At 38.6% G+C, this 1,141,747-nt stretch overlaps 5 protein-coding genes and 4 long non-coding RNA genes across 18 annotated transcripts; 6 read left to right on the top strand and 3 right to left on the bottom strand.

Moving 5' to 3' along the window:
* Positions 1-13,905: 13,905 nt before the first annotated feature.
* On the bottom strand, positions 13,906-28,819 carry LOC117406155 (ubiquitin carboxyl-terminal hydrolase 16-like). 6 transcript variants are annotated; one of them, XM_059029688.1, is made up of 18 exons: positions 28,498-28,819; positions 27,047-27,135; positions 26,608-26,786; positions 25,985-26,088; positions 25,779-25,894; positions 24,569-24,762; positions 22,033-22,128; positions 21,813-21,943; positions 21,586-21,673; positions 20,748-20,829; positions 20,415-20,506; positions 19,913-19,966; positions 19,345-19,515; positions 17,118-17,793; positions 16,407-16,501; positions 15,278-15,364; positions 14,997-15,144; positions 13,906-14,714 (listed from the first exon to the last, which is right to left on the bottom strand). In XM_059029688.1, exons 2-18 carry the CDS (start codon positions 27,105-27,107, stop codon positions 14,548-14,550), a joined length of 2,541 nt encoding a protein of 846 aa, XP_058885671.1. In that variant the 5' UTR covers positions 27,108-27,135; positions 28,498-28,819; the 3' UTR covers positions 13,906-14,547. The 6 variants fall into 6 exon arrangements, with proteins under 6 accessions (XP_058885671.1, XP_058885669.1, XP_058885672.1 ...); XM_059029686.1 differs by having other exon boundaries at positions 27,047-27,154; positions 28,498-28,516; XM_059029689.1 differs by lacking the exon at positions 28,498-28,819 and adding an exon at positions 28,257-28,275.
* Positions 28,820-32,102: 3,283 nt separating this feature from the next.
* LOC117407254 (RWD domain-containing protein 2B-like) lies at positions 32,103-35,884 on the top strand. The gene is given in 5 exon segments (XM_059029685.1): positions 32,103-32,695; positions 33,231-33,298; positions 33,758-33,856; positions 33,858-34,118; positions 35,250-35,884. Coding segments are annotated over 5 exon segments (882 nt in total). The 5' UTR covers positions 32,103-32,488; the 3' UTR covers positions 35,497-35,884.
* A 20,096-nt stretch (positions 35,885-55,980) lies between these two features.
* LOC131737896 (uncharacterized protein K02A2.6) lies at positions 55,981-59,603 on the bottom strand. Its single transcript, XM_059029684.1, has one exon. The coding sequence runs from the start codon at positions 59,427-59,429 to the stop codon at positions 56,175-56,177; it is 3,255 nt and encodes a 1,084-aa protein (XP_058885667.1). The 5' UTR covers positions 59,430-59,603; the 3' UTR covers positions 55,981-56,174.
* A 1,703-nt stretch (positions 59,604-61,306) lies between these two features.
* LOC117406035 (E3 ubiquitin-protein ligase listerin-like) lies at positions 61,307-112,958 on the top strand. Of its 2 annotated transcripts, none has more exons than XM_059029683.1 (30): positions 61,307-61,506; positions 62,297-62,500; positions 68,288-68,386; positions 72,461-72,691; positions 74,778-74,830; positions 75,409-75,589; positions 76,146-76,319; positions 76,915-77,105; positions 80,111-80,258; positions 80,839-81,651; positions 82,933-82,974; positions 86,867-87,056; positions 87,334-87,573; positions 88,184-88,337; positions 92,509-92,659; positions 93,058-93,256; positions 94,084-94,246; positions 94,373-94,477; positions 95,393-95,535; positions 96,726-96,861; positions 97,217-97,361; positions 98,959-99,172; positions 101,238-101,475; positions 102,146-102,226; positions 102,848-103,034; positions 103,424-103,595; positions 107,943-108,163; positions 108,703-108,897; positions 109,177-109,344; positions 112,593-112,958. In XM_059029683.1, exons 1-30 carry the CDS (start codon positions 61,465-61,467, stop codon positions 112,653-112,655), a joined length of 5,343 nt encoding a protein of 1,780 aa, XP_058885666.1. In that variant the 5' UTR covers positions 61,307-61,464; the 3' UTR covers positions 112,656-112,958. The 2 variants fall into 2 exon arrangements, with proteins under 2 accessions (XP_058885666.1, XP_058885665.1); XM_059029682.1 differs by having other exon boundaries at positions 98,959-99,181.
* A 250,422-nt stretch (positions 112,959-363,380) lies between these two features.
* Positions 363,381-421,618, top strand: LOC131737895 (uncharacterized). The gene is made up of 3 exons (XR_009329461.1): positions 363,381-363,432; positions 402,139-402,303; positions 420,242-421,618. It is a non-coding gene; the product is annotated as an uncharacterized LOC131737895 (long non-coding RNA).
* A 16,620-nt stretch (positions 421,619-438,238) lies between these two features.
* Positions 438,239-448,398, top strand: LOC131737894 (uncharacterized). The gene is made up of 3 exons (XR_009329460.1): positions 438,239-438,339; positions 438,508-438,555; positions 447,998-448,398. It is a non-coding gene; the product is annotated as an uncharacterized LOC131737894 (long non-coding RNA).
* A 7,900-nt stretch (positions 448,399-456,298) lies between these two features.
* Positions 456,299-457,689, top strand: LOC131737893 (uncharacterized). The gene is made up of 4 exons (XR_009329459.1): positions 456,299-456,454; positions 456,541-456,588; positions 457,106-457,266; positions 457,491-457,689. It is a non-coding gene; the product is annotated as an uncharacterized LOC131737893 (long non-coding RNA).
* A 20,440-nt stretch (positions 457,690-478,129) lies between these two features.
* Positions 478,130-1,138,153, bottom strand: LOC131737891 (cell adhesion molecule 2-like). 4 transcript variants are annotated; one of them, XM_059029678.1, is made up of 12 exons: positions 1,137,834-1,138,153; positions 650,354-650,380; positions 609,712-609,861; positions 583,500-583,652; positions 580,075-580,212; positions 534,068-534,229; positions 532,419-532,509; positions 531,619-531,797; positions 524,938-525,057; positions 510,423-510,461; positions 484,003-484,128; positions 478,130-482,702 (listed from the first exon to the last, which is right to left on the bottom strand). In XM_059029678.1, the coding sequence occupies exons 1-12, from the start codon at positions 1,137,892-1,137,894 to the stop codon at positions 482,584-482,586; spliced, it is 1,365 nt and encodes a 454-aa protein (XP_058885661.1). In that variant the 5' UTR covers positions 1,137,895-1,138,153; the 3' UTR covers positions 478,130-482,583. The 4 variants fall into 4 exon arrangements, with proteins under 4 accessions (XP_058885661.1, XP_058885662.1, XP_058885663.1 ...); XM_059029679.1 differs by lacking the exon at positions 650,354-650,380; XM_059029680.1 differs by lacking the exon at positions 510,423-510,461 and having other exon boundaries at positions 1,137,834-1,138,151.
* On the top strand, positions 792,459-794,652 carry LOC131737892 (uncharacterized). The gene is made up of 4 exons (XR_009329458.1): positions 792,459-792,556; positions 793,280-793,391; positions 793,658-793,728; positions 793,910-794,652. It is a non-coding gene; the product is annotated as an uncharacterized LOC131737892 (long non-coding RNA).
* Positions 1,138,154-1,141,747: the final 3,594 nt, after the last annotated feature.

Genomic DNA, 1,141,747 nt, shown 5'->3' with positions numbered 1-1,141,747 from the left:
GAAAGTGGGTCTCTCGGGCACGGATGTCATACTGCCGCTTCTGCCGGTTAGACTCCCCTCTTACATGGCGGCGGGCAAACCGGTGGATTTTATCCATGCGGTCCTGCAATTGGTGTAGGTATTCCGGACCTGGCCCATTGCCGTTTTCATTCCCAGGTGGTCGGCCATAAAGCAACTCTGTGGGTGTCCTGAGCTCTCTGCCAAACATAATGGCAGCTGGGGTGCACCCTGTGGTATGGTGGACCGCTGTCCTATATGCCATGAGTAGGAGAGGGAGGTGGGTGTCCCAGTCACGCTGGTGCTGCTCCACAAACAAAGATAGTTGAACTTCCAAGGTACGGTTGTATCGCTCCACCATGCCATCGCTCTGGGGGTGCAGTGCCGTGGTGTGCGTCTTCTGTATCCGCAGAAGCTTGCAGACCTCCCGGAAGATCTCAGATTCAAAATTTCGTCCCTGGTCACTATGGAGCTCACTTGGGACGCCAAATCGGGAGAAGAACTGTCCCACGAGGACCTCAGCCACCACTACAGCCTCTTGGTTGGGTAGGGCGTAGGCTTCAGGCCACTTAGAGAAATAGTCCATGGCGATCAATATAAATCGGTTGCTGCTCTCCGTTGTGGGCAGGGGGCCAAGAACATCGATGGCGACTCTCTCCATGGGCTCACCTACATTATACTGGTGCATTGGGGCTCGCGCTCTGTGTTGGGGCCCTTTTCGCGCCGTGCAGGCGTCACAGCGACGGCACCAGCTCTCCACATCCCTCCTGCAGCGGACCCAATAAAACCGTTGGCGCACCCGGAGCAGCGTCTTGGTAACGCCAAAGTGGCCAGCTGTGGACAGGTCATGTGCAACTCTCAGGACTGGATGGCACTGGGTGCCACCAACTGCCACATGGTGCGGTCTCCTGCCGGCGTCTGCCACTTCCGGTATAACACGCCTTCCTTCATCTCCAGGTGGTCCCATTGAGCCCATAGAGCAACGCTCCGTGCGGGGCAACCTCCTCCCAAGTAGGCCGTTGGTCTGCTCGCTTCCACCCCAGCAGTGGTGCAATGTCCCCATCTTCCTGCTGCAGTTTGGCCAGCTGCTCCCACGTCCACTCTTCTGGTTCCCACACTGTTGTCTCCCTGATGGCATGGACCCGACAAACCTCACTTTCCCTCTCCTCCCTTCGGTCACAGTATTTGCACTCTGCCTCTAGGATGGTCTGTCCTTACCATGAAGGATTGCCCGTACAGATAGGGGTGGAAATGCTCTACCGCCTTTACCAGAGCCAGAAGCTCCCGCCGTGTCACGCAGTAATTTCGTTCTGGTTTGTTAAGTGTTCGACTGTAGAAAGCCACCACTTTCTCCCCATTCTCAGTCTCCTGGGAGAGCACTGCCCCCACTCCCTGGTCGCTGGCATCGGTGTCCAAGATGAAGGTGCAGCCTGGGATGGGGTAGGCCAAGACTGGGGTCGTGCAGAGGGCTTGCTTTAAAGACTCGAAGGCCTTCTCGCACTCCTCCGTCCAAACAAAACTCTGCTTGGCCTCTGTAAGCCTATGCAATGGCCGTGCCACTGTGGCAAACCCCCGGACGAACCGTCGGTAATAGGACGTGAATCCCAGGAAGCTGCGCAACTGATGAACATTCTTGGGCCGTGGCCACTTCCGGACAGCGTCCACTTACCCAGGGTCAGTAGAGATCCCTTCTCCGCTCACAACATGGCCTAGAAACAGGGTCTTCCTTTGGAAGAGATTGCACTTGGTTGGGTGAAGTTTCAGCCCAGCGCTCCGTAGGCGTTCCAATACCAGTCGCAGGTGCTTCATTTCCTCTTCCACCGTCCTTGCGTGGACCAGGATATCGTCTAGATAGACGAGGCACACCATCTTGGGAAGGCCATCAAGGACTCGCTCCATCAATCGCTCGAAGGTCGCCGGGGCATTGCAGAGCCCGAATGGCATGACAGTAAACTGCCACAGCCCTTGGCCCGTACTGAATGCTGTCTTTGGCCGTGATGCTGGCTCCACCTCCACCTGCCAGTACCCGCTCTTCAAGTCTAGAGTGGAGAACCACTGGGACCCGGCCAAAGCATCCAGGGTATCGTCAATGCGGGGAATGGGGTAAGAATCCTTTGTCGTGACCTCATTAAGGCGGCGGTAATCAACACAAAACCGCTTGGTGCCGTCCTTCTTGTCTGCTAACACCACCAGGGATGCCCATGGGCTGTCCGAAGGCTCAATTACTCCTGTCTCCCGCATCTCCAGTATGAGACGCTCAGTCTCTTCACAGCAGGCCCAGGGCATGCGTCGTGGAGGCTGTCGAATTGGGGTGGAGTGGCCAGTGTCGATGCAGTGCTGGACCCAATCTGTGCGCCCTTTGTCACCCTTCCCTTGGGGAAAGGCATCCCAAAACTCCACCAGACAGCACATGGCTCTCTGCTCCTCCCTATCCAGGCAGCGACTTCCCCGGTGGCACATCTCAAGCATTGCCTGTGTCATGCGCCCAGAGGCGCTCGGCTGCAGTGACTCCCATTGTTGCCTCACCAATCCAACATGGAACTGCTGACCCCGGGGCCCCAAGATCAGCCTGTCCTGGCTAAGATCCATGCAGCTTCGGGTGGCACGCAGGAAGTCAAGGCCCAGGATCAGATCATCCTCCACTTCAGCAATCCAGGCCTCATGCCTAATGGACATCCTCCCTAGCTCAAACTTCAAGGTCACAGCTCCCAGCACTGGAGCTGGTTCACCGGTTGCCGTCAACAGCTCACCATCCACCGGCCGGAGCTTTTTCCTCCATCCCTGTCCTCCCCTGTCCAGGACATCAGCCCTCACAATGGTCACCGAGGCACCGGTGTCGATGAGACCCTGGCAGTAAGTGTCTTCCACACAGCACCCGACGCGGAGATGGCGCGCCCGTCCCAGCTGGCAGACCTGGCAGACCAGAAGTTGGACCCCTCCTCGCGGTGCCCCGCCTCGGTGTGAGGTCGGCTCCGGGGACGTCTTGGCGGCCCACCTTGCATTCCTTGGGAATGGACCTGGCCTGAACCCGCTGCATCTGGCTCCATTTTGGGGCACTAGGAGACTGCCTACCTGAAAGTGCTGCCGCTATCGTCGACCCACAGGGCTTGCTCTTTTGCCTTGTCCTATTTGTGGTCTTCAAACCAGTGTTGGATGCTGTATTGGTTGCAGACTGTCCCCTGTTATCCTTTAGCCGTGAGGGAACCATTTTGTTACGTCCAGGGGGCGCTGTTTTGGGGGCCTTTTGATGGGTTGTAAGAGCCAGGCTCCTCCCCATGATCCTAGCTCCCCTCAGTTTCCTGACCGCTTCCCCGCATTGCCATGGCCCCCCACTGGCCCACCATACCTCTTTGGGCAGTTGCGAGCCATGTGGTCTTGACGGCCACACACCCAGCAAACCAGTCTCCGGCCCCAAGTGGGTATGTGACCCGCTCCGTCTTCTTCTATGCAGGACATCACCGCCCTCACTGTCTCTCTCAGCCCACCCTGACTCTGGCTGTATGGCTCAGGTGACCAGTCCTGTATCCACCCAGTCCCGGGATAGGTGGCTGGCAGGTGGTGTGGCAGCATGGCCGGCTGGTAACTCCCAGATGGCCCCTGGAGTGGCGCTGCTGCGGGCTGATAGCTTGGCATGGTGAGTTGAGTCATAACGGGCATGCTGGATTAACAGGGGATATGCTTGCTCCCAAGTGCAGGTAATTGTGGAGTCACGTTTCTGCTGTAAAAGGCATTCACATTATTGATAGCACTCACTGGGGTTGTGTTTACATCAAACGTGGCCACAGGCTGGACTTCTGGCTGTCGATTTGGTGTAAAACCTACATTTGTAATAAAGGGGGCGCTGTGGAGTGCATGGGGTAGCAAACCCATCTGTGGGGCATTGAGGTTCCTGCCTGTAATATTTAATCCCATTTGGGGCGTCTGGCAATGCTCTGAGGGCTGGTGTACAAGCTCACATTCCCCATATTACCGATTGTTGGATTATCCATAGAGAAAACAGGCTGCTTTACATTGCCCCTCATAAAAATGGCGTCGCTTTTGACCTCATTGCCCCTCATCCGGTACCTGTCCTGTGAGGACTCAACCACAGCTGCGGTAGCAGTTACGTCACTTCCTGTGAAGGCGGGTCTCTCAGTGGCACATATGCCCAACGTGGAGGACGACACGTTAGTTTCGAACACTTGCGGTTTCATTACTGTATGCGCATTTTTCTCAGCCCAAAACACAGTCTCGACCTGAAGCGCAGCTAGCAAGGCTTCTCTCAGTGTTTTAGGCGATTTCAGCTTAACTTGTATGCGCAGATCGGCATAGTCTAAACCTTCTATGAATTGTTCCGTCACAATCTGTTCTTGCAATTCCGACCCCGACCCAGGATACGCTATTCTGAAAAGACGTTCAAGGTCTCCAGCAAACCCCGGCAATGTCTCGCCCACCTCTCTCTTTCTTGCTCTTAACTGCATCCTAGCAATCGTTACTTGCTGTTCTACCCCGTATCTCAGCGCGAGAGCCTGGCAGAGTGCTACAAAGTTACAGCGCTGTTGTGCAGCTACCGTGGCCAGAATATTCATGGCTTCCCCTTTCAAACTCGTAGCCAAGTATGCACCTTTATCCTCCTTGGTCCAGTTATTTAGCTGGCTGACAATTTCGAACTGGGTGATATACGTCTCCCAACTGGACTTACCATCATAAGTTGGTGGTTTTTGTCTCAGTGATGGCCGTGGAGGAATTTCTGCCGCGCTGTTTCTTACTTGGAGGCAGCCCGTCGGACTTCGGTGGCCCGGTTCCACTTTCACCTCTCGCAACTCATGGCCGTGGGGAGCGGGGTTAAATACATGTCCCGTTTCTGACACCATTGTAGCGTTCCCCATTGACTGACCCCACAGAGGCACTCCGGACCACATTGTTCAGGTACAAAGACATATTTATTGCCCTTTAACTGTTTACACTGTGCCAGCCCACTCTAACAGTGTACCGAAAAGTTACGATTAACTCAACTCCGCCGGGGCTAACCCCGCACACCCCTATATAATCATTCTCTTATCCCGCCCACGAAAGTCAATCCCCTATCATAATCCTATATTAAACCCGCGAAAACACTCATGGGACCCCCACTTGTCAATCAAGACCCCCCTAATGTGCTATAGGCAGGCGGGCCCCTAATCCTGCTTCCCCTGTTTCTACAATGGAGGTGATAGCACGTTACTATATATATATATATATATATATATATATATATATATATGTATATATATATATATATATATATATATATATGTATATATATATATATATATATGTATATATATATATGTATATATATATATATATATATATATATATATATATATATATATATATATATATATATATATTATTATATATTATTATTTATTTCTTAGCAGACGCCCTTAGCCAGGGCGACTTACAATCGCAAGCAAATACATTCAAGTGTTACAATACAAGTCATACAATAAGAGCAAGAAATACAATAATTTTTTCAAGTGTGACAAACCACAATTCAATAATACAGCAGATAATAGTGAAAGTTACATCAAGATATGATTAAATAGTGATAGTTACATCCGGATATGATTAAGTACAAAATACTACAGGTTAAACACTTGGCAGATTACAATATTCTGAAGTACAGGATTAAATGCAGTAAAATAGGGGGCAGATAAGAGCAAAATAAAGCATATTTAAATGAAGGGTGATAGTGTCCCAGGATACAACAGAGGAGTTCTACAGGTGCTCTTTGAAGAGGTGAGTCTTAAGGAGGCGCCGGAATGTGGTCAGGGACTGGGCAGTCCTGACATCTGTAGGAAGGTCGTTCCACCACTGTGGAGCAAGGGTGGAGAAGGAGCGGGCTCGGGAGGCAGGGGAGCGTAGCGGAGGTAGAGCCAGTCTTCTAGTGCAGGCGGAGCGGAGAGGTCGAGTGGGGGTGTAGGGAGAGATGTGGGTCTGGAGGTAGCTGGGTGCAGTCTGGTCAAGGCATCTGTAGGCTAGTACAAGAGTCTTGAACTGGATGCGAGCGGTGATCGGGAGCCAGTGGAGCGAGCGGAGTAGTGGAGTAGCGTGGGCGAAGCGAGGTAGAGAGAACACAAAGCGGGCAGCAGAGTTCTGGATGAGCTGGAGCGGATGGGTGGCGGACGCAGGGAGGCCAGCAAGGAGGGAGTTGCAGTAGTCTAGGTGGGAGAGTATCAGGGCCTGGACCAGGAGCTGGGTAGCATAGTTGGTGAGGAAGGGTCGGATTCTTCGGATGTTGCTCAGGAAGAATCGGCAAGTGCGTGCCAGAGTGGAGATGTGCTGGGAATAAGAGAGGCAGGGGTCCAGGGTGACTCCAAGGTTCTTAGCGGAGGAAGAGGGAGAGAGTGTGGTAGATTCCAGAGGAACAGAGATAGAGAGATCAGAGGAGGGGGAGGAGGAGGGAAAGAAAAGGAGGTCAGATTTAGAGAGGTTGAGTTTGAGGTGATGCGAGTGCATCCAGGAGGAAATAGCAGACAGACAGGTAGAGATACGGGAGGAGATGGTGGAGTCAGAGGTGGGGAAGGAGAGGAAAATCTGAGCATCATCAGCATAGAAATGGTATGAGAAACCATAGGATGCGATGAGGGGGCCCAGGGAGCGGGTGTAGAGAGAGAACAGGAGAGGACCCAAGACTGACCCTTGGGGGACTCCAGTTAAGAGAGGGTGAGGTGTGGAGGTTGCTCCACGCCAGGTTACCTGGTAAGTGCGGTTGGAGAGGTAGGAGGAGAACCAGGCCAGAGCAGTGCCAGAGATTCCCAGGTCAGCAAGAGATGATAGTTATATATATCATTTATTTTTTAGCGGATTTTTAGCAGATGCCCTTATCCAGGGTGACTTACAGTTGTTACAAGATATCACATTATACACATTATACAGATATCACTTTTTTTTTTTTTACATACAATTACCCATTTATACAGTTGGGTTTTTACTGGAGCAATCTAGGTAAAGTACCTTGCTCAAGGGTACAGCAGAAGTGTCCCCCACCTGGGATTGAACCCAAGACCCTTTAGTCAAGAGTCCAGAGCCCTAACCAACCACCTGGAAGTTGGTTACTTATTCCCGGTTCCTTATTTGCGATGTAGTTGACAAAGCAGCGTGTCATTTTTCTGTGTGTTTTAACTCACTACAACTCTTTAACTCTTGCTACTATTTAAAAAAATAATCGCTCCTTCTTTAAAAAAACGAAAATATTAATAACAAATCTGTATCAGCAGCATAGCGATACCCTATATTAAACGCTTGTTTTGCCCCATTTACCACCCATTTACCCCAAAGTGTAGCCCATTATAACCTATACAGAACGCATGGGGTCTCGTCTTTTGATGCCCGATTTAACCCCCTTAGACGGCTTGCTCACTAAATATCGAGGTAGCCCTAGATAGGATATAACCCCCTCTTTGTAAAAACACTAAAGATTTTAGTGAGCAAGCCGTACCCCACGATCAGCAGCACCCCAAAGTGTAGCCCATTATAACCAATAGAGAACGCATGGGGGCACGTCTTTGGATGACCCATTTACCCCCCTTAGACGGCTTGTTCACTAAATATAAAGGTATCCCTAGATAGCGTATAACCTACTCTTTGTAAAAACACAAAAGATTTTAGTGAGCAAGCCGTACCCCACGATCAGCAGTACCCCACGATCAGCAGTACCCCAAAGTGTAGCCCATTATAATCTATACAGAACGTATGGGGGCACGACTTTGGATGACCCATTTACCCCCCTTAGACGGTTTGCTCACTAAATATAAAGGTATCCCTAGATAGAGCATAACCCCCTGTTTGTAAAAACACTAAAGATTTTAGTGAGCAAGCCGTACCCCACGATCAGCAGTACCCCAAAGTGTAGCCCATTATAACCAATAGAGAACGCATGGGGGCACGTCTTCGGATGGCCCATTTACCCCCCCTAGACGCCTTGCTTTTTGCAAAGAGGGGTTTATACCCTATGTAGGGATACCTCGATATTTAGTGAGCCGCTGTAGTACCGCTCGCATCCATATATATAACTAGTTTGATTCTCTTAATGGCAGATTCGCTACACATATAAAGACAAATGCTTCCAGGTAATGTTAAGAATTTTTTTTAGTTGTATTAATACATTTGGTGGCACTTTCTTATATGAAAGTAAACATTCTTGAATTAACAAATGTTTAAATAGCCTCAACAAAAGAGCCGGGAGTCTAGCTGTGGGAGTCCAGCAAGGGGAGGCCTGCGCTGAGACGCTATTCCAATAGATCCAAACCTAACGGGGCTCTAGAAGAAGCTATCTCCTAGTCAGGTCTGTACCCTCCACCCTACTGCTCCTACTGTGCCTTTTGTCCTGCTTGCCCTGCTATGACTGTCTCTCACATCCCTGTTCTGTCCTCTCGTCCTCGTCCTCGTCCTCTGCCCTCCCTCCGCTGCTGCTCCTCCAACCCCTCTAACCTCATTTCTCTGCCTCTCCCCCCCTCCCGCACACTCTCTGGTGCACTCTGGAACTGTCACTCTTCTGCTAACAAAGCTGATTTCATATCTGCCTTTGCCTCCCACCTCTCGCTCGATTTCCTTGCTCTCACTGAAACCTGGCTGTCCCCTGATAACACTGTTACTCCTGCTGCCCTGTCCTCTCTCTACGTCCTGTCGCATACCCCGCGTCTCACTGGACGGGGAGGTGGGACGGGTCTTCTCCTCTCTCCCTCCTTATTCTTTTCTGTCCCCTCCGATCTCATCTCACTCTCTGTCAATACCTTTGAATTTCATGCAGTCCAACTAACCTTTCCCTGTCAACTCCTGCTCATTGTTCTGTACCGCCCCCCTGGGCCTCTCACTCACTTTCTGGATGAACTCGACTATCTACTCTCCTCCCTCCCCTCTCTGTCTACCCCGACTGTCCTGTTGGGTGACTTCAACATCCATCTCTCCAACCCCAGCCACTCTGCTGGATTCCTCCCTCTCCTGCACTCCTTCGACTTCTGTCTCTCTCCGTCCCCTCCTACCCACAAAGCTGGCCGTCAACTGGACCTCACCTTCTCCAGGGCCTGCTGCCCCTCCACCCTCTCTGTCACCCCCCTGGACCTCTCTGATCACTATTTCATCTCTTTTTCTCTGTCTCTCCCCCCTCTCCCTGCTCCTCCTACCCCCACTGTCACCTCTCACCGTAACCTCCGCTCTCTCTCCCCCTCTGTCCTTGCCTCCACTGCTCTCTCTCACCTCCCTCCTATCGACTCCTTTTCACAACTCTCCATAGACTCTGCTACCTCCACCCTCTTCTCCTCACTCACCTCCTCCCTCGACTCCCTCTGTCCCCTCACCTCCCGTCCTGCTCGCCCCTCCCCTCCCCATCCCTGGCTCTCCTCTGCGCTCCGCTCGGCAAGAATCACACTGCGATCTGCTGAAAAGAAATGGAAGAGAACCAAACTCCCTGCTGCCCTAGACCTTTACCGCACTCTCCTCTCCTCCTTCTCCTCTACTCTCTCCTCTGCTAAATGTGCTTATTTCCAATCTGTAATCCAAGCCTCCACTAACAACCCACGTAAACTATTCTCTACCTTCTCCTCCCTCCTAAACCCTCCCCCCTCCTCCTCCCTCCTCTATCTCCCCTGATGACTTTGCCTCCTTCTTCTCTTCTAAAATCTCAGATATCCGCAAACTCTTTAACACCTCTCCCTCCCCCGCACCCCCTCCCGCTCCAACTCCTACACCCACTGCAACCCCTACTAACTCACCCTCCTTCTCCACCTTCTTGCCCCTCTCAGACTCTGACCTCTCCTCCCTGCTCCAGGGTCACAAACCCACCACATGTGCCTTGGACCCCCTCCCCACTCACCTCTTTCAAGCTGCTGCTCCTGCTCTACTCCCCTTCATCTCCTCCCTCCTCAACACCTCTCTAGTTTCTGGTATCTTTCCCTCTGCCTTCAAAAAAGCCTCTATCACTCCCCTCCTCAAAAAACCTACCCTCGACCCCACCTCCCTCCAGAGCTACCGTCCTGTCTCCCTCCTACCCTTCCTCTCCAAAACCTTCGAGCGGACTGTACACCGCCAGCTCTCTGCTTGACCCTCTCCAATCTGGCTTCCGCTCTGCTCACTCCACTGAAACCGCCCTCCTGTCTGTCACCAACTCACTTAAGTGTGCCCGAGCTGCCTCTCTCTCCTCTGTCCTAATTCTCCTCGACCTCTCTGCTGCCTTTGACACTGTTGATCACTCTATTCTACTATCATCTCTTGCTGACCTGGGGATCTCTGGCACTCCTCCGGCCTGGTTCTCCTCCTACCTCTCCAACCGCACTTACCAGGTAACCTGGCGTGGAGCAACCTCCACACATCACCCTCTCTTAACTGGAGTCCCCCAAGGGTCAGTCTTGGGTCCTCTCCTGTTCTCTCTCTACACCCGCTCCCTGGGCCCCCTCATCGCATCCTATGGTTTCTCATACCATTTCTATGCTGATGATGCTCAGATTTTCCTCTCCTTCCCCACCTCTGACTCCACCATCTCCTCCCGTATCTCTACCTGTCTGTCTACTATTTCCTCCTAGATGCACTTGCATCACCTCAAACTCAACCTCTCTAAATCTGACCTCCTTTTCTTTCCCTCCTCCTCCCCCTCCTCTGATCTCTCTATCTCTGTTCCTCTGGAATCTACCACACTCTCTCCCTCTTCCTCAGCTAAGAACCTTGGAGTCACCCTGGACCCCTGCCTCTCTTATTCCCAGCACATCTCCACTCTGGCACGCACTTGCCGATTCTTCCTGAGCAACATCCGAAGAATCCGACCCTTCCTCACCAACTATGCTACCCAGCTCCTGGTCCAGGCCCTGATACTCTCCCGCCTAGACTACTGCAACTCCTTCCTGGCTGGCCTCCCTGCGTCCGCTACCCGTCCTCTCCAGCTCATCCAGAACTCTGCTGCCCGCCTGGTGTTCTCTCTGCCTTGCTTCGCCCACGCTACTCCACTACTCCGCTCGCTCCACTGGCTCCCGATCACCGCTCGCATCCAGTTCAAGACTCTTGTACTAGCCTACAGATGCCTTGACCAGACTGCACCCAGCTACCTCCAGACCCTCATCTCTCCCTACACCCCCACTCGACCTCTCCGCTCCGCCTGCACTAGAAGACTAGCTCTACCTCCGCTACGCTCCCCTGCCTCCCGAGCCCGCTCCTTCTCCACCTTTGCTCCGCAGTGGTGGAATGACCTTCCTACAGATGTCAGGACTGCCCAGTCCCTGACCACATTCCGGCGCCTCCTCAAGACTCACCTCTTCAAAGAGCACCTGTTGAACTCCTCTGTTTGTATCCTGGGACACTATCACCCTTCATGTAAATGTGCTTTATTTTGCTCTTATCTGCCCCCTATTTTACTGCATTTAATCCTGTACTTCAGAATACTGTAATCTGCCAAGTGTTTAACCTGTAGTACTTTGTATTTAATCACATCCTGATGTAACTATCACCATTTAATCATATCCTGATGTAACTATCACTATTATCTGCTGTATTATTGAATTGTGGTTTGTCACACTTGTACTTTGCTTGAACAAAAGTTATTGTATTTCTTGCTCTTATTGTATTACTTGTATTGTAACATTTGAAATGTATTTGCTTACGATTGTAAGTCGCCCTGGGTAAGGGCGTCTGCTAAGAAATAAATAATAATAATAATAATAAATAACAAAAAAAGTATTTTATAGGAAAACTACATAATTTATTAATATGCAAATTACAATTTGTGTATTTTCATACTCGCGTTTGTTCTGGGCACCCACCAGAAATTTAAAAAGTGCATATACTGTAGTTTTTTTTTTTTTTTTTCTAAATTCAATGACTTAAACTGGCGGTTATCATGCTGCAAGTATACATTTTAAATATTTTATTTTATCATCCAACCCTAGTCAGAGTTTCAGTTTCGGTTGTATTTTCATCACCACTCGAAGTACAGAAAAGACACATTGAATTGTTTTAATACACATTGAATTGTTTGCTGACTGACAGAGTTCCAAGCATGCTTTAGCAAGTGCACAGCATCTAACAGAGACATTTTATTTACACTGAAATTTAGTGCTGATGCTCATCGCTTTTCTCTTTCCAGCCATGCTTGCTTGTGGGTGCTGTTTATTCAAACTGTAAACCCAACACTGCGTACAGGGATTAAATTGGCAAGGGGAATCGCTGAGTAATGACGTGCAAACAGCTGTTTGATTGATCTGTCAAGCTTTTTCTACAGTAAAGTGCTACCTTTTTGTATTGAAATCTATATGAATGGCAAGGTAACGAGGTGAAAACAGCCGAGTTTGCCCGAAAATATATGACATGCTTAACACGGTATAAACGATGCCTCTGTTATTGAAATCAATGAGAATGGCAAATGGCAAACACTATTTGCCCGATATAAACAGCTACCTGCAATAACTCTGGACGGTATAAGCAATGGATACTGTAATAATATAAAAAGTACAATTATGACAAAGTATGGACATTCCATTTCATCTAGCCAATACAGGAGCTTTCTGATTTTCTGGGCTTTTATCTTGAGAACCGCTTAGCAAAACTGCAACAAATGTCCATGCACAGCTTCTTCATTTTCAATCATGGATCACACACCTCTAGGTTTTAAATATTTAGACTCCTGAGATTAAAGGCAGCTATTATATTTTCCTCCTTTTGTTCCCTAAAAGTGACTTCAATATTTACAGTAAGCTTGGTTCTGTGATTACTCCATTCCAAGAACTATGGACAAAAGGTGTATTACATTACCTAGATACCAAAGAAGATAATCTGACATGGGTTGCTCAAAGAGATAATGGAAATATCATTGAATTACTGTAGAACTCTAAACTCATAGAACAGTTGAGATATTTTGCACTTCATATATTATCTGCTGGTAGGTGCAATTCCATGGAAATAAGGCAAAACAGCTGCACCTGGGTGGGACATAACCAAGGCTTTAAACACAGGTTTGGTTTAGCAGGCTTCATTACATTTTAAATAAGGTGAAGCCCATTTATCCTGTCATAACACTGTGGATTCACTCCCTTTGTCTTGGTTATTACCATTTACACTGCAAGGGGTATGTTATCTATTAGAGCAGGAGATGACAAGTTGGCATTTAGATAGTGGGCCTTTGCATAATGATGGCATTATTGTTACACTAATATATCAATACCAGTGGCAATTCCCAGGAGAGTGTGATGATGTTCTATCCCAATGCACCGAAGTCTAAGCATTAAGATATCTTGGTCCTCAAGTAGCCTGACATTGAGGACTTATCCAGTAACACACTTTCATAAAATGACCCTTTAAGTACATTTCTTTACCATGCAAGAATGAGGATCTTGACAACAATGGTGATTTTCATTATCAAAATCAAAATCATCTTTATTGTATTTCTATATTGAACTCTTATCCAGCACTTGCCGCTTGGTTTGTCTTAAACAGAATTAAATCAAATATTTATACTGAAGCAAACAAAAAAATGCAGATCATAAAACGGGACAGTCGGAAAACAAATATATTTCCGTCTCATTTTGGCAAAAATGTTTTATCATTTTTTTTTTTTATAAATTAATTTCCACTTTCACTTACAATACAGATGTAGATGATATACCAAATAAATGAATACAACACTTTGTACTGAGTTCTGTGAAGTTATAAAAAAAAATGTAGAAATGCATTTCATAAAAAGAAACAATTAAGCTTCAAAAAACACCCTTAAAATGTATTGATAAAAAAAATTCTTTACACGAGATAACACAAAGGCTTTATTCCTAAATTTTAATTGAGCAGTACTCCATATCTAATGACACACGGACCCTGCCAAGTAAGACACTTTTCAATCCTGCTTAATTTCTCATGGTTTTCAAATATTTTAAATATGTTTCGGAAAAAAATAATAATAATAAAAAAATAATTACTAGTGGAGTATTGCTCATTAGTATCTATACTATGAATATAGTTTATTCTGTGGAGGAATCATTTGCCCTTTTGTTCTGTGAATGCACACTACAGTACACTATTTTTAATTTAATGCTTTTCTGTTTATCATTTTTCCTACACATTTAACCATTATCAAAAATATGTATGTTAAACATATGTCAGCTTTAGTTTTATACATCAGTATGTGTGTATAGCATAGTGCAATGTATGCATTATGTATCTGAAATCTTTTCCATGTACAAAATTATTGTACACATCATATTCATGTAATCTCATATATATTAATGTAGAATATATTACACAAGTAACAGCACTCTAATGAAGAGCTTCTCATATTGTCCTTTTGATAAGTTACAAAGATTCCAAATGTTCAAGTTTAAACATTTAGAAAATTAAACAGAATTTTTTTTTCATTTGAAAAATAACACATTTATTAGATCAAGCTTAACATTTCATTCTTTTGTTGATAACTATAGTTTTAAACATCATTGTTTTTTTGGTACCTTAATATTCTTTCTGTCCCATAATTAAGTGTGTAAACAAACAGCATAACATTCTGTCATGCATATTCTTGAAACAATTGCCTTTTCTTTCTGTAGCAATCCCAGCAGCTCAAAAGTTCAGTTCAGTGTTTGTCCCCATGTGGTGTGTCTGGTGAAGAATCCTCTCATAGAACAAGAGGTAGGCTTGCGAGTTTTGTACTTTACTTTCAGGCACAGCTTGAACACTGGAGTCACTTATATGGAACCAAGATCCTTTCAATGACTCTGCTTCTGATACTGTCAATACAAAAAAAGTGTAGTTTCTTAATTAACTTTCCTCTTTATGAAGACATTACACACACCATGTTCAATTTCAGACTGCACTGGTGTTTATATACAGATGAACAGTCTGCATTTCAAAATATACCTGAGATATGAGATATTGGAAGTGCACCACTGGGACTATGAAACAGCAACCCAACAGTACCTGTTTTTTTCACTAAGATGCAATAATTATATTCTCTTAATGCAATGTGTTTATTACTCTTTTAGTATTAATGTGTATATTCAAATACATACCTTGTGGTGTCATGCCATTAAGATGCTCTGAAAGGTGGCAGTTAGGTCTGACTTTAACATAGGCAGTATAATGACCAGACCTCATAGTACCACTGTGTTCCACAATTCCGTACAGACTGTACAGTACCCCTTTGTCACCTGCTACATTCTGTGGAGCAGACATAACTTACGGTTAACAGAAGGCTCAAAATTACAAACACTGGGGCATAGCTTATCTGTAAATCCTTTTTTTACATTTTTGTCTACACAATACTTGTAACAATGTCCGCAAATGCTTTTACCTTGCAGTTCACCGTGCAGAAAGGGGCCAAATCAAGAATCTGAGGAAACTGCACATGTTTGTTTACTTTGCATGCACTGTACCCAACCTAAAGTGAGACACAAAAAAACAAAATGTAAACTTCTTTTTTTTTTTTTTCACACAAACTAATGCAAATTATTTTTGTTGTCAGTTATCTTGCGTGATAAAATATGGATGTGTGTATGCCTGGATGGAATGAAATATGTTTGGACACAAACCTACAACCCACAGGACCGTAGTACAGTAATGCATTTAAGGTTTCAGATTTATACTTTTAAAATGTATGGATAGAATGGTCTCCATCAACAGCATTTGAGTTTGAATAGGATAGAGAGGTAGACCTTCAATACAGCAGAATTAAAAACTCCACGAAATGATTTAATCAGAAAAATACAGGCATTGGTTAAATTAAAGCCCAGAGAGCCTCATAAGGTGCCATTAACACAACTAGCTGGTGTTAAGATTCAGTTTAATTTTATAAATGTTTAAACTTTAGGAATGCAACATGTTGTTTTGTATTTTTATACTGCACTGCGTCGTTACAATGAAGTTGACAAGCATCTTCTCTACATAACCATGTACTTAAAGAGGAAGTAGCAGGGTTCCAAAAAATAGTGTTACACGACCCCATGTGTTGCTACAACCTTTTAAATAATGTGCCTGTATTTTTTCTTTTCATTGTTAACATCCTGACAACTTTTTACACTTAATTTTAAAGTCTGTGTTGCAAGGATTATTGCCCACATTGTCAAACAGGTAACACATCAATAACAACGCATGACGTGGTACGGAACAGAAAAGCCAGAGCACTTGTTAAGTTTTTGTTTTGTTTTTTAAAAATTACTCAAACCCCAGTGTACTAGAGCGGCCATTTTGAAAAGACCTTTGAAACAGACTTTAAATGTTAAGTGTAAAAAGTTGTCAGTATGTTAACAATGAAAAGAAAAAATACAGGTACGTTATTTAAACAGTTCTAGCAACACGTGGGGACGTGTAACGCTACATTTTTAAGAACCCCGCTACTTAAAGATGTGCAAAACATGATCTGGAAATACTAAAACCAGACACCTTACAAGTCAATCACCTAACCTAAACACAGAACATATTACCTGTTGGAATCTCTTTAAATGAAGAGTAAGAACAGGAGGGGCCATAGAAATTAACATCTGTTTTTGGGCATCAGTGTACACACTCTTCTTGTCACCTTAAAATAAACATTCTTTATTTAAATAAATGTCATGTAATGCAACATGTTTTTCACATAGGCTCTTCAAATGTTAAGAACGCAGTCCCCCACATTCTAAAATACTGTAACAGAATGGATGGTGACGTTGTTTTAGTACTTCACATAAAATACACAACCATACTGCTGCTTTTCAACATATTTTACTCATAGCAGAGTACTTGCTCCATACAGAAGCATTTTTAAATATTGTTTTTCCCATCTATCACATATTAATTTTTTTTTTATATTATAAAATACTGGCATGAAGTCCATTAAATAATACACGTCATACAACATTAACAGATTCTGTTGTGGAGAAACATCCCAATTTTAAGCTGAATTTTTTTTAAATGTGAAATTTAATTATGCTTAACACATTTTGATGTGCACAAATATAATTACAATTGCTTTTGGATAACAGCTACTGGACGTGGCTGTATTATAAAAGCACAAGTTCCACTGAAAACTGAATTGACAATAAATATCAGATATTATTTATCTTAATTTTCAAATTTACAGTTCAAGAAAACAAAGGAAGCCACATAGCATGCTTTTTCTCAAAAAATATAATAAAATAAATAAAAAGTAAATTTACCTAAATTGGATTTTGGTTCCTTGTACTTTCTTTGTGAGCAAGTATTACACCGAAGCCTGTTTGTTCCTGTGAGTTTCTCTATTTGTGTAAACTGATATAGGCAGGACTGGGTTGAACTTTCTTGCTTTCCTGGAGGTTCTCGGTCAGCGAGAGTACAAAAAGCCACCTCTGGGTCTTGGTTAGCCACTGTATATTCCCTGGCATCAAAAGGACCGTCACAGTTACCAATGTCTAACTCTATATCGTCATGGCAAACAATGTTACCGTTCAGGCTTATTTTGCTTAAATCTTGAACAAGGTTTTCATCAGGAGTAAGTACACTGAACTGTTTAAAGTTTACTGTAGTGGAATTAGATGGTTCTGGTGAATTTTCTAGAGGGTCTAACTGTTGACCATCTATGTTGTTCTTTTCAGCTTCTGTGTGTTCATTTGCATGGTCATGCCCAGCACTGCTGGTGTCTTCACAAAGCTCTGTATCGCTTACTTCTTTTTCATTCTGCAGCACTGGTTCACTGCTGTCAGTACATACACTTAATTCTGTTAGGTTCTCTGTGTCTGGCTGGCTGACGTTGCCCTGAGATGAGGACTCTTCACCGTTCTGATGTTCCTCAAAATTCTGCTCAGTTGCATGGACAAGTCCCACCTTTCCTTCATGTTTTTGTTGCCTTCGCTGGTTCTAAAAAAGAAGAGCACAAGTAGAATTGTTAAACATTATAGTTCTATTAAAGTTGTATTAACCACTTCAGCTCCAGGATGTATGCAGGCACGTCAAAAGACAAAGTTCTAGCAGTGCCATACCCTCATACGTCAAGGTTTGCCATCTATTCAATGGGGTTTCTTTCAGCCTGGTCTGTCGGTATGCATGCTGTATAGGCACCGTTTTTCCAGTGACAATGCATTTTACAGAAACATCCCTTGCATCTGTGACTGCACTGAGAAGAATGGAAGATACAGCAGGAAACCACCAACGATCTAAATGTGTATATATATAGTATTGACTTTCATTTCGGCATAGTTTATTTGCAGTATTACTTGTTTACTTCTTTTGGTATAACTTGCTTGATATTATTTTAAACTAATTACGTCAACATTTAAGATTGATTCAGACACCAGAAGTAAATAAGTTTGAGGAGTGATCAGGGATTTTGAAAACAATTGAAAACTTTGAAAGAAGATTTTATTTTTTGGAAAAAAAACACCAAACAGCGGTTCAGAGTGCAAAACAAAATGTATGTATATCAACGTTTCTCACAGTTAAAGAAAACGCTGTGGCTGCAAGTGAATTGCCTACGTCTTTCATGGAGTGAAGCACAGTTTTTTGTCAATGGACTGTGGCAGCAAATTAGCTACACGGCTACATGCTGATTCCTCTGTGGCAAACAAAATGTAGCTGGGAAGAACAAAAATCGAAAGTCTGGTTGAGAATGTACTTGGACCGCTTTCTGTGGAAACAGCAGTTGAAAAGCTAAAAAGCAAGCTGTTTTCCCTTTGTATTATTATTATTATTTATTTCTTAGCAGACGCCCTTATCCAGGGCGACTTACAATTGCTACAAGATATCACATTATTTTTACATACAATTACCCATTTATACAGTTGGGTTTTTACTGGAGCAATCTAGGTAAAGTACCTTGCTCAAGGGTACAGCAGCAGTGTCCCCTACCAGGGATTGAACCCACAACCCTCCGGTCAAGAGTCCAGAGCCCTAACCACTACTCCACACTGCTGCCTTAGTTGCTAATGATGCTTCAAACAATTTTCAATACGTTTTCATGAAGTGCAAAAAAAGTTATACGTCTTAAATCCTTCTTTGAATTTGTGCAGCAAGATTACCGCAAAGTGCTTTTGCATGTGCCCACTCCCTGGTTAAGCCTCTTTACTGCAGTTGAAAGGCTTCTGTTTAACTGGCAAGCTATCAAGGTGTATTTCTTGGAGCTGTCTTGGCTACCTTTCAGAAGTCAATCTCCATTCTTGAAAAGGATTCTATGAATGCCACAGAACTTTTCAATGTTATGTCAGAAGCCAGCTGATTGATAGAACAAACAATCAGCAACAGTTTTCTGGTTACCAGGTGACCAAAGCTTTGCCACACCTGCCTAGTGAGGCCCAGGAAAAGTACTAGGAAACAGGTCAAATTGATTACACCCTTAGACATGATGCAATATGCATCTCGAATAACTACCCATAATTCCACAATTAAGGCATTAAAAGAAAAAAATAAAATTACCTTTGCTTGTTTTTTGGCATGCTTCTTGTCCTTCTTTAGCTGATATTTGCTACAAGTGGCAGTGGGGATTCCATTATCTGCATTATTTGACCATGCAGGAGAATCATAATCTTCATCTTCATTAATGCTAGGCTTTCTTTCACTTTTCTTCAGCGACTTCTTTCTGTAAGCCTAAGAGAAAATACACCCCATAAACCAATAGCCTGAAAACTCAGTTAAGCCATGAAAGAAAACTGAAGTAGTATGTATCAAGACTTGGTACTTAAAGTAAATCTGCGATAGCAGGACATTTAAATGTTAGTCACATACAATGTAATCTGTTACCACATTACCTGTCTGATAAAGGAACGATTACAGTTACAAGTTGAAAAATGTAATCAGATTACAGTAATGGTGTTATATGTATTGTTTTGCTCCCCAACACTGATTAGGAGCCACTAGGAATTTAAAAAAAAAATCACCACGTATTTTTCAACAAGAAATTAACAGTTACATAAAATATATATTCAGGAAGTCAAGCTGAAAGAAATGCAAACTATCATTTTTGAGATTCATAACATTTTTGTACCTCATCTGAAACAGGTAGAGACAAATCCAGGAACATCTCTGTTACCAAAGATATCTGAAGGACAACAAATAGATGAACATATTTTACTGACATGGCCAACAGTATCTTTCATATCTATTTTATTGAGACGATTGAAGTAACACTTATTTTGTAATAACCTTACAATCTGTACACAGTTAAGTTTATAATTTTAGGGGTTTTGCTTCCTAAACATTGAGGAGACTTTGTGATAAAACACTTTAGAAACATCAATAACAGCCAAAAATATACTAACACATGTTGCATTACAAAATGTTAGGCAACACTGATATTTTACTCAGGATAAAATATTGTGTGTAAAGAAAACTAGCTAATTACAATTTTTATGAAAGTTCAATATACATTAGTGAACTTGATCCAAGTTATTTTCAGTTTCCTGGTGCTAAATAATTAAAAGATGTGTAATTTAAGAAATGGACAAAACCAGGAGAAAATGAAAAATGTTGGGAACATATTTACTTACAGTTTTGCATTCCTCACACATAATGGTGCTTGTTAACTCTCCTCCAAATACCTGGTCTACAAAGTTCTGAAGCTCCCCTTTCTTTTCATATTCTATTTAAAGAGAAAATGTATTGTTTATATTCTGATGAGTGGCATGCGGATTCATAAAAATAATTGTTTTATTAATTATGGTTGAAACACATGTCAACTCAAAGTATTACTATTTTTTCATACAATTCTTCTGAAATCACATTCTTGTGTAACCCTCACCAAGGAATTAAACCAGTACTGTAGCTAAAATAGCACAATACATTTAGAACTAAAAATACAAACATGTGAATTGTGTGCTTACCTTTTACTAACTTCTTTGATTCTTCTGCATCTACTTGTTTTCCAGAATCATTCAATGTCTTAAAAATCCCTGCACTTTTTCGCTAGGAATGACAAATGAAGTTTATATGTATATGAACTTAACTATTTCAGCTCTAAGTAACTTTACAGAAGTACAATTTATCCTTAACACAGGTGTCGTCCATCCATCAACAGTCCAAAGCACCTTTGACCATTGTTCCATAGTCAAATTTCTGCATTCTGTAGCCTTTTAGTCTTGTTCCCCTTTCTTAACAGAGGTATTCTTACTGCAACACATCCTTTATGTCCTGATTTCAAGAGTGACCTTCGTACTGTTGATTTGATGGACAACGACACCTGTGCCTTCTGCCAGTTCTGTTGTCAATTCAAAGCTTGTCTTCTTTCTATTCCTTAAGGATATTATCTTTAAGTATTGCTCATCCTTGTTAGACAGCTTTTTGGGTCTTTCGGTCCTGGGTTTGTCAATGACAGATGATGTTTCTCTGTACTTGCTGATTATGCTTTGAATACCACACCTTGAAAATCGAGTAATGCGAGCTATTTCACTCAATGTTTTTCCTTCTTTATCCAAGTCAAAAATACTAGAAAATACTAGTGTAGGCTTTAAGTAAATTGTTGATGCTCATAATGCATCAGAATAGAAAAATGCAGTATGTCTAAGACTTTTGCACAGCAGTGTATATATAGTTATTTATTTATTGTTACAAAATATAAATCCTCACTATCATTTGTTTTCAACTTGAATTGGGAATTCTGATGCAATAATAAAAAAGCTCTAACAAAAACCATCCATTACTTTGTTCTTACCTAGGGCTTACCTTGATTTCTTCAGACCTCATTCCATCCAGCAGATAGCGAAGGAGTTCCTGACTATCCTGTTGCTGAAATCCTTTAAACCGGGCAGCCCTGAGAAACGAGCAACACAATAGCAATCCCAGCATGTCTTACACTGCACGACAGTGGGGGAGTCTGCTATCCTGCTGCTGCCTCAATTAAATAGGGATTCATAATGGACAGGTGAAGAGATACTATTGTTGATACTCACTTTTTACAGACCTGGGAGAACAGTTCTTTGGGAGTAACAACACTCTTCTTGGTTTCCTGAATTTCAGTGAGAAATTGACACATGGCCAATGTCAGAGGCCCTGGTTTGTCAACATTTATTATGATTGGCCCCTGAAAGCACAAAGAATTAATAACACGTTACACACATCCTACCAGCAAAGAAAAACAAAACAAAAACAAAGCAAATTCTACTGACTAACCAGCTCAGAAGACAGATGTGGTGTAATCTTGATGGTAGTTTCATTGTCTTTCAGGTCTTTGAGAAGCTCCCTTAGAAGTTTAGTTTGCGATAGAATCTTGTGTGAAAAAAGGAAACAGTTAATGTATTCTGATTACCAGATGTACAATAATACAAATTGATAAAGCAGACCGAGTTTCTATCATCCATAACTATTAAACACTCAATAGTGCTGAATTTAGAAATACTACTGGAGCGTGTTTCTACCAATCACACAGCAGCATAAACACCACGCTTAACCAGAGCATAGTAGCATCCATAACTGTTATCAGACTGTTCGCCAATCAGCAGCCTCATAGAGGATAGTGCACCTTTATGCCAGCTCAACATTGAGGGAGAACCAGCTCAATAAAGGACAATGCCAAATTCTAAGGTATTTAAGTTGTATACAGCAGCAGCACTTTCTATTTCCAAATAGAAGATAAGTGAACCTTTCATTATCATATTATTTGTTTAATGTTTGATTTCATTAGAAATTGTGATAATAAATTAGTTCGCAGTTTTACATTTCGGTCTGATATGAATTACATTTTTCTAAGTAGGCTGTAATAATTAGACTGTCATTACTGTTAGGTGACATGCATGTTTTGTGATGAATTTGGTGCATGGTAATAGACAAAAAAATACCCTCAGAAGATACAAGAGCTGCATCTAGTGGAGACAAAATTACACTACACTACACTGCAACATTTTTCAATGCATCAGTTTTTTCGTTAAGTACATGGAAAACTACAAAGCTGTATGTAATTCAATATGTTAACGTAACATTATTTAGTAGGTTTCATTCAACTTTATGACGCACAATTAGTTAATTCTATAGGGTGATGCTAAACTTTTGGACATAGCTGTATATTGAGTGATTTGTTTTCTGATGAATCTTTAAAAATGTCAAATACTGTAATAATAATAATAATAATAAATCTATACAATTGCGCAGTTTTTGAAAATATATATTTTTTTGTTATCAGTTTCGCAAAAAAAATATGAATTTGATAGGTTAAAAAAAAAAAAGCAGAGTTCTCTAAATGGGGATTCATTTTAATCCAAATACTGTAGGTGAATGCTACCCTCTTTTGCTTTTGCATGACCTCTTGTTTTACATGCCAGTACAATTCAGGAATACCAGTAGCTGTTTCAGTAATACAAGGGCTGGTAAGAAATGTGTACCTTATAAATTAGTTTTTGGCTATACTGTAGGGACGCAAATGAAATACACTAGGGACTGAAGATAGTTTTGATTGGATGTTTCCAGTCTAAGTTATACGTCTAAGTTCTAGTGAGTAGTAGACGTTATCATTCCTGCACTGGCTGACAGATCTGACACTGCCTTCCTCAACTGTGATGGCGATGATGATCCTAAACTAATGTAACATTGGTCTGACGGCATTGTTTAAAATTAGATTTGATGTATTCCCAGAGTACCAGTTCTTCATTCTTGCCTCATAGTTTAGACACAATGTGACTCTTAGCAAGAAATTACGGTAAGTCCTTGATGCTAAATAAATCCAGTAAGGTCACACTGCTGGTACACAGGTCAAATTCTGCGGTGTTGCCTTCCATCATTAAATGAACTGTGATGATCAGCAATATAACCTGCCACTGCTTAGCTCTCTGGTTTGCTTACGGTGGGCTTCACAAAAAAATTCTTTACACACAGGGATTGAAAAGCTGGGACGAGGCTGCTAGAGTACATACTAACACATTTTATTCTTGGATTTTCAGTACAGGCACTGAAGATACATCTATGCAAGAACATCATTGTTTGAGGACTACTATGTTTTTTTTCTCCAGTCTCACGTTTAAAAAAAAAAAAAAAAAAAAAAAAAGTATTACAATGTACCGATACAGAGGTCACTGATATAACACTCGTATTGTCCTGAAAAACATCAATGTTCACCGTGAATATCGATGAATCGGCACCCACCTAAAAAAGTATGATCAAATTTAGGCGAACTGTAACCAAAATTCGTGTCTCAGTATTTTATTGTTCAAATACATAAAATTATTATGAAATGCATTAGCCCAAAGAGTCCTGGTACCTAATCACTTAAGTATGTCACATGGTCCAAGTGCAGTTAGACCACTGGAGTAAAGGAAGTGATTAGGTACAAGAAGCAACAGCAACTTTTGCAGACTGACCTGCATTAAAGTAAATGTGAATGGCATTGAACCAAAGTCTGTTTATTTTTCTGCAAAATAAGACAATGTTTCTAGTTCTAACTAGCTAACACTATCATGAAAAAGTAGATGACCATGCTTACATTCACAGGATGTACATGTGAATTGCAAAGTAATGTGCCAAGTTTCATCAGAAGCAGTTCTCTTTTTATAGTAAAAATGTGTAGTGAAGTGTGACAAAAGCAAAATACTACCAAAGCCTACACTACCATCAATAATGTGTGCTACTACATTTGTACATGCACAAACTGTATCTGTCACTCCTTTAAAAAAAGAAAAAAAAAAGAGTTTAACTCAAACCTTCTCCACTTATTACCAACCTGCATGACTGCATTAAAGAAACATGTATTCCCAAGATTGCTGAATCCTTTCACAGTTAAACTAGTGTTTTTCGGAGGTATTTCTTTGTGAGGCTTTTCTTTTTCTTCTGTTCCAGTTCCACCTTTCTTACTGTCCTTCTGTTGTTCATTCTTGTTTTCTAGTTTTTGTATCTGGTTTTCATGTTCTTTAAAAGCTGTAAAATTAAGAAAAAAAGAAAATCAATGCAGCTAATGAAGGTAGTTTTATTTAAAATTCCCCAAAAAACAACTTTATATGTACAAACACAACATGTGATTGACATTTACAATTAAAACAAACAATCTAGATTAAACAAGAGGAATGCAAGGGTCCATGAATGCAGATTGATGCCTCTCGTGTGACTGTGAACTGCACATGTATCAAATTAAAGTCTCACATGTTCTTTTTATGTAAATATTCCATTTAAATTAAAATGTATAAACCAAAATTCCCCTAACTTTAGTATTATAAATACAGTACTTTTTTTCCCCATTTTCTTCTATGTTTATACCTGGCTTATAGCCATAACTTTCCAATACGTCGTGGCTTCAACAGGAAAAAAAGATTGCACAATATTCGTAAATGCCCCTCTGGTTCATTAAACAAGTCAGACAATGCTGGTGTTGGAGAAAACTGCCATCCAGCTTTCTGTTGTTACCTCCACACAGCTACACTCAGGGATGGTTTCATGTAGTGTTTTTCAATAGCTCAATCAGGTGACTTCTTCACAGTGGAATCACATCTCCTTGTAACAAATGCCTACATGCAGTTTCATTATATTCATGTGCGCGGTTCTGACCAAGTTATCCTGGTATTCAGTTGACAAAGTACTGTACAGGCTTAAAAAATATCTTTCAGGAAAAGAATGCTGACCAAGCTATTACTGACTATTGATGGCTACATGCTTACAATAAAAATTCAGACATAAATGCATGCTTTATAGGTGGAGGAAAAGAACCAACATGTTTTTCTGTTCCTGCACACACACAGTTCCTGTGGGACAGTTATCATAAAGCAGATCATACAGGAGACTAATAGATTATTTATCTACAACAGTAACACAGGTATATCTCTACTGTATCTTCACTGTAAACTTTTGACCAAAATCTAATTAATATCCAGAGGTAATTACTTTTCAGCAAGTAATGACATTTGCATGCACGATTATCAATACTGAAAGTTAAAGCTTACTTTTATTTGTAGTTTTCCTGCTTGGTTCTGAAAGAGTTTGCTTTTGAATATAAGTTACAAGCTGTGACAACCGCCCGGTGCTGGAATACTGCACATCACCATCACAAAGGTAACACCTGGGCCAAAACACACATACACAAAATGGTTTACTTTGAAAGTAATGTTACTTTTCCTTTAAGGTGCTACATCTCTTGCATTCAACTCACCAAATGTTCCAGTTTTCCAAACTAACTACCAAGCAGTGGGGGTCCGAGTGTGGTTTTTCGAAGTGCTTAATGGCATGCTGTTGATCAGAATATCTTCCACAACCCTTAAACAAAATACAATAAGGACATATTTACTGTTTATCAATAGAATCAAAATGTGGAGACTTCCCCATATATCACTACTGTGACAACTGCTTAGTACGAAGAGCTTTACCAGTGCTTGAAAGCTACAGGTAAGGATGATCTGATAAAAAGGAGTTCTTTGATAAATGATGATAAACAAATGTGTCTATTTTTAATATTATATATAAATCAGGTACACAAACTTTAAGAACTACATTTGTACAACATACTGTAATAACCAGTTTTGTTCTTTACACTTAAATATTACACACATTGCACCATGCACGTTTACAGCTATGTAAGAATGTATAAATAGTTCTTGATTAATAATATTACTCCTGCTGTTGTCAGGATGATGCAGCTTTGGTCTACTGTAGAATACATGCAAGGGCTTCCAACTGCATTACAATAAATCAGTCACATTTCCATTATTGATCCACAATTTTATCAGTCTGTCATAATGAAAACAAATTATGTTTATGCACTTCATAGATACGTACCCGATAACCACATTTCAGACAAACCCAAATCAATGGGCTCTCGATGTTCTCGATTTCAATGTTGTCCCCTTCTTTTCCACCACCCTTACAGTCTTGGCAAGCATTCAACGTGCCATCCTGCAGTGCCTTTTTAATCTGGCTCAGATCTAATCCCTTGCGCGTGTGGGGGCACTGAGAATCTGCAACAACAAAGCAAAACAAAAAGTTTATAAATTATTGAAAATAACTCAGACCCATGTGCTGTACCTGACCTGATAAAGCAAGAACACACCCGTTCAAAAACGTGGCTACTTGTTACTACTAAAACGCTGCAGGTACATGGATTAAATATATAATCCTTTGCTTTTGCCTAAAAGAATAATAAAGCAGTTTTTATCTTTCTCACAAAGAAAATGTTTAGAAAGATAAAAAAAGGAAAATATGGTGATTTTTTCTTTACCTGTAAACTCGGGAGGCGCATCATCTTTATAGTTTTTTCCTTGTCCCTTCTTCTTCCCCATTACCGGTGTTTTTTCTAACGAATGAAATCTAGGATAAAACCATAAAACTAAAATAGTGTTAACTAATACTTAGAACTCTGTTTTTTTATTATCATTGTTACTTTAGAACTTTACTTGATGTATTCTCGTGTACAATATGTATATGTTATTAACTTCAATTCAACCCCTAAATGTAGTATCTACAATCACTTCAAATACTCTGCCCAACTTGTCAGTGCAGGCATCGTCACTGTGAGTGCAACAGCAGGTTACTGTCCGTGGGGAAATAAAAGAGACTCTTTCCTAACCACGTCATACATTTACAAAATAATAACAATAATAATAATAATAATCGTGCCGTCACGTTGAAATTATACTAACTGACCTCGTTTTCTAATAATGGCTCCTTCCGTTCTTTTAATATTATCCTGAGTATGACAAATGTGTTCCTTTACTATCCGGGTCTTACGAATACACAATTTACTTCCTTATGACCCCGGTGTCGTGACAAATTTCGAACCTTGTTGAATTTTGCAATTACCGTGAGGTATGCGCATGCGTCAGTGTTCCGTTGAATTTTGTCCGTGTGATTACTTACGCTCTTAATTTATTCCACAACCTGGTTCAACTGTGAAGTTTCGGTATTACAAACAAAGATATTATAGACCTCTTTGTTACAAATGAAATGTACATTTTAGACATCAAAACAGTATAAAAACATCAAAACAGATTAGCTCGTGAATGGCCATTTCCTCACATTACGTTTATTCGAAACGGACCATATGAAAATGTTCTTTTATCATTTTACACCAAATCGTGTCATGTGAATACGTTAGCAATAAGACATACGGTAACTAAGTAATCATCTGTTTTATCTATCTATCTATCTCTCTATCTATATATCTATCTGTCTGTTTGTGTGTGTTTAAAGGTGTGCAGTGCGATGAATAAGTAATCACACGGACAAAATTCAACGAAACACTGACGCATGCGCATAACTCAAAATAGTGGAAAACACTGTACAAAGTAGAATGTATCTGGTATAAAGAACTTTAGTTTTAAATTTACAGTTAACGAAGAGATGCTAACAGCGAGATAATCTAAGGTTTGCTTAGGTGTGCTCATACTTCAACTGACTTTCTGTATGCAGCTCTGCTACTGTCTACTTACTTTATTGTCTGATTTAATGACCCCACAAAAAGGCTTCATGATGAAAGTACCGAAAATGGCCCCATCTTTGAAGGGCTGTGACAGAGCGAATGAATCCTAGTCAACAATCTTCCTCCTGACCTGTGGGGGCACGGTATAACACAGTGGTCTTCACAGTTTTTTTTTTTAATGGGGGGCCACTTTAAAAAAAAAAAAAAATTGTCAAGTAAAGACCGAACCAAATATTAAAAACAATGCTTACCTGCTTAACAGGAGGAAGAGCGGAAGTGTGCCAGTTGCTGCTTGACTTTCTGTCTGCAGTATTTGTATACTCCTCAATTAATTCTTTGAACTGCCAGTGGTTCAGGGTTTTTGAAACAGTAAAATTCACAATCTTGGTGACAACCTGCATAACCTTGCTCACAAGAGCTTCTTGGTGAATTATGCAGTGAAACAAAAAAACGTGGAATCCCCAGTTTCTTTATCATTAGACCCAGCAATCCTTTTTCTTTGCCTCATACTTGGGGCACCGTCTGTACACACAGATACGAGCTTCTTCTAAGAGAGGCCAGTCTGATAAAAAAAAAAAAAGAAATGGAAGTGCATTCATAATATCTTCACCTGTTTGCGTTTTCAGTGGAATCAAACACGGCAGTTCTTCGTTTTTAATACAGAGACGGTTTCCTGGCACATCAAGCAAACTGGATTTTCAGATTCCTCGTTAAAAATAAAGAAAAATGTATTTGTCCATGTGGCAAAGTGGTTAGCAGTGTGCAGGTGCAGGTGATCCATAATCATACAGACAATGATATCCAGGTGCAATGATGATTTAATTATACAATCAAAATGCCTGATGGCAAACAACAGTAAAAAATAACAATGTTAATGAGAAGCAATACAGCGGTGTGTATTGCTGATTTGTAATCCACGGGTTGGCCCCAAAATAGTAACAGTCCTGTTTTATTTCACCCACGCGTAACACATACAGACATGCTCAAATTTGTTGGTACCCCTCCACAAAAAACAAAGAATGCACTTGAAACTGACAAAAGTAATTGGCATCCACCATTGTTTATTCCATATTTAATAGAAATCAGACTTTGCTTTTGATTTTTATTTCAACATAATATTGTAAATAATAAAACAAATGAAAATGGCATGGACAAAAATGATGGGACCGCTAACCTAATATTTTGTTGCAATAATATTTTAGAGGCAATCACTGCAATCAAACGTTTTCTGTAGCTCTCAATGAGACTTCTGCACCTGTTAACAGGTAGTTTGGCCCACTCTTCCTGAGCAAACTGCTCCAGCTGTCTCAGGTTTGATGGGTGCCTTCTCCAGACTGCAAGTTTCAGCTCTTTCCATAGATGTTTGATAGGATTCAGATCAGGACTCATAGAAGGACTCATAGAAGGCCACTTCAGAATAGTCCAATGTTTTGTTCTTATCCATTCTTGGGTGCTTTTAGCTGTGTGTTTTGGGTCATTATCCTATTGGAGGACCCATGACCTGCGACTGAGACAGAGCTTTCTGACACTGGGCAGTACGTTTCGCTCCAGAATGCCTTGATAGTCTTGAGATTTCATTGTGCCCTGCACAGATTCAAGGCACCCTGTGCCAGGCGCAGCAAAGCAGCCCCAAAACATAACCGAGCCTCCTCCATGTTTCACTGTAGGTATGGTGTGCTTTTCTTTGAAAGCTTCATTTTTTCGTCTGTGAACATAGAGCTGATGTGACTTGCCAAAAAGCTCCAGTTTTGACTCATCTGTCCAAAGGACATTCTCCCAGAAGGATTGTGGCTTGTCAATATGCTTTTTAGCAAATTCCAGTCTGGCTTTTTTATGTTTTTCTTTCAAAAGTGGAGTTCTCCTGGGTCTTCTTCCATGGAGCCCACTTTCGCTCAAAAAGCGACGGATGGTGCGATCAGAAACTGACGTACCTTCACCTTGGAGTTCAGCTTGTATCTCTTTGGCAGTTATCTTTGGTTCTTTTTCTACCATTCACACTATCCTTCTGTTCATTCTGGGGTCGATTTTCCTCTTGCGGCCGCGCCCAGGGAGGTTGGCTACAGTTCCATGGACCTTAAATATATTTGCAACTGTTGTCACAGGAACATCAAGCTGCTTGGAGATGGCCTTGTAGCCTTTACCTTTACCATGCTTGTCTATTATTTTCTTTCTGATCTCCTCAGACAACTCTCCTTTGCTTTCTCTGGTCCATGTTCAGTGTGGTGCACACAATGATACCAAACAGCACAGTGACTACTTTTCTCCATTTAAATAGGCTGAATGACTGATTACAAGATTGGAGACATGTGTGATACTAATTAAGAAACTAATTAGTTTGAAATATCACTATAATCCAATTATGTATTATCTTTTCTAAGGGGTACCAACAAATGTGTCCAGTCCATTTTAGAATATCTTTGTAGAATAAGCAATAATTCATCTCTTTTCACAGCTTCTTTGCTTTATTTTATGACATACCAAAGGCATGCAAGTATACATGATAAAATAGCTTTTAATTTCATCACTTTTCAGGAGGAATGAAGCATTATTTCAATGAGCTGTAAGGTTACCAACAAATTTGAGCACGTCTGTACACAATCACAAACACCAGTCCACAGTGCGTGCTCTAGTGCTCGTAGTGAATGTACAGTTCAATGGTGATACAAAGTGCAGTGATGTCAGGGTTTGTGCTGGCCTTGGATGGATCGTGTTTAGCTGTCTAAATAACAAACAATTTAGACAAAACAAACAAAACACTCACAGTTCACAATACAGGTCTCCTTTTGGTTTAGATTTAACCATTCACAAAGGAACAGATCACATCACTACGTCCTCTTAAATACCGTCAACCGTGACCCCTTGGTTAACGAGTGCAACCGCTCCTTCAATGCGTGGATGCCACAGCGTTTCCCTTCCGGGTCGTTGATTTAGTGTACCGAGCTCCGTCCCCTTTCTAGATGGCCGATTTCCGTCTAACCCTGGGAATGAACTTTCGGGCCATCCAGTCCAGGGTACTCTGTTCCCTTTACACAGCGCCCTCACTGGTCGGGAGGGAGATCTGACACCAAGAATCATTCGATCTCTGTCACAGTCCATCTTTCCTGAAACTTACGGTGCTCATCCTGAACTGCCCATTTTGCAAGTAACTTGAATTCTGCAACTGTTTAAGAGCTGAACACAATTAAAAAGGTCTAATTAAGCAAATTATCAGTTCAATTAAGGGTCTAGTTAAGTAATTGAGAGCTCAGTTGGAATGAAAACCAGCACAGTGGATCCCCAGGACCAAGGTTGAGAACCAGAGGATACTAAAATACAATACTAAGTTAGTCCAGTAATTTTTGTAGCCTAAAGACTTGTGGTATCGTACTAACTGGAACAAATATGAAAAATCCCAGATGTATTGACAACTTTTATGAAACTGAACTATTCATAACCAAAAATGATATACAATTATTTGAAATCTTCTGAACCCCCCCCACCTCCTCCCCCCAAAAAAACATGTATGAAAACATTTGCAACAAAACCACTTTCATCCTTATTTAACTTATTCAACTTAACATAGGCCTATTTTATATATAAAAAAATAATAAATAATTCCAGTACAACTTTCCAGTGTCTCTGCGTAGAGCCATAGGGAAGGCAGCATTAAATCTGCTTACAGTGAATTCCGTGCTGTTGTACGCTGCAGAATTACTGTGGAATCCTTTTGGCCATCCTCCACAGTTTCAATAACATCTTTTATACACTCTATGAAATTAAGGTTTTGCTCCATTGTATCATTTTGCACACGACTACTGGCCTTGATTGCTTTTGTATGGATGTACTGAGAAATTGAGCTTTTATAGGCTGTACCTGAAATATGTAATTAGCATTTCTGATTCGATTTACACCTTTTATAGTCTACAATAGCCCAACACTAAATCAGTTGTTCCCCTATGGTAACAATATCTGGTAACCTGAGTTGCTCCACCTTTTTTTAATGTGAATTATGCTACTTGAACTACATTTGTGTGCATTGTTTAGAATGGACCATATGCTCAAATCAGCTGGTATTAGTAAATCTGGTGTATCCAATGGTCAAGTAATTTACACATGACGATATAACTGATACAACTGTAGCCCATAGTCCTTATTTAGAACATGGATGGCACAAGTCACTGCCCGTTTTGAATGCTGGGTGTTATCTGAAAGTATGTCCCCTTCTAATAACACATGTCATTTTTCCTAACAGACTAATTTGAAATGGATGGGATTGAAGAGGCCAGAATACAGCTGTCAGAAATCGAGCTGTTGCTAAGCATGTTTCCCAGTGAGGAAGAGCTCATCATAAATGACCAGCTGGCATTTGCAGAACTTCGAGACTATGTTGATGGAAGGGCAAATGACCCCCCTTCTTCCAGGGCACAATTTACAATACAGCAAAGGTTAGAATCTGCTAATGAGAACATGGTAAGTATGAGTAGCCTTTATTGAGCATAATGTACATTTAGTGGTTTCATCATTTATTTTATTGATAAAAAAAATCATTCTGTGAATAGGGCACATTTGGAAATTGTAGGAATAGACAAGTTCATGTCTGCAACATTTCATTTTTGGACATCACTTATACGCAAATCCCATTTTATCAACCTGTGTCCTTTTAACAATGAAAAGTCTGCCTATATTGTATAGCTTGCCTAGTCACTGATACAAACAGGTTGTGTTTACAAACAATCTAAAGCTAAGATTAAGTTCAGTAGAAAAGTTCATTTTTAAAGTAATCAGCCTCATATACTGTAGTTACCATATTACTTTTTTCCTTCTTAGTACTGTTTTCATTTGTCAAAATCCGATTTTGAATTCACATATTTGTGTAGTTTGCCTTTATATAAAATAACTGATTTTTTTTTTAAACTGAAAAATGGTAAACAGTAAAAAAAAAAGTCAGAACATGAAAGAAAATAAAACAGGATTTCATACGACCCTGTTTTTTGTCTTGTTCTAGGTGATGTTTTCACTGTCCTGCACCTATCCTTTGAAATACCCAGCTGTTTTACCAGAAATTGTGGTAAGGTAAGTCACACCATGGAAGGAACATAAACCCATTTTGTTTTTACTGTGAATTGTATTTTAACAAACTTCCTCATGTTAAATTACCTAATAAAAGTAAGACATTCAAACAGAGAGCCTTCTTTAACATAGCTTTTTAAAATTATAAATTAAATGCTAATAGATACCTACAAAGCAAATTATCCACTCTACACTATTGGTTATATTTTAATGACACAGCCTCACACTTCAAATGTACATACATTCTGCTGGTGTCTTCCGCCATGGGTGTACATCACCCCTAATTAACATCACTAAATGCAATAAAGCACAGCAGAAATAGGCTTACAGTACGAGTTTAAAAACAGATCTGCTGCTGTTTAGATAATTAAAGAAGACTTCCTAGTAGTTTGTTTTTTCTATAGTAGCTATTGCAATAATAACACATTTTAGTATCTTTAAAATATATTTTTTGTTTTCTAGGTCTTCAGAATTAAGCAGATCAAATCAAGCACAGCTACACAGAGATTTAAACGCTTACTTGAATGAGAACTGTTGTGGAGATGTGTGTGTTCTGACTGCTAGAGTGGCTCAAAGAAAATGCATCTGTTTTCCTTAATAAGGACCCTTCTCCAGCTGTAAAAAAACAAGCAGACACACCATTGAAAGGTAGTATTTTTACAAGGCTCTGGATCTACAGCCACCACATTTATAACAAGCAGAAAAGGAAAAATATACTGGATTGGTCCAAGGAACTTAAGCTAACCGGATTTAGCATGCCTGGGAAACCGGGCATTGTGTGTGTGGAAGGGTCTCAAATAATCTGTGATGAGTTCTGGGCAAGGTACAGTATGCTGTTTCCAAGTACAGAGCCATAGTGACAGAGCTTTACCTCGTGAGTTAGTTAACAATGTTTTTTATCATGTTTGTCTGCCAGATTCTGAACCATTAACAGTTAAGACAACAGTGTAGATCAGTTTCATGAATATAGGGCAGCAGTGTGGAGTAGTGGTTAGGGCTCTGGAATCTTGACCAGAGGGTTGTGGGTTCAATCCCCAGTGGGGGACACTGCTGTTGTACCCTTGAGCAAGGTACTTTACCTAGATTGCTCCAGTAAAAACCCAACTGTATAAATGGGTAATTGTATGTAAAAATAATGTGATATCTGTATAATGTGAAATAATGTATAATGTGATATCTTGTAACAATTGTAAGTCGCCCTGGATAAGGGCGTCTGATAAGAAATAATTAATAATTAATAATAATAATGAATATACAACTATTGCATTATACTGTAAAAACTACATTTGAAAAAATCATGCAGGTGTTTAGTCTCCTTTCATTTCTAAAATAGAAAAGAAATACAACATTTAGCTCAATAAAGTTTTAAAAGCACCCAGCTGGTTTCACAGACCCCGATAAGCACATATCTCGGGCCACCTAATGTTCAGCAGCTGCTGTACCTATTTTACTTTTTTAAGTATCCTTTGCTTTTGTTCCATTTTGATCTGTTAAAAATCACATGAATAATTTTATGTTGCGTTTTTTATAACAAACTATACTGTTGTTATCCTACCCATACTCTCTTACTTCAGACAAGGTAGTTTGTTCTAAAACAATTTAACAATGCAATTTAAAAGAAAAGCCTGAAACACTGTAGAATTAAACATATTTGTGTAAACTTCATAAGCACTGTTGCCAGAAACAGATGTTAATGAGGATAACATCACATAGAAAATAGGCTTTCGCTTCCTACTGCTATAATAATAGTGTTATGCCAAAATACAGTAGCAAGTTTGTTACAAGGGTCAAAAGCTAAACCTGGAATTCAAAAACCTGTAGTTAAACAGACACCATTTAGTTTATCGTTGGGTACTTCAGCTGTTACTTATACAGTATGCAGCTAATAATATTGAACAAATACAAAAAAAAGATTTGTTACAGAAAAAAAAAAACATTATGTTTCTCTTTACAGGCTCCGACGGCTAACTTGGCAGAGAATCTTAATTCGCCATAGAGAAGACATTCCTTTGGATAATAACTGTGTAAATATTGATGCAGAGCTAGAAAAACAAAGGAGATTTACTGGGTTTGAAGAAACCATTTTTGACATTCGTGGAAGCAGAGGAAATCACATGGACCTAGGACAGCTCTATCATTTTCTGAATGAAAAGGGCGTTGGAGATGTTTTTCAGCTGTATTTTGGAATTGAAGGAAGGTAGCCTGAGATTGTGATTACATCATACACACTCTGTCTACCGAGAGCACCTTTGAAAACTGGAATGGAAACCCCAGAAGCAACCATTAACAAGTTTATCTCATTTTACCGTGGTTAGTTTCAACAATAATACTTGGAAAATCTGAAAGTTGTTAAAAAGTGCTTTCTAACAATCTGGTAGAGGGTGAAAAAAAAATCCAAGTCTTAAAACATTACAAAAAAATAAAATAAATGTATTTCATGTTAGTCTTTAGAATATTTTTGGTATGGTGGTTCTAATTTATGGAAATTGATGTGATTTGAACAAGTAACATTTTATGATAAAAACCTCTCTTGTTCTAACATTCTGAAGACTTACAAGATGTCTAATATTCAACCAAGATACATTTTTAATAAATACTAAAATACTGTGTCTGTTAAGTCTATTACTTGTCCATGCCCTTTGGCTAAAATAAACACAAATAACAGGAGATAACAGTAATTGGTTAATTTATTCCCTGCAAAGTATGGGAGCTTTAAGGGAGTTTTTGGTCCTATTATTAAAGACAATTTGGTGTCTTATTCTGGTCATGGATTATGGAAAAAAGAAATTAAATGTGGAATCCTTGGACCACTGATAAATTAAAAGATTAAAATATATTATTATTATTATTATTATTATTATTATTATTATTATTATTATTATTATTATTATTATTATTATTTATTTCTTAGCAGACGTCCTTATCCAGGGCGACTTACAGTCGTAAACAAAAATACATTTCAAGAATCACAGTACAAGTAATAATACAATTAAGAGCACGATAAAAATACAATGACTTCAGTTCTAGTAAGTACAAGTATATGACAAAATACGATTCAGTAACGGAGCTGATAACAGTGTCAGTGATAGTTACATTAGGAAATAATTAAATACAAAATACTACAGATTAAATAACACTTGACAGATTACAGTACTCTAAAGTACAGGATTAAATGCAGTAAAATAGGGGGCAGATAAGAGCAAGTAAACCACATTTAAGGAAGAGTGATGTGTCCAGAGGGAAAAAAGAGGAGTTTTACAGGTGGTGTCTGAAGAGGTGAGTCTTGAGGAGGCGCCGGAAGGTTGTCAGGGACTGGGCAGTCCTGACATCTGTAGGAAGGTCATTCCACCACTGCGGGGCGAGGGTGGAGAAGGAGCGGGCTCTGGAGGCAGGGGAGCGTAGAGGAGGTAGAGCCAGTCTTCTAGTGCAGGAGGAGCGGAGAGGTCGAGTGGGGGTGTAGGGAGAGATGAGGGTCTGGAGGTAGCTGGGTGCAGTCTGGTCAAGGCATCTAGTACAAGAGTCTTGAACTGGATGCGAGCGGTGATCGGGAGCCAGTGGAGTGAGCGGAGCAGTGGAGTTGTGTGGGAGAAGCGAGGCAGAGAGAACACCAGGCGAGCAGCGGAGTTCTGGATGAGCAGACGGGTGGTGGACGCAGGGAAGCCAGCCAGGAGGGAGTTGCAGTAGTCTAGGCGGGAGAGTACCAGGGCCTGGACCAGGAGCTGGGTGGCGTAGTTGGTGAGGAAGCGTCGGATTCTTCGTATGTTGCTCAGGAAGAATCGGCAAGTGTGTGCCAGAGTGGAGATGTGCTGGGAATAAGAGAGGCAGGGGTCCAGGGTGACCGAGGTTCTTAGCTGAGGAGGAGGGAGAGAGTGTGGTAGATTCCAGAGGAACAGAGATAGAGAGATCAGAGGAGGAGGAGGGACTATTACAAACTTTACAATAAATTGTATGTTACAGATGTCGCTGACTAGCAGTCCAGATCATGTATTGGAGCATTTTGTGTTTAATAGTCTTGAGCCACAGATATACTCATTCTGAGCAACAGTGCTTGCACCCTTCTTTTCTGTGGGAAGACGTATCTTGAACAAGGAACCACTGATAACTGACAACCGCTTATGCAATTGTCATGAAACTTTATATTAATATTATTTATCTTAAGTTATTGTTTATATACTGTATGATGCTGGGGATATAAAGTAGCGGGTCTGTCAGTCCGTACATTTGTATGTCACATCTTTTTGCATATATCTGAAAAACTGATTTTACACTTGCTATTAAACTTGATATTATTTGGCATAAGTTATTGAGAGAATTAGATTCTTGGGATATGCGGAGGTGTCTGCCTGTATATCACACTTGCATTTTTGATATACAGTGGCTCTCAAAAGTATTCACCCCCCTTGGACTTTTCCACATTTTATTGTGTTGCATGGAATCAAAATGGATTTAATTAGGAGTTTTTGCCACTGATCAACACAAAAAAAGTCCATAATGTCAAAGTGAAAAATAAAATCTACAAATTGTTCTAAATTAATTACAAATACAAAACAGAAAATAATTGATTGCATAAGTATTCACCCCCTTGAGTCAATATTTGGTAGAGGCACCTTTGGCAGCAATTACAGCCATGAGTCTATTTGGATAAGTCTCTACCAGCTTTGCACATCTGGACACTGCAATTTTTGCCCATTCTTCTTTGCAAAATTGTTCAAGCTCCGTCAAGTTGGATGGGGACCTTTGGTGAACAGCAATTTTCAACTCTGTGTTTAAAGTATTCAGAATTAATCAATGCGAGATACAAATCAGGAAGGAGGGACATTGCCACTGCACTGGGAATTATTTATTTTTTTTGTAGGTTATTTTATTTTAATTTTTTTTCACAGGGAAAGGGTTGAAGTCAATGTGAAATGAAAAACCATTTTTCAGTGGTTTTCGGATATACACCAATTCATTTTTTTTTGTATTGGGGATGTTATATCAGTTTTTATTGGTTAAAACGGAAAACCGTAAGCCCTAATTACATTGTACTTGCAAACTTAAGGAAACGGTAGGAAATACTTTTCTACATTGCATTAGTGTTTATTATCATTATTTGTGCATCTTATGATAAAGGTAAGTTTATGTTTTTTCAGTTCACCCATAAATACAATACAGCGCCTCTTGTATGTTACATGTGGGAACGATATTTCTGAGTTTAGCTTATGTTAAACTGTGCAGAATATATGCTATTAAAATGTAACAAAATGGTCCTATGGCGTAGCAGTAAAAGCCAAAGCTTTCAGCGCAGGGAGCTACGTCCTCGCAGGCTCGAATCTTGGCTGCTGGTTGCTGGGCCCGTGGGACGCCCAGCAGCAATGCACCTTGGGGAGGTTTCATTTTCTGTTCAGGGATCTCGCTGCCTCTCTGTCTTTTCTGTACTAGACTTTCAAATGATAGACAGGCCATCAATTCAAATAAATTGATGTCTGTAAATGGGACCAGTCTTTCTACAATAGGTTAAACCCTAGGCTAGCTTTTTCAACACCTCTGCCTAAAAAGAAAGAGAAAGCGAAATAAAATGAACTGACACAATTGTTTGCATAATTTCTATACATTTAAATCTATAATGTTTATCATAATATCAACAGTAAATGTGTTATTTTTCAGACACGACACAAAGGTACTGTAATTTCTCAGACGCAGTGTTTTTTAAAAGTTAGTAAAATGACAATATGTAAATATTTAACTTATTTAAAGATTCTTGGATTCTTTTTTTTCTACTGTAGACAAAATCAATGTAAATTAGTAATAATATTGTTGCATTAATTTGAGTACTGGTGTGTGTGTGTGTGACTGAGGGTTTGTAAATTAAAGGGATATGTATATACGAGTATATAGTTTTGGTTTGAGGTTTAGCGGTACGCATTTTTAAATATTTGTGTGTATGTGCTAGACTACAAATTGTTCTAAATTAATTACAAATACAAAACAGAAAATAATTGATCATTGATCATCCCCTTGAGTCAATATTTGGTAGAGGCACCTTTGGCAGCAATTACAGCCATGAGTCTATTTGGATAAGTCACTACCAGCTTTGCACATCTGGACACTGCAATTTTTGCCCATTCTTCTTTGCAAAATTGCTCAAGCTCTGTCAAGTTGGATGGGGACCTTTGGTGAACAGCAATTTTCAACTCTTTCCACATATTTTCAATTGGATTGCGGTCTGGGCTTTGACTGGGCCACTCCAGGAAATTGACCTTTTTGTTTTTAAGCCACTCCAGTGTGGCTTTGGCTACATGTTTGGGGTCATTGTCCTGCTGGAAGATGAATCTTCTCCCAACTCCCAGGCCTCTTGCAGACTTCAGCAGGTTTTTCTCCAGGATTTCTCTGTACTTTCCTGCATCCATTTTGCCCATTATATTCACAAGCTTTCCAGGCCCTGACGCAGAGAAGCATCCCCATTGCATAATGCTGCCACCACCATGCTTCACGGTAGGGATGGTGTTCTCAGGATGATGTGCGGTGTTAGGCTTGCGCCAAACATAGCGCTTAGCGTTGAGGCCAAAAAGCTCTATTTTGGTCTCATCAACCATAGAGTCTTCTTCCACTTGGTCTCAGAGTCTCCCACATGCCTTCTCGCAAACTAGCCGAGATTTGATGTGAGTTTTTTTCAACAATGGCTTTCTTTTTGCCACTCTCCCATAAAGGCCAGTTTTGTGAAGCACCCGGGCTATTGTTGCCATATGCACAGTGTCTCCCAGCTCAGCCGTGGAAGACTGTAACTATTATTATTATTATTATTATTTATTTCTTAGCAGATGCCCTTATCCAGGGCGACTTACAATTGTTACAAGATATCACATTATACATTATTTCACATTATACAGATAGCACATTATTTTTACATACAATTAGTTCTATTACATTTTTACACACTTAATGCAATTGTAGTAGTAATAATAATAATAATACTAATAATAATTATATTCAAATATTCAAATCCTTGGTAATTGATTTGAATATTTCCAGATTTTTACATACAATTACCCATTTATACAGTTGGGTTTTTACTGGAGCAATTTAGGTAAAGTACCTTGCTCAAGGGTACAACAGCAGTGTCCCCCACTGGGGATTGAACCCACAACCCTCCGGTCAAGAGTCCAGAGCCCTAACCACTACTCCACACTGCCATAGGCCTCTTGGTGGCTTCCCTGACTAGTGCCCTTCTCGCCCGGATACTCAGTTTTTGAGGACGGCCTGTTCTAGACAGATTCACAGTTGTGCCATATTCTCTCCATTTCTTAATAATGGACTTTACTGTGCTCCGCCGGATATTCAATGCCTTGGAAATGTTCTTATATCCTACCCCTGATTGGTGCTTTTGAAGAACCTTATTCCGGATTTGCTTTGAATGTTCCTTCGTCTTCATGATGTAGTTTTTGTTAGGAAATGTACTAAACAACTGTGGGACCTCCCAGAGACAGGTGTATTTAACCTGAAATCATGTGAAACACCTTAATTTCACACAGGTGGACTCCATTTAACTAATTATGTGACTTCTAAAGACAATTGGTTGCACCAGAGCTTATTTAGGTGTGTCATAGCAAAGGGGGTAAATACTTATGCAATCAATTATTTTCTGTTTTATATTTGTAATTAATTTAGAACAATTTGTAGATTTTATTTTTCACTTTGACATTATGGACTTTTTTGTGTTGATCAGTGGCAAAAACTCCTAATTAAATCCATTTTGATTCCATGTTGTAACACAATAAAATGTGGAAAATTCCAAGGGGGGTGAACTTTTGAGAGCCACTGTATTGTCCATGAGACCGGTGACTTGATCAGTAGCACTCCAGGGAAATAAAAGATATATGATAGTCCTTCTAAATGAGTAGCTTTATCCTAGTAGTATCCCCTTCAATGTTTTGTGCCATTTTCCAAACGTTAGTATATCTATCATTGTTTAAGTGTGTACTGTTAGAGAAGCATTAACAGATTGCCTGTGAAGTGCTGTCTCTCCAGATATCTGCTTGAATAAAGACTACCTTCTTTATCACCGACTCTTGGAGATTGTTTTTATTTTTTGTCCCTACAGTCTATTATTTATTTTTGTATTACATATTGTTCTATTTCGAATATTTTGTTGTAAAAAGCAAATGAAAAATGGGAATACAAGCCTGAATCCGTTTTTGTATTTTAAACTCAGAAATTGGAAAATGAAAAACGGGTCTATTTTTGTTTTTATGAAAAACCGAAATAGAAAAAATCAGTGTTTTTTCTACGTCCATACTGTCACATTAACCAAATCAACTACCATGTCTCCGTTGTCTCCGTTTTTTGTTATTTGTAATTTGTAAAAAGCTATTAAATATTACTTAGAAGCTCTTAATATAATTCTCAATAACTTTTATAATTCTTATTACAAGCAATATTGTGCAAAATTCAGCTATTCCTACTCTAGCTCTTTGTCTTTCACATTAGTTAAACTCCCAAGGCCTTCAACCAAGGCAGAGGATACCTTCAACTGTTTATGTCCTGCCTCTGCTCACTTATGATTGGACTTCCACAGAGAAAATGCAGATCTTCTATTGGTTGATTTTATTTTATATAAAAACATTAAATTCTGCATGATTAAATTGTAATATATATATATATATATATATATATATATATATATATATATATATATATATATATATATATATATATATATATATAGTGACAGGGTAGAGTCGTGGGCCCAGATGGTATTGGGCAGGCAGAGAGACTCAGAGACAAGGAATTGCAGTTAACGCGCTTCTGCGCAGTTTAATCAACAAAAGGGAAATCAAAAAGACAAACAAAACACTGCTCACAGAGCAAAAATAAAACAGTTAAACAAAACAGAACTTTCCCAGTAAAACAAATCACAAAACAACTGGCGCAAGGGCCAAAACAAAAGGTTTAAACAAAATACAAAAAGGTAGGCTGGGCATTCGCCTTCACTACACTTCTTTTTCAAAAATATAAACACAGCACAAACCAACAACCACTCACCCAAAACACCTCCACCAAACAAAGGATTTTTCCCCTTTTTTATAGCATGTGGCTGGAGCCTAATTATCAATAATTCAATTAGCTCCAGCCACATTCTCACATGTATTTTGGCAGGGACAGGAAATTAACCCCATCCCTGCCAACCACCACCAAATCACCACACAACAATATTTACAGGCAGGGCTCTGCCCTGCTACATATCCCCCCCCTTGTGTGCAGCACACATGGCCCCACGGCCACCTCCCCCCCCCCCCTTTGAAAGCCATCCACCCTCCCTCAAGTCCCCTATTGTCCTTCCTCTCCCATCCTTGAGGGAGGGTTAGTACATAGTCCGGCGCCTTCCTGGCGGGACCGAGACCCGGCGACAGGGGACCCAGGCGTAGTGGATGGGGCGTCAGGAGCGCAGGCAGGCGAGCAGTCGGCTGCAGCCCCAGGCAGAGGTGCGAGCCCAGGCGACTGTGGAGCGACGTCTGGGCAACCAGGGGGAGCGGAGCAGGAGACCAGGCGACCTCCTGTGCCTGGTGGTGCTGCGACCTGGGATTCAGGCCCAGCGACCAGAGGTCCAGACATGCAGCCTGGGTGTCTGGGAGCCCAGGTTGAGGGAACCAACCCCCAGGTGCCGGGCTATGGCACAGGGGTGGTGGTCGGGGCTGTGGTGGAGGTGGTCTCCTCACCTCCCCCCCCTTCTTCGTAGCCGGTAGCTCCTCTTTGTGCGGCTCCGGCCACAGTATTCCCTGCTGCCATGAAGGGCTGGCAGCGACCCCAAGCAAAGCTAAGCCTGTCCCTCGGGAGGCGACGGTGGCAGCAGCGGACCCTCGGGAGGCGACGGCGGCAGCAGCAGACCCTCGGGAGGCGACGGCGGCAGCAGCGGACCCTCGGGAGGCGACGGCGGCAGCAGCGGACCCTCGGGAGGCGACGGCGGCAGCAGCGGACCCTCGGGAGGCGACGGCGGCAGCAGCGGACCCTCGGGAGGCGACGGCGGCAGCAGCAGCGGACCCTCGGGAGGCGACACAGGACCAGCAGCAACCCTAGGAGAAGCAAGGGAGACACAAGCAACCCCAGGCGATGCAGAGCAGCAGGCAGGCCCAGGCGATGGCGAACTGGCATCCCCAGGCGATGGCGGGAGGGGAGCCCCTGGCCATGAAGGCGGCAGCAGGAGCTCCACTTCTCCCAATGGTGATGTTTGTGGAGGTAGAGGTAGCTCCTGCTCCTCTCCTCTTGATGGCAAAGGCGGCAGGGGCTCCTCCCCTTCTGGCTGCGAAGGCGGCAGGGGCTCCTCCCCTTCTGGCTGCGAAGGCGGCAGGGGCTCCTCCCCTTCTGGCTGCGAAGGCGGCAGGGGCTCCTCCCCTTCTGGCTGCGAAGGCGGCAGGGGCTCCTCCCCTTCTGGCTGCGAAGGCGGCAGGGGCTCCTCCCCTTCTGGCTGCGAAGGCGGCAGGGGCTCCTCCCCTTCTGGCTGCGAAGGTGGCAGGGGCTCCTCCCCTTCTGGCTGCGAAGGCGGCAGGGGCTCCTCCCCTTCTGGCTGCGAAGGCGGCAGGGGCTCCTCCCCTTCTGGCTGCGAAGGCGGCAGGGGCTCCTCCCCTTCTGGCTGCGAAGGCGGCAGGGGCTCCTCCCCTTCTGGCTGCGAAGGCGGCAGGGGCTCCTCCCCTTCTGGCTGCAGCAGTGGGACCAGCAGGCATCCTCCCTCTGCTGGCGGAGGCGGGGCCAGCAGGCTCTCTCCCTCTGCTGGTGGCAGTGGTGGATGCAAAGGCAGCAGGCATTCTTCTGGTGGGAGGGGGCAGTTGAGTAGGGAATGCCCCCGCTCTCCGCAGATGGGGCACCAGCAGGACGCCTCTACAGTGCGGAGGATGGCCTCCCAGCTGATCTCCTCTGGTGATGGTGGTGGGATCAGCAGGCACTCTTCCTTTGTTGGTGCAGGCTTGAGCGGTGGGCATTCGGGCTCCTCACTCCTGGGCATTGAGGACACCTGGGTATGGTCAACTGCCCAGAACCATTCGGCGGCGTCCCCAACCAGGCCCTGGTTCCAGGCCTCCTCGTACTGGGGATCACCGTAGGGGCAGTCCTCCCGGTCATGCCCAAACTCGCCACAGGCCTCGCACATGGGGGCCCCTTCAGCCCTCCATTGTTCCTGCTCAGCTGCCCAGTTTGGGGGTCCAAACTGAGTGGGCGCCCGGGACCACCATCTTTTCCTCTGCTGCGGTTGCTGCCACTTCTGCTGTTTTTTTTTTGCAGTTCTTCCTTCCCATTTTTTTTTTTTTTTTTTTTTTTTTACTACAATCCCGCTCCGAGTCTCTAGGGGGTGCTATCCCACTTCTGACACCATATGTGACAGGGTAGCGTCGTGGGCCCAGATGGTATTGGGCAGGCAGAGAGACTCAGAGACAAGGAATTGCAGTTAACGCGCTTCTGCGCAGTTTAATCAACAAAAGGGAAATCAAAAAGACAAACAAAACACTGCTCACAGAGCAAAAATAAAACAGTTAAACAAAACAGAACTTTCCCAGTAATACAAATCACAAAACAACTGGCGCAAGGGCCAAAACAAAAGGTTTAAACAAAATACAAAAAGGTAGGTTGGGCATTCGCCTTCACTACACTTCTTTTTCAAAAATATAAACACAGCACAAACCAACAACCACTCACCCAAAACACCTCCACCAAACAAAGGATTTTTCCCCTTTTTTATAGCATGTGGCTGGAGCCTAATTATCAATAATTCAATTAGCTCCAGCCACATTCTCACATGTATTTTGGTAGGGACAGGAAATTAACCCCATCCCTGCCAACCACCACCAAATCACCACACAACAATATTTACAGGCAGGGCTCTGCCCTGCTACATATATATATATATATATATATATATATATATATATATATATATATATATATATATATATATATATATATATATATATATATATATTTGCAATCAACTCTTTAGTTGATTAATTGGTCCAATTAATCTGTTAATTGGAACAGTCCTAATTTTATGTAATAGAAATACAGTGCCTATAGAAAGTCTACACCCCCTTTCAAATTGCCTTATAGCCTGGAATTAAAATGCATTAAAATATTATTTTGTTCATTTATCTACACATCCTACCCCACAACTTCCAAGTGAAAAACATATTCTAAAAATCTGTAGAAAATAAATTAAAAATAAAAACTGAAATAGAGTAAATAGTAAAACTGAAAAACTGAATAAGTTTCCACCCCCCCCCCCCCCCCCCTTGTAATAGCAATCCTAAATTAGCTCAGGTGTAACCAATTGCCTTCAAAATCACACACCAAGTTAAGTGGCCTCCACCTGTGTTAAATTGTAGTGATTCACATGATTTCAGGATAAATTCAGCAGTTCCTGTAGGTTCCCTCTGCTGGGTAGTGCATTTCAAAGCCAAGACTCAACCATGAGCACCAAGGTGCTTTCAGAAGAACTCTGGGACAAAGTTGTTGAAAGGCACAGATCAGGGGATGGGTATAAAAAATATAAAAGGCCTTGAATATCCCTTGGAGCACGGTCAAGATGATTATTAAGAAGTGGAAGGTGTATGGCACCACCAAGATCCTAGACCCTAGATCAGGCCGTCCCTCCAAACTGGATGACCGAGCAAGAAGGAGACTAATCAGAGAGGCTACCAAGAGGCCAATGGCAACTTTGCAGAGCTACAGGCTTTTATGGACAAGACTGGTCAAAGTGTGCATGTGACAACAATATCCCAACCACTCCACAAATCTGGCCTGTATGATAGAGTGGCAAGAAGGAAGTCATTACTCAAGAAAGCCCACCTTGAATCCCATTTGAAGTATACACAAAAACACTCAGAAGATTCTGTAGCCATGTGGCAAAAAGTTTTGTGGTCTGACGAAACTAAAATTGAACTTTTTGGCCTAAATGCAAGGCGTTATGTTTGGCGCAAACCCAACACAGCGCATCACCCAAAGAACACTACCATCCCTACTGTGAAGCATGGTGGTGGCCATGGTGGTGTTTCTCATCGGCAGGGACTGGGGCACTTGTCAGGATAGAAGGGAAAATGAATGGAGCAAAGTACAGAGAAGTCCTTGAGGAAAACCTGCTGCCCTCTACAAGAAAGCTGTAACTGGCCTAAAAATGACCCAAAGCACACAGCCAAAGCTACACTGGAGTGGCTAAGGAACAAAAAGGTAAATGTCCTTGAGTGCCCCAGTCAGAGCCACGACCTAAATCCAATTGAAAATTTGTGGCATGACTTGAAGATTGCTGTCCATCAACGCTCCCCAAGGAACTTGACAGAGCTTGAACAGTTTTGAAAAGAATGGTCAAATATTGGTTGTTAGTAGCTTATTGATCCCAGAACTTCATCAAGCAGCTTCTTGATCTTTCAGTTTTGTATTTTTAATATATATATTTTTTCTCAATAAAAACCTTAAGTGTTGAGTATGGTGTGCAGATAAGTGGAAAAAAAATCCTCATTTAAATGCATGAAACTCTGAGGCAATAACACAACAAAATGTGAAAAAAGTTCAAGGGGGTGTAGACTTTCTATAGGCACTGTATGTATATTTTACACTATTTCAGAAATGGGGATTTTCACGGCGAACTACATATTACACAGCAATGGGTACATTTCACGGAAATCGTGAAATCTGTGATAACTGTGAAAAAACAGCCTCATGGATGATTGTAGGTATGTTTTTAGCCGTTGAAGGCATGAAAAGCTGTGCTCAGCAGTAGCATTAGACATCAGGATAGTAAGGTAGGTTCTTATATGATAAAATTAGCGCCTCGCTTTTATGTAGGATGCAGAGTATAACCACAACTAAACATTGTGCGTTATACAAGCGCCTTTTTTCTGCTGTGCATGTTTCTTTTGTCAAAAAGTGAGTGGGCATGGACCTTCCACTTTTAAAAGTGAGAGGGCCATGCCTCCCCTGGCTCTGGCATCCCTGCTTTCAGATCATTGTAATCCACAGTGCAGCCTCAGTCCTGGATGAAACCTGAAAATGTGGGAAATGTTGCAATTTCCATCTAATAGTCGAGAAGCCCAAATGTACATTTCTTTTAACAAAAGCTGTTACCTTGTCTGTAAGGAGGATATTTGCGTCCTTCCCTTGCATAGACGCATTTGATGAATTCAGACAGTCACACATATCAACCAAGTAAGTAAGCAGAGCCAATCAAGAGCATCTCCATGGTGGTTAAACTGAATTATACTTTTCATCAATTAAGAAGATTTTAGTCTCCTCACATAGCTCAAAAAGAGGAAGAACTCTCCCACGTAATAACCACCTTACTTCGGTGTAAATAGTAGGTGCTGATGGTCAGATCCCATTTTCTGGCACAGAAATTAAAATAAGCGTGCATTAAATGGCCATGGTTTTATAAAATTGATTACCTATATTATTATATTATTATTACCTGCATTGCTTGCTGCATGGCTGGGGCATTTTCTTTGCAACCAAGGCTGTGTTTCATTCAGTGTGTCCATTTAGCATGGGAAGTACTTGCTGAACTCGGTTGACTAAACTGCTGTGCTTTCTCGCCATGGATTGAGCTCCGTCAGTACAAATCCCAACGCTGTAGTGAAAAAATTAAGATGACAAGTGTTTTTTGATTCAAAAACACTTTATATACAAGAGAGGTATACCTCCAATACAATCATATAAGCACGAGATTTAAACTGATTTTGGACAAGGTCTCAGTACAGCTCAGTGCATATGTTTGTATTAGAAAGCACGGATATCCATGGAGTCAATTCAAAAGAGATGAAAAGACTGACAAAACTTTACAACGTTTGGCATTTATACCTTTGTAAGCAATTGTTGACTCCACTCCCATTTGTCTTACTTCTGTCCAATGATAGGGGTTTCCACTCTATCATTGCACATTCCCACTGCGGGGGAAAAGGCTACAGGCCAGCACTAAACCCGGACAACACTGCACCATTGTACACGGATAAATTGTATTTCACCATGAGCACTATAGCACTCACTCTGGACTTGTGAACGTGTGCGTCTTTGTGTGTGTTCTACTGTGATTATTATTTACAAACTGTGTCTTATTATTTCGGGACTGCAACCTGTTGTTTTGAAACAGTGCAATACACATTGCTGTGTACTGTCTGGGATTATTTTTTGTAGTCACCAGACCAGGATTATAAAAATAAAACCTGTTTGGATCGTGAACTTTGTTGTCTGTCTTCTGTGTCATAATCACATCACCACTACACCTGCGCACTGCGAACCACTATGCCACACACACACACACACACACACACACACACACACACACACACACACACATACACATATATATATATATATAAAATGTACAAATATAAAAGTTATAGTTAACTTGTATACACTTTGCTGGCCTCCATCAACAATACAATAAAATAACTTAAAGCCATTTATATATTAGCTGTAAATGCACTACGGTTGAAATAATTGAAGGTAAACAAAATAAATGTTTTAGTTAAATTAATAAATGAATACATTATTTACTGCTTCTAGCGGTGGTAAATAGATGATTATGAACTAATCTATAATGCTAAAAATAATACATATTGTGAAAAACAGATTTTGCCTTTGGCTCTCACTGTTGGTGCAGAAAGCAAGAGAAGAATGGTTGTTTAGTTCACAAGAAAGTAGGGCTGCAACGAAGGGTACATTTTGACCTTCGAAGGTTCAGAACACATTACCAAAGGAAGGTTCGAACGTTCTATCATACTAATTTGCATAATTTGCTGGTGATGTCATCATAGCTACTTGTTTATATTTGATTTAAAATCATATTATTTTACAGGTAATCCACATAAATGGAATAAAACATTCACATGTAGTTTAAAAATATGTTATATAGAACAGTAATCATGTTTTTTTAATTTAAATAAAAATAAAAATACACATTGTTTATTTACACGTAATTGAAGCTGTTTGTGATCTATATAGTAAGCTTGCATTGCAGCAGCACCAACTGCAGCAGACTTAGGCAAAACAAATACTAATAATAATATGACACTTGTAAAATGTGACCCCTGAGATTTGTTGTGCCTCCATTATACATCAACAATTTGCATTCAACTTTTTTTTAGTCTTCTGGGCATTTAACAAAAAAAATCTCAAACAGCAGAGGTATTTCAAGACAGTTCTTTGAATACAGCTCACGATATATACAACGCTTTGCTGTCGAGATGGTGAATGAAGAAATTAAAGGTTTGCCTCTGGATAACACAAGCTGCGCGGGGAGGGGCAGATGGTGCTCATTTTTCAAAATAAAAATTAGCGTATATTTTGTATATTCTGTATATTCTGTCTTGTACACTAGGTATTGAGTACATATTGTAGTGAAGCACTACAACCACTATAGGTACCCCCCTAGTGCTTTGGCATATACCCTGCTCCATACACGGCAGCAGCGCCATATAGAGTTGTTACGTATAACGATTTGGTAGTGGATTTTAATACAACAACTTTTATTTATGTAATATGCATTACACAGATCAAAAGATCAATTTTTGCATGTGAGTGACATTTAATGTGTGATTTATAGTATTCACACATTGTCAAATGGTTTATGTTAACAGAGAAAAAAAAAAACATACAGTTCATGAATGCTGCCAGACGAAACGTCGAAGATTTAAAACTACCATCAAATTCCTGGCTAGTGAATGAACCTTCGAACACAGCCCTAGAAGCGAGTGTTATTTTTTATGGCAAACAGTTTCAGTATTGGGTGTTTTCGGGGCTTATAAATATAAATATATCTGGGTTTACATGATTTTGGCTTGGGGTTCAGGTACATAAATAATACACAATTAGCTAGAAAAATTGTATTTACACAATTGTAATATTTATCATTGATACTGGGTGAAGGTTTGTAGTGTCTAGTATTGTAGGAAAGGGAACAATCAAGCAGAGAGTGAGAATGTTTATATTTCTGTTCCAGTAGAAATCAGTAAAAACTAACACAGATAGAGAATAGGGTTATCTGCAGCTTAACATGCAGCATCAAAACTGCAACTTTGTTTGAGTTAAATTAATAAAGGCTTCCGTTTGATAAATAAAACTGGTGTCCCTCGGCTTTAAACTAAAGAAAACAGCTTGGGAAAAATCAAGAAACATTTGTCATTTTAGCAAAAAAAAAAAAAAAAGAGCATACACCAGTGATCATTCTGTATAAGTTTTAAAACAGAATACTTCACAATGTCTTTCTACAGTTTCTACAAGTTGTAGAATGAAGTAGAAAGGTGTTCCATGAAAGTAGAGTCAACATTGTAGAAGCAACAGATTTCATTCTACATTTTCTGACAACATGTAGACTAGTGTCCCTTATAACCAATAGTGTGGTTCGGGGGGCAGGAGTGAGGGCTCCTCCCCCTCATTCCGTCCTGCCAATGATATCTGATATACCTCTATTTAAACTCCAAGTCATGCACTTGTTCTCTATGTTGCATTTTTGTTTTCCACTATCCTCATCCCCTCCTCCTCCTCCTCCTCCTCCACTACAGCTGTTGCTGTCCATCAAATCAACAGTACAAAGGTCACTCTTGAAATCAGGACTTAGCAGTAAGAATACCTCTGTTAAGAAAGGAGAACAAGATTAAAAGGCTAAAATATGCACAAGAACACAGAAATTGGACTACAGAACAATGGTCAAAGGTGCTTTGGACTGTTGATGGATGGAAAATGACACCTGTGCCTTCTGTCAGTTCTGTTGTCAATCTTTCTATTCTATTCCTTAAGGATATTATCTTCAAGTATTGCTCATCCTTGTTAGACAGCTTTTTGGGTCTTCCAGTCCTGGGTTTGTCAATGACAGATGATGTTTCTCTGTATTTATTGATTATGCTTCAGATACCACACCTTTAAAATCAAGTGAAGCGACTTATTTCACTCAATGTTTTTCCTTCTTTATGCAAGTCAAGGTTGTTATAATTAAGTAATAGAGCCCGTCGATGCAGGCTGTACCGTGTGGTAGATGACCGCGACTGGAGTTATATGTCCCAAGCCGTAGGCGAGGGTGCTAACGAAAGTCAAGGCCATCTACCACACGGTAAAGCCTGCATCAAAAGGGCGCTATCACATTAAAAAACAATTTATTTCTTTATTTTCTCTTTTAAAAAAACTTTAAAACCTATATTTACCTTTAACTACTGATATTTTGCCGGGTAACCTTCCCTAACATAATTAGAATAGAAAAACGACAGAGAAAACATTATTATTATTAAAATTATTATCATTTGGCTAACATATTTCTTTATTGGGGTCCTACTCTCTTATTATAATTTATCTGGACATGTACAATGGTTGAATAGTCCTTGTAGTATTGAGTCCGACTCGAAACTTGTTGTTGGAGGTGGGGCTTCATTCAAGCTGGCAGGGAGTGGATTGGCTGGTGCGGAAAGAACTGAAGCAGGGTTGGCAGTTTGACTGGCTGGTTTTGAGGGAGGGTGTTGTTTGGATCCAGCTGATGACAGAATTGTGGACCAATCGTGTCTTTCCTGTTGATTTGCTGTCCAGTAGCTGCAAATTGAGCCTTCATTACGGTGTGCTGTCACAGACATGATTTCGCTTGTCTCTAGACCAGCGTCGGAAAGTATGTTTAAGTAGTTTTTTATGTTATCAGATTAGTTGTAGATTAGAATATTAAGGGAAAAAGCCTGTATTTATGCATGGATTGATTTAAAATTTAATTCCCAGTTAAGCACTTCAACATTTCATGGGGCATCTATGCAAAATAGAAGCCTGCTAGATCTGGAAGCTGATTGGCTGTTCACACTCAATTGTTTTCTAATAGAAAACACTTGTGGAGGTTTTAGCAAATTGTTGGTGCTCATAATGCATCACAGTAGAAAAATGCAACATTTTGCACACTAAGACTTTTACACAGCAGTGTATATAATTTAAAAAACTACATTTTTATTCACTCCTTGACAAACGCTTAGTGTTTGCTTCAACAATGTCATTCCTATCATACTGTAAGCAAGTCAGTGTTTATGTAGGCTCCCTTAAACTAAAAGTACTACAGGAAATGTGCAGTTAATTTTTGTAGTTTTCCAAAAGCAATCCTGTGCATTTACCATGTTTTGTACCATGCTGTACCATACCTCACTGCTTCAAAATGCATGCATGTTTGCTTTAAATCCACGATAACAATAAGCTAATTTGAGTGTCATGCATTACGTGAAATACATATACTGTATTAATGGAAATAATTAATACGGTTTCAATATTGATATATAGACTATATTACAACTATATTACAAAAAATAAGACAATTTCCACTCAACTGTATTGACACGGGAGTCATACAGATTCCTGTTCAATTTTTATAAAATGATTATATATTTTGACATAAATAGAATTGCACATAAAAATAAATCACATGATAAAATCATGATTAGTCACATACATAAAATAATGCATTCATTAATTTTATTTTATTATTTGTAACACAAACAATAATATACCGTTTTTGGTGTTTAGAAATATACTGTAACTTCACCTTACCACCCTTTGTAAACAGGGTAGTAGGGTAAAGTTAATCACCATGATAATAATAGATAATAACAAAAAATAGTCTGTTATGTTAATTAATTTAATGGTATGTCTTACAAAAAGTGTTATTATTAAAATGATGTGATTTATGTCTGTAGTACATTAGTGAAATATTTGTTCTCATAAAATGTATTGTAATGTAGACGCTAGTCGGGAATGCAGTTGCTCTTCTTTGCTGCTCTAGAAAGAGTGCAAAGAAGAGCGACCAGAATTATCCCAGGTTTAAAAGGCATGTCGTATGCAGACAGGCTAAAATAATTGAATCTATTCAGTCTTGAACAAAGAAGACTACGCGGTGATCTGATTAAAACATTCAAAATCCTAAAAGGTATAGATAATGTCAACCCAGGGGACTTTTTTGACCTGAAAAAAGAAACAAGGACCATGGGTCACAAATGGAGATTAGATAAAGGGGCATTCAGAACAGAAAATAGGAGGCACTTTTTTACACAGAGAATTGTGAGAGTCTGGAACCAGCTCACAAGTAATGTTGTTGAAGCTGACACCCTGGGATCCTTCAAGAAGCTGCTTGATAAGATTCTGGGATCAATAAGCTACTAACAACCAAACGAGCAAGATGCGCTGAATGGCCTCCTCTCGTTTGTAAACTTTCTTATGTTCTTATGTTCTTAACACAACAAGCTCTTTATTTACACTCCCTTTCTGGAACCGACGACAGACAGATACAATCAGGTCACCGTGCTACTTAAATACAGACCTACCGGTTGGCAACAAGCCATCATAAAAAGAATACACAAGGCACTGAAGAAAACCGATAAAAACCCAGACAGGAAACAACCAATAAACAATACAACAATACAACACACACGCACACAGTCCAGAGGCCACACCCCCACCTGTTGCTGCCGCAGCTCGGAGAGTTCTCAGTTTCTTAATCTCTGCCTGAACGCGCTGTTACAGTATACTTTAACAAAGATTCAGACAACATTTTAAAAGTTTAAAACAGTTTGCTATATTTAACAATTTTATGGTAACCAATTTAAAACAAAAACGGCGATATACAGGTTGGTCAATTTTTAAAGTTCACAGATAGAAAATGCCAAATGGCGCCGTGAACCAGTGCTGGTGTTAGGATTTACTCGGCCCTGATGCAAGATTGTGAAGTAGACTCTCTCCCCCCCCCCCCCCTCCCTCCACCCAAAAAAGAGAAAAATGTGCAGTGCTGTTTCAACAAAACATATTCTAACATTATTTCATAAGCAAAAACTTCATTCTATACAATATACTTAACAAATTAATATCCCAAAAGCATGTTATTTTTTTAATAATGAATTTTGACCATCTGTTAGTTAAGGTGGAATTTTGTGAGGCAGACAGACAGACACACTCAGCTTGCTCGATGTGGAACAGGAACAGGTTTTAGCCTTTTCGTGAAATGATATAGTTCCATTTCTGTTCTAGCATCATGGCTGACGTCGATTAGTGGATGCTGTTTGTGCATTGTGATGATTGTTTTTTAGACAGAAAGTTCCAAGCAGTAGTTATATCATATGTAATATATATCTCCCTATATAATTAAATAATTTTGCTTCAGAGTCAAATGAAGCTTGCAATAATGTTACGTTAACATATTGAATTACATACTGCTTTGTAGTTTTCCATATACTGAACGAAAACTGAAAAAACATGACATTTCAAAATCCAACTGTACTAATATTATAGCTTCCGGTAGACTTCTGCGATATCATTCTGTAGTTTCTTTGATTACATGATGTTAAATAAAACATCTAAATTATGTTAATCTAGTTTTTTTTTTTAATTATGTCTCAATCCAAAAGAAAAAGCAGAACACCGTTCCACGACAGGAAGGTGAAACGGTTTCGCCAAATCAGATTGCCTAGTTCTGTTCAGTTTCATGAAATTACACCTTTAGTATCACATCTCCCAGCAGAGCAATCACATGACCTTAACACTACCCTATTGCCAGAGCGCTCACTCTGCGTCCAGCCTCTATAGACAATCTGTCAACTGTGATTTGTGAATTTGTGTTTTGATTGACAGTCCGCCAATACTACCTTGCTACATTTTTTTTTCTGTAATCCCAGTGGAATAGACGGCGCCTCTATATTTTTTTTTATGTGTAGTCATTAAAGTGGCCTCAGATAAAAAAAAAAAAAAAAAGAAATGGACTCTGGGCCTGGGTGGAGTTGCGTCCCTTGCACCCAAGAGTGTATAACTGCAGGCTCGGAGACCTTGCTCTTGGTGGCCTGTGGTGTCTTAGCTGTGGTGGCCTATGCTATGACGCACACAGTTTTTTCTGTTGTGTATATTTACAAACACACACACACACACACACACGGTTGTGCATTTTTATAAACACATTTAGGTTAATTTTTTATTACTAAATTATAATTTCAGTTGTGCATGAATACAAATACGATTTATATATGATTGTCCTTACAGTAAACATTTCTCAAATTAGGCCTTAAGGTCATTCACATCTATTTTCTTAATTAATAATGTGCATTATTCAACACATGGGACGAATTTAAACTTTCCACATTCATCACCCTTCTCTTCTCCAGTTGGTCTGACCAACATTGCGTGCTGCTGTTGATTTTATTTCCGTCTCAAATGTCACGCCTATCGAGAGCTACAACCCCGTGCATAGGCCACCACAGCTAAGCCACTACAGGCTTCCACGAGCAAGGTCTCCCATATAACCCATGTTAAAGTAAAATGAAGAGATGGGAATAGTGGCATGAGTGTTGTTAATTAGCAAAGCTATTGATTGTAAAATAACACAATAATTTTTGCGAAATAATGCAATACATGTTTTTTTTTTCTTCGTGGCGCTAATGAGCTTCTGTTGGTAACAGTCATGGACCAGTGACATTCCATCATTCATAACCTGCCTATCTGGTGCGAGAACATATTGCACATTTAAAAAATGTAAATGCTAACTTTATATCATAAAATACCATATCCCCTTTTCTATTACAGTATTATTATTATCAGTATTTATTATTGTTGTATATGTTACTCTGTTAACATGTTATTCTTAAGTAAAGAGGCATACACTCTGACTGCTGGAACCATGTTTTTACTTCAGAACATAGCGCGCCACCAAACACACTCCTACATTCAGTATCATTACACTATCGAACCTCTGACCGGAACTATGGTAAACTTACACCAGAAAAGTAGTGCTCTTAATGAATTACACAGATCACATACATAACAATTCCTCCCCACTTAGTTTTAAAATTGCCTTAAATGAATTGCTTATAGTGCAATACAGCTACAGCATATGGGATCTTTTTATACTATAAACAAACATTGTTTCACAAAATGTGAACTACAAATCAAGCCTTTGTGGTGGATTCCGGTTTCTCTCTGGGTAACGTCTGGGTGCAACGGAACAGGCAGTCTCTGGAATTTCAGTTGGGATAGTTACATTTCCACCAAGTGGTTCAGCACTGTCCACAGCCCACTGAGACTCATCCATGGCGGTTATTCCTGGCTCCGGGAACACAGCCGGCGTGGAAGTTGAGGTTTCACTACGCTGGTTCCTGGAAGCTGTAGACAGTAGCTGGTCCACATGCCTACGCCAGATGAGATTTGGACTAATTTTTACTGTATAGCTGAGTGGTCCCAATCTTGTAGCAATTTCTCCTGGCACCCATTTTTGATTACGATAATCCCTTGTTAGCACCTCCTGTCCCACTGCAAAGGTTCGTAAGGGCCCCTTGCTCGTGCGCTGGTCACACTGTTTCTTCTGTACCTCTCTGCGAAGATCAGGCTTTAACAAGTCTAGTCTCGATCTTAGATTTCGGCCCATAAACAACATAGCTGGTGTCTGACTTGTTGTGGCATGTACCGAGTTTCGATAAGCCAAAAGAAAGTTGGCTAGCTTTTGCTGTACTGACAGTGGTTCTCTCCCCATTGCTCGCATTGCCTGCTTGAACGTCTGGATAAATCTTTCTGCCAGACCATTGGTGGCTGGGTGATAAGGGGCAGATGTTATGTGTTTGATGCCATTTCTCGTCACAAATGTTTGAAATTCTTCAGAAGTGAATTGGGTTCCATTATCACTCACAATCTGCTCAGGCAGCCCAGTCCGTGCAAAGAGTGTTCGCAGACTCTCAACTGTTTTAGCGGACGTAGCAGATTTTACACAGAAAACTTCCGGCCACTTTGAATGTGCGTCCACTGCTACAAGAAACATTCTGTCCATGAAGGGTCCGGCGTAATCAATGTGTACTCGCTGCCATGGGGTGGAGGGCCACTCCCATGTGTGCAGTGGTGCTAGCTTAGGCATGTGTTGTATTTGTTGGCATCCTGGACACCCTTTTGCTAAGTCTTCAATCTGTTGATCTATGCCAGGCCACCAGACGTAGCTGCGGGCCAGTGCCTTCATCTTAACCACTCCCAAGTGGCCATCATGCAACGCCTCAAGCACTCTTGATCGTAGTTTAGAGGGTATGACAACTCTGGTGCCACACATAACACATCCATGATACACTGACAGCTGCTCTCGCCGTGCATAGAAAGCAGACAACTGGGGGTCTCCATGTGTTGGCCAACCTTTTACGGTTATATCATACACTTTAGCCAGGACAGGGTCATTCTTAGTCTCCTTTTGTATCAGAGCATTCGTTACTGGTAACAAGTCCATCTGTGCTACATACAACATGTCAACAGGATCTGGCTCAGTCTCTTGGTTAAGTGTCTCCAGCGGCAGTCGTGAGAGGCCATCTGCATTACCGTGGTGCTTTGTGCCCTTGAATTCAATGTCATAGGAGTGTGCCCCTAAGAACAAAGCCCAACGCTGTAGCCGTGCAGCTGCCATTTCCGGAACACCTTTCCTGGGGTTAAAGATGGAGACTAGGGGTTGGTGGTCAGTGACCAATGTGAATTTCTTGCCAAACAAATACTGGTTAAATTTCTTTACTCCCCACACTAGACTTAGGCCCTCTCTATCAATCTGAGCATAATTGCGTTCTGCTGCTGAAAGAGATCTTGACGCAAAAGCTATTGGTCTCTCAGAGCCATCCTGCATCTTGTGCGATAACACAGCACCAACTCCATAGGGGGAAGCGTCACAAGCCAGCTTAATGGGTAAGGATGGATCATAGTGAGTGAGTACCTTCTTTGAAGTAATCAGTGTTTTAGCCTCCTTGAAAGCATGTTTACATTTCTCAGACCACTCCCATTTGCTCCCACTCTGCAGTAAAGCATTCAAAGGGTGTAACACCGTGGACATATTTGGCAGAAACTTGTGGTAGTAGTTAATCAATCCCAGGAAAGATCGAAGTTGTGTTACGTTTTGTGGCTGTGGCGCTCCGAGTACAGCATCAATCTTGTCTTGTGACTTGTGTAGGCCTTGCTTATCAATGGTATGGCCACAGTAGGCTATAGTTTCTTTGAAAAAGTCACATTTGTCTTTGTTAGCTCTCAGTCCATACTCACACAGCCTAGTTAGTACCTGTTGCAAGTTCTCTAGATGTTCCTTATCATCCGCTCCAGTCACGATGATGTCATCTAGGTAACACTGCGTACCTGGTATGCCTTGTAGGACTTGATCCATGGCCCTCTGCCAGATTGCTGGGGCTGATGCAATGCCAAACACTAGACGGTTGTACTGAAAAAGGCCTTTGTGTGTGTTAATAGTAAGAAATTTCTTTGATGTTTCTTCCATTTCCATTTGTAAATAGGCCTGAGCCAAATCTATCTTTGAGAATCTTGCACCTCCTGCCAATGAGGCGAAAATATCTTCAATACGTGGCAGAGGGTATTGATCAGCGCGCAGTACAGGGTTCACAGTGACTTTGAAATCACCGCAAATGCGCAGATCTCCACTTTTTTTTATTACTGGCACTATTGGTGCTGCCCATTCACACCAGTCCACCTTAGACAAGATGCCTGCCTCTTCTAAACGCTTCAGTTCAGCTTCTACTTTGGGGCGTATAGCATAGGGTACAGGCCGCGCTTTGTTGAACCTTGGCTGAGCCTCAGCTTCCAGCACAATTTTGGCTTTCATGTGTTTCAGGGTACCAATGCCATCCTGAAACACTTGTGATGACCGGTTTAATAATTCAGTTAGTTTATCATTTGTAGAACTGTCACTTGTTTCTGGCGCCACCCGCAGGGCTTTAATGGAATGCCAGTCCAGTTGAATCTTCCTCAGCCATTCCCGCCCTAACAGTGGTGGTCCTCCATGCTTAATTACATACAAATCCAGGAGGTGCTTGACATTATTGTAAGTTACATTTACAGGAATCCGGCCTACTGGGGAAATCTTTTCTCCTGTATACGTTTTCAGCAAGACTGGGGTTGACCGCAATTTTACATTTGGAAAACGTTCCAAGTACTCTTCGTGAGAAATTACTGATAAGGCAGACCCAGTGTCTAGCTCCATTTTCAGTGTCTTTCCCTCAACTTGTAGTGTGATCCAAATTATTTTGCGATCTGTTTCTTTTAAGCTGAATAGTTCAAGGCAAGCTAAACCCTCTTCGGGTGAGTCAGAATCTGTTTCTGTGACGTGGTGCATCGACGTGTCTTTCCTTTTCCACTGCTGCGGTCGTTTTACATTAGCAGCTGATTTACACATTTTCTGAATGTGACCTCGCTTATTACATTGTTTGCAATCTTTGTCTTTAAACCAGCAGTCACTTGCGTCATGTGATTTCTTTCCACAACGAAAACAAGATATCTCTTTTGCATTAGTACGTCTAGCAGCAAGTTTGTGTGTAGCGCATTCTACTGTCGCCTTCTGTTGTAACTCTGTTGCGTCTTTTCCCGCGGTCTCCATTGACACAGCTATTTCAGTAGCGCGGTTTAAGGTTAAATCTCTTTCAGTCAAAAGACGTTTCTGTGTGCTTTCATTGTGTATCCCGCAGACTAACCTGTCTCTTAAAGGATCTCCAAGGCATTCTCCAAACTGACAGTGTTCCGCTAGCCGTCTCAGCTCTGCTATATACTGAGATATGGTTTCGTTTGTTTGCTGGTTACGCTTATGGAAACGGAAACGTTCGGCAATTACCAGTGGTTTTGGAGATAAGTGGTTCTGTAACACTTCAACAATCTGCGTGTAAGTTTTATCAGCCGGCTTCACTGGCGCTGTGAGGTTACGTAACAAGCTGTAGGTTTTTGCACCCATTACGCTCAGTAAGACCGCCACCCTCTTTTCATCAGCGATTTCATTAGCTTTACAGTACTGTTCAAGCCTTTCGACATATGTGGCCCAGTCTTCTATTGTGCTATCAAACACGTCCATTTTTCCCACACAGGCAGACATTTTTGATTATATTGTTTTTCCTTACTCACGTATGCAGTCTCTTTTTCTGTGTCTTTTTTTTTTTTTTTTACGTAGCTGGCTTCTCTCCGGTCCATTTTCCTTTCTTTCTCGGTTTTTTTTTTTTTTTTTTTTTTTTTTTTTACAACGCAGGCTATCCGACACTCGTCGCCAATTTGTTGTATATGTTACTCTGTTAACATGTTATTCTTAAGTAAAGAGGCATACATACACTCTGACTGCTGGAACCATGTTTTTACTTCAGAACATAGCGCGCCACCAAACACACTCCTACATTCAGTATCATTACACTATCGAACCTCTGACCGGAACTATGGTAAACTTACACCAGAAAAGTAGTGCTCTTAATGAATTACACAGATCACATACATAACAATTATTATGTGTTTATTAACAAGATATGGTATTGTGGTCCAGTGGTTAAAGTCCAGGGCTTATAACTAAATAGTCACAGGTTCAAATCCCACCCTACCACTGACTGGCTCACTGTGTGAACCTGAGCAAGTCACTTAACATCCTTGTGCTCCATCCTGTGGACAATGTCCACAGGACCTTTATATGTCCTTTATATCATAAAATACCATATCCCCTTTTCTATTACAGTATTATTTATATGTCCTTTATATCATAAAATACCATATCCCCTTTTCTATTACAGTATTATTATTATCAGTATTTATTATTATGTGTTTATTAACAAGATATGGTATTGTGGTCCAGTGGTTAAAGTCCAGGGCTTATAACTAAATAGTCACAGGTTCAAATCCCACCCTACCACTGACTGGCTCACTGTGTGAACCTGAGCAAGTCACTTAACATCCTTGTGCTCCATCCTGTGGACAATGTCCTGTTATAAGTGACTCTATATATAATGCACAGTTCACAGCCTACCTCTGTAAAGCGCTTTGTGATGGTGGTCGACTATGAAAGGTGCTATATAATATTATTATATTTCTGTCTTTACTTAAGGTATATATATATATATATATATATATATATATATATATATATATATATATATATATATATATATATATATATATCGAACATTAAGGTTAACGAAAGTATACCGCACCAGCTGCGTTTCGCATTCTGCACGGATTCATCCTGTTTCGCACAGCAGACCCGCCCTGGTCTTTTTTTTCCAGGAGTAAAGATGGCTTCTTTTGATTTCGCCCTTACTACGACTGTAGTGACATGTTTCCGTGTGCATTCAACTCAACCTTCCTGACTCGAACTGGGTTGTGCACGCACAAGTACTGAAATTCATATGTTTAAACAGGTCGATTTCTTTTCACGTGAACTGTAGACATTTGTAATTTTTCTAAAAATGGGAGGAAAAAATAAACAGAGAACCAAAGGAAATGTTCGGGTAAGATTTTTATATTAAAACAAGAACATTTGGATACTTTCACGTAATTAGGCAGGCACCAGAAAACCACGCATGTAGTTATCTTGCTGTTTCAAATGCATAACTATTATTTAACACATCTTTGACATTCAGATTCAGTAAATAAGAAAACAATAATAATGTTATTTTTTAAATCCCATTTAATACTTTGATCAAGTGAACTGGACTCTTGTGTAACTATCATGTGGGGCTAAACCCACCGATTTAGCCTAGAGTCCGTCCTAAGATTTAACACGTTATTAGAAATGATCGGTCAAATTGCATACATTATTGAGGTTTTATAAAATTGTAAATGTCCAAAAGTCTTGTTAAAATAATGTAGCCTAAATAGTAAAAACGGGGTGTGTGTCTCGCTTCATAATCTTACCAATAGGATGTGTAGTATTTTCTACTTTCGACTTTGGCCCTAGTTGACACCACCAAAAAAAAAAAAAAAAGGTATGGCAGCAAAATACAGTATGTATGGACAGGCTAATTCACATTAGAAAAAAACGACCTCGATGTGTGAAATGAAGAGTATTTGGCAAAGGCTCAAAGCTTTGTGACTGTATGGCTTAGTCGCCAATAATCGTCTTTGTGTGTAAGTCCATGTAACACAAGCTAATGTAGGGGACATTTTAAAGCAGATAGCTAAAGTTGCTTAAATGCCCCTATCAATAAGTTGCCAGAAAATGTTCATGGAAAGTTATCTGGTGTCTCGTTTTCTTAATCAGTGTTGTGATTTTAACTTTCTTTCTAATTCTGTGTAAAGCCTTCCAGCAGTGGCAGAGCTGCAGAACTGCTTGCAAGAGAAAGGGGTGCAGTGCCTGGATTTGTTGGATTTGGCTCATCATCAAATGACCTGGGATATGTTCCTGCAGTCTACGGGGCAGAAGAAATTGACAATCTTGTAGATGCAGACTTTCGTATGGTTTTACGGAAACTTTCTAAAAGAGACACAATTACAAAATTAAAGGTTTGTTACATTTGCCTCAGACATTGTATGGGATTATAACTTTGGGGCAACTTGCAGAGTGACACACGACTATATTTTCAGAGTAAAGCTGAGGGGACACTACTCAGCATGTTGCCAGAAAACTAGAAGGGAGATTTTTTTTTTTAGAAAGTGACTACAAGTTTTGAGCAACTTTGTTGCCAACAGCTTTATCAAGGAGTTGATTTTGTAGAAGCAACATTACATCATAGGATTAGTCAACCAATGAAAAGTCATGAGAAAAGTCATGTGACTGGCTATCTCATCGGCAAAAGGCTGAGAACAAATGGCGACGGTGTTCCATGAAAGTAGAATCAACATTGTAGAAGCAACAGATTTCGTGCTACATTTTCTGGCAACATGTAAACCAGTGTCCCCTCGCCTTAAAACAGAGACAACTACTAAAGCCAAAGAGGCACTAGTGTACATGTAGCCAGATAATGTAGAACGGAATCTGTTGCTTCTACAATGTTGATTCTACTTTCATGGTAACCTTTCTACTTCGTTCTCCAATAAACCCAGATTATATTTACGAGCCCTCAAAACACCATACTACCCAGAATTGAAACTCCTTGCCATAAAAAAACTACACTCCCTTAATCTATTTACTACCGCTAAAAGAAAAAAAATTAAAATGCTTTTATTTATCAAATGGAAGCCTTTAATAATTTAACTAGTTGTAGTTATTATGACGCAGCATGAAAAGCTGCAGATAACCCTATTTTCCATCTTTGTTAGTTTTTACTGGAACAGAAATATAAACATTCTCTCTGTAGTACTTCAATGTTTTGCCATATCCTTTGAGACATATTGACTCTTTTGTCTTATCAGTTGTTTTTTTTTGTTTACCTTTTAGAACTGCGGTGCATTTACAGAGCAAATATAATGGCTTTACAAAGGTCGCGTTAACGCCAAATTTTGTGTCCTAGATGGGAAGTAAATCCATTGGACGGAAAAATATTTTGTCTTGCGTTCATGGGACGCACAGAATGGAAAGGGACGCATACATGCATGTTTGCGGTAATCTGTTACACTGCAGCAAAATGACCATAAAATGCTTGTTTAAAAAAAAAACTGTTCTGCAATATAAAAGTATTGATTTAAGGTACACTCCAGTCCTGTAGGTGGCAGCAATAAGCCTCATATTTGGCTTATGCAACAATATTAAGCATATTTACTTTTAGGCCCTGTCCACACTACATAACCGATCTCGAGAACCGTACTCAAAAATGTTTTAATTAATCCAGCTCAAAGCGTCCACACTGAAGTACCGTTTCATGTTTAGTCAGGTGTAATGCGCAATGAACAGCGGAAATTAATGATATAGTATCCCACCATGCACTGTATCACATTTTAAAATAATGTGTTATGCCCCATATTAACAGAGGTCCATATTGCTAAGAAATAAAACAAGTATTTTGGAAAAAGTAAATGCGAATACACACACACACAAGTAGGGCTTTAAGTTTTCATTTTTTATTTTTAATCAGGTGACATTAAACAGATTGAGCTGATTCTGTTTCATAATTAAGCTCAGAAAAAGCTGTTAATTACGCAACCACAGGCTATTTCATGTTATTGTTAATGGAGACCAGCAAATTGTAAACAAGTTAACTAACTTTTATATCCGTAATTATATACAATACCCACCATGGAAAAAAATCGATCGTGAGACTTTCACTGACGACAGTCTCACATTGGCTTCGCCGCCATTTTTTCTTGCTTTTCGTCGGTGAGAGAGCCAGTCACATGACTTTTCATTGGTTGACTAATCCAGTGATGTAATGTTTCTTCTACAAAATCAACTCTCCTTTGATGAAGTTGCCCGCAAAAAAACCCCTCCCTTTCTACAGTTTTCTGGCAACATGTAGATTAGTGTCCCCTCGGTTAAGTCTGCATTCACACTGGGTCAGTTTTGTTTGAGACAATGTATCAAGTACTGAGTTCGTTTCTGTTCACAACACAGTTTGCAAGCGCACTTGGCTTGTTTATATGGTTTGTAAACAGGATGTTTACAATATCCTGCAAGGTGTCTTGAAAGATGGCAGCTACTTAAGTATTGCTTCAGTTTTTAATACCATGTTTTAGATTCTTACATATTGCTGTGGAAGAAAGCACTGGGGGAGTACTTCACTAATTTAATTAATGCGTTTGTTGAATGCCTACAGTAGCAGAACAGTGCAGTAATCAGTTACACAGTACTGCACTATTTTTCTACTGTAGGCATTAAACAAAGTAATTTGAGAAAAGACTGCATATATTTTACTATTTTTCTGAGTTTAGACTAGTTCATCTTGGTGTCTAACTAAACTTCTATCAGAGTTTTCAGTTTCTAGTTTAGGGTTACCAGATTTGAGAAACTGCTGTTTTTTCCCCCTTCAATTCACTGACACCATAGCAACTCTGAAAGGATCAGATATTAATTGTATCTGTAAAGTGAGGCATGACACAGGCCTGGTTTTTGGGATGGAACCGTATAACAGTCTCGCGTTTTGATTGATCCTTGTCTGTCACAGGAATATGACGTCAACATGAGTGGGAAAGCTTGGAGGCATTTTTAACATTATGATTGGAGAGAGAGAGATCTGCTTTCCAGAACCTTTTAATTAAAATATAATATGGTATTTTGCTGTACTAATATGGGTGACTATTACTTTATATTAATTATCATGTTATGCACCTATGTAAGAATTGGATTTCTGTGGTGATCTTACTTTTTTTCTTTCAAATAGCATATATCTATAATCGTTTGCATGATTTATTTTAATTGCTAATCTATATCCTACACGCTATTACAGTTGTGTTACATGATTCATTAGTTTATCTCTAATGTAATCACAGTTTTATAGACTACTCCTGTTCTCAGGCTACGTCCCAAATTCTGGGCTGCTCTGGTTTTTAGATAACGTCCCATAATTCTGGGCCGATTAGGTTTTCAGAGAATGTCCCAAATTATGGGCCGATTTGGTTTTCAGAGAACCTTCCAAATTCTGGGCCAATGTGGTTTTCATATAACGTCCCAAATTCTGGGGTGCTCTGGTTTTCAGAGAACGTCCCAAATTCTGGGCCGATGTGGTTTTTAGATAACGTCCCAAATTCTGGGCTGTTCGGAATTCAGCCGAGTTTTTGGGATGTTGTGCTCTTACAGATGTCAGTCCAGTTTCTAGGTCTTGCTCAGTTTACCATAGAAATGTACACCAGAACTGGATTGTGAATTTATTTAAGAGTAACCCTTAAAGTACATGAATCTAAGTTAATGTATTTTTTACTCTTCCCCAGAATGTTTTTAAAAAAGCTTATTTCATTATTTCAATGAAGAAATGACATTGCACGGAAATAGATACATCAAAATGCAGGTGTTTTCCTTTATTAAAGGTTAATATTAAAACACATTTTTGAGAAGGAACATGGTATTCTAAAACAAAAAAGATATCTATAGCCATGCGTAGGGGTTTATCAGAGCTGATAGAATGGCGGAGCTCAACATATTTTATTCACCTGTCACACGCAAAAAAAACAAAAATACAATAAAGGCCTATATCAGTGCCCTTCAACAATTTAACATAAATATTATTGTATTGCTAAAATATTCCTTATCTATTCCTGATAGTTTAAATTGTAGGCTGTAAGATAGTTTAAACATTTGGACTATACAAATACAATGGAAAAAAATAATACATTGTAAAATACTAATGATTACATCTAGAGAGAGATTACAGACATTCTTGTACAAGTACATGTACACGTAATGTGTAAAAATGTGCCCCTCAACCATTAACTGTATAGTCCTTCCCACTAGATTGATACTTTGTAGCTGTACATATACATCTAATAGCCCACAGATGGAAATGCCTGACATTCTAAACAGCTTGACATTATAAATAGGCTTGGTAGTTGTTGACGTATATTCCTAACCAAACTACTTGCCTTCAAATGTCATTTAAAAAAAAAAAAAATCTAATCGATTAGCAAGATTGACTTAATGAGCCTTTCTTTTCTCTCCAGCAAATGATGCATAGCACAGAAAGTGGTGTGCTAATTGACTAGTTTGACGCTCTAACAGGTTTATTCCTCTGTATCACCAGATTTACATAGCGCCCTTTTTAATTCAAACAAGGAATTATTCCCCTATGTTGGTCATTTGCTAGCTTAAAAACAATGTGTCTCCAGTCAGAATGTATTTATTTTATTAAACAAGCGGTGTGTAAAGTCCTGACTACATTCTGCATTCCAGACCAGCCTTGCTCAGTGTTTGATCCTGTGGAAACATTATGAGAAACGCTCCACCAAGTCTTGATTTGAAACATTAACAGCTTCTCAGGGAGGGAAATAAGACTCCTATTGCATATCAGTTTCTCTCCAGTCCAGGTTTTAATTCACGCTTGATTAGTTCAGTGTACAGCTGAGGCCAGAAGTGTTGCATCACTCTATAGAATGAACTCATGTTGCTTCATAAAGTCGAATGAAACCTGCTGAATAATGTCAATGTATTTCTTTTTTTCCATTGTATTTGTATAGTCCAGCTGTTTAAACATTATGTATAGCCTACAGTTTAAACTATCAGGAATAGATAAGGACTATTTGACCAATACAATACAATAATATTCATGTTAAGTTGTTTTAATATTAACATTTAATAAAGGAAAACATCTGCATGTTGATGTATCTATTTCAGTGCAATGTCGTTTCTTCATTATAATGAAGAAATACGCTTTTTAAAAAAACATTTAAATTTGATTTCTGTGTCTTTAAAAAATAATCTGCGGAGAGTCACAAAATACATTAACTTTGATTCATGTACTAAGGGTTGCTCTTAAACGATCCGGTTCTGGTATACATTTGTATGGTAAACTGAGCATGACCTAGAAACTGGACTGACATCTGTAAGAGCAGAACATCCCAAAAACTCGGCTGAATTCAGAACAGCAGAGCGGCCCAGAATTTGGGACATTATCAAAAAACCAGAAACCCAGAATTTGGAATGTAGCCTGAGAACAGGAGCAGTCTATAAAACTGATTACATTACAGATAAACTAATGAATCCTGTAACACAACTGTAATAGCGAGCAGGATATATATCTGCAGTTAAAATAAATCATGCAAATTATTATAGATATGTGCTATTTAAAAGGAAAAAGTAGATCAGCACAGAAAGCCAATTCTTACATTCGTGCATAACATGATAATTTAAATAAAATAATAGTCACCCATAGTGTCTTATATTAGTACAGCAAAATACCACATTATATTTTAATTGAAAGGTTCTGGAAAGCAGATTCTGTCTCTCTCTCTCTCTCTCTCTCTCTCTCTCTCTCTCTCTCTCTCTCTCTCTCTCTCTCTCTCTCTCTCTCTCTCTCTCTCTCTCTCTCTCTCTCTCTCTCTCTCTCTCTCTCTCTCTCTCTCTCTCTCTCTCTCTCTCTCCAATCATAATGTTAAAAATACCCCCAAGCTTTCCCACTCGTGTTGACATCATATTCCTGTGACAGACATGGACCAATCAAAACGCGAGACTGTTATACGGTTCCATCCCAAAACCCACACCTGTGTCATACCTCTGGAAAGTGCTGGAGTGTATGTCATTGTCATGTTGGCTTTGTGGAAACTTTTCTCCAGTTGATCAATGTCACTTGCTACTTTTTATCACTAGGATTTGATTAAAAAAATGATCCTTCATTTGCTGTCCTCCAAGCCATTGTGATTGATATGAGGCAAAAACAGATTAAAATATTTATCCTTTTTAACTAAAATCATTTTTTATGTTTCCTTAAGGCAGTACAAGAATTTGGTACAATGTGTAAAGAAAGAGAGTCAGAGATTGTTAAAGGGGTTCTTCCTTACTGGCCAAGAATATACTGCAAAATCTCAATGGTAAGTTTATTTATTTTATTATTAATATTTAACAAACATGCGTATTAAGATTCTTACTTGGTACTAAACTATTTAATAATAATAATAATAATAATAATAATAATAATAATAATAATGATTTCCTTTCAAAACCTGCAAAAGGTTTTTTATTTGTTTGTTTGTCACTGAAATCAGCTGCCAACAGCACACTTTTTAGTCACTGGGTTAATAAAAATAAAACGGAGATGAGAGCTGAGCAGTGGAGCTAATAGGGTTGGAACAATAATCGATCATATCGATAATCATAATTTTTTGCAGCAATAAATTTATCTGGTTAAATTATCGATAATCATAATTATCGTCCGTGACCCAGTGAAGCAGGAAGGAGCGCTGCATTGAGCAGGAAGCGACACTGAACTGTCTGCATGAGTAAAACATGATCTGTGTGAGCACTGCGTACATTGGGAAGTGAAGTATTGCTTTTAAACAATATGCTTAGGCTTTTAACTTTACGCCATGTTTTCATTTTGGTAATAATTTGTACACTGGCAAAGCAAAACATAAAAACACAAATATTGTTGTTTGTAAAATTGAAAAAAACGCTAGCTCACTGTAAAATTACTGTAGAAAAGTGGAACTTTTAATAAACATTTTAACACAGGATTATGTTTTTTATAGTAAATTGAATGTAATTGCAAAAAGAAAACAATAAAACAAAACAAAACGAAAAAAAAAAACACAACCATATGGCAAACGTTTAATATAGCCTAAAGAACTTTGTTGCTTCTGTTCCCATATTGGGACAAACTGGGCAATCACCATCTTTCAGGACTGGCTAAAACGTAAACCAATTGAAATACATGTATCAACGATAGAAAATACTAAGAGATTTCTGTGGAAATGTAATAAATGCCAAGGGGGACAAATATAACGTTTAACATGTCTGTTATTTTTAGGTGTATTTATAGAAAATAGAATGTCTTTAAAAGGTGCAGGGTTTTCAAAATAAGCCAGCGACTGGCACAATCCACCGCCTAATACTATATTTGCGCCAGCTACTTTGTTAAAAAAATATTACGATTGTTTTCGGGTATTATCATTGTCCATTTTTTGTCGTATTAGCATACTGAAAGGTGATATATAGTACATAACAGCTATACAGATGCGCCAAAAAAAATTATTCCTTTTGTTGTGATATTGTAAAAATATGTACCCAGGTGCTTGACGGAGATATTGGGGGTTCATGTATAGGCTGTAAGAAGAAAGGCATGACAGGATATCAGATGAAACCTTGTCAGCTGATATACAAATGCTTCAGTGCAGAGAAGTGCTCTACAGTAACCCCAGATTCATGCAACAGAGTGGGAGTACTGCTGAGTAAACAACGTGCTTAAAATGAACAGCTGCATTCAAGAAATTTAGAACAAGAACAGCGAAAAACTCAAATAAAAATACACTAACAAAATTAACAATTTTTTTTTTTTTTTTGTGAGCTGCAGCAAACCTATGTTATTTCGGCAGTTAAACCGTAGTGAGCCTAAATAAAGTTTTGAGTCTCACAAACTGTTGCATCTTCTATGGCAGCCACAACATTGTTTCGCACAGCAGATTACCTAGTTAGATGATGAGTTGATAATATCTCTTCAGCCAAAGAAGCAAGCACGGTAAATTAAGACGTTACCATAATAAAATAAAAAGTAATGTAGCGTGAGTTTTGTATTAAAGCAGGGTCAGCTGTTGCAGGGAAAAAACTGACCTGACCAGAAAGGTGAAAACAGAACACATAGAAATACTTGGGACTGTAATTAGGAAGTGTGTATATATATATATATATATATATATATATATATATATATATATATATATATATATATATATATACACAAAAGTATTCACCCCCCTAGGACTTTTCAACATTTTATTGTGTTACAACATGGAATCAAAATGGATTTAATTAGGAGTTTTTGCCACTGATCAACACAAAAAAGTCCATAATGTCAAAGTGAAAAATAAAATCTACAAATTGTTCTAAATTAATTACAAATATAAAACAGAAAATAACTGATTGCATAAGTATTCACCCCCTTTGCTATGACACACCTAAATAAGCTCTGGTGCAACCAATTGTCTGTAGTCACATAATTAGTGGAATGGAGTCCACCTGTGTGCAATTAAGGTGTTTCACATGATTTCAGGTTAAATACACCTGTCTCTGGGAGGTCCCACAGTTGTTTAGTACATTTCCTAAAAAAAAAAACTACATCATGAAGACGAATGAACATTCAAAGCAAATCCGGAATAAGGTTCTTCAAAAGCACCAATAAGGGGTAGGATATAAGAACATTTCCAAGGCATTGAATATCCCCCGGAGCACCGTAAAGTCCATTGTTAAGAAATGGAGAGAATATGACACAGCCCTAAATATAATGAAGTCTTAAGACATGACAGGGGATGGGTGGACATGATATAACCGCACGTGAAGCAGGGTGCCTTTAACCCTTAAGTGTGTGGTTATATCATGTCAATGCTTCTCCTGGAGGGCCTTAATGCCATTATGAAACGATTATAAAATGATAGATTTATTTACTTTAGCACAGCAAACATTTATTAGTGTTTTATTTAAATAAATTAACATTAGTTTATTCATAAATATAAATGTTGATTAAAATGTGTATTAAGCAAATAATATCTGTATATCAATTATATTAACCTATTGCATGCCAATTTACTATTTCATTAATTAAACTTGGTACATTATGTAAATAAATCTGATACAACTTTAATAAATAGATCAGTGATTTTTTTTTCAATAAATGTTCACTTGAACATTGCTAGATAGTGTGAGAGTGCTCGCTTTGTACCTACGGGAACTTTTTTTTTTTTGGATTAGCTTCTTCAGGTCTGCTGGTGTTATTTGGGGATAGTGTGTTTTGTTTTTTCCACTTCGTCTTAGTTTTTTTTAATTACTGCTACGAATACGTTGTTAGCATTGTTAAATGGTGCGTCTTTCGCTAAATTCACTTTTCTGTAGTACAGTGGGTCATTCTAAAAGTGATTGATCCCAGCTGGAAGACCTTATAAAGCTTGATGTGCTGTACTGCTCTCCTACTTTATCCCTTACGGAACCAGAATACAATTCCCTGAGGAGACTGTTCAACTCAAAAGTAAATGAAATGTAAGAGGTCTACCTTTTTCTTGGAGCCGGGTTTGTAGGATATTCACAGCCCGTTTACAAGCCTTTGTTTTAGTTTTAGTTTCAGTAAAGTTCGAGTTGATTCAGTTCTTGTTGTGTTATTTCACTGTGCCATTTTTCTTTTAAAGAAAGTTGATTTACTGGTACTTTGTCTGGTTCAAGATATACCATTCTTCAACATTGTTTCCATTTAAAATAACATCATTTCATCTGGGTCTGACAGTTTTTGGAAGTTAGTGGTTACTTACAGATATTACATGTTGTAGAATTAGGAGAGGTAAGTGGCAGAGGAATTTGAATCAAAGGTGATGTGTTTGTTGAAAGATTGTGTGAGATTAACATATGGCTACTAGAACACAGCTAACCAATCAGAGAGCAGGGTTTTTCCAAGCAGATTTATAATACTTTTTTGTAGCTTGTGTTTGTGGCATTTTAAATGCATTTACTATTACTATATAAAACATGTATAACACTTCAAACAACATGTAGGTCTATTCAATACAGACCTGTCTAAATATAAACCCATTTTATTATTCTTTTTCTTTCCATCGCTTTCCGTCTTCCATATGAGCTCAGTTATTGCCACTGACAGGGTTTAAACACTGTATAGTCACTTTCTGAGTGAAAATCAGAGCCGATTAAGAGCAGTGGGGTTCTCTGCACACCACTAATATTTATGACGATGTTAAAGATGCCGTTCCTATAAGTCAAAGACTAAAGACCTTGCTGACATACTGTGTAAATGGGCAGTGCGTAGAAGCAGGACAACTACAATGTGCATACCTGTGGCAGAATAGAGTATTGCAATCTAATCTACAGTGTGGGTAGAGGTCATTTAGCTTGTTGTTAGAATGTTAGGGTACCAAGCAGTTAAGATTAATAATTTCTGTTTATTTCAACAGGACCATGACCGTCGTGTTCGTGAGGCAACTGAACAGGCCTTTGAGCAGCTTATTCTTAAAGTAAAGAGGAATCTTGCGCCTTACTTAAAAAGCATTATGGGATACTGGCTGATAGCTCAGTGTGACACTTACTCACCTGCAGCATCGGCTGCAAATGTAGCATTTCAAGCTGCTTTTCCTACAAGTAAACAGCCAGAGGCTCTTGCATTTTGCAAGGAAGAGATTCTCAATGTAAGTAGAAAAAAAAAGTTTCTTAAAAAATGTTAATGTATTAATGGTTAGGTAAATATGAAAAGCAGTTCAAGCACAGACCTATATGTGTTAGTTTATAGCTTAGGAACATAGGTCCCTAGTCGGTAATGGAAGCTGTGTTCATTTATTTTCAGTTGTTAGAAGTTTATTCAAATGCATTAAAGCACTGTTCCTTTAGCGAATGATTATAATTCATCTCCCGTCCATCCTCCTCTCTTACCTGTCATGATTTCTCCTCTTATCTTTCTGAACAAAATCAACAACATCTATTCTACACTCGCCCACCACAAACCCAGTTTACTACTTGACCACCTTGGCGCTCCTCCGGTTGCCCCTCCGCCCTCTCCTCCTTCTCTCCTCTCTCCATTGCTGATGTTTCCAGCTTACTGTTGAAATCAACTACTACCACGTGCCCCTGGACCCCTGGCCGACTAACCTTGTCCGTCTCTGTGCTTCTGATCTTGCTCCTTCCATTATGCACGCTCTCAACCTGTCCCTGGACTCAGGCTCGGTTCCTGCTGCCCTTAAGCTTGCCCGAGTTACGCTGGTATTCAAAAAAACCTCCCTTGACCTGGCTGACATCTAATTTCCATCCCATCTCCAATCTCCCTTTTCTCTCAAAAACTCTCGAAAGGGCTGTAGCCAGTCAGATGACGAAACATCTCATGGACAACAATCTGCATGAATCTCTACAGTCTGGTTTCCGGCCGCATTACAGTACTGAAACTGCTCTGCTCCGGATAGTGAACGATCTCCTGCTCAATGCTGATGCTGGTGCTCCCTCTGTCCCTCCTTGACCTAACAGCTGCTTTTGACACCATAGATCATGGCATTCTTTTTGACCGCCTTCAGAAGTATGCTGGAATCGCTGGAATCTCTGGAACCTGTCTCTCGTGGATGTCCTCTTACCTTTCCAGACACATGCAGTCTGTTTTCTATGCTGGACGCAGTGTTGCAAAACTGGTCACTTGTGGTATCCCCGAAGGATCTGTTTTTGGGCCCCTTCTCTTCAATATCTACATGCTTCCCTTGGGTCACCTCATCTGCCAACACAGCTTCAACTCAACTTAAGAATCTAAATATAGCTGCCCTGAAACTTGGAAACTGTCTGCTGCTGCCTTCCCCCACAGTACGAAGCCTTGGTGTACTTCTTGACAGCAACCTCTCCATTGATGCTCACATCTCCTCTCTGGTCAAATCTTCCTTCTACCATCTTCGAAACCTCTCCAAAGTCTGTCCCTACCTTTCCCTCCCAGATGCGGGGATACTTAGTCATGCATTTGTCTACTCTCGACTCGACTACTGCAACTCTCTATATGGTGATCTCCCGACACGCACCATAAACCGACTGTAGCTAGTTCAGTATGCCGCTGCCAGGATCCTTACCAGATGTAAAAAACGTGATCACATCACCCCCCGTCTTACCCAGCTGCACTGGCTACCTGTAAAGTTCAGGATTATTTTTAAAACTCTCCTACTTACCTACAATGCCCTTCATCACACAGGTCCCGAGTACCTCCTCAACCGACTGACCTGCTGTGTCCCTGCCCGCAAGCTGAGGTCCTCAGACTCTGGCATGCTTGTTATCGCCAAGCAAAAGTGCATCACACTTGGAGAACGCTTGTTTAGCTTCATGGCTCCGACTCTCTGGAACTCTCTCCCAGCTTTGGTGCGTGATGCTCCCACCATCGCTCGCTTAAATCAGCTTTCAAGACCCACTTGTTCTCTCTTGCTTTTCATGCTCTTTAAGCCGGATATCTGCTATTAGCTGCTGTGTTGCTGCTATTATTTCATGTATTATGCACTTTCCACTGTATTTAATGTATTATGCATTTTTTTATATACTGTATCTTGTACTATGCATTTCTCTGTATTTAATATATTATTGATTTTCTTGTTGTTACTGCATCTTGTAAAGCGCTTTGTGATGGTGGTCCACTATGAAAGGCGCTATATAAAATAAAGATTGATTGATTGATAAACACACTATATTTAAGGATTTTTTGGAGTTTTTATAAATGGATTCAGACTGTAATGTGCATTTAATTTTACTGTACTTCTACAGATTCTTCAAGATAATCTTCTAAAGGAAACTCCAGACACACTCAGTGACCCTCAGTAAGTTTAGTTGACTGGGCCACCATACATTTCCTACAAATTGCAATAGAGGAAATGGGTATCATATACTTGTTCCACATTGCCTGTAAAGCACAGCATGTGTTAAGTGGCCTCCTACAAACATATCTGCCTTTTTGCGGTACAAATTATATTCTTTAGTAAGGAAACTGATCCAGTTATTTTGCCTTTTAGTTTGTAATGGAATAAGACCTTGAATTGCAGTTACTTAGTAATTGAGTACAAAACATACTGAGCTTTCTCGGTCCTTGCTATTCTGATAAGTGGCTGTTTTTACACAAAACATGAGTAAAAAGGTAAATGAAAAAGAACTACCACATAATTCGCTTTTTAGATGATATCTGTGTAAACCGACTGAGAAATTGCAACAGGAAACAGTTTGTTATTATTATAACTGTCTAATAAAAACATTTAAAAAATGCATTTGACCCCCCTAAATTACACACAATGTGTTGATTAAATGTGAGCTAACTATGATGTAAACAATTTGTGTGCATGTACAGACTCATTGCCTTATTAATCTCTTTGTTTTAAAGTCACATGTTTGTTTCTATGTGCAGAAGTGTCCCAGAGGAAGAGAGAGAAGCCAAATATGTGAGGGTTGTTACTTGCTCCTTGTTAGCTTTGAAGAAGCTACTGACATTGCTGCCTGGGACTGAGATTGACACACTGGAAGAAAACCTTACCCAGCTCCTATCCCAAAACAAATTTTGGAAATACAGTAAACACACAACTCCACAGGTAGTGAACCTACCTAAGCAGCCATAGGAGAATTTTCTTTTTCCCCACCAGTTTTATCATTCCTTTTACTTAGGACATTTTCCAAGGAGATAAAAACACAGTAACAGTCATAGAATCACTGAGATCTATTATAAAGTTGTGTGTGTAATGAAGAATAATCCAAATCAATGTGTTTTTGTTTATTGAGCAGTTATTACTGATGGTACACTATGCAAGTCTATTGTATAATGTTTGTGATGTATATTGCAAGTACATACATTCTTAAAGTAACAGCACCTAAATAACCCAGTGGATATAAAATACTATACCAAAAATGAAACACAACTAGGACAGCAGAACAGTATTTATGCAAATTTACAAACCCAGCGGGTCCTGCAAATACAGTTCCACCATACTGAGAATAAAATAAATATTGCTGAAATGATTACCTGTTTGAGACTGAGAAATATGAATTTATATATACATAATGCCAATCTCTTATTTTTAGTAATATGTATCTTTAAGGAGTCTGTATTATGATAAATAACAGATGTAATTGTTTTTATGTTTTTTATAGATCCGTGGAGCTTTATTTGAAGCAGTGGCCACATTTTGCCAGCACACACCTGAACTAATACAGACTCAAGCTACACGAGCATGCTCAGCTGTGTTGTTAAACATTGATGACACTGACCCTGTGGTGTGCCCAGCTCTGTGGGAAGCAGTTCTTTACATTCTTACAAACATTAAGGTATGAATTTGCTTCTTCAAGGCACTAAGCCGCTCATCTGGGACATGTGGACATCACGTTGTGTGAGGCTGGTATGTGGAGAATCGCTTGGTGAACTACATTAATACTGGTCATGGAAAATTCGGTGGCACTAAATAGTAATATGCAGATTTAGTCATCTCCAAAATAAAAAAAAATTAGCAAGCTTAGGAAATGAATCCAAGTTTAAAGCACGGTAAAATCTATCAAACATATGTCTGAAATATTTTAATAAAAATAGGGCCATATTTATCAAAATGATCACATTTCATTTTGAGAAACTGCACATGTTAAAGAGACTTGGTATGAAATCAGTTATGTTTTTACATTCTTATTGTTTAGATTTACTTTTAAAACACATAAAACCACTTAAATGGGCTCTGAAACATGTCTTCTCTCAAGCACAGCAGATACACCAGAGTAAACCATTAACCGCCCCCCTGCAACGCTCTGCCCCCATTGCATGTGAGAAATACATCAGTGAGAAATACGACACGGGGCAGGGGGGGCTGCTCAGTGGTTATCGGCGGTAACTTGCATTTTATAAAACCTTTTTTCCTTTTTGTTTTCTCTTCAGGATTGTTGGCAACATGTGAACTCCAAAAAGGGTGTAATGCCAAAACTTTGGCTGTTGCTAAAAGAAGGAGGTCGGGGCTTGGCGACGGTTTTACATCCTAACCTCCTTCCGTTCATTAGCAAATTACCTGATGAAATTACTGACCCAAAGTTGGAATTTTACAACACATTCTTCAGTTCAGTTATTCTTGGGTATGGAATTCATTTTTTTACATTTTTATTTAAGTGCATGGTTTATGTAACCCTTAATATGCTATTATATTTTCCAGTTTATCATTTGGCTCAGGACTGGTTTTATTAATTTGTATATTTATATGTTTATCACAGTATGTACAGTTGCAGACAACAGTATTGGCACCTTATTATACCGTATTTTTTAGGGTAAGATTAAGGACAAGCATTTAGTAAACTTTAACCACTTTTAATTAAAACAAAAAGCACAATGCACCATTTCTTTTTAGATGGTTTGTTATATGAATAAGTGGTTTGCAGTGAGGTCTGCGTGCATACAGCGCTTCTGTGTTCAGGTGTCTTTGGACAGTTCTTCTGCATTATTATGCTTGATTCTTCGAAATCATTCTTTTCTTTGGCTTTTATTCTTGGATTTTTTTTAGCTGCTTGGGTGAATCTCGTACTTGCTGTACTCTATTGTCTTTGGTTGTCCACTCCTTTCAAGCATTTCAGTTGAATTTGTTCTGTGGTACTTTTTGATTATGGGTTTTGGTATTCCATTTTTCTTTGATACTGTTCTGTAGCCATTTCCTTTGCTGTAGTTTGCTACAAGTGCTTTTCTCAAACGCGAATCCAACTCCTTTGTCTTGATCATCATATGTCATGTCACCAAAAAGTTGTTCTTCAACAGATGTTGGAAATAATGAGCTTTTTTTCTGACTATTTTTACTGTATTGTTATAGCTTAGTTATTATGTAAAGGGTTTCAATCAATGACTATATTTAATTATTATTATTATTATTATTATTATTATTATTATTATTATCATTTATTTTTTAGCAGACAGCCTTATCCAGGGCGACTTACAATTGTTACAAGATATCACATTATACATTATTTCACATTATACAGATATCACATTATTTTTTACATACAATTAGTTCTATTACATTTTTACACACTTAATGCAATTGTAGTAGTAATAATAATAATAATACTAATAATGATTAGTCTTTTCCTTGGTAATTGATTTGAATATTTCCAGATATTAGTAATTATTAAAAATGCTTCCGGCAAAGTTGCCATGCCCTTGGACAGCAGAAGCAGTGTGCTCTTCGGAAGAGCTTGATGAAAAAACCGGTTCAGTTTGTCCAACAGTACTTCTCTCTGTACTAACAGCTTCGTAGCCAGTTTCAAAGCCACGATTCTGCCTCAGTCCACCAGAAATACGCAGTTGCAAAGTCAGTGTGTTATAAAAGCTGCATGAAGTATGCGCATAAATCATGCAAGTGTGCTCTGTAGCACTGGCAACTAATAATACAGTTGTCAATAAGCTGCGTGCAGTTGCTAATATCAGAATTCCATTAACATTAAAGTCTATGGGACGGGATTGGTTCCTGGGAAAATGTTGTTAATAACCGATAGTTGTCTTAATCAGGGTTGCTACTGTGCTACATCTACTGTGTGTGTGTATATGCATGAGGGACCGATTAATCAACTAAATAGCTGATCGCCAATAAAAATAAATTTACAATCGTGCTTTAAAAGTGCATTCTGGGTAGAGAGAGAAATGCGTGCTGCTCTTTAGGGACGTGCTGATTGAAGCGCGCTCTCTCCCCGGAGGTGGTAGGACACTGTGATTTTAAGCTCGTATAAAAAGGGGTTAACGTTGTATAAAAATCATAATTGTTGTCTTGTTTTGTACAAGGATTGCTGATTGTGTCCTACGGATGTAGATACAGATTTTGAACTGGAATGTTTATCTATGTTGATATAAATGATTGCCAAACGTGTGTCTGCAAAGTTACTCGTGTGCATGTAACCAGCTGTGGTAAAATCCAGAGTGGCGCATTTATCCTGATCAACACAATAAACTGCTGATTTAGTTATAAACCTCTGAGTTCTTTTGTTTCCGTGTTTGTGCATTGCTAATAATTTAGCTGTTTAGGGGTTACCCCGGAGTGGTTAAACAGTACACGTAACTGTGCTGCTCTGGCCCTTGGGGCTTGTGTGACTCAGTTATCAGGTCCCTAAATCTTTTTTGTTAGGGTAATAGGATGGAAAGGTAACCTTTGTTACTTTTACTCAAATAAAAATAATAAAAAAAATGGTTTTAAAAAGACCAAATTCCCATTGGGCTTATTTATTATTATTTTTTTTTAGATTCTATTGATTTTTTAATATTGCTATGCTGGACAGCCGCTATAATATCATTACTTTATATTAAAAATGTGCATGGATAATCTACCGATTTAATCAACTAATGCCCATAAATTAACCAATCAAAATGTTTTAATAGTGACACTATATCTATCTATCTATCTATCTATCTGTCTATCTGTCTATCTATCTATCTATCTATCTATCTATCTATCTATCTATCTAATAGTGAAGTTTCGTAAGCTGATTGTGCTAACAGCTCTCAATGTTGTATCTTTTTTTATGTGCTGGGCACCTGACCTCTGCATGTGGAAAATAACTCTGTGTACTGGAACTCTGTGTTCAAGTGCTGCTTACAAAACGGTTTACATTTACAGCAACTGTGATAACCTTTTATGTAAAATAACTTCACTTAGCTTGCATAGACTAAACGTCTCAATGTGCCATATATGCATATACACAGAAGTGTAAATTATTATTTATTATTATTTATTTCTTAGCAGACGCCCTTATCCAGGGCGACTTACAATCGTAAGCAAATACATTTCAAGTGTTACAATACAAGTAAATGTTTCATCTTTATAGAAATACTGCATATAGAGATTTAGTGAGAACAAACACTCGGACAACCTTTTTCATGCATCTGACATGAAACTAATTTTATACTGCTATATCCAGGATGCTAAACAAATCCCACTTGTTTTTGAATTCTGCTGCTATATGGTGACTCAATGCAAAATATTAGGTAAGAAACAAGGATAGTGCATTAATCAAGATGCAACAAGTGAGGTTCAACAACAATATCCTGACAGAGACCATTTGATGCATTTAACAGTACTGAATTCTTATGTGTTCATTCTTACTAGGCTGTCAAGTGAGCGTGCTGTGTCTAGTCCTTCTGAATGTTCAGCCATTATCTTTGCATTCATGGAGTGCTTACGGTTTAGCCTGCTGCAAAATGCAGGAGCAGAAGATGAACACAAGAAAGTTCAGCAGATGCTCATCAGTGACCAGGTAATCGATCTGAAATAATTTGTATGGTTTTTGAAATAATTTGTGTGGTTTTTCTACATTTTTTATCATCACATATTGTGCCTCATATTTGGGGGAGGGGTTCTCGAAGGTACCACCCAAGTAAGTGAAATGTTTATATCCTGGCTAGAATTTATCATTTAAAGCTATATAAATAATACTAATTTTAGTATGTGTGGATATATAGCCCAGTATATGTTCCTTAGAGGTCCAGTTAAATATCTCGCGAGTTCTAGACTTTTCACTCACTTGATGTGGCTGCTGTGACAATTTATACATTAATATGCAGATTTCACCAATAACATGGTCTGATAACTAGTTTTGAATTTACAGTCATCTCAGAAGGCTGCATCTAGCACTTGTTAAGTGTACCTAACATTTTTCATATATATATATATATATATATATATATATATATATATATATATATATATATATATAATGCTTACAACACAGCATTCGGAGATCAGATGTGGTACCCTATATGAAACCAATTAATGACATGAAAACTTATGAAGTGTATATAAATTACAACGCTACTCAATAAGTTTGTGTTTTTCAGCTTCTTCTGTTGGTTGAGTCTGCTTTGAAGAATCCCAGACTGCAGAGTAGCCCCTTATTTTATCAAATAACAGATATGCTGGTTTCCTGGGAGAAGAGGGTCAACCCTTCAAGTGAAGGTACAGCAGAGGACACATTCCAAAGGCTTCTGTCAGATTTCTGGGATGGAGTTACTCGGCTCTGTGTACAGCAAGTTGACAGAACAGATGCAGAAGAGAATGCATTAAATGGTGTCTCTACTTTACTACAAGTGATGCAGAGCCCTGAAGGAAGCTGGAAGCAGTGCAAGAAAAAAGCTATTAAAATTCGATTCGCTGGCTTAGAAGGGGCTGATGTAAAAGATGATGATGATGAAGAAGACTTGCCTACTGTATCTAAGAGTCCAAGTGATTCCACCTTACTGGTTGAAAGATCTGATCCTGGTTCTGAGAGACCTCATTCACAAAACAGGCGTTTAGAAGATTTAGTATGTGAACTTGCAGAGCTCAACATGGTGTATGTGAATGAGCAGTGCTCAGATAAGCACTTGAAGTTCCTCTCTGTGTTAGTTAGTTCCTTCCCCTCCCGTCGACTTTTTCAAGTGCTATTGGATTCAGATGCTCAAAATCAAGAGACAGGTCTTGGTGAAACAAGTCTTCAGGAGAAAACAATGGCTGCAAATCCAGCAGTTCAGTTCCTTTTGCAAAAATTAATTATCTGGTTGAAAGAAGACCAAAGAAAAGATACAGACTTCCTGGTTAATATGCTGTACAGTGTTCTTCACTGTTGTGATAGCAACGAGGAGAAGAAACTCATTTTGGATCACATTTCCAAGGTGCGACAGCTTAAAAAAAAAAAAAAAAATCTAATTCTAACAGAATGAAATATCTTAAAAAAGATCACCGTAGAGTTTTGTAATAGAAAGGTGCTAACCATATACTCTAGGACAAGGATCTCCAACTCCAGGCCTGGAGAGCTACTGGGTCTCAGTTAATTGAACCAATTATTGGCTTAATTAGTCAAGATTAACAGGTGTTCCAGATCTTTAGCAACTGATGATGTAAAGACACCTATAACACCTGCAGGACAGGGGCTCTCCTGGACCAGGGTTGAAGAACCCTGCTGTAGGATAGCAAATTATCCTGGATAGTAGGAAATGCAGTCATTTATTCAGTCATGGACATCTAAATAAATAAATAATAATTTCTTTCTTAGCAGACGCCCTTATCCAGGGCGACTTACAAGATATCACATTATTTTTACATACAATTACCCATTTATACAGTTGGGTTTTTACTGGAGCAATCTAGGTAAAGTACCTTGCTCAAGGGTACAGCAGCAGTGTCCCCACCGGGGATTGAACCCATGACCCTCCGGTCAAGAGTCCAGAGCCCTAACCACTACTCCACACTGCTGCCCGTCTACATCTACATTAAACATCCCTTGATATCCAAGGTCTTTAATTCTTTTCAACAAAGTAGACCTGTATACCTCGTAATTCCACTCAAAGCTACAGACAGCTATTGCAGTATTGGAAATATATAGAACCTACAGCTACAGCCAAAGGTTTTGCATCGCCTATAATTTTAGGATTGAGACATAATTTAAAAAATAAACGATCTGGACATAATTCAGATATTTTATTTAACATTATGTAATCAAAGCAACTACAAAATGATGTTGCAAAAGTCTACCGGAAGCCATAATTGTAATACAGTATTTCATGTTAGATTTCGAAATGTCATATTTTTGAATTTGTCAGTTTTTTAAGTATATGGAAAACTACAAAGCGGTATGCAATTCAATATATTAACTATTCTAATTATTCGGCAGGTTTCATTAATCTTTTATGAAGCAAAATTTCTTAATTATATAGGGTGATGCAAAACGTCTGGCCATGGCTGTGTACATGTGTACTCATTTGTAAGTAGCCTGTCACTAGATATAAGAAATGTAGGGGCAAATATATTCTGTTTGTATAGTATGGTTATTGTTATGACTTTGCAGTTTTAAAATCAAATTACTATTTTCATTTTGTCATTATACAAAGGCACATGTTTTTGTTTTGTTTTTTTCCCCCCAACATTAACATTTTCGTTTTGTATTTGATGGATAGATGGACGTAAAATGGAGTATCTTGCTTCAAATCATACAAAAGGTAAAGTATGTTTCTGTAACTAAAGTCATGTATGTAGAAGATTTTTTTTTTTTTTTTTTCAGTATTGAGGTATTATTTAGGCTATTGCAAAAACCAGGAGGCGTCATGTAGTCTACCACTGGGATATTGAGAAGCCTGAAGAGCATACATGGAATTCTGAGCAAACCGCATTACTCACGGATTAATGAGGAGAACATTTGTATTAATTACCAACAAAAACTAGTGCTGCATAAAATCACGGAAAAACAAACATGAGTTTATATGTAATTTTTTTTTTACGTATCCATTTTCTAATAGCAATAGAACCCTCATAAGAGGGCATTACCGCCCCACAATGTGGGGAAGCTATAAAAAAAGGCCAACAAGATGCTCGGATATATTGTGAGAAGTGTTGAATTTAAGTCAAGGGAAGTAATGTTAAAACTTTACAATGCATTAATAAGACCTCATCTAGAATATTGTGTTCAGTTCTGGTTACCTTGTTACAAAAAGGATATTGCTGCTCTAGAAAGAGTGCAAAGAAGAGTGACCAGAATTATCCCGGGTTTAAAAGGCATGTCGTATGCAGACAGGCTAAAAGAATTGAGTCTATTCAGTCTTCAACAAAGAAGACTACGCGGTGATCTGATTCAAGCATTCAAAATTCTAAAAGGTATTGACATTGTCGACCCAGGGGACTTTTTCAACCTGAAAAAAGAAACAAGGACCAGGGGTCACAAATGGAGATTAGATAAAGGAGGATTCAGAACAGAAAATAGGAGGCACTTTTTTACATAGAGAATTGTGAGGGTCTGGAACCAACTCCCCAGTAATGTTGTTGAAGCTGACACCCTGGGATCCTTCAAGAAGCTGCTTGATGAGATTCTGGGATCAATAAGCTACTAACAACCAAATGAGCAAGATGGGCCTAATGGCCTCCTCTCGTTTGTAAACGTTCTTATGTTCTCGTTATGTTAAGTGCCCTCGGCTTCGGCTCGGGGCATTTAACGACACGAGGCGGGCCTTACTGGACAGTTAAGCCCTCTTCAGGTTCTCTTGCTTAATTAGTGACTGCACCTTTGTGTACAGTTGTAATATGAGAGAGCGCATGCTGCAGCTTCCATGCTCGGTGTTAGTGAAGTCCTGATCTGAGAGCATGTAACACAGACAGCTCTTCTGTTTACATGTTACAGTTTATTTTTTCAGTAAAAACAAGTTTACGTTTCAGTGGGTTTGGTATGTTATTTACGATATGAAATACACCACATATACAGTGCTTTGCAGAAATATTCGCCACCCTGCAAAGTTTTCACATTTTGTTGAATTACAAATAACGTATGCACAGTTTTTCAAACAAACTTTTTTTATTCAACGCTGTAGTGGTAAAACTGAACACTGTTATATGAGGAGGAGGTTAAATGTCAGCAAAGCTTGCAAAGAAAATGTACAAAATGATATTTACTGGTTGCATAAGTATTCAGCCCCTTAAGTGAGTACTTGGTAGAAGCACCTTTTGCAGCAATTAGCAGTCTTTGCATAGGTCTCTACTAGCTTTGCACAGTAGGATGGTGAAATTATTGCCCGTTGTTCACGGGTAAATTGCTCCAGTTCAAGTCTCGCCATAAATTTTCGATTGGATTCAAGTCAGGACTTGGACTGGGCCACTCAAGAACATTAATTCTCTTCTTGTTCAACCACTCCAGTGTGTCTTTGGCTTTGTGCTTCGGGTCATTGTCCTGCTGAAATGTGAATTTCCTCCCCAATTTCAGTCTTGGCTGACTCAAACAGGTTTTCCTCAAGGATTCGCCTGTACTTTGCACCATCCATTCTCCCCTCTATCCTGACAAGCTTCCCAGTCCCTGCTGAAGGGAAGCATCCCCATAACATGATGCTGCCACCACCGTGCTTGACAGTTGGGATGGTGTTGACTGGGTGATGTGCAGTGTTGGACTTGCGACAGATGTAACGCTTGGAATTCAGACCGAAAAGTTCAATTTTTGTCGCGTCTGATCACAAAACCTTTTTACCTTTTTCCACATGTCTGCAGTATCATATACATGCTTTTTCTCAAACTCCATATGTGCTTTAAGATGAGGCTTTTTGAGTAATGGCTTCTTTCTTGCCACCTGTCCATACAGGCCAGCTTTGTGTAGGGACCGGCTTATTGTTGATGGTGAACACTGACTCCCATCTCAGACCCATCTCAACTTTGCAGATCTCTCAAGATCATTGTTGGCTTCAGTGTGACATCCTGAACCAGTTTCCTGCTTGCGTGGCTGCTCAGTTTGGGAGGGCGACCTGATCTATCTAGTGTCTGGGTGGTATGATGCATCTTCCACTTCTTAATGATGGACTTCACTGTGCTGTGAGGGATAATCAGCGCCTTTTGAAATTTTCTTGTACCCTTCTCCTGCTCTGTGCTTTTCTACCACTTTATCCCTGACTTGTTTCGAAAGCTCCTTGGTCTTCATGTTTGCTTTGTTGGATCACTATGTGAGTTGCAGCTTGAAAGTCTTTATATACCTGAGGGAAATTATCTACAAGTTAAACCACTTTGAGTACACACAGGTTGAAACCATTTCACTCATTTTGTGACCTTTCAAACAAATCATTTGCACCTGAGCTGATTTAGGGCTGTAGTAGCAAAGGGGTTGAATACTTATGCAGCAGAGATTAATCTGTTTTTCTCTGTAAATCTCACTTATTTATATTCTATATGCATTTTTTAACTTTATCAATGTGGAGTAGTTTGTTTAGATTGTACATGTTAAGTCTAATTTGAAAGCTTTGTGGAGTACACTCAGGTCCCAACAAAATGTGAAAACTTTGCAGGGGAGGTGAATACTTCTGCAAACCACTGTATATTAGATATTTCCTGGATATGTTTCTATACACATTGCTATGTAAATGTGATATTTACAATAATGACGCTCGGCACCTTTACAATTTAAATACCAAGCCTTCGTTTTGTTCTCACCACCTCCAGCTAGGCTCAGAGACAGGCAGGCTTGGTTACCTGCTTGCTGGGTGTCAGTCAACACAAACAATAATTTTTACTTAATTTTAATACACATTGATGTCTGCAGTTATTGTACTTTTATTTACGTTATTACTTCTTGAACTGACTTTAAAATTGGAAAATAACAGTTTTTTGTTTTGTATTTTTTTCAACCGTGCTGTACCCCGGCTATTGAAGCTGTTGATCAGCTGCATTCGGTACTAAAAACCTGAGCACTCAAAGTCATTCATTCTTGCCGACCAAATCGAAATCAAAGGAAATTGATTAACATGTTCAATTTATACGATTCAGTTTACTTTCTGACAGTGTTACACTAATGTATAGTCATTATGTAAATGGCCTGTAGTTCTATGGCCATCTTCAAAGATGTTGGAGGAGCTAGGAGCTAGGAACATACGACAGTGAGACAGATAGAGAGAGAGACAGGTGCCAAAAAGCTGTTTCACTGAATAGGGAGGGAAGTCCGCCCTGGGAGACCCGCAGCCAGAAATCGGTTCCATGAGGCCAACTGCAGAAAGCCAATCTCCCCCCCAACAATGGGCAGCATTGACACACAGTGCCTTGTGTTATGAGAACATGTCTTTGACAGACCTGATGGAAAACTGCCACCTCTCAAACACTTGAATTTACAGGTGACAAAAAACTAACAAAAAAAAACTACAAATCCAATCTAATTATAAACATTGGAGAAAATGAAGTCTGCAGACCCCTGCCTTGGCGTCAAATGCTATAGTTGTAGCTTTTACAGTTTTTTTTTTCCAGGTCTGCAGAAAAATGACATTGTAATTTTAATTCGTATTGTACACAGGGGAAATGTTAACATTGTGACCCCCCCTTTTATCTTTGAAAATACGAATCATTTTGAACAAATTGTAAACTTTTTTTTTTTTACAGGCATGTGCAGATGAAGCTAAGTTTGAAGCAACTTCAGATTGGTTGAAAGGAGAAGTGTTGGGAGAGAAGCTTGTAAAGCTGGCAGAGGACCTTTGTGCCATTGGGCTAAATAGGATCTCCACTTTGAAATCCTCTCATTCAGACAGCTGGGCACTTATCAGTTTAGCATTGTCTCAGCATGTTCAAAAGAGTAAGTGGATTTCATTTCATCAATACTGAACAAATATAAGACTTAGGGGGTTTAAAAAAATGTTTTTCCCCAAGAAGTTTTAATTGTGTTTTACATTGAGTATCTTGAGAAATTAATAATTAGATTGTGATGAAACTTGCAAATAACTTCTTTTTAACAGATTATTAAGGAGCCAATCTTCTGTCTCCCATTGGCTATATATTATCTGTAAGTGATACTGTAGCTGCATACAGGTAGAACTTGTTTACATGGATTTTTTTTATATATATATCAACAGAGACTCTTATTGGTGAGGTTTACGTGGAAAAAATAATTGAAAAACTACATGCAACTCTATTGAAAGCCAAAAATCTGTCTGATGCTGGTGACATTGAGCCTCTAGTGTCCTTCATCTGTGATGTGGCTTCCAACTTCTTTTGCTCAGTTAAAAACTGTCTGCTGCTATCGTCGGCTGAAGATCTTTTATTAACAGTTTTCCAACTGTGTGCTCAGAGCCAGGAAATTACTCACTTGTCGGGTAAGTTGTTGTTTTGTACCATGATTTTTTAAAAGTAAAATTGTGACCTATAAGCATTAATACAAGTGCTTATATTTCAGTTGTTAATGTAGTAAATGTAGTCTGCTAAGAAGAAATACCAAGGTGGATGTTATTATTGTGATTTATATGTCAATGAAGAACTTCATATGTCAATGAAGTCATTGTATTTATCTTGCTCTTAATTGTATCACTTGTACTGTGATTCTTGAAATGTATTTGTTTACGACTGTAAGTCGCCCTGGATAAGGGCGTCTGCTAAGAAAAAAATAATAATAAATAATAATAACTGGAATGTGCATCATCTTTGTTGTTATCCCTTTGTAGTTTAAAGTAGAACAACTAAGGTTGTTGTTTACATTGAGGTGCATAGGGATTTAACGTTGTACTGCAGGAGATGAGGTCTCAGGCAGGCTACCAGGGATTACATGTATATTAAAAAGTTAATATGTACAGCTGGCCCTGTCTCTTATTGTATACATAAGTTGTCTTTTGGGCACTTTGGGTAGGCAAGAGGATTGCATACTGTGTGTAAAAAAAACAATGTGGGAAGTTTGGTGATAACTAATTCATGTCATATTCTTTCTGGAAGACTCACTGCTGCAGAAACTGAACCATGCATGTTTTGCTGGTATACAATCACTGGTTGGACAGATTGGAACTGATTTTGGGGAAGGGACCTTCTTGCATAGTTCTGCACTATGGGTGAAGAACCAAATTCTAAATTCAACTATGGGTGTAAAAAGGTAAATTGTTTTTCTTATTTTCCATTAACAAATATATAGGTTGAAAGAGATTTAAAGTGATGAACTCACATTTATAAGAAAACGATTCAGTACCATCAGCCAATCAGCTTTCAGCTCTAGCGGGCTTCTATCAGACGGTAGAGGCCGGCTACTATAAAACAGCATCAACTGTGAATCAAATTTAAAATCAGTCCGCACAAGTACTGGCTTTTTGGTCAGTAAATACTAAACAAAGACACAATATATTTTATTATCCACCAAAACCAGCCAATCACTACTTTGCAACTATAAAACCAACCAGTCCTGTACCTACCACTGCCACAACAGCCAATCCAAAGCCTGTCAGCTCGACTGGAGCTCAGCATCTTTCAGCAATATCAACAAACCGAGACACGGACAGTTCAGTAATATTGCTCAATACCAATATCTGGCACTATCCAGATAAACTATAAGCAACTCTGACAAGTAAAAAGGGATTTGTTTAATAAAGTTATTAGTTTTTTCTCTCATTTATATATGTGATCTCTAATATGAATATTTTTGGGACTATTTTTCTAAATCTTTTCTCAGCAGAAGGGTACCCGACAAATCATTACAAGTTCAGGGTAAATCTAGATATTAAAGTGTTGTTTTAAAGATAATGAGAACATAGTTTTTCTAATAGTGACAGTGCCCTCTCGATGAAGGCTCCACTGTGTGGTAGCTGACCTTGACTTCGGCTTGGGACGCATAAATACCAGTGCGGTCAACTAACACATGGTAGAGCCTTCATCGAGGGGGACTTAATTAACTCACAGTTGTCAAGGGGCAGAAATGGCAGATGCACACCCTTTTCTGTCATTGAAAGAATAGGCCTAGTAAATAATAATTTTAGCAGAAAAATCAATAGACAATTATGCAAAAAATATATACATATATATATATAGATCCGGCTTCAGTCTCCATCGCAGCTGCTCCCTTTACTTCCTAGTGTCATTTGAAACTCCGCCCATCATTACTAACAACTTCCCAGAACACCTCTTAAACACTTGAACAGAATTATTAGTAAAATTTACCTTTCTCTTTTGCTTTTTGGTACACAACGGCTGTTATCATTAATTTTGAATTTCAACAAATTATCACAATAACTTGGCAGTGGCTGTTGCTATGACATTTTTTAGGCAGAACAATTTTAAAACATAGTAGCATTTCAGCTTTTGGCAAGAAAAAAAGAGAATGTTTCATTCAACAACGTTACATTAATGTCAGGCTAGTCGCTGCACTTTCGATGTCCCGAAGCATGAACCCTTTCCTTTTTAAGCCTTTTAATTTCTCACAGAAACTGCTGTTTGGGCCCCCCTCTGACAACTGACTGCCCCTGTTGCCCCGCTCCCCCCCCCCCCCAAATCCCCATCCACCCCCAATCGCCATCCCCCTCAAATGACGCCCGGGCTTGAGCACCAACAGTGCCTCAGCTGATTGGTGTTTCCACTGGGTCCTAGTGGAGACTTTTATACTGACTAGTGATTATACAAATAAATTAAGTACTTAATACAAGTTTTAGTCCTGCTGCAATGTAAGGGAGACATTTCCCTGTTGTTGAAAAATTGGTTTCATGACGCATACTTTTAACTCGTGCTACATTCTTGTATGATTTGTCATATTTAATTAAAGATTAGTCACCTTTTAGCCAAATTTCAATAAAAAAAAAAAAATGGTTAAATCTTAAACACACACTATTAGTACTCAAAATACACAAAGCAAGATGGCTGCCACCTGCAGCACTCCAGACACGACACAGTTCACAAGTCACAAGCAGAAATGTCCTGATTCACTAAAACATAAATTAATATCACAGATATTAGCAGCTGTAAAAATAAAAACAACTTGAATCCATGTTTCTCCTTGTCAAAAAAGCCTAGAGGATTTATATTTTTATATGAAAAAAATGGAGCTGCAGTCTCAGGTGACCAAAACTATTTTATTATTTTGTCTGTCAATTTTTTTCCATCATGGGTCACCTGTAAGAGTGTCATCTAGGCAGTGAATAATGGTATTGCAACTCTACTTATGTTGTTTTGGTCTAGCAATTGTTACAATTAAAAAATGTCATGTGTAAGTTTAAACCATAGTTAAATGTTGTTCTACATACAACTCAAATCTTCTTTACAGCTTCTATCTCCTGTTTTGTGCTATGTAATGCAGTAGTAGACAACTTAAGAGACTTGCATGTGAAATATTTCCTGATTAGTGGTATAATATATTTTAACAAGATTATACATGCTGTAAAGCTATTTAAAAGATTGCATTATTGCATTATTATCATCAGATTTTGTCTTGAATAATTTGTAAATGTATTAAGAACCATACAATAGGAATTGGATGCTATGTATTGTCCATAAACCCTAAAGTGATAGAAATCTAATTTAGCAGGCTTAAACCAAAGCTGATTCTTAATTTCTGCCCAGGAGACTTTATATATACACTACCGGTCAAAAGTTTTAGAACACCCCCATTTTTCCAGTTTTTATTGAAATTTAAGCAGTTCCAGTCCATTGAATAACCTGAAATGGTACAAAGGTAAGCGGTAAACTGCCAGAGGTTAAAAAGAAAAAAGGTTAGGTTACCAAAAACTGAAAAATAATGTACATTTCAGAGTTATACAAAAAGGCCTTTTTCAGGGAACAAGTAATGGGTTAAAAACTTACAGCTGTTCTGCAGCAATGGAAGTAAATTAAGCCTTGAAAGTTGATGCTAACAATTCCAACAGGTGTCCCAACTTTTGTTGATTACTTACAAACCCTCTGTCTGTATAAAAGCAGTGTTGGAACAGACTGTGTTACTACACCCTCTTAAGCTTTATTTGGACAGTATTGTACTGCAGGAAATAGTATATTGCTCTGATAACAAAGGAAGACAGACAGACCATTATAACCCTTAAAAGTGTAGGTCTTTCCTTTAGAGAAATTGCAAAGAAAGCCAAGTTGTCAGTGAGTACAGTTTCCTACACCATCAAAAGGCACTTGGAAACTGGAGGAAACTCTGACAGGAAGAGGTCTGGCAGACCCAAAGCCACAACAGAATCAAAAGACAAGTTTCTGAGAGTCAACAGCTTGCGTGATAGGCGGCTCACAGGACAACAGCTTCAAGCACAGCTTAACACTGGTCGAAGCAAGCAAGTCTCAGTTTCAACTGTGAAGAGAAGACTTCGAGCTGCAGGTTTGACAGGTCGAGTGGCAGTAAGAAAGCCATTGCTAAGATGGCAAAATAAGAAAAAGAGGCTTGCCTGGGCCATGAAGCACCGCCAGTGGACTACTGAAGACTGGAAGGTCTTATGGACCGATGAATCAAAATTTGAAATCTTCGGTTCATCACGCAGGGTTTTTGTACGCCGTCGAGTAGGCGAAAGGATGGTTCCTCGGTGTGTGACACCAACTGTCAAACATGGAGTAGGAAGCGTGATGGTCTGGGGCTCTTTTGCTGGATCCAGAGTCGGCGACTTGCACAGAGTGAGTGGCACCCTGAACCAAAACTGCTACCACAGCATTTTGCAGCTCCATGCAATACCCTCTGGTATACGCCTAGTTGGTCAGGGGTTCATCCTACAGCAAGATAATGACCCAAAACATACCTCCAGGCTATGTCAGAACTACCTTAGAAGAAAAGAACAAGACGGTAGGCTTCAAATCATGGAATGGCCAGCACAGTCTCCAGACTTAAACCCCATCGAGCTGGTTTGGGATGAACTGGACAGAAGGGTGAAAGCAAAGCAACCTACAAGTGCAACACATTTGTGGAAACTTCTGCAACAGTGTTGGAAAGAACTTTCCGTACAATATTTGATTTCCATTGTAGAAAGAATGCCACGAGTGTGTTCGGCTGTTATATCTACAAAAGGTGGCTACTTTGATGAGTCAAAAATTTAGATTAAATTTTGTTAAACAAAATGATTCCATGATTTCTTTTTTATCTCCAATTGTTTATTTGTTCTATGCTTTAATTTCAGAGTACATTGAGACATTAAACTGCGTAAATTTCAATAAAAACTGGAAAAATGGAGGTGTTCTAAAACTTTTGACCGGTAGTGTATATATATATATATATTGCTTTAGGCTAGCACTTCGCCCTTCCCTAATAATAAAATTATATATAGAAATTATTATAATAATAATTATTATAATTTTTTTGTTAGCCTGCAGGTACTCATTTCATCTGTATGCAGTTTAGTGGAAAATCTGATCAGGACTAATCCACCCAGCTCTCACATTATGGAGAAATTCATTGAGTGTTTAACACCTAATGATTCAGAATGGAAGATGATGAGACAGGCTCTTCCTCCACAGGTTGTACAAATACATTTCCATGGGTTCTTACCTGGTGTACGGTTGTATTAACTTGATGTATATTTAGAAAAGTATTATACAACAGTATATGATTGGTAATAATTTTTAGGTGGATACTAAAAAGTTGAACGGTTTATATTTCAATAATTAATCATCCCATTATTCCTAAAGTAATGTCATTTGGACTGTTTTTATAGATTATGTGTGTGTGTGTGTCTATATACTGTATATATTATATATTTTTATTTACATATATAAATAATTTACCAGACTTTTATTTTCAGTATTTTCAGTAGAAGACACTATCCAAAGTTACTTTGTGCTCATTTCAGTTTTGTTTCTGTTGTCAGCTCTGGATCAAACCCAAATAATTTTTTTTTTTTGTTACCTAATTGCAGTGGCTGAAGCGACCTCTGTTAAATGGAAGACTGAATTTGAATTGTCAATACCTCTGTATGGATGTATGGAGATTCCGTTCCTCTGTCAAGATTCCAAGTCATCTGTGTGCTGCAGCATTATTGGGTCAAGTGATTTTAATTATGTTGGAAAGTATTAATGAAAAAGACAAACTCAATCTTGTTGGAGCTGAATGCACAGGTAAGTGAAGATCTTTTTTTAATATTTTGTTTTTCATCCCTGGAGGTATCCATCATGTTTTCGGCTTATCAAATTGTAATTCAGCTTTGTATACAGATTTTTTAGAAAATGGTTCTGAAAGAAAAGCAGTATTTGAATAATAAAACCTGCCAGCTCTCTGTAGCAGGGCTCCAGACAAACTTTTCTGCTTTGGGAGAGGTAAAGTCTTGAATTGCCATGTTTGCTTTTTTTGGCTGAAGAGAAACCAGCTCATCATCTAACTTGGGAAGCTGCTGCGCAATTCAATCATTGTCAAACTCCTGACGGTAAACAATAACCAGATCTATTATATCTGGAATAGATGCTGCTGCTAAAAAGACAAAAAAACTAAACTTAGTGTTGACTCAACTTTATTTAGGTACCCTATGATTTGACTGGCGAAAGACAGCAATTGGTTTATTGGAGTTCATAAAGAGAACTTTGTTTTTTGGAGGGGTGGGATTTTTGTTTAATTAATTCTTGACCTTTTTGCTGCATTTCAGCTCTTCCTTATAATTTTCTTTATTTCAGGTTTTCGGGGCATTTTGTTAATGGCACGACGTCATAGCACACTTGTAAATATTGACACGTGCTTTTAAAGGGAGAGGCAGCATTTTTGGGGTTACAGACACCATCAGTTGCCAGAAACAGTTTAAGTCGCAGTCTGGAGCCCTGTGTAGTTTTGGTTAAACAACTACACTGTGCTTGCTGCAACGCTTTGTCATCATTTCTCCTTTATCTTTATGGAATTCATTGATGATCCACTTAATTGAGCTGGAAATAACCCTGTTATGTGTGTTTTTAATTAGTTGCAGAAGTACTCTACTCACTGCAGTGGTGTGAAGAAATTGAAATTCTTCCTGCTGTGGTGTCAGAATGTTGTGGAATGCTTCAAGAAATGAACATTACACATGAAAGAATTAGCAAAGAAAGCGGAAAATTGTTTAATGTTCTCGAAACCTTGTTTTCCAGGTAAAGTGTTTCATCTTTATTTAAAAAAATAAAATAAGGTTAATAAGGCTATAGCCAATGTATCGGAACAAAACTAGCAGTGGCAGCAAATGGAAATTTCAACATATTGTTTTATTCCCCAAACAGGTCTATGCAGAATGGGTCATTGTGGACCCTGACTCTGGCAAAATATACAGAAACAAAAGAAGTCAGTAGTTCTGATCTAAAGAAGCTTTATGAAACAATTGAAAGGTAAGTTCATACAAATTCATCACATTTATTCATAATAGAAAGGCTGTCCAGTGTAGTCAGAATTGGTCCCATCTTTGGGGGAATATGATAAAAGCTGTCCACAACTAATGTTACAAGAAATGCCACTTAACAGCTATATCCCTATAAACTTGACTCCCTCCATATACAGTCTAATTTTAATAAAACAATACAACAATAATCCTCGGTATAAATGACCAAATTAGAATTTTGAACTGAAGAACAACTAGTAAACAAAAGCAAGTAATGTTTATGGTATAAAATACTTGTATCAGTAACTCAACTGCTTTTATCTGCAACTAAGTTGTTTCTTGTTAGTTTTATGCCTCTCAGAAAACGTCCATTCACCTTTTGCACTTGCTTCAAATTATAGCTTTTAAAAAAATATAGTTGGCCCATAGTTTTTTACAATACCATTTTAAAGGCTGGTTAAAAATAAACAGGTATTATATAATAAAAAATATTTGTATAAAGAGAGACCTATTTCAAACAAGTACTATCTGTTAACGAAGCTAAAAGTGCAGCCAGCTTGTCATTCTAGAATTATAAAATTAATTTGCTGCTTACTATTTTATTGGCTGTATTAGGCTGATGTTCTTAAGTCACAAAAGTGTATGAAATTCAGTAATGTCAAACACTAGACTGCAAAGTCTTGCCTTGAAAATGTCCCTAGGGTTCTGCATACTATTTTACAAGGCCCGGAAAGTCTTTTGGTGTATGTGTGGGCAGAGAGAAAGAGGATTATTAAGAGATGCTGGAGTCTTAGCAATTAGATTTTAATTGGAATTTTGTGTTCGCTTCTTTTATAAGTGCTGGGTTACATGCGTCCTGCTGTGATCCCTATGAAAAAAGTCATCTGTAAAGAATGAGATTACTAATAATTTTCTTTTTTGTCAGCTTTTTCCCATTGACAGAACAAAACCTCTGCACCATACAAGGTCTCTCACCCTTTTTGTTTAAAGAAGAAAAGGAATTGTTAATGAACTACTGCACTGCAGAACTTTTGAAGTGGGAAGACACTGATATTACCAGTATCCATGGTGATTAATGATTATTGCTTTGTCAGTTATAGGTAACACTAGACAGAGTCCTGCACGGGACCTGTCCCGAACCCACAACCCGCTGCAGCACCATCTTCTTACCTGCGACCCGACCCGCATTAATAAGACCTGCAACCCGACTCGAACCCGCAAGTGTTTGTCCTTTCCTAACTGCCTGCGTCAACGGACTCTCACGCTCTCACAGTCACACATACACTACAATTCACCACAGATTGAGTTTATACAATAGACTATACAGTGTGGTAGCTTTCTATAGTGGTCTGGATATATTTTAACATAGTAACATATTAACTATATCTGTTTACTATAAAATACCTGTCTATTCCTTTCGTGCCTCCAGTTGAAAGGGAGCTACACCTGTGCTTTCACAGAGATGATGTACCAGTTTTGTGGCTGTCGTTCACAAAAACATAATGACAGGTTTTACAAGCAGCTAATCCAGTCACATGTTCATTATTTTCATTCACTATGATTCCAGAATTCCAGATTTCTGCTTCACCGTGCTAACTGTTATCCACTACATGATATCAACCATACGCTATCTTTTGTTTCATCTCGTCCACATACATTTTTAATATCACCAAGCAGACCCTAAACTGACCCACTTTGCGGGTCACCCGTGGGTACCCGACCTGATGCAGGACTCTGACACTAGCAATTAGCATTATTCATGTTACAGAAGAAGATGACTACCGGTATGTTTTCTAAATTAAATGACTGCAAGATCAAAATCAAATTTGTAGGTGCGTTCAGGTGGCTAGCAAGTTATTATTATTTAATGTATTTGAGGAAACAAGAAATATTACATTTTTCACCTTTTAAAATATCACTGCCTTTTTGTGATACTTGTCAGATAGGTAGAGAAGGGACATGATTGATCCCTGCTGCAGCCCCCTAATGCACTGAGGAAACAGAGTAAAAAGGCTAAATACATAAATAGAGGAACATAGAATGAAAAAAATGTAAAATGAAAAAAAGAAGATGAACAAAATTAAAACCTCAAGAAAAATATTACTCCCCTTAACATGCTGTTTTGTTAAACACAATACAAAATACTAACTTAAATGATATCTGTTTCCCTTGCACTGGTAGCCTGGACATGAGAATTTAGTATTATGTAGAGAATTACAAGAAATGGATATTGTAGATTAAGTTATATTCTGTTGCAGGAGGATATGGGTACCTTGCTGTTATTCACTGTTGTTTAAAAAGTGGAGCTACTGGAGGTCAAGACATGCTAATGGAGGTTCTGAGGACAGTCATGGAATGGAGAAACCACAAGGAAGATGTGTTCCTCTTTAACTTGTAAGTCCTTTAGAATATATACACGCACACATACAGTACTGGCACAAAAACAAATGATTTACAGCAACACTAGTGGTGGCGATTGTATTTTTCCTCACTCAGACCCTTTATTTAATAAATATCTTGGTATCCCTGAATAGATAATTGCCTCTTCTTTAAAATGTGCTAAGGATTTGAATGAGCAAAATTGTTCCTTAAGTTCAGTGGTACCCTAAATATGATTAATTTACTAACAATGCTGTTAATGGTCTGTTCAGACCATTTATATTTACTGTAAATCATACACAGGTGGCCCTATTTCTATTGCTGCTGAAGCTGTGTGGTAGCTCATGAATGTTGATCTTTTTTTTCGCAGTAATCTGAAGGAAGTTTCTCCCAGCCTCCTGGTTTTTAATGTACAAATGATTCGGTTCATTTGCTGGTTGATCAGACGGTCCCCATCTTTTATGACAGACAGTCAATGGGATTTCATCTTGTGCTCCATGTTAGCCTGGCTGGAGGTAAAATAGTTTTGTAAATAGATGTTTTTTTTTTTTTTTTTTCTTGTAACTTCTTGTACTTTGGACATAGACATCAACTTTTTCTGCAGTTATCTAAATATTAAGACAGTATTAAATGCATTTAAACACACAGTAATCCTAACATGCAGCAAGTAGCATTCTGTCAAACTGTATTTGTTAGGGCTGTGTGCCGTGTTCACCTTGGGGAAATCCTTGCGACTTTATCTTGATGCAATTGAACTGAGCTCAACCAGAATCCTCCTTGCCCATAACGAATCAGCAAAGTTGAGCTAACACTGAGCTGACCTCATGAATATTGCTTTGACAAATACATTATAAAGTATACTTGTGGGTTAACCCTTTAAGGACCAGGATCGTGTTAACACGATCCTACTGAAGTGGGCTTCTAGGACCGCGATCGTGTAAACACTATAAAAAAAGCACTTTGTTTTGATTACTTACAGGACCACCATACTTTGCAGTACAGGCTTGAAACACACATCAATGGATAGGGGAGGGACTTATTGTCACTTCCTGATAGTTTTTTTGTTTTCTTCGTATAACGTCACTGAGCGTGGTATTTAATGTCTAAAAGGCGGAGACTGTCTACAAGAAACAAAACATCACAGAAACTTGTTTAGCGCTAATAAAAAAAGGGGAAACACTCTAAATCTAATGTATTTGACTTATAATTATATTAGAACATTTATTCTGTCTCGTGTTTTAATATATGTCATTACAACATTTATAAATACCAAGAAACAAGTGGATATAAGCATATACTATTTCATGAACTAAATGTATCAGGTACGTGTTTTTTTTCCTTTATTACTGATAATAATGAAAAGAGTAACTATTTTATTTATAAATATTTATTTTGAGAAAATAAATCAAGAGTAGTGTCCATTATTGCTTATAAAGACCCTGAGAATAAACGTGTATTATGTCATTGCAGTCACTCAGGTGAAACAATGTCTTGTTATCTGCCCAAACATCAATATTTTTCAACAAAACTTTCAGGAAGTATTGTAAGGTCCCTCGGGTGATAGAATAACACGTTTTTATACACGTATCTCTAAGCAGAATACATAATAAAAATGACTTAAGAAAAAAAAAAAAAAAAAGTGTTACTTTATAATGTTCCCCAGAGTGTTCTAAAAAAAGGACACCATTTGGAAGATGCTACTGTAAAAAAAAATTCTATAAAAAATTTTTTATAGGAAGAGAGTCAACTATAGCCAAAAAGCACCTGGTCCTAGGGGAGCTTCCCACTGAAAAATGCTTGGTCCTGAAAGGGTTAATGGACTAAGCTGTAATAGTTTTTTCAAGTACAATACTTTTTTTTGGTTTGTTTGTTTTAAACATGCATTGGAAATCATTATGAATATCTTGCTAGGTACTCAGTATTCTGAACTAATCCACATGTCATAGATGTTCCCTGTTGTCAGCTCTGTTAACAACATACTGTGGCCTTCCTTCATGTTTCTTTTGATAAGGTTTTTGTTTTGATTGACTGACAACTGTTACAGGGTTACCAGCAAAACAAATGTATGCAGACACTTTTTGTTTTCTAAATGTAGGCGTTACTCTCTTTCAGACTGTAAGTGAGAATACCGGCTCTTACTGGAATCCATGGGCCCAGGTTTTTGCCTGTCAGACTTGTAACTTAGTTACAGCTTTGAGTGAATTTTTCACAGCGCCTGCACCAGATTTACTGGAGAAGCTCCCAGCAAACCTGATGAGCGAATGGAAAGAGTTCTTTACAGAAGGGGTGCACAGTCTGCTTTTGCCACTCTTTGTAAAAATCACAGGTGAGCCTGGTAGGTGATCACACAATAATTATGTTTGCAACAGTTAACAGCTGCCTCCTCTGCCAGTTCTGTGTAAGGTCATTGCACACCATACACAACGCAACAAGAAGATATTTTATAAATGTGTTTTTTTTTTAGAACAGGTACTTCTGATACTTTCACAAGAGGCTGTGCAACAGAAAAAGGATGGTTGCATGACCACTGCAACTTGACAAATCAGAACAACTCATCCTGATGTGTGTTTTTCTACCAGTAAACAAACATCTATGAAAATCGGTGTCACATAAATTATTGTTCTTTCAAAGCACCCGGAGCACAAATGCCATAGCAAACACTGAACTAGAACATCCAGGGCAAATGTGTTTATCGTATTATATGAATGTACAACTTATAGGTAGGTTTGGGACAATATCAATTTGTTTTCGATACGGTAAAGAACTTTTTTTTTTCTACTGATAATTCAATTATTCAATTAAAAAAAACATATAGGTTTAGTGCTTGTTCTTTTAATATTATTCATGCATGCTCTTAAAATGACACCACATCTGTTCTTTCTGATTCTGGGAGACCTAGGGTCCTGATTTACCTCAGTGTGAGCCCTTGTTTCATTGTGGTGTCAAGTGTAAAGGGTGGTTCAACATTTTCAAGAATGTACAAAGCATAGTCTTTTTTCAGACCTTTCTACTATCCCCACAAAGAATATATATCAACATTATTTCACAAATTAGAAAGTGTAAACTGTAAATAGTGTAGACTATTTAAACTTTCAGAGCTTTAATTTAGCAAAAAGGACAAGTGTTATAGTTACACACACACACACACACACACACACACACACACACGTGTTTTGGTTAAAGATCTAGCTGTGTACCCAACTGTATATGAAAAGATAAAGCAGCAACAAATCAAATTAACTGTCAACAAGGAAGACTGCCAAGATACTAAACTAGAAGTACTTGTATTGTGCAATACAAACACTAGTATCTACCTATATGTTTTAAATGGTGAAGTACAGGTTATTCAGTGCAATCACTCTTGTGTTTACTTAATCTTGTTGTAAAATGAGGGTAATATGCAAAGCTTTGTTTAAACCTATAACATTTGTAGTTTTAAACAACTAGTATTATCAAAAAATACAGTACATCTGTTCACTTTCCATTGAAAACTAGCAGTGCTGGAGGACAGGCTACAGTTTTCATTGTCATAAGTTATGAAATACTATATTTTGTTCATTTGAAAAAAAAAAAACATGTAGTACTAGAAATACAGTACCTTGCTGAAGCAGTGTGCTAGATATATTTGAAAAGCGAAACAAACACACTCCAGTGGCACTGAAGCTAGACTGTATGTAGGTTTTAAAAAATACTTCAGGACTCGCATGCTCTATCCCTATAGTGAAAGGAATATGTTTTCGTGTTAGATTAGTTAAAAACATTTTGCTCTTTGCAATAATTATTACATGGGTAAGATGCATTTTGTTCTGCTGCTGGGTACAGTGTTTTGCTTGTGTTTTAGTAGGGATATGCAAAGTACATTTGGCCTCTTAGTATTAGGCTTGTGCATTTTAACTACATGGATGATTTTATTTAGACTAAAGCAACAGGGATTTAATTGTGTGAAGTACAGGAGGTTAAAGAGTTGTGGTGTGATGTGCTTGCAGGATACAATAACAGCAGCATACAAAGTGAAATCCCAGAGGTGGTGCTTGTGTAGCAGCTATCTGGGGCTTTGGAGGTCAAAAAGGATACAAAAGGAAATGTATAAGTTGTTGCTGGCAGCTGCTTTACTGACAATGGAAGGAATCAATGCCTGCTACCTGATCCACTGCTGTTAGACTTTCAAGCACGGCAAAGCTTCATGTGGTTTGGAACAAACACATACAATCTCAATTGTGCATCCGCTGTGCAGGGACCTATTGTGATGAGTTCAATATGCCTGCAACAAATCAGTCTTTTTTTATATTTTTTTGAAGAAGTGCACAAATGATTTCTCAGTGAAATGATATTAATGGAGAATTTCCTACGGTTATATGAACTCTAATTTTGTTTGTTGTTTATTTGTACAGAACAATTCTCTGAAACAGACGATCCCCTTTTCCCTCTTCCTGTGTTGAAGGCAGTAGGTGATGCACTAATCTACATTCCTCTTGAGCAATTGACCCAAAATAATCTGCAGCCTAAATTTGTGGCGGGCCAAAAAACAAATTTACCTGACAAACTGCAGACGCTGCTGAACACCTTAACACCGCTGCTTTTGTTTAAGGCTAGGCATGTCCAGATCTCAGTCTACTATATTTTACACAAGTAAGTAAACTGGTTAAATAATCCACTTGATTAATATGTGGTAAAATAAGTTTTGAACTGTGAGTGTGCTTTAATGTTGGGGTGTCTTCCCCTCCCTCCCCTACCCCCCAGTAACTGCATGGATCAATCAGGAATTTACAAATGTCCCATTGATGTTCGTCTGTTAAAACAGAGTCTGTTATAAGCCCATGTTTTGCACCAAATATAAAGGACTTTGGCAAAAAGCGTGCTCTTGTCTTTTGTTTTGTATTTTGATCCAGTTCATGAATTTAAATTAACTTTGTAGTAACTCGCTTTACCCCATATTGGGTTTCTTTCTAGTTCTCTCTGTGTTCTGTATCCAATTATATGTTCTCCCTGAATGCTGTAAACTCACTAAAATAATGCGCACCTCTTCTGCGTTTAAAAATGACTGAAACGATGGTGCTCACAATTTGCAAATACATCACAAGGCAGCACCCTTCCCTTAAAGTGAGCATTACTGTTGTTTTGACAATAAAATTTTTAACATTTAAGGTAACTTTTATTTTAGATTAAGTATACATTTTTTGTGTGGAACGTATTTAAAAAAAAAAAATGTACAACACCAATCTGGCAATAGAATGTGTTTTGTTAATTGACTTCCATTTAAATTTAAATTTTCTCATAGTTTTTTGTTGTTTTTTGTCAGGGTAATGCCCCAGCTCCCCGAGTTTGATAATGAAAATGACAACACAAAATCTGATGATGAAGAGGAGGAAGAACCGTGTTTGTAAGTGCTTTTTCTTGCATATTTTTAGATACAACTTGAAGGTATTACCTATCTTTCAACATCCTGTAACTAGTGCAGTGTAGGTTTAAAGATGAATGGATGAAATTCTCCAGAAAACTGAACATATAGCCAAAGTTTTAATTTATGTATTTAGGGTTGAAAATGCTTAGGATTTAATTCCTTTTAACTTTGAACCACAAGTGCAGGTCTGAGTCACAACCTTGCATATTTATGGAGCCGCCACATTGTCAAAACCTCACATCTCACAAACCATTTGAGATAGTGACTTCATATTTGCAAGGTTATAGAAATGTGTTGGTGGCCATGATATTGGCATCTGGATGCCACGTTTAGATTTTCTTTAAGTTCCATTACCAATGTTAGCCAGTAAAAATTAACCCTTCTAAGGTTCTAGCCTTAATATTATTGTTACAGACCACATGCTTTAAAGTTGTGGTACACAGCTGTATTATGTGATTCTCACAAAGTTCTATTAAAGGTAGTGGTAACTGAACATTAACTCTTTCAGTTCCACACTGTTTTAACCTCTGCCAGTATTAATGATATAGACCACTCACTTTCAGACAATACCCACTAACATTTTTTAACTCTACATTTTAGGTCCCCCCCTGCAGCACTGATGGCTATACTTGGTGCTACAGAGGAATTACTTGATGATATTCTGGGGAGTGTTCAGGTTGGAGAGTTTGCAGTTGTACAGCCATTAAGTGAAGAATATTGTTGCATACTAGGATATCTGCTTACTTGGAAATTAATTCTTACTTTCTTCAAGGCGTCCTCATCTCATGTAAGTTTTTAATATACTTTTTAAATAGCATACAGTCATAAGTTGTGGTAAGGGTACATTTATAAGTTTTCAAACAGAACCATGATTTGTACTAGCTCTTCTAATGCCTTATTACCATGTACATTCCCTCAACCGCTCTCATGGTACTGCAAAAATAGGCTGGAGTGTTACAGTGATGTACATTATTGATGATGGTTTATTTAATAGCTTTATCATTGGAATGTGTTCAAATTTCAACATTAAGCATTCAACTTTTCTAATTATATAATGTATTAATTGGTTCCATATTAAATACAAAAATACCTAAAATATTCAGACCTCTGAGAATCTGCTAGCAACTGCTGGTTTGTAATGGTCTAGCTGACTCTGAGACCTTGTGTTTGCTGCAGTTAAGGGTCCAGTATTCACTCTACCTGCGGAAAACAAAATCCCTGCACAAGCTGCTTTTCCATCTCTTTCGGCTAATGCCTGACAATCCAGTGTATCCTGGACAGACAGCAGAGCCTGGGAGCAAGGAAACCAGAACGTTTTTTACAGAGGACCTTCACCTTTCAGCTCTCAGTAAGTGTGAGATTTAGACATGTTTTTATTCAGTACAAACTGTTTCTTATTTTTAGTTTCTTTGATTCCGCTTCTGTTTACTTTTTGTATACTTAAGTTAACAGTAACAATGTATATACAGTTGCTGAATGATTTATTTGTAAACTTAATTGATCACGTCATCCGCATTTAAGCTATGAAATGTTTATATGCAGTGTTTATTGTTGTCCACAAATATTACACCATTCCCACAGACAAGTACAATGCAGGTCACTGGTTGTCTACAAACAAAATTGATTGTCCGCAACACAAAATAAAATGAATATATATATATATATATATATATATATATATATATATATATATATATATATATATATATATATATATATATATATAAATTACGGTACATATAGATTGCGGTACATATACACTGAATTAATATGCATATATACAGTATATGCAGCCCTTTGTAAAGAAGAGCACTGCAAACCACATAGCTTGTATAGTTCAAGGTGACAGACACTTTTAACTAGGGATGCACCTATTGTGTTTTTTGGGGCTGATTCAGATTACTGATATTGCATATCAATAAATGGCAGATACTGATTCCGATATAGATAATTTTTCCATTATTAATAAAACAATTGTAAACCACTTGAAATGTGTAATTTGACACTTGACAATTTATTTAAGCTTTAAACTGAACACATTTTACTTGTGTACTTTGATATACACTGTTAAATCAGTAGCATGTGACATATTTACTGAACTTAAAAATGCATAACATACATTCACTGATGGGTGGATTTACTAAACAGTGGTATCGGAGGTACCGCTACACTAAAACCTGAGTTTTCAAGCTTGAAAGGTTTACAAAACGTATTTGCATTACTCGTATTGCATTTCTGGAACATTTCAAACAGGAAATACAGCGTTTACCATGAGAAATTGATGTACTACTAGGAATAATAAAAGTAAAGACAAGCAGTGATTTTATTTTTTTTTATTTTGAAATATTTTAGTACTTGACTATTCTGAATAATAATTTCCCAATATCCTTCTGTAGATTTAAGTTAAAACTGCAGTTAAGTGTAAAAGCTTGAAGGCTATAACTATACCACATGTATGCAGGCCTATTTATTATTTAATACTGGTACCTGAAACAAAGATCCAAGAAACATAGATGATGAACTGTATGCAAGGAATTGGAAAGCCCCAAGCATACCAACAGTGGTTATGCCTAAACAGAAAATCTATCATTATACAGCGTTAACATGACTGAAAGCTTGCAACAAAAAAAAACTTTATAAATAAGATTGCAGTTCCTACTGCGAGCCTCCACACCCACAACAGTGTGCTCTGACCAGTGCAGAGTTTGTTTGCTTGATTGATGGGGAGAGCCACAGGCATGGGATGGAACTGAAGTAAAACATCACAGATTTAAAATAATAATATTAATCATCTTCTTTGTTGGTGGCAGTGAAACGCTGATTACAGATTATGGTAGTTTATTAATAATCAGCATTATCTCTAGTTTGAACTGTGGGTTTGCGCTGCAAAAAAATAGATTGATTTTAATAGTCAGTTTTAACCCAACTTAGATATCTAAAACAAAAACATTAACTCATTTAAAAAAGCCTTTTAATGCGCAAAAGTCTCATCTTGGATTTACTGTGCACACTGAACTAACTTTGAGTTTTAATAGTTAAAGAAATGTACTGTATATTAAAATACCAGAATTCAAATATAAGTGAACATGTGCTCCATTGTTTTGTTAAAATAGCAAATCTTGGTTGTACAGTACGTGCGTCTAAAAACTCCATCTCTCACTGTAAATCACCTGTCGAAAGTGGAAGGCACCGCTTGAACAGCTGCCCCAGTGCAAAAATCTGTACTGCAATTAAACACATAGGTTATTTAAAATGGTAATGTTTTATGTTTAATTTATCAAAATGTTATTAAATGTATGAGGGCCCCGATGATCCAAACTGCCCCATCAAGTCACTGGAGAAAGATATAATGAAATGCCTGAAGAATCCAGCTTTCTCTTTACCCACAAACTGGACTAGATTCAACCAATATAATGTCTGGTATACTTGCAAGCCATTAAGACACAATTAAATTGGTGACATAATGGCAAAAAAATGAGTTTTAAAAACTCATAGTCAATGTTTTTATAACAGAGGACAGTATTTTGTAAAACTTTCATTTTAGAGTGCGTATGTGGAAGGATACATATATATATATATATATATATATATATTTTACAAAAAAATGTAATAATAAATACAGTTCAAATGAATCCAAATTATAATGAATTGTGCTGTAACATAAAAGTATAAAAACAGTAAGACCCTCCACATCAGGCGTTACCGTTTGGTCCATAATACCTGGTAATGCCTGATGCGGAGGGCCTTATTGCTTACTCATTCCACAATGACAAAATATAACAATTTTATATTTTAAAACCTTTTTAAACTTTTTAAAAACGTGTCAGTGTATGAATGCACAGTGATGTCAGTCTGTAAAGAATATATATATATATACAGACGTGCTCAAATTTGTTGGTACCCTTACAGCTCATTGAAATAATGCTTCATTCCTCCTGAAAAGTGATGAAATTAAAAGCTATTTTATCATGTATACTTGCATGCCTTTGGTATGTCATAGAATAAAGCAAAGAAGCTGTGAAAAGAGATGAATTATTGCTTATTCTACAAAGATATTCTAAAATGGCCTGGACACATTTGTTGGTACCCCTTAGAAAAGATAATAAATAATTTGGATTATAGTGATATTTCAAACTAATTAGTTTCTTTAATTAGTATCACACATGTCTCCAATCTTGTAATCAGTCATTCAGCCTATTTAAATGGAGAAAAGTAGTCACTGTGCTGTTTGGTATCATTGTGTGCACCACACTGAACATGGACCAGAGAAAGCAAAGGAGAGAGTTGTCTGAGGAGATCAGAAAGAAAATAATAGACAAGCATGGTAAAGGTAAAGGCTACAAGACCATCTCCAAGCAGCTTGATGTTCCTGTGACAACAGTTGCAAATATTATTAAGAAGTTTAAGGTCCATGGAACTGTAGCCAACCTCCCTGGGTGCGGCCGCAAGAGGAAAATCGACCTCAGATTGAACAGAAGGATAGTGCGAATGGTAGAAAAAGAACCAAGGATAACTGCCAAAGAGATACAAGCTGAACTCCAAGGTGAAGGTACGTCAGTTTCTGATCGCACCATGCGTCGCTTTTTGAGCGAAAGTGGGCTCCATGGAAGAAGACCCAGGAGGACTCCACTTTTGACAGAAAAACATAAAAAAGCCAGACTGGAATTTGCTAAAATGCATATTGACAAGCCACAATCCTTCTGGGAGAATGTCCTTTGGACAGATGAGTCAAAACTGGAGCTTTTTGGCAAGTCACATCAGCTCTATGTTCACAGACGAAAAAATGAAGCTTTCAAAGAAAAGAACACCATACCTACAGTGAAACATGGAAGCGGCTCGGTTATGTTTTGGGGCTGCTTTGCTGCGCCTGGCACAGGGTGCCTTGAATCTGTGCAGGGCACAATGAAATCTCAAGACTATCAAGGCATTCTGGAGCGAAACGTACTGCCTAGTGTCAGAAAGCTCTGTCTCAGTCGCAGGTCATGGGTCCTCCAACAGGATAATGACCCAAAACACACAGCTAAAAGCACCCAAGAATGGATAAGAACAAAACATTGGACTATTCTGAAGTGGCCTTCTATGAGTCCTGATCTGAATCCTATCGAACATCTATGGAAAGAGCTGGAACTTGCAGTCTGGAGAAGGCACCCATCAAACCTGAGACAGCTGGAGCAGTTTGCTCAGGAAGAGTGGGCCAAACTACCTGTTAAAAGGTGCAGAAGTCTCATTGAGAGCTACAGAAAACGTTTGATTGCAGTGATTGCCTCTAAAGGTTGTGCAACAAAATATTAGGTTAGCGGTCCCATCATTTTTGTCCATGCCATTTTCATTTGTTTTCTTATTTACAATATTATGTTGAATAAAAAATCAAAAGCAAAGTCTGATTTCTATTAAATATGGAATAAACAATGGTGGATGCCAATTACTTTTGTCAGTTTCAAGTTATTTCAGAGAAAATTGTGCATTCTTTGTTTTTTGTGGAGGGGTACCAACAAATTTGAGCACGTCTGTATATATATAAAATGTATCGCTGCACACGTCATACTATCTTGTGGCCTCCAGATAGTAAGTCGTGCACACAAGATATTATCTTGGAAACACAAGATATATATATATTTTTTTCTCTCATGTCCCTTCCTGGGCTCTATATTAAAGTGGTATGTAATAATTATTTTTTCTGTCAACTCACTTTCAGAAACAGAATATTTGCCCTCAGAGATTGCACATTTGGCTTGTTCCGTGTACTACATTACATTGAAGGATTTACCAGCAATGGTCCGTCTTTGGTGGAATGGCCAGGAAAAGCGTGTGTTTAACACTGTTGATAAATTTACCAGCAAATATGTCAGTAATGTGCTGTCATGCCAGGAAATTTCATCTGTACAAACAAGTACACAAACCTTTGAGAACATGACAGTAAGTATGTGTTCTCCTTTTTTTAATTATTATTATTATTATTATTATTATTATTATTATTATTATTATTATTATTATTATTATTAAATATCATTGCCACATCTGTGAACTCACTTGCAAGTCTTCCAGTCCAGTCTTGTCCGTAACATTGTTCCGAACAGGTTCAATAAATAATGAAGGACTTGTTTGGAATAAAGTCCAGGACTAATGCAGAATCAGATGAGTTGTGAAGCTGTAAAGAATACTTTATATTTTTGTTTCTTTCAGTATAATTTCATTCCTAACTTTAAGTACTCCTTTGCAATCGAAAAGGAATGCAATTACGTAAATGTTTCTACGAGAAGTGTGTGAGAAAGAGGTGAATTTTAGAATCAAACTGCTTTGAATTGCTGTGTCTGTGGGAAGTTATAATACAAAAATATTTTTCTGAGACATGTCAGATGAATGCTTTTGTTTAACTATGTTTCTGAAGTGCCGGGCATCATTATTTAATCCTGACAGATCATATATCAGACCCTTTTTTGTGTGTGTCCTGCTAGGTAAAGGCGCGCTCTACAACACGAGAAGTAATTGCTACGTACTCCGTGGAAGATATATTTATTGAGCTAGTAATCCAGCTGCCTCAGAATTACCCTCTGGGGTCAATATCTGTGGAAAGTGGAAGGCGTGTTGGTGTTGCTGTTCAGCAGTGGCGCAACTGGATGCTTCAGCTTAGTACTTACCTCACCCATCAGGTAAAGTTCATTTAGATGCTTCTACTTTGATGACAAAACTCCATTTCAGACCTCCTATACTGATCAAGCAAGAATACCTCAATTCAGTTCAGAATTGGTCAGAAATGCCAGTTTGCTGAACCAATAAGACCTTTTCTATGCCTTGGAACAAGAATATAATCTAGTAGTATAAAGCTTTATACTGATAGGTAACATAAAGGCTATCAAATCATTTTCATATGTATACGTGTTTGAAGTTAAAGATTAACAATAAGCATTTTTGTGATGCTTCTGTTTCAGAATGGTAGTATTATGGAAGGCCTGGCATTGTGGAAGAACAATGTAGACAAGCGCTTTGAGGGGGTTGAAGACTGCATGATCTGTTACTCTGTTATTCATGGTTCCAATTATTCTCTTCCGAAGAAGGCATGCAGGACATGCAAGAAAAAATTCCATTCAGCATGTCTGGTAAGAAACCTATTAACACACACAAACTTGATGCACAGTAAGAAATACACCAAACCAGAAAACAGTTTTTCTTTTTTAAACTGACGATTATAATGTGATGGCTTATTTAGCTACTACAAAATCTTGTTTTGACAAAAAGAAATTGAAACTAGCAAGTACAGCACAGACTGCTATCTCTTGAGATTGAAGTATTCAGTTTAAATGTATGAATGGTGATGGACAGCGTTTTAATGGCATTTTCAAACATTAACCCTTTGCGGTCCATTTATTAATCGCGCGTCAGGCACGCCAGGTCTAATTAATTTTCACACGCGCAGTTAATTTTATACGCGCTGTTTAAAAGTATTTTTTTTCACAGTCAAACGGGTTTAAATGGCCCTGCATATCAACAAAGCACACACTAGGCATCTCCAGCCCCTCCCCAGCCTTTTGTTTGCTATAGCGTTCAGCTGTGTAAGAAATAAATAATAATAATAATAATAGTCGTACATACCGATCGATCATCTCCAGATCACTCGTTTTATCACCAAACTCCTCAATAATGCGATCCAAGTCATTATTTTATTACTATAACATCTGAAAAAAGCTCTGCAAATGTCCATGATAGTCTCAGTGCGCTGACGCACTTAGCCAGCTTGTTTATTATGGACGCCCATTATCTGATACCTGATACCATGTATGACTATTCATGAAATACGCCTTTTTTTTTTTTTTTTTTTTTTTCCCCCGACTTGTCTCTGCTCCTGTCGCTACCACTCGGCAATTGAATGGTTTTCTCGGCTTTTTCCGGAGAAAAAACGACTAAACACCCGTTTATTGCGTTGCTATAATGATGTCGGACCCAGTCCGACAAAGGACCTGTGAGGAATAATTGCAATGTCGGACCCAGTCCGACAATGGACCGCAAAGGGTTAACAAACACTAGTTGGTTTAAGAAAAAAAAAAAAAAAAAAAAAACACTGCTGCTGTCTTCTGTGCTGCACATACAGTGCCTGAGTAAGTATTCACCCCCCTTAGACGTTTTCACAGTTTGTTGTTACAACCTGAAATCTTGATGCATTTAAATGGGATTTGTTTTCCTTGTGATTTACACAACCTACTCAACACTTTGAAGAGGCAAGAGAATTTTATTGTGAAACAACAGTTAATGAAAAATAAAAAAAAAACTGAAATGTCTTTGTTAGATAAGTATTCACCCCCCTGAGTCATTACTTGGTAGAACCACCTTTAGCAGCAATTACAGCTGTGAGTCTTTTGGGTAAGTCTCTACCAGCTTTGCACATCTGGATCGTGCAATATTCGCCCATTCTTCTTGACAAAATTGTTCAAGCTCTGTCAAGTTGGATGCGCATTGTTGGTGGACAGCAATCTTCAAGTCTTGCCACAGATTCTCAATCGGATTTAAGTCCGGGCTTTGACTGGGCCACTCCTAGGACATTCACTTTCTTGTTTTTAAGCCACTCCAGTGTCGCTTTGGCTGTGTGCTTGGGGTCATTGTCCTGCTGAAAGGTGAATCTCCGTCCCAGTCTTAGGTCTTTTGCAGACTGAAGCAGGTTTTCCTCAAGGATTTGCCTGTATTTAGCTCCATCCATTTTGCTCTCTACCCTGACAAGCTTCCCAGTCCCTGATGATGAAAAGCATCCCCATAGCATGATGCTGCCACCACCATGCTTCATAGTAGGGATAGTGTTACCTGGGTGATGTGCTGTGTTGGGTTTGCGACAGACATAACGCTTGCATTTAGGCCAAATAGTTCAATTTTTGTTTCATCGGACCACAGAATCTTTTGCCACATCTTTTCAGAGTCTCCCACATGCCTTTTTGCAAATTCCAAGCAGGATTTTACATGGGCTTTTTTCAGAAATGACTTCCATCTTGCCACTTCCATACAGGCCAGCTTTGTGGAGTACCTGAGCTATTGTTGACACATGGATAGTTTCTTCCATCTCAACCATGGAACACTGTAGGTCTTTCAGAGTTGTCATTGGCCTCTTGCTGACTTCTCTGACCAATGCCCTTCTTACCCGGCTGCTCAGTTTGGGAGGACGACCTGCTCTAGGCAGATTCTGGGTGGTGGCGTATGCCTTCCACTTCTTAATGATCGACTTGACTGTGCTCCAAGGGATATTAAATGCTTTTGAAATCTTTTTATACCCCTCCCCTGATCTGTGCCTTTCCACAGCTTTTATCCTGGAGTTGTTTTGAAAGCTCCTTGGTCTTTGTGGTAGTATATTTTGTTTTGAATACACTACCCAACTGTGGGACCTTACAGAGACGGGTGTATTTAATCTGAAATCATGTGGACCACTTTTATTGCACACAGATGGACTCCATTTAACTTATTGTGTTTATTCTGAAGGCAATTGGTTGCACCTGAGCTTATTTAGGAGTGTCATAGCAAATGGAGGTGAATACTTATCTAATGAAAACTTTTCAGGTTTTTATTTTTAGTTGATTTGTCCCCCCCCCCATTTTTCCACACATTGAAAGTGTTGAGTAGGTTGTGTAAATCAAAGGGAAAAAAATCACATTTAAATGCATCAAGATTTCAGATTGTAACACAACAAACTGAAAATGTCAAAGGGGGGTGAATACTTACTATAGGCACTGTATATCTGCAATATATTTTCAATAATCTGATCAGTTACTTTACACAGTTGATTGATGACCCAGAGGATGTGAATAACAAACATGTATTACTGTAAATGTGTGCTTATACCTTATTTATATTTAAGTAGATATTAAAATCAAACGAGAAATGTAGAGTAGATGTGTGTGTGTGTGTGTGTCTTTAACTACTTTTTGTGTATTAAAAGTTGATTCATTTATTTTTGTTTGTGTCTGCGGTACACATGTCGCTGGCTGAGCAAGAACATGCTAACAAAGACAATAATTATTATTAGATATCTGATCATTGAAAGTTATTTTAGCAGAATTTAAATCAGTCATCAGATGTTTCTCTCATTTTGGAATGTAGCTCAGCCAGTAATGTCTTCTTTTATATTTTATCTAGCAATTATACCTCATTTTATATTTTTTATCTAGCAATTATACCTCATTTTATGCCTTAAATAATTGCATTTATATAGCTGCATGCCTCGGGGGTTATTTGCTTAGTAAATACTGGTCATTTGAATCAAATGTGAGCAGGGGCCATAATGATCTGGTATTTTTAGACATTGATAGAACATTTGTTACGACTGCAATATTCCTGCAATTACTGATATATCTTTTTTTTTATATTGCAGTACAAGTGGTTTACCTCCAGCAACAAATCAACTTGCCCACTCTGTCGTGAAACCTTCTTCTGATAAAATGAAGCCTAACAGCTGAAACTGTTCTTGTATAATTGTAAATCCTATATCTACCCAGTGGTGATGAAATAAAAAATAAATAATGATTGTTATTAAAAGAACTAAGATGCTAAATCAATGTTCCTAAATGTAATTTTAATGCTGGATGATTTGGGAATAGAAATAATCACACTTGCCAAATATTTATCACATTTAAGGTTTTAATGTAGACATGTCATGTATGCAGGGTTTTACATTACAATAGAAATGCATCTGTTACTCTCGGCATTCTGTTTTCAATAAAATACTTGTTTAAATATACTTGTTTCCTAACTTTGTTGATGGGTGTATTTGCTGATCTTGATTAATATAACCCTGAAATACATGTTTACTATAAATGTGGCTATCTTGCAGTTCCGGTGATGTATAGTTGTAGCAGTTATTTATTAAATTAAAAACTAATTTAGGTAAGCTTCTCTATTTAATTTAAGTAGTTTGTAGAAAACACTTAATTACATAACACAGTGCCAGCAGTTCACAGCTATTGGCATATCTGATGATACTGGTTGAAGTAGTGAATCTACTATTGGTTTTCTAGAGGTCTTAAACACAGTGAAGCCTTACCAAAACTAAGACAAGCACACAAGAAAATAAAAAACTGCTATAACATTAAGATAAATCAGTAGATGTCACTGATAAATAAATCACAAAATAAATGTTGTTTATTGGTTCAGTGGTCCCTTTAACCAATTTTGCAGCAACATTACAAAGATAAAGGCCAGGCATTAATCCTCTGAAGAAAGAAAAAAAATCTGATATCTGACAACTGTGTCTACCAGCAAGCCTTTACCCTGCTCTAAAGTAGACAATGGGGACCTTACAAATGGGGGGTATTACTGGTACTAATTAGTAAAAAAAATATAATCTTGGTAATGTTCCAGAAATAACGCATATTAGTTAGATTTTTGTGTTAGCTTTACTTTTATTAATGATTTGTCATATTTTTATATCTCAGTATGGGATCTAAACTGGGGGGGCATGGCCATACCAGTCCTATCCAGCACCATGCATTGGGGAGGCAGGCACTTGCTTACATGTGTGACAGGTTGAATCCAAATCTGATAAGATCTTAGCCAATTTAGTCTTACATAAATGGAAAGTTGGTCAAATGATTCAAAATTACCATCAGTGTATAGGTCTTTATCGTGGCAGATATGAAAGGCCAGGTCCCTCAGAGAAGGAGGGAACAGGTGATTGACATCAATGGGGGAAAACACAGTGATAGATTGCAAGACAAAGTGTTTCCTGGGCTGTGTCCAAATCCTAAATGACTGAAACTAGAGCAGGGGTGTCAAACTCCAGTCCTCAAGGGCTGCAGGGTCTTCTCATTTCCATTCCAACTTAACATAATTGATCTCATTATTTGTTCAATTGGACAAATTTTATATATTTTTAAGGTGTTTTACAGTTGATGGTTTACAAAATACACTTGAATCAAGATACTACACTGAAACATTTTGAGGCCCGGAGAGAAGTATTATATTTGATGTATTTAAAGAGAGATTTCGTTTGCCCGGCCTCATCGGAGCCACTTATTTCAGTTTAGTTGGGTTCTGGGTTCTGGGTTCTGGGTTCTGGTGGGGGGGGGGGGGGTGGTGGGGGGGAGATTACCAGGCATGTTTACTATGTTTTTTCTTTACGATTCTATGGGATTTTCTTGTCTGTGGTTGGGCTGGGGGGGGATGGGGGGTGGGAAGGACCTCTATAAAAGTAATGTTGTGCTGTTCTGCTGTATTTGGGGGATTATTGCACTAATGTCTCCTGAACTGCTCTTGAGATACCATGATTACTTGCCTCTGACCCTCAAGCTTATTTCTGACTCCCATGACTAATATTTAGATGTTATCTTGAATGTGCAAGGTTTAAATTCCCCTAATAAGCACATTCTTCAATTCATTAACCAAAGTATTATTAGATCTATCAGATTTCAAGTTAATCCGTGGTGTGGACATGAACGTGGTGATAAGCCCTGCTCTTGACAGATCGGGGCTGCAGCAAGGCAATGCACAGCAGCTCGCCTCTTCTGCTCTGAAGCGGCTCATCTCCATAAATCTTTCTCTAGGATTGACTTCATTTTTGCATTGAAATCTCTTTTCACTGAGGTACACAGTGCCGAAATACTTCCTATGTCACTGTCAGATCATCATGCAAATCTTTGCAGATTTGTTCTCACGGACACTCCAACTCGAGCCGCACGATGGCGCTTCAATACCACATTATTACAGAACAAATCATTTCAAATAACACTAGTCCAAACTGGACGAGTTTCTCCGCTTTAACCGTGGCTCAGTAGATGATCTCCGCATTTTATGGGAAGCAGTCAAGGGATTTATTAAAGATACTTCCACTTTATTCGCCTCTAATCTCAACAAATCACGACTCAGTAAAATGAAATAACTGGAAACCAAACTAGCCATTTTAGAACACACATTACAAAACTCGTTCTCTGAGGCCACTCCGCTGTAATTAGATCTTACTACTCCTACTTAGACATCGCGCCATTTCTTATTTATAAGGTTTAGACAGCATTACTACTTTAAACGGTAGCAGAGCTAGTCACCTCCTAGCCTCGAGACTCCGTAGCAATGAACATTTTGCAGACATTGTGTCTATTAAGTCCTCTCAGGGAGATACACTGTCCGACCCTTTACAAACTCTAAGCTTTACAGTTCTGATATTCTTTATGACAGAGATAAACGCACACAATTGTTCAAAAACTTAATTTGCCACGCCTCTCAGCAGACGAGTCAGCTGCTCTCGGCGCTCCATTCTCCTTGGATGAACTGAAGGAGGCTTTACAAGATATGAGCAAAGGTAAATCCCCAGGGTTTGATGGTATTCCACCTGAATTTCTTTCTCACTTTTTGGAATCAGTTGGGTCCCCTTCTATTGGAAATGCTACAAACTACTATTGATTAGGGTTATTTTCACAGAGATGTTAATTCAGCTATTATATCCTTATTACTGAAGAAAGATAAAGACCCTACTCTTTCATTGATAAACTCAGATGTCAAGCTATATGCCAAGGTGCTATCATGCCGTCTTGAATCCCATATGACGAAACTAATTCAACACGATCAAATAGTTTTTATTAAAACCCACCTAGCCTCCGATAATGTTCGCTGCCTTCTTCATATCATCCATGTGGCTATAGATAGTGATACCCCGTGCGCTGTTCTTTCTTTAGATGCTGAAAAGGCTTTCGATTGCCTGGAATGGGAGTATCTCTGGTCGGTTTGAGACTATATGGGTCTGGGTACAAAGTTTATTAATATGGTTTAAATTCTATATACCAATCCCTCGGTGATGGTGCTCACAGGCAGTAAATGCTCACCCCAGTTCGCTATCACCAGGGGCACTCGTCACGGCTGTCCGCTCTCCCCACTTATTTGCCCTGTCACTTGAACCACTCACCCGCCAGTCTACCACTCGTTCCCCTGTTATTCTCAATAACACGCAGCATCATATTTCACTTTATGCTAATGACGTATTATTATTTCTTAATAATGTTCCCCAATTGCTTCCTTTTTACATATGGTCTGGGAGTGTCCAGATGTGGGCTTGTTCTGGGATTGAGTTTCTTCAGCTTTGTCCACCATTCTTGAAAAGAATATTCCTTGTTATGCTAAGGTGTTACTGTTGAATGATGACTAATCCCTTGACCTATCATTGCAGCAAAGGTGGATTTGGTTGGCCGGTCTCACAACAGCTAAAAAGATGATTGCCCTTTGCTAGCAGCCTCCGCACTCCCTTCCCTTTCATCAGTGGACCCTTGCCTTTCTTGATATCATTTATATGGAACTTTCCACTGCTCAGGTCCTTGGCGCTAGAGAGGGAACCATGCAGGCCTGGAGATCAGCTGCAGACTCAACTAGATCTCTGATAAATCTATCTCCAACTATCTTTGACTGAATTGGGTTTGTAAGATCCTTTGTGGGGGGTTTGGGAGGGGGGAGAGGGTGAAAATGTAAAACTGTGATTTATGTTGCATTGTTTGTGTTGTTCTTTTGATTCCCTAATAAAACATTTGATCACAAAGAAATAGTAACGTGTTATTGCAATACCCACATATATAAATGGCAAAAGGCTCTTCCAGGTGAGCTTTAGATCGGGGATCGATGGTAGGAATAACAAGGTCCTGAAAAAACTAATCTATAAGGGAGGGGTCTCCAGAGAATTCAGATTTACAGAGTGGAATTTTACTGGCCTTGTTGCCATGTTCAAAAATAGCATGATTTTAGTAGTAATTGTTTGGTCTGGTTAGTTGACAACAAGTCAAATTCTGTTTGCAAGGCCAGTCTTTCTTTATAGAGTTCAGGGATAGGAGAGTTGGCATATTTCTGATTTAACTTCAAGATGATATCAGTTATCTCAGAAAGTCTCCCTGTGCGTTGTTTATTGGATTGGGCAGTATACAAGTGTATTTGCCCACAGAGTAGAGGAAGAAATCCCAGGAGTTGAGTTAATATCCAAAAAGAAAGCTATTTCTGAGGAAATATTCTGGACAAAACTCAGAAAGTAACAGGGGGATGAAATGAGGAATGAGTGAATAGCTTGAAAGGTCTTTGAAGGTGAGACAGGTTTTGAGGAAGAGCGGTCCAAGACTGGAGTCTGGAAGAGAGGATAGGAAGTTAGTTATAAATTGACTGGTATCCCAGCTGTGGGCAAACACATTGGCAAGTATCAGTAGGATATTGAAAAGTTTACCTGATACAATGACATAGCGACCATTTGGGTCTGTGGTCACCTGAGAAGCATCAAAAGGAGTGTCTTTATGGATAAGAATAGCAGTACCCCTGGCCCTGCCATGGAAGCCAGAATGAAACAACTGCATCAATCATGTCTTAAGAGAGGAGAGCATATCTTCATACACATAGAAAATAAACACAATTTAACTGAATTTAAGCATTAAACAAGAAATATACTAATAATAACAACAGTAATAATATTAAAAACAAACAAAAAATAGAATTATAATAATAAAAAGCATATGTAGCAGGGCAGGAGCCTTGCACATGAAGAGGGTTTTTTGTGTGGATGTATATTGTAAATAGTGTGCATTTGTTGTAAATAATTAATGAAGTGCCTGACGCTCCTGGGAGAGCCTTCCTGCTGTGTGTGATTGCCAGCTGTGGATAATCAGCAGGTAGGTGTGTTCCAGCACTGTGTCAGGTATAGAGAGGTCCCATTTATTCACCTCAGGGCTGCAGCAACGCCAAGGACAACGGGCTGAATATCGTCCATACTACCCGGACATGGAGACCTGGCTGTGTAATCCTGATCGCTGTGAAAGTGACCTGGGATCAGAAGATAAAGAAAGCAAAACTGCCAACGGCCCTGCTAGTAGTTGGGGTTTCCCTCTTTGGGTTATCATTGAACAGAAAACATTAGTTCAGGGATTGTAGATCCCACTAATGTATAGTGAGCGAGATGTATAAAGCGGGAGACCTCCATGCCTTAGGGAGTGGCAACTTCAACCTCTGTCTTGATCACCTGCCTGTCACTCAGCAGCGAATGCACACACCCACAAGCCAACAGCCTATTACACCTTATAATAACAAGGAAAGGAGCAAGTCAGTTGAAGTAATAAAATCTGTAATAACAGTTCCATCTAGTGGTTGCGTGCAGGAGAGGTAATTAATTTCTAGTAACATTTTCCAAGATGGTCAAGTTCCACCACACCATCAAAAATAAATAGAGAAACTAGTAGTAATAATAAACAATAATAATAATAAAAAAACTCCATACTATTTTCATGAGTATAGCTCTGTGGCAGGGCAGTAGGAGAGAGCCCTGCTGATTTAAAATGAATTGGTTTTGTTTTATTATTATTATTATTATTATTATTATTATTATTATGATTATGATTATGATTTATTTATGTATAAATATGACGGCGAAAAGCTGTGTGTTTTTTTTATTGTTTGGCAGCAGGGATGGGGAAACCCAGAGGAGTTACTGCAGGTGCCTTATTTTTTTAATTTTTAATTTTTTAAAATTTTTTGAAGAATGGGAAGGAAGCAGCGGCCCGAGCAAGCCAGGCCCAGGCATCCCAGGGAAGACCCCAGAAGCGGGAGGTACCAGCTACAGCCGGTAAAAGGGAGAGCAGCTGGGACGCCATCCTCCGCGATGTCGTGAACAACTGCTGGTGCCCCATCTGCAGACAGCGGGGCATTCCCCACTCAACTGCCCGCTCCCAGAATAGGAATGGTACAGCATCTGCAGGGAGGTCTATATGGACACAGACACGGACCTGAAGGGGGAGGAGCCCGAACATCCGAAACCCAAGTGGGAGGAGCCCGAACTTCCTACACCTAAGTGGGAGGAGCCCAAACATCCTACGCCCAGAAGGGAGGAGCCAGATCGTCCAGCGGCCAAGAGGGGGGAGTCGGGGCGTCCACAGCCCAAGAAGTGAGAGTCAGAGCATCCACCGCCCAAGGGGAAAGCCCACAGGTCCAGAGCCCAAGTCTCCACCAGCAGAGGGAGATTGCCTGCTGTTCCCATCGCCACCAGCAGAGAAAAACTGCCTGCTGTTTCTGCCTCCACCAGCGCATGAGGGAGAAGCCCCGCTGTCTCCAGCACAGGAGGAGGACTGCCTGCAGAGTGAGAGAGTGAGATGGGAGAGAAACAAAACTAAAGCAAGAAAGACGGAAACAACAGGATCAGTGAAGGCGATTGCCCAGCCTGACCTGGGTTTTGTTTTGTGTGCAAGATTTTGTTTTTGTTTGAATCTTTTATTTTGTTTGAAATAAAAACAACACCTCAGTGCGCGTTACACCCGAGTACTGCCTGCCTGTTGTAGTTCCTGCTTCTGGCCTGATGTCACCACTCAGCCACCCTGTCACAAGTTCAAAAAAAGAGCATAGGTACTAAACATAGATTATGTATGTATGTATGTGTATATATATATATGTGTGTGTGTATATATATATATATATATATATATATATATATATATATATATATACACACATATGCATACACACACGCAATGCCCCCTTACATACACAAACATCCTCCTTCTTCCTCCACTTAACGGGCAGGATGCAACATGCCATACTTGATTCCGCAGCACGCAACCTTGATTTGACTTTATTGATTAAACTAAGTCATGTCCCAATTAAACAACATAAATAGCTCCCAGAGCTGTATCCCATTTAAGCAGAAATCCTGATTATCAGTATCCCGATTAGGTGGCGCCAACTGTATTTAGCTTCCTATTTCTGAAGGTTGCACTGTATTATTAACAAAGACATCTGTAGGGAAATCATTATGTCAAATCAACAGACTTATAAGTTTACTTTATTTGTGTGTTTGAAACTGGAAAAAATGTTTGTATTGCATATCTTAAAGCATCACAAAACATTTTTCACACATCTTAATCCTCATTGACAGTCAAACAAAAAGTGGGGGAAATGCAGGGAAAATACATGGAGATATGAGAAAAAAATATAACTCACAATCTGATAAAACTATGGACAAGAAAATGTATTGTACTGGTAATATACAGGTATGTTTAAAAATGCATACGCATCAAATATAATACCTACTGGTTTGTGCTACTGGGTGTGGGGCATTTGTTATGTGCCCCACTGATACAGATAAAGCCAACTTAGTTGGTACCAGTATAACTGAAGTTATAGTACTTGTAACCTGGCATTTTATTTTAAAATCAGTTCAGCAGGGGTTCTCAAACTGGGGGTCGTGGGGATGTCTGAAGGGGGTTGCAAAGGATTTGGTAGATTCAATTTTTTTTAACAATTTATTTCTATTTTTCATTACCTTTATGCACATCGACCTGCAAAAAAAAGCACATTCTCCTTATATTACTATAATTAGTATTTTCTATTTTCTTTTCCTTCCTTCATATCCGTGGGTCCCTGTGGCAAAGTGGCAAGTGGTACATGCAGGTGCTCTTGGTGGGTGATACAAGTTTATTTAGTGACAGTGGTGAAGTGATGTTCCGGTTCAGTGCTGGCCCTTGGCGACAGCTGCGGAAACATGTTTTAGCTAACAATGTACAAGACAAGACAAGAGGATTACAAACAAACAAAACACAACACTCAAGTTTTACAGTCCCCGTATTATTTTACAATCCTTCTCAGTTCTACAAAACCAAGCGAAGGGAAAGATTGTGATTCTCCGTCCCCTTTTATGCTATCACGCATGACCCCTTGGTAAACGAGTGCAGCTGTCTCTACTATCTGCAGCTGCTACGTCGTTTACCTTCCGGGTCAATACGTTCCTGCAACGGAGTCTCACTTTCTTCCAGACTGACTGACTTCCCGGTCCGGGGAAAAACTGTCAGGCCAGCCCGTCCAAAGACTTCTCCTTTCGCTGCTTAGGACTCTCACAGGTCGGGAAGGAGATTTACAACCAAAACTCATTGTATTTCTGTCACAGTCCCGCATATATCTTTAGGTAATCAGAAGTTACTTAGTTCCAGATATACTGCAGTTTTTTGAGGTTATGTGCTAAACTGTGAAGGGTAAACAGTGAGTCTCTTTAGAATTGGGTATGATAATTTTGTGGTCCCTTCCTTGACATTTCTCACCGATTATTCTGGTACCCATAAAAGAGAGGAGGCAATCAATGAAGCAAAGAAGAGTTAATCTTTTATGAAAATGTAATAAACTGAGTAACCATTTTACAAAGACACGCTTTTTTGAAGATGAGTTTCAGTATTAGTGAACTACACTGTGTAATAATATGGATCTGTTTTTTAAAAAGCATGCTTTTAGACTTAAGACAGGCAGTGAGGAATATGAGCACAAAAGTCATGTTTCAAAAGCAAAAAGTCAGAAATATGATGAAAAATATATTGAGCTGGGGTTTATGTAACACCTGGCCAATTAGGGCCGTATAAAATGTTATTGTAGCCAACTACGCCACTTGAGGGTGAGTTCCAACCCAGGAAAAAATACTTCTATAAAATACACCACAGGTCCTTATTCAATCAGGTGAGGGTCACAGTATTCTATCAATAAAAAAAACAAAATAAGAACTTTCATAAAACAGGTAAAACCCAGGATTTATTTCAGTCACAGCTGTACCAGGAAGGGATAAGTGACTGGAGACGCAGCTCTGCTCAGCTCACAGGTAAACCATAATACACAATAACTAGAAAAAAGATTAAAATTGTGAAAACAGCATACTACATAAATACCTAATATACATAAAATAATCCATACTTAAATATGAATAAAATGCACACATAAAAAATATCCGAAAAATAATAATGAAAAGCCAGATTTAATAAAATAGACCAAAAAATAAATTAATTAAAGTGAACCTGTGAAACTGGCTGGGTTGTAGTACCAGCCAATACCTCTAAGGCGAACAAATGCCAAGATAAAGTCTGCTAACTATATAATGTTTAAGAACAATACTTTATTTTAAAAAGAGGTATACATAGACTACAGCTACGTTTTAATATGCGTCTCAGGTCTGGGTCTTGGTAAAAAGATTTAAACAAAGCCCAAAGCAAAAACAAAGGTTTACAACAAGCTCACAATGGGGAGAAGCCTTCCCACACATGAAAAAAAGACCGACATCAACACGTAAATAGAGGGGTGGTTAATTTTGATTGGTCCTTGTCTGTCGGAGGAATACGATGTCAACACGAGTGGGAAAGCTTGGAGGCATTTTAACATTGTGATCGGAGAGAGAGATAGATAGACCTGCTTTCTCCAGAACCTTTCAATTAAAATATAATATGGTATTTTGCTGTACTAATATAACAATAATATAACAAACTCAACATGAATAGAATGGTGGAGTTCAACATATTTTATTCACTTACCCACAGCAAAAAAACAAAAATACAATAAAGGCCTATATCATCGCTTTCACTTATGTGTTTTCAGAGACCAGTGCCCTTCAACAATTTAACATAAATATTATTGTATTGTATTGCTAAAATATTCCTCATCTATTCCTGAAGTGCAGACCTGTTGTGGGACCAACACAACGACCCCACACTGGTGCACGCTTGGGGACAGGTCCAGTCTATTGAACGTAAGAATTTTGAAGGGGCACTAGTATAGCCTCACTTCATTAACAAGGGGCAATTATTACATAGGGTGAACCCTGCCATAGGCACTGGACAGCCTGTAACACAAGTGATGGTTTTTATCAGCCCGAGGTCATGATATCCCTTTTTCGGAACACCTGGGTGCTGATAAAACTAGGGAACGCATACTGACCTGATTGGGTAGGACTTCATATTGGGTAGGACTTCATAGGGAAGTGTCGAAATATGTAGCCACATGCCCAGACTGCCAGCGAGTAGTGCCGGGTTGAGTGCGTCCCGCCCCTTTGGTCCCACTGCTAATAATTTCTACTCCCTTTGAATGCATTGCAAGGGACATTGTAGGCCCTTTGCTACCTCCGGGTATATGCATATATTAGTAGTGGTAGATTATGCAACGCGATACCTGAAGGCAGTTCCATTGCGGTCTACTAGTGCAGTTGCAATAACAAAGAATTAGTGCAGATAATGTCTAGAGTAAGGATCCCCAAAGAGATACAGTCGGATCATGGAACTAACTTTTTGTCTCAAACATTACAGCAAGTGTATAAAATATAAAAAATATGTCCCATCCGGACATCTGTTTATCATCCACAGACGGACGGTTTGGTGGAACGTTTTAATCAGACCCTAAAGCAGATGTTGAGACGGTTTGTGAACCAAGAACAAAAACATTGGGCAACGCCTCTTCCCTACCTCCTTTTTGCAGTGAGAGAGGTGCCGCAGAGTTCGACAGGGTTCTCCCCCTTCTAGCTTTTTAATGGCCTACAGTCTCGCGGCATCCTCGATCTGTTGAGAGAGGGGTGGGAAGACCACAAAGTCTTGTCCAAAAATGTAGTGCAGCATATGCTCCTAATCCGAGATCGCCTGGATTTGGTCGAGCGCTTGGCCCAGGACAATCTAAAATCAGCTCACCACCGGCAACAGCAGCAGTACAGTCAAAATGGATATATTCGGACCTTTCGGCAAAGAAACAAGGTACTGTTGCTTCTTCCCACGTCAGAATCCAAACTGCGTGCTAAATGGCAGGGCTCATATGAGGTGATTTGGGCTATAGGGAAAGTGAATTATGAAATTTGGCAGCCCGATCTCCGCAATGAGCGTAAAATTGACCATGTAAATTTATTGAAGCCCTGACAGGCAAGGGAGGCCTTATTTATAGCCCCAGGCAAGGTAGAAGATGATTTTGGACCCTGTATAGAGGCCCCTAGCACTCAGAGCATTCCGATGGGGGAACAGTTACTTCCAGATCAGAAACGAGATCTGCGTAAGTTAATTGGAGAGTTCAAGGATGTTTTTTCTGATGTGCCTGGCAGAACTAACCTTGTTGAGCATGCAATTATCACTCCCCCAGGTATCACGGTTCGAGAGAGACCTTACCGGATCCCGGAAAGTCGATGAAGTGGTGTTAGCGAAGAGGTGCAGGCGATGCTCGAGTTGGGTCGACGAGCTTCTCTACAGACTGGGAACGGCAAGGTTCATTTCAACTTTGGAGATGCCAAAGGGATACTGGCAGATCCCCTTAAACCGCAGTTCACACGAGAAAACTGCATTTTCTACCCCTGACGGTGTGTTTAATTTCATAGCCATGTCGTTTGGGCTATATGGTGCCCCTACTGTCTTCAGAGACTAATGGACCAGGTCTTACACCCAAATCGTGATTATGCAGCAGAGTATATTGATGATGTGGTTATTTACAGCTCCACCTGGCAAGAGCATATGGCTAGGCTTAAATGGGCCACTCAGACCTTACACTATTACCTAATGGGACATTCATTCAATCTCGTCACTGACCACGCCCCACTCAAGTGGTTAAACATAATGAAGGATAGCAACATCCGGATAACTCGGTGGTATCTGGCACTGCAATCCATCATGTATTTTATGACACACCATGCAGGGAAAGATCACCAAAATACAGATTACTTTCCTGGGAGGGGGGTGTAATGGGGAAAGTAGATTCAGCCAAATGTTCCTTCGGTGGGATATGTGACAGAGAGCGAATGAATCCTAGTCAACAATCTCCCTCCCAACCTGTGAGGGCGCTCTGTAACAGGAACAGGACTGGATGGTTTGACAGTTCATTCCAGGGTCAGATGGAAGTTGGTCATCCAGGAAGGGGCGGAGCCACAATACCAGAATTCATCACCCTAATGCAGTAGAGGAGGTGTCAGGTCATGGATTGGAGGATACATGATTGCACTAGCTACCATAGGGGGCGGGACTGAAGGTATATCAGGGGATGTGACCAAGCAATCTGTTCCTCTGTTATGGTTACAGACTGACCATGAGGAGTAAAAACAAAACGTGAGGGTTTAGAGTATTACTGTCTGTCTATTAACCCTTTGCGGTCCATTGTCGGACTGGGTCCGACATTGCAATTATTCCTCACAGGTCCTTTGTCGGACTGGGTCCGACATCATTATAGCAACGCAATAAATGGGTGTTTAGTCGTTTTTTCTCCGGAAAAAGCCGAGAAAACCATTCAATTGCCGAGTGGTAGTGACAGGAGCCGAGACAAGTCGGAAAAAAAAAAGAAAAAAAAGGCGTATTTCATGAATAGTCATACATGGTATCAGGTATCAGATAATGGGCGTCCATAGTAAACAAGCTGGCTAAGTGCGTCAGCGCACTGAGACTATCATGGACATTTGCAGAGCTTTTTTCAGATGTTATAATAATAAAATAATGACACTGATCGCATTATTGAGGAGTTTGGTGATAAAACGAGTGATCCGGAGATGATCGATCGGTATGTACGACTATTATTATTATTATTATTATTTATTTCTTACATAGCTGAACGCTATAGCAAACAAAAGGCTGGGGCGGGGCTGGAGATGCCTAGTGTGTGCTTTGTTGATATGCAGGGCCATTTAAACCCGTTTGACTGTGAAAAAAAATACTTTTAAACAGCGCGTATAAAATTAACTGCGCGTGTGAAAATTAATTAGACCTGGCGTGCCTGACGCGCGATTAATAAATGGACCGCAAAGGGTTAATGTTCATGTTTGTCATTTGTAGATGGCTAAATATCCAGGAGCTGTTGCTAATAAGCCAGCGTCAAACACGGACTGCACTGCACCACTATTAAACACTTGTATCGTATTCACAACACCACTTGCACCTGGAGCACTCACTGTTGGACTGGTGATCATGTAGGTATTTTAAAGTGTGTGTTTGTTATTATTAATTCGGGACTTAACCCAGTGGTTTTGATTGGCTGTACACATCATTGTGTATAGTGAGTCTTATTATTTAAAAGCAATTAATAAAGCTGCCCTCTGCTGGCGGAGGTGGAGGGGCAAGCAGTCCTCCCACGGCAGTTGAGGCGGAACCAGCAGGTATTCACCCTCTGCTAGTGGAGACGTGGGCTGTAGACATTCGGCCTCCCCCCTTTTGGGCTGTGGACGCACTGGCTCCTCCCTCCTGGGCTGTGGACGTTCGGCCTCCCCCCTCTTGGGCTGTGGACGCACCGGCTCCTCCCTCTTGGGCTGTGGACGCTCAGCCTCCTCCCTTTTGGGCTGTGGACGCACCGACTCCTCCCTCTTGGGCTGTGGACGCTCAGTCTCCTCCCTCTTGGGCTGTGGACGCACCGACTCCTTCTCCAGGTCCGTGTCCCCTCTCTGCCTCCTTCTCACCTTTTCTCCCTTCCAGCAGCTGTAATCCCCGTCTTCAGGGAGGGGGCAATTAACTGGAAAATGCCCCCGCTCCCCACAGATGCAGCAACAGTACATCTCACTTATGCTATGGAGGAGGGCTTCCCAGCTGATCTCCTCCTGTGCCTGCTGTTGCAGCTGCTGCTGTCTGCAGCTCTTCCTCTTCCTCTCCTCTGTTTTCCTCCCATCTTCCTTCCTCACCCTCCTTTCTCCACACACACTAATAAAAAACGAAAAAAACTGCAGTACCACACTCTGCCTGCGTCTAGGAGGCGCTGGTAATCCCACCTCTGCCACCACGTGTGACAGGGTGACTGAGCGGTGACGTCACGGCAGAAGCAGGGACGGGAAAAACACTGACACCAGGGAGTACTGCAGGTAAAGGTGGAGTTTGCCGTTTTATTCAGCCAAACAACAAAAATAAAATATTTAAACAAAAAGACTTTGCTCACAGAGCGAAAATAAATATTTTAAACAAAACAAATCTCGAACACAAAATAAAACACAAGTCAGGCTGAGCTGTAGCCTTCACTGATCCTGTATCTTTTAAAACTCCTTTTTCTCTCTCGGTTCTCTCCACTCTCGCTCTCTCCGCTCCTACAACACCCACACCAAGTGCTGAGAGCTGCAGGCTTTTTTATATTCAGGTGACCATCTCCCGATTAGCAACAAAATTAATCACTTAATTAATTCGGGAGATGGCCACCTTCTGCACGAGTTTTTCCATTACTCCTGGCAGAGGACGAGCACCAATCTCGCCTCTGCCAGGACACGTTTTAAAAATAAACAAAACAATAACACGGCGGTACGCCGTCACAAATTACAATAAATAAATCATAATAATCAAATACAAAATAACACAGGGGCGGAGGGGGAGACCCCGATCGAAAAATAAATAAACAAAACAATGTACAGGGGACCTCGCCCTGTTACAGAGCTAAAAACAAGTAAAAAGGTCTAATTAAGAAAATCATCAGTTCAACACAGGGGCTCCCATGGACAAGGGTGCTAAATGACTAAATAATAATAATAATAATAATAATAATAATAATAATAATAATAATAATACAGCATGCCTATAGAAAAACTCTCCTTAATTTATTTAAATATAACAATGTATTCTCTGATGCAATATTAATAATTCATATTCTTTACATACAATATCTAAATGTTTCTATATGTTTGTGAAAAATCATAATAAAAATGTTAAACATTAATATACATTTGTTACATATGTTTTAGAAGGGTCATATGTTAATTTTATATATTCTACAATTAGCCAGCCTCCACTTAGAAGCCCCTGTTTAAATTTTCTGTGCAAGGCACTGTTCTCCAGGATAAATGAGTCTTGGCATGAGCCTGGGTACTTGGCAACTACATCAGTTATAATACATTGAGCATCACATAAAACTTGCACAGTTAAAGAATGATGATGTTTTCTGTTTCGGAAAGCCATTTCATTCCTTGAATCTGGAGATATTGCAGCATGTGTGCAATCTATTACATCTAGCACATTTGGGAAGCCAGACAACTGATAATATTTGTGTTTGGTTCTATTTTGTTCCACATCCCCAGTTGGAAATAGTATACCCTTGCCCTACAGAAAAGTACATCTGTGACATCAGTCAGTGTCTTTGACATAGAAGACTGACAGATGCCTGCTCTGTCCCCAGCTGTTGTCTGCATGGCACCTGTTGCATGAAAATGAAGGGCTGCTGTAACCTTTACAGGTACAGGTATGGCATGACTGTGGGCTGTTTGTGATTCTAAATCAGACTTAAGCAGATCACACAGCTCTGTTATATTGCCTATATTCAATCTGTATCTAGGCAGAACTTGTATTGGCGTTAGATCGAGAAATGTCTGACAGGGAAGATATATTCTGGGTTTAGTGTAGGGTCTCCTCCTCCCTTCCCTCTCGTGCCGCAGTCGGAGGATTAGAAGCACTTTGATATCCTCCATTGCCGATTACAGCTCAGGAGCCCTGTCAGCGGTCGCAGGTTAAATGAGACACAAGAGGGGTCATGTCTTAATTTCCACCTCTATTTTTTTGTACTTAGTGTTCGCATTAGTGTTTTAGCCCTTTGAAAATAAGTTGTTAATTGCAAAATAGAACCAATTGGGGATTTCAATTACATAAAACTGTAATATGTTTCATAAAACAAGGTTACAGAATAGAATAAAACTAAATTATGCATATGCTTTGGGTTATTATAACTATATCAGATTACTTGGAGATAATGAAGATAATATTTTGTACACAATTTAATTTTCAAAACCATGTTTAATGCCATTATAATTTTAGCTTGTTTTGCTATGTACTGTATACTATACAACACATTTTTACTGCTTGTCTAATTTTACTTAAATTGAAATAAAAATAGTTATTTAGGAGTATAAAGTACTGTATTAGTTTTGGTAACTATTGACCCATTACCAAGACACCTTTTAGGTTATGCCTTTTATTGAACTGTTGATTCAGAATTAGTTTAAAAGGTTATGCCTTTTATTGAACTGTTGATTCAGAATTAGTTTTCTTAGAATTAGGCCCTGTCCACACTATGCCTTTAAACTGTATTAGTTGCCTTTAAACCGGCTTCAATGTGTTAAATACGGTTAGCGTCTACACAACGTAGCGTTTAATACCAGACTCGAGACCACCTCAATTAGATCGCATCAGGTAGTGCGGTTTGTCAAGTGTGGATGCTGTAATACTGAACTACATTTCTTGTGTATCCTCCAATATCCCAAAATGTTTTCTGATATGTTTTGTGGACATTACAAATACAGTACTCAGAACACGCGTCTGAAGGAGTTGAGAATGACTGTCAATAATGCTGTACCGTATACAATTTCTGTGGAGCGATGAAATCAGTCAGGAATTTCAGAATTCAAACGAAATGCTTTGTTAAGAAACAAAGCCGTAACGTTCATGCTAAGAAGTGCTATGTTTTCTGTGGGCACATGTTCCATATTTTCCGGGTTGTAAGCTTGAAATACAGGGCATCGTGGGATAATGCCATATTAAGTCCCACAGTCCACTGCGCTGCTAGGAAGTGTAACCAAACTATTTTAATAGTTTTTGTACGCATTAAGTCAGACTAAACATGAAACAGTACTTTAGTGTGGACGCTCTGAGCTGGAATAATTAAAACATTTTTGAGTATGGTTCTCGAGATCGGCTATGTAGTGTGGACAGGGCCTTAGTTTCTCCTGTATTTAAGTAGGGCAAAGATAATTTTGTATGTGAGCTCCTGCAAATAGTTACTAACTGCTTTACATGCTCCATTTACATGATGTATGGCCTTGTGGATGCAATTAAATATCCTAGAATAATACATTCACCTGAAGCATATCTTATGGCCCTTAATTTTAGTAAACACTCACTTTTAATTTCACAGAATGTTCTGTCCTAAGTTTATACTCAGTTACGTATTTCACTTTGACCATAATTTGCAAATAATATACTGAATAATGTATGTTGGTCTCAGTAATAAGCATTGTGAATTCATTATTCTGAGCATGATAGACAACCTGTGATATCTGTATAATGTGAAATAATGTATAATGTGATATCTGTATAATGTGAAATAACGTATAATGTGATATCTTGTAACAATTGTAAGTCGCCCTGGATAAGGGTGTCTGCTAAGAAATAAATAATAATAATAATAATAACCTGACATTGCTGATCTCAAAGTATACATTATATTATTTCAAACAGTAGAGGGCAACCTCTCTCACACTTTAAAGTCTGCACATGGTTTCACTGCTAATGCAAGCTTTATTTACATTTTCCTATTTGTTGTTCTGTTACTTGAGAATAAAATTATACATTTGGAGTGCTTCTTAAATATATTATATATATATATATATATATATATATATATATATATATATATATATATATATATATATATATATATATATATGAAGGTGCATTTTTGCATTCCATGTTAAAAATAAACCTTCCTTATTCTTTCGTTTGGCTGTCTGATGAAAAATGTATGTTCTCTCTTTTTTTGGTCTTTCAGCTGCTGGTTCAGTTTCTCCAGGTTTTATTTATCTCAAACCATCTTCTGTTCAAATGATCAGTTTGAAATTTCATTTTTAAAATTAGTTTGATATATGTTTTACTAGATCACAGCACTACCCCTCCAAAATGCTTGATTCGTTTTTTTTTGACTCAGTAGACCACCGTATTGATTGAAATCCATACATCGATCCAAGTATACCTGACTTTTTTCAAAGCATACATTTCTATCAATATCTCAATTTCAGAGTGTGATTATAGTTTTATAGCATCACAGCTTGGGGTTTAAACAGAGGCAGAACATGTTTATTGTGAATTGGTACTGTCTGTAGTCTATTCTACAGATGTGCAACACATGCTGCTGGTCAAGTTCATTCATCTATTAGCCATGAATCATCTTAATTAGTATAACAATGTAAATAGGGTAGCGTTTGGCTCTATCTTGTTTGCTCACTGCAGTACGTACTGCTACATGTAGTGAGTTAGGTATACAATTTAATTAAAAATAAATAAGTCTCTAGTCGCCCACCCAGGGATGCTAAAATATAAGAAGTTATATATGTACCTTATGAGTTCTGCATAATGTAGAACCCGAATTCCCTTGACAATAATCAGAAATATAAAACAAGATTTTATTTAAGAATAAAAAGGGTGCACTACTCTAATCAACTGATCAGATAGAACTCAATGTTCAAAGAATTTGCAATTGAAAAGTTACGTAGTTTGTAAAAATGTTCTTGTTGCAATTCTTTCGTATGGCTAAGGGACCTTCCAGAGGCACAGCTGCTGGATAGTTGCTTTAGTTTGTTTCGTAGTTGATTTCAAGCAATGAAATAAAAACAAAGACCTGTTTTTGGATCTTTGTTGTGTCCTGTTTCCTGGTTCAGTCTCTCACAGGGCAGAGAGCAGGGCCCTCTTCAGAGCTGATTTCAGCCTTCTCAGGACATGATTTTAGCCATTTTCGTATCTGATTCTATTCCCACTTTAGAGCAGATTTCAGAACAGATTTCAGACACTTTCAGACCCACTTCTCTGGCCTCTTTCAGACCTTGTTCCAGTCTTTTTTAATCAAACATCAATCCGTCTTGATTGGACTGTTGAATTCATGGGTGGTGTTCAACGTCACGCAATGTGCCTAAACACTGGTTGGTTTAACCTCTGGGCCACTCCTTGGCCTTGCCCACAGCTCATGAATGACAGTTCGCTCAAAGTTCCTTTGTCTTGTTTAGAGATGCATGGAATCCAGGATTTGGTTTCGGATTCGGCCCGAATACCTACTTTTTGAGCAGGGTTTAGATTTGGCCGAATACTTAGGATTCGGTGAACCGAATCCGAATCCCCCAGACGCACATCCATTTTAATACATTCCTTCAATGTGTGCAGTTCTTATTTAAATAAAAGACACAAATCCGGTATTGAACGTAACTGTTGTATTTAATAACAAGAACACGTTTGATGAACTCTGTTGCAGCTCTAAACTCCCTAAATTACTGGTGGTGCACGCACTAAACATGTCACGCAGCTGCTGAATACAAACATACCCCCGTATGCAACAGCACATTCACATCACACTTTTCATGGAGTAACGTTATGCAGTAAACCTGTAATATATAGTAACGACAAACTGTTGTAGACTTTTGTGCTTTGTTGTTTTGTCTGTCAAACGTGTTCTAGAGATCATGCTGAGATTAAAAAAATAATAATAAACGGTGCACAGAAATATATATTTTTTGTAACTTTACAACTGTCAGGTGTGCAAGACGTTGTTGAACAATATGCTTTAGTAAATTAAATTATGTTATTGTAATGTGCCAATACAAGATTTGATTTATTTGGGAACTGCTGTGTTTTATTAAAATATTTTGAAATAAAACTATTTCATAGCCTATTTGATATGTGTCACACACACTGTGCATTTAAATCAATGTGAGTTTTATTTCGCAGGGAGATTCAGGTCACTCATCACGGCAATTTTTCCCTCATAGCTCTCACATAAGGTTGTCAACAGGCTTCAGAATCTCGGGACACTAAGGCAGGTCAGGTTTTTAAACTCGCCTCTCTAAACTGCAATGTATTCGACATGTAAAGAGAGTATGAATAGCTTGAGCAGTTTAGTAAATATATTTAATTGTTTCATTGTGGTGGCGATTCTATCTGGACAGCCTTGTAACAACAATTAATTGTATTGCTTGAATTTTTTTATAAAGTAAACGATATCTATCAGAATAGCACAACACCATTATTATAGATAACTTTGCACTCACCTGCATTCTTTCATTTAACCTTGTGGCAGCAGGTAAAGTTTTCTATTTATTTAATATTGCTTTACACAGTCCTGCCCAGTTAGAGACTCAGAAAGCCAATCAGCTGCTGTATAGGTCTGATTGATGGAAACGATCCTCACAGTCAGGTGTGTGCTTTTGGTAACAATTAAGTAAAACAATTTAATTTAATTAGCGACAGTTCACACAATTCACACTCACGTTACTGAATACACTGCAGTTTAGAGAGGTGTGTTACAAAACCTGACTTTCCTTAAAGTGTCCTGAGATTCTGGAGCCTCAGGTGACACAGGTTGAAATGTCATTAAAGAAAATAGTGGATTATGGCAAAGATGCAGCTCTCCTTTCTTGTCAAGGTAAAGTAAACGGTTCTGTATTTTGATGTTTCTGTTGTGGGGGGAGGGGGCTAGCGGTAAATTGTGTAAGTTTCAAACTGAAATCTTATTCAGGGATATATTTCCATTTGTTAATAAAAAATACTATTAACTAAAAGGCTCAAAAATATAGATTGTGCGAGTCCCTTGTAAGTAACTGCCAGTCTGTTTTTCATTAAACAGTTTCCTTCAGTTTTCTTGACAGATTTTGTAGATTCGGTATTCGGTTCGGTATTCGGCCAATCTTTTGAGATGGATTTGGTATTCGGCCAAATCCCAAAAACTTGGATTCGGTGCATCCCTAGTCTTGTCAAGCGTGATTAACACTATTCCCCCCTCTCCGCGTTCTAAAGAGGGGGGAAGACTTTCTGCTTCCCGTCAATGTCCAGAACTGCATGTTTGCACAGATCTCATCTTCGTTATTACGCAAAGGAATTTTTACAACTCAGCTTCACAAAGCTGCATTTGTCTAACTGACGAAGAGATGTGGGGAAGAGAGAAAACATTAACCTGCAACTTTCTCAACAAGTTTAAACAGTGTATATTAATATCCAGCAGTAACCTGATTTGACTGCACTGTCCGACAGTAGATGCATCTGCAGCTGCTTATGCATCAGCTCATAAATGCCTCTACATTTATACAGCTGAGTTTTAAAGAAGTATTAGGATTTAAAATAAGGAACAAATAAAGCATCCATTACTATGAATTAACATTGCAGACATAGAAATCTAATATATACAGTAGAGTATTAGCGGTGTGCAGATACTTAGATTTTCTGGGTAATTCCCTTTAAGATGTTTTTTACAACAAGAAAAGCTTCCTACCTTTAAAATTGCACATTTTTATGGCTGTACTTCTCAAGGCTGGCACTTGGCTACCTAGCGCCCTAAGCAGCATTTTAGGTGGTGCCCCCTCCTAGTTAAAACTAAAGAAATGATGTTTGTATTGTATGGTTAAACTCTCTTTGTTACCGTAAATCTTGGTGAAAAGTTTTTAACTAAAATGTAATCCCTGTATAACATCTTCAAGATACGAAATACATCACTTTAATGTAGTTTCCATACCCTCATAGATGCATTTCGATCCCACCTTCTTTAACCTGACTAAAAATAAATCCCATCTATATGTGGAACCTTGCTTCTCTAGCTCAATATTGGACACCCGTTTATCCAAATTACTGATTTTGACACTGACTGAGGATAAGGTGTCCGCAAATGGTTGCATGAATGCTTTTATTTCGTTAAAAATCAGAGAATGTTCCTGTTGAGTTTTGCTGACTGGAGTGGCTGCCTGCTGGCATGATGACGTGCTGGCTGCGGGTGTAGCTTGCTCTGAGATGGTCTGCCTGCTGTCTGACCTGGGCTGTTGAACAGCTGAGCGTGGCTGGGAAGTTTTCTTGGGTGGAAAAATAGGTTCTGCTGAGATGGATTCACAATAGAAAATAAAAAGGGATTCTCGATTGCTCCCTGCTGGGATTTCACTGCCATTTTTGAGGAGGGTCTTTATCAGCTTGTTGAAAGTCCAGTCCTTAAAGTACAGATGCTCAGGAGAGGTATCCTGAGTTTGGAGCCGCTTGGATTGGCGAGGATTAACTCCTTGTACAGCGAGTAGTGGTATGGTATCCTGCTCAGGAGGCACTTGTTCGGATGTTGCGGAGACGCCTGATAGAGGGAAGAATGGTGGGGTGATCGGCCCTTGGATTGACGCTGTCGGAGAATGCTCTGATACGGACATGAAGTTATCCTCGATAATCCGAGGAAGAGAGTTGGTGTGAGTGTTCCATGCAAATATTTCTTGCTCTTTACACAAGAAGTTTTTTAGCTGGGAGTCTTGCAGTCGCTTAGGTTGAATGAAAATGAAAAACACAAGACAACTGCATAGGGTGTGACTAATGATTTAAATAGGAAGCAGATTTGATTGATGATAGGAAATGAAAGGATAGGGTGGAGCCCAGCTCCAGCCCCCCAAACCTCAGGTAATAGGTTAACATTTGAAGATTCCAATTCCCCTATCTCTGTAAACATATACAAATCATTATACTCTGTGGCAGGGCAGAAGGAAGCCCTGCACATGATAAAAGGGGGCAGGGCAAAGCCCTGCATGTAGAATAAATGTATTATGGGGTTAAAAACATGGGTGATTGTTAAGATTTAAAATGTATTGTTTGTTTATTTTGAACGGGTGTATTTAATTAATGGTTGGTGGTGTATTGTATTATTATTTAAAATAAATGTATGGTGTTGTGTTTATTTAAAACATGTGTTTTCTTTGTTATGGTGTTTGGTTTGAATGTGGTCTGGCAGAGGCGGTGTGAGTAGCTCGAGTAGGTGTGAGCCAGACAGCTCGTGTGAATGCATGGTCAGCAGTCTGTGATTATTGACTGTCAACCATGCAAAACAAGACTTGTGTAGAATGTGACCATCTCCGAAACTGTCACAAGTATAAGTGCCTTTAGATTTTGTTCTGGGGGTTGTACAGAGAATAGGTATGGGAAAACGAGGTAAAGAAAACAAAACAAAGTAAAAAGAAAGCAAGCAATTGCTACTCGTGCTGGGCAGACCAGCATGGTATTTGTTTGGTGTTTTGGTGTCAGTGTTCGTGATTTGTTTTTGTTCAACCTTTTATTTTGCTCTGTGTGCAGTGTTTTTTGTTCAAATATTTATTTTATTTTTGTTTAATAAAAACGGCGCCGCAGTGTGCTTTTCACCTGAGTAGCTGCCTGTGTGTCTCTGTCAGCTGTCTGGTCTGGGAATGTCAACCGTCGGCTACCGTGTCAGGACCCTGATTAGCATTTATCATGGACTACCTGGGTAATAGGTCCAGGATTATTGCTAATTGTGGCCTGTAAAACAAACCATTAAAGTTAGAGGTACAAAAACACATCATTATATTTACTCACATGTTGCTCATGTTTACATCCTTTTAACACTTCAACATTTTAGCTGTACCTAGGTTTCATCAAAGGCCTTTTGAACATGCCTGAGTTTTGTACTGTCTTTAGTACAATGTACAATGACGTGCCTTCCCATCATTCCTGTGCAGCATTATTATCCTCTCCCCTTTGAAAAAACAACATTCGTTTTTTTTTTGTTTTTTTTTGTTAATATCAATGTTTGAGCATGTGATGCATTATGCAGTACACCGGGGTACCTCTGTACACAGAGCCACCTTGTAAAAATGAATGCTGGATGCCTCCTACTGACATTTATTTCTTCTTCTATTTAGTTGCTGTGTAATTCAATTAATTTGGATTAAATTTTTTTTTGAAATTATAATTTTCCCCTGCTTTCATCAAGTTTAAAAGAGAAATGAAAATAGAATGTAGTATAAAAAATATGTTACTAAAATCTGTTGGGCCCGATAGCATGGTGTGCGAATCTGTGTGCTCCTGCTATTGTTTTCCCATCAGGGCAATCGATAGTTGCCTATTCGCAAGTTGAAGCGCTCCAATCAAATTTGGGGGGTTGTGACATAGTAAAGCATATGGTAATTAATGTATTATATATAAAAATGATAATTCCAGTGCTGTAACTGTGTAAATGGAAAGATGGCAACGAGTGAAATGTCAAGAACGAGGAAGCAGAGAAATTCAAAAAGAGATAGAAATTTTGTTGCAGGAGGTACAAAATCGCAGTTCTGATTTATTTGGGTCCCATAAAGATGGTCCTAATTATAACAAGTCAAAAAAGCTTGGCTTACCAAAATAATAAATGCCACTTCCACTGTAAAATGGATTTGGCCAGAATGTAGAAAAAGATACTACGATATAAAACGTTGTATTAAGACACTTATTACAAAACAATCAGTTGGAAACATCTTTTATTTATTATTTAAACAATTAAAAACCACAAGTAAGCTTAAATACATTTTGAAAGTGGAAATGTTTTATGTACACTTTGATTATTTTGCAGCATATTATTCCTGTGTATCTGTAATAATAATAATTAAAAGTAAAATGTATTGTATTTGATGCATAATTTATTATTGATACATATAATATACATATGTACATACAATATATTTGTTTCAATATTTGTTTGTATGTTTCAAGTTTCACATTTAATATATATTTAATAAGAATGAACTTACCCCAATTTTCAATTGTTAAAGGTATCAATATTAATGTTGTGTACATTTCTGGCACTTGCTGGAGCTGCTACTGGATCATTTGGAATATCAAAGTCAGCCTCCTGTTGAATAATGGCATTTAACCTACTAATGTCTAGCAAAAATCCACAAGTAGTAGCTATTTCGTGTAGCACACAACATGCTACAAATATGTCAGCAACCTTCTTTGGACTGTATTGCAATACACCACCACTCCGGTCCAAACACCTCAAACGCATTTTAAGCATGCCAAATGTATTTCAAAGTACTGTGTGATGGATGACTGAGAAAGGAGGAAAGAGTCGTGGCTGGATCCTGGGTAATTTAAAAAAAAACATTTGTTATTATATTTTTAGCATCACACAGTACCTTTAAAGAATGAAAGCCTTCACGATTAATGTAAACTGCTTAATTTTCAGAAGGTGTACGTATTTGGGTACACCTACAATCTATTCCACCCAATACCCATAGAAAACCAGCAATGTTTACTCTTGCTGGTATCTGGTTTCAGGGAAACGAATATAATTACTGGCCACTTTTAACAATGCACCATTCACTTGATGTAAACATGACTGACTGTGACAGAGAAAGAATGAATCTTGGTTATAAATTTCTCTCCCGACCTGTGAGGTTACTGCGTAAAGGGAACAGAGTGCCCCAGACTGGATGGTCAGACAATTCATTCCAAGGGTTAGGTGGAAGTCGGCCATCTAGAAAGGGGGCGGAGTTACAGTACACCAAGTCATCGCTCCAGAGGGAAAGCGATGTGGCAACCGCGGATTGGAGGAGAAATGGTTGCACTCACTAACCAAGGGGGCGTGGCTAGGTGACCTGTTCCTTTGTTTATGGTTAAGAGAAACGCCGAAGGACCAAATATAAAATAACCGTGAGTGTTTAGTGTTTGTTTGTTTTGTCAAGTCTAATTGTACTGTTTGTTATTTATTAGACGGCTAACACGATCCGGAGCTGTCGCTTAAGGCCAGCACAAACCCGGACAACACTGCACCATTGTTCACGGATAAATTGTATAGCACTCACTGTGGACTTATGATCGTGTGTGTGTCTTGTGTGTGTTTAATACTGTTTTTCCGCAGCCTTGCGATAGTAGCAATTTCACCACCTCTTTGAATTTCACAGAATTGTAAATATATGCAAGATATTTGCAATGCAAGCATTATTGCATAAAAGTTGCATATATTTGCAAAAATCTTTGAATATTTGGCCCTTACTTGTTAAGTTCCCAGAGTGGGATTAAATATATCGTATTCCAAGTAGCAAGTAGCTCTTATATCAAAGAGGATGTATTTTCTTAGAACAGCTAATCTTTGAAAGTGTACTGTGCATTATAGATAATTTACCGTATCAGCCACTGAGTAAGCTGAAAATATGTGATTGGTAAGACGCTGACATTATTGGAGCAATACTGAAGGAGTAGTGCTGATTATTAAAAGCTCAGTAGTCAACAATAAAGGAAATTAGTCCTAGTATTGAAAAAGCACCTTTAGTCAATGCACAATGAATCCTTGTTTTAATCAACCACATTTTAAAGTTGCAGGGTTGTATAACAGGTTCAAAATAAAATGTTTATTGTATTTTACCATACAGTACATCCTATATAAGTAAACAGTATTAGAAAACAAAAATAGAGGTGCCCCTCAATTTTAGAGTGAAAAACTAATTTTGACAGTTTATTAAAAACTGAATAACTTCTAAAGTATGTGTGACGTGGTACTCCTGCCCCTGGGTGTATTTTGTATTGTCTGTTGTTGTTTTATGTATGAATTGGTGCACGGGGTATAGCTTGGGTTATGTAGCACGGGTGATTTAAAATGTATATTTGTATTTGGGCACAGGGATTGCACAATCGCTTCATGTGCAGATTAAAGTGGGTATTTATATGGGGCATAGGGATTCCACAAATTAGTTCACGTGCAGACTGTGCCGGGATTCAAGTGAATGATTCATTAAGCAAGCAAGTCCCGGCACAGCTGCATAAAAATAGTCAGTTTTTATGCACACAGGCTTCATGTGTTTGCAGTGGAGAACGGGAGAGATAGAGAGAGGAGAAATAAAACTAAAAAGAAATAACAATTGCTACTTGTGCTGGAAGGACCAGCACGATACTTGTTTGAGGGTTGTCCACTGTTTGGTTTGTCTATTTATTTAGGCCAACATACTGTTTTGTTTAAACTTTTTTATTTCAACACCAGTACTGTTGTCTGTCTAACTTCCTGGTCTGACATCACCACCAGCCACCCTAGTCACAGTATGACAGGGACAAGCTAAATTGCTATAGCAAAATGAGGAAACCATTAGTCAATTATTTAAGTAAACAATGAAATACTTCACTGAAAACACTTTATAAATATATAATTTAGGCTATATAGTATGGTGTATATATGGATGAACAACAATGTGCAAATGTGCAAAAATGTACAGTATGTACCTCTATATTTTATATTTCATTTGTAATATATTAAAATGCATCTGTATTACATCTATATCATATAAATACATTAAATGATCAAAACTTAATCAAAATCTGTGACTCTATATTTGTGTATTAACTCACCGATGGAGGGGATCTCTACCTCATACTGCACAATCTGCACGACACCCCTAAGGTAATTGTGCATTGCAGTCATCACATGGACGGGGTTGATGTTACTGCCCTGTTAGGTCACAGACAGGTCAAAAATCAGTTTCTGAGGAATTAGTATGTATTAATTTTCTTTTGAGAGTCCTAAAACCACAGGGTTACATTAAAAGCAGTTACAGTATGACACACACAGCTTGGTATTAAGATAAACCTGTGAAAGTAGCTACTTCTGAATTATGGCAGCATGAGGGAAAGGAAGGAACTAGCAGATATGTTCACTCAGTGCCACCGACAACAGATGGGGAGCATTGACCACAGAAGGCATGGAGAGAAAATCGGGGCCAAGATTACTATTCACTGCACAGGAAGAAAATTAAAATGGTCAACAAGATGGTAAAAGTCAGTATAAAGTATTTGTCAAAAAATGGTTGTGTTGCATCATTTAATATATTTATTTCTTTATAAATATATATTTTCGTTTAGGCATCATTAAATACATGTTATTGTGCAACAAGTCTTAGATGCTTTGTTGCTTAATTTGATAACTTTCACACACATAGCCCAAATGAGTGCAGCTGGACAGAGGTAAACAAGGTATAGTTAAAGCTGGATGTCAATCATATGTAACACTCACCTTGGTTGACTTAATTATAGCAATTGAGTTATCAGTTGAAGTTAGAGGTAAGACATATTTGAGAGCTTTAAGTGTTACAACTCACCAGGATGTGGTAACATAATTTAAAGACGATGAATATATTAGTTAAGATAACTGTGATATTTTATACCCATACCAAGTTTCTCTTTAATGCTGCTTGTATAGTGAAAATGAAATGAATTCCAACAACCTGGATTATTCAGTGGATTGAATTGCTGGCTGTCCTTGCACAAGAACAAGGTTTGATTCTTGCAGAATATGTTCTTTACTTAGTTTTTAATAGTATAAAGTAAAAATAATAAAAATGATAATAAAAAACTCTGCCGTTTCCATTTTAAAAGGCTCCCAGATCTATCTTATATTTACTCTTAAAAGTAGATTTATTCATTTAAAATGGGAATATATAAGTTTTAAGTTGAGTATTTAATTTCTGTTTTGAAATGTTAAGAAGAGTCTTTGTATTAAAAATGTTACTTATTATTCACAAGCATATCATTAATCTTTCATAGAGGCTGTAGATTGGGTTCTTAAGCATTGTGTTAGAAGGCTTTGTTCTAGTTATCGGCTACTTGTCATTACTCACCAATAGGTAAATTTATCCCTTGGTCCTGTAAATTAATATGCTGACAGACAATTTTGTACTGTGTGGTATACAAGATTAATGGCCTAAGGAACTGCATCTGGTGGACTGAGATAGCAGTTGCTGTTATGTTTATGGGAAACATTGCCTTTAAGCATGCATTTTAAGGATATTGTGATCATAGATACACCCTGTTCTAGAACTGGATTTCAGGCAGCTATTAAAAATGGTCAAACGTGCAGGATAATATGTTGGAGAAGAACATTATTATGTATTACATAAACAGCAACACTATCTGAAAATGGAAACATTCTTCATTTCCACTGGACAGTTTTCGGTATAGCTATCTGGGAATGATTTAATTTTAGATGGGTTTCTCTTTTTCCATATTGTAGCTTCTCAAGTGCACCTAACACAGGTGGTAATTGTTTAGATTTTCTCACTTAATCTCCAACATTATTACATACATTTGAAAGCACAGCTGAGCAAGATCCAGCAGCAGGCTGTCACAAGTGACCCTAAAACCCCTTCTCTCTTGTACAAAGTGCTAGCTCCTTTTGAATGGAAGGCTTTTGCTGCAGAAGTATATGGTCCTTCGATAGAACCACCTTCATTTCTTTGGGGGTTTCCCACTGATGATTGAAACGATAATGAGGCATGGGAACCCATTAATATGAAAAATAGTGAATTCTGACCAATTTAGTTATTTTGGATGGAAGGAATACCTAATAAAATAGCCCTCTGTGATCAGAATGAAATGCATAAATACAATATTTATCAGTCCAGAACCCTTACTCATTGTGGGAAACTATCTCTGAAAAGGGGAAAAAGCAGGCATATACCCAACTTAAAATGTGGATGTCAGAAGTGTAGAACTGGGCTGCCACAAACAGAACCAAAACATGCCCTGCTTGCACACACATGGTTTGAATGCAATGATGTACAAAGTTTATCATTTTCTCATTTGAATGTTAAACCAGACAATGTAAAGAGGATTGAATATATGGGGTGTAATGCAGATCATCCAGTTATGTGAGCTCATCTGGGAAGATTAGAATGCAAAGATGGAAGCCCTGTTAGCAAGGTTAATGTTTTTTGCAGATATCAGGTGTTTAACATACACTTGCGATGCTCAGCGCTGGATTCCAGACCCTAAACAAAGGCCCCTTGCTTGTAAAGTCTTATCTGAAGATGTACTAGGAGCCTCTTGGTACCAGAAGAATGTTTTCGCAAGCAAGGTAGGACTTAGTGACCTAAACAGATGGTTTAACTCAAAGACAGGTTGGCTGTTTATTCTTATCTAAAGGGAGTGACAGAACTCCATAGTACCGCAAAACAATATATTTTAAAACAAGGCAGGACTAACTGACCGAACAGGTGCTTTAAATCAGAGGCACCTTGTCTTTATAATCTTTATCTTAACAAAGTGATAGAACTCCACGGTACCGGAGGAATATGTTATTAGCTTTTAGAGATTACCTCATATATCCTGGGGTCAGGAAAATAGAGAAAAGCCTGGTACTGAATATTATTCACTTTAAGGCGTAGCCTGACATTAGAAAGTATATTAATTTTAGAGATAAAGGCTGTCTAAAAAGCCAGATGTTTTAGGTTTAATTAAGCCTTCTGATGCAGAAGCAGAGAAAAAGTCCTATAAGTATAAGGGCAAAACTGCAATTCATCAGTTGAGTTTAGTAACACAGACTTAGCTGGTCCACCCCTTGAAGATCTCCCTGTGAAGCTGGTCCACCCCTTGAAGATCCCCCTGTGAAACGGACTGCTGGTATTCAGAGCCTTTAGTTTGGTAAGCATAATCTTGACTTTGTATCTCACCTATATTGAAGCATAAGGTTATAAGGATAGGATTATTATATTTAGCTTTAGAGAGGTTGTTATATTGTCTGCTTTAGGATAGTTTTGGGTGCTTTTAGATTGATTGAAAGAATGTGTTGTAACCATATTACTTTATAGTATTAATACTGTTAGATTTCGTAGACACCAGACTGCCCGGATTGTCTATGAGCTAGGATTCGACGTCGATCTGCGATCACTCGACCCATTTAAGCGTTAATAAACCGAAGGAGTAAATATATACTCTGATTTGTGAAACTTTGAATAAACTGAGTCTGTGTGATTATTCTTGATTAAAGGTTGTCTGGGTCTGTGAAAATCTGTAAGCCAGTACACGAATGATCCACTATAGGAGTATAAACCATCTTTTTGTCCTCCTGAGATTCCCCTGATTCTATTAGAGAATAAAATAAGTGCTTGAACGTGACAAGACATTTTTTTTTAAACTAGACCCTAAATCCGGTTATATAGAGAAATAACCGTTTTTGTAAAGACAATATAACAAGTTAGCATGCTATTCCTTACAAAAATGTAGCATTCAGTACCATAGGAGTTTACCATTAAATGTTAGCATTTGTAAACCACTGGATTTCAAATGGTCATTTGGAACACTCTGAATAGTAGCTAATGGTACAGTAATCTCCGGCTAAGAGAACACCCCTAGGATGGAGTTGACCACCAGACACAATATGATTCAATAAATAAATAAATATTTATTACTTGTCATTACGCACGTGTATTAACATATGTAATGAACAGAATAAGAGAAAAGCAATAGGCAAGTGTATGTTAATAAACTATAATAATAAAGTAACAGACAAACTAATGTTAAATCTATAGAAAAATGTGCAATAAATAGTGAACTTATTAATTGAACTTTACATTTTGGAGTTGGTTCTCCTGCAGAAATAATCAACCAACACTTTTAGGCAAAAATATACATTTTTATTAATTAATGACATTTTGACAGAATTTACAATTAAAATAAAAAGAGTGTCTCGTCTTTAAATAAAAGATCATTTAAAAATGAAATATTGTTGACCACATCACTTGAAAACTTGAATAGCAGAACCAGTCTCAGCTGACACATGGGGGAGATATTCAGTTTCAGTTCCTCCTCTTCCTTATTTAGTTTGATGGTTTTGCTGTAAATTAAGGTACAAATTGTTTTAGAATGTTATGTCCAGTAAAAGCCTAAACATTTCACATTATCACACCTAACACTTTAAATAATTAATATCTAGTTATTTATTTATTTATTTGATTGATATTTTTTTTATTATTGTGCTCAATTATTATACCTCAAATTGTCTACCAGTTTGGAATGCCTAGTATACAGATCTGCTCAATCTCCATGCACACAGCGAACTCCGTACTGGAGAATACGTTTGGCTGTGCTCTGGCTATCAAAATTACAGCCATCAAAGATTGATCCCAAGTTACAGATGGACACCTGCAGTCATATATTCCCAGATATTCTCAACTGCTTGTGAAGTATGTATAGACCAGGTTTCATCATAATATAAGTACTTCGCTAGATATTTATCTGCACTCCCTTTTTCTATTTTTGAAGTGTGGTGACACTGGGTTTTGACAATTTCAGAAAACAAAAACAAATGAAGCGTAGTCCTTGCCATTACCATGTCCCCACAGTACTGCAGTTATAATTGTAAGTCCTCACGCAGTGCACTGCAGTATTCTGATCCGTTACCATGGTAACTTGTTTGTATTTTTCTTGCATAAACCCATTACAACACGTGTTGCATTGCATATTTATTGTTTTCTGCTCAATTATAAACAAGCAAGTTTATTCAACATAGAACTTAGTAATAATTACAATTCTGTGCATTTCTGTGCATTTAATCTGGCACTTTTTTATTGCAGTGTTACATACCTAACAGGCAGCAAGCAGGACTGGCCATGTAGCAACACTCAACACTTTACTCAACAAAAAATCTGAAAACGTCATATAAACACCAGTTTAGAGATACCGATGACCCCATGTTATTCCCTGCACTAAAATGTTAATGTGCAGTTTACTGAAGTGATACTACAGTTTCTTTTACAGGGGCTAACATTAATGTCCATACCAAATCATAGCCACTGTTTGCTGTTCCCAAAAATCTCTCTATTTTATTTGATGTAATGTTTTCAGGTGTATACAGTGCTACAGGAAATATGCTGTCCATTTGTTTTTGAATGAAATAAAAGATGGAGAAACAACCGTGGGGTATAAGTTATGTTTTATATCACACAGTATTGAGAGTTGAGGATGAATCTCCTCCTTAGAGGGTTAATAGTCATTCTCCTTTCTGAGTCTGTTCATTTTTTGTTCACCAGCATTTATCCCTGACAGCCAGATCAAAGAAGTTTAGGGGAAATGTTTCCTGAAGCTCTGGGTGAGTCCTCCCTCCTGACTGAGCTGTCAAGGACAATTTACTGTCAGTGATAATTGGTATCAGACTCCTGTGGGTCTTCATCCAACAGCTAATGCAGTCTGGGGGCAAAGGACCTGCTGTAGACTAGGCTAATAAAGGAAGGGCCTAAAGGCTAAATATGGGGTATCCAAATGTTATTGAGCACTGTGACACAGGACATAAAAACACAGCAATACTAGAAGAAAGACTTGACAGATATTTGGAAAATTTAGTGACTTTAGAATTCAGTGATAGTTTGTAGATTTGCCTACATTTGTTTTATATACATAACCACTGCCATTTATCAATTATAAATTGGGCAGAAAATACACGTAAATAATCACTTAATTGTAATGTTGCATTGATTAGTTTACAAGTCAATCTATAAGAATGTGAATCTTTCATTCACTCATATCACGGCCATTTTGTACAAGGAAATACTGGCATTATGTATAATTGGTGGGATTTGAATGTTTTACTGTATGTAATGTATTTCCATTGAAATTACTAATGTTTAGGGGTTTTCCCTGGAAACATTGCTTTGGAACCTGTCCATTTATGATAGATGTATTTATATTTAGATTCGTAATTCAGCTGTCCTAAATCCTGATGAAAATTCTACATTAAATTTGTATGGGAATCATTATTTATTGTTTTCTTTATTTAGGCATGGCACAGAATATTAGGGTAATCTTGCAGAATGTAGTATCAAATGATTAGGGTTTTTTTCACAGTACAAAATTGCTTATTTCACAGTCTACAAATAGGTATTTCAAAATATTTCATGATTAAACATAATATTTATTAAAGATCGGGGGAGGGGGGTTGTAAAACTCCTACTTATTACTTATGTACTTACTATTGATATATTATCAATAAGTTATATATCTAGACCACATAACACATATTTTGCACATGTTTATTATGTGATGCACAGAGAAGCTAACACATGTTCATCATTCATTATTATTGGATATAACAAACCTTAGTGTTGTTATCCTCCGTTGTCAAGGTGGAAGTATTTGAATTACAGGTTACTTCTACTGAGGTGAGCAGATAAATTACAAAAAAAGTTGTCCCTTTCTCCATAAATCTATAAAAAGATGGTCAGGTAGTCTTGCAGGAAGTGGGTGTCTTTGATATGGGAAAGCAAGTGAATATCAAAACACTCCACAACATTGGTAAAATGTTTCATAATGAAAAGAAAATGTATACACTGTTGGTTTAATTATGCTTCTGGCTCTTGAAGCCCTCATGTGAAGGACAGCCCATTTCCTGTGTGTGCAGGTTTCCTATAAAATTATGAAATGTACCAGTAATAATAAAAAAAACATTCTAAAGTTTGTGTCAAAAGTGTGATTCACCTTATATTTACAAAATGTTTCTTGTATAGAGACTAATTTAATTTGAATCTTAAAAATAAGTCCCCATTAAAGTATTACTAATTATGCACTTGCCCTATCAAGGTGATATATGCAAATGTTTGCCAGTTGTGTGCATAATAAATATGGCTAAGATTAAGTAATTCAAATGCATAATCTCAATATCCCACTAAACACCTTTTCACTTAGATAGCTGTCTCCGAGTAATCCCCAGGGCAAGGGGGTGAGTTGACTGGCATTAGTAAGATTTATAGATTTCTAAACCGAAGCTTAACTCATTTTGAAAATTTCCCAAGAGATTCTGCCTTCATTTTATTTGTAATCATCATGCACAATATAGCTAAGGTTAAACATTTTACATGATGTGACACTTGGCTAACTTTAACTCTGCTTTTTGCTATAAATTAACAATTGGATTACACATTTTCAAATAGTTCTGATTATTTGAAAGGCTGCTGGTTTAATGTCACCATTAATACTCTGCATGAATAATAATTATACAGCAGCTTTGTGTGTTTTTTTATTAGACTACCCAATTATTTTCCCCCCAATTTCCTCCCCAATTTAGATTATGCAATAATGCTCCCTCACCACAACAATTACCCATACACAGGGCTTCAAATAACTGGTCATGCGGACCAATATGTAAAAATGCAGACTTCATCCTTTCACATGAAAGTGCGGAACTCAATTTATTTGTGAAAAATAGTAATGAAAGGATGGTTCACTAATACTGTGAATATGAGCATGTGTACAACTAAAAACAAACATTTGGAAACTGTTCAGTTGGACGCTCATCCCCGGTGGGGGTGGGGGGGTATACGCATCATACACATGGGAGGGGTCATGTGCAAACAACACTCCATCATATAATAATAGACGTATCAATCGCCCCAAAACAGCGCAACAACATCCAACAAGTTGTTGATGCCCTCTCAGAACTGACCAAATAAAATTGCAAATTAACATATGATTGTGTTTTATTTGTTTGCATCATTAATATTTAACACAACAGCAAATCCAACACAATTTATAAGAAAGGAGAGAATCTCTGACAGCATGAGTCTCCTCAGGTCGCTGCTGTCCAATTGAAACTTGTGGCTGAGGTAACCTTCACAATTGCCAAGTCTGCTTATAATAAGCGGGACTGGGCTTGTTTTTTGAGAGTCGGGGGTTTACATTTGCATAAACACCCATACTCTAACATGGGTTCACTTGTTTTGGTCTTGTTTTGAAAGGCAGTGCCGCTTTTTTTTCGTGAGACTTGGCAACACTGGTAACCTTCTCCGTCTGTCTCACAGGCAGCAACTGATTCCACCTCATTTAGTTGTTGACAAGAGTTTGTGCAGGATACAGCAGGCAGTGGCAAGTTTGGGAGCTAACTAATGCTGCACTTAAGTCAATTTCATCATTATCTGCCACCTCCCTTTCAAGTGCCCACTACCTGTATTTGCCCAAGAGTGGAGTTGAATGCTTCCTCAGCAGCTGTCAGCCATCCGGACAGGTGGGGTTTCTAAGCCAGGGTAGTATACAGAGCATCACCTGATCCCCTATATGCTGTATTGCCTGAACGAAAGGGAAATATATATATATATATATATATATATATATATATATATATATATATATATATATATATATATATATATATAAATGAAAACAAAGTACACAGAAAGAGTACTTGAAACTGCAAACGCAAGTCAAAAAGGAAGTTAGAAAGGCCAAGAGAGAGATAGAAATAAACACTGCTAAGGGGGCTAAAACCAATTCCAAAATGTTTTTCCAATATTATAACAGCAAGAGACCATTCAAAGAGGAGGTTAAATGTCTAAGAGATACAAATGGCAAAATCATAGACGAAGAAAAAAAAATAGCAAATATATTAAATGATTACTTTTCACAATTTTTTACAAAGGAGGATACGGACAACATGCCCGACATGTCGACCTGTTCCTATCCTGTTTTAAATAACTTTAGCATAACCGAGGCAGAAGTGTTAAAGGGACTAGGAGCTCTTAAAATAAACAAATCCCCTGGGCCGGATGAGATCCTCCCAATAGTACTCAAAGAAATGAAAGAAGTTATTTACAAACCGCTAACCAAGATCATGCAACAGTCTCTTGACACAGGGGTTGTACCGACAGACTGGAAAATTGCAAACGTAATACCGATCCACAAAGGGAGACAAAACCGAACCAGGTAATTACAGACCAATAAGCCTGACTTCTATTATATGTTAATTTATGGAAACTATAATAAGATCCAAAATGGAATATTACCTATATGGTAACAATATCCTGGGAGACAGGATATTGTTAGCTATATGTTAACAGTGTCCTGGGAGACAGAGCATGGTTTTAGGAAAGGGAGATTGTGTCTAACTAACCTGCTTGATTTTTTTGAGGATGAGACATCAACAATGGATAATTGCAAAGCATATGACATGGTTTATTTAGATTTACAGAAAGCTTTTGACAAAGTCCTGCATAAAAGATTAATTCTCAAACTGAATGCAGTAGGGATTCAAGGAAGTGCATGCACATGGATTAGGGAGTGGTTAACATGTAGAAAACAGAAAGTACTGATTAGAGGAGAAACCTCAAAATGGAGCGAGGTAACCAGTGGAGTACCACAGGGATCAGTATTAGGTCCTCTGCTATTCCTAATCTACATTAATGACTTAGATTCTAGTATAGTAAGCAAACTTGTTAAATTTGCACAAAAATAGGAGGAGTGGCAAACACTGTTGCAGCAACAAAGATCATTCAAAATGATCTAGACAACACTCAGAACTGGGCAGACACATGGCAAATGACATTTAATAGAGAAAAATGTAAGCCACTGCATAGGCAATACAAATGTGCATTATAAATATCATATGGGAGATACTGAAATTGAAGAAGGAATCTATCAAAAAGACCTAGGAGTTTATGTTGACTCTGAAATGTCTTCATCTAGACAATGTGGGAAAGCTATAAAAAATGCCAACAAGATGCTCGGATATATTGTGAGAAGTGTTGAATTTAAATCAAGGGAAGTAATGTTAAAACTTTACAATGCATTAGTAAGACCTCATCTAGAATATTGTGTTCAGTTCTAGTCAACTTGTTACAAAAAGGATATTGCTGGTCTAGAAAGAGTGCAAAGAAGAGTGACCAGAATTATCATGGGTTGAAAGGCATGTCGTATGCAGACAGGCTAAAAGAATTGAATCTGTTCAGTCTTGAGCGAAGAAGCCTACACGGCGATATGATTCAAGCATTCAAAATTCTAAAAGGTATTGACAATGACGACCCAGGGGACTATTTCGACCTGAAAAAAGAAACAAGGAACAGGGGTCACAAATGGAGATTAGATAAAGGGACATTCAGAACAGAAAATAGGAGGCACTTTTTTACACAGAGAATTGTGAGGTTCTGGAACCAACTCCCCAGTAATGTTGTTGAAGCTGACACCCTGGGATCCTTCAAGAAGCTGCTTGATGAGATTCTGGGATCAATAAGCTACTAACACCCAAACGAGCAAGATGGGCCGAATGGCCTCCTCCCGTTTGTAAACTTTCTTATGTTCTTATATATATATATAATGTCTCAGATGTTCTTCAGCCATGGTGATCTGCAATACCTGTTGTTCAGTTTAATTTTATACCGCAAGTTCATTTTTTAATTTATGAGTCGTAAGATAAATTAGTTGAAACAGTATTCACTACTAATGACATGACACCCCACTAATGACATTTAATAAACAACTTGGTCAAGAACAGTAAAACACATTATTAACCAACCCGGCATGAGGTATTTTGCTTTATTACAGCAGCTTAGATTCACTCGTGTACCAGTTCTCTGCACATATAAACCACATTTTCACAAAATTTCACTAGTAATCTTCAAAAACAGCATGAGTACTTTACGCATAGCTAATTTACATATCAACCCCCACCTTTCCCATGCATGATGTCGGGTGAAAAGCACGGTTTACTCGAGTAAAATAAACTGAGCGAACAGAAACACAAAAAATCATTTTACACGAGACATTTTTCTCATGTAAATGTCTTGAGTTAAAAAAAAAAAAAACTTGCATGGAAACCCCATGAATGTTGCCATTACACATTGTTTGTATACGAATTTAAGAAAAACAATAATATTTTAGACTAAAATGGTGCTTGCAGAATGTAAATAATAATGGTTTCAGTCAGGACAATCTTGCGTTAAATAACCACATTTATTATACTTTATTATAAATCTTACAGATTTTCAAAAACACTAAACCCAAACAACGGGTGAATAAAAATAAAAACAGAGCACAGCCTCATCCCTTGGAGCATCCCGGTGAACAAAATTGATTAGGCAGAGGAGAATTGTATACTCTCCCCCCCCCCCAAATGGAGCAGAGAGGCTTAGAGATTTGCAGAGACTCCCTATTTGCTCATAATCGGTGAACAAAACAAAAATGAAAAATACAAATATATGTAAATACATATAATTATGACCACCTACACCACTTCACACATTTTTGCTAAACGTGAAAAATATTATCACATAATGTGATATCTGCTTTTGCGTGACTGAAGGCAATGGACGGAAAAAAAAAAAAAAGGAAAGAAATCTCCGGAGGCCCTCGACCTTCAGCTGCCTCCCCTCCAGGCCTAAAAAACTAGCACAATTATACATAATAGGTGGCATCATATAGCAGAATGCAGTTTGTTTTGTTTTTCTTTCAATATCTGCAAAGGATATGGTAGGGTTGGATCCTGGAATGAAGTCCTTCTTTAGGATGTTGGTTCCAGATGTTGTTGGCCAACGAGAATGTTTTTAATATTGTTCCTCATGTAGATCTCATAAGCCTCTGAAGACCACCGATCATGCTTTTTTATGACATGCTGTGGCAAAGTGGTTTACTGTGTACAGATGCAGGAGTGATGCGGTGCGTAATCAACAGACAGAGAGGTTATAATCCAGTTGGAACAAACATTCATTTTTAATCCAGGTCTGGTGACCAAATAATAATCCCCGGCAATACACAACAATGTAAATAATAACAGGGTTGCAGTCCCAAATAATAAACACACATATCCGTCCCCCACAATGTACTAACATAGTCACCAGTGTGGGTGCATGCAGTGGTGCTCGTGGTGAGTGATACAAGTTTATATGTGACAATAGTGCAGTGTTGTTCCGGGTTTTATGCTTGCCCTTGGTGACAACTCCGGAACGTGTTAGCTGTCTAATACCAAACAACAACAATTAGTAACAAAACAAACAAACACTCACAATACGTTATCACAGGTACTCTCACAGGTCCTTCCAGGTTCTATTATTAAACCAAAGCGAAGGAACAGATTGCGTCTCTCCGTCCCCTTTTATGCCGTTACACATGACCCCTTGGGTCGATGAGTTAATACACCGGAGTTCCGATTGATGAGATTTTGCCCTTTATAACTGAAATGTTTTCCCCCACTTGTCGTCCGAGAAAAACAAAGAAAGAGAGACAGACTGACAAGTGGGAGGGAGCATCAATGAGACGAGGCTGGGGTCTGGTGGGAGAATGCTTGGAAGGTAACAAACGCCAATCAAAGGCAGTTGGAATGCAGTGTGACCGAGAGGGCAAGGTTACTGGGCCAGCCAAGGCAAAGGCTACTCCAGCCCCTCTCAATATACCAGACAAGTGGGCCTCAAGCGCGGACCTAGTGTGGGTCCAAAGCAATGACCCCACACTGGTGCATGCTTGGGCACAGGTCCGGTCTATTGAAGGTAAGGATGTTGAAGGCACTGGGGCGCTAGTATTTCCGCACTTCATTATCAAGGGGCAATTACCGTATAGGGGAAACCCTGCCACGGGCACAGGTCTGTAACACAATTGATGGTTCCCTTGTCTTGTCGGCTCGAGGCTGGTGCAGGATATCCCTTTTGCGTGGCACCTCGGAGATGATAAAATGAGGGTACATATAGTGGCTCGATTTTATTGAGTAGGGCTTCATAAGGAAGTGTCAAAATATGTAGCCACATGCCCAGACTGCCCGCGAGTAGCGCCGGGTCGAGTGTGCCCCGCCCCTTTGGTTCCACTGCTGATTATTTCTACCCCCTTTGAACGCATTGCAGTGGACATAGTGGGCCCTTTGCTACCTTCTGATTCTGGGTATATGCATATATTAGTAGTGGTAGATTATGCAACGCGATACCCGGAAGCAGTTCCATTGAGGTCCACTAGTAGAGCGGCAATAGCCAAAGAACTAGTGCAGATTATGACCAGAGTAGGGATCCCCAAAGATATACTAACTGATCATGGAACTAACTTTCTGTCTAATACGTTACAGCAAGTTTACAAAATATTAAAAATACGTCCCATCAGGACATCTGTTTATCGTCCACAGACAGATGGTTTGGTGGAACGTTGTAATCAGACCCTAAGCAGATACTGAGACGATTTGTGAACCAAGAGCAAAAACATTGGGCATCGCTTCTCCCCTACCTCCTTTTTGCAGTGAGAGAGGTGCCGCAGAGTTCGACAGGGTTCTGACCCTTCAAGCTCTTGTACGGCAGACAGCCTTGCGTCATCCTCAATCTGTTGAGAGAGGGGTGGGAAGAGCACAAAGGCTTGTCCTAAAATGTAGTGCAGCATGTGCTCCTACTTAGAGATCACCTGGATTTGGTCGGTCATTTGGCCCAGGACAATCTCAAATCGGCTCAGCACTGGCAACAGCAGAATTACAAAAATGCAAGAATTCAAACTTTTCGACCAGGAGACAAAGTAATGCTGCTTTTTCCCTTGTCAGAATCGAACCTGTGTGGTAAATGGCGGGGGCCATAGGAGGTGATTCAGGCTAAAGGAAAGGTAAATTATGAAATTAAACAGCCTGAAACAAGCACATTTGTTGACCTTGTTTTTGCAGTGATGAAGAAGCTGACTCAGGTTGGTGTGGACTGCATAGTTCCAATCCACAATACTGTTTTTGACAATTATTGTCATAAGTAGATTCTCTAGGAGTTTTAAGCTCCAGGTTGTGCAAGGAATATGAGGGTGTTGGCACATGGGGATCAAGTGAATATGTTGTACAATTTGAAGTAGATGAATAAGCAGCATTTTCTGTCGGTAAAACTTCTCTCTTATCTAAGTATTTATCTAACGACCCTGATATTGCTTAATTCATTGCGTTTCTCAAAAGACAGCTGTCCAACAGTACCTGACTAAGATGTTAAGAGGTCAATGACTACTTTCCTACTTCAGACCTTCCTCTTCCTTTCCATCCTTGTCTATAACTTTCCATGCCCTTTCTTTCATCTCACTTGTCACCTAAAAATAAAAGCACTCAACAAAAAATAGACTTTTTTTCACTTTATAGATTTTATAGCTCGTAATACTCGCTATACATAGGGCCACATTAATATATTTAGGATATAGTTAAATTAGCACCCATTTTGGCAAGTGGAAAAACACCATGGTTTTATTACAGCACATTACTACTGGAGACTCTGCTTGCAAGATTTGAAACAAGATTACAATTAGGAATGGAGGATTTAAAGCTGCATTACTGTTAAGATACAGAGGATTTAAAACAGAATTGAAAATTGTGGCGAAATGTAAAAATATGCCTAAACACACAGAAAACCCAGAAGAATGTGCCCATGACCATAAGGATTTCGTTGAGGAAGACAGCAAAGGAAAGAAGGTACAACTTAAGTGTACAAGTACTGTCAAGTTACTACTATACATAGTCTGACAGAAAAAAATGACCAAGCATTTAAAGCTACACATATTCTAATTGCCCCATGTGGCAGGGTGCCCCGCCCCAGTGCTTATTTTGTGTTATATGTATGTATGTATTGGTTGACAAAGTGTGGGTTATCACGGGTGATTTAAAATATATAGTGGTATTTAGGCACTGGGATTGCACATGCATACATGCAGATAAAATATGTAATAGTATGTGAGTGTAACCGGGGCACTCCGCACACTCCTATGCTGCTCTGTGCTGGCTACTAGTTCTGTACTCTGTTCTGTGTGTTGTTAATCTGTCTGTCTGTCAGACCGGCGGTGCTGTGTTGCTCATTGAAGGACACGGAGACTGTAAACTGCTGATAGGTGATTCATTTATTAGCTGCAAATATTGTCAGAATAAAAAATAAGAGTCAACTTCCAAGTAATCTGGTCATCTATCCCCTATAGAAAAAGGAATTAAATAAAATATGTACCACACGTGGAGAGCGGGAGCACTATTTGGCAAGCATGTCAGCTGTTCAAAGATTTTAACAAAAAAAACTTTCTTAAAAGTTCTAGAAAAATAATATAACTGTTTCGATGTTTTTAGAGCAATACCAAATATATCACATCAAGTTTTATTAACAGTTAAGCAGTCTAAATACTTTTAACTAATTATTTTATTACGAGCGCGAAATCATGCTTACCTCCTCTCAGCCAAAAGGAATACAGACTGAGACTACAGGGAGACTGCCTGCAGCTCCCACCTGCACCACCAGAGGGAGACTGCCTGGGGGATGCCGGCACGACACCACCCGGGGATGCCTGCTCATCACCGCAAAGGGATTTGTTTCCACAAGCAGCAGTTTCTCTGCGGGAGGTTCTGTGGCCGGGGCCCTGGAGTCCCAGGAGACCACCTACACCAGCAGCAATTGCGCTGTAAGCCTTGCCTTGGCAGGCCGCATGTCTGGAGAAAGCAGCATTTCTGCTGCTGAGGTGCCTCAACCTGCTGTCAGCATTTATGCTGACAACATTAATGCCCATGGGCCCCCTGATGTCTCCGTTCTTAGCCCAGGACTTTGGCCAGGACTGTTGGATTTTTAAGAGGGGAGGTGGCCTATTAAGGCCAAGTGTGCTGCGCACAAGGGGGGAGATATGTGGCAGGGTGCCGCTGTGTTATATGTATGTATGTATTGGTGCATGGAGTGTGGGTTATCATGGGTGATTTTAAAATATATAGTTTTATTTAGGCACGGGAATTGCACAATCACTTAAAGTGAATCAAGTGTATGTGAGCACAGGGAGTGCACAAAGTAGTTTACGTGCAGATGTGCCAAGATTCAAATTAAATGATTGATTAGTAATCGAGTCTCTGTACAGCTGCATAAAAGATCAAGTGTTTCACGCACATGGGGTTGGGTGTTCAGTCAGTGGAGAACGTGAGAGAGAAGAATGGAAAACTAAAATATAGAAACAATTGATACTGGTGCTAAACCACTTCAGCACGGTACTTGTTTGGGTCAGTGTTTTGTTTGTCTGTGTTTCTTTTGGCCAACATGCCATTTGTTTTGCGTTAGTGCTTCGTGTTTTGTTCATCCCTTTTGTTTTATAATAAACTGGCGCAACAGCGCATTTCACTCACCACTCGGTGTTCTGTCTTTTCCGGGTCTGACGTCACTGCAAAGCCATCTGTCACACCCCAACAAACAAGATAAGTTTCACAAGCTTTTATAGAAAAATTAACATGGCAAACAAACCACAGAGATAAGAAAGTGAATAACATAAAGCAAGAGATTAATTGCATTTTCGCATGCATATATAGGCTAATTGGACAGTTATTGCCTAGTTACAGTAGGCCTACTATTTCTTTCATAAAACTGTCCAAACTGAAAAGCAAAGCAATTTGTAAAGGAATTGTCTGATCTTTAACAATGTCTCTGATAATCTGATTTATTCATTCGATGTTAAATGAAACAGAAATAAGTAACAGAAATATATTTTTTACAGTTGACTCAGCATGTCGCTAAGATGCATTGAAGATGCTCTGGAAAATATTTCTAATCAGTACATTTTTATTCTCTTTGCTTTTTCATTTTACATCTGCATTAAAAACAAAAAACTGTATCCTTACCTTCATTAATCTCTTACTGTAAGCTGTATGGCAGTTTCCCTTTATATCTGCACCAGCGATTCATATCTACTAATTAGTAAAATGGAGATTCTCAAAATTGGACGTACACGTATTTCTTACAAGATAAAGCTTCGCTTCTCTGCAACCTAACACATGCTGACGATGCCTGTGTGTTGTGGAGGAAAGGCATTTCTTTCATATATAAAGAAAATTTTAAAATACATGTTTTTTCTGAAAGACTGTAAACGGCTGTGACAGGCTAGCTGCAGGGATGACGTCAGGCCAGAAAGAATCACACACAGACAGGCAGTACTCGGGTGAAACTGAGATGCAATGGCTGCGCTCAGTGCGTTTAATAAACAAACAAAAATAAAAAGGTTGAACACAACACAGGACACAGCACTTGAGGCCAAAATAAATAGAGAAACAAAACGGATTAACACTAAACAAACAGTGGACGAACAGACAAACAAACAAGGTGAGTCAAAGAAACTTAAAATGTACTTTTTCATTAGTTTTTAGTTTTTGAAATTCTCTCCTCTCCACTCCTGTTCTACACTCACCGAACACACAACCCCGAGTGAATGAGATGTGCAATTGTCCTGGGATTCAATTACCAATTAATTATTCATTTGAATCCCAGCACGTGAACTAATCTATAAAAACCCAGTGCTCACATATTAAATACTTTAAATGCACGTGAAGTGAAGTGCAATCCCCGTGCCTAAATACAATTATACATTTTAAATAACTCGTGCTGCACACACCCATTTATATCCCGTGCAGCCATATCTATACACCAACATTTACACACTACATACAACATAAAACACAAAAGGGGTGGGGCACATTGCCACAACAGCATAGAAAACCGTGCATTTAATATATATATATATATATATATGCAGATATTCATAAGTCCAAATATTTAGTTGAGCTACAGCCGAGCCAATAGGTCTATGGGACAATACTGCTGGGCTCCATGAAATTCACAGAAATTGGTACTCAATGGTAAATGTGAGGGAAAGGCAACTTTTCTTGTGAAATAGTAGACTTGCTTGGTTTAATTGTATACCTTCTGACATAAAACATCTTAAAAGGAGTTACTTGGAAAATCTGAATATCTTAGTCACCCTTAGTCACCATTATTGATGAGCAGTGTCACTATTGGATATGCATGTGCACGTGGACTATTAGGAGTATACAAAAAGGGATGTTCAGGATGCAACGCTCTCTCTCGCCTCAGATTGAGCAAAAGACAGCACTGCCACAGTGTCATGCACATGTTGGAAATTAATGTGAAATAAAGTTGAGCATGGTTCGCACTTACCTTGGCCTGAGTCCTGTGATCCGGAGTAACAATTGTGTTCCGTAGAACCTGCAAAAGTAAAAGGAGAGCCTAGCAAGACCATAGGGACTAAAAGAAGGCCTGAGTACTGAGTCAGTGAGTAAGTCACGGTTTGCCACGAGGTCATGAACACGACTGACGGTATCAGGGACACTTATATTGTTGTGCAACTTTTCACACAACTAATTGGAGATTGTTTTACATTCTTTTTGTCCTTTCAACTTAAGACTTGGAAAATGTGATATTTATGCACAGTTAGAAATTTGATTCAGTAAATTCTACCTTTTTTTGGTGTAATTTGATGCGTTCAAATCTGTAACAGACAGTGAAACCGGTGTCCTGGAAACTGTAATTGAAAGAATGGGGTTACAGAAGCTTAAATTAAACCTGTTTTTTTCTCATGTGATATGGATGGTGTAATGTTGTAACTCCAGTCCAGATAAGCGGCTGTCCCAGTTTGTAGTTGCCGGATAGCATTGTTAGAAAAAAATGCACATTTTATTAGTACAACAATACACGGGTCTCATCCCAGCAGCAGCAAGCGTGTCTGTCTTTTATTTTATATCGATATACTACATTGGCGACGAGGAAACTGGATTTCAAGATAACCCAGCTCAGAACTGTAAGTCATTTTACTTACAAAGAATATTCTAAATCTACAACAGCTTAAAGACTGTGTGAATGTAACTTAGCAAACAACAAAACAACAAAGCGACCATGATGCAGGCCTCAAACATACCCGTCTTCCCTGAGTTTGATATCGATACTGATCCAAGTTCCGTAGGCTTAAGATGGAAAAAGTGGATGCAGAGATTCAACAATTTTCTGGTTGCTTCTAATATCAAAGACAACACCAGAAAACGTGCCATGTTGCTGCATTATGCCGGTGAAGGAGTGTTTGATATATTTGATACGATACCAGATACAGGAAATGCTGACGACTACAACACAGCAGTAGACAAACTAAATGGTCATTTCGTACAGAAAAAAAACATTGAATATGAAACCTATATATTCAGACAAACCAGAGCCGGAGAATCACTGGATACTTACCACACATGCTTGAGACAGCTAGCAGCCCACTGCGAATTCACTGACACAGACCGAGAAATAAAATCACAAATAATTCTGAGCTGCAGCTCTTCTCGCATACGGCGTAAAGCTTTAAGGGAACCAGCACTTACCTTGACCGAACTGTTAGTTTTCGGTAGAACACTAGAAACTTCGAGTTGCATGCTACAGGCATTGAACATGCCAAGCTCAGTGACGGCCCGTTTACAGACCTCGCGAGTGTGAACCGCATTGCCCTACACAGACCGCACAGATACAGCCAGCTTAAAGTAAACAAACCGCTGTTCGACTCAAACATATGCTACAACTGTGGAGGCGCATACCCGCATAAGGGAGGTCAATCGTCCTGTCCTGCAAAGGGAAAACAATGTAAATCATGTGGAAAATTCAACCACTTCGCCAAACACTGCCGTTCCAAACCACAAGAGGGCAGCAGACAATATCAACCCGTGAACAAAACACAGAGTAAGAAACAACCAGCAGTAAACACGATTCAGCCTGAATTCACCAGCAGTCCTGAAGCAACTGACAGCAATAACCCATACTCTTCCAGCACTGATGATGAATATGTATATATGCTATGCGCTGTCAATTATCCTAACCAGCCTGTGACCACCGTCACCATCCAAGATGTGCCTGTTAATGTCATGATAGATTCAGGGGCCAGTGTGAACCTGCTTGATGAACATGCCTACAGCAAACTGCAACCACGTATAACACTAAAACCAACAAACATCAAAATATCTCCATATGGATCCAACACTGCTCTAGAATTAAAAGGCAAGTTTGACACCATTGTTGAATCAAATGCAAAACTTACACATGCAACATTCTACGTGGTAAAAGGGGAAATTGGCTCACTCCTCAGCTACCAGACAGCATCTGACCTAGGATTAATTCAGATAATCAACTCAATACCACCAGCCATACTGCCACCAACCCTGTCCACTACACAACATATGGTTACAACACACCCAGACCTATTTGAAGGACTAGGTAAATTGAAAGAATTCCAAGTCAAACTTCACATTGACACAACAGTACAACCTGTTGTACAAGCCCACAGGAGAATTCCATTCCACATCAGGAAAAGGGTGGAAAAAGAGCTTAACAGATTAGAACAGCTGGGAATTATTGAAACAATAACCGGACCAACGCCATGGGTTTCTCCAATAGTCGCAGCACCGAAGCCCAAGAACCCAGAAGAAGTACGCATATGTGTTGATATGTGCCTTCCCAACACCGCAGTACTAAGGGAACGCCATATCTCCCCCACAGTTGACGACATCATACATGACGCCACAGTCTTCTCTAAACTAGATCTAAATGCAGGCTACCACCAGCTGGAACTCGCACCTGAATCCAGATACATCACTACATTTTCCACTCATCTAGGGCTCAAGAGGTATACACGTCTCAACTTTGGGATCTTCTCAGCTGCTGAAGTGTTTCAAAACAAAATACAGCTTGTTCTACAAGGCATACCAGGTGTTAGAAATTTCAGTGATGACATCCTTGTCTATGGTATCACCCAAGAAGACCATGACCGCACCCTCAGTGCTGTATTTTAACGACTACGTGAAAAAGGTCTTACCCTGAACAAACACAAGTGTGAATTCAACAAGAGCTCTTTAGAATTCTACGGCTATGTTTTCTCCAAAGACGGAATAACTCCAGATCCAAAGAAAATAGCCTCTATTAACAACCTCAGCGCACAATGCAACCCAAGTGAAATGCGAAGCTTATTAGGAATGGCAAACTACTGCGCCAGGTTTATTCCAAACTTCGCAACCATCACCACACCACTTCGAGAACTCACAAAAAAAGACCCCTTGGACATGGGAAGCAAAACACCAAACAGCACTTAACCAGTTGAAGCAAGAATTAACAAGCAGCACTGTGATAGCATACTTTGACCCATCCAAACAAACAGAAGTCACAGTTGATGCAAGCCTAGTCGGTCTAGGTGCCATTCTGGCCCAGAAAGATATTTCCAAAAATACCACCAAGATAATAGCCTATGCCAGCAGAGCCCTAAACCCGGTCGAGCAATGTTATTCCCAGACAGAAAGGGAAGGGCTTGCCATCGTCTGGAGCTGCGAACATTTCCATTTGTACCTCTATGGTGCTCCGTTTGTGCTGATCACAGACCACAAGCCCTTAGAATTAATATTCAACAACCCCAAATCAAAACCACCTGCTCGCATACAGCGATGGGGACTGCGCCTGCAACCATACAAATTCAAAGTGCTCCACAAACCAGGCAAAGACAACCCAGCAGATTACATGTCCAGGCACCCACTGAAAGACCTGACCTGCCAGGATAGCAGAATCTCCAAAATAGCCGAAGAGTACATTCATTTACTCACCGCAAATGCTGTCCCCAGGGCTATGAAGCTGCAAGACCTCCAAAGGGAAACTACAACTGATCCCACGTTCCAATTACTAATACACAACATCCAAATGAAAAAGTGGAACACAACAAACGGAACATCAAACGTGAACCAAGTTTTACTCAAAGCCTTCTTTCCGATCAGACATGAGCTAACAGTCTCGCCAACTGCTGACATCATTCTTAGAGGCTCCAGGCTCGTCATTCCACCATCCCTACAGGACCAAGCATTATCCATTGCCCATGAAGGACACCAGGGAGTTGTCAAAACCAAACAGCTCTTAAGGGAAAAAGTCTGGTTTCCTGGGATCGACAAGCGTGTTGAAGCCATGGTAAAGACGTGCATCCCCTGCCAAGCAGCAATGCCTCAGAACAATTTTGAGCCCTTACAAATGTCACCCTTACCTCCTGGCCCATGGCTGCACGTAGCAACTGATTTTTGCAGTCCATTTCCATCAGGGGACTACCTTCTTGTTGTCATTGACGATTACTCCAGGTACCCAGTTGCTGAACTTGTAACCTCCACCTCAGCCAAAACAGTAATTCCTGTTCTCGACAAGATTTTCTCCTGTTTTGGCATCCCTCAAGAAGTCAAGAGTGACAACGGTCCGCCCTTCACAAGTGACGCATTCAAACAGTTCGCAAACTACTTGGGCTTCCAGCATCGCAAGATTACCCCATACTGGCCTAAAGCCAACGCAACGGCAGAGCGATTCATGAGAACTTTGAGGAAAAACCATATTTGCTGCCACAGCTGCCTATAAGCCCTGGAAACAAGAACTCTATAAATTCTTTAGGAATTATCGTGCAACACCTCATAGCACCACCAACAAATCACCAGCTGAGGTGCTATTTGGTCGCCCTCTCCGTATCAAGCTACCAGAGCTCTCACCAACCACTACTAACGACCCCCTTCATACAATTGACAAACAGGCTAAACAAAAGATGAAGACATACGCCGACTCCCGATTCCATGCCAAGCCATCTTCAATCAAGCCAGATGACACTGTCCTCCTTCGCCAACGCCAGGACGACAAACTTTCTTCACCTTTCAGCCACAAGCCCTACACAGTGGTGACCACCAAAGGTTCCATGGTTACCGCTGTCTCAAAGGGCCACCAAGTCACTCGCAACTCCTCTCATTTCAAACTCATTCCTCAATACGAGCAACAAAGACTTGACATCCACCCCGAGGGAGAAGAGGAAGAGGACGAAGAACCACCACCACCACTAACTCAAAACCAACGACGTTACCCGACAAGAATGAATAGAAGACCACCCCAACGCCTGGGACAGTATGACACAACAGACTGATATGTGTCACTGGGTTTTGTTAGTTTGAAGCATGCTGTAAAGTTATTCAATCTCTTTGGTTAAAACTAGAAAGCACTATCTAAAAAAAAATTGAGTTACTCCCAATAGTTTTGATAAGAAAAAGGGAGGGATGTAATGTTGTAACTCCAGTCCAGATAAGCGGCTGTCCCAGTTCGTAGTTGCCAGATAGCATTGTTAGAAAAGAATGCGCATTTTATTAGTACAACAATACACGGGTCTCATCCCAGCAGCAGCAAGCGTGTCTGTCTTTTATTTTATATCGATATACTACAGATGGTTTTTAAAATTGCAGCTATTCAGTAATGCTTGTCACTTGTGAAGATTTCAAAGCTTTTAAATATATTAAAAAAAGGTGGTTGTGAAATTGTTCTTTTAAAAAATATTGTGGTATGGTGAAAAACTGTTGTTCGACAGAGGATTATCCAAGACCAGAATATGGAAATGTGTTTGGCATACTGTTATCGGAATAGGTAAAATAATAAATAAATAAAGCTGTGTGACAGAGAGCGAATGAATCCGAGTCAACAATCTCCCTCCCAACCTGTGAGGGCACGGTATAAGAGGAACAGTGTGCCCCGGATTCCAGGGTCACTCGGAAGTCGGCCATCCAAAAAGCGGGCAAAGCCACAATACTAGAAGTCGGCGAATTACTGCGGTAGGCGATGTGTCAGTCATGGATTGGAGGAGACATGATTGCACTCGCTACCAAAGGGGGCGTGACTGAAGGTCAGGGTGTGTGGCCGAGCAATCTTTTCCTTTGTTATGGTTACGGACAGACCTGTAAAAGGAGTACAGAGATAAGATAACCGTGAATGCTGTATTTTGTTTGTGTTTATATCTGTTTATTTGTAATTATTAGACAGCTAAACACCCAGGAGCTGTCGCTGTCAAGCCAGCATTAAAACCCGGATTACAACTACTGCACCATCACTAATCACTGTGCGTTCACCACCAGCACGGGAGCACCGCGAAAGGACGCAGAGCTGTGCCTGGACATTGCCTTTGTTTAATATTGTTTCGGAACTGAAACCCAGTATTATTTCACTGTGCAAACTACACATTGCTGTGTATATTATTGAATATGACACTCAAAATGACCTATTGGCGAAGATTACATGTTGTCAAAGCTAGTTTATGGACTAACTTAGAATACTCAAGGGATAAACCTAATGTGCATAAAGGTCATTATTTGAATTCAGCTTTAATACTCCAGTATGGGTGAACAATTTAATTTAACATGGAAATGAAAATTACAGTGTTGTGCTTAATTATCAGTTATTTTACTGTAATGTTTTTGCACTAAAATAACCAAAAGAAAAAAAAGCTTAAAACTGGAAATCAATAAGGTAAGCAAAAGGATATGACAAATAGGATCATTAAGGAGGTAGTTGGTTGTCAAAAGTGTCCCTTGAATGATTGTCTTTAATTATGTATTAGACCAGCTATAATGACTTTAATGATACACTGTGACTTTGAACATTTTTCTTCTAAAGTAGATGGTATGTCATTTTATCCTACAGTAATTTAGTTCATGTATCTTGCACTGTGGTGTTAACATATGTCACAGTTACACAGGTTATCTTTTCATATTTTAAAAAGGCAAGGTGCAATATACTAATGATTTATCTGTTATTTGTGAGTACAAATTCCCAATTATTGCAGCTTTAACAGTAATTTATAAAAGCTTGTGGCAGGATGGCTTGGAGGTGACATTACAGACCAGGAAGAGACAGACCAGTACTGCGGATTGAAGCGCGGATGCAAGTATTTAATTATAAATGAAATATTTATACAAAACAAAAGGCACGATGGCCAAAATAAACGGACAGCGACAAACACACTAAAACAAACAAGTACCATGCTGGTCGAAATCCAGCACCAGTAGCAATTGCAGTTTATATTTTCTCAGTTCTCATTTGTCTCTTTCCTCCTCTGAACAACCCACGTAGACTGAGGTTCCTGCCTCTTTTATGCAGCTGTGCCTGAGCTTGATTGCTTGTCAATCATTTAAATTATGCTAGCACATTCTGCATGTGAAGTGATTTGGCAGGGGAGGCAATTAACCCTTCCCTATTGACCTAAAACATCACTGCAAAAATACACACTGGCTCCTCCGGACGTGTAGTCAGTTGTGGCGATGCTGGCAGCAGAAATGCTGACAGCAGTGTCGCACACTTCGGACATGGTGGTGGTGCTGGCAGCGGTCATGCTGCTCTCAGCGCGGGACACTCCAGCAGCAGCCACAACATTGAAAGACCACCAGGGGTGATGAACAGGCATCCCTGGGCAGTGGCGAACAGGCATCCCCGGGTGGTGCAGGATGGGGCAGGAGCAATCCCTTGGGAGGCGATGGCAGGAGCTGACCCTCAGGAGGTAGTTCCAGCTCCTCTGGTGGTGGAGGCGGGAGCAACAGGTCGTCTCCCTCTAACACTGGAGACGGGTGCGGCTCTCCATCTGGCACTAGGGACTGGTGCAGCACTTCTCCTCTAGGCCATGGCAAGGACATGCCTACTGCCTGTGGAACTGGAGTAGGCAGGGTGCCTCCCGATAGGACTGGAGATAGTGGGGTTTCCCCTGTATCTGCAGCCAGGTAGTCAAATATAATGGCTGCTGGGCGATGTCTCTGGCCCACAGCATGTTGATCGCCATCAAGATGGCCTCCTTGATGTTCACCTCAGGATCCAGCAGTCAGTCCCATATCTCCCTCGTGGGTGCTGGACGCTCCAGGTTGCTTCCCTCCCCCCTCCCGGTAGTGTCCCATCACCTCGCAGTGTAGGCACCACAGACCATCTTCCATTTTGCTCTCTCAAAAAAAAATGTACCCGCAGTAGTTCTCCTGGCCTGCATACATGGAGGCGCTGTTTCCCACTTCACAACACCATATGTGGCAGGATGGCTTGGTGGTGACATCACAGACCAGGAAGAGACAGACCAATACTGCGGGTTGATGCACTGATGCACGTATTAAATTATAAATGAAATTTTTATTCAAAACACAAAACAAAAGGCACGATGGCCAAAATAAATGGACAGCGACAAACACACTCAAACAAACAAGTAACGTACTGGTCATAATCCCGCACGAGTAGCAATTGCAGTTTATATTTTTTCAGTTCTTACTTCTCCTCTGAACAACCAACCTAGACTGAGAGGATCCTGCCTCCTTTATGCAGCTGTGCCTGAGCGCGATTGCTTGCCAATCATTCAATCAGGCTCAGGCACATTCTACACGTGAAGGGATTTGGCAGGGGAGGCAATTAACCCTTCCCTGCTGACCTAAGACAGTGCAAAAATACATTTAAATAACTGAAATAATAACACAAATACATCAAATAACAATAATACAAATTACGCACAGGGGTGGGGTGTACCCCATCACAAAGCTATTTCTGTATATTTCTCTGAAATCACAGAATCACGTTTTTCTGGAGGAACTCATTTTATGCATAACACACATATATTTGTGCTGTAACATTGAAGTATAAAAGCAATAAGATCCTCCACATTGGGCATTGCCAGGCATTATGGTCCAAATGATCTATAATGGTCCACAATACCAAGTAATGCCTGATGTGGAGGATCTTGTTGCTCTTATACTTCAATTTTACAGCACAATTAATTATAATTTTTATTTATTTTAACTGTTATTTATTTTGTTTTTCATTTATGTATCCTTCCACATAAGCGCTCTAAAATGAACCTTTTACAAAATATAGTCCTCCATTATAACAACACTGCCTATGTTATTCAAAAAGGTGGGAAAATAAGGTGCTGACCAACATCTGCCTGCATTCCCCAATCTTTTCCAGCCTTCAATTGTCCAAGGCGAATCTTAGCTCTAATAACCTTTACTGTTGGTTGCTCTCCTCGACTGTCATTCTCTGTGCTCCAACTATTGCTGATATTGGCGGTGAGCTGTTCATCTTATTGCGCCGTTCTTCCAGTGCTAATGCCAAGCATTGCAGCACCTGGTCATAAAGCCAGGGGAATGTGTAAGAATGTGCTATAGGGTAGCCAGTTATGAACACATAGGACATTCAGGGTTCTCTCCTACCCACACATTCAGATTCTGCAGTGATGGAAGAACATCAAATGTGGAACTATTTAGGAAGCTCATCCTCCTCTGTTCCATTGTCCACAAGTCTTGCCAGCCAATTTAACACTGTTCCACATTCTCCCATCTCACCCATTCTCTCTGCTTAACCTGGGATGCCGCCTGCCACACCTCATCCTCTCCTCCTGGTTTTGCACTTAAGTAACTACCAACTTCCTCTTTTCAGCTGGAGCTGCTTTGTGCCACTTCGGGGGAGCCGAACTGAGACCAAGGCCTCCTCTTCCCTGTTGTACTTGCCCTATGATATCTGATATGCATCTTCCACCATGTCCTTTCCTACCCACTTTCTCCCAGTTCTCATGACAGGTTCTACCTCCCTTACACACTCGTCATGTGATTCCATCAGTGTCATTTCCTTATAACACTTGAATTCCTCAGTTAGAACCGAGACTGCCAGCAGCAGTTTCCCTTTACCACAGAGTGCTACCCTGCTAAGAGGCAGGAACTCCCAGCCATTTCCTAATGTATGAACTAATCAAGGCTTCCAGTCTCTCTACTGTTGACAAGGAAACCTCAGACACAGTAAGCCGCCACAGCAACCTTGGAAGAAAACTGAACTGAAAGCACCAGTTTGCCTGGTAGTGCATCACTGTTGATCTTCAGCCCCTGGACTCTGCTGTCTCACCTCTCCCACTTAGTCTGTATCGGGGGGGGAACATTGAAGTCACCCGATTACAGTATTCTTGCCCCAACATGCATTTCTAATTGCTTCGTGTAATAATTTGCAATCGTTTCTATTCTGACCTGGGGGTCTGTAACATACCCCAGTAGAAAAAAACGTTAGTGCTTTTACCGAACACAGGAGTGTCCAACCCATAACCCGTGGGCCACACGTTGCTCGTGAAGCAGTTTAATGTCGCTCGCAATAGGCCACTGAAGGCACTTTGTAGTTTGGCACTGACAATGTATTCACTGATCTTAAAATGGGCATCACCTAAGCGTCAGCTTGGCAAATTATTTATTTATTTTTTAAAAGTTAGCTCAGCATGTGCCTGCTATGTGAGCTACATCCTTCACATGCACAGTGGGTGATCGTCCGGTCCTGCTATGTGAGCTACATCCTTCACATGCACCGTGGATGACTGTCCAGTCCTGCTCTGTGAGCTACATCCTTCACATGCACAGTGGATGTTCGTCCGGTCCTGCTATGTGAGCTACATCCTTCACATGCACAGTGGATGATCGTCCGGTCCTGCTATGTGAGCTACATCCTTCACATGCACAGTGGATGTTCGTCCGGTCCTGCTATGTGAGCTACATCCTTCACATGCACAGTGGATGATCGTCCGGTCCTGCTATGTGAGCTACATCCTTCACATGCACAGTGGATGATCGTCCGGTCCTGCTATGTGAGCTACATCCTTCACATGCACAGTGGATGATCGTCCGGTCCTGCTATGTGAGCTACATCCTTCACATGCACAGTGGATGATCGTCCGGTCCTGCTATGTGAGCTACATCCTTCACATGCACAGTGGATGATCGTCCGGTCCTGCTATGTGAGCTACATCCTTCACATGCACAGTGGATGTTCGTCTGGTTGTGTAAGCAGCACGTTCATTGAGTACATAGATATTAGAATAAGGGTCTGTGACGAAGAGCGAATGAATCCGAATCAACAATCTCCCTCTCGACCGGTGAGGGCACTGTACAACAGGAACTGCAGGCTTCGTACTGAATGGTTGGGCAGTTCATTCCAGGGGCAGTAGGAAGCCGGCCATTCAGGAAGACGGCGGTATTACAGTACCTGGAGTCATCGCTCTAGTACGGTGAGCGAAGTTTCAGTCATGAATTGGAGGAGTCGTGATTGAACTAGCTATCGGAGGGAGCGGGGCTGAGGGTACTTTAAGGCGACGTGACGCCGTAATCGTTTCCTTTGTTGTGGTTAATGGGAGGCAACAAGGACGGGAAACGTGAATGAAGTGTTGTCCCATTGATAAAAAGCCTGTATTTGTCTTTGCCAGACGACTGATACGAGAAGCCAGCCCGGACCTGAACGCACAAACCACTACCACTCAGAGCACCGCACCTGCACCAGAGCACACACAGTCTGGAGACGTGTTTATGTGTTTGTGTTACGTGTTTTGTGTTCGCATTATTATTTCGGGACTGCAACCCCTTGTTTTGGCGTTGGCAATACCCATTGCTGGGTAGAGCCAGCTTTATTATTGGAAACCTTTGGTCAAGGAAATTAAAGACTTGAACTGTGAACTTTGTGTTTGTCCTTTGTCTGGAGCACCTGAATCACCTGCACATCTGAGCACTGCAAACCACTTAGCATCTTATGGAGGCTTTCACATTGGCCACGTAGCGTAAAACTAATAGACTGAAATAGACTGTGATCATATTTGTCTGTGCGCGTCCAGCGTAAATGCACTTATCTAACACATATATATATATATAGATGCTCAAGAATGACGACTGTCTTTATAAGTAATTATAAAACTGTTTGAACACTTGCTTTCTACCTGCTAATTGGCTGTTGAAATCCTAAACACAGGTCATATGATCCCGGTTGTGATCTTCATATACATACAGCTAATTTATTTTTTAAACACAAAAGTGAGCTTGCACCTTTAACAATTATTAAGTAATACTTACTTGAAAATAAATACTCACTTTCTCCAAAACTAAACAAAATACTTCAGACTGCCATTGAACATCTTTATTTCCAGCAAACTGTAGATAAACAAGAAGTTTTTCTGTCTTCTAGTCTTTTTTCTGATATTTCTGATCCCCGTTTCTTGGACTCTGTAGGTGCCTGCCTGTGTGTTGTGACCTTTCAATTCTCTGGTTTGTTTCTGTAGGCTACTCAGAAACAACCATTCACAATGTAAACATCTCGTTCTTATTATTAAAATATATATACACTACCGGTCAAAAGTTTTAGAACACCCCCATTTTTCCAGTTTTTATTGAAATTTATGCAGTTCAAGTCCAGTGAATAACCTGAAATGGTACAAAGGTAAGCGGTAAACTGCCAGAGGTTAAAAAAAAAAGTTTAGGTTACCAAAAACTGAAAAATAATGTACATTTCAGAGTTATACAAAAAGGCCTTTTTCAGGGAACAAGTAATGAGTTAACAACTTACAGCTGTTCTGCAGCAATGGAAGTAAATTAAGACTTGAAAGTTGATGCTAACAATTCCTACAGGTGTCCCAACTTTTGTTGATTACTTACAAACCCTCTGTCTGTATAAAAGCAGTGTTGGAACAGACTGTGTTACTACACCCTCTTAAGCATTATTTGGACAGTATTGTACTGCAGGAAGTAGTATATTGCTCTCATAATGGCGAGAAAAAGGCAATTAACAAAGGAAGACAGACAGACCATTATAACCCTTAAAAGTGTAGTTCTTTCCTTTAGAGAAATTGCAAAGAAAGCCAAGGTGTCAGTGAGTACAGTTTCCTACACCATCAAAAGGCACTTGGAAACTGGAGGAAACTCTGACAGGAAGAGGTCTGGCAGACCCTGTTGGAAAACATGGATAGAGAATTGATTAGCAGTTTGCTACGCATGTGGACTGGCAGAGCTATACTGGTGTTCTTTTCTGAAAAGAGACTAATATTGCAGATAGCAGACTGTTTGGTTCAAATTGCATGTACTGCTAACAATTGATAAGAGACCTTGCGTCTACAAGCTTCTTGTCCAACATTGACTACAAGCTAACAAGATAACAATACTGTGGACCAGAAGGGGCCAGGCTCTAAGACTTTTGGGAATACAAAGCATAAAGGAGCTAAAAGGCTCCCAGGGACTGCCGTTGGACCCAAAGGTTCACAGGGAGAATAAGAGATAATGTCACTGGTCTCAAAGGGTCTCAGGCAAAACGGAGAGATAGGAACAAGGAAGATGACAAAAACCAGATGTATGGACCTTTTTGGGGCACCACCAGGGGTCTGAAGAATGCACTGAGTTCAGAGGTCGTCACACTAGATTACACACACAGACACACACACACACACACAAAATTAAATATTAAAACAGAATAATGTGTTGTCCCTTTGCTATTGGTTAAGTGTCAGAGAAAGAGGAGGAGAGAGACACCTATGCAGAAGGGTATTTAATGTCATGTAAAAGATGTAACAACTGGTAATCGGTTCCATACTTGGACTGGTTTCCCTGCATGTATGAAATAAACTTAACACTGATTAAGAAATGGCGTCTGTGCAGTTTCTTAAGAAACATCGATACTTACGTTTTAAGTTACATCAGACCCAAAGCCACAACAGAATCAAAAGACAAGTTTCTGAGAGTCAACAGCTTGCGTGATAGGCGGCTCACAGGACAACAGCTTCAAGCACAGCTTAACACTGGTCGAAGTAAGCAAGTCTCAGTTTCAACTGTGAAGAGAAGACTTCGAGCTGCAGGTTTGACAGGTCGAGTGGCAGTAAGAAAGCCATTGCTAAGATGGCAAAATAAGAAAAAGAGGCTTGCCTGGGCCATGAAGCACCGCCAGTGGACTACTGAAGACTGGAAGAAGGTCTTATGGACCGATGAATCAAAATTTGAAATCTTCGGTTCATCACGCAGGGTTTTTGTACGCCGTCGAGTAGGCGAAAGGATGGTTCCTCGGTGTGTGACACCAACTGTCAAACATGGAGTAGGAAGCATGATGGTCTGGGGCTCTTTTGCTGGATCCAGAGTCGGTGACTTGCACAGAGTGAGTGGCACCCTGAACCAAAACTGCTACCACAGCATTTTGCAGCGCCATGCAATACCCTCTGGTATACGCCTAGTTGGTCAGGGGTTCATCCTACAGCAAGATAATGACCCAAAACATACCTCCAGGCTATGTCAGAACTACCTTAGAAGAAAAGAACAAGACGGTAGGCTTCAAATCATGGAATGGCCAGCACAGTCTCCAGACTTAAACCCCATCGAGCTGGTTTGGGATGAACTGGACAGAAGGGTGAAAGCAAAGCAACCTACAAGTGCAACACATTTGTGGGAACTTCTGCAACAGTGTTGGGAAGAACTTTCCGAACAATATTTGATTTCCATTGTAGAAAGAATGCCACGAGTGTGTTCGGCTGTTATATCTGCAAAAGGTGGCTACTTTGATGAGTCAAAAATTTAGATTAAATTTTGTTAAACAAAACGATTCCATGATTTCTTTTTTATCTCCAATTGTTTATTTGTTCTATGCTTTAATTTCAGAGTACATTGAGACATTAAACTGCGTAAATTTCAATAAAAACTGGAAAAATTGAGGTGTTCTAAAACTTTTGACCGGTAGTGTATATATATATATCTATCTATATATATATATATATCTATCTATCTATCTATCTATCTATATATATATATATATATATATATATATATATATATATATATATATATATATATATATATATATTGTAATGGAGTGGGCTTTCTTATTAAAGATATAGAGGCTTTAGGACCCTGGGGATTAGGAGAGGACACTCCATCTTGGTAACACTGAAGTAACAGGAGGCCATTTTGCTAAAGGCCTCCTAATTGGGTTAAATTATTTGTTAATTGTTTTGGCAGTGGGTCTGATTGGGGTAAATTAGAGTCAGCTGCCCACACTTATGACTGTGGGGCATATAAACCTCACAGTTGGTTAATTCAGGGCTGTCAGATTGGAGAAGGCAGTCAGGTAAAGTGAGTACTGTGTGTACTGGATTGTATGTTTGGGTCGGTAAGCAGCTTAGCTGCCCGACGCTCAGTCAGGGACTGTATTGAGTTTAGGAAGTACTCCTGAGAAGAGTTAGGTTTTGTTTTGCTTATTGTGTTTGGCTGTACTTGCAAATAAAGATACAGGCACTGTCCTGTTTAACTGAGAACAAAGTGTGAAACTGCTTTATTTTGTATCAGAATACGGGGCTGGTAAGAGCGGACACCTGGAACAGTAAATACAGAGGGGTGACTTTATCGCATATGGTACCAGAAGTGGGGCTTAGAAGAGCCCAAGAAAGCACAAAGGGAGTGTGAACCCCAGCAGCCTACCGAGGCGCTGCTGAGGGAGGAGGAAATGGAGCAGATGGCCGCCCAAAAGACAGATCCAGAAGGAGAAGCACCTGTCAGTAGATCTCCCTGGTGTGAGTGGTGTGGAGAGCGGGCCCACCGCTGGAGAGAGTGCCCGGATGTCCCGCCAGACTGGTGTGGACTGTGTGAAGGGTTTGGACACGAGTGGCAAGAATGCCCAAACCGAGAACCAAAAAGGGGGCGTCACCAGCCTAAGAAGAGAGAGGACAAGCGGTACAGGTTGGCCCGGGAGGCTGCACTAAAGTTTTCCTGGTGCCAAGAGGATGGACACGAGGAAGCCAGGAGGGAGCTGCTACTACAGGAACCAGAAGTTTTCTGGGGAGAAGTACACACTGTGAGGGATTGTCAGCCGCCACAGGAGACGCTGCTGAGGAAAAGATAGTGTGACCTGCAGCTACACATACAAACCCAGGATGATGGGAAGAAGCGGTTACAAGCTCAACGGGAGGAGCAGCAGAAACTGAAGAGCCAACTGCAGGAATTAAAGAAAAACATGGAGATCCTTAACCAGGAGAAGACAACTGCTCTTGACGAGGCGGAGCAGTGGAAAAACAAGCTTTCAGAGTGGAAAAAGAAGGCAGAAATCAAGTTCTTGCATAACCATAGTGCTGTAACGTCACTACAAGACAAGTTGAAAGAGCTGGAGAAGCAAGTTTATGGAAAAGATGAACAGTTAAGCAAGCTCACAAGGAATGTTGCTAAACAGCACAGAAGCAAATCTGAGAGAGACCAGGTGCTGGACAAGAAAGAGAAGAAAATCGGTGAGTTAACTGCTGAGCTACAAAACTGTGTGTTCAAGATAAAGGAGCTGGAAAACCAGCTTGAAAAGAGTGAGGAACATGAGTGTATTATAGTAGAGCTGCAGAAGAAGAATAAAGTAAAAGAGGCAGAAAACAAAGAACTGTTTCTGAAACTTCAACAAGCTCAAGTACAGTCTTCTGAAATGGGTAACAGAGTTAAAGAAACTGAAGATCAGTTGTATACTTTGAAAAGAGAGACTGAGCGTTTGAAACAGGTTGAACACAAAGAAGAGGGTTTTGAGAAGTTGAAAATAGAAGCGGTGAAGAGTAAAGAAGAAATGCACCGAGCAGCAGAGAAATGCAGTGCGGATGTACAGCAGATTTTAAAGGGAAAGAACAGTGAAATACAAGAAGTGCAGAACTTTCACAGAATCAAGCAGAAGGAGATGGAAGAGACAGTTAGTGAACTGGAGAGGGAAGTCCAAAGTCTTGTGCGAGAGTTACAGGTTGTCCAAGAGAGCAAGGGGAACCAGATTGCAGAGCTGAAGAAAAGCGCTGATTATTTGAAAGCTGAGTGGGAAGAAAAGTTACAGTGTGTTGTGAGTAAAATGAAACGGGAGAAGTTCGAACTTCAAAAGAAATACAGGGAAAGTAGTGAAGACGCAAACTCTCACCTGTCCCAGCTAGAGACCCTAGTGCAACAGCTGACAGTGGAAGTTGAGGATAGCACCTTGCAGTGTCAGAAACTGACCCAGGAGAAAGTAGTCTTGGAGCAACAGCAAGTGAACAGCATTACAGAACTATATGAGGTTAATCTAAAGTATAAGGCCATGTGGGAAGAAAATGAAGTGCTTGGAAAGAAGCTTGTAGAAGCAAATAAAGAAGTTGAAAAACACTCCACTAGAGTGAAGCAGCTTACACAAGAGAAGGAGAGGTTGCCGAAACTGTACAAGATGAAGGAAAGTGAAGCTGCCGGAGGGAGCCGGGAGAGTGACACTCTGAAAAAAGAAGTCCATTACTATGCAAGTAAGTCGAAGTGGGCACAAAACAAGTTAAAAGAAGAAGTTATTGCACATACAGAAACCAAGAAGAGACTGGAAGATACTGCCAGCAAACTAACTCTAGTGAGAGGAAAAGCTGAACAGGAAAAGTTGAAGATACACCAAGCTGAAAGCAAAGAGCTTGATACTCAGAAGAGAGCCTTTAAAGAAAGACTTTGTGCTTTGAAGTCCCACGTAAAGTGCCTGGAAGCTGAAAAGTTAAGTACTGAGATTGAATTTGCAGACTACAGGAAGATTGCCCTTAGACAGAAAGTTGAACTTCAGAATCTACGGGATCAAGTAAAAGGGGTACAGAAACTTGAAGGACAGGTTAAGCAACACAAGTCTGTCCTACAAGAAGAACAAATGAACAGAGGAAAGTTTCAACAGGACCTGCAGAAATGGATGAAACAGAGTTCAGATATGGAGAGCCAAGTGAAGGAACTCTGCAGGCTGTTTGAAGCGCGAAAGGGAGTTGGAACTGCGGTCAGAGAGGCACTGCGAAAGATATGTACTGTTCTTAAAGAAGCAAAACAACAGCGGACCAAGCAGGAGGAAGGCAAAGTTAACCTGAAGCTGGACTTGAGGAAATTGAATCGGGAGGCAAGGATGCATCAGGAGGAACTGCGCAACAGAGCTAAAGCCTTGATGGGAAACCTTCAGAAAACTCATCAGGAAAACAAGTTCATGTTGAAAGATATAGAAGCCATGGAAGAGAATCGGTCCAATGTCTCCCAGTGTCTGAAGGAGTTGCAGACACAGCTAGAGAAGCAGAAACAGAGCGGAAAGGAAGCCTTAGTTCAAAAGGAAAGAGTTAATCAGAAAGGGGACCAGGAGCATCAGAAGAAAACAGAGTTGGCATTTAAAGATGTAAATGGGGTTAAATGTCTGCTGCAGAGAAAAGCAGAAGAAGCACCCAAGCCCTCTAGCCAAGAGAATAGAAAACGGAAGCGCAAGAATAACACTTGTACTGTTTCTTTGAAGAATAGAAAGAATGGTAAGCTAGAGCGCTTGTTACAGAGAAACAGAAGGCGTAAGGTCAAGCTAGAACTAGCTTCACCGCCAGCAACTGAGGGGGAGGAGGCACCTCAGTCATTTCAAAAGGTAGTGTCAGAGAAGGGGCACTTGCAGAGTTTGCAGCAACCACAGGAAGGGTCGCTGAGTAAAATAGAACCTGAGCAGACGGAGCTTGTGCAGCTGGAGCCGACGCAGGGGTATCCTCAGCAGCCACCGGAGATGCTGCGGAGGAAAATAGAGCATACAATGCTGGAGTACCTTCTATTGTTGCCAGCATTACCAACGGTAAACCGTGAGCTTAGGCTACTGCTGAACCCGCAAGAAGGGACAAAGGGGACGCTGGGTTTAGTGGGTAGGCCAGAGGTTAGAAGTGCACCCCCTTATAGAAGCATGGAGCTGATGAGAGGGTCAGCTCACATCAGAGGCCTGGTCTTTGATCGGGGCCGACTGAGCCGCAATAGTCCCTGTCACCAGTCTGGAATGAGTACAAGTGGACTGTGAAAAGGTGTTGGCTAAAAGAAAGCACAAAAAGTGGAAGGACATCATAAACAAACTGGCAGGTGAACAAAGTAACCAAATAATGTAATGGATTTTGGCGGGTATTAAAACTAAAGACGGTGTAATGAATAAGTTTGTAAATGATAACGATGTGTTAATTAAGGGAAAGTAAATATAGCATAGAGTTGGTATGCCCGACCCCACAGGATCGTGCAGAGGGGGAGGATATGTAATGGAGTGGGCTTTCTTATTAAAGATATAGAGGCTTTAGGACCCTGGGGATTAGGAGAGGACACTTCATCTTGGTAACACTGAAGTAACAGGAGGCCATTTTGCTAAAGGCCTCCTAATTGGGTTAAATTATTTGTTAATTGTTTTGGCAGTGGGTCTGATTGGGGTAAATTAGAGCCAGCTGCCCACACTTATGACTGTGGGGCATATAAACCTCACAGTTGGTTAATTCAGGGCTGTCAGGTTGGAGAAGGCAGTCAGGTAAAGTGAGTACTGTGTGTACTGGATTGTATGTTTGGGTCGGTAAGCAGCTTAGCTGCCCGACGCTCAGTCAGGGACTGTATTGAGTTTAGGAAGTACTCCTGAGAAGAGTTAGGTTTTGTTTTGCTTATTGTGTTTGGCTGTACTTGCAAATAAAGATACAGGCACTGTCCTGTTTAACTGAGAACAAAGTGTGAAACTGCTTTATTTTGTATCAGAATACGGGGCTGGTAAGAGCGGACACCTGGAACAGTAAATACAGAGGGGTGACTTTATCACAATATATATATATATATATATATATATATATATATATATATATATATATATACTGTATATATACAGACGTGCTCAAATTTGTTGGTACCCTTACAGCTCATTGAAATAATGCTTCATTCCTCCTGAAAAGTGATGAAATTAAAAGCTATGTTATCATGTATACTTGCATGCCTTTGGTATGTCATAGAATAAAGCAAAGAAGCTGTGAAAAGAGATTAATTATTGTTTATTCTACAAAGATATTCTAAAATGGCCTGGACACATTTGTTGGTACCCCTTAGAAAAGATAATAAATAATTGGATTATAGTGATATTTCAAACTAATTAGTTTCTTTAATTAGTATCACACATGTCTCCAATCTTGTAATCAGTCATTCAGCCTATTTAAATGGAGAAAAGTAGTCACTGTGCTGTTTGGTATCATTGTGTGCACCATACTGAACATGGACCAGAGAAAGCAAAGGAGAGAGTTGTCTGAGGAGATCAGAAAGAAAATAATAGACAAGCATGGTAAAGGTAAAGGCTACAAGACCATCTCCAAGCAGCGTGATGTTCCTGTGACAACAGTTGCAAATATTATTAAGAAGTTTAAGGTCCATGGAACTGTAGCCAACCTCCCTGGGCGCGGCCGCAAGAGGAAAATCGACCCCAGATTGAACAGAAGGATAGTGCGAATGGTAGAAAAAGAACCAAGGATAACTGCCAAAGAAATACAAGCTGAACTCCAAGGTGAAGGTACGTCAGTTTCTGATCGCACCATCCGTCGCTTTTTGAGCGAAAGTGGGCTCCATGGAAGAAGACCCAGGAGGACTCCACTTTTGACAGAAAAACATAAAAAAGCCAGACTGGAATTTGCTAAAATGCATATTGACAAGCCACAATCCTTCTGGGAGAATGTCCTTTGGACAGATGAGTCAAAACTGGAGCTTTTTGGCAAGTCACATCAGCTCTATGTTCACAGAAGAAAAAATGAAGCTTTCAAAGAAAAGAACACCATACCTACAGTGAAACATGGAGGAGGCTCGGTTATGTTTTGGGGCTGCTTTGCTGCGCCTGGCACAGGGTGCCTTGAATCTGTGCAGGGCACAATGAAATCTCAAGACTATCAAGGCATTCTGGAGCGAAACATACTGCCCAGTGTCAGAAAGCTCTGTCTCAGTCGCAGGTCATGGGTCCTCCAACAGGATAATGACCCAAAACACACAGCTAAAAGCACCCAAGAATGGATAAGAACAAAACATCGGACTATTCTGAACTGGCCTTCTATGAGTCCTGATCTGAATCCTATCGAACATCTATGGAAAGAGCTGAAACTTGCAGTCTGGAGAAGGCACCCATCAAACCTGAGACAGCTGGAGCAGTTTGCTCAGGAAGAGTGGGCCAAACTATCTGTTAACAGGTGCAGAACTCTCATTGAGAGCTACAGAAAACGTTTGATTGCAGTGATTGCCTCTAAAGGTTGTGCAACAAAATATTAGGTTAGCGGTCCCATCTTTTTTGTCCATGCCATTTTCATTTGTTTTATTATTTACAATATTATGTTGAATAAAAAATCAAAAGCAAAGTCTGATTTCTATTAAATATGGAATAAACAATGGTGGATGCCAATTACTTTTGTCAGTTTCAAGTTATTTCAGTGCATTCTTCGTTTTTTGTGGAGGGGTACCAACAAATTTGAGCACGTCTGTATATATATATATATATATTGTAACCGGCCGGCACTCACAGTCGTTCGTTGCCCCTTTAAAAGCAGGACCCAGGACACAAGAAATTGATTTTCAAGCGCTTACGCGCTAATTTTAATATACACAAAAATAAATAAACAAAACAAAACAAAACACCTAGCTCCGTTTTGAGCACTAACTAAACATTTTATGCAGGTCCCTGACTAGCTCGCAGGACGGCTAAGCCGTTTACCTGTCATAAAAACACTGGAAACCACACAAGTTTAATTCAGCACTTTGACTGCTCGGAAGCAGAGCGCACCTTCTGCCTCCTTCTACTCAGCAGCCGTGTGCAGACAAGCTGCACGTCTCAAATACCCTGCACCTGACATTAATTTACAATATCTATCAGGTGTGGGTGATAATTAAACAATAAACAAATTACCAAAACATAAAACAATTAAACAAAATGTGCATACGCACATGTTTTCTTCAGGGAGGATACTAACCCCCTCCCTAATGTGTTACACATCCTCCCCCTCAAGTGTGCAACACTGATCGGCCATTCCAAGGCCACTCCCTCCCCTAAAACACAACCACCCACCCTCGAGTCCACAAATGTCAATTTTCGTCCTCTTACACGGGCGGGCTTGAGGGTGGGTCGGTTCCTCCGGCGCTTCCAGGAAGGGACCTTGAACCGGCGACATGGGACCCCACCAGGATGACAGGGGCGACCGAAGCGACGGCCGGGGAACAGGCGGCTGCAGCAGCGGGCAGAGGTCTTCACCTGGGGACCGGAGCAGCGATGTCCGATCACCCAGGGGGAGCTTAGCAGCGAACAGGGGGAGCACCAGCGACGTCTGGCAGCAGCCCAGCGACGTCTGGGTGCTTGGGGAGAGCGGAGTAGGGAACCAGGGGCAGAGCTGTGGCCGATGGTGCAGACTCCTGGGCTCTAGGCCAAGCGCAGAGAGGTCTAGGAAGACCGGCAGGGTGTCCAGGAGCAAGGGGTAAGGGACCGCACTGACCAGCGCCGGATCCTCTTCCGGGGTTGTGGGCTGGAGCTGTGGTGGAGGTGCGGTGCTCACCTCCTCTGGCTCCGGGACGGTCTCTTCCTCCTGTTCTCCCTGCAGCAGCTCCTCTGGTGCAGGCGATTCTGGGGCTTATCTCGCCGGCACTGCCGACAACGCTTCTGCCTACTCCCATTTTTGGAGCAGCAGCTCCAATTCTGTTGGCTCCCGCTCCTTTCTTTCCAGCGGAGTCAACCCGAACTTTCTCTCCCATCTCTCAGTCTGCTCTAACTGAGCAGCGGTGTTCCGGTTGATCCTTGCGATCAACTCTTCAATGCTTTCCATTTCTTTTTGGGTCGTAGGGGCGCCCACACATGCTGCCACCATATGTAACCGGCCGGCACTCACGGTCGTTCGTTGCCCCTTTAAAAGCAGGACCCAGGACACAAGAAATGGATTTTCAAGCGCTTACACGCTAATTTTAATATACACAAAAATAAATAAACAAAACGAAACAAAACACCTAGCTCCGTTTTGAGCACTAACTAAACATTTTATGCAGGACCCTGACTAGCTCGCAGGACGGCTAAGCCGTTTACCTGTCATAAAAACACTGGAAACCACACAAGTTTAATTCAGCACTTTGACTGCTCGGAAGCAGAGCGCACCTTCTGCCTCCTTCTACTCAGCAGCCGTGTGCAGACAAGCTGCACGTCTCAAATACCCTGCACCTGACATTAATTTACAATATCTATCAGGTGTGGGTGATAATTAAACAATAAACAAATTACCAAAACATAAAACAATTAAACAAAATGTGCATACGCACATGTTTTCTTCAGGGAGGATACTAACCTGATGTGTTACACAATATATATATATATATATATATATATATATATATATATATATATATAGTTTTATTTTGAACATGGTAATAAAAACAATTTTGCCATGCTGATATTTATATATATATATATAAATTCACATGTATGTATTTTATATACTATATATACAGTGCCTTGCAAAAGTATTCAGACCCCTGACCAATTCTCTCATATGACTGAATTACAAATGGTACATTGAAATTTTGTTCTGTTTGATATTTTATTTTAAAACACTGAAACTCAAAATCAATTATTGTAAGGTGACATTGGTTTTATGTTGGGAAATATTTTTAAGAAAAATAAAAAAACTGAAATATCTTGCTTGCATAAGTATTCAACCCCTGTGCTGTGGAAGCTCCCAGTTTACACCGATGAAAGAAATTGTCCTAACGAGTACACAGTTACCTTACCATTGGCCTCCACCTGTGAACCATTAAAGTTGCTGTCACATTTTCTGGATAAAAACCCCACTGTTGAAGGATCATTGGTCAGGCTGTGAATCTGAAGGAAAATGAAGACCAAAGAGCATTCTACAGAAGTTAGAGATAAAGTAATACAAATGCATAGATTAGGGAAAGGGTACAAAATAAGCCACAGAGAGGCCAACATTCACTTTGAAGGAGCTACAGAGTTCAGTGGCTGGGAGTGGAGTAATGGTGCACCAGTCAACCATATCAAGAGCTCTGCATAACACTGGCCTGTATGGGAGGGTGGCAAGAAAGAAGCCGTTACTCAAAAAGTACCATCTGAAAGCACGTCTGGAGTTTGCCAGAAAGCATGAGAGTGACCCAGCTGCGATGTGGGAAAAGGTTTTGTGGTCAGATGAGACCAAGATAGAGCTTTTTGGCCAAAACTCAAAGCGCTATGTGTGGCACAAACCTAACACTGCCCATGCCTCAAGACACACCATCCCTACAGTGAAGTATGGTGGTGGCAGCATCATGCTGTGGGGATGCTTCTCATCAGCAGGGACTGGGCATCTTGTCAAAATTGAAGGAAGAATGGATGGAGCAAAATACAGGGAAATACTGCAAGAGAACCTGCTTCAGTCCGCTAAAAAACTGAAGCTTGGGAGGAAATTCACCTTTCAGCAGGACAATGATCCCAAGCACAAGGCCAAAGCAACATTGGAGTGGCTCAAGAACAAAAAGGTGAATGTCCTACAGTGGCCCAGTCAAAGTCCTGATCTCAATCCCATTGAGAACCTGTGGCACTATTTGAAAATTACGGTCCACAAGCGTCATCCAACCAACTTGAACAACCTGGAGCAAATCTGCCAAGAAGAATGGGCCAAAATCACTCCGACACTACCCCAAAAGATTTAAAGCTGTTATTGCAGCGAAAGGTGGCTCTACCAAATATTAATGTGTGGGGGTTGAATACTTATGCAAGCAAGATATTTCAGTTTTTTATTTTTCTTAAAAATATTTCCCAACATAAAACCAATGTCACCTTACAATAATTGATTTTGAGTTTCAGTGTTTTAAAATAAAATATCAAACAGAACGAAATTTCAATGTACCATTTGTAATTCAGTAATATGAGAGAATTGGTCAGGGGTCTAAATACTTTTGCAAGGCACTGTATATATAGTATTTAAAATACAATTTAATATACCAATATATAAACATCAGCATGGCAAAATTGTTTTTATTACCATGTTCAAAATAAAACACTATATATATATATATATATATATATATATATATATATATATATATATATATATAATAAGAACAAGATGTTTACATTGTGAATGGTTGTTTCTGAGTAGCCTACAGCACTTTAAAAAATAAATAAACAAACCAGAGAGTTGAAAATGTCACAGCACACAGGCAGGCACCTACGGAGTCCAAGAAACGGGGATCAGAAATATCAGAAAAAAGACTAGAAGACAGACAAACTTCTCGTTTATCTACAGTTTGCTGGAAATAAAGATGTTTAACGGCAGTCTGAAGTATTTTGTTTAGTTTTGGAGAAAGTGAGTATTTATTTTCAAGTAAGTATTACTTAATAATTGTTAAAGGTGCAAGCTCACTTTTGTGTTTAAAAAATAAATTAGCAAGTGCTGTATGTATATGAAGATCACAACCGGGATCATATGACCTGTGTTTAGGATTTCAACAGCCAATTAGCAGGTAGAAAGCAAGTGTTCAAACAGTTTTATAATTACTTATAAAGACAGTTGTCATTCTTGAGCATGTATGCCCGTGTCAAATGGGAAGGCACTTCACTTTCAACATTGAAGACATACAGTAAAGAAAGACACCACTCGAAACTAACCAAATGTATATTAAATATTCATAACATATTACCATTTTTATGATTTTTTTCTGCAAAAGACACAGACCTTTTATTATTTTGTTTTTATGAGATAGTATTTTATATTGCAGTTTCTTTAATGTTTTGTCAACGTTTCTGGCTGTGCTGTGCGGTGGGGGAGGGAGGGAGTGTGGGTAGTGTAGTGCTGTTGACTGCCGTTCTGCCTGCACAATAAACATTCAGTAAAACAACTATTTGGTGTCTGCCTGACTCCTTTGTTTGATAGACCCGACAACAGCACCTGTAAGTGCTACAATACTGCCTTCACCCACAATATGTTGTGTTTACTATTGACTATGTATGGCAGCATAAAAAGGGGATGTGAGGCTATTATTTATTTTAGCAGGGTGCTTAGTAAAAAACTAAAAATATAAAAACCTTCATAAACTTACACCACAAGAGTTGACAATGTGTTGACAGTGCCTGAGCTGGCTGCATAGTACTCATGCTGTTCTTAGTGTCAACCAGGTCAGGCTCTTTCCTTCACTGCCCTGCTGTGTGGCTAAAAATGGCTATGGAATCATTCTGTCTTTGTCACAGTATGGTACAAGCCTCATGGTGAAGTCTATTGTTGTGGCTTGTATCTTAGTCTGAAATTTAAAAGAGGCTCATGCCCAAGAAAAGGTTGGACACCCCTGACCTAACAGCTCTGCCCAAATTGACTTGTATACTGGGTAAATGTGTGTGTTTATTTTACTTCCAGCCCATCCCTAACATATAGAGCTACACCTTCTTCTCTCCTAATATATATTATATATGTGTTTATAATTTATATAGTTTAAACCCCTATATGTGGAATTCTTCTCCATCTTCAGGTCTAAGCCACGTTTCTGTGGTTCCAACGACGTCATACTTTTCAGTTGACGCGTGCTAGTTCTAACAATTTATTTCTGATGCGTCTGGCATTCAGACACAGGCATTTCATTTAGCCCTAACTAGAACCTGATTTTGTTTCACACATACCCTCCTGTCTAGTTTAAATGCTTGCTGGTTTTCCTAGGGGTTCTTTATATGGTCTATGCCAGAATATCTGCTCCCCTATCATTAAAGATCGCTACATATGGCCAACTGAGCACTATGTTGTCTTGTTCTAGTCTTGTACTGGCAACAGCAGGCCCAGGAAAATGTATATCTTTAAACTGGGTTGTTTAAATGATTTCATCAGGGATCTGTATTTTTCACATTCCAGATTGTAAGAATAACAACCATCTGCTATTTATCCCCCTTTAGTCATTCAAGTGGAAACATGTGCATGTTCCTACCTGCCAGTTACCAGGGGACTTAATGTTTATAGATGTAATTGTTGACATGGTACCTTTCAATTTTCAGTCTGCATCTACTTGCTGTTCACTTAATTAATTCTGTATGCATAAACTTTGGTTATATTATAAGTAGTTAAGATAATTGGTAGGGTCAGTTCAAAACCTGGTTTGGTTTTAGTTTAGCTTTCTTATAGTCTGACCCAAAACCAAGTTCAATCCCGAGTCAGAATGTTGGCCTTCCAGCATCCAAAAAATAAATATTATTTTAAAATTGTTCAGCTTCCAGTATAATCTATGTGTCATGAGTTGTGAAATAGCCTTCACCATTACAACCTGTGTCAGACTATATATATACAGTGCTGTGAAAAAGTATTTGCCCCCTGTCTGATTTTCTGCATTTTTGCATATTTTTGACACTGAATGTTATCAGATCTTCAACCAAAACCTAATATTAGATAAAAGAAACCCTGAGTGAACAAATAACACAAAAATTTGATACATATTTCATTTATTTATTAAAGAAAGTTATGCAACACCCAATGCCCCTGTGTGAAAAATGCCCCCTTAGACTCAATAACTGTTTACGCCACCTTTAGCAGCAATAACTACAACCAAACGCTTCCTGTAATTATTGATTAGTCTCTCACAGTGCCGTGGAGGAATTTTGGCCCACTCCTCCATGCAGAACTGCTTCAACTCAGTGACATTTGTGGGTTTTCAAACATGAGCTGCTCGTTTCAGGTCCTGCCACAACATCTCAATGGGGTTTAGGTCTGGACTTTGACTAGGCCATTCCAAACTTTAAATTTCTTGTTCTTCAACCATTCTGATGTAGACTTGCTTGTGTGTTTCGGATCATTGTCTTGCTGCATGACCCAGCTGCACTTCAGCTTCAGCTCACGGACGGATGGCCTGACATTCTACTGTAGAATTCTCTGATACAGAGCAGAATTCATGGTTCCTTCAATGATGGCAAGGAGTCCAGGTCCTGATGCAGCAAAGCATCCCCAAACCATGACACTACCACCACCATGCTTGACCGTTGGTATGAGGTTCTTACTGTGGAATGCAGTGTTTGGTTTTCGCCAGACATAACGGGGCCCATGTCGGCCAAAAAGTTCCACTTTTGACTCATCTGTCCATAGAACATTGTTCCAGAACTCTTGAGGATCATCCAGGTGCCTTTTGTTCTTCTTAGTGAGCAATGGTTTCTGCCTTGCTATTCTGCCATGAATCCCATTTTTGCTCAGTGTCTTTCTGATGGTGGAGTCATGAACATTGACCTTAGCCCAGGCGAGAGAGGCCTGCAGATCCCTGGATGTTGTTCTAGGGTTCTTTGTGACTTCCTGGACGATTTTACGCCTTGCTCTTGGAGAGATTTTGGCAGGACGGCCACTCCTTGGAAGATTCACTACTGTCCCAAACTTTCTCCATTTGGACAATATGGCTCTGACTGTGGTTCGGTGGAGCCCCAGAGCCTTAGAAATGGCTTTGTAACCCTTTCCAGACTGATAGGCATCAACAACTTTTTTCCGGAGGTCTTCAGGAATTTCTTTTGTTCGTGGCATGATGGGCCTCTAGAACCTGTGTGCTGACAACTTCATTCTGATGGTAAGGGCTAAAGTTAGTCAGATTTATATTGAGCAGGGCTGGCCCAAATCAGGCCTGGTTGTTAACCAAAGTACTCAAACAGCTGACTCTAATTATCCCTTTAATTGGGTTGAGTTAACTAGAGGGGGCAATAACTTTTTCACACCTGAAGATTGCATATTTGATTAACTTGCACACCAAACAAATGAAAGAAGCACCAAACGTTGGTGTCATTTTTTTCTCTCAGACTCCCTCTATATACTACTACAACCCACAAAAAAATCTGACCAAATACAATGTGAAAAATGTGCAAAAATGCAGAAAATCAGACAGGGGGCAAATACTGTTTCACGGCACTGTATATAGGTTTACCATGTTTATTAATATGCTTTACCACACCTCACTGTTCTTAACATTGCTTTACCATGCTTTCACTATGCTTTATTATGATTTGCTATGCTTTTAATATGATAAGCTTTTATAAGGGTAGCTATGCAGTTTCAAAAGATAGCATTTTCATGTGTAATACATTATGTGTTGTTGGCCAGATTGTGTTTGGTATAGTACAAGGAACATGGTCGACTATAGTTATATAACTATAGTAGCTTTTCTCCATAAAAAAATATAGATCTTGTGACTTGTCCTTTCTGGTCCAGAGCCATGTTTATCAAAATTTCTGGGTTCCTGCTACAGCTGGTGGTGGATATTGAGAGGAACGGTAGTTCTGTGTACAAGTTAGAAAAATTTGTTTGAAACTACCAAGATTGAGAGGAATGATAGTTCCTCGTACAAGTTAGAAAAACTTGTTTGAAACTACTGAGATTGAGAGGAATCTCAAAAGTTCTGCTGTTTTCACCATGTTGCAGCGGCAAAACTAAATTACTTAGAATTACCATCTATACCAGTACCAAAAGTTTTATTTATTATTTATTAATCGCTATTGAAATAATTGCATAAGAGAAGTTATAAATATATTTATTTTACTCCTCCACCCACTGTTTTAATTGCATTTGGATCATTCCAGACACCACCTGATACGTGAGCGCAACAAAGTCAGCAATGCATTGATCATTAATACATTTTAAAAACACAAAACATCAAAGTCACAGCATGCATTATATTCGGGCCGGGACATTTCATTTTGATGATAATAAGCAGAGTGTGACATTAACAGAAGTGACATTAAATTTGACTGTATTAAGGCTACATCTGCCTTCTTTTCATACATTTACACTGTAAAACCACAGACGTGTGAAACGTTTGTATGTAAATGGCATGTGTGTATAATAAAAAAAATAAATAAATAGAAGTGCTCTATTCCTAAACAGCAGTGTGCTAGAAGTCTCAGAAACAAAATGTTAGAACTTGAAGCTACTGCACTAACAAGTAACTACGATGTGATAGGTGTTACAGAAACTTGGTTGTCTGAGAGTGATGGAGACGAATATAATATTAGTGGGTACACACTGTATAGGAAAGACAGGCAGGACAGAAGAGGCGGAGGGGTAGCGCTATACATAAGAAATAATCTTGAAGCCCAGGTGTTAAATCAGGACAAAGAAAACAATGCAGAATCAATATGGGTCAGAATAATGGACACAAATTCAAAGGGCATAATAATAGGAGCATGCTATACGCCGCCAAATTCAGACGCTGAGCAAAACAATCTGTTGTACAATGACATTCGAAATGTGTGTAGAAAAGGAGAAGCCATACTAATGGGGGATTTCAACTTCCCCCGTATAAAATGGGAAAACCCGATGGGGGGGCACGACGGACGAAATTGAAATGGTGGAAATGACAAATGACTGCTTCCTAACGCAATTTGTCAAGGCACCGACTAGAAGGGAGGCATGCCTTGATTTAGTCTTTTCAAATAATGAAGACAGAATAACTAAAACAGAGGTCAGAGAGCCATTGGCAAACTCAGACCACAACATGGTCTCATTTGAAATATCTTTTAAAACCCCAAAAGTAATGACTAAAGCTAAGGTTTACAATTTTAGAAAAGCAAACTATGAAGGTATGAAACGTAGACTAACAGAAGTAGATTGGAGTAAAATAGAGAAAATATCCACAGAAAAAGGATGGCTGTTTTTTAAAAATGTAGTACTAGAGGCACAAAACAATTACATCCCAAAAGTAGACAAATCTAAATCTAAAACAAAATGGCCAAAATGGTTTAATAGATCAATTAAAAAAAATATTCAGTGAAAAAAGGCACTTTACAGAGCATTTAAAAGGGACCAAAAACAAAGTACACAGAAACAGTACTTGGAACTGCAAACACAAGTCAAAAAGGAAGTTAGAAAGGCCAAGAGAGAGATAGAAATCAATATTGCTAAGGGGGCTAAAACCAATTCCAAAATATTTTTCCAATATTATAACAGCAAGAGAACATTCAAAGAGGAGGTTAAATGTCTAAGAGACACAAATGGCAAAATCATAGATGAAGAAAAAAAATAGCAAATATATTAAATGATTACTTTTCACAGGTTTTTACAAAGGAGGACACGGACAACATGCCCGACATGTCGACCTGTTCCTATCCAATTTTAAATAACTTTAGCATAACAGAGGCAGAAGTGTTAAAGGGACTAGGAGCTCTTAAAATAAACAAATCCCCTGGGCCGGATGAGATCCTCCCAGTAGTACTCAAAGAAATGAAAGAAGTTATTTACAAACCGCTAACCAAGATCATGCAACAGTCTCTTGACACAGGGGTTGTACCGACAGACTGGAAAATTGCAAACGTAATACCGATCCACAAAAAGGGAGACAAAACCGAAGCAGGTAACTACAGACCAATAAGCCTGTCTTCTATTATATGTAAACTTATGGAAACTATAATAAGATCCAAAATGGAATATTACATATATGGTAACAATATCCTGGGAGACAGCCAGCATGGTTTTAGGAAAGGGAGATCGTGTCTAACTAACCTACTTGACTTTTTTGAGGATGCAACATTGAAAATGGATAACTGCAAAGCATACGACATGGTTTATTTAGATTTCCAGAAAGCTTTTGACAAAGTCCTGCATAAAAGATTAATTCTCAAACTGAACGCAGTAGGGATTCAAGGAAATGCATGCATATGGGTTAGGGAGTGGTTAACAGGTAGAAAACAGAAAGTACTGATTAGAGGAGAAACCTCAAAATGGAGTGAGGTAACCAGTGGTGTACCACAGGGATCAATATTAGGTCCTCTGCTATTCCTAATCTACATTAATGATTTCGATTCTGGTATAGTAAGCAAACTCGTTAAATTTGCAGACGACACAAAAATAGGAGGCGTGGCAAACACCGTTGTAGCAGCAAAGATCATTCAAAATGATCTAGACAGCATTCAAAATTGGGCAGACACATGGCAAATGAAATTTAATAGAGAAAAGTGCAAAGTATTGCATGCGGGCAATAAAAATTTGCATTATAAATATCATATGGGAGATAGTGAAATTGAAGAAGGCAACTATGAAAAAGACCTAGCAGTTTATGTTGACTCAGAAATGTCTTCATCTAGACAATGTGGGGAAGCTATAAAAAAGGCTAACAAGATGCTCGGATATATTGTGAGAAGTGTTGAATTTAAATCAAGGGAAGTAATGTTAAAACTCTACAATGCATTAGTAAGACCTCACCTAGAATATTGTGTTCAGTTCTGGTCACGTCGTTACAAAAAGGATATTGCTGCTCTAGAAAGAGTGCAAAGAAGAGCAACCAGAATTATCCCGGGTTTAAAAGGCATGTCGTATGCAGACAGGCTAAAAGAATTGAATCTATTCAGTCTTGAACAAAGAAGACTACGCGGCGATCTGATTCAAACATTCAAAATCCTAAAAGGTATAGACAATGTCAACTCGGGGGACTTCTTTGACTTGAAAAAAGAAACAAGGACCAGGGGTCACAAATGGAGATTAGATAAAGGGGCATTCAGAACAGAAAATAGGCACTTTTTTACACAGAGAATTGTGAGGGTCTGGAACCAACTCCCCAGTAATGTTGTTGAAGCTGACACCCTGGGATCATTCAAGAAGCTGCTTGATGATATTCTGGGATCAATAAGCTACTAACAACCAAACGAGCAAGATGGGCTGAATGTCCTCCTCTCATTTGTAAACTTTCTTATGCTCTTCTTATGTTCTTAACACTGATGTTTAGTCATTTGGAACTCTAAATAATTGCTAAACGTTATTTGTTTAATCTGTGTCATTTTTGCTAAGTTTATTGTTTATATTTTAAACACCAGCCCTGTTATAAACGTGTATGTGTAACCCCACTTCCTTCGTACTCTGCGTTGAAACTTTTTTTCCTCTTTTTTTGTAAATCAACAGCTTTTATTGATCTGTACATGCAGCGTCGGGTCTGTAAGAAGCAAGCCCGGAGTGACTTCAGATAAAATAAGTGTAATACCAAAAAAACAATCACATTTACATTGCTAGTGTACACAATATTAACACGTGCTAACCACGTTTCGCCGCACTCAGCATACAAAAATTATTTTAACATTTTTTCACAACACATAATGCTCTATATGTGTATCTTATAACATAAACATATATCTACCGATCAAATAGTTTAACAAAATACATGTAAAAATCAAAATGATAATATTATAAATCAGAGCACCTCAAACACGCAGCCTCACCTGTAAGAAGCAAGCCCGGAGTGACTTGCTCCTGCGCAGATGGGCTGTTACCCTTGACCTCCAAACGAGGCACTATTGAACAAGCTATACAAATTTAAAGGAACAGTGCACATTCAAATTGTACCTGTTACATCTCACCCCCTCTAAATTTCAACAAATTTCCAGACTGATTACACTACATGTAATGTTATCAATTTCTTCAAGAACATTACAAAACATGAAAAAGAAACAAGGCCTGGGTTCTATACCCAGTTAGATGTACCAACTTGTAGTTATTCTTGACGAATTGTGAAATTAAAGAAACTGGCCAGGTTACAGTTGCTGAAGTTGAAATGTTCCGATATACACATTTCCTACACCTTTCTTATGCCTTGTAAAAAAAACACTTCTGAAACAGGTGATTCACAAAAACAAAATAAGAAAACAGTTGTATTACAAAATACAAACAACTTACAAAAAAAGAAAAAAACACATGCATATTCTCAGTATTAGTCCCCTTTTTTTAAACTATCTCCACTACGAAATTATTTTTTTGTGCAAAAAGAGACCCAACAGACATACTCATACTGCATATTAGTCTATCTACAGACTTCACTATACGCCCTGCTCTGGTTCTAGTAACTGTCTGCTCTGGCTCAATCTCCACGATTTATCCATTTGCTGTTTCTGCAGTAACGCTAACTGGACTTAGCCCCTCATTAACTTCAGAAAGACTTGGGCTTCTTTCGGGAGAGTCACAGGACTCTTCTACTCTGTTCCCACTCTGTGGTTCTTCATCTTCAACAGAGTTCTGGTTAACAGGTTCAGGAATTGGCTCTTCATCATCACTTTCAGCATCACTTCCATGTGAAAGGTTTTCACAGGACCCTTCAGCAGCCATCATTGACATTCCTTCCTCTAAACTGGTTTCCAGTGATTCATTTTGTTCTGCTCCCTGAGATACCCAGTTCCTGGTTCTGGTCTCCACATCTTCCATCTCAATTTCACTTACATAGCTTCTTTGTCCCTCTGAGGATTCTCCTGAAGAAAGAATATCCACATCCCCTTCACAGTCACTATCTAATGGTAGGAAGTTCACCTGCATGATCAGGTTCCGATGAACAGTTTTCTCCTCCCCTGTTCCAATCCTGCGGATTTGGTAAATCGGCAGTTTTGCATCTTTCCTCACAACTTCATACAGAGTTGACTCCCATTTGTCAGCTAACTTTTTTTTTCCTCTTTCAGTCTTATTGGCCAGGAGAACTCGATCCCCTTCAGCAATGGCGGGGCCCTTGACTTTCTTGTCAAACTGACGTTTCTGGTGCTCTCAGTGCATTTTTCAGTGCAACATGGACAGCTTCCTTTAGATCTCGTCTCAGCTGGGACACATAAGCATCGTAATCCACCACGTTCTCATCTGTCAGCACATTGCCGAACATCACGTCAACAGGTAGGCGAGGTATCCTCCCAAACATGAGGTAAAACGGTGCACAGCCAGTCGTCTCATGGGTTGTGCAGTTATAAGAGAATGTCAGCGTGTTAATCATTTGTGGCCACCTATGCTTAGTTCTAGGGGGCAGCGCTCTTATCATTGCTCCCAACGTACGATTAAATCGTTCAACACTGCCATTCCCAGCCGGGTGATAAACTGTTGTACGAGATTTTTCTATATGAGCTATATCAAGCAATTCCTGCACCAGCTGTGACTCAAAATTCGAACCGCGATCTGAACATCCACGTTGCTATTTCTATGATCCTCAGCTGACCAGAAGTCTATGCAAACCAATTCAAGAGGAGAAAAGGTTTGTATGGATTCAAGTGGAGTCCTAGCTTCAGGTTCAGTAGACTTGCTCAAAACACATCTCCTACACTTCATCACATAGTCTTTCACCTCCTGTTCAAGGCCAGCCCAGAAGAACCTTTGGCGTGCTAGTTGCAGCATTCTAAATTGCCCTTGGTGTCCAGCCTCATCATGAACTCCTTTTAACACAATAGATGTCAACACTGAAGGTACAATAAATTGGTACCTTTTCTGACCAGAGACAATGTCTTTTGACACTCTATACAGTATGCAATCTTTGATTTGGAGTTTTCTCCATTGCTTTAATAGCCTCAACACTCGAACACCTTCATGACACCTTTCACGTCTGGATGGACGTCGCTTCCTTTGCACGTAGAACATCACCCTGGATACTATGCTGTCTTCTTCTTGCCTTCGTTTAAGGTCGTTATGGGAAAAGGCCAGAATGATCTGCTGAGAATGAAGTGCGACACACTGGTTGTTTACTGCCAAACTGACTGCTCTGTCCTGCACTGTGCACCCCCATTGACAATGCACATCCAGAATAGCTGTCACCTCCTCAGCTGTTACCATACCTGCCAACTGTTCACTACCTGTAGAAGTAACCAAAGCTTGAGTGTTGACCGTTAGATGGAAAGCATCATGAACATCTTTCTTCTGAATTGACTCTGACTCGTCTACAAGAGCCTGGTATGGCTCCCGGGTGAGACGCTCCGTCACACTTGTTTTCACAAAGGGGGACCTGCTCAGACGGTCTGGAATTACATTTTTGACACCTGGGACATATTTCAAATCAAAATTGTATGGAGCAAGTCTTGACACCCACCGTTGCTCACAAGCATCAAGTTTGGGCTTTGTTAGTATATAAGTCAATGGGTTATTATCTGTCCATATTGTGAAGGTTCTTCCTCTCAACCAGTGACTAAACTTGTCACAGACTGCCCACTTTAAAGCAAGGAACTCAAGGCGGTGTGCTGGATATTTCTTCTGTGCCCGATTCAAAGATTTACTAGCAAAAGCCACAGGCCGGGCCCTCTGTTCTCCATCTGCCACTTGACTCAAGCAGGCACCTAAACCATAGGAAGAGGCATCAACTGACAAAACGAAAGGCTTATCAAAATCAGGGTGAGCCAAAACCACTGTTTGTAGGAGAGCCTCCTTTAAGCTTAAGAAAGATTGCTGACACTCTGTTGTCCAGTCTTCAGGACTCAGTTTCTTAAACCTGACTCTCTTCGTGTGACCCTTTGAGCCTTGTTCAGCAGCCTGGAGAATTACAAAGACCCTGTGGCATTCGATTATACTCAAACAAGCCAACTGGTGTAGTACAAGCCGTATATTTCTTATCGCTTTCGTGCAATGGAACATTATAAAAGCCAGAAGTAAGGTCCATAGAGCTAAACAAGGAATTGCCTCCAAGAGCAGCTAAAGCATCTGACTGATGAGGCAATGGATAGGCATCCTTAAAGGTGCGTCGGTTCAGTTCACGGAAATCAGTACACACACGCACATCCCCTGATTTTTTCCACACAAGCACCAACGGTGAAGCCCATTCACTATTTGACTTCCTAATAATGCCTTTCTCTTCCATATCATTGAGAACCTGCTTAAGCCTGTGATAGTCTGCAGGTGAAACCCTACGATAAGGTAAACGGAAAGGATGCTCATCTTTCAGGTGTATCCTGTGTACAAAGTCTTTAGCTTCACCACAATCCAGTTTGTTCCTTGAAAAAATCTGCTCGTATTTAACAACTAAATCTCTAAGCTTAGTCTTCCACTGATCGCTTACTTCACATGAATTCAAGTCTAGTCCAGCACGTTCCAACTCGGTGACAATGGAGTTTACATCACGTGTACATTGGAAATTCATTTGAATGCCTTCCGTCTCAGTTCTGCTATTAACATGGGTGCTGTCCGTACCGAGTCCCCAGTCAAAATCCTCAAGAGCAATACATGGATGCACATCTGCAATTTTTGTGTTACGTCTCAAAGTCAATGGCTCACTCAAAGAGTTAATTACTTTTACAGGGACCCACCCATCTCCCCACAAAGGTGTAGCAACTCGACCGACCAGTACATTTCTGTTGACAGCTCTTGAAGTGGAAGATTCAACCACAACAGTACTACCAGCTGATATTTGGACTTTATCTGGTAGCTTACCCCATAACACGTGCTCACTGTGAGGTTGGAGGACCACGGTCTTCCTCAATTTTGCCGTTCCCACCTTATTTGGAATGTGATCTCCTCTCCATCGCACAAGGTTGGCCATTAGAGTCATGAATCTACCACTCTCACCCATCTCCCCTTTGTCAGGTTCTTTCAGGAGCCTCCAGTAATTGTCATTGCTTTTCATAACCTGAATGAGATGTTTTATCACATTAGTACCAATAATAAATGCATCCACTTGTCCTGGTACCACTAAAACAGGAACAATCATTTGATAGCCATACAGGGTTATTTCAAGGTCATAAATGCATTTGGGTTGAACCTGGAGCCCCCCACAACCTATAAGTGTGACATTTGCCTCTCTACTATCATTAACATTGAGCTCACTGCGTTCTATAAGCTCAATCTCTGTCTGCACACTAATGGTGCACGCCATCGAGCCACTGTCCAGAAGAGCAGGAAACTTCAGGTCTGCACCTATGGAAACCATGGTATAAAATAGGCTGTCACTGTCCACCAATTGTTGTGTTCTTTGAAAAATAGCTTCCTTGTTTTTCTCAATTTTGCCACAATGGTTGCTATATATGGATTTGAGCTCGTCAGTATCTAAGGCTGGGGGGTTTATTGTATTGCCCACACAGTCCCCCTTCAAGTGTGGACAATCTAGTTTTCCTGCTGATTATCGGATTTCGGAGCAGCCACGGGATCAGTTGCCTGGTTACTGACTGGGCAGTTTCTGCAGCTGTGATCCGACGAAAAACATGTGAAACATAGACGGTCACTTATACAATGGGTCTTCGTGCTATGATCCCTCCCATCACATATCTGACAATGGTTTTTCGGTCTGACCTTCCAATTCTGTTTTTGAGGTCTCCCACCTACATTGTTAAGAGCCTTTGCAAGCAGATCAATTAACTTTGTCAGTGTGCCTTCATTTTCTGAACCTTGTCTGGCACTGGGCTGCAAACACTTGTGTTCAGGCTGCACATGGGTCACATCAGAAGCTTCCTCTTTGGCTTGTTTGCTTGTTGTCCTAGACTCAACAGCAATATTACTCTGACCTCTTGTAGCACCAGTGCTAAGCCAGTTACTTTTTAATCTTAGCTCTCGTTGGTGGCTATCCAGCATATCCTGTACTTCTTGGACTGACCATTTTTCCAGTGGTCTGGTCTTAAAAGCATTAGCCAGTTGTGCATCGGGGCAGTGTCTAATGAACAGCATTGCAACCTCTAAACCTGGGTCATCAACCTTCCTACCCCTTCTTTGCAAACAGTCAGTCACAAGATCCATGGACTTGTTAACCCTTATCCAATAATTAAATGCACTTTCATTGGGCCGAGGCAAAGTAGCGTAGAAATCGGCCAGTGGAGTTGTAGACGAAATTGCATCACCAAAATGCTGATTCAGTATGCTAAAGATCACTTCAGAATTTGTTTGCAAATCTACGTTACTATTTCTGACTGCAATTTTCACAACGTCTTTAGCTTTTCCTCTTAATTTTTCCATAATTTCACGTGAATGCACCTGAACTTCAAAGTCTTTCTTTCGCAAATAATTTTGCATTACTTCTTCCCATTCATAAACATTACACTTATCGGTTTCATCGCCACGAAATGTAGGTGGTTCCTTAACCTCAGACTTTACAATCACATTGAGCTTCGACAAATCAAGTGTGCTTGCAGTTTCAGAAACCCTATTGTGTTCTTTTAAACCAACACTGTTATCATCATGTGAACTGTCATGGTTTGGGGAATTTACACTCTCTACTAACTTACTATTAACTAACTGAGAAACAATAGATTCTCCAATTTGTTGTCCCAACTGCACAATTACTTGTGTTAGCATCTCCCCTGAAAGATCTTGATGCTCTGTTTCACAAGTAGCATTATTTGAATCAGATACACAAAAGGATGGACAAGACTGCTGCATTTCTGCCATTTTGAAACCCAAAACACCAGATTCAACACTATGAGTGTTTGGAGTGCTAAACATTACATGCTCTCTGGCGCCCCCTGGTGGAATTTGCATTGCCGGTACATTTCTAATCCACCCCCTTCCCATTCCTGCTGCACTGAAACCAGCAGCTGCAACAGGGCTGAACTCGCGTCACTGTTGCTTAGGCTTTACTGACTCGCATTGTTCTACATTAACAGTCTTATCACTCCAGTGTGCCATTGTAATTCTATAAAATACAATACAATAGTTCAAAACATTGAAATGAAAACCACATTAAAGAAAGAAAACCGTGTTTCTTTACATAAACTGAACAGGAATCACGTTACACATTCGACTGTTGTAGACATTGTAGACATCAATGTACATTGCAATGCGGCGTATATCGTATTTATTTTCCACTATTCTGCAATTACACCTTCCCTATACCCGTCTGCACTATCTTAGGACCTGAATCACACGTTTGTCCCACGGCGATCGGCTGAGCTGATCTTCCATCGGAGTCACGGCACCAAATGTAACCCCACTTCCTTCGTATTCTGCGTTGAAACTTGTTTTCCTCATTTTTTCGTAAATCAACAGCTTTTATTGATCTGTACATGCAGCGTCGGGTCTGTAAGAAGCAAGCCCGGAGTGACTTCAGATAAAATAAGTGTAATACCAAAAAAACAATCACATTTACATTGCTAGTGTACACAATATTAACACGTGCTAACCACGTTTCGCCGCACTCAGCATACAAAAATTATTTTAACATTTTTTCACAACACATAATGCTCTATATGTGTATCTTATAACATAAACATATATCTACCAATCAAATAGTTTAACTAAATACATGTAAAAATCAAAATGATAATATTATAAATCAGAGCACCTCAAACACGCAGCCTCACCTGTAAGAAGCAAGCCCGGAGTGACTTGCTCCTGCGCAGATGGGCTCTTACCCTTGACCTCCAAACGAGGCACTATTGAACAAGCTATACAAATTTAAAGGAACAGTGCACATTCAAATTGCACCTGTTACATATGCATGTTTAAAAAGTGTTACAAATCATAAACACGTCCAAGAGTTTATAAAATAAACACCACACGGTGTTTAAATCCTAAACACATTTAAAATCATAAACCCAGTGACATGTTTTAAAAGTGTGACAAATAAATGTTTTACAGTATAGCTTTTATACTTTTTGTTCTATTATATCACAAACACAACATTTTACCCAGATGTATGAAGGTCAGACACCTGGTTTTGCTCATTACACACTCTTATCTTAGCCACTGTACTATACGTGCTTAAACAATTTTTCTGTTTTCTTGAATTACCTGAAGTAGTTTTTTCTTATATCATACAGGTAGTGGACAAAAATGGAAACACTTGGGTAAATGAGGGACACCAAGTATATTGAAAGCAAGGGCTTCCACACAGGTGTGGCTCATGCATTAATTAAGCAAATAACATCCCAGCATGCTTAGGGTCATGTATAAAAATGCTGGACAGGCCTGGTTGCCTATAATTATGGCTAGCGTGGCAGCAAGAGGAGACCTCAGTGACTTTGAAAGAGGGGTGATTGTTGGGGCGCGTTTGGCAGTAGCTTCAGAGACCAAGACAGCTCATCTGGCTGATGTTTCACGAGCAACAGTGTCTAAGGTGATGTCAACATGGAACTCTGAGGGAAAGACATCATCAGCAAAGGGCAACAGTGGGCAGAAGCGCATACTCCAGGATCGTGATATCCGTGCATTAATTTGAAGTGCAAGGCAAAACAGGCGAGTAACTGCAGATCAATTAACTGCAAATTTCAATCTGGGGCACGAGCAGCCAGTTTCATCAAAAACGGTCCACTGAGAACTCCACAGAGCGAGATTCCATAATAGCCCAACGCGCAATCAAGTGACTTTACATTGGTGTTTCCATTTTTTTGTCCACTCCCTGTAATTTCCCCTACAAGTCTCCAAAACCATTACTTTGGTTTAAATCGACACATTACCTTGCATCAAGACTTGGGGCCAGCAGTGTGAAGTAGTGGTTAGGGCTCTGGACTCTTGACCGGAGGGTTGTGGGTTCAATCCCAGGTGAGGGACACTGCTGTTGCACCCTTGAGCAAGGTATTTTACCTAGATTCAGTATAAACAACTGGATAAATGGGTAATTGTATGTAAACATAATGTGATATAATTGTGACAATTGTAAGTTGCCCTGGATAAGGGCATCTGATAAAAAATAAATAATAATAATTTAAATGCAATCTGATGAACTATTTGCATTTGACTTGTTATTTGTATATTCTGAAATCTAAGAATTTGCATTTGAATTTAAAATCATGGGAAAGCTTCAAAACTATTTCAATTTAAATACTTTTGAATAATAATGCTCATAATAAACTAGATAGACTTTTCAGTATTGCTGGTAAATCTGATCAACCTGAAAGATGCAAACTAAAAGACACTTTTGAGAACTTCATGTTTATTAAACATAACAATCAAAACAAGTAAAACGAATAATTGTGCAATGCACACATATATAAATATATACATGTATCTCATCATTTATGTCAGTTTTTCACAAACCTGGTCCTGCTGTTTGTGTTCCAACTGAGTTCTCAATTATTAAATTGATCCCCCAATTGAACTAACAATTAGTGACTTAATGCAATATTAGAAATAACTTGAAATATCCAACTCTTTGGCTGCTTTCACAAACCCTGATCAGCACTAATCTTGGACTACCTTACCTGAGTTAACATTAGGTAGTCCTAGATTAGTGCTAATTGAGGCCTGTGCAGCCAGCCATTTAAGAGTTACAAATAATTCAGATGCTCTGATTAGACAAATTATTCATTCAATTGAGGGTTCAATTCAGTCATTTAAAGCTCAGTTGGAACAAAAATCAGCAAACACTGGGTCCTCAGGACCAAGATTGGGAAACACTGTTTTATGTAACTTGCTTCCTATATTGGTACATACCTGTTAATTATTATGAACTACGTGATTACTGTGTTTATGTTGTTGTTATATAAACTGTTTTCATTGTATGTCACCTTGGATAAATGCCTCTGCCAAATTCATGTTAATAAATTAACATTTGTTGTATGGGAAAGTATTTGAAGACCATTTAGCATGTGTCACATATTTGCATTTGTATTTAGTTTGGTATTAAATGTATCACATTTGCATTTGTATTAAGCAAATTCGTAAGAACATTGACATTGCCACTGGTCTTATCAATGGGGCAATAGGGAAGCTTCAAGCTGTTTCCTACTATCTGGAAAACACAAGTATGGTCAAAACCATAACCATCAAATTTAAAATGGAGTCACCCATACCTTTCAACGTTTACACTCAAAGTTTGAAATCACGGATAGTGTCTACATTGTTCGAGAGCAGTTCCCAGTCATTAGTGCTCATGCAATCACCATTCACAAATGCCAGGGTATGACTCTAAAATCAGTTATGATGGATCTTGGTAACTCCATTTTCTCCTATGGACAAAGTTTCGTTGCACTTTCCACAGTTACTTCCTTAACCCTTTGAGTAGTGAGTTCTAAAATACACTGCCGGTCCTACGTGAGTTTGTACTCCCTGGGGACCAGAGAGCAGTGAACGTACCGGTACGTTCGTACTACTCAAAGGGTTAAGTGGTATCCACCTTATCAACTTTGACCCCACCTGCATTTACCCATGTCAAACTGCAGTTGAAGAGTACAATCGGCTCAGAGGAATTTATTGTCCTAACGTGCACAAGGGATACAAGGTAAAGGATTGTGTGCATTTCATTCACCGAGCCATCATTAATGTCCAGGAACAGCAAAAGTCTCAATCTTCTAAGAGAACACTTGCAGTTACACATCCATTCAGAGGCTTGAGCAACCCGAATTTCACCTCATGCTATGCAAATGCAACATTGCAGTGCCTTCTTCACTTGCAACCTCTGAAGGATTCATTAAAACACAGTCAACAAGAGGCTATCAGGAGCTTTGTTCACAAATATGATCACTTGCCAAGATGTTGCAGAGTTTCTCACCAAATTGTCTGAAATTTGTCCTGAAGTATCTAGCATGGTTTCAGTCACAATAAGTCATGACATTCTATGTACTAGATGTAACTACTGCTCATCAAACCAAGAGGTGTTGCATGTTTATCCTCTACATGTACCTGCTGGTACAGAATCCATGTGTTTGGAAGAACTCATTTATAGAAATGACAAATGGGCAATGATTCCTGGTAGCAAATGTAGGCAATGCAAAACTTCTCCAATCGTGAAGTGTGAACTTATTCAATCAGCAAGAAGAATGATTGCAGTCCAACTTATGCTTTGGGAAACCAAACCAGACGGGACCATTACAAAGTGACACAATGCCAAGTTTACTGCTGTGCAGAAGAGCACAATTACTGTGGACAACAGGAATTACCAATTAGCTTTCATTATCATACACCAAGGACAGGGTGTTACTTCAGAATACTATGTGTCTGTTCTTGCTGTGGGTGCTACTGGAAAATGGGTGCATGCAAATTATGCACTTATTGAAGTCAAACCAAGGCCAAGAAATGCAAGGGACATGTATATGGCCTTTTATGAAGAGATCTAATGCTTTACAAATGCCTTACATTAGCCTAAGTTCATAACACCACTATATCAAGGAGAATAATGTTTTTTTCAGCATTAAAATGTGTTAGTATACTACCCTTTAGCACTGACATGCATATGTACCTTTTCAACCATTCATAATATTGTAGTTTTGTACCTACGTAAATATCAATATAACAATACCTACCAAAATAGACATTGTTTTTACCACTGATGCAACTATAAGAATACAATGTTTACACTTTCAATACTATCCAAAAGTCCCTTCTACCATTATTTTACTTTCAAATCTCTTCTCATTTCTCTTATATTACTCTACTTATTATTCTCTTGTCTTGTCTGTCTTTCTATTTACCGTACACATTCTTGAATATCTTTCCCTCGCTATATTCATTATTTGATGAAGTAAAAAAATAAGTGATATCTATAACAAAAACATTGTCAATGTAAAAAAACAAGTTAGAAAAACACAATCTATTACAAAAACAGCCCTTTAAAGTGGTGATATCAAACACAGAAGCCCAAGTTAGGAGGAGCAATTGGGGCAACCTTGTCAAGCATCAATCAAATAGGCACAATTGGAAAGGTGCTGCGGCCCAACATTCACACAATTGTTGCTTCTAACTTGGCTTCTTTTTTTCATCGCTGCACTTTATATTGAAATGCTCATTCCCTTATCAGCTGGGTTGTAACCAGAATAAAGATGCTGAGACACATGTGCCAACACAGACTGAAGTGCTCAACACAGACTGAAGTGTTCTTGGTTATCCTTACAAGCACTACTACAGAGAGAAAGACAGACAGGGAATGGGAGAGGTGTCATCACAGGTGCAGTCAAATATGCTTTGGGAAGACACATGGACAACATGCAGGTAAGACACAGGTAGATGAGGGCACACATGGACAGACATTTAGCCCATACATACAAGAATACCTCAAAGAGCATGAAGCAATATATTTACAACACTAAGATGATGAAAAAGACCAATAATGGCAACCAGTGCAAGGGATAATGAGAATGCAAGGTAAGTGTATGGGAAGTGACAGTTGATGGGGCTGGCATTGCAGATCCAGAGCTGGGGTTTTGGAGCCTTTTTTGGTTGTGCATTGTCAATGTTTTTTGTTGCAGATGTGACTTTTGAGCTGATAAGGGAATGGTCACAATGCCTTTGAAGTTGTACAAAGAGCATTTCAATGTAAAGTGGAGCGATGAAAAAAAGAAGCCAAGTTAGCAGCAACAATTGTGTGAATGTTGGGCACCAGCACCTTTCCAATTGTGCCTATTTGCTTGAAGCTTGACAAGGTTGCCCCAATTGCTTCTCCTAACTTGGGCTTTTGTGTTGATATCACCACTTTAAACGGCTGTTTTTGTTATAGATTATATATACTGTATATATATATATATATATATATATATATATATATATATATATATAAAATCTTGTAGTGCGCTGTGCAAAAAAGAAGGGTTCAACCCAGTAACTGGCAAGTGAGTGGTGTAAATGATATGAAAAACTTCTAGAGCATGAGAGGAGTAGTCAGCATCAACATTGTTATTGGCAGTGGAGACACCTACAGCAGTCTTTACAAGGTAAAGGGACTGATAGCCAACTTCAGAAACAAATCCAATCAGAAGCAGAAAAGACTAAAGCATTACTAGAGACTTTTGGGTGTAACATTGTTTCTAGCATCAAGAAATTTGGCATTAGAAGTACCAGTTCCAAAACTGGCGATGCTCACAACGATTTCACACTATGACCCCCTTCTGTGTGATCACTTAGAAAAGGTCAAACAAAGTGAAGAAAAGGGAGAAAAACTGCAAGCTCATTATCTATCCTGGGAAAACCAAAACTATTTAATTGAGTTATGTGGTCAAAGTGTTTTGAACACAGTTCTGACAGAGAAATTAAGCCATTTATTTTTCTGTAATTTGTAACGCTACTCCAGACATCTCCCTTAACCACTTCAACTCCAGATGTAAAAATGAAACCCTTTCCCAGGTACCAGATTTTGAAAATAATAATAATAATGTTTTCAAACCTGTAATTGCTATATAATGTTAACATATAATGAATAAAACACAAATAAATGACTTAAACTGTGTTTTTCATTAACCCTTTATGCTGCTGTGTACTACATACCCATATTCAATATAGAGATAAAAACTTTTTTTTTAACAATGAAAACAAAACCGCTGCTAATAACGATAATAACAATAATAATCAGTAAACAGTAATTATCAAATAAAAATCAAACAACATCAAAACGTGTGCCATTATCGACTTGCTCTGTGCCATTTATTGAAATGTTCAATACAACAGAACCCAGGGTTGCCTTCGCACGTGTGTGCAGTAACATTAACAAATGATAGCCTGAGGCCAACTAAATTAAGACACCATTTAGACACAAAACATGAAGATCTAGTAGGAAAGAACAGAGATTTTTTTTTAAACGAAAGCTAAAGAAATTAATAAACAACAAAATGCAATGAAAAATGTGGTATCCACCCCTGCAAGTGCTTTAAAAGCATCATACCAAGTACCATACCACATTGCCAAGAATAAAATGCCTTACACAACTGGGGAAAAACTGATTCTCCCAGCAGCAATTGATAATTAAGAGATGATGCTTGGTGACAGTGCAGCAGAAAAGTTAAAAATGATCCCGCTGTCAGACAACACGGTCAGCCGCCGAATCTCTGACATGTCAGAAAATATCAAAGCACATCTGATTTCTCATTTACAATCCAGCTTATTTACAATCCATATTCTGCAAGCCAATTAAGAAGCATGCAACGGGATCAGAAATGTTCAACATTTTAAATGACTTCCTAACTTCTCACGAGTTGAAGTGGGAAGTCTGCATTGGAATCTGCACGGATGGAGCACCTTCTATGTCTGGAGGTAGGGCAGGCTTGAAAGCCAAAGTGTTTGAAATTGCTCCACATATATTGTGGATGCATTGTATGATACACCACGAAGCCCTTGCAACTCGAAACATGGATCAGGAACTTACTGATGTTCTGAGTTCTGGTATTAAAATCATGAACTTTATCAAGACGCAACCCACAAAGGCACGTCTCTTTGCTATGCTTTCTGCAGAAATGGGAGCGGAGCATGATGCTTTGTTGTTTCACACGGAAGCCAGGTGGCTATCCAGAGTGAAACTTTTACAACGCGTTTATGAGCTGCGAAATGACTTTTTCTATTGGATCTGAATTTCAGCAAACGCAGACACACTGTGAGACCCTCGCTGATAAGACTACGTCTTATCTTCTTAAAGTCTTATGCAGTTACAACTCTCCTGTCTCTTATGTTTGTCAGTATTGCTTACTCTATGTATGATTTTAAAGCATATCTGTATTGTCTATATGGTCGTAAAACTGTATTTGCTCTAGCTAAAAACTAACTGTATCATCTGTCCCTCTGTCCTTTTTTTACTGTTTTCTTTCAAACTCGAATTTAACAATACTGCCTGAACCATTATTGTTAAATACCAGAATGTCACATTACAAAATATAAATTCTGTAGACATTAATAAAATAACAGTGGAAGATGAGCCCTCATTGTATATTAGACTTTTTCTTTATGCGCCTCGGAATATTATTCCATCTTTTATTAATCCCCTCCACCATTCTTTTAATAATGCCTACACTCTAAGAAGTAAACTTGCCACTGTGGGGAGACCTTTTTAGGTGCTTTTAAGAACCTTTTTTTTACATGGATTCTATATTCTCTATTGTTTTTGTCATGTAAGCTATGAAACATGTATTGAAAATTGGAGTTTGCAAAACAATACGGTATTATAAACCGCAATTTACAAACGGACTTGATCAGAAGGGTTAAAAAAATTAGTTGTTTGCAAAATGTTATTAAATGTTTCTTTGACCTTGAAAACAATGTCTCCTTCTTGCTGCAGACAAGTCTCCCACATCACCTTGCCTTTTATATAGCCTACTGTCTGCAGCAAATTAACGCCTGCTTTTCAGAGATCTTAAAATAATCAAGCAAATACGAGGCCCAGAATTACTGGCAGCTTTAATAAATTAGACAGAATATTTAATAGGCCTAATTTGCAAAATCCCCTCCCAATTTTAGCGGTTTCGTTCAGAAACGCCCCAGAATTACATATACATATACAGAATCACATATGCATCAAGGGCTAAAGCGCACAGAGACATTGCCCCCGTAAATCATGTCTTAATTGCGTGTTTATGTCCTTGCGTGTGTTTTATAAATCCCATCCAAGAATTCAGAACCCTCTGTGCCCGTTTTACGGTTGTAAAACATGTGCAGTCCTTTTATAAATCTGGGCCTCAGTGTTGACAGTGTAAAAATATCCCAAAACAAAACACAGCTAATAAAGAAAATGTGGCCAAGCTCGGGCCGTGCGCTATCTCCACTATAAGGAGGGTCCCGCTGTTAAAAGGCTGAACTGAACACTCGCTATACTACTGGGGATCGGTAACTGGATCCCATAAACTTGCTCTACGAATGTGACAGAGACAGAATGATTCTTGGTGATAAATCTATCTCCCTACCTGTGAGGGCGCTGCGTAAAGGGAACAGAGTGTCCTGGACTGGATGGCCAGACAACTAATTCCCTGAGTTAGACAGAAGTCGGTCAGAAAGGTGGTGGAGCTACAATATACTAAATCATCAATCCGGAAGGGAAACGACGTGGCAGCCGTGGATTGGAGGAGCAGTTGCACTCGTTAACCAAGGGGTCATGACTGACGGTACAAAAGGGGGCGTAGCGAAGTAATCTGTTCCTTGTTATAGTTAACTCTAAACCGGAAGGAGACCTGTATTGTAAATAGTGAGTGTTTTGGTTGTTTGTCGTGTCTAAAAACTGTTGTTATTAGACGGCTAACACGATCCGGAGCTGTCGCTAAAGGCCAGCACTAAACCTGGACAACACAGCAGCTTGTTCACGAATAACTATATTTACACCACGAGCACTATAGCACTCACTGAGGACTTGTGTTTGTGTTTTGTGTTACGTGTGGGTGTTAAGGAACAGGACTGTTATTATTTTGGGACCAACCTATTGATTAGTCTACAGGTAACCAGAGTCAGATAGGTAAGTGATCCTGCTTCAAGTAATTAACATTAGCTGTATTTAAGTAACATTATAAATGTGGTGTTTTAATTAGGTGATTTACTGTTTGTGATTAGTACCAGATACATGTGGTTAAATTGAATAGAGGTTGATTTGCAATTTGATTGGTTTCCACACAGCGTTTTAGAGTTGTGTGATTAGGACTGAAGTCGTTGCATTTTGTATCTTGCTCTTAATTGTACTGTAATTCTTGATATGTATTTTTTGTATACAACTCTAAGTCGCCTTGGGTAAGGGTCTGCTAAGAAATAAATAATAATAAATTAAGACAGAGCAATACATACCGCTGTATTGCCTGTTATCATTGTTATTATTTACTGCCGTTTGTCATCAGTCTTGTAGGAAAATTCAATAATTGATAATTTAATGTTTTCTGGGTTGATTAGTTCTCTTAATAATATTAAACTGACGTGTTACAAAGATCGAGGATTTACTATGAACACACATACAATCAACAGTTGTATTTTATGAAGTAAACAAATATAACAGAAATTAGAAAAGTCAGAAAGTAAATCTCTTAGTCTCTAAGCACGAAACACAATTCAAAACTCTCACTGCACTCATGCTGGCTAGCAGGCAATTGAAATATGACACCGCCTGTCTCCTCACACACAAAGCAGCAGCTCGAGCAAGCTGTGACGTAGCTAGTACCTTGCACACACACACATACACACACATGCACGCACCCAGCCTAACTGAAGTGATGCAGACAATCTTAGAATATATCACACTGTCAGGTTTGCATGTACTCTTTTTATTTATTTATATATACTCTTTAAGCACACTCTTAAACTCAGGGGGGATGTTCAGGAGGACTGTGACAGGGTGACTGAGCGGTGACATCACGGCAGAAGCAGGGACAGGAAAACACTGACACCAAGCAAGTACTGCAGTTAAAGTGAAGAACCGGCTAGCCACCGTTTTTATTTACAAATAACAAAAATAAATAAAAGGCTTGAACAAAAAACACTTGCTCACAGAGCGAAAATAAAAAGGTTTAAACAAAACAAAATCACAACCACAAGTAATAAACAAAACCCAGGTCAGGCTGAGCAAATGCCTTCACTGTTCCTGGAGTTTAATTTTAGTTTCGTTTTAATCCTCTCGCTCACTCTCTTCTTCCAACACCCACCACGAGCTGGAGAGCTGCAGGCTTTTTATATTCAGGTGACCATCTCCCGATTAGCACCAAAGTTAATCACTTAATTAATTCGGGAGATGGCCACCTTCTGCACGAGTTTATTAATTATTCCTGGCAGAGGACGAGCACCAATCTCGCCTCTGCCAGAACACGTTTTAAAAATAAACAAAACAACAACACGGCGGTACGCCGTCACAAATTACAATAAATAAATCATAATAATCAAATACAAAATAACACAGGGGCGGAGGGGGACCCCATTCTAAAATAAAATAAACAAATCAATGTACAGGGCTGCTCGCCCTGTTACATATCCCCCCCCCCTTGTGCAACGCACACATGGCCCCAATGGCCACCTCCCCCCTCAGTCTCAAAGTCCCGGAAGAGGGGGAAGCACAATGTCCATGGGGGTGGCCATGGTGGCAGGTCCGGCACCCCCCAATTTTTCATGGTCGGCAGCTCCCTCTTCCGGGGCTCCCGCCACACACTATCCTGCCACGAAAGTGCGGCTGGGGGAGCTGGTCTCCTGACCTCCCCCCCCCTTCTTCGTGGCCGGCAGCTCCCCTCCGTGGGGCTCTGGCCACAGTGTTTCCTGCCGCAAAAATGCGGCTGGGGGAGCTGGTCTCCTGACCTCCCCCCCTTTCTTCATGGCCGGCAGCTCCCCTTCATGGGGCTCCGGCCACAGTATAGCGACCCCAGGCGAAGCAGGATTCCCAGCGACCCCAGGAAAAGCAGGATCCTCGACGACCCCAGGCGACGGCAGCAGCATCGGACCCTTGGGAGGCGACGGCAGCAGCAGCGGACCCTCGGGAGGCGACGGCAGCAGCAGCGGACCCTTGGGAGGCGACGGCAGCAGCAGCGGACCCTCGGGAGGCGACGGCAGCAGCAGCGGACCCTCGGGAGACGAACTCGGGAGGGGAGCCCCTGGCCACGGAGGCGGCAGCGGGAGCTCCACTTCTCCCTCGTACCCTGTACCCTGTGCAGAGCAAAAGGCAGCCCCAGGCGATGCGGAGCAACAGGCAGCCCCAGGCGATGCGGAGCAACAGGCAGCCCCAGGCGATCCAGGCGTGGCATCCTTGGGCGGTGCGAGGCTGGCATCCTTGGGCGGTGCGAGGCTGGCATCCTTGGGCTGTGCGAGGCTGGCATCCTTGGGCGGTGCGAGGCTGGCATCCTTGGGCGATGGCGAACTGGCATCCCCGGGCAATGGCGAACTGGCATCCCCGGGCGATGGTGAACTGGCATCCCCGGGCGATGCACGACAGGGCGGCAGCGGTCCCTCAGGAGGCGACGGCGGCAGCGGACCCTCGGGAGGCGACTGCAGGAGGGGAGCCAGGACCAGCGGCGGTGCTAGGGTTGGCCCTCTTCTCAGCCGCTGCGACCCAGCGGTTTTCCCCCTTGCTCGTTTTTAGCAACCTGTGGAAGGGCAGCTGCGGACCGCCAGCCTCCTGTCCCGGTCCATCCTGTCGTGAAGGGAGAGGCAGCTCCTGCTCCTCTCCCTCAGGTGGTTATGGTGGAGGCAGAGGCAGCTCCTGCTTCTCTCCCTCAGGTGGTGATGGTGGAGGCAGAGGCAGCTCCTGCTCCTCTCCCTCAGGTGGTGGAGGCAGAGGCAGCTCCTGCTGCTCTGCTCCTGGCGAAGGCGGCAGGGGCTCCTCCCCTTCTGGCTGCAAAGGCGGCAAGGGCTCCTCCCCTTCTGGCTGCAGCCGTGAAACCAGCAGGCATGCTCCCTCTGCTGGTGGCGGCGATGGAGGCGGAACCAGCAGGCATGCTCCCTCTGCTGGTGGTGGTGGGAGCGACACACAGTCCTCCCATGGTGGTGGAGGTGGAACCAGCAGGAACTCTCCCTCTGCTGGTGGAGGTGGGAGCGACACACAGTCCTCCCACAGTGATGGAGGTGGAACCAGCAGGAACTCCCTCTGCTGGTGGAGGTGGGAGCGACACCCAGTCCTCCCAAGGTGGTGGTGGAACCAGCAGGAACTCTCCCTCTGCTGGCGGAGGCGGGAGCGGCACACAGTCCTCCCAGGGCGGCGGAGGCGGAACCAGCAGGAACTCTCCCTCTGCTGGCGGAGGTGGGAGCGACACGCAGTCCTCCCACGGAGGTGGAGGCGGAACCAGCAGGTATTCTTCCTCTGCTGGCAGGTACCTGGGCTGTAGATGTTCGGCCTTCCCCCTCTTGGGTTGTGGATGCACCAACTCCCCCCTCTTGGGCTGCGGACACACCGACTCCCCCCTCTTGGGCTGTGGACACACCGACTCCCCCCTCTTGGGCTGTGGACACACCGACTCCCCCCTCTTGGGCTGTGGACATTCGGGCTCCTCCCTTTTAGGCGCAGGACGTTCGGGCTCCTCCCTTTTAGGCGCAGGATGTTCGGGCTCCCCCCTTTTAGGTGCAGGACGTTCGGGCTCCTCCCACTCCAGGTCCGTGTCCTGGAAGACCTCCAGGCAGTGGTGCTCCTCATGCCCGTACTGGAAGGTGCCAGGGGAAATGTGCCATGGCTCCCCACAGTTTAAGCACCACTCCTCCCCCAACAGGCAGGTAAGGCAGACTTGCTGCGGCTGTTGCTGCTGCAGCGGCTGCTGTCTCCTCATCCTCCTCTTTCCTCCCATTCTTCTCCACACACAATAATAAACGAAAAAACAAAAAAAAAACTGCAGTACCCCACTTCTGCCTGAGTCTAGGAGGCGCTGGTGATCCCACCGCTGCCACCACGTGTGACAGGGTGACTGAGCGGTGACGTCACGGCAGAAGCAGGGGCGGGAAAACACTGACACCAGGCAAGTACTGCAGTTAAAGTAAAGAATCGGCTGGCCGCCGTTTTTATTTACAAATAACAAAAATAAATAAAAGGCTTGAACAAAAAACACTTGCTCGCAGAGCGAAAATAAAAAGGTTTAAACAAAACAAAATCACGACCATAAACAAATATAGTACAAATAAACAAAACCCAGGTCAGGCTGAGCAAATGCCTTCACTGTTCCTGGAGTTTAATTTTAGTTTCGTTTTAATCCTCTCGCTCACTCTCCTTCCAACACCCACCACGAGCTGGAGAGCTGCAGGCTTTTTATATTCAGGTGACCATCTCCCGATTAGCACCAAAATTAATCACTTAATTAATTCGGGAGATGGCCACCTTCTGCACGAGTTTATTAATTGTTCCTGGCAGAGGATGAACACCAATCTCGCGTCTGCCAGAGCACGTTTTAAAAATAAACAAAACAATAACACGGCGGTACGCCGTCACAGATTACAATAAATAAATCATAATAATCAAATACAAAATAACACAGGGGCGGAGGGGGACCCCATTCTAAAATAAGATAAACAAATCAATGTACAGGGCTGCTCGCCCTGTTACAAGGACATTAAGATGTTTCGAACTCCTGTAAGTGGATTGTTCGTGCACTGGACTTGCAACGTATCCAGATGACTTCTAATAATCAAGATATTCAAAGAAGTTTTAACGAATCAGAGTAGTATTAGTACCCCATTCGGTTTATTAACTGCTAAAAAATGGATTGAGTTGTTACAGACTACGTCAAATCCCAGCTGACAGGCGATCTGGGCAGTCCAGTGCCTTAACAGTTGTTAGCATTAATACTTCAAATGCATTTTATGGTTACAACATGTTTTGCTCTAAGGCTACACATGCATAAAACTAAAGACACCCACCGCTAAGTCCTAAAACATCCAATATGTCATTCTCATAGACTAAAACATAAGTCATATACCTTATAGCAGGGGTGCCCAATCCTGGTCCTGGAGGGCCGGTGTCCCTCCTGGTTTTTGTTCCAACTGTACACTAAATTGCTTAATTGGACCAATTAAGCTTCTAATAAATGCTTGATTGGTCCAATTAAGTAATTTGAAATCAAATCAAACTGAGCATTTCTGTGGGGAGGACATGATGTACTCATACTACAGGGCATCGTGGTGATTGAAGTTCTGCACTGGTGATGACATAATCGAAAGGAACAGAAAAAAAGAACAGAAAAAAACATGCATGTTAAAAATAGCCGAATAATAAGCACACCACCAAAAACAACATTAACCCACTAGATGCTTACAAAACAAGCCAAATTTAGCTTTAAAAAACGCCAATCTGTCAGAACTGGGGGAGTAGCCTAAAAGTTGCAGGCAAAACGCAGTATTACGTGTTAAATGTTACTATGTGGTCCAGTGGTTAAAGAAAAGGGCTTGTAACCAGGAGGTCCCTGGTTCAAAATCCCACCTCAGCCACTGACTCATTGTGTGACCCTGAGCAAGTCACTTAACCTCTTTGTGCTCCGTCTTTCGGGTGAGACGTAATTGTAAGTGACTCTGCAGCTGATGCATAGTTCACATACCCTGGTCTCTGTAAGTCGCCTTGGATAAAGGCGTCTGCTAAATAAACAAAATAATAATAATAATAATAAAATCTAGTTTTCAGCATTGGAGGTAAAATAGTAGAAATGGACAACAAAAAAAGCAAAGTATATTTCGGCTGATGATTGTTTCAAGATATTTCCCAAAGAAATTGTACATGCAGTCTGAGGTAATTGTTTTGCATATCTTAATGTGTCTTTGGAGAAAATTCGATCGATCACTATTTAGCTTTAGAATCACACATTAAACAAAAGGCTAATACAGAGGTTGCTGAACAGAACGTAAAATAAACAGCTTTCAGAAACCAAACTGGAAAGTCAGCCCAGACAAAAAGTATTCCTGTCTGCAAGTTAAATCAGTACTAAAACGATCCAGCACAGCCACCTCGCTTCAACCTGCTGCTTACTTTTTCGCAGTTGGAATTCTTTACCCGAATAGCCACGTTTTCTTTGTATTGACTCGGTACTAATAAAATTAATTATTGGATGGGACCAATAATATGACAACGAACATGCTGCATACATTGCCTTTATTAAAGTATGCCAGGTGCCCTTGTGTAACCGAGTTTTTGGGTTGTTTCTAATCAATTTCCACATCTGTATAACTTCCAACCAATTCAGTGGATGCAGAACGTGCAGTCTCAATGTATGAGCAATTCAACTGCTGGGGGGTGCTGCATGCTTGCCTTTAACAAATGACAGCACTCGGTTTTCATAAGGAAGCAAGTACCACTATTTTTAGGCTTTATAGTGTTCTGAAATACTGTCTACTTAGGTATATTTCATATTTAAACAGGTCCGCGAAACGTCCGCGAAATCCTAATTTTATTCCGCAACATACCTGTGAAAAATATATAAATTTACCGGGATTTAAGTAGACCCCTACTTATAGTTACTTCATCAAGTTTTACTAAAAGTTATTTCACACGCATAGGGTGCAAACTAAATAATTAACAGTTCAATTCTATGTGAATGTGTTACAATTAATTAATTTAGTTCCATGAAAGGAAAATGCAACTGGAATTATACTCAACGGTTCCTTGAAGCTTAGACTTTTGGTCTGCTGGCTTGGAAACTCAATCTCTTGAAGTGCCCAGTACAAAACCTCTCTTCTCAGCAACAAAGTCTTCAATCCTACATTGGATCAAACTCAGCAATAAAGATTTAAAGTCTTGATAGAATCAACAAACAGCTGCAACAAAGTCTTCAGTCCTCAGTATAGGATCCATAACAGTGCCCGTCCACTCTGTCCTCTTCTCTGAATCTTTTTAGCTACGCCGGTAGCAGGGCACAGTTTCTTTTGGATACTGTGGTTTTAGGTGTACAACATAGTCTTTTTCACTCTGCTAAATAGCCACTTTCATGAGATCATTTGTGTATCTTGCCTTTTTTAAACTCACCTTCCTTTGATGTTTTAATGTCCTTTTCCACTGGGACTTCGCTAGTTTATGTCTCCCTTGTGTCAAAACGATTGTTGTTGCACGTGTGAATTATCTGTACATAATTCAACTGTCTGCTCAGCCTAATCCAGTTCAGGCACCGGTCACCTAATCAGTAGGTTACATAGTTCAGTATGTCTGCAAGCCAGAGGCCCTGTGAGGCGTGTGAGTAATAATGGAATGTCCAGACAGTAATTTACGTGCAACCAAATAATTTGTTTTATTAATATTATTAGTTACACGATAAAATAAGAAAAACGAAAAAGAATGGCGTGAGGGAGGGGGTGCTGGAATATATAATCACAAAAAGAAGGGTTTGTATTCTCCTTAGTCCTCTTCACGATATCCCCGGACATAAAAGGGATAAAAACAGAAAAGAAAATGTTAATGCGTATTCCAACACCGCGCCAACAAATAAAAACAAAACAAGCCAACGCTTAGTGTCTCCCTCAGGCCCAGTAACCCCGCCTATGCTTTCAAGGACCAACCCCGAACACAGTAGCACGTTCCCTTTAGTATGCAATGCCCCGCCCCTGTAGTCAGTGGAACACCAACCCCAAACTGACAAGTGTCCTTACATCTCACATGACTCCAGTGGCCGGAATTTACATACTCGCACTTCCGCCCCTCACCAAGGTGACGCCCCTCATAAAGATGACTTTTGTCATGGTCACGAGACCTTGGTAAGGGAAGTCCCGAGTTGGTTTAATGCCTTCTACTGTCGGGAGGCTGAATTACAGATCAAAACCCCTTTGACTCATCACAGGCCCCCTTCTCAAGACACAGCAGTTTTCTCTGTTTCTCAAGGCACACAGTTTCATTAATGAATCCAGTTACATTTCTAATACACGTTCATGTATTATCATATTCAGGGAATATGTCCCACATCATTCCCCCTTTCGTTTGGGAACTTATTTCTGAAGTTCAGGAACAACAACATAAACCCCACATGGACTTGTATTATAACACATTAAAAATCACTTTAACCCTTTTTAATGAAACTTGATGAATTTCTTAGCATTTGCTATATAGATATATGTATAGATATCTTAAACCTAACAGTATGTATATATCAGACTAAGGTTATATATATATATATATGTATATATATATTATATATATATATATAACATTCCTTTTTCACTAAGTGAATTGTCTTAGACCTCTAATTAACATCCACTAGAGGCAAAACCAAAAATATTACATCCATGGCTCTCCTTACCACCAGATATTTTTGGACAATTAACCCCACTCCTATGACCAAGTCAGTCACTAACCCAGATAATATGCTCAGAGTGAATATAACTCCAAACTCTGTCCTATGGATAACTAAGTTGTCTCTGGGTCCCAGTCTCATATCCGAGACTTAAAGGTCAGTTGGAGTGACGGTAATTTCCACTGTGTGGCACTCCTTTTGATTCAGGAGCTGCTCTATAGCAGGATCCATTTGCAACTCATGTCCTCTAAAGACATCTAATATTTTAACTTCTGTCTCATGAAAAAAAAAAATAAAGGGCTAAATCACCAATGTGGGCAATCGTCTCCCTCAGAACTGTGAGTAACACAGGGTCTGTCGGTAGCTTAATAACCTTAACGGTATTGTGCTGGTCACATGACAGTGTAAACTCTTGTTGCGGGGCGCTCACGAGCCAATGAGCATAGACTATTTCAGCTCAGGCTTTTGCCTGTCCCCCCAGCACTGTCACAGTAACTTTGCATTTCTCAGCAGTAGCATCTTTCCTCAAACACAATGTATGAGCCGTATCCCTAATAAAGTGTTTGCTAGGGCAGAGCCAATGAATGTCCCGAATAGTGCTGCACATTTCCAAGTTAGGCACCAGATAGAGATTAGGACTGCTATCTTGATATGCAACCTCAGGTGGTGTGACTAACTGCACATGCTTATCACCCTGCCAGAACCCGATGTTCAAGACAGCTTTCAATCGATAGACATTCACGGATTCCACCACCGGAAAATTAACCAAAAAGGTGACTTCTCTTGCTCTTGTATCCACATATATTGGGAAGGCACTTCCTAAACTGTACACTAAATGCACTTGTAAGGGCTGTATAATTTCTTGTGTTGCTTGCTGTATGCCTGTGAGAGTCATCACGGCATCCTGTTCTATGGGTGTGAGAACAGGACCTGGCTTTGACTCACTCTTGCTAATATGCTGTACAAGAGGGACATGCATTTGCACCGAGCCTCCTTCGGCCCCAAGGCTGCCTTCAGTCCTGTCAGCTAAGGATACTGGAGACATTAATTGCCCCTGTTGGGTCTTACTGTTTGTTTTGGTTTTGGGGGGAGTCTGCTTGAGCTGTTTCTCTATCAGGTCCACGGACTCCGCTTGTATTGAAATCGAGGGCTGTAGGGGACCATCATGAACTATATTCAGTACCGACCCTTCTCTTTCTACACACCGTTTTTTTTTAAACTTCCTACTTCACTTGTCAAACCCAGTTTCTTGTAGGATATTGTTTCTTTACACCGGCCCACAACACTTTACTGCTGCATTCAATCAGGGGTCGGAATCTCGTCAATAGATCCACCCCAATCAACAAGTTTTCTGCAGCTGCGCTTGTAATATACACAGGATGGGTAACTTTGAGTTTCCCAAACCCAAAACAGACCCAGCTAATTCCAAGGGGGTGGATACAATCATTTGTATAGCTATGAAACTCCTTCTTGCTGGGTGTCAGTCTCACCTGTCTATTTGAGTCTCCTCTTAACTGATTCAAATGATCAAATATCTCTTTAGTCATTAGTGTAGCATCCGCACCTAAATCCAGTAACGCCTCACAAGTTACAGCTCCCTGCATCATAACTGAAAAATATGGCCGATTACCTTTGATTATGCTATCTCCCAACTTTATTCCCAGTATTGTAATACCACCCAGGTCTGGCACAGTATGCATTTACATGCTTCTCACCTCACTTTCTGTTTCAGTGGCTCCTCTCTGCCTGACAGTATTAATGTGGAGGTAGCTGTTGGTGCTGTAGCCTGTGTGTTCTGCCTTTGGGTAGTGCTGACACCCGTGTCACTTGGGGGCTGCTTAGTAGTCAGCTGCTTCAAAGTTTCCTGTATCTGCTTAAGCGAGTCCCCGAGTTCTTTAACCCTTTGAGTAGTGAGTTCTAAAATGCACTGCCGGTCCTATGGGAGTGAGTTTTTTTTTTTTTTTTTTTTTGCATGCGCTTCATTATTACGAGTACAGTGTACAAACAAGCTGAAAGCTATATGTTTGTATGTATGTAATGAATACTGACGAAATACAAACAAATCATTTTTACTGTAAATAAATAAAACAAATAATTTGTTTTAATTAGTCTAGGGAAAGGTTTTGACTAAAAAATAACATGTAGGCAATAAACAACGCGGTGGAACAACCACAACAACACGTCCTAACAAAAAAAAGGGGGCGACAGACAGAGAGAGAGAGAGATGAATAAATCATATCCGGGTAAACAGGTTGTGGGGGCGGAGGGAGTGGGAGTGTCTAATGCTTCAGTGTATGATACTCCTGAAGCGTGGAGCAACGCACAGAGATGGGCGCCGCCTCTTTGCTGTCACTTGATGTTGATGGTAAATATTCTTTTCTTCTTCTTCTTCTTCTTATTTTGTATTTCTTAGCAGACGCCCTTATCCAGGGCGACTTACAATTGTTACAAGATATCATATTATTTTTTACATACAATTCCCCATTTATACAGTTGGGTTTTTACTGGAGCAATCTATGTAAAGTACCTTGCTCAAGGGTACAGCAGCAGTGTCCTCCACCTGGGATTGAACCCACGACCCTCCGGTCAAGAGTCCAGAGCCCTAACCACTACTCCACACTGCTGCCCTTTCTTATGTCTTCACTGACACACTCGCTGACGTCCGATTCAGTGGAAGAATTGTATGTATTTGAATTTAAATCAGAATCTGAATTCAGTATTATTACTAATACTTCATTCTCACTGAGCGATTTTCACCGGTTTAGAAACACTGTTGACATTTTGTGAATGGGTTTATTATATGTAATTCAATCAATATCCAACAGAGGGCGCAAAAGAACAGTAAATGGTGTTACAGAAACCCAGTATTAAAATATTATGTGATCGGGGGTTTTGTAGGCTCAGTAATTCAAGTTTAAAGTTGCAGAACGTACCGGTACGTTCATACTCCCTGAGGACCAGAGAGCAGCGAACGTACCGGTACGTTCGTACTACTCAAAGGGTTAATCTCTGCTTTGGCCTGGGGGTTCTCTTCCTGATATGAAGTGTTTTTAAACTTACCCCCGTTATTTCTATTCTTACGGTGTTCTTTGTTATTACCCCAGCGCTGGCTAGCTTGGTTCCTGCCGGCTGAATTGTTACTGTAATTATTCTCAGATTGCTTAGGTCTTGCCTCCCTTACATGGTACTGTTGTTTATTTGTTTTTGCGGCTGGCAGTTCTGATCCCTCTATCTGCAGGGATGGCTCCTCGCATGCTGCTGCATAAATCATGTCTGCAGCTGCAGTGTCTTTCCTATGGAAACTCCCTATTTTACAGGACCAGATTTCTTGTGCCTTATCCACTATCACATCCATTGGGGACACAGAGTTCACAACTAAACTTGCTAACTCTCCTAGCACTGGATGCAAGCTATTCAAATACAACTGTCTAAACTGTACCATTTTATCAGGATCCTCACCGCGACCACAACCTGCTTGGTATGTGCGCTTAAGCTCATCGTAAAAATCACGAGGATCTTCCTTTTCCCTACATGTCATTTTGTAAGCTCTAGTTAGAGCTACACCTGGGTTGGAAAAAGGGGAGTATTTCTTTATTAACTCCTGACATAATTTCTCAAAGTTATTTTGCGTTTCCTCCTGTAAATTATTTATCCAGGCAGAATGCAGTAATCTTATCTTAAGAAAAAATGACTTTTGCTCCTCTTCTACAGTTCCAGCCGATTTAATAAAACCTCTAGTTGTAGTGATGAAGTCTTCTATATGATTACCCTTTTTTGTCGGGTCGAACTGTGGAACTTTTACAGTCATGCTTAACAGTTCACTGAATGTCATTCTAGACCCTAACTGCGTTCTGTGTGTGTCTCTTGTGTTGGGAAAGCCAGGTGTATTCGGGTGCTGGTCTCGTGGAGTCAGGCTCCTCTGCGCATGTATTGCGGGTACCTCTGGGATATTGAAAACCCAGGGTGCTAGCCTGGGGGTTTCGGGGAGGCAAAGCTGCAAACTCAGCCTCCTCGGCATCAGCCTTAGTTCTATCCAAAGCTACCATTGCTCTCTCATGTTCCAACACTTCAAAAAAACTGATCCAAACACCATTCACCTCATTATTCCTATGCATTGCTTCATTAAGCTGTGTGTTATGCAGTTGACACCTATCCAGGCTAATCCTCAGATCTTGAATTTCGGCTGCTGTTTCGTCTCTAAGCTTAGCATGCTCTCGTCTCAAAGCCTGATTTTCTCCAGTTACAGCCTGAAGCTCTCTAATCAAATCCTGATTTTTGCTCCTCAAAACCTGATATCTCTCCTGCACTACCTGACATTTGTCCTGTGCCAAGTCCAACCTCTTAATCAACAGGCATACTATAGTAGCAATTGCACTGATAAGTCTCACTGCCTTAACTTTAATTTGCTGAAACATATTTTCCTGAGCACTCATGAGATTCAACTGTGGGAGAAATGATAAGATCCCCTGGATCGCGAGCCCCCGGGGTATCCTTTTTAATCACCTCTACCAAATATTCATATAGCCCCTGCTCGGAAGCAACTTCCAATTTAGACATCTCCACCATGGCATCAGTGTTTGAATCTGAAACTATAGACATGGCTATACTTTCTAACTTTGTTTTAAGTCAAAATGATATAGCCTATGGTTATACACCATTAAAAATACACAAGAAATCAAACAACACTGCAGCAATAATATTTGATAAATGTGGTTTGCGGAAAGATTAGTTTACTGGTCTGTGATTTTCTGTTCCAACAACGCTGTTATACACTGTTAGAAGGGAAAAGCAACTACTTTACAGCACTCTGGTTTTCAATTCCAACCCCGTTTGTTATACGCAATTGGAAGGGAAAAACAATTACTACAAATTAAATTCCAAGTTTAATTCTTTGTGTTTGTATGTTCATAAACCCGGCACTTACTGTGCTAAATCAATCTTATCACGTCGGGGGTCACCAGTTAATGTAGGAACAATTCAATAATTGATAATTTAATGTTTATCTGGGTTGATTAGTTCTCTTATTAATAATATTTAATTGATATGTTACAAAGATTGAGGATTTACTATGAACACACATACATGCACAGACACAACTAATGTTTAATAAACAGTAGTATTTTATTAAGTATACAAATATTAAACAGAACGAAGTCTTCAAGCCTACATTGGATCAAACTCAGCAACAAAGATTTCAATTCTTGATAGAATCAACAAACAGCTGCAACAAAATCTACAGTCCTTGGTATAGGATCCACAACAGCGCCCGTCTGCTCTGTCCTCTTCACTGAAACTTTTAGCTATGCAGGTAGCAGGGCAGTTTCTTTTGGATACTGTGGTTTTAGGTGTACAACAGACCCAGACTGGTTTGTCTGATAACAGTCACTGTAAGTTTTACTGCAGTCCTCCAGCCGGGCATCAGTCTCGATGCTTGTGCTAGTGACTCGCTCGCAGCTTGCTTCCTCGTCTTGGGTCTGTTTCAGGCAGTCCCGTCTTGGGTCCGTTTTTAGGCAGAGTCCCAGAGTTGCAGCTTTGCTTAGCAGAGTGACAGCACCTTGTTTAGCATTCGATGTGGAGAGCAAAATGTTCAGTTTGCTTAGATATTTATAGTCTCTCACTCTGCTAACTAGCCACTTTCATGAGATCATTTGTGTATCTTGCCTTTTTTTAAACTCACAGTCCTTTGATGTTTTAATGTCCTTTTCCACTGGGACTTCGCTAGTTTCACGTGTGAATTATCTGTACATAATTCAACTGTCTGCTCAGCCTAATCCAGTCCAGATGCCGGTCACCTAATCAGTAGTTCACATAGTTCAGTATGTCTGCAAGCCAGAGGCCCCCTTCTCAAGACACAGCAGTTTGCCCTGTTTCTCAAAACACACAGTTTCATTAATGAATCTAGTTACATTTCTAATACACGTTCATGTATTATCATATTCAGGGAATATCTCCCACAGTCTTTTGGATTGTACAAATAAAACACCATTGCACCTGGATTATTGTTGTCTGTCTATTGATCACCGCAGCATTCCTGCACCTGCACACTGTTAACCACTTTGCCATAACTACAAACACAGGTCTTATTTTGCTCTCATGTTTCAGGCTAGGCGACACAGTCACTGATAACTCTCTTGTGGTGAACGCTGATCCTTTAGCCAGACCTGGATGCATGCAACAAACATGCTGTAGTGGCGATTAGGAGGAGGGTGGGTGTTCAGTGCAACCTCCCTTTATGGTCAGGAGCACCTCAGGATATGCCTCTCCAGCCAATCAGGGACTCCCGGTCAACCAAACCCTGAATGAGCCACGTCAATCAATTGGCTGTCAGTGAGTCCTCAGTGAGCACCCGAGCTGCATGGTAGGAAGTGACAATTATTGATACTAAATATAAACAAAACAAAACTTGAATTCCTTGTGCAGAGCTATACATATCAGAACATATCAGAAGTCTACCAAAATCTAATTGGTGGATATATTATTTTTTCTAACATAGACATCAGTAATAATAAGCATTAGGAGCTGTCAACATATGACATAAGACATTTTTGTACAATTTTTGCTTTTTTCAGACCCTTTAATTTTAAAGCTGATACACTTAAATTCAATTCAGATTATTTACTTGAATTATTGTCCATGAAAACTGAAGTTCTGAAGAACTTTCATCAGATGTTGGAGAAGAACTAAAGGCACTACAAATCAAAGGCTAATCACCATTGTTTCTGTCTTCATCAAGGTCTGGTTTGGGGGAGTTGGCACAACAGCCCTTTGCATTCACCACACACAGCTGAACAGTCCAGGCCATGCTTTTTGCATGTGGATCTGTTTGTGTTACAATCTTTTTTGCAACTGCACCTAAAAACCTGAAAGGGTGGCATAGGTGTTGGTGGCAAGTCAGTCTGTATAGGAAGCAGCTGTCCCTCACTCATTTTCCAACAACAGTCTTCTAGCTTAACCCTTAGCGGTCCATTTATTCAGCATGTCTCAGGCACGTCAGGTCCTATTTATTTCTACACACGCAGTTTATTTTAGACGCGCTGTTTAAATTTTTTTTTTTCACAGTAAAACAGGTTTAAAAGGCACTGCATACCAACAGGACACTCAGTACTGCATCTCCAGCCCCGCCCCACCCCTTATTCGCTGTATTTTTTACATACTTCTACATAGTAGTGCATACCGATAAATCATCTCCTGATCACTCGTTTTATCACCAAACTCCTCAATAATGCGATCCAAGTCATTATTTTATTACTATAACATCTAAAAAAAGCTCTGGGCTATCTGTATTTATGAGATATGCCCCTTTTTTTTGGCTTCTCTTGGCTACTATCGGTCTCACTCTGCCATTGAATTGTTTTCTCTGCTTTTTCCGGAGAAAAAATTACTAGAGACCTGTTTTTTACGTCTTTTTGATGATGTCCGACATTGAACCGGAAAGGAAAAATTTCAATGTCAGACCAGGTCCGACATACGACCGCAAAGGGTTAAAGTGGCTAGCTTCTCCCTTCCACTGAAGAACACACAAAGACTGCCTTTGAGACTTTGAGCCTGTACAAATGTTGTGCTTGTACCTACTTTCTCACAGAAGCGCTTGTATCGTAGGGTGTCAAGTGCTTCTTCTGGGTATCCATTGTACAGACACACAACTGCTTTCGCTCCTGCTGTAGTGATGTCCTCTTTTGTTGCTCCCACTGGCTGGTTAAAAACAGCTTGTTGGCATAAGTGGTCATTTGCTTTAATCTTCTTCAGGGCAACACCTTTGCCAATGCCATATGGTCGAGGTGTCGTGTCACAGACTGGAATGGCATGCACAAACAGCATAGTGGTGCAGTTTCATTTTTAACACTGTCTTGGTCTTCTTGATATTCCAAACTCTCCTTTTCTTTGCGTTCTGTTTAGGTCATTGGAATCCATGTCTGCATGATAACAGAGGAGAACTAACAGGTCAGTGTCGTCGCCAACAAGTACAGTGTGAATGCTTTAATCTAATTCCACTGCTGCTGTGTTAACAATCAGTATGTCTGCTTCCCCACTGGAATGCGATCATGATAACCATATCACTTGCAAAGTTCACCACTGGTGCAACACATACTCCTGTTCATCTCTGGTGAGTGGCATCCTTTATTGAAGAGCCATCCTGGTAGCCATCAACAACAATTCCCATATGTACGGGTTACATAATCAACATACACCTTACAGATGCCATTATAAGTGAGCTACTTTGGCCATGGTAGACGTTGTAGGAGGGCACCCCCATCAGGGACATTCTGGAAGAGTGAAAGAGTCAAAAATTGCTGGTGGGAAACTGCACAGCTCATACTATAGTGATAGTGAATAGTGATGGTCGGTCTTCATACCTTTCTTCTGCAACAACCAGTCTGAAATAGCAGCTGAGGGTCAACTTGTACGGTTTCCTCATTGATTCTGACTGCTGTCCTTGAAGCAAAAGTTACTGCTTGTAAACATTTTCTCCAACAAGTGAATCCAGTATCTTGTCCCCCAGCTGTCTGGTCTTGTCAGCCTTTACTGAATTATCTGCTGTGACACCAATAGCAATGCTGTGTAGTGATTGGTCGAGACTGAAAACAATCACTTCTTCTTATGACATGAAATCCATTTTGGAAACTTCTGTACACTTCTGGATGCTGTTCACACATATTTTGCAGGTTCACATATGTTCCGATTGTGGCCTGAAGCTGCAAAGTAGGGCAGCATGTCATGCACTATCTGAAGGTGTAGTTTCCAGTTTCCTGTGTGCTCAGCTTTGACAAATCTGCAGAGAACATCTACCATGTCCATGCACTGTAACCAGAGAACATTTGTACGCAGGTTCTTCATAGATTCTTTCTCAATTTCTTATGTCTCCAAGATTCTGTCTAGTGCTTCTACTGAGCACACTTCATCAGCTAAGCTTTCACCAGCCATCATACAGTGATCATACAGTTCACCTGCTTCTGCCAAGTCCTTGTCAGCAACATGCGGTTTATCTACTTCCTCTATTGTCTCTTCTGTCTGTTCAGAAGCTGCTTCTTGGGAAAAACTTGTAGGTGGAATCTCCTCTGGTCCTTTATCTGTGTTTTCTGTCAGGAGTGGCAGTAGGAGGTTAAAAGTATTGGCTAACAACATTGTATTGAGAGCTGCATCAACAAGAAAGTACCCTCGGATAGCTCTTGCAATTGCCTTTCCTCTTAGCATATGCCCCACAGCATTGCTGGCATACACGACTTTAAGTAGTTCTTGGAGACCAGATGCTGCATCAGATGCCCAAATGCATCCCAAGAAGCTCATTTCAATGTGGAGACCCCCAGTCTCGGAACAAAACATTTCAAATCACTACCTGCAGGCTCACTCAGAATTATCATCAGAGCTTTCCACCATAATGGTTGGTCAAATGTTATGACTGATGTGACATTGTAATGCTTGGATTGTGCACATACAAATTTCAGTGCTGAATAGATGCATGACATATCACTTGGGTCCATGTCAATTATTGTCAGGAACATAACAGCTGATTGGCCAGGATAGTTCCCCTGATGAACCATTTGTATCATCCCAGGCCACGCAGGCCTTGGAGAACAAACTTGTAGTGATACTTTCCAGGGTAGAGGTTGAGTCCTGGACTTCTATGTCCACAAGTACTTTGTAGACAGTGATGCCATGCCTCTGCATTTATTTTTGAAAAATTGGATGTTGATACGTCAGACTGCAGCTATGTCCTCTGCTGTTACAGATATTTTTGGCACTGGTTTGCTGCTGTAGATGCCCGGCTTGATAGTGGCAATAATACACATGCCATGGAAGGTACCCAGGCCATCAATGCTTCTGACATTGTAGTCTACGTTGTTTGCAACACACTAAACAAAGCTCCCTGCTACGTAACCTGGTATGTCTGTGTCTTGTTTGATTGCAGTGCTCCGTTCAAACTTATGAGCAGCAGAATCTGTGGGAGTGAAGAGAGTCGATTAGGAACCTTGATGCAAAATGATGATGCATCTGCACCCCAAGGCCAAGCTGAAGTGGTGCCAAAAGGATCCTACGTTTTATTGCTTGCATAAGTGCTTGTCCAAGTGATGCCAGCTTTACATCAGCACATTTACCAACAGCTACAGTGATTCAGTAATTAATACACTCATCAACAGAAGACATTTCCTTACTGGATGTGTAAGTATCACATTATATATCCAAGGACTTGATCTAATTTTTTATTATCTTGGCAGCTGTCTCCCCTATTCTGAGCTTTTGTGCCTCAAAATCCTCATGCTGTGTCTGGTTATAAAACTCATAGAGAATTGATGAGGCAGTTCTGTGGAATGTAAAAAAGTTTGGCCCATCATTCAATTCAGCTACAATGATTTTATCGCCAAAATGTTCCTGTAATTTTCTCTTCATGTAGATGAAACTATATGGTTGTAGTTCTGAGTTTTGTAGATACTCCTGCATCTTCTTAATGTGATCACCTATTGTTGTCTGCTCCTCGTCATTTTCTTCCAAGTACTGTGTGACCTGTAGGAAGGCTGCTATTTTCTCTTGATCCTCAGATTGACATTGTTTTGGCCTTTTTGCAGTGTTGGCAGCATCAGAATAATGCATTTGTGGTAACTGCTTTCCAGTCCTGAAGTTTACACTGCATTTTTTGATGATAAACTGCATCTGCAACATGGAAATCCTGTGCATATGCAAGTCTGCCCTTAACTATGTTGGACCAATCATCGTTCCTGTCTTTACATAAACTGAGCAATAGTCTTGGAATTCTTTGTTTCTAACTGGGATAACATAAAATGCTTTTTCTCTCCCTTCATACTTTGCATGCTAACCACAGAACAGACAATGTTCTTTGAAGGTAATCTGTGGCTCCTCTGATCGTAGAACACAACGATTAGAACATGACAACCTATTTTTTCTTGCTGGCAATGTTTCTTGGATTATAGAAGACTTGACGACATTCTTGGTGGCACATTGCCCAGCATGTGTTTTTATATTGCTTCCATGTGCTTCACTAGCTCGATTTACCCCATCACTTCCTTTTTCATGCAAAATAACTGTAGGCTATCCATCAAGCAAATCACTGACGGAATCAGAAGATTAACGCAGAATCCAGTGCTAAACAAAACAATAAATAATACATTTATCTTTGCATTGCACCTGAAGTTACTTCATATGCACAGTACTGTAGCTTCTAAAATGTTCAAACACTTTGCAACTCGAATACTGGGCAACCGTTTGACGTCAAAAATCAATCTAAAGGATCACAGTTCGAAAAGAATCTGACAGGTCTCTCAAATCAGATAACAAACCACACTTACGACCAGTATTAAATCTTCAGATAGCACAGAAGATTATTTATTTGTTTATTTTAACTACCGTTGCTGACTGATGTTTACTACAGAATTATTTTACAAAAAAGATACAAAGTTATACATTTTTTTGTGAACACATTTTTATTGGCTTTCAACAACAGAAACAAAACATGGCAAAATACAACTACAAACAGCAAAAAATGGGAGGCTTAGAACAAAAAACTGAAACAACTTTAAAATATTTCCACCCAATATATTCTGGTAGATTTTTAGTATGTTGTTCTGGGGAGCTCTCAGAAACACATACAAGTGAAAAAAAATTCTGTTGCAAACATAGGCGGCGAGTGAGAGTAGTAAAGGCAATACAGCGTCTATCACTTTTGTAGGTCCCGCCCCTTTCCATTGATTTATGACCATAAGCCCCACCCCCTCCCCACAGCTTTGATTCATTTATGACCCTTAAGCCCCGCCCCCTTTCCACATCTCTGATTGATTTATGACCATTAAGCCCCGCCCCCTTACCCACACCTTAGAACAGGGATGGCGAACCTTTTTTAGCTGGAGTGCCCAAAGTTGGATTTTTTTTTTAAATATACATCACTAAGTGCCAAGGGTGCCAATGATTAATTAGGGGTGTAAAAGGTTATCCGGCGGCTAAACGGTAACTTTTTAAAATAATATTTACTTTCCTTTTTTTGTAATTAAGTTTTTATTAAGCAAACATACCAAAAAAACAGCAATCCACAATACAAAATAATCAAGAACATTACATGAACTAGGACAGAACCCTTCCATCAGCCCTCATCCCCTCGCAACCTCCCCAAACCCTGAACCCCCCTCCCCCCTCTCTTGTCTGGAGAGCAGGTGTGGGGGAACAATATTTACATTCCTATGACTAATGGGACTTCTGCTGCTGAATATCTGCTGACATTTTTTCAACCCGTGGTTCATAGAAGCACACTGAAACAGGTTGTCTTACTATCTCCCCAGAAGAGGTCTCTATACAACAGAAGCTTTCAGCATGAACAGCTATCCCACTATTGCAGATATTTGCTGGGTGCCATACCTAACAAAAAATGGCCACAGTTAATATTGCCCACCACATCCCCTCCCCCCATCCCATCCATATCCCCATCCCCATCATAACTGCCAGACCAAACACACACTCTCTCTCTCTTCAACCCCATCCCACTCCTGTTCCCCTTTATACTTCACTGGGCACTTAATGCTGGTCTCCCCTCACCTCCCATAATTTCCGCTTGTCCCTGAGAACTCGCAATCTGTCCTAAGCAATTCCCTTACATTCCCCATTCCCTGTCCCTAAGTACACTGCACATTCTTTTTTTGTAAATTTACAGACATAAAAAGCAATAGTGATAGTGCACCTCACAGGGACCCATCAACCTTTGGATATGCCCCTCTATATATTTTGGACAATGACTCTTTAATCCTTATTCAAGTAAGATCAATCAATCTTAATTTTATATAGCGCCTTTCATATTAGAACATCATCTCAAAGCACTTCACAGCATGTAAAAGAATAACAGTGCATCATACAATAAATACATAATTTGAATATTATATTGCTAAACTACCGTAAAATACATAAATCACATTTCATGACGCATTAAGTTTAGAATTATAATGCTAAACATCAGTAAAAGCAACAATCACAGTGCATCATACAATAAATATAAGACGTTTGCTCAATTGGTGCGCTGCACCAGTAACCCTGGCCATAATTGTTTTGTTTTTTTGTTTGCAGTTGCAAACAGTGGCAGCCATTACCGCTGTACCGTCATTTTTTTCCAACTGTATATTGACTTACATAAAACATATCTACTGCTTTTACATTTTGTAAAATAACTATTTAAAAGACGAGTAGCAGATAACATACTTATTAAAAAAAGATTTCTGTGGTGTCAAACTACCTTGAAAAAAAAGGAGTATCCACAAATGTACTCTACATATCAGAGGCATAATTTATTTTGAGACGATTGTTTTTTGAGAATTTACAACCTGCTTTTCCCCACTGTATGAAGAGGGGTAACATACCACAGTATGACCCGTAATTAAGATTAAAATAGTATTTAAAAAAAAAATAAAAAAAAAAAAAAAAAAAACAGTGCATCAAACAAAGATTACATAGTTTGAGATACGAGTATGTGACAGTGAAATATATTTTCGGTATTTATGACAAGGGAAAGGTTTGACAATCAAAACTGCGTGGGACATTTGCTTTAAAGTTCAATGCACGTGTTGCCGCCAGTGACACCTGCAAAAGACCTTGCACTGCACATTAACACGTGTGCGAAAAGCTGTACATCTTTTTTAAAAAAAAAACGTAAGCGAAAGTGCTTGGTTATGTAATTTCAACCTATTTTAGGCTCGCAGACCCCCCGACCCCGAGTGTAAAGTATGAAAGATTGTGGCCATTTCTCCATTTAGTAGAGCAGATGACGGTCAGTAAAATGCTACGAGCATCAGGCTAACGATCCCTTCCTCCCCGCGTGTCCCGCTGACACATCCATAGCTGACCACAATTACATTTGATCCTCCATGGGACAGACTTACTGTTTTTGATCAGCTTTCTGTTCCCAAGGTACTTGAATAAAGCAGCTCAGCAGCATAAACAGCCAATCATGAACGTGTAGATAATAACGGCTACAGTTAGCGCTGCTTAATTACTGGGGGCGGGGCCGTCCTTGCAAATCAAACTGACTGGCTTTCCAAAGTGCCACTCAGAGGGCGTGCAAAAAAAAAAAAAAAAAAAAAAAGAAGATAACTGCTCACTCGGCGTGCCAACAAATACGACTCTGCGTGCCACTCTGGGCACGCGTGCCATAGGTTCGCCATCGCTGCCTTAGAATGATTTATGATCCTTCAGCCCTGCCCATTTTTATCTAAAAGTACCACGTGTTTTTTTTCTGACATTAACTGGATATCCATCAAAACATAGACCAACCCCTAAAAATGGCGTCTGTTTTAACATGTCCCCTAGTTTGTATAAGCAACATGTAATATTACAGGCTATTACATAGAAAAAGAAAAAAGAGAAAGAAGAATAAAGAAGTGTGGGTATGTGTGTATTTCTCTTTTGACATTGCTTGAATCACTCTAAAATAATAACCTTGGTTATTAACAATCAGAGAGCCCCCACATGAAAAAATAAATAACTTAATCATCTGTATTTAATATTATAGGCTATTACATAAAAAAATAAAAGATAAAGAAGAATAAAGTGTGTGTGTGTGTGCATTTACCTTTTAACAATACTAGAGTCACTCTAAAATTATAACCTTAGTTATTAACAATCAGAGGGTCCTTAAACACAAAAAAGAGTTTCATCATCAGTACATTATATAATATTTTACTGAAAATTAACCCATGATTGTATGAGGAAAAATGTACTGGGCCCCTACATTTTCCCTGGTTTTAGGATTGTAGTAGGTACTGGAGCCTTCCCATAATACACCTGGTTCAGGCATTTTACCAGACACCATCTGTTGGTTGATTTTAATATTGCAGCAGTTTCATCATCAGTAAGTAATATTATAAGTTATTACCCTGAAAATTAACCCATGACTGCATGAGGAAAAATGTACTGGGGTCCTACATTTTTTCCGGTCTTCAGGTGATGGTAGGTACTGGAGCCTTCCCATAATTCATCTGGTTCAGGCGTTTTATCAGACGCCCTCTGGCAGTTGATTTTAATATTACAGCATTCTCTAATTATTTTAAAATTAAAGTATAAAAACCTCTTTAAAGTTATTTTAGAAGCTAACAAACGTTATCACAACATTCTTTGGATTAATAGGATTATTTTAAGACCAAATGAAATGTAATTAGGAATAAGGGCTATCTTGTTCTGTTAAAACTGAATATATATATATATATATATATATATATATATATATATATATATATATATTGTGGTTAAATGCTTGGGGCATTTCTCAGGACTAGTAAGAAATGATAGTGAAAGAGAGCCTGTTTTTTGACCAATCGGAGGGGTTATGGAGAAAGTGGGCGAAAATAATCTGTTTTTTGACCAAGGGCAGAGAAGCGCCATGGAGAAGAAAGGGTAAAAAAAAACCTCTTTTTTGACTTTGTAAGCGATTCTTCTTAAATAATAGCCTTAACTAATATCCTTCAGAGGAATACAGCTTCCATAAAGGTTTCTTAACCACTATGTAATATGTAATAAAGTGGATTAGGTTCATGCCTTTATCTTATGGCCTTCTTCAATTTAGGCCACTAAGATTTCAGTTTATTAAATACCCTTTATTTATTTATTTATTTATTTGTAAAATATTCTGTGTACAAAAGGTGTTTTTTTGGAGTGAGGGGGTGGGCTTCTCGAATGTGCAGTCGTCATAGAGGGATAAATATGGGAGCCTGCCTCGCGCAGTGAGTGAATCCAGGCATGCCACAGGGCTCCCCTGGGGCCTAAACCCTGCTAGTACAGATGGGATTACAGTAATCACAGACCTACATGCCATTTGCAGAAATATAAGGTTTGCTGACAAAAGTCTGTAAGAGTTTTTGAGCAAAATAAGTGAGAAAATCTGTCCCGGGAGTTAGAAATGACCAAAAATTTGATTTTTTAGATTTGGTATTAGTATAAAATAGGTCTGTCTTAAATTATAGCTATACCAGCCCTCTTAAGGATTTTATATGAACATATTATTACTTGTACTGTGATTCTCGAAATGTATTTGTTTACGACTGTAACTTGCCCTTGATTAAGGGCGTCTGCTAAGAAATTGTGGTGTCAGAAGATAAAAAAAAAAAAGTGAGAAACAAAGAACCCCCCCCCCCCCCCCCCCCCCCCCGCAGTGTGACAGAAAATCGCCATGGCAAAGTTTCATGCACCGGAGCCGTTAAACTTTTCCAGACCGTCTGACTGGCCTGACTGGAAGCAACGCTTTTCAAGGTACCGGACAGCCACAAAGCTCGCTGCCGAGTCAGAAGTAGTGCAGGTCAGTTCGCTAATATATGCTATGGGGATGGACGCCGAGCATATTTACAAGTCGTTTGTATTTGAAAATGATGGGGATGAGAATAAATATAATGTGGTACTGCAGAAATATGATGAGCACTTCATACCGAAGCGTAATATTATATATGAGAGAGCAAGGTTTCATCAAAGAACACAAAACTCTGGAGAATCTGTAGAGGCCTTTATCAGACAGCTGTACGAGCTCGCTGAAAACTGTGATTTCGGAGCACAGAAAGAGGAGCAAATAAGAGACGGGCTAGTGATTGGCATTGCAGACAAGGAGTTATCACAGAAGTTACAGATGAAAAGCGACCTTACCCTCCGTGTAGCAATAGAAATGGCAAGACATTTTGAGCTCGTTAAAAAGCAGAATACCGAAACAGACGCTGAGCGAGTAGAAGAGCTGAAGGCATTCAGATGTAAAGGAAAATCACACAAGCCGAGAAACATGCGTCAGTACACTCACCAGTCAAAATGAACGGGAGAAAATAAAAAGTGAGGAAGATGTGGCCGTGAGCATGCAAGCACAGACAATTGCCCAGCGAAAGACAAGAAATGCAATAAATGTCACAAATACGGACACTTTGCTACGGTCTGCCGTACTAAATTAGTGTATGAAGTTACTACGTACACAGAAGACGCAGATTCACTGCTTCTGGGCTCAGTTACAAACAACAATCAAAACGTAGATACAGTTATCACAGATGATGAACCTCCGTGGCACACTACTCTGGACATTGCAGGTACGTCTGTGATCTTCAAGATAGATTCGGGAGCAGATACATCAATCATAACTGAAGTTACTTACAATAAGCTAGCAAAGAAGCAACAGTTAAAGAACATGAAGAATACTTTGCACAGCCCAGGAGGAGCTGTGACCACTAGAGGGCAGTTTATTGCAAAAACGAAGATAAAATGTCAAAGTAAATGGCAAGATTACTTTTTCAAAATTGTTGTTGTGAAATCTGAAGGAGATAACCTACTCAGCAGAGCTGTTGGGGTAAAATTGGGGCTGATACATCGCATTGAAGAAGTTAGTGTTTATGGTGACATGGGAACACTAGACGGTGAACCAGTCAGAATTGTGCTGAAAGAAAATGCACAACCCTACAGCATCACTACACCTCGCAGGATTCCTATTCCCTTACTGCCAAAGGTTGAAGAGGAGCTGAGAAGAATGGAATTGAAGGGGATCATAGAAAAAGTGACTGAACCAACTGAATGGTGTGCGCCTATGGTACCTGTAGTAAAGAAAAATGGAAAGATAAGAATTTGTGTCGATCTGAAGAAACTGAATGCAAATGTTAAAAGAGAAAAATACATTTTGCCAACGCTGGATGATCTATTGCCAAAACTAGCAGGAAGTACTGTATTTTCAAGTTTAGATGCAGCAAGTGGATTTTGGCAAATTCCACTGGAAGGAGAGAGTGCAAAACTATCCACTTTCATCACACCATCAGGCAGATACTGCTTTAGAAGGCTACCATTTGGCATCACTTCAGCTCCTGAGATATTTCAACGCAAAATGTCTGAGCTGCTACATGACCAGGAAGGCACAGTTGTCTACATGGATGATATCCTTGTGTTTGGAAGCACAACACAGGAACATGACATTAGACTGCATAAAGTTATGGAGACCATTGGAGCTTCAGGGCTGAAACTCAACAAAGAAAAGAGTAAACTGCGCCAATCTAAACTAGAGTTTCTGGGACAGGCGATCAGTAAAGAAGGCATCACACCGAGTCCAGAGAGGGTTGCAGCCATCAGAAGTTTAGACCCACCACAAAATGTGACAGAACTACGGAGACTTCTAGGAATGATAAACTACATAGGCCGATACTTACCGAAGCTCTCCAACGTCTTGCACCCTGTAAATGAGCTGCTCAGGTCTGATACAGCATGGTTATGGGGTCCACCTCAAGACAAAGCTTTCAACAAAGTTAAAGCCATGATATCTTCAGCACCTGTTCTGGAGTTCTTTAATCCAAACAAACCAACAGTAGTAAGTGCTGATGCCAGTAGCTATGGCATAGGAGGCATCCTTCTCCAGCAACATGGTAAGGAACTGAAACCAGTAGCCTTTTGTTCCCGTACCCTCACGGATGCTGAGAAGCGATTCGCACAAATAGAGAAGGAATGTTTGGCTAGTGTGTGGGCTTCAGAACGATTCTACCAGTATCTATGTGGACTGGATACCTATAGACTTATAACAGATCACAAGCCATTGGTGACATTAATAAACAGCAAGGATCTGGACAGAGCACCAATCCGATGTCAGCGTTTACTGATCAGAATGATGAAGTTTAATTCAACTGCCGAATATGTACCAGGGAAGCACTTAATCATAGCAGACGCACTATCAAGGCACCCAATGAAAAGCACAGAACCAGCAGAACTAGAAGCAGAAATACAAGCGTATGTCAACGCCATAGAAAAACATCAACCAGTGAGAAAATCTGTCCAAGAACAGATCAAACAGGAAACACTGAGTGACAGTCAGTTGCAGTGTGTGCTGAACTATACGCGAAACGGATAGCCTGAGTACTTCAGAGACGTAGCTGAACCAGCAAAAGTATACTTTACAGAAAGAGGACTCCTGAGTGAACTGAATGGATTCCTAAAACGTGCCAGCCAAATTGTCATTCCCTGCAGCATGAGAGCAGACATGATAGAAAAGATACACCAAGGTCACCAAGGCCTAACCAGGATATTGTAGACTCACCAAGACCAGTTCCAGAAGAATTCGTAACCACCAGATCCAGACGTATTGTTAAGACAGTTCAACGCTTAGATATCTAGATTGGGAAAGGATTTAATGGGCAGAATAATCCCTGTCCTTCCCAAACGGGTTTATGGCTGTCTACCCATTGCCCTTAGTTAGCTAGTTCAAAATAAAAGCTTATTTCATTTAAGAGGGGAGATGTGATGGGTTGCTATTGTTCTTGTAATAGCAGTTAATAAAGCTATGTTGTTTTGTATGCGCATGCGCCCTTGTAACTAGAGCGAACGTAAGAAACAATAAAGACTCGTTAGCATTGGATAGCACAGACTCGCTCTCTTTCCTTTTATGACCACAACGCCACAGAAATAATGATTTCCATTACACGAGAGTAGATGTTAAAACTTCATGCTGATTTGAACTCGGCTCTGGCCAAGATAAGCACCAACTAAGACGTAGCTTTACAGTAAACTAATGTGATCCATCTGTGTCTCCATCCATTTGCACTTCCTTCCATATGATATAGATATCCTTCTGTCTGGTGTTGATGGCTAAAGTGTAATGCTGGCTCCAAAGATCAGCTTATTGCCTCAGCACACACAACGGCTACGATGCTGGCTCCGGGGATCAACCATAGTGCGGTCTCCCCAGCGCATCAGCATGACAACCGTCTGGATTGAGCTAAGTAGGGTACATCTCTGGGGTCTTCAAGTGGGCACCTTCCATCCTCAGTGTTTCGTCGACTAGCCCATGACGCCTCAAGAGGGCTATTATTAATAATAATAATAATAATAATAATAATAATAATAATAATAATAATAATTATAATAATTAAACATAATACACATATTGCCAGTCTAATTAAAAGTTACAAGCTACCCAGTGCAAACAATCAATAATTTAAACAAACATACCGTTTTACTTTAAACATTACAATACGGCTGGGTAATAATAGAACATTGCATTCATATTACTTTATGTCCGAGGAGTTAGTCTCTGTCATCACTGAAAAACAGAAAATAGATAGATAGGATAGATTGACTTAACCTGTTAAAACCCCAGCCCCTCACAGACAATTTCCGCCTGGGGGGCTGTGCCCTTAAATAAATCACAATATCTTCCAAAGTATAGACAGCACAGGCATGGTTCAGGGCTTGAATTCAAGGTAACCCCTTGGGCATCAAGAATAAAACCTCAGGTGTGATAAAAGTCTTACTCAGTACCACACTGGAAGGAGATATCCAGAAAAAATACATAAAAAAACAACAAACGCTTTTCATTTTTTTATGTTCTATAGTCATTTTTTCAACTTGTAGCATATGAAAAGAGCCAGATTTTTTTCCAGTGCTTCACAAACATGTCTACTATACTGGGTAAAAATTTGGAACTATTTGAATAAAGGGATCAAATTCTACAGGAGTTTTTACAAAGGGTCCCCAAACCTCTCCAAACCTCTCCAAAAATGAACATTGTGTAAATCTTTATGTCCAGTGATACACTAGTTTCTTGAGCAAGTTCTAAAAGGGATGTGAACTTCTGGCACCTCACATGCTATCCATTGCCACATGAATTAGATTTTGTAATCCCCCCCCTTTTTTTTTTGTCCAATATTTCATTCAAAAGGTGGCCTTTTTGGAGAGCTTTGGGGTGCCCGAAATGTATCCATGATGAGTATGCATGATGAGTATGCCTTTTCTGCTGAGAAACATCAAAACTCTCACTTGTTGAGGGGGGAGGGTTTTCTTCAGTGTCCTCACTGAAAATAAAAAGTGAAATGAATTGAAAATTAGAATAACATTTCCATTATCAGTATCAATGAGCAACAGATTCAAGCACAGTATTTGCACTGCTGAGAGGTGAACATTGATTATTGGATAAAGGTGTCTGCCAAATGTCTACAATAATAATACTAATAATAATGAGATTGCAGAGAACTTGGCTGCTCTCAAATCAAGCTGCCAGACTAAAAACACCTCAGTTCCTTTCATCTTTACTTTGATTGACATGTGGCAAACAAAGGAACTGTGTGAGTGACTGTTGGGGGAGGCAGACAGCTTATCTTGAAAGGATAAGAAAACCTACACTGTTTCTAGGTGAGTAACACCACGCCTTGTAATCATGTAATTATATATATAAAAAAAGTTTGCTAAACACTCTCATGCAATAAATCAGTGAACATCAATGAGAAAATAATAAAACCGGCCAGGAAGCAACAATTATTTCTTGCAACTTTTATTGCATGTAAAGATCAGAGACTGTATAGAGCAGCACAGCACAGTTGAGACATGGTGTTGCTAAAAAATTATTGGTTGCATTTTCTAATAACATACTTACAGTAAAAAATGCATATTGAAAATTATGCATAATAATAATAATAATAATAATAATAATAATAATAATAATATGTAGTGTGGATCCATTATACTTACAAATCCTGAAGAGGATCCAATCCATCTTCAATGCTGCTTCAGACACTGAATCAGCACTCTCCAAACCAGGAAGTTGATAATTTTCGCAATCACTTTCACTCCTATCCATCTCTTCCAAAACTTCAGAAAGACTGAATCTACTTTGTTTAGGATGCTTTAGAACACTGCTCGACATTTTGTTCGATTTTACAAATTTTATAAATTGAAAAATGATCAGAAAATGTTATAAAACCGTGATCCGTTGTGCGCAACGCTGCGCACTCGGTTGCAATAGATAGGGGTATGTTTACTGCGCAGATCGATTACTCTGTAATGGATTGGGCTACAAACAAAGTCAAGGTATCATTGGACAGCTTGTGACCTCCCCTACAACGTAATCAGGGAGGTTTCACCATCATCAGACAGCTGTAAGACCAGAGCAGCAAAACGCACAGCTAGTCGATTGCAGCTGTTTTAGAAGCATGTGATACAAGTCACATTGCCAAGGGGATATCTCAGCGGTGAAATGACGGATTCGAAAAATTCCTTCGCTGTTTGACGGTAGGAAAACAACGATTTTGATATTGAATCAGCTTTTTTTTCTCTTTTGCTTTTGTAATAATATTAAAAATGATTTATGAAATATATGTGTAATTGCAGTACCATGTTCCGTCCGCGGGACAGGAGGGCGTAAGAGGTTAATTAAAATAAATAAAGAAAGAGAACGAATACAAGTAACCTACACTAAACTATACTGAAAGAGCGCCTTTTAAAAACAAATGAACATCAACTGAAAACAAATACAAAATAAATAAAGAAAACACAAAAACATTAAATTACCTTCGGCGTTTCAAAGAGTCCTCCGGTTGAAAGTGAGAGTGTGTACAACCCCGTTACTGAACAAACAAGTGGAGATACCTAGGGCATGCGTGGGTGGGTCAAAAATAAATAAATAAATAAATAAATAAATAAATAAATAAATAAAATAAAGTTACATCGTGGCCATGGGTCAAAAACAGCCGGGGGGTTTGTTCGAGATCTTAACATGTAAATTAAGCAAAGGTGTTTTATGAACCTGCTTTACAAAGACAGGAAACATCCTCAATAGTTCAAAGCAGTGTCGGCACCCCTATTCTAAACTGTTCTGGAATTGTTTGATGCTGCCAGACCCACAGTTATGCTGACGCCAAAGACGTGTCAAACACAAACAGAAGAGCCAATACAAGGCATCTTTTAACCCTAAAATAAAGTACTTGTGTATATGTGTACTGCTTCTTTGTATGCTTGTCGCATGGCTTCTAAATATATTATTCTTTTGGGGTTTGTATTCTGTAAGAATGTGAAACAGCTAGTTTAGAGATATGCTGATTGTGGTGTTACGTTTAACAGGAAGCTTTCTGTTTTAAAACCGATAGTTTAGTGATTTTCTGATTTTCTTTATACATATGGTGGTTAAGGTTGAAATGATTCCCTCTGTAAAGGGTATTTTGCATCCTTTTTATGCAATATGCTTTGTTGTTCTCATTCATACTGTTTGTAAATTCCCAGTCATTCTACAGGGTAATGTATGCTTGGTTTAACCCTTTGTGGTCCTATGTCGGACCTGGTCCGATATTGCAATTATTCCTATCCGGTCCAATGTCGGACCCTGTCCGACATCATCAAAAAAATGCAAAAAACGGGTTTCTAGTCGTTTTTTCGCCGGAAAAAGTCGAGAAAACCATTCAATGGCCGAGTGGGAGCGACAGGAACCGAGACAAGCCGAAAAAAACAAAATAAATAAAAAAGGGCGTATCTCATGCATAGTCATACTTGCCCCTGGCATCAGATAGGGGCGGCCATAAGGAAACAAGCTGCCTGTTACTGAATCAGCGCACAGAGAATAACACAGACATTTGCAGAGCTTTTTTGAGATGTTATAGTAATAAAATAATGACTTGGATCGCATTATTGAGGAGTTTGGTGATAAAACGAGTGATCAGGAGATGATCGATTGGTATGTACGACTATTATTATTATTATTATTATTATTATTATTATTATTATTATTATTTATTAGCATATGTGAAAGCTATAGCGAACGAAAGGGTGGGGCGGGGCTGGAGATGCCTAGTTGAGTGCTTTGTTGATATTCAGGGCCTTTTAAACCCGTTTGACTATGGAAAAAAAATACTTTTAAACAGCGCGTCTGAAATTAACTGCGCGTGTGAAAATAAATTGGACTTGACACGCCTGACACGCACTTCATAAATGTGTGTTATGTTTTGCGATGTGATTTTACAGGATCGGCCGATCGATTCCAAAGTTTAAACATGTTTAATATTTTGTGATGCAATTCACTCGCATCGGGCAGTGTGTTACACCCACTCGCAAGCCTCAAAGTCAGCAACCAATGAATTCACCTCGTTCAGTCATATGACTGAAAACAGATATACATGCATTCTCTCTCTATTAATATATACACACACACACACACACACACACACAAGGTATTTGTGACAGGGAGTGTGAGGATCTGAGCTGCAAATCTCCCTCCCGACCCAAGAGGGCGCTAAGCAGAGGTACTTGCATGCCTGTTCAGAGACAGGCCGGCTTGGAGAGAGGGGCGGAAAAGTAAGTCGGCCATCTTGGTGCAGGGCGGAATGACCATATTAGGGGACAAGATTACTGCGATCAGCTGTGCTGCATTAGACAATTGGCAGGTGTGCTGAGTCGCGCTGATCATGGGGTGGAGTCTCCTAGTATATAAGGGCTGTCATTCTGTAAGTGTGGGGCCTTTGGAGGTAATACTAAACCTGGGTTGCTGAGCTGTGTGTTTGTTTTGTTTGTTTGTGTTCTACGTGTTTTTGATTTGTTTATCGTCAGGACCGGGGTCAGACGCCAAGGAGCTGCCGCACTACTGCCAGCACTTTTCACCTTGGACATCACACGCCCCGCACAACTGAACTGGACACTTCAGCACCTGAGCACCTGCACTTTTCACCACCCCAAAAGTGCACCCAAAGAGCTGAGAGGGACTTGCTCTATTGGGACTTATGATTTGTACGTTTGTTGCTTTAGACTGTGTTTCCCTTTTAATAAAGTTCACCCTCTACCATTGTGGTAGAGTTTTTGCACCTCTACAAAGTGACTCTGTGACGTGTGTTCTACATCCACACCCACTGCACCGTCACATTTGGTGTCTTCGTGGGACTTGAAGAGATGGATCCGACTACCTTGGTGACGTTATTGATGGCGCTGGACCAACTAAGGGAGGATGCTGAGCGGAGGAGGGAAGCCAGGGAGGTGAAGAGGCAGGAGGAGCTCGCCGCCCACTACACTTCACTCATCCAGACGGTGGCCCAGCTGCACCAACCTGGCGCGGCGCCAGCGGCGGTAGGGGAAGATGGACTCCCCATAGGTTCGGTCCCTAAGCCGAAGCTGCAGAGGATGCTGCCGGAGGAAGACCCGGAGGCCTACCTGGTTATGTTTGCGCGAGTGGTGCTAATGGCTAGGTGGCCCCAGGAGTGGTGGGCCTTGCAACTGGCCCCCTGCTTAACAGGCGAAGCCCAGGCAGCTTACCGGGCTCTGGACAACACTGCCGCTCAGGATTACAAACTGATTAAGCAGGCCATCCTCCGGCGGTACAACATCACCGGGGAGACCTACCGCCGCCGGTTTCATGAGTACCGAAGGTCTCCGGCTACCCGGCCCCGCGTGGTAGCACAACAGCTGAAGGACCAGTCCGACCGGTGGCTCTGCCCCACAGAAAAATCAGGCCAGGAAGTGGCCGAGCTGATTAACATCGAACAGTTCACAAGCGTGATGGGGGGCAGAGACCCGGAATTGGATTACACAGCACCGGCCCACCACGCTGGAGGCGGCCATCGACCTGGCCGAGGCCTTTGAAGACGCGGTGTCGCCCTCCTCAGCATCAACCCCTCCCCCTCCCAAGAGTCAGATCCAGCTCCCCAGCCCACCTCCGCCTTCACTGAGACCATCCTTGACACCCGTTCCAGCACGTGCCCCGACGGGCCACCACCCTCCCAAACAGTGGAGGCCGAGGTTGGTCCCTAGCTGGGGTATAACAGGGGGTTCTTCCCACCCACTTGCTCAAGGGCAGCAGGACAGGTCGGCTCCCTTGGCATCCTCGACCCCGGTCTGCTGGAGATGCCACAAGCCAGGTCACATTCAGCGATTCTGCCCTGCGGCGATGGAGTGTGATGTGGCTTCCCACTACCCGGCTCTCGAAGCAGGTAAGTCCTGGGGAAAGGGTCGGAAGGGGCCTTGTGTCATTGCTGTAAAGATTGGTAATAAGAGTACCCACACCTTAGTGGACTCAGGATGTGGGCAAACTATGATTCGGTCTGCTCTCGTGGAGGGTACATCTTGGCAGCCGCATGCCCAGGTGGCTATTTCCTGTGTTCATGGAAAAACCAAGGTATATCCGACCACAAAATTATATGTGACTGTGGGAAGTCGGACAGACCGCGTAGTCGTGGCTGTCGCGGATAGTCTGTCCTATCCTGTCATTTTGGGGAGGGACTGGCCATGTTTCAAACAGCTGTTATTGGGTGAAACAGGGCCAGCCTCGAGTAAGGTAGTAGTTGCAAAGGAGGATCGTATTGGCCAGATCTTTCCGATGCAAGCTGACGTGTTCTCGTCTCGCTTCCGGCCCCAAAAAACAAAACGATAGCGATGGGCTGAGAAGTGGGAGGGGATAGCAATGAGACAAGGGTGGGGCTTGATTGGAGAAGCTTCTGTGTCTGTTAAAAGCCGAGGGAAGATTGTAGGGGTGCAGTATGACCTGCGGGGCAGAGTTACTGAGAACCCCAGTGCACGGGCTACCATAACCCCGCTCGACATACCGATTGAGGGACCGGGATGTTGACCTGGCGTGGGAACAAAGTAATGACCCCACCTTAGTTAACATCCGGGCGCAGGTTTGGTCTGTCGAGGGGAAGGCTATTGATGATACACATCCGCTCACATTTTCCCACTATGTCATATCCGGGCAGTTACTGTATAGGGTAACCCAAGCCCTGGGCACAGGTCCTCCTGTAAAACAATTATTGGTTCCGGGGCCTTTTCGAGCCGAGGTGATGCTGTTGGCACACGATATACCTTTTTCGGGGCACCTCGGTTCTGAAAAGACGCTGGAGCGAATATTGGCTCGGTTTTATTGGCTTGGGGTATGTGGCGAAGTGAGGAAATATGTAGCGGAATGCCCTGAGTGTCAAAAGGTGGCGCCGGGTCAAGTTCGCCCCGCCCCGCTGGTCCCACTGCCCTTGGTGGGGGTTCCCTTTGAGCGTATCGCAATGGACATAGTGGGCCCATTGATTCCCTCTGACTCAGGATATACGCATATTTTAGTAGTGGTGGACTACGCAACACGATATCCTGTGGCAGTACCTTTGAGGTCCTCTAGTGCAGCTGTGGTTGCAACTGAATTAGTAAAGATTATGTCTAGAGTAGGGATCCCCAAAGAAATTTTGACTGATCACGGGACTAATTTTATGTCTAAATATCTTGTTCAAGTGTATAAATTATTGCAAATCCGCTCCATCCACAAGTCAGTTTACCATCCGCAGACTGATGGCTTGGTGGAGCGGTTCAATCAGACCTTAAAACAGATGCTGAGGTGGTTTGTAAACCTAGAGCAGAAAAATTGGGCAAAGCTTCTCCCATACCTTCTGTTTGCAGTGAGAGAGGTGCCACAGAGTTCAACTGGGTTCTCCTCATTTGAGCTGCTGTACGGAAGACAACCCCGAGGCATTCTCGACCTAATAAGAGAAGGGTGGGAGGAGCCTCAAAATGAGACCAAAAATGTAGTCCGGCACGTAATGCTGTTGAGAGAGCGCCTAGAAATAATTGGCAAACTGGTGCATGATAACTTGAAACAGGCTCAGCATCGTCAGGAGCGACATTATAACAAAAACGCACGGATTCGGACCTTTCGACCTGAGGATAAGGTGATGTTGCTCCTGCCCTCAAGCGAATCAAAGCTGTTTGCTAAATGGCAGGGCCCATATGAGGTGGTGCGGGCAATGGGTCAGGTAAATTATGAGATTCGGCAGCTCGACCGCCGTAATAAAACTGGAATTTACCACATTAATTTGTTGAAACTCTGGAGGGAAAGGGAGGCCCTGTTCATTGCGGGAAATAGTGTCGAGGACGATTTTGGTCCTGACATTCATCCCCCTAGCAACGCGGAGGTGGTGGTGGGGGATCAGTTAGTTCCCAGTCAAAAGCGAGAGATACAAGGGTTAATTGGGAAGTTCGGTGATGTTTTTTCTGATTTGCCAGGTAGAACAAATATAATCGAACATGCTGTTGTTACTTCCCCAGGTGTGAGAGTGCGAGAGAGACCGTACCGCATCCCAGAAAGTCGGAGGGGGACGGTGAGCCGAGAAGTAGCGGATATGTTAGAGCTTGGAGTCATAGAGCCTTCACGGAGCGAGTGGTGCAGCCCGATTGTCTTGGTTGGCAAGAAGGACGGCACCAATCGCTTTTGTGTGGATTTCCGCAAAGTGAATGTAGTCTCGAGTGGATGAACTCTTGGACCGTATTTTTAATTAAATTATACCAATTAACGTTTTTATTTACAATGAAGTGAAAACATAATACTGTACATATTTTCATTATAAGCATTTGGGCGACACAGTATGTTCCCTACATTGTAATTAAAAAAGTGATTAGGTATAATTTAATTAAAACGCTATTAATAATAAATGAATCATGGTAACAGCAGTTTTTATTCTGTAAATATCAGTTAAAAAGTACAATGCGGGCAGTCAGGTCTTGTTTTCAAAAGATATAGCCACAGACATTGTATACAAACCAATGCAATACCTTGTGTATGTGTGTATGTGTGTGTGTGTATTTAATAGAGAGAATATATACATGTCTCCAGTCATATGTGGTTTTCACGATCATGCCACCATCTAGCCAGAATTGTAGATATACTGTCATAGCCTTATGTTTTCACCTATTGTCACTGATTTGCCCCATTGCCACTGTACTTAATGCATCCAGGGCAGGTCAAACATCAGAAAACAATCAGAAATTGTGTGTCCCTTCCTGCGATTTCAATCGTGCAGTGTGTGATGCCGGCTCGCAAATATTTTTTTGTGACGCGACCTCCTCCATTGAGATGCGACAGTCACATCGGGTAGTGTATTCCGGGGTTTAGCGCTACCTACAGCCGTTTTCAAAAATGATCTTTAACCCAGTGTGAAAAGCATTGTATTCTTAACAAAAACGTGATCCAGCTGCAGTGAAGTTCTTCAGTTTGACTTGAATTTGAGTGGTTCTGGGTAACTATAGTCATGAGAGTTTCCTGGAGGTTTAAAACAAACTAACAGTGAATTTACACGCTAAGATTAATAAACAACGCAGAATTTTTCAGTGACATCAAGATTTGTGTATTGATTTGTTAGAATAACTTGGTAAGCAGACATTTACATGACTTTATGTATAGCTGCAGAATATACATATACAGAATATATGGTGTATGAGGGTCATAGATTTTAATTATGAGTCTATATAATGGAACATATATTGAATGTTTACAGTATATATAAATCATTAGGAAATGTATGATTAAAATAGGTATACTGTATTTTAACCAAACTGAACATATATAATCTTAATGGGTGACAAGTAATTGAGTTTTTCTAAAAATTTTAAAAAAAGTAGAAGGGTGTTTACAGGTCAAATCCTGTCAATGTGCACTTGCTGGATTAAAGGACTCGGATTTTCAAAGGACTTGTGCTGGGCCCCAAAATTCCCGGCTGCGGCCCTGGTTATGCGTAACCCTGGGGGTACTTTTAAGTCATAAAAGTAAAAGAAAATAATGATCTTGAATTATTTTTTTAATGGTATTATATATTATCTCTAAGCCACTGTTCAAAAAGTACCATCCACCGGTACGAATCTGTGATTTCGATTTGAGCAGGTTTCCTCGGGTCGTCCTAAAACCTGTCCGGAGGTGCCCGGGGAAGCCGAAAGAGAGGCTCAGGGTAGCCTGGAGGTGCCCTGAAGCATATTATTATTATTATTATTATTATTATTATTACGACTACGACTACTATACTACTACTAATACAAATAATAATCGCGTATTTATGTATTAATGTATCGGGAAACAGAGACAAAGCAAGTATGTTTCACATTCTTTAGCCTGTAGCAAACCAGCAACCAAAGAACATCAACTTTGTTCTATGTGTTTCATTGCTGCATACTTTTAATAATGATTTAGGCAACTTGATACAACTTTAACAAAACAACACATGTTTATTGAGCAGTTGGCTTCACTTACAGGTTTGCTAGCATGCTTATGTCAGTTCCTTTTTGTTCGCTCTAAACACTTCTGGCGTTACGCTTCTCTATTCCATACACAGCTGTGGCCCAATACAGAAACATATCAAACAATATCTATATTATTATTTTTTATCCAGGGCGACTTACAATTGTTACAAGATATTACATTATACATTATTTCACATTATACGGATATCACTTTATTTTTTTACCTTACAATTACTCATTCATACAGTTGGGTTTTTTACTGGAGCAATCTAGGTAAAGTACCTTGCTCAAGGGTACAGCAGCAGTGTCCCCCACCTGGGATTGAACCCACGACCCTCTGGTCAAGAGTCCGGAGCCCTAACCACTACTCCACACTGCTGCCCTATTGACACACTATGTTCCTCCTTCCTGCTCTTACATTCCAGTCAAAAAATCTACAGCGCTATGAACTGTGTGTATAAATTAAATAAGACTGTATAAATTAAATAAGAATACAACACGAAAATACCCCTTTTAACATAAGGATACTTTTTCCATTACAGAATAAGTCCATTTTTTAAATGTGTAGCCTATTTCTGTACCATTGCAAAAATAGTTTTACAATTTAGGATATAGTATGTCACTAAAATGGAAAACCTAGCTAACAATTACATTTCATTGCCACAATGTTACAGCCCACTTTGTTTAGGACATGGTTTTGATCAAATAAATGTGTGGATTCCAGGAGATGCTGTCTCACTTATATATACATTTAATGCTGGTTTGCTATTAAAGAATGTACTACATACGTTATTTGTCTCTGTTTCCCAATACAACAGTGAATAATAATAACAACAACGACAACAACAAAAAACACAGCTGAAACCCACCAGAGTGTCAAGTCTCCCCGGGCGCCTCCGGTTCCCTCAGGGCTTTAGGCGACCGGAGGCAACTGGACTATATTTGAACGACCAGGTGTTTTAGCTGTGCATATAATTGTACTTATCATGCTACATAATAGCATTCCATGAATATAAACATTACTTTTCACAATATACAGGTGCAGTCATTATGATTTCACACGACAACGCGATTCTGTGCGTTTTATGGTACGTTGTCACTGTGTTGGGGCTTATTAAGCGTCTTTCTGACCGCTAGAGGGAAGTACCTAGTTAGAAACTGCTTGTTGTGTTGGGGGCTTATTAAGCGTCTTTCTGACCGCTAGAGGGCAGTACCTAGTTAGAAACTGCCAATTTAAATAGCCCAAAATAAATAAACTGTACAGTAGCATATATCAATAAGTTAAAGCATGCTTTTTCTTAAGAAATGGATACATACATTATGTACGTGAAGGTGGTTTTCCTAGTTATTATAAAAAGTAAGTTGTCGTTTTTTTTTTTTTTTTTAAGAAAACAAAAATATACGGTAGGCTACTAAAACCATTCTACAAATATTTGCTTATATCAGTAATTGCAAATAAAACAAAACTCAGGGTAGCCTACAGTTTGACACACAAAAACAGAATTTGATTTTTATTTTCCCAGGACATTTGACAGCTTTAACTTAAAATAAACATGACAAGAAGGGTTTGTACTTACTGTTTATAAGCCACTAGCAATATTATGACCTTGGCCAAACCAAACATGCAACCCAATTGTTTTGTAATTACATATTGCAGACAAAAAATACTAAATAAAATAATCATTTGGATATAATTTGGGGATCTTGCGCCATTTACAGTTTGCTTCTATCATGTGTACATCCAAAGTTATAAAGCTTTAAAGTTGACAGTTGAGCTTGTATTTGAAATACAAACCAGCGCTTGGCGATTGCGTCATTCAGTACGTTTACATGCCTGCTTAACTGAGGGCAAAAATCGTTAAATACAGAAAAGTATAAATAATCCAACCCACAAAAGACAATTTTGTTAACTTGTATTATTTAGCAAAAGACATTTCACTTACAAACACTGGTGTGTTAAAATAAATAATTTAGGTTGCTTTGGTGTAGGCTATAATAATAGACTAATAATACATGTTTCTTTCATTTAGGCTTATAGCCTATGGTTACGCATAGTATTAGGCCTACTCTTTTGCAATACATTATTGTTTTCTTAATGTCCCGATGGACCTCCATTTCTCTGTATTACAGCAGGGATCAGCTTTCTGATGTGATCAATATACCGATTACAGCTGTCGACGGTGAAACATATCTGCCAGAACTGCTTGGTTCCTTCTACTAATTGCTCCTTGTTGACAGGCTTCCACTCGCTCCGTATAAATGTCTTCAGAGCACGCCACACCATTTTGATAGGAGACCAGCAATATTAGGTTGGCAAATTAGACACATTTAAATAATGCCTCTTTGAATAGCCTATTGCAAATAACGGTTAGTCCACATCATCATTTGTTTACCGTTGTTGTATAGCCACTGTAACCCAAATGTCTATGAATACAAGTTAACTGCAAATTTACATTGCAATTTTGGCCTACAATTTGAAAGAAGAGTAAATTAGGCTAGTTCTCTATTCGCTCTTCATGTAGCCAAGCCTAACGTGAATATGAATCAAATCCTCCACTGTAGCGTGCTTTGGTGTTCGAACGAGTTGACTTCAATACATAAATAAATACACATTTGGTTTTTTATATTATTTCAGTAGGCTACTGCAAGCTACATACTCTGCTGGTGTTCTGACCCAGTTGATCCCCTCTGCCAGCATGCATGCAGTGGCGCTATGGACATGTGTTTCGGATCATTGTCTGAAAAGAGATATACAATAATACACATTATGGTAAATATCCATTTTAAAAGATTACGTTTCATCAGCTGCGCATATAACAAAATTAAGACATTTTATATCATGTACGATTTCCTTACCTTGGAAAAAACAATGCTCTGAAATTCTCACAAACAAAAGGGGCTACTACTTTTCTTTAATGATGTCTTCCTTGAAGAAAGTACTGTCCATTATTCCTGCAGTTTAAGAAAATCATTTTTAACAGTTCATGGTCAATTAAAAAAGGGGGGTGCTTTTATATAGATAAACCGACCCAAAAAGTTACAGTTTATGTCGAAAAATAGTCCTGGGAAACCTGGATTAGGACAAGTCGTTACCCATAGGTGAAAGTAATATTGTGCAAAATGATGTTCTTGTCACCGCGAAGCAGATACTATTGTGAAGTAGTTAGTTTTAATTATAAGAATGGAAATAAATACATTTTATAAATTGTGTTTCTGATTTTAAAAAAAATAAAAAATACTGTACCATGTATATTACTACGACTACTGTTATTGTAGTAATACAGCAATATAATAATATGAACATGATAAAATAGCATGTCTGCACACAAATTGTTTATTTTGTCAGGATCTGCAATACAGGAAAATCAATCGAAACTGCAGCTTTCTCTTTTTCAGAAAGTTTCTGAATGGTGTTTGCAGCAAAACACTAGACCATGCTGTTTACTCTTTAAAAAAAAAAAAAAACTCTTACAATTTAATTTACAGAGGTTTTAAAACGCATCGATTACTTTGGCCATATAGACTAGACTGCTAGTTGACGTCACACTAAAGAGGTGCATTTTATATTTATTTTGCACCCTTGCGCCATCTGGCGGTTGACTAGCATAGTGAATTTTTTTTATATTACTTGTCAGAAAAAAGGTGGTTTTAAGCCACGGTATGTTTGCGACGTCATACCGCGTTTGTATCGTGATGTCAGGCGACCACAATCTGCCTCCCACTTGAATAACGTTTTATCATGAGTTTATAGGGCGGTCGACATGCTAGTACCCTCCGGAGGTCCCCGGATACGCTCGGGATGAATATTTAAACACCCAGAATGTACTAGCATGTCGACCGCCCTATAAACTCTGGGCTTCCCCGGGCACCTCCGGACGGGTTTTAGGACGACCTGGTTTCCACTGATATTACTCAGATGCGATTGCATTTTAGTAACAGCAATAGCAGCTGGTTGAGTTTGTTTTCAGTGTCTGATAGAGTAAATTCAGATGATCCTGTGTATCGTTTCTCGAGTCTTTATATATTTATAAATGTCTCACTTCCAAAAGAAAAACGAAGGAAGAAAACACAAAAGCGTCTACAGAAAGAGCAAAGCGACAGAAAGTTATACCGAGTCCCTTTGGATCATTTTTATGTTGACTTTAATAAAATATTTATATAATTGTTAGTTATTATAGTTTTATCTAGAAGTTAATGTTTAAGTGGCACAGATAATTATGCTGAGATGGAAAGTACATGGTAATGTGATTTACAGTGCAGACTATTTTGGATTATTTATAATAACTTTGCTGAAGAGAAAGCGAATTACAAAAATATTCCACAAATACTAATCTGTGCTGCAGGGCAGGCATGTACGAGTGCGCACGGACAATACCACTGTCGTGGCATATGTCAATCGCCAGGGGGGGCTACGGTACCTGGGTTGCACCAAGCGGTGTTCCAGTTGCTCACCTGGGCACAACCACTTTTTCTGTCCCTCATTAGTGCATCTAAAGCCTTGTAATTAAATGTTTTAAGCATTATGGTTTGGTATTCTGTTCTAAACCAGCAATTTGTCAGTTCCAAATGATATATTAAATAATATATTCATTATTAATTAAATAAATGGAAAATAAAATAATTTGGTAATCAACTGTGGTACCATTCAGTAGAGCAAACATTGTAAAGGGGGTCTGGAGCTGAAACTTATAGACAATAAGGGGTACCGTTTAAAAAAAAGTTGAAAACAACTGATGTAGATTGAGTTATTATGCCCTCTTAATCCTGTACTTAATTTTACCGATTTAGTAGGGTACTTGTATCTGTTCCTCTGTTTATTTTCATCCTGTCTTTGGTGTCAATATAAACCTGTTTTTTAAGTATTAGAGAGGGACTGCTGTAATTTCCAGGAAAGGTCAATGTGGCTGGCTGTTTGGGCTTCACAAGACATTGCAATTTTCTTTGCTCTTCCCACATGTAGCCTACATGTCTGCTCCTGTTCCAGTCAGCTGGTGTTAAAAATATACTTACACTGGCCAAAACAATAGTACTCTGCTGGGAAAATAGTTCCATCAGCCCAGTCAGCGCCTGGGACAAAAATTTGAAACCAGGATCATTTGAAACAGTTTTCTAAAACTGGGACGCTTGGTAGCTTTACAATTCTGCATTTTCTGGGGTGCACCTTCCTTCTACCACTTTTCCGAAGACTGCTACGATCCCTTAAAAATATTCTTGGAAAATGTCAATGTAGTATTTTGGTTTATGACTCAAGTAAAACTTGAGTACTTGAAGTACTTTTCTCAGAGTGGAAATATATGTACATTGAAGTACCTTTTGCAGTATGTACATACTAACAAGGAATATAAACCAGATCAGTGGTTCTCAAGATGCTCATGTGATACAGGCTAAAGCACGTGGTGTGCAGAGTGAGTCATACAGTCAGGGGAGCTTAGGTTTGCTTCTTGGAAGTGAACATTTCTGATCTTCACTGGGGATTCCATAGGGCGTTTTATATTGGTTCTGGCATTCCTTCCGTTAGGGAGGCAAAATTGTCAGGGACTGTTTCTCACCATCGCTCTACATCAGGCTCTACTGGCCTGGCTCGCCAGCATCCATCATAGAGCTTCTGGGAATAAGAAGCAACTGGTTTGGTTGTGGGATTGAAGGATGGCCACTGACCTTCAGTTCTTTTGAGCTGTTGTGGGGTTGCTGTGTTGAGGGAACAAAATTTGACAATTTATAGAAAAAAAACAAGGGTATTTTAAATTAAAATAAATATTGAATTGAACCCATCGACTGTTACCCATTATATATATATTTTTTCTTTAAGGTCGAAGTTATTTAATTTATTTTACGCATATTATTATTATTATTATTATTATTATTATTATTATGACTATAATTGTGATTCACCTTTGTACACCGCTTCATGAAATGGATCACTGTCATATCACTGTCATTACCTCCTGTCAGTTCAAGCTGCTTTCATACAGAGGTATTCAGTATGTTATTTAATACTTATAATATTTACAAAGTTAGGTGTCAGCAAGGTTTGCTTTCTGAATGAGTTCAAACATTTAGTAAACAGAATTTAGTGATGTTTGTGTGAGCATGATTGTAGGACACTGCAGCTTTAAATTGCTCTTTATTTATTGAACAATATGTTTTCTGTATACTTTTTGTCTATTATTTTGCTGTTCATTTTCTTAGCGGACCAGTATTGTGAACACTGAACAGTTTTCATAAAGGCCTGCCAAGTAATAAAACTCTTGTCAATCATCATCTCAGGAGATACAACTTCAAGATCAGAGAGCAGTGATCACTGACAGAAGAGTTCCCTTGCTGAAAATGGAAGGTAGATATTGACAGATTGTGTATCTTTGGGAGCATATGAATATAAAAATCTTTCATCTACAGTGTCTGCCCTCACTGCTGTCTAAGCAAAGTGCCTGATCAGATTGCAAAATGCTGAAATTAATGGACCAAAGCAGGCAGGGTAAAAGGTACTGTATATTTAAAAATCATGAACAGTTACACTATACTGTACAAGTAACCTTGACAACATGTATTTATATTAGTTGAGCGAAAACAGTTATTATATAGCAAAATCAAACGGTTCATTCATAATATTTAGCTTCCTGTATATTAGTAAGCACAACACAGAAAGGTGTTTTCTGTTTTGCTATTTTGTTATTTATGCATTAGAATGTTGCTGGATGAGTGCACAGGTTATATCAGAGCCAAGCACTTTAAATACTTAATAGAAAACATCAAAATCAGAACAGGTTATAGTAATGTATTTTTAAACTGTTATGCTCTGCCTCAGTTTCCACTGACAGCATGCCTGTCATTGATTGGTTTTACTGGGATCACATTATTCCAGCCTGCCTTTCTTCTGATGCTGAATAACCCTGGTGTAAAGTCACCTTGCCAATCATGGTTGAATCTAAAGGTATTTCAATTGTTTTGATGTTGCATCTTTCCTTATACATTCAATGTGGGGGCAGATAACATTCTGATAGATTCCTGTTTCAGGTATGTAGATTTATTTAAAAAAAACCCTTCTATACTTATGTTTCTTAAACCTAATGTGTTAAGATCTTATTGTTTCCTATATGAAAAATGCATACATTATAGTAAAGTGTATTTTTAATGATATACATGTTTTTCTCATAACAATTAATGAACAAACTATTTGTAAATGTCTTTGTACATATCTCAATGCTGCACTCCCAATCAGGACTGCAGCCGATATGGGTTGGCACTAGGGTTGGAACAATAATCATTTTTCATGATATTATTTATATTGTCTTTAGTCTTGATTATTTATTGTACTGAAAAATACGATAATCATATTATTGGCATTAATCGTGTTTATGACAGTCATTGAAAGCTAAAAAAACAGGATGTTTTGTTCCTCTCGTCTTGTAGACAACCAATGTGTTCATAAAGAGATGCTGGAGGAGGAGGGCGGGTTAAGTTTTATATTTATTTCTTTATTTATAAATGTAATTGTCCATCTTTTGTGGGAAAGAACAGTGGTTTGGCTTTACATTTTAAAAAGCCAACAAGCGAAAATCAGAGAGTACGAACTATGTAATCATTTTTACGTAATAGTGACTAACTGCAAATTCCATAATCTTCCCACCATAGTACACACTGTGCAAACTGAAAAGAGCAATACATCTTATATCTTCTCTGTAATTAAGGGCTACTGGGTCTTTTCAATCGATCTAAACAGCGGATGACCTAAAGGCCGCAACTGTTTAAATATTAAAATACCTGACATTTTACTTTCAAAAGGCAAAAATACATTGAGAAGACTCCCTGTGGCAGTGTGGAAGGGTGAAAGCTCTGCCGAAGCACGGGTGTGTTTGTGTGGTGAATATTGGGTGGCAGGGAGATAAAATCCTCCCTGCAAAAACACGTGGGAATGTGGCTGGAGCCAGGAATTGAATAACCAGCCACAGGTGTATAAATAGGGTGATCACGGGTGTTAGAAGGGTTAGAGTTTTGGAGTTAATGTTGGTGTTAGAGGTACGTGGTGTGTGTTTTCATGTTTTGTATCGTCTTGTAGAACGTGAGTTTTTGTATAGCCTGTTATTTTGGCCCATGTGCCGTTTTGTTTGTTAATGTGTTTTGTGTAGTGTTTGTTTTAGTGTTTTATAATTACAGTGCACATTAGTGCTTTGAAATCGCAAGCTTTCAGTGTCTGAGAATGGGCGATAAGTAAGGTTGGTGGTATACTTTCCCAGAGATGGCCCGACTCGGTGATAGGGCTGAACTGGAAGTTGACTATTTTGGAGAAAGAACATAGTTGCAAGACTGCTAAACTAATCCATTGTGAACAGCTGTGGGACACACAATGATTGGTTAGAGCGTGGCGCCGGGCTGGTCACAGAGCCACTAATAATAATAATATATTTATTTTGTATAGCGCCTTTCATTAAAAGAAAGAGCTTTACATTTTTAAAAACCAACCCCCAGTGCACTTGTCGTGCCCAAAGGTGAAACTATTGGGCTGAGATTATTGTTGAATGTTAATGATTGAAGTATATTTAATCTGGATAATAACAATGTTTTTGGACATCTATATATCTGTAACAAATATATTTTATTCAAATATTTTTGTGACTGGCTATGGGTCATTCTATAGAAAGGGGACAAATTGGGGTTCCAAAAAATTGAGAAATTGATGTGATATTTTTTTGTGGAACAACCAAAATTCAATAAGAAAAAATCTTATCTTCATATAACATAACTCAGCCGAGCTGAAATGTTAATGTATTTTTAATATTTTTGTTAAAACGTGTTTTAGCATGTAAATCTGTCATTACCGTAACACAACTAATATAAGTGCAATACACTGTACATATCACTGATCGCTTACAAGGGCTTGATTAGTGCAGAATAAGTGGGATTTAATTTGAGGAACGGGGGTGCTTGTGTAACATAGAATTAGAGACATAAAGCTGGATAGCTTGAGATGAGAAGAGCTGGACAAGACAACGACGTAAAACACTCTGAACTCTCACGTCTCATCGGGTCAGGCAGCATCCTCTGGCTGCTGGGCGGCTATTGAGAATGAGAGACAGAACAAATAAGGACAAAGCTCTCAGTCCAGGTTGGAACCAGGCAGCGTCTCTTAGCTGCTGGACGAACAAGGAGAATGAGAAGACAAACATAAAAGACACTCTTGATGAGAGACATAAAAGACAAAGGGATAGATCCGTCACTACTCAGTGCAGCATCCCCAGGCAGCGTGGCTGGCAGCTGGGCGGCGTGGAGAGTTAGGATAAAGAGTCTCGGGTCCGTGTTGGAGAGATGAAAATAGAGAAACCCCCTCCCCCTTGGCGGGGCCCGGCACGGCAGGTGGGGACTCGGCCAGCCAGAAGGGGCAGAAAGGTGCTCGGACCTGAAAAGAAACTAGGTAGATGGGATAGCAAGGTTGTGGCCGTGGTGAGGCTAGCGCATGAGCAGTGACAGGATAGTTGTGGCCGGGGGTCCCCTTTAGCCGGCGAGGAAACGCCGGGGATGGCAGTGACTTGGGCAGGAGGCCGACCCGGTCAGTCGGGGGAGTGAAAATCACCTCCCCCCCCCAGAGGGATCCCTGTGCGGACAGAGCGATATTAGAAATAAGAGGAAGTGGAGGAGGAGGGAGGAGGAGGACAAAAACAAACACAGACGAAGGGTGGAAGCAGTGCTGGGTGTATAAATAAAAAAGAAGGAGAGATTGACATGCAAGCTACCTAACGGGATTGCCCATACCGCTCTGGTCACGCCCTTTTTTACCTGACCAAACAGAGCAGCATAAGCTATTGGCAGAGAGACTGGAACTTGATAGAAACTGAACTGCGCCACCCCCCCCGGAAGTAATTTGCGTGGCTAATCCCGCCCCCACTGAGAGCTGCCAGGGGGCTAGAGAAGCCAAATACAAACATACAAATTGGAAGCTCAGCGAGGGAGCGCCCTCTACAGCGTCCACCGAATTACACCTAAAGGTTAACATAAAATAGATTAGGCATTATAACATTACACATTAGTGAAAATATTTCATTTTTCATAAGATAAACTTTGATTTTCATATTTATTGACTAATACAATTAAAGTTACTTAGTTTTGGCACTTTTATCATGATATTTTTATTAAAATGAATGATTAATGATTTCCATTACATGAGAGTAGATGTTAAAACTTCATGCTGAAGATAAGCACCAACTAAGATGTAGCTTTACAGTAAACTAATGTGATCCATCTGTATCTCCATCCATTTGCGTTTCTTTCCATATGATAATGCAGTTATCCTTCTGCCTGGTGTTGATGGCTGAAGTGTAATGCTGGCTCCAGGGATCAGCTTATTGCCTCCCTAGCGCATCAGGACACACAACGGCTGCGATGCTGGCTCCGAGGATCAACACAGTGCGGCATCCCAGAGCATCAGCATGACAACCATCTGGATTGAGCTAAGTAGGGTACATCTGTGGGGTCTTCAAGAGGGCACCTTCCATCCTCAGTGTTTCGTTGACTAGCCCATGACACCTCAAGAGGGCTCGACGGTGATTCTGGTGTCCCAGCATCACCCCCCTCCGTCCCCCACTCAACTCAGCCCAGCTTACTTACCTGTACATCAGCGTTTCTTTCTTTCTATTGTGCTTGAGATCCCCAGCCAGAGTGTTTCCGTCTCAACCACAGCCAGTTGCTGCTCCTCTTCAGATAAGATCTTCACTGTGCGACGCAACTCTTGGCCACTGAATCCGACGTCTCTGAGAAACTGGGTTGTAGAGTGTGCCACAAATCCTTGACAACCCACCTCCACTGGGTGAACCCGGACTCTCCATCCTCGCTGTTCTGCTTCAGTGGCTAGTTGAGCGTACCGCAGTTTCTTCCTCTCATGCGCCTCATCTACAGCATCCTCCCATGGCACTGTTTTTTTTTTTTTTTTTTTTATAAATTTAGTCGTCGCCAATTATTTTTACCCTGGTTTTCACCCCAATTTAGCATGCCCATTTATTATCTGTATCCCCGGCTCACCGCTCGCAACCCCCCCGCCGACTCAGGAAACGGAGGCTGAAACACGCGTCCTCCGAAACGTGCTCCTTCCAAGCCGTCATTTTTCGCACTGCAGATCCACAGCAATGCTACCAGACCTATAGTGCCGGAGGACAACACAGATCTGGCGGCTCCGCTGCAGAGCCACAGGCGCCCTATCGGCCACAGGGGTCGCTGATGCGCGGTGAGCCGTGGATTCCCCTGCCGACCTAAGCCCTCCCTACCCGGGCAGCGCTCAGCCAATTGTGCGCCGCCCCCTAGGAACTCTCGGTCACGGTCAGCTGTGACATAGCCTGGATTCGAACCAGCGATCTCCAGGCTATAGGGCACATCCTGCGAGGAGCGCCTTTACTGGATGCGCCACTCGGGAGCCCCCCCATGGCACTGTTAACTCTACCAGGTGAACAAGGCGTGCTGATCCAGACCACAAGACAATATCTGGTAGAAGGTTAGTGGTGGCAATCTCAGGTGGAAAAATAAGCCGTTGACCAACATCTGCCAGAATTTTCCAGTCTCTAGCACTTTAGTACTTTTTCCTTCCTTTTTCAACTCCAAACCTCTCGCTTCCATATGCGTAGATGATGTCCCCAAATTTATCCAGCTTCTTTTCAACTGTTCCACTTAAACTTTCCAACGCAAAGCAGAGATCTGTGTTTACTGTGTCCCATGCAGTTTTCTCACAAGCTCTTGGCCATTTAACTCCAGGCTTGTGCCCGTTGAGGTTCTTTTCTCTCTTATGCTGGTTTGTCTGACCGGGTTCACAAGGATCATTAGGTTCATCACTAACCTTGTCCATGCAAGTCCTCCTCACGTCTATGACAGGGGTGCTGATATCCTGCAAACTGTGGTTTGCTTCCTGTCGCTGGATTTCATTCGACTGACTTGACAGACTTCGTAAGAAGTACTGATCAATGCGAGGCCCTTGTCCCTTCTCCCGCAAGCATTTCATTCTCCCTTGATGAATAGCATGATTAAAAGTATGCCAAATTATTTTATTTTTTTTAAATATAAACCCCTTAACCCACTGCTAATATAACTTTCACTCCTGCCAATGCTGCTGCAGTTTTATTCACTAAAATAACTATTGTTACAGTAATGACATTACAGTTACGGTAATGACACTTAAAGATTTAAACAGTTATTTAAAATAAATATGTAAAGAAATAAACCATACTCTCTCCCTCTTCCTCAGCTAAGAACCTTGGAGTCACCCTGGACCCCTGCCTCTCTTATTCCCAGCACATCTCCACTCTGGCACGCACTTGCCGATTCTTCCTGAGCAACATCCGAAGAATCCGACCCTTCCTCACCAACTATGCTACCCAGCTCCTGGTCCAGGCCCTGGTACTCTCCCGCCTAGACTACTGCAACTCCCTGTATTTTGCACTGTGGCCTATGTAAGCTTAAGAGCAATGCAAATTACTCAACACGCACAAATAATGATCTGCAATTATGATAATGAGGGTCACAGTGAGCGCCGCCTGTGCATCTGGCTATTTAGCGGCCGCACTTAAAGCTCAGAGGTGAGGTGAGTTAGGAGTGCAGAGAGCAGTAGGCGCTGTATGAGATTTGTGGAGCAGGAAAATCAAAACAAACAAAATAATATGTCAGAGGAAGGGCAGCAAAGTCCTCTTGGCACACGGTGTGTAGAGGCCTTTACTCTAAAAAAAAGTGTAAATACAGTAAAGCATTAGGATATGCACTACCCTGTTGGATGTGGTGGGGTTGAGGCCTTTATTGATCATTTCACCTTACATAACCCCCTTACTGACTGAATATCTTGGCATTGTTAAATAGAGCAAAATACTTATATTATATATTAATAATAATAATAATAATTATTATTATTATTATTATTATTATTATTATTATTATTATTAATAGGGAAATATTTCAATCACAAGGCCATCTTACAAGGGAATATGTACCCCAAAATATTGTAATGACCCATGCCCTTGACGATAAAGCAGAAGACAGAGAGAGTTTATTGTGTGCACCAGCAGTTCCACTGAGTCAGTGGTGTCCAATTATTCTGACAAATGAGCATTGTGTTAATCTCAATGCAGAATAGTTGTTGTTGGGTGGCTGGATGCACGGCCATTGTACAGTGGATACTTACAACATGGATTTTATGGATTATCATAGTCTGAAAAAGACTGTATAACTTTAGTGTTTATTTTTAAATGATGGCCTGGTATGATACACATTTTCCCCGTACAAAATACTTGAATTAGGTAATACATGTGTCGCTGCTAGTTTAGCGTGTGTTGTGAGTAAACCGCGCCAGCTCAATTATAAATCCTCCAGAAACAGGGCCTTGTCACGAAACAACTTTTTTGGGAGATGGCTTCAACTATTTATTTTCTGTTCTGATATTTATAGTGCCTTGAAAACTCTTCTTTAGTTTGTACAAAATTATTAAAACAGTGTTGTCCTCCAAACCCAATTTAAAAAAAAAAAACAGAAACAATGTAATTTCCTACCATCAATGCCTGACTTCCAGCACCAAACAGGGGAGTTTACCCACTGTTTTATTTACCACTACACGACTGGCGAACATGTACCTCAATGCAACAGTATTTGCAACGCAATGCATCCTGTGCCTTATCTGGCCAACTTCTGCTATTTGGCTTTTTGTATACTTTGAAAAATATATTTTTTTTTAATATACATAAACTGATTTACATTTTCTCCCCATTCCTCATCCACTCAAAATATTATATTTTTGTGTAAGTATTTCAGTTTATTTTTTGATCAACCTAGTTACTATGCCCAGCACTTGCCACAATAATCAGACTTTGATTGGCTATTGGCCAACAGTGTTTCTGAAGCAATAGAGAACCAATCATGTGCAACGTTTGAAAGTTATTTGATCCACTGTTTAAACGTAAGTGCTGTATCCTAGGATACAGTGTAGAGCTGCTTATTACAATGTCTGAGTAAAAATAAAACAGCATTTTAATCAAAATATTGTGTATTTCCTAACAAATAGTACTGGGAAAATACTGAACAGTAGACTAAAAATCGGGTATAAATCAGTAAAATCCGAGGTTTAGTTAAAAAAAAAATACTGTAATTTTTTGGTAAAATTCAGAATAACCCGGAAATGCAGAACATTACAGATAAGTAGGGGTCTACTTAAATCGCTGTAAATTTACGTATTTTTCACGGGTATGTTGCGGAATAAAATTAGGATTTCGCGGACATTTTGCGGACCTGTTTAAACATTAAATAAACCTAAGTAGAAAGTATTTCAGAACACTATAAAGCCTAAAAATAGCGGTACTTACTTCCTTACTAAAACAGAGTGCTGTCATTTGTTAAAGGCAAGCATGCAGCATCCCCCTGCAGTTGACTTGCCCATACATTGAGAATGAAAGTTCTGCATCCACTGAATTGGTTTGAAGTTAAGGCAAAGATTTGCCAAATTATACAGATGTGGAAATTAGAAACAGCCTAAAATCTCGGTTACACAAGGGCATCTGGCATACTTTAATAAAGGTAATGTATGCAGCACGTTCGTAGTCATATCATTTGTCCCATCCAATAATTTATTTTATTAGTGTCAAAACATAGAGAATGTGGCTATTCGGGTCTAAAATTCCAACTGTGTTTAAAAAGCAAGCATCAGGTTGAAGCGAGGTGGCTGTACTGGATCGTTTTAGTACGGATTTAACTTGCAGACAAGAATACTTTTTGTCTGGGCTGACTTTCCAGTTTGGTTTCTGAAAGCTGTTTATTTTACGTTATGTTCAGCAGCCTCTGTAGTAGCCTTTTGTTTAATGTGTGATTCTGAAGCTAAATAGCAATCAACTGTATTTTCTCAGTCTGCATGTACGGTTTCTTTGGGAAATATCTTGAAACGATCATCAGCTGAAATATACTTCGCTTTATTGTCGTCCATTTCTACTATTTTACCTCCAATGCTGAAAACTAGATTTTAGCAACCTAAATCAAAACAATGCAGCACCAACTTTGTCCCACCCCCTACTGCACAGTACAGGTCACCCAAAGCAGTAAAGACGCACGGATAGGCTGATTAAAACTTTGTCATTTGAATAGTAAACAAGAACGTTAACTGCTTTGGAGAATTTCTTTTGTAAATGTTACTTGTGGACGTTTTTTGTTTGTTTGTTTTTTGCTTAAGTGCAATGCTCACGGGACTGCAAAGGAATAAAAAAGGGCTATCTACAGAATGCAGATACGTATTTTGCTTTGCTTGCGTTGTGCAGTATTTAATTTAAACTATTTTTTTTTCATATCCGTACTTGTTTGTATGCATTGGCCCCTAAAAGGTGAATTTCATGGTGACCTCCCAATTTCACAATTTCCGCGAAATCGCAATTTAGGTAGACCCCTACAGATAAGACAGAAGACACTGCGCGGCCATATGCCCAATACATCGTGACACCGGTAACATCTGTTAGTGTTTGTTGGAAGTCATATTTATATTATGTTAACCCTTCCCCAGCGGTATTTGTTTATTTTCCCCAGTGCAGGCAAAACTCATTCACTCTCTTTTTGCCTGTATGTTATATAATTATTTTGTTAGTCATTTATTTAAGTTTAGCAAATTAAGTCGCTAGGATGTGCTTGATTTTTTTGCCTGCCTTTCTCCTGCCTTAGGAAATATTGTATACAAAGTATTGTAGCGTTTCAGCAGGAGGCAGAAAACAGGAGAAGACATGCTTGTTCTTTGTTCAAATCTTTTCTTTTATTCGGACGCTAACTTGCACCCGCCAGAGACCACAGCTCAGTCAGCAACACAGGATATAAACAGGAACACAACAAACATGGCAACCAAACAACAACACATAAAATGACGGCACAGCATCTTTTATAACCTTAGCCCCGCCCCTTTATTCTAATAGGGTACCAGAGCTTACACACATCGCATTGGTCCTCAACCGCACACTAGGACCAATGGGCACAGACAAACAACAGCCAATTACAGGGAAGACACAAAAGGCACCACGTGCAGCTAGAATTACAGACACAGAAGTAAACAAACAGTGGCGGGAAATACAGAGCAGGAAGGGAACACAATTACAGCAGGACTTACAGTACACAAACACAATTACATGGATCGCTACATAATGTTGGTGACATGGTCTTGAAATCTAAATGCTATATACAGTGTGATTAGAAAGTAAGTAATGTGGTAAACCTACTTTCTAATCACCCTGGATTTATGTTGTATACAGTGCATTTTTAAACAAACTTTTGACTTGCATTGAAAATAAACATTGTTGTAATATTTACAAAGGCAACATTTTACATGCAAACAGGGAGTCAGAATAAAAAGCAACAAGCTTGACACTGTGCTGACCTATTAGATTTCACTAAGAAGGTGACAAAACAGCCCACAAAAGCTTGGAGACACTGTGCCACCAGAGGAGTATTAAATGTTGCCATGCCCTTGTTAAATTAAAACAGTTTTATATTGGCTTGTCCTAAACGTCTTTATAAATATAAAATAGTGTTAAAAGGTATTGCTAGTGTTGGTAATAAAATATGTGTTACCCAGGTTAATTGTGGGCCTTGACTTAGGTATTGGAAATGTTCATGTGCAGAATGTCAGCAAGGAGTCGTGCTGATTGATCAGCGCCCAGCTGACATTCCTTCAGGTAATTGACTGAGCTGTATAAAAGACATAGATCAGTGTAACAGGGTTGAATCATTCAGTGTTTGAGAGAAACAGCAGGTAACTAGAAGCAGGAGACTTTCTGGCTGAGAGCTGATATAATTCTTGTTTAGTTCAGTGGGCTGATACAAGCCACACTATTTAAAGTGTTTAACCTTGTTTTTTTTTTTAATTACCTTTTTCCAGACTAACCCAAACTTGTTTGGAAAATAAACACATGCTACCTTGCTCTTAGCCCAGTGTTCATTTATAACTGCTGTCCATTATGCCTTAAGACAGCCTAAAGCCTTGAAAGAAGGTTTCATTTAGCGTGTTAATTAAGGCCCCAGATGTTTTCTTTTAAATTTTTCAGATCATTGAAAAAGCAGTGTACTACACAAATGCACTTTTCTGACACAGAAGGTATTTTATCCAAACACTTAACATTAGTAATGAAATGACTAGTGTTGTCATTGTAATGACCTTGTAGAGGTGTTCAATTTACAGCTGCTTCATTTTTCTTTAAATCACATGTGCAGCTGCCTGAAGGAGAGCTTACTTGCTGTACTGGCACCTGTTTTCTTTGCAGCAAGTCAAGTACAACACCATAAGTAAATAAAGCTTCAATTTCTACTGTGGTACTGGTATAAATATTGATGCTAAAAATCTAACAAACTATATTCTAAATGTTATCAACTACCGCTTTTGACTAAAATAATCGTGGATAACTGAACAACATATGTTGCTATGGAGATGTACATTGGTCATAATAGAAATGCTGTATTTGTCACTAGTGAGATGTATTTTAAAATACTTATATTAGGTCTATCCAGTGGTGTAGTCTTAAATGTTAAAGTACTGGAATGCTAATTAAAATATACTTTTCTAAAACAAATTACTGTATATTATTTATTTATTTAGCAGACGCCTTTATCCAAGGCGACTTACAGAGACTAGGGTGTGTGAACTATGCATCAGCTGCAGAGTCACTTACAACTACGTCTCACCCGAAAGACGGAGCACAAGGAGGTTAAGTGACTTGCTCAGGGTCACACAATGAGTCAGTGGCTGAGGTGGGATTTGAACCGGGGACCTCCTGGTTATAAGCCCTTTTCTTTAACCACTGGACCACATAGTAACATTTAACACGTAATACTGTGTTTTGCCTGCAACTTTTAGGCTACTCCCCCAGTTCTGACAGATTGGCGTTTTTTAAAGCTAAATTTGGCTTGTTTTGTAAGCATCTAGTGGGTTAATGTTGTTTTTGGTGGTGTGCTTATTATTCGGCTATTTTTATCATGCATGTTTTTTTCTGTTCTTTTTTTCTGTTCCTTTCGATTATGTCATCACCAGTGCAGAACTTCAATCACCACGATGCCCTGTAGTATGAGTACATCATGTCCTCCCCACAGAAATGCTCAGTTATTTTTTATTCGTCTCTGCCCTTGGAAATACTGGCAGGGATGGAGTTAAATTCTCCTCCCTGCCCAGGTTGATTGCGTCAGGTGGGAGCAATCAAACAATTAATTATCCAATTAAACACTCAGCCACCTGGCATAAAAGGTGGCCTCAGCCTCCCAGTAAGAGAGAGAGTTCTAGAAGGAGAGGGAGCAAGTGTTTTTTCGTTATTACAAACCAGTGAAGGCAATGCCTAGCCTGGAAGTCGTATGGAGTAGTGGTTAGGGCTCTGGACTCTTGACCGGAGGGTCGTAGGTTCAATCCCAGGTGGGGTACACTGCTGCTGTACCCTTGAGCAAGGTACTTTACCTAGATTGCTCCAGTAAAAATTCAACTGTATAAATGGGTAATTGTATGTAAAAAAAAAAGTGATATCTTGTAAGTTGCCCTGGATAAGGGCGTCTGCTGAGAAATAAATAATAATAATCTCTCTTGCCCTTTGGGAGGTGGGTGTGTAACAAGCTGGAAGCTGTTCTCTTATCTCTTGTACACAGATGGCAGCGGAAGCCTATCTAGCGCAGATAGTGTCGAGGGTAGGGATTCCCCAGTAAATTTTATCTGACCAAGGAACTAATTTTATGTCAAAATGTTTGAAACAGATGTATGAAATTTTGAAAATTAAGTCCATCAGAACCTCAGACCCACAGACGGACGGTTTGGTCGAACGATTTAATCAAACACTGAAACAGATGTTGAGACGGTTCGTCGGTCAGGAAGGGAAAAATTGGGCCAAATTGCTTCCTTACTTGCTCTTCGCAGTGCGAGAGGTGCCGCAGAGTTCTACAGGGTTTTCACCCTTCGAGCTGCTGTATGGGAGACAACCCCGAGGTATCCTTGATTTTGAAAAAATCCAAAAAATGTCTCCAAAAATGCAGTCAAGTACGTAATACTCCTCAGAGACCGATTGGAATTAGTGGGACGACTGGTCCATGAGAATTTAAAACTGGCTCAGCATCGTCAACAACAGTACAACAAAAATGCAAGAATTCGGAACTTCCGGCCTGGAGACAAAGTGCTGTTCCTTCCTTCATCTGAATCTAAGTTGTGTGCTAAATGGCAGGGACCTTTTGAGGGCATCAGGGCCATAGGTAAGGTAAATTATGAAATCAGACAGCCCGGTCGCCAAAATGAAAGACAAATTTATCATATCAACTTCCTCAAACTGTGGAGAGAACAAGAAATCTTGTTCATATCCCCGGTTCAAACAGAGGAGGATTTTGACCCTGAAATTGAGCAGCTAGCACACCTAAGATTGATATCGGGGAACAATGACTTCCTGGTCAGAAACAAGACTTATTGGAGTTAACTGGAAGGTTTGATGATGTCTTTTCTAATGTGCCCGGTAAAACTGACATTATTGAACATGCTATTGTTACCCCGCCAGGTGTCTGGGTCAAAGAGAGACCTTACCGCATCCCAGAAAGTCGAAGGGAAGCCATACACAAAGAGGTAAAAGAAATGCTTAAATTGGAAGTCATTCAACCTTCCAAGAGCGAATGGTGCAGTCCCATTGTGATAGTGCCCAAGAAGGATGGCACCATTCGGTTCTGTGTAGACTTCAGGAAGGTGAATGCAATCTCTAAATTTGATGCTTACCCTATGCCTTGCTGGGACAAGCACGGTTCATCTCAACCCTAGACCTGACGAAAGGGTACTGGCAGATTCCTCTGACTCTGGAGTTTCAAGAAAAAAACAGCTTTCTCCACCCCAGAGGGATTATTTCATTTCCGGACCATGCCGTTTTGGCCTGCATGGTGCAGGGGCATCCTTTCAGAGACTAATGGACAGGGTATTAGGTTGTCATCGAAAATATGCTGCTGCATATATAGATGATGTAGTCATCTACAGTTCCATCTGGGAGGAACATCTTGAAAGAGTATCAGCCATCCTGCAGTCTCTGAGAGAATCCAAACTAACGGTGAATCTGGGTAAGTGCGCATTTGGGAAAGCTGAAACACAATACTTAGGTTTTATGATGGTTAATGGTCAGGTGAAACCAGTGGCTTCCAAGGTGCAAGCCTTAATGGACGCTGTGGTCCCCAAGACCAAACATCAGGTAAGATCCCTACTGGGGTTGGCAGGCTATTATCGCCGCTTTATTCCCAAGTATGCCACCATCGTCAATCCCCTAGTTGACCTTACTAAAAAAATGCACCCACTACAGTGAAATGGACAGAACAGTGTCAAGAGGCCTTTGAATTGATAAAGAGGAGACTTTGCCAGGCCCCTGCTTTGATTACTCCAGATTTCAGTAAGGAGTCCATCCTCCAGTCCGATGCCTCAGACGTTGGTCTGGGGGCTGTTCTGTCCCAAAAAGTAGCAGGAGTCGATCACCCTGTTCTATTCCTCAGTAAAAAATTGCTTCCCAGAGAACAGAAGTATTCTGTTATCAAGAAAGAGTGTCTGGCGGTCAAATGGGCCACGCACACTCTGAGGTATTACTTGTTGGGACGTTCATTCCTCCTAGTCACAGACCATGCCCCTCTAAAGTGGCTTAACACGATGAAGGACACAAATGCCCGTATAACTCGGTGGTACCTGGCGCTCCAGCCCTTCGTCTTCCAAGTGAAGCATTGTGCGGGTAAGGAACATCAAAATGCAGATTTTTTTTCCCGGGGGGGGGGGATATGTGACAGGGAGAAAATGAATCTGAGCTGCAAATCTTTCTCCCGACCTGAAAGGCCGCTAGGCAAGGCTAGAGGTATCCCCAACAGGAGATGCACCGGTTCAAAGGTCACCGCAGGGGCGGAAGTTAGACCGGAAGTCGGCCATCTTTCTGTGGGGCAAATCTGTGGAGAACCCGGATTTCTTTACTGTGATCAGCTGTGTTGTTTGCAGCAATTGCACTGGAGGCTGTGACACGCTGATCACAGGGAGGAGTCTGATGCCGCCTCCTCAAGACTCACCTCTTCAGACAGCACCTGTAGAACTCCTCTGTTTTTCCCCCTGGACACTTATCACTCTTCCTTAAATGCGCTTTACATGCTCTTATCTGCCCCCTATTTTACTGCATTTAATCCTGTATTTTAGATTACTGTAATCTGTCAAGTGTTATATTATCTGTAGTATTTTGTATTTAATTATATCCTGATGCAACTATCACTGACACTGTTATCTGCTCCATTATTGAATCGTATTTTGTCATACTTGTACTTGCGAGAACCAAAGTCATTGTATTTATCTTGCTCTTAATTGTATTATTACTTGCACTGTGATTCTTGAAATGTATTTGTTTACGACTGTAAGTCTCCCTGGATAAGGGCGTCTGCTAAGAAATAAATAATAAAATCAACTGCACAATGTATTGAGGTTGATCGTGATACATCATAGTTTGCAAACTACTTCTTTTTTTCCCAAATCCTGAAGGTGAATCATGGAAATCAAATAACATTGAATTGATTCTTTTGATACACTGGTACATTTTGTCTGTGTGATTTACCAGCAGAACTGACTCTCGGTTACACAAAAGTGTATTCATATAAATGTGGTGTTGCAGTAAAATAAAAACAAGTGGTTTGAAGGTAATAATACAATGTCAGCAGGAATGAAAAGGTGATGAATATGTACACGAAATGACCTTGACATTATCTTCCAAGTACCATTAAAATCTTTTTAATAATGTAAACCCAATGAATTTAATGTTCAGACAGCCTTTATACATAATTGAAAATACCATTTGCCATTATCTGGCCTAAAGTCCATTAAAATAGAAATGCGTGCTCTTCGAGTTTGCTATTTTCTGTCTATTAGTGGTTCACACAAGTTTGTACAATTTATGCTTACCCTGATAAAATATTCTTTATTGAACTTTAATTCAGCCAATTGTGGCAAAATTAAATTTAACAATTTAATTTTAAGTGTTGTCAGAAAATATATTGAGTTTTACTTAGAGACAAAACAGATGATCTACATTTATGGTAAAGGGGAGATTTAACACACACACAGACAAACGCAAGCCCACCTTGTGACATAGGGAGCTGGAATCTTAGTGTTTGGGACCTGGGTATCGCGTAGCTGTGGAAGAACAAGTGCTGTAGCCTCAAATTACGTTTTGTTGCAAGTTTTTTTTTTGTGTGTAACTTCTAGTTTCTCTTTATTCCGGTAATGCTTATTACAAATAATGTTTAAGAAGCTGATTTGTAAAATTGTACACATTTTAATAATGATGGCAAATGAAACACACACAGATTATTAACAAAGCATTCCCTCAAAACATCTACCCTGGTGTGATGGGGTGCCAGCGCGCTCCTATAATTTGTGTTTATTATTGTTATTTTTACTGTTGTTTTTCTTAGAATTCTTGTTTGTTTTTGATTGGCAGGGAGGGGGTTAAATTCCTCCCTGTGAAATACATGTGAGAATGTGGCTGGAGCCTTAAGTGTTTAAATGTTAATTATTAGTTAATTGGGCTCCAGCCACAGACTATAAAAGGCAGGTGAAACCCTTTGTGTGGAGGTGTTTTTTTGGGGTGAGTTTGTTTGTTGGTGTGCTGTGCTGTGCTGTTTAGTTTTGAGAAAGAAACTGTAGTGAAGGCGAATGCCCAGCCTATATTTCTGTATTTTGTTTAAACCTTTTGTTTGGGCCCTTGTGCCTATTTATTTGACTATTTTTTGTTTAATAAAGATCATTATTTTGCCCCTTCCACTGTCTCTGAGCCTCAAACCTCTGTCATCCTGCCACACGTGGTGTCAGAAGCGGGATAGCGCCACCTAGAGGCTCAGAGCAGTATTTTATTTTTTTTTTTTAATTTTGGATTTTGGAGGTTTGGCGGTGCGCAGAATGGGGAAAAACCAAAGGCAGCGAAGAAAGCAGCAGCAGCAGCGGCCGCCACCACCAACCCAAACCCTGTGGGAGGACTCAGCGAGCTTGTTCCCGTGGTGCTCCTGGTGCGGGAAGGAGGACCACCGGTGGAGGTCCTGTCCAGATGGGCCACCAGCTGACTGGTGTGGGCGCTGTGAGCTGGATGGCCACAGCTGGGCAGGATGCCCCTACAACCTGGACCAGGAGCAGCTACCAACCCCGTCCTCGGCAGCCACCCCACCAACACCACCTTCACCACCATCACGGGAGATCTGGGAGTGGTTGGTGCACCCCGAAGCGGACCTCTTCCACTACCTCCCCACAGTCCTCAGCATGCTGTGGCATCGAGATGAGGAGTGGGAGAGAGAGCACCACCCGGGGTCCCTCCAGGAGATAGCCGTCATGGTCCTGGCATACCTGGCGATAGACATGGGGGAGATCCCCCTCCTTGAAGAAAAGGGGGTGGAGCCGCTGCCGTCGCCCAGAGTGGGGGAGCCGCTGCCGTCGCCCAGAGAGGGGGAGCCGCTGCCGTCGCCCAAGAGGGAGGAGCCCGAACGTCCGCAGCCCGAGAGGGAGGAGCCCGAACGTCCACAGCCCGAGAGGGAGGAGCCCGAACGTCCACAGCCCGAGAGGGAGGAGCCCGAACGTCCACAGCCCGAGAGGGAGGAGCCCGACCGTCCACAGCCCGAGGGGGAGGAGCCCGAGCGGGAGGAGTCTGTGCGTCCACGGCCCGAGCGGGAGGAGTCGGTGCGTCCACGGCCCGAGCGGGAGGAGTCGGTGCGTCCACGGCCCGAGGGGGAACAGCCGGAGCTGTCTCTCCCTCCACCGCCAGCAGAGGGGGAACAGCCGGAGCTGTCTCTCCCTCCACCGCCAGCAGAAGATGCTGGAGGTCCCTCCCAGCCTCTGTACCAGCTGCTGAAGGGAGCGCGGGGACAAACTGCCCGGCGGCTAAGAGGCACAGCACCGCCCAAGGATGCCTGCCTGTCCGCATCGCCTGGGGTTGCCTGCCTGTCCGCATCGCCTGGGGTTGCCTGCCTGTTCGCATCGCCTGGGGTTGCCTGCCTGCCCGCATCGTCTAGAGAAACTCTCAGTGTGCTTTCTCCTAGGGATGCTGGTCCGCCGTCGCCTGGGGTCGCTGCTGGTCCGCCGTCGCCTGGGATGGAGCTACTGTCCCGAGCGCCAGAGGGGCCAGAGGGTCCAGCGCCGCCAGGGGGTCCAGAGGGTCCAGCGTCGCCAGAGGGGCCAGGGGGTCCCGCGTCGCCAGGGGGTCCAGAGGGTCCAGCGTCGCTGGAAGGACCAGCGTCGCCGTTCTCGCCTCCGCCACCAGAGGGAGACAAGCTGCTGTTCTCGCCTCCGCCACCAGAGGGAGACGAGCTGCTGTTCTCGCCTCCGCCACCAGAGGGAGACGAGCTGCTGTTCTCGCCTCCGCCATCAGGGGGAGACGAGCTGCTGTTCCCGCCTCCGCCATCAGAGGAAGACGAGCTGCTGTTCCCGCGTCCGCCACCAGAGGAGCTGGAGCGGGCTCTACCTCCTGCTGCCAACAGGGAAGAGGAACTCTGGCTACTGCCATCCTGGCCGGAGGTTCCTGCAATGTTGGCCACGCCCAAGGATGCCTGCCTCGTATCGCCTGGGGTTGCCTGCTGCTCTGCTTTTGTTCTTCCTAGGGTCGCCGAGGGTCCTGCTTCGCCTGGGGTCGCCGAGGGTCCTGCTTCGCCTGGGGTCGCCGAGGGTCCTGCTTCGCCTGGGGTCGCCGAGGGTCCTGCTTCGCCTGGGGTTGCCTGCTGCTCTGCATCGCCTTGGGAGCCACCGTTTGCAGAGTACGAGGGAGAAGTGGAGCTTCCACTGCCATCTTCATGGCCAGGGGCTCCCCTCCCGTGCTTACCTCCCGAGGGTCCGCTGCCGCCGTCACCTCCCGAGGGTCCGCTGCCGTCCTCGCCTCCCGAGGGTCCTGCTTCTCCTGGGGTCGCTGCCAGTCCTGAACGGCAGCAGGAAGTACTGTGGCCGGAGCCTCACAAAGGGGAGCTGCCAGCCACGAAGAAGGGGGGGGAGGTGGGGAGACCACAACCACCACAGCCCCGACCACCACCCCTGTGCCACAGCCCGGCGCCTGGGGGTTGGATCCCTCAGCCTGGGCTCTCGGACACCCAGGCTCCATGTCTGGACCTTTGGTCGCTGGGCCTGACTCCCAGGTCGCAGCACCACCAGGCACAGGAGGTCGCCTGGTCTCCTGCTTCGCTCCCCCTGGTTGCCCAGACGTCGCTGCACTGTCGCCTGGGCTCGCACCTCTGCCTAGGGCTGCAGCCGACTGGTCGCCTGCCTGTGCTCCCGACGCCCCATCCAATGCACCTGGGTCCCCTTTCGCCAGGTCTCGGTCCCGCCAAGAGGGCGCCGGGCTATGGACTGACCCTCCCTCAGCAATGGGAGAAGGAAGACCTCCCACCATGGCTGCCCCCATGGGCCACTTGCTTCCCCTCGTCCGGGACTTTGGGACAAAGGGGGGAGGTGGCCGTTGGGGCCAAGTGTGCTGCGCACAAGGGGGGGGAAATGTGATGGGGTGCCAGCGCGCTCCTATAATTTGTGTTTATTATTGTTATTTTTACTGTTGTTTTTCTTAGAATTCTTGTTTGTTTTGGATTGGCAGGGAGGGGGTTAAATTCCTCCCTGTGAAATACATGTGAGAATGTGGCTGGAGCCTTAAGTGTTTAATTGTTAATTATTAGTTAATTGGGCTCCAGCCACAGACTATAAAAGGCAGGTGAAACCCTTTGTGTGGAGGTGTTTTTTTGGGGTGAGTTTGTTTGTTGGTGTGCTGTGCTGTGCTGTTTAGTTTTGAGAAAGAAACTGTAGTGAAGGCGAATGCCCAGCCTACATTTCTGTATTTTGTTTAAACCTTTTGTTTGGGCCCTTGTGCCTATTTATTTGACTATTTTTTGTTTAATAAAGATCATTATTTTGCCCCTTCCACTGTCTCTGAGCCTCAAACCTCTGTCATCCTGCCACACCTGGTTTTAAATTGAGTATACATCAGTATAGTCATTTGCCACCACACATTCAAGTTATTCCAACACTGTAAAAAGATGTCTGCTATTATTAGCAAGTTTATTCATTTTAGTATATTTTTATTTATATTGATAAATATATTGCAGTATACTGCAATATATTCTATCTATATTGACAAATATATTGTAAATATATTTGTATATTTAAAAATCTATATTTTGCCAATATATTAATATCTTAAAACAGCAATAATTTGCATTTTTTAAAATATATTGTTATATGTTACAACATATTGCAATATATTTACCAGAAAAAGGGAGTGAACCATATGTAGTACATTTGAAAATAGTACACCTTGACATCTGTTCCATAACTCTTATTATAACAGACAAACTCATTAACATGAAATAAATAATTTAGCCAATTAGTTCAAAATTACCTTTTTATGACTCTTGTAATTAATCCAAATGCTTCAGTTTGGTGACTCCTATATTGAGCAGCATGTACCTGGGTTTCACTGTCAAGCTTTCTAATTCCCCAAATTGAATGTTATCCATTGTGTTGACACCACATGCTATACTGTAAAGGCCTTTGCACACAGGCTTTGTAGTAAAAATACTTAGTTTCAGTATTTTAATAAAAAATGAATACAATTCTGTTAATTCTTACGTAACTTTGAACACAAAAAAATGTTAAATGTAATATAAACTTAATGATCAGCAAACGCTGATGGAAGATGTTTGCTAATTATTACGTTTCTACTAGATCTACAATAATGTTGTTACGCAATACATTTCATGTACTGCCTCTCTTTTCTGACTGTTAACCCTTAGTGGTCCATTTATTCAGCGTGTCTCAGGCGCGTCAGGTCCAGTTTATTTTCACACGCGCAGTTTATTTTAGACGCGCTGTTTAAAAGTATTTTTTTTCACAGTAAAACAGGTTTAAAAGGCACTGCATATCAACAAGATACTCAGTACTGCATCTCCAGCCCCGCCCCACCCCTCGTTCGCTGTTTTTTTCACATACCTCTTGATAGTAGTGCATACCGATAAATCACCTCCTGATCACTCGTTTTATCACCAAACTCCTCAATAATGTGATCCAAGTCATTATTTTATTACTATAACATACGCCCCCTTATTTTTTTTTGGCTTCTCTCGGCTCCTATCGATCTCACTTGGCCATTGAATAGTTTTCTCTGCGTTTTCCGGAGAAAAACGACTAGAGACCTGTCTTTTTGATGATGTCGGATAGGGTCCGACATTGGACCGGAAAGGGAAAATTGCAATGTCGGACCAGGTCCGACATAGGACCGCAAAGGGTTAAGTCCTGAGCGCTCTTGCCCTGTCACGCTTCTTTCTCTGACATGTGTCTCCATGTGTTTCTTTACTTCCTCAACTACAATTGAAAAAAAAGTATATGCTTGTAATAACCTATACTGCACACAGTTCACATGTTTATGTATGCTATCAGTTCATAATTTCATGTTTTATAATACATATCATTCATGCCCAAGTCCACGTCAATGTCTTTCCATATGTTTTCTTTTTTTTTCAAAGTCTTTGTTGGATTTATCATAAAGTAATTTTTGTTTGGCAACACACACAATTAGATTTTCCATTTTGTTCAAGGAACTGCAAGAATCCACATGTCTTGCCTTGCAGTTAAATGCCCGTGGCTGCCAGTAAACACTATTCGGGTTTTTAAAAAAAACAAAAAACAAAAAAAAAAACATTATTTACTATATTAAATTTAAAGATAGACTGAATGTATAGGACAGTGAGGAAGCAGACTTTAGTCTGCATTGAAAGATAACAGTCAGAAAAAAGGTACCGGTAAATTAAATAAATGAATACTGTATATACTCTACATATTTTCTAGCAGATTGATTTGGAACAGAGATTAAACATAGTTTGAAAAATAACATCCCCTGTACCAGTGATTTTAAGCATGTCGTATTGACCCATCAGGTTAAAGGAAATCTCTGATCCATTTTCTAATGTGACCTTTGAATTCTGAAGATAACTATTTTCACATTTTTCTCAAATGCCTTTAATTCAAATGAAAAAGAAAAAAGGTGATCCTAATCTTTCAGCATTTTTAGAAGCTCTAAGTGCTTAGACAGAGTTCACATTTTACTGGTGTTTTCAGGTAGCAGTTTAGTATCGCCCTTTAACTTCTTTAGTTGGTGACCAAGTACATTGATTTTTTTTTTTCCTAATATCTCCTCTTTTAGTCACAGGAAATGTATTCATTGTTGCATCTGTTCAAAGAAAATGGTATGGAGTAAATTACTAAATACTCATGATAGACAGAAGGCAGGAAAGCGGGACATTGCCCAGCAATGCTGGGAAATGGATTTTTTTATTTGTAGAAGGTTATATTTTTTAATGGGAAAGGGGTGAAGTCAACGTGAATTGATTAACCATTTCCGCTGCTTTTCCGATGGTTTCTGGTGTTTATTGGCTATCCACTGATTTAATTTTTTTTTTATCAGGTGTTTTTTATTGGTTAAAACCAAAAATCAGCAGCCCTAATTATAGTTGTTGTAAATAAATGTTTATTTTATAAAAAAAAAATAAAGGTCGGGAACACACACCAACAGTACTTGGATTAGTGGTAAAATCAAATTGCAAATATGTTCAATATGTTAAACAACCCATACAAAATGAATGCAACAATTCCAGTAATTCATTCTATTTGATAACATAAACATGTACAAATGTGTAAAGTAATACATTATGATGTACTTATATCTCTGATAGTTGATCGTATGAAAAGGACAAACCTGAAGTTACTGTAAACTACACATTTACTTAGCTATATATTTAAACAACAACCGTTAACAGGCACTGTAATGTAAAATTAAAAAAAAAACCCCACAAACCTGAACCTCCTTTTGCAAATGCATTGTCCAGTTTAGCGTCTGTACAGATCGTGCAGCGAAATCTTGTCTGTTTGTCATTCTGTATTGGAATCAATAACAAGCCAACTAAATTTGGCTTTCCAGTCATCAGTTATTCTTTTTTATGAGCGTGACCCCAGTATGTTACTCTTATGATGTATAAAATGTGCTTTTCCTTTGAAATGACTATTGTTTATTTTTATATATATATTGTAACGACCCAGACAATGGCATTGTTGCAGGACTCTTTGTCTGTCGTTTGTTTGTCTTGTCCAGTCTTGTCCTATCTGTTACATGTACTGTGACGGAACATGTCACGCCGTTAGAGTAGGGAAGAGGAGAGTGTGTGTGTGCATGTGTGTATGTGGGGGTGCTGCCGAGTCATTCTTCGCCGCTCTCCAGAATTGGCGGGAGCCAAAGGGTCACAGGGAATGGATCTGAGAGGTCGATCCGGGTGGTGGGCGAGGCAACCACTGAGGCTATACAGGAGGGGCAAGCCCCTGCAGCGGGAGACCGTGGCAAGACTTGAACCTGCACTGAGAGAAAAGGGGCCTGCACTGTGACGTGGTTGAGAGAATCCTGAGGCGAGTCAGGAGCGTGGGAACGAGAGCGGGAGAGTTGGGGATAGAGTAAGGGTGTTTAAGAGTGTGAGATAGACAGACATTACTTTAAGTTTTATTTTTATTTTGGCATGAACCCCGGCTCGAACAGGGATTCGTTGTTTATATCGGTTTCAGCAAACAATAAACCGATATTATATGCAATGTCACTTTGTCTCCTGAGTCCTGCTGCACTCGAACCTGACAAACACTACAATATATTACATATTTTAAATTTTTGCAATGCTATTCTATCCGCTGTAGGTCTTTCAAAGCGCAGTAGGTCCAGAAGCATTTAAACTAGAAAGGAAGGGAGGAGAAAACAAAAAAACAGAAGGGAGACCACATCAAAACATTAGTGGGTACACACTGTATAGGAAAGACAGGCAGGACAAAAGAGGCAGAGGGGTAGAGCTATACATAAAAATTGTCTTGAAGCCCAGGTGTTAAATCAGGACAAAGAAAACAATGCCGAATGAATATGGGTCAGAATAATGGACAAAAATTCAAAGGGCATAATAATAGAAGCATGCTATAGACCGCCAAATTCAGACGCTGAGCAAAATAATCTGTTATACAATGACATTAGAAATGCGTGTAGAAAAGGAGAAGCCATACTAATGGGAGATTTCAACTTCCCCCATATAAAATGGGAGAACCAGGTGTGGAGCACGACGGATGAAATTGAAATGGTGGAAATGACAAATGACTGCTTCCTAACGCAATTTTTCAAGGCACCGACTAGAGGGGAGGCATGCCTTGATTTATTCTTTTCAAATAATGAAGACAGAATAACTAAAACAGAGGTCAGAGAGCCATTGGCAAACTCAGACCACAACATGATCTAATTTGAAGTATTTTTTAAAACCCCAAAAGTAATGACTAAAGCTAAGGTTTACAATTTTAGAAAAGCAAACTATGAAGGTATGAAACAGAGACTAACAAAAGTAGAATGGAGCAAAATAGAGAAAACATCCACAGAAAAAGGATGGCTGTGTTTCAAAAATGTAGTCCTAGATGTGCAAAACAATTACATCCCAAAAGTAGACAAATCTAAATCTAAAACAAAATGGCCAAAATGGTTTAATAGATCAATTAAAAAAAATATTCAGCGAAAAAAGGCACTTTACAGAGCATTTAAAAGGGACCAAAAACAAAGTACACAGAAACAGTACTTGGAACTGCAAACATAAGTCAAAAAGGAAGTTAGAAAGGCCAAGAGAGAGATAGAAATCAATATTGCTAAGGGGGCTAAAACCAATTCCAAAATGTTTTTCCAATATTATAACAGCAAGAGAACATTCAAAGAGGAGGTTAAATGTCTAAGAGACACAAATGGCAAAATTATAGATGAAGAAAAAAAAATAGCAAATATATTAATTGATTACTTTTCACAAGTTTTTACAAAGGAGGACACGGACAACATGCCCCACATGTCGACCTGTTCCTATCCAATTTTAAATAACTTTAGCATAACAGAGGCAGAAGTGTTAAAGGGACTAGGAGCTCTTAAAATAAACAAATCCCCTGGGCCGGATGAGATCCTCCCAGTAGTACTCAAAGAAATGAAAGAAGTTATTTACAAACCGCTAACCAAGATCATGTAACAGTCTCTTGACACAGGGGTTGTACCGACAGACTGGAAAATAGCAAACGTAATACCGATCCACAAAAAGGGAGACAAAACCGAACCAGATAACTACAGACCAATAAGCCTGACTTCTATTATATGTAAACTTATGGAAACTATAATACGATCCAAAATGGAAAATTACCTATATGGTAACAATATCCTGGGAGACAGTCCGCATGGTTTTAGGAAAGAGAGATCGTGTCTAACTAACCTGCTTGACTTTTTTGACGATGCAACATTGAAAATGGATAACTGCAAAGCATACGACATGGTTTATTTAGATTTCCAGAAAGCTTTTGACAAAGTCCCGCATAAAAGATTAATTCTCAAACTGAACACAGTAGGGATTCAAGGAAATGCATGCACATGGATTAGGGAGTGGTTAACATGTAGAAAACAGAAAGTACTGATTAGAGGAGGAACCTCAAAATGGAGCGAGGTAACCATAGGGATCAGTATTAGGTCCTCTGCTATTCCTAATCTACATTAATGATTTAGATTCTGGTATAGTAAGCAAACTTGTTAAATTTGCAGACGACACAAAAATAGGAGTAGTGGCAAACACTGTTGCAGCAGCAAAGGTCGTGACAGTGATGACAGTGGCTACCGAGTTATGCCTCCTTTCAGGCACGCTGCTCCAGATCTCCGGTCTTCAAGGGCAAGACCTAGGCCGGAGCTTGGCAAGCCTGGTAGTAGCTCACAGACAGCTGTGCCTGTCGCAGGCGAGGGTCCCCGATGCGGATAAGGCGGCGCTGTTAGACGCGCCGATATCCCCGGGGCATACCTTTGAGCCAGCTGTGGAGGAGATCCTGCAGCGCTCCCACCATGGCCGTGCTACCCCCTCCCTGTGCTCCGGCGCGGGGCAGGTTGAGCCGTTGGCAATCTTCCCAGGCACGCACTATTACCAGGATGGTTCTGGTTCCCACGGCTCCGTTGGGTGACCTGAGGTATTGCCTACAGGCCACAGCGGCAGCCGGGCTTTCCCACAAGGTAAGGGGAACGCAGGCCATGGTGCGTCCACACCCTAGCATTCTAGGAGGTAGTTCCAGGGCCGTTGCCCTAGGCAGCCGCCTCAGCGCCCTCCGCCCCAACCTCAGCAGCCCCAGGAGGGGCCCTGAATTGCGGCCTCAGACCCATCCGTTTTCAATACACCAGCTGCAATACTGGCATGCTTGCACCTCGGACACCTGAGAAGACGACCACCAACTAATGAGGTTGCATCGGTCACCCTCATGGGTTCGATGCAAAAAGAGAACATGGCTTCCGTGGGTTGACTGTTTAATCCCTCGGTAGGCAGGACCAAGGACGTCACCCCAGGAAGGGGCCTATCGGCAGCTCTGATATAAAGGGCTCAGTGAATACCTACCAATAGGCAGGCATATCCCATAAGTATGTTTTGGTGGTCGCCTTCTCTTTCAGGGGACCAAGGTTACTGTAAGTAACCTAACGTTATAAAGTACAGTAAAGTCAGTAGAAAATAAGATCAAATTCAAATAAGAGCAAAATAAAAAATACAATAAATAATCACATTTAAGAGCTGTGACAGGGTACCCGTATAAAACAAAATAACAAACACAAAATACTGTGATCAGGCTGGGCAGTAGCCTTCACTGATCGTACTGACCGTCCTTATTCTTTTATTTTTTATTTTTACATGCCTCTCTCGCTCTCCCGTACTCTCCTCTGTACACCCATTTACTATTTACTATGGCCGAGGGGTTAACTATCAGTTATCTTATTACCCTTCGGCCACAATCTGCACGAGTTTTTTAAAATACTACTGGCAGAGGACGAGCTGCTGACTTTGCCTCTGCCAGAACAAATTTAAATAAAAATAACAAAACATACGGCTTCGCCGACATATTTTTAAATAAATAAATAATAATAATAATAATAATAATAATATAACAAAACAAATACAAAATAATAAATTGCACAGGGGCAGAGGGGTACCCCGTTCTAAAAATAAACAAACAATCATGTACGGGGTTCCTTGCCCTGTTACAAGAGCGAATTCAACTAAGAGCAGTTAAACTTATAGTAAAAATAATTCGCTTGTAGTAAGTACGATAAATGGATAAGAATGATTTCATATAAGAACAATTACAAAAAATGTGAATACCTTTAAGAGTAAAATCAAGTACAAGATACAGATAGTATAATTATGATTGAGAGCAGTAGTAGAATACTGAAAGTGTTGAGCAGTTAAGTACAAGTACAAGATGATGCAAGTATTGGTACAATTGGGTGCCATATAGTCCAGTATAGTCAAGAGTTATGAGGTTTACAGATGATATCTGAACAGGTGTGTCTTGAGGAGGCGCTGAAAGGTGGTCAGGGACTGAGCAGTCCTGATATCTTGTAACAATTGTAAGTCGCCCTGGATAGGGGCGTCTCCTAAGAAATAAATAATAATAATAATATCCGTGGGTAGGTCATTCCACCACTGAGGGATAAGGGTGGAGAAGGAGCAGACTCTGGAGGCGGGGGAGTGCGGAGAGGGGAGAAACAGCCAATCTGACGGTGGCAGAGGAGCGGAGGGGGTGTAGGGAGAAATAATAGTCTGGAGGGAGGAGGGTGCAGAAAGGTCAAGGCAGTGATAGGCAAGAACAAGAGTTTTTAATTGGATGCGAGCAGCGATAGTGAGCCAGTGGATGGAGCGGAGCACCAGAGTAGCATGGGAGAAACAAGGAAGGGAAAGACAAGACGAGCAGCAGAGTTTTGGATGAGCTGGAGTGGACGGATAGCGGAAGCAGGGAGGCCGGCCAGGAGGGAGTTGCAGTAGTCAAGGAAAGGGCAAATTCTGCATATGTTGCTGAGTAAGAAGCAACAAGAGCATGCCAGAGTAGAGAAGTGCTGAGAGTAGGAGAAGGAAGGGTCGAGGGTGACACAGAGGTTCTAGGTGTATGAGGAGGGAGAGAGGGTGGTGGATTCAAGAGGAATAGAGATAGAGAGAAGAGGGGGAAAGAAAAGGAGGTCTGATTTGGAGAGGTTGAGTTTAAGATGATGCTAGTGCATCTAGAAGGAGATGGCCGAGAGACAGGTAGAAATACGGGAGGAGATGTAGGAGTCAGAGGGGGGAAAGGAGAGGAAGATCTGGGCATCATCAGCATAGAAATGATACGAGAAGCCATGGGAGTAGATGAGGCGGCCCAGGGAGCGGGTGTAGAGAGAAAACAGGAGGGGTCCCAGGACTGAGCCTTGGGGGACACCTGTAGAAAGAGAGCAAGAGGCTTATAGCAGATCCTGTTAGAACAGAGTTCCATTTACAGCGTATTGAGGAGGCATGGCCCTGCCAAACAACATGGGCTTTAATGGGAAACAACTTTAGTTAAAACAGACTAGTTAATAACGTATATGCCGTTTAATACGTATAGTTTTCTTGTTCCACAGGTAGCTATTATGCACAAAAAAAGTACATCCGGGACAGTCATGGCGGGATTTGTGAAGTCAGGCAGGTGTTTACTTTTATTCTTATATGTTTTTGTTGGCACAGCCGTTGTACAGTTTAAACATATAACGTATACAATTTCAATTACATTTAGTGAAAATATAAATTTGTAAAATGGTACTACTTATTACGTTGTACGGCCCACAGGGGCGTGTTTTGTACGAATAATAATCTCCCGTTCTTTGGCAGTTAATCTTTCTTGTAGTGTTTATATTTAAGGTCTTATGTTCGCAGTTACATACAGCATTTCGAATTGTGTTTACTATGTACTTAGTTTATAAAGTACTGATTTCCATTGTCCCTTGGAGTCCATTATAAGTGGAGTGCACCTGTATATACTTATTAATTAAAATATTTAAAGGAGTATCCACAACCTCATACAGGGATTGTTACACTCTGCCTTATGCATCCATTTTTTTTAAAAAAAGTTGCATATAAACAAAATGTCCTGTACAAGCAGCACCATCATCCAAGTATCTTTTTCTGAGATCATTAGAAACTGTGAAAGAAGGCATTGAGTTTCATTTTTACTGTGAAACTTGCAATAATTACCTGGACAGTAAGGCTACTGGAGGTCAGTGTGACATATGTGGGCAAGAATGGACAGAAAAAGAAAGTGTCATGAAGGGGAACTTATTTATTTACTTACGTATAGCACCTCAGCTTAAAGATATGTTGGAAACTGAAGGTATTAGTCAGAAAATAAATTACAGGTTTACAAGAGAGAAAACTAATTCTGATGCATATGAGGATATTTACGATAGGGAATTTACAAGCAACTGTCTGAAGAAGGGGGCCCTTTAAGTAGTAGAAGTGCTATTTCTTTGACTCTAAATTGTGATGGGGTGCTGTGGCAAAGTGGCTGGTAAGGGGAACAGGTGTAGCGGTGATGCGGTGCAGGAGTGACAGGCAGACAACGGTATTCCAGTGAAAAAGGTGCTTTATTTCTTTTCCAGGTCTGGTGACCGAAAAATAAACAAATCCCCGGCGATACACAACAATGTGTAACGCACAGGGATAACAATAAACAGGGCACAGTCCCAAACAAAACAAACAGACGGTCACCAGTCCTGGGTGAGTGCAGTCATGATGGTGCTTTTGTTTAAACCCAGATAGTGCGGTGTGCAGTGGTGCTCCGGACAGTGCTGACCCTTGGCGACAGCTCCGGAGTACTGCTTTAACTGTCTGGTGGTGAAAAACACAGACAATTACACAGACAAACACTTCAAAACACAACACATAATTATTTCTCTTATTAACTTTTTAACAACGAGAGCTCCTCTCTCGATCCTTCTCTCTCCAAACGCTTAACCCAAACGAAGGAAAAGAACAGCGTTACCCTGGCCCCTATATGTAATCCCGCATGATATCTAGGTAAACGGTTGCAGCTGCCTTATTACTTGCAGCTGCCCCTCGTTTACCTATCAAATCAATACGGTCTTACAACAGAGTCTCGCTTCCTTCCAGGCTGACCCACTTCCCGGTCCCGGAAACGAACTGTCAGGCCAGCCCTTCCAGATACTTCTCCTCCCGTTCTTTAGCGCCCTCACAGGTCGGGAGGAAGATTTATCACCAGAACTCATTGTATTTCTGTCACAGGTGCCAATATTTAAATCTTCAAATTATAGTATATGGCCCTGTGGCAAAGTGGTTAATAATGTACAGGTGCAGGTGATTAAAGAACAGGCAATTATAATTCAGGTGCAAAGATTTGTTTTATTTGTTTTTGTCCAGTGCCTGATGGCGAAACAAACAGTAAACAATAATGAAGGTAAGTAATACAGCAGCGTGTATTACTTAATTTATAATCCCCAGGTTTGCCCCACAAATAATAGTCCTGTTTTTATTATACACCCACACAAAACACATACACAAGCCTGTTAGTGCGTGAATTAGTGCTAGTGGTGCAAATACAGTTATAGTGATACGAGTGCAGTGCTGTTCCGGGTTTTTGCTGGCCTCTGGCGACAGCTCCGGAACATGTTAGCTGTCTAGTGAATACAAACAAACAAATAGACAGAACAAAACAAACACTCACGATTATTTCACCAAACACAGGTCCTTCCGGGTCACTTATTAAATAACCAAAACAAAGGAACAGATAACATTGCTTCGACGCCTATTTATACCGTCACTCATGACCCCTTGGTAAACGATTGCAGCCGCGGCTGCCACATCATTTCCCTTCCGGGTCAATGAGTTGGTGTACCAAAGCTCTGTCTCTTTTCTACATGACCGACTTCCTTTTAACCCTCGGAACGAAGTGTCAGGCCAAGTAGTCCAGAGTACTCTGTTCCCGTTACTTCGCACCCTCACAGGTCGAGAGGGAGATTTACCACAAAGAATCATTGTCTTTCTGTCACAGGCCCCTACAGCTACTGATCAATAAACTTCCATTTAAATATCGAACTAAGAATGTGCTGATATGTGGTTTATGGTTCGGTTCCAAAAAGAACCCAGCAATTGTATGCCTTAAGCCATACATCAATGAAAGTATTCTACTTTCTGAACAGGGTTTTGTGTAGACTAATGCAGGCAAACAAATAATAGCCCATGTAGTCTCTCATGTTCATTTGTGATAGTGTTGCCAGGCTAATCATAGAAAACATGACACAGTTTAGTGGACCGTTTGAATGTGGATACTGCTTGCATGAAGGTCAACGGGTCATAAAAGGCAGGGGCTCAGCTAGGGTTTATCCATATGAGAATGCCCCCTTAAGAAACACTAATGCCACACATGAGCATGCACAGGAAGCAATGCTATGTGGAAAGCCTGTGTTTGGTGTGAAAGGGCCAAGTACATTAATGAATCTACCATATTTTGACTTTATTCAGGGTGTTCCCCTTGACTATATGCATTCAGTTTGTTTAGGTATAGCACGACAGACTGCTTCACTCTGGTTTAATTCCCCAAATCATGACAAGCCATGGTATGTTGGCCTACATATCGATGAATTGGATAACAATAACTGTTTCAAGGCTTGTGACGGTGCAGTGGGTGTGGATGTGGAACACACGTCACAAAGTCACTTTATAGAGGTGAAAAACCTCTACCACAATGGTAGAGGGTGAATTTTATTAAAAGGGAAACACAGTCCAAAACAAAAGTACAAATCATAAGTCCCAATAAAGCACGTCCCTCTCGGCTCTTTGGGTGCACTTGTGGGGTGGTGAAAAGTGCAGGTGCTCAGGTGCTGAAGTGTCCAGTTCAGTTGTACGGGGCGTGTGATGTCCAAGGTGACGAGTGCTGGCAGTAGTGCGGCAGCTCCTTGGCGTCTGACCCCGGTCCTGACGATAAATAAATCACAAACACATAGACCACCAACAAACAAAACAAACACACAGCTCAGCAACACAGGCTTACTATTACCTCAAAGGCCCCACACTTACAGAATGACAGCCCTTATATACTAGGAGACTCCACCCCATGATCAGTGCGACTCAGCACACCTGCCAGTTGTCTAATGCAGCACAGCTGATCACAGTAATCTTGTCCCCTAATATGGTCATTCCGCCCTGCACCAAGATGGCCGACTTCCTTTTCCGCCCCTCTCTCCAAGCCGGCCCGTCTCTGAACAGGCGTGCAAGTACCTCTGCTTAGCGCCCTCTTGGGTCGGGAGGGAGATTTGCAGCTCAGATCCTCACGCTCCCTGTCACAAGGCTACAAAGCTCTTACAGCCAGGAAGTTTTGGAAAGCAAATTAATGGAAAAATTGGGTACTCTTCTATAGCCCATTTGTTGTTGAAGGGATCTTTGGAAATCCTTTGTACCAGCACTGGCTTCTGATAATTGAACTCACATTTATTCTTTCAAAAGAATCAATTAGGAAACCCTTATTACCAGCACTGGCTTCTGATAATTGAACTCACATTCATTCTTTCAAAAGAATCAATTAGTGCCACAGATGTATTGCATTGTGAGGAAGTTGCCATACATTTTATCTCTAAATGTGAAGAACTTTATGGCAAGGAGTATGTATCCATGAATGTCCACTTGTGCTTACATTTGGTATCCCGTGTTAAAAACTGGGGTCCATTGTGGGCACATTCTGAGTCCTTCAATGGATTCATCTTGAAAATGTTTCATGGTACACAGGCTGCCCCAGTTCAAATAATGAAGACATTCGCATATCAGAGCATTGCCAAAACTGAAAAGATTGTACATGTCAAATCCTTCACCTTTCTGTGAGGCACTGTACAGTCACGATTGGTGAAAATAAAACAAAAAATGTGGCACGTATAGGATCAAATGTAGCTATTGGTAGTTATAAAGTAGAGCAAGCTGAAGGGGAAGATTTGTTGCGTTTGAAAGATAAATTCAATATTGTACAAGGTGCAATATTGCAATATGGCAGAGAAACAAAGTGAAACAGCTGTACAGTCTTACTTAAAAATGGAAAGGTAGCAAGCATACACTGTTTTCTGCTTCCTGATGGAAGTACTACCTACTATGCCTTGACAAAAATGTACAGAAAGGCTAATGTCCCTCCATTAGCTTGCGATCATCTTACAGGACTTAAAACACATACACGCTTTTCACAGAAAGCTTGAAGGTCGAAAAGCTGCAATAGAAGTTAATTTGATGAAAGGTAAATGTGTTGTAATGGATTTGCCTTCTTACAGTTGCCTTTACATAGGGACTCCACCACACTTTCACATTGAGGAATAAGTACAAACAATAGAGTGTGTTGTTTGAAAAGTTAATTGTTAAGCTAAGTTAATATGCATGACAATTATTAAATATGTACTGTACATTTTTAGTTTAGTTTTCTTACATTTATTGCTGTAACTCTCCAAACCTCCATAAGGAACCCAAAAATGTAATGCATACCTTACATTATATATGTTTACATACTATGAATAAAAATAGCAGTGAGATACACACATGATGAGTCTGATAGTCACATGAAAGGTTATTGGCAAAGAACAACTCTGAACAGATGGGCTAACCTACTGAGATAAAAGAAGGGTTTAGAATTTTTACTATAAAACAATGTTACATGTATATTAGTGCTCAAAAATATGACACTTATTTGTATGGTATGTGTGTATACAGTATAATTTATATACAATTTTTGCTGAAAAGAGCCAACTTCCCAATGTTTCGGTATGTTTAACATTAGGGTTGAGTAGGCAGTTTAATGTTAAACTCCAATTCCTGTACTTGAATAACTTTGACCACGTTCAATGGATTTGCACGAACATTTGTTAGATCTCTTGATGTGGACAATTTCGTTCTGATCCAGATAGTGAGTTTTTTGCTGTTTTTTTTTTTTTGTCCGGCATCCAGCTCCAAAACGGTTTAGAATTTTTGTTTGACAATTTTAGGGTACAAAGGGACTGGCCCAGAATAGTCCCTGGTGAAAAATATTAATCTGTTCCTGAGTTATAGGGATGCTCAGTACACTTGCACGTAGATGTTTGATCTCGAAAAGGAATGAGTGCGAACATCCAAAATGCTAACAGTGTATTGCATTTTATATATTAATATTTTAATGGTTATAGTAAAATTAAACGTCCTCTTGAAAACTATCAACTATTATGTGTTTTTTACATTTTTTGTTTTTGTTTTTGCTGAGAGAGATGGTACAGCTATGGCCACAACTTTTGCATCACATACATTTTTTTTTGATTGAGACCATTTAAAAAAAAAGCCCATATTAACATAATTTAGATGTCTTATGTAACATCATGTAATCAAAGAAACTACAGAACGGTATCGCTAATGTCTACCGGAAGCCATAATAGTTGTACAGTAGTATTTAAGACATTTTGGATTTCGAAATGTCACATTTTTAAATGTCACAGTTTTTCGTTAAGTATGGAAAACTACAAAGCGGTATGTAATTCAGTATGTTAATGTGGCATTATTCCACAGGCTTCATTCGATTTCATGAAGCAAAATTAATTATATAGGGAGATGCAAAACTTTTGGCTATAGATGTACTGCTAATTCACTGTATTCTAATAGATAAATTACAACTGTACATGCAATACTGGCAAAATACAATAAACGTAGCTTCGATTTATAATGGTCTGTACTGTATAGCGAGATGTGTTTATATATTTGACCCATAATATTGTAGCGTTCCTGTGGCAGGATAGCTGCAGAGGGAAGACTCAGAGTCAGATAATGCAGTGAAACAAAATACTTTAATTGACAAAAAAACACAAAATAAAAAGGCACAAGGGCCAGACGAAGGTATAAACACAAAACAAAGGCTTTAAACAAAACACTGGAACAAAATAAATCAAATTAAACAGGTATTTATACACATTTTTACAGACAACACTTACTCTGTGTCACATCACATCACATCACATCACATCACATCACCAAACCAAACCAAACCAAACCAAACCATTAGACAAAGGGTTTCACCTGCCTTTTGTGAAAACAGTAAAAATGATAATAATAACACAAATTATAGGGGCGAGCTGGCACACCATCACAGTTCTCCATCGACTGACCCCACAGAGGCACTCCGGACCACATTGTTCAGGTACAAAGAAGTATGTATTGCCTTTTAAATGTTTATACTGTACTGGCCCACTCTAACAGTGTCCCGGAAAGTTACAATTAGCTCAGCTCTGCCTGGGCTAACCCCGCCCACACGAGAGTCAATCTCCTATCATAATCCCATATTAAACCCGCGAAAAACACCCATGGGACCCCCACTTGTCAATCAAGATCCCCTAACGTATAGGCATGGTGTGTGTCTACGTAGAACCACCCTGGGAACAGACGGGTCACGAATCCTGTTTCCCCTTTTACCACAATGGAGGTGATAGCACGTTACACTGCCCCCTCTCAGACACATTCGTCCCTGAACCCACCTGGTCTTAACACTCCCCCTAACCTAACTATTTACAATGACAACTTCCCCTTACTCCCCAGGTCTTCAGCAGCAGAGGCTGTTAGCCTCGTCCTGGGCAACCATGGTGGGTGGGGAACCCAGCCGACAGCAGAATGGGCAGTCCGTGTGGGCCCTTCTGGCCCTCCTTGGTCTGTGTGGGGCAGCAGGAACCCTCGCCGGTTGTGACTCACCCACTGGAGAGTGGTGCCACTCCCCTGTTGTGAGCAGCAGGTCTGGTTCTTTGGCCTGCTCCCCTGGAGCAGCGTTTGGCATACACTCTGGGAGGGGGTCACAGGGGTCTGAAACAGTAGCCCTGGGAGAAAGAGGAACAGTGACAGGCTCCTGGAAAAGGACAGGCAGGTCAAGAGGGGGATCTTCGTCTCATTCTCTTCAGGCTCTCCAGGACGATTGGGTGCCAGCCGGTCCTGATGAAGGATGACCTTTCATAAGAAGAACATAAGAACATAATAAAGTTTACAAACGAGAGGAGGCCATTCAGCCCATCTTGCTCTTTTGGTTGTTAGTAGCTTATTGATCCCAGAATCTCATCAAGCAGCTTCTTGAAGGATCCCAGGGTGTCAGCTTCAACAACATTACTGGGGAGTTGGTTCCAGACCCTCACAATTCTCTGTGTAAAAAAGTGCCTCCTATTTTCTGTTCTGAATGCCCCTTTATCTAATCTCCATTTGTGACCCCTGGTCCTTGTTTCTTTTTTCAGGTCAAAGAAGTCCCCTGGGACGACATTGTCTATACCTTTTAGGATTTTGAATGTTTGAATCAGATCACCGTGTAGTCTTCTTTGTTCAAGACTGAATAGATTCAATTCTTTTAGCCTGTCTGCATACGACATACCTTTTAAGCCCGGGATAATTCTGGTTGCTCTTCTTTGCACTTTTACTAGAGCAGCAATATCCTTTTTGTAACGAGGTGACCAGAACTGAACACAATATTCTAGGTGAGGTCTTACTAATGCATTGTAAAATTTTAACATTACTTCCCTTGATTCAAATTCAACACTTCTCACAATATATCCGAGCATCTTGTGGGCCTTTTTTATAGCTTCCCCACATGTTTAGATGAAGACATTTCTGAGTCAACATAAACTCCTAGGTCTTTTTCATAGTTCCCTTCTTCAATTTCAGTATCTCCCATATGATATTTATAATGCACATTTTTATTGCCTGCATGCAATACTTTACACTTTTCTCTATTAAATTTCATTTGCCATGTGTCTTCCCAGTTCTGAATGCTGCCTAGATCATTTTGAATGACCTTTGCTGCTGCAACAGTGTTTGCCACTCCTCCTATTTTTGTGTCGTCTGCAAATTTAACGAGTTTGCTTACTATACCAGAATCTAAATCATTAATGTAGATTAGGAATAGCAGAGGACCTAATACTGATCCCTATGGTTACCTCGCTCCATTTTGAGGTTCCTCCTCTAATCAGTACTTTCTGTTTTCTACATGTTAACCACTCCCTAATCCATGTGCATGCATTTCCTTGAATCCCTACTGCGTTCAGTTTGAGAATTAATCTTTTATGCGGGACTTTGTCAAAAGCTTTCTGGAAATCTAAATAAACCATGTCGTATGCTTTGTAATTATCCATTTTCAATGTTGCATCCTCAAAAAAGTCAAGTAGGTTAGTTAGACACGATCTCTCTTTCCTAAAACCATGCTGACTGTCTCCCAGGATATTGTTACCATATAGGTAATTTTCCATTTTGGATCTTATTATAGTTTCCATAAGTTTACATATAATAGAAGTCAGGCTTATTGGTCTGTAGTTACCTGGTTCGGTTTTGTCTCCCTTTTTGTGGATCGGTATTATGTTTGCTATTTTCCAGTCTGTCAGTACAACCCCTGTGTCAAGAGACTGTTGCATGATCTTGGTTAGCGGTTTGTAAATAACTTCTTTCATTTCTTTGAGTACTATTGGGAGGATCTCATCCGGCCCAGGGGATTTGTTTATTTTAAGAGCTCCTAGTCCCTTTAAGACTTCTGCCTCTGTTATGCTAAAGTTATTTAAAATTGGATAGGAACAGGTCCCCACTCCCTGGTCGCTGGCATCGCTGTCTAAGATGAAGGTGCAGCCTGGGATGGGGTAGGCTAAGACTGGGGTAGTGCAGAAGGCTTGCTTTAAGGACTCAAAGGCCTTCTCGCACTCCTGTCCAAACACAACTCTGCTTGGCCTCTGTAAGCTTATGCAATGGCCGCGCCACTGTGGCAAACCCCCAGACGAACCGTTGGTCATAGGACGTCAATCTCAGGAAGCTGTGCAACTGATGGACATTCTTGGGCCGTGGCCACTTCCGGACGGCTTCCACTTTCCCAGGGTGGGTAGAGACCCCTTCTCCGCTCACAACATGGCCTAGAAATGGGGTCTTCCTTTGGAAGAGATTGCACTTGGCTGGGTGAAGTTTCAGCCCAGCGCGCCATAGGCGTTCCAACACCAGTCGCAGGTGCTTTATTCGCTCTTCCACCGTCCTTGCATGGACCAGGATATAGTCTAGATAGACAAGGCACACCGTCTTGGGAAGGCCATCAAGGACTTTCTCCATCAATTGCTCGAAGGTTGCTGGGGCATTGCAGAGCCCGAATGTCATGACAGGAAACTGCCACAGCCCTTGGCCCGTACTGAATGCTGTCTTTGCCTGTGATGCTGGCTCCACCTCCACCTGCCAGTATCCGCTTTTCAAATCGTCGATGCGGGGGATGGGGTAAGAATCCTTCGTTGTGACCTCATTAAGGTGACGGTAATCAACACAAAACTGCTTGGTGCCCAGGGCATGCAACGTGGTGGCTGTCGAATGGGGGTGGAGTGGCCGGTGTCGATGCAGTGCTGGACCCAATCTGTGCTCCCTTTGTCATCCTTCCCTTGGGGAAAGGCATCCCAAAACTCCTCCACCACACAGTGCATGACTCTCTGCTCCTCCTTATCCAGGCAGCGACTTCCCCAGTGGCACATCTCAAGCATTGCCTGTGTCATGCGCCTGGAGGCGCTTGGCTTCAGCGACTCCCATTATTGTCTCACCAATCCAACATGGAACTGCTGACCCCGGGGCCCCAAGATCAGCCTGTCCTGGCTAAGATCCAGGCAGCTTCAGGTGGCACGCAGGAAGTCAAGGCCCAGGATCAGCTCATCCTACACTTCAGCAATCCAGGCCTCATGCCTAACGGACATCTTCCCCAGTTCAAACTTCAAGATCACAGCTCCCAGCACCGGAGCTGGTTCACCAGTTGCTGTCAACAGCTCACCATCCACCAGCTGGAGCTTCTTCCTCCATCCCTGCCCTCCCCTGTCCAGGACATCAGCCCTCACAATGGTCACCGAGGCACCGGTGTCGATGAGACCTTGGCAGTAAGTGTCTTCCACACAGCACCCAACCCGGAGATGGCGCACCCGTCCCAGCTGGCAGACCTCTAAAGTTGGCCCCCTCCTCGTGGGGCCCCGCATCGGGGTGAGGTCGGCTCCGGAGATGTCTTGGCGTGCCATCTTGCATTCCTTAGGGGTGGGCCTGGCCTGAACCCGCTATATCTGGCTCCATTCTGGGGCACTAGGAGACTGTCTACCTGAAGGTGCTGCCGCTATCATCGACCCACAGGGCTTTCTCTTTTGCCTTGTCCTGTTTGTGGTCTTCAAACCAGTGTTGGGTGCTGTATTGGTTGCAGGCTGTCCTCTGTTATCCTCTGGCCGTGAGGGAACCGTTTCGTTACGTTCAGGGTGCGCTGTTTTGGGGGCCTTTTGAGGGGTTGTACGAGCCAGGTTCCACCCCACGATTCTAGCTCCCCTCAGTTTCCCGATGGCTTCCCCGTATTGCCGTGGCCCCCCGCTGGCCCACCATACTTCTTTGGGCAGTGTGAGCCATGTGGTCTTGACGGCCACATACCCAGCAAACTAGTCTCTGGCTCCAAGTGGGTATGCGAACCGCCCCCTCTTCTTCCATGCATGGCATCACTCACTGTCTCTTTCAGCCCACCCTGACTCTGGCTGTATGGCTGAGGTGACCAGTCCTGTATCCTCCCAGTCCCGGGATGGGTGACTGGCAGGCAGTGTGGCAGCATGGCAGGCTGGCAACTCACAGATGGCCCCTGGAGTGTGGTGCTGCTGCAGGCTGATAGCTTGGCATGGTGAGTTGAGTCATAACAGGCATGCTGGATTGACAGGGGATATGCTCGCTTCCAAGTGCAGGTAATTGTGGAGTCACGTTTTTGCTGTAAAAGGCATTCACATTATTGATAGCACTTACTGGGGTTGTGTTTACATCAAATGTGGCCACAGGGTGAACTACTGGCTGCTGATTTGGTGCAAAAGCTACATTTGTAATAAAGTGGGCGCTGTGGAGTGCATGGGGTAGTGAGCCCATCTGTGGGGCATTGGGGTTCCTTCCTGTAATGTTTAATCCAATTTGGGGTGTCCATGCAATGCTGGTGTACAAGCTTACATTCCCCATGTTACTGATTGTTGGATTATCCATAGAGAATGCAGGCTGATTTACATTGCCCCTCATAAAAATGGCGTTGCTTTTGACCTCATTGCCCCTCATCTGGTACATGTCTTGTGAGGACTCAACCCCAGCTGCGGTAGCAGTTACGTCACTTCCTGTGAAGGCGGGTCTTTCAGTAGCACATATGCCCAAAGTGGAGGACACCATATTAGTTTCAGACACTTGCGGTTTCATTACTGTATGCCCGCTTTTCTCTTTCTTGCTCTTAATTGCATCCTAGCAATCGCTACTTGCTGTTCTACCCCATATCTCAGCGCGAGAGCCTGGCAGAGTGCTATCAAGTTACAGCGCTGTTGTGTAGCTACAGTGGCCAGAATATTCATAGCTTCCCCTTTCAAACTTGTAGCCAAGTATGCACCTTTATCCTCCTCAGTCCAGTTATTTAGCTGGCTAACAATTTCAAACTGGGTGATATACGTCTCCCAACTGGACTTACCATCATAAGTAGGTGGTTCTGAGCTGTAACAAATGCATTTGTACTGTGAGCTAGGTTTTGACATGTACATGTGTTTTTTTTTTTATAGAAACGTTTTCGTACTAACTTTTGTACTTGATAACATTAATTTAAAAATCCAATTGATGTCTATGATTAATACATTAATACATTTTGTGACTAATTTGAACCTATTAATATGTTTCAATATTAACTAAATCAAGTTATTACTCAAATCAATTCATCTTGTTACACAGTTGATTTATTAAAATGTTTGGATATACTGTTACTTGATTAATTACTGACTTGTTCACAGTTGTCTTAAAATAACGTTAGAATATGTTGAAAAATAATATGTTTTAGACAGATTCAGATTTTGCTGCTGATGTATTTATTTTCAAAAGGTTTTCTTCATGTTGTGCTGCAGGGGGAGAGGAGGTCTACTTTATAGTCTTGCACCAGGGCCCAGTAATTCATAGCGTGGTGGGGGGGAAGATCGCTAAACACTTTGTGTGAATAGATGAGGAAAAACTAATCATGTGTATTATATCTAAACCTGTATCAGTGTTTAACATATATACACCTGTGACGTGTTTAATCAAGTTTGCAAGTACAGGCAGTTTTATTTTTTTACTCTATAATTGAATATACAGGCTTTCTAGTTATAAATATATTCTCAGAAAACTTTGTTAATGCATCATAAGGTTGATATTAAAACGACAAAAGTAGGGAAATGTGACATTAGGGGTTTTAACTACAAAATGTCTCCAAAACCATTACTTTGTATCCAGACTTGGTGCCAGCAGTGTGAAGTAGTGGTTGGGGCTCTGGACTCTTGACCGGAGGGTTGTAACTTCAATCCCAGGTGAGGGACACTGCTGTTGTACCTTTGAGGAAGGTATTTTACCTAGATGCAGTATAAACAACTGGATAAATGGGTAATTGTAAGTAAACATAATGTGATATAATTGTGACAATTGTAAGTTGCCCTGGATAATAGTGTCTGCTAAAAAATAAATAATAATAATTTAAATGCAATCTGCTGAACTATTTGCATTTGACTTGGTATTTGTATATTCTGAAATATAAGAATTTGCATTTGAATTTCAAATCATTGGAAAGCTTCAAAAATATTTCAATTTTAAACACTTTTCAATAATGATGCTCATAATAAAGTAGAGAGACTTTTCAGTATTGCTGGTAAAGTTGATTAACATGAAAGATGCAAACTAAAGGACACTTTTGAGAACTTCAGGTTTATTAAACATAACAATCAAAACAAGTAAAAAGAACAATTGTGCAATGCACACATATATAAATATATACATATATCTCATCATTTATTTCAGTTTTTCACAAACCTGGTCCTGCGGGCCCACTGTGTCTGCTATTTGTGTTCCAGCTGTGTCTTAAATTGATCCCCAAATTGAACTAACAATTAGTGACTTAATGCAATGTTAGAAATAACTTGAAATATCCAACTATTTTGGCTCCTTTCACAAACCCTGATCAGCATTAATCTTACCTGACTACCTTACCTGAGTTAACATTAGGTAGTCCTAGATTAGTGCTAGTTGAGGCCTGTGCAGCCAGCCATTTAAGTGCTATGACTAATTCAAATGCTCTGATTAGACACATTATTCATTCAATTGAGGGTTCAATTCAGTAATTCAAAGCTCAGTTGGAACAAAAATCAGCAAACACTGCATCCTCAGGACCAAGATTGGAAAACACTGTTTATGTAAGTAGTAAAGGCATTACAGCGTCTGTCACTTTTAGGCCCCACCCTGTTGATATTGATTTATGACACTAAGCCCCGCCCCCTTTACACCATTTGATGGATTTATGACTCTAAGCCCTGCCCATTTACATGCCTCTGATTGATTTATGACCATTAAGCCCTGCCCCCTTTCAGCGTCTTCAGTTGATTTATGACCCTTATGCCCCGCCCCTTTCCCCACATCTTTGATTGATTTATGACCCTTATGCCCCTCCCCTCTTCCCACACCTTTGATTGATTTATTACCCTTATGTCCTGCCCCTTTTTTGACAGCTGTCAAAAAGTACCACATGGTTTTTTTCTAATATTAACCGGTCATGCGTCAAAAAATAGACCAGCCCTAAAAATGGCGTCTGTTTCAACATGTACCCTAGTTCATATAAGCAGTATGTACTATTGTAGGCTACTACATCCATCCATCCATCCATTATCATTAAATGCTTACTCCTTTACAGGGTCGCAGTGAGCCAGAGCCTAAGCCAGCATACACAGGGCGCAAGGCGAGACTACACCCTGGACGGGATGCCAGTCCACCGCAGGGCACCACTCACACAGTTTAGAGTGATCAATCAACCTGGACAGCATGTCTTTGGACTGTGGGAGGAAACCAGACTACCCGGAGAAAACCCACGTGAACATGGGGAGAACATGCAAACTCCACACAGACAGTACCCTAGGCCGGATTTGAACCTAGGACCCTGGCGCTGTGAGGCAGCAGCACTAACCACTACGCCACCGTGCCACCCTCAGGCTACTAAATAGAAAAGAAAAATGAAAGAAGAATAAAGAAGTGTGTGTGCATTTATCTTGACTGCTAGGGTCCCTCTAAAATAATAACCTTGCTTATTACCAATCAGAGAGCCCCCCACTGCAAATAAATAAATAGTTTGATCATCAGTATGTAATATTATAGGCTATTACATGGAAAAGAAAAAGAAGAATAAAGAAGTGTGTGTGTATTTATTTTTTGACAATGCTAAAATAATAAACTTGGTTATTAACAATCAGAGAACCCCCAAACACAAAAAAGCTTCATCATTAATATATAATATTATAAATTATTACACTGAAAATTAACCCATGATTATATGAGGAAAAATGTACTGGGGTCCTACATTTTTTCCAGTTTTCAGCTGATGCTAGGTACTGGAGCCTTCCCATAATACACCAGGTTCAGGCGTTTTATCAGATGCCCTCTGGCGGTCAATTTTAATATTGCAGTGTTCTCTAATTATTTTCGAATTACAGTCTAAAAACCTCTTTAAACGTTATTTTAGAAGCTAACAAATGTTAGCACTACATTCTTTAGATTAATAGGATTATTTTAAGACCATATAAAACGTAATTAGGAATAAGGGTCGTCTTGTTCTGTTAAAACTGAATATATATTATGGTTAAATGCTGGGGGGGGGGGCTTCTCAGGACTAGTAAGAAATTATAGAGAAAGCGGAGAGGTTATGGAGAACATGGGCGAAAACAGTCTATCTTTTGACCAAGGGGAGAGAAGTGGCCATGGAGAAGAAAGGGCAAGAAAACCGCTTTTTTACTTAGTAAGAGATTCTTCTTAAATAATAGCCTTAACTAATATCCTTCAAAGGAATATATCTTACATAAAGGCTTCTTAATCACTATGTAATATCTATAACAAAAACATTGTCAATGTAAAAAAAAAAAGTTAGAAAAACACAACAGCCGTTTAAATGGGTAATATCAAACACAAAAGCCCAAGTTAGGAGAAGCAACTGGGGCAACCTGGTCAAGCATCAAGCAAATAGGCACAATTGGAAAGGTGCTGGGGCCCAAGATTCACACTATTCTGGCTTCTAACTTGGCACCTTTTTTTGTGACATGAAACATACACATAAGGGTGCAGAGTTAATGTTGCGTGGCTACCTTAACTTGCAATTTCCTAACCTTTTGGACATTTGCAAACAAACCTTAACGTTACTTTAACGATGTTTATATATATATATATTGTGAACTATTTGTTCTACTTGAAAAATGTGGTAGCCAACTGACAGACAGAGAGAGCACTCAGGACAACAGAATGTAAAGTTAAAGAGCAAAGTTTTATTAAATCAATAACTCCAACGGAGTGTGTACTCAAAACAAAACCTGCCACTCTGGGTGCTAACTTTTACTTCTTCAGTTGCCCTGACTCAGCCTTACCCGAGCTAAACTCCAAGTAAGTGAAACACGACCACTACTACATTCTGCAGTATTCTGTGATAAATTTACTACAGTCCTGTGTAGTCCCTGAAACTCTGTTCCAGGATTTTTCAGCAGTCTTGCTTGGCTCCCGATACATTGACCCCTTTCTATTGGATGGTTGGTTTCCAGGTAAGTATTGCCAGTCGCTTGTTTTTGTAATCCACCAGGTTCTGTGTAGTAGTTATACTTCCAAGGACCTAGGCTCGATGTACCATCTCCGGGCTGATTCTAGAGAACAGTGGTAAGAAGACCAGATCAAGGTCCCAAGGTCATTTACTTCCTGCTGTGAACCTGATGATCCTGCCCTCGGTTAAGCTCCTCCAGGGAAAACACTCCAAATAGAAACGGGACCATGCGGTTATTACTACAGTTTGGCTCTCAGTGGAACAGCACCGCATCTTTTCCACAGGCTGTGAGTTCGTGCCCAGTCTGGATCGTTTTTAGACCGTCCCTAACCAAGGGTAAGTTTAGGGTGCGTTTTTACCCAAGCTCTGCACTTTATATACAGTGCCTTGTCTGGCAGCCTGCCAGCTCAATTAGTGCTCCAGTACTCACAGCCCTGTGCAGTTTAAACTCTTTTACACACGTCGCTGTGTACAATACACAGTCCAATCTTACACGCTGTTGGTGTAGATATTATTTTTATATTTATCACTAACAACAATAATCTTATTTTATGGTGTAAGATGCACCGGTCACAGTCTCGCTACAACGCCTCGCTGTCCAGGCTTGGTGTTCAAAGCTATAATATTTATTGCTCACAGCAAAATAGACTGCGTGCTCCGCACGGTATTCCAACAGGTGAGTTAACACAGTCCTTATTACTCAGTACTTTATATTCCACAGGTGACTACAGCACCCAATAATAAAAGTGTTCCAGAAGCTTCTGGCTGAACAATAATAAAAACCAGTGTTTGTTACTCACAACTCCAGTTGTATTCTTTCTGTGCTTTGTTTAGATTTTCCGTTCCCCTGTCGACCCAACAGGTATTTCCCCCAGCATGACAATGATTGTAAAACCATTACGTTTTCATAGTCCACCCCTCCAGGGTTGCCTTGGAAATGAAACGGTAGTAATCCCTCCAACAATCACTGGATACCCTTCTTTGTCCAATATTAATTGCATGTGTCTTTCTACTCCAACATACAACTGTTTCCACTCCAGTCTACTCTCCCATTAGGACTGTTTCACTTCCTTACATACCCCAGCTCCCTGTGTAATCAATCACCTGACTATACCCCAGCAGATCCTGGGAAATGAAGCTCCCACAGCCCTAATATGGATAATGGTTCCCTTTAGCTTTTGGTTTCAAGGAGAGAACATTAGGTTAGGGTTAGGGTTTCTGATATCCTTTCCTTGCCCCAAAGCCTGACCATTCATCCTTGCCCCAAAGCCTGACCATTCACTATATATATATAATTTTAAAAGGTAAACAAATTATATTCTAAAAAATATACAAACTGTAAATATGTATGTATTTCTAATATGATACAGGCAAACATATTGTACTGCATATATTTTCCAGTGTTCTGAAACATATGTCAACATATTTTCCCAAATATATTGCAATATTTTTAATTTCCATAAGGGTAGTATTCACTACATCTCTCTTGTTCTAATTCGTCAGCGTGTGCATCCTTTTCTTCATATAAGCTACTGAACCTTGAATTAGGTTTCTGCTCAAATGGTATATGCATTTCTGTGTGAACTCTATCGTTATAATAATGGAATGAATATAACTTTATACGTAACTCGACAAATGGATCCATGTAAACTGATAGGTGACTGAAATCTGATATTCAATTATAATTGTTTTGATGAGTTTTTTGTTTGGGAAAAATCAATAAAACACCAAAAAAAATGAGTTATTGCTATTAATTTGTGATTCTTATGTTTTTGATTTGGTGAAAGGTCTTTTTCACATTTAAAAAGGGTAAAAGTGCTTTATGTGCTGAAATAGTTCTTGAAAACCATCTTACTCTGTTATGCATTGAATCTGAGATGGTAAAGTCCTTCGACTTCTCCAGTTTAATAGAAACATTTGCTGCAGCAAAAGGCTCACCGGAAATCTATTAGGCCTATGTAATTGATATGAGAAATGTTTTGTCAATTTTTATCTCCATTAATTGACTATTACATTGTTAAACTTTGCTGATTAAAAAAATATATAAATAAAATGGGCTATTTCCAGGTTATCTGAATAAAGGTGAAAATAAATAAAACACAAATCCCACAAATCTTTTTGCAGCCAGGCCCACAAAAGGTTAATCCGGCCCTGGGTGTATCACTTGACATTAGGCAAGCCATTGGGATGTTTCAAAGTGGTGCAACACAGTCAGCTGTGGGTAAAGAACTCTTGAGGAGTAGTGGTTAGGGCTCTGGACTCTTGACCGGGGGGTCGTGGGTTCAATCCCCGCTGGAGGACACTGCTGCTGTACCCTTGAGCAAGGTACTTTACCCAGATTGCTCCAGTAAAAACCCAGCTGTATAAATGGGTAATTGTATGTAAAAATAATGTGTAAAAAATAATGTAATTGAATGTAATAATGTGATATCTTGTAACAATTGTAAGTCGCCCTGAGTAAGGGCGACTGCTAAGAAATAAATAATAATAATAATAAAAATTAGCAGATACATAGTGCCATCCACAACATGAGATGAATATCATCATTGCCTGGTGAACATTACATCATAAATTTATAAAGGCACTGTAAACTATATCCAGTCAAGTAGACAAATGCTTCGAGCAACAAAGACATTCAGAAATACATATTTATAACTTAGTAAACTTTGTGACTTTTAGTTGACTTGCTTACCTAGTCCTTAGTGGTCCCTTCCAGCCTGAAGGCCAATAATTGAGATTCACAAACTGTAATTCTGTTTTTTCTTTTTGGTTTTAAAGTAGAAAGGCATGCACGACAGCTAACCAGTATGCTACTTCTCATGGTTGTCTAAAAAGACATCACGTGTTGCTGTGCTAAAGCTAAGCTGTATTATAGTGAAACCTGTGATGGCTCCATGGAAATGGAGCCAGGCAGTTCAGAAACAAGACAATAAAAAAAAGGATTGGTTTGAAGATCTGTATTTTGTGGACCCAATTGATCATACAATAGAAGCACAAAAGGCTGCCGACGTACTGCTGCACTGCAACAATATTGGTAAGGTCTAGTTTAATGTACTGTGCACAGAAGACTGTTAAAAAGCTAATCACACACATGACTTAAAACACAATCTACAAACCAAAAACAAATTAAAGGGTTACCTTAAACAGTAAGTAGCGGGGTTCCAAAAAATATAGCGTTATACGTCCCCATGTGTTGCTACAACTACTTAAATAACATACCTGTAATTTTTCTTTTCATAATTAACATGGCCGCTGTAGTGCACTAGGGTTTGAGATCTATTAGAAGTGTAAAAAGCTGTTTGGATGTTAACAATGAAAAGACATGACAGGCACGCTATTTAAACAGTTGTAGCAACATGTGGGGACGGGTAATGCTATGTTTTTTGGAACGCAGCTACTTACTCTTTAACACCATCAATTCAAATTTAACAACTTTTAAATTCTTGCATTAAGTATTTTACCTCCTGAACCCACAGGCCACTTGTCACTGGACTTAATTCACAAATATATTAACAATGATTATAGCCAATATATCCCACACCCACCCACCCACAGTATTTATTATTATACTGTACATGTAATTGAATTACTATTCATTTGTCATATATATATATATATATATATATATATATATATATATATATATATATATATATATATATATATATATAAAAAGAAAACTAAACAGTACTTCTCTTTTCAAATGATACCTAAAACAGCCAGGGTTCAATCCTATTCTGGGAAATAAAAGAAAATGAGACACTGTCAAATGCAACTAAAGCCAGGGACATCTTGTATAAAAATACAATTAAAAAAATGTATTTAATGCAGAAGAAAACTCTTGTGATCTGCATGTTGTTTCCATAAGCACCCCAGGAGACAAATTGTTGCAAGAGGAAGCATTCAAATGACATACACTCAGATTTTACACACAGATTTTAAATTGCATTCAGCAATTAAAAGATACAAGGAGTGTTAAAATAAACTAAATTTAACGAAGGCGAGGGTAGCAGATTAATTAATCAAAGTTAACTCCAATACATATTCCCTTAAACTGATCTCATATATTTAATCTACGATCTTACTGTAGGGGCACTATTAGGTTTTAGTGTCCAATCTCCCCTAGACAATTCTTTTGTTGAGTTGTAGTTGTTGTAGTTGTTGTAGTCTCTTTGGTGCAGTATATGAAGAAGAAAAAAAAAACATCTTGGACAAAGCATGTTTTTGTTTTGTTAATTCTTTGTCAAATTAGTTTGTTTACTTTTGGCAGAGAGCTGCTATTCTGAAATAAATACTGCTATATGAATTTTGTTCAGGTTTTCAAACAGACCCTTACAATCATGTCACGTGCTTTAACGCAAAGTTAACACTTCTGTTTTCCACTCTCTCTTTACAGGCTCTTTTGGGATTCCATGACACCACCCCGACCCCCTAGATGAACATCCAAGGACCACAACACAGGTGAGTAAGCTTACATTTATATTGCAGTCAATGGCCACAGTAATCGTCAAAATAACAATTTACACAATAAAAATACAATCCCAACTAAAACTATAAATACAACATCTATCTAAAATAGCAATTCTTCCTAAAACAATTGGCTTATATTAACACTATCTAAAAACAAGTTAAATTGTGCAAATAGGCAGGGAGGGCCCCAGTAACCCGGCTACCTCACGGTACTTCTCTACCATGAAGATAGGCCGTAGCACAGAAAGATATAACCTTGTATTCCTTGTGTCCTAGCTCGTAGTATCACTCCAGGCCAAAAAGTGGCCCTTGTCCTCTTCGTTATAGATTAGCCCCACACAGTCAGGCCCTATCAAAACCTGGGGCTGGCTTCTCCCCATCCTGAATGCTGTCCCGCTGGTCACTGTCCAACTGGGGGTCAGCCCAAAACCCCAGGCCCAGGTACCTGCTGTAACAAGCAAAAAGATAAAAACAAAGCCACTGTCAGTGCATGTGGTAATGATGACTGGTGCAGTGCAAAAGAGTATAATGTCCAGGCTGCCGTTTCCCAGTAATAACGATATTTATTTACAATTCAACAGAAAGTTCCAAAAAGTAATCCAAACAATAAATAATAATAAGCCCCGCTACCAATCGATGGTATTGGGGCCAAATAACAAAAAGGTTCAAAGTCCAAAAGTAAACAAAAAGACACGCCGTTAGCCACAATCCTCCGTGCACGAAAACTGTGCTCTTTTCCTCCGGGGATCGTGGTGCGTGCGCTGTGCGGTGTTGTGCTGTGTGGTGAGGGGCGTGCTCTGGGGTGAATGCTGGCTCTCTGGCTACAGCCTCCCATCCTCCTGCTCCTCTACGAAAACACAAACAGACACGTAACACACAGATATACAAAACACTAGCTCCGGCTGGTCGTTTTTACTTTCTCAGCGCAAGGGGAGGTTTTGACGTAGCTGCTTCCCCTTTGTACCCAGCAAACTCCTCCCTGCAGTCAACGCGTCGCCAAGGTTTCTCCAATAGAGGGCTGCCCCGCAGCTGACTGCAATGGAATCGTCCTGAGTACTTGCAGCTACGCGCCCCTCCTAATATGGTCACCTTCCGGTTTCCACCTACCACCGAGGTGGTAGATCTAGGAGGCAGCATACCTTCCCCCTTACACAGCGCCCTTTCTAATCGGGAGGGAGATTTACAGCATCAATCCTTTCTCTCTCTATCACAGTGCAGTTCCGTTGCAACATATTGTGTCCCAATTTTGAGTTTCTAAGGATACTCCAGCAGATTGTCTTTATATAGAGACCACCACAATAATCACATATAATCATTATAATGTTTTTTGACACAATTCATAATTCCTATATATTAAAGTCAATATATGTGTTGTAATGTCTAATAAAATGGTTTCCAATCACACACTGAACACGATTATTCTAGCCCTGTGCACTTATCTGCAAGCTAGGCAGGGTTCACAAAAATATTACTTCTTGGTTGTAACTTCCTGTAACAGAAAGACAATGATTCTTGGTGGTAAATCTCCCTCCTGACCTGTGAGGGCACTAAGTAATGGGAACAGAGTACCCTGGACTATTTGCCCTGACACTTCATTCCCAGGGTTAAAAGGAAGTCAGTCATTTAGAAAGGGGGAGGAGCTTCAGTGCACTCATCAACCCGGAAAGGAAATGATGTGGCAGCCGCGGATTGGAGGAGCAGCTGCAATCGTTTACCAAAGGGTCACGTGTGACGGTATAAATAGGGGACGAAGCGACGTAATCTGTTCCTTCATTTTAGTTAAGAGAACAACCTGGAAGGACCTGTAGTTTGTGTGGAGAAAGTCGTGAGCGTTTTGTTTGTTTATTGTCGTGTCTGAATTATATGTGTGTGATTATTTAGATGGCTAAACACGATCCAGGAGCTGTCGCAAAAGGCCAGCATGAACCTGGACAACACTTCACTTTGTTTACATTAAAGAACTGTATTTTCACCACGAGCACTGTGGACTGGTGTTTGTGTTTGCGTATGTGTTACATGTGGGTGAATTAAAACGGGACTGTTATTATTTCGGGGCCAACCCACGGGTTACAGATAAGCAATACACGCCGCTGTATTGCTTCTCATTGACACTGTTATTATTTACTGGTGTTAACCATCAGGCATTTGGATTAAAAAATACAACCATTAAACAACATTGCACCTGGATTATAATTGTCTGTCTGTTTATTGATCACCTGCACACTGTTAACCACTTTGCCACACTTCCCTTTATCCGTTTGTCCAATTTTTCCAGGTTTTTCCTACAGTCTGTTCCTCCAGCAGCCACTCTTATCTACTTCCTGGTCTGGGTCCTCCAGCGCAGCGCCTACAAAGGTACCACGAAATGTTCCTGTCAGGACAACTGAGGAAGTCAGCACCTTTGGTCACTTTTTTTTAAAGTAACAAAAACATTTATTCGCTGCCAAACATGAACTACTTTAGATGTGTAATGGCTGCAGTATAGAATACTGACCTTAGGTTTAGGGTTTCGGTGTTGGGAGAGGATTATTCATTGTTTTATTAACAATAATATGATAACCAATCAGAGTCCAGTGTCCTGACAGGAACATTTGGTGGTACCTTTGTAAGGACAGCTCCTCCAGCAGCCGCTCTTATCTACTTCCTGGTCCTGGTCTGGGTCTGGGTCTGGGTCTGCGTCTGCGTCTGCGTCTGCGTCTGCCTGCACTGTGCTGACAACACACCTTTTATAGGGCAGTTAGTAATTTATTGAGGTAATGGGTAACAGGTAATGCAATTAGGTTTCTCAGAATGTCAATCAGTTCTACCATTTGGTCACCAGTGTACTAATAATAAATACAACAAAATAGTCAACACAAAGCAAAAACTGAACAAAATAATTAATTTAAAATAAAAACAACCAGTCACAGCAAAATTATAACAAACAGTGCAAATCAATCAATCAATGAAAAAGTGAAAAGTGCAGTACTCAATTTGGTCACTTGTGACAGTCACAGCAAATATACAAATCTGAGAACCAAGCAGCATTTGTCTTGGGCTTTGTAAAAGATAAAAATAACATTTAAGTAAAGCCTCAATGGAGCTTTGAAGCTGAAACAAGCAGTAACAATACATTAAGGTTCCTTGGCCCTTTCAAACACATTTACAACTCACTTGTCAAACATCAGCAGTGGTTACATGGAGTAAAAAAAATAAATTTAAAAGGGATCACTGAAAGGGCTTTGGGTTAAAAAAACACAGAACAAATGTTTACCATGGTTTTCTTGTACTGCTGCATTTTTGCAATCTCTGCATTGCATTTTGGTTATTCAGTGCACTTCTCCAATGTGACTGAATCTGATAGATGTCACTAAAATGAGGTCTTGTCCTATGAGCAGGTACATTCCTATCAATGCACGGGACAGATTTTTCTCTACTGCTGAATACATTAATATAAATGTATACTTAAACTACAGGGCACATCAAGTGTAAGAGGAGATAGGAGATACAGTAACAGTCTTCTGAGTGGATAGAATTTATACTTGTGAGTGGCAAGCACACGCTCAGTAGTGGTAGCTATTTTGCGACCAGTGTTTTGGCAGCTGTAGCTGTCAACCCTTTGTGATCTTTTGAATCCAAACTGTTGTGTTATCACAGGATAGAAGGATTTTGAATCCAAATGAAAGTGAGAGGTAGATTCCACTTGTCATATAAGGTATAATATTTTCACAGTTATTTGCCTTATATTTTATTGGATTGAGAATTACTTAAATGATTGTTTGGTCCCATCAGTTTTAAAAAGGTCTTCAAAACTAGGTACAGTACCAAAGCAATTACATTACTGTAAAATGTTAAGTTATTCAAATTAGTACAGACACCAAAATAATATTAACATACAATATATAGCTATGGCCAAAAGTGTTGCATCACCCTAGAATTATCTAATTCTGCGTCCTAAAGTCGAATTAAACCTACCGAATAATGTTACATTAACATATTCAATTACATACCTCTTTGCAGTTTTCCATATACTTGTGACATTTCAAAATCTAACATGAAAAGACGTCACAAATCTTGACATGTGTTACTCAGTTAGAAGTAATCAAAAGGTGACAATGTGAAGTGACAGTGAGTAGATTTAAGCTGTATAAGCATGATTTTTACATAGATTTTGTAACTTCAGATCAAGCCATAGGGAAGAGCCATACCTCCTCGGAAACACACAGCTATCACTGCAGTTCATAAGGAAGGGTTTAGCGGTCGTCAGATAGCCAACAGAGGTTATGCCAGATAAAGCACAGTATCTAGGATCATCCAGAAACATAAGAAGACTGGAAGCTGTAAAGCTGCCCCCTGGTCTGGGTGCCCAAAAGTCACTGCCATGATCACAACCTATGACGTTCAAGTTTGTCCCCTTACTTCGGCAATGGAGAGAAGTTGGAGAGAAGACGTCTGCATGCACTATGAGAAGGTGTCTCTTGGAGAATGGTCTGGTGTCAGGGAAGCCTTCTGAGCAAGAAAAACATCAGAGATCGCCTGAACTTTTGCCACACATACAAAGACTGGACCAAAGATGACTGAGCCAAAGTAATTTTCTCTAACTAGTTCCCCTTCAGCTGTTTTGCAAACCGAGGTGGATTAAGAGTTCGAAGGCACAAAGGATAAAGATACAAGCCAGAGTGTACTGTCCCGATGACGAAGCATCAGGAAGCTGTCCATATCTGGGGATCCCTACACCTTTTACCCAAGGGGACAGCTATGAACAAGGGACATGTATCTGAAAACACTGATGACAGAGCCCCTTTCCATTGAGCTAAACAAGTAAAGAAATAGTTAAAAGACTACCGTACCATGCCACTTCAATTCTATTGAGAATGTTTGGGGTCTGATAGGACAGGAAATCAGGAAGTCAACCATGCAACCGAAACAAACTACAATCAAGTGTAAAGGCTGCATGGAGGAATCTAAAGGATAACCCCACCCTTCAGCGCCTTGAGTCCATGCCTGAGAGGATTAAGAAGGTCTAAAAACACAATGGAATGCACTGCAAATACTAAGTACTGCTACTATGGCTTCCGGTAGACTTTCAATATCATTTTGGAGTGTTTTTTGATTACATAATGTTAAATAAAAGATCTAAATTATGTTCATTTTTTTTCTCAATCCTAAAATTCTAGGTGATGCAAAACTTTTGGCCATAGCTGTACAATAATCAGTGCAATACCTGTATAATTTTATTTATGCAACATAAAATGTTGCCTGAATATTATTTATTAGCTTTTCTGATTTTTCAACATATTGTAGCAAGTTTAAAGTAACCAGCTGCTTTCACCACTCTTATGCACATCACAATTCTGGCTTTTTTGCCTAAACTTGTAGTTGGTTTTTAAAAGTTACCACAGTGATTAGTCAATTTTAGCCTCCGAATTTGGTGGGTGTCAGTCCTCTGGAAGGAAAACCCCCTCTCAAAATCTGATTCATCAGCGCTTAAAACTGCCAGGGACTGCTGCTGCACTTGTTCTGCGTGAAACATAGAAATACATGGTGTAAATGAAAGCATTGCAAAGTTTACAAGAAACACATTACATTGCCTGTATTGCAGCGTTATATTTTTAAACATTTTGACGACAGTTTTGAAATTTGTAATCAGACATCATGTGTCAAAAAAGTTGCCGACTGGCATCCTATGCTTATTATATCATAATTAGGCATGCTACTTTTTGGTTGTAATCGGTAAAGCTCGTTAAACGTCGAATTCCCCAAAAATGAGTTTGACTGAAATAAATGTATACAGGGTAAACATCGGTAAAACCACTCGCTATTTTTTATTTTCTTACCAAAAATAATCATTTAGAAATCATCTCTAGTTTGTGTAGTTTTTATACTTGCTGTACATCCCATCTCCGTTCCACTCTGAATAGCTAGATATCACTGTCAGTCAACTCAGTGGTCTAATAGGCTACTGCAGTTTCACTGTCAGTCACTTCATCCTGTTCTGACAGATCTCGTTGACTGAAGCAGCAATAGAATGCTCTCATTCATTTAAACGACAATCATGTAATTTAAATGTCAACCATTAAGACCTGCACCGACTGTGCACTTTCATTTGCTAGCTACAGCGCCTGCCATTCAAAGCGCATACTTTGAAATTAGCGGGTTAAGGTGTAGGTAAGCTTTTGCTATAGGTATACAGTGATTACTAGTTTGACTGGAAAAAAGAGGAAAACACTTAATGAATATTGTACACAATACCCTGACCGATGGCTGAAGTCTCCGTGGCAGGACGAAGCGGGCCTGTCTGCCTTACCTTCCAGTGACTCTGAGTCCAGCTGTGCTGAAGCAGGAGAGGGGCGGAGATCAGAATCCAAATAATAATTGTAAGTTAGTGGAGGCCTCTAAGGTTGTGAAGTGAGCTTCACTTTGTTTGTCATATTCATTAGTGGCTAATGTTCACTAAATGCTTGTACTTTGCATGTTTTCTTCAGTTAACTTATATTAAGTTAAAGGTGCAAATATCTTTGTCTACGACTATTTCTTCTTAGAATCTATATATCCGGAGCACGCTTTTTATCTGCAACAATGTTGTTTTTCTGTTCCCACAATATGCATTTCAGTCAGAGCACCAGCATTGCTGCAGGAGGGAGCTTGAACTGGATACCAAAATGATTCTCCTGGTGAACGTTCTTGAACAGAAATCCTCTTGTTTATTTACCTATGATGTGTGAATATAAAAAAAAATCTAATTCTATATTTAACATTGTAGAAAAAAATGACTGCATGCTAGAATCTTCCAAAATATTAACCTGCCATTAGTGTTGTCAAAATATAGAAACCTGTTGATTTGTGTGTCTTTGTGACAGAGAGCAAATGAATCCTAATCAACAATCCCCCTCCCGACCTTGAGGGCGCTGTATAACCAGAGCAGAGTGCCCCATAATGGATGGTTTGGCAGTTCATTCCAGGGTCAGCTGGAAGCCGGCCATCCAGGGAGGGGGCGGGGCCACGATACCAGAAGTCAGCGCCTTAATGTCAGTCATGGATTGGAGGAGACGTGATTGGCCACGCCATCGAAAGAGGACGTGATGGAGGGTATTTACGGGAAGTGGCCCCAGTGATCTGTTCCTCTGTTATGGTTATGGATTGACCATGAGGAATAAAGATAAACCGTGAGTGTTTAGTGTTGTACTGTCTGTCTATTTAACTGTTACTTGTTTGTCATTGTAGATGGCTAAAGATCAGGAAGCTATCGCTGTCAAGCCAGCATTAAACCTGGACTGCACTGTACCACTGTAAAGCACTTGTTTCACATTCACAACACCACTTGCACCCGGAGCACTCACTGTTGGACTGGTGAACGTATAGGTGTCTTAAAGTGTGTGTTTGTTATTATTATTTCGGGACTGAACCCCTTGGTTTTACTGACTATACAAATCATTATGTATAGTCAGTGTTATTATTTAAAAGCCTTAATAAAGCTTTGTTTTCAATGTTGGAACTGTTGTTGGACTGTTGTTATTAAGCACGGCATCGCCTCTACACCTGTGCACTACTAACCACTTTGCCACAGTTTTACATGCAGTTTTACCTGAGGTTATAGTGACACAACTAAGACTTATAAGTAACAAATATAAAGTTAAAATGTACATTTTAAATGTGTGGAAAGTTTCTTAGTGTGGTATACACAGGTTACACAATAAAGAATCAGTACATAACCTCTATATAAATATGGTTTGAGATTTGTTGTTGTGAACAGGAGGTGAATGGTGCAGTGTACAAAGAGATGTCCAAACAATGTTTATCTACCAAAACGCCCGTATTTATTAATAATAAATAAACAGTAATCCACCCCTTCTACCAGCGATGGTATCGGGGGGGGTATACGGCAGGTTTACAGTCCCAAACACAAAAACACAGTACAATTATAATCCTGGTGCACGAAAGTGTGCTCTCCAAACTCTGGGGTATTGTGGTTCGTGTCCGTGAGGTGCAGTGAGGGGTGTGATCAGGGATAAAGTGCTGGCTCCATGGCTGCAGCGTCCTGTCTCCTCAGTCCTCCTCTGCAACAAAATAAACAAAACACATAATCACAACACACAGGCTCCGGCCCCAGATTACGTTTCAGCGCAAGGCGGAGTACTGACGTAGCTGCTTCCCCTTTGTACCCAGAAACTCCTTCCTCCATCGCCATGGTTTCTCCAATATAGGGCCGCCGCGCCGCTGATTGCAATGGAGTCCTTCCGGGTACGTGCAACTACGCGCTTCCCCTAATATGGTCACCATACCACCAACCTTACACAGCGCCCTTTCTGGTCGGGAGGGAGATTTACACTTTGAATTCTTCCTCTCTCTGTCACAGTCATTCATTGTGAATTAAAATAAAACCTTTCAGTTGTGTTAACATTATTATTATTATTTATTTCTTAGCAGACACCTTTATCCAGGGCGACTTACAATTGTTACAAGATATCACATTATTTTTACATACAATTACATTATTTTTACATACAATTACATTATTTTTTACACTTTATTTTTACATACAATTACCCATTTATACAGTTGGGTTTTTACTGGAGCAATCTAGGTAAAGTACCTTGCTCAAGGGTACAGCAGCAGTGTTCCCCACTGGGGATTGAACCCACGACCCTCCGGTCCAGAGTCCAGAGCCCTAACCACTACTCCACACTGCTGCTAACATAAAGGCATACTCAACTATATTCCCCTTTTCAAGGCTATGAACATTTAACAAAAAGCCAATTATGAAAACGGAGGCTCTCTTTACTATTGACTATATTACACCAATTATTTTGATGAAGCTTACCTTGTCCTTTCACAAATTTAGTACATGATCTTTTCCCAGTGGAATGAAAATATGCTATGAAAGCAACCCTCTGAACTTGTATTAAATCAAATTGAGCCCAAGGGAATCATTCAAGATAAGAATTGGACTGGGTGATTTGACAGAGATATTTCATAATGTAGAGTGACTTTAGACATGGCAGTCAATATCCTTTTTTTTTTGTTATCCAATTAACTGACATAATTGGTCAAAGTTTCTTCAAAAACCTAGGGATACCCCAAGGAACATTGATTGGTCCTCTTCTTTTGAGTTATAATATTAACACCTCATTGAGCTCAAGTCTAAATGATGCAATACCACATTATTATTTGTAAAGATATCAAGGACTGCTCCTAACATTCAGGGTTACTGAGTTTGTTGAATAAAAACCTCTTCTCCCTGTTTGACTGAGGCCCCTTGTCTCACAGTATTTCTCTATAATGGAGTACCAACAACATGCATGAATTTTACAGATAAATGGTAAATTTCACTTGGTTATTTAGAACATGAGTTGTATTGTGGTGGTATGGGTGACTGTAGAACATAGGTCTACAAGACAATTGAGATTAATTAAAAAATAATTGTAAATGTATTACAGACATTACGGAGGTAGGCAATACAAAAATAATAATAAACAAATACACAAACTGCCACACAAAAAAAGAAAAAAAGGCTTTTTAAGTCTAAGTATATTCTACCCACAGGGCTCCTCCAAGGTCTGCTCACTGTGACCTCCCCTCTTACTAAACTCAAATCACAGAGAGACTAATATAGCTTATATTAACCCCTCCTTAATATATGATTGGCCTATCACCGTTGCTAGGCAACTTATTGAGCAGGTAGGCTCACCCGGTGGTGAGGAGAGAACTCCATGGAGAGAACTACTACACAAAACCCTTCCACTCCAAGACCGTACTCGTGAAGGCATTGCCCAGCTGAGGCTGTCTGAAAAGACTGTTAAAGAGACCAGAGTCGCTGTGAGGATGCCGGGACCCTGGGAGCCCAGAAGTAGGTCAGTTTAGGGGATCTTGATCCCAAACAGTATGAGAAGGTTTGCATAATGGCCATCATCATTAGTCGTGATAGTAAGTCGTGTGCACCATGTACCTAGAGGTGTACATTACTATGCCACACATACATCAAATTTATTGTCCAGCGTATCAACACATTTTTTTGTCCTTCATAAACAAAAACAAAATAAAAAAAGAAAGAATAAAGCTGAGTGAAAATCAACAGCACGGGAGAGTGCTGTGGCAGCACATAGTAAATAATGAAAATCAACAGCACGGGAGGGCGCTGCGGCAGCACATAGTAAATAATGAAAATCAACAGCACGGGAGGGCGCTGCGGCAGTACATAGTAAATAATGAAAATCAACAGCACGGGAGAGCACTGCGGCAGCGCATAGTAAATAATGAAAATCAACAGCACGGGAGGGCGCTGCAGCAGTACATAGTAAATAATGAAAATCAACAGCACGGGAGAGCACTGCGGCAGTACATAGTAAATAATGAAAATCAACAGCACGGGAGAGCGCTGCGGCAGTACATAGTAAATAATGAAAATCAACAGCACGGGAGGGCGCTGCGGCAGTACATAGTAAATAATGAAAATCAACAGCACGGGAGGGCGCTGCGGCAGTACATAGTAAATAATGAAAATCAACAGCACAGGAGAGTGCTGTGGCAGCACATAGTAAATAATGAAAATCAACAGCACGGGAGAGCGCTGCGGCAGTACATAGTAAATAATGAAAATCAACAGCACGGGAGGGCGCTGCGGCAGTACATAGTAAATAATGAAAATCAACAGCACGGGAGGGCGCTGCGGCAGTACATAGTAAATAATGAAAATCAACAGCACGGGGGAGCGCTGCGGCAGTACATAGTAAATAATGAAAATCAACAGCACGGGAGGGCGCTGCGGCAGTACATAGTAAATAATGAAAATCAACAGCACGGGAGGGCGCTGCGGCAGTACATAGTAAATAATGAAAATCAACAGCACGGGAGGGCGCTGTGGCAGCACATAGTAAATAATGAAAATCAACAGCACGGGAGGGTGCTGCGGCAGTACATAGTAAATAATGAAAATCAACAGCACGGGAGAGCACTGCGGCAGCACATAGTAAATAATGAAAATCAACAGCACGGGAGAGCACTGCGGCAGCGCATGGTAAATAATGAAAATCAACAGCACGGGAGAGCACTGCAGCAGTACATAGTAAATAATGAAAATCAACAGCACGGGAGAGCACTGCAGCAGTACATAGTAAATAATGAAAATCAACAGCACGGGAGAGCACTGCAGCAGTACATAGTAAATAATGAAAATCAACAGCACGGGAGGGTGCTGCGGCAGTACATAGTAAATAATGAAAATCAACAGCACGGGAGAGCACTGCGGCAGCACATAGTAAATAATGAAAATCAACAGCACGGGAGAGCACTGCGGCAGCGCATGGTAAATAATGAAAATCAACAGCACGGGAGAGCACTGCAGCAGTACATAGTAAATAATGAAAATCAACAGCACGGGAGAGCACTGCAGCAGTACATAGTAAATAATGAAAATCAACAGCACGGGAGAGCACTGCAGCAGTACATAGTAAATAATGAAAATCAACAGCACGGGAGAGCACTGCGGCAGTACATAGTAAATAATGAAAATCAACAGCACGGGAGGGTGCTGCGGCAGTGCATAGTAAATAATGAAAATCAACAGCACGGGAGAGCACTGCGGCAGTACATAGTAAAAGAGAAAAGCGATCACTCCCTGTTGGGATTGCAATTCCTTTTTCAAAGAGCGTTCAGAATATTGTCATTGGGCCAGTCTTTAAAGAACGCAGAGCTGGAAAAACATCCCAGGGGAAAAGATGTTAATGGCGCAGAAAGGATAATAGCTTCAGAAGCCTGGTTGACTGGATGGCAGGAGCGTGCTACAGGCGGGAGCGCAGGATCGGTGGACTGTCCAGGAAAAGAAATGCAGTCACCATTCGAGAATTAGTTTAGTGCGGTGAGTAGCCATTATTCAAATCTAAATTGATAATCAGATTTAAATGATTAAGTCGAAGTCTGCGGGGCTGTGTAGTGATACACGAACGGAAACAGACAGCCTATTCGGGAATTCAGATTCAGTATTTGAGAATTCGGAGCGAGAAAGCTTTGTCCAGCAGTGTTGAGTGTAGAATGGTCAGAAGCATTTGTCAGCAGTGTTGCAACAGGCAAGCGAAAAACTCAAGACAGGGAGCAAGGCATGACTTGGGGTTTAAATAGGGGTTTGGAAGGTTACAATTCTTTCGTTGACCACCAAGCTGCTTATCCTGCAATTTCCACGTGGAGTGCAAGCGAGTCCAAATTTGTCACTCCCATTAGAATAGCGTGCAGGGGGTTTTCTGTACAGCTGCAAAGTTTCTCACGTCTTTTTGATGTGCTACATTAAATCAATTGGCAGAATATACTCTACTATAGCCTGCAGTTTTGTTTTTCACCGGCAGATGTTGATAACAACAGAGACAAAGATTTGCTGAACAGGACTTGAGAAAAACAGCTGGATGGTCTCATTCGCGAAGTAAAAAAATGGACACCTACTACAGAGAATGAGATGAGGGTATTTATTTATTTGTTGATGTTACAAAGGGTTGTAAGGAAACCTTGTCAGGATTGGTACTGGTCAAAACGACCTACAATTCACACATTGATTCTTGCTAAACTCATGAGTAGAAATCAATTTATTCTGCTGATGTACCTACACTTCACAGATAATAATGCTTATAAAGGGCTAAACACACTATAGCGGGAGCCGATTCGCTGTGATTGTTGTATTCACACATGAGCATTTTTCTCTTCTTCAAATGTTCATTGGAATGTCTGATTCTAGCAGTGTATTTTTCATTATAAGCAGCACAATACATATCTTGATATGCAATACAAACAGAAAATAAGAGAGGATGTGAGGAAATCGAAATTACAGTTAATACTATGTTGAATTTTAAAATAAATAAATTGCTTTACTACCTGTGAAAATGTGTTGTATTATTAAACGCAAACAGTGGTAAAGAGGAGGGGCAAGTTTGCGTAGTGGTAAAAACAAATAGCAGGTATGACATACCATCACTAAAAACATAAAAAATACATACGGCTATATAAAGTTTTACTGTTGAAGCAAAACACCTACTCATATTTAAAGTCAATTTAAGCCTTTGTAATGTCACTCAAGGGATGGTTAAACGTAAAATAATACAAGTAGCCTAGCTTATGTCCTCAACTTTTTTTTTTTAATACAGTGAATGTCGGGTAAACTGAATACAGAAGTGTTTTTAAAAAGCGTGATCTGGAATTATTCAGATCAAGTACTAAGGTAAATAATAATCATAATAATAAATATTAGCACGACACCTATGCCCATTAGCATTCTGTTGTCTGTTTATTCAAATCAAAGTATAGTTTTAAAAACGATGTTGTCACTAGAGACGAATGGAGGACTGTATTTATAGAATGTTCATTTTAGAGTGCTTATGTGGAAGGATACGTACAAAAATAAATAAATTAATTTAAAATAAATACAAACTTTAGTTATTTTTGCTGTAACAGTGGTGTATATATATATAGTAAGACCCTCCACATTGGGCATATATCAGGCATTATACACCTCAACTCCGTCTTGGGCTCCATTACCCAAACGGTGAATCCCTGGTAATGCCTTCTGTGTCAGGTCTTATTACTTACTTAATGAAATTAAATCAAATTGGCTACCTCTGCTTTTATTTGATTAGTTATTTGTTTTGCACATCAGTATTTTTTGTCTGCTGCATGTATACGAGGTCAGTGGTATTTTATTATAAAGTGAACCCCACATTCATCCCCTTTTTTTCTCTCTTCATCGGAACAGTGTGGCAGCCTGCACCCGATTCATATTGCCTTCAAATATAGAAGGACACTGGAAATCGTAGCGTTTTTTGTTGAGAAATCAAACCTGTTTTGATTTTTTTCGCGTTTCTCGCTGCAATTACACTGCAGTATTCAATTCCATAGGTTCAATTTTTCAAAACGAAAAACGCAGCGAATAAACACTGTAGTGTGACTAGCCCTTAACACTGATACACACCCATACCTGAAACTGTGGAAGATATATGACGTGGTTGAAAATTTGCAACGCAAGTTTTCTGGGTTATATTACAAGATAAAGATGTTAGCATTGATGAGAGTTTGATGATGTACAAAGGCATCTGGGATGGAAACAGTAGATTTAGAGTGAAATTATTTGTGTTGTGTGAGGCAAAATCCGGCTGCATCTGTGATTTCATTATTTACACTGGACAAGGTAGTGTTTACTATGAGAAATACAGAGAACATCCAATCTCCTCAAAAGTGGTTTTGCATTTGATGGAAAGTGATATGACTGCACAATGACTTTTTGACTCACTGTTGTTATTATAATGCTGCAATTGTAAAACATTTTATGTTATTTATACTAATATAATGCTGCCATTAGAAAAAAAAAATATGTTGTTATTTATATTGATATAATGCTACAATTGTAAACAAATAACAATTGTTATTTACGTTCAATTGAAATAATATATTTCTGTTTTTCATAATAACAATAGTGTGTATTTTTTAAAATAAAGCAAACATTTTTTGAAAACTGTCCACATTGCTTACTTGAGGGCTAAAAATGAAAATCTGCAACTTTTGCCAAAATAAATGGGCAGCTGGGTGATTAAACATGTGGAAGTTTTCAGACAAAGAACAGACAAAAAATATAACAGGGTCAACAGTCTTCCAGAAAAAAGGATTGGGTATTTTAATACATACCATAACCTCCCAATGTTTTTAAAGGACTTCCTCTTATATAAGCTGCTGGCTCCTTTTGAATGGAAGGCTTATGCTGCTAAAGTATATGGCTCTTTGATAGAATCAGCTTCATTTCTCATGGGGTTCACCACTGATGATACAGAGAGTACTGAGGAAACGTTTGATATGAAAAACAGTGAATTCTGGCCAACTCAGATATTTTGGATGGAAGGGATACCTAACAAAATTGCCCTCTGTGATCAAATTGAAAAGTATAAACCAAACAGGTATCAGTCCAGAACCATTACTCCCTGTGGGAAACACTCTCTGAAAAGGGGCACAGACCGGCATGTGTCCAGACCGGGAACCCCCAGCACGCGTGCCAGAGTGTGGCACACCAAGACATTTTGCTGGCACTATTCACAAAGGTGGCAATATTCACAAAGGTGATTGATTAAGAAATAAAATTGCACATACCTGCAAAACAGAAAATTAAATTAAATTAAATTCAGACCCAATTCAAATCCTTAATCTGCAAACTACTGTGTATCTCACGCAAAACTGGTCAGAATGTCATGCATAGCGTCAAATCATCTTGCGGTATTTAAACATGAACTTTAGGAAATGTTTTAAAAAATGTGTAATGATAAATAGTTATAACACAAGATGCTCAGTAATTCAAACTTTTGAGTACCTGTACTGTATTATTAAAAAATAATAATCTCCAAAAAAAACTCTGATGCATCTCACTAAAAAAAAAAAAAAAAGTCCCACCCACCCCAACCTAAACCAATTATGTGGAGACATGGTTATGATCCATGGGGGAAAAAAAAGAAAACATATTGCTGACTGGACGGAAGAGATATGATAGGAAACGTCATCGGTCATACACAAATGGTAAAACACGGTGTTAGGAGGCCTAGCTATTCTTAATTATGGAAAGTAAAAGAATAAAAATAGATCTTCAAAGGTTTCAGCAGCATGGAGAGAAGTATATGGATTTGTGCAGAAAGGGGATCGTGTAGTTTGTAGCATGTGCAGTGAATGTGTGGTATCTCGTACTTCCAGCGTACAGGGCCATTTCACATTATTATTATTATTATTATTATTATTATTATTATTATTATTATTATTATTATTATTATTTATTTCTTAGCAGACACCCTTATCCCGGGCGACTTACAATTGTTACAAGATATCACATTATTTTTACATACATTTACCCATTTATACAGTTGGGTTTTTACTGGAACAATCTAGGTAAAGTACCTTGCTCAAGGGTACAGCAGCAGTGTCCCCCACCTGGGATTGAACCCACGACCCTCCGGTCAAGTCCAGAGCCCTAACCACTACTCCACACTGCTGCCCTAAGAACAAAGCACATCCAAGCACTAAGCCAAATTTTCTGGAGTCAATGAAGCAGACAAACGTGAGTGCATTAGAAAAGCTGTTGATTCTTTTGAAAAACAGAGAGCCAGCTTTTCTAAGTTTGTAACTAAAAATGCTCTTCCTACACGGGCAAATTACATTGCAGCTCTAGCTATAGCTCGGAAAGGCAAGTGTTTCACAGATGGGGACTACATAAAGGAAGCCTTCGTAAGCTGTGCTGAGGAACTATTTCATGACTTTGCAAACAAGAAAGACATCGTTGCTCGTATTGAAGAAATGCCATTGTCAGCCAGGACTGTTCAAAGGCGAATAGATGAAATGTCAACTGATGTTAGGAAACAAATGACGGAAGACCTACAAACATGTGATGTGATGGGCCTTGCACTGAACGAAAGCACAGACATAAATGATTCCCCCCGTCTGGTTATAATTGTTCGCTACTGTATCAATGGGAAAGTTAAGGAAGAACAGTTTTCTTTGACTGCTATGCAAAGTACAATGAAGGTTACAGACTTTTCACACAACAACAAATCAACCTGCATAAAGTGCTTTCTGTTACCAGTGATGGCACACCTGCTATGGTGGGTAAAACAGCTGGAATTATAAAACTTATGGAAACTGAGATCGGAGATTCTCTTATGAGTTTCCATTGCATCATTCATCAGGAGAGCTTGTGCGCTAAGATCTCGTCTTCTGATTTAAACTAAGTAATAACAGCAGTTGTGAAAATTGGCAACTTTTTGATTGCCCACTCTTCTTTGACACACAGGAGATTCTGCGAACTTCTAAATGATATGGATTCTGCATATGGAGATTTAGTGCTGCACAGTAATGTATGCTGGTTGAGTTGAGGTAATGTGCTCAAGCGATTTGTTGCTTGCCTTTAACCCATCAAGCTCTTTCTTGGAGAAGAAAGTAGTCAACAATATGCAGACTTTACTGATGACAAGTGGCTAGCAAAACTTATGTTTCTGACAGACATCACATCACACTTAAATGACCTGAATACTAAACTACAAGGAACAGAGAAAACCATACTTTAGCTGTATGAAGACTGGAAAGGTTTCTGTGCTAACCCTTTCCAGCCCACATTAATTTCTACACATCAGAAAAATAAGTCATTCATAAAATTACTTGAAAATACATTAAATATTCCAAATTTGGATGTTTTTTTGCAACTGCATATTTTATTTTGGAAATTTAACATGAGTACATTTGGCATCATTGGGCCACATAAAAGAAAAAGTGCATACATTTTTTTATGTGATTTACTAACTTTTTTGTTCAACAAAAGGCACTTGAATTGTCTAGGACATTTTTTTTTAACATATCAAGGTTAAAAAAAAACAATTAATAGTTTTAAAAAAAATAATACTATATAAATTTGCAAACAAAATCTGGAACATTTTGAAATTGTATACTTCTGGCTGAGGTACATAGTCAACATCCTCAGTATCACTCTGTTCCCCATTCAACACTTCTAGCTCAAGTCCAATATCTGGAAGCTGACCTGCACTTTCACTTCCTACTTCATAATCTGGAGTTTCCCTTTCCTCATCTGACTCAATGCTAGCATCAGACTGATCTCCTGCAGATACCGCTATGTATTTAGTCTGTGCTTTCCTGTAGAATACACCTGTAGGTATCCCTGCCATCTAAATGATAAAATGTAACTTTTCTTTAGTACAGACATAACTACACAATATTTAGCAGGCAATATCTGCTGTCAAAATGTATATTTCAATAAATTATCTCTCAACCTTCCCTGCCACTGGCACATACTTCATCCTAGCACCTATACTATTCACTGTTTTGTATCATTTATGTAAAGTGCTTTATATAAAGCACTATATGAATACTAATTAATAAATAAATATTTATAACACATAATACTATAACTAAAAAGCACTTAAATGCCATAATTTACTAATTAAAGCATCATATTTATTGAAAAACACACACATATCACATGGGCCACTGCAGTGCATGCAGCAGTGCTTGTGCATGCTATAGGACCACTGACTCCATTTGGCATCACACATTTTTATGCTTCATAAAAATAATTAAAATTATTTTGAAAATAATAAAACACTTTTTGACACTAGGTACAAACATCTATAAAACATGTTTGTAGAAAAATAACTATAATATTCGTTTTAAATACTGTTCAAATAATTGAAATAAAGTTGGAAGAATAGGAGGATTTACTAAAGTTCAGTTCATGCACTCTAATACCCCTTGCCATTGGTCAAGATTTTAACCAATACCTGCCTTTATTATTACCAATGTTGACAAAAAAAAAAAATTGACCACAAATACTTAAATCTAAGACCCTAAAACAGTGATTCCAATTGGCATATCTGGGCTGGAAAGGGCTAAGTTATGGGTTTTCAGACGAGATATTGAAACGTCTACCTTTCATTACTTCCCCACTGTGAAAACCCATTCAGAGGAGCATGGAGTGAACACTGGGGATATATGCAACTATATGGGACAGCTTGAAAATAAGTTCACAAGACGATTCCAAGACTTTCGTGACAAAGGATCCATGTTTTCATTTCTTGTGAAACCTGACAATACAAAGGAAAGCGACATACAACTTCTGTAATTTCAGTGGATGAACATTGACAGATTTGAATTGGAACTGATTGACTTCCAAAGCTCAGGCATCTGTGTGTCAAAGTTCAAATCACTGCGAGGTGATCTGGAAAAGGAAAGTAGCTAGCAACTCAAGATCACTGAATGTTGGTCTTCCCTTCCTTCGAAGTATGCCTGCATGAAAAAAGTAGCTTTTGCCTTGTGTTGGCCTTTGGTTCTACTTACCGCTGTGAACACAATTGAAAACTATACTAAGTCTAGTTAGAAGTCATCTGACCACTGACCATTCTGATTCATGTTTGCATCTGATGACAACAAACTACCAGCCTGACATATCAAACCTTAGCAGTCAGAAACGTGTTTATGTACTTGCTAAACAAAGTTTGCATTGCAGTATTCAACGTTATGGATATTAATTGTCTGTATAAGTTTAATTAGTGGGGCTTGCAAAGCAAGAGTCCCCACTTTAAATCTTCGACATACTTCTTATTATTATTCTTTGGCACGCTACTCCTTACACCGTTTAAGCTAGAAACGCCGTTCAAACTTTAAAACATGTAGACCGGTTTGGAATATTGTGCTTGTATACAACTTTTTGAGATCTTTTATACTTTTTAAATTATTAAGCTTTTTGTCCCTTTTTTGTCCATCTTCATTCACTTTAATGGGACTTTTTTCAACATTTTAAAGCCTGCCGCACACAGCCCGACTCAAGCCATCCCAACTCATCTCATCTGAGTATGCACAGATTCTGCGATCAGTTGTGCTCAGTTTTGGTTTGACGTCACAATTGAGTTTTTCCAAACTGGGTGTCGCACACTGCTAAGACTGAATTAGACGGACCACAACTAGATCCTGGTGATTACTATGTATGCAAATGTAATGAATACTGCTAAATCTCAATGAAGCAGGGAGACTGGCATGTGCACTGGAAACATTGCTGAATAAGCTTTCACTCTACTAATCCTGATTTCTTGGCTACACTTCTGGACCCCAGGTCCAAAACACTTCCAGAGTCACTGCTTGAAAATCAAAGGTATGAGGGTCTGAGGGGTGACTTAGTCAAGGAAGTACATAATGCATGGTCTTCAGAGACCATACATTATGAGAGGATTTTCAGTACAGCTGGTGATGTTGTTTCACCACATCGATTGAGGTTGCATCCCACTCATGTGCAGGAGCTTGTCTTTACAAAGCTCAACTTGCATAAGTTTAAGAAATAGTAACAAATACATTTTACTGGACAGTAGACACACATGTAACAGGTGTTAAATAGCTGGTGCATTAAAGGTCACATTGTGGTGAGGGGTTCTCACTGGCTGGCTGGCCAGGCAAGTTAACTTCTTAGAGTTTATTTCAGACAAACAGCTAACAGGGGAACTGCATCTGCAAGGATATTATGTCAGTGTGGTGCATTCTCTAGTCTGTGTCAACTAGAGCATTATGTCTCATTTCATGACTGTTCAATTTAAAATAGGACAAAAGAAAAACTTTTTGCATTATCGTTCATTCCACTTTGTTGTTGTTAATGGTTACTGTAAATGGTTCCATTGTTTTTAGTAGATCTGTGTAGAAAAGTGCAGTAAACTGTGGACAGAACTGCACAGTTCCGATAAAAAACGGTGTATAAGTCACAACGCTGTATAAGTCACACCGCTGTATAAGTCACACCGCTGTATAAGTTTTTGTTTGTTTGTTTATTAAAAATAGCGTGCTTAAAAAATTCATTTCTGTGTCCTGGGTCTGTGCTTTTAAAGGGGCAATGAACTACAAGTGGAAGCAGTTTTGTTACTATATATATATATATATATATATATATATATATATATATATATATATATATATATATATATATATATATATACTTGTGATAAAGAGAGAAAGGATCAATGCTGTAAATCTCCCTCCCAACTAGAAAGGGTGCTGTGGAAAGGTGAGGGTATGCTGCCTCCTAGATTTGCCACCTCGGTGGTAGGTGGAAACCGGAAGGTGACCATATTAGGAGGGGCGCGTAGCTGCAAGTACTCCGGACGATTCCATTGCAGTCAGCTGCAGGGCAGCCCTCTAGTGGAGAAACCATGGCGACGCGCTGACTGCAGGGAGGAGTTTGCTGGGTACAAAGGGGAAGCAGCTACGTCAGTGCCTGGGCTTTTGCGCTGAGAGAGATGAGCCACCAGCCGGAGCTGTTCTCGTTTGTATTTTGTGTTACGTGCTGTCTGTGTCTGTGTTTGTGTTTTTACAGCGGAGGAGTAGGAGCGAGGGGCTGCAGCCACTGAGCCAGCGCAATCCCCGGAGCACTTCCCTCACAGCACGGCACCAATCACTCACCACAATCCCTGGAATTACAGAGCACAGTTTTCGTGCACGGAGGATCGTGGGATAAGAGTGTTTTTCTTTTTGTTATTTTATTTCATAAACTTTATTAAATAAATCACAGACATTTTGGGAGAATCTGGTTTGGACATTGTATTTATTGCACCACATCACTCGCATCCTGTCACAATACTGTATATTTTTTGTAATATATCAAATTGAAGTTCTTAGTAATAAAAAATAACATTTACACAACTGTTCAGTTTAAAAATAAATAAATACATAAATAAATGATTAGTATAGTAATTGCAATTTTTATTTAAAATTTCAGGTTCAGCTAAAGTCAATTCTGACATTACAACACTGATGGAAAATGTATAAGAGAAAATTAGGCTGATGCTACAGAATGCACAGAAATATACAATTTGCATGGATATTTGGAGAAAAATGGCCTAACAGCATCTTTCTTGGGTTTTTTCAACACAGTAGAGAAAGAACCACAGCCTGTTTTGCTTATTCTCCACCGAATGGAACACCTACACACCGGTGAAATGATCGCCAATAAAGTGGAAACAAGTGTCAGTGGAACAACTGACAGTGCTGTTCAATTCTGATGTGACTCCAGACAGCAATACCCTAACATTGCAAGTATAGCTGAAGATCTAGTCGCTGCACCTGCATCTCAAGCCTATGTGGTGAGAATATTCTCCATTTGTGGAGAGTTGACAAAAGAAAAACACAACAGAACCAGTGTCACACTGGAGAGTAAAGTTTTCCTAAGAATAAACTGCAAGTTAATCAAACAAAACTAGTGCTATATTACATGTATGGAATGAAAATGTATCTTGTGACAAAGCTGTTATCTGAAGATGGAATAGTAATGTAAGTCTATAGAAAATGTATATTTTCTATAGACTTACATTATGTATAGTTTTTGTTTGAATATGGTCCATATTCATAAAGCATTTCAACCAAACTCAAAAATAAACATTTCAACCTATATGGACTGTTAAATTAGCACATGAAAGATTTAACTGATGCTACAACTTCTTTGTGTTGTTTTCTAATAAGGAAAAAAAAGGTAAATGCTTTATAAATATGTCCCTGCAGTATGTGTTCTCCAGATCTCCTGGAAAGCCTGTGAGTCAGGGACATTTTGTGTTCAGAAAAGGCAAATGTTTTATTTTTATTTTGTATTCACTGTTTTTTCTTTTTTTTTATGGGTACCATTGATTCAGGTAAGCTGCTTATATATTTAACCCTTCTGTATGCCTTGTTTTCATCAGGCATTGAGGTTCTACTTAAACATTTACAACTGCAAATGAAATGGTTTAATTATTTTTTCTCAAGTTAGTTTCATGTAAAAAACTAAATATAGCTTTTGTAAATTAAGTAAAAATCAAGCTGAAATAAACAGCCCACTTTTTACTACAGCATGTTGTCCTATGGAGTGTACTGTGAAGAGGTGTAGAGCCTTTACATAACAACTGTAATATAACTAAAAAAAACTGGTTATCATATGGGTTTATTCGGCCAGGTTTAATATCTCACAAGATTACATGCCAAAAGGAAATTCTCTTAACACTACTTCTGGAAATAATGTGTGCAGTCTGTTCTGATGCCGTCATATTTACCAAAATACTATAAATCCTATGGACTGTGCGCCGCCAATCCTGTTTAATTTACACACCACACCCTACCAGACGTGGTAAGTAACATCCATACTCTCTCCAATTATTAGTTTTCTTTTCAAATTGCTTCCCACCCACCTCGTCTTTGTATTCCAGTGTGTTTAACATCAAGTGAAGTTGGCAACTCAGTTCGCTCTCTGTCGGCTGGATTTATGAGATGGACTGTTTTCTATCCTAGGTGTCAAAGCACCCAAAACTGTCTGGCTTGTACCCTCTGCAAGATACTGATGGTGCCAAGTGACTCATTCAGCTGATGGTGGAGATAAGCCACTTGTCCAGTATTTAGTTTACAACTCCTTTAAAAGCATTCTTTGTCAGTGGGGGAGTTTCTGACCAGAACCCAAGTAGACACAGACTATGTTTCCATTGCAGTGGATTTATTCACTAAAAGTTTACGGATTAAAAAAAATATGCGACAAGCTCAATGGAAATGGGTATAATTTGCAAAAACGTGTACATTTATTCAAACTTTTAAAAACCCTAGACCTTAGGGTTTTAGGAAAGTCGATATTTTCAGAAAATGCTAATTAAGGTGCCTTAATGCGCATAACTTTAAATGGAAACAATTTTATTCACATAAAATAAGCGAATCCCCCAAAGTGCACTGCAGCTACTAAGGATGTTCCTTACTGGGAGGAAAAAATGGCGACTAACAGTAACAGTTGCAACTGGGAGACTGCATATTCTGCACAGCTAGCCAGCTTATACAGAGTGATTAGCGATTCTTTTTTCTGTTGGTATAGGTGATCTTGGGCTGAACTGTTCTGGAGCAATATATGGGTCAAGTTTAGTGCACAGTTCGTTAAAAGCTTCCCTGGTCATCCTGAAATGGGTACGCCAGCACTGAACATTAAAATGACAATATTTTCCCAAAATATATTGCAATGCTTGTACACCTACTTTCGAGGTGGATTCTGTTTTGTGGTTGTGAGTAGTAACTGCTCCAGGTGATACACCTGCCTTCAAAATCGTCTCCTAACAATACTGATCCTGCTGAAGCAAGCTGGAGTAACAGCATTAGTATTATTTGGCCTTGTTCAAGAACATCCTGGAATTTAGTTTTCTCTGCTAAAACCATTTTGCTGCTGAAAAGTTGACCGCTGTAGAGAACACATGTGCAATGGCTTTAATTTTCCAGTTTGAACAGAATAATGTAGCCTATTTTAATATCTATACGTCACACGTCGTGAACACCAATCTTTCCTGTACAAATAAATTCCTTGCTTTTATGGCATGAATTTTATTAATATAAAAATGACTCTAATAAACTCATACATTCAGTAATAAATGTAATTAATTACAACAAAAATTCAGTACATTTACCATGTATAGCATTCTGCCTTTCCCCCTTTTTCTTTTGCAATCCACACACTTTAGAAGTATAGTGACATCAAACATTAGCATACATAAAACGTTTGAAACCCCCTTCGTAATGTTCTCTCTTGATTTTACACAAACTGAAACAATTGCTCTATATACGACTGTATATAAAAATCAGTCAGATTAACTTCGAGTTTATTCCCTGTTTATTAATAAAGAAAAAAATAAGAGGGGGGAAAAGAAAGAAAAACATAATATGAAAAGTGTGTGCTTATTAAATGTTTAACATTTCTCATACATTACAAGAAAAGGTGAAACTGCTCCTGTAATTTATGAGAAAATAGTAGGCTACCCTAGTAGGCTATAAGCAAAATATCAGTTAATTAATTTTTATTGGGTAAAACAAATCAAGCTGTAGGTAGCCTAACGTACTGAATTTTACAATTCAAAAAGTATAGTATTCAAGTACACCGGTCAAATATTATGGTTAGATTTTCAACCGAGAATACTTTCAGAATAATTATTTTTTGTGAATAATAAACTGGTGGGAAGTGATGGACAGTAGACTTCTGTTTAGTAAACTGGGGTTATTCGCTAGATGTGATACGTCATCGTATAAGTAAAATCGCATACATTTACATTTGTAAAGTAAAATCAGGGAAAAGAGTGGAAACGGTCTGTCGCACTATTTATCTAGCGTATTTCAGTTTTCGATGCGAATAATTTTAGCTCCGCCCATAACATCATCACGTCAGCCAGTTTTGAAGAAATAGATTTGAATGGAAATTGATTTGAATGGAAACCCAATTTTAGGTTGATTAAGCGCATTACTTTTGCCGAATTTCAAATGCGCATAAGACGTTATTGGCTTCGATATCTTAATGGAAACATAGCCAATGAGAATGGCTTAGGAATCCCCCCCCCCCTTTGTATATTTGAATTCTGTTAATTTCATACACAGAATGATAGTATGACCCACTCTGACGCTACAAGTACATTCTATGTTATTGTTTGACAAATAAATGCACCAAATCGGTGAAAAAAAATCTAACTTGCTACACTATAAAAAGGAACCCTTTGAAGTAGTTTTTACTTACCCTCATGATGCATTGCGTTATACAAAAATAATATTTAAAAAAAGGCAAAAGGGTGTCAGGGCATCATGCTTCTTTGTATCAATGCGCTATGGAAATGCCTCCAGGGCATTGCGCATATAATGGCTTGGGGGCAACCCCCTCCCCCTTGCAATGCCCGAGGGTCATCAAACCAAAATGGTTTCGGGGCATCGGGCTGTACATAAGAATTTATAGGAGTGCAGTACACCCTCTTGTGAAATGTTTGCAGGGTATCACATCATCCTGTTTTATGTATTTTCTTTGTTACAGGAACAACAGCGCACCTTAAGATGTCTAAGAAAGGCAAAGGTAGAGCACCAGCAAAGGTAAGATAATGTTCATCATCACATTGGCAATACAAAGCAATTACATCATGTTTGACTTTGCATTCAGGACAAATTATGTTTGACTTTGCATACAGGACAAATTCTATATTGCATGATCACTTAAGGTGATGTTCATTTTACATGTGCCTATGTAAACTATAGGAGCCATACCACCTTGAAAGCCTGATCTGGTGTCATTGCTAAATTCCAGCTCAGGCTTTCTCAATCTAGCCTACCTAAAAAAAAAAAAAAAAAACCCTGTAGTTTCACTGGCTCGCTAATTCCTCACTTCTCCACCTTATCTGCTGTGTCGTGTAGCTCCAGTACATGCAGGCTGTGGTGGTGGGTTTGCACTTTGTTGTCAAGTTACAGTGGAAAAGGCACATTCAATAATTAATAACGCTAACTGAAACACAGGGTGTATAAAATAAGAAAAATAAGAAATGACATTCCAAAAATAAAATGTTGATTTAAATAGAGGGGAAGGTCAGTAATCATAGATAAATAACCAAATAAATACAGTGGATAAAGTGAAAAGGATTGGTAATCATAAATAAGCAAATAAACAGTAAGTAAACAACAGTAATAGGTAACAGTAATCAGCGCTCACGTCCTCAGCCAGACTGGTGAGTTCATAAACCACAGAGTTCCCCACAGCTTGCCACAATACATATAAACAAAAATTATTTACACCAGTAGAAAACAATATGAGCAATTCTTTAAAATGAAAACAAAACCATACCTCAGGTAAGCTGTTAATATGCATACAAGTTGGAGAAGTCTCGCACAGCTCACCCGACAATTTACCGAACATGAATATCTACGAACACACCGGAACGGAGGTCCTGCACTTTTTCTGCTAGCCGGAACAGAGTTACCACACTGTTTGAAACATTTTAAAAAATAAATAGAAATATTTTCCAGCAAACTATTTTCAAATTTGACCACATACATGTGGAAATGTATCAAAGAATATAGCCTTTGCCTCGTTCTGGACGATGAGACAGCAAACTCACACTGAGTGCGGTTAGACTCAGTCAACCTTTGTGCATGCTCATTGGAAATGACAGTAACTGTGCGGAGTGTACAGTATGTACATGTTTGTTAGATAAATTCATGAAGACTTTTTATTTTTAGTTAATATATGTTTGAAACACTAGTCTTACCATATATTAAAGTTAAGAAAAGTACAATTTATTTTGGATTCCTGACCAGACCACTGATTTTATATACACAATAATTAGAAATTACAAAAGCAAATGTAAAATGAAAAACCATAAGAAAACATTAATGTATTTAACTTTTACTCATTATATACTGTGGGAAGAGGGATGTCATTTTGTTTCTATGTTAACATGTTAATTCAGCATGGTATCACTCCATCAAGGCACACTGCAGTGACAAGTGTCTTCTCATCTTAACTGAAGGTAATCTTTGGTATTTCACAGGAAAACGTTTTCTCAATCAAATTATACAGTTATGAACAAATTAGTGGTGAGAGGGGACTGTGTAGAAAGGCTGTTTATTATGGCTTCAAGAATGTTACTATCATGATTTAAAATGTTTCATTTGTAATCTATCACAAGAGCATCTGGGGAGGTACACTTGAGTTGTTTAGTCAAGGGTGCTCTGATGTTGTGTTTTTTTCCCTCTTTGCTTTAATATAATTTTCTATGGCAGCTTTCACATACTCCTTTTAATCAATTTCCTTATTGTTTTTATTATCTTTTGGATGGGTGAACGATTCATCAAACTGTGCTCCTGAACCCTTATTTTGATGGAGTTAGAATATGTAGGCCTATGTCAAGCAATAATAAAAATGCAAAATTTAAAGGTTTATAGTCATGGGTTAAATCACTGAAGATTTGATGTGATGTTGAATATGTAGTATTTTAGCCTTTTTCTTAGTGGGTTACTTGCTTCAGTTCAATAAAGCAAACCTCATCAATAGATACATGGCTGTATATCAATACAAGTATTTAAAATATAGCATAAGTAAGTAAAACCCTAAAATACCAATATGTACAAGTTATTTACATATATACAGTAGTATAATATTTTTCAGATGAAAATTCTGTTGTGCGATACTGAAAAGCTTGCGAGATTTTGCAACATTGGAAAAATGTCAGAGATGCATGCTTCAGGTGTAACAGATGCAGCTAAGAGAATCTTTGCACTCAACACTACACAGTTAGTACTATGTATATTCTGTGTATCAGTTATTTATATACATCACAAATGTAAGTCTTTCCATGACAATGCATTTAAATTTTTTTTTTTATTGCTCCACTTAAGTTACTTTTCCCAATTTAAGCCAGGTTTTATCTTTTTTCAGGTTTCTTAAAGAATATTAAGCAAAAGAATAACGTTATGTTGTAGCACGAGTATGCACAATAGAACATTTCCCAAAGTTGATTTAGGTCCCAGAGCATGGTGGTATTTTAAATACAGTGTATAGGGCATAAAGATTTTTAAATAAATGACTAGGTGCTGAATGAAAAAATTGTCCATCAGTGTGGGAAGCACTACTGTACAGGAAAAGCATATTCAAACTAGGCTCAAATAGTCTCCTGGAGAAGGAGCAAGTCCAAGGGCAAATGTTTTACAGCAATTAAAGATTTTTACTGGTACAAAACTACAAAGAAAATACTTGGATCAATATTTTAACTGCATCTTTCTGCAACAAAGGCTTGGTTTACATGCTGGGAAATGTCATGACTTATCTGTCAACTGTCATGATGTATTTAAGGTGGTATGGCTGAATTACAATTTTAGATAGTTTTGGTTTATGTTTAATTAAGAACATAAGAACATTCGGCCCATCTTGCTCATTTGGTTGTTAGTAGCTTATTGATCCCAGAATCTCATCAAGCAGCTTCTTGAAGGATTCCAAGGTGTCAGCTTCAACAACATTACTGGGGAGTTGGTTCCAGACCCTCACAATTCTCTGTGTAAAAAAGCACCTCCTATTTTCTGTTCTGAATGCCCCTTTATCTAATCTCCATTTGTGACCCCTGGTCCTTGTTTCTTTTTTTAGGTTGAGAAAGTCCCCTGGGTCGACATTGTCAATACCTTTTATAATTTTGAATGCTTGAATCAGATCACCGCATAGTCTTCTTTGTTCAAGACTGAATGGATTCAATTATTTTAGCCTGTCTGCATACGACATGCCTTTTAAATCCAGGCTAATTCTGGTCGCTCTTCTTTGCACTCTTTCTAGGGCAGGTTTCTAGGTGAGGTCTTACTAATGCATTGTAAAGTTTTAACATTACTTCCCTTGGTTTAATACATATTTAATTATTTAATTGTACATATTTAATGATTTAATATTATATTCAAATTGAATAATTCCTGCTTTGAAACATCATGTTGTGTTGATTTTTGTATAATTTATTACATTTGTATTCAAACATAAACTAAACATTATCCAAAACCATCTAAAATTGTAATTCAGTTGTACCAACAGTAGACAAGTAAGTCATGATATTTTCCCAGCATGTAAACCAAGCCAGTGTTGTTTTTTGCAAATGTATTCTATAACAATTCCTTTCTTTGCTTCGCAATAGGGCCAGTGTGTAATTGTTATGTATTATTTATTTCAGAAAGGTGATCTTTGACATAATGAAAATAATGAATACCACTGAGGAATTCAGCATGGTCACACATGGAGCTGGACCAGAATTTATTCAGATGGCAGGATAAGTTATTTGTACCGTCCTGGATACTGAACTGAATAATGTTATATTGTATTGTGGAAAAGGGAAAATAAATGATTAAATTTGAATGTTTATTACATTGCTTATTATACATATTGTGTTGCTCATGAAAATCAAATAAGCACGTTTTTACCATTTTTGCTTAATTTACATTTACAATTTACATGGTGTATATTGGCATAGGACTATGCAACATCTCTAACATGTTAAAGGTTTTAAAATTCAATATATTAAGTACAGTATATACAATAGATTCCATTCAGATTATTGGAAAATAAGGCAATTACATCTCCATTGCAGCCAGGCCCTTTCCCCTTCCAAAAAAGTCACTCATCAGTGCGTGTTCTATAAGTACAATTGAAATACATGGTAAAAAAAATATTAAAATCTGGATATCCATTTTTTAGGGGTCACTCATTGAGTCGTTATTACATAACATATTACATTGGTGGCTTTAATTTCATTATATTACACGGTTAAAATATATTTAGTAATCTGATGTCTGTAAGGCGATATAAGCCATTAAAACAGTCAGTTGTCCATTAGACCTTGATAGAGAGGACAAAGGTCGAAGTCCAAGACAGTTTTGGAAAGGTCTTAGTTGGTTTCCTATACGTGTTCAATAGTAAACATGAGTTATCTGCAGTCTGTAAAGAGATATAAGCTGTCAAACATTTCGTGACCCCCCAAAAAATAGGTTAAAGTTAAATAATAAGATAAAATAAAATAAAGGTAAATAAATGGAAAACTATATAAAGATGCACATGTTTGGTATTTTTAAGTTCAGGACACTTAAAAACTAATATATTTTTAACAGTGGAACTAAAGTGCTCGAGTTCACTGGTCGAAATACTAAGTTTGATATGAAGGGATGGCCTAATAGAACGAAAGTCACTGTCAAGGCCATTTTTCAATGTACATTCTTGATTTAGTGCACACTCGTGAATAGTTATGGACTTGTAGTTTGGCTTTCTCTATTTTTTTCCTACATAAATGCAGAGGAGCTATTTTTTAAACACAATTTCTTCTTCTTTTAAAAGAGGAAAATGCCATGGTGTGGGCAGCTTTCAGAAAACGATGTAGACAGGGAGACTCAATGAACTCTTCTGTCTGACTCCATTGATATAGACTATAAACTTCTTTGAGCTGTGTTGCTGTCTAAATGAAGAGGGAGAGAATATTTCATATTCAGCAACCTCATCCTGACTATGCACCATTGTTGCTAGAATTTCAACAACACATTTAACACTATAACTGCTTGCTTATACAGCTATAAGATGAATTTAATAAATTGTACCGACACTTGATTTCATACTGGTTACTGTATTCATACACATATGGCGAAATAATAACAAAACCACAATTTTGAGCCAGTTCAGCAAACAGATTCCTTGCTTCATATATCTGCTGCCCAGTTTTCTTTGTGTATGACAGCTGAGCCAAGTGGAGATGTTTATACATACCTGCAAAATAATTTTGTAGAACAATAGGTTGGAGGTTAGAATATTAAAGACAATTGTGTGAATTATTATTATTTAGACCTAAAATAGCATCGCTGGCTGTGGCCAGGAGCTCCCAGGGGCCGGCGCACAATTGGCCACACACTGCCCAGACGGGGGAGGGCTCAAGTCAACTGGGAAATCCCTGTCTCACAGCGCACCAGCGACTCCTGTGGGTAGCCGGGTGCCTGTGAGCCAGCTGTGTTGTAACCGGATCTGCGTAGTCCTCCGACACAATAGGTCTGGCTGGCTTCACTGTCGTGTGAAAGTGTGAAAAAGATCAGGCGGCTTAACAACACACGTTTTGAAGGAAAACTAGTGTGCACAGGTATTAGAACACCGAAGGGAAGGCATGACCAGGCAAGGGGACATAGTGAAAGACAAGAGATTGCAGGTAGGAAGGAGCAAAATGGTGAAGTGAGTGACAGGTAAGGACAGGGGTCTTAAATTGGATACGGGCAGGGATAGAAAGGCAGTGTAGAGTATAATGTAGCAGATTCATACATTTTCTACATAACATACCAAGTGAACAAGTACGAGGCAGGGTAATGCAAAGTTTAAGACTTAACTTTAAAGAGACTAATGGCTGGTTTCACAGACCCAGATTAGTGCTAATCTTGGACTACTCAATGTTAATTTAAGTAGGGAAGTCTGAAACTAATGCTAATCTGGGTCTGTGAAACCAGCTGAAAATGTAAAGCCCACAGACGTAAACATAGACAAGAGCAAATAGATGACCATATATGCTACATGTTATCTGAAATTATAAGATTGTTTGAGAACAAGACCATGTAAGGCAGGTTTTGGAACCCAAACACTGGCTATAAAAAAAGAACAAACTTTGCAAATTTTCCCTTAATTGACTAAACTACATACAGACATTTCTCTGCAACTCTGTGCTTACCCTGGCTTGATGCAGGAAGAAATATATGCTTTCATAAATGTTAAATTACACCTGTATTTTCAGAAAATGCTTCTTACCACCACTGCTGGAATGCAGACAAGAACAGTGCAGCAAAAGTACATTGGTTCTCCACATCACTGTGTCCAGGGAAGAGGAAGGAATTTGGCAGCAGTATTCATTTTCCCAAAACAAACGAATATCCCAGCCTACAGAGAACATCTTTTTGGCCTTTTCCTCACTTTGTTTTTCACACTCTGCTCTTGAGTTATGGATTCTTCCTGCTTTCTGTAATCCTTCAATGTACCTAAAATGAACATTTCACGTGAATGATGAGCGCTGAAATGATTTTTAACTTTCCGAAATTAATGCATTTTAAAACAAGATAAATACAAATAAACAGTAAGGGTAACACTTTATATTAAGGTGCTGCTTATTAATGTTTTATAAATGCTTTATAAATGCATAATAGATGCTTAATAACAGTGTTATAGAGTGTTAATAAAGCATTATAGATTGTTTATAACCATGCAATAGTCATTGACAGAATTCCAGTTTTATAAAGGGAACAGTTTTTAGCCACCTATTCTACTTTGGGATGTTTAACCCTTTGCGGTCCTATGTCGGACCTGGTCCGACATTGCAATTCTCCCTTTCCGGTCCAATGTCGGACCCTGTCCGACATCATCAAAAAGACGTAAAAAACAGGTCTCTAGTCATTTTTTTCTCTGGAAAAAGCCAGGAAAACCATTCAATGGCCGAGTGAGACCGATAGGAGCCGAGAGAAGCCAAAAAAAGGCGAGTATCTCATGAATACAGATAGCCCTGACACCACATAGATAACATGGACATAAACAAACAAGATAGCTGCTTCTGCATCCAGCACTCAAACAATATTACAGACATTTGCAGAGCTTTTTTAGATGTTATAGTAATAAAATAATGACTTGGATCACATTATTGACGAGTTTGGAGATAAAACAAATGATCAGGAGATGATTTATCGGTATGTACTATTATTAAAAGGTATGTGAAAAATATAGCTAACAAGCAGTGGGGCGGGGCTGGAGATGCAGTACTGAGTTTCTTGTTGATATGCAGTGCCTTTTAAACCTGTTTTACTGTGAAAAAATACTTTTAAACAGCGTGTCTAAAATAAACTGCGCGTGTGAAAATAAATTGGACCTGACACGCTGAATAAATGGACCACAAAGGGTTAACCATGCAATAGCCATAAACAGAATTACATTTTTATAAAGGGACAGTTTTTAGACACCTAGTCTACTTTGGGATGTTTAAATGTAATTCTGTTTATGGCTATTGCATGGTTATAAACCGTCTATAATTATTTATAAACACTCTATAACATAGTTATTAAGCATATATTATACTTTATAAAACCTTTATAAAACATTAATAAGCAGCACCATAATATAAAGTGTTACCACATTAGGTATATATATTATGCACAGTTGATTTCACAAAATGTACTTTGAAATGTACAAAGAAACATTAAAAGTTGAACACACATTTTAAGAGAAACTCATTATCATTGCAAAATGTAATTGTCTTTAGTATTTCCAATCTTATATTATGGTATAATATTCTTATAAAATTAAAATACTACCTGAAATATCCATGCACCTGAGTTGTGTATAGTTTAACAAATCATCTATTCTACGATTTGCAGCACCCTTTATAAAATTATATTTGAGGCGCAGAAAAAACCTACAATATAAAAAAAATAAAAAATTCAAAAGTCAGTTTTATACACACATACCTGAATTATGAAAAATGACTGCACCACAAAAAGCCTTTACACAGTACCTTTTTCTTTATACGCTTGAGCACACTATCAAGAGGGCTCTCCACACAGCACCCCTGAGCAGACTGGCTGCTTCCTTTAAATACCCTGCACCTGGCTCTAATTTACAATGGTAGCCAGGTACAGGTAATAATTAAACAATTTAGTTTGGCAAGGAGATTTTAACCCTCTCCCTGCCATAAACAGACATTTCCTGTTCCAGCCCTGTCACAATATGTATATAAATAAGTTATGTAACACACACACTCATATTTACACTATAGCCTGTATAATGGCTTTGGAAATTCACTATCATACCCTGCATATGTACAGTGCAGATGTATGCTTATTTTATTATTTTAGTTTATTTATTTATTTATTTATTTATTTATTTTTAAAAAGTATTATCTTTGTTTTTATCTTTCCATAAATGTAATTATTTTTAAAAAGCCATTTTATAAGCAATGTGACCCACTCAGAGCCATATGGTTCCTAAGAAACATAACACTTCCTGGGGGGGGGGGGGGGTAAAGGGGATTCCATTCATGCCTCAGGTATATATCGTAGAAACCGAATGGCTTATACCTTAGACATATCTGTCTATCTACACAGACACACACACATAAACAAAATTTCTTTATTTGTGAGTATAAAGTGCTGAAACTATTTAATTATCCTAGGGTTACCTTTCAGTAATATCACTTTGTGTCACAAGAGATAATCAAAACATTTTTTTCCTTTGGACAATGTAAATCTGATCAACAGTTCTTACTGTTTGTGTGTTTTTCAGCTGAATCATGAACTCTATTGGTTGTCTTCAATGGACAATGTTATCTGGTCCTGATAATTCAGAAACCTTGGTGGTTAACCAACGGTTAACTGCCTGTTGCAATGGTAAAGATTGTATATTACATAAATATAAATGACTGATAAAATAATTTGAGCAGCTGTAAAGTGTAACTTCTGTATAAATTAACCTTTACACGAATACATCGCAGGATCATAATAATATTGCAGAGGATATTAAATTTATATTCTCATAACATTCACAAATTTTCAATATTCTCATAACATTCACGAATTTCAGTCATAGTAAATATAACTCTCATAAGAACATCAAGATTACCAATGATAGGAGGCTATTCGACCCTTGAGACAGGATATGAAATCAACAATAAAAACAAATGATTTTACCTGTAAAACATGAAACCAGCAAAGGAGAACTTGCTCCAACTTCCTTCAAAAGAACATAAGAACATAAGAAAGTTTACAAACGAGAGGAGGCCATTCAGCCCATCTTGCTCGTTTGGTTGTTAGTAACTTATTGATCCCAGAATCTCATCAAGCAGCTTCTTGAAGGATCCCAGGGTGTCAGCTTCAACAACAGTACTGGGGAGTTGATTCCATACCCTCACAATTCTCTGTGTAAAAAAGTGCCTCCTATTTTCTGTTCTGAATGCCCCTTTATCTAATCTCCATTTGTGACCCCTGGTCCTTGTTTCTTTTTTTAGGTCAAAGAAGTCCCCTGGGTCGACATTGTCTATACCTTTTAGGATTCTGAATGCTTGAATCAGATCACCACGTAGTCTTCTTTGTTCAAGACTGAATAGATTTAATTCTTTTAGCCTGTCTGCATGCGACTTTTAAACCTGGGATAATTCTGGTTGCTCTTCTTTGCACTGTTTCTAGAGCAGCAATATCCTTTTTGCAATGAGGTGACCAGAACTGAACACAATATTCTAGGTGAGGTCTTACTAATGCATTGTAAAGTTTTAACATTACTTCCCTTGATTTAAATACAACACTTGTTGGCCTTTTTTATAGCTTCCCCACATTGTCTAGAGGAAGACATTTCTGAGTCAACATAAACTCCTAGGTCTTTTTCATAGATTCCTTCTTCAATTTCAGTATCTCCCATATGATATTTATAATGCACATTTTTATTGCCTGCGTGCAGTACTTTACACTTTTCTCTATTAAATGTCATTTGCCATGTGTCTGCCCAGTTCTGAATGCTGTCTAGATCATTTTGAATGACCTTTGCTGCTGCAACAGTGTTTGACACTCCTCCTATTTTTGTGACGTCTGCAAATTTAACAAATTTGCTTACTATACCAGAATCTAAATCATTAATGTAGATTAGGAATAGCAGAGGACCTAATATTGATCCCTGTGGTACACCACTGGTTACCTCGCTCCATTTTGAGGTTTCTCCTCTAATCAGTACTTGTCTATCATAAATTCTCTAGTAAAATTCAGGAAAAAAACAGGAATACACTTTTACTGAATCATCAGTAAGTCAGGAAATAGCATCTGAGACATACATTTGCACCATGTGTTTGGACAATTTATACCACAAAAAAGTGAAGAAATGCAGTTGGTGTATGCATAGATGAAAATTAAGTGGAATTGTAGAGTTTTTATGTTTAACTTTTTTTCTATATTCATGACCTACAAATGCAGTGGTCCAAAAGTAAAACTAATGGATGGATTTCAAAATAAATAAATAAATAACCAGGATATTTAAAGGGGATGCAGTACATTTTGTCAGCAATTTACAAACTTTGCAAAATTAAAAAAATGTCTTTTTAATCATAACCCAGCACTGTAATACATCATAATTACATATAGTGGATCCATTTTGATGTTTAGCAATAAAGGAGTTATGTAACAGCAAAACAGGGAACCTTAGCCCTGGAAAGTCTGTATTAATCATGCAAGTACTAAAAGAAACACTGACATACTGTACCTTCAGCTGCAGATTTGACTTTTTTCAGGACAAAACACAGCATTTGCTTCACATTGATCACTTATGATAAACCTTGCAACAGGAAATCCATGTCCATATTCATCTCGTACAACAAGAGCATATACAGCATACCCATAAGCTGTGAGGCCTGTTTTGTGAAATATAAATGTTATGTTAAACAGCAGAACTTCTATATTCCTATTGATTTTCTAATAGGATACATACAATTTGATTAAAAAAGAATTATTTGTGCAGGTGATCTATTGCTAAACAAAATGGATCCAGTATGACTCTAAACCTATGTTGACCTCTTATTAATGAAGAACGTCTTTATGCTCTTACTATTTTCAAGGACCAATATTAACAATTGTTCTACAACCCAGTCATAACAGATTAAAAATACAGGACATATACATACATACCAGAGTAAGATGCATCCATAAACACTAGGTTTTTTCCAAATTCTTTCAGTTCGGACTGCTCTTCTTTGGTTTGAAGAACAATGAATGGTTTGGCGAGTTATTCTAGAAAGAGGCTGATAATGCAAAACATCACTCTGTATGTCACCAAAGATTCTACACTTACAGCATCGTTGGCGTGATTACGGGACAACATTTTAATTTTCCATAAATTGCAATAAATCAGGATGTATTCTATTACTCCGTTGCTCAGAAGGGTCACTGAGATCATGTCCACTATGATTCCAAAACTTTAAATTTCTTGTTCTTCAACCATTCTGATGTAAACTTGCTTGTGTGTTTCGGATAATTGTCTTGCTGCATGACCCAGCTGCGCTTCAGCTTCAGCTCACGGACGGATAGCCTGACATTCTCCTGTAGAATTCTCTGATACAGAGCAGAATTCATGGTTCCTTCAATGATGGCAAGGCGTCCAGGTCCTGATGCAGCAAAGCATACCCAAACCATGACACTACCACCACCATGCTTGACTGTTGGTATGAGGTTCTTACTGTGGAATGCAGGGTTTGGTTTTCGCCAGACATAACGGGGCCCATGTCGGCCAAAAAGTTCCACTTTTGACTCATCTGTCCATAGAAGATTGTTCCAGAACTCTTGAGGATCATGCAGGTGCTTTTTGGCAAACTTGAGACTAGCATTCATGTTCTTCTTAGTGAGCAATGGTTTCCGCCTTGCTACTCTGCCATGAATCCCATTTTTGTCCAGTGTCTTTCTGATGATGGAGTCATGAACACTGACCTTAGCCGAGGTGAGAGAGGACTGCAGATCCCTGGATGTTGTTCTAGGGTTCTTTGTGACTTCCTGGACGATTTTACGCCTTTCTCTTGGAGAGATTTTGGCAGGACGGCCACTCCTTGGAAGATTTACTACTGTTCCAAACTTTCTCCATTTAGACAATATGGCTCTGACTGTGGTTCGGTGGAGCCCCAGAGCCTTAGAAATGGCTTTGTAACCCTTTCCAGACTGATAGGCATCAACAACTTTTTTCCGGAGGTCTTCAGGAATTTCTTTTGTTCGTGGCATGATGTACCTATATATATTTAAGTTGGGAAGCTAGCAATGAGCTACCGAAAATACTTTCCATCACTTTCATGTACTGCTTCTCTTTTGTGACTGTTAAGCCCTGACTGCTCTTGCCCTGTCACGTTTCTTTCTCTGATATGTGTCTCCAGGTTCGGCCATTGTTTCTTTACTTCCTCTACTACAATTGAAATTAAAAGTATATGCTTGTAATAACCCATACTGCACAAAATCCACGTTTTCATGTTTTATAATACATATCATTCATGCCCAAGTCCACGGCAATGTCTTTCCATATGTGTTCTTTGTAATCTTTGTTGGATTTATCATAAAGTAATTTTTGTTTGGCGGCACACACAATTAGATTTTTCATTTTGTTCAGGGTACTGCAAGAACCCATGTGTCTTCCCAGTCGTTTTTCATTGGTCAATGTGATTTTTAACACACATCAAATCGGATCAAATTGAACTTGTTTCGATTCCAAAATTGACGCATCACCGTCGTACGACAATTCCAGACTCAGTGTGCAAGGTGCAATAGGGAATGCACATGATCGTTTTTTTCTGTTTAGACGCAAGTTAAATTCGGATGCCTTATCAGATCCAGTGTGCACACTCACCCCTGTGTTATTTCTGTATTATTATGATTTAAATGTATTGTTTTGTGTTTAGTTAAAGCTAGTGATTATTATTGTTGTTTTGCAGCATGGATAGGGTTAAAATTCCCCATCCAGCTAAACTCGTGCCTAATGTGGCCATCTCCAAATTAATTAAGTGATTACCAATTTGGAGATGGCCATATATATATATATATATATATATATATATATACCGAATCAGCTGATCAGGGGGGCTGGTCAAAGGAAGGAGAAAGAACTAGAGCGGAGAGAGAAAACTTAACTTAGAGAGAAAAGGTATTTTGTGCTACAAGATTGTTTTGTTTGAACTTTTATTTTGCTCTGAGAGCTTTCTTATTTTGTATTAATTGAATAAATAAGAGCACATTGGCAACACCCCGCAGTCCTTGTGAGAGTCTGTGTATTTCCTGGTTTGGTGATGTCACCCACCCAGCCATCCTGCCACATCTACATATTAAAAAAATAATAATAATAATTCAAAATGTTTTGCCCCCATCTGGGCAGTTTTGTCTTGGTCCAGATTTTTTTTTATATGTATGTTCTAGAATAAATCAAAGTGCTTCTTTCACTTGTAGATCAACAAGCACTAAACAAAAATACAATGAACCCAGCAAAGAAATACAGAGTCCATGGACTTAAAATCACACAGAAACAGCAGTCTGAATAGCCATTATCAACAGAGAGACAACTGAATCACTTGAAAGCGGAAGCTCAAATGAAAGGTCAACATGGCAATCCATTTAGTTTTTAAATGTACTTTCTGAACAATACACTATTTTAATTAATGGAAAGTCTCTTTATTAAAATGCATTAAGAAGGAAGTTAAACAAATAATGTTTGCAGTTCATAAGGTTACAGTGATAGGCAAAAAATCATGACACATCTTTGTGGATATGGACACAAATGTACAATATAACCACCTTAAGTGCTTTTTTAACAGCCCAAAGAGAGGTAATCACTTGAAGAAGTCTGTGAATGAAATCCATGAATGTATGAATGTGGATCTGCTGAATTTTTGAAGCGACAGGCCCAGGGATGAAGAATAAAAGTCTACATATTTTATAATCTAAATGCATATTTTGGTACCACAAATGCAATCATGATTGTGGTATATAATTTAGAAGACTGCTGCTTAGTTTCAGGAAACCTAATGTAATCCATGCTCTTATACTCAATTTAAACCAAAAAAACGTGCACTGCCAGATATCTAAAAGGTAATGCTGCTGCTTCAGATATTTATGATTAATAGGATTCCAGTTGGTACTGCAAAATGTACTTGATTCTGAAAAGAGAAAGAACACATTTTAAGTATCTGGTTCATTTTAACAACAATTTAGAGATCAGTGGTCTGAATTACTGAATTGCTTGTAATCAAAACCATAACAAAAAATCCCATAGATGGAAAAGAAAAATCAGTCACTGCTAAAACTTTGACAGATGACACACTGTGCAATTTGACAATACTCTAAGGTGAAGTACTCCTTCAAAAACTTGTCGTCCAACTATAGTTGATAAAAGGGAATGGGAAACTGTTTAATGTGCTATGCAGTTCAAGAACACAACTTAAACTGGGGTAGGGAGCAACAGACAAGTGAATGTTTGGTCTGTGTGGAAAACTAAGAGCAGGTTATACAAAGACAGTACTTGCTGATTTGCAGTGGTTTCCTCATGACTGCATGAGGATCACAAATTTAGCAAAATAGATTAATAAATGCAAATGCGGACCATAAATTGTAAAAAAAAAAAAAAAAAAAAAAAAAAAAGGCAATCCTTGTAGCACTATAATAGAACAAAGATATTTTGATCTAAAATGTACCTGAATGGTGATTTTTTTTGAGAAACAAAAAACAGGTACGACATCCAGTAACCTACGACTCTACCAGAATACTTTCCATGGTGTCCTAGCTACCAAAACAAGACAATTACCTTTCACACATGGGTAGGGCTTGAAGTTTTCAGGTTTTATTTTTGATTACATGATGTCCCTTTAAACTTATTTTGAGCCGATTCTGTTTCCTAATTTAAAAAGCTGTTAATTACAAAACAATGTAACTTGTTTTTACCGTCATATCTTGACTGAGCCTGATTCTGTTTCGCTTAATTTTTATTTCAAACAGACGTGACAAATTACATTAATTGCTCATCGCTGATCCTAATTGCAGTTCATTCTTGCACTCGCCTACTTTATCGTTGTGCTTTTGTTATTTTCACTCGTATAACAGAGTTGTCCTGACAGATTTTCTTTTCAGTATAAAATACCCAGTATGTAGTGTACACTGATAGCAAGTCCACCATTTAAAATCTACTTGATTTGTAGCAAAGAAAAAAATTATCTTAAACCCAGTCTTTAATTAGTCGTTTTCTCTTTATTAGGATTCAGAGACAGCTTAACAACTACTAATTCAAATTTACAGGGAGGTACAGATTTTGAAAATAAAAACAGAAAAGTTCAAGCCTTACACATGGGCAAGACAGAGAAGAGTTTACAGCTGTTCAAGATAGATTAAATCAACTGCAGGAAAAAAAGGTCACTTGTTATTGTCTGTTGTCATTTTCAACCATATGTTCACTCCTGCCACATCTCTTTTTGAAATGCTTCTTTAGCAAATATTTTTGAGTGAGTGAGTTTTTCCTACTGTACACTGACCATATCTTACAGACATATTATGAACCGTGGAGCAGTGTTTACTTGCTGCTGTTGATTTTACCTTTTCTGGTCAGATCACTTAATTATTTGTTTATTTAGCAGACGCCTTAATCCAAGGCGACTTACAGAGACTAGGGTGTGTGAACTATGCATCAGCTGCAGAGTCACTTACAACTACATCTCACCCGAAAGACGGAGCACAAGGAGGTTAAGTGACATGCTCAGAGTCAGTGGCTGAGGTGGGATTTGAACTGGGGACCTCCTGGTTACAAGCCCTTTTCTTTAACCACTGGACCACACAGCCTCCTATGTTTGGCTTATGTACAGTATACGTAGCAAAGCCGTTCTTTAAAAAAAAAACATTTTTTTTAAGAACATTACAAAAAAAACAAATAAAAGCATTCAGGAATAACACATGGGTTAGCCTACTGTTTGCTGATCCTTACTTCTAGTGCTTTGTTTGACAGTTTTCCTATGTCTTATTATTTGAACCCATGTGGCAGGGCAGAAGCCCTGCTTTTATAAATGGTGGGTGTTGTGAATATAGGTTTGGCAGGGAGGATTTGAACCCCCTCCATGTGAGAATGTGGCTGGAGCCTTAATTGAATGATTCGTGGTTAATTAGGCTCTAGCCACATGGTATTTAAGGAAGGAAAAAGCCTTTGTTTGTTGGAGAGAGTTTGGTGAGTTTGGACCTGTGTTTATGTACTGTTAGAGTGGGATAACACCCCAGGAGACTCTGAGCAGGACTACAGTTTAAATAAATAAATAATATATGGACAAATTAGCAGAGGAGCAGAGGTGTCTGCAAGCTGAAGGGGCTGCCATTTGTGGGGCTTGCGTGGAGTTTGGCCACCACAAAAAAGAATGCCCATACGAAGACCCCTGCTTAATGATGAGCCGCTGCCGTCTCCAGAGCCAAAGGGGTAGGAGCCGCTGTCGTCTCCAGAGCCAAAGGTGGAGCAGATGGTGCCATGCCAACCTCACCCGCCATTACACCTGCTGCTGAGAGGAGCATGACGAAAAACCAGCGACCGCACATCTGCGTCCGGAGGGTCCAGTGTCCCCACGTTCAGATGGTCCAGCGCCGCTATTGCCAGCAGCGATCCTGCCGGAGTGCCCCGCGCCACCGCCGCTCCCGGAGTGCCCCGCACCACCGCCACTGCCGGAATGCCCCGCAACGCTGCCAGCATTGGGGCCACCCTCTGTAGAGAACCCCCAACAGGGAAAAAGTCTCTTGGGCTTAGGAGGAAGAAAGGGGGTTAAACATGCACCCCTCCCAGAAGCCCAGGGGTCACCAATTGGGTTAAATGGGCGCCCTCTTACAAAAGCCCAGGAGTCACAAGAGGGGTTAAACGAATGCACCTTACAGAAGACCCAGGATCACCTTGGCCAAAGGAGGTCAGGGGACCACCTTCACCACAACCCTGACCACCACCCCTATGTCCCAACCCGGTGCCTATGGGTCAGAGCCCTCGACCTGGACCTCTGGTCACTGGGCCTAGCTCATGGGTTGCTGCATCACTAGGCACAGTTGGTCACCTGGTCTCCTGCACTGCTCCCCCTGGTGGTCCAAACGTCACTCCACTGTTGCCAGGGCTCACACCTCTGCCGGCTGCTGCACCTGCCCAGTCACAACCTGTGCTCCCGACGCCCAGGGACCAACCCGCCTGCCAGCCCACCCATAAGAATCCAGAGAGAGAAATACAAGGGAGGGGGTTTCAAGGGGGGAGGTGGCCGATTGCGGCCACGTGTGCGTTGCACAATGGGGAGGTATGTGGCATAAATTGTGGTTGTTGTGAATATAGGATTGGCAGGGAGGATGTTAAAATCTTCCCTCAGGGTTAGAAACTAACAATATTGTGGTACTAGCCCCTTACTAGTCCTTATGTGAAGTGCCTAAGTTGGAATTATCAACAGTTTGGGTCCCTAAAAATAGGCTTAAATATTTTATTTTCCTAAAAAATAAACACCGGAGTGCAGGAATCGCTAGTTCGAATCCAGTCTATGCCACTGCACTAGGGTGGCGCACAATTGAGCAAGCGCTGCCCGGCGGGTAGTTCTGTAATGGCTTCACGGTTGGCTTGCAGTGCAAAAAAAAGCGGAAGGCTGACGGCACTCGTTTCGGAGGACACGACTACTTCTCTTCGTTTCTCCAAAGATAGTGTGGCGGTTGCAGCAGTGAGCTGGGTTGAATACTTGGGCATTCCAAATTGGGAGAAAATTGGGGGTAAAAATAATATATAATTAATAAAGGCACCTTAGTAAATGCTTCTACAGATCTATCAATCACCTGTTTGCACCTGGTCTGTTTGTTACTGAGCGATTACAGTACTGTTTGCTGAGAAACTGACACTGACAGTACCAGATGGAATGACAGGAAAAAAATTCTCAGGTGTGTCACGTTGCCGACCACGAAGCTCCATCTGAAATTGAACCGATGACACAAATAAAATGTTTATTTTATTGTTCATTACATATGTTGCTATTTACAAAAATGCTGGCTGGTTTGTGGGGTTGGGGGTTACAGCCTGTGAGTGATTAAATAACTATGAATTACTACCTACAATAATCAATGTACTCACGTACACACTCGGTCTTCACTAAAGTCCCAATTTAACAACATTCCTCTGTGGCTACATTTTGTTTAAAATTAGCAATGGGAGAAAACCGCTTCAGCAAGTACAGTAGAATCTGCCAGAATTGACGGACGCAGAGTCTACCAGGAGACTTTGTATAAATGGATTTGAATATGTGAAGGATCACCTTCCGGGTTTGTCAGAGCCGCCAGTGAATGCTTTACTTTTTAAATGCTGTAATAACAGTTCAGATTGTGAAGCATCCACACTACAATTTGACAGAACAGGTGATTTATTTGCACTATGCGGGACCTTATTTTTCCGCCATTGGTGCTTGAGACCCGGAGCACTCGCGGAATCACTGCCTATGCACCTATTATCAGTAAGGTCACGATTTTGGCACAGTGATTTTTAGTATATTTCACAGGTGAGTTGAGGAAAAAAAACAAGAATTCACAGAAAGGTCACCAAATAATGTAGCTTTAGCTACATCAACATACACAAGAGCTTTTAAATAATGCACCAAAACAAGATTTCCATTACATGAGAGTAGATGTTAAAACTTCATGCTGATTTGAACTCGGCTCTCGCCAAGATAAGCACCAACTAAGACTAGCCCACGACACCTCAAGAGGGCTCGACGGTGATTCTGGCATCCCAGCATCACCCGCCTCCATCCCCCACTCAACTCAGCCCAGCTTACTTACCCGTACATCACCGTTGCTTTCTTTCTATTGTGCTTGAGATCCCCAGCCAGAATCTTTCCGTCTCAACCACAGCCAGTTGCTGCTCCTTTCTGCTGCTTCAGATAAGTTCTACAAGGGTTATTCTACCATTCAGCACTACGTACCTGTCTGAGACGGCCTTCAGCGTGCTTGTAACAATAAAAACAAAAGCCCGTAACAGGCTCGATGTCCACCAGGACTTTAGGCTGGCTGTCACTAGCATCACACCTGACATCCCATCCCTGGTCAGAGGTATGCAGGCCCAAGGTGGCCATTAGTTTTTTAAGGAAGGAAAAAGTTATTGATTGTAACTTACTGTTTGTTATTGTTACTTATTGTTATTTTTATAACACATACATTATAGCTGTGTCAAAACCAGTGTTCACATGATGTGCATGTGTGTATGCAACAAACTGCCCCGTTTCAGTTAAATGGTCTGAGGGAGATCTAGGACAGAGCTATATAGGTGCTGTTAATCACTTATTACGCTGATAATGAATCATCATTATTCTTTTGGTAACAATGTGTGTGTATAGGCCTACAGTTAATTATACACAAAGATAACCAGGGCGAACCAAAGAGAAAAGGAAATATAATTGATGCAAATTTTTGCCAATATAGATTTGGAATGAATCACTTTATTCTTTTGGTGTGTGTGGAGGGGAGGGGGGGGGCAGGTGGGGCTCAGCTTTTCTTAGCTACAAGTAGGGGGGGCTCCAAGGAAAAAAGGTTGGGAACCACTGTTGTAGAGTGTGCCACAAATCCTTGACAACCCACCTCCGCTGGGTAAATTCGGACTCTCCATCCTCGCTGTTACGCTTCAGGAGCTAGTTGAGCATACCGCAGTTTCTTCCTCTGAATCGCCTCATCCACAGCATCCTCCCATGGCACTGTTAACTCTACCAGATGAACAAGGCATGCTGATCCAGACCACAAGATTGCTTTTGGCTGTTGACAAGTTTAAATGTTACTTTAGAGTACAAAACTTAGTTAAACATCCTTTCACATCAACGTAACCTTCTTTTTCTTTTTAAGGATACTGTACGATACAGGCTTTCACACCGGCCACGTAGCGAAACAGACTGAAATAAACTGTGTTGCTATTTCTCTGTGTGCGTCTGGTGTAAATGTACATATTGTAACGTTCTCAGGTTCCTGTAGGCGGAGGTGGGATGCGAACCCGGGACCTCCTGCTCTGAAGCACAGTGCCGAAACCGCTGTACAAATGAGCCAGCTCCCTTGCAGGAGTGTATATCGGGCTTTTCAGATTGTGTCACCTACCAGCCCTGACCCCTACCCCCATGCACGCTACAATACATACAGTATACAAAATCAGCATGTCAAATAATTGTTTTTATTACCTTGTTCAAAATGAAACCGTATATATTTTTTCTTCAATAAGAAGAACAAGACGTTTAAATTGGTTGCTTCTGAGTAGCCTACAGAGCACTGCCCCTTTAAAAATAAAAACAAACAAAAAAACAGTTGAAAAGTCAAATCACACAGGCAGGCACTCTGTCCAAGAAACAGGCATCAAAAAGATCAGAAAAAAGACTACAAAACAAATAAACCTCTTGTTTTATCCACAGTTTGCAGGAAATAAAAAGTATTTTGTTTAGCAATGTTTAGTTTTATAGAAAGTGAGTTTTATATTCAACAGACTACTTGGGTCCACTATATTGTATGAAATAAAATGTAAGTATTAATTTATATTTTTTGAAGAGGCAAGCCCACTTTTGTTTAAAAAAATAAATTAACAAGAGCTGTATGTATGTGAATATCACAACCGAGAGTTTACAGTAACATCCAATCTGTGTTCATTTACACCTGGCCCCTCGGCGGTTATGTCACACTCACAAGCATACACACACACAGAAGTGATCAGCAGACAGAACACAAGAAAACAAACACAGAATAAACAGAGAATGTTACATTGACAGCAGTTCCTCTTTCATAACAAGTACCCCCCCTTATTTATGACCAGACCAGTTGCACATTCTTCTTCTTCTTCTTCTTCTTCTTATAACATATTGGTACTTACATTAGTTGCTGTTACTGCTGCTTCCAGATACCTGGCACCTCTTGGCTTGAACTATTGCATCAAGATTTGGAGCAAACGACTGGGCTGAGGCTTGTCAGTGTATCAGTAAGATGAGAACGTAGTTTAGACTTGTTGATGTTCATTATGGAGAATACTTGTTCACAAACATACGTTGTTCCAAACATAGAAAGAATTCTTGATACAAATGGCTTCAGTTCTGGATAATTTGGTCCCAAATATTGATAAAATGTGACAACACCAACATTGAAGAAATTGTCTTTCAACAGTGTGTCGCACTGCAGCTCAATTGCTTCCATTTGCAGCTCCTCTGGTACACTGTTATGCACATTGACAGAAAACAGTGTGAAGGTTTCTGAAGTCAACAAATCGTTCTTGAAATACCTTTCTGAGTACAGCAATTTTCCCCCTGTATTTTTCCTTGGCATTGCCACACTGAGGTGCAGTGTCACATAGGGATTTCAAGGTGGGAAAATGTACCAAATTACTCTGGGAAAGTTGCTTCTCCCACAGCTCAAGCTTACTGTAATGTTGTTGTAATATTCAGTCACCACTTGGTTGCGCCCCTGCATCCTTACATTGAGCCAGTTCAGGGGCTCTGTAATATCCACCATGAAAGCAAGGCCTTGAAGCCAATCATTGTCATATAATTCAGTTACATCTTTCCCTTTCTGATCCATGAACCATTGTATCTCATCACGCAATTCAAAGAAGCACTTCAGTACAGCTCCCAGACTTAGCCACACACTTTCTTCCAGCAGGCAGTTAAACTGCTGGTGGTTGAGACCCCTTGCTTGGATAAAATGTACGGTTTTAATAACCACATCTATAACGTTATTCATTTTTAAGGTTTTGCATCAGTGTTTCTTGATGCAAAATGCAGTGAAAACTACAAAACTGCTGGTCTGGGTTTATAGTTTGCAAAATGGCTTTTTTGCTCATTGAGGGTGCCTCGTCTGTGGCCAGACTCACAGCTCATGTCCAGTCCACACCCAATCTGTGCAGAGCTGCCATTACTGTTGAAGGGGTCAGCATCACTTACTTGATGTACATTTTTAAACACAGATTGCTGCTTTTACATGCTCACTCAGCTACAAAATACAATTACAGGTGTAGAGGTGATGTGATTACGAAACAGAACACAGACAACGAAGTTCACGATTCACAACATGTTTTATTTTCATAATCCCTGTCTGGCGACCGCAAAGAATAATCCCAGGCAATACACAGCAATGTGTACAGCACTGTTCTAAATGGAGGGTTTACAGTCCCGAAATAATAATACAGTATAGCACACACAAAGACACAATGTGTACGGCACTGTTCCAAATAACAGGTCCCGAAATAATAAACACAGTAGAACACACAAAAAGACACACACACGATCACAAGTCCAGAGTGAGTGCTAACATGTAAGTGGTGAAATACAATTTATTGTGAAGTGTTGCCTTAAGCGACAGCCTCCTTTCAGTGGTTCGCTCTTAACCATAACAAAGGAACACATCACTTATCCATGTCCCCTTTTGTACCATCAGTCACGCCCCCTTGGTTAGCGAGTGCAGCCGTTTCTCTTCCAATCCGCGATTGACACATCACTTCCCTTCTGGGGCGATGACTTGGTGTACCGTGGCTCCGCCCCCTTTCTAGATGGCCGACTTCCACCTTTCCCTTGGAATGAATTGTTAGACCATCCAGTCCGGGGCACACTGTTCCCTTTACACAGCGCCCTTACAGGTCGGGAAGAAGGTTTATAACCAAGATTCATTATTTCTCTGTCACACTAACCAAATGTGTTTTTACATCCATTTCCAAGATTTCACTGACTTTTGTTTAAATTCACGATTTTCACTATTTCCGTAACCATCATGACAAAAATCATAGCCTTAATTATCAGTAATTAAAGCCTGGTTTTCAAACAAACTGATTATCGCTCACCACTACTGTATTGGTATAAGAACGTGTGTTTTAAAAAAGTAATTTCAGCTTCCAATCACTTAAAATATGATGATAATGTAAACAACACCAAGCTACAGACAGTGAGTCCCAAACTCTAAACGTGTTAATACTGGTTTATAGGTAAGAACTCAACTTTATTATGAATATATTTTGTTATTATGTTTTAAGCAACATAGTACAATAATGTTTATTATGGTAATTGTTTATTTATTAGTTTTAAAATGTTTAATAAAATGTGGCCTATTTTTTGACCTTGTTAGTACAACCGGCCCCCTTTGCTAATGACATCTTCAGTCTTTTTTTTTTTTTTTCTTTTGTGGTGGGGGGTCGCAACCCGATATAAATCTCCACATTTTTGTAAAATGACTTTACACTTACTTCAAAGATTCAACGTGTTTCAGTAAATTCAAATGATATACTGTGCATCCAGCGCAATGACGTAAAACGTCATTAAGTGGGGTTGGCATTGCAGAGGAGAGGTTAAATTTTCAGTTCCGCGTGACTGTTTTCTAAGCATTATGAATGCTTATTCACCACTGCTACATCCCGCTAGAAAATTGACTTTCCTGCATTTCTTTAAAGCAAGACTGTGAAAGTGAGAGTATATGTGTACATTTTTTTTAAGTACTCAGATATCAACTAGTCCTCATCAGATTTAATTCACCTCAGGCGAGCAGGAGTTTCTAACTCTGCTTCCTGCAAGAAAACATGTGAGACTGTGGCTGGAGCCTTAATTAAATGATTAATAGTTAATTAGGCTCCAGCCACATGGTATTTGAGGAAGGGAAAATCCTTTGTTTGGGGGTTGGTGTGTAGGTGAGTTGCACTGTGTGTTCTGTATTTTGTGTTGGTCAATGAAGACGCATGCCCAGCCTGACATTAGTGTTTGTAGCTTGTAAGTTGTAGTTCTAGTGTTTGTATTGTTTTGTTTAAAACTTTATACTGGCAAGTGTGCCTGGCGTGTTTGTTATGTTGATTAAATATGCACTCTAGTGCTTAAACTGCAGCCTTCTTGTCTCTAGGTTTCTTGCCACTAACATCTGGGCCCACAACGCTATCCTGTCACACCATGTGTATATTGTATGGTTAAAAAAAGGCAAATTCTTGGAAACATTTGCCATGGTAAACTTTTATAAGAAAAGCTCCTTATGGAAAAGTAGAAAATAGACCAGGCCTGCTTTTTTACTAAACTTTTCCATAAATTGTGTACACATTTACTGCTGTGGGTGGTACTGTTACCAGCTGCAGAACTCTGTTATCTCCCTGCATTGTTGAGCACATTGCATTCATGAAGATGAACCTTGAGACATTTCTAGAATACAAAATTCCTTCTTTTATTGTACATCAGCCTGTAAGTGGTGATATACATTTGGATTTGGAAGATGATGGAATTTATACACAAATCTGAAAAATTGGAATCAGCAATGGAATTGTGAGAATGAATGCAATTCAGCAAAAACAGCAGTGCTAGATGGATAGTTGAAAATGTACTTATCACACAGATGTGGAATAACATTATGAATTTATTCCATGATTATGCTTGTCTAATAATTGTAATTGGTGTTTTTCCATTCAGAAAAAAACCCGCCATAGGCTGTTAAATTGCAGCGTATCAGTGATTTAGTTAACATCAAGTGAACTTAATCCTGATTGCAGCATGCCAAACAATTGGAACAAGTCAGACTGATTAATGAGGACTAACCTACGGCCAAAAGTTTTACATCACTCTATTGAATTAACTAATTTTGCTTCATCATGTCAAATGAAACCGGTTGAATAATGTTACATTAATATATTAAAATTACATACAGCTTTGTAGTTTCCCATAAACTGAATGAAAAACTGAAAAAAATTAACATGAAATACTGTACTAATATTATGGTTCTGGTAGACTTTTACTATATAATTTTGTAGTTTCTTTGATACATGATAAATAAAATATCTAAATGATGTCTCAATCCTAAAATTCTAGGTGATGCAAAACTTTTGGCCACAGCTGTATAAACCCTTCTTTACTAATCGGATATGTGGAATTCAGTGTCAGATAAATATATAAAGGGATCCCTGTACAAAAAGAAAGACACATTTTTATTACACCAGTGTGATTCACGCAAACATATTTAAGTGAAAATGAATCTAATTTCATGCCCCTTTGTGCACATTTCAGACTGGCAGATCATACATATATCGTTACACTGCAATTGACTCAAAGTGACCCCCCACGTAAACGAGAGACAAGGCAAGGCATGTGAATCTAACAGGCTACAGTCTGCCTAGTGTCAGCAGTAGGTTGGAAACTAGTGAATAAAGGCTGGTTTTCAGGGCACTATGCCAATTGTCAAAATAATTTTTTTATCCGCCTGCATACATCCATATGTTTTATTTAACTTTTATTTTGTTAAAATACATTATTACCCTATTCACTCTTCCGAAAATTCAGTGGGTTGTCACTGAATAATACTGAGTCAGACACAGAGCAGTGGGTGTTGATGTGCCGCACAGGCGAGCAGATTTAATTCACACAGGCTGTCACTAGGGTAGCAGCAATGGTTTAATAAAGAAAACAAAACAAAGCTAAAAATAAAAGTTTGCCACACAAGGAGTGCTCAACCTCCCCTAAACTAACCTACTGCTGATGCTAACAGTCCCAGCATCATCCTGGTAACTCAGGCCTCTTTCTGACGGCCTCTTTTGGGCAATGCCTTCACGAGCACCGTCTTGCAGTTGAAGGGTTCTGTAGTAATTAATCCTGCGGAGCGAATGCTCTTCTCCTCAATGTCTACAACTGCAAGCTTTCACTTGTCTCCTGTCTCTGTAGCAATAGCCGTGCAGTAGCCTCACAGTGCAGATGCTTCCGTGCAGCCTCCATGGGCACGCCCCCCAGCCAGTCTGGACCTCCCCATCAGCTCAGCGCCGGCGAGCCTACCTGCTCAATTATTTCCTCAGCAACGCGTCTCCTGTTGTGTGTCCCGACTACTTCCATAAAGGCACACATGCACCCATGAACCAGTGACAGGGTCTTCCTGTCACAGATGCTATAGAAAAAAGACACAAAGGTTAATTATTAAGAGTTGTTGTTGAAAGTGATGATTTTCAACAAAACATGTGCATTGCTTGCTGGCAGGTGTGAAAAGGTGGCTTTGCAGCGGTGACGCCAGACCAGAACAGAAACCAAAACAAGTAATGGTGGGGAAAACTGAAGCGCAATGGTGCTCAGTGTTTTGTTAAATAATAAAACAAGCAGTTTAAACAAAACACTACAAAACAAAAAGGCGCGTTGGCCAAACAAACAGAAATAAATAAGTATCGTGCTGGTTTTTAGCCAGCATGTCTAGCAATTGTTAACTCTATTTTAATAATTTTACCTCCTAACTCCTCACTCGTTCTCTACTCCTAAACACCATTTTCCTGAACGCAGACAGCTGCAAGCTTTTATATTCTGGCCGAGGGGTTAACTAGCTATTAATTAATTATCTTATTACCCCTCGGCCATAGTCTGCACGGGTTTAATAAGGATGCGTGACTGTCAGCTAGTTAAATAAGTCAGTAGCTGATCAGTCATGCATCCTCACAAGGTTTTTAAAATATATACACAAAACAATAACACACTCCGCCACACAGGTACAAAAAAAAAAAAAGCTAAGCCTCAAATTTAATTGAACCAGTACTGATTTTATTTTTTTTACCTAAACGGTCGATTAGCAAAATATGGCAAGCAGTAAGGACAGATCTTTTCTAGTTCATGGCATACATATCACTCTCTTTCTGCTGCTAGACTGTGTTTTCTTTGACTCTTGCTGCCAGATAACAAAGAACGAATCAGAAAGCTCTCATTGCCCCTGTTCACCCCTACAGCTGCTACAAACTGAAATTTATTAATTACAAAAACCTTTGTTAAAAAATAGTTATGGTTTAAGCTTGAAGCCACAAAAGTCAGGAAATGCCTTACAAAAAATGACAACTAAATTAACTTAACACTAGAACTACTGGATGTACATATATAGAACTACTGGAGCTCTCATTTTGACCACTATATTAAAATGCATATCAAACTATTGTAGCGTTGCACGCTACGAAACTGTTCTGTGTTATTGTTTGTTTTTCTCCAGGAATATGTTTGTGACACTGTTTTTGCAGCCTGCTTGGTACACGTGAGGGACATCTCTTACAGCACGAACCAGGTACACAAGACTTGGGGGTGGTGTTGGAAGAGGAGTTATGATTGGTTGCATTGTTTAAAATATTGCACGTTTATGCAAATACTGGGCTAAACAATGGGGTGGTTTTAGCAGCTTAGAGATGACTTGAGATGCAGTGGGAGCTTACGACACTGTGGAGCAGTAGAGAATTACAGTGCCCGAGATTTGTTTGTTTGACTGTTTTATTTTATACAAGTGTTTTCTGTTTACCCATCTTTTATTGTGCGTCTGAGTTCGACTTTGTTGGCTAGTCAATGGTAATTTTCGTCTCCAGTCTAGCAATAGCTGGTTTGCTATTCTATTATTCCATAACTTTATTTTTTTTTCAATATAATCATGCGCAACAAGACTAAATTAAAAAAGTGGTTTATTAACATGTTCAAAAGCTCATAGGATGGAACTTACTCTTTAAAGGTTGGAACTTACAACTGTTCTTAACGTGGATTGTTCAACTGTTCAAAAGATGGAACGTATAACTGTTCAAAATGCGTATTGTTCAAATGTTCAAAAGGTGGAACGTACAACTGTTAAAAAGATGGAAACGTATAACTGTTTAAAATGTGGAATGTAAAAAAAAATACGTTGTGGAGTTTAGTTTGTTCAATCAACTGACACTTATGTACATGTGCAGTGCACTTGCCACACACTAGACCCAGGAGTCAGCTGAACTTGGTTTTGTGACTGACTTAAAGAAAATCTGACTTGGTAATCTAGCTTTCCAAAAAAATACAACTTCCACTTAGCAGAACATTTTCGACTGACTTTTTTTTTTTTACTTCAATACGACAATATTAAACAAAACGATTATGGAGTATTATACAGTACCTTAATAGACCAAAGGGTGCAGACTGGTCAGAGTCAGTGCAATGCAGTGCACAGCTACTGTAGAAAAAAAGGAAACTTGTTTGACAAGTTAATAAAAAATATTTTATTATAGGGGGAAAAGTGTTTGTATTTTCTTTACAAGTTGCCCGAATATATACTAAATTATTATTATTATTATTACAGTCAGCACTCACATATCCGACCCTATAGAATTATGAATTCAGTGACAGTTAAATGTGTGCGATGCATATCTGATTATTTCATTTTGGCCTGTTCCAACCTTTTCCATTTTTCAGGGAACACAAAAAAGATACAATATCAAAAATAGAAATCTGAAAGGACTGTGTTTTAAAATAAGTAGGCTTCCATTTGGATGCACTGTATTGGTTTTGTTGGTACAGTACTATATTTTCAACAGAAGTAGTATTTTAATTATGAAATTCTGAAAATATCACTTGCCAAAACAGACAGCATTTGGACTGTAATACAGTACATACTTTTAAATTTGGTATGTATTGTAGCAGAATGTAAAATTCCCCGTTAATGACTGAACAGTAAAATGATATCGCTATCGCTAACAATCAAAATGTTACCCATGCACAAAACTGCTTACAACATAAAAGGTAATGCAATTTAGCAAAAGACTTTGCTTTGTTTTGGCTGCATTTTCATCATTTACCTTTATCCAAGACAACTTACAAGTAACTTTTTCTTTGCAACATTCAAATTAAATATGACTTATTACAAAAATAACTAAAATGCAGCTCTGCCTGAATAATAGTGCAGTCACTGTACAACTAGAGTGCAGTCCCTGAACTCAAAACACATGAACAGACAGTTCGAGTCCAGGCTATTCCTTTGCCGACCGAGGACGGAAGCTCCCAGGGGGCGGCGCTCAATTGGCTGAGCGTCGTCCGGGGGAGGGAGGGTTAGGTCGGCCAGGGTGTCCTCGGCTCACTGCGCACCAGCGACCCCATTAATACAGCTCAATAATTTAGCAACAGCATACAGAATATATGTAATCTATGTACTTTTTAATTATGTATACACACTGTGTTCAATAAGGCAAGCTATATCATTGTGACACCTAGTAAGCAGAGCATAATTGTCATGTACAAAGGAGATGCAGTTTACTCTATAAGGAGTTAGGGATGATCTTTTGTTGTTCACAATGAGCCCAGCTGTGGAAAACATGCATTCCACAGGCACACTACATGCTGATAAACTCAAGTATCTCCTGGCTATCTCAGCCACATTAGGAAACTGTGTGTGATTTTTCTTTTTAAATTAGCTCTCATTATGGTTTCTTTATATGTATCTAATTTGATTGAACTACTTTATTAATTGTACCAGAATGTTTTTATCTAAACAGTCAAAACAGTGTTTTCAAATGAGGCGCAGTAACCCAGTGGAGCTCTCAATGTGGTAGTTAACCCCTTCATATGATTTATAAGAACAGTAAACATATAATAAGCATTCTTTCTTTCTTTCTTTCACTTAAAAAACAGTGATTAGACAAGTGTGGATTGACATTTGATTTTGCAGTTTAAATACTGTGTATACAGTAGTCTTATAATATGAATAAAACAGTCAATGTTTAATTGTGTTTGTTTTTTCCTCTAAAACTGTATTATCTAAATAACAAGGCGAGAACATTATGAACATTATTTCCAACTTGGTTGAAGTTTAATGTTTGAGGTCACTAAATTCACTAAATTACTGTATGAATTGACACATTTATGGACTAATTGCTGGACAAATTGACCAGTTCACAAATTGACAAACAAATTGACAAATTCACGAATTGACAAACAAATTGACAAATTAACGGCCCGATAGTTTTGGCACAAATGGCGCTCCATAGCAAACAGCTATTGGTTAGAAAGCTGAGTAAATTTATCAAGTTTGAGTTTGTTGTAACTGCAATGTTTTTTGAGACTGGTGTGGCAGAATAGGGGGAGGAGTCAGGCGAAGCACCTGGCTCCAATTTGTTTTAATGTGGCCCTGCATAATGGCAGGGGAAACCCCGTGGTGAAGGCTGTGTACAGCTGTGAGGAGACCTGTCTGGTTGGAATCAGGAAAGGTACTGTGGAGACCTGTATTTGTTTGTGTGTGTTAGCCATCAAGTAGTGTTAGGTTAGGCTTAATCAGAAAGAAGAAAAAAAATTAGTTTAGCACTCCCGGTTGGAGTTGAGTTCTTGTTTAGTTGTGTTTGTTTATTTTATTGTGTGAATAAAAGTACATGCTGAAAAAAGAAAAATTCCTGTGTTGGGTCAAATAACAACGAACCCAAGAGCCAAAGGTTCGGTTACACTGGATAAATTAGGACCGTGACAAAAAATGAAAATGCTACACAACAGGTTTGGAATTGTGCATTGTTGAATTTGCCAACGTCAGTTATGGTTCTGATTATGGTTCTGGTGTGTGGTTATGGTTCTGATTAACAAAACACAATTAATGTATTTTTACAGTTGGAAATTGAATGCAATTGTACTGCACCATTTGCAATACTAAGATGCTTTGTTTACTGGTTATTGGATGGTGCACTGTTTAGTTTATTGGTTTTTTTTTTGCTTTTTTAATTGATGCAGGCAGCGTTGTTTAATACTTTTCTTTTAAATTTGAATTAACCCTTTGCAGTCATATGTCGGACCTGTCCAACATTGCAATTTTCCCTTTCCGGTCCAAAAAGATGTAAAAAAAAAAACAGGTTGTTTTTTTCTCCAGAAAAAAGCCAAGAAAACCATTCAATGGCCGAGTGAGACCGATAGGAGCCGAGAGAAGCCGAAAAAAAAGGGGGCGGATCAGAGCAATACACTTAGCCCCGGCACCACAGAGATAACACGGACATAAACAAACAAGATAACTGCTTCTGCATCCAGCGCTCAAAGATATCACAGACATTTGCAGAGCTTTTTGAGATGTCATAGTAATAAAATAATGACTTGGATCGTATTATTGAGGATTTTGGTGGTAAAACGAGTGATCAGGAGATGATTTATCGGTATGCACGACTATGAAGAGGTATGTGAAAAATACCTTTTAAACCTGTTTTACTGTGAAAAAAATACTTTTAAATAGCACGTTTAAAATAAACTGCGAGTGTGAAAATAAATTGGACCTGACTTGCCTGAGACGCGCTGAATAAATGGACCGCAAAGGGTTAATACAACAAATTTGTAAAAGCCAATGCAGCTAGAGCTATTGTTTATGGTATGGGAACACACACAAAAAAGTAAACAAGCAATGGCAGAATACAGCGGGGAGAGAATAACACACAGCATGCAAACAGACAGGGAATACAGTACATAAACACAAATGCACGGATTGATCTATATTTGATGTATTTTGACAGTGCATTTGAATTTACTTGAACCAACTATTTATAAACTTTGAAAAATTGAATAGATTCTAGCAGTTTAACTAAAAACAAAAAACACTGTAAAATTATGTTGCAAACAAGGGTTATTTTGAAACTAAACCTGTGTATCTTTCTTTATTTATCAGTGCGACCTAAAAAAACGATTTTTACGGTATTTACTGATTACATTTATTAAAAGCTTCTCTTTTTAGGAATAAAATAGTGAAGGGTTGACTTGATTACTAAAAGGTTTAGTGGATGCTTCCTTGCTGTCCTCTGATTCTTCAGAGACTCCATAAAGTTCCAGGTCAAAAAGTTGTTCATGCAGTGGTCTCATCTGCTCTTCCCTGGTCATATTCACTGTATCTTTTGCTCCTGGATCACACAAGCAAGCTAATTTTACAGTGTTGTTTTCTGGAAAGCGTGCATCTAGCTTCTCAAGCACATTTCCCTTCAGTGCCTTTACTGCAGAGGGGTCCTTGTGTGAAATGACTGCAACTTCTCTAATTTCATTCTTCAACATTCGTATCGGTCTCGAATGTGGTTCATTAGAACTGACGAGCTCTGTCATTCCTCTAAATTTCTACAGAAACTCCTTCAGTTCTTTCAGGAGATCCTTATCCTCTGAAGTTAAACACTTCTCAAACTGACTAGTGCGCTTTAGCACCTCATTTATTCAAGTGTCGAAATTCCATCTGGTGATGACACTTGCTTTGAGTATGTTGTTGTGGTGATGCTGCTCCTGTGACTGGCCTCAGTTTCAGTAGTTCCATCATTATCCTGGGTGACAGGGAACGTCGTATCAAGTTATATGCCACTGTGCACTGCTTCAGTCTTTGCCATCAATGAATCCATAGTTTGAGATTATTTCTTCTAACATACAGCTTTGGAAATGCCATCGCTCATCAACAGTAAGTGCAAGTTATGTGAACGGCTGGCTTTCTTTATGTTCTCTGCATGAACATGTTGAGCAACTGCTTCACCAGTGTTTGGGCAGTACTTTATCGGCTATAGTAACAATTCTGTAATCCCAGTTTTCATTTATGTCTGTCCAGCCATCAAACATCAAACTGAGAGTGCGAACAGACTTGATGTCATTTTTTACCTTCAGTTTCCGGTCTAAATATACATCCTGAAGTGCTGTTTTCTGCAATATTTTGGCTGATCTGGAATGTTAATATTTGGAAAATTTTTCTTTAAAAAAAAAACCTGGAAGCCTGTGGTGGTTACTGTGTTGAAAGGCAGCAGATCTAATGACTCTATTGAGTTCATATTGTGCTGGCCTGAAAGAATCTTTCTCGTTGTTGCCAGACTTCAAAAGTGTATATTTTTGCCCAGGAGTACTAACCTGGGTTGAGCTGCCTTCTTCCTTGCTCTTTGAGTTAAAACCATGTTCATGAAGCAAATGATCAGAAAGTGAAGATGTTGATCTGCAAGCTGCTGATTATCAACAACAGTCCAGCTTCCATGAAAGGCAGCAAGCCTCCGGAGCTCGTGTCACTCTGACTCTGCTCACTTCTGAATAAAAAAAACAAAATGCGTCCAAACTTTGGATAAACAGTTTCCTTTTGTGCCACCAACAACCTTGCTATTTCAGTATGTTCTTCCTGAGTAAGGGTGGTTTGTCTACCAGCAAAATCAGCTTTTTAGGTGTGAAGTAGAGGGAACGAAAAAAAAAAAGAACTTCATCAGAAGCAGAGTGGAGAGTTGATTTGGCAACGAGCAGTAAAATAGAATGATGCACAGTTAAAATGTTTGCGGATTTGAAAAAACAATTGCCGATGGTTGGCCTTTCAAAGTCTCGCGACGGTCGAAATATTTTAGCACTAGGTTCGACTTAAATAAGACTGGCGGCAGCATATGGCGGCAGCTCCGGGGTCTACCACACACTGCCTTATTGCACACGGCACACTTGTTATGTGTCTTTTTCCCCTTGCACTTTGCAACCTGCCACTGGCGTCGCTTGAGGTTTGCAGGGCAGTCACAAAATTCTGCTGTAGGGTCTGCGTCACGCTTTGTAATTTGTACTTTTCTAACATGTGCCATTTGAAGTTCCTCTGCAAGCTGCAATACGTAGTTTCTCCAACTGATAATCTTGTCTGTGGTTTCCTTGTAAAGGATCCAAGAATTGATGGCTGCTAGAACCAGGATGTTGCAGAACACTTGAATGGGTCATCTGTGAGATCCAGCTTTAAACAGTGATAACATCTCTTTTTTTTTTTAAAGCGCTACTGTTTAAAACAAGGTTCATAAAATCTACTGCCTTAGCAAATGAATGGGGAAGGCAGGCAGGGCCGTAGTTCCAGGAGGTCAGCCGCGGGCAGCCGATATCCTGCACCGACAGGGCTGGCTCGCATTTTAGCAGGTAGCATTATCACATAGAGCCTTGTGCTATGGGTGCATGCCTTTCTGAGTGGATCTGATTGAAACCCACCACCTCTCAAATACTCAAATATACACGCCACAAAAATCGACATTAAAGTCAAAATACCTAAAACTACAAAGCCAATCAAATTCTAACCACAACAGGGACTGCTACCTCAGCATCAAGTACTATCAATCAATCAATTTTTATTTTATATAGCGCCTTTCATAGTGGACCACCATCACAAAACGCTTTACAAGATGCAATAACAAGAAAATCCTAATACTTTAAATACAGAAAAATGCATAATACATGATAGTAACATAATAGATAAAATAGTAGCATCAACACAGCAGATAATAGCAGATATCGGGCTTAAAGAGCATAGAAAGCAAGGCAGAACAGTTGGGTCTTGAGAGTTGATTTAAAGCAAGCGATGGTGGGAGCATCACGCACCAAAACTGGGAGAGAGTTCCAAAAAGTCAGGGCCATGAAGCTAAACGAGCGTTCTCCAAGTGTGGTGCACTTTTGCTTGGGGATAACAAGCAGGCCTGAGTCGGAGGACCTCAGCTTGCAGGCAGGGACATAGCAGGTCAGCAGGTTGAGGAGGTACTCAGGACCTGTGTGATGAAGGGCATTGTAGGTTAGCAGGAGAGTTTTTAAAGTAATCCTGAACTTTACAGGTAGCCAGTGCAGTTGGGCAAGACGGGGGGTTATGTGATCACGTTTTTTACATCTGGTAAAGATCATGGCAGCAGCATTCTGAACTAGCTGCAGTCGGTTTATGGTGCGTGCCGGGAGACCACAATATAGAGAGTTGCAGAGGTCGAGTCCAGAGGAGACAAAAGTATGACAAAGTATCTCCACATCCGGGAGGGAAAGGTAGGGATGGACTTTGAAGATGGTAGTAGGAAGATTTGACCACGGAGGAGATGTGGACATCAAAGGGGAGGTTGCTGTCAAGTACACCAAGGCTTCGTACTGCGGGGGAAGGCAGCAGCAGACAGTTTCTGAGGTTCAGGGCAGCTATATTGAGATTCTTAAGTTGAGTTTTAGCTCCTACTAGAAGGAGTTCAGATTTGCTAGTGTTCAGCTGAAGAAAAGTGGCAGATATCCAGGCTTCGATGTCTTGAATGCAAGCCGAGAGCCTAACCATGGCAGAAGGGCTTCCAGGGTCGAGTTTTAAGTAGAGCTGGGTGTCGTCAGCATAGGAGTGAAACATGAGGCTGTGTTGGCAGATGAGGTGACCCAAGGGAAGCATGTAGATATTGAAGAGAAGTGGCCCAAGAACAGATCCTTGGGGGACACCACAAGTGACTGGATTTGCGACACTACTACATCTAGCATAGAAAACAGACTGCATGCATCCGGATAGGTAAGAGGACATCCAGGAGAGACAGGTTCCAGAGATCCAGCATACTGCACCTGCACCAGCATCAGCATTAAGCAAGAGATCATTCACAATCCGGAGCAGAGCAGTTTCAGTACTGTGATGCGACCAGAAGCCAGACTGTAGAGATGCAAGCAGATTGCTATCCGTGAGATGTTTCAGCGGCTGACTGGCTACAGCCCTTTTGAGAGTTTTGGAGAGAAAGGGGAGACTGGAGATGGGACGGAAATTAGATAAGTCTTCCGGGTTGAGGGAGGTTTTTGGAGTACCAGTGTAACTCGTGCAAGCTTATGGGCAGCAGGAACTGAGCCAGAGTCCAGGGACAGGTTGAGAGTGTGCATAATTGAAGCAGCAAGATAAGAAGCACAGAGACGGACAAGGTTAGTCGGCCAGGGGTCCAGGGGGCATGTGGCAGTAGTTGATTTCAGCAGTAAGCCGGAGACATCAGCAATGGAGAGGAAAGAAGAAGGAGAGGGCAGGAGGGGCAACTGGAGGAGTGTCAAGGTTATCAAGTAGTAAACTAGGTTTGTGGTGGGAGAGCATAGAATAGATGTTGTCAAATTTGTTCCGAAAGAGGAGAAATCATGACAGGTAAGAGAGGAGGATGAATGGGAGATTGATCTGTCAGTGGCTGGATGAAGGATTTGGTCAGTGGTCTTGAAGAGAATATTAGGTTTACCGTGTCCCATAGTTATGATTTCAGAGAAGTACTTCACCCTGGCCGTGGTGAGCGCATGCCTGTAGCTCGCGAGATTGTCGGTCCAGATCTCTCTGTGAACCGTTTGTCCAGACGACCTCCACTTGCACTCAAGCTTGCGGCAGGCAGACTTAAGCACTTGAATATCGAGGGTGTATCATGGGCAGTTTAGATCTTTCTTGATGGTTCTGGTTGTAAGTGGGGCAACAGTGTTGATGATATGAGTAAGGGTGGCGTTATAGAGAGTCACCGCATCATCAATTGAGGATGGGAGAGTACCAGTTAGAGGGGATGCAAAGACACAATCTGAGAGTTTCAGAGGATTCAGCAGATTCTTGGGATGGAAGGAGATAACAGTATCAGTAGTGGAGGAGGGAGCAGGGAGATTAATATTAGCAGTGATTAAGAAATGGTCAGAGAGAGAGTGGAGATATCAAGGCCCTTGGTGATGAGCAGACCCAGGGTGTGTCCTCGGGTGTGAGTGGGGACGTTGACAGATTGAGAGAGTCCAAGACAGTCCAGAAGCGTGTTACAGTCGGTCATTAGGGGGGAGGAAGGAAAGTAAACATGAATGCTGAAGTCACCTAGGAGTAGGATTTTGTCAGCAGAAGTGCAGACGAGGGAGAGGAATTCTGAAAACTGGACAATAAAAGCAGAGTTGCTCTTAGGTGGACGGTAGATAACAGCAAGGGTGAGGGACATGGGAGAGGGGAGCTTGATAGTGAGATGCTCAAATGAAGACAAGGCAGGCAAAGAAAGATCTGAGGAAGCGAGCACAGAATTTGCAATAAAAGCAGTGCCCCTGCCTCAGCCAGTGAGGCGAGGTTTGTCAAAGAGGGAATAGTCCTTTGGGATGGCTAGATGCATGTTGTTTACAGAGTGCCAGGTTTCAGCTAGACAGAGAAGATCAAGATTGGTATCGGTTATAAGTTTGCAGCACTGCCATCTAACTATGGCTCCCAAGTAATGAGTTAGAATGATAGTACCCTAGCATTCTTCTGTATCTTTGTACTTTTTTATAGTGACACAGAAATGTGTCATATTCATGGATGTAAGAGAGAAACAGTGGCTTTCAGTTGTGCTTCAGTATTTCAAAACAAATACAATTGTAATAAACCAAATTAAAACAAAGATAAATGCATACAAAATTGTGCTGTACTGCCAAATTACTGTAATCAAGTATCATGATAAGTAAATCTATGGTAATTATAATTAATTTCAGACGTTTAATCATAATACTCAAAGTCAGTGGGTGAAGTTGCAGGTCTTCAGTCAAAACAGAACACTGACAGGTCTTAATAATAATGTTCATCATGGAGATTGCAAACCCACACCACACATATATTATTATTATTATTTATTTCTTAGCAGATGCCCTTATCCAGGGCGACTTACAATTGTTACAAGATATCACATTATTTTTACATACAATTACCCATTTATACAGTTGGGTTTTTACTGGAGCAATCTAGGTAAAGTACCTTGCTTAAGGGTACAGCAGCACTGTCCCCCACCTGGGATTGAAACCATGACCCTCTGGCCAAGAGTCCAGAGCCCTAACCACTACTCCACACTGCCCCCATATAACATATAATCTGCATATACTTTACGATGGAAACTTAACTGCCTGTGTTCTCACGCTGACTTGGATAGCAAAAAGTTGACCATTTTGATCACCATTACATCATCATACTCCTTGCTTGGTACATAGAGCAGTTTGGTGGATCATACAATATCAATTTAGGGTTCAAATTGTACAGATGTTTCAGAAGCACCCAGAGCCTGCCTGAAAAAAACAAACAAACATTATATTATATTTTAATATTGTTTATTTGGTGGGTAAATGCAACTTCAGGAAAATTGGCATAGTATTAAGAGTTATTTTCTTGTATCTGTACAGGAGGGCAATTTCTATTTTTCTGAACTCTGCACAGACAAATGGTATGAAAATGAAAATCTTAATTGTAACTTTCCAAAAACCTTTTAGGGCAGTGTTTTATTAACCATAGAAAAGGAAAAGATTGAAATGCCCTGAGCAGTTTCACTTCATTATTCTTCTGAGAAATTAATACCGACCTTGCACTGTTTCATTCATTATAGCGCTTGCGTGTGTATCTTTACTACTTATTACATAGCAACACCTTGCTGTCCCCTTACAAACCACACTCACAAAATAACTCTATTGTCTAATATTTTCATAAGATTTCCAATGTGATTACAAGTTAAAAAAAAAAAAAAATCTATAGATTACTTGACAGGCGTTAAATGTACTGATGATCTAAATTTGGATCATTGTCCACCTATTGACTAATCTCTCCATGAATGACATTGATTGTATCCAGGATATTTGGTATCCAAATCATAGTCAATCAGATGTCACTGCTGATGCATTTGTTGTCTAATACAGAATTACACTGTACCACATATTAGTTGAGAACATTTTGAAACTCAGTATAATGATCCTAGAGACAACAGACTGAAATAGTTCATGGCCAAGAAAGCGCAAACAATTTTATTGACAACAGACAAACAGTAGTATGACTACATCTGCAGGTCATGAGCCATGAGTAGCTGTTTCTGTAACAGCTCACAAAGGTAGTTATTCGTTTCATTATCTTGCCCAAAACATCTTCAGCACTTTTTTTATGATCAGTTGTTTTTATTTAAGAAAAATAATATACATAATTATATGAAGAATCTGGCACAAAACTAACACATGAATACATAATAAAAGAGGAAATTAAATAAACCAGTCATGCTATAATAAGGTGAACCAGGGCATCAGAGACTCCCTGCTGGTCTCGACCCATTCAGCCTGGCTGTGGTCCACTCTAAATGAACAATATCCCTAAACAAACAGAGCCAAGTGCAGGCCAGTTATATCTTGTGATAAACAAAGCTACACATTTTAGCAGCTGTTAGGCCAGCAAGAGTTCTACGCTGAGTCAAAGAAAGATTAACCAATGAATCATCATTAAGTAAGGTTTTAGATAACACTGAAGCTACATAGCTCCAAAAAGTGGCAATGATGGGACAGTCCCAGAACATATGTATACTGGTGCTAGGTGTGCCAAGTTTACAGATATTACATGCAGGGTTAGAAATAATTTTCATTTGGAAGCACCTGTACTAGCTTGCTAAAGCTCTATGGATAACTTTAAAATGTATTAGGATTTTTAGAAGCCATAGATGCATTTAGACTTACAGTATCTCAATTAGGAATATTACGCCCCAACTCCCGCTCCCAGAGTTTTGTGAAAACTGGAGGCTTATAAGATTTCTTTAGCAAATGGCCAGAAATAGTACATACCGTCCCCTGGGAAGAACTAATAGGATTGATCCAACCCCCCAAAGAATGAGGAGGCAGAGCTGTATCCCATGACACACCATTGGTCCCCATAGCTGATCTGAGCCTCAAATACATAAAATAAGAGGCCGGGAAGGGAGGGAAGGTAGCTTTGTCTCATTAAGCCATTTGGTCAATTTCTTGATAACAGGCACCTGACTGTTTTAGGGGGAAGGCAGTTTTTGTGGAGAGAGAAGGGTGTGGCGTTTGTTCTTTGGTTTGTTTGTTAGAAACCTATTCTAATCTACTGTGTTTTGAAGAAGAAAGAGAACACTCAGGAAAGAAAGAATATCTAAGACTTTAATTCTGATTATAATTAACTTTTTGAGCTGAGTTTTGTTTGGCATTAGTAAATTAAGAGTAACGTATTGACGTTTTTATCCACCATCCGGATCTCTGGGCCTCGTCTCACCAAGCCGTTCCTGGTTTCTTCTGGAAGGATTATTCAAGGATTATTCAACCAAAGGGAAATCGTTTGTTGGGTGGACTTTTCCTACACCACAGGAACCCTAACTCTGATGCTGCATCATTTCCTGAACTCTGGGTAAGAGATTACCAATTTAATATTTTCTGCTGCTGGTTTATTTTTTCCTGCCCTGGGCAAGGACAATTTCAATGAGGACATTATTTTTTTCTTTTTGGACATTTGTATTGGTTTAGGGAGAATTCTGCCCTGTGGAGAAGGCCTCTAATTGAACTATTTGTTTTTCATATCGATTGTACATATTTATTGTGTTTTGTTCTAATTGTGGATGTATTTTTCTTTATTTGTTTTCTTTGGCAGACTCTCAACCAGTATTTCTATTTTGTTGTTCTCCACGCCTCAATACACATTTATTACAGTGATTACTGTCTTACCCTGCATTTTTGTTCTTGGTTTCTGGCACTCAGCTTTTTTGTAATTATAGGTAGGAATACAATTTCTATCAACTAGTTAAAATAATTGATTTTCCGCCACAGTTGAGATTGTTACAAAACGTACAAAGGCCTCCATCATCAAAGATGTCATCAAAAGTAAAAATGCCATCAAAAGTAAAAATGCCTCTGGATTACCAGGCTGGATAACCAAAGGGCTAGCCTCCTTTTAAGAAATGGCTGATGTACCCAGTTGAAAATGATTTATCAAACTTATAAGGGCCACCCATGTATTTTTCAATGCTATTCTATGTCCTCAATGAGTTAGGTATAATAGAACCAAATTTTAAGCCAATATTTGTAGGAATAATGCCAGTGAAGGAGATGTTGTGACAGGGAGAAGGACCCTGTCGCTGGTTCCTGCATGTATGTGTGCCTCTGCGGAAGCAGCTGGGACGCACAACGGGAGACGCATTGCCAGACAACCAAATAAGCAGGGAGGCTCAGCCCAGGACTGAGCTGATTGTGAGGTCCTGATTGGCTAGGGGGGGGTGCCCGGGGAGCCTGTGCACAGCTCAAAAAATGGCTGTGCCATAGCTCAAGGCTACTGCAAGGCAACGGACACACAGACAGGTGTGGCGCGAAAGCTGCTTTGTTTACATCAAGGAGGCGAGCATCTGCTCTGCAAAATTACTACTACGGAACCCTTCAACTGCCAGATGGATCCTGTGAAGGCCTACCCAGCTGGGACTGTCAGAAAGACAGGGATATGGGATGTGGATCCCAAACCAGTATAGTTCCATAGTGTAGTAGGTTCCTGGAGCGGGGAGTCTCTTTCAGTGGGGCTAGCGCTCACCGTGTGTGGCAAACTTGTATTTCTTAGTTTTGTTTTGCTTTGTCTTTATTAAATCTGGCCATCGTTGGTACCCTAGTGTTGACATCCATGTGTGTTTGTTAAATCTGTGTGCCTGTATAAAATACCAATGTTCTGTGTCTGACTCATTATCAGTGACGACCCACACAGCTAACACTCAACCTGTTACAGATGTCTTATAGGCTATGTGGTAGCACCAAAGCCTCCTCCACATGCCACCAAGGAACCTGAGAATCATGATCCAGCCAATTTCTCAGTGCTATAAGTTGGAATGCCCATTTGCCGAATTTCAAATAATTTAGCTTGTTGACGAGTTGTAAGACATATTCATGGGCATCTGCCTCCCCATATCAATTTGGAAATCATAGAATTACCTTCATCAAAATATTTGGGATGAGGTGCTAGGGGCAATTTGAAGAACAAAATGAAACGTGGTAGTACATTCATTTTTGTTGCTGCCATCTGTGAACAAGTGATTTGCAGTGTGCAGGTGTAGTGGTGATGCAAGTGCTCCAAACAACGACGGACACAAAGTTCACGGTTCAGTCTTTTTTTTGCGATTAATAATTTTTTAATTTTATTAAAAAAATTGGCCAAAACAACAAATAACAAAATATACAGTAACCCAAACCCGAGCAACCTGCCCCCAGCCCATCTCCCCCCAAGCCCCCCCCCCCCCCCCCCCCAAGGAACAGATTAAAATAAGAGAAAACTATTCCATGATCAGCGTGGACACCTTAACATGGGCCTCCTTCCAGATTTCAAGCACAAAAGCAGAGACATGATTGACTCTGGCAGTAGATAGTTCTAACAGAATAACATCAAAGAAAGTAAGCATCCAGTGTCACCAGGATAATGAGTGTGGAGGAAGCCAACGCTGAACCAATAGTTTTTTAGCAGCAGTGAGACCGGCTAGCAAAGTTCTCCTTTTAGAAACAGAGAGTTGAATTATTATTATTATTATTATTATTATTATTATTATTATTATTATTATTATTATTATTATTTATTTCTTAGCAGACACCCTTATCCAGGGCGACTTACAATCATAAGCAAATACATTTCAAGTATCACAGTACAAGTAATAATACAATTAAGAGCAAGAGAGTCATCATTGAGAAGAGGGAGTTCATAATTAAGTATCCTTGACAGAGTGGAGGCAACTTGCTTCCAAAAAGAAAAAACATCAGGACATGTCCAAAACATATGCATAAAAGTGCCAGGAGTGCCATGGTGACAAAATCCACACATTGGATTGAGAGCAAGTCCCATTCTGAATCTCCTACGTGGAGTCGAGCAAGCTCTATGACAATATTATAATGAATTAACTGATGATCTGGATTCCTCGAGGCTTTGAAAACATTAACCCACACCAAATCCCACGAGATCTCTTTGTTAAACACACGGGTATCATGGTCCCAAGACATAAGTAGGCTTAGAGGCTTGTAAAATTTTTTGAAGCAAATGATTATAAATAACTGATATCAATCCTTTTGACACAATGTTATTAGTAAGCCAGTTCCTTATAGAATGTGTAGAGGGCACTGTGTACCATGGTACTCCATATGCACGTAGAGCAGATTGCAACCTAAGAAACAAAAAAAAGAGGAGCCTAATACCTTAGAGGAAGAACTAATACCTAAGAACTAATACCTTTTCAACTGAATGCCGTGGGACAGATGAAACTGTATCAAACCAGGTTTTAAGGGGGTGTTGCTAGAAAGCCCAATGGTAAAGTTTAAAATTTGGTACCGCTAGTCCACCTGCAGATTTGGCATGCTGAAGCATAGCAAAATTAATTCTGGATTGCTTCCCTTTCCAGATACATTTTTTTCTATTACAGAGTGCAATTTGTCCCAGTATGCATTGGAGGAGATAGGTGAATCATAGAACTAAGGAAATGAATGCAGGGAAGGATATTCATTTTAACAGAGATCTCTTAATGTAAGGAGGATCTGCCCAGATCGGTTTCAATTTTCTGTAGCAATGTAAAATAGTTTTCTTTAACGACTGAATGCAAAGAAATACAAATAGTAATTCCTAAGTAATTAAATGATTTTAATGATGGTGGAAGGTCTAGAAACTTTACGCACGGCAGAATTAACCACTTCAACTCCAGATGTAAAAATGAAACCCCTTCCCAGGTACCAGATTTTGAAAATAATAATAATAATAATGTTTTCAAGCTTGTAAGTGCTATAAAATGTTAACATATGATGAATAAAACACAAATAAATGACCTAAACTGTGTTTTTCATTAACCCTTTATGCTGCTGTGTACTACATGCCCATATTCAATATAGAGATAAAAACACTTTTTTTTTTTGAACAATGAAAACAAAACCGCTGCTACTAACGCTAATAACAATAATAATCAGTAAACAGTAATTATCAAATAAAAATCAAACAACATCAAGACGTGTGCCATTATCGACTTGCTCTGTGCCATTTATTGAAACGTTCAATACAACAGAACCCAGGGTTGCCTTCGCAAACACTGCACATTGTTCTTGTGTCTTTTGTTTTCATTTTCGTAGCAGACCCTGCACCTTTGTTGCAGTCTCTGCTTCCTTTGTGTTGGAGGGACAGTCACAAATGTGTGTACAGGGCTACTTTGCGCAGGCATTGTGATGGATCTGGCTGCCACATTGTCTGTACCCAGTGCTGTGTTTTGATAGTATTTCGTCACAGCACTGCCATTTCAAACCATACAGCTTCCATTTTGCAGCTGGCTTATCTGTAAGTAGCTGCATGCTGATTTGTTTGTACAGTTTGTACTGTTCTTGGCTCCACATCCTCTTCATCATCATCACTGAGTGATAAGTCAGCATCACTGTCGCTGGTATCGAAATCCTCCAAACCAACTTCACTCCCGTTGCTCATTATAGAAAGACCACGTACGTTGCCATGTTTAGCTTTTCGCTAAAAACTATATAAACTACAACTAAACAAGTAAAACTAATAATGAAAAAAATAATAATAATTTAAAACACTATATATATACTTTTAAAAATTGAACAGCTTCCTGCAATATATCTCAGTCTTATAAACGCCCACAGGTAGATTGGAATTGCTACATGACACGCAATTGGATACCAATGTCACCTGACCCTCCCCCAACTTTCATTGCACATTCCACAGTACTAGCACTGCCTTAGAGAATGAAACCTGAAACGCTAGACTGATCATAGAATAGAATGGAAAACTTGACGTACGCAGGTACGGCATGGTACTGTAAGTGGGTTGAAGTGGATAAGGGGAAACAAAATAGATTTTGACCGGTTAATCTTATAGCCTGACCAAGCACTAAGAGTATCAAAAAAAGTATACGGGACAGGGACTGTTCAATGTCAGATACTGTGGCGGAGTGTCCCGCCCCTATATATTTGTTTATTATTATTTGTATTATTATTTGCGGCGCGGATAAAAGCGCCACGTATTTTCTATTGTTTATATATTTAAAAACCTTGTGAGGATGCGTGGCTGATCAGTTACTGATTATTTAAATAGCTGACAGTCACGCATCCTTACTAAACTCGTGCAGACTGTGGCCGAGGGGTAATAAGATAATTAACAGCTAGTTAACCCCTCGGCCAGAGTACAAGAACCTTCAGCTGTCCGTGCTGCGGGGTTGAGTGTAGAGAGGAGAGTACGGGGAGCGGATAGGGAGAGCGAGGAGAATATAACAAACAATTGCTATATAATAAGATATACTTGTTTGGCCCTCGTGCCCTTATGTTTTTGTTGTTTTGTTCAAAACATTTGTTTTGTTTATTTAGTTAATAAATATGCTGACCGCAGTTGCGTTTCAGCTTTCACCCGCCCATCCACTGTTTTGGTTCAGTTACTTTCTGGTCCGTGACGTCACCACACGTCACCACTGCAAGCCATCCTGCCATATATGGTGTCCTGCGTGGGACAAACAACGCCTCCAACAGCCGGACCAGGAAAGGAAAGGACGTTTTTTTTGTTTTTTTCGAATAGTGGTTTTTGTGTGTTTTGGGGGGAAAAAAAATGCAACCACAGCAACAGCAGGAGGATGGCTGGGAGGTTTATATTGTGAACCTCGTGGCGGAATTGTGCCCTGGCTGTGGGGCATATGGGCACACGTTGGCCATATGCCCCACGCAATACGAAGAGGTGGAGCGCGAGCATCCAGCGCCCAGATGGGGGGAGCGCGAGCATCCAGCGCCCAGAAGGGGGGATCGCGTGCATCCAGCGCCCAGAGGGGGGGAGCCCATGCATCCAGCGCCCAGAGGGGGGGAGCCCGTGCAGAGGAAGGATACCTGCTGCCTCTGCCTCTGCCACCTCCACCACCAGGAGCAGAGCAGCAGGAGCTGCCTCTGCCTCCGCCCCCTCCACCGCCAGGAGCAGAGCAGCAGGAGCTGCCTCTGCCTCCACCAACAGAGGGTGAATGCCTGCTGGTTCCGTCTCAAGCACCGTGGGAGGATTGCTTGCCCCTCCCACCTCCACCAGCAGAGGGTGAATGCCTGCTGGTTCTGCCTCAATCGCTGTGGGAGAACAGCTTGCCGCTCCCAGCTCCACCAGCAGAGGGTGAATGCCTGCTGGTTCCGTCTCAAGCGCCGTGGGTCCCTGCTGCTGCCGTTGCCTCCCGAGGGTCCGCTGCTGCTGCCGTATTTGCTATTGTTTATATATTTAAAAACCTTGTGAGGATGCGTGGCTGATCAGCTACTGATTATTTAAATAGCTGACAGTCATGCATCCTTACTAAACTCATGCAGACTGTGGCCGAGGGGTAATAAGACAATTAACAGCTAGTTTACCCCTCGGCCAGAGTATAAGAACCTGCAGCTGTCCGTGCTGCGGGGGTTGAGTGTAGAGAGGAGAGTACGGGGAGCGGAGAGAGAGAGCGAGAAGACTATAACAAACAATTGCTATATAATAAGATATACTTGTTTCAGTTTATTCGTTTGGTCCTCGTGCCCTTTTGTTTTTGTTCATATCATTTGTTTTGTTTATTTAGTTAATAAATACGCTGACCGCAGTTGCGTTTCAGCTTTCACCCGCCCATCCACTGTTTTGGTTCAGTTACTTTCTGGTCCGTGACGTCACCACACCTCACCACTGCAAGCCATCCTGCCATAGATACATAAAGTAAAACATCATCTGCATATAGGGATATGGCATTTTTGAATGATCCAATTTCAATAGGGGAGGAAAAGTTCCCTTGTTTAAAAACTTGGGCCAAAGGCTCAACTGAGCATATTAATAAATGAAACACCCAGGCCAGGATTCTTGGATAATATGTAACAATATGTAATATGTAATATGTAACATTAAGCAAAAAGCTTCATGTTGGAATTCAGTAAGGAAATCGGGCTATAACTGGAACATTCAAGAGGGTCTTTCCCTTTCCCTTAGCAGAAGAGTGATTAGAGTCAAATTTGGGTTTTTGTGAAATGAGCCTTTATCAATTATTGAATGTATTGCATCCAGTAATACTGGGCCTAACAGATCCCAAAATGTCTCTAGCAGTTCTGGGGGAATACCATTAATGCCTGGAGTCATTAGGACATGTTTGAGCTCATGAAGAGAGATTGGGTCACCAAGGAAATCGGAATCTTCAGAAAATAGTTTGGGAAGATCTAGTTTTTGCAGAAATTGAACACAGGCATTAGTATCTAAAACATTTACAGACTGATATAAACCAGCGTAAAATGTGTGAAACGTAGAGTTAATTTGGCCAGGTTCTGAGACAACATCAGCTGAGGGAGATCATACAGCTGTAATACATGATAGGGATTCACTCTGTTTCAGTCTGAGAGCTAGTAATTGACTGTAATCAGATATAGTAGCAGGCAAAATATCTATATTAAGAGTCCCTTTAATAAGTTCTGCAGAAATAAAAATAAAATTAATTCTAGAGTAAGATTTATGTCTGTCTGAAGAAAAAGAAAAAGTGAAATCTTTAGCACTGGTGTCACAGGAAATAAGTTAGCATTTGCCTTTTTGAGCCTTTCTACTCATGTGCGAATCTTAGAACTTAAAAATTAAGCCATCGCCATTTTCTGTCTGTGAAATTCATAACAGACTTTTATTGGGATCTTTCCAATGTGTCTAGTAAATTGTTTTACTCCTAAAAATGTTGTCAGCTACATTATAAAAGCTACATTATATGTGGTTGAAATCGAGAACATGTTGTTGTAATATTAATAACATGTTTTTCATATTATTATTTAATAATAGGTTAACTTTAGGCTACAAAGATCACATTTAATCGCTGGCTACTTTATATTATAGGTTTTCTTCATACATGTACTTGCAATATATTTGCAAATATTAGCGAAAGAGAAATAAATACAATACATGCATTATTTTGTATATGTTATGACATAAGCAGAAATAATTTATCATTTGTCGTGCGATTTATTTTTATGTGCAATTATATTTGTTTAAAATGTAGTCACAGTTTCTAATACAACATATTACCTATTATTTAATAATAGGTGTTAAGTTTAATTTCCAGTTTACAAAGATGTGGCAAACATCATTTTAAATTTGTAATCGCCGCAGATATTTATATTAGGTTTTCTTCATACAAATAATACAGCAAAAGAGATCAAATACATGTATAATTTGTATGTGTTGACATACTGTATCAGAAAACATTATACATTTGTCTTGCAATTTATTTTGATGTGCAATTATATTTGTGTTAAAATGTGATGACTTATTATATACATACAGGAACTTCTTGGAAGTTACCAAAGAAAAACTTGCCTCAGGCTGGACCTGCAGCTGCGAAACTCCTCTGTCTGCTGGTTCGGACAGAGGGGGCTTAGTGGCATTTTCTTTTTAGTTTTGTTTATGATTTATTTTTTAATTCCCGTTCTTCCAGACCTGAAATCCTGGTGATTCACGCTGGAGGCAATGATTTAGGTAAATTGAAAAGTGTGGAATTAGTTAGAAAAATGAAAAAAGATTTAACAAATTTGCATGAGCAATTTCCAAATACAAAAATCATTTTCTCATCACCCAGCGACATCTTTGGAAAGATGTAAAGGCATCTCCAAAAATAAACAAAGCCCATAACTGGATGAACAATGTAATTTCAGATTTTGTAAGGGGTTTAGGGGGGGATTCAATTCGGCACCCCGAAATTAAATATGATCAGGTTGGGTTTTTTAGGGGGGATGGTGTCCATATGAATCCTCCAGCATGGAATTAAACCACACCTTCTGTAAATATATCCTTCCCTTCCCATACCCACCCTTACACCTTTGTTTTTATTGTATATATTGTATATTTTGAATTGTGTACATGTATTGTGTATATTGTTTTGTTTTAATAAAAGTGTATATTTTAAATATCTTTGTTATTGAGAAAAGTATATAGACATAAGTATTACTGTATGGTGTGCAATGAATGCTGTATGATATCTTTATATTATATTCATAATATTTTTATATTTCATTCATGAGATCTGGTGTAAAACATAATTAAAACAAATCAGATAACATTAAGAGCAAGTTCCCACATGGAGTTTCACATAACAATCTACAAGTAAAAAGTATAACCTGTGATATGATGTTTTATCTTTCCTGAAATACAATTGTAGAAGTGTGGATCAGAGATTTGCACAGGGTACTACATTAAACTGGAGAGCTATCTGAAAATATTAGTACAGTATCTGGTGCTGTATGAGTACATCCACCATGTCAACTAGGATTACAGATGTTCATATAAATACTTTAACTGCACTTTAGGACGGTATGTATAGGAAGCCAATCGTTTTGTGCGTTTCTATATACACACCTTGAAATACCATCTTCCACTTAAAACATGTTTTCTATATTAACAGGTTTAGATATCCCACGTAGACCTGATTATAACGTCAAAAACAGTATTCTCTACATGAAGAAAAGTGTTTTTACCCACTTTCCCACTCAATTTATTGAAAAGGTGAAAATAATATAACTTTGTTAAAGTGAGCCTACGTAAACACTTACTAAACATTTATTTGCTTACCCCACAGTATATGACATGTCCAAGAACACCATTTTGAAAGAAAATACACAATTGGCAAGTAGTGATTTTAACTATGCATAAACATAAATTAAGTACTGACAAATAATGTTTTTAAAATATTTATGTTAATAAAAAAAAAACTAAAATACAGCAAACAATTTCCTGAAGATAAAATGTATTTATAATAAAAAATGAATGTAAATATACATTATTAATAAATGTCACCTTTTTAAACAAAGAAAATACATTCAATAAATAAGATGACAACATATTTAAACAAAAATGACTGTCTGCAATGCAATACCTGTTTTCATTTCTCAAAAAAATAGAAATGGTGTCCTGTAATTTTCAATGAATCTCCGCAGAGAACCTTGCCTTTAAGTTTTAAGTTTCACAAATACGTATAAAGGCTCAAAATCAAAACATTTTACACGCTTATGAGGTGAGTTTAGGCCCCTCAGATTCCAGGAGATGATCGAGATGTTAGCCATTACATAATCTAAAGAAGACACAATAGAAAAAGAGTAAAACAGATATATATATACCTCAAGATAAATAACGTTGCTAGCCATACTGAAAATTCCCTCATTGCAGACATAGGTCAAAAAATCCCTGCACATTGATCATTCCCCCCTCCTCTCCCCACCCCTCCCCACCCCACCCCACCCCACCCAAACAGCAAAATGACAATACACAAAAACAAACCTTAAAGTAACCTCCCCCCAATCCCCATTCCCACCCTAAACCCTGTGGTAAGGTGGGGGATTCTGTATAAAGCTCCCCTCCTTCCCATAGCCCTCCCTTAGTAGGATCCGTGGCACTCATACTGTAACAGTCAGCAGCTACCACAAGCCACCCCCAAAATCCTTACAACATCCTTAACTTCAATAGACCAGACCTGTCCCCAAGCGTGTACCAGTGTGGGGTTGTTGCTGTGGCCCCACACGGCCCGCGCTTCGGTCCCACATGTCCGGTATATTGAGCAGGGCCGGAGTAACATCTGCCCTGGATGGCCCAGTAACCTCGCTGTCTCGGTCACACTGTGTACCAACTCCCTTTGAGTAGCGTTTGATACCAATGGTGCTCTCTCCCACCAGACCCCAGCCTCGTTTCAGTGATGCTCCTTCCCATTTTTCGATCCGTCTCTCTTTCTTTGTTTTTCCAGGATGAAAAAGGGAAGAAAACAAGTCAGCTTGCAGGGGGAAAATCTCACCAATAGTTTCCCCTGCTGTGTCTGCCACAGTTACGTGTGTGGTCGGGACTGCCTTTTTAATTAATTGTCTAAATTCTGGCCAGTCCCGGCCCAGAATTGTGCGGTGCAACAGCCTTTCCACCACCGCCACTATGAGGTGGTGCTGTATCGGTCCTACCAATATGTATGCTTTTACAGTGGGGTATGTCGCCGTGTCTCCATGGATAAAGGAGATCGCCATCTTGCCTTGTGGCTGCCACGACATACCACCCAAGAGATCTGATTAAATTAAGGTCTGCGCACACCCTGAGTCCACTAAAACCTGGGTGCTCACCTTACCAACCATCACTTCAATGATACAAGGCCTCTCCCGATCATTTCCCCTATCTCTTACCTGCTTCCGATGCCAGATAACACGTCACCACATTGCACTCCATGGCTGAGGGGCAGAAGCAGGTGATGTATCCGGACTCATGGCACCTAAAACAGACAGGAAGGGTCAGTAGTCCAGTGCGGGTGGAGACCAGGGAGTCCTCGTATGGCTGGGTTATGGCGCTGTATCCATCCTTGGGTCTCGGCACCGACCACATGGCAGAACTGCTCCAGCACTATTGCCTCGCCCATTTGTCTTCTAGGCTACGCTAAGCCAGTGCACCATGTGGTCATAACATCTGGGCGACCACTGTGGGGCAGGTCTCCCGTGGTCTCTGGTACTCTGGGAACTGCACCCAGTGTGTTTCCCCTGTGATGTTAAGGCGTTGGACGATGGCCTGCTTGACCAGGTCATGCTGGCTAGCCTCCTCGTTTGTCATGGCCTGGTATGCTGCCTGAGCCTCCCTGCTCAGACAGTGGCCCAGCTGACTGGCCCAGTACTGACCAACCACTCGAAAGCAACAAAGTATGCCTCCGGGTCATCCTCCGCCATCAGTGTGGAGTAGTGGTTAGTGCTCTGGACTCTTGACTGGAGGGTCATGGGTTCAATCCCAGGTGGGGGACACTGCTGCTGTACCCTTGAGCAAGGTACTTTACCTAGATTGCTCCAGTAAAAAAAAAAACTGTATAAATGGGTAATTGTGTATAAAAAAAATAATAATAATAATAATAATGTAATTGTATGTAAAAATAATGTGATATCTGGTAACAATTGTAAGTCGCCCTGGATAAGGGCATCTGCTAATAAATAAATAATAATAATAATAATAATAATACTAATAATAATAATAATAATAATAATAATAATAATAATAATAATAATAATCTTCTGTGCCCTTGCTTTAGGGGACGCCATCACGGGTCCTGCTGGTACGTGGGGTGCGTTCATGAGTCTGACCCACTCTATCAGCGCTGTATATCTCTCCTCCCTTTGTCTCTCCTCTGTCTACCATCTCTGCTCCAGCGCTTGCAACAGTGCGGTTAGCGTTGCAACGTCCATCTCCCTTTCCTGACACCACGTGTGAACAAGTGCTTTGCAGTGTGCAGGTGTAGTAATGATGCAAGTGCTCCAAACGACAGACAGAAAGTTCACGGTTCAAACAGTCTTTTATTTCTCTTGGTCTGCTTGGGACCATTAAATAATAATGCTGGCTCTACACAACAATGTGTATTGCCAGCGTATAAACCACGGCTTTCAGTCCCGAAATAATAGTAAGACACAGACACACAACACAGATACAGACAATTCTCCTGATAATGAGTGCTCTTGGTGCAGGTGTGGTGTAAGACAACAAGTATAGTTTACATGTGCAGTGTAGTCCGGGTTTGGTGATGGCTCGTAACGACAGCTCCTGGGTTCGTGTTAGCTGTCTAACAATGACAAACGCAGACAGTTAGCAACAAACAAACAAAACACTTAACACTCACGATGTGTATAGTAATGGTCCATTTCCTTTCTCGGTTCTTACAATAACCATAACAAAGGAACAGATAAAAGTGTCACATCCTCAGATATACCCTTAGTCACGCCCCCTGCGATAGCTATTTCAATCATGTCTCCTCCAATCCATGACTGACTCATTGCATACTGCATTAGGGCGATGACTTTGGGCATTGTGACTCCGCGCCCTTCCTGGATGGCTGGCTTCCAACTGACCCTGGAATGAACTGCCAGACCATCCAGTATTGGGCACACTGTTCCTGTTATACAGCTTCCTCACAGATCGGGAGGAAGATTGTTGACTAGGATTCATTCGCTCTCTGTCACACCATCCTACCTTGCAAAGAGAATTTCAAAGAGGACCATCTTAAGAGATCAGCCTTGACCTTTTGCAGAAGAGTAATACAGTTGTGTCACAAGTGACCAAAAATGATACAGTTTTATTACACAGTGTTTTTTATGGTTAAATAAGTACCCTTTTTTATAATATTAATTACCCAATGTGTGCTGTTAATTTGTGTTAATTGTTTTATCAGCCTGAAACGATGGCCAGTTACTTGTCATCAGACATCATTGATTATTCCCACCATAAAAGAGGAACTGAAAGTGCAGGAAGGGAGAGGAGTCGAGGGAAGCACCAGAAGGGACCAGGGCAGCCATTTTGCTGTGGAGAAGCAAGTACAGGATCCTGGACCAAGGCAACAGATGGAAACACTTGTTCAAGAAAGGGAACTGGAAATACAGTTGGGAAGAAGAAAAGACTGCTACGCAGTACTAACCAAAGCTAAGTATTCACTACAACAAGGAAAGTTAGTAAAAAAAAATGATACAACAGAAGATTCATTTTGAGCTTGTCTGAAGTGAAGAACGTTGTTGGTACAGTTGTAGTAGTGCCTTATAATTCAGTTATGATACCAAAGTATAGTACAGAATGTGTAGTTTATCGCAAATAAAATATTAAAGATATTTCAAAGTAATACTGGGATGTTGAATGGGGTTTCGTTCATGTTTGTCTCAGACTTGTAGAACTCGAGTCTGGGACAGACTCAAGTCGTATTTCTTGTGACTCGGACTCGACCTTGTGTGACTCAGATTTGGACTCGGACTCGAAGTGACTCTGTGATATTAATGACGAGTCATTTGTATTTTCTACTACACAAGTAATTTACAGTTACTAGGAAACTGTGCACAACAAAAACCCATGCAACAAAACATTATTCAGTCACTGGTTAACCCTGTTGTCTTTGCAGCCAACCATAGAAAGAATAAGACATTAAAGTGAGTTAGGTTGTAGCGTAAACACCCCCCCACACAAACCCAGCCCAACTGCAAAGTTTTATAAGGAATAATGTCAGCATGATAAACAAGTAAGTAATTATTTGGCTTTTAAAGAGCCTTTCTCTTTTCTACTTACTAAGTTTTTTAAGCACTGTAGAAATACATTTCTAAAACTGCATTCTTGAAAAATACGTCATTTGATTTTGCTGAGCTCCCTGAATCTCTGGAATATAATTATTTGTTTGCACTGAAAACAAGAGAACATTGGTCACCTTAATACTTTTGAGTTTACTGAAAACAACAACGAATAATGATGATAATAATAATAATAATAATAATAATAATAATAATAATATAAGTTATAATCATACTTTTAGAGTTTCTTAATTCATATTAGAAAGTCGCTGTGTGATTAAATATTCTGTGCTTTGCTTCTAATCTCCACTCATTCCCAGCACAAGTTTCAAATCGAAAATTGCCTGCTGTCAAACAGGCAGATATATTAGACTGATATGACAGAAGGACTGATTGATAGCAAAAAAGAATGACAGAATAACTTTATCACTTAATTTACCAAAATGAAAATAATGTATTATGTATGTGGGAAAAACACATTAACAATACGCTGTGCAGCATCAACCTAGAAATCTGTCTGTGTGACCTGCATTTTTTTATTCCATTATGAGCCTGCACAAAGAAGAAATACTGTACATAAGTATAATGTTTTTGTGTAAAAGAGAAAAAAATTATCTGAAATCAAATGAACTGAAGCACAATCTCGTAAATGCATCATTGTATTACGGACTTAATAAAAGTGCAAATGCACTGAAAGTGAAACATAATGTTTCTGTTTTGCAAAACAAATAATAAAAATAATGCTAAATTTACTATTTAAGAACACAGTATATACTGTATATACAGTTCCGGCAACGTCTAAATCAGATTGGCAGATTTTAGCCAAACTGAAGTCAAAGTAGATGCTATAGTCAGAGGTGAAGTAACTTTTAATTTCTTACCAATGCAGTATTATTTTCAGGTACGTGTTAAAAAGTGGTACACAGCATACTACGCTTGCTCACCCATGCCTAAACAACTTCCGCTAAGAAAGCAGGGAAGCACCCATTCAAATCTGGTATGTTATGCTGTTTTCTGTCTTTTACATCTTTTTCAATTGAATTTATCATATTTTCCAGTCTTTTATGTCGTTTTTAATGTAATTTATCATATTTTTCCACCATTATGAAAATAGTATGCATATATATTTATGCATATGCAATACATTAGGTCTATTTTTTTTTTTACTTGTGCAACTTTATGGTGGACTTCTCATGAATTGTTTTTTTTCTTTTGAGAAACTGATTTTCTATTTCCAGTTTAAGTTTGCAAAAATATAATGTATAATTAATGGTAAATAGGAGGCTGTGTGGTCCAGTGGTTAAAGATAAGGGCTTGTAACCAGGAGGTCCCCGGTTCAAATCCTAGCTCAGCCACTGACTCATTGTGTGACCCAGAGCAAGTCACGTAACCTCCTTATGCTCCGTCTTTTGAGTGAGACGTAATTGTAAGTGACTCTGCAGCTGATGCATAGTTCACACACCCTAGACTCTGTAAGTCGCCTTGGATAAAGGTGTCTGCCAAATAAACAAATAATAATAATAATAATTATTATTATTATTTATTTCTTAGCAGACACCCTTATCCAGGGCGACTTACAATCGCAAGCAAATACAAATACATTCAAGTGTTACAATACAAGTCATACAATAAGAGCAAGAAATACAATAATTTTTTTTTTCAAGTGTGACAAACCACAATTCAATAATACAGCAGATAATAGTGAAAGTTACATCAGGATATGATTAAATAGTGATAGTTACATCAGGATATGATTAAGTACAAAATACTACAGGTTAAACACTTGACAGATTACAATATTCTGAAGTACAGGATTAAATGTAGTAAAATAGGGAGCAGATAAGAGCAAAATAAAGCATATTTAAATGAAGGGTGATAGTGTCCCAGGATACAACAGAGGAGTTCTACAGGTGCTGTTTGAAGAGGTGAGTCTTAAGGAGGCACCAGAATGTGGTCAGGGACTGGGCAGTCCTGACATCTGTAGGAAGGTCGTTCCACCACTGCGGAGCAAGGGTGGAGAAGGAGCGGGCTCGGGAGGCAGGGGAGCGTAGCGGAGGTAGAGCCAGTCTTCTAATGCAGGCGGAGCGGAGAGGTCGAGTGGGGGTGTAGGGAGAGATGAGGGTCTGGAGGTAGCTGGGTGCAGTCTGGTCAAGGCATCTGTAGGCTAGTACAAGAGTCTTGAACTGGATGCGAGCGGTGATCGGGAGCCAGTGGAGTGAGCGGAGTAGTGGAGTAGCATGGGCGAAGCGAGGCAGAGAGAACACCAGACGGGCAGCAGAGTTCTGGATGAGCTGGAGCGGACGGGTGGCGGACGCAGGGAGGCCAGCCAGGAGGGGGTTGCAGTAGTCTAGGCGGGAGAGTACCAGGGCCTGGACCAGGAGCTGGGTAGCATAGTTGGTGAGGAAGGGTCGGATTCTTCAGATGTTGCTCAGGAAGAATCGGCAAGTGCGTGCCAGAGTGGAGATGTGCTGGGAATAAGAGAGGCAGGGGTCCAGGGTGACTCCAAGGTTCTTAGCGGAGGAAGAGGGAGAAGGAGAGGAAAATCTGAGCATCATCAGCATAGAAATGGTATGAGAAACCATAGGATGCGATGAGGGGGCCCAGGGAGCGGGTGTAGAGAGAGAACAGGAGAGGACCCAAGACTGACCCTTGGGGGACTCCAGTTAAGAGAGGGTGAGGTGTGGAGGTTGCTCCACGCCAGGTTACCTGGTAAGTGCGGTTGGAGAGGTAGGAGGAGAACCAGGCCAGAGCAGTGCCAGAGATCCCCAGGTCAGCAAGAGATGATAGTAGAATAGAGTGATCAACAGTGTCAAAGGCAGCAGAGAGGTCGAGGAGAATTAGGACAGAGGAGAGAGAGGCAGCTCGGGCACACTTAAGTGAGTTGGTGACAGACAGGAGGGCGGTTTCAGTGGAGTGAGCAGAGCGGAAGCCAGATTGGAGAGGGTCAAGCAGAGAGTGGTTGGACAGAAAAGCAGAGAGCTGGCGGTGTACAGTCCGCTTGAGGGTTTTGGAGAGGAAGGGTAGGAGGGAGACAGGACGGTAGCTCTGGAGGGAGGTGGGGTCGAGGGTAGGTTTTTTGAGGAGAGGAGTGATAGTAATAATAAATGTATCTCTTTTTGAAATATAGGAAAACACCCATCAGATTGCAATTGATTGCACCTGTACCAAAATCTGACAGCGTACCACTTGCAATATGCCAGCGTACCACTTTCTGACATTACACGGGTCACGTTTTGGTACACGTACCACGATGTACCACTTTCGAACACTACTCCAGATCACGGCTTCTATCAAAGTGAAAAACAACGTTCACAAACTTGAACTTGAAGCTTAATTATAAACTTCAGGTACATTCAAACAGTATTCCAATTGCAAAAGAAAAGAAGATAGTGACAGGCGAGTTTAAAAAGGCATGCAAATAGAATAATCTAGCTAGAAAAAATAAATCGAAATAATTTTTTTTGTATTTTTATTTTTTATTACTTTTGCATTTTTCCTGAGGGATATCAGACAATGTTCGTTAGGTAAACTGTTCCCCCACTACTACCACCAGTTTAATGAAAATTGATTTGAGTTTGTTTCAAGGACTCGAGACTCTAAGTCAAGGACTCGGATGACTCGGATTCGACACTCAGGACTCGGACTCGAGGTTTAAGGACTTGACTACAAGTCTGGTCTCCAGGGTATCCTGCTCTCCCTCCGGGTTTAACATCAGCCCGGGTCAAAGGAGCGCCAGGAGGAAGGGAAGACCGCTGCATGATCTGAGACACCTCGATAAGCGAGGTCCTACTTTCCAGGAGTTGTCATCGTTGGGAGAGAGAGGGAGCCCCTTGGAGGTGATATATATGAGCATTTTTATTGTGCATGGTTTTATTGTTATTTGCATTTATCATTGTAATAAAGAGAAATACTTTTATTTACTGGCCCGTGTGGTTCCTGTGCACCGTTTGGTCAGGCTGGTCGTCAGTACGAGATCCAAACAACCTGTGGGGTAATAGAAGGCAAATTGTTCAAATCTGTAATACAATACATACCTGTGTTAAGTCAAACATACCCCGTGACATTTTCTTCTACAAATCTGGTGTAATGAGCAATATATCAGTAAGCCTAGGTAAGTAAAACTGCTCTCTATAGGAACAATGGGGGTTAAACAGTGTATTTAGCAGCAGTATTCAAGGGCATCAAAACCGATTTAGTCCAGTGGACTTTGTAACCTGACATCCTTCCAATTTTATTGGAAGGTCATGACATAGATTCTGATATGTCGGAGATATACAAAAGTTTCATCGGTGTAGAGAGAAATTGCATGTTTTGATCCTTTAATTTCAATTGGAGATATAACTGTACTTTTTCTAATAGCCTGTGCGCCAAAGACAGCAAATAATAAGGGTAACAGTGGACATCCTTGCCATATCTCCCTTTCTAAAGTGAAGGGAGAAAAAATCGACTACTACCAGTTAGCACTGAAGCAGGTGTATTATACAGCTATTTATGAGAGATATAGGCCGATAGCTTGTGCATTCAGGATGGTCTTTGCTCTTTAACTACAGAGATATCAATGCAGTTTTTGGATCTCTGTTAACCCTTTAAGGACCGGGATCGTGTTAACACAATCATACTGAAGTGGGTTTCTAGGACCACGATTGTGTAAACACGATAAAAAAGCACTTTGTTTTGATGACTTACAGGGCCACCGTACTTTGCAGTACAGGCTTGAAACACATATCAATGGATTGGTGAGGGACTGACATTCACCTACTGTTAGTTTTGTCACTGACAGGGGCATTTCATCTCTAAGGGCGGAGACAGTTTACAGTAGCCAGGCAGAAACAAAAGCAGAAACAAAACATCACAGGAACTTGTTTGGAGCTAATAAAAAAGGGAAACACTGTAAATCTGATGTATTTGACTTATAATTATATTAGAAAATGTATTCTGTCTCATGTATTTTAATGTGTATGTTTTTACAACATTTATAAATATCAAGAAACGAGTGGATATAAGCATATATTATTTCATGAACTAAATGTATTTGATACTTTTTTTCCCTATTACTGATAATAATGGAATGAATAACTTATTTTATTTATAAATATTTATTCTGAGAAAATAAATCGAGAGTAGTGTCCATTATTGCTTAGAAAGACCCTGAGAATAAACGTGTATTTTGTCATTGCAATCACTCAGGTGAAACAATGTCTTGCAATTTGCCCAAATATCAACATTTTTCAACACAACTTTCAGGAAGTATTGTAAGGCCCAAGGTGTCATAGAATAATGCATTTTTATATATATGTATCTCGAAGCAGAATGCATAATAAAAAATACTGAAAAAAAAGCATGTATGGGTGTATGGTTTCTGAAGTACTTTATAATGTCTCCCAGAGTGTTTTGGAAAAAAAGGACAAAAAAAAAGAGACTTTTGATGGCATAATTTATATGGCCCAGTATCAAAGGGCCAACTATGTCCCAAATCCCTAGCAATAATTCTGGGGGAAGGCCATCTAGACCAGGGGCCTTACCTTTTTGCATTGACTTACTAGCATTTTTAGTTCATCCAATGTTACTGGTAGGGCTTCTGTTTTTCGGGTTTTATTAATTGTATTTTTCGGTGCTTACTTTTAGCTATTTTTGAGTTTTGTAAATCGTTTTTTTTTTCGGGGCTTTCGTTTTTGATATACTGTCTGAAATTAGTGTTTTCGGTTACTTTCCAAAATGCTTGCTTGTTTTATTTTCTGTCAAAATATGTATAGTAGTAACCCGACAGTACTTTCAAACTTAAGTTGTACCTTTTTTCCATTGCTGTCTTCCACAACGAAATCCCTATCGTCACAGGCACATTCTTCTGGGGTTTTTGTGTGTAGGCCTTTTTGTACATTTCTCCACAATTCTGTTTTAAATCATCTGTATCTTAACTGTAGTACAGCTTGAAATCCCGCTAACAAACCTCCATCCTGATTGTAAGCTCGTTTTAAATCTCAAAAGCAGTGTCTCCAATAGAAATTTGGGAATGTGCTGTCACTCAGTAGTTGGGGCGGGTTTAAAGTATTGAGAATGAATCAATGATAAATGCAAGTCAGGAAGGCGGGACATTGCCCAGCAGCCCTGAGAAATGTATTTATTATTATTTTTGTTTTATTTTCTAATAGGAATAGGGTAAAGTCAACGTGAATTGATTAACCATTTCCACAGTTTTTCCGGTGTTTTCCAGTGTTTGTTGGCTATCCACCGATTTAATTTTTTTTGTATCGGGGGTGTTTTATCGGGTTTTATCAGTTAAAACCGAAAGAAGCCCTAGTTACTGGTCATCAAGCTGTTTCACTATGTTCAGCTTCCAGTTTGGGCAAATTTAAACCATCTATAAAAATTTTTTTGCAGGAGTCATGGTCGATTTGTATTTGAGATTTATAAAGATTGTAATAAAATACCTGAAAGTCCCTATTTACCTCCTCTGGTTTTGTAACCACTACACCTTCCTCTGTTTTGATCGCATTAATAGATGCCAGGGAGTCATTGTGCTTTAATTTCAAAGCTAATAGTCTACTTGGTCTTCCCCCTGAAAATAATATTTTTGTTCGACTGCACTGTGAAATGACAGTAGCATCTTCAGTGATTTAGTATGTACATCAAAGTCCTCCCTAAAGCTTTGATTATATTATTTGTGTTTTTATTGCCGCCTTCAAGTTATCTAAAATCTCCCGCAATCTTGTTGTTTCTGAGCGCATTCAAGATGGAGTTGTGCCATTGCTCTTCGGTAATGATCAATGTTTCTTACATTTTTATTCTTTAAAGGAAACCTCCTCTTCCCATTTCCAGAGTCCCCCTTGCTTGCTGACATATCAATAGTTAATATAGCTCTATAGGTGGTTGAAAGTTAAACAGAGAAAAGACAGCTGCCTGGATAGAGCCAGAGCCTACATGTGCATCCCAGTCAAAAGGTCACATGGTCTCCATCTTGAGCACTTTCCATCAACCAGATCCTCAAGCTGGGTCCCACCTGCTTCAGGTGATTTGATCGAAAATCTAAGTTGAAATCAGTGGGAATACAAGGTAATAGATGCAGGTGGATACATAACTAGTTCTGTGTCTGGATCATGGTTGCTTCTTTGTGGTATGGGTAATGCTACAGAGTTAGACGATAGCATCTGTGTATGTGAGTAATATCGGCCAGAGTAGAGTCTGAAAGCTGAGGTCTGTTTATGTGCTGCATAAAGAGATCTTGAAGTATAGGGATACCATCACCCATATCCCAAGATGCTTGCAGTCCTATACATCTATTATGTACTGCTTTATTATAAATATACAAGTAAAAATGTGGTTCTCCCCTTTAGATGTGGGACTAGTGACAAACATTACTAGCACTTTTATAAACTGCTGAGGAGCCTTCAACCAACCAGAGTGCATGTTTAGTCTGCTCTATTCCACGACACAACACAGGGAAATCCAATTCATGACATCAACTATACCATTTTAAGTTTTCAACATGCTGTATTTCCCATAGCATGAATGACATCTCCTGCTTTAATAAATCACACCTAAGGTACCTCTTGGAAGTCCATTAAAGTGACATCACAATCGGTCATGTACCTCAGTCACTGAACGGTATTCTCTTCATCAACCTATTTCCTCTTTTCAATGAAAATGACAATGGACCTAATAGAGGTTTGTAATGATCAGAAAACAAATATAAGGACGTCATGCATTCCCCCCACCATCCCTCAAGGGGACTACCTGAAAATAAAGTTGGAGAGGTGGAGGATGAAGTTGCAACAGGTTACATTGGCAACAGCTCAGGGATTTTATTTGAGGTTTAAATAAATTATTGTGTAATCCATAGGAGAGTAATCCATAGTCTCTCTCCTGAATCCATAATCTCTCTCCCGAATACAGGAAGCAGAGGACTTAAAAAGAGAGAATCTTCTTGGGGCCATGTACTCAGTAGAGTGCCACAGGGATTGGGATAGGAAAAGACAGGGATAAGACCCCTGCTGTTTCTTATAAGCATGAATGACCTAGATCAGGGAATAATTAGCAAGCTTGGGCGAGCGGCCAACACGTTTTCAACAACCCAGGAAATCCAAAAGGATTAAATCACATGCAGAACTGAGCAAAAATGTGGAAAATGTAATCTAATGTTAACAAATGTAAAGTGGTCACACAAATGTAGGCACAATTAAAGCGACAACCAGTATGTTGGTAATATTGTCAAAAGTGTAGAGTAGAAATCTGAGGAAGTTACAAGGAGTTCTATAAATGCACGGGTAAGGTCACTTCTGCTTCAGTGCTGGTCCCCAAAATATAAAAAAGACATGGGCTTAGAGAGAGTTATTCCGATAGGTTGATGGAACTGAAGTTTTTAAAATCTAGTCAAAACTCAGCACAGAAACCAATACCAGAGGATACAGGTGCAAATTAGATTGGAGACAGACTAAGGACCAGTGGCAGTGGATCAATTTTTATAGTGGGGGTGCTGAAAACCATAGAACAAAACTGTAACCCCTGTATATGATGGAAGCAGATGCATTGCACTTCAATCCAGGGGGTGCTGCATCACCCCCAGCATCCCTAGTTCCAGTGTCCCTGCTAAGGACAGAAGGTAGTAGACTCTTAGAGAGTGATTAGGTTATAGAATGGCTAACCAAGCCTTTGGGATCCTTCAAGACCCGACTTCCCAAAGTTTTGGAATCAATCAGCTACTAGGAACTGGACTAGCATCCATTAGCTGAATGTCCTCTTCTCATTCGTAATTTTTCTTATATTCTTTTATAAACATTAAAATGCACTTTTTTAAATAATGGTTCATAAAACCAGTTTCAGATTTAGAAATGATGGTTTGCTGATGTAAATGCTTTGCATTTCCTTTGTACTATTAAATGCCATAATCACCTGAAACACCATTCACCAATTTGTCTTACATTTTCACAGTTTAAAGTTTAAGCATAAAGCATGTTTCTGTAATGCGTCTTTTGTACCCTGTAATACTGTGCGAACATGTCTCTGCTATGTGGGATACCGGCTTGATAAACAGTGCTGCTCCTCTGGAAATTTCTTTTAGTTTTGTGTTTCGCGACAAATGATTTCATACAAGTACATATAATTCATGGCAGCACTAAAATTTATGAAGCCGTATTCCAATATATTCCTATGCATCCTAGCAAGCTTCCATATTTTCTATTAGAAGAAAATAGTAAATTTTTTATTTAAGTTTGTACCACACAAAAAAAATGATCTGGCATGAACAATTATAAGTGTTGAATCAGGAAATATAATTTACTGTTTTCGAGTGGCACAAGAAACTGTAGATTTTCTTACTGATTCAAAATGTTTTCTTACTGATATAGATTTATTGTTGAAAAGAGGTGCCTGGGATTGGCAGATCCATCACTAATGAGGTTAGAATAAAAGAGTGATCTGGCTGAATTTAAGGCAAGCCTATATGCCAGTTTATGCTCCCTCCATATTTGAAGATGGACAATTACACCAGTGTCCATCCACCTGTGTTCAAGCCTATGCCCAACTGTTTTCATAGAGCGTAGCTGATCATTGTACCATGGTGAATAGTGCGTCTAGGAAACTGTGCATGTTTTCCCAGGAGCTAAACTATCAAAAACATTATGTAAGTTTGTGTTATAAGACTCGACCATATCCACCAGCGCCTGGGGATGAAAGCCATATAGTGATGTGGCCAAAAGGTTTTCAGCAAATGCAATTGAATTGATATATTGAACATTGAGAAATTTAAGATTACTGGTAATGGTAGATCCAAGGGTGGCAATGTGCCCCGCCCCTGTGTGCATTTGTGTGTTATATGTTGCGTGTGGTGTGTTAATGTTGGTGTATTGTAGTTGGTACACAGGATATAATCTGGGTAATGAGTATTTAAAATGTATAATTGTATTTAGGCACGGAATTGCACTTCACTTCACGTGCATTTAAAGTATGTAATAATATGTGAGCACGGGGTTGCACAGAATTAGTTCACGTGCTGGGATTCAAGTGAATAATTCATTAGTAATTGAATCCCGGCACAACAGTATATATAGATGTACAAAACACTCACTCGGGGTTGTGTGTTCAGGGCGAAGGAACGGGTGAGAGTGAGGAGAGAAAAAATAATAATAGTGAGCAATTGCTACGTGGTGCTGGAGGACCAGCACGGTACGTGTTTGTTTAGTGTTCGTCCCTGTGTGTTAGTGTCTGTTCATTTTGTTTGTCTATTTATTCTGGCCGCAAGTGCCGTATTCTGTTTTTGTTCAACATTTTATTTTCTGTGTATCATTAAACGTACTGAGCGCAGCCATTGCTGCCTGCTTGTGTGATTCTTTCTGGCCTGACGTCACCCCTACAGCTAGCCTGTTCACACGTGGTGTAACACCATGTTAAACAAAATGGCCATATGATCAAAAATTGTCAGATAAAGGGCTTGGAGATTAGTAACTGACAGGTATGCCTATAAACACGGTCTTTCTATTAACAAGCTGTACTGCAAATTATGGTGGCCCAGTAAGTCAAAGAAACAAAGTGTGTTTTTTATTGTGTTTACCCGATCGCGGGCTGTGGCAGGGCGAGGAGCACTGCACATGAAAAGGAGGTAGGGCAAAGCCCTGCCATAAATGTACTGTTTATTTTTAGAACAGGGTACTTTATTATTTTGTGTTTGTTTTGATGTATTATTATTATTATTATTATTATTATTATTATTATTATTGTTATGAGTTAGTTATTTATAAATTATGTTTTGTTATTGTTTTATAAATGTGACGCAAAGCCGTATGTTTTGTTTATTTTCATTTAAATGTGTTCTGGCAGAGGCGAGGTCGGCAGCTCATACTCTGCCAGTAGTATTTAAAAAAAACTTTGCAGATTGTGGCTGAGGGATAATGAGATAATTGATAGTTAACCCCTCGGCGATAGTAAATAAAAGCCTGCAGCTCTCTGCACTCAGGGTGGGTGTTCAGAAGAGGAGAGAACGACAGAGAGCGAGGAGGATTTTGTTTTTGTATACCTGTTTGATTTAGCTATGTGAGGAGTGTTTTTGTTCAAATATTTTATTTTTGTTATTTAAAAATAAACGGTGCATGGCGCGTCTTTTGCCCTGCAGTACCTGCCTTTGTTTCTTTCCTGCATCAGGCCTGACATCACCACGTCAGCCATCCTGTCACACGTGGTGTCCAGCGTGGGATCACCAGCACCTCCCTAGACTCAGGCCAGAAAAGGTACTGCAGGTGCCTTAAATTATAATTTTTTGATTATTTGTTTCTTTTTGGAGTGAGGAAGAAGAGGATGGGGAGGAAGAGCTGTAAAAAGCAGCAAAATCGGCAACAGCCGCAGCAGCAGAGGCAACAGTAGACGCAGCCACCGGTGGAGGTCTGTCTAACGTGCTTGAGGGGGGAGGAGTGGTGTTTTAAAATTGGCGAGGTCGGGCACATGTCGCCCGACCACTACCACTCCACACCTCAGTAAGAGGAGGTAGAACAAGGGCTACAGCCGCAGGAGGAGGTTGCTGGGAAGCCCTCCTGCAGCATGGGCGTGCAGTACTATTGCTGCATCTGTGGGGAGTGGGGGCGTTTCCCAGCTAACTGCCCCCTGCCACCAGAGGAATGTCTGCTGCGCCCATCCCCACCAGCAGAGGGAGAATGTCTGCTGCTTCTGCCTTCACCACCTCCACCGCCAGGGGCAGAGCAGCAGGAGCTTCTGCTCCACCGCCAGGAGCAGAGCAGCAGGAGCTTCTTCTCCACCACCGCCACCAGCAGAGGGAGAGTGCCTGCTGGTCCCGCCTCCACCAGCAGAGGGAGAATGCCTGCTGGTTCCATCTCCGCCAGCAGAGGGAGCATGTCTGCTGGTCCCCCGCTGCAGCCAGAGGGGAAGGAGCTCCTGCTGCCTTTGCAGCCTGAAGGGGATGAGCCCCTGCCACCTTCGCTACCAGAAGGGGAGGTGCCTCTGCCTCCATTACCACCACCATCTGGAGGAGAGGAGCAGGAGCTGCCTCTGCCTCCACCTTTACCAGGGGGAGAAGTGGAGCTCCCGCTGCCGCCTTCATGGCCAGGGGCTCCCCTCCCGCTGTTGCCTTCCGAGGGTCCGCTGCCGCTGTCGCCTCCCGAGGGTCCGCTGCCGCCGTCACCTGGGGTCTCCAGCTCTGTCTTGCCCGCGGACGCCGACGCGTCACCACCCAGGGATGCCTGCCTTGCTCCGCTCAGGGATGCCATGCTCGCATTGCCTGGGCTTGCCTGCTGCTCTGCTTTGCATGGTGTTGCCTGCTGCTCCGCATCGCCTGGGAGAGCTATTTCTTTTTTGTCTCCTAGGGTTGCTGATGGTCCCTCTTTGCCTGGGGTGACTGCAGTTCCCGCTTCACCTGGGGTCGCTGCCGGTCCTGCTTCACCTGGGGTCGCTGCCGGCACCGCTTTGCCTGGGGTCGCTGCCGGCCCTGCTTCGCCTGGGGTCGCTGCCGGCCCTGCTTCGCCTGGGGTCGCTGTCGGCTCCGCTTCGCCTGGGGTCGCTGCCAATCCTGTGTGGCAGCAGGAAAAGTTGTGGCCGGAGCCCCACAAAGGGGAGTTGCCGGTCATGGAAAAGGGGGGGGGGAGGTCAGGAGACCAGCTCCCCCTGCAGCAGTTTCGGGAGATAGTGTGGCTGAAGCCCCGGAAGAGGGAGCTGCTAACCACAAAGAAGTGGGGGTGAAGTACCTCCCACTATGGCTGCCCCCATGGACACCTTGCTTCCCCTCTTCCGGGACTTTGAGACTGAGGGGGGAGGTGGCCGTTGGGGTCAAGTGTGCGTTGCACAAGGAGGGGGGAATATGTGGCAGGGCGAGGAGCCCTGCACATGAAAAGGGGGCAAGGCAAAGCCCTGCCATAAATGTATTATTTACTTTTAGAACGGGGTACCCCTCCACCCCTGTGCAATTTATTATTTTGTGTTTGTTTTGTTGTTTTATTATTAGTAGTATTAGTATTATTATTGTTGTTGTTGTTGTTGTTGTTGTTTTTGTTGTTGTTGTTGTTATTATTATGATTTTTTTATTTACAAATGACGACGTAGCCGTGTTTTGTTATTGTTTTATAAATGTTTTGTTTATTTTCATTTAAATGTGTTCTGGCAGAGGCGAGGTCGGCAGCTCGTCCTCTGCCAGTTGTATTTAAAAAAAAAACGTGCAGATTGTGGCCGAGGGGTAATGAGATAATTGATAGTTAACCCCTCAGCCATAGTAAATAAAAGCCTGCAGCTCTTTGCACTCAGGGTGGGTGTTCAGAAGAGGTGAGAACAAGAGAGAGCGAGAGAGGAAAAGAAAAAGAAATAAAAAATGATCACCAAGTCAGTATGATCATGTTTACACTGTGTTGTGTTGCTTAGAACTACGTACCCACATTTTGAGTGTTGTTTGCAGACCACAGGTTGGGAACCAATGTGCCTGTTAATTGTCTACAAAATGTTCTAGAAATTTCTAGAAATAATACATTTCCACTGGGGTATGTAAACTTTTGACTATATAAAAAGGGCAGCTGGCTCTTTGAGCTAATATATATATATATATATATATATATATATATATATATATATATATATATATATATATATATATAATATACTGTATATCTATCTATCTATCTATCTATCTATCTGTCTATATATATATATATATATATACATATATATATATAATATGATTGTCACTGATACAGCTGGTTTTATTATACACTTGTCCCCAGTAACAGAAACTGGTGTTGCAGCACTACTGTAGATCCTTTAAATTTTGAACAGTTTATTGATATCCATTTGTTTTAAAAAGCGTAGAACAATGCATTTCGACACATCAGTGTCTTCATCAGGTTACAAACTACAAAGCACCTCATCACATTAAGCGTTGTGCACAAACGACTTGATATATATATTTTGATTCAAACACAGGCTCCCTTGAGAAAGATATGTACAACATATCGAAACGTTGGGCAGCTGGCTCTTTGAGCTAATATATATATATATATATATATATATATATATATATATATATATATATAAAACACTAAAGTATATATATATAATATACAGTATATATACTTTAGTGTGTTTTGTTACTGTGAATTTATCTCTTGGACTATTGTTCAGCCAACTTTTTCTCGTCTCTTCATGCACAGGGAATTAATGAAAACTTACTGTTGAATTGTACTGTGCTGAAGCTGAGCAGAAGAGACACAGCAGCGATCACTGCAGTTTCCTTCTCATCGTTGATATTAAAATGCTTTTGTAGCTGTGCCTGAACTACAACTCATCCTTTTTCTCTCAGAAATTAAACAAACAAACTACTATTTTAAAACTGTTCAATACAGCAAAGGAAAAGATATAAACAACAGGATTTCAAATAAACCGCTCATTCTCTGGACATTGAGATACCGGGGTCCTGAAATGTGACGTCACTTGGTGCAAGTAGCGTATACAATGATTAAATAATACTTTAGTGTGTGGTGTTTGCCTACTGTGTTTGTATTTTTAGCACTATTAGCAATAAAAAGTATGTCTCTGCAAGCGTATGTTATTTTATTTTTTAATCCCATGACATCGCCATATGGAAATTATTATCGATATCGAACTATATCGTATCATATGAAAATATCAATATTAGTGCCCATCCCTAGTATTAAATCAATGCACACTTATCAAAATCACAGAAAACAAGTGCAGGCATGTCAAAGCTCTTAAAGGGGATGTCAATTGCTTCTGATTTGCTAGCCCTTTCTACCTCAGAGTTTTCATTAGTGGGCTTAGTGAAGTACTGTCCAAAGAGACTAATTGTCTACACATACCATTTTGTTCACTCAAAACAATAAGCAACAGCTTGGGAGTCTCTTTGAATTCAAAAACACCAATTGTCCCTTTGTTTACAATGAAGATCCTACAAGAGACAGGCATCCTGGCCTGAAAACCTCCCTGCAGTTCATCAGAGCTTTTGTGAGAAAGATTACATTTAGGTTTGGTTAAATCATTATATAATCTATACAATATACTTAAATATTTATAAATTGTATACCTTTTTTCTTCACAGTGCCCAGTGCAAACTCTGTTGAAATTCACAACATTTGGTAGATGGCTTGATGAAATGCATGAGGTTTGGAGTTTGCACATTGCGTTGCAAATTTGTCCCTTTGGGTCTTGGCAAACATTTGTGTTTACCTTAGCTGCAAGTCCAGTAACAAAATAGCTAATTCCAGAAAGTGAGTGTTCTCCTCAGCATTAGTCACCAGGCCTGACTTCACTAACATTGAAGCATGTATATGCCTACATATGCCATGTGCATTACTTCCCTTATCTTTTATGTTATTTGCTGCCATTTTGAATGGTTTAGAGTTCTGATATTAAGTCTGCCATCTAGCTCACAGTCCTGTATCGTTTTTCCATGTGACATTTTTTCCAGAGTTAAAAGTAGCACAAATGGTCTGTTTTTAAATATGTGCTTAGTGCAGTCATGTAGATTGGCAAGTGAAGTTTATCACAGTTCCCTGAACATCAATTGCCATGGTTACACAGTATCATAGAGATTGTTCTGCACTGCGATTTTTAAAATAATGGGATGCAATACCAATTTAATGTCAGAAGAAGGGGTTATTAAGGCAATGTCACCTCCCTTATCATTGTTCTCTTATGTTAATATAAAATTATGAATTCCAGATCAATGTCCTAAACAGCTAAACTAATTACCATATTGTTGAGTCAAGCTGTCTAGAGTATTGTCAGTAAGATACATTGCCATCTTCAAGCTGTTTAGAAATCACCGCACTCAAATGCATGCATATGTTAGCATGTGCTTCAACAAAGAGTCTTCACTTAATGGGTTATACTGCCTTAAGCAGACCATATCAGAGGCATTTTAGAAGTAAGGGCACATTGGCCCTTATAGTCTGGTTCCATTCTCAGAAAAAGAGACTTCATAAGGCAATTTGTGTTAAAATTTGGTATACAATGGATTCCTAATGATTTTGACCTGCTGAATCAAAAATGCTTTATACCAAGCTGAATTTTGTTTTCTCAACCCTCAAATTGAGAAAAGCAAAATGGCCGCCAACTGTACTGTATACCTCTGTAACTTCTGAACTATCTAGGATAGAATGATGCTCTAAGTGTCTTTTCCTACATTTTAGGAAAACTGTATGGACATGTCTTAAAGGGGTTTCTAGGTATGGTCAAAGTTATTTTCAAAATGGCGGCCATAAAAATTCAAACATGATAAGTTTAACACATGCACCAGCCAAAGAATATAAAATAAAGATAAAGTATTAGTAAATTTTCTGTTGCAAATTATATCAGCATAAAAGTGTTAATTGCTATCTTTGTTCATACAGTCTCCTACACATTTGCAAGTACCAGTACAAGGTAGTCTGGATTTTCTACATTTGCACCTCAGAGAAGAGCATCTAGTGGTGCAGCCACATGTTATGAGTTACATGCAGGATGCAGGTACAGGCGGAAGAGATAGGAGAACTGGTGTCATCTGATCATCCTTGAGTTCCCATCCCACTGTTGTGGCAGGTGGAATGTTAGATTTCAAGCAAGTGGCTTCAAACCAAATTAAGGCTTGAAAATGTGCCCTTCTGATATGGTGCCTCACAGCATCGGTTGTTGGGGGTAGAAGTTCAGGGTGCACTGCTTTATTGAAAAGTATAACTCTTGCTTGTCTGTTGTGGCCACATTGGGAACTTTGTAAACTCTACATATGAATGACTCTACATTCACCATTGTTTCCTCAGTAAGAGGTTCTTGTCCAAGGCCACAAAGCTGTTCTTTGTGCTGGAAAAAAAACATTGAAAGCTGTTTTCTTGGTGTGGCCAGACAGGAATGAGGTTGTACCGCTACCAGTTATGGCATGGAAGGGTAGAAGCAGCTGTGCATTTGAGTGGTCTAAGCCACATGATTTAATCACCTCCCTAACAGGAATGAACTTTGGCTTCTTATGTGTTCCTGCCTTCATCCACAAGTGTGTGCACCTCATACTTTCATAACATGCAATGAGTAACAGCAATACATCTGTGTCACGTGCAGACACCGCAATGATATCAGAACTTGCATTCACACAGTGAAGCACAATCCTAGTGTCTGTCTCCTCATGGAAACCTTCAAGATGTGTGGAATTAATGTTAGGGTCATTGCATGCAACACGTGTTTCCTCCAGGAATCCCCCAGGAACTACAATTGTCTTGCCTGAATGTGAACTAATAACTAACTCCTCAGATCATGTCAGGGTGGGATAGGAAACCATGCCAGTCCTGTGGTAATGGTACATCTTCTGATGTTATATGTCTTTGAATAGGTGCCCCTCTCCTTCTTTTGGCCCTGGTTCCTGCTTTGATTGAATCCTGATTAAACCTGTCAAAAACAACGTCAGTACGTGCATATCCTGAACCGGAATGGCAGACCGATCTCGCAAAAACATCTGCAAAGTCACCAAATGTTTTTGCATTGTTTGGCCTCCCCAGAGCAATGACCAGTGCTTGCCCATCTATAATGAGTATGGCACCATTGGTGATTTCAATTGTTGCTGGACAGTTGAAGCCCTTGGTCAGCTCATCAACAAGCAGTGATTTCTGCCCATTGCGGAGACTTCCATTCATCTCTGCTAGTGCAAGTGGGACTGGAAGAAGCTCATGCTTTAGTATTTCATCTAAATCAACACTTCTGTCTACTTCATATGCAATGACAAGTCTTGATGGACCTGTCTGCTTTTAATATTTTGCCTTTTTGATCAGATGCTTTGGGAACATCATAGACATTTGAGAAAGTGAGTGACTTGCTCTTTGGCAAGGGATCAGAGAACCTTTTTGGTGGACTTCCATTTTCAGATAGAATAAGTCTGTCCCTAACAAATTCTTCAACCTGCCTCTGGCCAGTCTTTTGCTTTAAGAAGCACATTTGTTATGTCCATTGTTGCTTGATCTTTTGTACAATGTTTTCCAGTGTCTCACCCTGCATTCTGTGTTCTGTTAACAAAATCTCTTAAAGAGTTTAACAACTTGTTCTTCAGCTGCAGAGTCTTTCTGTCTACGGCTCATGCTTGCTTCCTTGTGAGTCAGGGAGTCATCTAAAGTGAGACCATAAAGTTACCTTGTGTCAGCCCCAATTTGTGCTTGCAGGTTGAAAGACAGAACCCATCTATTGTTATTCCTACTGTTCTTCCTCCTTTTTTGCCAATTCCATTTAACCATTCCTGTCCCTGATCAGGATCTACCTGGTTGAATTTGGTCTTTCCCACCTTTACTACAAAATGTCCCCTTTTGAATTGCTTAAGGACCTCATCAGGAAGTTGGTTCATCTCTGCAAAATAGATGACTCCCCACTTCGCATAATTTATATGGTCATATCTGTGGAAATAATGGTTTTAGGAAAGGGAGATTGTGTCTAACTAATCTGCTTGACTTTTTTGAGGATGCAACATCAATTGCAAAGCATACAACATGGTTTATTTAGATTTCCAGAAAGCTTTTGACAAAGTCCCGCATAAAAGATTAATTCTCAAACTGAACGCAGTAGGGATTCAAGGAAATGCATGCACATGGATTAGGGAGTGGTTAACATGTAGAAAACCAGAAAGTACTGATTAGAGGAGAAACCTCAAAATGGAGCGAGGTAACCAGTGGTGTACCACAGGGATCAGTATTAGGTCCTCTGCTCTTCCTAATCTACATTAATGACTTAGATTCTGGTATAGTAAGCAAACTTGTTAAATTTGCAGACAACACAAAAATAGGAGGCGTGGCAAACACCGTTGTAGCAGCAAAGATCATTCAAAATGATCTAGACAGCATTCACAACTAGGCAGACATATCGCAAATGACATTTAATTGAGAAAAGTGTAAGGTACTGCACGTAGGCAATAAAAATGTCCATTATAAATACCATATGGGAGATACTGAAACTGCTCTAGAAAGAGTGCAAAGAACAAAGAATTGAATCTATTCAGTCTTGAACAAGAAGGCTATGCAGCGATCTGATTCAAACATTTAAAATCCTAAAAGGTATAGACAATGTCGACCCAGGGGACTTTTTTGACCTGAAACCTAAAAGGTATAGACAATGTCGACCCAGGGGACTTTTTTGACCTGAAAAAAGAAACAAGGACCAGGGGTCACAAATGGAGATTAGATAAAGGGGCATTCAGAACAGAAAATAGGCACTTTTTTACACAGAGAATTGTGAGGGTCTGGAACCAACTCCCCACTAATGTTGTTGAAGCTGACACCCTGGGATCCTTCAAGAAGCTGCTTGATGAAATTCTGGGATCAATAAGCTACTAACAACCAAATGAGCAAGATGGGCTGAATGGCCACCTCTCGTTTGTAAACTTTCTTATGTTCTTATTAGTAATTCCCACCACAACTTGAAGTTTGGATCTGCAGCACAACTTTCATCAAACTGGGATAGTACATCTCTGAACCTTGGTGTTGACAGGATTGTAATTAGATGTTCCTCATCTTCTTCAATATCTGCTTTCTCAATACTTTGTTTGAATTCATGGTCTTCATTCTGCAGATATTCAAGAAACTGTGGTAGAAGTATCTGCCACATAGCTTGGACTGAGATTTTGTGTGCTCTTATTGTTTTCTCATAGCCTTTGCCAGCCATTGCATTTTCTGCTGTTTTCTATCCTAGCAGGCCACTCTCAGTCCAAACCTCCAAAAGTCCTGTAGACTGCAAATGTTGGCCTATTGCCGTTATGAAGTTCATTGCAGTGTGAAGGCCACCAAGTCTAAGGATCAGAAACTCTTGATAATCTGGCAACACTTTATAATACAGGTACACTTTATAATACAGGTACAACCACACCAGTAAATTAGAGCCGAATACCCTATTATTCTATGGGAATCGAGTACACATAATCTAAGTGATTGCTGTCCAAGGTGCTAATCCTGTTACCAAGCTCTGTTGTGGTGACACGTTACCATGGACAGATCCCCAACCTGACCTATCTCTTTATGCTTGTGTTTTACACATAATGCTTATGCTATTCCTGGAACATCTCTGGAGAATGCAATTACTCAACAAGATCAAAAACTTATTTTTTTGTATTACACTCTGCAGATGACACATGTCATATACAGGGTGATTAGAAAGTAAGTTTACCACACCAAACTTACTTTCTAATCATCCTGTATATGTAAATGGTGAAATTACAGAGATTAAAAAAATTATGTTATTAATAAAATAAACTGTGAACGGTGCATATCAGGAAATCCAGCATACCTAAAAGGTATTCAAATAAATGTTCTTACCTTGTATTAGCATTAGCAACATGTTTCTTCTGTTTTGTTGCCTGTATTTTATAAATCAAATTGGAATATGCAGATCTTTCAAAGACAATGCAATTGAAAACTTGCTGTTGCTTCTTGTTCAAATTCACGCTAATGATCTTGCTGCAGTCAGACAAACCCCCACAACAGTATTTTGAATCATGACATTTATTATTGATGATTATGTGAAGATAGATGAACATTTGCCTCAAACACACTTAGTTTGGGCTCCCGAGTGGCGCATCCAGTAAAGGCGCTCCATGTGGAGTGCAGGATGTGCCCTATAGTCTGGACGTTGAGAGTTCGAGTCCAGGTTGTTCCTTTGCCGACCAAGAATGGGAGCTTCCAGGGGCGCCGCTCAATTGGCCGAGTGCTGCCCGGGGGGAGGGAGGGTTAGGTCGGCCAGGGTGTCCTCGGCTCACCGCGCACCAGCGACCCCTGTAATCTGTCCGGGCGCCTGCAGGCTTGCCTGTAAGCTGCCCAAGAGCTGCATTGTCCTCCGACACTGTAGTTCTTGGGTGGCTGCACCCAAGAGCTTTGGAGGACAGCGTGTGTTCGTCTTCGCACTCCCGAGTCAGCGCAGGGGTGGTAGCGGTGAGCTGAGCCTAAAAATAATTGGCCATTTCAAATTGGGGAGAAAATAATAAAAAATAATTGGCAACGACTAATATTAAAAAAAAAAAAAAAAACACACTTGGTTTTAGGGTCCTGCTGGACTAGGTGGTAGACCCCCCCCCCCCCCCCATGACATATAGTACCAAGGGGAGGTTACAAGGGTGTAGATGGAGGAGGCAGTGGGTTGCAAATTAATCAACTGCAAGGAAAGGTAAGTTACCTGACTATACCAGATATTCTGATAGGCTGTAATCAGATGACGTAATGTGTGTGTGTGGGGGGGGGGGGCAGTCCTTACTCCTGAACCTTAATTAGTGTATAAACTTAATTTAATTAGTGTACAACAAATCCCCACAACACAGAGATTTTCAATAATACATTTTTGTATTGATGATTATGTGAAAATAGATTAACATTTGCCTCAAACCTGCTTGCTTTTTGAGATTGTTGATGTCAAATCTGATGTAGAGATTATATGCGTCGGAAGACCAAAAGCTGAATTGTTTTATAAAGTGATCTGGAATACCTCGCCTGGACGCGGAAGATGCTGCTTCTATTCTGAAGGACCGAGAAAGAATCTAGTGGAGTTCGAAGATGAACCAATAACGAGTTGCGACAGAACCATTCTCATTCAGGAATAGTGGACCTGAGGGGGAAGCTCCTAGGTAAAATAGGTTCAAATTGACTCATTATTTAATTTAACTTAAAATAATAAATTAAGGTGCCTTTTCCTTCTTGACTGGTTTTGCTTTTTTTATTTATTTAACTTAGTGACCAATTATTATTTTTATTTACTCCAATTTGGAATGTATAATTACATTTTTTCTCCTCACAGCACAGATGTTCTGAGGGCATGTGAGCGTCCACCGATATCACAGGCCTAAAGCCAGAACTGCTATTACGCCGAGCAATCCAGAGCAGAGGTGGGTGGGCTACTGATCCTGGAGAACAGACATCAGCTCTGCTTTTTATCCACTCTGAATGTGCTAGGTATCTGGCCAGTAAGGTTCGCTGTTGTGCGATGAGGAGAAGCAATACCAGCCGGTTTCCCACCCCCCACACCGGGAGCATCAGAGCCAGTGTGATGCCCCCTTCGGAGTCCCCAGCAAAGTTCGGCCTTTTTGCATAGCGCTGATGTGAAGTTAAAGGTGAGGCATCATTGAAAAGGACAGATATATAAGAAATACAGGGGTCGTCTTTCAGGATTAAATATGGAAGAAAAGGCAGTAAATTCTGAGCAACTGAGGAAACCAAAGGAGGCTAGTAGAAATAAGGACTCTAAGGTTTTGTTTATGAAAGGTGAAAAGTAGCCAGAATTGAGAATATAATGGATTTGGTTAGAATATCAAGAGTAATAGGCGAGTGTGGTAGAGACTTGCTTACTTCTGAACATTGGAAATCTTTGAGAAGAAGAGAGATCTGAGAGTTGAAGAAAACAGAGTTAGCTGAACCGTAAATCGGTTTGTAGAAGAACTGGATGCTGGATAAGACTGCTTTCATGGAAGATAAGTGTTGGTGAAGTAAATGGAGGTTGGTAGAGAAGGAGGCCAGAACTGTGAAAGTAAGTAAGGGAAATGAATGATAATGGTAGAATGGAAGGTTCTGAAGCTTTTCCAGGTTGAGTAGGTTTGGAGGGTGCAGGGAGCAAGTCCAGTTAAAGCAATTTCTTGTGCTTGCAGGATCAGAGAAATGAGAGGATGATTCAAAGGAAAACCAGATGGGAAAAGGGAGGAATCTGGCATGGTTGAGGGTCCACTTTGTGAGATAAGAGCTTGAATTTCTGAAATTGGAAGCAAGAAAGAGAAACAGCAATCTGGTTAAGATGACCTGGGACACGAGCAGCTCTTATGATAAATTGATGACAAATGGAAAACCAAGTGATTTTTCTGAGGAATGTTATGGTATGTAAAGAAGAGGATCGACCACAGCTGAATTGTCACAATGGGATACATTTCATACAGTGCAGAAACTCGATGGGGGCATAGAATCAAACTCTTTTGGCCAAGGGGCCAATTTCCCCCTAAAATACCCTCCAAAACTATGAGAGGGAGCAGTAGGTCTTCACGGGAAAGAAGGCAGCCTGATGAAGAAAGTAATTCCATTCAATTGGTTCAGCAAAAGTTTTTAAATACATAATTCTTTGAGGAAAGAAATATTTATTTTGACTTGGTGGTGGAGGGGTTTGGATTCGCAAGTGGAGTGGTAGTTTGGATTTTAAAAACAACTTACAATTTTAGCAAAATATGGCTTTTTTTCTAAAACAATGATTTTTTTAAGCATTGTATAACGTTAGCTCAATATACATTAAACCAAACAACAAACACTAAACCCCTTTTCTACCGCATTTAAGTTAAGCTTGCGTAAATACAAATCTATCAATTGACCCACCAAATAAGTATTGATTGGTAACAAATAATAAAAAAGACCAAAAAAACGATTTAAGTTATTTTAGACTCAGTTTATTTTAGTTTGGCATTTCTCAATGCTGGCAGGATGCAGCCTGCTTATTTCTCTCCCTTTCTACTCCATAGTTTTTGCAAACTTGACGAGCACAGGTACTCTAGATTTACCTTCCAAGGTAAATTGAGTCGAGTCACTGACTCGAGTCATTCCAACTCTGGCTTGGGGTCCTTATATACAGTAGATAAAAAAACACACCCTTGTCACTGCTCCAGCTTCATTGGGGTGTGTCTCTTCAGGAATATGAGTAGGAAAAAAATCTATGCTGTGACAGGGCTGATCCCTACTTGTAAATAATGTGTGTATGTTGATGGTGTTTGGCAGGGATAGGTTTAATCCCCAGCCTGCCAAAATATATGTGATCCATTCCCCGCCTTTTCCTTTGTTCCTCCTGGAGGATCAGATGTCGCTACACCAGCTCCTGGGCTCTCACCTCTGCCGGCTGTTGCAACCTCCTGGTCACCGTCCTGTGCTCCAGTCGCCCCAGCCACCCCATTTGGGTCCCCTGTCGTCGGTTCTCGGTCCCTTCCTGGAGGTGCTGGAAGATGGATCGACCCGCCATCAAGCCCGCCCACAACAATGGGTGAAAGTGGACAATGTGGAACTTGAGGGAGGGTGGTTGAATTTTAAAGGAGGGGGGGAGAAGTGGTCTTGGAATGGCTGTTGTGCTGCACACGAGGGGGAGGATATGTGGCAGGGCAGATCCCTGCCTGTAAATAATGTGTGTATTTTGGTGGTGGTTGGCAGGGATGGGGTTAATCCCATCCCTGCCATAAAATAAAATGCATATTTTTCAAGGTAAATTGCAAGAAGCTGAAAACAACTTTTCGTTTTTGCTTACAAAATCAGCTCTCGGATCACCAACGCCTGCCATTGCTACAGTACACATTCCAAACACACACTAATTTTTCACAGTTCCCAAAATATTTTTAAGATGGATAATCAACTATAGATGGAACACTCCCACCCCTGTCTTCAATATGCCTGTGTACAGTAGTATTTACTTTGTACAGTAGTATTTCACAGTGGCAAACATTTGATCTTTTGACTTATTGTGGCTTCCTTACCAAGCATTTGCTCAACAATGTCCAGCTCCTCCCCGATTCAGGCTTTTTTTGATTTTGCAATGTGCAGAGATCCAAGATACAATGGCTTTTTTTTTTGCGTCTTGGCAAATAGTTTTCTTTTTTTCTAAGAAATAAACTACAGCTTTTGTTTGTGCATTTCAGGTAATTAAATGCCTTTTAAATTTGAAAGCCTTCAAGCTTTCCTTTTGCAAGCATTTCTAGGCAAAACACACACTTTGGAGCTGGATTGTTTTCAGTCCCACACACAATGAAGCCAAACTCAGTGTAACTGTGGTCATATTTCCTTGATACAAATTTGCTTTTCTTTTCAGGTGGAGGCATTGGACTTGTACTTAGATCACTAGTGCTCCCTCGTTTTAAAAACGTATCAATGTTAACAAATCGTTTGCATAAATACACACTACCAGCCTAACTACCGCACATTGGTGAGGTGACTTTCTGGTCCAGACCATTTTACATGCGGGTGGGGGGGCTACATTGTTGTAATTTATTTATAATTTATTTGTCTAGTAGTGATCTTATCTTTTGTCTGTTTTGTTTTCTCAGATTAAAAATATTTAGGGTAATTATTTTCTGATTAATTTCAAACTAAAAATATTTTTATGTTTTACTTTGTTTGGTTAGGCGACCCACCTCGATACCTCCTGCAACCCACCAGTGGGTCACGTCCGACAGTTTGGGAACCACTGGTTTAACAGAGGAAAGTGCTTCTTTCTGGCTCAGAATAAACCAGATGTCAGAAAGAATAACAGCGCACATCGGTGTTTCCATTCCTTTATTTTAATACAGGTCTGTAAATAAATCCTTACTTTTCAAAACACACTATTTATTGAATTATAAGCTGTTAAAGAACAATTGTTGTATCATGTTAGCATGTTTCTGATATTAAAAAATGTGGATTTCTATGTTTAGAAAAACGAGTAATTTCACTATAAATGTGTGTTCAATGTACCATTTGAAAAACCATATGCGATCAGTTGTGCTCAGTTTTGGTTTGACGTCACAATTGAGTTTTTCCCGACTGGGTGTCACACACTGCTAAGACTGAATTACTGACCACAACTATATACTGGTGATTACTATGTATGCAAATTTAATTAATACTGCCCTGGACACATTTTTATATTAACTTAGCCCAACATAGCGACTCTCATATTATGCATGGCATCGTATGCTGATTAGATGGCGGAGACAGCGTTTATTCTATTAATTTAGCTATTGACCATTTACACCGTGCAAACGTTTCAGGCAGTGTTTGACTTTTTGTATAGATTGTCTACTACAATTTAGCCTGTGGTAAATAAAATCCAACCTGGTTTTTATTTGACTTTGGCGTTTTTTCCTCAGCGTGTGGATCTAGGGGCTTGTGATTTGTGACCTATTGGAGATCGACACACCGGTTACTTCTGTTTTAGCGCAGTAAGAAAATATAGGCTGCCAGTAGATTGATAATAAACAGGTAAATTGATAATTTACCTTTGATTAGTAAACACCCAAAAAACTATTCAAATGTGCACATATCTGGTATTTATGAATTAGGGACGCAATTAAAGACTAATGTATTTCTACCTGTGGAACTAAAGCTGTCAATATTCCGCCATTTTGTGTGACAAGGTACATGACTAGCTACATCATTTAAACCTGCTTCACCATTGGTTGACACCCTTAAGACTAATCGGTCTCAGTCAGTCTTGGTCGCCAACTGCCGCACAGAGACAGATCACATCTGAACAAAACTGTGTCCGAAAAAGATTCAACATGTTCAATCTTCAAATCTGAAGACATCCCGACTGAAATCTGCATAATCTTGGTTTTAAGGGCACACACACTGCTACGATTCATCCAGACTCTGTACGGCCAGTTGAGATGAGATGAGTCGGGACGAATGAGTCGGGCTGTGTGCAGTGGGCTTTAAAGACCTCGAAATGGCGGACTAGTATCTGAAAACGTGGTAATCTTGTTCAATACTGAAACAGTTTTAATATGTAATGAATAACTGCAATTAATAGCATTTTGGTTGAAATCTGGTAATAATTATTTCGTTACCCTTGTTATTTAGATTATGCGTGAATGTATCTGTACTATTCAATGGTTTATTGTTGTTAATATGATTGATACTGAATTGTCACTCTGAAACAATGGTTTATTAATACTGATATAATATTCTGTGGGTAAAGTACTCATACAATTTGTACTACATTGCTTTATTTTTGTAACTTTAAACAAAAGTATGCACTAAGTGAGTAAGCCTAATGTGTATATTCAGACGCTCATCTGAAACCTGTAACACTGGTAAGAGAGGAAGTACTGTGTGTAAAACATAGAAGGAAACCAGTGAAGGCTTTTGCCTAGTTAAATTTAAAAAAAAAAACAGCTTAGCCACCAACCCAAAAGTTTAGTTAGTACTCCGAGGGGAATTAGGTTTTTGTTTGTTTATTTATTTTTTTGTGTTTAATAAACGTGCACAACCGCGCTATAACTGAAGTTCTGTGTCTGGGACAGTAATTCAAAGGGTGCAAAAAGGTCACAATGCCTACCAGCAGTGATCAGAGAGAGCACACCTCTGATTTCAAACCCGAGAGCCCTAAGCAGTCACCTTGAAAATACCTTTGAGAGAGAGTTTAAATTTATAAGTGTAAATACTTGTAAGGATGTTAACAGCTAAAAGAAAAATGATAGGTGTGTTATTTAAATAGTTGTAGCAACACGTGGGGACGCTTTATTTTTCATAACCCTGCTACTTCCTCTTTAAGCCTGGTCGAGTTGTTTAGACGAGTCTAATACACTTTTATGCAACCGGCCCCTGGATTGCTTTTGTCCTATCTTTGTCACATGTTGTAAAATGACTTCTTTGGTTCTGTTGTACCTCCTCGCAGAGATAAAGCTGATTAAAGAATATGAGGTTAAGCCTATTAGGAAGAGCATGCTGTTTGATATACTGTCTATGCTTTACAGCATCACTGCTGTTTATGAAATGCAATCCAGAGTTTTGATTATTTGTCCCCCCTATCTGTCACGCTTTCTAAATCAGAAAGAGATTTCTTAGAATGGCAAAAGCACCCACTTGAATTCCTCTTTCCTGATTAATTATCCTTGTGTGTTTGGAGCAGTAGGCAAATGGGAGACTAAGGCTTGGCAGCTGCTACTGCATCATAAGTGGCTGCAGCAGATGCTTTGTCAAGGGTAAGTCGTTTGTGGTGGCATTTACTGGATCAGGATTAACAGATTAATGCTTAGTTGGCATTACAGCAAGCTGATTACTGGGGTGTATGATACGTGGCATCATGGCCAGCATTTTAGATGTGTGCCTCTCTGTTACTACAGTGTAAATGCTCTGGCTTATACATTTTTTAAATAAGCTTGGGTGGGAAGGATGTCATCGACTGTATACCACACACCAAGTCATTCAATCAGCATTCGCAATCTAAAACATTCTGCAGTATTTATTTAGTCAGATCTGAAATGCAATCAGGCTGTAAGGTATGCACATTTATTATTTTTTATTATTTTTAATTTTGTAAGTTTTTCAGTTCTTGTGGTATAAAAACACCAACCAAACTCGCCCACACTGCAGGCACACCAGTAGTCAGCCTCTTTCCCAACAAAGGTACAGACAGGGTTGCAAAGCATACCAGATAAATCCTGAATGAGTGTTGCCTTTTTTTCCCAGCACACCTAATTCAGAAACATTGCTCATGATAGGTGAAATGTCCAGGAATGATAGACAAAGAGGTGATACCTTTTATTGGACCAACTAAAAAATAATTAAATCACAAGCTTTTAAGACCATAGAAGTCTCTTTTTCAGGTAAAAGTAGAAAAGAAAGATGGATGTTTACATTCAAAGCTGGCATCAGAACTTTAACAAAAAGAACCCATTTTGAATCACTACCAGAACCACAATTGGTTCTGGTAGTGATTCAAACAAGACAAGTTGATAAGCATTACATCTGTGTGGATTGTGCGAATATGGGGACTACTTTGAAGTATGTTTCCCTGAATGCGCATTTTATTTTATTAGCTATTGTTTTTCATTTTTTGAAAACGTGCTATGCAGTAGGCTAATGTGATAATGTAAATAATGACTTCGTTTTCACAATTCTGTATGTACATATAGCAGTTTACACCTGTTTACTTAATATCTTCTTTTGAAATGTTTATTTTATTATAGTTTTTTTTACGTCACGCATTATATGCACTAATTTCGAAAATAAAGCCTTTTATGTTATTTTTGTAAATAATTACTTTGTTTTTCAATTTTGTTTGTACATATAACAGATTACAGCTGTTTACACAATATCTTCTTTTGAAATGTTTATTTTATTATAGTTTTTCATGTTTTTACATCATGCATTATATGCACTAATTTAAAAAAAAAAAGCTTTTATGTGTATTTTTTCATTTAAATACAATGTTTCTGCTATGCAAATGTTAGATATGATGTTCACAAATAAAACTTTTGAGTTGTGTCTGATAGTTTGTGTTTCATTTTCATATCAAAGCTGTTTAAAACGTACCCGTCAAAATGACTACTCCTGGCGGTTCTAGGTAGTAGCATAAACCCGGCGGTTCTACTGTTAAGTCACTAATTGTTAGTTCAATTGGGGGATCAATTTAATAATTGAGAACTCAGTTGAAACACAAACAGCAGACACAGTGGGCCCGCAGGACCAGGTTTGTGAAAAACTGACATAAATGATGAGATATATGTATATATTTATATATGTGTGCATTGCACAATTATTATTTTTACTTGTCTTGTTTGTTATGTTTAATAAACATGAAGTTCTCAAAAGTGTCCTTTAGTTTGCATCTTTCAGGTTAATCAACTTTACCAGCAATACTGAAAAGTCTCTCTACTTTATTATGAGCATTATTATTGAAAAGTGTTGATTTGAAATTCAAATGCAAATTCTTGCAAAATGCAAATTCTTATATTTCAGAATATACAAATGCCAATTCAAATGCAAATAGTTCAGCAGATTGCATTTAAATTATTATTATTTATTTTTTAGCAGACACCCTTATCCAGGGCAACTTACAATTGTCACAATTATATCACATTATGTTTACATACAATTACCAATTTATCCAGTTGTTTATACTGAATCTAGGTAAAATACCTTCCTCAAGGGTACAACAGCAGTGTCCCTCACCCGGGATTGAACCCACAACCCTCCGGTCAAGAGTCCAGGTATAATGAGGTATAAACACTGCTGTTTAGGAATAGAGCACTTTCTTTACTATACACACATTCCATTTACATACAAACGTTTCACACGTCTGTGGTTTTACAGACGAGGCTGAAGTTGGCTTCTTATTCGCCAGCTTCTTATTCGCCAGCTTCTTATTCGCCAGCTTCTTATTCGCCAGCTTCTTAATAAGCTTCTTATTCCCTGACTTTTAGTGCATAAATTTATTTGTCTACATTGAAGAAGTAACCTTGAATTTAACTGGTTAAATCTCTTTGGGCCACTGATTTCTCTGCCGGTACCTGACAAGGGGCAACCCCTCTGTAAGCTACACCTGTATTTAGCCCATCCCAACGTGGTTTACTTGGGCAGAACAGGGAGTACACTTGCTACATATGCCAATCGCTCAGCTTCTTATTTGCTCTTTATGTATCTACATTGAATAAGTAGCCTTGCATTTAACGGGTTAAATCACGTTTGGGCGCTGATTTCGCTGCAGGTACCCAGCGAGGGACACCCTTTCTGTAAGCTACACCTGTATTTAGCCCAGCCCAACAGTAAATATTGTTGATTTCTGGCTGATGTATGAAATCAGATTCCGATTGACAAAAATTGTATGCTTGTTTTTGTCAATTCCACCTCTTGTCAATTATAACTCTGTGGATGCAGAACGAGCATTTTCTGCATATGGACAGGTTTTTACACAACAAAGACAAACCACGAGTGTTGAAACTGCAACAAGATGCACGATTATTATAATTGTTATTAATTTTAATACAGCAGCAGGTCGTGGGTTCAATCCCCACCTGGGATTGAACCCACGACTCTCCGGTCAAGAGTCCAGAGCCCTAACCACTACTCCACAATGCTGGCCTTCAACAAATAACTCGTTTTCTGCTCAAGGGCCAGATAATGTGTGTGTGTGTATGTGTGTGTGTGCGTGTGTTCGCATGTGAGTGTGTGTGCATGTGCGTGTGTGTGTGTGCGCGTGTGTGTGTGAGAGAGCATGCTTGCGTGTGCATCATATATAATTTAGTGTGTAAAGAAAAATGGTTTTGTCACTTGCACTAAACCCTGTTTTTAACATTTTGTTTTTGAAAGTCAGCATAACGCTATACAACACAGTCCCTTTAATTACTGTATGAACATAGCATACAAGTTTTAAATGTTTACAAAACTCAACAATGTTGCCGAATTTGTCATTCAAACTTGTTTAGTTTTAATCAGTTTTGTCTACTTGTTAATTTTTTCAGCCAACACATTTAAATGACCCTTGTTTGTTACATTTTAAAAGATTGTTTTAAACGTTACAATGTAAATGTTGACTCAGTAGCTACCATTAAATGTTTCAACCTCAGTGACTTTCTTTGATGTGCTGTTAATTTTAGACAATTTGCAATTTTTTTTTTTTTTTTACATGAAACTTTTACTTTTTATATAGGTATATAAATGTGAATGGCTGTGGATAAACACATCAGCCAAATCAATTAATATGACGTAGTTTTCTAGCTTGCTATTTATTAATTTATTTATACATTTATAATATAAACATGTATTCATTTCTACATTTATTTATTTAAAAATATTTTTTTCTAAATGTATTTATTTGTTTAAATTATTTATTTATTTATTTCTACCAAATAAATTATTCCTTTATTTATTTTTAATTAAACGAGGAACTACAATTTATCAGAGATCAGAGATTTAGACAAGGAAGCTACATGCCACTCTTGTGTGCAATTCCATTCTATGGTATCTACCCTAACAAACAGGAAACTAGAAATTTTCACAGGAAATTGAAGCTGGTCAGGCTTGGATGTAAGCTTAAAAAAAGAACGCATTCCAACAACTGCGCAGCGGCGCAGCGGGCTAAGGTTGTGTGCTCTTCAAGAACATCATGTTACAAGTTCAAACCATGGTATTTTTGGTTTTTTTTTCTGCGACATGTGCTGTTTTAAAACATGAATAATTTGTTTAATATAAATGGTGTGGATATCAAACTGCTTGCATACCCTGGTTTGTTTTGATGTTGACCAACATGTGGAATCACATGATTGGTAGATGTCCAGTTATTTAGCTTTTCTGTTTGAATAGTCGCTACACACCCTTAAAAAGTAGACGAAAGAGGAAGAAGAAGAAGAAGTAGAAGAAGAAGAAGAAGAAGAAGAATTTTACCTTAGTTTGACGACTTATATCTCATTGTGTATAAGAGGTATGCACATTTTTTCACATTTGAGGTAAGAAAGTTTCAGACTTTTGATACTGGTACAGATGGTAATTCTAAGTGATTTAGTTTTGCCGCTGCAACATGGTAAAAACAGCTAAACTCTTTGAGCTGTATAGAGACTCTCAGTAGTTTCAAACAGGTTTTTCTAACTTGTACGAGGAACTACCATTCCTCTCAAAATATATGTATATAAAATTTTGCTCCCTCGCTGTAAGGCTCTTGATTATAATGTCAGCAGTGTGGAGCAGTGGTTAGGGCTCTGGACTCTTGACCGGAGGGTCATGGGTTCAATCCCCAGTGGGGGACACTGCTGTTGTACCCTTGAGCAAGGTACTTTACCTAGATTGTTCCAGTAAAAAAAAAACAACTGCATAAATGGGTAATTGTATGTAAAAATAATGTGATATCTTGTAAGTCGCCCTGGATAAGGGCGTCTGCTAAGAAATAATATTTATAATGTGCCTCAGATATAATGCTCAAACAGCATGTCCCCCAATTCCCTATACTAGTGATTCATGTAATATTTCTACAGTAAATACAGTACTGGTGTTGTTCAAACTGTAAAGAACTTCTCATTCTAACTTCCGTTCCTGTCTCTCCCTATTGATACAGTATCTGAACTGAAGAAAAGCTGCGCTGGCACTTTATAACACAGACATCTTATTCAGCATTCGTTTTATAACTAAATAAATATTAGATATATTACGTGGTTATCTTTCCTAATGTATTTACTTTTTTGCTGCAAGAAGAGCTTCATCTTTTTCTCCGGGAGACGAGACGCTTCAGCCCCGCTCCAGCAGCTGACCTGGGACATGCCCATTCCCTCTTCCCCTCTCCCGACCCGCTCTCCTTCTCGCATTTGGTTTGCTTATCTGTCACCTCTAACTGAACTCCCGACTGCCGTTTAGCCAGGCTATTTATAAAACTGGTAAATAAAATGATCCTCGAGTGGGAATGTTACATTTTTTTTTTTTGTAAAAAATATAGCATTGATTACATCATGCTTTATGCAGGGTTAGTTCACAGAAAGTTACATTTTTGCTTCACTATATGTGCATTATAGTGAGGAAGTTATTTTATTTTGTATTTTAGTCAGATGTGTCAGATTTTGTATTTTAGTCAGATAGTTATATACATATATACACACACACACTGAGTGTACAAAACATTAGGAACACCTGCTCTTTCTGTGAAATAGACTGACGAGGTGAATCCAGGTGAAAGCTATGATCCCTTATTGATGTAACCTGTTAAATCCACTTCAATCAGTGTAGAAGAAGGGGAGACAGGTTAAAGAAGGATTTTTAAGCCTTGACACAATTGAGACATGGATTGTGTACTGTATGTATGCCATTCAGAGGGTAAATGGGCAAGACAAAAGATTTAAGTGCCTTTGAACGGGGTATGGTAGTAGGTGCCAGGCGCGCCGGTTTGAGTGTGTCATTTACATTCAGGCATTTTTATCATGATTTGGTTTTTGATTTGTGTAATTTCTTTGTATATTATGTACAGTGCCTTGCATAAGTATTCACCCCCCTTGGACTTTTCCACATTTTGTAGTGTTACAACCTGGAATTAAAATGGATTTAATTGGGATTTTTACCATTTGATTTACACAACATACACTTTGAAGGTGCAAAATATTTTTTATTGTGACACAAAAGTTAATTAAACAAAAAAAGACATTTGTTGGTTGCATAAGGGGGGTAAGTCTCTACCAGCTTTGCACATCTTGATCCTTCAATTTTTGCCCATTCTTCTTGGCAAAATTGCTCAAGCTCTGTCAAGTTGGATGGGGACCGTTGGTGAACAGCAATATTCAAATCTTGCCACAGATTCTCAATCGGATTGAGGTCTGGGCTTTGACTGGCCATTCTAAGACATTCAGGTTCTTGTTTTTAATCCATTCCAGTGTAGCTTTGGCTGTGTGTTTAGGGTCATTGTCCTGCTGGAAGAACCTCCGCCCCAGTCCCAGGTCTCTTGCATACTGAAACAGGTTTTCCTCTAGAATTTCCCTGTATTTGGCTCCATCCATCTTGCCCTCAATCCTGACCAGTTTCCCAGTCCCTGCCGATGAAAAGCATCCCCAAAACATGATGCTGCCACCACCATGGGGATGGTGTTCTCAGGGTGATGAGCAGTGTTGGCTTTGCGACACACTTAGCGGTTTGCGCTAAGGCCAAAAAGTTCAATTTTGGTTTCATCAGACCAGAGAACCTTTTTCCACATGCCTTTTGGCAGAATCCAAACAGGATTTGATATGGGGTTTTTTCAGCAATGGCTTTCTTCTCGCCACTCTTCCATTAAGCCCAGCTTTGTAGAGCGTCCGGGTTATAGTTGTCTCATGGACGGTTTCTCCCATCTCAGCTGTGGATCTCTCCAGCTCCTTCAGAGTTACCATTGGCCTCTTGGTTGCTTCTCTGACTAATGCCCTCCTTACCTGGTCACTGAGTTTTGGTGGACAGCCTTCTCTAGGCAGAGTCGTGGTTGTGCCATATTCTTTCAATTTTTGAATAATGGGTTTAATGGTGCTCCAGGTGATGTTCAAAGTTTGGGATATTTTTTTTATAACCCAACCCTGATTGGTGCGTCTCCAGAACTTTATCCCGGACTTGTTTTGATAGCTCCTTGGTCTTCATGATGCTGTTTGTTTAGATATGCTCTCTAACAAACTCTGGGTCCTTCCAGAAACAGGTGTATTTAATCTGAGATCATGTGACACTTTAATTGCACACAGGTGGACTCCATTCAACTAATTATGTGACTTCTGAAGGTAATTGGTTGCACCAGAGCTTATTTAGGAGTGTCACAGCAAAGGGGGTGAATACTTTTGCAATCAAGACTTTTCAGTTTTTTATTTGTAAATAATTTTGAAAAATATGTAAATTTTTTCCCCACTTCGACATTATGGACTATTTTGTGTAGATCAGTGACAAAAAATCCTAATTAAATCCATTTTAATTCCAGGTTGTAACACTACAAAATGTGGAAAAGTTCAAGGGGGGTGAATACTTATGCAAGGCACTGTATACTCTTAATATGCTGTATGTATCTATGGTTCTCTGTGTCTTTTGTGTTTGTACAGTGCTTTGAGAATAATAAAGATTATTATTATTATTATTATTATACTGAGTGACAGGCAGGAGATCTAGACAGAGGTTGAAGGTGATACGTCCCAATTTACATATTGTAGCGCTGAGCTGCGTGGTTTCCAGGATATAATGAGACAGACAATAATTGTGGTTCAAAGCAGTAGGAAACTGTATTTATTTATTTTTTAGCATTGAATGGCTCTCATTCCTCTCCTCGCTCACAAACTCAACCTCTCTCAATTCTCCCACCGCCAGATCCCGCTTCTCTCTTTCAAACTGTCACCTCCACACATAAACCCAAGTCCCTCCCCCTTCCTCACCCATTGGTCCAACACTCCCTATCTCTGACTGGTCGTGTTAGACCTGCTCCCACCCCCGTCAGTGATGCACTCACACACAGGCAGTCTTTCTGCTGTAGTCACAGAAGCACCAAAACACACAGCGAACACCAACAGATCTGAACAAGAATAACACAGTTTAAAAACACATGTTATTTACAGAGTACTCCCATCCCCTTCCCCAGTCCATAATCAGGTCCATTCCCACATTGTCCCCACATTGAAGCAAAGTCGCATTGTTTGCTGACTGACAGAGTTCCAAGCATGCTTTAGCAAGCGCACAGCATCTAACAGAGATATTTGATTTTTACTGAATTTTTGTGCTGATGCTCATCGCTTTTCTCTTTCCAGCAATGCTTCCTGGTGCAGTCAGTGCTGTTTTTTCAAACTGTAAATAAACCCGACACTACGTACAGGGATTAAATAGCCAAGGAACAGTACAGGGGTAATCGCTCAGTTTTGCTTTGGACCGGTATCTTTTCAGATAATAAAAAAGCTTACATCCTAATTTTTATAACTAAGCTCTCATTATTTTCTTAATATAATGAGGTACATACATGTGTCTTTCTTAAAGTACCTTCTGTTGATTATCATTCAAGGTTGGCAAATCCCGTTATTAAGAGCCAACACTGAATCCTGCTTTGAGGTGCCAAAGACTAAGCCTTATCTTTTGAAGGTCTAATGCCCTTCCAGAATTATACTGTGTGTCTGAGCCAAATTTTTAATTCTTTCACTTTTAAACTCTACAGTTTTGCTGTAAATAAATACCTGTTTATTACTGCAGTAAAACAAATAAATGCAACTCTGTGGCCTTTTTAGATTTAAATGTAACTCTGTCCAACAGTTGCTTTTTCTTTTGTAATACAAAAGACTTTTTTGGCTCACAAACATCATCCCAATTAAAGTCGCTACCTTTCTGATAAGAACTGATACTGTAGACAACTTTTCAAATTTAAATGAAATGCTCGCTTTGGCTGCCAAGTTTTCATTAATTTCTATAATATTATTATTATTATTATTATTATTATTATTATTATTATTATTATTATTATTATTATTATTATTAATTTCTTAGCAGACGCCCTTGTCCAGGGCGACTTACAGTCGTAAACAAAAATACATTTCAAGAATCACAGTACAAGTAATAATACAATTAAGAGCAAGATAAATACAATGACTTTGGTTCTAGCAAGTACAAGTATGACAAAATATGATTCAGTAACGGAGCAGATAACAGTGTCGGTGATAATTGCATCAGGATATAATTAAATACAAAATACTACAGGAACGGACATTACCCTATATACTCCCTTATTCTGTTACAAAAAGGTATTTCATTAGTAATTTTTTTTAAAGATTGCTCATTATAGAAAGGCCTTAGATTCAAAACTGTTGATTACCAGCAAGTCCCGCTTCAACTGCCAAAACCTATTTTTTCATGCCCAGCACAGCCCTGCTACAAGCAGATGAAGAAGAGGTCACAAAATTAGTTATTTTCCTTCAGTAGGTCCACTGTGTACTAACGTTATTAAATACAGTTTACACTTTGTCTTATATTTAAACATAAAACTTCCTGTTATAATAAAACATTTACACTTCTATTCTGTTTGAATTATTCTAAATACCTGTGTTTAACTTAAAGACTACTTTCAGATCAAGCTTACTTCTCTTCTAAATAAGAAACATGACTGTGAATCCATTAAACTATAGGCTTGTTAATATTGAGAAATATAGCAGCATTATTAAGACTTCTGTTGTTATTACTATTTTAATTACACTAAAGCCCCAAACAGGCAAAAATACTTGTTAGTTCTAATATGATGTTTCTATTTAATTCAAACATATTGTTTCTCTTCAGAGAGTTTATTTCATTCCATTCCTTATTAGATCAGAATACTTTTTGAAACCTCTGTTCTTAGTTGCAATAAAATCAAACAGGTATAACATTGCTTTTTAGTTTTAAACATTGTTCTGTCTAGAAAGGGTTATATTTTCTTTTTGTTAACTTACAATACCTAGCCTCTGTGTTTAGTTCCCCCAGGTGCCTGCTTCTGTCAAGGTTACAGGCTTCCACGCGTGATAGTCTTCATTAATTTAAAGATAGGGGAGGCCCTATTTTTAAGTCTGACCAGCTTCCAAGAGTGTATGTGTACTCTAATAACAAAGGCACATGGACAAGCTTTTTTCTAACACTAACACTTGTTCAGTTTTCTTAGTTCAAATCCTTGTAACCTACAATATTATTTATGCTGGTTTTATATTCTTTAAAACACAGTAAGGTGTGGGTGACAGTCTTTAAAAGCCTGATACCTGCAAAAAATGTAAATCTTTTTTTTTTTTAAATTTAGTCGTTGCCAATTATTTTTATTATTTTCTCCTAATTTAGAATGGCCAATTATTTTTTAACCTCAGCTCACCGCTACCACCCCTGCGCTGACTCGGGAGGGCGAAGACGAACACACACTGTCCTCCGAAGCGTGTGCCATCAGCCAACCGCTTTGTTTTCACACTGTGGACTCACCATGCAGCCACCCAAGAGCTACAGCGTCGGAGGACAATGCAGCTCTCGGGCAGCTTACAGGCAAGCCTGCAGGCGCCCGGCCAGATTACAAGGGTCGCTGGTGCGCGGTGAGCCGAGGATACCCTGGCCGACCTAACCCTCCTTCCCCCCGGGCGACGCTCGGCCAATTGTGCGCCACCCCCTGGGAGCTCCCATCCACGGTCGGCTGTGGAATAGCCTGGACTCGAACTAGCGACGTCCAGACTAAAGAGCGCATCCTGCACTCCACGTGGAGCGCCTTTACTGGATGCATCACTCTTACTTCCCCAAAAATGTAAATCTTGTTAGCTGAGCAACCATCTCTACATTCTCATTCCCATCATCAGTGGGAAGACTTCAAATAAGTTAAACTGTTTCTATCAAAGAGCCGTCCATCTCTGCGGCATACACCTTTCATTCAAAAAAGGTGCTTGCACTTTGTACAAGGGAAGACGGGTTTTGGGGTCACTCGTGACATTATGTTGGCCAATTCAGTCAGGTGAAAGGATTAAAATAATTCCCCAAGGTCCTGCTATCCTGCCTGTTGCAGTCTTCCTGCTACATTATTAATATTACTATTTTTCTCGTCCATGTCAGATCTACTTTTATAAGGTCTCAATATGTACAAAACTTTTTTTTCACAGTGGATCATCTCAGTTATTATTGTTATATCAAATAATAAATATAAATTGGCATTACATTGCACAACTCAAAGTTAGAACATTCTCTAGTCTGTTTTTTTTTTTAAACAAAAAATGCTTAACGTATTTGTTATCCAAATCTTTAAAACATACATTTTTTTGCTTTTAATCATATTTTTAATGTGAACCAAGAAGTGGCAGTTGCCCCAAGCATTTGGGTGCAGGGGGATGGATATGTGCAAGTGGCCTCCTTACAAAACAGAAAACATCTTTAATAAGGTAGTTCAAAACAAGCGGCCTCCTGCAAGTTCCTGGAAGGAACACAATTCAAATTTTGTACGAATCAGGTAAAGCATTTATTATCTCCACAATTGTCATAAAACGTAAGAACATTCTTTAGTACAAGTTACAGATATCTGAATGTTGGTATTTAAGGGTCCCACAGTAGAGCTTTAACCCTTTGCGGTCCATCACAGACATTTGCAGAGCTTTTTTTAGATGTTATAGTAATAAAATAATGACTTGGATCGCATTATTGAGGAGTTTGTTGATAAAACGAGTGATCAGGAGATGATTTATCGGTATGTACTACTATTGCGAGGTATGTGAAAAATATAGCGAACAAGGGGTGGGGCAGGGCTGGAGATGCAGTATTGAGTGTCCTGTTTATATGCAGTGCCTTTTAAACCTGTTTTACTGTGAAAAAAAATACTTTTAAACAGCGCATCTAAAATAAACTGCGCGTGTGAAAATAAATTGGACCTGACGCGCCTGAGACGTGCTGAATAAATGGACCGCAAATGGATAAAAAAAGTACCTTGTGCAGAACAATCTGATCTACAAACAGATGGTGAAAATGATGAACCACTACACAAGCGTAGAGAATGTAAGTCATGTCATTTTAGTTTTCAATATAGTGGAGGAAATATACAAATATCCCACTTTTATGTTTATATATAGAATGCTGAAAAATACTAGGATTGTTGGCCCAGTAATGAATCATTTACCTTGTGATTTTTAACTGGATTTGAACACAAGCTTCCACAGATTTATAGGGCATGAAATACCAGTGAATTCACTCGCTGTTTCACCTTATTCCATCTTCTATACTGCTTATATTAGTTATATATAATTGAATTTAACATGGGGAAATGTTAAAGGAAGTGAATTATAAACATTAACGCTCAACTGCATTGGTTATATTTTATCACTGCAGTCTGCACAAGTGTAGTTAGTAATTGGCTCAAGCCCTTGGGAGTACTGCTAGGTCAGGGTATCAAAGACAAAGTAATTATTTTAGCATGCCCTCTGAGGGTTTAAGTAATTAAGGTTCTTTCACTGAAGCTATAAACTTACAAGGAACTGTTATTTCAACAGGATTCTCAATTACACTGATAGGAAAGGACCAACTCATCATTTTGTCATCAGATTCCATGTTCAATTACAGCTCTGTCAGGGTGCAATGAATACTTTGATAACATATAAATTATACCACATTATGCATTTTTAAGTTAGGAATTTGTTGATATTAATCATGAGCAATTAAAACTTTGCTTAACAAAATTGTGGGTCTGTGCTTCGAAATGTAAACAATTGTATCCTGGATATAAAAACAAACACAGGATGTTCAGTCATTCAGTCACTTAATAAAAACTGTAATGCATAAGTTTAATATAATGTTTTTAAAATCTGTTTTGATAAAACAAGGTGGTTCACTACTTCTGTTGTTGCTGTGTGACCCTGACCTTTCTCATGCATCACCCTGCATACATACCCTACTATATACCTCTATTTATTTTTTATTTGTTCAGAATGTATTGTGGTATTTGTAATTGTTTGTCATGGGATGAACATGTTCGGTTTTTCATTAAAACATGGATTCTGTCATTTTCCCATTGAATATTAAAGGAAATTGCACATAAAAGAATCTGTTCTTTTGTATTAATGAAGGATGAAGACTCAAAGCATCAACTCTTTCAGCAATGATTTCTTCAATCAACTGACTTAATCACATGAGTGCTTTAGACATTCTATTTTCAATTATGGAAGAATATTTTATTAGAACCCATTGTTTAAAAACTTACAAATCGTGTGAGGGGGGTTAACCTTCCCACCCTACCGCAGTCATTTGTTTCATAATAGCGTTACTGAACTCCATGTCGTTCTCTAGCTGGCAGATAATGACCTAAGATGTATGCAAAAATGTCAATGTATGACATGCAAACAGAATGATGAACAGATAGACACCTCTATATACTCAATTCAAATAAATCTAAAGTTATGAAATAATCCAAAATGTGGTTAATTCCAGATGCCATCTTTGGCAAAATCACATGTTGCTGTAAACTAAAATATACATACACACACACACACACACACACACACACATATATATATATATATATATATATATATATATATATATATATATATATATATATATATATATATAACATCTGTAATGGAGTAAAACAATGTTACACACTAATATACCTTTCTATTACCAAATAATTTTGGTTTATTATTCTAATCAAAGTCATGTAAACACAGACAAGTGCCGTTTAGGAAATGGTAGGGTGCATTTCTTTAATTTTGTAATTAAGATTTATTTTTAGTTTGTCATGTAGTGCTATTGAAGTATTCAGGTAAACATTTCAAGTAAACACTGGGGGCAATACAGCATGAAATAAATACATATTATAGCATATGTGACAGAGTGAAGGTTGTGTAGGGGAGTGAAGTCTGGCCTCCCAACAGATGGTGGTGCTATAAGGCTAGTTTCCCTGCCTTGTCAGGATGCACTAGCAATAGCACTATTATTATTAATTATTTTTTATTATTATTATTAATCCACATCAATTTACAGAGACTAGGGGGTTAACTATGCATAAACAACTGCTGCTGCAGAGACACTTACAGTAGGATCTAGGTTTTACGTCTCATTCGAAGGACAGGCAACAGACTCATAGCCTATTAAGGCAGACATTCGGATGAGGGCAGCAGCACAGGTGCTCCAGGTTTTCATACATTAAGAACCACTGCTCAGCAGTCGTCTACTGCAGGATTGGTGGAGGTAGTAGGGGAGAGACACCGGAGGGGTCAGGACAGCCTGAGTACATTTCTTTAAGCTTACCTTACCTTTAAGTCTTGTGTTTTCAACTGTTTATAGAACCCAGAATGGCAACATGGAACTGCCTTGTGACCAAGGAGCCCGGTATTAAACAGACTGAACAAATAAAGACATATAAAGCCTGGACCCGTGAACCATTTCCTGGAAAAGAGGTGTCTTCCCCAGAGTGGCTCAACTTTATTATTTTGTTGTTTTTCTTTGTATATATCATTGTAAATAATTTCCCTGTAAATACACATGTGTACCTATACTGAAGACACTGGTTTGTTTTATTTACCAGCAGGTGCTACCCCTACTGCTCACAGCATATATGAACTAAACTGTATTATTTTGTTGATTCTCCATTTTCATGTCATATCAGACAAGTGTACTTTTGAAGCTAGTACTAGTAGGCTCTTATTAGTGGTTACCAAGATTAATACCAAGGATCCTATGCATGAGTGAAACTGCCCATAATAGATGATTTAAAAGTATTCTGACTCCTGTCTGTTTTGTCCACGGCTTCAGCTGAGTGTGTTTGTGTCCTGTTCCCAAGGAGACAGCTAAGTGATGTTGACACTTGGGGCATTGCTCACAACGTGTGTCTCTGCGTGAGCCGACTCAAGTATCAATGCATACACAGCAGAACATAAAGCAGACCGAAGCCGTCCCAAAGCCCCCCTCTTAATGGAGCAGGCCACTTTCGAGAGGACTGGAATTAATGTCACAAGTGACCAAGAATGATATAGTTTTATTTTCGCTGTGATTTGTATGGTTATAATAAGCACACTTTTAAATATTTGTTCACTGTTTTATGTATTTGATGACACTATATATTGTTATTTATATTTTTACACGTGTGGTTTGTAACTATATATCAATTACCCAAAGGGAGACTGTGGCAATGCGCCCCGCCCCTGTGTGCATTTGTGTGTTATATGTTGTATGTTGCGTGCGTGTGTTAATGTTGGTGTATAGAGATTGGTACACAGGATATAAACGGGTCTGTGTTTCACGTGTATTTAAAAAGTGTAGATTTGTATTTAGGCACGAGGAGAGCACAAATCACTTCACGTGCTGGTTAAATGTAATATGTGAGCACGGGGTTGCACAGAATTAATTCACGTGCTGGGATTCAAGTGAATAATTAATTAGTAATTGAATCCCAGCACAACAGTATAAATAGGCACATTTTTAGTCAGTCAGGGTTGGGTGTTCGGAAGAGGAGAACGGGTGAGAGAGAGAGGAGTAACTAAAAGCAAAATAAAACGTGCAAGATAAGTGTTTGTTCTCACCGTGTTTGTTTGTCTGTCCGTGCACCGTTTGTTTAGTGTCAGTCGTTTTGTCTGTCTGTTTATTTTGGCGTCAAGTGCCGTGTCCTGTTTTGTATTCCGTTGTTTAAACCTTTTATTTTGTCATTAAACGCTGAGTGCAGCCATTGCACTCAGCATTTCTCATCACCATCACCGTCTCTGTGTTTGAATTCCTTTCTGGTCTGACGCCACCCACTCTGGCCGTCTTTGTGACAGAGACACAAACAGCTGAGTTAAATATGTATGCTGTCATTTTGTGTTCATTGTTTGATCACAGGCACGGCTGCAAAGCTTTCAGCCTGAAACGATGGCCAGGTGCATGTCATCAGAAACCATTGATTGAACAGGGTGGCCATTTTGCTGTGGAGAAGCAAGTACAGGATCCTGAACCAAGGAAACAGAGTGTAACACTTGTTCAAGAAAGAGAACTGGAAATACAGTTGGGAAGAAGAAAAGACTGCTACGCAGTACTAACCAAAGCTAAGTATTCACTACAACAAGGAAAGTTAGTAAAAATATGATACAACAGAAGATTCATTTTGAGCTTGTCTGTTGTTTACATATGATCTTTCAGTGAAGAACGTTGTTGGTACAGTAGTAGTAGTGCCTTATAATTCAGTTATGATACCAAAGTATAGTATGTGTAGTTTATTGTGAATAAAATATTAAAGATATTTAAAAGTCAAAGTAATACCGGGATGCTGAATGGGGTTTCGTTTATGTCTGTGTCCAGGGTATCCAGCTGTCTCCCTCCGGTTTGAACATCAGCCTGGGTCATAGGGGAAGGGCAGACCGCTGCATCATCTGAGACACCCTGATAAGTGAGGTCCTACTTTGCAGGAGTTAAGTATCAATGGCAGGGTCGGAAGACCAAGACCCGATTGCAGGGAGGGCTGAGATCGGGGTGTGCGAGGGAACCGCTCTCGGAGAGCGAGCTGGGGAAGAGAGCAGAGTAATATGACTGGATCTCCTTGCTGGTCCTTTCCAGGAGTTAACATCGTTGGAGTGGAGGGAGAGAGCGGGAGCCCCTTGGAGGCGGAGCGTGGACCCAGAGGGATTGAGCAGGCAACCAGGACTTAAGGTGTTTTTGGTATTACATTCAGAACAAGTGAAGGAGAGTTAACTTTGACCGCAGGAATCAGGACACTCCAAACTGGAAAGCCAGGTGATTATACAGCGGTATCATGGATACATACTTTCACCTTTCAAGGAATTGGTTTGGGATATTGGAGGACTTAATAGTTTGGTTTAATGGGAGATGTAATACTTACTTTGCTGCTGAAAATCTGTGCACTTCAGTTTAGTTGTGCACTTGTTTTATTTAGGAATGTATAGTCATTTTAGGATATGCATTGATAGATGCTGTATAGTGGTGATATATTTGATCATTTTTATTGCACATGGTTTTATTGTTATTTGCATGTATCATTGTAATAAAGAGAAATACTTTTACTTACTGGTCCATGTGGTTCCTGTGCACTGTTCGGACAGGCCGGTGGTCAGTACGAGATCCAAACAACCTGTGGGGTAATAGAGGAAAAATTGTTAAAATTTGTAATACAATACATACCTGTGTTAAGTCAAGCATACCCTGTGATGTTAGGACAGCTGTGTTTACACTATACAAATGAGACGCTTATATACAATGCCCTTTCATTGTTTTTGTATACTTCCACAGTAAAGGTACATTAAATATCTTCATAAAAAATGAATACCATAAATTGTGGAAAACCAACTTAAATAATGTTTAGTAAACACAACTTTTCTTGGTAGTTAAAGAAACCAACAACAGTTTAGAACATTAATGAATATTTAATCTGTCAGATTCTTAAAAGCACTCATGAGTTGCAGCTTTATAAATAGGGCTACAGTTTCCATTTCCATTAGTTGGATCTGATCGTATGAAGTTTTCAGATGGTTATGCTGGTTCAAGAGAATATTCAGACTAAATAGCTGTTTAATCATGGTATTGTAAGGCAACCATATACGTTGATAAGGGAAACACTGATACTCCATAAGTTCATTATTTTGAATAGGAAGTGCTGTTAATTTTGTATTACGTTAATTCCATGAGAAAAAAAAAATACAGTTTCAGTCCTGTGTTTTAATGCCAGATGTAAATGGAAGTATGCTAGCTTCTCATATTTCTAAGTTACGCATTCTGTTTTCAAAGAATATTTATTACTAAATATTTACTTCTTTTTTCTGATTTACTGTAAATGGTTTCCTTTTGTAAATTAGAAAAATAAACTACAAAAAACATTACAGTTCTATTCTCTATTAGATTTCTTTCAGTTAAAATTAATACCAAGACAGATATTTGTATTTGTACTGAAAAACCAAACAGTTTAAGGCAGACAAGATAATGCAATTTCCTTGTCAGATTAGGAAATACCACCCAACAGGATGTCGACCTCAACACTCAAAAAATTGACAAATTATAGGCAACATCTGAGAGTGGAAGATAATTGGACTGGTGAAGGAAAAGATGCTGAAGCGGCTACCGTTACAGGTCCTGGTGGAGTTTCTATACTATTTCAAAGTCATTAAAACCCTATATCACTGTAACACCACATAATAATTTAATAACCCAGTCCCTTACTCCCTTTGTAATCAGTCTCATATAAGGCCAGGTGAGTGTATCTGCAATTCTGCAAAAATATAGATAATCTTTGAGCACACTTAATGAACTAGTTCCAGATGTTTAAGCTTAATATAAAGAGAACGGTAATGACACAGAACCCTGTTTTAATTAGGCTGGGGAATGTGTCGGTGAATTATGCTTCAATATATTGCTATGGCAGCATTTGTGGAATAGCTAGATATATTTTTAAGCTTGTTACTCTATATATTGTTTGTTTTTTGGTATAAATGTCTTATACATTCTCTACCCTCAAACAAGTATTAAAGTGGCACGATAGTGGAACAAACACTTTGCGACTGTCTCATTTTTTTAAAAACATTCTTCCAATGGGATTAATATATTAAAGGATAAAAGGGGGGTCAAAACGTTAATTTACCCTGTGTACAATACAAATTATAAAGTCATTTTTCAACAGACTTGAGAAAAAACTCTAATAGTTACAATTATACTAAGTGCCGAGATAGCGTTCTCTGCTGACTTAATTTCCTATGCTGGTTAGAATTTGATTGAATGTGTAGTTTTGAAGTTATTTTTATTACTAATGTCAGTTTTTGTTGCATGTACATTTGAGTGTGAGAGGTGTTTTTTTTTTTTTTTATCAGGTCCGCTCAGAAAGACACGTGGCTGTCTCTCTCTCTTTTTTACACAGTCACTGCCGCTAACTCCGACATCTTTGAAGACAGCCACTGAAACAGACGTGCTGTACATAAAATTAATTAACAACATTTAAACACAAGCTTCACTTGTTTCTTTTAAACTGTTAGTTAAAACTAAATAGCTATTTGAAATAAAACACTATAGGGTAGGTTTACTAAAGTGTTGCGCCTGTCGCAATAATTGCAAACCAGTTGCAAACGAGTCGGAAGTTTTGGGTGAAATGTACAAGACAGGCGCAATGCTATTTGCGGCAGCAGTTTATCTTTGCGGTTCAACCTCAGATGAATATGTAGTTAAGGGCATTCCTGCATAAATTTGCAAAAAGGAGGGTCTCAAATAATGAGGTGTACAAAAGCTGCAGACAATTGCGACACTTACAATTACATCAATCTTATGAACTTTTGAAAGCATGTTTTAAACAGTCACAATTGTTGCTGGCATTTCCCAGTCCGCCTTTTCTCATGCATTGCCAGTTGTGCTCAAAGCATTTTTGAGACTAACAGCAAAATACCTATTTTTCCATAAAACCAGGGAGCAACAGACTGCACACATGTGCCGCTAACATTCTGAACATCTGTATAGGAATAGGAAACACACCTATTCTTTTAATGTGCAGGTGGTTTGCAATTGTGCACAATTTAGCACTGAACCACTGACTAACTTTATATAAACAGTATTAAAATAGGTCAAATGAAGACAGAACAGAATGCATTGTACAGATGACACTTACATTTAACAAAAACAATGTTATTTTGATTCTTGCACCCTTGCATGCATAGATGTTATCCTTCGGGCATGCTCTGCTGCAGCAAACTACAACTCAACCCCTGCTAATTATTTGAACAGTGTCGCTGTGTTGTACTGCTTCCCTTCAAGGCACCCTCATCCATGACAGACGCCCCGGCGGAGCAAGCAGGCACCACCACCTCCCTGTACGTTACCCTACTTGTTAAGTACCAGTGGCCGAGTAGGAAGACCAAATCAGAGTAGGGAGGACCGAGATCAGGGTGTACATGCTGAATGACCAGGGACATAGAGGGAGTGTGGAGATCAAGTGCTGTTTGTTCTTCCATTGCAGGATCCTGTGTCGCAGTGCTAGAGAGGGGGGATTGAGCCTGAAGGGAGCTAAATACAAGCCTTACACTAGGACAAACAAACAGATTAGGTGACTTGGATTAAAGTACAGGACCTACAAACAAAAGTTTTCTAGGCCTTTTTTAGGCCCAGGTGAATATACTGGAGCTATCGTTTCACCAAACTGCTGCCTATATTGTTTGGGACTGTATTGTGGTAGTATATTGTGTGGAGCTGAATAATTGTAATAATAATCCCCCTGAAGTTACAAGTAGCCTGCTAACTATGTTTTATGGAAGGTTTTACTGGTTTTAATTGGTGCACAGTTTTAGGTGTTTTTAGTATAGCTTTTGTACTGGGATATGCTCAAAGGTGTTTTGAAGGGGGGTTTTGTAAATTGTCTCAAAGTAAACTATTAAATTGTATCATTTCCTGAATTAAAGCAATTGTTATTTCTTACTTACCTGTTCGTGTGGTTTCTGTGCACTCATTGGGAAGGTCCGGGTGGTATGTTTGAAATCTAAAACAACCTGTGGGCAGTCGGTTATAACAATTATAAAAACGTATACTTACCTGGAATTAACAGTATTAGACCCTGACATTTACACCAAATTGGAAAATGGAAAAAGGAAAATGAAACTATCAACGTTCCAGAACTTGTAACAAGTTACTAAGGCACACCTTTCAATCGTTAAATGATGCATTTTGGTGCATTTTTGTGACTAGGATGGCTTGTGATGACGTCAGACCAGGAAGGAGAATAGACACAGATTGGTGAGTGAAGCGCTGGTGCGCAGATTTAATAATAAACAAAACACTCTAAACAAAAGGCACGATGGCCAAAACAAACAGACAAACACGACAGTGGATGAACCCCAAACATGTATCGTGCTGGTCCTCCCCTGTGCGTGAAAACTGACTCTTTTTATGCAACTGTGCCGGGACTCGCTTGCTTAATCAATCATTAACTTGAATCCTGGCACAGACTGCACATGAACTAATTTGTGTAATTCCTGTGCCCCTATACAGATAACCACTTTAATCTGCACGTGAAGTGATTGTGCAATCCTCCTGCCCAAATACAAATATACATTTTAAATCACCCGTGCTACATAACCCACTATACCCAAAATACACCATGGGGTGGGGTTACCCTGTCACAGACCTCGATAAATTAGACCCAAAGGACCCTATTTTCATATGTGATTAAGGTGTTTAAGCGTGCATAAGCTGTGTTTTTAGTCGTTTAGACGGGTGACTTGTGTGTGTGTGCAATTTTCAAAAGTGCAAGTTTACTCGGTTAAAGTCATCCATCTATTTTAAGTTATTCACAGCTAGTTAAGTTAGATGACATACCACTACGTGTGATTTCCGAAGGATTTACACAGCTATTAGGCTTCTGTTTTAATGATAGACCGCTCACCAACCTTTTGAAAGTGATAATGGTGTTTTCTTTTTTTTTCCGAAGTGGTTGTGTTGCAGACAGAGAGAAGGAGATAAGGGGGAGGAGGAGGTATCCTTTTGCTAGATTATTCAGACCCTGTATTCATTTTTAGGACCAAACAGATGATCAGATTATTAAATCATTTTCGACTAAATATACAAGCAATATTGGATTTATGTGAGGAGTTATTGGAGGATTTGGAGAACTCCACAGCACGCAGGTTTGCCGTTCCTGTGTCAGTGAAGCTAACCACTGCCCTAAGATTCTATGCTACAGGGGCTTTCAAAAGTAAGGAGGGCATTTTATGCCAAAATAAAAAAAAAAGAATAAATGAATAAATAAATATAGAAATTAATAAATATACAGGGTGATCCGAAAGTAAGTTTACCACTCTGTATATTTCTCGATATATGTATTTATTTTGACATGTATTTATGCATTTATTTATTTATTTTTCATTTTGGTATAAAATATCTTCCATATGAAAGATTCATCAGCGACTACTTAGGTATAAGCCAGTCTACCATGTCCAAAATAGTGACTGAAGTGACTGCATGTGAATAAATATATAAGCTTTCCGAAAACTATACAGTTGTCACAAAAAAAAAAAAATATGGTATACAATTGCGGGGATTCAACATGTTCTACAAAACTGTAAGGCAGACTCACAAGTTGTATTGGGGTTTGCTGCCATTTCTTGTAAAGGACACTGTTAGTGTTTTTTTTTTTTTTTTTTCAGAAACGCAAATGACCATTACAAACGCCTAAAGAACTAAATGTAGGCGATTCTGAGCCCTGTCTGCTCATTGCCATTATAATTGATATTCTGCCTAGTCAATGAGCATGTTAGTGACTACAGGTTTCGAAAATCAGGCTACACTCATGGGTAGGGGTCTACTTAAGTCGCGGTAAAATTTACGTATTTCACGGGTAGATGCTTAAACCCATAATTAAACACTTAATCATTTACAAAAATCAAGGCTATACCATCCCTGACTACGCTTCAAAAAAACCAAAAAAAAAAAAACACACTTTAGTAAATTTAGTCACGCAAGAAAAAAGGGCCCATAGTGCCTAATTCTGAAAGTAACACCTTCTGCTCAGGGCACATCACTCCCACTGTGCTCATCTGCCAGATGGTGAAGCCTTCATCAACTGGCACCATTTCTTAAACATTAAGGGGTAGCAATACAAATTGTTCAAATACAGTATGCAAGTATTGTGCACATTATTCAATGTTAAATTACATTTGAATTTATTATGCTTGAATTGCTTGGGTACTTGTGCAGCTGAAGTTCATCTTTAGCAATTCATGACAAATCTAGTTTAGCTGTGTATTATTATATTTCTAGCTTGGCATTTGATTTGTGTTTTATTTAATATAGGAATATTGGTGTTGTAGCCACAGAACAGATGAGCTGAGATTCCATAATAAATACTTTTCTTTATTAGAAATAAATTATGTTTAACACATTACGAGGATCTCCGTATCATTTCAGTGCTCAGCATACATCTCCCATCACTTTCCCACATGTGACTTTCTGAGGGTTACAGAACATTCTGACCAATAAGAATACAGTATGTGGTATGAATATTAATCTTACCAACTAATAGCAAAGTAGTAGTCAGGTGCACACTACACATGCATCATAACAAAAACCAATATAACCCTTAAGTTCTTTAGAATCAGCATGATAGAATACATTTTTTTTTACAATCATATTATTGTCTACAAATATAAACCTGTACTTTGTTTCAAGGTGGATTTACAAAACACTGGGAAAAAAGTGTAACAGTACTATAAAGCTCAGGGGCAGGAGTGGGCTTAGAGGGGCTGAAGCCACCCTAAAGTTACCTTAGCCCCCCCTGTAGCCCCTCCACCAAAAAATTAAAAAGGGATCTCAAATGTATGATTTATCGACGTGACTTAAAGTTGTGTTAGACTTTTCAGAGACTTCATGTGGGTTTCAACAATCGAAAACCATTCCAGGTATCATCTTCAACAAGGCGACTTTAAATCAGGGACCAACAATACAGTGCAGACATTCAACATGAACTCAGGGACTGGGCGCTTGCTGTGTGAGCGCCGACAACAAGCTACTCGCTTTCGTGCTGAAGGGGGAACTGCGTTGCTACTAAACATTCCCTCCAGGAAATGCTATCTCACAAACTCTTGAGTTGATTCCATTACCTTTAAACATATTTACTTTAACTTTCAGTTGTAAACAATCAATGTTATTTAACATTTCTAATCATTTCAACTTCTACCCCTTGCTTAAACGTTTAAATATAACCTATAAATGTTACAGTTCTTTGTTCACTTTGTGACTTTATATTTTATTACAGTGTAACAGGCAGTGTTGTGTGATACACTGCTGTTACAGATCCTGCCCTGTGTCGGTGCGATGAGATGATGTTAAAAGCTCTAAAACCATGACTGCAAACGAGTCCCGCTCTTTTGCATTGTGGTTCACATGGGGGCATCGAATGCCCAATTGATTTTTATGCTGCACTGCATATTTCGATATGTGTCGATAATGGCGAATAACAATGACGTTTGGTTTTATTTCAATATTGTATCAATGTGCGACATAAGTGGGCAGTAAAAGTGATACAACAGAGACATTTTCAAAAGGCAATGAGCTTTTCAATACAGGAGAAAAAAGATGCTTAATCAAAGTATCTGCCTTGCAACAACGATTCCCCTGCACAGTGAAATATCAAGGTTTCTAAAGTACCTGCAACCACTTCTTTTACAAAACGTTCAGATGTACTGTATTCTCTCATAACTAAAACATGTAATCAAATAACTATAGGAAACCAGTGTTTCTGCTAGTTCTCTACCAAAGAAATTGGACGGTTTTGTTACGTTCCATTGTCTGTTGGATTTTTCTTCTTTGCAGCTCTTTTGTATAATTGCTACATGCAGCAATACAATGTAGCAATTATGCAAGAATACCAGTTGAAAAATTCAGCTTTGTATATAACTGTGTACCAAACCAGACTTAAACAAACAGCATACATGTATATATTTTACAATCTGCTTGTTCTGCTTTTAAATCTGTATGCTTAAAAACACAATTCAAAATAATAAAAAAAATGTCAAATGAAGGACTGGGACTTCTATTAGCATCAAACTTGTTACCAAATTACTCTTTTAGAATAGATCTGATTTCCAGAGCTAGCAGAAACTTCAGAGTGCACTAAGTGTTTAAATAAATATGATCATACATGCTGTGTGAGCCTTTGGCTGGTGTGATTACAAACAATCCACCCCTAGACAAGTTAGCATTCACACAGGGCAAAAAAGAATAGATCCGCACCAGGGTCGACTGCCCAAATGAAGTCTTTGCTAGGCACAGGGTTCTTATTGTGTCAGGCCATCAACACCCCAAAATTTATTTACATAGCACAGCCCTCATATTTATGTAGCTCAAAGTGTTAAGATGTTTATAAAAAAAAATAATAAAGTCATCAACATTAGCGTCATAAAAACTGATTGTTAATAAAAAATAAAAACATTTTCATTTGTTGTTTTGACAAAACAAATGTAAAGAACTGTCATATGTAGCCTAGAAAATACCCGTAGGTAACACTATAATGTATAAAATGGAAATTCCATGTAACAATAATGAGTCACAAGCTCTAGGTTTCTTGATATGACACTGCAACAGGGGTGTTCTGTTACTGTGTAGGTATCCACTGTGAGACGAGAGAGACACAGAGGGTTTGCAATTAAAAACGTCACCCAGGCATCCAGCTTTTATTATGTACAAGCAATTGCAGTTGGTGGCCACCACTAGGGTACCAACAATGGTATCCATAGTGTGGAAGGATATATACAGTCACCTCCAAAATTATTGGCACCCTTGATAAAGATGAGCAAAAAAGGCTGTGTAAAATAAACACAGGTAATGAGCTATATTTTATTCTCAAATATATGGGAAAACCATATTCTTTTATTCTACTACAATTGCTCAGAGAAAAAGTTTTTTATTAACAAGTAATAAAAGATGTTCTCAAAAAAAAGAGGTGTCAGAATTATTGCCCCCCCTAGAGATTCTTATAAATAAAATCAAATAAAATGAAATCTGCATTAACATTCTACTTCTTTAAGTTCATCTCAGTCTTAAGGAACTGTATTGTGGCCTTCCATGGCTTCCTGTTTCAATGGGGTATAAAAATGAGGAAACACACACATGAAATCCATTTGTCATCCATCACCATGGGGAAAGGCAAAGAACTCACAAATGAAAAGCGACAAATGGTTGTTGACCTTCATAAATCAGGCAATGGGTACAAAACAATAGTTAAAAAAATGAATATACCACGAACCACTATTAGGGCAATACCAGGAACAGTGGTAAACTTGCCTGGTAGAGGACGCAAGTGTATCTTGCCCCCACGCACAGTGAGGCAGATGGTTCAGGAGGGAAAGGGAAATCCAAGGGCTACAGTTGGAGAATTACAGAACTTGGTTGCATCTTGGGGTCACCAAGTCTCCAAATCTACAATTAGATGCCACCTCCATGCCAATAGGCTATTTGGAAGGGTTGCCAGAAAAAAGCCTTTATTGAGAGCAACCAACAAACGTAACCGCCTGGAGTTTGCTAAACGGCATTGGCACATTGATTGGAACTGGGTGCTATGGTCAGATGAAACTAAAATAGAGCTCTTTGGCCACGCACACCAGCGGTGGGTTTGGCGTCGAAAGAAGGATGCGTGTGCAGAAAAGAACCTCATACCCCACTGTAAAATATGGTGGTGGATCTTTGATGTTATGGAGCTGTTTTTCTTCCACTGGTCCTGGGGCCCTTGTTAAGGTCAATGGCATCATGAACTCTGGGCGGATCTCATGAATACTGAAATACCCGACACCACATAGATAACACGGACATAAACAAACAAGATAGCTGCTCCTGCATCCAGCGCTCAAAGAACATCAGACATTTGCAGAGCTTTTTTTAGATGTTATAGTAATAAAATAACGACTTGGATCGCATTATTGAGGAGTTTGGTGATAACACGAGTGATCAAGAGATGATTTATCAGTATGTACTATTATTAAGAGGTATTTAAAAAATATAGCGAACAAGGGGTTGGGCGAGGCTGGAGATGCAGTACTGAGTGTTCTGTTGATATGCAGTGCCTTTAATCCTGTTTTACTGTGAAAAATACTTTTAAACAGCACGTCTAAAATAAATTGGATCCGACGTGCCTGAGACGGGCTGAATAAATGGACCGCTAAGGGTTAAACCCGATTGAAAACCTGTGGTTTCAATTGAAAAGGACAGTCCATAAGCGCAGACCGAAGGATAGCAAGGATCTGGAAAGATTCTGTATGGAGGAATGGTCTACGATCCCTCCCAATGTGTTCTCCAATCTCATTAAACATTATAGAAAAAGACTCAGTGCCATTATCCTTGCAAGGGGAGGGTGCACAAAGTACTGAAAACAAGGGAGCCAATAATTGTGACACTTCATTTTTTTGGAAATAAATTTATAATTTGATAAATGTGTAATTTTGGTTGATTCCAATGAATCATTAATAAAGTCAAATATATTCCACATGTTGGAAAATTACAATATAGCTCAGTACTGGTATTATTTATTTTATACAGCCTGTTTTGCTCATCTTTATCAAGGGTGGCAATAATTTTGGAGGTGACTGTATATACAGGTGTACATATACAAAATACAAAAAGCCAAAAACAAACACTGTACAAAAACAACTAAGAAGCAAAAGGTGACCAAGCTCGGGTCGTGTGCTACTCCCACTAAAAGGGAGGTCCCACACCAGGAACCTTCTCCCTGCAAAAACTAAATAAACAGGTGTGGGATTAAATTTCACCTAAATGAATCCCTATGATAAACAGTATAAATTATCCCGGGTTAAACACAGTGATAACCCCATAGCTCACCCTGGTTACACACGCAGTTGTGAGGGTTCTTCTTCTTCTTCTTCTTCTCCTCCTCCTCCTCCTCCTCCTCCTTCTTCTTCTTCTCCTCCTCCTCCTCCTCCTCCTCCTCCTCCTCATCCTCCTCCTCCTCCTCCTCCTCCTCCTCCTTCTTCTTCTTCTTCTTCTTCTTCTTCTTCTTCTTCTTCTTCTTCTTCTTCTTCTTCTTCTTCTTCTTCTCCTCCTCCTCCAGGCTTGCAGAAGACATAATAAACACTATGCAAAAGAAGGCTTTTTCAGCCTCTTTTAAAGTCAGGTGGCCAGTGTTAATTGAGAAGCAATTATTAAATTCACACCTGGCCACCTGCTGCATATTAGGTTTCAATTAGACAGGGAGGGCAGTCTCACCTCCCAGCCCTGTCATATCTAGCACACACTTTGTTTTTAGAAAATTATATATTTTTTTTATTATTTTAAAAATCTAACAAATCCCACCAAACCATATTTATAATGAAACCAAACTATATTTTGCAGGGGCAGGCCTCAGCCCTGCCACAGACACACTGATCTTGTAATATTTTGTTAGTTAGCTTTTTGTAGTCTATATTGCAAGTGTCTGAAACATACAGACAACAGCCTTTGGCTCATAGAAAGCATTGTAATAAAAAGAAACAATAAAACCCTTGTACCTCTATGGTGTTTTCTTCCACTGAAAAACAAACATATAGCTGGTTTTGTGCACATCAACGTACAATTATTATATTTCATCAAAGCTAATGGCAGTTTTAATGAAGCATACCTTTTGAAATGCTTTATCAACAACACGTGTATTTAGTGTGAGAAGCACATTGCAAATACCAGGGAGCAGACTATACATGCAGGGGGTAAATTCTGCCAGTACTCACCGGTACTCTTATTTTAATGCCTGTAGTGGGTACTGGGACTTATTTAATCTGCTTCCTCATACTGCATCTATTTCTGTTAGCTGCTATTGGCCACCATTAATGTCAGTATAATCACTACATGTTGATTGGCAGAACTTTCATTCTGATCTGATTAACAAATGATGTGTAGGACAGTGGATTAACATAAAAAACCAGGATCTACAAAGTGCAGCATGTATGTCAGTGTCCACAGATTAAGGATGTTAGGACTTCATACTGTGTTTTTTGCCCCTGTTCATGTCCTCATAACTTAACCAACATCTAATTTGACGGCTCAGCCATTATACCTAATACTGAGACATGCCGTCAACATCAAAGACAGCAATTACACTCAACCAGTACTCATTTTAATTTGGCCTTAAAATATGATCATTAGAAAAAGTTCAGCAGTATACATGATTGACCTTCAGCTGGTGACAATCAGCATTGTTAAACAGCCCTCTCAATCAATGTTAATGCAGCAGAACTCAAAATTAACAATACATTGAAAGCTGTCACGTTTAGGGCCGGATTTTGATGATGGTGCAAATCTCTGTAGAAACAAATTATTAATTTTTAATCTGAATTATTATTTAGTTTGGAGATCGAGGACTTACCATGAACACCCACACTAGACACAAGAAAAGTTAAATTAATAGCAGCAATTTATTGACTACAGAAATAGAAAATAACAGAAATATTAAAGTGAGAAATAAATTTGAACATGTTACCTGGATCAAAGATAATCAATAGTATCAAACCTTTAGTCTCACTTATCTAAATATACTTGTCTACAAATAGCAAGTGTGGCAGTCTGGCTCGCAGTGGTGAGGTGGATGACGTCACGGACCAGGAAGTAACTGACACCAAAACAGTGGATGGGCGGGTGAAGCTGAATGCTAGTGCACTCAGCGTATTTAATAAACAAACAAAAGATTTAAACAAAACAACAAAACACCAAACAAAAGGGCACGAGGGCCAAACGAATAAACAAACAAGTAAGTGTCGTGCTGGATACTCCAGCACGTTTTAGAAATTGTTTTTAACTTTCCTTCTTTCTCTCCACTCCCCGTACTCTCCTCTCTACACCCCAACCTCAAGTGCAGAGAGCTGCAGGTTTATATACTCTGGCCGAGGGATTAACTAGTTGGTAATTATCTTATTATCCCTCGGCCAGAGCCTGCACGCGTTTGGTAAGGATGCATGACTGTCAGCTAGTTAAATAATCAGTAGCTGATCAGTCATGCATCCTCACAGGGTTTTTAAATATAATAATAAAAGACGCGGCGCCGTAAACAAAAATACAAATAATAATAAATAGGGGCGGGACACTCCGCCACACAAGTTTACACAAAACTAAATAACATGGGTTAATTGTAACTTTAAGTTACTTGTCAAGGTTCATTAGAAGTTCCTTATCACAAGTTATGTAACTCTATATACTCTGATTGTGTTTAATTTAACCATGTTTCAGGTAATTGTGTTTCATATGGAGAATGTCACATAGATTATAATCAACAGTCCCATGCTATATTCAAACTTAACAGTTCTTCTGTTATAAAACACTTACTTATATTCTGTTTGAATTATTGTAGAATACCTGTGTTTAGCTTAAAGACTACTTTCAGAGGGGTGGCACGGTGGTGCAGTGGTTAGCGCTGCTGCCTCACAGCTCGAGGGTCTTGGGTTTGATTCCGACCTCAGGGGTTTGCTGTGTCGAGTTTCCATGTTCTCCACATGTTCACATGGGTTTTCTCCAGGTACTCCGATTTCCTCCCACAGTCCAAAGACATGCTGGCTAGGTGGATTGGCCTCTCTAAATTGCCCAACGATGTACTGGTGTCCCATTCAGGGTGTAGTCCAGCCTTGCGCCCTGTGTCTGCTGGGTTAGGCTCTGGCTCACCGTGACCCTCTATAGGATTAAGCGGTTACAGATAATGGATGGATGAATGGACTACTTTCAGATCAAGCTTATTTATTTTCTAAATAAGAAACTTGACTATGAATACACTCTCAAGCAAAGTAGATACTCAGTTCCTTTCTTCATAGTTTTGACTTGTTACAATAAAACTCAAATAGATATAACATAGCTTTTTTTAGTTTTAAACATTGTTCTGTCTAGAAAGGGTTACTTTTCTTTTTGTTAATTTGCACTACCTAGTCTCTGTGTTTAGTTTCCTGAAAACTATGACTTCATTTTCAAGCTAATTAAACCAGATGCCTGCTTCCGCACGCGATAATCTTCATTAATTTAAAGATAGAGGAGGCCCTATTTTTAAGTCTGACCAGCTTCCAAGAGTTTACATGCACTCTAATAACAAAGGCACACAGACAAGCCCTTTTTTCTAACATTAACATCCGTTCAGTTTTCTTAATTCAAATTTTTATTCTGCTACAATAGTACTTCTACTGGTTGTATATTCTTCAAAACATAGTACAATTATTACAATATTTTGACATTATCAGTTAGTACTGAACTCTCTAATTTGTATATCAGTTTAACTTTGAATGATTTTATAACATGCATTTCTAATTCAGATACTTTAATATAGCAGTCTCTTTTATACATTGTAATTTTATTTTACTCCATTGATATGTTCAGAAGGCAAGAGATTAATTTTTAATTAGGCACCTGCTTGGCAGCAAATCAACCCTGAATATCAAAGCTTAGGACTGCTATACTTTGATACAGACTAACATCTTCACGCATTTACATAAGGTTATTATATCAGGTTTCTTATTTTTTTTAAATCTAACAGTTTTCTTATTTACTTAACTACTTTAGTTTCTTCTTACTATAGTAGAAACACAAACCTATTTTAGTTAAATTGTTTCTGGCATATTAACTGTGCTCCATAGTGTTTGCCATTCTGTTCTCACTGGATCAGAATGTTTTGAGGCTCATGTTTTGAGTCTAATTAAAAAAGATGCTTTTGCCTGATAAGGGAGGTTTGGAACTTTCAGCAGGCCAGCCTGACCTTTTTTTTCCAAAATAGGCTTCTTCACACAAGCTGTACACAGAGCTACCAATAATATGTTTTACTGGTTATACAGATTATTCAAAAGAATACAGAATCCTACTTTAACAATTTGTTTAGTATTTCTGCTGGCTTTATAGCCTTTAAAATAGATTACAGTCATTACAATATTTGTTGCATTTTCAGAAATGTTCAGTTTGTATCCCAAAGATCAGCCTGCTTCCAGTAGCTGTGACAGTCTTGGGTCTGTTTCTGCTCACAGTGAGTTTGTCAAAACCACCACAGGTGTGGGTGACAGTCTTTAAAAGCCTGATACCTGCAAAAAACTTAAATCTTGTTAGCTGGGCTCCCATCTCTACTTTCTCATTCCCATCACCAGTGGGAAGACTTCAAATAAATTAAGCTGTTTCTATCAAAGAGCCCTCCATCTCTGCTGCATACACATTTCACTCAAAAAAGGAAGATGGGTTTTAGGGTCACTCGTGACAAACTGTACCAGTAATGCTAGCACACACCTGATCGCAAATAATATAAGGAAAATACCCCCTGACAAATGCCTCTTTGAAAGGGATTCGATTACTTTAAATAAAACAAGGGCAGAAGACTTAATTTAAAACACTGCAGCACAAGAAAAAAACACACACACACAAAAATGGCTGTACTCTGCAAGACAAAGAGAAGATCCCCAAAAAAAAACATTTTAAAAAATGACTAAAATCAAACACAAAAACACCTTTAAATTAGGGTTTTTAATTGATTATCAAAATCATTGATCGATTAATCTAGTCTTCCCACGTGCTGTAGCAAAAAGAAGTGCGTGAGAAAGAAATCTAGAAAGATGGTGGAGAGTACCAACATTTTGCCATAGCTCAGAACAGTGTTTTTCAGATGTTATTAGAGGGGGGTGGGGGAGGGGGAGCAAGACCTGACTGGAAAATACATTTTTCTGACTTCCTGGCGATTGTAAAAGCTCCATGGTAAATGGCAGACTCGGTGGGTCTCCAGGATGATTGACTCTATTAACTATCCAGGCAGGGACCACGTTTAATCTGACAAACCCCTGTCCACAGAGCTTGTGTCGTTTCAGACCTACTGTTGCTCAGCGTCTCTATTGCCCAGTCCTCCTTCATTTGAAAGTGTAGCGGCGGCGGGTTTTAATAGTTCAGTTTATAAATGGGAGTGGGTGGGGTGGGTTAGCTTTAGTTTAATTTACGTGATTTGTTGCATGCAGAATGTAGAAAATGAACAAACGAGGGTACAACATTTTATTAAACAAATCTTTAATAATAAAGTTATAATACAGAAATAAGCGGGACAAACATTACAATTTCTATTTGTAATTGCATTAACATTGTTTAAAGGCTAGTCACAAGTATACTGTAATAATAATACTGTAGTAATAATAATAATAGTAAAATCGGTTTCATTTCCAGGGATTTGCTGTGAATTAAATGGGCTTTTAAATTCTCCAATGTCCTTACTTTCTCAAGTGGAATGAAGAAAGAGAAAACAAGAGCGCATCATTTAAGTGACCTAGTTTTTTGTATTGGTGTTAATACAATTACGAATAGTGATTGTAATAAGGTGTATCCATCTTAAATATATATTATCATTTTATTTTACTGTTTATTAGAAGAAGGTATGGAGCAAAAGAAAAAAATATCTCTGAAGGGGGGGCGCATCAAAAAGTTTGTGAACCACTGGCTCAGAAGGAAAGAAAAATTACAACAAGATTTGCTCTTTCCTTTCACGGCAGTACTACAAGTTTATCTTATCATTGCAAGTAAGTTGTTTTTTCTTTTTAACAATGTATTCTATTAGTTTAAATCTGTACCATGGCAGTACATTTACACCTCCAGCCTAAGTCTAAGTCTTAACTAAATTAAACTAAATTAAAATAAAATAAAATAGCACTCAATTAAATAAATTACCTGTTAGTAAAACGTCCTAACATATCCAACACAGTATTGATTGTAGTACAGCTGCTAATTTACAGTAACGCATGGCACAGCATTTTATGTATTATATTAAAAGACTTGCTTCGGCTAACTTCAGGTTATATGCAAGTAAACATTTTCATTTATTGTCAAATTGTTAAATTAAAGTTGCCTGTAAAACGTTAGGTGTCATTAATAAATGCTTGCAAAAAAGTGTTACTTTTAGTTCTATTTCATTACAATTGCATATTATAGCAAACGGGTGTGATTCATTTATTTATTAATTGATTAATCACCCCAGATGGGGTGATTAATCAATTAAAACAAAATGCCAAGATTAAAGCCCCTACTTCAAATAAAGGATACTGAAGTTGTTGTTTTATTTCTTTGAAAAATGGAAATACAATTATTTGCATGGTCGAACACACTCACAAACTGCAAAACTTTTAAACTCCACATTAAACTCCACCTTTCAGGAGAAACCACCACTACGTATAACAGGTAAGTATGAGATCATGACTTAAAAAAAAACAAAAAAATAACAACAATACAATACAATACATGGCCATAAAAACATTTCAATTTCATATTTAACAGAGAGCTCTCATACAATATAATGTGTATCAGGGTAGTAATACCTCATTAACATTTTAAAGAACAAGTCTATCATTTTAAAAACTCCTCAATTGAATAACATTGGGCGCACTCCCATGTAGAAAGCTGTGTGCGTGCGGTGTGCATGCCTCTACTATCAACACATCCGTGTTACAGGCCACCAGCATGAATACACGCCGGCGAAAAAGCCCTCTGCTCTCCCCCAGGTAAGTATTAAATATAGATTAACAACAACAGAACTTAAAGGAAAATACGGTTACTGTTTATATAGCTGAAAACAGATGCGTGCACTCATCTCTTCTCATACAGGAAAGCAGATTGACATCAGTATTGTTAAAAACATAACATGACATTTTCTTTTTTTTTCCTTTCAGCACAACCCAGCAGAGAAGAAACCCAGCGGAAACGCAAAGACCACACGAGTAAGTTTAAACATATTCTTTTTTCCAGTTATTTTAATTGCCCAAACAGTATAAATGTTGTTATTATTATTATTATTATTATTTGTTTATTTATCAGATGCCTTTATCAAAGATGACTTTCAGAGACTAGGGTGTGTGAACTATGCATCAGCTGCAGAGTCACTTACAATTACGTCTCACCCAAATGATGGAGCACAAGGAGGTTAAGTGACTTGCTCAGGGTCACACAGTGAGTCAGTGGCTGAGGTGGGATTTGAACCAGGGACCTTCTGGTTACAAGCCTTTTTCTTTAACCACTGGACCACACAGCCTCCTATAATAGAAAAAAAAATGTCTGTGATGAGGTCGGGGCTGTGGGACATATTCCCTTAATACATGAACATGTATTAATGATATAACTGGACTAATTAATGAAACTGCTGTGTCTTAAGAAAAAAAGCTAACTGTTGTGTCTTAAGAAAAAGGGCCCCTTGGGTCCTGGAAGACATACTGAGCTATTTGACCTACTGATCAGAGGACCGGCACCTGAACTGGATTAGGCTGAGCAGACAGTTGAATTATGTACAGATAATTCACACGTGCAATAACAATTGTTTTGACGCAGGGAAGACATAAACTAGTGATGTCCCAGTGGAAAAGGACATTAAAACATCAAAGGACTGGGAGTTTAAAGAGGCAATATACACAAATTACCTCATGAAAGTAGCTACTCAGCAGAGTGAAAAGACTATAGGTATCCAAGCAAACCTAAACATTTTGCAGTCCACATCGAATGCTAAACAAGGTGCTGTCACTCTGCTAAGCAAAGCTGCAACTCCGGGACTCTGCCTAAAAACATAATCAAGACGGGACTCTGCCTGAAAACAGACCCAAGATGAGGAAGCAAGCTGCAAGCCGTGAAAGGAAGTACCCTCCATCATTTTTCAAGATTTCTTTTTCATGCTCTGGGAGGAAATCATAATGCTCAAGGGCTTCTCTGACATTCACCCCTGCAGACAAATAATTTAATAAAACCCTGCAAGTGAAAGACTAACAGGAGGAAGTTTTAATATTCTTCAGGAGGAAGTTTTAATATTCTTACCTGCAGCACCTGTCCAGGTTCTCTCCTTTGTCTCCAGTGTGAACACACACAGAGAACGTCAGTCATTAACCTGAGACAGGTAGTATGAAAAGTTTTAAACCAAGCCACTAAGCAATATTCTATGATGTTTTGTTGCCGTGTACCAAACAAAACCAGATATATCGATCAAATCTCCTCCTCTTGAGCTGGAGGAGAAATACCTGTATCGTACATAGAAGTGAACTCTCCATTAACATTGCACTACATTCTGCTGCAAATGAGGATCACTGTGCAGATTTTAGATTTTTGACCAGGTTTCAGAACAATGAAAATCTTCAGACATTTGCTTCCAAGTTGTTATTCTTTTATTTTGGAAATTGCATTTGATGGCAGACTTTCATGCTCTACCCCCCTTTGTGCTTCCTGTAGGTTGCAAAACCTAAACTTCCTTGCATTAGCACTTTAAGACATGTATCTGAAACCAGGGCCCTAAAAGTTTCCCTCGACCTGTTTTAACAATCCTTCATTAATATACTAAACAACACTTCATTAACATACTAAACAATCCTTCATTAATATACTAAACAACACTTCATTAACATACAAGGAGATGCTACTACTAAGTGCCCATGATAGTAAGCAGTGGATGGCCCATACCTGCCTCAACATATCTCATAGATAATTTAGCTAAATAAGTAATCTATTGGGTTTGATCTTGGATGGTTGCCAGTGAGTGCCATTTAAAAGTATTTCCATAAACATTATGAAGGAAATGCATTTAATGTGACTACAAAAATGAAAAGGGCATCATCTTCATCAACCTAATATGATGTAGTCTACCAATGCCAGCCTAATGCAATTTTTTTCCCTGTATAAATCACTTATAGCAAGGCTAATGTTGGGTTACAGCACTTGATTGGTTGCTCTCTGAATTTCTTGCCCCAAAGTATTTTTCATAACACTTTTATATCCTTGCCACAATTTAAAGAAATGCATGGACAAAGGTTACGTATGTTGTGTGACAAGCAGTATGTTACTCTGTAACTTCTTGAACTAGATACACATCCAAGTCATATATGGGCAAGTAAAATTATAACTGACTTCTTGTCTGCCCCAACAGTTCCTGACATGGGTAAGTTGACAGCAATTATAAGAGAAGATGGTGGGTATGTAGTAGTCAAGTTTTCCTGACAGATATAATTACCTTTTGGTCTGTTTAATAGCTGAAGGAGTTTGCTACTCTGGTAGTGTAATCTGCAGAGACAGTAATTTAATTTTAGATGACACCCATCATGTCATTGATGAAAGCATGGAACAGAATGGAATCCATTATGCAGCCTAGGGCAGCTCTTGACTGGTAGAGAGAACACTGATAATTTATCAGAACGTTGTCTTAAAAGATGTCAGAAATCCACTTCAATCACATATGTTACACTGTTTATGTATTGAGTATAAAGAGACGAGTTCCATTTTTGATTTATAGCTAATAAAATTATTCTATAAATCTTACTTACGGTGCACTTACATTCGTTGTGTAGGTCTCACATGTACAGTTATTTACTGTATCTGGTGCTATGACATGTTTAAGAAATATCTTTGTATCTGGTGCTGTGACATGTTTAAGAAAGAGCTTGATTTTGCAAGTCTTACTTTCAGGTATTCTTCCATTCTTGCACTTCCTCAAGAGTGAAATGATCCCTACCCCTTCAACACCTTATTTTCTTTTTGCTTTACCTAATAATAACTTCCATAATATGTGTTGTTACAGCTGTTATGAAACAATTTTTTTAAAAGTTTTATAGTCCACTGAGTTATGTTATTTGATTTTTAATTTTCAAGAGAATGTCATTAACAGATTGGTGCTTGTAATATTTTGTAATTCTTATAAACTCTGTACTTATTATTTAAGACACTCTAGTTTTAAACAGTTGCTTTATTACTTGTGTACTCCTTCAGCCGCTCACATACATACATACATACATAATCCTGCCTCATCACATACTGCTGTAAAGCAACAGGTCCTCACGCTGTGCTGCCGTATTGACTAGTTCCACTCGGTGGTTTATTGTCTCAATATTGTTGCAACACTACATCCCTCCTTTACTTTAGAATATAAAATTGGCATGTTTTTTGTTGTTGTTTATTTGTACTGTAACATGGAAACAAATAGCTGAGCGTAGGTCGGAGGCCCATACTGACCGGCTTAGTGGCAGTGGAGGCACTGCGTAAACAGCACTTTTTGTTTTGTAGTTTTATTTTCCCTTTTTTCATTTTTCATTATTATTTTTGAGCACCTGTGAGTGCGCCTGCCAGTACTTGTGTTGGTATTACTGTGGACCTGACTACAATTGTCGGTATTCAGGCCACACACAACAGCGACCCTCTGCGGGCTAAAGAAAATAAAACCAAAAGAAAATAATAAAACTGGGCACCATTGCGGTGTTGCAAATAAAACTTCTGTCTCCCGTGTGTGTCAGTGAATTGCCCACCACCCTTCCACACTGACATTCAAGGCTGCCTCCTAATATGGTCATCTACCAGAAATACCCAAATAGGACCTCGTTTTAAAGCTCAGAATCCCCTCTTTCCAACGACACAGTGCCTGAGTTAAAGAGCCAGGACGCTGGTGGGATATTTCACATTGAGCGGACCCAAATAATTATCTGAGATTTGTTTCCTAAGAGACTGCTAAACGCATTTTGTTTTTTGTTTATTGACTCTCAGTAATAATAATTTCAAATACCTACTTTTTTAGTATTTGTACTGCCTTGCTCTTACATTTTCATGTTTGAGATTAATTTTTGAGAGTTTATGTTATTTTTTTCTCTTTTATCTATTGCAGTAGAAATTGTAGAACAGATTTTAGATCTAGCCTAATGGTAGTTATACTTTGCTTTGAGGTGCCTTTACCAATTAATAATACTAATTGATAATGATAAGTCAGTTTTCAAGCTTGCTATATTTTAGTACTAGGTTTTCTATTAATTGGTTTAATGAGTTTCATAACTACTGTTCCCTTTCAATTCGAAGACGACCACCAAAACATTACGTGTGGGATATGCCTGCCTATTGGTAGGTATTTTCTGAGCTCTCTATACCAGAGCTGCTGATAGGCCCCTTCCTGGGATGATGCCCTCTGTCCCGCCTACAGAGGGATTAAATAGTCAAACCACGGAAGCCATGTTCTCTTTTTGCCTCCCAAGACGTTAAGGTAAGACCCTCTGTGTTGGTATCTGAGTGTATTTTGAAAAAGAGCTTTTGAGTCAACTGCAGTTCCTTGGCTTGCCGCTTTCACGGAATCAGTGACTCCTGATTCAGCCTTTTTCTTTCTTTTTTTCTTCAGCAACCTGCTCGCGCTCGAGTGGCAGGCTGCTGCTTTCCTATCTCTGGTACATGAGTGGACTGCCTGTGCAGTATTGAAAGTAAAAGAGTGAGTGTTGTTGTATTTCCAGCCTTCACTCGTGTGGGAGCACGTCCTCTACCAGGGCTAGGCTTTGCCATACCCCCGCTGTCGAGCGACTAAGCTGGAAGCCATGTGGCAGTTTAAATATATATATAAAAATATATATATATGCTTGTGTTGTTGACTGAATACCTTCACTGGCACATCTGCAGTACACACGCAGTACACCCGCTTGCCTGTGTTGTGCAGCAGCTAGACCCTCTGTAGAGTAGACCTCGCCGGCTGCCTCGGCCCGCCCACCTCGGTGCGTTGGGCCTAAAAAAAAATAAATAAAAAAAATAAAACAACAACAGCACTTTGTTTCCCCTATTGTTTGTATTGTTTTTTGTACTCCGTCCACAGATTTGCCCGACGGGGCTTCGGCCTGTGTGTCCCCTGGCATACGCTACGCGCTGACCAGGTGTGTGAATACACGCAGTTAGGGTAGGCACTGCTGCTTCAGCTGCCCCCCGGTGCTTCGGTACCTCTGTGCACACTCAGCCCGTGGTACTTCGGTGCAAGCGGTACGCATGGTGCTCGGTGCCCTTGGTGCACACAGCACCTTGGTGCATAGGGTACCCAGTGCACGCAGTGCTTGGTGCACTCGGTGAGCACGGTGCGCAGTGCCCTCAGTGCGCATGGCGCTCCTGTGCACGCGCTACTCAGTGCAAGGTGCTCGGTGCGTTTCGCACACACTGCGCTAGGTGCACGTGGTGCACATAGCATTTTCCCATGTATACGGTGCTCGGTGCACGCCCCTCAGTGCAGTCGGTGTGCACAGTGATTGGTGCACTTAACGACTTGGTGCATACAGCACTCTGTGCACGTGGCGCTCGGTGCACACGGTATCCAACAATGACGAGCCTTCCATGGTTCCACGTCTGCATATACTGCAAGGCAAACATGCCGCACAATGATGGGCACTCTCTCTGAGTGCATGCCTAGAGATCTAACATGCCACAAGGCCATCGGGAACAAGGACTTCTGCGACATCTGCATGGCTTTTCAGCCCAGAGTCCATCGCAATAGGCTGAATAGGGCAATGGGGATTGACGGTCCATCCCCCATGGGGGAGCCGTCAGCAGCCCTCGGGGTCCCACTCCTGCTCCTACAACTGTCGCAGAGCCCCTCACAGGAGATCCCTTGCACTCAGGCTCCTGCGCCGAGACCCAGTAGTCACTCCCCTTCACTACAGGCGAGAAGGGTGAAGCGCTCAAGGCAGACGAGGGACATTATGGACCTCAAGGCACAGATGGCCCAGGTCCTTGAGCTACTGCAAGCTCCTGCGGTGCCGGTGGTGGTCCCAGCCCCGATATCACTTGCACCAGCTTCGGAGTCATGCACACATCTGTGATGGACCCTCTTCAGGAATCGGTACTCCAGAAAGAAGTGGCCGCCTTGCTGTGCAAGCAAGCCATTCGTCTCGTATTCTACTCAAGTTATTTTCTGGTACCCAAGAAGGACGGCGGCTTTTGCCCCATCCTAGACCTGAGATTCCTCAACTAGTTGTTGAAGGAGAGGAGGTTCCAAATGTTGACTCACCATCACATTCTCCAGTCAGTCTGGCCGGGCGTCTGGTTTACCACCGTGGACATCCAGAGCACGGGAAGTACCTCCGTTTCGCCTTTCAGGGAAGTGTTTACGAGTTCTCCATGTTGTCGTTCGGCCTCTCCCTAGCTCCTCGTACGTTCTCAAAGTGGACGCTATCCTGGCCCCCTTGCAGTTGATTAATTTTGATGATTTTGAAAACCGTACAATGGAAACTGCAGTGCTGAAGAACCGCGGTAAAGTTAGCTTGACGTTCGATATTCTACATTAGTTTGTGCACTGTATAGCACATACAGACATGGCATGCGGAAAAGGCCTTATTTAGAGCCGCTATTGAGCTTTCAAAACAACTGTACATTAAAGAAGACTAATTGTGAATTATTTCACAATCATTGTTTTACCTGTGAACCCCAGGAATAATTTGTGAAAACAGATGGCATATCACATAACTTTGCATACAGACCCGGCGTCCGTAAAAGGTTTGTTTACCTTACTTCCAGCAGCTTCACAGCTTTCAAAAAGATGGTGTTGCGATACATTTTTTATTAACATGGCTGCTGCAAAATTTGTCTAGCCCACAAACTTTAAACTGCTTCTGTTTGAAAACCATTTAGCTGATTAACTCCAAACTTGGTAAATATAATCTTGGGGAAAGTAGACCTGAAAGGTAACAAAATGTGTTTGTGTATGTTACATGTTCCCATGTGTTGCTACAACTGTTTAAGTAAGATGTGTTTATTTTTTATTTTTAGCTTGAAAACATGGACATTGATGTTTCTCAGTTTATTTATGATTATTTTTCATATTATTATTGTTATTATTATAATTATTATTAGAGGCATTGTAAAACACAGACATATTTTCTTCTTTTTTTCAAGGTTTTGTTTTGTTTCTGTGGTTATGTGATATGCCATCTGTTTTCACAAATTATTCCTGGGGTTCACAGGTAAAACAATGGTTGTGAAATAATTCACAATTAGTCTTCTTTAATGTACAGCTGTTTTGAAAGTTCTATAGTGGCTGTAAATAAGGTAAAACAATCATTTTTCTGCATGCCGGGTCTGTATGCACTATGCAGTGCGAAAACTAATGTCGAAGTCAAAGGTCAAGCTAACTTTACCACGGTTGCTGAAGAAATATCGAGACGAAGAGCGACAGCAGAGACGACCACCCAGTGCTCTGCAGGATCACGATTGCCCCAGTGGAACTAAAGTTTTACTACAGGGCAGAGATTTCGTGTCCATATTTTCCTAATGATTCTGGATGCTCTTTCAACAGATTGCTTGCAACGATCAAAAGCTTATGTTGCTGTGCATAACTTGTTTGGCTTCCTTACCGACTATCCTGCAGATCTGGATGAATATTTCCCATCAGAAATGCTCCAGTTTACCAAATTTGTTTCTGGTATGGATAAGAGAACAGCGTTGGATCAGCTTCAACTTATCCTGAATTCTCCACGTTTCCGAATGTCACCACTGCTCTGCGCATTTACCGACCCTTAATGTGCACTAACTGTTCTGGAGAATGACCATTCTCGCTCATGGGACTCATTCAAAATGAACTGAGAGCCACCATGAACCAGGATCACCTAAACAGCCTTGCCATCATGTACACGGAATGTGATATACTCACAAAACTGGATTTTATTGACATTATATAGACTTTGCACAGATGAAATCGAGAAGAAGATTAATTTAAGGTAAGTGTATGATTTAATTACTCTGCGATGTAAGGTTTACTGAGAACAGAGGTGAGTAGGAAAATTGAAGTAACGTGCTGTTTAGTTTTAAGATAGATTGTGGTATTGAGCACTTACTAACATTTTAATATTCCTAACATTGTCTATTAAAAGTTATTTAAAGTTATTTTCATATACTGAGCATCAAAAGAAACTTATCACTTATATTTCAGCATCAAAAGAAACTTGTCACTTATATTTGGATAAGACTCACTAGATTTGATGGAAAAATGACAAACTCTGTTTTAGAGCAGGTGCAGTGACTTTTTATTGTGCTGATTAACAATTGATATCACGAAGATGCTGCAAAATGATCTGTCAGTCTTGGGCAGGTGTTGTGACTCTTGGTCTCCCAGTTCGTGGCCTGTCATTAAAACACTAGATATCTCTTCACAAAACCTTTAAACTATATTTTAAACTTTCCTTAACAATTGCAGTGCAGCTCTATATTTTGCATAAAAGAGACTTCAACTTGAAATTACTTTAAAAAAAACTAATCAGAGCAATTTAAAAACTCCATATTTCCATTCCATTCCAAAATCACAGTAACATTTTAGCAATATCATGTAAATTCCCAACCACTTCAATAACTTTTACTAACTTTTAAAACAGTATGTGACAGAGACATACCTGAAGCAGTTCAACAATTAACAAAATGGAGACCCCTCGTGTTTACAGGGTGAGGTCCTTGATTAGTGAGTCAAGGGTAGTCCAAAGAAAATGCCTGTTAAATATTGCACCGCACATTCCCTATTCAGGTAAATATTAAAGTACAGCAATATTTAAATCATTTTAATTATTACCTTATATTCCTTATATTAATATATTGAATTACATATCGCTCTGTAGTTTTCCATATACTTAACGAAAAACAAAAATTGAAAAACGTGACATTTTGAAATCTAATACTAACTAAATACTGTACTACTATTATGGTTTCCTGTAAACTTATGCAATATCATTTTGTAGTTTCTTTGATTACATGATGGTAAATAAAAGGTCTTAATTATGTGCATATATATATATATATATATATATATATACACACAGTGCCTATAGCAAGTCTACACCCCCTTTCAAAATGTTCACCTTTTGTTGCCTTATAGCCTGAAATTAAAATGCATTAAAATACTATTTTTTTCATTGATCTACACATCCTACCCCACAACTTCCAAGTGAAAAAATATTCTAGAAATTTGTAGAAAATTAATTAAAAATAAAAACTGAAATAGCTTGGTTAGATAAGTGTCCACCCCCTTTGTAATAGCAATCCTAAATTAGCTCAGGTGTAACCAATCGGCTTCAAAACCACACACCAAGTTAAGTGGCCTCCACCGGTGTTAAATTGCAGTGATTCACATGATTTCATGATAAATTCAACAGTTCTTGTAGGTTTCCTCTGCTGGGTAGTGCATTTCAAAGCAAAGACTCAATCATGAGCAACAAGGAGCTTTCAAAAGAACTCAAAGGATTGCAAAGGATTCCACAGAGTGAGGACCATGGTAAGCTCCATGGAAACTTCCAAACTGCAGCCGAACAGCCACACCTGTCTCCAGGTGTAATCAAGGCAAATCTGCAGACAGGTGATACCAATCAGTTTCCTCTATTTAACTGCACCCTGGGTTTTCTTTCTTTGTCTTTTTGATCCTGGCAGGTGAGGGAATAGGAGGGCATTGGAGAGAGAGCACACTGTGGAGAGGAGGTTTGGAGAAAGAAAGAAAGAAAGAAAGAAAGAAAGGAAGAAAAGGAAATTACACCAAGGATTGAACACCCAATGGCAAATTAGGACTGGACTGGAGAACCCGAACGGCACTTGGACAATACTTCTGTACAAAAACAACCCTCGGTAACAAACCCGGCCTGAATCGACAAAAAGTGAAAGACCTCCACCTGTTGGCTGATTGATTATTTTGTTTGTTTTGTTTACGTTTATCAAGAACACTCCCAAAGCCCCTCATCCTCTGCCAAAGCCTGTTAAAAATAAACAGGTTTTAAACTTTACTTGTACTTGTGTAGTGTGGTTTTGTGTGTAATCCCCGCCTTACAAAGAACCCACCGCAGGGATCGTCACATTGGTGGAGAATGCGGGTAAGGGCAGACAACCATGGAAGACCTGTTGAGACAATTAGTCACCTCCAATAACAAGAAGCAAATCAGCAACAAGCGGAAACCAATCGCTTGTTATTGGAGGAACAAAAGAAATGTCAACTGCAGATGAATATGGACATGCTGAAATCACTGCTGTGAAAATGGCTAAACAGACCACTGGTCTACCCATCGTGGCTACTCAGTATCTGCAGAAAATGACGCCGAATGATGACGTAGAGGCTTTTCTAAAGACATTTGAGCGCACTGCAGACAAGAGGTGTGGCCAAAGACAAAGTGAGCAGGAATACTGGCTCCATTTCTTTGTGGGGAAGCACAAAAGGCGTGGTCTGATCTGGAAGCAACAGAAGCCAATGACTACGACAAACTGAAGAAGGAAATATTAGCACGGTTGGGAGTCACTGTCTCTGTGAGGGCACAGCGGTTCCACACAGCGGTTCCACACTTGGACGTTCCAACCCGAGAAGGCACCCAGGTCCCAGATGTTTGACCTTGTCCACCTAGCAAAAAAATGGCTAGAGCCCACGACACTCAGTGCTGGTGCCATCGTGGAAAGAATAATGATTGACCACTTCATCCAGGGCTTACCTTATGAGCTAAAGAAGGTTGTCAGCCAAGGCAGTCCCACCACAGCGGACAAAGTGGTGGACCTTGTTGAGAGATGTCGAGCAACCGACAAACTGCTCAAACTCAGCCATCTGGAGAGAACCACCCCTGAAAAGGGAAGCCTCAAAGAAGGAGGAAGAAAAGCCCCCCAACTTCAGCCACCCCGGGTTTGGAAAGAATCCAAAGAGTGGATGGGGAATATATATGCCAGGACCATGTTTCCCATCCTGAAGCGAAGATGAGGAATAAAGGGTTTGTTGATACAGACACCCGGGAGTGCTACAGCTGTGGCGAAATAGGACACATCGCCTGGAACTGTCCCAAGAAGGAGGAACCCATGCAGGTCAACACCTCCAACCTACACCACTGCCATGTCATTTCTGCCCACGACAAGCACACCACCACCCGCCGCACCTCAGTCGGGTACAAGTACGAGACAAAGAAGTAGATGCTCTTCTAGACTCCAGGAGCATGGTCTCCCTCATCATACCCTCACTACTAACCCAGCCGCAGATGACTGCAGCTCCAGCCATGGACATCACCTGTGTACACGGGGACACCAAAACTTATCCAACTGCAGATGTGGAGATTAACACCACTAGAGGGTGTTTTAGAGGTAACCTAGGGCTGATTGAAAATCTACCATATCCCGTGCTACTGGGCCGTGACTGTCCATATTTTCAAGAATTGTGGAAAGGACTACAAGACAAAGGAGATGACTGTGCCAGTAATATGACATGCCAGGTACCATTTACATTTTCCAGTAAAAATAAAATGAAAACGGTGCCAAAGAACTCCCTATCCTATAAAAGGAAAATTAACAAATTGGTACTTACCTGCCCGACTCCCTTGTCCAACACTTGCGTCCTCCTGGGAGAGGAAGAGGAAGAAAATGACGAAGACAGGAAACCCAGTTGGGATAAATGGTCCAGAAATGGTGGAAGAGGAGGAACCGGAAGAGCAAGGCGAGGGGCCTGGAAATTCTTATGGTAATGAGATTTTCCCTCCTGTGTTAACACAGTATAGGGGAAGATTTGGTACCGCTCAGTTGGAAGACCCCACGCTACAGAACGCACGAAAGAATGTCAAGGTAATAGATGGTATACCTATAAATCCTGCTTATATACTCACTTTTCCTCATTTTTCCATGAGAAATAATCTCTTGTATCAGGTCACGAAGTCCAATGAAGTCACAGTGGAGCAGCTGTTGGTACCAACCCTGTTTTGGCGAACAGTGCTGAGCCTGTCCCACAGCCATTTGTTGGGAGGACATTTATGGAGAGAAAAAACACAAGAACGGTTGTTACAACGTTTCTTTTGCCCGGACACGCCATTCGATAGAATTGCTATGGATTTAATTGGACCATTACCACGGTCTGCGAAAGGCTTTGAACATATACTTGTTGTGATAGATTACGCCACCAGGTATCCCAAGGCCATTCCCCTGTGTAGTGCCAACACCAAGAGCATCGCCAGAGAGCTGCTACAGATGTTCTCCCGGGTAGGTTTACCCCGAGAAATCCTGACTGTCCAAGGCACGACATTCATGTCCAAGGTTATGAAAGATTTATGTAAATGGCTTAGAATCAAACAACAGCACACTTTTGTATATCACCCCCAGACCGACAGCCTAGTCGAGAGATTAAATAGAACCCTGAAAGCTACGCTCAGACAGACCATGGAGCGGGATGGCTGCCGTTTTCGATGTTTTGATGTTCGCTATAAGGTACCCCAGGCATCCACTGGTTTTTCACCATTTGAGCTATTGTTTTCCCACAGGCCCAGGGGATTTAGATGTGACTAAGGAGAACTGGGCACAACAGCTCAGTCCCCACAACACTGTCATAGAACACATAGAAGAAAATAGAGAACGCATAAACAGTGTAATGCCCATTGTGAAGGAACATTTACAGCAGGCACAAGAAGCCCAGAGGCGAGTGTATAATCGTCCCGCTCAACCCTGAGAGTTTGCTCCAGGGGATCGAGTTACGGTGCTAGTACCCACGACGGAATGTAAATTCCTGGCCACATGGCGGGGTCCCTATGAGGTGTTGTGGAAAATGGGACCCGTGAACTACCTCATTCGTTAGCCAGGAAGAAGAAAGCCAGAGCAGGTGTATCATGTTAACCTGTTAAAAAAGTGGGTAAGTCAAGAAGCACTATGGTGTGGACAAAACATACAGACGTCAGTATTTCGGTCACTTCCTCTTCTTCAGAGAACCCGCTGGAAGTAATTGTCATCTGAGATGTATCCCCTTCCCAGAACCAGGAGTTACGTGAGTTTGTTATGAAAAATAAAGATGTGTTCTCTTCCTTACCAGGACACACCCATAACATCCAACATGACATCATCATGCCTCTTGGGATATGGGTCCATCAAAAACCTTATTGGGCGCCAGTGGTGAAGAGAACGGCAATAAAAGAAGTGAGGAAGATGTTGGAACTGGGAGTCCAGCCCGATAGTCCTGGTGTCGAAACCAGATGGATCAGTACGATTCTGCAATGACTTTTGTAAGTTGAATGCCATTTCTGAATTTGATCCTTATCTCATGCCGAGAATAGATGAGATGACAGAAAGACTAGGAGATGCACGTTTTATTAGTACACTTGACCTAAACAAGGGGTATTGGTAGGTTCCTCTGACCCCCACAGCTTGCGAGAAGACAACATTTTCTACCCCAGACAGCCTGTTCCAATATATGCGACTGCCCTTTGGATGTCATGGAGCCCCAGCCACGTTTCAAAGGCTGATGGACCGTATTCTGCGCCCACATCTATCGTACGCCGCCGCGTATCTGGACGATGTGATAATCCACAGCCACACTTGGGAGGAACACATAATCCGATTAACAGCGATCATCGACGCTCTTCGGCAAGTAGGACTCGCATATTTTGATATATATTGTGAACAGGGCAGGGGGCCCTGCACAGAGAAAGATGCATTTGTGGCAGGGAAGGGGTTAAAATCCCTCCTGCCAAACAAAAATGATTTGTTAATTGTTATTGCCAGTTGGCAATTATTGTAAATTAGAGCCAACTGGCAGGTATAAATAGTCAGCAGCCAGTCTACTCGAGGCTGCTGAGTAGAAGGAAGCAGAAGAGGTGCACTGTGTTTCTGAGTAGCCATTCTTTTTGTAAGTACAGTGTGTACTAATTGTGAGTGTAAAACGTGTTTATGTTTTAATCAGGAAACGGCTTAGCCGTCCGATTGTATAGTTTAGAAAACCTGCATCCAGTTTTATTTTAGTGCTCTAAAGTGGAGCTAGGTTTTTATTGTTTTTATTTTATTTAGTGTAAATAAAAAGTGCAACCACGCATTTAAACCCAGTCCTGTATGTAAGGGATCTGAGCGTCTCCAAGTTCTTTTCCAGCACAAAAACTGACCGTCACACACAGGACTGGGTTTAAATGTACAGTTGCACTTTTTATTTACACAAAATAAAATGAAAACCAAACAAAAACTTAACTAAAACTGAACACAGGTTTTATAGATATGTTTTCTAGGTATGTTTTGCGCTGCGACTGGCCCATTTTAGTACTCCTACCCCTAAGCATATTTGTATGTTATTTTATCATTTTTCTTAACTTATGTGTGTTGGGGAGAATGTATGGTAGTGACACAGTGAAGCAGCAAATTAATTGATAGATGCTGATTGGCATTTGCTGCCGTGTACAATTGGCTAGAGATACTGCTGTAAGCTTTAGATGGACAAAAAATATGCATCCCGGTATGATCACTGTGCTGAAACGCACATTTAAAAACTGGCCAGGTGGCAACTCCAGCCAGTATCTCCAATAAGCAAACTCCTATATGCTTCTGCTCGAATTGCTACCACATAAATTCCACATGGTGCTTTACAACTAAACTAAACTACTTTAACTCCTGGAGATGTCTCACTCTGGCATCACTAAAGTATATTGTGAGTTATTGCCAAGCAAGATTTCATCTTTGTGAAAAAATGGCTTGTGGGGCACCTGGGCTTGCCTGAGACACCAAGTTAAAAATTGAACTGCACATCTGGGAACAGAGCAAGCACAACTACATATAAAGATTGACAGTTAAATTAGGAGAATGGATAGAGAGTAAGATAAGGAGAGTGACATCTGGAGAGTTACAAGGAGTAGTGGTTTTCCTTATGGTATTGTTAGAATTTCTCAGCCAGAACCTATTGCAGTACGTTCATATTATTTATACGTACAGTATTTTCATTTTGATTTCACTAATTCCATTGTTTGTTACATTTTAATGCAAATGTTTTCTTATAATAATTTTAGATTTTTTTAAATGTAGTGTCCAGTTATTTTACCACCATTTTCTATACAATTTTAATGGCCAATTTGAATGTTAACTAACCCCTGCAATGCACAACTGATCTAAGAGGACTAAAAGAGGAATAAATTATCTCTATTCTGCTATTATTTTTTTTATCTGCTAAACCTAAACAAAAGAGGTTACCAAGCTACTAGGGGGGTACAGCTACTAATATCTAATACTAGTAATTCCGTTTAAGAGAGTAAGGAGTGGGGTTCCGGAAAATATAGCGTTATACATCCCCACGTGTTGCTATATATATATATACACACAGTGCTCCCTTGCTGTAACACGGGTCTCAGGGGACACAATATGAGCGTTATAACCGAAGAACGTTATGGGCAGAGGGGGTGGGGGGCGCCGCGGGACACATAACAACACACATCTGACTAAAATACAAAATAAAATAAATCCCTCTCTATAATACACATATAGTGAAGCAAAAATGTAACTTTCCGTGAATTAACCGTGCATAAAGCACCATGTAATCAACGCTCTATTTTTTACAAAAAAAAGAGAAAAAACAGCCCTTATGAAAAATGACTCTGGTTTTTCTATGGTTAAAATACAGAAACCATGGTTACTGTACTAAATACCGTAGCAACTATGTTTATATTATGGTACCATCATGGTTTGTCTGTAGTTACTATAGTTAAAATACAGAAACCATGGTTACTGTACTAAATACCATTGTAACTATGTTTATATTATGGTACCATCATGGTTTATCTGTAGTTACTGTGGTTAAAATACAGAAACCACGGTTCTGAAAGCATGTGTTAACTATGGTTATGGAGTTTGTTCATCAGGGTTTTAAAAACCCAAGGACAACATGCTGATAGTGAAATCTTATATTTTTGTAACAATAAAAACATGATTAACCTATTATAGGACAAAAGATTGGGGAAACCAATAATGCACTGAAACAAGTATATTTCTGTATGTATAAAATGATTTATTAATTAATTCAGCTGACGCCTTTATCCAACTTACAAGATTTTTCAACCATTAAAATACATTACACAAAGTAGCAATCCATACATAACACAACAAATCCACTCTACATTATAACAAAGTACAATGGGAAAAGATAATATCCTTATATAAAAATATGATTACTAAAGAAAAAAACACAGCAAAATGAAAAATGTGCTACAGGTACTAGTAGTGAAGATTTAAGCCCTGGACTCTCATTAAGTTAGGTAAGTTATCTAAATACTGTACTTCATTCTGGGGACCCACTGTCCTGCTGGTTTTTGTTCCAACCGAGCTCTCAATTACTTAATTGAACCCTTAATGGAACTAATATGCCTTATCAGAGCTTTTTAATTATTTTAAACAGTTTGAGATTTCAAGTTAAATATAATTTGAGTGAAAATGCAAGTCGTCATCGACATTGTTTTTAGGACGAATACTAGACCTATCATCATCACTATTGTTTTCTAGACGTGGATCTGTATGCCTTCTATGTGATGTTTCAGGCACGTCAAACTCTGGTTTGTGTAGATATTGTTTGTATGGGTCCCTCTTGTTTGCCATGGCTTTGAAAGAAATTCCAAAATAGTCTACACGCACGCAATGCAGCCAGTGAGCTATCTAGAAATAAATATGGGGCGCGTGTGAATGCGTCACTTCCTTAGCAACGGTCTTAGCTGTTTATCTTGAACATCAAAACTATGTTATTGGTTTCAGTGTATTATGCTAATATTTTAATAGTCCATTAAATTAATATACAATATAATTATTGCTTTTTTTTAATTGCGTGTAACCCTAAATATATCCAATGAAATCATCAACAGGTCTGACCCCCCTAGCGCATGCCCAGTCAATTTGGCGCCTAAACCAATGGTACCCCAATGTACTTTACTGACAAGAGAGAATGTTTGCTCTGTTTGATTTCTTTGAGGAAAAGTCTGTCGCCGTTGGCGACCTAAATTGTATTGATCCAAGCTGTGGAGTTTCGTTGGATGAGCTGTACCCTGATCAGTGGGATTTTAGCAGGGACATTATTGTAAAATGGCCAACGAAATCAAATAAGAAAGGCAAGGGCACCACGTCCAACAGGCTTTCCAGCTCAAATTTTGGAAATATCAGGTAAGCCTAGAGCCCCTCTCTTTGTGCATTGGATTAGGCTATATCAAGATATAAAATGCTTCAAATGTTTTATAATGCTGATATATTGTTCATTTGCCTGAGTTAGTCGATCCAGAGAATAGTACGCGCTCCAGTCCATGGACAATAAAAATAAACATCAGAGTAAACAAACAGGGGACTTATGTGCTTGACTAGTATATGACTTACAGTACAACTTGCATAACTGTGTCGTTGTAGGATTACTGACAAATTATGTTCTGCTGTATACAGTTAAAGCAACTGTCATCTATTATTATGTTATCATGTTATGTTTATTTTTGCACTTAAAATAGTGAGAGTTTTATATTATAATTAGAATTACTCCCATTTGTTATTGTGGCATTAATAATATTAAAAAAAACCCTCAGCAAGTTTATGCAAGAGTTGTTGAACCTGATTAGTAACATTGACCATCACTACTAAGGTGATTAACTTTGCATACAAGTTAGCAGTCTTGTGTGGTTTCAGTAGGACCTGTAGAAAAGAAAGTGGCTGTATTGTTTTAATTAGTTTGTTTGGATGTTTTGATAAGTGGGGAACAGCAATTGCAGAGGGCCTTTAACCTAATTCATTGATTCTTGTCAAGGGTAGGCCTAGATGTCTAACCCATTGTTTCTTGTTTAAGATAATGAACAGCTCCTCAACCAAAAAAGAGACTGTTTAGTAGCTGGCAAAGATATCGAGTCAGAGTCGGAGGAAAATTTCATTGGTATGTCACATAAAATTGTACCTTGGATACTGCATGTTTCATAAATTCTACCACCTTATTGACTAATCCAGAACATGGACATTGGCATAACTATTTGGAATCCACATTATGTTATTTAACATGCTGTACTGTACTTTCCTTTCTCAGATAATACATTTACTGTTTTTATAGGTTCAAAAAAAAGGTGGTACTTCAAGTACTAATCTTGTTTCCAAGTTGCTGGCAAGGAGAAAGGAACATTCCCAGTAAGCTAACATTAAATATTTGAATTACAGTTATACTTTACTGTCAAATGTTCAAGACATAACATCTTGTTGTTTTATCTCCTTAGGACAGCAAACTGAAGTATGATGACCAGTCTGCATCAAGAGATTATCAGGTATGCTGAATATAACTATTTTTTCAGACATGAGTTATCTTATTTTCTTAAAATTATAACACTTATCGCATGGGCCCGCTATGTTTAGTTGGCTTGAGATTGTTATTCAGAAATTAAAAACTGAACATGTAAATTCTAATACTTGGTTGGATGAAATGCATTCTTTAGGCTGACAAAGAGCAGTTCTTTTCTAAGTGCACTGCACTTAAAAATAAGATTGAGGAACTCGAGGAAGACAAGAAACAATTGTCCAATCAGATAGGTGCCATGAATGGTAAGCTTCTCCATTTTATTCTGAGTAAAGTGTATCCTTGTGGTTCACTACTAGAGCACCGAGACGTATTCTGAGCTACCAGTATTCAAGGGAATTGTAGTAATTGATTATATAGTGAAAAACCATGCGACAGTTTTGTCAAATTATAACAGATCACAAGTATTAAAAAATGTTGTCATTCAGGTGAAGGCTGATGACAATTTTTATATGAATATGCTTTACCCTCTACTGTTTGTATTATAGATTTGCAAAGCCTAGTTGGAGAGTTGAGGCATTCCCTGAGTGGACAGCTTTGTCCACAGAACTTGACATCGCCAAGACGTTCTATCCCATCTGCAGCAGCTTCCCCTTCAGCCTCATCTTTTGAATCAAGCTCATTAGATTCTGACAGTTCTAATGAAACCGTGAGTGATCATATATTGTAATATTTAGATATTTTGTCACTAGCTCATTGTAATTTTCAAATATTGTTATTATATAAACTGTCTTACGAATGCTACATTTGTTCACAATGTTGTTAAATGGCTATTCATCTGAATAAGAAGAGGCCCTTTTGGGGCAAGGAGGAAATGTCTCTAATGCTCTTGGATTATTACACTGTGGTTACATTTACTTTCTTGAATTACAGGTGTTGATTGGTGAGGGTATCAAGGTCAACCGTACTCTGTTACGGAGGTGCAACCATAGTCAACCAACAAAGCTGGTCTGTGATCTTCTAGCAGTTGTTTTTAGCTGCAATGAGTTGGCCACTCACTCCTTAACTGGCCAAAGAGCCAGTTCAAAGGAAATGGTAAAGCCACCCTTCAACACCAAGAAGGTCAATGCTATTCTTGGTACGTGCATGTGTCACATTATTTATTAGGTTTTGGGTGCTTCATTGTGTGATTTTGCCATTTAATTCTATGAGTCAAGATAACATTTGCTTGTGTGATGCATTAGTAATATTGTGTGGATCATTTATTAAATGCAATAAAGGCTACCACCAATGTTAACACAGCAGTCATATGGTGTTCATATTCTCATCAGTCAGCTCCTTTTCCGGAGCTCCTGTTTTACGGAAAGTATCAACCACTTAAAAAAAGAGTCAATTTTTAATGATATATAGCCAGGCTACTCAACACGCGGCCCGCGGGCTGCATGTGGCCCGCACACAGTCAATTTGCGACCCACTAGTCAGAGTGCAAGGGGGGGGGGGGGAGGGATGTGACTGAATACCACTGTTGAAAAGGAGTGAGCTGGCCTGTACGATTGCTTGCTCCCCTCCCCTCCTCCCTTGATAAGCGCCTGAGGGGGAGAGAGAAGGCTCCGGTTGGCTGGTTAGGAATGAGTGGGCGGGAGCAGCAACTGGCATCAAAGTACAGTTTAGCAAAGCTAGTGAGAGAGCGCTTGAAAGAAAGTGGAAATACAGCGAATAGAGTGAAAAACATTGGAAAGTTATAAGTTATAACAAAATGGCAACCAAAAAATGTAAAATAGTGGACGAAAATAGAATATTTAATCCTAATTGGAAGCTGGAATACGTTTACTGAAGTAAACGGAAAACCAATGTGTTTGATGTGTCAAAGAACCGTGTCTGTGATGAAGAAAATAAACTTACAACGTCACCACGAAACATGTCACCCGGAGTTTAACCAGTCTCATCCACCTGGCAGTAATCTAAGAAAAGACAAGGTACGTAATCTCGTTGCAAGTTTTCGTGGGCAACAAAGTCTGTTTCAATCGCAATTAAAAGACAGCGATGTAGTTACTGAAGGTTTGTTTAAAATTGCATGGCACCTTGCAAAAAGCAAAAGGCCTTTCACAGAAGGGGAACTGATGAAGCAGTGCTTCCTGGATTGCAGCGATTCACACTTCTCAGAATTCAAAAACAAGGATGACATAATAAAACAGATCTCAAAATTGCAAGTGTCAGATTCCACAATAGCAAGGCGTGTGGAAAATATTTCTGATGATTTGTTTTCTCAACTCTGCTATGACTTGGAAAATGCTGAATATTTCAGTCTGCACAAATGTGATAATGGTTTGCATAGAGGTATTGACAATTTGCTGATGTAAGTCAGTTTGTCGTTGAATAACCGGAAAAAACGTTGAGATATTAGTTTGGTTAATTTTCAGCTTTACAAAATCATGGAAATAATTAAGAACATAAGAAAGACTACAAACGGCTCCCGAGTGGCGCATCCAGTAAAGGGGAGTACAGGATGTGCCCTATAGCCTGGAGATCTCAGGTTCGAATCCAGGCTATGTCACAGCCGACCGTGACCGGGAGTTCCTAGGAGGTGGCGCACAATTGGCTGAGCACTGCCCGGGTAGGGGGGGCTTAGGTCGGCAGGGGAATCCACGGCTCACCACGCATCAGTGACCCCTGTGGCCGATAGGGTGCCTGTGGCTCTGCAGTGGAGCCGTCAGATCTGTGTTGTCCACCGGCACTATAGGTCTGGTGGCATTGCTGTGGATCTGCAGTGCGAAAAATGACGGCTTGGCAGGAGCACGTTTCGGAGGACGCGTGTTCCAGCCTCCGTTTCCCGAGTCGGCGGGGGGGTTGCGAGCGGTGAGCCGAGGATACAGATAATAATTGGGCATGCTAAATTGGGGTGAAAACCGGGGTAAAATAATTGGCGACGACTAAATTAAAAAAAAAAAAAAAAAAAGATCACAAACAAGAGGAGGCCGTTCGGGCCATCTTGCTCGTTTGGTTGTCAGTAGCTTAGCGATCCCAGAATCTCATCAAGCAGCATCTTGAAGGATCCCAGGGTGTCGGCTTCAACAACATTAGTGGGGAGTTCGTTCCAGATTCTCGCAGTTCTCTGTAAAAAAAGTGCCTCCTATTTTCTGTTCTGAATGTCCCTTTATCTAATCTCCACTTGTGACCCCTGGTCCTTGTTTCTTTTTTCAGATTGAAAAAGTGCCCTTGGTCGACATTGTCAATGCCTTTCAAAATTACATTTAGTAGCTTTGTGACTTTCACTGATTCCTCATTTAACACAGTGCCTGCTGTAGTACCTGGACAAGAAACTGATTTAGTGTGTGTGTGTGTGTGTGTGTGTGCTTGTACAATATATCAAGGGCCAAAGTATTTGGGCACTGTTATAAAAAATGTATTGTAACTCCTTTTGAAAGCAGTAACACAAGTAGAAATATTATCAATAAAAAAGCAAATACAACTAGATTTGTATATGTCTTATATTACATGCATTATGAGGTATTTTTGAAAGTGAAATTGTGTTGCAGCCCCCAGCTTCAATGTAACCTTTTCATGTGGCCCACAGAGCCTTCAAAGTTGAGTACCCTGGATATATAGTGTCTTGTTATTCATGCAATTTATAAATGAATGGTTCCTATCTCTGGACAACATGATTCTGAGGCATGGTAAAAAAAAAAATCTAAATGTACATTTCTGTTATTTTATAGCTTATACCCTGAGCAAATTTCCAACTGTGTCACTGAAGGAGCTGAAGGGAGCAGCACGTAATAAGCTAAACAATCAAAGTAAGCTCTACAAGAAACCTTTAATGGGGTGAGTTAAACTTACAGATTGTATTTGTGTGATTGTCACAGGGCCTTAGGTCAACCAGAGCTCCTTAGACCAGGGGTAGTCCATTACCAGACCTTCCAATGCATTCCAGCGCAGGTCTGCTTAATTATGTCATTGAATTAATTATCAACTGATCAAACAGTTAAACAAATTGAGCCCTAATATTGCAATGGATTACAAAGTCTAGTAATTGACTACCCCTGCCTTGGACATTAATCATAAGAATAATCATAAGAACACTCCAACATGTGGAATTCAACTTCTTTGGAAAAATAAATAATTTATTAGTTAACTTGCAAAGTAATCAAACGTAACAATTATATAAAACAAATGATAATTTTTACTAATTTGCTTTTCTCTCTTTTTTTAATTGGTAATCTACTTATGCTGCTTACATGGATTCTTCAAACAGGTAAGTGTTTTATTTTACCTTCTCTTATTTGTTGCAGTGCTCTCCTTCATTGGTGATAGGCATGTGAAGGCCATGTGATGTGTACCATCACAATGATTTTTATAAAGGAATTAACTTTAGGAAAATGGTTTATTACCTGGTAGAAGAAGATACCTGAGTTTTTAATTTTATTTACATAATGTTTTTCCAAGTGTCTTATTATTGTGTTTCTCTTCCAGCACTGAAGTAACAAGTGAGATTGCATAAAAAGAACAACTACACATTTTGTCTTGGCTCACATCAAGTGCCACATTTCTCAATGGTTGTTAAAGTTAGACGTTTGACAAATGTTCTTTTATATTCAGAGAATTTCAAATTGTTTTAGCTCATATCAAGTGCCACATTTCTCAATGGTTGTTTAAAGGGGAACTTAAGTTGTTTTTTCTGTGTGTGTTACATGGTCCCATATGTTGCTACAACTGTTTAAATAAGGTGTGTGTATTGCTATTTTTTTATTTTTTATTTTTTTACATAGAGTCCACTTTTTTTACACTAAAAAAGAGCACTGTGGTCTGCAATTTAATAGTGTAAAAAAGTGGCCCGGATGTCAAAAAATAATAATAATAAAAGCAATACACACACCTTATTTAAACAGTTCTAGCAACATATGGGAACATATAACACACAAAAAAACAACTTGAGTTATTTATAATTGTCTTAGCTCGTATCAAGTGCCGCATTTCTCAATGGTTGTTTAAGTTAGAAGTTTGACAAATATACTATAAGTCAACTTGTATTAAGAAAATTTCTTGATTTGTGTAATACATTTTCTTTTGAAGAATTATTGCTTTGATCTTTTTGTAGCTTGTAACAAATCTGCCATAGGTAGTGTTCCATGGTTTCTACTGTACATTGTAGAATGTACTGTGGTTAAATCATGGCTTGTACTGTCATCACTGTAGTATGTACCATGGTATAACCATAGTACATACTACAGTGCAAACCATGGTATAAATTACCATAATAATTAGTAAAACCACAGTTTCCGCCAAAAAAAACATAAATCACAAACTATGGTTTTATACTATAGTAAAACCATGGTATACTTTCGTAAGGGAGGTAACATCCCACTCGTGGATCATTTTAAGTTTTTAACCTATAAATAGTCTGGCTAAACGGCGGTCGGGAGTTCAGTTTGAAACGACAGACAAGCAAACCAAGTGCGAGAAAGAGAGCGGGTCGGTCGAGGGGCAGAGGAAATGGGCTCACCCCAGGTTCGGCTGCTGGAATGGGGCTGAAGCGAAGCTGAAGCATCTTGTCTCCTGGAGAAAGCTGCAGCTCCTCTCACAGCAAAAAAGTAAATACAATATGAAAGATAAACACATATTTGCCAACATTTGGAAACTGTTCAGCGGGATGCTTGTCTCGGGGGGGAGGGGGGGAGGGGAGTCATCATACACATGGGAGGAGTCATACGCAAAAAACACTCATCATATAATTGACGTACCCCCCCCCCCCCAAACTCAACACAACACGACCATCATGACAGTAAAAATAGACATAATCAGGGGCTCCCGAGTGGCGCATCCAGTAAAAGCACTTGCTAGAGTGCAAGATGTGCTCTACAGCCTGGACGTCGACGGTTCGAGTCCAGGCTATTCCACAGCCGACCGTGGACGGGAGCTCCCAGGGGGCGGCGCTCAATTGGCCGAGCGTCGTCCGGGGAGAGTGAGGGTTAGGTCGGCCATGGTGTCCTCGGCTCACCGCGCACCAGCGACCCCTGTAGTCTGGCCGGGCGCCTGCGGGCTTGCCTGTAAGCTGCCCAGAGCTGCGTTGTCCTCCAACGCTGTAGCTCTGAGGCGGCTGCACGGTGAGTCTGCAGAGTGTAAAGAAGCGGGCGGCTGACAGCACACGCTTCGGAGGACAGCGTGTGTTCATCTTCGCCCCTCCCGTGTCAGCGCAGGGGTGGTAGCGGTGAGCTGAGGAATTTTTGTGCAGCACCTTTTTTTTTTCCGCTGGCGGGAAATAACTTGTGCGTTCAGTAGTGCAGACTACAGGGATAGAAAGGCAGAGCGACATTAAGAACACACAAATTCAGACAACCAGGAGCGCGACGAAATCCAAACCAGTAAGGTACCTTATTAGATAAAACAATTTTACTCTGTATTTGTTGACGTTCGTTTGTCTGAATTTGATAATCAGAGTCAATATGGAGGCACATTTACAGTATTGGTTTTCATCAGATTTTGTTGTAGCTGATTTTTGTGCACATATACAGTATGTGCTTTACCTGTCTGCTGCATTTATAAAAATGTTAACTTTGATTTGCTGTGCTCCTACTCACAGATTAAATGCTACTCTATACATCTGAGTGTTTCTGGTATTACAGTATAAATTGAACTGTTAATTATAGTGGCGCGGTACCACCACAGGGTTGAGTAGGCACTTTATTGTTATTGTTATTGTAAATTTTTGCACTTTAATAATTTCGACCCTGTTAAATGGACTGGCATGACATTTTGTATGGATGGACTTGTAGGGTACATGTCTTGACGTGACCAAATTCGTTCCAGTCAAAATGTGCAGTTTGTGAGGTTATTGTTTTCTTTTTTTTTTTTTTTTTTTTAAAGGCCTAGTGCTGAGAAAGTTTGGAGTTTTAGCCTAAAATTTTTAGTGTAGGAAAGGGATTGCCCAAAGATGGTGCTTTTACTGTTAATGCAAACATATTAATATTTGGTGTTTTAAACACTGCATTTATAGCGAATTTCTGTAAATGTAAAATGGTGAAACATCAGGCCACTCTCAGATCTGTATTTCTGCAGTAGTGTTAAACAATGAAAACTCTCAAGAGTTCACAGCGCATAGCTTTTCAGGAAGTTTGGTGTAGAAACGTCTTTTAAATTTGACAGCAGATAGTATGTTTTTTTTAAATTATACAACAAGAAACTAGGATGTTTGTGAATACTGATGGTGTTTTTCTTGAAAATCAGATTGCTCTAGCTAAAGTGCATTATGACGTCATGCATTAATAAGAGGGGTTATTTTGTACTTGTGTTTGTTTATTCTTCTTCTTCTATGGGTCTGTGTCACAAAGACGGCCGGAGTGGGTGGTGTCAGACCAGAGCCAGGAAATAAATAAACAGAGAGATGTGGTTTGGTGAAGCTGGGCGCGTGATCGCGCTCAGCATTTAATAAACAGAACAGAAAACAGGACACGGCACTTCACGCCAAAATAAAGAGACAAACAAAACGGACTATACAGTGCACGGACAGACACACAAACAAACACGGTGAGTTTTAAATAAACAAGTATTCTGCTGGTCCTACCAGCACGTAATAGCAATTGATATTTTAAAGTTATTTCTCCTTCTCTCTCTCACCCGTTCTCCACTCACCGAACACCCAACCCCGAGTGAGTGCTACGTGTCTCTATATATACTGTTGTGCTGGGATTCAATTACTAATTAATTATTCACTTGAATCCCAGCACGTGAATTCATTACGTGCAACCCTGTGCTCACATATTATATTTAACCAGCACGTGAAGTGATTTGTGCCCTCCCCGTGCCTAAATATAAATCTACATTTTTAAATCACACGTGAAACACAGACCCGTTTATATCCCGTGTACCAATCTATACACCAACATTAACACACGCACGCAACATACAACACATAACACACAAATACACACAGGGGCGGGGCGCATTGCCACATATACCCCCCCTTGTGCGCAGCACACATGGCCTCAATGGCCACCTCCCCCCTTAAAAATCCAGCAGTCCAGAACAAAGTCTCGGGCTGGGAAGGGAGGCTTCAGTGGGCCCATGGCTGGCCATGCTGTCAGCACCCCTGCCGGTAGTGGCACGGCTGACAGCCTGCTGGTCCACGCCTGCAGCGAAATTGCTGCGGGGGATGCTGGTCTCCTGACCTCTCCCCCGATCTCCGGCAGCGAAACTGCTGCAGTGGGAGCAGGTCTCCGGACCTCCCCCACGATCTCCGGCAGCGAAACTGCTGCAGTGGGAGCAGGTCTCCAGACCTCCTCCCCTTTCTTTGTGGCCGACAGCTCCCCTTTCTGGGGCTCCGGCCACCGTACTCCCTGTGGTGGAAGTACGGGAAGCAGAGACAGCTCCTGCTGTTCTGCTTCTGGCAGTGGCGGAGGCAGAGGCAGCTCCTGCTCCTCTGCTCCTGGTGGTGATGGAGGCAGAGGCAGCTCCTGCTCCTCTGCTCCTGGAAGTGGCAGAGGCAGCTCCTGCTCCTCTGCTCCTGGCGGTGGTGGTGGCGGAGGCAGAGGCAGCTCCTGCTGCTCTGCTCCTGCCGGTGAAGATGGTGGAGGCAGAGGCAGCTCCTGCTGCTCTGCTCCTGGCGGTGGTGGAGGCAGAGGCAGCTCCTGCTGCTCTGCTCCTAGTGGAGGAAGCGGTGGAGGTGGCGGAAGCAGAGGCAGCTCCTGCTGCTCTGCTCCTTGCGGTGGAGGCAGAGGCCATGGAGCTGATGCTGGCCACTCAGAGGGAGGCTGTGGCGGTGCTGGCTCCCTCTGCTGTGGCGGCTGGGCTGGCGTGCACCATGCTCCCTTCAGCAGCATAACTAGAGGCTGCTGGGGGACACTAGCATCCTGCCCTTCTCCCCCCCAGAAAATTTCAGGGGGTTGAGCCTGCAATTCCTCCCCTTCTGGCTCTTGGGACGGCAGCAGCAGGTGAACCAACAGGTATTCTCCCTCTGCTGGCAGCTTGGGTCCTAGGGCTGTGGAAGCCCCGACTTCCCTCTCTTTGGGCTGTGGACGCACTGACTCCTCCCTTTTGGGCTGTGGACGCACCGACTCCTCCCTTTTGGGCTGTGGACGCACCGACTCCCCCCTCTTGGGCTGTGGACGTTCGGGCTCCCCCCACTCAGGCGTAGGACGTTCGGGCTCCTCCCACTCAGGCGTAGGACGTTCGGGCTCCTCCCACTCAGGCGTAGGACGTTCGGGCTCCTCCCGCTTGGGCTGTGGACGCTCTGGCTCCTCCCGCTTGGGCGGTGGACGCTCTGGCTCCTCCCGCTCGGGCTGTGGACGCTCTGGCTCCTCCCGCTCGGGCTGTGGACACAAAACCAGCAGGCATTCTTCCTCTGCTGGTGGAGACAGGGACAGCAGGCATTCTTCCTCTGCTGGTGGACCTGCTACCTGGGCTGTTGTAGTTATAACTCCCTCCAGGTAGCTGAGGACCAACCCCACACCTTCCTCCCAGGTGCTTAGGATCTGTTCCCTCGCGTATGCCTCCCATCGCTCCTTATCCATAAACTGCAGGAACCGGACGACTACTGGTATAGACTGGGCCTCCAGCCCAGCATTTTCCAGCATCCAGTCCCGCACTTTGATGGCGTCTTCTGCCATTTTTTTTTTTTTCCTCTTTTTTTTTTTTTTTTTTTTTAAATCCAAGAATGCGGTTCCTGCTCTGGCCTGAGTCCTGGAGGCGCTGTGGATCCCACGCAGGACACCACGTGTCACAAAGACGGCCGGAGTGGGTGGTGTCAGACCAGAGCCAGGAAATAAATAAACAGAGAGATGTGGTTTGGTGAAGCTGGGCGCGTGATCGCGCTCAGCATTTAATAAACAGAACAGAAAATAAAAGGTTTGAACACAAAACAGGACACGGCACTTCACGCCAAAATAAAGAGACAAACAAAACGGACTATACAGTGCACGGACAGACACACAAACAAACACGGTGAGTTTTAAATAAACAAGTATTCTGCTGGTCCTACCAGCACTTAATAGCAATTGATATTTTAAAGTTATTTCTCCTTCTCTCTCTCACCCGTTCTCCACTCACCGAACACCTAACCCCGAGTGAGTGCTACGTGTCTCTATATATACTGTTGTGCTGGGATTCAATTACTAATTAATTATTCACTTGAATCCCAGCACGTGAATTCATTACGTGCAACCCCGTGCTCACATATTATATTTAACCAGCACGTGAAGTGATTTGTGCCCTCCCCGTGCCTAAATATAAATCTACATTTTTAAATCACACTTGAAACACAGACCCGTTTATATCCCGTGTACCAATCTATACACCAACATTAACACACGCACGCAACATACAACACATAACACACAAATACACAAAGGGCGGGGCGCATTGCCACAGTCTGCAAGGAACTTAAAGCGTTCTTTCTTTCAAAGGGCAACATATACAAAGATAAATACATTTGTATTCATGTTGTGATTTCTGTACCTTTACCAAAGTTATTTGTGGTCACAAATCACAAGCCCCTAGATCCACACGCTGAGAAAAAAACAACAAAGTCAAATAAAAATCAACAGGTTGGATTTTATTTACCACAGGCTAAAGTGTAGTAGACAAACTATACAAAAAGTCAAACACTGCCTGAAACGTTTGCACGGTGTAAATGGTCAATAGCTAAATTAATAGGCTAAGCGCTTCTTTTGGTTGCCTCACGGCGCTGTCTCCGCCGTCCAATCAGCATACGATGCCATGCATAACATGAGGGTCGCTATGTTGGGCTAAGTTAATACAAAAATGTGTATAGGGCAGTATTAATTAAATTTGCATACATAGTAATCGCCAGTCTAGTTGTGGTCAGTAATTCAGTCTTAGCCGTGTGCGACACCCAGTCGGGAAAAACTCAATTGTGACGTCAAACCAAAACTGAGCACAACTGATCGCAGAATCTTTGCATACTCAGATGAGATGAGGTGGGATGGCTTGAGTCGGGCTGTGTGCGGCGGGCTTTAGAAATCTAATAATTATTATGTGATACAAAACCACGTTACCCCGACCTAGTTTTAAACACTTTGACCCCCCCTAGAATTAATTCTGTGGACACCCATAATATATATATATATATATATATATATATGTAACCAATAAGCCCCAACACAGAGGGCACTACCAGGCATTATACAATTAATTTTAACTGAATTTATTTAGGTTTTCCTTTTTTTTACGTATCCTTCCACATAAGCACTCTGTACAAAACAGCGTTTTTAAAACGGTATACTTGTGAGAGTTTTATTATTATTATTATTATTATTATTATTATTATTATTATGTCCTCCTCCCTCCCACAGGGAACATTTTGAAAAAAGGGATACAATTTGTGCATTCTGACATATTTTTTAATGGTTTAAGCATGTGCTAGACTAGTAGTGGTCTGCTTGTAGTGTCTGATAAAGTACTCCATTAGTGCAATGAAGGAGCTTTATTTCAGCACTGCTCACAGCAAGGCAAGATCAACCAGAAGAAAAAATTTACTTTAGGATCATTAGTTCCCCTGCAATACAAGACTGGTTGAAAAAATAACTGATATGCTAAGAAAAATCAATTAAATTCTCTGGTGCAAATTATTCTCTTTCATGCAACTTAAATATACCCTTACTGTTTTAAATCACACATGTTATACAGAGTAGTGTGCAAAACCTTGGGACCACCCTGCTAAAAATTACAGATTCCCACATCAAGACAATATTACAAAGACGCAATTAAAAAAAAAAAAAAAAAAACTTTGGTGATTGTCGTAAAATACTGGCTTATAGTATTAATGAAATGTATGGACATTTTTTACACAATCTGTGGTACAGACATATCATATTCTGACAGACATTCACGCCAACAGGGAGTAGCAAATTAAAATGTTGTTATTTTGGATATAAATATAAAGCACAACCATACATCGTAATTGAAGGTACATGTCACAAAAAACATTTTTTTCATGACGTGTTAAGATTTTTAAGTATACTTAAAGTAAAAACAATGCATGTAAGTTTTTGTGTATATAACTTACCAAATATTTAAAAAAAATGAACCTCAATAAAATAACTTTTCATAACAAAGACAAACTTGAACCAGACTTATTTTGAAAGTTTGGCACCCTGTTTCTTCAAACTCTCTTCCTCAGATCTCCCTCTCTCATTTTGTCTTCTGCTGTCAGTGTCATGTGACCTAACAAGGGATCAGCTGATATCGCTGTATGCCTTTCTTCTTAAAGGAAACCACCTTTGTACAGGACATAACTTCCCCAATATCTCATAATAAAAGAAATACATTTTTTGGGGTACAATAATACCCGAAAATAATCATAATATTTTTGAATAAAAGTAGCCGGTCGCCGGCTTATTTTGAAAAAAGTACTTTTAAAAACAAATGCCATGCATGTGAAGTTGTACGATTTGGTAACCGTTTTTGTGTAGTTCTGCCTGGAACTTTAACAATACAATCATTTAGCAACGCTCTCCAGTTTGAACTACAGTTCCCAGAATGCACACCGAACGGCTGATCGTAGCTAACATTTCAAGCTTTTCACAAGCGTAACAAAGCATCATACTGTACTGTACAAAGTAAGTAAATAAATAATAAAAGCCGTGTCAGTCAGTGATAGAAGGTGAATGAGTATTTAAAACCAATATGTACACTTAGGCTGAGAAAGATTTCAAACAGGCCTAAAATGATTATTTATATTACATTAGGCTTACAAAAATCGAAAACACTCATCCATATAACCACAAAAGCCAGAAGAACTTCCAAAGAAATCATTTTTGTTTATTTCTATCATGAGAAAATAGCTATGCACTTTGATGCTCTAGTGTAAATAAAATTCGATTAGCCGTCATAAAACAAAAACAAGGAAATGACAAATATACCAAACCATTTGAACCACTGTACTGTACAGTCATGCTTGTTTAGCACAAATACTGTAGTCAGGACCCAGCGTATTTTTATATGTACTTTTTATCAATTTCCTCATTAAAATGAACATGTATGAACATTTGCACTCATTTGTAATATTTATACTATAGGCTTGTGGCAATGTGCCCCGTCCCTGTGTGCATTTGTGTGTATGCGTGCGTGTGTAAATGTTGGTGTATAGATTGGTACACGGGATATAAACGGGTCTGTGTTTCACGTGTATTTAAAAAGTGTAGATTTGTATTTAGGCACGAGGAGAGCACAAATCACTTCACGTGCTGGTTAAATGTAATATGCGAGCACGGGGTTGCACAGAATTAATTCACGTGCTGGGATTCAAGTGAATAATTAATTAGTAATTGAATCCCAGCACAATAGTGTATATATAGACGCACATTTCTTGCACTCAGGGTGAGGTGTTCAGAGAGTGGAGAACGGGTGAGAGAGAAGGAGAAATACATTTAAATATCAATTGCTATTACGTGCTGGTAGGACCAGCACGATACTTGTTTATTTAAAACTCACCGTGTTTGTTTGTGTGTCTGTCCGTGCACTGTTTACTGTATAGTCCGTTTTGTTTGTCTCTTTATTTTGGCGTGAAGTGCCGTGTCCTGTTTTGTATTCCGTTGTTTAAACCTTTTATTTTGTTATTAAACGCTGAGTGCCACCATTGCACTCAGCTCATCACAACCACTGTCTGTGTCGTTTGTGTTCCTGTTTCTGGTCTGACGCCACCCACTCCGGCCGTCTTTGTGACACGTGGTGTCATCGTGGGATAGCCGCGCCTCCAAGCGTCAGACCAGGAGGGGTTTTGTTTAAAAAAAAAAATATATATATATATAATGGCAGAAGACGCCATCAAACTGCGGGGCTGGGTCCTGGAGAATGCTGGGCTGGAGGCCCAGTCTCTGCCCATAGTCGTCCGGGCCCTGTGGATGATGGACAGTGAGAGATGGGAGGCCTATCAGGAGGAACACACCCCAAACACCTTAGAGGAAGGTGTGGAGTTTGTCCTCAGCTACCTGGAGGCAACCATAAATGGAACAGCAGCCCAGGTAGCAGGACCACCAGCAGAGGAGTACCTGCTGTCCCCATCTCCACCAGCAGAGGGTGAGTACCTGCTGTCCCCATCTCCACCAGCAGAGGGTGAGTACCTGCTGTCCCCATCTCCACCAGCAGAGGGTGAATGCCTGCTGGTTTTGCCTCCACAGCCCAAATGGGAGGAGCCTGAGCATCCACAGCCCAAATGGGAGGAGCCCAAGCGGAAGGAGCCCGAATGTCCTACGCCTGAGTGGGAGGAGCCCGAACGTCCTACGCCTGAGTGGGAGGAGCCCGAACGTCCTACGCCTGAGTGGGAGGAGCCCGAACGTCCTACGCCTGAGTGGGAGGAGCCCGAACGTCCTACGCCTGAGTGGGAGGAGCCCGAACGTCCTACGCCTGAGTGGGAGGAGCCCGAACGTCCTACGCCTGAGTGGGAGGAGCCCGAACGTCCTACGCCTGAGTGGGGGGAGCCCGAACGTCCACAGCCCAACAGGGAGGAGTCGGGGCGTCCACAGCCCAACAGGGAGGAGTCGGGGCGTCCACAGCCCAACAGGGAGGAGTCGGGGCGTCCACAGCCCAACAGGGAGGAGTCTGGGCGTCCACAGCCCAACAGGGAGGAGTCTGGGCGTCCACAGCCCAACAGGGAGGAGTCGGGGCGTCCACAGCCCAACAGGGAGGAGTCGGGGCGTCCACAGCCCAAAGGGAGGCAAGTCGGGGCTTCCACAGCCCTGGGACCCAAGCCACCAGCAGAGGGAAAATGCCTGCTGGTTCAGCCCCAAGAGCCAGAAGGGGAGGAGTTACAGGCTCAACCCCCTGAAAATTTTTGGGGGGGAGAAGGGCAGGATGCTGGTGTCCCCCAGCAGCCTCTCGCTATGCTGCTGAAGGCAGCACGGCGTGCACATGCCCAGCCGCCACAGCAGAGGGAGCCAGCACCGCCAGGAGCAGAGGAGCTGGAGCTGCCTCTACCTCCACCACCTCCAGGAGCAGAGGAGCAGGAGCTGCCTCTGCCTCCACCACCTCCAGGAGCAGAGGAGCAGGAGCTGCCTCTGCCTCCGCCACCACCACCGCAAGGAGTAGAGGAGCAGGAGCTGCCTCTGCCTCCGCCACCACCACCGCAAGGAGCAGAGGAGCAGGAGCTGCCTCTGCCTCCACCACCACCACCTCCAGGAGCAGAGGAGCAGGAGCTGCCTCTGCCTCCACAACCGCAAGGAGCAGAGGAGCAGGAGCTGCCTCTGCCTCCGCCACCACCACGGCAAGGAGCAGAGGAGCAGGAGCTGCCTCTGCCTCCACCACCGCCAGGAGCAGAGGAGCTGGAGCTGCCTCTGCCTCCACCACCGCCCGGAGCAGAGGAGCAGGAGCTGCCTCTGCTGCCCGTACCTCCGCAGGGAGTACGGTGGCCGGAGCCCCAGAAAGGGGAGCTGCCGGCCACGAAGAAGGGGGAGGAGGTCTGGAGACCACTTTCCCCAGCAGCAGTTTCGCTGCAGGAGTTCTTGTGGCCGGAGCCCCACAGGAGGGAGCTGCCGGCTACGAAGAAGGGGGAGGTCGGGGGACCACCTGCCCTCGCAGCTTTTTCGCTGCAGGACGGGACCAACAGGCTGTCAGCCGTGCCACTACCGGCAGGGGTGCTGACAGCATGGCCAGCCATGGGCCCACTGAAGCCTCCCTTCCCAGCCCGAGACTTTGTCCTGGACTGCTGGGTTTTTAAGGGGGGAGGTGGCCGTTGAGGCCATGTGTGCTGCGCACAAGGGGGGGTATATGTGGCAATGTGCCCCGTCCCTGTGTGCATTTGTGTGTATGCGTGCGTGTGTAAATGTTGGTGTATAGATTGGTACACGGGATATAAACGGGTCTGTGTTTCACGTGTATTTAAAAAGTGTAGATTTATATTTAGGCACGAGGAGAGCACAAATCACTTCACGTGCTGGTTAAATGTAATATGTGAGCACGGGGTTGCACAGAATTAATTCACGTGCTGGGATTCAAGTGAATAATTAATTAGTAATTGAATCCCAGCACAATAGTGTATATATAGACGCACATTTCTTGCACTCAGGGTGAGGTGTTCAGAGAGTGGAGAACGGGTGAGAGAGAAGGAGAAATACATTTAAATATCAATTGCTATTACGTGCTGGTAGGACCAGCACGATACTTGTTTATTTAAAACTCACCGTGTTTGTTTGTGTGTCTGTCCGTGCACTGTTTACTGTATAGTCCGTTTTGTTTGTCTCTTTATTTTGGCGTGAAGTGCCGTGTCCTGTTTTGTATTCCGTTGTTTAAACCTTTTATTTTGTTATTAAACGCTGAGTGCCACCATTGCACTCAGCTCATCACAACCACTGTCTGTGTCGTTTGTGTTCCTGTTTCTGGTCTGACGCCACCCACTCCGGCCGTCTTTGTGACAAGGCTACATTTATGTCTCATGTTCATGATACTGTATACACGGTATGCTGTATGGAGTATTATATATGTTTCACTAATAGATGATAACTAGCATGTTTTTATAGTTAGAAAATTTTGCATACAAAAACAAAGCAGGTTTCATTACTGGATTGCTGTAGTGTATGATAGTCATGTGCACAGGGACAGACTTTTTCATAAAGACTGTAATAAGCCAGTTGACACATTTCAGTAGCTGATCTCACATTTTTATTTCCCTGACCCTGGGTGAAAAACCAAAAAAATGTGTTGGGATGCAGTGTTTTACTTAAATCTCTTAGAACAGTCCTGTTTCACCTGCATTATCCCAGGCTGGTTGCCTTTTTTTGTGTGGTCTCCACTACATGGGTTGCTGTACAACATATTTCCTTCCACGTGTGTAGGACTTTAGAAACTGATACTGTAGTAGATTCAGGTTAAAAAAAACAAAAAAACAATGGAAATTCAGTAACAAAAACTTTGTTAAAATAACATTAAGGTTGCAGTTCAAAATCACAGTCAGGAAATTGGATGTTAAGGTTACACGCAACCTTAACTCACCCCTATTATGCCTATAGATCGCATCAGATATGATGTCATACATGACATCAGTAATGACATCAGCAATGACTAATGACATGACAAATGCTCCACTGAGACTGCCCAGAAGGACATTACCTGGGTGTGTTTATTGGTATGCAGAATATTGTGCTGTCAGCTGTTCTTAGGAACTAATATGACAATAACAAGGCAAAGAAGCACAGTTTGATCCTCATTCTCCATGTTCTAGAAAAAAAAAAAAAAAAACATTCCTTTTACCGAGTGAGATACATATTCAAATGCATTTGGTAGACCAATGGTCTGGGATAGATATGTTGCAATGCCATATTGCCAACTTTTGCATTTCAAGTAACAGTAGTAATTATGTAACACCTGTATCACGTCTATAGACAACAGTGCAAAGAGTGACCTGAGTGACAGTGAGCGCAATGAAAGTGTGCTTGTTTTGTGTATGATTGTGTCTGCGTTGGCATGTACGCCAAAAAGCATGATAGCTACAGTCCAGCACAGAGAATGTTTTTTTTTTCCAGCATAATGTCCATCTGGGCAGTCTTGGTGGAGCATTTGTTATGTGATTAGTTATGTGAACATTCATGTTAAATTTAATTACAAAAACAAAAGACATATTCCTCTAGACCAGGGGTGCACAATTCCGGTCCTGGAGGGCCGGATCCCTCCTGGCTTTTGTTCCAACTGTGTTCTAAATTACTTAATTAGACCAATAATTGGTAATAATTGGCAAAGACACCTTTATATTGTCTTTTTTTTAACATGCACTAATATCCAGGTATTATAAAAAAATAAAAGATGTACTTCAGTGCGTTACAGGTTCTGTGACTGTAAACTAAAGATCTCCTAATTTATGATGACATCACAGAAACTCTCCAAAGGTGATTAGTCATTGCCGATGTCATTACTGATGTCATGTATGACATCATATCTGATGCGATGCATAGGCATGATAGAGGTGAGTTAAGGTTGCGTGTAACGTTTTTTTTTTAATTTAGTAGTCGCCAATTATTATATTTTTTTGTTGTTTTCTCCCCAATTTAATAGTGTCCAATTATTTTTGTTTAGCTCAGCTCACTGCTACCACCCCCATGTTGACTTGGGAGCGGCGAAGATGAGCACACATTGTCCTCCAAAGTGTGTGCTGTCAGCCGACTGCTTTTTTTCACACTGCAGACTCACCGTGCAGCCACCCAGAGCTACAGCGTCGGAGGGCAACTCAGCTCTGGGCAGCTTACAGGCAAGCCCGCAGGCGCCCTGCCAGACTACAGGGGTTACTGGTGCGCGTTGAGCCGAGAACACCCTGGACGACCTAACACCCCCCCCCCCCGGCGGCACTCGGCCAATTGTGCACCGCCCCCTGGGAGCTCCCGTCCTCGGTCAGCAAAGGAATAGCCTGGACTCGAACCGACGACGTCCAGACTATAGGGTGCATCCTGCACTCCATGCGAGTGCTTTTACTGGATGCGCCACTCGGGAGCCCCCCTGGTTGCGTGTAACCTTAACGTCCCATTTCCTGACTTTTTTGTGATTTTGAACTGCAACCTTATATTATTTTAACAAAGTTTTTGTTACTGAATATATACATATATATATACATATATATATATATATATATATATATATATATATATATATATATGTAAATGTACACACACAGTAGAACCATATTTATCCGCACACCTTCATCTGCGACTTCAGTTATCCGTGGCTCCCTGATGATTTTTATCTCTGAAACATTATTGCCAATGTGGATGCCCCACGGTGCACACACAAACACACAAACACTAAAGACGCATGCATCAGTCTAATCTGTGGAATCGACGCCAAGACAGCAGCACTACAGATGCGTGGATTCATGTCTTGGTATGAACAGCAGAAGGATTCTGTAAAATTAGTTCTCCTGAGGCAATTACTTAGTCAATACCAGCAAACATATTTTGCCTCACTGAAACAAAAGGCTATGATGGATTTTGTCAAGGTTCAAAAGAACGACTTGCAGCAATGAATTGTTTAAAAAAGCTGTTACAAAAAAACCCCACTTCTGTTGGTACGTATTTTGTCGAAATGTAAGGCAAGTTTAAATGACACAGCAGGCTTTATTTTTTAAAGTAACATTATATAATTGTATTTTTTGTTTGAAATCCCAGAAAACTAGCAACACTTGGCTACGATTATTTAATCTTAATGTGTTGAGACAAATTAGTTTCGTTCAATATTCCGATATGTTGTACATGAAACGTAACTCAAAGTGACTCCTAACGATGACAGACTTTATTGTACAGCTGAAGGACAGTTTCAGTGCTCGCTTTGACAACTTCAGCATTCCCAGGTACGTAATCGTTCTTGTCTGTGATCTGTTTTCAATCAACCCCGATGGTGATTTCTGCTTCCCCCAATCAACGAAGCAGCAACTAGAACTAGTAGTATATTTGCAGGCATCGTCATTGCTGAAAACTGAATTCATTAACAAAGCAAATCTGGAATCATTCTGATCCGCCTATATATGTCCAGACAGCTACCGCTGGCTCTGTTTGTGCTCTCCATGTTTGAATCTACTTATACATGTGAAGCGGCTTCTTCCACAATGAATGCAATATTAAAAACAGATGCACAAAACAGGCTGACAGAAGAATCTTTGGAGGACGGTCTACGTATCGCCATCACGTCTATCACACCTGATGTTCTAAAGCTGATCGCAGAAGGAAAGTGCAATTTTTCTCATTAAATTAGTCATAACGCAATGAAGCATTTAAAATAAAAATGTATGTGTGGCAGAGCAGGGCTCTGCCCTTGGAAATATTGGCAGGGATGGGGTAAAATTTTCCTCCCTGCCCAGGTTTATTGTGTCCTAAAAGGAGGCCTCAGCTCCTCAGTAGGGAGAGGTAGCTGAGGAAGCAAGGGTGGTTTTTCTTTTTTTTTTTTTTTTTTAAATAAATAAATGTTTGCAGTCCAGTGAAGGCAAAACTAAGCCTGGAAGCCTTATTTTTGTAAGTTTTTACTTTGTCTTTATTGTTTGTGTTTGACCTTTTGTTTGGCCCTCGTGCCTGTTTATTTTGTGTCTTTTATTTATTAAAAGTCTTTTGTTTGAACTGCAGTCTGTCTCTGGGCCTCATCCCTTACGCCATCCTATCACAGTATGCTACTTCTGAATTTTGTTTGATGTTATTCTGCGTTGCTGTCTATATAGGAAAGTGCCCTTTTTCATTGAATTTGTCATAACTCAATGAAGCATTAAAAAAAAAAGTATGCTTCTTTTGAATTGTGTTTTATGTTATTCTGCATTCCTGCCTATCATATGAGGATTCCAGTACCATAGCAAGGCATAAATGTATCATCACAATCAGCAAGTACTGTACTTTGGAATCGATATTGCAAAACACTTAATTTTCTGCTTGCTCACAAGAAATATATGAAGGTCATACGGAGAATCCCCCATGACAGCCCCCTTACGGTAATATTAAAATGAAGTTCCGCTCTCGCTCAGCCCTTGGTACAGCCCTGCCAGGAGGCATCCACGGGCCAGACGGCACCTGTCCGGCCCGCGGGCCACCATTTGACGACCACTGGTCTAGTGTATCTTTATTTTGTGTTGCCCTTGCCCCTTTCAGTAGGTTTCATGTTAGTTTTGAAGTGGTAAGCACACTGAATTTCTTACAAAGATAACTTTGTGAAATCAGTTTTGATGATCTCATCTCCAGCTTGATACATTTTAAACCCATACACTCTTCAGAAAAAAAAAAAACATCATAACATGCATACATTTCAAAACTTCAGACAATGATGACATGACGTATTTTTATTAACAGTTTAATGATTAAAAATCAAACAAAACCACAGTTCCACCAACCAGGGGCAAGCTGATTAAAAGTGCTAGCATGTCCCAGTTCTGTACGGGAACCAATTGAAACATATTCCTGAGATGAAAAAACTCCACTGCATGTGAAAGCGTGCTAGCCTACGTTTACTTAACAAGCTTTTTTTATGGCAGTAAAATTAAAACTTACAGAAGTTAGTACTAAAAATTGTGAAGTGTGGAATGTTAAAATGTCTTGTTTCCATTATTTGTTTGAACATACCGGTACATGTACAGTCTTTTCAAATGGAGCAGCTTTAATTAAAACAAACAAACAAAAAAATACATTATATGTGCTGCTGAATATCATGCAACCAGTTTTTACTTTTTAAACACCAGACTATCAAAGTGCAGTAACACTGTCTTTTTTTCCACAGGAAAACACATTTGCTATAACAAACCTTTGCATCAGAAGCCTGTACTCAAAATATTATGTTTCAGAAAAAAGTTTAATGGTGTTGCTGGAATTAAATTAGATATCTTTATAAATATTATTTTTTGTACACATTAGCTTAAAGAAAAACAAAGTATACTCATTATAGTTTATTCTTTCAAATAAAAGTGGGGTTAAATAAAATGTGTGGCTTCTTCAAATAGCTATGCTCATTTTACTCTACACCAAAATATTCTAATAGCAATTCATTAAGTTTGAAAGGAGACATTTTAACACTAGAGACACAGACACTTCACACATAAAAACATAATAATAAACTACCTAATAAGTATGAGTCAGTAGGAAAAAGGTACAGAATGTTTGACTGTATCAGCACTAAAATGTTTTTACTGCTTTGAAATAACTTTTGGGGTGAACGTTTTTTTTTGCATTTCAGAGCCAACTATTCAACGTGCCATGACTATTGTTTATTGCAAACACAGAGGCAATCATCGTGATTGTTTTTTTTTTAAGCAGCTTGATAGATTTTGATAAATATTCATTGACAATGTAACTGTTGTAAAGAAGAGTAATCTAAACAAACATGTCTCAATTGTCCTGTTTTAGTGCCAATGAAAATGGTCCCAATTTATTACGTCTATGTTTGTTTGATATCCCATGAATGTAAATGTATTTGTACCTTTTTTCTTACTTCCAGATATTATTGATAAGTACAATTTGAAAAAAGCATACAATCATGTTTATGTAGGGAAGGTTATGCAGTGTTTGTTTTTAAATCATACCAAGACAACATCATTTTTCTGTGTTTTTGGCAAAAATGTAGTTCTATTGTTAGGAACTTTAAAGCTCAAGAAGTAAAGAGAGGAAAGTGCTGTTCAGATTACAATTCCTCATAACAGCTTTCCATGCCTAAAGGCCTGGGCACACAAGCAGCTTTGTTGATGGCCACAAGACCGACGTTTGTTGCCTTGTAACTGTCCTGCTGTCAACAAGGTGCCAGCATTCTGGCAATGTGAACCAATCAATATTCATGTTATATGTGACGTGAATAAAACTTAAAGTGAAGAAAAGCCGCTGCTGATGATTTAATACTAACGATATTAGATGAAGAAAATGTTAGACACCCACTGTAAGGCTTTTTAACCCTTTGCGGTCCTATGTCAGACCTGGTCCGACATTGCAATTATTCCTATCCGGTCCATTGTCGGACCCTGGCCGACATCATCAAAAAAACACAAAAATCGGGTTTCTAGTCGTTTTTTCTCCGGAAAAAAGCTGTGAAAACCATTCAATGGCCGAGTGGGAGCGACAGGAGCCGAGACAAGCCGATAAAATTTAAAAAAATTTAAAAAAATTAAAAAAAGGCGTCTCTCATGAATAGTCATACTTGCCCCTGGCATCACATAGGGGCGGTCATAAGGAAACAAGCTGGCTGTTACTGTATCAGCGCACAGAGACTATCACGGACATTTGCAGAGCTTTTTTGAGATGTTATAGTAATAAAATAATGACTTGGATTGCATTATTGAGGAGTGTGGTGATAAAACGAGTGATCAGGAGATGATTGATCGGTATGTACAACTATTATTATTATTATTATTTATTTCTTAGCATATGTGAAAGCTATAGCGAACGAAAGGGTGGGGCGGGGCTGGAGATGCCTAGTGAGTGCTTTGTTGATATGCAGGGCCTTTTAAACCCGTTTGACTGTGGAAAAAAAATACTTTTAAACAGCGCGTCTAAAATTAACTGCGCGTGTGGAAATAAATTGGACCTGACGCGCACTTAATAAATGGACTGCAAAGGGTTAAACAACCAAGTGACATACTTCTCTAAAGGCTTCAACAACCAATCAGTGATGGTTTTATTAAATTGTAGCCAATACAGCAAGTTTCAAAACTAAAGTAAATTTCGGCGATCACCAGTAGAAAGCTTACCAGAAATCATACTAGATTGTCCAAAATTTTCATTAACCCAAAAAGAAATTAACTAAATATTGACTGTAGTGAAATATTCACGGGAGAAACTTCAGAGATGACTCGCCAATCAAAAGGCATTTCACTAAACCCCCAAGCCAATAGACATACTTATTTATATGCAGTGCAGCATTTCACTATCTAAGCTTTTGATTACAGTATACCTTGGCTTCAGAACGCAGGCATTACCGGAGAGCATACTAAACTGCATTACATAACCAAGAAAGCTTAGAAAAAAAATATTTTTTACAGAAGATGTTCTTCACACTGATTCTAGTAAATAATCTGAAGTAGACAAGCCTGCACACCCGTCAAACAATTTGGTGTAAAATCTAAATCTGATCCTAGTTCCTGAGGGTTGTGGCTACCACTGGTAATTTTACAGTATTTTAGGTTGGAGATCACTAAATTACACTTATGGGGACTTATTTTATAAAAGAAAATAACATTTTCATTCAAAACAAAGTAATCGTAGTGTATACTTCACCTTCGAGTATAAACACTGTTTTCTTAATAATCTTCATACTTTTAGCATTTTACAAAGGCATAGCACTGTTTACCCTTTTGTGGTCAGTCAGACCTCAAAAGGGTAGAATTTTCACAGTTGACGAAGGGTTAAACATGAATGTGTTATAAACTAAGGAAAAAAACAACTATTTTTTTCTTGTATAAATTCAAATATAGAAAAACCAAAACCAAATACTATAGAATCAGCTACAGTATTTGTCGCATTGACTTAAACATGTACCATTATTTATTAAGTTGCTTTATTTACCAGGATTAATCACAAGACAGGTGTTTCATTCTAATGGTGAGCTAGAAGCGTAATTGCATCTTCATTTCAAATAGCCTAGCCTACTCATCACATCAAATTATGCTTTCATATTCAGAATAATGGGAGTTACTGACACTGAGTTCTGAATATAAAAAAATATAAAAGCAAATTTACCATGTGACATTAACATCAAATATGATTGGCTTGTATTGAGTGTGTTGTCAGCAAAATAGAACAGTGTCCTAAACTGGGCAACAGGTTGCTGGCTGTTATCAGGTTGTTGACAGCATGTTGACCAACATAGTCACAAAAGGCAACACGCCGAAAACAAGTCTCCCTCTTGTCGACGTAAACAAAAGTTGCTTGTATGACAATGCCTTCATGGCACTCAGGTTCTGTGTTGACAGTTGGAGCTAGCTTTTATTGGCAACGTTGGAATTTTTAGAACGTCATTTCTGTTTCACCCAATATTTGGAACTGATCCCAATCATGCTGCTAGACCAGGGTTTAATAATTATCACCTGATCTAATGCAGCAGCATTTACAAGCATGACCAGGGGATATTAATGCGCTTTATGGTAATACCCTCCCTCAAAAAAGCAAGAGCTTAAAACTTGAATGCGTTTGCAGAACAGCTGAAATAAACAAAAACAAAACAACAACGACTCTGGATTACTAAGTTTTAGTACTTACACAGTATGTACATGCCTTCGGAAAAAAAAATGCATTTTAAAATATGAGCAATGACAAATGGTAGATAAATTGAAAATATGTATAGATTATTTTCAATAGATAAATTGGCTAATATACAAATTTAGGGTATGAGAGATTCAAAGTCTAACATCAATTTTCACTATTAACCACATTTAGCAGACATAATATACAGCTGTATTAACAAGGGAGCTTACTCATTATATAAAGAAAAAATTTGTTTTTCAAATTTTTTGATCAAATATTTTTTTCCAGGTGGATATGGAACATTTTGCTAATCAAATCTCGATGTACAGCAGTATTTATTAACTGGCCTGTAACAGGACAGCAAATTTAAAACAATCTCATTTCACAGCCTAATCCTGAGGCAGTATACAGGCTGGTAGCTTAATACTGTTTCTCCTTATAATTTTGTGCTTCCAGTTTTTATCAAATTAAGACAAGAAAAACCTATAACTAAACAGTGCTGGAATATACAGACATACAAAGTAAATAGTTATTAAGATGCAATTCAAATCAACATAGACGGTTTTGTAGATTGTGCTTTTTGGTGTTCAGATAGTCACATCTACTTTAACACGTGGTTTTGTGTTGGCTTAAATTGATAAACACTACTTGGATCTTTAGTGTAACATGCTATCATATAAACTATAATACAGTTAACTGGTTTCAAATGCTGATCAGATGACAAGTCAAAAATCTTAAGCAAAAATGCTTGTCTACTAATCCTAACAATCTTTGAACTATTACTATCTTACCTTACAAAGCACATATTTTACTTTGTTCTCATATATTTGTACCTCTGCAAATAAAATGGCCCATGTCTGTTTCATGGCTTTTTTTAACCGGTTTGTTGACAAGAAAAAGACACACAAGGACCTTCATCTCTTAAGTGTCCAAACTTTTTTTTTTTTCATTTCTAAAATATGTACAAGGTTCAGTAGGAATGTTTTTTTTTTTTTTTTTTAACTCATTTGTAAGTGACGGATGAATGTGAAGTCTGTCACAAATCTACAATCTGTCAGGATTAAATATGCCGTTTATAACATCACACATTGCTCCCTGAAAAAAAAATCTACATTTAAAACATAAATTAACCCATCAAAGTTAAACATATGTCTGTATATTTAGGCACTCTGTAAGCAAATTGACTATATCTCACTCAGAGGCTCTTGTTAAACAGAAAATATTTAAATAAAAAAAGGTGATGTGTTTAGCAGCTGGTTGCTTGTAAAAAACGGCTATTAACGGTGGTGTGCAGGATTTTTTAAAAATGTACCAGGGCACAATAAGTAATTATATAAGTATGGGCATTGTTAATTGCCGGTTTTCACTAGAAGCAACTCCAGTAAGCATAAATGGAGCCATATCTAAATAAAATACTCTTTTTTTTCATCTGCATTGGCTTGGTTGCCTTCTGCATTGATGATGGCTGTGTCTGCATCTGGGGCATCTTCAGCACCTTTTGCTTCATTTGTTAAATATGTTCCTGCAAACAAAAAAAACAATTAGAAGATGACCTCAATAAGTAACCATAACTCACTCAAAAGTATGTTTCCATACAACCTTCAGAAACTGTGCTACTCTATGTAATGACGTTACCAATATTAATTACGAGTATTACAAAAGTAGAAGATATTTATAAAACATTAACATGAACTAGCTAGCTATTTTTCCTCAATAGATCACTTTCAACTGCGATATTATTTTCACCCTCTTGAATTCTATCCAGCAATGCTCGACTGGTCTTCCATAGTGGATTTTTGCCTCATTTTTAAAAACACACCTTTTATTGTTATTATGAATAATGGAAATATATTATTTCGATAGAACTTAAACAACAAAACAACAATTTGTTTACAATTGTAGCATTATAACAATATAAATCACAAAACTGCATACATTTTTTTTACAATTGCAGCATTTTAATAACTGTGCCGCAAAGTCATTGTGCAGTCTTATCACTTTTTAGAAATTTCTGTTCTAGATTTCTAACGCCCTTCAAACTTATCAATGCTAACGTCTTTATCTAGTAGATATACATCAGAAGACTTGCGTCGCAAATTTTCAGTCACGTCATATACAGCGTGATTAGAAAGTAAGTTTAGCACTCAACGCACCATATCACTGATGTTGTAAACTTACTTTCTATCTTCCACGGTTTCAGGTCTGGTGTGTATCGTTGTTATATGCATTATTATCTGTGAAGTGTACTTCAGCAGAATAAAATCGGTCGTTTTGACCAGTAGCAATCCTAAAAACTGCATACTATAGTAGCATATATTCTGCCTATTGATTTAATGTAGCACGTCAAAAAGACGTGTTAAACTTTGCAGATGCACATATAATCGCGGGATACGCAGCTGGGTGGTTAAAGGAATACCAATATATTAACTAAAGAAGAAGACTGAGTTTGGTAGAAGAAGCCCTAAAGACCCCAGTCCATCTGCATTTATTTATCTGTCCCAATACTTCTTGTAGAAGGTGATCTTACACCTTCAGACCACGTAAGACTACAGCTTCTGCTGTGTACAATGAGCCTCCAAAGAATCTAAACAGCCTGAAGGCAATCAATCAATCATCTTTATGACCTCAACCTTATAATAGCAGTGTACTGTACCAACAACAGAGTAGAGTACAATTCAGCATCTCCTGCATGGAATGGTCTCCTTTTATTCTGTGGGGGCAACCTTTGCCCTGAACATACAATTGATTCAAATATGCAGGGATTAAGGCTCTAAATATAAAAATGTGAGCCAATAGGAATTACAATTTGATTGAAAACATACCTTTATGTCTTGCAAGGTATCGACCAAGTACAATTATTAAACACAGGGTGATGAAGACAACAACAGCTACTACTCCACCGATAACTGCATGGTCAGTTGCAGTCTGATCAGCCAGGGCACTGGGATCTACAGAAGGGTGAAAAAAAATAAAAAATATTACCTGGTGACAAGCAGTCTTTTATAATGCTTTTGAATTTTGTACATACGGTTTATAATACTTTGGTCTGCTTTCATTGCATATTTACTGTAAAGTCATGAAAAATCAAAGCTCTTATGATGGCAGCAGTGTGGAGTAGTGGTTAGGGTTCTGGACTCTTGACCGGAGGGTCGTGGGTTCAATCCCAGGTGGGGGACACTGCTGTTGTACCCTTGAACAAGGTACTTTACCTAGATTGCTCCAGTAAAAACCCAACTGTATAAATGGGTAATTGTACATAAAAAAAATAAAATAATGTGATATCTTGTAACAATTGTAAGTCGCCCTGGCTAAGGGCATCTGCTAAGAAACTAATGATTTAAATATAAGGATGGCTCAAAGCAGATACAGGCACTACTTGGGTACTGGTACTGGTAGTTTATTTTAAAGTATTTAGTAAATGTGCATGTTGAAAGCAGATTAACGGACTAGTGTGAAAAATAATAAAAAAGTTATTGAATTGTATGGGTAAGGCAAAGACCAATCTTATAAACTATCATTTATAATCAGAAAAATAAAGTAGGAACTGTATAAGTTGAATTACCACAACAGAGATAAGCAGTGTTGAGTTTTTACAATGGCAGCCAATGCTTGTGAGCTGGTGAGCAGTTTGAATTGGTAATTGAACACAGATGTACTGGTTATGCAGCTTCTATATATAGTTACATCAATTAATCACATTACAAATGTAGATTTCATTTGGAAATACTAAAACCAGACACCCTATAAAAGTCAACATAACCTTAAATACAGTGTTCATCACAGTTCAAATTAGCTATACATCTTATGAATAATTGGTTTCCTTGAAGTGCTGTCCCTAGAGCCAGATAATATGTAAGGGTCTAGGTGAAAAGTTCAGTGTAGAATAAAAAAAAAAACAATCTGCAACACAAAATATAGGGATGTGCATAGTTATAACCTTTGAGAAATTCAGGAGTCGTGACAATGGCTCCTTATGATCACTAACCGGCTGTATTTAAACCCCAGGGTATGACGCCTTCTTTTTTCTTTGCACATTTGCTCCTCCCCTCCACCACCTTTGTTCCCCTCTTAAGTGGGTGGTATCTCATCCCACAGGCAGCTCGAACCTGAGCCTTACCTCACGAAGGTGGGTCCATCGGGTCAGTGGGACCCAAGCCCAATAATATCTAATAAACCCCCTCTCACTCACCAGACATTTCCCTGCCTAATTCATTATTTTAACTTGGCAAGGACCCTAGGTACAGCATCTGAACTATTTAAAAATATCTTTCAAATGTGTGTATCTGTATAAGAGATTGTGCAAGTGGCCCTGATCAAGACAACACTTTTCCACCACTGGCTGTAATCAATAGAATGACATGTGAGGTCAAGGACAAGACTTTGAAAGCAAAAAAAGTCTCGAGCTCTCATGGTCAAGGGCTTTCTCTCGTGCATCAGTCTTTCAAAGAAGGTTAATTTAAATACCAGTGAAACTTACCTCTAATGCATTTACTGGCACAAGTGCAATATTTCTCAGTATAAAAGACGTACAGATCAGGGTCTACCAGATATTTATAAAGTACTGTATAAATAGAGACTGGAAAATGCTGGCAGATGTTGGTCAATGGCTTATTTTTCCACCTGAGATTGCCACCACAAACCTTCAACCAGATATTGTCTTGTGGTCTGGATCAGCACGCCTTGTTCACCTGGTAGAGTTAACAGTGCCATGGGAGGATGCTGTAGATGAGGCGTATTAGAGGAAGAAACTGCGGTATGCTCAACTAGCCGCTGAAGCGGAACAGTGAGGATGGAGAGTCTGGGTTTACCCAGTGGAGGTGGGTTGTCGAGGATTTGTGGCACACTCTACAACCCGGTTTCTCAGAGAAGTCAGATTCAGTGGCCAAGAGTTGCGTCGCACAGTGAAGAACATATCTGAAGCAGCAGAGAGGAGCACCAACTGGCTGTGGTTGAGACGGAAAAATTCTGGTTGGGGATCTCAAGCACAATTGAAAGAAAGAAACGCTGATGTACGGTTAAGTAAGCTGGGTTGAGTTGAGTGGGGGGCGGAGGGGGGCGATGCTGGGACACCAGAATCACCGTCGAGCCCTCTTGAGGTGTTGTGGGCTAGTCGACGAAACACCAAGGATGGAAGGTGCCCACTTGAAGACCCCAGAGATGTACCCTAATTAGCTAAATCCAGACGGTTGTCATGCTGATGCGCTGGGGAGACCGCACTGTGGTTGATCCCCGGAGCCAGCATCGCAGCCGTTGTGTGTGCGGATGTGCTGGGGAGGCAAAATAAGCCGATCCCTGAAGCCAGCATCACACTTCAGCCATCAACACAAGGCAGAAGGATATCTACATCATCAGATGGAAGGAAACACAAATGGATGGACATGCAGATGAATCACAGTAGTTTACTGTAAAGCTACGTCTTAGTTGGTGCTTATCTTGGCAAGAGCCTAGTTCAAATCAGCATTAAGTTTTAACACACACATATATATAATTTGCAACCATGCTCATTTGCATGACAATCGTATTCATACTAATGTACCTGTCATTTTTGTCATAATACTGTGTCTGTCATTTTTCTTGTCATTGTTAACATTCTGACAATTTGTTACACTTATAACTTTAAAGTCTGTTTCAAAGCTGTTTTCAAAATGGCCGCTCCAGTGCACTGGGGTTTGAGATGCAGGAAGAGCAATTAAAAAAAAAAAACATAACAACAAGTGCTGTGGCTTTTCTGTTCTGTACCACATCATGGATCGTTATTGCTGTGTTACCTGTTTGACACACCCATGATTTCAGACCCCAGTGCACTAGAGCAGTGGTTCTCAAACTTTGTCATAGTGAGCCTCCCGGAGCTATGAAAAAAATAACTGCACCTCTCCAGTTTACTAAAACAATATAACAAACTGAAAATACTATATGTTGCAAAAAAATGAATACAAAAGTAGAAGGGATTTGATCAGTATAGAGCAGTATGAGTATTCATTGAAAAACAGTACAAATGGAAGCAGCTAATTATATATCAGTCAGTCAAATGAAATCCGAATGAAATCCAGCGACAGGAAGCAAACCACAGTTCGCAGGATATCAGCACCCCTGTCATAGATGTGAGGAGGACTTGCATGGACACAGTTAGTGATGAACCTAATGATCCTTGTGAACCCGGTCAGACAAACCAGCATAAGAGAAAAGAACCTCAACGGGCACAAGCCTGGAGTTAAATGGCCAAGAGCTTGTGAGAAAACTGCATGGGACACAGTAAACACAGATCTCTGCGTTGCATTGGAAAGATTAAGTGGAACAGTTGAAAAGAAGCTGGATAAATTTGGGGACATCATCTACGCATATGGAAGTGAGAGGTTTGGAGTTGAAAAAAGGAAGGAAAAAGTACAAACTATTCCTGGAAAGTCTAGACGGCAGCAGGAGATTGAACGCTTAGTTAGAGAAAGGAGACAGCTGAGGAACCAATGGAGAAGAGCAGAACAAAGTCAGAAGGAGGGACTCAATCTCTTACAAAGGGTCATAAAAGATAAGCTTGCAACATTGCGTAGAGCTGAGCGCCTACGGAAACGCTACAAAAAGAAGGAGCGTGCGAGAGCTAACTTTTATAAAGACCCATTCAAATTTGTAAAGAAGTTATTCACCAGTGAGAAGAATGGCACACTAAAAGCATCTAAGGTTGAGCTGGAGAGAAATTTGGAGGAAACACATACAGATTCAAAAAGGCAGGAGCCTATGTCAATTCCGTCAGACATCCCACCTATCAATCCACCAGAATACCAAATGGAGGATTGTGCACCTAAGTGGAAAGAAATAGAGCAAGCTGTGAAAAAAGCAAGGGCTTCATCATCTCCAGGGCCTAATGGAGTTCCGTACAGAGTGTACAAGAGTGCTTCAGGAGTTCTACGAATTCTGTGGAAATTGATGAAAGTGGCATGGGAAAAACAGGTTGTACCAAGAGCATGGCGCCGAGCAGGTGGAGTCTTTATACCTAAAGAAAAAGATTCTACAAGCATCAGTCAGTTTCGTCCCATTTCCCTATTAAACGTAGAAGGCAAGATTTTCTTCAGCATTATTGCTCAGAGATTGTCAGCTTACCTATTAAAGAACTGCTTCATTGACACTTCAATACAAAAAGCAGGCATTCCAGGTTTCCCAGGTTGCTTAGAACACATCAATGTGATCTGGCAACAAATTCAATCAGCTAAAAAGGAGAGGAAGGAGCTCCATGTGACATTCCTGGATTTGGCTAATGCATATGGTTCAGTGCCACATGAACTACTTTGGGCAGCATTTGATTTTTTCAGTGTACCGATGACAATAACAAATTTAGTGAAAGCCTATTTTGGAGATTTGCAATTCAGTTTTTCAACTTCAGAATTCAGCACTACATGGCAATGCCTAGAGGTTGGAATAATGGCAGGATGCACCATTTCTCCACTGGCTTTTACCATGGCAATGGAAGTAATCATTAGGGCATCAAAATGGGTAGTAGGAGGAGAGCGCTTGGCTTCTGGAATGCGACTACCACCAATTCGAGCATACATGGATGACATGACAACCATGACTACAACAGTAGCCTGCACTAATCGATTATTGGGCAAATTAACCAATAACATTGAATGGGCACGAATGCAATTCAAGCCCACTAAATCAAGGAGCATCTCTATAATTAAAGGCAAAGTAGTAGATAAAACATTCTTCATTAATGGTGAGGCAATACCAACAGTGTCTGAGAAGCCAGTGAAGAGTCTTGGGAGATGGTACGACGGGGATCTAAAGGACACAGTTCGTGTGGGAGAAGTTAGACAACAAGCAGTGGAAGGGTTGAAGAGCATAGACAGCTGCGCTCTACCAGGTAAACTAAAACTCTGGTGCTTTCAGTTTGGTCTACTGCCGAGGTTGCTGTGGCCACTGACTGTGTACGAGGTTTCTTTGACAACAGTAGAGAAGCTGGAAGCTTTAATCAGTTCATACATCAGGAAATGGTTGGGAGTTCCACGCTGCCTCAGCAGAGTGGGACTTTATGGTAAAGGAATACTGCAGCTACCAGTCTCTGCTCTAACCGAGGAGTTTAAGTGCGCCAAGGTCAGACTGGAAATGACATTAGTAGAGTCACGCGATAAATGCTTAAGGGAGGCAGCACCTGTGTTGAAAACTGGAAGAAAGTGGGCGGCAAAGAAAGCTGTGGAAGATGCAATGGCTGCCCTTCGAATTGGTGATATCATGGGGCAAGTTCAGCATGGAAGAGGGGGTCTTGGTTTCAGTTCAACTCCTCCTACATGGCACAAGGCAGCCCCAGCTCAAAGGAGGAAGCTGGTAGTCAACGAGGTGCAAAAGCAGGAGGAGAGGATGAGGTGTATAAAGGCCATTTCCCAGGCCAAACAGGGAGAATGGATGAGATGGGAGAGTGTGGAACAACGCAAGATTGGCTGGCAAGACCTATGGTCAATGGAACAGAGCAGGATCAGTTTCCTCATCAGGTCAACATATGATGTTCTCCCATCACCACAGAACCTAAACCTCTGGGTAGGAGAGGATCCCTCATGTCCTTTGTGTTCATCACCTGCAACATTAAGGCACATTTTGACAGGATGTAAGGTGGCTCTTAGCCAAGGACGGTTTACTTGGCGCCATGACCAGGTGCTGCGATGTTTGGCCTTAGCATTGGAAGACAAGCGTAACAGGAACAATAAGTTGCCACCTGTTCCATCAAAACATTACACACAAAAGACAACATTCCTCCGCCCAGGAGAGCAACCACCAAGAAAAGGTGTTAAAACCAATCCTTGCCCAGGACAACTGGAAGCTGCTAGAGACTGGAAAATGCTGGCAGATGTTGGTCAACGGCTTATTTTTCCACCTGAGATTGCCACCACTAACCTTCGACCAGATATTTTCTTGTGGTCTGGATCAGCACGCCTTGTTCACCTGGTAGAGTTAACAGTGCCATGGGAGGATGCTGTAGATGAGGCGTATGAGAGGAAGAAACTGCGGTATGCTCAACTAGCCACTGAAGCGGAACAGCGAGGATGGAGAGTTCGGGTTTACAAAGTGGAGGTAAATTGTCGAGGATTTGTGGCACACTCTACAACCCGGTTTCTCAAAGACGTTGGATTCAGTGGCCAAGAGTTGCGTCGTACAGTGAAGAACTTATCTGAAGCAGCAGAGAGGAGCAGCAACTGGCTGTGGTTGAGACGGAAAGATTCTGACTGGGGATCTCAAGCACAATAGAAAGAAAGAAACGCTGATGTACAGGTAAGTAAGCTGGGCTGAGTTGAGTGGGGGACGGAGGGGGGTGATGCTGGGACGCCAGAATCACCGTCGAGCCCTCTTGAGGTGTCGTGGGCTAGTCGACGAAACACTGAGGATGGAAGGTGCCCACTTGAAAACCCCAGAGATGTACCCTACTTAGCTCAATCCAGACGGTTGTCATGCTGATGCGCTGGGGAGGCCGCACTTTGGTTGATCCCCGGAGCCAGCATCGCAGCCGTTGTGTGTGCTGATGCGCCAGGGAGGCAAAATAAGCTGATCCCTGGAGCCAGCATTACACTTCAGCCATTAACACCAGACAGAAGGATATCTACATCATCATATGGAAGGAAACGTAAATGGATGGAGACACATATGGATCACATTAGTTTACTGTAAAGCTACGTCTTAGTTGGTGCTTATCTTGGCGAGAGCCGAGTTCAAATCAGCATGAAGTTTTAACATCTACTGTGCAACGGCACTCAGCGTATTTATTAATAAACAAAATATTTAAACAAACCAACAAAACACAAAACAAAAGGGCACGAGGGCCAAACGAATAAACAAACAAACAAGTAAGTGTCGTGCTGGACAATCCAGCACGTTTTAGCAATTGTTTTTCGAATGTTGCTCGCTCTCTCCGCTCCCCGTACTCTCCTCTGTACACCCAACAACCTCGAGTGCAGAGAGCTGCAGGTTTATATACTCTGGCCGAGGGATTAACTAGTTGGTAATTATCTTATTATCCCTCGGCCAGAGTCTGCACGCGTTTGGTAAGGATGCATGACTGTCAGCTAGTTAAATAATCAGTAGCTGATCAGCCATGCATCCTCACAGGGTTTTTAAATATAATAATAAAAGACGCGGCGCTTTTACCCGCGCCGCAAACAAAAATACAAATAATAATAAATAGGGGCGGGACACTCCGCCACAGTACTCTACAGTGCTTTGTGATACTTTTGTATAAAAAGCACTATATAAATGCAATAAATAAATTAAAAAAATGAACTCATTGCGTTTCCTGTGAAAAAAACTTTACAGGTTTAGATACTAAGGTAGGTCGTGTTTCGAGATGCTGGCGTAGCTTACAGGGCCGCATCCTGTGGTTTGCCAGTATTTCGCCGCATAAAACACATTTAAGACCCAGTTTTAAATATGCTTCCTCATATTTTCGGCTTCTGCGTTTTCCTGGAATCTCCGCTGTTGCCCTCACTTCGGTTTGTGTTGTACGTTTTTCTCCCTTTGTCACAAAACGATCCATTTCTCATTAAAGCTGTTTCTCACTGTAAGCACGCTACTTACTCTTTATCACAAGGCACTTTGTGGCGGAACCTGTGTTTAAATTTAAATGACATGATTTCCTGTATGGCTGTAACGAGTGTGGTAGGGGCATTTTTAAAAAATGCATTTTGACCAGAGACTGATACTTCAGCGCCAAGTACCATAGCTGTAGCGATTCGTTTTTTTTCTGCTGGTCTGCTGAAAAATTATATTATAATTGTATCGTACACAGGGACATTTTAATTTTAATCCCATTGAAAGCCTGTTTAACGATTTAAAGATACAATGTCACAAAGTGTTTATGTTCCAAAGGGCATCACTCTACCCCCTACAATAGCTGGCATATGAACAAAGTTGAACACGGAAACAAAGTTGAAACTATAGATATATAACTATAGGTTCACGGTAGATAAACCGCTGCATCCTGGAGCCTTTGATGTAGATCCAATTCTCATTGCTTCCTGATAATTCGAGTAAGTATGACCTTTATCTATGCATTGGGGATAAACATTGTTTTCTGTATACACTGCACTCTAGTGGTCGGCCAATATTGGTCGTCTGATATTTGGGTTTTTATAAATATTGGTATCGGCCAAAACTTCACTGATATTTGCCCGATATTGTTCTAATAAATTACATGAAACAAAACGCCGGCAGGTAAGTTTAGTTTTCCCTGCGTATCAACATTGCATTGCGGGAGGTGCCCACAAGTTCTCATCACGAGTTCACCTGGAAGTTATCGAAGAGGTTTCACAGGCAGAATCTAAAGGTAAGACAAAATCTTGATTTGGTCCTAAATAATGAGAACTTACTGTTAAGCATGAATTCTGTCCTTTTGCAACTCGACATAAAGTAAATGAAATGTATAATTGTTTGAGCTGCTCCTGCTGTTTTTTTAATTCAGTAAAATAATGCTAGAACTTCACTAAACATACCCAAATTGTGTAATTGTCGGTTTAATCATTTTTGTGGGCAATTTAATTTAAATTCCTTAGGTCACTTAAAGATGTCTTCTGGATCAAATAACCTGAAATTTTCCCATTTAGTTTTTTCCCCCAGACTTTTTTTTTTTTTTAAATGTAAAAATGCCTCTAACCTTATCTCAGTCTGTGAAGCTAAAACTCCAGAATGGGAACTGAAATGCATATTTTGCTTTTCCTTCCTTCTTTTTTCAGACACTAAATAAATAAAGAAAAGAAAAAAAGACGCACTACTGGCACAGTTGATGTAGCAACTAATGCAGTTGTACCTCTTTAAATATTTACAGCCAAGACGTTAGTCTTTGTATATATAAAAAGAAAAGTGCAGGGGCGGGGCAGGAGGGAGAGAGTGAGGAGGAGGGATAGTAATGTGTGTACTAAATAAAAACATTCTGCCTTAGCAGACTTTTCTGGAGAAACATGAGTTTTGATGACTTTTTTATTTTTTATTGTACAGATGGCAGAAGAGTCTCATAAGAGCAAAGTGTTGCAGTTTTTTTTTTAAAGAATCCAATGTTGGTACAGCAGACTGAACCCTCTGTGCTGGAAAAGTGAGTCTAGGTTCAAAAAAAGGAAAGCAGAAAAATACTTCCAATATTTGGGCTCACCTGAAAATTTACCACCCCAGTGCTTTTGAAGAAGCACAAACAGATTTCTGTTATTTGTTTGACAGAAGAAAAACTGGACTGAAGTTTGTGAACTTAATGTTAAGATGTTTAAATGTTTATATATGTATATCTTTACCTTTACATGTTAATGTAACTGCTGTGTTCTTTTGGTTTAATAAAGCTCTTAATATCGGCATATTATATCGGCTATTGGCTGTCTTTTTTTTTTGTGATCAATTTTTTTATTTTTTTTATATTTTGGAACAAACAGCACATTACAATAGAATAGGCAGAAAAAGACCCTAAGTTGCAATTTTCCACCCACCCTTCTACCCACCCCCTTTTTTGCTGCAGTAAGGCCTGCCAACCAGATCCGCCTCTGCTGTGAAGATAGGTCAAAGGATGAGTCATCATTCAGCAGAAGTAATGCAGGAGAACAGGAAATATCTTTAGACAAAATAGTGGATAAAGCAGTAGAGACCTGTTCCCAGAAACTGGCTACATCTGGGCACTCCCAGACCATATGTAAGAAAGTGCCATGGGTACCCTGAGAGCAAAGCAAACAGACAGGGTGTGGCAATGTGGCCACGCCCTTGTGCGTAGTGTGTGTTATATGTTGTATGTTACGTGCAAATGTTGGTCTATAGAGATGGTACACGGGATATAACGGGTCTGTGTTTCACGTGTATTTAAAAATGTATAATTGTATTTAGGCACAGGATTGCACATCACTTCACGTGCATTTAAAGTATTTAATATGTGAGCACAAGATTGCACGTAATTAATTCACGTGCTGGGATTCAAGTGAATAATTTATTAGTAATTGAATCCCAGCACAACAGTATATATAGATGCACGTTTGACTCACTCGGGGTTGGGTGTTCGGTGAGTGGAGAACGGGTGTGGAGAGGAGTTAAACGAAAAGAGTAATAAAATAGTGTTTTCACTCACCGTGTTTGTTCGTTTGTCTGTGCATCCACCGTTTGTTAATGTTAGTGCGTTTTGTTTGTCTATTTATTTTGGCGTAGAGTGCCGTGTCCTGTTTTTGTGTTCGCTTATTTTGTTTATTAAATGCTGAGCACAACCAAGTGCCCAGCTTCACCAACCTCACTGTGTCTGTCTGTTTCTTCTGGGTCTGACGTGTCACCACTCAGCCAGCCTTGTGACACAGGGGTAGGGACAAGTTTCATTCAAAATCATTTACTAGGGGTCAGATATAATCTGTGAAGAAGATTATAATGAATCATCTGGTGATTAGGGTTCCTGGAGGCAAAGCCTATATTAGACCAGACAGTATCCCAATTAATTTCAGTATCTGATGGTATTCCAAATTGTGTTAATTGTTAATGGTTTATAAGAAGCCTTTAAGAAAAACACAAATTGTGGAAACCAGTCCCTTAGTTTTACCTCCCGTGTCTAACAAATTCTGGAGTGGGTGTGTTAACAGTGCTGTCCCCCAAGGCACCCCATAGGCACGCAATGATGACCTCAGTTGGAGATGTACGCCCCCCTCCCTGCAGTGCAGAAAAGAAATGGGTCGGACCCCTATAAGAAGTGCAAAATTGTGAAATATAGGAGAGTGAGAGCACCACTTAAGTTGGGTTTTTGTATGCTTCTCCACTAAGCGCCAAACAGTAACTAACTGTGTGTCAAACAGTAGCTTACAATGTCTGACAGCAATATTTTTGAGTAGATTAAATCTTGGAGTCTGTATGGGACACCAGATTTTCTTCCAGGGAGTGCCAAGAGACAGGAGCATTAGTGTCAAACTATATGGTAAGCGGGCGCAGAACAAATGACCAAAAATAAAATTTAAAGTTTGGGAAGGATAAACCTCCTGTACACTTCTCCCACAGTAAAGTGGAGAATTTAATGTGCGGCCATTTACCCTTCCATATAAATTTGGAAGTTAAAGAGTGTAATTTATCCCAGTATCCTATAGGGGGTGAGAGGGGAATCATTGAGCTGATAAAATTAATACGTGGGAGCACATTCATTTTAACTATAGAGATACATGCTTGAAATTAATTAGGAAGTTGAGACCATCTATCTAAATCTGTCTCCACCTTTTTAAAAATATTATTGAAATTATTTACTACAATAGAGTGTAATGAGGGGTAGATCTCTACACCAAGATCTTTAAAGTGCTGAACCACCAATATGTTCGAGGACAAGATTATATTTCTCATTGCCCCATTCAGGGGTAATAGTGCTGATTTAGCCCAATTGATTTTATATCCCGATAGCAAACTGAAGTTATCAAAAATAGTCAATAGGTGAGGAAGTGCTTGAGACACATTTTCGACAAACAGTAATACGTCATCTGCATATAACGAAATATGATGTTGAGTATTATTAATGGTGATGGGAGTATAATCAATGACTGATGAACAGCCTGAGCAAGCAGCTCGAGTGACAGGGTGAACAGCGGAGGAGAGAGGGGGCAACCTTGCCGGGTTCCCCTGGAGATGTTAAATTGTGGAGAACACTCACTGCCTGTCAGCACCATCACTGTGGGATTAGCATACAAGACCTTAATCATGCCTATGAAGTTTTCCCTGAGACCCATATGATTTAGAACCGACCAAAGATATTGACATTCTAAGCGGTCAAAAGCTTTCTCCGCATCCAGAGATAACACGGCGCATGGGGGCTTTGTGTCCACTGCCGCATGAATAATATGAAGCAGGCGGCGAACGTTATCAGATGCCAACCGAGTTTTAATAAATCCAGTCTGGTTAGGGTGAATCAATTTAGTCATATAGGCTTCAAGTCGGTGTGCAAGCACCTTAGCAAATAATTTTGCGTCACAATTTATTAAAGAAAGGGGACGATAACTCGCACAATCAGTGGGATCTTTATCTTTTTTTAATAGTAGGGAGACAATAGCAGTATTAACTCTAGTAAAAAAAAGCCCTTCTCAACTGCAGAATGCCTCATATCAACCAAAAGAGGACCTGACTGAGACCAAAAAGGGAAAAAATGGAGGAGGAATGCCATCGAAACCTGGGGATTTAGTTCAGCTAAAGATATTTGAGTACCGAGGAGAGCTGCTTCATCAGCCGAAAGGTGCGGCAATTGCAGCTTTTGAAGAAACTGCATGCATTTGTCTTTGCCATGAGTAATATCGGAACTATAAAGTTTGGAATAAAAAGAGCGAAATGTCAAATTTTTTTGTACAGGGTCTGAAAGTATACAGATTTAACAGATATAATGTTTGTGAAGTGCCCGTTAGCCCGGAGTCTCAAGGCTAGAAGATGACTAGGTCTCGAGCCGTTGAAATAATAGTGCTGTCTAGCTCTATGAATAAGGAATTCAGCCCTCTGCCTGAGTAAAAGATTAAGATCTTTTCTAATTAAATCCTGTTCTAATGCAGTGTTAGCAGAGAAATTAGAATGTAAAGTATTTTCTAGAAATGCCAGCTTGGTTTCTAATTCCTTAATTCTACTAAGTCGCGACTTACTAAGGTTAGAAGCGAATGACGTGACAGCCTCCCGAGTGGCGCATCCAGTAAAGGCGCTCCGCGTGGAGTGCATGATGTGCCCTTTAGCCTGGAGATCGCAGGTTCAAATCCAGGCTATGTCACAGCCGACCGTGACCGGGAGTTCCTAGGGGGGTGGCACACAATTGGCTGAGCGCTGCCCGGGTAGGGAGGGCTTAGGTTGGCAGGGTAATCCACGGCTGCACCTGTGGCCGATAGGGCGCTTGTGGTTCTGCAGTGGAGCCGCCAGATCTGTGTTGTCCTCCGGCACTATAGGTCTGGCAGCATTGCTGTGGCTCTGCAGTGCGAAAAATGACGGCTTGGCAGGAGCACGTTTCGGAGGACGCGTGTTCCAGCCTCCGTTCCACGAGTCGGCGGGGGGGTTGCGAGCGGTGAGCCGAGGATACAGATAATAATTGGGCATTCTAAATTGGGGAGAAAAACCGGGGTAAAAAGATTGGCGATGACAAAATAAAAAAAAAAAAAAAAAAAAAAGCAGCGAATGACGTAGTACTACTCCTGATAAATCCTTTAACTGCATCCCACAACACATGCGGATCATCAACCCATTTTTCTATTAAAATTTAAAAATTCTGATAGTTGGCTTTCTAATTCAGACCTAAAAGACTCATTCTGCAGCAAAGTGGTGTTAAAGCGCCATCTGGTGGCCCGAGTGAGAACGCCTGGGAGAGTGGCTGTACAGACGAGTGCGCTGTGATCTGAAAGAGGAACTGGCAGCAAATCTATATTGTAAACTTCTTTAAAAAGATCTCTCGCTACGAAAATAAAATCAATCCTCGAATATGACTTATGTCTTCGGTAAAAGAAAGAAAAATTTTCGATTGAGGGATTCATTACACGCCATAAATCTACAACACCTTTATCAGATGCAAATCTCTGTAGTGCAGTGGATGCTAAACACTGATCTCTGCCCTCTGATAATCCAGTCCTGTCCAAAGCATGCTCCCACACAGCGTTGAAATCGCCTCCGATAATCAAGCGGAACTCTGACAGATCAAGCATTAGTTTTGTAAATAAATAAAAAAAACTCTTTATCAAAAGAATTTGGTGCATTAACCGAAAGCTATTTCTTTTACCCGAAACAACTGTCTTTACATATGTTGTTATTCTACCCTCCATGTGACTTCCCAGAAGAGTAAATCGCAGGTTGCGCCGCCCAACAATCAGAACCCCCTTATTTTTTTATTTGAGGATGAAGAAGATATAACATGATAATATCTATTTGCGAGTCTAGGAATGTCTTTCTGCATGAGATGCGTTTCTTGAAACATGGCATTATCAACTTTTATCTCCTTTAGAGAAGATGCCAGCTGGGAGGAAAGTCTCTTTTTCTGGTTCTGTGCCATCCCGGGTCAAGGTAAGAATGAAAAATTAAATTTAAATTTGAATAATATGTGAAATAGGAGATGAAGGATACGGAGCAAAAGCCTTACACAGCCATATCTCCAGCAGGTCACGTGTTCCCCCGGCTGTCTGTTTTTTAATATATCGGTATCGGTCGACCACTAGTTTTCTGTCCCTGCCACTTCTTTCTGCTTATAGTAGGGCACCACCTTAGTACTGTTTGTAGCAGTACTGTTTGAGTCCTAATACATGCATGCTAGCCAGATCATAAAATAACGAGGGATCACTGCAAACAGGTTTGTTTACCCTTTTTAGCTGGTGCTGCAATAGATTTACTTTTCCCTTAGCGAGTGTAAAAGGGAAATGTGTGCGCCAAGCTTTTCCACGTCACCCCTATCACATTAAACAGGAACTAGAGCCAGGAACTAGAGCCAGGAACACCAAGTTAGTTGAAGCTTGAGGTACTATAGACATTTATTGCAGGTGAACAGAATTATTAGGACGAACCTGGTTTAACATGGGACTAGGGATTAGACAAATCCTGCCTTCTCCTATCCCCTCCTGTCTTTCCTAGATACCTTTTTGTAGTGATGGCTTTGTGCATGAGGTATTAATTATGTTATTAATTATAAGTTTTACTAATTCTGTTGCTTTAAAATGCTTTTATATTAAGTTTCTATACAGTATTGTGTAAGTTTTGAGTTCTTTCATTTCCCATCGGCAAAACCAGCTACGTGCAGTTTTGCATAACCTAACACGACTCAAAGTCACAGATAGGTGTCTGAGCTAAAAGCCAAAAGTCAGATTAGCAGAGATAGAGTGAGATGGGGGAGGGGAACTGAAAGACAAGATGGATGCGCCCTGCTAGGTACAATGTGGTTTTCAACCCCCCACCCCCCTTTCCCCCCACAGTGGGAATGTGCAATGATAGAGTGGAAACCCCTATCATTGGACAGAAGTAAGACAAATGGGAGTGGAGTCAACAATTGTTTACAAAGGTATAAATGCCAAACACTGAGCTGTACTGAGGCCTTGTCCAAAGTCAGTTTAAATCTTGTGCTTATATGATTCTATTGGAGGTATACCTTTCTTGTATATAAAGTGTTTTTGAATCAAAAACCATTTGTCAGCTCAATTTTTTCACTACATTTTCTCGGCCTTCTCCTTGATTTAGACTGAACAGATATAGAAGCTGCAGTTACCCTCTTCCATAGATATCAAGCCCTGTCTTAAAAACCCTTACCACAATATACAAACCTGCATAATTAGTACCAGGCTTTGGAAAATACTGCCTCTTACTATTTACATTATCACTAAGAAATACATAAATTACAAAATAATTTGTTAAATAACCTAGATTTACAGAGGTAAACACGCACCTGGTGGACGTTCTCTTGCATTCTAGTTTTTAAAGCATGGAACTTGTGTAGGCGTGCTCCCACTCCCAGCCTCAGTGTTACCACTGCAAGCGATTCTCTCTACGCCAGAGGGTCGTAAAGATTTAAATTGGTGAATAGTTGCGATTACCAGCTGTGCTGCACTTTACAGTCTGGTCTAAACAAACAAAGCTGATTTTTATCTGTTAATTAAGAATGTGTGTCCAAAAGAATAATATACATTTTTTCTTCCTATAAAGGGTTAAGAAGTGCAACACCTGGTGGATACGAGATGCCATGACTTTCTCCCATGAAATGAATTGTTACCATGAAACATTTAACGTTTAAGTGAATAGAAATTACTGAAATTACTTAAAGTTAATTGAAAAACAAACCTTTCCGAGGGTATAATATTAACTTGTTTAACAATCTCAGGGTTTCAGATTGAAACGTAACAAATAAGTAGGCTTGCTACTTTTCAATATTAAATCGGTAAAGCTTGTTAAACGTTGATCCCAACTGAAATAAATGTAAATATGATAAATGTCTGTAAAACTACTCATAGGACAAAGTGGGCCCGTCTGCCTTGCCTTGCAGTGACTCTGAGTCCAGCTGTGCTTAAGCAGGAGATATGATACCATGGTAATGAAATGGATTACCAGTGTGCACAGGTTCATACCACTGATGCCAAATTAGAAAAATGTCACCACCTGTGTTTCCCTTATATCAACTGCTGTTGTCGTGGTGAGCACTGCCCATAAAATAGTTTGATGAAGGAACATGCTGTAATATTCTGGGTACTATGGTACTAAAGTGCGTAACCATTGTGGAATTTTAATTTGACATAAAAACAGTATTAGGAACACCTTCTAATTAATAATACCATGGTACAAATTATAATAAAATGAGGAAAACCACTTTAACAACAATATTAAGATTTTAGGAGACAATAATCTTCCCAAGCTTTGTATTATTTAATCAAAGTAAGAAGATTAAATGGAAGAAAAAAAAAGTTACATCAGTTTAGCCTATCAGTGCTATGTGCCTTCTGAGCTGCTTCTAGCCTCGCTTGTTATTATCCAATATTAATATACGAATGATCCTTGTAACTACTGTGCATTGCCTGAGGAATGCACTCCAATGTTTTTCTAATTGGATATCTTGAACTGAAACTATTTATGATCTTCATGTAGCAGGCCACCCCATAAATACTCCCAAGGCAAATTTACTGACTGACAACACTTTAATCAAAATGGATAATAATATGAAAACTAATTTATTAGGCTGTAAAGATTCATATAAATAGTATGACCCATTTCATTACTCTGTGCTGTTTTGGGGTTCATTATTTCTCTTGGAAATATAGTGGTTTTATAAATGTACGTTTCATCTGTTACAGATTGACAGAATTCATCAGCAGTGCCTCGTAAGAGACAGAAGCTGTACAGTACAAAATGATCAATTGTTCGCACTGTAGAACACATTATCTTTTAATAAGGCTGGAGACTTTTCTTTCTGTGTGATTTAATATTGGAATATGAGTGCAGATTTCTGTTTAAATATTTATATTCCAATCCTCAGTCCTCACTTTGCAATTTTCCTCTAATAAATGGTATTTATTCAGCTAATGTTATTCCAATGCATGAGTTCTGTTGTTTACAAGACAGAATTTTCTCTTTTATTATTATGACACATTTCACACAGGGGTCTGAAACGAAGCATCCTTTTATTCTATCTGGGGCATAAACAGGAACATCTGTACAAGGCTTATGAAGCATTTAATCACAAGTCTATAAGTTCATTTAATATTCATTTAAAAGCTTCCAAAATATTTGTACACGTTTAATTAAAAACTTTTTTTTTTTTTTTAATTATGTTTGTAGGTAGAATGATCAATATATACAGTGATGTTTCTGTTGCATGTTGCTTATATAACAGCAGAGTCTTTCAATTATAAACATCTAGATACTATGCTATAAAACAGAGCCCGAAGCAGTAGAATGATATATGTATAGTATAATCAGCATAACATTCTCACACATGGAAAAGGCACAGCTTTATTTCACTTTTATTTTTAGACAAAATAATTCCCCCCAGGGGAACCATGTAATATGAAACTCAATACTCTACCAATGTACTATTGCATATATATTTCTTTCCTCCCATTGACATTTGCATTGTAAAATATGAATGACTTATTATCTCTTCCTTCCTATTATCCAGCCTGATGAGCTGTCAAAAATGATGAGGGTTCCGATTGTTTATTTATTCAGTTTTTTTGATTAAATTAATTGTCTGTTCTAAAGTTTTGAAAGGAACAAGTTTATCACACATTTTCATTTTAAAACATGGTATCTGGTAATACTCTACAGCCCCTTTCATACAGATGAGTTATTACGGCTCAAAGCCGACTTTGAAGCATCATGTTGGGCTGTGTGAATTGCCTATACCGGCACAGAGCAGCCTTATTATATGCCGGCTCTGAACCACCCGGAAGCCAGACAACTTATAACATTTGTGTCTGGTTCTATTTTGTTCCACATCCCCAATTGGAAATAGTACATACTCCCTTGCCCTACGGAAAAGTGCATCTGTGACATCAGTCAGTATCTTTGACATTGAAAATTAAGGGCTAATGTAACCTTTACAGGTATAGGTATGACTTGTCTGCGGGTTGTTTGTGATTCTAAATCAGACTTAAGCAGATCTCAGCTCTGTTATAGTGCCTATATCCAATCTGTATCTACACATAAGTTGTTTAGTTAGATCTAGAAATGTCTGATGGGGAAGAACTGGTCTGGGTTTAGTGTAGGGTCATTTTTTCCTCCTCCCTTCCATCTCGTGCTGCACTCAAAGAATTGGAAGTGCTTCGATATCCTCCATTGTCGATTACAGCTCAGAAGCCCTGTCAGCAGTCAAAGCTTAAATAAGACACAAGCGGGGTCATGTCTTAATTAGCGAGTGTATTTTGGTGTATAAAGTGTTTTGCACCTTCTGAAAATAAGATGTTATTTACAAAATATAACTAATTACGGACTTCAATTGCTGAACAAGCTGTAATGCGAGTGCATTTTCATTATTATTTGTTTACTTAACAGACCCCTTTATCCAAGGCGACTTACGGAGACTAGGGTGTGTGAACTATGCATCAGCTGCAGAGTCACTTACAAGGTCGTGTCACCCGAAAGACGGAGCACAAGGAGGTTGTTCAAGGTCACACAGTGAGTGAGCTGGGATTTGAACCGGGGACCTCCTGGTTACAAGCCCTTTTCTTTAACCACATGACCACACAGCTCATAAAGCGCACACCCTGAAATGCCATTACGCAACTGACTTATAGGACTTCTGAAAATACAATTTGTCACCTGTCTGGTGTCGCAAAGGTGTTTATTGCGACTTGTTTTTCACTTTGCCCTTTCTGAAAGTCATGCTGTAAGTTTCAGTAGTGGCTAGCCTGATCTTTGACAGGGTGTCAGTATGTTTGCAATGCTTGATGTTGAATTGAAAATTAAAACTGGCATTCAGTATGTTGCAACACCATTTTTACTTGATGTTAGTTTAATATACATTTTTTTTACTAATAATTAATTTGATAAAAGCAAACATTTTAACAAGCTGTAAAACTATCAAAGCCTGAATGCTTATATAGTGTAGTTTAGTTACAAATAAATGATAAATCGCTTTTTGATTGGTTAAGAAGTATTTAAGTTAAAATACTGAATTGTGAATAATTTTAGCTTGTGGGTTCATTATTCCTTTGTTCATTTGGGTCGCTAATCTAAAAGTTTGGGAAACACTGATATAGAGGATATGTTACGAAAAAACATGAATTATGATGGATGGTGGATGCGATGACAACAAACAAGCTTTTGGTCCAGTTTGGTATCCTTCTGCTGCTTATCGCCAATGACATAGATACCATGATTCATATTTTTTCATGACATATCTTGTTTATACCACGAATGCTTAGATTAGTAAGAACATGCTGTATATACATATTTAATTGTGTTTTAAACACATGCCGTTACCCTAGTTTGTTTGTGAAGGATTACATTTAAATAAATAGTATTTTTTTTTTGTAATGTAGCTTAGGACATCACTGCACTGAAGACTGAAGTCATTCTGTCATACACATGCTGTCTATTGAAGACTGGTTCATACAGCACTTCTGTTGCAGATAAATGCGTTACATAAGGCACAGGTAGCTAAAAGCTGTGCAGTAGCTAGCCGGTGGTTTAAAAGTAGCTCCTGACACACACATATTATTTAAAATCTCTTGTGTATGTTGATGAAAACTACATTATTTGGTGAACTTTCCGTGAATTCTTGTCTTGTCTGTGAAATGTACTTAAAATTACCATGCCAAAATCATAACCTTAGTTATGACGGTATCATACCGGCATAGATGGAGCAATTTTGCACTGTGTGAATGGGTCACTTAAACATTTTTTTAGATGTCTCTGAGATGGCGCAGTACCAGTATTTGTGTGTGAAAGTGGCTAGGTTGAGGAAATCTCTATTTTCATGCCATGGTTTAAGACTGTCTTGCACAGTGAAATTGCCCCACCCCTTCACGGGCTTCTTTCTTGTCAATAACCAATCAGCTGCTTGCCTTACTGACTAACATCCTTTCAGCCAGTAATTTTCTAACCCAGAATTTTTCTGAAATGACGCCCCTGGTATAGTGTATATTCTTTTAGCTGAACTTGGTAAAATCTATACCAAATGAGCAAAGAAACTCACTAGCATCTTGTGCATTCAGATCAGACAGTTAACACAACGATGTCATTCAACCAGAGGAGGCCCAAGCTAAAGGATTTACATGGAGTAGCTGGCCTAAAATTACCTGTAAGGTGCAGCCATAAAACACAATGTCCCTGTGTAAATTGAACTGATAATTGTTTAAGTGTGTAGTCCTTTTTAAATATTGCATTATAATGATTAGCTGTCAGGGGATTTTATTTTTCTTACTGTAACTGCAGTCACTTAAAGTAGAATTGTATGGTCTACTGCGCAATTTGTTTTGTGTTCTTACACTTTCTTCTGCAACAATGTTTTTGTGTATATTTCAGACTTTGATAATATATTACAAACATAGTTTAAAGTGTCTCGAATAATAGATTCTGATTGGTTTAAAATGATCATGAAAAATAATTTTGTTCTGTGTGACTAGAAATGGGAAGTAGCTAGAGTTGGGCTTGTTTTGAAGATCGAGGTTGTTTTTTTCTGTTGGAATCTGGCAACCCTGAGACAAGCAAACTGGGAACTTTCTTCAACTTAGTGTAGCACCAGATGTCTGTTTTCAAATGAAAATACATATTTGTTATAATATGTTTCTTAAAGACAGCCCATTTGAGACCGAAGTAGCTAATGGAAGTGTGAAATTAGTTAGATTTATTGAATTATGTTGTTATTGCTGCTGATTTAAACATCTTTTAAGAATCAAGAAACATAAGTTATCTATTTAAGTTCACTGTTTTGTACGTTGGTGGAGTGTAATCTAACTGAATCTGGCTTTGTGTAGGAGAGTGACCTTGCTGAAGACATGAAAGTTGAAGCCAATATTACAACAGTGTTATTAATTACAGCAGTTATTAATATAGAAAACCTCCTTACTTGATAATGTGGCACTTCAGTACAAATGGACACTGACTCTTTAAATACTGTTTTGATACAAACAGGCACATTTTACATGAAATATTTCTTCTGCAATAATGCTCTTATTTCTTTTGCAAACTACAAAGACTGCTTATTTTTGGAAATGTAGTTTTACTTGACAGTTTGATGACTGTCTGTAAACTGGTAAAAGTAGCAGCTGAGTAGGGATAATTTAATGTTAATTTAGGATTTTAGGCTTAACATTGTAAAAAACCTGAAAGCCTTCCCAGCATGCTCCAGTAGAGTATAAATGCAGTTCTGCTGTATCTACAGTTTTGTTGTGAAAGAGAGGGACAGGCCCAGCATATGGAGTAGGCAATGGAAATGGTTTCCTAGGGGCTGCAAATAAGGGGGGATGGGGGGCAGAAAATGCATTTAATGATAATATATATATATATATATATATATATATATATATATATATATATATATATATATATATATGCTTATAAACCAGGTTTCTGATTCAAGCTGGTTGTTGACTGAAGTGGATTTATGAGTTTTGGTTGTAGATTAATCAAAATGTAATCGAAGATAGTATTTTTACCGTTTGTCTCATGCCAACATTTTGATTACAAATTCCATTGTAGTTTGTTGATAAAATTCTAGTATTAAGTTAACCTGCTGCTGTCCCTGAAAATTGAACTTTCCAATAATCAGTACTGTTTCTGGATACATTTGTTGGTATGTAAATATTAATTTAACCACTGACATTTTTAAGAATATCATTTTTGTGTGTGTGTGCGTGATGTTTAGTGGTCATGTTTATAACTAATCCAGAATACACTGTAGCTAAAACCTGTGAATGCTCTACTGCATCTCAGACCTGCACTTGCAGATGAGAAGAATCAATCCCAAGATTCATGTCTTTTAGAATTCTCCTTAAGGCACATTTCACATTCAGCATACCTGTCGGACTGGGAGAGGGGTGTTGATGGCTCCCTAACTGCTACTTCTCTTTATGTCAAACAATTTCACGCCTTAAAATGGCTTGACCTTCAGTGGTATCATGCAAAGCTATCAGCTTTTTCTTGGCTGGTGCAGGTGCAGTTTATGAACATTCACAGAATATAGATAGCTGTACATTTTCGTACAGTAAATATTACTTCAAGAAATACAATACTGTTTAAAACAATACTGTTTTAAAAAAAGAACCTTCCATTCTGGGTGCCAGAAGTCATAGCCAACGTCTGGTCTCCATTTAGTTTAACAGTAAAGGCGGCAGATTTCAGTTTAGACTCAACCAAGGCCATATTATTATTATTATTATTATTATTATTATTATTATTATTATTATTATTATTATTATTATTATTATTGTGTTTATTTAGCAGATGCCTTTATCCAAGGCGACTTACAGAGACTAGGGTGTGTGAGCTATGCATCAGCTGCAGAGTCACTTACAACTACGTCTCACCTGAAAGACGAAGCACAAGGAGGTTAAGTGACTTGCTCAAGGTCACACAATGAGCCAGTGGCTGAGATGGGATTTGAACCGGGGACCTCCTGGTTACAAGCCCTTTTCTTTAACCACTGGACACACAGCCTCCTATGATTTGGAGCTGAACATTTAAAGGGTGTCTCAAAATTCCATCCCTGTGAAAATGTATAGATTGATGATGTAAGAAATAACATGCTATACAAATGGAACATGTAGGCTTTTTCTGATAAACACGCACCCTGTGCAGGGCGGTGTACACATTGTTCCGTTTCACTTAAATGGCACAAGCTCTTATTGTTTCGTCAGCCGTTTGTTCCTTTCCAAATCACGAGTTCTGCTTTCGACATGATTAAGTATTTTCATAAACTCCAGTTATGTTAAAATATCTTTATAACCAGTTCAATCTTCTGCCTAGTTACAACTGACAGACAGAACGTGAATATCACTGGTGACTAAATAAATATGCTTGTTAATACCAAAAAAGGTGTTAGAACCTTACCACACTTGTTATTTGATTAATCAAGGATGGTGGCAGGTGTGGGCAGACATCTGCTGCGCAGAAAGCCATGGGCGAGAAAAAACATCTGCTGCACAAAAAGCCATAGTAGCATAGACCACCATCTATGTCGCCTTGGAGCTCGAAAACCACCTGTTGAGACCTGTAAATTGACCTGTAGCTCTGTTGCACAGAAATACCATCTCTGTATCAAGTCAGCTCAGAAACACCATCAACTGACTCCTGTCGTAAACTGCATGTTTTGCATTTGATTTGCTTTTCTTTAAGAAGAAACCAAACTTGCCTTACAATTTCATAAACAGAGTGTAATCATTAAAAATCTGTGTTTGTGAATACTATTTTTGTATCCAATTATTTTACTTACCTATAGATTCTTTGGTAAGGAATTAATATGTGGCTTGCACTACCAAAACAGTTTTGTGTATCTCTTGTGCTGCACTTGCAAACACATGCAGAACACATGTTGCTCAAAAATATTGTTTTTATCTACTTCGCCACATAGGTGAGGCTCTGTTTCTGGTTTGAATTGACCATATTTGAGTAGCATTCATTATGTATCTTTCATTACCGGCATTTCTTTTTTGGTTATTGTACTATTCCCTATTCCCTCAGGAACAAGAGGGCAAAAGATCCATCAAAACCTGGCATACTTAGCATTATCACTAGCTCTATTGAAATGTAATGAATGCCAAAATATTACTGTATTTTATTCTACTTTTGCTTTATGTTAAGCTGTTCTAATAATTCTTACAGTGGTTTAATGTGAGGCATCATCAATAACTTCAAAACATGGCACAGCAAAAGGCTTACATAGATGTCGAACTCCTTTAGTTTTCTTTTGGAAAATGACTGGAGCTGCGTTCTCTGATGTGTAACAGGTTGAGTTATCCATAGCATATTTTGAATATATATTGTTTTTAAATAATATATATACAATGGTAACTTACAATTATCAGAGTAATGCTTTCATACATATCTGTCTGTCTGATTTTATTTTTGTTTCTACAAATACATTTATTAAAAACTGACAGTAATTCTAAAATTTAATTGAGTTTACAACATACACTACATATGAACAAATACAGTTTAACCAATATATTTATAGACAACTTTTATAAATAAGCTATTAGTGAAAAATCGTTGCTTATGTATTCCCAGAGCTTTCATTAGTCCAAATTATATTTTGATTAGGTCTTGTTGGCAAAATGTCAACTTCAGCTTTTCAATTATGTGTTTAGTAAACATAAATCTATCAGGGTAGACTATGGAGAAAAAAAGCTTACTATGAATAACCACCACCATAGCAATCGCGTAACAAAATTGTTTCTATAGATTGTAAATTTACAGCTTTTCATCCCAGAATAATTAATGTGTAATATTTTGGCTTAATTTAGTTTGCTCTTTATACTTATATCAAGCATATTTATAGAAAGTATGTGGGTGATTTTTCAGTAAAAATACATCCCTTAATCCAGCTTCTAGCAAACAATTTTCCATGGGTAAAAAACAAACCATTTTTGCAGTCCAATGCTGTTTGGGAATAAGCGTATCTACTTAAAGTGCAGGAATTGCCCCTATTAGCAATACAACTCCCCTTTTCCCATCAAACCACTCCATGGTGCATACCTGGAAAATTGTTACTTGCACAGGGATAACAGCACCTTCTGTGAATGAGCTTGGCCTCCGGGAGGCTGTTTAAACCATTTGTTTACAGTTTAACCCGCCTTCCGCATATCTTTTGAGAATAGTCCTTAAAAAAATCATGAACTCATCCCTTCAATATTAGAGCGGTCCTACATGTAACAGAAAATGATCCCAAATCCTGTGGAATTGTACTAATGTACTATGCATCAGCTGCAGAGTCACTTACACCTATGTCTCACCCGAAAGACGGAGCACAAGGAGGTTAAGTGACTTGCTCAGGGTCACACAATGAGTCAGTGGCTGAGGTGGGATTTGAACCAGGGACCTCCTGGTTACAAGCCCTTTTCTTTAACCACTGGACCACACAGCCTCCTATACAATGTTCATATATCACAACTGCCCATCTGTGACTTTTGTGGTTTGAATTTATACAATTTCTGTGAAGTGATATGAAATCTGTGGATTATTTTAAATTGTCTTTCTGTTATTTGGGTAAACGTTAGATTAAAGTTTATCCGGCACGTACCCCTGTGATTTTAAGAAAGTGTATTATATTTCAGTAGCACACTATAAAATTGGTGGTTATGCTTGCATGTTAAAGCCTTTTGATACTATATAAAATGTGGAATAAAAAATGACTAAAATTATTGTTTACTATTTTTTCTGTGCTTTTCTTGTAAAAACAAAGGCAAATATTTATATCAAATAATTTATTTAAATATATTGGCATCAGGCTCCTATAATCTCTCCTGTGTGCATTGCTACGATCATACATTATTTTTATCAACTATAAGAGCAACTTATCAAAGAAGATAATACACAGTTGCTTACTGCACAGGAGCACAGCTTAATTTGTAGAAGTGGAAAATGGAGCCCACTGTGGTTTGACAGCCCTAATGATAACTTTCATGCTAATTATCTATAATTAAACTATATCTCATTTACATATTTTCTACTCTGAAAGCATAATTAATGAGATACAACATTTTCACATGATACCTTAGCAAGAGCACCCTCAGGCTTGGACTCTCTACTGTCTTCTGTCTATGCTAGAAAAAAATCCAACCCCCAAAGATACTTTCAATAAATTATATATATATATATATATATATATATATATATATATATATATATATATATATATATATATATATATATATATATGTGTGTGTGTGTGTGTGTGTGTATATATATATATATATATATATATATATATATATATATATATATATATATATTTATATATATTTAAAAAAACAAACAAAAACCTGCAGAAACGAATCCTGAAGCACTGAGGTTTGTGTGCAAAGGTAAATAAAGTGCAGTAAAATGTACAGCAAACCAGTATCTGCATTGTACATTCAATATAAACATCTACATCACACTGGTGTTTATAGATGCTTTTCAAGGGGGACAGTAATAATAAAGTTTTGATTTATAACAGCTTCTATAATTATAACCTATTCTGCCCTCCACCTCATTGTACGCAAAGTTGTTCTGCCTGGCCTAAAATATTTTTGCAGGAATGGCGTGTGATCATGCAGTGATGAGCCTATAGGCAAATAGTTTACCAGTTTTATGTTATGCATTATCCATGGCCTTCTTGATACGGTCTAGGTCTGACAAGGCAGACAAAAATATTTACCTTTTTCAGGGACTGGCAATTCTTTAGATGTTGTCATGGCTGCAGGCAGTGCAAGCAATAGGAAAAGATGACGAGAACAACATAGATAAAAACAAAAGCAGATGAAAACAAATAAATAACATGGCGTTATACAGAAGCATGGTCTGCAACAATGAACATGTTTTAGAAGTTGAATTTAGTGATGGAGTCCTCATTCATAGTACATTGTCCTTTATCAAACAGGGCAATTAGGATAAAATACCAAGATTTTTGTTCAGACATGGAAATGCCAGTTGTGTCAAAAGCAATACTGTTCAGAAGCAAAATTCAGCTTATTACCTGAATGATTTCAAAATATCATAGCACACCCATTCCCAATTTATTCGACCACATAGTTTCAGTGTTTGGTGACCTATAGGAACTAGATTGATCATCCCCAGCCATGCTACAGACCATGTACTTTTCAGAGGTTCAACTCTATTTACTATTTGATCAGCTACAGTGAAATCCTTTTCAGAACATATTGTTGGTTCCATTTGTTATTTTGCGCTTTATCTAATCTTTAGCTCTAGAATGTGTTTCTTTAGTTAGCCGTGGGCAAGTTAGCACCAGAGTACAATGTGGCTTTATTATTAGTATGGTGTAACAGATTCAACTATTGCAACAACCTTGCTCCTGTGATATCCTCCTTACTGCAACACATCCTTTAAGTCCCTATTTCAAGAGGGACCTTTGTCACCCATCACTCTCGGGCTTGCACCCCCTCGAAACCCAATGGGCGACCTCTTGCCACAAAAATGAAGAACAAGGTCGGCCCCCAGCTAGGTTAGAATAGGGGTCCCCTCCCCGCTTCCAGCCATGCAGCGGGACACGCAGACTGCGTTGGAGCCCTTCACCCCGGTCTGCTACCGGTGCCATGAGGGCGGTCACATCACCTGGAACTGCCCGGTCCCATTGTCCCTTATTGATAGCCCCTTTGAGAGAATTGCAATAACATAGTGCAGGGCTCTTCAACTAATTTTTTAGGGGGCCAGATTGTAAAAAAGTTAAGAGTAGGTGGGCCAGAAACATTTTTTTTATTCGGCACATTTTTAAGCAACATAATACATATTATATGAATTAATGTTAGTATATTTACATAATTTCACCATATGAATAGTACTTTAAAAGAACACTTTAACATTACCGTTGTATCATCAAAAGACACACAAGCATTATTAATTACTATTTTAATAGTGTTAAGCACTTGTATTGCTCATACGGCATAATGACCTTCATAGATTTTAAAGCTTATGGTTTTACAATTGTCATTTGAATATCTGATGTCAGTACAAGTATACAATACGAAAAACAGCTAGTGCTTTATATTTCAGAGCAAATTAATAAAAGGAAGTACAGTACTGCATAGCCTAAACATCATATACTCACAACTGTTGAGTTGTGACTGCCCATCATTCTTATTCCAACTCGGTTTAATGGGAAAAATTGCATTTATTTCCCTGGACCACATGCATGAAGTTAGGCTCATACAACGTTACAGTGATTCGAAGGCAGTGTTGCAGTCTTTCATTGGTCAGTGAACTGCGTGTGTTGCTCTTTATCACATTCATGTGAGAAAAGCTGGACTCACATGCATAGGTAGAGCCAAACATAGTGAGCAGAAGTACAGCTAATTTCCTAGCATTTGGAAACTCAGCCTGCTGAATGTGTTCAGTCCAAAACTTGACAGTGCTATCATTTTGTAAATCCCGTTTCAAAGAAGAAGATGCCTGAATGTCCAAAAGTTACAACTGCAGTGGCCCTTCTTCAACTGATGAGAGTAACTGCTTTGCGGTTGATGCAAAAACACTTCCATTGAAACGGTGAGTGGATTCCGAGAAAACATCATGACTTCTTTCGGTGCATGGAAATCTTGAAACCTGTCAGCAAAGTTATCCTTCAGCTTGATCAAGAAATCAGACATCATATTGGTGACTTTCACTGATGATGAGGCGGTGAAATTGAGCAGCTGTGGGAAGTGGAGAAGTTTTTGTAAATGCAAAGCCAATGAAAAGAGAGACAACTTTGAAATGCATTCAGCTTCTCCACAAGATTGATTATTGTTTTATCCCTTCCCTGTAGTTCCAAATTGAGTGTGTTTGTGTCCAAATATATCACTCAAAAAACATACTTTTGCCATGAACTCATCATCCCAAACCATATCTGAATACTTCTCTGCATTCTTATGAGAAGAATTATTGAGAAATTTGATTATTTCATCCTTGAGGCCACAGAAGCGATTCAGTGCTTTACCTTTACTGAGCCAGCGTACGTCGTTGTGCACTAGCAGATCATGATGGTCTGCGGACATGTCAGCTAGCAACAGCCGAAACAGCCGATGTTGAAGGCTTGATGTTGATCGGATGAAGTTTATTATTGCCATCACTGTATTCATGGTATCTTTCAGCTCATTGCAAAGTTTGCCACACAAAACACTTTGATGGATAATGCAATGCAAGGACTGCATCTGTGGTGCTAAAGCAGAAAGCCTCGGTATCATACCATTTTTCCTTCCTATCATCGAAGGAGCACCTTCTGTAACTAGAAGACAAACTTTATTCCGGTCAAGTCCTTGCTCCTCAAAAAATGAAGTAATCTTTTGAGAAATTACCTCACCAGTCACGTAACTTTCCAACGGGAGTAAAGCTAGCATTTCTTCACGGAAACAAGTCCCATCAAAAAAACGCACATACACACATAGTTGAGCGTTGTCTGTATTGTCAGTGGACTCATCTACTGCAAGTGTCATGAGCTCTGCTTTTTTCAGACGGTCCAGGAGCGTGTCGAAACTTCGGTTCCCAAAACTCCAACCCTGCGCATGGTAGAAATGTATGAAAGTGGGATTTTCTGAATAGATGAAACTACACTTGATTAAATTTTTTCATCACTGATTATTTCATTCACAACTACCAGCATGCACTCCTTCATAATTTCCAAATCTGTAAACGGCTTATTTTTCTTCGCAAGTATCCACACCACATGTAAGGAAGCCGCTGTAGCGTTCTCTTGTTGAGTGCAAGATCGCACTAGAGTTGCACAAGCATGTTGGTATGAAGAGATCAGCCCCTCTACTTTTGAATTTCTAACTGCAGAGCATTGTTGAATTGACGATTTTCATCATCAATTTTTCTTTTCTTACCAGATAGAGTAGAGAGAGACATGTTTAGATTGCTTTCCCCCACAAAGGACAGTAGCTTGCATTACACATAATGGAACAACGCATCTGTCTTGCATAAGACGTGCATACTGAGTGGAGATCGGAAATAAAAAAATACGAACAAACACATTTTTTTTCTTGTGGCAAGGTCCCGGGCAGTGTCTGTGGAGTCGGTGTGAAGTGCTGACAGTTGGCGGGCCGCTTTGATGTCGCTTGCGGGCCGCCAGTTGAAGAGGCCTGACATAGTGGATCCATTGAGGTCATCTGACTCTGGATATACGCATATTTTAGTAGTGATGGACTACGCGACAAGATAGCCAGAGGCAGTACCATTGAAATCCACTTGTGCATCAGCAATCTCCCGAGAGTTATTTCAGATAATGTCAAGAGTAGGGATCCCCAAAGAAATTCTAACTTATCAAGGAACTAACTTTATGTCAAAATGTTTGAATGAAGTGTATATATATTGTTAAAAATCCGGTTCATTAGGCCCTTCGTTTACAGACGGACTGGTGGACCACTTTAATTAGACCTTGAACCAGATGCTGAGGCGGTTTGTCAACCAAGAACAGATACATTAGGCCAAACTTCTTCCCTACCTCATGTTTGCAGTGAGAGAGGTGCCACAGAGTTCAACCAGGTTTTCTACCTTCGAGCTGCTGTATGGGAGACAACCCCAAGGTATCTTTGATCTTGTAAGAGAGGGGTGGGAAGACCAAACTGACAGTTCCAAAAATGCAGTGAAATATGTACTATTTCTGAGAGACTGCCTGGAATTGGTAGGTCGTTTGGCACATGAAAATCTAAAACTGGCTCAGCATCACCAGGAGCAGCAGTACAACAAACAAGCAAGAATCTGGACCTTGACACAAGGTACTGTTTCTACTTCCCACTTCAGAATCTAAATTGTTTGCTAAGTGACAGGGACCATATGAGGTGATGCAGGGAATTGGTAAACTATGAAATTAGACAACCCGGTCACCGAAATTAACTTTAAATTTACCATATTAATTTTGTTAAAACTCTGGAAATAGATGGAGGCCCTATTTGTAGTTAATGACTGCATAGAATATTTTGGTCCCGATGTTTTCACTTCAAATAATTAACATTCCGATGGGGTAACAGTTACTTCCTAATCAGAAGTAAGAGCTAAAAGAATTGGTGAAAAGGTTTGGTGATGTTTTTCTGACATACCCGGTAAAACAAATGTTATTAAACATGCTGTTATTACTCCATCAGGTGTCAAGGTCAGGGAGAGAGCGTACCATAACCCGGAAAGTCGCCAGGATGAAGTCTGCAAGGAGGTGGGGGCTATGCTTGAGCTGGAAGTCATTCAGCCTTCCCGGAGCGAGTGATGGTGCCTTAAAAGGACAGCACGGTTTTTCTCGACTTTGGATCTGATGAAGGGATACTGGCAGATTCCACTGACTCATAGCTCACAAGAGAAGAGAAACCCTTTTTCTCTACCCCATATGGCCTGTTCCATTTCAGGACCATGCTGTTTGGACTGCATGGAGCCCCAGCAACCTTCCAGAGTGATGGACCAGTTCCTCTACCCCCATCGGACATATGCAGCCGCCTATATTGATGATGTGGTGGTTTTTAGCTCTACCTGGAGAGAGCATATTGTTAGACTTTCGAACATCTACAGTCTCAAGGAAGCGAGGCTGGCAGCTAATCTGGTTAAGTGTGCATTTGGCAAGAAAGAGACCCAATATCTTGGCTACATCATGGGTAATGGCCGGGTAAATTCAGTAGACTCTAAAGTCCAGGCTTTAGTGGAGGCGGCGATCCCAAAAACCAAGTGTAAAAGATTTGCACTCACTCGGGTTCGTTGCCCCTTTAAAAATAGACCCGGCACACAGAAATGGATTTTAAGTGCGGGTGCGCTATTTTTAATAAACACAAAAATCAAACAAAACACACAAAATAAACACCTAGCTCTGTACGAGCACTAACTAACACACAGGTACACCCTGGCTAACACGGGACAGCTACACTGTTTCCCCGTTCCTTACAAAACACACTGGTTTTATACAGCACTTACTTTTTAGCTCATGACTGCCAGGAAGCAGAGCACACCTTTCTGCCTCCTTCTCCTCAGCAGCCTTGAGCAGACTAGCTGCCTCTCTTAAATACCCTGCACCTGGTTTTAATTTAACAATAGCTACCAGGTGCAGGGGATAATTAATAATAAAACAATTAACAAATCAATGAAACAATCAACCAAAACAATTAAACTAAACAAATGTGCATTCCACACATGTTTTCCACTCAGGGAGGCTTTAACCCCCTCCCTGCTGTGTTACACAAGTCACAGGTGAGATCACTACTGGGGTTAGTGGGCTATTACCGCTGCTTTATCCCCTAGTATTCCAGTATCGTTAACCCCCTAGTTGATCTCACCAAGAACAACGCACCAAATTTTGTGAAGTGAACAGGGGAGTGTCATGGGGCCTTTGATATGATTAAAAGGAAACAACACCAAACCCTGGTCCTAATTACACCAGATTTCAGCAAAGAGTTCTTCAGACATTGGTCTGGGGGCGGTCCTGTCCCAAGAGGTTGACGGAGAAGAACATCCCATTGTGTACCTGAGCAAGAAAATGTCTCCCAGAGAAAGGAACTACTCCGTCATTGACAGATTGTTTGGCCATCAAATGGGCGACATACACTCTTCGCATTTGGGACGTTCCTTCTTTCTCATTATGGACCATTTTAAGTGATTAAATTTGATGAGGGAGCCGAACGTCCGGATAACTCAGTGGTATCTGGTGCTGCAACTCTTTACCTTCCAGGTGAAGTATCTTGCAGGTAAAGACCACCAAAATACTGATTTTTTTCTCAGGAATGAACACCATCTGGGATTAGGGTTAGCTGAGTGTTCGTTCGGCACCACTCTGAGGGCTGGGTTATGTGATTAGGAGGGAGGGGATGCAGCTACGTGAGTACGGCCCTTACACTGAAACTAATGCGCCGGAGCGCAGTTGTTGTTTTGTGTACAGGGTTTGAGTAGGACTGGGAGCTGTGTATTTATTTTTGTTGTTAAACGGGCATTTTGAAAAACTGTACTTGCTGTTTGGACATTCACTTCTTCCTCCCCACACCACTCACCTCCTGACACACAAAGAGTTATGGGCTTCTAAACTGTAATTGCCCGTGTAGTTCAATAGTAATTACATTGTACACATACAACCTGTGCAGCAGAACTACAAAAAAGATTAGCAATTGGATACATTATATTTGTAAACAAACTACAGTTACATTGTAACTACAAAAACATGCGTGTAAATAGTGTAATTAGTGTAAATGTTAGAAACACAATACAATGTGTAATCAAAGATTCTACTGATAACTTTTGGATTAACAAAGGCATTTGTGTACAACACTGGATCCAATCCCTTCTTGATTCTTTTATTATGCAGAGAGGACTAATTGCAATACAGACACCAAAAATAAAATAACTTGATTAACAAAGGATTCTACTGTATATTATACTCTTATGTAAAATATTTATTGACAATAAATTGGAAGACATCTAACCAATAATGTTTGACATGCAGAGGATTTTAAATAATTAATCAATATACATGCTTTAAAAAGTAAACTACTAGGTACTAATCATTGGTGGTCACTGTGGCAAGGCAAAAGCCCTGTAGATGTAAATAGTGTGTGGGGGAATGTAAGGAGAGGGAGTTTAGGTGAATGACTGCAAATATTTGGATAAGCTTCTTAATCCTTTGCAGTCCATTTATTAAGTGCGTGTCAGGCGCGTCAGGTCCAATTTATTTTCACACGCGCAGTTAATTTTAGACGTGCTGTTTAAAAGTATTTTTTTTTCCATAGTCAAACGGGTTTAAAAGGCCCTGCATATCAACAAAGCACTCACTAGGCATCTCCAGCCCCTCCCCACCCTTTCGTTCGCTACAGCTTTCACATATGCTACGAAATAAATAATAATAATAATAATAATAATAATAATAATAATAATAATAATAATAATAATAGTCGTACATACCGATCAATCATCTCCTGATCACTCGTTTTATCACCAAACGCCTCAATAATGCAATCCAAGTCATTATTTTATTACTATAACATCTGAAAAAAAGCTCTGCAAATGTCCGTGATATTCTCTGAGCGCTGATGCAGTCACAGCCAGCTTGTTTCCTTATGGCCGCCGTTATCTGATGCCAGGGGCAAGTATGACTATTCATGAGATACGCCCTTTTTTTCCAGCTTGTCTCGGCTTCTGCCGCTCCCACTCGGCCATTGAATGGTTTTCTCGGCTTTTTCCGGATTAAAAAACGACTAGAAACCTGTTTTTTGCGTCTTTTTGATCATGTCGGGCAGGGTCCGACATTGGACCGGATAGGAATAATTGCAATGTCGGACCAGGTCCGACATAGGACCGCAAAGGGTTAATTCCATTTTGAGACCTTACTCACCCACAAGAGGCCACGTGCCAATATGTAAAAGATGAGCAGAATTGTGCTGAAGGACTAGCCAGTCGCTCATCAGATCTGAATTATTTTTAACATTAGTGGGATTTCTGGAATGTTGTGTTTCCATCTGCTGTCTCAGTAGCCTCCGATGGTGTTATCTTGGCTATCTTGTGTAAAACAGTTATTATGAGCTGTTATGTGAAGAACACGATTTTGCAAATGCAAAATAAAATATGTTTGTCTTCAGTTTTACAGAGATTGGTAATTTGTGAATCTGCTTTTACAGTAAGCAATTACATAACTAGCAATAAAGCTGACTGGTCTGTTTAGAATTATATTACACTTACACTTTATATAACACTTTTTTTGTCAGTGAAGTGGCTAAGCTGTAGTAATGGCAGCTGCAAAAAACAAACAAACAAACAAACAAAAAAACTACAAGCAATGTCTATCTACATGGTTGTGATAAAAGCATGTCAAATATAACTATGTATTGATATTGCTTTGGTTTAAGTGACATTCTGCAGCAAGCAATGACAATTATATTGTCAAAGTATTTCATCCTTGTAAATATAGTAAACCACTATCACTGCCATTGGATTTTGAATATGTTGTGAATGTTCAGAAAAGCCCCTGCGGCATTCAGAGCAGCTTAACATTCATAGTTGCCACAATGCTTAAGTATGTACCCCACTAACATACAGTGCAGTATGTGTCAGTTCTTGCAGGGACCTTAACATATTAATGGCAATTTTAGTTTCTGTTAGTTTAGTTAGAAACATCTACTGATACCTACTCCCTGAAAAAATGCTGTAGTAATGTAGTAATGGGACTCCAGAGTCAACAAAGCTTGAGACCACAGGTTATTACAGATCATTTTTTATATAACATTTCAGATTTTTAAAAAATGATTACTGTATTAACCCTGCTCTCAGCTGTCCAAGAGATGTGGCTTGGGATGTAAACACTGATACATAGAACAAGGCATGCAGAGAAATACAAAGGCAGGGATGGAGCAGAAAAAATAAGATTAAAACAAGTAAGAAAAGTAAAATATCCAATTATATTGTCTCTAAGTTACAGGTGCTCAAGGTTCAGCATCCTGAACGCTTCAGTCATCTCCCAACAGCTATGATTATTATGTGTGTATGGGTTGATTTACTGTACAGACAGGAATTGTATAGACTGTAATGTTGGATTGGGGATTTCTTTTCTAATGGATTGGGGATGTCCTTTAACCTGATTGGTCAATATGAGGTCCCTAATCTCTGGTAAAGGACCTTGAATGTTATCTATCAAAGTATGTTTAACCTCTGTTCCAAATCAATCTGCCATAAAATATGTAAACACAGTATTCATTTAATTTCAATCTATCTATTTAAATTTAGTATAGCAAATAAAGTAAAAAATAAGTAAATGGAAAATAGTGGTTGCTGTAAGCTGCAAAACAGTAACCACAATAGCAATAGCAACTAGTATCCAGGTTGACCACCAACCAATACTTTTGGGATATGCCTGCCTTAAGTAGGTATTCGCTGAGTATTGTATGTCAGAGCTGCCGATAGGCCCCTCTGTGGAGTGACGTCCTCGGTCCCGCCTGCCGAGGGAATAAATAGTCGCTCCGTGGAGCTCACTTCCTCTTTTGCCTCTCACCTATGGTAAGGTACGCTTCTGTGTCACTAATCCGAGTGTATTTTTTGAAAGAGCTCCTTTGAATCGATTGTAATTCCCTTGCATTCGTGCTGCGAGCCGGCTTGCCACTCTCATGGAATCAGCAGTTACATTTGAGTGTCTTTACATTTACATTTGAGTCTTTTTTCCTCCTTCTTCACGGTCTGCTTCACTGTGTAGCAGGCCATATTTTCTCCATCGTATGACTGTGACTGCCTGTGCAGTATTGGTGTGTGCGTGTGTTGTCTTGCAACCTACACCTTCAGGGAGAACACCATTCCTCCACCATTTGCTGCCCCTGCCTTTAAGTGAGTCTGCCGGCTGTCGTTCGCATAGCTCAGGCAAAATAAACAAGAGTCAGTCAGCCATGTGTTCCTCCACCGGGGCTTTGCTCTAGGCTGCTCTGCTGTCAAGTAGACCTCGTCGGCTGCCTCGGCCCACAACCTCAGTACTTTGGGCCTTCAAAAAAAAAGTGTGTTCTCCCTTCTGTTTTTTCCGCAACTAACTGAGCTCTCCCCCGCCCCCCGGTGCTTTGGTACATTGGTATATGCTCAGCCCTTGGTACTTCTGTGCCTCGGTGTGCACGGTGCGTACGGTACTTTGGTACCTCGGTGCACACAGTGCCTCCGTGCTCGGTGTGCTTGGTGCACACGGTGCTCGGTGCACTCGGTGCTTGGTGCACGCAGTGCTCAGTGCGCATGGTACTCAGTGCACACGCTGCCTGGTACGCATGGTACTCTGTGTGCAAGGTATTCGGTGCACTCAGTGCGCACTGTGATCAGTGCGCACAGCACCTCAGTTTACGCTGTACTTGGTCCACTCGGTGAACACAGTGCTCGGTGCACACGGCATTCGGTACACACAGTGCTTCGGTACCTTAGTGCACGCGGTGCTTAGGCACTCCAGTGCTTTCTACTCGGTGCAAGATGGTGTGCAGTGCCTAGGGTTATACCCAGCTAGCATGTCTTTGTTCCATGCTTGAACGTCCTGCAGGGTGAACATGCCCCAGGAGGATGGGCATACATTGTGTGTGCAGTGCTTGGGTGTCCAGCACGCCACTTTAGCCCTAGGGGACAAGACATTCTGCGACAACTGTGCGGCTTTCCAGCCCCGGGTGCTTCGCAAAAGGCTTGACAGGGTCATGGGGATGGAATGTTCGTCCCCTTTGACTGAGCCGTCAGAGGTCCTAGGAGCCCCGGTTCCCCACCCTCCTCCAACTGTCCCAGAGCCCCTCGCAGGGTATTCCCTGTGCACAGGCTCAGCCGCCACCCTCGTGCAGCCGCTCCCCATCTCCACAGACGGCATAGTGGGTTATGCACTCGAGACAGGCGAGGGATGTTATGGACCAGATGGCCCAGGTCCTGGAGCTGTTGGCGTGGCAGCAGACTGCCGCGTCTCTGCCAGTGCCTGTCCCAGTACCAGCCCCTGTCTCCCCCAGGGGAGTTCAAAGTGAGCTGGAATCGCCGACACGGACGGCAGAGGAGGAGGATGCGCTCTCTATATCAGCCTCCTGGAACGAGGACTCCTTCCCCACTGAGAGGTTGCCTCAGAAGCTAGTGCATCCCCGTTTTCGAGCTCCATGTTGGCTCTGATGGGACACGCTGCAAACTTTTTGCAGGTCCCTTGGGCGACAGCGGCTGAGCCACACCGGTCTGTGTTCAGGACACAGGCTGAGGCTCCCGCCCTCAGCCCTTCCTAGCGTCCCTTCTGGGATCGTCCGACCTCAGCGCCCAGTGTGCTGAAGCAAGCGCCCCCGCGCAGACAAGCCGCCTTTCAGTGGGGCGTATTCGAGTTTTCTGTGCTGCCATTCAGCCTCTCCTTAGCCCCCTGCACCTTGTCGAAGTGCATGGATGCAATCCTAGCTCCATTGCGACTAAAAGGGATCAGGGTGATGAACTGCCTGGACGACTGGTTGAACTGTTCCCAGTCGCAGGAAAGAGCAGTGGCCCACACAGCAACAGTGGCAAACCATCTAGCGAGACTGGGTCTCGCTCTCAATGAGGCCAAGAGTCAATTAATACCGTTGCAGTGTACGGTCTTTGGTCTCTGGCTGGATTCCCTTACCATGCGAGCCTATCTGTCGGACGACGGAGTAGAGGCTATTCAAAACTGTCTGGCCACTATTTCAACAGGGGTCCACAGTGCAATTGCTGTTGTGTCAAAAACTATTGGGTCTGATGGCTGCAGCCTCATCAGCTATCCAACTGGGGTTACTGCATATGCGCACCATGCAAGTGTGGCTCAATGCCTTTTGGCTACACCCCAAGTGAGACTGATGGCTGACGGTGTCTCGCTCATGTTGGGAAGCCCTGTGCTGGTGGAGGCAAACCTCCCACCTGTGCAAAGGTGTATTGATGGGAGTGATACACAGCCGTCAAGTGGTGATGACAGACACATCCAACCTGGGTTGGGGTGCGGTCTGGGCAGGCAGAGGAGTCAGCGGGTCCTGGACAAGTCGCTGGACATCCCTGCCATAAATACACTGGAACTCTGTGGGACATATTCCCTGAATACAATAATACATGAACGTGTATTAGAAATATAACTGGATTCATTAATGAAACTGTGTGTCTTGAGAAACAGGGCAAACTGCTGTGTCTTGAGAAGGGAGCCTCTGGTTTGCAGACAGAGTGAACTGTGTGACCTACTGATTAGAGGACCGACACCTGAACTGGATTAGGCTGAGCAGACAGTTGAATTATGTACAGATAAATCACACGTGCAACAACCACCGTTTTGACGCAAAGAAGCGATTTCTCAGTGGAAAAGGACATTAAAACATGAAGGACTGTGAGTTTAAAAAAAGGCAAGATACACAAATGATCTCATGAAAGTGGCTATTTAGCAGAGTGAAAAAGACTAAATATCCAAGCAAAACTGAAAATGTTGCACTCCACATCGAATGCTAAACAAGGTGCTGTCACTCTGCTAAACAAAGCTGCAACTCTGGGACTCTACCTAAAAACAGAACCAAGATGGGACTCTGCCTGAAAACGGGCCCAAGACAAGAAAGCAAGCTGCAAACTGCAATACCACAAGCAACGAGACTGAGGCCTGGCTGGAGGACGGCTGTAAAACTTAGACAAACCAGTCTGGGTCTGTTGTACACCTAAAACCACAGTATCCCAAATAAACTGTGCCCTGCTACCTGCATAGCTAAAAGATTCAGCGAAGAGGACAGAGCGGACGGGCACTGTTGTTGATCCTATACTGAGGACTGAAGACTTTGTTGCAGCTATTTGTTGATTCTATCGAGAATTGAAAGCTTTGTTGCCGAGTTTGATCCAATGTGGGATTGAAGACTGTTGCGGAGAGGAGAGTTTTTGTACTGGACACTTCAACAGATTGAGTTTGCAAGCCAGTGCACCAAAAGTCTAAGCTTCAAGGAACTGTTGAACATAATTCCAGTTGCATTTTCCTTTCATGGAACTAAATTAATTAATTGTAACACATTCACATAGAATTGAACTGTTTATTATTTAGTTTGCACACTTTGCATGTGAAATAACTTTTAGTGACTTGATGAAGTAACTATAAGTAATCTACCTCATATTGTTGTATAAAGAATTTTGTTAAAAGTAAACTTGCCATATACTTAATCTATATACCATTAATAAGCTTAATGTGATATATTCTAAGATTGTCTGCATTATCTCAGATTTACTCTGTGCTTGGATGTGTGTGTGAGCGAGCGACTAGCAACGTCACAGCTTGCTCGCGCTGCAGTTTGTGTGTGAGGAGACAGGCAGTGTCATATTTCAATTGCCTGCTAGTCAAGTTAAGGCAGTGAGAGTTTTGAATTGTGTTTTGTACTTAAAGAGATTTACTTTCTAACTTTTCTGATTTCTGTTTATTATTTGTGTACTTAATAACATACTACTATTGATTAAACATTCCTTGTGCCTGCACGTGAATGTGTGTTAACAGTAAATCCTCGATCTTTGTAACACGTCAATTAAATATTGTTAGCAAGATAACTAATCAACCCAGATAAACATTCAATTATCAATTATTTAGTTGTTCCTACAGCTCAGAGCAGTGTACCTTGCTCTCCAGCATTTCCTTCCTGTGCTCCAGAACAGACATGTCCTTGTGCGTACCGACAGCATGTCAGCAGTGGCGTACGTGAACCACCAGGGTGGGCTTTGGTCCCCGGGGTTACACCGCATTGCCTTTTGGCTGCTGATCTGGGCACAGAAGCATTTATTGTCCCTCTGGGCTGTTCACCTCCCCGGAGTGGTGAACTGGATGGTGGACCTTCACTTGAGGGAGGGCCCTCACCCGTCAGAATGGCGACTCCAACCTCAGGTGGTTCTGCGCATTTGGGATTGCTTCAGGGAAGCCCAGGTCAATCTCTTTGCCTCGGCAGAGACGACTCATTGCCCCATGTGGTACTCCCTCCGCTGTTGTGGAGGTCCACTAGGCATCGACGCTCTATCCAACAAATGGCCCAGAGCACTTTTATACACTTTCCTACCGATGCCGCTGCTCCCTTTTCACAGTTCTCCTGGAGGCCCCCTGGGAGATCCCGCTGCACATGGCCCCTGAACGGGACTTTCTGTCCGCCTTATGGCTCTCAGATGCGGAATTTAGTACACTGCAGAATGCTAGGGCTTCCTCCACAAGAGCAATATATGCTTACAAATGGAGGTATTTTCAGAAGTGTTGCATGGCCAGAGGTCATGACCCCATCTACTGCCCCATAGCAATTATTTTACGGTTTCTGCAAAATCTGCTAGAGAAGGGGAAGGTCCCTCTCTATGCTGAAAGTGTACTTGGCAGCTTATTTGCATGCCACGTCTCTATAGACTCAGTTTCTCCGGAAATTGAGTATATATGGAACCAATTTTTTCTTAGCTGTTTTAGGCAGAAGGATATTTAATAAAAATAACCTTTTTGTTAATTAAAAAAAAGTATACTTTTTTTAAATTTAGTTAGTTAACCCATTTTATAAGTGTAATAAGGCACTTCAGGATGTGTGATATATGCCACTTGCCTTCGCCTTGCGGTTGCAATGCCCCCGGGCCGTGGTGATTTTGGACTGTATCACACACCCTGTCATGCCTTATCGCTTACACATACATATATAATATATATATATATATATATATATATATATATATATATATATATATATATATATATATATATATATGACACACACACACACAGAGTATATATATAGTGTATACAAAGTATATATAGTGTGTCTGTAATACTGTACCTGTGGTGCTGGGAGTTGCTGCAGATGTGGCTGCACAGGTTTCTATCGATACTGTGGTTGTGGTTGTTGTTGTGGTTTGGGGAGGTGTGGTTGTGGATGGAGACAAAGTTGTGGGAAAATCTGGTGAACAGGAAAACAAAACAAATAAAAGAAACCAAAAGGTAAACATAAAAAAAAAATGTGTTTAAATGTAAACAAATAATAAATGATAACACAATTGATTATATATATATATATATATATATATATATATATATATATATATACACACACTGTATATATATATATATATATATATTACAAAGTAAAAATGTCATAAGAAAAAATGTAGCCAAGTGATGCTGAATGAACAAGCTCAGAAACCCAAAATGTTTTATACACATTTCCAGAACCCAGAAAGTGACCAGACATGTTTTGACATTATTTGGCAGTCTTAATGTTTATTTTTCCCTTAATGTGTATTTTGGGCAGGGCTAAAACCATACTCATAATGAATTCTCGTTTATACGTGTTACCCTGCACACCCATATTATTGACTTATTCAACACTTGTTGTTCTGTGCCAGTTCCAAAATTCAGCACTACATTTCATAGCAGCCTTTAGTCTATAACCATATCCAATCAGCTGTTGGTCTGTCTGACTGGGAAATAAAGATTGTGAGGCAAGGGCTAGGCAAAAGAATGTACTGCAAGCAAGGCACAACAATAAGCACTCAAAAACGATGGGGCAATCTAGCATTAGACATATATTAGGCATATCTTAATGTTATTGGATTTTTTGATGAACAGAAAAGTTAGCTTTTTTATTGTTTAATAAAAAAAAAATGTTACACTATGTAAAATTTTAAACGTCAATTGTTACTTGATTTATTTTGCCTTTGGCCTAGAGGAAAGCAATTGGTTAAATATCTAAGTCCATTTCTATTGGTCACTCTGCCATCCTGATCTGTATGGTTTGGAAACACAGGAGCTATATAAATTATTAAATCATTAGAAGATACGGTAGCAATCTATGAAACTCTAATAGACAAATATGCCTAGAGGCTACAGTAAAGTAAATTCTATATACAATTATTTACAAGGCAACTTACTTTTCCCTGTTAAACTTGAGATACTAACCACAGTTGAACATCAATAACCGAGGGTAAATGTATTAGGCAAATAGGACTGTACTCATAAAGTATCGTATGTATAAAGCACGTTATGGTTGAATGCTGCCTGTTTTTGTTCTTAAATTTGATCTGCATAAATTATTCATAATTCATTGATGAACTATTCAGCTATACTGTTGTGAGTAATGTGTCTATGAGTGGATTGTTCCATTGTTCTACACAGACAAAAGGTCTATTTTGCTTTTTTTGGTAACTTTCCTATTTATTATAGGAGATGCTTAAATGATCTGTTCAAAAACATTTCGCATGTACAAAAATGGCCCAGCCATATAAAGATCTAACACAGTGGTTCTCAAACTTTTTTGCTCGCGGATCACCCGAATTTTAATTTTTTTATCTCGGCAGACCAGACAATAAAAACAGTTTGTCTCGAAAATGTAAATGGTCTGTGATAATTCTATGCTTCAGCATAATTCGACTGGTCAATACTCAATTTCCAGCTTTGTTGTGTTATTGTTAGCCTTCGTGCCGGTCTCCATCACTCCGTAAACAGTACTGACATAAACAGCAATTAGCCTGTTAGTGACCAAGCATTTAAAAAGGCCAATAATGCATTTAGCAAAGGCCATAATGTATTACCTTCTCCAGGTTAGCGGTAGTAATACATGGATAGTGAACTTTTTCTTTGCCTTCTTTTCTGTATCTTTTCATTATCAACAAAAATACATGATTGGCATTTTTAAATGCTTGGCCACTAACAAGGCTAATGTCAGCTCTGTTTACGGAGCAATTATGACCAGCACAGAGGGGTCATTCATTTGAATTAATTACAATAAATGGAAACATTGAAATCCTCCATTTTAATGTTTACAACAACAGAAACTTGTTTGAGGGGATATTTTTTTCTCCAAAGCGGAAGGATATATCTTTTTTTTTTTAATACATTTTTTTTATCGTATCTGTTTTATAAGCAGGATAACACACCCCAGGGCTTGTGTGTTGTGTTGCATTAACACACGGCTCTGTTGGTTGAAGGCATGAAGCTTTGCTTCATACCTCCAACCCAATTACGAGAGCAATACACGAAGACTCCCTAGTAAAGAATACATTTTAGACACTCCAAAACTAAATATGACGGAGAGTTTAAACCTTTTTTTAACTTGGAGATATTCTCCATGTATGCATTTTCTTCCTGCTTTTTAAGGTCTCAAATGTTGTGTTTTCAATGGGATCTATAAACTATGCTGCTGCTTCCTTTCCGTAATTATGTAATCTTTCCACGGACCACCTGAAGGGAGCCGGAAAACCGCTGCTCTAACATAAAAGTAGCTAAAGTGGGGGCCACGTTTGCCCCAATTGTTTCTTGTCTGACTTAGCCACTTTTACATCTTTACAGGGCTGACACCTTTTTGTATATAGTGTATAACTATAATGCTGACATCTGTTTTCATTTGTCTTAGGCTGTGTTCACACTGGGTCCGTTTACAGGGTTTAGTCCGCACTTGATATGGTCCAATATGTGTGGTGTGAAGTGTGAACAACAAAGTCCGCTTGGGAAACCGTACCGAGTCCACATAAAGACATTTCTGCGACAGAACGGAGACAAATCCAATAATGCAAGTGCTTTATCGAAGTGTCAGGTCTTAAATTCAAAGATTACTATCCTATACCTGTATTCAGATCCCTCACAATGTGCATTCAGCCTTTCCAACAGCTCATCCTGTTCTATATTACCAGTTTCTTTTGCAGACATTATTTTTAATTCTCATGTCATTTTAAAGCTGGAAAACATTTGCTGCTTCAGTATGGGCTATTAACAAATACATACGGACTTTAACAAATGTATTACTTTATCCCTAACCAGTCAAATGGATGCATGCAGACTGACTACAGATTATTATTATTTTCTCTGTTTTCTAAATCCACGTGCAGGAATGAAGGTCAAAGTTTGCACATGTGCAGTACGCTGTCGGAATAAGTTTTCCGAAAAGTGTGTTTACATGATATACATTTTGTTAGTTTTCGGAATTTAATCAGACATTTCTAGGTGCTGTTTTCCAAAAACTGACTTTCGGAATATTCTGATACATTTTCAGAAAACTGTGTTTACATGACTTTTGATATCGGAATTAGTTTTCCGAAAACTTGGTTTTCCGAAAAATATCGGAATACTTATGCTCATGTAAAAACACTTTACATTTCACCCAGTTCTGACAGACCTTGTTGACTGAAGCAGAGCCAGAATGCTCTCATTCATTTAAATGAAGCACCTTTGAAATAGTAAACTATTCAGTATTTTCTCAAATTACTTTGTTTAATGCCAATAGTAGGAGAACAGTGCAGAATTGCATAAACTGCATACTGCACTATTCTCTTACTGTAGGCATTCAAGAAATGTATTCATTAAATTAGCGAAGTGCTCCCCCAGTGCTTTCTTCCACAGCAATATGTAAGAATCTAAAACATGGTATCAAAAATCAGAGCAATACATCAATAGCTGCCATCTTTCAATATGCCTTGCAGAACCTTTAAAAAAAAAAAAAAAAAATCGGTGGATAGCCAATAATCACTGGAAAAACCCTATTCCCATTAAAAAATAAAACCTACTACAAAAATAACAATAAATACATTTCCCAGTGCTGCTGTCCCGCCTTCCTGACTTGCATCTATCATTGATTTGTTTTCAATACTTTAAACCAGCCCCAACTACTGAATGACACCACATTCCTACATTTCTATTGGAGACTCCGCTTGCAAGATTTAAAACGAAATTACAATCAGGATTTAAAACAGAATTGTGGCGAAATGTACAAAAATGCCTACACACAAAAACCCCAGAAGAATGTGCCCGTGCCCATAGGGATTTTGTTGTGGAAGACAGCAATGGAAAGAAGGTACAACTTAAGTGTGCAAGTACTGTCGAGTTACTGCTATACATATTTTGACAGAAAAAAAAAAAAAAAAACCGCTCAAGCATTTTGGAAAGTAACCGAAAACACTTATTTCATACAGTATATCAAACGAAAGCCCCGAAAAAAAGATGATTTACATAAAACTCGAAAAGAGTTAAAAATAAAAACTGAAAAATACAATTAATAAAACCCGAAAAACCGAAGCCCTAAATATATTTAAAAGAAAGAGAGTCCAGCTCTTCCAGCAAACAACTGCTTTCGGTATACAGTCACGTGGGATGTTGACCCCACTGTGTGAAAGGGATAATAGATACCTAAGGGTACTTTTATGTTTAATGACATTTTGGAGCAAATAGTGATTTAAAAAAAAAAAAAAAAACATAAAAAAATGCCACTTACATAATGTATATTTAATTATTTCCATGTGACCATTAAAGCCACTGCTCGTCCCTGACAATTTCAGGATTTGATTTTCTCCCTCTATTTGCACCAGCTCTCTTTTAAGACCATTTACCTCATCCTTTTGATGGTTGTAATAGTGACGCTATTGAAAGTCAATGTGTATTTTTAATGTCAAGCTTGAAACCTTTCTTATTTGATAAGACTACAGCACAAAACTCTCTTCACAGAAACAAACAGCTGCACATTTATATCCTACCCTGCTGTCTTGTAGTATTACAGAGTAATTTACAACGTTTTATAGATGAGTCTGAAGGTCTGTTAACTGAATGTGACTATTTATCACCCTTTATGAGCTCAGATATGTGGTTTATCATGTATCTGCAGACTCTAATGAATGCCATCCGCTTATACATTTAATAAATTAGAATTAAAGTTGAACATGGTGATAAATAATACACTACCATCATCAGATGGCATGTATTGCTTTTAGCACTCATGTCATTAGCAAATTAGGGTCATATGTGAGCCGAGCACAGTCAGTAAGATCAGCCTATATCCTTTGCACTTGATGAATACCAGTATCATTTAACTGCAGCTACAGCCGTCAGTATTTCACAAACCCCAATCACAGCTAATGTGGCTTTTCTTTATTCTCCTGGTTAACCTGTACTAAACCATTCATTTTCAAAAAGTCCTGCGCTTTCACAAATATGGATTATAAACTGCTGGTCTATGAAAAAGACACTTTGAGTAATTGGGCTGTTCATCATATAGCTGTTAATTTGTTATGCAAAAAGCAATCCCAACATGTATTCTGTTATATATAAAAGCTACATCTCCCTATTGCAAGTTTGTCAGGATGTGTATACTTTTACAAGGGACAGAAAGCATGCTCTCGGTTTTCTTGTACTTCTGTATTCAAGACAGAATTAAATTTGAATGTTTATTGTTGACCAAAAGGGCTGATTTTGTGGCCCATTATGAATAACAGGCTCCTCTAGAGACCCCCCCCCCCCCCCGCTTTCCTCAAGGCATAAATGGCAGTAAGGTATCAAAGGCAGTAATGTAACCCTCCAGGACAGTTTAAACACCTTGTAGACTCATCATTTCTGGCTGCCCATTCAGGTTCTATCTACAATAGTATGACATGTTTTTCTTTTTCTATGTTCAACCACTGTATTTATGAAAAATACTACTTTTGGCAACTGTGCAAATTACCCATCATAGGGAAGAATAAAAAAAACCAAACCTACTGTAAATTCTTTGTGAGATATAATCTACAGTTGCAACAACTTTATAGATTTATAAAACATTCATTATGAAATGAAAATGCCTTCCTCAGTTTATTGTCTCTGACCCCTCTGCACTCTGTTTCCCCTGACATTAAGTTTCTTTCTCCTGTTCAACTTTATTTCAAAGAATGATGCTTTCTATTCTTGCTAGGGAAACATCAGGTACTGCATTTCTGGTATGTGCTTCCCATTTGTAAACATAACCCTGATGAGCAAATGAAATCCGTGCACTTTAAGCATGATTCATTTCAGTTTTTCACATGTTTTACTTGGTTTGCTTAATTTTCAGTACAGACTTTCAATTTTTAACCTCTCAGTGCCCATTTTACAATGTTTAAAACAGAGTTTAGAAAGTGGACAAGAAGTGTAATAGTGTCTTGTCATAAACAAATACATAAAAATAAGTGTGGCCTCCTAAAAACAATTAGGGAGTCAAATAGATATAAAATGCACATTATAGAAATATCAGATCTGCTTATTTTTTCCCCCAGCATTCCGCTTCAGTAAACCCTTTATAAATGTTTCACAGTACTATTTCTGATATAAAGATATAACACTGGCAAAACACTAAATTGTGTTTCTGTAACAAAGTGCTTTCTGTTGCGCACAGTAGCAGACAGGATTTCGGTTTATCCTAAGGATGGCCCCACCAACACCACTACTGTAATTGCCTAATCATTCCATTGAAGTTCCTCATCCAAATACTAACCAGGCCCAACAATGCATAGCTTCTGAGATCTGAAGAGATCAGGCTTCAAGGTTGTATGGCTGCAGAAAAAAATATTATAATCCCAATAGTTATTTTATCAAGTAGACTGTATCTGGCTGAAAGTAAGTGTCTAAAAACATAATGAAAAATGAATCACCCATAGCTTACCAGGTTCAAAGTGTGGAAAGAAGCCTGTGTACATGCTTAGTATTTAAGGCCAAGAGCTTGTGGTTGCCATGACTTTTTTATACTCACCATACACAAACAGTACGTATTCTGCATTGTCCTGCCCAATGCTGTTGCTGACTTCACACCTGTAAGTCCCATTGTCAGTCTTGTTTAGAAAAGCAATTGTCAGCTCCCTCCCATTGACAGTCATTCTGTCAGGATCCGGTAATTCCCCACCATCCTTTGTCCATATAACTGGTTCAGGACTATCAAAAAAAGGTTAAACTGAAAATAATAAAGCCTGGTGATATGCAACAACAGTTCTACTGGAAACTAAATGCTGTTTATACCCCCTAGAGCAATTCTAGTATGCTCATATTCAATGGAGAAAATGATTTGGTACTGTAACTTTTAAAAGGGGGTCCTGCTCTTAGAAAGACAGATACATCAACAGATGTATAGCTATTTTCTGAGTTTCTAAATGAATGCTTTTAGTATTTATCAGAAATATATCTGTGATGTTAATTGATATGCATAGTATGACTTAGACAATACCTGCAGTGCGATTCTTGTGAAATATTTAGAAACAGGCAATACATGTCATGTAATGTATTCAGTCTAAGTCTCTGGAGAAAGGTTACATCAGTTGTAAATATTTATAGATTACTGTGAATCTAAAATTAAATTACATAAAAAATCATTATAAATGTTACATGTTTTAATTCAGGCCTACAAAAGAGTGCCTTTCAACAACAGTAATGAGGCTAAGTCCCTTCAAATTGTGCATCATTTGAATTTGGAACAGAAGCAAAACAATTATTTTATGTGATATTGGGATGTCTGCTAAATAGTTTTATAACTACTGTAGGCATTTAAATTTAACTTACATGGGATTCCCATTGAAGTCACAGACCAATGTTAAATAGTGTCCTTCTTGTGGCAATTCAGGGGGTGGGATGATCTTCACAATAGGAGCATCTGCAACATTTGAATACAGAAATATTATGAAATACAGTGTTATGTCATAACTTTCTCATTCGCTAATTAGAAAGCTTCATTAGAACTCCTAGCCATCTGGTAACACTTGTCATATTATAATGTATAACTTATTATTAAATTCAATTCAAGTAAATACTCATTCAACCAAATGAAAACAAAACAATCACTTCAATCTATACTACATAATAGCAAATACTAGATGTTTAAAACTAAAAGTCTGAGCTGGGCAGCATTGTACAGTATGTGTAGCGTTCCGCCATTCCGGTTTATTCCAAATTGAACAGAAAAATTACAGGACTTTTTTTAACTGAACAGTCTTTACTGATTTATGCCCAATTTTTTGTCTACCATTCAATATTTTCCCGGTACTGTTTTCTAGGAAATACACAATATTTTGATTTAAATACTGTTTTATTTTGACTCCGACATTGTAATGAGCAACCCTACACTGTATCCTAGGATACAGCAGGTACGTTTAGTGAGTTCACAAACTCAGAGAAACAAATAACGTTCAAACATTTCACATTGGTTCTCTGTTCACAAACACATTATCACCTGATTCTGTTGGCCAATCAAAGTCTGATTATTGTGGCAAGTGCTGGGTGTAGTAACTAGCTTGATCAAAAAATAAATTGAAATACTTACATGAAAATATCATATTTTGAGTGGATGAGGAATGGGGAGAAAACATAAATCAGCTTATGAATATTCAAAATAAAAATAATGTTTTGAAGTATACAAAAAGATGGCTTGGACCATCCAGTTCTGTCCATTTTCTTTTCTTTTTATGATTTCAAGGCGAATAAACCTTGATACTATTTCTGTCAGCACAGCGATTGTCCAAACGTACGCAAAGTACCAACTAACTTGGGAAAATGTGGCTTCGACTTGCACAGATTCTGTTTCATCATACATGCCAGGGACATTAAACTTAATCAGAAACCAGAACCGCTACGCATCATATTCCACATGTAAAGTGTGTATACTAAGAATTTTCCACCAGATTTTTGTTTTTACAGATGTTTCAATTAAAAACAATTTTATACCGATTTTATCCCTTTTTTTAATATTTGTAAAATAAACTCCAAAAAATTTCTGGGAATTTTTTTAAAAGATAAAAAACAAAAATGCTGAAAATACTATGTGTCATAAGATGAAATGATCAGGAATGATGGACTGTTTTGTAAATGAGATAGGGGTAGCATGTATTCAAACCAACTATGAATCACATGTATTTACCTTTCTAGAACCATTTGGTGAACTGTGTTGCCACATGTCACAATAAATCATTTAAAGGAAGTATATTAAATATACACAATGCATAATTACACCCGTATCAAATACATTGTCATTGTTCAAATGAGAAAACACATTAATTATACTGCAGTCTTCTTTTATCAGTGTTATTTATATTGCAATCATTTTTTATGCATAAAAAGGTATGCTTTCATATAAAGGTATGCTTGCATTATATTTATATCTAAAACCACTACCCATATCCACACATGCAGGTTAAATAACATATTGTATTACTTACAATGAACTTTAAGAACCTGTGTAGCAAGCTGTGGTGCTGAGCTAAGAGATTCATGGTCAACTCTGCAGGTGATTGTGACTCCATCATCCTTCCGGTCCACTTTTAGCTCCAGGGTACTTTTTACCGTGAAAGTCTTTCCACTGGCATTCACTTCCTTTACACCTTTATGTTTAAAGATAAAAAAGCAGCTTCATCAGTTATGTGCAGCCAGAATATTAACAACAGTTTCTGTTTGTAACACAAACAACACACATAAGTATGGTCTCCATCTGGAAACAAAACCCTTACATGGCAAAGGTGTTTATAGAACAGCGGAACCATTGAATGACACCCCAAAATATACTTGACCAACAGAATCAAATAAAAACAGTTTGAAGCCAATATATTAAATACAGCATTTTTGTTGACTAAAAAAGTATATGAATATAATACCAAAAAATAGAGAATGCCCTTAATAGTGGGTAGGACCACTTATGTCCCAGCGTATTGTACAATAGGAAACAAGTGTGCGATTTGTGCCGCTGTAGCACTAATGTTGCTTGTCAAACTACGTTGCATGTGTCTGTGGGTCCAATCGTCCAATTGCGTGCTTTCTGAGTGCTTTCGGTGGTGCCTTTCTCAAAACATTGCCATTCCAAGAACACCCAGAATATGCCTTCATGGATCATTTGTACAAGTACCTATGCTCATGCATCTTTTTTAACCTCAATATTATTTTTTAATTTTACAGTAGTTTAGCTTTACAGTACATGGCTTTTATTTTGTTTAACACTCAAAAACAAAACTCAGTATTCAGTAAAACATCATCATCATTTGTTTATTGCAACTCTCCTTTTAAATAATTCTGTAGCACAAAAGACATTACCAACAATTGCCAAAATGTCACTTATGGCTTTACCATTTAAATGACATTTTATTTAAAGTATAATGAAGGTTAAATATCAAGTTCAATCACCAGAACATTGAAGACTAAATCAATTTTATTTTTATGTATATTGTGAGACAGCAGGGAGGGGGTTAAAACTTCCCTGCACAGAAAACATGTGAAAATGCACACTGGTTTTAGTTTAATTGTATTTGTTTATTGTTTAATTTAAATTGGTTAATTGTTTTATTGTTTAATTATCCCCTGCACCTGGTGGTTGTTATTAAATTAGGACCAGGTGCAGGATATTTAAGAGGAGCAGTCAGTCTGCTCAAGGCTGCTGAGTAGAAGGAAGCAGGAAAGCTGCTCTGCTTCTGAGCAGTCCGGAGAAAAAGGTACAGTTTAAACCTGTTAAGGTTTGGGGCAGGTAAACGGCTTAGCCGTCCTGCGAGTGAGTCAGGTTCCAGTGTGTATAGTAAGTGTTCCAAAAACGGAGTTAAGAGTTTGTTTGTTTGGTTTGTAATTAAAAAGAGTGCAACCGCGCGTTTAAAATCCATTTCTGTGTGCTGGGTCGTAATTTAAAGGGGCACGAACGTGTGTGAGGTGCAATCATTTCACATATGGTACCAGAAGAGGGGCGCCCCTACGACCATAGAAATGGAGAGCATCAGAGAGTTAATTGCGAGGATCAACCGCGATACTGCTGCTCAAATAGAGCAGACTGCGAGGTTGGTGAGATGGACGAGAGAGATGGGGTGGGCACTGCTATTTTTAATAATACACAAATCAAAACACACAAAACCAAATAAACACCTAGCTCTTATCGAGCACTAACTACACACGCAGGAACCTAACACAGGACGGCTAAGCCGTTTACCTGCCCCAAAACTTAATTAAACCACCCAGGTTTGCACTATACCTTTTCACCCAACTGCTCAGAAGCAGAGCACCTATCCTGCTTCCTTCTACTCAGCAGCCTTGAGCAGACTGACTGCTCCTCTTAAATACCCTGCACCTGGTCCTAATTTAATAACAACCACCAGGTGCAGGGGATAATTAAACAATAAAACAATTAACCAATTTAAATTAAACAATAAACAAATACAATTAAACTAAAACCAGTGTTTTACATGTTTTTCTGTGCAGGGAGATTTTAACCCCCTCCCTGCTGTCTCACAATATAAAGAAACACTGTATAAAACATGAGTATCTTAAGCACACAATACTGGATTAAATGTGATTAAAAAGGGATTAACCCTTAGCTGTCCATTTATTCAGCGCGTCTCAGGCGCGTCAGGTCCAATTTATTTTCTGTTTATTTTAGACGCGCTGATTAAAAGTATTTTTTTCACTTTAAAACAGGTTTAAAAGGCACTGCATATCAACAGGACACTCAGTACTGCATTTCCAGCCCCATTACCACCCCTTGTTCGCTGTATTTTTCACATACCTCTTCATAGTAGTGCATACCGATAAATCATCTCCTGATCACTCGTTTTATCACCAAACTCCTCAATAATGCGATCCAAGTCATTATTTTATTGCTATAACATCTAAAAAAAGCTCTGCAAATGTCTGTGATATTCTTTGAGCACTGGATGCAAAAGCAGCTATCTTGTTTGTTTATGTCCGTGTTATCTATGTGTGGCTATCTGTATTCATGAGATTCATGTATTACTTATTTATTTTTATTTTTTCAGCTTCTCTCAGCTCCTGTCGGTCTCACTCGGCCATTGAATGGTTTTCTCGGCTTTTTCTGGAGAAAAAAATGACTAGAGACCTGTTTTTTACGTCTTTTTGATGTCGGACAGGGTCCGACATTGGACCGGAAAGGGAAAATTGCGATGTCGGACCAGGTCCGACATAGGACCGCAAAGGGTTAAATGTGATTCAGTGCTGGAAGCAATTAATTAAATTAAAATATATTGAAGATATTGCAATCAAAGCAACATTTGGTAGCAGTTACTCAGCTTTTAAAACTCAAGTTATAACCCCTTTATTACTAAAGAAATACAGGTACATATTACTGATGTCTAATACCCTTCTCCACTGGCACATCTGACGCGTGAGGGCTTGGCTTGGCTTGGCTTGGCTTGGCTTGGCTTGGCTTGGCTTGGCTTGGCTTGGCTTGGCTTGGCTTGGCTTGGCTTGGCTTGGCTTGGCTTGGCTTTCCACTGGTATTTGTCGAGCCAAACGAGAACCAAACCATGAAACTCCGACCTCACAAGACATCTGAATCTTACTCCGAACCAAGTTGGGCTGGGGGCGGGTTAAGGATTTTCATCATTATGTTGCATCAGTCAGTACACTCCAGAAAGAAAAACAACAAACATGACGGGCAGCGAGTGTGATGAGAGAAAAGTACAGCTTTGTAACACTGAGAAAGTGTAGGCTGTAGTTTCTCAGTGGGCAGATAGAAGTGCTCAGAAAGATTTGCAGTCGTGTGTCAGAAATTATAAAGTTAATGCCTGAATTTCTATCAATTTGAAGCAAATGGACATAAACTGCCGGGTACAGTACACTTAACCCTTTGCGGTCCATTGTCGGACTGGGTCCGACATTGCAATTATTCCTCACAGGTCCGACATCATTATAGCAACGCAATAAACGGGTGTCTAGTCGTTTTTTCTCCGGAAAAAGCCGAGAAAACCATTCAATTGCCGAGTGGGAGCGACAGGAGCCGAAACAAGCCGAGACAAGCTGGAAAAAAAAGGCGTATCTCATGAATAGTCATACATGGTATCAGGTATCAGATAACGGGCGGACGTAAGTAAACAAATTGGCTGACTGAATCAGCGCACAGAAAACACGGACATTTGCAGAGCTTTTTTGAGATGTTATAGTAATAAAATAATGACTTGGATCGCATTATTGAGGAGTTTGGCGATAAAACGAGTGATCCGGAGATGATCGATCGGAATGTACGACTATTATTATTATTATTATTTATTTCTTACATAGGTGAACGCTATAGCAAACGAAAGGGTGGTGCGGGGCTGGAGATGCCTAGTGAGTGCTTTGTTGATATGCAGGGCCATTTAAACCCGTTTGACTGTGAAAAAAATACTTTTAAACAGCTCGTCTAAAATTTACTGCACGTGTGAAAATTAATTAGACCTGGCGTGCCTGACGCGCGATTAATAAATGGACCGCAAAGGGTTAACTCACACACTAAAAAAAGCAAAATAATACCAATTGACTTTTATTATGTAAACATAAAGAAAAAAACTCTGGAAAATACAACAATTCTAAACTTATTTACAAAAATATAGTCAAAGTACCGTACAGCTGTACCGTACATACAACTATGGCTCTCGTTGCACTCGCACAGCTTCTTTTTCTTAAGCACCCAAACAAAAAACAGCTCTGGAAAAAACAACAACTATCCTTAAACGGGATATCTTTGGCAAGTCATATTTTTAAAACCTTTTTTTCCCTTTAACAAAACTAATTCAAAGTAAGTCGATCTAATCAGTAAAATGTGTTGATTATGAAGACATTCCTAAATATATTTACAAAATATAGCGATACAAGATACAATTTTACCGTTGGTCTATTCATTTTTGAACACCATTTGTTTGCACATCTTTTGGCAAACTGAGTTAATTAATAACAACTGTCTGTCGTTGCATGTGACATCAGTAGTACGACTAGGCTTTGCCGTGGAAAAACAACTCACTTAACCGCACCGTGAGTGCTCAGTACGGCCCGCACGGCACGGTTGTACAGTCGAAAAGAGGCATTATAGTCATTGCTTGAAATGGGACAGAACTTGTCAGTTCCAAAGATTTCAATACAGGTACTTTTTTGTCATACATACCTTTTTTAGATATAATTAGTGTGCTAGCACAGTCCTGTTTCACAACTGTACCAGTCCATTTATTTCTCATTGCGCACTAGGGCTGCTCCACAGCATTTTTCATTGTATACCAAATATGCCACTTCGCTAAGGAAACAAGTCTTCATTTCACTATCGATGGTAGGGTACTGTGAGTTACCGTGCACTCCAACCCAAAAAACAGCTGTGCTGAAAGTTTGTGAACTGGAAACACCCTCCATATATGTTTATCCTACACAAATGTAAACATGCCATCATGCTGTTTAGTATCTTGGATTTACATAACAAAAAACATTGAAGAATAAATAATTCATTTTCAAAATAACAGTAGAGGACAAATCCTGTATGGTACAGTTCGGCAAATATTGTACAAGTCATAAATTGTGTACAATGTGATATGTTTTGCAAAGACTGTTATATGTTTTGCAATACAATTGCAAGGATAACACATGGTAACAATACAGAAAAAGACATTTTCAGAATTGTTGCTCAGGCAGTGTGAATAGGGTATTCAAATGCGCAGCTTTACTGTTGCTCATAGTTAAGTGATTGTTATAGTAACATATGGGCTTCAACAGCACACCTATGGGTAATTTTTGTATTGCATCATTGTGTTCCACATGGAGTGTTATGTGCCAGCACAAAAATGTAGACATTTTTGCTGGATAAATAAGTCACAGCATGTGTGGATATACACCAAACCAAGCGATATTCTCAGGAAACACAATCATTTAAAAATCATATTTTAGTTGAACATCAAATCTCAGCAGGTTAAAGTAACGGTTCTCAAACACATATGACCAATGTCGTCACAACTCAAGATATTAGTAGTAAAGTAAGAAAGTAATATATTCTGTGTAGTGAGCAAGGGAAATTGTTGTGGTAGCTAATACAATTAATTTCCCTCCATTACTGTGGATGTAATGAAGTTTTGGAACAAGAATAAACACTTTGCCTAAGGCAACACCCTTGTGGTGAAACAGATTTTTCCCATTGTAAATGCTCCGGCTAAAGGAACAGGAACTTCACTTAAAAGAACACCTTCTTGACACCGATCGTGATTTGTTCACAACAGATACAGTACTGTTTGTAACCTGATAACTCATCATCAAACTTAAATTAAAATGGTTTAATTAGTCTTTTCAAAAGCGACATGTCATCGCGAGAGTGTCTTGAGGCACACTGATTGGCTTATCAAATCTTTCCAGAACTGTTTTGTATTCTGATTTCCATGCGTGCACCTCATCGCTACAAAATGGCATGTAAACAAACAGCGAAATGCGGCGCCATTTCTCGTGCTACAAAAAGTTGGAAATTGTTTGAGTTCTTGAAAACATCCTGAAACTCAGACACAAGTCACCTGCTCTGGTGAGTTGCTTCACCATTCTGTTAAATATGGTGAAGCAACTCACCAGAGCAGGTGACTTGTGTCTGAGTTTCAGGTTTTTTTTAACGTGTGTAGGGGTTCTGTGTTAATTTAGTTTGACAGTTTATTAATGTTAGTTTGTCTTATTTTATTATTATAGGTTTATTAACATATGTTTGTCTATTGCTTTTCTTTTACTTCTTCAGTTCATTTCATATATTGATGCACGTGCGTCACAACAAGTAATACATATTTATTTATTTATTGATTGATTCGTATTGTGTCTGGTTGCTAACTCCATCTTAGAGAACACTTCGGCTATAAGAACACTTTGGATATAAGAACACTTTGCTTGCTTCCAGAGGGGTGTTCTCTTAGCCAGAGACTACTATACCGATAACATTATACAAAGATTCTTAATGTACATAATGTATAATTATAATTAAATAACTCATTCATTGATGTGGAGAAGTACAGTCGGTGATTAAATAATTAAATGTTAAATACATAATTTAATTTTTTTTTATTCCTAAACAAAATAAATCGCTGTTTTTTATTTCTACATGAAATAAAAAATAATTAATCACATCTTATCACAAAGTGAGACACCTGTGATGTTGACTGTGGCAAAGTGCCCCGCCCCTGTGTGCATTTGTGTGTTCTGTGTTTGTATGTATGCGTGCGTATGTTAATGTTGGTGTATAGATTGGTACACGGGATATAAACAGGTCTGTGTTTCACGTGTGTTTAAATTGTATATTTGTATTTAGGCACGGGATTGCACATCACGCACGTGCATTTAAAATATAATATGCGAGCACGGGGTTGCACAGAATTAATTCACGTGCTGGGATTCAAGTGAATAATTAATTAGTAATTGAATCCCAGCACAACAGTATATATAGACGCACATTTCATTCAGTCAGGGTTGGGTGTTCGGAAGAGGAGAACGGGTGAGAGAGAGAGGAGTAATTAAAAGCGAAAGATCGTAAATATAAGTGTTTGTTCTCACCGTGTTTGTTTGTCTCCGTGCACCGTTTGTTAAGTGTCAGTCGTTTTGTCTGTGTGTTTATTTTGGCGTCAAGTGCCGTGTCCTGTTTTGTATTCCGTTGTTTAAACCTTTTATTTGTTAATAAACGCTGAGTGCAGCCATTGCACTCAGCTCATCATCACCACCGTCTCTGTCTGTGTATTCCTCTCTGGTCTGACGCCACCCACTCTGGCCGTCTTTGTGACATTGACACACCAACTTTCTTTGCAACAGCAGCCTGAGAAACCACAGGAGACACCAGCTCCTTCAAGAGTTCAACGTCATTTACGCAAGTCACACGGTAATCACGTACTCACTGCACTGTGCTACACAAAACTGTCTTACTCTGAAGAGCGATCTTCATTCATCATTTGAAAATACTGTACCTCAAGTAAATGAAGTGACGTCCCAATTAAAAGACATAAATAGCACTGGGAAGAACCGCCTCCCAGAGTTGTATCCCATTTAAGCAGACATCCTGATTATCAGTATCCGGATTAGGCGGCGCGACTGTAGTAATACAGGCTAACTGGTATGGTAGAAACACAGCAGTGCAAGTCTAGAGGAATTATGTCCTCATTATGCAATGATTACAACCCCAATTAATTCTGTTTTCTGTGGCTAACAACATGGTTACAGTATATGATACAAACTGGGAGAACAAGACATGAGGTAGCTGTACCATACAAAAGCCTTCTGGTGTAAATGCTACCAACGTCATTAATTCATACCAGGCAAGAGGGCCTGAGGACAGTTAAGGAAAAACTACTTCAGAAAACTTAAAATGTAGTTTCTCTCACAGAATAATCCCAGCTGAGGTCTCAGAGGCTAAAACACTGGGGTCATTTGAAAAGCAATTAGATACCAGCCGTGGGAACATAAGGTACTAAAAAGGAACAAGCCTCTGTGGGCCAAATGACCTCTTCTCGTTCACAAGATTTCTTATGTTCTAAAGGTTTCCTCAAACATAGTAGGATGCTGACAGAATATTTCATTCATTATTCATTATTCAAGTCAAGTGACTATATATAGAGAATTGCTGATGACAGTCATTACTCTTAGGACAAAGTGACAGCGCAGATGCATTTATAAAATGTGAAAAAAATACAGAAAGGAAGTCCAAACCAATAATATGTTCAGATTTATTTTGTTTAATTTGTTTTTGAGCAAATACAGTAAAGGCATGTCATGTGTCTGGTCTACTCCTCCTACCCATTTGCATCAGGAAATGCCTCATTTAAAATATACCCTCAATCACACTTCACCTGTATGATTTTTTTTTTTTGCTTGTTGTGAGCAGACATAAAAACATGTATAAAACATCACACAAAAAATGCAATAAAAACAATGAAAGGAACAAACATGCAGTACAAAAATATATTAATTTGTGTGGTCTACGTTTCGTACTGCTGTCTTTACAACAGTGCCTAGATACAAGGAAAAACAATGCACTATTTTAATCTTTTTACTTTGGCAGCATGATATAAACATACAGAACGAATGCCTCATGTACAGTAATACCATCCCTCAGGGTTTGCTTCACTATGTACAGTATGCAGATTTATTCATAATAGTGATAGAAACAGATATGAGTACTGGATAGATTCATGTCTGAGCTATTGGTTATGTCAATTTTGGCTGACAATAACTTGTTGGTGACTTTAAGCAATTTAATAGGCAAATTTGAAAACTATTTAACACCTACACTGATTCATTGTATAATGATTCCCTTGATCACAGGGAAAAATAGCTCTTGTACTTCAGATATTGTGCATTAATTCAAAGCTCATCAGTGTAAACATAGTTATCGCTCTAACCCATTTACTGTAATTAGAATGTACAAGTGAGGGAAACTATTAAAAAATGTTTCTTTAGTTGTGCATCATTAATTGTTTATCTTGAAAATGCAATAGTAATATTGGAAGGGACTCAGTAATGACAGTAATTTAATTTATTTTATTCCCCTTGTCAGAACACTTGATTCATATATTTTCCCTTAGAGGCTGGCTACACAAGAAGCCACATTTTTCCCTCTCAGAGAAACTGCAGACTGCATTCACATTATGACTAATGGGTTGCTGCATCCTGTCTTAAAGAATAATTGTGCATTGGAACATAATGAAGATTTAAAGGGTCTCTGCTCAACACTTATTCTAATTCAATCAATATCATGGTCAACTGGAGCCAAGAATGTCTGACTTCCCTGTAAATTATAGATCTACAATGTGTTCCTAGTCGGATAAAACTAGTTACTGCTAATTAGTTACAAGCATGGCTCAGCATTGATGTACATTACACAGTGTTCCCTTCATCACACAGTGACACACCTTCAACTGAATGGCTCATTTAAATAGTTTTTGGTTTTTAAAGATGTACTATAGGGCCCAGATTGGTTTTGAAACTTATTTAAAGAAACTGAGTACCATTTCAAAATATCAAGCTTGTAAGTATATATAATGAATGACAAAAACAGCAGAAGGAAAAAAGATGCTACCTTAAAAAAATAATAATCCTAGGCTACAGAATCCGAGTTCTGCAGCAGGTAGTAGAAAACGTGTGCTGGTTAAGTGAAAGATTGATCAAATGGATATAAGGAGTTTATTTGTCTGCATTATGAGGTAACTTAAGGAAATCAAAAGAAACTAGAAGCCCAACCAAGTGTGCTTTCTGAATACACAGAATAAGGTCTGGAAGAATGTTGTAAAAGTTACCAAGCCATCATCTTTTAAAATACAATACATCATGTTAAATTTATTAGGGGTTTTAATCTTGCCGTTGTACTTTTTTTTACGATTTTGTTAGGTCAGAACATGGGACAAGAGTCTGGAAAATGGGACAGAGATGGTTCTGAAATGTGCTTCTGAAAGTGTCTGAGATCAGTTCTAAAATCTGCTCTGAAGTGAGAATAGAATCAGATGTGAGAAGGGTTAAAATCATGTCCTGAGAAGGCTGACCAGCTCTAAAGGGGGCTCTGCTCACTGCCCTGCGAGAGACTGAACGAGGAAACAGAAAGCTGCATGGATCCGAAAGTGTGTCTTTGTTCTTATTTTTGTTGGTCAATGACGAAATGAACTTAAGCAACTAGCCAGCAGCTGTGCCTCTGGAAGGTCCCTTAGCCATATGAAAGAATTGCAACAAGAACATTGTTACAAACTACATAACTTCTCAAGCACAACGCATTCTTTGTACTGTGAGTACGTCTGATCAACGGAACCCATTCCAGTTGGAAACCTTCCGACAAGCCAAAGATAATGTTGCAGGACTGTTGGAGATCTGCACCTACCTCCCTTTGAAAATAACTATTATTTATTGCGAGCTGACACAATACAATGCGTACTTCAAACAAAGTACAGTCTTCTTTCGTTGAAACTTCAAACTGAGAGAGATGGGAGAAGCTGCAGTGTTCATCACCAAAGAAGATTGACTTCTTTGTTGAAAATCGATAAGTATTCAACATATAAAATATTAAACATTTTATGACTTGAAAAATTAACTGTAGCTAATGCTATCAAGTTAGTGAATAAAGTCTTCTAGGAATATAATATAACTAGGGGTCTACTTAAATCAAGGTAAATTTACGTATTTTTCATGGATATGTTGTGGAATAAAATTAGGATTTTGTGGACATTTCGCGGACCTGTTTAAACATTAAATAAAACCTAAGTAGACAGTATTCCAGAACACTATAAAGCCTAAAAATAGCGGTACTTACTAAAACAGAGTGCTGTCATTTGTTAAAGGCAAGCATGCAGCATCCCCCTGCAGTTGACTTGCCCATACATTGAGGCTGCACGTTCTGCATCCACTGAATTGGTTGGAAGTTAAGCAAGCTTTGCCAAGTTATACAGATGTGGAAATCGATTAGAAACAGCCCAAAAACTCGGTTCCACAAGGGTATCTGGCATACTTTAATAAAGGTAATGTATGCAGCACGTTCGTTGTCATATTATTTGTCCCATCCAATAATTAATTTTATTAGTCAAAACAAAGAAAACGTGGCTATTCGGTTCTAAAATTCCAACTGCGAAAAAGTAAGCAGCAGGTTGAAGCGAGGTGGCTGTGCTGATTTAACTTGCAGACAGAAATACTTTTTGTCTGCACTGACTTTCCATTTTGGTTTCTGAAAGCTGTTTATTTTACGCTCTGTTCAGCAGCCTCTGTAGTAGCCTTTTGTTTAATGTGTGATTCTGAAGTTAAATTGCAATCTATCGTATTTTCTCCAAAGACACATTAAGATATGCAAAACAATTACCTAAGTCTGTATGTACAGTTTCTTTGGGAAATATCTTGAAACGATCATCAGCCGAAATATACTTTGCTTTTTTTGTCGTCCATTTCTACTATTTTACCTCCAATGCTGAAAACTAGATTTTAGCAACCTAAATCAAAACAATGCAGCACCAACTTTGTCCCACCCCCTACTGCACAGTACTGATCACATAAAAGTAGTAAAGACGCACTGATAGGCTGATTAAAACTTTGTCATTTGAATAGTAAACAAGAACGTTAACCACTTTGGAAAAATTAATTTTTTGTGTAAATGTTATTTGTGGACGTTTTTTGCTTAAGTGCAATGCACACAGGACTGCAAAGGAATAAAAAAGGGCTATCTACAGAAGGAAGACACGTAGTTTGCATCACTTGCGATGCAGTAGTTCATTTAAAAAAGTTTTTTTTTTTTTTTCCTCTCCGTACTTGTTTGTATGCATTGGCCCCTAAGAGGTGAATTTCGCGGTGACCCCTCAATTTCACGATTTCCGCGAAATTGCGATTTAGGTAGATCCCTAACTACAACTCCCTGTTTTAGAGTGTGCAAGAAATGTATTTTGTTTGTTGAAATGTGTAACTCAAAGGAGTTACCAAATAAATGCAGAGAATTTGATCATTGCCACATTTCTGAGTTAATTTGAATATAGAATCAATTGAGGTTAATAACATATTATCAGTTTGGTAGATCACGTCTAAACTAAATTAACATGGTAAAACTAATTTGATAAATTAGTTATTGCAATGTTGGATTCCGTTCTGAATGGGAAGTTGAATTAACTATTGTGCATTTGATATGAAACATAATTGATTACAACAAGAAACAAGTATTGAAAATACTAATGTATGATTAGTCATAATTAATATTAGTATTTTAGCCATGTATGCTAATAATGTTGTGTTCGTTGTTATCGTTTGATCATAGAAATCAATGAACTGTATATTATTCACGCATATTTCTAACCAATCGCCTTTCCTTTCTGTAATATTAGATTAGTTGGGTACCCTTTTTATTCTTAAACAAAATCTTGCTTTATATTTCTGACACATTGTGTGAATGTCAATTATTGTCAAGGGAATTGGTGTTCTACATGATGCTGAACGGCAGGGGACTCCAACCCTGGTCCTGAAAACAACTGGGAATGAGCAAGTCTACATATAATGCCATTGTGATGGGAGAGTAGGTTTCCAATTAGAAGAAATCGCCATACTTTCAAGAGTCATATATCAAAACAGGGATATAATATTAAGAATATAACAAGGCTTAATATTACATGGATTTTAAGCATGCTGTAGACTGGCATAACCTACTCAAACCAGCACGGAGCAGCAGATAATAGTTTCAGGAAGTGACAAAAAACACTTTAAAAGGGGGACCTTCACAATTTCTACACTTTTGTACATGATATGAATCACTTCTTTCCAAAGAATAGATTCTTTTAAAATGTATCAGTGTTAGGAACCTGTGGCTATAGAGCTGAATATAAGAGAAGAGAAGAGAATGTGGGTCTTTTCAGTCCTCTTTATAACCCCAATACCATCAATACTGTAGCTATATTTCAGCTGTGTGTGTGTGTGTATGTGTGTGTGTGTGTGTGTGTGTGTAGGGGAGGGGCGCACTGGGGATTGCCATTCTGTTGTAGACCAAGTGAGCATGCAAAAATATAATTTGAAAAATATAAAAACTAGAGAACCAAAGGACAAGGTATAGTGGTTTGTGTGTGATACTCTGGGGAGAAATGCTTTTTTGAAAACACAAACATAATACAAACTCCTTCAATCCGACTTAAAAGACTTTCAGTGCATGCACCAACAATAAAAACTCAACTTCCAAATATACAATGCTAGGCACTGTAGACTAGATTATGCAGCATATGCGGTTTGCATATGCGGTTTACATATGCAGTACAAAGAATACAGTATAGAGCAACGTTTCCCAAAGTGGGGGTTTCTGATGGGTCACCAAACAATCTAGAAAATATGACATTCAGTGCACACTGTTAAGCTTTAGTTTTACTATACAACTTCTTACGTTTATATTCAAAATAAATATAATTTGCATACAAATCATTAGCAGTAACTATGTAAACAATGTATTGTTTTATCACCAGTCTTCTGCTTTAAATACAAACCAAAAAAATAAAGCATAAGGTGATATTTTATATGCGGTTACTTGTGATTTTGAAAACAGTTGTTAAAATGGATGCAAAACGAAAACATGTCTAATCCTACTTGCAGCTCAAAGAAAAAAAAAAACTTGCTATTATGATCTTATATTAACTTCAGTTTTTCTTACATTGGTGACGAGGATGATCCACGTCCTCATGTGTGATTTGTTGTGAAGTACTGGCTCACTAAAGCATTTAGACACAGCATCCAGATTGCGTTGGGGAAATGACACAAGTTTTTCCAGAAGAAAGCTGATCAATTAACAGTAATACGTTCTTTAAAAAATCAGTCACTGTCTCAGAGAAGGAGATGAATGTATCCTACCTGGTTACAATGCATATTGCAAAAAACAAAAAACTGCACAACTGACTGTTTTTGGTATGTTTGCAGTGCGTGATGCTGAATTGCAAATTAAAACTGGTATTCATTATGTTGCAACACAGTTTTAAATTGATTTTTTTTCTCTGTCAACAGAAACCATTTGACAACGTGTGCAAAACTATAAATCACACATTAAATGTCACTCGCATGCAAAAATTGGATCTTTGGATTTGTATAATGCATATTACGTAAACAAAACTCATTGTATTAAAATCCAATACCAAATCGTTATCCATAACAACTCAGTATGGCGCCGCTGCCGTGCATAGTATCCAAAGTACTGGATACTATACCCTGCTCCATAGGCAAACCTTTAATTTCTGCATTCGCCATCTCAATAGCAAAGCATTGCATAGCGTAAGCTGTACTGAAAATGTCTCAAAACCTCTCTGCTGTTTGGGATTTTTTTTGTAAAATGCCCATACGACCAAAAAAAAGTTGAATGCAAACTGTGCAAGTGACTGCTGATGTATCATGGAGGCACAACCAATCTCTGGGGTAACTTGACAAGCGTAAGTTCATATTATTATTAGTATTATTATTAATATTTTTAGCAGTAGTAGAAATGTGACTGATAATCTGCTTGGAACGGTGACTGAGGCAAAACAAAGCTTTATTTAACAGTCTGCTATAGTTGGTGCTGCTGCAATGCAAGCTTACTGTATATATTGCAAGTAGCAGCAAGTGCGTGTAAATAAACATGGATTTTTATTTTTATTTAAATTATTAAAAAAAATATTACAATTGTATATAACTTATTTTTAAACTATGTGTGACTGTTTTACTCCATTTATATTATCTGTAAAATAATAGGATTTCCAATCAAATATAAACAAGTAGCTATGGTGACATCACCAGTAAATTATGCAAATTAGTACCATAGAAGGTTCGCACCTTCCTTCGGTAATGTGTTCTGAACCTTCGATGGTCAAAATGTGCCCTTCATTGCAGCCCTACTTCCTTGTGAACTAAACAACCATTCTTCTGTTGCTTTCTGTACCAACAGTGAGAGCCAAAGGCAAAATCTGTTTTTCACAATATGTTTTATTTTTAGCATTATAGATTAGTATTCCTGGTACATAATCACTCCCTTTGCTGTAGGTCACATGGTCCAATTGCAGTAATTGAGGGGAATCTGATATACAACACCAGGTGGATATCTTCCAGGAAGTTGCAGTTAAATGTTTTAATCTATAGCATTGAATTTGAATTATGTGATGTTCAGTAAATCACAGTATTCATGGATTTGCTAAAATTCTCTGAAACAAGTTTAAAAGTAGGGAACTACCCTACCTTAGAAACATCCTTATTTACTGTGTCCTGCAAGATGATGATACTGATTGAGCCTTCCTGAAATACTTTGGGGTCAACTTTAATAATCTAAACAGTGGCAGATATAACTATCTGTATAAACCCCTTTGCAGTCTCTGTCGACTATGCTCGATTCCACTTCTGCACCAAACTTCATAATGAGACAGTCAAGCTCTTTGCAAACCTGCCAGACTTCTCTCTGTTTACTTGCACAGTTTGATTCATAGGTTGTTTACTTTGAAGGTTTGTGGCTTTGATTGATGTTGTAGCTGTCAATCTCACAAACCCACATTCCCAGATCGGCCCAACAAAAAGTTTTTATATCTGTTTTCTATTTCAAAGGACCATGAAAAAATCTAATACATGTATGGAATTCATTTTGCGATATTCTGAACTTTAGATATATGTTTATTTGGAAGTATATGCATGTACAGTATAAATTGGTTACATTCTATGTAATCTCTGTATTTTTACTGTATTTTATTCTTTCCATTTATTTTGTTATATAATCTTTGAAATAATAGTAACTGTATTTGTTTTATACTGTATTTTGTTCATTGTATTGTATTTTTTTCATTGTTAAAGTGTATTATATGGACATATACAGTACATGCAAAATGTAGATAGAATGTAAGTAGGAGGAGATACTATGAGTGATTAATATTGAATCTTTGTACTTCTAAATCTGTATTGTGGACAGACATATAATGTAATAATCAAAACGTAGAAAGTAGGGGATAGTCATATATGTAAGGTATAAACCATGATGGGCCAAAAGTGGCATCTCACTAGAAACCAGAGGACTGAACACAAGCTGATGATGGGAGGAGTTTCAGATGACACTGAGGAAGGCAGGAGCAGCTGTGATGGCTGAAGCCGGATTTTGAGGTGAGTTTGTGTCCCTGTTATATGCGAGTGTCACAAAGACGGCCGGAGTGGGTGGAGTCAGACCAGAAGCAGGAAATAAACAGACAGAGAGGTGTGGTTTGGTGAAGCTGAGCGAATGCTTTCGCTCAGCATTTAATAAACAGAACAGAAAATAAAAGGTTTGAACAGACAAAACACAGGGCACAGCACTTGAGGCCAAAATAAATAGACGAACAAAACGGACTAGACAGACAAACAAACACGGTGGGCAGATACTTTAACTATTTACTTTTACAATTCACAATTACCTCCGTCTCCAATCCCGTTCTCCACTCACCGAACACCCAACCCCCGACTGAATGCTACGTGTCTCTATATATACTGTTGTGCTGGGATTCAATTACTAATTAATTATTCACTTGAATCCCAGCACGTGAATTAATTCTGTGCAACCCCGTGCTCACATATTACATTTAACCAGCACGTGAAGTGATTTGTGCCCTCCTCGTGCCTAAATATAAATCTACCTTTTTAAATCACACGTGAAACACAGACCCGTTTATATCCCGTGTACCAATGACTATACACCAACATTAACACACGCACGCAACATACAACACATAATATGCACACAGGGGCGGGGCACAGTGCCACATATACCCCCCCCCCCCCCCCCCCCGTGCAAAGCACACATGGCCTCAACGGCCACCTCCCCCCCTTAAAAATCCAGCAGTCCAGGACAAAGTCTCGGGCTGGGAAGGGAGGCTTCAGTGGGCCCATGGCTGGCCATGCTGTCAGCACCCATGCCGGTAGTGGCACGGCTGACAGCATGCTGGTCCATTCCTGCAGCGAAACTGCTGCTGGGGAAAGTGGTCTCCTGACCTCTCCCCCTGTCTTTGTAGCTGGTAGCTCCCTTTGGTGGGGCTCCGACCACAGTACTTCCGGCAGCAAAGAAGCTGCAGTGGGAGCAGGTCTCCGGACCTCCCCCACAATCTCCGGCAGCGAAACTGCTGCAGTGGGAGCAGGTCTCCGGACCTCCCCCACGATCTCCGGCAGCGAAACTGCTGCTGGGGTTGGTGGTCTCCAGACCTCCTCCCCCTTCTTCGTGGCCGACAGTTCCCCTTTCTGGGGCTCCGGCCACCGTACTCCCTGTGGTGGAGGTACGGGAAGCAGAGACAGCTCCTGCTGTTCTGCTTCTGGCAGTGGCGGAGGCAGAGGCAGCTCCTGCTCCTCTGCTCCTGGAAGTGGCAGAGGCAGCTCCTGCTCCTCTGCTCCTGGCGGTGGTGGTGGCGGAGGCAGAGGCAGCTCCTGCTCCTCTGCTCCTGGCGGTGGTGGAGGCAGAGGCAGCTCCTGCTCCTCTGCTCCTAGTGGAGGAAGCGGTGGAGGTGGTGGAGGCAGCTCCTGCTCCTCTGCTCCTTGCGGTTGTGGAGGCAGAGGCAGCTCCTGCTCCTCTGCTCCTAGTGGAGGAAGCGGTGGAGGTGGCGGAGGCAGCTCCTGCTGCTCTGCTCCTTGCGGTGGAGGCAGAGGCCATGGGGCTGATGCTGGCCACTCAGAGGGAGGCTGTGGCAGTGCTGGCTCCCTCTGCTGTGGCGGCTGGGCTGGTGTGCGCCGTGCTCCCTTCAGCAGCATAAATAGAGGCTGCTGGGGGACACCAGCATCCTGCCCTTCTCCCCCCCAGAAAAATTCAGGGGGTTGAGCCTGTAATTCCTCCCCTTCTGGCTCTTGGGACGGCAGCGATGGCTCCTCCCCCTTTAGCTCTCGGGATGGCAGCAGCAGGTGAACCAACAGGCATGCTTCCTCTGCTGGTGTAGATGGGGACAGCAGGCATTGTTCTGCTGGTGGAGGTGGAACCAGCAGATATTCTCCCTCTGCTGGCAGCTTGGGTCCTAGGGCTGTGGAAGCCCCGACTTCCCTCTCTTTGGGCTGTGGACGCACGACTCCTCCCTTTTGGGCTGTGGACGCACCAACTCCTCCCTTTTGGGTTGTGGATGCACCGACTCCTCCCTTTTGGGCTGTGGACACACCGACTCCCCCCTCTTGGGCTGTGGACGTTCGGGCTCCCCCCACTCAGGCGTAGGACGTCCGGGCTCCTCCCACTCAGGCGTAGGACGTTCGGGCTCCTCCCACTCAGGCGTAGGATGTTCGGGCCCCTCCCGCTTGGGCTGTGGACGCTCAGGCTCCTCCCGCTTGGGCTGTGGACGCTCAGGCTCCTCCCGCTGGGGCTGTGGACGCCCTGGCTCCTCCAGCTCGGGCTGTGGACGCTCTGGCTCCTCCCGCTCGGGCTGTGGATGCTCTGGCTCCTCCCGCTTGGGCTGTGGAGGCAAAACCAGCAGGCATTCTTCCTCTGCTGGTGGACCTGGGCTGCTGTTCCAATTATAACTGCCTCCAGGTAGCTGAGGACCAACTCCACACCTTTCTCCCAGGTGCTTAGAGTGTGTTCCCTTGCATACGCCTCCCATCGCTCGCTGTCCATCAACCGCAGGAACCAGACAGCTACTGGTATAGACTGGGCCTCCAGCCCAGCATTTTCCTGAATCCAGTCCCGCAGTTTGATGGCGTCTTCTGCCATTTTTCTCTTTTTTTTTCTTTTTTAATCCAAAAATGCGGTTCCTGCTCTGGCCTGAGTCCTGGAGGCGCTGTAGATCCCACGCAGGACACCACGTGTCACAAAGACGGCCGGAGTGGGTGGCGTCAGACCAGAAGCAGGAAATAAACAGACAGAGAGGTGTGGTTTGGTGAAGCTGAGCGAATGCTTTCGCTCAGCATTTAATAAACAGAACAGAAAATAAAAGGTTTGAACAGACAAAACACAGGGCTCGGCACTTGAGGCCAAAATAAATAGACGAACAAAACGGACTAGACAGACAAACAAACACGGTGAGCAGATACTTTAACTATTTACTTTTACAATTCACAATTACCTCCGTCTCCAATCCCGTTCTCCACTCACCGAACACCCAACCCCCGACTGAATGCTACGTGTCTCTATATATACTGTTGTGCTGGGATTCAATTACTAATTAATTATTCACTTGAATCCCAGCATGTGAATTAATTCTGTGCAACCCCGTGCTCACATATTACATTTAACCAGCATGTGAAGTGATTTGTGCCCTCCTCGTGCCTAAATATAAATCTACCTTTTTAAATCACACGTGAAACACAGACCCGTTTATATCCCGTGTACCAATGACTATACACCAACATTAACACACGCACGCAACATACAACACATAATATGCACACAGGGGCGGGGCACATTGCCACAGCGAGGTACACATATTTAAGTCTGTTTTCATCCTTTTGGATCTCAAAAGATGTTTTTGTTAGTTGTCGGACACCCTTGTGTCCAAGTCATGCCAGATTAAGTTGAAGAGCGAACCAGACTTTACGCACCAATACGACCACGGTGTCAGGGGACAGTGCATCAGTTTCCCGCAGGCGCTTCAAATCCAGGCTGGTAATTCGAGCGGTGGTGTCTGGCCTGCTTTTCTAAGAGTTTTCATGACTGACAGGAATACATTATTGCTGGTTTCAGAAAGTTGGTGTTGCACCTGTTATCAGGCGTTTCATCCCCAAATATATTAAAGGAAATAGTTGGAATATCACTCATTTTTTGGCAGTGGTTTTTTAACTAACAACAAATAAAATGTCAGTTTGTCATGGAATTTAGAATGTAGTGGTGCGTAGTGATTTATTCAGTGTGAAGCGGCTCATTAGTATGTAAGCCATGGTATACGCTATATATACGCAACATCATGTTTAAAACCAGCAATAATGTATTCCTGTCAGTCATGAAAACTTAGAAAAGCAGGTAAAGACAAGGCCAGACACCACCTCCCTGAATTACTTTACGCACCAATCCGCGGTGGTGCGTAAAGTCCAGTTTGGAATCCTTTAAACAGTTCAAGTTTTGTTTATTCTTGAAATAAATAGTACACAAAGTTGACACTACATTTCATTTATATATTTTTTTCATTCCTTGCCATTGCTGTTTCTTTGCAGTAAACAGTGGCCATCGACACGTTTTCATAAAGTGATAACATGAGGTTTACTTGTGCCTTTTTGTAGCTGAACAGCAAACAGAAACTGAAATTTAACCTTAAACACTTCAAATAAAACAAACGTGGAAATGGCGTTGTAAAATGAAAGGGAAAAAAACCGTACCATTTTGGATCTCGTTTATTACAATATGCATAACAGAAAGTCGCAACAAAAAATATATAATATATCAAATCTATATAACATTCTCTACACAACATTTCCAGCAAGTTGGGCACATTTAAGCTAGACATTTCAGAATGACGTGCTTGTCTTTTTTCTGTCCCATGAGATTCTGACTCGCTCTAAAGCAGCACAACGTGTTTTTGACCCAGATGGCCTTCCATAGCGATCACTATGCGTGTGCGCATAATCTGGTTTGTTTACATTTTGCTGTCTAAAACTTTTAAATAGAGGCTCAAGCGCTGCTGTGTTGATCCAATGTTTTTTTTTTTTTTATATATTAATCTCACATGTCACACAGAGCTCTTTTTCATTTGCCATTTTCGAAACTGTCGCACAACCATTATTGTCTAGCTGTTAAAGAGTAAAACATAATTCATATGAAAAACAAGCTCTTTTTTGTGTATTCATATTCATGCATTTGAACTTATTTTGGATTCACCTTTTACATATTTATTACAATGAAAATTGGAGATTTGCTAAAAATAATTGGGTTCTACTATTTGACTATTCAGAGTCAAAAAGGTGCTTCATCATCAAACTTACCAGTACTTGCGAATCTTTCCTTTGTTGCATCATCTTAAAGATGGGATAACTTTTTCATAAACTCTATTTTGGAGGAACACTTTAAGCTATTCTTCCTCAAAAATACATCAGAATGTAGCATGACACATTTTTATATACATGTTCCTTGTGCCATTTTGCAGAAGACCAGTATAAGCAAAATAAGCTGAAGTAGCAGCTTATTTTGCTTATACTGGTCTTCTGCATCCAAACCTTGAAGTACTGTGTCATCAGATCTTTCACCACACTAACATGTGCTAATAAGTAAGTTAAGACTGCCTTTTTACTTTGGTTACACATGGAGACAGGAAGGCCATTTTTCAAAGTGCTGCTCAATATTTCCCAGTATCTCTGAGTGGTTTCTATGATGCGAACATGGTATCCATGTTCTAATGAACATCCCAGTGGTCTGGCATTAGCAGAAGAACATGAGCAGTAAAAAGCATCTTGGTGAGACAGATAGTGGGGTTATCACATTTAAGTTCAATAGGCTGCTTAGATGCTTTCAGTATTCTACAACTGTGTTTTGAAGAAACAGTAGCTATTAAAACTCTGCATTACCTGCAGTTTCAGGCTTTCATTTTATGATTTATTCAACCAAGTTTCCTTCAGTGGTTGGTAACTCATTTAATTTTACATCCCAGTAAAACTTATCCATGACTTCAGAAAACGGATTCTAAGGTAAAACTTATAAGAAACTAAGTAAAGTAAAGGTTCCGGGTAGGTCCTTCTTCAGTGTGGATAATCAGTAAAATGTTCACCTAGTTTACCAAACGATTTTTCGAAACAGGCCACCAGTTGTTTTGCTTTTTTTGGTATGGTAATATCGTTCCACCTAAAACAAATCCTCTTATAAGAGTATGCTATGATATTTATAAAGAACATAACATATTTTTCTTGTTAGCTTTTGTTATATTTGTAATTTTAACTTCTGCAAACCATTTCTTCAGTTAAACAGCTGTTGATCACTTCATAGAAAAAAAGTACAGGGAATATTGCACAGTATAAGCAATATAAGTTGTTGCAAAGTCGAAACAGATAGCTATGTAGATAAATAACAAAGACATAATTAGATAACTGAGAAATTGAAAGGAAAATGTACGGGTAAGGGGGAGAAGTCCTATTCTAATTTTGATCAGAATTAGTCAATTTAAAACCTAAAAGTTAAATCCCAACACATTTGAAATACCTTTTTAATACCGTAAAACATATGTCTGTATTTTTTTTAATAAGTCGTGATGTGCAAAGGATCCATTAATCGGACTCCTGTTCCAGACATACTACAGATTAGAATGACCTCACAGTAAGTAGTGTCTATCATTTTCTTCAGAAAGTGGCCAGACAGTGCTTTTAAAATATTTTTAACAATGCTTTTGATTGTGAAGACAAAATAGAATGTTCTAGAATTGACTGTTAATTATAATGACAGGCTTTTTTGACTTGTGTAATTGTCGCAATGGATACTTGAGGCATCCAAGTGTTTGGAACACCCCTAAAAAGTAATCTAGAACTAGTCCAATTTAATCATATAACTAAATTGGTAAAACAGCATATAAAAACATGATGCCAAAAAAATATTTTGTACTTTTCACTATTCCATCAATGCCTACTGTAAAAACATATTAGATTTTCACCATACTACAGTGTACAAGAGGTTAAAAAAGTTTCAAGCCTTTTATTATTTATATATATTTTTTAACTGACAGCATTCCAGGCTCCAGCATTCTCCAAAGATGTGAAGTGCTCATTAAGACAAGGGATGAGTTATGCCAGCATGATTTCTAAACTTTTCTTCTGTTGATCCGATCCTTCTGGGAATTAAAATGATGCTTACAATGCATTTCATCAGCCAAAGTCTCTAATCTCTATTGAAGTGAGGAAGTAAGATACAGGCCAGATGCTTCTAAAATAGGGTTATGCGTTCTTTATAGTATAACCAAAATGCACAATCACCACCCATGAGCCAGCACAGTCTAGAAAATATTATATGATGACACTAATGCAACCAGAGTTGAAAAGGACAAGACATAGCGGCTTCAGTACGTTGGGCCTTCCCACTGGTGTTAATAGTGAATTTAAATGCATGTATAAATGTATAGAAGTTCCTGCAAATGCCACTATAAATATTAATTTGCAATTGCAAGGTCACAGTTGGCATCCCTAAACAAATAAAGCAACGAGTAAAGTTTAAACCACCTATGTGGTCTTTCTAGAAATGGTCAAAATATAAAGAATAATTCTATATTTGACATATACCACAGACAGTACTTATTTTACTATATTCCAGCCATAATAATAGCTTTTACCCTTTTTATTTTTATTTTTTGAGTTGTGCACAGAATACTGCAATAAATCACTTTTTTTTAGCAGACTGGGACTTTTCACTGAGACATTGTACTGTAATTGTAATAGAAAAGCAAATCACTTGAAAATATCATCAGCTATCAAATGTAGGCACCATTAGGGTGACCAGATTTGCAAAGCTCAGGACCAGTACACATAAAAATAGTGGGTTTTTTTAATGCTTCTTATTTGAATATAGTGCTTTTATCTCTATTACTGTTTTTCACATTAAACTAACAAAAAACAACAACCTGACACTGCTGCACAACCACTGCACCTTCCCTTTCCAATTCGTAGCCAAGTTTAACTGCATGTAGAGGGCTCTAAATTGGCAAACAAACAAAAAAAAAGGGTAAGGCCAAAATGGCCTTCAGTTCAATAAATTTGTAGAGGGCACCAAGACCACTGAACTTAAGGCTGTGTTCACACTGGGTCTGTTTAGAGGGTTTGATCCGCACTTGGTACAGTTCGGTACGTTTGGTGTGAAGTGTGAACAACAAAGTATGCTTGGGAAACAAACCGTGTCAGGTTTGCTTGCTAAACCTGCTGGACTCGCTCCTATTGCACATAGGAAATGAACTATATGAGGTAACTTGACTCGGAAGTAAATATTTCCTACGTAGTTTAGTTCATATTCTGAGGAAACAAGTAGAGCAAAAACAAAAGGTGAACAGCAAGCACATTGATACATTGTTTCAAACTAAATGAACCAGACCAAGTCCGTTTGAAACGCACCTAGTGTGAATGTAGTCCAAGTCAAGGCCCGAGTGTAGGATGTTTTTTTGCATAGGATTAGGGGTATATTATTTGCAACTGTTGTCACAGGAACATCAAGCTGCTTGGAGGTTGTCTTGTAGCCTTTACCTTTACCATGCTCGTCTATTATTTTCTTTCTGATCTCCTCAGACAACTCTCTCCTTTGCTTTCTCTGGTCCATGTTCAGTGTGGTGCACACAATGGTACCAAACAGCACAGTGACTACTTTTCTCCATTTAAATAGGCTGAATGACTGATTACAAGATTGGAGACATGTGTGATACTAATTAAAGAAACTAATTAGTTTGAAATATCACTATAATCCAATTATTTATTATCTTTTCTAAGGGGTACCAACAAATGTGTCCAGGCCATTTTAGAATATCTTTGTAGAATAAGCAATAACTCATTTCTTTTCACAGCTTCTTTGCTTTATTCTATGACATACCAAAGGCATGCAAGTATACATGATAAAATAGCTTTTAATTTCATCACTTTTCAGGAGGAATAAAGCATTATTTCAATGAGCTGTAAGGGTACCAACAAATTTGAGCACGTCTGTATATATATATATATATATATATATATATATATATATATATATATATATATATAATCCAAGGCAAATCACAAAAAAGGCAAAATCACAAAAGTTGTAAGTAGCCATGCCGATTTAGATGAATAACAATTAAATGAACTGGAAGATAGCAAACTGAGAAAAAATACCACAAAAATTACAAAGAGGGCAATTGCCTTCTTTCAACTGTCTAAAACCGAAACAAATTAAAATACATATTTCAACTGTGGAATATGTACATCTTAACAAAATACAAAGGGTTTTTATGGAAATGTAAGAAATGCCCAAGGAGAATATACAATTTCAAGCTGCATTAGTCTCCAAGCTAGAATATCCACCCCTCTCCGACACAGACCTTAAATTATTGAAATCCGAGACGGCATTGAATTTATTTTTATTCCTCCCACCCCTCCATTCTGCTGAAACAACAGAATATTACACTGAGAGAAAAAAAAAAAGTCTCAACTCCGCCTCCTGGTAAATCTTTTCAATGGCAATATATAATTCAACACGTATCAAAAATAAAGATTTACTTACTTCCACATGTTTCAATTAAATGAATTTACTCATCTTAACTTAGTGTGTTGTTCAAAGTTATACATGGGAGTACTTTTTTGGCTCTTTTATTGGTGTAAGAATATTTAATAAAAAGCAAATCATGTTTTGCCCTAAAACATGATTTCTGCTTTCTTTTTTTTTTCAAATCTACTGTATAAGGCGCCTCATGCCACACAACGCCCAGAGGTGTCGGTATTTTAGATATATACGGACACCCTGTCGGACCTTTTTGCATGAATACACTATATATCAATGTTAACCTACCAGACTGGTATACACTATTTTAGGCTCAAGGACATAAATACAGCAACACTTTTGTATGCAACCAAACTGGAAAAATGTATTATTGGGACAACAACAAAATGTGAAACATCAAAACAAATGCTCACATAATTATATTCCTAGCAGGACATAGTTGGTGAAAATAATTGTATGTTTAATCTTGCTAACTCCAGTTTGAGGAAAGGCGTCTTCGAGCTCCTTTGAGCTGCTTCCCTGTTACTGATAGCTCTTGCATGCAAGGGACTGAGTGAAATTGATTAACATTTTATTTACAAAGTTAAACAGCTTAAGAGTGTTGGTGCTTTCTTTGTTTCACAGAAACAATTGCTGTTCTGTCTTTTTACCTATGATATATAAACCCTCTTTATACTGCCAGGTAAGGGCCATGGGCAAAAATGGGCAATAAGCGAGGTTGGCGTTATAGTCAATAAAAAAAAATACAGACACACAACCTTCTATGTTTGCAATAAATTCAAACATTTAATTTTTTTAGTTATACAATTACAGTATCTCCAGGCCATTCTTTTTTTTAAAACTACAGTACTATTTCTTAACACAACAGTAGGTTTACTAGTGACATTTCATTATCTTTTCCCATCTGTATGAAACATAATGTCAAAATTTGACACTCATTTAGTGTCAAATCACCCAAACAACAATTCCATAAAAACTGTACTGGTCATTTGAACTTTACTGTGTGGCACGACTGCTGGTAAGCCTGGTAAGCCTGCTGAATACTATCCCCCATTGAACAATGCCGTCTATTTATTTCACAAAGAAAATTAAGCTCAACAGCATTCTTTTTTAAGCTGTTAAAACACTTTTTTAAAACAAAACTGATGTGCTTTTTTGACATTTACTGTGGTTTATAAAAGTCACTAATTTTAGACTGCGTCAAGCCTTTTCCAGGTTAAACAAATCATCCCGTTCCATCAAGGTAAGCCATTTGTTTTTATCCATTAGAATGTCTCCAATTGTCCTTCGATTAACAATATATGCCTCACTTAGGCGAAAAAACATTTGCGATGTCTTGCTTTCTTATTTTCAGATGCATACATGCAATTTTTTTTTTCTTTTGCTCTGTTGTTAAAGGGTAGAGTCGACTCACCATTTTGTACTTTCTGTTTTGCTTTGGGAGCGGGAGTGTTGAGGACATTGGTATGAATGTTCAGTTAACAACGAATTAGGAAAGCGAGTCAAAGGTTAACTGCATAACTTTGTTGTTTTAATTGGCCGTGATTATTTCACTGGCACTACAATGAGGGAAACTACAATGCTTATATTTATATTTGCTTGGCTGGGGAAGTTGGTGGGTGGCGGACAGCGCAGTGGCGATATAACGGGTAAAATTAGCACTGTTTTTATATTGGTGACATTTGTTCAGAGAGAATAGGTGGCGGTATGCAAGGGTGGCGTTATAAAGGGGGGCAGTATAATGCGGGACAACTGTGTGTGTATGTGTATATATATATATATATATATATATATATATATATATATATATATATATATATATATAATAGATGAGTGAGTTATGTGACAATAATTCCATCTAGGGTTTCTGTGACGTCATAAATTACGAGACCAAAGGTCGAGTAATTTATAAACCGTCACAGAAACCCGAGATGGAATTGTTTTCCTGTAACTCACTGAAGAGGCCCATCTATTATTTTTTTATAATACATGGATACCCTTGTGATGCTAATATTAAAGAAGACGAGGTTCAGCAGTACAGTTTTTTTTTAACTTAGCATTTCAGTGCTGTACGGACATTCTATGTCATTATCCGTTACTGCTTCAGCTTTATTTGGATGATTGCCTTTACCTTGTTTTAATTTCCCATTCCTCTCCAGTTTCTCTGAGATACGAATGTACCCGCATTACATTTTTTTTTTTTTTACGTATTCTCATTTTGTTGATCATTAATGCACATTTCTGTACTGTGGGTGTTGTCGAGTGATTGAAAATGAGACATTTTGTGTTTGTATTGAAAGTGATGATCTCGGAGTCGAATGGGTCAAAGTCAATGTTCCCTCTAAGCTGCGCGCAGCAATCTGGCGGGTGAAGAGACAGCAGCATCTTTACAACACCATTTAAAATAAAAAATAAAACAAATGCAGAAAGGTTATGTTATAGTAGTATGTGGACTTTTTGATAACTGCATTGGTGTGTGCTTCCTGCGTTTCCCTTTGATCGTATATATTATACTGTGTGTGAGTACGACATGTTATTTCTTTGGTTTGGTAATTAAGAAGGCGCTGAAAGGATGGAAAGTGTGGTCGGACGATGTTAAAACCTTTAACATTTATAGTGCCTTGTTCTTGCTGATATTTTCAAGTTTATTTGTTGCATGTGTTGCGTTTACTGACAATCAAGTTTGCTGGTGATCATTGTTTAGTGGTTTGGGCAGTTTATATTAACTTATTGTCACTTATTTAGTATTCAACTAAGCTACCCTTTGACAGAAAAGTATTGCTCAGAGAAGTTTGTAGTCCACTCAGTACCAAAAAAAATTAGAAGAAGCATTGGTCAGATAAAATGATGATTCAATTCCATTATTTCATTATTTCCACCTTTGGAAATGTTTGCTCGTTTACACTAATCTATGCTAAGTGCAACCCTCCCTGAGGGCTTCAACTACCCAGTAACTGTGTCCCTTCCGCGGCAGGACTGGTAAAATCACTACATTAAACACAATAGCCTTTATGTACAGTATAGGCAGTTTTGAGTTAAGCGCACAGCAAAAAAGATGTACATTTTAGAACCATTAAGCTTCAAAGACTGGGGAGAACAGACACCTGTGTAAAAATGATCTCTGCTTAATGGTTGTGATCTTTCTGCTCCATGCTAAGATATTAGCATGTAGCAAGGACAAGCACCATGCACGATATAATATGTGGCTTTACTGCTGGCATTTGTTGAGCAGCGAATTATACTTTTTGATTTTGGTATTTCTGGAACACGTATTATAACTGAATTTGGTTGGTCGTTCATTTAAATGTACAGTAAACAATAACATACCTATTCAATTAGGGTGTGACTTACAGTTGTTACAAAGTATCACATTACAAAATATCACATTACAGATAAGCGCAGTTATAAAATACAATAAAATCACTATTAAGAGCAAATTCAAATGAGAGAAATTACAAGATACAGTAAATTATTACATTTAAGAGCGATTACGACTAAGAGCAGTTTAAAAAATATTTGGTTATAAGATTAAAATTCCATTAAGTACAATTAGTGGATAAGAATGATTTCAAATAATTAATTGATGATGTCATATGTGATGTCATACATACAGGACTAGATTCCCAACACTGAAAACAGGATTTCTGAATTTATTTTTTTGTTTTTAATGTAATAATAATAATAATAATAATAATAATAATAATAATAATAATAATAATAATAACACTACTGTTTTCTTAATTATGTAAATGTATATATTTAAGTACTTTATATCACACTGAACATTGAGCGCATTGAACTACTATTGTGCTGAACTACTATACTGTAATAATAATAATAATAATAACAACAGTGAAAATAACAATAATATTGTTATCTTACGTGTTTATTTAAAGTATCAAAAAAACAACAGTGTTGCCTAAGCTACATGTGTAGGTCTACTCTAAAAAAATGATAATAAACAGGTAAATATTATGCAACAATATTTTTTTTAATTCAACAATTAAGAAAAAAAAACGAAAAAAGCTCAATGCATCAATTGTTTCGTCTTTCAAAAGACTACGTAACTTGGTGCACAAAATACCTGCAGCTGAAAATGCCTGGTAGGTGGACTCCACGCTGGTAGGTGGAATTGACAGCAGAAAGTCATATGCTAACTACAAGGACAGCCCCCGTCTCCCACCGTTCAGCGGGAATAGTATGGGGTCCACAATGTGGTGTAACTCCAGAACCAGAATCATCTTCAGACACCTAAGCAAACCCCATCTCCATCTTCATCATCATTATCCCATTACTCATCGTAGTCGTATGAAGTGATGCCCTCTGCGTCTGTCTCGGGTGTCACTGCCACACTGCTTTGACCAGACTTTGTCCGCTTTGATTATAGCATAGCAGAGCTGTTGTTCAGCAGAAAGCAAAGACCCAGCTCACACCAGCACACTGTCTCCATCTGTAGTGATGCACACAATGTCATGTTCAAGTGAAATGCCATGCGGTAAAAGCCTCTCTGCTGGCATACTGCCCGTAATGCGAACCAGTCCGAGACTCCAATATTTGTTCTCTTCATCCCTACGCACAGGCACGCTGACATTCATGTATCGAAGTCCACTCATTGAAAGTCAAGCTGAATCTTGCTCCTCCTCCATCACGGCGCTCCTAGCATTCTTGCTGTAGTCAACAAACATGTTATGAATTGTTGTTTCTGATGTCAGTAGTTCGGTAAAACCTCTTGCTCATAACATATCCTTTTTTGTTTGAAAGGAGTGTGTTAACTTTGTCTTCTTTGTCAAATTTGCAGCACTAGCAGCAGGTGTCACTGTCAAAGAACTTGAACTAGACTGGCCTGATGCAGAAGCGCTGCTCTTTGATTCTGCATCAGCTTCAGTCCTCTTCTTCATTGAGTCAATGTTATACAATGTTTTCAAATGAGTGAGAAGCCCCTTTGTTGATCCACAAGATCCAAAAATTTTTGAACACGTTCTGCATTTTGCTGATTGCCCAACACCAACAGGTGGCACTTCTTGTAAAAAGCAATGCCACACGTTGTCTGGATCGTTTGACTTGTTGGCATGGTCTTTGTATATTGTTAATAGCGTGTCCATTATTTTTTTTTAACTTGCTTACACTGGTCTGCAGAGTCAAGCAAACAAATCCATGTGAGCAAATATGTAAATAAGCAGCTAAGCTGTCTCGTCACGAGACAAAAATACTGTCTGACAGCTCAGCTTCTTGTTTACATGTTTGTCTCGTCACGAGACAGCTCCGCTTCTTATTTACATGTTTATCTCGTCACGAGACAGCTCCGCTTCTTATTTACATGTTTGTCTCGTCACGAGACAGCTCTGCTTCTAATTTACATGTTTGTCTCGAAATCCCAGTATTTCATGTTTTCAATCCCTGGATTTCAGGACTAGAAAATTGTCTGGGATTTGGGTTCCGGGGATCCTGGAACTATTACCGGTAAAGACTGAACGTTAGCATTACCCCTTCTCTTGGAAGATTACTAAACATGGCGATAACAAAACAAAACCCTTGTCCCACATGTATAGCTACAGCAACTTCATTAAGGGAAGTGCCCGAATCCTAAATACAGTAATACACCATCATATATTAAATACACTTGTTCAACAACATGCACGATAGATAATAAACTACGACTCTATCGCCAGTAGAATAACAATCACACTCATAAACACAATAACATTGATTTAAATATTACAGTGAGGGTCTCACCTTCACACTCTGTTCTAGGATAAAAAGTATACTTATATAAGTAGGCTTTGTACTTTGACGTTTATTTCTGCCTTTACATCTGTAATTAGCATTGCTAAACCATCTCCATTTCTCCAGGTAATGAAATACTTTTGTTTATGTACAATGACAAATAATATTACAGTATCATACTTTTTTTTTCTTTTCACCTGTGTTTTGCTGTACTACTACTAGGTTATTTTTCTAAACTCGGTGTGTGAGTTTCCCACGTCTCTGTAAACGGGGTAGTATGTTGGCTAACTACTGTGATTACATGGTGGTAATAATAGATAATAAAATAAACAATACTGTAGTCTATTTATTTTATTATATTACTTCATTGTTATAAAATTGTTATTATTAAAACGTTTTGATTTATGTATGTAGCGTACATTATCAGATTTTTTTTTATTTACCTATTGTGACTTTTAATAAAGAATATTTTAACATTGAGAACATATATTTAAAATAAAAAGTCAGCACAATGTCTATATATTTCCTGTGACACCGGTCGGTGCAGATATCCTACAGAGGCCTTCTAACAGACAAGCCGGGCACTAGATTTTAAAACCTTTGCAACCCAGTTAGCCCCAAGCAGGACTTGAACATTTCATGATGTATGCCTAGTCCCGGTCAAGATGGCGGCATTAATGGACTTTATAGATTAAAAACTGCTCTCCACACCTGTGCAAAGTTCACGAGAATTGTGGGAAATGTAGTCTTAGCATTGAAAAAGTGATGAACTACACTGATCCTTTATATAAAAAAAACGGGTTAAAAGGCAAGTCACACAAATAGGATCTACATGTCTGGTACTATCCCAAATCCCAAATTTCAGCCACTATAGTACACACACATACATTCTTTTTTAAAGCTCATCTCTGGAGGAATTTGGCATGATAAGTTCATTACTAACCTTAATGAGGGTGATTGCGCTTAATTACTTCAGGGAATAATTAAAAAAAGTAGCCAGGAAAGAGATAATGTTTTTAATCTTAGATTCTTTTTATTACAGAGTTATATTAAAACGTTTGTTTCTAGCTGATAGAAATATCAGTCATAAACTAGTCTACTGAAATTGACTATTTCTTTTTAGCTTCAGCTGTTCAGTCTTACTCAGTACTCATCGGTAGATTTTTTCATTCAGTTTGTACAGTATTTAAAAAATGTATCCTTAAATAGTCTTCTTTCATTTTGATATAACACTGTTCCTATTCAGGACTAGTGACTAGATACTGTCTGATAGTAGTGTACTGTCATACAGAAGAGTTAAAGCTGTATTTTGTAAGATTTTTGTGTTTACCTACAATGGGAAATTTCATAGAAATGCATGACATTTCACGTTTCCTGTGCATAGCATGCAACTTAGACACCACCAACAAAACGGTGACTTTTTATCAATAAAACTGAGATTTACCCTTACCTTCTTAACATGCCAATTCATTCTCATGATGTTAACAGCATGAACTATTTGGAACATCACTTAACATGTTAACCTTAGAATTCTTTCCTGCTTAAATAAAAAGATAGTCCTTCAAATTCAAGTGTTCAGCTTAAGTTTATAAATATTTCCCTCCCTATTCCATTTACATATTATACAAATAGAAATGTATCTAATAAGGATGTTTATAGATGATAGAGAATACTAGGTCATACTAGTTTTTGTTTTTATGTAGAATATTGTCTTCATGTGTCTGTTTTTATTTCATTGTTGTACATTGTATATGTTGACATCGATAAGTAAAGCTGGGGGTAACTGTGCCCTTAAGCTATGATGAATTGTTTATGCAACAAAAGCAAAACAGAAAAACACAGTATTACTTTGGGAAATATGACCCCAAATAGCAATACAAGTGACTTCAACTTTACAGCCTGAGGTAACCACTTTCTGAATGCAAACATATTTGAAACACAGTTATAAATGTGTTATTCATTAAAGTATACCCCCATGTTTATAGTAGATGTAACAGTACAGTGTTTTTATTTATTGTACAGTCATATACCCATACAGAGACATAACAGGATAAAGGTCTGAGCAGTAGAGCAGTGAATCTTGGCAAGTAACAAGGCCATATTTTCAGTGTGAACTCCAGTCTGTAATTATGTTCAAACAAATTCAGAGTATTTTAGAGACCTTTAGAGACAATATTTACCAAATTGTTTGATTATAAAATAAGGTGTTTTTTGCCTTTCAAGACTTAGAAGTTAATTAAAAACGTGAATAAACGGTTTGAAAATTAGACCCAATGGCAGTTTGCTTCATATGGGGCGTTGTCTTGGGCACATTTGCAGTGACTGTTAGATCCTGAATGGAATGTTCTTTTACTACACAATTTGAGATATGTCTTTTCTTGAATCTGTTTGCCACGGGTCTGTGGACACGCATTTTTAGTTGCACTCCTTATTCAAGCTCCATATCTTGCCGTCTTTGTCGACTTTGATTCATGGTTGTATAAGCTTTTCTGCCATTGTAGGCTCTAGTACATAAGACATATAGAAAGGTGAACAAAATGCAATTCCTTCCTTTACTCTGAGATTTCAAAACCTGAACCAATCAGGAACAACGTATTTGTTGTTGAAGGTGTCTCTAATGCATTGTCATTTAAACCAAGAGCCAACCCTACTTGGTTTTTAGCATGGGTGCTCGATTCCGTTTAATTTATGAAATGTGTGTCTGGAAGCTCCTTTTTATAGACAGATACTCCGCCGGGACACGCCCACCAGCTGGTTAGGGAATCGCAACCGCCTAATCTTCAGCTACGAAAACTCAGCTGGCAGCATGTCACAAACACAGCATCTAGCTCTCTCCTGCAAATATACACATGTGCTTGAGAAGCCAGTGATGGGACACGGAAGTTGTCCATTACACGCACCCAAAAAGTTCTTGGAAATCCCAGTGATATTAATATACTGTTTTTTTTACCCTGCAGAAACTCTATCAGAACAATAAGACCATGTTATCACACTGCCTTCCTGACTCAGCAGAACACTGTTACTGATATGATACAATGCTGGCATGGATTAATAGCGTCTGTTGGTTCATACCATTGTGATAGCATTAGAGAACCATTCTGCCAATGACACCATTGATACCACTATGTGCTACTGTTAATCTGAAATAGAGAACAACTTCATTTGCAACCATTGCTTTGGTATTATAGTGCCATTAAATTAAGAGAGTACTATGCTGATCATTAAATACGTTATGCTGAAGTATTTATGGAGTACCCGGAAAGTGTCAGGTTCGTAATTATAAATAGCACTAATCAATATAACAAACAGAATGAAAGCTTGCTTGATAATAGGTAAAGCTTGGCCTGGTTATCACTATTTGGCCTTGCTGAAGTGACTGACATACTGTGGGTGCGAATGTGAACACACAAGCAGGTATAGTCCACTAACCTTGAAGAATCACAGATGAGGTTTTGCAGCTGATATAACTGGTATAATAAACAGCTCTGTAAAGTTTGTCATGTTTTATTTGACAGTTTTAAAGTTTAAATTTACATTAAAGAGCTAGTATCACAATGTAGCTATCCTGCAGTACAGCTGGTATTATTATGATTCTTTACCTTACCTGAAAGTATTTTGCTGTTTTAATTTTCTCTTGTTTCGCACTTTACATTGACGTTTAGCAAGCAAACCAGACTCAGTGTGTTTGCAAAACGGTACGGTTCATTTCCCAAAAGGACTTTGTTGTTCACACCAAATGTATCGAACCGTACCGAATGCGGACCAAACCCTCTAAACTGACCCAATGTGAACACAGCCTTCTAAAGCTTGATATGCTCCATCTTTATTCCTCACCTAACTTACGTAAAATTCCAACTCGTCCTTAGAAAGTACATTAAATATAAGTCTTGTAGGAGACTCACAGCCCATTTAAAAGCCTTTATTGTGTTTTTCATTTCGGTGCAGTTCGAGTGGATTCAGTTCTGGTTCCGTTATTTCACTGTGCCATTTTTTCTTTTAAAGAAATTTGAATTACTGGTACTATATCCGGTTCAGAAAAATAATACCTCAAGGCTTTTCTGTCCTTTCAATCAGATGGTAACAGTTTGAAATACACAAAAAAGTCACGTAAAATAGCCCTTTCAATCACTCTTCACTTGTCCGAATCTGCTCTGATAGTAGTGTATGTACTTTAGCATGAACGAATGGAGGCTTTTTACCAAGAAACAATAAAAGGGACGAGAGATTTGAGTAATTCTGGGATAATGGCAGTGTCAAGAGACACCCTGCAAGGCACTTGGACTAAGGCCCTCTGCCTTGTGAGGGTTACCCTCCAGCAGTTGATTTCTTTCTACTTATCTTGATTTGAATTGTTAAGGATTCAGCATCCATTTCTAGAAACCTATTCCTGTCTTTGATGGGATTTCAGAGAAAGGCCCATGGGTAAGTTTGGATTTGGTCCTCGATAAAATAACTGTCTCACAGCAGCTGGCCTATATCAATACTAGATAAAATGTATCAGCTCATTTAAAATGTAATTCTATGTTACTTGGGGGGCTATGACTTGTTAAATCGGTCAATAATGTATATCATGTTAGTGCTGTACTATATACAGTGTTTTGTATACAATATTTATAAGCCAGTGACACATGAAATAAATAGATAACTTGCAATATCGAAGATGCTTCACCTCATCCATTTTTTAACATTTGTATTGACATTTGCCTCATATGACAAGATAGTGTCAAAATAACTGTAATTACTGGTTTCTATATTTAATTACACATCAAGAAAATTGCACAGGAATCAGTTTAGGCTGCTTTTGACAGATACATCTTTTAGCTTTTAATAAAGTACTACTTTAGTAATAGCCCATTGCTTTGTTACATGAATCTATCACTGCAAGTACATTTCATCTCAGATTATCAATGTCTTTCAAGTGGCATTCAAGATCAGTTAGAGAACTGAAGATTCATATATCAAACCCCTCAGAGCAGTCCATGATACTTTGCTGTCAGAAACAGTGACAGTTTTTTTTTTTTTTTCTGCTTCAAAAATGAATACTTCCAATGATGGTTCCACATGTAAACAAATTAAACATGTTTCTTCCTTCATGCAGGAGTGAGCAGTTCATATATTAATGTACGTGTTCAGAGATTTATTTTAATAAAACTGAGCAAATGGGACAAATATGATCCTGTTTTAAACTGCAACATTTCTATTAGTTTCCTTTCCAGTTCAGAGGATAATTTCCCCATAGGTAATATTACCCTTTTGAATCTGCTGACATTCAATCCCAAGTTCCTGAGGTGGATCTCATATGTTGTTTCATGTATACTGGAAAGGAAGCACTGACTGAAACACATTTTTTTATTAATAAACCACACAACTGGGAAGAAACCATTCCCAAAATGTGCTGCAGAAGGAGAAGCTGATTAAAAAAAATACAGTACCCTACTCAACATATCTTCTATGTCCTGAGAAGACCAAATCTAATAAACCTGTTTTCATACTTGGGAAGGTTTTTTTTTTTTCAACAAATATGCTTTAAACTGAGATTTAAAAAAAATAGACCACACTACAGACACAGTAATTAGATTCCATTTTTTTTTTTCTTTTAACTTGGCATTTTGCTATGTGGAAATATGAAAAAATTATTACATTCTACCATGCATTATGGTAAATGTAATTACCATATTTTTCTTTCACAAGTTATTCATGATTTTTTATTTTTTTTACGAAATTGCTAATGCCTTATAATTACCTCTGTAGATATGCCTCAATACTATATAATCCACAAAATGCCAGTTATGCAGTACATTCCATATGTTGACTCTTCACTGTTTTACTTTACAAATAAATGCATATGACTATAAATCCGTTAATAAAAAGTAATATGAGATGGAATTTCACTGATGTGGACCACAAGAGCAATTCATTTATCTAGTGTGGTCCATGTGTGCTTTAGTTACTTTGACATTTTCTGTTAAGTCTTATTGGGTATGTAGCCATAATAAAGAACACTGTCAGTAAAAACTCAACACTTGAGCAAACTGTGCACAATGATGTATTTTATAATAAGGAGCATCATGCTGAGGTTATTATGGTAAACTTTTTGGTTTATCAGTTTATCTGTGTATAGTTGAATCCAATGCTGAACATTTTTTTTTTTAAATAAAACATTTTGAAAAGCTACAGTAACACCTAGTTATATGAACACACTGGGAATCGGAGATGTTTACGACCTAGTCTGAGACCCTGATACTGTATAGTAGACTACCTTAAGAATTCACTTATCTGTACCTGTGTATACTGTACAATAATAGTACAAGAGATGGAATGTATTTCAAAGTCACAGTACTGTAGCCTACAATGTAGTGCATCATGTGAAAGAACTAGATATGGAATAAATATACAGCTATTTTTTTTTTCTGATGTCATTGAACTTAATAATATTTGGTGTTTCTGTTTACTATACAGTATTACACATTCATAAGCCAGGTAAGCATGTTATCTTATCATGAAATGTGTAAAAATAATATTACTTTAACATACTGTATTTGATTTAAAATTTCTACCTCATTGAAATGTATTAAAATTACAGGTTAACCAGAACTCAAACACACAAAAGTGGTTTTAATATTTATTTTTTTCACATCCTGAAACTGGAAAACCTAAAACTCTAATATACTGATATTCATTTTAAAAATATATAAATTTCAGGGGGGGGCTGGGGCTGGGGCTGGAGTGAAAGGTTATTAGTTGGAGAGGTACTGTAGGCTGAGAAGTGAGAATAAAGTATAAAGGAGAAAGAGATTCCTGACCGGCAGGAGCCCTCTTGGCCAGAAGAGAAAGAGAGCGTCCTCGAAGGCTGGCTGTACAGCAACCCCAGGAACCTGAAAACACACAAGATTGGCTCGCTGAGCCCACGACAGGCTCTGCAGAGCAGCAGTCATGTAGGAGGAATAGGTTCTTCCACTGAAGGACCTAGAGAAGGAGTGGCAAAAGAGGGAGCTGGAGATAGAGCCCAGTCTCAGTTAGAGCAAGAGCAGGAGCTGCTAAAGAATAGAGTGTGGGTCCCCTCTGACTCACATGGTGAGAACCCCTCCTCAGTGGAGGCACGGATGGCGGCAGCCATAGAGGTTGGGGAAGTGTCCTCATTTACCCCAAAGGTTGGACCCCCAGCTAACCGCATAACCCAAGACCATTTATAATGATTTTACTGGACCAAATAGGTAGGGATACTTTATTTATATTCATTCTTTAAACATATACCTGCCGCACAGTGAAGAGGAAAAAAACCCTCCTCCCCTTTTGGGGGGGGGATGCGGACCTCTGGTGGACCCGGTGGATCAGGTAGCCCCCACTCCGGGCATGTTAACAATTTTTTGGTGAGCTGTAGCTATGTCGGAAATGGAAGTGCGAATGTAGGATTCTACTGCTGAGGAGAACCAGCGCCCTAGGCTCTTGATAAGATGCTGGTTAATATTGGCTTTTGCTGCTGAGGTGGCATTCTGAAGGAGTGAGGGGTGTAGAACTGAGGAGAGAGGCCTGCTTTGGATATGAGGGTGGCGAGGTAGGTTGAAAACCAATGTCTTGTAACTCCTGCACGGGATGAGCTGATGGGTAGAGGATCTGTCCTGAGGGAAGGCTTCTTGCTGAGGATGTATCTGGACATGGAGGTGAAGGGGCAGACGAATCCTAATAAAGAAGTGTTGGTGAAGAGATTCAAATCGTGAGGAGCTGAAATCAGGTCTTCGTAAAACAAGGACAGTCCATTCCAGTGACTTATTAAAGTAGCCCACATTAGGATATACTTTCTTGCTACTGCTGTTATATTGATATGGGAGCCAAGATGTTTTGCTGTGGTTGATAGCTGCAGGAGACGGGATATGAAAGACCTGCCCTGTGGAATGATGCGGATGGCATAGTTAAAGTGGCCGAGCAGGGATAGAAGGTTGCGCTTCGTGATGGAGGAAGAAACTTGAAAAGTGTTGATTAGGAGGTGAATGCGGTCTAGTTTGGATGGAGGAAGACGAGCTTTGAATTTCCTAGTGTAATGCCAAGGAATTCGATGGAGTTGAGTGAACCGATTTTTTTAGCTTCAGAAAACAGGACACCGATTGATGAAAATAAGGATTTTAGATTGGACATTGCTTGAGCTGGAGGGTCTGAGGGAGGAGATATTAGCAGGAAGTCATTGAGGAGATGCAGAATAAATGGAACGCGGCAAGAGTTAAGCAGCAGCCAGCAGACAGCCTAGGAGACGAAAATCTTTGGGCTACTGCGGCAGCCGAAGGTGAGTTTTGTTGCAAAGTAGAAGTTGTTTGCCAGTTGATACCGAACAGGTGATGGACAGAAGGATGGATGGGCATTACTTTAAAAGCATCTGAGAGTCTCGGCCAGCTATCTTAATGCATTTAATGGCGTCCGAAATTGTAATATAATGGAAAGAAAACTGGTGGTGAGGTCTAAGTGCATTGATACTGCTTGTTGACTTGCCACAGGGAGCAGAATAATCAATAATTGCCTGAAACCTTTCAAGTAGTGATGCCGATAGGGTTGAATCGATAGTTAGCGAAAGGGGGGGCAGAAAAAGGGCCGACCATAAAGCTTTTACAGACTTCTGCTTGGATTAGCGAACTTACGATGGAGGGTTTGTTGATGGCTGAACGGAGGTTATTCAAGATGAAACATTGAGCAGGGAGCATGAAAAGACCGGTATGAAAACCGTTAGTCAAGCCGTCGATCAGATAGGAGACGAACTGTTGATCTGGGTGGGTACTTAGGGCTTGAGCCAGCACAGGTACGTTGATAGGGGTGAATAATGTGAGCAGCGTTGAACCTAAAAAAAAAAATGATTAATGATGGAACGCTCATATCGATCTCTGACTGTAGAATGATCGGGGGGAGCTGAAGAATGAATTGCTTTAGAAGTTGATGAAGTGCTGTTGAACTGAAAGGGGAAGGAGCGGGTTGGTTTGAATGAAGAAGCAATAGTAGTCTTGGGACACAAAGATGTGGAATGCGCAGTTGAGGCATTAACATGGAGACTGCTAAAGATCCTGTTAAAAAGATCAGGGTCAGAGCTGGACCAGTCGATGATATGGTTATCTGTAGCTAAAATGGAGGCTGCTTTGGCAGAAAATGCTTTATGATATTCAAAGAATATTGATAACGATATCATCGAACCTGGTGCTAATGGAGGCGATGGCACCTGCTACTGGTTACATCAGAGTTCTCATGTCGTTGAAAAATTCCTGGCGAATATCGGCACTTGGTTGTGAGACAGGAGATATCAGCTGAGCGGCTGCTCTTCAAGCAAGGGCTGGAGCGGGGGAGGGAGGATTGAATACCGAGGGACTGCGAACAGGCTGAGCAGAGGCAGACAGGCTGGGAGGAATGATAGGCTCCGCTGAAATGGCTTTGCAATAAAATTTGAAAAGAGCGAGCCTGTCCGGACAGGATGGAATGATGATGCCTTTTTTATATAGGGTATTGAGCAGTTTGGAGGTGGTCCAATCTTTATACTGGAGTTGTAAAGAATTATGGGAGTGGAGCCGCTTGGAGCTCTGCGGAGTTGCTGTAGACGCTACCGGGTCCAGATAGCGAGATGTTGAAGAGCCTGCGAGATCGTCTGAGCAGGTAAGAAAAGTGGTGTCGAACTCGGGAGTCAGACAAAAAAACGAGAGCACAAAGAAAATGAACTGAAATGCTACAGCGAGCTATGTGTGGTTGAGACTTTAAATTGGAAATAGAAGATGATTGACAGGGAGAGCAGGGTGGAGCCCCGGCTAACCCCCCGAAACACGCATATAGGCTTTCCATTATTAGAAACAACACCACAATTTAAAGTAAGCTGTGACGGGGTACTCTCCGCCCCTGTTCATATTTTATGTTTTGTGTTATTCTGTATGGTTTGGGTTATGTAGCACGGGTGATTTAAAATGTGTATATGCATTTGGGCACTGTGGTTACCCTGCCAAAGTAGGTCACGTGCAGACTGTGCCAGGGCCAGACTGAATGATTAGCAATTGAGTCCTGGCACAGCTGCATAAAAGATTCACGTATCTCGCACTCGGGGTTGGAGTGATCAGAGTGGAGAATGGGAAAGACACAATAAGATTTATAAAAGTCACCAATTGCTACTCACACTTGTGTGTTTAGTGTTTAAATTTACTGTCTGTTTGCTTTTGCCATTGTGAAAATGTTTTGTTTTGTTTAATTATTTTGTTTTATAATAAATCTGCACATCAGCGCTTCCCCCATAGTACTGTGTACGTCTATTTCCTGGTCTGACGTCACCCGCAAGCAATCCTTGCCACGCAAACATAATAAAATAGTGTCCCATCTGGTCTGACCAGGATTAACTGCTATGTACCATTTAAATAGTAATACTCTTCTGTAATGCACAAACCATGTACTACAGTCCAAAACAATACCAAGGTCAAGGCTTTTAGGAAATCAGGTTAGAGCTTTGATAGTATTTTCAGTGCCGCAAAATAAAAACAGTATTGAGTGCATATTATGAAAACTCTGCCAATTTAGACAATAGACAAACTGAGTAATGCACTTGATCTGAAACTGTGTGTTTCATTCTGCAGTTCAGCTTCACAACAAGAATGATTACGGGGCATGAATTCACGCAGCCAGACAGACCAAAGCTAATATCTTTCCCCCACACTTTGTACATAACAGATAATAAAAGCAGGCCCAGGTACTTTACAACATGTCCATCTTCATGATAGAGTCCAGAATCAGTTTATCCATATTGCAAACATCTACCATGGCTACACCTGGAAATATAATGTGCCCCTTCTATATTTGTTATATGATGTACATGGTGTAGGCATTCCAGGTTTCATAGGTTAAAGCATCATGTACTATAATACCTGGTGAGGGGTTTCATTGGTTCAATGTATTCATTAAGATCTAAACTAGGAGTGCTTGTTGGTCTAATTTAGAATACTATTTTAATGTTGTATGACAATAAATCATTCTTTTGCAAAGAACACTCTCCAAAAAGAGTGTTATATATATTCTGCTATATCGTATAGCTTTTTGTACAATGATGCTTTTTTAATCAATATATAATGCATTCACCATGCTGCCTTAAATTCTACAATTCATATGTATTTTATAAGTATAAAAAAATGATAAATCATTGTTAATTTATTTCCAGGGAGGAATATGTAGGCCTCCAGTATTAAGACAAATTGCATTTTTAAACTGGTTAGTTCATTCATTTACAGTACAAAAAAATTGTTTACTGTAAAGTGCATTTTACTTTAAGTATCCAATAATTCACTATTTAATTATTTCTCTGATCTTTCTTAATGGGGACCATTTCCTATTTCTTGCAGCTTTACCAATAATTGACTGTCAAGTGTGTGATGATGGAATACACTGACCGAAACTATAAAATAGAGGCTTGGTAGAAGAGCTAAAATAGATCTATAAACAAACAAAATGAAGCTAAACAGCTTTTACCTTTTTGTTAAACCACTCTCATATTGAAAGATGTTTACAAAACCGACTGATAAAAATGGCATTTTGCATGCTTCAAGTTTTCATTTTGTAACCCTTAAACAGGGACTTCCATATAGTCAGTTCTTAAGACTTAAGCGGATCTGCTCACAACCTATAGATTTTGAATTTGAGGTACAGAAGATGTACAATCAGTTTCTATCTAGAAACTACCTAAGAGCCTGGTTAGATAAAGCTCTCTCCCAGGTTTGATGCAAAACTAATAATGAGCTCCCTCATCTAGATAAAAAAGATTTTGTTTGCACTACTTATACTACTCAAAGTCTGGAAAATAAGATTATAATTAGGAAGCATTGGCATGTTCTGTCTGCAGATACTATTGATAGTAGGATTTTTAATAAATTACCGTTATTTACTCATTACAGAGGGAGAAACCTGAGAGACAATTTGGTTAGGTCTCCGGAAAAAGCAGAGAAAACCATTCAATGGCCGAGTGGGAGCGACAGGAGCCGAGACAAGCCGATAAAATTAAAAAAAATAAAAAATAGTCATACTTGCCCCTGGCATCACATAGGGGCGGTCATAAGGAAACAAGCTGGCTGTTACTGTATCAGCGCACAGAGACTATCACGGACATTTGCAGAGCTTTTTTGAGATGTTATAGTAATAAAATAATGATCAGGAGATGATTGATTGGTATGTACGACTATTATTATTATTATTATTATTATTTATTTCTTAGCATATGTGAAAGCGATAGCGAACGAAAGGGTGGGGCGGGGCTGGAGATGCCTAGTGAGTGCTTTGTTGATATGCAGGGCCTTTTAAACCCGTTTGACTGTCGAAAAAAATACATTTAAACAGCGCGTCTAAAAATAACTGCATGTGTGAAAATAAATTTGACCTGACGCGCCTGACGCACACTTAATAAATGGACTGCAAAGGGTTAAAACCAATAATTTCACAAGCAACACAACCCAGAATAAGTACACTATTTTACAGGTTATTACCTGTGCCTTGATTAATGTCATGTATTTGATTTCCTGTCCTTGCCATTTCCAGTACATTGGAAAAAACCACCAGACAGTTACGATTACGCATTAATGAACACAAGCGCTCAATCCGGAGAAAAGGCATCCATTCACCAATAGCTAGACACTTTCTCAATGCCAGACATTCAATTTCAGATCTTAAATTTTGTGGCATACAACAATTATTCCAAGCACGTGGGGGTGAAAATCTTGACAAAAAATTGTTACAGTGTGAATCAAAATTGATTTTTTATTTACGCACGGTACAACCAGAGGGATTGAATGAAGAACTTGCATTATCGTGTTTTCTACAGAATACTGTGCTGTTATATTTGTCTGAATTCCTGTAGACCCTAATAAGCTATTTTCTTGTCTTTTCCTTTTTACTTTTAACTTTGATATGGCCGAAAACTGTGCAATTGATCTAATTTAATCATAAGCTATGAATATTGATTATATATTGAAGAGGACAACAATGCTGGAATGATGTAATTAACTAACTTTTTGAATTTGACTTTATTGTGATGTAATTGTCCTGCTAGCTGTGAACATGCTGTCTATCCTTCTACTGTTTATTAGTGTATTATTTCTGTTTATGCACATAATGCATAGTATATATGGTCCGTATATGTCGACACTCGAACACCTGTTTTTAATTGTTTCCAATTGCCTGTTTTGCACATAATCAGTATTACATCACTTAAGCTAATTGAAACAAGTATTTATAAACATGTTTGTTCTTTGTTTCTAGTAGCACTGATGATGGTCATTTTTGACCAAAACGTCTGAACTTTGAACAGTATGCACATTGTGTTCTAGCCTCAGTGTCATTAATAAATACAGCTTGTTGTTTGTCATTATTATTATTTGTTTATTATTTGTTTATTTAGCAGACGCCTTTATCAAAGGCGACTTATAGAGAGTAGGGTGTATGAACTATGCATCAGCTGCAGAGTCACTTACAGTTACGTCTCACCCGAAAGACAGAGCACAGGAGGTTAAGTGACTTGCTCAGGGTCACACAATGAGTCTGTGGCTGAGGGGGGATTTGAACCGGGGACCTCCTGGTTACAAGCCCTTTTCTTTAACCACTGGACCACACAGCCTCATTGAATTTTGCATTGGATCGACCGGAGTCAGCGGCGAGTGTGTTGAAGCAAGCCATTCGGCTTGCTTCATTGGAGGGCGCGGAGAAGTTCGGCCTGGCAGGATTTCCCCCGGTTGACGCAGTGGGTGGATTGCCTAGGGACCCTCGGTGGCCCAGGAGAATCTGGTTCTCGACCCTATGCCAGCTCATACAAGGCCAGCCCTGGGAGATCCCGCTTCGCCTGGATCTCCTCAGTCAGACAAGAGGCACTCTCTGGCATCTGGAACCGGGCAGGTTGCAATTATGGGTTTGGCCCTTGAATGGGACCACTGGACAGCCCTAGGACTGTCAGACGCGAATGTGGGTATTTTGCAGCGCTCTAGGGCAGACTCCACTAGGTCGCTGTACGCCTGTAAATAGAAGTATTTTTAGAAGTCATGACCCAGTTTCTTGCCCCATGCCGGTTATCTTGCAGTTTCTGCAAGAACTGCTCGATGCTGGTAGGTCACCTTCCACATTGAAGGTGTATTTAGCGGCTAACTCTGCATGCCATGCCCCGTAGATTCGGTATCTCCGGGTGTGCATTTTTTGGTGACCCGGTTTCTCAAAGGTGCTCGGCAGTTACGCCCTCCCAGGAGGGCCATTCTCCCTGAATGGAGCCTTGATGTTGTACTGGAGGCTCTCACAAATGCCCCGTTTGAGCCTACACACTCCATAGAGTTGAAGCATCTGTCTATGAAGATAACCTTCCTCTTGGCTATCACCTCCACAAAGCGGGTCAGTGAGCTGCAGGCGCTGTCGGCGCACAGCTCCCGTATGCGTATTTGGAACGATGGCAGCAGGGTGTCACTGCGTACAAAACCTGCTTTCCTCCCCAAGGTGATCACAGCCTTCCTCATGAATCAGTCTGTGGAATTGGAGTCTTTCCATCCACCTCTGTTTGCTTCAGAGGAGGATAGGAGATTGAATTTCCTCTGCCCGGTGCGGGCATTGAGGTGTTATGTAAATAAGACAAGAGCTTTGCGTCATACTGACCAGATCTTTGTCTTTCATGGTATACGGACCCTTGACAGTTCAATTAACTTTTAGCTGGGATTGTGTCAGAGGTCAGTGTCAAAGTCACCAACATACTTTGCAAGCAGGGTTTATATGACAGCAAAGTTATATGATAAATTAATTTATCTTGTAAGAAATAAATTATCGAAAATTGACAGACAATCTCAGAATACAGTGCCAAGTGTGAAGCCAATATGTTAAAGTCTTGTTTATCAGTACCAATGTGGTAGTCATCTTTGGTTACAGATTTTGTCAATGATGTAAATGTATTGGGCTTTGTGGGCAAACCTGACTTGTATAGTCTGTAGACTAATGGCTAGGTGGGAAACATACAGGGATATACAGTCACAGGCAAAAATTAGATGTCAAATTAGATGTCATATACAAGATAATTGGAGGACATTTTTAGAGGGTAAGTATGGCAGCTCATTAAGTTTCCCTAGAAAATGGGCCAAATTAGCTTTTGGTTATGGCAGACATTAGTTGTTTTTCAGTTTTTATTAATATACAGTGTAGAGAGATGGAGTGTATATAGTATGGAACATCTATTACCTTTAATCTCTTTGTCATTCTTGAACCATCGGATGTCAGCTGCTGGCTTGCTGCCTGAGGTATTGCAGGTGAGTGTGATTGTGTCTTTCTCCAAGGCAGGTTTCATAAAACCAGCAATCTCTGGTTTTTCAGGGACTCCTGAAAGGAAAATTACATTTTTTTTTACTCCTTACCGTTCCCATGGTTACAAAACATTTGATACAGAGCATCTGATGTTCACTAACTGTAGCTTTTCCAAATTCATTTTAATATTATGCATGATAAAAATATACACTTCTATTTATATTATCCTGCCTGCTAATGTATGCAGATAAGTTGTTTGGGTTGTAAAATAGCATATTCAGAACAATTTAAATCCACAGCCATGTCCAGGAAAGCCAAAAAGATCCTTTAATATTGAAATAGTTAAGACATGGTTAACATGGTTAGAACCAAAGTCATTGTATTTATCTTGCTCTTAATTGTATTATTACTTGTACTGTGATTCTTGAAATGAATTTTTGTTTACGACTGTAAGTCGCCCTGGATAAGGGCGTCTGCTAAGAAATAAATAATAATAATAATAATAATAACATACTTGAAATACCTTTCTCAGATTGTTATCTGATTTCCTTAAGATGCAAAAGGTATTAATAAATGAATAAATAAAAAACATATTCAACAATATTTCATAAGGACCACTAAATTGTAACCCCTTTTGTGTGGTCAGTAAAAAAAACTCACTTCCCATACTCTTCCAGCTCTGTAATGCCTTTGTTTTCGTTGATATGCTAATCTGTTTATACATTAGCATTCTTAGCTGTTGTAACAGAATGAATCACAGAAAGATTAATTAACATGTTCTACTTTCATATTAACGTCGCCTCTACTGTGAATGTAGCATGAATATTATTCAGAGGAAATGGATAATTACAACTTCCAGGATAATTTACTTACAACAGATTAATATAGTTCATATATTTAAAGGGACAGTATTTTTTAAATTTGGAATAAAGGCACTGTTTGTATTCTTCAGTGCAGTCAATTTTAGCTCCGCACTACCACTTTATGACAGTAACTGTAGATTTGAGCATTGCCACAGTAATGCTTTTGCTCCCAGCTGTAGCAGTGAGTGGTTTCAAAGTATTATTCTCAGCAGGTACAAGCTGCAATGCACGGACAACAGTGTGGAAGGTTTTCTCTCTGTCACATTAAAATTACATTCTTTATCTTGATGGCAAAAACGTAATTTGAGATGGCCCATGCTGGTTAAGCTAGCAGTAGCTGGTGACCCGAGGGCAGGCACTGACTCTGAACTGTTCAAGCTGAACTCACAGCTGCTCCAGTAATGCCTTCCTGGTAGGTGTCACTATTCGAAAGCAATTCCCGTGAGACCTACAATGTGAAAAACTTGTACTGTCTCTTTAAAATAATAGTCTTTCGAAAAAATGTATTACTGGAAAAGTAATGGTCTGGTCTCAGCAGGATATAAACATCTATTTAATTCCTTGCCCATTTCCTGTTTATTTCCAGGTGGTGCCCATTGCTCTTTCATTAATACAGATACATGCAAAGTTTGAGGTAAAAGCCTAAAGGTGGTGCTGGCGGGGTGCTCCTTCTGCAGTTCATTCTTTAACAAGTTCAAGTAACAAGTAGGTAATTGACCTGGAGATTTTGATCACCAGAGGGAATTCTCAAATGCAACAATCAGGTCTATGCCAATAAAGCATTTTGTTCAATTGAGTACTCTTAATGGCGGTTATCTTTGATATTTTGTATCTGTATCACTAAATAATTTTTTCATTAGGCTAAATAGTTTTATGTTTAAAATGACACTTGAAAATTACAACACATTCCAATAGAAAAGAAGGTTTTGCAAGGATGTCTGAAAGCTTTTACGCTTTCAGACTGTAAAGTGTACTGCATAGACTACAGCTTTTGTTAATGCTTCATTTCACACTAGCATTTACAACTTTTTCAGTATCATTGTATCATGCATACTGTTGGAGAATATAAAAGCTTTGGAAATGCTTGTATGTTGTCATAAAACTACAAAATAAAAAATCTACAATGACATTTAAGAGTTAATAGTCACTCTATAAACAGTACAGCACCAATGGGCACCTGTAAATATATGAGTTCAGTTGTACTACTACTTTTCATTTGTTATTTATATTAAAGTGATTACAATGTTACTGTTTTATTTCGATTAAGTTTGGTCCAGTGTCAACTATTATTCCTCTCGCAGATCAGTTGTCTTACCCATTACTACCGAACCTGACTTGATAATAGAGAGATGCAACTTTTAAATATTACAGAATACATGCCATATATTCAATTCGTATATCAAACAAATTAGTTATTTAAGGGACAGGCTATGTTTGACATATTGCAGGTGTATCAAATCATTGTTATTCTTTCCAGTGGATGGACTTGTTGGTCAATGTAACCACTGCCTTGAGGGGTGAGCTGGATGTACTGGCACCCAACTACCATGCCCCATATAAAGTCTGAGATTATTCTGTTTCATTATTCACCTGACCCCTTAAATTTGGATACATTGCATTCTAGGAGAATTTTACTTACAATGTTCACATTTATGGCCAGTCAGTGCAGATTTGTAACAGAAGATGTGTACTGATGGATAGTCATTTTGGAAAAACAGCTCTACAAGCTAATTGTTGGTACACCAACCTTAAACATTCTTAATACTTTTTTTTACTGCTCTACTTAATATGACTATATGAAATTCTGGAGCTGCATGGATTAAAAAAAAAAAAAGTTTAGGCTGCCATTTCTTGTCAATGCATGTTTTGTGGCAAGGCAACAACAGCTGAATGTATCATCTTAATGAGTTGATCAGAAACACGGATCATTCTAGAGGCTGTCTATTCCGGATGGTCATACATTTAATGTCTGAAGTATCAACATCAATTACTAGTGCTACTTTACTGATCACGTCTCCATTTAAAAAAAATAGTATATATAAATATAATTTCTTGTTTTCAAAACCACTTTTATTAACTATAAATTGTAATGTTTTTTTTTCTTCAGTAAAGCAATAATATTAAACTTGGCTTAAGACTTTTAATATGAAACAGTATAGTCTGCGGTCTGCACAGATCTATATGAAATCTGGTGGTAAGGTGGTATAAATAAATCAAGAAAGTATGTGTGGCTCTCCCACGAACCAACAGGAATGCCAATGTAGCTCTCCCTGTGGCCTCCAGCCAAGATTGGCAATTCAAACCAGCATATAATGACTCCCCCTGCACTCCACACTGCAATGCTTTTACCAGGTGAGCCACTGGGGACCCCCCTCGACTAACATTTGTACTAACCAAAGCAGAAAAATAAATGAAGTTAGCTGGCACAGTAATTTAGGATGAACTCAATAGACCAATCTAGTGTAACTTCAATCAATGTGCCCTGTTTAATGTACTTACCTAGAACAGTGAGGAAAGACTTGGATGTCTTGACAGGCATAGTAAAGACAGAGCAAGTGTACTGCCCTTCATCTGACAGAGTCACATCAGTGATGCTGATGATCAGCTCGTGCCATGAAAATCGAACCAGCTCAATCCGGTTGTTCCTCAGGGCTGAAATAAATTTAGAAAAGTAAGTCATCTTTAACAACCTCATTACAAGGACACCTCACACACTCATCATTTATGCAAATTCATCATAACATCAAAGATTCATTAGAATTCTTGAATACTTTAAATTATATTTTATTGTATAACATCAATGTTAATGCAGACAGACATTTTATTTTATACTATTTTCAACTACCGGTATAAATAAAGAAAAACAATCATACAAATCTGACTTTTTAAAGCTCTGCTAGACAGAAATGAATAGTAAGAAAGGTATATTAAAATTGATCAATTATAAAGCGGTATAGGTACAGTACTCTCTGCATATAGGAACAACTTCTAAGAGAACACTTCGGCTAAGAGAACAACCTTTTCCCATTGTAAATGCTCCGCCTAAAGGAACAGAAACTTTGCTTAAAATTAGACCTTTTTGGCACAAACAGCGATTCGTTCAAAAGTGATACAGTACTGTTTTGTAACCTCATAACTTATCATCAAATTTAAATTCAAGTAGTTTATCAGTCTTTTGAAAACTGACTTGTAATTGCAAGATTGTCTTGAGGAACACTGATAGGCTTATTCAATCTTTCTAGAACCACAGTCATTTATCATTGCCTTGTTGTGTATTCTGATTTCCACGAGTACATTTCATCGCTACAAAATGTCTTGTAAACAAACGGCGAAATGAGCAGCTGTCTCTCTTGCTAAAAAAAGTTGGGAATTGCTCAAGCTCTTGAAAAAAACCTGAATCAGACACAAGTCACCGAGCAATTTGGTGTTTCCCGTTCTGGTGAGTTGCTTCACCATTCTGTTAAATAATTCTGTGCATGTCTTGAACATTGCTCCTGTACATGTGCTCATAATTAATATAGAGCTGCTGCTGCATTTTTTATCATGTGCATGGGGTGCCGTGTTAATTTAGTTTGACAGCTAGTTTATTAATGTTAGTTTGTCTGTTACTGTATTATTATAGTTTATTAACATACACTTGCCTGTTGCTTTTCTCTTATCCTATTCACGTATGTCATGACAGGTAATACATATTTATTTATTTACTGATTCATATTGTGTCTGGTGGTCAACTCTGTCTTAGGCTAAGAGAACACTTTGTGTGCTACCCGAGGGGTGTTCTCTAAGCCAGAGAGACGACTGAATGCAGCATAGAAAAAGTGCAAGTTCGTATCAGACCATAAAGGCTCAGTTGAATGGCTCAGTGGATTTCTGTACTTGATATGTGAAATGCTGGATTGCTGCATCTGGTCTTTGTCTCTGAAACACAAAAACAGAATCTCATCTGACATTAATTGACCCCTCTGTTAAAGAAATGATGGGTGAGATGACCATGAAGATGGGAATACAACTATGGCCAAAGGTTTTGCATCACCCTATAAAATTCATAGCCTGATGCCTGGGACAACAAGATTTGTCTGAGGGACAAGTTTTACTGTTATACTTTACCTCTTGGACCATTTTTTTTTTTTACTATGTTCGTTCTGTTGCTAGAAAAACACAAGTCACAAAAGTTTCTGAAATAAAACCTTGTTTTTCATGTTACCCTTTATCATATTTTATATTCCAATATTTGGAACAGCTGTGACAAAACTATAAAACAATACTGAAAATTATTTCTAATGCTACATATATATATATATATATATATATATATATATATATATATATATATATATATATATATATATATATATGCTTACATTCGTATGTGCCATTTTAAATCACTGTAATATTCTTTTGAAGAAACTGTCCACCTTTCTCTAACAATACATAGCATCTAATAGTGTAGATACTGGAAGTTAGCCTACACTTATCTTAAGCATGGCCAAAGCAGGGCATATCGTTCCATTTAATTAATGTCAATATTTGTATTCCTTCCAATCGACTCTAATAATGTTCCCTATTGATCTAAATATGATTACAGCTTTCATCTCAATTATTAAAAAAAACCCATTAAAAAAAGATCAATTTGTTTTAGTTTAAGAAAATCAATCCAGTGCCAGCCAGTCATCATGGGAAATGTTTTAAATACAAACTCATGTGTAAAAAAATAATAAAAAAGAGTGAGGTCGCCTTGTTAAAATTGTTAGTAAAATAATGATGTTAATTGTACCTGAAGTGCATGTCCTTTCATAATGGTTGGATTGAAAGAAACACACTTTGTGGTGTGTGTGTATTTTATATTTCAACTTCACGAGGCAGGAGCCAGGCCTGCGTAAAGGGACTACTAGAATAAAGACAAAGTGCTTGTGACCTAGTGAATTATTATTTATTTTTATTTTTTTTCAACTAATCTAACTGCTCGGTGGAGAAGAAAAAACCCACTTTTTTGTGGGAGGAAAGCTCTGGTGGTCCCAACTCTGGGCATGCTAGCAATTATTATTATTATTATTTATTTATTTCTTAGCAGACGCCCTTATCAAGGATGACTTACAATTGTTATAAGATATCACATTATTTTTACTTACAATTACATTATTTTTTTACACATTATTTTCACATACAATTACCCATTTATACAGTTGGGTTTTTACTGGAGCAATCTAGGCAAAGTACCTTGCTCAAGGGTACAGCAGCAGTGTCCCCCACCTGGGATTGAACCCACGACCCTCCGGTCAAGAGTCCAGAGCCCTAACCACTACTCCACACTGCAATGAAGTACCTGATGCTCCTGGGAGAGCCTGCCTGCTGTGTGTGATTGTCAGCTGTGGATAATCAGCAGGTAGGTGTGTTCCAGCGAGGCGTCAGGTATAAAAAAGGTCCAGTTTATTCACCTCAAGGCTGCTGCAACACCAAGGACAACGGGCTGAATATCATCCATGCTACCTGGACATGGAGACCTGGCTGTGTAATCCTCTGATTGCCATGAGAGTGACCTGGGATCAGAACATAAAGAAAGCAATACAACCAACGGCCCTGCTAGTAGTCGGAGTCGAGGCACCTTAAGCTATTGAAGCCCTAACCACTACTCCACACTGCTGCTCTACTTTGCAGCAATATTTTGTTTAATGGAATAATATCGAGGAGAGAAGAGCGAAGGTAAAATTCCACTGCTGAGGAAGGACTGGTTGATTTTAACAGTGGCTCCTGATTTTGCTGCACCTATACGGATGAATGGGATAATGCGATTGGGGAGGAAGGACAGCTTATAAGGCTGTGTGGTCCAGTGGTTAAAGAAAAGGGCTTGTAACCACGAGGTCCCTGGTTCAAATCCCACCTCAGCCAGTGACTCATTGTGTGACCCTGAGCAAGTCACTTAACCTCCTTGTGCTCGGTCTTTCGGGTGAGACGTAATTGTAAGTGACTCTGCAGCTGATGCATAGTTCACGCACCCTAGTCTTTGTAAGTCACCTTCGATAAAGGCGTCTGCTAAATAAACAAATAAGCTGAAGACAAAAGATTGCGAATGTATGACTTTAGTTGAAAACCAGTTCACAGAATAGAGGAATGGGTAGAGGTAAAGATTGAGCTGAGGGAGCCAGACATCTGAAATGTGCAATCTGAAAACGAGAAAGAGCATCAGAAGTGTTATTAGATAGAAGATAGAAGAAGTATCCGTATGGAGTGAGAGGTCATGGGGGGGGGGGGGGGGGGCAGAAATGAAGTAATCGTAAAATAGAGAAAGGCTGTTCCAGTATTGAAAGAGAGAGGACCACATCCTAATGTCTTTCCTGGCTTCAACTGTAATATTAATGTGAGAATTTAGATTTTTAGCTGTTTTAGAAAGCACAATAAATAAATGTCTTACCTTGAGGAATGATGCAAATTGCAAAACTGAAATGTCCCAGGAGTGAAAGAATGTTCAGTTTAGAAATTTAGTGGTTGATCTCAAAAGATTGAATGAGAAAGCGAATGCATTCCAGTTTATCGGGAGGCAGTCGGGCTTCAAATTGAATAGTATCCAAAGTTATTCCTAGGAACTCAAGAGAGTGAACTGGACTGATGGTTTTCTCCTCTGAGAGAGGGACACCGACTGCTAAGAAGAGAGACCTGAGTTCTAAGAGTGCTTCAGCTGGAGGGGCTGATGGAGGAGATATAAGGAGAAAGTTGTCCAATAAGTGTAGCAGAAAGGGGATGCAATTAATATTGAGTAGAATTCAGCAGAGGGCTTTGGAGAGTGAATCAAAGATCTTAGGGCTGCTGCGGCATCCAAAAGTTAATTTAGTAGGAAAGTAAAACTGCCCCTTCCAACAGATACCAAAAAGATGATGGAGGGGGGAGTATAGGCATGACTTTGAAGTCAATGGAAATGTCTGCTTTAGCTAACCAGGAACCCCATCCTGATATTTTGATGGAATGGATAGCATCAGATATGGTGATGTAATGAAGAGAAAACTAATCTGAGGGAATGAGAGTATTAATGCTTCTGATAGAAGAGCCGCGAGGGGCAGAGGTCAATGACGAGGTGCCTGACATTTTCTTTGTAGCTACTCCAATAGAATTAATGCAGAATCGATGGAAGGGAGGGGCTGAAAATGGGCCCTCCATGAATCCCTTTGAGATCTCGGAATTGATGAGAGAATTGACGACTTCTGGTTCTTTTATAGCAGATTGGAGGTTTTTACAAGTAATAGAGGAAGAAGGGATGGATTTTAAACCAGTAAAAAAACATTAATAAGGCCAGAAATTAGATAATTAACAAAAAAATGACCAGGGTGATATTGAAAAGCATCTGATAGAGCCGGGATGTTAATAGGGGTAGAGGCGATTAGTAATGATGAATGGCATTTAGATGGAAGAGGGCAGATGGAACATCAATGAGAATCACCACAGAAACTGCACATATGTAAAAAACTGCATTTTTTTGGAAATGCAGAATGAGGAGTTGAAATTATTGCACAGCTGTCTGTCTCCAGAATATTTGATGGGTCAACCATTGCTTGTTGAAAAAGCTGGCGGAGCTGAAGAATGGATAGGAAGAACTGCAGACGCATTGTTCCTAAAAAATAAGTGTTGCCAAGAGTAGGGGAAGAATAGCTTGAGGCTGATGAGGAGACTGAAGAGGAGGCTGCGTTTGGACACAGAGGTAGAATGGGCAGTGGAAGCACAAACTCCGCAAGTGTTAGCAAGGAGACCACTGAAGTATCTATTAAAGAGATGAAGATCAGGTTGAGACCAATCAATCAGTGTATTGTCCAATGCTAACCAAGAAGCTGCTTTGGCTGAAAAGGCTTTATGATAAGAAAAAACGGTACCGCCATATCTGACCGAGAGATTAGCAATGTTAAATAAATATGAGTCCAGTTCTTGTCATCGGTGAGAATAAACTTCACAAAGGACATTGCTAAAAACAGAAATGCAAGCACAATACACAGCCGAGGATCACAGGATTTTAGAGTAATAGACAGATCTCCACAGTCAACTACACTGTGATCCAGAGGTTGCAATAAGAATAGAGGCCAAATTAATGTCTTTGCCTTCAATAATATTGCGTCTCAGTTGAGGAGAGAGATAGTTGCGATGACCAACTGAAGCAGATGAGGATCCTAAACTAGAGGCAGTTGCTAGAGTGAAGATTGGTAGCTTGAGGGCAGGTGTAGGTGTGGCTGAAGCAAAAATCTGAAAAAGTAAATTGGAGGAAGGATCAGCTGAACTTGAGAACTGAGGGGTGGTGGTAACTGAATCAGAATGGAGCCTGTCTGTGGGGACGGAGCGTGAACTGACAAGTTTTGATCTCTGCTGTGCCTTTTGAGGGGGATAAACAGGCTCGGCTGATACAGAATTGCAGTATGAACAAAATCGAGCAGCCCGATCGCTTCCTACTTCAATGGGCAATCCTTTTTTAAACAGAGCTTTCAGGTGTGTCGATGGGCCAATCTATGCAAAGGTCATCCTGAGTTCTGATGCGTTTAGAGCGACAAAGAGGAATGGCAGCAGGCCGCTGGATAAGCAGAGTTTGAAGCAGCAGCATTGTCAGATGGAGGAGAAGTGGGACGGGCAGATTTGTTTGAAAGTTTTGTCAGTGGATTAGTTGTAGGAGGAAGACTGCCAGAAGGAGAGAAAAGTTCTTCATCTGAGTCAGATGAAAATAAAAGCCGCCTCAGGTGAGTAGTCATTTTATCCTGATTGAAAACAAAGGTTTGTTTAAGGGTTGGTTCTGCAAGTATTCGTGGTAACCGCAAACTGAAAAGCAAGATGAGAATTAGGAAGCTGGCTATGGTTTAAATAGAGTGACTGACAGGTAATTAAAGGTTGAAAGACAGATGTTTTAGCAGGATAACACAGGGGAGGAGTCCCGACTCCAGCCCCCGAAAATACACCAGGAATCTACATAACTGGAATTCTCAACCCTTTTCACTTTGTTATTAGTACAAATTTAAAGACAGAAAAACAACAATTACAATCCAAAAACACATATAATGGCACTGTTTGAGGGCATTACAGTGTATGTGGTCTCAAATTTGACTTAATAATATACTACTAGAGTCAACTTACAGAACCTAAATCAAAAGTCTGATAGGTTAATTTCTGGTTTGGTAACTTTATTGGGTTTAGTTTTCCTTTACAAAACATTTGTGCCAGTGACAATTCAGAGTAAAAAGGTTTGAGAATCTAGACATTTGATACCAACCTAACCCTGATACATGTTTGTTCAAACTGTTTGTGTTTCCAGGTCAACCGCACAATGTGTACTGCTCCCTCCTCTCCTCCTTCTCCTCTACACTCTTCTCTGCTAAATGCTCCTATTGCCAATCTATTATCCAATCCTCCACCAACAAACCCCATAAACTATTCTCTACCTTCTCCTCCTTCCTCAACCCTCTCCCTCCTCTCTGAAATCTCTGATATTCGCAAACTTTTTAACACCCCTCCCTCCCGCCCACCCCCTCCTGCTCCAACCCCAACACCCTCTGTCTCCCCTACTAACTCACCCTCCTTCTCTACCCTCTCAGACTCTGACCTCTCCTCCCTCCTCCAGGACCACAAACCCACCACGTGCACCCTGGACCCCCTCCCCACTCACCTCTTTCAAGCTGCTGCTCCTGCTCTACTCCCTTCTCAACACCTCATTCCTCTCTGGCCTCTTTCCCGCTGCCTTCAAACAAGCTTCTATCAACCCCCTCCTCAAAATACCTACCCTCGACCCCACCTCCCTCCAGAATTACTGTCCTGTCTCCCTCTTACCCTTCCTCTCTAAAACCCTCGAGTGGGCAGTACACCGCCAGCTCTCTGCTCAACCCTCTCCAATCTGGTTTCTGCTCTGCTCACTCCACTGAAACTGCTCTCCTGTCTGTCACAAAGTCGCTAAACTCTGCCTACGCTGCCTCTCTCTCCTCTGTCCTAATTCTCCTCGATCTCTCTGCTGCCTTTGACACTGTCGATCACTCTATTCTCCTATCCTCTTTTGCCGACTTGGGGATCTCTGGCACTGCTCTGGCCTGGTTCTCCTCCTACTTCTCTGACTGCACCTACCAGGTAACCTGGTGTGGCTCAACTTCCACACCTCACCCTTTCTCAACAGGAGTCTCCCAAGAATCAGTCTTGGGTCCTCTCCTGTTCTCTCTACACCTGCTCCCTGGGCCCCCTCATTGCATCCTATGGTTTCTCATACCATTTCTATTCTGATGATGCTCAGATCTTCCTATCCTTCCCCATTGTGACCTCACCATCCCCTCCTGTATCTCTACCTGTCTGACTGCAATCTCCTCCTGGATGCATTTGCATCACCTCAAACTCAACTACTTGAAATCTGACCTCCTTTTCTTCCCCCTCCTCTGATCTCTCTATCTCCATTCCTCTGGAATCTACCACGCTCTCTCCATCCTCCTCAGCCAAGAACCTCGGAGTAACCCTGGACCCCTGCCTCACCTACTCCCAGCACATCTTCACTCTAGCACGCACCTGCCGTTTCTTCCTGAGTGACATACATTGTAAGCATTCCTCTCGATCTTGCCCTAGTATTACACTTCAAAATATGTGGTGGTAGACGTGTTTCATGTATGCCGTTTTGAAGTGTATCATCAAATTTGACCTGTAGGGATATAATTTTGTTTTGTTCCTAGTGCCTAGCCTTATTCAAATACATGGGTCAGAAAGACTAATTTGATTGCCCCATGGCTTGTTATTGCCGTGAGACATCCCGGAAGAGAGGTGCTGAGGCACCGACATTATTATTTATTTATTTATTTTTATTTCTTAGCAGACGCCCTTATCCAGGGTGACTTACAATTGTTACAAGATATCACATTATTTTTTTACATACAATTGCATTATTTTTAGCAGCAGCAGCAGTGTCCCCCACCTGGGATTGAAACCACGACCCTCCGGTCAAGAGTCCAGAGCCCTAACCACTACTCCACACTGCTGCCATTACTGCAGTCTGGTACGTTGAGGCTAAAAAACGAAAAGACCACTAATTTAAGTGTACAACAGAGAAAAGGTAACGAAACTAACTCATTTCTTTTTTGTGGAAAGTAAAAATGTAACGCATTATATGACCTCATTATTGACAAAAGTAAATTATTACAGTAACACGTTACTTAAGTAGTGAGTTACCCCAACTCTGTTAATTACTATTAGAGGAAACAAATGGACGGTCTAGTGTTAAGGACACAGGATGTCAGAGGTTTCCTCTCATGATTAACTCAGAAAACAATCTTCTGAAAAGTAAAAAGTCTATTTTTCAACCAAATATTGTATAATACACATCTGATATTGATTTTGATATTGATTTTCTCTCAAACTAAGGATCTTTAATGAAAGGCAATACACGCCAGAAAAGATTTCTAAAATAACATGGGAAATATACTATTTCTACAGAAACTTCAGTCTCTTCCAGTAAAGAAACACAGTGTGGCATTTTAAAAAATGGTCATAGTTTAGTAATAAGGAATTGAAAAGATTTTAATGTTCCTTTGCTATGGCTATTACAGAAATTCCATGAACAGACCTGACACCTTGATTGCTTGCTAAATGATTGTTAGATTATATCTTAATGATGCAAAGTACTGATTAATAAAGGTCTATTTGGGATAACAGCTCTTCAGCAGAAACAAGTCTCAGTAATGTTAAGACTTTTCCAATTCCTGTAAGGGTTTTGACCCATCAATTGTCAACTATTGTATTTCCTGTTTTCCTGACCAAACCAATTCATCTTCTCCAAGGCTGCTGTCATGAATAGTGTACAGATTGTAAATACACCCTCCTAATTTGTAATCAATTGAAAAGTAGACATAAAGGAGTGCACCTCCTATCTGCTCTGCTCGCCAGCTGCCTGTTGATATATTTATCAGCTGAAGTGCATTGGAGTTTCAGATATTATCCACATATTAACGATTGTAACATCATATTCCCCTAAGGTAAAGAGGATCTGGCTTACCCAATATCAGTGCATAACCATAAATAGGTAACTGAGGCATTTTAAAATGAAATCTACCCTATACAGCACTTGTATTCTACTGTACTGCTAGGTGCTATATGTTACAGACTAAGTGGAATAAAAGCTGAGAAGTGATTAACTGCCAGGAATAGACTAATTCCCAAATCAGCTCTTTGAAGCAAGAACTGAAAAACAGTATACTTATACAATTCCTTGTCAAATAAAACAGAAATATGTGTATTTTATTACTATAATGTGATTTCTTAATTTTAAATTGTAGACATTCATCCTGATTTATTCTTCTACAGAGCACGTAACCCCAATGCGCAGTTACTGTGCCCAAAGGAAAAATAACTCAGTCACTTTCCTTCTTGATGGTTTTATTACAAAGTTATTAATCCCATGCCACATGATAAATAGTATTTATCTTGTGGCATGGACTGACAAAGTAGTGATTCACCAAGATTTTTCAGAGAGTATTACTTACGAACACGTAACTACCAAACACTGAGAATGCTGTGACACAAACAGCCCAGTAGTTGCCTGACTGAGCTGAGGCCCAAAAATGTTTTTTTTTTTTAAATAATAAATAAAACTGTACATTGTTTGACAAAAGTAAGTGCTTTATTATTTTTAATAGAAACCTTACATTGAAATTCAAGTATTTACGTGTTAAAAAAAGTAAATTGTTTGATATACAGTAGATGGCTGCTGTGCCAAAAGGAGATAGTAGCCTATATTTTGAAAGAAACTGTGTATTCTTCCTGAAACTTTAGGGCTATTTAAGCAAGGCACCCCTATTTAAAGAAACCTAGGAATGTGTCCTAAATCTGCCCCAAACATAGTGGTGTTGCAGAAAAACTTTGAAAGTGACAAATTCAATTTCAAAGTCAAAGGATGCAATCCCTCTGTGAAAAGTGAGAAAGCGAACAGATAAAGAATATCAAACACAACAGTATCTCTTATAAACAAACTGGATTTGAGAGGGCAGAGCTTTATAATGCCAATATCACTGAATCTCCCTAAGGCAGATATTCTGAAGAATACAACAACCCTGGGATGTTGATAAGATGTTATTCACCCACAACACCACACAGAAGAAGAATTCATTATTCCATTAAACATTTATCATGTAATGTGCTTCACTGTGCAGATGTATTTTAAGCATCTCCTGGGAATATAGAGAAGAAGACCAAGTTGTGACTACTCATTAAGGAGATGTTTGTAGTACTTACTTTGAAAAACACTTTTTTTCAAGATATTAAGAACCAGAAATGTGCCTGCCTACTAATGCAGTTTCTGTAGTGCAGTATCAAGATCAAAATAGTTTATGTCCTTGCCTGCTTTCCAGAAGGACATTTATATAGCTTATAAGAATGTTGTTACCAGAGCAAATGCTATTAATGTTGTTACCAGAGCAAATGCTATTTTAGAACATCTCATTAAAACTCATTGATAGCTGCTGTACTCTCTCCTTTTAAATCCTCTTAAATCAAACGCATTCTTCTTGCTGCAGGTCCTTCACATAATGCAGATTAGTCCAAACATAAAAACACATTTAATTCCTAGCACTCTGCAATGTAGATTGGATGATCAGCAATGTGTACATGTTAATATTTTCAAACATCTGTTAAGGGAGTTAAATATATATATAAAAAAAATGTAATCAACAAAAATTGTGGTATTGTTTTAAAAGAACAAAGTCTGAACAAAAGAAGTGCCCATGAAGCTCTGAGTCATTTACAATCAGTCATGTCAGTAATGCTGTCTATTTTCAGTGGGCATATTTTTGTTGTGTGAGGGATAGAAGTGTCAGCCCTATGCAAGAGAAATCTAAGCATGTTGTAGTTGCACTCTCCTTATTCCTTTTATATTAAAAAACTGTACATGTTGATCACAACCTCATTATTGCTGTTTTTGCTTATTGCTATAATATCAGGCACCTTTGTTCTAAACTATCGGGTGGAATACATCTAAAGGGAGGGAACTTAAGTTACAATTTCCTCAAAGCATACACACTTATTGAAATAAAATCAGGAGCTGGAACTGCACAAACACCCTGTAGCAGAAAAACATCAGAAATGAGAGGCTTGGAAGGCTGCAATAAAAGCGCTGTTGTGCACGTTTATTAAACAATAAAACAAACAAAGCAAAGAAACAAGGCACGGGGGTCAAAATAAACAGCACATACACTCACTCACTCACAAAAACTCCTCTCAAGCACCTTCACCAAACAAAGAATTTTACATTCCTTATATATGTTACAGCCAATGTCTGAAGTCGACCAATGATGTCAATGGTCGGGCATTGTTGTCAGTGCCCAAGAGCAGCTGCCAATGACAGCAATGACCGGGCACTCATGTCATTGTCCAATTTTCTTGGTCAATGTTGTTATAAATACCTAAATAAAAGTATTGGCCGGGCAATGACAACATTGCCCTGCACTAGGTGGTCAATGTTGAAACAATCATAAATACAACTACTAAAATATCAATTTATAACAAACAGCTCTATAAATCAAATACATTCTCAACTATTATTTTTAAATAAGAACAGAGATACAATATACACCTCAATGAAAACAGAACAACTGCTTAATAGCAAATATGAAATGGGAAAATGTATCAAACTCGAAAGATTTATTTACACAATATTTGCAAATGCTCGGAATAAAAAGAAAGAGAAAAGTAACAAAAACATGTATATGCGTTGAAACACAGTCCAGTCCTGCAAAAATATATTTTTAATCCAAAAAATAACTGTGGGAAAAAAAAACAATTCAAAAAGAAAAAGCTCGGTCTCACCATTAATCCAAATCAAGAAGGATGATTCTTCAGAGATAATATTCTTGCTGATCACAGCTTAGGAATGAATATCCAACAGCAGGGCAAAGAGTACACAGTAATAACACAGCTGCGTTGTAGTTTTTTGGTTGTTATTTATATATAGCTTTTTTGTATCTTTCCATAAGCTATACTGACTGAACAACAATGGATTACAAACTTTACAAGCAACTCCATTTCAAAAAGTCTGTGCATGACCCAGGACGTCTTTTTTAAAAGGATCCTAATAGAAAACCAAACAATGGGATCGTTTTTTTTCTGAATTTTTATAAAATAGTGTTGCCTGGCCAGGCTTACTGCTGCTAAAAATAAGAGACAGCAGGTGGAACGCTTGTCGTCCCATGTTATGAGGTATTTGCTACAGATTGGCATACTACACACATTGCCCGAGACTCACTGGGCATTGTTGACAATGGCCTGCCAATGACCGAAGTACTCTACATTTCTACAAAATTAGTGGCCAATGACGTAAATGGCTGATCATTGTTGTCAGTGTCCAAGAGAAGTGGCCAATGACAGCATCGAGCGGGCATTGACATCATTGGCCGAGTTTTGGACATTGGCCGTAACATATACATGGACGGATTTAACCTCATCCCTGCCACCCTTATATTCCCCCACACACTATCTATACCAGCAGGGTCTTCAGCCTGCAACACACCCACATCAGAAGGATGGCAACAAATAAATGTGTTTTTATAAAATGTCAAACTAAGCGCTCTGACACACACACAGCGGCACTTTTAATTTTAGTTTTTGTTTATATACCATCCATTTGGGCAGCACACATATTTTAGATTTGCCACTAACTACGTAACATTTTTAAAAATCCCTTTATTTTTAGAAAACCTCATAGACAGCAGTAACAATTAGCTTTTTCAATTCCAGTTATAGCTTGAGGCTCTTAATCTGTAAATAAATGATCTCCAGCATGAACCAGCACTGTGACTAAAGCTGTAAATTCACAGTTTAACATATCATTTAGGATATTTGGTTGATAAGAAATCCGCAGGCCAATTAGATTATACCTTGTATAGTTTGTTTCCTATGTGCAAAATGCGTTTGTCAAACCGTTTGGTACAGTTCATTTCCTAAGCGGACACTTCACACCAGACATACCGAGTGCAGGCCAAACCCTCTAAACGGACCCCTTAGTGAACATAGCCAAAAGGAAAAAGCCTTTCCTAACCCACATTGTTAATCCATAAAAACCTTGCCAAACTAGTTTCTTAATTCCTTGTTAACATTTATCTTATTTTATAAATTTCCAACTCTCTTAACTTATAGCCATCACATTTTAAAGTATAATATAAAAAATACAACACAGAGAATTTGTGTCCAGTAGCCTACTGAGTGACATCACATCAAATGTAATAAATAAATGCTATAAACCCTAGCCTACTGCAAACTGATGGCCAAAGCTGGACAGAGGTATGTAAATACTATATAATCTAAACATAGAGGGTATCTTTTTTCTGTTTAATAAAGTATTGTAGTATTCAAATAGCCTAAAAGTATATATCGAAATATATTGCAGTGAAAAGTTATTTTAAACATACATGATAAGTTCATTTATTTTCAAAGAAGTTTCCTCATACAATTGACTAAGAAAGATTTTTTTTATTAAAATAAATAATACAATGTGTTAATTGTTAGTTGTCTCTACATTGCATCCCTCAAAACTGCTTATTTATTGTGTGTTCAGCAGCTTCCCTGTGATAGCGTTTGCTCTTTGTAAAGACCTGCTTTGATAAGGTTTGTTTGGATTCAAAATTACTTAAGTGAAAATGAGAATGTGGCCACTCCCCAATTTTTGACTGACAACTGTAGGTAATTCAAAGATATTTAGCTAAGTTGTTGGCACCATATATATTTTATAGCAGAAGGGTACCAGAGAAATAATAAAACAAGGAAAATACAGGTTTTAAATGTCTGTTTTTAAAGAAAAAAGACTTGACACTACTGTCTGGTAGATTACCTCTCCTTCAGTTCGGACACATAACTCACACCAAGGTCACTTCCAGGACGATAGAGCCTTCACCGATGGGCACTATTGCTTAATTAGTGACTGTATCTTTAAATATAGCTAGGTTCTAAATGTAATGTGTATTTATCAGTCGTAGCATAAGACAATTGTTGGCAAAATCATTTATTGGTGGGAGTTCTCTGGTTCTGGGGAGATAAAAAAAAGCCTTCAGTATGTAGCATTGTGTGAGCGTGGGTGTGGGTGGGGTGGTGGGAATTGAGGATTTCAAGACGAAAAAAAATCCATGTTGAAAGTAAATAATTGAAAAGTTAAAACTTTGTTAGGTAGCTGAGAGATAAGGAAAGAAATCCCTGGACAGTAAGTTATAAAACTCTCATATCTCTCTCAACCTAAAAAATACATAAAAATAAAATACTAATGGTGCAGTCGGCACCCTAATTTTGTATTTGATTATTGTATAGACATTTATCAATGATAATAGATGCATTGACGTTTTATTTTTCAAAATAAAGACCAAGCATTAGTTTTTTTTTTAACAGATGATCCAATAACTAAAAACACAGTAGTGCATAATAGTTAAACAAAAAGGCACAACTTACATTCAAATTAGAACACTTCCGATTATAAAAAAAGAAATACAAAGGACTGGAGTTTTTAATAGCTGAAAAGAATATGCGTGTGTCCGCATCAGATGTCCCTTTGACATTGTAATAATAATACTATATTTTAACAGAAGTAATTTCAATATGAACTTTGGTTGTTCATTGCTGTTAACATTTTATGTCCAAAAGCAAAGCAAAACATTTGAATTAATCTCACAAATCCTGACTAATTTAACTATCGTACTAAATTCAGTTTCTTTTTTATATAATATTGCCATATAATCCAAACACAACATGCTTTGAAACAAAAGAATGTAATCGGTAGATTTAATACATTTAAAACAAAAACTATTTTTAAATCAAGAAAACATGAATACAATAGGCCTACTTCTGATCTGGCTTGTTCAACATGAATGTGGAGGCCTAAAGTGTATATCCTAGCAATGCGCTGATCTACCGTACTAGCACTAAAAGAAGCGCACTCTCACACGCTAACCGGCAACAGGAGACTTCAAACTGGGTTCTAATTTGATGCATCGATTCAACAATATGTAATATCCCTGGTTGATATTTCCACTGCTCCAAGAGATTTATGATGATTGTAAATATTGTTAATAAATTTGATTTCGGCACAACTTTTAAGAGTGGCCACATTAGGAGATTTTACTACAATATCCTTTCCACCAAACTGTAAAGCACACAAATGTAATCATTTTAAGCTTGTACTATATATTTGCATTTTAATAGTATATATTGAACAGTGTTGCTGTTATTTGCATTACACAATTTGTATTTAAATATTTAAATAACTCGCTAGGATTACTTAATGTAGCTAGAGTGAAGTTTTATTCCTTATTCATTATTATTGATATCAATTTTAAATTGATATTGTAACGTGGAGATAAAGGAAGCAATCCAGGCAAGTACTCTGGTCTCAAATGACTTAACAGAAAATGAATTACAAAACATACTACAAGAAAGATGCTCCAAACACTAAAATGGTGATTAAAACATCACTATCACTGTTTTATGACTCTGAAATTCATATAAACTCAACTTGATGTAAACAAATTATGCCAAGGATCTAAACGTACTACAAAGAGAGTATTATGCAACAGTCAGAAAGCCAGACGGAGAGCTGTACACCAAAAATACTTTATTTATACTTTATCAGCTACATTTAAACAAAATATATAAAGTTGTATTTACTATCCAACCTTGCCTCACTTATTTTCTTGACTGATTCAGCTCATAGTGGTAATGAAATTATTATTATTATACATTATTGTTATGGCTTCAGGCATTATAGCCCCCTGTCCCCAATGATTTCACTATAGTGATTCCACTATGACCCTCTTCTCCAACAATTGGTTCAAACAATTTAACAACAATGTTGAATTGTAAATAAATATAAAACTATAAAGAGAATCCAGAAATAGGAAAACAGGGTTTTTATGCTGGATTGTTTTTTGGATGATGATGATGATTATAATAATAGCATCATTAATAAAACAAACTTAAATGAGATCGATGCAGTAATTGTATCAATTAAATATGTATTTACTACCAAGATGAATCACAATTAATTTTTTAATCACTCGAAAGCCCTAATATATATATATACTACCAGAAATTGTGTATTTTAGTTAGTATTAATTAGTAGCTAATGTTCACTAAATGCTTGTAATTAACATGTGGAGGCTGTGTGGTCGAGTGGTTAAAGAAAAGGGCTGTGGACAGAAAAGGGCTTGTAACCAGGAGGTCCCCTGTTCAAATCCCACCTCAGCCACTGACTCAGTGTGTGACCCTGAGCAAGTCACTTAACCTTTTTGTGCTCTGTCTTTTGGGTGAGACGTATTTGTAAGTGACTCTGCAGCTGATGCATAGTTCACATGTCTCTGTAAGTCGCAGGAATAAACAAATAATAACAATATATATATATATATATATATATATATATATATATATATATATATATATATATATAATTGTCTCCTCCAATGACATTGAAATGCAAGTAAATCCTGTATCTCAGTCTACAGTGTTGATTTTGATATCCCAGCTGCCCTAGCGGTCTGGCGGTTGCGCAGTAGGAAAACGAGAAATATGTTTGCTAGACCTGCTTTGCGCACTTGCGGGAAAACAAAAATCGATCTTCTCTCACAATTTTTTTTTGTGTTGGTCACAAGAATTTCTTGTGAGGGTTTGGGCAATTTATTTGGGCTTAGCCTCCCCAAGCCTCTTATATGCACCGCCTATGACTCTGCATTTTGGAAACTATGCATTACAGCATGTATTACTACTTGTATTATGTATCAAAGCATTGTTATTTCTCCTTTATAGTACACACTTCTGGCCCTGGTTTTAAGAAGGTTAAATAATTCCAGCTGTGCTTAAGCAGATGATACATAATTTCCCCAGTGATGAGATCAGTGCTTAACTTCTGGAGCAGACTAAATAAAAACAAGATGTCACAGTTCTTTTTCTGTCAACTGCAGGTGTAAGAAGGCAGAGGTTAGATGTGAACAGGCAACTGTGCATGCTACAAGTGAACCTCTTAAAACTATTTGCACAGTTACAGTTTGTAGCCTTACAGAGAGAGGTCAAAATACATCAGACAACACATCCCATTATACAAGTATACCTGTTAACCAGTAGCTGTTCCTATCAATTACATAGGAGCGGCTTTCCAGCTCGCTTTGCTGAAAGAATTCTGAATAAATGCTTTAAAAAAATGTGGTATGTTGTCAGAAGAGGTTGGATATTGAGAGCCTTTTTTAATAGAATGCAATGATTTTAGTACATCACAAAATGCATCATTATATTTCTTATTAAACACGGTATTACAACGAGAAAACCTGAAAACAAACAAACTCACACAATGACCTTGTCTGCTGTCATGTCTCTTACTGTTTTGTGATCTGACTAGTACTGTAGTGCTATATGTTTCTGATAGAAAGCTTCTCAAGGCCTTTTTATATCAGTAACTCTGACATTTGAGTAGCCTCTTTGGTACTGCATATTTTTAAAACCACTTGTTGCAACAAAATACTGTTTCCATTTCTTCAGTGACATTCTTCCACTCCATAGACTATGTTAGTAAGCAACATTTTCTCACTGTCTCTCAGCTTCATTGATTTTTCTTACACTCTGTCTGGGAGGAAAACAATGATGCATCAAAACACTGAGGCTCATAAATCTAAACTAAGACAACGCTGAAAGATCTTTTTGTTTGTATTAAGTTGTACTGATTTTCATACCGAAAACATTTCATGTACTAGGGGTGTACAGAAAATTCAGATTACACTTTAAGAGCGCTGGCAAAGACAAGACAAATCTACTTTTCAAAATGTGTCCCCAGGGTTTTTTCAGTCCTTATGTAACGTGCCTTGCAATCATGATTATTAAAAGGTCACATGGTAATTCTCTTCAGTCAGTATTTTTAGACACACTGGGTCCTTTATTATTTGTATCTGAAATAATGTTGCAACCCACACCCTAACTGCAGGAAATAGAATGCAATATTTTGCACCTTAAGGCTCACTTAGTTAAATGACTTGCTAGTGCCCGCCTCCACCACCAGAGGGAGACTTCCCACTGCTCCCGCCTCCACTCCTGCCATTGCCTCTCAAGGTTCCCCACCTGCCGTCGCCTCTCGAGCGTCCGCACCTGCCGTTGCCTCCTGAGGGGCCCCTCCTGCCCTGTTTGTCACCGCCCGGGGATGCCTGTTCGTGTCTGGACCTATGGTCACTGGGCCTGACTCTCAGGTCGCTGCACCTCTGCCTGTGCTCCTCTCAGTTTTATATTTACAATAGCTTTTCGGTTCACCACTGAGTAACACCTTAACATGAAGCCATCTTGCTGGTTTGTTTACAACCAGGTTCGCGATCGTTAAGCCCGTTGCTAAGCAAATGATGCATTGAACATTGATGATTGGTCAGTTGCATGTCTTTGCACACTGCCCACCTTCTGAAAGCCATTTTCTTTATGTAGAACCAGTTGTGAATGATTGATGTTATTTACAATATTCTGCCAAAACACAGGTCTATCCATTTAAATTATATATATATTTTTAATGCTCACTGCCAGATATAAACTCTGGCCATTTTTTTAAAGCATTGTAATAATAATAATAATAATAATAATAATAATAATAATAATAATAATAATAATAATAATAAAAGGCTAATATGTTTAACTTATTTATCAGTACTGGGGCTCCCCATATATAATTTGTAAATTTTACAGGAAGTCTTAGAATTCTGAAACTGAACAGAAATCATTGGTCCTGCATTGTCTAACAAATATCTAAAAACTAAGATTAATGTGTTCATACTATTTACAACCCATTTAATTTAGCCCATGTACGTCTTTGTTTGTGTTTCTTTAACTGCTGCAAGATGAAGTCTCCTTATCAGAACAAGCAGACATTCAGATTTTGGACTTACTCTGATTCTTCTGACATCTGTCCTTTTTAAACCCTTGTCTCTCACATATGTTTAAAAACATGTTTTTATTTCTATTAACCTATGCTTATGTCCTTCAAGCTGAAATTACTCTTTTGGTTCCCTATGAAAATTAGCAGTATTCTTGTCAGCTACACTTTAAGGAGGGCTCTTCTTTATGTCTATGCTTTTAGCTGGTAATAAATATGATTGCTGGCTAGTCAAGCTAGCTACTCTTTGGGGCATAAGCATTTTTTTCCTATCCTGCCTTTTATATGTCTCATTTTTTGTTTCCAATATTTTAAATAGGGCTTGGCTGAAGGAAAAGAAAATAAAGAATAGTATGGTACAGTACTTATTCAATCTGAGTCAGACTCTACTGTACAACACCTGTAATGGAATTTAACTGAGAGAATGACAGAATACAGCTGTGTACCAAATATGAACACACTATCTCATTATGTGCTGTCTCTATCACAGCCAAAACTTACATATATGAACATATAGCAGCTTTAGAAAAAAACACTGAAGCTCCCTACATATTCTACACACTGCAGATGTTTCTATTTTTTAGACCACATTTTAATACCTAGTCTTTACTGTATTGTACAGCTGCAGGCCATGCCTAATGTGTAATGATGAATCTGTGCCGCTTTACAAGTTCTTGGCATGCCTTGGCTCATTCAAGTGAGGGATGAGTTTTTCGAATACAGCCTCCCTCAATCAATGCTTAATTCACCCTGACTCCACTCAGAGAGACAAAACCCTAAGTTTCCCTCTTCAGCTACAAACAAAACCCATCCAGATAATACCACTGACTCATTTCTAAATGTTTTATTTAAAGATACAAGGTCCTGTATTGTTTCGCTATATATATATATATATATATATATATATACACACAGACATGCTCAAATTTGTTGGTACCCCTCCACAAAAAACGAAGAATGCACAATTTTCTCTGAAATAACTTGAAACTGACAAAAGTAATTGGCATCCACCATTGTTTATTCCATATTTAATAGAAATCAGACTTTGCTTTTGATTTTTTATTCAACATAATATTGTAAATAAGAAAACAAATGAAAATGGCATGGACAAAAATGATGGGACCGCTAACCTAATATTTTGTTGCACAACCTTTAGAGGCAATCACTGCAATCAAATGTTTTCTGTAGCTCTCAATGAGACTTCTACACCTGTTAACAGGTAGTTTGGCCCACTCTTCCTGAGCAAACTGCTCCAGCTGTCTCAGGTTTGATGGGTGCCTTCTCCAGACTGCAAGTTTCAGCTCTTTCCATAGATGTTCGATAGGATTCAGATCAGGACTCATAGAAGGCCACTTCAGAATAGTCCAATGTTTTGTTCTTATCCATTCTTGAGTGCTTTTAGCTGTATGTTTTGGGTCATTATCCTGTTGGAGGACCCATGGCCTGTGACTGAGACAGAGCTTTCTGACACTGGGCAGTACATTTCGCTCCAGAATGCCTTGATAGTCTTGAGATTTCATTGTGCCCTGCACAGATTCAAGGCACCCTGTGCCAGGCGCAGCAAAGCAGCCCCAAAACATAACCGAGCCTCCTCCATGTTTCACTGTAGGTATGGTGTTCTTTTCTTTGAAAGCTTCATTTTTTCGTCTGTGAACATAGAGCTGATGTGACTTGCCAAAAAGCTCCAGTTTTGACTCATCTGTCCAAAGGACATTCTCCCAGAAGAAATTGTGGCTTGTCAATATGCATTTTAGCAAATTCCAGTCTGGCTTTTTTATGTTTTTCTGTCAAAAGTGGAGTCCTCCTGGGTCTTCTTCCATGCAGCCCACTTTCACTCAAAAAGCGACGGATGGTGCGATCAGAAACTGACGTACCTTCACCTTGGAGTTCAGCTTGTATCTCTTTGGCAGTTATCCTTGGTTCTTTTTCTACCATTCGCACTATCCTTCTGTTCAATCTGGGGTCGATTTTCCTCTTGCAGCCGCGCCCAGGGAGGTTGGCTACAGTTCCATGGACCTTAAACTTCTTAATAATATTTGCAACTGTTGTCACAGGAACATCAAGCTACTTGGAGATGGTCTTGTAGCCTTTACCTTTACCATGCTTGTCTAGTATTTTCTTTCTGATCTCCTCAGACAACTCTCTCCTTTGCTTTCTCTGGTCCATGTTCAGTGTGGTGCACACAATGATACCAAACAGCACAGTGACTACATTTCTCCATTTAAATAGGCTGCATGACTGATTACAAGATTGGAGACATGTGTGATACTAATTAAAGAAACTAATTAGTTTGAAATATCACTATAATCCAATTATTTATTATCTTTTCTAAGGGGTACCAACAAATGCGTCCAGGCCATTTTAGAATATCTTTGTAGAATAAGCAATAATTCATCTCTTTTCACAGCTTCTTTGCTTTATTCTATGACATACCAAAGGCATGCAAGTATACATGATAAAATAGCTTTTAATTTCATCACTTTTCAAGAGGAATGCAGCATTATTTCAATGAGCTGTAAGGGTACCAACAAATTTGAGCATGTCTGTATATATTATAGTTCCTAATTATTTGCTTATTTGCAGGTAGATTCCTGGGGTAGTAGTGTAAATGCACACTGAAAGTATGTTCAAGCAATTATGCAAGGTAAATTAGACATACATTACTATAAACATTGGTAAAATACTGTTAAAACATCCCTGTTTATTTTGTGTGGCGTTGTCCCAAAACATTCTGCAAAAGACATTTTCCGAAGTTAGTCTAAAGATAGCACTGCACATGGAACCAGAACATAACATAACATCTTCACAGGTTAAACATTAGGTTGTCATACTTGTACTTGCTAGAACCAGTCATTGTATTTATCTTGCTCTTAATTGTATTATTACTTGTACTGTGATTCTTGAAATATATTTTTGTTTACGACTGTAAGTCGTCCTGGATAAGGGCATCTGCTAAGAAATAAATAATAATAATAATAATAATAATTAAGTTAACCTGGCATAGCTACAGTATATGGCTACTGCTTTTATGGAACCTGTTCAGGAAGCTTTATATCAGTTTTGTTTCAGACCTCTCCGCACTAGTTAATAAGCGTTTCTTTCCACAAGGGTAGATAGTTGGGTGCTCTAAAACATATTCATCAATGTATTTATGCATTTATTTATTTATTGGGGTTGATGACTCAGGGGAAGGTCAAGGCGAGGGTATTGTAGACTTTCACAAGCCGCATGCTCTGTGGTACTGAAACAACATGAATCTGTTTTGTGACAATGGGGATATGGCTGGTGCACAGAAATACTGGTTCTTCTAGTACTGTATGTAGCATGTGCTACACTACAATAGCATGGGGGTGCACTGACTAAACTGTAGAAGAATGGAGAAACCAATAGTAACATTTTGTTATTATAGTGAACATGATTTCTCAGGATGTATTGTCGTCTTGCCTCCCTTTTTGGTGTAGAAATATCAATGTGCTATATTCTTAGGGATCCCCACAATTTTATATCAGTGGAATTATTTTTAGTCACTTCTTGTAAATTCGAATTCCTAACACAGCAACTAACTTAGCTTATCATTAGAGTATATGCAGTCAATGCAATTTGCAACCCTGTTGCTATGGAAAACTCCCCCTCTGTAATGAGCAAATTATAATCTAAAACTTTTCTAAATTGTCAGACAAACAGAGTTTGCAGGTAATCTCTAACATTTGATACAAAGTGTGTTTCTATCATAGCATGCCAACATTTTATCTATCATGCTTCATCAAATAGAAATGTAAGCAACAGTGAACAAGGTGTACTACAGTTAATGAAACACTTCTTCCCAGATAGGAATATATTTTAGATTCACCCTCTGACATTTCCCTAATAAGACTTTTTTCAGTTTTACTCAATTGTGTGATAGTTTATAGATGTCGACTGTTGTCCACTGCAGTCAAATGCCCAGGCCTCCAGAGATGAAAGGCATGAAAACTAGTGAAATAGTATTCTGTGCCATGTAAAACCTCAAACACTTTTATATATTTTTTAACTTGAAACTTTTTTTTCACAGGTGAAAGACAAGAATCACATGGAAGGGCTTCATGAAACACTATGGTTTGATATACCTTTTCTTCAGGAGTCACCTATATTTCAATGAGATTTCTCAAGCAAATTATATTAACTCTGCCTGGGTACTATGTTCTCGTTTGACCAGAACTGAACCAAATCATTCATCCATCCTTAATATAACACTTATAAACCCTGTGGTACAGGTATATGAACGTACATTGAGACTGAATAGCGTTGTGCCATCCGATGAAGCAATGAGCCAATGCAGCTGTTAATCTTACAGACATTCCCCACAGCTAAGCTCAAAAGTACAATTCAGTGCTGTTCCCAGCTTCCCATTCTTCATTTTAGAACTGCCATTGTATTAGTTGTGCCAAAAACCTTTTCATCTAGCTGTTTAAGAAAAGATGGAATGTAAGTGTTTCACACTTAGCCCAGGCAACCTCTGCTGAGCAGAATACATTTCTTTCGTCCTTAACATCACAAAGGAATGTGCTAAGCATTACAAATGCAGTTTCCCACACTAAAATGCAATGGCTGCACAAAAAATACGTACTTCTTCCTTGACCTTTATCAAGTCTCTTTCACTGTAAGTCCAGCGTCTATTTATTATTGGCCATGCTGTTAATATTACTTCACATTGTATTTTTTTATAGATAGTAGTGAGTGAATAATAGGTTCCATGTTTATATACTGTACACTAGGGATTTTCACTCAATAGACAGATATTGTATGCCTGGCACTGCAATTACTTTTTACCAGTTGATGTGGGTGCGGCTTAAATACGACACCACCGGCAATATGTTAATCTAACACACTGGCAGCTAATTTTCTTGATGTATGTGTGTGGTGAAATAATAGATTCAAGCAAGTGAGATTGAATAGCTTTCTGTTTGTAGCAATATACATGTGAAAGAGAACACTCAATATGATAAATCAAAAGTATTCTACATGTTAATATGATTGAGATATATAGATATAGCAAAGATAGACACAGTTTGACTTTCAGAAAATGTCCATCCAATTATAATGACTGTGCATTGTCCAAATGTTAATGGAAGTCAAACTCATTATAACATATCTTAAATGCATTAAGGATATTCTGTTAAAAAAAAAAAAAAAAACTTTTAAAAGCATGGTTATATTGGAGTTTGGTTATATCTGTTTCACTCAAATTAACAATTTAAGGGTGCAACTATAAATCTACAATATCTACATATGTGATTGTTATATTGTTATTAACATGCCTTTGGTCAGTTATGAACAGTTACATTTGTTTTTTACATTAGGTTCTTGCAATTAAAATGTCTTGTAAGCTAAACAACATTATCTGTCATCATAGACTCCACTCTATCTAGGTACAAGCAGTTTAATGTTCATGTCCGTCATCAAAATCTGCATGTGCAGAGTACTCGCTTACAATAGTCTATTGGGCTTCAGCATTTTTTGGTTATCAAAAATGTTACAATTGAAAAATACCAGATTAGCTTTGAATGGTTCCTTTTTTTGCAGAAATTCATAAATCTGTCTGGGAGTGATTGTATTACATAGAGTATTAAGATTCCAGACAGACTAAGCAAAAAAAAAAAACAAAAAAAAAAAAACACTGTGAACTGAGTAGAGAACCAATGGTATGTTTCTGATTGGGAGCGAAAGTTGTGACGCATCAAGACATTATCTTCCTACAGTCCTAATTTGTAACAAAAATAGCAGGTCAAAACCAATTTATGACCAAGGACTTGTAAATAAAGATATCAAAACAATTACAATTATGTTTATATTGCAGGAATATGTGCAATCAGTAAGAAAACAAACAATGATACAGTTTGGGGTATTATTGTTAAAAGCTGGTCAAGGTAAAGGTGGAAAGAGAATGGTCACGTTTCCATGTAGTTAAGAAACATATCACTTCACGCTATAGGAAGTGCATAGCCAAATATGGTACAACTTAAAGGGGTGGGTAAATTGCCTTCTAAAAGGCTGTGCAAATTGACTGAAAATTAAGGTTTTTAGAAACTAAGGTCCTGTTTGTGAAGTAACCTCGCACAACTTTCTACTGTAACTAAAGGCCGTACCAAGTAATTCTCTATTAATAACTGAGATGTGCTGGAAGTAGTCCTGACAAGCTTTTTTGTTCAAATAGGAAAAAATAAGCATACAGTACGAGGGTTTCAGACCTCTTCATTCAGTATTTTTTTTTTATGTGACACCATTTATTCAACATTTCAAATTATTTCAATTTGACTCATAAAATCATAGTGCTTTATAGTTGAATTGTTTTATAACCAAGATTGTAAAACAATAGTAAAGCTACTGCAAATTAAAAAATAGAACTAAAAGAACTATATAGAAACCCAAATTACCCAAAAGGTACTACCAAAATAGCATGAGAAAAAGCATTTGCATTTTTCCATGGAAACCCAGCCAATGTGGAATTTCTAAACTGCATGGAAACCCTGCCACTATATATTCCCTACAGTTCCTTTTTTAGTTAAGCTAATTTATCAAGTGTCTGACAAAAAGGTACATGAATCACTGTGCTATCCCAATTATGTATTTCTGCATAGGTACTGCAGATTGACTTGAATCAGAAGCTAGAACATGGTTTACATAAGATTACCCTTGGTTTACTTAGTTAAAAAACTTTTTTTTTTCTTAATCTTAACTGAAAGTTCCTGTTAGTTTAAACAGTCCATTTGAGATCAAGACTCATTTACCATGATCAAGTTGGATCGCAAAAGCCAAATGCAATGTATGCCTCATTCAAAATCAGCCATACCGTAAGAAACAAGCAAACAAAAACAACCCACTAACCTTTTTTATCACCGAAATAAAGAGTTTGTTGAGCTGGGTTTGACCACTGGAGGGAGGTGTTGTCATTGTGATCTACCCTGCAGGTCAGGTTTACCGTTCCTCCTTCAGCAACCGTCACATTCTGAGTAATGGGAAAGCTCCCTTGGCTGCCTGTGAAAGAAGAAAAAAGGAAAGTAATAGATACATTCTGTGAGTATGAATACCACAAAAGAGATTCTGATATTACCATATGTCTCCCCCACCACTCACTCTCAAAGAAAAGGTGGGGAATAAATCTCTCAAAACAAACAACACCAGCAAGGTTATCCAGTGACTTTATTACACTACTACTGGCGTACAGCAATTGACAATACAATAGTTGTTGTTTTAAATGGTAAAATACTAAAGCAAAATGAGACTTATGAAATAAAAGTAACAGCCCAAAAATCAGTAACACGACAAATAAAAAATGTCTACAAAAAAGGAAGGAGTCTTTTATAGCTTACTAAACGGAAATTTAACTTAATTTTTCTGCATTTCAGTAAAATCTACTTGACTGTACATGGCATGTAACTATAGACAAATTCAATAAACATGAAGAAGTCCCTATCAGTATTTTTCTTTTCAAAAACCCTTTGTCAGCATCCTTACTGTTCATGTCAAATGATTTAGACTTTGCTATCATCCGTTTTATTATAAGCTACTCTATCAGCTTATGGACCAATATCTGTTATGTAGAGAACACTAACATGGATAGCTTTTAAAGTTATTTAAACATTTTAAACAGGAAACAATCTATATTGCTGGCCTAGTGGTCCTATGTATTACAGGTCCTACACATAAACATGTGTAATACAAGCTAGAAATGTGAAAGGAACAAGTACTGCACTTAATGTGATGTTGTGTTGTTTTTGATCACAGACAATGTTCTCTGGCTCTAATTGGAGCATGCTGAAATTACAGTATTTTATTGCGTCTGTTTTTGCAGCTGTGCAGCAAATTGGCACAAATGTACAATTTTAATCCCCAACATGAAAAATAATATACGACTGCATCCATCTCTGTATTTATGCTGACATTCTGTATCTGTTTATCTACACAGTATACACGTAATTGGGAACGTGGTTGGTTGGAATATATAAATAATTCCTGCTACCTCGTACAGTATTTCAACATTCTGCTCTTTTAATTCTCGAGGGCTCAAAGTGTCTCAACACAGCACTGTACCTGTGTATTGGTCCACTGTCTCATGGGTTCATGAGATTATATTGCACCTCTGGTGTTCAAGTTGGTAACTGAATTCAGCTAGGGGCTACTAACTTTAGGATATAATTTGCTTTCCTCAATGTTTAGGCCAGCATTTGCTAAGGGACTTAAATGTAGAGTAAATGGTAATTGAGGTGACCAAGCACCAGAGTTAACAGGCACTGCTTCACTGCCTCTCCTATCAGGAGATGCTGTTGGTGTAAGGAGCTCTACCTACTGTGAACAGCAGATAATAAATACATACCAACAAAAGCATCATTTACATCATGAGATTATATTGCACCAGGTCAGGAAGTGCTGTTTCATTCCAGATTTAATAGGTATAATTTATGTATTCAGTATTTTAGGCATTGATCAGGGGATTCATTGGTTCAAGTTTATAGGATATAGTTGAAACAAAAACCTGTTGTCTATTCCTGTATTCGAGAGTTTTCAGGGATTATTTTATTAAATTAATAACAATAATAAAAAACCACCAACAAACACCATATTTAAATGATCAAATTATGATGAAGCACTGTGGACAGAAAAGGGCTTGTAACCAGGAGGTCCCCGGTACAAATCCCACCTCAGCCACTGACTCATTGTGTGACCCTGAGCAAGTCTCTTAACCTCCTTGTGCTCCGTCTTTTGGGTGAGACATAATTGTAAGTGACTCTGCAGCTGATGCATAGTTCACACACCCTTTGTGTAAGTTGTTTTGGATAAAGGCATCTGCTAAATAAACAAATAATAATATAGAAGGGGTAGGTAACCTCTTTTAGCCTAAATCAGCCAATGGGCATGTCCTGCATTTAAAAAATGATATTTGACCTACCAGCTAGTGCAATAAAAACAGTATGCTTGAAATGTAATTACTTTTCTTAGAACTAGTTCAAAAATAGTTACAAAAATAAAATAAAAAAAATAAAAAACAGTCCTATGTGATTATTTTCTAATTAACAGGGGCCGGCTGTTGTTGTGGTTTAGCAGTGAAATTGCTCCTATAGTTTCCTAGCCTATAAGATTGAAAAAGAAAAGAAAAGTGGATAAAGGTTTCCCGGTATGAGCAATGATTTGTAAACTAACCCGACACCCCTCGTGAGCCCTCAGGGATGTTTGAGGAAGCACAGAATAAATTACAGCTGGTAAGAGGAAAACTCCTTTGTAGTTATTGCTCATGTGGAATACAATTTTTTCAGAGAAGACCATTCTACTACCTTGGGTAAATCCCAAGGGACAGATGACATTTAAGAGTAAACCTCCCAGGTCATATAGAGCCCCATAGATTAAGTAAGAAAAGTGTCCAATAATGTATCTCTTCTATAGTGTCCAATAATGTATCTTCAGTAGCAGCTTTCTCCTCGAGACAACCCAAACCATACAAATGTTTCAGTTTCATTCCATAAGAAAAAGTGAAGTGTGTTTTAGAGAAGTGTGTCTTGGAGAACAAATAATCTCTGAATGCAAATCTAATATCTTTTGTGATCAGCAACTGGAGAACAAGTCATGTCTTCTCAATAAAAAAAATAAATCTCACATTTCAATTACAGTTAGCTGCCACCCCCTTACCAACACCATATCCACACTGGGAAGGTAACACAACAAACTTTTTTTTTTCTGTTGCAAGCCAGAAAGTAACAAATAAGCATTACATGTTGGCTGTCTGCTAGAAAAATACAAACACAAAGCTTGGCTGGATTAAGGAGTCCAGCTGGTCAGTAGTCCAGTGTCTCTTATCATGGCTTATTACTTTGAGGATTTGGCTGATTGGCTGGTGAGTGCAGTTCGCACTGGCATGCAGCCAATGAAACTGTTTTATGGCTTGAAGATTTCTTTCAGTTCATTTCCACCTTGCAAATACATAGGTGACTGAGCTAAATTAAGCCATCTAGATTTCCATTATAAATCTGTCATAGTTATTGGTATAAGACATGTGAGCCATGGGTTGGTATTGTATTTGACATTTTACCATAAGTGGTTAGACAAATGAGAACAAAGAGTCATCCCAGGTCATCAAATAAATGTCATACAAATATACAGCAAACTTCCTCATTGTGACAAGTGCCATATAAAGACCAGCTCACCATTAAGACAACCCACTACTCCCTCTTTTAGGGACAGTTCTCAATCCAAACTATTTCAACAAGTCCAGTGGTTGGTATAATGGAGGCATTCCACTCTATTTTCAATTCACAGATTCCCTTTTTAAATTGTTGTTGTATTTCATTATATTTTTTAATTTGCTTCACATTCCTGACACCAAAAGTTTCCTGAAATGTATTTTTCAGTCTTAAAGATAATAGCTGTCACCTTTATTATTGTATGTGCCCTGCTGAGCCAAGCACTGATACAGAAACAAATTCAACAATTAATGTGATTTAACAGGAAAAAGCTAGTGGTGACATCAAATTAGCAACATGATTGTCATTCTAAAGGTATTGTGACATTTTTCAAACTAATTGTGACATGCTCAGTATCCAAGTGTATGCCCCCCTCCATGGAAAGTCTGTAATACGCCTCACATGCTCTACAAACCTCTGAATAAATAAGATATTTTTTCTTTGTTCTTCCACTATATTGCTCTATGTAGCAGGCATTTTAGGGTAGTATGAAACACATTTAAAATGGATATTGCAGTATTACACTTTCATTCAGTGAGGAGATACAGTAGCTTTTTTAAAATTTAAATTTGAAAGACATGTAGTACAGTTTAATATACATTTTGTTATTATATCAATCGTAGCAATGCTATGAACACAGGTACCTTGCATTTATATAGATACATGAAAATAAATCCAATATTTTCAGTTGGGCCAATGCATATTAGATATATACAACGCTTCTATTGAGTTGCTTTTTATAGGCCTATTTGTTTTCTTTTTCTTTATTTCTTCAGTATAAATTGGGACTATGTTGTGTCCTTCCGCAATCTGCAGTGATTTGTTGGTATGTCAGTGTCTGACTATTGGTTGTACCAAAATAACTTTCATTTCATTGATTCTTTGTTTCCCGAGAGTGGGGGTTGTGGAAACACCATCTTTTTTGAAGATCAGTTGAGCTGGGGCAATTGAGGAGGCAACGTGCCCTGTTCGAAATGATGGATTTGCTCACCCAAGGCCTGAATTATGTATGAAGGCATTTATTTCTTAGTCTAGTTGCTCTGCCTCACTCTAATTGCTATGTGTGATGTCTGCTTTCAGAGCTATACTATTTTCTGGTTCCTCCTCCTAGTTCATTGTTTGGTGTCATTCTGAAATTGACTAAGTTACTCCCCCATTTTCATTTTGATAGTTTCTATTTGTATTGTAAGCATCGCAATCAGGCTTACGTGGAATAACATGCTTACTGGGACTAGTTTAAAATGGGTCTTTGCTTACATCCAGTGGTGTGCTGTCTGAAATTCAGGATGGAGCTGCACTTCGGTGGTTGAATCAATACTGCCACTGATACATGTTTGATAACAACTTTATAATGTCTGAAATAATTTCAGATTTCTATTGTTGTTTTGATTTGGACCCTGATTTCCTTGAAAACGAGTTTAGTCAAGAAATGCCAGTTACCAATCTGCCTGCGTATTATTTAAACTCCAGCTGATTTTGTGGTAGCCTATATAGAGGCTTGTGGTTTGCTGGGGCATCATTCACATACGCACATACATACAGTCACCTCCAAAATTATTGGCACCCTTGATAAAGATGAGCAAAAAAGTATGTATAAAATAAACAACACAGGTAATGAGCTATATTTTATACTCAAATATATGGGAAAAACATATTTTTTTTATTCTAATACAATTGCTCAGAGAAAGTTTATTAACAAGTAATAAAAAATGTTCTCAAAAAGACAGGTGTCAGAATTACTGGCACCCCTAAAGATTCTTATAAATAAAATCAAACAAAATTAAATCTGCATTAACATTCTACTTCTTTAAGTTCATCTCAGTCTTAAGGAACTGTATTGTGGCCTTCCATGGCTTCCTATTTCACTGGGGTATAAAAATGAGGTAACACGCATATGAAGTCCATTTGTCATCCATCACCATGGGGAAAGGCAAAGAACTCACAAATGAAAAGAGACAAATGGTAGTTGACCTTCATAAATCAGGCAATGGGTACAAAACAATAGCTAAAAAACTAAATATACCACTTACCATTATTAGGGCAATAATTAAGAAGTTCAAAACCACTGGAATAGTGGTAAACTTGCCTGGTAGAGGATGCAAGTGTATCTTGCCCCCACGCACACTGAGGCACATGGTTCGGGAGGCAAAGGGAAATCCAAGGGCCACAGTTGGAGAATTACAGAACTTGGTTGCATCTTGGGGTCACCAAGTCTCCAAATCTACAATTAGATGCCACCTCCATGCCAATTTGGAAGGGTTACCAGAAAAAAGCCTTTATTGAGAGCAACCAACAAACGTAAGTGCCTGGAGTTTGCTAAACGGCATTGGCACTTCAATTGGAACTGGGTGCTATGGTCAGATGAGACAAAAATAGAGCTCTTTGGCCACGCACACCAGCGGTGGGTTTGGCGTCGAAAGAAGGATGCGTGTGCAGAAAAGAACCTCATACCTACTGTAAAATATGGTGGTGGATCTTTGATGTTATGGGGCTGTTTTTCTTCCACTGGTCCTGGGGCCCTTGTTAAGGTCAATGGCATCATGAACTCTACCCAGTACCAGGACATTTTAGCCAAAAACCTAGTTGCCTCTGCCAGGAGGCTGAAACTTGGCCGCAAGTGGATCTTCCAGCAAGACAATGACCCCAAGCACACATCAAAATCCACAAAGAAATGGTTAATTGACCACAAAATCAACATTTTTGCAATGGCCATCTCAGTCTCCGGACTTGAACCCCATTGAAAACCTGTGGTTTCAATTGAGGGTAGTCCATAAGCGCAGACCGAAGGATATCAAGGATCTGGAAAGATTCTGTATGGAGGAATGGTCTGAGATCCCTCCCAATGTGTTCTCCAATCTCATTAAACATTATAGAAAAAGACTAAGTGCTGTGCACAAAGTACTGAAAACAAGGGTGCCAATAATTATGACACTTCATTTTTTTGGAAATAAATTTATAATTTGAGAAATGCGTAATTTTGGTTGATTCCATTGAATCATTAATAAAGTCAAATATATTCCACATGTTGGAAAATTACAATATAGCTCAGTACTGGTATTATTTATTTTATACAGTCTTTTTTGCTCATCTTTATCAAGGGTGCCAATAATTTTGGAGGTGACTGTATATATATATGTGTGTGTGTGTGTTTGTGTGTGTGTGTGCGCGTGTGTCATTTCACATCTAGAGGCCTGGTTTTGAATCAGACTGGTCAAAAATGTGTTTTGTGATCTCAACCACAACCTAGGTCCTAAAAGAACCCCAGAATGGTATAACTAACTAAAGAAAGCCCAGCCAACATGGAGTTACAGTAATGAATTTTTATCTCAGGCTATAATATGACATCATCAGTCATCTTGGTTAGAACTTCTGAATGGAAATGCTGCCTTCTACTGTATGCAAGTCCAATACTAGTTGATTAATAACGCATTTGTATTATAGTAATTTAAGATTGGGAGTCAACAGTCATCCAGCATACTGCATTTTTATTTTAAATATCAACATTATATTTGTATGCTGGATTTAATAATATGTCTGGTTTATTCAGTCATATTGCAGAATACTGTATAATTGCAAAAACTATTTTTAAGAACATTTACAGTATATGGCCACAAAAGTATAAACATAAATATTCAGCGTTTGAACAGAGAACAGAGTTAGATGTTAGATATCTTGGATATTTTACAATTGTTTTGAAAAGTTAATAACTGTAAATATACTGCAAAGCAATGTGAAACCACTTATTTTAGCTTTAAAAAGGTAATGATTCAGAATACTGGCTAAAACAGTGGTTGAATGCTTTCTGACAGGATGAATTCTCAAAGGTATTTGTCATGTAGTAAGTTTTTAGCTTCTTAAAGTACAGCATTATGTTCCTTTCATTAAGCTAGCAAATGTTCACAGCATCCAAGGGATTCAAGGGATCCACATAGGCCTATTCTTTAAGGAATAAACTACTTAGAAAGCCAGCTTATATCCTAGAAAATGTGAAAGTCAGTATAACTTACTAAGGCATACATGAATATGGCACTAAAGTAATTTTTGCTAAGTATATTTCCACTTTAGGTTCTTAATTATTAATTAATCACACCTATATTGTTAATCCCAGTCCACAGGCCATCATATATTTTCTCCCAATTTAAAGTGCTCCAAATCTTTGTTTAATATCATTGGCTTTATCAAACTATTTCTAGGCCTAATTTCTATTGCCTGAAATTTTACAGGAAAACAGTATATGTATTGACTTAAAAAATACATGTATATGGTAGAATACCAAATGATGTGCCCATCTTCAGCAAACCAAAGGTTGCTGAAAGGGCATACAACAGTACAGAAGGCAGAAATAAATAAGCAGATACAGATACTACAAATGTTTCAAGAATAGAGGGATGTTTCCATGCAGCAGTCCAAAGAGAAATCTATTTTATTGACACATGAAGTATTGGTTCTCAGGACAAACTTGGAAGATATAACAACCACTAATGACTTTGTTGAGGTCCTTTGACTTTTGACCTCCTACCCAGAATGACAAGCGGGAAAACCGTCTCACATATTTTTCTCAATACCACAATGGCTCCAAAATGGCTGAATTGATTTCTTTAAAGTGTGTGGAGTAATGCCACTTCATAAGAAATGGCTGAATTAATTTCTTTAAAGTGTATGGAGTAATGCCACTTCATAAGAAAGATGTGATGATCAGTTATTGGAAAAAGATTGGATCAAAGGTCACTGACTGGTATTGATAAAAGCAAAACCCCCAAAACATGTGCCATTTATTGATATATGTTAATGTAGTGGTTGTTACTGAGGTGTTAATAACAGATGATAAATGGTAAAACAGCATTGATATGTTATAATCTGTGTGCCCAATGTCTGCAGACCCTGTTGCATTTTAAATAAGATGGTTTGAAACTGAGGTCATTATAGTATTGATTAAGGTCTCCTGTGGTTAACAGCATGTGCTGAAGATGACAAAATTACAAAGACATTTGTATTACTCTTGGTAAGAAGCATGCATTATTCATGGGGTTTTGCATGAAGCATGACTTGCCACATTTTTTTCAGCTTGGAAGTGTTGTACTGCTTCATTTCCTTAGCTTTAGAAAAAATCCTGGCACCAGCACATTTGTCTAAAGTTTCACAGCATTCATGAGACTTTAGCCAGTTTATGTGCCGAATTATCTAAAAATGCAGATTAAATGGTTTAGAGATAGAGTGTAAACTAGTATTCAGGGAAGTACTGGTATTACAAATTGATTCTGTCTTTTAAGTACTTTGTAAGGCACATTATAAAGGGAAATTGGTTTTACTGGATGGAGCCAAATGTAACATTCTTAATAGGGGAATAATAAAGCAAGTAGGAAGAGCTAAATCTAGTTTAATTTACAAAGGCTGAAATAGGAAGCCCAAGTCGGGGTGAAGCTGGTGAGTGCAGCACCTTTTATTTGTAGTTTTGATTACTGTGTTTTATTTTCCTTTTTTCTTTCGCCTTTTGCTTATTCTTTTGTTGTGCACCTGTAATCTGTACTGCCTCTGGTATTACTGTGGTTCTGTCTACCATTGTTGGTAGGCAGACCACAGTCAACAGCGCCCTCTGCAGGCTGAAAAGGGAATTACAGAACAATAAGAAAACTGGGCACCTGTGCGGTGTTTCAAGTTCACCTTTGTCTTCCCTGTGTCAGTGAATTACCCACCACCCTTCCACAGTATATATAAAAGCAAATCTAAGAGAATGCAACTGATTACTTTTGCAGTCATGTAGAATTCCTTTTGTTCTACCACCAAGAAATGGTGCCTTCTGTCCTGCTGATAACACTGTGGTACTTCAATTGAAAATTCCTCACAATTTTTTCAGTGATACTTCTTGATTATTACTCTGAGTGTGGATTTTGGTATTCCATATTTCTTTGATACTGTTCTATAGCCATTTCCTTTGTTGTAGTTTGCTACAAGTGCTTTTCTCAAACATTAATCCAACTCTTTTGTCTTGTCAAAATCATCTTCTTCCATGGATATTGGAAATAATGACTTATATGTCTAGTTATTGACTTTATAATGCAGCAACTTATAATGTTAAGCTGCCAGTACTTTTGTCATGAACAGATATTTGAAATTGCTTAATAAAGACTACCAGAAATTGTGAATTTCAGTCTGTGTCATATTAATTAGTAGCTGTGCAATGTTCACTAAATGCTTGTAATTAACATGTTTTCTAGAATTATCTTATAGGAAGTGTAGAGTGCCAACAGTGGTGTAACTGGTTTCAAAAGTGGTTTCTGTAGCTGGGGCATGCATGAAGATTATTCAATCTAAAATAAAATAAAAATGTCACAAACAAGTATAATAAAACGTTACATACTTTGTATGTCTAGTTAAAGGCATTCCTGCAGCGATCATTCATAGCAATACATTGTTGACACAATGTTGTCATGTCCGAATTGTCCAGTCGTGCTTGCCGAGTGTGACATATTGCTATATTATTCAGTCGCTTCTGAGTCATGGAATTACAAAGCCAGGACTTCAGTCTTCGATGAGCACTAAAGCTCTTCTCAGCTTCAGCAGAAGAAGCAGGGATCACTAACAGCAACATCACGAGAACCTCAACTTGCTCAAAAAAGCTACGGACTTCAGGCAGCATTTCCCTCAAGATATCTGCCGCTGCAACACAGGACATATATGGAAATTTTGACCTGAACATTGCAAATTGCTGTTTATCTCTGGGTACTGGCCCATAACACAATCAATCTCTCCAGTAAGTAATACTTTCTCCAATTTAACAAGAACCTCTAGCCCTTCCTGATCTTTCTGAACTGCATATCCACAGCATACAGCAAAATTGTAGTACTCAGCTTTGCAGTGCTGAAGAGGGGATGCTGGTATATATGGTCTGCTTTGTAATGAACTATTCAGGCTCTCCAATCAATATATTACCCTAACCCTTGGCATCTGTATTAAAAACAGAAACAGTAGCACCCAAATTTATCACTGTATTTTTATTAAACACATTCTGGTCATTTCTATTTGCCTGGACAGTCCCAGTTTCACAAAGGTGTCCTGAAGCATGGTTTTGTGCCGGTTTCACATGTGTCCCGGGCGCTGGCTGGGCTGATGGAACTATTTTCCGTTTTGGCTGCTCCCTGCTTTCCTCATGTGTAGTCCAACACCCGCTTTTGCTAATGCTTTCATATTTCCATCATTAGTATTGTTTCATCTTCAGAATTGTAACAGGCAGTTGGCGTGTGGGTGCATGCATTCTCTGCTGAGTGACAGGCAGGAGATCGAGACAAAGGTTGAAGCTGACATGCCCCGCAGGCACGCAGGTTTAATTCACACACACACAGTGAGAACAGCTCACGTGACGCTACCAACAATGGTAGCACACTGAGGACATATGGCCAGCATACAAAAAAACTAAATAAACACAGTACAAAAAACGATCAAAATAAAGGTGGCGTGAAAACGGCGTTCACTACTCCTTCACACATGGAGGTCCCACTTATTCACCTCGCTATATTTTTAAGGGAATCTAAAATCCCTGAACTAATCTTCAACAGCTTAAGGTGCCCCGACTCCGACTACTAGCAGGGCCGTTGGCTGTATCGCTTTCTTTATGTTCTGATCCCGGGTCACTCTCATGGCAATCAGAGGATTACACAGCCAGGTCTCCATATCCAGGTAGCATGGATGATATTCAGCCCGTTGTCCTTGGTGTTGCAGCAGCCCTGAGGTGAATAAACTGGACCTTTTTTATACCTGACGCCTCGCTGGAACACACCTACCTGCTAATTATCCACAGCTGACAATCACACACAGCAGGCAGGCTCTCCCAGGAGCATCAGGTACTTCATTGCAGTGTGGAGTAGTGGTTAGGGCTCTGGACTCTTGACCGGAGGGTCGTGGGTTCAATCCCAGGTGGGGGACACTGCTGCTGTACCCTTGAGCAAGGTACTTTACTTAGATTGCTCCAGTAAAAAAACCCAACTGTATAAATGGGTAATTGTATATAAAAATAATGTGATATCTTTTAACATTTACTGAACAATTGTAAGTCGCTCTGGATAAGGGCGTCTGCTAAGACATAAATAATAATAATTATTTACAATAATTACAATAAACACACACTATTCACAATACATTTACACAAAAACCCCTCTTCATGTGCAGGGTTCATGCCCTACCACAAGAACCAATAAACTTTTTAAAATCATAATTCCTAACTTCACTGCTACTACCACCACTTACAAATACTTCCTGTGTTTGCTCTATTCACACCAACGTGATGCGACAAGCATACGTGTACTACGACACACTGCATCATGATAAAAAAATTAAACATGTAGTTGTGATACGAACAGATGACATTGAAGCGATGCGAAAAAAATAGGATTGGTATCTACTTTGGAAATTATTCTGGGCAGCAGCTGGGTAACTGACCGATGAGCAGCAGCTTCCCTTGTGCACATTCTTTTAGGAAACAATGGCGAAAGAAAAGTTAATTCTTGCAGTATCAAAATACTCTGAGTTGTATAACAAAGGACACAATGATGAGGGAGAACATCTGGGAAGCAAATTTCCAGGGAAGTGAATATAGCTGGTATGTATGATTAGTGAAATAAGCTACTACATATTCTACATTATTACACATTTTTTACACTTGACGAGTCAACATTTAGCTAACATTTCTAACAAATAAATCTGAGAAAAAATATATGCAACTTAAATCTTTTTTTTACACTTGGCGATTCAACATTTACCTAACAGATAAATCTGAAAAACATTATCGTTCAGCAATTAAATCCGAAAAAATAAATCTGGGTTTTCACAAAAACATATATATATTTTGCCAGCTAAATGTGAAGCTAACATGCAAATGAGCCCCCGCGTTCTCTAAATGTGGTGCACTTTTGCTTGGGGATAACAAGCAGGCCATAGTCTAAGGATCTTAGCTTGTGGGCAGGGACATAGCGGGTCAGCAGGTTGAGGAGGTATTCAGGACCTGTGTGATGAAGGGCATTGTAGGTGAGCAGGAGAGTTTTTTAAGTTTTAAGAATCCTGAACTTTACAGGTAGCCAGTGCAGCTGGGCAAGACAGGGGGGTGATGTAGATATTGAAGAGAAGGGGCCCAAGAACAGATCCTTTTGGGACACCACAAATGACTGGGTTTGCAACGCCTCTGCGTCCAGCATAGAAAACAGATTGCATGCATCCGGATAGGAGAGACAGGTTCCAGAGATTCCAAAATATTTCTGAAGGTGGTCAAGAAGAATGCCATGATCTATGGTGTCAAAAGCGGCTGTTAGGTCTAGGAGGACAAGGACTGATGCACCAGCATCAGCATTGAGCAGGAGATCATTCACAATACAGCGCTGAGCAGTTTCAGCACTGTGATGTGGCCGGAAATCAGACTGTAGAGATTCAAGCAGATTGTTATCCATGAAATGTTTCATCATTGAGAGAAAAAGAATATTGGAGATGGGATGGAAATTAGATAAGTCAGCCAGGTCCAGGGACAGGTTGAGAGTGTGCATAATGGAGGGAGCAAGATCAGAAGCACAGAGACGGACAAGGTTAGTCAGCCAGGGGTCCAGGTGGTATGTGGCAGTAGTTGATTGCAACAGTAAGCCGAAAACATCAATAATGGAGAGAGGAACGAAGGAGGAGAGGGCAGGCGGGGCAACCAGAGGAGCGTCAAGGTGGTCAAGTAGTAAACTGGGTTTGTGGTGGGAGAGAATAGATGTTGTCGATTTTGCTCCGAAAGAAAGAGGAGAAATCATGACAGGTAAGAGAGGAGGATGAACGGGAGTTGGATCTGTCAGTGGCTGGATGAAGGATTTGGTCAATGGTCTTAAAGAGAACATTGGGTTTACCGTGTCCCATAATTCTGATTTTAGAGAAGTATTTCACCCTGGCCGCGGCGAGCGCACACCTGTAGCTTGCGAGGTGGTCAGTCCAGATCTCTCTGTGAACCGTTTGTCCAGATGACCTCCACTTGCGCTCAAGCTTTTGGCAGGCAGACTTAAGCACTCGAAGTTCGAGTGTGTACCATGGGCAGTTTCGATCTTTCTTGACTGTTCTGGTTGTAAGCGGGGCAATAGTGTCAATGATATGAGTAAGGGTGGCATTGTAGAGAGTCACCGCATCATCAACTGAGGATGGGAGAGTACCAGTTAGAGGGGATGGAAAGACACATTCTGAGAGTTTCAGAGGATTCAGCAGATTCTTGGGACAGAAGAAGATAACAGTATCAGTAGCGGAGGAAGAAGCAGGGAGATTAATATTAGCAGTGATTAATAAATGGTCAGAGAGAGAGAGAGAGATATCCGAGACAGATATATTGGAGATATCAAGGCCCCTGGTGATGAGCAGATCCAGGGTGTGTCCTCGGGTGTGAGTGGGAACGTTGACAGATTGCGAGAGTCCAAGACAGTCTAAAAAAGTCCAAAAAAGTCTAAATATAGCACAAAGGTGATGGTAAGTATCAAATAAAACCTCTAAAACTTCTATTCATTTGAACGCAAGGTTGACTAACAACCCCCCATTACTCATCACTTCCCCTTTAAATGTTGAAATAATTTCACTGACCTTTTATTAAGCCTGTACTATCTTGTGTACCTCACTGCTGAAAAATTTGCAAAGCATCATTAATTTTCCTCTGTCATCTTTTTTTCTCATTAAAGCACTTTTACACCCACTCTCTGGTTTGTCACTAAAACTTGACTGACCTACTTTATAATTATTATTATTATTATAGATTCTGTATCATCAGAACTAAGTTACATATGCATAACTTTTGCCTTGATTTAACATTGGAAAAATGCTTAGAGGTAGGGGTGTGAAATTTTTTGAAAAAATAAATCTTGTCCAATGGACAAAATGCTAGAAAAATCAACTTGTCCTTCTGAAAAATCTATTTGCCTCCTCCACGTCACACAAAACACACACACACACACACACACACACAAAAGTAGAAAATGACTTGAGGATTTTGGTTTTATTTAACAGTGAACACAATCAATCAATTAGCGATTAACAGGGATAGATCTGTCCTTGTCGTTTGACTGGTTAATTAAATTCTTCAAGATACACAAAAGGTTCCCTGTTACCCCACCTCACCTAAACAAATGTATAATATACATTAAAGAAATGTTCCATTCAGTGCAGTTTGGAACACATTTGCTAGTAAATGTAAGTAACATACTAAACGTACAAGTATAATAAGCAAGTCATTCACATATAAAAATAGCTTCTGACTGTATTTTCCACTCTTTCTCTATAAGCTGAATTCAACTCCTGATGTATAGATTTTTTAGTTTGTTGCATCACAGATACAAAATCATTGCCAACTATGAATGCTGCTGAAGGACTTGTGTATTACCTGTCAAGTTTTTCTACCAAAATGCACGCAATATTTACAGTAGGCTCCATCAAATTATTTTGTTTATTTCTAAACAAAATATATCATACATAATGTCTTTCAAACAATTACCACCACCACCACCACCACACAACCCCTCCCCTCCCCTCCCAGGAACGATCTTGACCTGGAGCCAATATTCTGCTAGATATGCTTGTCGCCATTCTGCTTCCCTTTCTTCACATGAATGGGAACGACTGTACCAAGACAACAATGCTCCTATCAATCTATCAAGACAAGGTCAAATGATGGTGTGAAGAGCATAGCAGAGACTTCTCACCACTTCCTTGCTTGCTAAATCACTGGATCTCGATTCAATTTAGTTCCTGCGGGGTGCATCTTGCAGACACCATGTATCTTCGATAATTGCCCAACGCTTGTCTTATGTATGGGTGATAAAGCAAAAAAAATAACTGACTGAGTGTAACCCTTGCCTAGCACACACACTTGTGTCAACTTGTGTTATAACCTTACCATGTAACAAACCAATAGTTCTACAAAGGTCTTAAAAGTGCAGTGCTTCCTTCAGCTCTCACTGAATGGCAGAAATACACATTTGTTTGGGGACATTTTACCAAAGTAGACCAACAATTCACACTTTGCAATTAAAGACTGAGCTACGTGAACAGCATTGGGACAATACCTACGACACAAGCATGATGTATCCACCTACCTGCAAACTGGACGGGTTTTCCGCCCAATTGGGTGGCTTTTCATTCTGTTTTGCAGTAGAGAATGATGCTAGATGGGTTGTCTATTTTTGCTGTGAAACAACTAAATGGGCTTTTATTAAATTTAAGTCCTTACTCTCATTTAAAAGCAGAATGAAGAACAAGAAAACGACAGCAACATTTTAATAAGTGACTAGTCTTTATTAATGTTAATATAATTACGAATAGTGACTGTAATAGTGTGTCCAGCATATATACATATTTTTCATTATAACATTATAACCCTGCAAATTAAACCAATTTTACTACTACCGTGTTTCTCAGTTGAAATCGAGAAACACAAATGGCTTAAAAGGGATCAATTGAATTTTTAAAGAAGAAGAAAAAGACAGGGAAAATAGCCCAAAAAGATTACATTCATAGCAGTTGTGTTGTTGTTGGGTTGTGTATTAGTGCTTTGCATACATTATTGTTAACAAAACGTATTTCTGTAACTGAGGTGTAAATCAGCCCAATTAAACATTACTGTTTTATTCTTTATATATTCATTTTTTTTATTAAATTAGTGTGCGTGGTGTGCTTATGAAAAGAGGGGAGAATTGATAAACATCACAACGAGACAGATAGAAACACTAACCCAACATCAGTGTTCCTCAAACTTTTTCTACAAGCCCCCCCCCCCCCCCATTTATAAATGGTAGCTGTATCTAAATCTAGATTTTTATTTATGAAAAAAATATGTATTTGATGTTAAAACCAAAAGCTATATTGTAAATCATTCAATAAATGTGAGGTAAAAAAAATGCAAGTATTCTTTATAATTATTTTATTTTATGTATCACTTGCATGCTGTTTTTAAGTTAATGTGTCTCTGAAGTTGTGTTTGTGTGTTTATTTAGCTGCCATTTGTGAGCCTTCTTGGCCTGACATTATTTGTAAATTAGAATTTGTTCTCAAAGATTTTACCTGCTTAAATAGAAGGAATGATTGATTGATTTAGTTTTTCAGGTGAATGTTTAATAAAAGCACAGAAAACACAATTTTAAAAAGTATGATTGCAAATAGTGTAGTTGCTATTTGTTTACAATGGGGAACAACATCATTGACTGTAGAAACAGGAGATTGTGATGTCACAACTTACACTGGGTGGGTTTTGGGCAGTTTTTCAGGAAGTGGGCAGGTTGATGTAAAGTAGAATAGTTCAATTGTTTAGTAAATTACGTGCATTAGATTATTAAAATATATGAAAATCCCCATCCGTACTTAGGACAACACGTGTTGGTTCCTTTGGAGAGAGATACAAATGAAAGTGGAGCCGTCTATATGTTTCATTTAATGAGTGCAGTATTTGGTATCATCCTGTGACAGTCTGGCTCGCAGTGGTGATGTGGATGACGTCACGGACCAGGAAGTAACTCAAACCAAACAGTGGATGGGCGGTTGAAGCTGAGTGTTAGTGCACTCAGCGTATTTAATAAACAAAATATTAAACAAATTAACACAACACAAAACAAAAGGGCACAAGGGCCAAACGAATGAACAAACAAACAAGTAAGTGATGTGCTGGGAAATCCAGCACGTCTTAGCAATTGTTTTGTTAATGTTGCTTTTTCTCTCTCCGCTCTCCCGTACTCTCCTCTACACTCTCAACCCCGAGTGCAGAGTGCTGCTGGTTTATATACTCTGGCCGAGGGATTTAACTAGTTGGTAATTATCTTATTATCCCCCGGCCAGAGTCTGCACGCGTTTGGTAAGGATGCATGACTGTCAGCTAGTTAAATAATCAGTAGCTGATCAGCCATGCATCCTCACGGGGTTTTTAAATATAATAACAAAAGACGCGGCGCTTTTACCCGCGCCGCAAACAAAAATACAAATAATAATAAATAGGGGCGGGACACTCCGCCACACATCCCCATGACCTCTAACCCTTCTAGAACATCTTCTACTGTATGCGCTGTGACTCACTGCCTGAAGAAGCATGTCGTAAGCTGTCTCTGCCACTGTCTGGTTGTGATTAGCAGTCAGCTGTGCAGCTGATGGGGAGATGGGGACTGTAACCAAGGGCAACAGAAGTCTTCTGAAAAAGTTAGGATAATCTGCTGCATCTAAGCATCCAGCCCATAGAGTAAATCCCCCATACAAAATTGCAACCCTCTAACACATCCCTATTATAATTATAGTGCCCAACATAAGCTACTGTAATTTAACTGTCATTGACTTTAGTAGCATACTCAGTCATTTCTCAATAAGTGTGCAGCTGAATCTGTCATTTTTTTCATTAATATTTTAATTATTGTATTTACTTTGAATTTCTAAACACTATAGACATTCTACTTTTAATCAGTTACAATTCAACAAATTGTTACATTTAGACTAGTTTTTCTGCCCCATTTAGTACACAATACAAGGATGATAAAAATACAACTATCCTGGGCTTAGACAAACATTTAGAAGCACCTGTCATTTCTAGCACAGGGCTACCCTTGATATGCAAATCTCCCTATTGCAAATCATAATGGGCAATACTAATAGTAAGTAGGCACTCGATTGGTGGGTCCTTTCAGATCTAAGATCTGTGTGCCATTCTAGAGACTTGGCTGTATATTTCCACTCCAAACTTCTCGAAAGGAATAAGCTGTAAGCATTGAGCAACAGTCATATACAGTATCCCTCTAGAACAAGTTAAACACCTTAAAGACTACATAACATCACAGCAGTGTTGTCTTGTCTACTCTGTACACCACCCCAGGGTAGTCTGCTCATTTTAATTCACCTTCTAATGGGCAATTTGTCCATCTATCCCTAAACATAATGAAGTGTATGCACAGTAAAGTATAATAAATCATAATGAAAGCATGGTAAAGTACAGAGATATATGGTGCAGCTTATTAAAAACATGGTAAACTATGGTAAATGCATAGTTTAACCAGGGGAAAAGCATGAGAAAACTGCAAAATTACAGTGTAAATGTACTGTGGTAAACTTTTATATTGTTTGCCATATCCAAATCAATCTGTTAAATAATGTTTTGAGACATTTAGATTTTCCTTTTTAGATTTTGTTCTCACAGCATCTTCAGAGTTTACCGATCCCATGCTTGATGAAAGGGTTAAGTAGAATCCCAGCATTTAACTAATCTCAAAAACAACTTTGAAACCCACCTTTAACATCAGCATACCTTCGCATTACCCTTAAGATACAGTACACCCTCGCTAGAACGCCCTTCATTCTAACAAACCTGGCCCCTGGACCCCAAATAAAAAAAACTAAAAAAGATAATATTGTAATGTATGTGAGGCTGTGAAGTGCAGGAACACTTGGAGTAGGAGGGGCTGTGTTTCACATCGGTCGAACAGCCTATGGGCGACAGGCACTGACCACAGGAGCTGGTGATTGGCTGTGGAGTGGGACGAGGCGAGACTAACTGGGGCTAAAGACCAGTGACAGGGGGAGTGTTTGTTGTTGTTGTGAGAGAGAAGTGAATAAGCAGAGACAGAATAGTTCCACCTCAGTATTAAATATCGAGTTTGGCCCTGAATTGACTGAAGGCTCATTCTTATAGTGCTAAGGATTGTGGTTACACTATACACACACTGTCAACATCCCGGTCTGTACGCACGGGATGTCACCTTGCAGTGAAGTCCACTCTTTTGTCTTAAGAAGCTCACGCTGTGTAACTGCCTCCGAATCGAAAATCACTGTATGTAGTAACAAAGCTGGAAACTATAGTGATCGTTTGAAAAAACGAGTAACGCAGACATATCTCTGTCAGCAACCATGCGGCAAAGCGAAATTGATAAAACTTTTCATGTCAGGTTGATTTGGAATGATTTGGGATTCTTGCATGTTGGATTAATATTTGGTGCACTTTGAAACGATTCATGCCTGATTGATTTTGAATAAAAGTTCAGCTTCAATTTGGGATTTTTGCTTTTTGTACTGTGTTTTAATTCTTTAACGATTCACAATCTCATCTCATTAACTTACTCCAGCAGTTTATCGTTCATTTTGATTGTCCTTTCGCATACTCTGAACACATACACATCATATAGCACAGTGTGACATACTGCATGACCTATCATTGAACCAGCCTTTAGGAATAAGACCAGTTCATACAGTGTGTAATAATGCTCCTGTGGCATTCTTCATACTTAAAATGGCTGAAATTATCTGGTTGCCTTGAAAGGTGTCTTTAAAGAAATGTGTACTTCTTAGGTAATTATTTAGGGCATTACACAATAACAAGTCAGTATATACCAGGTCTAGTGTATATGGACCACGAGGAAGCACATTGATGCCTATTTGCCTACTTTCCTCCAAGGACAGAAGCTTAATTTACTGTCTTCTCAGGCATTTTATCTGGGTTTTAATCTGCCTTTGGCCCAAATAAATTATTGGTTCCAACCTAACCTCATGACACTACTACACTTGTTGGTGCCAAGCACAGAAGTGAATGACAGGGGGTGTTCAGCTGAGGGTAGAAGTTCACACCTGATTATAGCCAGCATCATGGTCCCGCAACTATCAAGAGAACTTATGTAAAAAATATATAGGATATGAAAATACTTCACAAAACCAAATTTAAAATGACACTCCTTGTCACAAAGACATATTTCAATTAACATTAGTGCTACAGTATTTGGGAGACTATTTAAAATTACAGTGGCATTTACCTTAACTTGCTGCTTGTCATTCTAAAACTCTTTCTTCCCACTGCTGCAACTGGAAGGTTAAGCAGGTTGGATTTCACGTTGTATATATAATTTCTCAACCTCTGTCAGCAGGTTCACTCAACTGTTTGTCAAGTAATTTACAGCAGGGTTGTCCCAGCAATGGGCATTCAACTGTCCATACTCAACCAAGTCTTTTTTTATAAAAGTTAGCCAAGAAAGATCTTCAGTAAGTGGATGTATGTTCACACTACTTCATCTGACTGTAATCCCTGGGTTGGTAGAAGGCCAAGACAGTTTAATTCCCTTCCACGGCTTCTGCATTTCACAGCTAATCAGCTCCAATCATATGTATGTGTGATCAGATCAGAGTCATAGTCATCTAATTTAAGTGCAAAGAAAGCTTAAGTCCATTCCCCTCTCAATGCAGACTAGATGCAAGTCAGCTATCCTTGAAGATTACACCACTTTGCTTTTCAAAGCCAGCTACTTATCTGAAAGGCCCCCTTTCCTTTTTTGTTTAATTAATGTCCTTTACATAGAGGACCTGGCACGTTTTGGTTTGGCGAAGTAGGTCAGGAAAGGTTTTCGACAATCTGATAAATAGGCAGGTGAAAATGATGATTTATAAATGCTTTGTTAAAGAAAAAATTGAATTAGACATGCATCGATTAGTATGTTCTGCTTTGGCTAACAAAATTGTTAAAGCAAACATTAATTTAAATTCAGAAGGGTAATTAATTATAAAACAACAAAATATGGCCAGTGATTTCATTCTCATTTCTGCAATAAGATCAAACTTCACCTGTTATTCATCTGGAAACTAATAATCGTAAAGTGGTGTTTTAATTACTGTGAAATTGTTCTACAACAGCCTGGGAGGGACTGGGAAATGTTGCCTTTGTGAGCAAGTGGTTTATATTAAATATTTTAATTTCTAAGATACTTGACAATGATTGCAAAAGACAAGTTGTTTTTATAGAGCAGTGATATATTTAATCAATAACCAAACTGCTTTTAAAGAGCTAGTTGTATGGAATTTTAGTTTAAATTTAGTGTTCAAAGATCGAAGCTCAGCATTGTAAGATGTAAAGTATAGTGTGGGATGATTGACTCTTTGGCCCAGGATTACTCCTTCTGGACCGATAGGAGCCGCCTCTGATGTTAGTCAGAGATCACCAAGGCCGGCTGACGGAGGAAATACAATTCCCCAAAAAACAGACAAAAAACTAAGAAATACAGTAGAGAAAATCTGTCTAGGGGTCAGGGAGAGAATCCAAAATACTTTGGCAAAAAACAATTGACAGATATGTTACGAGAACTAAAAATGCCTGAGGCAAACAGAATAACATTTTACTTGTACATACTTATTTTGAAATAAAATATTGTATTCTGTACACGATCAAAAAAGGGCTGCTTGTAATGATACCTCTCATTCACACTATGACCATATAGACTATAGCAGAGCTGAGCAAATCCGGACCCCAGAGCTGTACATTATTGCCCTTGAAATTCATTAATGTCTTAAAAATGACTTTTAAATGGACGTGCTAATTTGCTAAGCAGGAGTTCTTTGTGTGCTGTGCTTACCACTTCAATATTGCACTGATCCCATGAGACATTATCGTTTTTAGAATGTTTTCCTTTTACGCAGGGACCAGTAGGGTAGTGTAGAGCAGCGATCTAGTCGGCTATATAAAATGGCTGTCAAAACGAGAAAGGTGGACGTTGAAAACCGAGGCTTTAATAAAAGGCGGGAGGAGAATTACCTTTTTATTGAAGGAACTGGAGGAAAGCTGCAGTGTTTAGTGTGCCACCAAGTAATATCAGTAATGAAAGAGTATAATGTGCAACAGCATTACATTACTAATCATTAACAAAAATACCAGACGTACGAAGGGGAATAGCGTTCAGCTTTAAATCACTGATCTGAAATGAAAGTTTCAATTATCAATATATATTAATGTATCCATCCCTTATTCCTTGGAATTATCAAGGTGGTCATTCTCACCCACAGTGTTATCTCCAATAAATAATAAATCCAGTACACAGTAGATAAATGAAAATGCTGTTGCATATTTTTATTTGTTTAAGAACAAAAACAAAACAAAAAACTTAACTCTTCAAAAAGAGTCCCAACTTAAAACAGAATATCGTCCCTGACTTAACGAGGACAGGCTAAGGCTGTTTACCCCAACCAAAACACTGTTTCTTTCAAACTCCTGCTCTTTGTTCTTGTGTTCTCTCCTCACAAACACTGACTCTCCAAATACCCCAACCTCGAACAACTCAACTGTGGTCTTTTTTATGACATGTCCTGATCAGTCACAGTTGATCGGCATTCTCCCATTACAACCAATTTACCAATAAATTATCCAATTTAGGAGGCCTTTACCAAGATGGAATGTCCTCTCCTAACCCCAGGGTCCTAAAGCCTTATTCTTGTTAGGAGAGTACACGCCATCACTCTGTGTGTGTGTGTGTGTGTGTGTGTGTGTGTATATATATAATAGTGACAAACTAGGGGGAGGAAGAGAGAAACATGTAGTCCAGGAGGGGATAGACTACATCCCCCAGAATCCCCCAGAATGAGGGTCACCTGGCTCTAATATTTAATTAATGCCACCTGCCTGTAATTAGCAGGCAGGTATACAAGAGGGACTGTTCAGGGCAGTCTGCATGAGAAGAAGAGGTTGTCAGTGTCAAGACCCAGGTAGTGTGTAAAGTGAAGGGTTGTTTAAATGTGTAACAGTGGTTTTTTAATCTGTAAACGGCTTAACCGTCCTAGATAGTTAGAACCTGAAGTGAAAAGTATACTTTAGAACTCTATGTGGGAGTTAGGCTTTTGTTTTGTTTTTTATTTATTTTCTGTAAATAATAAAAATGGCACGAAAGTGCTTTAAAACCTTCAATTTCTGTGTCTGGGTCCCCTAAAAAAAAGGCTAAACGGACCTACATTTATATAGAATTATTAATTTCTATTGCATTCCTAAAATGTGTTACTGACTGACCGAGCTGTTGTTGAGTGGTGTGTGTGGTGACGTCACAGACCAGAAACAGGAACCAAAACAAGAAATGGTGGTGGGTGAAACTGAACGCTACGGCGTTCAGTGCTTTTATTAAATAATAAATAAACAAAAGGTTTAAACAAGACGAAACAAACACCAAACAAAAAGGCGCGATGGCCAAACAAATAAACAGAAACAAGTATCTTTAAATATAGCAATTGTTTTCCGCAATCGTTTTTCGCTCTCCCGTACTCTCCTCTGTACACTCTTCCCCGCAGCACGGACAGCTGCAGGTTCTTATACTCTGGCCGAGGGGTTAACTAGCTGTTAATTATCTTATTACCCCTCGGCCACAGTCTGCACGAGTTTAGTAAGGATGTGTGACTGACAGCTAGTTAAATAAATCAGTAGCTGATCAGCCACGCATCCTCACGAGATTTTTAAAATATAAAAACAATAACAAATACGCTGCGCTTTTATCTGCGCCACAAATAATAATACAAATAATAATAAACAGTGCACATATAAATATAGGGGCGGGACACTCCGCCACACTGACCCACAACCTTGTTTCATGTGAAACGTGTTGCCCCTCAGTATGAAATAGTTGCCCAGCCCTGGAATACAGTGTTATCTGCATGAACATGGTAATCCTCAGAAAGCAGACTGCCAACGTGTTACTATACAGTAACAGTAGTGGACCTAATACAGAACTCTAGAGAGCTCTTTACATAATTTCAGTCTGGGCTGAACAGATACTGTTGATGGATACATTTAACCAAGGCTTTTCATCAAGGTCAGTGCCAACTAGCTTGGATAATAAAATCAAGTGATCTGCCACAGAAAAAGCCAGAGACAAATCTGTGGATACAACACCTGAATACAGACCATTTTCAGACACAACAAGAATATAATTTGAGACCTTGAAGACTGCAGTTACAGTGCTGTGTGAGAAGCAGAAAAAACAGACTGCAATAGAAGACAATAACACCATCCAAATCCCTGCATCTGTTAAAACACATGTTCTCTGTTTTGTAATTTGCAATGATTGCTTGTCTTTCAAAAAACAAATATAGTAATCTCAGCATATTTGACTGGGGATGTTTTTGGCAATAGGACAAACTTTCAATCAGTCACTACATGAACACATGCAGCTGTGTTTACCCACCTAAACTGAGAAAATCAACAGAATCTGTGAAACAATTTTAAGCCTATCATATCTGCCAAGGCAGTATTGGTTTTCAGATGATACGTGGATGCTGTTGTTGCCCTCAAATCCTAGTCACAAGTAATTTGTCAATCTGTTTGGAAAAACATTAAAGTTAAACAATATACACAGTGGCTCTCAAAAGTATTCACCCCCCTTGGACTTTTCCACATTTTATTGTGTTACAACATGGAATCAAAATGGATTTAATTAGGAGTTTTTGCCACTGATCAACACAAAAAAAAGTCCATAATGTCAAAGTGAAAAATAAAATCTACAAATTGTTCTAAATGAATTACAAATACAAAACAGAAAATAATTGACCCCTCGGAGGGTCGTAGGTCCGGAGGATCGTGGGTTCAATCCCAGGTTGGGGACACTGCTGCTGTACCCTTGAGCAAGGTACTTTACCTAGATTGCTCCAGTAAAAACCCAACTGTATAAATGGGTAATTCTATGTAAAAAATAATGTGATATCTTGTAACAATTGTAAGTCGCCCTGGATAAGGGCGTCAGCTAAGAAATAATAATAATAATAATAATAATAATAATAATAATAATAATAATAATAATAATAATAATAGGATCTAAATTAGGAATGCATTTTGCCAGTACATACATGGGGAAATGGGAAGAACAATTACTTAGAAAATCAGAAAGAGAACCTTTAGAATACATTCGGTTTGTAGATGATATTTTTGGGGTTTGGACACATGGAGAAGAATCTCTTTTCCAGTTTCATAAAATGGCAAATGAAATACACAGTAATATTAAGGTGGACCTTCGATGGACAAGGAAAGAAATAGAATTTTTAGATACCATAGTAAAACTTGAAGAAGGTTCAATTGAGACTGACCTCTTCTGTAAACCTACTGACATGCACCAGTATTTACACATGTCCTCTGCACATCCGATACACACTAAAAGGGCAATCCCAAAGGGTCTAGGAATAAGAATACGAAGAATATGCTCAAAAAAAAGTGACTATGTAAAACAAAGAAATGTATTAAAAACAAATCTTAAAAAAAGAGGATACAAAGAAAGAATTATAGAGACTGAGTTAAGAAAAGTGGATAAACTAAAAAGAGATGATCTACTAGATTATAAAAATAGAGATAAAAAGGTCAAAAGAGTCCCATTAATAATGACTTACTCTAAACTTTTGCCCAATATTTCTAAGATAGTTTGGAAACACTTGCGGATTCTACATAATTCAGAAAAATTGAAAAAAGTATTTCTTAAGGCCCCAGTTGTAGCATTCAAAAGAGAAGCTAATTTAGGTGATATTTTAGTTCACAGTAAACATAAAAGAATAATTGACAAAATAGGTTCTACTAACATATGCAATAGTAGATGTAAAGTGTGTAAACACATAGACAAACGTAAAAATATAATTAAACATAAGAACACCACATATCCACTAAAAACTAATACCTACTGTAAAAATAGCAATGTTGTTTATGGAATAGCCTGTGAAAAATGTGATGAAATCAAATATGTTGGAGAGACTGGAACTACTTTATATAAAAGAATTCAGAACCACCTTTCGTTAATTAGAAATAAAAAAATGAATGAACCAATAGTACAGCACTTCACCAGTCAGGGACATGACATAAATGATGTAAAGTTTGTAGTATTAGAACAGCTCAAATTAGACAATGCGACATATAGAAGAATAAAAGAAAGTAAATGGATAAATAGACTGAACACGATTATGCCAGCGGGACTCAACAGAAAAGAATGAACTAATTAACTTCAATAAATATATAACATTTAAATAAATAAACAAAATTCATTCAAAAGTTGTGCATGCTGATGCGCTGGGGAGGCCAAATCTAGACTGATCCTCAGAGCCAGCATTGCATGATATAATAAAAATATAAGTTTATGTAAAGTAGTGTTAATTGGAATTAATACAGATTCAAAGATAGAAGTAAAAATGATGTCACAATATATAGAACACCATTACATCATGTAAGAATAAATCATGAATTTGAATGTAAACAATAACAAGTAGTTGTCATGCCGTCAAAAACCTATAAATACCTCCAATGTTTGGATTCAAACACAGGCTCCCTTGAGAAAGATATGTACAACATATCGAAACGTTGGGCAGCTGGCTCTTTGAGCTAAAAAATAATAATAATAATACATAAAGATGTGAGAGGCTAATGTCTAGCCCACTGTGTCATCTCTTGAGGCCCAAGTGAAAAGCTGCAGCATCACTCCGATTCAAAGAAGCCCAAAACTGAATGAATCAATCAGTCTAACTGTAACCAGTATCAATGTCCCTTTCCTGAACACTAATTTCACAAACAATAAATAGCTTGAAATGCACACAAAAGGATAGTCAGATTGTAGTTAAACTAACACTATAAACTATATAGTAAATACAGTTAAAATAACTCAGATATATTCCTATTTCCTCGATAAGAGCTTTACCTAAAGGACACTGCACTGTTAAAAAAAAAACACAACATACCATGTTTACACATATTCTCATTCACTCTTGTAGTGTAGTGACTAAATAGAATAAGCCCCCAACCTATATCTCCGACAATGTCTTGCCTGACTGCTACGAGTTCATTGTTTTTTTTAGAACACCACATTTTGGGACAGACCGTTAATAACAGAGTATGCTTGTTACACACACAGCACTGATAGTTTCAAGTATCTATAGTTGAATATAAAAATGCATATTGCAATACACAGACAATTGTGTTTCAGAGAAACTGGATTGTCTCTGCAGGGATCCTTGCCAGCAGTATGAACAATGTGTGCAGAGTGGTCTGCTGGGAAACACAAGGACATATTATTTTTACTTTGACAGAGAATGTAAAGCTAAAACAAAGAGGTTGTAAAAAACAGATGTCCATCATGTAAAATACAGTGCCATCTTTATGTCACTTCATATTCTGTCAAATAAATCAAAACGAAAGCTACTGTGTCTAAAGGAAAACATAGCATAGGCCAAACCAACTGAGTTCAAGTGCTGTGCACCTGTGGCAGTCTGGCTCGCAGTGGTGATGTGTGATGACGTCACGGACCAGGAAGTAACTGAGTCAAAACAGTGGATGGGCGGGTGAAGCTGAATGCAACGGCATTCAGTGTGTTTAATAAACAAAACAAAAGATTTAAACAAAAACAACAAAACAAAAAACAAAGTGCACCAGGGCCAAACGAATAAACAAACAAACAAGTAAGTGTCGTGCTGGACACTCCAGCACGTTTTAGCAATTGTTTTAAAATGCTTCTTTCTCTCCGCTCCCCGTACTCTCTCCTCTCTACACTCCAACCACGAGTGCAGAGAGCTGCAGGTTTATATACTCTGGCCGAGGGATTAACTAGTTTTTAATTATCTTATTACCCCTCGGCCAGAGTCTGCACGCGTTTGGTAAGGATACATGACTGTCAGCTAGTTAAATAATCAGTAGCTGATCAGCCATGCATCCTCACGGGGTTTTAAAATATAATAATAAAAGACGCGGCGCTTTTACCCGCGCCGCAAACAAAAATACAAATAATAATACATAGGGGCGGGACACTCCGCCACAGCACCTTACAAGCCTTTATGTGAAAATATTGACAGTAGTTTCTAAACTAGCCAATCCTACGCAGTAGTCATAAATACAATCTTTTAAATATGCCATGTCTGCTGTTATGTAGCCATATTGGAAAGTGTATATTTCCTTAACCATTTCTTCGTATGCTAACATTTTTTTTTAGTATGATTTGCATTCTTTTTAATGTAACTTTAGAATTATCTTTTCATACTGTTTCAGGGAGCATGTTCCCATAACTCACAAATTAACAAATCCTACCCCCAGAGGTTGTGTTCATAACAAATTATTTACAATACTAAATAATACCAAAAAAAAATGGTTTTGACAAGACTGCGTAATTGTTGTAGGTGGCGACAAGGTAAACGATGCTGTGGCATCCCCCATCTATATTGAGATGCTGGAGACCAGTGAAGTTCAGCAGTAGGTGGCAACTTACTTTGTCATGCTGTATGGTAATATTTGTACTGATGTGCAGATCATTTGTTTATTGCACATTCAAATGCACATACAGTATTTAATGTGTAAGCAGTATTTGACTCCTCTACAAGTTCTGGATTAGTTCCTTATTGTGAAGGCAGCGAGGAGCGATTTGAACATTTACTGGTAGAGAAGTGAATACTATTACAACTTTGGAAGTTTAAGGGTATTCTGTGTGTGAATACTGACTTATTTGAAGACATGTTGCCTTCTAGCCATGTTCCCATTTTAGTTTGTCTATAAAAATTCTGCATTGTAGGTTTGGCTATGCAGAAACAAATAAGGGACCTTTTAGCAATACATTAACACAAAATTGCTTTGTCACAATATGTCAGGTGTCCCCTACCTTCTTTAAGCTGGATTCAAGTAGGGTAATTGGTTTGGGTGTTATATCACATGCACTGATGCTATAGCAATCTCAGAAAAACACTCTAATCCTTCATGTAAAAATCAAGTACATCCCCTGAGAAATTAATATACACTGCACGGACAGAAATCCAGCATGCAGCAACAGACCACTAATATTGTTCAGTTCTACAGTACATCTGTAACTATGGTAACAGATAATCGTGTAAATCAAATGAGCTGTAAAACTACTGAAAGGTAAGCAAAAATTCTGCTGTGCATCTTTTTTTCCAATGACGTCAATAGTCTTTCTTTAGCAGGATGTCTTATTCTGATATCTATAGAACTCTGCCACAGCATGTTTGTTGCTTGTGAGATTATTGTCATCAGGTATTAAAGCTGTAATTCAAATCAAAGAGTTTTTGATTTATTTTTTATTAACACTTGTATAAAAAGAAAAAAGTGGGTCGGGTTTCCATGGAAAAAGAAATAATCTTTTGCTAAATTGTATTACGTTTTATTCAGTTCTGTGCATGGGTAACATTTTGATTTAATTTTGCTGTTGGGGCATTAATGGGGAATTTTAAATACTGCTACAATATGTACCATATTTAAAAGTATTAGCGCTGAGCTGCTGGGTTTCCAGGATATGAGACAGACAACAGCTGAGGTTCAAAGCAGTAAGAAACCGCTGTATTTATTATTTTTTTAGCTTTTAGTTAACAATAGTTCTCATTCCAATCCTCTCACTTGCACACTCAACCTCTTCTCTCAACTCTCTCAATTCTCCCGCTGTCACTCTCAATTCTCTCGTCATTGGTCCTGCTTCTCTCTTTCAGACTGTCATCTCCACACACACCCCCAAGTTCCGCCCCGTTCCTTACTCATTGGTAATCTCTTTTGGCAAGTGATATTTTCAGAATCATATCGTTCTGAATTAAAATACTTATTTTCAAAATATAGTACTGTACCAACAAAACCAACTACAGTAGATCTAAATGGAAGTCTGCTTATTTTAAAGTACAGTCCTTTCAGCTATATTTTTGACATTGTATCTTTTTTGTTTTCCCTGATAAAATGCACAAGGGTTGGAACGTCCAAAATGAAATAACAGCATAACATGTTTACACATGTTCTCATTCACCTGTATCTCCGACACTTTCCAAAATGAAATAATCAGATATGTGCCACACTCATTTAACCGTCATTGAAGTCAAAATTTGAAAGGGTCAGATATGTGAGTGCTGACTTTAGATGTTCCAATTTGGCCATGCACGACTACAGATATCGTGCAGCTTTTTTAAACTGGGTTTCTGCAAATGCAGCCTGCCTCATAATGTTTAGTAGTACATTTCTAAAATACTGGTAGTAAATCTACAATAGGCTACCTTACTTGGTCACATTTCCCTCTACATAATATTCGTATAATAATAACAACAATAATAATAATAAAAAAAAACCTGAATCCAAATTCCACAGGGACAGTGCAAGGCTCTCGCCAGTAGAATGTGGTTTTATATATTATATATCCTAATACACCCGGGACTTTGTGGAACTGCCTTATGACTTGCAGCAAACTGATGTTAAGCCTCCTATTTGTATTTTTGAACACATTCACAGAACCAACATTTGTTTTTCTTGCTCAATGAATTAGGTTTAAGAGTTTTACTTAAACTCTAGGTGGGTCGCTCAAGCCTCGTGCTGTCGGTAGCTTGCAGCAATAATAAAGCCACTAGCAACGAATTCACAGTTATGCTAATTTGATACATTTTGGGGGTACAAATGTGATTTCTTTGTCCATGGTAGGTACCCATTATAGATGCTACTTAAGGCTAGTGTGCAGTGTATTGCATCTTATTGCCAAGGGACAGAAAAGTCTAAGCTCAAAGCAATCAGCTATCTCAGCATTTCTCAAACTGGGGGTCCCGACCCAAAAGGGGGTCGACTGACATAACCTTAAGATTTTTAGCATTACATTTCAGCACATATACACTTAATATTAAACAGTAAAGGATGTAATATGAAGTCAGACCTTCCGCCATGTTTTCTAAGTCACACAGAACGACCATCTTGAAGCAGAAACACACAAGTGACACAAATGACAGACTTGAGCCCCTTTCACATTGGCACCCCTACCCGAGCCCGGACCTGGGTTCTGGCTACCCGGGTCACAATCCCATGTAGTGTGAAACCACATACCACATATTCACTCCCGCAAGGAACATTTCTGTTATTCTGTTTAGCCATGTTTTTGTTGATTGAGACACAGCATGAGCCAGATTGCAACAGGGATGTAGGAACATTTGCTCTAATCAACATTTGCGGCCGATGGTTCAATCCAGAGAAGCTTGGATGATATGCGCATTGTGCATTTGTGTCTGTCACCCAGGTCAACCTGCTTTCAGATAAATTCTGTAGTAATTCTAAACATTGTTCAGCAGTCATACGTTTGGCGACTCATTTTCACAGCTCAGACAAGCCATGTAAACTAAAGGCTGCAGCTGCAATCTATTTATTGAACTGTGATTAGTTCTGACATATTTAGTAACCTGAGTGAATCTAAAAATAGATCACAGGAGATACCCTACTTGTTTACATGACTGACACTCATTATACACCCGATTGAAGTACAACTAAGGCTTATTGAAGTACAACAGACATCTCAGATTACAGACGTCATCCCAGCAGATGTACCAGCGATCTTTTGAAATGTGATTAGATAAGACGAGTCCTGGCTGATAAACACAAATAATAAAACTCAATACAGTACTGTATAAGCAAAATGTTGTTTTTTTGTTTTCATGTAGCAGCCCATTTGAATGGGTCTGGTAGTTCTAGGTATGAGGGCATTATAGCTCCCTTATTTTTGCAACCCCACATCTCAAACTTTGTCAGGATAATTAAGACATATATTTAGAAAAAGTCATAAACGCACAGCCCCATATCTGCCAGACAGGCAGAGTAAATTACATTTAAAAACCGCAAGCAGTCAAATTGACTGCCTTGGTAGTTCTAGTGTTAAAGTTGTACAATGTTTTAGACAGGCACTTCCTGTAGCATGAGGCATGTGCGTGGTACATGACATTAGTCATGACAGCGAAGAGAGAATTTTAAACTGCGTCGAAACCCGGCCAGTGAAAAGAAAACAAACTCTCTTCAGGACGTTCTCCCGAACAAAGTTTAGGAAAACTTTATAATTATAGGCGTTTGTCAGTGACTAATGTTACACACCTGGGGCCCGTTTCACAAAAGTCCTGCGATTGCAATGAGGTTGCGAGGATGTAGAGGTCAACGCTGCATGCGTTTCATAAAGCACTTCACAAGTGCCGTTGCTTGCGCTCACTCTTTTGGAATGTGCGATGAGTGACATCACTAACTCGGTAATCCATTTTAAGGCACAGTGACCGATTAGGTAAATACACAATGGCAGGGTTGCAAAGGAAAGTACTTTTTTAAAGAAAACAAATGATACAATTATTGAAATGCCTGGTCGACACAAATCTGTTCTGTTTGGCAAGTTTACTGCAAGTTTTAGTCACAAAGAAAAAAAAAGTTGCAGATGATCACTGATGCAGTAAACACTGTTGGGGAGGAGTAAAGAACAGTAGCCGAAATAAGAAAGAAATTGATAGATCTAGCGAACAGAACGAAATTTAAAGAAGGAAAAAGGGAGATGAAAAAGCTTTAAAGTTGATTGAGGAAAACCAAAATACCTCACTGTCGACAGAAACTTGGAGCTGTGAAAAGTGACAGGCTGTACTTTGACGTTCTGTACATACATAAGGAAAGACCTTCTTCAGCTGTGTAAAAAATAAATCAATGCTGTGCAGCAAACTTACAGTATTTAAAGAAGTGTACTTACCTGTGTTTACTTTTCTTTCTACACAGCTGAAAATGGGCTTTTGGATGAAAGGTATGTAGCCAGCTAAGCACAATCGCTACCTTGACACTTATTAGTCTTATTAGGGGGAATGCCTGATAATCAAGCTGCGTTTATCCTCATTATTTAAACTTGTGGGACAGGTAATAACATAGAGGTTGCTGCTGCAACACAACTTTGTGGTGAACTGTAGCTGAGGCAAATTGATGAAAGTGCTTTTTATTTCCGTGATTTGGGGATCTGGTGGGTTTCTTTTAGATTTTATCTAGTGAGAAGGGAGATGCTTGTCACTATTTTTGTCACTTGAGTTTGGTCCATTTTATGTATTTATATCATGTTTGTGTGATATTACAAATTGTGACAACACTTCTTTATTTACAGTATAACTTTGAACACAGTTCTGGGTTCTCTTTGATGGACTTACGATTGTAAGTCGCCCTGGATAAGGGCGTCTGCTAAGAAATAAATAATAATAATAATAATAATAAAGCACTGTCAACAACAAAGGATGGGTTTAAACAGGATGGTACCTTTTGTTTATTTGTTACAGTGTTATTATTATTATTTGTTTATTTAGCAGACGTCTTTATCCAAGCCGACTTACAGAGACTAGGGTGTGTGAACTATGCATCAGCTGCAGAGTCACTTACAAATACATCTCACCCGAAAGACAGAGCACAAGGAGGTTAAGTGACTTGCTCAGGGTCACACAATGAGTCAGTGGCTGAGGTGGGATTTGAACCGGGGATCTCCTGGTTATAAGCCCTTTTCTTTAACCACTGGACCACACACCCCCCTGTAGTGTTTTCCTTTTCTACTGGAAACACGGCTTGTTTTAACAAACAATACACAACAAAAATAAATCCTAGTTCCTGTTTTGGAGTGCTAACTAAACTTAGCAGGATCCCTAACTTTCAGTCAGACCACTAATCCGGCTTACTGACTTTAAATATATTATTTACAAATCACAGATTTAATATACTTTGTTTTAACAGGTCTGTATAACAGGTATTTATTCAGGTCTGTATTCATTTCCTTACTGTCACACAGACAGCTGTTGTCTTTGAAACCTGTCCATACCTGCCTGGCTTGTTAAATTACAAACATGTGCATTAGCTTAACTGATTGCCAGTCAATCGGTGTTCTTGGATAGCTGTGGCATTCTGGGAGATGTCGTTTTTCATTCATCATTGCATGTTTTCCATGGCTTTAACTACTGTTCAGACAAGCTTACAGCCCACTTAAGTACTTCTCGAAAACCAATCACTGGCAGTGATATTTAGGTCTGTTTTTACTCTCCGTTCCTGGTTCACGTTCCTTAGTTTTTTGCATTTTAGTTTTTTTAATGCCACTTGCTACTATCTTCACTTACACAGTGGGATTTCAAACTCAAACTCTGAGGAACTCATGACAACATTCACACAATGTGAGAGAAATTTTAACTGTTTGAAATTAGCTAAGAAAGGAGCCAAAACCACTCAAAACAGTGAATTATTTTTACTGATTCAACATTTATCGTTGTTTATCCCGCACCTACTGGCAATCTTATTTGGTTGGTCAGAATTGTGTTGCCTTGTGTTTGGAGGGCCTTTGCAATTTGTGTTGCATTCTGTAAATCATCTTTCTGATATTTTCTACGCGGTGCTGAAGAAAGGGGCAGCAGTGTGGAGTAGTGGTTAGGGTTCTGGACTCTTGACCAGAGGAGCGTGGGTTCAATCCCAGGTGGGGGACCCTGCTGCTGTACCCTTGAGCGAGGTACTTTACCTAGATTGCGCCAGTAAAAACCCAACTGTATAAATGGGTAATTGTATGTATAAAGGTGTGCATAAAGCTCTTGGGTAGCTGGGAGTTGGAACCCCTTGTATGCTAATTGGCATGGTTTAGATTTCTCAATATTGTCAGGTATGTATTACCGCCAATTCATATATGCATAATACAATATTAAAAAGGTAAGAAATTCAATATTATGTAAATTATTTAAAGTATCTTCTATTATTATGCAAGGGTATTCCCGAGGAACGCCTGCTGCATTTTTCATTAAGTATCTCCTTTAACAAGGGAGTAAAATAAATTAATGAAATAAAGTAGGAAACTTGGTTAAACAGAAGTTGTCAGTGGTTTGTTTCTTTCACATTTTTATGGGTGAATGAGGAAGAATGAACAGGAGTAAAATGTTTTTAAAACATACCACAAGCACCTTGTTCCAGCGCTGTGGGCCTCCAAACTTCCCTGCTACATTATGTTGATTAATACTTAGTGTTCCTCCCTTTCATATATTTTACCAATAGCATATTGGTCACATTTTGAGTGTGTATTGTTTAACTTTATTTTTAAAACTGCACTTTTTAGCACCTAAGTTAATAGGGATTCAGCCTGCCTTGGTACAGCCCCCTAGAGAACATAGTGTGCCCTTGGTTGGCCAGAACTTGGTAACTTGTGTTTCAAGGGCCTTTTGTTTTGTAAGCTGCACCAATGTAGTATGCACCCTTTAAACTGTGCTGTTAAGATTTTTAGTTGATAACTATTGCACAAAAAAAGGTTTTAAATGATAAAGTCAGGATAGTGAATTTCAAGCACCCGAGTACCAATTTGGTTATATTAAACAGCAATGTAGGTTCACAATGGAAACATGTGTGACAACAAAAAGAAACACAACACTAAAATAAATGTGCTTCATGCTCTGTGCTTCAGTAATTTCAGAATAGTTTTTAATTTGAAGTAAACAATGCAGAACAATTACTTGAGCAACTCCACTATAAATTTAAACATCCATTAAACATCTGGTTCTGTTGTGCAGCTGTACTAAATTGTGTATTGGTGGCTTTTACTTCAAGCTATTTCTTAAGGTAATGTGTTTGTGGGTATTATACACTGTTCTCTGAATGTTAATTGGCTTTTTGCAATTCATAAATTCAAGCTTCCTTTTTGGAACAATATTTTCCTGCAACATTTGTAGGTAGCATACTGTATTATATGCTTGTGATATTTGTATATGTTTTTGTATTTAAACGAGCAGTATCAAATCAAGATGTAAGAGGGACTGGTTTAGGATCATACATTTTACTCCCACTGTTTTGCTTATTTCACCATACCTGACCTGGATAAACCACAGCATGGCTATTTTAGAGCATTTTACAGCACTGGGGAATTATTCTGGATTGCATAGACCACCTAACCATTGTTACCCCAAGATTACCACTACAAAGTAGTTGATGCAATCTGGGTTTTCCTGGCACTGTACAATGTTCTAACAAATCCAGCTGTGGTTTATCCTGGTGAGGTATAGGTTAATCAAATAAACTCTTATAGCACCTTAAATTCATCTTCTGAGCAATATTATAAAAAAGAAACTTTACAGAAAAAAATATATTTTTATCTGGATATGCAGCAGAGTTACTATTGGAGTAAATGTTTTGAGTATGGCTTTTAAAAGTTTTGTGAAGGTATTTAACATGCTCTTCACTGGAAGCAAAATAATAAAACCATCCATAAAGTACTGTATAGTATCTCACAATTATTTTGACAACCACATGAGCAATGGTATTGACTGAGTAGCACAAAAATAAAGCTTTATAAGAATCGGAGATGTATTTTTTATTTTTTTTAACCCTACCGTATTTCACTGGACGCTATTAAGATAGCAACAATGACATTCAAACTGAAAATTTAACATCAAAGTCAAATGAAGTCCCACTTGTAGTATGTGCACTTACCGTGTTCCAGTTACATTTAAATGTCCCTTTGGACAAATTATATACATAGATAGAGTAGCATCAGGGACCTTGATCTGAAGTCAACCAATGGGAAATCAAACACCTGAACATTGTCAATCATCCTATTGTTCTTATTCACACAACTCCAAACTTCAACACTACCAGATGTTTATCCATATGCTCGTAGATTTTTATATATTTTTTTTACATTGGTTGACTTATTATTGGTGATTTTTTCAAAACCTCAAAATACACTGATTGTCAACATTTTGGAAAAGAATGTGAGGGTGGGACATATATTGACCCTTTAATCCCACTTAACTGATGATCTCATATTTTAATATATGCAAAATATGTGAATGATTAATCCATCTCACAAGTGCAGTAGCTTGTGGAATGTAGACTAGAGATGGGGCTTTTAATCATCCCACTTTTTCCTACTCAGGCCCCTTGCTCCCTAAATATCTTGGCATCCCTGAATAGACCTGAGACAGGGTGAGGCCATTCACGTGGGTTTTGGTATATTTTGTAAAGACCTGAGACACTGTGAGGCCATTCACATGGGTTTTGGTATATTTTGTAAAACAGTCCATCAAAGCCTGGTGACAGTATGCATTGAGCGCAGTGTTCATGCAAGTGTCTCCAAGCCCTTGTTTAATTACCATACTCAAACATGTATGGGTTAGTGTTTGATTATGTATGTTTAAATATAAAGTAGTGTTTAAAACTATAACTAGTTTCGGTTTAAGAAAATGTGTCCAGGACTCTGAAGGGTTAATTGTGGGCCTGTACTTACAGTAACAACGTACTTACAGTAACAATTACTGTGGTGTCAGCTGGTCTGCACCTTTGAAATAATAACCCAGACTCAGAAAACTACAATTCAGTGCTTCTTTGCACATTTTATTATTCTCAAACAAACACAACAGGAACAAAACAAAAGGTTTAAACAAAACACTTCTAAGCAGTGAAATCAAACCTGTCAAAACAGCAGCCAAGCTTCGGCTATCGCAGTGCATTCTTTCTGTGTTCTCTTCCTTCTCCCACTGTTCAGGCTAGGCAAGTGCCTTCACTGAACCATCACTCCCTAAACAAACATTACAATGTTCTTTATATAGGATGGGGTCAGGGGTTAGTTGAGGATCAATAATCCAATTACCCCTATGTCCGCATTACACACTTTTTGATAAAACAATGAAAACATTTCACTTGTTTCTAATAAAACAATATGCCCTGCCACATTACATACACATTGTCATGTGCAGAATGTCAGCCAGGAGTCATACTGATTGGTCAGTTCTGAACTGACATTCCTTAAAGTTATTGACTCCGGCAGTATACTACATAAGGCTTCTAATCTCTGTTTTTTTACCCCAACTTTTATACTCTCCTTTAAGAATTCAATTGATACCTGTTGGAGCTGTTAAGCTGTTAAACTGAGAAACATGTTAATAGTAAAATTGGTTTAATTTACAGGTTCTTTCTGTGAAACCACTAAATAGGCTTTTAAACTGTAAGTCTTTTTTCTTTAAAAAGCAGAAGCGACTCATCTTTATTAATGTAAATAGTATGCATAATGATTGTGATAAAGTTTGTCCAGCATAAAATACTTTTCATGATAGCTTTAATAAAGATGAGTCGTTTAATATGTTGCGATCTCGTTTGTACGTTCTGCTTGTAAATTAAAATGATGGCTTATCTGATTTAACAGCTCATTTAGATTTTCAAAGTGCATTTAAGCAGCAGGTTCGGTTAGTCACCGAGCAAGTTGTCTGTCGAGCAAGTTTTCTTTAAATGCAGGTCAGGGTTCTCCCAAACCTTTTTGCTGCGCCCCCCTTCAGAGATATTTTGTTTGCTGCCCCCCTTCTAATAAACATTAAAATAAAAGTATAATATACACTGCTGTACAAAAGTCTTAGACATGTTGCATTTTTCTACTCTGATGCATTATGAGCATCAACAATTTACTCAAAGCCTCCACTAGTGTTTTCTAACCTCAGGGCTCTCCCCAGGCCTTTTCAACCAAGTTTTTGTTAACTCCAATAACCCTACGTTCTCTTTCCCTAGTCAAATCGTAGAGTACCTAAATAAGCACGGTAATTTACCATAATAAAAAACAGTAATGAAAAAGAAAATGTAGAACATAAGAAAGCGCAACCAGATATAGTCAATGAAAGACAACACATTATTTAGATTCTTTGTCGTATTATATATTTATGGTAAGGCAAATTAATTTTTCCGTTAAAAATCCTCCTGACTATAATGTTCTGCTGCCCGGCTGTACAGAATTCCTGGGGAGAACCCTGCAGGTACCTCCTTTTCTTTCTATATTCTTCATATTGTTTCAGCAAAATCCTTAAAACATTTATTAAAAACGAGAGGTTTATTTTAGAATCACCAGCAGTGTGGAGTAGTGGTTAGGGCTCTGGACTCTTGACTGGAGGGTCGTGGGTTCAATCCCAGATGGGGGACACTGCTGCTGTACCCTTGAGCAAGGTACTTTACCTAGATTGGTTACCTATCCAGTAAAAACCCAACTGTATAAATGGGTAATTGTATGTAAAAAATAATGTAATTGTATGTAAAAATAATGTGATATCTTGTAACAATTGTAAGTCACCCTGGATAAGGGCGTCTGCTAAGAAATAAATAATAATAATAATAATAATAATAATAATAATAATAATAATAATAATAATAATAATAAATAATAATCAGAGAATTCATGATGTAACCATGGTTTAATGGAAAAGTGGAGTCTTGATTCTTAATGAGAGGTCTCCACCTAATAAAACTCCCAATCTCCCTTTGTTTAATAAACGTCATGTAATAAACTCTAGACTGTATGCAATGAAAGAATGGAATTAGATAGTGAGTAAGAAAAAGCCTGTATGATAAAAGGCTATTCAACAATTCCAGAGGGTCAGAAAGGGGCCCAGAAAGCATATGTTGTACTACGTACAGTATGTTAAGGCAATAGGGCATTGCACAACGTTTAAGTTTTAGCTCTTTTTCTATCTTGTTGTAATTTAATGTTAAATTATACTCCAATCTGGTTGATGATGATAATACTGCAAGTCTTGTTAGTGGACAAGCCCCAATAAAAGACAAGAACAAGTAACAGAGGGTTGAATCTGTTTGAGAGAAATTGCAGGTAGCCAAAAGCAGGAGGCTTGCTGGTAGTTCAGTGTGCTGATAAAAGCCACAACAAGTGTTTATTTATGAAGTTTAGTTTAAACTTGTTCATTTTGAATTAGTCTTAGTTCATTTTGAATTAGTCTTTTTGAAGACTAACTCAAGACTTTTGTTTGTAATTTTTTAAAACAAATGTGCACTGGCTTGTGCTTTAGCCCTACATTCAGTTGTATGTGTCTTCCATTTTGCCGCTTTAATAGCCTGAAGCCTTGCTTCTTTCACAAGATCATTGTCCCCTCTTAAAATGTAGGCAGAGATTTAAATGAAAGGTTTCTCCCACAGGTGCAATTTACTACCAATGCTGAATTACTATTCAATGGTGACCGCTAAGACTGATACCACCTGAATTTTATATCAGTCCATGTTTTCATTTCTGACTTGTGAGATGGCTTTATCATTCAAATAGGTTGCATATATTTAAAGAGGAGATGATTAGCTATTCAGTGATACTAAGATATTTAGTGAGTACAGGGTCTGAGTGGGTGTAAGAGGGGTGTTCTGTTACTGCGTGGGTATCCGCTGATAGAAGAGAGAGACACAGAGGTTGTGGCTGAAAACACCTCTCAGATGACCAGGTTTTACTAACAGACAACAGGCAGGTGCAGTGGTAGGTGTCCGCCACTAGGGTACCAGCAATGGCAGCCCTAGTGCAGGTGGACATACACACAAGTATACAAATCATAAATACAAAAGGGCAAAACAAAACACAGTGGGCAAAATAGCTATTCACAGCCCTAAATTAAGTCATGCTCTAAACACTGGAACCCCTGTTACAATGGGATAAAAGGGGCATTCCTGGTCATTTCAAGGCTGGTGACAACACATTTTTCACCGTTACTGTATATGTTCTAATGACAAATGTTGCTGTTCACTTTTAATTTATAAACAAAGAACATTCTGGAAGTATTGGGTACCTTTGGCTACAACTGTAAAAAATACAGAATGCACAACTTTACCTTTTGCTTAATAATGGATACCCATGGATAATGTATCATAATGTATCAGAATTTCAAGCTCATCTGGCGTCTACGCTGCCCCGTTATGTTAATACTTGTTACTTGAATATAAGATAAAAGGTATCCAAAGACTATTTACTGAGAAATGTGTCTACTATAAATCAAGAGCTGAAGACACAGAAGAGATAACTCACCTTTCACTTTGCTTTTTGTAACAGCCACTAGAAGCAGAAGGGAAAGACAAAAAGGATAGATTAGACAGGTTTTGATCAGGTAAGAACGGAAACAAATGGTATCACTACTGATTCCAATCTAACACAAATCTTTCTAATCTAATTTGTTCTGTTTATTCAAAGGTATAGTTTCTCCTTGTAGGAGTTGAGCAAGTTTTTGATTTGAAATCTGACCAATTATTGACCTCTGATCTAAACCCCATCTCCATTTACTTTACTTTTTTTATGAACAGTACAGAGTGAATAGAATTGCTTGCACTAACAGTAGAACTGAAAATGTATTACTTTTGACATGCTCATACAACTTTTTTTTCCTGCTTACAGTGGAAGTTATTAATCTTTGACATCCTCTCTGGTTCCAAAACCTAATAGTGTTGACAAAATTAGTATTGCGAATAAGATTTTCTTTGCTGTACTGAGTGGTTTCCAAGCATACCAATTGATCTGTCAGTTGCTTATACCACAGAAATGTGTAAACAATTCCATGAAACTTGAATATGTGCTTAAAGTATCTGGGTTCAGAAGCCAGTTCATCAGTTTTCTAAGATGTAGAAACACAAAGTCAGTAACGATAAATCTAAAAAATGCAACCGACATATTCTGAAGGGTAAATCTTGATTCTGAACATTAGATTAGTGTATCGACTGAAAACGTACTTATCTGTTTGGGAAGAGATATGAGCAAATAGTGTTGTTATAAACCATAAATCAGTCATAAGATGGTTTTTTTTTGAGGGGTGAATTTTGTTCCAATATCATTGCACTCTGCCAGAGATGATGAATTAACTATATGTTGTGTGTTACATACAAGGTAAATGTAATAGTATGATGTTTTTGATAGGGTAGTGGAAGAAGTTTGCATTATATAGAAAAAGAAACCCAAGGCAGCTCCATTGCATGGGATGTGTGTTAAATACAGGATGTGTGCTGTATTCAAAATATATTTCTTCTCATACCATATCCTCCACAGTTGGTCATGAATCTATGATTTTTTTCAATGGAACCCTTTGCTAGAACTGCAGATGAAGCGATGGCTCCAAACTTAAAACCAAACCCTAACCTCAGTATTCAAGTTATGTCAAAAACTTGATACACTAAATCAGAAAACAGGTTTTATAAGCAAGCATTCCACGGTATCTGCAGAATGTGTTAAAGCTTGTGATGGCATGCTTAAACAAAGGAGTATATGCATGCAGTCACGATTTAAACAAAACATGATTCTGCATCAAATTCTAAGGTAAACAAAACAATATTCTCATCGACCATTTTAACCTGATGTGATACATCCTCCAACCAATCCAAGCATAAAAAATTATGCAATTGTGGCCGTCATTAACGCATTCAATGAAATAACTTTTATACTCTACAATTAGTGAACACATCTCTTGGAATTGCTGACAATCCTCATACAGTTGCGAATATTGAAAGCATTGAATCCCTTGATTAATAAAAACATTGTATGTTTACCAGCAATTTCCTTTTTTGGGGGGGAACTTAACAGGTTTATTTAACAGTTTAGTTTTTTGGATGATTGTTTTTTAATACTTCAGTACAACATGACATGCTGTGTACTAGATGTCATTCACTGATGTAGGATTATGCATTCACCTGTGGCTAGGCAGTGCAAATAATTTACTTATTCCTTCATAATTGATGTCCATCTGAGACTAAAAAGCAATCCTTGAAACTCCTGAAGCAAAACAATACACAAAAAAGAATCTCAAAGAAATACAAGAGAAAAATTCAGAGAAGTATCTTGAGCAGTCAGTTTACTGCAAATATATATTTATTTTAAGCTTTTTTTCTTTTATCTTTTCTACAGACCCGTACCTTACCGTTACCGAGGTCACCGCACCGGTACCGTACCGACCTGGTGCTACAAGCACCAAACCGGTACAAAACCAACCGTACCGTCGTAATTCCAACCCACTACCGATCTCTGTTTACATTCCCAGTCTGGTACCAAGCAGGACTTGTTGGGTCTTGAACAGCCCCGTTGCTGTCTTTTAGCAGCTGAGGCAGCTACTGTACATTGCTTGCTATTTGCATAATGCCTGGGTTACAGACATGTAAGGCCAGCCTGCCTGTGGAGGACAGGCACAGCAGATGCTCTTCCTGCACAGGGCCTGAGCACGCAAAGGAGGCACTGGTGAATCGCCGTTTCTGCAAGTTTTGTGTGTATACTGGAGAAATGTCTCTATAATCCAGCGGTGTCTCAGGAGGTAGCAGATCTGCTGAAAAGCGAGCTATTCGTATGATACATCCCCTCCAGCTGGAGGAAATGTTGCACTCCAGGTACTTCCTGGTGCCCAAGCGGGATGGTGGCCTCAGACCAATCCTCAACCTCAGAAAGGTCAACCTACTGTATAGCTGAGCCGGAGGAGGTTCAAAATGTTGACGATGCAACAGCTGTTGTAGTCAATCAGGCCGGGCGACTGGTTTACCACGGTGGACCTCAAAAACGCCTATTTCCACATCCCCATAAAATCAGCGCACAGGAAGTACCTGCGCTTTGCCTTTCAGGGAACAGCGTAAGAGTTCTGGGTCTTTCCGTTTGGCCCCTCTCTAGCTCCCTGTGCCTTTTCGAAGTGCATGGTAGCTATCATGGCCCCAATGAGACTCAAAGGCATCAGAGTACTCAATTATTTGGACGACTGGTTAATTTATGCCCAGCTCAGGCAGACACTCACAGTGAACTTGTCACCGGCCACCTTCAACAGTTGGGTCTTGAGGTGAATTAATGGCTTTAGCTTTTCAGACCCTACCTTTAGGTCTCCTACGAATGCGCCCTCTGTAAGTCTGAGGTTCAACAACAGGGTTTTTCAGCCCGTAACTGTAAGCACCTATTGCCAGTGTCTCGTCACTGTCTAAAGGCACTTTCTTGGTGGAAACAGCCTGCCCATCTATGCCTCGGCCTAGTGCTGAGCAGTGTCATTAGAAGGAAGGTCGTCACCATGGACACATCCAGTCTGGGGTGGGGTGCTCTGTGGAATGGCAGGGGGGCACAGGGGGTGTGGAACCCCCCTTGGCAGGGTCTCCACATCAATATTTTGGTGCTAAAGGCAGTTTATCTGGCTTTGCAGAATTTTTTGCAGGAAGTTCGAGGGAGACATGTGCTTGTGCGTACGGACAACACAACAGTGGTGGCCTATATAAACCACCAGGGCAGCCTCAAGTCTCTCAGTCTCCATCGCGTGGCCTGCACGAGAACCTCTTCTCAACACGAGCAGTACACCTGCCCTGGGTGATAAACTGGGCGGTGGACCTCCTCTCAAGGGGAGTTCCCAGTGCCTCAGAGTGGAGGCTTCACCCTGAGGTGGCAAGCCTCATTTGGGAGAGATTTGGGAGAGCAAAAATAGATCTCTTTGCCTCCCAGGAATCGACCCATTGTTCCCTTTGGTCCGCTCGCCATGTTCCTGCTGTGTCTGTAGAAAATCAGGCAGGACTAGGCCAAGATGCTCTTAGCAGCCCCTTATTGGCCCAGGAGACTGGTTTTCAGCCCTGATGCAGCTCCTGAGCGGCCAGTCGTGGAGACTGCCCAAGCACCGCGACCTGCTCAGTCAGACGCGGGGGACCTTATGGCATCCCAACCCATCGAGCCTGCAGCTCTGGGTCTGGCCCCTGAACGGCTGCATTTGAGCCCTCTGGGTCTGTCCAATAGGGTTATTGACACCCTGCAAAATGCCAGAGCAGTGTCCATGCATTCCCAGTATGGGTACAAATGGGGTCTCTTTCAGATGTGGTGCCTGCCTCGGGGGTTCGACCTGTCCCATGAAAGTTATATTGCAATTTTTGCAGGACCTGTTGATGAGGGGAATGCCCCTCTACATTATAGGTCTATCTAGCAACTATTTCAGCTTGCCATGTCAAAATTGACTTTCCTTCTAGCGGGGCAATTTTTAAAAGGAGTGCGGTGGCTTCGGCCGCCTATGAAGGATATTGTTCCTCGCTGGACGCTTAAGATGGAGCAAGAAGTACACATGGAGCCTCCATTAGTGGCTTTTTTGCTTGCAATCACCTCCGCAAAGTGGGTTAGTGAGATTCAGAAGCCAGGACAAAGGTTACGCTCCGTACCAATCATGCTTTCTTGCCGAAAACTATCTTGGTATTTCATGTCAACCTGTCTGTGGAATTGAAGGCCTTCCATCCACCTCTTTTCCAGTCTGACAGAGAGTGGCAGCGCCACATGCTCTTGTCCTGTGTGGGCACTAGCACTATGCTGACAGGACAAAAAGTTGGAGACAGTCCGAACAATTCTTTATCTGCTATGGGTCAAAGTTCCATGGTCAAGTCCTGTCTAAACAGAGGTTGTTCAAATGGATAGCAGATACAGTAAGGACTGCCTATAAGCAAGCCAGCTTGCCCCCTCCATTCCACCAGGGGCATGGCAACTTCGTGGGCTTTATTCCAGGGTGCATCTGTCAAGGACATTTACAATGCAGCAGTGTGGGCTACACCCCATACCTTTACTAGGTTCTATAGACTGAATGTCGTGGATCCTCAAAATCCTGGTTTTGGAACTAGCGTATTAAGGGCGGCATCGGAGTCCACCCTTACAACACATGCATAGATGTGAGTTTCTCCGTCAATTTTTTTGCCTTGGCTACTTGTTACTGGGTTCTGAATGGTAACGCACAAGGCAGCCTTTGCTTAGCCTTGTAGCATTCCGGTCGTGCAGCAATCTTGCCCTTGCAACGGCTTGGGTCTACTGACCCATTCGGTAATGGTTACATTCCATACTTGAAAGGGAACGTTAGGTTATTATCATAACCCTGGTTCCTTGAAATAGAAATGTAACCATTAACTTTCAAGATTGCTGCATCCATGACTGCAGCAGGCTTGAAGGAAAAATGATGCCGAGATCTGTGTGTGCAGTCCTTTTATAGGGAATGGCAAGTAGTCGCTGTCAGGTATCTGAGTGGTTCCTTAGTACTGCAGTTTCACTGTCAGTCATTTCACCCTGGTCCGACAGATCTAGTTGTCTGAACCAGTGCTAGAATTCTCTCATTCATGAAATGACTGTCAATCATCAAGACCTGCACCGACTGTGCACTTTCATTTGCCAGCTACGGCACCCATCATTCAAAGCTCCTTCTGTGAAATGAGTGGGTTAACGTGCAAGTAGCATGTAATGAAAGCTTTTGCTTTACGCGTACGGTGCAGTTACTTTGATTTAAAAATGGGACGCAAGAGGAAGATACTTGATGAGTATTGTGCAGAATACCCTGACTTTGAGGTGAAAACAGTGAAAAAACATGGGACAGGAGCTGAAGAAAATATTCCTTTCCTGATATTATTAGTACATTTATGACATAAAAATGCATACTTATGTTGAATATGAAAAAAAAGGGGTTTTGCAAAATGAGACTTTTAAAAAGTCTGGGTTGTTTTGAAAGCATAAAGGTCCATTTCAACCATTCAATGGCAACACGTCTTCACTTGCAGATGATGTGATTTATCACATAGAATGTATCACCTCATGTGTTCTTTTCAGGAAGTGTATTTGGGGTAAAGCATGTTATTGGCTGTAAAGCTCGTGAGAATAGGAGAAGCATAAGAAGGGACAATTTCACTATTCAGGTAAAATGACCAAAAGCGAGCAAGAATATATGCTTTATTGATTCAACCTTGTGTAGTACCAGACATCAGACCCCTTCATAAACAAATGTATAGACTTTTTAAATGACATTCGAGTGTCATGAACTGCAAACTTGAATTTGAAAAAAAAAAAAAACTGTCCAGAAAAACAAAACACTTTTAAAATTATTGTTTTGCAACACGGTTTTTTCAAACTGTACATTTCTGACATATATAGCGATAATATGAATAGATAAAGGTGCCTCCAAAAAAGACTCAAAATGTTATCCATTTACTATCAATGCAAAACTATTGGATGTGGTACTGTTCTTCAGTTTATCCAAAATATGACGCAATGCTGCCTACACTGATATCACATTGATTGTTGTTGTTAAAAGATCTCAACTACTTTGTTATGCTTAAATGCTGAGCAGAAAATGAAGTAAGCCGGCGAGATTGTCTGTCACAAGCTGGGATTTACCAGTATAATGCTGCACTGCTCACAGTCAGCTTTTGAGCATCTAAAGTATAAACACTTCTAAAAACATCAAAGAGAGCACCAACCAGCAATGGATGAGGACAATAGAAGTGATTGAATCAATGACCCAGGTCCCTCTGGACAAGGTGACTTAAATGTCAACTGACATCAAATTGAATAAGGAACATCATGTCAGAAATGTGCAAGAACCAAATTAGCAGAAACAAGGGTGTCAGCAAAGTGGGAGCCCAACAGGAGCGAACTGATACAATTAATAACAGGTCATCTTCAGGCCAAGCTCTGGTGGGCAAGAAAAGTTAATAACAAAAGACATAAAGGTTGTATGAAATCCTCATAACACTATCCAAGGGAACACACACTGTAATACACAAACTTCATCAAAGCAAGCCCCAAGGGTAGCAAAATAGACCCCACCCCCACTTCCCACTCCCCACAATGATTCAATAATAAACTTTGGCAGGATTTGGCTCTAAACAGGTTTTCACCATAGCACAGCCAAACAGGTTTGTTTACTCAGATGTTTTATACCGACCTTTTCCCAGTAAATTACGCACAGTTGTCTCAGGTTAGCTGATTACTTAAACTACCAGCTCTTTACCTGTTTGTTGAGGCATTCTGGGAAATTAAGTATTTCCACAGACTTTTATATAGTAGGACTTCATTTTTCTTCCTACCATTGTACCACAGTATTTAAGCCATGGGATACAGACTTTGGGTTATGTGGGACCCTATAACTTTTCCATATACTTTACCACAATTATATATATATATATATATATATATATATATATATATATATATATATATATATATATATATATATATAGGACTGCTCCGATTAATCGTACAGAATTTTATTTTTGTATGTAAAATAAAATCAACCAATAGAAGATCTGCATTTTCTCCACAGCAGTCCAATCATAAGTGAGCGGAGGCGGGACATAAACAGTTGAAGGTATTCTCTGCCTCGGCTGACGATCTTGAGTAAGTTTAACAAATGGGAGAGTCAAAGATCTGCCCTGGTTTTGCAGCTGTCCAATCATGAGTGAGCAGAGGTGGGACATAAATATGCGAGGCCCTAAGCGGTGTAACAATAGCTGAATTTTGTGTGATATTGCTTATTATAGAGCTTTATTGAGAATTATATTGAGACGTCAAAGTAATATTTTGATTTACATTTGTACAAATAATAAAAGAAATGTCATCAGACTACGAGATATATACCACAAATACTCAAACCAACACATGAAGGGAAGGGATATACTCGCCACTTCCAAACCTGAACTGCTGGAACTGTATTTTGTTCAGTACAGAAAAGGTGATATCGGAACAGCACTTGTAATCTAAGGATATCTAAAAGGATATCTAAAAACGTGAGCATTCCCAAAGTCATTTGCGAGCCAATGTAACACTTAACTTTTGGACAAACTCGGATTGATGTTCAAATGGATAAACAGAAGCATGGGGATACAATACATCACAATGAGCATGCAATAACTGGCTTTCAGAGGGCACGATGAAGGCACCAATTCCTTAATTAGAGGTAATTATGTGGAATTACTTTCTCTGATACTTTCTACGACAGCATGTTAAGGAATCACTTGTCAATAGCCACAGTATTCTTCGGTACCTCTAACAAGATTCAGAATGCCTTAATCTCTTTGGTGTCTCAGGTTTTGCTAGATGCAATAGAAAGGAGACATATAGGAAGCCAAGTACGTAGCTGCAGGCAAACGGCAAACGCAGCTCAGCTGTCTTGTGTTTTGAGGTATGTGACTGACAGTGGCCCGAATAAACGGTTCTGTGAAAATGCGTTACATTTACTAAAATAAATAAATAATAAAAATGTTTTTAAAAGACTAAATTCCCATTGGGCTTATTCTTTTTTTAGATTCTATTGATTTAGAAGTATTACTATGCAGGACAGCCACTATAAGACCGTTCCCTTTATTAAAAAATGTGGATGGGTTAATCAACTAGTCCATAGAGTAACCGATCAAAATTTTATATCTAGTGACAGCCTTAATTATATATATATATATATATATATATATATATATATATATATATATATATATATATATATATATATAATGCCATTTATCATTGGGTACCTGCTAAGTATTGTATTGTCTAAGAAAACACAAGATGACAACCATGTGTGTCAAAGCAACATAATGAGCATATACTACAAAAATAATGTATAAAATTCCACTTTAATGTACCTTTTTACAGCTTTACCTAGTTGGATTGTTATCTTTTGACTTGAAGGCATATATATATGTAGAGCCAAAACTTGGTCGCACACTTTGTGATTTCTTAACGATCCACACTACTCAGAAGTCCAAAATTAATTAAATTTTTTATTAAACAAACGTTTTAAAACATATAAAAACGGCCCTGATCTCTGCAGAGCTCCTCAGGCACCCCAAAGTGGCTGAACATGCCCCCCAGGAGGGCATCAGCAACGGTGGACGCACTCTGGTCTGGTAGAGCATACGCCTTGGGCCATTTAGTGAAATAGTCCAAACCGGTTCCTGTGTTTGGACCTTGGAAAGGGCCCAAGGACATCTACGGTCACACGTTCCATTGGAGCGCTCGTAACTGTCCCAGTTGTCCTTTCTGGGCCGTACAGACGTCGCACCACCAGCAATGGTTCCCTACGTTGCGCCTACAATGGCCCCAGTAAAATTGGTCCTGCAGTCGGTGCAACGTTTTTGCCACTCCAAAATGGCCAGTGTGCGGGCTCCCATGAATCGCTTGCAGTACTCATTCTCGGAGTGCTTGAGGGACAATATGCTGCCAGCGCCGCCGTCGAGCAATAAGGGTAGGGCCAGGTCAGGGTAGGCAAGGACAGGGGCTGTGGCCAGAGCCTGTCGGAGTTGGCGGAACATGCTGTCAGACTCTTTGGTCCAGTTAAACCGCTTCCCCTTCTCTGTGATGGAGTGCAGTGGGCGGACGATGTCAGTGAAACCCCGAACAAACTGCCGATAATAGGAGGCCAGCCCCAGGAAGCCCCTCACTTGGCAGACTGACACCAGCATTGGCCACCCCCACACTGACTCCACCTTGGCTGGGTCAGTGGCAACTCCGTCAGCCCCCACCAATTGGGTCTCCTGGTGTATCAGGTGGCACTTCCCCAGATGCAGCTTCAGGCCAGCGGCCCGGATCCGGTCCAGGACCTCTCTCAGGTTGGCAATGGCCCCCTCGTAGGTCGCTGCGTGGATGAGCAAGTCATCTAGGTAGACCACGCAGGTCGAGCGGGGGATGCCACTGAGGACGCGCTCCATGAGGCACTCGAAAGTGGCAGGGGCATTGCACAGCCCGAATGGCATCACTGTGAACTGCCAGAGCCCATGCCCCGTGGTGTAAGCCGTCTTTGGCCGAGCCTCGGGGGCTAGCTCGACCTGCCAGTAGTCACTGTACAGGTTGAGGGAGCTGAACCATCGGAAGCCCGCAATTTCGTCCAGGGCCTCATTGATGCGGGGGAAGTGGGTAGACGTCCTTCTTGGTGACCGCATTGAGTCTCAGGTCATCGACACAAAACCAGAGGCTGCTGTCTTTCTTCGGTGAGAGCACTATGGGAGCTGCCCAGTGGCTGTCAGATGGCTCAGGGTCAGGGCCCACGAGGCGTTGCTGCCTTCTCCCCCATATGGTAACAATCCAAGCTGAACGAGCGTGATGGTGGCACCGGTGTCGACCAGGGCCCTGCACTGTACCCCACTGACCGTACAGGGCACGTGCATGTGGCTACCCTGGTCGACCAGCCATACTGTCACAATGTCTTCGTTAGTCGCGTGATTAAGCTGCATATCACGGACCGGCGTCTACTCCCCTAGGCCGACCCGTGGTCTTTTGCCAGTGGAGCGTTTGGCCCTGGGGTGGCTGGGGGCAGCATACTTCCAAGTGGCTCTGCGCCACGCAGTTCCAGCATACACGTTGGTCGAATGGGGTCCCTGGCTTCAGGCCTGTTGTTCAGCCCTGGCAAACAAACAGCAATTCAGGGGTAATCTGCAACTCCTTCAGCCGTATCATGTGTGTGAAACTGGACGCGGCCTGTCTGAATTGTTGTTCCACCGCAGCTGCCAGCGCTGTGAAGTTGGTCCTCTCTCTGGCCTCCCCATCTAGTGCAGCGATCAATTGGCCTTCCTTCTTGGCCTCCAACCACTGGTTCACTAGTGCAATCGCTTCAAACGCGCTCTGGAAAGCCTCCCAGTTGCCCCATCCATTGAACCGGTATGTTTTGATGCGCAGAGATGATGTCACTGCTGGACCCCGTGTGGTCATTGCCGGCCGTGCCTCCTTTTCGGCCATCCCCAGCCTAGCGCAGGGAACCTTCCATACCTCAGAGTCACTTTGGGCGACCTCGACCACAGCCAGCGCCTGCAGGATCTTCAATCTGATGCTGGGCCTGTTCACACTGACGGCGAACCAAGCACTCCAACTCACCCATCCGGCGGCTCCTCAGCCTCGGCCACCCCCGTGGTTTCTGTCCGGACTTGTCGCTGCCACACTGGCTTCCCTCCTTGCCACTAGGCTTTGGCGGCCGCATTCGCCTTAACTCCAGGTCGTTTAGTTTATCTTGGCCTGTACCTCGCTCTTATCGTTCGTGACTAGGTTTTCTCCCCAAACCGGGGCCAGTTTTTTTAACCGTCTCATCTTTATCCCACTTTTTCTGACACCAATGTAGCGTTTTGGGGTTCTTGGGACAAAGATGAGACTGAGGCAATGATGGAGTTGAAGGCTCAAGCCGTTTATTATTAACAGAGGTAATCTATAAAAGAGAAAAGGGAACCGGGAGTCAAATAAAAATAAAAATGATTAGTAGGATTTGCCTTTCCTTACCCTACCCTTTTTCTGTCTTTCTCTCTATCTCCCCTAAGCACAACCTTCTCTAACACTCCCCACTCTCCCGGTCTTTTCCATACACCCCCTTATATCCCTTCGCTCCCTCCGCCCCTTACTCAGGCCCCCCCGGCCCCCACGTCTTCCGAGCCACACCTGCACCCCAATTCCCCTACACACACATCCACACACCATGCAACCCCCTGCATGCACACACAACATTCAACTCCTGCACACGTACACCCACCATGCAACCCCTGCACACACCATGCAACCCCTGCAGACACACACACACACACACACAACATTCAACTCCTGCACACGTACACCCACCATGCAACCCCTGCACACACCATGCAACCCCTGCAGGCACACACCACCATGCAACCCCTTACACGCACACACTCTCAACACTAGCCTGATTCTGTCCCTCCCCCCAGGATCACTACTGGCACAAATACAAATTATGGCAAAAAAAAATTTTTTACAGCAAGACTAGGGGTGGGGACTGTATTGCCCATTTTTTTCTCACTTAGACCCCACTTACTAAATGCCCTGGTATCTCTGAAAGTATGGTTGAAGTGACTAGATTCTTGATCCAGGATTCCTCTTACAAAACATTTCATGGCTTAAAGGTCCGCTGATTCTGGTCTTCTGTCCCTCACAAAGATTACAACAAAAAAATTTCAGTTACAATTCTCCCAGATTGTGGAATAAACTACCATCTGATATTAGAGATGCTGAGTCACTTAGCATTTTTAAATCAAGATTAAAAACTTTTGTATCAATTTCTACTAATATTGATGTTTGTTGTTTTGCTTCACTAGCCATATTGTTTATGGTTAAGGCTACGATTTTGGCACAGTAATTTTTTGTACATTTCACAGGCGAGGTGCGGCAAAAAAAACAAGAATTCACAGAAAGTTCACCAAATATAGATAGATACACAGGAGTTTTTAAATAGTACACCAAAACCAATAATATAAAGACTTGCTTTTGACTGCTGACAAGTTTAAATGTTACTTTTAGAGTACAAAACTCGCACTATGGTAAGTAATATGTGAATATCCAAATATAAAGCAATAAAAATAACAAAAAGCGCAATTATTGCTCCTTATTAGAAAACAACGAAAGTATAACCTCCTTCCACCGTCATTAAACTCCAAAAAATCCTAATAGAATACAAGATAATACAAAGAAATATAGAGCAACAAAAACAGAGAGAGAAAGCGAAAGAGCAACAAAAAACAGAGCACACACTGGACAATAATAAATACAGTCCAAAATAATGTCCGTCCATGAAGTAGAGGTCTTCACGGGTCCAAAATAATAAACCGACCCATCCCCAAGAACGAATGGTCCACTTTTCCTTTCCCCAGTTCTAGCACGTACTGGCTGCACTATACAGTATTATAAAGCAGTGTCAGTCCAGAAATCTGTCTGTGTGAACTTCATTTTTTATTCCATTATGAACCTACACAAAGGGAAAATACTGTTTTTGTGTAAAAGAGAAACGATAAATACATTGTTATCTGAAATCAAATGAGCAGAATCACAATCTCGTAAATGCATCATTGTAGTACAGACTTAATAAAAGTGCAAATGCAATGAAAGTGAAACATAACATTTCTGTTTTGCAAAACAAATAATACTAAATGTACTATTTAAGAACACAGTATAAATACAGTTCCAACAATATCTAAATCAGTTTGGCAGATTTTACCCAAACTGAAGTCAAAGTAGATACTATAGTCCAGATTACGGCTTCTATCAAAGTGAAAAACAATGTCCACAAACTTGAACTTAAAGCTTATCTATAAACTTCAGGTACATTCAAACAGTATTCCAATTGCAAAAGAAAAAAAGACAGTGACAGGCGAGTTGAAAAAGGCATGCAAATAGAATAATCTAGCTAGGAAAAATAAATCAGAGTCCCCCACTACTACCATTAGTTTAATGAAAGTTGACTTGAGTTTGGTTCTCAGACTCGAAGTCAAGGACTCGTGACTCGGACTCGGACTCGAATGACAGTGACTCGGGCTCGGACATGGACTCGACTACAAGTCTGACAGAGAGAGAGAGAAATAATAATAATGCACAGAGTAGTGTGTGATATGAGAATTAATGGCCACCCGAGGGGTGTGATGCTACATAAACCCAGAGTGGTTTATCCAAGCATCCCACCCCGAGGGTTGGGCATTCAATTCTTACTTATCATGCAGTATTTTTTATAATCTCTGGCGAGCATTTTTTTTCCTACCAGAGTTCTATAGTTGTGTGTTGCTTGTTGTTGAATTCCAGTGTGACAGCTTGTGCTGGGGTCACACTCCTTTGCTGGTGTTAAGAGCGTGTGTTTCCCAATAATAACCGGAAGGTTATTGAGGGGAATTAGTGACAGGATGAGCTTATTAAAAAAAATGCTCACCAGATTTTTATATATATATATATATATATATATATATATATATATATATATATATATATATATATATAAAACAGTGTGAATTCCGGCGCTACAAAAATGTTCCAAAAAAACTTTTCAAGCACCGGGTGTTTCGTCTTGAGACAGCTTCATACAAAAATCTCCTCCAGTGGGCAGCCACAGCGAAGGGGAAAAAAAGACAGCAATTAAAATCAAGTCCATATCCACACAGACTTCTCAATAAAAGCAATAATCTTTATTTCATATCTTTAAAATTTCACAGCAAACATAGCTAACACATTTCAACCCACAGGTCTTCTTCAGAGCACAGAAAAGAAAGGGAAGTACATAACCCTTAAATAGTCATTATTCAAGTGAACACTTAAAAAAGAAAATATTAAGCAGATCACATTTCAACTAGACACAAAGGTAGATCGCAGCAATCAGCAAATAACACATTATTTTAATGGCAGCAGCAGTTAGACAATCACAAAGTTAATGAAACCATCCACATTCAAATATATGATCCAATGATCCAATCTAGCATAACAATAGACACAGTTATGTATATGAACTGTGTAACATAATTAACATAATTACACAGTTCATATCAAGAGACAAAGCTTAAACTCCTCACTTTAAGTGGACATTTAAAATCAGGAAACACATTTCCAATAAACACGAGAACATAGTCATCAGTTATCAATTAACAATTAACACATTTTCTTCAATAGCAGCGACAGCAAACATAAAAAAAAAATACTTTTACATTTATAGTATAATATAAAGCAGCCTATCTAATCTCGCATATCCGTGAATATAAACCTACATTTCATATTAAGGGACACAAGTTCAGTTCCTCATTAAGTCCAAGTGGTTCCAATGTTTGTAATGCAAGTATTCAATGTGCTTCTCTCTGCAATAAGAGCTTTACTAAACTTCCACTACGAGCAGGTACATTAACCTTCTCCACATGCACAAACAGTAGTAAGTGTGGAGAAGATTCACGTCCAGCTTTTTTTTTATAGTGTTTAGCAATAGAGTAGTCTTGATTATTATTTCTAATAGCTGCTTTATGTTCGTCAATACTTAATTTTAAGCTCTTTTTGTCTGACCAGCGTATACCAGCCCACAAGGGCATGTCAACATATACATTACACCAGTAGTGTTGCAATTGATAAAACCTTTAATTTTTATTTTCTTACCAGATCTAGTTTGGTATTGATTGTACTGGAGCAATGCATACAATGGCCACATTTAAAATTACGTCAGGGGGCAACCACGTTTTAGTTTGATCTATTTTAGGACTAAATGAATGAACCAGTTTATCTCTGTTTCTAGCATGTTTTAATGCAAACCGTGTTGAATTATCTTGTATTATTTCTTTGAGAGAAATCACTTTTTAAAATATGCCAATATTTCAAAACGATCCTTTTCACATCATTAGGTAGGTCATTAAATCCAGTCGAGAAACAAATAGTTTTATCATTTTTAGTACTCTGTGTTTCCTTTTGAAGTAAAAACATTTAGCTTTCTGCTTAATTAATACATATAGATCTCGATTCACGAAATTAGAGAATGTCACAATACTAGGATTTCAATTCATATTTGGAAGAAAATAAGATTATTTTCTTTTCTTTTTGCATATCAGAGTCAATGATAGCTTTCGACAAATTAATATATATATATTTTTTTAATGTAATTGATGTGTAAACATAAAACAATCTACCTTAAGACCTAAAACATTAACATTACTTGTTGGAACAAATGAGAGACTTCAATTTAAAATAGTTCCAGTGCCACCATACCTTGTGTAATGCGCGGTCCAATGCGCACTTGTTCAATTGATTGTTTCATTAACTTTGTGATGGTCTTTTTGCTGCGATCTACCTTTGTGTCTAATTGAAATGTGATCTGCTTAATGTTTTCTTTTTTATATTTATTTTTTCTTTTATTGAGAACTCTGTGTGGATATGGACTTGATTTTAATGGGAGTTGCTGTCTTTTCTTCCCCTTCGCTGTGGCTGTCCACTGGAGGATATATATATATATATATATATATATATATATATATATATATATATATATATATATATATATATATAGCATGGCACAAAATACTTACAAAACACAAACAAAAAAAAAAAAGCCAGTCACAAAGCCAGTCAGCAGCCAGTCACATTGCTGTTTGTGTATGTGGGTATCTTTTGTTGCCGATTTTAATACACACATCACTATACTCGAATTTAAGATGCAAGCCATTTTTTTGGAAGAAAAAATTGGTTCAAAAAGTGTGTCTTCAATTTGAATGAATACGGTAGTTTTTTTTTAAATACAAGACAATGGCAATGGCACCTGAAATAAACAGCTACCTGTCTTAAGTAATCACAGATGTTCAGCCCACAGACTGACTGGTTCAATTTAGTTTCACAGTTAAAAAAAAACAAAAAAAAATTCAAATGTGAGAGCTACACAGTGGATTGAAGTGCATGGCAGGTAATGTGGATTATCTTTTGTTGGTATTTAGTTTTGCTGTATTCTAATAATAATAAAAAGAATATATACCGTTGGTGTTAGACCAGCAGGGTCTTAAATGCGGTCCTCATTTCAATAAAGGGGTGCATAGTTATTTATTCCACCAAATGGTAATATTCTACTTGTAACAATTACATTCAAACAGCATATAATGTTTCCCCACTGAGATGGAGTAGATGCAAGAGCTTTCAAAGCCATCATCTCAGAATTACATTTCTGTAACAATCAGGGTACATGGTGTTCAAGAAAAGAACCCAATTATTCTCAACAACTAAATAAATGGGAAAATTGCTTGGTCTATTGAATTTTACTACTAGAAGTGTGCAATTGAGACTGAAATAACACAAATAGAACTACAGAATTAAAGACAAAGGAATACTAGAATTGTGAAGTTGACTTTTTTTACAAAATGGATTACATTCTAATAACACAATTTCCTTTTTCTGGGAAATTACATAATAACCAAAGCATTAAGAGCTATTATATCCAGTATTAATATACATAGTATTATCTCCACTATATACCAATAGATTTTCTTTTTATAATCCCTTTGTAGCCACCATCGGCTACGTTCAATTCTATTCTATGCCCAGCCTCCCTTCTTAGCTGTGTAACTAAAACAATCCATCATCACACTGCACCAAACTTTTCACACAGGCAGGCAAGGCCTTTGTGAAGCAGCCACTTGTCTCTGTTTATTATTTATTTATTTATTTATTTATTTATTTATTAACAGATGCCCTTATCCAGGGTGGCTTACAGTTACTGCAAAGTATCATATTACAGTTTAGCATATAGAATACAATAAAATCAGTAGTAAGAGCAAATTCAAATGAAAGAATTAAAAATACAGTAAATACTGGCATAGCTTGATTGGCATGCTGTTCACTTTGAATGTGCTGTCTTTTATAGGAGTTTCCAGTGCCAGCAGCTGTCTCTCACCCACACAGAGTATGCAAGAGGGAACCACTAGCACAGATGGTTTTTTCAGCTCAACAAAACAAAGTTTAGATTTCGATTTTCGATTTAAAAGGACAGCGAAAACATCTAATATATGTAAGTAATTACTTTAGAAGTACATTTATTTGGAAGTAAATGCATGTATAAACATCCCATGTAAGCTATGTAATAGCTATTGTATACAGCCATGTTCTATATTATTCGATATTGTGTGTTTTATAATAGAAACTTTTATAACATGTTTTTTTTTCATTATGTTAGTGTGATAGTAAAATAGACAGAGTTTATTATATGGACGTATACATGTAAATTGCAGATAGAATGTAACGTAAGAAGTAAGGAGGACAGGCTATGACTAATTTATTCTTTGTACTTCTAAATCTGTATTATGAATTATTAAGTATACATGGAAATTCACGGTGTGTGTATGATAATTTTGTAGTGCATGGAGAACGGTGTCATGACAGTATGCATAAAATAATACATGTCCCAGAAGCCTACAGGGCTGAATGGGAATCACCTGGGTGCACTTGGGGATCGTTTAATGTAATTAATGTTTGAGTGATTGTGTTTCTGTATTTGTCTGTGTTGGTGGTGGGTTGCAGTAGGAGCCTGTGTGGAGTCTGTAAAGAATAGCCATCCATCTCCTAGAACGCACCTCTCAAGAAGAGGGGTTCTATTCGAGATACTTTCTGGTGCCAAAAACTGTAAAGCTGCATCCACACTGGACGTGAGCGAATAATTTAGAAGTCACTGCAGCCAAATGGGAGTATCCACACCAGCAACGAGTGACACGGCTTTGAGAAAATTTTGCGTCGCTAAAATAGAACGCTTCTATTTTTTTTCGTCATGCAACTGGAATGAAACTGATCAATCAGAAGCAAGGTTAACACCCTTGACAAACATCAAACACACACCTCAAAACAAATTAATCATGGGCAACGAAAAGTTAATTTTTGAGGTGCAGCAGTATCCATTATTATATGATTGCAAATTGAACAACTACAAAGACATCCAGATGAAAGACAATGCCTGGGTGAACAGCGCAGCGGTTGTTGGTGTCTCTGGTGAGTAGGGTGCAGTGATTTTTATGTAGTCCCAGTAGTCATGGCTTGCAGGTGGTGCATTTAGCAGCACCAAGACATTTTCTTTCCGATTATGCAAGTTGCATAAAAATAGGTTTATTAATAAGCAAAAATAAACCGAAGTATACATGCAGTCTGAATATGCCTGGTTCTGGATGCCAGAGGGTGCCCTGCGTCTGACTGAGGAGATCCTTGTGCAGCGGGATTTCCCAGGGCTGGCCCTGCAACAGCTGGCAAAAGTTCAAAAACCATCTGGGGGCCACCAGGAGAACTGTCGCTTTCTCTCTCCTGACCTTCTCTAGAAAGGCAGGGAGCAGCGGTATCGGTGGGAAAATGTATAAAGTTGCTTTGGGACATTCATTGGCTAGTATGTTGACCGGGAACGCAGTACAAATGTCGAGACACTTGTGTTGGGAGCTGCAAGGGAGCTAGATTGCATCCACACACTTCGAAAAGGTGCGAGGGGCTAAGGAGAAGCCGAAAGGCAGCATCGAAAATTCGAATACACTCCCCTGAAAGTCGAAGCAGAGATATTTCCTGTGCTCTGGATGGATAGGAACGTAAAAATACGCGTTCTTCAAGTCCACTATTGTAAACCAATCACCTGGCCGGACAGATTGGAGGATGTGGCGATGCATGACCATCTGGAACCTCCTCTCCCTCAAGAACCCTTTGAGGTGTCTCAGGTCTCTGATGGGGCGAAAGCCGGCATCCTTTTTTGGCACCAGAAAGTATCTCGAATAGAACCCCTCTTCTTGAGAGGTGCATTCTAGGAGATGGATGGCTATTCTCAACTTCTTGCCTGAGTGCCAAAGCCTGGAGAGGGTCGTTCACTGATGTAACCGTGATCCCTCGAAAGGGAGGAGGTCCCGCGTGGAACTGCAGTGCATAAGCAGTGTGCACAATGGCGAGCACCCAGATGTCCAAGGTGCAATTGCGACAGTATTTCAGCTGATGATGTGTAAACGGGTGGGTCTGAGGCCGCAAGCCCTCAGGGCCCCTGCTGAGGCTGGTGAGGCCGGGGCGTAGCACGCTAAGGCAGCTGCCCTGGAACTGTCTTTTGGAGCAGTGCTGCATGGGAGCACCACGCCTTGCAGAAGGGTCCGGTTACCGGTGGAGGCCTGCAGGCACCCTCAGGCAACCTCGGAGCTGGGCTCTGCCTCGATAGAGAGTGCAGGCTCCTCTCCTTCCTACATCTTAGTGGGGAAGGAGTCCTCGTTCCAGGAGACCGCCATGGAGAGTGTGTCCTCCTCCTCTGCCTTCCATGCCGATTCCAGCTCACTCTGAACTCCCTTGAGGGAGACAGGGTCTGGTACTGGGACAGGCACTGGCAGAACCATCTGTGCCTTCAGGTCCATTTGTGACCCACTTCACCGTCTGTGGAGATGGGGAGTGGCTGTAAGAGGGTGGCGGCTGAGCCTGTGCACAGGGGATACCCTGCGAGGGGCTCTGGGTTAGTTGGAGGAGAGGGGGAACCGGGGCTCCTAGGGCCTCAGACGGCTCGGTCACAGGGGATGATCATTCAGTCACCTTTGCCTTGTCAAGCCTTCTGAGAAGCACCCGGGGATGGAAAGCTGCACAGATGTCGCAGAACGTCTTGTCCCCTAGGGCTGGACACCCAAGAACCACACACACATTGTATGCCCATCCTCCTGGGGCATTCTAGCTGGGATATAACCCTAGGCACTGCACACCGTCTTGCACTGAGTGTAACCACAGGAGCACCTAAGCACCGCGTGTACCAAAGCACCAAGGGTGCCGTGCATATCAAGCACTGCACAGCCCTTACTACATCGGTGACTCAGCGCGCACTGAGGCACCGATGTACCAAGGGCTGAGTGTGCACCAAGGTACTGAAGCACCGGGGCAGCTAATGTAGCTGTGCATACACTAACTGAGGCAGCTGGTGAGGTCTACTCAACAGCAGGGCTGTGCTTTAGGAACACATGACTGAATGCTTTTTTGCCCAAGCTGCGCGAACGACAGCCGGCAGAGTCACTCAACGACAAGGCGGCAAGCCGAGCCCCGGTGGAGGAATAGTGTTCTACCTGAAGGTGTAGGCGGAAAGACAACACACTCACACACCAATACTGCACAGGCAGTCACACTCATACAACGGACAGCCAAGAAAAGACACAAGCAAAGCAGACCGTGAAGCAGAAAAAAAAGACACTCAAAATGGAACCGCTGATTCCACCAGAGCGGCAAGCCGGCTCTCAGCACAAATGCAAGGGGCTCTCTGGTTAGTGACACAGAAGCATACATTACCATAGATGAGAGGCAAAAGAGGAATTGGGCTCCGTAGAGCGACTGCTTATTACCTCTGCGGGATCAAGGACATAGGGGCCTATCGGCAGCTCTGACATAAAATGCTTAGCGAATACCTACCTATGGCAGGCATATCCCAAAAGTATTGGTTGGTTGTCGTCTTCGACTTGAAAGGGAACAAGTGGTTTTGTTGAAACGAGTAAACTGCTTAGCGATCCCACGCTAGTGTAAATGTGGGTAAAAGTTTAGCTAGGCTTTTCTTTTGTGTTCTGTTTATCTGTGTGAATAAAAGTGCACGAAAGTGCAAAACGTGCAGTTCTGGTATCTGGGTCTGCTGTTTTAAGGGTGCAAACCAGCATTAGTAGGGATGCTTTGTTACTATATATATATATATATATATATATATATATATATATATATATATATATATATACAGATGTGCTCAAATTTGTTGGTACCCTTACAGCTCATTGAAATAATGCTTCATTCCTCCTGAAAAGTGATGAAATTAAAAGCTATTTTATCATGTATACTTGCATGCCTTTGGTATGTCATAGAATAAAGCAAAGAAGCTGTGAAAAGAGATGAAATATTGCTTATTCTACAAAGATATTCTAAAATGGCCTGGACGCATTTGTTGGTACCCCTTAGAAAAGATAATAAATAATTGGATTATAGTGATATTTTTTAACTGATTAGTTTCTTTAATTAGTATCACACATGTCTCCAATCTTGTAATCAGTCATTCAGCCTATTTAAATGGAGAAAAGTAGTCACTGTGCTGTTTGGTATCATTGTGTGCACCACACTGAAAATGGACCAGAGAAAGCAAAGGAGAGAGTTGTCTGAGGAGATCAGAAAGAAAATAATAGACAAGCATGGTAAAGGTAAAGGCTACAAGACCATCTCCAAGCAGCTTGATGTTCCTGTGACAACAGGTGCAAATATTATTAAGAAGTTTAAGGTCCATGGAACTGTAGCCAACCTCCCTGGTCGCGGCCGCAAGAGGAAAATCGACCCCAGAGTGAACAGAAGGATAGTGCGAATGGTAGAAAAAGAACCAAGGATAACTGCCAAAGAGATACAAGCTGAACTCCAAGGTGAAGGTACGACAGTTTCTGATCGCACCATCCGTCACTTTTTGAACGAAAGTGGGCTCCATGGAAGAAGACCCAGGAGGACTCCACTTTTGAAAGAAAAACATAAAAAGCCAGACTGGAATTTGCTAAAATGCATATTGACAAGCCACAATCCTTCTGGGAGAATGTCCTTTGGACAGATGAGTCAAAAATGGAGCTTTTTGGCAAGTCACATCAGCTCTATGTTCACAGCGATAAAATGAAGCTTTCAAAGAAAAGAACACCATACCTACAGTGAAACATGGAGGAGGGTCGGTTATGTTTTGGGGCTGCTTTGCTGCACCTGGCACAGGGTGCCTTGAATCTGTGCAGGGCACAATGAAACCTCAAGACTATCAAGGCATTCTGGAGCGAAACGTACTGCCCAGTGTCAGAAAGCTCTGTCTCAGTTGCAGGTCATGGGTCCTCCAACAGGATAATGACCCAAAACACACAGCTAAAAGCACCCAAGAATGGATAAGAACAAAACATTGGACTATTCTGAAGTGGCCTTCTATGAGTCCTGATCTGAATCCTATCGAACATCTATGGAAAGAGCTGAAACTTGCAGTCTGGAGAAGGCACCCATCAAACCTGAGACAGCTGGAGCAGTTTGCTCAGGAAGAGTGGGCCAAACTACCTGTTAACAGGTGCAGAAGTCTCATTGAGAGCTACAGAAAACGTTTGATTGCAGTGATTGCCTCTAAAGGTTGTGCAACAAAATATTAGGTTAGCGGTCCCATCATTTTTGTCCATGCCATTTTCATTTGTTTTATTATTTACAATATTATGTTGAATAAAAAATCAAAAGCAAAGTCTGATTTCTATTAAATATGGAATAAACAATGGTGGATGCCAATTACTTTTGTCAGTTTCAAGTTATTTCAGAGAAAACTGTGCATTCTTTGTTTTTTGTGGAGGGGTACCAACAAATTTGAGCACATCTGTATTTATATATACAGTCTCAAGTTGGTTTTGAGCCAATTAGTTCATTACTAACTCAAAACCAACAAGACACATATTTTTGTGTGGTAATATTTTCTGGCCCATATTATTTTCTATATTCTATGTTTCTTACCTTCTAAGCTGTTTTTGTTTGGCTGAGAGTCATCCCCATTTTTGTCTTTTTCAGGTATCTGGTGAAATCCTTTCGTTTCTCCCACTGAACACAAACAGAACTTAGTGAGATTTATGTGAGTAAGTGTTTTTCTTGTAATGTCATTTTCTTGCTCTTTTAAAAATGTTTGTTTAAAATTCATCTGTTAGCACTGCACACTGTAGAAGATGATGATGTAGGAAGAAGTCCTATATTTTATTTGCTTGCAGCTGCCACATTTTTGCAAAAAAAATTGTTTTAAAGGTCCAAGTAGAGAACATCACTGAGAGCGCACAAGAAAAAAAAAAGAGGAACCAGGAATTTGACAGCTCAGCAGCCCTTATGAATAAACAGGGGTATTCATATGATATATTGAGGATTTATCTAGTAAAACTTATACTCATGTGTATACATTTCTATGCAGTATTGAGACCCACCACTGTCTAATTAATTAAAATAGACCACTGAATCTCAATTGGTTTCGAAAAATAGAAGGTGTTGAAAGCATGGAGCTAATGTGAGTGGACTAATACATACACCCCCACTTAGCAACACAACCACCATGTTTAACCTCATTTAATAATCAAACTACTAAATACTTAGCAGTCATAGTGGAGATTAGAGGTGAAATTCTGCCGGTACTCCGGCTTATTTTATCTGTTTTTTATCCAACGTGCATTCTGTTGGAAAACATCCTCGTCACTAAAGAGTTAAATTAAACTCTTCAGAAATCCAATTCAGAAGTTGATTGACCATTCCAGTTTAAGTAATTCATTCTGAGATAAAAGTCTAGCTGGAACTTTTTCTTTAGAAGTGTGAAATATTTTAAAAATTACGAGCACCTGTTAAACAACAGAGGAGCTGTTGTTACTTGTATATCGGTAATCAATATTGTTTATCTTAATGTAAAATTAAAAAAAAAAAAATTCATTTCTATAATATCAAAAATTAGGCCTATTTGATTACAGTACTTTTTTCACCAAGCGAATGTTCTCTTGTTAATAAACTAGACTATGCTGATTCATAATGTAGAGTGGTAGAGGTTACCATTTCTGCACTCATGCACTGGGGAAGGGAAACATGTTTACTTGTGTTTCAAAATAATTTTCTTTTGAAATGCTCTTAGTCTTAATTTGATGTTATACTATACTATACTAGGTAGGCCCCAATACACTGTCTACAGCTATAATAAAACAAAATCTTAAAGTAGCATTATAAAAACTGTAACTTTCAATTTTATAATTTAAGTATTTGCCATGCTGATGTGCAAATCTGAAAAAAATGATCCTGAATAGACTTCTCAAAGCTGATTGCCATGAAGTGTGCGGGGGAAGAAAATCACGCTATGATGAAAAACAAACTGAAGAAGGTGTATGTGTATCACCCCCTTAAGATATCTTGAAACAAAGCCCCTCTCTGCAGCAGTTACTGCAGAGTGTAATGTTACTGCAGAGTATAATATTTCTTATAGTGTAATGTTTAAATGTTTAAGGGTTAACTTGAGTGTTATATTACAGTTCATGACTGAGGGGTACATGCAGAGGGTACAAAGCTTTCATTACTGTCAACTTCCTTCTTTATGATGAATTGGTTATAATGTATCTATTATTTTTTAGACTTATTTTGTATTAAAAGATGTATTGTGTACCAGTATCTATACATTTTGGTATTTATTAATTGGAACTCAAATTGTCTCCATTTTTTGTATGTTTACGGCTGTGTATACGAGTACCTGCACTTTTGTGTTGAACATTTCATCCCTGGTGGAGATGAATTAGTTTCTATCTATGTACGGAAGCCCCTATGTAAGTAAGAAAAAAGTAACCTGTAAATTTAAAACAAAATCATAGGGTTTCCTTCAGTTTCAATATTATAAGAAGATCATACATACAGCACTGTATCCTAAAATACTACATTTATTTTCTCTTGCATCTTCTTTATACCCATTTTATCTCCTTAACCTGTTTATGTACAGTCTAAACAAATGTTCTTTTGACGTCAGCTTTCCAGTTTGTTTCCATGGATACCAAACCTCAGTCTTCTTCAAATCATCATTCAGTAACCTAACTACTAAAAGGTATGCATTGCATTTATTTAATCTCTGGTTCTCATTGTTAGACAAAACATATGACCCAGGAAAGAGGTTTTGTCTTCCTATACAAAACATATTCAAAAGAGTTTTTGCACAACTCAGCTGCAGTTCTGTAGGATGATACTGCTTCAGCGTCCTTCTGAAATACAATCTCTAAATCCCCTTTTAATCTATACAATCTATAATCTGTATAGCCATGAAAGCAAAGTGCCCAAATCTGATCTCCTGTAATAATACGACTTCATAACTATCAAAGAGTGTCAATAGGAGTACATGAAATTGCATTCCTCAATCCAGTCCCATGCTAGGGTTGAAACATACTATACTAATCTGGGTGTTATCAAGAGTAAATGCCTTTAAAATGCTACAAACATGAATATAAACCACAACAATAAGTATTATATTGTACTTGAAAACTTAACATGTACAAAATCTAGTAAAAATAAAATTGTCAACACATACTTGTGCTTCAATATGAAGTCACATTGCGCATAAAAACAGCAGCTATACACAAAGACAACTTGCATACATAAAAGAAAGACAGGGTCCATCCCACAAAAAATAAAAAAGAGAATGCCAATCCAAATAGTGCCGTTAAAGTTTAAAGTCCTTTAAAGGAAGGGGGTCACAATTACTCCAAATTGCCTGTTGTCTCTCTCAGGCATCGATTTTACAAGTCAATAGGGTAAAGTACATGGTCCTGGCCAAATTTAGCAGTAGCTTATTGTTTATTAGTTCTTATAATATAAATTCACTTAACACAAATTCCCTGGTAGTGTGAATTATTTTGAAGACCCTTGAGGAAAGAAACATTTGAATAAATGAATCGCCCCAGTTCGAACAGCGGAGTGCAAAGGATATTGGGAAGTGTATTAACACCCAAATTAGCACCTTGGTTCTGTATTTTAGTGCTGTTTTGGGACTTCTGATCATATGATGCATTTCTAGTTGCCATAGTGTTCACACATCAATGCCAGTTCCATGAAGCAGCAGAAAAACCTGCACTATCCTTGCAGACAGAAGTGAAGGGGTTGAAGGGGCTGGATAATGCACCACCATACAAGAAAAAGAAAGATGTTGCTGCAGATTTCAACATTCCCACAAACTCTAAACGATTCTGAAGAACTGGGATACAATGATATAGGCCTATGAACAGCAAACTGTGGATGCAAGTCTTTACAGTTTCCAATGTGCTCAATATACCTGATTTTGAGGATGCCTTGCTTTTGTAGTTTAAAAATACCAGTGATTGGAATGGGACATGCAGGTTTCAAGTGCAGTTCATTTGCAATTATTTTCACTCAACTATTTTCACTCTGTAGGCCCGCCATGCAGCCACCTCAGAGCTACACCGTCGGAGGACAATGCAGCTCTGGGCAGCTTACAGGCAAGTCTACAGGGGTCGCTGGTGCGCAGTGAGCTGAGCACACCCTGGACAACCTAAGCCCTCCCCACCCGGGCGACGCTCGGCCAATTGTGCGCTGCCACTTGGGAACTCTCGTCCACGGTCGGCAGTGGAATGGCCTGGACTCGAACCGGCGACCTCCAGGGTATAGGGCGCATCCTGCACTCCACGCGGAGCGCCTTTACTGGATGCACCACTCGGGAGCCCCTGCAATGTATACTTTTTAAAAGTTCACTTACAACTGTATTTTCAATAAAAAGCACAGTACTTTTTAAATGTATAATACTTTTCATTGTTTTGTAATTGAAATTTGAGTTCAGTGTTACTGTAACTTCAATAAAAACCTGACAGTATGCATTTGGCTTTTGATTCCTGATGATACAAATTACTGATAACATTAATTGTTTTGCTGGTCCCTTGACATTTGTATTAATGGGAATTGACTGTATACGAAAGACATCTTTTTTAAACTCGTAGAATAAAATATTTTCAGTAATGTGCTGTAGGAGGTAATAAGCAGACTACTGTAAAGAATGCAGTGATCAAATACAGTGCTGGAAACGTATGTAGTATACACACAGACGCTCATTCTAAGATAGGAAACTGATGTATGACTAAAACAAAAATAATCTTTAAGAGTAAACCAATAATTTTAGAAGCGGTACATCTTTTCTACATCTATCCCAGCTCCCCTTAAACTCTACGCACTCTATCCTGCAAGTCATCAGGAATTGCACATGGTAGCTTACAGTATATGAAAGACATGCCTTTTTGCTCACTGAAAATGGAAAAATTATACTTAAATACTATACTGTATCAGGTAATAAGCAGGACACTGTAAAGAACAAATCTGCAATGCATACTATTTATTATTTGAGTGTTATTTAGGGATTTTTATTTTGGAGAGGTGCTTGAGTACAAAAAAATAAGATTATTTTTCAATATTAAGCTAATGTCTGCTTATTGAATCTGCAACCTGAAAAAAGCACAAATACACACGTTTCAAGAAACTTTTGAAAGTGATATTCAATGTGTCTCTGATGAAAAATACATGGCCTATTCAACAAAACACACAAGTCATAAGAAGAAAAAAAACTCATGAAACAGATCTTTGGCATAAAGAATATGTTTTCTTAAAATCTAAAGCAAAACAGACTTGTGTGTTCAAAGTAAATTAAAAGTGCGAGTACAGAAGTCGCCCTGGATGAGGACGTCTGCTAAGAAATAAATAATAATAATAATAATAATAATAATAAAATAACAAGCAAAATGAAAAAAAAATTTTAAGACACTGCAAAATGGCTGTCCTTGCAAGACAAAGAGACTAAGAGAAGATCCCAAAAAACACAAAGTCCAAAATCCAACACAAAAACACCTTTAAATTATACACTAGTCTTTTTTTTTTTTTTTAAAGAAATTACAGTTATTTACATGATTAAGCACATGCCCAAACTGAAGGACTAGCCTTGAAAAAAGCCACGGCTCTCTATCTCTAGACTTGACAGTCATCACTGCCGTATTGGAGCCATCAGCTGATTCAATACATTTTCCCTCCAAATAACAAGTAATAGCAAAATGATTATTACTCATCCTTAAGACAACAAATATACATACTGAATATATCAACATTTCACATGAGCACCTTAACAAATATATTTTGAACTACTTATTTCACTTCATGAAGTTACTTCATTTCCAAATGATGTGTTAGGACAACAGAAAATAAGATGTGAAATGTGGTGATATAAGAATTAGGCACTACTCCAACCCATTCCCTAAGAGATAAATGGATAAATATTTAACAGATATGTCTCCATCTGCTTGTTACAACAATAAAAAAATCATGTTTTGCTCAGGTTGATGTACTTACTATGCAGCTTTACAATGAAATACTTGTTTTAGCTGTGATAGCTAATTTCTGTATAAATATCAACCTGTAAAGGCTTTTTTTTTTAATTAGCAAATTACTGACATAGCAGGGATAGAAATTAACTTGTGGGACTGACTGATGGAGCAGTTCAGCTAGGATGGAGTATCCAAGGATAATCTGATTTGTCTTTTTACAACAATTACATTTGCATGGTGCACACTGGGACCAATATAGTTTTAATTTTCTGTTGTTAATGAGAGAAGATTTTGCTGATTATCAGTAATAAGACTGTCAAAACAAGAGCTGGCAAAACATAAGCTGAATGAGTCACTGAGTATAGAATGCGCTTTGCCTTTTTGCTCTGTGGCTTTTTAAAGCTTTTTTTTCCCATTTGTTCCAATTTATTTGTATCTACACTTCTCCTGAAATAGATGTTTCAGATAGCAGATGAAGCTTTAAAATCAGTTTTGTCTCCTTTTCAATGGATAGAAAATAAGGATATTTTTTATTAAACTGAAACTTATCACAAAGGTAACGAAACTCAGAAGGCCAATGCAATCACCCTACAGTTTTTGGCCCTGTCCACACTACATAACCGATCTCGAGAACCGTACTCAAAAATGTTTCAATTAATCCAGCTCAAAGTGTCCATGCTAAAGTAATGTTTCATAGTCAGGCTTAATGCATCAAACACTATTAAAACAGTCTGGACTGTGGGACTTAATATGACATTATCCCACCATGCACTATATTTTATGTTTAAAACCCCACAAATATGGAGGCCGTGCCCACGGAAGACATAGTGCTTCTTAGCATAAACGTTATTTGTTTTGTTTCTTAAAAACACAAGGTACGTTTTATCATAATGTGTGCGTTTCATTTTGAACTCTGAACTTCTCTTTGACCAATACAGCAGTATTGATAGTCGTTCTCAGCTCCTTCAGGCGCTTGTTCAGAGTACTGTATTTGTAATGTCCACGCGCCAAAACATATCAGAAAGCATTTTGGGATATTGCAGGATACACAAAAAATGTAGTTCGTTATTACAGTGTCCACCCTTCTGACAAAATGCACTGCCTGATGTGATGTAATTTAGAACCGAGTCCTGTTCTTGAGTACAGTATTAAACACTGCATAGTGTAGATGCTAACCGTATTTAGCACTTTTAAGCCGGTTTAAAGGAAACTAATATGGTTTAAAGCATAGTGTGGACAGGGCTTTTGTCACACACGCTCCCTTTAGAAAATATTTCTGTGTGCAATAAAATTCTGTACCATAAAAATAAACATATGAAAATACCTATTCCTATATTATTATACTATACTTTGTAATACTACTATATTCATTGTACCAGTTTTATTATAGTATTTTAATGACCTTATTTAATTTCTGACCTCTAATATGATCTCTAATATAATTAACTTACTCAGTCGTATAAATAGAGCATACACTATGAACGTCCATATAATACAGTCATTATTCCACGAATGAGGATAACAGAATATCCCTATTAAGTGAAACAACCATGGTGTTATTTTTAACAGTCCTATTGTGGAATGGAAGCAACATCAGCAAAAAGGTACTATTTTAAGCAGTCCTCTACTATATTGGAAGTATAAGTAAACCTTCTGCACTTGAGAGGAAGCAAGATAACCCTGCGGTCAATTTGTACTGGAAAGAGAGGGATAAGTTTAAGAAAAGCAATTCTCTACCAAAGTAGGCAAGACTGAGGGAAAAAAACAGATAGTTACCAGATGCTGTTCCTCCATTACACTACATCACCACTGGAATCAATTTGCATTGATTTCATCAATGTTGAAGAAAAAGGAAGTAGTGTTGCTAATCTTTTGATCATGACTGATCATTTTACTTGTCATGGATGGGTCATACCCATGCCTAAGCAACTGGCCAAAACAGTATCCAAATCTAATTTTAATCAAATTTATATAGTTGGGTGGAAGAAGGGTCAAGAGAAAGTTTCTTAAGAATGGGGGTGATGCAAGCAGTTTTGAAGGCTGAGGGAAAGCAGCCAGGGAACAGAGAGGTGTTAATGAGGGAGGAGATAAAAGGAAAAGGAGCGGGGGCAATGGATTGGAAGAAGCGAGTAGGAAGGGGATCAAGGGCACAAGTAGTTGGCCTGGAATCTAGGAGTAAGGAGAAAAGGTTTGAATCAGATAGAGGTGTGAAAGTTGAGAATGACGTGGGGTGGAGTGTTTGGCAGAGGTAAGGTCTGTCAAGTAGGAGAGGAGGGAGCGGTAGTGGTCTAAATCAGAAGGTAGCTTGGAACTCTTTCATCTCCGCTCAGCGGTGTGTAGATGATAGATAGGGCTGGGGAGGGTACAATAGGACAGGAGGTCAAGAGTTGCAGTGAGAGAAGAAGAAAGTCATGGCGGTTGTGTCTGCTGAAGGCTGGGAGAATGAGTCAATAGAGGGAATAAGGAAGAGAGCAGAGGAAGTAAAGGTGTTTGGGAAAAGGAGCAGAGATTGTGGCAAAAAGAGAGAAAGGGGTACAGATGGATGGGAGAGAGGGTAGACGACGTGAAAAGGAGATGAAGCTGTAGTCCGAAAAGGAGAGAGGGGTGATAGTTAGGAGAGCAGTTTCTTGTGAAAATCTGGTCCAGTTGTCAGCCAGCTTTGTGAGTAGGAGGTGAGGGGCAGTCTCTGCTTGATTGAATCCTAGCACTGAATGATGGGGCCTCATCACTTTCTAGGCATTATTGTTTAGACTGGATAAACAGGTTGTTGTCTTTTACTGTAGCATATGTAGAGAATATGAGCTCTGTGCATTTTTTCAATAAACTGGTATCACTATGTTACAAAAAAAAGCAATCCCATTTTATCTAGATTTTTTCAAATTCTGTTGGAGAATAGAAACAAGAGCATACTTATTTTTCTCACAAACTTACTTAGTAGGGGAGATGCCTTTTTGTGGAATATAAACAGATGTCACTAAACTGGACTTCTGTACATCATGAGTGGTCTTTTAGTGTTACAACGTGTTATAACTGAACCTATAAGTTGGCACTGCGGCTTTAATAACTTCATCAATGTAAATCTCTTCAATATTTAATATAAGCTATTATACTTGATTCATTATGGATTTTTGGCTACCAGTAGATATGATACCTAGAAGGCTTTTGTCCACAAAGAGAAGATGGTTTTGAAGTTTAGCATTTCTGAGGCAGACTTCCATCATGGCCAGCAATCAATGTTAATAGGGTTTTTTTCAGAATGCCATACTTAAAGCATGTTTTTAATGAGTGCAATAGTGCATGCACAGGGACTAGCACAGCAGGATGTCATTTCTAAGGGATCGAGGACTCTGAGAGCTGGTAAGATGTGAAGGCTTTGTCATCCTTTTTAAGAAGAACATCACTAGTCCACAAAATGCTGTTCTTACTGACTGTTACACATCCCATAGCAACTGGAGAAAAATAACAGTGCATCATCTTAACCAAACCTGAGTAGAACCTTGGATATATGGATATATTCTTTCTATAAATAGCAATGAGTGAATCATTTAGAGATATCTTACAATGCAATTTAAGATATTTTAAAATATGTAAAGATATCTGTAAAACATTTTGAGATCTCTCAAATTGATTTACAGATATATTTAAATAATATGTAGATATCTCTAAACCATGGGGATTTTGGTAGCATGGTCCACCAAACTGTAATTTAGAGATATCTTAAAATGCAATGTAAGATATCTTTAAATAAAGTGTAAGGTTTTTAAAGGTATCTCTAAATCATTTTAAGATAGCTCTAAATGACTTCCTGTTCATTTTAAGATATCTCTAAATGACAGTTTGACATAACATGCTAGCACATATTATTTAAAGATATATGTAAATTGGTTTGAGATATATTTATTTCATTAATATCTAATTGATTTACAGATATTTTAAAAATGAATTAGATATATCTTATTTATCAATCTATTTTAAGATATCTGGAAAACATTTCAATATATCTCTATATCTATTTTTGATATCTTACAATGATTTAGAGATTTCTTTAAATATTTGACAATATCTTCAAATATTTTGAGATATCTGGAAATGATTTAAAAGATATTTTGAGATATCTATAGGTTAATTTCTAGATACCTCTAAATGATCAATTGGTTTGAACATTTGTGCTAACATTATGTAAATGTGCTTTCAACTTTTCATGATGAAATTCACTTGTCTTTTGGGATTGCAGAATTTTGCCATTTGCTAAATAAGTTTGTGCCAACAGTGATATAAAAAATCTATGTGTTCTGCTATCCATATTTTGTACTCCCATTAAAATATAAAGAAACTCTTCATGGTGTTTGTATTTACTGCAAATTTGAGGTTTTGTCTTCAAGGGTGATATTAAACTTGTCACATTATCATAGCCTGTAAGAGCAAAGGAACAACATTTAAAGATTAAAAAAATACCATCTTACTGTTTTGAAAGGACTTGAGCATTACACAGTTGCAATTGATTTAACACTTTGAACATAAACAATTGCATCTTTGTAGAAATACCTATTTTATATTAAACCTTTTCTAAGATCTAGTTTAGTACAATATTTCTTATTTAGAACTTAAGATGTTGTTGTTGCTGTGTACTGCCCTGTTCTGTTTAGACCAATCAGGGATGATGATATATGAGGTCATTTCACTCACCTGGCATAAAAGGAAATAAAAGGAAAGCCTGTTGTCACTTACAGGACATACAGGAACTGGGGAGAGAACAATGCTTGTGTGTGAACTTTGTTGAAACTGGCACCACAGCTAGATTGTAAGATAAAACTGTGTCTTTGTTTTATTTTCAGAGAAGGCAAACAAGGCTTAGCTCCCTCACACCGTGATAGTAAGGGAAGGTTGGGGAACAGGGAAGTTCCCCAGTAAAGTTTAGTTAGTCCTTCAAAGGAGCAAGTTTTTGGTTTGTGTCTTTTACATCACAAAGATCTAATTTAAGTGACCTGGTACTAGAAAACTGTACCTTTGTATGAACCTTTGTTTAAATACACGCGACCAGCTTTAAAATAATATGCAACGATCCACATCACTTTATTCTGTGTACCTTGCTCCTAGTGGTGACACAGTGGACCTACATCCTGACGACCTTAGCACTATGCCACAACACAACACACAAGACAAGTTTCTAAAAATCGAGTTCACCAAAATTATTCCATTTCTAATGCAGCGATTCAAATTACTTAGCTTTGGGTTTTTTGGGTCTTTTTTTTTACACAATTAAACCTAACTGTAATATATAGAACTATAGATATTTAATTATAAAGTAATCTTTTTTTTCACAATGCATTTACAACATCAGGATTTTTGCCATGAAAGTGTACACATAAATGCATACATATGAGAATTGTACGGTATTATGAAGAAACCTCAATGCAAAATGCCTTATGGAATGATGGTTTAATCTTAAAAACCTCTTACCCACTTTCCTGAGGGAAGAAGGGTCTCTATACTTCCACCAGTAAAGCAATTTCACAATCTGTAGCTGTGATAGATTTGCACTTATTACAGCAAATCATTAGCATTATCAGATGATTACCTTGTACACTCACCATCATTTGTAATGATTAAAAATCCCCCTTGCGTTTATGGGTAATTTGCTTAAGTGTAAGAATTAAAATACCATTGTAATGACAGCAACTGAAAAAGTCATTTCAAGGGCAATGTCATTGTGACAGGGTAGCAGAGTAGATGACATCCCCAGACCAGATAGCTGACAGAGAACACGCAGACAGGTACTCGGGAGAAAAGCTCACTGTGGCGCCGTTTTTATTAATAATACAAAAATAAATAAAAAGGTTGAAGAAAAAGCACTGCTCACAGAGCAAAATAAATCTGTAAACAAAAACAGTTCACAAACACAAAAACTGACACCAACTAAACGAGTATGGTGCTGGTGCTTCCTTCACGTGTAGCAATTGTTTTTTTTTTTCTTTACTTTCGGTTTGGTTTTTCTGTCTTTACCTCACACACGTTCCTCCTCTCGAACACCCACCTCAAACACACAAACTTATATACAAGTGCACCTTACATTAATTACAACCCCCTTAAACAATAATTCAATAAAAGGCTCCAGCCACATTCTCACGAGCTATCTAGCAGAGATGAGCTGCTAACACCACCTCTGCCAGACCACATTTAAACCAAAAAATAACAAAGCAAAACACTTATTTTTTAAATCAAACACAAAATACATTCAAATCATACAATACATTTCTTTTTTTATTATTTTTTATTTATAAATTTAGTAGTTTTGTTTTGTGCACATTTCACCTTTTCCCGGATGTAATGTTTAATCCCTTACTTGCCGTTTGAACATTAACATCATTATATATCTCACTTTATGATACTGCATCCAAACACCCCCGTTTTCTTTACTAGACTTTTCAGTAAACTACATTTCTTTTTCTCTGATGTATTTTTCAGGTGCACCAAAAAGTCCTGTCCAGACCTGTCACCCACCTGTCCCTTTAATTAGGGTCAATAGCCTGGCCAGGTTAAAACTTAATTTCCTACAGTTCCTTGCAACCACCCTCTGTTCATCCTCTCTCCCCATTGGCTCATACAAATATCCACTCCTCTCAGAGCTCCTTAGAAGACAGCACCTGTACTAAAGCTGGCTGAGTAGACCTGGCAGGAGACTCCCTTTTTCTGAGAAATCTATCATAACCTACAGCATTACAAACTTAAATTTCAGTGAATCCTTTGGCATCTTTAGATAATTCCAGTGCAGTCACCCTTTTTTTTTTTGTATCCTGCACTTTGTCTAAACTCTTCTTTTTGTTTTCACTGTTACTTGTTTATTAGCTGTTCTTCAAGGTCTGTTTAGTGTTTGTTGTTTTGTGTGTCAGTCTCCATTTTTTCCAAACAACCGCTCAACATTCAACTCAGCACTACTGGAGAGAATCACTATTTTCAATTTTTTCAACCTTCTACAATCACCATCATTACTGGACTCTTTGCTGGACTTCCTTATCTATTGCTGAGATCATTCATTTTCTGTTTGGATTTTTTTTTACTTTAATTTCTGTTTGGATTTTTTTCTACTTTAATTTCCTGTATTTTTTGGTTTTGTTCTTTTTGTTACTTTGTTTGGTTTTCAATTACACTGCTTCTCTGCTGGCCTTGTTAGGCCTAACTTTCATGCACTATCCATTGCCATCCGGGCTGTTATTGTTACCATCTGTGATCTTTTCATTCACTTTCTATCTTTGTCTGTCTGTCTGTGCATTGATTTTGTGTTTGTGTTTGTGGGTTTATTTGAGGCCCACCGGATACTACACCCATTTCTCCTTTGTGTTACTTGTTAGCCTTCTGTTTTCCATTTACCAACTTATCTGTACCATCTTTATACTTAACTGTTTTGTCCACCTTTTTTGTTTTTTTCATTTGTTGACATGATTGTTCACAACAATAAACCAGTTGTTTGTGAAATTGATATCCCTGCTTTTCCTATTGGTCACTCTTGCTGCCTTATTTAGTTATAGGAATAGGGCCAGTAGTATCTCCTTAGGGAGGACAGTGCAACTGCTTCTCAGTTGTGCAGAGTTGAATGTTGAACAGTTGTTTGGAAAAAAAATTCAGGAGGATCAGGAAAACATGGAGACTGAACACACAAAACAACAAACACTAAACAGACATTGAAAAACAGCTCAACTTAAACAAGTAACACTGAAAACAAAAAGATTTTAGACAAAGTGCAGGATACAAAAAAAAACAAAAAAAAAAACAACTGCACTAGAATTATCTGAAGATGCCAAAGGATTCACTGAAATTTAAGTTTATAATGCTGTAGGTTATGATGGATTCCTCAGAGAAAAGGAGTCGCCCTCCAGGCCTAATCAGCCAGCTTTAGTACAGGTGCTGTACTTTTTTTTGGTTAAACTATCAGATCTGTACACGGTCCCTTTAACACTGGCAGATAATACTGGTTTAACCTCATAACAGAGTCATATCCAAGTTTTCTACAATTTCTGTGACCTATCTCTCAAAAATTAAAAGAAAACAAAAAGCAACTACACTGGAACATCACTTCACTGGCACCAAACCAGTGAGCACATGACCAGATTTGGGGAGTTTCTCATTTTAGCCTAGTAATCCACATAACCAAATACATGCTAATTCCCAGGGACAGCATGAACAAATACTCCAGACAACATGCATCTCCACTAAGGCACTGGGAATACATTTGCTGTATAGAATCTTTATAATTTAGCACACGTTTTACAAAATACAATAAAATTAAAAAAAAACCTACAAAGCTATTTACAGTACAGATTCCACACTTTTAAACACATTCTGCCTGCCTTTATATGTACTAGGCTTTATTAGCATTTGAAAAATACAGTGCCTTGCATAAGTATTCACCCCCCTTGGACTTTTCCACATTTTGTAGTGTTACAACCTGGAATTAAAATGGATTTAATTAGGTTTTTTTGTCACTGATCTACACAAAATATTCCATAATGTCAAAGTGGGGAAAAAAATCTACATATTTTTCAAAATTATTTACAAATAAAAAACTGAAAAGTCTTGATTGCATAAGTATTCACCCCTTTTGCTGTGACACCCCTAAATAAGCTCTGGTGCAACCAATTGCCTTCAGAAGTCACATAATTAGTTGAATGGAGTCCACCTGTGTGCAATTAAAGTGTCACATGATCTCAGATTAAATACACCTGTTTCTGGAAGGCCCCAGAGTTTGTTAGAGAGCATATCTAAACAAACAGCATCATGAAGACCAAGGAGCTATCAAAACAAGTCCGGGATAAAGTTCTGGAGAAGCACCAATCAGGGTTGGGTTATAAAAAAATATCCCAAACATTGAACATCCCCCTGAGCACCATTAAATCCATTATTAAAAAATGGAAAGAATATGGCACAACCACAACTCTGCCTAGAGAAGGCCGTCCACCAAAACTCAGTGACCAGGTAAGGAGGGCATTAGTCAGAGAAGCAACCAAGAGGCCAATGGTAACTCTGAAGGAGCTGGAGAGATCCACAGCTGAGATGGGAGAAACCATCCATGGGACAACTATAACCCGGACGCTCCACAAAGCTGGGCTTTATGGAAGAGTGGTGAGAAGAAAGCCATTGCTGAAAAAAACCCATATCAAATCCCGTTTGGATTTTGCCAAAAGGCATGTGGGAGACACAGCAAACATGTGGAAAAAGGTTCTATGGTCTGATGAGACCAAAATTGAACTTTTTGGCCTTAGCGCAAAACGCTATGTGTGGCGCAAAGCCAACACTGCTCATCACCCTGAGAACACCATCCCCACGGTGAAGCATTGTGGTGGCAGCATCATGTTATGGGGATGCTTTTCATCGGCAGGGACTGGGAAACTGGTCAGGATTGAGGGCAAGATGGATGAAGCCAAATACAGGGAAATTCTAGAGGAAAACCTGTTTCAGTCTGCAAGAGACCTGGGACTGGGGCGGAGGTTCACCTTCCAGCAGGACAATGACCCTAAACACACAGCCAAAGCTACACTGGAGTGGTTTAAAAACAAGAACCTGAATGTCTTAGAATGGCCCAGTCAAAGCCCAGACCTCAATCCGATTGAGAATCTGTGGCAAGACTTGAAAATTGCTGTTCACCAACGGTCCCCATCCAACTTGACAGAGCTTGAGCAATTTTGCCAAGAAGAATGGGCAAAAATTGCAGGATCCAGATGTGCAAAGCTGGTAGAGACTTACCCAAAAAGACTCACAGCTGTAATTGCTGCCAAAGGTGCTTCTACCAAGTATTGACTCAGGGGGATGAATACTTATGCAACCAACAAATGTCTTTTCTTTGTTTAATTAACTTTTGTGTCACAATAAAAAATATTTTGCACTTTCAAAGAGTTAAGTATGTTGTGTAAATCAAATGGTAAAAATCCCAATTAAATCCAATTTAATTCCAGGTTGTAACACTACAAAATGTGGAAAAGTCCAAGGGGGGTGAATACTTATGCAAGGCACTCTAAATATACATGAATAAATAACTGAAAAAGTTTGGTTTATAGAAGATCTTTACAAGTGATTTGAATGACTTCTGAGACTGACTCGTACTTTGTTGACATTCATTCTTGGTTATCTCAGATGACCATTTAAATTAATAGTTCAATTCATTTATCTAGCATTACTGGTTGTCCAAAACACTGTAAAGCTTGTTACAATTATGGAGCAAATAAGTTCAATGGGGAGTATAGGAAATGTCATCTGACACCCCTGACGGTGTTGTCAGTTCAGGCCTGACATATATTTGAACTCCTGAATACTTTTTCAGTACTATTCAATTGAAGAAACAATTATGTTTATGGGTGGTTCTTACCTAACTACCTACCATTTTGCTATGCTCAATTTACAATGTTAGACATGAAATAAAGCTATAATATAAATATACAGATGCCTAAAGTATGGCAACACATCTAGTACAGTTATACCCCTTTCACACAGATGAGTTATGACAGCTCAGAGCCAGCACTGATGCAGCATTTTGGTCTGTGTGAATTGCATATACCGTAACAGAGCCATCATATTTTTTGCTGTCTGAACCACCTCGCGAGGTGGTTCAGAGACGGCACTGACCCGTCTCAACTCCCGTGTGAAATGCTACGGCGACACTGAAACGCTATAGTGGAGGCTCCTGAGTGGCGCATCCAGTAAAGGCACTCCTCGCAGGATGTGCCCTATAGCCTGGAGATCGCTGGTTCGAATCCAGGCTATGTCACAGCTGACCGTGACCGAGAGTTCCTAGGGGGCGGCACACAATTGGCTGAGCGCTGCCCGAGTAGGGAGGGCTTAGGTCGGCAGGGGAATCCACGGCTCACCGCGCATCAGCGACCCCTGTGGCCAATAGGGCGCCTGTGGCTCTGCAGCGGAGCCGCCAGATCTGTGTTGTCCTCCGGCACTATAGGTCTGGTAGCATTGCTGTGGATCTGCAGTGCGAAAAATGACGGCTTGGAAGGAGCACGTTTCGGAGGACGCGTGTTTCAGCCTCCGTTTCTTGAGTCGGCGGGGGGGTTGCGAGCGGTGAGCCGGGGATACAGATAATAATTGGGCATGCTAAATTGGGGTGAAAACCGGGGTAAAAATAATTGCCGACGACTAAATTTAAAAAAAAAAAAAAAAAAAAAAGAAACGCTATAGTGGGCGTGGATTGAAAGTCAACATCCCATGTGACTGTATACCAGATGTGTTAGGCATTTTTGTCGTTGGTATTACACGTTTTCATTTTTTCAAATACAATGGCTGATCAAGAACGAGGTAGTAATTGGCGTCTGGAATAAGTTAAGGAATTGTTAACTTTACGGGATGCCGAGGCGGTGAATTCACAAATAGAAGGGACGGTGTGTGATGCTGATGGGCAATCGGCATGAAAACGATCTGTTGACTGACAGGTTTGAAAGTTGTACTCGCATGATCCCTTTGACTGTGTGAAAGGGTTATGATGGTATTATACTGGCATAGATTGCACAATTTCATGCTGTGTAAATGGGTATTTTAAATAATTTTTTTAACGTCTCTGAGATGGCTCGGTAGCGGCCTTTGTGCATGAAAGGGGCTTTATTTTAACTTATCTTGGGTCTTTTTAATATTTAAAAGTGTTATATATTCAACAAACACATTTCAGAAAGCAGACTTGAAGTACCTAAAATGGAAGCAGAAGGATACATAGATTGCAAATCACCTTACTGTAATGTAAAAATTCAGAAACTCCTCATACCTTTGAATATTTTTTCACATGACATGTTATTTTTCCTTTTCTGCTGACCATTTATTTTGTATAGTTATAAAGCAATATTTGTACTGTGCATGCTGTCATTTATTGAGACTGATATCATCATAAATATGTAAAGAATCTCAGCGTCAAGGATTTATATTTTAAAACAGCAACATAAAGTTCTGTAGGGCCTGTATATTTTATTTTCATTTACTTCATCTATTTGTTCTCTCTGCCTCGCTTCGCCCACGCTACTCCACTACTCCGCTCGCTCCACTGGCTCCCGATCACCGCTCGCATCCAGTTCAAGACTCTTGTACTAGCCTACAGATGCCTTGACCAGACTGCACCCAGCTACCTCCAGACCCTCATCTCTCCCTACACCCCCACTCGACCTCTCCGCTCCGCCTGCACTAGAAGACTAGCTCTACCTCCGCTACGCTCCCCTGCCTCCAGAGCCCGCTCCTTCTCCACCCTTGCTCCCCAGTGGTGGAATGACCTTCCTACAGATGTCAGGACTGCCCAGTCCCTGACCACATTCCGGCGCCTCCTTAAGACTCACCTCTTCAAAGAGCACCTGTAGAACTCCTCTGTTTGTATCCTGGGACACTATCACCCTTCATGTAAATGTGCTTTATTTTGCTCTTATCTGCCCCCTATTTTACTGCATTTAATCCTGTACTTCAGAATACTGTAATCTGCCAAGTGTTTAACCTGTAGTACTTTGTATTTAATCACATCCTGATGTAACTATCACTATTTAATCATATCCTGATGTAACTATCACTATTATCTGCTGTATTATTGAATTGTGGTTTGTCACACTTGTACCTTGCTTGAACAAAAGTTATTGTATTCTTGCTCTTATTGTATTACTTGTATTGTAACACTTGAAATGTATTTGCTTACGATTGTAAGTCGCCCTGGGTAAGGGCGTCTGCTAAGAAATAAATAATAATAATAATAATAATAATAATAATACAATATTTTATAAAGGAAAGCTCTCAAGGCCAATATTCAACTGAGTGATTCTAGGGTATATTAGATCTGGTATTCTTATACAATAGGCCACAAATGCATTGTAACAACATACCTCTTGTTTCCTGCTTTACTGAGATTACCACCCACAGGAGAAATGTGTAAGGCCTACAGAGTAGATGATCCGAGCCAGTTAGATCTTGATTTGAGCAACAGGGACATAACAATAAACTAAAGAAGGTGCAATCAGTGCATACTTACAAGGGGCGAATCAGAGGCGCAGAAGTATGAATTTGGATTTCTCTCTATGCCTTCTAGTGCCACTGATTGATTCTGACGACGGTAACTTCCATTAACGTGCAAAGGACATCAAAAGGGCAGGGGCTCATTGAGAAAAAAGGGCATTTTTCAAGCATTGCAAGTCAAACCTTTTTGGGGGGTTGGGGTGTTAGGGGAGACTGGGGACTGTGGGTTGCCTCTGGTACACATAGGGTAAAAAGCCATAAGAAGCAATCCTGTTTTTTTCCTATTCAATTGGTCTTATACACATTTCTGCGTACGGGCAGGAAGGCAGGGGCTTAAGCCCACCCAGACCCCCCCCCCCCCCACCCGTCTCTGTTTTTCTCAGTTAATTGAGACTATTTTAAATGTATCAGTACAATATTTCTATACCTTGCAACAGACAAACTATAATTCATAGTACCTGTAGTACCTGTATGGAAAAATATGTTTTGCATAACACATTGTAAAGATTGCAATTTTGTATATGGGTACAGAATCTCAAATTCTTGTTTGCAATTGTGAACATATTACCTTTTAGTGTTATTCTCACTAAAGGGGAATACTTATTTTAATCAAAGCATCAGCTTTGGCGCTGAACTATCAAAACAATCAAGAATATGTTGAAAACAAAATGCGGACCTATGAACAACATATGATACAGCAAAGATAAAATAATGTTTCTTGTAAACACTGCAGGGGGTTCTGTAACACTTTAAACCTTCCATCAGTGTTAGATTTGAACTAGTTTAGCACACACACACACACACACACACACACACACACACAATGCACTGCAATTGAAACCTGCTCACCTATTTAATTTATAAACTGAGTTTGTAAGATAGAAATCCCAGATTTGCAGACTAGAAGTCTAAGAGTGACTGTATAAATCCCTGTTGTACGTGTTCAATATTCAAAAACACTCGACTATGTTGGTGTCTTGTATTCAATTTATCTTCTAATGGAATCACTGCTGTTTTGCTTTTTTTCAAACTCCACAGAGCACGATAATGTCACTTCTACAGAAGACCTGAATTTTTCTCTTTGCGACAATTTGTTGAGTTCCCAAGTACTGCTCTCTAAACAAATAATTAGCCATCTCCCAGCAGTAAAATTGTTCTGTACTTTATGATGGACCAAATATTTCAGTCAGCCAAGGGATTACTTATAACACAGTGCATCTTCACACAACATTCTGTGTTAGCCTTAATGTCTAAATAATTAAACCAGTGGGACTTGCATAATTGCATACAAAGGAATTACATAGGTAATCTTGCCAAAATCCCTCAGGCACAGCATTGCTCTGTCACTGAAGAAAGCTTAACCCAAACAAGAATGAAACAAGTAGACATGAAACTAAGAATGTAATTGTGTGACTTCATGCATATATTGCATGTGAACCTATCTGAGCAGACTATTACCCTACATAGATTTTATAAATGTAAGGCAGGTATATGTGAATAACTGGCAGTGACCTCACAATTGTAATGAATGTAGTGAGCAGGAGATTACGTATGTGTTCTGAATTGTGTGTAAATGTGACCTCGAGTAACATATTCTGTTTGCACTTGTAAGCTACCCACTTGGAATGATGTTCAGATTGCAGTTTTACTTTGAGCTACTTTGCTTCACTTGATTCAAACTTTGTCCTGGCACGACGTGACTTGAATCAATTTAATATGTACAGTGAAACATGAATAATTATAAACTGTGTTGTAGTTTTAACATTTATTTTGAAGATAATAACATAATTTGCAGATTCACATATATTTATCAATAATGATGTCCTTATGCAACAGGGCATTTGTTTAATAGTGTTTAAACATTTGTGAATATAGTTAAGTAGCATTGAGGATGACATTTGTGTACTAAAGCTTTAATAATTACTCACAAGCTCAATGATGTTGGAATATAGCAGAGGTAGGTTGTGTTGTTTGTAAGGAGAGAGAGGGAGAGTTGAGCAGTCGTGCAATAAGTTGGTAGCAAGCTTCTTAATCTAAACTACACGTTCCAAGAAAAATAAAAGTATATTGGACAAATAAACTTTGTCTTTTCAACATTCATTTATGCACTACAGAAACCTGTATGACACTTTTGAAGAGCATAGCATTAATTTAACCAGTTTACAATGACTAAATCCATTCCTAAATTAAATTTAGCACGGAAATGTTTATAATTTGTAAATACTGAAAAGTTGTGAGGTGTAAAATAATAATAATAATAATAATAATAATAATAATAATAATAATAATAAAACAACATCAACAACAAGAAAACAGCATTTGGGCATGCAACCATTTTTATAAGACCATTTTGTAACAAATCAGCATATGCATATATATGCTTCAGAAGACAGTAAAAGCACTGATATATATATAATATATCATGGTATAATTTATCATGCTACACTACTATCTCTTCTGATATAAAATCCTATATCTTATTTAGTAGAACTGCTGACAAAATAACTCTGACTTACGTAAAGTAGTTGGTGGGGGGCTGGGGGTTATGACGAAGAGGCAACATTGCCAGCCTGTAGGGAAAGCCCCCCTAAAAACTGCCTTTCAAAGGGATTTATAAATGATGTGGATCAGATTATTAATTCAGGAGAAGGCAGATGCTTATTTGAATAGTCTATTCCTTCTAAAGATTTCAGTTTGGAGTGGTGCGATCAAAAGCCTTCATCAGTCATGATGTTGGCATTTGTACTCACTCCAAACAAACCATATTTGCATGTGAATGTCTTTCAGGAAAACAGGATGCATAATATGCCAACTAAGGGTCTCAATAAAAGACATTTGGCTGCCATTTAAATTCAGTCAAACTGATAGCTGAATAGTTAAAATAATAAAATTCCCTTCAAGGTCATCTTTATTCTTTTGTTACTTATTCTTTTGTTCTGATTCATCGCAGCACAGACGAGACAAGGGCACTATTTAACAATCACAGTGTATATACCTGTGTGTGAATATGTAAACAACAACACACGACAGGAAGTGACCGCACCACCCAGGAAGTATCGATCGACTGCACACAGTGGAGTGTGTTATTGCAGCTTATAAAACCACGAATTAACCAGTTCATTTTATAAAAATAAAGAAAAAAAAAACACTTTTAAAATGTTTTATACATTTTTTATACACATTGGTATGTACATTTTGAAATTACTGTTTCCCTACAATAATGACTCTCTGCACTTGTTTGAAACTCCAAGACTTTATTCTCATAATATCACGTGTCGCAAATTCTTCACATCCTATAGACTTGGCGCTGAGCTATTCAAATGAAAGTTGACCATGTTTGGAACAATGAGAAATAAAACAAGCCTGAGCTTACAAATAGATTGTAAAAATTCAGAATCGAAGTGTGCACTCTTTTACAGAAAGCACAGCAGGTATTTCATAGTGTCCAAAAACCCCCCCAAAAAAACAAGAATGTTATTGATACTGGACTACAATATCTCCAAAGCGGGAGTAGAGAACCTGGATTAACTGACAGCAACCTACGCCTGTCAACGCTTGACTGCCTGCTGGCCACTTGTCATCTTCTACAATATAGCTGATATGTCAGCATACAATACTTTTGGACTGATATCAATGCAATGTGAAATGCTGGCGAGCCGTATTGACGTAGAATTTTCCTGGAGATGTTGGGCAAGGATACCTAGAGCACCTGCAGCAATTCTCTTATCCAGAATGTTCAGGCAGAAGGAGTCAGTGCAGGAACTGGCATTTGGAAAAAATGTGCAAGATCCAACTTTTGCCCTTCAATGACAATGACAATAAGACAAACATTGCCTGTGTGAAATGCAGAAAGTATCTGTCCAAATGTCATATGTCTATCTTCTATCCTCATGTGCAGTGTGATCTCACAGTTCTGTCCTGCATTTACAAAGGAACCTGAGAATATATATCATTCCTGGACAGAAATGTTCCAAAATAACTCATCCTGCACAAAAATATGTTTAGTTTTATGTCCTAAATTCTGAACATAAAAGCAGGGTTAAGGATTGTACATTATCCAAATGTGTACATTTCCAGGGACATACGGTATATATATATATATATATATATATATATATATATATATATATATATATATATATATATATATATATATGTGTGTGTGTGTGTGTGTGTGTGTTTGTGTGTGTAATTACAAAGAAAAAACAAATCTCCCTGAGAAACAATACCCTTGCTGATGATCCTGTTTCAAAAGTATTACTCTTAAATAGGTATGATAACCTTTCTTTAAAACTTATTTAACAATACAAGTAAACCAACTTTTAAAAGTATACTCTGCGCTTAGATCATAGTTAATTGTAACTGCACTGGCTTGCAGCATTGTAAAAATACTTGACCTGACACTGACCTTTTAGAGTAAAAGTAATATACTTTCTCTAATTTATATTCATAAAACAATGAAAGACTAAATTTCAATAGGTCACCATTTATCAAAAGCTGACTACAATAGCACATAATAATTTCCCTCTCTAAAAAAATTCCTGACTTCATTTATCTTATGGCCTTTCTTAGAATTTCAAAAGGAGGTTGAGCTTTTCATCTTTCAGTGTAGGACAGAGATCTGTTTCAAATGTTGTGACTGCGGGGCTATTAAGAATTGGAAGAAAACTACGATGGCAAAAGACATTTTATTTGTTAACGCCTAAAGATTATTGTGTTATCAAATAATCTTTTTTTGCATTGTATAAACATGTTTATTTAATCAACAGTACTTTGTAATACATATAATCCTTATTGGCTTGGTTTGCATGCAAAAATGAAAATAAGTCTAACCTTTTTGGCACTTTATTTTGAAAGTACCTTTTAAGGTAGTGTGTTTACATGTAGTTTTCTATTGAGGGAGAGAAATTCTTCTTCAAAATTCAATTCAAAAGACATAATTAATATAAAAATTTGGGAGGATATATTTAAATGTTTCTGTCAGTGTTCTGATTTGGCTTTGAGCGACGGCTGATATCGTGCAACTTTCTTAAACTGGATTTACATTACGTTTTTAGGTTGTGTTGAAGAACCGCAAGAGCAACATGCCTTATATGGCCAACAAAAAAAATAAACACACACACACACACACACACACACATATATATAGTGATGGATTGTCTTCTAGTCACAGGTTTTCCTTCTTTAAATAAACACTTGACAATCAGTATTTTCTACCCCAGAGGGGATGTTTCAGTAAACAATCTTCACATTGGGGTTACACAGAGCCCCAACCACGTTCCAACAAATGATGGATAAAATACTGAGACTTCATAGGGTGTATGCTGCTGCCTATATCAATGATGTGGTGATACATAGTGCTGACTGGGACGCACATCTTCTTTAAGTACAAGCAGTGTTAGATTCTATCCGGGTTGTAGGGTTAACCACTAATCTGTCTAAATGTTCGATTGGAGTACAGTACCGGGCAGGGGATAGTTAAACCACAGGTTAGTAAAGTGGAAGCTATCCAAAAGTGACCTCTGCCTATTAGTGAGAAGCAAGTAAGGGCTTTCCTGGGTTTAACAGGATATTATAGAAGGTTAATCCCCGACTGCCTCAATCGCGGTGCCTCTTATGGACAACCAGAGCCAGAGGGCCCATTATGGTAAAATGGAATAGCGAGGCAGAATTTGGTTTACCAGGCACCCAAAGGTGCCCTGTGCATGCAACCTGTGTTAATCTCCCCTGACTTTACAAAAGGAATTTATAATACAAAAGGATGCATCTGACTTGGGACCTACGTCATCTCAACAAATTCATGGTGAAAAACACCCTATTTTATTTCTTTAGTAGGAAACTTATGAGAAAAATGATGCTATAGTGAAATAAGAGTCATTAAAATGGTATTTGGAATCTCTAAAATATTATTTGTTAAGAAGACATTTTAAACTAATCACTGACCACACTCCCCTTACCTGGATGCACCAAAGCAAAGAAAAAATGTGAGGGTAACCAGGTGGATCTTAAGCTTACAGACTTTTAATTTCACCATTGAGCACAGGGCCGGAGCTCAGCAGGGTCTGTTCCGTGCTCACTGCCTTCTCTCCACAGTCGCTCGCCCCGCTGGGTCTGAGCTAGGGGGAGGATATGTGATAAAGTATGGGGAAGGGTTATAGAAGTGTTTATAGGACCCTGAACATTACAGAGTTTGTTTTGTTGTAAATAATAAATGCACAGGTACCACCCTGTTTAAAAAACGTACTTGCTGTTGTCTTGTGTGCTGTTTACAAAGAAAACAGAGTCACAAAGAGAAAACACTCCATATTTGTCTTTTTGAACACATTTGGGGAACCACATATTTTTTTTCTTTTTCACATTTTCTTTCTTGTGAAACAAATGTTTAAGAGATTTTACTTCAGGGCTCCCGAGTGGCGCATCGAGTAAAGGCACTCCGTGTGGAGTGCAGGATGCGCCCTCTAGCCTAGAGATCGCTGGCTCGGGTCAAGGCTATTTCACTGCCTGGCCATGGACGGGAGTTCCCAGCGGGCGGCGCACAATTGGCCGAGTGCCATCCGGAGTGGGGAGGGCTTAGGTCGGCCTCCGTGCACCAGCGACCCCTGTATACTGGCCAGGTGCCTGCGGGCCTGCTTGCAAGCGGCCCAGAGCTGTGTGGTCCTCCGACACTGTAGCTCTGAAGGTAGCTGCATGGCGGGCCTGCAGAGTGAAAAAAAGTGGACAGTTTTACTTCAACTCCATACACGGTCGCTCAAGCCTGGCGCTGAGGTCAGTAGCCCGCCGCAGTAATATTACTAATATAGGAGACCACTGGCACAAATTTCCAGCAATACTATTTTAATACATCTTTGGGTACAAATGTTTCTTTTGTGCTCTAGGTAGGTACCCATGATAGATTAAGACTATTGTAACATGAATTGCATTTTATCTTACTGCTACGGGACTGAAAAGTCTAAACTTAAAGCAATCAGCTATCCGATCACCAATCATGCAAATAACAAAAATGTAAAGGATAAAAATTACTTGCATTACAAATGAGTATTATTATTATTATTATTATTATTATTATTATTATTATTTGGGAAAGGGCTGCATTGGTTTTACTTTGTAATAGCTTCAGTATTTTATATAACCTTGATTATACAATTATAATGCATTGTCATTTTAGAAGTCACCTGCAAATTGCAACCTTCAATAAATGGTGTCACAATTTTAAAAAAATATATAAATAAATTCAAAAACACTGAATGAAGAGGTCTCTAATTGAGTGCTTTATATATATATATATATATATATATATATATATATATATAAAATCGCAGTTGTTATTAAATAATTGCTTGGTACAACCTTTATTTATAGTAGAAAATTGCACAGTTACAAAAAGGATCTTCACTGCTGAAGTCTCGTGAACATAGGGTATGGCTTTCATAGTTGTTGCTATGCAAGGCGATTTACCCACCATTTTTCACTTTATCGTTTTTGGCCGTGCAAATCCTATAGCGTGAGGAATGTGCACGATATGTGTCTGCTGCGTGAATTTGGAGTTTCTAAACTGCATGTAAACCAAGCCGTTGAAATTATAATTATAAGAACTGGGGGATTTTATCAGATTAAATCACAGCATGTGAATGATCAAATAAACAATTAATTACCGGTACATACCTTATAGCATGTGATATTGATTTTTTTGTAATATCCCAAAACATTCAGTTTTGATTTTGTTACATATAATAACAGGGACAATACAGTTGTTTCAGAAAATGCATTTATACTTTTTAAACTGTCATAAAAGTGATGAATTTGTATTTAGTGTTTATTATATTTAATTTACCTCAGCCAGATTCAATTAGTTGATTGACAGAAACTATTATCGATTAAAAACCCATTTGTATAGAACAGCACACCCCAAACCACAAACATAAAATGATGGTATAATTAATCCTTGGATATAGGATTCAATAAAAATGGTCCCTAGGTAGAGACTATTTTACTGTCACCTGTCTCATTTAGGAACATGGCTGTCGTGGGCAAACAGACAAATGGATTTTTAACAAACAACTAGAAACACACCCTGAGTGAATTTCTGGCAGAAGCTCAAAAATGTAACATTTGATGGCACGGAGCCTTAGTTGTGAAAGCTGTATTTCCCCTGAAATAATGAGATGACAACAAACAAACAAACAAACAAACAAACAAAACACAAGTCCACATACAATACCTGCACTGGACAAGCTTATAGATTAACTAATGGACAGACATAGTGGTATCCAAATACTTGCAACTAAAGCCTAATAACTAAAGCCCATTTGCTTTAATTTTTCTTTAACGAAACAGAAATCCATGAAGCACAAATAGCTGAAAACCCTGAGGTATATTATCACTTTCAATCTACACTCTTTGTGGCTTCTGTCAAGTAAGAAGTGACACATTAAATATCAGCGGTCAGCCTGCCAACTCACTGAGGCTTCAACGTCTGAATCAGTCTCCTTCAACTGGCTGTGCTGCTGTGCATTGATCCACATCGCAAACACACTGAGGAAAAGAGACGCATAACCTTGTGTAAACTTCAATGACATAACAGAGCTTCTAAGAGGCATTTACAGAGCTTCATACACCCCGGGAAAGATGCAGGCAAATTCTGCTTGTCTTCAGTTACACTGCAAACTTTAATACTGAAACAGTCATCTTAAGATGTGTGCAGCCAAAACATAAGAACATAAGAACTAAGAAAGTTTACAAACAAGAGCAGGCCATTCATCTTGCTTGTTTGGTTGTTAGTAGCTTATTGATCCCAGAATCTCATCAAGCAGCTTCTTGAAGGATCCCAGGGGGTCTGCTTCAACAACATTACTGGGGAGTTGGTTCCAGACCCTCACAATTCTCTGTGTAAAAAAGTGCCTCCTATTTTCTGTTGTGAATGCCCCTTTATCTAATCTCCATGTGTGACCCCTGGTCCTTGTTTCTTTTTTCAGGTCAAAAAAGTCCCCTGGGTCAACAATGTCTATACCTTTTAGGATTTGGAATGCTTGAATCAGATCGCCGCGTAGTCTTCTTTGTTGAAGACTGAATAGATTCAATTATTTTAGGCTGTCTGCATACGACATGCCTTTTAAACCCGGGATAATTCTGGTTGTTCTTCTTTGCACTCTTACTAGAGCAGCAATATCCTTTTTGTAACAAGGTGACTAGAACTGAACATAATATTCTAGGTGAGCTCTTACTAATGCATTGTAAAGTTTTAACATTACTTCCCTTGATTTAAATTCAACTCTTCTCACAATATATCCGAGCATCTTGTTGGCCTTTTTTATAGCTTCCCCACATTGTCTAGATGAAGACAACATAAACTCCTAGGTCTTTTTCATAGATGCCTTCTCCAATTTCAGTAAAAAGGCTAAAAAGAGTGGGTAAACCGCCTTCTCAAGCTAAAAAACAATGCAAATTGACCAAAAACTGTTATTGGGTTTTTTTTGCATGGCAACAGGCTCGAAAGCCGTAAGATAAAATGCAATTCATGTTACACTAGTGTTAAGTAGCATCCATCATGGTTACCTACCATGAGCAAAAAAGTGTTATTAAAGTAGATCATTGTTAAATGCTACCAACCTCAGCACCAGGCTTGAGCCCCTGTGTACAGAGTTGAAGTAAAATCTCTTTAACCTAATTCATAGGGAAAGATTTATTTCACAAAAACGAAAAAATGAAAACGAAAAAAAAAAAAACAGTTGGTTCCTCGAATTTGTTCAAAAAGACAAATATGGGGCTTAACATCAGATTGCTACCCGGATGGATTAGCATCTACTGGGAATGTGTTGAACTCGTATGAACTGCTGGTGTCGTGTTATTTTCAGGTACGCGGGTAAAAAGTGGCATGCAGCGCACTGCCTTTGCTTGTGCATGCCCCGCTTAGAAAGCACGGACGTGCCCATTCAAATCTGCTATGTTATGCTGTTTTCTCTCTTTTAATTCTTTTTAAATTTAATTTCTCATATTTTTCCAACCATAAGAAAATAGTATGCACATATTTATGCAATACATTGGGTCTTGTACATTTTTTTACTTCTGCAACTTTGCGGTGGACTTCTCATTTTGTCTTGTTCGTCGTAAATTGTTTTTTCTTTTTAGAGAAATTGATTAATGGTCTAATTAATGGTTTGCAAAAAAATAATGCACAATTAATGGTAAATGTACCTTTGTTTGACAATAGGAAAACACAGCGTACCACTTTCAATGTGACAGCGTACAGCTTTCTAACGTTACACAGGTCAAGTTGTGGTTCATGTACCACATTGTGACGATGTACCACTTTATAACACTACACCGGTATACCGAATCCCGATTAACAAAAAATATAACAACATTCTAATGACAAGAGCCTTGCACTGTCCTGCAGAATTTGAATTCAGGAATGTACTATTATTATTATTATTATTATTATTATTATTATTATTATTATTATTATTATTATTATTATTGTAAGAACATAGTGTAGCAGGAAATGTGGGCAAATAAGGTAGCCTACTGTAGATTTATTACCAGCATTTTTCAAATGTACTCTAATAAATATTTTAACTGGATATTTTTATATAATTAACCTACGTTGTTGGATTTGTGCTCAGTTAGTAGACTACCATCAGAATTGCTAAAGCTACCCTTCTCTGGGAAACGTTGTATATATTATATATGTAGAGGTATTTGTATTTGAGTAATGTTATGTCTATGCTTTTATTTTGTTTTCCAAATGAGACAGGCTGCACTTGAGGTTCTTCAACACAACCTAAAAACGCCTTGTAAACCCATTAAAGCTGCACGATATGAGCTGTCACGCAAATTTAGAACACAGACAGAAATATATAAATACACCCTCTCATATTTTAATATTAATTAGGTAATTTGTATTTTGAAGGAAAATTCCTCACCCTAGAATAAAACTTCATGTAAACCCAAACTGCCTGAAAAGTACTCCCAAAATAGTGTGCCAAAAAGATGCGACTTATTTGTATTTTTGCATGTAAACCAAGCCAATGATGGTGCTTTATCTCTAAGGGGTAAATTACTTTCTTATTGTTTTTGTGTGTACTGATTTATGTTTGTTTGGTGGGTTATACTTATCTTTTAAAATCTCACATCAGAATAATTCAATGTTTTAAAGTTGTATTGCCTACAGTTAAATTACATTGGGCCTATTTTAAAGTATGGAGGAAAACAAATATGTAAGAATTATGATAGAAAACCAGCAAGAAACCGCTCAAAAGTATACATTATGTCCTCCTAACTGCCCCCATGTGTGTGTTGTTTTTTGCTAGTATTATACAATGAATTACTAACTACAGTAGAATTTGTCATATCCGATCCTGTAAGATATGATACTCTTTATTAACTGACAGACAAACCGAACGGTACTGATGGAAACTGATCAATGCACATTTTCTTATAGGTCTAAAACAGTAATTTCAGCTCTTAGCAGGGCAGAATGGATTCAGTTCGCTGGCCTCCAGAGTCATATTGTGTTTTTGTGCATGATTTCTTGATGTTTTTGTTTCAGGTTTACATGCATGGCATAGACTTGGCAATAATGCTATTTTTGCAAACTGCCAAATATTGTATTCCAGTGCTTTGCTTTGAAATAATTGTCCCGGATTTACTTTGGTGTTTATAATGCTGTGACATTAATAAAGCAACTACAACGCAGATTTTCAACCGAATTAAAGGGAAACACTGATTAAACTCACACAGTAGTTCTAATAAGGTAACAAAAAGTATATATTTAAATCATTGGTTAGCACTCATTTAGTATAACTCAAAGATAAAGTATAGCCTTCATCAGCCCAACCAATAAGCGGTCACCTTGAATTAGTTCACCTTGAACTAGATACTGTTACCCTCATTAACTTGGTAAGAAATGACCATGCCAAGGTTCATCACATTAGGATGAGTGATCTCTTTATTATATCTGTGTTGCCTGGGATATATATCTCCACTGGGTATAATTAAAGTAACAGCACGTTACAATATTTGAGGCTTAATACAGCACTGACTAATGTTTGTTTATTTTGTTTTAGATCTACTGTACATCATTGCATCGAACACTATTTTAATAAAGCATTTTAAGGGTGTGCATTTGCATTCTGCTCAGGTTGTTACAAACAGCCTCATTTAGGTAGCTTATATATATTCTCATTTAGTGGGTTAACCCTAAAAATAACAGTTACTTCCAGCCTATCAGTAACTTACTGTTAAATATTGTAGTTCCTCCAGGCACCTGTCGCAACAATATCACTGTTTGAACTAAGCAAATGTTGCCCTGAATTAAAATAACAATGCTAAAGTCTCTCCAAATTCAGCAGCTTATATCTTTATCGATATAGTTTCCTATACTGTAAAACTGCATAAACTGCTCCTATTGTAAGAGACCACAATTGTCAGTTAATCAGTGGCAGCTCGTCACATGAGGCTATGGAGGCTATGTGCCATTGTGCCATTTTGTAAAAGTAAAAAAATAATCGCAGTGCAATAAACAGTGATCTGTGATAGCCGTGTATCACGGGTTGGTTTTGTTTAGCCTCTAGAACCTGTTACATACATTTTTGAACCAAGGTCTACTGTATTACTATGGGCTAACATGACAGAATCCCTCAAAATGGGTGGGATTCTATGTGTATTCCACCTTCAATCACCCTCTGTCTGTCAAGTTTTAATGTATTTGTATTGGCTCCATGATACAAGTTTGAGACTAGCCACCACCACTCATAATTAGTCTTAATCTTGACGTGTCTGTGTGTCAGGCAGGGTATGGGTCACGTATAGCTACTCCCTTTCGAAATCTATAGTAGGTATTTGTATATTTTTTCAGTGAATGATGGCTGCCATCAAAAATGTAGATTTTTTTAATTCTACGCCATTTTCCTCGCTTCAAAAGGGGGGACCAAAACAATTTTTTGATTGCTTATTGTACAAAAAAACTAAATGGTTGACTTTGAGTATTCAATAGCATTTGTTCTGCTGGCTTTGCATGCTTTTTCAAAATGGCTCTTCATCTTCTCTGTGGATTTCTGTGGGCTACAGTGATTTGAAAAATTCTTCACATGCTGTAAAAAGACATGCAACAGCACCCGGTCATGTATCCGCAGAGGTAAAACTTCAGCTTCTTGGGGAAGTCAGAATTGACATTGCGTTAGATGAAAGATTGTGTATACAAATTGCTAAACACAACGCTCTGTTAAGAGGAACAGAGATGTGGTAAAGCAACTAATAGATGCTGTTTCACTTTTAGCAAGGCAGGAGTTGCCATTTTGGGAGCATGAAGAAGGTGCTGAATCAGTGAATAAAGGGAATTATCGAGAGCTAACTATGTTATTAGCAAAATATGATGCATTACTGGATACGCACATAAGTGAATCTATTGTGTTTACTGGACTGTCTAAAACAATTCAAAATTATTTGGTGTCATCTATTGCCTATACAGGACAGGAGGGAATTAAAGGAGAAATAGCTGCTGCCCTGTTTTTTGCATGGTAACTGGATGAAACGTCTGATGTCTCCTGCAGATTGCAGTTGTCAATTATCCTGAGACTTGTGGATGAGACTGGAACTGTACATGAGAGATTCTACAGGTTTTATGGTCTGAGTGAGGACTATGATGGCTCAGTCCATTTTTAATTGTATTGATCGTGCAATGCAATAAATGAGCTGGATTATGTAAACAAGTGATTTATCAAAGAAGCAAGCATTTTCTTTGTTAAAACCCTGATTGAACTGAAATTAACTGAACTGATAATTTGCTTAATTAGACCTTTTTAATTGTTTTCAGCTCTTAAACAGTTGCAGAGTTCAAGTTACTAAAATAAAGGGTTTTACATAATCTCTGCAAGTAAGAAATTGCCATGTCCAGTGTGAAAACACAACACAAATGTGTTCCTGCCAATCCATCATTTTTCACACTGCGGATCCACAGCGAGGCCACCAGACCTATAGTGCTGGAGGACAACACAGATCTGGCAGCTCCACTGCAGAACCACAGGCGCCCTATTGGCCGCAGGGGTCGCTGATGTGCGGTGAATCGTGGATTCCCCTGCCGACCTAAGCCCTCCCTACCCGGGTGGCGCTCGGCCAATTGTGCGCCGCCCCCTAGGAATCCCCGGTCACAGTTGGCCGTGGCATAGCCTGGATTCGAACCTGCGATCCTGCACTTCACACGGAGCGCTTTTACTGGATGCACCACTCGGGAGCCCCAATAAATTAACATCTAAAGTAGTACTATAGCATTGAAATGTTCAATACAAAAAAGTGGTGCCTGAGTTACAAAGTTATGTGAACTGAAGATAACCCTGACCCTAACCCTGAATCATTCAATGCACAGATCAACTACTTCTAGGCAGATTTTTCTATTCCTGTGAGCCGCGATATTTTCACTCAGGCATTATTTGCGCATGGTTATTAAAAACTGGAAATTAGTGGGGAAAATTTTACTTTCAGCTAAAAGTTGGGGTGGGGTGATTGTTCAAACCGGGGGGTTGACTCGGCAGAATCCGGTAAAACAATTTTTATAAACAATATAGGGCTGTAGAACTTTACTAGAGCAATGGCACCAGGTTTGTAACATTTCTGGTGTGCCCAAGGGTGAGATGGTAGATTCCCCTATACTTGGGGTTAGGAGAAAAAAATTAAAATAATCTCATTAAAAACCTTGTTTTTTAAACAACAAAATGTAACATTTTCATGTAACTCAATATTTATTAGATATAACTATTACCTTATTATGTACAATTATTGTCACTGTGTACTTACAATAGCTATTTTATGTGTGTATATATTGCTTGTATATGGCACTTTGTTTGTACTATAAAATGATGTAGAGGATAAACAACGAAGCCCCATTGAATACAGGAAATAAAACAAAGTGGACTGATCTATAACCCATGAAAGTGAAGGTTCTGTTTTGCTGCTCTGGTCGCTGGCTGTGAACACACAAACACGGTGAGTTTAAATTAAACCAGTTTTTATTTCTGAAAGATCTGGGAGATTCAAGTCAGTCTGATCTCATTTTTAAAGTAATAGCATAGACATAATAACTCAAAATACAATAATATTAATGAATCTCAATTATCGTAAACATAAGAATAAAATCAATAAATAACAAAAATATGCATAAATTACATGATAATGATTGACTGCATATGCACAGCTGAAATAAGACTTCAGTCATGTTTTGTATAAATTAAATCGCTTCCCAAACTATAAAGATATTTGAAAAAAAGATATATTTATAAACACTACCGTTTCATACCCTATTGTTATTGTGTATGTTATCTGAAACAAAAAATGCCAAGTTATCAAAAGTGCCCAGCCATTTAAAGTGGAGATATCAAAAACACAAGCCAAGTTTCATGAAACGATTGGGGCAACCTTGGCCAGCACCAAGCAAATAGGCACAACTGTAAAACCGGTGGAGGTCAAGGTTGCTCCAATTGTTTCTATTAACTTGGCTTGTGTTTTTCAGGCACAATAAAAGCGGATCAAACTTGGCGAACCTGCCTGGAAGCAATGTGTTGGGGATTGGCAGGGATAGGGTTAAATTATGTCCCTGCCAGAGAAATGTGGGGGTGTAGCTATTAAGAGTCACCTGACTGTAGCAGGTATTTAAAGAGAGAGACATGTTTGTTCAGGGCAGTCTCCAGTCTGTGTGAAGAGAGAGGCTGGCATTGTGAAAAGACCTGTGTGGTGTAAACAGGTAGGATGTAAACCTTTTTGTTTGTGTTGTACTATTTATGTTTGGTGACTGGTAAACAGCTTAGCTGTCCATTTTTGTTGGTTTAAGGACAGTTTTAGTTAGTACTCCATGTGTGAGTTAGGTTTTTGTTTTGTTTTGATTTTGTTTTATTTCTGTAATTATTAAAAATGCACTAACATGCTGAAAAACTTGTGTCTGGGTCTGCATGAAAAGGGGTTACGAACCTATATATAAATGGCAACGCACCGGGCGTCGATGACGTGCCTGCAGAACTTCTTAAGGAGGTAGGTGATGAAGCAGTCAAGGTATTGACAGCAATTTGCCAACAGGTATGGAATAAGGGAGGCCAAAGGATTGGAAACAGTCGGTCTACATTCCACTGCTGAAAAAAGGAGACGCAAGAGAATGCACTAACAACAGAACTATTGCAATGATTTTACACACCAGCAAGGTCTTTGTGAAGATCATTCAGAGCAGAGATCTTTAGAGAGAGATGCCTGATGAGCAAACAGGTTTTAGGAAAAAAAGAGGGACCCGAGACCAGATCGCAAACCTAAGATGGCTTATGGGAAGAGCAAGAGAATACAATCATGCTTTATCGACTACAGCAAAGCATTTGACTGTGTTTATCATGAAGCAATGTGGAACACAATATGGGAAATGGGAATTCCGGACCATTTGATACACCTGTTGAGAAACCTTTACACTAACCAGGAAGCAACTTTGCAAACTGAGTTTGGTGTGACAGAGAGCTTTGGAATCGGGAATGGTGTCAGGCAAAGATGCATTTTATCACCCTACCTGTTCAATTTGTACAGTGAAAGAATCATGAAAGAGGCAGGCTTGAATGAGATGACAGAAGGAGTGAAAATAGCAGTAAGAAAGCTTAACAACTTGTGTTTTGCAGACAACACCACCCTATTGGAGGAGAAGAAAAAGGACCTACTGACCCTGCTGGAGTCTGTGAAGAAAGCAAGTGAGAAAGCTGGCCTTTTCCTCAATCTCAAGAAAACAAAGGTGATGTCCAACAAGAGGATGGACAATTTCAGAATTGGGAATGAACGGATAGAGGTGGTGAAGAGTTTTTCCTTTCTTGGGTCCACGATCGATGAAAATGAAGATTGCAAAGATGAGATCAAGAGGCGTTTAGTGTTAGGAAGAGCAGCGATGATTGGTCTGGTTAAGATTTGGAAAGACAAAGATATAACACGGAGACTAAGAAGAGGCTGGTGAAAGCAATGGTATTCCCTGTAGCTTTGTACGGGTGCGAGCCATGGATTATGAGGACAATCGAAAGAAGGAAGATCGATGCGAGATGTGGTGTTGGAGACGAATGCTAAGAGTGGCATGGACTGACAGAAGAACGAATGCTTTGATAATGGAACAAATTGGAGCAACACTACCACTGGAGGCCATGATTGTGAAGCAGAAATTAGCTTACTTCGGCCACGTGATGAGAAACGAGGGGTTGGAAAAAAACAATCATGCTAGGAATCAGTGAAGGCAGGAGAAGGAGAGGCAGACTGCGGATGAGATGGTTGGACAAGATCAAAAACATAACAGGACTATCTCTCTGTGATCTCCGAGATGCAGTTATGGACAGAAATAGGTGGAGGGTGTTCGTCACGGAGGTATCCAGAGGTTGTGTCCGACCTGACGGTATATGGTGACAAGGTGATATATATATATATATATATTGTAAAAGAACCGCTGCCACATGGGTTCGTTGCCCCTTTAAAAATTGACCCAGACACACACAGGAACTGATTTTTTTATGCGCTGACGCGCTATATTTTTAATAAACAACAAAATAAAACAAACACAAAATAAACACCTAGCTCTTTACGAGCACTAACTAAACTTTCTGGAACACCCTGACTACAAGTGGGACGGCTAAGCCGTTTCCCCACCAAACAAAACACCAACAAACAAAAACCACACAGGTTTGCACAGTTTACGTTTTCCTCTTGACTGCTCGGAAGCAGAGCACCTCTCCTGCCTCCTTCCATTCAGCAGCCCCGAATAATCTGACTGCCCTCTTTTAATACCCTGCACCTGGTTCTAATTTAACAATAGTTACCAGGTGCAGGGGATAATTAATAATAAAACAATTAACAAATTAAATTCCACAAATGTGCATTCCGCACATGTTTTCCTGCAGGGAGGCTTTAACCCCTTCCCTGCTGTCTTACACTATATATATATATATATATATATATATATATATATATATATATATATATATATATATATATATATGAATGCTTGTTAAAGATATGTGTGCAAAAGTACGTATGTTCAAAGAAAATGTGTTTGTTACACATAAATAAAATACAAGTTTCTTCCAATGCAGATGCCCTAGCTTTCACGCCACTAAATTTGCCCTTTCATTTTACAACAATTGCAAGTTGTATAGCAGTAAAGTAACAAGGTTTTGTAGATAATGATTATGTATTATCCCGATTTGTATTGAAAGCTTTCATCTGACTTTGCAAACTCATAATAAGCTTGATCTGTTCATTTATTATATTGTAATGTTTTTAAGTTTAGGAAGTAGTACTCAGGGAGACTGTGTTGAATTTTCAAAATGTTTGTTTTATTTGTAACTACAGAGAATTCCTGTCAGGGTCTGGAATTCATGGCACCAAAATAATAACCCTAAGTTTTAGTCTTGGCACTTTCACTGCATATTCTCTCCAGTCACAGCACACACACTCGCTAAGTTGCAGCCACAGTTTCTCATTCACTGAACTGTCTCCAGTCCCCAGGCTCATGCACCCGGTTATATAACCTCCCATTGTTTCCCGCCGCCGTCTGGCTCATCAACCAGTCACATCCATGCTCTGCAACCCCCGAAAACAGCAACACACATTCTCCTCACTCATTCACTCATCCCCCTTCCCATGCTAAGTAATGGCATGACCTGTTGTTCTTACAATACATGTAACAAAAGATAGGCGACACAAACTGAACAGACAAGTAGTCCTGCAACAAAGCAATTGTCTGGATCATTTCAATATATTTTTTAATCTTAAAGTAAACATACAATAACTAATATACAACTGAACAAGAACTGTTGAGTATGTATTTTTGTTTCATACACTATTAAACAGCAGTGTTTCTATCTGATAGTGAAAAAGAAATAAATAAATAGTCAAGAACAATAAAGAAAAATGTCTATGTATTGATTTATGCATTCGTTTATTTCAATATTTATTAATGTATGTATTATGTTTTACTTTTACCAAATATATAGGCTATCCTTCAGCATATAGCTAATTCTCAGAAATTAACGTTCCTTTTTGTCCAGTGGGGACCACAAATAGCGTTATTCTCATCAACCAGTATTGAGAGGAACTGTACTTCCTTGCGCCAAAAGGGACCACAATGAGCGTTACACTGACAGGTAACCAAAATATCAAGATCAGAATCTCAGAATGATGATGATGATGATGATGATGACTCAAACAATCTCCAAAATGTAAAATATAACTAAGTTGACTTTATCTTTCAAAATACTGCCTGTTTTCTCAACTGATTGTTGACACAACATGCTTGCAAACTGAGGGTTATAGTTTCAAATCCCACACATGCCAGACATATATATATATATTTTTGCAGGAAAATGTTCAATTTTAAAACAGGAATAATCATTATTTCTATAGACATCACAATAAGTGAGTTCCCTAGTATATTTCCATGTTGACAAAACAAGTTAATTGTCATTAAACTTGGATGTCCTGTAATATACATACAGTATGCATGGATAAAAGTGCCTGAGGTCTGCAAAAATCTGTGAAAAAACAGGAGAAAAAGCAGAAGACATTTTTACCTTACTTTGGCGACTTATTTCTCTCACTGTATGACAGGTATTGATTTTTTTTCTACATTTCAAGAGCGTTGGGAACTACAAATTAAAAGTGAAATGGTGCTTTTGGGTGATTTACTTTTGCTGCGCCAATACCCTGAAAACATGTAACTATCCTTGCTGTATAGAGAGTCTCTGGCAGTTTTCGACGATAACTTGGAGCGAGGAACTACTGTTCCTCTCAATATGGACAGGACATAGTGCATATATTTCAGAATATTGGTACCATTTAACCCACTGAACCATCCATATTGATAGAAATCTTTTTAGTAATGAGTACTATGAAACTTGGCCAAAACAGTTGCATCTAGATTTGAATATTTGCAAAAATGGCATAAAGTTATCACATTGCACCAATTTCTGACCCACATAAAACATTGTTTTTTTAGATAGATAATATATACCGGCATTTATTGATTGTTTTCCTTTTTTACATAGGAATTTTCACACCTTAAAAAAAAAAAATAATAATCCCTTGAACACCATTTCAGTTTAAATAGCATTTTTATGGGGCAGAACTTTTTTGTTTGTTTGTTTTAATATAGATTTTTTTTGCTCTTGTAGTTTAATTGTCAATCAACAAATTCATTTTAAAAATCCAGTGCGATTGTTAATACACTACTCACACAATTCCCCTACAGCGATGGAAACAAATATAAATCACAAATCATCTTGTTAAGGAACACCGGTATACAACCCATTAAATTACTAAAAGCTCTCCAACGCATTCTACTGGAAATATAAAGTATTGGTTTTACCATCAAGCTGAACCGCATGATAACTGTGTTACACTGTCTTGAGGGACCACAAGTTTACGTTGGCACCGGGGTCAATTTCCATGGAACCCACTGTATAAACCCTTTCATCAAATGTATATAGCCGACTGTAGCAGGGCGGTAGAGAGCCCTGCTGTGTAAATGTATTTATTTATTTTTAGAACAGGGTTTCCCCCTCCGCCCCTGTGTTATTTTGTATTTCTTTTGTATTATTATTATTATTATGTATAGATGACGGCGAAGCACCGCGGGTATTGGTTTTGTATTTATTGTTTTGTTGTTTATAAATATGACTGCGTAGCCGATTTGTTTTGTTTAGTAGTGTGGATGGGTAGCCCCATCCACAGCAGTTTAAAAACCTTGTGCAGAAGGTGGCCATCTCCCAAATTAATTAAGTGATTAATTTGTTGCTAATCGGGAGATGGTCACCTGCATAAAACCCTGCAGCTCACTGCACTCCGGGTGGGTATATGAGGAGCGAGAGTAGAGAGAGCGAGGAGAGAAAAACAAAACAAAAAATTAAGTATACAGGAACAGTGAAGGCTACAGCCCAGCCTGACCTGTATTATTTATTATTTTGTGTTCGTGACTTGTTTTTGTTTACCTGTTTTCTTTTCGCTCTGTGAGCAAGTTTCTTTTTGTTTAAACCTTTGATTTATTTTTGTATTTAAATAAAATTTTGCAACTGCAGTATTTGGTGTCAGTGTTTTTTCAGTTCCTGCTTCTGGCCTGACATGAGACGACTCAGCCACCCTGTCACACCGACAAATTCCATCAACAAATGTTAATTGCTTTCACCCAGAATGACGTAAAAGCTTTCCTACAGAAAAAAAAAAGATTAGAACCACCAAGTCAAGTACAATTACAGAGTTATTACTTGGTGGTAAGAAACCTTGGAAAGGCAGCTTGAACTTGTAGTTGGCATTGTTGTCAGCTTAGGTGTCAAGTTTGAGACCCATTGGGCAGTCATTTCTCAAAGCATATTATTGGCTGTGAAACACGGTTATTGGAGAAAACAACAACAACGCAATAATATATGTCAGCATTCACTTGTCACTCATTTTAGCTTGTTACAGACTTAGTAAGCACCTACACATTACAAACTGTCCCACCCTATTGCCTATCATGCCAAACTAAACTGATTAAAGTTTATGATTTTACTAGAAAAAAGCTTTCATAACAGTCCTTGAGATGGTAAATAGTTTTACTAATATATTTTAAAATACTTCCTTTATGTATTTTCAGATGTCTGAATACCAGCACTGCTTTATTTTCCCTCCTTCCCTCTCTAAGCTTTTACGATCAATACCAGAAGACCTTGTATTGCAATTTCTTAAGTATAATACACTGCACTTAACAAGAAAAGGATATTGTGAACTAACCGTGACATTAATGCCCCAACTGACACTAAATCGCTTTATCTACTTACTTTCAGATAGTATTTATTACAGTGGTACTGTCTTTGAAAAGAACATGTAATTTATCAAGGTTCAGATGAATTTTTTTCAGTTAGACAGAAATCTTTAATGAGGACAGATAAGCCAAATTGGAAGGATAAAGGCTAAACTGATAAAAGATTAAAAACAAATATCATTGTCTCCCTACACAATTTCAAAAGACACTGTTTTGTACAATAGTTGTTTAATAGGCTTACTTCAGTAAATGGAAGAGTGACAAGAAAGCAATGACAACAAAGCCTTTTGGTTTTTAGGAGCTGCTCTTCTTTTAGAAGAACTCTGTCAGACTTGTGCGCCTGGAACATGATTTTAAATGAATCTTTCATTGAACTTAATTAAGCACCCCTCCCCCATCACCAATTCTGAACTAAAATACACCTTTCTGTTCAAACAAGTGATAGACAAGCATGTAATAAAATATAGCTGTGAAATAAATGACCCGTTATCTAAAAAATGCAGGAACTGATTTATCCCTACTTCTGCTCATTTGCCATTCAGTGTTTAAACACATGCAAAATAAATGTTTCCACTTAACATCTTTTGGTGGCATGTTTTATCCCTACTGGAAAGACTATCAAGTAAAAATCCCCTCATGACCAGGATCAAAAATTAATTTTAGAAAACCTAAAAAGCTTGACAGGCAATTTACCATTTTCAGGTCACTATCATGTGCTATGACCTTGGTGTTTTGTTCTTTGGGGTTTTTAATTATAATACACTATATAAAATACAGTTCTCAACTGTTAAGATACAATCCTATGTGTACTACACTAATATGCATTACAGTTACCTTACTGTTCATATACTTAATGCTACTGTATTATTGGGGGTGATGTAAGTATAGGCGCAGTGCAAATAATTGCGGATGCAAAATTCTAATTGCATTTCAGCCAGGCTATTATTTTGCACTGCGCCCTATGTAAGCTCAAGAGCAATGCAAATTATTCAACATGCACAAATAATGAACTGCAATCATGGTAATGAGGGTCGCAATGAGCACATCTGTCTATTTAGCGGTCGCATTTGCAGAGTTAGGAGTACAGAGAGCAGTAGTCACTGTATGACATTTGTGAAGCACGAAAATACAAACCAAAAAAAATGTCAGAGGAAGGGCAGCAAAGTCCTCTTGGTGCACGGAAAAGAAAAGTTTTCTGAGAAGGAGGCGAGAGTCCTTACGGCTGAGGTCACTCAGCATGAAACCGAGTTGTTTGGAAAAGCCTCAGCCAACATCAGTTATGCTAATATCCTTAGGAAATGATTGGCCTGCCAATTTTAGCAGTATTCAACATCCCCTGAATACTGCGCACCATTCTGTGATTTCCAAGAATTTCATGCAGTATCAAAATAAATAATCACACATAACGCAGCTTACAGTGTATTGATTTGTGTCATTCACATTGTTATCCATTTTTTCCTGGAAAATTGATGATATACAGTACCACGATAGCCTTACAATGTCTGTCTTGAATGTTGAGTCTTGTCTTGATGTCTGGGATAACTATAGGGTCTGGTGGGAGTTTTTTCAAAACTTGGTAACTGATGTTAAGTCTGTGGTACTACATCTATAGTCTAGAATTAAAATGATGTATTAGTTCACTTGTCTTCTCTGGATATTAACAGTACCATTTTCATGTACTTTGGAAGTTCACAGTGGAACAGAAGCTGAGTTTGATCTTTCTGTAGGACTGTGTTTGTTAGACATCACAGACTGGCTCACAAAACAGCCCCCCCCCCCTGCTATTCCTAATCTACATTAATGATTTAGATTCTGGTATAGTAAGCAAACTTGTTAAATTTGCAGACGACACAAAAATAAGAGGAGTGGCAAACACTGTTGCAGCAGCAAAGGTCATTCAAAATGATCTAGACAGCATTCAGAACTGGGCAGACACATGGCAATTGACATTTAATAGAGAAAAGTGTAAAGTATTGCACGCAGGCAATAAAAATGTGCATTATAAATATCATATGGGAGATACTGAAATTGAAGAAGGAATCTATGAAAAAGACCTAGGAGTTTATGTTGACTCAGAAATGTCTTCATCGAGACAATGTGGGGAAGCTATAAAAAAGGCCAACAAGGTGCTCGGATATATTGTGAGAAGTGTTGAATTTAAATCAAAGGAAGTAATGTTAAAACTTTACAATGCATTAGTAAGACCTCACCTAGAATATTGTGTTCAGTTCTGGTCACCTTGTTACAAAAAGGATATTGCTGCTCTAGAAAGAGTGCAAAGAAGAGTGACCAGAATTATCCCGGGTTTAAAAGGCATGTCGTATGCAGACAGGCTAAAAGAATTGAATCTATTCAGTCTTGAAAAAAGAAGACTATGTGGTGATGTGATTCAAGCATTCAAAATCCTAAAAGGTATAGACAATGTCGAACCAGGGGACTTTTTTGACCTGAAAAAAGAAACAAGGACCAGGGGTCACAAATGGAGATTAGATAAAGGGGCATTCAGAACAGAAAATAGGAGGCACTTTTTTACACAGAGAATGGCCTCCTCTCGTTTGTAAACTTTCTTATGTTCTTATATATATATATATATATATATATACACACACACAATACAGTTAGCAAAATTACGAGCCATGAAAACTGCCAATATTCACATAATCATAATTGCAAACTGTCTTAACTAATCCATCGTTGTGCACAAAGATATGGGATAGACATTTAACAAGAACAGAGGTGTCATGTAAAGTTCAATATAATTGAAAGCGAGGGGAAGGAAAATTCTAATTAAGTTTATAAATCACTGATGTCTGTATCAATTATTTAAGCTGTAATTCTAAATAGAGACTTTCACTGTACTACAAGAGTAAACACACAATTTCTATTACAGATAAAAGTTGGATATTATATCTATATATTAAAAAATGTTCAAGCTTAGAGGTGTGTTTGGCAATATTATTATGCTTGGTAGTGAAAACCCTAAACCAACCTCATACTAAAAATATATATTTTAAATATATTTTTAAACATATTATTCATATAAAACTCATAGTCTTTGGGAATGATAAAATATATGGAAAAATATATGTATTATGTATGTAACGTTATATAAAATATATTTAACAGATTACAAAATTGGCCCGTTTTCATCATATGGAAAATATATTTACAATGTATTTGCTTAAACATATTTAAAATATAATTTCAAGTAACAATATATAAATTATATTGTCCATGTATTTTTTAGAAATGTATTATTCAATATATTTACGAAACATGTATTATATAATGTATTCACAATATATTACATAATGTAAAGTGCCTGGACACACACCATATTTTGCATGTGTTCCACCAAACAGATATGAAGCAAATGAATAAGAAAGGAATGGAATTCCGCAATTTCACTTAAAAATAACTACTATCTTTAAACATAACGGAATATATCAACATTTTGTAAAAATTCAGTGTATATAAAACACTCAAGTACAAAAATGAAAAGCTTTCAACATATGCTAAAAGGCTGTTTGCATTACAACAGGTGTTTGGGCTGTTTCTCTGTAGACCTGCTAACATTGTTCTTCTGAAACTATGAAACGTTACAAAAAACTGCTGCTTCCAATTAAAAATTCATTAATAGCTATGGAATTGTTTCTGAAAATAGAGATATGAAAGTAAAAAAAACACTAATAAACTGGAAATACATTTTTACAGTTTCATTCTTTTTTTCATATTGGTGGGCATAGAGTTTAAATATAAGGTGAATATAAGGCTGTGTGGTCCAGTGGTTAAAGAAAGGGGCTTGTAACCAGGAGTCCCCAGTTGAAATCCCACCTCAGCCACTGACTCATTGTGTGACCCTGAGCAAGTCACTTAACCTCATTGTACTCCGTCTTTAGGGTGAGATGTAATTGTAAGTGACTCTGCAGCTGATGCATAGTTCACACACCCTAGTCTCTGTAAGTCGTCTTGGATAAAGGCGTCTGCTAAATAAACAAATAATAATAAAATATGAACAGCCTATTGTGTCCTTGATTGTTATTGACCTCTCTTTTTTTTCTTCTTCTAAATACTAGGCTTAGCCCAGTTATTTTTTATGAGGTATCTGTAACACTTCGGTATCTGCAGAAAGATTGATTAACAGCCATATTTGTTCCGTCAAGAATAAACTTATTTACTGAATTAAAATCACAGTGTCTGTGTTTTTATCTGCTGTACATGGATAAACTTATGAAGCCTTCTTGTTTTAAATTTAATGCTGCCTGACCATCGCAGTCTCCCATTATATGCAATATATAAATATATTGTTTGAAAACACTGCATACACTTTTAAATATATTAATGTGAATATATTTATTTACAACATATTTTACAATGTATTTTGAATATAATTTAGAAAAATAAATTATATAAATGTGGATATGTTGATTTACAAAAAACATTTAAAGTATATTATAAATATATTTAAGCAACATGTCATGTTTAAGAAAATATATTCCAAATACATTTCAGGTTTTAAAAATATATAATTCCACATATTAAAAATATATTTATTTTCCGTATGGACCATCACCATTTAGAGTGAACCTAAAGACAGCACAAGTAAGCTGCCATCATGCTGCTTCTACATATTTGGGGAAACTCACAAAGCCACTATGCTACAAAGTAGCATTATCTTTTCTGAGAGGATAACCCATTGAAGGTAAAAAAATAAACAACTCAGTAATACAATTCAAGGTCTCTTAGGCTGCATTCACACTGGGTGCATTTGCAAAGGGGCCGAGTTAGTTTGGATAGAAAGTTCTTCACACTTCACAGCAAACGTACCAAACTGTACCGACAGACCCAACCCTCTAAACAGACGCGGGTCAACACAGCCTTAGGTATTCTATAATTGTTTATCCATAGTTTTGTAGCATTCGGTTTTTAATGTTAAAATCATCACATAATTCTGAATGAAAGGAAAGTTGTTTTAGAAACAAAATGGTATAATGACACTTTTAAATTTTACCCCCAATGTGGTATAAAATCAAAAGGTCACTAGTGTAATGATAAGCGATTTCCATCTGGTGGCTGCTAGGGGCCTAATTGAAATGACTAGCGGTGGTTTTATCCCAGTTTTTATCCCAGGAGCAGGTGTAAGCATCACAACTGGCACTAATTGGCATTTATCGGATGGAAATATCTGAAGAGAAGCTGATTGGATGGGCATGGATACCGAATAATTCACTAGAGGGACATAGTTGAGACGTATTAGTGGTGCAGTTTCAATTTTTCAAGTTAACACTGAGCCTGCCCTTATAAACATTTACCGTAGTAAATTTACCCAGTTTCCCCATGCTTTTCCTATGGTTATATTATGCATTTACCATAATATACCACGGTTTAGCATGTTTATTAATATGCTTTACCATACTGTGTCACCCTGGGCTTGCCAGTGCCTAACTATGCTTTGCCCACGCTTTCACTATGCTTTATTACACTTTGTTATGCTTCTACTATGGGAAACTATTATAAAGGTGTTCCTGTCTTCTACCTTTTGTGAACTCTAAATTAAAAACAGGTTTTGTTCACATGCATAGTCAAATTCAAATTCTTTCTTGACTAATTAGGGATAAGCTTTTAGAACTAATGCAAAAATGAACACATGGATGCTAGCATTATGCTTGGGGGTTGCCTGTGGGCCCTTCTGGGTACTTAAGATTTATTTGCTTGTGCATTCAACTGTTACTCATTATACAGCAGTGCAAAGCCATGTAATAATACAAAAGAAAACAAAAAAACTATTGGTACTTTTAAATATTTGATTAAGAGTACATGCACTTGTTTTTGTCAAGGAACAAGAAAAAAAAACCCTGTATAGTATGCTCCATTTATTTTTCCTTAGGAAAGGAGCATCAGTAATCATAACCTACAGCTGCAACCCCAGTACAACCAATGATTTTGCATTTGCTTCAAAGGCTTTTGTTTAAAATAACAATATTTTTTATGTATGCATCTTGCCATGGATGTGAAAGTTAAGCTTTGAGGGTAACTACACAAAAATTGTGTTGCAAAATGTGTTTGGCTCTACATAAAAGCAGTACTGTACACTGACATGAAAGATGTCTTTCAATTGTGTCTGGCTGTGGTAAGGGTTTTACAGCTGCCTACTGCTAGATATTAAGAGTCATTTTTCACCTACCACCAAAGGTACAACATGTCATCTGACTAAATAAAATCTGTTTCTTTTGATAAAAAACAGCTTTAAATTCAATAGGCTCCTTACAGAAATTGTAATTGTAATGTAATTGAATCAGTTCTAAGGTCAAACTACTTTCTTCTGATTTGTCATGGGCATTTAGTGTCAAATTGTCAGTTCTTTGAACCTGTAGGGCATAGTTAGCAAAAAACATCCACAAGAAAAAATGGCCTTGCTGCAGTAAGGATTTGAGTTGACATTTCAGTAAGGTTATTGTATTGTAGAAAAGGTGAGGACACAGTTTATGTGTGACTTGCCCTTTTAATAATGTAATAGTACACCTTTTTATGACATCACAGGGAAATAACTTGGCAAAAAACACACAACCTGTCCATATCTACTCAACTGTAGGTGTTCAATTATAGTCTAAGTTCTAAGGTTGGGAAGTGAGCTTCAGTTACCCCCAAAAGGGAGACAGAGGAGGAGCTCAGTTGCAGAGGTGGAGTAGCCAAATAGAAGAGGAAAGCATAGTGGAGGAGGAGGGGAGGATGGTAAAAAAACAAACAAATGCAAGACAGAGAGCAAACTCAAGGCTTGGGTTTTAAATACGGGATTAGCAGATGTTATTGGTAGGAAGGAAGTAGGGGGAGGAGCCATTGCTGGTAACCCGTGAATAACATACAAGTTTACAAAAAGAAAAGCTACTTATAAATGAAGCCTCAGTCTCAATGGGTAAATCTCCTGGTTAAATAAACTTTTAATTCTTGGTTTGTGATTTTCTTCCATGTTGGTTGGGAGCAGTATCCATATAGCACCCTCTTGGAAACACATTGAGCCAACCCTGGCATTTTAAATACATGAAAAATACATCATTTACATAAAGATGTAAAAAATAAGACAACATCTAAAGTGCTACATGTTGTAGAACAACCTAAGGCAAATGTAGGATTCAAAATGGCCCAACAGTGACACAACTGACAATCATCAAATTAGGCATTGAGGCAGCAGTGAGAGGTTGTTTGAGCACATAATTGCCAAGTACTTGAAAATTGCAATATACAGGCCTGGGGTTTTAAACTGTCAGATTAAAGCACCTTTATATGCTGCTTCATACTTTAACTACAAACAGCCAGAATCATGTAAAAGCCTGAACGAAATTCAGTTCATACATAATGTAATCATGTTCTTTTTACAGAAATCACCATTTTGATCTTGTGGTGTAACAATAATGTTTCTCTCTGACAGTGGTTTGCTTTCAGTTCACTGTATTTTCACACTTCAAATTTGAAGCAACTACAACTTCAGTCTCCCTGGTGGTCTTGATTGAAGACCATTGTAGTTGGTTAAGCAATGTAAGAACTAATCAAGCAACTTCAATGTTTACAATATAAAAGTGAAAACACACCACATTTAAGGATCCACGTTTTACTGTTTTACTAAGTTGCTATGTTGCTTTTTTAACTTTTTATCTGTTTTTTTTCTAAAAGGCAGACATGCCATTGCAGTAACCCATAGTAATGGCATAAGCTGCATAGATAATAACTGTGTTAAAATGAGTAGCCCTGAACATGAGGCAGTATTTAGATTCAGTAAATCATTTTAATGTTTTTTATGTAAAAAAAAAAAGAATATGCTGTGTTTATTATCTCAGTGCACAGAACAATAATTACACAACTTGGCACAGGTTGTTTGCTAAATGATCTTGGGCAGACTTGCTTTCTCACAACGCAAATCTGAGCAACTTAGCCAGAACTACTTCCCCAAACACACGACTCCCGAGGGCGGATGGTTTGCATAAAGTGCTCCAGTGGGAAGTAAGGCATCAAAGCAATAAATGGAAAAATATACAATCTTCCATGAGGTTCTCTGATGCGGTTGTGATGAAAGCTGGCCTGTTTCTAAACAGTTCCTACAAACTAGTAAGTCCTAGTATACTGTCAAAGTAAACATGATATATTATTTACAATGCAACGCAGGGACCGAAAGTCAACTTGTTTTTCCCTCTCTGAACAATATAGAATTATACTGAACACCCGACAAGGTAGAAGCTTTGTTTCAATGTATTGCCCCTAGGTTGTGAATCAATCATGTGACACAGCAGTCAACAAAATGAGTTACTCTTGGCACACTGATGCAGAAGTGCAAAGCCATTTTCTTCATGTCACACTGGAACTGAATCATATCAGTCAGCAATTAGCAGAAAAATAGCTCACATGCTCTTCTAACCACTGTAGCAAACTTTTCTTCTTAGTACTTTGAAATGACAAATGCTATAACCTTTCCAGGAACAGGAACTAAAACACTGTTTATGGCAAGTGTTCTGAAATATGGGGATGCTTTGTCTGTCAAATGGTTTTCTTTTCTTGCCAGCATGCAGTTATTTCATATAACAATAGCCCTTAATACTGTCCATATACAACCCAGCTTATTTTAGCCTGGCCAATATCTTAAAACAAAATTTAGTTTAGGTCAAGGAAACAGGAACTAAACACATTGTTTATGACAAGCATTTTTGATTAACATAGATCAAAATGTTTTCTCTTAGCATTGAGTATTTTATCACCCTGGGTGACTTCTGTTTATCGTTATCATTGTGAATGAAGTTGTCAAACAAATAATTCCTGATTCTTAGTGGGAATACTCTGGAATTTCAAAGCCCTCTGAAGCTATTGCAATTGTGTAAATCACAAGTCACAATAACTTTTTTGCTTCAAAAATACACGTAGTCTTCTTATTATTTTATTATTATTTTATTATTATTTCAATTTCAATCTTCTATGCCAGGGGTTTTCAACCGGGGGTACGCAAGATGAAAATGAAAGTAACTGAAAATAATGATCTTAATTTGATTTTAACAGTAAATATAGTATTGCTGTCTATAAATATTTCATTGTTGTTTAGCAGCTCAAAGGTTAGTCTGACTATAGTTTCAAAATGATCAATTACCACCTGTACGAATGTGTGATTTCAATGAAGCGGATTTCTACTCTGATATTAGGGTGGGTGAAGCAGGCATCTGTTGATTCTGCCTATGGAGAGCTCTGCTCATAAACTTATCAGTTTTCAACTAATCATATGATTGAATCCTAATTAGTGAAGCACAATCTTACTGCATTTTTTAGAAGTATAAATGCTCCGGTAAATATAAATATTAATAACAATACTCATACTTTGATGGTTTCTGTTTTAGTTACAAACTGTTGTGACATAAACGTAAAAATGTATTTGTTAATCAGATTATTCTGCCTTTTATTGCAACTGTGCTACTGTTCAGTAGAGTGAAAATTGCAAAGGGGTATTTGAGCTGAAACCTGGTTTATTTAGGTCAGCAACATTGAAAAAGAGCTCCCTTTTCTTAAATTATATATATATATATATATATATATATATATATATATATATATATATATATATATATATATATAAAACAACAGCAGGATACAGGAGTTAATATCGATATCTGCAGTGTTATAATAACAATTTGCAATAAAGACCAAGTCTTGTATAAAGCTAAACACGACTGTAACTCACATAATGGTCTGCTTTTTACAGCACATTAGTTCAAATGCTTTTTAAATGGACAGTCAATTTATGTTACATTTTACCAAGTCATTCAATTAGTCTATCTATGAATAAGTAAGTCATTCAAGTTGTCTCTTCCTTGTGCCATAACACTATGCACTGCAAATTAATCCTGACAACTAGCGTTTTTATTTATATCTTCTAACACTTGCCCAACTACTGGAACTGCAGAAACCTTTCCTTATTAAATCACATTTTAAATTTGCTTTTGTATGAGCAGGTCTGCTTTGAAGAACAATAAAGTTACATTGGTTAAACCACCTAGACAGAAGTCCCTTGACACGTTGTTTTAAGTGGTGATCAAGGCAGCTTCAACATATCAATTAACCACTTCAACTCCAGGTGCAAAAATGAAACCCCTTCTCAGGTACCAGATTTTGAAAATAATAATAACAATGTTTTCAAACCTGTAAGTGCTATAAAATGTTAACATATGTATGCTATAAAATGTTAACAAATAAATGACTTAAACTGTGTTTTCATTAAACCTTTATGCTGCTGTGTACTACATACCCATATTTAATAGAGGTAAAAATGTTTTTTTTTATTCAATATAGATAAAAACGTTTTTTTTTAACAATGAAAACAAAAACCCTGCTAATAACGATAATAATCAGTAAACAGTAATTATCAAATAAAAATCAAACAACATCAAAACGTGTGTCAGTATTGACTTGCTCTATGCCATTTATTGAAATGTTCAATACAACCGAACCCGGGATTGCCTTCGCAACCACTGCACATTTTTCTTGTGTCTTTTCTTTTGTTTTCATTTTCGTAGCAGATCATGTACATTTTTTCCAGTGCCTGCTTCGCTTGTGTTGGAGGGATAGTCACAAATGCGTGTACACAGCTACTTTGCGCAGGCATTGTGGTGGATCTGCCTACCGCATTGCCTGTACCCAGCGCTGTGTTTTGATAGTATTTCGTTACAGCACTGCTATTTCAAACCAAACAGCTTCCCGTTTGCAGCTGGCTTACCTGTAAAGTAGCTGCATGCTCTTCTGTTTGTACTGTTCTTGGCTCCACATCCTCTTCATCATAATCGCTGAGTGATAAGTCAGCATCACTGTCGCTGGTATCGAAATCCTCCGAACCAACTTCACTCCCGTTGCTCATTATAGAAAGACCACGTACATTGCCATGTTTAGCTTTCGCTAAAAACTATATAAACTATAATTAAACAAGTAAAACTAATAATAAATAAAACAAAATAATAATAATTGAAAACACTATAGATATACTTGTAAAAGCTTCCCGCAGTATATCTCAGCCTTCTAAACGCCCACAGCTACAGACTAGAATTGCTACATGACAGGCAATTGGATAAAAATGTCACCTGACCCTCCCCCAACTTTCATTGCACATTCCACAGTACTAGCACTGCTTTAGAGAATGAGAATGAGAAACCGATCATAGAATAGAATGGGAAACGTGACGTACGCACGTACGGCATGGTACTGTAAGCGGGTCTTCAATTGACGTACGTGCGTACGTCATGGAGTTGAAGTGGTTAAGTGCTGCTGTATGTTATAAAAAATGTTTATCATGGTACATTTGCATCATACAAATTTGACCATACTTCACTGTGCTTTCTACTATGCTTGCTTATACTTTACCAACCCCAACTAGATGTTTGTCAGTAATAATGCAGTGGCACTACAATGCAATGGTTCTGTACTAAAGGAAAATGTTAGCACAACAGTGGTATGATTCTAAACCACTTGTACAAAGTTATCACCATAACATTAATTAGAAGAACTTCTTTGACTTCATGTTCAAGTTCACTTTTGGGTAAATACAAGCCCGTCTTTTCTGTTTCATTTACACACACACAAATTACTTTTTTTTTTTTAAATCACCAATTTGAATGTTGCCTCACTGCTGCAACCTGCTTAAAGAGTAAGTAGTGGGGTTCCCTAGCGTTTGAGATCTGTCCTCTAAATCACTACAGGAAGAGCGATTAAAAAAAAACATAACAAAACAAGTGTTCTGATGGGCTGCCGAGTAGCGCATCCGGTAAAGCCACTCCACCCGGAGTGCAGGATGTGCCATATAGCTTGCAGATCGGCGGTTCCCAGGGGGCGGCGCACAAATGGCTAAGCGCTGTCCGGGTGGGGTAGGGGTTACGTCAGCTGGGGAGTCCTTGGCTCACCGCACACCAGCGACCCCTGTGGCTAGCTGGGCGCCTGCAGGCCAGCCTGTAAGCAATTCGGAACTGCATGGTCCTCTGACGCTGTAAGTTCTGAATATGGCTGCACAGCGGGCTTGCAGAGTGAAAAAAAAGCGGACAGTTGACTGCACTCGTTTCGGAGGACGCAAGTGCTCATCTTCGTCTCTCCCGAGTTAATTCAGGGGTTGCAGTGATGAGCCAGGTTGAATAATAATTGGACATTCCAATTGGCAGAAAAATTGGGGGTAAAATAACTGGGAACACTAAAATAAAATATCAGACCACTCACAATTTTGTTTGAAAAAAAACTGCAACAATATGTAGTATCTAGCAGGCAGTAACTGTTCATACTGAGTATGTTATAAAAGCCAAAGGGTACTAACTTATGCTTTAATGCTTTCTAAATTGTTATGAAAAGCATACATTAGCTATTACCACTAAACCACACAACACAAATGATTTATTTGAGGGTCACTGTTTGTTCTTTGATAACTGAATAATGTTAACATAACTTTATGGTGAATGCTGCTATTTTCTTCCAGTAGACTGTGTGAAAGAAAAGCTGTAGCAAGGTAAGGAGAAGGGGAATACATTACGTGTTAGGTTATAGGCATAAATTACTAGGAGATTCGAGCTATAATTGATACAAGTGTTATACTGATGTAAATGTGTCTGAGAACATTTTATTCAGAGGCTCCATTGATTTCCCTATTGTTTTGGAGCCCTTTAAGCATTTTATTGATTTCTTACTTTGTTACAATTATCACGAAATTTTGATTACGTTCAGATGTTCATAGACTTATAAAATGGTTCAGCTGTGACATTTACATGATTTACACCCCAGCCATCAATCTAATGAGCACTAACTTATCATTCTGCTGGCTGACTTGAACCATATTCTTGTTCTAGGACATATAATTGGAGTGAATTAACTGTGGCTGAACATTATGCTTCTGATTCCTCTGCATCACCTCTCTCTAGAAATTCATTTTTAATTTTATGACAGTAAACAATGACCTTCTTATAGAAAAGTTAGACAAATATTATTATGAAATTACAATATTTGTGTTTCCATGAAAAAACTATTTGCAGAAGCATGAGCAGACCACAGCATTTAGCAATGGATTTGACCTTGTCACTTTGTACAGAACCATTGCACTGCAAAATTATTTGAAACTGGGGAAACAGCAATGATAAATGATTTATGGACAATAAGATGTTAATAGTAATGCATAAACTCTGTCTCAGGTACAGGCTGGCCAAAAGATTTACATTAGTCCAGCCTCATTATAGCATACTAATGGTAATCTATCAATATGTATGTAACCACCAAAACACTACACTGCTACTTGTAGGTCCACAAGTGACTCTTGAGTGATTAATACATTTAATTTATTGCTGGTATGAATACATTTTCCTCTATTGTAAGAAGCTTACAACTTTGTCTCCATATGATAACACCGTGTAACAATTCATTTTTTTTTGGTTCATGGGTAGTAAGTGTTATTTCCTAATTGCTTATGCCTCAAAAGTATAGAAAATGGCTATTATTCCCCACAAACTTTGCTTTTGTGACCAGGACAGTGATATTTTGAAATTTACCTATTTTCCAGAACATTCCAGATAGATTCAGTGCTGAGTAAACTTGGAGTAACTTCTAGAACTTTCCAGTAATATAAATAGTAGTATAAATACAGGGGCCTTAAGCCCACCAGTTCAGTTTAGTTCCAGCTGCCTAAGTGGATGCATATCTGCATTTTTCTGAGATGGCATCAAGAGGCTGCAAGCATCCGGCAGACGCATTTTGCTATGTCTGCGGCCAATTTATCAAGACAAGAGCGAAAAAGTACTCTATGGAAGCATCTGCTAAGATGTGTGAGGCCTACAAGGCATATTTCGGCATGCCTGTCAGGGATCAAGACAAACCCTGGGCACCTAATTTCACCTGCGAGCACTGCAAAAAAAAAACTCTGGAAGGTAAGATGGACAATTGTTGCTCGGAATTTTATGTTATAAAATTTGTTAAAATTTTTAAAATTGTAAAAGTTTTTAATTTTAAAATGTTTTACAATTTTCAATGTTATTGAAAAAATATATCATATATGAAAAATGTTGTGAGAATCTCTTACACATTAGGGTGAAATAAATGTATTTTTGTAGGATGGTACAGAGGGGAAAAGAGAGCCATGAAGTTCGCTATCCCAAGAATTTGGCGGGAACCCACTGACCAAGCAACTGCTACTTCTGCATGGTGGACCCTTCCAAACGTCGGACTGGCAAGAATGCACCTGCTATCACGTATCCAGACCTTCCTTCATCCATTGCCCCGGTGCCACACTGCCATGAGCTCCCCGTACCCACTCCTCCGGAGAGAGAGCAGCCGTCTTTAGAAGAGAGCAGCAAGTCAGAGAGCGAGGAAGATGTTGTAGATCCAGATGACAATTTCAGAGGTGGAGCTGAGGAGAGAAACCCATACTACCCCAACCAAAAAGACCTCAATGACTTGATTAGAGATCTTGATCTCACCAAGTCCAATGCCGAGCTTTTGACGTCTAGGCTCAAGCAGTTGAACTTGTTGGATGAAAGTGTGCAAGTCGTAGATCAGAGGAAGTGTCACCAACCTTTTTCCAGCTTCTTCACCTGTCAAGATGGGCTCTGCTTCTGCCACAATGTGACCAGTCTGTTTGAGGCAATCGGAATTGCCTGTAACAAGAATGAGTGGCGCCTCTTCATTGACAGCTCATCCAGGAGCCTCAAAGCCGTGCTGCTCCATAATGGTAACAAGTACCCATCTCTTCCCCTGGCTCACTTGGTGCACCACAAAGAGGATTACAACAGCATCAAGACCTTGCTGGACGCCTTGAAGTATGATGAGTACGGCTGGGAGGTCATAGGAGACTTCAAAATGGTGGCATTCCTGATGGGTCTCCGAGGCGGTTTTACCAAGTTTCCCTGCTATCTTTGCCTTTGGGACAGCAGGGACACCAAGGCGCACTACCACAGGCGGGACTGGCCACAGCGGACCGAGTTCTCTGTGGGGAGGAACAACGTCAAGTGGGAGCCACTGGTGGACCCCCGCAAGGTGCTGATGCTACCACTGCACATCAAATTGGGCCTTATGAAACAATTTGTCAGAGCTCTAGATAAGGAGTCGGCAGCCTTCAAGTACCTTCAAGACTTCTTCCCTAAGCTGTCTGAGGCAAAGGTCAAAGCCGGTGTCTTCGTCGGACCACAGATAAAGAAGATCCTGGAGTGCAATGAATTCCCCAAGAAGCTCACTAGTAAGGAGAAAGCGGCTTGGAACAGCTTTGTCGCAGTGGTTCGGGGCTTCCTGGGCAATCACAAGGCCGAAAACTATGTGGAGCTGGTTGAGACTCTGGTGAAGAACTACGGCACAATGGGCTGTAGGATGTCCCTCAAAGTCCATATCCTTGATGCTCATCTTGATAAATTCAAGGAGAACATGGGAGCGTACTCGGAGGAGCAAGGTGAGCACTTCCACCAGGATATACTGGACTTTGAACGCCACTACCAAGGATAGTATAACGAGAACATGATGGGAGACTATATTTGGGGGCTGATTCGTGAAAGTGATTTACAGTATAATCGTAAATCTCGAAAAACTACTCACTTCTAAATCTTCTGTAGTGATTTTTATTACTTTAGTATAAATACATGTTAATTTGGATTCATATGTTGTTTTTTTCTGACTTTATGTGAACGAAAAGACACAAATGCGCCCGTGTAAGCAGTGCAGATTTGAATTGAACCCATTCCTTAGTTTATTAAAGGAAATTCCAGCTGAATGTTTTGGCTTTAACAAAATAGTCTGTCATTAATGTTATTATTTTAACATATCATACAATGATTCTATTTGCGGTAGCAGTTTTTCTTTGCAGTTCAACCTCAGATGAATATATAGTTATGGGCGTTCCTGCATAAATTTGCAAAAAGGGGGTGGAGAAGTGCAAATCACCGTTCTGAAATGTTATAATGAGATGTACGAAAGTTGCAGACAGTTGCGACACTTACAACTGCAAGTTATTTTTAAAGAACTTTTCAAAGCATGTTTTAAACAGTCACAATTGTTGCTGGCATTTCCCAGTCTGCCTTTTCTCATGCATGGCCAGTTCTGCTCAATGCATTTTTTAGGCGAACAGTGAAATACCTATTTTTCCTTAAAAGTGTTATTTCAGAGCAATGATTTATACATTTCAAATACATTGAACACTATAAATGTATGTGTGTGCGATTTTAATTAATTTATTTTTTTAAAACCTGTTACCTCCTAATGTCAGACAATCATATCCGGTTTAGCGAGGGGCTACTCCTGTATGATTATGAAAAGCTTTTTGATAGAAACACGTTTTTCATTTGGGGGTGAAGGTGGGGGCCCCACTATAGAGTCGGGTTGAATTAAACTGCCTTTCATTATATATATACTCTCACTCACACTCATTTGCCCCTATAAAAACGTAGACCCGACACAAAACTTGAGCTTTTGGCACTTTTTACGCACACTTTTAATAATACAAAAAAAATAAAAAAATAAAAATAAACACCTAGCTCTGCTCAAGCACTAACTAAACATACAGGAACACACTAACTCTAAACAGGCCAGCTAAGCTGTTACCCGTTAACAAACAAACACCCTGTTTTACACACTGTAGCATGTTAACACACAGTCCCTTTCGTTTGACTGCTCGGCAGCAGGGTCCACCTTCCTGCTTCCTTCTACTCGCAGTCCCGAACAGACTGGCTTTCTTCCTTTTAAACTCTGAACGGCTTTAATTTACAATAACTGCCAGGTGTGGGTGACAATTTAACAATTACCAATAAAATGAAAAAACTAACACACACATTTGCACGTGTGTTTGGCAGGTAGTATTTTAACCCCCTCCCTGCCTTGCTACAATGTGTATATATATATATATATATATATATATTTCTTAGCAGATGCCCTTATCCAGGGCGACTTACAATTGTTACAAGATATCACATTCTTTTTACATACAATTACCCATTTATACAGTTGGGTTTTTACTGGAGCAATCTAGGTAAAGTACCTTGCTCAAGGGTACAGCAGCAGTGTCCTCCACCTGGGATTGAATCCACAACCCTCCGGTCAAGAGTCCAGAGCCCTAACCACTACTCCACACCGCTGCCCTACTGCTCCACACCGCTGCTATATATATATATATATATATATATATATATATATATATATATATATATATATATATATATATATATATATATATACACTACCGGTCAAAAGTTTTAGAACACCCCCATTTTTCCAGTTTTTATTGAAATTTAAGCAGTTCAAGTCCAGTGAATAACCTGAAATGGTACAAAGGTAAGCGGTAAACTGCCAGAGGTTAAAAAAAAAAAAGTTTAGCTTACGAAAAACTGAAAAATAATGTACATTTCAGAGTTATACAAAAAGGCCTTTTTCAGGGAACAAGTAATGGGTTAACAACTTACAGTTGTTCTGCAGCAATGGAAGTAAATTAAGCCTTGAAAGTTGATGCTAACAATTCCTACAGGTGTCCCAACTTTTGTCGATTACTTACAAACCCTCTGTCTGTATAAAAGCAGTGTTGGAACAGACTGTGTTACTACACCCTCTTAAGGGTAGCAGTGTGGAGTAGTGGTTAGGGCTCTAGACTCTTGACCGGAGGGTTGTGGGTTCAATCCCTGGTGGGTGACACTGCTGCTGTACCCTTGAGCAAGGTACTTTACCTAGATTGCTCCAGTAAAAACCCAACTGTGTAAATGGGTAATTGTATGTAAAAAATAATGTGATATCTTGTAATAATTGTAAGTCGCCCTGGATAAGGGCGTCTGCTAAGAAATAAATAATAATAATAATAATAATAATAATAATAATAATAATAATAATAACAATAATAATAATAATAATAATAAAAGCATTATTTGGACAGTATTGTACTGCAGGAAGTAGTATATTGCTCTCATAATGGCGAGAAAAAGGCAATTAACAAAGGAAGACAGACAGACCATTATAACCCTTAAAAATGTAGGTCTTTCCTTTAGAGAAATTGCAAAGAAAGCCAAGGTGTCAGTGAGTACAGTTTCCTACACCATCAAAAGGCACTTGGAAACTGGAGGAAACTCTGACAGGAAGAGGTCTGGCAGACCCAAAGCCACAACAGAATCAGTAGACAAGTTTCTGAGAGTCAACAGCTTGCATGATAGGCGGCTCACAGGACAACAGCTTCAAGCACAGCTTAACACTGGTCGAAGTAAGCAAGTCTCAGTTTCAACTGTGAAGGGAAGACTTCGAGCTGCAGGTTTGACAGGTCGAGTGGCAGTAAGAAAGCCATTGCTAAGATGGCAAAATAAGAAAAAGAGGCTTGCCTGGGCCATGAAGCACCACTAGTGGACCACTGAAGACTGGAAGAAGGTCTTATGGACCGATGCATCAAAATTTGAAATCTTCGGTTCATCACGCAGGGTTTTTGTATGCCGTCGAGTAGGCGAAAGGATGGTTCCTCGGTGTGTGACACCAACTGTCAAACATGGAGGAGGAAGTGTGATGTCTGGGGCTCTTTTGCTGGATCCAGAGTCGGCGACTTGCACAGAGTGAGTGGCACCCTGAACCAAAACTGCTACCACAGCATTTTGCAGCGCCATGCAATACCCTCTGGTATACGCCTAGTTGGTCAGGGGTTCATCCTACAGCAAGATAATGACCCAAAACATACCTCCAGGCTATGTCAGAACTACCTTAGAAGAAAAGAACAAGACGGTAGGCTTCAAATCATGGAATGGCCAGCACAGTCTCCAGACTTAAACCACATCGAGCTGGTTTGGGATGAACTGGACAGAAGGGTGAAAGCACAGCAACCTACAAGTGCAACACATTTGTGGGAACTTCTGCAACAGTGTTGGGAAGAACTTTCCGAATAATATTTGATTTCCATTGTAGAAAGAATGCCACGAGTGTGTTTGGCTGTTATATCTGCAAAAGGTGGCTACTTTGATGAGTCAAAAATTTAGATTAAATTTTGTTAAACAAAATGATTCCATGATTTCTTTTTTATCTCCAATTGTTTATTTGTTCTATGCATTAATTTCAGAGTACATTGAGACATTAAACTGCGTAAATTTCAATAAAAACTGGAAAAATGGAGGTGTTCTAAAACTTTTGACAGGTAGTGTATATATATATATATATATATATATATATATATATATATATATATATATATATATAGTATTAAAATAGGTAAAATGAAGATGGAATAGAATGCAGTGCACAGATGATGTTTAAATTTAACAAAAACATTGCATGCATAGAAGTTATCCTTTGGGCACCCTCTGCTGCAGCAAACCACAACTGAACTCCCGCTAATTATTTGAACAATGTTGCATGACTCTCGCAATATATAATGCTAGAGATCTTGCTAAGAAGACGCAACAAATATTAAAATTAGTATATTGTGGCTGTCTTCATTAACATATTTTTTCTTACTACATACAACACAATTTTCACTTTATTAAGTGTTGCAACGAAAAATACAGGCTGGTAAAAGGAATCCTGTGTACTATAAATTACTGTAGAAGTCATACCTTCTCATTCTATGGGCTGTCATTCACCGTGACAATTGTTTTTCTCAACTATTAAGAAAATTCAGCACCCTCATACCCTGTGTCTGAAAGCCTGTTCCTCCACTTTTATAAATACTTCTGAAATACAAGATAGAACTTTTGCACAAAATGCTTTAACGGGCAATGGTATTATATACAGCAACAGATGGAAGACCAGTTGGCATTACCCTTATTATGATGGTTTAAAACGATCTTCTCAAATAGTGCCACCTGTCCAGTAATTCTAATGTTATTCTGACACCTGGTTGGAAATTAAGGTATTATCATTAAAGTCTCAAGAATCAAAGGAGTTATCCTTTTTATCTTCATTATACTTTCCAACAAATAGTACAAAGACATACTGTAGGTAACACTGATATACTAATTTATTTAAACTCAGAAATCAGTAAAGGCACAGCAATATTAAACAGAGGACTGTTTTAAAAGCCCTTCATCACTTTAATAAGCCTGTCCAGAAGCCAAGTTTTAGCCTTGGTAAAAGCATTCCTGCTAAGGCAAACAAGCATTCCTTTTATTGAAAACCAGGAACCTAGGAACTCTCAGAGCCAAGACTCATGAATTATACTTTGCAAGGAATTGGAGAGAGACCCCTTCTGGTTTTTAAGCAAAAGATTCTGTCTGTATATCAACCAATTATTATCTATAAGTGGGTAGGGTATTAAGGTAAAAAAGGAGACATCTGTTTTAATAGCCAAGAAAAAGTCCTTGAGTACCATAGGTGTTCAGATCATGAAACAATAGCCCATAAGCAACACTACCAAAGGGAATATTAAAAGTCATATCACCAACTATCATAACATAGACAAAGCTGTATTAAAAATATGAATTAATTAGTCAAACAATTAGTCAAACTTCCAATGCACAGCAATGCTTTTGGAAATCAAATTACTTTCATTTATAGTTTTGTATAATAATTACTTCATTTAATCATCACTTTTAATTAAAATAACACTGCTTCTGGCCCACACACGTTACCTCAGCCTTTCACAAAACTTGAAAGTTGGTTAAATGGTGGTATTGTACATCTTGGGATAGATTGTAACACAACAACTCAGGTAAAATCATCATAGCACAGACTTAACGGTATCGAAAATTGGTAGTAAAAACGAATTAAGAACATTAAAACAAAATTGTATGTAAAAATAATATGATATCTTGAAACAACTGTAAGTCGTCCTGGATAAGGGCATCTGCTAAGAAATAAATAATAATAATAATAAATAAAATCTGAAGCAGCTTCCTCTAATTACAGTATACTCAGCTTTGAGTAATAAGTGCATACAATTCATATTTTACCCTTTGTATATTAAGTAGAAAGTCAGCATCTAAGATAGAGTTGTACTGCATAACAAAGCATTCAATAGTCAATATTTCAACAAAAATCTATTCAATAAAAAATGTCATCATATGAATTTGAAAGTAAGTCCTGGCCTATCAAACAGAGATTGACAGTTATGTTGAATTATGCAGTGGTTTTGTGATGAGGAATAATTTACACAGTGAGACCGACAGTGACCTGAGCTGTACTTAAACCCAGGCCTCCAGAGCTATTGTACATTGGGAACCCAAAAGTCTCCAGAGGCCCACTCTGCAAAGTTAGAGGATGTTTTGAAACATGAGGACGAACTAACAGTCTCTTGAATTTCAACTCTTATTTAGTCAGTAAAAGGTTTATCACTGTACATACATTAACACCCCAATCATTTAAAATATTTGGCTACCAGAGAAACCATGTGCTTTATCAAAGGCTGTAGCCTTTTGTCAAATATTAATTTACTTGAATAAAAATTCCAGCTATAATATTTCCAATAGCTATATTTCAAACACATACAGTATAATTAGGGTTCCCACCTCTGACTTACAAAAAAACAGGATACCAGAGTAATTTCATACAAAAATAAATAAATAAATAAATAAATACATACATAAATAAATCATATACTTTGACATTTAATGTCCCGGGAAGTCTTACAGATTTCCCAGGACAGCTGCCTCAACAATCCAGGCAAAATCAGAACGGGTGGCAACCCTAAGTATTATATGGAATACAACATATGCATATCAGTTATAGTGCAATATTCAAGAAGCATCTTTTATCAGCATGGATATTTTTCAGTGTTCTCCCATGTTACCTGGCCAACATCAAACGGCTGTTTTTCAGCAAGCTCTACCATAATAGCCTTATTAACTTGCAATAGGGTATGACCCTTCAGTGCTTAAATGCAAGAAAGCAATTTGTTTCTTATTGCTAAAAACACTGCAAAGGAAATAATATGGTTACATTTAATGAAGATTTTATCCCACAGTAAATTACAGAACTGTTTTTTTTTTTTTGTTCTTTTTGCATCTTTTGGAAACAAAGCACAGCAAAGCAGAAAACCTTTAGGGAGATTCCCGGTAAATATAATACTGCAGCAGTGAAGATTTCTGCTACCTAATTTAATTCAAACAGTCTCACCGAGAGGCCCCAAGTGGCTATTTAAGAAATCTGCAGCCTTACTGTTATGTTCTGGTGCATAGCAAATGATGCAGTTGCACTCCTGAGCTTAACATACCATGATGCTTTGCAAAGGTATATTTAAATAGGATTTTGTATTAAAGAAAACAAGAAATATGTGCTGCTACTTCACGTGAACCTGACTGTTCGTATGTAACCAACAAATGGCTATTCTCTGTATCAGACAGACTGTACATGCATTATTTGCCTGTCTAGAGAAAGCTAGTGGGATTGGACAACAATTAGGAACTGTAAATATGTTGTCCTAGGCATGACTGATTAATCTGCAATGCAAATGCATCCATTTTACAGTATGCATTCTGTAATTCTGTCTGTCATGATGGGCAAGATCTGATAGACTTTGATAGAGCTGGTTGTGTAGGCACTCTGTTGGCAGGGTTGTATACTGCACAATTGGAAGTCATGTATCCCTCCAGATCTATACAAAGTAAATAGCTTCACATTTTATTAGAATTTATCTTTTCCCTTGCTAGTGTATGATGCTTGCAATCATTCTGGCTTCTGTTGCTTCTCCATTCCATAATAATGTATGGCATTCCCATCTACTCTCTGTTTATATGTATAGAGAGTCGGTGGGGCTGACAAAGTTCAAGCGTCAAGTTGTCACATGGTTTCAATAAAACGAGGAGACTGTTTAACGCAAGCACTTCAAGCTCATGCCAAGTAAAGACAGATGGAGAGGAAAATGACAATAACCTAATATTGGAGCAGCAGAACCAAGAACCAGAAGCACTGCAAACAAAAGAAAGGAAGATGGAAACAAAGGAAGTAAATTAACATTCGAAGCTACTGTAATTTTCAGAAAGCAAAATACAAAATGCTCTCCATTGCATTCCACACACTTTTTTGTAATTTCTGTAATGAGTAGGTTGTATTACAAGCACCTTCAGTATGGATAATCCACACTGTTGTCGCTGCCCCGGTTCTTAACACTTACATTCCTCTGGATACCTTACATAGCAACAAGCAGTATACAGCAGGCTACTAACTGCCTTAGCACTAGAAAAGGCAGATCAAGTTCAAAGTCTAAAATGCACTATGGGGATTTTTTAAATTTGGTCAACGAAATACATTTGAAAAATACTTTGTTTAAAATAAACTCCACTTTTATTAATGCGACACCTCCATCCCTTAGTCATCTCTCTCCCTGCACTGCTTCAGATAACATTAAATGTGATTTCTCGTTGAACGTATAATTTTTTTAAAATGTTGTAGTTAGTATTTCATGAAACATACAAATCTGTTTTTTGCCTTTGAAACCAAGTATAATATCATCAATATATTTGGAAAGGGCTAATACATTTCTATGGTGCTAGTAGTATTTGATATGTTGCCGAATTCAAAACACAAGCTTGTTGAATTTCACAATTAGAATAAGTGTAACGTTTAAAGATCATACTTGTCGTGTCACATAGCTTTTCTCAAAGACTTTTTTCTGACATTGCTAGTAAAAAAAGCATTTAAAAATATCATTATTTCACTGACTCCCAGCGGCAGCACTTTAACTCGGGGACCTCCGTCTCATATATATATATATATATAGAGTTCCCATAACTTATTAATTTTCTATTTGTCTCTAACATGCTTTCCTGTAATTATGTATGTCTTACATACACTGTAAAAGCCAGAAGATAGAACATAATAACATTCATTTAGATAATGCATTTACAAAACAGAATGCTTGCCTGTCTCAGGTCACACAAAATGTTTTAAATCCTTTGCAAATTTCAATGCCTGTGTCTGCCTTTCAGGTACGAGTTGATTCATTGCATCCTGAAACCAATGCCAGCATAAGCATAAGATCTTTTTCAATTACCACGCACATTGTTTTCATACTCTTATAAGTATGGCTTGAATTTTTCAGTGTTTATTTTTCTTTTAACGGTTTGCCTTTAAGTCTTAAGCCGCTACATTCTAATTATGAGAACATTCTGTTAAATTAGCATGAAAGAACAACACAACACAAAACAGACACATTGGAAGCTACCTAGTTCCCAGGCAAGTTCGAGAACGAAATGCAAGTTAAAGTAGCATCTGGGGGAAGTGATTAATGTCATTGCTTGCTCTTGTATTCGAATAATGAAGAAGAGGAAACAGAATCAGCAAGTCAATCAGGACATCAAGGTAAAAATAAGTGACTTTGTTTAGTAATTAACAGTTTAATTAAGATATGAAATCAGCTCAAAACACGGTCATGTGAACAAAAATTAAAAACAAAAACTTCAAGCCCTAGTTCTTTCCGTTTCAAAATGCTGTATCTGCGTCTTTCTAGTGCTGAATTTTTCAGCAGTTTTTCTGGCACTTACTGTCTTTACAAGTTTAATAACTTTAGTTCTGTCATCTAGGGAGGACCTTTTATTTCTCCTTGTTTTCTCTCTTCCTTTACAAGAGAGCGCTGTTGTTTTATTGATTACGAATAAAAGACAGCTAAAATGGTTACTGTATTCCTTTGAATTTAGGACGTAATATTTAAAAACATATTTTTCTTATAACAATAGCCCTGTGTAAGGGTGCTTAATACAGGTTTGAGTCAGTTGCTGGGTAAGGGAATTGTGGTCGCTGGTTTCATTAGACAGGTGGTCACTTAATACAGTTAAATAAAAGCACAAATATCACTGGTAGGAATTTAAAGTGGTCACTTAGACTAGGTGGTCGCTAAATAAAGCTGGTTGCATGAGCAGGTTTGAATGTGTATGTATATACACATTCAAACCACAAGAGTGGGTATATCTACCATGGGATATTTTTTGGTTCTCACTCCAGTGCGATAACATGCTTACCGGGACTAGTCTTTGTTTACATTCCAATCCAGTGCTGTGCTGCTGAAATTCAGGATGGAGCTGCATGTTGGTAGTCCAAACAATACTGCCACCTGTACGTTTTATAACAACTTTAAACTGCCTGAAATAATTAAAAATGTCTATTGTTGTTTTGATTTGGACTCCTAATTTCCTTGAGAATGAGTTTAATCAAGAAATGCCAGTTACCTATCTGCCTGCATCGGACTTATGCAAACAGCCTGTATGTAGCCCTTCCATTACCGGTAACAGTAGGAGCTCAACCATCTTTAGATAGAACCTTGAGCTCAAGGTTCTATCTAAAGATGGTTGCAAAGAGGCCATAAGAGGGTTTGAAATCAATCCACGTCGAAGCATAGTCTTTTGACAATGAAAGTAAAGATCCGCCTGGTAAAATAATCCTTGAATTTATCGATTTAATATACAAAATGTCTCTCTTCCTCTCTCTCTCGGATTGTGGGAGGAGACGGTGGTGAGTGGAACGCTGGAGTTGTGATTCAGTGATGCGGGAGTCTAAGCTTTTACAATTTTCTTTGTGGTTTACGTCAAATGTGTTTTTTTTGTGAGTAAATATAAGAGGCTGGAAAAAGTGATGAAGCGTTCGAAAGAGTGGCGAAAAAAGAAAAATAATACATCTAAACTATCTGATGAAGGAGCCAAAGCGGGACTCTGGGTCAGTGTCTGTGGGCAGCAGAGACAGGACAGTCCCCCGGTGTAAAAGTTGTAGAGTGCGGAGGCGATCCCAAGCTGATGCCGGAGGAGTGTCTGACGTCTTCCCCAGAGGCTGTACCACCTTGCCCGGAGGAAGAAATCAGAGATGCTACAGAATTACCCCAGTCTGACAGAGAGTAAGACAGAGGACACTGAGTCTGTGGCTGTGAAGAGGCGCGTTCACTGAAGACAACGGGGCAGACAATGAATAAGATGATGGCATGTAGATGACGGGGGGCTGTCTGATTCTTCGTTGATCTCAGATGTCCTTGATAGCCAACCCGTCAGGAAAAAGTTACACAGCAGAAGTAAAAGGGAAGTGGACATCAAAAGTTTTTTTCCCCCCCGATTTAAAATAGTTTTTACATTCTGGCATTAGCCTCCAGAATGTCTATGCTTGAGGAGCTATATCAGCATAATTGATACAGATTAAATAAACTAGTGCATGGTGTAAAGAAAATGGTGATATGATCAGAGAAATTATTTTAAAATGGATATTTTTAATATGACATATCTATTTTTATTTTTAAGTATCTGTTTTAACTTGATGGTTTTAACACTAGAATGACCAAGGCGGTCATTTTGATCATTTTTGGAATTTAAATTTAAATTGCTGTGCATGTGTTTAAGATAAGGAGCTGTGCTTTCCTGAATTTTCCTAAATATATGTACTAATTCCCCTGACAAAGAAAGAATGACGTAGCTGCAAAAATTAGCGAGATACAATACTGTCATATCTATTCCGACCAGGCATGGTCAAATTGACCGATACATATAAAACATTATAACAGTTACATGTTGTGATATTATTTGTGTGTATCAGTCGTGACTTGCAGTCGTATTGAGTCTGTATCAGTCTGCATTCCTCAAGTGAGCTGTCTGTTGACATTGCTATTGTTTCAATGAGCCTCTGGTAGCCCATCAAGCAGCCTTGACAGCTCACGGTGCCAGGCTGTCTTTCTGCACTGGTTATTATAAGTCACACGTTTTTCTAAGCAATTCAATGTTACCCCAATACACATTGCAAATGGATCGCTTTTACCAAACAAGATTCGGTAAGTGCACTGCATATTTTTAAAAGCAGTATCTGTGTGATTTGTGCCAGCACTTAGACTTTGTAAACAATGGTAAATTAAGCCCATTCTGTTCAAATGTTTATTTATTCATATCATTTCGATTATAGTGTGTCTGTATATAAATGCATAGCTTTACAGACGTTCTCAAATTTGTTGGTACCCTTACAGCTCATTGAAATAATGCTTCATTCCTCCTGAAAAGTGATGACATTAAAAACTATTTTATCATGTATACTTGCATGCCTTTGGTATGTCATAGAATAAAGCAAAGAAGCTGTGAAAAGAGATGAATTACTGCTTATTCTACAAAGATATTCTAAAATGGCCTGGACACATTTGTTGGTACCCCTTTGAAAAGATAATAAATAATTGGATTATAGTGATATTTCAAACTAATTAGTTTCTTTAATTAGTATCACACATGTCTCCAATCTTGTAATCAGTCATTCAGCCTATTTAAATGGAGAAAAGTAGTCACTGTGCTGTTTGGTATCATTGTGTGCACCACACTGAACATGGACCAGAGAAAGCAAAGGAGAGAGTTGTCTGAGGAGATCAGAAAGAAAATAATAGACAAGCATGGTAAAGGTAAAGGCTACAAGACCATCTCCAAGCAGCTTGATGTTCCTGTGACAACAGTTGCAAATATTATTAAGAAGTTTAAGGTCCATGGAACTGTAGCCAACCTCCCTGGGCGTGGCCGCAAGAGGAAAATCGACCCCAGAGTGAACAGAAGGATAGTGCGAATGGTAGAAAAAGAACCAAGGATAACTGCCAAAGAGATACAAGCTGAACTCCAAGGTGAAGGTACGCCAGTTTCTGATCGCACCATCCATCGCTTTTTGAGCGAAAGTGGGCTCCATGGAAGAAGACCCAGGAGGACTCCACTTTTGAAAGAAAAACATAAAAAAGCCAGACTGGAATTTGCTAAAATGCATATTGACAAGCCACAATCCTTCTGGGAGAATGTCCTTTGGACAGATGAGTCAAAACTGGAGCTTTTTGACAAGTCACATCAGCTCTATGTTCACAGACGAAAAAATGAAGCTTTCAAAGAAAAGAACACCATACCTACAGTGAAACATGGAGGAGGCTCGGTTATGTTTTGGGGCTGCTTTGCTGTGCTTGGCACAGGGTGCCTTGAATCTGTGCAGGGCACAATGAAATCTCAAGACGATCAAGGCATTCTGGAGCGAAACGTACTGCCCAGTGTCAGAAAGCTCTGTCTCAGTCGCAGGTCATGGGTCCCCCAACAGGATAATGACCCAAAACACACAGCTAAAAGCACCCAAGAATGGATAAGAACAAAACATTGGACTATTCTGAAGTGGCCTTCTATGAGTCCTGATCTGAATCCTATCGAACATCTATGGAAAGAGCTGAAACTTGCAGTCTGGAGAAGGCACCCATCAAACCTGAGACAGCTGGAGCAGTTTGCTTAGGAAGAGTGGGCCAAACTACCTGTTAACAGGTGCAGAAGTCTCATTGAGAGCTACAGAAAACGTTTGATTGCAGTGATTGCCTCTAAAGGTTGTGCAACAAAATATTAGGTTAGCGGTCCCATCATTTTTGTCAATGCCATTTTCATTTGTTTTATTATTTACAATATTATGTTGAATAAAAAATCAAAAACAAAGTCTGATTTCTATTAAATATGGAATAAACAATGGTGGATGCCAAATACTTTTGTCAGTTTCAAGTTATTTCAGAGAAAATTGTGCATTCTTCGTTTTTTGTGGAGGGGTACCAACAAATTTGAGCATGTCTGTATGTCAGCAAGATAAACCCATTTATTTAAAAAATGTGATACTTATTTACATCGTTTCAGTTGTACAGTTTTGTATGTACATTATATAAATGTATATACACACATTTGACTGAAACCCATTCTGTTCAAATTTGTATTTATTCATGTAATTTCGATTATAGTATGTCTGTATATAAATGCATAGCTTCAGTTGCATATATGCGCGTTATGTAGGCAATATAAACCTATTTATTTAAAAAAAATTGGTACTTATTTACATCGTTTTAGTTGTTCAGTTTTGTAAGTATATGATATACTTGTACATACGCACATTTATTTTCAAATATTTGTTTATTTAGTTTTTTTGAGGATGCGCGTTATGTAGCGTAATATGTCTGTATATAAACAAATGTCCGTTTATTTACAATGTTTCGGTTGTGTAGATGCTTTATTTAGAGGGAGGAGGAGTCTCTGACAAAGTAGTCTCTACTTGAGGAGCCCCTCTTCTTTAATTCTCTCTTTTCCTTTCAGTCAGGGGTGCTGTGTGCCAGATTTGTTAGGGCCGGTGTAACCCAATTGGCTCACCTGATTGAGCCAGGCCCTTCTTGCTGGATCTCAGCGGCTCAGCTGGCCAGACGGCTGGGCTGGCGCTCTGATAGGCTGGCTGAGAGAATGATAAATGAGCTGAAGAACTCTCTCTCCCCGAGGCTCAAGGAGGCCTTGGGGGAGTTGTTATCTGGGGACTCAGGAAGAGGACCTCGTTTTCCCTAGAGTTTTATTATCTCCAAGTTTAGGTGAGATAGAGGGAGGACCAAGATTAGGGAAAGTAGCAGTTTAACCAGCTAAAAGGGATTGTGGATACAAAATGGAAAAGTCACTTACAGGTAGCAGAAGAGAGCCGGTATGGAGAGTGTTATATAAAACAAGAGATCAGGAGACCTGCAGTGGAAGATCCTGCAATGTGCTGTGTCTACAGGCAGATTCCTCCACAGAGTAGACCACAGCATCAGTGCTGAGTGGTGTTTCTGTGGTGAGGAGGAGACAGTGTTCCACATGTTCAGTGACTGTGTCAGGCTGGGGTCCCTCTTTCACCTCCTGCCGTGTCTCCTACATGCTCTTGGGGTGACTTTCAGTAAAGAGATTTTTCATTTTTGGGTTCCCCTATTGTTTCCAAACAAGAAAGAGGAGTGTTTTAATTAACTGTATTTTAGGGCAGGCAAAATTGCCTATTTTAAAATCCAGGAAAAACACAGATTTTAGAGGCAGGGCTAAAAGATGTAATTAGGTTATTTCATATTTTAGTAGTCAGTCAGGTAATGGTGGATTTTTTGGATTTATTTATTTATTTTTAAAATTTGGAATCCCAATTTGAAATGCCCAATTTTAAGCCTGGCTCACCGCTGCAACCCCCACGCGAAACGTACTCCAGTTAATCTTCTATTTTCATTTTCTTTTGTATTTTATTGTTTTACAGTGTATCATGAATTGGTATTAACCTATTTTTACAGAAGAAAACATTGCTTAGATTTATCCTTTGTTTTATTTGTTTTATTGTTTTATTTGTTTTATTGTTTTATTGTTTATATATATATAAATATATATTTTAGCTCTTTGAGCTAAAATATATATATATATATATATATATATATATATATATATATATATATGATCCTTTTATTTGTTTAAAATCTGTTTTTAAGGAAAACATTATGTTTTTGGGGGATTTTAATGCTGATGTGCTGGGGAGTTTTGGCTGATCACGGAGCCAGCAAGAATATCAATTGTGTTGTATTTTACCTTATTGTATTGGATTTTACTTGGAATGATTAATAAAGGATCTTAAAAGTCAAAGTATCGCCCTCTCTCTGTATCAAGCTATACAAGTAGTTAACATGAACTGTTCAGAAATTACAGTAAATACATTAAAATACATTAAAAACGCACACGCCCAGTAATAAGAATAATAACTGATTGGCAAAAGAAAGTGCATTCTGTAATCTGATCGTGATAACACAGTAATAAATATTACAGCTATCTCAACTATTTCCTAAGCACCAACTGCAAATGAAAGCTATAGGTAAAACAGTGACCCATTTCTTTTTTTTGACTAGTTTATTTTTACTTTCATAATTGGGCTACCGTATCAGTGCTTGTAAATACATCAAAGACGTTATCCCAAACATAATACAGGAAAGCAAACAGTCCGGTTTCAAGAAATACAAACATCTTCCAACAGACAAAAACTTCAGTAACAGCACTTTACAATCTGGAATGTGCAACGCTGAAGTAGTTCTAGCAGAGGACCACAAAAAACACAAAAAACCTTTGGTTGGCTATGCTGTTCTAAAATTGGATACAAACTTTATGGAATAACTTTATTTTAATTAGTTTCTATAACCTTTTAAGTCCAGGTTTTGAAATGTTTTGGTTTGGTTAAACACTGTTGTGCTAGCAGGTGTCTGTCTGCATACAAGCACTAACAGTCATTATGTGATTTGCAGTGACCTTTGCAAAGTGGAAAGCTTATGAATCATTATAGGTAAGTCCCTTCTCTGGCAGGATAACTACTTTTCTACTGGGAGAATGACTATCTCAAGTCAGCCAACTTGGTTCTATACCACGGGGCAGAGTACAGGACAACATTGGGCATTGACTTTAGGGAGCCAATAGCTACTCCCTGCCCGCCCCCCTTCCAAACTGAATAATTGTACACAGGTTGAAAGTGATTCAAATGCCTAGTTCCCAGGATTCAAGTGAATCAGACAACATACACAAATACACAAATATCCATGGAATAAAAAAAATCACTGGGCCCTACCTAAATTGCGGTAAAAATTCTGAAATATTGCATAAAAGTAATTATAACTCTTTTATAATTGTGGTAATTTACAAAATCCAATGGTATTCATTTTTTCATTTAAACATAAAAAAAACAATGTGCTGAAATGATAAAACATGAAATGATAAGCCAAATAATGTATTAACTATGCATTCAAAACTATGCATTCATACAAAGGCTTGGTGGTCCAGTGGTTAAAGAAAAGGTCTTGTTACCAGGAGGTTCCCGGTTCAAATCCCAGCTCAGCCACTAACTCACTGTGTGTGACCCTGAGCAAGTCGCTTAACCTCCTTGTGCTCCACCCTTCGGATGAGATGTAAAACCGAGGTCCTATTGTAAGTGACTCTGCAGCAGCAATTGTTGATGCATAGTTAACCCCCTAGTCTCTGTAAGTCATTTAAGATAAAAGCGTCTGCTAAATGACTATTTACAAGCATTGAAGGTCAGTGCAGAACACCCACTTGCAGTCTTCTCATTCATGCCCTGTTGTTGCTTTGTGAAGACTTGTCTATACTGAGATGCTGCACACTCAGAATCTACAGAATTAGGCAAGATTGATAGGGATCGCTTTGCTGTCTCTGCTAACTATAGAAAACGCTGTAGAACCACAGGTGAATCCCAAAATTCCCCAAGAGCATTTACTTCGCATGTATTGGCCAAGCTGTGCTTTAGCTTCACGGCTAAACATGGGGATCACATACAGAGATAACATATTTTCTGATAGTGTTTCACATCAAATACCTGTTTCACATCAAATACACAAACTGCCTTCATCAATGCCAATCCGGGCTGTGTGAAACCTGGTCCCTGTCTAGCTAGTCCCCTAACATTTTCCGCACCATGCAGTAGTATTCCTTAAGGTAGTTTGCTGTTTTCTTGAAAACTCCCTGTTATCAGATTTGTTTCTGATATACTCCCCTCACACTGGGTTATTCAGTTTCTCCAACGGTATGTTTGAACTTGAGAATGTCTCGACAAGTTCAAAATATGCCACATTTCAAGCGTTGTGACTGTCAGTGCTGCGATTAAACATCAATACAACAGTATATATATATATATATATATATATATATATATACCTCTGCTCGATCTGATGTGTACCGTATCACTCTAGTTAAGGAGGGCAGTCGGGGAAAAATAACCAGGCTACGTTGCCAATCCCAGTAGCAGAGTGTGCGTGCCATGAGGTAAAAATCAAGTCTTGAGATTGTGTAACAGGCAGTGGTATCGCTTGCAGAAGTTTTGTGTTTTGCAACGCAGCCCCCGGTGTACTGCTAGAAATTGCGGTAGAAGCCTAATATTGGGGGATCCACAATTTCCACAATATCGCTTGGGCCCTAATTATCATACATCTTATCATGCTGAAAGAGATGCATTTATCTGACCATCACAGCACCCAGTAGAACATGGGGTAAGTAGAACACAAGTATACACAAGTATAATAGCCGAATAACCCTATATTATTTATATTGGGATGCACAAGTCTGTGTATAGAAGTAAGAGTGCATATCTGTCAAAAAAAGGGGTTAATATGGTCTGGCTAATTGATTGCTGATCTAGCTTGATCACCTGAGGACCCTGTCAGAGGCACACACAGGTGCTTTGTGCCAAGCTGCACTCTGGTGGAGAAGGAGGTTGAATGTCGTCTCTACTTGGGAAAAGAAAATAAAGAAAGTAGTCAGACTGTAGGTGATTTACCATGATCAAAGTCAATACTGTCCTGTAGGACATGTTCCTCACCAAACGTAGTTTATTACACAGAAAGCAGAAATCTAACAGCATCACAGTACAGTGAACACAAAGTACTGAGTGACCCTCAACGGCACTGAGAATAACAAGGATTCCTGCTTTACAGTTTATAATTATACTAAAAGCAAAGCAATAATTTATTAACATACAGCCAATCACATACCGCCAACATCCCAGGCTTACCCAATAATAGCAAACATTTTTATTACTGTAAACTATTTTTATTACCCTATACTAGCATTTTAAACCAGTTCTGATTCCAGTTTTGAGCAACTTAAAACAGAGATAATATCTTTTAAAACCAGTTCTAACTGATTCCAGTTTTGAACATAGCGTTGTTATCTTTATGGCGTCCATACACACACACACACACCACCCTCAGGTTCAGGCTACTGTAGAGTGACTTGTATGCACTAATTTCAACTATGAGTGAAATCTTAAATATATACAGACCAATTTCACCTACACGGACATTCTGTAGTTTTTTCATTGGACTCTTTTGTCATTTCTCATGAGTAGCATAAAACTGCTAGAACACACCATTTCAGACAGTAACCTATTTCTACTACATGGTTTTATTTCAGTATATTTAAAATGTATTCTTGTATTATGCATTATTTATAAAGGACTTTTGTTTTTTCCTCTTCTGTATTCATCTGCATCGTGCAGTAAGACAGATTTCGAATATTTTGCAATGGGTAACAGACACTGTCAGTGTCAGTAGCAGCATGATTTTTATATTGAAACAGAAAACTGGGGCCATAGTTCAGGTTTCTTGGTTTGATTGTGTTAAAAAAAAACACACACACACAACAGGTAAATCTTCCTATATATATATATATATATTTATATATATATATATATATATATATATATATATATATATATATATATATATATATATATATATAAATTTGTGATGTTTATGCATGTATGTTTATTGAACAGTAGTAGTTTTTCCATGAATGAAGATATTAATTAGTGACTTTACTTGTTTAATTAATATATTGTAGAAAAATATATCAGCATTCACTGAACTTAAAAATGTATCAGAGCTCTTTAAACATTCATGGATCACAGAATCATAAGAATTTCCTTACAATGCAAACAGCATGAAATTCATATTATATGTGCTACTATGACTCTATCAGTTTGCTTTTTCCAGAACTGATGAAAGATTAAATAGCAGCATGGCAGTCTCAATACCATTGCTTTTTTACTTCAATAAATAATATGAAGTGGTATTGAATTTGTACTGAAACAGCAGTTTTGTCAGTTGTCCCTTAGTTTGAAACCGTTAATAGAATTTATTAGCATCAGTTACCTTGACCTGTGGCCTTGAAGTACTATATCAAATTCAGTCCAGTTGAAACCACATTCCCATCTAATACCACTAAATCACTCACATTGTTCCAGTACTTTTGACTTTTAGACTAGCCTTACAAATGGAGCAGTGGCAGCTACAGTAGAAGCTTAAGCTTATAGCTGTTAATATAAAACACTGATCATTCATATGCGAGAAAAGGTTTAAATGAGCAATCTTATGCCAAGTGATAGCATTTGCTTCCACTATCAATCTTATTACTGGGCCTAAATTGAGTCTGATTACTAACAGTAAATTGAGTCTTTCCAGTGCCAATTTGTTATTTTATCAAAGTTCAAACCCCATTTGGAACTAATGCGATAATTCAGCGAGGAATTTTTATCTAGCTTCATCCAATAATTGCTAGTGCTGACAGTTTTACAAGTCAAATGCTAAATGGACCTGCTAAAGGGAAATTTTGAATCCACTCTGAATCCACTTTCCAATTCTAAATTTCAAATAGTCTACAACAGCCACAGGTACATTTTACAATAATTCTCAATTAAATTACAGTTATTCAGCATAGTTTGATTAAGCAAGGTATTGTATATTACATTTTGTAAAGCTATTACAAAAATAATGGTATGCACCCATCATAATCATTAGCACTTTTTCTTTTTTGCCCACTCCTGGTTTTCATTTACATATTAAGTCTGTTAACATCTTTAAAAAAGAATTCAAAATGTGCTAAACCTGATTTACTGTACTTTTATGTAAATCTACTTACCAACTTTTGTAAGTGCATGCCATATTGCATGCTTTAATGCAATTAATTTAGGAAGCATGCATTGTATTTGATAACCAAAGCTTAATTTGTTTGCTATTTGTGGCAGGCTGGCTTGAGCGGAGACGTCAGACCCGGAAGAACACACAGTACTGAGGGTAAAAGGAATGGAAATCCACAGCAGATTGGGTAATGAATGCGCTGCGGCGCTTTTATTAAATAAACACAATAAAAAGGTTGAACAAACGAAAAACACTCGGACACAAACAAACGGCATGTTGGCCAAACAAACAGACAGACAAACAAACATACAGGGAACAAACACTAAAGAAACACGTATCGTGCTGAGCTATGTCAGCACGAGTAGGAATTGTTATTTTAATTCTCAATTTTGACTCCCCTTCTCTCCCATTCCTTCACCCTGAACTCCCAACCCTGTGTGCGTGAAACATTCATTCTTTTATACAGCTGTGCCGAGACTCGATTGCTAATCAATCAGTGATTGTGCAATATCTGTGCCTAAATACAATTATACATTTTACATCACCTGTGCTACATAATCCACACTCCATCCACCACTACAATAATACATACAACAGACAACATGAAACACAAAATACTCACAGGGGTGGGGCACCCTGCCACACTATTCCTGACAATTTCATCTTTTCTGCCACGCAAATTATTTTGCTACAGTAGTGTCAGTAAATTAATTGACACAAATTGCGAGCTATTCAAAGTTAATAATGCAGGAATTGATGTCCTAAACAATTAAATACAATCCTGAAAGTCAAAAACAGCTTCTTCATATTTCAAAGAACACTGCAACAAATTAAGTACAAATCTGTCATTCATGAAATTAAAATAATCAATAAGGCTTTTTACAACTCAAGGTCGTGCTTAATCAAAAATGATGAAGAATATATACAGTGCCTTGCAAAAGTATTCAGACCCCTGACCAATTCTCTCATATTACTGAATTACAAATAGTACATTGAAATTTCGTTCTGTTTGATATTTTATTTTAAAACACTGAAACTCAAAATCAATTATTCTAAGGTGACATTGGTTTTATGTTGGGAAATATTTTTAAGAAAAATTAAAAACTGAAATATCTTGCTTGCATAAGTATTCAACCCCTGTGCTGTGGAAGCTCCCAGTTTACACCAATGAAAGAAATTGCCCTAACGAGGACACAATTACCTTACCATTGGCCTCCACCTGTGAACCATTAAAGTTGCTGTCACATTTTCTGGATAAAAACCCCACTGTTGAAGGATCATTGGTCAGGCTGTGAATCTGAAGGAAAATGAAGACCAAAGAGCATTCTACAGAAGTTAGAGATAAAGTAATACAAATGCATAGATTAGGGAAAGGATACAAAATAATATCCAAGTGTTTAGGTATCTCAGTGAGCACAGTTGGATCAATAATCAGAAAGTGGAAGCTGCATCACACCACCCAGGCACTGCCAAGAAAAGGCCGTCCCTCAAAACTCAGCGCTCAAACAAGGAGACTTGTGAGAGAAGCCACAGAGAGGCCAACAATCACTTTGAAGGAGCTACAGAGTTCAGTGGCTGGGAGTGGAGTAATGGTGCACCAGTCAACCATATCAAGAGCTCTGCATAACACTGGCCTGTATGGGAGGGTGGCAAGAAAGAAGCCGTTACTTAAAAAGTACCATCTGAAAGCACGTCTGGAGTTTGCCAGAAAGCATGAGAGTGACCCAGCTGCGATGTAGGAAAAGGTTTTGTGGTGAGATGAGACCAAGATAGAGCTTTTTGGCCAAAACTTAAAGCGCTATGTGTGGTGCAAACCTAACACTGCCCATGCCTCAAGACACACCATCCCTTCAGTGAAGAATGGTGGTGGCAGCATCATGCTGTGGGGATGCTTCTCATCAGCAGGGACTGGGCATCTTGTTAAAATTGAAGGAAGAATGGATGGAGCAAAATACAGGGAAATACTGCAAGAGAACCTGCTTCAGTCCACTAAAAAACTGAAGCTTGGGAGGAAATTCACCTTTCAGCAGGACAATGATCCCAAGCACAAGGCCAAAGTAACATCGGAGTGGCTCAAGAACAAAAAGGTGAATGTCCTACAGTGGCTCAGTCAAAGTCCTGATCTCAATCCCATTGAGAATCTGTGGCACTATTTGAAAATTGTGGTCCACAAGCGTCGTCCAACCAACCTGAACAACCTGGAGCAAATCTGCCAAGAAGAATGGGCCAAAATCTCTCCGACACTGTGTGCAAAGCTGGTACATACTTACCCCAAAAGACTTAAAGCTGTTATTGCAGCGAAAGGTGGCTCTACCAAATATTAATGTGTGGGGGTTGAATATTTATGCAAGCAAGATATTTCAGTTTTTAATTTTTCTTAAAAATATTTCCCAACATAAAACCAATGTCACCTTGCAATAATTGATTTTGAGTTTCAGTGTTTTAAAATAAAATATCAAACAGAACGAAATTTCAATGTACCATTTGTAATTCAGTAATATGAGAGAATTGGTCAGGGGTCTGAATACTTTTGCAAGGCACTGTATATATATATATATATATATATACAGACGTGCTCAAATTTGTTGGTACCCTTACAGCTCATTGAAATAATGCTTCATTCCTCCTGAAAAGTGATGAAATTAAAAGCTATTTTATCATGTATACTTGCATGCCTTTGGTATGTCATAGAATAAAGCAAAGAAGCTGTGAAAAGAGATGAATTATTGCTTATTCTACCAAGATATTCTAAAATGGCCTGGACACATTTGTTGGTACCCCTTAGAAAAGATAATAAATAATTGGATTATAGTGATATTTTTTAACTGATTAGTTTCTTTAATTAGTATCACACATGTCTCCAATCTTGTAATCAGTCATTCAGCCTATTTAAATGGAGAAAAGTAGTCACTGTGCTGTTTGGTATCATTGTGTGCACCACACTGAACATGGACCAGAGAAAGCAAAGGAGAGAGTTGTAAAAAAAGAAAATAATAGACAAGCATGGTAAAGGTAAAGGCTACAAGACCATCTCCAAGCAGCTTGATGTTCCTGTGACAACAGTTGCAAATATTATTAAGAAGTTTAAGGTCCATGGAACTGTAGCCAACCTCCCTGGGCGCGGTCGCAAGAGGAAAATCGACCCCAGATTGAACAGAAGGATAGTGCGAATGGTAGAAAAAGAACCAAGGATAACTGCCAAAGAAATACAAGCTGAACTCCAAGGTGAAGGTACGTCAGTTTCTGATCGCACCATCCGTCGCTTTCTGAGCGAAAGTGGGCTCCATGGAAGAAGACCCAGGAGGACTCCACTTTTGACAGAAAAACATAAAAAAGCCAGACTGGAATTTGCTAAAATGCATATTGACAAGCCACAATGCTTCTGGAAGAATGTCCTTTGGACAGATGAGTCAAACTGGAGCTTTTTGGCAAGTTACATCAGCTCTATGTTCACAGATGAAAAAATGAAGCTTCCAAAGAAAAGAACACCATACCTACAGTGAAACATGGAGGAGGCTAGGTAATGTTTTGGGTTTAATTTGCTGCGCCTGACACAGGGTGCCTTGAATCTGTGCAGGGCACAAGTAAATCTCAAGACTCAAGGCATTCTGGAGCGAAACGTACTGCCCAGTGTCAGAAAGCTCTGTCTCAGTCGCAGGTCATGGGTCCTCCAACAGGATAATGAACCAAAACACGCAGCTAAAAGCACCCAAGAATGGATAAGAACAAAACATCGGACTATTCTGAAGTGGCCTTCTATGAGTCCTGATCTGAATCCTATCGAACATCTATGGAAAGAGCTGAAACTTGCAGTCTGGAGAAGGCACCCATCAAACCTGAGACAGCTGGAGCAGTTTGCTTAGGAAGAGTGGGCCAAACTACCTGTTAACAGGTGCAGAAGTCTCATTGAGAGCTACAGAAAACGTTTGATTGCAGTGATTGCCTCTAAAGGTTGTGCAACAAAATATTAGGTTAGCGATCCCATCATTTTTGTCCATGCCATTTTCATTTGTTTTATTATTTACAATATTATGTTGAATAAAAAATCTAAAACAAAGTCTGATTTCTATTAAATATGGAATAAACAATGGTGGATGCCAATTACTTTTGTCAGTTTCAAGTTATTTCAGAGAAAATTGTGCATTCTTCGTTTTTTGTGGAGGGGTACCAACAAATTTGAGCACGTCTGTATATATATATATATATATATATATATAGTTTTACATGAATCGCTCAATGCAGCCAGACTGAAATTATATAAACCAAATGCTGATTTTTCCTTACAAAGAATAAAAACGGCTCTTTGTATTTATGAACTTAATGATTCACTGCTCAGAGGAAGTGAAATCACTTTTTGACACCTACAGTACTGTGCAAAAGTTTTAGGCAGGTGTGAAAAAATGCTGTAAAGTAAGAATGCTTTCAAAAATAGACATGTTAATAGTTTATATTTATCAATTAACAAAATGCAAAGTGAGTGAACAGAAGAAAAATCTACATCAAATCAATATTTGGTGTGACCACCCTTTGCCTTCAAAACAGCATCAATTCTTCTAGGTACACTTGCACACAGTGTTTGAAGGAACTCGGCAGGTAGGTTGGCCCAAACATCTTGGAGAACTAACCACAGTTCTTCTGTGGATTTAGGCAGCTTCAGTTGCTTCTCTCTCTTCATGTAATCCCAGACAGACTCGATGATGTTGAGATCAGGGCTCTGTGGGGGCCATACCATCACTTCCAGGACTCCTTGTTCTTCTTTACGCTGAAGATAGTTCTTAATGAATTTCGCTGTATGTTTGGGGTCGTTGATGGTATTGCATGATGGATAAGTACCTGCCTGTACTTCTCAGCATTGAAGAGACCATTAATTCTGACCAAATCCCCAACTCCATTTGCAGAAATGCAGCCCCAAACTTGCAAGGAACCTCCACTATGCTCACTGTTGCCTGCAGACACTCATTCGTGTACCGCTCTCCAGCCCTTCGGCGAACAAACTGCCTTCTGCTACAGCCAAATATTTCAAATTTTGACTCATCAGTCCACAGCACCTGCTGCCATTTTTCTGCACCCCAGTTCCTGTGTTTTCGTGCATAGTTGAGTCGCTTGGCCTTGTTTCCACGTCGGAGGTATGGCTTTTTGGCCGCAAGTCTTCCATGAAGGCCACTTCTGACCAGACTTCTCCAGACAGTAGATGGGTGTACCAGGGTCCCACTGTTTTCTGCCAATTCTGAGCTGATGGCACTGCTGGACGTCTTCCGATTGCGAAGTGAAGTAAGCATGATGTGTCTTTCATCTGCTGCAGTAAGTTTCCTTGGCCGACCACTGCGTCTACGGTCCTCAACGTTGCCCGTTTCTTTGTGCTTCTTCAAAAGAGCTTGGACAGCACATCTGGAAACCCCTGTCTGCCTTGAAATTTCTGCCTGGGAGAGACCTTGCTGATGCAGTATAACTAACTACCTTGTGTCTTGTTGCTGTGCTCAGTCTTGCCATGGTGTATGACTTTTGACAGTAAACTGTCTTCAGCAACCTCACCTTGTTAGCTGGCTGTTTTTTGGCTGGAGTTTGGCTGTTCCTCACCCAGTTTTATTCCTCCTACACAGCTGTTTCTGTTTCAGTTAATGATTGTGTTTCAACCTACATATTGAATTGATGATCATTAGCACCTGTTTGGTATAATTGTTTAATCATACACCTGACTATATGCCTACATAATCCCTGACTTTGTGCAAGTGTACCTAGAAGAATTGATGCTGTTTTGAAGGCAAAGGGTGGTCACACCAAATATGGATTTGATTTAGATTTTTCTTCTGTTCACTCACTTTGCATTTAGTTAATTGATAAATATAATCTATTAACATGTCTATTTTTGAAAGCATTCTTACTTTACAGCATTTTTTTCACACCTGCCTAAAACTTTTGCACAATACTGTACATCTCTAATATATTCACTCTCACCTCCATTTCACCTTCTATCTAAATGGAGTGTGGATGGAGATATAAGACAAACCATATTATAAATCAGTGGGAAATGCATCTTTTAAGTGATAACTTGGTTTACTGATTTGTATCTACCATGGCATTATACCTCACTGGTACCACTGCAATGCACTGATGAATATTGAATAATAACACTATTATTTTGGTTATGACTTAAAAGTGGTACAACATGCAATACTGTATACATATATGACATACATGTCGGCATGCTGTACATTTAAACATGTTTAGTCAAGTCTTTAACACTTGAAATTATTTCACTAGAATAATTGTATTGTGTTGTTAAATAGCTTCAGCAAAGATTTTTTACTTTACAAAACTTTTGTAAAGTAAAACATTATATCTGTATTATATTTGCATGGAATGCACAATTATTGAAATGTACAGTACACAGCTCTTTAATTAAATAATGCCCCCTGTGTATATTAGAGCTTCACTTCCTGTTACCAGTGTTACCAGAGATTCCCATCATATCAGAATTGTATATTTTACTATCAAACCAGTTCTGCTGTCTCATGAGAAACACTTCGGATAGCAATGATTTTAAAACATTGTAGGCTAATTGTTTGGGACCTCTGCTAATCAATAATTCCCTCATGTTTTACTAGGGGAATAAGGGATTCGTATTAGACTGACCCTCTTGCTCAGTGACTGTAGAATATGAGATACTCGAATATAAAATTCACAAGATGGGAGTTTGGGGTAAATGGCTGAGAAATGGCAGGGAAAAAAGCTATCGGGTCAAACCTGACTCCATGGTTACATCTGAAGGTTAAGGATGATGCAATCCCATTATAAACTCTGTTATGGAATCTGACATACTCTATATAATCTGGGAGATAATGCCTCCATGACAGTTATGTCTCCTCTTTCATGAGCTCTTTATTGTCCAAAAGGAGCAAGCTTACGTTGCCTGTTTTGGCCAACTCAGAAATAAGACTTTTAGAAGAAGCTCATAGCTTAGTATTCTTAAGCCTTTAAGCCTCTTTTTAAAAATTCAAAGGAACAGTGAAATCTCACTGTACCCATCAACACAATAAGTTTGCTAAACAGAAGCATATAATAGCATAATGAGCTTCAATAGCATTTGTTTTACTGTGTAATCTAGAACTATTAATATTATTTTAATTGTTAACACAACACATCACTAGAGTTTGTGACTGTTTAGCCTTCTAAGTAACCCCAGTAGAGTTCAGTGAAAAGATTATATGCCACTTTTGGATTCCTCTACAAGAAAATTGCCATGCCAGCAGATTATCACATTGGACTCTAATTAAGCCTTTTAACTATTTGAAAGACAACTGTACACTGCAAAACATTTAACATACTTATAATATCATGTTTGATATCATTTGAGCTCAAACAGCCCTCATTTTAATGCTCACACTCCTTGTGGGGCAATACCATGGATGCGTTCAACGATTTATTAATCTGGGTCCATTACATTAAATAAGCGGAAAGAGGGAGAAATCTTTTGAAAATATTAAAAGAGAAGTTGCAGATGGACTAGAACTGCCGCTCCAAGTGGGGCTCACACCTCAGCACATGCCACAATAGAAAAACAAAGTAAAAAAAATAATAATAATTATAAGCACAACTCGCTTTCCTGTAGACATTTTGCATTAGTGGGCAATGTTGCTGAAGAGCTTAATGATGGCGGATAAACAGTTAGGACAGATACAAGATGGATTACTGTATTATAATTGTGTATTATTATTGTTTTTATGTATAGTTTTATAGATAAAACAGTCACAGGTGGACTTTCCCCAAATCCATCATGTCCTTTTTTATTGTGAGGACCAGAATTCTCAGTGTTCTCTGTGTCTCACTTTACAGTACATTTCTTAAATCCCAAGCAATATAGTCTGTACATTTTACAAGCTTGCTAATTATCCCCCAATCTAGAGCCCCCTTCACACAGGCGAGACAAAATGCATGACGGCCGTTTGCAGGCGGACAAAATAACAAACAACCACACCTGTGTGAAGGTTTCCCTTCCGCAAGGAACTTGTCCACCATTTCTGTTTAGTTGTGGAGCGATGAAGAAACATTTGCTCTAATCAACATTTGGTGCCGATGATTCAATCCAGGAGCTTGGATGGAAGTGTCCGTAACAAGCACGCCATCTTGAAAGCATGAATAGATGAAAGGATGGTCATATGAACATTGCTGCTTCCGGGGCATTTACACGCATTGTGTACTCTGTCACCCAGGTCAACCCTGCTTCTTCAAAAAGCAGTGTGAAATGGCATGGCCGAACCACATGACACCGGGTCGCGACCCGGGTAGAGCATGCCAGTGTGAAAGGGGCTTAGGTATAGCTGCAGATAACAAACAGCAGGGGTCCTAGCAATACTCCCTGTCCCCAAAAAGTGTTATCCCCTTACATTTACTGTAGGCTGGGCATTTACCTTCACTGCCAAGTTAAGAAACAGTACAACAATTTCAGCACAAGCACTCATCCATTAAATACATGTGGTCACTCCCCAATTAACACAATTACCTAATTGGGGAATGGCCACACCTGTGATTGCTGGCAGGAACAGATTTAACACCATCCCTGCCAACCTTACATTCCCACACAGACACTATTTACATTAAGGGTTTTTGCCCTGCCACATTTACTCTCTGTGTTTACCAATTCCTGGTAAAGATGACATGTACCTGAATCTGGGTAAGATGGAGGATAAGCACATTTTGCTATAAAAATGTAGTCTCTACACACTTGTTTACATCAATTAAAGCCTAGTGGCACAAAAACAACAATAAAAAAAAAATATTGAGCAGGCCAATGTTGAATCAAGTGATCTTGAATTATATATTATTTAGCGTCGTTATGCCTAAAATCAAGTTAATGAATATTTGAGAAATGCTGCTCTGGGATACATAAAAAAACTAGAGGACTATATTTTTCAGTTAATGATGGCTTAACCAGGCAGCTTTAGAAAAAACTAGTTGGCTGTTCGGCTGGTTCGCCAAGCTTGCTTGCACAGTAGACATATCATGCAGACCAAGGCAAGCGCTCTGAGTTTCATTATTAGATTAAGATGTTTCTGCTGTTTCCCTTACCTTTTTGTGAAAATATAGACACTTTTTTTGTTATTTCCAAATGTAAGCATGGTTCCAAGACTAGGTGATGATTTTGAGATGCTACAGTAGTGATTATCTCAAGAGGAATTTACCTCCAGTGTATTTGTAATAGAGTAACAGGCATGGTCATTTGGTTTCTACTTAATTTTCTAACGTCTTGTATGTTCCTCTGGGAACTCATTTTGTGCAGTGCTACAGTACACTGGTACCAATTTTAATGAAGTATGATAACCTCTTCTTCACGGCATAGGCACATAATGACCAGATACGAAATGACCACATTTTAATAGTGGTATGAACAAAAATGAACAATATATCTATAGTAAGTATTTATTTTATTTAAAAATCTGCTGAAGGTCCCAAACCAATCAGTAGGATGTTATATTCAGTGAAATATAGCTCATCCAAAAAATTTAATACAGTGTGCAGCAAATATGATTTATTATAATTATATATGGGGCGCCTCCATGTATAAATGTCCCTAAGAGATGCCTTAGAGTAAAGCGTTATTTGAAAGCAAAACATAAGCTCTCTTTTCTGGATTAAACACACAAGTCCTATTCCATGTACATGTACAGTAGTCAAAGCTGCAAATGGCTCTACTGGTAAATGTGCAACCATGTGGTGTGCAAGGTAAGTCATACAGCGCAGGTTGGCATCCTGATTCTGAAGGGAGCGGCGCATTGGCTCTGGCGCTCCCGTGGGTTAGGGAGGGTTAGAGACTGTTTCTCCTCATCGTGCCACAGCCTGCCACACCCTCTTGCTCAGTGACTCTAATAGGGTTTGCTTATACAGTATAATGGTATCCCTGTAAAAAAAAAAAAAAATCTGGTACAGCAGTGCTTTATTCCTCTAGAATATGAGATACTCGAATATAAAATTCACAAGATGGGAGTTTGGGGTAAATGGCTGAGAAATGGCAGGGAAAAAAGCTATCGGGTCAAACCTGACTCCATGGTTACGTCTGAAGGTTAAGGATGATGCAATCCCATTATACACTCTGTTATGGAATCTGACATACTGTATATAATCTGGGAGATTATTGAGTTTGATTGAGTTCATAGTGGACACTTGCAGGGCTGGCCTTTGTCCTCCAGAGGCCCGTAGCGCGCTGACACCTGCTTTCGAGTTCCTGGGTGTAAAAGAGGAAGCTGGCTTGGCCATGGGATTGGAGGACGCACACTTAACCTTCGGATCTCGGACAGTCCAAATTGGGGAGAAAATCGGGGGCAAAATAATTGGACATACTAAATAATAAATAAGTACATAAATAAATGCATATGACCTAGCCCTGTGCCTATGTCTTTCTTTCTTGCTGCTATAGTGATGAGATTTTTTCCGAGCTAATTTGGTGCTTTTCTATTTAAAACCCTGTCCATGATTTATGATACTGCTTTACAATCATAATTTTATTAAATACAAACACATTAGACATTTAATTTTGACTTATGTATGTTTAATAGCCCATAGCACATTCTGCAAGATAAGTTTTACGTGATCAGACATGCTCTTTTTAATTACATTAACTGAAGGGCTACTTTTCTATTAACTCCACTTAATCTGTTCTCTTTATTAAAACCCAACAATGAAACTGAGTTGCAAGTGAAATTTGAGAATAAATTGAACTGAGGTGGTATAATAATAGCAAAAGGTATTATATGTCCATATAATGCTTGAGGTAATATCAGTATTGTGATGGATATTTGAACTTAACATTGATTATCTAGGGCAACGGCACACCTTGATATATAATTTTTTGAACTCGCCCTCTAATAAAAGCCTCTATATATAAAACCTAAAAACAATTCAAGCCACCCTCAAAATAATTTCTTCTCAGTTTAAACCGTTTACAGTGAAAGCTGTTCAATGCCACAGGCTACAAGTCAAAGCAATAGGTAATATTTTGCCTAGATACTGCAATACAATTTTCAAATTTGTCCCACATCCGCATGTGAGATTTTAAATGTTTCGAAATCCAATGGCCCAGCGTTTCAGATTTTGAATTATATATTGCAGACCGCAAAAAAGCTAAGTCTTGCATTTCTCAGTCTAAAGTTGGTATTATTGAACAATTATTGAAGTTACCATTTAAAGCTTCAACTGTTTATTATCAATTAAGTAAAACTAAAGGGACTATAAAAATGCCAAAAAGTTAAATATAAAAAAAAAAGTTAGAATTGCTGAAAACAGTAAGATTAATTTTGAGGATTTGCTAGTAAAAGCAGAGACGGCAGAGCAAAATGCATTAATGTGAAACCTGGGCCTGCCTGCGTGAGCAGAGTCGATCCGGGGTGGAACTGAAGACAAGACAACTCTTAGGTCCCGATCTACCAGCAGGCGCTCCCTTCTGTTGTGCTTTACATGTATAAATCTTAGTACAGCACAGTTTTTGTGTGTGTGTTTTTTGTGTTTTTTTTGCGCTAACATTGTTTTCCTTCACAGTCAAAAATCACCCCCAATGTGCTGACTCGGGTCTTGCTTTGCGGGCGCGTTGTGTTGACGACGAGTTCTTTGCTTGAAACAGAAATAAGGTACAGTACTTTTTTGGTACCTTTTAAACAGTTACTTTTTATGACATTTGAAAATGTTTTAATAGATTTTTAATCATTTTTAGACTTGCTTAAATAAAGTGTATTAACTGAATACAGCTTGTTTACTTTGTTTACTTATCAGTTGCTGTGACTTGGTGTTACACCGTCCACAGCATGTGGGACCATTTTGCTAGGCGCGTGGAGTGGAGTGGGTAAAGTGCCTGAGTGGAGTGTGAGCGCAAATAGCCTCTGGCACCTCCCTCTATAATGTCCGCTCCAAAATATGTTTTGCAAAGGAAAAATATTTGACACTGTACATATAAGATATGATCCATAAACGATGCAGCTTTTGAGATGATCCGACAAAATTGTGCAATCTGTGAAATTGCCCTGTATAATTAAAGTTAACAAAATAATCAATAATATCCAATTTGCACAGTAAGAGTTTTATTACAACAGCGAAAGCCATTGCGTGCTTGTATATGAACCATGTTAATTGCAAATTTCAGAAAGCTTATACAATTTTAAAAAATCTTTAACCACATGGTATGTGCAAAAGGGTCAGTGTGTGAAATACGACCCCATCGGCTTGGGGTTAAATGACTTTTTTAGATAGCTGAAATCATGTCATGTTTGACTTAGGGTTGTCTTGTGAATTATCCCATAGAGGTGCAGAAGATTCACTTTACCCAAAGTGTTTTCATCACTTTATGTAAAAGTGAGATTGAATTATTCTTCAGGGAAATAAATATAATTAAAGTTATTGCTGTAATAAATATTTTGGAAAACTTTTTTTTTTTTCTAAGTGTGAATGTGTCACTTATAGTTATCAAATGTATTTTTGACAGAAATTAGTATCCGGTTTGTCGGTACCAAAGCAGGAACGGGGTACCCGATTTCAAAGGAACCGGTTCACACATCTCTACATGTTACACTAGGAGGAGCTGGCTGCAGAATTAGAAGCACCGGAGAGGAGCACGAGCAGAGCGGACTAAAAGCCTTGGAGCGAGCGGTTTCAAAGAGGAAGAGAGCGAGGAGCGGCATTTATGAGCGCTCTACTCCGCTCACATGCTCTGATACCGTCTGCCTCTGAAATTTCACGGCACACTTGAGCAGCCCTGGCAGCACACCAGTTGAGAACCTCTGATCTAGGGTATCAAGTTAAACACAGATATTACTATCTAAATTAATTATAATATCTTAAAAGAAAATATTATCTAATACACCATTTAAACAAATGAACGCTATAATTTCTATGCACCATGGAAATCCAATAAACTTGCATACACATTTCCCAAACCTTTGTTTTAGTGGAGCTACGTTATTTTTACAAGAGTTTTTGAATTGTTGTTAAAGACTTATACAGTAAGCAGCATTCCACTTGAGGGAAAATTCAAATACAATTTGTTTGATGTTCAGTTATTTTCTAGTTTGTGAAGTAGAGTTTTAATATGCTTACACAATTGTAGTCGACTGTCATATAATACACCCGTGTTTCTTTGTCTCATAGTTTCATCAAAATAAATGTATTCTGGCTCCAGCATGGTCCTTAATTTTCCAGAGAGAGGAGTGCAGTGCAAGTAGAGCAGTCATCTCTTGAAATTGTCAATGTGGAGTGGGTGAAGGGGAGAGAATAGCCCAGTCTCTTTTAAAGCATTTTTGTCAGTAAAACCTTTAGAAACTGTCAAACAGAAACATTACATCACATGAAACGTAATGGGCCACATTTCCAAAGTCTTAACTCCAGTCTTTAATTTAATTAAACATCTTTTAATTTAACAAAACTAGAACCAAACAACTAAGTTATATATTTCTGGTCACTTTAGCAGTCTGTCTATGTAGCTGCAGAATATGCCGATTCTGTGGAAGACTGCAAAATCTGCGGGAGCAGGCAAATTTCAAGATTTCCGAGGAATTCCGTTTTCCACCGATTTAGACTGCCTCTAGTTATGATCAAGCAATGTTTGAATATTAAGACAGGAAAGTAAACAGTCAACCTGTCAAATGAACAACTACCATAGGAGGCTGTGTGGCCCAGTGGTTAAAGAAAAGGGCTTACACCCAGGAGGTCCCCGGTTCAAATCCCACCTCAGCCACTGAATCATTGTATGACCCTGAGCAAGTCACTTAACCTCCTTGTGCTCCGTCTTTCGGGTGAGACGTAGTTGTAAGTGACTCTGCAGCTGATGCATAGTTCACACACCCTAGTCTCTGTAAGTCGCCTTGGATAAAGGCGTCTGCTAAATAAACAAATAATAAAAACAAATAATACCATGACACCATCCATCTACCACAGTTTATGCTGTTATTGTACAATTATAGTCACACTTAATTCTAAATGAGCACTACGGAAAACAAACATTTAAAAATCAACATTTAGAAACCAATCCAGACTTTAAATATAGTTTTAAAAGTATGATCATAATTTAGTAGTTTTTTCACTATTTGTCGACAACATGATTCTTACTTCCTCAAGATAGTTTAGTAATTTTCTATGCTCTAACTTATTTTAAATAGTCAAGTCAGGGCTCCACTAGGGACACAATCAATCCCAGTGGAACCGATCATAGGCCCTCACCAATCTAATCAGTACCGCTGGTCGATGTGTACAAACGCGCATGGTGGAAGAACATGGAAATAAGATACCACACGCAACATAAATCAATAAGGCATTCTGTTTCTATCTTTAAAAAAAAAATCTACAAACAAGTTTGCAAGATATCACATTTTCTTTGAAGATGATAAATGAAATACTGTAATGCACTGCTTTCTTAAAAATCCTTAATTCCTTTACCATCTTAATCTAATCCCTGTGATTGCTTCTGGGCAGCTCATAATTCAGATGCAGGGCTTCACATTGTATTGTAGATGGGCTAACATTTTTTATTGTTTTACCATACTGTATATTATAAAACCTGTTACACAAAATTGCCATTCAAGAAGACACCCCGAAAAATGTGTTTTCTCCAAGGAAGATGGTAAAAGTTCATATAAGAGCACATTTTGTTGAAATGATTTAATTTTGTTGGATTGATTTGACATTTTGTAAACAAATTACTATTTTAAACTTCAATAAATCGATAATATACAGTAGATTTAAATATTCTGTTGCCCTGGATTTAGCAAATCAAATACATTATGAATAGAACCAAGGACATACAGTATAATTATTTTTATTATGAAAGGTGCCCATAAATAATGTCTATTTTTGATTCAGCAGCTCATTTATAAATTTGAATACATCTGTTTCCTGGCAGAGATATTTATCCAATTCTGGGTTTAAAAAAGCTGTCCCTTTTTAAATATTGTATCACATGGAAATATGGCACATTATATTTATAGACATTTTTCTTCTGAAAAGCATTTCAAATACAATTGTTCTCCTGGTGATTTTTTGTTTTTAACATAATATGGACAGATAAATACAATATGGAATTGTAAATATGTAGCTACTAACAACTACCAATTCAGCAAGTACTCTTTGGCTTTTCATGAATGGAAGGGATCCCTTAGGAAATAATGTAGCGTACAATAAAAGTAACCCCTAAACAAACATTACCTTCATATCGATATTTATTCCACAATTAAGAAAATGTTTCCCCTCTTAATTAATTTATGAAAAGTAATTTGCAGTAACATACTAACCATGTCTTTATTTGTTGTGTTACTTATTTACAATGTAGATTACAGTATATTGTACCTCATTATTTCTGTACTCTTATCATTTGTTTGGATCAATACAGTAACAGTTAGAAAGAACAAAACCTAGTACCACAGAGCACTGCAGTGACTAATCCACATATTATTTATTACAAAACAACACCTGTGTATAATTTATTTTAAACTGACATGGTAGTATTTTACTTTAACAGCTGAAGAAAGTGCTGTACTATAACATGCACTATTTAAACGCCTACAATTGGATCAAGAACAGCTTGGGACTGCTGCAAAGCTGCAATAATTCTTGGAACTCCCAATTAGTTTTATGTACCAGTCCCTTAAGACAATTAAAGTGTAACGTAAAACGTTGTATATTGTCTTAATAACATATAGGCTAAGAATGCTGTCACGTTTTTATGTAAGGCCCCATGACGGAGTGGCCCCATGATGGAGTGAGTTTGTTCAAAGCATGCTGAGACAGAAGGATAAGAGGCAGCCCTGCATCACATCTATAGACACTGTATTAAAAGTAATGTTGCTACAAAAGAAAGCTAGATGTAACAACTAGTAGAACCACCATCATAACCTGTAGGCTACCAAATATACCTGTTTCCCCTTCTGCATTTACTCTACCAGTACAGTAAAGAATTGTATATGTGTAGAACGTCATTATGTTATTTGTGCACAAGGCTGCATTCTTAACAGATTTCTAAGTGTAGTTGCTACTGATAGGGATTGTTCTAATGGGGACATGACTTATATAACAGAAAGTAATTCATAACAAACAAGGGGACAATATCATATATAGTAGCTTTAAAACATATTTTTTAAAAGTTGTCATTCACATTAGGTTTGTGTGACTTTTACTGTCTTTTATCAGCTCCGTTTATAAAAAGACACTAAGAAATCTGTCAGATTTTTTAAATTAAAATTGGTTAAAGTGTTTAAAAAACTGCTTTAAAATTGAGAGTTCTGTGCCTATAATGTGTTAAGTTTTGCATATTTAAACTAAAGTCTGTATTTAGTTATGCACATGTAATTACATATACTGTTTTTAAAATATGTTTAAGGTTTGTGTGTACAAACATCAAGCACTAAGAGTGATTTTCTAAAAATGATTTTGTAGCCAGTAAAAAGCACCAAAAAGATTTTAATAGTACTTTATCTATATATATATATATAAAAAAAATAGACTCTGACTTGCATGTCAACAACATGTTATGGATAATATCACATTACATTTTTACAGTAATGCTAATTTGTTCACACTAACACAGACTCACCCCACCGCTTAATGAAGCAATACTAAAAAGGTCTCCAAATGAGCCCTAAGTTATGAAGAAGCACACAAAATCCATTTTGTAAAGCTGTCATTTATAATTATATAGCAGCTCGCTTCAGAAGTTCACCAGGACTTCCTTTTTCATTTCTTGTAGCTGTAAAAGCAGTGTGAAACTCGTCCCTGAACAGTGCCATGAATATACCTGTATTACATGAAGCCTAAAACATTTGAAATAGACATTTTACTTTCACTTGAAATGTCAGGTTCTGTAAGATAATGATTTATTTTTGGAAACAAGGAAAAGAGACACTTTGACCTTTTTAACTTTATATGTTTGGTGTCTGTTAAGCGGCAAACAATAAATATTATTTATGACATTTCCCACCGTTTCAAATTGTAACCCAATATATATGAGAAAAAATAAAGAAACTGATACGCTTTCTAAATAATCACAAACATTAAACATAAATACTGGTATATTAATGCATATTTTTAAAATAAAAGTATAATGATAATAATGAATGGGTTTTGTGCAAACAGTTCATCATAATTAAAATAAGGATATTACATTAATAATTCATATTGATTCATTTCCTATAGTTACAATGTTTATAGAATAGGTCAAAATCAATGTCTGTCTTTCACCAAGTTAAATAACGTGGATGGTTATGAGGTGGATGGTTATGATATAATCCACCTACCACACATCTCCACTTCAGAATGCATTGGTGACCACTACAGTATGAAACAAAGCTTGGAAATCAAAGCTTTTCTGTCATGCAAACGTAGGTTCAAAGATTTTGTGAATACATGTAATTAACTGAATTGTACTTATGCAATGTTAAAGTACACGGGGGCCTTGGCATTGTAAAGGAATTAATCTATCTAAATCTAAACTATGAACACAGGTCAGGTTTAGTTACTGTACACTCACTGGTTGAAGATAAAGGAGGTAGACAGACAAAAGGGCATTAAACTAATGTAAAAAAAAAAGTCTTGCGACCGCCACAGCACCTACAATTGCTGATCTGTGGTGCACCTCGATTGACAGCTGTCTGTTTAGCAGCTAAAGGTCAGCATACATTTTAAAACTGTCCAATGGTTAGATCTGTGTAACAGGCAGCGATGAGCTACTTGTCTACTGGGCAAAGCCATTATTGTGATGTCACTGCTACAAGCTGGCCACTGAAATATGAAGAATAAACACACTTTGAAACACCCACATGCATAGGATAAATCAAGTTAAATTGTGATGACTTTATAGAGTATTAAAGTAAGTTAGAGGACTGTTAATAAAATGTTGTAGTCAATGTATATGGTATCTTTATATATTACATGGCTACTTTGTTTTAAGATTGCTACCTCTTATCATTTTAAGAGTGTTGTACAATGCATTATTTGCACAGTTTGTAAGGCCCAGGATACAGAAGATGTACTGGGTCTTGTACCAAGGATGCTATGAGACAGAACGATAAGAGGTAGCTTTGAAACACATGTAGAGATTAAAACTAAAATAAAACTGGTAGACCTGCCACCAAAACCTAAAGGCTTCTGAATGTATTTGTTTAAAATGTCCAGGACTGAATTACATTTTTGTATGTGCTGTGCAAGAATTGGATAATATACTTCACCCACCACCCCCCACCCTCCACGACAACCTCACCCACTTCGACCTGCGCCCCAAGTAGGTATTGATTCTAGAAAGCAGGTGGTGACGTTTTAATATCCACAAAGCAATAACTGACCTCATCAGCCTTGAAACATTGTATTTAGATGTTTGACGTCACTGTATCTCCAGGCTGTTCTGATTCCAGCCTCAACAAACAAGGCTGGGATTCAAACAAATTGGCAGTAACATGCAGAGGGTCAATAAGAAAACACATTTACATAATTGAATCTGTGCTCAAGCTATTTTATCAGGTAATTGTTGATGCTGTTTGAAGTACCACAAAAACTGTACTTTACAACAAACTGTAACAACACCAACTACTGTTAAAAAATAATTGAAAAATTGGGAAATTACAGATGGGAATCTAACTGCTTGACCATTATTCCTGGCCCTGCAAAGTCAGACAGGGTATGAAATTGAAAATGTATTTCATAGTCAGTCAGCTAGTAAATTACCTTCTTCAGAGCAGCTTTACTCACATGAACAAACATACAAATGATGGTTGTTTAACTAAACTCACAAGAATAAAGTTTAACCTGGTTGGTTTGTAGCCAGTAAAAAGCAAAAACAATTTCAACAGTAGAAAAACAGTGATAAGTTCTTGTTGCTGACTTTCATGTTACAAACATGTGATGAATAGCTTCATTAGTAGCTTTAGAATACATAGAAAATGGCATCACTTGAAAGCAGCTTATTTAGAATATCACAACGGACAAATACAACGGAACCCAGGAGTTATTTATTCTACAAAAAATCATATACATTACAATCTGTAGTTTTAGTTGCGTTGGCTTTATAAACAATTCCATGGCCTAGCTATTCAGACACTGAGCACAGAAATGATCTGCTTTATTTGTCTCAAACACAGAAATATCAGCTAACCTTAGTTTAACAACCAAGCAAATAATGCCACTGGCAGCATGACTTAGAAAACACAACAGGCCTGACAACATTTAACATGATAAGGTTTGTGCCACTTGTTTAGAAACTAAAAGACTGGAGAAGGCCACAGTGATATTCCATGTAGGCTAATACAGTCACAATATGAAAATGGACCCTTTCAATCAACGTGATTTGATTCTATTTCCAGCACCAAATATACTTAGTTAACAGCAGGTGATCCAATATGATGAGTGTGTGGTGAAAGGGGAAATACAACTTGAAATACCCTTACTGAAAATTACTAAACTAGTACTTGACAACATATTTTTGACTACCTAAATACAACTGACATTCAGTACTGTCAGTGTAATACAATGAAGTATTGTAAAACATGTTAGTATCAGGGGCCTACATTGCTCCTCGTGGCCTTCACAATAGGAAACCAATCCAGAATTTGCAGTACATTATAAATCTCATATAAGAAATCAAGATTGCACTAGTAGTAACCTATAGTAAAATATCTTTTTGATCTTTGAGTACAAATACCAGAAGCCAACTCTCTCCCTACTGATAATGCTGTGATCTTTTCAGAACTTTCTGCAATGACTCCGTACACACTGGGAAAGCAAGTCATGTGAAGTGGATGTGCATGTACTAGGGTTTAAGGCACAAGTGTGTCCAATGAATGTACTGGTTTGCAGGGCTTTTACTGTCAAAGTTAGGTATAAAAACCACCAGAGCGGTATAATAACTGGCCTGACAAACTGGATAAGGTTTGTGTCACTTATTTATATAATGAAAGATATTTTGTGTAGGTTGATACAGTAACACAGTGTGAAAATGGAGCCTTTAAATCAATCTGATTTGATTCCAGACCTTTTATAGTTGTAGTTTGATTTATAGATAAATACCAATGTGTCTGACTTCCAATACTACGGACTAAATTTTAATTCAAATACACTTTCCTGATGATGCAATTCATTAGGAATTCTGTAGGAGGAGTCAAAAAAAATTAACAGTTTTCCTTACACAAATCACATTTCTGAAAAATGAATAAGGTACTGGAAAATATAAAGATTCCAAAGCATGTGTCTACGTGTTCTGTTTTAAATATACCCTGCTACAACTGTTATTTCAATCTCTGTAATGCATTTCTCAGTAATCCCCCGATCTGGAAATTCTACAAAACCACAACAGGCAATAGTAATACCTCTGTTTAGGGCTCCTGAAACAAACTGATCAAGCACACCCTTAATTAGGATGAATAGCAATACTGTGATCTATCAAGACCATCAGAAAATAGCTGTGGTGGTTGGGTGCCATCTGATTCATTCTTTTTATAGGACTATTTACTTTAAGAGTAAATTATAGCTTCATGTATGCACTGTTTTTTTAAACCTTGTGATGTTTTGTATGTGTTCTGTGGCTTCAATGTTGAGTTTAACTTCATATATTGTACATTATTTCTGATGTTGAACGCTAGCTGCAAATTCATTGTGTTTAATTTCTCCACCCCAGAAAGTTATATTCAGGCTGTGACCTTTACTCACTATAAATTTATAATTTGATCAAAATTCTGAGGTGAGCAGTGCCTTACGGCGTATGCATAACTGGTTTTAAAAATGAAATAAATAAAATAGATAATGTGTAGCACGTACTGCACTAGTCAAGAGGAAACAGGTTTATCTAGTCTGTTGCTTGTCACAGTATGTTGCACATGTTTGTAGGATTGAACCATCATGACCCAACTGCAAACCAAGTTGTGCTTTCCAGTGGAGGTGTTCTGCAAATATTGCTATTCAAGGAACACCCAGAGGACTTTCTTGATGGACAAAGTGGGCCAATGCCACCACAGCTTTGAGGGACAAATCATTTGCAAGGGAACCCACGGTCATCCCCTTGTGAAGTCAGTGAGATCCTTCTGCTTCCCCATTATTGTTGCCAAATAGTTGCACATAACAGTAGGTCTAGTGGATCACATGACATGTCACATGACCACATAAATAATACTGGCTTTTCTAATTGTATTTGCATTCTACTGTGAGTGTATTAGTTAACAAAAATACTGTGACTTACTAAAGTCACTGCCTTGCATGTTTTTATGGAATGATGACTTCAAAGACTGTCTTGCATCTTCAACATCTGATTGAAATATAGCTAAGAAGTCAGTATTAGGGAACTCATAGCGTAAGCCATTTCTTGTTAAAGGATCATTTCATAAAGATGTATATATAAGATGTATATAATATATATATATATATATATATATATATATATATATATATATATATATATATATTAGCTCAAAGAGCCAGCTGCCCAATGTTTCAATATGTTGTACATATCTTTCTCAAGGGAGCCTGTGTTTGAATCAAAACTTTGGAGGTATTTATAGGTTTTTGACAGCATGACAACTACTTATTATTGTTTACATTCAAATCCATAGTTTATTCTTACATGATGTAATGGTGTTCTATATATTGTGACATCATTTGTACTTCTATCTTTGAATCTGTATTAACTCTAATTAACATTACTTTATATAAACTTATATTTTTATTTTATCATGCAATGCTGGCTCTGAGGATCAGTCTTGATCTGGCCTCCCCAGCGCATCAGCATGCACAACTTTTGAATGAATTTTGTTTCTTTATTTGAATGTTATATATTTATTGAAGTTAATTAGTTCATTCTTTTCTGTGGAGTCCCGCTGGCATAATCGTGTTCAGTCTATTTATCCATTTACTTTCTTGTATTCTTCTATATGTCGCATTGTCTAATTTTAGCTGTTCTAATACTACAAACTAAACATCATTTATGTCATGCCCTTGACTGGTGAAGTGCTGTACTATTGGTTCATTCATTTTTTTATTTCTAATTAATGAAAGGTGGTTCTGAATTCTTTTATATAAAGTAGTTCCAGTCTCTCCAACATATTTGATTTCATCACAGGCTATTCCATAAACAACATTGCTATTTTTACAGTAGGTATTAGTTTTTAGTGGATATGTGGTGTTCTTATGTTTAATTATATTTTTACTTTTGTCCATGTATTTACACACTTTACATCTACTGGTGCACATGTTCGTAGAACCTATTTTGTCAATTATTCTTTTATGTTTACTGTGAACTAAAATATCACCTAAATTAGCTTCTCTTTTGAATGCTACAACTGGGGCCTTAAGAAAAACTTTATTTTTATTTTTTCTGAATTATGTAGAATCTGCAAGTGTTTCCAAACTATCTTAGAAATATTGGGCAAAAGTTTATACATTGGTACCAAAAGCACTCCAATGTGCAGTCACAAAATGATTAGGCTTATAGGTCTATTAATAGCCAGTGGATAAGTGTGTTTGGTGTTAAGGGGGAGGGGGCATTGTTATAACAATCTTCCATTGTGCATGTTTCATTTCTCCATCATTATGAAGGCATATTCACATTTTAAAATGAATCCAGCACGTCATTCACATATTGTAAGAGTCACAAGCTTTCAAAGAAACCAAATATAATTATACTATGTATGTTGTATTCAACAAAACAAATGCATTTATTTCCCTTTATATAAAATACAATTTTGAACAGTTTAAACTGATATATCTATCAGCCTGTCTGATTCCTCTTTTATGGCACTCTTCAGCAAGAGTCATCAGATTTGTTCAGATATCCTGACAATAACTGGATCTTCACTATTTTCTCAGTTTAGCAGGTTAAAACACATGCAGAATACTTCCATTCGCTTCACACACATTACATTTATAATAAGGCAAATACAATAATTAAATACAAAATGTAATTTATGCTATATTCGTTATGAAGGTTTCATCAGTATTTATTTAACACAATGTATCAGTGTTTAAATCTATGGAAGGACCAAATTTATGAAAATATGCATTAAATAAAGTTGATTAGCTATTTTGCCTCCAATTCCAATTTACTATACCCAAGCTTCTGATTCAAAATCTATGACAGCAAAATCCATTAATAATAGCTTTTCACTTCCTAAAAGATTCAAGTCCTATTCAACTGTGAAGTAACAAGCTGAGTGAGCACAGTTTGTGTTCATTATAATTCTGAGAAACTGTCATACAAGTAGATGTTGACACCCCTGTCCAATGTTTCTTCATGCAAAAAGCCAAAGACTATACAATCTATCTGGACAGATATGCCTCAACTTCATTTCACAAGATGATTAATAATGCAAACTACATGAAAATGTACAAATCTTAATAAACAAGTGTAACAGAGCGAAGTTTGTGCTGGCTATCTCACTCATGCATGATCCTGCAGGAGGAGGTCGGGAGCCCCGTAGGATCCACCTATCAACCATAGCAATTACACAGAGAGGTTGGGTGAGGGTGTGTTGTCTCTCTCTCTCTCTGAGTGGTCAGGAGGCAGGCCTTGGGGGGTTGCTCGACCTATAAAAATAATGCTTTGCTATCCCATCGCTCTTGCCCTTCTAGGAAATACAACTGCAGGAGCTGGTTACAAAAACCTGGAGTACACAACCTAAACACAAATTGACAGTGTCTGGAACGGGAAAAGGGAGGCAAGCCCTGCTGCAGAAGGCAGCCGCTACATTTGATTTAATTATGTACCCGAGAGGGGCGTTGCTAGTTTAGCTGAGGAAGGCTGTGCAACCCTGTAAGTGAAAGTGAGGGCATAGCAAAGCATAGATGAAGACCCGAGCCGCTTCGGATAGTTGTGGGAAGCTGCAGGAAGCAGCAACTTTTATTTGTAGTTTATTAACAGTGTTTTATTTTCCTGCTTTCTTTTGCCTTCTGTTTTGATTATTATTTCGGGCACCTGCATGTGGGCCAAGAGTGTACTGTAACCCTTTACCATTGTTGGTATTGGGTTTACTGTACCTGTGTAACCATACCACCCTGTCAAGAATAAATCAGTGCACCCAAGTGGTGTTTCAATGATTTTGTCTCCTGTGTCAGTGAACTTCCCACACTCTCCCACAAAAAGGTTAAAACATTTTGTGTGGAAAGGAATAGTCACATTATCATGGATGCCTGATTTTAGGGGTTATGTAAATGATTAAGTACCACAGTAGTAATATATATAATTTGTAATATTTAATATACTGTATCATTGTCAGACTGTAATAAACCAAAAAACCCTGGTTTTTACCTTGCTGTTACATGGTAAAATAATGTGACACAGTAACTTTACAGACAGGAGCCTCCATATATAATCCAAATTCTGTTCATTTGGGGGGGGGGGGGGGGTTGCTCGTTGACTCAGGCAGGGGCGAAATTACAGGTTTTGGCCAAAATAAGTTTATGTGTTCTCTTCAGAGGAGCTGGCCGGGTTCATGAAGTGTATAAACAATGTCCAAACGACCTAACTCAACAGTTCAGCAGCCACATCACACACAGTATGCTAGGTCTTCCAGTTAAAGCTACAGTAACATTAGCTGCGCAGCACACAACAGAGTACCAACTATCTTTTTTTTTTTTTTTTGCTGTATTAATTCTAATAACATTAATTTAATAATCTGAACAGTGCAACTACTGTAACCTGGCCAAAACAATACAAAATACATTCCAACATTACACAGGCATTATTGCAGACGGAGCATTAATCATTAATGCACAGAGCAACTACTTAAAGGCAGTTTTTCACGGGAGCCATGATATTTCTCCTCAAGTATTATTTGTGCATAGTTATTAACAAAAAAAGAAATGAAGTATGGTATGTTAAAATGCAAGTGTGACAAATGTAAGGACATATTGACATACAAGCCCCCTTGGTAATCTTTCGGTTAAAAAAAATCTTACACATCATTGGAAATACTGTACCACATTTTTTAGTTAGGCAGCTCAATTTAATTATTCACCACACCAAAATTGCTAGTGGGAAAGCGTATAGTGCAAATTAATCAAATGATATAGAAAGTATTAGCTGATCTGGTGTGCAGTTTTTAATACGATTCTGCCCCTTCTTACAGATAAAGCCAGAAGTCCCATTTTCAATATTATAAGTAGTCAGTGAGTCTGCCTTCCAGGTTTCACATGTATACTTTGACTTCCAGTAGATTATGACTATCAATGTGTATATGGTTAGCTGTTCAGAGGGTTTTCTGAACTGACTTTCGATTTAACATGAAGATCCAGATCTAATTCCAGAAATAAACAACCCCCTTTTTATTTTTTTTTCAAATGAATTTCGGAGATTTACAGGTTTGAATTATATATTCCTTTTAGAGCAAGACCCCAAACATTATCAGATTATTTTCAGATGCTGGGAAACGTTTGAATATTGCAGAGCTGCAACAGTGCTATAGATGATTGCTCAGTATACTTTTGAGACAGTTGGATTCTTATGAGATAAAGGTACCCATGCTGTGCTTTGTTCAATTTCATGGAGACCGTGTTGTATCTGATAAAATAATTGTTGGGGGCCAAGCTGGTGCAAGAATTTACTGGTGCTCATCCTTAGTGGTAATGCTTATATACTATCCTCATTACACACATTCTGTCTTGCTCAGGCTTCATCAGATATGCTGGTGACGATATTAAACAAGGCAAATATCCATGACTGCTGAAGCAGTAATACATGGTGATTAAGAGCACAGATCATGGGATAAAAGATAAAAAATGAAATGTTATGCAAATTCAGACAATATTAAGTATTCATCCAATTTGTTATACTTAAGTTTGTTTTGTATAAAACTTTTTATAAATCACATTTGACTAGAGGGGTAAACAGCAACAGGTCTAAACTCTTTCTTAATCCAGATGGTGTTTTTCCCCAGGGGTGAAGTATTGACCGTCTTATTACCAGTACAACATACAATAAAATAACAGTAAATTTGGTCCTCAGAAAACCAGGAATACATTTTAGGATGATTCCATTATAATACACCACTGTTAACCATTAAAATATACTTAATGTTTTTATTTCCGAGAAGGCTATATTTGGTAAGATACCACTTTGTAATGAAAGTTGCAACAGTGTAAGTTTTCAGGTCTCACACTGAAGTATGTTTTTCCACAGAGATAACACAAGTTGTGACAATGTGAGCTTTCTTACATTTCATTGTCAGGCATGCCATTATTCTGCCTGGGAGGTACACTTCAGTTAGACTTTATTCCCATCCAATGACTTAAAAGCCCTTCTCCTTTCTTCTAAACGGATGCAAGACCTTAACTCTTTTGTAAACCAAAGGATGGCACCATTTCAAGTATTCACTAATTTAAATTGGGATGAAAATGAATAACAGTTGAACAAATAATAACTGTGATGCAGCTAAACATTAATTGCACTGCACTGTAAATGCAAATTACAGCAGTTACATGGCACTCTTTGGGTGATGTTGACTGTGTTACAATGCAATTATATGTGCCTGTAATTGAAATTACATTGTTAAACCAGTTACAGTGTAATTACATCAGTCTTAAACAACTGCTGCCTCAGTTAAACCGTCATATTCAGAATGCAGTCCCTTGCGGAATGTAAAGGCTTGCTAATTGACCCCCCACCAAATCACATAGTTTCTTCCCCTGTCCTAATGTACTACAGCAGTTCATCAATCACTGTATGTCTAGTGTTTTTTGTTTTGTTTTTATTTTTGTTTGCTGTGATGGACCTTGACCAGCACAATATGGTTACTCTCCTGGCAGGTAAAATGAATTAAGGGACTGAAGAAACACTGCACTACAGTCAGGCAGTACAATAGCAATTTTAAACTAATAATGTACTTCCAATATTTTCAGTGTATTTTTCCTAAAGCATTCCCTGTAATTGGAATTCCATACAGCACACACAGATATCAGAAGACTGGAAGGCACTATTCATGACACTGGAAGAGCTGCAGGTTTGTGATGCAGCCTCTTGGGAAGCCCAGCTTCCCTTTAATTCATCACTGTTGACATCTTCTGGGCCTGTCCAAAGTGGTAGATTTAATTTCACTTTGCAATAAGAAACACATTACCTTCTACTCTATATTAACAAACGTCAATGTAAAGCCCTAAGTCCTACTGTAAAGAAACAGTGTATTTTAAACGGGGAAATAGCCAGTTGCCATGGAAAAGCATCTACCTCCAAAGTGTGAAATGTTTACAAGTGTAGTATCATATATTGTATTGAAAATTACATGGGACCCTCCCTCTTCACAAAGCTGTAACAAATCTAAATGTTTAGGTATACAAATAAACGTTGAGTTTGCAGACGCAATTGCATCATTTGAAACAGACTCATGAATAGAAATATACAAACACTATGCCACCAATTTTCCACAGTGGGGAAATATGTTACATATACTACTTATTACCCAATATAGTAAGAAATACCTTAACATGATATCTTGCAAAGTAATAATAACCTAATCTAGTCAAGAAAAGTTCATATCAATACCAAATCTTAGTTATTGGAAACTCTGAGACTCTGAGATTATATATATATATATATATATATATATATATATATATATATATATATATATATATATATATATATGCAGCTCTGGAAAAAATTAAGAGACCACTGCAAAATTATCAGTTTCTCTGGTTTTACTATTTAGGTATGTGTTTGGGTAAAATGAACATTTTTGTTTTATTCTATAAACTACTGACAACATTTCTCTCAAATTCCAAATAAAAATATTGTCATTTAGAGCATTTATTTGCAGAAAATGACAACTGGTCAAAATAACAAAAAAGATGCAGTGTTGTCAGACCTTGAATAATGCAAAGAAAATAAGTTCATATTCATTTTTAAACAACACAATACTAATGTTTTAACTTAGGAAGAGTTCAGAAATCAATATTTGGTGGAATAACACTGATTTTCAATCACAGCTTTCATGCGTATTGGCATGCAGGACAACCTTGTACTTGGCTTGATTCATGCCAAAGCTGCCCGATTCCAGCCTTGCTGAAGCACCCCCAGATCATCACCGATCCTCCACCACATTTCACAGTGGGTGCGAGACACTGTGGCTTGTAGGCCTCTCCAGGTCTCCGTCTAACCATTAGACGACCAGGTGTTGGGCAAAGCTGAAAATTGGACTCATCTGGGGGTGCTTCAGCAAGGCTGGAATGGGGCAGATTTGTCTTTGTGAAGGACGCATGAATCAAGCCAAGTACAAGGTTGTCCTGGAAGAAAACTTGCTTCCTTCTGCTCTGACAATGTTCCCCAACTCTGAGGATTGTTTTTTCCAGCAGGACAATGCTCCATGCCACACAGCCAGGTCAATCAAGGTGTGGATGGAGGACCACCAGATCAAGACCCTGTCATGGCCAGCCCAATCTCCAGACCTCAACCCCATTGAAAACCTCTGGAATGTGATCAAGAGGAAGATGGATGGTCACAAGCCATCAAACAAATCCGAGCTGCTTGAATTTTTGCGCCAGGAGTGGCATAAAGTCACCCAACATCAATGTGAAAGACTGGTGGAGAGCATGCCCAGACGCATGAAAGTTGTGCTTGAAAAACAGTGTTATTCCACCAAATATTGATTTCTGAACTCTTCCTAAGTTAAAACATTAGTATTGTGTTGTTTAAAAATGAATATGAAGTTATTTTCTTTGCATTATTCAAGGTCTGACAACACTGCATCATTTTTGTTATTTTGACCAGTTGTCATTTTCTGCAAATAAATGCTCTAAATGACAATATTTTTTATTTGGAATTTGGGAGAAATGTTGTCAGTAGTTTATAGAATAAAACAAAAATGTTCATTTTACCCAAACACATACCTATAAATAGTAAAACCAGAGAAACTGATAATTTTGCAGTGGTCTCTTAATTTTTTCCAGAGCTGTATGTATATATATATATATATATATATATATATATATATATATATATATATATATATATATATATAACTGGATAAAAACGGAATTGTAAGATAGTTATGTAGAAATTGATACAAATATTCCTTCTGAATATTACTTAAAGATTATATGATGTACAATTCCAAACACTGTTTTCAAGAACTTCCCAAGGGGCAGCAAGCACATGTTTACAGTATGTGTTACTACAAGCAACCACCTAATACACACACTAGTGACAGTGGACTATTTACTGACCAGCATCAGTTCAACACCATTGCTGATAAACAAGACATACAATTAGATTGGCCTGCCAAGCAAGTTACTCGCTGTAGCCCAATAAGAACATAAGAAAGTTTACAAACGAGAGGAGGCCATTCGGCCCATCTTGCTCGTTTGGTTGTTAGTAGCTTACTGATTCCAGAATCGCATCAAGGAGCTTCTTGAAGGATCCCAGGGTGTCAGCTTCAACAACATTACTGGGGAGTTGGTTCCAGACCCTCACAATTCTCTGTGTAAAAAAGTGCCTCCTATTTTCTGTTCTCAATGCCCCTTTATCTAATCTCCATTTATGACTCCTGGTCCTTGTTTCTTTTTTCAGGTCGAAAAAGTCCTCTGGGTCAACATTTGTCAGCATCCTAGTTAAAAAGAGTACTCGTACTATATAGTACTGATAGCCTTTCTTTACTAATTGCATCGTTCTGGAGTTTAGAGTCCTATATTATGTATATGACTCACAAGCGCCATGGAAAGCTTCAAAGGAAGCACTGCTACTGGTGTGTGCTTTGACTGCAACCACACTATTCCAGCTGATAAGACAGAAGTACCCATACCCCCCCTAACACTTAGAACCCTAACTTGTGAAAGTTAAAAAATACGTACAATTTCCACTTTACTATGTTTAGTGTATCCATATTGTTAAAAATCTTAGTAAAGTGTAACTTCCCCAAAAAGTGTGATCTGTTTTCTCTTAAATAAATTCCCTTCCTGTATCACAAAGTAGAGGACCACATATTTGTTCAGCTTAGTGAGTGTAAGTGGCCTTTCCAAACTGGAAGAAACTTTTGTCTGCTGTGGTACACAACTTAATATTCTGCATTAAAATGTCACTTTACTATAATAGTATCTAACAGGCTAGAAACATTTTCCTGCACTTCAAAAAAAATCCTGTCCCACCGTGTGCTCATCAATAATAGATGATCATTTTAAGGCCGATTAAATAGGGATTAGTGCCGATGTTCTGCTTATTGGTTTGTGTCAAGATGAACAGATGAGACAAAATGTATCAATAACCAGTTCTCAGCCTCAAACTGCTTAAAATGGCACCTCTGAAACTTACTCCATCTGCCTGAAGGTTTGAAGCCAGCTCACAGGCTGTGAAAAAGCATCTATCGCAGCTGTTTGATTATTGCTGGCGAGGTGACTTGCGTCTCCCTTATAGCCTTCTATCAAGAGTCCAGCAGTGAGGGATTGAATTTCTCTTACTTTAGCAAGATGATGGATCACCTCCACAGGATATGTGAGGGTAGGAGAGCCTGAATTGTGATATACAAAAGGTTCAAGAAGTCAGTGGAATATATAATATAATATGTTGATAAAATCAGTTAAACAGAATACATTATATATAATGTATTTTAAATTTAATTTTTTTTTTTACTGTTTCCCCCAGCCGGGGGGGAGTAATGATTAGTTGTAGAGATTGTGAGAGTAAAATGATTAGAAATGGAACCAGCATAACAGATTTGTGAGCTAGGTTTTCCTTTAAGTCTGTATTTCATGTTGATTCAGAGTCGTATCGACACGAGATGACGGTGTGGTTCAGTTGTGCGTACCATGTGAAAGATTTCTGGGGTCGCGCCTGGATATATACATACATTTTTTTATTTTCTTAACTGGCGAGCGAGGGAGTGTAAGGCATTGCAAAATAATGCGTCAGGAGCGGTGCTATGATGCACTATAAACAGATATGCTATGATTTGACTGTGGCGCTAAACTGTAAGATTGCACTGTGTCTACGAATTCGGGACAAATGCCGTCCCAGAGGCATTAAGCCCGGGACCGGGACTTGATCCTTTCATTTAGGGATGGGTGGTCTCCCTAATATATATACACTACATTTATTTTAATTATTCATACAATGTAAAATGACAAAAAGCCACTTAACAAATACTGCTAGGGAATATACATACTGCAATTTATATGCAAATTACTGACTTACCTACTTTATATTACCTGTTACATACATAAATACATAAATAAATGTAAACATTTACTGCATTCATATTGCTGAAATCTGTATTTCAAGTTCCATCAAATGAGGTACAAGAATATGCTACAAAAGTAGGTTGGTCTTGGTGCTGTTATTTCTAAACAGGTACCACCATAAACCAGCTAAAAGGTTTAATAAAATGTCCTCCCAGATTGACCTTCGCTTGTTTTCAATTCTCTTCTTTTCAATTCTCTTCTTTTCAATTCTCTTCTTTTCAATTAAATAGATAACAAGGTCTTTGATAGACCTTCAGCTTATTTATTAGATCTGATAACTAAACACCCCCAGAAGCCTTAGTTTAGTGTAGAAAAATCAATACAGCAAGATACAGATTTCATCTGCAGAGTATTGTTAGTGTTTAGATGTTAGTGTAGCGTTAACAGTTCTGTAATACTATACAGTAAGTCCCATAATAATCTTGTGGTTCATAAATACATTTTGGATATTCACTTCCACTAGTCTCTTATAGCGCTGCAAATTTTAATAAGAATACAATATATTGCTTTTGTGTCATTCCTTCCCTTCAGAAGGGAAATTGTTGAATGTTTGGGATGCATATTATTTGTGACCTTTTCTCAAATATTTATAAAGTTTTCCATACGTTTCTATTATGCTTTTAGAGATAATGGGAGGTGTACTGTATACAGTTTTTAAAAAGGTGCCATATACTGCAGTACCTGACAAGATTGAAATGTATTTCCATATCAAAGGAGAAAGCTTGTCAGATTTGATCAGCTAATTTGGACACTGCTGTATTTTAGAATTGAGCACATCATGCATAAGCACTTCAAAAAGGACTTCATGGAAGAGATAACCACTCTTCCATTTTAGCCAGTCTAGGTGATGAAGCATTTTGCTAACACACAAAATTTGCACCACAGAAAGTAATTTATCACAAGTATCAATAAGGGTCTGCAATTGGAATCTGGTATTACATTAGACTGTGTTAAAAGCATTGCTGGTTAAATTAGAAAAAAAGAATGATAACAGAAATGGCAAAATAAGCAGCAAAAGTCCCAAATGTTCCAGAAACCAATGCACATACGTAACAATTTAATAAGAAGACAACAAACACAGCTGGGAATACTACATTTCTAATTAGAAAAACATTTAAAATGGAGACTACATTATTTTAGTCTTAGAATCACTAATGATTTGATGTAAAGTGCAATGAAGAGTATTTTATTAATCTTTTAATGTGGATATCTTTTTATTTGTAGTTTTCATTTCAAAGGGCAACAAAAACATATAATACATGTAAGTACTTAATTTTGTGATATTCTAAACTTTAGGAATATGTTTATTTAGAAGTATAACATATACTGTACCCAGTGCTTAATTTGATCCGGATCCTGCCGGAACAGGATCCGGCACCTCTCAGATTTGACTTTTTTCATTCCAGCACCTAATTTGCCCGGATCCGGTACCTCTCGCGGCATGATTTATTATTTTTTCCACTGTTTGCACTGTAAACATTCTAATAAAAGCGATCAGAGTTAAAGTTGCCTCTGCCTCCTCGTTATTTCTCCCGCCCCCCGTAAAAGCGCATCCTATCCTGCCACACCGATTCCAGACCTGCTCTCTTATTTGTACATAGAGGTTATGGGGCGGGCCGGCGAGGTTAGTAACTGATCTTGAAACAGTGGTGGTCAGCTAGTGAGAGATCCCTACGTAATCCCGTCACGTAGCCTAGGCTAGTCATCGTTACTGAATTTGAAACGTGTCGTGGGAAAGGAAAGCCAAATAAAAAATGAGGGGGAAACTGCTCCTGATGGCAATGCCTTAGCTAGCAGCGCTGTCTGCGCTGCTAATCCCGCCAGTTCAGCATCACCACCGGCACGTCCTCCACTAGCTAGTAGGCCTAGTAGTGAGTCAGACTCGGCAGGAGAGAGTGACGGGGTCGGGGAGGACTAGTGATGGGCAGTTCGATTCTTTTTAGTAACTCGATTCATTTGATTCAGTTCAGTTTGGTGAATCGATTCATTTCGTTCATTTGATTCACTGATTCAATGACACAAAACCAATCAATGTAGACCGCATTAAGATTGTTTACGTAGGTTTATTTGAACCGGAAAGAACGAGTTGTTCACGAACTGCACATCACAAAAGCTTAGGAGAATTTATATTTGGTTGACTGGGTTCATAAACATTAAATTAAATATAGTTTGACAAATAAATAATAATATATATTTAGAATCCTGGAGATAACATAACAGTTTGAACCATTAGCATTGTTTAGCCATCAGTATCAATCTAATTTAATTTAATCTTTAAAAAAAATAGTCAGTTGCATTTCTTATGTGTTTTTTTTTTTTTTGCTATACATTTGGAGTCAAAAAAGAGAGGCTCGAATGATATTTGTGGAACTAATCCGTGGTATTTATTCAGCACGTAGCAAAACGCTGTTTGCCCAATTCCTCTTCTATCCAGTAAACCTTTGGGATTAGTCATGTAATCAATCACACGTTGAAGCACACCCATAACCGCAACATGTACATTTTATATAAACAAAGTTTAAACGTGTATATATTTAGTATTTTTTAGTGTTTAACACAGTAAAATAACATTTAGAAAATATATATTTAATGTGCGTGTAAAATATAATAGACGTTTAAGAACATCATCCATTAAAATGTGCACTATCCTCCTAAAAGGTCGTTGTATCGTAGCTGATACAAAGTTTCACCTTGTGGACTAAGGTGAATCACCGTCATTATTGAATTATAAAATATTTAACCGTAGTTGTAAATTGTCATGTATAAAATACATTCATTCCTCAAGGTCAAATATGTAATCACAAGTTATATAATTAAGCCTTGGGTACAATAACGTTACAATACCAGTAGATGTTTGTATTTATTTATTTTGGAAATGAGGTGTATATCTCAATTATTATTATTATTATTATTATTATTATTATTATTATTATTAATATTATTTAGTAATTTGGCTGACTTTACTCAAGATGACAGAAGTATTAATCATAATTCATGCAAAATAGTTAACTATAGATATGATTAATTTTATATGTCTATAAAAAATAACAAACACGCATAGTAGTGATTAATTTTATTATTTATTTGTTTGGCAGACTTACACAAGGTTACTTACATAGTAAACTAAGAAGAACTGTAAGAAAAATAAAAAAAATAATAATTATGATGCACAAACTTGTAATCTGAGTTTCTGACAGTGTGAAGCAGCACTCCAGGAAGTACACAGGGTCTGGATCATAGATATATAGCTATGATCTGGAGGATGTAACTGACGCCATTTTGGCTCACACAGAGTTCTCATCATGCAAGTAAGCGGGAATTTGGATCCAACATGGCACATATGGTCTTCAGTTTCATAACACTCAACAAGTTGAGAGACAACACAGTTTCCTTGTTACAACTAACAAATCAGCCAGACTCGAGAAGTAAGGAATCATTTCATGACTTTTGATAGGCTGGTAACTCGACTCCTGTGCGCCACACAGCTTGTTCATAGGGTGAATCAAAAGAACCAATTCAATGGGGACTCTGATCCGATTCCCATCGTTCACCTAATGCCGGGCTTACACTGCACGATTTTTGCTGATCACCGATGAGCTGAGGAGTCGGCGACTAATTTCTTAATCTGGGACAAAATGAGGTTGTCGGGGACAAAATGGTCGATAAGTGTGAGAGGGTCTATGATGCCCCGTTAATGGCTTCTGCGATCTCCTGACGCTCTTACGACATCCCGACAAATTTCTAACAAGTCAGAAAACTTTAGTCCCCGACAAAGCAATTCGTGAAATGTGTGAGGGGCTATGGGCCGATTTCTTGACGAATGCTGCCAGTAGCCAATAGGTCTAGCTAGCAACAATGGCTACAAAGAGAAAGGTTGTGCCCTGCAAGGTGTGGAGCCTCGAAATTGAGGAAAGGATGGTGGAGATGTGGCAGGAACACCCGTGTCTCTTTGACATAAGTGACATTTCCTATCATGATCGCTCATTGAAGGAACAAAGATGGAGGGAAATTGCTTTGGAACTTCAAATACCTGCTCTCATTAGAATCAATTTCTACAGTCGCTCGTATTCGATATCCCTTTCAAACCCCTACTGTATGCTTGTATTGCTAATTTAATCAAAATACGAGGAGGGGTGCTCGTCTGTGTGTGTGTGAGAAATAGAGAGAATGTAGATTACGTTGTTGCATATTTAAACCTATGACAAACTTGTAGTAGCCTATTATTAAAGCTGTATTCTAGTCTGTTCAAAGGCGCAACATTCGCTCGTAGTACAAAATATTTATTAGTTTAAAAGTCTTCCAATTATTCATCAGAATTTGGTATTCTGATGAAGATCGCTTGACGGCCAATCTCCCACGCCAACCTTTTAATCTAATAAATATTTTGTACTACTAGCGATTTTTACGCTTTTTGAACAGATTAGATTTTATTATTTTGGATGCACCTCGACTCAAGTTGGTTCAGAGCACAGACGTCAAGGAAATAAATATTGACATTGCTATAATGTTATAACTGTTTGTGGCAAAGTGCCCCCCCTGTGTATGTTATGTTACGTGTTGTGTGTAAATGTTGGTGTATAGGCATTGGTACACGGGATATAAGCGGTCTGTGTTTCATGTGTGTGTAAATTGTATATTTGTATTTAGGCATGGGGATGGCACATCACATCACATGGAAGTAAAAAGTAATATGTGAGCACGGGGAATTGCACTTTAATTAATTCACGTGCAGTTGTACCGAGATTCCAATTGAATGATTGACTAGCAATCGAATCTCGGTACAACTGCATAAAAGCTGCATGTTTTCACTCACTGGGGGTTGGTGTTCGGTGAGTGGAGAACGGGTTAGGAGACGGAGGGTATTGTAAAAATAATAATAGTAAAAGAAGCTCACCGTGTTTGTCTGTGTAGTTCGTTTTGTTTGTCTGTTTATTTTGGCTCAAGTGCCGTGTCCTGTTTTGTGCTGTTTACAACCCTTTTATTTGTTAAATAAACGCTGAGTGCAGCCATTGCACTCAGCTCATCATCACCACCGTCTCTGTCTGTGTATTCCTTCCTGCTTCTGGTCTGACGCCACCCACTCTGGCCGTCTTTGTGACACGTGGTGTCATCGTGGGATAGTAGCGCCTCCAAGCGTCAGACCAGGAGAGGGGGTTTTGTGAAAAAAAAAAAAATAAATAAAATAAAGCGAGGATGGGAAGAAAGAGCTGCAGGAAGCAGCAGAAGCAGCAGCAGCAACAACAACAGCTGCAGCCCTCATCCTGCATGCCGGGCTGGGAGGAGGACAGCCACAACGGGGCAGTAGCCACCCCTCTACCCCCACTGCCACCGGGTTCCCCACCGTCCCGGGAAATATGGGACTGGCTGGTGCACCCCGAGGGGAACTTCGCCAGTGACCTCCCCATGGTTATTCACGCACTGCAGATGCGAGATGGGAAACGATGGGAGGACTGGGAGCAACAGCACAACCCAGCATCCGTTCGGGACCTCACCATTGTGGTGCTGGGTTACCTAGCTGCAGACATGGGAGGGATGCCTTCCAGTGAGCAAGAGGGAGAGGAGCAGTCGCTGCCCTCTCCAGTACCTGAGCGGGAGGAGCCTGAGCATCCACAGCCCGAGTGGGAGGAGCCTGAGCGTCCACAGCCCGAGTGGGAGGAGCCTGAGCGTCCACAGCCCGAGTGGGAGGAGCCTGAGCATCCACAGCCCGAGTGGGAGGAGCCTGAGCGTCCACAGCCCGAGTGGGAGGAGCCTGAGCGTCCACAGCCCGAGTGGGAGGAGCCTGAGCGTCCACAGCCCGAGTGGGAGGAGCCTGAGCGTCCACAGCCCGAGTGGGAGGAGCCTGTGCGTCCACGGCCCAAGAGGGAGGAGTCGGTGCGTCCACGGCCCAAGAGGGAGGAGTCGGTGCGTCCACGGCCCAAAAGGGAGGAGTCGGTGCGTCCACGGCCCGAGAGGGAGGAGTCGGTGCGTCCACGGCCCGAGAGGGAGGAGTCGGTGCGTCCACGGCCCGAGAGGGAGGAGTCGGTGCGTCCTGTGTCCGGAGGGGAGGAGCTGAAGGCCCAAACCCCTATTTTTTTTTGGGAGGGACGAGGGCGTGAAGCTCAGGCTCCACAGCAGCCGCTGTTTTTGCTGCTGAAGGGAGCCCAGCGGAGACGCCCGCCACCAGCTCTACCCCCGCTGTCGGAGGAGCCGGCAGCGCCACCAGCCCTACCCCCGCTGTCGGAGGAGCCGGCAGCGCCATCACCACCACCCGAGGGAGAGGAGCAGGAGCTGCCTCTGCCTCCACCACCTGAGGGAGAGGAGCAGGAGCTGCCTCTGCCTCCACCACCACCCGAGGGAGAGGAGCAGGAGCTGCCTCTGCCTCCACCACCACCCGAGGGAGAGGAGCAGGAGCTGCCTCTGCCTCCACCACCCGAGGGAGAGGAGCAGGAGCTGCCTCTGCCTCCACCACCTGAGGGAGAGGAGCAGCAGCTGCCTCTGCCTCCACCACCACCACCCGAGGGAGAGGAGCAGGAGCTGCCTCTGCCTCCACCACCACCACCCGAGGGAGAGGAGCAGGAGCTGCCTCTGCCTCCACCACCACCCGAGGGAGAGGAGCAGGAGCTGCCTCTGCCTCCACCACCCGAGGGAGAGGAGCAGGAGCTGCCTCTGCCTCCACCACCTGAGGGAGAGGAGCAGGAGCTGCCTCTGCCTCCACCACCACCACCCGAGGGAGAGGAGCAGGAGCTGCCTCTGCCTCCACCACCACCCGAGGGAGAGGAGCAGGAGCTGCCTCTGCCTCCACCACCACCACCCGAGGGAGAGGAGCAGGAGCTGCCTCTGCTTCCACCACCCGAGGGAGAGGAGCAGGAGCTGCCTCTGCCTCCACCACCACCACCCGAGGGAGAGGAGCAGGAGCTGCCTCTGCTTCCACCACCCGAGGGAGAGGAGCAGGAGCTGCCTCTGCCTCCACCACCACCACCACCACCCGAGGGAGAGGAGCAGGAGCTGCCTCTGCCTCCACCTCCCGAGGGTCCGCTGCTGCTGCCGTCGCCTGAGGTCATCGAGGGTCCTGCTTCGCCTGGGGTCGCCGGGGCCTCCGCTTTGCCTCGGGTCGCTACACTGTGGCCGGAGCTCCATGAAGGGGAGCTGCCGGCCATAAAGAAAGAGGGGGAGGTCAGGAGACCAGCTCCCCCAGCTGCACTTTCGCGGCAGCAGATAGTGTGGCTGAAGCCCCAGAAGAGGGAGCTGCCAGCCACGAACAATTGGGGGGTGCCAGACATTCCACCATGGCCACCCCCAGAAACAACTTGCTTCCCCCTCTTCCGGGACTTTGGGACTGAGGGGGGAGGTGGCCATTGAGGCCATGTGTGCGTTGCACAAGGGGGGGTATATGTGGCAAAGTGCCCCCCCTGTGTATGTTATGTTACGTGTTGTGTGTAAATGTTGGTGTATAGGCATTGGTACACGGGATATAAGCGGTCTGTGTTTCACGTGTGTGTAAATTGTATATTTGTATTTAGGCATGGGGATGGCACATCACATCACGTGCAAGTAAAAAGTAATATGTGAGCACGGGGAATTGCACTTTAATTAATTCACGTGCAGTTGTACCGAGATTCCAATTGAATGATTGACTAGCAATCGAATCTCGGTACAACTGCATAAAAGCTGCATGTTTTCACTCACTGGGGGTTGGTGTTCGGTGAGTGGAGAACGGGTTAGGAGACGGAGGGTATTGTAAAAATAATAATAGTAAAAGAAGCTCACCGTGTTTGTCTGTGTAGTTCGTTTTGTTTGTCTGTTTATTTTGGCTCAAGTGCCGTGTCCTGTTTTGTGTTCTGTTTGTTAAACCTTTTTATTTATTTGTTATTAAACGCTGAGTGCAACCATCGCACTCAGTTTCTCTCATCATCACCGTCTGTCTGTGTGTTTCTTTCTCTGGTCTGAGTTCCTCCCTGCAGCCGTCTTTGTCACACTGTTATAAACGTTTTTTTATCGCAATATTGAACATTTATGCAGTCTATGGCCCTGAAGTATAATTTCTCATGCTGGAATTTGCAGAGTATGAAATTAGCAATATCCACGGTGCTGCCGTGTGTGTGTTTGCGGTCTGACCACAACACGAGAGGATCATGCCTATAAAGATATAATCAGGTGCTAAAACGTAACAAAAACAACTGTAAAGCACAGGATGCTCATGTTGAAATCACAAATGCATTTGTGCGTCCAAATGGATCTTCTCCGCATTTTCTTCTTGTTTCTGTGCAAAACAATGCACAGACAACAGCGATCGCCTCCTCGCTTGAGTTCATGATTCTCCCGAATGATGTCTACAATTCTGCAATGAAAATAGGCGCAGTCCGCGACAAGATATCTTGTGTAGTGTGTGTAGCTTGCAATCCCTGATCTACAGTGAGAAATTGTAGCTCAATCGGTAAGTGTGAGTGGCGCTGCGTCTCCCGATTGTAAAAATCATGCAGTGTAAGCCCAGCTTTAGTGAGTCGTTCAAAAAGAACGATTAGTTTGCGAACTACACATCACTAGGGAGGACAGTGCATCCACCGACGAAGTGCCCGGAGCAGATACAGTTTGGACGGAGGCTCAGTTCAAGAAAAAGCAAACATATAACCCCTGGCTTGTCATGCAAAATTCAAAGCTGGGCTGTACAACATGCAAAAAGGTAGGGAGCTTGGGTCTAGAAAAGACTGGAGGGATGAAACTAGCAAAAGAGTGAGTGGAATGTACAGTAACGTCCTCTGCCTCCGACGTAAAGAAAACAACAAAGAGCCCTCAGGAAAAAGGTTTTTGAACATGCCCGAACCAAGGCCCATTTAGCACATTTTTATTTTATTCCTTTATTCATCTAAATCTGTATTATAATAACTATATACATGTGTTTCTTGAATAGGGGCTAACACTATATATATATATATTTATATATATATATATATATATATATATATATATATATATGCCTAACCCATATTTTGCCCCTCCACTTTTTTCCGTTCATTATATATGTATTATACCTTGTTGTGTTTGGCATTGGTTTGTCTTTAAAATAAAATATAAAAATGGAAAAGTATCCAGAGGATGGGTCACATTTATAAGAAATCACAATAAATTCTCCCTACACAAACATATTGGTCTGACCCAAGGTCTGCATCATGGCTAACGTTAACAAACAACAGTAAGAAAAAATGTTGTTAAGTGAATGTGAACTCGGAAGGCGGTCAGGAGAGACGACTGCATGAAATATTAATACTTAAATATAGGCAGATATTTTATATTTATTACTCGCAAAAATATCTGAAGGAAGAGAGATTATAAAACCATTATTTAAAAAAAAGGTAAGGAAGAGAGTATCAGACCGTTATTAAAAATTAAATAATGTTGTGTTTTAGAATTCAAAATTAGGTTAATGTTGCTGTGGGGCCATGAACAAGATCAAGTTCAATTCCCACCAAAATCTTTTATTTTTTAACTTAGATTAAGCAGTAGTAAATATATCAAAAAGTGGCATTTCAAAATCACATAAGCCTGATTTTAGTTTAGTGAAAAAGTTGGCTACAGTTTTTCATTAAAAACTTGTAACTTAGTTGTTCTTTTCTGATACTAATGTTCAGCTTTCATATCAAAATATGTGTACTCACTAATAATTTAAACTCAGATTTGTTTAATAATAAACATTTAGGTATATTATGTCCCTGAATGACTGTAAAAAATATAGAAATAAATGCTGATTGATAAAAAGGGCGACTCAGTATTTACCATTGTAGCTTGTGATATATATCAGAGGTGGACAAACCGCAGCTTGCGAGCCACATGCGGCTCCCGCCGGGCAGTTCAAGTGCGGCTCCTGTTGAAATGCTGGGTGAAGCCCACTTTAACTGACGAAAGAATAATAAACAAAAAAGAGAAATTAAAAATAAACACAAGTTTATTATTTTTGTTCTTTACTAATTTGTGTTAATTATTCTTTCTTCTCTCCAGTTCTCTCTCCAATTTCTTTGAGCCTACATGTTCACTGCAAGGACATTTCGTTGTTGACTTTCAACACTGCTCGCTGGCGCATGCGTATTTCGATCATAGAGTGAAAGCCGGATGTGCAGTTGAAAGTAATTTTTGGTAATTTTAAATTAAGTTCTCGTTCGTTTTGTGGCATTGAGCAGACCATCCGCAAGTAATAAACAAACGTATGAGGCTTTAAACCAGACTGGTAAAAAGAGTTAGCTTTCACTGAAAACAGTAAACCTGTGTCTTATCTGCAACAAATCACTTACACACTGTAGTCTGTACAAGGCCTGCAACCTCAACCATCATTATGAAACGAATCACAACACATTTTCATCTGAATATCCTCCTGGATCAGACTTGAGGAGAAACAACCTGGCCTCTTTAAAAGCATGCCTCAGCAGTCAGCCGATGCTCCTTTTGGTGTTCAGTAAAGACGCTGATTTAATGACTCAAGCGAGTTTTTTATGGCAGCATATCGCTCGTGACAAACGTTCTTATTCAGATGAATTCATCTTTTTACAAAATTGGTCTGGGGCAGGCAGAGGTACAAGTAACTTTAATTTCTTACCAGGACTGTATTATTGTTCAGTCCTTTTTGCTTAAATACAAAGAGAAAATGATGTAGCCTAAACAATCATATTGATAAATTGAAATATAAAATGACCTTGACATTTACCTCTGGGGGCAGGTAAATTTCACATACTTGGCGCATCAATTTGTATTTATTTATTTCTTTTGGTGCCTAAGGATGTGGGAAGTGGGAATTCTGGCAGTGCAGCTGAACTCACAACTGTTCTCTTGTTAACGTTTCAGCAATGTATAATTGATCTCTACTGCCTGTAATATTGTCATGAATCAGCTGTTTCAACCAATTAGCATTGCTGTGTGAGGGCTGGCATTTAGTGTTTCAACCAATTAGCAGTAAGCATTGCAGTGTGAGGGTGGGTGCTTATTGTTTCAACCTATCAGCACCAAGCATTGCCCTGTTATAGCGAGTGTTTACTTTCCTAAAGTCTAGTAGCAGCTGGTTTTACTGTGATAATTGAGCTGAGCAATGTCTGATTGTAACCGGGGAGACATGGACTGGCCATCTGATGTATGCATAGTGCTGCAGGAAGAGGGCGGCAACCCAGTGGGATTTGCCTGTCAGTCATGGCAGTGACACAGAGAGGTGGGGGTGTGTGGGCTTTCCCTCTCTCTGAGTGGCTGGGAGGCAGGTCTTGGGGGGGATTGCTGGTCCTAAATTAATACTTTGTTGTTTCCTCAGATCTGCCCCTTTAGACCTGAACAACAAGCTAGCGGTCACGCTGCTCGGCAAGACCACGGACGGATGGGAGAAAAGTCCCAAAAGAAACTTAAAGAGAAGAAACTAAAGAAATAGAGAGAAAGCGGGGAATCCTTGGGCAGACCCCGATAGTGTCTAAAGATAGCTGAGGAACAGCAAAGTGTAGGACGGAGACCAGGTCGTACGGGTAGCGGCGACCGGGGAAAAACCCGCTGCAGAGTGCAGCACCTTTAATTTGTAGTTTTCATTACTGTGTTTTATTTTCCCTTTTTCTTTTTACCTTTTCATTTTCATTATTCTTTGCGCACCTGCGGGTACACCTGCACCATATTGTGTACCCTGCTGTGGTACTCCGGAGGTCCTAGATACCATAGTTGGTAGCCAGGCCACAGACAACAGCACCCTCTGCAGGCTAAAAGAAATCAGTGAAATAAAAAGAAAGTAACAACAGAAATACAAAATAAATCTGAGACACTGTGCGGTGTCTCAAACTCAACTTGTGTCTCCTGTGTCAGTGATTACCCACACCCCGTCACACTGATGATAAAACGTGAAAGACATTCTCTAGCATCCAGCACTACAGCGGAGCAAAGAATATTTTAACTGTTACCATACATATGTCAATGTATCTATCAATAAACAAGCCTCCAACCCCACCCTCCCACTTTTAAACACCCATCCCTCGTTATATCGCCCCTCGCTATACTGCGGATTCGGATATATCGTGGTCCTGGAGTTGCCTACCCATTTTGACTAACTGCATATGCCTTAGCTGCAATATACACAGGCACTTAGAATTACTGTTTGTTTTATTTTGTACAGTACATAACAACAACAATATACAAAATAATTAAAAACAAAGCATTAATATCGTACTGTTATCATATACACACGTATTGCACAATAACACAAAGCAAATTAAACATCTACTTGCTGAAGCGTTTTTTATTTTAGCCAACAAGGTGTTCACGTGTGGCAGCAATGCTCCTATGTTGTTGGGAATGGATTATTTCAATGCAGTGGGTTTGTGCATTTGAGAAAGGAGAGGAAGACTCATGAAATTAATTGGATACTGAAGTTGATGAGAAGCAATTACCCTCTGCTGTACAAATTAAAACTGTGTGCTGCTCTTTATACGAAAAATGAGAAAAAGCAGGTTGTGTAGAGGAATGATACTGGACCCTGAAGCACCCGATAAAACAAGGGAGTGGTTGTACAGTATTTGTTAGCCTTTTTGTTTTTCTATGGGTCTCTCGCTATATCGCGGCCCTCGATATATAGCAGATTTATATTGGACCCCGACACCCGCGACATATCGAGTGTGTGTATATATATATATATATATATATATATATATATATATATATATATATATATATATATATAGTGTGTGTTACAGTGTGATTGTACAGAATCACTGAAATTGACTAGTGGATGTGTGAAATATTGCAAAAAAACGTGTTATACATTCACTAGGGATTGTATAGAACCACTGGAAGCTGTTAGTGAAGTAAGGTACAAACCACGACGGGCCGCGTGGTTCCCACGAAATATACACACACCTGGGTGGTGCTTTGCCACGGGCCTTTAACCACCCAGAAGTGAGTATACTTCATGGGAACTGCACAGCTCGAAGTGGTTTATATCCCTTATAAAATGGCTATTTCAAAGTTAATTGTCATTTGGGGGATGAAAAATAATTAAAACACTTTTTAAATTAAAAAAATTAAAACAGTACACTTTTATTATGGGTGCATCTGCAGTATTATATACTCCGAAAGGACAAAACATTTAATTTGTATTCAATAATTTGTTATAAGTTTCACTTGTTAAAAATAAACTGCACATTTCCATTGTGAACTGAAACCCCACTTAAGTCTTCTCCCTCTGCGCGGGATCTGAAGTTTACTGGGCGTTTGATTTTACTGATGCACGTTGCATCTTTGAAGTGTACAGTAATTTTACAAAAATTGGGAGATTTATACTGGGAAATTTGAGCTATCCAATATTTTGTGCCTCTTTCACAAACTGCGCATGCACAAGGCCCTTTTTTTTATTTAGGTTTTTTGACACGCCTCCGAAATTTTGATCTACCTCGTGTGCGCAGATAAAACAAGTAAGTTCAAAAACATACACTGGTAATCAAACAAGTAAGTCGTGTCTTTCCTACTTGAAAGTATTGTTTGTAGGCTAATATAATTATTCGCTAATATTAACAATTGTCTGCAAATTCTATTTAGAATATATTGATTTTGAGTAATAATATATATATATATAGTGCATGTAATGTTTTTTTTTTTGTATTGTTTGTCTTTAAAATCGGTTGTCTTTTCTACTTGAAAGTATTGTTTGTAGGCTAATATAATTCTTCGTTAATAATAACAATTGAACTCAAATGACGTTCAGAATATATTGATTTTGAGTAATAATATATATAGTGCACGTAATGTTTTTTTTTTTGGGTCGTTTGTCTTTAAAATCGGTTGTCTTTTCTACTTGAAAGTATTGTTTGTAGGTTAATATAATTCTTTGTTTTGTATTGTTTGTCTTTAAAATCGGTTGTCTTTTGTACTTAAAAGTATTGTTTGTAGGTTTATATAATTCTTCGTTAATAATAACAATTGAACTCAAATGATGTTCAGAATATGTTTGTTTTTGAGGTTTTAACCCACTAGAGCCTGGGTAGCTCATTTGGAGGAGCAGAAAAGACTTCTCCAAATTGGCTACCCTGTGTTTTGACTGAAGTGTACTAGTTTTAACCCACTGAGTCCTGAGTTATGACTGCACACATTCAATAAAATTATTGCAATTGAAATTTAAAGACAATCTAAATTTCTAGGAATTTCATGAACATGACAACAGGGACAGAAATCCGGGCTGTTTGGAAACTACAGACGTTAGAGCACCAACGGCAGGTGGATGGCAGCAGTTGCGGAGTGCTGATATTAAAAGTAAAACACGTTGTCTTTTTTGCTCTTAATATTTTAAATCTTTCTAATGAGATTTTAATTGCATCACAACTTTTAATTCGTTTTTTTTATGTTTGCAAAACACTATGTTAAAAGTGGCTCAATCCATCATGTTGAAAACACATTACACTCAATGAGAAGGTCAAGAGTGGAGATGGTCTGCCTTCTGATGGAAAATCAAGGTGATCTTTGCCTTTTTTTGGACTGTTGGGATTTCATTTTTATATATTTTCTTTGTCTTTTCACAGGTATCGTAGATGACTACTGTGTTATGTGCAACGGAACAGATGAGCAATCAGGCAGAAGTGTCTTCAACATGGTAAATATACATATATTACATTGTACTGTATATCTTTGACAATACTGTATTTTTAATACGGGTACTTTATATTGAATGAAATCTTTATTAGATTTTTTTTGTTATCCTCTATTGCTGGCTAATACATGTATTTACCATATTTAAAAAGGAAAGATCAGTAACACCTGTTAATTGGTTTCAGGTGCTATGTGATGTCTGCTGCAGATGGGCACATGTTGAATGCACAGGCGACTCTGCTGAAGAACTGGAAATAGTGACGTTACAAATTTGTACACACTACAGAAGCAGAAATATGCGAGACATTCTTGTTAAAGCCGAGTCTTTTAAAGATACAGTGAAAAACTTAAACTGGGGTACAGTCATAAACGGTTTTGTTCAATATCAGAAATGTGCAGCGTGTGACAATGCTATTAAAACTAAAACCTTTATGTCATGTAACTAAAAAAGAATACAGTATTTCACAAGTTATTACCTGCACATCTGATTTTGTAGTTTTTGTAATTTTCTGCCCTTGTAACTTACAATATGTTGGTAAAACCAAAAGACAACTACGGGTGTGCATTAATGAACATAAAAGTGCCATCCATAGGAAAGACGTACACTTGCCACTGGCGAGACACTTTGCAGAGGTAAATCACTCCATATCGGACTTAAAATGTTTTGGTATACAAAGATTATTTCAGTCTCGTAGAGGGGGTGACTTGAATAAAAAAAAAACGACTTCAATGTGAAGCAAAATGGATCTTCTATCTCATGACAGTACAGCCAGAAGGCATTAATGAAGAACTTGGATTATCATGTTACCTATACTTATATAATTAATATTGTTCTTATTTTTTATTGCTTTTGTATTCCTTATATCATTAGTGCTTATTTGATAATTAATTCATTACATTATACTTAAGACTTGTTATCATTTGGGTCCATGGCCTCTAACGTTTATGTCTACATAGTATTTACATATTTTTTGTACATTAATATCAGTGTTCATTTGTATTATTTTGGCATTAGTAAATCTATATTAATTGAAATAGTCTAATCAATAGATTAAAATTCAATAATTAACAATATGATGTATTTAACTAATGATTTCTGCCATTGTTATCTTTGCTATTTTTCTGTAACTCGTCCTATAATTAAATTGTATAATAGAATTCCCTCTAATGTCTATCAATACATTAGCATATTAATTGGTCTGTGTACATGTTGTTTTAATTGAACACCTGACCTCTGATATTTATCTTTAATTGAATTAAGATCTTAAATATTTAGGTGTTCTTCATTCGCTAGCACTGAGGATGGTCATGCGACCGAAACGTTTGCACTGAGCACTTTTTGCACTATATCAACTTTTTTGCCTGTTCTTCTATAAATAAAAGACATAATTTTGATTTTGTAGTTTTTTTTATCGCCATTCTTCAATAGCAGTGTACAGATCATTTTGGACTTTAACATGTGTGTGTGTGTCAATGTCTTGACATAATCCAAATGCATGAACATACAAACTGCTCGCAAAAAGTTACACATACAAAATGTTCTCAGTCTCAAAATATTATGGTGTTTCTAAGTGATTTAAGTATAGTTAGATGACTCCAGGTGGCTTCACTTAGCAAAACCACTGTGCAGAATGCAGAGCAGCCAAGCTGCCTATGCTGATAGAGCACCACCTCAGGGCTGCAGAAGCAGGCTGTAGTGGAGAGGTGAATAGAGAAGGTGACCTAGAGAGTATTTGAAACTGAGTTATTGTGAATCATGTATGACCTGTTTTTGGATGACTTGCTTGCTGGGTGAAACTGTGTAATGTGTATGAGAACCCGATTTGGATATGGAACTGTGCAATGAAATGACTATGAATTTGGATTACTGACTGCTTGTTGTTGTGTGTTGTGTTTGTGATTCGACCCAACAAGGTGGTTAAACAAGGCAGACTAGTCGGGTTTTCAGAAAAGACAACTTTAGGAGGCATTTCTTGTTAAAAGTTGGTAACAAGTCAGACATCAGAGCATCAATTGTTGGGGGTAGAGCTTGTGATGACCTCAAGCGTGTAAACAAGGTAAACGAGGTAGCAGCTGCAGGCAATAGAGTCAGCTGTAATCGTTTACCAAGGGGTCATGCATGATCGCATAAAGGGGGCCGGAGAATTGTAAATCTTTTCCTCCTTTTTGGTTTTGAGAAATACATTTTCAGCTATGTATATTGCACCCCACCTTGCGTCGTTAGTGTGATCATATCTCATGAAGAATGGCAACATGCAGCTCCCAATTTCCTTCCCGCTGGGATCGTGTGATCATGAGCAGTAAGGCCACCATTTCCATATATTGCCACCAAAATTGAAAGTTCACACTCCGTTCAGCTTTGCATGTCACAAATGCAGAGATCTGTGTTTGAAATCTCTGTAAAATGAAAAGAGCCACAATATCATCATAAGAATTTGACTGATCAGCTTGGACAATATCATCTTTGAGTTCTTGGTCATGTTTAACTATGTGCTCCATGAGATGTGGAAGAAGGATGTGCCACAATGTTTGAAAAGACAACTTGTGGACTTGCATAGCTCTAGCATATGCCTTGCCATTCATAACTTGTTCTGTTGAGTTTGGTCATAATACCCCACTCTCAATCCAGGCATCTGCCAGACCTGAAGCCTGTGTGTGCTGACCAATTACTTTTTGAAAGTTAATTGAGATATGGAGGCCTCCTAGTCGTGGAATAAGCCATTGTCTGTGCTCTAGAGTGGCCCATTTAAGTTCAATCAGCTTACAATAGAGATCTTCATCAACAGTTAGAACAACATACGGTTGACCAAGAACTGATGACACAGTTCTCTTTACAACAGTATTGAGGGTGTCTAGCTCAGGAGCAGGGGCTTGGATGATTGGCATGTATCCTATTGTTGTAATTTCTGGTTCTGTGGTCTTGTGTATTTAGTTGAAATGTGTCCATCCACCTCTTGGGCTGTCACTAATGATAAAGGCCATATATCAACAGCTTTTGCGTGCACTACAGTGTTGCAGTTTCCCTCGTAATCGGTGTACCATTCTTTCCAACAGGATCCATAAATACTGGTTTGGTTTTAATGTCTCCTACATTGACTGGTATGATGGTGTCCACTGCATCAGGAACTTAAGTGTTCTGTTTTTTGATGGTCGTAGATCATTCACGGTAAGACCAAGTGCTGGTCCACGTTGCCAAGCAGCAACTTGGGTTGCATAGAATGTGTTTTTGCCGTCCAGAGACGCATCATTGATGACAGTACAATACCAGCTTCCTCTGCCAGATTACAGTAACGATTCCAAACTTAAAGACAGCTCCAAAACTTTGCCCTGACTGGCTGCATGTTCAAGCTCATTTTGTAACCACAGCATTGCTGTGTCGGAAACTTTACGGCCTTGTCTGTTTCATCATAGAATTTGATGTAACTTGTGAGATGATATTTGCCTTCAGAAGCAATAAGGTCATTAACTCCAGCTAACTGAATAGTCATTTTGTGATCAAGTTCAGCAGCCCTCATTATTTGTTTACTCATTTTGAATGTAGTTACAGAGATGACTATCTGTTTGGGATGAACTTGACAAAACATACAGTAGCTCCAGTCTATAGATTTAATAGAACAGAATATCTTGTTTTGCAAGCGCTGGTATCCTTCCTGGGATCACTGCCCATGGCCAGATCTGACAAATCAGTTGCAGATGCTCTTGCTTTCTGAAGCCTCTGGATTTTGCCTTTGTCAGTGTATTGTGCATATCAGTGTCTGTGCCATACAATTGAAACAGTATGCTCTGAACCAAAGATGGACTCCAGTCTGCCAATTGCCTCTGTATTTGACATCTTGCAATTTTTTTTCTCATAGCTGTTGCCTCCTTCAGTCTTGTCCTTGGTCACCTGCTTCATGTATATGTTATTTACTTGATTCTTGGCAAATAATGCAGAGACTGTGAGAAAATGGCATAGGCCTTTTGACACTAATTACAAGCTCCATGGTTTACCTACAACTGTAAGCAATGTAAATGTTAGATACCACCAGCTCATCTAACTACTGTTAATAAATCTATTGGAGAAAAACATATTACACTCCTATATCAATTCTTCACTAACTACAAGTGCAAAATGCACTCACGTTACTACTACTGTTACCTCTTTAACAAAAAGCATTTGCTTAACTTTGCACTGTAACAGTTATGGAGTATTATCAATGAATAAATACATATATTAATAAAAGATTATTTACAAAATAAATAATTGAGATAAATAAAAGTAACAAATATTGAAATTAATTAAATTATTGAAATAAATTAATGTTGAAATTAATTAATAGATACATATAATTTTATTTTTATTTCCATATTTATTGATTTAATATTTTTAGATTTGATTGTTTATTTCTATTTAAATATTCATTTTTTAAATGTATTTAAACATTTATCTATTTGTTAATGGAATTTGGTAACTGTTTATTTTCTTATATATTTATTCATGCATTACTATATTTACTTATTTATTGTTTTGGCAGAAAATTTTCTCCGTATATGGTTAATACCAATTGCAATTTCATAATGTACTATGACTTGAAATGTAAGCCGTAGATTCAAATTACAGGAAGACAAATGACCGTACTAGACCAGTGGATAACACAAAAAAAGTTCAATATATGATAAAAGCACAACATTTGGTACAGATGTAGTATTATTTCATATGAGGATGGGTGCCATAAATCTCATATTTAGGGGGATAAAACCCTTACATCTTATCTGACGGCATAGCCATCATGTCGCAAAAGCATGAACAGAAGCTTCCTCCCTTAGGATTTAAAATTTTAGGCTGCTAAAATTGGGACCTTATCTGCTGGATAGATATAAATTATTTGTTTCTGTTATAATATTGTATATTTAAGTGTGTTATGCATATAAGTATATCCAGGTCTCAGGAGGTCCAAATTCTGTTAAAAACAGTTGTTACCAAATTGCTATTGAAATACATAACAATATGTGTCATGTCATGCCTAGCAGATTCAGCATCCATTCTGGCAGATTCTATTGTACCTGCTGAAGCGGTTTTCTCCCATTGCTAATTTTAAAAAAAATGTAGCCACCTAGCTAACAATTTTATCCCAAGGGCTACAGTGAAACGTACTGTCTTTAAATTGGGACTTTAGTGAAGGCTGTGTGTGTACGTGAGTGCATTCAATATTGTAGGCAGTAATTCATAGTCATTTAATCACTCACAGGCTGTAACCACCAACTCCACAAACCAGCCAGCATTTTTGTAAATAGCACATTTTATTTGTGTCATCTGTGTCAGTTTCAGACGGAGCATCGTGGTCGGCATGGTGACACAGCTGAGAGATTGATCGATCTGTAGGAGCGTTAACTAACCCCCGTTTTAAACTGATGCTCCAGTGGCGTGCCAAACTAAATTGAAATTAAGTACGCATTAGAGCCGCATTTCATTATAGTTGATGAACCAATTGATTTCATACCAGTGAACAGAAGCGCGCTGCATTTATTCCAAAGCAATCTCCCACAATGCATCATATTGAGTAATGACAAAACAATGGACTGTATCTTTAAAATATAATGGACGACAATTCATGTACTCCCCAAAATGCTCTGAGGAAGACATGATTGTATGTCGAAACGTCAGCTTTGTTGTCCGAGGACAATAACATCCTGTCTCTGAACAACATGGATTATACAAAATAAAATGTATTTATTGGAAGGTTGCCTTTTGAGTGCTCTCACTTTCTTGCTTTCCCGGAGGAGTCCGTATAGTGAAGTCTTCGTGGGTAAGCAGCTTGTTTTGATGTATTGTCCTCAGTGATTGAGCACCTGTGATAATTGTAGCAGGTCAGCTTGTCCTAGGAATTATGGGGCGTGTAGTACAAACAAACCAAACAGCAAGTGTACTAGAGCGTGTGAGCTGAGCTTGGTGCCTTGAACCTAAAGTTTCGCTGGATCACTAATGTCTGTGGTGTGTGGCAATTCAAAATCTGAAACGAAAGAAAAAATGAAACGGAGCAGTTTGGAAAATAGCGGAGTTGGACACTGTGTGTTTTAAGATTAAGAAAATGATGTAGTCTACTACAGTCTGACGAAGATTTCAAACTCCCGTTTTTACTGTGTGTGTTTTACATGTTTTTATGGTTGAGAAAACAAGTCAGTTTAAACGCAGATTCAAATACTGCAGCTGTGGCCTGGAACCCGAAGATTGCAAAGTACGAAGGTATTGATGTGTGTGCGTGTGAGGTGCACATACATGCAAAGAGCTGTTTTATAAAACTGCAAGTGTGAATGCAAGACCAGAAAAATAGCACTTTTGTGTTTACCTGTTTGTGGATATTTTAGGGTCTGGAAATAAAATAAATATATTTTTTCACTCTGTCAGGTTTTTTATATAGCACTTTAAGTGTGGTAAAAACAGTCTGTGGAGTGACATATATGACAAAAATGCTTGGCTGTAAAGGGATTAAAGCATATGTAGAAAGTCAGTCTGGTTCCTAAGTGTTAAACTGCAGCAGCAGCTAAATGCCACCTTGACTAAGACATTTGACTTGAAAGCTAAGGTAACATCAGACATTCTCCTGAGGTTATTATTTTTACTTGGTGGTTCACTAAAGGTTTGAGACTGGGTGGAACTGAAGGATTCCATCCCTGAAGCCAAGCAGTATGTTTTCTCAATGTCTGATTTATTTGTATTTGTTTACAATTTAGTTTATGTACAGTCAATAAAACCACAAATTCCTTATTGTCTCATTACCTTTCAGTCTCATAAATGGAAAGCAGCCAATGCTTTCACACTGTGTTACATACGTTGCACAATATATAAACAATGAGCTTTTTACTGTTGTTCAGTGCCAGATTGTGCTGATTGTTAACGTAGCATTTACAAATTAGACAACATTTTAAATCAATTACTCAAAGCTTTACTCTGCAAATTACTATAGATCGAGCTTTCTTCATTTCCCCATGCCCTTGATGTAAAGCTGTTCTAAAGCTATCTATTAAATCTGCTAAACCCAGAGATCCAATATTTATTTTGCTACTGTTGTGCAATAAAATAAAGGTTTCATCTGCATAAAGCCATTGCTCTCTTAATTATTGCCATGCCTGATCATTTCTTGCAATATTCTGTTTAAACGCAGTGCCTTAAAATAACATGTTTATTCTGTGTCTATATGGCCATCTAGAAACCCACAAAGATAATCAGATTGTTTTTGGCTGTGTGGACATACATTTCATCATGCAAACAAAAAAGTTTTTTCTTTTTACAGGCAACTTGACCCCTATTTGCAAATACCCTTTTATACATAATTCTCCAATGTCCATTATATTTATGACACGAAACAGAAAGAATGTAAGGGGGTGTGGAAGGGTGGTGGGTAATTCACTGACACAAGGGAGACAAAGGTGAACTTGAAACACTGCACAAGTGCCCAGTTTTATTAATGGTGGGTAGTTCCACTTTTCAGCCCACAGAGGGCGCTGTTGACCGTGGTCTGCCTACCAACAATGGTAGACAGAACCACAGTAATACCAGAGGCGGTACAGATTACAGATGCAGGCGCACTCACAGGTGCTCAACAAAAAAAATAAAAAAAGGCGAATGAAAAAAGGAAAATAAGACACAGTAATCAAAACTACAAATAAAAGGTGCTGCACTTGGCAGCTTCACCCCGACCGTCGCTACACGCACGGCCCGGGTCTCCGTCCCACCCTCGCCACTCCCTCAGCCTGCTAAAAATACTTATGGGGTCTGCCCACGGTTTTCCCCGCTACCCTTATTCTCTTTCGTTGTGTTCTTTTTTTCTTTTGGGATTTTCCTTCCCAACTGTGTCTCAGTTCTGGACCAGAGCATCCGCAAGTCTCTTAAAAGGGCAGACCTGAGGGAACAGGGGGATACATTTCTATTGACTCACTGCTCACTTTATATAAGCTAGCAAATTCAGATTATTGACAGCTGGAAGAATTTCCATTGTTTGCATTATGTTTGTTGGAAATACAAGGTGCTGAGTGCCGAAAAGAAATGCTTTAATATGTCTCGGGTTACTTTTGAAACAATTATTATTTATTTCTTAGCAAACACCCTTACCCAGGGCGACTTACAGTTGTATACAAAAAGTACATATCAAAAATTACAGTACAATTAAGAGCAAGATACAAAATACAATGACTTCAGTCCTAATGAGAGCAAATACAAAACACAGTACGATTTGATATCGGGGCAGTTCAAGAGCAGATAACAGTGTTGACAGTTACATCAGGGGTAGATACGAATGCAGGTGAAATACAAAATACTGCAGATTGGGTTAAGTGCAGGATTAAATACAGTAAAATAGGGAGAAGATAAGTGCAAGTTAAAGTGCATTAACCCTTTGCGGTCCATTTATTAATCGCGCGTCAGGCACGCCAGGTCTAATTAATTTTCACACGCGCAGTTAATTTTATACGCACTGTTTAAAAGTATTTTTTTTCACAGTCAAACGGGTTTAAATGGCCCTGCATATCAACAAAGCACACACTAGGCATCTCCAGCCCCGCCCCACCCTTTCGTTTGCTATAGCGTTCAGCTATGTAAGAAATAAATAATAATAATAATAATAGTCGTACATACTAATCGATCATCTCCGGATCACTCGTTTTATCACCAAACTCCTCAATAATGCGATCCAAGTCATTATTTTATTACTATAACATCTGAAAAAAGCTCTGCAAATGTCCATGATAGTCTCAGTGCGCTGACGCACTCAGCCAGCTTGTTTACTATGAACGCCCCATTATCTGATACCTGATACCATGTATGACTATTCATGAAATACGCTTTTTTTTTTTTTTTTTTTTCCGACTTGTCTCGGCTCCTGTCGCTCCCACTCGGCAATTGAATGGTTTTCTCTGCTTTTTCCGGAGAAAAAACGACTAAACACCCGTTTATTGCGTTGCTATAATGATGTCGGACCCAGTCCGACAAAGGACCTGTGAGGAATAATTGCAATGTCGGACCCAGTCCGACAATGGACCACAAAGGGTTAAAGGCAGAGTGCTATATTGTCCAGAAGTGAAGAGTTGAGTTTTACAGGTGTTGTGTGAAGAGGTGTGTCTTGAGCAGGCGCTGGAAGGTGGTCAGGGACTGGGCAGTCCTGACATCTGTAGGAAGGTTGTTCCACCACTGCGGGTGGAGAAGGAGTGTGCTCTGGAGGCAGGGGAGAGTAGCGGAGGTACAGCCAGTCTTCTAGTGCAGGAGGATCGGAGAGGTGGGGTGGGGGTTTAGGAAGAGATGAGAGTCTGGAGGTAGCTGGGTGCAGTCTGGTCAAGGCATCTGTAGGCAAGTACAAGAGTCTTGAACTGGACACGAGCGGTGATCGGGAGCCAGTGGAGTGAGCGGAACAGTGGAGTAGCGTGGGAGAAGTGAGGCAGAGAGAACACCAGGCGAGCAGTGGAGTTTTGAATGAGCTGGAGCGGACGGGTGGCGGACGCAGGGAGGTCAGCCAGTAGGGAGTTGCAGTAGTCTAGGCGGGAGAGTACCAGGGTCCGGAGTTGCGTGGAGTAGTTGGTGAGGAAGGGTCGGATTCTTCGTATGTTGCTCAGGAAGAAACAGCAGGTGCATGCTAGAGTGGAGATGTGCTAGGAGTAGGAGAGACAGGGGTCCAGGGTTACTCCGAGGTTCTTGGCTGAAGAGGAGGGAGAGACCGTGGTAGATTCCAGAGGAATGGAAATAGAGAGTGATCCAACATGTTATAATTCTAAGATATAAATGATTTATTTAGTTAGTTTTGTCCTTACACTTCCATTTTTTTATTTCTCACACCCCTTTGCAATTCTTTATCAAACACAAAGCTTCAATGTGGCATCACAACATTATAGCACTATGGTTCTTTGTACTGTACTTTTATCAGAATTAAACATTTTCAGTGCTTCATTACACCTTTATAAGATTCTATAATAATAATAATAATAATAATAATAATAATAATAATAATACATATACAGTATAATTCATTGTAATAATATAAAGGTGTAAAAGTATAACTTTGTGTACTTCGAGGGCAGTTTGGTTGTGGGAGAAAGTACTCTGTACTTGCCTAGGACAACATCCTTCATCAATTAGATGGGGTTGACACCGAAGAGAGAACAAGTAAATAAGTCACCATATCTCCTGAGGACATGGCTGGGGTGGCTGATTATGGAAGAGCACTGAAAGATAAAGTCAAGGAAACCCTGCAGCTCTGTGCAGTCCACACTTCCTTACCAAAAGAAAGTGCCGAATGTCAAGCCTAGTAACATGGGTCAGACTCAGAGAACAACTGGAAAGAAGAAACAAGTCATATTAGCTAAAACACAGTCTCTTTTAAGACTTCTCTTGTGAGAAATAACAATACGCAAATGTGTACTCAGGCTAGTAATCACCAATCTGTTTGCCACCTTAAAGTCAATTTCTACCACATAATCTGTTGTTTCAAAAGCTTTATTAGTTTAGTCCCTCAACACACATCATTCAAAATTCAATTAGTTTCACTCCATAATGGAACCTATTATATGTTCTAGGTAACAATTATAGGTTCATTTATATAATAGAAAAGTAAATAGCAACAGATCAATATAGTGCAATCTTTAAATGTAGTAAAGAATCAAAACAAAACCTTGATGCTTTCAAGCTTTAAATAGGACTTAGAGACAGAGTGGATTTACAAAGACTGTATAAGCAATGAAGTGTAGCCACTAATTACATCAATACTGTATTTTCATCATGTGATAAAGTCGAGTACACAGAAGAGAAAACTGTAATGAAGAAAAATGTAATAAACAGTCACCGAGGAATAATTTTTAGTTAAGTTAGTGACCGACATAGAGGTTCTTTACCAGTAGTTAATGACCCTTGCATTAATTGCTGTAGCAGGATAATTATTGTCTTTCACCATTCACCATAATTAGCCTACTAGATATAGTCATTTGTTGATTGGCACTTCATTTATTAAACCAAAACAGTTTTTTAACTTCCAGTAAAAATATTTATTTTTAATACAAAAACAAAATTGCTAGATTTAAAATAGTGTGAGTTTATATATATATATATATATATATATATATATATATATATATATATATATATATATATATATTTGCTAGTGTAGTAGTGATGTACTGACCTGTAGAAGAAAAAATGGGCATACAAGCTGTATGTATTGCACACAAATCATCACCTGTCAACAAGATTTGGTTTAAATAATCACATTTGCTGATAAATGAGTCCAGGAATTCATATATTCATATTTGGATAATCAAGTGACCAGAAACCTTACAAAACTCTGAACACATACAGTATAAGTTTGTTTTCTTTAAGTTTAATAACCTCAAAGGTATTATTCTGCAGTAATAAGATATCATTCACTCATTTTACACAATAGCGACTTCAAAACAAATTACAATTATGGACCTGGACTATCTTATGCCTTCTATTTCTAAGATAGCGGTATATGTTCTAATTAAAAGGTGTATTTCATCAAGCTTCTTCAGGTTTATGTAATCTACTCAAGCTCAAGCTTATTCAGTCAACACAGCCTAATTATCTGTGAATTAATATTGTGGAAGTATGAACTGCAGCTTTGGGTGTCCTGACAGTATGAGCACAGACAGGCCTGTGGAATCTGAACACGCTGCTATCAAAGTCACTGTGCTCCACTGCCTAATGACATTCTGACAACAATGTTAGTCTAGGACATGGGTACTGTTCAATTAACTCTGCTTTGAGTAAGTATGCTCTGTTTATTCTAATAGAACTAAAACAACTTAAAAATAGTGATCTATCGTACATGTAACAGCTGAGAACACGAACTCCAAGAGTGGGGGGGCATCAACCCCTTATTCATCATGCATGAAAACGTAAATAGCGGGGTTCCGAAGAATACGGTGCTATACATCCCTGCGTGTTGCTACAACTGTTTAAATAACGTACCTGTAATTTTTCTTTTCATTGTTAACATTCTAACTTTAAACTGTTTTTCAAAGCTCTTTTCAAAATGGCTGTTGGGATTTGAGCTCTCTCCTCTAAATCACTGCAGGAAAAGCGATAAAAAAAAAAACACAACAAGTGCTCTGGCTTTTCTGTTCCGTACCACATCATGGATTGTTATTGCTGTGTTATCTGTTTGACAATGTTGGTAATAACCCTTACACTATCAGTGCACTAGAGCGGCCAGGATGTTAACAATGAAAAGAAAAATAAACAGTTGTAGCAACACGTGGGGATGTATAACGCTATATTTTTCGGAACCACGCTACTTACTCTTTAATGTGTTGTACAAAAATTACAAACACCTTTCATGCAGCCACAACACCTTGGAGTCTGAACAGATATCACAAGACAAGCAAGTTTGGGACTGTAATACTTGGATGGAAGACTAAAAGAAAAAATAACTTTGTTTGCTCAGATTGGGCACTCTTCTCTCTGAGCCAGAGCTCAAATAGTGCACTAGCAGAGAGTTGTATGACACTATGCTGTAGGTACCGTCCTTCGGATGATGAGGTATACTCTGTTAAATATCCCATTGAAATCTTCCGAAAAGGATCAAGGGTGCCATCGCCATGTATCATGGATAAATCAAGCTTAATAAAACCATGATAAACTAAATTCCACCAACCCATTCCCATTCCTACACCCTGAAGTAACAGCTGGAAATTAGAACCTCAGCAGGCCCTACCTGTTACAATACAGAATTTGAATAGGTGGCATTGATTCAATGTGAAGTCTGCTCTCCAGGGCTATGTGGCCATTCCTCAATGATTACTGCCTTTTACTCAAATGGTTATAATGATTTACTGTAACTGTTGTTGGTCTGGTCATATGCCTGTAGTCTGACTAATGGGGCTTTTACTCATAAATTGCTACCTTTTCTAAGTCTATTGTTCCACTGTCATGGCTTGCATGCTATGGAAACGAAATACGTCAGCTGACACAATCTGTTAGCCTACTGTGGGAAAACACAGAGGTTATCTGTGGCAAAAATTTGAATGCACTTGGAAGTAAAATAAATATATTTCAATATTGCTATGTATATCTATCGATATCGATATGTATCAGACAGTTTGTAAGATTGAAATGATAACATCATTATATATATATATATATATACAGTGTGTATATATATATATATATATATATATATATATATATATATATATATATAATCATACAAATGATGTCAGAGAAAACATCTTTACTGATTGTTTTTACAAAATATATTTCTGTGTGTATATTTATTTATATATTTCTTGTAATTTGTCATTCTAAAATCAACATTAATACTTTACCTGCTATTTAAATGCAGGTTAGTTTACTATGTTTTTACCATCTATATTCATGAAAATGTTACTGTTGGAAATGTACAGTATATTTTATGATGTGGTGTCCAAACAAAACAGATAGCTTCTTCAAAAACCCTCAAGGCTGGATCTATCTGTGCTGGCTATCGGGCGCATGCATGCTCCTGCGGGGGTAGGACCCGCCTGCTAATCATGGCGATGACACAGAGAGGATTTGGATTATTATTTGTATGAAAGAAGCTGTCTCCCCACCTTTGGGAGGAATACCATTGTTGGCAACCCTCCCAGGTGCATCCCTGGTGCCTCCCCACCGGGGTAAAAGAACATAATAAATCTGGTGTGCATGAACAGCATCTCAAAGAAAACTGTCTGTCTCCCGTGTGCTTAATGTATTCCCTACACCCTCCCACACAGGAACATTAAAAAATGTGTCACATTAAAGATTTAAAAGGGGCAAAGGGTATACATTACATTTCTGGTAAATGGTGTGGAAATACTGTGTTCTAGAGTTCTGGAGTTCAAGGACTTCAGTGACACAATATGGCATATGCTGAGTGCTCAATTTATGGTCAAATAAAATACATTCTAAACTGAAACTAATAATAAATTGTGCCGCAACATTTCATGCTTCTAACATTATTTTCAAAAGACACGTCTAGTTGCATAGACCCTAATTTGAATAAATCATGGACAGTATAATGTTACTTTAAATAAGGACGTACTTGATGCTGGTGCTAATCTGTGAAACCAGACGAGAGTCTTGTTTTGAAATTAACATTGTTATGGTACAGCATGTGTTAAAGATACTCTAACTGGCCAGGAAAGAAACCATGGCAGTCTAATGTGTGCAGACCAAGATGGAGGAGTGTTACCCTAGTAGTACTAATTCTCTGAAAAGTAAAAATGTGCACTACTCAGAAAAGGAGCAAACATTAAATATGGTATAAATATGGCAGAAATAAATTGTGCCAAGTAGACCTTTTACATGTACTTCAATAATTATGACAGCTGTTGCATTTTGTACCAACTGCTACCCTTTAAAAGCAGGTAGATACGTTTCATCTTCAGATTTGAATTTCAGATCATTAGTCAAGTGACTGCTCAGGTGATAACATGGTTTGTTGTTGTTGGTTTGGGATTCATGACTTATAAAGATCAGGTGGTGGGAGACGAAGAGTTTTGACTGAAGTCCAGACTGCCAGAGCTGTTCAAATGCTGGATCTCAATTCCATGTGACTCTTTCTGTTGTTTCCAGGTTGTGAACATATGATCAAAACACAGGTTTGTACACTAAACATTAGGGCTGTGCTCAAAGGTCTGTTTGCTAGCCAAGGATTCAAAGGTAGTGTGGTGGGTGGTGGGTAATTCACTGACACACAGTGGACACAAAAGTAATTCGGGAACACTGCACAGGTGCCCAGTTTTATTATGGACGTGTACTTTCTTTTCAGCCCGCAGAGGGCGCTGTTGTCTGTGGTCTGCCGTACCAACGATGGTACCGACAGAGCCACAACTATACCGGGAGCAGTACAGAGTACAGGTGCTCAAACACAAAGTTAATCAGAAGGTGAAAGGAACAGGAAAAATAAAATACAATCAACAAAACTACAAATAAAAGGTGCTGCGCTCGGCAGCTTCACCCCAACCGTTGCTACCCGCACGGCCCGGGTCTCCGTCCTACACTCACGGCTCCCTCAGCTTTGTATAAAAATATTTATCGGGGCTGCCCACAGTTTTCCCCGCTACCGCTAGTTCTCTCTCGTTGGGATTTCCGTCCCCGCAGTTCTCAAACCAGTGCTTCCGTACGCCTAGTACGTCTCCGAGGGCAGACCTGAGGGAACAGCAGAATGTTAACTTATAGGGCCAGCAATTCCCCCAAGACCTGCCTCTCAGCCATTCAGAGAGAAGGAAAGCCTGCACACCCACTCTCCCACCTCTCCGTGTCACTGCCATGACTGACAGGCGAATATAGACGGGCTGCTGCCCTCTTCCTGCACAACTATGAACACATCAGAAGAGTCAGTACAGGGCTCCCCCTGTTACAAGTAGTTTAAACTTCAAAGGTCCGTCAGGCAGCATTCAGGCACTGTCAGATGTTTTTTCTTTTTTTTCTCTGTTAACAGAAACTGTTTGACAATGTGTGAACACTGTAAAGCACACATTAAATGTCATGCACATGCAAAATTCGATCTTTTGATTTTGTATAATGCCTTTTTCTAAAACAAATGTTGCATTAAAATGGTAGTGGATTTTAATGTTGAATTAAAATCCACTACCAGATCAGCATCTCTTTATCAATGACACCACTGCCGTGCATTGGAACATGGTACTGGGGGTTACCTATAGTGGCAGTATTGTTTCAATAAAATATGTACTGAATACCTAGTGTACAAGACCTAAGAGAAGTGTTATGGTAGAATACATATGAAACATAAAATATGCAAACACTAATAATTTTAATTTTGAAAACTGAGCACTGAGTAGGCTAAAGCACTGCACCTTTTTAAAAAAAGAAAAGGCCAAAGGTCGCAGTATAGAGGCAGGCACCTCTATAGTGTCCAAGAAAGATAGAAGACAGAAAAAAGAGAAAAAACAGAAACCTCTTGTTACTACAGTGCAAGATAATGCCTGGATTTCCATGAATTATCTTGAACAGGAGATTACAGAGGTCATGGAATGGTCACCAAGAAGTCTGGACCATAATCCCCATCACTGCCAGGGGATCCCACACTTGACACTGAAATGTTCATTTGGACCATTTTCAAACAGTATGAAAAACAGATCTCCAGAGACCAAGCTTTAAAGAATCTTGATTTCCACTGGCCTTGTGTTCAGATGCATGTCACTGATGTTATGGACTTCATACATTTAAAGCAAAAGTTAAAGAGCGTGTAAAGAGTACTTGAAACACTCAAATTTCATTCTTCTTAGTTGTGTTTTTGAAAACATTTTGTTTGAAATTTTGCACCTTTCATTTTTTTTAATAGTCTATTTGGAAGAAAGGTTGAATTATACAGGGAAAGCAGTAAATTATACTGAAAATGATAATGATTTTATATGAATGTCCTGTGGGTCAACAATTAGAACATCTGAAATGCAAAGTAGAGCTAGGTAGATCTAATTGATGTCAATACATTCTGCGGATCATCTGAAAGATGTGAATTGGCAGACAATTTTAGGGTTTTCCTTCCTTCTTTTTTATTTTTACCTGCTACAGAATGGAACCACTCCCTTTACCACTCTGAGCTGAGCCCCCAGCAGTGAGCGACTCAGATTTGGAAGCCAGCCATATCTATGGGCTTTGGAGTTCAGAACACAGCCTGGCAGGCTGCGAGACTGAAGATCTCAACTTGTATTTGATTTGACATGAAGAAAATGTTCTCTTCATTCAACATGACAATTCAGAAAGTTTTCACATATCTAGAGGTTTTTGATGCAGTTACTGTGTGGGGGATGATTTTTTACTGAAAAATATGCTACAGTATTTTGATTTCTATACTTTACCCGCTATACTTTACTTTATTAACAATGATTCACTAAACAGTATTGGCTTGATTGGCGCAAATGACAGTGGTCAACTAACTGGTTGTAACTTGTCAGTAATTCAATTACATTTGAACTGTAACTCTTTTAAGGTCTACTAATAGCATACAATGACATTTACTCATGTTCCAGAATATTATAAGTGGGATAATAAAAATATACATATTCTCTATACAACAGGTGCTATTCAAAGTGCATTTAGTAGCATATATAGCATTGTCTTGCATATCTGCACTTTCCAGATTGAAGTATAAAATACAAGCAAAGAACTGATAAATCTTCTGCAGAAAAACTGATGGACCAGTGATTGTATTGCTTGTAAGAAGCAAGACAATTGATTTTAAAACATTTTTTTGAACTCTTATTAAATTATGGTAAAACCTGTATAATGTATAATTCTGGTCTGTACTGTATTTAATCTGTTGTGAAAAAAAAGACTTGTGAAATGCTTTTTACTTTAATAATAGGTGCAGATGAACCTGTCTACTGTCTTCTCGGGAGCAGTCTCACATTAGTGGTTCTGTCACACAAATTACAGGATGAAAGGGGAGCTAAGACTGAGTTTATTCCATATATGGCTTGACCTATAGTGCAATGTTACTTACTAAAATATTCCTCTGCAAACCACCAATATTAAGTAAATCAATGAAAAGCCAGTTGGGAATATGTTTTACACGGTACAATATTTTCATTACTCTGTCAGAGAATAACTTTCTATTAATTCGTTATATTTTAGCCTGCTATATGGAAGGTCTGTGCTCAGTCCTCATGGGATGTTTTTAAATCCAAAGTCAATGTCAATGTTTATAAATACTGGATGCAAACCATTGTTTTTCTGATGTACAAGATACGATTAAAATGAACAGTATTTCCTGACCAAAAAGCCATTTGTAAGCCTATAATCCACCAGTACTTCCACCAATAGTTTGTAATGCAACAGTTCATGTCACAAATTCACATATTAATTCAAGAGCATTGGCAGCCTTTTTCACAAGTTACAAGTCATAACTGGGGTAGCCAAATGGCCACACTGATGTAAACTATGCCTTTACGAGAAAGGGTTGACGCTCCTGGGCAAAGCAATGTGGGTGGGCTGTCAGTGTAAAAACAACTGAACATACAAAAGAAAACAAACTTAATTCCCTCTAATGCTGTTTCAAATTATGTCAAGGTGGACATAACAAAGAACAACCACGTCAGACAGTACTGTTGGCATACAACAACTTTAAAAAACTGCAAATAATTATCAACAGTAAGGCATTACTTTTTAAAGGTGTAGTGCGACTGTATATGGCAGGGAAGGGGTTGAAATTGTATGTGTCTGAATGGCAGGCCTGAGCTAATTGGAGGGGGAAAGAAAAACATATGAGAATGTGTTCAAGCTAAATTGGTTAATGGTAAGCTTGACCACATTCGGTAAATGTACAGTAACCTGCAACTGATGGCTACTTTCTTAACTCTACAAGTCCCTACCTCCCTGGTTCTGCTTTCTTAATATCTCTGTCACGGTACTTTGTGTTCTTTTTTGATATTGCCAACAGCCAATAAGCAGCTCTGTTTGAATATTGCTTTGACTATTTTAAACAAACGGCCGGTAAGCATTGCGTTTATGAAGCTTGCTTTGTTTAATTCAAATTCATTTAAAAGCAACAACAACATGTTGCCAATATCTGCAAGTGTGCGCTCCATCATATAAACACATTGCACAAAAAAAAGCTTTCTCGACTGGTGTATTGAAACGTCACTGCTACATACAGCTGACTGACACACGCACACAGCCTGCCTCTCTTAAAGGGGAATGCACCAAAAGGCTGATTGCTATAATGCTTTCTTTTTGTTTCCATCACAGACGCTGCATTTGCTGCCAATGCCATTACTCTCATAGCCTACTTTTAATATTTATTTATTTATTTAGCAATGTGGTTAATTGATCAGGGCGGTTATGTGACGGTCAGATATGCGATGTTCCACTGTACTGCAAATATTTAAGAATCCTTCAGACTGCGACCGTTTTATCTTGAGTTGCAGAACACTCATTCTCCAGCCTCAGAAGACATAGGTCGTCAATGGGACATACAAGGCTGAATCATGTTGCTGTCCTTAATGTTCATCAAGACCTTACCAGAGATCTTGAAATAAATAAGACTGCAAAGAATTTCATCCAGAGGGCTACAGTGAGACGCAATGTCTTTAAACTGGGACATTAGTGAAGACTGTGTGTGTACCTGAATACATTCATTATTATAGTAATTCATAGTTATTTAATCTGTAACCCCTAACACCACAAACCAGCATCCCCGGGGCACGACACATTTCAAAGCACCCACTGGCAGAAAAAAAAGTTGGCGCCTGTGTGAGACAACGTTTGTTTATTTTGTTATTATTTTTGTAAATAAAATGGTGCTTAACTGTATCTCTTTTTTATTTGTATTTGTTATTTTCTGAGCTATGACAAAGCTTGACAATTCATAGTCTCCTATTGCTGCAAAATATAAGTATCAGGAACATGCATGTTTTGCTCACAGTTATGTTTGGCAAGTAGGTTTCAAGATGGGAGGAAGCTGCCAACTCTGTTTCAGCTTTTGGTTAGCAGCAGTGGGGTTAGTGGGGCAACAGAGGAGCCTGCGAAAAAGCTATATGCACAGCAGTGCTCCTGGATTTAAATTAGCTTTCACACAGCATGAAAGAGCATCTGCACTAATGGAAAAAGGCCAGCAAAACATACATATACATGTGTGGCAATGTGCCCCGTCCCTGTGTGCATTTGTGTGTTGCGTGCGTGTGTAAATGTTGGTGTATAGTCATTGGTACACGGGATATAAACGGGTCTGTGTTTCACGTGTATTTAAAAATGTAGATTTATATTTATGCACGAGGAGGGCACAAATCACTTCACGTGCTGGTAAAATGTAATGTGTGGTCACGGGAGTACACTTAACTAATTCACGTGCTGGGATTCAAGTGAGTAATTAATTAGTAATTGAATCCCAGCACAACAGTATATATAGATGCACATTTCTGTCACTCGGGGTTGGGTGTTCGGTGAGTGGAGAACGAGTGTGGAGAAGGAGGTAAAAAGAATAATAATAAGACGAAGAATAAGAAGAAGAAGAAGAAAAGAACTGTCTCACTCACCGTGTTTCGTTTGTCTGTCTGTGCACTGTTTACTGTCTAGTCCACTTTGTTTACCTGTTTATTTTGGCTACCAGTGCCGTGTCCTGTTTTGTGTTCAAACCTTTTATTTTCTGTTCTGTTCTGTTTAATTATTAAATGCTGAGCGCGATCACGCGCCCAGCTTCACCAAACCACATCTCTCTGTTTATTTATTTCCTGGCTCTGGTCTAACACCACCAACTCCGGCCGTCTTTGTGACAACATGCCTATTACATTCTTAGATTTTTCTATGCCAGACTTACCAATGATAGAGGTGCAGTAGTGCCTCTATATTATTACATTGAATTGAAGCACCCATTATAAGCACAACATTTGAGAAATGAATAACTCAGATTTAAAAGCAGTCAGAAGTATTAAATTCAGTAAACATGGAGTCATCCAGATTGTCTCTGGAACTTGAAAAGGGTTTAACTCTATTTTGTACTTTGATTTAAAGGGGGTGCCTACAGATTTACTAAATTCCTAGACTCCATTGCAAAGCTGCGGGGCGGCCCTCTATTGGAGAAACCATAGCGACGGGTTGATTGCAGGGAGGACTTTGTGGGTACAAAGGGGAAGCAGCTACGTCAGTACACCGCCTTGCACTGACAAACGTAAACAGACGGCCGGAGCCTGTAGCGTTTGTTTTGTTTTGTTACGTTTGTGTTCTGTATTTTGCAGAGGAGGATTGAGCACTGCGGAGCTGGGTTAAGGAACCCACAGACACACTGGAGCACTTCCCTGCACTATCACCACGTCCTGCTTTCACCCTTGCGCCGGATCGACCTGATCCATTGGATTATTTGTTTTATGAATATTATTTTGGGTTTGCAAAGCCTGTCATGTAACCCCCCCCCCCCCCCCCCAAATACCATTGATGGTAGAGGGGTGGATTGTTTTCATTTGTATTTAAAATAAACACTGATTGTTTTAGGAGACATACCGTCTGGACCGTCATTTAATTGCATCACACCACTTGTACCTGATGACCTGTTTCAGACCGTTTGTTTTTTTGGGCCACCCACAGCTCAAAAATGGCAAGGTGTATAAACATCAGCACAGACACAGTCCACAAGCAGGGATCAATGTAATCCGGGCATGTCGTTCAAATCCACAGCTCCCAAATTAGAACACTGTATTATGAAAATTCCAAAACCCAATGGACCCTGTCAATCATCTGTCTAGATGTGTCCATCCATGTACATTTTACGGAATTCAAGAGAAGGATATAAAATAATGTATTAAAGCTAAAGTTTTGTTGCTAACATTAATGAATACTCACTGATAGTGTAAGGGACTGCAGTCTGCTGAACCGTATGTGTAAAATACCACTATATCGGATGATATTGTTGTAAACTATCTCTTTTGATCTCTGCTAATTGAGTCTAGTTAGCATAAGAAGATCTGTAATAGATTAGGGCAGCCTACACTGTAACATGTCATTACTTAATAATTCCCCTTTCAGGTCAGCACTGACCTTTAAATACATATTTTGTACAGTTTTCATTAAATATGTATGTTATGTAAGGGATAAACAACATAAGTGTTGAATCAGTAAAAATAATTCACTGTTTCGAGTGCTGCTTCAATAATGATATTCAATTATTGTTAATTTAATAATTGGATTTTTGTTCTTTTGTTTAGTTCACTGCTTCGTTCAAACAGTTAAAATGTTTGTCTCTCATATTGTGGGAATGTTGTCATGAGTTCCTCAGAGTTTGAGTTTTAAATTCCACTTACAAAGTGTCTGTCTAGTTTGAGATATCTCAAATGTGTATTTGAGATATCTCAAATTGACTTCCTGTCTAGTTTGAGATATCTTGAAATGGTCCGGAAGTCCATTCAAAACATAGAACATTTTCACAGGAAGTCAATTGAGATATCTCAAACTAGACAGGAAGTCAATTTGAGATATATCAAATTCAAACTGAGATATCTCAAACAGGACAGGAAGTCAATTTCAGCTATTTCGAATTGAATTTGAGATCCCGAAACGAGTTTGGAATATGTTGAAATCGAGTTAGTTTGAGATATCTGCAATTCAATTTAAGATATCTTGAAATGCATTATCTCTAAATGATAATTTGGCTTGCCATAGTGTGGGGAATTCACTAGACACGGGAGTTTATTTGAAACACCACTGGGGTGCACGGTTTTATTTATCCCAGCAGATGGCGCTCTTGGCCCAAATGCCGACAACAGTAACTAGGTAACTCACAGGGGTTACCAAAAATGGTAGGGGTGAACACAGTTCTGGTGTGCATTCACAGGTGCTGAAAATAATATTTAAAAAACAAAAGGAGAAAACAAAAAGGAAAATAAAACACGATAACAAAACTACAAACAAAAAAGGTGCTGCTTCTTGCAGCATCCCGCAGCCTCCACTATTCGGTGCAGCTCGGGTCTCAGTTACGCTTTGCCAGTCCCTCGCTGTCACTCACCGAGTTGCCCAGACTTCCCCAACTAAACTGTCAACGTCCCTCTCGGGTACATAATAATTGATAAATAATAGGTAACGGCTTCCTCAGTCGGGCTTGCTTGCCCCTTTTCTCGTTCCAGACACTGGCGATCTGTTTTTATGTTGTGTACTCCAGGTTTTCGAAACCAGCTCCAACTGTCGTTTCTCCTAGAAGGGTAAGAGTGAAGGAACAACAAAGAGTCATTTTTATTGGTCGATCGACCCCCCAAGACCCGCCTCCCGACCACTCAGAAAGAGGGAGACGCGACACACCCTCACCCAAACACTCTGTGTCATTACTATGATTGACAGGCGGATCCCACAAGGCTCCCGACCTCCCCCTGCAGGATCATGCATGAGCCTGATAGCCAGCACAGGTCTCCCCTATCACATGGTGACTAACTTAAGGGTTAAAGCTAAACTAAAGCACCATTGGCTTTTACTCTGTTTAAATACTTCACAGAGAAAATACATCATCCAGGGCATTTGCTAAATTCAGTTTGCATGAAAGTAGGCGAAATAACCTTTATGCTAATAAAAGTGTTATCATATCATTGCTAATTATTTGTGACTTCTTAAAGTATTATGCTTCACACTTCCTCTCCTATTCCTGTGGCCTGAAGGAACCTTAAAGATGTTTCTACACCGTCTGGCAGTTGGTAATGCTGCATTTTATAGGATTACGTTTATTATTTTTCTTTATAACTTTTTTGACACAGTAAATTGCATTTTACAACTTTCACTTTCAGATGAAGCCAATACATTACTTTACCACCAAGACCTGCCGCCAGTGCTTCAAAAAACATACGCAAAATGATTGTATTCTGGTTTACTATATTAATACTAACACATACATATATTATATTAATACTAACACATAATTACATATTTACATTCAGTAACAAATGTTTCAATTAAAAAAAAAAAAAACTTCAAATTTTCTTTTAGTTTTTCTAAATGCAGCACTATTGAGTGAATAGTTATGGGTAAGGCCTGATTTTGGCACAGTCATTTTTAGTAGATTTTACGGACGAGGTGCGGCAAAAAAACTAGAATTCACAGAAAGGTCACCAAATAATGTAGTTTTATCTACATCAACATAGACAAGAGCTTTTAAATAGTACACCAATCATAATATAAAGACTTTTGCTTTTGACTATTGACAATGTTTTTTTAAAGTACAAAACTCACAGTACATACTTAATAATTTAAACCTTTCACCTGTCATTCTAAAACAAACCCAGCACATCTACTTAAATGTAAATGCATCCAATTTCACGAATACTGTCTGCATTTAATGTACGAACAACAGCTGCAACCATTTTGCGCAGTCAAAATGGCTGTGACACGATGCGTCCTTCGTACAGCAAATAGTGAAGCTGCACAGCTTTTAGCTGTCTGTGCCTGACGTATCGCATTCATCTGTGACAGAAGTATGAACCAGACATTAGTTTTCCATGATTCTAAACAAACAGCATGTTAAAGAAAACCTCTAAGCTGGTTATCTTCTGTTCTCCGGTGCGTTTGTTCTTATGTTTTTTTAGATAACAATCACAATTGTTTGTTATTTTAGCTGTCACCCATTTACATGCTTGCTTGCTCAGTTATCTCATTCGTAGACCTACATCCCTACATCGCTACATACGCAACCAGACAATTTACAGATACTCGCAGAATCAGTGCATGACATACTGCATTTTTTAAAAGGAAATAAAGGAAGCGCATAATCAAATGTGATTTTACATCCATTTCCAAGATTTCATGGACTTTATTCAAATGTGTGATTTTCATGACTTCTGTGACTTCCGTGACAAAATTGTAGCCTTAGTTATGGGGGATTCACTCTAATTTCCTTACACTTAAATGCAATAACTACTGATAGAAAGCTGTCGTAGAAGACCAATGAAACACAAAATGTTTTTTTTTTTACTATTTTGTGTACATTACTCCAGTCGGTTAGTGGTTTTGAAACTAATGTGATGTCAGTTTGAGTTTTAACAAAGGTTTTGGTTACCCAGGCAATTTACCACCAAATTATAAATTGACTTTGTGTGTAGCAAGAACCCCATCTGAAAGTCTGTAACAAAAATAAATCTATTGAGTGGTGGTAGGAAAAATGAGTATTACCCAAGTCAAAGTGAAAACAAAATCTAAATAATCTACCACAGATGCTACACATTTTAAAGTCACAGTATACTAAAATGATGCTGTCCATCTGCTCAACTTCCCTGTCACCAGGTAAACTGTATATAGTGATTTCCATAAAGTTATATCAACATTTTCTGGGGATTTATTGACTATATTCAAGTAGTATTTTGGTTTGAAATATTTTCTTTTAAGCAGATTACTGTCGTGGTATATGATAGTAACATCAAAATAATCTCTACAAGTGAATGCCTCATGCTAGTTACATTTTAGGCTGACAATCAGTCTTGTAAATACAAATATGAGTCTGCAAAGCCATGATAACTTTATGCCATCTGAGTACCAAATACACCATGAGATATTGACCCATATGGACAATTCTGATCAGTGTGCTCCATATAGAAGTTATTTTTCATCAGCTAGTTTTTCTTACTGATGAATGGGTTCTGCTAAGGTGCTCCTCCAGTCAGTTCAATGTCAAGTAGCCCGTTTCTCAGTCTATGGATTTATAGCATCCCCTATTTCATTCAAACCTTTAACTTTCTTCACTGCACTTTTCATTTTCATTTTAGTTTTGTCAGCACTTTCTAGATTGACCTTTCCATAGTTTATACTTTGAATTAAGATAATAAAACTACAACTAAAACACTTTGATTTTCAGGTTAATTACAAGTGTTTAAAGGTGTTGGTTGTTACTGAAACCCACATGATTAAAAAACACCTAAACGACTTTAATTAAACATGGTTCAATGCGGCTCCAGACCCTCATCTCTCCCTACACCCCCACTCGACTTCTCCGCTCCGCCTGCACTAGAAGACTACCTCTACCTCCGCTACGCTCCCCTGCCTCCAGAGCCCGCTCCTTCACCCTTGCTCTGCAGTGGTGGAATGACCTTCCTACAGATGTCAGGACCGCCCAGTCCCTGACCACATTCCGGCGCCTCCTTAAGACTCACCTCTTCAGACAGCACCTGTAGAACTCCTCTGTTTTTCCCCTGGGACACTATCACCCTTCCTTAAATGCGCTTTATTTGCTCTTATCTGCCCCCTATTTTACTGCATTTCATCCTGTACTTCAGAGTACTGTAATCTGCCAAGTGTTTAATCTGTAGTATTTTGTAGTTAATCATATCCTGATGTAACTATCACTGTCACTGTTATCTGCTGTATTATTGAATTGTATTTATCTTGTATTTATCTTGCTCTTATTGTATTATTACTTGTACTGTAACACTTGAAATGTATTTGCTTACGATTGTAAGTCGCCCTGGATAAGGGCGTCTGCTAAGAAATAAATAATAATAATAATTTATTATGTTTCATTGTTTCGGATTGATTAAATAACACCTGTACCTTTACCTTATCTAGCATTTGAGTGGATTTTTTCTTTATTCTGCTATTGTTCTCAAATAAGACTAATTTACAAAGACACACATGTAAAGTTGAAAAGAATTATGTTTCCTGAATTCATATAATGTCAGAGATTAGAATCACTACATACCATAATTTTAGCACAATAACTGCGATTAAAAACCTAATATACTCCCACTATGGATGCAGTCTGGAGCTTACATCATATAAATAACAGCTGGTTACTTAGACAAACATAAACACTTCTTCCTCCACCAATAAAACATGTACCAGCATTCATAATTTCTCTGGCTTCCTTTACTTGTGCATTACATAAAAATATCCATATTATAACATATATATAGTTGCTAATAATAATAATAATAATAATAATAATAATAATAATAATAATAATAATAATTGCATATAAAAAGGCATATATATTGTCGTGAGGTCAAGCAAGGTAAATATGTCAGCGAATAGCTAAAACGCTTCCAGCATAAAGTGAGGCTACAACGATTTTCTGGAAAAATGAGGTCTGGAGGGCATTCACCCTACGAATTGGAAACACCTGAATTCACTTGTTTAATAGCATGTTAATTAATTGTTAACTGATTGTTAAAATGATTAATCTGTATATTTAAGTTCTCATTTGTCCTCAGACAGTGTAGGAGGAGCGAGAAATAGCTTAGTCTTTACAGCTTCAGTGAACCCTTTGCGGTCCATTTATTAATTGCGCGTCAGGCACGTCAGGTCTAATTAATTTTCACACGCGCAGTTAATTTTAGATGCGCTGTTTAAAAGTATTTTTTTAAATAATAAATAATAATAAATAATAATATTAATAATAGTCGTACATACCGATCGATCATCTCCGGATCACTCGTTTTATCAATAATGCGATCCAAGTCATTATTTTTATTACTATAACATCTCAAAAAAGCTCTGCAAATGTCCGTGTTTTCTGTGCGCTGATTCAGTCAGCCAACTTATTTACTTACGACCGCCCCCGTTATCTGATACCTGATACCATGTATGACTATTCATGAGATACGCCTTTCTTTTTTTTTGACTTGTCTCGGCTCCTGTCGCTCCCACTCGGCAATTGAATGGTTTTCTCGGCTTTTTCCGGAGAAAAAACGACTAGACACCCGTTTATTGCGTTGCTATAATGATGTCGGACCCAGTCCGACAAAGGACCTGTGAGGAATAATTGCAATGTCGGACCTAGTCCAACAATGGACCGCAAAGTTCTACAAGTTGTTAATAACATTAAGCCTTTTGTTGTGTTTTTTAATAGAATGCTGAGTAAATGTTAATCTTCAGTCATTATAAATGTGTTTGGTATTTCTGTTATTTGTGACCATCCAAAATAAAAAGGCTCAGTTGTATTACAAATCATTTTATTGATTAGTATGCAGCATTTTAATTAGCCCCCACAGCTAAAGAAGCATAAGTGCCTACAACCTACAAGGTGGTAAAGTTTAGCAGCAAGCAATTTAAAAGCTGCTGTGTTGGATTTGTCAAGTTCAATACACTCTTTGCATCATCTCTTAGCATGGTGTGCATGTACAGGCATTTTTTTCACTCCCTACAGGAGCCTTTTAAATAGCTGAGGAAAAGGCATATTCGTCTTAAAAGGGATACAAGTAGACCATTCCTTTACAGCATTTTATTCATTCATTATAGTATTATAGTCTGGAGGACATACAACAAATGGTACAGACCATCAACAACAGAATATCAGAATATACTTGGGGTTGCAGGTATTGTCTTTTTCAAGTTAAAATTCAAACACATATAAAAGCATAAGGACTGGCAACAAAAATATGCTGTGTTTGAACCCAGGCTTGGCCACTGATCTACTGAAGTGTTTTGTAAACTTAACCTTAATTAACTGTCATGTAGCAATAGTAAACTGTAAGGTATAGTCACCATGAAGAGGATAGCAGCTCCCTCAGCAGCAAGACCTACAGAGATCATTATACAGTACGGGTTTATACAATCAGCACTCACATATCCGACCCTATAAAAGTTTGACTTCAGTGAAGGTTAAACGCGTGTGACGCATATCTGATTATTTCATTTTGGCCTATTCCAACCCTTGTCCGTTTTTCAGGGAACACAAAAAAGATACAATATCAAAAATACAAATCTGAAAGGACTGTGTTTTAAAATAAGTAGGCTTCCATTTAGATGTACTGTATTGGTTTTGTTGGTACAGTACTATATTTTCAACAGAAGAAGTATTTTAATTCAGAACTATATGATTCTGAAAATATCACTTGCCAAAACGGACAAGGGTTGGAACGGGCCAAAATGAAATAATCAGATATGCTTCACACTCGTTTAACCATCACTGAAATCAACATTTTATAGGGTCGGATATGTGAGTGCTGATTGTATAAACCTGTACTGTATAATGATCTCTGTAGGTCTTGCTGCTGAGGGAGCTGCTATCCTCTTCCTGGTGACTATACCTTACAGTTTACTATTGCTACTGATACCATCATGACAGTTAATTAAGGTTAAGGTTACAAAACACTGCGTTAGATCAGTGGCCAAGCTTGGGTTCAAACCCAGCATATTTTTGTTGCCAGTCCTTATGCAAAAATAGACAAAACGTTAACTGTAACATAGTACATACTTTTAAATCCATACGTATTGTAGCGGTATGTAAAATGTTCCATTAATGACCTAACAGCAAAATGAAATCTAAATGTTAACCATGCACTGAACTGCGTAAAATGTAAAAGGCAATGCAATTTAGTATCCCAAGTCAGTATTCAAAATTGCAGAATATAGTGCTCGATGAGGCCCTAATGTCACAGTTCACTTGCAAAGTTCACTTGTTATATAAAATGTTCATTCATTTTGTATCAGCTACAGTACAGTGCTTTATGGTCAATTTATAAAATGTAATTAATAAATTCTCAAATATTCATTCATTAAATCCTTTTATCATGTTAAAGCATCTTTTTCAATCAAATTGCCATTTCCATGTTGTTTTCACCAAGTTGCTCAAATGTTGCTTGAACACTTCCAATTGGAAAATAGTTTATTCCTCTATAATTAATAAACACTTGTAAGCACTTGCAAAAATGCTTTGAAAAAGAATACAGTAAAACTTGTCTATTCCAGCCCCACTGCATACTGCCATTCCATATAATTCGGTACGATTTAAGGTAATACTAGGATAGGGTTAAAACAAGAGTTTTCTATGACTTTCCACATGACAAAGGCAAGTCTGTGAAAAGTTACTGAGAAGGAGATATACAATGGAATGTGAAGGCTGTCTGGATTTTGTATTGAAGTGTTTGTAGCAGTGTTAGCCAGCAGCTGCAGACACAGAAATCTGTAACTATTTATAAACAACCTTGTGTGAGATTTAAACTCACAATATTTTAATTAACAGATATATATATATACTGCTGTGCAAAAGTTTTAGACACATTCAGGAGTTACAATATATATCGATGAAATGAGCATCAACAATTTATTTAAAGCCTCCACTAGTGTTTTCCACTATTATAACAACTTTGACTGTTATTCATACAGCTTAGTTTGGGTGAGAAGAAACCAAGCTTAATTCACATTGATCAGTATCTTCAAAAACTTGTGATCACAGTAACTCAAAGTAAACTATACATGAGCAGCTAATATGAAGTGTTGTAGTAGCTGAGGCTTGGGAACCCTCTGATATGAAAAACAGTGATTTTGGATAGAAGGAATACCTAACAAAATAGCCCACTGTGAACAAACTGAAATGTATAAACAAAATAGTTATCAGTCCAGAACCATTACTCCCTGTGGGAAACTCTCTCTGACAGGAGGGACAGACCAGCATGTGTCCAGACTAATATGTGGATGCTAAAGATGTAGAACTGGTTTGTCACAAGCAGAACCAGAACCGTGTCCTACATGTACCCATATGACAAAGCACTGTAGGATAATTTTTGAGTGTGCCCCTGATGATACACAGAGATTACTCATTTAAATGCTGAATTAGATGATGAAAGGAGAATTGAATGTTTGGGATGTGATGAGACTCACCAGGTGAGATGGGGTAATTTGGGAAAGTTAGAATGCAAAGATGGGAACATTACTACAAGGGTTCTGATATCCTGTAGATACCAGGTAACTGATTTAGTAAAACACACTGGTGATGCTCAGTGCTGGATTCCAGACCCTATGGTGGCTTTTAAGAAACTTTTGAGAGCAGAGCTGAAAAAAGATTTCCAATCCTGCTGTGAGCACTCCGATATCCTGGACGCAAACTGGATATTGTGTTAAGGGCAATAATAATATTGTAAAAACTGCATTAATTTAGATTACGTTGAGGCAGCTATAGAAGAAATATTATTGCAGAAATCTGTGTTAGCCTAAACGAGAGACTCAGTGAAACTATAAAACACTGACCTTGATGGGGCCTCTTGGAATGTGTATGTAGCTGAGTTTCTTATCAGCAGCTGCAACTTAGAACAGGAGAGCTTCTCGCTTTTTACTCTTATCTTGTAGGAGTACCAGGATTCTTATGGTACCAGAAAAATATATTTTAACAACCAAGGCAGAACTGACTGACATAACAGGTGTTCTAATTCAAGGGCCCCTTGCTTTTATAATATTTAACAAGTGAGATGAACTCCATGGTACAAGAATATATTATTAGTTTTAGAGAAGATGTCATCTCAGAAAAATGGGGGAAAAAGCCTGGTACTGCATATTATTAGTTTTAAGGAATAGCCTGGCACCAGAAAGTATATTACTAATTTCAGAGATAAAGACCAGATGTTTAGATTTAATTCAGCCTTCTGATGCACAAAGGAGAGAAAACGTCCTATAAATATGGGAACAATATTACAATTAAAGTATCAGTTGAGTTTTGTAACACAGACTTAACTGGTCCATCTTTTGAGGACCTCTCTGAGGAGCTGACTACTGGTGTTGTACTCAGAGTCTCGAGTTTGGATAACTGTCCTTTCTTTGTTCTGTTTTATATTTTAAGATATGTAGGAGGGTAAGCATAATCTTGAATGTATATCTCACCTATATTGAAGCATAATGCTATAGGATTTATAGCGAATGTTCCACGCTGGTGTCATGTAATGACTTGTAGACCTAAATAATACATGGTTTAACCCTTTGAGTAGTGAGTTCTAAAATGCACTGCCGGTCCTACGGGAGTGAGCTTTTTTTTTTTTTTTTGTTGCATGCGCTTCATTATTACGAGTACAGTGTACAAACAAGCTGAAAGCTATATGTTTGTATGTATGTAATGAATACTGACGAAATACAAACAAATCATTTTTACTGTAAATAATTAAAACAAATAAATATATATTTATTTAGTTATAGGGAAAAGGTTTTGACTAAAAAATAACATGTAGGCAATAAACAACGCGGTGGAACAACCACAAGAAGTCCTATCAAAAAAAAAAAGGGTGACAGACAGAGAGAGAGAGAGAAAGAGAGAGAGAGAGAGATGAATAAATCATACCTGGGTAAACAGGTTGTGGGTGCAGAGGGAGTGGGAGTGTCTAATGCTTCAGTGTATGATACTCCTGAAGCGTGGAGCAACGCACAGAGCTTGGTGCCGCCTCTTCGCTGTCACTTGATGTTGATGGTAAATATTCTTTGCTTATGTCTTCACTGACACACTCGCTGACATCCGATCCAGTGGAAGAATTGTATGTATTTCAATTTAAATCGGAATCTGAGTGATTTTCGCCAGTTTACAAACACTGTTGACATTTTGTGAATGGGTTTATTATATGTAATTCAGTCAATATCTGGCAGAGGGCGCAAAAGACCAATAAAAGCTGTTACAGAAACCTAGTGTTACAATATTATGTGATCAGGGGTTTTGTAGGCGCAGTAATTCAAATTTAAAGTTGCAGAATGTACCGGTACGTTCGTACTCCCTGGGGACCAGACAGCAGCGAACGTACCAGTACGTCTGTACTACTCAAAGGGTTAAAGGTTCAGATTTGCCAATTGATTATAAAAACGTGTAACTGCAGTTCTTAAATTTGTGTGTTGTTTAAAGTGCTAATGTTGCTTTTTTCAATTGATGGGGGTATATTTTACATAGCGACTGCAGTCTGTTATTTGAATGCATTAAAATGCTCTCAGCAGCGGCATGTATCAAATCAGCTGAACAAAGTAAATCCATTGGGTGGTAATAACTATTTTGCGATTTGTGCCTCACGAGCCCCCACTAGTGGTATCACGTGAAACCCTGCAACAGAGACTGACGAAATGTAAAATGCGATGTACAGAGATATATACTTGGAAATGGGTGACTTGGACTGGTAGCAAAGAGGAGCCGCGACCGCTGTGTGTTTTATGTTACAATGTGTTATTGAACGAAAGTTTGAAGCCAGCTAATCTTTGGCGCCACACAGAAACAAAACACATTGACCACGACTCCATAAACTAGTGGATTAGAAACCCATTTGTGAGCGTTGAGAGTGAAACGCACACAAACTTGACATCAAAGGAGGAAACAGCATAACAGAGCTATGTGACAGCTCTTTAAAGTTAGTCTTCATGTAACTAAATCCGACTGACTTCTGGTTACACATTCAATCTGAGTACTTGGAACTGTCTGACAAGGCAGTAAAGTACCTGATGCCGTTTGCCACCACATACTTGGATTTTCTGCGCTTGTTGGGTTGAAATCAAAATACCGTTGGCTGGACGTGGAGCCAGATTTAAGTCTAAAACTGTCATCACTCCAACCGGAGTCCTTGTATATGACAGTAGTACATGGTGTTCCACGACATTATTGGAGGTTCAAAAGAATACACACACCCAGAAAGGTTGGGAACCACTGTACTAGAGAATTAAAGAAGTGCACAAACATGACACACTCAACAAGTATCTCTTGAAAGAAGATTTGCGCTTATCAAAAAAGTTGAACGTTTACCAAAACCAACACAAAAAGAACTAAGTGAAAAATTCAAACCTGCAAGGCAAACTGTTTCATACATTCTGAAAAGAAAATATGCCTCCTTAAAAGCAACACAGAGAAAAAACAGAATACTAGCAGAAAGTGCCTGTATGCCGCATGCAGGTACAAACAAGTGAACTATGGGAATGGCTAAAACAAGTATGTGCTCATAACAGGTGAACATTTGTTGATGCATTGCTGTGTTTAAAGTTGTATGAGGCATTACTGTGTTTATTGTACAGGCTTTGCTATAGTAAATTCAACAAACATTTTAACAAGTCTTTGTATTATGAAGATATGTTAAAGATTTCTTGTCAGAACGTTGACAATAGCCCTAACAACTAAGCTTGCAGGCCAAAACTGACCAGGAGTACAACACTGGAACGTCAAGAGATACAGCAAGCTTGAGAGTACTTTGTATAGTTCATTACAACTGGATCATCACAGAGGTTAATCACAAACGTACAGGTTCTTTCTTAGAAGCAGACAACCTATATGTTGTTTAAGGTTTCTAAGAATATGGTGTCCGTCATGCAAAACAGTGGTGTACAGATCCTTTTTTGTCCATGATCACATATAAAAAACACGTAGATATTTATGCATCTTTCTCCACACAACCAGCAGACACAAGAATAGATCATTCAAAATTACCACATGAGATTTACTCATTTTTCATTTTTCCACTTGCATGTCCATTACTGCCAAAGGATGTTTCTTCCAAGAAAAACATGACATCCACTTACCTGAGGAAAGAAACACAAAAACAGAAAAACTGATTATAAAACACATTCATATTATTAAAGATTGACATTTTTATGCTTTTGTAGGCAGTGGAATTAACTTAGGTACACAACAGCCAATCACTGAACCTTTTTCAGTTAAAGTCTTTGATGACTGTACAGTTGCTCTCATATTGCATTTTTTCAGTTTCTTTGCTGTAGCTGTTAGCAGCTGCAATGCAAGAGGAGGCTGCCAACCCAGTAATTGTGATAAATCTCGTAGTTGCTTATAATTGATTATTTTATGCAAGTTTAGGAGTTAGATCATGATGTACATTGTAGATATATAAAAATGTAAGTGTGACATATTTAAGAATGGACAGGCATATCTCTAAATCCAATACATTGTGTTAAGAATGATCTTACCAAATTTTACCACAATTGGATAAGCAATTAAAAAAAGAACTAAAAAATGTGGGACGGATGGACTGATCAACAGACAGCAACTTCCATAAATCCCAATAACGTAAAAATGTAAGTACATTTGATCGAGTGGCGCATCCATACAGGACCCAGAATAAGGTATTTCATCAAATCAACCTTTTAGTGAAGTAGCCAGTTGTTTCAACAGTATATAACCCAACAGAACTACAGCAACCAAGTAAGCTTTTATTTTTTCTTATTATTTTTTTTGCTATAATTTGTAAAAGTGTTTTGCCTAGTTTACAAACTATGTATCTTATAATGATAATTTTGCAAGCAGGAAAAGGGGTTCTAAGCAAACGTGTCTTTATTATACAGAACAGGAAACATTTGGCTGTTTTGCAAAATAGTAAATGGTTCTGCTGAAAATGATGTTTAATGAACTCAGAGTTGACACTTTTCGAGCAGGGGCATTGATGTGATGAATACTGTGTAGATCGTTTGACATTTTGCAAAATGGGGAGTATCATGTTGCCTATTTTACAAAACAAAACCAAATATGTTAGCCATTTTATATATTTCATGTATTTACAGAGGGGTGTACATTGAGATGTAGGTCTCATTAACTAGCAGGCTCCCAAGGCAGGCAGCTCCATTATTTAACATGTCAGAGCTTATAAAAAACCTAGAAATTGGTATATGTTTTTTTTGAGGAAAATTACTGAGACAGCAAGTAAAGTAACAAACAGCAAGGTTTACAATATAATATAAAATATCTGAGTGGTGGCATTTAATACAACTACAACTAAATAATTTAAATCCCACTGATGAAGATTTTGTTTTAGTGCTATTTTTTGGCATATTTCAGAAAGCAGCTTCTGTAAAACGTTATAAGTATAATGAAAATACACATTAGACAAAATGTAAAACATATTTACATTTAGTAAATATGCAATTTCCATTTTTTCAAATCAGTTTTCTGAGCTAAAGTATGATATCATACTGATATAAGTAGTAACATGAATCTATTTGACTCAAAACTGTGGCAAGTAATATTTTAAGGAGAAATACCTTGAGCTGCAAAGAAGGATGAATGAAGACTGTATTCAACAAGTAGACACCAAGGACTAATATTATAAATAATTGTGTTAATTTACTTAATGGACTATTCTATTGTTATAAAAAGAATGAGTGGTGGGTATTGTCATTAAAAAATTTATAACAGAAACAGAATTAGGGCCTTGGGAAATTCACTGGAAAATTCAGTGAGGACTGTTCATCTGTAATGTTATTACCAGGGATCCTATTTTATGCAATAAAAAACCCCAGAAATTCTTAGATTAAAAAAAAAAAAAAAAAAAAAAAATCTGCAAATATAATAAAGGGCTAAAATGGAGTCCCCCCCCCGTCACATAATATAAGATACACAAACAGTACTACTGAATAACAGTTAACACAAGTATTTATTGGTACACTTTTAAATTCTAAGGAAGCTAAGCACTCACAAGTGCCACCAAACAATAATATAAACAAACTTACCATTTTACTTTAAACATTACAAATACCTCTGTGTAGTAATAATAAAAACCAAAAATAGTATTCATATTAGTTCATCACTGAGTTAGTCTTTGTCATCTGGATGGATATTGCCAAACTTATTGACCCGATCTCTAGAGGTGATTTTTATCGTTTTCTGCATCTCAAGCATCTCAGCTTGTTCAGTAGTAACAACGCACTTGATACTGAAGTAAACAGCAGCTACGTTTCAACATGAATGTGACACTGACAGTGCGCCTCGTTCAACCTTGACCTCTGTACACCAGAAGTAGTTTTATTGAACAAGTATGTTTACATAAATTCAAAGACAAATGGTGTTGATAATTATATATGATCAGTGTATTGATTTGGTTAAAAGCCTTGCATGTTTTTTTGCCCCACCCAAAATGTAAAGCACAGACAATCCATATTTTTCCATGTTATTCCAAAGCAAACAGATTCCTAGGATCCCTGGTTATCACCAATAATTAAACTACCAAACCATATTAGTTGCAAAGCTCAGTATGACATGATTGAGTCAGGAGCAGACACTGGCACATAAACAATTATTGATTTCAACATCCCAGCAAACATATATAGACTGATTTCATGAAGGAAGTTTTTTTTTTTTTAATCACCAATCATTTAATAAATTGAATTACAGGTGCACTCCACTTATAACACACTCCAAGGGACAGTGGAAATCAGTACTTTATAAACAAAGTACATTGTAAACACAATTCAAAATGCTGTATGTAACTGCGAACATAAGTACCTTAAATGTTTACTCTCTGTAGACATGTCATAAATGTTAAAAAAAATGTGTTGTCCCTGTCAAATAAACACTAAATACCAGTAAATATTAATAATACAAGAAAGCTTAACTACGAAAAAACACCCATGTGGGTCGTACAGTGTAATAAGTAGTACCATTTTACTAATTTATATTATTGCTAAATGTAATTAAAATTGTATAAATTATACATTTAAACTGTACTACGCCTCTGCCAACAAAAACATAAAAGTAAACAGCAACTGTTTTTCCTGCCTGACTTCACAAATGCCGCCGTGACTGTCATTTACTGTCCCGGATGTACCTTATTTGCGCAAAATACTTACCTATTGGAACAGGAAAACTGTATGTACTAAACGGTACATATTAAACACAAAAGACCTGCCTGTGGAACAGGAAAACTGCACGTATTAAATGGTATATACCTTATAAGCGAGTCCATTTTAACCAGAGTAATTCCCTATTAAAGCCCATGTTGTTTGGCAGGGACATGCCTCCTCTATACATTATAAACGGAACTCCGTTCTAATAGGATCCGTTAGAAGTGGAGTGCACCTGTATAAGGAAACTGTATACAGGTTTGATTGTATATTGTTATAAATAATTCTGTAAAAAAGTTTACTATTCAAAGCATACTCTGTAGAGGCAGTACAGGTGAACACAGAAAGGTTATAGAATAACTGTCAATCTTTTAGTCAAGTCTTACAGAAAGATTTTTCTTTTCTTTTTATATATATATACAGTGCCTTGCGAAAGTATTCGGCCCCCTTGAACTTTGCGACCTTTTGCCACATTTCAGGCTTCAAACATAAAGATATGAAACTGTAATTTTTTGTGAAGAATCAACAACAAGTGGGACACAATCATGAAGTGGAACGAAATTTATTGGATATTTCAAACTTTTTTAACAAATAAAAAAATGAAAAATTGGGCGTGCAAAATTATTCAGCCCCTTTACTTTCAGTGCAGCAAACTCTCTCCAGAAGTTCAGTGAGGATCTCTGAATGATCCAATGTTGACCTAAATGACTAATGATGATAAATAGAATCCACCTGTGTGTAATCAAGTCTCCTTATAAATGCACCTGCACTGTGACTGCACTCAGAGGTCCGTTTAAAGCGCAGAGAGCATCATGAAGAACAAGGAACACACCAGGCAGGTCCGAGATACTGTTGTGGAGAAGTTTAAAGCCGGATTTGGATACAAAAAGATTTCCCAAGCTTTAAACATCCCAAGGAGCACTGTGCAAGCGATAATATTGAAATGGAAGGAGTATCAGACCACTGCAAATCTACCAAGACCTGGCCGTCCCTCTAAACTTTCAGCTCATACAAGGAGAAGACTGATCAGAGATGCAGCCAAGAGGCCCATGATCACTCTGGATGAACTGCAGAGATCTACAGCTGAGGTGGGAGACTCTGTCCATAGGACAACATTCAATCGTATACTGCACAAATCTGGCCTTTATGGAAGAGTGGCTAGAAGAAAGCCATTTCTTAAAGATATCCATAAAAAGTGTCATTTACAGTTTGCCACAAGCCACCTGGGAGACACACCAAACATGTGGAAGAAGGTGCTCTGGTCAGATGAAACCAAAATCGAACTTTTTGGCAACAATGTAAAACGTTATGTTTGGCGTAAAAGCAACACAGCTCATCACCCTGAACACACCATCCCCACTGTCAAACATGGTGGTGGCAGCATCATGGTTTGGGCCTGCTTTTCTTCAGCAGGGACAGGGAAGATGGTTAAAATTGATGGGAAGATGGATGGAGCCAAATACAGGACCATTCTGGAAGAAAACCTGATGGAGTCTGCAAAAGACCTGAGACTGGGACGGAGATTTGTCTTCCAACAAGACAATGATCCAAAACATAAAGCAAAATCTACAATGGAATGGTTCACAAATAAACATATCCAGGTGTTAGAATGGCCAAGTCAAAGTCCAGACCTGAATCCAATCGAGAATCTGTGGAAAGAACTGAAAACTGCTGTTCACAAATGCTCTCCATCCAACCTCACTGAGCTCGAGCTGTTTTGCAAGGAGGAATGGGCAAAAATTTCTCTCTCGATGTGCAAAACTGATAGAGACATACCCCAAGCGACTTACAGCTGTAATCGCAGCAAAAGGTGGCGCTACAAAGTATTAACTTAAGGGGGCTGAATAATTTTGCACGCCCAATTTTTCAGTTTTTTATTTGTTAAAAAAGTTTGAAATATCCAATAAATTTCGTTCCACTTCATGATTGTGTCCCACTTGTTGTTGATTCTTCACAAAAAATTACAGTTTCATATCTTTATGTTTGAAGCCTGAAATGTGGCAAAAGGTCACAAAGTTCAAGGGGGCCGAATACTTTCGCAAGGCACTGTATATATATATATATATATATATATATATATATATATATATATATATACAGTGCCTTGCAAAAGTATTCAGACCCCTGACCAATTCTCTCATATTACTGAATTACAAATGGTACATTGAAATTTCGTTCTGTTTGATATTTTATTTTAAAACACTGAAACTCAAAATCAATTATTGTAAGGTGACATTGGTTTTATGTTGGGAAATATTTTTAAGAAAAATAAAAAACTGAAATATCTTGCTTGCATAAGTGTTCAACCCCTGTGCTGTGGAAGCTCCCAGTTTACACTGATGAAAGAAATTGCCCTAACGAGGACACAATTACCTTATCATTGGCCTCCACCTGTGAACCATTAAAGTTGCTGTCACATTTTCTGGATAAAAACCCCACTGTTGGAGGATCATTGGTCAGGCTGTGAATCTGAAGGAAAATGAAGACCAAAGAGCATTCTACAGAAGTTAGAGATAAAGTAATACAAATTTCAGTGTTTTAAACTAAAATATCAAACAGAACGAAATTTCAATGTACCATTTGTAATTCAGTAATATGAGAGATTTGGTCAGGGGTCTGAATACTTTTGCAAGGCACTGCGTATTTCACTAAAACCACTAACCTAAATTCTACACTATCCTAAAGTTACCTTAAGTAAGGCAGTCCATTAATCCGGGTCTGTTTGTCAAATAAGATCCTTTATTTTGGTTCTACAGACACCTGACGGTATTGTATAGGACTGAATTACAGGTGGCGGTTTGTAGCAGGCTCAGATGGAGCATTTTTATATTCAAGAAACCACTGCAATCTTCAAGGCTGGCTACAGAGCAGAGCAGAGCAATGGTAGACAGTATTTATGGCAAAGCCCAAGGCGACTCAAGTTTTGTTGCTCCCAGAAGATATTGTTTTGATATAAAGCAATGATCCAGAAAGGTATAGGTGAATACAGGGTGAATAAAAAAAGGTTTGCTGTAGGCAGTTAAAGTTTTAATCAATTCACAGTTCCCTTGTGACATGTGTGTAATAGGGGTAATAATAGAGTTAATCATTCAAAACTACAGTTTTAGACAAGTGCCTTTAATACAGTAATGAATTTAATGTAAAGAGTGTAGTATTCAAACCGACAGGACCCTCATACTGGGATAACGTTAAGCCAGAAGCTAAAAGATTTATTGCCTTTAGTGTATTGATTTTACACCTATTCTAAGGTTACTAAAGATTCTAAGGTTTGAAAGCAACAAACATTGTTAAAATATCTGGAAGCAATGCAATCTAATAACTAATAAGAGGCAACAGCTTGTTAGTGAGAAAGCAGGAAACAGAGGGACCTGTCTTAAGTAAATACAATGGCAGATTTTCTAAAAGGAATACAAAAATATTTAACTTTGTATGTGTTTTTCAAAGTGATCTTATGGGAAATATTTAGTCTGAAAGAGCTGTATGCATGTTGCTTCTAAATATGTTTATTTCTTCAAACCCCCTAAAGTGAGACTTACATAGGGAATGGCAGTACATGTACAGTAAGGTAAGGGTTATAGAATGTTTATTAAGCTTCATTAAGCTAATCATTAAGCATGGCAGTATCTTGCAAAAGTACTGTAGATGACCATGACTTACATCCAGTGGTTAATTTATAAGCAAAATATTGGATCTCATAAGCGGCGAGTTTTCAAATTAACCCCTGCTTAAATCCACAGACGGTACATGAAAAATGTAATGTGCAGACAGATAGATGGCCAGGGTCCTTCCATGTAGCTCTAGATGCTCATACTCTTGTTCAACTTGTTCAAAAAATGTTAAATCACAATTGGATAGGATATATGTAAAAATCTAACAGTGACATAGTACTGTACAAATTGACCCATGTATGGACTTACAGGTGACACCAACTATCCTCAGATTTGTATCCTCTCAAAGAATTTCCTTAACAAGTTTCATCACTTTACAATAAGCAGTTCTCTTTATACATATAGCAGTTCTCTTTATACATATAGATACAAAAGTAAGTCAAAAAAAATTGTGAACACATTTCTGGTTCAAACCATTGGTTGTTTTAAAATTGAAAAGTATATTTCACAGATCAATTTACTGAAATAAAAGAGAAAAAAACTTCTTTCAAACAGTATGTTACAGTAATCATGCTTCATAGTTTAAAATAATATAAAATGCAATTAACATTAAGATTAACATTTACTTTTTTATACTTACATACTGTGCAGCCCACATACTTTTTACATCAAAACCATTAGCGCCTTTTTAGTTGCTTGTTGGTAACAGCATGTTGCTTTTCAACAGATAGCACTAGTTTTTATCCTTTTTGTGTAAATGTTATATTTTAAACATGTAAATAATTTTCTGTACACATTATATTCTCTTAAAAAAAACAACCTAATACAAAATAATGTCTGCTTCAATAAGCAAACTTTAAAACAGAATTGATAAACCACCTGTTGAGAAATTACATTGAATTCCTGGCTAGCCAACAAACCATCAAGCCATCAAACCTCTGAATACAGCCCTAGCACTGAGTATACTACTCTCAGGCAATACTGCAGTGAAACAGAGGATTCTGTCCTTCTGGTTTCTCCTTTTGAGCTTCTCTTGACTGTAATCTTTCCATGATTATATATATATATATATATATATATATATATATATATATATATATATATATATATATATATATATATAAAAACAAGAAGAAATGTTAAGTTATTTACTTCCCTAAGAAGTCAATCGCTACATGCTACTCTACAGTACATATCAAAACTCAGCAGTTTTATTTTTAGTGAGCAAGTAAGAGGTAATTTCTGGGTAGTGAGTCTATCTGGTTTTATGTTTCATCAGGCTTAGTCTAATATAGCCTGTAGTAGAAAGACTTTTCAAGTTAGTGCATTTTTTAAAATAGGTTTTATTGTGTTCAATGTTTATAGGACACCGTTGCTTCCCTTATATGTTGGCATATGAGGCAGCTGAAAGTACACCAACTGTGCATATGCGCTGCATACAAGTCTATGCATTTTGAATGCACTCCTTAAAAATGAAAGCTTGTTATTAGAGAGTCATCTAAAGGTGCACTATGGATACAAGGCAATGTCAATTTATAGAGAAAATACAGTAATCCCACAATTTACTTTAATTCCTGCAGAGACATTAATAAAAGCATAAGTAGGTGTGCTTTTTTAGGATATTATGTTGCTCTACATTTTGCATGACATTCTGACAGTGAGGCTTATGTCAACATAGCACTGAGAGAACATTTTGGGGGATAGGTACAATTTCATGTTATTAGGTGAAGCTCAATAAAGAATACTGGTCAAATATAACTACTGTAGTGCAGCAAGTATTTGGTACTTCTTTATGCCATGTTAAGGTCAGGAGCATCATCTTTGAACTGTGACAATCTGGAGATCCAGCCTGTGACCAGCTGGAACAGAGATATTGTTTTCGGACACTCTAATACGAGATAACTATTCTAGTGTTTGCCTTGGTGTTGGAGTCCGCTGCGTAAAACGTCTAAAATCCTAAAGTACTTGTAATCAAATCTCTAATTTAGCCCCGCTTGATTACCAGAGAAAGAGTTGGATGAACATTTGAAGTCGACATAAATTAAAATATATTCAATTTATTGAGCTAGCAGTGCCAGAGTTTGCAGTGGAATATCCCAGACATAACCGGATGAAGAGTACATATATTGATGGAGGAATTGCTGTTTCAGTGGAATACCTAAATAGTTAATGACTCTTGTTCTTTGCAAAGACATTTCTTTCGTACCCTGAAGTGGAGACGAAACGTGAGGAAGGCAGACCCCGGAACCTATTCAATGAGCAGTGTTTTAATCCTCTTATGAACTCGAGAATAAGCAGACCTTAAAGTAAAATTAACGTTTTATTTTAGGTAGAATGTAAGAAAAGTATTATTGCTTTCAATTCATGCTTTGAAGTTAATGAATACTATAGTAACTGTCTGTATGTGATTTCTACAAATTGATGTGGGTTTTACAAGGCAATTATCATTCTGCGTTTAAGGCTAGAATCCAAATTTAGCTGTCTTTATAATGGATAATTCTCGATAGGTTGTCTGGACGCAAAGACGTCTTTATCTCGCAAGAGTGAGAATTGCCTTCTGAATCAAAACTATACATATGAGACTGATTTAACGATGCTTTGATCATCAAATATTAAAAAAGTAAATATTTGTGTTACTAACGATACCCCTGTTAAGACTAACCTTCATCTTAAATAACTGTCAGGAATGCAGTTGTAACCTTTAAGGGAATCTCCCATAGGCTGCATTGGATCGTTAATCAACCAGCGGGAGTGGGGTGTCGTTGTTTATACTTTCTTTTCTGTACTGTTTCGTTTAGTTGATTCTTCCTTTCTGTATTACTTTAGCTTAGTTGTTGCACCTTTAATTTTTCCTTTATTTAGTTTTAGTTCTAATAAAACTTTGTATTCACTAGAAACGTCGTCTAGTCTGATTATTCCGATAGAGGTTGGGTTCTATGTGACATCAAAACTAGGTATATTACTATTACAATTTAAACTAGTCCAAATACAAACATACGTTGCACACTACATTATTGGTGCCCCATGTGAGGAATTCATAGACTGAAATGAACCACCTTTGTTGAAATAAAATATGTTTCAATTGAATACAAAGATTTTGACTTTTTTATAAATTGTTGTGCTGCTGCACTTCTGTAAAAAGTTTTGTTCTAAGTTTATCTACATTGCTTAGTTGCTTTTGCGCATCTGATAATAAACCGATTTCTGTTGCGTTGCTTTGATTTGTAAAATAAATGTTCATATATAGTATGCTTCGGTTGTTAAGATGTTTATGTGATGAAGAGCCGTAACTAGGGGTGGGCAAGCTGGGCAGCCACCCAGGGGGCAGAAAAATTACTTAAATGTATTGCCATGCTAGTAATCATTTTGTTCTGCAGTTCTCAATGTTTTCAATTGTCAGCGCCCCCCTAACATAGTCTGAAGAAGGCATGCACCTCTGCACTAGAAAAAGGAATGTATCACTTCCTTAGCAACGGACTTAACAACCACTAACCTGGTTCTACACAAACCAAAACCATAGCGTCACAGTTATTATTATGGCATATCTGTGTCATTCGCTTCCCCTGCTTATTTATTTATTCGCTCCTGCAGCCTTCAGGACCAGCACTACTATAAATGTAATGAAATGTAAAGGCGCGTTTCAGAACACGTATTAAGCACCTACATAATAAAAAAAAACTTTACAATAGGATAGATAACAAGCAAGAAATTAATTTATAATGAAATGCAAGTAGGTAAACAGCCTTTAAAATTACCATCCTGAACTACAAGATGTTAAATGTGGTACCAGTATTTATTTATTTTATTGGAATAAAATTCAGAACAAATGCCCCCCCCCATTTACAATTTTTAAAAGCACCATTACAAAACAAGTTTATTTGATAATTACACAGCTCTTATAATGCATTAAACTATGTATGTATAAAGAAACACATTTTTTTTTAATGACCTTTTTTGTTTTGTTTAAAATAGCATACAAACCTGCATGGCTCTTGCTAAATTTTAAATGGTTTTGGATCTTTAGGGAAATGGAAGAATTTTCTTTTTGCTAACTATATAGTTGGAAATGTGAGTTTATGCCTTTCTGAATATGCTTCAAGCAATTAAGTCATTGCATCCGCGTTTGTGTTACGATTATTTTTAATCCATGCTTTTTTACAGTGCCAATCAATGATTATGAGAAAACACCACACATTAACTTAATTAAAAGTTATATACACAAGGATATTAGCGATATTAAATGATTTTGTAAGGGTTAATGTGGATGCTAAAATAATCATACAGTAGTTTTTACAGCGACACTTTACAGCGACACTGCTAAAATTCCACAAATGCGTGCAGGTATGATCAAGTTTTAATTTGAAAAGAAAACAATTTAATCGTCCTTATTATAAGCACATAGCTTGATCTCTGCCTTCGCTTTTACTGTGGAGTCAAAAACTAAATTCCTGTCCAAAAAAAAAAAAAAAACGTAAAATAAACTCATTATCATTGATTGGTACTGAATATGCGAGGATTGAATATAATCGTACTGGCAGCGACTCTAACCTTGCAGTTAACACGCGTTAACAAGTTCCTTTCCTTTTTAAGTAAAGTCTTGTTCCCTTTAAACATGTTAAAGGAGAGATTCGGAAATAACAATAATTAATCAAAACTATAAAACGCGAGCAAATATACCATTCCAACTTTTAACACCCAAAAAGAAAAAAAAGGAGGGGGGCGCAAATATGATTGCCTGTCCTGGGTGCTAAAATGCCTAGTTATGGCTCTGATGTGACATACTCAATAAAAAAGTGAATTACATCCGACTGTTTCTCCTTTCGTTATATTATTTACAGTGTTTTGAATACAGACGTCAGAAAGACTGCTGCGGGGCTCTAAGTATGACTATATCTCTGGGTCTTCTAGTGTTCAATAGCCATAGACGGAATTACGTTTTTATAAAGGGGACAGTTTTTAGCCACTTTGGGATGTTTAAACGTAATTCCGTCTATGGCTATTGCATGGTTATAAACCAAATATAATGCTTTATTAACACTCTATAGCATAGTTATTAAGCATCTATTACATATAAAACATTCATAAGCAGCACCTTAATATAAAGTATTACTGGAAAGGTGAAGCGGTGTTTGCTTACAGTATGTGTAAAAAGGACATACAAAACTGCCCCTGGTTGATTTTAAAAGTGTTTTGAACACCACTGAAATGCTACTATTGCTAAATTAATCCAAACGTTTGGCAGAATCTACTACACAGTGGAAGCTCAGACTTGTTTTGTGTGGTCAAAGTTACAAACCTTTTCTGGTAATCTGACCTGATGTCTTGGAATGTCATGACTCTTCACATCCCCAGTGGAACAGTCATTTCTGAGGCAGTTTATTATGACTGAAGCGATGAATATATCAAAGGCACAAATGGGTTTGAGGGTCAAATACAGGATTGGTTTCCTTTTAGTAGTTAGTATTTAGAACTTCAAATAACTTTTTAATACATTTTCACAAAACAATAAGAAATTAACCATACACGAATAACCAAACAGATGAAAGTCAAAGATGTCTTCTCTGATTTTTTCATTGTTACTGATATTTCAGTTCTATGTAATTAATTTAAAATCTATTAACATTCATTGAAATGCCCCAGATTATCATACATTGCCTGTGGTGACTGTTTCCTTGTCAAAGGCACATATGTTCTGGTGATTTAGCATGTTTTATGAAAGTATATAAAAAGGGGAGCCATTATTCCAGAAATTCAAACTGTTTCATTATCTGTTGAATTGCCATGGTAATTGTATGTAAAGGCACATTCACAGTATGAAAATGTCACCACAGGTGTTGTTCTTACACAGCCGAGCACCTGGCCAGTTAATGACCAATGCAACAACCAAGGCTTATTGAGAAGCATTACTGTCCGATAGTGTATAGAAATGTAGTATTTTAATTTGGAAAATGAAGCATACGGTGCTTGGTGCTTTTTTCTTGTTTGGGAACACAGTAACGTGTTCATCAGTTTTGCATAAATGCTCACAAAATATTACATTACATTTTAAAAGTAATTTAATAAACAAATGAGGGTTAATAAATAATGCAGGAGCAGATAGATATGCACTACTGCTTCCATAGTGCAGCCGTGCACTTTATGTTATGGAACAGAGATGATTACCTTCATCTAGCCATTTTTCACTGAAGAGGGTCACCTCTACATGTACACACAGCATTCAAATAATGTCCACGGGGACTCTCTGAGAGGGGAGTCTCCATTTTAAACCTGGAGATAAATGTCTGCATTTGTTCCACATATCACAAAAATAGCATGCATAAGGGCCATTGAGTCACTATCTCTTTACCACAGAATAAGGGATATAATTGCCTAATTATGGTCTGGTAGCTACCAAACCTATATTATTCAGAAGACCACATGAAAGTCGAGGAACAGTACTTTTCAAATAGGAGGAATGGGAAAAGTAAATATAAAAATATAGAAATGGGATTTCAACTTCATGCGTTTGGTATTACATACAAAATCCTGTTCATACGTGTCTTTCTTTTAATAATTACAGTGCAACATGATTTAACTGGCCACTAAAGGGACTGAACCTTTGTTACCCATTAATTCACAACTGAATGTATTTAATCTGTAACTTTCACACTTCAAAAAGATGCAAAACACTATAATGAGAGGCCCTGCATGTATACTTTTGTATATAGTGTGTGTGTGTGTGTGTGTGTTTTGTCTGTAAATAAATCATACTTTGAAATTGGGTAATTATGGGTAAGGATACGATTATATCATGATGGGCAGGACTTTCATGGACTTCCACTCAGTGTGAAAGGAGGAAGTGAGCAGTACACAGTCTTCTGAATTGGCAACAGTCTAAAGATAACGCAGTGAGCAAACATCAAATAAAGGTGAATAACACAGAACTACAGAAAAAAAACAGTTATGTAGCAAAATTGAGTTATAAGCAACTAGCAGAAAAATATCCCAAAACAATTTCTTGAAAGAGGAGGGAGCAGGATTTACAGGAGAAACAAACTTTTTGTGCAGCCTTGCAAAACCTAAAGGGAGGGTTACAGTTCTGGAGAAGCATGAAACCTCGATTTCCAGCTCTTGCAGTTGTTGCTCTGTGATGCCAGTATGGTGTACCCGTCAACAGTGTAGATGCAGAACAGTTCTTCAAATAGTTGACGTGCGCAGGGGTGACAGACATTGCATCAAAAGTGAACATATAGGGGTGATGTAAGGATACGCGCAGGTGCATTTGCAGGTGCAAAACACCCATAATACCGTAAAGTCTGATTTTATCGGCTGCTAAAGTAAAGAATGGTGTTCACCTGGTGTTCTACACCCACTATCAAATTTGCACTTTGCCATCATTAATCCATTACAAATATATTGAAATGCATTCAAATGAAGAAAAGAGCATGGAATTGGGTGTGCTCTGCAAATATTATACTGTGATGGAAGGATTTTGCCTTGCACTTAGGCAATTGCTGACCCTCCAAAAACTTTACACTTCTTCTTACAAGATGTAAACCATTGTAGAAGCAAGTAACTACACACCTGCAGAGACCTGTCATTGGCTTCAGGATGGCTGCTGTGGTACACCTAGCAAATGTCCCGCGTCCCGATGCATAGGAAGAAAGTCCAGATATTTACCCATAGAAAAAAATAATTTATTCTGCACAGTAGATCACTAACTTATACAAAGGTAAGAACGCTTCATTATGTCTATTTTACTGTCAAGATGGTCGTATCGTGTTGAGTTGGGGGGGTGTAACATAGTGAGGTCAAGTGGCTGATGTTATGCAGGAAGCAGACAGGAGAAGTAAGTCCAGACAAGGGAGGAGTCAGGAAGGGGACAGTTTATAGGATGGAGAGGCCCAAAAGTGCTGAAGTATGCTGAAGGTGAGGATATTGAACATTACCTAACAACCTTCGAGCGCATTGCGGGAGGCCAAAAGAGGAATGGGCCACATACTTAGTGCAGCTGTTGACGGGCAAAGCAAGGATTGCCTATGTGTCCATGGATGTGAGTGATACCTTAGAGTATGAAAAAGTCAAAGATGCAATTCTTCAAAAATTTGAAATGAATACTGAGACTTATAGACAACGTTTCAGGTCAATCACTGTGCTGTCCAATGAAACGCCTAAAGAACGTTATGCACGCTTAAAGGACATATTTGAGAAATGGGTCAGACCAAAAGGCCGATGTAAAGAGAGCATAACCGAGCTGCTGATTATGGAACAATTCTTGCGGATGGTCAAGGTTCGAGTGTGGATACGGGAGCATGACCCAAGCAAGGCCCAAGGAGCTGTCCAACTGGTTGATGCATTCATCGCTATCAGACGAGGACCCAAGGGTTACCGGTTTGCCAAGGAGTCTGGTACATCAGCCCATGGTAAGTCTGGGGGTTGGAAAAGTGGTGTTGGGTCAAGATATTCCAGTCTTAACAGACGTGCTACAAAATACCAGAGCATGTAATGTAGTCATCACTAGGGCACAGGCTGCTAAGAGGCCACAGCCAGACGTGGAGTGGTTGGAAGAGTTGCCGTTCGCAGAAGAGGACTTGGAAGAGAAGGGGGGTAGAGAAGGTAGCCAAGACAAAAAGTCAAAAGCGGAGGGACAAGTTTCGGGGAACCCCGAGAGCAGAAGAGGTAATAGAACCACCAGCATTGGAAGAGGGTGACTTTCCACCTAATATGGGGGAGTGTCAGAAAGAGGACAGTAGTTTAGAGGGGCTGTTTAAAAAGGTGGAGATTGGAGGTGGTTTGGATGAGCAGTATGTGATCAAGGGGGAAGTGCTGTATAGAGTGAGCTCAGAAGGGGAACAGCTAGTGTTACCGTCTGCTTTGAGGGCATGAGTATTGGAACTAGGACATTCATTACCATGGGCAGGGCATTTAGGACAGAATAAAACAAAAGCTAGAATAGCTAAAAGGTTTTATTGGCCTAAAATGTACCAAGACGTATTACAATATTGTAAGACATGCCCAGAATGTCAACTTGTAGCTCCAGGGAAGAAAGGCATGCAAGCCCCTCTCCTTTACACGTATAGCGATGGATATAGTGGGTCCTTTGGAGCAAAGTAGAAATGGCAATTGTTTTATTTTGGTGGTCTGCGACTACGCAACAAGGTACCCAGAGGCATTCCCATTAAGATATGTAAAGGCCAGATATATTGCAGGGGCCTTGTTTCAGTTATTTTCAAGAGTAGGGATTCCTGCTGAGATTCTTACTGACCAAGGTACAAATTTTACCTCTAGACTGTTAGCGCAGGTGTACCAGCTATTGGGTATTAAAGGGTATGATATATATGATAAAGGATATTTTTTGCATATGACTCCTCCCCCCGGAGACAAGCGTCCCGCTGAACAGTTTCCAAATGCTGGCAAGCATGCGTATATGATTATTAAAGCAACTGTATTCATAATTCTAGCAGAAAAAAAGAAAAAAAAAACACAGCAGCAATAACTTAATGATCGTAAAAATATCAACAAAACAAGATCAAGATGGTTTGCTTTCCAAGTTATAGAATGGCATCTTGTGTAAGGGTGGAAATAAAAAGCAGGCTAGTTGCACTTAATGATTTTGGATTATATGATCATATATAGTCCAAGGGATGCTGTTTTGTATTTATTTGTCCAAAGCAAAAAAAAATCAATACAATAATTATAAATGGATGTCATATTTCAGTCATCGATCAGTTTACACAGATCCATTTGTTTAGTTACGGATAAAGTTATATTATGTATTTAGATAAAGTAATAGTATTTGATCAAAAGAAAACTCCATTATTACAACTACAATTGTTCACACAGAAACTGCCTATACTGTTGGCGTAGCAAATTCATTCTAGCTTGGTAAAAATACAGTACTGTATGAAGAAACGGATGAGCTGTTGTAAGGAGTGGACAGTTTGCTGGGGAATTAGAACAAGAGAGATGTACAGGATAATAATCTGTTGAATACAGCACGGGAATTTGCAACTTTGCTAAAATCTAAAATACCTGATAATTCATGCCTCAGTTTTACTGCAGACTGAACCAAGCCCCATCTGTTCCCATCCTAGTCACGACTGCATATGTGCAAGTGCTCTACGTTTTCCGAAAAATGTAATCCATGTACACAGTTGAATTTATTGATATTGTAATTGGATTATCTATTCTAACTCATGTAAATACCGAAGTGTAGTTTTCAGAAAACCAATTTTCTGATTATATTTTACGAATACATTTGTTTTCTGAAAAATCTTGATTTTTGATGTTGAATTCCCCCACTGTTCCCCATCTCTAGTTGCTCATAAACAGGTTTTTATTATATTAAAAATAAGATAATATAAACAGGAGCCACTAAAAAGATTAAGCTAGTACAGACAGGCATATTACCTTTGCCTGGAAAACATCAACAATAAATGAAGATCCCATAGACATGTAAAGAGTAGCAGACAGCCTTCTAATGCAAGTCTCCTTTCATTGCCGTGGATTAATGGTAATTCATATATTCACTAATGAAAAGGTCACAGCAGGCTTCCTACTACCCTTAATTGCAGAGGAAATGAAAACTAGATGTGTTTTATATCAGTAGTCAAAATACAGGGAGATGAAAGACCACAATTTCAATTATGCCAAATAGCATACAGTCAGACTTGCTTAATATGTGATTAAAACTGAATGCATGCATGTTTTCGTTATTTTGTTCTGTAAAAAAGGAGGTTGGTTTGTTATAAATTAAATACGTGTAATAAATAAGTGTAAATACATGGTGAGCCCCACTTATTTGAAACCAAAAAAATACATTATTTATACTGTTGTTTCTGACAGTCAGGACTGTAAAAGAAATAAACATATTCTTGCTCTGATGAGGTTTTATAAATACTGCTCATTTATACTACTCATGATACAACGGCACATCTATACCTACCATTGAAGCCACTAACTGACACGACTTGGATAAGAACCAGGCAGTTCCCATTTTGGATACAAACATCATGTTTACAAAAAAGTCTTATAAATAAACTCCAAATGAGTGTAGGGCATCAGTAAGGACAGTATTTTACTCAAAATAGCTGTGGCTCATTAATCAGTAAATGCATTGGAAATTCTAAGCAAGTTTAGGTCAGACTTCAAAAATAACCCAGCATTACCCAGTGACCCTTGTGACAGAGAGAAAATGAATCCGAGTCAACAATCTCCCTCCCGACCTGTGAGGGCACGGTATAACGGGAACAGTGTGCCCCGGACTGGATGGGTTGACAGTTCATTCCAGGGTCAGTCGGAAGTCGGCCATTCAAAAAGGGGCGAAGCCACAATACTAGAAGTCAGCGCCTTACTGCAGTAGGCAATGTGTCAGTCATGGATTGGAGGGGACATGATTGCACTTGCTACTAAAGGGTGCGTGACTGAAGGTATTTCAGGGGATGTGGCCAAACTATCTGTTCCTTTGCTATGGTTATGGACGGAGTACAGATATAAAATAACCGTGAGTGTTTCGTGTTTTGTTTGCTTTGTTGTTCTAACTGTCATTGTCATTGTTAGACGGCTAACACTAGCTGGGAGCTGTCGCTAAAGGTCAGCACCGAACCCGGACTACACTGCACCACTGTTTCACAATTGTTGTATAGCACCACCTGCACAAAGAACACTCACTGTTAGGTGATCGTGTCTGTGTTGTGTGTTATTATTACTGCATTATTATTTTGGGACTGAACCCTGTGGTTTAAATGAGCGATATACATTAGTGTGTAGAGCCAGTTATCATTTACCAGCAAATAAAGAGCTGTTTAACCATGAACTGTGTTGTTTCCTGAGCACTGCATCACCTCTACACCTGTGCACTACAAACCACTTTGCCACACCCTATACTAAAGAACCAAGGCAAACACATCTAAAGGATCAAGGCAAAGAAATGCATCAGCAGAATTCCCCGCCCACTTTAGCTTCCAAGGGTTGGACCATTTTAAGGCCTGCAACTTTTAGATAGAGACTGTGTTTTGAATAACAATGAACTGTAGAAGGTCTACATTGGCGCCCGCAGCTGTACGCATGTTACACACTGTGCGTACCATTGGTTTGCAAAATTTCGGCTTCATAAGTTGGGACTTGCATATCTTGTGCGATCATTTGAAACGAAACAGACATTTTAAGCTTATAGGATTGTACTGTTTATTTAGTGGTAGTAATGAGAAAACAGAAGCAGATAAGTTTGGTTGAAGCCTTGAAAAAATAGTGAAAATATTTCTTCTTGTGAACCAGATGTCAGAGGGAAAAAATCAGTAAAAGCACCGAACTGTGTTTCTGACGGTGGTGGAGTTTTAAGCTCCGAAAATACGCTGGCGGCATTGAATGTTAATACTGCATTATCTGAATTCTGCTGCTCTTCCAGGATTGAGCATGGTAAGCAGCGGTCCAGATAAGCTGCCTACCTGCCATTTTTACGCATTAAAAAATCTGAAATATGCATTCATGTGTAAAAATACACATAGCAATTTTGCTGCACAGCTTGTCTGCCTCCCCTAAAACTTCCACTAACAACTACATCTCCCAGAATACAATGTCTTCAGTTACTAGGAAACTGTGCACAAGAAAAACCAACCTTAGCTCTGCTGTCTGCAGCCAATCATAGTAAGAATAAGAAAAATGTGAAGCTACACAGGTTGAAGCATAAACACTCCAGTCCAGTTACAAATCCAACTGAACAATTGTCGGAGCCAGCTGCTAAAAAAAGTGCCTATAATATTCAATGAACTGTGTTACAACTTATTAATGCATGTCCTTATTGTATTTATCTGTGTGGCTTCATATTGAAGTTTTAACATGTTCACTGAGTTTTAGAATTTAATTTAAAAATATAAGTAACATAATTAATTTGCAGAGTCAGTGTGATGCGCTGAGCTGATAAACCTTGTAGAACACATGCGTGGTTGTACAGTAGTTCAAAGTAACATTGCAGTTAAAATGGAAGGCTCTTTTTTAAAACCTACCCCATTACCATTAAAGACTGTACAGTATTCATCGAGATTACTCTTGACTTCAATTGACTTCATTTTACCCCTGAAAATACATTTTATGTAGTGTTCAAATTAGAGGGCAAGTTATTTATTCCCAGACCCAAAACCTTATCTGGAGCGCTGACGGTAAGTGCACATTTATACAACTTTAATTTTTGTTTTAATTGTATCGGTGTTGCTGTTTTCACACTGGGTCTGTTTAGAGGGTTTGGTCTGCACTTGGTACGGTTCGCTAAGTTTGATGTCAAGTGTGAACAACAAAATCTGCTTGTGAAATGAACCTTACCAAATCCACCTAAAGAGGTGGACTCGGTCCGTTTGGGAAACACATGAGTCTGGTTCGCTTGCTAAACGTCAATGTGAACAACAGCTGGACTCAGTCCTTTTGCACATAGGAAGCAAACTATACAAGGTAACCTGACTTGGAAGTAAACATTTCTCAGTTTAGTTCATATTCTGAGGAAACAAGTAGAGCAAAAAAATACACCGACTACATTAGCGTGCTCAGCAAGTTAATAGCAGAGTAATGTATTAGATTGTGTGCTAGTACCATTCAAAAATAAAATAAACAATCTTACGAATTATTGTTTAACCATTCTGATCTGTATACCATATGTTTAAAAGGTAATAGCTGATTTATTTTTTAAATCTGGCTTTTTGTACATTTAACATGTTTTGAGATGATAATATAAAGAAAATAATGAGTTGTTATGATCTGCAATAAATTCACCCGATTTTACATTTTTTAACTATTATTGTGTTTTATATACTGTTATTTTTGTTAACGGCTTCAAAGTTGCTACGACGTCAGTGAATTGAAGAAAAAAAAAATCTCTGTTTTTCATTGTGAAAATCTGTTAATCCTAAACTACAGAAATGTTTTAGACATTTTTTGTGCATTGGCTCTTAAATGTGACTTAACAGCCTTGGTGATTATTCTAATCTGTACACGGGGTATACAGTAAAGCCAATGAGCACATTTTATAACAAAAATATTCTTATTCAATGAACTACTCATCTGTGGACAGAATGTAGGGTTACAATAAAACGGTATTTCCACATTTGAAAACCTTTTAATTAAAAACGTAAAAGTGTATCTTTCCAACATAATACTCATGTAAAATGTCTTGTTATTTTTTTCAGATTCAAAGGTGAATGCCTGGTAGCACAATATGGAAAAGTCAGCTGTGGAGGAATGGACTGTTGAAAATGTAGTGGAGTGGATTTTTGGTGAAGAAATAGATGGTGAGACTTTGAGGTCTGACAGAAAATATGATTGGAAACATCTTCCAAACTGTGAAGGACCAAGACAAATTTTAAAGGCTCTTGAGAACCTTAAAAGGTATGTAATGACAAATATAGTATACATTATGTTAATCTATTGTCGTGTTTTGGTATTTACATTTAAATACCACATACTATACAGGAATCACTTTAAAAAGTTTCAATTAATACTATGCTTTTTGTATTGTAATGTTGTATTGTAAGAAAGATGTATATTATGGGAGCAAAAAAAAAAGTATGGAAACACAAATATGCCAATGTTTCCTCCAGTTGTACAGATGGCCCTTGAAAGAAAGGACATTGGTTTCAAATCAAAAGACAAATCTGCCCGTGCAACTCTAATACAGACTGTTTGATGACCTCAGCAAATATACACTAAGAACTGAGATTTCGGTGTTTGTTTTAGATACATAGGCAACCAATTTTACAATAATTACATAACGTAAAATAGCACATTTGTTTTTAAAGGGATTACTATTTTTTAAATCTATCATTACAGCAATATTTTATAGAAGCCAAAAACAGTTTTATTAAATTCATTTTGAAAATGCTTTTGAGCATCATGGATTTTTGTAAATTAAAGCAATTGTAAAATGCAACTGTATTTCATAACATTGTATTTCAAATCCTTTTTTTTTCTTTTATCACTTACAATTCATATATATATATATATATTTCTGTATATTTAGGTATCCAGACCACATGATGTACAGTACTGTGCTAAGTACTTTGTGCTTTAAGTACAGATTCCTAAGGGGTGACAGCCAAACTGGATATGAGAATATAAGTTTGGTAGTTATATTCATATAAGAAATAGTCAAGTAAACATTAATTTGTCAGAATTATGCAGTGTTAAATATATTTTTACTAGTTTACTAGCATTGTTTTACAGCCAAATAATGGTCATAGGTTTAACTTTCTATCATTGTTTCAGTCTATTCTACTTGAAATACTGAGAAATAAATTCAAGAGAGAAAGACACATATTATTAGGCTTCCAAGCCATAGGCTGGGGAAGTCTATTGTTTTTGTTAGGATTATTATTATTATTATTATTATTATTATTATTATTATTATTATTATTATTATTATTATAATTATTATTTTTGTTTCTGCCGAAACCTCATTGCAGAAACAAAAAATCAGGTTTGTAGGTAGGTGGCTATGTGCAGATAACAGGTTAGGTGTCCAATCTTGCGCAAGTCACATGGTTCAGCAGCCATATTGGATTTTGCGAAATTTTTTAAAACGCCTATGCTTCGAAAACCGCTTACTCTAGAGTTCTGAAATGGTAAATAGTACAGCTGTGAAAAATGTTGTACATAGTGCACTCATGTCCACGATTGATTCTACTTAAGGAAAAATGGATCAGTCACATGGTGTGGCAGCTATGTTGGATTTTGCGTAAAAGAGTTAAACAACAACTGCTCATGAGCCCTTTGGTTGACTGACATGAATCTTGGGTATACGCTATCTTTGTACTGTCCTTTAAAAAAGCTACTCAGGAAAAGTTCCTACATCAACAAACATGACCGCCATGAGCCAATCAATATGGGTGACAGTTTTGTAAATTCTTCACCCTGAAATGACACATTCCCACCACTGGGGACAGCTGTTAACATGGAAAAGCCTGCAAGGTATAGAAAAAATATAGCAAGGTATAGCAAGGTATAGAAAAAAAATATGTTTGTAATTTATTAGATGTGACTTTTGTTGTTTTACAAAACTGGTGTGTTTATATGAGCACTATAGGTAATGCAAGTACTGTAATGTGTAATTGTGGCAAAGTGCCCCGCCCCTGTGTGCATTTGTGTGTTATGTGTTGTATGTATGCGTGCGTATGTTAATGTTGGTGTATAGATTGGTACACGGGATATAAACGGGTCTGTGTTTCACGTGTGTTTAAATTGTATATTTGTATTTAGGCACGGGATTGCACATCACGCACGTGCATTTAAAATATAATATGTGAACACAGGGTTTCACGTAATTAATTCACGTGCTGGGATTCAAGTGAATAATTAATTAGTAATTGAATCCCAGCACAACAGTATATATAGATGCACGTTTCTTTCACTCAGGGTTAGGTGTTCAGAGAGTGGAGAACGGGTGAGAGAGAAGGAGAAATACGTTTAAATATCAATTGCTATTACGTGCTGGTAGGACCAGCACGATACTTGTTTATTTAAAACTCACCGTGTTTGTTTGTGTGTCTGTCCGTGCACTGTCTGTTTACTGTATAGTCCGTTTTGTTTGTCTCTTTATTTTGGCGTGAAGTGCCGTGTCCTGTTTCGTGCTGTTTTGAAACCTTTTATTTGTTAATAAACGCTGAGTGCAGCCATTGCACTCAGCTCATCATCACCACCGTCTCTGTCTGTGTTTGAATTCTTTTCTGGTCTGACGCAACCCACTCTGGCCGTCTTTGTGACAGTAATGCATAAATAGTTTTATATAGTATGATTAAGTTCTGCTAAAGGTCAAATTTAAAGCTGGCTGTAAAACTTCCAATAATTTTTTATTGACTGCAGAGTTCGGATTGAAGCCAAAATGAGCATAAATGATGTAAGTACGATTATCTTTTATGGTTGTTCAAGGGAAGTTGCTACAGTACAAAACATGGCTGCTGTGGGCCAATGAGATTTAGCATTGATCATTTAACCAATAATTCCAATATTTTGGCCAAAATTGACACAGTCAGCTGTGTCCAAAATGATTTGTGATAAAGTTTCATCTATAACAACCAATGCGCTTCAATTTCACACTAACTGCTTGGAAGCCGTTTATTATTATTATTATTTATTTCTTAGCAGACACTCTTATTTCAGTGGAGACTGTAGAAAACATGAAAAAAAGTTTGGTGCTGTGGGTCGAGGAAGGAAGCATGCTTTAATTCCACCAGATCAACAGCAACCGCTGATGAAAAACAAAAGAGAATCTGTAAACTCTTGGATCTTCATTGACAGGAATAGATTGAAACAGTACATTTCAAATTATTTATTTTTAATTTACATATAATTATACGTTATATATGTACATACATGTGATTGTGTAGTTTATTAGCTAATTGGCTTTCATGGACAGTACTTGATCTTTAGCATTTTTCCAGAGTAAAGAAAAGCACAGAGAATACATGCAGTAAAAAGTACTGACGTTATGATAAATATTGCAGGTGCAAAGTGAGGAGTTCCCAGCAGAAGATGAGCATAGTATTACAAAACACTTGGACTGCATAAGAAAAGAAATAGAGAAATTGACGCTGAACATTGAAGCCATATGTGACAGCATGAATAGAAGTGTACACACTGGCGAAAGAATGATGGAGAAAAAGTCAACTGAAGAAGTCCTTGGTCTGTTTCCATTCCTAAAGTATCATAAACTGGTAGATACTGGTTTCTATTCTACTATGGTGATTGATCAGAAATAATTAATATTTTTAGATATAAGCATGTATAATCACTTTAATTAGTCCTCCTAGGTGACCTTTCTGCATCAGCAATCCACCTGCTCCAGCTTTTACAAAACACCGCTCCTCGTTTTTCCCATGCAACTCCTTCTTTCTGCTCGCATTCAGTTTAAGGTTCTTGGGCTAGCTTTCCATCCTACTACTCTCACTTATCTGCAATCCCTTGTCTCCCTATATCCTATCTTGTCCTCTTTTGTCATTGTTTGCCTGTCACTTAACTACTCCCTCTTTGCTCTCCTTCCTCTTCTGCTCGTACATTTTCTTCCCTTGCTCCCTAGAGGTGGAACCATCTTATGCAACATATCAGGACTGCCCCATCACAGAGCACCTTGCCCTCTGAAAACTCATCTCTTCAGGATGCTGCTGTCTTGTTTTGTCCTCAGTTTTCAGATCTGTGGAATTTTTTGTTATATTGCTTTAGTTTGATTTAGTTTTATTTTTGATTTTTGTTTCTACATTATTTGTAATTATTCAACTCTTTTTACGGCTCTGTATGTCGCCTTGGACAAATAAATAGATAGATAAATAAATAAATAAATAAATAAATAAATAAAATAATAACTTTACCATCTGTATATTAGCTGTTACACAAAGTGGAACTACGTTTTGGAGTAACCTTGGAACAGAACCTAATGAGTGGCCTATCCAGAATGGTATCCTATTTTCAGACTCTCTAGTGGGCCTCTTCTAACTAATGTGATGACCTACATTGAAAATGCTTCAGATAAGACACAGGAAAATGGTAATGTATAAGAAATATTTACTGTACATCAAATTGTTTTGACCTATCTCAGACTAGGATCTATACATAACTATTAAACAGAAAATGATGCAACTTCATTTCGTACACTTAGAGCATAATATTTCATGGGGAAGACAGCTGGTATTTAATTCTCACATGGGCATAAAAACCATGCGAAAACCTACATAAACAGGCATTTAGAAACTTTGTTTATACTGTTCTTAACAATTTTTTTGCCCCAATTCACAATAACGTTAATATATTTTGTATCAGTGGTGGTCAGGCCTGGTCCTGGTGAGCTACAGTTATGTGTGTGTGTGTGTGTGTGTTTTTTTGTAGGAACCTTTAAATCATTTAAACTATTCTTTATTTTTGCAGTTTAGCAAATAATGAATTCATTAATACAACTGAGAGCACAGGTGGAATGCAAAGCCAAAGATCCCATACCTCTCAATGCCCAGGGTTGCTCAGCACTCTTCTGTGTGGTTTGTGCTTTGTATATGATTTGATACCCTATTTGTTTTTTAGGAATGAGAATGAATGCTGCATTGTTACTGTTGCCAGCATTGTTTCGAGAGAGGGAAAATCTCTTGTTTGTTGTTGACCAAGTAAGTTATTTGAGCTGTACTTCTTAAATGTATCTTAACTGAAGTGATGTTTTTAATGTTAAGTACAAAGCCAAATTATCATTTAGAGATATCTCAAAACGAGTTTGAGATCTCAAAATTAATCCCAGATATCTGTAAACCATTTTGATACATCTGTTAAATATTTTAAGATATCTCTTAATTTGCCTTGCCATAAATTTGCACTTGATGAATTATGAGGGAGACTTGTAGGCAATTAACAAGAGTTTAACAGGTTCCTCGCTGTTTTAAGTGAGATCTGACAGTTAAAACGTTTTTAAAGGGAGGAATATTAGGAAATCCATTTAAAGTAGTCGCAGACCCACCACATGAGCCGCCACTGCTTGTAGGTATGGAGAGATGGTTAAATAAAACGAGAAATCACTACTGGAATAAAATGCTGCTGAAGTAAAATTACATATCATGTAAAACATTTTATAAATAATTTAGTTTAGCCAAATATATTTATTGTTGAATAAAGTTATTAATTATTATTATTTTAAAAAGACGGAGCACAAGGAGGTTAAGTGACTTGCTCAGGGTCACACACAATGAGTCAGTGGCTGAGGTGGGATTTGAACCGGGGACCTCCTGGTTACAAGCCTGTTTCTTTAACCACTGGACCACACTGCCTTTATAGGTTTATGTAAAAACTGCTGCTGTCAAACATTGTGTGGACTGTTCTGATGCCAGTAGCTATATTGTAGAATTTCTGTAAATAAATTAACTGTGAATTAATTACTTGCACATCAAAAGCAGTATAATGTTTTTTGTTTTTGCTTTGATTTTCAGTGGTTGTCTAAAAAGAGGACAAGAAACCAATGTTGGCATTACGCATCTCAAATCCTTGAAAAAAATAACTGTACAGAACATAGTGGCAATACTATTCTTAAATGCCTTCTCCAGAGCACCTTTAAAAGAACATTACCATATACTAATGACTGTTTCACAAAAGGCACAGATGTTGTTCACTTAAAATTCAGACTAAGTAATGTGCTAATTAATTTGATGGTACCTAACTTTAAAAAAATAAATATATACATATACACTTGTTACTAATCTGGTGCCTCTTTGTCTGGCAAACGAACATAGAGCCAGGACAGAAAGCACTCACTGCAACTCTTTTCTACCATTGCTAATGCTACTTCCCTAAGGTACACTAGGCAAACATACTGTTATTCTATACTGTGGTGGTTGGGCAAATATGAAAAAAATATACAGAAGAACAGTCTTCGGACTCAGAAACGTAATAAATAGTATACTAGTATACAGTGGGATCCACATGTTCTTTCAACCACGCTGCACATTACAGCATGTCGCATATAGCAGCAATTGCGAATTTTCTGAAAAACTTTGATTCAGCAGCACTTTGTTATGATTCACACCGGGTGGCAGAAGAAAACTGAAAATAACAGCAGGGCCACTGTGGCCTTCAAGTAAATGCTTTTGGAAGACAAAACCCCAAACCCTAGCAGCAACAAAACAGGAAGTGGTTTTTTTTTTTAACAAAGCCAATCATTGAATGTAATATATTTTTCGTTTCTGTGGACATTAGGATAATACCCTTATTATGTTACTTATGCACATTATCATTACAGTACTAGAGCATTTGCAGCTTAACATTTAAAATAAAAAATGTCCGCCATCATGTAATGAATGATGACTGGGAAGCAACTTGTACATTACATGTCAGATGAAAATACAGTACTGTATGTAGTTCAAAATAAAAAGCCAGTTATAAACTCAAGCCATAACATTCAGTAATAATAAACATCTGGTTGATTTGGATGGTTTGGTTGCTGTCGAATGACAGTACTGTCGTACTATACTGTTATCGAGTGTATCTGACACTAAATAAATATACAGTTAAATAAATAATCATAGATAGACTTTGAATAATTGTATCATGGACAGCTAATTGCAGGATCTAAAGACATATTTAATTTCTGCTCCATAATTATTATATCTATTAAAAATAAATACAAGTAATAGGTATAAATAAACTACCTGTGGATAAACACAGTGCATATAAAATAATTAACGGTTACAGTTACTTTAATAAGTGAACACACATGTAAATAAATGTAGTGTCAAAAAAGTGTTGCAAACATTTCCTTAAAATCATTTGTCATATTTTGATAGTCTGTAAATCAAGATTCTGTAACTTTTTCTCATTAACCACTTAAGACAGTGTATCATTCAACAGTACTTGGATGATGTTTCCTTAGTAGAACAAAACAAAAAAAGAAAACTTGGCAAGGTAAAATGTTTGTTATTAATATTATGATACGTGAATCTGAACTGCCGTATCACAAGAAAAATAAACACAAGCTATTACTGCCCTTTTTTTGTACTCATATTTCCCACAGGAATATTGTACTTAAGAAATATGATCAATATTCAATGCTGTCAAATTAGTGGAGGAAATCTAGCAAGGGAGAAGGGCCTAGTTTGTTTACATGCATTACTAAACAAAAATTGCTATAAAAGGCTAGATATGTTCTCTAACGTAATATGTTCTCGGTCTTTGAATTATTCAACATGCACAGTGGTATACAAAACAATGTTGCCATTCCAGTTTGTGCATATGTGCAAAAATGTAAGTTGTAAACATACAAATGTCTTTTAAATACAGTCTTTTAAACTAAACAGGTTAAGATTTGTTGAAAGTTCATTGTCAACAAAAAACTAAAATAAAATAGAGAATCAATATTTTCACATGCTGCTTGGAAATGCCTATTTTTACTTTTGTCAGTATCTGAAATTATAATCGTCTGAAATGCATAAACAAAAACTTTAACAGGCGAGTCCAAAGGCAGTTTGACATTTAATTTATCTCTAGATATTTATTTTCATGCATGATTAAAGATAATTACAAACTGAAAAATCTAAAATATGGTACATCTTGGATAGGAATTGGAACAAAACGACCCTTCACCACCATGGAGGAAGAGTATTATATTACACACAAAGGAGATATTTGTTTATACAGAGAAAAGTGTATAGATCGTAATCTAAATTAAACTAGCATTCATATTTATACTTAGGAACCATGGATATTAAATTAAGAGCTGACGGGTAGCCTACATTTAGTTTCAGAGAGAACCCCTACTAGACATGATTCCATCAAATATATCTAATTCGCCATGAACAGTTTGAAACAGACTGTTTGTTTTTTATTAAGTTTTGGACAGTTTAACGTTGAACTTTCTGACTAAAAAATGATAGCACAGCTAGAGCATTGAAATAGTGGTTTAATTTCCTGATTGATAAAATACGAATGTGTAGTAATTAGGTTTAGATCACATTCTAAGTATATTTCAAAGGTGCATTAACTTGTTTTTGACCCCTTCAGCATAGTATAGCTTGCCGTACCTTCAGTGTGACACCTGCTGGAGAACAGATGTATTTCAGTTATAATTCTCAAATTTCCAGTTTCCAGCCACATCACACCCGCTATCGTGCAAAACACGTCATGGCTGGTTAAACAAATAGCACATCGCACCAAACTCAACGGTGCTGCAAATTCTTCCGGAAGATTTTGTGTCACTGTGGTCAGAACATGCAGTTCCCACTGCAGTTACATTCCCCGTTATTTGAAACTGAAGCCTGTGCTATATATAGTACAGTTTTGAGTAAATACATATGGTATCCCTGAGATTTTCTTTAATATAATTATGCAAGTGTCAGTCATTACAGGCAAGCCAGACAATCTGATATGCTTTAATAGAAAGCTGATAGAAAGTGCTTGGTTGGCAGATGCATGAGGAACAGTCACTCCAGAACAGACTAAACACTTTGCAAGCTCATCACACAGAAGTGCTGCCCTGGCTCCCCAGTGATTAGTGATAGTGTGATTTTTATTATTTGTTTATTTAGCAGACGCCTTTATCGAAGGCGACTTACAGACACTAAGGTGTGTGAACTTTGCGAATTACGTCTCACCTGAAAGACGGAACACAAGGAGGTGAAGTGACTTGCTCAGGGTCACACAATGAGTCAGTTGCTGAGGTGGGATTTGAACCGGGGACCTCCTGGTTACAAGCCCTTTTCTTTAACCACTGGACCACACAGCCTCCAATGTAGCACTATTCTGACTCTAGTCATGTAACTCCAGTCTGACTGGTCATGTAGCTCAATTCTAACTGTGGTCATGTAGCTTAATTCTGACTCTGGTCATGTAGCTTAATGGTGACTCTGGTCATGTAGTTCAATTCTGACTATGGTCAGGGAGGCAGTGTGGAGTAGTGGTTAGGTCTCGGGGCTCTTGACTAGAATGTCCAACCCATGTCTGTCCATACACAGGTCCAAATTGTAAGAAAACTAAATTACATTAAATTAAAATTGATTAAGATTATCCTATTTAAAATATATTCAAATTGAAATTGAGTGAAACTTGTTTCTTTTTTTTCCCCATAAGTGCCAGTTCCTTTCCTATACTTCACAGTTACATAATTAACACTAATGAAGTAATGATAAAAAGACCCAACGCTTCTAAAGCTATTTACTGCTTTAATGATTCTATATTACCTGCATTTTAAATTCTGCACCATAACGAAAAACTCCCCTATTGATGTGTCGCCAGGAAACAAATATGCATGGTTACGCTTTTTCACTCTGACCACGTGTCAAAGCTGTATTATCTTCAGTCTACTACAACACATCATTAAATAAATGATGTCAATTTCCAGCTACCTTTACCACCTAGAAAAGCATGTTTTAACTATCGCTGTGTGCTATAATTAGGCTAGCAACACTTTTTCTTCCCGTAACATCCTCCTAAATATTATGCAAAAAAGTATCTCTTCTACTATATTCATCTTCTAAATAATGAGGCCTTTGGGGAAATTATTGAAGTATAAAATATAAAATTAGCTTTTTATTTGGGCTGTTTGCAAGGTTTGTTTAATATGCAGTCTGTATGCAGACTTGCCCCCAACAAAAATGACGATTATACAGATAGGCTTCAGTATATGCAGGGCATTACTGTCAGAATACTAAGATGCTGCATGTCTCAGAATTATGAATTCTGTATTAGAAATGAGGTAATAATTTAGTTATTTTAGTGTTTCTTATAAAATGTTGTCAATTAAAAAAAAAAAAAGTTTCTGAGTATATACAGATGCAGTAAACAGTATTTATTAAACAGGTATCAATGGATTCTATATTCAGTGATGACTCGTCATAAGAGGCTACAGAGGCTAAGCCTATGTGTCATTTTTTTAAAGTAAAAAAAAAAGCTGACCTTATGTTATGCTTTCCACGTTCTACTGTATTGCTATTGGCTAATGTAGCTTCAAAATGGGTGGGATGCTGTGTGTCTTAGATCTGCAATCGCCTCTGTCTGTCAAATTTTAATGTATTTGTATTGGCTACACGATGCAAGCTTGCGGCTAGCCTCTACCACTCATAATTATACTTAATCTTGACGTGTCTGTTGCCAGGCAGGTTATGGGTCACGTGTGGCTACTCGCTTAAGTTTTGATTTCCATACAGTATGTTGTAGATTTTTTTTTTCAATTCATATGGTATTTCCCATGCTTACAATTGAGGAAAAAATAAGAATAAAAAATAACAATAAAGGTCATCCAAAGTCCATGATGTTTTCTCGTCTGCTGCTTGCCTTATGTGCTGCTTATACTACATTACTTCATTACATTTCAAAGTACCTTTTGAAACGTGCAACGTTTTATTGCATATAATAAAAATAAAAAATAAAAATATATCTATAGATTTAGTTATATATTTATTTAGCCTCCCCACTTATTAAAGTCAGGAGCTGCTACTGAGATATATATGTTACGGTTCATGTGTAAAATCGGTAAATCTATAGATGGTAGTAAACAATCTCTTTTACTTACATCTGTGATCACTGTATGGCAACAATTTACAATACAAAATGTTTTGTCGGCAAAATGACGTAGCACACTATGATTCTCACAGAAATGCAAAACCTGTGTGCACTTAGGTTATGCTTTTTTCTAATTTAGTTCAACTGAATAATACTAAATCACACTTAGTAGAGGCATGAGTTTTGCTGAAGAGATGTCATTATTGCCATAGTTAATGTTTGATTTAAAATAAAATCGGGAATTGTAAACTTGGTTGCTTTTCTGGAAAGAGAATCCGCCCCTAACCAACAAGTGCATAAAGGCTCCGTGTGTTATTCTCCCGTATCGCTTCTTTTGTTTCGGCCCCTCAGTCACGCGCTGGGAAGCCGAAACGGGAGTCGTCCGCTTAGAGCCTGTAGGAAGGGCTACCCTCAGCCACGGATTCCCTGAGGTTTCCCCCTACATAAAAATTAAAAACATGCGAGTGGGGTTTTTTTCCTTACCTGAGTGCCGAGCGGTTCATATTTAGTTCTGCGGGGTGAGAGGTCGGGTTGGAGAGGCTGGGCTCTCTCCCCCAGCGCAGTCATGCTCTGGGGGAAGGGCCGTGTCTCAGCCGCTCATTTTCATTAATTTCTTCGATATTTGGGGAGTAGGTGCCAGTGCGCCACTGGGGGGTGCGTTAATTATTTATTATTATTTCCATTCATGGTTTGGAGGCCTCGTCTTTTTCGGGGGGGTGGCCCATAGCCACTTCCTATCTGCGGCACTGGGATGCATGTAACTGTTCATGTTCTTCCAGCCGGCCTCGTGCAGGTAGCCGTCGAGCACCCATGGACAAGGCCTCTGGACAAATTTACCTTTCACTCAGGCCCTGAGTGCTCATCACAGTCATCGGGCCCTGAATGCCCATCACAGTTCATTAAATCATCTGCAATTGCAATCAATAAATCATTCACTGCGGATTCTCCGTGCTGAAAGTGCATTTTTTTTACATAAAGCAAAAGACAAGGGGGATAAAGCAAGTAGCACTGATCGTTAAGATGTTAACATTATTTCATAAATCAACATCATTTCGGAAACCACATTATCATGATTATTTAATAACAAAATAGGCATAAAAAATGCTTGAAAATGCCAAAATCAATGCTACATACCAATGTGTTGATTAACACTGGAGTTATCTTTTACGACCTTTTGAAAATCCTGCCCTTACAGCTGCATTGGCTTTTACAAATTAATTGTATTAATTCAAATTTAAAAGAAAAGTATTAAACAGTGCTGCTTTCATCAATTAAAAAAGAAAAAAAAACATTAAACGAAAACAGTGCACCATTTAATAACCAGTAAGCAAAACATTTTAGTGTTACATATTGTGCTGTACAATTGCATTAAACTTACAGCAGTATAAATACATACATTTTGTTTTGTTAATCAGAACCATAACCATATCCATCCATACTTTACAAGTGTACCACTGCAATGACAAGTTACAGTATGTATTAAAGTCATTAAAAGTCCATTCAAACAAAATGTTTTCTACATCGGGCCATTAACACTTTCCTCCTCTGTCAGATCATTTTCAGATCGTCACCTACTGTTTTTTCAGCATTGCAATTGCCATGCATTTCGGCAAATTCAACAGCGGACAATTTCAAACCTGTTGTGAAGCATTTTAGTTTTTAGTCTGACTGTCCTGCTAGCATTATTATAGCATTGCAGTTACAATGAACAGAAGACTTGATAAGTTTACTCAGCTTTCTAACCAATAGCTGTTTGCTATGGATCCCAGGGGCGCGTTCAGTCTGAATATTGACAAATCAATGGCTCAGGAGGGTGGGAATAAGGAAATTCATAGAGATTGACAGCTATTGTGTTAACAGTGAAGCAGTATAGCTGTGATGTTTTCATATTTCCTCCACGCACGCGTCTGGGTCGAGAGCAGGTCAGTTAAGAGTCTGAAAGCTTACATTTAACATTCAAAATGAGTAAGGATATAATCATTTAATATTGTAAATGTTTATTTTAAGCACAAAGTTGAACTTTTCTGCTTCATTTTATGTTACCATGGGAAAAAATGTAAGAAAATACAGTGCTAATAAAAACAAACACTAATCGCTTATGTCATGTAAGTTTAATAAAAAAAAAATGTTTAAACTTAAAAAGAGTAACGTTCTGTTAATAAAAAAAGTCTAAAGTCCATATCTCACATAGAAAATCATTTTTTGGCTTTGGGGTTGTACTTGGTTTACTTCCACAATGAGCAAGAAATTAAATCTCCATGATCAATTTTAGTGCACTGAGAGACTATCAATAATTCTGCAAAATACCAACAACGCACCCGTAGTTGGCGTGACGTCACTAGGGGAACACATACCAGGAACAGCTAAGAGATATATTATTATTATTATTATTATTATTATTATTATTATTATTATTATTATTATTATTTATTTCTTAGCAGATGCCCTTATCCAGGGCGACTTACAGTCGTAAACAAAAATTTTAAAAATACATTTCAAGCTTGATAAGTTTTCAGACTGTGAAAGCGATCATTACGGATATCTCCAACGTTTGGAGTAGTCTGTATTAAAATAAGGACAGCGGGGGTGTGGTGTGTAATAAAAATATATTGTGGGGAGGAAGAATAAGTGGTTTGAGGCCCGATTCTGAACTGTATTGAACCTCCAGCAGGAGAAAATAACCACACTGGCACGAGAAATGCGAGCGACACACCCCCTTGTCTGCAGGTCGGCAATTCTGAATGTTGTTCTTGTATACAGTTAACCCTGGCTAGCAGTTCATTTATGGCAATAAAAAAGTATATTTCTTTATTTGGTTTGTTTTACCATTTGTATCTTGCAAATAGTGTTTACCGTTTCCCATCCATTTAAAAAATAAAGCATTGAATATTACAGGGCCGAGATAACTTGCATGGTCACGTGTAGCTCTTCAACTTCATTCATGAAATAAACGCTTATGCTTTCCCCGATTTAGTGAAATTAAATAGGCCTAACCTCCTTGTGAACTGCACGTAATTATTATTATTATTTCTTGGCAGACGCCCTTACCCAGTAATGTGCATATGAACATTACCTTAAACATAAATTTGAAAATCGAAAGCATACCTAAAAAAGCTGGATGAGTGGATTCATTCTTTTGATTTCTGCATCGGAAATCTTGAGCAGGCAATGTGTTTGTACTGGTTTATAGTACTCTGACGTTATTGTTTTTATTAAGTCAGCAATAGGAAAGCCATGCTTATTTTCTTTGGGTAGTTTTGGGCCATGGTGTTTATTTGATAACGGTATATTGTATAATAATAATTATGATAATAATAATAATAATAATAATAATAATATTATTGCAGAGAACTGATTATGTGCAGTGGATAGCCTTGTAGTAATGAGCACTGGTGCACAGAGTAATAAAATAAATATATGGTAATCATTTTTATATCTGTCTTATAGATGCAGCTATTTAAAAATGTATTTTTGATATAAAAGTAAACGGTACGAAATTGTTTAATTAAGGCTGGTAAAAAAAAAGTATTGCGGTTTCTAAATGGTTCTGCTGTTGTCAGGGGAAAATGAATCAATGGTCACTTGATGATTGTCTTCGTGAACAACTGTCTTTTTAAAGGTCTGCGTGTTTGTGAACTTGTGTACCAGTGTCTTACAAAAGAAAAAAAAAAATTGTACCTGCCAGAAACCAACAAACAAAAGCTTTAGCCTCCATGTTCCGTGTTGTATGAAGTGATCATTGCATTGTGCACTGACAAACTCGTTGATTTTACTTACTTTTTTTACTTACAGTACTTTTTTTCATGCAATGCATTCCCTTGCGCCTATCTGAGGTGAAATGTATTTTGGACACCGTTTAACCATCGCGAAATAGGCCTGTATGTATGATCGTTTTGTTTATGCCATAGACATCTGCATGCATGTTTATGGTTTATGGTTCGTGTTTTCCCCTTGTGACGTCACAGGTGTCAAGATTTGAAATCAGGGCTTTTTGGCGGAAGCTCTCAAAACTTTACGATTGTAAATTTCTTACAGTTACAGTATAAATTATATATATATATATATATATATATATATATATATATATATATATATATATATATATACAGATAGACAGATAGATATTTAGAACACTATTATAGTGTAGTTTAATAAAATATAATCAGATTGTAATGTGAAATAGGTGACATGGACTTTAAAATGACCTCTTGACTTTTCACTCTGTCTACATCTTCTATGTGAATCAAATGTCTGGCTACTTCTTTTTTTTCAAAAGATGCTTGTCTAAACATGGGCTATATTTTATAATTCACTGGATCACCATGTCTGTCTCCACCAACATCAGGTCACAAAGAAAAACCTGTAGTTACTGCGATGAGTATTTATTATGTCTACATGTTTTCTGCAGAGAATATGGCTTTCCAATGCCTTGTATCGTCTTTCATAATCAGGAGTTTACATAACTGGTACGTCACAGGCACACATAAAAAAATGAAGACTTAGATATTGTTGTATAAGATGTAAGCGTACCGTCAGTATATTTGTAACAGAAAAGCATTATAATAAAGGCAGAGATGGTGCTCACAGTTTGAAGGTGATCTATACATTCCTAATTTAGGGATTATTCCAGGAGAGTGGGGGTTTACAGGCTTTGTCAACAACGTTCGTGATCAACCCCGCCCACCCCGCTCGCTTGCTCCACAAGTGAAAAAGAATATATATAAAATCTTAATTTTTCGCAAGCACCTTCCTTCCGTTCCATTATTTTTGCCATTTTCTGCAATGTGAACTGTAGAACTCAACCATAACTGTTCAATTCACAGCACTGTACTTGTTTGTTGACCAACGAAACAGTAGCTTGCCAAGACAGCCGTCTGCAAGCTCCAATGCAATGGGGTACGTAATGTAAAAACAATGGCCTTTTCAGTTTTTTTATGTTACTGTGCAGAGGTCGATTTATATAATAATTTAGCGGTGGTATGCTGCAAAAACACCAACTGTCATAAATGTGTTAATAGCTAAAAAAACCACGGGGGTCTGTGTAAAAGAGGACTTTTTTTTTCATGTCTGATACAAAAAGAAGTTTGTATGCAGAATCACTATTTGACCAAAAGTAGGTGTGTTCTGTTCTGTGGCCCAGGTACATGGCTGCAAAATAGTAGGATTTATTTGATAGAACTGACGTGAGACTGGAGTGCAGACCCATCATGGAGTCAGAAGGATTCAAATCACTACATTCTAGATAGTACATTTCCCTTAGTGGAAATCTGTCACATTTGATGTCTCAAAATCCATAATCCATGATAGTCCTACAAACAAAACTAAAAATATTGTTCAAATTATAGTAATATGTGATATATGTTTTCAATATACAGTAAGCTTCTCTTGGGAATAAATAATTTAGCAACTGTAGTGTCAAACATGTAAAGCATTAGATTATTATCCACTTGTAATTGGGTAATGAGTTAACAGCTCCAGTCCCCTATAAATTACCTACTCCTACTGCTTTGTGATCCTCCTACATGTTCCTAATTAACATTTATCCACTTCAGCAGCTAGCAGAGCTTGTCAACTGTCTGTGACTCGTATTCTACCTATGTGTGTGTGCCAATTCGTTTTTGAATATACAGTTTTAGGGCTGAATGACGGATAGAAAATGTATTTTCAAGGAACATAAGTCTTCAGCTGTGATTACCTACAAAATGAAATGGCTTTGAGGATAACTGCAATGTGCGGTTTGAGAAAATGTATAGTCTGTTAGAAAATGAGAACTTGCAAATGCAGAGAAAATAGATTTTATAAAACAGGAAAGTGTATTACTTAAATTGTTCATACTGTAACTGTTAATGTTCATGCAATACATATGGTAGATTTTAAACATCATTTTTTAATAATAACACAAGCCATATGGGGCTGCTGTTACCCTTATTTGCACAATTACATATTGCTGTACATGGAGCTTGAGATGCAACAGACATTGATTTCCAAGATTTTTTTTTTTTTTAATTAAAGGTTACATGCTCACTGAAGGAAGGATTGGTTCAAATAATCCTTGTAATCAAAAGCAATGCAAATTATTAAGGCCAGTCCCAAATGAACATACCAATAACTGTACAATTCCCTTATATCAATACATAATACTAATAAACCAGTCTGTGGAATGAAATGCTTCAGTGCTTTGTTTCGCAAATCAAATAACTTTGTTGATAGTTATCAAAATGACAATCTTATACTTCCATACAGCAGATAATAATTACATTATTATAATGTGCTTTATATGAAAGCTAGAAAATTAATTACACTGAAATGAAAAAGTTGCAGTTGCCTGCTATTCTAATGTTATGATATTTAGGTATTATCTTTTGACAGCCTGCTCAATACTTGATGGGCATGGGATTTATAATTTCCCAATTTAATTAAAAAAACATTAACTTCTACCATCCTACTACTTTCGTATTTCTTTTTTAAAGATTTGCATTAAATATTACACAATTTATGAACAACAACTTTTAAATAAGTAAAAAGGAGCACTTGATAGTGTAGTACACTGACTTTTTTGGATAAGCATTAATGTGCTTAAGAAAAAGAAAAGAAACTATCAAGTGCATTTGTCATGCTCTCAAGCATAATAAGGTAATTCATCATGGTCTGTCACCGTTTTATTCCAGAACAGCCACCGCTTTCTTATCCTAGCTTTACAATCTTCTGTCAGTCTTGCTGGAAATTTCTGTAGACAATTTGTACATGTTTAAAAGGCCCTCCAAACTGCCATCAAAACCTCTGAACCTATTTTGTTTAAACCAGCAGTTTAATCTGGTATTTTCACAAGCTTTGCAGACCTTTACCCCGTCTTTTCTCTCTTAATGACTGGGTTGTGACCAAACCCATTCTGCGAGGTCAGACGCATTTTCTTTTGGCCCCTTTTGTTTCTATGATTAATTTCCATTGTTATGTCAATTAGCACAATGCAATAAAAACAGACCTGCTTTTTAATAAAATGAGATAAAAGGTCTGACTGGTTAATTTTGAAATAAAAATCGAAACTTCTGGACATCAGTTGCCTACTAATACAAAAAAAACACATTAAGAAAAATAAAATGTTTGTTATAAGGCTTTCATAATAATAAAAAAAAATACTGTTGTAACAACATTTGCAAAACTAAAGCATTATACTAAAACTCATCAATTAGAATGCGGACAGACAGTTTCTCCTTATTCACAGGGCATCAGGACATACTGATGAAGTCCAAATTCAGGTATCCTGTGGTGGTTTAATCCAGTCTGAATAGGGTATGTCAGGTTTGGACGCTGTGGGTAGACATTGTAAGGATGGAGGCTTTCAATGATGTTGTAGAAGTCATTCAGAAAGAAAATTCTCATCAAACACTAATAACTTTTGTACCAGTATTTGATTGAAGGGTTATAAAGAGGTGAACATATTGAACAAGTGCAAGGGTTTCTAGTGAACTACTCACATACATTACTGCACAGGTGTGTCCTTGGAAAAGTCGTTTCTGGTTAGAACACCATCGGCAAAATTACCAGAAGTGTGTTATGCCAAAAGTAGTTATATTTAAAATCAGTTAATTTAAAGTTTGCATTTGAATGCTGGATATGAGTTCTGGTCAAAGGTTTTGTGGAGTGATGAAACAAAAATCGAGCTATTTGGTCATGCTGTTAGTCATTATGTTTGGAGAAAGTCTGGTGAGGCATACAAAGAAAAGAACGCCATACCTACTGTCAAGCATGGAGGTGGTAATATCCTTCTGTGGGGCTGTTTTTCCTCTAATGGCACAGGAACTTTAGTTCCAATGCATGGTAACATGGATTTCATAGCATACCAAAAGATATTGGCCAATCACCTGAAACCCTCCGCTACAAAATTTGGTTTAAAGCGCAACTGGACGTTCCAACACAACAACGATCCAAAGCACACATCAAAATCTACTTCAGAATGGTTAAAGAAGAATAAAGATTCTGGAATGGCTCAGTCAAAGTCACGATCTAAATCCGATTGAGAATCTTTGGTATGATTTGAAGAAGGCTGTGCACAAGAGAAGTCCTCAGAATTTGAATGAACTGGAACAATTGTGGTCAGAAATCACTAAACAATCATGCCAAAAGCTCACTGACAAATATCCTAATCGTTTAAAAGAGGTTATTATTGCTAAAGTTGCCTCAGCTAGCTATTAATTTCATTTTCCTTGTCAAGGTATAAATACTTTTGAATTAGCATTTTTGGAGTTTTGCAAAAAAATTGCTGAAATAAATAATCTATTTCTTGTAACTTTTTTTCCCTCAAACACAAAAGCAAAACTTTTGCTACAAAAGATTTGTCCTGAAGTTATTTGTTTTCGAGCAATTTTAAATTTCCATTGCCGTATGTAAACTTTTGACTACAACTGCATGGTTGGTTACGTATGTTATGTTAAGAGTGTTCACAAAAAGACACCATGAGAGACAGGGTCATCTGCATACAGTATATCAACAATATAAACTGTAGATATTGTAAACAATTGCAATTTTATCCCACAGGAATTTTACTGTCATTGATTGCTTTATAATAAATGATGGAGTGGCTGAAGTTTAAACTACAAATCCACTCCCAATTGTAGAACAAACTATTTTGTTAAGTTTTGTTATTACTGTTAAGTTACTGTTTCATTCAAGTATGAAATAAACATTGAATAAGTAGCACCAGCACAAATCCAGCACAGACATCTAAAGACTACCTATCCTCAACCATGCATGTATACTGCTAAACTTGTAATTATTGCCATACAGTTATATCTACAGCCCCGGATGAAACTTGAATCACAATTGAATAAGATGCAACGCACTGTATGTGTCACGATATAGTTCAAACACATAATGGTTTCATTATCACAGTTTCATATCTGCCGCTCCTTCAGCCTAAGTAGGCTATTGTACCTCCATGTGACCAGCCACCACAATATCTGTCCTTACTAAAACCACACAGATCGAATGAACAATCACCTGTACTACCCAAAGCCCTGCAGAAATGAAATGCTGGCAAAGTGCAATGATTCCTGTGATTACAAGATGCTGCTACATCATGTATCGAGACATAACTGAATATTCTGATGCTACATTGTAAAAGGCCACAAAATAAAATACAGTGATTGCCTTAGCACACAATTAAATACGTTTCTTGTATAAATTCACCAACGCACTGGGTGATCTCAGGATGAAGTTGGTATAGAACACCTGTCTGTGATTTTAAAAGGAAAAGTATCATATCTTATTCTACAAGAGCATCTGTTTTGAAAAGGTCTTGATTCGCTACATGGGTCTACACTTAGCAGTTGGCAGTGTTTCAACAAATGGTCACAATGTGACTTCTGGAAATTACAAACTAAGTTTGTTTAGCACGCTTAACATAATACAATATTACCCTACTTACAACTCCAGTAGGTGCACATAACACTGCATGAACTTAAAAAGCATGAAATTCAATTTCCAGTAAATGACTTTGAATAGCACTGTGACGGAGTACACCCCGCCCCTGTATTATTTGTATATATATGTTTCTATTATTATTATTATTATTATTATTATTATTATTATTATTGTATTTGTAGGCGGGCGGACGAAGCCGTCCGTCCTAATCGTTATTGTGTTTATGTGCGGGCGGTCGAGCACCGTCCGTCTTTTATTATTTACTGTTTGAGACCGGCGAGAGAGCCGGTCTTGTAATGTGTAGTCGTGGGGATGGGGTTAAAACCCCATACCTATAACTCTCGTGGGAATGTGGCTGGAGCCTTAACCCTTTGCGGTCCATTGTCGGGTCCGACATTGCAATTATTCCTCACAGGTCCTTTGTCGGACTGGGTCCGACATCATTATAGCAACGCAATAAACGGGTGTTTAGTCGTTTTTTCTCCAGAAAAAGCCGAGAAAACCATTCAATTGCCGAGTGGGAGCGACAGGAGCCGAGACAAGTCGGAAAAAAAAATATAAAAAAAAATAAAGACATATTTTATGAATAGTCATACATGGTATCAGGTATCAGATAATGGGGCGTTCATAGTAAACAAGCTGGCTGAGTGCGTCAGCGCACTGAGACTATCATGGACATTTGCAGAGCTTTTTTCAGATGTTATAGTAATAAAATAATGACTTGGATCGCATTATTGAGGAGTTTGGTGATAAAACGAGTGATCCGGAGATGATCGATCGGTATGTACGACTATTATTATTATTATTATTATTTATTTCTTACATAGCTGAACGCTATATAAAAACGAAAGGGTGGGGCGGGGCTGCAGATGCTTAGTGTGTGCTTTGTTGATATGCAGGGCCATTTAAACCCGTTTGACTGTGAAAAAAAATACTTTTAAACAGCGCGTATAAAATTAACTGCGCGTGTGAAAATTAATTAGACCTGGCGTGCCTGACGCGCGATTAATAAATGGACCGCAAAGGGTTCATAAGGTAATTTATTAATAGGTAATTAAGGCTCGTGCCACGGGGTGGATGTTCAGAGGTGGAACATCCACCCTAGAGAGCGAAAGCGAAAAATAAACAAAACGAAACGAAACGAAACAAACGTATAGGATCAGTGAAGGCATTTGCCCAGCCTGACCTGTATTGGCTGTTCGATTTTTGAGTTTGTGATTTGTGTTTTGTTTAAGTCTTTATTTTGCTCTGTGAGCACAGTGTTTTGTTGTTTAAATCTTTTACTTTATTTTTGTATTTAAAATAAAGACGGCGCAAAAGCCATTGCACCCTACCTGCAGTATCTGTTTCAGTTCCTGCTTCTGGCCTGACGTCACCACACACGCTATCCTGTCACAAGCACCTTTTGATTTATAATTTAAAATGAAACAGAAAATTCAGGTCACCAAGTACTGCACAATATAATAATAATAAGCACCCAACTGTACATTGCCTGAGATTACGGACAGTTTTTGTCATTGATGATTTAAAGGCTTTATTTGTTAACGAAGGTCTGCAATTTCTGCCGATGGCTTCTGTCCAAGGGTATTATTGTGATTATATATCAACTGAAATACAAACAGGCTCTTTGTACACTTATTTATAATATAATTTGGTGGTGATGCAGTCTCCAGGTGGCAGAGATTAACAATCATTTTTTAGTCAACCAGGTTGCAAGTTTATCTGGCCATTGACTTATAATTAGACTGCAATTTACATTGAGGTGTTCTGGTTAAAGGATAATCCATGAAATCAAAGCCTGAGTCAACAGAACCCATACTGTACAGCAGATGTAAATATATTCCTATATATGCAGTCGTGGTGTTTTGATGTTACAATGCCAGTACCACTGATATTTTGCCTCATGTCAAGTGTGTATGATGGAACTTTATGGATTTTTATTTCATTTACTTCTCTGAGATAAATTCATACAATGTTTCTCAGTACCTGGAAAAGTGATGCATATACCTGAATAAAAAAAAGAATGAGTGACATGTTTCTTTATCTTGCAAAAAAGGTAAATATATATATATATATATATATATATATATATATATATATATATATATATATATATATATATAGCAGCCTATACCGGTAGCCTATTAGTCATGCAATATGACACTTATGAGCCATGACTTCGTGCCTGCATTTGGCAATATATGTCAGTGGTGTAATGGTTAGGGCACTTCACTACGTACTGGAGGGTCATAGGTTCAATACCAGGTGGGGGACACACTGCTCTTTTTTACCCATTGCTCCAGAAATAAACATTGGTAATTGTATGTAAAAAAACCCAACCCTGTTAATGCGTATTAATTCAACACAACAGTTAGGCATAAGCAACATATTTATTCTCTATCTTTTTAGCGTTGACATTATTATTATTATTATTATTATTATTATTATTATTATTATTATTATTATTATTATTATTATTTATTTCTTAGGAGACGCCCTTATCCAGGAGCAGGCCACTTTTAGGACTGCTAGACCTGGGACGGCTGCGTTTACACACACACAAAAAAAGACCTAAGCCGTCTAAAAAGCAGGCTTAAAAGTGGATAGTGTAAATGAGACCTCTCGCCATTGGCTCTGAAAATATTAAACAAAGAATCACATTTTATATATTTTAGTACTTTACCAGGAAGGTTGTCTTTACCCTGCATGGGTGAGAGTTTGAGAGATAAGAGTATCTGTCTCACTTTCTTGGTCTCACTGTGAATGAAATTGCTGTAACGATTAAGTTTTGTGTCTTGGACATCATTAAATTTGCTTGGCATACCAGAACATTATATTCTTTTTTTCAATAACCACACCTGTTAAATAAAATAATTTTTTATTAACTCGCCCCAGCAGAAATATAACCTCTGACTCTGAGGTCAAAAGGTTCATACCCTCATACAAATTTTGTTTCAGCCACCCAGCTGCCAAAAATACAGTGTCTTGCATAAGTATTCACCCCCCTTAGACTTTTCCACATTTTGTAGTGTTACAACCTGGAATTAAAATGGATTTAATTAGGATTTTTTGTCACTGATCTATACAAAATAGTCCATAATGTTGAAGTGGGGAAAAAAAATCTACATATTTTTCAAAATGATTTACAAATAAAAAACTGAAAAGTCTTGATTGCATAAATGCAGTCCACCTGTGTGCAATTAAAGTGTCACATGATCTCAGATTAAATACACCTGTTTCTGGAAGGCCCCAGAGTTTGTTAGAGAGCATATCTAAACAAACAGCATCATGAAGACCAAGGAGCTATCAAAACAAGTCCGGGATAAAGTTCTGGAGAAGCACCAATCAGAGTTGGGTTATAAAATAATATCCCAAACTTTGAACATCCCCCGGAGCACCGTTAAATCCATTATTAAAAAAAATTGAAAGAATATGGCACAACCGCGACTCTGCCTAGAGAAGGCCGTCCACCAAAACTCAGTGACCAGGTAAGGGGAGTATTAGTCAGAGAAGCAACAAAGAGGCCAATGGTAACTCTGAAGGAGCTGGAGTAACCCACAGCTGAGATGGGAGAAACTGTCCATGGGACAACTATAACGCGGACGCTCCACAAAGCTGGGCTTTATGGAAGAGTGGCGAGAAGGAAGCCATTGCTGAAAAAAACCCATATCAAATCCTGTTTGGATTTTGCCATGTGGGAGACACAGCAAACATGTGGAAAAAGGTTCTCTGGTCTGATGAGACCAAAATTGAACTTTTTGGTCTTTGCGCAAAACGCTATGTGTGGCGCAAAGCCAACACTGCTCATCACTCTGAGAACACCATCCCCATGGTGAAGCATGGTGGTGGCAGCATCATGTTATGGGGATGCTTTTCATCGGCAGGGACTGGGAAACTGGTCAGAATTGAGGGCAAGATGGATGGAGCTAAATACAGGGAAATTCTAGAGGAAAACCTGTTTCAGTCTGCAAGAGACCTCGGACTGGGGCTGAGGTTCACCTTCCAGCAGGACAATGACCCTAAACACACAGCCAAAGCTACACTGGAGTGGTTTAAAAACAAGAACCTGAATGTCTTAGAATGGCCCAGTCAAAGCCCAGACCTCAATCCGATTGAGAATCTGTGGCAAAACTTGAAAATTGCTGTTCACCAACGGTCCCCATCCAACTTGAGCAATTTTGCCAAGAAGAATGGGCATAAATTGCAGGATCCAGATGTGCAAAGCTGGTAGAGACTTACCCAAAAAGACTCACAGCTGTAACTGCTGCCAAAGGTGCTTCTACCAAGTATTGTCTCAGGGGGGTGAATACTTATGCAACCAACAAATGTCTTTTTTTTTTGTTTAATTAACTTTGTGTCACAATAAAAAATATTTTGCACCTTCAAAGTGTTACGTATGTTGTGTAAATCAAATGGTAAAAATCCCAATTAAATCCATTTTAATTCCAGGTTGTAACACTACAAAATGTGGAAAAGTCCAAGGGGGGTGAATACTTATGCAAGGCACTGTAAATGTTATTTTACTGACCAGTCTATTTATCTTTGCAACAGCCTTTCATAATGGATTTTTGCTCCAAACTGTTAGACATAAAGGGAAATCATTATATTTATCAATTTAGTAAAATGAAACCACATTAATGGACACTAACTTACAATACCTTTAAAAAACAAAATGGCATTAAAGTATATTTATGGTGGTGGAGCTGATTTATAGAAATTATAGAGATTATACAAATTAAGTTTTTTTTAGGGATTACTTATGCTATTGTAATTTTCTGATTGATGGTGTGAAAAATACATAATTATTAATGGGTAGAAACAACTGGTGAAAATACTGGATTCTGATTGGCTGAGACCTTCTCCCTAGCCATTAGATATCTGGTGATAAAACAACAGTGCAGAACTTCTTTCTCCGAAGCAGCCTCATCGCAGTAAACAAAATCAATACGCCAATTGTAACTGTACGCCTGGGTAAACAAAACCACTAGAGTCAGTCAGTATGACAGCAATGCCTGAGATTAACTACAAATGTTCTGCAGCTGAAAACACTGAAAAAGAAAAAAATGAAAAATGTCAACATCTTGCCATACTGAGGTAAATGAAGCAGATTTAGACAACCTAGAAATGAATACAACTGAGGAAAATACCAAGCGCCAGACAAAATGGGCTATGAAAGTTTTCCATGACTGGCTAACTGAAAAGAACATTGACACTGATTTAAAAACAAAACTTCACAACAACAGCAGCAGCAGCTCTGTCTACTGGACAAAAACCACACATACAGCTCTGGAAAAAATTAAGAGACCACTGCAAAATTTTCAGTTTCTCTGGCTTTACTATTTATAGGTATGTGTTTGGGTAAAATGAACATTTTTGTTTTATTCTATAAACTACTGACAACATTTCTCCCAAATTCCAAATAAAAATATTGTCATTTAGAGCATTTATTTGCAGAAAATGACAACTGGTCAAAATAACAAAAAAGATGCAGTGTTGTCAGACCTCGAATAATGCAAAGAAAATAAGTTCATATTCATTTTTAAACAACACAATACTAATGTTTTAACTTAGGAAGAGTTCAGAAATCAATATTTAGTGGAATAACCCTGATTTTCAAGCACAGCTTTCATGCGTCTTGGCATGCTCTCCACCAGTCTTTCACATTGATGTTGGGTGACTTTATGCCACTCCTGGCACAAAAATTCAAGCAGCTCGGCTTTGTTTGTTTTCCTCTTGATCACATTGCAGAGGTTTTCAATGGGGTTCAGGTCTGGAGATTGGGTTGGCCATGACAGGGTCTTGATCTGGTGGTCCTCCATCCACACCTTGATTGACCTGGCTGTGTGGCATGGAGCATTGTCCTGCTGGAAAAACCAATCCTCAGAGTTGGGGAACATTGTCAGAGCAGAAGGAAGCAAGTTTTCTTCCAGGACAACCTTGTACTTGGCTTGATTCATGCGTCCTTCACAAAGACAAATCTGCCTGATTCCAGCCTTGCTGAAGCACCCCCAGATGAGTCAAATTTTCAGCTTTGCCCAACACCTGGTCGTCTAATGGTTAGACGGAGACCTGGAGAGGCCTACAAGCCACAGTGTCTCGCACCCACTGTGAAATGTGGTGGAGTATCGGTGATGATCTGGGGGTGCTTCAGCAAGGCTGGAATCGGGCAGCTTTGGCATGAATCAAGCCAAGTACAAAGTTGTCCTGGAAGAAAACTTGCTTCCTTCTGCTCTGACAATGTTCCCCAACTCTGAGGATTGGTTTTTCCAGCAGGACAATGCTCCATGCCACACAGCCAGGTCAATCAAGGTGTGGATGGAGGACCACCAGATCAAGACCCTGTCATGGCCAGCCCAATCTCCAGACCTGAACCCCATTGAAAACCTCTGGAATGTGATCAAGAGGAAGATGGATGGTCACAAGCCATTAAACAAAGCCGAGCTGCTTGAATTTTTGCGCCAGGAGTGGCATAAAGTCACCCAACATCAATGTGAAAGACTGGTGGAGAGCATGCCAAGACGCATGAAAGCTGTGCTTGAAAATCAGGGTTATTCCACCAAATATTGATTTCTGAACTCTTCCTTAAAACCAAATGTTTTATTGTTAAGCTAATAATTTTAGTTATTGTGGAGCTACTTTTTCTCTCAGTGGAAGGTTGCACAAATAAAAAATATTTTAAAAAGTTTAAAGTCTTCTTTATTTACCAACAACAACAAACTCATAGACCCATTTAATAATCGCAATAATGTACTCCAGGGTCTGTGTGTGGGTGGTCCAAGGCGTGGTGATATCTCATGATAACACACACCCTGTTATGTATTATTGCTTAATTAATAATATGTTGCACAGTTGTGTGAAAGTATACATTTTACAAAATAAATTACATTATTTGTAATTGTGTTGTCAGAAATATATTATTATTTCAAAGATTGCGGTCAACAGAAATAAATTATCTGAGTGTGTTGTGAAAACATACAGGCAGTCTAATATGAAGTCTCATGGTCTCTCCATTTCAACATTATAAAAACACACAGCTGGACTGGCTATTTCTAGTTCTTCATTTTTTTTTCTATTTTCTAGGGTGATGAAGTCCACCCTGACCTTTGAAATTACATTTTCACTAAAATGCATTTGCTCCCTCTTGTGTGACATCAGAAAGGCTTTTGAGTGTTTTTTCATTTTTTATTTAATGTCATTTATTAATGTAAAAAAATCTACAGAACAGCTAGAAATTCCAGTTTCTGCTGGCAAACTGGTGACCAACAAGCATTGGGAATTGAAACACACATTAACTGATTTCTTACTGCATACCCTGCTGGTATATAAAAACCCCAGGACAGGTTTACAGCAATTTGAGTATATACTGTGCAACAGTAATGTCATGCAAAACAATCTTTCTGAACCACCATGACTGCATGAAAACCAGCACTACCAGCTGGGAATTTCCAACACTGTAAAGTTTCATAAAGTGTATAGATAATTAGATTTATTCCATGGCAGCTCCTGCAACTAGAAATAAAACTTGAACTGTATAGACAACAAACCTTTTAATGCCTGACCTAGAGCAGTGTGAATACTGGGCCACCCACTCATCAGCTGTGAGAATGAATGGTTTTACTTCCAGTAACCAAGATGATATATGAAAGCACCAATAGTCTTGAGACTCCAAAAGCCTCAATAGTTTTTGCTTCCCACAGCAATTCTCTGGGTCCACTGTGGCTTATATATATATATATATATATATATATATATATATATATATATATATATATATATATATATATATATATATATTCCAAAATGTCTTTGCCTTTAAATGTTGAAAAAAGCAGGTGAACACACACACACACACACACACACACATTCCCGGACTGGGTTATGTTTGTTACCGAGCAAACACTTTATTCTAAAGGTAATTTCCCAGTGCTGTGGGAGTTATCCTGGATAATGGTATGTGGCATTGTTAGCAACAGTGACAAGAGGTCATTACTACATTTGCAAATAAGGTGCACTGCCTGGATGCATGACAATTAACTGCACTGTTGCTGATTATGACTTGCTGCATTTGAAATTGCCCATACACTGCTATTGTATTACTACTTATTATCCTGCATAAAAGCCACAAGGAAATCTTCTGTTTTAATGCCCATGAACTAGTTTATTTGTGACACACACTGCATGTAAAGCCTGTCTCCTATGAGAACAAAGATTTCTTTCTAAATCTTTTTTTCTTTGCTATAGACCAAGATCATTGGGGGTATATTCAACAGAATGAATGAGTTCCCTAGCATCCAAATAGGTTGTTCAATTCCTTCCTTTGAAAATCCGCCCATGTCAATGATGTTGGCCTTAAGCACAATGGATTGAAGTAACATGGACATTTTCAGGCTTGTCTTTACTAGATTACTAATTTATTTTGCTAATAAATCCGGAGCAAAGAGAGTCCACTTTAATCTCTGACAAAAACACGAAACCATGTGACCTGAACTGTTAATGTGAGCTAAACAGTTAATATGAAGTGATAACAATCACATCCCCTTCATGCTGATTGAACAAGACCCTGTTGCTTATTACTTAAAGCAAAATGTAGTTTAATGAAAAAATATCAACATTCTTAGCTACATGCTACTACAAGTAGTGACAGTAACTTACATATTATATTCACAGTGACAGGACCAACAGCCCTCAGAAGGCTTGTGTATTTGTAAACAAACTGGTAAGCCAAACAAGGTCTGGTTTCTGATGAAGCAGAGTGCAGAAAAAACTATTAAAAAATCAGTAAACATCCAAGAAGCAATATGTTTAATACATACTTGTAACTGAACATGATTTTGAAAGTAGTTTGTTGGGGGTGGGGTAGGGTGGGGTAAATAGACTGGTCATTATTTTTTATATTTCATTTTGCCAATATCTATCCTGTTATTTTACACTGTGGTCAGGACCACTGGTGTTGAAAATGCATCTCTTAATAAATCATTTGCAAATGTTTATAACAAACATGATTGTAAGAACTTATATCATTACTAATGATTTTAGAAAAAAAGCTATCCCACGTGTCATTCTCCTCCACTGACATAGTGGCAGTATTTGAGAGGACAACTCAATGTTATTTCAAATTGCACTTTGAAGGCTGGAATTTAATTTCTGGGATGTAAATCTAAAAATGAAGACAGGATTCACTTAGGTAACCCAGCTTGAGGCGGGTCTCTCAGAAATGAGGAACATGAGTGAATGGCAGAACACAGTATGGAAACTTTTTCAGGTAAGGTCAAATTGTTTATAATTGAAAAATAATGCACGTACAACACTAAGAAGGTGATACTAGGATCAGTCTTTAATAAGCTTTCTGAATAAGGCCCATTAACATCGTATTTATCTTTGTACACCCTGCCATAAAGACCTTGATAAGATTGATATTAATATTGCTAAAATATTTTAAAATACAAATCATCTTGATAAATACATTGCTGCCTGCAGTTTGCCTTTAAATCATTCACTAATTCAGTCGTTATTAGACTGTCAAATATATTGACCAACAAAGTGTATTTGTCTTCTTGACCTTCTTCATATATCATATTTACTACTGGGACCAGACAGACATACTATACATACTGGAGTCTCCCACTACTGGTTTTAAAGTCAGGCTTGAGAGTCTGTAAGTTGAGATGTGAGGGAAAGCTCTTAAAGCTGGTGCCATTGACCCTTGCCTTTCTTGAGCACTGCATTCACAAGCTAGTTTATTTTTTATGTCCATACTCATATGGAAGATGAAATGACACCCTATCAAAATCAGGTTCCTGGAAATCTTAACACCCTAACCCTGTTTTACAATTATTAGGTGTATGCAACCACTTTACTTTTTTGCCATTTAACAGAATTTCTAAATGATTTAATGAGCTGTGATGGGCGCTCGGGCCCGATGACTGTGATGGGAGCTCAGGGCCTGAGTGAAAGATAAATTTGGCTGGAGGCCTTGTCCGTGGGGGCTCGATGGCTACCTGCGCGAGGCCGGCTGGAAGAACATTAACAGTTACATGCATCCCAGTGCCGCAGATAGGAAGTGGCTATGGGCCACCTCCCCCCCGGGACTAGGCACGCTGCAAGGTGGTTGCTGGGGAGGAGGAGGCCAAAAGAAGCGACATGAGAGAATAACCCACGGAGCCTTTATGCGCTTGCCGATGACGTGTTGGTTACGGGCGGATTCTCCTTCCAGAAAAGCAACCAAGTTTACAAATCTATCTATTTATTTATTTATTTTAAGTTGCCGTGCTCTGTATCATCAATAATTCTGAAAGAGTTTGAAGTAAAAGGTGTTGAAAATATATGTATTTCCCACTGGCTCACAGTTTATTTGCAGGCCTGGTGACAGCTGTCAGGTGCTCAACAGTGGACAAGATCAATATTGAGTAAATGATTGTTGCCCTGGGCTACTAAAGTATTTACCCTGATGAAATTTCAGGTAATATACCTCTAACTGCATTTTACAGCATGTTGTGAACAGTAAATTATACTTCTCTTTTAGTGTGGTCTGAACAGCAGGATTCCCAGTGGTATGGTTTGTTGCAGTGCAGTGAGTGGAAAATAAAGTTTCTCTCTACTTTAAGGTTTTCTGTCATTTTCTTTCCTGCTACCAATTCAAAGATCATTCATCTTACTCTACCACAGTTTGTTCTGTCCAGACCATGTTCCCTTCTGTTTCTTGTGTTACTTGAATATAATGATATTACGTTTTCACTGAATCACCATTATATACCTTCAAGCAACAAATACATGTTCTGTAACAAGGGTGAGCACTGTGATATCTTTTGTAAAATGTAACTAGACAACATTGTGACAGGGTGACTGTCCTTCACCTGAGTTTCTGCCTGACCCAAACTTGTGTTATATATCTAGGTCCTTGTAAATAACTGTTGATTTCTTATTTGCACTGGTAGATTTGTGCATTCTTACTTCAAGTATGATTTAAAAGTATTCTGTTTTTACTAAATTGTTATTTAAATATGTATGTGGCAAGATGGCTTGTGGGTAACGTCAGACCAGGAAGTAATTGATACTCAGGACTGGTGTATGTAAGCTATGATGCGCAGATGTAATAATAAAAAGATTGAACAAACAAAACACTTCTCATCAAACAAACCGGCATGGTGGCCAAAACAAACAGAACACGGAACCAAACAGGTATTGTGCAAGTCTAAACTAGCATGCGTAGTAATTGTAACACACTACCCCGCTAACACCAGTGATCACCTTATTTATACACCTGTGGCTGGAGCCTTAATTAATTATTTATTTACTTACTCAATTCACGGCTCCATCCACATTCCTACATTTTTGCAGGGAGGAGTGTAACTCCCTCCCTGTCGCCCACTATTACTTGTGTTTCGGCAGGGCTTTTGTCCTGCTGTGCTGCCACACACCTACACCCATAACACAAAACACAGTAATCACTTGCCATCTACTAGTGGAGAGGAACACACTGCTTCTGTGAGCAACCAAGTCTAGTATGTTTGTTTGCTCTTTTGCTTTTGCTTTGTGTTGTTTTAAAGTGACTCCTTTATGTTCATCTTCTTTTTGCAAAGAGGTGAAGCAGTGGGCACAGTTCTCACCTAAACAACTTTTTCCAAAGAAAACAAGAGTCCTTCCAAATAATACTACATATAACATGTGAGTGAGCCTGAAGCTATTCTACTGTGGTGCTGCTTGACAGTCGGTGTATCAATCCTTAGTGTTCTTTTTTTATTTTATTTTACTGGATTACCTTGAAACCTTCTAGAGAAAATAGAACACAAATAGCCTTATCCCAGTAAATAGCAACTGAATAAGATGCATGACGTTAATGAGTACAAAAAATGAATCATACTGTTTCCTATTATTCAAACAAAAGTATACAGCATCTAAATGACAATCCAAAGATAGTTTGAACCTGTCCGTTGTTTTGCACTGATTTCAATCATATAAATTAATAAATAGTAAATAGTAAATGCACTCAATGAAAACAAAGCGACAATGCTGCCAGTTACATATTTTGCCATTTATATTCTCCTAACTGTTCTATGACCATTGTTTCAGCCCCAGTTACAGTATTTTCTAAAACATGTTTCTGCGGCAGGTTGAAAGTCTATCTGGATTGCCTATCCATACAAGAAAAGCATCCTCTGCAGTCCCATTCAATGATGATTTATTACACCACAATGAGAAACTGTGGATTTCAAGACGTTTTAACCTGTATTATATAACTAAACCGAAAGTTAGATTTAATCCCGAGTGAGAATAAATATCTCACGATAATTCAATATATAAATATCAAGAAAAAAAAAGACATTAGTCTCTGTTTAGCTGTTAACTTCCTACTTGTAAAGTTTCTCTTTGTAAACAGGTTTGAGACGAAGCAATCATTCATTTAAATGTTAGTAAAACTAAAATTATGTTTAGTTTTAGCAAAAAGTATTTGACCTCTCCTTGGTCAAAATGTATAATAAAATAAAATTATATATATAGATTTGAACAGAATAGATATTACTTATTTATTGGACATGCACAATACATCGATTTGTGAAACTATTAAAACATGGAGATTGACAAATGTTTATAAAGATAGAAATAAAATGCTAATATATGAGATTAGCTGTACAATATTTTATTATTATTTTAAAATAAAATACAGACTGTAAATCTCATGGCAATGTATTTATGTATTCATTCATGTATGTATTTATTTTTCAGTGAGAGTATATTTAATAAATAAATATCAGGGTATGAAACCAGGATCACCCTGCTGCAGCAGTGTTCCAGTTAGCTGTTGATGAGGGAAAATAGCTGTACAATGTTGTACACTGTTTAAAAAAATAAGTATATCATATAAATATACAAAAGAAAAAACATATTTTGTCTTTGCAGAATTTGATGGAGCCTACAGTAAATAGTGCATGCATTTTGGTAGAAAAACAGTACAAAATGCAGAGAAACATGACAGGTTATACACAAGTCCTTTAAAAATATGGGGTTCAGCAGTTAGGCCCATCACACACAGCCCGACTCAAGCCGTCCTGACTCATCTCATCTCAACTGGCCATACAGAGTCTGGATGAATCGCAGCAGCGTGCATGCCCTTAAAACCAAGATTATGCAGATTTCAGTTGGGATGTCTTCAGATTTGAAGATTGAACATGTTGAAGTTTTTTCAGACGCAGTCTCGTTCAGATGTGATTAGTCTGTCTGTGTGTGGCGGTTGCCGACCAAGACTGACTGAAACCAATTAGTCATAAGGGTGCCAACCAATGGTGAAGCAGGTTTAAGTGACGTAGCTTGTCATGTAACTTGTCATACAAGATGGCGGAATATTGAGAGCTTTAGTTCCACAGGTAAAAATACATTAGTCTAGAATTGCTCTGAGTGTCCCGAATTCATAAATACCAGATATGAGCACATTTGAATAGTTTTTTTAGGCATTTACTAATCAACGGTAAATTATCAATTTACCTGTTTATTATCAATCTACTGACAGCCTATATTTTATTAAAGCGCTAAAACAGAAGTAACCGGTGCGTCAATCTCCAATAGGTCACAAATCACAAGCCCCTAGATCCATATGCTGAGAAAGAAAAATGCCAGTCAAATAAAAACCAGGTTAGATTTTATTTACCACAGGCTAAAGTGTAGTAGACAAACTATACAAAAAGTCAAACACTGCCTGAAATGTTTGCACGGTGTAAATGGTCAATAGCTAAATTTATAGGCTAAGCGCTTCTTTTGGTTGCATCGTGGCGCTGTCTCCGCTGTCTAATCAGCATACGATGCCATGCATAACATGAGGGTCGCTATGTTGGGCTAAGTTAATACAAAATGTGTACAGGGCAGTATTAATTAAATGTGCATACATAGTAATCACCAGGATCTAGTTGTGGTCAGTAATTCAGTCTTAGCAGTGTGGGACACAGAAAAACTGAACTGTGATGTCAAACCAAAACTGAGCACAACTGATCGCAGAATCTGTGCATACTCAGCTGAGATTAATCATGATGGCTTGAGTCGGGCTGTGTGCGGCGGGCTTTACAAAACTGAAAGAACATCAAGAAAAATCTGAATTCTACAAAGCAGCAGTAATAGTTGGCCATGATTTCATATCTGTGATGCAACGAACTAAAACACCTGTACATCAGGAGTTGGATTCAGCTTATAGAGAAAGAGTGGAAACAAAACAGACATAAGCTATTTTTAGATTTGAATAACTCCCAAGTATTGCTTATTATAGTTGTACTCTTTATATAGTACTTAAATGTACTAGCAAATGTGTTCCAAACTGCACTGAAAGGAACATTCCCTTAAAGTATATTATAAATTTGATGAGGTGAAGTGGAGTCACAGGGAACCTTTTGTGTATCTTGAAGAATTTAGTGAACCAGTCAAGCTACAAGGCTAGATCCACCCCTGTTAATCACTAATTCATTGACTGTGTTCACTGTTAAACAAAACCAAAATCCTATATTCTATTTTTTGTGTGTGTGTTGTGCGACGGGGAGGGGGCAGGTAGATGTTTAAGAAGGACAAGTAGATTTTTCTAGCATTTTGTCCCTTATACAATAAGTTCTTTTTTTCAAATATTGCACACCCCTGTGGGTTATCTGGAATTTTGGAAATTGAACATGTGATAGACAGAAAAGCCTCATATTCTGCAATTTCCATACGTTCTAGTGTCTTTTTTCTTACTTTATCATATAATGAAAAATACATTAGCAATATTTTACATGCTTTTCTGCAATTTTATGTTTTTTCAAGGTGGGCTTAAAAGGTACATGACCATTTCAGATCACATAGTCACTGCACATTTCAATGTGCTCTGTCCCCAAATTTAATAATTTAACACTCAGTGACCATGAATAAATACAATTCTGTTTGAAGATGCCTTGTATTTTTTTTTTTATTAGAAGAGTATGCTAATTATATAATTATATCTTATAATTAGTAAATGACGTTGTATCCATTAAGCCCATTTAGGTGATAATCAAAACTAAACCAATTTAAAAACATTTATTTAAAGGCAAGTACTTTAAAGGTAGTAAAACCAACCAAAATCATAGGCAATATTATTTTATTTTAATTTCTAATTTACACAGGATGAGTAAAAAAAAAACATCAGAACTACAGTTCATGACCTTGCATGTTGGAAGTGTGTCGCCTTTATCAAGAAGGCACCATCGCCAACCTATCACTGCTAGCCAGGAAGTTTAGGACTGACAGAAAGTCACTTAGATAGAGAGTCACCGAAAAGGTCAAGGGTCATCTAACTGCAGCAGTAGTGTGAAATTTCAAGCTGTCTCCAGGTAGCATAACTTGCAAACCTTAACAGTAATTCATAGGCTTAGCTCATCTCTGATATTACAACAGGCTATAGCCTGTGGGTAAAAAATAGCCATAAGCAGTGCTTTTTAGTCTAAATGTCAGTGTAAGTTAAGTGCTTGATTGAAATACCTAACTCATTTGCTAATTCATATTTCTAGAAATATTTGTTTAGTTTAAAGCACTTTTTTATATCATGCAGGTCCTAGCTCAGTGGGGTTGGGGGCTTACCAAAGATGATCTTCTAGATCTTGTGGAATATAATAAGTCATATAACATTGAAACTCTGTTTACCATCCAGAGACCTGGAAGGAAGTGGTATGCCAGGTTCATGAGCGATCATCCTTAGCTCACAGTGCAAAATCCAAGGCAACGTCAGATCCTACTATACTGAAGCACTGGTTTAATTAAATCCTTACAAATGCACTGAATGAAAACAATGTCCATGACAAACCACAGCACATGTTTAATGTAGATGAAACTGGCTTCATCACAGACCCTGCATCTGACAAAGTCCTGGCTCCCAGAAGATCAAAAAAACACTGGAGGTAGTGGAAGAGAACAAATAACTGCATGCATGACTAGCAATGCGGCTGGGATAAGTCTGCCTCCATACATAATATACAAAGGTAAACACCTCAGCAACATATGCTGTGTCTGATCATGGCTGGATGGAGAGGTCACTGTTTGAAGATTATTTTGAAAATCTATCTCAGATATGAAGTTTCCTAATCCTTATTTTTGATGGACATGCTTGTCTCTCTGAAACTAGCTCTAAAAGCAAAGGAAAACATTGTGCTCCTCTTGAGGCTCTTATCTAACTCATATTTTACAACTCCTGGACAAAGTTTGGAGAGGTAAAACAGTGGAGGAAGAAGCTACGATGTCATGAAAGTGTCAGTCGTGACAAGATCAGAAAGGAAGATTTTCCATCCAAGCTGAAGGATATGCTTGATGTGGCATTGCTAGCACTGGGATCAGGGGTTTCGCTGACGCTCGTCACTCTCGTAATTTGCGAATGTTTTTTGAAAGTGACGACAAAAAATAATGTGGAATCGTCACTAGTGACTATCGTTTCTGTTTGTACTATAAAAAAAAATCCCTTTTGTTAAAGTCACACACAACGTCTCTTTCTTGAAAAGAAGGTATCGCCAAACCATAGTCACTGCTGCTGATCAGATCAGCGCCTCAGCCTCATCGATTCATTGACTCTGCAACGTTCTCATCCCGTGGTAGGCGACGTAAATGCAGTCAGCCATTCAGCGCCTCAGTTTCATATTGCGCAAATATAACCTTGTATCCCTGCTACACCCGACCATTACTTCTGGAAGAATAAGTAATCAGCTTCAGCAGTGACTGTTGAAATATAGGTTATTATAGTTGTGCTTAAAAATACTGTGTGCAGAAAATTTGTGAAACGAAAACGCATCATTAACTAAGAAAAAAAAAAAAGTTTTTTTTCTATGACCAAAAATTCTAAAATTCAGGGCCAAAATTATTCCGTATGTGTTAAGCACCAACTGTCTCTTGACCATTTCTCCAGTAGGCCTATAACGAGCATGATAAAATTATATATATACAGTGTATGTGGTTTTATACGGCACTGTATATATGCCTACAATACATTGCATGCATTGAGAAAACACGACTGGAATCGGAATAAAGGAAATTATTATGTAATACAGTTCACGTGCAGTCACGGTTTTGGTAAGTAGCATTTTCAAAACCATATCATTATGCGCAGTATTAAAATAAGTTAAAAACATAGCAAATCCACAAAACCAACGAAATACATAGTGAATATTTGACATTTTATTTGTAGTGTTCTATGTAACACGGGCCATCGTTTAACCTTAAGCAGATATATGCGTTTATCATATTATCAACAACACCAATGTGTGTTGTAAAAATAAAGCAACAATTGTTTTGAAAATTGTCCAAAATATTTACTTGGTGGCTAAGAATGAAAAATGTCAAGATAAAAATGCCATTTTTTATACGGAAATTGTCAAAATAAAAAGAAGCTGGAAGAATTTACCAGTCAGGACAACGGCATTTAAATGCTACTACTATTAAACTGTATCTGTTGGTAATGTGGTTTCTTCTAGCAGTTTTCAAACTGGGGTACATGTACCCCTGGGGGTACTCGAGAAAAATTCTGGAATGCAGACAACGCATTTTATTTAGTACAACTTGCCAATCTATTGCAAACTTTTGTCACGTAATCAGCGTTTAATCGCTAACACCAGACTGATGTGCTGTGACAGAGGGTTCAGTGCACACACGGCTAATTTACATATTAAATATGTACATTTTAAATAAGCCCTGTTGTTTAAATGTAATATAAACTGTTGGGCGGTTACTGCAGTCTATCTGGGATACAAAAAAAGACATTTAAAAAAACTAAACGCCTAGTCTTTAACTTATTTTATTTCCTGTGTGCGTTCATGCCTGCAAGTCGATATTAATTTGTTTCAATGACCCGATTAAAGTTTATTGTAACTTAAGTACTATTGGTTCATTTCAAAATACAGAATGTATGGCCAGTCAGAAACCGCAGTATTGTCATGCGGTTTAGTTTGACAAGCCTTTACGTCTGGCGTGAGAGTAGTAAGAGTTTTTAGCTTTCAATTCAGTGAAAAAATGTGGATTGTTTGCTCAATACTAGTACATTACTAGCAAAGGGCGATCAAGACGAAATACCATCAAAGATTAAAAACGCCAAAAATGTCTTGCGACTAAAGCTCTCTCCAATTTCCCTGCCATCATCAGTGATTTGTGTGGTAACAAGCAGGGACATCCATCACACTGATACAAGGTAAGCGTTTTATTATTCTTTTTTAATTAGCATCAGTAATGTACGTTTTAGTCACCAATAACTTAAAAATGCCAATAATATGTTTTTGTATTGAGGTCAGCTGTAGAGATGCGTGGATAGTGAACTTTTCTTTGCCTTCTTTTCTATAACTTTATCATCAATATAAATACATGATTGCGGTAAACTTGTGCGCGACACATTCCACTTGAGAGACAAGTGGAATGGTATAGGTACCATAGATCATTAATAACTTTAAACTCCCAATCATAAATTCAGAGGTAAAACTATAGGGAATGCATTAGCAGAAACACCTGTCTACTTGACTGAATAATTACCTCAGCATATATGATAGAGTGTTTAAAGTTACAGATGAATAATGGAAAATTGACTACTTAAGCAATCTTCCATTATTGATAGTAAATATACCACAAATGCAGCCTGACATAATAAAAAATGTCCAGTCACGGAAACAGCATGTTTCTGTATGTAGTGCTGTGAAACTTACTGCTGAGCTCTGTACGTGAGAAGGTAGTGAACTATACAGTAAGATTACAAAATAAAACATCAACGCTTTTTACAGTGGTTAAGATGCTTGATGCTTAATTGGGGGCCAGGTTGTCTGTTACACACAGAAATTGCTTTTCTAACTCATACTGTATCAAGTTAAAACAGGCCATAGACTAATCTTATGAGTTTGCTAATGACTAAAAAGTAATTATTTTACTAACACAAATCAAATGAATATTTGTTGTTGCAAACATTTATAGCAGTAATTTGTTAGTATCCTCTGATGCTGAATATGCTGAATTGCAATCCTGATGACTTCTTTTCGTTCTCAGGGGCACAATAGAGCCGAAGAGCCCACATACAAAATACTGCCATTACAGTAACTGTTACAGGGCAAACGCCTGCTGCTTCCTTTTAACAGCTGACAGGGATCAAGTTTTTTAAAACATGATTAAGCCAACCTTGAGGGAAATAAGCTATTTCATTTTCTATGTTTTAAAACCTTAGCAGAAATCATGTGACAGTAGTAATTATGGTCTAGTATTTTAATATAAATACAGCTATTGAAATACAGGAGAAGCCTGTTACTTTGAACTGCCTTATTAATGGCACTGCAAACGTGGCTGACAAATAAAAAACAACAGTACTTACTCTAGCTGAAAAACTGACAATTACTGAACGGTTGGAAAAGGGTGAATGTGCTGTTCAACTTGCTAAAGAGTACGGTGTGAAAAAGTCACCAATTAACATAGGAGGCTGTGTGGTCTGGTGGTTAAAGAAAAGGGCTTGTAACCAGAAGGTCCGTGGTTCAAATCCCTGCTCACTCACTGACTCAATGTGTGACCTTGAGCAATTCACTTAACCTCCTTGTGCTCGGCCTTTCGGGTGAGACATTGTTGTAAGTAACTCTGCAGCTGATGCATAGTTCACACAACCTAGTCTCTGTAATTCACTTTGGAAAAGGTGTCTGCTAAATAAAACAAATAAAATAATAACATAAAAACTGCAAAATAAAAACTCTGGAGCACCATGGAATCAAGCACTACCACAGCACTGCAAAGAACTACGTGACTGTCGAGAAAAAGCTTGTAGATATGAAAGGGAAAAGAACCAGTACGTAAAGAGAAAGCATTGTTATTCTATAGTTGACTACATCCAGAGGACAACAGTTTTTTTTTTTTTTTTTTTTTTTTATAATTTAGTCGTTACCAATTAGTTTTTATTATTTTCTCCCCAATTTGAAATGCCCATTTATTTTTTAGGCTCAGCTCACCGCTACCACCCCTGCGCTGACTCGAGAGGGGCGAAGATGAACACACGCTGTCCTCCGAAGCGTGTGCCGTCAGCCGCCCGCTTCTTTACACACTGCAAACTCACCGTGCAGCCGCCTCAGAGCTACAGCGTCGGAGGACAACGCAGCTCTGGGCAGCTTACAGGCAAGCCCTCAGGCACCCGGCCAGACTACAGGGGTCGCTGCTGCGCGGTGAGCCGAGGACACCCTGGCCGACCTAACCCTCCCTCCCCCTTGGCGACGCTCGGCTAATTGAGCGCCGCCCCCTGGGAGCTCCCGTCCACGGTCGGCTGTGGAATAGTCTGGACTCGAACCGGAGACGTCCAGGCTATAGAGCGCATCCTGCACTCTAGCGAGTGCTTTTACTGGATGCGCCACTCGGGAGCCCTGGACAACAGTTTTAAAGCTAGTGATGGATGGCTATACAGATTTAAGACAGTGAAAAAAAAACAAATGTTTATCTTTCAAAAAGTAATGACTCTCTTATTCAAAACATTTCTTCCACATGTTTTAACTTACTTTCTATATTACAAATCCATGTATTTAAATGGTCTAGCATATTTGCAGACTCAGATCCACTGTGAATTGTATCGATGAGACTAGCCCTGTGAGTGCTATCTAAGCTGCCCTGTGACGTTTGACCAGCCATGTCATCGTCACTGCTGTCAATCACTCGTCTGCTTGCAAGGGACAAACGTGCCTTTTAAATGTATACCGCATATTCTTAGTGAAGTTTCTACACACACTAATTATTTTATTTATATATGTGCATATAGCGCATTTCATACACTGTTCATGCTGCCACATGAATAGATCTCATGTATCATCCCATTTGTTAATAAAGACATGTCTAATTCTGCACAAAAAAGGAATGCTGCTTCCCCATACCACTGTTTGGCGCCTTCTACCACTCACAACTGCAGCTGTTGCCATTGTCTCAGCAGGAGAGAATGTTGACCAGACACCTGTAAAAACCTGATGCGCGTCACTTAATCCAACCCATATATCTTATAAAACTACACCTGATAGGATAATAACTCAAAGAGGTACAGTATGTCTTCCTGACACATTGCACTAACCAATTTTTGTCGATTGGTAGGTGGTTACGGCTTCAAAATACCGCCTCGAAATATTTAAATAACATTTTTTTTTATGTTTTACTTGATGAGTTACTGTCAATCACGTCTGCAGCCAGAGCATAACGGTATTACAGGAGGCAGTGCGGTCCAGTCGTTAAAGTCGAGGCTTGTAAAGTCACCGGTTCAAATCCCACCTCTGCCACTGACTGACTCACTGTGTGACCCTGAGCAAGTCACTTAACCTCCTTGTGCTCCATCCTGCAGATGAGATGTTAAATCAATGTCCTTTTGTAAGTGACTGCATATAATGCACTGTTCACAGCCTACCTCTGTAAAGCATTTTGTGATGGTGGTTCATAAGAAAAGGCGCTATATAAAATATATATATATATATATATATATATATATATATATATATATTATTACGTTGACTGAAAAGCATTTTGTATGTGTAATATGAAGTGGGGCTTGCGGCCAGGTCAAAACAGGGAGACCAAAACTGAAAATGCCAGTGCCGTTACAACTGTTTTGTCATATTTTCTACATTTTCTTTACATTTTCAAATGAATAAATCAAAACCCGGATAGTAAAAATGTGTCAACACATTCCCCGCTCGATGCTCTCCAGTCTGACTTTCGCCCCACACACTGAAACTGCTCTTCTCTCCTTCACAAAGTCTACTCTCTGCTCATGCCACCTCCCTCTCCTCTGTCCTAATTCTCCTGGATCTCTCTGCTGCCTTTGACACAGTTGACCACTCTCCTGTCCTCCCTTGCTGACCTGGGTTCTCCTCCTACTTCTCTGAGCGCATGTATCGGGTGTCCTGGTGTGGGTCACCCTCCACCTCTTGCTCTCTTTCGACAGGTGGCCCCCCAAGTCTCAGTCCTGGGACCCCTCTTGTTTTCTCTCTACACCCGCTCCCTGGGTCCCCTCATCTCCTCCCATGGCTTCTCGTATCACTTCTATGCTGATGATGCCATCTCCTCCTGGGTGCACTCGCATCATCTTAAACTCAACCTCTCCAAATCAGACTTCCTTTTCTTCCACCCCTCGTCCTCCCCCACCGCTCATCTCTCTGTCTCTATTCCACTTGAATTCACCACCCTCTCTCCCTCCTCATCACCCAAGAACCTTGGTGTCACCTTTGACCCCTCCATCTCCTACTCTCAGCACATCTCGACTCTGGCACGCTCCTGACGCTTCTTCCTCAGCAACATACGCAGAATTCGCCCCTTCCTCACCGATTACTCCGCGCAGCTCCTAGTTCAGGCCCTGGTACTGTCCCGCCTCGACTACTGCAACTCCCTCCTGTCGGCCTTCCTGCCTCTGCTACCTGTCTGCTCCAGCTCATCCAAAACGTGCTTTTCCCTGCCTCATTTCTCCCACGCTACACCACTGCTCCGCTCTCTGCACTGGCTCCCTATCGCTCCTTGCATCCAATTCAAAACTCTTGTACTCTTGTATACCTTACTGTATTTTTTATTTTGCTTTCACTTAAATTAGATCTTATTGTACTTTCATAACTGCTCTTATCTGTAATTTGATATTTTATAATGTGATAACTTGTAATGTGATATTTTATGCAGTACATTGTACTGTAACAAAAGTTGCCCTGGATAAGGATGTCTGTTAAGAAATAAATAAATAATAATAATAATAATAATAATAATAATAATAATAATAATAATAATAAAAAGATCTGGATAGCATCGGGTAATTTAAAACCTGAACAAACCTAAAAGGTTTTTTACTATTTAATAATGAATTATTTAACGTTTCACTGTGCACCTTTCAAACTTAATTTTCATTATTATTATTGTTTCTATTATTATTGTTATTAATAATATTTATTTATGTATTAGCAGACACCCTTATCCAGGGCAAACATCAGTCTACATAGCTATTTCTACTATGCTATCTGAAGAAGGCAGAAGCTGACACATTGTAGCTAATTATTTAAAAAAAAAGTTTTCAGTTTATCAGTTCTTTCTCCTTGGTCTTCATGGTAGTATCTTTGCTTTTAATGCACTACCCAACTGTGGGACCTTACAAAGTCAGGTGTATTTAATCTGAAATCATGTGAACCACTTTTACTGCACACAGATGGACTCCATTTAACTTATTGTGTGAATTCTGAAGGCAATTGGCTGCACCTGAGCTTATTTAGGAGTGTCATAGCAAAGGGGGTGAATACTTATCTAATGAAGACTTTTCAGGTTTTTATTTTTAATTGATTTGTTTTTTCACCCCCCCATTTTTTCACACATGTGTTGAGTAGGTTGTGTATACATAGATATTTACAGATGTTAATATTTAATTACATAATATTTTAAAAACAATATAGTAAACCTACATAAAACAAATTTATCGCATTGTTTCATTATTAAAATCGCATTTACGTGTGACCTTTTTATGACAGCTTTACAACCTTGTGTCATTTCTGAAGTGACACTGTGACAGGGAGCGTGAGGATCTGAGCTGCAAATCTCCCTCCCAACCCAAGAGGGCGCTAAGTAGAGGTATTTGCACGCCTGTTCAGAGACGGGCCGGCTTGAAGAGAGGGGCGGAAAAGGAAGTCGGCCATCTTGGTGCAGGGCGGAATGACCATATTAGGGGACAAGATTACTGTGATCAGCTGTGCTGCATTAGACAACTGGCAGGTGTGCTGAGTCGCACTGATCATGGGGTGGAGTCTCCTAGTATATAAGGGCTGTCATTCTGTAAGTGTGGGGCCTTTGAGGTAATAGTAAGCCTGTGTTGCTGAGCTGTGTGTTTGTTTTGTTTGTTGGTGGTCTATGTGTTTGTGATTTATTTATCGTCAGGACCGGGGTCAGACGCCAAGGAGCTGCCGCACTACTGCCAGCACTCGTTACCTTGGACATCACATGGCCCGCACAACTGAACTGGACACTTCAGCACGTGAGCACCTGCACTTTTCACCACCCCACAAGTGCACCCAAAGAGCCAAGAGGGACGTGCTTTATTGGGACTTATGATTTGTACTTTTGTTTTGGACTGTGTTTCCCTTTTAATAAAATTCACCCTCTACCCTTGTGACAGACACATAAATATAATCTGAATAGTAAGTGGTGCAATTAGCCACGGATCACTGATTTTAAATGCTACAGGTCACACAATGTCATTTGGTTAGAAACTATTTTAATGCTGTGTCTCTACTGTATAATATAGTCCCTTACAAAAGTTTGTTGTGGTAAAAAAAATGCCTTGCAACAATTCGCCTTTTAGAGTATTTTTGTGGGGGAGGGGTCTCTTGTTGTTTTGCATCGTAAACGAATACCTGTAGCCTTATTGCAAGAAACACATCTTAAATCTTGTGACCAGGGGTGTACTTATCCTTAGAGATAGACAATTGCAGTTACCTACTGAAGGGTCTGGGGGTGATGACTCGTTGATTGGTATATCTATTGACTGGTTAAATAATGTTAAAATAGCTTTTGGGTCAGTTTATGCCCCTAATGAATATGCTGCAATATATTTATCAGGGATTGCTGATAATGTGTTGGGTTTTTCCGATTACTCATGTATATTAGGAGGTGATTTCAATGCATTAATCAGCCCCAGTTTGGATAAGTATTTCAGAATCTGCAACTGTTCATCCCAAGCCCTTTGTAGCTTTATAAATGATTTAAATATAGTAGATGTGTGATGACTGAGAAACAACAATGCAAGTTTATTACATTTTTGTATCTCCAGGGCTCATTAATTCTGTGTTGAAAACCACATCCTTCTAATTGTTCTATCAGACCATTCTCCAGTGCCATGTAATTTTACTTAGTGCAAGCTCAGGTTTTTCTGTATATAGTTTTGAACTTTTTTTTCTTACAATTAAAAATAAAAATGTATCCCCCCCCCCCCCCCCCAAAAAAAAAAAAAAAAAAAATATTTATACACATATTCACTATGTCCTAATTACAATAGAACTCCAAACAACCACATGTCAAATCAACCATGCATGATACGTACTGAATGAAACCTACTTGTTTTATATAAAACGTCTTTGCATTTGCAGTAAATGACACAAAACAAAACATTTTCTAATGTCAAAAAGTATACTGTACTGTATTTAAATGCACTAAATTCAGGTTTTTTTTGTTATAAAAACGTTTGCATTCATTTACATGCACAGTAAATGACAGAAAACATTTTTTTTCTAATAACAAAAATATTCTGTGGTAAACTACTATACAGTAAATTCCGTAAGATCTTTTTTTTTGTTATAAAAAGTGTTTGCATATGTTTACATGCAAATGACACAAACATACTTTTTTTCTAATGGTTTTCAGTCAATGAACGTTATACCTTATTAAATCACTGCTGTTTCATTCAATGCTCTTTTTTCTTGCACTCATGATGAGCTGTCATAGGCAAAAGTCAAACAGGGTTTTTATAATGAACTATCCCTGCACAGCGATCATGATATGAAGCTGGTCCATCTGCATTTAAATTTACCAATATTGGATTTTATTTTGGGGTTATATATTAATGAACAGATCAGCCACATCTTTTCAAAACCGCTGTCCATGTATGTACCCAAACCAAAGAAAAAAAAGTTACATTTTCTTTAACTGTTTTGGTCAATATTGCCAGATCAGTGCCTCTACAGAAGAGTTTGGCAGAATATGTTCGCTGATGCTGAACCATAGACACCTTTACTTTACCAGTACTGATATATTTTACATTATTAATGTTAACCTTGTGCATAATGTTAGTGCCTGTGATGTATACAGAATTAATGTAGTTTGAAACCAGTAGCCTTCAAATATAATTATGTTTATAATGATGTATTGAATACATAGCAGTTATTTCTCTGAATTCTTGAACTTTATATTGTACTTAATATTCAGCTTTTTATGTTCAAAGGGTATACACAAAAGGTAATGAGAGAAAGAGATTATTTAGATGAAAGCCTTGAAAAGGTTTGTCTTCAAGGAATCATTCAATAGCAGTACAGAGCTTACCATGAGTTAATCTGTTTAAAAGAAAAAGTTACGATGTGCAGTTGACGTCACCTGCTTCATATATTGAAAACCTCTCAAAATTCCCTTCCACTGCAATGTGAATTGAAAACAATGAATCAGTCACCTACCTCAGCAAAAATAGAATTCCATTCCTAAACCTTTTCCCTTTTTTAAATGAAAGTGCCAATGAACTGAATAAATGTTTGACTTGTCTAGATGGATTGTGTAATGTAAAAAAGAGTTGTAGGACAGAGCCTGTGCCTTTCCTTCTTCACCCATTGTTCGTAAACACACTAATTAATATTTGAAGGTCGGTTTAATTGATAAGCAATACAAAGACCTCAGAAAGTGACTTTGGTTCTGTAATGATACCCTTTAAAATTAATGCAAAGAATAGGCCTTGCTTACCAAGTTTAGTCCAATTAAGTGAGAATGTGAAGTAGTGCGCACATCCTCACTTTATAGAAGTTTGTGACCAAAAACAGTATGGCCAAAAAGGGTAGATAAATCACCTTCTTAAGCTAAAACTGTGGATTTTTTTGCATGGCAACACGTTTGAAAGCCATAACATATGTTCACAAGACTTCAGCAGTGAAGGTCTCATCTGTCATGTAACCTTGCGCAACTTTCTACTATAACTAAAGGCTGTACCAAGCAATTTGTTATTAACAATTGAGGTGTGCTGGAAGTAGCCCTGGGAAGCTTCTCTGACCAAATTGAAATAATAATAATAATAATAATAAAAATAATAATAATAGAGGTTTACATACCAGTTTCAGCTGGTCTTTTAACAAATCTAAAAACTTCTTGTAGACCCAGTTTAAGAAAGCTGCACGATATCAGTCGTCCCACAAGGCCAAATTGACAGAAAGATTTAAATATACCCTCCAATATCTTAATATTAATTAAGTCATTTGAATTTATTTTTGTATGTAAACCAACCTATGAAGCAAACACACACCACCACCTCTTCGTTGAAAGTTTATTTTACAAAGATTTGACAGTTCTTCCCAATGCTATTTATGTTGTTTAACTGGGACATCATACACTCATGTACATACACATTATATATAATGTTTTTTTTTTTTTTAAATACAGTTTATTTTATCTTCAGGATTTCAGACTCATTCTTCTGCTTGAAAGTGAGATCCTGACCCAAAACTGTCAAAATCATTCCCACAATCCGTGCATATGTATGTGAGTGGTGCCTCTTGAATCTGTTTGTCAGAGTCCTTGTAAATGTCTTTCATTTCACTATAAATTGAATACTGAAAGATGTTAATACCATATGTTGAACATGTTCTGGTTTAGCTTGTTTTATTAAGACTATTTTGGAGGGCTGTGTCTTTATTTCTCTCAAGGACACCTTCCTGCTCTTCACATTGAAAGCTCCTGTTATATATGGGATCAAGTATCTCATTGCAGGAATACATACCTAAAACTGTGGTCTCGCTGTATTTGATTAATTTATTGTTTAATACTGGATCAATAGTATGTACTGAGCCCCGAACAGCAAATATTTTATGTAGCTTTATTTAATATTTCTAATACGGTACAATTTCGACAAGCAATGTTAATTTACATTTCCATTTATTCCGAAAAATATATGTTTATTGGGCAGTTAAGTTACAACGTTCATTTCAAAATGAACTGAGCGGGAATTTTTGTGCAGATCTTTTTTTTTTTTTTTTTTTTTTGCTGTTTTCTCTTTAATCCATTTCCTTTCACTCTTGCTGAGGCAAGTTGCTTCAAAATGAAATATCTTATTTCTGTTGTGCCAATTAAATGGATTATTGTTCTTATGTGGTTAATTAATTCTGATTGCTTATGAGACAATGTCCAGCCTGCAGCAATTTACTGCTCAATCTTTAGCAGCTGTCACCAAGCTGGTGTGTAGGGCCAGAGCTTCCACCTGCTACTCATAGAAATGGAACTATCCACTCTACACCTAATTCTCTCAGTAAAACACTGCGACTTTTTTCACTATGTTTCACTCAATAATATAATCAGCACTACTGCACTTTTTCAGTAACGTGCCCAACACTGCTAGTTGTGTCCTTTTCTCCACCAGGGCGACTGGGGCAGAGTGAATTCTCTCGGTTTGTACTCCAGTCTCGTAACGAGTCCCAGTTCAATTCATGCTCATAAGCGGGCTCCCGAGTGGCGCATCCAGTAAAGGTGCTCCGCATGGAGTGCAGGATGCGCCCTATAGCCTGAAGATCGCAGGTTTGAATCCAGGCTATATCATTGCTGACCATGACCGTGGGTTACTAGAGGGCAGCGCACAATTGGCTGAGTGCCGCTCGGGTAGGGAGGGCTTAGGTCAGCAGGGCAATCCACGGTTCACCGTGCACCAGCGACCCCTGTGGCTGATAGAGCACCTGCGGGTCTTCAGATCTGTGTTGTCCTCCGGCCCTATAGGTCTGGTGGCTTCGCTGTGGATCCGCATTTATAGCGAATATTTCTTGGTAATTAAAATATAAAGCATGTATTCCAAACTTGGTTTGGGTTTTAGATAAGGTATGGCTCCGTGTTCAGCGGGACAGTTCAGGCTTTTCAACTCAAAACCCAATGCATTCTGGTAAGCGTAGTCCTGCTTCTCTTGAAGGAAAGAATGGTACCTGAGACAGGTAAAACGTACCAGAATGCATTGGGTTGTGAGTTGAAAAGCCTGAACTGTCCCAGTGAACACGGAGCCACATGGTCACCTTAGTTTTAAAACTGTTAAACATATTTGTCTTTAAAATGGAAAAGACATGGAACAACTGATTTCAATATGACACTGACAAGATCAGCAACACTTTTTTTCAAAACCTAACAGGTAAATTTAGTCTGTATTACTGAAAGCCCTCATTAAGCCTTAATATATGCTGTCACTTTCTTACTAAATAATAGATGAGGTTTTACCATAATCAGAGGGAAATTACTGGTACCTGCTGTGTTTAGATCACATTAAAATTGACAAGATAATTTGAGTGCATGACCTGCTGCAAGCCCTATCAAATTCTGACACGTGTACATTGAGAGTATTATTTTCCATTTATATAATATTAGCAAAACACATGCTATACAACTACTATCCACACTATTAACACTTACAGTATTTATTCCTAGCAACTATATTTATAACAATGCTGTAAGTCTGGGTAAAATAATCTCGTCGTTGGGGGGGGGGGGGGGTTAGCTTGGGGACAGGCGGACGGGTGTGTGACTTAAATTGTGCCGAACCCGAAAACAAAAATGAAAGGTTATTTCGGTCTTTGAGCAAATTATTTTGCTCAAATTGTTAAATAGAAAATATCAAAGCAGCAAAGACCAAAACAGAAAGGAAGTAAAACGATATAATCAAATTGCAAAATGTGCTTTGAGCAAATGCACAGTTCCCGAACAGATTTTGAAGATGCTGCTCAATCTGCGAATAGCAATTAATTCCGGGGTGTTAAAATGGGCATCAAGTGAAATTCAATATTTTTTTTAATACAATACAGTAAACCAAGGTATAATCTAAAGCATGATAACATCAACAAGTATATGGAATACATATGTGACAGGGTAGCGGTGAGACAGAGACTCTGAAGCAAGGAAACTGCAGTACAAGCTGTGAAGTGCACTTTAATATTCAAAAATAACACAAAAGTACAAACAAAAAGGCACAAGGCCAAAATAAACATACACAAACATACAAAAACTATTCAGGCTGGGCAGAGCCTTCATTGAACTGTTAAAGACAACACAGAGACACAAAAACCAACACATGTAATGGGGCAGCAGTGTGGAGTAGTGGTTAGGGCTCTTGACCGGAGGGTTGTGGGTTCAATCCCCAGTGGGGGACACTGCTGTTGTACCCTTGAGCAAGGTACTTTACCTAGATTGCTCCAGTAAAAACCCAACTGTATAAATGGGTAATTGTATGTAAAATAATGTGATATCTGTATAATGTGAAATAATGTATAATGTGATATCTTGTAACAATTGTAAGTCGCCCTGGATAAGGCGTCTGCTAAGAAATAAATAATAATAATAATAATAATAACACAGGTTGATGTGTTAGCTTAGTTTAATCTTGTGTGGAAAAATAAAATAGGGCAGTGGCCGTTGGAATGTCATTACATGTGTGTGGCAGAGTATCCCGCCCCTATATTTATATGTGCACTGTTTATTATTATTTATATTATTGTTTGCGGCGCGGACAAAAGCGCCGCATATTTCTTATAGTTTTTATAGTTTAAAAACCCTGTGAGTACTTCCTGGTCCGTGACGTCACCACACCTCACCACTGCAAGCCGTCCTTTTCTTTCCTGGTCCGGCTCTTGGAGGCGTTGTTTGTCCCATGCAGGACACCATATGTGGCAGGACGGCTTGCAGTGGTGAGGTGTGGTGACGTCACGGACCAGGAAGTACCAGTAAACACAGGCAATGGATGGCGATGGTGAATCTGAACGCAACGGCGCTCAGCGTTTTATTAAATAATAAAACAAAACAAAAGATTTAAACAAACAACACAAAAGGGCACGTGGCCAAACAAATAAGCGTGCTGGTTTTAGCACCAGCACGATACTTAGCAGTTGTTTTTCAATGAAGTTTCTCTCTCCTCGCTCTCTCCGCTCCCCGTACTCTCCTCTGTAGACTCTCCCCCGCAGCATGGACAGCTGCAGGTTCTTATACTCTGGCCGAGGGGTTAACTAGCTGTTAATTATCGTATTACCCCTCGGCCACAGTCTGCACGAGTTTAGCAAGGATGCGTGACTGTCAGCTAGTTAAATAAATCAGTAGCTGATCAGCCACGCATCCTCACAAGGTTTTTAAATATAAAAACTATAAGAAATATGCGGCGCTTTTGTCCGCGCCGCAAACAATAATATAAATAATAATAAACAGTGCACATATAAATATAGGGACGGGACACTCTGCCACAATGTGTTAACTTACTTCTGTCCATATTTAACAGCAGTGGTGGCCAATACACCAAGCATTGAGATCTATTAAAGTTTAATTAGAGTACAATAAAGTAAAACCCTTTTTTTCATTCAAGGAAAAGAAAGTTCTGAAAGCTGCTGCGTATTTTTTGACATTTTTGTCCAATAAAAATCACCCTATCAAAGTAACAATTAACATTTTAATTTATTAAAATTAAAGAAACATCTTAGTCAAATAGACAAATGTGTCCTGTTTCTGTTTTTTGCAATACAACAAAACACAATTGCCTAAAGTTTAGTGTGAACTTTTGCATGCTTTGATTTTGACAATTTTTCCAGCTAAGGCTCAAAAGATGTTACAGCACAACAAAGCTGAGCCTCATTTGATAAGAAAGCTTTCTGCGTTTCTCACACAGGGATGTGAAAACAAAAACAGGGTTCTCCCCAGGCCTTTTCAGCCAGGAAGTGTCTGTCGCCAACCAAGCTGAAAAAACCTGATCCGCCCGTCTTGCAGATGCTACTGTGCCTTTAACAAAAAGGACTGATTGCGCTTCTAGCAGACGAGATCAGTTGCGCGTTGCTGGGTGAAAAAAAGATCTTGGAATCACATGACAGCTGTGTTACGTCTTGACACAACATTTAACCAATCAGAGAGTTGAAGGGGCGGGTTTTGTGTGTTAAGCACTTCGAGAGGCTAAAATGTTAAAATGACTGACTTTTCAAAGCAAAAATAGTGACAATGAATGCGGGGTTTTCAAAATAAGCCGACGATCGGAGCAATCCACCACTAATACTATATTTGAGGCGGCTACTTTATTAAAAATATTAAGATTATTTTGGGGTATTATCATTCAGTCAATTTTTTGGTTGTAATATTGTACTGTAAGGAGATATATTGTACATAATAGTTATACATATGCACAAAGCGTATTCCTTTTGTTGTGATATCGTAAAAATATGTTCCCAGGTGTTTGTGAGAGGTATTGGGGGTTCATGTATAGAGGCTGTACACTTTTAAGAAGAAAGGCATGATGGGATATCAGATGAACCCTTGTTAGCTGATATACAAATGCTTCAGTGCAGAGGTGCTGGATTATTACACCGGTTTCATGAAACAGTTATGATGGTGACCAAATGTGTGTGAGTACTGTTGTGAAAAAAAAATGGTTAAAATGAACAGTTGCATTCAAAACAAGTAGAACAGGGAAAAACAAAAATAGACGTGCATTAACAAAATGCCCTGAAAACTTAACATGAAAAAAAACATTTAAATGAAGCAATAAGCTCAATAATTATGCTAAAAAGGAAGTGAAAAGGTTACCTTTTTTTTGTGAACTCCAATAAACCTACTTTATCTTTCCCCAGGCAAATTGTAGAGTACCTAAATAAGCACGGTAATTTACCATAATAAAAAACAGTAATAAAAAATGTAGAACATAAAACAGAGCAATCAGATATAGTCAACAAAAGACAACACATTATTTAAATTCTTTGTCGTAGTATATATTTAAGGTAAGGCAAGTTTATTTTTCTGTTAAAAAGTGCTAGCTGCTATAATGTTCTGCTGCCCGGCTGTACAGAATTCCTGGGGAGAACCCTGAAAAACAACGGCAAATTCCAGCACCCACATTTCATTAATGTTACGCTTTGGCGCCAGCTCATTTTCTTTGAAACAGCTTGGATATTTTCATCCAAATCGGTACTGCTGGAAGGCACAGAAGGCTCTCCCTCACCTTTTGTAATTCACACTACAAAGTTATACATTGAAACCACCAAACACAAGCTCACTACTGTACACTACAAACCAAAGAGTTGAGGAAGCTTGTTGCTCGGGTTACTGAGGTATAGAAGCCAGAGTACAATTATTAGGGCTATCTACTGTTTGGAAGTAATGTAATTTTTCTTTGTATGTATTAATTGTCAGGAATGATATATTTTAACCCAGTTAACCCTGTTAAAATTATGCTATGCTTATGTGTTGATACTTGTTCAGATTTGCCCCAAGATCCACCAAAAATCTCTCTAGATGCATCAAAATTTTAATTTACAGTGTGAGATTTTTAGCTCTTAATTAACCACTTTTCCTGCAAACCACTGAGCATAGTGTTAATTTTATTACTGATGAAGATGGAGATAAAGGGTGACACAAAATGTCATTTCACATTCCTGCACACACACTGTAAAGTCTACTTATAAAGTACCTATAAATTGTTACTGACAGACCTAAACTTTTAGCTTTGCCAAGGGTATTATTATTATTATTATTATTATTATTATTATTATTATTATTATTATTATATTATCATTATTAGTCGTATTCGTCGTAGTACTGTGCGTCTTCATAAGGGGTATGTACTAATTAATTAATTAATTAATTAATTAATTAATTAATTAATTAATTAATTAACCTTTAACCATTTTTACTTTTAAAAGTCTGCAGTTGAAAGAACAAAGCCAAAGTTCAATAAAAGTTCAATTCTTTGGATGATAAAAGTATGATTGTAAAGAAAAAGCACTTGACTTTCCTAGCCTCACACTATGAAAGCTCCTCTTTACTGATGTTTTTCATAACTAAGCATTTTCAATTATTGAATGCCTGCATTTTAATTGAAGTAATGTTGGCATAATCCCATTATATCTTAGGAACATGCATTTGCATTGTTTAAAAGCTCTCGAGATTGTTAAAGGAAAGCTTTTATGAGGAATCCATTAATGAAAAAGCCATGGATTTCCTTGAACTCAGATTACGTAAGGTTTTTATTTGAAAATATTGCAAGAACTGGTCCCATGTTCCCTAGAAATTTGTTTAGTAATTATATAGTTTTTAGAAGGCATCTGTCTATTGAATGCCTTGGACGTGCAAAAAAGTTTGTTCAGTGCTTAAAACCCTCCATAGAATACTCTGGTCGCACATATAAATTTACCATGGCAAATTTGAATTGTAGTTTTCCAGTTATACCATGCTTTTCACATGTGAATACTGTATTCATTTACCATGATTACCAGTGTGTTGTGCTTTATGATACATCTCTATCCTTTGAAATGGTGGTCTATGCTTTACTACACTTTTATTTGCTTTAATTGTGGTTTTAAGGTTTTAACTGCCAGACGGATTTTTGAGTATTCAATCAATGTGAAGTTCATGTACGAAGAACCTTAGCCAGAATCCTAAATGGTTAATTATTAATAAAATACAATACTGTATCCACCCTCACCATTTTAAATCGCTTCATACTGTATATCAAATCAAACTAAGATTTCTGTTAAACCTCAACAATAAAAAAGTATGATATTACCAATTGTATATACTGCACTGTCATTGCAAACTTCCAAAACCAATGCAATGGGATCAAATGCAGTCTATCCATGTGATTGACTTCATGTCAAACAGCTCTAATAATACAAAAATATATACAGTACTGTGCAAAAGTTTTAGGTAGGTGTGAAAAAAATGCTGTAAAGTAAGAATGCTTTCAAAAATAGACATGTTAATAGTTTATATTTATCAATTAACAAAATGCAAAGTGAGTGAACAGAAGAAAAATCTACATCAAATCAATATTTGGTGTGACCACCCTTTGCCTTCAAAACAGCATCAATTCTTCTAGGTACACTTGCACAAAGTCAGGGATTTTGTAGGCATATAGTCAGGTGTATGATTAAACAATTATACCAAACAGGTGCTAATGATCATCAATTCAATATGTAGGTTGAAACACAATCATTAACTGAAACAGAAACAGCTGTGTAGGAGGAATAAAACTGGGTGAGGAACAGCCAAACTCAGCTAACAAGGTGAGGTTGCTGAAGACAGTTTACTGTCAAAAGTCATACACCATGGCAAGACTGAGCACAGCAACAAGACACAAGGTAGTTATACTGCATCAGCAAGGTCTCTCCCAGGCAGAAATTTCAAGGCAGACAGGGGTTTCCAGATGTGCTGTCCAAGCTCTTTTGAAGAAGCACAAAGAAACGGGCAGTGGTCGGCCAAGGAAACTTACTGCAGCAGATGAAAGACACATCATGCTTACTTCCCTTCACAATCGGAAGATGTCCAGCAGTGCCATCAGCTCAGAATTGTCAGAAAACAGTGGGACCCTGGTACACCCATCTACTGTCTGGAGAAGTCTGGTCAGAAGTGGCCTTCATGGAAGACTTGCGGCCAAAAAGCCATACCTCCGATGTGGAAACAAGGCCAAACGACTCAACTATGCACGAAAACTGAGACTGCCTAAATCCACAGAAGAACTGTGGTTAGTTCTCCAAGATGTTTGGGCCAACCTACCTGCCGAGTTCCTTCAAAAACTGTGTGCAAGTGTACCTAGAAGAATTGATGCTGTTTTGAAGGCAAAGGATGGTCACACCAAATATTGATTTGATTTAGATTCTTCTTCTGTTCACTCACTTTGCATTTTGTTATGATAAATATAAACTATTAACATGTCTATTTTTGAAAGCATTCTTACTTTACAGCATTTTTTCACACCTACCTAAAACTTTTGCACAGTACTGTATAAAAACGTGTTAATCTGAGGAGGATATATACATAACACACAAATTCATACGCATTTTAAACTTCTGATTTTACAGTCCATCAAATGGAGCCAAACTTATAGACATGTCAGAATTGTTTGTTGTTGATATCTATAGCAAATCTCTGACAAGTTCATTATGAATTACACTTATCAAAGGTGAATAAATAAAGCTGAACTTAATGAGGAAATGTAGAGCCGATTAAGGTCTACCTGATGGGTAATTTACATATAATACATCTAAATCAGTTATTCAAACTCTTTTACCAAAGAGTCTATAATATGGAATATTTTCCTACAAGTGACAGACACAAATTAAATATGTATTATTGAAGTAGGGCTGGGCATCGGCAGTGTCTTCACGATACGATATGTATCGCGATACAAGGGTCACAATACAATACAGATCACGATACAGTAAATGAAGCATGAAACACAAAAATCACAAAATTGTCTCATTTGCTTTTTCAAGTGTTTGCAATAATACTGGTAAATCACTTTTGGTGAAATAAGCTTCATGGCCTATTTTGCTTTTGTTTCCTGTTTATTCTTTAAAATACATTTCTGTAAAACAAAATCAGGGTCCACACAAAGTTTTTGACTTAGGAGCCAATGGCAAATGGTCGCCAAATCCATTTGCTGGGTGCCACTTCAGGAGCAAGTTGGTTTCTACCAATTCAACTGCTTAAATACAACAATTTGCTAAGACACTAAAGTGATACAAAAACATTAACTTATGCCTGTACTCACTTGTTTGTTGCCACATTCTGCTGAGTGGTTAATCTATGCAGCTGATGACTGCAATGAATTCAGCATCTTTATATTTTAAACAGATTGCAAGTGTTGTGTCGGCACCTCTAATTGTTTACAGTTGTAACATGTGAAATAGCATGCTACAGCTCCCTTGCTCAGTGTTAGTGAACTGTGACAGCATGTAACACAGACAGCTCTTATGATTACATGTTACTGTTTATTTTTCAGATTAAACAAGTTTAAATTGCTGCTATTTACGATATTAAATACCAAATGTTTACACAACACTCAAACATGTTTGGTCACCGTCACAAGTGATGCATGAAGCTGCGGTTACCATATAAACTGTGGTTACCATACTCTGCTGGTGTTAAAACAGCACCTATCTGCGCTTTCAAGCATTTGTATTCGATTCAATTGTTATTATTAGTATTCGTTAATTTATTACCGTCCTTCTCGCGCTTCAGTTTAGTAAAACATGTGATATGCATTTTTTCCCCTTACAGACTGACATCATTGCGCATTCATAAATATTGACACCTGCTTTTAAAAGGGAGTGGCAGAGTTATTTAGTTACAGTCGCCAATGTGCCTAACCCCGAAAAAACCGTTTACAATTTTTGTTTGCCACATTTACAACCATAATAATAATGTGCACAGTTCTGAATCTGACAAAAAAAGAAAAAAAAAACAGTTCTCTAAATGCAGATTCTTTTTAAAACAAATAGAATTATTTTATATTTAGAGTTTTACTTTGAGGAACTAAGTGATCTACATGTTCTGGTTCACAAAAATCCACTGGATTTTAAACCAGCCAGAGCAGGTTGAATTTCACCGTCGCTCTGATGAGATTATCAAAATTAATAACCCGCCTCCACTCAGCTTCCATTTCGACTTGACAAAAACGCCCTGAACATAGTGAATGGTAGTTGAGGCTGCTAAAATGCATGCTAATAAATACTGTTCTCTAATTATTAGTGCAGACACAAGTTAATGCATGCGCATGTTTATGTTAACATATCAAATTTTATTTCAATAAATAAAAAAAATAAAAAAAACACTGTGTATAGTGTATTGATACAAAGGTCACTGTATCGATAATCGTATCGTCAAGAAAAATATCACGGTCCACAGTGTGAATCGATGAATTGGCACACTCCTATATTGAAGTTGTGCTAGGATCAAGCAAGACATGTAAGACACAAATGCAAGTTAGGGTCGTTTGGGGTTTTCTTACTTAAAGTTTGCCATATAGGTCATATTCCACACTTTGCAGAAGAGGTGGCATAGATGTTCTGTATATTGTGATCTTTTTTTTTTTTTTAAACTTAGTCGTTGTCAATTATTTTTATTATTTTTCTCCCAATTTGGAATGGCCAATTATTTTATTATGCTCAGCTCAGCGCTACCACCCCTGCGCTGACTCGGGAGGGCGAAGACGAACACATACAGTCCTCCGAAGCGTGTTCCTTCAGCCGACCGCTTTTTTTCACACTGCGGACTCACCATGCAGCCACCCAAGAGCTACAGCGTCGGAGGACAACGCAGCTCTCGGGCAGCTTACAGGCAAGCCCGCAGGCGCCTGGCCAGACTACAGGGGTCGCTGGTGCGCGGTGAGCCGAGGACACCCTGGCCGACCTAACCCTCCCTCCCCCCGGGCGACGCTCGGCCAATTGAGTGCCGCCCCCTGGGAGCTCCCAAAGTTGGTGCACCTTTAACGGAACTACCATTGGGTAGGGTATGTAAGGCCACTTATGCAATTTTGTTAATTGTAAGGTAATGCTTTCTACTTTGCATCCATTTTGTAATGTGAGAGTCATCTTTAAACAGATTCAACCTTCATTATGTTGTTTAGCATTATAAGATGCGATAAATATTATAAGATTATATTGCTTGAAGGTTAAAAAATGATACAAAATGACTGCTTTAGTGCACTGATAGTCTAATGTTTATTGCCCACATTGTCAAACATGTAACAGCAATAACGATCCATGATGTGGTAGAGAACAGAAAAGCCAGACCACTTGTTATGCTTTTTAATTTTTTTTTTTTTAATCGCTCTTCCTGAGTTTGAGACAGGACAGGTCTCAAACTCCAGTGCACTACAGCGACCATTTTGAAAAGAGCTATGAAACAGACTTTAAAGTGTAAAAAGTTGTCAGGATGTTAACAAGTAAAAGAAGAATGACTGTACGTTTTTTAACAGTTGTTGCAACACATGGGGATGTATAACTCTATGTTTTTCAGAACCTTGCTACTTACTCTTTAAAACATGTTTAAATGAGGAGAAAAGCCTACTTAATGTCATCTGTAATACCCTGCACGCCACTAAATGAATTTCTGCTATGTAAATAAGACATTAATGATTGAGGGTGCCTCAGGCCGCGGTTGGGTTAATAGCCACTTGCATATATTAATGCAGTCTATCTTTTCCAATCATTTCTTTCATCAGCTGTATTTTATCTATTTAGAAAGCAAAAGACAACTCTAAGAGCAATAAAGAAAAGGAACAAGCCCCAATCGATACATAATATAGAATAACACCCACACAAAAAAAAAACATTATGAATAACAAAATGAGAACTGTATTCCAGAAATGTTGTTTTTGCCAATTAAGAGATTTCGAGAATTCTTTCTATAGTAAGGAATGAAACTCATCTTGTGGTGCTTGCCAATTGTTCAGATATGTCAATGCTATCAATTGTGTTATATAGTTTTTTTTATGCTCAGAAATACTACAGAGAAACTATCAGTATGACTATCAGTATATTTCAGTATGACTTGTCCATTACAACATGCAGAAAAATTGGGAGTTCTCTCTGCAGGTCACAAGTATCTTTATTTTCCTTACAGTCATGGTCGCATCTGACCTCTGAGTAGACCTTCTTCTCTTAAACATTCTTCAAGACCTGACATATTCACTTTTAATCCCTGTGGTCATGAGAGGTTTGTGTTTGATAGCAGAGTGTTTTTTCCTATTAGTATCTTCTCGTTAACCCTTTAAGGACCGGGACCATGTTAACACGATCTTACTGAAGTGGGCTTCTAGAACCGTTATCGTGTAAACACGATAAAAAACACACTTCGTTTTGTTGACTTACACTCATCTTTTTTCATTTGATGTCACTGAGAGGGGCATTTAGTGCCTAATGGACGGAGAACGTTTTGGCAGCACGGAGAGAGGACATCCAGCCTGCTTCAGAGAAACTTGCTTAGAACTAAGAAAGACATGGAAAAAATGCTGTCAATCCGATGTATTTGACGTAGTTATATAAGCACATTTATTCTGTCTTGTGTTTTAAAATATATGTTTTTTCAACATTTAAAAATATCAAGAAACGAGTGGATATAAGCAGATACTATTTCATGAACTAAATTTATAAGGTTTTTTTTCTTTATTACTGATAATAATGGCATGAATAACTATTATTTTATTTATAAATATTTTTTTTGAGAAAATAAATAGACAGTAGTGTCCATTATTGGTAATAGAGACCCTGAGAATAAACGTGTATTATGTCATTGCATTCACTCGGGTGAAACAATGTCTTGTAATAATCTCTTCTCAAGCATGCGCTTGGAGAAAGGGGCACAAAATTTGCAGAAGATGCAATTAACCAGTGCCTCCTTGGCATGCTCTGGCCCCAGACAGGAGGAGCGGGTCCACCGTGTCGCGCTCACCATGGGTGGCAACGTACAAGGATGCCCACCTGTAAAAGCCACTGGCAAAACCACTCAGTCAGTACCAACATTCTTTTTTTTTTTTTTTTTTTTTATAAATTTAGTCGTTGCCAATTATTTTTTATTATTTTCTCCCAATTTGGAATGGCCAATTATTATTTGAAGCTCAGCTCAGCGCTACCACCCCTGCGCTGACTCAGGAGGGCGAAGACGAACACACACTGTCCTCCGAAGCGTGTGCCGTCAGCCGACCGCTTTTTTTCACACTGTGGACTCACCATGCAGCCACCCAAGAGCTACAGCGTCGGAGGACAACGCAGCTCTCGGGCAGCTTACAGGCAAGCCCACAGGTGCCCGGGCAGACTACAGGGGTCGCTGGTGCGCGGTGATCTGAGGACACCCTGGCCGACCTAACCCTCCCTCCTCCTGGGCGATGCTTGGCCAATTGTGCGCCGCCCCCTAAGAGCTCCCGTCCACGGTTGGCTGTGGAATAGCCTGGACTCGAACCGGTGACCTCCAGGCTACTGAGCGCATCCTGGACTCCACGTGGAGCGCCTTTACTGGACGCGCCACTCGGGAGCCTGGTACCAACATTCTTAGAATGAACTAACAGCCTTCGCAATGGTGATGCTAAAATAGCTGGTCACCAAAACGGCACTGAGATATTGTGGTTGTAATTGCAAGCAACAACAAGCCGAAGAGAGTATCTCGGTCCTGCACAGTGCTGCTGAGCCCAGCAGCTGCTCTTACAGGCCTGTGTGTGGTATCTGTAAAAAGCAGAAATAACACAATGAGAATCTCTCTCAACAATAAACAGTAATTTAATGAGGCTGTGTGGTCCAGTGGTTAAATAAAAGGGCTTGTAACCAGGAGGTCCCCAGTTCAAATCCCACCTCAGCCACTGACTCATTGTGTGACCCTGAGCAAGTCATTTAACCTCCTTGTGCTCCGTCTTTCGGGTGAGACGTAGTTGTAAGTGACTCTGCAGCTGATGCATAGTTCACACACCCTAGCCTCTGTAAGTCGCCTTGGATAAAGGTGTTTACTAAATAAACAAATAATAATAATAATAATAATAATAATAATAATAATAATAATAATATGCTATGCAGCCTCAGGGGAGAGCACAAATGATAAATAGAAAAACTATTACAGCGATTCGCTTAAATATCACATACAAAATGTATCAAAACCTATAAAATGCAAAACATATACAGATATAAGCAACAATGTACTTATCTGAACAAGGCTCTCCAATCAGGTCAGTCTTGAAAGGAAAAATGGTGCAAAGATCTGTGACTGCAGTGCTTTTGATCCCTTGGGGACAGTCAAAACTGCGTCACAGGCTCAAAGAGCAGCTTTGACATAACGTATTCAGGATTTGGGTCTTTAGGAGGTAAATACCCATTCAGTAATGGTTACATTTCATACTTGAAAGGGAACTGATAAAAAAGACAATAAAACATACTGAATATATTATTGTCTCTTTAAAATTGCCTCTGGCTTCGAAATATAAGCTAAACAGTGTTGTGGCCAAGAAATGTTGGCTATTGAGAGTGACTGTGGAGAGTGGTAACCCTCTAGGAACATTAAAACCGATCTTTTGCCCCAGACTGCATGCCTGGCCTGAATGTTGATCAAGAATTGGCAGGCAACAGTAAGAAGAAAAAAAAATCACCAGACACACCTCTTTTGGCATGGGCTGTTGTTCAGGGAAGTGTGAATCTCATTATAATAATCATTTCAAATAATTTGGTGATGAATTGGGTATATGAAATGTAAGTAGCAACTGACTACTTAAATTAATGAAGCCCATTGTTTATCTGTAAGATTGGCACAGTACATGGAGGCATAATGCCCTGTTTCATCACCTTCTTCCACATTCTTAAAGTGGAGGATTTCCCAGCCCTCACTTTTCATTTTACCAGAAAAATGAAAAGGAAAGAAGTATGCAGTGTGTGTGTATGTATGTATGTCGGAGGATTTCACATTTAGTTTCCTCTTTGGGAGATTTCCAGCACTGAACAAGGTGAAAATCAGGCAAGCCTTTGGGCTTTTTTGTACATCCAAAGCATTTCAGACAGCTGGCTTCTAATATTGTTTGTCTCATATGTAAAAACAGAAAATTATTTTTTCATTCCAGCCATTAAGGTTCTGAGTAAAGGAGTCATAGATAACAGGGATTACTTTCTTGAAAACAAAATGAATAGCATTAATAAATCTGCAATGAGCATTATCTGTTAAATAATTGACCTTCCATTAAGTGCCCTTGCCTTACTGCTTGGCAGATTTAACTGTCGCTACAGTCAGTTGACTACCAGGTAATGCACACTTGTCAGATAGTACTGCTTACTAGCTAGTTAGGATTCCTGGGTGTTTTTGTTTGTTTGTTTGTTTTTTTTTGCCCCCCATTTTAAGATCAACTTCGAAAGCATTCATAATCTCTCATTTTAACCAAAAGCCCTGACAAAACACTGAGACAAAAGATAAAGTCACCCAAGTGACCTCATATACAATTAATTGTAGAAGGGCATGACTTTCAGATCTCCTGAGTTCAGCACTGCCCAGCATTATTTGTATGTTTGGCTCTGATAAAGAAACTACCATGCTAAATGAATATCCTCATTACCAATTAATTAAAAGCATGGTCAAGCATGGATTTACAAACAAATCAAAAAACAAAGAAATGGTGTTTCATTGAAGTGATCGCCAGTCTTCTTTGAAAAGAAGGGGCTATTGAGTGCCTCTAATAACACCTCATCCCATTCCTTCCAAATTTAAAGAAGATCATTTCTAATCAGATACACCTTTTACTTTGTGACATGCACAGCTGTTTTAATTTCTCTACGATCATTTTTATTCAGCCCCATTTCATGTGCTGTCCTCTGCCAACATTGATAGATATACAGTACATAAGAAATAATACTATTTGCAAGAAAATCCCAATAGTGGCATTGGAACACTCTCAAGCTGACCTGTTATTTCTTACATAACACTGTAAAGGGAGCTTGAATAAAGGACCACTGCAAAGAGAACAGATGTAAGACAATGTTGGAGAGAAAACAGATGTGAAACAGTCCTCTAGGGGCAAAATGAATTAGACAGGAATGCAGTGGGAATACAGCTAAAACAGTACTACAGAAGGAACAGGATATCTGTGCAACCAGGCAGCATATAGACTATATAATCTGTTACATGTATAGTTGAGTCATTGAAAAGCAAACAAAAAAACTGTTCAGATTTCAACAGTGTATGGATGTCAAAATTGTTAATTGAGGAACATGTTTACAGAGCAACAAATTATACAAAATGAGAATGTGATATTTTGTAACAACTGTAAGTCGCCCTGGATAAGGGCATCTGCTAAGAAATAAATAATAATGGGTCAGAATATATTGTCAGAAAATAATATGTCTGATTCTGCATTAGGTTTCAACCATTTAACTGATGTGTAACTGTACACATAGAAACCACTTGCACAAAAATAAGCACATACAGCACAAGAAACAATTAATTTGATTCAATTTATTACCTTTTAGGAATTTGAGTCACCTTGAATAAAATGGTTGCATTCTCATATTCCAGGCCATCCCATTAGCTTGTAAATGTGCTGCATGGCAAAATAAATTACTCAATGCAGTTTGCCATTCTTATCAGTGTGCAGTACTTACAATCAATTTAAGCATTTTCCTCATCATTGCTTAAGTGTCAATTAGCAATATCCCTGGGTGGGTGGGTGGCATTGACCACAAACCTTGCTTGATACTTGTTTTTTTTTTCTTTCCTGGGTCGTAGTGTAAGTGATTTTTAACAACAATATATATATATATATATATATATATATATATATATATATATATATATATATATATATATATAATTTTTTTTTTCTTCTCCTGAACAAAATACCATCACAGAATACAACACAGTATATCAGTAATTACAATAAAGCATATATATGCTTTACTCTTTAAATAAAAGTAGGCTATACAGAAATATTTTTGCTGTACAAATATTATTAGTTTATAAAACAATCAATTACTCTAAGAAATGAATCTACTGTACCTGCTTGTATCCTTTGACTAACATGGCAAAACTACACTGAAAATACTTTTCTGTGTTAGATTGGGGTGATTGCATTATTTAATACATATAAACACCCCCCTCACGGTTGCTCCATGCGTGTCATGTTAACATAACCAGATATAATACGCAAACCCATTCTACACTGTGGAAACTCATTGATAGATATTATGCCATTTTTAATTGTAATATACTAGGGCTTAGTCTGATACGTGATCAGAAATGGACTAGATCATTATTATTATTATCAGACCTGTGCATTATAGACCATGTACTTGCTCATCTCATCTAACACATGACAAATTAAATTAGGGGAACTCATACATGCATAAAGTACATCTGTGAGTCCACTTTTCTGAAAAACTGCACCAGCTAGGAGTTTGTAATATTATTCTCTTGATCTGTTACCCTCAGACAGATTGCAAAGAGAGCAAAGTCATTTCAAGTCATCAACATGCAAATTATCTTCGCTGTACCAGTGCTGAACTTATAATTTCCCAGTATAACTGTATTGTTTTTTGAAGGAATAAACAGGCAAATGAGCATTATATATGCGTGTCTGTTATGTGTGATGTTCATTTTTACAGCTTTTGAACAGTAGTATGATCCCTAAAGTAAACTGCTGATAAGGACATCTCCCTGGAAACCAATCGTGCCTTATGACCCATTGGAATCAATACAAATGATTTCAGGTTCATAGGCACAGTCTGAATGTGACTCTTATTTGACTCCAAGGTGCCTGTATTATTAAATGAATAATACCTTTTTCAGTTTGTCCTCATGTTTTGACCAATTTATTGAAAACTGTAAATGAATACTCTCCACATATTTATACATGTTTGTGCTTATCTGTTGTGCTTTTAAATAAGAAGTTAAAACATTACATTTCTAAATCTAGCATTCACAATGGGACAGTTATACAACCCAAGGGCAATTGAGATGTGAAGCTAACGGACCCATTATGAGTAGTACTGGGGGAAAAATTATACACTTGGGTGATATAGAGCAAAAACATTCAGTGATTTTATTTTTATGATTGTTTTTTATACACTCGAATAAGTGTAGGGCAGTTTGTGTATACAGGGAGTTCCATAAATTCCAAGTTGCCGTAGTTACCCCCACTCAACAGGCTGCAGGACCTTTCAGACAATAGTTTACTTTCACATTACAGGTCCAAAGGAAGAATATGCTGTATATAGTTATTTTTTAAAATATTCTTGTAGAAATTAAAACCAACAAATCATCGTTTTAGGGAACAAAATCACTCATTTTTCCAGACATTTTTCCTGGGGCTTAAAGAGATATAATCAGCAAATGTTCTGCTTGTAAATGAACTTTTTAAAAAAATATTCTAAACATTCATATTGAAGGAGCATTGCAATAAAACAACAGCTAAGATTATGTGATGCAACTGCAACTATAGTTGCTAAAGGAAAGCAATTGAGGTTTAAGATATTACATATATCTTAAGGAATCTGTAGCTCAGAACTTGATACCTTACTTGTTTTCAAATACAAAATACAGTTTTAATCCTGAAGAAATATTCTACAAGTTTCCAAAGATATGTTATGTGGGAAAAATACATTCAGCAGTGTTTTCCTCATATTTACCTTCCCACTGCTCTTTTGTCATTTCAATCTCATAAATAAAGCTGGTTTGGGGAATCTGAAAATCTATAGTGATTTTTCTCTTTTACTATTAAGAGAATTGATCCTTTTTTTAAGCCAGTACAAAGGCATATTTTCAGAGAGGAATACAACAATTGCAGAGGTATAAAATTGGCAAGAAGCAATTTAGCTGCAGGAAGGAGCCATTCGATTACTGTTCTTAGTAGGTTTTTAAGTGTCTAATAAAGGTTATTTTTATATTAATATTAAATGTGTTTTATTTGACAATTTCATGCATTACTTAATCGAGCTGTATGTCTGTATACAAACAGTTTGCATTCGTGTGTAATAACTTTTAGCCATTATAGACCAGACTAAGCTAATTTCCATAGACATTCTGGAAAAATAGTAATTTGCATTGTAATGTTGTAAAGGACAATTTATTACAGATGACAGTCCCATCATCTTTTATGACTTAACTAGTTTTTTTAAATAAAAAAGTCATGTTTTAAGCTGAAAACATGTAGCTCTGTATATACTATTTGAGTCGTGAATAAAATAGGCTTGGAAATGGGAATAAAAGGAAAAATATATGGATCAGCCTTAAATCGTTTTGTTTCCTTTCTCCTCTTCTCTGTCCCATGCGCTTATATATAACTAGTCAGCTGATTTGTATCTCTTAGGGTTTGAAAGAGCTGTACCCCTTTAATTGGATTTGAGTGTTAAAAACAATTGTGAGGGTCACACCTCTGTAGAAAGTCAACAGTCAATGCACCAGGATACTAATTCAGTGCACTTAATTGAAAAGCAACGCAAACTCTATTTAAAAATAAAAAAAAAAAACAATATGCAATGTTCCATGACTAAAAGTTGGCATCTCCTTATTGCACGTTTTAGTCACAATGGACAAGATAGCAGATCTGACAGACTTTGATTGAGAACCAGTAATATACAGTACGTTAGGTTAGCGCTTATAAATCCAAAGTTTAATGGAGAACAGTCTCTGCTGCAGCTTACCATCCCAAAGGTGAAAATATGTCAAAATATGCCACAGTGACATTGCTATGGATGACGTTCTTACACACTCAGGAAGCTACTGTAGCCCGTTACAATGGAAATCTTATCTGATCGCTGATGCTCCTTCAACCTTGTTATTCTTTGTCTCATAAATTCAAACTATTAGTTTGTACTTTAGCTCAATTAGATTATAATTGCTTCCATTTTCAGAAGAGTCAACACATTACAATGCAAGCTTTGCAGATTAAAGTCATTGTGAATAATGCATTAATCAACTACTGCCTTTTACCATGTATTTAAGATAACAAGCTACTAGCTGACTTGGGAGTCACCACTCTTCTGATCTCTGAAGTACCACACATACCATTGTTATATTTTTAAGATACACAGGGTTAGAAACTCATGCTCGCCCGAGGCAAAGTAAATCTGATGAGGACTAGTTGATGTCTGTGTCTCAGTAGTCTTCTGGGCAAGTGCTTAAAACAAACATAATAAAACAAAATATATTCATAATAAAGTTGAGTTCTTATCTATAAACAGTAACACGTTTAAAGCTTGGGACTCGCTGTCTGTAGCTTGGTGTTGTTTACATTAACGTCAGCATATTTTAAGTGATTGGAAGCTGAAATGACTTTTTTAAAAACACACTTTTCTTATACCAATACTGGTGAGCAATAATCAGTTTGTTTGAAAACCAGGCTTTAATCACTGATAATAGGTGCACAGGTGGTGATTCACAATGGGGGAAAATAAGTTCCCACACAGTGCAAATAAATGATCTGTTCTGTCAATATATAGTGTGGATGCTTCACAAGCAGAACTGTTATTGTAGCGTTTAAAAATATAAAATCAATTTATACCAAGTCTTCCATCTTTCTTGAAAAGATCAACATTTCTCTTGTTTTTCTTTTGTATTTGTTATGCTCTCATTAGTATCTAGTAGATTCAGCATCAGTCAGTGCTGGCAGATTCTACTGTACTTGCTGAAGCGGTTTTCTCCCACTGCTAATTAAAATAAATAAATAAATAAAAAATAGCCACCTAACAATTTCATCCTGAGGGCTACTTTGAAATGTACTGTCTTTAACTTGGGACTTTAGTGAAGACTGCATGTGTACGTGAGTACATTCATTCTTGTAGATAGTAATTAACAGCCAGCCAGCATTTTTGTAAATAGCAACACATGTAATGACAGTAAAATAAACATTTTCCTTGTGTCTTCGGTGTCAATTCCAGGCGGAGCTTCATGGTCGGCAAGGTGACACAGCACAGAGAATTTTTTCCTCTGCCATCCCGTCTGGTGCTGTCGCTGTCAGGTGACTGATCGATCTGTAGAGCATTTACGAAGGTGCTTTGTTAAAAAAAAAATGCAAATCTAAATTTATAACGGTGTTTATTTTTTAGCAAAATAAAATCTAAGCCTATTTTATGGACCCCAACTGTTGTTGTTGATTCCAACTTAGGAACTTCACATAAGGACTAGTAAGTTTACATCAGGACTACCAAGTTTCAAAAGGTATTTGTCCTTTGGACGAGTAGCACAATATTGTTAGTTTCTAACCCCAGATACAGTCATATATGGCATGTTTGATGTTTTTGTTGTGCTATAATTTTGATTTCACACTTATGTTATCTTTTGACTACTTAAAGGTCAAGTGTTGCCATGAACAACCATTTCAGCTTTGAAATCTTGCATTAAAATTATGTACAGCATACATAATAAACCAATTTTAATGAAGTACACAGCAAAGTACCTACGTGCATCTAAAAAGTGTCATGGACACACATTCAAACACCTGTCAGTAATTAAATTAGAATAAGCCGTATGACTGTTGCACCCTTTTATTAATTCATAGTGCCTGGTTTTCAAAACTCCTAAAGAATACAAAAGATCCGCAATTTAATCTACTATGTCCAATGTGTCCTATATAAGCAACGATTTTAATTGCATACATGTTATCCAGCTCACCTCTTTCATGAATTTCCTTTCAAAGGGGGATTTGTCTGAAAACAGATTCAACCACTAACATGACTGTACATACAAAACTAGAGCTATCACTAACATATCAGTAACTTGATAAAGTAGACTGTCCATGATGCACATGTAAAAATGTAAGTTTGATATACAGGCAGATGGATGACCCATATACACCAGATTCTGATATTCTTAACAGCATATGCTAAAGAATGTCCTCTTCAACATTCATCAAACATGGATAAGCAGCTCTCATGGTATACAATATGTTAACATGTGTGGCATATATACAGACCGCATCTATCTGATATAAATCACCAGTGGTAAAAAATGGCTTTAGCAAGTTTCATCACAAATGGATGATTGTTTCTCTAGATTTCTGACATACAGACAGAGCTTCTATATAACCTCATATTATAATACAGTAAAGAAGGTCTGAATCTCTCGGGTTCGCAGGCTGGTAAGAAAATGGGACTGCTTCCTGTAGTTCAGGTGTTGATACAGGTTGTACACTATTTTGAAATCTACATTTGGCATTTGCAAATATTGAACTATCAGAAACAGAAAAACCGCAGTTACAAAAACCCAAATGTGAAATAAATCTCAAATAAATGAATACATTGGCATTTAAATACAGCACTCTCCAATTTGCCTTTGCCTTGTTTTGCGTAAAATCTGACAAATTTCCAGTGTAAACATAATGGTAAATTAAGAAAGAAAAAAAAAATAATCAACACCACTGTCGAAAGGAGAAAAAAAAAACAAGATTTGAAAACAACATTAACATGGAAATAATTCAATCTCTCTTTTTTTATTTGCTGTGTTGGTTACAATTTATGACTTACGTGGCCCTTCCAGTGTGCCGCGGCTGCAGAGATGCATTTCACTTTTTGCTGTAATATTTTAATTAGAACTTTACATGACTTTGCATTATCTTCAGTTATACAACTATATTGTCATTTTTCAACTCCGGTTGATAATTTGTCTCCATACTTGAATATGTATAATATCTCTTTCATACATGTATGTGGATTTATTATTAATTGACTTACTGCCCACATCGCAACCCAGGCATGTGCACTGCAAAAAGGACTTGGTGACTGCCCTGTTTGTTTGTCCTTTATGTTTGTTTCACATGTTGTACTGTCTTGCTGTGCCATGCCACAAGCTAACAAGGGGAGGGGGGAATGCTGGTTGTCTGTCTGTCCGGGCTCACCAATCCTGGACATGCATCTGCACCCCCAGAATGCTGGCGGGAGATTGGGGTCCAAATGGCATGCCCGGTATTGGTGAGGACGGATGGAGGGCGCGGTTTAGAAAGAGATAAATAGGAGTGCATGCCAGAGCGCGGGGAGGAGAGTTGGAAAGTGAGTGCATGACAGACAGAGAGAGAGAGAGAGAAAGAGAGAGAGAGAGAGAGAGAGAGAGAGACAGAGTGTAAGACAGAACCAGAGGTTGTCCGAGTGAGAGTGACAAGGAGACAGGTTCAATTATTTTATTTTACTTGCCGTGGTCAGTATTTTGTTACCGTGTAAAAAAATAAACAACTTGTTGAATTGTCCTACTTGAGCGGTCTGCTTTATTTTACACGCAACGCTACAATATGAAGAATATCACTTCATACATGTATAGGCCAAATAAATCTACATACCACGTCACAACTAAAAATGCGTCACATACTGGAGTGCTCAGAGGAGCGTTTCGCCCTCATGGATTCGATTACACTTATACAGTACATTACTAAGGCCCTACCTATTTCACGACCGTGAAAAACATGACACAGACAGTGAAATTCATTCTTCACAGTGAAAACTGTCTATTTTATGTATTTTTACCCTGCACTTAAATACAAGCTTGTTTCAATTTCAAAAAGAAAACTGGGCAGGATTTATTAATTGACACTTAACAGCAGCAAATAACCACTTTGGGCTCTCATCACTGATTGGTAGATATAGGCATCAGGGGTGGGTTTATTATCCTGCATAAATAAATCAGACCAAAATTTTATAACTATAGATCAGTGATTTTTGGAATAAATGTTCACTTGAACAGTCTGAAAAAGCATGCTCTGAATGAACTGATTGACTGCTGCACTGCCAGAAGGGGCGCTGCTACAGGTGAAAGCAGCAGCGTTAGTGTGAGGATGCTCGCTTTGTGCCTTTTAGCTTCTCCAGGTCTGCTGGTGTTATTTGGGGATAGTGTTCTGTTTTGTCTTTTCCACTTCGTGTTTTTTTTTAAAAGCTGCTAATAATACATTCTCTAAATCCACTTTTCTGCTGTACGTGGGTCATTCAAAAAGTGATTGATCCCAGTTGGCAGACTTCTAAAGCTTGATAAGCTGTACTGCTCTCCAGTTATTCCTTACAGAACCATAAAATTCCCCAAGGTTCAACTTGTCCTTAGAAAGTAAACAAAAGGTAAGAGGTCTACCTTTTTCTTGGAGCCTATTTTGTAGGATATTCACAGCTCATTTTTAGTTTCGGTCAAGTTTAGAGTATATATATATATATATATATATATATATATATATATATATATATATATATATATATTTGACAATGTAACCTCACAACCTTATGAGCAGTGTTCAGTAATGTAATAAGCGTGAAAAACTCAAGGTCACAAAACTGGAAAATTATTGGCTCAGTTCACCAAACCATCTCTTCATTTTTATTATATTTTCCACAAAGGAATATAGTCATCATATGGTAGATTACTGTGTGTTTCGAAGAATTGGTGAAAGGGACACTCAGTGATACCAACAGTCTTTTACTTGAAAGCACTTTGGGTGTTTTATTCATTTAATTAAAATACCACATTTTTTTCATAAATATATTAAATTCAGTTGAACTGCAGCCCTATGGTGCCAAAAGTTACTATTTAAATATACAGTGAAACAAGCCAAGACAAGCAAACCCAAGTCAGATGACCTCAGTTTGTGGGCAGGGAGATAGCGGGTCAGCAGGTTGGAGAGATACTCTGGACCTGTGTGATGAAGGGCCTTGTAGGCAAGCAAGAGAATTTCGAAAGTATTCCTGAACTTAACAGGTAGCCAGTGCAGTTGGGCAAGACAGGTGGTGATGTGATTGCTATCCTAGCGGCGGCATTCTGAACCAGCTGCAATCAGTTTATGGTGTGTTCTGGGAGACCACCATAGAGAGAGCTGCAGTAGTCAAGTCGAGATGAGACAAATGCATGACAGAGTTTCTCTGCATCTGGGAGGGAAAGGTAGGTGCGGACCTTTGCAATGTTACGGAGGTGGTAGAAGGAAGATTTGACCACCGAGGAGATTTGGGCATCAAGGGAGCGGTTACTATCCAAAAGTACACCAAGGCCTTAAGTTGAGTTTTCGATCCTACTAGAAGCAGTTCAGATTTGTTAGTGTTGAGCTGGCGTTACTCGGGCAGTCTTGAGGGCAGCAGGAACCAGGCCTGAATCCAGGGACAGACTGAGTATGCATAATGGAAGGAGCAAGATGATTTGTAGTTGATTTCAACAATAGGCTGGAGACATCAGTAATGGAGAGATGAGAGAAGGAAGAGAGAGCAGGAGGGTCAATTGGAGAGGAGTCAAGGTGGGAGGGGGTTATACTGGGTTTGTAGCAGGAGAGTGTAGAATAAATGATGTTGATTTTGTTCCGAAAGAAAGAGGATAAATCATGGCAGGTAAGAGAGGAGGGTGACTGGGAGATGGATTTATCGGTGGCTGGATGCAGGATTTGATCAATGGTTTTGAAGAGAATGTTTGGTTTACTATGTCCCATAGATATGATTTCTGAGAAGTACTCCACCCCTGGCAGCAGCGAGCACGTGCCTGTAGCTACTGAGGTGATCGGTCCAGATCTCTCTGTGAACTGTTAGTCCTGACGACCTCCATTTACACTCAGGCTTGCGGCAGGCAGACTTAAGCAGTTGAAGTTCGAGGGTATACCATGAGTTGCGATGTTTCTTCACTGTTCTGGTTGTAAGCGGGGCAATTGTGTCGATGATCTGAGTAAGGGTGGCATTGTCGACTGAAGATGGAACAGTACCAGTCAGAGGGGAAGAAGAGACACATTCACACAGCCATTTTCTAATAGCACTTCCTAATAGCAATAGAACCGGCTCAGGCATTTAACAGCATGAGGCGGGACTTACCAGATGGTAAAGCCCTCTTGTTTGGGTTATATTGCTTAAATAAGAGATCTACCCTTGTATTAAAATGCTTTTCAACAGCGGGATTCAATGTTATGATCTCAACCCATTAATGCCTAGCGTCCCATATATGGGACGGGTTAAAAATGGGCATCTCCCTAGGCTTGTGTGCACTGAAATGAAACCTGTAAAATATTCCCCCCTTACAACTGTGTCTTTCCTGCTTTTATTTATTATTATTATTTATTTCTTAGCAGAATTATTATTTATTCTTTCTTTATTATTTAGCTACGTTATTTCTTACCTCAGTATCAAATGCAATCTTTCAAGTTGGCAGTTAGACACAAAGAAGCGATCGGTTAGACATATTGATGCCAATTTATTTAGCCATTATCTTTCAATCTTATTTATTCATGAATTTATATTTGTTAATGTGTGCCATAGCTGCACATAACCATTTTATAACAATTTTTGGCATATTGTCAAAACTGAGCATTGTTTTTGTAGTGTCCCATATATGGGATGCCAGGCACAGATGCATACAGTTTTTTTTTTTTTTTTTTTGGTAACATCGTTCTGATTTTGTTATAGTTGTTTTGTTTGATGCAACACTTGTTGTACCTGGTTAAATGTTTGTTGTGTCTTGCTCAAGACCTGTATATTGTTGATAGCTGATGTGCATGTCTCCTGTATAGGAACTCTGAAGGGCACAAGAACACAGTATTGTATGATGTGCATGGTGTGCATGTATAGGGTACTGTTGGCACCTGTACCTGTTGGCTTTTTGAAGAGAGGTACAGTAATAAATGTGTACATACTGTAGTTGAGGCAAGAATGTTCCTGGCATCAGTTGGCCACTCACTGCAGGACGCCAAAGAGCGGAGAAAGTTCTAGCAGTCCTGTCCAATGTATTGGGAATGACTCAATACGTGGTATGTCCCATGATTCCTTGACTATAAAGTAGTAGCAGACCAGGCCTGTCCCTCAGCGTGATGTGCTATGGGACAGAATGCTGATGTAAGTGACCATACAAGGGGTGTGATTGTTGGTGCATGTGTCTCTGGTGCATCACTGAAGGCAACAGCAGAACTGGCTAATGTCAATTCAGCCTCACGGGTTTTTAGGCAGTGGTTGACGAATTAAAAAAAATAAAACAACATTCAGGTCAAAAGAAGCCACTGGACCAATGGGATAGATGGCAGATTTAATTTCTTGTGAAAAGAAATAGGCAGTCAAATCTGGAAAAACTCAGACTTCAGCACTGACAGTGACATACCTGTCTCCATGGTAGCTATGTGCAGGGAGCTGCAGGAAATGGGCATTTGAAGTTGAGTGGCAATCCGAAAACCACTTGTTTCTGAGAAAGTCTGCCTTCCGTGGTGCCATGAATGAAAATATTGGACTGTTGAAGACTGGAAGCGTGTGATGTGGTCAGACGAATCACATTTTACCTGTTCAGCACTGATGGAAGAACCAGGGTATGGGGGAGAGTCCATGAAGCACTAGACCCCCATTGCATAGTGTTCACTGTTCAGGCCACAGGTGGGGCTGTCATGGTCTGGGGTATGTTCTTCTGGTATGGGACAGTTCAATGTAGCTCAATCTGGCTGGTACGCTGTGGCATGCCTCAACATCATCACTGACTAGGTGCATTCGGGAATGGTCACCATCTATCCACATTGTGATGGCATATTCCAGGATGACAATGCCACTGCACACAGAGCCTGAATTGTGAAGGAGTGGTTCTCAGAAGATGATATGGACCTCAGGGAGTGGATCTCAGAAGATGATATGGACCTCAGGCACCCCCTGGCTACCACAGCCCCCAGATCTCAACCCCTTTGAGCACATGTGGGATGTTTTGGAACATCGCATCAGATGCAGTTTTCCACTACCCACATTTCTTGCAGAGCTGAGTCAGCTGCTGTTGGCTGAGTGGTCCCATATCTCCACAGATATGTGTGAACATTTGGGCACTGTATTTTGATTTATTACTATGAGAAAGATATTAATTAACATTATTTAGTATGATATATAGCATACTAAAATATGTACCCATCTGTGCCTTAAAAAAAAAAAAACTAAAGCTAACTTAAAAAGTCACATCTGCACACAGTCACATCTGCACACAAGTACAGCAAAATCTAGGCAAGAATGGGTTAAGTAAGCTAAGCCTTTACTCCTACATGGAGACCTGCTTGATGCTGATATGATTATCAGCAACAGTCTAGAAGTGTGTATACTGTATCTACTTTTGACAATCATGGGGAAGAACCGATGTAGAAAAGGATAGTACAATGACTGTGTGATGACATCAACATTCTAGAAAAAGAACATTTGTAGACATAGCCATTGACAAATCTCTATGGTAAAAAAAAACTGTATATAACATGTCCTATATAAAGCACACGTCTAGATGGTCCCAGACAGTTGACTGTCATTAAACAATTTATGTTTCAAGTATGTTCCAAACATTTTTTGTCTTTTTTTTTTTTTTACATCATTTTACAAAATGCAGCTACAGTATATAAACACTATTCACACTTGCATTTTTATACCACTATCGTTGCAGAACAGTATTTGCATGTCAGTTCACACTGGAGTTGTTCCCAGCGTTGTACCTGTATAACAAGTGTCATACCTGTACAGTTGCGATATGACTCGGAACATTGAAGTGTGGAGAGGTGGATCGGTACGACAATGGAATGGATGAGTCTGAGGCATGCGCAGCACACTTACACCAAGGATAGATTACCAAGAGTCTCAACTCCACCCTTACTTCCATCATGCTTGTATCCATTTGTTTTTATTTACAGATAAGTTAGAATAGTAAATCAAAGTTAAATTTAAATAAATGGTTAAAAACTAAAAACATGTAAAAACTGACATCTAATACCAATAAATCAATGTATAATTGCACCTGTCTGTATGCGTGAAACGCTCATCTCTGTTTTCTGTGCATGCACCATCTATGGCACTGCGTTCAGAAAAGTGCATTTTTCATATAAATTATGGTATGTCATTATTACCACGAGACACCCTGGGCAAGAGTAAAACAGACTCCAAAAGTTTTTAATATTTTTAAACATCAATAAAATCAGCTCAAAGCAGCTCAATCCGACACCGCTCCATTGACTGTCAATCTCCAACCGAGCTCTCTATATCCCACAAGCCTTTGTGCACAGCGTGACGGAGGTCTTCATAGAGAATCAGTGGAGTTGTGTATGTTGTGTAATAGAATATCTGTATCATTATAAACCAGCTGACATGTGGAGAGGTATATCGCAACATTATCGGTCTTGTACTCGTGTTGAAAAGTGAGTTACGTCAGAAAGTGGTATGATATCGGGATATTCTAAACCAAAACTAATTTTACCAGTATCTGTCTGATACAAGTGTGAACAAGCATACAATCAATTTTAAAGATATCAATGTGACATGCATTTTTAGTAAAAACAAAAACAAAACAAAAAAAAACTAATCAGTGTTATAATTCTTCAGAAAATCAATTAGTTTCTGAGGAAAGTGAAAAAATGATTCATGTGAGTCAATTTTCAATTTAGATATAACATATCATAGTGTTGCCTTTGCCTCAGATAGAAAATGCAATATTTAACACATTTGATATACAGTCATGGCTATGAATAATGGATTCCCTTACATATAAACCTTTAATAGTGCTCTGGTTACTTCAGTGAGTGTTGGGGATGTTCAGATATGCCCATAAATATTGTATTCTTCAGTGGGTTGAAATCTGTGTATTGACTCATGTTCTATGCTGCTCTGACACTGGCCAGCAAATAGAGAACTGTATTATAGTACTATGAACCAGCCCCATATATGACCCTGGTGTGCATATCAGGTGAAAATTCATATTGGAGGTACAGTATGCCCCTTAAGATTTAGAGTTCCCAAACTAGGCAAGGTATGTGATTGTGCTTTGTTTGGCAGCAGATAGTAAGTAACATGTGTTGATGTAAACCCTACAGTTTCTCAGTTACACTTTAACAAACTTGTTTATCAACAAAATATCCTAAGGTTTTATCACCTAAATCTATGCCAAAATACCTCCAGGCAGTGATCAGTGCCAAAGAAGGACCCACTGACATTCCACTGTAATCAGGGGATGTTCTTTTGAAGTTCGTAAGATTTGTCTAGCTTTTAAAGAGCTTTCAGGTAAAAGGTTGGACAGCTCTTGTGTACATTATGTATTTTTATTATGTACTTTCAGAGCTGTCATATCATAAATAATTTTCTTATTTACTACTAATGACAAAATGGATCAAAATGCCACTTAAAATCAAGCAAGTATTTTCTTCAAGAAAGCAATTAAAATGTGAAGATCAAAGACTTGTAACCTGCAGGGACTGCTTTCAATGTTCCGTTCTGTTTGTAGCACCACTGAAGACATTATAAATTGACTGGGATGTATTTACTTTATTCTTTGATTATCATCCCCTTTTAAGCACTATCAAATATTGCCTTTTATACAAATAACATTAATATTCATAAACTCAACTACTGTGTTTTGAATACACCTTTTAAAGCTGTTACTAGTGAACCGTCTTACAGTTTGTCCTCAGTTGTCCTCATGTTAGCTTACATGGCAGTACATCAGAAAAAATTCACTTCCAAAGGCGTCAAAATCATTCAGTGCAGATGTTAACTGCCATTGTTTGTTACTCAATTGTACAGATTATGCCAAAAAAAAAAGAAAAGCAACTTTTCTCTTTGTGAAATTACCACATTTTATTTCCTGCCAGTGAAAAACATGTTCATGGGAACTACTTAGAAAATACTGTGAATACTTGCACAGCCCGAATAGCTATACTTTACAATGGATATGGTACACAAGGTGTTCACAAAGGTATTTATATTATAAGCTGCATGTGTTTTACGAAAACTTGTTATACCAAAAATGAGTACCTGCCCTTTATTTACCTTTACTACATTGTTTACATTTTTGTTTTGCTTCCCAGTGAGCAGCAACTCTCATATTATATTAATAGCCTCCTGCTGCATTTAGTAGCAGGAGGTTGTCTGTTTAAATTATAAAGTGACACAATGACAAGATGGCATTTGAGATGGAAGAAACTTGTAAACCTACAACTGAATGTAAAGAAATGTCAAAGCCAGCGTTCTGTTTTTTTAATTAGGTACTGTACATATACTGAACAATATAGTAAACAGTTTAATCATATTGGTAAAAATTGAGGGGTATTACAGCTTAAATTAGTATGTCTAGTTTGTAATTGTCTACTCAACATTTAATATTTATTTGACATGAGTACTGAATCAATTCAAATGCTGTTATGTTTAAAGAAAATACACATTTTTCAGTAGTTTGGTCAATAATTCCTGTACAGTACAGTAAACAGCTTTGAAGACTGAACACAACTGTTTACTGAATATGATTGATGGTTGCTTCAGATATTACAAACACAAAACTAATACTTTAGTATAATGTCTCACATAAGTCACTGCAATCAACACAATATAATACTTTCATATGCTCCAAAAAAGTCAGTATTAAAGCATTTTTTTAATTTAAATTTTTATTTCAATCACTTATCACATTAGCCTGCCATTTTCAACCCTTTGAACTAATTCCATGTTAGGTTTCAGTCAACTCACATCAGACATATATCTCCCAGGCCTTTTTCTGTATAACCTCAATATTAAAATCTTGAAAATTGTTCATTAGATCACATCTTCTGCAACATGTAGAGTCAATAGAGTATGTCAAAGCACAGCCAATTACTGTCATTTTCTCAAGGGTAATTACAGGCACGTCAGTTTAAAACTAGTCACTGTAGCTGTCTCATGTTTGAAGATCACAAGAATCCCAATCCTGATATCTAATGTGCCAAGAACCATATGCAGTAGAACTTTCAAATATAGCTTCTAAAATATAGCTGTGCAATTTTTGTATACTATAAACACATATATAGTGTTAGTCTTAATTAACTAAACTTTATAGAAAGTTTATGATCGTTCCTGCGTGTTTCCATTTGCTTCAGACCGAGATTAAAACATTTTGAACAAATGCCACATTTCCATCTGCACCATGAAACCAGCCTTGTTATGATATAAAACTGGGGTGACTGCCTGTTCCTCTAACCCTAACCTAACTTGAAATGTATTTGCTTACGATTGTAAGTCGCCCTGGATAAGGGCGTCTGCTAAGAAATAAATAATAATAATAATAATAATAATAACCCTGTTCCAGCCAAAGCCTGCAATCCAATCTGCAAACATACACTACACAAAAGTAAAAGATTATCTGTACGTATCATATTTTTGTATGTTTGCTATTTATTAATTCATTCACCAACCTCCAATATTTTTTCACAGTATATACACGGAACAGGAGCACAGGCTACGAGGAATAAGCCATCGGACTTGGAAATAGGAACTATGTGCTTGTGACTTTAGAGAGATAACAAGCTTTTCCCTTAGCTCGTGGAGAACCGCCCTCGGAAGCAAGCTTTACTTGCCCCCATGGTGAAAAATGAATAGAAGGATAGAGGATACATCTGAGAAGACAAGAAGTCGCCTCAAGTGACTGAGACAGAGCCCCATGGGGCGCCAGGAATTCTGAAATTGAAAATTAAATGAACATGCAAAGGGGCCTGAGAGGAACTCTTTTTTTGTTGTTTTTTTAAAGATTATTATGGGCAGCAGTGTGGAGTAGTGGTTAGGGCTCTGGACTCTTGACCGGAGGGTTGTGGGTTCAATCCCCAGTGGGGGACACTGCTGTTGTACCCTTGAGCAAGGTGCTTTACCTAGATTGCTCCAGTAATAACCCAACTGTATAAATGGGTAATTGTATGTAAAAATAATGTGATATCTGTATAATGTGAAATAATGTATAATGTGATATGTTGTAACAATTGTAAGTCGCCCTGGATAAGGGCGTCTGCTAAGAAATAAATAATAATAATAATAATAATAATAATAATAATAATAATAAATACTAATCTCACTCGCTCAGCGGGAGGAAACCTCTGGTGGTCCTGGCAGAGAGATGGCCCCCTACTCCGGGCATACTTAAGGCTAGTGTTCAATTAATTGCAGCTTATTGCTAAGGGACCAAAAAAATCTAGATTTAAAGTAATCAGTTATCCGCTGACCAAACACAAAGGTAACAAACATGTAAGGATGAAAAAAATCTCTGTGCTTTGAAAAGGGCTTCATTAGTTTATTCATTGCAAAGGGTTGCAATTTTTCATTTGCTATATTTTTTAATAACCTTGCTTATAAAACAACTTAACTATAAAGCACTATCATTTTATGAGTCAAATGGCAATAATTTGAAGTGTAGAATAAATGGTGTCACATAAAAAAAATACTGAATGAAGTGGTCTCATACTGTATGCTTATTTTTTTCCTATTTGGTCAATTATTGGATCTCAGTTGTTAATAAAGAATTGCTTGGTACGACCTTTAGTTATTGTTGTGAAAGGTTAAGTTATAAACGGGATCTTCACTGCTCAAGTCTCGTGAACATAAGTATGGCTTTCAGACATGTTTCCATGACCAAAAAAAATAAAAATTATTTAATTTGCTCTGCTTTTTAGCGTGAGAAGGCAATTTACCCACCCTTTTAAGTTGTAAAATGTACCCACCCTATAGCGTGAGGGATGTGCGTGGTATGTGCGTGCTACATCACATTCTCACAACAATGGAGAGAGAATTTGGAGTTTCTAAACTGCATGGAAATCCTACCATGTTCAGACAGCATTATTTTTTCTGGAGATTTGAAACCCACCCCTCGCGTCCTTCGAATCGGAGAATTATTAGGAAATGTACAGCATCAGCACAAGCAGTGGAGTGTGAGTTCTGCCAGCCCGCAATTTTAACTGGGCTTGACAGAGTCCCAGTTGATATCTCAATGGTGGAGGAAGACGTTATAAAATGAGCGCCCGCAAATATAAAAAAACGTGATGCATATAGACAGTCTTTAACATATTTGTAATGTGCAGATATAGACTGGATTGTAGACTGCAGATGGAACCAGCAGAACAGGTTTGATGATGGAGATGAAAGCATGATATTAGTGGCAAAGGAAAAAGCTTTTAATTTCAGAAATTTAGAGGCACCTGATTTGTATTCAAGTTCCCATTTTAAATTGTATTTATGTTTTTTTTTCAACAAGAAATAAACTGCAGTCTTATCTGTGCTTTATTGCAAGGTTTGGAACTCATAAAACCTTCCTTCACTTGTGGCATTTTCAGTCCTTCAGAATCCAGGACCTTGTTCCAACCAATGCCCTGAATTATTTATTTGAACATCCTAGATTCAATTAAAAAAAATGTTATGAGAGTACATACAGTATAATACATTATTTAGTTTAGTCTTATGGACAAGTTCTGTAAGTCGCCTTGGATAAAGACATCTGATAAATAAACAAATAATAAAGTAAAAGTGCATACAATGATGAGCTTCAACAGCATGCCTAGGAAGGTAATATTGCTTTTCTTTAACACGGTATCCCATTTCAACTCAGGGGAGTTAGATTGATTGCCTTCCGTACTATTTGGTGACAAAAAGATTTAGAGCTGTTGATCAGAGCTTCCAGTACAGGCACAACTGTCATGTGTTATTGCCTCAAAGGCAGTGCACAGCTTAAGATGAATTGCCTCTACGGAGGACATGTGGCAAGTGACAAGGCTCAAGTGGCAGATTCCCAAGTTGTGTTGACATCCCACAACAAGGCCATACTTTGTCTTTGCTTTCCGTAAGTTTAATAGTGTGCTTTAATACCAAGCTTTGTCATACTATATATAAAAAAGGAGAACTTGCAACAAAACAGGCATACATGATTAACTGTACCCCTCAGTTTACAAAGCTGCAGGAGCTATATCACATATTTTATAACAACTACTGCAACACCACATAAAATAACTAAAAATATACACCTGTAAATGTCATATTGGGATCTTATTAGTTGCTCTGACAGGAATATATGGTGTCTTCAGTTTCAATCGTATTATTGTTTGATACTGAAATGTTAGAGCTTAATAGAATAATGTTATGTTAACATATTGAATTACATACCGCTTTGTAGTTTTCCAAATACTTAACGAAAAAACTGGAAAAATATGACATGTTGATATCGAACATAAAATACTGTACCACTATTATGGCTCCCGGTAGACTTTGGCAATATCTTTTTGTAGTTTTGTTGATTATATGATGTTAAATGAAAGATCTAAATTATATTCATATAGTTTTTATTTATGTCTCAATCCTAAAATTCTAGGTGAGGTTAAACCTTTGACCATAGCTGTAGTGTCACTGAATTCCCACGCAACTGCTGCCTTAAAGTCTTGACAACCATGTAGCTCTGACTGAAGATACTATAAGTTATGACACATTTCATATGAGATGATTCAACCTTTGACCAACAGATCTCAATCAAAGTAGAATTCAATTGCTTTAAAGTTCACTAAATCATAGACAGAAGCAGACCTAATAGATTTGAACCACGGAATGAGCATGTGAACACAAATTCCCATAAGAAAAAGGATTGCGCTAGGATCAAGCAAGACACGTAAGACCACAAATGCAAGATAAGGTTGTTTGGGGTTTTCTTACTTAAGTTTGCCATATATTCAACACTTTGCAGAAGAGGTGGCATAGATGTTCTGTATACTGTGTTCTTTTTTTAAGCAAAAAATAACCAAATTTGCAAATTGTATGATTCTTGCCTGTCAGATAAAAAGGATCCAGTGCCATCAACCCTATATGCAAGGATAAGAATCCCTTCATGCTCGGGTGATGAAGGGATGCCTTGATCACACACACAAAAAAATGTTTTATCCTTGTATCATACCTGCATAGCTCTTGCTTTTAACTGCCATTTTATGATCTTGCATATCTAGCATGATCCTGGCATAATGTTTTTGGTATATGGGAATGTGGCAGAGCAGGGCTCTGCCCTTGTAAATATTGGCAGGGATGGGGTTAAATTCTCCTCCCTGCCCAGGTTTATTGTGTCAGGTGGGAGCAATTATCAATCAATTAACACCCAACCACCTGACATAAAAGGAGGCCTCAGCTCCTCAGTAGAGAGAGGTAGCTGAGGAAGCAAGGTTGGGTTTTCTTGGTGTGCTGGGTTTTTGTTAGTTTTGCAATCGAGTGACTTCATAACTCAGCCTAGAAGCCTTATTTTTGTAAGTTTTACTTTGTGTTTATTGTTTCTGTTTTAAAAAAACCTTTTGTTTGGCCCTCGTATTTTGTGTTTTCTATTTAATAAAAGTCTTTTATTTGAACTGCAGTCTGTCTCTGGGCCCCATCCCTTGTGCCATCCTGTCACAGGGAAATAATTTATTTTCATATGTCACAAGATTCACAGTAATGTTCTGCTGCCGCTGTGTGCAAGACTTTACATACTGTAATATTTAATACCTCAGTATAATGTACATTATAATGCATCTGTAAGTTTTACATTTGCATTTTTATTTTACCAATCATTCAATTAAACAAAAAAGGAGTTGTGCTTTTCCTTTTATAGGAACTAAAGGGAAAGTGTACCCTGTAAAATAGTTTAATACATTTGATAAAAAATGTGTAAATCCATGCTTTAAGCAATTACTATGCTACACAATCTTGAGGTTTAGATTTATTGTTTTATTATCCCTTTCAACTTTATTTATTTATTTATTTATTTATGCAAACAGCTTTTTTGTCACTAAATAAAAAAATACTCCCTTATCTCCCGTTTGTAGAAAAGCTAGTGTGCAAGCCCTGTAATACTCATGAATTGGTGATTCGCCACTTTTACTCTGTAGTAGCATTATGGGATAGATTACACTGCAGGGCAGGAAAGTAATCTATAAACAGAAGGTGCAGAAGCAGGGTCACAGAAGGAGATACAGTGAACATTATGCAATTCATACATTAATTATGATTTGCCAAACAAATGGCAGTTTGACAAGTATGCAGTGTTTCCACATGACATGGTTTCACAGAAGAGTGGCTTTTTTCTTCTTCACAAGATTGTGATTTAACAATCTATAAATATATCAGTATGTAAATAAAACAGCAGTAAGGATCATCAGTTGCTCATGTTTTAGGCATTTTTTAGTAGAAGCAAACCTTCATATTAGGTTTACACGTACTCTATAGTTCCCAATATACGAAAATAGGGTCATAACATGCCATCCAATTCCCGGTTATTATAATCACTTCCTGTTCATCCAAATTCAACCAGGAACAGGAAAGGTTTGCAACTCTTAAATGCAAAGATTTTTAGAATAGGGCCAACGTGTTTCAGTTTGGTTAGTGTATTTGGTATCCAACATTCCAATGTGGCAATTTATTTTTAAAGAACAGAGGAGTTAACCCAGGGAAAATAACTTGAAGGCATTTGGCAAGTTTTCCACAAAACTAAAGTTGAACTAAGTTCTTAACCATGTTTAATCGATTTCCCAGTCATTTTCCAGAACACATTTAGATGAGTTGATTTTTTGTTCTCAAATATGTGAATTTAACAGCATATATTTTAAACGTTAATACATAAAACATGCTATAAAAGAATAACAAGGAGAACAGCTACTTTTACATCCAACAAAACCACTTGGAATCAATTAATTTGACAGCCCTTGCAATTATTTATCGATTGCCACTTGCAACATTTGATATAAAAGAAATACAGAAGAAACTTTAAATAATGAACAGTGGAAGGTTTCACTGCTCGCTCAATTAATGGAAAATAACAATAGCACCACACCATTTTTTGTTTACAGTAAATATCCAATATATTAATAAGGTTTTATAATGTATATGAATTATAATATGTTATGTATATGTAAATATATTTAGGAAAGTTACAACCTTAGCAGTTCATCTTTTCTGTAAACTGTTACCAGTAGTCACAAAAAATATTTTATTTTATTCTGAAGAGTTTGCTACTGTGATACAGTGTTACAGTATATATTTTATGTTCAACTGGATACAAAGGCGATAGTGTTGTCCATCATGACTTTGCACTTGGTGCCACTTTGGTTGACAAATATATTGTAGACAGATGAGATGCAGTTTACACTGAAAGGGCGTGTGACCAATCGTAACTTTAGGCAGAAAAATACATTTGCGACAACGTGCAGTTGTGGTGTGGTTTTAACCCTTTGCAGTCCATTTATTAAGTGCGTGTCACACGCACAGTTAATTTTAGACGCGCTGTTTAAAAGTATTTTTTTCCACGGTCAAAAGGGTTTAAATATCAACAAAGCACTCACTAGGCATCTCCAGCCCCGCCCCACCCTTTCGTTCGCTATAGCTTTCACATATCCTAATAAATAATAATAATAATAATAATAATAATAATAGTCGTACATACCGATCAATCATCTCCTGATCACTCGTTTTATCGCCAAACGCCTCAATAATGCGATCCGAGTCATTATTTTATTATTATAACATCTGAAAAAAGCTCTGCAAATGTCTGTGATATTCTCTGAGCGCTGATGCAGTCATAGCCAGCTTTTTTCCTTATGGCCCCTGTTTTTTTTTTCGGCTTGTTTCGGCTCCTGTCACTCCCACTCGGCCATTGAATGGTTTTCTCTGCTTTTTCTGGAGAAAAAACAACTAGAGACCCGTTTTTTGCATCTTTTTGATGATGTCGGACAGGGTCCAACATTGGACCGGATAGGAATAATTGCAATGTCGGACCAGGTCCGACATAGGACCGCAAAGGGTTAAAGTAACTGTTCTCCATGGCTCACAATTTATGTAGGACCGTTACAAGAATCAAGAAAGGTAGAGTTGTTGATAGGATACTGGGCCTTCATTTTCAGACCTTAATCTTGTAGATTTCTGTGAATTGGGCAGTTCCTGGGTGTATCACCACACAATAATAAAACTGCATTCACCTGTGACAGAGACAAAATGATTCTTGGTGATAAATCTCCCTCCCGACCTGTGAGGACACAGTGTAAAGGGAACAGAGTGCCCTGGACTGGGTGGCCATGACAATTCATTCACAGGGTTAGGTGGAAGTCGGTCATCTAGAAATGGGGCACAGCTGCAGTACATTAAGTCATTGCTCTAGAGGGAAAGCGATGTGACAACCGCGGATTGGAGGAGAAACGGTTGCACTCGCTAACCAAGGGGGCGTGACTGAAGGTACACAAGGGGACGTGGCTAGGTAATCTGTTCCTTTGTTTACGGTTAAGAGAACGCTAAAGGACGAGCGAAATATTACGGTGAGTGTTTATTTGTTTTGTCGGTTCTAATAGGAGGCTGTGTGGTCCAGTGGTTAAAGAAAAGGTTAAAGAAAAGGGCTTGTGGTTAAAGAAAAGGGCTTGTAACCAGGAGTGGAAAAGGGCTTGTGACCAGGAGGTCCCCGGTTCAAATCCCACCTCAGCCATTGACTCATTGTGTGACCCTGAGCTAGTCACTTTAACCTCCTTGTGCTCCGTCTTTCGGGTGAGACGTAATTGTAAGTGACTCTGCAGCTGATGCATAGTTCACACACCCTAGTCTCTGTAAGTCGCCTTGGATAAAGGCGTCTGCTAAATAAACAAATAATAATAATTGTACTGTTTGTTTTTTATTAGACGGCTAACAAGATCCGGAGCTGTCACTACAGGCCAGCACTAAACCTGCACAACACTGCACAATTGTACACAAATAAATTGTATTTTCACCATTAATTACAAATGTTTTATTTCGGGACTGCAACCAGTTGTTTTGAAACAGCCTGGGATTATTCTCTGTGGTCACCAGACCAGGATTATAAAATAAAACCTGTTTGGATCGTGAACTTTGTGGTCTGTCTTCTGTTTCACAATCACATCACCACTACACATGTGCACTGCAAACCACTTTGCCACAGCACCCTACACTTAATATATGATAATTCAAGAAAACAAGTTAAATACATATTTAGTGAACAGTAGCCACTAATTCATTTAACAAAGACCAAAATACACACTCTTTATAAAAAATATATATATATATATATAAAAAAAGCACATAAGCAATTCAAATGTTTGTTCATGACAAAAGTATTGGCACCTTTGCATTAAAATTCTGTAAAAATGTTATAGAACTCATTTAAAACTATTACACAGTGATTAAGCTGCATTACAAAGTCAATAGCCAGAAAAATAGGTCACTATTTCCAACATCTGCTAAAGAAGAAAGTTTTGGCAACAAAAGCAGATGATGGTCAAGATGAAGGAGTTGGATTCACGTTTGGTAAAAGAAATATGGGATAACAAAATCCACAATCACAGCAATAATAAGAAGTATCACAGAACAAATTTAACTGAATTGCTTGAAAGAAGTGGACAACCAAAGAAAATCATGGGGACAGCAGGTAGGAGAATCGTCCATTCAGCTAAGCCAAGATTAACAGCCAAGGACTTAATGAAATATTTAAAAGCATCAGGCATAACAGTACACAGAAGAACAGTACAAAGGCACCTGGACATAGAAGAGTTGTATGCATGTAGGCCTCGCTTCAAAACCGCTTTTGCAAATTCATAAAATAAACCAAGATTGGACTAGAGTATGTTTGGAGTAACAAAAAAAAAAAGGGGAAAGTCTTCAATTAAGAAAACCTTGTACCTACAGTTAAACATTGAGGTGGCTCAGTCATGAAATGGGGGTATTTTAGAAATGTTTGGCAACTATCAACATGACAATGACCCAAAGCATACGGTGAAGTCAACTCTGGAATTCCTGAAGAAAACGACAATAAAAGTTCAGGAATGCCCTTCGCAGTCACCAGATCTCAATCCAATAGAAATAGAAATAGAAATACTTTGAAAAGCTGTAGCCAAGCATTGTGTATCCAATCTGTCTGAGCTGAAGGAAATATGCAAGACAGAATGGGCTCAGATTTCATCAACACGTTAAGAATTATCATAAATGTCTGAAAGCCGTAATAAAAGCAAAAGGATGCCATTGGTAATACTAAAGCAGGGGTGCCAATACTTTTGTCATAAACACATACTTTAAATGAAATACACTTGTTTGTTTTTTGTTAAATACTTAGTAATTGTGTATTTTGCTTTTTGTTTTATTAAAAAGTGGTTTAAGTTTATTAAATGATTGTCCTTAATCTTTTATCTTGAATTATAGTATAACAAGCGATGGGTGCCAATACATTTGTCTGTGACTATGATTAAATACTTATGTTAAATTAATAAAAAAATGCTAAAGAAACAAATAGACTTCCATTCAAAATGTTTGTCATTGAACTTACTACATTTATTTTACTCATTTTAAAACCAACAAAACTAAAAATAACAGCGCTCAAAGATACCGTCCATATGACTGGTGGCAATATTGTTTTCTTTTATGGTATTTTAATCTCTATGTGACTATTTTGCATCATGCAGGTTGTCCACATATGATCTATACCTAGCTGCATCTTTATGTCATGAGAAGGATAGTTTTATCAAGAAATGTGAAGCATTTCTGTCGACTATACGGCACCCAGGTGTACCAGTACTTGCATCGGCTTGTACTTGCACTGAACTGCTCCATACCGTGCTGTATTCTACGACTGCTCTTAATTATAACTACATCCTGTATCTTGTATTTGATTTTACTCTTATAGGTATCCGTATTCACGTTTTTTGTAATTGCTTTTACTTGAAATCATTCTCATCCATTAATTGTACTTACTACATGCTCATACTGGACTTTACTTGTATAAGCAACTAGCATTACTATAAATTAACTGCTCTCAATCAAACCCGCTCTTACATGAATTTACTGTATTCTGTACTTTTTCCTCTTATTTGAATTAGATATTTTGCTACTGATTGTATTGTACTTTAGAACTACTCTTCTCTAATGTGATATTTTGAAATGTGATACTTAATACTGTGATATTTTGTAATGTGACACGTTATACTGTGATATTTTGTAACGATTGTAAGTTGCCGTGGATAAGGGCATCTGCTAAAAAATAAATAATAATGAAAATAGTAATTCATTTCAATTTCGAATCTAACCTGGAAGTCTGTCAGTAACTAAATGTCAGATACACTCAAAGCTTCTGTACTTTTTGCTCTTTCCCCATTTGGACCCAAAGTACTATTACTGTATAAACTGTCTTGACATACACCCTTTATTTAATATATCATTTATGTCACAACAGTTTGGGACTGACAAACAGCTGGTTTAGAACAGAATACCAAACAGTAGGCCTAATTCTTAAAACTTTTAATTATGTCTTTGGATGCACAAAATCAAATTCTAATCTCTTTAGAAACACACATATTTGCTTTCTTTTATAAATATTCCAAAATAGTCTGTAATTATGTGTGCCATTTAAAATGTTTATAATATCAAAAACACTAACCTCAAGATAAAACTATAATAACCAACAATGATAAACTTTTTTAAAAGCCAACATACAAATTATCCAAGTAAGAAATGTATACATTTTCAACTCAAGAAACGATACACTGGATGTACTCAATCAAACACTGAAAACAAATTCAAACAGCCGCTATTACTGTTACTAAAATGCAGCCGCGTCTAATACATAAAACATAACCCGTCAAAGTATGAATATTTTGATTATTATTTATCAGATCATTTATACTTCTATAAAATGTAGAAAGATTGTGGTTCACTGATTAGCATCCAATTATACAGCAAGTTGAAAACTGCAAAGTTCATGAGCAACATAGAGCGCTGTCCATAGGCAGAATCGGCAGACGTCTGCTTCACCCACCCTAATATCAGAGTAGAAATCCGCTCAATCGAAGTCACGCATGCGTACTCCTATAACCCTTAGAGGTACCCTCAGTGGTACGCAAACCCCCAGTTGAAAAGCCCTGACCTAGGGCATAATGAGTGGAAATGATTTTCTTCTGAAAAAGACAACATAATCTGATCCTTGAAATAAAATTAAAAATATTGTCTTAAATATTTGTTTGGATGCAAAATGTTGACGTTGAAATGAACCACAGGTAATTAAGGCAGCATATTAAATTAACAGCATAGAGTATGTTTAAGATGGTCTAAGTTCCTGTTTTGTTTTTTTAAAGGTAAATAAAAAAACAATAGACTGCTATACACCAGACGTGATGCGACAAGTGAAACTGTGCAGCAATGTGACAAAATCAATATAACCTTGTCACAAAGACGGCCAGAGTGGGTTGCGTCAGACCAGAAAGGAATTCAAACACAGAGACGGTGGTTGTGATGAGCTGAGTGCAATGGCTGCACTCAGCGTTTAATAACAAAATAAAAAGGTTTAAACAACGGAATACAAAACAGGACACGGCACTTGACGCCAAAATAAACAGACAGACAAAACGACTGACACTTAACAAACGGTGCACGGAGACAAACAAACACGGTGAGAACAAACACTTATCTTTACTTCTAATGATTTTAACTCTCCTCTCTCTCTCACCCGTTCTCCTCTTCCGAACACCCAACCCCAAGTGACTAAAACGTGCATCTATATATACTGTCGTGCTGGGATTCAATTACTAATTAATTACTCACTTGAATCCCAGCACGTGAATTCATTACGTGCAACCCCGTGCCACACATTATACACATTTTATCTGCACGTGAAGTGATGTGCCATCCTCGTGCCTAAATATAATTATACACTTTAAACACACGTGAAACACAGACCCGTTTATATCCCGTGTACCAATCTATACACCAACATTAACATACGCACGCATACATACATACACAGAACACACAAATGCACACAGGGGCGGGGCACTTTGCCACAAACCTATACTTTTGATAAGTATTGTTCACACCACAGGCAACATGAAATAAACATAATTAAATCATATTTTTTGCAATCAGAGAACCGCTTCAATACACGTGGTCCAGCAGGGTGAAGCAGTATCCAAAATGACGGAGGAAACAAAAATACTTATTGTGGAAAAGATCATTGCAATTATGCAGATCTGAAGTTAACATATGGGTCAATTTCAAAGGCACTGGATAAGCCTGGTATGTATGATGTATTGCCATATATTTTGAAATACCTTCAGAGAAGGCACTCAATTGCTACATTTGTACCAGTCTTGATCATAGTTGTCAATTTTATAGTTTTATTGATCTGGCAGTTTTCCAATCTGCAGCTTCGCCTATGTTACTTCTGGTGTGTATGGTCATGTCGCTGCAAAAGTATCTTATCGACCAATGAAGAAACACATAGCGTCTGGTGCAGTACTCCACTGGCTATTTTCACTCCTGTTACTGTCATTGGGCTTACCAAATTGGTTCTTAAAATTAAGCCAACTACTTGCCTGCTAGACCCAATTCCTACATTCCTCATTCGTTCCTGTTTCTTCTCTGTCCATGTGTGACTATAATCATTAACAAGTCCTTGAGTTCTGGAATTTAAAACTGCTGCTATTATACCAGCATTGAAAAAATCTAATCTTCCCACTGATAACCTGGGCAGCTATAGGCCTATTTCAAACCTCCCTTTCCTATCTAAAGTTCAGGAACGTGTTGTAGCACAACAGTTAAATAATCATCTTCTGGTAAATAAACTTTATGAACCATTAGAGTCAGGCTTTCGACAGTTGCACAGTACTGAAACAGCTCTAGTCAAGGTTGTCAACGATTTGTCCCTCTCCGTCTTGGTATTATTGGATCTTAGTGCTGCTTTTGACACTGTGAACCATAATATCCTTCTTGTCCGGCTGGAGAACATGCTCGGCATATATGGTACTGCCCTTGGTTGGTTTAACTCGTATCTCCTGGACAGAAAGCATTTTGTCTCTTTGGGTGGTTTTAGATCTACTGGGTTGGTTTCTTCCGGTGTTCCTCAGGGCTCCATACTGGGACCAATCCTATTTAGCATATATATGCTTCCAATAGGTCAAATTTTTAGAAATCACTGTGTAAATTTCCATGTCTATGCTGACGATACTCAGATTTATCTGCGAACCACACCTGATATTGACTTGGCTGTTTCTGTGCTCACCAATTGTTTTGCTGACATCAAGCTCTGGATGCAACAGAATTTTCTGCAGCTAAACAGCGACAAGACTGAAGTGATGCTTGGGAGTCATTTTTGAGCCGCATGTTCGGAATATTACCAAGTTGTCCTTTTTCCATCTAAATAACATTGCTCGGTTGCGCCCTGACTTGTCGATGTCTGCTGCAGAAAAGCTTGTACATGCGTTTGTATCTTCCAGGCTTGACTATTGTAATGTCTTACTTACTGGGGCGTCAAAAGCTCCAGTATGTTCATAATTCTGCAGCTAGGGTGCTGACGAGGTTTCGCTCTGGTGGTCACATAAACACCATACTGAAATCATTACACTGGTTACCGGTCAAATACCGCATTGACTACAAAGTACTGCTGTTGACATTTAAAGCCAATAGAGGTATCTCTTCTTCTTACATTTCTGAGTTAGTCACCACCTACACTCCTAGTCGTACTTTGCAGTCCTCCGATGCCGGCCTTATGGTTGTCTCCCTGACTAAATTGCATACAGTGGGTAGGGAATTTAAATCTCGTCTCAAAACTCACTTATTTATTTTTGTTAAGCGCTGTGATATTTATTTATGAAAGGCGCTATATAAAATAAAGATTATTATTATTATTATTACCTTAAATATATAATACTACAAGAATTTGAATAATGTGTTGTATTTTGTTGACTATATCTGGTTGCTCTTTTTTATTTTCTACATTTTCTTTTTCATGACTGTATTATTATGGTAAATTACTGTGCTTATTTATGTAGGTTTACTTTTCACTTCCTTTTTAGCTTAATTATTGACCTTATTGCTTTATTTAAATTGTTTTCTTTATGTTAAGTTTTCAGGGGATTTTGTTAATGCACTTCTATTTTTATTTTGCGCTGTTCTACATTTTTTGAACGCAACTGTTTGTCATGTTATATGTAATTACTGCTTATTTTTTAGAGCCACCTAGTGGTCGTTTAAGGACATTCAGGTTATTTCTATTATAATTCATTGCATTTTCTTTATTGGCCAATTGAAGTCATGTGACTTAGAGGTTATAGTTCAGACCTGCCATTTTGATTAGTATTTACAAGTAAACATACAGTAAGCACTGCAATCCACTGCCATCTGACCGTGCTGAGCCTTGGAGAAGCTTTGCTTGTAAGTTTTAATGTTTGTTGAAGTCATCTAGTAATAATTTCAAGCACATTTGTTAGATTGTGAAACATATTTGTGAGGCTGTGTAACATAAGCAGCTCACCCCTGTTAATTTGCATGTTTCTGTAAGCGATGCTAGCTAATGATAACTTTCCATGTGCTTTGTTAGCTGGTAGCTATGTAGCCTGCATAGCTGTTTTACTGGCCTTTTCATATGCATAAACAGCTGTATTGAGTTACACCTTTTATGTGGTAAAGCACATTTATGTTTATGTACAGTATTGTTTATTAAGCACATCATGTTTTGTGTGTGTATTTCAGTTTCACATTGTCACGGAGTGGATAATGAGAATCAAGACATTCAAGTAAAGACATCTTTATTTTACTTCTGCGCCAGATTCATCATTCAAGCTCCTCATGTTTAGCTATCTGTCGATTCATGCCAAGTTACGCATACAAGGGACAGAATACTGTTCATTTTAACCATTTTTTTTACACAACAGTACTCACACACGCTTGGTCACCGTTTCAATAGAAAACATGTTAACTAAAGCTTTTGACGCATTTTCAGCCTCTCCTTGAGCAGTATATCGTTGCGCTTTGTGTGACGTCCTGTCGTTGACTCGCTCTATAGTCACACATTGTATTCTATTGAGCGTATGTCCCATTCCTTTTGTTATGGCCGCCCTTTGTTGGCTTAAAGGCTTAGGCACACAAAAATACTTTGTTATTTTTGCACCTGACCGCTTTGCATTCCGACATAATTCACCCTGCCGGCGTTCACTGGTGTGGGTGGCTGTCAACGATGTGACGTAACAGCAGCACCAGAAAGGTTCCAATATGGCGCCAATCTGCATTTCCAGCTAACCCAGAAAGCTGACTCAAAAATTGAAGTATTGGCCAAACGCTTGACTTTTTAACAATATTGGCGCAGCGAGATGCATTTGTTATGTATACAGAACATTTAGAGAGCCTTGTTATATTGAGTACAGTTCCCCTTTAAGCATTTGTATATCAGCTGACAAGTGTTCAGCTGATATCCCATCATGCTTTCTTAAGGCGTACAGCCTCACAAGCAGCTGGGTACATGTTTTTACGATATCACAACAAAAAAAGAATACGCTTTTTTTTTTGGTGCATATGTATAGCTGTTATTTACTATATATCACCTTACAGTACAATACAATAAATATAGTATTATTTTGCTTTGCAAATAAATCGGTTATTTTTGTAGCAGTCATTTTATGTTTTAGCCTCTCAAAGTGCTTAACACAGAAAACCCGCGCCTTCAACTCTCTGATTGGTTAAATGTTGTGTCAAGACATAACACAGCTGTCATGTGGTTCCAAGATTTTAAGTGATAGTTTTCTAGAAGCACAATCAATCCTCATTGTTAAAAGCACAATAGCATCTGCAAGACGGGCGGATCGAGTTTTTTCAGCCGGGCGGAATATAACAAAAACATTGTGTACTTTCTTGATTGATGAAACCTGAGTGATGTTATTTGTAGAAAAAATATTTGGAAGAGTCTGTTTGAAAAACCAAACCGCGAATACTCAACCATTTCATTTTTTTGTACCATAAGCAATTAAAATGGCAATTTTGTTTTGGTTTTCTCTGTCTTAAGAGTTCCAATTTAGGCTTTGGATGACCTTTATTGTTATTTTTTATTCATATTTTTTCCTCAAATGAAAGTGAGGAAAATGGCGTATGAATTAAAAAATTCTACAACATACTGTATGGAAATCGAAACTTAAGGGAGTAGCCACACGTGACCCAAAACCTGCCTGTCAACAGACATGTCAAGATTAAGTCTAATTATGAGTGGTAGAGGCTAGCTGCAAGCTTCCATCTTGTAGCCAATACAAATACAGTAAAACTTGACAGACAGGGCGATTGCAGGTGGAAGACACACAGCATCCCACCCATTTTGAGGCTCTACTTTAGCCAATAGCAATACATTAGGTCTTGGAAAGAATGACGTAAGGTAAGCTTTTTTTTTTACTTTTACAAAATTACACGTAGGCTTAGCCTCTGCAGCCTCTTATGACGAGCCGCCACTAGACTGGTGTGTGGCGGCCTTTAGCATGGTGTCTCTGTAAATTAAATTCTTCATTATAATATCACTTTGTGTGCCCTAGTTTCATTTGAACAATAATACAAAAATCGCAGAAAGATTTTTCAACTAGTTTCATGCACACAGATTTGACAGACGTGATCATCAACATACCTTACCTGACAATCAAGTTTTCATTTTCTTGAGCCGTGATAACCAATTTAGTTCTTTATCTTCAACAGTGAGTCAGGTTTAAATCAACTATATCAGATAATGTTTACCAGAAAGTACCAGACCTTCTTTTTTGTTTAGTTTTATAGGAAATGCAAAGGGAAATGGTACACTATTAAAAAAAAAAAAAAAAACATTTATAATAATAAAACTATATTTATTTTGTATAGCTCCTTTCATTAAAATAAATCCCCAAACGCTTTACATAAAAAAAAATACATCAAATATATAACAATACATAAATATACATAAAACAATGCAATAAAAACTATGCAGTGCAGTAAGCCAATGTATAAAAATGAAGTCTTGAGGCGAGATTTAAACATAGACAGACTCAGAGTCCCTGATAGACCTTGGAAGGGAGTTCTGGAGACGAAGGGCCAGAGCAAAAGGCATGATCTCCCATAGTTTGTAATTTTGTTCTTGGCATGGAAAGTAGATCATTTTAAGTTGACCGCAAGTTGCGTTGGGGAATGTAGCTGCAAAGCAGATCCTTGATGTAAGATGGACCTGGGCTGTTCAAGGCCTAGAAGGTCAGCAGCAAGATCTTAAAGTCAATTCTATATTTAACTGGTAACGTATGGAGATGTTATATGGTCATGCTTTCTTTTTCTTGTTAAAACTAGGGCATACTTGAATGTATTGTAACCTCTTAGAACATTAGTGGAAACACCCGTAAACAAGGCATTAATAGTAAATTCTCGATAAAATGAAGGCATGTATCAGTTTCTCTACATCAAACACAGACAAAGATTATCTAAAGCAAGCAACATTTTGTAGATGAAAAAATGATACTCTACAGATATTTCTATCGTTGGCCTCAAAAGACAACGTAAAGTCAAATTTAACACCTAGATTTTTTACTTCAGACATAGGACTAATCGCAAGCTCATCAATGACCAAACTAAAACCACCAGCTTTATGCAGCTGGTGTGAACCCAACAGCATGGCCTCTGTCTTGCAGTAAATTCTACTGCATCCAAGTACAGAAACAGCCAAAGCAGTATCATTTAAAACCATGATATTCAACAGCCTAAAACCTCTTGTCCATAAAATCAATAGCATTGCAAAGAAACTAAATCAACCTGACATTTCTTTTAAACACTGCCTTTGAGAAAGTATTCTATGTTGTACTCAAAAGAGTGTATCAAAAATACGAAATAGACTTATTGTAGAGAATGATTGATTTGTGCATAAACGTGGCTTAAAGAGTAAGTAGCGGGGTTCTGACAAATATAGTGTTACACGTCCCCACGTATTGCTACAACTGTTTAAATAACCTGTACTTTTTATTCGTTCTTAACATCTGTCACGTTTTGTGTTGTCTGTTATATGTATGTATGTAGTCACAGAGTGTGGGTTATGTAGCACAGGTGATGTAAAATGTATATTGGTATTTAGGCACAGGGAATTGCACAACCACTTCACGTGCAGATCAAAATGGGTATTTGTATGGGGGCACAAGAAGTGCTCAATTAGTCCACATCTTAAGCTGTGCTTATGTAAGCAATAGGGCAAGACAGGCTGTGTGATATACTCTGATATCACCACACCCCAGGTGTGTTGCAAGACATGAAGTGAAGCTGAATATTAGAGTAATCCTGACGTGCTTATAAAATGGATTAACTAACTAAATTTGGGAAAAAAGTAATTTTTATTAAATATCCTTCCACCTAAAACAGAGCAAAGAAAAAATGGTACCATATATGTAACAAAATAAAATAAAAATAAAAATGCATTAATTAAAAAAAAGCAATTTATAGATGTGCAGTTTTCCTTTATTTGATTCGTTATACTTCTTATAATTCTTGGTTTGTTCATTAAATTTTTAAGTAAAATATCACTGGCAATTTTCATCATTTGTTATAAAATCACACAGACCCTACCTCACTAGAACCGCAACAGTATCAGATGACAGTGCTATTTTTTTTTTTAATCGTCTTTTGCTGTCCGGGGTAGTGACAGGAGGTACCCACACTAGATTTGTGCTACCACTTCACAGTGGCGAGAAACTGACTTTGCAGTTTACGGCTGGACAATGTGGAAAACTACTTTGCCAGTGTTAAGAAACAATTGAAAACAATGCAGGGCACAGCAGAAGAGATGATGCCATCGTACCTGTACAAATGTATGTTGAGAAAAAGGTACGGCAGGAATCGTCAAGATGCATTTAGAAATATTCTGCATCAGATCACACAGCTACGCAGGGGGTGGGACTGGTGGCAGCAGGCAGGGCAGGAGATGCAACTGACCGGAGAAGAACGGGAAGAGAAGGGGGCAGTGGCAACAAAACATCCATTTAGGTCTCTTAAGAGTGATCCAAAGTTTAAGATATATTTTTTTAAACATTTATTTTCTGAATGGGATAGGGAAAAGCTATAGTTCAGGGAGAAGCAGCAGAGCGATCAGAATGGCGAGTTTTGAATTGATTTGAATACAGACGCTCCCTGGGTTACGCAAGACCCAACTTAAGCAAAAAGTTCCATAAGGCATAAATAAAATTTTCGAGTTGCGGAAAATATTGCTTAGCGTACGGAAATGCAAATTAGTGCGGTGTGCGGAGGAATACAGCAGTAGCATCTCCTACAAGGGAAGGCTTTGCGCTCTCAAAGCCTCTTAGTCTCATGTTCTTATTGTTTCCGATCAGACACTCGCGGTATTGTGTTATTTCAGTTATACTGTATTTCTGTTATTTCACCCTATTATTTCATTCAAATCATGACTGGAAAGTGATAGCAAGAGTGCAGGACCAGTTCGTAAGCGAAAGAAGATTGATATACGTATCCGATATATATTGATATATACGTTTCCGACTTTCGTAAAATTCAAGTTACGCAAGGCTTTCCGGAAAGGAATGATTGCGTAAGTCGGGGAGCGTCTGTACTTACTTTTTTCACTACTTTAATTAATCCTTTGCAGTGCAATGTTGGACCTGGTCCGACATTGCAATTATTCCTATCCGGTCCAATGTTGGACCCTGTCTGACATCATCAAAAAGACGCAAAAAACGGGTTTCTAGTCATTTTTTCTCCGGAAAAAGCCAAGAAAACCATTTATTGGCCAAGTGGGAGCGACAAGAGGCAAGACAAGCCGGAAAAAAGGGCGTATCTCATGAATAGTCATACTTGCCCCTGGCATCAGATAACGGCGGCCATAAGGAAACAAGCCGGCTGTTACTGCATCAGTGCTCAGAGAATATCACGGACATTTGCAGAGCTTTTTTCAGATGTTATAATAAAATAATGACTTGGATCGCATTATTGAAGCTAGTAACGTATGGATATCTACTAGTGATTCGACCCTTTTTGAAAAGAAGCACCAACCCATGGTGATATGTTGTAATATCAACACCCCAAAGTGACCTGTTTCGACCAATCAGGATAGAGTATTTAAAATACCCATTTTATAAATCTATTTATAACACGGCTTGGAAAAATAACAAACTCTGATTGGTTAAACAGCATCACATGACCACGCATATATTTAGCGTATACCACGGCTTGCATACCTATGACCCAACTTTCCAAGTGAAGACAGCAGTCCACCTGTTTTTAATAAAATAAGTGCAGCAGCAACTGTTGAGAGTTGACACATAACAGTAGATGAGGAACAGAGAAATTAAATAGAAGAAAACAGATTGAAAAAAAATGCAAAAAAAAAAAACTACAGCATGGACTGTTATTGTACTTAAAAATACAAAATGCTTTAAGAACAAAATATAGACATTAATTTTAAAGAAATAATTCCACAAAATCTCAACATTAAGGGAATTGTATGCCAGTGCAAGACCAGTATCAGTTTTATAATGCTGGAGAGCTGGACTGTAGATATTTTAACATCTGCTGACAGTGAGTTTAAAACCAGCAATAATGTATTCCTGTCAGTCATGAAAACTTTTAGAAAAGCAGGTAAAAACAAGGCCAGACACCACCCCCCAAATTACCGGCATAGATTTGAAGCATCTGTGGGAAACTGAGGCACTGTCCCCTGACACCGCAGTCGGATTGGTGTGTAAAGTCTGATCGATCGTCAAACTTAATCTGCCATGACAACTAACAAAAACATCTTTTTAGATCCGAAAGGATGAAAACAGACTTGAATATGTGTGTCTCGCATATAACGATGACACAAACTCACCTCAAGATCCGGCTTCAACCTCCATCGCAGCTGTTCCCCTGACTTACTCAATGTCATTTGAAACTACACCCATCATCAGCTTGTGCTCAGTCCTCTATTTTCCATATGCCACTTTCAATGAAGAAATTCACAATAAACTGACATGTTATTTGTAATAAGTGAACAATAAATTACATTACATTTGGGACTATATTACACTGTGGTTGGGTAAACAAAGTTTCTGGTATTGTGTTAATTTAAAATGTGTTTTAATTATTTTATTATTTTTCCTCCCCACAAATGATAGGTAGCCATGTTATAAGCGGTATAAACCACCTCGGGCCTTATGGATTATAACATGTGATGCTGGATAACTGTAAAGCATACAACAGGGTTTATTTAGATTTCCAGAAAGCTTTTGACAAAGTCCTGCATAAAAGATTAATTCTCAAACTGAACGCAGTAGGGATTCAAGGAATTGCATGCACATGGATTAGGGAGTGGTTAACAGGTAGAAAACAGAAAGTACTGATTAGAGGAGAAACCTCAAAATGGAGTGAGGTAACCAGTGGTGTACCACAGGGATCAGTATTAGGTCCTCTGCTATTCCTAATCTACATTAGCGATTTAGATTCTGGTATAGTAAGCAAACTCGTTAAATTTGCAGACGACACAAAAACAGGAGGAGTGGCAAACACTGTTGCAGCAGCAAAGGTCATTCAAAATGATCTAGACAGTATTCAGAATTGGGCAGACACATTGCAAATGAAATTTAATAGAGAAAAGTGTAAAGTATTGCATGCAGGCAATAAAAATGTGCATTATAAATATCATATGATAGATACTGAAATTGGAGAAGGGAACTATGAAAAAGGCCTAGGAGTTTATGTTGACTCAGAAATGTCTTCATCTAGACAATGTGGGGAAGCTATAAAAAAGGCCAACAAGATGCTTGGATATATTGTGAGAAGTGTTGAATTTAAATCAAGGGAAGTAATGTTAAAACTTTACAATGCATTAGTAAGACCTCACCTAGAATATTGTGTTCAGTTCTGGTCACCTCGTTACAAAAAGGATATTGCTGCTCTAGAAAGAGTGCAAAGAAGAGCAACCAGAATTATCCCGGGCTTAAAAGGCATGTAGTATGCAGACAGGCTAAAATAATTTAATATATTCAGTCTTGAACAAAGAAGACTACGCGGCGATCTGATTCAAACATTCAAAATCCTAAAAGGTATAGACAATGTCGACCCAAGGGACTTTTTTGACCTGAAAAAAGAAACAAGGACCATGGGTCACAAATGGAGATTAGATAAAGGGGCATTCAGAACAGAAAATAGGAGGCACTTTTTTACACAGAGAATTGTGAGGGTTTGGAACGAACTCCCCAGTGATGTTGTTGAAGCTGACACCCTGGGATCCTTCAAGAAACTGCTTGATGAGATTCTGGGATCAATAAGCTACTAACAACCAAACGAGCAAGATGGGCTGAATGGCTTCCTCTCGTTTGTAAATGTTCTTATGTTCTTATCACCACCCCAGACATGGTATAAATCATGGGAACCGCATGGCCCGTCATGGTTTGTGCCTTGCATATATATATATATATATACACACACAGACACACACACATACACTAGGGGTGTAAATCATTTAGAGTTTAAGCGTTAGTAAAGTGTCAAACGTTTTTCATTTTGCTTAATCGTTTAAACTTTGCAAAAATGTGCAGATCAAAAATTAAGAAGCGGGTGTCTGCAGTTTGATAGTCAGAGTTTGATTGGTATTAATAACATATTGGTGTACGTTACTTTACACACAAACTCCCTCTAAGGAAACAACTCGGTCTGAAAACATAACACGGTTGATTATTGAGACGATTGCAAATGGCATGCCACCAATTTCAATTGTGGAGGATACTGGATTAGGCTTTAATGTCTTTTGTTGAGTCAGATTACAGAAGACTGTGTTGATCTTTTTTATTTGCTATTCTGAGACTCGAGCGATGTTAATAGTTTTTTGTTTTTTTTTTAAATAGAAGAGTGCTTCCATTTTATGTTTATTTGTTTGTCTTTTTTTTTTTTTTTTTTTACTGCTGCCAGTCAGATAAGTTCAAGCTATTGCTATTAGTAAATTATTAATTATTTGAATTAACATGATACTGTACTTGGAATTAAGTTTAGTGTAAACATAACTAGTTCTAGGCTCTTTTTTATATAAAGTAAGTAGGGTAAATTAGCGATTTGGATTTTAGCACTGTTTGAATAATTAGACTGCATAACATTTCTGTACTAATGCAATTAATGCTCACCCTCTAATCAAAACAGAGCAGTATCGTACCGCCAATGCTATTATTATTTCATATTGCTTCACTGTTTTTACACATTTATTTATAATGTAGGGCTTAATTTAGTAATGTGTTTGATTTCATTTAGTTATTTGTTTCTGTCAAACAACTTAATGGGCTTTTAAATAAACCAAGCCTTCATTTTTCACATACAAATGAGATCGCACATGTTAATAAGCGACTAATCTTTATTAAACCTATAATGAAAAATAAAGTGTTTTGCTGGACACACTATTACAATCGTTTTGACGAGTAACTGCATTTAAATTAATAAAGATGAGTTGCTTCAGCATTCAAATGAAAAAGACTTACAATTTAAAAGCCCATTTAGTGGTTTCACAGAAAAAAAATGTAAATTAAACCAATTTTACTATTAATGTGTTTCTCAGTTGTGATTGAGATACACAAATGGATTAATAGGTATCAATTGCATTTAAGGAGAGTAGAAAAGCCGATGTAAAATACTTATTTATAGACATATATGTGGTAATTTATAGAAAGCTATTTATTTTAAAATGCTCAGAGCCCTTGCAGCTAACGCACTTCCCCCAAGATGGCCGACTTCTGTTTTTCTCCTGCTGTCGAGGCCGCACATCGAGGGGGATGCATACTACCCACCTTACACAGCATCTTTTCTAAATTTTTTTATTTTAACGTTTAAACTATATATTTTGTAAAGTTTAAACGTTTATTAAATTAAACAGAATCTATCACCCCTAACACACACACATGTATGCAATACATAATGCAATATGTTTGATTGGGAGTTTCTCTCTTGGCAAGCTAAATATAGTCAGAGTTTGATTGGTATTAATAACATATTGGTGTACGTTACTTTACACACAAACTCCCTCTAAGGAAACAACTTGCTAATGCCTGCAAAAATGACATAACAAACTTCCCAAACACATCAAACAAAATCAAAAGAAACAAAGACTAATAGCCAAGGTACAGTTTCTATTTTTCATTATATATGTGTACGCTTTATTATTATTATTATTATTATTATTATTATTATTATAGCTGATAGTGTAAGGATTATTGTCCACATTGCCAAACCGGTAACAGCAATAACGACCCATGATGTCATATGAACACAAAAGCCAGAGCACTTAGTAGTTTTTCTTTTTTTCTTTAATAAATCATGCAGTGCACTAAATTTGACATGTTTAAAAAATCATTGAAACAGACTTTAAAGTTGTAAGTGTAAAAAGTTGTGGATGTTCACAATGAAAAGAAAAACGACACGCACGTTATTTAAACAGTTGTAGTAACATGTGGGGGCGTATAACACTATTTTTTTGGAACACGCTAATTACTCTTTAAATTTGAATTTGATTGTATTAGTTAATTTGGAAAATTCTAGCGAGTCAAAGAGAATTCCCTGTGACATTTCGTGATGTCACAGTCTAATTTGCATGTGTCGCTACGTTTTCAGGTTACTCGCAAGAAATATACTTGCTAGATGATTTTTTTAAATTTAGATGGATAAAGGTCTTATGAAAAGGTTTATTGCAGGCTGCTTTTGGAACTGATGATTTAGTTCATTCAACAAAGTTGTTCCCTTTTATTCCCCTGCCTCAGAAGGGACTTAACATCCACTTTAATTTAAAGACAGTTGAGTTGTGTTGGAAATAGCTCAGCACCTGTTTATACCTATTTAGATAACAAAAAAAGGTTATCTGTTCCTTTCAGAATATATATTTTTTTGGGGCAGTTTTTTTTTCCCTAGAGTTTTTTTTGTTTTGTTTTGCCAAACCTATCCCAGGTGCTGTTTTCCAAATCTTCCTGTATAACTTTTCTAGACCATGTATGTGCCTACAGGCTGTTTCATGCTGTATTTAATCATCTGCACAAGCTGGAGCTCTGCCATATCGGTGAGCTTGTTCACCCTCCCCCTTATCTGCATACCACTTAATGAGGATATTTTCAATGTATGATCCCTGTGATTGGCATCCTGTTGTCTGCAACAGAATGTGACATTGGCTGAATTGTATTTTTAGGCCATTGTGTTAATATTGCCTTGATTATATGAATTAAAAACACAGAAATTCTCATTAAAAGAAAATACTAAATACATTCTAGACCAGTGGTGGCCAATACACCAAATACTGCGATCCATTTTGGTGGATCTCAAAGGGCTCCGCGATCCACCAATAAGCTATGACCAACAATTATTAGCGGGATTTAATATAATAGCGTCCAATACGTAAGACAGCAATAATAAAACAAAACAACCACAACAACAAAAACATAATAAACACATTTTTTATATTAAGCATAGGTAGTTATAAAACAGAAACTTACCAGGCATTTTTCACCTGAGTCTTGAAACCTGGTGTAGGCAGGGCTCTACGCCAACTTTTTTTTAGGCACATGTGCGCCTAAGTTAAAAATGTTTGGCGCACACTGAAAAATGTAGGGGCACACAAAAAAAATACAATTTTACTCAAATTTATTGAATATCTACAAGTCTTTTTTTCCTTCCTTTGTTACATAACACTTGTGCAGTTCAATACTTTTGCATCAACAAAATTATAATGGACAACTTTTTTTCCAACTTAAATGACCAGAAGCCCCGCGGCGGTCATTTTGGTGGTTTTTGGTTATAAAATGTAATTTTCTCCAGTCGTGTAACACATATGGGGCTGTGCGTTCATGAACCTTTCTGTCCGTATGTATTAAATATTCTCACAAAGCATGAAACACGCAAGTACAGAAATAAAGGAGATATACAGATTTGCTCAAATTTGTTGGTACCCTTACAGCTCATTGAAATAATGCTTCATTCCTCCTGAAAAGTGATGAAATTAAAAGCTATTTTATTATGTATACTTGCATGCCTTTGGTATGTCATAGAATAAAGCAAAGAAGCTGTGAAAAGAGATGAATTATTGCTTATTCTACAAAGATATTCTAAAATGGCCTGGACACATTTGTTGGTACCCCTTAGAAAAGATAATAAATAATTGGATTATAGTGATATTTCAAACTAATTAGTTTCTTTAATTAGTATCACACATGTCTCCAATCTTGTAATCAGTCATTCAGCCTATTTAAATGGAGAAAAGTAGTCACTGTGCTGTTTGGTATCATTGTGTGCACCACACTGAACATGGACCAGAGAAAGCAAAGGAGAGAGTTGTCTGAGGAGATCAGAAAGAAAATAATAGACAAGCATGGTAAAGGTAAAGGCTACAAGACCATCTCCAAGTAGCTTGGTGTTCCTGTGACAACAGTTGCAAATATTATTAAGAAGTTTAAGGTCCATGGAACTGTAGCCAACCTCCCTGGGCGCGGCCGCAAAAGGAAAATCGACCCCAGATTGAACAGAAGGATAGTGCGAATGGTAGAAAAAGAACCAAGGATAACTGCCAAAGAAATACAAGCTGAACTCCAAGGTGAAGGTACGTCACTTTCTGATCGCACCATCCGTTGCTTTTTGAGCGAAAGTGGGCTCCATGGAAGAAGACCCAGGAGGACTCCACTTTTGACAGAAAAACATAAAAAAGCCAGACTGGAATTTGCTAAAATGCATATTGACAAGCCACAATCCTTCTGGGAGAATGTCCTTTGGACAGGTGAGTCAAAACTGGGGCTTTTTGGCAAGTCACATCAGCTCTATGTTCACAGACGAAAAAATGAAGCTTTCAAAGAAAAGCACACCATACCTACAGTGAAACATGGAGGAGGCTCGGTTATGTTTTGGGGCTGCTTTGCTGCGCCTGGCACAGGGTGCCTTGAATCTGTGCAGGGCACAATGAAATCTCAAGACTATCAGACATTCTGGAGCGAAACGTACTGCCCAGTGTCAGAAAGCTCTGTCTCAGTCGCAGGTCATGGGTTCTCCAACAGGATAATGACCCAAAACACACAGCTAAAAGCACCCAAGAATGGATAAGAACAAAACATTGGACTATTCTGAAGTGGCCTTCTATGAGTCCTGATCTGAATCCTATCGAACATCTATGGAAAGAGCTGAAACTTGCAGTCTGGAGAAGGCACCCATCAAACCTGAGACAGCTGGAGCAGTTTGCTCAGGAAGAGTGGGCCAAACTACCTGTTAACAGGTGCAGAAGTCTCATTGAGAGCTACAGAAAACGTTTGATTGCAGTGATTGCCTCTAAAGGTTGTGCAACAAAATATTAGGTTAGCGGTCCCATCATTTTTGTCCATGCCATTTTCATTTGTTTTATTATTTACAATATTATGTTGAATAAAAAAATCAAAAGCAAAGTCTGATTTCTATTAAATATGGAATAAACAATGTGCGCTTCTGTAAAACGTTTTCTTCTAAGTTTATTTATCTCTGTTGTTCAGTTGCTTTTGCGCATCTGATAATAAACCGATTGCTGTTGAAAAGTTAAAAATGTATTGCAATTGTTTCAGTTTTATAAATATGTATGTTGTAAATCGATGTCTGTTCAGATGTTTATTTACTTACATTTTCCTGTTTTGATTTGTAAAATAAATGTTCATATATATATATGCTTTGGTTTTTCAGATGTTTGTTACATACAATAAAAAAAAATTAAAAAAAATATTATATCCGACTCTTTCTCCGTTCGTTATACTATTTACAGTGTTTTGAATACAGCCGTCAGAAAGACTGCTGCAGGGCTTCTAGGTATGAGTATATCTCCGGTCCTTCTAGTGTTAACTGCCTTGTAGCATCTTCCTCAGAATGTGCTACTTGCCTGTTTATGGTAGCGGGATGGCTGGCTGACGTTTCTGGATATATGCCTCTCTGCACATTGCTTGCCATTTTCAAGCACTGTTTTAATATATTTTCACGTTTGCAATTCCGGCTCCCTGTTAAAAATGCAGCCTTGCCTGCAGTGGCACTGGAAAAATTTTTAGAGTGGAGGTGCTGAAAGCCACTGAACAAAACTGTAACCCCTATATATGATGGAAGCCATGCAAAGCCAAGCACCGCTAGTTCCAGACCGCTAGTTGCTTCCCTGCCATCAGTTCCCCTGCATCCTGACAAATCGTGCAAAACATGGATTTTTTAAACATTGTCAAACTTAAGTCAGGTAAAATCATTTAGCCACTGTTGGTTGAACTTGTATGTCCTTTTGCTACTTACAACTGTGAACACACTGTAACTAACATAAGTGTGCCTTCCATCCATTTAACGAGCAAGTTTATAAGTTACTCGGTAAAATTGCTACAAAAATAGTAGCGACATAAGGGCGAAAAAATGGTTTTCCATCCATTGCAAATTCTAGCCAGTCAACGGGAATTCCCTGTGACGTTTTGTGATGTCATAGCCTAATTTGCATGTGTCGCTATGTTTTCAGGTTATTCGCAAGAAATATACTCGCTAGATGATTTTCCATACATTTTTTTTTTACTATCTCGCATAAGTTTTACCAAGCTATAAGTTTGTTGGAAAAAGGTCTATAGCCCTTCTCGAAGTTCCCTTATCAAGATGCCGATATATCAGAATTTTTTTCATCGTGGTTTTCTTTTGAAACCTCTCCAATCACATGAAAATAATTTGTTATTTTCCTCATCTTGGTTTGACAAGTTTTCAAACCGTCTGGAAACGAGTAGCCATGGCACTGATAAATCAGTGAGATTGGGAGGGTATGGGATTTGTAGTTTTTGATGTGTGATTAACAGTGGGCAGTGGACTACATTCCCAGAGTACATTACAATTGAGCTTTGAGTTTAGATCTGACTGTGGTTTTTTTTTTTTTTTTGTGGTTTTTTTTTTTATAGTCAAACTTTAGGGATTTCTAGTCACACACGTGCGCTTAAATTAAAATGTGTGTTCGCACAAGCATTTTATTAGTCTCATATGCAGAAACTGTTGGGATATTTTCATCTGTGCTACTGGACGACACAGAAGGCTCTGATTTGTCACGAGATCCACCAAAAATCTTTTGCGATCCACCACTGTTATAGACATATATGACAAAAGCAGATATTCCTGTGTAAAAAATCAAAAGGTGTTTTGGTAACAGTTTTTAAACAAAACCAAAGAAGTGCCACAAAATAAATAAATATCAGTGACGCTATAAATCTGCTATATATCGAGGGCTGCGATATAGCGAGAGACCCATAGAAAAACAAACAGGCTAACAAATACTGTACAACCACTCCCTCGTTTTATCGGGGGTGTCAGGCTCCAACATAAATCCTCTACGCAACCTGCTTTTTCTCATTTTTCTTATAAAGCACACCGTTTTAATTCGTATAGCGGAGGGTAATTGCTTCTCATCAACTTCAGTCTCAAATTATTTTCATGAGTCTTCCTCTCCTTTCTCAAATGCACAAACCCGCTGCATTAAAAGAATCCATTCCCGACATAGGAGGCTTGTTGCTAAGGGGCTTTTGCTAGTGCATTGCTGCCACAAGTGAACACCTTGTTGGCTAAAATAAAAACCGCTTCAGAAAGTAGATATTTAATTTGCTTTGTGTTATTGTGCAATACGTGTGTATATGATAATAGTATGACATTAATTATTTGTTTTTAATTGTTTTGTATATTTTTGTTTGTGACGTGCAGTACAAAATAAAACAAACAATAATTCTTAGTGTCTATGTATGTTGCACCTAAGACATACGCAGTTAGATAGTAAACATAGGGGAGCCAACTCCAGGACCACGATATATCCGAATCCGCAGTATAGCGAGGGGCGATATAATGAGGGGTGGGTGTATATTTAAAAATACACATTATGGTAGTTCAAGAACCACAGTTGTTTTCAACTTTAAAGATCACATACACAATCAAACAAGAAGGGTTTAATAAATGATAACATAGCCAAGGTGAAGTACCTGCATGGTAATCTGTTAACTAAGACAACTTGAATATGGAATAATTATCTATAAATGTAAATCACAAACCCCATCTACCAGAGCCGACAAGGTGACAGGCATAGAGCTGCAGAAAGCCCTTACCAGGCTCTGTCACTAATGATAAACAGCATTAACTGTCGCTACAGACACTAATGCAGCTATCTTGGGAGTGCAGGCAGCCACCAGGAGAAGTTTACTGCTTCACAAATCATAGTCTTGTTCTCCTTATGAGCACCAAATAAAATGTCAACAATAATTAGTGGCAGGTTTTAAAAAAAAATCTATAGGTGATTATAGAGGACATTAACTAGCTAAACAGCACCACTGCAAAATAATATCCACAACAAAATCCCAAGCAACTGCAGACTTCATCAGTGCTAACTTTGAATAGGATTAAAGCTACCTATAGAAACAATATAAAAGCCTAATCTTTTTTTTTTTTTTTTTGCATGGCTTTTGTAAATGTGATTATGCATCCATCTTACAGATTATACCCACCCTTAGAGGTTGTCTTTGGGACAAGGTCTGCTAAAGTGAGGGAAGTATTTGGTGAAGTCTTTCCAGTAGCTGACCTAAGCTGTTATATAAAGATATAAAGTTTATTCTATTCATGAAATGGAGCCTGGCTCTTTTAGCTGGCCGGGCATTGATCTCAGGACCTGGGGTTTGATCCTCAGTTGCAACCCCTATACAAGCTAAAAACTGGATGGTGAGCATGCATCTGTGTCCCAAGTAATATCAATGCAAGTCCAGTTACTTGTATTTAGAATCCATATACAGTGCATTCTTACCAAGTATCTGTCTATTGTATACAGCTTCAACGTTAAGCAATTGCATTAATGACAAATGAAAACCCACAATGAAGGCTGCTGCAACTCTTTAGACCTCATCGTAAGATTTCTCTTTTCCTGCCTTCTCTGTGTCAAGTATCTGCAAAATTCCCTTGTTTGTTTATTTTACAGTCACTGCAGCTTCTAAGACCGTACTCTTTGATCTTTAATTCCCTGTGAAACCTCAGGATGCATCCACTCAACCTGCAGCATATCCCTTGGGAATTGATCAGGCTGTTCTCTTGGGCTGTTCTCTCTCCGTTAGAAAGTGTCTCTTGATTCTTGTTACTGTCAACTTACCAGCAATTGTGTTGTCAATCAGACCAAGAATGAGAGTGGCAGGCTCAATGGCTTGGTTAACATGAAGTTAAGAACCTCCAAATTCTCCATTCATTGTCATAAGAATGTGACACAATTGTATGGCTAAAAAGGGTGGGTAAATCACCTCACGATAGAAAGCCGTGCAGATTCAACAATGAGTAAAGTTTTATTTTTTGCATGACAACAAGTTCGGAAGTCGTAATATATGTTACGAGACTTCAGCAGGGAAGACCCCTTTATTTAACTGAACCGCGCACAACTTTCTACTATAATGAAAAACCGTACCATCGACTGAGATCTGCTGAAAGTAGCCCTGACAAGCTTCTTTGACCAAGTTGAAGAAAAAAGTAAAAGAAAGAAAGCACACGAGGAATACTTTATAATTCATTGTTTTATTGGCAAACTTAAAAAATATTGAAGCTACTACAAAGTTTTAAAAAAAAAACACAGCCCTTTGCAAACTAATAATAATAATAATAATAATAATAATAATAATAATAATAATAATAAACAAAGCCCTTTGCAAAGCATAGAAAGATATTTCTTATCCTTTTCACTTTTGCTATTTTTATGTTTGGCGATCAGATAGCTGATTTACTTTAAGCTTAGACTTTTCAGTCCTTTAGCAGTAAAAAAAGGTGCAATTCATGTTAAACTAGTCTTAAGCAGTATCTATTATTGGTACCTACCAAGAACAAAAAAAGTCACGATTGGACACCAAAATGTATTAAAATTAGCATAAATGGGAATTAGTGCCAGTGGTCTCTTATAGTATTGCTGTGGACTACCGACCTCAGCACTAGACTTTAGCAACCGTATATACAGTTGAAGTAAAATCTCTTAAACCTAATTCGTAAGGCAAGATTTGTTTCACAAGAATGAAAACATGAAAAAATAACTGTTGGTTGCATGAAATGTGGGGCTTAATAGCTTGCTGCAAACTTACAGAGCAAAAGTTTTAAAAAAAATGCCTGGATGGATTAGCCACTACTGAGGAATTTGTTGAACTCGTATGAGCTACAGGTATACTAGATCCACAATAACGAAAGATATAACAGCATTCTACTGGCGAAAGCCTTGCACTGTCCCTGTGAAATTAGGATTCAGGTAGTTATTATTATTATTATTATTATTATTATTATTATTATTAGACCATTATGTAGTGGGGAATGTGGGCAAGTAGGGTCGTGCTTTGTAGATTTACTACCAGTATTTTGAAAATTGAGTCTTCCAAACATTTTGACTGGATATTTTTTTTATATCATTACATTAACATGAAGTGTTAGATTTTAGCTCTGTTTGTAGACTACCATAAGGGTCAGGATTGCTGAAGCTAATCTTCTGTAGGAAACCATGTATATGTTACGGTAAAAGTTTGAATATTGGCAAATCTTAAGATTTACTGGTAAATATCGACATTTATCAAGTAAAGCGGTAGATGTCCAAAATAAACATGATCACGCTTTACTGCAGACATTTACTGGTAAATCTCAATTATAACCAAATGCCTTTACCCAAAAGCTTTCGGTAGATATATTTCTTCAGAATTCCTGACGTTTACAAATAAGCTTCGGTAAATTATAAGATTAACCGGTAAATGTCCGAAAAGCAAAATATTGCTTCATAATTCTAGACATTTACCTCCTTACTTGGTAAATGTTGACAGTTAATGGTAAAACCTAAGATTTACCAGATATGAACTTTTACCGTAACATATACGGGGTGAAAAATGTTTAGCAAACAATGTATGGATATTGCAAAGCGCTCTCTTATGGAATGTTGGTATTTACGTATGTCTGGGTTTTTGTTTTGTTTCCCTCACTTTACTATTTCATTTTTCTTGGTGGCCAAATGAGGCAGGCTGCACTTGCAGTGCTTCAACACAACCTAACATTTCCTGTATACTTTGTCGTCTGCCAAGGTCAAATTGGAACAAAGACAGGCACATTTAAATATAACCTCCCATATTTTTATATTTATTAGGTAATTTGAATTTTGAAGGAGAATTTCTCCCCCTAAACCATGTAAACTCAAATTGCCCAAAAGATACTTCTAAATAGTGTGCCAAAAAGGTGAGACTTATTTTTATTTTTGCATATAAACCAAGCCAACATGGCACTGATTAACTAAGTGGATAGGGTTTTGTCCCCGACGTGTTGGTACAAATAGTGCACAGAACTCACTTTATAATTGTCTACTCCAAAAAGAACCAGACCCACAGTGTTATTATTTCTTAGAACATTGTATATTTTTCTAAGTTATTTTATTATAGAATCCTGTATATAGGACATGGTGCGAAAACAAATGCATTCCATCACACGGACTGAACTTATTTTGTCATGGATAAACTGTGCATTTGTCATTGAAATACTTTTCTAATATTGACTAAAATAAAATGTATGACATGCAGCTTTCTAATGTAGTATTTAAGGTATGGGCAGGGGTGTTTGAATGCAATCTTATTAATATAAAATATATTCCCTGAACCAAGGTCATTATCAAAGTATCATACAGATGAGTCTGTTCTAGTCATATTCCAATCATGAATACAAATGTATGATACAAACAACAATATACAATTGCGTTGCCAAAAACAATATAGTACAAAATACACAACTGTAGTATGTTGCATTTACTTTAATCTTAGAAGGTAATAAGTCACCAACTACTAATATTAAGTGCGTGAGGGCCAAGCCACAAAAAAATTATATATTTACTTTAAAACTTTATACGCTATCTTATTTTCTTTCCATACACAACACAAAGGTTAGATTGATTTTTATCGCAGCAGAGAAGACACTTGAAATTCGCAAGCGCTTGATTGACTACTTCTGATTATACAGACAAAGATCAGACCTGGTGCCTCATCCTTTCTTCCATTAGATATTGATGGCTTGAAATGAGTACAAGGTAAAGGATTCTGTGTGGATGTAATTATTCCAGATAGGAGACAGGCATAACAACTAACATGCAGTTGGACTTATCAGCTATCAAAGAGGAATAGCATTATTTTATTATCCTTCAGTATTTTATTATCCTTCCACAATACTTGAAGAAAAACACAAGATGTATAGCCCTGTTCACACTTGTATTTTTATATCAGTATTGTTGCGGAACAGTATCGCAACGTCTGTTCACATTGGAGTTGTTACCGGACCGGTATAACCGTATCGATACGAAACCAAGTCAAGAACATCGATAACATAAGCTCAAAGCAGCTCAATCTGACACCACTCCATTGACTGTGAATGAAAAAAAATCTTCTGAGCTCTCTATCCCACAACCTCTGGGTGCAGCGTGACAGAGGTCCTCATAAGAATCAGTGGAGTTGAGTATCTTGTGCATACAGAATATCTTTGATGTAAGTGTATCGATAGAAACCAATTTAAATGCACTGTATATTGCAACATTATCGGTCTTGTACTTGTAAAGTGAGTTAGGAAAGAAAGTTGTATCGTAGCCGTATATTCTAAACCGAAACTAATTTTACCAGTATCATTCCGATGCAAGTGTGAACAGGGTACATGTTACATAATGGATGATGCAGCAGGAACTTAAGAAAACATTTTTTGCACAGACGTACTATAGTGTTATGTAGCCTGCTCAAATACAGATTAGCATTTTGGTTGTAGGGGCAGACTGCAATAATCCTAATATGATCCAATTCTAAAACTAAAACAGTTAGGCCTTTATATTACAGCATCGTTTGGGATTGTTACTGTAAGATATACATTTTATGGGCACCATTATTGATTGTTTACATTTATTTATTTTTATTTTAGGTTTCACAATGGATCCTTTAAGGAGACTAGTGTTTGACCGCAAACTGTAATAGGGTCCAATTGAGCGATAGTGCCTGTCGATGACGACTCGAGACGGCACCATTGCTATTAGAAAATTATCTTGTCATTATTTTCTTTAAAAAAAAAACACTTTAAAACCTACATTACCTTGAACTTGTAATGATTTGTCAGCTAGCCTTCCACTGAGCACATTTTTTGAAAAATAGTCCCAAAAAGTTTCATAAAGAATTGCATACATAATTAGGGAAAAAAATAAATAAATAACTGTATTCATCAAATAACTTTCTTACTTGTCAGAGCTGCATGTAGTTTATCTGGACAGTGCCAAATGTCTGAATGCAGCAATGTAGTTAATTGTCCGTGTCTCGGTTTGTTGTTGTTGAAAGATGCTGTCTGAGCGCCAGTCGAGCTGACAGGCTGTGATTGGCTGACTCAGCAGTTATGGGTACAGGATTGGTTGTTTTTGTCGTGCAAAGTGATTGGCTTTTCGTGGATAATACAATACATTTGGACCAATTGTGTCTTTGGGTAGTATTTGCTGTCCAATAGATGTGAACTTAACTTTCATTAAGGCAAATCAAAATGAAAAAGCTGGCTCTTAAGCGGATTGATTTTGAATTTGATTCAAAGGTAATGCGGTGACATTCCAACAGGCACCTATTGTCTATTAATGTCCGCTAGAGCTGGAAGCTGATAGGCTGACAACACTGAATAGTTTTCTAATATTCTTTTTTCAATATGTAACTGATTGAGAAAATAGGGTGTACTGCTAAAAACAAGCAAATTAATTTGGTGTTAATTGTGTTACATTGTAGGGCTCATTGACAGGGAAAAATAAAATAAACAATGCACAGTTGGTTTAAACACAATTGTTGGGAATATATTATGGTTTTCATTACTATCTGCTAAAGATGTGAAATACAATATTTTTGCTTACATCTTCTTGTCTTAAAGTCAATTCAGAATCAGCTAGCCAACCTTTATAGAAGCATTTGTTACATCTTAGTCTTCACTATTAATGTTATTATACAATGATTACACTTAAAGTGAGTTTTCTCTTAGAAGCAAATGACCTCCAAACACAAACACATTTGCTGACATCAGGTTAATTTATTATGTTTAGAAATCATTTAGTGGAGAATGAATATTGATTAACCTGTAGAAAGTTTATAAATCCATGGGGGAAAAAATAGACAAATCCAATTTTACAGAGAATAAGCGTGGAATAGGCAAATATAGCTAAATTAGTATTATTTATTCAATTTACAGCCAAAAATTCATCAAGTAAAACATTAAGGCTGGAACAGAGTGATGTCGTTTGGTTTGCTTGGGATTCTCTGTGTACTCATCTGTTTGTGGTGAAATGAGATCATCAGAAGCCAGTGGTCTGTGAAGGACACACTAGCCTTTCTGCCTGGGCTGAACAATGGCTTTAAACATTTATCCTAACACGTGTAATAAGCTCATGTTCACTGCTGAAACATTACTGACATTTGAGAGATGTGAACAGATTACTAAAATGTTAAATGAATCAATGCACTAATGAAAGAATATCAATCTTGCAAAAGATAAAATGATCCATAAAGAGCCTCTATAAAGTAATTACTTTCAACAGATTCTATATTTATCAGTGAATAACAAAGTAGTCTGCAAGCTCAAATGTCTTCCTGGGCAATCAGTTTGCTTAACTTCTTTAAACTATTTGGGTTACACATATAGTATAGGGGACATAGAGGTGAACTACCCTACCTTCAAACTATTAAATGGTATCCTCTCAATCTAAACGTCTGCCTAATGCATATTTAAGATCTGACCAAACTATTGAATATCTGTTTAACTTTCTTTGTCCATTTTTGAAAGAAGTACAAAAGCAAAGACACATTTCCAGAAAGGAATAAAACAAACTGTATATAAATAAAAAGAAACACATTTAAAAAGGCATTCAATTACTATTCTGTGTCATGTATTGCAAATTGTATCCAGTATTACAAAATGATTTAGAATCATCAGCCAATCCGCTTTCAGCTCTAGCAGGCTTCTACTAGACAGCAGATGTCTGCTGGAACATCACCGCATCAACTGGGAATCAAACTTCAAATCAATTTGCGCAAGTGCTGGCTTTTTCACTTTGACTTTCTACAAGTATACAAGTTATTATATTTAATAAAGTTATCTGTTTGTTTCTCTAATTATGTATGTGACCCTTTATAAAAAGTTTTGGACTGTTTTTTCTCAGCGCAAGGATACCAGAATAATCATTACAAGTTCAAGGTAAATGTAGGTTTTAAAGTTTTTTTTTTTTTTAATGAAAATAATCAGAAAAAAAAAAACATGTTCTAATAGTGATAGTGCCCGTTGATAAAGGTTCTACTATGTGGTAACTGGTAATTAATTAGCGCCCTCGTCTTCAGCGCGGACCTGCTTTCAGATTTGTATTAGTTTCTTCTACACATCCTAGACTAAAGTACAAAACATTGAACTGCTGGGTCATATTTAATGCATTTCAAGGTTTGCAGCATTTAGCTCTTGAACATGCTGAGAAAAGAAACCAAAGAAATAACATTTCATTGTGTATATCCACACTTTAAAAGCATTATTAGCTCATGTACTTTTGCCTTGATATTCTACATAAGCCTAAAATCATAACCCTTTGAAGCAAAGCTGTTGTCAGGTCTCATGTAAAAAATCGCAGTTCACTGCTTCTGGCATTCTATAATAAAGATTTTGACAAAGATTAACATGTATTGGGCCTACGTGGTTTCACCCGTAGAGGGCAAAACATTGAAATCACTGCAGGTGTGCACTGGGGCAGGGAGTTCCAATCTGTTCTTCACAGAAAAAAATTTAAAGGTGTAAAACTACCATGAGTACCACAACATTGTCACTTTGAAGTAACTAAATAGTATGCTATCAATTGTTATAGACAGCAGACATATTTTTGTGAAGTTTTATGGCTATAAATATAAAATACCCTTTATTTAACTTGAATACTGACCTATTGTTCTAGGACTATGCAGGTGCCTAAAGCAATCCAACTGTGTTTGATAAAGAAGTGCTTAAAAGTTCAGTAAGAGTCTTCTGCATAGTAACTTCAGATTTACTTGATGGTCTACTGTTCTTTATCTCCCACTTTTGTTTTGCTAAAAGGCTTTAGTATTGGGAATTTAACATCTTTCAAACTCATACAAAATTCATATGTCCCCGACACTAATCCAACTTCCTGTGTGCAAATGACACCTCCACAAAGAAATATTAATTCCAACAATCCCAGCCCAGAGCTAAATCACAAAGAACTTAATTGTTACTTCGCTAGCCTCTGAAACCGCCTGTGGTGCTCTGAATTTCCAGACTGGGCTTACATTTGTTTCATAGTTATTCAGACATCCATGGAAAATGATAGATGAACATCTTATAATTTGTGTGAGATTGATGACACAGTAAAATGAAGTCTTCCAGTGTCTATCCACAGGGCAGGCAATGCATGCCGGTATTTCAGCCCTGTACTACACTAGCCTCCCATTTTAATTTTTATAGCATGTACCTTCATAAACAAAACCAAAATTAAGAAAAAAACTGAAGTGGTTATGACAGTTATAAATATTTGTATTTACTTGGAAAAGTACACAATAAATAACTTCTCACTCCATATGTGTTAATATTCCAACCATTCTAATGGGTTCATTTATTTTTTTCAATTCACCAATTCACATATAACTCTAACCATGGTTGTTCTGCTTTCAGACCTCACCTGACCTGCCCAGTGGTTACTACACATGTTGTCTGAAGTGAACCCACCTACTGTGCCAGTTAAGCAGTGTGTGCTGGGAAGCCTTGGCAGAACATGGGTCAGGTAAGGGTGCAATAACAAGCTATTATTATTAGGCTATTACATTTTTAAAATGTTTAAAAATATGACTATGTTAGTAACATTTATATTAGGCTAGCTATGTGATTGATTATTAATAACATGAATATATTCATGAATGTAGTTATATTGTAGCGTTTTGGGTTTTTGGGATAGAAATAAGACGGAGGCAGAATTTAACGAAAAGGCTCAAGCCATTTATTTATTTACAGGAGTGATTATAAAAATAAAAGCATAAAGTAAGTGAAGGGAACTGGAAGTCAAAACTGAAAATAAAATGATAATTTCTGATTCTTTATTTCTCTACCCTCTCTATCTCTCCATCCACGCACCTTCTCCATGAATTCTTGTCGCCCCCAATCCCTCAGTCATTTCCACGCACCTCCTTAAATCCCCTCGCCCCCCACGTCTTTCAAGCCGTTTGGGCATCTCAATTACCCTACACATGCACCATGCAACCACACCATTTACACTCCCCCAACTGCCCCCTTCCCAGATTCCTACAATATTTACATTTATATGAGAACGGCATATTTCTATACAATTGATTCAACCTTGTCATCGCTTAATATAAACAAGATAATACCCAAATAATCATGAACAACAGGATCACCCAAGTACTTGTAACTCTGTAAACTAGGGATTTCATCATGTAAACAAAGCGCTGGGTGAAATCACATGCACAAAAATAGAAAAACACGTCTAAGCGCTGCATTTACTTTTTTTGTTCAAATGCATCTACCCTAGTGTATTCACAACTATATTGTATGTATTGTGCATCACAGTTGACACGGAAGGATTGTTGTGAACATAAATGATCAGTCAAATGCAGCAATTCTATAATTGTCTGTGATGCAATTTATTACGTGATTTTTGTGTTCGGAAACAAACCCTCAACCATTTGTTAATATTAATTACCATGCACATTATATTGTTTGCAATACATTATCGTACACAATATATTAGTGTTAGGAATATAGATCTTTTATGCATATGTTTTAATGTATATATAATGCATATAAACAAAATATATACTGAGTAATATCTCGGCTGAACTTCTAGAGTCTCCACTGGAGATAGTGCTGTCAGTCATGGTAGATCCGGGGTTTAGCTTCACACGTCGGAAACATTTAAAAAAAAAAAAATTAAAAAATTAGTAGTAAAAAATGAAATGGATAGAGTAAAGATCCACAAGACATAAGTGACCTAAGGAATTCAAATTAAATTACCCACAGAGAATTATTAAACTGACGAACACCCACTAACTTACGGTTGGTGGTGGAGCACGACTTTTGAGTTGGCAAAATATAAACCATGCATGCGCGAAGAAAAATTTAAATAACTCGCTAAATACTTTATCAATTTTTTCGGTTCCAAAAAAAGGCATTCCTAGTAAGTCAGTACTATCCGCCTGCCAGCTATGGTGTTTAAACATGCAGCCGTTTTTGAGTTATTTTAGCGGGAAAAAAAACAAATTTGTCAAAACAATTTTTTTGCGATTCTGTAACTTAAAAACTACTGCATGGATTTTCCCGAAACTTGCACCAAAAAAATTATTCGTCACATGGACATGGAGCATGTGAAATGCTGTCCTGTTCCATTTTAAAATGGCTGAGAAAACAGACCCTGCTAGCTCTGCTAGCTGTTAAAATACTGTAAGTGGTGCAGACCAGCAGTAGGCCAGCCTCACCCACATTATTATTATTATTTATTTCTTAGCAGATGCCCTTATCCAGGGCGACTTACAATTGTTACAAGATAGCACATTATTTATACATACAATTACATTATTTTTTACACATTGTTTTACATACAATTACCCATTATACAGTTGTTTTTTTTACTGGAGCAATCTATGTAAAGTACTTTGCTCAAGGGTACAGCAGCAGTGTCCCCCAGCTGGGACTGAACCCACGACCCTCCGGTCAAGAGTCCAGAGCCCTAACCACTACTCCACACATGCATACTATTATTAAGTGCTATTGTTTTGGAAACCCTTTAATAAAGTGACACTTGTACCCCTTTTACCCCAGGTTGGTTTAAGTCATAATACAGGCTTTAATTGGCCTTTTATTTTCTGCACCACGCTACATCTTTAGTTTAGTTTTAGTTTTGCTGTTTGCTTAAGCCAGCAAAGGTGTGCTGGGTGTCTACTTTCTCCAGCCATGCAAACAAGCTAATAAATATATGGTGGAGAGAGACATTCATAGAACAAAACTAAACAAAAAAAACTACTATCATGAACACAGACAGGTGTTTAGAAAATTCAGATTCCAGACCCCAAGCTGTAGGCCCTGGGGTTGACAAATTATGGGCATATTGGATGACCACCAATCAAAAAGGCCCCTGTATCACTCAATGGCTACATAACTCAACCATGTCAACCTTCCTCACATAGCCATTTCTAGCATAATGGGTGTTTAAGGAGTTAAATAATTTACATTTGTGTAACTCTTTACCATGTCTAAAATGAATTTTTTTTTTTTAATTGTTGGTGTATACCAGCTATGCTGATATATGTACTTTGTAGTATGTATATTGTAATATGACAAACTCGGCGTACCTACTAGCAGTACAGTGTCTTGTATTGCAGTGCTCATTCACATTATTTGATCAGCTTATAATGCCACCATTAAAAGTGTGATGGAACACACAATACAGTACATCCCCCCTGTTCTACCACTGAAGGAGAGGGAGTGTGATACTGAATACATTCAAATGGTCTTATTTCATAAATTCCATTCACAGTGAAGGTATCTCATTGCAGTTTGTGATGCACATTTCAACAACTGCCAGCTAACTTCTAATTTTGCATTTTACTGCTGCAATGCCAGCTTAGAAAACTGTAGCCCATGAGACTGACAACAGTCCCTTTAAGCTTCAATAATATGTGCTCCCATTATGCTGATTTGACAGGATTGTCTTAAAAGACAACATAGGAGCTCAGGGTCAATACGTGTCCAGTCCATCAATTAGAAGGATCCAGAGGCAAAAAAAGGCTGACCAAAAATCAAAAGGACATGGGGATACTTGCGCAGACAGTTCACAGTGGAACAACAGCACTACAAACTTGTAATGGACAGAATAAATGAACAGCTCAGAGTGGCAAGGAAAACAAGGAAGAAATCTGTGAAATCTACCCATTGCTGTGTAACATGTAGTTCCCTGTGAAAATGTCAATTTCTGAAAGAATAGTATAAACAGTGCTTAATTTGTGTTGGGGCTTGCGGGGCGTAACTTTCTTAAAAATCTCATACTATGTTTTGCTCTCAAATGCATGTTGTCTGAGAATTTATCATTTTCAGCCATGTTATTTCAGTTTAGCATTTTCACATTTCTTAAAATTCTCAACAGTTTTCTCCATTCTGCAAGTTCTTGTGTCCGCTAAGGATAGAGACAATCCGATGCCAGGGATGTTCGCGTTTGTCTGGTACTCGGCAGCTGTGTGAATATTTATTTTGGTCCTGTGATTCCTTTTAATGTATTTTTCTGTGCATACTAGTACTTCATGTATGATGCAGAATACGTGATTGTAAACTTGTGTCACTAGTTCAGTACTCTTTCAAATACACTTGTTATGATTTTGAATGGGCGGTATTATTGTCACTGCTTACGCCCCAGCACCTCTCTCTGTACAAATTAAGCACTGAGTGTGAATATACATTTTTATCACTAAATGTTAATACAGTAAACGCTTGCTTCATTGATGCACAGAAAAGCGATCAAAGATTTTTGAACCCCCTTCCCCCACTAAATCACCAGTTTTCTACATCAAGGTATGACACTGGATAGATGTGGATCTTCTTCCATTCATTCTCTGTAAACCACTCCAAAGCATGCATTCCCCTCCCCCAGTGTGGATCAACCCATCAGATTCAATAGTTTTAGCTACTGTACATGTGGGCTCCATCTAGATTTTTTTCTGAACTAATGTTCCTACACTTTAACATACATTCGTCCATAATACACTGTGCGACAATGCTGCCTCAGTTTATTGGTGTTTCCGCTGGGTCTTTGTGGTGACTCTATACTGATTATTTGAATACATTATTGAGAAATAAAAGTTTTAGCACTTCTGCAATGTGAGGGGGCATTTCCCTGTCATTGAAAAAGTGAGAGTGACACGTCCACCATGTAAATGACGCCTATGACTAGGCTAAACAGTAGATCCTCTCATATCCATCCCAGTAAGATACGTGACGAGATGGATCTGTGGCATGTGCGATTTGCCCAGCCTGTTACCAACTGAACAGTACTACTGATGGAAACTGATCAATGCTCATTTTATTATGGGTATAAAACAGTAAATTCAGCTCTCAGCAGGACAGAATGGATTCAGTTGCATATAAAAAAGATGATGTGTTTTGGAATTCAGTTTCACTTTTTACATCCTGTCACTTCACGTAACTGCCCAGTTTAAACATAAAACAATAAAGCAAGGGATTGACGATTTTTTCGACGACCCGAGTTTGTGTACGCACTTTCTCGTGTTAACACGCATGTTGCAAAAAAAATAAATAATAATTGTAGGAGTGCTTTTTGGAATGCTATTTTGTAAATGGCCAAATACAGTATTACAGTGTTTTGTAATCATGTGCACTAGTTTTCTTTGTGTAGTGCAGGTGCAGTACCATACTGTGGTGTTTTAGACACACTGATGTACCCGGCATTGTTAATTTATAATGTGCCCGACATTAGTAAAGCAACTACTACAGCAACTCTGTAGTAGCAAAAGGTCTGTGACTGGCAGCTAAAAACACTGACTGTCACTAACAAAAGTGAATGTACGGAGCCTGGGAGGGGACATGAGAGAAAAAATATATATCCTGTGCGCACATCTTACTATCTCGTGGCCAAGAGATATGTATTTTGTGTGCAGGACTAACTATCTTGTAGCCACGAGATAAATGCGTACGATCTCGTGCGTACGACATATATATTTTTTCTTTCATCTCTCCACGGACCTTCCCTTGGGGCAGGGGCATGGACCTTCCCTTAGGGCAGGGGCACGGACCTTCCCTTGGGGCAGGGGCATGGACCTTCCCTTAGGGCAGGGGCACGGACCTTCCCTTGGGGCAGGGGCATGGAACTTCCCTTAGGGCAGGGGCACGGACCTTCCCTTGGGGCAGGGGCATGGACATTCCCTTGGGGGAGGGGTAGAGAACTGCCTTGGGGGCAGGGGCACAGACCTCTGCCTGCCTTTTTTCCATGCTCTTTAAGCCTGATATCTGTTCTTAGCTTTTGTGTCTCTGCTACTTGTGATTTGTCACTATCTTATTCTCATGATTCTATATGACATACGCATAATGTTGTGTCTCTGCTACTTCTGATCTTTCACTGTATCTTCTTATGATTCTGTATGACATATGCATCCACAATGTTTTAGAATTCACATCCTAGCTTTGTATTTAATGTAGTATGCTTTGTTTTTCCACTATATTCTATGTATTATGCATTGGTTTTTTTTTTTTACTGCATTTTGTAAAGTGCTTTTTGATTGTGGTCCACTATGAAAGGCGCTATATAAAACAAAGATTTTATTTGATTGATTTTGATATCAATTTCTCCTTTCTAGTCCCCTGTACGAGTTCAGTTAGGTCTTCTATTGAAAATAGTCTGACCAATCAAACCTTCCATAAGACATACTAGTCCCACCTTCTGCAAAAAGCAAGTGACCAATTAGAAGCAACACACCCGTTCTGCCTCATGGGCAGTTTTGCCCCCAGAACAATATTGGTTTCTAAAAACTCAACTGAGCGCCTCTAGTGTGGCTTTAGACTACACTCTTTAACGGCACAGGCAATCGAATGAGTGAGCGATTTGGCAGTTCCTGCCTTGGCGCATGCTTGTTAACAAAGCAAGTTACCGATAGGCCGATTCAATCCCCAGCCCTTCCTTTTATTCCTCCTGGAGGGGAGGATTTGTTTATTGTGTTTTAATCCATGATTCTGATTGACTGTGCCAGTTTATTTTCTTATTATTTTTTATGTTGTTCTCATTAGTCTAAATATGTCAGTCTGGTCTTATGTAAGTTTGCACGCTGTCCTGTCTTTTCAGTACAAAATGTTTGAATTCACGCTGATATTATTTAGTTACGCTAAGGACTATGGTGTAAACTATTTGAATTTGAAATTATAAAGCAAAATATGAATGTTAAAAAAAAAAAAAAAAACTTAAAAAAAAATAAGGCTGCTAAGTAACACTTTTTTTGTTACCTTTTCACATAGGCCTATTCTCCATAATTACATGTATGTGTATCGCTTTAGGAATGGACAGCTGTCACAGAAATGATGATGATGTTTTGAGTTGTGACTGGTAAAACATTTAGTGACCAGTCACTGTGACGGGCAGGAGTTTTTCCTAGCGGAAATGCAGAGTATTCCACACCCCTTTTACATAGCAAGATCTCTGAAACTTAAGACTATATAAACTGTTGTGCTTTTGATTATCGTTGGACATTTTTAAGTTCAAAGCTCTGAATTTTTCACATTTCATGCAAAACAAATACAAATACAAAATTAACTGTATACTAGTCTGATACAGAGTAGTGAATCATTATAGTTGGAAGTGTACAAGTACTGTACAGGTAGTATAATTACATATTTACCTTAATATTATAAGGACACTGCAGATCACTTGAGATTCTTGCTTGACTGATCATCTGTATGCTTAAAGAAGTGTTTTATGGGGTAATTTATACTTGAAAGCATTTTTTATGCAGCCTGCTATGTTCATTTTAGCAACTATGACTCCTCCCATTTGAACAAGCGTGAACAATCAATTGACATCACAGCATAACTCCAAACCTAAGCTGCACTTTGAAGAAATGCACGATTGTCTTTAAAGCTTCGTGTTTAAGTCCACAGTACTCCCTGCCATTTTGTTTAATTCTTTTTCTTATTTATTTTGCCTGGTGGCAATACTAATGAAGCGAACCTGATCCAATGGTAGTTAGAAAAAAACAGGATTGCAAAGCTGCAATATTTTTACTGCGACAGTATCACGACAGGTGACTAACTGGTTATGGCTATCACTGTACTGTATGGGAACACAGACGACTATTACCATCTGGTCACGTACATTATTGCACTATATATCATATCTGAGGTTCAAACATCTGTCAATTTTGTTTAACTGCTGCGTTACGAACAGAAATATAAAACCATCCAAAAGTTATAAACAGTAACATTTTGATGGATGCTTACAGTAAAACCCATTTGTATTCATAATTCCGTTGGGATAAAATAAAGCTTATATACCCTGTTCACATTTTTACCTTCACAGCATTAGAAGCAATTTTTCTGCACCTTGCTGCAGAATATAAAATGGCTGTCACTTTTCAGTCTGGAGTCAAACTCATAGAAAAAGAGGCAGTTTCACTTTACAGGATTTTCTGATATGAGAAAATGATTTGATTTCTTGGCCAGGTTTCTTGTTATTACACTGATATGTTCACAATGCCCAAATGGCGTATTACGTAAATTATGAAATTCACCCATGAGCTATGCCTCTATATGTTAACAATACTGTACAAAAACATCCTGTTTGTTTAAAATGTGTATATTCTGATGTAAGGCTGGGGTGATGCATTGATCCATGGTATCGATTGATCACCAGCGATGGTCAAGCTAGTACATCGTCAGTCCATTTTTAGATGGTATAAGGGCTATGTCAAATCAATAAAATTCCCCCCAACAATTTGCTAGTCGTCCCCATCCTGCCAGTGCCACATTTTCTGGCACTCCAGACTACCAGTCACCTCCTTCCCGTATAGCACAAGGAAACCTGTTTGCTGATGAATAAAATAGACCTAACAGTCCTTATGGATCATCATCCTATTCCAATCTTTCCAATAGTGTGCCTTCGCGCAATACTACATTTAATCTTTACTCTTACAAGTCTACTTTTAATACACCACTCGAAGATGACTCTCTCCACACAGAAAATGAATACTGGGAAGATGATTGGGTAAACTGGCAAAGATAGCAACACTTAGTTTCAAGCCAAATAACACTACAGCTACTCAAATATTGTGTAGTTGCAATTCTTTTTTTTTTGTTATTTTTTTAATTGTTTTTATCCTGAAAGGAATAGAAAAATACTGTTAAAAGTGTAAAAATTATTGTAGTGGAATTTAAGCATTGACCCGCCCGCTAATTGTAAATTACATACCTGTACCCAATGGAGTTTTTTTTTTTTGTCAGAGGCTTCTTTCTTCTACTCATAAAACAACAACCCTTGTGTCTGTTGTCATCCAGTCATCCTGATCTTGTAAGCCCTTAAAAAACCACTCGCATTTTAAAAAAGAAAGAAAAAAATATTTATGTTTTCTAAAAATATATATATATACTTTATCCTTTGATTTTCAGAAATTCGTATTTCAACATTCATGTCGTTTTATAAAGCGTTCAGGTTTAAGAATGTCTGGTAAGGCACCGGGGAAAGATGCCTTAAACAATTGTTTTATTATTAATATTCATGCCAAGAAGTTACAATAGAAACAGCTTTTTCTTCACATCCCTGAGCATTGTTGTTTAAGCAGAACATTGTTGGAGTGATACTTTAAATGCAATGTAAATGCTGGACTGTACTTTAAGAACAAATTAAAGTGCTTTTTTCTTTTCTTTTTTTCCACAAAAAAAGACAATTTCAGTAAAATGTAAAGTAGGTCTACTAAAGATTTCACTCCTTTATATCTTACAATGGCGTGTGGGTAAAAGCCGAAACAGCACAAAAGTGCCTGGGCAGGGCATTAAACACCTCAAATCAGATGCTATGGGGAAAGAGTAATCATTTGGCGTCTGATTTGAGACGATCCGACCCTGTTTAATACCCTGTCCGGGCACTTTTGTGCTGTTTCGGCTTTCACCCACTCCCCTTACAATGCTTAACTAAAATAAAGATGTCTGATTTCTTCTGAATGCTGCATTTGATCTTATTGTTAGTACCTAGTGTGAAAAAAAACACACGTTTCTAGGCTACGTTACGGCGATGGATTGTAAATATTTTACCTGACAGAACATCAAATGGTATTAGAGTTAGTTATAGTAGGCATATTTTGAAAAAGTATGGGAACAAACTAAACATTACTGAACTGATCAAATGTTACAGTAAAGGATACCATGTCTTGGTTTACACACTGACTTGGTTTACACACCCAGCATGTGCCCACATAATGGCTAACAGCTCATAAATACACTTTACATGTGTGTAAACCAAGTCAAAACAGGCTCATATGTTCCTATTTTTTTTAATTAAACATGTTGCCTGCAAAGGGCAGAAATTTGCAGCCATGTAGTGTGTCAACACTTCCATATTTAACGCTCCATTCCCTTGTTTGGTGTTATTACGAGGGCAAACAGGTTGTTTGTATCTCTGGTTTGAAACCCGTGTTTCTTCTAGCCCCCCAACAGGAACCTGTTCTTTCTCTCTCTCACAAAAAGTGTGCAATCTGCACCAGTTTGCAATCATAAATGGGGAAAAAGTAAAATGAAAGTCACTTCTTTTTTAAAGGACCCTCCACCTGGCCTTCAGCCTCCCAAAGGTTATCTCTACAGCCATTCTCACAGAGGACAGGTACACACTGAAGGACTCCTGTTCCGGTGTCATGTGGGGGGAGCTGGTATATCCCTTCAGCAGCCTTCCTAAAAGGGGGTATGCTGGATCTCCCAAAACACAAAGATTGACTTCAGTCTCACCAAATCATCACAGATTCTGTCAAATATTTTTGTGTAGTGGTTACTATATATACACTACCTGTCAAAAGTTTTAGAACACCTCCATTTTTCCAGTTTTTATTGAAATTTACGCAGTTTATGTCTCAATGTACTCTGAAATTAAAGCATAGAACAAATAAACAATTGGAAATAAAAAATAAATCATGGAATCGTTTTGTTTTGTTGGCATTCTTTCTACAATGGAAATCAAATATTGTTCGGAAAGTTCTTCCCAGCACTGCAGAAGTACCCACAAATGTGTTGCACTTGTAGGTTGCTTTGCTTTCACCCTTCTGTCCAGTTCATCCCAAACCAGCTCGATGGGGTTTAAGTCTGGAGAATGTGCTGGCCATTCCATGATTTGAAGCCTACTGTCTTGTTCTTTTCTTCTAAGGTAGTTCTGACATAGCCTGTAGGTATGTTTTGGGTCATTATTTTGCTGTAGGATGAACCCCTGACCAACTAGGCGTATACCAGAGGGTATTGCATGGCGCTGCAAAATGCTGTGGTAGCAGTTTTGGTTCAGGGTGCCACTCACTCTGTGCAAGTAGCCGACTCTGGATCCAGCAAAAGAGCCCCAGACCATCACGCTTCCTCCTCCATGTTTGACAGTTGGTGTCACACACCGAGGAACCATCCTTTCGCCTACTCGACGGCGTACAAAAACCCTGCGTGATGAACCGAAGATTTCAAATTTTGATTCATTGGTTCATAAGACCACCTTCCAGTCTTCAGTAGTCCACTGGCGGTGCTTCATGGCCCAGGCAAGCCTCTTCTTCTTATTTTGCCATCTTAGCAATGGCTTTCTTACTGCCACTCGACCTGTCAAACCTGCAGCTCGAAGTCTTCTCTTCACAGTTGAAACTGAGACTTGCTTACTTCGACCAGTGTTAAGCTGTGCTTGAAGCTGTTGTCCTGTGAGCCGCCTATCACGCAAGCTGTTGACTCTCAGAAACTTGTCTTCTGATTCTGTTGTGGCTTTGGGTCTGCCAGACCTCTCCCTGTCACAGTTTCCTCCAGTTTCCAAGTGCCTTTTGATGGTGTAGGAAACTGTACTCACTGACACCTTGGCTTTCTTTGCAATTTCTCTAAAGGAAAGACCTACACTTTTAAGGGTTATAATGGTCTGTCTGTCTTCCTTTGTTAATTGCCTTTTTCTCGCCATTATGAGAGCAATATACTACTTCCTGCAGTACAATACTGTCCAAATAATGCTTAAGAGGGTGTAGTAACACAGTCTGTTCCAACACTGCTTTTATACAGACAGAGCGTTTGTAAGTAATCAACAAAAGTTGGGACACCTGTAGGAATTGTTAGCATCAGCTTTCAAGGCTTAATTTACTTCCATTGCTGCAGAACAGCTGTAAGTTGTTAACCCATTACTTGTTCCCTGAAAAGGGCCTTTTTGTATAACTCTGAAATGTACATTATTTTTCAGTTTTTGGTAACCTAAACTTTTTTTTTTAACCTCTGGCAGTTTACCGCTTACCTTTGTACCATTTCAGGCTATTCACTGGACTTGAACTGCTTAAAATTCAATAAAAACTGGAAAAATGGGGGTGTTCTAAAACTTTTGACCGGTAGAGTGTGTGTGTGTGTGTGTGTATATATATATATATATATATATATATATATATATATATATATTGTGAGGAAGTAGGTGGAGTGAGACAGCAGGGAGGGGGTTAATCCTCCCTGCATAAAAGAGACATGTGAGAATGCACATTTGTTTGATTGTTTAATTGTTTTATTAGTAATGATTATCCGCACCTGAGCGTTATTGGGCAGTATAAAAGTAAAGCAGTTAGTCTGCTCGGGGCTGCTGAGGAGAGGGAGGCAGAGAAGGTGCTCTGCTTCCAAGCAGTCGGATGAGAAGGTACGGTGCAAACCTGCGTGGTTTAATTAAGTTTGGGGCAGGGAAACGGCTTAGCCGTCCTGCGTTAGTTAGGTTCCTGCGTGTGTAGTTAGTGCTCGATAAGAGCTAGGTGTTGTTTTGTATTTTGTTTATTTTTGTGTTTATTAAAATTAGCGCAACCGCGCTGTGAAAATCCATTTCTGTGTGCTGGGTCAATTTTTAAAGGGGCAACGAACTCAAGTGGGTGAGAATCGTTTACATATGGTACCAGAAGTGTGGGTGCCCCTACGACCCAGTAAAAGGAAAAATGGATTTTAAGGAACTGATCGAGGAAATTAAGAGAAACACCGCTGCTCAAGTGGAGCAGACCAAGAAGTGGAGAGTGGAGCTAGGGCTGCCGGAGCCGGAGCCTACAGAGCTGGACCTGCTGCTCCAGAAATGGGAGGTAGAGCAGCTGTTCCGAGAGCCCAGAGGGGAGGAGCCGCCGCTTCCGGAGCCCAGAGGGGAGGAGCCGGAGCCCGGGGAGGAGGTGGAAAGCATACCTCCACCACAGCCCCGACCACCACCCCTACAGTCCAGTTCGGCGCCGCTGCGTCCAGTCCCTCACCCCTTGCTCCGGGACACCCTGCCGGTCTTCCTGGACCTCCCTGTGCTGAACCTGGAGCCCAGGGGTCTGCAGCACTGGCCACAGCTCTGCCCCTGGTTACCTGCTCCGCTCTTCCCGAGCACCCAGACGTCGCTGGGCTGCTGCCAGACGTCGCTGTCGCTCCCCCTGTTCGCTGCTTCGCTCCCCCTGGGTGGTCGGGCATCACTGCGCCAGTCCCCAGGGGAAGACCTGTGTCCACTGCGGCATCCTCCAGTGCCCCGGCCTACGCTTCGGTCGGCCCTGTTAGCCCGGTGGGGTCCCGTGTCGCCGGTTTGCGGTCCCTTCCTGGCAGCGCCGAGAGAACCGACCCATCCTCAAGCCCGCCCGTGGAAGAGGGCGGCAATGGACATTGCTGGACTTGAGGCTGGGTGGTTGTGTTTTAGGGGAGGAGGTGGCCGTCTCGTGGCCTGTGTCTTGAAAAGACAAGGGGGGGGATGTGTGAGGAAGTAGGTGGAGTGAGACAGCAGGGAGGGGGTTAATCCTCCCTGCATAAAAGAGACATGTGAGAATGCACATTTGTTTGATTGTTTAATTGTTTTATTAGTAATGATTATCCGCACCTGAGCGTTATTGGGCAGTATAAAAGTAAAGCAGTTAGTCTGCCCTGGGCTGCTGAGGAGAGGGAGGCAGAGAAGGTGCTCTGCTTCCAAGCAGTCGGATGAGAAGGTACGGTGCAAACCTGCGTGGTTTAATTAAGTTTGGGGCAGGGAAACGGCTTAGCCGTCCTGCGTTAGTTAGGTTCCTGCGTGTGTAGTTAGTGCTCGATAAGAGCTAGGTGTTGTTTTGTATTTTGTTTATTTTTGTGTTTATTAAAATTAGCGCAACCGCGCTGTGAAAATCCATTTCTGTGTGCTGGGTCAATTTTTAAAGGGGCAACGAACTCAAGTGGGTGAGAATCGTTTACAATATATATATATATATATATATATATATATATATATACCTACTAAAAAAGGTCCTACGCACAATATATATACCTACCAAAAAAGATCCTACACACATCATTTTTTATGGGCTGTATTCAGATGTATTCTGTATTGGTTTATGCACGCGTAAAGTGTATTTACCATATATGGGCAAATATGAGCACTTACGTGGCACATAAATAGGACAGAATAGGACCCTTAGTTTTTTTCTTCTGTAACATCTTTAAATCACAGTAAATGTGTGTACTTTTGTATTTAATCCTACTCCTGGGATATGTATAGTTAACTATTCCATTATGGGCCAGATTGTAGATCTATATACATGATGTTTATAAACAGTGGCGATTTTATTTTTTATTCCACTATCTTTCTCATGTCTATGACCCCGTACCCTGTGAATTTCAAATGAATCTAACGGCGCACATTCACACAGATATTCTTCTTGGAGGTTATAGCAAGACTTTATAACCACACTGTAGTTCTACACACCAGTTTTCTAATGTAATTTAATGCAAGACTTACTTTGAGTAAACGATCTGACAAGTTGAACAGGTTTGAATTCCAAAGAACATTCACATCATAGGAACTACCAGGCATGGTACAATTAATGTTCCCAAAAATATAGTTTAGTTTGTTTCAAAACTAAAGTTTCTTTATATGTAAAATATATATGTAAAATATCATGATCTATCTGTTTTTAATATATCAAATTTAGAGACTCTTGAGTGAGTTATGAGTTAAATATAATGTAAATTGTATTCAAACAGGGACAAGACAATATGGTTAAATCAACAAATGGCCCAATCAAGTGTGTTTAACACAATGTATAACACTGTTTTTTTAAAAATTATTTTGTTCTTTGTTGTTTTTACAAATTGTGATAAAAAGAGTAGGCCAATTTGGAAATAGAAAGTTACAGGTATTTCCATTGTTATTATGTTTAAAATATCACATTCTTACAAAGCTGTATCCTACCAGTATTTGTTGTTCAACATTATGGGCAATGCCAACAGCTTCTTCGTTAGATGGTACTCTTAATAAAATGTGTCTTTCAAAATGTGGTGGACAAATCATTTGCAGAAAGCGTAGACCATTTTTTAACTGTGCTTTTGTGCACACCAAATTGGTTGGCAATCAGTCTACGTTCACCGCAGATAGAACGTTTGTATAGCACCATAGCAACTCACATTAGCAAAGGTATGGGGTTACGAACACATTCACGGATGGGCTGAGAATCCCACATGGTGGGAAAAATGTCACACAGTTTTGTAAAGGATGCCCTGCTCATTCTAAAGTTTTCCTTCCACTCATCTTCAGAAAAATGAATCATCACTACCGTTTCCCACCACTCGTGGCTTCGAACTCGCATCCACAAGGATCTAGTGTTGAGTGTTGATGACATTAAGATAGCTGCATGACTAAAATCATACTGGCTCAAGTCGTACAGATTTGTGTCATCATTAATCTGTCTCCTCAATAGCAGGAAAGACATAAGTGTAGAGGTCCGCATTAATGCATCACACTGAACCCTAACCCTAACCCTAACCCACACAATCTCAAAATATAAAATTCCATATCTGAAAAGTAGAAAATAAAACGCTGTCAGTTGTTAAATATTATAAGAACACCAGCTCTCTACAAAACAAAAAACAAAAACGCAGGTAAGCCTGTTCACTCGCACTGTTCGTTTGCAGCGGGAAGCATGCTTATTGCAGGAAGCAATAAGCATGCTTAGTTAGTATCTTAAAGGGAATATTCTGTTTACCATGTAAACATGGAATATGAGAAATCCTGATGCATGTAAACGGGGCATTAGGAATATATATTCCAACTTCTAATATTCCAAATACTTAAAATTCTGAATACTTGTGCCATGTAAACGTAGTGTATGTCAATGGAGAGGGCTCGGATTGGGCTTGTTTTCTCAGTGTTCATTTTTTTAAACTTTTGCCAGGGTCCACTGATGAAATATGTTCTTTATCGCTGCATGTGCAGAGATCAGATTCTTCTGCTGTGTATAAATATTGCCGATTGCAGAAAATCACTTGTGAGCTGTTATTGTGGACATACTAATAAGAAGGACCCGGAAGGACCATGGTTTAAAGTGGAAGGATGTTGTAAAAGTGAAAGGACCATGGTTTAAAGTGGAAGGACGTTGTAAAAGTGAAAGGACCATGGTTTAAAGTGAAAGGACCATGGTTTAAAGTGAAAGGACGTTGTAAAAGTGAAAGGACCATGGTTTAAAGTGAAAGGACCATGGTTTAAAGTGAAAGGACCATGGTTTAAAGTGAAAGGACCATGGTTTAAAGTGGAAGGACGTTGTAAAAGTGAAAGGACCATGGTTTAAAGTGGAACGACGACGTAAAAGTGAAAGGACCATGGTTTAAAGTGGAAGGACCATGGTTTAAAGTGAAAGGATGTTGTAAAAGTGAAAGGAACATGGTTTAAAGTGGAATGACGTTGTAAAAGTGAAAGGACCATGGTTTAAAGTGGAAGGACCATGGTTTAAAGTGAAAGGATGTTGTAAAAGTGAAAGGAACATGGTTTAAAGTGGAAGGACGTTGTAAAAGTGAAAGGACCATGGTTTAAAGTGGAAGGACGTTGTAAAAGTGAAAGGACCATGGTTTAAAGTGGAAGGACGTTGTAAAAGTGAAAGGACCATGGTTTAAAGTGGAAGGACCATGGTTTAAAGTGGAAGGACCATGGTTTAAAGTGGAAGGACGTTGTAAAAGTGAAAGTACAATGGTTTAAAGTGAAAGGACCATGGTTTAAAGTGAAAGGACCATGGTTTAAAGTGGAAGGACCATGGTTTAAAGTGAAAGGACCATGGTTTAAAGTGGAAGGACGTTGTAAAAGTGAAAGGACCATGGTTTAAAGTGAAAGGACCATGGTTTAAAGTGAAAGGACCATGGTTTAAAGTGAAAGGACCATGGTTTAAAGTGGAAGGACCATGGTTTAAAGTGGAAGTACCATGGTTTAAAGTGGAAGGACCATGGTTTAAAGTGGAAGGACGTTGTAAAAGTGAAAGGACCATGGTTTAAAGTGAAAGGACCATGGTTTAACCCTTTGCGGTCCATTGTCGGACTGGGTCCGACATTGCAATTATTCCTCACAGGTCCTTTGTCGGACTGGGTCCGACATCATTATAGCAACGCAATAAACGGGTGTTTAGTCGTTTTTTCTCCGGAAAAAGCCGAGAAAACCATTCAATTGCCGAGTGGTAGCGACAGGAGCCGAGACAAGTCGGAAAAAAAAAAAAAAAAAAAAAAAAAGGCGTATTTCATGAATAGTCATACATGGTATCAGGTATCAGATAATGGGCGTCCATAATAAACAAGCTGGCTAAGTGCGTCAGCGCACTGAGACTATCATGGATATTTGCAGAGCTTTTTTCAGATGTTATAGTAATAAAATAATGACTTTGATCGCATTATTGAGGAGTTTGGTGATAAAACGAGTGATCTGGAGATGATCGATCGGTATGTACGACTATTATTATTATTATTATTTATTTCTTACACAGCTGAACGCTATAGCAAACAAAAGGCTGGGGAGGGGCTGGAGATGCCTAGTGTGTGCTTTGTTGATATGCAGGGCCATTTAAACCCGTTTGACTGTGAAAAAAAATACTTTTAAACAGCGCGTATAAAATTAACTGCGCGTGTGAAAATTAATTATTCCTGGCGTGCCTGACGCGCGATTAATAAATGGACCGCAAAGGGTTAAAGTGAAAGGACCATGGTTTAAAGTGGAAGGACCATGGTTTAAAGTGAAAGGATGTTGTAAAAGTGAAAGGACCATGGTTTAAAGTGAAAGGACCATGGTTTAAAGTGAAAGGACCATGGTTTAAAGTGAAAGGACCATGGTTTAAAGTGGAAGGACCATGGTTTAAAGTGGAAGGACCATGGTTTAAAGTGGAAGTACCATGGTTTAAAGTGGAAGGACCATGGTTTAAAGTGGAAGGACGTTGTAAAAGTGAAAGGACCATGGTTTAAAGTGAAAGGACCATGGTTTAAAGTGAAAGGACCATGGTTTAAAGTGGAAGGACCATGGTTTAAAGTGAAAGGATGTTGTAAAAGTGAAAGGACCATGGTTTAAAGTGGAAGGACGTTGTAAAAGTGAAAGGACCATGGTTTAAAGTGAAAGGACCATGGTTTAAAGTGAAAGGACCATGGTTTAAAGTGGAAGGACCATGGTTTAAAGTGAAAGGACCATGGTTTAAAGTGAAAGGACCATGGTTTAAAGTGAAAGGACCATGGTTTAAAGTGAAAGGACCATGGTTTAAAGTGAAAGGACCATGGTTTAAAGTGGAAGGACCATGGTTTAAAGTGAAAGGACCATGGTTTAAAGTGGAAGGACGTTGTAAAAGTGAAAGGACCATGGTTTAAAGTGGAAGGACGTTGTAAAAGTGAAAGGACCATGGTTTAAAGTGAAAGGACCATGGTTTAAAGTGAAAGGACCATGGTTTAAAGTGAAAGGACCATGGTTTAAAGTGGAAGGACCATGGTTTAAAGTGGAAGGACCATGGTTTAAAGTGGAAGGACGTTGTAAAAGTGAAAGGACCATGGTTTAAAGTGGAAGGACCATGGTTTAAAGTGGAAGGACCATGGTTTAAAGTGGAAGGACGTTGTAAACGTGAAAGGACCATGGTTTAAAGTGGAAGGACCACTTTTATAATTGTCTTTCCAGTGTAAACCACAATCCTTCCATTTTAGTATGTCCCTGTTATTGTTATGTGGCAAAATATTTTATTTACTGTATATTTACTATATGGAATTAAGCATGGATACATTTACTTTGTCTAAACCAGGCTACTGCAGTTGCTATTTGTTTGTAATATGACTAATTAAATATGATATAAAATACATTGTATACATTAGCTTGATTTATTCCAGAATTCATCATTTAATCATATAAACTTTTTCAATACATTTTAATTAAACACATAAGCAAAATTGTAATCAATTAATATGTGCCTTTTGTTTTATTAATTTATTATGTATGTATTTTTATTTACAGAGAAGTTAGTAATACACTATTGAAATTAATTCACGTAAATGGGGGGGGGGGGGGGGGGGAGTGTTATACCAATAAATCCATGTTTCTATTCGCACCTGTGTGCTGTGTGAAGTGCTAATAATATCTACTTCCTGCACATACACCATTTCAGAAAAGTGCATTTTTTGTATAAATTACAGCACATCATTAACAAGGGTTGTAGATTTCATCCTGGCAATTATAAAACACAATTCACAAGTTTTGTATAGTTGTAAATATTTTTACCACATTGCAAAAAAAAAAAAACTTGTCTCATGAGAAAACTAAAAGGAAATTAATACATTTCCAAGGATCTGTAGTTCAGAAATCACTTAAATGTATTTACCTCTGGTGCCAACCCTTATACAAGTTTACCATGGTATTTTTGCACTGTATTTTTGCACTTGTACCATGCTTTTCCATGGTAATACCATGTATTAACCATAATTTACCTTGGTTTACCATGTTTATTAATATGCTTTACCATGCTTTCACTATGCTTTATTACGATTTGCTATGCTTTTACTATGGTAAACTTTTATAAGGGAATATATAACAGATTATGAAGAATATTCATTTAATATTAATTGAGTTGATAAGGAATACACATGATAGGAAACAGTATGCAACATTTTGCAAGTGCCAATTGACAAGTACTTGTGCAGTGAATCTAGGGGTGCCCAGGGAACACTATGCTGGTTGGATAACAAGTTAAGTGGAGGATTTAGTTGATTTATATGACACTTCTGTATGACAGAATGAGATATTGACATTATACTTTAGGTCAGAATAAAATCACAGAGAGATTGTATAGAAGATGTTATTTTAAAGGGGTAACAATCAAAACATTTTCCTACTTAAGGATCTTTTTTTCCCCTTTGCCACAGTACTGTACGATTGAAGGTAGTGCTTGGATTACTTATTTTGCATTTTAAAGGTCCCCAGATGATCCCACATAGTACCCTCTTGGCATCATAGAAATGAAGTGTAAAGCACACTAAAGGTGGTTTCCATTCACTTATACTGTGTAGCTCTTTGGTAGTATGACATTGGCATCACTGGATTGATGATAATGTCTGGAAAATAAAAATATCAACATAAAAACTAAAATGTTGTTATGCGTATGCACATAAAGTACTTTGTTGTTACACATTTTCCTAAAAAAGTATTAATATATCAGAACTATGTTACAGCATAGATGTTATGCATACACAATCATAGAAAAATAAATGGCATAGAATCATTGGTATTTCTGATAAAGTTATATAAGTGTTACAGTCAGTGATCTGAGTAATCCTAAAGTAGTGTAATGATGAAATTTGCCAAGCAAAAACATCATCACTTTCTCTCATTTAAGCCCTGTCCCTTGATTTTACAACTGACTGCAAAATCAGTAGCTGTGGTAAAAACTGCTTTTATTTGAGTTTCCTGCAACCCCTGCAAATTGTGGCTCATCAATAGATTTCCTGCAGATATACTGTATGTCTATTTGAATCATCTAAAACCAAACACCTAAAGAGTCACACAAAAAAGGTAGTGTAATTCTCCAAAAAGAATATTGCAATCGATCTGTGCCTAATAATGATAACTACTGCAATACACAACATTCACTTAGTCTTGGTGACAGCACTCTGGACAGAGCAACGCTTGAAAAAGCACACCTTCTACAATTATGAGACTGTCAAAAATAAACATAATGCAGTATTTCAAGGCATTATGGGTAAATTGAGGAAAGAAGAGAGCTCACGACTGCACTTTTAACTATATATACATCATACTGAAGGACTATACATCATACTGAAGGACACCAATGTACAACACTTTACTGTTTACAATGTTTGTTTTCTTCTACTCTCTCATTAAACACATAGTGGTCAAACTAATTGGACTGTACTATAATAATTCCCACAAAAAATAAATAAATAAAATAAAACATACTGTTTCATAGATTCTAAGGCAAAACTATACCCTGATGGGACTGATTCTAGCCTGTGAAATATTTCGTATCTCCAAAATAGCTAGGTTTATTGCAACTGTTTGCAGCTGTTTTAGGTGTAATGTAACATATTTATGGTTTGAGTGTGTGGTAATAGGTAGAAGCATTTTCCTATCACTATGAATTCTTCAGGGCCTGGGGACCACAATGATCTAATTTAATAAAAAATATGGTTTCATATTGAATTAGTGTGGAGCATAAAGGTGTCCGGTTTAGACTAATATCCACCTTAAACTGAACAGCTGTTAATAATGAATTAAAAAAAATAAATGTATAGTCCTCTTTACCAATAACATTGAGTCCTATTTGTCACGTAATTTATGTAGTTATAAGAATCCTGAAATTACCCTTTGGGAGAAGTTGGCTTTCTAATTCCATCACTTTATTTTAACACAAATATCACTGTCCCTTGGTGAAACACATGATGTGGTTCTGCTAGGCAGCTGATGTGTTATATTCATTGCAGACATAAGTGCTCATTCTGTCCTCACACACAGTAACTTCATTAATAGTCCTAAGTTCTGCTTTCAAAATCCCTCAAGGCAAAACCATTTTTTAACACAGAAGTTATTTTAGCTTACAAAGCAATGAGTTTCATGAAAGTGTTGTCTTCTTCCTAGCATATTTATAACCTTAATAACAAAAATGTGTGAGGCACTAATCTCTGTGTTGTAGATAACTACCTGCATTTTGCTTAGCTAAAAACATACAGTATATAACTGTATGACGCAATTGCGTAATTATCATGCCATGAGTAATGAATACATACACTTCATATATATATATATATATATATATATATATATATATATATATATATATAATTTAAATAGAATGTCAGTTAAAATGTCCTGTCCTGTTCCCTATGCATTTGCTCTCATAAAGCACATCAAAAAGTATAAGCACTAAATATAATTATTTGGTATCTCCATATAGAGAATGTTTTGTTAATACAAACTACAGCTCTCACTTTTGACTTTGATAGTAAGAGTGTGATTGGCAGGTGCTTTTACCAAGACATGCACAAATTACTACTGTTTCATAATGAACAGCCTCAAAAGTGATGGGTCTTAGACAATTCTGGAGGAACAGTCGCTGCTGCAGATTTCCACCACCAGCTGAAATAAACGTCAAGAAGCATCAGTGCAGTCACGGCTGCCCATAGTGGTTCTACATGTTTTTGATAGTATAATGGCAGGTACTATTAGTTAATTTGGGATTTGGGACGTATATGCTTATACATGTGAAAATGTAATGGAAGTAAGTGCCATCTATGCAAACTCAAATAAAGGAATACCATTTTCAAAGCTTCAAATATTTAGAGATATCTAGAAATGACTTGGAAATAGCTTTAAATATTTAGAGATATCTCTCAATGAATTTGATAGATCTCTAAATGATAATCCGGCTTGCCATAGTACAGATTAAACCACTTTTCTCCTGCCAGCTGTAATACCAGGGAATGAAGTGAAAGCAATTACTTTATCTTTCTTTACAGAATTAATATAAATAAAAAAAAACAACTTGGAATATAGCATTAATACACGCAACCATATGTATGATTGTATATAAATGTACACAAGAGGTGTAATCTAAAGAATGCAGCATGTGTCTAATGTGTTGGATGTATGTTATTCACAATGTGGTGTGGTAAATATGAAGAAATATGCATTATGCTATGATCCTCTCCATGAGGAATAGCCATATTTTGTTAGGGACCATGAATCACAATGCATGCTTATAGTCAATAACAAATACATAATTTGTGTGCAAGCATTGCTAGCATTGCAACTGCCAGAATTAATCTATTGTAATATGTAAACAAAAACAACAATGAAAATACAGCACAAGCCTCAGAGGACTGTGTATTATGAATTGCTTAGGCCTTATCTTAATATTATCATTATCTGGTAAAGCTGATCAGTGCATTATTCTGCCCCCTAAAGTACCACAGTAGATTGCTCAAACTGGTTTAACACTGTCTTTATAAAGTGGAAGATTCTGATCCAGGCCTGAGGCCCAATGGTAATCAATGCTGATGAATGACTAGGAATGGTTTCTTTATTCCGGTCCTCACCAAATAGAAAGTTTTCATTATCTCTTTCAACATATTCACTCTATCAAAGTGACAGGGGCAAGCAGTTCCACACTTGGCTGGCTTCACTTTGCAGCTCTACAATGTTCATCTATCTGTTCCTCATATGAAGGGGAAAATGAAAAGCAATGAATTTGAGACCCATAGTCGTACCTGTGACCGCATGAAATACGCTTGTGAAACATTTTCGTTTAATTTCAAATTCCGTTTTTTTTCATTTAATAATTGGTAATAATAAAATGTTTCATTTTTTCATCATGATATCCAACATTTAAATTCTTAGCTTTTAGCTTCAGAGTTTGAGGAACAGGTACAGCATAGTGTTACCATTAACATGCCTCCACTCAACACTGCCCCCAGTAGTACTGGAAGAATACCACATTGCTTCTGTGTTGTATTTCTTAATGACGTATTTCTTACGTCTAGGGGGCTGATTTTCAGGGGGACAGTACTCAATGAAGAATACACTACTTTAGATAACTGAGTTGTTATTTTGTGTATAACAACTGGCTGAACATATGCTCCTTATTGAAACTGTTGTTAACATACAAATACAAATAAAATGTTTCATACTCACTTACATACAGATACAGACTCGTCAGACACATCATTTACTCACCTGGAAGAGAGGAGAGAAGAAGGTTTAATTACATATTGTGTCATAAAAAAAAGTATTTTATACATAACAAGCCAACAACAGAGAAGATTCCTCACTTGCCATCCATCAGTAATGCAATAAAAATAGTAGGCAGTCACCTATGACAAGAATTGCAGATCTTAATTTATAAGGCAACTATTGTTTTAGTAGTACTGTTAAACATTATTGTCTTTCATATGGGTGATAAATTAATATATTATAACACAAGAAATAACTTCAAAACACAATAAGTACTCTTGTCATATTGTTTTTAATATTTACTGTTGGCACTGATGTTGATCTACTGCGACTTGTGTTCTGTTGTGATCACTCTTCTATTGTTGGAGTGTAATTTAATCTGAGTTGACTTGTTTTAATTTCTATTGTTTGTTTCTGGATAAATGCACATGCTTTTACACAGCCTGCACATGCTTTAAGAGCTGTCCAACCTTTTTATGGCTGAAAGAGCCATGCCAAGGACCAGTGGGCTCTTAAAGACAGGAAATCAACATCAAAATGAGGAAAATTATAACATTTCAAACTGTAACCTCAAATAGGTTTAGTTAAATAAAACTAAAAAGCTGACAAAACAGCAGCCATGAAATTGAAAAAAATGTTTATTAAACTAAGAAACTGCTTCAGTAATTGATTGCTATACATACTAGTTGTGTTGCATTTGGATTGTTTCTTTCATTATTTGTATTATTTCAAACCCATTAATAACCCGACATTGAGGGATTTATTTTAGAGCTCATTGAGCCATATCGTTCTAGACTCAGTATTTCTGCCAGCACCCCCTGGGGCATGATGACAAAGGTGTCTAATGAAAAACTGTATAGTGCATACCTGAACTCTTTCGTGGCTAACATACCCTTGGGTATAATTGTTTACCTTAAGACTGTATTAGATTGTTATACTGGTGCTTGTATTTTTGCAGCATTCTTTCTCTTTGGATTGTGCAAAGACAGACTCCTTTCCTTTCCACTATTCAGGAGGCTCAGAAACAAAAGACCCAGGTCCTTTCTCTTCTGTCATAACTCATTTACAAAGAAAAAGAAACACCCCTCTGTGTATCTTTCTTGCATTGTAGGCACAAGTCGAGTGCTCTCATAGCAGCACAGAAGAAAGACAGCTCTAGATTACGCTTTCATAAAATGACACCGTTTTAGTCAGCACAAGTCTACTTTATACAGGGAATGTCTACTTTAGTAGATAGGTGTAGAAGAGTACCTGTGGCAATGTGCCCCGTCCCTGTGTGCATATGTATGCGTGCGTATGTTAAATGTTGGTGTATAGATTGGTACACGGGATATAAACGGGTCTGTGTTTCACGTGTATTTAAAGTGTAGATTTGTATTTAGGCACGAGGAGAGCACAAATCACTTCACGTGCTGGTTAAATGTAATATGTGAGCACGGGGTTGCACAGAATTAATTCACGTGCTGGGATTCAAGTGAATAATTAATTAGTAATTGAATCCCAGCACAACAGTATATATAGATGCACATTTTCACTCAGTGAGGGTTGGGTGTTCGGAAGAGGAGAACGGGTGAGAGAGAGAGGAGAAACTAGAACGTAAAATCATTAAACGTAAAGATAAGTGTGTGTACTCACCGTGTTTGTTTATCTCCGTGCACCGTTTGTTTAATGTTAGTCCGTTTTGTTTGTCTTTTTATTTTGGCGTGTAGTGCCGTGTCCTGTGTTTTGTATTCCATTGTTCAAACCTTTTATTTTCTGTCTGTTATTAAATGCTGAGCGCAATCACGCGCTCAGCTTTACCAAAACCCCATCTCTCTGTTTATTTACTTCCTGCTTCTGGTCTGACGCCACCCACTCTGGCCGTCTTTGTGACACGTGGTGTCATCGTGGGATAGCCGCGCCTCCAAGCGTCAGACCAGGAGGGGTTTTGGTTAAAAAAAAAAAAAAAAATATATATATATATATATATATATATATATATATATATATATATATATATATATAATGGCAGAAGACGCCATCAAAGTGCGGGACTGGATGCTGGAAAATGCTGGGCTGGAGGCCCAGTCTATACCAGTAGTTGTCCAGTTCCTGCAGTTTATGGATAGGGAACGATGGGAGGCTTATGCAAGGGAGCAGACCGTAAGCACCTGGGAGGAAGGTGTGGGTTTGGTCCTCAGCTACCTGGAGGCAATTATAAGTGGAACAGCAGCCCAGGTAGCAGTCCCACCAGCAGAGGAAGAATGCCTGCTGTCCCCGTCTCCACCAGCAGAGGAAGAATGCCTGCTGGTTTTGCCTCCACAGCCCAAGCGGGAGGAGCCTGAGCGTCCACAGCCCAAGCGGGAGGAGCCTGAACGTCCTACGCCTGAGTGGGAGGAGCCCGAACGTCCTGCGCCTGAGTGGGAGGAGCCCGAACGTCCTACGCCTGAGTGGGAGGAGCCCGAACGTCCTACGCCTGAGTGGGAGGAGCCCGAACGTCCTACGCCTGAGTGGGAGGAGCCCGAACGTCCTACGCCTGAGTGGGAGGAGCCCGAACGTCCTACGCCTGAGTGGGGGGAGCCCGAACGTCCACAGCCCAACAGGGAGGAGTCGGTGCGTCCACAGCCCAACAGGGAGGAGTCGGTGCGTCCACAGCCCAACAGGGAGGAGTCGGGGCGTCCACAGCCCAAAAGGGAGGAGTCGGTGCGTCCACAGCCCGAAGAGAGGGAAGTCGGGGCTTCCACAGCCCTAGGACCCAAGCTGCCAGCAGAGGGTGAATACCTGCTGGTCCCACCTCCACCAGCAGAGGGTGAATGCCTGCTGGTTCCACCTCCACCGCAGTGGGAGGACTGCTTGCCCCTCCCACCTCCACCAGCAGAGGGTGAATACCTGCTGGTTCCACCTCCACCGCAGTGGGAGGACTGCTGGCCCCTCCCACCTCCACCAGCAGAGGGTGAATACCTGCTGGTTCCACCACCGCCAGGAGCAGAGGAGCTGGAGCTGCCTCTGCCTCCACCACCGCCAGGAGCAGAGGAGCTGGAGCTGCCTCTGCCTCCACCACCGCCAGGAGCAGAGGGGCTGGAGCTACCTCTGCCTCCACCACCACCAGGAGCAGAGGAGCTGGAGCTGCCTCTGCTGCCCGTACCTCCGCAGGGAGTACGGTGGCCGGAGCCCCAGAAAGGGGAGCTGCCGGCCACGAAGAAGGGGGAGGAGGTCTGGAGACCACCAACCCCAGCAGCAGTTTCGCTGCCGGAGATCGTGGGGGAGGTCAGGAGACCTGCTCCCACTGCAGCAGTTTCGCTGCCGGAGATCGTGGGGGAGGTCTGGAGACCTGCTCCCACTGCAGCAGTTTCGCTGCCGGAGATCGTGGGGGAGGTCCGGAGACCTGCTCCCACTGCAGCTTCTTCGCTGCCGGCAGTACTGTGGTCGGAGCCCCACCAAAGGGAGCTACCGGCTACAAAGACAGGGGGAGAGGTCAGGAGACCACTTTCCCCAGCAGCAGTTTCGCTGCAGGAGCAAACCAACAGGCTGTCAGCCGTGCCACTACCGGCAGGGGTGCTGACAGCATGGCCAGCCATGGGCCCACTGAAGCCTCCCTTCCCAGCCCGAGACTTTGTCCTGGACTGCTGGATTTTTAAGGGGGGAGGTGGCCGTTGAGGCCATGTGTGCTGCGCACAAGGGGGGGTATATGTGGCAATGTGCCCCGTCCCTGTGTGCATATGTATGCGTGCGTATGTTAAATGTTGGTGTATAGATTGGTACACGGGATATAAACGGGTCTGTGTTTCACGTGTATTTAAAGTGTAGATTTGTATTTAGGCACGAGGAGAGCACAAATCACTTCACGTGCTGGTTAAATGTAATATGTGAGCACGGGGTTGCACAGAATTAATTCACGTGCTGGGATTCAAGTGAATAATTAATTAGTAATTGAATCCCAGCACAACAGTATATATAGATGCACATTTTCACTCAGTGAGGGTTGGGTGTTCGGAAGAGGAGAACGGGTGAGAGAGAGAGGAGAAACTAGAATGTAAAATCATTAAACGTAAAGATAAGTGTGTGTACTCACCGTGTTTGTTTGTCTCCGTGCACCGTTTGTTTAATGTTAGTCCGTTTTGTTTGTCTTTTTATTTTGGCGTGTAGTGCCGTGTCCTGTGTTTTGTATTCCATTGTTCAAACCTTTTATTTTCTGTCTGTTATTAAATGCTGAGCGCAATCACACGCTCAGCTTTACCAAAACCCCATCTCTCTGTTTATTTACTTCCTGCTTCTGGTCTGACGCCACCCACTCTGGCCGTCTTTGCGACAGTACCTTACTTATGAAGCCACATTTTAATGCATACCTAAGATAGAATCTCAAGTTGCATTTGTGTTCTGTAGCTCAATAAGTGGTAATGGAGCACAGCATAACTGTTAGAGTACTGCTTAAAGTTTAATTATTCAGTCAACCATGTCGAAGGAAGTTGGACTGTGAATGTGCGCTTTGTTGGCTTTTGGCCATTACATCTAATGTACAGGAGTTGAACAAACAAAAGTCCAACATTTGCAATAAACACTATCAACAGGATATAGGACCCCCTACTGCATAGGGATCAGCCAGCACTGCACTGACAGAGTGGAGAGACCCTGTACAGGATTTGGCAATTACAGACTGAATTCCTTGCCTGTAATTGACAAATACCCACATGAGAATATGTGGAATTGTTCAATTAATCAATTACCTTGCCAATTAGTCAATTGCTCCCAGGCAAAGACACTGTCCCAGTCACACACATGTACAGTTTGGTGTTGTGTCCTTGAACAGCTAAAAAATAGCTACAAACTAAGAAACACTGTCAGCTAGTTACTAAGTGCAGTGCATTTCATAGTGCCTCGAGAAGGTAGGTTTTGTTTAATGTTTAAAAGTATTTTGCATTTTAGACCACTGTTAAAAATAAAAGTGCACTGGGCTGCCGAGTGGCACATCCAGTAAAGGTGCTCCGCGTGGAGTGCAGGATGCGCCCTATAGCATGGAGATCGCAGGTTTGAATCAAGGCTATGTCATTGCTGACTGGGGGTTCCTAGGGGGTGGAGCACAATTGGCTGAGCGCCGCCGGGTAGGGAGGGATTAAGTGGGCGTTGGAATCCACGGTTCACAGCGCACCGGTGACCCCTGTGGCTGATAGGGTGCCTGCGGATCTGCAGTGGACCATTCAGATCTGTGTTGTCCTCCGGCACTATAGGTCTGGTGGATCCGCAGTGTGAAAAATGACGGATTGGCAGGAACGCGTTTTGGAGGACGCGTGTTTCAGCCTCCGTTTCCTGAGTCGCCAGGGGGTTGCAGCGGTGAACCAGGATAAAAACAATAATTGGGCATTCCAAATTGGGGAGAAAACCAGGGTAAAAACCATTGGCGATGACTAAATTTATAAAGAAAAAAATAAATAAATAAAAGTGCACTATTCAGTGAATCCCCTAAGATCCTTTTACATGCACTAATTTGAGTCTGCAAATAATTTCTTATAATTAAACAAGTCTAACTTCTACAGAAGTTGTGGGTGGTCATCAGCCACCAAGAAGACTGTACATTAGTATTATTTTGCACATACTACAGTATATAACATTGCACATTTTATTATATAAAGAATATACATCAGTGCAGAAATATGTGTTTAACAAATTATTAAGTCACGTGAGGCAGCCCGCTAACAAAACACAGGGTGCTAAATACGCTGATGTTTCCAATTTCTTGTCCAACCCCTATCTGAAGTCCATTTTTTTTTTTAATTGTTAGAAATGGTTGCCTTGACTCTCCTGGCCTCACCAATCCACATCATTCTATCACCAATACGACATCATTTTTTCTCTGTCAGATCCCATTCCTTTCTATTAGAGAGCTCACAAAAATTATGTTTCAATTTATGTTTTCAGAGAGATAGCAAATTTTATCTTAAAACGCTGGCAAAAATCCAGATTACCTTTTTGTTATAAAGCTGTCAATAATTAATTTGAATCTATGGGCAGTGTTTCTGTAAATGCGAAGCATACTGATGATTACTTGATATGCACATTTATGTAAATACTCTGCAGCCAGATCCAAAAACAGTTCTTCACATGGAAGAGCACATTTGATATTGGATTTCAGTTAAAAGATCAGAAGTTATGGTATGAATATTGAAAAGGCAATTTACAACAGTCTATCTCTATGCGTGAGCAGATTACAAGAGCTGCCGTGGAAGTGCAGTAGGAATGTAGGTGCATTATTTACATAGCGAACCTACAAAGTCCAATTTCTGAAACAAACATCAACTAATCTATCTGTGCCTTTTGTACTTTAATATAATTCGTCCTTTGAATGAGTACCATACTATTTTAAGTGGAAAATTTAACACAAAAGGAATCACATACAAGCTGCCATTATAATGCACAATTTATGGAAACACTGTCAGCGTTTGCTGGAGCAGAATAATGACAGCATGCATATGTCAGTGTCATTAACTGATCTGTCATTCAATAATATAATTTAAAACTCAACCTCTAAACTTGTCTTATATACCGAATGCATTGATGTTTTAACATGCTTCCTTGTGCTATGATGTTAATCTTGAAACGCTGTGGGTTGCAGGTCAATCATGTTGACAGTTCAAGCTGATTTGCCCTTGCTTTTGGGGTGAAATTAATTCTGTATATTGTTAGCTATTATTAATTTAGCATTACAAATTTCATCACAGCAACTGAGATATACATTTAGATGAAGTGATTAAAAAGTGTAAGCTGCAAAGCACTGTTGTTTACAGCTGATTTACTGCTATCTTTAATCGGGCAATCTGGACTGAAGATATGGTAGTTGTGAGCACTTGCATTTTCAGAATAAATAAAGAGAATAGAACAGTACTCAGAACCCAAGAAAATGAAGCAAAGAAGTACATCTCAGAATCTTGTGAAATAAAAAAAAAAATGAATGTATAGAAATGTGTATTGCAATGTCATTTAAGAGTGCAACACATCCTTAACTGGATTGGGAAGGTCTATATATGAAACACATCATACATTCATATTAGTATACAAGTCTGTATAGATACCAGACTGCCTCACAAATTTATAATATTAACTAGGAGCTTAAAGTAACATGAAGCGACTTTTTCATTAAAAACAAATGACTGGTTTAACATACTCCTAATAGCACTACGTACCCTTAGGTAAGGTAACATAGTTATTTGTACCTTTTTAATGTCTATATAAATTATTTAACAAAGTCTGTTGCTAGTACTTGTATATGATTAATTATTATTATTTATATCTTAGCATATGCCCTTATCCAGGGTCACTTACAATTGTTACACAATATCACATTATTTTGTTTTACATACAATTACTCATTTATACAGTTGGGTTTTTACTGGAGCAATCTAGGTAAAGTAAAGTACCTTGCTCATGGGTACAGCAGCAGTGTCCCCCCACCTGGGATTGAACCCACGACCCTCTGGTCAAGAGTCCAGAGCCCTAACCATTACTCCACACTGATTCATCTATACCTTACTGCTGATTAGGTTATTCAATAGGTCTATAATACAGAATGAGGTGCACAGACTAAAAAACTAAATTCCAGTATTTTTGGACTGGAAGTGTTATCTAACATTACATAGTGCAAGTTTTAAGAAAACACAATTAACTACTAAAAATACCCATGTTGTTTTATTACATTTAAAATCAGTAATCGCAGTATATTGTTTTGATCCTTAGACTATGGTAGGGACACTTTTGAATATGGACTGTCTGTCAAATCAACTCTTGCTGTATTTCCAATCCTAAATCTCTTCAGACTTTCTGCAGGGTATATATTGTATGATGACTCTGCTTTGTGTAGCGGCTGTACCAGACAGGTGCTACTGGGTTTGGTTTTTCCATAACTTCAAAAACACTCACTCATAAATTCTAAGGTAACCCTACACATAAGCTAAGTAGACATATTCTTAATTAAAATTATATATATATATATATATATATATATATATATATATATATATATATATATATATATATATATATAAAAAACAAGGTATCTGAATAACACAATAAATACAAAAGGATTTTAAATTGCTGAAGTCAGGTCAGTTTCACATTTAAGAATTGACTTTATCTACAGCAACTACAAATAACTATGTTATTTTTTTTGTTGCTTATCTCTTCCTCTGCTCCCTAAAATCTGTCCTTCATGCTCTGATAACCTCGACAGAGCTGCAGGCATAGGCTTCTAATAAATCTTGTACTTCTTCACTGTTTCTCTCACTATCTTTGTGTTTGCAAGTTATACTAACACAATGGACTTTAGTTCATAGTGCAGCTACAAACACAGTTATTTGATCGTGCTTTTTTGACACCTCGCTACAGTAGCTCGATGTCTACATCAGCCAAAATAAAGCTTGGCAAGAGGTTTTCTTTTCACATTCTCAGCATGTGGTAAAACGTCACACATACAGATTACAGAAGCACATGTAAAGTGTAGTAAGATAGAGCTACAAGTAAATCTCCTGTGAATTAGTACTGTAATACTTCTGTCCTCTTTACTGCCATATGAATGTCCAGATTCGTGGCTCAAAATGAACCATTTAAATACTTTTCTAGATAAACTGTAACAGGATTATAGTCTTTTGCTACACTGTTCTTAGCAGTATGAGTTCTGCTACGATAATATTTCTTAAAGATACTTGAGACGACAAGAATGTTTATGTACATAGGCAGATGTCATGTGGATGACTGCAGCTGAATATAAACGGCAAGTGTCAGTAGAATATAGGTATTATTCATAGCATTTTAAACTGCAAAGGGTGTTTCTTTACAATACAGTAGCAATAGTGCATAATTAAAAGGACCTAAACACTTTATGCAGTGTAGCAAGATAGATGGGTACTGCTTTCAGTCTCTATTATAATTTGCATATAATACTGACACAAAATTGTTTAGATGTATTTATTTATTATTTTTAGGTTTTTATTTCTAGTTCTGTCACGGTATCACCTGAAGTACCGTACCCCTATGGTACACTTTTTATGCCAAATAATTTCATAGACAGGCACAAATTTGAATCAGCTCAAAAATATTGTAAGAATGCACAAAGTCCAAAGCGATTGTAAAATGATCACAAGATGTTCTGTTTAGTTTAAAAAGTGCTGCTTTCTTTCTGCACATTTATTGTATTTTTATACTGAATTAAAATACACCCTTTCTGTTCATAGAGTTACCATACTGTGCATCATGGGCTAGCCTGTATAATAACCCAGCCATCTGAACAATACATTTACATGTTTATGGATGGACGGACTACGGTTAGTGCATAACATGGAAATCAGAAAGCACTTCAACAGTGCAAGTCAAACCTTATAAGGAGTGATGGTCGAATGTATTGAATTGGCTGTCGAGTCTGCGTTCAGTCCCTGCAACTGGACTTGAGTACCCGCAAAAGAGGGGAGTCTGTCAGGACAGAAACTGGCCACTCCTAAGATACATTACTGTAACTAGTTACAATTTTGTTCAAGAGTAGGTTAGTTTGAAATGCAAAGACAAAACTGTGTGTCATCCTCAAATCATTCAGGTGAACGTGTTAATGAGGCAACACAATGAATGTCTGGTCGATACCTGGTGACAGCAAGGGCAAAGTCTGATTGCCCCCACACATAATCAAGCACTAATATGTTAGTGCCTTGCCCTGAAATCAAATTTGGGCCCCATCATGTTTTATAACGTGCAGACTTTACCTTTTTTTCTGCATTTTCTTATATTCCTTCTCACTTCAGTTTGACATGTGATATGATGGCTTTTATATTTACAGATCTTGACACATGTTTTTAAAGGGAGAAGCAGCTATTTCTTTTTGTGCTACAGACAGCAGTGCTGCCTAACACCCACCCCATCCAAAAAAAAAATTGTTTTAGTTGCATTGGTGGCCATTTTAGTTGCAGTCTGGAGTCGTGGTTTATCTTTCTATGTTTACAATGAAGTATGTTGTGTGAATACAAACATGTCATGTGCATGGTACATGTACATAATGTAACATTTAAATACAATCCTTGTGTGAACCTGGACAGTATTCTACTGTATGTACTGTAATAGTGTTTTCAAATAGTTTGTCATTTATACCTGTTTTGTTACAGTACCTCTGTAATCCAGCATACTGTATAATCCAGCACAATTTCCCCGTCCCAATCGAAGCCGGATTAGACAAATCTGACTGTACTTTGTAGGATCAAATAAACTCCAACCACTCTAAACGACACACAATTAAAATGCAAAGGAAGGTAATTGTGGTCCCTTGTTGAATTGCTTTGGAATCAACAGTCATCTTGACTATACACATTTTGTTTTAACTTCAATTAAGTTCATATTGCAGTGAAGCTATTGATAATGAATCTTGGTTTTATTTGTTCTCAAACATAAATAAAGGTTGTCACATCAGGGTTTGCTGACAGCTGCAAAAAAATGTGTTTGTATTCATCTAGGGTGTCACATTTGAAACACATGTAACCTGCACTCAAGTTTACTGGCATCCACACTGTAGATGTTGGGGGCATGGGGGCAACCAAAAACATCTGGAAAGAAGCAAAACAGCATAAAAGAAAGTGAAGAAAGAAACTAGATAAATAAATGTAGACCTGTACTAAAAAATACACCATTGTTATTTCTACATTTCTGAGTGTAATCCAATTTGGAATAAGACTACTCAAGCCCAATGTGGAGAGCACATGCCTTGGATTTTGATGAGTTGGGTTTTTACAGAAGGTTTCTCTTTTCTGACTGATCTTGCAAACCAGTTGCATACTCATTTTACCACACTGGTACAGTACAAATTAGAATAATGTTTGATATGCTATCATGGTAAACCTATGCATTGTTCTGCCCCGACAAGACATAAAATGAATAGGCAGACTTATTACCGGTACCAATCTAGTTCCAGTACTAAAAACAGGTGTACAGCAAAACATCTGCTTGCATTGTCATCCCTATAAAAAGCAATGGCATGAGATAAAGGGTGGATCGATTGTGCCCAATTTGTATTCCTAGGACCTAAGATGGTGGTATTCTAACACAGGATTGGCTATGCAGCAGGGCGGTAGAATAGTCAAGCACACACACACAGTGTGTGCCAAAAGATATGGTTGGGACCCAGATATTTTCTTCTAGCTATTTTTATTTTCTTGAAGCCGACAGGAACACTCTCATGACTGCATCAGCTGCTGCCACTGCACCCTAGTCTCACTCCCTGCTGTTATTCAAACTTGACATGCAGCAGTATGCTGAAATATACAGCTCTCATTAAAAACGAGGTTGCCTGCAAGTTACTGTCTTTGGATTTAACCCATACTTTGTATGTTCTTATACACTGTTGCTCTATAGAAAAAACAAGTGACAGTTTCCTTATCTTTATGTTGCGACATTTGACATTGGAGTTGTAAGACAGTCACAGAAAATAATATAAACTTAGTTTAGGGATGTATTTAAATAAATAAGATAACATAAAACGGAGGGACTTTTGCTTGTTGCTACAACTAGAGCGCTATTTACCTCCATTGCCAGGGAGATGAGATTTTTTTTTTTTAAATATATGTAATGGTGTGATTTTTTCTTTTATAATTGTTAATTATAAATGTTTAATTATTTGGTTAGGTTAAATAGGCATGGTGGTTCCATTCTTGTCATCTCAAGTTACAGTATGTTCACTTATTTTTTTAAATCACTGTATATTAAAATTAGGGTGTGAAAAGTAGTCATCTTAAAAAAACATTTCTGGCAATCAGAAAATGACCAGGATAATACTTTAATGTTATTTTATTTTTTAACATTTTGAAGTTCAAATGTGTATTTTAGTGAAAAAGGCTAAAACTGGTAGTTCCCTAAAAAAAGTGTAAAACTAAAAGATTCTGTTTTTTTGTTGAAAAATCTAACCCAATTTCATTCAATATTAGGGTTGCCACCTGGCCCAATAATTCTGGAACACCTTGGGACAGGACAGGGTTTTTAAGTTGCCCTTAAACTGAAAGAAATAAACACGTGGATTGAGCACTAAACACTTGCTTAATTTATGCTGCTTCTTAATTATCCAAATCATTTTGATAATACAAATCTTACAAAATAAAAAAAGCATCTTGAATAAACATGTGTGTAGGTTTATTCAAGATACTTTTTTATTTTGTAAAATTAGTATTTCAGTTATCAATATATGTTAATTTGTAATATATAACCCTAATTTACACTGACTCTCCCAATTAAATAATACCTCTGATCAGGTGTTCACGCTATCTGGTGTCAGGAATAGTGAACAGCTGGTCAGTATTAATGATTCGAGCAGGAGAAGGCGATATACTATTAAAAACTTTAAAATATATATACAGTGTATATATACATATAAAATTTAAAACTATTCATAAAATAAATAAATATTGATTATGGTACTGTGACAGGCTAGCTGCAGGGATGACGTCAGGCCAGAAATAATCACACACAGACAGGCAGTACTTCCAGTGAATCTGAGACGCGGCAGCGCTCAGTGTTTTAATAAAACAAATAAATAAAAGGTTGAACAAAACAGAACACAGCACTTTAAGCCAAAATAAACAGACAAACAAAACGGACTAACACTTCAACAAAGAGTGGACTGACAGACAAACAAACATAGTGAGTCAAAGAAACTTTACTCTTCTTGTCTTGTCTTTTCTTTACTTTTTTTCCTTCCTCACACCCGTTCTCCACTCACCGAACACACACCCCCGAGTGAGTGAAACGTGCATCTATATATACTGTTGTGCCAGGATTCGATTACTAATTAATTATTCACTTGAATCCTAGCACGTGAACTAATTCTATGCAACCCCGTGCTCACATATGAAATACTTTAAATGCACGTGAAGTGAAGTGCAATCCCCGTGCCTAAATACAATTATACATTTTAAACACTTGTGCTCATTACCCACATTATATCCCGTGTACCAACTACAATACACCAACATTAACACACGCAACATACAACATAAAACACACAAATACACACAGGGGTGGGTGGGGCACATTGCCACAGGTACATACTGGTATTTATTTATTTAATTTGTTAAAAGCTATTATTGTATTGTCATGCTGCCTCAAGATAAATAATCAACAGAATCAATTTAGCAAAGGTTTAGCGCTCAATTCAATTTAAAGGCAACTTCAAAATCCTGTTCTGTCTTGCAGTGTTCCGGAATTATGGGGCCAGGTGGCAACCCTACAAATATGTATGCATGTATACTCCTTAAATAATGTCAGATTAATCCTACTTTTTGTTTTATTCAAAATTGAACCTGTTCATTTTATCCAAAAACTGTAAAAAAATAAAACACTAGTCTGAAACCAACGCAAGTGTAATAATGTGTCTTGAAAGCAAGACAAGAATACTGGACGCACTGTGCAAGAGAAGAATACTGGACGCACTGCGCAAGAGAAGAATACTGGACGCACTGCGCAAGAGAAGAATACTGGACGCACTGCACAAGAGAAGAATACTGGACGCAATGCGCAAGAGAAGAATACTGGACGCAATGCGCAAGAGAAGAATACTGGGCGCACTGCGCAAGAGAAGAATACTGGACGCACTGCGCAAGAGAAGAATACTGGACGCAATGCGCAAGAGAAGAATACTGGACGCACTGCGCAAGAGAAGAATACTGGACGCACTGCGCAAGAGAAGAATACTGGACGCAATGCGCAAGAGAAGAATACTGGACGCACTGCGCAAGAGAAGAATACTGGACGCACTGCGCAAGAGAAGAATACTGGACGCAATGCGCAAGAGAAGAATACTGGACGCAATGCGCAAGAGAAGAATACTGGACGCACTGCGCAAGAGAAGAATACTGGACGCACTGCGCAAGAGAAGAATACTGGACGCACTGCACAAGAGAAGAATACTGGACGCAATGCGCAAGAGAAGAATACTGGACGCACTGCGCAAGAGAAGAATACTGGATGCACTGCGCAAGAGAAGAATACTGGATGCACTGCGCAAGAGAAGAATACTGGATGCACTGCGCAAGAGAAGAATACTGGACGCACTGCGCAAGAGAAGAATACTGGACGCACTGCGCAAGAGAAGAATACTGGACGCACTGTGCAAGAGAAGAATACTGGACGCAATGTCCTTATATGGGAGTATGAACACTGGTTTCTACAAGGTTACTTCCATTTTACTGAAAGGCTTTTCCTTGCGTCAATATTGTGTTAAACATAGGCCCCTATTCTATCAAAAACCACTCAAACCTCTCAAATAAAAAGTCTAAAACGTTGACACTGACAACTGAAGAAATGAATGAAATTAAATGAGCTACTTTCACCTTTTCAAAAGATCCCTGTATAATTTACTGCAGTATACAAGAATAATATATAATACATGCATAACTAAGCACAGGAAAGCCATGGTAAACTGCAAAATAATACCTCAGGAGTGCTGTATTGTTTATTACTCCTTGTAAAGGTAAGGTCTATGGGCAAATAAGCACCAATAATGTCCATTAAGCAAAGGTCTGGTGGCATACATATTCTGTTGTATAGTTCCAGATTAATGGAAAATAACTGCTACCCCTCAAATAGTGCTGCACGATTATTCAAATAATTCATAATTTTGTAGTCATGGATAAATATTTGTTATCATTGATTCATCGATTTATGAGACTGAAAAAAGCCAGAGAAAAGTCTGCCCGCAATAGCTGGTATTTCAGAATGCTGCCGCTCGCATTCCCAGTACCAACACTTTTGACTGGTTTACTGTATCCTATATTGTACACAAAAACATATAGTGGGCATTGCAGAATCTGAGCAACAAAGTTTGATAATTATCTTTTTCTCTCTAAGGCTTGAAAGAGGATCACAAACTGTAACTTAAATGGCTCATGGACTTACACAGTGGTAATCATTATTTTTCTGTGTGTCTAAAAAAAACCTATACATTATATTTTTTGTTCCTATATTGATCACTGCCCATGTGCGGAAAGCAGGTACTACTTAGCTTTCCATCTATAGACAGTGGAAGTAATGGTTAGGGCTCTGGATTCTTGACAGGAGAGTCGTGGGTTCAATCCCAGGTGGGGGACACTGCTGCTGTACCCTTGAGCAATGTACTTTACCTAGATTGCTCCAGTAAAAACCCAACTGTATAAATGGGTAATTCTATGTTAAAATAATGTGATAACTTGTAACAATTGTAAGTCGCTCTGGATAAGGCCGTCTGCTAAGAAATAAATAATAATAATAATAATAATAATAATAATAATAATAATAATAATAATAATAATAATAATGTTATAGGTAAAATATATTTTATTACTTTTCATGGAGGGCAAGTCCCCCAACATGTATGTGTGTTTACTATTTATAATGAAAAATACATTCGTGTCAAACGGGATTGTATTCTTGTAGGCCTAGTTAGTTCAAGAGGTTATATTTTAGCAACTCAAATCCAATTTAGCAATGAAACTGGGTAGTATTGCATGACAGGCAGAATTTTCTAGTCTCACTGTATTTTTTTTTAGTTTAGCAGAACGTTTTTTGTATGGTACGGTGCACTGCATGAGATTTGATGAGATTTGATCAACTTTTTGAAGATGTTATGCTGCTATTTGTACAAATACATTTTTTAAATATCATTGTTCTAAATACAATAGAATTTTGAAGTTATGAACACCAGACTTATAAACGGGTTAACCGAACACCCCACTTTTAGCTGGAAGTAAGCAATCACTCAACTATGCCTACAAACTACAATGCAACTACAAACAAATCCAGTACAAAAAAGAGTGGCGTTAACCCACTGAAATGGCAAGTACTGGGAAACGCAAATGTGTTATACTTTCAATGGAAATAAATAAAGCAATTTAGCTTGGGAATACGGTATTGTGAAATCAGCTGTCGGTAATATTAAGAAAGTCCAAGAAACATTTTACAATTTGCAAACAAGGTCAAAGACAGCAGAGCAGTAAAAAATAGTTGTATTGTACACAAAGCTGCTGCTGATTTTCATAAAGCAATGCCCCTGTGGTTTACACAAGACAGACAGGAAGGCTCTCCCATAAGAGGTCTGCTGGTCATGGGGAAGGCAAAATTACTGTACCAACAAATGTATCCATATAGAGGTGTGGCAGATTTCAAAGCAAGTATGGGGTGGCTATATCGATTTAAGAATCGGTATGGGATACATCGCTGCTTTGCAAATATTACCTTGTCAGCTCTGCCTGCCCATTATTACAGCCAGCACAATATGCGGATGGATAGATGTTTTTTCTCTGACTCGTTTTCAAGAGCTTTGTTCAACTGCAGTCAAAATCCTTAATTGTCCGAGATGTGCTGCTGATTGATATCACTCCATCCCACCCTGCAGCGGAAAATCTACTGATGCCAGACGGGAGCATCCAGTGTTCATTTTTGCCACCAAATGTCACAAGCCTCATCCAGCCGATGGACCAAGGCTTTCTGGAAAATTTGAAACGTCAATACAAAAGAAACCGTCTACAGAGATTATTATTGGGATCATCACAAGTTGAATCTTATAGAGTTTTGTAAATAGCTCACAATCAAAGACACTGTCTACATGTGTGCAAAGTCTTGCAGTGAGGTCGATTCTTTGAATCACTCATGCACTAAACTTTTGTCATGTACAGATGGCACTGAACAGGATCAATTGGAAATCAATGATCAGCCAGAACAAGAACTACCACATTTTCCACCCTCAGGGACTTAGAGTTAACAAAGATTGAATACATATAGAAAAAGGGGACGCAAGATACACAAGGGGTCCCCGTCTCTTGGGGGGGGGGGGGCATACATAAACAGCCTGAAAGGAAGGAAGACAATGGAACTCTAACTCAGAGAGCTGCCCTCGATGAGGTGAATTATAGACTGGCAAAGTTGGGACAGAGACGCACCCTCAGAGAACCTGAAACGAGAAGACAGCCTTGTGTTATGAAGGAAGAGCTCCTACGGAAAGGTGTAGCAAGAATAAGCTTAGCTCCTCAGATTGTGAGGGTAATGATAGATCATGAGGCTGGGTTTGGCGGGGGGTCCCCTCTGACTCGTGGAGAACCCTCCTCGCGAAGGTAAAGGAAGTGGAGCTTAACCAAGGGTTGGAGAAAGTGAGATCACTAACCCCCCAAAGGATGGACCCTCGGCTCTGTGCTAAAGACTCCTATGAATGCATACAAACAAAAGAACCACCAATGCACACACAAAGAAAGAAAGAAAAAAAACATTTTACACAACAAAAAAGGTTAGTGACTGGCTCCCTACTAACTATGTGAAGACCCTCCACTCAGTGGATAACCTTTGGCGGTCCCGGTGGAAGGGTCGTCCCCACTCCGGACATACTAGCAATAGACTGTTGTGCAGAAGATCTCAGATGGGGATGAACGTATGTATGATTCAACTGCTGAGGAGGTCCAGCGACCAACGTGGACAGATGAGATGTAAACCAATGTCTGGATATAATAGTCCGGCTTGAATCGAAATTTAAAACTGGTTTGGGTTCTGCGATATATTTCTGCATGGAAGCATATAGAGGAGAGTCCATTTTTGATAGCTGAATAAATTGACTTTGCCAAAGCTGATCCATTTTGGAAGTGCGCAGGAGAGGATAAAGTGTGAATCTAGGATAAACGTGAGATCACTGCAGCGAATACCCATCATAGGAAAGCTAGCAATAGAAGGAACGGCATATTCTGAGCATCTTAAAAAAATAAAAAATGCAGTTAAACATATAGTTTCCATTGTTAGGTCATCAAATGTTGAGAAGCAGCCTTGACGGAGGACTGAAATCAAATTGCCAAGAATATCTATAGAGATAGGCAGACGGGAAGGAGAAGCGGTCAGACAGCTCTTAGAGATTCCACGCAGGAGGAGACAGACAGCTGGTATTGATAGGAGAGTTGGGGAGGTAATGGACATCAAGCGAAATTGGTGTTGTATTCCTGACAGAAAGGATTTGATTGTATCTGGTGCAAGATGTAAAGAGTCCATTGCATGTACTAAAAAAGCCATAATCCAGTCCTGGTTGAATGGTGTTGGATTAATCCTGCTTTGAGAGCAGAAAGTGAAATAGGTGGTCCAGTCGGTGGAATGAGAAGGAGGAGCGAGTGCAGCCATGTATGCTTGCGCTGTATTGAGTAGTCCGATGATAGTTGGGTTCAGGAGAAAATTAGCTGGTTGAACTGGGGTGTCACTGCTGGAGTTGGCAGAGATGTAGGGACCACTGTGAAATCTGGAAATCTGTAAACAGGAAAGAACATTATTATAAATGCCTGGTAGAACTGGAACGGCCTTTATTGAAAAAATGAACTGTAGATTTGTTATCACAAAAGAAAAGTATTGATTTCTTTGACCAAAGATGACCCCATAGATGTGCTGCCGCGACTATTGGGTACATTTCAAGAAGAGCTGTGGATTTTAGATGCAGTGATAGGCCATGTTTTGTATGATTCTGAAGTTTTTGTTTTACATTGGGAATATTAATAGGAGTGGAGACTAGAGTGTTGGAGAAAGTCACTTTGGAGCTACTGGGCAGATGGCTTTTGAATGAGCGTTCCTGCAGAAACTGCACATGGATGTTTTTTGCATTGCCTCATCGAGCAGATACCGAAGTTGAAATTGTTGCATTTGCTTTCCTCCTGCATATGTGATTCTTCACCTAAATCTGTCTTCTCTTGTGGATTGCTCAGGTGGGGCCAAAAAATGGATGGAGTGAGGGATCGAGGTTCTGTTAGAGTGATGCAGATTGCTGATCTAGAGGAGGTTGAGGCTATGGCAGCTTTCGGGCAGGGAGGTTGAGTGGCTGGTAGAACAGCAGACCCTACAAGCATTGGCTCTGAGGCTGCTGAAAATCCTGTTGAATTGGTCTAAATCAGGTTGTGCCCAGTCGATGATGTGGTGACAAAATAGCTGCTACTTTTGCTGAAAATAATTTGTGGTAATCGAAAAACATGGACCCTCCATATCTGACAGACAGCTCCAAATGTAAGAATCCAGTTCTTGTCTGCGGTTTGGGTATCCTGAACATAGCACATCTCTGTATATAGTGAAAGCAAGGATGAAGTCTGCCAGAGTTAGATTTTTCAGTAATCTGGGGTCTCTGGATTTCAGCGTGACTGATACATCTCCACAATCCACTCTATGGTCCAGAAACTTGGATGTAGCCATCAATAGAGAAACCAGATTAACGTTGTTACCTTCAATTATGCTGCGCTGAATCTGCTGGGATATTGAATGACAGCAGGCAGTGGTTGAGGCAGCAGAACCATATGCTGTTGCAGATGTAAGGTTGTAGACCGGAGGTTGTACTGTAGGGACCGGGGTTGGTATAAAACCAGAATTGGCGGTAGTTACTGGGGCAGCGGTTGAGTTTACTGCAGGAATGGAAGAAAATACTGTAACTGCGGAACCTTGCTTCTCTCACTCGATATTGGACACCTGTTTATCCAAATTGTGATTTTGATACTGACTGAGGATAAGGTGTCAGCAAATGGTTGAATGCTTTTATTTTGTTAAAAATCTGAGAATGTTCCTGTTGAGTTTCACTGACTGGAGTGGCTGCCTGCTGGCGTGGTGACATGCTGGCTGCTGGAGTTGCTTGCTCTGAGATGGTCTGTCTGCTGTTTGACCTGGGCTGTTGAACAGCTGAGCGTGGCTGGGGTTTTCTTGGGTGGAAAAATAGGTTCTGCTGAGATGGATTCACAATAGAAAATGAAAAGGGATTCTCGATTGCTCCCTGCTGGGATTTTGCTGCCATTTTTGAGGAGGGTCTTTATGAGCTTATTAAAAGTCCAGTCCTTAAAGTACAGATGCTCAGGAGAGGTATCCTGAGTTTGGAGCAGCTTGGATTGGCGAGGATTAACTCCTTGTACGGCGAGAAGTGGTATGGTATCCTGCTCAGGAGGCACTTGTTCGGGTGTTGCAGAGACGCCTGATAGAGGGAAGAGTGGTGGGGTGATCAGCCCTTGGATTGACGCTGTCAGAGAATGCTCTGATACGGACATGAAGTTATCCTTGAAACCCTCTGAATCCGAGGATGAGAGTTGGTGTGAGTGTTCAATGCTATTATTTCTTGCTCTTTACAAATTTTTTTTTTTTAGTTGGGGGTGTTGCAGTCGCTTAGGTTGAACAAAAACGAAAAACACAAGACAACTGCATAGGGTGTGACTAATGATTTAAATAGGAAGTAGATCTGACTGATGATAGGAGCTGAAAGGCTAGGGTGGAGCCCAGCTCCCCCCCAAACCACACTAACAGGTTAACATTTAATAGATAGAAAGGAGAATGGACACCAAAATACTTTGTGACCATGAGATAATTGAGTTGGTACAAGAAAGACCACTGCCGAACAGCGGCATTGATGATGATGATGATGATGATGATGATGATGATGAGGACAAGGGGAAAGTAGTTAACATACCACACATGCGAGCAGAAGAGTGCTTCGGTACCTGTATCCAGCGGTTGGAGCAGCAGCCTGAAGCTACACCAATGAACTTATTGATGATTCAAAAGCTGCAAACCATGGCAGCAGAAAGCAGAGCACCATAAAACACTTCTTCAAACCCACTCATGAAGTTTGTTCTGTAGCAGAGATACAGGAAAGTTGAACTATTGTTCAGCTGTTGTTGTTTTTTTTTTTTTTCATTAAGACCAGGCATTTTGCTGCAATGATTTTACAAGGAACATTCTAGTATTAAGCAAAGCTCTTTTTCTCTGCAACATTTTTTTTTAATGACCGAGCAAGCTGCATGACTGCACTTTGTTTAAAAAATAAAAAAAATAAAAACAAGCATTACATTAGCTCATATTTTCGTGTACATATTTTTGCTACAGTTACAATTTGAATGGTAAGTTAAATTTAGCATTGTTTCTATGTATAGTACAGTTCTAAACCCTTTCAAACCATAGCAATATGAGTATTGCCTTACTTTGCTGTATCCTTGTATAATTCGCCAGAATAACCCTTTGCGGTCCTATGTCGGACCTGGTCCAACATTGCAATTTTCCCTTTCCGGTCCAATATCGGACCCTGTCCGACATCATCAAAAAGACGCAAAAAACAGGTCTCTAGTCGTTTTTTCTCCGGAAGAAGCTGAGAAAACCATTCAATGGCCGATTGAGTCCGATAGGAGCCGAGAGAAGCCGAAAAAAAGGGGCGTATCTCATGAATACAGATAGTCCCCGGCACCACAGAGATAACTCGGACATAAACAAACAAGATAGATACTTCTGCATCCAGCACTCAAAGTATATTAAAGACATTTGCAGAGCTTTTTGAGATGTTATAGTAATAAAATAATGACTTGGATCGCATTGTTGAGGAGTTTGGTGATAAAACGAGTGATCAGGAGATGATTTATCAGTATGCACTACTAAGAAGAGGTATGTGAAAAATACAGTACTGAGTGTCCTGTTGATATGCAGTGCCTTTTAACCCTTTGCAGTCCATTTATTAACTGCGCGTCAGGCACGCCAGGTCTAATTAATTTTCACACTCGCAGTTACTCGGCAATTGAATGGTTTTCTCGGCTTTTTCCGGAGAAAAAACGACTAAACACCCGTTTATTGCGTTGCTATAATGATGTCGGACCCAGTCCGACAAAGGACCTGTGAGGAATAATTGCAATGTCGGACCCAGTCCGACAATGGACCGCAAAGGGTTAAACCTGTTTTACTGTGAAAGAAAAAACAATTTTAAACAGCGCGTCTAAAATAAACTGTGCGTGTGAAAATAAATTGGACCTGACGTGCCTGAGACACGCTGAATAAATGGACCGCAAAGGGTCAAAGGTGTACATAGCAGGTGTATACATTTATGAAAACAAATGAAAACTATTTTTCATTTTCCCAAGGTGTTCGTAACTCTGAGGTTCTGCTATATAACGCTTTGTACACTCTCCCTCTAAGTCACATTATTTTATTATTTTTTTTAATGTCTACTTTATTCTTTAGTAAATTGTACTACTGTACACAGAGGTGTGTACTGTAAAGTGTAATTAAAGCCAAAAAAATGGATTGACAATGGCACAAAAGAAGCAATGACCTGTGTGCAGATGTTGTTAAACTTGCTGTTTAGTGATGTTTTGCTAATTATCAAAATAATCAAAGCAATAATCGATAGATTAATCGATAAAATTAATAATTGTTTCATGCAGCACTAACCTCAAATTATGCTTGTAATACTCAATGATCTAAATAACTACACACTGCATAAAATCCTTTTAAGTTATTGTCAGCGCCACACAAATTCCTCTTCACTAGGAAAGGTCACAGGTTACGTGTTTCTAGCCATGAATGTCTGCTGACAAGAGCAATTCTTATTGAATTGTTGAAGGCCTTTGGCAAAGTCAGCCTTAAACACTGTGTAAATAAATTATTTTCTGTTAGGGTTTATGGAGATGCACTAATGATGGTTTAAATCTTGCTTACATAACAGCATAACAAACCTGTCAGTCTCCTTCTCCATTAGTCACAGAATAATCTACTCTGTGACCTTTTCCTGTCAACATCTTCATTAACAACATACCATCTGTTTATTATGTGTTTATATGCTGACAACACAGTTATAAATACTAACCTAAAAAGACTACCTTATGAGACAGATTTACAGTATAAACAGAATTTTACAACAATTAGGAGATTGAAAACAGACAACAATGGTTCTGAAGTGTGTGACAGGGGGTGATCCGCTGACAGACTGGGGGGACACAAGAGATGTATTTAAAAGCACACAAAAGCCACTGGTCGGTACCAACAATGGTATTGGCTGGGTGACAAAAGTGTAAAATAAACAGAAATACAAAAATGCAAAAGAAAACACTGCAAAAGCAACTAAAACTAAAAGGTGCCATGATTATAACGTACGCTGCTTTCACTAGATAGAGAGGTCCCGCTGACACACACGTATACTTTTTGGGGTTGAAAAATCCCGAAAGGAATCCCTGTCTCGTGCAGAGAGTAAAAGAATCGCCCCGGTTCCACACATGGTGGTCAGAGGGGTGATTTCTTTCCTTGTTTGGCTACTCACAATAAAAAAGTAAAAGGTCTTTGTTAGGTCTCCGCATAGTTCACACACCCTAGTCTCTGTAAGTCGCCTTGGATAAAGTGGTCTGCTAAATAAACAAATAATAATAATAATAATAATAATAATAATAATAATAATAATAGACGGCCTGGCTCCCTGGTCCCACAACAGCATGGGAGTGTGTCAGCAGCTCTCTTTTCTTGAGAGATGCTCTGCCGGGACAGACTGAAGGATAGTTTCAATTACAACCAATCGAGTGCTCCCAGATAGACTGCAAGCTAGGTGTTAGATCAATTGCAAGGAACACAGCATATCAGACTAAGAGCTGTACTAACGTGTTACTCACATAAATAGAACCTGTTGAGGTTTTATTTTCAATGTATTAAACAAAGCGGTTATTTTTTAAGTTAATAAAGCATTGCGTTAACATAATTCTGAACGTGTAAATAAAAAGTACATTGACGTTTATTTAGATACCCGCCAATGTAATTGCTGATACTTAAGAAAAAGAAGAAAAAAACATGTTACATGATTAAAAGGTTAATTACATGATTTAGAACATAAGAAAGTTTACAAACGAGAGGAGGCCATTCGGCCCATCTTACTCGTCTCCATTTGTGACTCCTGGTCCTTATTTCTTTTTTCAGGTCGAAAAAGTCCCCTGGGTCAACACTGTCAATACCTTTTAGAATTTTGAATGTTTGAATCAGATCACCGCATAGTCTTCTTTGTTCAAGACTGAACAGATTCAATTCTTTGAGCCTGTCTGCATATGACATGCCTTTTAAACCCTGGATAATTGTCGTCGCTCTTCTTTGCACTCTTTCTAGAGCAGCAATATCCTTTTTGTAACGAGGTGACCAGAACTGAACACAATATTCTAGGTGAGGTCTTACTAATGCATTGTAAAATATTAACATTACTCCCTTTGATTTAAATTCAACACTTTGCAGAATATATCCGAGCATCTTGTTGGCCTTTTTTATAGCTTCCCCACATTGTCTAGATGAAGACATTTCTGAGTCAACATAAACTACTAGGCCTAGGTCTTTTTCATATATTCCTTCTTCAATTTCAGTATCTCCACTATGATATTTATAATGCACATTTTTATTGCCTGCGTGCAATACTTTACACTTTTCTCTATTAAATGTCATTTGCCATGTGTCTGCCCAGTTCTGAATGCTGTCTAGATCATTTTGAATGACCTTTGCTGATGCAACAGTGTTTGCCACTCCTCCTATTTTTGTGTCATCTGCAAATTTAACAAATTTGCTTACTATACCAGAATCTAAATCATTAATGTAGATTAGGAATAGCAGAGGACCTAATACTGATCCCTGTGGTACACCACTGCTTACCTCGCTCCATTTTGAGGTTTCTCCTCTAATCAGTACTTTCTGTTTTCTACATGTTAACCACTCCCTAATCCATGTGCATGCATTTCCTTGAATCCCTACTGCGTTCAGTTTGAGAATTAATCTTTTATGCAGGACTTTGTCAAAAGCTTTCTGTAAATCTAAATAAACCATGTCATATTCTTTGCAATTATCCACTGTCGATGTTGCATCCTCAAAAAAATCAAGCAGGTTAGGTTAGACACTTATAGACTTATTATAGTTTCCATAAGTTTACATATAATAGAAGTCAGGCTTATTGGTCTGCAGTTACCTGGTTAGGTTTTGACTCCATTTTTGATTTACATGAAGCCTGTCCACTGGATTCTCAAATTTCTGCTAGCTATTCTTCTCAATTTCAGGTACTGAATATTTTCACACTGAGTGTTATAGAAATTTAAATGACACTTTGATCCCACTATCTTCAGTTCTGGAAGTGTAACTTAATATAATCTTTTAAAATATGTTTTATTTGAAAACATACTATAAAAAGTGCCTATGCATTTTTACACAAAGTGTACTATTAGAATTATACACAAACATAGAATGAAGAAAAATGTAAGAAAACGCCTAAAATATAGAGCTTTATAGTTATAGTTGAAATATGCATTACAAGAATGCAGCACTCACCCTACTCTCCTGTCTCCGCCCCACTCATTGCTGTAAAATGATCAGTTTAACCTGGAGGTCTGTACTAAAGTTGTGGATCAGCTGAACCTGAACTTTGTTCCCTGTGCTTTCTCATTGCAGTTGGTACTAAGATTGTAGAGAGCTGGGGTTGATCCGTAGATAGTACTGACTACATTCTGAAATTCGTGGCAATTGTCCAAATGTTATCAAAATACTATACAGCGAGTTAAATAAAAAATAAAAATAGTCATGTGGACCAAAATTAAATTGCTAGGATGCTTTTTAAAAGGATGATCTAGCAATGAAGAGGTGTAATGCATGCATAATATATCAAGTTGAATTTTGCTATGTAAATTCATGCAAGTATATACTATATAACTTAGTGGAATTTCTTTCCCTAGTGTACACGTTGTCTGAGAGAATTGTGTCCTCAAAGAATAATTTATTTTCTCTGTGAGCACAGGAATGCAAATTCAATAAAGAGCTGACAGGATAAACAATGTGAAAAAGCCTAAATCAATTGAGATACAGCCAATTGTCATTATTATTTCCGTCTGACAAATTGCATTGGAGATTACCAGATTAATTTCACATTAAATCATGCACATCTGTGTCCATCACAATGTGATCTGCTGACATGCTATCCAGTGAAAGCTTAGTAACTCTCATCACAGAAATCACTTCACCAGGTGAAGATGAAACCTCAATATGGTCTAATTGGTCAAATAAAACATACCACAATAGAAAGAAAAAGATTGTGATTTTCACAGCATGTACTGTTTCTGAAATGTGTGCCTAATGGGAAAGTAGCACATTTCTGTGCTGTGGGTCTAAATCAATGACTCAAATGAAAACCCAGCTGGAATGCCCAGTTAAGCAGACTGAATCTTTGCAAGACTGATCAGCTTATAATTACCCCCTACCAGTTTGTCATTTACTTTAGCTGTCCCACCCCATTCTATCTTCACCTCATGGCTGGTTAGCTCTATGGGGGGGTCGTGCTGTCCTACCACCCAGCCTGTCTGAGCCAGAGGCAGCTACAGTCTTGAATTCCAATGCACATTTATGCACAGGAGGAACTAGACTGACCAATCAATCATACTGAAAGAGAACAACTTGCATCCACAGAACAGTTTTGAGCTTTGTGTAAGTATTATTTTCAGAGAGAACCTAGGCAAGAAGATACAGCATTTTACAAATTTTGCAATTGAAATACTGTACAACAAATTAAATACTGTATAACTAGGGCTTGAAGTTTTCAGGTTTTATTTTTGATCACATGAAGTCCCTTTAAACGTGTTAATTACAAAACAATGTCATTTGTTTTTACCTTCACAGCCTGATTCTGTTTTGCTTAATTTTTATTTCAACAGACGTGACAAATTACATTAATTGCTCATCACTGATACCAATTGCATTTCATTCTTGCAGTCGCCTAGTTTATCATTGTGCTTTTGTTATTTTCACTTGTTTAACAGTTGTCCTGACAGATTCTTTTCAGCATAAAATACCCAGTACAGAGTGTACACTGATAGCAAGTTCATCATTTAAAATCTCATTAATTTGTAGCAAAGAAACAAAAAATCTTAAACCCAGTCTTTAATTAGTAGTTTTCTCTATTATGATCCAGAGACAGCTTAAATAACAACCAATTAACATAAAGGGAGGTAGAGATTTGGGAAATAAAAACTGAAAAGTTCAAGTCCTATGTATAACCATTACAAAAAACAATGAATATTTCGTCATAACAATTGTTGCTGATGGGTGAATTTGGACAGCAATTTATAAACAGCCTGTAGTTTAGCTTTTAAACCACAAAGCCATCAGACTTATCTAAGATCAAAGGGTAACTCGTAATATTTTAGAGAACCCAAGTAAGAAAAATATTGGCAGCCAGTTTTAGTTCTTGTCCTTGGAATGTACAAAGGAATGTGAGACAGAATAGTTAAGAATAACACACAATACAGTTTTCATCACAATGAAATGGGTACCAGTGGTAAGGTTATCTGCTTGTATCTTGTTTTTATAGCAAATGCAGTGCAAGGGATTAACTATACCATCATCTTCTATTGTTGCTATCTGACAAATCTCATTGCTCAAAAATCATGAACTATTTTTTTTTGTTTGTTTTTAAAGAAACACAGTCATTGCCTAGCCAAAAGCAGTAAACACTTAAATACCTGATTACTTTGTCCCAGGATATCTTCTTTATTACCCATACAGCTAATACTTGTTTAATGTAACATATAACAAAACTCATTGCAGTATTTTTTTTTTTCTCAAAGGACCTTCTTCTATATAGACAGGTGCTCCAGATATGCACACAGCAACCAGTTGGCAAAGTGTTGAATCTGCTTAGTGGTTTAGGTGTTTTTTTCACATGCTGCTGTTAAGGTGCTTAGAAAATATGTCGTTACATTTTCATGTTTGCATGTATTTCAATCGTGTGTTTCTAAAGCAGACTGGAAGAATGTCTGTAATGGTATTAATGTATCAGTATTTGTACATCCAAGAATGCTTTCACAATATGCTGCTGCAACATGATCAATTTAGAAAACTAGAACTATAACATACTCTTTGGCACAGAGAAAGAGGATTGCCAAACTATAGATAGCTTGTTCTACTGTATTTTGACTTGAGCTAGAAACTGAATGAGATGTATACAAATGGTTTGTGATACCTAAAAAGGCGAATGTCTTTTTTTTGTTGACAAAAATTAATATCGCAAAGCGTCTTGTTTCCAAAGAAAAGCACTCCAACATGCTAGCAGTATTAGGGAAATATCCGTTAGGTTTTCATAGACAGTACAGTAACACTGCAGATATGAAGTTCTGTAACTTCATGGTCTGTTTTAATGATCTAAAACATGTCAGATTTTCGTACCACTGTTCTAAAACGCTTGAACCTGCTGTTAGCTTCCTGCATTTTTATTTTATTTACTCTACAGGGGTCTATAAATCACACCTGGTGGAAAAAACAGAACAGCTGTAAGCTGCTAATAACTGTTAAGAAACCAGCAGCATACAGTATAATTAAGCAGTAGGACCCGAAGAAGAGGGCTTTACAATCTCATGCCATTAAATGTCCTGAGCCAGAGGCGAGGGCATTTGACATAACAAGAAGAGAGCAGACGGCAAAGCCCTCTTATGCGGGGTCTATTGCTATTACAAAATGTATATGTTAAAGTTTTTCTGATTGTTTGTTTTTTTTTCGGGATTTTATGAAGCACTATTTTTTGTTGCTAATGACAAACATGTTCCTCTATATTCTAGGAGTAATGTGTTTTGCTCAGAATTCCATGTGTGCTCTGGTAGCCTTTTACTTTATTTACTATATTAAATTTAAAAAGATAGATTGAACGTATAGGACATTGAAAAAGCAGACTTAGTCTACATTGACAGACACCATTCAGAGGGTGTGTTATTTATTGGAACAGAGATTTTCTTTCATCAAGCAGAAAAAAGGTAAAATATGTGAATACTGTACTTATTTTCCAGCGGATTGATTTGGAGCAGTGAATAAACATAGTTTGAATGATAACATTCAAGGTCCTTTACCAGAGATTAAGGACCCCATATTGACCAATCAGGTTAGATCGAATGCTATATTTATTTCCATAAAATACAGGCTTTTAGCTTCAGTTGACACAGACATTCATGTTAATATATTGGAGAGCAGAGACAAACTCGAGGCAAAGATTAAAGGCCTCCATCACAGATGTTGAATGTATTGTTTGACTATACTGTGAGCATCGCATGTTCATAGAAGAACAGCAGGTCTTGTTCTAACACACTTCTCACTTAGCGATACACTCGACTAGTTTGCAAAGTGTATACGACTGAATGAAGACACATCTGTTGTTAACACACAACAACACCACCAACAACAAAAGGTGACACCAAAATGTGTTGAAACTCTTGTTACCATTGAAAACTTTTTTTACTTAGCTTGGTGCGTATTCATTAGGAAATGCTGTACAGTGTGCCATTGATAACATGGATTAAATATCTCAGTTGACACGTGTACTTAGTGCTGCCACAAGTTACACAATTAAACAATTCTGATCTTGTGATAACCCATTATTGGTGGATGTGTCAATGATTGTGCACAAGCATTTATCGATAATTATTTTTTTTAGCTCATAAGGGAGAGGTATGAAAAATTGAGCGACTGCACTTATATGGTCAAAACACCTCGGTAGTACAATCGTCATCTGGCAGTAGTTTTTTGCATATACCATTGGAAAAATGTAATAGTTTTTTTTTTCTGTGATTTTTAAAAATATATATTTTTAGTGGTACTGTGTTATACTGTCCATAATATGAAAATGAATTAAGGTTAGATCATTAAACTTTTTTGTATAACATTGTAATTGTAATACATGATCTTTCAATTTCTGATATTGATTACTACATTTATAGTACCGGTAAATCATGTTCTGCTCATTTAATATGAATCCTTATAAATCATAATATTGATCACACGAAAGCCACATGGAAATCAACTAATATAATGTGTTAGAAAAAAGTTCCATCAATTCATTGCCATTGGTCTGTTAATGCTGGCAAAAGTAAGGTATATGTAATTCGCTGCAGATACAATAGACCTACATTATATCAGGGGTTTGAAGCCCCACCTCATTCCCTGGAAACATTACAATTGTCTGTATATTTATTGTACATTATATGGTTACTTGAAAAAGATACTTTGGGCCATAAGCCGCACTATTGTAACACTGTGACTGCAAAATCTGAATCAGTATGTGATTAGAAGGAGACTGTGTTTTACAATAAAAAGTGAAAACAGAAGCTGTTAAAATACCCTTCACGAGAAATGTGAATTAGAAAAACAATAGTTGCCAACAATAGACAAAAGTAACTCATACTTGAATTTACAGTTGCTTCATTGTAGTAAGAGGCAGTGCCATCTAGTGCTAGCTATTGCCAGCAATACAAAAGGAAACTTGATCCACAGTATGTGTTCACTTAGGGCCCAATTTTGATCACAGGACAAGGCACTAACATAAACAAGCACAATCAGATTTTGCCCTGTGAAGTAATTTTGGTACCATGTTTTGCCGAGTTTTCATGTCTGCACTAACGTCAGGTGTCGATCAGAAATGTAGGGAGCAGTTTCATTATCATTTTAACATAAGCAATTTTAAAGACGGGGCACAGGTTTGACTTTGTGGTCCAAGCAGGTATTTCCAAAGAGCAAACTCTATTGCAGATTAGCTCCTGAACACACAATAAAAAAGCAGCCTGTGAGGTATACTAATAAAGAGACAATGTAGAGAAAACTAACACGCAACGCAGGTTACAACAATGTATTATTCATTTTTATTAAAAAATCTTTTAGTCAACTGTGAAAAAAAGCTATCCGCTTTGCTAAATAGTAGTGCATAGTTGTAAAATAATAATATAACATTTCACTGCAATATACTTTTGATTCAAGACACACATGTGCTTTACAGATTTCCAGTGCAGCATCCATGTTCAGAATTACAGGCACATACAGTACATGCAGCGTGAAGGTAGAGTGATTCCTGTGCGCTCATGCCACCACCACGCGGCTTTCCTGCAGCTTTCACTCCTCATCACTGTACTTTCATGCTACTCTCCTGCACATTTCACCCAATTCTTACACCTTGTGGTCAGGAAATGCAACTGCAGCAGTACTTTATGACTGCAAAATTCAACAACAGATTCACACCAACAAAAATATACATTTTATATATTCATGAAGCAATTCTGTGCATTTAGCACATTTTAAGGATGTCACATTAATATGAGCAAACAAATAAACGCTTTTTCTCAATGGAAAGAAAATTACATATTTATATTAATCCCAAATAGGCTGTCAGGGACGTGTAGTGTACAAATGCCAAGCAGCATTTTAAACTAGGCTAAAGCAATCTGATTTTTTTTTTTATATGCAAATAATATTAATTAAATCTATTGGACGATGCATATACTTGTTTTATGATACGAAAATGGACAATCAGTGGAGAAATAATTGTAAACAATGAGTTTCCTTTTTTATTTCAAATATCACTATACTCACAACACATTCATGATTAATAATGAAGTTATTGTTTTTTTAAACCCTGGGCTTAATGTGACAACACTTAACACTTGGTTCCTTCAGTTACGAAAACATAAATTTGTGGTTAATTATGTACAAATTATAATACTCCTCAATGTTGTTTCCGCATTCTTTCCATTTGGCTATTTTATCTGCTTTAGCTGCAATGTTACTTATAATGGCAATCACAAAAATCTGTTTTATTTTTTTACAATGGCACCATGTATCATTTTATTCTTGTAGCAATAACTGCTGTTCATGGGTCTTAGTAAAATACCGGCACATTAGACATAGAAATCCAACCAATAATTGTGATCTTTCCCTATGCACGTGGAAACGTTCTGCCTCTATGGAAGGCCATCTGTGTTAAAAATGCGTTATTTAGTACACGCTTCAAAATTCTGTACACGTGTTGTAATTCTAATTGTTACACTTACTAATTTGGTCAATCAGATCACTGAAAATGAAGCAACATAGCCATGTCTGCAATACAGCTTTTGATACGTCCCTGACCTGCATCTGCAGACCAGTAGCGTTTTTTAAACAATATACCTTCTACCTGTATGAAATAATTCATTGGTTAATACAATTCAACTAATTCATTTTATTATAGGCTCATATCCAATTTGTGTCAGGTTTAACATGCACGGGCATTCCGAAAAATAGGACATTCAAATAATAACTGCATTAACATAATTAAAACCATAAAAAAAATGGGTTGATTGACTGATTGTTGAATTGTCTTGTGTGTGGGTGTGGAGTTTGCAGGTTTGAAAGATGGCTGGAAGAAGCTACAAGAAACTGATGGAGTCCCTGAAGACCACCAGAAAGCCCCTTGATCTCGAGGATGTCAACATCCTTTTCCTTGAGGATGGATCCACTGGAGGAGGACCAGCTGAATGAGGAGCTGATGATGGAAGAGGGTAGAGATGAGCCCCAGCCCAGCACTTCCACTGACAAGTAAGATGCAGACCATGCATGCTCCTTGCCCACCAAACGCCATTGTACACATCGTCGCAACACACCTGATTTATTGTTATTTATTTATTGTCATTTTTTGTCATTTTTTGTAATTTATATATATATATATATATAGATTCTTGCTGGGGATCTCAAGCACAATAGAAAGAAAGAAACACTGATGTACAGGTAAGTAAGCTGGGCTGAGTTGAGTGGGGGACGGAGTGGGGTGATGCTGGAACGCCAGAATCACCGTCGAGCCCTCTTGAGGTGTCGTGGGCTAGTCGACGAAACACTGAGGACGGAAGGTGCCCACTTGAAGACCCCAGAGATGTACCCTACTTAGCTCAATCCAGACGGTTGTCATGCTGATGCGCTGGGGAGGCCGCACTGTGGTTGATCCCCGGAGCTAGCATCACAGCCGTTGTGTGTGCTGATGAGCCAGGGAGGCAAAATAAGCTGATCCCTGGAGCCAGCATTACACTTCAACCATTAACACCAGACAGATGGATATCTACATGATCATATGGAAGGAAACGTAAATGGATGGAGACACATATGGATCATATTAGTTTACTGTAAAGCTACGTCTTAGTTGGTGCTTATCTTGGCGAGAGCCGAGTTCAAATCAGCATAAAGTTTTAACATCTACTCTCGTGTAATGGAAAACATTATATATATATATATATATATATATATATATATATATATATATATATATATATATTATTATTTTTATTATTATTATTTATTTCTTAGCAGACGCCCTTATCCAGGGCGACTTACAATTGTTACAAGATATCACATTATTTTTACATACAATTACCCATTTATACAGCTGGGTTTTTACTGGAGCAATCTAGGTAAAGTACCTTGCTCAAGGGTACAACAGCAGTGTCCCCCACTGGGGATTGAACCCACAACCCTCCAGTCAAGAGTCCAGAGCCCTAACCACTACTCCACATAATTTTAAATAAAAACTACTTCATTAATAAAAACAACTTCATTTTCCCTTATTTTTTTCAGACATTACCATGATAAAAGGTTTTACATAAGATTTGGCAATGTACTTGTGATATTTTGTTTAGTCTGGGCTACTTTCATAAAATAGCTGACAGTTCTGAAAATAGGGCAGTTTTTGGGAATTTTGACATATAGACCATGGCTCAAACAAAATATTGTAGCTACTCAAGAGTAGAAAATATTTTAAATCAGATTTTTTATTTGAAATCCTCATAAAATTTCTTATTTGTTATATACTGTAATTATTTTATATGTAACTTGGCAAGGGGTCAAATCTGGCAGTTTTAAAAAATATTATTTATTATTATACATTTTTCAATTACTTTTTGGGCAGTGCAGTTTATATAAAAAACATATAATACATTCCACAGTAAAATACATTATATCATTGGAAACAACTACTAAAGGCCTTTCTATAGATTATTGGGTTTTAATTTCTGATGTAAAGTTGCCAAACTACAAGCGCTAAACACAAAGTGGTCATATTCAAACTCAAATATGGTCATTCTACCTAGGCGTCAAAGGGTTAATACAAGAAACGGCTGCAATTTTTCTAATAAGCAATGAAAGGTTGTCTTTGGATCCGCTCGTTTTACAAGTTATGAACGGTGCATAATGGGCTCAATGCATCGATCTGATCATTCTAGTGCAAACATTACTGAACACGAAAAAGAACACGCAAAGCCTTGTATCAGCATAACAGTTGATGAAAGCAGCTTGTGTGGCTTAAACTACCTAATTGTTTACCTTAGATCTGATGTTACTGGCAAGGGAGACATCAACAGTATTTTTCTCGCCTTAGCTGAGCTTGAACGGGGCACATCGGCAGAAGCAGTATATCATTCTTTAAAGCAATGCCTTCACAAATCAGGTTTGGGTGATGAACAGCTGAAGAAGTACTACTACCTGATTAGTATTGCCACAGATGGAGCATCAGTAATGATCGGCAAAGAAACCGGCCTGTTTACTGGCTAAAGAAAGATTTCCCCTCATTAAAATATATCCACTGCCTGACCTGAGCTTGCCGTAAAAGACGCCCTTAAAGCTGTAACGGGTTGCAACCACTTTTAAATATTTATTTCAAAACTCTACGCACTGTATCATCAATCACCAAAAAACGAAAGATTACTTAATGAAACTACAGCCAGTTTTAAAATACATATGTTAAAAATTGGACAAGTTTTTACTGTTTGCTGGGTCTCAAGTACCTTTAATACAGTGAATGCAACATCATCTGAGAAAGGGAGGTGACGATACTGCAAGATCTGACACAGAACAAAAGAAATACAGTGGACTGTACAAAAAGCTGGCACCTAGAGGCTTTGTTGTTGACTTGGCTACTATGAAAGATGTCTTTCGTGAACTTAAAATCCTGTCCCTCAAACTTCAGAAAAGGAGCACATCCATAACTGACTCACATCGCAGCATTCTGCAGACAGTTGAAGTTATGAAGGCAATGAAGATTGAGGGTGGAAAATCTACAAAAAAAGGTTGAACAGTGCAGATGGACTGTTCAAGGGAGTTGTTCTAATTGAAACCGCAGAAAGGATCAACCGACTACAATTCTACCAGGCAGTAATTGATAATCTGCCTAAACGCCTCTCTGACTCCGACCTTGTCGACATGCTCAAACCACTGGATAAATACTGCTGGCCAAAAGATCGGGATCAGCTCACTTTATATGGCGAAAATGAAGTGATAAATTTGACAAAACAACTTGGAGAACCTACTCGAGCTGCCGTGTAGGAATTTAGTGCCTGGAAGCTGGATGGTCAAGAGAATGGAGAAACTCATAACCGCAAGCAAAACTTGCCTTGCTGCTTTTGTGGAATGTGAATGTGGATTTTCAGCCCTAAATGACACTGACAGAAAGTCACGCAACTGACTTTGAGTACAAAACCTGACTTCTCTCCTGTTTGTGGATGTTAACGGTCACTCAATGGTGAGATTTGATCCAATTCCTTTTGTGAGTTCATGGCTGAAGGCAGGCCATCGTCCATCAACTTCATGGAAACCAGGACAGCAGCAACGGAAGGCTGGTGTTTGACCTTTGTGGTCAGTTTTATTTAAGGTAATCTGATATTTATTATTTTACTTAAATGTTTTGCCTTAAACTGTTGTTACATATCTAGCTAATCTATCCATCTATCTATCTATCTATTTGCAGAACCCCACCCCCCGCAAAAGACAAAATGTAATTTGAACACTGGCGGGTACTGTACAGTAAATACACAAATGGCAACTAAAATATGATACAAATAGTTAAGGCTGTAATGAAGGGTACATTTTGACCATTGAAGGTTCGGAACACATTACCAAAGGAAGGTTCAAACCTTCAATGGTATTAATTTGCATAATTTACTGCTGACGTCACCATAACTACTAGTTTATATTTGATTGAAAATCCTATTATCTTACAGGTAATCCATACAATCGAATGTTGCATGTGAGTGACATTGTATGTGTGATTCATAGTATTCACACATTGTCAAACGGTTTCTGTTAACTGAGAAAAAAAAGAAAAAAAACATACAGTGTGTGAATGCCGCCTGATTAACCTTTGAAGGTTTAGAACTACCTTTGAATTCTTGGCTAGTGAATGAACCTTTGAACCTTAGAACACAGCCCTACAGATGGTCAAGACTAACTCCTAAGGTTGTTAAATTGTTGTGAAACTACTTGATCATACTGCAAGAAACTGCAAGAAAAAATGCAAAAGTGTACTATTTCTATAACATTATGGTACATAAATAACAGTGTATTATTGCATTTGATATTGAAAGAGATATTTTGAGGTTTCAATGTTTCAAGGCACTGTATTTTAAAACTCACTGAACCATTATCACTAGCTGCATGGCTTCACCAATCAATGAAAATCTATCTTGCAAGATACATTTCAATTACAGTAATTATTTGGACAAAAGAACACAATGAAACACTCTTCAGTGGATTACAGTAGAATACAGGCCCTATTTAACTGCTCTAAATGAAGGTTTATGTAGTAGCAATAGCTCTTTGATTGATTTTAAATTAATTTTTAAGAATTTGGTGTTGGTTCTGTCCCCATGTTTCAGCGTCAGATAGAGGAATAAATCAGCTGACCACTATGTGTCTCCCAGCTATAAATATCTTCCCCTAGGCCCTTGCTTTGTAGTTGTCTTTTTTTTCTAAAAAACAAAGATATCAAGATAATGACGTTAAAACTCCCACATGAATGTCAGCTTCACTAAACCTCCCAGCTATAGCTGTCTCCAAAAGACAGTGACTCAAATAGTACTCGTAATAGTCCACACAGTATTTTACCTCAAACTAGAAAATATTGTTCCTGTAAACAGGCCTACCAACATTTGGAAAACAATTAAATGTGTTGATGTATAATGGTTAGAGAAGCCCAGCAGGACAAAAATGTGTGTAATGAACATTCAACTACATAGATGATACAGACAACACCATCCAAAGCCATGTTTGTTATGTTCTGATATAATACACATTTCAGGTCAACATGCACCATAGACTTACATTGTCTTTTAAAGTCTACATTATTTCAACATATTTATCAGTACATGCAGATTCTTAGATAATACTGTCAATAAACCATCTGGAAATTACAATTATTATGTTAAGACTGTAGAGTCAAATGGACAGCACAACATTTATGTTGCATCAAAACATTGGCCGGGTTCCCATGCAGTTTAGAAAGTCATCACTCTCTCTCCACAGTCATTATTTATGTAACGTAGCACGCACATTCCACGCTCTATAGGATTTGCTTTTCTAAAATATTATACAACTTTAAGGGGTGGGTAAATTGTCTTTTCACACTAAAAAGCCATAGAATTGACAACATTTTGTTTGCATGGAAACAAGTCCAGAAGTCATACATTATGCTTATGAGAAATCCTGTTTGTGACGTAACCTCGCGCAACTTTCTACTATAACAGAAGGCTGTGCCAAACTATCCTTTATTGGCAAGCTTCTCTGACCAAATAGAAAAAAAAGTTGTTTTTTCCTTTTTTTTTCATGTGACACCATTTATTCAACTGAGCCACACTTGGATCGGGCGCATGTGGAGTAACCCCAGTAGGGTGGCTGAAGAAGCTGAGGCCATCAGACCCAATAGTTTTTAACACAACACCAATTGTACTGTGAACCCTTGTTGAACAGGGCCAGACAGTTGCAAATGGCAAATGGCAGTTGCAAATTGGCTCGCATCGTAAGGGAATCCAGCCGGAGACCCAAGTAGACCGTACTCTCCACCGGTATTAATTGGCTATGGCACTGTTGAGGGTGAGACCCAGCCTCAACAGATGCTTCATCACAATCGCTGTATGGGCCACTGCTCCTTCCTGTGACTGGGACAGATCGACCAGTCGTCCAGGTAGTTCACCACCCTGATCCCTTGTGGCTGCAAGGGAGCTAGGATGGCATCCATGCACTTTGAAATGTGCGGGGGGCTAAGGAGATGCCAAATCGCAGCACGGAAAACTCAGACGCTCACGAAAGGTGAAGCGGAGATACTTCCTATGCCCTGGACAAATAGGGACGTGGAATACGTGTCCTTTCGGTCCATTGTTATAAACCATTCACCCGGCCGGCCAGACTGGCGAGTACGGCGGACGCCAGCGTCTTGTTCTCTCCCATACCAGAGTACAGGAGGGGAGCACTGAGGCTAACTGCCGAGACGCCTTGCGTTCTCGGTGACAGAACTGCAGCAATTCCTCTACCGCTGGTCCCAAGAAATGGTCAGGGGAGGTAGGGGCTGCTTCTGAAGGAAGGAGCCACCTTCCCATGAGGCCGTGATTGAAATCGCATCATGGTCCTCCTCAGCAATGCTGACATCCGGTTCTGTAACATCTGGGGTGACGGGGCCGGCGTTATTGGCTGAGCTGGGGCCAATGCAAGGGATTGAGCCTGCTGCCTGGCCAGGGGCTCCCAATGCTGCGTACGGCTCAGCTGTGCTAGCAGGGGACATTGTGCAGGACATGCATGTGTGGAATTTAGCCATGCTTGATATCTGCACAGTCCCAAGGGCGTTGTTTAAACACCAGAGGGTGTAGACCTCTGTATTGAAGCACACAGGCACCAAGGGTGCAGAAGCACCGAGGACACTGAGTGAGGTAGAATACAGTACTGGTGCACCGAAGAGTTATTGACATGCTGGGGTGCTAAGCACCAAAGCATGGAGCGTCTAAGCACTGAGGGGCGCCTAGCCTTAACCGCGTGTAGTCAAAACCCCCCCGGGGTAGTGCATAGCATATAATGGGGTGGATACACAGGCTCAAGTGGCTGTGGTAGGCAATCAGGAGAGCAGTACAGGGAAGAGCACGTGATAACCTGGTTCTGGACCGCGTGCAGTCACACGACGGGACAGCGCATAGCGTATACCGGAGTGGAGCACAGGCTCAAGGAGCTGCGGCGTGTTAGACAGGAAGAAAAAGTGTACTACTAGTAATAGGAAAAAAATATGGGCTTACACAGCAATTCAGCTATGGGAGAAACACAGTCAGCATGTCGGGCGGGTGAGCTGTAATTTTGTATTATTATTTATTATTGTTATTACCAAGTGTGCCAAGTAGGCGGGCTGAAACAAGCTGCCTGATTCAACTCAACAGCAGGACGCAGAAGAGCTGGGTCCCGGTGGAGGAATCACACTTGTATTTATTATTATTTATTTATGTATTTATTTATTTATTTAAACTGCAAGGCAATAAAAAAAAAAAAAAAAAAAACACACACACACACACACACAACAGCAAAGCTGTGAGGGTAAAATAGCAACTGATTTTTTTTTTTTTTTTTTTTAACCAGCACTCAAGCAGTCAAAAAATGTTTCGCAAATAATACAAGGATAGTACACAGCGCTTTCTTATGGAATGTTTTTTTTTATTATTATTATTATTATTATTTGTGTAACGCAATGTCTGTTTTTAGCACCACTGCATTCTGAGTTTATTAGTTTTACTTAGAACATTGGTGAAATAATTAGCTTGGCAGCAAACATTGTGGGAATGCTAATGCAGTTACTGAATATGTTACCAATCACAAGGACTGTGATTTCCCAGTGTTATGTCCGTATAGCCAGTCTTCGGGGAGAATTTGTCATGTGCTTAGTGATGTAATTGCCGATGTCCTAAATTAACAAACTATTATTAGTCTCTCCAGTGTTGAAGGCACAAAAACATTATCAACAGTTTTAATCCAGACAGAACTATATATTCCACGTCTCCCTATTCAGTGCAATGGAACGGTCGTAAGTCACTCTGCATAGCAATGACGTCAGACAGCAGTGAAGTCAGACCGTTATCTTTGGGGTTCAATTTCTGTAAAACTAGGACCCCCCCAAAAAATATAAATACCTTGTTGCACATCTAGACCCCGGGACTGTGTGTATGCCGAGTGTGGTTCCTTGATTTGCTATATTTTTTGAGATACAGGTGTATAAAAAAGCGTCTGTCATTTAAACAGAAAAAACAAAAACTTTTTTTTTTCACCACTCTATATCTCAAAAACTATTCAACCAAATGCTGCTCCATTCACAGGGTTTGTTGAGCCATGCTGAGTTCAGTTAAAAATTAAAGAGCAAACATTCTTTAATCATTTAATTTTTTTGCATTTGGATATCATTCTCCTTTACAAAACTGAGAAACAGTCAAATAAACACATTCGTTTTTTGTTTTATTTTCCTAGACATTACTAGATGAATTGATTTAAAAAGAGCAGTTTCTCATAAACCTTATATATTTAATTCAAATCTCAGAGATATATGGTAAAGCATGATATATCATAGTACAGTATGTGCCTAAGAAAAGCATTGAAAACTGCAAAATTACCAAGCAAATGTACCACAATAAATTCTGATATGAGCCACCCACACCCATAGAAATATCTGTTTGCTAGCTTAATTCATACCAGCCTATTATCTACGTTCCAAAATCACAGATAACTGCACACAATTACTATTAAATTCAAGTACATTGATTAACAATGGTGATGAATTACCCTCTAACCCCAACACAGGGTTTTCTTTCTTGGATAGGAACAAGGCCAACAAATCTGGCAATATGCCTGCCCATTTTGTAAGCGGAGAGACAGAATGTTCAGCACCTTGCGTTATTGATTACTCTTTTTTCACAGCCAAGTAAATCCTACAGCAAAACATACTACGTACAATAAACATTCAAATACATGCATTGATCTTACACTCCACAGACACCCAGAATAACAGATTAAAGTGGATATCTGTTTTTTTTTCCATAGTTAACCACTTCAGCTCCAGGACGTAGGCGGGTACGTCAAAAGAGCACTTACAGTACCATGCTGTTTATTTTTGTGTTCATTTCATGTGTTTCTATTTACAAAAAAAAAGTTTTAGTTTTTTTGTGCATGATGTTTGTGCGATTCTTTTCAAAAAAGGCTATAAGTAGGCTACATACAATATCAAATGTGTGTCTTACTTATTTTACTATGTTTGACTGACACACAGGGGCTTAAATGGTTAATAGAAATGTTTATATATAGTAACGTAGCCTCTCTGTCGTCAGCTTGTTTGCCCTTTAAAAACACAGACCCAGACACAGAGCTGCACAATGAAGCACTTTCGTGCACTTTTATTACAAAAGAAAATAAACAAACAAAACAAAAACCTAGCTCAGACATAGAGCCTACCTTCACTTTAACAGGTCCCTGACTAACACACAGGATGGCTAAGCCGTTTACCTGTCAACACACACTTTAAGAAAACAGTTTACTTTTACTTTCAAACATCCAAACACTTCTCATACCAGCTCCCTGGTGATCTCTCTCTAATGGAGCTGGAAGCTCTCTTTTATAGTTTGTGGCTGTTCCCAATCAACACCAATTACCTTGTTTGGGAACAGCCACATTCTCACATGTTTTTGGCAGGGACAGGAATTAACCCCGTCCCTGCCAACCACCACCAAAACACAAACCCAAACTATTTACATACATAGCCCTTACTGTGTTACACTATATATATATATATATATATATATATATATATATATATATATATATATATATATATAATTGACTTATGTTTTATTTTCTATCTAATAGTATTTTATAGCAATTTCAGGGGTAAAAATAGCAATTATTTCAAAAAGCTGCTTCCTGGCATGCACATTCATTTTTACATCTGGAAGTGAAGGAGTTCTCTCTGCACACAACTTCACCCAAAGCTTTACATTCCCAAAGGACGTTTTAGCTCAAGGGACACCAGCTTCATTGTCCCTTGAAACATGCATGCCATTTTATCATTCGAAAGGCCCAAAGGTTACACTCCAGCTACAACTGCAGCAATAGAAGGTTACATATATCATCTACCAGCCATATATTAACCTTCCATCTGGAATAAAAACATGAAATATTACAGGAAACACCCTCTTAGAGGTGCCATTTTCTATATTAATTTCCTTTACAAGAGAATAACATGTTGGTCGTTATGGAGCATGTTAATACAGGGTTTTTTTTAACCAGGTTTTTAACTGTAGAAGTGGCAAACAGTTGAACACATGTGCACATCTGAGTTAAGCAAGTCTGTCTACATAGGCTTTCAACTGGCATTCAACTCCTAAAGCCCTTTTATATAGACATGCAGTATTGTATTCTTATAGCATTTACAGCTGGTTTCCCAGACACTGATTAGCAAATAGATGTGTGAACAAAACTATTTATAGTTGTGCAAGTGTGCCTCACTGTGAATAAGATTGAATATTGAATAATTATGAAAACAGTATTCTGAAACATCATGGTAAAGGTGGCAAACAGTATAGATGAGTCCAGTACCATGGACAGTTACAAACTACATACCGTAAAACTTCAATTAAAAGCCTCTGTGTTTATTTATAATATTTGCCAGTAGACCCAGCGTGATTATTTGAGACTGGCGTTTATATTGGATCACTCGCTTCACATCCTTCATGTGGTCATTGAGAAGCCGCTAACACACAACCTTGTAGCAACATCATAACTAAATTTAAACATTCCAGCAACTTTATTAAAAGGTTATGTGTCAGTGGGAACTAAGTAACAGTTTTGTTTCATAACAAAATTACATTGTATTGTACACCCTCAAGTATAAAGCGAAAGTATTATTACGTCTTTTTATATGCACTGTTTAACCAGGATATGGTATGAAAAACGTTGGAAAATGAACAAGCAGAAGCACAAATTTGTATTTAAAAACTGAATTAGATCTACCATTGTTAATAATAATAATAATAATAATAATAATAATAATAATAATAATAATAATAATAATAATGATACAAACTTCTAAAATGTTTTTAAAAATGAACGTATCATTATCAAAAATAATCTATTGTTTAATCTCATACATTTTTTCATCTTCAGCCTGCTGCATGTAATGTACGCAGCGACCAAAGATTGTAATGGATACATTTCTATTTCAGGGAACCAGGGTTATGATAATAACTTAACATTCCCTTTCAAGTACGAAATGTATCCATTACATAATGGGTAATTATCCCCAAGCCGTCACAAAGTGCATTGCTTGCAGAACAACTTAAATCTGAGCGGGTCAGACAGTAAGGCTGCCACAATATAGATTATTTATTTATTTATTTATTATTTTGAGTACATAGCAGGAATCAATTCTCTGCAGGTGCTTCTGGTCTTGACATTGAAGCTGCCATTAGTACTCTGGTCCCAAAGCCAGGGTTTTGAGGATCCTGCACATTTAGTCTGTAAAATCTTGTAAAGTATGGGGCATAGCCCATACTACAGCATTGCAAATGTCAGTGACAGATGCACCCCAGAATAACACCCAAGAGGTAGACATACCTCTTGTGGAGTGACCAGTAACCTTCACAGGAGGGGGCAAGTTGGCTTGTTTATAAGCAGTCTTGACTGTCTCTGCAATCCAATGGGACAGCCTCTGCTTAGACAGGACTTTACTGTGGGCCTTAGCTCCATAGAGGATAAAGAGCTGTTCAGATTGCCTCCAACTTTTTGTTCTGTCAGTATAATACACTGATGCCCAAACAGGACAAAGCGCATGGAGCTTATGCTCCCTATCCAACTGGAAAGGAGGGGAATGGAAAGCCTCCAGCTCCACCGATTGGTTGACATGGAAGGTCAAAATACATCTGGGCAAGAAAAACAGACAAGCTTTCAGCACAGAAAAGGCTTGCATCTGCTCATGCGCTTGCCGAGGTGATGGCAAGCAAAAATGCTGTTTTAAAAGACAGATGCTTCAGCTCAGCTGAATGCAGGGGCTCAAAGGGTGGCTTCTTGAGTGCCTTAAGCACTACGTTCAGCCGCCACTGAGGAATATTGTCCTTAAGGGGAGCGAGTCATTTTTAACATGGCAAGCTGAAATAGCTAACAAATAGACCTGTAAATGTAGAAGGGGATTACCCGTCATCAAACAGGTCCTGCAAAAATTGCAATAGAACTGTCATGGACAGATCGTGGGGTCAAGCCCTTAGGCAAACACCATGTCTGAAAAATGCCCAACATACTGGTAACACGTGGATGCTGCTCTGGCATTGTGCAGGGTGTCAATAACCCTGTTGGAAAACCCCAGGCAGCTCAATGTTGCTGTTCAGGGGCCAGACCCAGAGCTGCACCCGGCTGAGCAGGTCGCAACGGTCGGGCAGTCAGGAGCTCAGGAGCTGCATCAGAGCTGAAAACCAGTCTCCTGCATCAGTAAGGAGCTACTAATAGCACCCTGGCCCGGTCCTGTCTGATATTCTCCGGACACAGTGGGAGCATGGCGAGAGGTGGGAATGCAAGGCCACAGGTGTTCCAAGAAATGTATCGCTAGTGGGTCCCCAGCTCCTGTTATGAAGAATTAGCGTGGACAATGCCAAATGAGGCTCACCACCTCTGGGTGAATTCTCAATTCTGAGGCATTGGGAACTCCCCTTGAGACGAGGTCCGCCGCCCAGTTTATCATCCCGGGCAGGTGTACTGCTCGCAGGGAGTGGTGATCGTGTGCCCTGAGCAACAGCTTGTGGGCTACTCGATGGAGACTGGGGGACCTGAAGCCGCGCTTGTGGTTTATATAAGCCATCACGGTAGTGATGTCTGTCTGGCCAAGCACATGTCTCCCTTGAACCTCCTGTAAAAAAGGCTTTGGTAACACTGCCCAGTGCTAGCCAATGCACAGATGGGCAGGCTGTTTGCACCAAGAGAGTGCCTTTAGACAGTGATGAACATTGTGAATGGGCAGTCGCAGTTCAATGCGGCTGTGTGGTCCAGTGGTTGAAGGAAAGGGCTTGTAACCAGGAGGTCCCCGGTTCAAATTCCACCTCAGCAAGTCACTTAACCTCCTTGTGCTCCATCTTTCGGGTGAGACGTAATTGTAAGTGACTCTGCAGCTGATGCATAGTTCACACGCCCTAATCTCTGTAAGTCGCCTTGGATAAAGGTGTCTGCTAAATAAATAAATAATGCGGGCTGAAAAAGAAATAGTGCACAGGAGACCCAAAGGAAGGGTCTGAGAAGCTGTTGCCCTCAAGCCCAGAAGTTCTTGAACGTCTATTGTGCTAAATAGCTCTAAACAGGCGGCTATTCTCTAAACAGGCTGTCTGAGACAGTGTAAGTTGGCTCTTGCATGATTCACCGTAAGCCCCAAACGTAAAGGTGGCAAATGAACAGTTACGTTTGAGCGTCTGCCTGAGCTGGAGACTGGGCATAATGAACCAGTCGTCCAAATAAAGAGTACTCTGATACCTTTGAGTTTCAATGGGCTAATATACCTTCCCTGCGCTTCGAAAATGCATGGGGAGTTAGAGAGAGGCCAAATGGCAAGACCCTGAACTTGTATGCTGTTCCCTGAAAGGCGAACCGCAAGTACTTAAGTGTGCCAGTTTTTATAGGGATACAGAAATAGGCATACTTGAAGTCCACCGTAGTGACCCAATCGCCTGGCCTGAATGACTGCAACAGCTGCGTTGACCTGCCTGAGGTTGACCTGAAGTCGAGGATTGGTCTGAGGCCACCATCCCGCTTGAGCATGGACTACAACCCGTCCTTCAAATGGAACAGGGCTGACACAGTAGACAGTACTTGTCACAAAAAATCCTGTTGTCTCAACAACACAAGCAGCAATGCCAATGTACAGTATGTTACAGGTCTAAAAAAATAAATAAATAAAAACAGCACGAGACTCTGGGTCTATTGTTACTGGTGAACAATGCACGGGTCGGTGCTGGTGCAGCCGCGGCTTGGTGCAGTGCACGGGCCAGTGCGGTACCAGGGTACTGAGGCTGCCACGACCCAGTGCAGTGCACGGGGTCGGTGTGGTACAAGCCGGGGGCAGAGCGGCGCTCAGGCAGGCAACCGCAGTGGTAACACAGGGCTAAAAGCAACTGCACAGACCACTGGCAACAACAATAGGAGTACCGCAGCAGAGCCTCTGTGTGCCCGCTTGATAGCCTGATCTAAAAAGCCTTCACAGCGTGGTGCTAAAAAGCTGCCCACCGCTGCGGCATGAACACAGAGACCAGCTCTCCGATTTGAAAGCTCCTGCCAATGGATCGGTCGGTGTAGCCGGCCAGCTGAGCACCAGAGTGTTTGTACAGGAGCGTGAGTCAGCAAACACAATCTGGTTCCAGAAATTGCTGCTAGCTGAAAAATCAGCAACTCACGTAGTGCACCTGGAAAAGAAAAACAGCAGAGCAAGCGACACACAGGCAGTTTCTACCACAATACAAAAAATCCAGTAACAACAGACACTGTACAAAATAATATATACTATACACAATACACAAGTGCACACACTAGCCTGTGCCCAGACTAGGTAGCACTAATACAAGACTATCTGAGCTCAGATAGCTTGAAAAATCTCTTCAGAGCTACAACTCCAGCCAGAGTGAACCGTGACACAAAGAGGGGGGTGAAATGATCTGCGAAGGGAGGTGCAGGCAAGCCGCAGGCAAAAAGAAAAGCTTAAATTATAAAATAATTCTGCGATTCATTCCGCAAGGAAAAATACAATCAAATTATATATTTTTTTTTTAAACAAAAACTTAGCTTTTGATGAAACTGTTTGAAATGATGAATCTCTCTGCAGCTTGCTCGAATGAGGCCGAAAAGAAAATAGCGCTGTTCAAACATCATCGCAGAGCCTAGTGTCTCTCAGGAGGGGCGGAGACTGGTGTGATGACTTTGCCGGTCACTGCTTGACAGCTTTGGTAAGTTTCAGGTAAATAAAGTTAACCCATTATGTAATAGATACAATTAGTACTTGAAAGGGAATCAGGTTTATAGCCCCAACTAAACCAGTCTAAAAAAAGTGTAACTTTAGATGAAGAAAATGTACCCTGATATGACCAACTAGACTTCACCCATGTACTTTTGCAGGTACTATACTGTTACATATAAACTTCCTGTCTGTATATTTCAAAAACAGTTGAAACTTTCTTTTAACTACAGTTCATGCTTTTGCTGAAATTATATCACTTAAGGGAATTCAGGCAGTATCTGATATAAAAAGGGGGGTTATTGTGGAGAAATTAAATCTAGGCTTGCAAGGTCTCCTCTTTCAGATTCAAGTTAATAAAGATTCGGTTAGTGTGTCTGGGTACCGAGATGAACATCATCTGGCAAAAAGTCAATGAAATAGATCAGAATTCCTCCACCAAGGTCAATAGGATATGATCCTGTGGCCTTGATCCTGCTTTAAGAATGATCTTAAAATCCTATTGATATTCTCTTAAAGCCATACAACCTACAAAACAAGTTTGTGGGTTCCAATTCCCAATGACAATTCTGTGAAACAGTAACAAAATGTGAATATTTAATTAAAAAAAATCCTACACTGTTATGCTTTCATTGGATAAATTAGATTGTGGCTTAAATACAATCCTCTAATTAAAAAAAAAAAAGAGTAGATATTAGCCAGGAAAGGTTCACATGCAAGCTAAACTCATATCGATCTGCCTATGATTCTCAGATCTGGGGCCTACAGGGACCTTATTTTGTAGATGCCTTTGTTCCACATTGAAACCAAGAGCACCTTTTTTCATGTGACAGAAACAAGGCTCCAGCTGACAGCTCCTGTTCTCATATATTGACTTAGAAAATGGTGCTGATGCATTTTCAGATTGCATTACTGTCTTTTTTTTATAGTATTTTAAATAAACAGTGTTTCATTATAACTGAATAGTGGTTGTTAAATAAGCAATATAAATAAAACCGTTTTTTTTTAGAGGCTTCAACATTGAGTACATCAGATATTCAAGATTATATATATATATATATATATATATATATATATATATATATATATATTTTATGTCGCCCGATTAGATTAAAAAAATAAACAGTTCCAAAATGTACTGATAAAGCTACATTTCAATTTGATCTACAAGCACTTTTAACATGCCACTGCCCCATGTGGTTTAGCAAAACAGTTTGATGGGATTGCTGGGCAGAAAACCTGAATATTTAACCTACTTTTTGATGGCTTTAAAATCACATTTTCTTACCTTCACGTTGTGCCGAAGATAGATTTGTTCATTGCTTGTTTTTTTCCCCCCATTTTTTCATAAGCACTTTTATGCTTCATTTCATGATATGCAGATTAAATAAATACATTACATTAAATTAAATTAAATTAAATTAAATTAAAGGTTTCTGTTTCTGGTATTTATTCTTTCAGTGCTTTGACCATGATTCTGTCCCATGGATCTGGTCATTATCCTGTTAGAATCCGTCTATCTGGACTATACATCTACCAGTGTTCTTTATTCTGCCTGCCTGTCTTCTAATAAATAATATGGTTTGGGTTCAGCAATCTGATGCAAACAAAAGTCTTTATTATCTGTTAAGAATTGTGAAGCTGTCAAACTCTGGGCTACGGACATCTTTATTGCTGTACGTTGATTTAGGTGCATTCAGATCATGTGACCAATAGGAAGCGATAGGTACCAGGAAGCAACAGTATAATTTTCACATCTGTAGCGTTGTACTTGAAAAATTCAGAATAAGAAAAAAAAGCAACAAAGAGGTATGAAGATGAATACATTTTTAGGCTGCCTTATTTGTTATGTTCTTTTAAATGTTCATATATGTAACATTATACCAGTGCCAGCATAGCAGGTATTTTGCCTGTGTAGATTATATTCTCCTGCCATTCTACATGGATAGTTGACAATGTCATACTATGCAGGACACTAAACCAACAAGACACAATAAACCCATCCTATCCTATTCACACTACCTAAATATGCGCTGTTTACACAGAAACTAATATTCTGTCATTTGCTTTTAGCACTTGTTTATACATTTGTTTTACATTTTTTTAGGAAGTCATCATCTACAGTATATATCAGGAACTCAGCTTTAAAGTAACCACAGCTTTAAAAAAAAAAAAAAAAACCTTTGCATAAAACAGACCTTATTTTTTTTTTACATTTTTACTATGACACTTTGCATGACATAACCCTATAATCTCTTTCTCTGTTACGGGTAATAGGATCCTGCCTTAGACTTGCTCTCGCATTCTCTACTGCACATAGCAAATATATAAATAGGGAGAGGAAACAGAATACTAAAAGATCACCAGCAAAACAAGAAGAGAATGTAACATTATAAAGAGGTTTAGCTTGCCACAAATCCATGGCACACCTAGTGTGAACGGTGACATTTTGACTCACTGTGCCTACACAAGGCTTCTGACCAGGGAGACAAGGTGACAGATTTATTGACAGCAGCAAGTTTGTTTTCAACCACAACAACAAAGATGGCAAGCCTCTCAGTAACTAGACGAACAGCTGATCCTTTAAGTAGAAAAATACCTGTGGTGGATATGTTCGGCATCGCAAATATGTGAAAAGGTCCTGAAGGGTTTTACATGTAGTAAACTTGAAACCAGTGCAGCTCCTCAATTCAAATCTATCCACTACTGCCTTTAGTATAGCGCAATCGAACTATGCATTAGGATGTGATCAGAATTCATTTTGTTAAATGTATGCCACCTCCTATTATGTAATGCTGTGTACTATACTAGAAGTACTTCACTTACTACACACCAATAACACGGGCAGCAGTGTGGAGTAGTGGTTAGGGCTCTGGACTCTTGACCGGAGGGTTGTGGGTTCAATCCCCAGTGGGGACACTGCTGCTGTACCCTTGAGCAAGGTACTTTACCTAGATTGCTCCAGTAAAAACCCAACTGTAAAATGGGTAATTGTATGTAAAAATAATGTGATATCTTGTAACAATTGTAAGTCGCCCTGGATAAGGGCGTCTGCTAAGAAATAAATAATAATAATAATAATAATAACACTATTTTAAGCCGCAACATATTACTGTCTGAAAAACACAGTAGTGTGCATGCACATGATTCAGTTACCAGAATGCCATGTAAGTCTCATTTCTGTGACAGCCCAGCTGAATGCTTTATAGTTCAATGAAACAATTTCTACTATGCCTTTCCAATCACCCTAATATAAACAAACTAATTGTTGGACTGATTTGTTTTTAAATCTATCTGAACCCAACATAATCACAAACCGACATTAACAAGAGAAAAATATAAGGTTGTTTTCTTATCAGATGATTTTCAATACCAATAAAGAGGCACTAAATTGGCAATGCAAAGGATCTAAGGGGCTAGCAGTAGTATAGGAATAGCTACAATGGTGCTGTATATGCCGTTGATACAGTAGGTTGTGATCAGCAAGTAGTAATATCTAAGTACTATGTGAACCTAGAATAAATCCCAGATTAGTCCAACAAGGAAATTAAATGTATTTGTCACCTGTTTCACAGTGTCCTGCCACATAAGATAGTACAGAAATGGTTTCAGGCTAAAGGTTCATTGATTAAGATGGATTGTTCCTCATGTGTTTTCACTCTTCTAAATAAAATGCTTATTTGTAAATGTAGTTCTTGTGGATCTTTGAAAAAATACATTATATGACATTTAAGTAGAATACAGTGAGCAGGAAGTGCAGCTTTGAAGTATCTGTACTGAGCATTCAATAATTTGTTTCCACTAATACTGTAGGTTTGTGTATTGTTCAACACATTCTAAATTCTGATCTAATGTCTGCACATTGTATAAAAGAAAATGTGAGATCAAATAAGTTGGTATGTACTTTAATGGCTTCAATTATTAATACAATGGCTTCAATTATTAATACACGGTAGACTTAAATCAACACATACACCCACTGCAATGAAGGGTTTCATAATTACCAAATTTGGTAAAGGACAAGTAATGTTGAAGCACCACCAAAGGGACATTTAATACACGCTTTTGTGTTGAACCACACAATATTTCTAAGCTGTACTATCTTCAACAAAAATATAGCGCCACATGCAATGGAATTATCCAGTTATAAGAATCTGCTGTGAAATGAACTACAGCAGAGACACACTGAAAGCTTAAAGCAGTTCAAAGTCTGTGATTGTGCCAACTGGAGAACCTGTAATTTTGATGTGATGGTGACCATGATATCATCTTCTAATTTGTTTGTGGTTGTTCACAGCAGTTTTTTTTAAATATGTGTAGGATCTGTTTTGTGATGAAATAATTCAGCCAGTCAAGTAAAGTCTGTCAAGTTTATGGCCTGCTGTTCATTCAGTGGAAGGCCTACTGACCTGTAAAATGTTCACCTCAACCGAAAGCAAGAGGAGAGAAAACTGTTTTCAAATGTTTCACAAGTTTTACCTGGAATTAGAAAAAAACTCACAGAGTGAGTTGCTCAGCAGGAATCCCAGTTGCTACACTGTCACCATTTCAAATCCTGAATAGCTAGTGATCTGGTGCCAACTCCTGTAAGCAAGCATTGTATCATAGAGTAGTGTGTAGGTGTGCGTGGGGAGAGGTTGCTTGGTGCAAAATAATTTTGAATAGAGAAACAGTTCCTATTTCTTTATGGATATATCTGACTCTACAATGCTGAATACAAATATCTATCTTTACTACATTGTCATAGAGCATGGACATATGTAACCAACTACTTTGTCAAATAAATGCACATTTTGAAAGGGTCTGAAGGTTCATTCGCTAGCCAGGAATTCAAAGGTAGTTCTCAACCTTTGAAGGTTCGTCAGGCAGTATTCACTCACTGTTAGATTTTTTTTTCTCTCTGTTAACAGAAACCATTTGACGATGTGTGAATACAATAAATCACACATTAAATGTCACTGCAATATGTGATCCTTTGACTTGTATAATTACTTAAACAAAAGTTGTTGTATTAAAATCCACTACCAGATCGTTATACGTAGCATCTCTTTATCAATGATGCCACTGCTGTGCATTGGAGCAGGGTATAATGCCAAAGCACCGGGGGAGTACCTATCGTGGCAATATTGCTTCAATAAAATATGTACTGAATACCTAGTGTACAAGACAGACGTAAGAGAAGTGATATGGTAGAATAAGTATGAAACATAAAATATATGCCAACACTAATCATTTTTATTTTGAGCACTGAGTAGGCTAAAGCACAGCCCCTTTAAAAAAATAAACAAACCACAGTTGAAAGGTCACAGAACAGAGGCAGACGACGTCCAAGAAACGGGTTTCAAGAAAGGTAGAAGACAGAAAAAAAGACACAAAACAGAAACCTCTCATTTATCTACAGTTTGCAAAAAGATGTACACCCAGTCTGAAGCATTTTGTTGAGCTATGTTACGGTTTGGAGAAAATGTGCATTTATTTTCAACAGACTAGGGCGGGACCAGGGGAATAAATGTTATAAAGATACAACGGGCACCCTGCATTGTACAAATAAAGATGCAAGTAATAAGAACTTGTATGAACTGGAAAGCATTTTTTTAAACACTGCTTTCTTTTTAACAAGTTAACAATAACAAGACACATTACAAGAAATGTTATATATTAATGTTATATATTTTAATTATTCAACCGATAATCATGATTATCATGGTAATTTATAGCTAACAATAGACAACAGAAAATTGCATTATCGTCAAACGGGTGACCAGACCCCATCCAGTGGTGCAGGTTGCTGTGGGCTTGTTTGTTGAAAAATGTGTCACTGTCTTCTAAATTAATTTAATTAATAATAATGTTTCTGCCAACTACACAAGGATAATACGGAGAGCAGAGCTATGCATAACTGGCGGTGCAAAGTTTAACTTAAAGGTAATTTTTTTTCATTTTTCATTTTATTTTAATTATATTCTGTTAATGTTTGTAGTTGTATGTTGCTAGTTTATAATGGCACAGCGACAGCCACTAAATGGATATGCCATTAGAAATCATTAGATATGCCATTATTCTGTTCATTCAGTACTAGTACTGGAGCTACCAAGTCTTAAAAAAACTGAACGTCCTACCAGTCTTTAGGCTAGTCACCCGAAATATATTTTTAAGGAGTTTCGTAGTTAGTGACTTTCTTTGGATTTGAAATTCTGATACCTTTTTTAAGTTATGTTTGAGTATCATGACATAATGCTGCAGCATTTTGTGACATTTAGTTTTAAGTGATCAATACACTTTTATGAGAGCATTAAAATCTATATGTTTTGAGACTTTATTTTTACTGTTTAGGATCCACCCAATGTTAAAAATCCCGCTGGCAGCATATATTTTTCTCTACTCTCTTTACTTGGGCATGGTAAGAGACAACCCTGCTTGCTGGGCTCCATTCAAAAGATGAGCTTTGGGGCTTTCCTATGCGTGTATTTTCGGTATTTGAGCCTGTCGGTAGACCCCTGTAAATACGAGTGTTTTTAAAATGTTATTGCAGGGCTGTATGACCTACTTCAGAGTAGTAAGCTAACATGTTCAGACAGAAGACCGCTGTTAGGGTTAGTCAAGGTAGCCACTTGAATGGCTTTGAAGCCATAGTGAATAGCTCCATCTTGCACCACATGATCGAGGTCTCTGGCATGAAATATATAAATATATATATATATATATGTACTAAACAGGGTGTCTCAGACTATTTAACACAGTGTGCACACATTCATTTCATGTATGACATGTATCTGTAACACTTATAGTTAAAGAGTTATATGCACAAATCTAACAGTAAAAGCAATGTTTAGCTGAAAAGAGGAAATTACAATGAATGTTGCAAATTTTCTATATGTTTGGTTTGGGAGCATATTTAATAATAATAATGTTTCTCTTGTAGGGGGCCTGTAAGTAGACAATAAGATTTGCACTTTGTACTGTATGTAGGGTTGGGACAGAGTAAATTAATCCTAGTCAAGAATCTCCCTTCCAACTTGTGAGGGTGCTGTATAACTGGAACAGTGTGCCTCGTACTGGATGGTATGGCAGTTCATTCCAGGGTCAGTCGGAAGCTGGCCATCCAGGAAGGGGGGGAGTCACAATAGTACGGTAAACGATGTGTCAGTCATGGATTGCAGGAGATGTGATTGAACTAGCTATCGGAGGGGCCGTGACTATGGGTATTTTAGGGGATGTTCCTTTTGTTATGGTTGAGAAAAGACCTGTAAAGGATGAACTAAAGAAAAGTAACTGTGAGTGTTGTTGTGCTTGTTTGTTTATTGTACAAATAGTGTGTTTTATAATTATTAGAAGGGTAACACCGGGAGCTGTCGCTGTGAAGCCAGCAGTAAAACCTGGAGTACAAAACACCACACCAGTCACTTTAACTGTGTGTTCACCACCAGCACGGGAGCACCGTCAAAAGGACGCAGAGACGTGCCTGGATTATTGTATTATTATTTCGGGACTGTAACCCTTATTATTGAGCTGTGCAAATACACATGGCTGTGTAGTTGCCAGCATTATTGTTTGACAGTGCCAAACTTAAAATAACTGTTTGGACTGTGAACACTGTGTTACTGTCGTTGTTTGAGCACTGCATCACCTCTACACCTGCGCAATACTAACCACTTTGCCACAAGGGTATACACATCATAATTTATTATTGGTAGTAACAGGTTTTATTATTTTTTATTATTGCATTTCTGTGAGTAGTAGAGTAAATAGCTTTTAATTATGAAATATGTTCACTGCTGTATTTACTAAAGCATTATAATAGCAACTCTTAAAATAGCTGATATTAAGTCCCATGTAAAAATAACAAGAAGCAAGAAGGCCAGTAAAGTATCATTTTAAATTTAAGGCAAGTCATTTTGTTTTATATGTTAAAGCCAAGACAGTTATCACAGAAATTACCAATTTACCATATCACAATATAAATACATCACAGTATAGTATTTAGGTCATCATTAATAATGTGCCTGAGTTGTTGCGTTTGACTTTAACCAGCAAATCTAGCAAAATTATTTTATAAGATATATATATATATATATATATTTTTTATATATATATAAATACTTCTGCATTTACATCTCATTAAGACAACTTATTAAAACATCTTATGAAAGAAAAAAGTAGTTTTAAATAAAAAATTAAGCGGGGCACTATAGTCTACTCTCGCTTGGGGCAGGTAATTGATCGCAAGCAGCATCAATTATATGTACATAAACAACTGGGGACTTTATTTTTATTTAAATGATACAAACATGATATATATATCTATATAACATGTTTTAAAACTGTATGTTAATGTTTTATTCAATTTACATGGGTTACCTGTAAGATAATAGGATTTTGAATCAAATATATACTAGTAGCTATGGTGACGTCACCAGTAAATTATGCAATTTAGTACCAGCGAAGGTTCGAACCTTCTTTCGGTAATGTGTTCTGAACCTTCAAAGGTCAAAATGTACCCTTCGTTACAGTACATATCAGTGTACACAAAAGTGCAAGAGTTTCTACAGACCGACCAGGCAGCCTTAAGGACGACATTGGTTAGAGCAGGGGTTCCCAAACTGTCCCGGGTGGGCCGCGGGAGCAATGCCAATCTATGTATTTTTTTTGTATTAAAAGCGAAAAGCAGGCGCCGGCGGCAGCTGTAACTGTAGAAAAATAAACTGTAGCACGGCAGTATAGTGGTCTGTCAATCAAAGGAGAAATTCACAAATCAGAGCTAACAGATTGCATACCTGTAGGCGGGATGTAGAGCGAGGGCTCTGACAATAGGGTGGTGTTAAGGTCATGTGATCGCTCTGCTGGCAGATGTAAACAGTGTTTTCAGTATTAATAAAATTACAGTATGTCGAATCCTTTAGCAAAGAATGAAGATGTTTTGCAAAGTGTAAAGAAAAGAAAAAAGCAGCTACAGGAGTTTGAATGTATTTGTACCGTGGGCTCAGTTTTGATGTGCTGGAATGGGTTTTTTCTTTTGTAGACTAATTAGCTATTAACATTTAACATATTGAGTAGGATATATGTTTCAATATTAACTAAATCAAGTTATTAATCAAACTGATAAATCTTGTCACATACCGGTAAATGATTTATTAAAATGTTTGGATGTACTTCTATTTTATTGATTACTGGCTCGTTCACAGTCGTCTTAAAATAACACTACAATATGTTTTGTTGGAAATAATAATAATAATAATAATAATAATAAAACCATTGTTTGGCAGATTCAAATTTCGCTGCAGATGGTTTTATTTTCATAAGTTTTCTTTTGGTAAAGTGGCGCAGCACTGCGCTCGGTGAATCTTTTTGTTTTGTTTTGTTTTGTTTGGGGGGGGTGTTGCAAACCAACTGAATGTGATTTTGCAAGTTGTATTTGGTTGTAGAGAGTAGTGGCGAAAATAGTAACTTATGCAAGGCTCTCGATTCCCTCTGTATTGTGCGCATTTGTCTTTTTTGTGCATGACAATTCAGCGTGAGAGGTAGCAGCTGGACGTTTTAGTTACACAGTGTTCAGAAATTAGAATTTAAGTTATGTTTTTGTGCACGTTGTACTGGTTTTAGTCAAAAGTGATTCCTGTTCAGGTATTTATGAATGGGAATAATAAGAGACATGCACATCTTTATTGTTTGATGACCAACAAAAACATCTCTATAATTTCAATTATACGAAGGTACCTAATTTAAAGATTTGATAAAATGTCTATTTAGTTGTTACAAGTATTTTATTTACTAAAATGAAAGTGTTAAAAATGCATATTCTATATGATTTCCATTTTTCACAATAGTTATTGAAATGAATAAAGGACAGTTTAGATTAGGTTTATTTATAATATTACAGGTTTAAACATATAAAATTTGACATTTTCCCAAGGAGTGCTAATAGTGGGCCACAGTGCCTCATGCAGCTGAACAGGTAGGCCTTGGGTAAAAAAGATTGGGAACCCCTGGGGTAGAGTGTCATACAGGGAAAAGTGAAAATCTCCAGATTAAGAAAAAATCAGTTCCATGACAGAGTGGACTGGATAACTGTTATATTTGAATGTACCCTCTTTCAATCTGTATATAAGTATGCGGATGTGTCGAGTGTTTAAATGCACTATTTATCCAAGTACAGCCACAGCTTCTCCTGCACATCCTAAGCAGCTCTGACCTTTTGTTCACCAATACTCCTCCATTTAGAGAAGTCTCACAATTGCAGAGAAAAAAAGTGTTGTTGCTGAAACTATACTTCAATCAATTGTTGCCCACCTGACAATATTCTCCCTTAAGGGTTATTATGTGGAAGACTGCTACAACCCCATATATGCAAACCAGTTGCTGTTACATTTAGATGAGCTTTAATTAGTTTAATTTTGCTAAAAGACTCCCTTTGCTAAGTAGGGGATGTATTTATAATTGTTATTGATGCTACCCCCCACCCCCCAAAAAAAAAAAAATTTTAAAAAATAAATATATATATATATTTTTTGGGTGGGGGTATATATATATATATATATATATATATATATATATATATATATATATATATGTATATAGCATATGCTTCATTTATTAACTTTCATTTTAAATCCTAATGTGAACCATTCTCTTTGGCATTGGTTCATCATTGGTCAAACTAGGTCATAATTAAATTAAAAAAAATAAAGACAAAAAAGCAAGATATGAAGTATGTTTTTTTCATTAGTAGGATCAACCAATGTTTATATCTACAAGATATAAAAAGTCACTTTTCTTCCTGTACACTGCGCACTAGCCTATTAAACCAACTGACACTAAACTGTCAGCAAATTGCTGGAAACAGTAATGCCAGTAATTTATTTACAGCTGAAAATTCCAATTCAACACAGAGCATACCTCATTTTGCTCCCAGATGCTGAACAGAACAACAATTGGCAAGCTACCATCAGACTGCCTCATTAAAAAACAGAAGCGCTTTCTGCTCTGTCACATGAGACTTAGGGTGTTTGAGTAGAATGTACGGTGTCCTGTATTTTTAACCTATGGCTTGCCCAAATCTAATCCACTTTTCATAGCTACCACCTTTATGGACCTTCAATAACCAGAAGGGATTTTCTATCAACATCAGTCTTGGTCTATCTATACCATGCTGCCGTTTTATCAAAGGAGATTGAATTTTATAATTACAACAAAAAAATCAATCTGGAAAAGCGGCAGAATGAAGTCGAGGCTATTCATTTTACATTTACTCTCTTTTCCCTCAGTTCCTACACCTCCCATTTTCAGTTATCAGAAGCCATATCTGATTGGTCTTCTGCATGGTGTTTTGTCAGTTGTCTCTCACATGATCCGAACAGTCTATGGAAATTGCACACTTGACACATGTCTGAAAACCAATGGCAGCAAATACATCTAAATGACGACATGAACTGCAGGTATAAATGTATGAATTTTGATACTATCTGCTATATTACCTTGGAGCCTAATATTATATCATACAGAAACCCTGGTCAGTACTCAAAGAAAGTCAGATGCTGCATTGCTGGTAGCTCAAACAATACACCCTCCCTAAATCCCAACATAGGTTAATAAAACTGACAAACTGACACTTCACTAATATAATAATATAAGTTGCAATTTCAGTTTTCTGTTCTGTTTCCCATGACACTGCTAGAATTGACCAGCATATTTCAAGTACTATTATAATCTCACGTTAATTTAGGTTATAAGAGGATGTTGCAGATTTCATGACTAGCATGTTCTGGGTTCTATCCAGAACTATATTAAACCGCACTAATATGTATTAATTCATTAGAATACATTTGTATTGATTAGTGATGTGAAAACTAGCCATTTGATATACAAATTTTCCTTGCTCATTGTGACAGAGACAGAATGATTCTTGGTGATAAATCTCTCTCCCGCCCTGTGAGGGCGTTATATAGTGCCCTGGACTGGATGGCTTAACAATTAATTCCCAGGGTTAGGTGGAAGTCGGCCATCTAGAAAGGGTGCACAGCTGCGGTACATTAAGTCATTGCCCCAGAGGGAAAGCGATGTGACAACCGCGGATTGGAGGAGAAATGGCTGCACTCGCTAACCAAGCGGGTGTGTACAAGAAGGGGACGTGGCTAGGTGATCTGTTCCTTTGTTTATGGTTAAGAGAACGCTAAAGGACGAGTGGAATATTACCGTGAGTGTTTAGTGTTTGTTTGTTTTGCCGAGTCTAACTGTTTGTTATTTATTAGACGGCTAAATAAATATAAATAAACCACCATTTTCCACCAGTACTTTGTTGTTTGTCATTATCTTGAGCACTGCATCACCTCTACACCTGTGCACTGCAAACCACTTTGCCACACTCATATATCATTTTGATTTTAACTTTATTGCCTCATAATTAATTAAACAAAAATATACAATAAAAATAAGAAAATACTTTCTTTTGCAATACAATGAAATCGTGTGACAAGTTTGTCCCCATTTTTCCTGAAATAAAAAATAATCATAATTTGAACTTTATGAAGCTAGCAAGAAATATCATAACTGTTGAGCTGTTTTGAATTGTTTTTTGATAATTTTAGAGTTAAAATATATCATTTTGTTTTTATAAATTGAGCAAAATTGGTGTTTACATGTATTACAATTTTGAAACATTATTTGAACTAAAATTAGTTTGTAATATGATGGCAAATGGTTATAAAAGAGTGTTGTGAATTCCAGTCACCTTCTCCAGCTTTCTACTTACTGTACGGTATGTGAAAAAACACAAATACGCCAATCAGCAAGCACAAACATAAATCCCTGAACAGCCCCAATTCCCAACATTAGAATAGCAAACAGTAAAAATGACCCCATCCTTACCCTTGTTTTATTCAATGGAAATTTACCATGTTACCCCTTCATAACTTCCACAATTTGTCCGTCATGCTCAATGGACATCACAACTGACTGACCAATCAGGTTGTACGTATACCCATTTTAAATGTTCTATTTAAATGCTCCCTTCACCGTATAACTCAGGTACCACTGATCAACATGTGTCCCACTGTTTCGCCAATCCCCTGCTCTGTCCTAAAGGATATACCCCAATCAATGACTATCAGAACTATGATCAGAAACACATATGAACAGCAGGTATTTCCAACTAAATAGTATTATGATTTATTTTTTAGCAGGCGCCCTTATCCAGGGTGTTACAAGATATCACAATATTTTTACATACAATTACATTATTTTTTACACATTATTTTTTACATACAATTACCCATTTATACAGTTGGGTTTTTACTGGAGCAATCTAGGTAAAGTACCTTGCTCAAGGGTACAGCAGAAGTGTCCCCCACCTGGGACCGAACCCACAACCCTCCGGTCAAGAGTCCAGAGCCCTAACCACTACTCCACACTGCTGCCCAAATAAACAAATGTTATTTGGTTCAACAAGTGGTTCCTTGTGGAAATGAAATTGCATACCAACAATACAGATGAGCTCATATAAATGCTTCTGAGTTCTCTTTTGTCAACAAGCGGTGTGAAATACAGAAACATAGGAATTCATTAACATAGAACTGATTGTTTAAGATATGCTTCTGGTGCTGTACAAATCCACAGGTCTTGCTCAGGTTTCCAAAACAGAGTCATAGCACAAACTAAGCGCCATGTTTATACACATTTTTTTGTTTTTCAGTGTTATTACATCACTTATACCAATGTATTAGGCAATTAGACACAATACAGAAACAATAACATACTACATTAATGTTATAAATAACAGATGCATAATTATTACATTCTAGTGTTCTTGGTTTTGTTAATTTGGTTTTGCATTCATTTCCACAAATGCAGGGTTGGCCAATTCGTATCGCCCGACGAAGCTGATCTTCTGTTGGTTACAAAGAAACCCAGAAATGACTGCCTGAGAGTGACACACAAGGCAGTACTGCTAGTCAAAAGACGCTGCGGCACCGTTTATTCAAATACAAAAATAAAATAAATATTTAAACAAAACAAAATCACAAACACAAAACAATACGATCCCAGGTCAGGCTGGGCAGTTGCTGTCACTGTTCCTGGAATATTTCTATTTTAGTTTCTCGCTCGCTCTCGTTCCTCCTCTTGAACACCCACCCGGAACTGAGATTGGTGCAGGTTTATATGCAGGTGACCATCTCCCGATTTAGCAACAAATTAATCATTTAATTTAATTCGGGAGATGGTCACCTGCATAAAAACCAGCAGCGCTTCGCTGTCATATACACATACAATAACATGGTGTATGGCTCTCGTTGTCATATTTACACAGAACAATAATACAAATACAACAAATAAATCATACACCAAAACACACGGCTTTCGCCGTCATTTAAATACAATAACTAAATCATAATACACAAATACAATAATAATACTACTACTACAACAATAAAACAGATGTAAATTGATTGATTTAATTGATTGATTGATTGTGTTCACTGTTAAATTAAACCAAAATCCTGCAAGTTATATTCTAACTTTTTGTGTGTGTTTTGTGCGATGGGGAGGGGGAAAGTATTTTTAAGAAGGACAAGTAGATTTTTAAGAAGGACAAGTAGATTTTTCTAGCATTTTGTCCCTTGGACAACAAGTTTTTGCAGAAATTGGCCACCCCTGACAAATGTAATCATATACCATCATCCCTGCACTGTAAAGACACAGACACTAATTCAATGCAAAAGCTAAAATATCCAGTAAGAAAATGGGTATTACACCTTTAATAATGACTGCAACGTACTTCAGATTAACAGTTTAAAGAGTTTATGTTATCTTAATTAAATAGCACAGAATCTTTAAGTTTTTTGACCTTTTTGAAAAAAACTGTTTTAAAACTGAGCAATATGGGAAGCAGCTTATCACGTTTTCTGATTTCCACTTCCAAAGTGGTTTCACTCACAAAATAAACATTTGAAGATACACGAAGACTCAGAGGATTCATTTCTCATTACAATATCAATAGATGAAGATTGGACTGAACGTGTATATATATATATATATATATATATATATATATATATATATATCATTTTTTGGTAGGGGTGTCAGTATAAATCTTTCACCAAAAATAGTCAAAACAATAAAAGTGGCTATGCTATGACAGGGAGGACCCACTGGTTCATTTCTGAAATACATTCATATACTGTACTGTATTGAGTTGGTGGAGTAGAGCCCACTGGTTCAATTCTGAAATACATTCATATACTGTACTGTACTGTACTGAGTTGGTGGAGTAGAGCCCATTGGTTCTATTCTGAGATACATTCATATACTGTACTGTATTGAGTTGGTGGAGTAGAGAGGTCGTTGTTTAAGAGATATCGGTATGTGATAAATATGATTAAATAACAAAGAAAGAAATGTATATTTGACCATAGATAGTGTTTTGCTTGAAATGATACATGTATTTAGATACCAAAACGTAGTTTATTTCCAACCACTTTTTTTGTTACATTAACATACTTAGAAATACATATAAATGTACTGTTAATCACGTTGCTACGTGCAAATTGTATGACTTGGATTAAAATACAAAACATCACTTATAAAGAAATCAATTTAAATCCATTTATAGTAATAATGTTTAGTTTAATTAAGCATTATGCAAATAAGTAGTATTAAAATATATTTGATGTATGGTTAAGATGCTGATAGGAGGCAGTGTGCTCCAGTGGTTTAAGTCCAGGGCTTGTAACGAGAAGGTCACCAGTTCAGATCCCACCTCTGCCACTGACTGGCTCACTGTGTGACACTGAACAAGTCACTTAAGCTCCTTGTGCTTTGTGATGGTGGTCCACTATGAAAGGCACTATATCAAAATAAAGATTTCTATTTCTGTGTTTGACATTTAACTTTAAAATGGTTGAAGTGAAGCCCACATGTATGGACCTAATTAGGCTGTGTAGTAATTTTCAATTGTAACAGCTATTATGTAAATAGTTAACATTCTTACTTACACATAACAAACTCTCTCTGTTATTTCAGTTACATACCACTGTGTTGAAGGCAGGAGAGCTGCCTACTTTAAAACGCTGCTCACAATGTTGTCAGTTGCATCACTGTCTTTTTGTAAGCCGTCTATAAATAAACCAAGGGACCACTATAGCGTGAGGCAGCACTTGGAGGTCCGTCTTAAACAGGCAGTACAGTATGAAGGTTTGTTTCATGTTTAAAGTTTTTTTTTTTAATGTAATATATTTGTTTTATGCTTTCATCTTAGATGGAAAATAAGTAAAGTTGTAATCTTCATTATGCTTAAGAGACATATTAATCAGTTATTTCAGATATTATTTTTTGGAATAAGTTAATTGATCCCAATTATATGATGGAAAAATATATGATTGTAAGCAGACCTGGGGTCAATGACAATTGTAATGATGTAATCTAAAATGATAATTGCAACTGTAGCTGAACCTGGGCACATCTGTGTAATTGTAATTATATCATTCATATAACTGATCAATTACAGTTCAATTACACCTTTGTCATACTTATTTTTTCAGAATTTGATAAACACTTGTGATCCACTGAATAACAGGATTATTTTGCTGAATAACAATTACAAATACACCTGTTTATATTACTGTGTGATACTTTTTAGTATAATTGTAAGTGTAATTGTAATTTCAGATGACAATTCTTTTGTAATTGTAATTCTATTTGACCCCAGGTATAGTTGTAAGAACCCTTTTGTACAGATCCATCTCTTCAACACATTTCTTAATCTCTCTCTTTAGAATACACAATATGCAACCTGGACAGCAGACCAACTGGACATTTCCATTGTATCAGTTGTTCAGACACTGATAAGGAGGCAAGATATATTAAATTACCTTTCGGTCTGCCATCAAAAGCAGGCTCAGTCCCAACAATGCTCCATCACTGGAACCAATCCCTTCCACAACCCACAGCACACCCTCATTGCAGTTGCAGGCACCCTGTACAAGAGGTCACTTCTGTTCCTCTTAAGGCCACACATTTACATTAGAGAACAACTGTAAGTGTGATGTGCCCGCATTGCAAAATTATTTTAAACAGAAAAAACCCACAACGACAAATCCAGGGAAAACACATGGACACAAGACTGAAAGACTGAAACAGTTATGTTAAATCTCCCCAGCCAGTGTCTTGATGACATACATGGCATATTTGCTGTTGGCAAATCATTTTATGGCCCATGTGTGCCACTTCATTTACAGAAAAAAAACTTGGGGCATGAATCAGCAGGTTGTGTGTGAATGACTGTTGGCAAAACCAAGCATTTGTTATTGGGAGTGGTTTGAGGACATTCCAATGCAACCATGTGAGATCTTTGGACTACTGCACCTCTGACGAAATCACCAACGTTTTGAAGGAGGTTCTGACTGAAAAATGCTCCTAAGAAAGTGGTTTGGTGAAAACAGAAAACAAGAGTGCCTAACAGGGACACTATTTTTCATGAAAACAGGGTCACAGTCCATCTTAAAAATGCCCGCATTTTTATTTTCAAAAAGAGTGTGTGTTTTTTTTTTTTTTTTTTATTTTGTTATGTATAAATAATGTTCAATAAAGTTTTCCACTTTGAATTACATTGTTTGCTTTCTTTGTTTGTTAATAGAATGTTTTAAACTGCTACAGATTTGTGCTCAACAATTTGACCTTCCAGTCCTTATCAACAAACTCAAATACTGTTAAGTAATAAAGTAACTTGCCATGACTCAACAGAATACATTGCAAGATCTGCTTCTGGGGAGCCCCTGGTCTGTAGCATTGATGGAAGAGTCCTCAGGATCCTGTTCTTCAAAGGATCAATAAAGTGTTATAATATCTTCTGCACCCACATATACCTGGGATCTACTACTTCAATCCTCATTGGCTGAGTTGTCTCATTTAATTAAAAAAAAAAAATCTACTAATGATTTAATTGAGAAAATGTCATTATGGAAATAATGTATTATACTAAGCCTTCAGGAACTGAAAATATAAAAATATCTGCAAGGATCGCATGCTTGGAGATCTCTGTGTATACCACCTACATATAAATGTTCCTCAGCTTATACATTTTTCAGTTACTAGGGAAAAGTTCTTACTGGGGCGTTCATATAGTGCTGATATTAAAAATTACAGAAATACATATGATGCTTTGCATGCTACCACATAACACTATGTAACACAATTTTTGTTCCTGGGTAGTAAGTGTTATTTCCTAATTGCTTATGCCTCAAAAGTATAGAAAATGGCTATTATTCCCCACAAACTTTGCTTTTGTGACCAGGACAGTGATATTTTGAAATTTACCTATTTCCAATGAGAAAACGGGCAAATTTGTGTATTTTCATTCACGTAAAGTCAGAAAAAAACAACATATGAATCCAAATTAACATGTATTTATACTAAAGTAATACCAAAATGACTACAAAAGATTTAGAAGTGAGTAGTTTTTCGAGATTTACGATTATACTGTAAATCACTTTCACGAATCAGCCCCCAAATGTAGTCTCCCATCATGTTCTCGTTATACTGTCCTTGGTAGCGGCGTTCAAAGTCCAGTATATCCTGGTGGAAGCGCTCGCCTTGCTCCTCCGAGTACGCTCCCATGTTCTCCTTGAATTTATCAAGATGAGCATCAAGGATATAGACTTTGAGGGACATCCTACAGCCCATTGTGCCGTAGTTCTTCACCAGAGTCTCAACCAGCTCCACACAGTTTTCGGCCCTGTGATTGCCCAGGAAGCCCCGAACCACTGCGACAAAGCTGTTCCAAGCCGCTTTCTCCTTACTAGTGAGCTTCTTGGGGAATTCATTGCACTCCAGGATCTTCTTTATCTGTGGTCCGACGAAGACACCGGCTTTGACCTTTGCCTCAGACAGCTTAGGGAAGAAGTCTTGAAGGTACTTGAAGGCTGCCGACCCCTTATCTAGAGCTCTGACAAATTGTTTCATAAGGCCCAATTTGATGTGCAGCGGTGGCATCAGCACCTTCCGGGGGTCCACCAGTGGCTCCCACTTGACGTTGTTCCTCCCCACAGAGAACTCGGTCCGCTTGGAAGGGTCCACCATGCAGAAGTAGCAGTTGCTTGAGTGGTCAGTGGGTTCCCGCCAAATTCTTGGGATAGTGAACTTCATGGCTCTCTTTTCCCCTCTGTACCGTCCTACAAAAATACATTTATTTTACCCATGACTAATGTGTAAGAGATTCTCGCAACATTTTTCATATATGATATATTTTTTCAATAACATTGAAAATTGTAAAACATTTTAAAATTAAAAACTTTTACAATTTAAAAAATTTTAACAAATTTTATAACATAAAATTCCGAGCAACAATTGTCCATCTTACCTTCCAGAGTTTCTTTGCAGTGCTTGCAGGTGAAATGAGGTGCCCAGGTTTTGTCTTGATCCCCAACAGGCATGCCGAAATATGCCTTATAGGCCTCACACATCTTAGCAGATGCTTCCACGGAGTACTTTTTCGCTCTTGTCTTGATAAATTGGCAGCAGACTTAGCAAAATGCGTCTGCTGGATGCTTGCAGCCTCTTGATGCCTTCTCAGAAAAATGCAGATATGTATCCACTTAGGCAGCTGGAACTAAACTGAACTGGTGGGCTTAAGGCCCCTGTAGTTATACTACTATTTATATTACTGGAAAGTTCTAGAAAGTTCTAGAAGTTACTCCAAGTTTACTCAGCACTGAATCTATCTGGAATGTTCTGGAAAATAGGTAACTTTCAAAATATCACTGTCCTGGTCACAAAAGCAAAGTTTGTGGGGAATAAGAGCCATTTTCTATACTTTTGAGGCATAAGCAATTAGGAAATAACACTTACTACCCAGGAACAAAAAAAAAAAAAAAATTGTTACACGGTATAATCAGACCTTCCCAGAGCAAGATCATTTGCTAATGTCATCTGTATAAAAAAAATAAAATAGCACTTTATCAACATGCCCCCTGTAACAACTAGCCCCGGTCTCCCCAAATAAAATGACTGATAGATTAAAAAAAAAGAAAATATAAATTAAAAATAATTTACGAAATGTACAAAGATCAAAAGTTCCAGTTCTTTTTCTGTCCCTGTACTGCAGATTTAGTGATTTCACGTCAAAGCCCATAAAAGGGCAGTCGCTGTTATACTAACTTGCTGCAACTTAAAATAGACACTGCTTGTAAAATAATTAAGGAGAAAAAAAGTGTATTTAACATAACAATGTTGCTTCGAAATTAGCCTACAAAAATATATTTCCGTTTGGGTGAATGAGAATAATACAGTATAAAAAAAGTGTGTGTTTGAAACTATCCATGGTGTTAAGGATGAATGAGGTATCCTTTTTATTGATGATGTTGTTAGGAGCAGCGCACGCAGAGCTACAGGGCTGGAGCTACACAGCTGAAGACTCTGGTCTGCAGAGACACTCTGTCGACCTGTGTTGTTATTAAATCCGTGCCTATGTGGTGCGTCAACACCCACTACTCTGTGTCTGACTCATTATTACCAGTGATGACCCATGCAGGTAACATCACCCCTGTTACATACGTCTACTGAATTGTTTAGTTTATGGTTGTTATCTTGTTATAGTAATAATATTTCCTTGGTGTGTTATGCTGTCAACCAAACAGATCTAATATGACCAAAAGTTTACCACACTAAATTTGCACAGTAACTGTTTTATACTTTACCATACCTATCTGGGCTTTACAATGCTTACCTATGCTTTACCATGCTTCTGCTATGGTTTATTAATCTTTGTTAGGATTTACTATGGGATACTTTTATAAGGGGACTACTGTCATGGTAACACAGAAGTGAATCAGAAAGGTGTTTGAATGGCAGAACAGGCCTTCCAGACACAAATAATTGTGTGCACCAGAATAATAAGACATCACATAAAGGGAGTTTGAGTATGTAATATATGTAAGAAGCTTTCCAACTCAGTAAATAAGTCTGAACAACTGAACTCACAGTTCTATTAATCAACCCATTTAATCAATCCTCAAAACATTTATAAAACATACATTTTGTGATTATATTTACTGACATTTTCTACATCATTGTGTTTTTCTACAGACTTCTAGAATAGTGGATGAAAATCAGTTCATTTTGAAATATAACATATTTCATTAAACATTTCGTTTTCAGCATCAGCCTGTTAGAGGGCTTGGTATTCAGACCAGAAGGGGATGTGGCTACAATACGAAGTGTCAACTAACAAAGTTTCAGATTGCACCAAGACATACAGAGACAGCAAAAAGTGTCAGAGATGTTTTATTTACATTATGTACTGTGTTTGTTCAGCATATCTCTAACATATCTACTGCAGTGTATAAAGGTAGAACTTGTTTTCAGAGCTACACATTCAAAGGAAAGAGCATCAGTAGATGAGCACAGATCATTTTGTTTCCAGAGAAAAATGCTCTTAAAAAACATAGTTTTTCTAATACGTTTCACAATGAGTCATTTATTGTATTATCCTCAGAATTGTATATTATTAAAATGCCTGCAATACAGTAAAAGTATATTTGCATATTCTTAAACTAACTTATTGAGTTAATTGCTGTAAAGTACTGTAGCTCTTACCAAGTTTTGAAAATAATTATTTGTTTTAGTTACATGGAATGCCTGTCAATTACACTCAGTTAATATCAGTCATATAAACCAAAAAAAAACAAATTACACTTTCCAATTGTACATAAAAGAGTAACCTGTGACACCAAATTCATGTAATTTATTTTCACAGCATACTTTATTTGAAACACAGCTGTATTTCTCAGCCTTGTATCTGTGTAGCAGTGGGGATCTGTAAACAAATTCTCTTGAGTTCTCCTTGTGATTAACCTTGTATTGAATGTGTCATTTATAAATTAAATAAAAACTGATTTTGAAAACAAGAACAGATTGGGAAAATGTCACAGCACCTTCAACATAGACGTATAAAAAAAGTTGAATAATTGATTCATTAAACTAATTTGGTTGATTAGCTTTAATTGTAAGTAAAAACAAGACAAGTGGTAAGATAAACTGACAGGAGTACACTTCTATGTTTCAACAACAATGACAAACAAAGCAATGAGATAGAATGTGACTCAGAAATTAAACCTGGGGTAGACTGGAGTTATGCGTCCTGAGCCGTAAGCTCCCTGGGCTCTATCGCTATCAGAAAATGATCTATTTCTTTATCTTCTCTGTAAAAAAAACTTTAAAACTATATTTACCTTGAACTTCTGATATTTGAGGAAAATAGTCCCTAACATAATTAGAATAGAAAAACAACATACACGTTGAGAAAATATTATTATTATTATTATTATTATTATTATTATTATTTGGCTAACATATTTATTTATTGGGGTCTTACTCTTTCTTATTATAATTTATTTGGACATGTACAATGGTTGAATAGTCCTTGTAGTATTTAGTCAGACTCGAAACTTGTTGTTGGAGGCGGGGCTTCATTCAAGCTGGCAGGGAGTGGATTGGCTGGTGCGGAAAGAACTGAAACAGGGTTGGCAGTTTGACTGACTGGCTGGTTTTGAGGCAGGGTGTTGTTTGGATCCAGATGATAACAGAATTGTGGACCAATTGTGTCTTTCCTGTTGATTTGCTGTCCAGTAGCTGCGAATTGAGCCTTCATTACAGTGTCCTTGTCTCTAGACCAGCGTCGGAAAGTATGTTTAAGTAGCTTTTTATATTATCAGATTAGTTGTAGATTAGAATGTTAATGGAAAAAGCCTGTATATATGCATGGATTGATTTAAAATTGAATTCACAGTTAAGCACTTAAATGTTCCAGTAGGCATCTATGCAAAATAAAAGCCTGCTTGATCTTGAAGCTGATTGGCTGTTCGCACTCAATCGTTCTCTAATACGCAACATAAACGGTACTGCAAAAAGGTAGAAGAGATATAACCCAGGAATTTTTTACCGTTTGGGTAGAGCAGAGGCTTTCTTTAAAAATGTCCTTTGTTCCAAAATTTTTCTTAAAACTTGTGAATTGGAAGAATGTGTGTTTTATGACTATTTACTCATTTTAAAGAATTGACTCTCTTGAATTAATATTTTGCATCTTACAGTGTTGTACTATATTTTAGGGGTTTCTATTGTATTGAGAATTACACAGCCAAACCAATATGGTCACCTTACAGGGGGACATCAAATGTATGTTTCTGTTGTCATACATTTTTGCTATACAAAAAATATTATGGTTACTACTTGGTCAAACCAAGTAAAAAGAAATTTAAAAAATAATAAACCGCATCAAACGTAGAATATATGATTGCTGACATTTGATTAGCTGCACTTTATTTTCAAATCTATGTGTTAGAAAAAAATCTTGATTCACAAATTTGAGGTCTGATCGACACATTCTAAACCATTACATCATACAAGCATAAGTTTTATTATTTAATTTCAATTTGCTTTTGAAGAAAGATATTTGTCCTAGCTGAGTCTCTTCAGGCAGATTAAAGGAAAGTGAAGTGATATAGACTGAAAGATGCAAAGAAATTGGTGTATTCATAAGACAGCAGCTCTTTCCACTCTAAAAGCATGTGTTTGTGTAACCCCCTATAAAGTAATACATTATTTTATTATTATTTTATAGTGTATGTTACCAACAAAGAACTAGAGTTGTTTTATTACTGTTAAAAAGTTCATTAAATCAAAATAAGACTTTATTCATATTTAGTCGGCAGACTTATTTTAATTTGGCACCGTACCTTTAAGAGCCCTTAATACAATGTGCTCTCCAGTGAATATAGAAAACTAAGATGGACGCCGCCAGGCTGTGATGTGTCTGTGATATTAGGATCAAATCCTTAATAAAAGACCTGAAGTAGCAGAGAGGGCTAGGAATATTTTAGTTCTCAATATTTTATTTTAGGTAAGTGTTGCCAAATTAACTTTAGATGATGTTTCTGAAATTAGAGTAATATTCAAACTTTACTTGAAAGTTATGTTAAATCTTTAATCTGCGCAGTGTACATTGTACTGAATACATGTATATCTGTAGTAATTCATAATACTGTATTTTGCCAGCAAATATGTTTTATAAATTCAGTGTATCGAGAATGTTTATTTGAAATTCAGAGTTATTTAAAGAAATTACAATTAGTAACCAATCCGATTTATTTGATTGTGGTTATTTTGGTTAGTTTAGTAATACAACGTGCTCTCGTGTGAATATAAAAAACTAAGATGGACGCCGCCAGGCTGTGATGTGTCTGTGATATTAGGATCAAATCCTTAATAAAAGACCTGAAGTAGCAGAGAGGGCTAGGAATATTTTAGTTCTCAATATTTTATTTTAGGTTGAAGAACTACGTTGAACTGCGATCAAGACATCACACTGGACATCGCTTTAAGGATCAGATGAGTGCTAATTCAAGGACTTGTATTGTTTTAAGGCACACGTGTTGCTAAAGTGGTACCACTAAAAGAACTACATTTATTTTATAACTTTTAATGGCCATATGTTTATATATTGTTTTCGTTTGTATTCTTTTCATGTGTTGATGCCTATGTGATTGTGCATTAAAAATATGTACAGCTGCCGTTTCGTTATTTAAACTGCAGCAGTAAAGAAAAGAGAAATCCGAACTGATTTAATTGTGGGCTGACTCGTTATTTTAGTTATCTTTAAGAGAACGCCAGCACTATATATATATATATACACACACATGTATAAACGAATCCCTATCCAGTAAAATTAACTGCGAGAGAGAAAACCCCCCCCTTACATAACTGGCGCCCAACTCGGGGCTGGGTTCTCTGTAGAGTTAACATTATTAGTCCTGTCAGCAGCTAGGACTCAGCTCGGATTTCTGTGCAACTGTATATTTTAGCATATGCGTGTCAAAAAAAAAAAAAAAAAAAAAAAAGTTAACAATTATACCAATAATTGAAATTGTTAAGTAAGTAATCAGCTTTAATTTTTTTTGCAACGTAGTCATTTATATACAAAAACACTACAGAAATTGCAATACAGTCTTTTTACATTTTACTAGTAGTTTGAAGACAAATATTATTTGTTGTTTTGTTGTTGTGACTATGGATCTTTGTCAGAAGTATAAGTTTAAACCTGAGTGCACAGTTGTTATTAGTGGAGTGGATCCCTGTGTGTCCTTTCAAGATGTTAAACACACATTCCATTTACTGGGAGAAGTTTCTCAGGTACAACAAGTCGGTGATGGTGATATGTTGTGTGAGTTTCAAGACTCTTTATCTGTTTTGTTGCTTGACGATCAGCACCCAGGAGTAAATGGAGAATGGAAAATTACTCCTGTTGCTGAAGAGTATCCAGAACCATGTACATGTTACAGTGAAATAGTAAATGATTGTAAGTCTGGAGAGCTCCTTGATCATATCATACGTGATCTGACCTCTAATTTTCAAGAACAAATAGACTGTCTTGCTGTTGCAAACAATGTAAATGTAGGTGAATTACGTAACCGTGCCTTTGCTAAACTGGATATGTCTGTCGTTTCTGGAAGTAGCAGCCCTGTAGTAGAAACACCTGCAACCCTTTCACAGCCTTCCTCTCATTTCAAAACCAGCCCAACTGAATCACTGAGAAGACAGGTGAGATTCTCTGGGGAGCCGGTGCAACAGCCACAGTTTTCTACTCCTTGTGTTCAGAGTAGTTCATCAATCTCTATCCCCCCTGATGTTCACAAAGTAGTTGTGGAGCATGTAGTGAGAAATGTTGCATCTAACCATCATCGCCTTAGAGTGTTTTCTGGAAACATGCCGAAACCGTCCAATGAGGTCAATTATGAAGTATGGCGATTACAAGCCCAGCAATTGATTAAAGATCCTGATCTTTCAGACAATGAGAAGCGAAGAAAGCTGTTGGACAGTTTAATGCCTTCCGCCCTCAATACAGCTTTACATTTGGGTGATTCAGCTTCTGCTTCAGAGTACTTTGAGGAGCTGGAGAAAGCATTTGGTAATGTTGCAGATGGTGAAGAGTTATATACCCAGTGGTTGGAAACTCATCAAAACAAAGGGGAGAAATCGTCCGATTACTTAAAGCGCCTCAATGAGTTATTGCAAGCAGTGAAGGAGAGAGGGGGCATAGGTAGTAAAAGGTCTGAACATGTCCTGCTAAAACAGTTCATAAGAGGTTGTTGGGAGGAGAAGTTGATTTCTGACCTGCGTCTAAGTGAGTTATTGTCTGCCAAGGACAGTAGCATAACTTATGGTGGGTTGCTTTTCATGGTCCGGTCTGCAGAACGGGAGCGTGATTTTAAAGAGGATAGAAGGAAGCGTTACTTGGGAGTTCAGCAGGTTAAAGTGTCTAGCAAATCTCACTGCACAGTGCCAGACTCCTCTAGTTCTGATGCTCAGGATAGCCCAGTGCAGCTTCAACAAAAGGTTGCTCAGCTGGAAAGAAAATTAGCAGACATGCATGCCAAAGCTCACCACTCAGTGCCCACTACCATCGCCATGACTACAGGAAAAGAAGAGATTAAATATTTGCCTACCTCAGTTGAACACCAGCATAGCACACCCTTAGCTGGAAAATCGTTCAGTTTCTGTTACAACTGTGGTGAAGATGGACATCACCTAGGTCGGTGTAACAATGAAACAAATGCCATTCTCGTGCAGCAGAAACTTTGCAAGCGGTCTAAACATAGAAACACAAAGTTTAACAGCTCTCAACCAGCCTCACCCATGTCTTTAAACATGTAAAAGCTCCTGTTGAGGGACAAATGGGAGCTTCAAGGAAAAAAAAGGGTCCCAAGGTGCACCCAAAAGAAACGTTAGCAACCCCTGAGGTTGTTGGCAGGCATAAGTCTGGTACCATACCTGATGGACTTATAGGAGAGGCTTGTGAAGTAACTGCTTTGGTTGATGGCAGGGAATGTGTTTGTCTTGTTGACAGTGGTTCACAGGTTACATGTGTTGCAGAGTCATTCTATAATACTTACCTTAGCCACCGTGAATTGAACTCCCTTTGTACTATAATTACCATAGAAGGTGCTGCAGGACAACGAGTGCCTTACTTAGGTTATATTGAGTTGGAAGTGCAGTTACCTAAAGAGATATGTGGAACAGATGACAAATTCTGTATTCTCGCTCTTGTTTGCCCTGATCAACAGTACACTCAACGTGTTCCTCTAATTGTGGGTACTAATCTACTAAGGCTTCTTGTTTTATCTTGCCAAGATGTTGCTGGTGATAATTTTCTTCATACACTAACCATTCGGAATGATTGGGCTAGGGTTTTGCAAACTATTGTTAGACAAGACTTTATCACTCCAATAGAAGACAAATTGGGACAGCTCACACTCAACAACAGCCAACCACTTACTCTGTCGAGTGGTGAAATGGTGGAGGTTCTTGGGGAATATCATGGGCAAGCGTCACATAGTAAATATGTAATTTTAGAAGCTCCAGATGATCCATGCTTACCAGGCGGTTTGCTTATGTTCAGCCAGATTGTTGATGTTCAGAATGGATTTACAATGTCCAGTGTTCTCATTAAGAATGAAACTGAACACGATATTGTGCTTACTCCCAAAAGAGTTATTGCTAATGTGTGTGCAGTAGAATGGGTGAAGAGTGTTTCTAGTAATGGGACCCCACCAGACTTTCCTGTTGGAAATACAGGGAAGGTTTTGTGCTCGCAACATGCAGTTATAGCACCCTTGTGTCTTCAGTTTAATTTTGAAGGCTCACCAATTCCATCTGAGGTTAAGAAACACATTGTTAAAAGAATGCATGAAGAAGTACCGCATGTTTTCTCACAACATGATTTAGATATCGGACATGTATCAGGTGTCAAGCACAGGATTAAGCTGAGCGATGATACTCCTTTCAAGGAGCGCACTCGACGTGTGTCTCCCTCTGACTTTAATGATCTGAAGCAGCACCTGTATGAGCTGATTAATGCAGGGATCATTGAAGAATCTGCCAGCCCATATGCATCTCCGATAGTTCTTGTAAGAAAGAAGAGTGGTGCTTTGAGGATGGTGGTGGATTACAGGAAATTAAACCAGTTGACTGAAAAGGATGCCTATCCTCTTCCAAGGATTGAAGAAACTTTTAGCCTTCTTGCAGGTTCAAAGTGGTTTACTGTGCTGGATCTCAAGAGTGGCTATTATCAGATTGAAATGGAAGAAAATGATAAGCCTAAAACAGCATTCACAACACCGTTTGGGAATTGGCAATTTAAAATGATGCCACAGGGACTGACCAATGCTCCTGCCACATTTCAGAGAACCATGGAGAAGGTCATGGCTGGACTTAACCTGGAAGAAGTGATCGCCTTTTTAGATGATCTCATCATTTTCTCTGAAACATTGGAAGAACATGAAGTGAGACTGATGAAAGTTTTGAACCGTATAGCACAACATGGATTGAAATTATCCCTACCAAAATGCAGTTTTTTTCAGTCTTCTGTGAAGTATTTGGGGCACATCATTTCTGAAAAGGGGATCGAGCCAGATCACGATAAAGTGTCTGCATTGGAAACATGGCCGGTTCCGAAAAGCATCAAGGAGCTAAGAGCATTTCTCGGGTTCTCTGGATATTACAGGAGGTTTGTCCATGATTATGCAAGGATCGTTAGACCATTAAATGATCTTTTAGTGGGGCAGACCCTTAAAAGAGAGAAGGGTTACAGAAGTAATGACACTAAGAAATTGTCAAGCACCAAGTTCCTGGAAGCTAGATGGACTGTAGACTGTCAGAAGGCTTTCCAGACTGTTATAGCAAAATTAACTACTGCACCTGTTCTGGGTTTTGCTGACTGGAGGCTTCCCTATGTTCTCCATACTGACGCTAGCACTACAGGGCTTGGGGCAGCACTATATCAGGTACAAGAAGGGCAGATGCGTGTAATTGCATATGCCAGCAGAGGACTCAGCAAAAGTGAGAAGAATTACCCAGCCCACAAACTGGAATTTCTTGCTCTGAAGTGGGCAATCACAGACAAGTTTCATGATTATCTGTATGGCTGTGAATTCAGGGTTGTTACTGACAATAATCCTTTGACATATGTACTCACCACTGCTAAGTTAGATGCCGCAGGATATCGCTGGCTTGCAGCATTATCCTTGTACAATTTTGATATACAATACCGCTCTGGAAAACAAAATGCAGATGCAGACGGGCTATCGCGACGGCCACATGAGTCTTCTCTTGTTGATGATGATGATGATGAGTCCTCGGAGATGGAAAAGAGGATATTGAAGCTGAAGTCCAGAGTGACGGAATTGCCTGCAACGGACACCATGGTGGAGAAACATATTTTGGATACTATTTCTCAGAGACACAATGTGGAAGCAATCAATTACTTTTTAGCACCTATTGCATGTGCTCAGACTCAGGTCACTGGAGACGAATATGCAGAAGATGAAATCACCCTGGTGGAGAGTCTTGGGTGTAGAGATGATGTTATTCCATCAGATTTTGAAGATCCAGAGCCATGGCCTGGTCAGTCTCCTTTACCCGGGTTAACAGCTGAAGACTGGTTCAAATTTCAGCGGGAAGATCCACACATTGCTACAGTTATTTGCTACCTGGAAGCTGATAACAAACCTACTGAGAAGGAGCGGGGCAGGGAATCTGTTGAAGTGAGGATAATGTTAAGAGAGTGGGACAAACTTACCCTTCGGGAGGGAGTATTATATCGTAAAGTTCAAGATCACCATGGAGATGTATTCTTTCAGTTAGTAGTGCCTTTGAGTCACAGAGCACGTGCTCTTGAAGGAATCCATGATGAGACTGGACATTTCAGTACAGACAGAACCTTAGATCTCGCCAGAGCCAGGTTTTATTGGCCTCGTATGGCTTCTGAAGTGGAAAGGAAGTGTAAGACGTGTTCGAGATGTGTTAAAAGGAAGGCAAAACTGCAAAGAGCTGCAAAGTTAGTAAACATCAAAACGTCTGGACCACTTGAACTGGTCTGTATAGATTTTCTCTCTCTAGAGCCTGATAACAAAGATATCAGGAACATTCTAGTAATGACCGATCATTTTACCAAGTATGCGTTGGCAGTACCAACCAAGGATCAAACTGCGAAGACTGTGGCGAATGTGCTCTGGGAAAACTTAATTCTCCACTATGGGTTTCCTCAAAGAATTCACAGTGATCAAGGTGCCAATTTCGAATCTGAGCTGATAGCTGAACTGTGTGGAATTGCTGGGGTCAAGTCTCGTACCACACCTTACCACCCCAGAGGTAACCCCGTTGAACGATTTAATAGGACTCTATTAGATATGCTTGGCACCCTCAGTGACAAGAAGAAGGAGGAGTGGCGTCATTATGTGCGGCCTTTAGTGCACGCCTATAATTGCACTCGCAATGACACCACTGGGGAGTCCCCATTTTTTCTTATGTTTGGGCGGCAAGCTCGACTACCAATTGATCTTTGTTTTGGTTTAGGTCCTGCGGGGTATAATGGCAAAGTACATCAGCAGTACACTAAACAGCTCCGAAGACGGCTTAAGTATGCATATGAATTGGCCACTAGATCAGCTGAGAAAAGCCAGCAAGCCAATAAGCGCAGATGGGACTGCAAGGTTACGGCGTCTGTGATCATTGAAGGTGACAGGGTTCTAGTGAGGAATACAGGGATCCGAGGCAAGCATAAGATTTCTGATCGCTGGGATTCTACTGTCTATGTTGTTGTTAAACAAATTGCAGAAGATATTCCTGTCTTTGTAGTGAAACCAGAAAATGAAAGTGGTCCAGAGAGGACACTTCATCGTGATCTATTATTACCCTGTGGTTTTCTCACCCCATCTCGTGACCACCTGGAAGAAGAAAAACAGACCCCCATCCGACCACGACGACCAAGGACAAGGCAGCAACCTGTAGACAGTACAGAAGGGCTTACCAGGGAAGACACAGACCGTGATTTTCAAGTAGCAAGTCCACGTGCTGATAGGCGAGAAAGGGAAACCGAAACAGAGAAAGATGTAGTTTTGGATCATGAAGAACTGGAAGATGAACACGATCAAGAAAAGAACCAGAATGCTAAGGTTGATGAACCAGAGTATGAGTTGAACCCAGAAGCAGAGGAGTTTCAATTCTTCGACCCTATTGATGAGACTGGAAGATGGGATGATGATCTAGCTGAGGAGGTGATCGCAAGTAACTGTGATTATGAGGATGAAGAGACAATTCCTGCACCAAGAAGATCAACTCGGAATCGAAGACCCCCAGATAGATGGGAATACCCTTTAGTTGGCAAGCAAGCACAAGCTCAAGTGCATGAGTTTAAATGTTGCCAAGAGAACAATACAAATGAAAAGTATCTGTTCAGTTTTATCACCAGGCAAAGCCAAATAATTCAGAATCAGAGTCAGATGCTAAATAAAGTACTGGAAGTACTGACTGCTAAATGCCTGTGTTAAGAAAAAGAAGAAAATATAGGTTTGAAAGCTTGTCGAGGACGACAACTATAAGGGAGGGAGAATGTAACCCCCTATAAAGTAATACATTATTTTATTATTATTTTATAGTGTATGTTACCAACAAAGAACTAGAGTTGTTTTATTACTGTTAAAAAGTTCATTAAATCAAAATAAGACTTTATTCATATTTAGTCGGCAGACTTATTTTAATTTGGCACCGTACCTTTAAGAGCCCTTAATACAATGTGCTCTCCAGTGAATATAGAAAACTAAGATGGACGCCGCCAGGCTGTGATGTGTCTGTGATATTAGGATCAAATCCTTAATAAAAGACCTGAAGTAGCAGAGAGGGCTAGGAATATTTTAGTTCTCAATATTTTATTTTAGGTAAGTGTTGCCAAATTAACTTTAGATGATGTTTCTGAAATTAGAGTAATATTCAAACTTTACTTGAAAGTTATGTTAAATCTTTAATCTGCGCAGTGTACATTGTACTGAATACATGTATATCTGTAGTAATTCATAATACTGTATTTTGCCAGCAAATATGTTTTATAAATTCAGTGTATCGAGAATGTTTATTTGAAATTCAGAGTTATTTAAAGAAATTACAATTAGTAACCAATCCGATTTATTTGATTGTGGTTATTTTGGTTAGTTTAGTAATACAACGTGCTCTCGTGTGAATATAAAAAACTAAGATGGACGCCGCCAGGCTGTGATGTGTCTGTGATATTAGGATCAAATCCTTAATAAAAGACCTGAAGTAGCAGAGAGGGCTAGGAATATTTTAGTTCTCAATATTTTATTTTAGGTTGAAGAACTACGTTGAACTGCGATCAAGACATCACACTGGACATCGCTTTAAGGATCAGATGAGTGCTAATTCAAGGACTTGTATTGTTTTAAGGCACACGTGTTGCTAAAGTGGTACCACTAAAAGAACTACATTTATTTTATAACTTTTAATGGCCATATGTTTATATATTGTTTTCGTTTGTATTCTTTTCATGTGTTGATGCCTATGTGATTGTGCATTAAAAATATGTACAGCTGCCGTTTCGTTATTTAAACTGCAGCAGTAAAGAAAAGAGAAATCCGAACTGATTTAATTGTGGGCTGACTCGTTATTTTAGTTATCTTTAAGAGAACGCCAGCACTATATATATATATATACACACACATGTATAAACGAATCCCTATCCAGTAAAATTAACTGCGAGAGAGAAAACCCCCCCCTTACATTTGCACAGCAGAATATCTAATATTAAAAGTTTATTTTATTTTATTTGAAGACTTTTTTTTTAATTTATAAAAAAAAAACACCATGGTTCCTAATACACCAAGAACAGTAACAAGGACAGCTTAAAACACCACACAGCAAAATAATTGGTTATGCTTTACCACTGAATGTTTTTTTAAGAAATTAATCAAACATTTCAAAGGAACCTGGAGAGCAAAAAAAAAAAATACCTCTTAAATGTAAAATGTACAAAATTGGATCTATTTTAATGATCTAAACAGCACATGGACATAGAAGATACAAAGAGGCCAGAGTTGCCCCTGCCTGAGGACAACATTGTCACTGCCATGTGTGCCTCCATTTTACTATAGTTATTTTCTATGAACTAAATTAGTTATATTGTAATCCAGACTTCGATTATCGACTTCGACTTCAATTTTAATGATATCCCGAATGCATTTGCAAAATGTTAGTCACATGATTTGGCAATTAAATATTTCTAGTTCATACTTTAAAATTTCTCTAAAATGTAGGTCACTGTTGAACAAAAAGCAATACCCCAGGGAGCAATACTCACCACTGAGAGATTAAATGGGATGCATATATTCTAGTGACAAACCTTACAATTTCCAATGCTCTCACATCACTGTGTATTCAGCTGCTACGTGATCAAAATAGTACTGTCTTACAGTCTAAAGCAGTCAAAGTAAATAGGTCTGAAATAATATATTGCCAGCTCATCTAAGTTTGTAGGCTGAGAAGCAAAATACAGACACCTTTTCCAAAGAGTGTATTGATTTCAAATGTTAAACATAAACAACAATCAGCAGAACCGTTAGTCTCTGCTTGAGCTATTTTTAATGATTCTTGTTTTGGTAAACACTGAATATCCCCACCCAACCAGAAATATTTTAAACATAAAATGTGCTAAAAGGACCTCCTGAGCAAATAAAGACAGCTTGTCAGTTTTATCAAAGACAAAGCGTGAACTTAGTCGTTGCAAGAAAAGCATTGTCTGCTGTTAACCACCTACAGTTCCATCCAATGAGCAGACTGCCACTGTAGCCTTTTTTCCTGGAGATGAATACAAACAAACAAAAAACAAACTGAATCCCTTTAGATGTGCATGATAAATCTTTATAAAGTGAAGATCAAAGAAACAACCCCAGTACAACCACCACCAGACAACTGTGGTATTTTTTTCTGGCTGTGGAACGGAGCATCTGTGAGTCCTAGCCTTGTACTTAATGCATTATGCCTATATTTAATGTATTTGCATTTTTTTTACTGTTTGTATTTAATGTACTATGACCTGTATTTCAATGTATTTAATGTATTATGCATTGTTCCTCACTATCTTGTAAAGAGCTTTGTGATAGTGGTCCACTATGAAAGGCACTATATAATATAAATACTGATTGAAAAATATTGATTGATAAAATATTCCACATGAATGAAAATGCATTTTGTTACTGATGTACAGTAGCTAGAACTTGAAAATGACATTTAAATTACAAAAGTTTCAAAGTTTCTGGACCACAGAGACCAATAATGAAGCCAGGAATATAGAAAATATCATCAGGCTGGTTGCACAGAACCTGATTCACACTAATCTTGGACCACCTTGCCAAATATAACGTTCGGTAGTCCAAGACTAGTGCTAAGATGGGTCTGTGAAACTAGCCGTAACAGTGGTTCAGCTGTTAAGAATTTAAGCTACACTTGGATGTACCTGTATTATACTGTATTTATTGTACACATATAATTATATTGCTGATATCAGAAACTTAAACAAGGTAAAAATCATGAGGTTTAAGTATTTCGTTTTGTGCTCTTATTAGCCTTGAAACATGGAAGTCTGAAGTTATGATGGCTGGATGTATTACAAAGTAGTAAAAACTGTTAAAAACCGTGACAGCCAGTTGGAAGATGGGAAGATACACAATTAGGGGGGTTGAAGAGTAGAGAGTGACACAGGAATGAAACTTCAGTCCTGTCCTATCCTGTCCTGTCAAAAATGTTCCTGTCCCATCCCATCCCATGAAAGAGTAATCATTTCAAATCATGTCCCATCCTATCCTGTCCAAATTTTTCCCATCCCGTCCCCTAACTTCTTTTTTTTTTAAATTCCTCATCAAGTCTCATCCTGTCTTGTCAAAAGAAATCCTGTCCCATCCCATCCCGTGATAAACAGAGATCAACTATTATTTAGAGTTAAAGATATTTTTGTATATATGTATAAAATTAGGGTTTATAGGGTTCTGATTAAACACTACCGGTATACTGCTAGTAATTTTTTTTTAGTTTTTTTTAAAAATACAGTGCAAGCACAGGGTCTTTATAAGCACAATGTGCAATATAATGATGTAATATATAAATTTGGTAATATAAAAACAACTGTTTAGAGTTTTGTGTGGCAGTTTCAGTTTCTAAATCGGTTACTAAGCAACCCGGCTCAGAGATTTTAGTATGTCAATGTCACAATAAACTGTCAGTTTTCTCTCTCTACATCAGATCCATCACTACATAATACACATTCATAAGAGGTGTCTGAAACTGATAAAATTAGGCTACTCTCACTTTCACTGTCGCTGTCATCCATACTGGCAGAGGCAAGGAGCCTGAGGTCACAGTCTCTTGGCCCCACACCAGGAAATGGAGATCGCCCTCTGTGTATTTACGGGTTGATTCATTGTAGCCCGATTAAACATTATTTTGTAGTTATATGTTCAAGTGAGACCTGTTCATATTATTTTGTATGTTTATGGTAACAGTCAAGTTCCATGTCATAGTCTCTTTTATGACTTTAAAGAGCAAAAAAAACACTATTCCTGTCTGCAGGTTGCAGAGTAGTCCCGTTCCCTCCCATTCCCGGAAGCTTAAATCCCGTTATTGCCCATCTTGAGAGGTTTATTTTTTATACTTCCCTGTCCCACCCGTTCCCGTGAGCTTCACTCCTGTACCATCCCATCCTGCTAAATTTAACACAATTTGTTTCCCGTACCGCGATAATCCCGTGGGTCCTGTGGGAGTCCCGTCTTCATGTCACTCTTTATTGAAGAGGCAGTATAAAGTCGATCAAAAACTTCCCAGCTGGGAAGTATGTTTTTCGGGTGAAGCTGCAGAATAACTTATATGTTATATTTACGGTACAAAAAATAATACAAAAAACATGATTAGCAATCTATGAACTGTAGGAAGAAAAACAATGCACAAGCCCAGTGTGATTGTAGTGCAGTGGTAACTATGCAACCCACAGAATCTGGGACTATTGGTTCAAATTGAGGTGTTCTGTAGCACAAATATTAATGCAGAACATATTAGCAAGTCAGGCATGAAAACGGCTCAAATTTAAGTCGCACTTTTTGGACTGAAATAAAAGTAAAATCTGGGGGGAGTGATTTGGATTCTGGGTTTTTCAGTTAGGGGACCAATTTACATTGCGCATGTAAATTATTCTAGTGTGCTTGAACGAGAGTTACTGTATACAATAATGCCCACTACAGTAATTACTCTTGATACAGTAGCGGTATATTAAAATGGCTATGTGGCAAAGTTCACACAAACTTTTGGAGCTTTTATCTTGTTTGCTGAAGAAAATGGAAACTGTGCAGCACAAATTGAATCTGGGGCGTGGTGTGTCAGAAGATGGAGACACAATCGAAAGGCTTGTCCAGTCACGTTGGACAAATTAAACAAAGGAGGATGATAAAACAATTTACTCTTCTCCAGCTACCATAAACTGCATGGAGTGCCGTTCAATACAGTAAGTATCACACTATACATATTTTGTTTTCCCATTTGTAATATAGTAGGTGATTACTCTGATACTTTAATGTATGGTAAATACAGTGTTCTGTGCTGGAACCTAGAAATAATAAAAAAAATATTTAACCGTTATTCTGTTTTTCATTAATAGAGAAAAAACATTCACAACAATTAGCTGTTCTTCTCCACTCCCAAACTACATCCAATTTGCAAATATTTTATTTTTCTGAAGTTCCCTACAAACCCCCTCCTAGTCTTAAGGTTGATGGACTTTAGGGAAATTAGTACTCGGAAGTTTTAGGGAAGTTAAGAGTTGGACGTTTCAGTACTACACTGCAGGACAGTTAGTTGATTGACTTGCCCCCTAGAATACTCAAAATTATTATTATTATTATTATTATTATTATTATTTTTTATATCTTTTTAAGTTAATGAAGGTATTATACATTTTGTAAATGTTGAATACAGGCAGTCTAAGGCCCTGTCCACATTACATAACCGATCTTGAGAACCGTACTCAAAAACGGTTTAATTAATCCAGCTCAAAGCGTGCACAATAAAGTACCGTTTCACGTTTAGTCGAGCTTAATGCGTACACACGCTATTAAAATAGTTTGGTTACAGTTCCAAGCAGCGCAATGAACAATTTAAATGAATACAATATTATCCCTCCATGCACTGTACTTTAATCTAAAATAATGTGTTATGTCACATATTGCTAAAAAGAAAGAAAACAAGCATTTTGGAAAAAGTAAATGCGAACACACACGCACGCACGCACACACACACAAGTAGGGCTTGAAGTTTTCAGGTTTTATTTTTAAGCAGGTGACGTCCCTTTAAACAAACTGAGCTGATTCTGTTTCATAATTAAAAAGCTGTTAATTAAAAAACAATCTTTGCTTTTACCTTCATGTCTTGCCTTAGCCTAATTATGGTCCCCTTCATTTTATTTCCAACAGAGCAGACAAATTACGTGAATTGTTCATCCCCGATCCTACTTTTAACACGCATTTCAATTTTGCAGTCATCTAATTTAACATTGTGCTTTTGTTATTTTCCCCACTAGTTTAACAGAGATGTCCGAACAGATTTTTTATTAAGCATAAAAATGAATACCTAGTGCGGAGTGTACACTGAGTGTACACTAATTTAGAACCAGACTCGAGACTACCTCCTGAGATTTAGATTTAGATTTCTATCTGACAACTGTTTTTAAGCCAGTAAAAGGGATCCCAAACTGCAGAAAAAAAATATAACTGCAGAAAATGCAATATAATTGCTTTATAAATTATTATAATATTCAGTCACATGTAGTTATTTCAGGGGGAAAAAAATGGTTTGAGTTTAGAATACAGCACATTCTGGCCAATAAAAACAAATTAATCACCATAAACATCTCTAATGCAATATAAGTAGCTTTAAGTGTACAGTATTAATCATGAACTATACTGGCCTTGACACAATAATTGGACTATCATCAAGTCAGCATTTATTCTTGGAAACAACCCAAATGTGTACGTATATACAGTACACTATCGCTATAATGCCCTTCATTATAACAAACCTTCGGCTATAACGAACCTGGCCCCTGGAGCCCAAATAAAAAAAAATAAAACAGATCATATAAACACACACTGTCAACATCCCGGTCTGTACACAGTGAAGTCGACCCTTGTCTTAATAAATAATACGCGCTGTCGTGAATATAGGTTGTCAAAAAGCACTGTTTTTTGGCTTGTTCAGCAACTATACGGCAAAGCAAAATTGATTAAAGAAAACAACAACAACAACAACAACATGTCGGATTGATTTGGAATAAAAGCTCAGTTTGTAATTCTTGCATGTTGGATTAAGATTTGGTGCACTTTGAAATGATTCATATCGGATTGATTTTGAATAAAAGTTCAGCTTCAATTTGGTATTTTTGCTTTTTGTACTACGTTTTAATTCTTTAACGAAAAGGATAAAGCAAAGGTAGAATACTGCATACATGAGACGACCAGGTACATGTAATTCTACTTTTATTCACAATCTCATCTCATTAACTTACTCCAACAGTGTAACGTTCATTTTGATTGTCCTTTCGCTATAACAAACCCCTCGATATAACGAACAAAAGGCTTGGACCCCAAAAAGTTCGTTATAACGGGTGTACTGTACTAATACTATTCATAATGCAAAATCTAATCAAAGAATTTTAACAGCTAGCTGTATAAAGCTACCAAGAAACAATAATTTAACTGCTCTTTTCTCCAAATAAAAGCCCAATTCACATTCCAGTGGTAAAACTGGAGTTAAGACTGAAGGTGTGTTATAATTATCAGTCATCCAAACTACTACTTGCTTCCGCTGTAATTCATGAATATCCTAAAGGTGGGTTTTCCGTGGCGTTTGATCACCTCTCATGAATAATTCATTTCCATTAATACTACTCTTTGTACCATGATAGTGGGACTCTTACCTTATTATCTCCTTCAAATAAATTGCCACACGCAATACCTCCAGTACAGCTGGCTGTAAGAACATCAGATAATTGAGCTTGTATTTAAAAAGCCTTTGCTTTAACTAAAAAAGGCTCAACACAGGAGCACATTTTAATATTAATATATTCACTTATATAAGTTTGTTACATGAGTTACTTATAACTTTTTTTTCATCAATTAATCATTTTATTGTCGTAATAGCTGTATATTAAAACAGGGAGTTGTGAAAGCCTGACCAAGACAAAACTGCAGAGATGGGGAACTAATACGAACCATCTTGAAAACCACACCACACTATTACTCTATATTTTCGGTCTTGTAAAACTAATCTTCCTCAATGAATTAGGTGTAAGAGATTTTACTTCAACTGCAGGCGGACTCTCAAGCCTGGTGGTGTCAATAAATAAAGCCACTGGCAACAAATTCCTAGCTGTGCTAATTTAATACATAGGGGTAGCCATGATAGATACTACTTAGCGCTAGTGTACAATGTATTGCATCTTATATCTAAGGGACAGAAAAGTCTCAGCTTAAAGCAATCAGCTATCCGATCACCGAACATGAAGATAACAAAAGTGTCAAAGGATGACCAAAGGCCTTTGTTATTTATTTATTTATTTATGTATGTATTTATTTATTTATGTATTGGAAAGGGCTGCATTTCTTAGTTGTAGTAGCTTCAGTATTTTTTATAACATTGCTTATAAACAAACCAAACTATAAAGCATTATAATTTTATAGTCAAATGGCAATAATTTGTAAAACGTTGAATAAATGGTGTCACATATGAATGAAGAGGTATCCAAGCCCCTCGTATTGTATGCTTACGTTTTCCTATTTGGTCAAGTAACCTTGCCATGGCTACTTCCAGCAGATCTCAGATAATAAAGGATTGCTTGATGGAGAATTTACTGTAGTAGAAAGTTCAGCAAGGTCACAAACAGGATTTTCACTGCTGAAGTCTCATTAGCATAAGGTGCGGCTTCTGGACATGTTTCCATGAAAAAAAAAGGTTTTGGTCAATTGTACAGCTTTTTGTGTGAAAAGGCAATTTACCCACCCTTTAAAGTCGTACAATGTGTTAGACTCGCACTTCCTGTAGCGTGTGGAATGTGCGTGCTACGTTACGTAAACAATGACTGTGTTAGTCCTTGAGATTCAAACCTATTCAATTCTCTAAACTTAAATTTGATAAAAAACAGTTATATAGTTTCCTTTTTTTAATTACTGTCAAGCTAGCGAATAACAAATAACTGTAAAATAACTGTTAGCACAACTCTCCTTGTGTAATGTGAAAAGGAGGAAAAAATATGCTTTAATTTTATTGAGAATTTGATCACTTAATTAATACACTGCCACTTTATTAAGACTTGTACCTAATATACAGTTTGGCCACCATTTTGCTCTGAACAGCTTTGACATGACGAGACATTGACTCCACAAGGTGTTGGATGATGTCTCGAAGGACGTTAATCCATTCATGCAATATATCAAACAGTTTATGCAGAGGATCGCGATGACGAATACATCAAGTTTATCCCAAGCATTTGGAATTGGATTGAAATCCAGGGATTGTGACCATGCAAGATGCTTGAAGTCCTTAAACCATTCATGTACAATTCTGTCATGGTGGACGCATGCAGTATCGTCTTGAAAGTAGCTGTTGTCATCAGGGTACAAGTGCGGCATGACTGGTTGGGCTTGACAGCAACTATGCTAAGTAAAGAGGTACGTTTAAAGAAAGTGGCCAGGCGGTGTAAAGAGCATCCACGTATACCTGTAAGGCTCCCCTGGTTTTCAAGGCTCACATACAAAAGATTTGAATTCCTTATTGTGCAGGTTTACATGTTTGGAAAGGGAATTTTGTGATTACAGTATGCAACCTGATCGCATAAAATGCTTTTAATAATATACTGCTTGGGGTGTCAAGGATGAAAATGTTGTAGGTCAGATCGTTGCCAATAAACTGCACAGCTTGATGTTATAAGAATTAATTTCATGTCTATAAATGTACAAAGCACAAGTGTTTTAATCAGTAACTTAATTATTTTCCCATCAGAATAAAGGGGCATTTTTAACAAAAGAACTTGCATTACGGGGAGAACGATCACTTAAAATGTATGACTGAGTAGTAAGTGGTAGACTTAATTTGAAGTTTACTTTTAGAAGTAACGCAGATTAAAAAGAAACAGTACGAGCTATACTATTTTGCCATGCATGATGCATATAAGCTTGCAATCAATAAATACTATTTTCTTGACTTCATTAGCCCAGCAAAGTACAGTGCCTTGCGAAAGTATTCGGCCCCCTTGAACTTTGCGACCTTTTGCCACATTTCAGGCTTCAAACATAAAGATATGAAACTGTAATTTTTTGTGAAGAATCAACAACAAGTGGGACACAATCATGAAGTGGAACGAAATTTATTGGATATTTCAAACTTTTTTAACAAATAAAAAACTGAAAAATTGGGCGTGCAAAATTATTCAGCCCCTTTACTTTCAGTGCAGCAAACTCTCTCCAGAAGTTCAGTGAGGATCTCTGAATGATCCAATGTTGACCTAAATGACTAATGATGATAAATAGAATCCACCTGTGTGTAATCAAGTCTCCGTATAAATGCACCTGCACTGTGATAGTCTCAGAGGTCCGTTTAAAGCGCAGAGAGCATCATGAAGAACAAGGAACACACCAGGCAGGTCCAAGATACTGTTGTGGAGAAGTTTAAAGCCGGATTTGGATACAAAAAGATTTCCCAAGCTTTAAACATCCCAAGGAGCACTGTGCAAGCGATAATATTGAAATGGAAGGAGTATCAGACCACTGCAAATCTACCAAGACCTGGCCGTCCCTCTAAACTTTCAGCTCATACAAGGAGAAGACTGATCAGAGATGCAGCCAAGAGGCCCATGATCACTCTGGATGAACTGCAGAGATCTACAGCTGAGGTGGGAGACTCTGTCCATAGGACAACAATCAGTCGTATACTGCACAAATCTGGCCTTTATGGAAGAGTGGCAAGAAGAAAGCCATTTCTTAAAGATATCCATAAAAAGTGTCGTTTACAGTTTGCCACAAGCCACCTGGGAGACACACCAAACATGTGGAAGAAGGTGCTCTGGTCAGATGAAACCAAAATCGAACTTTTTGGCAACAATGCAAAACGTTATGTTTGGCGTAAAAGCAACACAGCTCATCACCCTGAACACACCATCCCCACTGTCAAACATGGTGGTGGCAGCATCATGGTTTGGGCCTGCTTTTCTTCAGCAGGGACAGGGAAGATGGTTAAAATTGATGGGAAGATGGATGGAGCCAAATACAGGACCATTCTGGAAGAAAACCTGATGGAGTCTGCAAAAGACCTGAGACTGGGACGGAGATTTGTCTTCCAACAAGACAATGATCCAAAACATAAAGCAAAATCTACAATGGAATGCTTCACAAATAAACATATCCAGGTGTTAGAATGGCCAAGTCAAAGTCCAGACCTGAATCCAATCGAGAATCTGTGGAAAGAACTGAAAACTGCTGTTCACAAATGCTCTCCATCCAACCTCACTGAGCTCGAGCTGTTTTGCAAGGAGGAATGGGCAAAAATTTCAGTCTCTCGATGTGCAAAACTGATAGAGACATACCCCAAGCGACTTACAGCTGTAATCGCAGCAAAAGGTGGCGCTACAAAGTATTAACTTAAGGGGGCTGAATAATTTTGCACGCCCAATTTTTCAGTTTTTTATTTGTTAAAAAAGTTTGAAATATCCAATAAATTTCGTTCCACTTCATGATTGTGTCCCACTTGTTGTTGATTCTTCACAAAAAATTACAGTTTCATATCTTTATGTTTGAAGCCTGAAATGTGGCAAAAGGTCGCAAAGTTCAAGGGGGCCGAATACTTTCGCAAGGCACTGTACATCAGTTATGTTTACTGTAGGCAATTCAGTTCTATTTGCATTTTGAACACTGATCAGCTGTAGCCATCTATTTCATCGGGTGCCATTTTAATGTAACTCCTAAAGGCTTTTGTTTTAAAATGTAAAAAATAAAAACTTTTTTATGATTTGTCATGGGATATAAAACTAAATTAAGCTAAATTACCTTGTGACACATTCTTTCAGAAAACACAGTGATAGCTCTGTATTAAAATTCAAAAGGGAAAAAAGTTGAGTTGTCAAGAATTGTATTTCTTCAACAAAATTCAAATAAAGGATATCTGGAAGTCACAAAAAGTCAGACGGCAAAGTACTTGGAATCTGAAAATATGCTTTCAAGCATTTTTGTGACAGGGGGAATTGGGTGATGTTTCTTGTGTTAGATCTTAGATGATAATCAGACCGCCATTGGCAGACATATAATGTACACAAGGTCAAAAGCGAGACGCAGTGCTGTAAATGCTAAAGATGTATGCATTCCCAAATAACAGTTTTTAAAGCTAAGATACAAACAGAATATTGAATATGCATTCTTGCTGCTGCTTGATTTAACTCTAAAGCTCTGCATTTCTTACTGTGAGAAAAGACCACACTTGGCTATTCAAAAAACTTAAACTGTAAAGTTATAATGTTTGCTTTGTTAACAGTTGTGTAGAGTAGTTTCATGCATACAAAACATAATTCATTCCATAATAACAGATTTAAAAAAAAAGCTTTAAAACTTTGTAAACAGGGCCCATTAAAATAAACTAAATACATGAAATATAATGTCAAAGCCAGATGCTGTAAATAATGCTGTAAATAAAGGACATACAACATTGGAAAGCAGAAAGTCTGTATTCTCAAACCTTCAACCAGGAAGCTAGCGATTTCGGTGCCTGAGATGTTCACGCGAGACGGTCGGGCCCACCGATACACTACGCCTGGGGTCCATATGGACCCCAAACCTAAAACAATCTGGGAAATCAACCAGGCTGCCTGGACTAGAATTATCCTTTGCATAGTGTAACAGCATGGGTGCCTGACTGCCACCTAAAAGGAAACAAAAATCAAGTCACTAGATCCACATAATAACTGATACTAAAACACCATGGGGTCCGAATGGACCCCAGGTTACCTTATGAGGGTTAAAAGAACCACTGTTCATTACTGAGGAGCAACTGAGCAACGCCATCTTGAATGCACTGCAAAAGCAACAAAATGGGTATTTTTGTTGATAAGGAAAAGATACAGAAAAGCAGGCAAAGACAAAGTTCAATATCCACGCATTAGTAACGCTGACCTGGAGAAGCCAATACAAAAATACATTATTAGCATTTTTAAATGTCAATAACAGGCTTGTTGCAGTTTATGTCTGCACTGTTTACAATACATGTTTTTTTTTTTACAATATATGTTTTTTTTTTTTTTATATAGCCTACAATAGTATTATTTTAGTATACAAGCCCCACCCCCACTTCCTTCCTAGCCCGCACGGATGTATGTATTTCAATGGAATGTGGGGGGTGGTGTGGTCTGGCTGTAATTCAATGAAACTGCGTCTGAGTTTACATCACAGCTCCTGTATGTAAACAAACCTGGGATTCATTTTTTTACATATAGACAATGTCATGGAATTGTTTTAATTTGAGACAAATTACAAGCATTTGCCCTGGCAACGAGGGCAACAATGGAGGTGCTGCTGTTTCCCGACAGAAGCACTCTGCTGCTGAGTCACGCAACAGAAATCGTTACGTTATTATTATTATTATTATTATTATTATTATTATTATTATTATATTTTATGTAGCTGACACTACATAATATCCAGGCACGACGTGCAAGTTCAATGAGGAGGATGTGTCAGGTGGCATTCTTACAGAATTCTGCTATATGGATCTACAGCCTTTTATGTTTCCATTTAATTACAGTGTTTCTGCTATGCAAATGTTAGATATGATGTTCATGAATAAAACTTTAGAGTTGTATCCTATAGTGTGTCTTTCATTTTCATATCGAAGCTGTTTAAAAATGTAAACGTCAAATTGATGTGCGCGGCGGTTCTAGGTAGTCAGAAAATATGGCGGTCTAGTGTTAACGGAAGACCTTGATGCACATACAGAGTCACTGAAGAAGCTACAGTCCATATTTGATAACGTACAATCTACAGTGCGTTCGAACATATACAAGTTGACACTCAGCAAGCAACAGAGTGAACAATTCCGAAACAAGGCCGCAGAGATGGAAGACAGGAGTCGAAGAAACAACCTATGGCTGGTGGGTTTGGCTGAATCCGAAGAAGGTTCGGACTCAATCAGATTTTTAAAGACCATGCTCCCAAAGTGGATCCCTTCTTTGAAAGGTTGGCAGACTGAAATTGAAAGTGCGCACAGATTGTATGGCGGCAAAGATTCTAATAGGAACCGTCCTCGTACTTTGATATTTAACCTGCTTAGATACAGTGACAGGCAGCTGATACTGCAAGGGGCAAAATTGGATTCCATGATATGCTATGGAACAGATGCTGTTTTTCCCGACTTTTCCAGTGATTAAGAAACAGGTGTTGGCAATGGGACTGAAACCCTTTCTCATCTACCCCGCTTCTCTCAAAGTCGTTCATAGCGGCCAGCATTATCTCTTTAAATCTGTAAAAGAAGCTGGAACCAAAATAAAACAACTGTACTGACCCATCTACTACTGTGAGGGTCAAACTTCAGTCAAACTCTCCTGCTGCTTCAGTTGATCCTGCTACGGAGGACATGGAGACAGCAGCTGCGGCTTTTTGAACGGTCCTCATCGGGGCGTAGCCCAAAAATCAAGAATGTTCTTGCTACATTTTTTTTTACATTCTTTTTGCTGGTGATATCACTATCACCTGGACGACCAGCACGGTTATGGATCGAAGTCACGGATCATCTTGGACTTACTATGGCCCACACCAGGGTAGCAGAATGTCCAAAACCTTTCGGGCAGACTACAAACCTTCCGGACGGGGGGTGAGGGTGAAAAATCCTGTGTGAGCATTATTGTGGGTTATAAAGTTGATATCTCAGACACAGCACTGTTTTAAAATAAACTTTCTTTCTGTATTTGTTTATTGGAATAATGTAGAATATGCCTCTTGTTTTTAATGATTTTTTTTTTCATTCAATATTTTGAATAATTTAGGGAAAAGTGCAACTTAATTTTAAATTAGTGAAATATTTGCAATTTAATTCTAACTCCTCAGAGAATCCAGACGTGGGAGGTTACTAAATGTTTTTGAGAGGTAACTGTACTGCTTTCTCTTCATATTTATCTCCACTTAGAATAAACTTATTAATGCTCTAGAAAAGCAAATATTGGAGTTGGAAAAGGCTCAGAAGCCACTGAACAAAAATCTTATTTTTGGGGGGAGAGACCAAGTAGACTATTAGCTTTGAAATTAAAGCACAGTGACTCCCTGGCCTCTATTAACCCTTAGCGGTCCATTTATTCAGCGCGTCTCAGGCGCGTCAGGTCCAATTTATTTTCGACGCGCTGTTTAAAAGTATTTTTTTCACAGTAAACAGGTTTAAAAGGCACTGCATATCAACAGGACACTCAGTACTGCATCTCCAGCCCCACCCCACCCATCGTTCGTTGTTTTTTTCACATACCTCTTGATAGTAGTGCATACCGATAAATCATCTCCTGATCACTCGTTTTATCACCAAACTCCTCAATAATGCGATCCAAGCCATTATTTTATTACTATAACATCTAAAAAAAGCTCTGCAAATGTCTGTGATATTCTTTGAGCGCTGGATGCAGAAGCAGCTATCTTGTTTGTTTATGTCCGTGTGATGCCAGGGCTCTCTGTATTCATGAGATACGCCCTTTTTTTTCGGCTTCTCTCGGCTTCTATCGATCTCACTCGGCCATTGAATGGTTTTCTCCGCTTTTTCCGGAGAAAAAACAACTAGAGAGCTGTTTTATGCGTCTTTTTGATGATGTCAGACAGGGTCCGACATTGGACCGGAAAGGGTAAATTGCAATGTCGGATCAGGTCCGACATACGACCGCAAAGGGTTAATGTAATCAACACAGAGGAAGGTGTTGTAGTTACAAAACCAGAGGAGGAAAATAGGGCCTTTCAGGTATTTTATTATCTTCATAAATCTCAAATACAAATCGACCATGACTCCAGAAAAAATGTCTTGGATGGAGTTGGAGAACTTGGCTGGATCATGATTCCTTTTTACTGGCATTTAGTTCTAAAAATATTGACTTCAAATTTGGTCCTATTAAAAACTCATTAAGGATGTGGAATAGCATTGAAAAATACACGGTTGGCCCATATATGTTTTACAAATAATTTGGAATAACTGCCATTTTTAACAGGAGGCCAACCCTTTGTTTAGCCAATCTGGTTTATCAGTCAGTAATTTTTAAATTTGATGACATCTTTCATGATGGAGACCTCCTCCCTCCCCGGCTTCTCTTGTTTTATCTGCTTGAGATTCAGATCAGCTAAGTGGGCCTATGGCGTGTCATGGGATACAGCTCTACCGCCTCATCCTTTGGCAGGTTGGATCAATCCTTCTAGTTCTTACCGGGGGATAGTATCTACTATTTATGGCCATAATGAAATCTTATAAGCCTCTAGCTGTCACAAAAATCCGGGAGCGGGAGTTGTGGAGTCTAGGTAACATTCCTAATTGCATGGCTAAATATATTTGTGGCTTCTAAAAACCCTGCCCATCAATGAATACATGCCACTTTTTGGAGCTATGTAGCTTCGGTGTTATCTAAATTTATAGGTTCACAGTCAGTAGCTGAACCTTGCTTATTTTTACTTAATACTGACTCGTTGATTAATCTCTGTTTGACTCTGCGTATAACTCTACATGCTGGCCTAACAGCCACTAAAAAGTCAAATTTGAAACTTTGGATATTACCAGATACAACTCAGGCCCGCTCTGTATTTTTAGGGATATTGTTCATTTATAATGGACCACAGCCAGGCTGAATGGGGCGAGACCAGTGGGGGTGTAGACGTGGAGTTCAGTCTCTGCTGCCCTGGCTGATTTTATTATGGTGTATATAATTCCCTCTTTTAATATTAATGTATGTATGTAAGTTTACCACATCAACACACCATATCTCATGTGGTAAACCTACTTTCTAATCACCATGTAAAATGAATTCATCAAAAGCAGCAACATGACTTTTATTACTGTTTTAGATATTTTCTGCATTTAAGAAAACCTGTGCCTCTAAATCTCTAAATACTTGTTTATATTGTGCAACCATTGCTGAGGGGGTCTCTCTAGTCTGTCTGGCAAACCAAGGGAGACTGTTCACCAGAACTGAATTTCTCTGAGCTCTAGCTGGTCACATCACATGTCCATTTCCCAGCCCATGTTATTTCCAGAACAATGTTCAGCTATATTGGTATCTGTGCAGTAGGGTTTTCCGATAAACTGAAAGTAAAAATATTCAGTTAATCAAAAGCACACATCTCAGCAATAACAATTGTTCACCACATTTTTTAACAGATAGTGAAACAACACCTTTAACATTGCTACTGAACACCTCAAAAACAGGCATTATACTAAAGCCAAGGATTAGAGTAGCATTACCTGGCTGGATACTGGCACTATAACAAGTATGTTTAAGGGTCTAAACATGTGCAGTGGTCCCTTTTTTGAAAACAAGCCTAATTCCTCAGAAATGCATTGCTTCAATAGGACCCTCGGTGTAGATCACACCCTCATTATATACAGCACCAGCTGAGGAGGTACTGCAGTGCACATTTCAAAACAATGGAATACAGTCCAAATGAGACAAAGTTTAAAGCATTAATAAAACAAGTATGTGTCAACCCAGGCACAGAATGTAATTTCCAAGAGAAACAATTCATTTTTAAGTATGTTTTCTTAAAGTTTATTTTTCTCTTTTAGTACTACACCCCCTACTGCTTGATGGTGTATTTTGGTCTGGATAAGCTGCAGGGCCCCTATGGTCAGAGCAAGTCAAAGCCTGCTGCTAGGTTAGCAGTAACTGGTACGAGAAGAAGGGGGTGGTGCTGAGGATATTCCCTTCTTGCATAGCAATGGATGGATGTGGTGACCATAGCAGCTTTCAGTCCACATGCTCTGCCCTTTGTCCCTTTAGCCCAGCAGGGGTTGTAAGATGAAAGCTTAGCCTTTGGATGTAGAGATGCAATTCAGAGGCACCCTTGTACATAAATCCTTTTTACTAGGTAATGTTTGCTTTTCTCTAACATAAACCCCCTGGGGCAAATTATTTTATAGAGCGAGACTTGTTTTGTTATATTCAAAGACTACATAGCTTAACACAACTGTGATAAAGCCAACAATATGATTGGTACTAGTCCCCTCACATCAATGACTCCACAAAATGTCTGCTTCAGTTGCACACTGAGAAATTGACTGTTTATCTGTCTAACATGCCATGTAATTTTTTTTCTCAGCTCATGATGTTTCCACCCATCCATTTGAAATATTGGCAGATTCATTTTGCTACAATAACCATGTCAAGAACATTTCATCAACTGGCAACCAAGGACAGATCCGCTCTATCTGCTCCCAGTCAAATTGTCAAATTGCTTTTCAACATTTGTCCTATAAACATATTAATTACCCTGTGCAACTCCTGTATATAAATGTATTCAATTGAAAACATTTTAGTTTCAATGTACTTAATTGATATTTTAACAGATATTTAACAAATACAACTAGATATGTCTACTGGTAAGCAATTCTAATGAAGAAGGTTTATAGAAGAAAACACTGCCACAATAGAACATACTGTTGAGTGCTTGGAAGCATGAATGAACTAATGCTATCAAATGCCCCTTGCAGCAGACAGAAGGTCAACAGGATCCTGTAAGCCAACAGTGCCCACTGAGATGCCCTCTAAAATGAGATGTCTGGGTGGTTTAAGAATGAACAGATACATTAATAAATGGACAGAAAGATGAAGGAATTGACTACACAGAATTTTTTTCAAAAAAATAATTTAAAAACCTGCTGTGCTAGATTTCTTTAAATGGTTGGTAGCTTATTTGTGGAATACTGGATCTGATTGGCTACCAGTCCCTTGCAATGTGACCTTGCTGGTTTAACACTACCACTATTTTGAGGATATAAGGTAAACAAGCATAAGGGCAAAGTGCTTCACGTTTGCACTGGATTGCACTTCAAGTTGGTATTTTTTTTATATATAAATTTAGTAGTTGCCAATTGATTTCACCCCGTTTTTCTCCGAATTTGAAATATACTACCACCCCTGCGCTGACTCGGGAGCGGCGAAGACGAACACACACTGTCTTCTGAAATGTGTGCCGTCAGCTGACCGCTTCTTTTCACTCTGCTGGACCGCCATGCAGCCAACCCAGAGCTACAGCTTCGGAGGACAATGCAGTTCTGGGCAGCTTACAGGCAAACCCGCAGGCACCCAGCCAGTCTACAGGGGTCGCTGGTGCGAGGTGAGCCGAGGACACCCTGGCCGACCTAAGCAAATCAATAGCAACTGACATTCCCTTTAAGAAAATGATTGCCCTAGTGTTTGCCTTTGCTGTGATTCTGATGAACCAAAAAAAAAAGCTGTTCATTAACCCTTTAAGACCAATGTTTTTCATTGGGATGCTGCCCCAGGACCAGAGTTTTTTTTGCTGTATTTGAGACTCTTCCTACAAAAATTAACAAAAAATCTATTTTTTACAGTAGCATCTTGGAATTGGTGTCCTTTTTTCAGAACACTGGGGAACATTATGAAGTATGTCAAAAACCACAAAAACATCTCTTTATTTGCATTTATGGATGAACTGAAAAAACAAAATCATATCTATCGTAAGATGGTCAAATAATGATAATAAACACTGTAATACATTGTAGAACAGGATTTCCTACCGTTTTGGTTTTTGCTCTCTCGTGCCTTATTGCTTAATTGAAACATATTCAAGTTAGTTACGGTAAATCTTTTTAAACCTGAAAGAAAACCACTTACTTGTAAGTATCATAAACATTTCTAAACTACTTCAGTTTTTTTGCAGATTGTGCAAGACTTTCTACTTTTTTTTCTGAGATGGCATTATTATGCATGATAGAAATCCATGTTATTATTTATTATTATTTATTTCTTAGCAGACGCCCTTATCCAGGGCGACTTACAATTGTTACACAATATCACATTATTTTTTACATACAATTACCCATTTATACAGTTGGGTTTTTACTGGAGCAATCTAGGTAAAGTACCTTGCTCAAGGGTACAACAGCAGTGTCCCCACCTGGGATTGAACCAACGACCTCCGGTCAGGAGTCCAGAGCCCTAACCACTACTCCACACTGCTGCCCATGTGCTTGAAAGGGTCGTGTTCGTCGTTTATTTGTTGTTGTTTTTTCCCCCTTATGTGACTTAACCACACAAACCACGTAATTATGTTATAGTTGGGATCTAAACACATTTTAATTTAAACCGTCTCTTGTTGCTGTAGCTGATATCGGCCGTTAATAGACATTTTTATGGGCATTGTGGCAATTGAAAAGGGCACCCACAGCAATTGCCGCATGGCCACCGTTAATTTAGAGCCCTGCTTGAATAATGGGGTCGCAAGCAGTGATACGCTACAATATAAATAAGGTGGTGAAAACTGAAAGGTTAACCCGTAACTACTATCCACTGATCTTTTGGACCCACAGCACTTTTAAAATGCCCACTGCTCTCTGCTACAGGTACTTGCATTTGCTCCTTGTACCCCCTGGTAGTTTCATGTCAAATTAGCACCAGTTGTATGGTGGCATTCTTGCTGGGCTGGCTACTCTAAGTTTCAGCACAGGTGAGTATTTGGATCCAGGGGACCCGTGGATAGTACTTGCGTGAAATTTCTTGATCGATCGTGCAATTTAGAATTAATAATTTATAGAACTTACTAGGAGTTAATTCTAGTCATATGAAGTTGATATGTCGCAAAAGGAAAGAACAAAGCTTTTCCAATTTTTTCAGAATTTTTTTTTAACTTATTTTGCCAATTGCACTATTTCATACCATTCTAAACATTGCTGGGATAAACAGTTGCGTTCTCTACATGTCTGCAACCCCAAATGAGTCTAACACTCTGAATTCCTCAAGGCACTTGCCCTAGCTCGTCCCTTTTATGGAGTGCAGAATGACCAACACCAAAGTACCTCGCAAACTCTGCTCCATTACAGCGAATATTCTCGGAACTCCACTGCCTACTGACCCAATCCCGACAGACAATATTAACAAGTCCCAAAGGAAAAGGTGCTCCATATGTCCATCATCGAAGGACCGAAAAACAAACGCCTCCTGCGCTTCGTGCAAAAATCATGTGCATCTCAGCAATGAAACTGCTCTGAAATACTTGAAAAGTGTTGTTTTCTTTTGCTAAGGTGTAATTTTTGTTAAATGGATTCATTTGTCTATTTTTTAGATTTAATAAACAATGGGCCTCGTAGTTAGTTCTTAATTAACCTTTTTCGGAGGAGGAGTCAGTGTCAGTGACAAAAGACAGTCAGTTGTTAAGGAATAACTTGTTTTGCTAAAAATTTGAAAAAGCTCAAGGCTCTGCAGTTAATATTTAATACTGAGATTTTTTTTTTGGTTGTTTATTTCTGTCAGTCAGCTGATCTGATTTTTAAGAGCCGTACCCTGCCCTCGACTATGTCACAAGCAATTGGACAATTTAGTATCACTTCAATACAAGTAAATTGTTATAAATAATACAAATATATTTGTTAGATATGTTACGTTAATGCTATAAGATTTGTTAGATTTAGAGGTGATTTACAATGAATAATCAGTTTTCAATGTAAAAGAAAATACATTATCTTTGATTAACTTGTAATACAAAAATAATCTAGGCTTTTGTGTGTTTAACTATGAGAGCTTGCAATTTCTGGTCTTGACAGAGGTATCAAGCATTCTTCAGCAGTCTGCTTCCTTACTCTGGTTCCTGCTTCCCTACACAGGCTGAACCTCCTTTAAGTTGCATTCCTCACTTGTCTCCCACATTATTTCTGGTAGAACTGCTAATTTACCCATCAGTGGAGCATACTCTTGCACGTAAATATGTAACATATAATTAGGTCTTCTGTTTTTCTGGCTTTATTAATTGCATTTTTCAGTGCTTATTTTTAGCTATTTTCGAGTTTAATGTAAATCATTTTTTTGGGGGGCTTTCATTTTTGATATACTGTATGAAATTAGTGTTTTAGGTTACTTTCCAAAATGCGTGTGCGGTTTTTTTTCTGTCAAAATATGTATAGTAACTTGACAGTACTTGCACACTTAAGTTGTACCTTCTTTCCATTTCTGTCTTCTACAACGAAATCCCTACGGTCACGGGCACATTCTTCAGGGGTTTTTGTGTTTGTAGGAATCTTTGTACTTTTCGCCACAATTCTGTTTTAAATCCTCCATATCTTAACTGTAACACAGCTTGAAATCCCGCTAACCATCTTCCATCCTGATTGTAATCTTGTTTTAAATCTCGCAAGTGGAGTCTCCAATAGAAATGTAGGAATGTGCTGTCCTTCAATAGTTGGGGCGGGTTTAAAGTACTGAGAATGAATCAATGATAGATGCAACTAAGGAAGGCGGGACATTGCCCAGAAGCACTGGGTAATGTATTTATTATTATTTTTTGTAGTAGGTTTTATTTTTTAATGGGAATAGGGTAAAGTCAACGTGAATTGATTAACCATTTTCACAGCCCTACATATAATGTGTCCAAAAGGGTAGTGATTTACAGATTTCTACTTTTTTATGAACCTTCCAATTCTGTAAACTAGACAAATTGCAAGGTCTGTTACACAACAATTGTAGAACTTTCTAATACCAAAAAAACAAATTAAAATGTGGGTAGCATTATAATTCTGAAATGTTCTTATACCAACAACTGAAACTAATACCTAATTCACTACAATATTTTGATCTTTCGGAAGTTGTTCATACTGTCTCTAGCTAAAAAGGCCTGACTGTCCCAATACTTGTAAACTTGAAATAGGAAAGACACGTTTCCTGGTGATTAAAGCCTTTGGTGATGATATCCTTACGTATCTCAGCCTAACCCAAATGTAAGATTTACCAGGGCTGAATGCAATAAAAAATATACTTCTTCTAGTTTACATTTACATTGCAGTCAGACATTTTCCCACAGAGTTGTAAAATGATTTGCAAGTTCATTGTCAATGTCATTGCCAGGGAGGGCCAGATGGCAGAAAGATGCCTAAAGAGAAGTGTCTTAAAAACGTCTGTTAAATGCCATTGTGCAGGCATACAATGGCACCATAGGAGATTCATTAATGTTCAATAGCACCGCTTTCATGTGCTACCATTTTACTCTGAAATGGTTGACTCCCCACACCTCAGATAGAAGGTCAAGTCGTATATCATTTGTCTTATCTAGTAAGGCATGATATAAAGTTGTGTCAGCTTAGACATTTATCTCAATAGGTTGTTACTGAACCTTTAAGAAGGGGAAAAGATCATCCATGAGAAATGGTATTACCTACAGTAAACAGCCAGTGAATCCAAAGGAATATCAAAGTACAGTTGTTTAACTTGCATAAGCTCTTGAAACAATCCAAAATAATGCCAGGCTTTAAAATCGAGTGATGCAATCAAGATGGAGAAATGAGATACAAAAAAAGACATTAATATTGAACAATTGTGGATGCTGTGAGATTTTAAAATACTATTTCACAATAAGCTTTACCATGATTGCTGATGAGTGACATGGGGTACTAATGATAGTTGCATAAGAAAATATGAACCAGGAAAAGTATGAAGCAAAAAAAAATAAAGTGTTTTTTTAAATAATTAACACTGATATATACCCAAGAACACACATTAAGCATTTCAAATTGGTATTTCCCCCATATATTCAGTTCTATAAAAGGTTCCGCTATTCCATGTTTCTAGATTTCCTGTTCACTTTCCTTTATTCTCTGTCTGGTTTATCTACACTGCAATTCCTCTGCTGTTCTGCCTTTCCTATGTTAAAATTTCCATTGTTTTTTTTTTATCCTGTCTTTCTCCTGAAAGAAAAAGAAAACATAATTTACTTTAATTTACTGTCTACTGTCGTATACTATTTTGAGTACACAATGAACAGATGGCATTCCACCTGTTCAATCGGTTGAGCAGAAAAGACTAGTTAGTTCGTAGACAAGTAACCTGAATGTTTTTCTTCATTTAAAGAGTAAGTAGCGGGGCTCCGAAAAATACAGCGTTATATGTCCTCATGTGTGCTACAACTGTACATGGCCTGTAATTTTTTCAGGCAGCATGTCAATTAAGTAATTACTCTTTTCTAATTAATTGTCTTTTGTGATTAGGTTACCTCTTCTGATGTCCTAGCCATTTAAAAAATCTGCAGAGCTAGTAAAATATGTTTTAAATTTAATCTTATGCTGAAGACGTCGAAACGTGTGCATATTTTTTACTAGTTCAAGCACTTAACTTTTGTTGAGTGTTTTAAGTTACCGGTATTGAAAACATTAAAAAAATCTGCAGATCTGATAAATTATACTGCATCGAGTCTATAATGTTGTGGTAAACCGAACACATTTATATGTTTTGCCTATATATTTTTAACAGAAAGCTGGTTTTGTTTGTTTGCAGACACCGTAATATTTGTACAGTAAACAAAGAAACGAATTATTATTATTATTATTATTATTATTATTATTATTATTATTATTATAGTTAATGATTGTTGCCAAACAGGTAAGAGCAATAATGACCCATGATGTCACACAGAACACAAAGCCAGAGCACAGTTTCAATTTACTTAATTGAGTTACCTAGGGAATTAATCCCAACTACTAATTTTGTTTTAACTTGTATTCGAATTATTACCCGCAAATGGAAATAATCGCAATAGGAATACACACAATGGACTCTATAGAGTAATATCCATTGAGTTCAGATGAAAATTTAACATCGATACAATATTAGACTGGATTATTAATTAGTACAGTGTGCAGCAACAGATCAAAAACAAACGCAGACACTGGTTTAAGAGTATAACTACCCCAATTTATTTATAGCAAAGACTCACAACACAAAATAGAGAATTCCTAAATACTAGTGGTCAAGATAACTTAGGAAGAAAGGAGATTTAACAATCTGTATTGCATATCACACCTGAATTCGTACCAGCAGGGATCCAATCTCATTAGTTATTTGCAGCTGGATGTCTTGTGGTGACTTCAGTAGAGGGAAGTTCAAACAGAAGCGCAATCTTGCAAGCAGGAACAGGATACTTTAGTTGATGCACAGTCGTGGAGATACAAGACCACGAGTACCCAATTCTTATGGGTCTCGGAAGGTGCGCTCAATTACTTGAGTGAAGAAATGGCAGTTTCTAGAACAAAGTACTTGATCTCGCTCACATTTCTTTTGGAGAGGCACAGCTTTAACAGTGTCGGCCAGCAGACAGGCAGGCAGTCTTTCAAGTAGACATGCAGGCAGGCGTGTTGTTTGGTAGATCGTATCAGATGGTTTCCATAGCAACAGGTACTTCTCAGGCTGTGACGTAGACTTCTTCTTCGTAGGATGTTGGCAGTGAGTACCTTTGATGAAGGGACAGCACGTTCCTTGAAGTGATCACGTCTTGGATGAGAGAGAACGTCCTGGATGAGTGAGAGAGCACTGAGAAAATAGGACAAACACAAGCTTAAATGCATTTCGGATAATCAATCAGAGAAGCTCTTGGCAACCTCTTAGGATTGGTTAATTCAATAAAGAGGATGAACGTACCTCCATCGGACTCTGTGTTAGGCGGATTTCAAATAAGATGGTATTTATGACATACCATAAAACCATACCTCAATTAACATTCTTACAAGCATTGAGGAAAGCGTGTTTAAAACCCAAACTGTCATAGTAAGATAACTCTTTCCGAGTATCTTGGAATTAACTACGGATTTTAGTTTCATCTTTACCATGAAATACGTGTTTGGCACATACTAAACATTTGAGTGTTTGTAGTAAAATAACTGTATAAAACACGTATATGACTGTTGTCCAATACAATTAATATGGTTTTACATACAAGCATATTTTATGCCTATGTACATTTATATCGTATCAGATTTAATACAAAATAACAACACATATATTTTAGACATATCAAGTTTCTTTTATCTCTGTCCATTGACACTATTACAATAGTGTTCTGTCTGTTCTCTCCGCTAGATGTGGCTGTTGCCTATTAACCCTTAAAATGCCAGCCCTTTCAAATTCCTGGTTCCAGGAAGTCTCTTTCCAGTATAATAAATTAATCAAGTCCCTTTAAAGATTGGAGAGGATGTGGTCTGGCAATAATAGGTTAGATCTGTTTCTTTCTTTACATTAAAAAATTCAAAATGTTTTAAGGGGGAGGGAAGATTTGGGACTATAAAACACAGAATGGCTTTCCAGTATTAGGTTTCATTAAGCTCAATTCCAAATTAAATATAAAACTCCAAAATATCATTACATCTTCCGGCAGTGATCAGAGGCATGCCCCTGGTCTCACACCCGAGTGCATTAGTCACACCATCCTCAAGTAACATATTTTGTTTTTGTATGTATTTATTCCAAAGTGATTCTATCTGCTTGTTATACTGTAGGCAGGGAACCAAGACTGCCTGCATTGGTCGAAAAAAAGGAAAAAAAGAGTCCTCCTCTGCTCTCCACCCGCCTTTTTCTGGAGTATCAGAACACCCTTGTAAAAGAGGCTTCGGTCTCAATGGGTTAACTTCCTGGTTAAAGAATGAATACATCAAATAAATACATTTATGAAAAGGGTTTGTAACATATAGTACTTTTAACAAAGTTAGTATTGTAATATACTTTTAACTCTTTGCGGTCCATTTATTCAGCGCGTCTCAGGCGCGTCAGGTCCAATTTATTTTCACACGCGCAGTTCATTTTAGATGCGCTGTTTAAAAGTATTTTTTTCACAGTAAAACAGGTTTAAAAGGCACTGCATATCAACAGGACACTCAGTACTGCATCTCCAGCCCCGCCCCACCCCTTGTTCGCTATATTTTTCACATACCTCTTAATAATAGTACATACCGATAAATCATCTCCTGATCACTCGTTTTATCACCAAACTCCTCAATAATGCGATCCAAGTCGTTATTTTATTACTATAACATCTAAAAAAAGCACTGCAAACGTCTGTGATGTTCTTTGAGTGCTGGATGCAGAAGCAGCTATCTTGTTTGTTTATGTCCGTGTTATCTATGTGGTATCTGTATTCATGAGATACTGCCCTTTTTTTCAGCTTCTCTCGTCTCCTATCAGTCTCACTTGACCATTGAATGGTTTTCTCTGCTTTTTCTGGAGAAAACAATGATTAGAGACCTGTTTTTTACGTCTTTTTGATGATGTCGGACAGGGTCCAGCATTGGGCTGGAAAGGGAAAATTGCAATGTCGGACCAGGTCCGACATAGGACTGCAAAGGGTTAATAATCATTTAATTGACTATTTCTTGCTGATAACTGAACTAGTTCAATACATGTAATAGTTGCTATGGAGGGAATGGGGGGTGGGGGGGCGTGCTATGCAATAGGAGTCTTATTTCCATCCTTGTGTATGTAGGCATCTGTTTGTGTGTGTCTGTCTGCCTCTCTCTCCTTATCTGCTTATCTGGTGTGTACAAGAAGAGGGTGGGGGTTGAAGAATGTATCTATTGTGAGCTGGGGTGGGGTTTTAGGTTACACGTGTTCCTTACAATGTTTAACTCAGCACAATTGGAAAATGCAGGAGAGAGGCTGACATCGCGCCACTTATCCAGAGCTAATAGCTAAGTATTTTACTTTAGCTGTTACTCTGTATCAGGGCTAATTCATAAACTCTAGTAGTAGTGAATTTATCTGTATAATTTTACCTGTATGTTAATAATAAAACCTGATTACTGTGATTAAATTGTTAGTAGTGTCTGGTTATATTTATTCTCAGGGTCTCAATAAATATTAAGAAAATATTAGGCTTTGTTTTCTTACAGGTTATGAAACTATTTGATCAGTATATTTCTCAAATACATATGTACAGTCCTTGTTCAAGCTGTCATTTCCAGACTCTTTTTAATTGTGTTATATTAGCCCTGTGCCGAGCAATGAGTACAAAAGAATACTCGTAACGAATATGACAATTTCTTTTTGTACGAGTAAAACAAAAGCAACTTTTCAATATTTAAAAAAATGAATTGAATATGCTGCTGGTTCCAGTAGCGCAGTGATGACTGTCAATCTTAAGTCTAGAAACAGAGCCAATCCAGGGGAGAAGGAAGAGGGACCATCAACACGCCAGTCTCTGAACAAATGTGTACATACTTTTTTTTAAAGTCCCCAAATAACTAGTAAATACATCTTGCAGATTTGCAGTATGTTCTAAGTCTTGTCAGCACACATCAACTGTATACATTAATCACAATAAATGGCAGAAATCCCCATAAAACTAGTAAATAAAAATACATCTTGCACAATAAGATTTCAAATGACACATGTTAAATAAACACTAAAGCTAGGGCTAGTGATTTTCCACAATCGCGGGAATCGTGGAATTAGACATTGGGAACGGAATGAGGCATTTTGGTAATGGGATTTTGCATTGTTGTCTTTGTCTCCTCGCAACTCCAGTTTTCTGCATTTTTTGTTTTTGTTTTTGTTTTATTTTGCAGTACACCCAGTCAAGTTGAGTTAATTCATCATGTGACTTCACTCAAGCTTCTCTGCTGAAACTCAACAAGGCGGCTGTACCAATGAAGAAAATAAATGCAATGACAGAGCTAAAACATTTTTGACTGTCTATATTAGGATGGTGGGATACTATTTTGCAAGTTTTGCTGTCATTCTGTTGATCATGAGTCAATACCATTAAAGATCATATTTCCAGTCGTAAACACATAGTGAATGAGGAAGCAAAAAAGAGACAGCAACAAACTGGGAAAGCACTGCACTCTTCTGTGCAGAAAAACTTAGACCCAAGGCACAGCACTCAAGGTGGGGTATTTTATAAACATTATGACATGCCTGAAGTGTCTTCAGGTGCTTTAATTACTATTACAGCAACAAGGGTCTGATTGACAATCTTGGCTTTAATACAAAAAAAGAAGGAAGGAAAATTGTGGTAATATTATATAATTTACTTATTTTATCTATCAACATATGTTCAGATTCCATGTTTAATTATTAATAAGTTGATACAAAGTGGGAAAAACTGAAAAAACAGAATTGGTCATTTTTGAAATACAGAATTTGCTGAGTTATCTGCACACCCCTAATTAATATCTTATGACCTGAAATATTGTCTGGGATCTTAATTGTGGAACATCTAAATACTGCAGGTCATTTTACATAAATCATGGGTTATAAACCATCTGGAATCTCTCAATGAAGGAAGATACTTTGTCTAATGAGCATCATAGTGTATCTTGTTCATACTCTATCCTGTAACAATGCTAGTGCATTGAAATTCATTTCGATCTGAAAACCACTATCAGCATTGCTGGAGCTTCATTATTTTAGTCAAAACAGCAACCAACACATTTGTAGAGCCCTTGGATGTTTCAGCGTGAGTCTTTGTGAGTACAAAGTCAGCAGGGGTGCACATTCTAATCAGTCAGCTTAAGTGGGGAAACGGGAGTGGGAAGTGGGAAGAATGTGTAAATGTTCCTTGCAGGTTGTTGTTGACACTGATGATCTCCCAAAGTCCCAGTAATAGGCCTCTTTAACAATGGCCAGGTTTTTGTTAACAAAAATCTTAGCATGGGTCATCAAAAAAAATACATAAAAAATAATAGGATTCCATTCCCAGAGACAGGAATTAGGCTTCTGTCCAGGTGCCATGTTGAAACAAACTTTTGTTTGCTACAAATAGGTGTTTGTTTAAGCCACAATCAACTAAATGTATTGAGCTTTCTTTTGCATGTCTGAATTTGATATGAGATGATTAAATCTAACCTGGAGCATGCCTCAGTCTTAAAGGAAGGAATACAGACTATCCAGAAGTGTCTGATTAATTTAGGCAGGATGAATGCTAACCTGTCTGAAAATAAATTACACTGTCAAATGTTAATCAGACACACCATATTTTCTTTTCTAATAGGTTAATTGCCACAACAAGGCATGTGGCAGACAGAATGCAATCGTAGAACTGCCTTTTAATGGGCTGAATATTAGCCAACCTTGAAATTCAAACAGCCCTGTTTCCTTCAGCAACTGTCTCTAAAACAAACATTTGATACACTTTCAATTACCGCCATTGCGACCTAAAAAGATGCTCAACAAACTATTGTGATATTTTTTGGCACGTCACTAATACCTGTGATAAAGAGAGAAAGAATCAGAGCTGATTTGTTTCATTCCCGGTTCTGCCCGAAAAAAACTAAAAGAGAGCGAAGGGCCCGCTGGTCCCACTGACCCATATCTCAGTACAAACTTTATGTCACAATGTTTAAAAGAATTATATAAATTATTGCAAATTCGGTACATTCGGACCTCCGTTTATCACCCGCAGACAGATGGTTTGGTGGAACGTTTTAATCAGACTTTAAAACAGATGCTGAAGCGGTTTGTCAACAAAGAGCAGAAACATTGGGCTAAACTCCTCCATTACCTAATGTTTGCAGTGAGAGAGGTGCCTCAGAGCTCGACCAGCTCCTCTCCCTTTAAGCTGCTGTATGGGAGGCAACCCCGAGGTATCCTTGATCTTGTGAAAGAAGGGTGGGAGGAGTAAACAAAGAATTCTAAAAACATAGTCAAGTATGTAATCCAGGGGCCATATGAGGGGATACGGGGAACTGGTCATGTGAACTATGAAATTAAGCAACCCGATCGCCGATATAAGACTAAATTAACCATTTACCATATCAACTTACTAAAACCCTGGAAAGAGAGGGAAGCCCTATTTATAGCCTGTGACAGTTTAGAAGAGGATGATGCTCCCACTGTCAGTCCACCAGCTACAACTAACATTCCGATGGGGGAACAGTTACTTCTATATCAGAAGTGCAAGCTCTACAAGTTAGTGAAAAAATCTGATGATGTTTTTTCTGACTTGCCCGGTAGAACTAATGTTATTTAGCTTGCTATTATTATCCCAGCAGGTGTTAAGGTTCGGGAGAGACCCTACCGGATCCAGAAAGTCACAGGGGTTCCGTTCACAAGAAGGTGCAGGATATGCTCGGGCTTGGAGTCATTGAACCTTCCCGGAGCGAGTGTTGCAGTCCAATTGTGATGGTGTCCAAGAAGGATGGCTCCACTCGGTTATGTGTGGATGAGCTCCTCGACCGACTGGAAAAGGCACAGTTAATCTCGACCTTGGATCTGACGAAGGGATAGTGGCAAATTCCACTCACCCACAGTTCGAGAGAGAAAACTGCTTTCTCTGCACCAGATGGTTTGTTCCATTTCAGGACCATGCCCTTCGGATTGCATGGAACCCCCGCCACCTTTCAGAGACTGATGGACCAGGTCCTGGCTCTGCATCATCAGTATGCTGCCACATACATTGATGATGTGGTGATTTTTAACTCCACCTGGAAGGAGCATATTATTAGACTTTTAGCCATCCTACGAGGCAGGGCTAACAGCTAAACTGGGCAGATGTGCATTTGGCAAGCAAGAGACCCGATATCTTGGCTACATTATGGGTAATGGCTGGGTGAAGCCGATCACCTTTAAAGTCCAGGCGCTGGTGGAGACGGCGATCCCGAGAACCAAGTCACACGCTAATAACATGAGAAGAACTTGTCTAATATGACATTAAAACTGAGAAGCAAAAATGTATACCGTTTAGCTCATGTACAATATATGCTAGTTTTATATTCTATTACTCCTATGCTTACTGTCATGTATACTTCATAACAATACATTACAAACCTGGTAAGATAAAGCATTGTATTACTCTTATGCATTTACTATGATTAAAAAAAAACGTAATCGTTTGTCAGCTGCAATTATTGAGCACACAGAAGGCAGAAAAAACGTAAGCTAAAGAATGACACAAAACTGGTTAAACTTTTAAACTTTTTATTTTTATTTAAACTTTTCTGTGTTGAATAAAGTTTTTTTTTTTAAAGAGCTAAACATATGTATGATATGTATTTATTTTACAAAAAACAAAACCATGCTATTAACCTTTAGCGGTCCATTTATTCAGCACGTCTGGTGTGTCAGGTCCAATTTATTTTCGCACGCTCAGTTTATTTTAGACGTGCTGTTTAAAAGTATTTTTTTTCACTGTAAAACAGGTTTAAAAGGCCCTGCATATCAACAGGACACTCAGTACTGTATCTCCAGCGCTGCCCTACCCCTCGTTCGCTATATTTTTCAAACAACTCTTAGTAATAGTACATACCGATAAATCATCTCTTGATCACTCGTTTTATCACCAAACTCCTCAATAATGCGATCCAAGTCATTATTTTATTACTATAACATCTAAAAAAATCTCTGCAAATGTCTGTGATATTCTTTGAGCGCTGGATGCGGAAGCAGCTATCTTGTTTCTTTATGTCCGTGTTATCTAGGTGATGCCGGGGCTATCAGTATTCATGAGATACTCCCTTTTTTTCGGCTTCTCTCGGATCCTATCGATCTCACTCGGCCATTGAATGGTTTTCTTGGCTTTTTCTGGAGCAAAAATGACTAGAGACCTGTTTTTTGCATCTTTTTGATGATGTCGGACAGGGTCCCACATTGGACTGGAAAGGGAAAATTGCGATGTCGGACCAGGTCCGACATAGGACCGCAAAGGGTTAACAGTAAATGCCTTTACATGCTACAAACACAAATATAAATGACAACATAAATATTATGCTGGGTTACCGAGTAGCCATCCAGTAAAGGATGCGCCTTATAGCTTGGAGATCGCTGGTTCAAATATAAGCTATACCACTGCCGACCATGGACAGGAGTTCCCAGGGGGTGGCGCACAATTGGCCAAGCGCTGCCCGAGCGGGGTTGGGGTTAGGTCGGCTGGGGAGTCCTTGGCTCACCGCGCACCAACTCAAGGAATAGAATTTTTTTTTCAATAATGTACTGTGGTGGTAATAAGCAGCTTACTGTAAATAATGCAGTGATCAAATACAGTGCTGTAACCTTTTGTATTATACACACATAGAAGCTCATCCCAAGATAGGAAATTGACTGCATAGCACTAAAAAATTAATCTAAAAAATCATTTTAGATGCGGTACATCTTTTCTACATCTCTTCCAGCTCCACTGTTACTCACAGCACTCTATTCTGCAAGTAAACAGGAGCTGCATTTGGTAGCCCTTACAGTATATGAAAGACATGCCTTTTTTGCTCCCTGAAGATGAAAAAAAGTATATATTTTCAATACTACGATATCAGGTAATAAGCAGGGTACTTCAAAAAAATGCAGTTAAGCATAACAGCAGCTGCTGATAATTATCTTTAGTCAACCCAAAAATGGCATTAGTCTGAATTGTAAGCATAATGCAGTATAAGATGCACAATTCCAGTATTTGCGGTTTATATTTGTGGTTTATACTTCAAATGTGGGTTCCAAAGAAGTATTTATTTTTTATATTAGCACCTTCTCCATGCTTTGAATTCAGAGCTCCCCACAGCAATGGCAATTTTCAATACATAGTGTAAAAAACTAAATTACTTACTGAAATCTATCCTCATAAAAGTAAATGGTTATTTACAAGTGCTATTAACAGAAAACACCACGCTTCTTCGTAAGTAACTCAAAAATAAAAAAAAAATGTGTGTAATATCATTGAACTAAAAGCTGTGTACTAACTGGGGGTGATCCTGTGGTTAGTACGGAGAACAGTGCTAACAACAGTCTGCAGGATAGTTTCAATTGCAATTAATTAAGCACCCCAGATAGTCTGCAGGTTGGTTTGAAGATGTTCTTAACTGCAACGAACACAGTGTATCATTCGTATGCCTCCTACAGGATTGTAAAACAAGGTATTAAGTTAGTCCAGGGATTCTTTAGACATAGGACCTCATTTACGAAAGAGCACTACATTTGGAGTTAGCGAACATGTAAAGTAGTGAGCCTAACATGCACGATAAATCTAAATTTACTGCCCCATTTACTAACAGAGAACACATTAAAATATGTGCACAGTATTTGGCTAATTTTCATAGCATACTGTGCACACTACATGTATTGCATTGTGAGACTTACCTGTGACCACCGTGATATCAAAAGCCCCAGCAGTCCAGGCGTACCTTTTGGTCAGTAGCTTATTGTGAAGGTGGAGGCAGCTTACATTGACCGAAAATGAGCGATCAACAGACACAGCACTCAGCAGGGGACAGGCAGAGGCAACGTAAAGTGAAACTGCACTGCTTACCTTTTAATTTTAACATGTATTCCGTGTCGGAAGTAAAAAAAAAAATATATATATATATATCAATAAATACCCTTTTCATTTCTCCTTTAATGCATAAACAATAAAAGTCATGTTGTGCAATTCTTTTTGTTCTACTTAGTCGATAAATATTGATTGATGAGACTCAATTCTCTTCCTTGTCGGCATGGATCGGGTTGTCAGTGCTATGCGAGTACAATCAATACCACACGTCCTGTAAACCTCTCCTCTTATCGGCAATGTAATATAATTCCCTGTGAGCTTTAGCAGGGTTTTTTTTTGTAAATTGCAGTTTATTAAATAGGTTGCAGTTAAAGCTGAATGACATAGTTTAAAATAAATAGTTAATACTCTAAAGCAGGGATGTCAAACATATGGCGCGCAGGGCAATTTTTGGCGGCCCGACCATTAGTTTCTAAAATTATACTGATGTACTGCATCATTTTGGGATTCTTCTTTAAAACAACCTGCCTCTTTATTATAACACGCAAATTCAACATGTGCAGTCTGCATTGTATGAGTGACATTTCCATTAAGCCAATCACAGCACACAGAGGTATTAAAATAGGTAATCAAATAGCACACAGGATCCGTTTCCTCACGCACACGTGTAACAGTATAGCACACATAATTTTGATTAGAATAGCAAAGTGAAGGCTTGTTTAAACTATTTATTTTACTTTATGTAAAATTTAAAATCAGTAGCCAAAAAGTAACTGGAGATGTCAAGGAAGGGAAAGGTAGAGGCGGAACACAGAAGATTCCAAAATCGTTAGCCAGATGATTATTTGTTCACTGAATAATTTTGGTAAGGCACTATGTCTGATTTGCAGTGCAACGGTTGCAGTTATTTAAGATTATAACATAACATCACTATGACAGGCTGCACAAATTTTGAGTTTACCGGAAATGAAAGAAGCTATGCAGTCTCAATGAAAGTTTGTTTCTGAAAATGAGAAGAAAAAATGAAATTGCTGTGGATGCCATGAACAACACAACCACAGGAAAGGCCATTTTTTTAACTTCAACAAGTGCAGCATTACCTTGGAAGAAACTAACCTGGATTACAACAGAGGGTGCCTATGACTCGACAAAAGAGTGGACTGGCTAGCAGAGTGCTGGAAAAAATTAAAGAAAGGAACACAGAAGTACCAGTTTTCTTACACTGCATTCTGTATCAACAGGCATTATGTGGAAAAGTTGCAGAATTAGAACACGTAATGAGTAATGAGCATTGTTATCAAGTGTTCGAGAAAAAAAGGAGTGTCCAGACAGAAGTCATAAAAAGGTACATTTCATAGTGGTACTGTTTAACATTTTGCATTTTCACAGCTTGTCATATCTTTTTTTTTTCCCCCAGTGCTGTTAAAAACGCTATATTTTGGAATATAAGTTAAATATTGAGACTTAGCATTATATAATCTGACATGTTTTACAAGTAGTAAATAGTAAATACCATGTGAATACAGCTCATCTCATTATTCTGAGCTGGATACTCACTTAAATACATTAATACATAAATACATTACAATAAAAATTACATATTCATTCTGATTACCATAGGGTAAAGCACTACATTTAGTGTGCACCACAATATGCTAAGTATCGCAACGATAATGAATAAAATTGCAATAGTAAATACGGAAATCATTACCGTGCACACTATCGCGCACCATAAAGTTCATCGCCCTTTCGTAAATGAGGCCCTGTCACAAAGACGGCCAGAGTGGGTGGCGTCAGACCAGAAAAGGAATACACAGAGACGGTGGTTGTGATGATGAGCCGAGTGCAATGGCTGCACTCAGCGTTTAATAACAAAATAAAAGGGTTGTAAACAGCACAAAACAGGACACGGCACTACACGCCAAAATAAAAAGACAAACAAAACGACTGACACTAAACAAACGGTGGACGGACAGACAAACAAACACGGTGAGAACAAACACTTATCTTGCACGTTTTTACTTTGCTTTTAGTTACTCCTCTCTCTCTCTCTCTCTCTCTCTCTCTCTCTCTCTCTCTCTCTCTCTCTCTCTCTCTCTCACCCGTTCTCCTCTTCCGAACACCCAACCCTGAGTGCAAGAAATGTGCGTCTATATATACTGTTGTGCTGGGATTCAATTACTAATTAATTATTCACTTGAATCCCAGCACGTGAATTAATTCTGTGCAACCCCGTGCTCACATATTACATTTAACCAGCACGTGAAGTGATTTGTGCTCTCCTCGTGCCTAAATACAAATCTACACTTTCTAAATACACGTGAAACACAGACCCGTTTATATCCCGTGTACCAATCTATACACCGACATTAACACACGCAACATCCAACATACAACACAGATCACACAAATGCACACAGGGGCGGGGCACTTTGCCACAGGCCCTAAGAGCTGTACTAACTAGTTAACAATAAGTCAACTGTACTAAATGTAGCATTCTAATTGGGGTTAGTATGAATATCACGCTCATCCACACAGACTTCGGTTTTACGATGTTCTCAATTACAACGAATACTGATAACTATTCTTTTCACTTTCAGGTACTGCATATCTTCACATCAAATTATAAAGATTGTATGGACACCTCTATCTCACTCTCTTCAGTGTTGAAAGGATATCTTACTATCATCTTTTAAAATATGTTTTATTTCAAAATGTACTTTAAATGTGCCTATTAATTTTCACTTGAAGTGTATTATTATAATTATACACAAATATAGAATTAAGAGAAATTTAACCCTTTGCGGTCCTAAGTCGGTCCGACATCACCCTTTGCGGTCCTAAGACTGGTCCGACATCATCAAAAAGACGTAAAAAACAGGTCTCTAGTCGTTTTTTCTCCGGAAAAAGCAGAGAAAACCATTCAATTCGAGTGAGACCGATAGGAGCCGAGAGAAGCCAAAAAAAAAATAATTAAAAAAGGGGGCGTATCTCATGAATACTGATAGACCCGACACCACATAGATAACACAGACATAAACAAACAGGATAGCAGCTTCCGCATCCAGCACTCAAAGAATATCACAGACATTTGCAGAGCTTTTTTTAGATGTTATAGTAATAAAATAACGACTTGGATCGCATTATTGAGGAGTTTGGTGATAAAATGAGGGATCAAGAGTATGTACTATTATTAAGAGACATTTGAAAAATATAGCGAACAAGGGGTGGGGCGGGGCTGGAGATGCAGTACTGAGTGCCCTGTTGATATGCAGTGCCTTTTAAACCTGTTTTACTGTGAAAAAAAATACTTTTAAACAGCGCGTCTAAAATAAACTGCGCGTGTGAAAATAAATCGGACCTGACGCACCTGACACGCACTGAATAAATGGACCGCAAACGGTCAAGAAACCTCCTAAAATAACTTTAATTTAAAATTATAGTTGAAATATGCAGTACAAGAATGCTACACTTCTCTTAAGCCCCTTTCACACTGGCATACCCTACCCAGATCGGAACCTACCCGGGTCAGGACCCAGTGGCATGCGGATCGGTTACACGATTTCACACTGCATTTGATAAAGCAGGGTTGACCTGGGTAACAGAAGCAAGTATACAATAAGCGTATTAATGCCGCGCAAGCTTCTCTGGATTGAACCGTCGGCCCAAATGTTGATTAGAGCAAATGTTTCTTCATCCCTGGATCATAAACCTTTTATGATTGTGACAAGAAATGTAAGATCTGTGTTTCCAGTAACCCCATCTACTCCTGAAAAACACCAGATTTAACTGTTATAAGAAAAGTTACAATTGTAAATACTGTTTGATTTATTTTTATTGTAATATTCTATATTAGGTATGTCTATTATGTTCAAATTTTAAACAAGGACGGTACTACTGTACCTTCTTTTAAACAATTGAGTCAAATATGACCACAACTATTTCAAAAGGAAACACAGACTTTACATTGACTATTACCTTGCTGTGTAACCCTTACTGCAGGGTCTCCTAACCAACAGCAGTGGTTACCTTGAGGGAAAAGATTAAGGATGGTTGACACTGTAATGCTCAGATAATCTAGTAATGACCTTGGTTGCTTCATTGCTCTCTTTTGACTGAAAAGAAAAGAAATGTTAATTTATATGCATAAGGAGACCACTAATGAGCTGTTCAAATGGGATTTCATGTGCTCATTAAAGTTTTCAGTATAGTCAGGAAAAAAAATTATACAGCACAAAACACTGGCTGTAAAATTATTTCTATCTAATTCTTTTGGTTGTTTTATTATATCTTCAGGTGGTTTCAATAATAAAATCTGATTTAAACACTACTTCAAATGCCACATGGCTCCATTTGTATATAACTACAATACCTTACATGGTGTCTTCAGAGAAATGAATTAGAATGACAAGCCCACCAATGTCATGGGAGTCATCACTTTAAGTGCTCACCACAGTATATAGCCCACATATTATGCCAAACATATTGTTGTTTTTGCATATTAAGGCTCAGGGAGATCAAAATAAATGTCTTGTACAATCAGGGGTGTGCAATTTAAAAAAAAACAAAACTTATTGTCCAAGGGACAAAATGCTAGAAGAATCTACTTTTCCTTCTTAAAAATCTACTTGCCCCCTCCCCGTCGCACAAAGCACACACAAAAAAGTAGAATATAACTTGTAGGGTTTTGTTTTTATTTAACAGTGAACACAATCAATGAATTAGTGATTAACAGGGGCAGATCTAGCCTTGTAGCTTGACTGGTTCACTAAATTCTTCAAGATACACAAAAAGTTCCCTGTGACCCGACCTCACCTCAACAAATGTATACCATACTATAAGGAAATGTTCCTTTCAGTGCAGTTTGGAACACAATTGCTCACAAATGTAAGCAGCATACTAAGAGTACAACTATAATAAGCAATATAAATGAGTTATTCAATGAGTTATTCAAATATGTGTTTTAGTTTGTTGCATCACAGATACAAAATCATTGCCAACTATTACTGCTGCTTTGTGGAATTCAGATTTTTCGTAACGTTCTTTCAGTTTTGTAACTGCTGAACATTTTTGTACTGTTTTCTACCAAAATGCACAAAATATTTACAGTAGGCCCCATCAAATTCTGCAAAGACAAAATATGGGGGTTTTTTTGTGTTTATTTCTATTATATACTTGTTTTCTTTTAAACAGTGTACAACACTGTGCAGCTATTTTCCTCATCTAACATCTTGTCCCATGATGGCTAACTGGAACACTGCTGCAGCAGGGTGAGCCTGGTTTTTCTAGCAACAGAACAAACATGCTGTTATATAAAAATAATTAGTATAACGGCAAAATTTGTTGTCCCTCACACAAATCTTGTTGTCACAGGTGTCGGGCGATACGAATTGCACACCGCTGACAATACAGATACACAACAATGTGTTCATCTCACAGTTATTGCCTCCTGTTGATTAAACACAAACCATGCCTCTGCCTAGATTTGGCCCTTGGACATGACTGAAACTTGGTTTTTGCATGGAATTTCCACAACATAACAATATCAATATTTTGTAATGAGAATAGTGGAACATATGTCAGCTTTGAATAACACAATGGGTAGTGCTTTAAGAGAAAAAAAAAACAACACAGCTCCAAACAGTAACAGTACGAAGACACAGATAAATTGGTATTCCACAGCAGATTCTGCTAAATACATTGATAAAAGCTAAATTAAGTATGCATCACTAGCAGAATGTAGTTAAATCTTGGCAAAAGATATAGATTTTTTGGATGCGTTGCTTCAGACCTGATGAAAATTACAACAATTATGAAGGCAGAACGCTCTGGGATTCATTTAAACTATGCATTCCCATCTGCAAAGAAGCTTATTAAATCAGGGTCCATTTTCTAGTAGAATAACAAGCTTAACCTATTGGAGAGACAACACCTGAAGGATGAACGAGTGTGTATGAAGTCAAAGCCAATTTTGTTGTTGGAGGGAAAGAGTCAGGGAGAAATAGGAGAAAAATATTACAACACAAAACTCAATTAACAAAAATGTGCTCTGGGAATATCTGCAATGCCAAACATTGATTGTTTCATTAGTTTGCTGAAAAGGTTGTCTAACTGTAGAGATGTTGATTTTAAGTAATTACAAGCAGTAAAAGCATCCTTCAGAACTCAGGTACACTTCTAAAAAATCAATAAAACAATAGCACCTTTCAATAAATAAATAAATAAATAAATAAAAAATATCCACCATCTTAACCTGTGAATGTGACTAACAAAATGTAAAAACCAAATAAATACAAAAATAAATGTTTGTATTTTTGGAACTGAAGAAGCATGGCCAGTTAAGCGCTTTACTCATAAGAACATATCAGAGCAAACTTTAATTTGGGCTAAAAGCAAATTCATTGGCATGTGTAGGCTTGAAATGAGCAAAACCTAATTGGAAACCCAATAGTTAAGATGCTTATGCTTTCCATTTACTATTCTGGTCTGCTAAACTCATTTCAGATTTTCAATTGTTTAAGGACAAAGAAAGGCACTTAATTCAGTAGAGAAATATTTTTTACTTCCAAATAGATTGAACATTTTAATTTAAAAATTGATTGCAAGGGCCAATTCAAGCAGTTTAGCAAAGCAATATGCAAGGCAATTAAAATACTGTTGAACAAATTACATTGCAGTTTTCTGATCTTAAAAAAAAAAAGTTAGGTTTGAGTCAACATTTAGAGAATTATTATACAGTACCATGGGGATTTTTTTCATTACCATTTGTAGGGCCAGGGTGATGGTGTTTTTTGTATCATTCATGTGTCGTTTCTATATTTTTTAGGACACTGTTGGTATTGCCGGAGAAGCTAAATAAAGTTTTAAACATGGACAATTTCACTATTTTCCCATTTTCTACTTCCAGAAAAACTTCCAAACATTGTATGACACTGCCTTGATAAACAAAGATCAAGTTCTGTATTATTGATGTCTTATACCCCTTTCACACACAAATGGCACTATTGAGACGTTTAAAAAGTTATTTTAAATACCCATTCACACAGCACAAAATTGCGCAATCTATGCCTGTATAATACCGTCACATAACCCTTTCACACAGCCAAAGGGATCATGTGAGTACAACTTTCAAACCTGTCAGTCAACAGATCGTTTTCATGGCAACAGAGATTCACCCATAAATTACAGCAGCGCGCACCGTCCCTTCTATTTGTGAATTTACCTCCTCGTCGGCCTTAAAATAACAATTACTTAACTCATTACTACCTCGTTCTTGATCAGCCATTGTATTTGAAAAAAATTAAAGCGTGTAACCAAAAATACCCCACACATCCGCTATACAGTCAGGTGGGATGTTGACTATCAATCCACAGCCACTATAGAGCTTCAGTACTGGCATAGCATTTCACAAAGACAGTTCAGTGCTGTCTGAACTACCTCGCGAGTCTGTCCGAATATTATTTTAAAGTATGCATTTAATACATCAATATGATTTCATACATGATTTTCTGTGGCAGGTATTTTTCTTACCTGTAAAAAGCCCCTCTAACTAACACGTAATGCTTTCACACTGTTGTTTCTCATCTCAGGGATTTGTAAAGCAATCAGTTTGGTTTAGTACAGATCTCTGATGTTAGACAAAAAAACATTTGTTATTTTACATCTACAGTAAAATACAGTTGTACTATAAAATAAATCTACAGTGTGCTGTATCAGCAATCTTAGAACGTTGTATTTCAATCTAGAAACTTGTTTTTGTGAACAAAAGCAAAGGATGCATGTCAGATGTTAGATGGTTTGGAAACAGATATGCAATGTGGCAGTGAAACGGTTCATGTTTACATTTTCATTGGACATCACCTATAAGTCAACTTTATTACTTTATTGAGAGAATCATAAACAACTATCAAGACTGTTGAGGCAGAATCACTCGGATCCTTTAAGAACCAACTCAAAACAATTCTGAGATCAATCAGCTACTACAGGAACTGGACGAGAGCAGATTGGTTAAATGGCCTCCTCTTGTTCGTAATTTGCTTATGTTCTAATTCTTAATACATATTTTCTAAAATCTCACATGAAGAAACATAAGAATATATCTGTTATGCATATATCCACATCTGCGTTAAAAATTCTCTACAAATAAATGATTATACATTACCATAAATAAATGCTTCCACTGTGATTGTCCTTTCCCACTGGAGAAGTAAAATTGTAACATCTTGGTACCATATGGCAATTGGCCAAAAATAACAGTAATACCAATAATGTTACATGTAGTCTTTTAGACATTTGTGTTTTAATGACATAAAAATAAACACAGCAAATGTTTGCCTTATTGACACACTACCTGTTATGTTATGTTACATTGCATTTAGGAACGTGACAGTCGGTTTAGTTTTGCTTCCAGTAAATTATTGAACACCCTGCATAGAGCTGCGAGATTTCTTTAAAATGACTTCAGCGAAAAAGACATCAGCTGCATCGAAGATTGGAAATATATATGCTAAATATTGCTCTGTCCAGTGGAAGGAGAAATGTCTGTTGTTATTTTCTATGTATTTATGTTTGTATTTTTTGTTGTTCCTGGGTAGTAAGTGTTATTTCCTAATTGCTTATGCCTCAAAAGTATAGAAAATGGCTATTATTCCCCACAAACTTTGCTTTTGTGACCAGGACAGTGATATTTTGAAATTTACCTATTTCCAATGAGAAAACGGGCAAATTTGTGTCTTTTCGTTCACATAAAGTCAGAAAAAAACAACATATGAATCCAAATTAACATGTATTTATACTAAAGTAATACAAAAATGACTACAAAAGATTTAGAAGTGAGTAGTTTTTCGAGATTTACGATTATACTGTAAATCACTTTCACGAATCAGCCCCCAAATGTAGTCTCCCATCATGTTCTTGTTCTACTGTCCTTGGTAGCGGCATTCAAAGTCCAGTATATCCTGGTGGAAGCGCTCGCCTTGCTCCTCCGAGTACGCTCCCATGTTCTCCTTGAAAAAGTATAGAAAATGGCTATTATTCCCCTCAAACTTTGCTTTTGTGACCAGGACAGTGATATTTTGAAATTTACCCATTTTCCAGAACATTCCAGATAGATTCAGTGCTGAGTAAACTTGGAGTAACTTCTATAACTTTCTAGAGCTTTCCAGTAATATAAATAGTAGTATAAATACAGGGGCCTTAAGCCCACCAGTTCAGTTTAGTTCCAGCTGCCTAAGTGGATACATATCTGCATTTTTCTGAGATGGCATCAAGGTCATAGGAGACTTCAAAATGATGGCATTCCTGATGGGTCTCCAAAGCGGTTTTACCAAGTTTCCCTGCTATCTTTGCCTTTGGGACAGCAGGGACACCAAGGCTCCCTACCACAGGCGGGACTGGCCACAGCGGACCGAGTTATCTGTGGGGAGGAACAACGTCAAGTGGGAGCCACTGGTGGACCCCCGGAAGGTGCTGATGCCACCACTGCACATCAAATTGGGCCTTATGAAACAATTTGTCAGAGCTCTAGAGAAGGAGTCGGCAGCCTTCAAGTACCTTCAAGACTTCTTCCCTAAGCTGTCTGAGGCAAAGGTCAAAGCCGGTGTCTTCGTCGGACCACAGATAAAGAAGATTCTGGAGTGCAATAAATTCCCCAAGAAGCTCACTAGTAAGGAGAAAGCGGCTTGGAACAGCTTTGTCGCAGTGGTTCGGGGCTTCCTGGGCAATCACATGGCCGAAAACTATGTGGAGCTGGTTGAGACTCTGGTGAAGAACTACGGCACAATGGGCTGTAGGATGTCCCTCAAAGTCCATATCCTTGATGCTCATCTTGATAAATTCAAGGAGAACATGGGAGCGTACTCGGAGGAGCAAGGCGAGTGCTTCCACCAGGATATACTGGACTTTGAACGCCGCTACCAAGGACAGTAGAACAAGAACATGATGGGAGACTACATTTGGGGGCTGATTCGTGAAAGTGATTTACAGTATAATCGTAAATCTCGAAAAACTACTCACTTCTAAATCTTTTGTAGTCATTTTTGTATTACTTTAGTATAAATACATGTTAATTTGGATTCATATGTTGTTTTTTTCTGACTTTATGTGAACGAAAAGACACAAATTTGCCCGTTTTCTCATTGGAAATAGGTAAATTTCAAAATATCACTGTCCTGGTCACAAAAGCAAAGTTTGTGGGGAATAATAGCCATTTTCTATACTTTTGAGGCATAAGCAATTAGGAAATAACACTTACTACCCAGGAACAAAAATTGTGTTACATAGTGTAATTCACCAATGGTGAAAGTAGAATGTCTTTAAAATTAAATATTTTATAACTTAGCATTTACTGTTTCCTGTTTTTTCAGGTAAGCTTTTAAATATTTAGAAACATTTGTGTATTAACTTTAGAGAAAATTATCAATTTTGAATGTGACATTTTTTTCTGCTTTAATACATATCATTTTTAAATATTAAATGTCTTGAAATGGCACGGAATAAGCATTTTTTACAGTGAAAAACTACAGCTATAACTATTACATGTCCAGGTAATTATATTAACAATGTTTCACATTAAGAAGCATTATTTCTGTAGAGCAGCCATTTAATACAGTATGTATTATTCACAGCGCTAAAAAAAGAATTAAATGGTGCTAATAACAGCACACATTTGTTTTGACCTTGGTTCACTTTCATTAGCAAAGGGACCATTTTCAGGGTATTACCATAAACGCATTGTTTTTCTAACAAAATGAGAGGTTATTCAGAAAATCTGACAAATAGTATTCACAGAGTTGTCGTTTATAATGTCCTTCCCTCACTTATTAAACGACCGGAATTCTAATAATATTGGCAATATCATGCGACTACAAATCATGTCTTATCTTGGTCCTGCCACTGACACACTAACTCATTCTGATCTCCAGGGGTCCCTCCTCTATCAAATCAGCATGAGGAAAACTGTATTCCTCATGGGGCAAACAAACCTTAAATAAGTTTTGTTTGGGCCCTGGCTTCTAGGAACCGGAAGAGCTTAGATTATTATTATTATTATTATTATTATTATTATTATTATTATTATTATTATTATTATCAATTTCTTAGCAGACAGGCTTATCCAGGGCGACTTACAACAAGTTAACACAGTACAAAGTATTGCATTATAAAATATCACATTACAGAATACCATAATACAGATAAGCGTAGATATGAAAATACAATAAAATCAATTAAAGTAAGAGCAAAATAAAGCACAAAGTAACTTATAAGTAAGAGCGAATTCGACTAAGTGGGCTGAATGGTCACATTGGTCTAGAACAGGGGTGCACAATTCCGGTCCTGGAGGGCCGGATCCCTCCTGGCTTTTGTTCCAACTGTGTTCTAAATTACTTAATTAGACCAATAATTGGTAATAATTGGTCCAATTAAGTAATTTAGGGCAAGGTTGGAACAAAAGCCAGGAGGGACACCGGCCCTCCAGGACCGGAATTGCGCACCCCTGGTCTAGAATACCAAACCCTTCACCTATGTTCAAAAGCTCAGTACATTCAATCCATTCCTTTTTGAATAATTGTGTGCCACAGATAGTGTTTGACTAGAGAAGGGGGAAGACAAAATAAAAAACATGTTTAATGGACTTAAGCGCTTTGATCGTCATTTCAAATCTTGCTCACATTTATCTCGCTTATTTCCATCAAGTGACTCATTAAATAAACGGATCGCTTCTTCCCATACAGCACCTAATTGCTTATCTGTGTCTGCCTCTAGCACTGAGGACAGGACATGTTTAATCCACAGTGCTAATCTTAAAATACTTTAATTGTTTTATTACATCCGTAATACATAATATTGGCTATAATTAGTCTGTAGTACAGCAATCTGCAAAATAGCAAATAAATATGCTTGTTTTACAGAATTTTATTAAGTATGACTAAACGGAAAACAGCTTGTATTTAATGGCTAGTAAGGTAACCTGGCAGAGTGAGTTTCGATAGTGTTGTCTGCATGTGCATGCAAAATGATTTGATTAACCATGCCATTGTCTGTCTGATTACACATGGTTTGGTAGAATTGTGTGGCTTCTAATATAGTACATTCATTCTCGGTAGTGCCCAAATGTTCAGTTTTATAACATTAAATAAACTGTAATTCAAAAATTCAGTTTCACTGTAACTGCAGTGGAGTTTAACACCTTTACACACCACTCACAAATCCCACATTGTTTTTTACTTTCTGTGTGGAATGCATCGACTGATATGCCAATCTTATCAATTCCACTTACAGTGTGTAAATTGAAATCCCTCTAATCATTTTAAATATGTATTAGACACATGGTTGTATATCAATATTTATTAAGAATATGACTCCTTTTTATTCATTGAAGAAGCCACTTAAAATGCTGCATTAGGTACCTAGCAGTGTGCACACAGAGATGTAATTGAATTATACAACCAGGCCCTAAAATACCGTACGTGCTCAAAATATGCCCAGTCTCGGCTGTCCGCCCTTCTTCACATTAGCGCCCACTTTTACTAGCAAAAGGTTAAAAAGCGCCCTCGCTCACCAAAGCCCCCAACCCACCCCATTATTTTTTCAGTATCTTAAATTAACATGTTACTTACAGTGGTGTGGAGAAGAATAGCAGTTCCGAACTGTGGTATATTTACAAAAGGTCCAGTTTTTATTGGCACAATATGCTCCCATCTACCATCAATGGTATTTGGGACAAAACGGTGGGCTTACAGCCCCAAACAAATCAACAATAAACACATATATACAGTGTCCAGGGTGCCTGTGCTGCTCGGTGGTGCTGTACACCACAGCAAGCACATTGTCATATATTGTAGATAATTTCATTAGCACAACCTGAGAGCTATTTTAGTGAATGGCAAGTTATTTTTTTCCTCAGCAGTAGACTTCCTAATTAAAGTCCCAAGTACTTCTATGCATTCTGTCTTCACTTATTTGGCCCGTTTGAGAAATAAACGTTTTCCCTGCAACAGCTGACCCTGCTTTAGTACAAAACTCACGCTACATTACTGTTTTTCTTTATGGTAACATCTTAAATTACCGTTCTTGCATCTTTGGCTGAGGAGATCTTATCAGCTCATCATCTAACTAGGGAATCTGCTGCGCGACTAAAACATCCTAAACTCTTAATGGTAAACAATGTTGCGACTGCTAAAGACGAAAAAAATATGTTCATGAGACTCAAAACTAGTTCACAGCTTGTTATGGTAACTTTTCACTTCCTTTTTTGTTTAATTATTGAGCTTTTTGCTGCATTACAGACCTTCATTAAAATAATTTTCTTTAAGTTTTCAGAGCATTTTGTTAATGGCACGACATGTCCAACAGACACACCTTAAGTGTATTTGTATTAATTATTTTTGCTGTTCTTATTCTAAATTTCTTGAATGCAACTGTTCATTTTAAGCATTTTTTTACACAACAGTACTCACACACGTTTGTTCACCATCACAGCTGTTGCATGAAACTGGCGTTACGATATTCTGCTGGTGTTAATACAGCACCTCTCTCTGCACTGAAGCATTTGTATATCAGCTGACAAGGGGATCAGCTGATATCCCATCATGCCTTTCTTCCTTTCATATTTTTACAATATCACAACAAAGGGAATATGCTTTTTTTTGGGCACCTATGTATAGATATTATGAACTCTATATCTCCTTACAGTACAATAATGCGACAAATGGACTGAATGATAATACCCCAAAATAATCCTTATTTTTTTTAATAAAGTAGCCAAATATAGTATTAGGCGGTGGGTCGTGCCGGTTGCCAGTTTATTTTGAAAACCCTGATACAACACTTTAAATAACAAAACAGCGAGTTTATCCCACACTGCAGCTATGTCAAATGTAGCTACATACAATACACTGCATGTGTTGTATGCATTAGTTATTTAAGTGTAATCCTGTACTTCTACTTATGCAGAAGTGTATATGACAGAAATATCAATAACAATTTGTTAATACAACGAGTCTACTGTCAGGGAAAGTACTCTCTTTTAATGCTGTGGTAGCCTTTAAAAAGGTTGTTGGGTTTTAAGCATTTTAACTCAATGCTTCTTAACACACTGGTGCTCTATCATTAAACAACTGTCATCATCCAAAAAATAAACTTGGAATGATGAGGTTTTGCTAGCAGCTGTTTCCCAATTAAAACATAAAGAAACGTGTTAAATGTGACATGTTTAAGTGTTTTCACTAGATAAAATGATGTTTCAATTTCATTATTTCCACCTTGTTTACAGGGGTGTCCAATCACAGTCCTGGTGGGCCACTGCAGGTTTAACAGGTGGGTCACTTCATGAAAAGGGATTACCAATGTATGGTATAGACAATTGAGCACTGCGTTAAGACCCGATGAAACCAGGTTTATTTAGTGGCGCAATCAGGAACTTTAAGACTTGAACACACTATAAAAAGCAAAGTAGTCCTAAGTAGCAACTGTGTATGCTTGGGCTGAGATAGAAAGAGGAAATCAAATAAAGAAAAGTAAAAGAAAAGAAAAAAGAACTTAAAACGAAATAATGACAAAATGTAGGAAACTAAACAATATTATTCGTAAATTAATAATAAACAAATATTTGCAGATACAATGGAGTACTACATTTATTTTCACAAGGACTTTAGCAATTTATTTTCATGGCAATTATTACATGTGAAAATATTTACATACAGTGTATGGAGAGCAGCATAACAGGAGCGCCACTTCTGTATCTGTATGTGTATGGGTTTTTGGGCTCCGGGAAATATTCCATGAGAATTTAAGCCCTGGCTATAAGTAATGGATATTATATTGATACTCCAGAGCAGCGTTTCTCAAACTGGGGGTCCCAACTCAAAAGGGGGTCGCAAGGCTATTGTAAGGGGATAACCTTAAAATCCTTAGCATTACATTTCAATGCACTTATTCCTTAATAGTAAAGGATATAATATGAAGCCAGACCTCCATTCTAGCACACAACACGCACTGCCTCCCTCATCGGCAAGATCTCTCGATTTTCTGAAAATAATTGTGAAAGCTTATAATACAAAGCAAAGATTGTTTAATATCATATCAGTGTTTACAGACACTGCACACCTGTTTTTAATAGGCTATAATATAAAGCCTTCCGTTCTTTATTTTATTGTATACATTTTGACGTGCTATTTTTCATTTGTGACCTTCTATTTTTCAGATTTTTTCAATGTGTTTTTTTCTTTCTTTTTTAAACGTTTATGCATTCCATTTCCTTGTTTCTTAATTCTGTGATCCGTGATGTTTGTATGGTTTTTATATATATATATTTTTTATTGTAAAAGCGCTTTGGGATACTATATTGCAGTAAAAACGGCACAAGTGCTGGGATAATATTATCCAATTTTTTAACCTTCGGATTTTATTTGCGACCTGCAGTTGCATGCTCTTGTTTTTACGGTTTAGCAATAATATTTCTTCGATTGGATGTATACTATTAATGTGTAGGCTATTTTTGGGTCATTCTGAAAGAACTGAAAGAGTTCCTTTGCTTATTGTATTGTGACTGACTGTGCTGTGTCAAAGGATATCAGTGTGCCATTTTGAGAGATGTCCTGCAGTGTTTTTCTATTTTGTGAAATATCTTTGTTCTGTTGACTGTTTTACTCAGTAGTAAGTATTTTACACTTTACATGAAGTAATGTCAATGCCATGAAATAATGTACAGCTTGTGAAACAGTGTTGTAATTAACAGCCTGTAGATAAAGTGTATCTGCAAGGACATCTTTCAGTTCTAGTACGTCAGGGTGCATGTTCACCATTTAGGTCTTGCAAAACAAATACAATGTGTAACCCTGTGACAGAAATCGAATGAGTCTTGGTGTTAGATCTCCCTCTCGACCTGTGAGGGCACGGTGCACGAGGAACAGAGTACCCTTAATGAAATGGCACGACAATTTATTCCGTAGGGTAGATGGAAGTCGGTCAGTTCGGAAGGGGGCGGAGCTATGGCACCCGAGCTCAGTGACCCAGACGGTAAGCGGCGTGGCATCCGAGGACTGGAGGAGCGGATGCGCTCGTTAACCTCGGGGTCATGGGCGAGGGTATAAATAGGGGGCATGGCTTGAGTGATCTGTTCCTTTGCATATGGTTAAATTACATAACCGAGAAGGAGCCCGTATTTGTGAAATCAACCGTGAGTGTTTCGTGTCTGTGTCTTAACACTGTGTGTCTTGTGTGTTGTTTCTCACTAAAGATTACTGAGCACGATCCGGAGCTGCAGCCGCAGGCCAGCGAAAAACCCGGACTTCACCACTCACCTTTTCACTACAGGAACTGTCTTTTGTTTGCACCATTAGCACTTGAATCACGCACTGTCTTTGTGTTTGTGTTTTGTGTGGGTGTCTGAACGGGACTTTTGGGGTTACGGGTCAAACCCGTGGATTACAAATAGAAGTGATACACACCGCTGTATCACTTCCAGCACTATTATTATTTGCAGGTTTGCCTTAAGGCTCTGGACATTTCTTAAATTAAATAAACACCCTTGCACCTGTACCAACATTGTCTGTGTGATTATTCTGCACTGCACTCACCTGCACGTCATTACCACTTTGCCACAAACCCATACTGATCTTGTACATCAGTCAACTCGTCAGTGACCACTTTCAAGCAACCAGACTGTTTTACCAATTCCATAATCTCCTGCTTCTGATACTCGGTAACTTTAGGTAAGTATTCACGTCTCAGCTGGGCTGATGAAGGAATCGCTCCACCATTTGTTACACTCAGTCTGAAGAATTTATGTAACTTCTGGTTGTCCAATTTTTCAAGAGGAATATTTGCGCAAACAAACGCCTCTGTCAAGTCAAAACTGAATGTGTTTTGTGCTTCACAGTTTTCAGTGGACTTGGACTGGAACATGGAGGTCGCCGTTTCTTTGCAAGTAATGCAGTCGCAGTACTGCTCTGGATTTCAGCCTTTCTCTTTCGGTGAATACTTGAATCTAAATGCCTGTCAACAGCCGATTCTCGGTAGTGATCTACAGTAATGTTGCCGGAAATACAGAAGAATTTACCTCCATCACTCTGTAAAACTCCTGCTGGATACTGCTTTTTAGAGACATCCATTTCCTTGTTTACAGTGTGTAGTATTTTTATTTCCCACATAGATTACATATAGTCACATGACATAATCACTGCACAGCACTATGTGCATGGTGAATAGTACACACAGGCACACAACAGAGCTGTACAGTTTCGTTAATTTGATTTTTTTTGTATGAAATACAAATAATTATGAAAATTTATTTTTATTTCTTAAATATTGTAAACATTGCAGTATTGGGCTAATTTAATGACCGTGAAATCACGATTTACACAGGGCTTTATAACACACTGACTTCGCAACTGCATATTTCTGGCGGACTGAGGCAGAATCGTGGCTTTGAAACTGGCTACGAAGCTGCACGCCAAATTGAGATGGATTTACAGAGGGAGGTGGTACATTGTGAAAACTAGACAACATTGGACAATTTCTTATTTTAAAAATGTGCTCTTTAGAATTGATTATAAGCACAACACATATTTGTATGTTTGCTTTACTCATTGTAAGCACAATTGTAGTACATCGCTGTGTAGTACTATTTAAGCCTACTCCCTTTTTTTTTGTTTTACACACGCGTGAAGTAAACAGTTCTATGTTTAGGTATTTCGTATTTCTCATGTTAATATTTTAACACGGTAATATTTAAAACATGTATTTCAGTGCCATATTTGTACAGCTACAGTATATATCGTTCCATAAATACACTTGAAAACAGGGGCTTTTTGTTGGGAACCGAGAGGTTGTTAATAAGCGGCATCTACTGTATTATAAATCATACATTATTGCCCTATGTGCCTCTCCTGTGTTGTGAAGCGTGGCTGATGTATTCTCTCAATGATTGACCTACCACTTACTGTTCTGACTTGCGCTGTTTTGTCTTGCTCTGTGCTACTGCCGCTCAACATGATCACCACATTTAAAATCGGAGCCTTGTGGTGACGCAAGCACATTCTGTCTCTTAAAAGGATTGTTGCCTGGCCCTGATTGGATAGCAGATCCCCCAACCTACTCAACATTTACTGGCTGGGCGCTGTCAGTGCGCTGCGTTTTTAATTTCATCAGAATCACAATTTTGGAGAAGCCACTCCCTGTGGGGCAGACACGTTTGACTTTCCACTGTGTTTGTGATTGTACTAATTTCATCAGAATAGAGCCTCTTGCCTCTATTAAAAACAAAAAAGTTTTTACAAAATTTACATTTAAGCTAAATAAAAGTTTCCTGTTGCCAATATGTTGATTATTAAACAAGAATCCCAGAAGAACCACCAGGTGTCGCGTTGTTCTTTAGAACTTGAAAATAAAAAAAAAAACTGTTGGTAAACCAGATGGTGTCGTTTTAAAATCATGTGGCACTGTATCACGTTTTAAATCCGAAGAAAGAATACAGATATACTGGGCTCCCGAGTAGCGCATCCGGTAAAGGCACTCTGCATGGAGTGCAGGATGCGCTCTATAGCCTGGACGTCACCGGTTTGAGTCCAGGCTATTCCACAACCAACCGTGGACGGGAGCGCCCTGGGGGCGGCGCACAATTGGACCCCTGTAGTCTGGCCGGGCGCCTGCGGGCTTGCCTGTAAGCTGCCCGAGAGCTACGTTGTCCTCCGACACTGTAGCTCTTGGGTGGCTGCATGGTGAGTCCGCAATGTGAAAAAAAGCGGTCATCTGACGGCACACGCTTCGGAGGACAGTGTGTGTTCGTCTTCGCTCTCCCGAGTCAGAGCAGGGGTGGTAGCGGTGAGCTGAGCCTAAAAATAATTGGCCATTCCAATTGGGAGAAAATAATGAAAATAATTGGCAACAACTAAATAAAAAAAAAAGAAAAGACTACAGATATACTGATGGGTGAAGAAAATGGTGGTAATTACAAAAAACCTAAATGTAACATGATGATCAAGACACTGCATTTTCACTGTCAGGTTCTTACGTAAAAAAAGAAAATCAATAAATGTTTATTTTTGTATAATAATGCTGCACGAGTATGTTTGTATTTTTGCTCGAAGGTTTAATTAAACAAAATGAAAATATATTATTTATTATAAAATGTATTATGTTTATTATATTACTTTTATCATTTCATAGAGAAATTGTCCAAATGTTGGTAAAATTACATTTTATTGAAATAGTGCGAAATGTTGTGTGTACATTCTGAGATGCGGTATTGTTTTTTGTTAATCTGTTAGCCTAATGTAATCAGTAAAGGTTATCATGTAAGAGCACGGTATATGTACATTTATAATTGATAATAACCTAGGTGGGCATTTTTCATTCAACTCGCTGATAATCTGTCCTTAGAAATTCTTTCAGGTTAAACAAAAAAAGTACACAAATATGCTTTTGCAAACAACATAACTTGATTTATTTGGGGAACCCACATTTTTAACAAAAAATAAATCAATGTTTTCCTTTTTTGGCATTTTTATAGCCCAAATGTCTTCACTGGTCTCTTGCTCTACAAATAAAATTTCAAAGTGTAATCGTATATACTGGGTTTTTTTCTGATGACAAAACCGTATTTCAGAGAACAAAACAAGCTAAGTATGAAATATTATTCTTTATTAATCGTTTCTTTATTTTGAATGTTATAGTAGCATTTTTAATGTTGTCCCTTGATTTTAGGACTAACATGTCCTCACCGACATTTACCATACTTTTGGTCAGGCCCATGTGGTTGAAATAATTATTATTATTTTTTTTTTATTGAGGTGAAAGGTCAGGTTTCCCTTGAGGGACAACAGCAGGTGCTGAGGTAAGGCCTGTCTTGGTTGTCATGAAACTGTCACGTTTTACATGAAGCCTCAGTGTGGGGCCCTTATAAATGTCTTAAACAACATGCATAGAAAACTGGGGGAATACAGACTTTTTTCAAATTGTGATAAATAGATTTTAAAAAAACTGAGTTTGTCCTTTATAACTTGATGTCAAGGTCAGTTAATGGCCACCAGGAATTTGTATATTTTTTTTTCTTCATTGGCATGTTATAGTTATTATCTTAACTGACATTGTACTTTAAAAAATGAAATGTTGGTGAAGATATTCACATGTCGGTTAGGACAATTATGTTATTTTGATCTTCGCTGTTCTTATCAGCTGTTTCAAGAGTTCCTGGAGAATCGGTGGAGTGCTTTTCCTAAGTCTTTTAATAATCTTCAATAAGCTGCATAACTACAAACACTGTATTTGTGAAAACTAAAACAGTGTAAAGTTTCAGAACTGACATTTTATATACAATTGTATACACTATACACAGAAATATCTACACACTGCTTGTGCTTTACAGTTGGTGGCACTGTATTTGCTTTGTCTCGTCTATTTGTGCTTCTTCTGATGCACTGTATTAGAAATTAGAAGATTACTGAAGTAAACTATAGATTAAGCCAATATTGTGTGTAATGTATACTTAGCTTGAACATTGGAAATGTAGGAATCTATGAATATTTTTGCCTTGCCAGTAAAGAAAAGCAGACAAAAGTTCAGATCCTTGTTATCTATCTTTCTAGACATCATGTCACCCGTACCAGTAAGATGACAAATATTGAAAGATACAGGAGGTATAGAGAAAAAATTAAGAATCACAGGGAAAGATAAGAAATATATATAGAGAGAGTGAAAGACAAAGAAGTACTGTAGGAAGCGTTACAGGGACAAAATGACAGATAGGGAACACAGGCATTCACAAAGGAAACAGGGTTACAGAAGAGACAGTATAGAGAAGCTTAACCCTTTGCGGTCCTATGTCCGACATTGCAATTTTCCCTTTGCGGTCCAATGTCGGACCCTGTCCGACATCATCAAAAAGACGCAAAAAACAGGTCTCTAGTCGTTTTTTCTCAGGAAAAAGCTGAGAAAACCATTCAATGGCCGAGTGAGATCAACAGGAGCCGAGAGAAGCAGAAAGAAAAAAAAAAGGGGCATAACTCATGAATACAGATAGCCCCGGCATCACACGGACATAAACAAACAAGATAGCTGCTTCTGCATCAAGCACTGAAAAAATATATCACAGAGCTTTTTTTAGATGTTATAGTAATAAAATAATGACTTGGATCGCATTATTGAGGAGTTTGGTGATAAAACGAGTGATCAGGAGATGATTTATAGGTATGTACTACTATTAAGAGGTATGTGAAAAATATAGCGAACAAGGTGTGAGGCGGGGCTGGAGATGCAGTATTGAGTGTCCTGTTGATATGCAGTGCCTTTTAAACCTGTTTTAGTGTGAAAAAAAATACTTTTAAACAGCACGTCTAAAATAAACTGCGCGTGTGAAAATAAATTGGACCTGACGCGCCTGAGACGTGCTGAATAAATGGACCGCTAAGGGTTAAGGAAGACTTCTGGAAATGTTACCAGTCGCTCCACCTATTTCTCCAGCAACTTCAAATGCCAGACAGAGCTATCATTGAACAGGAACAGCAAAGAGGCAACAACATCATCAGTGAATTTCAATGATAACCAAAAGTATGATAAGAACAAAGTGATTTTTGAAGAGCTGTTATGTTAACAATAAAGGATGGAAACAACTGCTCTTGCACAATATAGTGGTGGAAGATGTCCAGTTTATCTACTCTGGAGAAGTACAGTCTGGTATGTTTTGCTCAAAAAACCTTTCACAGAGATGCAAGAACCTTGCAGAAAGAACGAATAAAGCACAAAGAGAAAGTAAAAAATAAATGCACAAATCAAGAGGCAAATAGTCATCACATTTTTATCTAGAGATGACAAAAGTGCACCAGTGACAAAGCTGACAAAGTCACACAATGACTAAATACCATGTTGTTTTCTTTTTATTTGATTTTTACACAAGGTCTTCACCAAAAGTATATGGGAAGAAAGTCATTTCAAGTGTCCCTTTTTAAGAATATAACACACTTAAGGTTGTGGTGATTATAAAAAGGTACTTATTTGAACAATTTCTGAACACAAAAAGTTTTACTGCTGGTCTTTTAATATCAGCATGTTAAATGAAAAATGCCCAGATAACTCAGAAGTTATACGACTAGTAACTTTTATTTCGGCAGATGTGCCAGGACTGAAATAGTTACACTGCATACTAAGTGCACTTGTCTACAAAAAGTGCACAATAGAGTTACTTCATTTAAATCTGGGTGGAATTATAGCCTGTTGCTATACAACAGTTTTTGGCATAGTGGGGGAGGGTGGTAATGTTTTGTGTCATTTCTATCACCAGCACCTGAGAAAAAGGGGATCGCAAGCATCAGTCTTTGTATGTTGTGCAATAGTTTAAAATAACATTACGTGTTCTACTTTTCTCCAAAAATAAAACCCATTGGTTTTGTGTGGTACAGCATGAGTTAAAATGAAAGTACCCTACATTATTGCAGTCAGTATGACACATGAGCAATATGTACAGGGGAGGTGTTAAACTGCACTGTACATTAAATGAAGGGCATTTTTTACCACCATCCTCAAATTTGGATTATTTTATTTTTTGCTTTCAATCTTCAGTGTATTGCATATCTTGGGTGTACATATAGGGATGTAGTGGGACTTTGTTATGTAACAACACAACAGTAAATGTATGAACCCCTTGACAGCCAACCGTTAGATGTCACCCCACAGCCAAGCATTTTACGACCTTTTTTTACCACTGTCTTTAAAATGCTGTAAATAAATTATTTGACAGTAGTGTGAAAAGAAAAATACTTTTTTTAATTCAAGACCTTTGACAGAACACATGACTACATTTTCACCCTAACAAATCATGTAGCCTTTAGGAGGTAATTAAGAAGAGCACTTTTTAAAATACATTATGGTAGGTACCCTGGGGTAAACTAAAGGGATTTTGTTCACATTTTAACTAACATTAATTATTGAACCTATAATTATTATATTAAACCAACTTCACCACATGGTAAAATACTAAACATCTGCAATGAAAAAGCCAAAAGGTTGCATAACAATACAAACATTCATTATATACAGGAGTTCACATATCTTTTATCATTAGGTTCTCACATGAGTACCAGCAGAAATGGTTTGGTACTCACCAAAATTAGGGGTCATTATCAAAGTTGCTGTCTATCTCCACCTCCTCCGACAGTTCAAACAATTGGGATGTCAAGGATCAGGGGTGCAAATTTGGAGCTAGATTCTAGCACCAGGGTCATACAATGCGAGCAACATTAAATTCTGGTGCCAGTAGACATTTATTATTATTATTATTATTATTGTTATTTTTAATTTTATTTTTATTTTTATTTTTTTATTTTTATTCGTTAGCAACCATAGATCTTGGACTACTCAAATCACCCACCCACACTAATCCACATACACAGGAGAGAAGGTTTGTGTCGTGTGAGAAGTTGTAAGGGGGGCTCTCTGATGATAAACTTTATTTCAATAGCCTAACACCACGTTCCAGCCCTGGAGATTCAAAAGCAAAAAACAAAACACTTCTTCACTTTATTAGTGTTGTTGAGCACGTTAGCTTTACAGCACAACAATATATATATATATACACACAGAAGGATATAACTGAGGGAAAAAAATATTATTGAAGTAAAATGCTTAAGTAAATGTATTTTTTAAAACTCACGTAAATGTAATGGCTCTCAAACATCGACGCCTCCTCTCATCAGCGCTCAATTTAGGAAGCGAAGCATCAGTAAGGCTCCACAACGCCACTCCCTGTAACTACATCCCTCTTCTCTGACAGCTAAATTGAGGTCCCTGCTATGATTGGTTGTTTCAAGTGTCCATTTTAAAAGAAAATGATTGATGTTATGAACTGTGATTCCACCTATCACTCTTTGTTTTTTTCAACAAGGGTTCCCAAAAACAAGGTGTGTTGGTAACCAAAGTGGAACATTTTCAACTCACGTTTAGCCCTGGGAACTTGTAGGCTAATTGCTACTCTAAGGAAAGTTTAATTTCATGCCCTGCTACCCAAATGTGAATGATGGAGCTGAAAACGCTTCTAGGTAAATGTATGGAAATCAGAAAAGAAAATACTTTTTTTTCAGTGTTTTTGATCCATCTCCCGTTTTATCCCCCAGCTTTTCTTAGCAAAGCTGATTTAATTTACCTCCATTAGGAGACAGCAGGTTGGATTAGGTACTGGGTGTCCAATGTGATGCTTAGGTGAACGGAACAACTGAAACCCACAGATTGCGCAGCACAATGCTTTATAGCTGCCCAATCAAAGTCCACATATAATCAGATAAGAGATCTGTTTCACTATGCAAAATGACTATTTCACTGCTGACATGGATCCTGACACCAGTTGTTAAAAGCTCTGCATCTGCTGAGGTTAAAAGCTCTGCACTGTATTACTACTCTGTGTAGTGGTCAAGATGCTTGCTTTTGATGTGAGTGGCTGCTGGTTCACGCCCAGCTTCTCCTTGTTACACACACATAAGACAACTAGACCGAAAAGGTATAATTGTTCCAGTGATTTGTTAAGGATTCAGAAAATTCCTACAGTACTTTACATACGGCATATAACATCACTGTTGGTATCTTTAAGTTTTAATCAATACGTAAACATTGCTGCCTAACTTCTTCTTTATAATGGATTTGGAATGCTACTTTGCAATGTAGCCATTCAAGGACCTTCAATAGAGTGATATTTGCCTCCAACCCTACAGCACCCAGGAGAATAATCCTGAAATCACTGCATTCAGTGAACCCAGGGCACAGTTCATTTCTTTTTCTTGGTTATAAATTGTTTCACTTGCGTCTTTCCATAACACTCTCATGTACAGCATTACAACACAGTTTACAACATTTCCCACAAGGAAGGTTGCATTTAGTTCAGATAATAATTCCACAGTGCATTTAAACAAAAAACAAAGGAAGTGATAGGCTCCAAGGGGTAGATGTAAGGATATGCACAAAGCGATTTGCAGGTGCAAAACCCCCATAATGCCACCACAAATCGTGTTTAGCAGCCAGAAAGTCTGATATTAGCGGCCGCAAAATAGATGCAAAATAAATCCATTGGACAGAAAAATATTTTGTCTTGGGACGCAGACATGCATATTCGCAGTAATCTATTACAATGCAGCAAAATGACCCTAAAATACTTGTTTAAAAAAAAAAATGTTCTGCAATATAGTAGCATTGCTTAAGGTACACTCCAGTCCTGTAGGTGGCAGCTGTAAGTCTCAAATATGGCATAAGCTGCAGTATTAAAGATATTTACTTTTAGGCCCTGTCCACACTACATAACCGATCTCGAGAACCGTACTCAAAAATGTTTTAATTAACCCAGCTCAAAGCGTCCACACTGAAGTACCATTTCATGTTTAGTCGGGTGTAATGCGTACACACACTATTACTTTTAAAATAGTTTGGTTACAGATCCTAGCAGCGCAATGAACAGCGGAAATGAATACGATAGTATCCCACCATGCACTGTTATTTTATTTTAAAATAATGTGTTATGCCCCATATTAACAGAGGTCCATGTCACTAAGAAATAAAACAAATATTTTGGAAAAAGTAAATGCGAACAAATACACAAGTAGGGCTTGAAGTTTCAAGGTTTTATTTTTAATCAGGTGACGCCTTAAACAAATTTAGCTGATTAAGTTTTATAATTAAACTCAGAAAAAGGTTTTAATTACAAAACAATCTTCAAAGCCTGTCTGAGCATAATTCTGGTCCCTTTAAATTGTATTTCAAACAGAGCTGACAAATTACGTGAATTGTTCCTCAATCCTACTTTTAACTCGCATTTCATTTTTGCAGGCACCTAATTTTTCTTTTGTTGTTGTTATTTTCCCGACTAGTTTAACAGGGATGTCCTGACAGATTTTTTTAAGGATAACAATGAATACCTAGTGCACAGTGTACAAGTCAATCGGAAGTTTTTTTGCTAAGCAGTCAGCATCTTCAGGGGACTCTCATGAAGATTACCCATCTGCATCTCAGCCATCTACTTCTTACTATGAGTACTACAGAGGCCGAATAAGTTGCAAGCAGTAGTAATGAAGAAAAACACAAACAATTTTGAATGGGAGATGAAGTATCTGTGTTTATCGAGACAGCAAGATGTACTGTTGTAGTGTGCTGCTGGGCAAAAAAAAAAAGCATATATGCGCGGATGTACAGATTTTCAAGAAGCTTCGCTTAAAAGTCACGACGATGTTGTTGCTGTTATTGGAATGCAGAAAAATATGAAAACACACGTAGATGAAGGCAACAAACAGTGCTTAGAATCCCGTTTCGTTGTCATGGGAACGGTCTACTGTTAATATATAACAAAGAAAAAAGTGGCTCTGTGTTCATATGTACATCTATACACAGACAGAGATTGTTTAAACAACTATATGGCATAAAGTTTAAACGTTTATAAAAATAAACCAAAATGCACATCCCTGAACTTTATTAGCCTTTGTGTTAACAATAGTTCAGTATCTGATGGATGGGATGCAAAATTTCGGGCATGTGAATGTTCAGGAATGCATGAACAGAAAAGCTAGCGAGACCTCTGAATTGTAGAAAAGAGTAATTAAGAGCTGTATAAAAGCACACACCTGCAGAGACCTGTCATGGGCTTCAGGATGGCTGCTGTGGCACACTTCCTGATGCAGCGACACTTGGCTCTTGTTGAGGAGAGGGCGGAACACGTTTGGAGGAAAAGGACAAGCCGAGGAAGACCCTGTATATTCAATCCCATGGTCACTTTGTTTGGGTGGATGTGGTACTAAAGCGTTACTGTCATCCTAGACCTAATAGCTCAACTGAGGGATTCTAGACCCCAGCGTCAATGTAGGGACTGCTATCCCTGCACATGTGACAGTGCTGTGTTCTCTGCACTACTTAGCCTCTGGTTCCTTTCAGGCCACAGTTGGAATGTCTGGAGGGATAGCCCAATCCACCTTTTCCAGAGTGCTAGGCAAATTTCTGGATGTCATGATGAAAAGGGCAGGCCAATACATATAATTTCCTAAGGATACCAGCATAACTGATATTGGCTGAGGCTTTTCCAAACAACTCCGTTTCATACTGAGTGCCCTCAGCCGTAAGGACTCTCAGCTCCTTCTCAGAAAACTTTTCTTTTCTGTGCGCCAAGAGGACTTTGTTGCCCTTTGGTTTGTATTTTTGTGGTCCACAACTGTCATACAGCGCCTCTGCTCTCTGTATTCCTAACTCCGCCACCTCTGTGCTGCAGGTGCGGCCGCAAAATGGACAGATGCACTCATTGAGACACTCATTATCATGATTGCGGATAATTATTTGTGAAAAGTGTTGAGTAATTTGCATTGCTCTTAAGCTTACAGAGAGCGCAGTGCAAAATAATTGCCTGGGCGCAATGCACTTTGAATTTTGCATCCGCAATTATTCGCACTGCGCCTAAACTTACATCTACCCCAAATGTCTTTATAAACAAAATAGATGGTCACTCAGTTTTTAAAGTAGAACTGATATATAATTACTCTACCTACAATATTTGAATCTCTTTAGCTATATTACTTTTGCTGACGAAACCTGGAAATAGGTAGTGGGTATGCAGATTTCAAAGCATTGCATTCCAGGTGCAGTGGTAATTAAACTGACAGTGTTTTGATAGATATGGGTCAATGCTACTGTACCTCACAAGACAGCTCCTCAGCTTTCTGCATAAAAAAACACAAGGCTTGGATGGCTGCCCCAGACTGTATTTGAGCACAGTCAAAAATCCATAATACAGTTTTAAAAAGAGTTTATATGAAAAATGTTTTGCAGCTTCTAATAATGGAACTGGTAGGAAGGATATATAGCTATGAAAGAGATTAAACAATGCACATATGGTGTCCATCTCATGTTCCCTTTACAGAACCACAGAATTGTAGCCAGCTTCATGTTTCAGATTAATTGATTATTCATGTTTCTCACCGAGTGTGAAATTCCACCTTACAGTACATATGGCAAACGGTACTACCGTCATCTGTAATCCACCACACACTGCAAGATTTATGCCGCATTTTTCACCTGCTTTACAAGCTGCTCAAGCACAGTACCTAGTTTGATATTAATTATGCAGGCTGTATTGTAATACTGTAAATAGAGACTACAGCTAAAAGACAACAAGTACTGTTGGGGTTCTACCAATAATATCAGTCAATCAATATTTATTTTATATAGCACCTTTCACAGTGGTACTTTCATAGTACATTAAAAAACAATGCAAACACATTAAATATAGGCATAATACATTAAATAAAAGGCTAGGATGTGAATCCTAAACATTGTGGATGTGTGTGTCAAGCAGAATCATACAGCTAAGATGGAGTAAAAAACTTGAAATAGCAATTTAGACAACAGCTAATAACAGATACTAGGCTTAGAGAGCATTAAAAGCAAGAGAGAACAAGTGGGTCTTGAATAGGCTGTGATTATGTCACGTGGTCACAGGAGTCACAGATTCTGTGACTTTTGCCGGTGTCTGATTTTTGCTGGACACTCTAATTTTTGCTCGTGTCTGTGATTTTAATAGAGCATTTGACTTTAACAACTATACTTTGAAATTCCACCTTAATAAAACAATCTCAATACAATAGTTAACTCAATACTTTGCCACATTGCAGGCATATTTAAAAAATGAGCAAAACATCAACAGAAAAAGTGCACAATACCCCAAAACTGTATTTCATGAAAGCAGTGGTTTGTTGTTTTGTTCAACAAGCAACGTAGCAGTAAATTGCAGTCGTAAAGCAAGCTGTTAAAATAACTGCAAACTGTACCACCTGTAACTGTACCAATAATAAAGTTAAAATAACTGCAAACTGTACCACACTGTGACTTCACACACTATTTCCCCCTTCCTCCGTGATTTTGAACAAAGTCACCCCGACTGCTCTGTGATTTCTGGTACAAATTCGTGTGACAAAACCCCAGACTTAATTATCGATTTTAAATAATCCATAACTGTATTTCATCATGTTTTCAATTTGCAAATGTATTGTAAAAACTAATAAACCATTGCTGGTCTCTTCATACTGATCTCTGAACTTTTTACCTTTAAGAACAAGCATTACCTAGCATAGGTAAGCTATGTACAAAGAAATGTATTTCTTTGTACATGTAAATGTACATCAAATTTTCAGTTTTGTTTCAATTGCAAATGTTAATTTAAATCTTAGCTCCTTATTTAAAAAAAAAACACATCAATGTTGCTTTGCCGTGCCAGTTGCATAGAGCTGTACGAGCCAACATCAGCAGCAGTTTGATTTATTTATTTATTTATTTTAAGTCAGTATTTAATCATATAATGAAGGACATATAGCGAGGATGTAAAAAGTATATCTACAATCGGCTGACGGTTTGGACCTGAAACTGTTGCTGCACTCGGTACTGTAAGTTACAAGCAAGCACCGTACATTCAAAATAAAATGACCAGTACATTTTATTAATCATATTAAAGAAATGAAAAAAGCGATGTTAACATGCTATGTTTATACACACCACAGGGGTTACAGAAAGCGTTTTTTTTTTTTTTTTTATTTGATTTTTTTTTTTCCTGGTTTAGGAAATAACGTCAATGATTTAATAAAGGTAACAACAAGATAACAAAATGTGAATCTTAGTAAGCAGAGTACAGTAGCTTGTAATTCTAGTTTGTAAATTTGTTTAAAAATCTTAGCCTTCAATATAAATTTATATATTCTGGCTGTCGCAGTGTCCATTTTACCCTTCGTTTCACTGGAGCAGACAGTCATGTGACACATACCAGTGCTCCGACTGGATAGGATTGCTTGAGTTGTCAGGACGTTGTCAGGGGTGTTACACGGGGCGATCCTTGCGGCATTTGGTCGCAAGCAATATAGTTGCTAATAGTAAATTGCCTGGAGACAGTTGCCGTTAGAGCTGCTGGCCTGCTTTTGAAATCAATTATTATTAATAATAAAATAAATCACGGAATTATATTCAATTATCTCGTGATATTAGTAAAATTCCAGACTTTTTCAAGACTTTCATGAGACATGGTTTTTCAAGCATTTTCAAGCCCTGGAAATCAGTTTGGCATTTTTCCATACTTTTTCCAGACTTCCAGACTAGCGTACAAACCCTGCACTGAACTCCAACTTCCATTTTTTTTCTGAGACAGTTCTTGAAAATTGACTAAGATGTCTCTGTTGTCTGATTATATATATATATATATATATATATATATATATATATATATATATATATATATATATATATATATATATATATATTTTGTATAAAGTAATTTGAAATATTAATATAATATACTTCTAAATAACAATCTCTATAATAAGTAATATTGCATATTTATGCCCCACCTCTGCTCACTCATGATTGGACACCTGCATAACAAGGGGCAGATCGTTGACTCCATTGGTTAAACTTACTCAAGACCTTCAGCCAAGGCAGGGAATAGCTTGAACTGTTTATGTCCTGCCTCCGCTCACTTATGATTGGACTGCCGTGGAGAAAAATACAGATTTTCTGCTGGTTGATTTGATTTGATGTAAAAATAAAAATGAAATTCTGCAAGATTAAACTGAAAAAAAAATCTGTGATCAACTCTTTAGTCGATTAATCACTCCGATTAACCTGTTCATTGGTAAAAAAATAAATTTTATATATATATATATATATATATATATATATATATATATATATATATATATATATATATATATATATTATACACAGTGCACTCCATTTAATTGTATGGTGTCAGGACCGGACAGACTCCATGCAATAATACGGAGTATGCAATTACCCAAAGTTATACTGATGTTAGTTCATAACTATATTTATAACAAACGAACAGTAGATATTTTACTTCATAAATACATAAAGCATACTGTAAGACACAGTATCAGTATGAACAGTATACAGTGCCTTGAAAAAGTCTTCACACCCTTGAACATTTTTCACATTCTACTGCCTAAAAAATACCATTCAAAATGCATTAAAGTAGGAGTTTGTTTCACTGATCTACACAACATCATCTACACTTTCAACGTGAAAGAACAATTATAGAAATATTCAAAAGGTAATTAAAAATAAAAAACCAAAAAGTCTTGATTGCATAAGTCTTCACACCCTTTGTCACGCTTTTTTGTTTGTTTACATCAAACACACAGAGGGGCGTACTTACAAAGCCTTTTCAAAACTGATTCGCTGGTAGGATGGGACCAGCAAATCAGGTGCTAGTTAACACAAGCAGGAGAAGAAGAGCACGCCCACTGCTTGTCTGTGGCAGAAATACTGCAAATAGCAAGGCAGTTCGGTGCATTTTCGTTGAGAAACTTAAATAATGTTATTAACTATGTGCGTTACAAAAATGTAATTATTGAATCGATTACCCAGTATATATCTCGATGTATATAATGAGGAATGGAGTCGATCGAAAAATCAATTTTCAATTTAATCGTAGCAGTCCTGCTGTTCACATATACTCTGTTAATGCTTTAAGTAGTCTTGAAGTAATACATACAGTGCCTTGAAAAAGTCTTCACACCCTTGAACATTTTTCACATTCTACTGCCTAAAAAATACCATTCAAAATGCATTAAAGTAGGAGTTTGTTTCACTGATCTACACAACATCATCTACACTTTCAACGTGAAAGAACAATTATAGAAATATTCAAAAATAATTAAAAATAAGAAAACAAAAAGTCTTGATTGCATAAGTCTTCACACCCCTTGAGTCAATACTGGGTGCAAGCCCCTTTTGCAGCAATAACAGCCATGAGTCATTTTGGATAAGTGTATACCAACTTTTTTTATACCAAGTTTTTGCCCATTCTTCTTGGCAGAAAAGCTCAAGCTCTTTAAAGTTGGCTGGGGATCGCCTGTAGACTGCAGTCTTCAAGTCTTGCCACAGATTTTCTATAGGATTCAGGTCTGGGCTTTGACTAGTCCACTCGAGGACATTCACTTTCTTCCTGCTGCGCCACTCCATTGTTGCTTTTGCTTTGTGCTTAGGATCATTGTCCTGCTGAAAGTTGAATCCTCTACCCAGTCCCAGGTCTCTGGCAGACTGAAACAGGTTTTCCTCCAGGATCTGCCTGTACTTTGCACCATCCATCTTTCCCTCGATCTTCACAAGCCTCCCAGTCCCCATTGCTGCAAAGCATCCCCAAAACATAGCCTAATGCTGTCACCACCATGCTTTACTGTAGGGATAGTGTTAGCAGGGTGATGTGCCGCGTTTGGTTTATGCCACACATACCGCTTAGCATTGAGACCAAAAAGTTCCACTTTGGTCTCATCAGACCACAAAACCTTCTCCCACGTGCGTGCAGTGTCCCCTAAGTGTTTCTTTGCAGAAGCTATGTGGCACATCATATGGCTTTTTTTCAGCAGTGGCTTCCTTCTTGCCACCCTCCCATACAGGCCATGTTTATGGAGTACTCTTGAAATTGTTGAGCAGTCAACATTTTCCCCCATCTCAGGCAGAGACCTCTGTAGTTCTTTTAAAGTAATCTTAGGCCTCACAGTGACCTCCCTCAGCAGTTTTCTTAAGCCACGGCTACTGACTTTGGAGGGATGGCCTGATCAGGGCAGTGTCTTGGTGGTGCCAAACTGTTTCCACTTTACAATGATGTACCTGACAGTGCCCCAAGGGGTATTCAAAGACATTGAAAGTTTCTTATAGCCTTCCCACAATCTGTACCTTTCAATAACTTTATCCCCGAGTTCTTTTGGCAGCTCCTTGTTCGGCATGTTTTGCCATTTGCTTCAAATTCACTTCAAACAACTGAAACAGCTTGATTCTTCATCCAGGAGTATTCAATTCATTTGAACTACTGTGATTGGACACTGGTGGGCTCTATTTAACTTATGATGTGCCTTGTTAAGGCAATTTGTTGTACCTGAGCTCATTTGGGTTTGCTATGACAAAGGGTGTGAAGACTTATGCAATCAAGACTTTTTGGTTTTTTATTTTTAATTACCTTTTGAATATTTCTATAATTGTTCTTTCACGTTGAAAGTGTAGATGATGTTGTGTAGATCAGTGAAACAAACTCCTACTTTAATGCATTTTGAATGGTATTTTTTAGGCAGTAGAATGTGAAAAATGTTCAAGGGTGTGAAGACTTTTTCAAGGCACTGTATGTATTACTTCAAGACTACTTAAAGCATTAACAGAGTATATGTGAACAGCAGGACTGCTACGATTAAATTGAAAATTGATTTTTCGATCGACTCCATTCCTCATTATATACATCGAGATATATACTGGGTAATCGATTCAATAATTACATTTTTGTAACGCACATAGTTAATAACATTATTTAAGTTTCTCAACGAAAATGCACCGAACTGCCTTGCTATTTGCAGTATTTCTGCCACAGACAAGCAGTGGGCGTGCTCTTCTTCTCCTGCTTGTGTTAACTAGCACCTGATTTGCTGGTCCCATCCTACCAGCGAATCAGTTTTGAAAAGGCTTTGTAAGTACGCCCCTCTGTGTGTTTGATGTAAACAAACAAAAAAGCGTGCCGCCTTGAATCCAGAGCAGGATGACAGGCTTGTATTCCTGGCAAATAGCCTGTAAATAAATTGTGCACGTTGAACAAAACTGACTGTATATAGTTTGCGCTTCTTTGGAGTTTCAAAATGAACTGTTATATAATGAATATTTAACTATTCAATAACATTAAAAAAATATCTATATTATATTAATAATTTTTGTTTTAGGCAGGGATTTCCGCATTGTGTGTTTCACAGATAGTGAAGGTTAGGTGGTACAGTATTAACAAGATGCAATGCGTATTGCTGCAGCTGTCACTGAATATAAAAAAGATGTTTTTATAAACTTGTGTCTAGTTTATATAGATTACATTCCAAAGTATTTAATCTCTTTGGAATAAATATTGTAATAACACTCCTGTAGTATGTTAAACTTGCTTTAGGCTTGTTGCGAATATTGTTGTGTTTTTTTTTTTTTTTTCTCTTGACGCTACCAATGTGTAATTACCCCTCGCATTCACAAGCTTTTACTTAACTGCAATGATATTAAAATAATCATAATAATTGTATCAATAGCTTGCCTCCGCGTCTTCTGCTTTCCCAAATCTGTTGTTTTCTGCCTGGATTGCTGTTCTGCCATTCGTCAAGAATTTTCTCCCTTTTCTTTTGAATTCGGGAAATTGCACATTGATCAAACTCTGCTGCATTTGACTACTGACTTTGTTTATTTTCTAGCTTTTTTAAACTTCAACTCATTGAACTAAAGTAAGTGTAGTATACCTCCTTAACCAATTAATATCATTATTAGAACTAATTATACAGATGCCTATGAAATCAACTGGCTATCTTTCATGCAATTAAGCAAATTATGCAATTATCTTATGCATTTCAGCGGAGTTCAATACAGTACCATGTAAACAAATAGTGAATTTCTGGAGTATGAAGTTATCCGATATGCAATTAAGGGGCGTGCACTGTGAATATATTTACATATAATTTTGTGTTGTGAACAATCTGTTTTGTTTGTGAACATGGCATTTTCCAGGACAAAGCTAAAAGTTTGGTTTGTGAATATGGGAAACACACGCTCTTTAATATCAGCAGGGCGAGCTGTCAAACAGCAACAGATCTCCACAATTCTCTTGTGTTACTTGATAAAGAAAACCCTCCAGAGCCCTCCACGTCCAGTGAAAGTAAGGTAAATCCAAGAGAGATGCAAGTTTCCAACATCAAAACTATCTCGGCAACAGGCACTCTGTATTCAATCTTCGGGCCCAACTACATTTACCATGAGGAAACATGTATAATCGGCCACCCAAAAAATCTCCCTGCCACAGAAGAAGATGCTTTGTAATACACTCTGATTCTGACCGAAGGTAAGCCACTTCTCACAAAAAGGTACACAGAAATTTTAGCAAACACAAACACCCTCGGAACAAACTAGTGAACATGAAAATGGAAAAATAGTTGTACATAAAAAATGTTAAAGCGTGTAATTTTAACATGTTCCCTAACCTTTTTTTCAGTCGAAAAAAACAAGTTGCCATGGAAACCTGACGGAAAAAAAACAACAGAACTGGCACTCTGTACTGTCTCACATAATGCAAACCCAATTTAAAATTTTGTTCAAGTTATCAAAGTTGTTACTATTTTAAATACAATTCTTTATGCAGTTCACTCTCTCTAATAACTCACTGACATAAACTAAGAGGAGTAAGCCCCCACACAACAAGCAGCACAGAACTTTACAACTGGCAGGGAAAAAATTGCTCACCAGAGATTATAAAAAATACTGCAAGGGGTAGTGTGTAAGAAATGAGAATTGAATGCCCACCCTCGTGGTGGGATACTTGGATTTATATAGCATCCCACCCCTCGAGTGTGCATTCAATTCTCATATCACACACTAGCACATGCAGTATTCTATGTGTTGTATAATTGTGTGGATAAGGCTGGTATTTGACTTGTGCGCTACCAGCATCCGCCCACTCAGTCAGGCACCAAGAGTACAGTATATCAAAGCTATCACATTAATGCATAATTAGCTCATTACAATATTTTTAATTAATCTTGATTTATCAAAATAAACTGTAAAAAAAACATTCCTTGTTATCCATACAAACTTAAAAACTTGTCCTTGAATTTTCTTGGCCATGATATATATGTTTGGTTTTATTACCTTTTCTTAGCAGTGGTTTTCTAACCACAGCCATTTCATTCAACCATTGTTTAGATAACACTTTTTTTTACAAGTGTTTCAAGTGGATTCTCTTAGATTACTTGCTAATTGCCTGCTGGAGAGCACTCTCTTTTTTGCACACATTGCAAATACACACGTTTCTGCTTCCTTTTTTGTTGTTGTTGTTATTTTACAGTACCAGGTTTGCAACGCCCTGTTGGAAATGTAAGTAATGACCTCAAGTTCTCAACTCTTACTGGTCAGCTCACCAGTAGTTGCATGATTTTTCTTTTAACAGGGTGATATTCATCAGCTTGCTGGCAGCATTTGCAGTAATTTGTTCTTAGTAGCAATTCTTATTCCAAAGTTGTGCTCAATGTCTAATTTTGGAATTACTCCCTTTAGATAATACCAATAATCTAACTTGGCTTAAAATAATGTATTTAATAAGTATATTTATTAAGATTTTCAAACTCTATTATGTTAAAGTAACTAAACATGAGTGGCAGGTATTTCAAACATTTATGTAATGCCAATGTTTAAAAAAATTACTGAGTAAGAATCTAAAACTGTTACAATATGAAGGATGGGCATTGGTTTAACTAGACTGGATGATTGGCAAATCTTGTGACAGAAAAAGAGCACCATTAGGCCACTGCTGTCCATTTTTGCTTTTTTATTCAATTTGCATTTAAATGGCAGGTTAGAATCCAAAAGCAGCCCTATGTGGAGGAACGAAACTGCATGTGCCTGTCAGGCATGCCAAGTTCTTTCTGTGGGCTCACTTATGGCCATTATATTTCAATGAGAATATCAACCTCCCTATGTGTGGCATTTGACCTTGGCTGCACCCCTGTGTGTCTGTGTGTTTATGTGAACGCGTTCACAACGTTTTATCGTACGTTTTATGTATTTATTTATTTGTTTTGCACGAGATTTGGTCTTTCTGCTTGGGAAAGTGAGTGAAACAAATTAGAAAATTAACAATTCAAATGTCCTGATGTTTAATACTGAGCACCAATGACTGATTTGAGTAAGAGAAATGACTATTCTTATTGTGTTGCTAATTTAAAATGAATATATCTAAAATGAAAAGAAAAAAAAAAACATTAAGTTGTTGTAATGCAAATGTAAAGGAATGCGTTTAAAAGACTCCAAACAGAACAGCAACGTTCCTAAGCTGCATCTTTGAATGAAAAGATAATGCTACGACGACACCAAGATGCAGACTGCTGCAAATACCATAGGCACAGTCACTGTGAAATGTTGAAATGCAGCTAACATACTCAACATATCACATCACCAATCTAAATCATAAAAACTTGAATTATAAAGAAAATATATCTCAATTACAATTACAACCACACCACACCAACAGAAGCATAAATAATAATTATTCAAAATATGTCGATGAAATCAGCAGAAATGCAGAGCGATTCACAAGTAAAAGAATTGGATTCTAAGTGTAACCTTATAACATGACTCCAGAAATAGTGAAAATATCGCTGACTTTTTAATCAACCATAGCTAAATCACCATAGGCAACTTTAAATTAAGTCAAATTAACTTTTAATATTTTGTTAGTTATACATCTGAACAGTATGCATCAATCTATTAATCTTAAATGGTGGAACCTACCTACCCATGTGTGTAAGGTCCAGCTCTTATCTTATTCAACATATTTGAATGCAATAAAGAAACAATATAATACATCTACTTAATGATACCTCGTTTAAAATAAATGACATTATGATATGTGAAAACATGCTCCTTCGAGTAACACATCAATACTAAAAATGAAATAAACAATATAATCATCATCATCATCTTTGGGCTCAATGAGGATTTCACAGAGGGTTACATTATATGAAATTATATAGCATGGACTTCCCTCCATTTTGGGTGTGATCGTTGAGAAATGTACTTAAAACTTGTTTATAATTTCAATTACTTAAAGCGATTTGTTTAAATATCTGCTACGCAATGCACACACACACCTCCACTAAATTCTCCGGATGCTGTCTGCACAGGCAGAAAAAAAGATATACCTCCCTATGCAATACGGTGATGCAATGGGAACTGAAAGCCCATATCAAAAATACATTTAAATATACTGAGTCCATTAAAATGACATTATGATTATGAAAGTGTACTTTTTTACTCTAAAGTTATGAATTGCAAAGCTTAGGGGCCCACTGGCAAATAACTACATTTTGCAAAGACTTCAGATCTTATTCAGCTCTTATCTAGAAACATAGTAAACCACGAAGTTTCCTCTACCTTTTAGAAGAATCCCACAGAAGCTGTAGAGGGTAAGGAGTAAATGCTGCTTGAGAATCATATTCTTCTCGCTTCCTTCTAGTATCACTGAGATGGGTTTTTTGTCTCACTTCTTTTCCGTGTGGAAAACTGCAATTTATCCAGATGTGTGTAAATTGCCACTATTAATATATATTCTCCTCTTGGAATTATTTGCTGTCTTCTGTCGGCTCCAACACTTCTCTAGCACACCGTTACTGTGAGCTCAAGAGATGCTCTGACTGAGACAGTGCAGTTCCAGCCTCTCGGTGCAAAGCCGCTGCAAGCCACGTACCCGCCTACTTGTTTGACAGATGAAGGCACTTCGCCAATCGCAGGCGCTTATATATTTTCCTGGAGCTGTGGCTTCAGAAACTGCTGGGCGTGAGAAGCCGATGGAAACTAAACAGCAGACAGAAAGGATTGCATGAAAACTGATGTGTCTGTCTCCCAATCAAAACAATGTTATACAATTGATCATCCAATCAATGAAATATTAAGACCTTTTTTTTTTTTTTTTTTTCGATCGAGCTTCTTGTACTGGCCCTGTCATGCACCCGCCTTACTTTGTGGTGCTCGTGTTGGTAACCCAATCAGAAGAAGCTGTCGCGGCTGGAGACACTGGTAAAGAAAATGTTGCAGTATTAGAGAAGTTTGTTCAAAAAGTAATTACACATTTCAAGCATAGCTTCATTATACATGCTTAGAATCAAACGCGAGAGTACCTCGCTCATGTTATACCCCCCTCTTTATTTTTTTGTTTCTCTCGGACGCAACATACTTGTCACACGGGTTCTGGCAATGACTTCTGTCCTCTGTCCAGTATATGCAAAGCAATATGTCCACACATTTATTTATTATGAATGTATTTATTTGACAGGGACAACATACATTTTTTTTACACCCAGATTTAGCTATGAGCTAATTGTCTTTGGCAGCCCCTGGGCAGGTGTATAGAAAGGAAGAAAATAAATAAACAAAACACACAAATTGAAAAAGAAAACACAAATAAAGTAACAGTTTAAATAACTTGAAGTTATCTCCTCAAAGATAATGCAATTATTCCCTCCAAACAAATACATAGCTATAATAACAGCTAAAATTCATAGTACCAAAATAATAATAATTAACCTCCCACCCCTGATTTTGATAACTGCAGTACAATTGGCAAAATCTACTAATATACCACAGTTAATAATAACATACTAAAGTGCCAATCCAATAAAATAGTATATTTACAATTAGTGATCACAGATTTGTTTTTGTTTTAACTATACTTTTAGTTTGTAAGTACAATCTTTAAATTCCATTCAGTCTGATCCTTACTATAAGTTAAATCGAAAGGCAGATTAGATTTACACTGATTGTTAATTGCCCCTTCAGTCCTCCACTGCTCCTGTTCGGCTGCCCAGTCTGGGGGTCCAAATTGAGTTGGAACCTGGGACCACCACCTCCTCCCAGGTGTCCCCTTTTGCTGCTTATTTCTTCCAATCATCTCACTTTCCTCCAAAAAGTATTAAAAATAAACAAATTGCATCTGCAGTGCAACTGGCCTGAGTCCAGGAGGCTCTGGAATCCCACGCTGGACACCACATGTGACAGGACGGCTGAGGCTGGTGATGTCAGGCCAGAAGCAGGAACTACTCACAGGCAAGGTACTCGGGTGCAAAGCGGACTGCAGCGCTATTTTTATTAACACAAAAATAAATAAGACGGTTGAACAGAAACAACACTCACAGAGCAAAATAAATATTCAAACAAAAACAAAGTCACGAACACAAAACTAAGCAGACCTATGGTCAGGCTGGGCAGTTGCCTTCACTGAGCCTATAGTTTGTTTTTCTTTTTAGTTTCACTTTGTTCTCCTCTCGCTTGCTCTCTACTCCAAAAACACTCCACCCGGAGCAGGGAAAAACTGCAGGGTTTTATACTGGTGACCAGTATAAAAACGGTCACCTTCTGCACTGGGTTTTGTGTGAATGGGGCTTCCCTATCCACACTGCCAAACAATAACAAAACTTGGCTTTTTGCTGTCATATTTATACCTAAATAAATCATAATACTAATACAAAACAAATACAAAATAATACAAATGCAGAGGGGCGGGAAGTACCCTGTTCTAAAATAAACAAAATACATTTAAATCAGCAGGGCTTTTCCACCCTGTCACAGTTACATTTTTCAATTTTTGTCAGTTTTTCGTTAAGTAGCCTATATGGAAAAACTACAAAGCAAAAGCAGTATGTAATTCAAAATGTTAACGTAACATTATATATAACAGGTTATATTGGACTTTATGAAGCAACATTGGTTAATACTGTAAGGTGCTGGAAAACATTTGGCCACAGATGTAATTGCGATAATTCAACTTAAACAACACATATCATATGCAGGGGTCGGCACAGTCATGTTACATGATGGACACCTTACAAAATACGGACCTCACTAGGACACGATCATATATTTTGTCTGTTAGTATTACGCACATTTAGTTATATTAAATAAGCATACCTCATAATGCTGTGAAATCATTACTGATGCACTGTCTGATTTAAACCACACAGTTTTCTGTACTGGATCATCATTTTGTTAATTTTCCAAACAACTGAATATGGCTGCACTTATATTTTGTCCATTACAGCCTCCAGATATTTCTGTTAGGTTCAAACACGATGGTAAATAATAAGTTGACTCGTGTCACTTTGGTCAGGGCTTTTAGCACACATTCTGCACACACAGGGTAGATCTACCGCTGATTTCAGGGTTTAACTGAATAGGCAATCGCCAAATTTCTCATTGTTTCTGGCAATAGTTTATGCACTACAGTGCAGTCTTTGGAAGGCAGAGGAATTGCAGTCAATTTTTTTGGCCATTTCTTTAAAGATGCTACCTGTTGTAAATTGAAGCTCATACTGTGTGTCTTTTTGTGCTAAGTTTACAAATGTCAACATACACCTGACCCCCTTGTTTTCTTTCGCTTCTCTTACAAACATATTTTCTGCTGCAGACATGCTACTATTTTCGTCATCTTTTTACACCATTTCTTGGCATGATCTCTGGCCACTGCAGATTGTAATTCCACCCCTACACCGTTCAAAAACAAAATATTCATTTTCCAAAGCAGGATTGAAATATCTTCTTTTAGGTTTCGGTGCAGCTATATAACTCCAGAGGGCATCTGATACTGGACTGCCATTCTGTCTGCTTATTATTATTATTATTATTATTATTATTATTATTATTATTATTATGCTTCCAAGCCAGAAGTAGCTGCGATAAGGTTTACTATCAAAATGGCTGCCACAGATTTGACCAAAACGCGCCCCTAACAGCAAACTGTGTTTATTTGAAAGCCGTTTGACCAACAAACTCCAAACTTGGTAGGCATTGTCCTGGTGACAATGGAATACAAATATCTCAAAATGGTGATGTTTTGTAAAACACTATGGCCACCAGATGTACATTTACAGCTTAAATTTAAAACGGCCTCAGTGGACAAACAGTTTACTTGACTAACTCCGAATTTCACAAGTATCATCCCTGTCACTGTATCAATACAACTCACTCTTAAAATAATGGTGTTGCCCTAAACCAAAATGTCCGTCTGATGCATTTTTTTTAGAAACCTTTACTATCAAACTGGCTGCCACCAAATTCGCCAAAACGCGCACCAAACAACAAATTGCTTCTGCTCGAAAAACATTCAACCAACTTACTCCCAACTTGGTAGGCATCATCCCGGTGACAATAGAATTCAAATATGGCAAAATGGTGTTGTTTTGTTAAACAATATGGCTGCCAGACCTACATTTTCAAATTCAATTTAAAACTGCTTCAGTTTAAAAATGGTTTACTTGATTAACTCTAAACTGGAAAACCATCATGACTGTGTCAGT

Source organism: Acipenser ruthenus, chromosome 9 (assembly GCF_902713425.1).
Source record: "Acipenser ruthenus chromosome 9, fAciRut3.2 maternal haplotype, whole genome shotgun sequence".
Classification (NCBI taxonomy): Eukaryota; Metazoa; Chordata; class Actinopteri; order Acipenseriformes; family Acipenseridae; genus Acipenser; species Acipenser ruthenus.
The sequence above is the reverse complement of the archived record's forward strand: the minus strand, read 5'-3'. Positions and strand labels throughout refer to the sequence as shown.

What these genes read in the sequence shown, in the direction of transcription:
- LOC117406155 (XM_059029688.1), bottom strand. Translation starts at nt 27,107, where the DNA reads ATGGGGAAGAAGAAGGGACAAGGAAAAAACTATAAAGATGATGCGCCT. An exon ending in TTGGAAAACTGGAACATTTG is followed by an intron (nt 25,895 to 25,984) that starts GTGAGTTGAATG and finishes GTTTTGGCCCAG; the next exon opens with GTGTTACCTTTGTGATGGTG. An exon ending in TGTGTGAGGAATGCAAAACT is followed by an intron (nt 19,967 to 20,414) that starts GTAAGTAAATAT and finishes GTTGTCCTTCAG; the next exon opens with ATATCTTTGGTAACAGAGAT.
- LOC131737896 (XM_059029684.1), bottom strand. Translation starts at nt 59,429, where the DNA reads ATGTGTAAATCAGCTGCTAATGTAAAACGACCGCAGCAGTGGAAAAGG.
- LOC117406035 (XM_059029682.1), top strand. Translation starts at nt 61,465, where the DNA reads ATGGGAGGAAAAAATAAACAGAGAACCAAAGGAAATGTTCGG. An exon ending in TTTTGGATCACATTTCCAAG is followed by an intron (nt 81,652 to 82,932) that starts GTGCGACAGCTT and finishes TTTGATGGATAG; the next exon opens with ATGGACGTAAAATGGAGTAT. An exon ending in GTACTTACCTCACCCATCAG is followed by an intron (nt 108,898 to 109,176) that starts GTAAAGTTCATT and finishes CTTCTGTTTCAG; the next exon opens with AATGGTAGTATTATGGAAGG.
- LOC131737891 (XM_059029678.1), bottom strand. Translation starts at nt 1,137,894, where the DNA reads ATGATTCTCAAGCAGCATTTACTCCTTACCCTCTACAGCTTCTGTGGG. An exon ending in ACAGGTTCTTAAAGTTCATT is followed by an intron (nt 532,510 to 534,067) that starts GTAAGTAATACA and finishes CAAATGTTGCAG; the next exon opens with ATGCTCCTATTGTGAAGATC. An exon ending in ATTGCCAGTCCCTGAAAAAG is followed by an intron (nt 484,129 to 510,422) that starts GTAAATATTTTT and finishes ACCCTTCTGTAG; the next exon opens with ATCCCAGTGCCCTGGCTGAT.